General features: G+C 44.6%; 2 protein-coding genes across 3 annotated transcripts; both read left to right on the top strand.

Moving 5' to 3' along the window:
* The first annotated feature begins 68523 nt into the window (after positions 1 to 68523).
* Positions 68524 to 117853, top strand: LOC147730520 (gamma-crystallin 2-like). Its single transcript, XM_086958566.1, has 3 exons — positions 68524 to 68532; positions 73795 to 74037; positions 117522 to 117853. Exons 1-3 carry the CDS (start codon positions 68524 to 68526, stop codon positions 117795 to 117797), a joined length of 528 nt encoding a protein of 175 aa, XP_086814692.1. The 3' UTR covers positions 117798 to 117853.
* Positions 117854 to 547770: 429917 nt separating this feature from the next.
* PLEKHM3 (pleckstrin homology domain containing M3) lies at positions 547771 to 1044620 on the top strand. 2 transcript variants are annotated; one of them, XM_086955333.1, is made up of 9 exons: positions 547771 to 547989; positions 624842 to 624913; positions 637089 to 638032; positions 694988 to 695938; positions 806433 to 806578; positions 812184 to 812377; positions 846863 to 846926; positions 985027 to 985184; positions 1043291 to 1044620. In XM_086955333.1, exons 3-9 carry the CDS (start codon positions 637420 to 637422, stop codon positions 1043466 to 1043468), a joined length of 2304 nt encoding a protein of 767 aa, XP_086811459.1. In that variant the 5' UTR covers positions 547771 to 547989; positions 624842 to 624913; positions 637089 to 637419; the 3' UTR covers positions 1043469 to 1044620. The 2 variants fall into 2 exon arrangements, with proteins under 2 accessions (XP_086811459.1, XP_086811460.1); XM_086955334.1 differs by lacking the exon at positions 624842 to 624913 and having other exon boundaries at positions 547779 to 547989; positions 1043291 to 1043758.
* Positions 1044621 to 1153433: the final 108813 nt, after the last annotated feature.

Raw genomic sequence — 1153433 nt, 5'->3', positions numbered from 1 at the left:
CAGGAAATCGAGTTTCTTTTTGTCCGCTGAGTATGTACATTTTAGCCACTTATCCCTAGTGTTTATCCAACTGTGGAACTGTTGGAGACTTTCCATATCACCCTCCCAGGTGAGGATGATATCGTCTATGTAGCGCTTCCAGAACAATATCCTGTGGTGGAAGGGATTATTGAGGTTCTGTATATGTGTGCCTTCGAAATCGCTAACGTAAAGGCCGGCCACACTTGGGGCAAATGTGCTGCCCATGGAAGTTCCATGACATTGTTGATAAAGGGTGTTATGGTATTCAAAATAGTTCTCGGTTAATGCTAACCTGCAGTATTCAAGGATGAAGTGTCTCAGGGTCTTGAAGTCCCATGGAGTACTGAATAGTAATGTTTCCAGGGTGTCTAGAGTCTTCTGTTGGGGGAGGCTAGTGTAGAGGCTTTCTACATCTAGCCCCACCAGTATCATGCTGCTTTCTGAGTAATCCTGATCCCTCAAAAGATTGAGGAGGCCTCGGGTATCCTTTAGATTTGTCGGTGTTTTCTGTGTCATTGGTTTCAGATATTGGTCAGCGAATTGTGAGAGGGGTTCTAGAACCGAGCCTATACCCGAGACAGTTGGCCTACTAGATGGTGGTTTTCATTCCTTTTAGGTTTTTGGGAGCGAGTAGAAGTATGGTATTCTCGGCTACTTAGTCTGTAAGAACTCTGTCTCATTCTTTGATATCCAGTTATACACTTCCGCCTCTTCTACCATGAGTCCGATAGTTCTTTGTAATCTTGGTGTTGGGTCAGTTGTGATTCTTGTAGAATTTTTGGTCAGTAAGTAGCTCCATGCATTGTTGGTCATAACCCTCTTTGCTCAACAGTACGATTCCCCCACCTTTGTCTGCCGGCTTGATTATGATTTCACTGTCATTTCGCAGTTCATCAAGGGCGTGTTGCTCGGCCTTTGTGATGTTCTTAAATGGTTTCTTGATGTGATCATTCAGGTCATCAATGTATTTCATAGTCGCCTGTTCGAAGGCTAGTATTTCAATTGGAATTTGGGTGTTGAGAGGGAAGAATTTCGATTTTTTGGGTAGCGATGCATCTCCATCTTGGGTGTAGTCTGCCTGGTTGCAAAAGAAAGCTTTAAGCTTGAGCTTTCTACAGAATTCAGCCATTTCGCACTTCAATTTGAAAATGTCTAGATTCGGTGTAGGGACGTATCCAAGTCCTTTATTCAGGATTTTTTCTTGTTCACTCATGAGGGTTCTATTTGTTAAATTTACGACTAGGGTGTCGTGCTTGTCCCTGGCTTTGCCCCTGTCATGCTCCTGGTGTGGACCTGGTGCTCCTGGTCTGTCTAGGTTACCCCTTTTCATCTCGATCTCTGGTTTGTCTGGCCTCTTCCTACAAAAGGAAGTCGCGGTTGGTAGGTTGGTCCCATTTGTGGTTACATGTGTGGGGCCATTGGCAGTGGTCCTTGGAAAAATTGGTTCATCCAACCGTGAAAATGTGGGTTGAATGGTTAAAATGCTAACCCTTGTGCATGGCTATTGAAGTTAGGAGTGTGCCATATGTTGGGTCTACGGCGGTTCGCCCTTCTGTGTTGACCTCGATTTCTTCTTGGTGTTGGGAACTCATCTCCACTCCAGTCCAATCCTTCTGTGGAAGACCCTGTGTTTGAGTTGTAATCTGAAGCATTGTCTTTGGCGTTGTAATCTTCTGAACTGTATGGGTGTATACGTTTCAGAGAGAATTTCTTTAGTTCCTTTTCCAGTTTCTGTATCTTATTTTGTGTGAGGTATTCTTTAGTTTCATTCATCTCACGGTTTATTTCGTCCAGTCTTTTTTTATACACTGTAATGTGTACCAGATTTTTCAATTTGGTTTCAATGATGTGTATTTTAATTGTGAGTTCATCTGTTAATCTGGTGGCGGTTTTTATTATTAGTACAAGGTAGTCTCTTGTGCATTTCCGAGAAATGGCAGACCAGTCCTTCCTGAAGTGAATGTCTTTTAGGAAAATACGCGGAGCGTTGGTCACCCAAAGGACTTGTCATGCTGCCTCCAGGATACGCCATTCATACATGCCAATTGGACACACTCAACCAACACCCTGTTGAAGCGTTATACAAGGCCATTACCCCTTGGATGATAGACAGGTGTTGTGGTGGGCTTGATTCCCCATTGAACAAGGAAAGTCTTGAACTCTTCAGAGATAAATTGGGGCCCATTATCGGTGACTATCTCTGCTGGACACCACTCCCTTCTAAAAATATCTTCACAGAAAGATATCACACTACCCAACTTAACTTCTTTGACGAATGCACTTTCAGGCCATTTAGAGAAATAATCTACCATGAGTATGGCAAATTTCTCAGAAACATTCAAAATGTCAAAAGATCCACAAATGACGATGGCCAGTCCATTCCAGGGACCCTTAGGCAAAGGTGAAGCAACAATTGTAGTTTCCTGGGAAGAATGTGTCTTGTCACTACAGGCACATGCAATACAATCACGAACATAACGCTCAATCTGAATGTCCATGCCTGGCCACCAAAAACTCTCCCTACACCTCCTCTTCATCGCAGACATGCCTCCATGTCCCTCATGCAAAATGTTCAACAATCTTTCTCTAAGGCTCACCGGCACAACCAACCTGCTCCCTTGTCTAAGATGATCATCCATAACATTCAATTCAGATCATATTAATTTGAAATACATTAAATACTTGTGAGAACACCACCCGCGCTCATCACTCAAACCAACCATCACCTTACTCAAGGTCTCATCCTCAACAAGAGCCATTTTCATCACTCAAACCAGTTCCTTTCCCAGTTTCTGTATCTTATTTTGTGTGAGGTATTCTTTAGTTTCATTCATCATACGGTTTATTTTTTCCAGTCTTTTTTTATACACTGTAATGTGTACCAGATTTTTTAATTTGGTTTCAATGATCTGTATTTTAATTGTGAGTTCATCTGTTATTCTGGTGGCGGTTTTTATTATTAGTACAAGGTAGTCTCTTGTGCATTTCCAAGAAATGGCAGACCAGTCCTTCCTGAAGTGTATGTCTTTTAGGAAAATACGCGGAGTGTTGGTCACCCAAATTCATTTGGTTATTTCGAAATATCAGCATTTTAAAGCTACTTCTTTTCTTATTCTCTGTGGAATTACGGTGACATGCACACCTTTGGATTTTGCATGTCATTTTTATGATATTTCCTACAGTGTCATAAACTTTACCACGGTACATCTATACAAGGTTTTCTTCAATATTACAGTGATACGCACACTTTCATTTTGCGTGTCATTTCTAAGGCATTAGCTGCATCATCGATGACACGCACACCACACGAGTTTGCAATTTTAAAAGTGTTTTTTGTTTATAGTTGTGTGATTTCATTTGGTGTCACAAAAGGAGTAGTTTCCCTTTAACGTTTGCTTCATATATTATTCTTTCGGGATCATTTTTTTTATTATGTCATCCCAGGTTATTCCGGCACCACCATTTTTTCTTCAGAGTCCTGGTCAGCCATGTATGTTGTGGGAGCATTGGAAAGAAACATTCGAGACTTATTTAGAAGCTATTGGGGGCGATGATCACATTTCTAAAAGGAAGTTAGCTATTCTTAAACAATTTTTGGGTTTAGAAGGAAGGAATGTCTTAAAAACCTTGCCACTCATGGAAACTATTCGTGTTGAGACTAATATGGACGATGAATCTGCTGGTGATACAAATGTTGATGTATATGAAGTAGCTTTGAAAGCTTTGGAAGAAAATTTTCGCAAGAAAGTGAGTGTTGTGGTTGAAAGACACAAGTTTTTTTCACGTGCACAAACGTCAGGGGAAACCATTGAACAGTATGTGGCTAATTTAAGGATGTTGGCTGTCACTTGCAAATTTAATGACATCAGAGATGATTTGATTAGAGATCAGTTAATTAATAGAATGTTGAATATTAAGATTCAAGAAAAATTGCTTGGTTTGAAGGATCCTACGTGAGATAAAACTTTGTCTGTAGCCAAAAGAATGGAAAACACTTCTAGATATATCAAAGAGCTCAATAGTATTCCAAAAAAAGCTGTGCAAGATGAAGCTGTGCATGTCTTAAAAAAGAGTTTTAAAAAAGTATCAGAAAAATCTTTTCCTAACAGCAAACAAGAACATTCCAAATTGAAAGTTAAGTTTTGTTTCAGGTGTGGCAGTCCGAAACATACTGCAGATGCTAATTTTTGCCCAGCCATTAAAACTAGGTGCCATAAGTGTAAAAAACTGGGGCATTTTGCAAGAAGGTGCAAAAGCTCTGGATCTTTTATCCCTTCCAGATCTGTGAACTTAGTTGATCAAGTCAATCCTTCTCCAAGAAATGATATGCTGTGTGATAGTGATTGTGATGACGATGGTGTGGAAGTAATGGTTATTGAGTCCAAACAAGTACTCATGTGTGGGGAGAACAATCAAGACGGGTATCGCCCTCCCAACTGTTTTATCAAGATTAGAGATAAAGAAGTACAAGTTTGGGCAGATTCCTGTTCCTCGTTCACAATCATTGACAAATTCGTCTGGGAAGGTTTGGGGGGTAGGTTGGAAGAGTTACAACCCACCAGTGTTATCCCTGAAGGGTATTGTGGTGAAAAGTTACCTGTTATTGGTTGTATCCAAACGGAAATGGTTTTCTTGAATTGAAGAACCATAGCAAAGTTGTATGTAGTGCATAAGGGTAGATCTCTTTTGGGCTGGAAGGAGCAGAGAGCTCTCGATATTGTGTTAAATCCTAATCATCCCCAACAAGTATTATTAACCTCGCCAAGTAATTCTTCTATATGGTGCAACAAGTTTCCTGAATTGATCTCGAAAAAGTTGTGCTGTCTGAGGAAATTTAAACATAGAATAATTTTGAAGGAAGGTGCCGTTCCCAAGGTGCATAAGGTTAGGAACGTTCCTATCATTTTGACGGAGAAACTTAAAGAAGAGTTACACAGGCTTTGTAAGGAGGGAGTAACAGAGCCTTTTGATGCATCAGAATGGTTAAGTCTGATTGTTTTGGCCAGAAAATGCAACGGAAATATTAGGATGTGTATTGACCTGAGGGATGGGAATGACAATATTTGGATAGATCGCCATCCTCTTCCTCGCATCAATGAGATGTTGGCTACTGTAAAGGGGGTACGCATTTTACTGCTCTGGATTTATCCAATGCATACCACCAAATTTTGTTACATGAGGACTCTAGGCACATTACATCTTTTATCACTCGAGATGGTGCTTTTCAGTATGCACGCATGCCTTTCGGTTTGGCGTCAGCCTCTGCTGTCTTCCAAAGGGTCATGCAGTCTGTTTTGGCTGGTTTGGAGAATGTAGTGGTGTTTCAGGACAAAGTTTTGGTTTGGGAATGTGACGTATCCAAACATGATGTCAATTTGGAAAATTTTCTCAAGAGATTGTCTGAAGCCGGTCTCACTATTGCTTTGGAGAAATGCAAATTTGGTGTGGGTGAGGTCGAGTGTTTAGGTCATACGCTATCGCGTGAGGGTGTCAAACCTAAACGGAATCTGGTGGATGCCATCGAGAAAGCACCGGCTCCTAGGGATAGAGACCAATTAAGATCGTTTCTTGGTCTCGTGGAGTATTATTCGAAATTTGTGCACCATTTTTCTGACAAGGTACATGAGTTAAGAAAACTTATGAAGAAGGGTGTCAGGTTTGAGTGGTCTGAGGTTTGTCAACAAAATTTTGATTCCATCAAAAGTTGTATTGCTAACGCTGTCACCTTGAAACCTTTCGATCCTTTTGATCACACGGTTATTTCCACTGATGCCAGTGATTGTGGTTTGGGTGCCGTTTTAATTCAGATTCATAAAGGAGTCGAAAGGGTGGTTGCTTTTGCTTCACGTACTTTAAAGGGGGTAGACCATACATATTCTACCATCGAAAAAGAGGCTTCGGCATGCTGGTGGGGTGTGCAACATTTTCGTTCCTTCGTGTGGGGAACCTCTTTGCAGTTATGCACTTACCATAAACCTCTGGTGGATCTTTTCTCTACAAGGGGTGCGAGTAAAGCCACCCCAGGAATTGCTAAGTGGTTGTATCGTCTTCAGGAATATATTTTTGAGATAAAGTACATTCCAGGTGCGAAAATGTTAATATTGATTGCGTTTCAAGACTGCCTTTGGATCACATTCAGGAGGATGATGCTGAATGGATGGTGGCTGAGGTTAAGGATGTATGCAGTGCTATTAGAAAAGAGGATTGGAAAATGGCTCTTGTTGAGGATGAGACCTTGAGTAAGGTGATGGTTGGTTTGAGTGATGAGCGCGGGTGGTGTTCTCACAAGGATTTAATGTATTTCAAATTAATATGGTCTGAATTGAATGTTATGGATGATCATCTTAGACAAGGGAGCAGGTTGGTTGTGCCGCTGAGCCTTAGAGAAAGATTGTTGAACATTTTGCATGACATGGAGGCATGTCTGCAATGAAGAGGAGGTGTAAGGAGAGTTTTTGATGGCCAGGCATGGACATTCAGATTGAGCGTTATGTTCGTGATTGTATTGCATGTGCCTGTAGTGACAAGACACATTCTTCCCAGGAAACTACAATTGTTGCTTCACCTTTGCCTAAGGGTCCCTGGAATAGACTGGCCATCGTCATTTGTGGATCTTTTGACATTTTGAATGTTTCTGAGAAATTTGCCATAGTCATGGTAGATTATTTCTCTAAATGGCCTGATGTTGCATTCATCAAAGAAGTTAAGTTGGGTAGTGTGATATCTTTCTGTGGAGATATTTTCAGAAGGGAGGGGTGTCCAGCAGAGATAGTCACCGATGATGGGCCCCAATTTATCTCTGAAGAGTTCAAGACTTTCCTTGTTCAATGGGGAATCAAGCACACCACAAAACCTGTCTATCATCCAAGGGGTAATGGCCTTGTATAACGCTTCAACAGGGTGTTGGTTGAGTGTGTCCAATTGGCATGTATGAATCGCGTATCCTGGAGGCAGCATGACAAGTCCTTTAGGTGACCAACGCTCTGCGTATTTTCCTAAAAGACATACACTTCAGGAAGGACTGGTCTGCCATTTCTCGGAAATGCACAAGAGACTACCTTGTACTAATAATAAAAACCGCCACCAGATTAACAGATGAACTCACAATTAAAATACACATCATTGAAACCAAATTGAAAAATCTGGTACACATTACAGTGTATAAAAAAAGACTGGACGAAATAAACTGTGAGATGAACGAAACTACAGAATACCTCAAACAAAATAAGATACAGAAACTGGAAAAGGAACTAAAGAAATTCTCTCTGGAACGTTTACACTCATACAGTTCAGAAGATTACAACGCCAAAGACAATGCTTCAGATTACGACTCAAACACAGGGTATTTCACAGAAGGATCGGACTGGAGTGGAGATGAGTTCCCAACACCAAGAAGAAATCGAGGTCAAAACAGAAGGGCGAACCGCCGTAGGCCCAACATATAGCACACTCCTAACTACAATAGCTATGCACAAGGGTTACCATTTCAACCATTCAACCCACATTTTCACGGTTGGATGAACCCATTTTTCCAAGGACCACCGCCAATGGCCCCACACATGCAACAACAAATGGGACCAAACTACCAACCACAACTTCTTTTTTTAGGAAGAGGCCAGACAAACCAGAGATCGAGATGGAAAGAGGTAACCTGGACGGATCAGGAGCCCCAGGTCCACACCAGGAGCATGACAAGGGCAAGGCCAGGGACAAGCACGACACCCTCCTCGTAACTTTAACAAATAGAAGCCTCATGAGTGAACAAGAAAAAATCCTGAATAAAGGACTTGGATACGTCCCTACACCGAATCTGGACATTTTCAAATTGAAGTGCGAAATGGCTGAATTCTGTGGAAAGCTCAAGCTTAAAGCTTTCTTTTGCAACCAGGAAGACTACACCCAAGGTGAAATTTGTGAATTCGCGTTCTGCGAATTTGCAGATTTCCCCGCAAAATCGCAAAACAAATCTGAGAATTCACGAATTTTCCTGCGAAATCGCGGATGTTTTTGCAATTTGCCCTGGAGTACTTTCTACTGGCTAATCCAGTAAGTGCTCTCTCATTGGGTAATTGTATAGTGCTTTTACTACACTGCAATTAAACAACAGGGGGTGGTGATGGACAGAGTTTCTGAATTAAGCAAAATACTCTCACCCAGTCAAGAGATCAGGGCTTAATCCAACACCGTTTTTTAGCTCACTGCACCATCCCAGCTCAGAACCTGGCTATATGCAAATTAGTCTGTCCCTGGCCCAGTGTATCATGGGAACAGGGCAAACCAAACTACCAAGCCAATCTTTTGAGGGATCAGGATTACTTAGAAAGCAGCATGATACTGGTGGGGCTAGATGTAGAAAGCCTCTACACTAGCCTCCCCCAACAGAAGACTCTAGACACCCTGGAAACATTACTATTCAGTACTCCATGGGACTTCAAGACCCGAGACACATATTGTTCTGGAAACGCTACATAGACAATATCATCCTCATCTAGGAGGGTGATATGGAAAGTCTCCAACAGTTCCACAGTTGGATAAACACTAGGGATGAGTGGCTAAAATTTACATACACAGCGGACAAAAAGAAACTCGATTTCCTAGACATAACAATATATGCTGAAGGCAACACTTTGCACACAAAGATCTTTTTTAAACCCACAGCAAAGAACAGCTTGCTCTCGTACCAGAGCTTTCACCCGCGCCCACTCAGATCACAGGCACAAATATGGTGACAATCGCATAGAGATGCTGCAACATGCACCTCCAGACAACAAATGGCATCAAATTTCACGCGAAACATACAGACCAGGTCAGCCTTGGAGTGGAACAGCCACAACCATCACACGCCTTCAGTCAATTTTTACGGCTAAGGCGTAACTGCAGCATGACCCAAGAATACAAAGAACAGGCAAACGATCTCAGTGACAAACTAAAAGATAGACACTATCCCCAGAGAGTCATTAACAAATGTAAAAAGAGGGCAAGAAATCAACACAGAGACAATCTATTAGACGCCGCTCCAAAAACACTGGAGAAAGATCTAATGACCTGTGTCACAACATACAACATATTTAAAAGAACAAAGGTCCTAAGCTCAAAACAATTTCTGGAAAAATGAATAACATATGGACCACAATCGGAAACCATGTACAGTTCTTCTAATACCCAGCCGGGCATAGAGTTTATTTTAGGAATGTTTGACACGAAGTCAATTTGAATCTTTCAATCACATAACAAACATAATATTGTTTGAAGTAAGGCACAAGCCTGTACCGAACTCATCAGAATAAAGAAAAAGTTTGTGAAAAAGGGTGCAGAGGAAAGAATAGAACATACACCAGTAATTCACAATAAATAACAATGTATGTCTACATAACAGTGTCGAATGAGCGCCAAGCTTGGCGTTCTCAATCGGGTTCCAGGGGCTCTGTAGCGGCGGTCGGGTGGATACACCAATCCGCTCGCTGTAGTCTGGACGTCGGTGCATCAGTTCCGCGCTGGCGTTGCAGCTTCCGTCGACGGAAGCTGCAATGCCAGCGCGGAACTGATGGACCGACGTCCAGACTACAGCGAGCTCATTCGACTTCAATCAGCCATTTGGCGCTGCTACGGGATACAATTTTCCCGAGTTAAGATTGTTCCTCCATTTATCTCCTCTTTACGAGGCAGCCCGAATTGGGTAGTCGTTCCAGGCCATTCAGGATATAGCCTCTTGATCGTCATTGTACCGCAATATCGAGGCCAAACATCAATTGAAAGTGCGTCTTCAAATCCACCTCTGGGCTTGATTGTTTAATTCCAGGCATATATTAAGTCCTGATGATGATCCTTTTATCATAGAGCATAGGATCGAAACGCCGTCGACACTGTGTATGTAGACATACATTGTTATTTATTGTGAATTACTGGTGTATGTTCTACTATAGGGAATACTGCCAATTTTAATTCTAAAGCAGTACCACTTTTTTGCTCAACTCTTCCTTTGCCTGATGTAAAATATTCTTTCCTCTGCACCCTTTTTCACAAACTTTTTCTTTATTCTGATGAGTTCGGTACAGGCTTGTGCCTTACTTCAAACAATATTATGTTTGTTATGTGATTGAAAGATTCAAATTGACTTCGTGTCAAACATTCCTAAAATAAACTCTATGCCCGGCTGGGTATTAGAAGAACTGTACATGGTTTCCGATTGTGGTCCATATGTTATTCATTTTTCCAGAAATTGTTTTGAGCTTAGGACCTTTGTTCTTTTAAATACCCATTACCCATGGTCCAAAGCCATTAAGTGGGTCCCCCTTGTTTACTTAAAAAACAACATACAACATAGCCTCAAACAATGTTAAAAAAAAGAATCAACAAGAATTGGCGAATCCTTACTTCAGCCTGCATTAATTGGCCTAAACCAAGTTTTGCAAACAAGAGAACACGCAACCTCAGAGATATGCTAGTGCATACTAGACCTGCACCGAAAAGAGTTGAAGAGGAAATCCCCCGACTCTGGAACAATCCTCCCATCACAGGCCACTACCCATGTGGTTCATGTTCCGTATGTGTTCTAATCAAAGCAACCAAGGACATCCAACTACTACCTGATTTCAAGTGGTCCATCAGAACGCACACAAATTGCAATACTACACATGTCATTTATATGATCACCTGTCCGTGCAACATGCGCTACATAGGAATGACATGTCGAAAAGCAAAACAGAGGCTATGTGAACATAAGAGCAACGTAAAATGCAAGAGGAATACCACGAAGATAAGTAACCACTACATAGAGACAAAACACAGTGGAAGATCTAAAGTGGATAATTCTAGAAACTCTCACAGCAAGAACTCCCAATGCAGAGAAAATCCTCTTTGAGAAGGAACAGAGATGGGTTCACAGACTGAAAACAGACACCTTAGGGCTGAATGATCAAACCCTGTGGCTAAGCCTGAATAGCTGAACGAAACAGTAATTCCACAAGGTAATATTGCACCCTTCCACTGAATACCAACTAAAATCACCTGCAAGGAGCATTGACCAACTGGCAAAGGAAATGTGTGATGGACATAGAATAGATGATCCAAACGTTTAATTACTCTGCCAGTAGATGACCCCAACAAAAAAAAAACATGGATAATAGCCTCTGCCAATCTAAAATAATGACATTAATTTTTTCATTTACCATTTTCAATGGGATATTTTTTCTTAATGTTTATTTCTGCTGTAATATCCAAGCCCTCAAAATATAAGGTTACATCTGCCCAGAGCATTACACATTCCTGTTTTTGAAAAAGAACAGACTACTTTTTTGTCACAACACAGTGCAATTTGAACTGCAGTCTCTTCTCGCTTTCCATTACAACCCCAAACATACATACACCCACCCGGAAACAGAATGGATGATCCGGGCCCAGGAGAGCAGAGTCGGCACAAGTCCTGTTGAAAGAATGCCGAAGGTAGCTGCAACAGCGTGAAGCAGACAACATCTGAACCGGAATGTATCTTTCCCCTTGTTTTTAATCCGAGTGATGTTCTCTACTTTAGAAGGCATAACAAGCTCGCTGGCAGCCCGTAGAAGCAGTTTCCAAAAGCACGGAAGGTATGTGTGTTAACGCTGTTTCACCGGGCGCCCCGCCCAATACACAATCTCTCACCGCGTCTTTTACATAGAAGCACGCACGTCTGGGCTCGCACTAAGTAAATCAATTTGAAGTAGGAAGGACCCCTTCTGGCTCAAATAGGTGCCGCTCACTAGCTAATTTAAATGCGGGCACTAGTGCATGTCATTACTTCACGATATAATCCACAATAATAACTCAGCAGTATGCTAGGACAACAGGGTTAATATGAGGTGCCGCAACTGACCAGTACCTGGAATCCATGTCACAATTATATCAAATTATTAGAGGTGGCATATGCAGCATTTAAGATATCTTAATTATTGCTCACTATCTCTTGCCCAATGAACAAGAGGAGATATTTTGCCCATTACGCTATACAACTATGTGATATACATGCCGATCCTAACAACTGAGAGAGAACTTTTGCCCAACGTGAGTATGGTGGTTTAGTACTGAAGCATTGCCATTCTTTAGTTGCTAAAATCGATTACTTGATATAATTAACAGCTCTAACAATTAGACAGCATGGTTAAAAAAGTGAAATACTTAATACCTCTGTATACGTTTGTGTCCCCCCAATCCCTTCGCCCCACCCTCTTTTTTCCACAGGTACCGTTGGGCCCTGCTAAAATGAGATTAATATATCTTATTTTCACCTCTCCTTGGTAACAGAACATTACTGAGGTGCACACACTAAGAGACACCCACAGTCTCAGATCACTAACTCACCCTGGTCCTGAAGAAAGCCCATCTGACCTACAGAGGCGAATTAAGGGCTGAAACATGTCGACCATTTTATAAGACTTCTAACAGTGCGAGGGATCCATAACTCAATCTCAGAACCCACGAATTCTATCTTTTAACCCATATCTCGAACCCAGACTTAATAAATCTATTCCTGGCTGTACGAGTATTTTTAAACCACACCTGACCCCTAAAAATCACTGATCACTACTGCACTAACTAGGGGTTAACCTCCGGGTGGAGGTAGCATGAGCACTAACCCTATGATGATGCTATCACGTGACTAAGAGGCGGAGAATCAAGATATACCACCAAATCCATCTTCTACATATGATTGAGGGTTTTTTATTGGGACACAACACAAGGAACCGCTAACCTAAGTTATGCAGGACAAGTGATCCATTCCCCCCTTGATTTTCTGATTTAGAATAAGGAAGCTGAATGGATCATAGCTTCTTCTTTCTCCCTCCCCTTTGATTATTATTATATTTATAGGGTCAACACCACAACAAATATGCACATATTTCATGCTGTGTTTTTTATTTAAAAGACACACAATTGATAGATGGAATGCAGAACAAATCACAACATTCACCCCAGTCAAGAGATCTGGTTTAAATCCATCATTCTTTTGCTTGTTATGCCACCCCAGTTTAAAACTGGCCATATGCAAATCAGTCTTGACCCCGTGCCTCATGAGAACAGTCCATCCTGAACTGCCAAGCCAGGTCCTCTCTGGACCGGAAACAAGCATCCTAGGACCAGTTTTGGGGTTTCACCCCTCATCAGCCAGGATAGCTTGAATCCAGTGGCACAGTGAGCCCTGGACTGGGGTTAATATATGACAGTGTTCTACACTCTGTCCACTAATTGTTCTTTTTGAAGTTGTTACCCCGAGTAGGACGGGTAAGCCCAGACACGGGTTCGTGTGCTCCATGCCACTGGAGTCAAGCTATACTGGCTGATGAGGTGTGAAACCTCAAAACCGGTCCTAGGACACCCTAAATAGCGAATCGCAACCCATTTTGCTATTCGGCAACAGGTAACCGAATCACAAAAAGGGGTTTGCTGCATCAGAAGATCATTTCTTTGCATTCGCAAACGGTTGATTCTCTGAATCGGTCGTTTGTGAAAGCAAAAAATGCTTGATGCATCTTGCCCCAAATCTTTACGTTTTCTAGTTGCTTTCCTGAATTGCTCAGACCCTCGATTACAAAGTCTCCCACATGTTGATTAGGTGCAGAAATGTACTGCCTTAGCATTTGTGCCTATCCGCATTTGGGCAGTGATGTCATGCGGTTTTACCACATCAATGAAATATTAAAGCCAGACACAAAAAGTAAAGACAGTGCAGCAAAAGGCTGGTGGCTATTTCACAGTTAATTCAGCACAACATTGAACAGTGAAGATTTTGCCATCTTTCTGCCCCATTTCCCATGTGCAGTCATGGTAAAATGTAATTTACAGTTTTTGGGACTGCCTCCACGTTTAACCCCAATGCTAAAACATGGCGCTAGTGTGATGATGAGGCCAACTCCAGGTTTTTTTGGGTCATGCTGTTGAGAAAAATGTGTGTGACTGAAGTGGCCAGCAGACATGATTTGTTCAAGATGCTGGACTAGCTTGTCAAGCTGTCTCTCTGCTCAGTTATTCTTTTCCAAGCAGCTTTTATAAAGTTCATGGCACCATGCGAAAAGAAAGGCTGGCAATTTAGGGAGTACATTTACTATTTTAATGCAACACAGTAGATCACCCAAATCTACTGTACACCATTGCGTAAAACGGAGAGAGCAGGGCAGTGCCATATCCTCCAAGATATGGCACTGCTGCTCTTGTCCCCAAAGCTCTTTCTGCTTGCTTTGCGCTAAGGACAAACCGTTACAGCATAGTGCAAAGGTGTACGTTAGTCTGGCATTGGTTTTATGCTGGAATAATGCCCTTGCAGTACAAAGCTCTGTGCATAGACTAACTTTAAAACTTTAAAACTTTTCGACCTTATATGTGTGTTGCATAACACACATACAAACTAGAAAACATTTAGGGAAAATAAAACTTTTCTTCTGCTTTGAGCCTGCTTCAAGGAGGTATAGTTTTTGTAACAAAGTCCTGTCCACAATTTATAGTAGATAGGGCTTTGTGTTCTAAACTATGAGCAGTAGCTTTGGAACAGCCATGCACCACATCACGCAAAATAGCTCAAAATATCACATAGCACTACTTTAGATTACGTTTAGGCGACTTTCCAACACAAAACAAGTGTTGTACTGGAAATAAAATACCAAATCAACATGTTTCACAACTTTGCGTCATTTTTGGTGACTTTGCACCAGCCCAAAGTATTGATATATCTGGCCCTTGGTATGTAGCTGGGTGTCCGTAGCAACTAGCGGTCTGATTGGTCCCACTGCTTTGCCAGGCTCCTCATACACAGGACCTTGAGTCCAGTGTAGGTTGACATGAGGGTGGAGAGTACAAAGCGGAAGCAATCCTTTGATCAGCGTATTAATAGCTTACAAGCTGCACATTGATGTGGGTGCTATTTAAAAATCAGAGGAGAAACAGAAAGAGGCAAAAGGAGCATTAGGAAACAGCCTCCTTTACCCTCAGTACCACCCTATAATGACTAACTTTAGCATGGTAGTAGCTAAAAAATGATCCAAGGGCTCATTTTAATAGTAATTTAAAATCCAACGTAATGGTCAAGTAGGATTTAATATCACTATTTTAAAAATGACACTTTTCTGCTTCAGCGAAATGTGCTTGTCTGTCAATGTTCACTGTCATCCAGGTGCTGAATGGCTCTTTAGTTAGATGTGAAGTGGCTCCCAGAGCAAAGATGAAAGTAAGGGGACTGACATTTTCCTGACAGGATGGCCATCTGGGCTGTGTCCAGGAACTTAATTAACTATGATGGATGACTGCCCTGTCACAGGTAGTTGTAGCACAACACTGGGTTTCCCCTTTCTATTGCCCTGCTAACCAGCCAGGCACCAATTCCAGTGGGAGGTGAGCTGCTCCAGAACTAGTTTTGAGTGTTCACAGGCAAAGCTTTTACCATTATCATATTGACACCTCTAGGTAGGCACTATGGGATAGTTGTAAGGCACTGCCTCCTTTTGCATGATCACCACCAAACTTTTGGACTGGTCAACTCCGAAATTGCACTGAGGCCTGTTAACAAGACCCCAGTATCATTGCTCTGACCATTAAAAAGGTACATGTCTGATTGGTTTACTCGCAATTGTCTTAAGTTAACTTACTTCATTTCATTTCAAATAACTTTTTTTGCCTCCAGGTCCATAAAAGTGTGAGTGCAAGTAAAACAGTACATGCTAAATAAATAAGTAAAACAGTGCAATACATTAGAATCTGACCTGTGCAATCATAGTTGATAGAGCTTCATGTTATTCTGAAAATAGTAGGGGTGCATCATAATCACAGATAGTCAGCACCCACATATTTAAAGGAATGTGGTCATTAGAAATGTAGTATTAAAGCAGCATATATTAGTGTGAATAGAAAGGTAATTATGTCTTTTATGTAGATCAATGTAGTGTTTAATCGAAAATGTTTTTAGGTGTTGCATATTGAATTAGTTCACATATAAAGTGATGCATTAGGGGTAAACGTGCACCATATTAAAGTCTGCATGTGTAGCATTGCTTATTATGTATGTAGAGTAATGAAATCAATGCTTATAAGGTAATCTTAGAAATGTATGTTTAAACATGTAAAGGCCTAGTTGATTCTCTATGCTTTGCAATGAGAGGCCTGTTCGTGATTTCCTATGTTAGCTGAATATTGCAGGCCTGAAATGTATTTTCCTTGGGAAGGCTCTAAATCGAAGGTAGTAAGCAGATTTTGTGTGCGTGCAAGGTTGTTTCACTCACATGCTTCTTGTTGCAGGTGCAAGGACACACATCTCGTTAGGCAGAATAACCCTTTTGTTTAAGAGTTAGGATGGTAGGAGAAGCTGCCATGGGAGTGTACAGGAATGCCAATATGATACTTTCAGCGGAGAAGGTGCTTGGGACCCAAGGACACATCAATGGTTTTTGGATGAAGTCGGAGTTTCGATGGAAGAGTACAGGAAAGAAGACCTGTCCAAAGTGGAGTGTAAAGGGTGTGTTCTACTGTTTTGTGATTTTGTATTAGGGACAGTGCCCCGGAGGGTGCAGGAGATGAGGATAAGAGGGGAAGCTAGTAGGAGCATCTTAGAATGAGCTCTGTAGTTTTGGCTACTTACCTATGCAAGTGAGTGTACTTCTGAGGAAGTCCTTAGTACTGACACCTGTTCTCTCTTGCCTGGGAATGATGCTAAGTAGGGATGTCACTTTAGTGATAGTGATACTGCTTTTCTTTTCTAGGTTAATGAATACTAAAATAGAGATAGGAACAGTCATTGCGTGCTTGATGCTTTTAGAATTAACCATTCTTCTTATCCTGAGTCGGAATAGACTCTTGCGTAGGATTATGTTTGTATTAGTGCCCATTTATTTCCTTAAACTTCCGTTGAGGTGTTTGTTTGTTCAGTTATTTCATGCTTTGTAATAAATCCTTTAACATTTGATTTCAGAGTCAGTGATCCTTTAAAGTTACTAGATTGATTTTATTGATTATGTGGTAAATTAGATTTTTCCCCTTTACACTTTTTAACAGATAATAAAGATCCAGTCGACCGAGGACTCTTATAAATTGGTAAGATAAGATAAAAGATAAGATAAGAATCCAGCATTATCATAGTCTTTGTAAGTGGACGCCAAAATGGTGCAATAGCAAATAGAAATTTCGACTTGCATGTACAGAATAGAATGCTAAAAAGTATTATTAAACACTGTTGCAGCACAATACAAAAGAACTAAGGATAGAATGCATTAAGCCACATGAATTTAGGGTGGGTATCCACATAGCCCCCAGAAACTTGGCAACCGCAGTCCGATTTCAAGGGGTAAGCTGCAGTCCGTTCTCAAGATAAGGTGGGCGGCCAAGTGGCTATGCTGGTATAGGTATCTGCAGGTGGGATCTAGCCAGATTCTACATGGGTTTGGCATAGGCTGAGCAAGAGAATATGTGCGACACTCTTCAAGGAGGAAGTACATGCAAGGCACCTGTCAGTGGCCCCGACGGTCCACCTCGGGGTGAAAGCTCTCAGCGAGAGAATGCCCACTCTGAATTGAAAATATAACTTCCTGTTGATTGAGACAGTCACCTGGTCCCAAAATGTTTCATACCCTCTCTGAGGATTGAAATCAAGGAATTCTCGAACCAGGTTGAGGGAGTCAGCCCTTCTAAGGACGTTGGCCTCTGTGGCTGCCCAGTAAATCTCCTTCATTGAGTTTTTTTTATGGGAAACAAGTAGTGGTGGCATAGTCCCAAAGGTCAGAGTGCCCAAAGGTGTAAAGTGACTCTTTAATGTTGAGGAGCCAAGGTACTTTAGTGAATTGATCTGCATGCATTACGTAATGAAGGGCTGTGGTATAGTGAGCAAGTTCTGGGGTTGTCCATAGCCATCTCCAGTATAACCAGGGGTGCAACCTGACTTTACCAGGAAGGCTTCTTACACCCATGTCCAGAAAGAGTGGTGTCATAGGGATTCTAAGGGGAGTAGATGCAAGATTGCGTAATAATTTGTTGTAAGTACTGATAAGTATTTCAGTGTTGGAGAAAACAAACAACTCTGTCCCATATAAAGCTGAACCCAGAGCCCTAGCCTTGTAAAGATGGAGTGCAAGCGGGATAGGTTTAGTGTGAAGGCCCTGTATTCTTTGAGAATTGCCCCTGTGACTTGCTTATGTTTTAGGGTAGCTTTGTTGACATGTAGTTTCCAAGACATGCGCCCACTAAAGGTAGTACCCAAATAAGTGAAACAGTCCACCGTCTCAAGATGTGCCCCCCACAATACTATGCCCTTATTAGAAGATTTATGGGGATTAAACATCATCAGCTTTGTTTTAGTTGTGTTGATCTTCAGACCCCTTTAAAGACAGAACTCCTCAAAACGAACCAAGAGTTTCTATAGCCCACTCAGAGTCTTGGTGACCAAAAGCATGTTGTCAGCGAAGAGGAGTATCGTGGTTTTGATGCGGGTCAATAAAGGTGCATCTGCTTCAACCGGGCTAAAAATGAGACAATGTCATTCATATATATAGAGAAAAGTGTGGGAGCCAGTGTTCAACCCTGTCGTACACCTCTGAGGACTGGTATCTGATCGGTCAGCTCTTCCTGTTTCCCCCATCTAATACATGCTAAATTTCTCTTGTGAAGACAGATTACCAATGACAGTTAACTCAAAGGCATTTTAATTTCTGTGAGGGACTGCCAAAGAGTGGAGCATGAGATCAAGTCATACGCAGGTCGCAAATCGACAAAGGCACCATATATAGGTTACCCTTGCCAATAATGACGGTCTGCCAGTAGATCAAGAAAAAGTGGAAAGCTTGATTAATGGGGGAGACTTTCAACCGAAAACGAGCTTGAAAGGGGCTGAAAATGTCCAATCGTGAATTTAGGCCTGCACACAATGGCAAAAGACTTTCTGAATGCAATCTTTTAGACTTATTGGTCTATAGTTGCTTAGTGAGATACCTTTCATCTTTCTTATGTATAGGTATTACGGTGGTACCTTTCCATGACTCAGCAATAATTAATTAAGATGTAGCAGGGCCAAGCCTCCATATCATATAGGAAGACGGCAGCTGGGATGCCGTCTGGCCCAGCGACTCTCCCCCGATTACAAGTAATAGTGATTGGACCACGTCCGAGATGTCGAACATGGGAACAGAAGAGGTTGGACAAATCAGTCAGTAAGTAGTCAGCCAAAAGAGAGGAGGTGACATTATTGTCGGGTTCCAATTGGGGTGTAGCTACGTTGTGGTAGACTAGCTGCCAAAATAGGGTAAGGTCTCTGCCAGCACAAGCATCATTAAGGGCGGTCCATCTCTGTTCGTTTTATCTCCTTTTAGCATGAGAGATAGCCATTTTTTAGGCTTTCCTGACTGGGGAAATACTAGGCATGTCTCTAGTTTTGATGGCTCTGACTAGAGAGCGCTGGGACTTGCAACATTCTGTATTGAACCAGGACGAGATTTTTGGAGTCTCTCGGTTTTTACATGTGGCAGGGACTATGAAATGTCCTGATACACATTAAAAAAGGCTAAGTGGGTGGCAATTAGATGGTTTGGAGTGACGGGCTGGTCAGTCACGAGCCCTAGATATAAACAAAAGGGGTAAAGAGAGGTGAGATTCAAAATGGACTTGACCTCCTGCCATGCGTAAATAACCAAAAAGAGTCCACTTGTTTAGATTGATCGTCCTATCGTTGTTATACCCTCACACACCAAAGTAGCCCGCGGTGGCATGCTTCATTATCGGGTTCTTCCTGCCTGCTGCGGAACGGGTCGTGCTACGACTGACGGAGACATGGGAGCACTTTGTTGGGTGTTCGACTATGAGGGAAGGGAGTCGAAGGGTCAAGAAAAATTTTAAAGTGAAAAAGTACCTAGCTATTTGGAGTGAATTATTTATTAAGTCCTCTAGCTGGTACTAGAAAAAAAGGGGTGGGTGGAGACTTCACACTATGATGGGTGATTGTCTCCCGTTCTACATGTTTCAGGCCTAACCCCTAAGGCTTTTCGTCATGCCCAAAGGAAATTATCCACTGTACCGCTCCTAATCCTACTCGATGGTCTTGTTGTATATTCAGTTACAATGTTTCTTATGAATGAAATAAGATTTCATGCACTTATAATACTTACTTGGTATGTATTCTCTTATTTAACACGTACTTGGTGCATACTTTCTGTTAAGACCTGTAAGGATAGGACATCATTAAATCGTGATATGATAGCATTTAAATGGTCAAACACATCACCATCGGGTGGAAAAAAGTGATATATTTTTCACATGTGCACAACTAATCTAAAGGATTTAAAACTGTGATAGTGTTGTGCTGCCCTTGAGACACAACAGATAGCATAAATCACTTACTCTATATATATGTGTATCCTACAATGAGTACAGGAGATCGTGGTCATGATTTAATGGCTTGTGAACTGAAAGAGAGATGCAGATAGCAACATACATGATAATTCCCTAATTAAGGCCCCATGAGCTCTGCCCAGGAAGGAAGGGACACTTGTTGTCACACATGGGAAGAAAATTAAACAAGCATTGAAAATGCAATAGGTTGGGACAAGATGGCGGACGGTCATTTGGTTGTGTGAGCTGGCGTTGCGAGCTCTTCTGGACAATTCCTCGCATTCAAGGCTGCCGCTGTGATGGAGTCAGCGGAAGTTGGAAGAAAGCGATTTAAACCCAATGCACTGAAAAGCGGTTTCACCTAATGCTATGCTTTGGCGATTAACTCAGCTATGGAGAGGATTACCTGGTAAAACACCTTGGCTGGGATTACCTCCAATCTGTTTTGGCTTCTTGGGATCGTCTTGGCGTCTACATGGTGCAATGGCCCCAAAAGCACCGGCAAAGAACTTGAAGGCTAGCTCGCTGACAGCGCAAACAGCTAGCCCCGGTAAAGGTGTCAGCGGGGCAAAAGAGCCGCAAGTTACCCGCGGAGCAGAAGAGATGGCGGCAGGAGCTGCTGGACATACTCAGACTATCATCGTATAATATCAAACATGAAAGAACTTTCATGGCTTAACACCACGCCTGTTCTCTGGTCAGATCATTTTCTTCTAAGTTTTGCCATTTTGTTAGAGCCCAAAAAAGGTCCAATTTCGACTCCTACAGAATCTTTTAGAAGAAACTGGAAATTCCTAAATTTGGAGGACCTGAACAATGCTTTGAAGGAAAATCATCCAAATTTGGATGGAGATATGGATAGCATTGCAAAGCTAACACAAAAGTGGCTAACTGGCGCCGTTGATACTTGCCTGCCCCTAGCCCGTTGCAAAGGGAAAGTCCATCGCCCTCCTGCTCCCTGGTTCACAGAAGCCTTGAAGAAAGAAAAATCTAGCTGTAAGAACCTAGAGAGACAGTGGCGAAAAAATTACGACCTTTACCAAAAAGAAGTTTACCGAAAGGCCAGAAATTGTTACCATTCAGCTTGCATGAAAGCCAAAGCTTGCTATGTCACCGATACAATTAACATGGCCGTAAACAAATCCCAGACTCTCTTTAACACGGTAAAAGAGTTAGCTGGGGAGAACGCTAGAGCAGAACCTACCCCTCTTAATACCCAGCAATGCCAGGATTTGGCCTCTTTCTTTACGAATAAGATTGAGAACATCGTCTCTAATATTAAAAATGCTAACAAGTCAACAGACAAGCAAGGAAACATCACCCTAGTCCCTAGAGTAAACTGTCATCTTGAAGCCTGGCCTCCTATTAAATTAGATATACTGAAGGAACTACTAAAATCAATCAAATCGGGCTCCCCACGTGACCCTATTCCTGTCAGTATCGTAAACAAATTAGAGGATGCTGCCTTAACTCCCATAGCAGAAATACTGAACGCATCCATAGAGCAAGCCATAGTTCCTGCTCTATGGAAACATGCTATGGTCAGCCCCCTACTTAAAAAACCAGGCGCAGACCCGATGATATTGGCCAATTATCGCCCAATTTCGTTGCTACCCGCCTTTTCCAAGATCCTAGAGAGGCATATCCACAAGGCACTCTCAACCTATGTAGAAAACAATAATCTCCTACATTCGTCTCAATCGGGGTTTAGGAGTGGTTTTTCTACTGAGACGGCCCTGCTCGGGGTCACAGAAAGGATCAGGGAGCTTATGGACGACGGCCAAACAGTAGCACTGGTCTTGTTAGATCTCAGTGCGGCTTTCGACACCATTTCTCACTCCATACTGCTGGACAGGCTGGGGGAGAATGGTGTCGAAGGCAAAGCTCTGGAATGGATTAGATCCTACCTTTCCCTCCGTACTTTCCAGATCTCCTCTTCGGAAGCTTGCTCTGAGGTATTCCATTCTCCTCACGGAGTGCCACAAGGATCAATTTTGAGCCCTCTGCTTTTTAATTTATACCTACGTCCACTGGCCAATCTTGTAGAAAATGTTGGCTTAAGTTTAATGACCTATGCAGATGATTCACAAGTCCTATTCTCACTCTCCAAATCTGACATGTCTACCCCATCTGCATTAAAAGTAGGCCTCCAAGAAATTTTTTGCTGGATGTCAGACAACCAACTTAAACTAAATGGAGATAAAACAGAGGTACTCCTGTTAGGAAATAGCAAAGATCTCTGGAATGATTCCCATTGGCCACCATCATTGGGTAAACTTCCATCTCCAGCCTCGCAGGTTAGAAACCTTGGGGTCACCATTGATGACTGTTTATCCATGTCCCAGCAAGCAAACAAAGTGGCAGGTATATGCTTCACCATTATCAAATTGTTACGCAAAATCATCTGGATGCTGCCGCCTACTACCCAGAAGACCGTGGTCAATGCCTTAGTGACATCTCGGCTTGATTACGGTAACATCTTATACCTGGGCTCAAATAAGGCAGTGATAAAGCGTCTGCAACTAGTGCAGAACGCTGCGGCTAGACTGCTTTGTAAAATCCCCAGATCTGCTAGGATCACCCAACATCTCAAGGATCTGCATTGGCTTAAGGTTGAGAACCGTATTCGTTTCAAAGCCTTGAGCTACCTATTTAAAATCAAAGCTGGCACTGCCCCCAAATATCTTCAGGCCCTTGCTAAGCCCTACCTCCCAAACCGTAACCTGCGTTCAGGTACAGCGGCAAACTTTGCAGTACCAAGGTTTAAAAGAGCCAGAATAGGCGGGAGATCTTTCTCCTACCTGGGGCCAATGCTGTGGAACACACTGCCCTTTTACATTCGCAAGGAGGAAAGCTATGTGAATTTTAGAAAGAGCATAAAAACGTGGCTTTTTAATAAATAATTGCTTTGTCTGTTCTCTCCCCAGTGATATCTGAGTGTTTTGCGTTTCTGGCGCCGGGAAACCCTTTGTGGGTAGCTGCGCGCCTTACAAATGCTATAAAAATAAAATAAAAAATAAAAAATCGTTGGAACTGGTAAAGGGAAGCAGACGCTGCCCTTGCTTTTCAAGGTACAAGTGGGGAGAATAAAGAAAGTGGAAACTCCCATGAGTGGGGGCGTGAGTAAGCGGGAGCAGGCAGTTGCTGGAAAACCGGCAAGTATCGCAGACTCGAAAGCTGCAGGCACAGCTTCTACTCCAGGTGCACTTAATGAGAATTTGTGTGTTTCCGCCCGAGCGAAATGGGTCTCCGCATCTGGAGCAGGCTGGGACTAGCTTACCGGTTAAAAACAGGGACTGTTCAAACAGCAATATGATGCTTGCTGGGGGCAGTGGAAGTACTATCGAAGCTGATCTTGAAGGCAGAAGTGAACTCCAAACCATGGTACCCCTCCTGGGCAGTGGAATTATGGGAACTGTAGTCTTGCACTCTGCAGCCATGGCCACGGGTGTTCAACAAAATCTGGAATTGCTTAGTAAAAACGCTGATCCTGCAAGAACAGCAGCTCAAGGGGCTCGCTCAAAGGATTTTGCTGATGGTAATGGATTTGGAAAGGAGCCTGAAGGGGCAGATAAATTCTATTCTATGTCAGATCATACTGGATCATCGAAGGATGAAGGTCCGGATAAGGAGTGTACGGATGACGACAGTGATCTCACTGACTGGCGGTTTAGTGAAACACGAAAAGATTAAGTTTCCCCCCGAGGGGTGGGTACTGTTCGTAGATCTACGAAACAAAAAGACCAAGGGGCTCTTTTGTTAAACAAGACCTCTGGGTTAATGGGATCAATGATATGGGATTATTCCTTTTCTACAAAGCCTAGATCAATCGGGAGTACTGCTGCTGACGGTGCTAGTGCTATAGATGTTGCTCAGGGACCTCCTGCAGAAATAACACTGTCAACTATTTATCAGATAATCATGGCGAACCGTGAAGAGACGCACCAGGAAAGCTCTCGTACACAGGGTGCGTGTCGTAGGATGCAGAATTCAAATCGGAGAGTGGGCAAAACATGCTGGGATATCGCTGCCAGAATCGTAGAGGCGAAGAAAGGATCCCTACGTTGGAGGATCACTTGGTAATACAGAAAGGCCTTACGGATTCGATTAAAGCACAAAGGGATGACATGCTGTGGAAGTTGACAGACCTGGAAAACAGGTCCAGGAGGAATAATTTAAGAACCCTGGAAATTCCGGAAGGCAGAGAGGGATCGAACGTTAGGCAGTTCATTGTGGAACTTTTCTCTGAAGCATTTCCAGACTTAAAGCAGTGGGACTGGCAGTCGGAGGTCCAACAAGCACATCATTTTCCCTTCAAGCAAAGGCAGAAGTCTGGCTCAGCTGGGGATATGCCTCGGGCAATATTAATTTGCTTAAATCATTTTTTAGCTAGGGAGGGAGTCTATGATCTTGCAAGGCCAGACAGGAAGAGAGTAGGGAAAGACTGAGTTTTTTGTTAGACCATATTTCTGTCCGGCAACAGTTAAGCGGAGGTGGCAGCTCCACCAGCTAATAGTTGCATTTCAAGTAAAGGGGGCGCAAGCCTTTTTGCTTTACACCTCAAAACTGAAATAATTTACCAGGGCCAGACAAGATTTTTTCTATCCGAAATCCAGGCTAAGGAATTTTTTAACTCTATTTAGATAAATTCCAGACTTTTGTGATTCACCATTACAGGGGTTATTATTTTTTTCAGGTATCAAGGTGGGGGATGAGCTAATTAAAAGAGTTTATTCTTATCTCTTGTTTTGGTATTTCATGGGTTGGTTTTGGCTCAGATCCCCTTTTTTTGTAAAAAAATGGGAGGAAGGATCTAGAGGAGACCGGGGAAGCCAGCTTATCCCATCACAAGGACCTAGATCCTGTTGCCTCACAAGGGGGGTGGAGTGCTGGGGGGATTCAGGGGTTGCGGCGGGATTAGGGGAGGAGGTAGATTTGGGTTGAAGATGGAGTGTGGGGGGTTAGCGGGGTTTTGGCTTTCAAATGTAGTCATGGCCATTGCAATAACAGTGGCGGTGGTATGTTAGAGTTTGTGAGTAAAAATGGTGATGCTTTCATAGTAGTATTTCTCGCTGAGCTGAGATTAGGTTCTATGTTTCCTTTAAATGGGGCGGAGTAGGCTGCGTATAAGTACATGGAATATTTGTGGCCTAAATGATGGGGAAAATTTCACAAACCATGCAAGTGGATATCCTGTGTTTACAAGGAACACATATACCATGGGGGAAGCTGGAGTGTTTGAAAGTCCTTGGCTTTGATTTAGTAGCCTGCACAATACAGTCATCTATGATCAGAGGTGTGGCCATATTGCTAAGGCGAGGAGTCGGGATCTGTAAAAGAATGAAAGAAGATAGAGCAGGCAGATGGGCAGTCGCCGAAATTATGATTAATAGTAGACCTAACTATATCTGCACGATATATGGCTCAAACCTAGACGATCCAGAAGTTATGAAATGTTTAAATGTTGAATTAGCAGTGTGGCAGCATCCAATGATTGGCTGTGGGGACTTGAATATTTATTTAGCAGGTAACTTTAATCTTTTAAGTGATCAAAAGTATTTGGGTAGGAAACCTAGAGTTTTTAAGGCTCTCCAGACTCTAGTCTCTGACCACAGAGTGGTTGATGTCTGGTACAGGCATAAAAAAGATAACAATGGTCTTACGTACTACTACGCCCCCCATAATAAAATGGTCCGTTTGGACTATCTTTTTATGTCTGATCAGTTGGTAGGGGAGGTTTCTGTCAAAGTTCCCACAAGAATCATACCTGACCATAATTCATTGATAGTGGAATGTCCCTGGGGCGCCTGGATAGAGCTCTTAGACCGTGGACATTTGAAAGAAAATTATTGTTGGACAAATCCTATCGAGATCCACGACTAAATGGATTCTAAAGCAGATACTCGAACCAAACTTTAAAAAAACAAGGTTCAAAGTAATCGGGGCTGTGTTCTCGATTTGGCGGAAAATTCGCCATAAATTGGAAATCTCAAATATTAATACCTACACGCCCTTCACGGCTGCTGGAATCTTGCCATCTATTTTTCAGGACCAGGCTATCTTTAGATGGCAGCTGTTGGGCCTGAAGGATATTGGTGACCTGTGCTTGGACGAGCAAATGGCTTCCTTTTCTTTTTTAAGGGAGAAGTTCCATTTAAATACTCATGACTTTTTAAAATATCTTCAGATTAGAAACTTTGTCAATATCAAAACGAGACTCCCACAATGTTTGAAAAGGTTATTATAGTTGAATTAGATCGAAGGAAAGCAAGAATTGGTACAGTGTATCAACATCTCTCATCCGGCTTCCCGAATGATGTCGATGTGCAGAATATTAAGTGGGATGGAAAATTTGGTAAGACGGGGGTTGATATTAGGTTTGTATTGGGATTGGCAAGTCATATTTTAGTTTCTGGCAGCTTACGGACTCAAAGCTATATGGCGATGTTTGATCTGTATTATACACCGGCAAAGATCGCAAAGTGGGGGTGGCAGTAGGGCGATAGTTGTGACAGGTGTGGGCTTTGAGCGGCTTATGCAATACACACTCCTCGACGGTCGCTCCCTCTCTCTCCCTGCCTCACCTCCCCGACCACCTGGAAACACTCCTGCTATTCACTGCCAGACATCGCCTGCAGTTCTAGCGCCTCGACGCCGGACTAGCGCTCTTTGCCTGCGTGGTATCGTTATTTAGGAATATATCATTGTAATTCACTTTAATGTTATAGCGCTGCATTGCCTGCCCTGTGTAATTTCGTTTCACTTTAACCATATTTTATTTAGATTGGGCTGCATTTAGTAGGTTCTAGCTGTCCCCTTCTGTGTGTCCGTGCCCCAGTTTCACTTTCCCTCCCTCCATTTGTTGTGCTTGTGGCCCGTGTCTCCTCCCAGCGTCCCAGCTGCCCCTCCCACGCTCCGCCCCCTCCACCATCCATTTACGTCAGATGGTCCCACGCGCAGCGTCCACGCGCTACGGCCACGCCGAAGGTGCGCCAAAGGTAAGCCCGTCTACGCCCGTCCGCGCCTGGACCGCGCCCAGCGCCAGACCCCCTGGTCCTCGCATTGCCCAGCCCACCCGCATTACATACGACGCCTCCACCCTCCTAGCCCTTAACCCCGACCGACTCTCCAACTGCGCCCAAGCCGCTCCTGGACACACCCATGGACCCTTCACATGCTACTCCTGCAAGTTCGACTGCACCAAGAAAAACTCCTCATCCACGATCACACAACAGACATCTGACTCCAACCACCTAAAATGCATCCTGCTCAACACCCGCTCAGTCCACAGACACGCCATCGACCTCTGGAACCTACTAGACACCATTTGTCCTGACGTCGCCTTCCTAACAGAAACATGGATGAACGCCTCATCAGCCCCAGACATCACCATTGCCATCCCGGAAGGATACAAGATCATCCGTAAGGACCGCACCGACCAAACAGGAGGAGGCATCGCTATCGTCCATAAGAACTCCATCCGCATCTCAAACAGCTCAGACGTCAACCTTACCAGCGCCGAACACCTTCACTTCCAGATCCACACCGACCCCAAGACCACACTCAGAGGCACACTCCTCTACCGACCTCCAGGACCCCGTGCACAATTCAGTGACGTTATCACTGACTTTATCACCCCACACGCCCTCCCCTCCGAGGAATACATTCTGCTGGGAGACCTCAACTTTCACCTGGAAAAGAACAATGACAGCAACGCCACCTCCCTTCTGGACAATCTCGCCAACCTCGGACTCAAACAACTTGTCACTACGCCCACCCACATCGCAGGTCACACACTCGACCCTATCTTCACCTCCAGCAAACATGTCTCCTTCAGTCACACCCCTACTCTCCATTGGACGGACCACAGCTGCGTACACTTTATCTACAATAAGACCACAACTCACAACCATCCTCAACCTACTATGCGAAGAAACTGGAACAAAATCACCATCGACCAGATCTCCTCATCGCTTCTTCAAAACACCCCTGCCCACTCCTCAAACCCCGACCAAGCAGCCATTAACCTCACCCAATGGCTATCCAACAGCGCCGACATCCTAGCACCGCTGAAAAAACATCAAATCAAACTAGGCAGCAAAAACGCCTCCTGGTTCAACGATGATCTTAAGAAATCGAAGAAACTCTGTCGCTCCCTCGAGAAGGCCTGGAAAAAAGACCCAAACACCAACACCAGGGACGCCTTCAAAAACGCCACCCGCATTCACCACCAACTAATCCGATCTGCCAAGAAAGCCGCATTCAAAGACCGACTAGACAACAACGCCCACAACAGCAAGGAATTATTCAACATCGTCAAAGAATTTACCAACCCATCAGCCAACTCCAACGACATCACCCCCTCTCAAGCCCTCTGCGACTCCCTAGCTTCGTTCTTCCACAACAAAATCGCAGACATCCACAACAGCTTCGACAACCGACCCGGAGACCAACCCACCCAACCTTCTGCAGGACCTTCACCCCCCTTGAACATCCTTAATGACTGGAACCCAATCTCCACTGAGGACACCATCCGCCTGATGAACTCCATCCACTCAGGATCCCCCACAGACCCCTGCCCTCACTACATCTTCAACAAAGCAGACTCCATCATAGCACCACACCTCCGAGACGTCATCAACTGCTCCCTCAACTCCGCCACCTTCCCGGAAAGCTGGAAACACGCAGAACTTAGCGCCCTTCTGAAAAAACCCACAGCGGAACTCACCGAACTGAAAAACTACCGCCCCATCTCGCTCCTTCCATTCCCGGCCAAAGTCATCGAGAAAGCCGTCAACAACCAGCTCGCCGCCTTCCTCGAAACCAAAAAATCCCTTGACTCCTCACAGTCCGGCTTCCGAGCCAAACACAGCACGGAGACCGCCCTCATCGCAGCAACAGACGACATTCGAACTCTTCTGGACAATGGAGACACAGTCGCCCTCATCCTCCTCGACCTCTCCGCAGCCTTCGACACAGTCTGCCATAGCACCCTTCTACAGCGCCTCAGAAACATTGGAATCCAAGGAAAAGCACTGGAATGGATCACCTTGTTCCTCACCGGAAGAACCCAGAGAGTCCGCCTCCCACCATTCAACTCAGAGGCCACTGAAGTCATCTGCGGCGTACCCCAAGGGTCCTCACTCAGTCCCACCCTCTTCAACGTATACATGAGCCCCCTCGCGACCATCGCATGCCAACACAACCTCAACATCATCTCCTACGCGGATGACACTCAACTGATCCTATCACTCACCAAAGACCCTAACACCGCCAAAACCAACCTTCATGAAGGAATGAAAGAAGTAGCCGAGTGGATGAAGCACAGCCGTCTGAAACTGAACTCAGACAAAACAGAAGTCCTTATCTTAGGTACCTCCCCCTCCGCCTGGGATGACTCTTGGTGGCCAGAGGCCCTTGGAAAAGCACCCATCCCGACGGACCACGCACGGAACCTGGGCGTAATCCTGGACTCCTCACTCTCTATGAACAGACAAGTCAACGCCGTTTCATCATCTTGCTTCAACATTTTTCGCATGCTCAAAAAAACATTTCGCTGGATCCCCACCGAAACCAGAAAAACGGTCACCCATGCATTGGTTACTAGCCGCCTGGACTACGGAAACACCCTATACGCCGGTATCACCGCAAAACTCCAGAAAAAACTCCAACGCATCCAGAACGCATCAGCCAGACTCATACTAGACATCCCGCGTAAAGACCACATCTCTAGTCACCTGAAAAACCTTCACTGGCTCCCCGTCAATAAGAGGATTACTTTCCGACTCCTAACCCACGCACACAAAGCACTTTACCAACTTGGACCCGAATGCCTCAACACACGACTTTCCTTCTACACCCCCTCCCGCCAGCTACGATCCTCCAACCAAGCCCTTGCTACCGTACCTCGCATCAATAAAACCACCATGGGATGTAGATCCTTCTCCTACCTTGCAGCTAAAACCTGGAACTCACTCCCCACTCACCTTCGTCTCACTAAGAACCATCTAGCATTCAGAAAGCAACTTAAAACTTGGATATTCGACAAGTAACTCCCCACCCTTCTTCAAGCGCCTTGAGACCCTCCGGGTATGTAGCGCGCTATATAAATCTTTTGACTTGACTTGACTTGACATTTTCTATTTGTGTCCAAATCTGGGGGAATTTCTTCAGGAAGTTGAAAAGTTTATAAATACAGTGCTAAAAATCCCGGTTGTAATCTCCACAGAGCTGGTGATAATGGGATGTGAGGACATCGGGATGGTTGAATCTAGGCATACTGCCGCGTTCCTGTTTGTAGCTATGGCAGTGATTCGGTTATGATTCACGTCTCAATGGTTAAGTCCGGAAGCTCCTACATTTTTTAATTGGAGAGCTAGGATGCTTGCACTGTATAATTTCGAGTCCTCTGTTTATCTTTTAAGGGGGAAAAGGAGGCAGGAGATGGCCACCAGAATATGGGTCCCTTTCAAGGAGTGGTCTAAGGGATGATGGATGTAAAGGAGCTGGACTAAATGTAGTTTGTGTGGCGGTATAGATACTTGCCCTATCATGTCTGTTTTGCTGTTTTCCTCTTGCTCATCAGGCTTCATACCTGATTTATAAGTGCATTTTGTTTATTCTGGACAAGTCTTTGTATTATGGCTCTTCGTGTATTTATTCTTCTTTTGTATTTCAGTATATTGTGCTTGTCATGACATGTGTTAACATTCAAATGAAGAAAAATAGTTTAAAAAAAAAGAAAATGCAATAGGTCTCGTCCTCGTTTAAGTTAAAGCAATTCTGTTTGTAATTAGGTGGCTTTTTAGATTTGTTTTTATTAGTGTTTTTCAAACTTTCATGTACATAACTTGCATATGTATGCATACATGTATATGTATGCATGCATTTATATTTGTATTTATATAGATATGCAGATGTATATAAACGTTTTTATATGTATGTATGTATATATATATATACACATCCATATATATAAATACATATGCATATATATGTGTATATATACATATATGTATGTGCATATGTGTGTGCGTAGAGAGGTAGAGGGAGGTAGATATGTGGAGGTAGAGAGGTAGAGTGGTAGAGAGGCAGAGAGTAGTAGAGAGAGAGGTAGCGAGTGGAGAGTGAGTAGTAGTGAGTAGAGAGTGAGTAGTAGAGAGTGAGAAGTAGAGAGTATTAGAGTGAGTAGTAGAGAGTAAGTAGTAGAGAGTAGTAGAGAGTGAGTAGTAGAGAGTAGTAGAGTGAGTAGAGAGTAGTAGAGAGTGCGTAGTAGAGAGTAAGTGATAGAGAGAGTAGTAGAGTGAGTAGTAGAGAGTAGTAGAGATTAGTAGAGAGTGAGTAGTAGAGAGTAGTAGAGAGTGAGTAGTAGAGAGTAGTAGAGTGAGTAGAGAGTAGTAGAGAGTGCGTAGTAGAGAGTGAGTGATAGAGAGAGTAGTAGAGTGAGTAGTAGAGAGTAGTAGAGATTAGCAGAGAGTGAGTAGTAGAGAGTAGTAGAGAGTGAGTAGTAGAGAGTGAGTAGTGGAGTGAGTAGTAGAGTAGTAGAGAGTAGTAGAGAGTAGTAGAGTGAGTAGAGTGAGTAGTAGAGAGTGAGTAGTAGAGAGTGAGAAGTAGAGTGAGTTGTAGAGAGTGAGTAGTAGAGTGAGTAGTAGAGAGCAGTTTGATGATTTTGTTGTGTTTGTTTTTCCCTTAAGATAATGTTTGTCAATTAGACTGCGATTTTGTTGCCATGCTGATTTTGTATGTTTGATTATAACCATTGTGATACATAATCTGTAAAGCGCTCTGATACCCTCGGTGGTCATGTTCGCGCTATATAAAACTTTCAAAATAAATAAATAAATAAATAGTAGAGAGTGAGTAGTAGAGTGAGTAGTAGAGAGTGAGTAGTGGAGAGTAGTAGAGTGAGAAGTAGAGTGAGCAGTAGAGTAGTAGAGAGTGAGTAGTATAGAGTGAGTAGTAGAGAGTAGTAGAGTGAGTAGTAGAGCCTGAGTAGTAGAGAGCAGTAGAGAGTGAGTAGAGAGTAGTAGAGAGTGAGTAGTAGAGTGAGTAGTAGAGAGTAGTAGAGATTGAGTAGTAGAGTGAGTAGTAGAGAGTGAGTAGTAGAGTGAGTAGTAGAGTGAGTAGTAGAGAGTGAGTAGTAGAGAGTAGTAGAGAGTGAGTAGAGAGTAGTAGAGTATTAGAGAGTAGTAGAGAATAGTAGAGAGTAGTAGAGTGAGTAGTAGAGAGTAGTAGAGTGAGTAGTAGAGAGTAGTAGAGTGAGTAGTAGAGAGTAGAGAGTAGTAGAGAGTGAGTAGAGAGTAGTAGAGAGTGAGTAGAGAGTAGTAGAGAGTGACTAGTAGAGAGTGAGTAGTAGAGAGTAGTAAAGAGTTAGTAGTAGACAGTGAGTAGTAGAGAGTGAGTAGTAAACATACCATAAACATTGAAGGACTACCATTTAGGGCAGTTTTTCATTATTTTGCTTAATCCAAACGTCTGTGTGCTTTATAACCTGCAGGAGATTGGTTTAATTTGAACATGTCATGCAGAGAGACATTTTCTAGTCAACCCGGTAGCTACTGTGACTTTTCTTGGTGAGTTATACTCTTACAGAGATATTTGCGGGATCACTGGAATGTATTTCACAAAATAAGTGTAATTTTGCAAACATTATCCACATATCCTTAAAAAAAATCGGAGACCTATTTCTAAACAAACGTGATATTCATTTATGTATTTTCATTGTGTCGCATTTTAAGCTTGATGCAAGCATTGATGTGGCAGGAATGGGCCTTCATGCATCTATTTATACATAACTTTTGCTATTGTTCGATTTCAATGTGAACAGAGTTCTTTCAGCTGCTCGGTGCCAAATAAGGATGTAAATACATCTTTCCACAATGTGCACAATTTGCGTGTTGAAAAAGCAGTAGCTGCGAGCCCGGGCATAATTAACATAGCACCATCAAACAAGACCTTTCACTTTCCTCAATTAGCATTTGTTGATTAGGAAATTTAAAAAAGAAAGATCTAGATCAGCTCCTTGTCATCAGAAACATCCCACTCAAGTACAGTTTTTTTGGACAAACCAGTGTAATGTGGCACTTTCACTCAATGATGGTGAACAGGGACTACAACTTCCAGATAGGAAGTCTTTGCTCCTTGCCAATCCTTGTAAAACAAGCATTAGCTCCTTACAGGGGGGACAGAAGTTGTGCATGCGGGGACTGGCTTTACTGGCGGCGGAAAAAAAAGTCCCCAGAGTGTCACGCCGCCAGTAAAGCATCCAATCCCAGCGTGCACATCTTTTGTCTTGTTTGTCTCCCCGCTTGCACGCTGGAATCATATTGATTCCAAAAGGTCCTCTGCATGGCAGAGCAGTGCATGCGCTGCTTTTCGCCAGGCCGAGACCTAAAAAGTGTCCATGATTTTACAGAGTTCCAGTGGCAAGGGTTCTTGACAAAAGTATGGTTGCTCGTTGCCAATGGGTATAAGGGTGTCTGTCATTCGCGGCTATGCCGTACTTCCATCATCAAAAGGGTTCTTTTGCACTGCATAATCTGCCTTACCCGTGGCTCCGAAGACAGGCGACTGATCAGTGAACTTCCTGATAAAGCATGCCTTCGATGACGTCCTCGCGTCTGTAAACACTAGACAGCTGACTTCTCAAAATGGCCACCTCCACTGGAAACAAAACTTTATTAAATGCAAAAATATATTTATTAAAAGCAAGAATGTTTATGGGAAACCATTTTCATCTTATTAAAAGTATCTTTTAAAGGCAGGATAATTGTTTGTCTGCCTTTTCAAAAAAGTTTGCTTAATCTCATTGTGTATTACGATAGTGAGTTTTATCAGACATGATTAGTGACAGAGAAGGTGTTTGGTTTGTCTGATATGGCATCACTGCTTGTTTCATTTTAACAGTGTTATCTTATGGAGAGGCATAATCCTGTTTTGGGTAAAAACGGATACTGCCCAGGCTTGCAGTTTCTCACTTTCCATGAAAAACTTATTTGATACAACATTATTCTTGGACCATGGTATGGACATTGGATAATTGCCGAGGGATTGTTTAGTTTGGCTGATGTGACTTTACCGCTTGTTTCACTATGACAGTGTTTGTCATTAAGGAGAGCGATAGTACCGTTTAGGGAGAAAAATTGGAGTATGCTGTAATGTTTGAACAACTCTAGCTTCCTGTTTCTCACTTTCCTAAAAACGTTATTGATATTACAATATATTTAAAAACTCCGTGCGGATATGGCACATTGGCATGTATAAGTCCTGTAGTGAATAACTTCCAGAGCGTTTTGGGAAACCTAGAGATAACTAGGTCATATGGTTCTAAGAGGTCATTAGGTTCAGGGTGGAGAGAGGTAAAAATCGCATTTGGTCTTGGACCCTTTTCTAGTCTCTTATACCAGATGACACTTGGTTGTTCCTTTTTTCTACTCACATATTTTTGTACAAAGCAATATCTGATATGGTTTGCTGAATCATAATATCATATGGAATATTCCTGCGGCGCTATGTGAGGTCACTTAGTTAGTTGGCTTAAGGTAAAACGGGGTGAATCTCCTAACAAGTCGTGTTCAGTGTCATTGTGTTCCTTTCATGTCACTTTAAATTTTTTCATTCAAGTAAAGTGACTCCACGGTATGTCGTCATTTAGTTCTTTGATATGTGTTCCCAGATGGAAGACCCACCGCTGTTCTTTTCCATAAAGATTAGACTCATTGGTGACCTGTTCGACAAAGGTTCATTGTAGTTCTTGTGTGGTGTGTCCTTTTTCTATGAAATGTGTGGACATCTTGGTAGTGGCTCGTTCGCATCACAAGTTACTGCGGTGTTCACATATGCAGGTCTTGACCATGCGTTTAGTCATTCCGATGTATTGAAGTTGGCAGGGGCCCATGATCATATAGATTACACTCTTTGTTTTGCAATTAGTGAAACGTTGTTGTTCCCAAGTGGTGTTGTTGCTGAACGTTATTATTTTGCTCTTGGTCGTCATGTGGCAAACACTACAATTGCCACATGGGTGATGTCCAGATAGGGGTGGAATGAAGCTTGGCGCTGTTTCTCAGTCTCTGTTTAGAAAATGTAATGCTGTTTCATTGTCTCTGTTAGGGCATGGTCTACTGTGAACAATCATGTCTCTAAGGCTTCTGCCCCTTTTGTGAGAGAACATCGGTTTTGGGAAATTGAGAGTGCCTATGCTCAGGACGCGCCAATGTTTATTGATGATTTCGCTTACTTGGGTGGAAACGGTGTTATAAGTGGTTACACAGATAGGACTCTCCTCTCTAGGCTTGGGTGGTTTTTCCTCTTAGAGGGCCTCTCTGCTATCGTTTTTAGCTTGTTTCATTGCTTGATCGATAACACGGGGTGGGTAGTTCCTCATTGCCAGTTTTTGACTTAGCTCCTCTGCCTGTCTTCTACAATCCTGGAGCTCTGAACAGTTCCTTTTGAGCCTTAGGAATTGGCCAAACGGTGTCTGGGGTGGAAACTGTCGTAGACTAGCAGGCAGTTTTTTCAGTTGGTTTGATATGTGTTGTGGCTGTTAGTGTTCCTTCTTTGGGCATTATGTTTAGATTTAGGGCATTATGTTTAGATTTAGGAAGACCAGTTCTTCGTTTCAGATGTTGTTAGTAAATTAAAAAAATTAACTCTGGTGTTTCAGCCATGTAAGGAACCGATGTGCTGTCTTTTCATTTCTGTTCCATATAACGAGGAGGTCGTCGAAATAACTTTTTCACATTTTTAATGTGGGACAAAAAGGGGTTTGTTTGACTGAGGATTCTGTGTTTCTACAAATGGAGTACATATAATCCTGCTATTCTTGGGATGAAAGTACTGCCCATGCTTGTTGGAAGTCAATGCTGGTGCTATGTTTTTGAAGGTAGAGGGTATCTGCAAATTGAAAGAAATATCTTGTTAGTGCCCACTTACAGCACTCACTAACGATGTTCCATGGGGTCTGATATTCGAATTCAACTTCAAACAGGACATCTTCAATGATGTTCAATGTGTCTTCATGTGGGAGACTGGAGTACAAACTCTCCACATCTAACCCCGTCAATAGTCAGTTTCAGGGTCAAAGGTACTGTCCTGCAGGAGTCTGAGTACATCCTTGGTGTCTTTCAGGTAAGTATTGGTTTGCTGGATCAGAGGTCTTAAGAAGGCATCGGAGAATTGGACAGTGGTTCCAAAATGGACCCTATTCGTGATACAATAGGGCATCCTGGTGGGTTTGTGAGGTTTTTATGAATTTTAAGTGTGGTATTGAAGTATGGTGTGACTGGGGACCTGTTTAGAAGGAAATCACCCTCCCTTTGTGAGTTGCAATCATGAGACAGAGCTTTCTCTACCATACTTATGATGTGAATCCGTAGGGTTTCTGTAGGATCCTCTCTCCATGGCTCATAATTCCTATCATCTTGCGGAGTCTCAGGCATTCTTGATGGTAGTCTTCTGCTGTTTGAATTACTATGGCTTCCCCATTTGTCAGCTAGTTTAATCACCACATTTCTGTTGTTGGCCAGTTCCTTAATCGCCTGTTTCTGTTCCCTGGTGGTGTTGTGGTACACTCTTGCGCAATTAGCTTGGATCTCTTCCAAATCTCTCAATACTGCCTTCTCAAATGCCAACATTTCTACTGGTAATGTTACATTAGGGAGAGGGGGGAGGAAGTTAATGTTAGCCTTAGCCCTGTGTCATCTTTGGCTTCCGGCCTGGATTCCTTGTTGGCGAAATACACTCTCAGTTTAAGCTTTCTAATAAACTCATTTACCTCTGTGCATAATTTAGAGCCCTGCCATGACAGCATTGAGATCTGCAATTAGAGTTGAGAGAATGTTGTGGTGTTCTGCCACTTGGCTCCACTTTAGGTAGTGCTTATTAGAGATCAATCTGACATCCCTTATAGAAAGAGACGGACATGGGACTGGAGAGACCATGAGGTAAAGTGCCTGCATGGACAGTGAGAGGGGATTGTGGTCACTTTCAGTTCTCTCAAGAACACGCATGTCAATGACAGACGAACATAGCCTAAGATCAATTAGGATATAAGCAATTCTGCTCATGTGAAAAGGTATATTGAACGTATGGACCCCTTCAAGATCAGATTTTGTATGACCATTGGCATCCCTGAGGCCCTACTTAATTGTTAGGGCCTTAAGTTGGAGAGCAGTTTGTGTCCATCTGTTGAGTGGGGAGACTGCCAGTGGGGAATATCCCAGGCGTTATCTTCATTTTCTGTTAGATGTACGTTGTCACTGTCTAGGGGCTCAAATGTGGAACTAAAGTCGACACTGTGAAAGACTAGTTGGTAGAGCACTGACCAAGTTGGTTTTCCAATATTTGGATAGTATGTAATATCACCCCTCCTTTAGTCCCTCTCGCATAAACCTTTTAAATAGTTAGACTAGGTTTGGACTTATTGCAAAGCTCGTTGGCTAGGATTTCAGGTGAGTCGATAGAAAGCTGTAGAATCTCACAGCTAAGAGAGGAATCGAAAACCTTTGGGGGGCATACCTCAGTGACCAGACCAGCACAGCTCCAACGCCCCAGCGCTCCCCTCCGCCGCCGCAAGCCCAGACCAGCGGCCGCAGTGTGAGGGGGGCGTGGTCGACCCAGGAACTACAGTACCCAGACGCCCTAGCGGCGGAACACGCCGCCACACGGATTTCCGGCGCCAGGAGGCGCTTCTAAAGGACTCCAGTACCGGTGGAGCGGGGGGAATCGAAAACCTTTGGGGGGCATACCTCAGTGACCAGACCAGCACAGCTCCAACGCCCCAGCTCACCCCTCCGCCGCCGCAAGCCCAGACCAGCGGCCGCATTGTGAGGGGGGCGTGGTCGACCCAGGAACTACAGTACCCAGACGCCCTAGTGGCGGAACACGCCGCCACATGGATTTCCGGCGCCAGGAGGCGCTTCTAAAGGACTCCAGTACCGGTGGAGCGGGGGGAATCGAAAACCTTTGGGGGGCATACCTCAGTGACCAGACCAGCACAGCTCCAACGCCCCAGCGCTCCACTCCGCCGCCGCAAGCCCAGACTAGCGGCCGCAGTGTGAGGGGGGCGTGGTCGACCCAGGAACTACAGTACCCAGACGCCCTAGCGGCGGAACACGCCGCCACACAGATTTCCGGCGCCAGGAGGCACTTCTAAAGGACTCCAGTACCCGCGTCGCGAGATCGGGCGTGGGACGGCGCCAGGCAAAGCCCGGGCAAAGGGCCGGCCCTCTGTGGCCCTCAGAGGCCTGAGGAGGACGGGACGGGCCACCCCATTTGATCCTTGCCTCATGCTCACTGGAAAAGGGAGGTAATATGAACTAACCAATCAAAGTGACTGACATTATATACTCTTCGGTATGCCCTACTGGGCTACCTTATGACCTCTCCGTTGTTTGGCTATTAGAGTACGTGCATTACCTGCACAGGCACCTGTCATTGTCATATCATATATATATATTCAGAAAGCTAATTATATCATGACTGACAAAGGGATTCACATAAATAATATCCTTCAGGGGGGGGCAACGGAAGGGGACATTGCACAACTATCTAATCAAGACGACATCAGCAACCGAGTCCGTAATAGAGAAGGTAGAACAAAGTCTCCCCGTAGAACAAACATCCAGCATCCATTCTTCTATGGCGCTACCAGACCAAATCCAAAATTTTACTTTACTGGAGGAATTAAATCTGCTTTGTAAAACTGTGTATACCAACGTTGAAAATGGGAATGAGCAAACAAATACTCCTGCATGTGCAATGAGAAACACTAGTCCCCAGCCTAGCATTACATCCCAACTAAATGCAAGCCATCTTGGTACTCCCCCTCTAACCCCCCCTTCTTAACAGAAAGCGCAAAGGTCCTAAACAGAGGGGAAGATTAGCTAAAAAACAAATATTGTATGTAAGACCCCTTTCGGCCATTAGTAATACCCTAAAAACATCTGAGGTACGTCCAATCCTGGATTCTCCTGCATCCATTACACCATCCAACTTACTGGCCCAGATTGAACTCCTGGTCAGGACTTTAATATCCCCATTGGAAAAAAGAATTGAGGTAATAGGGGAAAAGCTCACAACCATAGAGGAAACCATCAGGGCAAACCTAACACACACAAAAAGAATGGAAGGAAATAAGCAAGTTGAGACCCTAGTCACTACTGAGATCCCCGTCACCTCTGCACAAAGTAATACCGCACAAATGTATGCACTTGCCCCAAAATATCCAAAACATTAGTCATATCAAACCCCCTAATAGCCCAGAGTCCTGCCATTAGAGAAGGGCCGACCAAATCACTCACGCCGACAGAGGGGAAGTCCCACAACTATGGCAACATGCAAAGAAAGGTTAAACATATAGATCTACCGCCGGATCCTCTCGGGCGTGCCTGAACTCACTAACAGCAAAATTGAAAGACCAGCGGATCTCGCAAACAAGGTGTCTTTCTGGCTGACCAAGAATACACCCCTACCACCCAATATAGATGGAACGATTTTAAATGTCAGAAGGGTAGGGTGGTTGGGATCTATCCCCAAGGACATACCCGGAGACTGGTTTTGGTCAATTTTAGAGACACCCGAGTTATCAAATATCTGCGAAGTTGGCAGCCACAAATGGGCTATGGCCCAATTGGAACATGGGAACTGTGTGACTTTTACCCTAGACCTACATATCTGCCCCCTGCAAGATCATATGCACAAAATAACTTCGGCATGGGTAGCAGAGGCCCTGGATCTAGTAAGCACATAATACCAACCCATAATCGATTTGCTTTATTCCAAGGTATAGACCTGGTGCACTGACTTGTTAAATCTGATTTCAGAAGGATTTTTGCAAATAATTGAAACTGATAACGACTCACACTAAGTCTGGGGATGGTCTTTACCAAAGTAACCACTTATGTATCTTGCCCTTTTATACTCTCTGAAGCTTATCTGTCTTATTTTAAAATGTGTCACCATAAAAGTCAAACAACACTACTTCTAAAGCGGCTGATTTAATTGAAATTGATATGAGCACGCCTTGTACCAAAGCTGCTAGGGTTTGTTTATGATGAATTGTAAAAACGATTTTATTAGTATAATGAATTGTTGTTAACCTTGTACAAATAGTGACCTCGTAATGAACATAATCGCTGTTTGCTTTTAATGTGTTTTTATCTTGTATGCTTTGATGAATTTTTTACTGAATTCGAATAAAGCTCGTTGAACTGTTTAAACTGAAGAGAGGATGTAACCCACGTGACTAAGCTCCCAGAGGTTCTGCCCCTCTGGCTTGCAAAGACGTTGAGGTACCCAGGCCTAAAGATTGGGTTTAAGGACTACGTCTCTTGAACTAGACATAGATCGTGTTCTTCCACAAGTGCATTCCAATTGGGCGAGCATAACTTGGACCTTAACCCGGCCATGTCCCAAAAGATGAAAGAGAGCTTGCTGGGCTCAGATGTTTTGGGTGCCACTTCAGGTTCACTAGGGTGTAAAACTTCAGGAGAGAAAGGCGATAAAGTAATATTACTATGGTATGAAAACCCCTGGGGTATGGGCAGACAAGTGCTATTAGAAGACTGAAAACCATGATCTGAGTGCATTGTAATAGCATTAGCTACGTTAGAAGTCTCATTGCTCAAGATAGATTTGGGGAGAGCATTAGAAGAGCATGCATAGACAGCAGCGACAGGAACAGACTCTCTACTAGCCACTAACATGAGGGGCGGGCTGGAATTTAGTGGGAGAGACTGGAGCATGTTCAGACTTACCCTGTGTGCCCATTCAAGTCAATCAATCTCACCAAGAGGTGAAGGACAGCCTTCTGTGTCTGTTTTTAGTCTAATGGCCTTGAGTATTTGAACTGGATATTACAGTGACTTGGGGCTTATCTTCTAGCATCTAAAGCCCCCAAGTTGTTTGCCAAATCCGTGTTACAAAAGTTAACTTTAACTTGTCAAATTTGGAATTGGGGCTAGCTACTCTTTTGGCACAAATTATGTCATCACGAATAACCAAGAGACAGCCCCTGACATGGCGAATCCAGTGGATCGCTTTGTTTTTGAGGGAGTCTTCTACTTCATCGGTGGCTTGGGGCTCAGTTTTGATATGTTAGTCATTGTGATGAAACCAAGAGGAGTGTGCCTCCTCGAGCTTAAAAGGGTACCGATATTAGATTCTACCGGGTACTTCCCTATGAGCCTGAGCATTAGAGACTGTCATTATAGCACAGATTTTGAGTAGTGGGGGTGCTGATGTTTTTCTTGATCAAAAGATCAGCCACCCGAGTTTGGGACCTTAGGGCAAGATTGTGTGACTCTCATGAAGGGGGGGCCTTGGTGAAATAGAAACCATCTGTGCTGGAAGTAAAGCAGCCAGGGGCCCGAGAGGGGCATGGATAGGCATTGGGAAGGGGAAACTGCAAGGTCCCTGTTGCATGATAATAGCTGGTTCACAGTGAAGGCCATGGAGGTAAGCAAGGATTTTAATATGCCGGTTTTCTCCTGCAGGTCTTGGACTAGAGAGGTGAGGAAAACCTCCGTTGTAGCGGTAATGCCGTACACTATGAGCTCTGTGGGGACTGCACAATGTTGTTACTAGCACCAGAGGATAGGTGTAAATTACCTGTTTGGCTGGTATATCAGACAATAGAGCAAAACAAATGCTGCAAAGGAGCTCACCACCGGGTCATTAGGAATTGAAGAAGCAGAGGGAGGAGAAGGAAGTGAACATGTGGAGCTTTGGGCAACAGCAGTGAGTTCCTGGCCCTGCTTCCTAGATCTCACAAACATCCCAGGGATTCCTCTCTGATCCTGCCTCTGTGTGGGTGGTAGGAGAGCTAGTGGCAGTGGAATGATGGGGAGTCATAGCGCGGACTAAGATTTGACCGTATTTTTACAATGCTGTCTAAAACAGCTTCCCAAAGTGGAATGAGCTCAGGAATCTTGAAAGTGTTCACCAATACCTTTGAATGAGGGGACATCACAAGGGTGGCCCAGCCTCCTCTGGGTTCTGATGGGCGAGGACGGACCCACCCTTGGCCTAGGCTTTACCCATGCACAGCCCACGCAGCAGTATTGCACAAGCACTTTTCAGCGTGTTGGAGGAGGCCCTGCCCTCTCTGCTGAACACACTGCAGGTGTGCCTCCCCTCAGTGTGGGAGGAAGGAAATGCAGTGCCAAGTGTAGTTGGAGGTCTGAGGAGATCAGGGACTTCAGAGGTTTTTGTCAAAATCACCCAAACAGCAGTTTGCAGGAGCGCTTTTGAGTACGTTGGAGGAGGCCCCGCCCCCCCTGCGGAATACACTGAAGGTGAGCCTTCTGGCGTTCTGGGAGGAGGGAAATGCAGCCCCCAGCGTAGTCATAGGTCCAATGAGATGAGGGGCCCCAGAGGTTTGTGCCAAAGTCCCCTGTACAGTAGTTGTGCGCAAACGTTTTACTGCGCATTGGAGGAGGCCTGCCCCCTCTGCTGAACACACTGTAGGTGAGCCTCCTTGCCCTGTGGGAGGATGGAAATGCATTCCCTAGCATAGTTGGAGGTCCGAGGAGATCAGGGACCCCAGAGGTTTTTGCCAAAGTACACTTACTTATAAGTACCTAGCATTTTTTCGTAGTGTACACAGGTCCTGAAAGTTAAGGCGTCTCTCATAGGCTGCTTCACTAATTGTGCCACCAGGAGTGAGACACAGCAAAGTATGACTCCCAGCCTTCCACTGCTGCTTGGCAATGCAGTTTTTGACTGCTAACTCAACTTTGTCATTTAAAGCAATGGATTTCGGTCTTGAAATGTGGGCACCGGTGAAGGTATGGAGGGAGGGTATGTCTACTAACGGTGCTTTTATGTAACTTTTTTTACTATTTAGTCTGAATCTTGCCAACCTTTTTAAATAGTGGTATATATATATGTAAATAGGTATAAATTGATCTTTTTATCTTTTATATGGATTCATTATTTTATATACCTTTATAAAGCTAGGCAATAACAATAATAAATCTAAAGGCTGTATTGATGTATTAACGGGATGTTCTGGTAAATGAATTTTTGTAATTTTCTGTCGGTGTATCATATTTGTATGTCTGTTTTTTAGATACTGTCAATTCTCAATAAAAAAATAAAATAAAATAAAATAAAGCAATGGCATTGCCCGAACCTTCCTTTTTAACATTTATAAATTAAACCTATAGAGCCTACTGAGCCTTAAAAGCAGGGTGCATTATTTTAAAAAGTTAGACATGCAGCTCTTAACTTAACATGTCTTATCAGTAAAAACCCTGCATTGTTGTTTTTACTCTGGAAAGGGTAGTAGTTCCATTGGCTAGTACAGAGTTACATGGGTGTTTAGCACTCCATGAAGCCATGCCTCTGGAATGGGCTAGGGAGCTCCACCCACCAAAAGGCGGGTTTCTCCACCTTGGGAGTGGGATGAATGATGCATTCTGGGCTGGCCAGATGCCACATTTCACAGGAAGCCATCACTAGGTGGTAGAAGACCTGGTATCATCCTAGGGTACAAACTGGGCATAAAAGTGACACCCTTGGCGCCAAGACCTCAGATCACTTCTGTACTGAAGAGAGGACCGAATGTCTGACAAAATATCGATAACACAAATATCGATAAACAAAAATATCGGAACAAAAATATCGAAGTCAAAAATATAGTAATCCTATCCCTAACAAGGTAAGTACAAATATATCGAAAAAAATATATAGAATGACAAAAATATCGTTTTTTGTAAAATATCGTTTTTTTATAAAATAAAAATCTAATATTAACAAAATAATACTTATAAATGTAATAAACATATTTAAAAATGTACTATAATATTTAAAATTAATACATAATGTAATACAAATTAATATTAATAAATATATAATGCATAATATATTTTTCATTAATAATAACTCTAAATTAATTATTTTCATAACTTATAAACAAATACAGATATAATAAATTACTAATACATTTATTTACATAAAATAATCACATAAATAACAATTAATAACAACATAGTACTAATTAAAAAGCTAAATAAATTTTAGATAGCGTATGAGTAAAAATTACTATTCCCACTCCAGAGAGTCCGACAGTAGGGAAAGTGTTGGATAGCGTAGCGGTAACAATTACTATTCCCACTCCAGAGAGTGCAACAGTAGGGAAAGTGTTGGATAGCGTAGGGGTAAAAATTACTATTCCAACTCCAGAGAGTGCAACAGTAGGGAAAGTGTTGGATAGCGTAGCGGTAACAATTACTGTTCCCACTCCAGAGAGTGCAACAGTAAGGAAAGTGTTGGATAGCGTAGGGTTAAAAATTACTATTCCAACTCCAGAGAGTGCAACAGTAGGGAAAGTGTTGGATAGCGTAGGGGTAACAATTACTATTCCAACTCCAGAGAGTGCAACAGTAGGGAAAGTGTTGGATAGCGTAGGGGTAACAATTACTATTCCAACTCCAGAGAGTGCAACAGTAGGGAAAGTGTTGGATAGCGTAGGGGTAGAAATTACTATTCCCACTCCAGAGAGTGCAACAGTAGTGAAAGTATTGGATAGCGTAGGGGTAACAATTACTATTCCAACTCCAGAGAGTGCAACAGTAGGGAAAGTGTTAGAAAGCGTAAGGGTTACAATTACTATTCCAACTCCAGAGAGTGCAACAGTAGGGAAAGTGTTGGATAGCGTAGGGGTAACAAATACTATTCCCACTACAGAGAGTGCAACAGTAGGGAAAGTGTTTGATAGCGTAGGGGTAACAATTACTATTCCCACTCCAGAGAGTGCAACAGTAGGGAAAGTGTTAGATAGCGTAGAGGTAACAATTACTATTCCAACTCCAGAGAGTGCAACAGTAGGGAAAGTGTTGGATCGCGTAGGGGTAACAATTACTATTCCAACTCCAGAGAGTGCAACAGTAGGGAAAGTGTTGGATAGCGTAGGGGTAACAATTACTATTCCCACTCCAGAGAGTGCAACAGTAGGGAAAGTGTTGGATAGCATAGGGGTTAAAATAACATACTTATAAAACAAATTAATTTTTTTATAATACAAATATGATCTCCTAAATAAATATAAAACATTTCCAATACATATACATAATTATTAAATACATAATTAGCAAAATGTATGTAACCTAAAATAATCATGAAAAAAACCATTTTATAATATTTAATTACCAATTAATAAACAATTAACAATTATAAAATTAACTTAACAATGATTCTTAATTCATTATTACTTAATTACATTCAAATTAGTTCCCACCATATTCCCCTATAAACACACAACCCGCAAAAGAACACATTTATCAATTAATGAATTATTTAAAAATAATTACCAATTAATTAAAATTATTTACCAATTAATAAAAATTAATGTATGCTTCCTACTAATTAATAATTAATATTACATAATTAAATTACTTCCCACCCTATTCCCCTATAAACCCATAACCCACTACAGAACATATTAATCAATTAACCAATTAATTAAAAATAATTACCACAATAATTAAATATAATTAGCAATTATTTTAAATTAATGTATGATTCTTACTAATTGATAATTATTTCAACATTATTAAATTACTTCCCACCCTATTCCCCTATAAACCCATAACCCGCTACAGAACATATTTATCAATTAATCAATTAATTAAAATTAATTACAAATAATTCTCAATTAATTAATTAATAATTCCTACTAATTAATAATTAATTTAACATAATTAAATTACTTCCCACCCTAGTCCCCTATAAACCCATAACCCGCTACAGAACATATTTATCAATTATTCAATTAATTAAAATTAATAAAAAATTATTCTCAATTAAATAATTAATAATTCCTACTAATTAATAATTAATTTAACATAATTAAATTACTTCCCACCCTATTCCCCTATAAACCCACAACCCGCTACTGTACTAAAAGACAATATTTAATTAAATTACAATAAAAATAAATAATAAAACATAATAAATACAATATAATATACACAACATTTATTTAAAAATCGATATTAGTAACATCGAAATTATTTACTTCGATATTACTGACATCGATATTTAAAACTTCGATATTACTAATATCGATATTAAGAGTGTCGATATTACTTACCTTCTATATTATGTCCCTTCGATATTTAAACTTCGATATAATTGTATATCGAAATTTAAAACTCAATATTTTGTCTGTGTACTGAGAGGACCAAAGGACAGTCCTGCTATACTTAAGACCTAGCAAGTAGGGACTGCACCAAGACTGGACTGTACATGATGCTCTTTGGGCCAGTAAAGAAAGGACTGTACCTGTGGTATTTGCTCGAGGGAAAGTCGTCCCCAAGCTTCAGACACAAAAAGTGTCTCCAAGAGTCAGTTGTCTGACTTCCTGTTACAGCTACAGGGCCACAAATGCAGAAGAAACTTGCCTTAGCAAGTTGAAAGTGAATAAAGCTTACTGCTGATGATTCACAACATGCAGTCTCCAAGGCCCATACCTCAAAAGTTTCACCTGAGTCTGCTGGACCCGGAAGAGTCATTAGCCGCTTCGATGTGGCTAGAATTCCCCCGCGGTGCTGAGGAATTCCACGAGTGCGCGGTTCGGGCGGCCCCTGGCCATCCTCAGCGCACGCCCACCATAATGTCAGACGGCTGGGGGACGTCCGACGCATGGAAGACGTTAGAGTGCAGTTTGGTCGCCAAAAACGGAAGTTACCACCAGTTAAAGGGAACCGCTGGCTGTGCTGTAACCAGAGACCAGTAGACCAGTGGCAACTTTTTTTTTGACTGGACTTCGACCAGACTTCAAGGGACCTCAACTTCTGTGGCCAAACTCACCCCACCATATTTGTGGCCCAAGGAGTAAGCCCAGGTCGTCCATTGTCACTCGACCAGCATCCTTCAGCATCTTCAGCATCTTCATTATAGTCTATGGTACTTCCACCATTTTCTATGAGTTCACACACAGAGCCTGAAAATGTACTTGAGACTGTATTGACTGTATGGACTGTGAGGTAGTAGTGTCACTTTAAAAATGTAACTCTCCAGAACCTTCTGGTAATTTTTTGTTTTTGAGGTGTCAATTTGAAGATAGAATTACAACCTAGTTTTAAAAATTGGTGCTGGATTTTTATTGTCGCCTGTTTCTTTCTAATTTTACTGTTTTACTACTTTTTAATGCTTTACACTTGTTCTTTTGATAAAGCCTAACTGCTTAGAGCCATAGCTGCCCTTCGGTTGAGCTAAGGGTTCTAAAGGAATCTAACCGGACTAAGTACAGGTAGTGAGTTTATTAAATGGGGAGTCTCACAGCCACGCCATATAAGAACCTGATTAACTCACAATAGTTTACAGTTCAATGCACAGGAGATGTTGAAGTGTAAAAGTAAGGTCATCCTTCTGACCTTTTACTACATTCGTTATGGAGAGGCCTGGAGTTCCCCCCAGCCACAGTCTGGCATTGGGCATGCATGTGGTGGCACTCCAGTATCTTCTTCAGAATACCAGTGGAAGACAGAAGAAGAACTGCACCAGCTGTTGTGAGCTGTAAGGAGACCCCCAAGGGCTGGTCCTGCTCCCACTTGTACCCAGGACTGAAAACTGAACTCCAAGGGTGAGCTGGCTGATCTCCTGCTAAGCTCCAGGGACACAAAAGATGGAAGATGCCGCCTTTCCTGTAGAGCCCAGTTGGCCAGTAGGCTAATAAGATTGATGTCATGTTTATTTTTATCACAGGGTTGCACAATTGCCAGATTAAAAACAAAAGCAAAGAAAAATGTGGTTTGGAGGTTAACTAGTCGGTGGGGTCACAACAGAGATGGTGTTTTCAGGACACTATGTTAATAAGCCTATGCAAACTGTGTATTTCATCTCTCTTAGATTAGTTTGATTTACCCAAGGGAATAGGATGACTGGAGTAGTAAAAGAGAGATGCTGTGATGTTAAAAAAATATTTACATTTAGACTTAGATTCAAGTTTACTTACAAAGACTCTGAACTTAAATAGAACCACAAGTGTCTCCAAGAACAACCTAACTGATTAATGGGCAAATATCTGTGAGATGCGAGCATGCGTTGTTCCAGCATAACCTGCTGCCGCACCATACTCGTGGACATTTAAGGCTCGGATAGAGCAAGAAAGAGGAGAGTATTTTTTCATATGAACAGAACAAAGAGAGGTGACTGGGTGAAAACTGGACGGTCTGAAAGGGATATGTGAACTGGGTTGATAAAGAGGCCTGTGCATGTTCAGTTCATATTCAAGAGGAATCATCAACTAGCCATGGTTGCAAAAGGGATGTATCACAAGCTTGGGACAGGGTTTAAAAGTAAAGTAGTGGGGAGTGTAAGTGGTCTCTCTTTGACCATTGTCACTTTTTCATACCATGGCATAGATCAAGAAAAAAAAGATGTATAAATAATTTAAACATAAAAAAATAATATTATTTTGGGAAATTAATTTAAATGATATTCAGATCCCTAATGTATAAATGCATGAAGACTTCAGCTGCAATCAAGTTTTTGGGCTTTTTCTGGCGTCCTAAATACTGCAAGAAAATTATGTATATGTATGATACAAGTCTTCCTCCCAAAAACAGTGTGTTCCCCTCCACCTTTCTGCATTTGGTCAAGTACAAGAAAGGCTAAATATGCTGAAACCAAAGACCCTATTCTCCCTGTTCTTACTTTCAGGTGCCGCAGGTCAAATTGCACATCGATCATCAGTCATGAGGCTAGTATACCATATTTGTGCGTATCTTATTGCAAAGTCAATTTTAGGTGTACTGTGCCGGCATATGATGATGCGGTATTCATTCTGCCTGCTGGCGAGCGTACCTTCTTGTGGAGGATACTGGACTGTTTTGGGGCATGGTTCACATAGTGAATCTTACTCATTTGCAGCAAAGTACCATTACTTTAATTCTTGTTATAGCTTTTTAATCATTATTGTTCTTTGCCAAATAACGCAAGGACCCCATCGACCCACAGTTTTTATTGCTTCTGAACTTATCTATTGTCCTGAAGATGACTCGCTAATTCTTTCCCTTTGGGTTGAAACATGACAACATTATAAGTGGAACAATATTCTCATGTGGACTTATTTTAATTTCTGGTTCAAGATATAGCCCTGGATTTATCGCTGCCACTTATACAAGCATCTTGGAGTCAACATTTGTTATGTTATCAATTGTTTCTACAGCAATTGAACAAGGAGCACTCTAACTGCATTGAGCATTGTGTATCTATCATCCTATTCAATAATTTTCTGGTACATGACCTTTCACCATATCTGTGTAGGAAAGTGCCCCTCTTTGTATGGTTGCCCCCCACCTTTTGCCTGATGTTGATGCTCTTTGACTGAGTGTGCCCTGGGTTCCTGCTAACCAGGTATTCAGGGCCTATGTTCTTTCCCTAAAACTGTACATTTGCACCACCAATTGGCACCACCAAGGCTACATGCAAGTCCCTTGTGAAAGGTACCATGGGTACTAAGGGTACTGTGACCAGGGAAGGCCTCTAAGGACTGCAGCACATGTTGTGCCACCCTTAGAGGCCCTGTACCTTAACACTCATACATTGCCCTTGCAGGCTGAGTGTTTTGGTGCAGAGAAAAATGAAGAGTCAACATGGAACACATCCTCCCACTAGAGGGTGGCATAATAGGTGGTGTACCCACATCAAGGGAGGAACGCATTGGGTCCAACCTGTACCTACCTGAAACCCCACTAAATTTAGTATTTAGGGGCAACCATGAATTTTGCCTCCTCAGACAAGGAGATGAAAATGGCCTAAAGAGCTGTGCTGCAGGAAGAAGTGGAGGACACCAACTGCTTGGCCTCAGACACACCGGCTTGTCCCGACCTCAGCCTGCTCCAATGGAATCCTGGTGTGTCCTGCAGCCAGTAGCCCTCCCTCCCCCCACAACCCTGAGGACCTGCCCTGCCTTTCCTACAAGGACTTTGTCTCCCATGAGCACTGGACTTGCTCAAGAACCAGACTCTGTCTTTGGCAGAATCCGCTAGTCTGCAGCACTCTGCACCCGACGTCCACGGCCCGAGTTCAAGTGGCCCAACACCATGAGGAGGCTGCTCCGGCGATCCTGACCTGGGCCCTGGTGATCCCTGACCTATCTCAAGCCTCCCGACGGTGCCTGCAGCCTCTATCTGGAGTATCCCTGTAACCGGAGCTGGTAAGGAAAATCCAACAGCTCATGACACATCTGCACCCTAGTGTGCTTTTTGAGTGCATGCTTGATCCTGGGGGAACCCTTGTTGTAACCCCCGAAAATCAACCCTCAAGACCATTTACTTACCTGTAAACCAATAACCTCATTTTCCTCTATAGGATTGCATTGACTGTTTTCCTCTGGAAAACTTCAAAGTGCTGAGGGAGTTTGTATGAAAACATAAGAAACTGTATTTTTATCAAAACTGTTTTACTTACCTTTTATCTCGGAAAACTTCCAGTGTGATATCTAGGCATATCATACTGAGTAGAAAAAGTAATCTAAAAAGTACTTTAAAAAGTAATATAAAGTAATCCAAAAGAAATTTCTACTGTCTTTAAATATTTTACAAACTTGTAACAAATGTCATTCTCATCCAGCTTGCTTGTTGGCCAATCTGTCTTGAAAACTACAATTCTACTTACCTGTACCAAGTCATGCTTCTTTCTAGAAAATAAAATACAACTAAAGAAATATTTTCAATACAAACAATTCGTTTGAGTTCAGTTTTTGAGTGTGTGACATCATTCTTTGCCCGTGTACAATAAATACTTAACACTACCCTCTGATAAAGCCTTACTGCTCGCCCACATTACCACAAATAGAGAGTAATGTATTATCTATTTTTACCTCTGGAAACCACTGGACTCTGTGCACACTATACCTTAATTTGGTATAGTATATACAGAGCCAGCTTCCTACATCTCCGCCTTTTTTTGAATCAGATATTTGTTAAATGCATGTGGATTTGTTTCCGAAACAAACATAAGTGTGACAAATTCAAGAACACACACTTATTAGTATAAAGTAATGTTTATTAGCATGTTTGAGGAGGCACGTGCTCGATGGTGACCGTGCTCATTAACTGGGTGCAGCATTGTTAATAGGATGTAGCTCAGTGTCGTTACTGGCCAGGAGGGTATGGTTGTAATTCAGCTGATTGATGAGTGAGTGATAGTCTAAGGCTGCACATCATCTAATAAATGAGTGGGTGGACATGGGAGTTTGTTGAAGCAGTAATGCGCACATATTTTTGGACTCTTTGTGTGATATGAGATAAAGTTTGTGGCTCAAGCCACTGCCCTGGCAACACAGTCTTGCATCACTATGAGTCAGCCAGCTGATAAAGGAGGAGTTAGTAGGAAAAATTCCATAGGCAGCTAATACTAGAGAGCAGATGGTAGTAGGGCAGACTGAGATGGAAATGCTGGCAGATGGCTGGCAGGGTAAAGTCAGGCTACTTGTGAACACATGTATCAGACAACTGATTTTTACACTCTATACCTTGCTCACTGGTCTTGAAAAAGGTGCATGTTTCCAGCACAAGCTGGACTAAAATACCTCTCTTTGTCTCATCTCTAAATGTTTTCCAGAACTAAGCTTTGTTAGACCCTGCGAAAATGCAGAGTAGGTTTTAAAGCTGTGCCACATTTATTGACTTTGCCATCCTACCTCTACCTCCAGCTTTGTCTCCATATGTTAGATTTAGGCATTTTCATTTGGAGGTTTAGAATGTAAGATTGGTCAGTACTTATATCCATTTGATTAGGTCTTGTCTGCAGTGAAACAGTGAGCAAAAAAAACTGTGGTAGCTGAACCCAAATAATCACCTGAACCCAATAATTGAACACTACAAAATATTACCACAATGGTTCAACTCTGCAGTCTCTGGTTGATCTAATATTTAGAGACTACACTCCTCATCAGGAAACCACAATTTAGCAGAGTTAAACAGGGTATAATATCGGACGCATAAAGGACTGAGTTCTAGATCAAAATAGGGCAAAACCGAGATTCATTACAGAATAATGAAAAATGTGGTGCGGAGAAAGAAAATGCATAAATCACAATGAAGGCCCAAATTACAGACATACAGAATAAATGCAAAAACACAAAACCCTAGTTAGACATAATCTGGGCCAAAATTCTGAGAGTCAGACTCATGAAGAGGACTGACAAATAATGGATCAGCTACAACGAAAATGGCATAGTAATCCCACGCAACACAGAATCTCAGAGGCTTTATAGGAAAATTACATAAACTATTCATAGATTCAGCAAATTCAGCATGGTATGATCATCGCTAGGGTTGCAAATAACTGGTGTATTGTTCAGTGCTAACTGGGGGTTAGTTACCTCTCATGTTGATGGCAGATGGGGCAGGATATCGTCAAATTGTTTCTTTCAGCCAGTAGAGCCTCTCTACCCAACAATACCAAGTTCAATGGCCCTTCCTTCATGGCATGGCAGCACAGCACCAGAGCTACTACCCTTCCTCTCAGAAGCGGCCCCCTCCTGGCATCAGGGGGTCACACAATACACACAGGCTAGTGGCCCAATCAGTGCAGCAATCTAGGCTTCTCCTTAGCACCTACCTGTGGTCACACAGCACAAACAGGCAAACAATTCAATCAGCACCCTGATCTCTACAGACCCGAATCTCAAACTCTGCTGCTGGATCATCTATGTGGGACCGCCACTGGACCTTGCTCCCTCCAGACAATTGCTTTCTCCTTATAGGGCCCACTGGTCTAGAGTCAGGTAGAAGCTGGTGCTCCAGACTCCAATTGAGTGTTCTTGATTCTCCTGGGTGATGTGCCCCACCCAGCATGGGAGACTGGCAGGTCCTTAGCCCCCAATCCTGGTCACAACAGGCAAAATTCATGCTGAACATCTCCAAACTCATGTACAGCTTCAGTTTGACAATATGGGAGTCTCAAGCTCCCTGTTTCATAATCCATGTTCAGACACACTTGTGATTGAGTGTCTCTTTCCTTGAAGTTCATGTTCTGAGGGTTGCCCACTTTGAAGTGCCCACTCTTTTATGGTGCTCTTCCTCGTAGAGCAGTCTATAATAGGAGTATAGCCTCCAAGCTTGATAGCCCCAAACATAAGCCATGGGAGTGACTAGAGGTTCACAACTGGATGTCAGCCACAGTGATATGTGCATCAAAAGTTTACTAAAAGGTCCCAGCCCAACTCGTCATGATTCTCCTGTCAGCCCCATCTCCTCCTCAGATCTGCCTAATCCCAATTGACTGGTGACCTCCTTTTGGAATCAAAGAGCCACTACTGTTGTGCACCAAAGAGCCTGGCTGTTCCTTCCTCCAATGCATGTCTCAACCAGCTCAAAAGTTCAGTGATCTGATCTGCAATTCTGTCTCCCAAAAGGGAAACCAGTACCATTTATGCGTTGTGTTCTTTGCAAGCACAACCTGCACAACATACATCCTGGTACGCTTCTGCAACACCACGTGCTATCACCTACATGCGTTACTAGCTCACAAGGCTATATATAGACTCACACGTACAAGTAACCATGCAAAGTAATTCCTGATGCACTGTACTTTTCACAGGCATGCATGTTTCTCAATGTGCACACTCAACCACACACTGTTTCTTGATGCACTGTACCTTCTTGCATGGACACATGTATTCCAGGGCACACAAACGTGCTATCTTCTGATGCACTGTAACTTCCTATAGGCACACATACATCTCAGTGCAGCACACAATCCAATTCAGACTAAGGATGAGTTAAGCACAAAACAGCAGAACTTTTCCAGAATGGGCCAAGAGGTGCCTCTCACGTGACACAGGTAAAAAAGACCTGTTCACTCTACTGATAATTAAAAACTAAAAATATGGCATGCTTCCACCACAGTGCTCATGCTACTTAAATATCCCAGTGATGGCAGTGGCTTCCATCACTTGCTAAAATTGATATTGATTTAGTATTTCGAAGTAACACCTTCGACATACTCCTTCCAAATACTTATTTGTTATGGGTTTGAAAACACAGTTTAGGAGTTTACCAACTCCTTAAATGGGAATAGTACATCACCCCCAAAACTTTTAACAGTGACAAAAACCGATTTTAAGAGTTCACGACAGTTACAATACTTACAACATTTGGCTATATTTCTGTTTCTCTCTGTGTCAGTCTGTGTGTGTGTGTGTCTCTCTCTCTAACACTCTAATCAATGTTTACCTATATCTCTCTCTCTCTGGTCCTTCCTCTGTGCCAGTTGTCTCCTGTACATGCAATGCACCCATCAGCCAATTTTTCGACCAATCACTACCTCTTTCTCTATCTCACTAGCTCGGTTTCTTTATACTTTCTCTTTCTTCTGATCTTTCTGTCACTGCCTTCTTCTTACTCTCTCTCTTTGTTCCTTTCTGTCTCTCTTTCATCCACAACTAACCATCTGAAAATCTTTTTCATCTCAGTGTGACTTTTTCTCTATGTCAGTCTGTCTCTTTCTGTGTCACGTTCTATTTCTACCTATCTGCTTTTCTCTCTATTTCTAATTCTACCTATCTGCTTTTCGCTCTATTTCTATTTTTACCTATCTGCTTTTCTCTATATTTCTATTTCTACCTATCTGCTTTTCTCGCTTCTCCACTCTTCCACCTCTCACCTGTGCACACTATCTTCCCAGCCTTTGAGCAATCACTGGTGCTTTCTCTAAATATCTTCATTCCTGTAATTTTACCATCATTTGACCAATCATTGGTGCTTTCTCTAAATATTTCTCCATTCCTGTCATTAGGTCGAGCATCAGTGTTGACCTCTTGTATCTCTCTCTGTGGCTTTGGCAAACCCACCCATTGCTATTGGCTATTAGCTGCAGCACTCAGAAATGCTGGTTGCCTATTGGTGTGTTTCTATTAAAGTCCCTCCTTTGTGTGTTTAGCTCTCTTTCCAGCGATTTCACTCAGAGAGCATTTTGGTCGGACATCGCACAGCGTGTGATGGCCTCTCTTCCCTCCTCCCATCGGTTTTGTAGTTTTATATAGCGTGAACCGAAAGTGAAGGTCACCAGTTGACACATTCATTATTTAATAGGCATGGCGAGATTAAGCGATTTGCCTGGAATCACAGTACAATCACTTAAGCTTAACTGAGACAAAATCCTAACTTTACAACTAGGATTTTGTCTCAGTTAAACTTAAGTTTGGCTTAAGTTTAACTTAAAACCAAAACTTAAGTTTAACTGAGACAAAATCCTAACTCTAGTACTCCTAAATTCCTTCTGTGAATACTGAAAGTCATAAAGTTAGGATTTTGTCTCAGATTACTTTTGTGAATCGGGCCTAATGTCTGACATTTTTGGTCGAGACTAGCGGCAGCAACCATGCACTCCACGCTCTGTGAGGCATGCTGTAACAGAGTATGCAGTGGAAGATATATTTTTTTAATTGGCTGGTGTCATTTTTCCTTTTAAAAGCTGAATTCTGATTCATTATGAGGCTTGTTAGTCCCTCCTGGGTCCTGCCTTGTCTCCATTGTTGCCTCCCATAACGACAGGACCTTTTACTTGGCTTGTTACACGGTCTTCATTAATTAGTGGGTGTGCCCTATTTTCTTTAATGGTCTTTCCTTATTCCAGCACAGTTTCGCTTTCACTTTAGTGGCCTCGCTGCTTTATTTAATTAATTTGCAGCGCGGTCCGCATCAGTTCAGGGTAGCACAGGCAAACAAGCATTTGCAATTTGCAGGTCTCGCATTTACGTGAGTTTGAGCTATTGGCATTGTAAAAGACAGTGCCTTTTATTTCGGTTTTCATTTTTTAAACATAAATAAATTGCATTGTCATTTACAATGTGTTGGAACTGGGGTCACCAGCTCCCCGAGGGTAGCATGGCACGAGCGGGTAGGCATCCGAAAGCTTATGTGTAAAGCGACCATACAGCACACGCAACCACTGGGACAGAAAAATGGGCACGCAATAAGTGACGCCACTCCAGTGAGTATGTGTAAAAATTAAATAACTTTTATATTTAGAGCAGAGTCAGGGTAATCAAGAATTCACAGTATGGTTAGCTTATTAGCTTTCCTTTAAAATACATGTGTGACGACACTTGGCAATAAATACTGGATGAATAAATATTAAATATCAAATAATAAATAACCACAGGCCCGACCTTGGCCTTGCTTCTTATCATCGCCTGTAAGAATTACATTATAAAGACATGAATACAACACTGCGTTAAGTACCAATCTTCATTTCCACAGGTAAGCGAAGAGCATCTCCTTAACAGTAACATCTCTCCGCTGTAGGAGTAAGCAGTGCATTAAGTGATAATAAAACATTTCACTAAATGTGTAACATCTTATTAGCCTCAGCATTAAGCGGCCATAACTCTCCTCCTCTATTAGGAGTAAAACTTATGAATGCATAAATGATGTATAGTAAATAACTGTAGGTCAGAGTTATCATTCTCCTTACGCCGATGAAGAACTTCCTGTGAAGTCAACGTAAAACATTTCATGAGGCATGAGGAAATCACCATTTCGTTTAACAGGTCTCAAACGTAGCTGGGGACCTCAGTACATACGTTAGAACAGGGCCTAAGCGACTCCCTAAAGCAGTGTCGCCTTAGTATATACCCTTCCCCTAATCAGGGGTTAACTGTAGGCTTCCTTTAGCATCTCATTCGGCAGGAGTGAAAACAAAACAGATCCTTAAACTCAGTAGGTAGAGATAACCCCTTCAACGGTTAATTAGGAAGACCCACCTCCTAGACACAGGTACTGCATTTTCTTATTCAGGAATAAACCTCTCCTCTAATGGGAGTAACCATTTCCTTATATATCTGGAGGCCTACCGGAACCACTGGATTAGGCTGGAGTAACATGTCATCCAATAGGCATAAACGGGTCATTAACTTGAATAAGCATTTCCACTTTAATCAGGGTAGCCTTTCTCTGAGCAGAAGTAAACATTTAATAATAGATCAACCATTTCATGACTCAGACCTGCACATTTAATTGGGCCTATGCAGAGCATTCCCATAAATAAGGCAGTAATAAATAGGCCTATGTAATATGTGCATTTCCTTAGGGCAATTCCAAAGTTACTACAGCCTTAACTCCTTATGCATTTCATTAGGAGCACAAACACTGCATTTCTCAGCCATAACATTTCCAAAAACACAGGAATAAACAGTGACTCGAATGAGGGTAAACCATTCAATTGGCAGAAGCAACCCCTTCCTTAACCAGGAATGACATTTCAGCGGGTAAGGGTAACAATTCCTTATTCAGTGCCCAACATTTCAATAATCCCAAAATAAGTCAGGCTTGAAGCATTAGTGAACATTACCTGGGATAAAATTACCATCTTTCCTTAGGCATAAAACACTTTGGCCCGCAACAGTACTCTTTTAGGACCTGCCTAAGGGCAGGTAAGGCCAGCCAGACCCCCCCAAGCGTGTCTTTTGGGGCCTTGGCCCAGTTCCAGCACTTGCATAGGCCAATGCGGGGCCAACGGGGCCCAACTTCAACTTTCCCCCGGGGAGGGGCGAACTCGGGGCCTTCTCCAGCCTTCCGCCCACTTCCCCGGGGATTACCTGTCTCTTCGGCCTTTCCAAGGCCCCTGCGTAAGCTCAGGGGGCTGGAGGAGGGCTCCGGCTCCTCTGGAAGCCCTCACGAAGATTTCAACTGGCCTCGGGAGGGAGGGGGGCCTTTCTGGGGAAGCCCGCCCGCTCCGCTGCTCCTCCCGAGGCTGAAGGGGGCTCCTGCACTCTTGCGAAGCCCTCTGGCGAGGACAGGCTGTTCCCGGGCCTTCTGTAGAGCTCACGGCCCGGGAACCATTCAGGATTCGGTTTTTTTAGGGGCCCGGCCACACGGCCAATCACGTTTGCAGGGCAAAGGCAGTAGACCAATTAGGGCATAGATGCTCCCGCAGCGGCCTGCGGGGGCTCGATGCCGGTGGTCAATCAAAGTGCCGCCACTATTCCTAGAAGCGAGGGGCTTCCTGAGGCAAACGCCAGCCCGCGACGGCTTCCGCAGGCAGAGGCGGGGTCCGCAATGCCTGAGACGGCAGCGGTGCTACACAACAGCGCCGGGGACAGTAGGCAGCGCTTCACTGGGCTGCGGCGGTGAGTGCACAGTTGGCGCTTTGGGGGGCAATGATGTCAACAATTGCGGCGCTCGCATGCGTCATCTTCCTCTTCACAGCGCTTCTCACGGAGCAAACACGTGGCGCAATTTAGTGCTTGGGGCAGATGCCTCGCTGGAGGGTAGTCAGTAGGTTTGATCTCCAGCACTGCGGGCTAGGCTCTTGGCAGCACAATTCATTTCAAATCACTTTTGGGCAGTCCAGCGCCTGGAGCAGAAATATAGCGCTTGCATGGGTGCCGCAGTTCTAGGGAGACCAGCGCTCCTCCGGGGGCACACAAGAAAGCGCTTGAGGGGCAATACAGCTCGACCCAGTTTTCAGCAGATTAGCAAGGCAGCTCAATCAGGACAGCAATCCAGGCAGGTATAGCGCTTCAGGATTCTAGCGCTTCAGGGCCACTATAGCCTCAAGAATCACAGCGCACTCTGGCAGCATCAGCAGGCTCAGTGCTTCTCACAGGGACACAGTAGATAAGCGGTTGAGGGGCAATATGACGCTTAGCCAGCAGACAGTTTATTTAAGTTGGCAGCAGGTCAGCATGACCAACAGGACAGGCCACACAACCGTGTCAAACCAACTAAAGGGATCCTAGGTGGCATCAGGGAGCGCGGGGAGCGACACAGCGCCAATACCTGGTTGATTTCTTAATAGTCCAGTGGCGATTTGGTTTCTTCTTGGCGCATCTGTTTCTTGCGCCCTTCTAAATTTCAGTCTCTGGGTTCCTTGAAGGGGGGGGATGTTGAAGTTGATGGTGAATATATCAAGTCTCCTCAGCCAGTTCCCTTCAAGCAGACCTGGGGTTCCCCTTCCACCGGGCCAGCTCAGGGGGGCAAATTCCAGATCCCTCAACACTTGATAGGCAGCACCTAGGCTCTGTCTCTACCAGTGTCATAGGTCCCTGTCTAGGCCCCACTGCCTAAAGCTCCTGCGTAGGTTCTCCCCCAGGTATGTGCTCCCTCAGTCTGACAGGAAAGTTTCCCTCCCTTTCCTTTTATAGTGCCATTTGACAGTTGGTAGTGGCAGTTGGTGTCACCTCACCTGTTCCAGAAGGTTCCAGGAGGTTCTAGGAGGTTCCACCATTCTGGCTATGGGCAGGCTAGTATAGATACATTGTCTGAGGGTTCTAGCCAGCTCCTGGACTACTAGAATGCGCCCACAAAGACCGCGCTGCAGTAGCAGGGGTCAGTGGCAGCCATGTTAGGGGAAGGAAGCACCTGCACCTTAACATTAGTTTGACATTACACAGGGCTTTCTCCACTACACAAGGCCTATATCATTTTGTCACTATGGAGGTCATCCTAAATTAAGGGAATAAAAAGCGAAAAATTTTGGGGAAAGGGCCAAGTCCTACACAATGCCAATAGTTTAAACTCATGTAAATGCGAGACCTATTGCATTGCAAATGCTTGTTTTCTCTCTTTTTCTGTCGTCTCTCTTTCTCTCCCTGCCAGTCTATCTTTCTCTGTCTAACATTCACTCGCCCTCTCTCTCCTCTGACTGCGTGACTGTTTGCTGATCAGGCATTCTATCTATGACGAGATTAAAGAGCTCAACACAGACAAAGAGCAGGCACCAAACTGAAAAGGCACATGACTGTCATTCACGGACTTGTACTGAAATCAAACCACGTGAGGCTGCTAATAAATCTGATCCAGCCGAATTAAAAATATAAAACAAAAAAGCTTCCGATCAAACTCACAATGCAATATGCAGACTGTGAATTCCAGGCCCCGGTATTTAAAGGCCATTGACCAACTACTACGGTTACTGCAGGAGGGAAAACTGTCCAAGACACGTTACCAGGATGGGGAAGGTAAGATATGAGTGACCGGCTGTTATATTTTTACCTCTCTGTTTTTGATTTAGGGCTGTAATTTATTGCTGTCCAGCTGACAAGTGAGGGAGTAGTCGCACATCAGTGTCTCTATTTTTAAATTGACTAAGGCCCATGATTTAGATTAACCAAAGATGGGAATTAACAGACTGTCCAAAGTGTGAAAAATGAGGAGCCTGCGTATTGCCGATTGTGTTTGATATGGGGCTACAGCAATTTAAGACGGGTTGGCTTATTTAACGATTTTGTAACTTATGCTCGTACAATTGATTACTATAATAACACGGAATAAGTTTAAAAACTAACATAGCTCAGGGTGGCCACGTGGCATAGAGACATATTCAGGACAGCGATTGAAAATATTCAGAACAAAAGGTCAATATTCAGGACAAAAAATGTTTTGAACAAAGGGTCAATGTTACCAACCCATCTGCAGAGGGCAGGTAATAATGTAAATAATATAAAAGTTACTTTTATATGACACAGGTATAAGTCAAAATAGGTTTATGTTCTTTGAATAGTACAATATATAGCGGTATTGAGCAAACATCGCATAGAACTGGCCCTATTTAAAGATTAACAAACAACAAGAAAATGCGCTCCAGGTCACCCACCGTTGTGAAACCATGTCCCTCAAACCCAAAAGGTAAACAGCAGGGAAACATGCACCAGATAAACCCCAAACAAGAAAATGCGCTCCAGGTCACTGATGAATATGGAACCAAGTCCCACAAAGGGAAACATCCTTTACGATGCAACTTTTGCCACGCAGTGCCTTTACAACGCAGGTTTTTCAACGCAAGTCAATACAACGACTTGCGCTGGGGGCGCTCTAGGATAGGTAATAGTTTAATTCACTATCCAACACCTTACCTACTATCCATGGGGACTGGAGTTGGAATAGTAAATTAAACTATTCACTATTCAGCACCCCTCAACGCAAGTCGTTGTAACGACTTGCGTTGAAAAACCTGCGTTGTAAAGGCATGCGTGGTAAAAGCATGCATTGTAACAACGTACATCCCCCACAAATGCACCAGTATGGAAACATGCCTGTGGAACTCATCAGTGTGAAGTTCATGCAAATGGAAATGTCACTCATCATTGCACTGCCCAGAATAGGAACGTCATGACTCACTTCCTGAGGGGAGTGTGATGCAGATCAGATGTTTTGGGAAGTGTCCTTTGATTGACTGCATTCATATTCAAGTAAGGGTTCCCACCAGTGTCCTCCCCTATATCATTGTCACTGTTGAAGCGTGAGGGTTAAGGCCCAGCCTGCCTTCTCTAGATACACTCCTTGAAGTGGAGATGACTGGAATGGAACCCCTTGTTTCCCCGCTGATTCACTCACCCACTCCAGTGCTGAGGACAGGTTCGCTCACCCACTCCAGTGCTGAGGACAGGTTCACTCACCCACTCCAGAGCTGAGGACAGGTACACTCACCCACTCCAGTGCTGAGGACAGGTCCACTCACCCACTCAAGTGCCGAGGACAGGTTCACTCACCCACTCCAGTGCTGTGGACAGGTCCACTCACTCACTCCAGTGCTGAGGAAAGGTTCACTCAAGCACTCCACTGTTGAAGACAGGTTCACTCACCCACTCCAGTGCTGAGGACAGGTTCACTCACCCACTCCAGTGCTGAGGACAGGTTCACTCACCCACTCCAGTGCTGAGGACAGGTTCACTCAAGCATTCCAGTGCTGGTGATGTCCATTTCTTGGGGTCACTAGTAAGCAAAAGCAATGACATGACCAGGAAACCTACCTGACTGATACTGGCCCCTACATGGTAAGATGTTTCCTGAAAGTCATTGGAAACAAGAAGGAACTTCTGTTGCTTATCACCAAGCACGCTACAACCATCCAACCAACTCAAGGCCCTGCACTCCGCCTCAGTCATTCTATCACCATGCTTCCCCCTGCACCAAGGTGAAAGAAGTAGAAGTCATTCCTGGCTCCAAAATCCTCTCTGGGACACAGATGTCTTCAGTGGTCCACCGCTACTTTTGTCTTCTCTGACACCTCCTCTCCCAAAGCCACCTCAGAGAAATAGTCCACCTTCAAATCCTGAAAAAGTTAACTTCCACTATCCAGGACTGTTCATTTAGGCAACCTCCCATCTCTAAAGGATCAAAAGCACTACAGCACTACTACAGGACTGGTAAAGGTGAATCAACACCAGGGCACCGTCGCACCCACAATGAAATATCTGCTTTAGCTGCCTGTTAACTCCTGAGCTTCCTCAAAAACAGCACAACAGCAAACAACAACACCACAACCCTGGATACGCCATACTTTTTTCTGACAAAAGCCTATCAAGATCCCATGAATATACCGCAGAATGCTGATACTTCTCTTTCAGGTCAAGAGACGTTCCAGTGATATATGCTCTAAATTATAATCTTCAACAACACCAACATTCTTACTGCAAAGCTGCCCACCCTGCATCAAGCCCATCCATTTTGCAGCAAAGTTGACCACCACGTAACCAGCCATCTTTCTTGTAGCCACACAACTCCACATTTGCGCTGCAATGTTGGCAACTCACAACAAAGCTGTCCACCAGGCAACCATGGCACTGACCGCTCAGCAATACCAGCCACCTTGCAAAAATGACATGCATCTCACAGCAAAGCCACTCACAATGTAGCATACATCTCTCCATACAGTAACAACGACCACCTTGCACCAATGTTCACAACCTCTCACTAAAGCCAAAAACCTCATCATTTAAAACAAGCATTTACAATGCAATAGGTCTCACATTTACGCGAGTTTACGCTATTGACATTGTAAACGACAATGCTTTTTAATTTGTTTTACAAACTAAAACATAAAAAAGGCATTGTTATTTACAATGCCAATAGCTCAAACTCGCGTAAATGCAAGACCTATTGCATTGCAAATGCTTGTTACCGAGTTTATCTAATATACTGTGGCAGCCGACACCAAAAAATACTGGCGGACGGGTGGAGGTTGAGTGGAGGGGCAGGTGGAAAGCATGTGGGTTTAGCTAGTGGCGGGGAGGGGAGGGGGGGTAAATGATGAAAATAAAAAATCACTTACGTGTTGCTGCCAGCCGAATTGCACGAGTCAGATGCAGTTCTTGGTCAGCATCATGCATCCCATCCAATCCCTGTGCTACTCTCAAACATGAGAGCAGCTTGGGGATTGGCTTGGGTTGGCTGAAAAGACGCTCGTTCAGTATCAAGGATTCTGTGCTGTTTCTCCAACCCTGCTGTAAAGTGCACATGCCACTCCTCCTCCCCGCTCCCATGGCCCAGCCCCAACCCTGCCTGCACATGTTGACTCAGAGCCAGCAGCTAAAAAATAAAAAACAATACAAAGATATTGTATTTTTCAGGTGCTGGCTCTGAGCCGGTGCGGCAACGCTCCACGGAGCTGGTCATATAATGTATATCTATTTAGCAGACCTTTAGCGTGTATGGACTTATTTTATTAGGGTTATTAGCTATGTTTTTATTGTTTATTTTAATATACACACAAGGAAAGGTGCTTCTTGCAAAGTCGCTTTGACAATGCCAGAGGACTAATAGTCAGTTGATAACACTTACTGTGATGTAATTTCCTGTGATGTCACATTATATGCAAATTAGATGAGACCTCTTACATTCCCCTTCTACCTTCGGCCCCAAATATCCCAGCACCAGGCTGGCTGGCTTACCTGAAGGTAAGCGTAGCATAGTTAGGGAACTGTTTATTTTTCCCCAACATTTTTAGAAAGCTCATCTTGCCCTTCCTGCTGCCAGTTTACACAAAGCTTAGACGATTTGAAAGAATAATGGAGGGCGGCATTGTGCTGATTGTAAAGTTGCATTGTAGGAAGAATGGAAGCTTCTAGAACGATTACTGACATTCTGTCCTGAACTTCTAATGTCTTCTGTGACATGCCAAATTATTATGTCTTACGGGGAAAATCGGGTCAGAAATTTACTTTGCAGAATGCTTTTAGTTACATTCTAATGCACATTTCAATATTTCCATGTTCAGTAGGTTACAGGTACAGTGCACGCGGGACAGACAACCCTGCTTGCAACCCTGTCAGCTCTGACATCTGTGTAAACTTCCAGATTTCTAGGCTCAGCAGAGATAGCGCATCGTTCTACCTCACTTAGACAAAATGTGTATTTTCTGCGTTAGAGAAATGTTCACGTATTGTTTATAAATATAAAAACATGTAATTTGTTAAAATTCATTTAACCAGAAGACAATGACCAACGTCGAAAATATTTAATCGCTAGGTTTATATAATACAGAAAGCGAACAGTGAAGTATGGCCGACAACATATCTATAAAGCCTTGCTCTGAAAATGTTTCTACTTTATAACAAAATATTCTGTCTTAAATGAGCTCATTCATTTCCGTAATGTGTTGCTGCGTTTTATAAGTTTTGTTTAAAATGTAGTATCTAATAAGTAAGAAATTAAATTGAAATTACAAAGGGGACCCGATTTCAGAAAAATCTGTTATACACAATTAACAATATTAAAGTATACGTGGTGCTGCATTTTATGTTAGGCCTTACACCCAGAGCATACGGGAGTGGGGTTGCACTGCTGCAACGGTGACACCGGGTCTATTCTGGGGATGGGGAGCCGAGGATATGAAATTACGCGCTCCACAAGTAGGTACAGGTCGGGTGGCTTCCTATTATTTATTCGTGTACTCATCCCTTTCCAGCGGATCACTAGCGTCATCCGGCTGCCTCAAGACAGATACCCGGCTTGCTGACACGGACATGCAGAGCCAGTCACACGTCACTAGAGCCTGCACACTGACGGAAGAACCGTGCATCAGCTACAAGCTGCATCTTAATAAAAATATAAGTATAGAATGTTTCCTGCCACCCGATTAGCTCTGAGCATTTGAATTCCACATGCCCCGGTCGTGCAGGCCGTGTGATTTGCCCATAATGCCCTCACTGTGCCCATTCCAGGAAGGTACCCTACTTCTGTATTCGTATTACGAAACTCAGCCAACAGTCGTTATATTTGGTGGTCATTGTTGGCCGCAGTTTTATTACTTGTTACATACGTCATACAGGTGCAACTCCCCTGGACACCTTCTTGTGGCAGGGATCATAAATCATCTTCATACACTTATTGCACATAGGGAATCATACCGTTCTCATCGGGACAACATAAACCCTTGGTCATAAATCATTGGGTATCATAAATCATTCTGCCCCAATTCGGCCATCATTTTGTTGTCATAGAACATTGTGCCTGATCCTCATAAATCATCAGTCATAAATCATGGGCCATAAATTATCGTAGTTTCATAAATCATTCTGTCACAAACAGTTATCATTTTGTCATCATAACTTATTCATCCTGATCATCATAAATCATCAGCCATAAATCATTGGCTGGTCATAAATCACTTGTCTGTCTTTTACTCATTTGCATCTCCTAGGGTCGTAAATCACTCTGACAGTTCGTAGATTGCTCTTTGTCGTTCTCCACGCCCCTTTGCGTGTGAGGGGTAGCCTTTTCCCCGGAGTTAGGTCCAAACTCGCTACCTTGCAGTCTCTTTTGTGCCCTGCCATCTGGCGGGGGCTGGGCTGCGAGTGCCGTCTCCGTTTGCTACCTCCTTTTTTTGTCAGGCCTACTCACCCTGCCGTGCGGCATCCCAGTGTGAGTGACCCTCCTTCTACACACCACCCTGTCAGTGTGTTTCGATAACTAAACCAATACACCTTTTGTTTCCAACAGCACTGCGACACTGCTGCTCCTTGGTGTGGGAGGGTGGGAATAGAAATTCTCTGCGCCGCTTCCCCAGCTCCATGATGTAGAGTGAACTGCCCCAGGGGGAGCGTCACCCTATATCTCCCCTTTTGTCTTCTCGCCCTTGGCCTGAGAAAGGGGGAGGGGGTGCCACCCTATTGGGTGATCCGAACCCTCGTCGGGGCCCCCCTATTGCGCGGCGCTTCCTGGCAGCGCAAACCATTTCTGATTCCTTTTTGGGCTCTGGCGGCCATTATGGCGCCGACCTTTGAGGGGGCGGCCTCTGCTAGAATCACAGGATGTGGACACGACCCTGAGGCTCGAACCCTGGTTTTCTAGCACCAAAGGCGGCAGTCTAGCCGACGGACCACATCCTCTCCCCGAGTGTTCTGGTGCTAATGTACCTTCCATAATTCCTCTGTTTCAAAATTAATAGTTTCCCTTTGTCAGAGTTTAGCGAAAATGCACATTTTAAAAACATTACGAACAAATTTCTCGTCGAATGGCTCAGTGAGTTGAATGTGGGTACACTCTTTAATTTTTTTAATAAACAACACTTGGACTTCCATTCTTCTCGGCGTGCTTGTTTGCATGTAATAAAACTATTATCTGAGAGCAATATAAATAGCCACAAACTCTATGCTCAATGTATGCTTTACCAATATTTGTTTTTCAGGCCAGTAAGCTCTAGATCTGGGCTAAGGCGCTCAAAAAAAAACATTGGTAAAGCAACCGAGTCAAGAACTATATGTAGAGTTACCCCTGAGGCACCCCTGAGTAGGAGGAGGGGACTAGGTGAGTTCCGCTAGTGTTGCTGCGAGGTTCCCCTATGAAGCCCACTGCCAGAACTGGAGGAGCAGATTCTGCTGGTAACAGATCTGCACTGGCTGTCCCTTCTGTAAGAAACTATTTTTGAGACGTCATCAAAACCATAATGTAAAGTCAGTTGCATAATGTAAGCATACAGAAAATGCTGTGACCTTTGACAAGGTGAGCTCTCACACAAGACTGTACCATGGCTGTCCTCTAAATGTCGCTTAGTATTGAAATTCTGGCTGCTCACACTGCTCAGCTATTCTATCACATTTTTTCATGGTTTGCTAGATCTTTGGCCCACCGTCATTTCCTCTAATCTGATCTGGGTCCGATGTTATTGCCTGTGATGCCTTTGTCTATTTAACCCTTTCCTTGCTGCTGTCGGCCATTGGCCGACGGCAGCACTACCTCCCCAGTGCTGCCATCGGCCAATGGCCGACGCGTCCCTGCCCGCGCACGGAAACGCCCGCACCGCGGCAGAATTACCGCCGCAGTTAACGGGTTAAAGGTCATATGATGTAATGTATTGTGATGCCTTCATTATACAAATTAGCAGTTTTGAAAAATGATTTTAAAAAAAAGCCTTCCTCATTTTGGCCACGGAATGTTGTAAAAATGTACAACATTATATTGAGCTCATTTGTTGACTGCATTTTCTTTATTGTATTCTTACTTCGACTGCTTTAAGAAAGACTGTTCGAAAAAAAAAAACAAGCAGGCATCCACTTCTGTCGTTACAGCGGATCGTAGCAAAAAGACAGAAGTGGATGCCTGCTTATGCCCCGGGGTTACTGACATAAAAAACAAGGGCCTGCGCCTCGCGCTGGCAGCAGGGGGAGGGAGAGAGGAGGAGGCTTGCACCTGCTTCCCTTACGGGAACAAGCGCTGACACCATATGTTTGCAATTTAATTACAAACATATGGTGTCAGCGATCGAGCCCGCAGGGAAATAGCCACACGTGCACGCATTGCCATTGAAGGCAATATAACACGTGCACTGTTGTGGCTTAAAAAGTGAACCGATGGCTTAAGGTCTCCTCCTACGAGTAGGCGAGACCTAAAAAGCCCAAACTTTTTAGTGACCCATCTCTTCCAATCACAGCTCTTGGAATGTAGTGAGGTACTGCAATTCATAGAGACATGCTAGCTCAGTGTTCTCTTTAATTCTCCTTTTGTCCATTCATACTCTAGGTCGTCTGCACAACATCTCTTGTACCCAGCTACAAGACCTCACCACTACTACAGTGAGAAATATGCAAGAAAATGGAAATTAGAGAAAAAAAGAGACATTTTAAAATTCGAAGCCGAATAAAAAGCTGATTGTGCTAACTTGCTACTAAACAAGGACCATGACGACCTCATTGAGTCAGGTTGAGAGGATTATTTATTAATATCTTTAACAAGAAAATAGCAGGAGGCATTCTGCAGTGAAGACAGCACCGGCGTGCAGAAGTGGAGTGAGGGAAATTGCTAGGATTATCGGAGCAATTTATATCCAATCACAGTTTGGCTCACATGTGCAGCCTCAATCCAGGGTGGTGATTGGATGGTTTATACAGCCATTTGATTGACAGTAGTGCTGGAAATTATAAATATGTACTCCAGGATCCCATAAATGAGGGTCAAGCCGTGGTAACAAAAGTAGCAAAAAAGACGAGTCATGATGGGCAGAGTAATGAAAAATGAAGCCTGACAGTCAATTTATACCTGTATTAAAAACTCAAAGAGGCCTAATTTTAAAATATTTCATAGATTAGGGTACCTGCTACAAAGATCTTTGTATTCCCAGTAATTTTTCGGGAGCAACAATAACTCAGGAGGTAAATGCATATGCTAGAGTGATCTGTGTCTTGTGGAGTCAGTTTTGACTCATCATAAAATGGGAATTAATGTACCTGCTTCAAAGCACAATATGTAACATGCAGACCACAAATTTGTATTATTTGTGGACAGCGCAGTGGGTTACTGCTCTAGTCACTGAGATCGTTTTGTTATTTGCAGTTCATAAGTTACAACAATATTTCTTATATTACACAGCAAAATATAAATCAGCACCTACGAGAAGCATGCAAACTGCAGTGTATAGGTTTCGAACATTCTTTTTTCTCAATCTGTCATCATTTCAAGGTAGCTAAAATGCCTACATTTTAGGACAGACAACCTCAATCACTTAATTATGTTTAAAATCCAAACTTTGTGTTTATCCACATCAAGCACTTGTGGCACATAATGCCTACCAAAATGGATGATATGTGATTCCTATATCATGTAATCCTCAATGTTTTATGTAACATTTACTTTTATGTAACATAGCGACCTTTGACCCTGTCACCAGGCAGGTCGCTCCCCTCACCGCCGCGCAGCCCCCTGTGAGCTGTGATCGCCACTGAGCCTGCTCTTCGTTGTTCCAGGGCCCTTCCTGTGCTCCAGTGTGCCCAGTTCTGCCTGTGACCGCTTCTGAGGCTGTTCTTCTTTTGTTCCAGTGCTCTTCGTTTTGGTCCAGTACCTTTTACCTGTGCTCCCCTGTGCCCGTTCTGCCCTGTGCCCCCTCTCTCCTCCCCCGCCCTCCGTGTCCCCCTGCAGTTTTCCCGCCGCTGCATCCCTGCGGCCCCGCCCCTGTCCCCATTGGCCACCCCGCTCCCACCTCCCAGCTGCTCCTCCCTCCCTCTACTTCTCCAAAGGCAAGCCCGTCTGCGCCCTCCACGCACTCAACACCGGACGAGACCACCCCTGCTACCTGGCCTCACCGAAGCGCACCCAAGGGCCCTTCGCCTGCCGGAACTGCAGTTTTACAAGCATCCAGCCCACCAACCAGAGAACCCAACCACCTCCGCTGCATCCTCCTCAACACTCGCTCCGCTCGCAAGCACGCCATCGAACTCTGGGACCTCCTAGACTCCACCGCCCCCGACGTCACCTTCCTGATGGAGACTTGGCTGAACGCCACCTCAGCACCAGACATCGCCATAGCCATCCCACAGGGCCACAAGATCTCCCGCAGAGACTGCACCAACGGAGTCGGAGGGGGAATCGCCATCATCCACAAGGACACCCTCAGAGTCTCGACCAACACCGACTACACCCTCACCATTGCCGAACACATGCACTTCCAGATCCACACCGACCCCAACAAAACCCTCCGAGGAACGCTTGTCTACAGACCACCCGTTCCAAGACCACAGTTCAGCAACACCATCGCCGACCTTGTCAGCACCCATGCCCTCGCCTCCATGGACTACATCCTCCTCAGGACATGAACTTCCACCTCGAGAATAACAATGACACCAACTCCACCGCCCTGATAGGCAAACCTCGGACTCAAAAAGCTCGTGACGACACCCACCCACGCCGCCGGACACACGCTGGACCCCATCTTCTCTACAAGCCCCTACGTCTCCTTCAACCACACCACTGAACCCCACTGGACCGACCACAGATGCGTCCACTTCACCTTCAGGAAACCCACCACACACCACCGCACCCAACAGCTGCCATGCCGCTGCTGGGGCAAGGTCACCAAGGAACAACTGACTACCACCCTCGCCCTGAGACCACCCGCCGACCCCACCAACCCCTAGACAGCCGCGACAAACCTCAAACAATGGATCAACGGCTGCGCCAACACCCTCGCCCCTTTCAAGACCTCCGCAACCAACCACACCAACAAGAAAGCCGCCTGGTTCACCAAAGCCCTTCGGACCTCCAAGCGCACCTGTCGGAAGCTGGAGAAGAAATGGCTCCACGACCGAACACCTAACAGCCACACAGCCCACAAGAGCGCCATCCGCAAACACCACCAACTCATCAGGACCACCAAGAGGACCGCCTTCAAGAACCACCTTGACAACAACGTACACATCTCCAAAGACCTCTTCAGCATTGTGAAAGAACTCTCCAACCCCAGCTCCAACACCAACGACATCCCACCACCACAAGACCTGTGCGACTCCCTGGCCACCTTCTTTCACCGCAAGATCACCGACATCCACGACAGCTACAACTCCGAGACCCCCGCACCCACCATCGAGATCAGCACCCCCGTGACCACCACCCGCACCAGCCACCTGACCGCCTGGTCCAACGTCAGCGACGAAGACACCATCAAAACCATGAACTCCGTCCACTCCGGATCCCCATCCGACCCCTGCCCTCACCACATCTTCAACAAAGCCAGCACAACCATCGCGCCCCACCTCCGGAGAACTATCAACAGCTCCTTTGAGACAGCAACCTTCCCAGAAAGCTGAGAGCACGCTGAGATCAACGCCCTTCTGAAGAAACCCAAGGCGGACCTCAAGAACTTCCGGCCCATCTCCCTGCTCCCGTTCCCAGTGAAAGTGACAGAGAAGATTGTCAAAAAACAGCTAACCCACTACCTCGAAGACAACAACATCCTGGACCCTTCCCAATCCGGTTTTCGCAGCAATCACAGCACCGACACCGCCCTCATCGCCGCCACTGACGACATCAGGGCTCAAATGGACAAATGAGAAACAGCCACACTCATCCTCCTGGACCTATCAGCAGCCTTTGACACAGTCTGCCACCGCACCCTTTCAGCACGCCTCCATGACGCTGGAATTCAAGAGACGGCCCTGGCCTGGACTACATCCTTCCTCTCCGGCAGAACCCAGAGCGTCCGCCTCCCACCTTTTCGCTCAAAAACCACTGAGATCATCTGCGGGGTCCCACAGGGATCCTCCCTCAGCCCGACGCTGTTCAATATCTACATGGTACCGCTCGCCCACGTCGCTCTTCAACACAACCACAACCTCAACATCTCCTACGCCGACGATACCCAGCTGATCATATCCCTCACCGAAGACCCCCACACCGCCAAAGCCAACCTCCACAGAGGAATGAAGGCCGTAGCCGACTGAATGAAGGACAGAAGACTGAAGCTGAATTCAGACAAGACGGAGGTCCTCATTCTCGGACCCACCCCATCAACCTGGGACGACTCTTGGTGGCCCACATTGCTAGGCACTGCCCCGGAACCCACAGACCACGCACGCAACCTGGGTGTCATCCTCGACTCCACCCTCTCCATGACCAGACAAGTCAACGCCGTCTCTGCATCCTGCTTCAACACCCTCCGAATGCTCCGTAGGATCTTCAAGTGGATCCCTCCTGACACGAGAAAAACCGTCACCCAGGCCCTCGTCACCAGCAGACTCGACTACGGGAATGCCCGCTACTCAGGAACAACAACCAAGCTCCTGAGACGACTACAACGAATCCAGAACGCCTCGGCACGTCTGATCCTCGACGTCCCCCGAGGCAGCCACATCACACCCCACCTGAGAGGCCTGCACTGGCTCCCCATTAACAAGAGGATCACCTTCAAACTCCTCATCCACGCACACAAAGCACTGCACAACACCGGACCTACATACCTCAACAACCGTCTCAGCTTCCACATCCCCACCCGAAGCCTTCGATCAGCCAACCTCGCCCTCGCCACAGTTCCTCGTATCCGGAAAACCACAGCCGGCGGCAGATCCTTCTCCTACCGACAGACTCAGGACCTGCTGGCCTTCAGAAGACTTCTCAAGACCTGGCTCTAGGATCAGTAGCGGCCACCCCACACCCCCCCTCCCCCCACCTTGAGACCCTCACGGGTATGTAGCACACTCTAGAAATGCATTGATTGATTGATTTACTTTACATTTATTTACAGACTTGTAGGGTTCATTGTCTCTGTATAATATATGGGTGTGTAATGGAAAGCATTCTGACACTACATTAGGATAAGTAACACTATTTAAGTAATTATTGTTGTATACACTTATACAGTCAGATACATCTGACATTCTTACAGTGCATGCATATCTCTTTCTTAAAGGTTTAACCAAAGTCGAAAACATACCACCAAATCATAGTGTCTCTTAAGCACATGTGAAGTTGACAGCAAGCTGAACGCCTTTGTTTTACCTCTATGACAACTATGTGTTAGTCTTCAAATAACTCTCAGCCAGGGTGAGCCACCAATATAAGAAGTGCTGATGGCCCTTTAAGTGAGGTCTTTGTGTTGGGTCACCTGAAAGTTAGAACAAGAAACCTCCTTCAATCATCCCTTTTGAACGTTGTTACTGGGAATGAAAAGCAGACCACATGCGGACACTGCTGTGGGTATTCAGCATTTGCCACTGGGACCAGCTGGAGCCTGCTCACTTCCTGTACTTATTGTCATCAGGTGCTCTCAGTTCAGTTCAGCAACTTTAAAATTACAAACACGAGCCGTAATGCGACTATTTATGGATAATGGACACGTATTAAAAATCACATAGCTGGAAGGAGAAGTGAGGGACAGAGGGAATTTATTTGAATATTTTAAGAACATCTGGAATCAATAAAACGGAACACGGATGACCCACGGGTTAGTGTGGGCGGAGCTCCTCGGATCGCCCTCAGCTCTCATCGACGCTCTGCTCAGTTCTACCCACCCCTTCAGTGTTATGTTATACATTTATAAAGCGCACAGTTGCTCCTAAAAGTAACTTCCCCACGCTAAGTCTGCCCAGGACCATAGCAGGAGAAGAAGACTAGAAACCTGCCTGGCGAGAAAGAATAAGGAAGAGGTAGAATCTTAAAAGCCTAAATAGCCATGTTGTGAGTTTCCCTCTATTATTCCTTCTAGCGTTCACTCATGACTGGAGAACACATGTATCAAAATGATGATGCTATAAAACGGAATGAAGGGATTAAATGTGACTAGACGAGGTACAATGGAGTTAAAAAAAACCTAACAGTGTAAATAGGATTTTCTTTACAAATATTTTTTTAATAATAGAGCTGGCAAAGCTCAAAATAAGGCACTTGAATAACTGAGTCAGAAGGAATGTAACACCTTTCTTCACAGCTTTCATGTATTTTGTGAAAGTAGTTTAATCCTAGATTATTCAGTTTGACTTTTGATCTCTCACATCAATAGATTGTCTTCTACGAGGACAGGAATTTCCAGGGCCACTCCCACGAGTGCAACAACGACGCCCCTGACCTGCAGTCTCACCTGGGCCGCTGCAACTCCATCCAGGTGGAGAATGGCTGGTGGATGATCTACGAGTACCCCAACTACAAGGGCTACCAGTACTACCTGAACCGGGGGGACTACCCGGACTACCAGCGCTGGATGGGCTACAACGACGGCGTCAGGTCCTGCCGGATGATCCAACCTGTAGGTTATGGGGTGACGTTTTAATTCACTTCATGTTTTTTTCACTTACTGCTGCTTTGTAAACATGGTTGAACTATATTTCAACCATGTTCAAACCAAATGAACGTTGAAAGGTTTCTGCTACACTGTTTGCAAAAAATATTTTTAAAAAACAAATTTTTATTTTAATGGAAAGGTTGGAGCTTTTCTTAATTCAATTGAGGCCACTCATCATCCATACTGGGGGCCTGCTTATGGGTTTGGTGGTCTCGCTGTGGGCCACCATGCCAGAGCCCCGCTGCGAGATGCTGAACCCGTAGTCAGACCGCTCGCCAGATTGAGAGTTTAAACCTCACGGGCAGTCCCACGGCTGTGCCTTTCTAATATCCAAAGGAGAGCCATAGAAAGGCAGTGCCGTGGGAGCACGGCAGCACATTCCTGCACAGGAAGACATGCATCATGTTGTGCATTTCTTCCTGTGCAGGAACTTGGGGTGCAGACATGCAGGGGGGGCACAACACCTCGTCCCCTGCGTGCACCCCCTTGCTCAGAGGTGACCTGAGTTGTCTCATCGCCACCCTTTCCATGGTGAACGCACTGTCGTGGATAGGGTCGCAGTGAGGCAACTCGTAATATGCTCTGCTGTGCTGCATCGGTCATTGTGCGGCAGGATCATGGCATATTGTGATCCTACTGTGGTGTTGCCGCGGTCATGTTGCAGTACGACTCGGAACACAGTGTTTGGACTGCTGTTGCGGTGGTGGCTGCACCGCCACCACTGCCGAACTCGTAAGACGTCCTATATCTTCTTTGATGCACTTGCACTGCTCTCAGATATCAATCTGAGGATACCACCTTAATTATTAGCCTCGATGTTTACCTTTTTCTTCTTTATTGATTCCATTTGTTAATCTTTTAATATTATTTACTTATCATATACGTCACAGATCCCCTTAGTAGGCTTCGAGGAACCCCCAGGGTTCCCAGGACCACAGATTAAGAACCACTGTTCTGCACCTCATACATTAAATCAGAGTTAATAAATAAACTCCAGAGAGCAGAGCTCGGCCACAAAGAGAGGCCGTTACAGTTCTGTGCTTTAAGTTCTGCTCCTCGTGCTCAAATTCGAAGAATGTCTTAAATCCGGAATAAAACAAAAATTCGTTCTATGTCTGAGCAGCGCTGAAGATGGGACCATTATATAGCCCCTGAGAGTCCACGAATTGTGAGATAGGGTAAAAGATAGAAGCATCAGATATTACAGAAAATGGCCACACAGATAGTGCACAGACACATTTTACAGAGGGAAACTTGGGTATTAAACCTTTAAAACAGAACAAGCGATTTCAAGGTGGTCTGAATATTTGCCAATAAAACATGAGACTGATCTTATACCACCTGTTTACTTGGCATGGGTCAAGTATGTAATTAAGGTTAGAGGGTTTGCTTATAAAGTCTTTGCTGCATAGAAGAGTTTCTGGTGGATAAAAAGGAAGTCGGAGCATTCAGTTGACTATGATCTGCTTACTTTTCCAGTTCTTATGTACTTGTAGGCTGTTGTGAGTGGTTTTGCTGTGGTACTCGATCTCAACTCCTTGGCCAGAGAGGTCGCAAAATTAGTCTTAAGAACCAAGTGGCATTGGAGTTCTACCCTCCCTTGATATCTACCCTCCCTTGATATCTACCCTCCCTTGATATCCACCCTCCCTGGATATCTACCCTCCCTTGATATTTTCCCGTTTGTAATTCACTATAAGTGTAATAAAAAATGAAGCACAATGGGAGCTGGAATGGGACTTTCGTTGGCAGTTGAATATTGGGTACGTGCTTGAGGGAGAGAGTATGTTTGTGAGATGTGTGTGATCATGTGTGTCTGCTTACATGTACACGCATTTGTATGTAATTCAAAGTGAATGAGAGTCAGTTGCAGGTTGAGTTTTAGAGTTAGTGAAGCTGGTAAGTGAGGTTGAGTAAGAGAGAGTGAGTGAGAGTTAGTCAGTTAGAGTAAGAGTAAGAGTGACTGTAAGTGAGAGTATGCTATGTTATGTTATGTTAGGTTATTATAGTTTTTAGCATGCACAGCTACTCATAAGTGTCCTGGTGCGAGCCCTAGAGTCAGCAGGGAGAGGGAAAGAAGACAGTAAAGACGCAGAAACTAGCACAGTTGAAAAGGAAAGTTTTACGTTTCTTCCTAAATTGGATAGGGTTCTATGAGCTGCGCAATGCAAACGGCGAGAGAGTTCCAAGTCATAGCTGCCAAATACGGCAGGGAACTGCCGCCCTTTCCTTTCAGGCGGAATCTGGGGATGGTGGCTATAAGCATATTGGAGGAACGCTAGGGATATAGCACTGAAAGTGTTTCCTGATATAGGGGTGGGGGGGGATAGAGGGGGTCTAGTTTCATAGAGTGCAGCGTGGGCTGTTACCACAGCCTTAAAAGTGACCCTTGCCTTCACCGGTAACCAGTGCAAATTGCGCAGATGCTGCCTGACATTGGTACGTTTGTGGAGGTCAAAAGGCGGATGGGCAGTGGCATTTTGGACCACCTGAATTCTGTCCATTAGGAAGCTGGGTTGGCCGATATACGGTGCGTTCGCTTAATCAATGCGGGAGGTAACAAGGGCTCGGATGACCGTTTCTTTTGCTGCTAAGGGCAATAGAGGCAGACATTTTTTGAGAAGCTTCAGGATGCCGAAACAGGTACCTGTCAGTTTACTGATTTTGTTGCAGAAACTAAGCTTTTTGTCAAACCAAATCCCAAGATTTTTTACTGGGAGACCCGAAGGTGAGGGCCTGGGGGACTCATCCGGCCAGAAAGTATGCCAGAACAGAGGGGGGAACTCTGCAAAGAATAAAATCTCAGTTTTATTTTCGTTACATTTCAGCTGAGCAGACGTAAGCCAATTGAACACCGCTGCCAAGCAAGTTTTAACATGGGTAGTGGATATCTCTTGTTTTTTCCAAGTGAACAGGAGCTGGGTGTCGTCGGCATAAGCAGCAACTTTAGCTCCCAGTTTTTCTGCCAGCTGAATGAGAGGAGTCATGTAAATATTGAGCAAAAGTGGGCTCAATACAGACCCTTGCAGGACCCATGTCTGAAGGGTTTGGATAGTTCCGTAAAAGGGGGAATCCAGACTTGTTGTGTTGTACATTCTCAAAAGGATTTCAGCCACCCATGATACCTAGTTTCTGCAAACAGGCGAAAAGGAGCGAATGGGGGACAGTATCAAAAGCGGCAGAAAGGTCCACGAGGACCAAAGCTCCCATACCCCCAGCATCCAAGGTCTCACGGATAGCTTCCGAGATTTCTACTAAGACGGACTCCGTGCTGTAAGAGGCCATGAAGCCAGATTGAGTCGGGTGCAAAAGGCCATGCTGTTCAATGAAAGAGGTCAACTGCTTATTGGCCATTTTATCACATACTTTGGCAATACCTGGGAGCAGAGAAATAGGGTGATAACTGGTCGGTAGGTTGGGATCCAGAGTCGTCTTTTTAATAAGAGGGATAAACAGTGCCTGTTTCTAATCTGTTGGAACAGAGGCCGATGTCAACGAGGTGTTGATCAACTGATTCAGGAGAGGGTTGATAGCTACGGTTGCGCTAGCCATACGTTTGGCAGCACAGGGATTATTTGGGGAGCCTGATTTAAGAGTGGACAGAGCAGCCAAGGAGTCCACATCGATAATAGCGTTAAAGGTGGAAAAGGTGGCTTTAGCAGGAGAAGAGACTTGTTGGTCAGGTGACACTGAAGTGGCCTGATAATCCTGGTTGCTGAAAAGCAATTGAAGTGCCCTGGCCTTATTAATGAAGAAATCGGAGAGCTCTTCACACCAGTAATTCAGAGCCAGTATTTTAAGGTTGCTCCCCTCCAATATGCCATGGTTGTTCTTTTTGTATGCTAAAAATTACCTGCAATGTATTATCACCAGCAATTTGCCATGGATCTCCCCTATGCCAAGAATTACTTCTAGTATGCTAGCATGAGTACTTTACCATATGTGCCTCTATAAGACAATATTTTGCTTCCGTATGTAAGGGTCAACAGCAAATCTGCAAGCATAACACATTCTTAGTCACAATCACTTGCATTCTATGTTACTCAATCTTACTCACATTCACTTTCAACCACTTACACCCAATCATTCTCATTCACTCTCTTAAACTTACTCTTACTCTCACTTCAAGTAAGAAAGTGTCTCCTTTGACATGGTTTGCCCCGCCATTTTGCCTGGAACATGAAGTAATTTTGAATAAAAGTGCACTGAGTCCCTGCTAACCTGGTTCCCAGTGTAAGTACTCTTTCCTATAATTGTACCACGATTGCCACAACTTTAGCAATCCTTGTAAATCCCTAGTAAATGGTACCCCTGGTAGCTAGGGCATTGGGACTGAACAGGGTCCACTAGGGCTGCAGCACAAATTGTTCCACTCGAGGCAGCACTTAACAAAACTATGCAAACTGCCAGTGCATACCGGTTGTCTTGGTGAGAAAGCTGAAGAGTCGACATAGCACATGTGCCATGCCCCCAGACACTGCATGAAGGGTAGGTAAGTCACCCCTCCTGCAGGCCACACTACCCTAAGGCAGGAGGCATTATACCACATGTGTGGTCATATCTGCCTGAGCAGATATGACCCTAGAATATCTAAGTCCATTCTTGGATATGGTCAGTGCGCAGGGCAGCCATATAGAGTTCATGGGCGGGACACCCATCATTACGGGTTCCACAGCACCATGATGGTTTCACTGTATCCAGGGATGTTTGGTACCAAACATCATCTTAATGAATGCACACTGATGACAGTGTTGGATTTATTAATACGTGCACACAGAGGGCACCTTAGGAGGTGCCCCCTAAAAATCTACCATACACTGGTGTGGTACCTAACTAGTCTTAGCCATCCTTCCACCACCAGACATGTTTCTGACCTCATGGGGCGAGAGCCTGCACTCTCAGATGCCAGGAACAATGCCTGCTCTGGGTGGAGGTGCTTCACACCTCCCCACCCTCCAATTCCAACCTTCAATTTCAAGGCTGGTAGCTTCAAAGGTGATGCACCTTTGAAATGCAACCTAGGCATCTCCACGTAGTGAAGGATGCCAACCCCCCCGGCCCTGCTACACTTTTGGAAGGAGGACAGGAGGGAAAATGTGTTAGATTAGGAGGTGGACCCACATTCAGCCTGACCACCTCTAAGGTGGGACAGGTGATGTGGACCCCACGGTTCCAATTCTTCCATCTTGGGGTGGAGCATTAACCTGTCAGGGTTGTATCCCTTTCCAATTAAGGTAGGAAGGGCATTGGCTACCACCTATCACCCCCTTTAACACCATTGAATTTAGTATTTAGGTGACACCCCTAGGCCCTGAACTTCATAATAGATGGACCTTAGAAGGTAAAGGACAATGAAGAGCTGCTAAGCTGAAAAATGAGTACCTGCTGCAGAATTCTGGCGCGAAACCCGGCCTGCTCCCTCAAGAACTTGACCATTGTGGTATGCTTTCTAGTCCTGCTAATGTGAACCCCCGAGTAGCTCTAGCCCTTTATCAATCACCAAAGAACTTCCTTGGAGTAGAGGAACTACTCCCCTGCAGCCGCAGGCACTGAACCTGCTGAGACTGACTTACCAAACTTGCCGCAAACATCCGTCATGGTACATCAAGACCCCCGAGACCTACTCCATGAGTGGCCCAACTGTCTTGGAATCATCCCTGCAACCTGCCTGCTCCTGACCGCGAAGACCATCTTGACACACAGAGCCTGGCTGACTTGTCTGCTCTGCACCCAGCCTGGGTACCAACAAACCAGCTGTGCTCCCATGGTACTGAGGCACTTGCGACCCGATCCCTTGTTTGGGATCCCCTGGACTTACCTGTAAGTCCCCTTGGCCAGCCTGTTTTGAGGTGGCCACCTTCTACGTAGCGCACCAGCTGCCAAGGACCTCAGCAACCTGCTCCCGGCTGAATACGGGATGCGCCTGACGATTCACTGGTGGAACCTTGGACCTTGGCCTGCTGCTATCCTAAGTCTCGAAGGTGAACTCCTAGAACCGGATGTATGATTCTATCTACATTTATGTAATTTTCTCCCTAGACATTCATTGTGCATAATTGCGCACAAGTGTGTTATTTTCCGAACTTTGAAAATCCATAGCTAAAAAAAATACTTGCCTGTGAATGAAGTTCTTGGTCTTAGAAATTATATAAAATGAGCGTTATTTTTGTAAATTGGTCTCAGATTTGTTCTTGAGTGGATGTCTCATTTATTGAGTACAACAAATGCTTAGCACTACCCTCTGATAAGCCTAACTGCTCGCCCACACTACCACAAATAGCAATCATTATCTACTTTTGCCTCTGTATACCAATCTGGGTCTCTCTGCACTCTCTGCACAGTGTACTTTGTTTTAGTACACTCTATAGACACCCAGATTCCTACACTTACTCATTCTGCATCATTTTCACTCACTTGCAATCATTCTTACTATGACTCACTTATACTTTCTCACTCATACTTACTTGTACTCAAACTAACACCGTCACTGTCACTCAGTCTCATTTATTCTCATTTACAAGCTCACTATTCAAACTCTCCCAGTCTTACTGTCACTCACTCATCCTTACTCACATTTGCTATTACTCACTCATCTGTACTCAGTCACTAATTTTCACTCATTTTCACTCACCCATCCTCATTCAGTTATGCTCACCCATTGTCACTCACTTATTCTCAGTCACACTCTTTATCACTACCTTACATTCATTCTTACTCTTGTATTCCCTGACTAATTCTCACTCATTCTTCAGTACTCATACTCATTTACTGGTACTATATCTCACTAACTCTCACTCACTACCTGTCGCTGACTCTCACTCACTGAGTCTCATGCTTACACATAATAGCAGACACACATGAACACACATACATATGCTCTCTCTCACAAACATACTCTCACCCTCTAGCACGTACACAGCATACATTTTGAATAATTTTTTATTACATTTCGGCAAGGCAGCGCATGCGCTGTCTCGACGAGAGATGCTGTATCCAGTATAGAGAGGCAAGCTCTGCTCAATTTCCAGGCATAACTTTGATTGGCTACAATAAAATATTCTGCATTTTGATTGGTTTTCGGCATTTTTGTCCCGCCTCCTGAATACCCTGACGTCATTTTTGCACTTCCGAGGCTATCAGCCCCTTTACTTAGAAAAACGTTTGGTTTCCCTCTCTCTCTCCATTCCCTCCCACAGTCTGTAACTTCTTGTGTCACAACCACCCCCTCCCGTTCGTGCCTTCATTCGTTCCCGCTTTTCAATTTAAAATGCAATAAGGCTCTGGTAAATCCGAGTCCTGTTGCATTTTCAATGCTTGTTTGTGTCATGATTGGTGGCGTAATTCGCACTCTTTGTTTTGCATGCGTGCGATGCCTTGCATCGTACGCATGCGTAACAAAGCAGTGGCGTTCCAAATTGATGGCGCGAGGCAGAGACAGCAAAGGCTGCACCCGCCTGACTACATAATGCTTGTTTGTGCCGACACTGCAGTGTTGGCACAAACCTGTTAGTTCAAAATGACTTTTCCGTTGCTAAAAGCATAAAACCACCAACTCATTAGAGCAGCGGCTACTGATTTAATAGACGAGCACAAGTTTCACTTCCGTCACGGGTATTTAAAATGATCGTAGATTTTTATACCCCACGTCGTGCAAAAACGTGTTTCGGGCCGTCTTTAAAGGAACAGCGTTCTGTTACTTTTCTTGCTAAGCAAACTCGATTTGCCCCCATTTTTTTGAACTGCTGCAAACGTTAATAAAATAGCGCCAGGTCCGAACCGGGAGCACAGTTATAAATGAATAACTATTAATTTGGAGGTCTATGCGTTGGTGTATTCCATGCACCGTGTCACGTGGAAATATCCATTTATTACCAGCACTAGTATGTGCGAGTGCGCGTTTTTAATCGCAGAGAGCGCTTTAAGCCAAGCCTATGCACTGTGCACTCTTAGCATAGAATCGCAGTATGCACACATGCAGTGCAGCACCCCGTGGGGCGGGGGGCGGCAGCAAAGACAGGGAGAAAGGAAGTTTGTCTGAGTCACGGGTACTCATAGTACGGCTCGCGGGCCAACCGCGGCCCGGCAAGCCTTCCCTGACGGCCCGCGGACCGTCCAAACATCGTACCCGTGGTTTTTTTTTTTTTAAAGTGTGTCAGCAAACACCCCTGGGGCAGCGCGACTCAAGAGACTCTGCTGCTCTGTGGAGGTGGGCGATTCCCGCCATAGTCAGAGTGGAGCTGCAGGGGCCTAAGAGGTGAACAAAGCCTCATTAACATGTGAATGGTCTTTTAAAGACCTGTGAAGTGCTCGGGTGCGGCTGTGTGTGTGTGTGTGCCCGGAAGCTGTCTCAGCCAGGGCACACACAGGGTGAGATCAAGAGGGTGACAGAGGGAGAGGGAGGAGGTAGAGGGGGAGAGAGACAGAGGCAGACAGAGGGAGAGCGAGGGAGGGTGACAGAGGGAGAGCGAGGGAGGGAGACAGAGAGAGAGCAAGGGAGAAGCAGACAGAGGGAGAGCGAGGGAGAGCACGCCAGAAGGAGAAAGAGGCAGACAGAGGGAGAGCGAGGGAGGGAGACAGAGGGAGAGCGAGGGAGGGAGACAGAGGGAGACAGAGGGAGAGCGAGGGAGAGGCAGACAGAGAGAGAGCGAGGGAGAGTCAGACAGAAGGAGAAAGAGGCAGACAGAGGGAGAGCGAGGGAGGGAGACAGAGTGAGCAAGAGAGGGAGACAGAGGGAGAGCGAGGGAGAGGCAGACAGAGGGAGAGCGAGGGAGAGCGCGCCGGAGGGAGACAGAGGCAGACAGAGGGAGAACGAGGGAGGGAGACATAGGGAGAGCGAGGGAGGGAGATATAGGAAGAGTGAGGGAGGGAGACAGAGGGAGAGCGAGGGAGGGAAACAGAGGGAGAGCGAGGGAGGGAGACAGAGGGAGAGCAAGGAAGACAGAGCGAGAGAGGGAGACAGAGCGAGGGAGGGAGACCTCAGACTGAGGGCGGGGGATGGAGAGAGAGGGAGACAGAGGGAAGGAGGGAGAGGGAAGTAAAGAGAGGGAAGGAGAGAGAGGGAGAGGGAAATAGAGTGTGGGAGAGGAAAACAGAGTGAGGGAGAGGGAAACAGAGAGGGAGAGGGTAACAGGGAGAGGGAAACAGAGAGAGTGGGAGACAGAGAGAGTGAGACAGTTAGAGTGAGGGAGAGAGGGAGTGAGAGGGAGCGAGACAGTCAGAGTGAGTGAGACAGAGGGAGACAGAGACCGAGGGAGAGAGAGGTAGAGAGAAGGAGGAAGAGGGAGGGAGAGAGGGAGGGAGAGTGGGAGACAGAGAGAGACTGAAAAAGAACGAGAGAGAGGGAGAGATGTGTGTATGCTGGGTCTGGTGGCTCAGTGGACAAAGGCGTCTGCTGCAGGGACCAGTGATCAACCTCATGGTACCAGTTTTTTTTGTTGCTCTAGCCCCGCCCCCTCCCCCACTTACCCCGCCCCCACTGGTGCGGCCCTCGGACACAAACCACACTGTAAATTTGGCCCTCAAGAGAAAGTTTGTGAGTACCCATGGTCTGAGTCAAGAGGTAACACAACCTTAAGAAATGATTAGTGTCATCGAAAAATGAGTACGTCTCGCTCTTTTACGGGTGGGGGTAGTGAGGTTACAGGTGAGATGGACGGGGTGGTCTAATGAGTGGGGAGGGGGTTTAGAGAGCTTATATTAATGGCACAAAAAAGTAACTTGCAGTAATGCAGGGAACGTGGTGATTAAGTATCAGTGACCAACCACGGCATGCCAGGGGTTAATTTATCTCCTGGAGTTCCAGTAGACCAGTTAAAAGTAGATTTTATTGCGTTCAATATAGGATTTTGGGCGCTGAAAAGAAAAATACACCAACTTCAACCATTAGCCCCCGTTAGACAGCAAAAAAGATTTTTTGAAACTACTGTGAATAACATAATTCAATTCAATACTAGAGTAAATAAAATATTTATTCCACATCAAGTCAGTAAATGACCAAAAACGCATGTGTACGCAACTACCAATGGGCTTGCACCAGACTGCCCTTTGGGTTTATGCCAGGCTTTCCCGTGAATGTGCGCCAAACTGTCCCGAGGATTTGAGACAGGCTGCCCTTTGGGTTTTCACCAGGCTACCCCGTGAATTTGCACCTGTTTGCCCACTGTGTTGAGCCAAGTTGCCCCGAGGGTTTGCAATAGGCTCTACAAAGTATTTGCACCAGGGTGCCCCGTGGATTTGTAGCCGGCTGCCCTGTGGGTTTGCATCAGACTTCCAATTGGATTTGACCCAGGCAGGGCCATAGATTTGCATCAAACTGTCATGGATCAGTGCCATGCTGCCCTGTGGATATGCACCAAGCTGACATGGATCAGAGCTGCCTTGTGGATTTGCGCCAGGCTGCCCCGTGGATTTGCACCAGGCTGTCCGGTTGGTTTGCTGCACCTGGCTGCCCAGTGAATGGAGCCAAGCTGCTCTGTGGATTTGCAGCAGGCTACCCAGTGGGTTTGCACCAGGCTGCTCTATGGATTAGCAGCAGGCTGCCCAGTCAGTTTGTACCGGGCTCTCATGTGGATTGTCACCAGGCTGCCCCGAGCATTTGTAGGAGGCTGCCCTGTGGGTTTGCACCAGACTGTTCGGTGGATTTGCACCAGGCTGGCCTGGATTAGCAGCAGCCTGCTCCGAGGGTTTGCGCCAGGCTGCTCTGTGGGTTTGCAACAGGCTGTCCCATGAGTATGCAGTACCAAGCTGCTCTGTGGGTGTACTCCATGCTGCCCCATGGTGTGGACCAGGGTGCCCTGTGGGTCTGCGCTTGGCTGGCCCGTGGGTTTGGAACTCCAGGCTGCCCTGTGGGTTTGACTGTGGATTTGCGCCAGGTTGTCTTCTGGATGTGCGCCAGGCTCTTCAGTCTAGACAGCTGCACTCACAGACTTCTCGAGACAGCCCGGGCTCGCCTACAGAGGAGGCAGACAGACACCGTGAGACGGGTAAGGCACTGCTTGTTCCAATGAGCCGTGGCCCAGCAGGGGCATTACCTTATCTCCGGAGGAGAAAGGACTGAGGGGGCGGAGGACGCACTGTCACTGTTGGGAAGCCCGACGTCTCACGCACGCACGTCAACGATGCCCCGTGTTTGTAAGAGCTGCCATGCATGTCACACGCTCCGCGGCACGCAGTGTCTCCCGGGCACGGGCAACTTAATGATGCACACTGAACCAGTGGCGTCACTAGAGGGGTGCGGGGGGTGCGGACCGCACCGGGTGACACCATCATATGGGGTGACACCAATCTGGATACGCTGTGTGTTTAACACAGCTCTGCAACCTGCCTCTGCTCTGCTTGTCAACAAAGACTGTAGTGCACGCCACGCACCGACGCACGTTCCAGCCCGCTCAAAATCTCGGCAATTAGTGGATCGGAGTATCAGACCTCCTTATCAGTCTTTTGGGACGCTCTTTTCTAGCGCCCCCGGTGCTAGATCAGCCACAGTCGTTAGGCCCAACAGCCGCAGCAGCATTCACCAACAACGCTCTTGCACAGTACCACCTGCTCTTTCATATCTTGGTTGTCCACTCTCCCATCGACTCTGTTCCTCTGGCTGCTTGGCTCAGCCCCGGGGTCAAGAACAGTAGGATGCGCCTGTCCAATCATGGTCATAAATCCTTTTTTTTTTTAAATATTCAGTCATAGCCAAACAAGGTTTACATATAATAACAGATACAAATGTATTAATCGCCTACAATAATCGGTAATATTACAAAGATTTAAAACTTTTAAAAAATCCTAATCCCTTGAATAGTGCTCATCATTCAGGCAAACAAAATAACATATCAGTGTACCACGCCTATTAAGTCCTCTAGATAGCTCATCCCTATTTCGTGACGACAGATTATGTTAAATGTACACTCGGATACTGCGATCAGTTTATGTATGCTTATGTCCAATCTTCTTTCATTGCGTCACGAGGCAATTTGCAGTACTGCACTGCTCAGCATCTCCCTTAAAGCACTGCGTTTCCATTGCTGCAGTGCGTGACCTCGTGGCGCTGTAATGCACCCAAGAAAACCCCTTCTCTGCAACTGCACTGCTCGCCGTCTTCTTCATTGCACTGCAATATAATAGCTGCATTACTCGTCCTCGAGGCGCTGTGCTGCTCCCAATCATCTCCCCTGTTTAAGCCCTGTCTAGCTGCACTGCTCTCCATCTTCTTTATAGCACTGTGCCACTGCATCACAACTACTGCGATGCACGTCCTCGCTGTGCCGCACTGCACCCAATGCACTTGATCTGTCGTAGCCTTTCTCCCTTGGCTCCCATTCTTGCTATGCATTGTGCTGTTATGACAGCCCTCCCCAAACCACCCCACTGCACTGCACCCCATCCTTTTCTCTGCACTGTACCCCCTTCCTTTTGCCTGTCTGCACGCCCTTGCTGCTCTGCATTACTTCTCATTTCTTCACTTTCCTTCGTTGCAGCGGTGTTTCCAGTGGGGTATTTGCTCAGCAGCCCCTTGCTGACAACAATGCACCCATCTCTGTATTGTCCACTAACACACTGGACTGGAGTGCCCCGGCTGCCCGAGGCCCCGCTGCATCACTCCATCTTTCTGCACTGCTCCAGTGTGGACTTGCTTTTGCACCATGTACCATCCTCTTTGATGAACTCCACCCTTCGCCCTTACTACACTATACACATCTGTCACTCACTGCACTTCGCTTCCCTTGCCGCACTGCACTCTACTATTGCAAAGCCCTCCCCCCCTCTCATTACTCTGCAGGCCATCGTTGCTACACTGCACCCCATCAATGCACCGGACACCCTCCATTTAATGCAGTGCAGGCATCTCCCATGCAGCACTACACCCCCGGCCGTGCTGCCCCGTACACATCCTGCTCTGCTGCACTGCTTTTCTTTATGATTTACTGCATTGTGCTTTTTGCTGCAATGCAGGAGTTACCTCTTGTGCACTGCACCCAGCCCGCTTCCTCTGCACCCCAATCGATTGACACTTCCCTTTGTTGCACTGAACTACCTACAACCCTCACCCTTGCTGTAAAGCACCCTCACTCCACTGCTGCAGTGCATCTCGAGCTGCTGCTCCCCAGCAACTTCGAAGCACCGAACAACCTCCCCCATGCTGTACTGTACACGATCCTTCTGCTTCACTTTACTGCTGCACTGTGCCTCCTGGATGTACAGCAGATACACCTGTACTGCACTGCATGGCCCTTGAGGCCATCGACTGGCTGCACTGCACCCCTTTGTTACTGTGTAGCACTGCAACCTCCGAAAGAAGCAACTGACCCTCACATCTGATACACTGCAAAGCACTGCAGCCCCCTTACTAAGGTGCCCACATCCTCTTCTGCATCAGAACCTCTCCCCTTTCCCACACTGCAATGCTCCTACATTTCCTACTTCGTCCTGGTGCCCTTGCTCCTACCCTTTCCCAGACTGCATCTCTTTGTGCAGTGCACTGCTCCCCACTGTCGCACCATCTAACTCTTCTCTACCTCATACCCTGCTTGTTCCACCGTAGCTTCCACTGCCCCCTTTCTAAGTGCCCTGGGCCTGCTGGGCCTCGTTGCACAGTGTCCCGTCACTTTGTGCTACCGAACATCCGTGCTGCACGGCTGCTCACCAGCGGCGCTCTCAAATACAACCCTGCCGGCCAGGCTAGGCTCCAGTCTGTAGCTGGGCAGCATTTTCTTATTCAGAGCGTTCAGCACTCCCCTCACCTGCATTACTGCATAATCCCCCTCGGTGCATAACTCAGTCCAAAAACTGGTAACAGTAAGGCCCACCAGGGCAGGCAGGACTTCTCTCAATTCTCAAGCAGGTGTCTGAGGTGTGTTCTCTGGTTTCATGTAGAGCTTTCAGGTCTCACTAACTCGCAGTGGTTCACAGTGGATCTAATCAATCACTCATTAAGGCCAATTGTGAAAGCATTTAGAGTGGCTAAAAATGCACAAAATGGAGGATGAGGCAGGGCTGGGAATGTTCTTGCCTGTTTGGACAGGCATAAAACAGACAGGACATATTTGCAGGAGAACCACCTTCAACTGGATCAGAGACTGGGATTGCATAGCAATGGGGATATCATCAACACTTTACATCCTATACATCGCACAAAAGAAGAGTGGCAATCTTGATTTGCAAATATGTAATGTTTAAAGGTATCTGGAGTGGGGGATGGGGTTTCAGCATTCTGGTTACCAGATATGGCTTGAATACGGATTGCTCTAAATTATTCCAAATCATTGTGAAAGAGTGATCATGTTAAGACTCACAAATACTTCTAAATCTATTGTTCAATTGTTTCAACACTAGAGATCCATGTGGTAAGTCGTGAGGGGGTGACACCATGAGTTACCCGCACCGGGTGACACCAACCCTAGTGACGCCACTGCACTGAACAAACGCTGTCCGTGGGTACCACACCAGCAAACCACTCCCTGAGAGGGAAAAAAGTACTGAGGGAGGCTGTGGTACTCGAGCCCCAAGGAAACCACAGCAGCAAACCACTCCCTGAGAGGGAAGAACATGCTGGGGGGAACCTGCGGTACTCGCGGCCCCCCAGCAACCCTGTGTCTCAGAGGGAAGACAGTGCTGCGGAAGCCTGCCGTATCCAAACGCATGAGGCACTATCTGCCCCTCTGCTTAACAGCAGCAAATTTACTCTCTGAGGAGAAAACAAATGTTGCAAGAGCGTGCATTAGCCACCAAACCAGGAACGCGCTACCCCTCGGTACAACAGCATCAAACCACTGCATGAGGGAAGAAAGTGCTGCCGAAAGCCTGCCCTCCCCACGAACTATGAGGGAGGCGCACAGGCACATTTTTAAGCATTGCACTGGGTATGTGCCTACTTGTTTTCAGGGGGTGCTTTTAAAAACAGCAAACGGCCTAACCCTTCCTTTACTTTCATTTCGACTAATACACCTTCCCCTCCTTGTCTAGAGGTAGGCTACCTCCTTTATTATTATATATATTTTACTTGTTACAAATTTGGATTTCTACTGTGTAAAATAACCCCCACCCTGTCCCCAAAATAAGTCAGTTGCCCCATTAGAGTAGTCTTTCTGTCTCCTTATGTGTTTTCAGGCATTTTCGTCAAAGAGCAGCTGATTCTGGGCATTTACAGCATGCCCGTAGGCCCGTCCCTCGGCGCAGATTCACGTAGTATTAACTTACAATGAGGCTGTTTCCTAAATGTTACTGTGAGTTGCGGTACAATGACGATTGGCCTCCAAATGAAACACAGTGGAAAATACCGCACTTGCATCTTGAGACTGTTTATTATTGGTGGCTAAGGGTTGCGCCTATTCCATCCAATCAATATTCATCAGCGGAAAGCATATATTCATTCACCCAGTTGCTATGCACACATCGGTGTTTGCCAAATCTGAGACATTTTTCAAGAAGAGACAGAGTTACTAACAAATCAAAAAAAAATTAATTTGGCAATCTGAACTATTACGACCAATGCTATTGCTGTCTGAATCAGGCATTGGGGGACTTGGGGTGGGTCATCCATATCACCTAAAATAGCTAGGTCGCGAGGACTTTCTCTGAGGTGTTTTAGATAGGACCATGCCTGAGATTGAAAGCCACCCACTTCCACAGCACAGCTCTGAGCTGAAAAAGTTCTGCAATATAGGCAAGCATTCCCTCCTCATACGTATATATGGGGTCCAGGGTCCGAACCCCTCAGTGCTGCAACCAGAGATGCAATACAAACCATCTCTGAAATGAAATGAATGAAATGAAATGAAAAAGGCACTTATAAAGTGCATGGCTACCATAAGGCCTCCCAGCGCTGAGGACCTGTTGAGAGAGTGTCCACTAAGCTGGATGGATATAAAAATGTTTTCAACTGCTTACGAAAGGCCAAATAGTTTTCTTCCAGGCGAATGTGGCGAGGGAAAGTGTTGCAAAGTCATCCTGTGCCCTGGGCACCGTCCAACGTTTTGCTGACTGGAACTGGTGGTAATTGACTCTGACTGACCCTGGGCTCTGTTTAACCAGGCCCAGGGCCAGTGCCAAGCCAAAAGGAATACATTAGAACACAGTTAAGGCACCCAACCTACACTAGTGTACACTTTAGCATGGTGGGTTACCCCTGTAGTTGGCATGACCTACCACCTAAGCCCCTAGTATGTAAAAGGGCAGGGGATTGAAACTACCTAGAAATCTCCAGTATCCTGGGGCAGGGCAGTTTAAAGGCCAGCAGATTCTCTGCACCAGCATGTGTGCAGTGCTGAAGCCTGTGGTCAGTTTAAAAGCTGCACTGGTGGCCAGGACAGTTTTTTAAACCTTAAATTGTGCCCAAATTCGACTTTGGGGGTAGGGGCCCTTAAAAATTAAAAACCTACCATGTTTTTGCATATTAGGGACCCCCAGGGTCACCCCTAGGTATCCCAGGGGTGGGGGTCAGTTATCTATAAGGAGCACCCTTATAAAATGAGTTTTTAGAAGCCTGGGTAAAGTGAAATTTTACATTTCACTCCCCACATTGTCTTAAAGAGGTGCTCAAATTCGACTTTGATGCTGGAAGAATTGGGTAAGGGTGATCTGCAATATTTCTGCGGATTCAGAACCCCTGAAGTCTCCCCTAGTTGCACAGGGGGTGGGGTCTGGTAGAAATTAGGGAAATACTTATAAAATATGGTTTTATAAGCCCTGGTGCTACAAAAGTGGCGCAAGTCATTTTCCCCATTGCAAACCCCATGGCCCATAGGTTAACATGGTAGTAAGTGATTGATTAATAAATATTGATAGGAGAGGACCTGCCGGACCATTCAAAGACTTCCCAGAATGGTCGTATTAAGTCCAACGATATTATATTGTTGAATTTCTCCTAAAGCGTACATACAATAAGTTATGAGACTTTCTTGTTTGTAAGTCCAAATTCAGCCTTTCAGTGGTCAGCCCTGATTGGTCAGAGTTAAGTGGATTAGCGAGGCTGCTGGGAGGGCAGTGATCTGTTCTATAGGAATGCCAGGCCAGGAGGTGGCGTCGTAAACTAAGCTCTTCAAAGGCAAGAGGGGAGGCTTGGGTTTTAGTCCACTATGACAGTCGTGACCCAGAGTCAGAACTAGGCTTAAGAAAGGTATTTGCAGATGTTACTGGGATGGTCCATGGAAATTAGATATCCCAGGGGGTGTGTTTAGCCAGCTCTTACCTCCTTGCTGGAAAATCAGCCATTATGGATTTGGAAGGATGGTGCACTCTGGGACAAACTAATGCCACACACCACCGGATGTGGTCATAACTAGGAGGAGTTGCCCTGTTCTCATTGGTCAGCAGTGACCTGGTGCTTGGCCCAGAGAATTTTGAATAAGTATCTGAGAGGGGCAGAGCCCTCCAGATCTGCTGCTTGAAACTGAATGAAGCAAGAAGTGCCCTGCTGAAGATTTTGCTGTGTGCAACGAATCCAAGGCATGACCTATGAAGACTGCACCCTCTGAAACTACAGCCCTGTGGATTACCTTGCTGCCAAAAGACTCAAGAGTGGAAACTCCCTGCAAGCTACAGGTTAACAGAGCTCACCTGAACAGCCCCACAAAGAATTCGAAGCCTGGAGTACCAGTGGATTTGTAAGGGTTTTGTTCAAGTAGATTGCGGAATTGAAGTTTCACACTTTCAAGGACCCTCTTGGAGATTCCAGAACCTTGGATTGTGTGTTGGATACTTCGGGACCTGCAAGCAGAACGCCAGGAAGGTGTTCTAACTGGACCCCGCTTGCTGAAGAAGGCGGCCAACTACAGTGGTGAGAATTCTTCAGAACAATTTATAAAGGTGTGTCCCTGACAGCGAAAACAAAAATGACTTAAAGGGGCGCTGTTGGTTTCGAAGCACTAGAAAGTGACTAATCTTTAAAAATTCATATATCAGGTTCCCTACAGCGTATTATTTTCGTTTTGGTGTCATTTAAAAGATAAAAATATTACCTATTATTATAAATTGATGTTGGATTTTTATTTTGTGTGGTTTTGAGCTTGTTAGTCCCTCCCCATGACAGCCATGTCAGTCATTTGTATCCTTCCATGGCTACTGGCCCATTCTCTGCACAGACTACTTTCTTCCCATCCCGTCCCTCCCTACCCCCCGCCCCCCGGTTGTGACTTCTTTGGGCCCCGCCCCCCCCTCCCCACCCACACTCCCCAGTCCTACCAAGCGGCACACATCAGGTGTGATTCTAACGCATTAGTGTGGTGCTCCGCATCACCGCACTGAAATGCATTAGTCACGCATTATAGTGCTTCTCAGCTGTCAATGCAGAGCGATGCTATAAGGCACTATGTAAGCACTGCAGCAGTACTGTGGTGTGCGCCGTTCTCGAGGTTATAAGTCTTGCAGCTCGCAGCTCTGCGAGTTCTTCTCTTGGATGCCAACAATGTATCCAAGCTAGACACCCCGGCACAATACACGAGCATAACGGACAGTGTCCGGCCAGGAACGGCTTGTTATAGCTAATTAGGCAAAGGCCAGTGGGGGGTGAGAGTCAAAAGCGGCGGGGGCGGGGAAATATTAGGTTGAGAGCCAAGTGCTGCTCACCATCATGGCGTGGGTCGGTGGTTGGAACGACGTGGATTGGATCCCACCCTGGTCATGCAACTGACCCCAGCTCACTGGACCGCGAGTCGACATCGGTAAGTGCAGCCAGAGTGACAGGCAGTGTTTGTTTTTATTAGTTAACTCCTGCCACGCTGTGATTTAATTGCTGGAAAGTTTGCCTGGCAATTTGGCGGGATGGTAGAGTTCACAAGAGCCTCAGGGGGTACTGGTGCCGTTCTTCCTTCCTTTGCAGTATCCCGCTGTGCTGCTGCCCCCTGGCCTTCTCCGTTCCTATGGTGAAATCCTTCTCTTCAGAGATGGAGTTGGCACTTGAAATGAAAAGTTACCAGTTTCTCTGTGGAGGACCCAGGTTTTTTTTACTGCATGGTAGGTGCTGGGTGGGTAGAGGTCCCGCTACTCGTTACAAATAGCGGGAGGCTACACACCAGACCCGGGGGCAGTGTGCACCTATTTTTTTAACACCTTGGGTGCTATGGGTTTTCCCGCTGGGTGCTGAAGATCCTGGATATACATTGTTCATGACAAAGCCAGCTCGTCATAAGCACTGAAGGGGTTAATTACACTGTTTAACAAGCCCTGTCGGAAAAGTTTGAAGCTTCCTCAGGGGCAGGAGTTCAAAGAAATACGTTTTCAGCAGATGTTTGATGTTTTGTGTAACCGGGTGTCAGCTTTGAGAGTGTAACCTAAACTTCCCTGGGTTGTCAGTATCAGCGCGCAAAGATAGAGCAGATGCCTGAAATAATGACTACAGAGATATCTATTGCTATTATGTGTAGGCAGTAATTTCCCAGGTCTGAGCTTCCTTATGTGCTGCGCTACTGGCTCAACTGAAGGAGCAGCTTATATTTGCTTTTGTGTCTGGTGCGCTAATATTTGATTTTCCAGTCACGCTTGCAACTAAATATTTTTTTTTAAAGTTGAATTGAAACGTACAGTTCTTAAAAAATGTAAAGGCTGTTGCTTTATAACATTGAGTTCAGAAAATCATACAAATACCTTTAAAGTTAACCACAGGCTACATCTTTCTGTGGGGGGAGCCAATCGACATGTCTGCTATTTGTTTCCCTGGTCTTCATTACTTGATGTCACTCATGTTGTTGAAAATTCACTCATAACTACACTGCAATTTTGAAAATGTCACACATGGCAATCTGAAACATTGGCAGCTATGACTCCCAGCCATGCTCGTGCCTTCTTGCATTACAAAAGCCTCTCATATTTTCTGCTCGAAGAATTACGACTTTTCCACCTCCTCCCCCCTCTTCCAAAAAACAAGATTCAGTTTCTCTACTGATTGGAGTCTGTGTAAAAAAACACAAAATCCTGTTTACTCATCAATACATCTAAGAGTTAGCCTTCGCGACGGGGTAAAAGGGAGCGGAACGTGAAAGCTGTAGTTTACTACAACACAGACTCCCTTTCCCATGTGACCTTTAGCTACATTCCTCAGCTTCACTTCTTCCTGTAACGCAAGAACCACACTCCACACTGTTTCTTGAAGCGTAAAAGGCCATTTTATTTGGACAAGTTTGCAATCCATTAAACTATATTACATAATACATAACTGCAAATTCATATACTTCCCCATCCCATACTGACTCATTCTCCATTCTTCCTTCTCAAAACCATCTCACCTGTTTGACTCTTCCCCATTCACTTGGTGACCTCCTTCCTCGCCCCATTCTCACCTTCACTTGCCCTCCAGGCATCCTGTTGAATTTCCTTCATTGCCTCCCACCCCCCGCTATCAGTAACCGGTGTACCAATCTTTCCCCCGAGGGATGGATCCGCCTGTATGTGGCTCACCACCCCTCCTAAGTACCGCCAACCTGGGAACACCCTGTAGGGCAGTTCCCTGCCCCCCCCCATCTCCTAGGCACCTTTCACCCCCGCCGCCATCAGCAGACCCTGCAGCACCCGGTGGATGACCAACCCACCCCGAAACGTATGTACCGTCTAAATCACCATTGATGGGCCAACCGTCAGTCGCAAAAGGTGCCAACCTGTACAGCACCACTTGTACCCCAAGTTCCTGTGCAGCAAATGCATCCGCCACCTAGTGGCATCTGGTGGCCAACCAGCCACCACTTTAACATGTGTCTTGCGCAAGCAAATAATATAACGAGGCAATCCCCGGTCCAGGAAAAATGCTCCCCGCTCAGTGAAAAAACCCTGCCCACTTTACCTTGCAACCTGTGTAACAAAAACTTGTGCTGGGCCAATCCTTGTTAGTGACAGGAGCCCCCCTTTGTTCGGTGAACAACCATGCACCACCTATGACAGTACCCAGGTTTGCCGATCACCTTGCGTCAAGCCAATTGTTACCGGGAAGGTGCCCCCACATCGCAGTAAACGACCCTCCTTCGTTACTGCATCCATCGTAAACAAATCACATTTGCGAGCCACTCCTCGTCCTCGATAAAGTGCCCCCCTCGTGGTGAACGGCCATCCATCACCTTTGCCAGCATCCTTTGTAAACAGATGAGATTTTTTGGGCTAAACTTTGTTTGCAACAAGTGCCTCCTTCTCGGTGAACGACCATCCACCCTTTCGCTTGCATCTAGTGTAGGCAGATGTGATTCTCGGCCCAAAACCTTGTTCGTGCCAAGGGCCCCGTTCGCGGTGAATGACCATGCACCCTTTTGCTCGCCTCCATTGTAAACATATGAGTTGACGGGACTGAAACTTTGTTCACAACAAGTGCCCACCTCGCGGTGAACGACCATCCACCCTTTTGCTTGCATCCAGTGTAGGCAGATATAATTCTTGGACCAAAACCTTATTTGTGCCAAGTCCCCCCTTCGTGATGAACATCCATCCGCCCTTTCGCTCACCACCATTCTTGACAGATAAGATTTAATGGGACCGAAACTCCGTTTGTAACAATTGCCCCCCTCGCAGTGAACGACCAGTCCACCCCTCTGCTTGCATCCTGTGTAAACCTTTATTATTATTATTTGTGCCAACATTTGCTTGTGACAATTGCCCCCCCGCCTCCTCCCGGTGAACGACCATCCACCACCAGTACCCGCACCCAGATGGACAAGTAACGTTTGCGAAAACGCCAATCCCTGTCCATGCAGACCACCTAAAACATGTGTCCTGTGTCAATAAGTCACAATTCAGGGCCAATCCCTGCCCATGACCACCCACTCACTTCCATCGGGCCCAGGTCAATACCCCCTCCCCCCCCCCTTTGACCCACTCTGCTGCAAGGCCCCAATTCATCCCAGTGACCAAATCACCCCCATTATCCACTTCATTGCAGCACCATGTCCCCCTCCATGCGTCATAGTGTAAAGCCATACCCGATATATCCCAGCTTACGACTGTCTACCACCTGTATCCACAGATCGGGGCAACTTATTTTTCTAATAACACAGCGTCATCCTTACAGGCCACAAATACCCCTCATACGTCCCCCAGATTCCCTCATCATTGCACAGCCCTTGTGTAAACCGGCCTAGTTAGACTCCACTGTTGTTCCGCACCAAGGAGAAGTGGCCAACCCGCCAGGCAACCACCTGGGCTTCTGCTCCACTCCCAAATCCTGTAGTGTTAAAGAATGATTAGTTCTGCATGAAGTACAACTGTCTTCCCTTAGCCCCCCCCATTCGGCAAGTGTACATTTGCCACCTTGTCATATACCTGTAACCCAGTACCTGCAGTTGCTCCGAGACCCCCCCCCAAGGCCCGCCATCTGCCCCTGCTGCTATAACCCCAATAACGTAAGAACCGTGCGCCACCGTAGGCAGCGCCTTTTAAACAGCCCAGCCTAGAAAAACCTGCAGCACTGCGATTTCACCTTCCACAGCTGAAAAAGCAACACCCCCCCCCGCGGCCCTTCACCCTCTAGAAAATAGTCTTTGGTGCCCTTGTAAACTTCCCCCAACCATAACCCCTAAAAACCCACCCCAAATGCCTGGCACCTAGTCACCAACCTCAACACGCCTCTAAGCACCTATGTTACCCTGCTTGGGAATCGTGTGCCCTAGCATGCACCCCCAAAAACGCCAGGCGCCACATCACAAGCCTCCATCAGCACCCCATTGTCTTTCCACCCTTGCACCGCACGCTCTCCCACATACCCAAACCAACCCTACACATACCCTGCCGCATACACACCTTCTGCTGTACCCTTCGGCCTCGCACTACAAAACCCCCCACTGGACACCCTGCCTAAAATCACTGCCTCATGTCTGGTACTCTCAGACCAGACATGCTTAAAGACGCCAGCACCCCAGAGCCCTACTCCGCTTCACAACCCCAACCACTCTTGTTCGTCACAGTGGGTATGTAGGGCGCTCTGATAACTACAGGTCGGGCCACCGCTATATAAAACCTTAAATAAATAAATCAGAGTGGAACAGCCTATCAGTCCAACCAGTCGCACACTATAGCTCAAACCTCCAGACTTCCCACCTGTCTGCCCGTCCTCAGCACATGCAGCATTTGTCAGCTGTCCATGTCCCCCGACCCCCCCCCCCCTTCCCCACCCTCGGATGGGCCTCCCTAGTAGTCGCCTAAGCCCGCCTAAGCCTGCAGGCTTCCTTGGACCCGTACAAACCCCCCCAGAGCCCCTCCAACTCAGTTAGCACAAAACCAGCATTTGAGCCAGTCCCAGCTTCTCACGTACAACATCGAGCGCCATGGCCACCAGATAACTGCAGAGCTCAAAAAATTCACTCGACCACTCGCATTTGCGAGTCAGATTGATTAAGGACGAGCTATTTATAGGTCCTGCTCACCCTTTCTGGTGAGTAGGAATACAAACTGACACTTGACCTCTGCCTCTGAAAGCAGAGGAAATGTGACAAGATAGCAAGATTTAAAGGCATCTTTATTGCTCACAAAGTAAATGAGCAATAAAAATGCTTTTAAATCTGGTTAACTTGTCACATTTGCTCACTCCCCTCCGCGCAGCTCCCCCCGGCCCCATCCATAGACCCGTACCAGAGAGTCCGTCCAGGCCGCCTCCTCCTCCTGCTCAGGCGATGGTGTTCCCCGCTGCAATCATCCCCTCTGCACTTAGCTTCCGGCCAGCGTCCCGAGGCAGTCTTGCACCCACTGGCATCCCCTTTAATGCCAGCACAATACCGGTCCAGGTTGGCCCCCCCCCCACCCCGAGGTCGCTTCAACCAAGTGAGCCCCAAGCACCACCGGGCCTCGCGTCGTGCAGCCAGTCCCTCACCTCTACTCAGGCGCGCAACACCCATTGAACTCACCGGGCTTCAGCCCCCCGTCGTGTGTGGCAGCCCGGGATGAGACAGATCCAGGGCACACACAGAGCCGCACCCGAAAGTTACACAGGTCTTTAAAAGACCATTTGAATGTTAATTAGGCCCTGCAATTGTTTCACCCCATTCTAAGAGCCCCTGCAGCTCCACTCTGCCTACTGATTGAAGGTTCAGCCCCCCCCCCCCCAAAAAAAATGTCTTAGTCCCCCCCCCCCCCCGAAATTTGGCTCTAGTTGCGTCTCTGACTCTACTCACAGTGCCCTTAAAAGCCATCTGCATACCCGACCTCGTCCTGAAGCCCTCCCACGCGGCAACCCTAACGCCCAGACCCTCCCCCTACACTGCCTCCCGTCACGTGCCTCCGCGCACCCCCCAAGGGGATCGTGTCAGGAGGGGCTTGTATTCAAAACCTAGGCCGGTGCCACACCCCGCCAAAACAGGGCCCACAACTATGATGCAGCTGAGCAATGCTCCGTGTCCCCAGCACCCCCCACCGCTCTCCGGTGCAGCCCGCTCACTTCCAGTACCGGGCAGCACCGCTCCGGAGCACGCTGTTGACAGCCGCCCCTCTGCGTTTCCCAGAAGTTATTCCTCCTTCCCTGGCCCAGAAAAAGGAAACCGCTATACGCATCTGCAAGAGGCAACAAATCGTCCGACACGAGCGTGACCGATTCCCTTGCATCACTTATTGGTGACGGCAGCAGGGATGCCGGTCTCTAAAATTACACCCAGGCCTTCAAAGCTAACGTCCTGCCGATTGCTACAAACGAGCGGGAGGGTGGCACTGCCGCCGCCAGGAGGTACCTTGACCACACGGCCTCACACTTGAGAGGCACCTACGCGGCACCCGCACATGTCCGTAGGGGGACCCTGCACCCGCCCGATATGCGCGCCTGCTGCCGCCGCTCCACCGGCCCCGCACCGCGTCGCATACAGCCGTCCCTAGCAGGCTCGGGACTGAAGTCAGCGAGCCCGTAGCCCATGGGGAACTTTCTTGCACACTATATTAAAACCCCGCAGCTGCAAAACAAACCCCCAGCCGATCGACAAATCGGCCCCTGATACCACCACCAACTTAAAAAGTTTTCCTAAGTGTCTCTCTCCACCCCCGTGGTGCTCATGTGTTGAGAAGGGGATGTTTCTCCTCTACCAACACCTTATAAGGTCTTCCAAATCCCGCCCCTTCCCCTTGCCCCTCTAGTCCCCACCCCACCCTGTCCTTCCGGCCTTGTCGCGAATTACCCAAGGGAAGACTGGTCTGCGACCGTCACTACCCCTGGAGTCTGCATTGAGTGCACGTGATCCTGCTGTTAGCTGCAGCATGGCGGAAGTACATGAGCAGGTAAAGCTTGGCCTGTACCGATATCAGGAGAAACGTTGCTACACTCCGCTCCCCCCAGCCGCCTCCAATACCACCACAGTGACAGCCGGGCCCCCACCTTTGCAAGGATCTTACTCCTTGCAGTCAAGGTCAAGGATTAGCTGTAGCGTCGAAGCAGCAGCGCTTGGGTGGGCAGCAGGCGCGCAACACAGCTTTGCGGGCTGGCGACCATCTAATTGCAGCCGCACCCGAGTACTTAACAGGGGGTCTTTAAAAGACCATTTACTTGTAAATTAGGCTTTTGTTGTGTTTACAACACTTTTTTCAGTCACTCTGTCTATGGTTGGAAGAATTAGGCCCCCCCCCCCCCAAAAAAAAATATTTTTCAGATGCCCCCTCCCTCTCCCCCCCCCCCCCCCCCCCCCCCCCCCGATTTGGCTCTACTTGCCCGCCTGGTGGGCAGCAGTGAACATGCCAGCGCTACAGAAGAATAGAAGCAGCAATGTATTCTGCCTGATCATAAACACACCACAGATCATTTGCGCCCCACAGCAGAGACTTATCCGTGAAACTGATCCCAGAATCATTTTAGGAACGGAAGTGCGTTTATTCATCAGATTCACTCACTGTTAAGCCTCTGTGATTACACAAAAACAATCACTCGCCGGGATCATTTAAAGTCAGCAGCGCTTCAAACATCATTTTCTAGAATTCTTATTTTTTTTATCCAATTTTCATTTTTTTTTTTGCTTGCCAAATCATTAGGGTGTTTGGTACTAGCCGACCCCGACCGTCGCTACTTCCAGGGCATCATTCTCACGATCCCCGAGCAAGACAAACCGTGTCTATGATTCCTAAGCATTATTGGGAATTGTCTCTCAATGGGTGAGAAAGGGATTTTTTTAAAGTGGTGCTGTCATTAAATTGTGAGTGAATGACGAATGTATTTTTGGAATTACTGGAGTAAATAACAGCTGCTTATTCATGTGTGCTTGTGCCCTACCTCTGGCGTGCAACTTCTTCCTAGATGGCGTAGGCTGTGGTGCATGTAGTTTATGAGAGAGAATGTTTGTTTCATTGGAGGTTGTGGTCGATGTGTATGTATTCTCTGTGGGCATGATTCACAAAACATTTTTTGGACCTACGTCACACTCAGGGCTGAAAACGGCGTCATATCATAGATTCAAGATGTGCTATCATTTACTCCTGCAGCTGAAACTTACGACCACAAACAAATCTGTATGGAAGAGTTTCCAGAATAACAGATTTAGGCTTGGGGTGGATTAATGGTTTTCTCTGGGTAGGAGCAGAGGGTGGTCATTGGGAAAGCAGTGAACGCCGCCAAAGTTGTACCTTTGTAAATATTCCATGCCAACCCATTTTGAAATTCACACCCATTGAGTGCACCTACATTCGGTGGCCACAAGTCTGGGATAAGGCTCACAAACAATACCAGTGGTTTCTTAAAGCCACTGTGGCCAGTAAAAGCAGTTTCCACTATAATTGCGATTATGAGATTGGTGAGACCCTGCAGGTCTGTTTTCACCAAGAGATTTTAGCTGGGTGAAACTCTGGCCCAAAATGAGGCTTTACAAGGGGCACTAGGGCCTGGATTTACCAAATCCCAGGTAATTCCCCATTTATTGCTGTGTTTTCTATTATGACTTGACTGCTCTTTCTGTCATGCCACAGTGCCATGGAGGAGCGGAGGCACCAACGAGTCTGCAACCATCTCCAAGGCTCATGGCAGATTTTAGCTGCCCTGTGCCTAATTATGCAGAGACCAGCAGCCACATTTGCATAATGAAGCTTGCAGTTCCATCCTGGGATCCTGGTGACATTACAGACCAATGAGAGGGGATGCTAAGGTTCATAAGGTACCGGAAGTGCCGGTTTTCGCTGGGTGATGATGGGTCAGGGACTCAGAAGGGGGAAAGAAAATGCTACTGCAGGTGATCATGAACGCAAGCTTGACTTTTAATCATTGTGCAAAGCCTCCCACTAATGTGTGCCATACATCACGCTCTCCTCTGGCTGGGCTGTTCCAGCGCTAATAAGGAGGAGGGGCTTATGGGATACATTAATTTAACCACATGATACCAACAAAAAGTGGAACAGTGGTTCATGATGCATTACATTTTGTGTCTTTGCTAACCCATATGCACCGCTTACGCCACTTGTGCCATGAGAATATTTTACACCATGGATCCTGATTCCTTGACCTACGCTGCAGAAAACAACACTGAAACTTAGCAAATACATTTTGCACCATGAGAAATTTTAGAAACAGGTTTTGTGATGTCTTTTTATATGCAGAACAATAACTAGAGGAAAGAGATGTTGCACTGGCCTTGACTACCATGTTTAAAGCACCCGCTTGGAAAACTTTTTTGTTTTAAAGAAACACACTCTCCAAGCGGAGTTTCTTTCTTGACAACAACAAAACGAATAGCCCTGGTGCTCAGGGAACTTTTTCATGCGTCTCATGGCGGTCACGGGCAGGGAAAGTGAGTAACAGTCACCAAGATCTTAACATGAGCGACAACTGTCGCTGTGACTCAGCTGTCCTGTAGGGGATAGACCCCTGCATCAATGGTTACCACCGGCCAGCAGTCAACGGTTTCTCCGACTGTAAATCAGGGCCACTGGAATCATGCGGCAGGAAGGGGACAAATTAAGCGTGTGGGTTGAGTAAATTATGCGCCAAAAAATGGCAAATTATGCGGCATATTCTGTAGTAGTATACATTATTTTGTTATTTTTTTTAATTGTTAACACTCTTTGGGCATTCGTCACACCTCAGTAGGAGGAACGCTCTCTTACAATGATCCTTCTGCTTTCCCAAACCCTAATTAGGTCTCCAAATTTGTGGCAAAAACGGTTCACGAAAGACCTTTTTGAATAAGCTGAAAATACAGTGCAAAATTATCCTTCCTCCGTTTGTCGTAGGGCAACACCTTTATTCAAGAAAAGCTATCAAAATATTGTGCAATGCAATTCAATATTAACAATGGAAAGAAATCAAAGACCAACATGTTAAACTCACTAAAACAGAAACACCTGATTGTAATATTATCATGCTACCACATTGTGGCTGGATAAGTCAGTTTCAACAGTTTCGAACACTATATTGTAGTCTGGTATCAGCTAATTTATAACTGCACTTCACAATTGCAAAATTCATTCCAAAAAAGCATTTTTTTTGGTGATTTATAATTCCAAACTATTTTGTGGCCAGAAAGTTCTCCCACAAAAAGTAGAATTCTCTTCAAAATAATGTTGTACATTTTGCTTATTATTTCACACAGCATGTTTATCAAAACTTTGCAAGCTTCGTGAAGTTTGCTAAGTTTTAAAAACAGACCTGTGAAGTTGGCATGAGCCAACTTAACAAATTTTACTTAGGGTCAAGATAGAATTCTACCAGTAGTGTTTTTGCAGTTTTTTAATACAGCTTCAGAAAACTGCTGTTGAAGGCGTGTGTGCTTGAATGACGTGCAAGTCCTTGCTATTGGTTTTGTCTTAAGTTGCAGATCAATGCCATCCTCTAATTGTTCTCTCTCACCCCCAGAACTACCTACGTTTTGGTGGTATGGGCAGTGCCTGAGGACTGTTCTCGTCCTAAATTTGAGATGATGTGAGGTGGTAATACTACACGGAGCAACTTCAAGTTCTGTCCTGGTTCAACTCACATTGGCTCAAAACTGAACTCTGCAACATTGGGTCATTACTATACACATCCCTGTGGCATAGTTGATCCTACGTTTTGGGGTGTCTCCACTATTCATGATTTTAGCTATTAGATTTAGGTCGAGTCATGGGGAGTGAGTATCTGCAGCCCACTGGGAGAGCACGCAGCTGAGCCAGGGACGCAGCCTGCTTTAGCATTCAAATAAAATAACGCCAACATCTGCCATTTTTAATACTATGAGTGGATGGCGTTTGCATTGCAAATGCTTGTTTAAAGTGACAGCAAGGCGTAGGAAATCAATAAAGGGTTGGGCCTTCAGGTCGAAGATGTCTCCATAGCATTTTAGATCTCATGATAAGCTATGGTTGTCTGACCCTTCTTTCTAGCCATGGTACATACCTATAAATGTGAAGACACCTATCTGGCTTTAGTTCTACCATGGTTTTGAAGGCCTTTTGATGCCTACATGGATGCAACGCTGTTGGATATCCTGACCATGTATTCATGTGCAAATTAGTATTCACTCGCCACTTCGCTCAGTAGTTTTGACCCTGCTGCCTACTATTATCATTACTGTTGGATTCGGCTTTTGTATTTCGCTTTAGAAATGCATTTTTGTGGTTCTTTGATTTTTGAGCCGTAGGCCTCGTTGCACTGCCATCTGCCAAACAGCAAGCCTTTTACGTTGTACATTTTACAACTGATTATACTGGAAGCAGGTTGTAACAGGTTCATACGTCTTTATTTCAAATATTTCATCATAAAAGACAACCATTAAAAATAAGCACAACCATCATCCTTAAACACACCTTACCCTAATTATAAAAATTAAAAGCCATTCTGGCATTACACTCAATGCTTAGGCATAAAAATGGATAATTACAAGACAATTCATATCAATATAAAACTACAGAGTGTGATGTGCAAAAAGGGTGCGACTGCAAGAGAGGTACAGCAAGTATAACATGTATAAGGTTGGTAACAGACAGGAGCATATATAAAATCAGGTTTAACAACTACTATTTAGCCTCTATCTATATTATTAGCTCTAATTATCCACGACCAGCCCAGGAACTTTGCTACTGCGATTACCACTGGTTCAGTTGTATCAACCCTCATTATCCGCAGAGCCTCCAGCCCCACCCGCGTTCTCATAATTTAGCAAATTGGTTTAAGCCATTTGATCCGGGGGGCTGTTTATGCGGGGCATGCAAAGAATAAGTGACCAAGGGACTCCTTCTGGTCCTCACACCAGGGGCAGAATTCATTCAACAGACCTTTCCATATTTTAGTGAACATTCGTATTGGAAGCGACCCAACCATAAACTGGTGATAAAGCTTCCTATCGCCACTCTTAGTAATAATATCCCAGTATTCTTCTAGGGATGGGTCGAGTTTGTGCTCCAGGAACCTGCCAGACAGGGAAGAAGTATTTATCTGGTCAATATGTTGTTGCCTTACTGTAGACCAGTATAAAGCTTTAAATTCCTTTTTTAGAAGGAAAGACCTTATTAATTGGGTCAGTCCACAGATTGCTCAGGCCCATATTCTCTAAGCGCAATCTTACTTTTTTGAACCAGAGGATATTCCCCGAACCCATCACAGATCTGACATCCATAATTTCTTTAGCAAAAAGTGCCAGTTCGAGGGTAGACCAAATTCTCCTCCACAGGACCACTGGTTTAAAGCGTGCCACATCATCAATTGCGTGGCAGCCTAAGTCCAATAACAAAGGCTTCAGGGGGCTGGAACATGGAAGGCCTACAAGGTTTTTGAGAAATTTATTTTGGAGTCTAACTATTGGTGATAAGTCCGCAAAAGCCCAAAGGTCCGCGCCGTACAAGATCGCTGAACTAATCTTGGCATTATACATTTTCAAAGCAGGACCTATTCTTTACGTAAGTGAGGTTCTCTGTTCCCTTATTAGACACCCTGTTAACTGTGCAAACTTAAGGTAGAGAATGTCAAGCTGGGTTTCCAGCTGAGCCTATTTTCCAGCACAACCCCTAAGTCTGTCATAAATTTTACCTGCTCCAGATTTGAGTCATTCATAGTAACATGACCAGAAAGAGGTCTATTTTTTGTTAGAACCATACATTTTGTTTTAGTTACATTTACCTGTAGGTCATTAATTTGGTAAAATTCCTCAAATTTATTTAGGGCGGTCTGGAGACCCTTCTGAGTTTTTGATAATATTAGCGTGTCATCCGCAAAAATAAGTAGCGGAAACTTGGTGTCGCCTAAAGCAGGGGCATCTGTTGGGAATGCTGCAAAGTACTGCACAACCCTGTGGATGAACAACAAAAACAGGGTCGGTGCTAGTACACACCCTTGGCGTACACCACGGGACACCGGGAATCTCTCCGTGACCTGCCCTTGTTTGCCCCTTCTGACCTGTGCAAAGTTTGCTTCGTATAGCCTAATTACCATTTCAAGAAGTTCCCATGGCATCCCCATATTTCTTAGTGCATCCCATAACTTGGCTCTTGGAACTAAATCAAAAGCAGACTTTAGGTCTACGAAAGCTGCATAAATAGTACCTCCACCTAAACTAACAACCTTCCAGTAAATTAATATAAACCTAAAGACCTCTTCGATCGTACTAACATGAGCTCTAAAACCTGCTTGTAGTGGGGATAGAATCTCCTCTAATTCTATCCAGCTCTGGATCTTAGCAAGCACCATCCTAGCCACAATTTTTTGGATAGCGTCTATTAAGCTTATAGGGCGATAATTCCCCGGGACGGAACGGTCCCCCTTTTTGAATATGGGCAGGATCTCAGCTCCATGCCAAGAATCCAGGATGGATGCCCCCTTCGCAATGGCATTGGCTAAAAAGACATATAGGGCACCCAGTTGGTCAAGTCATATTTAAAAAGATCTGCCGGAATACAATCCATTCCTGGTGCTTTTCCACCTTGGACCTTCCTTAGAGCATCCTCTACATCTTTCCTGACAAACAATAAGGGTTAGCAGGGGGTCAATGGCCTTGGTAAATAGTCAGCAGGGGCAGTAACTGTTACTGCCTCCAGTCCCCTAAACTGAGACTCGAAGTGTTCGACCCAGTCCACAGCGGACACATGGTTTGCCGGTACTTGTTGTTCAGCTTTATTTCCCCATTTGACTATGTACCAGAACCTAGTCTGGTTTTTCATCCTGCTAGCCTCGAGTAACTCCTGCCAGTGCTGGTCGTCCCAATCCTTTTTGGCTTGCCTTTGAATTTTACTATAGGCAAACCTTGCCTTCCTAGTGTCCTTGGTGTTTCGTGATTTTATAGCTGACACCAAAGATCCATAGGCAACACGGCACGATTTATTGTACCAGGAATTTCCTGATGTTTTAGATGGTAGCTTAGTGGAAGTGCCACTTTGGGAGAAATACGATTTCAACTCCCTAAAAAACTGTTCATGAAGAGCAGTTGACTTCTAAGTGATTTCTTCCTGATTAGAGAGTGCTCAAAAAGCACTCAAAGTACTAGAAACCTTACGGGAAATCTTATCTAGGGTTTGAGGGTCATCAACTACCCTAGCCCATCGAACCCTGCGCATATCATTAGTAAGTAGAGCCTCCGCGGTGGCTGTCTCAGTAACTTTTCACTCTCTGGACCGCCGCCAATATTTAGGCTCAGTAGAAGCGGATTGTGGTCACTCTCTGGGCGAGCAGATATTCATATCCTCAAGAATGGACCAGTACTCGACCTTTATGAGGATGTAATCTATTCGGCTTGTACTGATACCATTATCAAAATTTACCCTACCACTTTTATCTGAAATAGACGGCAGCATCTGTCCACTTCTTTAGTGGATTTAAATCGAGGTGAGGGATATTCCATTGGGCGCCCTCCTCTGCTAAGATGTCTTCCCCTCAAGATTTAAGGGCTCAAATGTACGATTGAAGTCCTCTGCCACAATCACAAATCTATCCATCCCAACAGAGTCAAAGAGGGAGTCCAGCTCATTTCTGATTCCCGAGCACAGCCCTCCCGGCTGGCCTCTAACATAAACTTTAACAATAAAAAGCTCCAATTGATTGGGCCGAATCAGCTTTAGACCAAGTATATCAGGACTTTCCACCATTACTTCAATAGGTCTATAATTAAGTGACTGCCTAACCCAAATGGTTAGGCCTCCTGAAGGTCTACCGTGTTTTCCCTCTAATCGCTGATTTATAAAAATGTAAAAACCCATTGCAGTGGATAGGGTCTACAGCCCAGCTCTCCTGGAAAATCAGGATATCTTGTCATTCCACAAAATCCAACCACTCTGCTATAGAGATTTTACTCTTTAGCCCTGCAATATTCCAGGAGACTATTTTGAGCAGATGGGGCTTATCCAAATTGTTAGGCTGGTTGTGTACGGTAACCATCGATTTGGTCCCAATTTCCCTCCTTCCCACAATTGGGGCCCCACCCACTGGGGACCCTGTGGCCAGCCACTCCTGACTCTGGCCATCCATCCAACCTCCTGTTATATTCTCCAGATTAGTCTCACCAGAGTACGCTGGGATTACCCTGAAGGGATAGCAGCGACCTGTACTACTCCCAGAGCAGTCACTGTTGGAATTCAGTTCTTCAGCTATGGGTCCCATCTTCCTGAATGTGCCTCCTCCTTTCTTTGCCCTGCCCAGTGGCTGGGCCACAATAGAACCATTGGAGATGTTCTCATGTCAATCCACCCCCTCTAGTCCTGTAAGTGGCTCATAGTGATTTGCCAGGGTAAGGTGAGACTCAGCCCTGTCGTAGGGATTAGAATTATATGGTCTCTTTGTGTGGCTGTTGTATGTGCAGTTCAATGGACAAGCGGGGGCACGAGCATAAAAATAATTGAGACCTAACGACTGAATATCCCCCACACCACCAGTCCTCGCTTCATAGCACATATGCTCAACCACCCATGGATCCCTAAAATTTACGATAACGCAGTCTCCCTCTATGTTTTTGTCTACAACCCACCCAACTCACCCTTCTAACGTTTAAAATTTCTGCATTTGTGAAAGCTGGGAGCGTTCTATACCTATTGAGCCAATGAGTAACCTTATTCTTCAGTTCCCAGTGAGATTCCAGTTTTTTCTCACTAATCCCAGGAACTCCTGCCAAAATTTCCGTGTACGGTACGGACTCTGGGGGGAGGTTAATACAGGGCAATCGCTGTTTGTCACCCTCCTTGCCCTGTGGAGTTCTCCCATGTGTCCTCCTCCTCTCCTGCCTGGGCATATGGTGCATGCTGGCTTCTTACCTCTTAACCCAACCCTTTTCCACCCTCCCTAACACTGCACAGTGATTCTCTCTGTTCAGAGCGCATCTCTGCACAGGGCAGAATGTTTTGGTTTTCAGCCCTACCAATTATTTCTTGCTGGGGATCCTTACCAAGGGTCCTGGGTCCCGGGGCCTGACAATCGGGGGCTTCAAGGTTGGAACCCTCTATACCTTTCACTACTATATCCAGCATACCAGAGTTTGCTAATACTAATTTTTCAAGTTTCTCCAATTTTGCGTTTATTAATTTTGATCTCTCCAAAAGGGATAGCATCAGAGATTTCACTAGTTTTTCCATTTCTACTAAGAGCCCCTCATTAACAACGCATTGGGAGGACAATTCACTTGGGTGTAAGGTATTTACAGTCGGAATAGGGAGCTGGTTGGTAATTAATGGGACGGGGTTTGCTCTAGTTTTTTTTGATTCTTTGGCTGAACTACCCTTTTGGGGGCCACCTCCTCTTTTTCTTTTACCTGCTAAGTGATTAGCCTTGGGATCTTTACTAGATATTATCTTAGGGGTTTGTTTTGTGCTGGGAAGGCTATATTGAGATGGCGATTTGGAATCCCTTCGCCTAGTTCCACTAGAAGTAAAACTGCCAGTAGTTGCATTCATTGGGGAACCTGCCACAGAGCCATAGGATCCTACCAGCAATAGGCTGGATCTCGGGCTCCGTACTCCTGGGGGCTCATTAGGTCGTGGATGTTCCGGAGTAACCGTGGTCCCAATAGTGCCCAATGATGAGCACTTCCCAGAGTGAAAGTCTAGCAGACGTTTCTCTGTTAAGGCTATTTCTTTTTCCAGTACCACAGCAGCCCTGGTGATAAACTGTTCAAGCGTCCCAGTGACAGACCCCCCAGTAGTTGAAAGAGTAACTTTTCTTCCTTTCCCAGAGCGTGACGCCATTTGAGTAAGTGCTCAGTAGACCCTGGGAGAAATACAGGGGATATGCACAGACTATTTAAAAGGGGTATATGAAAGTAACACAAAACACTAAAAATCTCACGTCACTGGTCTAAGATGTTAAGGGGATAGCCCAGCCCGGCCTCGATCGACCTCGGATGGCCTCGGACAATCCCACACTTCTCCGGCGCGCGCCCCGCGATACGCATAGATGGGCGTAGCTAAATACGGGCAGGAGTGGGCGGGAAGAGTCCCCAGCTGTGGCCGCTTATCTCACGCTAAGCCCGCTGGTCCTCGCAGTCCCGCGCTGAGAACAGGAATCCACAAATGCCTCCAGAAGCCTCCACCGATTAAAATCCAGGTAGGGGAGACAAAACACAGAGTCATGTCAATGTGCCCACAATTGAGGGTACAGCTCCGATGTCCGTGAGTCCTTGAGACTGATTTTGCAACCTCTGAGACCAGGATGTGAGCCTTGCTCGCAGATTAACACAGTATATTAGCATACTGCTCTAAACTTGAGCGTCCCAGTACAGAGGAGACAGACCTATAGTCTGTAGCCATTTTCATCCTGGCCAAGCTCAGACGCATCAAATGTCATTCGAAAACATGAAGCAACACAGCAACTGATGTGTTTCAGTATAAAAATGAAAATCATAATGCCTGCTGATTTTACCTTTTATGAGTAGGTACTAAATGATATCTTAAATCAATAGAACAAAATGTGATGGAGGTCATGCAAGGAATACCTTAGATAAAAATGCTAAAAGATAGCTGTATGTATTTCACGATGTGATGGAGTTGTAGCCCTAGTCAATTTTTCGACAACTGCACATCATGTTGACCACTGTGCTATGGGTTGGCCATTGCCCCAGAATTCAAATTGTACTCTTAAACTCACATATGAGCTTGACCGGCTCTCCATCCCAGATTTCAGATGCTGTCTAGCATCCCAGCTGCATTGTCTACTGAAGTGGCTACTGATCCAGCTAAGCTTTCCAACAAACCTTCAAACCTGTCACACTTAGCTCAGGAGCAAACTCATTTCTACTCATCGGTGGGGCCCATAGCACAGCGAATCACACATTCACCCACACACACACACACTGCCCCTGAATCAGTGACAAAGAAGGCGAGCTGCTGGATAGTGGGGTACCTTATTAACCTAAATTCTGTATTCTATACAGTATATACATTTCAGAAATCGTTTAACCTGTTATAAGAAGACAAAATATCAAGGTACTCCACTATTTGGTCAATGGACCAGCTAAGTAGAAGTCAGTTGATGGCGATTAAGACTAGCTCAATCACAGTATTCCCATAACTTTAACATTAAATTTTGTCATGACTTTTATTAAAATAAAATAAAACAGACTCGAGTATAGATTTTCAATAGTTTATCTACTTTTTATTTAGGAAAGAATTTAGCATTTTCTTTTAGCTCAGCACAAACCTAAGAATTTATTTAGTACATATTAAAAAGTAAAATTTAGAAAAGCATATTACCAATCTGTCACTGGGCGAATGACAGAGCCGCATTAAACAGGTTCCCAAAACTGTCTGGCTCTATATTCTCCTCAATGCCTCCCTTCCGACATAAAATGTCTGCAATCGATCATCTTCTCTGCTCCATCAAAGTTAAAGTCCAAAAATATTTCAAAGTCTCTAGCACCATAAAATTGTTCAAACCGACAGCATTTCGTGGTACAAAATAAAATCCATGGAGCCAACCTTTTTTCCCTCTTTTGTTCAAGTTCTTTTATACCCTTGTTCTCTAACTAACATAAAATTGAAACTTTAAGGGTCCACAATCATTTCGGATTGATCCATTAGAGGGGTGGTGATGATCACCTCATTGTCTCCTTGTTCAAATCAGTTTAAAATTCTGCCTTGTCCTCCCAAGGCTTTTTCATGATATCATTTTAAGTTTGTACTTGTCGTACATTCCTTGTATCATTTCTTCGTAATAATAATTGTTTCAGCTTCCTTTCCCAGGCTTTTAGATGCAGGCATCCTTTGGCACATCTCCCGTTCATAGGCCAAGCTGACCTTGACATCTCTCGCTCCGAGCATAGGCCATCCACTCACACTTTTCATATTCATCGCGCATGCGTTGGGGCCATCTTTCAAAGTTGTTTATCTCGTTTAACTTAAACTGCCATTTTCAGACTAGGCCGCGCAGGCCTGAATGGGAACTAATGCGTAAATAAACAAAACATAAATTAGATTTAGAATCTTAATCCTTCTGTTTACCCCTCACCATTCTGATTCTCCAAGTTAAATGTTACCTAGCAAAAGCACACAAATAAGCATCATTTTACTCACCATCTGCCTTCTTTATTGCCACAAAAGAACTTCTAATATAAGCACAAATGCACATGTCTATTCAGTTAAAACTATGACTCGTTTGTTTTTGTTTGTATATTTATTTCAGCAAAACAGCAATTAGTTTTCCCACGTGTGGTGTCGATTTTTTCGTGCATTTTGGTGATTCCTTCCCATGCTTCACTCCATTAGTATTATTATGGTTATGAGAGATTACTTTTACAAGTGGTACACAAAATGTTTTGTCTCTCCCCTGCACCATAACTACAGGAAACATTCAATCAGCAGCAATACTTCCTAGCTGGGTACAACCCAGACATTGACCTGAGCATCACAGTGATGCAGTTGAGACGAATGTACCACATGGTCCCACGCTTGAATGCATTAATGTCATCAATATTGAATAGGCGGGAGGCAGGGTTTTAAAGAACAGTCCTATTTATTGAAATGACTTAGCTGAGAGGGCCACTACGCTTCCATTATTCAGCAAGGTGAGTATGTCTGGATGGATTAAAGGTGTATCCTGGTTAGGGGAGAGATTTCTAACATTCAATTCGTGCAGAGGAATATTCTGTTTTTAACTGCTGACAAAACTATTTTAAAGAGACTAATGTGAAGTGAACTAGAAATGAATAACTTTTATGCTCTTTTAATCCACAATAGTACTTTAGTAGAGCAAACAAAGTTTGTCGAAGACAACTCCATCCTCAACCCCTCCCAATCCGGATTCCGCAACCACAGCACCGAGACAGCCCTACTCGCCACCACAGATGACATCCGCACCCTCCTCGACCAAGTACACACCGCAGCCCTGATACTACTTGACCTTTCAGCAGCATTCAACACAGTCTCCCACCGCACAATCATCACCAGACTACACAATGCTGGCATACAAGGGCCCGCCCTCGACTGGATCCGCTCGTTCTTCACCGGCAGAAGCCAAAGAATCAGACTGCCTTCCTTCCTCTCCGAACCCACAGAAACCAACTGCGGAGTGCCCCAGGGTTCATCACTCAGCCCAACCCACTTCAACATCTACATGGCCCCCTTCGCCTCCATCGTCAGACAGCACAGCCTCAGCATAGTATCCTACGCTAATGACACCCAACTCATCCCCTCCCTCACCAAGGACCCTACCAACACTAGACTCAACTTCCAGGAGGGAATGCAGGACGTCGCAGCCTGGATGAGCAACAGCGGCAGAAGCTCAATTCAGAGAAAACAGAAGTTGTCCAACCCCCATGGACCACGCCAGAAACCTTGGCATCGTACTCGACTCATCCCTCTCCACGAACAAGCAAGTTAACACAGTTGCATGCCGCTGCTTCAACACCCTCCACATCCTCCGAAAGACCTTCACATGGATCTTCCCCACCCCGAGTCAAGGAAGATAGTCACCCATGCACTCATAACCAGCAGATTGGACTTTGGAAACACCCTCTACGCCGGCATCGACAAATCTCTACTCCGCAAGCTCCAGACAGTACAGAATACCACAGCCTGACTCGTCCTTGACTCGTCAAGGAAGAGTCATCGACACAGGCACATCAGCCAACAGCTACGGAACTTCCACTGTATCCCCGTCGAGAAGAGAAACACCTTCAAGATACTCACCCACACCTACAAATGCCTTCACAACACAGGACCCCAAAACCTCAACGAGAGAATCACCTTCCACGTACCCAAAATAAGTCTCCGCTCCACCAACCTCGCCCTAGCTGAATACCTGCGCATCTGCAGAGCCAGAACAGGGGGAAGAGCTTTCTCCTACATCGCAGCCAAGCCCTGGCACAAGCTCCCTATCGACATCAGGTGCACCCCACATCAGGTGCGCCCCCTCTCTGGACACCTTCATGAAGACCCTCAAGACCTGGTTCTTCTACTGTTGGGAGCTGCGATTCCCCCTGCCCCCCTCCCCCACCAGCGCCTTGAGACCCTCACGGGTGGGTAGTGTGCTTTAAAAACCCCGATTGATTCATTGATTAATTGAACACAGGGCGCTGTGTGGAATCTGGTGAGGGAGCCAGGCTCTTTATATTTAGATCTGACTTTACTTTCAGATCACAGCTCCTGCTTTCATGCTTCCAGCAGGGTATACAGAGCGATGCTATTTTGGGAGTTGTAGTTGATTGCTGGGTACCTACTAAAGTCAGACCCTGGTGCGCTTGTACAGTGGACATACGCAGTGGACACACTGCTGCGCACCAAAGACATGCAAGAACATGTCCCTCTGTGCCCATCTGCGGCTGGCCCGTGACCTGTGAATCATAGTGCTGCGTGATTGCAGTGCTGCGTGAATTGCAAGGATGTAATCAGGAAGCCCTTAACTATTTACTCGCTAGTTGAATTGGGGGCATGGGTCCAACCACAAGTAGGCCTATCTAAGGAGACATTGAAGCGGGCAAATGAGTTGGACTTATTGGTCCCCTGTGTAAACCAAAATAGAACTGTATGCAGAGGGCAGTCCGTTTGGAGCCCATTCATTCTGTAGCTGGAAAGGCGCCGCCCTAGCTTGAAAAGGGCGCCTCAGTATTTAAGTCACCTCTAGTTAATGCGTGTTCGGATTTAGCAATAGTAAGAATATTTGACTTGATTGAGGATAATATATTTAATTCCCAATGCATTATGGAAACATACCAGAAGGAGGATACTGTCACAATTCTGAATGACCGATTTAAAAATCATTTCACCAAATGGAACTGGGAGGCGAAGGGGTGGAATAGTAGTACTTCTGAAATGCAATATGAAATATGAGGAAATAGTGGCAGATGTTTACAGATACCTAGAAGTACTACAGGTGAGATTGACTGATCCAACGAACATTTGGCATCTTTTCCTCTACCTACCGACCACCAAGTATTTATAGGAGCACCTAAATAGGTGCTCCTATAAATACTAGAAGTTTCTCCTAGGAGATTTAAATGTTCAATTTGATGATACTTCAGACAAGGTCCAGGTGAAAAATAGAGAGACCTTGGCAAACTTTAATTCTCAAGAAAATGGAAACTTTAACTACAGGCGCGGTCGTTGCAGGTAACAGCGGTGCGGCTGGGTGGGAGGTGATTTTGAGGGATGATGCTGAGGGAAAATTAAATAAATAATTCATTTTCCCTCTGCATTGTACCTAGAAACCCCACCCCCTACCCCCACGCGGCCCCACTGCTGTTACCTGCAAGGACCGCGGGTGGGAAACTACTCTTCACATGGAGCTGGTCATTTTATTTCTATTATTATTTTTTATGACTCCGAGAGCTGTTGCATCCAGGAAGCGTTTGCAGTTCGATTGACAGACCATTGTTTTTATGATTGGTTTGTCCTAGTTGTATGAAAAGAACAGTAAAAGAAAACTTGCAAGGAGGCTTTTCAAATTTGAAATTGGAAAGTTATAACTACATTCTATTTAGTTGTGTAGATGAGATGGCCCCAGTGAGAACCAAGGGAATGCCAAACAGACCTAGAGTAAGTAAATAAATGGCCCAGTCAATGTATAATTATTGTTTTTTCTTTATATGTATTTTTTAGAGTTTATGTGGCTACTCCAGAAGAAGGCGCTGGTTCGCCGAAACGCGCGTAGAGACCGATTCTGCCACTTAGATTTTTAATCTTTTTAAACCTTTGTTCATATAAAATGTTTTGAATGTATGAATTCTATTGATATTGTATGATATATGATTCAAATTTTGTTCATTTGTCATTGTTAATTACATTTGTGTCATTGGTTCTCTTAAATGTCTAAAAACTTATAATAAAACAAGTATTTTTGTAATAATCTGTAGCCAATTGTCCTTATATATATTATATTGTTGTATGTCTTAAAACACCAGTTGCCTAGGTTGTTTTTTGTCGAAAGCTTTGTTTTCCCTGACCTAGGAACCATTGTATCCACACTTTCAGGGGTCCTTGTTAAATACACGTCACCAGTGATGACCTAGAACAATGAGATGTAAACGGAGCCAACTAAAACCCTTCTGGAGAAGGAACTATGCTGCAGAGACCAAGCAGAGCAGGAGAAAATAAATGGAGTAATGAGTATAAAAAAACTTTCAAACATGGCCAAAGCAGCCCATTACTCTGACAAAATATTGAATTTCACTAATATGGCAAAATCACTGTTCCAGACAATGAATGAGCTAAAAAGGAAAGTCCTAGGTGGACAATCTGGGACTAGGTGCAATCATTCATTAATTTTATTTTGTGGACAAAGTCAATAAAATTATTTATCAGCTTGTAATAATCAGCCCAACGAGCACTCCCAATTGTCCATATTGTATAAGGATGGACAGAGGCCTTAAAACGTTTCAATCTGAAATTATTAGAAGATGAAGAATGCTGATATTTAATCTGATGGGTAAACCTACACTCATCACTGTGTTCAGGCTAATATTAATGATTCTTTGAGTACTGGAATTGTTTGCAGTCTTTTTAAAAATAAAGCCAAAATGATTCCTCTGATTAAGAAACCATTGTTGACCTATAATGCTCTAGAAAACTGTAGGCCAGCTTCACAGTTACTTCGGTAAATTGCTCGAAAAGGTAGTTTTTAATCAACTCACCAGTTTTGTAGAATCCCAAAATGTATTCCATTATATGGAGGTGAGCTTTCATTCAGGATGTCGCAGAGAACATATAGTGATTGTCATCCTTGATCACCTTTGAGAGCTAGCCGACAAAGGTATTCCACAAACACTGGTCTTTACTGGACCACTTGAATGTGTTCAATACCATATACCACCAGGTGTTATTGAACCAGCTGAATAAACTAGGGGTAAAAGGAATGGCCTGGAGTTGATTGCAGAGCTTCCTGAGTGACAGTGAGATTTAGGTGGAATTCAGAACCTATGTCTCCTACAAAAAGCTCTCCTGTGGTGTACCTCAGGTGCCAGTGATTTTTTACTTCTGCAGCTAAATCAGTCAACCTTTCAGGATTATTGTATATAAATGGTGCACAAATTCTATTTACCACTGATGGGAACCCTAGTGTTAAACTGCTAATTTCAACAATTGCCTATCCAAGATTCAACACTGGATGACGGTGAACCATGTTCTGTTAAATGGTGGAAAAGCAAACCCCTTCTTCCTTTTCATCAAACATCAAAATGTAACTTTTTACACTAGAACAAAGGCCCACATCTGTAAAACTATTGAAAAATCTGGGAATCAAACTTGAGTCTAAGCTACCTCTGAATGATAAGATTATTTCTGTTCTTACGCATTCATGTCACCCAGACTAGATTGTTTTAATGCCATCTGTTTGGACTTACATCTGAATCTCTTAGCAAATTACAGTTTATTCAAAACACTGCTGCAAGATTGATCCTGAACATTATGAAGTATGATTTGATTTCACAAGGGTTAGCGAAACTTCACTGGTTGCCGATAAGACAAATGGTGAAGTTAAAATCTATTTGTCAGATACAAAAGTTATCATAGGAAAGAAATTCAAGCTTTGACCCAACAAAGTCTCTCAGTACGAACCCAAAAGACTAATGTGTTCTGCTACTACTTTGTTACTGAATGTCCTGCAATTTAGGAGATCGACTCTTGAAGGTTGCTTCTTCTCAGTGGCTGTGACCAGACTTTGGAAAAGCCTCCTTCTGGAGATCAGGAAGGAGGCTGACCTCTTTCAGGAAAATATTAAAGGACCTTGCATTTCTCACATTAATGCCGAATGGCCCAGACGGAGCCATGTAGCTAGAAGGGAATCTTCTAGATTGAATAATGGAAACAGGAACTGAAGGAATACTAAGAAGTAACAAGACTCCAGGATGTCCTTAGAGACTGGAGTGAAATGATGACCACACTGGAGATGCCAAGTGCACAAATGTGTCTCTGGAATCTACTTCATCTTCTGGTGAATTGCTTGTGAGGGAACTGTGAAAGTGATTTATTCTGCAGCAAATGTGTATGAACATGTGTAGAGTATCCAAAAAAACGGAATCTACCCAATGACTGATCATTCAAATATTATGCGGTCTATGATTTGTACTCCTGAAACTCTTATTTCACTTTGAAGGGTATTGCCTACTTGTCTTTTTTTGGACAAAATTAAAAACAAGGGTTTCAAACCAAATGAGTAAATATACTGCATATAGGTCAGAATTTAATTAACTTTTCATTTTATTATCTATTTTGTCTTCCAGCATAAAGTAAACCAGAAAATAAAAGTCTTTGAGAAAGAGGACCTGAAAGGCCAAACAAAGGAGTTCACAGATGACTGCCCCAACATCCGAGAAGACTTCCACTCCCATGACATCCACTCCTGTCATGTGCTGGAGGGGCAGTGGCTCTTTTATGAGGAGCCCAACTATCGAGGACGTCAGTACTACCTGAAACCTGGTGAATACAAGAGGTCCACCGACTGGGGTTCAACAAATGCCAAGGTTGGGTCTTTCAGACCAATTAAGGATGCGTACTGAGGCATTACTGCAGTTGTGATTTGAGGAGACAATAAAAGTCGCATTTATTCCTTGTATGGCTCTGTTGAGTCTATCAATTTTTTAGAAATATTTAACTAAGATTACATAACTCAATATTGACGATTCATAGCTATAGATTCTAATATAATGGTTTCCCTAATTAAATTGCAAAAAATTGCCTTACATTTTCTACATTTTGGCTGTCATTATGCTGTCTTAATGCCGAGCCAGCAAATGTTTGTGCAATCACACCATACGTCGCATTTCCATCCGTCGACCTAAGGATTCCAACAGATGGTTTAACGACCACCTGAAAGAGCTTAAACTGAGCGCCCGACGGGCGGAGAGGCAATGGAGGAAAAATTACTGTCCCTTATCAAAAACCCACTTTCTCACATCACTGGCCAAATACAAAACAGCAATCCTCGCCGCAAAAACCACCCACTTCTCAACAAAAATAACGTCTGCTGAAAATAAACCCAGGGAAATCTTTGGCATAGTGAATGACCTGGCATTCTCAAACCGAACCTCACCCCAAATCCCTCCCTCCCAGCTTCTTTGTGATCAACTCAACACCTATTTCTTGGATAGGATCGTTACCATCAAGGCCAACATTCCACCACCCTCGCCTGCTTTTGTTGATCCCTCCCCCCCTACCATCAAATGCCTTCTCACCTCCATTCCCCCCCTCACTCAGGAATCATTTCTGGAGATTCTTCCCAAAGTGAAGTCGGGGTCTCCGGCGGATGTCTGCCCGGCACGTATCCTGCAGCAAATTTACTCCTGCTGTTCTGAACCCCCCATCGCCTTCCTCAATAGCTTCCTAGCGCAGGGTGTAGTGACCCCTGCGCTAAAGGCAGCCACTATAGTACCCATCTTGAAGAAACCTGGCGCGGACCCTTCCATCTCGGCCAACTATCGCCCCATCTCCCTGCTGCCCTTTCTGGGCAAGGTGATGGAACGCCACGTCACTGCGGTACTTAGCGCACATATTGAGGCTAATGGGGGGCTGGCATCCCGCCAGGCCGGCTTCCGTCCCAGACATTCGACCGAATCGGTTGTGGTCTCAGTTCTAGACAACCTCAGAAAGGGTATGGATGATAACAAACACCAGGCACTGGTCCTCCTTGACTTGTCCGCCGCCTTTGACATGGTGGACCATACCATCTTACTTTCCCGTGTCAAGGCGGCTGGAATCGGGGGATCAGCTCTGGTTTGGCTCTCCTCCTTTCTGAGGGACCGCACCCAGGCGGTCCGGCTAGGCGACTTCTCTACCACTCCTCTCCCTGTCACTTGTGGTGTTCCCCAGGGATCCTCCCTCTCTCCCCTACTTTTCAATCTTTACATCTTCCCTCTTATCTTCGCGCTCCAGCAGCTGGAGGTCACCGTGTACAATTACGCGGATGATCTCCAGCTCATCTTCGACCTGTCCTCTTCTTCCCTCTCTGTCTTTAACTTCCAGTCCACAATGACATTCATCAGGGACTGGATGAACCACAACCACCTTAAGCTGAACCCGGATAAAACCGAATTGGTTCTCACCGGTGGTTCATCCAGCCCCTGGAACTCCCTCTTCTGGCCCCCCTCTCTTGGTCCCGCACCTTCTCCCTCAACCACGGTCAAAACACTGGGTGTTAAAATGAATAATCAGCTCACCCTCCATTCACAAATCAGCTCCGTGGTCTCCTCTTGTTTCCTCACTCTCCGAACCATCCGCTCTGTCTCCCGCTTCTTCTCCCCCCAGGCACTTAAGATTATCATGGCCGCCCTGGTGATATCAAGGCTGGATTATGCCAACGCTCTCTATCATGGCATTCCAGCATACAGCCTGCGAAGACTCCAGTCGATCCAGAACCAGGCGGCCCGGCTGGTCTATGGCCTCCCACGTTATCACCACTCCACCCCCCTTCTTAGGGAGCTTCACTGGCTTCCCGTAAAGGAACGCTCCCTTTTCAAGACCGGCTGTATGGTCTTCCAGGCCCGCCAGGGCACTGCCCCCGCCTTCATCTCTTCATTAATAAAACCTTACGTTCCCGTAAGAGAGCTCCGGTCTTCCTCTAAGTCCCTTCTTCAGATCCCCCGCTTCACACGCAAAAAGTGGGGTGGGGGCCAACTTTTCCACCCTGGCTCCAACATTTTGGAACTCCCTCCCTGACCATCTCCGTTCTGCTACCCAGTATCTCTCCTTTCGCAAAGATCTAAAAACTTTCCTCTTCAATCAGGCCTTCCCCGCTTAGCTCTTCATTCCTTTCCCTCTTGTCTTTTCCCTCAGATGCCGAATCGTCCACTAGCACCAAGAAACCGCATGGTGTACGCTGCGCTCTAGAAATGTTTTAAATTAGAAATTAGAAATTAAATTAAATTAGAATCAATCTATACTCAATCAAAAGGAGGACAATAGAAAGCTTTGTATATGCCTTACTAAATGCATTTTCTCCCATTTCTGTTAGCTCTTACAGCAATTCTAGTTTTTTAGTCTACATCACATCATAATCTTACTTTACCTTTACACATCAGTGCAAACCCACCTGTTTCTTACTTTACCTTTACACATCAGTGCAAACTCACCTGTTTCACTCTAATGGTAGTTGAAAAATCTTAACATTTTCTTTGGCACTTGGAAGATGAATATTACCTGAATTATATTTTATAGCTATTTCACAGCAACCCAGATCCATAATGTATCTCTTGATAGTATTTCTTCCACTGCTTCTACACCATCAGCCTGCATGTACGTTGTTTTGTTACAGACAGTTGTTTTGGGTCCACTATTTATTATTGAATTAGAAACACAAACGTCATGAGCTATGGTCTCTTCCTGCTGAATGTGAGAATAGACAATAATAATTCATTTCAGGTGTCTATAATACATTTATTATTCAGAAAACCAAAAGCAAACCTTCACAGATGGAGCATACAACTTTACTGTCTTGAAAGCATCTGCTTTTCATATAAAGTTCCTGTGATAAACAACCATTTACCACTTTCAAACTTGGTGACATATTGCTCTTTTTGGTCTTCAACTATTTAAGACACTATTCAGCCCAAAACTATAATAGACAGAGGTCTTAATTTAGCATCCTACTGCTCACTTTATGGGATATGGCCCAACACATGTTGCGCTGAGACAGATAAGCTCAAACATAAATTCAGCAGAGAGTGTTTCAGTTTTTTTGCAATTCATATGTAGAACATGTATGTCTCCTGTCTAGTTCGTGTGTCTAATTGCTGAGTTGAAAAAGTCAGAAAGCAAATTCTGTTTGATCTCTGACACTTCTTTGTTTGGCTAATATGTTAAATTACCTTTACTGAGTATTTGAGCAGCTTAAGCCAGTTCCTGATATCAAAGGAAGGCAAATATATTAACGCACAAGTAGTTTCCTGCCTAACTTTAACTTTGTATTTTTATAGACCTGTTGTGTCCCGTTGATTTACCATATGGTATATTTATTTTACAAGGTGTACTATTTAGCCACTGATAGAATTGAACAAAAACAACTGTTCTCTGGGGCTAAATGGGATAGATACCACAATATCAATCCAGTTGCTACCATGCGCATTGTGTAACAAGGAACCCTGAGGTTAAAATCCCGGATTCCTTGCTTCAGTTAGCTGAGCAACCACTGTCTCTTTTCACTTAATTTTCCTTGACCGTTATACCTGAGAGTACTGTAGTGTTGGGCCTCATTCCCACATGGTGCGGAAATGATGGACTCAGACACCGGCTATGTTGTACAGTAAACTGGCCTCGAGCACCTGCACCCGGGCCCTTTTATTGACGGGGCCCCGTCACTCATGACACCCGTGATGGATGCGTGTGTGTGTGTGTGTGTTGTGTGTCCAGCCCTCGGGGGAGTGGCTGGCGTTACAACTTCCTGCGGGACACTAGAACGTGTCTCGCAGGATACTACATTTCTCCTCAACTTTATTGAGGAACAAACAACGTGTTAGTCCAACCTGTGGGGATAAAACAAACAGTTAACGGGATATAACAGGGTCCATCAGTCTCTCGAGTCAGGTGGCAGGACGACAGCAGACCTGGGCTGGTGACTTTGCTTGCGGCAGAACATTCTTGGCAGGCACCCGTAGTTTAACCTGAGGGCTAAGGACACGGCCGTTGGCTTGGAGACATCGGCTGCAGTCCATCGGTTCGCTGAAGATGACATGTCCTGCTGTCTTGCATGACTTCCACTTGGCTGATGTCGGTGATGGTCTGGTAAGTTCTAACAGTTCCATTTAGTGGGTTGCGTCATGAACATGGATGGAGTCCCACTTGAGAATTCACAGACGTGTGGCTGGGCTGTCCCTGTTGAACTGCTCGGCTGTGACCGGTAACCTGTTGGTGGGGCAATGTCTCTTCTCGCTCTTCCGCCTGGGGAGGCCCGTTGTCGGGGTTGCTGCGGGACTGTAGGAGGGCTGCGCTGGGGGCCGCTTGTGTGCCGTCTGAGAGCAGCTGCAGGACCACAGAGGAGCCGTTATTTAGTCGCACGCCCAACTCCCATGGGTGGTTGAGTCAAGGCCAAGACTTGCACTCGCTGCCGCGGTTCCGGTGTAGGTCAGGTTCACAGGTAGCCTCTGATTTCTTTTGTCGGCTGGTGTGGTGACGGTACAGGACTCCAGTCCGCCGATCTTCTGGAAGTGGTGTTGTTTGACGCAGGTGCTGATGACTGGCGTGCTGGTGGTTGCCAGCCATGTGGTGACTCGGGATGACAGGTGGTGGTGACTTGCTGGGAGTGTTGTACGTCCGGAGGGACTTGGCAGCCATGTGCCTCCGCCTTGCTGAGCTGGAGTGTCTGTGGCGGCTTGATACATAGAGTGGGGGGATCCTCTCTTGCCTGGCTTGGGGCCACTGCCGACTCCATCTTGAGGCGGTGTGAGGACGGACACTCGGTGCTGATCTTCACCCATGGCATCTGCGGGCAGGAGCAAGGTTGCCACTTGACTTAGACTGCTGATGCTTGGGACGGACGGTCGCCTGGGGAAGGATGAGACGCGGTTGGCGCTTGCTGTGGCTTACATTCGGTTCACCCATGAGTCTGTATCCAGGGACGTCGGTCCGCCTTGGTGGCTGTCTGGTGTGTCAGGTTGTGCTGTTGGCTAGCTGTGAGTCCTCGATCTTCTCCCTTTATTGGCTTGTTCAGCCCACTTGTGGTCTTCTTTTCTTCGAGGGCGTTGCGCTTGGACCTCAAGGCGGCGCAGTCAAGGCGCCGGCTTCTGCCTTCGCTCCAGTATGCTTGTCTGGACTGGTCACTTTGTGATGTGCTCCTTGCCTGCTGGGCGATGCGACGTCCGGTCTTGTGACGCTGGTCGTTGTAGCGCATGGTGCTGTGGCGTCCGGCCACGTGGGGTGTGCGACTCTGCTCTTGCCAACCTTGGGTCGGGCCGACTCTGTCTTGAGGCAGTGTGAGGGAGGACACAGTTTGTGTTCTTCGGCCTACTGCTGAGCTTCACTGGGGCGGTAGAGATGTGGGTGCTCTCCTACCTGCATTCAGAAGTGCTTCTGTGTGGAGAGGTCTCCTGGGTGCTGTCTGTGCAGTCAGGTTCACTGGTGCGGCTTTCTGCGTGCCTCTAACTTTGCGTGCTTTGTCCGCTTCTTGGGTGCCTCCTCTGGTAAGTCATGTGTCGCTATACCGTGAGGGGCAAGTGGTGCGATCTCTTCTCTGGCTGTGGCGTTGGGCAGCCACTTGTGGTGCACGCTCGGCACCAGTCTTTCTTGTGCTCGTAGTGGGGTAGTTACCTTGAGACACTGCTGTCTGGCTGGCCTTCCACTCTTGCTAGTGGGGGTTGTCTTGGGTGTTGTTGCTTGAGTTTCTTGCAAGGTTTTGTTAGTCTCTCCCCGTACTTTGTAGAGGTGGCAGGCGGTGCTTTTGCCTAAATGTTGCTGGTTTGTACTGGTGCAGCTTGGGGCACCTTGGGGCTCGAGTGTGGCATCCACCTGGAGACTTCGCTATCTTCACAGGCTTGGCTGTTCACACCTGCATGGTGCAGGGGGGGGGCGCTCTAGGGGCATTCTTCTCAGAGGGCACGTCTTGTTGTGTCCGGTGGAGTCCGTCTCCGCTCCTGGGTGTGAGCAGGCAGTCTTCCTGGTGATGGCGGTGCGCACTTTGAGATCTGCTGCTGCTGGTTGGTTAGCGAGATGCTGTGCGGTGCTCTGGTGCAACTAGTCCGTGGGGTACAGTGCCGCTTCGCAGGTCTGCAGCCATCGGTCGCGGTGGGCAGTTAGTGTGCTGGACCGCTACTTCTGGCAAGGTGGTGGGTTGTCCGGGTTTCTCTTCCGGTCTCTTGTGCTGTTTTGGTTAATGGTCGCAGGGTACTGCAGGCTAGTTGCTGTGGCTAGGCAGTCGGTTCGTCACTTAGCGCGTGGCATCTGGAGAGCTACCACTTGGCGCTGTGGTCCTCGCAGTGGCTCGCCCTGAGTGCTACAGGTTTTGGGGTGCTGTGGGAGCTGTGCCGGGCTCTGTGCAGTGACTGTCTTGCTACCTGGTATAGAGTTCTTGCAGATGCCTTTTTCCTCCCTTTGGCACTCACTCAGGCCTCGCAGTATTCCTGTGGGGTGGTGCCGGCAGGTGCGGGGGCGATGCTCCCTGGTGATAGCAACAAGGTGCCCTTGTAGTGCGGGACATGAGAGTCTGATGCTGCAGTGTAGGCGACTGCGCTCTCATTAGAGTGGCCACCAGGGCTGGGGGGAACCTAGTCTTCACTGGTCCTGAGGCTGCCTCAGTGCCTTGACGTGTCGGAGGTGCTTCATGAAGCTGTAGGAGGGTTCGGATCACTGACATAATATAGAAAGACAAAATATAGACTTACCAAAATATAGTCACCAAAATATAGAATGCCAAAATATCGAATTCCTATCTACAAACAGGTAAGTACAAAAATATCGAATCCAAAATATAGTCTGTAAAAAATATAGTCAGTCAAAATATCGAATTTTTTTAAATGTCTTAAAAGTAATTTAAAATTAATGAAATAATAAATATAATTAACTAAAACATACTTACAAATACTCAAATAACCTTAAAATTAAGATATAATTAATTTAAGTTATTAATAAAAAATGGACAATATTTTACCGTAGGATAGCAGGAGGGTAACATTAATATTACCACTCCAGTGAGTGCAACAGTAGGGAAAGCGTTGGATAGCGTAGGTGTAAAAAATACTATTCCCACTCCAGTGAGTGCAACAGTAGGGAAAGCGTTGGATAGCGTAAGGGTAAAAATTACTATTCCCACTCCAGAGAGTGCAACAGTAGGGAAAGCGTTGGATAGCGGGAGGGTAAAAAATACTATTCCCACTCCAGTGAGTGCAACAGTAGGGAAAGCGTTGGATAGCGTAGGGGTAAAAAATACTATTCCCACTCCAGAGAGTGCAACAGTAGGGAAGGCGTTGGATAGCATAGGGGTAAAAATTACTATTCCCACTCCACTCCAGAGAGTGTAACAGTAGGGAAAGCGTTGGATAGCATAAGGGTAAAAATTACTATTCCCACTCCAGAGAGTGCAACAGTAGGGAAAGCGTTGGATAGCGGGAGGGTAAAAATTACTATTCCAACTCCAGAGCGTGCAACAGTAGCGAAAGCGTTGGATAGCGTAGGGGTAAGAATTACTATTCTCACTCCAGAGAGTGCAACAGTAGGGAAAGCGTTGGATATTGGAAGGGTATAAATTACTATTTCCACTCCAGAGAGTACAACAGTAGGGAAAGCATTGGCTAGCGTAGGGGTAAAAATTACTATTCCCACTCCAGAGAGTGCAACAGTAGGGAAAGCGTTGGATAGCGTAGGGGTAAAAAATACTATTCCCACTCCAGAGAGTGCAACAGTAGGGAAAGCGTTGGATAGCGGGAGTGTGAAAATTACTATTCCCACTCCAGATAGTGCAACAGTAGGGAAAGCTTTGGATAGCGTAGGGGTAAAAATTACTATTCCCACTCCAGAGAGTGCAACAGTAGGGAAAGCGTTGGATAGCGTAGGGGTAAAAAATACTATTCCCACTCCAGAGAGTGCAACAGTAGGGAAAGCGTTGGATAGCGGGAGGGTGAAAATTACTATTCCCACTCCAGTGAGTTTAACAGTAGGGAAAGTAATGATTTAATATATTATTAAAAATAAATTAAATATCAATACCAATAAAACATTAATTGAAATTAATAACCAATTTAATATTATGTAATAATTAATTAGAAATACAACTACATATTAGTTATTAAAAATTAGTAACCTATTAATAATTATTCAACAACGAATTAATTTTAAATACAAAAACTAATTAATAATACAAATTAATACCAATTAAAAATTAACAGTAAATTAATTATCAATACACAAAAAGTATTTTTAATATGTAATTAATTACAATTACATTACTTCCCACCCTATTCCCCTATAAACCCACATCCCACTACAGAAAATACATTAATACAATTATCAGAATTATCAAATATTTAATTAATACAAAATAATTACCAATTAATAAAAATTAATTGCCAATTAATAGAAATTAATTACCAATTAAAAATGAATTAACAATAAATTTAAAATCAATACGAATAAATGAGAAAAAAATGTACTTTATTACAATTAAATTACTTCCCACCCTATTCCCCTATAAACCCACAACCCGCTACAGAAAATAAATTTAGAACATTAACATAATTAACAATTAATCAATTAATACAAATTAATTGGCAATTAATAACAATTAATTACCAATTACAAAATAACAATAAATTCAAAATGAATACCAATAAATAAATAAAAATATTTAATTAATTACAATTAAATTACTTCCCACCCTATTCCCCTATAAACCCACAACCCGCTACAGAATTAAATTACGCAAAAATTAAATAACATAAAATTCATTACTTGAAATACATTAAACATACATTACAAAAATTAATATACACTTTTCACACATATACTAACATACAAAACACTTTAAAAAAATTGATATTAAAAAATCGATATATTTAATGCCTATATTGTATATTTCGATATTTTGACTTCTATATTTTGAAAATCGATATTACTTACCTTAAATTCGATATTTTTAACCACTATATTGTGTCCATTCGATACTTTGTCCATTCTATATTTTTACTTCGATATTATGTCCATTCTATATTTTGGAATAGATATTATGACTGTTTACCGGAGGGTTCAGTGTCACAAATGACAACCTGGTGGCAGCGCTGTGTGTCTGTTTCCAGGCCCCTCAGCAGTCTGTTTCTGGAAGCTGCGGGCCATTCTCGGACTGCTCTTTGGGGGAGGGGGCTGTACCTCATAAAGAAAACGGAGTTCTGGTGCTTACTGCCCTCTTGCTCCTCTGTGCGGGGCAGGGCAGGTTGGTCAGGCGGGTTGCTTTACCGTTGCGCTTCCCAGCGCACAGGATTGTGGCCGGAGGGGTAGGGACGGCGAATCTTCTTAGCTATGGACCGAGGCCTTGCCATGCAGCGTTCTCCCTGTGCAAGGGTGGTGATGTGGCGTGAGGCCAGCTGGTGGCGCTGCGGCCCTCTTTATTTATTTATTTCCTCACTCAGTTCAGGCCAGCCGCCGGCTCCTTGCGAGGCTGCTCCGTGCTCTGGATGGGGTCGTGGCAGTCTACCCCCACACGCTGGAGGCCACGCTGTATTCTCAGCGGCAGCGGGTGCATCCACCCACTCTTCTCCTTCACGGTGCCAGCGAGATGACAGGCAGTAATTCAGCTCTTTTCGAGCCTCGATTTGTAGAGGCTGCCGACGCGCTGGAAGGTGGAGGCTCAGCAGGTGGGTGTGAGCGGGGCCACAGGGCATGGTAGGGCATGGTAGGCGCTGTGCCGTGACAGGTATACAGGCTTTCCTGCCGTTGCGGGTTGTTTGCTGTGGCAGCATGGGGGCTTGCCTGCAGGAATGACCCTCGGTTCTGGCCTGCCGCTTGGATCCCTTCAGGTCGCAGGCCGTCTTGTCACTGTGGGCTACTTGCTACGCTGCGGGCACATTCCGAGTGCTGTAGGGGAGTTGTGGTGCTATTCCTGGGCTCGGGCGGTTGCTCGGTGCACTTCTATCTTCGTGCTCAGTGCAGACACGGGGGGATAGCCAGTGGGCGCTTCGGAGCTTGCCGGGTTTTCCACCACTTTCTCGCTGTTAAGGCTGGCCAACTCGTTCGTCCCCTGCAGCATGGTCACGGCTGTCTTGTTATCACTGGGGCCTTGTACAGGCAGCGCTAGTCCTTACAGGACTGGGAGACAGTGACTGGGTGTACTACCTGAAAAGGTATGGGGGTGGCCCTCCAGAGAGGGACAGGTTCAACGGTGATCAACACCGACTTTAAGAATAGGGGTGTAGCAAAGTATTTCAAACATTTAGCAACAGTAAGTGCATGTACAAAAGTATGTCCCGAAGTAATTCTATTAATTAAGCTAAGTGGTTCACAGGTAAAAGCATAGTAAAATCATGCAAGAGAAAATACGTTTCTATTTGTGTACCAACATGGAGGTTTGAATTTTGGAAGTGGCTTTTTAGCTGGTTGCTGGCTAATGAATACCAAATGTCTGCTATTGTTGGGCTGGAGGCAGGGTAGAAGAGCAGCTCTGCTTTTTAGTTTGTGGATGAATAAGTAGCTGAAACCGTCAGTATTTGTCCAGCTGCTGCCGACATTGCAAAAGTTATTTATTTTGACGGGCAATTAGATAGCATGAAGGATGTCTTCATATAGTGTCACAGGCTTTTGCTGTGAACATCACTACATAAAACAAACATTTGTGAGAGTTTGAGCTATTGGCATTTTAAATGACAATGCTTTTATTTATTGAAAACCTGCTAGTGGTGTACAAATATACACTTTGTAATTATAGTTGTTACTTACCAGAAGCAAGGCTGGCAGTAACTGCCAGCCTAGCTTCTCGTAAGCAAGGACAATAAGTACACCCGCACATGAGTAAGAAAGCCCTCTTTAGAAGAGAAGAACACTGGATTTTTCGTCTTACCACACATAAAGCTAGGCTTAATGAAGATGTCCCATGGAATCCATTGAATGGTTAATCCATCATAGCCATCCAACACTGAACATGTAGCACATTTAAATCATAGCTACACCACACTAGTAGCCAACCCTCTCTGATTCTTTGGGTTGTGCCTGGGGTCTGACCATACACCCATCCTCTATATCTTTTTTCCCTCCAGTATTTGGTCTACAATGCATTCACAGACTTCCCATGAGTTTTATGAGGTTCCGCTATACTCAAGATCATGTTCATTGCATATCCTATAACCCACCACAATGCCCTGCAGATTTGGCAGACATACCCATCAGCGCCACTTCATCTTCAGGCACCTGGGTTACCATCATATATTACACACATTTGCAATGGCTACTCTCAGAAATCTAATGAGTCTCTGGTATATTTTTGGTGACAGCCACTTGTATTTAGCACATAGTTGGTTTTACATTACTGTTGACTGTAAATTACACTTCCCATGAGCCTAAGGGAGTCCTATAGTTCCACTCGACCATACACCATGATCGGGAGTCACGTGATAGATGTGGGTGATGTCCGTATCTGGGACGTGTTCTACTTTGAGTGGCTGCCCCCACAGCCCATTCGGCCACATTGGATAACAATATGATGGCGCTGGTTGGGCAGGTCTGTACCTGAACCCCCGTACCAGACACCTTTTGTTATTGTCATTATTTTGACATGGCAGCGACCGCACAGATTGGGATGAGTGTCCCCGGCTCCTATATTTTGATTTAACTTTCAGGGCTTGGACCCGGGAGACCTTGCCTGTTTAAAGTAACTAGGGACTGGATCGTGATATCTATCTGGATTCATACTTCTAATATGGCTCTCCCGTTTTTACCAATACCCTGACTGAGCTCATGAGAGGATTGGTATCACCTGCTTGGTAAGCGTGCTTGAATACGTAAATAACCCGCCCTTCCCTGTTGCTATTCTTCCATGGTGGCGGAAAGAGGATAGGTCAATGAGTGATAAACGTCACGCCAATGCAATGAGTACATGACACCTTTTTATATTTTATCCCAGATTACCCCATCACCCTCCAGCTCTTGGATGGTAACTGTCATATTTCTCTCCATTAGGACGCTAAATCAGCGTTCCCATTGCCATTTTTGAGGAGGCCGGAGAACCACCCTACTTGGGTGAGTTTTTCTGCCCCCCACCACAGTGTATGAAATTCATCTGCCTGCTTTTAGCCGTAGTTGTCACATGCTTGCCACCATTTATCTGCACTGTACCAATAAACACACCTTTGTTAACAGCATGTTGAGGAATCGATTGCATGATGAACATGATCAGGAATTTGACTATTGTATACTGATAACTTTTGTGTCTATTTTTAATTTGCATTGCAGATCGGTATTCCTGTGAAAGGTGCACCTCATTTAGGATCCACTTGTGGTTGGTTTAACCTCACTACCAATTAGGATTCCAACCACTCTGTAAATGACAATAGTTAATTTATTGGTCCTGACGAATTGCCATTTGATCACTTTGTGTGACATATTACGCAAGAAACATGTTGACCTTTTCTTAGAGCAACCAGAGAACATTGTCTCAGAGGCTCACCATTTTCATTTTTGAACAAGACAAGCAGACTCATTTATTAAAGTTTCCTTTAAACTATTACTTAGTCTATTTTACTACACTATCCCGTACACCTGGCACATCAACACATTCATCTACACCTCACGGCCTATTCTCCCACTTCGCATCACAGCTTTGAAAAAAATATCTCTGTCAAAGAGCCCCTTTACAGGTGCCCGTCAGGCATTGCAGCGCCAGCCTGACGAGGAGCAAGGCCTATGATGAATAATGACATCCGATTGGGTGTGTGGTCCCAGTTCCAAAAGGTCAGACCTATGGAGACCTGTGGAGACTAGACCGACCAGTCATTAATATTCTCTCTCTCTTCCCCTGTCTGAAGGAACTGCATGCCTGTTTAAAACAAAAGATATTTTTAAGGGGCTCGTATGCTGGACCTACAGCACCTTTTCTCCCCTTCCTCTGATGATACATTAAAACAAATAAAGCCCGCAATAGAAAGCCGGAAATTGTGAGTTACAAGCCACAAAGCCAATATTAGCAATGGGTGGAATGCATTGCCAGGGAAGCTTTTTGAATGTCTCCAAGATGTCTTTGGCAAGCTAGACAGCTGTGCTGTCTGGTAGGCTTCAACCTGAACAGGTGACAACCAGACAAATATAAAACACTCAAAAGCTGCCACATTTTTCTACAATATAGTCTCGGACAGTCCTCAACGTCCAAGATAGATACATTAAGTACCATACAGGGAATAAATGTAACATCTGTTACAGTTATTTGCTGAACCTGGATCTGAAAAGTGCTGCATTCAGAAGTATTTAAAGACAGGTTATTATCTTGGGTTTTCAGGATATGCCATAAATAACTAACCAAATTTAGGTACACTGTCTACAATTAATATTGTGATCATTAATTGCATAACTTTGAAGTGCCTGTTGAATTATTCTCTTGAACAATGTAAGGGTTGCCACCTGGGTGGTATTTCACCAGCCTGTCCTGTATTTTTATGTCCATGACAGAAAAACAAAAAATAATTTGTGAATTCTAGACTTAAAATTAAATGAATGAAATCACTTGAAACTTTTTGAGAGCTGGCTAAATTTCTTAGAACTTATTATTGGAGAACACAGAGGGATAATTGCCATGTTATAAATAAATGATGAGAAGCTTAGACAAATTATTTTTCACCTTGCCTTGGCTTTTCCAGAATATCAAAAGTAAAAAAATGGCTGGGATTTTATTCTGAGTAACGTGGCACCATTAATCAGGATTAATTAAAAATTGAGCACCAAGCCCTGGCAACAATTTGAGCAAATCATTCACTCAGCACTCCAGAAACTAGGTGCAGTCCTGGGCATAGAGTACCACTTTATTAGGGACATGGCAAGTAAACGAAAAATGCTAATTTGGGTGCGCTTCTAAATTATCCGTATTTAAAGGCGAGAGCACTTTAGCACTGGTAGCAGTGGTAAAGTGCATAGAGTCCTAAAAGCAGAAGGAGCTTCACGAAACAGGAGGGGTGAAGTGAAAAGGTATGGAAACACAAAAATTAGGGCGTTTGCAGCACTCCACTCGTCCTTATTATGTCTTGATTACATTTATCACTCCTCTGGGTATGAATAACCCTCCACTAAAAATAGAGACAACTTAACAATATTAATCAAAACAGAAATCCAGATAGGTCAATCTTCTTGCTGTTCAGCAGTCTTTTATTCATATATCGAAAAATGTAAAAACTCCCAGCACACGATTTGCCGACACGTGTTTCGTCTTTTTCAAGGCTGGAATATCGAACGATAATACAATAAGTATGCTATATACAATACATACATTAACATAAGACAACACATACACTCTACAAATCACTAACGTATAAAAGCTACATTCACAAACATACTAATATGTACATGTGCTTCTATTGCACACAACTATAAACCACATAAAAACAAATACATAGTACATGTATTTCTATTATAATCTTATCAAGATAGCATGAATACCTAAGATGTAAGTGTTAACCACATGCATCCCATGTGAGTACAGAAATAGACAACAGACCCAAATCACCAGAATAGATTGCAAGAACGACTTATAGGACATGCACAAATGAAGTCTGTACTTGCCAATAAGAAAGTGATAGGTTATGGAGATATTATAAACCCGGTACATCAAAACACGGTGAGCGTGCCATAAGCCCATGCATAAATCTTCTATGTGAAAACAAGCAGAAAGAACCCACCATGAACATTAAATTCAAAAGCCCGGATAGTAAATGGACCAAAATTCGTCCTGTGTAATAATGTAAGATGTCGGAATCACCAGTCTACCGATACTCGTTCCCAAACCAGTTCTAGGAAACACAGAATTAAATGGTGCATTATCACAACGGTAACTGTACTACCTGAAAAGGTATGGGGGTGGCCCTCCAGAGAGGGACAGGTCCAACGGTGATCAACACCGACTTTAAGAATAGGGGTGTAGCAAAGTATTTCAAACATTTCAAAGTAAGTGCATGTACAAAAGTATGTCTCGAAGTAATTCTATTAATTAAGCTAAGTGGTTCACAGGTAAAAGCATAGTAAAATCATACAAGAGAAAATACGTTTCTATTTGTGTACCAATAAAATACAGACATTAGTGGCTACAAACTGCTGCTTCAGTACAAATGCAGATACTAGTAGAAGCAAAATGTTGCTTCAGGGACCTCCATATTTGGCATCCACATTTTTGTGCTAAAGTGTGGGTATTTTCGCTGTATGCATACAGTTCATTAAAGATCTGCAAAGAAATACATGTTTGTGTTTAATACATATTAAATGTTTTCTGAACTCGTAAGAATACACTTCTTTAATGTTTATGGCCTCCCAAGCGTCATTTTATGAAGGGTGTGCTCAATTTGGGCATCTTATGCTAGGATGTGGGCTTGTTTGGGGCTTCTTATCAAGGGAAATTGTGCAGGAGAAGACATGCAGAAGCAAACAAAGGTCTCAGAGATAGGAAGTGTTGGAAATTACCATCTTTTGCGCGGTATTTGACCTTGACTGACTTATTTTTGCTGATCCCATTTTTGTTGGCAAAAAGACTATAAACACTTTACTCCTGCTAACCAGTAGAAAAGTGCTTGTGCTCCTCCTCCCAAAGATGGTCAAATTGGTAGAACATTTTAGTAAATGCTAGCACATGGACCGAGGGTCTGAAAAGTAAATGCTACAAGTGTGCTGCTGCAGCCCCTTTTGTGCCACCCACTGGAGTAGCACTGTAAAACTCTCCGGCATGCTACTGAAACCTGTAGTGCTGTTTAAACTGCCATTTCCACCAGGTAGAATAAAGCTTTTGCTAGGCCTACATTGTCCTTGCTTGATAACTATACGTCACCCATAATGTAGGCCCTAAAGGCTCCCAGAGAAGAGTGTGTGGTATTTGAAAAGTAGGACATTGTACTTACATTTGGCAATGAAATACTCCCAAAGTTGATTTTCATCCTAGCAAGGCATACTCTGCCGTAGACTAACACCGAGTTACCATATTACTCTTAATAGGTGATAACTTTAGTTTGAGAACAGATAAAGAAATATGTCTTCCACTCATTTGAATTGTAATTTAAAATCCTCTTTAATGCCAAATTTGGATTCACAGTAACTATTCTGAAATTGCCACTTTTGGAAATTTTGCATTTTTCTGCGTAGACCAATTTGATAGGGTCACATGACTTAATGGTTCTCATGTGGTGTGATGTGTGTTCCTTCCAGACAAGGGAAAAAGGACTTAAGGTATGCGGAAGGGTGCTCCTCTCCGAGAAGTATGGCCTGGGCTGCTGTACTCAGCCCACTTGAACTTCAAAGGGTAGCCTGAGGGATGTACCCACCCTTTTCCTGACTTCTGAAGCTTCCAGCTCTGTCACTGGCAAATGCATCTCACACTGGGCCTGCCTGCCCTTTGTCCTCCTAGAAAAGGTTGGAGCAATTCAAGAGAAACGTGTAGTACTGACCAAAACCAGTCTAGGATTAGACAAATGTGGTGATCCCCACACACAGGCTGGCAATGGGTATAGAAATGGTACCCTCAGGACCTCTCGTCTGAACACTCCTGTGCCGGCTCAGAAGAAGAAGTGCCCTGCTGTCTGAAGCTCTAGGGATACTAGGCCTGCTTACCTTGAACTCAGGACCCCAGACGTGACTCCACAATAGCTAACCTCTTGTTTGAGCTACAGGGACACAATACGCTTCCAGAGGCTTTTACTGCACATGCCCAACTGACCAGAACCAACTGGACCGTACTGGATCCTGCTGATGTCCTCTGCTGATGTGAGTCCTGGCCCCTAAAAGGTACCCCTGCAGGTCATGGATCCTTGGCTGGTATTAGAGTGTACTCTCAATGTAAAAACTGCAAGAACTGGACTCCAGGTGAGAAATCTAGAGGTTCTGGGCTCTTCACATTGAAAATGACTGTCCTCAGTCTCCTCACGAAAGCGAGGGGACTTCACCATGGCCAACGAAAGACCCGTATCTGACAGCAGACATGAACTTCCAGGCTATAGACTGTGGACATCACCCACACGGTGCTCTTCAAGTCACAAATGAGTGCCCGTGTTTCCAACCAACATTAATCTCCGACTGGCGACCAGCTCTGTGCCTCAACACCAATCTCCTCGCGGTCTCCTGCCAATGAGAACCTCAAACTGAGACTCCTTGCATGAAGGTAGAACTGAACATTTTGATTTTGACCAGGTGCAGCACGAGCAGATAAGCATTGGCGATTTGTGCTTTTGGTGCTATTTTTACTTAGACCTTTCAAAATTCATACATTTATTTATTGGATTATTGTCATTTTGGTGTAATTGTATTTATTAAAATTCACTCTATTTGTTTTAAATTGTTTGGGGGATTTTACTTGCGTTGTGGTTTTAGTTTATTACTTCTTGAATGTTGCATAAATAATTTACACATTGCCTCTAAGTTAAGCCTGCCTGTCAAGCTACCAGATTATTAAGTACAGATTTATTTTGTGGCTTTTATGGTTTACCCTACCAAGGATTGTGTTTATTATTTGAGTAAACTCTCACCCCTCAACTAAAAACCCAATCTATTACAGAGAATCGTTTCTGGGCCATAGATAGAGGGGTCATTTACATAAGGGCAACTTGGGGTGAATGCATGGATAGGTGGTATTTGTGGTGCGTGCAGAATCAATGAGAAACTAGGGGCAGGTAAGGAAATCAACTAGATAATTGGCAATGAGCGGATTTGAGAGGGAGAGCCAGGGAGCAATTAGTAGGGGATTCGTTGGAGGTGATTCCATCCTACCAGGTCTTCAGCTAAAGAGTGTGCAAAGAATGGCCAGTGTTCAGGCAAAAAGTTCTAAATAAAACACCTGGCTACCCAGTTAGTGCAGGACACTGGGGTTTCTGTGAAATGATGTCAGACTGACAGGGGATGTGACCATCAGCAAAGGGCTGCTTTGGAGTAGTCGGATGCAGTGGGTCTGACTGACAGTCAAGGTCTCCAGGGCATCCGAAGGACTATAAGTGACAGAATGCTTTAGGGCTATCTTAAGGGATTTGAGGGACAGCTAAAGTGGTACAAGACTGGTAGAGGTGCTTAGTCAGACTCTAATGCCTGCAAATTGGGCTCAGATGGCCTTGGCTGACAGATGTAAATGCAGGATGGGCCGGGGTGCCCTGAGTGCAGATAGATGGGACTTGAGAACCAATAGAGGCACTTGAGAGTATTTAAATATCAGCAATTGAGAATTAAGGCCCCATTAGGATGGCAGGCGGATTGCCCCCGCCGGGCCGGTGGTACTCACTGCCGGCCTGGCGGGGGCTATCCACCCTCCATCCATGCAGCCAAGACCACTCACCATATTGCGATGGCTGGGGGGTCCGCGGCGGACAGAAAGACCGTCTGCTGCTTTTCCGCCCGGTCGACAAATTGACCAGGCGGAAAAGGGTTCAATATGGTGGCGGTGTCTGTTAGACACCGCCGGCCATATTACAATGGGGGCGGAAACATTTCAATGTCCAACGTGGCAGGCACCGCGCAGTGCCTGTCACATTGTGCATTGAAAGGCACAACCTGCCTTTGTGGCATTGCTGCGGGTGGTGCTCTCAGCACCGCCAGCCGCAATGTTTCAAATGCGCAATGCGCCCGCCAGTGTGGCGGGTGCATCCTGATAGAGGGTGCAGGACCACCGATAGCATTGCGGGTGGTCCCGATTCCCAGGGGTATGGCGGGCGGACAAAGTCCGCCTGCCATACTAATGACCCTCTTAGTTTTTCTTATGGTCGAAAGAGTGGGTTTCAGCTACCAAATAACACCATGACATATGTGAACATGCTGTTTAGTTTTGCTTACAACATGGTAAGTAATGGTTCAAGAAGGATGGATCAGGATGGCCAAGGGGAACATTCCTAGAAGAAACAAGACAAGGAGGGATAGGATCAGAGGGTCAAGAACATTTCGCAAATGCACAGAAAAAAAGGACTAGGAGAACCAGGGTGAGAGGATTCAGGGGATCAGGACCGAGGGGATCTAGCTCAGAAAGTCCAGAGTTAGGATGATCAGTAGCAAGGGGACCAAGACAACCAGAGCCAGGAGGATAATGACAAGTGGAACAAGGACAAGGTGAAGAAGGGGACCAGAACTAATAGGACCAGGAGGATCAAGGTTTGAAGAACTAGAAGAATCATGAGTACCAGGAACTGTGCTACAAAGATAATGAAGAGGAGCATGGCGAGGAGGGCTAGGACTAAAATGACTAGAACCAGGAGGAATAGAAAAAGAATGTTGGAACACCCATACCTTTTTCCTATGTTCTCCCTTTGTCCTCCATCATTCACTCCTTCAACCTCACTATATTCCCTTCTGCAGATGACACTCAGCACATTTTATCTCTGCCTGATCACCCTGACCCCTCATGTGGTCAAATACAAAACTGTGTGTCTGCTGAATGAACTGGGTGAGCTTAAGTTGCCTAAGCGCTATGGAGAGAAAGCCGTGGTGTTGCTAGTGAGCTACCAACCCCCACTATGATCTCCAAACTACTGGCACAGTGACCTTGGCACCCCCATACACAAACTACAGAGTAAAAAGTTAGATGTCTGGATAGACTCCAAACTATTTTACAGCACTCATATAAAAATGCCTTACTGTTTGCTATTTTGACCTCCTAAGCACCTTAAGAAAAATGTTCCCTCTTCTCACCATGGCCGCAAAACTGTAGTCCAGGCCCTTATCACCCCTTACCTGGACTATGGGAACATCATCCTTCTTGGTCTGTCTCAAAAATCTTGTTCGCCAGCTTCATGATATCCGGAATGCAGGAGCTCATTTGCTTATAAACATCTTTCACTAGCATCTGATTTCAGCTCAGTTGAGCAGTCTCCACTTGTTGCCAGTGACTAAAAGGGTTAGTTTTAAGTCTCTTTGCTATGTACCTCAGACCTTCAGTAATAAAGGGCCATTGTACATCCATCCCTACATTCCCATGAGCAATCTTCTCTATACAAACCACTGCTTTGTCGAAATCCCTCCCTATAAATTCTCTAGTCGGGGGTACGTTTCTTCTACTCCCGACACCTAATTATGGAATACTCTCCCTTTGAGCACCAGATTGATCACTCCCAAAACTGTCTCCAGAAAACAGCTGAAAACATGCCTCTTCCGATTAGTGTCTCTGGTATTTTCTGTTTAATTGACCCTCAGTGCTAGGAAGCCACTGTTGGGGCAGAACGGCCCTTTATAAATCCTAATCAAATCAAAGGACAAGACAAAATGGACCAACCATTCACAAATTGATGTATGTGTCAGGGTGTTTACTGATGACTTGTGCATTTTACATACAAATTAGGCCTAACTGTATGATGATGAACACGACTGCACCGATCATTTAGAGTGTGTATGAAACAGTATTAAGAACTAGAGTTGCATTTTTTATTTATTTGTGATAATAGCTAACAGAATGTAAGAGTTCACCATATCATCTTGTAAACAGGCTGACATTAGTAACAAAAGCAAAAATAATATCAATGCAACAGAGAGGAAAGCTATACAGAAAACGATGTGCAGTGAGCAACAATTCAATGCCAGCCTGGCAAAAACACAGAAGTTAATCTCGAAGGAATAATGTTTTGATACAATTGCTTGTCCTTTGTAAATGTCTCTAACTGAGGCATTGTTCACACAGTGGTGCAGATGTGAACATCTGCACAATAACTCTGCTTCTCCTTAGAGAATCACTGGGAAAAAGGTGTAAAGAGACCTAAGCATTTGAGAGGGGCAAGAGTTGGTTGGGGAGAATGCTGGAGATACAACATCAGAATGCAAGGCTGAAGGCTTCTTAGAACTATTCAGTGATAATTTATAGCTTGCCATTAAGTAAAGGACTAATCATTTAGCCAATATCATATTTAATAGGCTAATGATAATATAGTTTCCATGTTTAAATATCGATTTCAAAAATATAGATGAAAAAATATTGATGTAAAAATATTGATTAAAAAAATATTGACTACTTATATTAAAACAGGTAAGTACAATAATATTGACTCAAAAATATCGAATTTAAAAAATAACATAACTGAAATAAATTAATTAAATAATATTAATATTATTAACAAAATTAATTAAATGTAATATATATTTTAACTAATTATAACAAATAAACTTAATTTAATAAATATAAACACAAAACAATTTACATATACATATATTTACTTAAATACATTTTATTAAATATTATCTTTATTTATTTTATAAACTTTTTAAATTATATAACAATACAATAAACACATATATAAATAATTAAAAAAATATATATTCTATATTTAATTAACACATTAAACTATTAAAAAAAATAATACATACATTTAATATGAAAATAAAAACATTAGTAGTTAAAACGTTGGATAGCGAGGGGCTGAAAATTACTAATCCCACTCCAGTGAGTGCAACAGTAGGGAAAGCGCTGGATAGTGTAGGGGTAAAAATTACTATTCCCACTTATGAGTGCAACAGTAGGGAAAGTGCTGGCTAGCAGAGGGGTCAAAATTACTATTACCACTCCTGTGAGTGCAACAGTAGGGAAAGCACTGGATAGCGTAGGAGTAAAAAATTACTATTCCCACTCCAGTGAGTGCAACAGTAGAGAAAGCGCTGGATAGCGTAGGGGTAACAATTACTATTCCCACTCTAGTGAGTGCAATAGTAGGGAAAGCGCTGCATTGAGGAGGGGTAAATATTACTATTCTCACTCCAGTGAGTGCAACAGTAGGGAAAGCGTTGGATAGCGGAGGGGTAAAAATTACTATTCCCACTCCAGTGAGTGCAACAGTAGGGAAAGCGCTAGATAGAGGAGGGGTAAATATTACTATTCCCACACCAGTGAGTGCAACAGTAGGGCAAATGTTGGATAGGGGAGGGGTAAATTTTACTTTTCCCACTCCGGTGAATGCAACAGTAGGGAAACCGCTGGATAGAGGATAGGTAAAAATTACTATTCCCACTCCAATGAGTGCAACAGTAGAGAAAGCACTGGATAGAGGAGGAGTAAATATTACTATTCCCACTCCAGTGAGTGCAACAGTAGAGAAAGCATTGGCTAGCAGAGGGGTAAAATTTACTATTCCCACTCCAGTGAGTGCAACAGTAGGGAAAGCGTTGGATAGCGGAGGGGTAAAAATTACTATTCCCACTCCAATGAGTGCAGCAGTGGGGAAAGCGCTGGATAGAGGAGGAGTAAATATTACTATTCCCACTCCAGTGAGTGCAACAGTAGAGAAAGCGTTGGCTAGCGGAGGGGTAAAATGTACTATTCCCACTCCAGTGAGTGCAACAGTAGGGACAGCGTTGGATAGCCAAGGGGTTAAAAAATACTATTCCCACTCCAATGAGTGCAACAGTAGGAAAAGCGTTGGATAGCATAGGTGTAAAAACTACTATTCCCACTCCAGTGAGTGCAACAGTAGGGAAAGTGCTGGATAGAGGAGGAGTAAATATTACTTTTCCCACTCCAGTGAGTGCAACAGTAGGGAAAGTGTTGGCTTGCGGAGGGGTAAAGTTGACTACTCCCACTTCAGTGAGTGCAACAGTAGGGAAACGGTTGGATAGAGGAGGGGTAAAAAGTACTATTCCAACTTCAATGAGTGCAAAAGTAGGAAAAAAGTTGAATAGCGTAGGGGTAAAAATACTATTCCCACTCCAGTGAGTTCAACAGTAGGGAAAGTGCTGAATAGAGGAGGGTTAAAAATTACTATTCCCACTCAAAGGGTGCAAATGTAGGGAAAGGTGTGGATAGAGGAGGGGTAAAAATTAATATTGCCACTCCAATGAGTGCAACAATAGTAAAAGCGTTTGATAGTGTAGGAGTAAAAAATTATATTCCCACTCCAGTGAGTGCAACAGTAGGGAAAGCGGAGGAATCTAAATAAAATTTAAATAAATAAATATAGTATAAAATGCCTTGGTTTTGTTCTAATATGTATCTTGTTTTATATTATAGCTGCTTAGAAAACAAAAATAATTGTCAACATTCTGATACAAAAGGCTTGTGTGCTTTCAATGCATAATAAATAACCAATCATTATAAAAACTACTACTGTGTATGTCTGCTCCTTTCAGGAGTCAGGGAGAGGGATCACTTAACTACAAATAATCCCTGCATATAAGAGCTTCTAGTTCAGAGTTGTCTGACTCATGACAATCTAACTTGATATAGAGAAGAATTAGACACCTATCTGTTTTTCTTTTCTCTAAAGGAGTGCAATAGGCAACTCTCCATTGGGAATAAGGAAATCGTTCTGGCTGTGTCCCTCGATTTAGGGGGTTCACAACAAAATGGCCAGGAAAAATAGATAAGAAGAAAGTCCTGGAAACAAATTAGCCACCGTTACTGCGATGTTGTCGACCATACACACGTAATTCTCACTGATGTACCATAGTAAAATGTAGCAGAAGACAAGCAGGCAATAAGAAATAAAGCCTGCTACTAGCTTATGAAGCATTTTAATAATGCAACTATTCAAACATATCACAGGAAGAGAGGATAAGGTAGGTCTTCGGGTGATTGACTGCAGGGGTTCCAAATACATTCTGTTATCACAGGAAAACGATACCATCTAACATCACAATCGAAATGGTGCTAAACCAAGAATAAAATCTACCCATTAAAATTGTAACAAGAGAGCAATAAAACACTTTTGGTTATAATGGGCATTACCTTTTCTTTTTCCAATGTTAATTTGACAAATAATTTGGGTGCGACAAGAGCATTATATTTTGCCTGTAATATACCATGTGTCTAACGAACATCACAATGAATGTATGTAATATGTTTTCCTTTTCTGGATGACGTGGGGTTTAAAGACCACACTTACTCCAATTATTGTTAATGCTCTTGACAAAGACCGCCCTGGTTGAAACAAATTGAGCTAAATTAACTACTTTGTGGCTTTAACCTTCTGGAGTGCAATCTTTTCCTGTGTTGATTGTTACAGGCAAGGGACTTTGTGTCTTAGTAATAGCGGACCCTGATCTCACCTAACGCACCGGCTCTGAGAGGTGGATGTGGTCAGAGGATACTATATATTTATATTTTTATATATATATATATATATAAAAATATAAATATATAGTATCCTCTGACCACATCCACCTCTCAGAGCCGTGTGTGTGTGTGTGTGTGTATATGTAGATATATATATGTGTGTGTGCGTATATATATATATATATATGCATAATTTATGCGTCACTCTATGCCTGAAAGGGTTTTGTTTTGATATATATATTACCTTCTGGCGGTCGCCAGTTGGTAGTTTTAGTTAGGATCTATTTATAGGAAAAGCATTTTTTGTTTTCTCAATATCTTTTGTGCCAGTTGCCAAATCTTCGCAAAATGTTCAAAACTAGTGGCCGCTCCGGTCAGCTCCTGTCTTGAAAGTTTTGGGGTGATTCGACAAGCAGGGGCTGAGAAAAAAGGGGGTCCCAAATCGTGTTTTTCTCCCCATGTGATTTTCCAATGTGAACTTTAGACACGGCTGAACGGAATTACATCAAATTAGGCAAAAAGGTAGGTCTTGTTTCGGAAAGAGCCCTTTTTGGTAGATGGTGTAAATCCGTTCAGTAGTTCCTGAGAAATTTGAAAAAGTAAAAGTTTTGATATCTAGGGACGTGGTGGAGTCATGACCCTTCCTGAGCACGAGCTTCACTGTAATTGGCTGCCAACACTCCAAACCAGGAAGTGTTGGCAGCCATCTTGTGACTCGGTAGAACCGAGTCACAAGAAAACAGTAAAAAAAAGTTGAAAAATAAGAAAAGGGGGCAGGGTAGAAACACCCTGACACCCTAGACCTGCTCAGGCGGTACTACATGGACCCCTAGGTCCAATAAAAGCGTATTATTTTTTATTTCGGACACATTCACGCTGGGGTTGTGAATCTCGCTGAAATTTTATTGAGGCCCCTGGGTGGGCCAGGTCCCGGGGCATTTCCAAAAAGTATTAGCGGGACCCCCGGCAGGGGGCTTTTTTTAATTTGTGGGGGGCCTCCAAGACCCCCCAAGCCCTAGGGACCACCACCCCCTGGGGCTTTTCTCAAATATTCACAGGGGCACACTGCCCCCTGCAGCCCCAGGGACCGCCAACCCTCGGGGCTTCTTTTTAAAATCAAAATCAGGATTCAAGCAAGCCGGGCTGAAGACGGCTGTAATGCCAGAAACCGGTCCCCGGAAGCTTGTTTCCTTCCCAGTATAAGAATTGGCTTGGTAGTTTGGTCTGCCCTGTTCCCATGATGCACTGGGCCAGGGACAGACTAATTTGCATGTAGCCAGGTTCTGAGCTGGGATGGTGCAGTGAGCTAAAAAACGGTGATGGATCAAGCCCTGATCTGTTGACTGGGTACGAGTGTTCTGTTTAATTCAGATACTCTGTCCATCACCACCCCCTTTTCTGAATCGTTTTGTCCACCATAAGCGTGGAAGGGTATACTCAGATGTGAGTCCCTTGCTCATTGCAACATCAGGATTCAAGCAAGCCGGGCCGAAGACGGCTGTAATGCCAGAAACCGGTCCCCGGAAGATTGTTTCCTTCCCAGTATAAGAATTGGCTTGGTAGTTTGGTCTGCCCTGTTCCCATGATGCACTGGGCCAGGGACAGACTAATTTGCATGTAGCCAGGTTCTGAGCTGGGAATGTGCAGTGAGCTAAAAAACGTTGATAGATCAAGCCCTGATCTGTTGACTGGGTACGAGTGTTCTGTTTAATTCAGATACTCTGTCCATCACCACCCCCTTTCCTGAAACATTAAATATAGGACATCATCTTCAGGGCAAACAAATAATGCATTGCTGTCATGATAATAATGTATCACACCTTTTTTACAATTCTAAGGTGGCAGAGAATCTACGGTTCACTATAGGCGCGAGGGCGCTCAGCATCTGGACTTTGGGGGTTGCTGGCACCAGCAGGATCAATTCTGTTTGCTTAATGGCAGAAAGTTCTGTTGGGTGCTGTATGCCAGCTGTAGGAAAATGCACAATCGCATTACTTTAGTGAGTATGGGCGATATCGCCGCATCTGCTTCGGAGTTTCAATGGTTTCAATGGAGACTGCCGGCAGTCTCCATTGATACTACTTTTGAAAAATATTATGAAAATAAATTCTTGTCCGGCTGGACAAAAGACATACATTCTATTCTAGTGTATGGTTATCTATCACACTGTATTCTCCCTGAATAGGGACCACTGTTCTCTATAACACTAACTCAGTGACCAGCGAGACAATGCCACATGGCGGTAGACCTGCACTGTCTGATAGCTTAGACCTACACTGCGGTCCAGCAGGGCACACAAAACCTGAGCTGTCCAACCGCCGGGATGGGCCATCACCACAGGCTGCACACCCCCTCAGCAGTTACAGTACCCATACCTCATTGGACCAAAAGTCACCGTCCCATGCCGGTGTGCCTGTGCTGGCCGCAGTGCATCGGTGCGAGAAACTCTAAAATAGCATAGAGCACGTGCGCCCGGTCTTTATTATTGGCAGGGTCACTTGTCCTGTGACGTCTGTGCTGGATGGGTGTGGTGTGGGTGTATACCAGTCGTGAGGGAGTGGCTGTGGCGTACTGACAACTAGGCCTGTGACCAGCAGATCACTGCAATGAAAACCTGGGCCATGTAGCATTGTTGTCCTTCCCTGTAAGCATAAGCGGAGTGGGCTGGCCTGGCGTATGCCAGTCCTGCGTGAGGATATGAAGAATGACTCCTAAGATATGGGCGTGGCACCTGTGTGAGTTGTATGAGGATGCAATTGATACAGGTTTCCATGTTGTAATGCTGCAATCACCTGGGCAGCAAGCCCCAATGTGTCACTCTGTGAGCCAAGTCCCACAACATGGCCAACATTGAAGGTACGGGGAATCACTGACCCTACATTTATCCATAGTTCCACACATGAAAGATGGTGGACATGACACATATGTGTGGATATGAATGTTTAATGCACATTCAGTGGAGTGTTGCAGCTGTAGCAATACAGGGCCATGGAAAGTTCAAGTTTCAGTTTTTGGCACATGGAGGGAAGCCAATTAGAGCCAAGCTTGTGTTCGGGGTTAGGCTGCCACAATCTATGTAGTTATACAATCACTCCGCCAATTCGCAAGCACTTATAAATTCACTATATACTCTCCTTACAGTACTCTAATGATCCAGTCTCTACGTACGTACTTGTACAATGACCGAGACAAAGTTACATAACCAAAGTTTTCTCCACTGCCAGAGGTAACATGGTTGCATACGCTGTCCACAGCACAATGTAATGTGGTAGGGCTCAGCGGCAGCTACTTGCATACATAATGAACACATGGACACAGATAGATAGTGGAACTGGGTACGGGCACATGCGTTTGACTCCTTTTTATTACCAGGGTCACATGTTCTGTGATATCTGTGCTGGATGCATTAGGGTGAGTGTAAGCCAGCCCTCCGGGAATGGTTGGTGCTGGTAACAAGTACAACAGTAATCATTGGATCAGACACAGAGAATCAATCATAAAGGGCCAATGATTTGTGCTGCACTAAGGTAGGGGCAGCAGTATACAGTCAAAATATCGAGTTTTTATTATCGATTTGCATTAATATTGATTTAAAAATGTAGAATGTACAGAATATCGACTGGACAGAATATAGACTACAAAAATATCGTATAGGATAGCATTAATATCAAATAAAAAAATATAGAATGGACATAATATCGAATGGACAGAATATAGACTACAAAAATATAGAATGGACAGAATATAGACTACAAAAATATCGAATTTGAGGTAAGTTAATATCAATTTTGAAAGTGTTTTTTATGTTATTATATGTTAGAAAAGTGTATATTTATTTTATTATTTATATTAATTAATTATTTTTATGGTATTTCATTTTTTGCATAATATAATTCTGTAGCGGGTTGTGGGTTCATAGGGGAATAGGGTGGGAAGTAATTTAATTATAATTAATTAAATATGTTAATTTATTTATTGGTATTTATTCTGAATTAATTGTTAATTAATTATTAATTGGTAATTAATTAAAATATAATTGGTAATTATTTTTAATTAATTGATTAATTGATAATTATGTTAATTTTAGTAATTTATTTTCTGTAGCGGGTTGTGGGTTTATAGGAGAATAGGGTGGGAAGTAATTTAATTATAATTAACTAGCAGCCCGTCCCGACCTTGTCCGGGAGCAATCAGGCTTCAGGTCTCCGGCCCCCGCCCGCCCCGACGTTGTCTGTGGGTCCCCCGGAGTAACAGCCTGTCCCGACCTTGGCTTCAGGGCCCACGCCCGCCCCAACATTGTCCGTGGGTCCCCCGGAGCCTTACCTCATCTGCCGCACCTCCCCGGGATCCTGAGTTCACCAGTCCGCCGCTCCTCGCCGCTCCTCCCCGCCTGTCCGCCGCTCCTCTCCGCTCCTCCTAGCCTGTCCGCTGCTCCTCACCGCTCCTCCCCGCCTGTCCGCCACTCCTCCCCGCGCTCATGTCCGCCGCTCCTCCCTGCGCTCCTGATGTCAGCATGCACGTCGTGGCTGGCGCTACTTCCCTGGGACTACTTTTTTTCTTGTAAATTTTTTAAATAACTTATATTTTTTTAATTTATATAGCCTATGTCCATCTGCACACCCTGACAATTTCAACGATGTATCGGGTGTGTGGATTGGCGCTGTGGTTCCCGAGTTTACCCGCCTCAAAGGTTCAAAGTTCTTCCTTTATAATAGTAGTATAGATTAAATATGTTAATTTATTTATTGGTATTTATTTTGAATTAATTGTTAATTAAATATTAATTGGTAATTAATTAAAATATAATTGGTAATATTTTTTAATTAATTGATTAATTGATAATTATGTTAATTTTAGTAATTTATTTTCTGTAGCGGGTTGTGGGTTTATAGGGGAATAGGATGGTAAGTAATTTAATTATAATTAATTAAATATGTTAATTTATTTATTGGTATTTATATTGAATTAATTATTTATTAATTATTATTTGGTAATTAATTAAAATATAATTGGTAATTAATTACAATTAATAGATTAATTGATAAATATGTTAATTTTAGTAATTTATTTTCAGTAGCGAGTTGTGGGTTTATAGGGGAATAGGGTGGGAAGTTATTTAATTATAAATAATTAAATATGTTAATTGATTTCTTTGTATTTATTGTGAAATAATAGTTAATTAATTATTAATTGGCAATTAATAAAAAATATAATAGGTAATTAAGTTTAATTAATTTATTAATTGATAATTATGTTAATTTTATTAATTTAGTTTATGTAGTGGGTCGTGGGTTTATAGGGGAATAGGGTGGGGAGTAATTTAATTGTAAGTAATTCTATTTTAAATTTTTTTATTTTATCAAACTTTTAATTATTTTCTAATTGTTAATTAATTTATTGTTAATTGGTAAATAATTTGTATTAGTAGCTGATTATTTTTATGAATTACTTTTTATTTCCATTTTTAATTGATTAATTAATATATTATATAAAAGTGTTAAGTATTTTAATTAATTTGTAATTGGTATTATTATTTATTTTATTTTTATTTATATTTGAAGTATTTACTTTCCCTACTGTTGCACTCACTGGAGTGGGAATAGTAATTTTTACCCTCCTGCTATCCAATGCTTTCCCTACTGTTGCACTCACTGGAATGGGAATAGTAATTTTTTTACCCCTACGCTATCCAATGATTTCCCTACTGTTGCACTCTCTGGAGTGGGAATAGTAATTTTTACCCCTACGCTATCCAAAGCTTTGCCTACTGTTGCACTCTCTGGAGTGGGAATAGTAATTTTTACCCCTACGCTATCCAACGCTTTCCCTACTGTTGCACTCTGTGGAGTGGGAATAGTAATTTTTATCCCTACGCTATCCAGCGCTTTCCCTACTGTTGCACTCTCTGGAGTTGGAATAGTAATTTTTACACCTAAGATATCCAACGCTTTCCCTACTGTTGCACTCTCTGGAGTGGGAACAGTCATTTTTACCTCTACGCTATCCAACGCTTTCTCTACTGTTGCACTCTCTGGAGTGGGAATAGTAATTTTTACCCCTACGCTATCCAGCGCTTTCCCTACTGTTGCACACTCTGGAGATGGAATAGTAATTTTTACCCCTACGCTATTCAATGCTTTCCCTACTGTTGCACTCTCTGGGGTTGGAATAGTAATTTTTACCCCTACGCTATCCAACGCTTTCCCTACTGTTGCACTCTCTGGAGTGGCAATAGTAATTTTTACCTCTACACTATCCAACGCTTTCCCTACTGTTGCACTCTTTGGAGTGGGAATAGTAATTTTTACCACTACGCTATCGAACGCTTTCCCTACTGGTGCACTTTCTGGAGTGGGAATAGTAATTTTTACCCCTACGCTGTCCCACGCTTTCCCTACTGTTGCACTCTCTGGAGTGGGAATAGTAATTTTTACTCCTAAGCTATCCAACGCTTTCCCTACTGTTGCAATCACTGGAGTGGTAATAGTAAATAGTACCCTTTCCGCTATCCTACGGTAAAAATATTGTAATGTTTTTATTAATATTACATTTATATATATATATATATGTATTAACAAATCAATTTGTATGTTTTTTTTACTTACAATAATTATTTATTCATTTTAAGGTTATTTAAGTATTTTAAGTATGTTTCAGTTCATTATATTTATTATTTAATTAATTTTTAATTAATTTAAAGCATTTTAAAAAGTTCGATATTTTGACTAACTATATCTTTTACATCGATATTTTTGATTCAATATATTTGTACTTACCTGTTTGGAGATAGGAGGTCGATATTTTGGCATTCTATATTTTTACCTCGATATTTTGATAGGTCAATATTTTGCCATTCTATATTATGTCAGTGATCCAGCAATGTCTGTTGCCTACTGGACTGCGTTATCTGCAATCGCCACTCCATCTGAATATTGAGCCCTGCTGTCCGCAGTGTAGATCGTAGGCAGTAGTCTGTACAGACATAGATCTGTGGTACTGTGCCGCTGTGTTCGCAGGGGGCCTTTGTCGAGGAGCCCCTCAGTCATGGCGGCGGCCATGTGGCAGGGTGAGGGCCGCTGCTCTGGCAGATGCGTTGGCCTTCACAGAAGTGAACCATGCCCAGAGCCCCAGCCTATTTATTCACACATCTACGCTGGAGTGGCGTACATTGGACCAGCCCACTGCGCTTCCGCTTACAGGGTGGGACAACACAGCTACCTGCCCTAGATCTTCCCCACTACCTGAGGTAACATGGTTGTGTCTATTATCCACAACACTACCAGCACCAGCAAGGAGCGGTTTGTGCTGTGCATAGTGAGGTCTGTCCAGCACACTTGGTATGGTGTGCATTTTTATTGATGGGTGACTTACATCCTTCACACATACTTGGTTGCCACATCTCCCAACATTCAGCTATTGTGTGGCTGAGGGGCCATGCCGTTTTTGGAAGGTCAGCTGTCCTGTTCTGCGCTGCCTCTGTGGTAGTAGGGAGGGGGGTGATCTGAGGGGAGGTCCTGAGGTTGGTGGCAGTGGGTGTTGTGGCCTTCTTGGGTGTCGGAGCTGCATGATCTGTAACTCTATGACATGTGTTGGTCTTTAGATGTGATTCTGGGCTGGGCTCCCTTTCACACTGTAGGTAGTCATCCTGCATTTTACCAGTAAAAGGCAGCTGTTAAATTCCTACTGCTAACTTAGCTTATCGCCTGTTTTTGGATCACACCCTAGATTTGGCTGCTCGTTGAAAATATCGGGAAGTGGTGTTTTCGTTTTATTTTTGCACGGGAACGCCTACTCTGCATATTATTAGCATTAGTTGTCGCTCTCATTTCTGGCAAATTTTTTTGCGGAAGCTATTGCTTGAAAACTGGCGATATCGGCTAATTTCACTAGGTTGAGAATGGAATGATAATTTAAAGTCACTTTAAAAAACATAGGTTTAATGAACATTATAATTAGGAATTAGTATTTGAAAAACGTTTGAAATTCACTGAAAAAAACATAGGTTTCTTACTATAAAGTCCCTGAAACCTATGTATATATATAGGTACTTTACAGATATCATGAATAGCCAACCCTCTAACCCCAGCACGAAATTGCCATAGAATCTAGAACCAACTGAATATGTACATACTTGTAGATACATGATTTTGATATTGGTTATGATTTGTGAAAAAGTGTATATATATCCGTGGGACTTTAATATGGCTATAAAAACTTGACAATATGTTTAGAAAGAAGCAAACCCTTGACATGAGAATAGTACTTTACTGGAAATAGTAAAAAGCAAAAGGTAAAAAGAATATATAATCAAATGATTACTATATGATTAGAACTGTACAGGGGAAAAGGGTATTATGATTAGAAAAGTATAGAATTGTAAATATTATATTGTGGTTTGTAAAGGTTTGATTGAATATGAGTACTTCACGGTAATTTAAAAGTGCAAAATGGCCACAAGTATGTGCCGGCCTAGAAACACTGTGCAGGGTTGCAGGTCTAGATGACCATGGAAAGGGAAGAGGGTACTTACACATAGCACTATTTTAAAATGAGGTCTAGACTCAAGGACTCTATGGTCCAGTTGAAGGCAAGGAGCCGAAACGCGTAGACCGTCCGTTTTTGGTGCACTTTATTTTGCACAAGGTGTGTAATTAAATCTGTGAAAACTAACCTGTTGCTGTGCCGTGTCTTCATCTGCGGGAATCGTGGGAAGAAGAAACAGAAGTAAAATATATATATATATATATATATATATATATATATATATATATATATATATATATATATATATATATATATATACATATATATATATATATATATATATATATATATATATATATACATACATATATATATATATACGAGCAGGATACAGGCGTTTAAACCAGATGGTGGGCAGTGTGCAGTGCTCCCTCTCAGAGCTCAAGGGCTCATTGCTTTTCCACGTTAGTTTGCACGGCTACCCTTGGCCGTGGAGAGGGTAACCACTTCTGCCCAGGACGAACAGCAGCCTGGGTGAGAAGAGCTTTGGAGTGGAAACTTGTTCCTGCTTCTTGAGTGTGCACTGCTGTCAAGAAAAGATGCACGCAAACTTGATCTTCACCTACTTAAGGATTAAAAAGAGAATAAACCCATAGAGGAACTGAGCCTACTTAGGGCATTACACTGGGTTCGCCGCAGTCATGAACTATGAGTACCAGCATGCCTTGGCATGCCAGGCCCTCAGGGTGTTTCCTGCAGCAATTAAAGGCCGTCAGGAGAACGCAGTGAATGCTTCAGCTTCCTCCATGTTATTTCCATGATTAAGGGGCGTCATTGCCTTGAAACGTGTCGGAATCAAAATGAATATAAAGAAGCTTTAGAATGCGTGCAAGATACAGGCGTTTAAACCAGTTGGTGGGCAGTGTGCAGTGTTCCCTCTCAGAGCTCAAGGTCTCATTGCTTTTCCACGTTAGTTTGCACGGCTACCCTTGGCCGTGGAGAGAGGAACCACTTCTGCCCAGGCCAAAAAGCAGCCTGGGTGAGAAGAGGTTTGGAGTGGAAACCTGTTCCAGCTTCTTAAGTGTGCACTGCCGTCAAGAAAAGATGCACGCAAATTTGAATTTCACCTGCTTACCGATTAAAAAGAGAATAAACCCATAGAGGAACTGAGCTCACTTAGGGCATTACACTGGGTTCGCCGCATTCATGAACTACGAGTACCAGCATGCCTCAGCATGCCACGCCCTCAGGGTGTTTTCTGCAGCATTTAAAGGCCATCAGGAGAATGCAGTGAATGCTTCAGCTTCCTCCATGTTATTTCCATGATTAAGGGGCGTCATTGCCTTGAAAAGCGTCGGAATCAAAATGAATATAAAGAGGCTCAAGAATGCGAGCAGGATACAGGCGTTTAAACCTAATGGTGGGCAATGTGCAGTGTTCCCTCTCAGAGCTCAAGGGCTCATTGCTTTTCCACATTACTTTGCATGGCTACCCTTGGCCGTGGAGAGGGGAACCACTTCTGCCCAGGACGAACAGCAGCCTGGGTGAGAAGAGATTTGGAGTGGAAACTTGTTCCAGCTTCTTGAGTGTGCACTGCTGTCAAGAAAAGATGCACGCAAACTTGATCTTCACCTACTTAAGGATTAAAAAGAGAATAAACCCATAGAGGAACTGAGCCCACTTAGGGCATTACACTGGGTTCGCCGCAGTCATGAACTACGAGTACCAGCATGCCTCGGCATGCCACGCCCTCAGGGTATTTCCTGCAACAATTAAAGGCTGTCAGGAGAACGCGGTGAATGCATCAGCTTCCTCCATGTTATTTCCATGATTAAGGGGCGTCATTGCCTTGAAACGCGTCGGAATCAAAATGAATATGAAGAAGCTCAAAAATGCATGCAGTATACAGGCGTTTAAACCAGTTGGTGGGCAGTGTGCTGTGATCCCTCTCAGAGCTCAAGGTCTCATTGCTTTTCCACGTTAGTTTGCACGGCTACCCTTTGGCCGTGGAGAGGGGAACCACTTCTGCCCAGGACGAACAGCAGCCTGGGTGAGAAGAGCTTTGGAGTGGAAACTTGTTCCAGCTTCTTGAGTGTGCACTGCTGTCAAGAAAAGATGCACGCAAACTTGATCTTCACCTACTTAAGGATTAAAAAGAGAATAAACCCATAGAGGAACTGAGCCCACTTAGGGCATTACACTGGGTTCGCCGCAGTCATGAACTACGAGTACCAGCATGCCTTGGCATGCCACGCCCTCAGGGTATTTCCTGCAACAATTAAAGGCCGTCAGGAGAACGCGGTGAATGCATCAGCCTCCTCCATGGTATTTCCATGATTAAGGGGCGTCATTGCCTTGAAACACGTCGGAATCAAAATGAATATGAAGAAGCTCAAAAATGCGAGCAGTATACAGGCGTTTAAACCAGTTGGTGGGCAGTGTGCTGTGATCCCTCTCAGAGCTCAAGGTCTCATTGCTTTTCCACGTTAGTTTGCACGGCTACCCTTTGGCCGTGGAGAGGGGAACCACTTATGCCCAGGACGAACAGCAGCCTGGGTGAGAAGAGCTTTGGAGTGGAAACTTTTTCCAGCTTCTCGAGTGCGCATTGCCGTCAAGAAAAGATGCACGCAAAATTAAACTTCACCTACTTAAGGATTAAAAAAGAATAAAACCTTAGAGGAACTGAGCCCACTTAGTGCATTCCACTGGGTTCGCCGCATTCATGAACTACGAGTACCAGCATGCCTCGGCATGTCACGCCCTCAGGGTGTTTCCTGCAGCAATTAAAGGCCATCAGGAGAACGCGGTGAATGCTTCAGCTTCCTTCATGTTATTTCCATGATTAAGGGGTGTCATTGCCTTGAAACGCGTCGGAATCAAAATGAATATGAAGAAGCTCAAGAATGCGAGCAGGATACAGTTGTTTAAACAGGATGGTGGGCAGTGTGCAGAGTTCCCTCTCAGAGCTCATGGGCTCATTGCTTTTCCACATTAGTTTGCACGGCTACCCTTGGCCGTGGAGAGAGAAACCACTTATGCCCAGGACAAACAGCAGCCTGGGTGAGAAGAGCTTTGGAGTGGAAACTTGTTTCAGCTTCTCGAGTGCGCACTTCTGTCAAGAAAAGATGCACGCAAACTTGAACTTCACCTACTTAAGGATTGAAAAGAGAATAAACCCATAGAGGAACTGAACCCACTTAGGGCATTACACTGGGTTCGCCGCATTCATGAACTATGAGTACCAGCATGCCTCGGCATGCCACGCCCTCAGGGTATTTCCTGGAGCAATTAAAGGCCATCAGGAGAAGGCAGTGAATGCTTCAGCTTCCTGCATGTTACTTCCATGATTAAGGAGCGTCATTGCCTTGAAATGCATCAGAATCAAAATGAATATGAAGAAGCTCAAGAATGCGAGCAGGATACAGGCGTTAAAACCTGTTGGTGGGCAGTGTGCAGTGTTCCCTCTCAGAGCTCAAGGTCTCATTGCTTTTCCACATTAGTTTGCACGGCTACCCTTGGCCGTGGAGAGGGGAACCACTTATGCCCAGGACGAACAACAGCCTGGGTGACAAGAGCTTTGGAGTGGAAACTTGTTCCAGCTTCTCGAGTGCGCACTGCCGTCAAGAAAAGATGCACGCAAACTTAAACTTCACCTACTTAAGGATTAAAAAGAGAATAATCCCATAGAGGAACTGAGCCCACTTAGGGCATTCCACTGGGTTCGCCGCATTCATGAACTACGAGTACCAGCATGCCTCGGCGTGTCACGCCCTCAGGGTGTTTCCTGCAGCAACTAAAGGCCATCAGGAGAACGCTGTGAATGCTTCCGCTTCCTTCATGTTATTTCCATGATTAAGGGGTGTCATTGCCTTAAAACGCGTCGGAATCAAAATGAATATTAAGAAGCTCAAGAATGCGAGCAGGATACAGGCGTTTAAACCAGATGGTGGACTGTGTGCAGTGTTCCCTCTCATAGCTCAAGGGCTCATTGCTTTTCCACATTAGTTTGCATGGCTACCCTTGGCCGTGGAGAGAGGAGCCACTTCTGCCCTGGACGAACAGCAGCCTGGGTGAGAAAAGCTTTGGAGTGGAAACTTGTTCCAGCTTCTCGAGTGCGCACTGCCGTCAAGAAAAGATGCACGCAAACTTGAACTTCATCTGCTTAAGGATTAAAAAGAGAATAAACCCATAGAGGAACTGAGCCCACTTAGGGCATTACACTGCGTTCGCCGCATTCATGAACTACAAGTACCAGCATGCCTCCGCATGCCACACCCTCAGGGTGTTTCCTGCAACAATTAAAGGCCATCAGGAGAACGCGGTGAATGCTTCAGCTTCCTCCATGTTATTTCCATGATAAAGGGGCGTTATTGCCTTGAAACGTCTCGGAATCAAAATGAATATGAAGAAGCTCAAGAATGCGAGCAGTATACAGGCGTTTAAACCGGATGGTGGGCAGTGTGCAGTATTCCCTCTCAGAGCTCAAGGGCTCATTCCTTTTCCACGTTAGTTTGCACGGCTACCCTTGGCCGTGGAGAGGGGAACCACTTACGCCCAACAGCAGCCTGGGTGAGAAGAGCTTCGGAGTGGAAACTTGTTTCAGCTTCTCGAGTGCGCACTGCTGTCAAGAAAAGTTTCACGCAAACTTGGACTTCACCTACTTGAGGATGAAAAAGAGAATAAACCCATAGAGGAACTGAGCTCACTTAGTGCTTTACACTGGGTTCACCGCATTCATGAACTACGAGTACCCGCATGCCTCGGCATGCCCTGCCCTCAGGGTGTTTCCTGCAGCAATTAAAGGCCGTCAGGAGAACGCAGTGAATGCTTCAGCTTCCTCCATGTTATTTCCATGATTAAGGGGCGTCATTGCCTTGAAACACGTAGGAATCAAAATGAATATGAAGAAGTCCATGAATGCGAGCAGGATACAGGCGTTTAAAACGGATTGTGGGCAGTGTGCAGTGTTTCCTCTCAGAGCTCAAGGGCTCATTGCTTTTCCACATTAGTTTGCAGGGCTACCCTTGGCCATGGAGAGGGGAACCACTTCTGCCCTGGACAAACAGCAGCCTGGGTGAGAAGAGCTTTGGAGTGGAAACTTGTTCCAGCTTCTGGAGTGTGCACTGCCGTTAAGAAAAGATGCACGCAAACTTGAACTTCACCTACTTAAGGATTAAAAAGAGAATAAACCCATAGAGGTACTAAGCCCACTTAGGGCATTACCCTGGGTTTGCTCCATTCATGAACTACGAGTACCAGTATGCCTCGGCATGCCACGCCCTCAGGGTGTTCCCTGCAGCAATTAAAGGCCGTCATGAGAACGCGGTGAATGCTTCAGCTTCCTCCATGTTATTTACATGATTAAGGGACGTCATTGCCTTGAAACGAGTCGGAATCAAAATGAATATGAAGAAGCTCAAGAATGCGAGCAGGATACAGGCGTTTAAACCGGATTGGTGGGCAGTGTGCAGTGTTCCCTCTCGAAGCTAAAGGGCTCATTGCTTATACATATATATATATATTCACTGAAAAAACCATAGGTTTCACCCATGTTATAGTTAGCTGGACATTTCACTCATACAAAACCTTTGAAATTCCCCCGTTATAGTCAGTTCTGCTAACTATAACTCGCGCACCCGCAATGCACTGCTGATGACATCACATATTACATCGCTCATGACATGGTCAGTGACATCACTCATGACATCACTGATGACATCATCTTTGTGAAAGAGTGTCAGACCTCCTCTCACCGTAATATTACCTTTGATACACACATTCAAAAATAGGAACTAACATTTTCAAAAAATGGAGATACCAATACCAGTTACAACAACTTATTTAGTAATGCGAACATCTACATACACATTCACTCATTCACCAGTAGTTCTATATAGTCACTTATACATGTAGTTACTCATCATATGTACTCATACACGAATACATCCTGTTACACACCTACACTTAGACATCGAGTTATTCACACACATACTCACACATGGAAATAAACTATCAAACATCCATTTACTTGCATATACAGGTCTATACTCACCACTACACTTATTTCTACAGAAACGTACACATACTTACTCTCCTAAACAATCAGCTATAGAAACACATACTTATTTATACAGGAATTCTTCCAATCTGTCACTGTCTTATATCCTTACTTATATACATCAATAGTCACATATACTAATTTAAAACATATGTACTTACTCATAAAGACACTATTGAGGCAGTCATTCAGTTAGTAACACACACATATACACACATTCATTCACCCATATAGTCCTGCACACATGCTGTCTTCAAAACACATACAAACAGTGAGTCACTCTTTCATGCATCTGTGTGCTAAGTAATACTCCCCACCGAACCATAGAGACACTCATTCTGATACTCAAAAATCCAAATAACCCATATAGACACTCATGTAGCTACTCACTAACCCATGCAGCCCCTTATACACAAAGTGAGACACTGATACAGATATTTACATATTTAAAGATTACTCGCTAATACATGTATTCACTAAGATATACTTAATAAGTCAGTTATGCAATCATTTTTACTAAAAAAACATCCATTTAGACGCTTATTTACCCATTTATTCTTCCATCGGCTTTTAGATATAAATATTAAAAAAAATATATTTTTCAGAAAGACACACATTCACTGGATGATGTCATCAGTGATGTCATTTGAGATGTCATCAGTGATGTCATGAGTGATGTCACTGACCATGTCATGAGTGATGTAATATGTGATGTCATCAGCAGTGCATTGCGGGTGCGCGAGTTATAGTTAGCTGAACTAACTATAATGGGGAAATTTCAAAGGTTTTGTATGAGCGAAATGTCCAGCTAACTATAGCATGGGTGAAACCTATGGTTTTTTCAGTGAATTTCTAAGGTTTTTTAAATTCTAATTCCTAACTATAATGCGACTGAAACCTATGGTTTTTTTCAGTGAATTTCTAAGGTTTTTTAAATGCTAATTCCTAACTATAACGTGCCTGAAACCTATGGTTTTTCCAGTGAACATATATAAATATGCACAGGAAAACTAAGCACCCACTTCCTTTACAAAGAAATGGAAAGTTTACATCTCTGCAACCTCTCTTATTTTTCACCTTAGTCATCTTCCGCTCAATCAACACAACATCCACAAATACACACACCTATTTGCTACCTTCCTTGGCTGAGATTATCAATTATTCTTCTTTAATTCAAATTCAAAGTGCAGGACCTTTATTCAGCCTTCTTGGTAACTACTACCCGTGAATAGCAGTGGGTAATTTGAACACTTCCGTCCTTTATTGCGTCTTTCCTACCACACACTGGGGCACATTTACAAGCCCCTTGCGCCACTTTTGCATCATTTTTCATTTTTCCCACGGGCTTGTAAATCTGCCCAACTGTGTGTACTTTATGCACTAGCTTTCTTCCTTAGATGTGGTACTCGTTTCTCTTGCTCCCCCTGCGGAATCCAACACCCTATCTGTGTAATGAGCTACAAATCCAAAGATCCACTTCACTGACAATGCAGTGGGTAGTTTGCGTCTCTTCAGCCTTTCTTATTTTTCAAGTTTTTCATCTTCACTCAATCTACACATCATCCACACATACACACATCTACTTGCTGCATTCCTTACTTGTGAATATCAACTATTCTTCTATTTTATATTCATATTCAAAGTGCACACCCTTTATCGAGCCTTTTTGTTGTAACTACTGTTCCAGGAATTCTGCTCCTACACAGAACTGTGCATAAAGACTTAGGACCTCAGTGAATTACGGTGTACCAAAACCCACCTTACTACACAAACACCCTACCAGACTAGCAATCAGTGACTCATTGGTTCTTCGTCCTAGAGCAAAAACACCAATGACTAATCAACCCAGAACATGCAACTTAGATTACATCATGTAAGGTGGATAACAAGAGCACTCTTTCATTATAGTCTTACACCAGTCCAAAACAAGTAGTAAATAAAGACACGTGCAAGTTTGAAATGTTTATTTCTAATGCCATAATCTCATGCACAGTACCTTAGACGATACAACCAAGCATATGATCAGAAACAAGGTTGTCAGAATTGCTTCTGTTCTATAAAATACAATGGGAAAAATCATCCTATAATGCTAAAGGTAAACAAATTTAGAATATACCTACATTTCCCCCTCTCTACCTAGCAGGTTAGTTTATAACTACAGAAAGTCTCATAGGATTACTTGGGCGGACCCATACCTCTGGTACTCAGAAGTAGTGGATCCCATTGAGTGGTGCACAAACTGTCAAGATACGAATGTTCTCCAACTGTGTGTAACTTTGCCTCCACAATGCATTATAAAACGCGCCAGTATCAGAGGTAGCCACAGCTGCATATGTGTTATGGCTCAAACGTGCGAGGATCATTCTGTATAACAAACACAGTATTCAAGATAACTTTGATGTACCATGCTCTCACTATACACACTAAACTAGCGAGGCAGTCTACAAATGTAGCATACCAAATTATTTTCATGTAAAGCAAAATACTCAGCCTTCTCTAAACAATATCACAAGTGCGTGTCGTGTGCAAAGCAGAGCAGGAAAGCAACAATGGCGTTTAAGCTTCTAATAAACCCATGCTAACTTAACACGAACACCCTCCCTCGATCGAAGCACGTGATATAAACGTAGGCGAATTAGGAACGCAGAGTCCAAGCCTAAAAAGCAGAGTCAAGTTCAACTTTTCAAAAAAAAAGGATTCGCTGTTTGATAGAAAACAGTAGCTAAATAATAAAGAATACGTAGAAAAATCAAAGAGTCTTAATCCAAGAGCATATAAGCACAGTGTGTAGCAACAGCCTCCAACAGGAAGTCATTGTTCTCATCTGAAAACATTTCAGCCATCCAATTCAATAGTGAGAATGAACATACATGTTCCTCAACAACCGGAGCCTCTATCACCATCGGAGGAAAACTTGGGTCATCTTCAATGTAACTAAATGGCCAAGAAGTCATGCGCCGCTGGAAAAACATTCCAACGTCCCATTATTCCATGTATCGCTGCTAAGGCCATAATCCCGCCGCCAGAACAGAGCAAGTCATGAACCACTAAGGGGCTCATCAGCTGGTCATAATCCGCGTTGGGAGACACCGTACAGCAGAGACACAAATCCAGGGCCCAGTCGAAATCGCAGCTCAGGCAATGGAAGACAGGTTGAACGCATGTGAAAAAGGAGAATCGAAACGATAATCCATAAGATGCACTCAATGTAGCAAGAGGCAGCGCTCCATAATAACTGAGCATTCGGTTGCAGACCAGCAACAGCCGGGACATATTGTCGTCTGCTGCAGGATGTGCATTCATATTTAAGTAAACAAATGAATAAAAGCACACCGGCAACTAATGCCAATATTAAGCGGAATCCACCAAAGATGCTGGAAAAAATCGAATCAAAAAAACCTGAAAAGACACCAAATATAGTTTGAAAAGAAGTTACAAAGCCACTGCTTCTAACTTTAAAAAAGTAAGGTAACCCCTGTAGTCAAGGACGCATTAAAGATACTCTAAATTAACTCCCCAAAATTCAGGAGCACATCTGTATTTAATAAATCATGCACTTCTGTGCGGGTGTTTACTACATGAAGGACACATGTTTCTCTAGCAGATGTAAGAGCGACCTCTTTTTGAGACAATAGCGCTCTTATACGACTCATTTGGTTGACTCTGCTTTCAAGGTCGGAATCAACGGCCAGATGGAAACATCCAGCTTCCCATGCAGAGGAGTAAACACAACTTTTTTATAGTAAACCGCACGCTCAGTTACCGTAATCGTGTAAGCGATGCCTGCTAACATCGCACAACAGTCTGCATTATTTCAAAGTAAATAACTCCCGTTTCCAGTAAACTGAACGTTGGTATGATAGCAGGTTTCGGAGTGCCTTTCAAAACTCAGTCCAAATTAGGCGCATCTTCATTACAAGAGCCATGCAATTGTATGTGTCTACAAATTAAGGAGTGATCTGGTGCTATTGTGCAATCCTCACCATTCAGATAGACTTCTTTTCTCAGGCACCTATATGTAAATGATAATAACCAAGCTTCATGGAGATAAGCTCTGCCTAAAGATCCATATCTGCCTACAGCATAGTATTTTATGCAAACCTCAAACTTAAACAGGCTAAAAAGTAACGTTATGATACCGTACATAAGCCACAAACCTGAATCGGATCTCCAATTAGTGACCACTTCTAACCATTCTCATAGCGCGCCCTGTGCTCTGATTTGACAGTAAGAGAGTGATCGCACCATAGTTTGTACAGCTAATCATTCTCAGAATATGCTACGAATACGCTTTCACGTTACGCGTCGCATCAAAGCTTCCGTGTGACGTCATGTACGGCGCCCCGTACTCAAAAGACGCAAATGTTTTTAATTGTTTAAAAACATATATTTATGTATTTAATTAACATACTAACAGAAGACATTTTCTAGGATAGTTATGAAATAATTTTTTTTTAAGTTTCAAAAATCCTATATTACTTCTATATTGTATGAGAGGGGCTGTGTGGCCCTCCGCCTGGTGCCCTGGAGTCCACCACGCCCAGACCCGGTTCATAAGAACGCGTGATCGTCACCACGAAACCATTAGCACGCATATGGCTTTACCACACATTCTTTTACAACTAGTATGCATTTACCACCCATGATAAACGTATAATCTTAATAATGTCTTTGTGTTGACGAACACGCGTTGTAATGGCTGTGACCAGGTGCCATATGTATCATAGTTCCGTTTTGCGATTCCTAAATAGCGATTTTTAAGGAATCACTATTTAGAAATCGCAAAATGGAGGCCCATAGGAATGATTTCCAAGTAATTCTCAAATTGCGAATTCGCAATTTGCTAATCGCAATTTGGGAATTATTGCAAGGGTGCAGGTGTGTCTCAAGGACACCCTGCTGCACCCCTGTAAAGTACATCCCTATGGGCATGTATGTGCGTCACATGCCACATTCAAAAATACAAATGAGTGTATTTTGAACAGAAATCGCAATTGACCACCAACTGGAAGTTGGTGGTAAATTGCGATTCCTTAAGCTGAATTCGCAACAGTAAAATGCTTCATACATAGCCTTTAAGGAATCGCAAAATTGCGATTCCTTAAATGCTGTGGCAAATTAAGGAATCGCAAGTATTTGCGATTCCTTAAGATGCGATTGTTTGATACATATCAATTCATGCTAATTAGTCTTTTGCGATTCGCAAAGGCCGAAATTTGGCGTATTTCGGCCTTTGCAAATCAAAAAAGGCTTGATACATATGGCCCTTAGGTACTTCGAATTAGTTTCTAGGTATATGTGTGACAAAGTCTGATAAGATCGAAGGCCAAGGACAAACACCGTGGTGTCTGTGGCATGAAATCTCATCGATCACAGACAAAATATGCGGAGGGTAAAATAAAAGTGACAGGTATAATAAAAATAACGGAGAAAAACTACTAAAATGGCGGTGGATGGAGTATGTAATCAACGTTTGGCGCCTCGACACTACATTTCAAATAAATATAGATTCAATATGTTTATTAATATATTACAAACGTATAGCAGCGGATGACACACATGACCCGGGAAAAGAAAGCGGCAAATTTAATACCAGAAATGAGGAGAAGTTTGCTTGGCGAACTTGAAGAAAAAGAAAAAAAGTTTGCTTGGAAACAAAGCTGCGCCTGCGAGAGAGTACAACTGGTGCAGAAAAAAAATTCGGAAAGTTTTACATACTATCATAGAAATTTAGCTCTAAAAATTGCCCCCGGAATTTGCCCCCCGAGACCTAATGAATAAAACGGACTTCTAGTTTTTTTTCCCTTTTCAAACGCGTACGAGTACCATACGTACTGGAGTGGTGTGGCTCACTGGTTAGAGGCGGCAAACCCAAGAGCAGAGGACGGCCCGGGACCAGGGTTCAATTCCCGACGCGGCAGGGTCGTGGACCAGGGTCAGCGGACTCGATAATTCTCACCTCGGTGCCTACTCTAACCAGGGATCACACTCAGCAACTCTGGGCATTAGCTTGCCTCATCTCCACAACGGCCCCCCACATACGCTGGGGATGCCTGGTTTCACCTTGGAGATACCCAGTAGGGACCATCTCACAAGGAAAGCCAGGACGGGTTCCCCAGCGGTCTACTGCGCAGAGAAACTCCTTCGGGAGTCGATTCTAGCGCGTTAGAAACTCACAATTAATTAAACTCACAATTAATTAATACGCGTACTCCGTGATTTTTTATTTAAAATGAAATAAAAATTGAGCCTAAAAATCCATGTACGACCCCTTGACCAAGCCTAGAGGGTCAGCATGTTTCTACCCTGCCCCCTTTCCTTATTTCTCAACTTTGTTTTACTGTTTTCTTGTGACTCGGTTCTAGCGACGAACAAGATGGCTGCCAACACTTTCTGGTTTGGAGTGTTGACAGACAGTTGACAACCAATCAGCATGCAGCTCGTGCTCGTTATTGTACCGATTTCTGTACGCGTGCAGTACTCCGTCTCTAAATATCGCTATGATTTTACTTGTAATTTTCTACTACTGAACGAATTTACACCATTTAACAAAAAGCACAATCTGCGAATCAAACTCTACCTGTCTGCCAAATTTGGAGTAATTCCGTTCAGCCGTTCGGGCTGTAGCCCTGGCTAAAGGTCCCTATGGAAAATTGCATGGGGAAAACAAGTTTTGGGATACCCTTTTTTCTCGCCCCCCACTTGACGAATCACCCCAAACTTTCAGGGCAGGAGCAGGCCATTTTCTTGGAGAAATTCACGAAGATTCGTCCACGGGCGCCAAAGTTATTCCTAAAAGAATGTTGTGAATTTCCTATGAAAACTAGGTCCTAACTATAACTACCTAAATATAAATATATAATAAACTGCACTGCTTCACCCACTGTAGTTGTGTGGGAGTCCGTGATTTTGTCCTTTGGAGTTGGGATGTCTGTGCCTGTGGTTCCGCCGTGGACGAGGATTCGATGGACAGGATGTTTTCAATATATATATATATATATATATATATATATATATATATATATATATATATATATATATATATATATATATATATATATATATATATATATATATATATATATATATATTGAAACATCCTTGTGTGGGAGTCCGTGATTTTGTCCTTTGGAGTTGGGATGTCTGTGCCTGTGGTTCCGCCGTGGACGAGGATTCGATGGACAGGATGTTTTCAATATATATATATATATATATATATATATATATATATATATATATATATATATATATATATATATATATATTGAAAACATCCTGTCCATCGAATCCTCGTCCACGGCGGAACCACAGGCACAGACATCCCAACTCCAAAGGACAAAATCACGGACTCCCACACAACTACAGTGGGTGAAGCAGTGCAGTTTATTTCAGGCAGAAAATAACACGGGAGCAGTGCCCTCCATGAAGCGGAGCTTGATCACATGATACATCTCCGTTTTTTGACATGTTTTAAAGTGAACGAGTGGAGGGGCGTGGCCAAGATGGCGGCGAGAGCAGACGTGTAACTTCGCTGCTCCCGCCGACGGCCTTTCTATAGCATCGGTTCCGGTGCTCTGGAGTCCTCCTTGCCGGATCAGTGAGTGGCCGGGACTGCAGAAAGAGAGGAGCGGGGCCCGAGATCGTGCCGGGAGGGGAGAATCGCACCCACCCGGCTGCCTGGCGCTCGCGAGCTGCGGAGCGCCCATCCCCCACCGAGCCTGCAGCGAGGCCTTCCCCGAGCCTGTGAGAGGGGCCGTGCGGCGGAGCCCGGGCGCGGTGAGCACAGGGCTGCGGATGGGTCTCCCTGGGTGAGTTCGACAGAGTGAGGACACCGGAGCTGTGTGCGCCGCAGGAGAAGAGCGTGACGAGGTCCCGGGGCAGCTGAGGCCCGGAGGAGCAGCGGAGCTGCGGAGGTGCGGAGCCGCGAGAGGAACCCAGAGAGCCGGAATAACGGCCTGAGGTGAGACGGAGGCAGACGGTGACACGGCCAGTGTGTGGTGGCTGGCGAGTGGGGCAGTGCCAGATTTACAACTCTATTACCAGGCGACCCAACTCTGGACCCTGGTGGAATGGAGCAAATGGGAATCGGAACGACATTGGTTGTTCCAGGACCAGGTGGTAGCGGGGCGTCCGCTACAGGAGGTGCCTTTCTTGAGTCGTCAACACTGGCCCCCAAATCTATATGCCTCCTTCATTACGAGGGTACCGCTGGAGGTCTGGGATCGAACCTGCATCCTACACGGCTTGACGACCTTCCCGTCCCCCCTCACACCTCTGTTGGAGAATCCTGACTTTGGCCCGGGCAGGCATGTCCAGGCTTTTGCACGGTGGCGCCCAGCAGGATGCTGGTGCCTTTTTCATGTGTACTCAGGTGAAGGAGTGATGCCTTTTGAGGAATTACGGATGACCTATGATCTTCCGGAGGCCGAACGCCTTAGGTATCTACAGGTCCGACACTGGGCGCTTCACCCCCTGACCCGTGGGGACACAACGCGTAAGCTCAGTAAATATGAATACTGGCTTCTTTCGCGCTCCACAGATAAGCGGCGCATCGCAGACATATACCGACTCCTCCTGGACAGATACCCGCGCGTTTATAATCGAGGACGGGCAAGATGGGAAACGGAACTAGGGCGGACTCTGCGCAACAAGGAGTGGGAGGACATTTACTACCACGCCCGACACTCGGCCTACCATATGGGGCTGACCGACACATTTACCAAACTACTAACCTATTGGTATTACACACCGGAGCGCTGCATGAGATGGGCCAAATGGGGGATGCACTCTGCTGGAGGGGTTGCGGGGAGAGAGGCACTCTGACACACCTTTTGTGGGATTGCAGTCATATACAGTGTTATTGGAAATTGATTCTGGATGAGGTCGATGCCCACTTTGAGACTGAGATCCCGCGATTTCCGGCCTATGTCCTATTGGGGCTTCCTAATGCTCTACCCTATCCATTAAGAGCCCACAGGGGTCGATTGATAGCGATAGCGCTGGGCTCCGCTGTGCAGGCCCTGTTAGCCATATGGCGAACCACGCAAGTCCCCACCCTTCAGAATTGGCTATGGCGACTCTGGTCTGTCCTTGGTATGGAAAAACTCTCCTTGGTGAAAGCGGGGGAAGGGGCGAGATTTGCGGAGCTGTGGCAGCCCTTTCTATCCCTGCTAGCCAGCGAATTTCAAGAAGTGACCTGTCCTAGGTATTTAAGGTTGCTCCGCTTGTCACATGTGAATGACGAACCTGTGTGAATGTATGGGGGGTATGAATGGTGTTGGAAGATGGATCCGGGGGTGGGAGTGGGGTGGGGGATTGGGGAATAGTTTAAGGGGATAGGTTGAAGTTATGTGCTTTTCCTTTTGTGGCTCTATGAGCGCTGGACAAACTCTGCTGGTTGAGCTCGCAGCTCCCACGGCTTATAAGACAATGTGACTTTTTCGTAGGGTGGAGCTCTGCGGATATTGCTATACATTGGGCGCTTTGTTATCTGTATGATACTTTGATATTTCCCAGCTGTGTGTAAGAGCCCTTCTTTGGTTTTTTTTCGCAAATAAAAAGATTTAACACTAAAGTGAAAGAGTGTGCACAATCAGCTAAAGAAAATGAGCTAACCATGTTAAAATGATATGGACAACAGACTGAGGCACTTGCTATGGTTTGTAACTAGCAAACTATACATGCTAAAAGTAATTCTGAGAGAAAGAAAAGTGCATAAATCCATAGCAACAGTAAACATCAATGGAGAACCTAAATAAATACATAGTGCAAATAATGCCAATCTTGAGTCCAGAAATCAAAAGACCAAGATAAAACAGGTCATAGTGACTGCTGTCGGTCGAATTTCGGCAAGTGACGGAAATAGAGCACATAAAACATATCTCTCATTAAACAAAGCATTCGATGGTTATTACGACCATAGTCTATAAACAGTGCAAAAAGGCAAGGCAAGAAATATTCACAAATCATGCAAGTGATATCCTAAGATGTAATGTCCATCACAGTTGGGTCAAAAATAACAGCAAAAGATTACAATTGGGTCAGAAAATAGCAGCAGAATATTCCATATAAAAGTGCAAGTGCAATATTGTCAGGAAACTAATAAGGGCGTAACTGAACCCAGATGCTAAGAACCCAAGACTACAGTATATAAATATAGTTGGTATCAAAAAATACATGCTGTATAGGAATATGAAAATAGTTAAAATGCCATAAGATCAATAAATAGTCTGTATAAAAACAAAGTGCAAAGTGCCGGAAAGGTGCAAAAAAGTGCTGTGCAAAAACATCTTATCACACTAGCAGCAAGGGGAAACCCTGAATCACTTAGGCCTATGCGATCCTAAAGTGCAAGTGCAAAATCAGTCACAGATCATCCTAAAAATACAACAAGCCCAAAAATATAAATGTACATATCTCACAAGACTGTTACCACTGAGGCAAGTGACGTTAAAAAACACAGAATTTGGAATGACTATCAGGGAGAAACATCATAGAAGATCCTCGTTCATGTTAAGACCATTAGTGACTCTTGTGTCGAGAGCTAAGATAAAATGGGATTCTCTTTGTCTCAATAGCTTTTCTCTGTTCCCTCCCCTGTTGTCATGAACAGACTTGAAGTGTCTGGCCACCAGATAATTGTGGTCAGAGTTCAGGATGGCCCTAACATGCTGGAGAATGCGCTTATGTACCAAGAGCTTAGTGCTACTAATGTATTCCAGATTGCAGGTGCACTTCCGTTTATGAATGGCATATTCAGAACGGCATGTAAGATGTTCCTGAATAGCAATCTCCTTATCACTAAAAGCTGTTTTATAGTGAGTGCTATTCTTGTCAAAAGTGCACGCACGGCAAGAGCTGCATTTACAAAAGACAGTTTTGGTAAGCCAGGTAATTTTGGATTTCACCTCAGGCATAGATTTAACAAGAGCATCCCTCATAAAGGATGCCCTTCTAAAGGTGATGGCTAGTAGGCTTGGCAGAATGGGTCCAAGAATGTTATCGGTCAAAATGATGGGCCATTCTGAAAAAATTATCTTGCAAATAGCCGGTTCTTGCGTGCTAAATGTAGTTATCAACTGAATTGGGCGCGCACCTTTCTCAGAACTTTCGTTGTCAGTCTCCTTGCTAGAGTGAGATTGGAGCAGGATTTCCCATTGGACATTGTTAGCTTTATTCAGGGCTTGATTCAATTGGTGTTTATTGTACTCCCTGTCAAGCTTCCATCTGACACTCACTAGACACTAACTTGGAACTACAAATTCTCCGGATACGGATAAACTCGCCGTAAGGTATGCTGTTAATGAGGTGCCGGTGGTGTGCACTGTCCGCGAGAAGGATCGAGTTACCAGCGGTGGATTTTCTGTGTAATTTAATGTGAAGGATACCTTCATCAACATACAGTAAAACATCTAGAAATTTAACCTTGGAGTTATCAATGGAAGCTGTAGACCTTAAATTCAAATCATTAACATTGATATATTCTACGAACTTCATAGCATCCTCCCTAGACCCATTACATATAAGATAAATATCATCGCTATAGCGCCAGTAATGCACTATATAGCTCCTCCAGTGGTCGTGCGTGGTTCTGAGGACATGCTTCTCCCACCAGCCAACATGTAAACATGAGTAGATAGGGAAGAAGCATGACCCCATCGCCACACTGCGCCCCTGCTGCTAAATTTCATTCTCTAATTGAAAAAAGTTGGTTGTAAGGCACAGATCAATTATCTCTAGCAGCATATTATTGTGATCTCTCATATTGAAGTCCCAGTTCTCTAAAAAAGTGTTTAGTGGCATTGATACCATGACAGTGATTTATACTAGTATAAAGGGATTCAATGTCCATTACCACTAAAAGAAAATCTGAACATCAAGTGACATTTCTGATCTTATTTAAAAAGTCTGTAGTGTCTTTTAAATAGGACAGTAGACTGGTCAAATGCTGCTGTAAGAAGAAATTGACATACTTTGATAAGTTCTCATTCATGCTACCTTGAGCTGAAATAATCGGCCGACCAGGTACAGGGGTGACCATCTTGTGAACTTTTGGCAGGAAATATAGTACGGGCGTGTTCTACATTAATTTCCTCTTTGGTCACTAACCCGTTTCTCTTCCATTGTTGTATTCTCTTGCAGGTTTTGTCCTCTGCGGCTCTCATTTCGAATTTAGAAGACTTTCTATAACAGGAGATTTCAGAAAGATGCCGTTCAGATTCCGCCAACGAATCCACTCTGACCATAGAACTGTGTTGCTACCTTTGTTGGATTTATTTATGATGAGGTCTAGATTCTTTTGAAGTTTTTTAATCATCAGATGGTATTGATTATTTCTGTAATCCTTTTGAAGTGTTTGGGAGGGCACAGTTCTATTCAAGGACTTTAGCTCGGTGATGACTCTGTCACTAAAAACATCTATTGCATCCTTTGGCATTAGGGGCAAAAAAGTAGAAGCAGGAAGGAATGGACTTGGAGCTGATTTTTTCAAACACACAACTTGGCTGACACTAGGTGCTTCGTCAATGCTAGTTTCATGTGCCAAATCATACATATCCTGTAAGTTGGAGATGTCTCTAACTTGCAGAGAACCGTCCGTGTTGATAGCATTGGACGTGATGTTGGTTGATTTACCTGTAAACGTGTTCAACTGGAAATGTTTAATGAGTTTGATTGTTCTTATAAATTTGAACACGTCAATCCGTGCCTGTTTGTATGAAAAACGATATTTGGGACAGAATGACAAACCCAATGAAAGAAGTTGTTCTTCAGCTTTGGATAACACTGTATCTATCAGATTGATCACAGTATTCTCTGTCACACTTGTTATTTCTTCCAATTCCTTCTTGCATTGCCTCTTGATGAAGTTTTGCCGGTGCCTGACCCTCCTCTCCCTCCTCCGTTTGATGGCTGGTCACATTGCACATACTGAGGTTTGAGGGGGCGCAAGGTATACTGCCGGTCCTCACTTACAAAATTCAGTTCCTCAGAAAGGGAGAAGCTTGTTATGCCAGATGTAGTAGGAGCCAACGTGCCAGGTCTGCCATCCTCTGAATCACTATTAGATGTTAAAGAAGCAGAGTCAGAGTCACCTTCAATTGTCCGTCCCTCAATACCACTGATTACTTGTTTGCTTTGTGAGTTGCCCCCAGTTAGTCCTTGTCTCTTGTAGTTATCATATTTGCGGGCAAATGTGAATATTCTTCCGGTTGCATAATCATGCTGATCACGTGCAAACTTGTTGATTTTACGTTTTTTGATAACCTCCTCATGCTTTTTGATACGTAAATCAATTTCTTTTTTACTTTTACTGATAACGTCTATTTCTCCTGTAGCATCCAGTAAGCCATTAGTGCATTCAATTTCTATCACAAGAGCATTGCGATCGATTTCGGCATATTTAATGAGAATGTAAATCATATTCATTGATGCCTGCAAATTGTTTTCTGCCCACCCTTGTAAAATTAAAGAATTTGGGTTCCGAGCGGGCTGTACTGGGAGCACTGTGTCCTGCCTACTGGACTGCGTCATCTGCAATCGCCACTCCATCTGAATTGTGAGCCCTGCTGTCCACAGTGTAGATCGAAAGGCAGTAGTCTGTACAGACACAAGTCTGTGGTACTGTGCCGCTGTGTTTGCAGGTGCCTGTGTCGAGGAGCCCCACAGTCATGGCGGCGGCCACATGGCAGGGTGAGGGCCGCCGCTCTGGCAGACGCGTTGGCCTTCACAGAAGTGAACCATGCCCAGAGCCCCGGCTAATTTATTCAGACATCTACGCTGGAGTGGCGTACATTGGACAAGCCCGCTGCGCTTTCGCTTACAGGGGGTGACAACACAGCTACATGACCGAGATCTTCCCCACTACCTGAGGTAACATGGTTGCGTCTATTATCCACAAAACTACCAGCACCAGCATGTAGAGGTTTGTACTGCGCATAGTGAGGTCTGTCCAGCACACTTGGTATAGTGTGCAGTTTTATTGATGGGTGACTTACATCCTTCACAGATACTTGGTTGCCACATCTCCCAACATTCAGCTATTGTGTGGCTGAGGGACCATACCGTTTTTGGAAGGTCAGCTGTCCTGTTCTGCGCTGCCTTTTTGGTACTAAGGAGGGGGGTGGTACTGGGGGAGGTCCTGTGGTTGGTGGCAGTGAGTGTTGTGGCCTTCTTGGGTGTCGGAGCTGCATGATCTGTAGCTCTATGACATGTGTTGGTCTTTAGATGTGATTCTGGGCTGGGCTCCCTTTTCACACTGTAGGTAGTCATCCTGCTTTTCACCAGTAAAAGGCAGATGTTACATTTCTACTGCTAATGCAGCTTATCGCCTGTTTTTGGATTACACCCTAGATTTGACTGCTCGTTGAAAATATCGGGAAGTGGTGTTTTCGTGTTATTTTTGCACAGGAACACCTACTCTGCATATTAATAGCGTTTGTTTTGGCACCCATTTGTGGCAAATTTTTTTGCGGAAGCTATTGTTAGAAAACAGGCGATATCAGCTAATTTCATTAGGTTGGGAATTGAATGATAATTTAAACCCACTTTAAAAACCATAGGTTTAATGAACATTATAACTAGAAGTAGCATTTAAAACACGTTTGAAATTCACTGAAAAAAACATAGGTTTCAGGCACGAGTTATAGTTTTCTTTTAAAACTTTATTTTTGTCGCAGATTCATATAGCATACAAACAATTGTGCCGACAGTTCCATTAGTAATAACTATAACCTGCAGGTCTACAGGTGAGCTTCACACAGCCCATCAGCCCACATCCCAAAGGCCGGGCGGCGTTAAGCGGTAACGTGCCAGAACTGATAGAGAACATAGTAATGCATCCATACGGCAGGTTATTTGATCCGCATTTATTTTTCTTTTAATTCAGGTTACCCCCCAACTCCCCAATAGAAAACCCCCCCAAACTCTGACATCAACTAATAAAAGAAATGTGTATACAGTTTGTTCACCTCATTATGGCACTCTCAGGGGCAGATGAGACAGCTTTGATAGACAAGAATAGGAAAGAAAACCTTCAGGGATCAAAACACAACATCACCATAATGGAACATATATGTGCGTGGCCGGCCAGGCCCTACCCCAAATCAATGCCCTCCCCCCCCCCTCCCCCCCATCCTCACTTTTGGAATCTGTATTCTTAAGGGTGAACAACTCCGCACTCGTGCTATCCGAATCCTCAGCAGTCGCTCCCACCACACGCATCATTCGCCACGCAAGCAGGTCTTCTTGTAGCTTCGTATCCCTACGCACGTGCTGCATGAATGTTTCTTCAGCTAGGGACCATTCCCCCACATCTCTAAGCCACTGCGACACCTCCGGGGCCCTCTGTCCCATCCACAGGCACGAGTTATAGTTAACTCAACTAACTATAACAGCAGAATTTCTATGGTTTAGTACAAGTGAAATGTCGAGCTAACTATAACGTCCCTGAAACCTATGTTTTTTTCATTGAATTTCAAAGGTTTTAAATGCAAATTTCTAGCCATTACGTCCCTGAACCCTATGGTTTTTTCAATGAATATATATATTTTCGTGATTTTTTTGTAATATAAAAGATTCCTGTATCATGTTTTTAACAATTTTAAACTGCCCTCACTAATTTCATTTTCTATTATATATTTCTTTAACAGACGACAGGGAAAAGGCCCATTCACCGTATCCACCTTCACAGGCACCCCTTAACCTTTTCACAGTTGATTCGCCTAACACAATAGTACCGATGAGCATCTGCAGCACTCTACTGTTATGTATGCACAATAAGCACTAAAAATAATTATAATTGTCTGATTGCGTGAACATTATCGAGAACAGAGTGGGTAAGACCATTTCGGCCTTGGTGTAATACCGTATTGTACATGATAACTGTCTCACTGCCTAGTCAGTATAGGATTGGCCAAGTGTGACGTACCACATACGATCTTTATGGCCCGATGTTCATTTACAAACATCATGCTCCAATGTTTAAGTACACATTGTGCAGATATAGGAGAGGTGCCAACATGTGTATTTTACATGTTAACTGTGTATGAAATTGCATATAACTTATATGGACCATACAATTTTGGAGATATTGTTTTAGGCATTATGCCATAACACCAGTATGAGTATGTACGACATATATTGCCTGCAGACAACATACATTAGATTGAGTATTTAGTTTGACTCTGGCTAGTCTAAAGATAAAGTTTTCACTTGCGACAGAACTACAAGGTCCAGAAAACCTGGTAACCTACATGTGTCGGATGTAATGGGCAAGGAAAAGTTTATGAGAACACATTATCAAACGATGTATCTATATGCGGGATATACGAGGTAGTTTAGATTTGTTGTGCATACAGGTTCTAGAATCATGTATTAATATGTATTTTAACCAAGTTAATGTAAAACTAGAGGAACAACTGCGTCATTTTGATTTATTGCCATGTGTATTTTTAGTCATGTTTAGGACGCAATATGTTGTAAGTTCATATATGTATGAATACATGAACTACATTCCACCTAGCTATGTGGTTGAGAAGATTGATTTGACCCGTGTTAAAACATATTATAAGATGGCGGCCGCTATCTAGTTCAATTTTGCTGGACTAAGTCCTATGTTTATGACAATGATTACAGAGGGTACACAGACAAAATATCGATTTTTTAATATCGATAAGCAAAAATATCGAAGTTTAAATATCGATATACAAAAATATCGAAGGTAAGTAATATCGACAGTCTAAATATCGATATTGGTATGATATCAGTAATATCGAAGTTGTAAATATCGATGTTAATAATATCGAAATTAATAACTTTGATGTTACTAATATCTATTTTTAAATAAATTTAGTGTATATTATATTGTATTAATTATGTTTTATTATTTTTTTTAATGTTATTTTATTAAATATTGTGTTTTACTACTGTAGCGGGTTGTGGGTTTATAGGGGAATAGGGTGGGAAGTAATTTAATTATGTTAAATTAATTATTAATTATTAGGAATTATTAATTAATTAATTGAGAATTAATTTTAAATTATTTTTAATTAATTTATTAATTGATAAATATGTTGTGTAGCGGGTTATGGGTTTATAGGGGAATAGGGTGGGAAGTAATTTAATAATAATTAATTAATTGATATATGTTTGTATATATTTTAATTAATAATTAATTGGTAATTAATTTCTATTAATTACTTAATTAATTATTATAATTTTTTTCATATTTATAATGATTCATTAGTTGGTAATTAATTATTATTAATTATTTAAAAAATTAATTATAGTAATTTTTATATATAATTTATTGTTATTCTTAATTAATTAATTGTGCAAAATAATATTAATATTTAAATTAGATTAATTACAGCAAATGTGCTAATATATTTACTTTATTGTTATTGTTAATTAATATTTAATTGGTAATTAAATAATATTAATTAATTTTGGGTACAGGGGTATTTTTAGGGTTCAGGGTCAGTTTTCAGTTCATGGGTACAGGGGTATTTTTAGGGTTCAGGGTCAGTTTTCAGTTCATGGGTACAGGGGTATTTTTAGGGTTCAGGGTCAGTTTTCAGTTCATGGGTACAGGGGTATTTTTAGGGTTCAGGGTCAGTTTTCAGTTCATGGGTACAGGGGTATTTTTAGGGTTCAGGGTCAGTTTTCAGTTCATGGGTACAGGGGTATTTTTAGGGTTCAGGGTCAGTTTTCAGTTCATGGGTACAGGGGTATTTTTAGGGTTCAGGGTCAGTTTTCAGTTCATGGGTACAGGGGTATTTTTAGGGTTCAGGGTCAGTTTTCAGTTCATGGGTACAGGGGTATTTTTAGGGTTCAGGGTCAGTTTTCAGTTCATGGGTAAAGGGGTATTTTTAGGGTTCAGGGTCAGTTTTCAGTTTTTGGGTAAAGGGGTATTTTTAGGGTTCAGGGTCAGTTTTCAGTTCATGGGTAAAGGGGTATTTTTAGGGTTCTGGGTCAGTTTTGGGTTTTTGGGGTACAGTCGTACAGGGTAAAAATTAAATAAATTTAAATTAAATCAATTAAATGAAATTACAAAATATAAAATTACATTAAATTAAGTTTTTAATTTATTTTAAATGTATATGTATTAGTTTTAATTTTTAAATTATGTTTTAATATTTTTAATTAATATTTGTAACATTATATGTATTTTATAATTATTTTAACATCATTATTAATACATTTTAAAAAACGATATTTTTTATTTCGATATTTTTGTACTACGATATTATTTTTCCGATATTTTTGTACTTACCTTGTTAGGGATAGGATTCCGATATTTTTGACTTCGATATTTTTGTCCCGATATTTTTGTAGGTCGATATTTTTAATTTCGATATTTAGTCAGACATTCATTACAGAGTGCTCAAATTAGTTTGTTACACACATATTCCTGTTGATGTGGACAAGGCTTCAGTGAATTTCTAAGGTTTTTTTAAATGCTAATTCCTAACTATAACGAGCCTGAAACCTATGTTTTTTTCAGTGAATTTCAAAGGTTTTGTAAATGATAATTTTAAAATGTATTAATTATTATATTTCTTTCTTTTTATAGTAATTTCCTAAATTTTCATTATAAATACTTATATTTATTTTATTTTTAAAGATACATTTCATATTTTTATTGTAAAATATTAACAAAAGTAGATTCAAAAAGAATGCACTGCTAGTGAAACTGCCTGGGTGAATTTGTAAGTGTTTGTTAGGGGCAGATTTACAACACCCTTGTTACACTGGCGTTGCCTTTTCTGATGAAGCGGTGGTGCAAATGATGTGCCATGGTATGTGGTATTTAGAATGTGACGTATCTGGGAGTTGCGTCACATTGTAAATCCCTGTACCAGAAGGAGACATTTCTACATGGGGGGGAGGGAGGGAGCGTTCCGGCGCAGGAACACCTCCTATAAGTGACTGAATGAAATCTACAAGATTTCACTTTGTCACTTTTGGGCACTGCACTAGCTTGTAGCAGGTGTAAGGATTGACACAGCGTTCTGAGCATAGGGCCCCCAGAGCATTGCTAGAGATGCATTGCACTTGCAACATAACTCAAACAATGCACCACCTTTACAGCACAGATACATCAAATATATGTGCCATTTTTCTCCCATGGTACACCGCATTGTAAATGCGGCGCATCCATGGTAGTGGTGTCATGATGCACAATAACTGTGCATATTCCTGGGGATATGCCAGTTATTGTATATGTGCCCATTAGTGTTTTAATGTAGTGAATGGATTACTACATACCGATGAATGAGTCACTACAAAACTAAAACAACAGTGACAGAGTGTTTGGTGGAAGTGTAAGGATATAAACTGGTGAATTGAAGGTATAGAAGACAAATTTGCAAGTACATAGAAGACTGCATACATAGTCTATAAGGGTTTGAAACAGCCTATGTCCTAAGGCCTTTTTTGAGGCATGAGCACTTAGGTAGTGAGTGGATGATTACAGTTCTGCAAGGAAAGAGCCTGATTGAATTTATAACAGCTTCAGTTTTACCACAGTATACAGATAAACACATACTGCTGAATGGCTCACTGCAATATTGAAACAGTAGTGTGAGAGTGTTTTCTGGAAGTGTAAGGATACACATTGAGGAATTGAAGGTATAAAACATAAGTTTGCTGGTGAATAGAACAGTGCATGCACAGTCTATAGGGGTTTGAAACAGTCTATGGACTAAGGCCTGTTTTAATCTATGAGTATCTGGATAGAGAAAGTTCCTCACTAAATTTATTACAGCTTCAGTTTTACCACAGTACAATGGAAAAGAACATACTGCTGACTGGCTCACTACAATACTAAAATAGCAGTGTCAGAGTGTTTGGTGGAAGTCTAAGGATACAGACTGGGGAATTGAAGGTATAAAACACAAGTTTGCAGGTGAATACAAGACTGCATGTATACTCCATAAAGATTTTAAGCAATCCATACCCTCAGACCCACTTTGCATATTTTAAATCAATACAAGCATTTAAAGAATATATAACTGAATCTATAAGTGCTTCACTTTTAGTACAATGAATACAATAGTAGATAGTGCTCAAACCTTTATTATTTTAAACAATAAATGTATTCTTGTAACATCTCATAATTTAACAGCCCTTCCAATAGAAGTTCCTCAGGTATGTCATACAGATCAATTCCCTCGTTAGCAGTTTCTGAATTCATTTGTTCTAAAATTTCAACATAATTTAATGCTTCCAGAAAATCTGCATCAAGGCTTTCGTCTTCAAAATCATAGCTCATGTCTGCAGCACTAATTTCCCCTTCTTCACTCTCATAGCCTGTGACAGATACAACTAGTTCTTCAATTACACTCAAGGTAATATCCAAAATCTCCACAGTATGAGGCTGTTCTCTTTCCATAATTGTTCCTTTATGTTCTTGCTCCTTGTATAAAAATATAAACAGTTAATTTTATTACTTTTCGTGATATATAATACAAAACAAGGGTTTTCACTTATTTTGGCCTACAAAAAATACTATATAAATACTATTATCTAATAACATTCCATTACCAGAGTTTTAGTCCTTTGCAAAGTTATATAAATATAACTACTTATAAAGATATCCTGTTCTTAGCTTTTTTTAAATTTTGAAACCAGTCATTCCTTATGACTATAGGAAAAGACTCAGGCTAATATAGTAAAATACCTACTAAAAAATGTAGAATATGTCTATTCACGTTACCCATTCCAAAATAGTAAATGTGTTTTAGTAAAATGCAAAAGATACTATTCATTGTCCAGAATAACACTGTGTATTTGTGTATATTTAGGCATTATTATCACACTACTTTTTTAATAGTTCAGGTGTTTACTCAATCTTTATTCCTCATCTATAACTTAGTCTAACCCTACTAATTATCTATCCCTTCGACTTTCGAACTAGCCTCTCCTCTAGCATTTATCTGCAACCTTGTAGCTTGCGGTTCTTTACTTTTCTCACTGCTTATAACCATAATTACGTAACAGTCATTAACCTAGGCCTCTCAGTTTATTGTCTAATTTTTTTATTATTAATTTCATTTGTTCTTCTACTAAACTTTCTTTATGCAGTTGCTTGTTATGTATTCTGTCAATCCTTTAATATCTTGAGTTTTTCACTAATGTTCCTTCTTAATTCAACAGTGTTTCTGGTATTCCTTACTCAATGTGTTCTTTTCCCTTAAGACCTTGCTTATCACAAATTTTATCGTTTCTTGTTTTAGGTTAGAGAAAATACATTGAGTGAATATATTCAATATTCTCTACAATGTCAGGTAAGTTTAGTCACTCAGTAACTTGTCATACGATTATTTTCCTTCACATGCAACTCCTGCAAGTTCGACGGCACCAAGAACAACTCCTCATCCACGAACACACAACAGATAGCCGATCCCAACCACCTAAAATGCATTCTGCTCAACACCCGCTCAATCCACAGACACGCCATCGACCTCTGGAATCTGCTTGACACCATCTCTCCCGACGTCGCCTTCCTAACAGAAACATGGATGAACGCCTCATCAGCCCCAGACATCACCATTGCCATCCCGGAAGGATACAAGATCATACGTAAGGACCGCACCGACCAAACAGGAGGAGGCATCGCTATCGTCCATAAGAACTCCATCCGCATCTCAACTAGCTCAGACGTCAACCTTGCCAGCGCCGAACACCTTCACTTCCAGATCCACACCGACCCCAAGACCACACTCAGAGGCACCCTCCTCTACCGACTTCCAGGATCCCGCGCACAATTCAGCGACGACATCACCGACTTTTTCACCCCACACGCCCTCCCCATTCCGAAGAATACATTCTACTGGGAGACCTCAACTTTCACCTGGAAAAGAGCAATGACCGCAACGCCACCACCCTTCTGGACAATCTCGCCAACCTCGGACTCAAACAACTTGTTAATACCCCCACCCACATCGCAGGTCACACACTCGACCCTATCTTCACCTCTAGCAAACATGTCTCCTTCAGTCAAACCACAGTTCTCCATTGGATGGACCACAGCTGCGTTCACTTTACCTACAATAAGACCACAACTCACAACCATCCTCAACCTACTCTGCGAAGAAACTGGAACAAAATCACCTTCGACCAGATCTCCTCATCGCTGCTTCAAAACCCCCTTGTCCACTCCTCAAACCCCGACCAAGCAGCCATTAACCTCACCCAATGGCTATCCAACAGCGCCGACATCCTAGCACCGTTGAAAAAACGTCAAACCAAACTAGGCAGCAAAAACGCCTCCTGGTTCAACGATGATCTTAAGAAATCGAAGAAACTCTGTCGCTCCCTCGAGAAGGCCTGGAAAAAAGACCCAAACACCAGCACCAGGGACGCCACCCGCATACACCACCAAATGATCCGGACTGCAAAGAAAGCCACATTCAATGACCGACTAGATAACAACGCCCACAACAGCAAGGAATTATTCAACATCGTCAAAGAGTTTACCAACCCCTCAGCCAACTCCAACGACATCACCCCCTCTCAAGACCTCTGCGACTCCCTAGCTTCGTTCTTCCACAACAAAATCGCAGACATCCACAACAGCTTCGACAACCAATCCGGAGACCAACCCACCCAACCCTCTGCAGGACCCTCACCCCCCCTGAACACCCTTAATGAATGGAACCCAATCTCCACTGAAGACACCATCCGCCTGATGAACTCCATCCACTCAGGATCCCCCACAGACCCATGCCCTCACCACATCTTCAACAAAGCTGATTGCATCATAGCACCACACCTCCGAGACGTCATAAACTGCTCCCTCAACTCCGCCACCTTCCCGGAAAGCTGGAAACATGCCGAACTCAGCGCCCTTCTGAAAAAACCCACAGCTGACCCCACCGAACTCAAAAACTACCGCCCCATCTCGCTCCTTCCATTCCCAGCCAAAGTCATCGAGAAAGCTGTCAACAACCAGCTCGCCGCCTTCCTCAAAACCAACAAATCCCTTGACCCCTCACAGTCCGGCTTCCGAGCCAAACACAGCACGAAGACCGCCCTCATCGCCGCAACAGACAACATTCGAACTCTACTGGACAATGGAGACACAGTCGCCCTCATCCTCCTCAACCTCTCCGCAGCCTTCGACACAGTCTGCCATAGCACCCTTCTACAGCGCCTCAGAAACATCGGAATCCAAGGAAAAGCACTGGAATGGATCACCTCGTTCCTCACCGGAAGAACCCAGAGAGTCCGCCTCCCACCATTCAAGTCAGAGGCCACTGAAGTCATCTGCGGCGTACCACAAGGATCCTCACTCAGCCCCACCCTCTTCAACTTATACATGAGCCCCCTCGCAGCCATCGCACGCCAACACAACCTCAACATCATCTCCTACACTGATGACACCCAACTAATCCTCTCACTCACCAAAGACCCTAACACCGCCAAAACCAACCTACATGAAGGAATGAAAGAAGTAGCCGAGTGGATGAAGCATAGCCGTCTGAAATTGAACTCAGACAAAACAGAAGTCCTTATCTTAGGAACCTCCCCCTCCGCCTGGGATGACTCCTGGTGGCCAGAGGCCCTTGGAAAAGCACCCATCCCGACGGATCACGCACGGAACCTGGGCGTCATCCTAGACTCCTCACTCTCGATGTCCAGACAGGTCAGCGCCGTCTCATCTTCTTGCTTCAACATTCTTCGCTGGATCCCCACCGAAACCAGAAAAACGGTCACCCACGCCCTGGTTACAAGCCGCCTGGATTACGGAAACACCCTATACACCGGAACCACCGCAAAACTCCAGAAAAAACTCCAACGCATCCAGAACACATCAGCCAGACTCATACTAGACATCCCGCGTAAAGACCACATCTCCAGTCACCTGAAAAAACTCCACTGGCTCCCCGTCAATAAGAGGATTACTTTCCGCCTCCTAACCCACGCACACAAAGCACTTTACGAACTTGGCCCCGAATGCCTCAACACACGACTCTCCTTCTACACCCCCCCCCCGCCAGCTACGATCTTCCAACCAAGCCCTTGCTACCGTACCTTGCATCAATAAAACCACCATGGGAGGTAGATCCTTCTCCTACCTGGCAGCTAAAACCTGGAACTCACTCCCCACTCACCTTCGTCTCACTCAGAACCATCTGGCATTCAGAAAGCAACTTAAAACTTGGATATTCGACAAGTAATTCCCCACCCTTGCTCAAGCGCCTTGAGACCCTCTGGGTATGTAGCGCGCTATATAAATCCACTTGACTTGACTTGACTTGAACTATAAGGTATCACTTAAGTTTCTTGTATGGTTTCTTGTTCTCTCTGCTCTTCAGGTGCTGAACATGACTGAGTCCGTCTGCCCTGCGGGCACGATAACTAAGGTAAGTTTAACCAGCAACCTTCTTTAACTCTCTCACAAATATTTGTGCTTTCTCTTCAGGAATATCTATGAAGCAATTGAAAACCGATCTGAACTCAGGAACATCTTAGGTGAAGTGCGCACTCGTAAGGGAGCGCGCGCCTCACCAAGGATTCCCCACAAGTGTGTGGTAAATGACTAGACCACCACTGTGTCTTTCCTCGAGGCGGCCATCTTAGAATTCCTCTGTTGCACTAAAGCAATCCAAGTATGTTTTCTTGCGGATTCTTCACCTCTCCTGCAGCAGCTAGGGTTTAGATAAGTCATTATCGTATCCACTGATTGATGAGGGGTTCTGACAGGTACACTCAATATATCATTTTTTGAAATATCTTTAAAAGATACAAATCATCTTTACACACTTATCTTCTCCGTCCATGTTTTGTTACTTCAACTCGGTTGAAGCACATTCCGTCGACCATTTTTAACAGAGACCATCTGTGGAAGACACAAAAAAATACAGTTACAATATATCTTTTACAACACAAAATAATTTGTAAACTATTACATTTGCCTTTTTTGCTGTTCTCAGAATATATTGAATATCACTAGAAACAGTGAGTTCAATAGTACTCATCACATAACAGCGGGCAAAAAACATACAATCAATAACATTATCTTAAAAAAAAACATTCAACATTCTCATTAACAATCTAAAAAATAGACATAAAACATATCTTAAATGTTTTTTTCTAAGAGCAATTTCTTTCGTAAATATGACACATCTCAAACAATCATAACATGACAAAACATTATGATTAATGTTCATACACTGTAAATAATATTACTTACAAATATATGCTGACAAAATATATAACAACAAGTATTTTATGGTTTCATTTACTTTTCCACACGGCCAAAGAGTATGCGTCAAATTCTTAGTTTGGTTAATGTTCAATAGTAATCCTGAGCGTCTGCCTCCCAGCCTTCTGATCCCAAACCACCGACACCATTTGCTCCGTCTCCCAGTGCTCATCCTTCAGCCCGACGATATTCAACATCTACATGGACCCCCACACACAAGTAGCCCACCATCCCAACCTCAACATCATCTCCTACATCGACGACACCGAGCTCATCCTGTTCGTCACCAAGAATTCACATACCACCAAAAGCAACCTCTACGACACAATGAAGGACATAACCAACTACATAAAGAGCAGCTCTCTAAACATGAAGTCCCACAAAATGAATGTACTCATCCTCAGACCCACCCCCTCAACCTTGGACGACTCCTGCTAGCTCACTACACTGTGGACAGTACCAACACCTACCAACCATGTCCACAACCTAGGATTTATCCTAAACTCCTCCCTCTCCATGTGTAAGCAAGTCTACACCGTCTCCTCGTACTGCAATAACACCCTCCACATGCTCCGCAACATTTACAAGTGGATCCTTACCAAAAGAAGAAGAACAGTGACACAGTCCCTCATCAGCAGCACACTACACTGTGGCAAAACACTCTACACATGAATTCCAGCCAAACACCTACAACAACTACAACAAATCCAAAAGACCACCACCTGACTGATTATGAATGTTCCCTGCTGCAGCCACATCACTCACCACCTAATAAACCTACACTGCCTCAATATCAACAAGAGGATCACCTTTAACCTCCTCACCCTCACTTACAAAATACTCTACAACACCAGACTAATGTACCTTAACAGCAGTAATCCTAAAAGGCCAAATTTTGAACTTAAAATTTTGGCTTTAAAAATATTAGGTAAGAATTTGGTAACTCTTTAGGCAAACATTGCTTAAAAACGAATTGACTATCATTACAATATATTCAACCTTTCAGACATTTTAAATAAACAGTATAATGTCCAGATCTTGTAGAATGTCCATCAGGAAAAATAATTGCAACAGCTACAAAAGTTCTTCCTGATATTGAAACTTGACCAGCTACAACATTTTTAATTAAAGTTTCCAATTTTCTTCCATCATCTCTACAACGTTGCAGCATTAAAATTACATACTGTCCATATCTTTGTATAAACAATGTTGATTACATTTCTGATTTACATTGGCTACACTCAATGTTTCGACTTGCTCCTCTAATTAGATTCTTAAAAGACACTGATTCCCAGTCAGGTAAAGTCAAATATATGAATCTTTCAGTGTCTATGTTAGTACTACATGTAAACAAACAAATTTGACAGTCAGGTTGCCATTTATAAGAAAGGCCAAAAAGGTTTTCAATATCTATACCTTCATCTTCCAGTACACCAAGCATAAACATTAAAAATTCCTGACAATCTTGCTGAATATTCTGCGTAAATCGACTAGAACCAGAACGTATGTCCAAAACATTTCGAATATCAGAAACACTTTATATTTTACTTTTATCACTACTACATTTCTCATAAACAGAATACAACAATGAACAGAATCTTTTGTCCCAATTTTCAACAATTTGCTGTTGCAAACTTTCAAGAACAAAAACAACATTAACAACTACATTAGCATAGCAGTTGACACCACAACTATTTTCAAACCGATAACCAACATTCTCTTCAACACTGTCCTTTTTCTTTTTGCTTGCAGGCGCAACTTCATCTTGTTTTTTTTCTTTCTCTACAGTTTCACTACAGCTATTCTCAAATCTTCTTTTTCTACCTACCAAACGCTTTTCAAATACTGGATATTGACCTAAATTGGGTGCATATTCTCTTCTTAACCTATTATACTTTTTCACACAATATGCATCTGCACTAACCTTTGTCACATCAAAATCAATCAAGTACAATCCAGATAAAGTTTTGACTTGAGACAAAGCAACATATGCCATACCCTCTTTAAACACGGTACTTCCAATATTCACTAAAGCACTATCTACACTTAAACCTTGAGATTTATGAATGATCACCACGTATGCCAAACAAACAGGAAACTGTTTTCTGCGTACATACAAATCTTTTACAAGCAAAAACCGAGATGAACAACGACTAAATTGTTGTACTTCAGCAATTTCATCAAATTTGTTTTTCAAAAATTCAATCCCATCTCTATTTACATAATTAACAAAATCAACAATTTTACCCATTGCTCCATTTATTAAACCTTTTCCCACATTCAAAATACGTCGTACAATTACCCTACAGTTTACACATGCATACAAATTATTTTCTAAACCAGCAGTTTTACTTATCGATTTCTCTAAAGAATCCAATTTCCTCATCAACTTTTCAGTCAAAATAATAGTGATTCCTTCATGTTCTATTTTATCAATAGCTTCCAATTTTATAATTTCTTCATTTTCAAGTTTTAACATTTCTTCATTGAATATAGAACATTCACATAGTGTTGGCATTAAGCAGATTACAGATTTGTTTTCTGCAATTCTCATGTATAGTTTCCCTGGGACAATATTTTCATTTGGAAACAAATTGGAAAGTAATCATCTCTGTAAAGCTTGTTTGCCATGTTCAGTCATTTTTCCAAATCTTATATCTTGAAGAATAGTTCCATAATCAGCATCATTTGCCTGTCGCATATTTGTAATAAGTTCCTTATACTCAAAATATGACCAAATGTTTACATTTCCAATGCTCCCCAAAGACCTTTTGGTATCTTCATGCGACAGTGTTTTAAACACTGGCTATCCTTTTACAGGAGTAAGTTGTAGAAGATCTCCCAAAACTATGACGTGTTTTCCTCCGAATAATACGTCAAATTTTAAGAATTTGCTGCATTCTTAAATGCACAAAAGCAAGCATTGAGTTTGATACCATGCTTACTTCATCAATAATGAGAAGTTTCATTTTCCTCAAGACTCTTGAAACTTCACAAGAAGCTTCTCCAGATAGCTTGTTGTATTCTAATTTATTTTCATGCACTACTGGTAGCAATAACAAACGATGTAAAGTAATTCCTTTAATATAGTGGGCTGCTAATCCAGTTGGAACAGTGACAACACAAGACAAAAGCGACTCAGTTGTTTTCTGTAGAAACGTTGTAATTACTTTAATTAGAAAACTTTTTCCTGTTCCAGCTTGTCCACTCACGTACATTCGGATAGGTTCAGATAATGAGCAAGAGCACTCTTTCTTCTCATGAAGTAATCTATGGTCAATCTGTTCTCTCACTTGCTCATATATTTCTTTCTGCTCAAGATTTAGTTGTTCTTCCAAGTTTCCTAAGTTTGTTACATCTTCTTGACCTTGATACATTGCTGTTTCCACCTCTTCCATAGCAGTTTCTGCTTCATTTAGAATAATTGGTTCTCCTAGTGGGTCCTGACTGAATGTAGCAGAAGTTTGACTGTCTTGAGAACTGTCTCTAGCCATCTCAGCTGCAATTCTACCTTCTTGCTCAATTTCGTCATTCAACATTTTCACATAATTTGCAAAAACAGGACATTCTATAGTATCTTTAGTTGCATTGAAGGAATCTTCATAGCTCTCGAAATCTCCAAGTAATTCCAATTCTGAAAGCCATGGCTTGAAAAGTTGCAAAAGAGCTAAATAGTAAAATTCCCTTTTGTCAGGTGTTTTGCAACTCAGTTTACGGTGATTAATCAAATGTCTTTTTCTTTGTGTCACCAGACATCCTTCAGAACCAATAACGGAATATATACCATTATTAATGTTTTCGGTAATATTCTGTTTAAAAATATAGTTTTGCAGCACTTCATAGATACAAATGTTCTCAAGATGATGACTTCTATTTGGATAATATGTATCCAACATATTTGTTTTCACAATATCTGTACTTTCTGGCTCTTTTTCAGCTAAATAATTAATTTCTTGTACAGGTTTAAGAACTCGGCTTCGTACTGCAGCAAGACCTAGACTCACTCAAATGATTCTTCTAGATTTGGAATATAGACTTGCAGATGATAACCGATCTGAGCATTCATACGCTCCAATTTCTCTATGAGCTAACATCTTCAAACTGTAAGTATATAACTTCTTACTTACTCTTCTCATGGGAAATCTCTTCCCACATTTCCTTCAATTCCGTCTTTTCTGATTTTTTATGTAGGATGTAACATATCGAGCAAGAGCAATGGAATTGTCCTCAACATATTGAATATCTATATTAGCATTCCACATGTACAAAATGACTGGGCTGTAGTCATTTACATATTTTGACTCTTCATTTCTTCTTAAGTTGAAGGTATGTTTTGGAGACTTTCTTGTGATAGTATGTCGCAAAGATGACATAAAACTGTTCACTCTTCCTTATGATATTACAGGTCGTGGAAATGCAAAACAGCATTTGGTGTAGAATTTGTCCTTAGATTTGTACTTTCGACGACAGTATTTCCCACAACTATGGCTTTGGAATCGTAAGACTTGTTGTCTTAAGTCCTTATCTTGTGTACTTTTGGGTATATCACATGTAGCATATTCTTCAATAAAAGACAATACAGTATCATCTGAGTCTGTTCCAAATTTGGGAGCATCTTTGATCCATATTAGCATGTGTATGTGAGGAGCACCTCTTGCTTGATACTCCTTTCTCCAAAAGAAGTCCAGAACCTCTCCAAGAGGAGGATTTTGCTTTATTGGTGAAAAAAGACATCATAGCTTCAAATCTATGATTGAAATACCTGCATACATTAACTGGATCCAAAGAGCACAATTCTCCAGGTGTCTTGTATTCAATATTTAGTATATTTGGATTTGCCTCTCGAAGAAATTGAAGTAAATCATCCCAAGCATATTCAGCACAGCTTAGACTAAGGAACCATGTAGGAGTTCCTAAGTTCCTTAGCATACATTTCAGTTCTCCATGTCGACGGTACCAGTACTCATTAGTACCACACTGACATGCCTGAGATTAATTAGCTGAGATTCCAAAACATTATCTTTCTGCAGTACTTTATCCATAAATTCCTTTGCCGAAACATTTTGCAGATGTACACCTGTTTTCAATATGTGGTTTACTGCATAAGAAAGTCCAGACAAATCACTCTCAAACAAAAGATGAAACAAATACGGAACACATTGTCGAAATCTTGGATCTTCTGTATATAATCGACTCGGCACCATATATGAGACTTCTTTGTTGGAGATCGGGACTACATCATGAAGAAGGTGTCTTTTCCACGAAAAGGTGAGCAGTGAGGCTTGAGTATGCATCGGAAGGAGTCAAAGGGTTGTAGCTGACAACATACAAAAATGCGACTTAGTATTTTAGACGAACGTACTCCTACATAATCTATTAATTTACATTTTAAAATTTTCTTTTCCCAATGTTTCCCAAAATAACGTTTTTCTATTTGCTGAAATGTCAGGAATATATTCACAATACAAACGCGTCTATAAAAGCGCGTTATTATCTAACTCCAAATTAATATTGTAACAATTACAAATCGTAACATCTTTCTTTTAATATCTTTTAGATGTCCAGCTTCAAAGTGAATTATGTAACATGGACGACAGCAATAGCACAAGGTGAGCAAAGAAGCTTGTTTCTGAAACAACAACTTATCTGTCAACGGAAAGAATCTGTAGTATGCACCAAGCGCAAAAAAAACATTGGGCTAACGGGGCTTCAGCTAGGCTGACATAGCTTCCTGGGCCCACACACAGTCACACCCAAGTAAATCACAGGTCTTTCAAACACATTTTGCTTGTTAATGAGACTTTGATATCCCCCCCCTTACAGCCCCTGTAGCTTCACTCTTGCTTGAACTTAAGCCTCCACCCCAAAACTTTTCTAGCCCCCTCACCACCCATTTATTTTTACTGTGGTTGCGCCTCTGGCTTCACGTACCCCTCCCCTGTCGTGTTTGTCTCTCCCACGTTTTAATGTCCTTTTTTCCCTATTGCTTTCTCACTCTCTCACATCGTTTCTCTTTCTTTTTTACAGTTTTTGACTTTGCTATCTCCACTCTGCTCTATACAACCTTATCTAAATTGAAATGATTAACTCTCTTGATTACAGTGAAGGCTTCTTCCACACGTAGACCACCATCTTTCAATCACTCTCTGTGACATAATTTCTCTTTCTCTTTTAAACTTATAGAAAATGCTGTCTGCTTTGATGTGTTAAAGCAAAGGTGTCTTCAAATTGTGAATTCCACTGCCCGCAGTGTTTATACAATGGTAAGCATAGAGGCCTAAATATACAATGCCTTCATTACAATGCATTAAAAATAATTCGGCCTATTTACAATCCCGTTCTGCCACTTTGGTGTCACTAACGCAATAGGCACTTCCATATAGACACCACTTGAACGCAGCACTATAACGGAACTGAAATGTACTAGGCACACTGCACACATAAAACTGTAGGTACCTTCATTTGTGAAAGGAGACATTCGGCAGTGTGCAGCAGCTTCACTGTGTAAAATGTATTATTACCTCCAAGCAGTGAAAACTGATAGGTTACAACAGTCTGACAAACAGATCTACAAGCTTATTACGCCACTTTTCTATCACTTTTAACATGGGAAAAGTGACACAAGCAGCTTCTAAATCTATGTCTGAATTTTCAAGAAAAAATCTCAACTCCAGACTCTGCCAGACAGTTTTAATGTTGTTTTCTCTCTCTCTCTCTCTCTCTCTCGCTCTCTCTCACTCTCTGTGACATAATTTCTCTTTCTCTTTTAAACTTATAGAAAATGCTGTCTACTTTGACGTGTAGAAGAAAAGTTCACTTCAAGTTGTGAATTCCACTGGCTGCAGTGTTTGGCCGCAGTGTTTATACAACGGTAAGCACAGAGGCCTAGATATAAGATGCCTTCATTGCAATGCATTAGAAATAAGTTGTCATATTTACAATCTCGTTTTACCACTTTTGTGTCACTAACGCAGTAGGCACTTCCATATACACACCACTTGAACGCGGCACTGTAACGCAACTGAAATGTACCAGGAACACTGCACACGTAAAATCGTAGTGTTACCTTGACTTGTAATGCTTCCGCTCATTAGGTCACATCTACATAATTCTAAACTCTAATTTTCTTTTTTGTTTTGCAGATTACCAATCGTACATCTTTTGGAGTCAACTTCACAATTTGTTTATAGTATTGTTTTTTAAAGTTATTTTTCGAGTTGTTTATAATATAGTTATCTTTAAGTTTTGTTTACAGTTATTGCTTTAATCAAAGTTATTACAAAAAACTACATACTACTTTTTCTTTGTGGGGGGGTGACGACCCACAATAAAAATATTATTTATAATGTTGAAGTACTATAGTAAGATGTTCAAGACTAGGATTGAAAAGTACTGACTTATATTTTCTCTGGATACACTACAACATGGTAAAGAAATAAAACTAATACGAAACAATGTGTACCACATTTACAAACCTCTTGCGACATTTCCCCATGCAATGCCTACCCCCTACAAAATTAAATGTGTGCACCTCAATGACACCCCTCAAACCCTGAAAACAATAACCCCACAAAGACTTCTATATTGTATGAGAGGGGCTGCGTGGCCCTCCGCCTGGTGCCCTAGCGTCCACCACGCCCAGATCCGGTTTCTGCAGTGTTCTGGGGGGAAACAGCCATTACAACGCCTGATCGTCACCACAAAGCCATTAGCACGCATATGGCTTTAACCACGCATGCTTTTACAACTAGTATGCATTTACCACGCATGATAAACGCATAATCATAATAATGTCTTAGTGTTGACGAACACGCGTTGTAATGGCTGTGCCTTACCTCCTTCAAATTAGTTTCTAAGGTATACGTGTGACCAAGTCTGACAAGATCGGAGGCCAAGGACAAACACTGTGGTGTCTGTGGCAAAAAATCTCATCGATCACAGAGAAAATATGCAGAGGGTAAATGAAAGTAACAGGTATAATAAAAATAACAGAGAAAAACTACTAAAATGGTGGTGGACGGAGTATGTAATCAGCTTTTGGCGCCTTAACACTACATTTCAAATAAATATAGATCCAATATGTTTATTAATATATTACAAAAGTATAGTAGCGGATGACACACACGACCCGGGAAAAGAAAGCGGCAAATTTAATAACTGAAATGAGGAGAGGTTTGCTTGGCGAACTTGAAGAAAAAGAAAAAAAAGTGCACTTGCAAACAAGGCTGCGCATGCGTAGAGAGTAAGTCCTTCAAATTAGTTTCTAGGTATGCATGTGACCAAGTCTGATAAGATCGGAGGCCAAGGACAAACACCGTGGTGTCTGTGGCAGGAAATCTCATCGATCACAGAGAAAATATGCGGAGGGTAAAATGAAAGTAACAGGTATAATCTAAATACCGGAGGAAAACTACTAAAATGGCGCTGGACGGAGTATGTAATCAACATTTGGCGCCTCAACACTACATTTCAAATAAATATAGACACAATATTTTTATTAATATTTTAGAAAAAGTATAGCAGCGGATGACACACACGGCCCGGGAAAAGAAAGCGGCAAATTTAATACCTGAAATGAGGAGAGGCTTGCTTGGCGAACTTGAAGAAAAAGAAAAAAACGTGGGCTTGGAAACGAGGCTCCGCATGCTTAGAGAGTACAACTGGTGCAGAAAAAAAACGGAAAGTTTTACATACTATCATAGAAATATAGCTCTTTTTTTGACCAGTAAAGTTAGTTCTTAAAAATAACTTTTTTTTTTTACCCCAATGCCCCCACAATCGCAGACGGCTCCCCGCGTCCTTCGTGAGCCCGCATTGCTTTATCAGAGACATCACCTTATATGCTGCTCTCTCTTTCGAAAAACAATCTGCTTTCTTAAAAGAGAGAACAGATTAACTTGCTCTCTTTTTCAAATAGGAAAGCGGTTTCCTGTTGTAAAGTGAAAGCAGTGACGGTACCGCCCTACCATACCAAACAGCAGTGTCCCGGAAGTACGCACCCCGAGACACTACAAGAACCGACCCTGGGAGATGGTGGCCACCACAAGTTCCAGGAGGGGTGCAGCGCGACCCCCTCCCAACATTAAAAAACCCGGGGAGTGCAGGTACCCGGGGCTGGAAGGTCATTTTACATATTACAGCCCCAGGAAGGTGGTGGTCCCCGCGACGTGTACAGGGAGAGAGAGAGGGAGAGCTGAAAACACACTTTTAAAAAAAAATATTTAATACAAAGCCTCGTCAGGGTGACGGTCCCGGAGACTGAGAGGAAGAGGATCGTAACCCCCGCATACTTCAAAATAAAACCACATAGGGGTGGCATTCCCTGGTGCTCAGGGCACCTTACAAGCCCCCCACTATGAAAAAAATTGCTCGCGAAATTTGCCCCCCCCGGGACCTAATGAATAAAACGGACTTCTATTTTTTATTTCCCTTTTCTACCGCGTACGCATACCATATGCGTACCCCCCGATTTTTTATTTAAAAAAAAAAAATTTGAGCCTAAAGATCCATGTACGACCCCTTGAGCAAGCCTAGAAGGTCAGGATGTTTCTACACTGCCCCCTTTCCTTGTATCTCAACTTTGTTTTACTGTTTTCTTGCGAGTCGCTTCTAGCGACAAACAAGATGGCTGCCAACACTTCCTGGTTTGGAGTGTTCACGCACAGTTGACAGGCAATCAGCATGCAGCTCGTGCTCGTAATTGTACGGATTTCCGTATGTGTGCTGTACTCCGTCTCTAGATATCGCTATCATTTTACTTGTAATTTTCTAAGGAACTACTGAACGGATTTACACTATTTAACAAAAAGCACAATCTGCGAACCGAACTCTACCTCTCTGCCAAATTTGGTGTCATTCCGTTCAGCCGTTCGGGCTGTAGACCTGGCTAAAGGTCCCAATGGAAAATTGCATGGCGAAAACACGTTTTGGGACCCTCCTTTTTTCTCTGCCCCCACTTGATGAATCACCCCCAAACATTCAGGGAAGGAGCGGAACCGAGCAGGCCATTTTCTAGGAGAAATTCGCGAAGATTCGTCTACCGACGCCAAAGTTATTCCAAATAGAATGTTGGGGATTTCCAATGGAAAGTAGGTCCTAACTATAACTAACTACTGGCAACCGCCAGTAGGTTTTATATATTCAATAATGAAAAAATTTAAATCCAACAAAAATGTTATAATAAGAAACAGTGACAAGGGCGGAAACATAGTTCTGTGGGCACATGAAGAGTATATGAAGGAGGCCATGAGCCAATTAAACGACAGACAATGTTACAGACGAACGGATGTGAAATCAATGAAAGAAATGTACATCATATACTACAAAAAATTATCAAACTGGCGCAATATGAAGCTGATCAATGAGGATGAACACAACTATCTAAAAAATGACAATCCTGTTATACCCACAATGTACTTCATCCCCAAAATCCATAAGGACAACAAAACACCTCCGGGGCATGCGATAATCAGTGCCAGAAACAGTATTTTGGAAAAAACATCTGTGTATGTGGATTATTTCCTGCAAGAATATGTTAAATCTTTGCCCTTATATGTAAGGGACACAACTGACTTTTTGAATAAGGTTAAAGACTTTGTATAGGAATCTGATTATCTATTGTTAGCATTGGATGTGTCATCCCTGTATACAAGTAAATCGCACACAGATGGCATTCAGGCAGTGAAATACTTTTTATCCTCTAGAGAAACAATTTACAGGCAACATAATGAAATGCTTGTGAACATGATAGAATTCTGTCTTTATAACAACATCTTTATGTTTAATCATCTTTTATATTGTCAAATTCGAGGTGTAGCCATGGGGTCTAGCTTCCCCCCAAGCTATGCTTGCCTCCATATGGGCAATTGGGAGAAGCTAGTCCTCTTGGAGAAACACGGAGATACAATGTCAACCAAAGTTAAGCTTTGGTTTAGATTTATTGACGATCTCTTTGTAGTGTGGCAAGGAACGAGGGAAGAAGCGGAACTTTTTGTGGCACAAATCAATAAGAACGATTTAAATTTAAAATTTACTGCCGAAATAAGTGAGCAATGTGTGAATTTCCTTGATACTAAAGTGTATGTATGCAATAATAAATTAGAAACCACTTTATATCGCAAAAAAACTGCTGGAAATTCTGTGCTACATGCATCAAGTGCTCACCCACATCACCTGGTGAACAGCATACCTTACGGTGAAATGCTAAGAATAAAAAGGGTTTGCAGTACACCAGAAGAATTAGCATTAGCACAACAAAAAAGCAAAGAGAGATTTTTAGACAGGGGCTATTCCCATAAAATAGTGAATAGAGCCATTATTAAGACAGAATCTCTAGCAAGGATGAAGTAATAGAAAGAACCAGGAAAAGAGTCCCGGTCAGGGAATTACAACAGGGGAGGACAACAATTTTCGGTTGATACTAGGATTCTGCAAACAACATAAGGAACTCCAAAAAATTATTCAAGGGAACTGGCCTATACTCCTCAATGATCAATGTGTGTGTCTTTTTCACACTTAGAAGTCAAGCCTGTCTGGATATTTTCTGAGAAGACATTCTGCTGTTGTACACAAGTGTGTCTCTACACACCAGAAGGTATCCATACACTCTTTGGATAAGAAAAATCCAAACAGCATTTGACTCCTTTTTGAGGTGAAAAATTGTTTCTCAGGGCCCCAGAAACTTGTCAGACTTTATTTGGATTTTTTCTTAGGCTAAATAAATTTCAAATAGCACATGGCCTCTGTCTGGGAAACAGACACATAGCTCCTTCCTCTCCCAATTCTTCTCTTCGACAGAGAAGCTCTGGCAGACAAACTAGCTGTCTGAAATGGAATCAGGATGTAGGGATTGGACCGGAAGAGTCAAGAAACAATCCTAATTCTCTATCACTTCCTACTTCTTTAAATATTTGTTTCTGTTGAAGAGGTTGTAAGGTTGGTGTAAAGAAGGGCAGTGAGAGCTGGGATGCTCCTCCCAACTTCTCTGATCCCTCTCTGCTCCTGTCACTCCTCGCAGTCTCAAAGCGCCAAGAAACCGCGTGGTAGAAGAGCGCTATATAAATATTTTTAAATTCAAATTCAAAATTCTCTCCCACGACTCCCTCCTTTCAACAGAAAAACGTGCCTTGAGGTAGCTAGGGACGAGTTGAGGGCAGTAATAGCTGCGGTTAGCCACTCCTGCAGTCATGTCTACCAGCTCAATCATTGGATATACCTGTGAGGGGTTAAGGAATCCCTCTCCGGACCAATTGAAAGTGATGTCACTAGTGAGTGAGTTACCTGTGTCTAGAGAGGATCAGACACCAGCAAACATCTTTTTCCCTATCCCCAGGCAACGAAAGGTATTTTCCCTCATCAGGGATATGATTTTTTAATCTTTTTAAATGCCTGCCACGTGGTCCTTTCCACCGTGTCATATATTTAGGCAAAAGGTCAATCAAGAATTGCGTATTTTTTTACCTATCTACATATCTACCAGTCAAATCATATTTCGGGCCTTAATTAGAGTTTGGCAAACAGAATACTCCGTCCAAACATGACAGATATCCGCCTGCCATATTCAAATAGCCATAGGCTATAATTAAAGCTCCCTGTTTTCCGTTTTTATTGATTTTAACAGATGCAGACAGAAAACCATTTGCTTCCTTATCTGTATTTATTTTTAGATGTGGATAAAACTGAACATTGGGTAGCTTTTGGATGATTCTAAATACTCTGTGCTATCACTGCCAGGCCAATAGCTGTGTGGATTGATAGATAAGAGGTTAAAAAAGAAAGGGAATTTAGTAAGGAGGCTTTAACAGCAGTAGAAATGTACACAGTTGATGCTCTCCCTGGGGGTACTGGGACTTGAGGTAATACCAGCCTGCCACACCCAGAAACTGTGCCCTACCGGGGAAGATCTACTGACAGTCAAGAGCCCCGGTGATTACAGAACAGGGGCAGGAGTCTGTGCCAGCACCCCCGTCACCCAGAGGGGGTGAGTACTAAGATGACACCCGGGCGGATAGGTGCTGCGAGAGCGTGCTGCGAGTGGCTCCACTGTCAAGGCGGTGGGGGTCCAGAGTCCGGTACCAAGAAGAACCAGATGGGCTGCACCAGATCACACAATATGGCCTAATTCAGAGGTCCGTGCAAGTTGCCTGCTGCGGGTCCACTCCAGATACCTACTGACATCCGCGGACGTCCATGTACCTTGGCTCCTTCCGGAAATATTTCCGCTAACAGGGGGCACCGGCTGTTTACGACGCGGGATCGGTCAAGCCGACACTGTGCCTGGAAGTCGGCACCAGGCACCTTTGCGCGTGCCCTGGTGCGAGAATGGGCAAACCAAGAGCAACGGCGGCAGCCCAGGGGGCTACATTAGATGCTGCCAGCGGTCACACTACGGCCCCCTGAGGGGGAAGCTACGACAACAGATGTCTCCCTCTCGGCCAAATTGGACAGGGTTCTACTGGCAATAGAGCAATCCAGACTCTCTATGGAGCAGCAACTGGGCACCCTGACAACGAACATCAGCCTCCTTCGAAATGACCACCGAAAATTGTCAGACAAAGTCTCTAATACTGAAACTGTCACATCCATCCAACCCATGGTACAGGCTCACCAAAACACAATACAAATGACGATAGGCCGTATGTCTACCATGGAAGAACAAATCCATGACTTGGAAGGGCGGTCGAGACGTTGCAATATACGTGTCCTCGGCCTGCCAGAGGGAATCGAAAACACGGATGAAGTGGAATATATAGAGACATGGACTAAGTCATTCGCACCAGATGCAGAACAGTCAGCATTCTCCTTTGAGCCGGCCAATCGGGTCCCGGCGCATCGCCCCAGGCTGGGGGCTCCATCGTGCCCCATGCTTACTAAAATTCTTGCACTTCAGAGACCGGGATACGTTGTTAAGGGCCACTTCGGGTGGAGAACGGAACCATCATGATTTCTCCTGATTATTCCCGAGCGGTCCAACGCCAAAGATCGTCCTTCAAGGAAGTGAAACGGCGACTTGGAACAGAAAAGATGCATTATTCCCTGCTATTTCCCACCCACTCAAAATCATGCATGACGGTATCGCTCACTTTTTCGTGACTCCAGCGGAGGTGCATGACAATTCTCAAGACGATGCAACCAGCAGGGCACCTCCAACTCGCTCCTGCACACCCTGGGGTCACCAGACCTGGAACAAATTGTTCAAGAAAGACGGAAAGCCCTGAAGGCAGTGCCGAGCCTCCGTCCTCTGTCCCGGCAACGGACATTGAACGGGCTCCTCATATATTCACCTCGGAGGAGGAAGGAGACAGCGAAGCAACGCAGTCCGGAGTGGACTCAGTGGCCTTGCCTGTGGTCACCCCAAGATCCGCCTATGATCTGATATGAATGGACGTTCGTCAATGGAAGAAAGTACCGGGGGGGAGGTAATGTCTATTCGGCACTGACACATGCGACCTCATTACACGCGCGCCCACATGTCAAGTTAGGTCTGTTTAGCCATTCCACCACTCAAGCAATCCAGCGAGCAGCCATTAACTTGCACGCATAGCCCACAAGCTGAGGTACCTCGCAGACACAGGCCGCCACCCCCACAACGTGTTGATGCTCTTGGGCGAGATGAGAGCTTGTTTGGACGTATCGCCCTTGTCGATAGGTCAGGTCCCCCACATTGGGGCTGCGTTTTGCCCCACCCCAGTTCCCACCCACTGAGCGCACCCACACTGCACTGTGTCCCCGTTAACATGCTGAGGAGCAACAGCACTATAGCAGCACGGACACTGGAGGGACAGCTTGGAACTCGGGGTCCTCCGGAAGATCCTGTTGCCCCCGCAATCCTACATACCATGCACGCATACAGATGGCACAAAATGGCACTGTCACCATTCTAACACTGAATGTGCGTGGGATGCATGCCGTGCGTAAACTGTACTCAGTCTATACTTACATCAAGTGTCATCATGCGCAGATCACGGTCTTGCAGGAAAACAACTTAACAGCAGGGGAGGTGGCAGCATTGCATAGGCGCTGGGGAATCATATGCGCTACCACGTATTCAGCCTTTGCTCGAGGCGCCCTTATATGGGTACTCCCCAGCGTTCCCTTTCAGGTGCATTACGTACCCTTGACCCAGATGGCCGATACGTTCTCCTGCAGGGATAACTGGACGACCAAACAGTCCTATTGGGGAGTATATATGGGCCCAATGTTGACGAAAATAAATTCTGGGATGCACTCTCTGCCCCGCTGAGAACATACACACAGGTCCCCTGGATCTTAGGAGGGGACTACAAGTGCGTACAAAACATAACACTGGATAGATCCCATCACCCCCTGGCGTCCCCCATAGCGGTGCATGCAAAGCGGTTTGCTACATGGGCACACCATTGGTCTCTCAACGATGCCTCGCGCACTCACAACCCCACAGCTAGGCTTTACTTCTTCCATTCAGTGTCCCATGACCTCAGGGTGTGCTTGGACAGTTTCCTTTGCTACTCCGCTATCTTACCTCTCATCTCCGACTATCTAGGCCATATCAGACCAAGACGCACACACTCACGATGCGCTGGCGCCCGCCACACCCCCCTGTCCCTACATGGTGTCTCCCCAGGGAATGTCTCGATAACCCGGTTTTCAAACAAACACAGGCAGAACACATCAGCCAATACTTACAAGAGAACACTGATACTGCAGCCATGCGCGTGGCAGAATGGGACGCCTTTAAAGTTGTTATTCGAGGCATTGGTGTATTCGACAAGTCGTAGGAGTTCGTCAAACATAAAAAGAACATGGCAAGCCCTGGCCTCCCTTACAAAGGAGACTAACCCAGACAGAGATATGACGCCCGAATTGCTGCTGCAAAAACAGCATACGAAGAGGCTTTAGTAAGCTTGCGTAGGTATAATTTTGCGGCATACGCAGCACTTGCTCACAGGGAGGGTGACAGGGCGGGAAAGTTACTGGCATGGCTTGCCAAGCAGGACTCGACCCTTCCACCAATCACGGCCGTTCGCAATGCTCAAGGTATCCTGCTATACTCCCAAGACTCAATACTGCATGCCTTTCAGGAGCACTACACATCATTATACACTTGCCCGGCTCAGATATCGGAGGAGGCCCTTTCCCAATTCCTGGCTCGACACCAACTTCCCTAGATTGATCGTGACACTCGTCGAGACCTTGATGATCCCATCCGAGTGACAGAAATCAGACATGCTATGAAGGCATTAGCTACCAACAAGGCCCCCGGATTAGATGGCCTTCCATTAGAATTTTACTGCACCTTTGCATCCCAGCAGGTCTCCGGTTGGAGAGGCACTTCCGAGCAGCCCTAGAGGAGGGAGATTTGCCCCAATCCATGTGCGAGTCAGTCATAGTGTCCCTTCTTAAACCGGATAGGTATCCCCAACAAATGGGTTCTTACCGGCCCATAGCACTCTTGGCTGCCGACTATAAAATCTACCGGAAAATCCTGGCAGATCGGTACGCCACTATCCTTCCACAGCTGATGCACCCGGATCGGAATGATTTTGTGCCGGGCAAGAAAATCCAGCGGCTGTTCCATGTACAGGACCAGATCTGTGATCGTTTTCTTCGTGCGGCGTGTCTGGTCTTGGATCTGGAAAAAGCCTTTGATGCCCTCTCCGGGGCATATTTATTTTGGGTCTTGCAACATATGGGAATAGGACCTCGCCTTCAGGCATATACTAGTCTCATATACACTGTGCCCACATCCAGAGTCAGAATAGGCCCTCTCATCTCCACCTCCTTTTTGGTCCAGCGTGGCACACTTCAGGGCTGTCCGCTCCCCCCCTCCCCCCAATGGCAATGGAGCCCTTAGCAGCCTGTCTTCGTGCCGAGGGTGAAGAGTGGGGAATTCCTATTGCCAATTCCATCCGTACAGTTTCATTATACACTGATAATGTTCTCATATACGTCTGGGTTATTGCAGCAGACCTCACCTCTATAACACGTATTTTGCAGGAATTTGACGAAATGGCTGGATTACGAGTTAATTGGGCCAAGTCCACAGTTTATCCCCTGGTACAGGCAATGTCCCAGTGCCAGCAGAGGCTGGGTAATGTTAACCTTTCATGGAGCCCTCAGGCAGTACGGTACCTGGGAGTTCGACTGTATCATATGCCACAAGACATCTACGAAGGCAAATATCGAAAGTTGATGGTAGGCATTCGGTCATCTGTACACTTTTGGAAAGATCTCTCACTCGCAATGATCCTAGTCCCAAGACTCCTACATCTCTTTGCCAACCTCCCGGTGGTTCCCCCTCGCTCGACCAAGGAGGGCTAGCTGCGCCATCCTTTGAGGCTTACTTCCTGGTCGCCCATTTACAATGGGTGTCCCGCTGGACTGCAGATCGGGCGCAAAGAGAACTGGCTACTGCGGCTGGACAATTACAAACTCCAGGCGTTCATCGCATGCTTTTGCCAGGAGCTGCACCCCACCCCCGGCCAGGCCAATACAGCTGATGATGGCGCACGCCTGTCTCACACGTGTCAATAGAATGAACCGTGCAGCGCCCTTGTATTCTCCTCTCTTGCCGTTGGTAGGGCTACCCAAAGGTCACGCACCTACACGGAGAGAATGCTGCACATATGGACGGAGCACGCCCTGACAGACGTTGGGGCATTCTAATTTGACGGACAATTGCAGACGTTTGAGGCACTCATGAATCACTTTGAGCTCCCAGGGGGACAGTTCTTGCTGCGCAGGCAGCTGCTAAATGACTGTTGTAAACACTGGCACACGATAGAGGACGAGCCCCCTACACAACTGGTCCTTCACGCAATCCTACAGATGGGCCCAGGGAGGCACCTAATTACTTGGATATACAAAGCTATATGATCCCTTAAGCAACCCTCACTTGCATCCCTCAGGGAACAATGGAAATATGACTTTTGCAGGCCTTTACCTGATAGGGAGTGGGTCAAAGCACTAGCATACACCAAGTAGGTCTCACGCAACTACCGCTTCAAAAACATACAGTTACATATCCTGCATTGGGCATATCTCACTCCTGCAAAGCTCCAGAAGTATTTCCCCGATGACACCTTCACCTGCCCAAGATGTCGAGAGCCCTCTGCCTCCTTTTTACACATGCTGTGGGACTGTCCGTCCCTCCACAGCTATTGGTGCACCGTCCATACTACCCTTGGAACGGCCACTGGCCTCCAGGATCTTTACACTTGGAAGCCAGCGCCCTTTGTATCGGTAAGCGTCGCAAGCACATGAAGGCCGAAATGCACTTTGCCCCCCTAGTGCTCATCCTGGCCAAGCGGTGCATAACAATGCACTGGAAGGCACCTGACCGTCCCCCCTGGCGGCATGGGTGGGTGCAGTCAAAAAGTGGGGTGCAGCGGAAGAGGGAATTCTGCAGGGAGAGGAAGCCCAAGGAATTCGCAAACATCCAATCTCCATGCCATCGGCCATGCGGGTTCACACCTTTACACAGGAAACGATGATAGAGGCGGCAACGCCGGGGGTGGTTCCCTTAGGCCTTTTATAGCCCCGGGGGATGCTTGAGTGGGAATGCAATGGGTCCATATCCCCAATGGGTCAGTGCAAATAGTAGTCATCGACCCATTGCCACACTCCCGCGTAGAAAGCTCGTAGCGTGGTCCCTCCCCCACCCCAGTCCAATTTGGCGCAAGTACATCATGGTATCCCACAATAGTGCGGCTCTCAGGCGTTCCCAAGCATGCAATTCCAGCATACAACTCAGTGCATCCCAGTTTTCTACCCCAAGTTTATTCACGGTTTAAACATAAGGCAGAAATATCGAATCTACTACGAGCTCGCATGCGGGAGATAAGGCACCTCACATCCCTAGCGGGACCTGGTGAGTAACGTCTGCATAGGTTACCTGTGAGGATCCTTGCCAATTATTGGACTGAGTGACAGGGCATAACAGCCCTGGTGTGTCGTAGTAATCAGTCCCCATGCGGGATCAATTGAATGCCAAAGTCATCGGCAATGAAAGATGTGATGGATGTAAAAATGAAAAATGCCAATAAAAATGTTTTACATGTAAAAAAAAAAATATTAGACAGTTGATGCTGAAATTTGCATATTTTCACATAAGGCGCATTGATTTATCTTCTTCGCATGTTCATAACACTGAAACCTGGCAGGTTTTCAAGAATGAGTTCATATTTATCTGTAAGGAAATATGCCAGTTTCAGACTCCTTTTTTTCACAAAACCCAAAATAAATATGGATAGATACAGATCAATTACCAAAAAGTAAATATGGATAAATATAGATGGAAATGTCACAAAACAAAATACCATAAAACCAGGAGCCCTAGCTATAATGCACTTGTAATAAGGTGGGACAGGATATCCATCATATTTGTGCCCATACAATAAACTCTAAATAAGACCTCAAATGTCTGCCCTGTAAATAGCAGCCATGTAAATAGTGAAGCTTATTCGCTCTTTGGAGGGCCACCTTCCACAAAGTACATAGGCCCACATGCATCATTGTTACATTTTGCACTTCCTAATTTGCGAAAAATAAGGAATCGCAAATTAAGAAGTGCAAAATGCTATGCATCATTGTTTTCGGTATTCATTTGGGATTCGGTAAAAATCGCAATTTTTACTGAATCCCAAATGAATACCGAATTCTTAAGTGCATTTTCGCAATTCCTATTGATTCCTATGGGCCAAAAGGCCCATAGGAGTCAATGGGAAGGCATCAGCAAATTGAGAGTGGCACTTTGAAAATTTCATGGGTGCAGGGGGGGGTCCAAAGGACCCCCCCATGCACCCCTGAAATGTATTTTTCGCATCATGTTTCACACACACATGTCCTAAGGACATGTGTGTGTGAAACATGAATGTAGAAAAAAAAACATTTGCAGCATTTTAAACACTTTTTCCAAATTTACCGAGTGGTTCAACCACTCGGTAAATTTGGCACCCTAATTGCGACTTTGCACTTGTGAAAGTAATGATGCATTGCTTTTAAGAAATCGCACATCTGCGACTTCTTAAAAGCACCCGCAATTTTAGAACTCGCAACAATGTTACGAATTCTAAAATTGCTTCATGCATCCCAAAAAGCACTTTTGCATTCGCAAACGGCCGATTTTAAGTAATCGCACCGTTTGCGACTACAAAAATGCTTGATGCATGTGGGCCATAATGTCTTCTAGTTAGACAGCAGATGGATACACAGTCAAGTTACTTTGCTAAACGCACAGCCACCGGCCAAGGGACATATAATGTCTGCTACTAAGCCAACAGCCGAACGAGATGGATATTTCTCTGTTATTTAGGTAGAAGCTCAGGACATGATGACGTTTATTTCTACTTCCAGGGCTAACATCCAAATCATACATACTGTCCTTTATTTAGCCTGTGGCCAGGTATATAGTGAAGTTGTTTACTATTTACACAATCAACAGCGAATAATTTCATAATGCCTGCTAATTAGCCAGAGGCTAGGTAAGTAGTGAAGGATGTTTTCTATGTTCATGACCCCCAGACAAACAGTACATCATTCCAGCTGTTGGTTTGCCACTTGCCAGGCAAATAGTGAGGTGTATTTGCTATTTTCAGAGCCACCAGCCTATCAGTGCATAATCGCTACTATTTAGCCAGCGACAGGGTTAATAGTCAAAGTTCTTTGCTATTTACAAGGCGGCCAGCCAAATAATCAACAATCTTTCCAGTTTATCTGTTGGCAGGGAAATAGCAGAGAAAATGCACAGGTTACCCAGTGACCATCTGAATATCCTTAAATATCAGACCAACCCAGAGTTTGGAAAACGTTATGGGACAGCTCTCTTGCGCAAAACAAATCTTAACCAATTTTGCAGAAGACAACCACTTTCTCACTACACAATTAACATTAAACACATGGTTGTCAAAAGAAAAAAATACCTTTTAACATCCGAAAGCAAACCAGACATAAGAGTATAATGCCAAAATAGAAATAAGAGTTTAAATGGCTTATGGTTTGTAGGCCTTTAAAATTGCACAAACAAGTACTTATTTGGGAGGGAAAGAACCTGGAGGGCGTTCGTCAGGTAGGACACCACATCTTCATCTTGCAATTAAATGAGACGCAAAGGTTCATCAGCACCACTTTCTTAATCCCTTTATAACTCCCTTACTACCTTCCCCTGGGCCTGCTTATTTTCACCCTTGCCAGATTTGTGCTTCCAGTATGATAAACTGATGGGCAGAATGGGTTTCAGGCTGTGATGAATGCTTTTGTCGCAAGATGGCAGTGTCCGTCCACGAGTTGTTGCTTTTAAAGGGCTAAAAACAGGTAGCGCGTAGCTCTTGCTCTGTTGTACATCTTGTATCATAGTTTTGAAGATGGGTTGTTCGTTCTGCAGAAAACTGTCCACTGTGGTAACAAATAAACAAGTAATTCATTTTGGCCATTATGCAAGGTTAAAAGTAGCAAGAAAACAAATAGATGTGTATCTAAGCAGGAATAACTGAAAATATTAGGCAGGCGATCTTAAAGTGTATACATTTGTCCAGAGCGCAGGTTGATGGGGTTCCATTGTTTAATTTACTTCTTTAAAAGAGGGAAAGCGTGCAAAGAAAATAGACCAATGGAGCATTTGAATCGTAAGTGAAAAGATAAGGCTGGCGTGATAACGGGCGCTACATGGTACTGCTTTAAATGGGTTACGTAGAAAAAGTGTTGTGCTTGCGCATTGGTAATGGTAAAGTATGCTTACCCATGCTGCACGTAGCCAGGTATATTAAACAATGAAGGAGGGTAAACAATAGAAGACACGGAGGAACATATACAAAGTGACACGGTTTTGTCCTACCCTACAATTCAGAAAAGACCCCTAATCTCTGAAGAGACATAGGGGCATATTATCTACAAACTGCGATAAATATCGCAAAACGCACTTATCGCATTTTTCATTTTCGCCCTCTATCGCTGAATTATATCGCTGTGTTAGCGGCGTATTAGCAACGCTCTGCTAACAGGCGAAGTGCAATCTAGCAGATAATCATCATTAGCGTGTGAAATCTTGCAATGATTTCACAGCGCTAATGAAATGCTTGTTAATTGGGGACTGTGGGGCATATTACCAACAACTAGCGATAATTATCGCTAAGTTGGCTTAGCGGGAATATTTCTATTGCCGCCCTTCACCTGTTTTTATCGCTGAGATACCTTGATATTAGCAAGGTTTATCTCAGAAGCGATAGAAAACAGGCGAAATGCGTGAATATCGCTGTCAATACAGCGATATTCAGGCATTACCGTGACAATGCTCTTAGCCATGTTATCCACCTCTCATTGGATAACATGGCTAAGAACTGGTCAGGGCAGGCGTTAGGTTTTGGAGAAATATTTCCAAAACTACGCCTGTGTTGATCATAGGCGATAGCGATTAGCGACTGTTTTCAGTCACTGACATTTTGGCACGCCCACTTTGTTAGTCATTAGCGATAATTATCGCTGACATGCAAAGCGGGCACCAAAATGCTAGCTATCGCCTACAAGCTGTCGCTAACTGGTGTTAGCGACAGCTTGGTAATAGGGCGATAAAATTAGTTTTGTTCTGGCTTCGCTGTTCAAGGGCAGCATTGTTGATACAGCGATGTTGGTTTTAAGGCATTTCACATGTTGCCTGAGGGAACGCATACTTTCCATTGCTGTCATTAGATGCGTTACGAAATCGGCTGCTAACATGCGCTGATGCATGTTAGCGGCCCCTTGTTAATAGGGCGAAAAGAATATCACTGCTTTAGCGGCAAAAAGTGCAGCTAAAGCGGAGATACTGCCCTTGACAATATGCCCCATACTGTTTTAAACAAGGTGCTGGGCAGATGTCAGTAGAGGAGTCAGTGGATGGAGCAAGTAAGGGGTTAAAGTGCAAAAAGAGTATGGGAACTGTGATGTAGAATGCAAAGCAATGGTAGCGGGGGACGGTGATGATAATGGGGTTGGGTTTGTTGGGTGCGGTCGGTTTCGGAAAGAAGCTCAAAGGTCCGGTTTTCACACAAAAAACAGGGTTTTCATAATTATTGCATTGTTACCATTCAGCCACATTAACCAGGTGTGAGGAAATGGGGCGTAAAACATGATGTGGTACGACCTCCATGTGCAATACAAAATCAAACCCGTTTAGGACCAGTAGGATTTGCTTGCCAAACCCTAAGCTCAACCATGGGTAGCTGTGACAGTGAGCAGCAAGTCTCAGGAGGAACAATTGTTAAGCCTATAAATAGCGCCAAAACAATTGATGACGAAATTGATGCGACACTCAAGAAATCCAACACCAATTTATAAAATAGACTTTATTTTTATAAGAATTTAGACTCTAGAATGAAAAAGATCTGCCTAAGGGTTCCAGGGATATAGATTTTACAAGCACTAATAAATCAAAGCAGTTTCACTCTACCACAAACAAGCCTTGGTAAATTCAACAAATTTGGCACAGAAACTTTTTAAGGAAACCTTTGGGCGAGTGTCAATGAGGTTACTTAAATCTACTGTAGGTGACCAACTCCAGCAGGGAGGCAATTAGGGCGACCAGCAAGATCCACAGAAACAGTTACCTGGAAGGTAGTAGCAATCTTCAGTGGGTTCCAGGCACTTTTATCCCTTTGCTGTAGATTCCTGCTGGTGCAGCGCGGCTCCAAAAATTCTTCATAAAACCATCACCTTAACCCACAGAGCTATTTACTATTTTCTCACAACTGAGCCCATCATTCTTACCTTACATTCATTCACACATTTACTCTGCTCCGAGGATTCAGTGAGGATCCACAAGAGGAGTTGCGGTGCTATAGCGGAGTGCCTAAACTAAACTTTATACATTATTTACAACTGCAGTTTTATTTCTAATACCATGGTTTTCTAAAAGAAGAGTTTTAAAACACCCCACTATTCATCTCTATAATGGATCTGCTTGTAAAAGTTAACTAAAGGACAACAAGACCTGCTTAATTTTCCATTTATTTAATTCTTATTTAGAGATTCAATCTCCTAGCATGATCTCTACCTTTTACTAAAAGAGAAATAATTCAGTTATGCATTAAATCGTAAAAGAAAAGTTAGATTTCAATATTATTCATTTAGTAGCATGACAGCTTTGAAAAATAATCAGAGACATATTACCCAGATATAGAGACGCAGACACCAGCATAGAACAAAATAGTTCCCAAAGAAAACCTCTATGTCTCTCTCAAAGGACTTCGCACCATTCAAATGTTAAAGTTCAGAAAAATGTCAAACTCCCTCCGCCACTGGAAAAATTGCGCAGACCGGCAGCATCTTGGGGTGCAAAGATTCGGTCAAAAAGGCGAGCTCTCTCAATGTCCCAAATGTCCTCTTTTATACCCCTTTTCACTATAATTTATCTATAAATTCGTAACTCTTCAGTCTAAGAATGTCCGTGATTGGTCAATTTAGAGTTGGATGAGCATCACCTCATCGTTTTACTGTTCAATTTGTGCGGAGTCATCCTCATGACATGAAAAATAGTAGTGCCATTGTCCAAACTTTTACTTCCTTCGAAGTGTCCTTTAAATTGTTATTCGATGTACTTTTCGCACGTGTCAACTTGCTGACTTCAACAAACTTGGCTTGGGCACCATGAAGTAAGCCACGCTGCCCTTGACCCATACTGCTCTTTCACAGGCAGGTCGCATCTCCGATCTGGCGCATGCGCACTTCTACCGCCATCTCAGAATTTCAGTCAGCATCCATCCTTGTTGGCTCACATAGGCCTCAATTTATATATGATATTACAGAAACAAACACAAATAAACGTACATTTACGAAATAAAGCCCTTTCTGTTTACCTCCCCCCTTTCTAAGGATGTCCCGGTTAGTACTTACCTAGCATAAAGCAACACATATGCGTGATTTGACTTACCAATCTTCATGATTTATGCCACAAATAAACAGACAAAAAGCACATTCATGCTATTCTCAATTAGATTATAACAAATGTGTACTCTTTATGACACAATATACGACAAATTAGTACATTATGCTTGGCATCCCACGTGTATTTGTGTATGTGCATTCTATTCTATGTTGGTTAATTTCAAAACCACACATTTAGTACGTATTACTGTTTTGGAAAGTAAATTTCACAAGGGGTATACAACAATTTTTGTTTCCACCTTGCTCCATCACTGCCGACTGGTCCTGAGCAAGGGATACAGGATGCTGAAGATGCTCAAGGACGCTGTAAATGCGATTGATAGGGCCAACATCTCTCAAAGTACACTCTGTGCTCGTAGAAGTCCCGTTTCAACTGGGCTACCAGTCGGCCAATATCATGATCACACAGAAGCCTTCCTTGGATGATACCTGATGACCAAGCTGAACTCTCAAAAAACTCTCCCGGGTTCACTGAATTCAGGTGCAATTTTGAGCATCAGGACCTGGTCTCTGGTGCTGCCCAAGAACCAGATGTGGTCGCCTAAAGATTTGAGCTGCTCACCCCAGCAAGCTTCTTCAGCTGTTGTGGCCCTGTGCTGTGAAAAGGAGGTCAGCCAACTGACCTTTAAAGTCAGAGACGACTTCTCCATGTGCAGGTCACAGCAGACACAGTCCCTCTCATTCACTGAACACATGGTTCAGCAGGTGTAGTCCTTCTTTTGTCCCTTTTTTCAGTCCAGATGAGATCTGATTCAGGGTACTAGGGGTGCCATTTTATGCACAGAAATTGCCCTTGGGGTGGACGCGGTAGTAGCCAATGGACTACTAGATTGCCTCCCTAATTATGACCACTTCCTGATAAGTGTGGTATCTCGCTATCCCAAGATGCACCATCCTGTCCACTTCCAATATAGCAGGACCCCTCTCTCGGTATGTGGAGCTCCCTAGCCAAATCCAGAGGTGGGGCTACCATGGGGGCTACACGCCCAAGAAAGAATTGTATGAAAACAGGATGCCCATCTCCTTCCAGGGTGCCAGCTAATCTAACCACTGGGGCTGCCCCTCACCCAAGTGTTCCCCATTTACCCTACAAAGGCGTTTTCATCTTTGATGCTTGCCTTTTGGGCCAACACCCGTGTAGCTACCTGCAGGAGGGAGGTAACAATACCCTCCAGGGCAGGCCCCTTTTGTGTTCTTTCCTGTGAGTCATTAGCACGTCCCCCTAGGAGGGCAGAGAAATGTATCAGATTTAAGAGCCATGTGCATCTGTTAAGGGTACAGAAGATTGAAGGCAACAATGCGTCAACTTTGTAAAAGTTGTACGCTGCAATATGTTCATTAATTTTGAGTGGAGAATCCAGTCGTACTTAATGTCATGATTGTTGATTACTTGGAGTATCAACTTTAGTCGTACCATTCAGGAGTTAGCACAGTTGAGGGGGTCAGCATGTAATCCTGTACTCGCAAACAGGGCAACCAAGTCTTTCCTCAGCAAAAAAGACAGTTTCACTGTTTTATTGTCAGAACATGCAAAATGCATGTTCTGTACATGATATATGCTGCACGTGAACTGAGGCTTAATAGGCTTATCATAGAGGTGACTTACACATCTTATCGGGCGAGGCTTCGTTTTGCCACCGCTGGCAGTGGCAAGGTTGGACTAGCAGTTGAAAGCTGCTTGCCAGTCTGCAATGGTAAACAGGGATATAAGTTTTTACTTGGGTCACATCCAGGGAGGCACAACCAGGTATGCAATTACTGGAGTGACCCTCTAACTTATATGCCCAGGGTATCATATGTTAGGGGCTCACAAGTAAGTTAGCGTATGTCAGCTTGTTATGAGCCAATTTATCATACACATTTTACAATAAGTACACTGGCACAGAGGTCTGGTTAGCAGGCCTCAGTGCACTCTCAGAGCCAAAAACAACGCTGCATCAGTCTATAAAAATTTAGATGATCACAAAAAGAGGCATTTCCTTAGGCCAGGCATTAGTGAAAAAATACTTTCTAAACACAGATTTATTTAACATATTACAGGAGCAAATATCACCAAAGATAACAAGGAAAAAAGGCATCAGCCAAAATATCAGTTGAACTTTGGAGTATATGTGATAGAGAAATCAAACTGCACAAAAAATACCTTTGTAGCTTTTCCACTATTCCTTCATAAAGTGTTGTTAGACACTGCACATTTGGATCAGTTCGAATTTCAAAAGGTTTACCCGTTTTTCTAGTGACCATCAAAAGATGACTACAGCCAATCTGCTAGTTCGGGGTCGCCCACAGCCTACGCCAAAAGATCAATGGTCTCAATCCAACCTCCTCAGCAATAGATCTAATTCCCAAGTCCAGGCATAGGGGGACAAGAGGGGTGCTTAGCGGAAGACCAAGAAGCTGTACCGAGGGGCATATAACACCTCCAGTTGCACCCCACGTTGCAATCCCTGCCAAGTCCATACCGTACAGCCACCATATCAACACTAGATCATGGTCTAATCTGTGGCCTGTAAAGGACCGTGTTCAGCAGTATTTGAGTCGCTTTGTCGTGTTCTGGCGCTATTTGTGCCGTGAATTGCATTGGGAATATCCAATGAATTACAAACTCAATCAATCAATCAGTCATTTGTTAAGCGCACTACATAACCGCATGGGTCTCAAGGCGCTGGGTGGGGAGGTGGGGGCCGCTACTGATCGAACAGCCAGCTCTTTAGTATCCTCCTGAAGGTCAGCAGGTCTTGGGTCTGTCGTAGGCTCAGTGGAAGGGTGTTCCATGTCTTGGCGGCGAGGTGGGAGAATGATCTCCCGCGGGTGGTTGTTCTTCGGATGCGCGGTACGGTGGCGAGTGAGAGGTCGGCGGAGCGGAGCTGGCGGTTGGGGGTGTAGAAGGAGAGCCGTCTGTTGAGGTAGGCTGGGTCGGTCTTGTGGAGTGCCTTGTGTGCGTTGATGAGGAGCTTGAAGCATATCCTCTTGTTGACGGGGAGCCAGTGCAGGTGTCTTAGGTGGGGGGTGATGTGGCCGTGTCGTAGTGCATCGAGGATCAGTCGTGCCGAGGCGTTTTGGATGCGTTGTAGTCGATTGATGAGCTTGGTCAGGGCTCCGCAAAGAGGGTGTTTCAGTAGTCGAGTCTGCTGCTGACGAGGGCCTGGGTGACTGTCTTTCTTGTATCTGTCGGGATCCATCTGTAGATCTTGCGGAGCATGCGGAGGGTGTTGAAGCAGGAGTAGGAGACGGCGTTGACTTGCTTGGTCATTGAGAGCGTTGAATCGAGGATGATTCCCAGCTTGCATGCATGGTCGGTGGGGGTCGGGGCTGCCCCAATGCCGTTGGCCACTAGGAGTCATCCCAGGCTGACGGGTTGGAGCGGAGAATGAGGACCTCCGTCTTGTCCGAGTTCAGCTTCAGATGGCTGATCTTCATCCAGTCGGCGACGGCCTTCATTCCTTCATGTAGGTTGGCTTTGGCGGTGATGGGTCCTTTGTGAGGGAGAGGATCAGTTGAGTGTGGTCGGCGTAGGAGATTATGTTGAGGTCGTGTTGTCGGGCGACGTGTGCGAGCGGGGCCATGTAAATGTTGAACAGTGTCGGGCTGAGTGAGGATCCTTGGGTGCTTCGGAACAGAACGGGGGAGGCGGATGCTATGGGTTCTGCCGGAGAGGAAGGAGGTGGTCCATTCCAGAGCCTTGTCTCGGATCCCTGCGGCGTGGAGGTGTGCTCGTAGTGTGCGGTGGCAGACAGTGTCGAAGGCGGCGGAGAGGTCTTGGAGAATGAGTGCTGCAGTTTACCCGTTGTCTAGCAGGGTCCTGATGTCGTCGGTGGCGGCAATGAGGGTGGTCTCGGTGCTGTGGTTGCTGCGGAACCCTGACTGGAAAGGGTCCAGGATTCTGTTCTCTTTGAGGTTTCAGGTTAGCTGTCTGTTAACGATGTTCTTGATGACCTTGGTTGGGAAGGGAAGCAGAGAGATGGGTCGGAAGTTCTTGAGGTCTCTAGGGTCTGCCTTGGGTTTTTTGAGTAGTGCGTTGATCTCAGCGTGTTTCCAGCTTTCTGGGAAGGTCGCGGTCTCAAGGGAGAGATTGAAAACGTTGCGTAGGTGGGGTGTGATGGAGCTACTTGCTTTGTTGAAGACGTGGTGCAGGAATGGGTCTGATGGAGAGCGGGAGTGGATTGCGCTCAATCAATCAATCAATCAATCTACAAAATTTGTATAGCGTGCTACTCACCCATAGGGTCTCAAGGCGCTGAGGGGGGGCCGCTACCGCTCGAACAGCCAGGTCTTGAGTTGTTTCCTGAAGGAGAGATGGTCCAGGGTCAGCCGTAGGTGAGTGGGGAGGGAGTTCCATGTCTTGGCTGCCAGGTAGGAGAAGGATCTTCCTCCGACGGTGGATTTGCGAATTCGTGGGACGGATGCGAGGGCGAGGCTGGCGGATTGGAGCTGGAGGGTGGGTGTGTAAAATGTGAGGCGGCTGTTGAGGTACTTCGGGCCCGTGTCGTGGAGAGCCTTGTGTGCGTGGGTGAGGAGTCTGAACATGATCCTCTTGCTGACTGGGAGCCAGTGCAGGTCTTTCAGGTGAGCAGAGATGTGGCTGTGGCGAGGGATGTCCAGGGTAAGTCGAGCTGAGGCGTTCTGAATGCGCTGGAGTCTTTTCTGGAGTTTGGCTGTGGTTCCAGCGTAGAGGGTGTTCCCGTAGTCCAGACGGCTGGTGACAAGGGCCTGGGTGACCGTCTTCCTGGTTTCAGTGGGGATCCATCGGAAGATCTTTCAGAGCATGCGCAGGGTGTTAAAGCAGGATGACGAGACGGCGTTGACTTGCTTGGTCATCGTGAGGGAGGAGTCCGGGATAAAGCCCAGGTTGCGTGCGTGGTCCGTTGGCTTGGGTCTGGTGCCCAGGGCAGGGGGCCACCAGGAGTCGACCCAGGCAGAAGGAGATGGTCTGAGGATGAGGACTTCCGTCTTGTCTGAGTTCAGTTTCAGACGGCTGATCTTCATCCATTCTGCAATTTCTTCCTGGAGGCTGGCTTTGGCGGTGGCGGGGTCGTTGGTGAGGGAGAGGATCAGCTGGGTGTCGTCGGCGTAGGAGATGATGTTGAGGTTGTGTTGGTGAACGATGGCTGGGAAAGGGCTCATGTAGATGTTGAAGAGGGTGGGGCTTAGTGAGGATCCTTGCGGAACGCCGCAGATGACTTCGGTGGCCGCGGATCGGAACGGGGGGAGGCGGACTCTCAGGGTTCTGCCGGCTAGGAACGAGATGATCCACTCCAGTGCCGCTCCTTGGATTCCGGTGTTGCTGAGGTGCTGTATCAGGGTGCGGTGGCATACGGTGTCGAAGGCTGCTGAGAGGTCCAGGAGGATGAGGGCAGCAGTTTCCCCGTTGTCGAGCAGGGACCTGATGTCGTCGGTGGCTGCGATGAGGACGGTCTCGGTGCTGTGGTTTGCTCGGAAACCGGACTGTGAGGGGTCGAGGGATCTGTTGGTCTCGAGGAAGGCGGAGAGTTGTCTGTTGATGGTCTTCTCGATGACTTTGGCTGGAAAGAGGAGAAGCGAGATGGGGCGGAAGTTCTTGAGGTCCGTGGGGTCCACGGTGGGTTTCTTCAGGAGGGCTCTCAACTCGGCATGTTTCCAGCTCTCCGGAAAGGTGGCGGATGCGAAGGAGCTGTTGATGATGTTCCGGAGTTGGGGTGCGATGATGGAGTCGGCTTTGTTGAAGATGTGGTGTGAGCAGGGGTCGGAAGGGGAGCCGGAGTGGATGGGGTTCATCAGGCGGGTAGTGTCTTCGGTGCTGACAGGGGTCCAAGTGCAGAGGGTGGTGGTGGGGGGCGCTGATTCAGTGGTTGGGTGCATGGTCAGCGCGCCGAAGCTGTTGTGTATGTCGGCGATCTTGCGGTGAAAGAACGAGGCGAGTGAGTCGCAGAGGTCTTGCAAGGGTGTGATGTCGTTGTTGCAGGCGCTGGGGTTCGAGAGCTCTTTAACGATGCTGAAGAGTTCCTTGCTGTTGTGGGTGATGTTGTCCAGTCGTTCTTTGAATGCTGTCTCTTTGGTGGTGCGGATCAGCTGGTGGTGTTTGCGGGTCGCGTTCTTGAGGGCCGTCATGTGTTCTGCTGTATGGTCGTGGCGCCAGGCTTTCACGAGGGTGCTGCAGGTTTTCTTGGAGTTTTTAAGGTCATTGGTAAACCACAAGGCTTTCCTGCTGCCGGGTCTGCTGGGAGGATTCTTCAATGGTGCGAGTTTGTCGGCGCAGTTGGTGAGCCGCTGTGTGAGGTTGCGGGCTGCTTCGTTGGGGTCAGTTGTGTTGGTGGGCGGGTTCTGGCTGAGGGTGGCGGTGAGCTGGTCGGCGGTGTTCTTGCTCCAGGTTTTGCGGGGAACCTGTTGCGGGTGGTGGTGGGTCGTGGTTCTCCTGAAGGTGAAGTGGACGCAGCTGTGATCTGTCCAGTGTAGTCCGTGGAGTGGCTGAAGGAGATGTGCTTGCTGGAGGAGAAGATGGGGTCAAGCGTGTGGCCAGCGTAGTGGGTGGGGGTGTTCACCAGTTGCTTGAGTCCGAGGTTGGCGAGGTTGTCCAGCAGGGCGGCGGTGTTGCAGTCCTTGTTGTTCTCCAGGTGGAAGTTAAGGTCCCCTAGGAGGATGTAGTCTGTGGAGGTGAGGGCGTGCGGACTGACGAAGTCTGCGATGGCTTCGCTGAATTGTGTGCGTGGTCCCGGGGGTCTGTAGATGAGGGTGCCTCTGAGGGTGGTCTTGGGGTCGGTGTGTATCTGGAAGTGAAGGTGCTCGGCGGCGGTGAGGGTGTCGTCGGAGTTGGTCGTGATGCGGATGGTGTTTCTGTGGACGATGGCGATGCCTCCCCTGGTTTGGTTGATGCGGTCCCTCCGGGTGATCTTGTAGCCATCCGGGATGGCTATGGCGATTTCGGGGGCTGAGGAGGCGTTCATCCAGGTTTCTGTGAGGAAAGCGACGTCTGGTGATGTTGTGTCAAGGAGGTTCCAGAGTTCGACGGCGTGCCTGTGGACAGAGCAGGTGTTGAGCAGGATGCACTTGAGGTGGTTGTTGCTGGTGCTCGGCTTGGTGGATGCGGTGCAGGTTCGGAGGCAGGTGAATTGGCAGGCTTGGCAGGTGAAGGGTCCGTGGGTGCGTCTCGGGGTGGCTCGGTAGCAGGCGGGGTTCCGGCCGGCATTGAGTGCGTGGAGGGTGGCGGCAGCATAAGTGCATCGGGTGCGCTGGCATCGTCGAGGACCAGGGGTCCTGGCGCTGGGCATGGTCCAGGCGCGGATGCGCATAGACGGGCTTGCCTTTGGCGCACCCACTGCCCGTACGCGCGGGCTCCATATGAGGCGAAGTGGGAGGGAGGAGTAGCTGGGAGGCGGGAGCGGGGTGGCCAATGGGGTACGGAAGAGGAAAAGGGGGCGGGCCGCGAGGGAGCAGCGGCGGGAAGCGGGGGGCACACCAGAGGGCAGCGGTACAATACTAACGAATTAGCACAGTAGTAACTTAATAGAAAGACAAAGAATGTACAATCAGGAAATGAACATGAAAATTGAGGGCAACAGCGGAGAAGGAAAAATGAGCAGCAACGAGTGGGCACCGAGGCCAGGGGCGAACCTGTTGCGCCGGGGCAGAGACGCGCTCACAGCTGGCGAGCCGTGCGGTGTGGGGGGTGTCCTGGGGTCAGGTCGCTCATGGTCTTGATGGTGTCATTGATGCTCATGCTGGTCCAGGCTAGCAAGGGGACGTGGTCGATGGTGTGCGGAGGGTCTGTTGTGTTGCTGTCTGTTGGGCCTGTCTGGGTGTTGAAGCTGTTGTGGATGTCTGCTATCTTGCGGTGGAAGAAGGTGGCGGGGAGTCGCACAGGGCTTGCGACGGCGGGATGTTGTTGGTGTTGGAGCTGGGGTTGGAGAGTTCATTCATGATTTTGAAGAGATCCTTGCTGTCATGTGCGTTGTTGTCGAGGCGGTCTTTGAAGGAAGTCTTCTTGGCAGCCCTGATGATGTGGTGGTGGTGGTTGCGGACGGCGTCCTTGTGTGCTGCGTGGCTGTCCTGAGTTTGTTCACTGTGCCGTTTCTTCTCTAGTTTACGGAAGGCTTGCTTGGAATCTAGGAGTTCAGGGTGAACCAGCTGGCCCTCTTGCTGGTGTCTCTGTGGGGGGGTTTCTTCTGAGGGGCGAGGATGTTGGCGCAGTCTTTGATCCAGTGTCTGAGGTTGGGGGCAGCAACGTCGGTGTTGGAGGGTTTGGTGGGTGGGCTGAGACAGGTTTGCATGTAGTTGGTCTTCGGTGATTTTGCTCCAGCAGCGGTGGGGGATCTGTTGGGTGCTGTGGTGTGTGGTGGGTTTCTGGAAGGTGAAGCTGATGCAGCGGTGGTCAGTCCAGAGGAGTTCGGTGGTGTGGCTGACGGAGACGTGCAGGCTTGAGGAGAAGACGGGGTCGAGCGTGTGGCCGGCGGAGTGGGTGGGCGTTGTGACGAGTTGCCTCAGTCCGAGGTTGGCGAGGTTGTCGATCAGGGTGGTGGAGTTGCTGTCGTTCTTGTTCTCAATGTGAAAGTTCAGGTCTCCGAGGAGCATGTAGTCGGTGGAGGTCAGGACGTGCGTGCAGATGAAGTCGGCGATGAAGTCGCTGAACTGGGGGTGGGGTCCGGTGGTCGGTAGACGAGGGTGCCAATGAGGGTGGTGTTGGGGTCAGTGTGTATCTAGAAATGCATGTGTTCAGCGGTGCTGAGCGCGTCGTCGATGCTAGTCAAGACCCTGATACTGTTCTTGTGGACGATGGTGATTCATCCTCCGACTCCATTGGTGCGGTCTCTGCGCCATTTCTTCTCTAGTTTCCGGCAGGCTTGCTTGGAATCTAGGAGTTCTGGGGTGAACCAGCTGGCCCTCTTGCTGGTGTCTCTGTGGGGGGGTATCTTCAGCGGGGCGAGGGTGTTAGCGCAGTCCTCGATCCAGCGTCTGAGGTTGTGGGCAGCGACTTTGGTGTTGGAGGGTTCGGTGTGTGGGCTGAGACTGTGGTTTGCATGTAGTTGGTCTTCGGTGATTTTGCTCCAGGGCGGTGGGGGATCTGTTGGGTGCGGTGGTGTGTGGTGGGTTTCTGGAAGGTGAAGCTGATGCAGCGGTGGTCGGTCCAGAGGAGTTCAGTGGTGTGGCTGATGAAGACGTGCTGACTTGAGAAGAAGACGGGGTCGAGCGTGTGGCCGGCGGAGTGGGTGGGCGTTGTGACGAGTTGCCTCAGTCCGAGGTTGGCGAGGTTGTCGATCAGGGTGGTGGAGTTGCTGTCGTTCTTGTTCTCAATGTGAAAAATAAGGTCTCCGAGGAGCACGTAGTCAGTGGAGGTCAGGGCCGTGCGTGCTGATGAAGTCGGCGATGAAGTCGCTGAACTGGGGGTGGGGTCCGGGGGGTCGGTAGGCGAGGGTGCCTCTGAGGGTGGAGTTGGGGTCAGTGTGGATCTGGAAATGCATGTGTTCGGCGGTGCTGAGCGCGTCGTCGGTGCTAGTCGAGACCCTGATGCTGTTCTTGTGGACGATGGCGATTCCTCCTCCTACTCCGTTGGTGCGGTCTCTGCAGGTGATCTTGTAGCCAACTGGGATGGCTATGGCGATGTCGGGGGTGGAGGAGGTGTTTAACCAGGTCTCTGTCAGGAAGGCGACGTCCGGGGAGGTTGTGTTGAGCAGGTCCCAGAGCTCGACGGCATGTTTGCGTGCGGAGCGGATGTTCAGTAGTATGCATCGAAGGTGGTTGAGGTCTTTCTTGTCGGGTGGCTCGTCGGCTCTGTGGCTGGTGTAGCTGCATCACCTCAAGTCACGTCCGGGGTTGAGAGCGTGCAGAGTCGTCGTAGCCGATGGGGAGGCCAGGGGTTCTGGCGCTGGGCACGGTCCAGGTACGGATGGGCGCAGACGGTTGTGCCGCGCACCAGCGGCGCGACCATGCAGCGGCCCGCATGTATGGGAAGGTGGGAGTAAGGAGCAGATGGGAGGCGGGAGGTGGGGGCAGCGAATGGGCAGTCAGGGGGGTGGAGCTGCTGGTGATGCAGCGGCGTGGGTGTTGAGGGGCGGCAAAAGAAACAGAAGGCAAAAGGGCACAATAATTGAGGGGGAAACGAGTGGCACAGAGGGCATGTGGGCACAAAAGGGCAAAAAGGTCACAAGAATACAGGGGGAAACGGGTGGCACAGAAGGCAAAAAGGTCACAGAAGGGCAAAAAGGTCACAAAAAACGGGGGGGAACGAGTGGCACAGAAGGCAGAAAGGTCCCAAGAAAGGGCAGAAAGGTCACAAAAAACGGGGAGAAACGAGTGGCACAGAGGCAGAAAGGTCCCAGGAAAGGGCAGAAAGGTCACAAAAAAACAAGGGGAAACGAGTGGCACAGAGGGCACAAAGGTCACAAGACAGGGCAGAAAGGTCACAGAAATGCAGGGGCAGCTAAGCAACAGAAGGCAAAAATGGGCAGAGAGACATGGGGGCCGTGAGGGGAGCAGAAGGGAAACCGGGCAGAGAGACACGGGGGCAGTGAGGGGAACAGAGGGAGAGAACGGGCACAGACCACATACAGGCAGCGGGGGAGACAGACAGTCACAGGCACAACAATGAAAAAGCAGTCACTACAACGGGACAAAATGAAAGAAAATACAGGAAATACAATGGAGGATGAGCAAACCTATGGCCTACCACTGGCCACCAGGGATGAGGCGCAGGTGGTAGCCTGCGGGTTTTGGAGGGGCTCGAATTTCCTCAGCAGCGGCAGCTGCTGTGGGAGGGGGAGTGACCTACCTGGAAGGGTCAAGGGTCGCCCCTTGAGCGTGGCACAGTTGTAATAAAGCTCCATGTCTGCGGCGCCCAAACCTCTGTGTTCAAAGGGTAGGGTTAGGGCTTCCCAAGAAATTTTGTGTTATTTTCCAGCCCAGGCAAGGGATCTTAGGTTTGATCGCAGTCTATGTCTGAAGCTAGTGCTAAGGGGGAGTGGGAGATTAATAAACACATAGGAACTTGGGAAGAACAATAATTTTTTACTGTGGGCAGTCATCCTGCCAGGTACAGCGGGAGACCCGCACATTGTCACAGTCGCCTCTCCAGGCAGTCCATGAGATGCCCCTAGTTACATTGCCATAGTTCCTCAATATTATGGCTCAGACAGATTCCTAGGAATTCCAGTGGGCCCTCCGCCTGGCGGAGTGGGTACTCCGAATAGAACAGTTCTGTTACTTCCGTTAGTGGGAAGATAATGATTTTCCCCAGTTAATATTTATGCCTGAAAGGCATCCGAATCTTGTGATCTTCCTGATCAGGGGGTCTACAATTTCGGATGAGCGTTTGACGTACAGGGCCACCTCATACTTATACAGAGAAACAAGAATTACCCAAGGACCGAATGCCAAACCTCGGTTTGCATGATGCTGCCTCAATCGGGCCGCCAGGGGCTCCATGGGGATGGCAAAAAGAAGGGAAGACAACACGCATCCTTGTCTCATGGCCCGGCATATGGGGCGAGGAGAATATTGTCCAGACAATCCGATGCCTCGCCATAGGGGAAGAGTATAGGAGAGAAATTAATGTGATGAATTTGGAGCTAATGCCAAATTGGGAAAGAAGTGCAAATAAATACAGCCATTATAAGGAATCAAATGACTTAGTGGTGTCCAAAAATATTACAGCCACTTGGAGTGAGGGGTCAATTTCTTGCATTGTTGGAAAAAAAGGTTTGTAGATTGTGAGATGTAGCCCTTCCGAGCACAAAGCTGTACTGATCAGGGTGCATCATGAGGGGCAGCAGCTAAAGTAGTCTTGCAGAAATGAGCTTGGCAATGATTTTGTTGCCACATTGATCATAGACAGCAGCCTAAGGAATCACACTGCAATGGACTTTAATCAGGTTTTAGAATTGTAATGATAAGCGCTTCACAGAGCAATTGGGGGAGTTCTCCCCGTTATAGCGATTCCTCATACATGTTTATAAGATGCGTGCAAGCAGTGATGCAAATTTCTTGTAAAAGGCGTCTGTCAGGTCATCCAATCCGTGAGCATAGCCCATGAGTAAGGCGGGGATGACCCTAAAAATCTCCTCCTCAGAGAGCGGATCGTCCAGATAGCTGTGGTGCCCATTCTTGAGCCACAGCAATTGGATAGAGTCAAAAAAATCGACCACATCCAGGTGGGTGATAATTTGCCCCACTTCATAAAGTGAGGAGTAACAGGATATCATTTCGGCCAGGATGGCAGTCTGACTAATTGCCGTCCCATTGTCCAAAGTGCGTACTTCGCTGATAGAGTCACAAGTCCAAGGTTTTTTTTAATCGACCGGCTAGTGTCTTCCCAGCCTTGTACCCCCTCTCTGTATCTCCTAGCACATGCCCCCTTTCTGAGGTAGTGAGTCTCACATACGGCCGCTTCCTCAAACTCCCTGATCTTACCCCTAATGTCCCCGAGGGTTTTGGTCTTGTTGATAGCAAAATATTCGTTTTCCAGATATTGGTCTCCTCTTCTAGGCACTTACGGTCTCCCCGCAGAGAGCGCAGCACACCTGTCTGCTTTGCAATACATTCTCCCCAAATCACGGACTTAAATGCCTTCCAAAATATAGAGGGGGACTGAATTGTGCCCTCATTTCTTGCAAAGTACTCTACCATCGCGGATCTAATGGTGTCTCGGAACACCTGATCTTGCAGTGCGCCCGGTGGAAGTCGCCAACTGAATGCTCTGCTTGGATATTTCGACAAGTACCGTAGAATTGTCAGACAGGGTTCTAGCTAGATAGGTGATGGAAGAAACCCAAGCGAGGGCGTCTCTCAAGGTCAGCAAGACATCAATTTTTGACCAGGAGGGGCCAGCTGAAGAAACGCATGTACCGTCCTCCCTAGTTGCATTTTGACTGTGCCATATATCAATCAGTCCGTGGTCTGCTATAATAGTGTGCATTTGGGTGAGGGTGTCGGGTGCTGCCGGATCTGTCTCTGCAAGGATTTAAAACTATGTTGAAGTTTCCACCCCACGGAATCGCTCCTGGACCTAGAGTATTTGCTAACCTCCAGTCTGGGTCATCTACATTGGGGCCATATATCGAGATTAGCCTGATTGGGTGTCCCTTTAGCGTGCCCACCAGTATCACGTATCATCCCTGTGAAAAGCATAAGGCTTTGCGCTTGTGCCACAATAGTCCTTTTCTGATGAGAATGGCCACCTCCCTCGCATAGATAAAATAGCGTGCAACATCTTTCCCCCCCAACCAGCCTCCCCGCAGGGGCACACAAGTGTTCCCTGTCAAATGTAGTTCCTGCATAAAGCAGATGTCTGCTTCATGGCAGTGCAAGTAAGCGGCTACCAGCCTTGCTTTCCATCTGTCATTCAGGCCTCGGACATTCCAGGTTATTACTCATAGTCGGGTCATTTTCTCCTCATGTACACCCATGTGACCAGCAGCAGTCTCACTTTAACACTTAGAGGCCCATCCCCAAATGCCATATGATAGGAGGAGGCCAGGGATAAGCGGGGAAGGGAGGTGACAGCAATGCAACATATTAACCAGCCAACTGTTCCCAGAGTAACCCACCCCACTCCCACTACAGCCACCCAACCTGGCTGAATAAGCCACTGCAAGCACAATACGGCCCCCTGTGGCCAAGAGATAGACACAAAATAAGAATCGTTCCTGAGGGGAAATCACTAAAGGTCCCAGCTGTTCGAAGCAGGGATACTTAACAATATTAACGCAGCAGGGAGGGACTCCCAGCTGCTGGTAAAGCACATCTCAATGCACAGTGCATATCATATAAGAAAAAGGTGAGTAGTTACGTCCCTGTGGATGAAGAATAGCTGTTCTACGGGCCTGATCCGGTCTCCAGGTCACATTGGGCCAACGTATCTTGATCTTTTAGTCATTGTCACTGATGCAGCTATCTTCTCTGATGTCCTACTCTTGTCGCGGGGACTGTCTAGCGGTGCCGAGGCCTTGTACGAATTTGGCGAGGGTCTTTGCATCAGTGAAGTACGAGATATTGCTCATGTGAAAAATGTGCAGTTTCACGAGGTAGAGCAGAGAGTACTTAATGTCCTGTTTCTGAAGTGGACGTTTCACCGGCACAAACTCTCCTTGCAGCTTGCCCTGCGAGGTCGAAGTCCAGATAAAACAAGATGGTGTTCCTTGGTGTACTACCTCTTGTTGATCTTTCATCCTGCAGAGCGCAGTGTCTCTATCCCTGTAGTTTAGCAGGTGGGCAAAAATCGGTCTGGCGGGGGTGCCCAGAGGGGGTCCCTGTGCGCCATCTCTACAATACAGACAGCTGACAGTGAGTCACCATATAGAGACCCCAACCTTTCTTCCACATAGTCCTCTACTCGTGTCCTGGCAGTGGATTCCGAAATTCCTAAAATGCACAGGCTATTATGCCTAGACCTGGCTTCCAAGTCCTCATTTTTGTTCCTGATCACTTCCAGGTCTTTTTCCCATGCTAAGAAGCTTTGCATGTGTCGCCACTCAATCATCCTCTAACATAGATGTCCGTTGCTCCAATTGTCCAATACGTTCATCGTGGCTGGAAACCTTGTCTTTCAGCCTATCCAGTCTATCCGACATAGAGCTAATTTTATGATCAATGGCAGTGAGAGATTGCTTGAGGTCCTTAAACATTTCTCGAATATCCGGTTCCAGTGAGGACGCTACGCTCATGTCTGTCTCTTGCTGTCTATCCTCCATTGGAGCTGTGCTCCTAGAAGATTTACACTGTGCGAATTCCAATTGTCGATCGTCCGCTTCTCCATGGCAGTACAGCTCCGCTATGCTGTCCCAAAAACCCTTTACAGTTGTTCCTCTATTGGTTGTCCTGAGTTTCCATTCTCTGTGGTTAGGTGATGGGCCGGCTGCACAGGGCTACTCCAGGGTCCTCTGGTCTCCACTGCACAGACCGGCTCTCAGGAAGAGCAGCCAATCGGGCACCAACCTCTAACTAGCCACCAGCTGATGAGGTGGTATCCCGATGTCCTGGACCAGTCCACTGGCACCCAGTGAGACAAAATGCCTCAGCTCCCATGGTGCATCTTCTCTTGTGGGGAATTCCTTCCTCAGGCAGGATGTTTTGAGCCGAAGGGAGTGGGGAGTCTGCTTGCCCATTCTATGGGGCACCTGCAGGGATGAGTTGGAACTCTCCAGGGAAAGTGATTTAACGTGGCGGCCTCACTACATTTGCAGCCTTTCCTCTGCTCTTCCAATTGTCTCTGGGGCACTCCAGGGAGCTCTTCCCACCAGAATCATCACTGCTGGCCGCCCAAGTTCATTCACCTCCCTTGTGGTCACCACAGCCCCCCCGCCTACTACTCTCTCTATTAGGGCCTCGTCGTCATGGCCTCGGTGCAGGCCAGTCTTTTGTATAGGCCTCCTCAGGCACACCAACTTTCAACATACACTCTTGTTATGTTATGTTATTATTATACTTCTATAGCGCACGGCCACTCCGCGGAGTATCCCGGCGCTTTATCGAAGGAAACCCAACCGAAGAAGGGAGAACATAACACTGAAAGGACACGCAGATACAGGCAGCAACACCCAATTAAGGGAAAAGCCATGTCTTAAGGGCCTTTCGGAAGGACAGAAGGCTAGAGGCCTGTCTCAAAGAAATTGGAAGGTCATTCCAAGCATGAGGAGCTAAGTAGCGAAAGGACCGTCCTCCTGCTCTGGCGCGCTTGATAATGGGAACACTCATTTTAGATAGGGACGAAGATCTGAGAGATCTGGAGGGGTGATACCAGGACAATCGTTTGGAAATATATTTGGGGCCTATACCATGTAGGGCCTTAAAAGTCGTGGTCAAAGTTTTAAACAAAATCCTTTTAGCAATAGGTAGCCAGTGTAGGGTTGAGAGAAGATCAGTGGCTCTGGCTTTTCTTGGAAGGGCAAAGATGGCTCGGGCTGCAGAATTCTGGGCGATTTGTCGACGCCTAACCAGATATTTGGGAAGTCCCAGAAACAAAACATTTGCATAATCCAGCCTAGAGCCGACCAGTGCCTGGACAATGATTTTCCTTTGCTGGATGGAGACTAAAGGGAGAAATTTACGAAGCATCCGAAGGATGCCGAAACATTTCCCAGTGAGAGATGAAATATGCGGTCTGAAAGATAACTCATTGTCAATAATAACTCCCAAATTTTTGGCCTTCAAGGATGAGCTAGTGGGAGGGAACATATCCTGCGGCCACCAGGGTTTCCAATCAGGCTCAGAGGTGCAACCAAAGAAGAGCAACTCCGACTTGTCGGAGTTGCACTTCAGTCCATGACGTCCAAACCACTCAAAAACCGCGCTCAAACCGCCCCTAACCTGGGCATCGTCAAACAGACCATCCTTGTTGCTTACAAAGAGGAGCTGGGTGTCGTCAGCATAGGTGACAATCCGGGCGCCGAAAGACTCCGCCGTCACCGCCAGAGGGGCCATAAAGATGTTAAAAAGGAGGGGGCTCAAGATGGAACCTTGGGGAACCCCCACTTCTAGTGGTGACATCTCGGCGGAGTAGGGAGGCGCCCAGATTGTCTGTCGGCGGTCGGCTAAGAAGGAGTTAAGCCAATTCCACACCGTTCCCTGCAGACCAAAGTCCCAGAGTCTGGAAAGGAGAAGTGCATGGGGAACGGTGTCGAAAGCCGCCGACAGGTCAAGCATAATCAGTACAACCTTTCTCCCAACATCCAACTCCTCCCTGATGGCGTCTGTGACTTCAAGGAGCGCAGTCTCCGTGCTGGAATTTGCACGGAAGCCAGATTGAGTACTATGCAACAGACCCTTTTCTTCGATGCAATTGGAAATAGATCTGTGAACAAACCTCTCAGTCACTTTCGCCAGAGCAGGGAGTAGGGAAATGGGTCTGTAATTGGCATGGACTGAAGGGTCGAGTGCTGGTTTTTTAATGAGTGGCAGGATCATGGCGCTCTTCCAAGCCTTAGGAACTACCCCGGAAGAGAGCGATAGATTCAGGATGGGATTAACCAGGTCATTTAGAACAGGTGCCATATTTGCTAGACACTTGGCAGGGCAAGGATCCTGTGGAGATCCGGATTTAAGACTTGCCAAGATGTCAAGAGAACTCTCATGATCTAATGGAGGAAAGTCACACAAGAAGGGACCATGGTCTGCCAAGGGACACCCCAGACTCACCGTATGCTGCTGAAAAGTGGACTGGAGAGATTCTTGAATAGTGGTAATTTTCTGTACAAAATAGACTGCCAATTCCTTCAGCCAAGCTTCTGAATGAACATGGATCGGAGTATAAGCATCTGGAGAGGTGAAATCTTTTACCACCCTGAAAATTTCTTTGCAAGAATGCTCCGCCTCATTTATTCTAAATTCCAAATAGGATTTTTTACCTGCCCAAATTAGTTTATGGTAGGCTCGAGTCAGCGCCTTAAAATTCAGCCTCTCAGAATGATCATAAGATCACCTCCATGCTCTTTCAGCTTTCTTGAAATCTTGTCGTGCTTTTTTTAAATGAGGAGTAAACCATGGGGCAGATGTCCTCTTATCGGCAGAATTTTGTTTCTTGGCCGGAACCAAGCTCTCCAGACGATCTGCGAGCCAATTATGAAAGAGAGTAATGTAATCCTCTACATTGTCAGAGGTAGGACAAGGAAAATTTGTTAAAGCATTTGATAGCATGTCTCTAGTAAGAAGATGGAAAGATTTAGAGAGATGCTTTAACGACCCAGCAGGTTTGGACCGTGATGAGGCCATAGCAGGGAAGGAGAAAGTAATGAGAAAATGGTCTGACCACAAAACTGGCATGAGAGGGTCAACACAGATAGGAAGAGTAGAAAAAATCGGATCCAATGTGTGGCCTTTATTATGAGACGGTCCTACCACATAAGGAGATAGTCCGAGCACGGAAGTAATATCCAGCAGTTTTTGAGTGTCCGGATCTAAACTATTATCCATATGAATATTTTGATCACCCAATAGAAGGCAATGATTAGACCTAAGGCATGGAGTTGATAGGGCTGCCTGCAGTTCTTCTAGAAACGGCCCCACTGAGCCTTGTGGTCTATAAACCAGAATACCTGTACAAGCCTGGGAAGACGAGAGCTGGAGAGTGAAGCCAAGGGCTTCACTGCCCTGTATATTGTCTACAGGGAACGTGCGACATGCTATGTTCTTGTTTACTATGATAGCCACTCCACCGCCTCTGCCAGATGGCCTATCTTTCCTAAATATATTGTAAGTGGAGGGTATGGCGTTAGCCAAATCGGGGGCAGAAGAGTCAGACAACCAAGTTTCCGTCAGGAACAAACAGGATACCTTCGAATCCTGCAACATATTCCAAATGTCTAAAGCATGGCCAGGTAAGGATCTGGTATTAAGTAGTAAACATTGATGGTGGATGGGTGGGCTAACCTGTGTAAGGTGTTTCCGACCAGGAAGGCGCCAACCACATGCGCTACACCCTTTCTTCAGAGCCCGCCCTCCTGGGAATACATGATGGCAGTGACCACACGGAGGGAACGCAGCTCGGGGCTGGAATACGTGAGCATATTAAGGCGCAGTTTGCCACTAGCCCAGAAAATGGAAAAGTAGATAGCCGTCCGGCCCCGTCCGCTTCCGTGCCGCTGACTAGCGCAGACTGGCTACTCTTTGGCGCCTCTTCAGCGCGTATACGGCGCTACCGCTGCGCTAGGTAGGGAGAGGTCTTATAGATTAGGTGAGGGTGGAGACTAGCCCGTCAACCTCCCCAAGATGGCTGGCCAGGATGGAACAACCAGGAAGTGGTGTCGCTTCAACCTCCCTCCACGACAATCAGCACAGAAGCTGTGGTGGACCGGGGAGTAGCGACCAAAATGCAAGTAAGAGCTCAAGAGTAGTTTTAAAAACACATATTATCACACTCAATAGGTTTTTAAAAATCAATAAAACAGAGTAAATGCTTGCAGTAATCCTAGTCACAGTCAAGCGCTAGCGCTACGATCTTCGTTGGTCAATGATCGTGCGCGAATGACTCCCGCCCTAAAATAGTAAGGGCGAGGGGGAGACTAGCCCGTCAACCTCCCCAAGATGGCTGGCCAGGATGGAACAACCAGGAAGTGGTGTCGCTTCAACCTCCCTCCACGACAATCAGCACAGAAGCTGTGGTGGACCGGGGAGTAGCGACCAAAATGCAAGTAAGAGCTCAAGAGTAGTTTTAAAAACACATATTATCACACTCAATAGGTTTTTAAAAATCAATAAAACAGAGTAAATGCTTGCAGTAATCCTAGTCACAGTCAAGCGCTAGCGCTACGATCTTCGTTGGTCAATGATCGTGCGCGAATGACTCCCGCCCTAAAATAGTAAGGGCGAGGGGGAGACTAGCCCGTCAACCTCCCCAAGATGGCTGGCCAGGATGGAACAACCAGGAAGTGGTGTCGCTTCAACCTCCCTCCACGACAATCAGCACAGAAGCTGTGGTGGACCGGGGAGTAGCGACCAAAATGCAAGTAAGAGCTCAAGAGTAGTTTTAAAAACACATATTATCACACTCAATAGGTTTTTAAAAATCAATAAAACAGAGTAAATGCTTGCAGTAGTCCTAGTCACAGTCAAGCGCTAGCGCTACGATCTTCGTTGGTCAATGATCGTGCGCGAATGACTCCCGCCCTAAAATAGTAAGGGCGAGAGGGAGACTAGCCCGTCAACCTCCCCAAGATGGCTGGCCAGGATGGAACAACAAGGAAGTGGTGTCGCTTCAACCTCCCTCCACGACAATCAGCACAGAAGCTGTGGTGGACCGGGGAGTAGCGACCAAAATGCAAGTAAGAGCTCAAGAGTAGTTTTAAAAACACATATTATCACACTCAATAGGTTTTTAAAAATCAATAAAACTGAGTAAATGCTTGCAGTAATCCTAGTCACAGTCAAGCGCTAGCGCTACGATCTTCTTGCCTTTCTGGATGCGCCTCCTCCTGGCAGAGTACTTAAGTCCATTTAGGGCTGTGCGAGTGTTGAACCGGTGAGGTTCCTGATTCCGCTCACGCGGTTTCAGTGGGCCATTCTCTTCTGCCCCTCTTCTACCCATTCCCAGCAGAGAGGCCTCATGCTGCTCCTTGCCGGGCCCTCCTGCGGTCCTCCCCACCAGCTGTCTTCTTGCTCTGCCTTCTCCTTGGCTTCTGTGGTGTCTACAGACATTCTGGTTGGCCTCTTGCTTACTCCCACTCTCTTGGGCTACGCCCAGGCTACTAGACCGTCCCAGCAGGCTGCGGCAAGGAGTGCTCCAAGACAGGCCCCTCCACTCTGCCGCACAGCCAGTCTGGGGATTCTCTGGGTGTCAACACTGCACTCTAATCATCCAGTGGCAGACACAGGAGTTCTATTGCTCATGGTCTCTCTCTCTGGATGAGGGGGGTTACTTTTCTTCTCCATGTGCATATTCCACGGTCTCCTCAAATCCTCTCCGTCTGTGCCATGTTACCTCTGGTGCTTCTGTTCACTTTGGAACTCCATGGCCGCAGCTGCGGTGGTCTGCTCGCCTCTCATGCCAGCCTCTGCGTACCTCATCCTCAAGCTACCTCCAGGGGGGGCATGTTCTGAAGTGCAGAAAGTGCATGACCTGCAGCACCTCCACTGTTGGCAGGAGTCCTGAGCGAAGCGCTGTTACAGAGGCGCCATTGAGCCGCCATCTTTAGCCGTGTGGCCACTTGCGGCTCACTTCATCTCTTTTTGCAGCATCTCTCGACTCACGGATGAGATCAGTCAGGCCCCGAGAGCTGCGGGTTAACCACCTTTCTTTTGTTGGCAGTGATGGCAGCTTATTCTGCCTGATCTCTTGCAGATTGCCTATCCAGCCCGCACAGCCTCACAGAGTTTCGGCCATCTTGCTTCCATAACAAGGATAGAGATATTTATAGGAAAAGGGGATCTGGCTCCACCACACCAAACGGCCATATTTATCAAAGTTTTGCATCGCCCTTGCACCACACAAGGTAATGCAAGGGCGACGCAAATCCTAGATGACATTTACCAAGCCACACAAGCCATGCAAGGCCAACCTACGTGCTCTCCGGTGCTTGGCAAATCTGGAATAATGCAAGGCAGTGCTAGTTTCTGCCTTGCATTACTCTGCCCCATGGAGGCATTCAGGGGGTGGACAGTGGGTGTTCCCATGCAACTGCCCACCGATTTTGTTGCATTCGCAAATTTACCATGAGAGGTAGACATGGGAATGCGTCAAAATGCTACGCCTTCCCAGGCGAGAAGTAATGAGAAGAAATATCTTCATTTTTTCCTCTTTCTATTCTGCACCACATGTAGAATGAGTAAACAGCCTCAAAGGATTGTTTTTGTCCCTTCCTGCAAATAAAAATCGTGTCTGTAGTGCAAGCAACCTTGAGCCATGGTGCAAGGTGCCTGCTTTGGTGCCAGGCAGTTAAAAGGGTGCCAGTGCAAGGAGAAACAGGAATGTGCCATATATGGGTGTGATAGATATGGCGCATTCCTGCACTCTCCCTTTCACGCAGAACAGCAATGTGTCATGCTGCGTTGCTTTGCATGGAAAAAAGATAAATATTGCCCTAAGGGTTCTGTTTCCATCCGCCAGAACACCAAACTAAACTCTTAGGGTAATTGATCACCAATTCAATAGGGCAAATTTATAAATCAGTCACATACCAAACATTCATCAGTGATTGAGATTAATTGAAGCACTCCACACACCACTCTTTAAATGACACACTTCACCATCTCTAAACCAATTTCACACTGATGGACCCTACAGCTGAGACTAATGGTGGACCAGGCAAGATGTTCTTTGGAGCAATATGCAAAATGCATAGTAATCAAAAAGACCTACAACTACAGAAGTAACATTAAGATTGTAAAATTATACATGCAGATCATTGTTGTTTCAATAAAAAACTTTAATAAAAAAAAAAAGACCTACAACGCACCCTTTAGTTACTGTTCGAATTTGTTCTCCACTTACCGGGTTATAGCCTTTTTGGATTTCAAAACACACTAACCTTACACTGCTTGCCAATCCAGGTAGTATGATAGTCAATTTTCAAATACCCATAGCTTCACCGATGTTTAATCCCAACCCCAAACCACCAAGAGCCCAGGCCTCTAGCTGACTGACCTTGGCCTCTCCTCTCCAACCATCTGTCAGCAAGACCCTCCTCGCTAAAACGGTCTCCTTGAATCCCTGCTGGGTAACTCAACTTGGGAAGGATCCTTACTAAACCAGTAACCCAGTTGTCATTTGACTCATAGGTGTTGGTTTAACCTTGGACACAAGCAGGTCACGCATTCTTATTGCAACTCTGCCTTCCTCCTGCCAACCTAAGTATTTTTCACTTTTCTTCCATAACTTCCCACGGGTTCATGCGCTGCCTATTGGGCTGAAATGCATGCAGCCTGCTTGGTATTCTTTCGCTACACGTACCACCGTTTATGTTTATGTTGTGCTTGCACTAGCTCCACTGATTGTGTTCCTTGCCATCCTGCTTATCTCTGATTCTTTTTTTCACCCCATATTGTATCCGGAAACTCCCCTTCTTGTAACACCTCTCCATCTTCACCATCAAAATACATCTCCTAACCAAATCCATAGCTCTCACTGCCATCCGTGCATTCAAAATATGTTGTCCCCTCCCCGCTCTTCTCTGGTATCTCACCAACCCCAATACCATTCAATTTCTTAGATATGTCACACCACCACTCGTCTTCCTGCCAATGTCCTGTGGGCCTTGTTGTGTGCTGCCACCTAGAGGATATGTATGTGGCAAGTCATGCACAAAGTGAAAACACTTCAGCGAGCACAACCTCTTATTTTTACGCCTCAATTTCCTCACGGGAAACCCCTCTTCCAAGCCTTTTCTGCTCTTGGTTCTTGGATTTCCCACCTCTACCACATTCTCTGCAGTTATTCTCACCTCCCAAGGTCTGATGTGGGCGGTGAAATCAACATTTGTAACACTCAGATCACCTGTGGTACTATGCCTTTACCCCCTACCCAGGGCCCCCCCTGCATTACAAAGAGGCCCTCCCTCTGTACATTATATCACTTATACCATCAATCCCTCGGGTTGCTGTACATCTCTGCTAACCCACATCGATTTTTCCAAAATAAACAGCCTCACAACTTGCCCATTCAGCATTTGCATTGCTTAGTTTATGGTGCAACCTGGAAAAACCTGCTAAGGGCTTCCAAAATGTGCTGGGACAAGAAGTGAAGGGAGCCTCCTGTGCAATAGGTAGTAACCTCCTTAAACCCACCTATGCCTTTCTCGACCCGGTACGGTTCTGCCATGTTTTTAAGGCAACATTAGTCACTGAAAATGTCTGGGGGTGAGACCTCAGTGGTCTCATTTTTCTCTAGGCACCCCTGGCTCACGTGTGCCATCCACAGAACAGCCAATGATGAAATGTTGATAGTTTATATAGCTCCTGATTGTTGTAAACATCTGCTAGTCATCCTAAGCAGCAATTGCAGAGTTTGGCTGGCCTTACGAGAGTCTGGAAAAGGACCAGTGCGTGGGTTATATTTCTTTGGTCCCGTGGCCTGTGTGGGGACCCAAAAAAGAATGCAACAAACTGGCGATTTTCAGTCGCCTACCCCACCTCCCCCCCGCTCTCCCCCTTCCCCTCTCCCCCCCTCCCCCCCAAGGCTAGTTTAACAGAGAGCACATGACGGCATGTCAATCCTGTTCTGTGCAAAGCATACTGCTGCCCCCTAGGTTTAGGTTCACTCTACATAAGTATTTCTAATAAAAATAAAATACACTATCTGCGACCTTCTTCAAGCCAGGCAAAATATTCTATTTCGGGAGAAACTTGACCAGACTGTCTGTGACTAAGGCATCAAATATAAATTTTAAAAAATGGTCCAGGTTCTACTTGACACCAACGTGGTTGTCACCATCCATCCGCTAATGTCCGCAAAGACCCTAGGATCTCAAGCTAAACATAAGGCATGAACCCAGTTAATAAATACGGAGTTTATGAATACAAAGGAGGAACTATTCGGTAAGGTAAGTGCCAATAGTGTATCTGTTTGGTAGAACAAACCTGAGGCGTCCGTTTAAAGAAAATAACCGGAAATAGAGCTATAGGATTCACATCGTCTCCCATCGAGCAGATTGCTGGAAAGTAGAAAATATGGATTTAAATGCATGTGTTTTTGCTAATTCATATTTGAAAATTGGTGTGCAAAAATAAGGAAATAAGAGGGAAGCTGTGTTTTCATGGTTGTGGCATATTGTACTTCTGAATGCCTAAAAATAGCTGCTGAAAGAATTATCAGCTGTAGCTGTGCAGCACCTTCATTCCTCACCTCTATGCTGAGACTGTCAGACCTCGCTGTTGCTTTACACCTCCAGATTTTAAATGCCTGAAAACAAGAATATTTTGTAAGATAGAAAGGAACATTTTTAATGAATGCATGGAGTAGAATTTTAGAGGGACAGCAAGCTCAGCATTAGTTTTCAGTGGATAACGGAGGTTTGACCCACTGCTGCTTCGCTCTATCTGTCTGTCTAGTTTTGCGGCTGCCCGAGGCCACCATAGGTGGCCACTCAAGAGGGCGGCCTCTAGTAACATTGGGCTTCCCCCTGCCCATTTCTTTCCACCCCCTTCTTGTCCCCAACGTGGGGGTGGTAGAGAGGAGCCATGTGGGGGTCGCGGGCGCGACGTCACGTCCGGTGCACCAGGTAGGCAGGGCGTGGGGTACTTAAGTCCCCATCGCCATTTTACTTGCCTCTTTGTTGCACTGGACGCGTCGTGGACGCCTCATCAGGGGATACGCAATCTCCCTCCCTACCGCTTACCCGGCGTGTGGGCAAGGGGGATATGGCCAGAAAATGTTTATATTTTCATTTATCGTTGCAGGCGGAGTTACAGGGCGATCTGGAAGCAGATGGGTACAGAAGGGTACCTCAGCATGGCACATAGGGGTGCCGGAGCCTAACACCAGGGGCCTCATGGGAGGTTCCTGGAACCTATGTCGGTGTCCCAGTAGTCCTTCGGGCGGTTGTGGGCCTGAGCAACCAGGAGCATGCCTAGCTACGCTCTGCCCCGAAAGGGGTGTGAGTACAGAAGGACCAATGGTCAGGTGATCCTTGAAAGGATTACCAGAAGGGGCAGCACATAGGTGGGTCGCCACCGTGCTTCTTGGCTCCTCAGGCGGGCAGGTGGCTAGAATGCTGCCTGCCCTTGGATCGCCCATAAGCTAACCCACAATGATTACATAACGTTGTGTGTAATAAACCTGCAGCAGCTTCTCCCAAGTTAACACTGGTGTGGTGTGTGTTATTTGCGGGATGCATGCTATGAGGGGTGGGGGCCTGTTGCCATGATGTTACTATGCAGTCTCAGGCTGCTGACGGCAACGTTTCTTCTATCTGTATGAGAACGGGCTTTGCCTTTGCTGTACTTGATCTGAGAGTGAAGTTTCCGCTGTTCCTGGCCATACTGTACTTCTAGCGTGTGTTAGAAGGGCCCGAGTAAAACTTTTCACTAAACAAAACCCACGCCGGTTAGCTTTGCCAGTGCTTGCTTTTTCTGTTTTGACTTTCTAACTAAGGATGAGTTCAATACTCTCACGCGGACTTTGATGTGTGGATACAAGGTTTAGGATGAACAGTTAAAGACTCCTAAAAAATTAGGTTGAGGCTGTGTATTCAAATGTAACTCACGGCCAAAAACAGGAGGCAAAGCACTGGAACTTTGGCCATGATTTGGAAACCTACTGATGGGTACAGAGAGGCATCTTGCTCATACAACAATGCGGTAGCACATCTGGGCCTTTACTACAGGGAGATCCAGGCCAAAAAGTTGATGGAAGCGTTAAGTGATCGAGGATCCTGAAGAATCTTTTTTTTATAAATTATTTTCTGTTTCCAACAAGAAAGAAAGGAAAAAGAAACACTTTAAAACAGCACCACCACAGTACAGCCGTTGATATCAAAACACAAAAGCGACCATATAAAAGCACAAATACAATCTTGTTTTGGTGCGCCCGACACCAAAACCTTCCCCTATTTCATTTACAATGATCCCACCATATTAACTTGGACAGCAATGTGAACTAAAAACTGTTCGCTCATTTTTAGCATAAATGTCCATTCCATCATATCTGGCCACTGACAGGCTCACTGCCACCATCCACCCCCTCCTGTTCCATCCCCAGTATGGCATGTTTAGAGTCAAGGGTCAGTGGGGATCTCACTATGCCAACTAAAGAGGGATGAATTCTGGGAAGTTCTGCTATAGGTGTTGATATGGATGGAGTGCATGTCTAAGTTGCAAGTAGGGTAAAAATTGAGATGGGTGCAACTGATATTCTTGTGTCAGGTAGGAAAATGATTTAATGTGCCCACTCCCATGCATTTCTAATCCTTCAAGATGACAATCAAATACTATGGCAAACACCCAGTGAGACACGAGACTAGGGGTAGACAAGTGCCTGTCCATGGAGGGTTTTTCCTCGTGGTCTTCTTAAACCATCTTTTGTGCCTTGGCGCTTGATACTAACAGGTTAAATGAGTTCTGGTGGACTCCAGATTTTCTTTATGGACAGAGGTAGCGTATAGGATTGTGCCCAGTGGCAAAGTTTAGAGGAAGTCCATAACTTAGGGAGTATTATGATCTTAAAAACGGCTCTGTGGTCCTTAATTAAATGGGTAAACTTGTTCCAGGCTGTCAAGTCTAGTTCAGTTTGTAACATTAGTGGGTCAATGTTAAGGGCCCAAGACTCCTGTTAGTCTGTAGTTAAGTATATCCAAGTAAGTATAATGCATATCTGATTTCCTCAATTATGCCCGTGCCAGGATTTTGGGGTGTCGTAGTGTGATCAGGACGTATTTGGCATGGTTGGTCTGGAGACCTGAGGTATCCCCGTACACCTAGAGCATCTACAGCAGTTGCGGCGTAGAACACTCCGTTATAGCACATACACTAGATGGTCGTGAAAATGAAAACGTGATTGAAGAATATGAGCAAGAGATTGAATTTGAGTACACAGAATCTGATAAAAGGTCTTGGGAGAAGAACAATGAAGCACACACTCAAATACACATGCATTCAAGAGAAGTGAAGTTTGTTAAGCATTGTTAGAACTGCAATAAAGAATGTGTAAGAAATTGGTTAAAGGTTTAGGGACACAAGTGATGTGACATTTTGCAATAAACATGTAACTGCTGAGCAACTAATTATTTATGTGGAGATAGGTACTCTCCCTGCCCAGACAGTAAAAAGCTGTGTTTGTCCTGCCAAGAGGAGTCTTGTCTTTTTGACATGTGTAAATCAAGTGGCCATTATTTTCACCAAGAACTTTGCAACCAAGTTGATCATGGAAATGGGCCTGTACAACAATTTTTCGGTTGGATCTTTCCCTTGTTTGGGGATCATCACAATTGTGGCGCCCAAGTTGGCCAGTAGTTCTGCCACCTCTATCATCTCTTCATTTAGCGCCAAGAGGTGTGATGTCAATATGGAGGAACATTTCTTAAAGAACTCTACTGGAAATCTATTTGGGCCTGGGGTCCTGCTGCTGTTCAAAGCAGTGATCGCTTTGTGAACTTCTTTAAGAGTCAGGGGGCACAGAAATCACCCCTCAATAGGGGGTCTAGTGACTTCATTTAAAGGGTCAAGAGCTATTGGGTGGAGCTATTCACCAGGAAGGGGAGGCGTGCCACATAGAGTGTGGAATAATACTCAGCAAAATTGTTGGCGACGAGACGTGGCTTCTGGCACAAAGGTGTCATTGTTGACATACAGTGGGATTAAACGGAGATCTAGGTCACATGTCACTAGCCAGTATAATAATTTGCCTGACTGCTTACCCTATTTATTTATCTTCTGCAGAATAGCTAGCCAAGCAAGTTTGGCTGTCCCCAGCCTCAGTTGTTTGAGTTCCTCCACTAAGCCATTCAGCTGTCTAAGGGAATGAGCACCGCTTGAACTAGTAACATCATTCTCAAGTTCCTGAATTTTTTTTCCTCCAGCCCTTCGGTGGTGTTGTTCTCCTCCCTCCTGTCCCCCATTATTAAGGCCATAATGTGGCCCTGAGCTACCATCTTGAAGGCTTTCTAAATGCTAACTACTAAATCCACTGACCCAACATTTGTATCAAAGTAGGGTGACACTACTTCCCAGAATTTTTTGACACACCCTCCATTGTTGAGCCTTTATGTGTTAAGATTCATTCCACCAGATTCCTTCATCTTGCCAGCTTTGCAAGATAGCCCTACTGGGGAGTGAAAATACAGGCTTTGTGGGAGAAGACATACCCCCTCACTCCGAGCATGTCGGAAGAAGGCATAAAATAATAGTCTAGATGGGAGAAAGAGGAGTTTGAGTGCAATAAGAAAGAGTATTGCTTCTCAGTCGAGTGCTCTCTCCTCCAGACATCACAAAGACCCAGGGAATGAGCCCATGCTGCAAGAAAGGACAAGCCAGAGTTCATCTACTACTATGAGTATTAAGGACCAGGTCTGGGATAGAGTTGAAAAAGCCAGGCACTACTAGCTGGCTGAATCAAGGTTAATTGGTTAGATAATTCAACAAAGGAGGAGCCAGTCAAGTTTGGGGGAATATAGGATATCAGAATTCACAAATGGCCAGGTATAGCCATCCAGAGTCCTTATGAGTATCAGAAAGCACCCAAGGCGATCAGCATGGACCTTGGACACAATCATGGGAAAGGACCTCCAAAGAAGAATGGCCATGTCCTGTGCTCCCTGGTATTTCCAGCATGGCAGGCCCTTGTATAGCAGTGTCTGTTTGGAAAATAACAGTTATTACCCATTAAGTGAGTCTCCTGAAGCAAGAGGACTTGGGGACATATTTATTTGGCATAGGAGAGGGCTGCAACCCTCTTAAACTGATTTATAAGCCCATTAACATTCTAGGAAAGAAACTGAAATTGTTTTTCTAGCGGGATGTGAGCCATTGTGAAGTAGATTTGGAATTGATGGTCTTTATGAGGGCTGCTGTGCAGTGCAAACACAACTATAAACATGTACCCCCTTCCACAGCATAGGTTGAAACCAGCAATCCCAGTTCAACAATCCCACTCTGTACATTTAGAAAGTTGAATCACCTGTCACCCATCAACAAAAGTACAGTAACTGAAACCCCCCTTTCGTAATTCAAACAAAAGATTAAAGATAACAATAAACGATGAATCCAAGTATGTGGTAGAAGCAAAAGTAGGTCAGATCTGCCCCACTTATTGAGTAAGACCACTCACCTTCCCCATCCACTGCTCCGTCATGCCTCATATTATAAGAGTGGTAAGTGCAGAATTCCTGTATACATAACTGTAGAGCTGCAGAACACCTATTTGGAGACTGCTGTTGGAATTTTACAAATAACTGGTGTAAGTTGGGACTCCAGAGGTAAACTATCTAGCAGTTGTCAGGGGAACTATGTACAGGCGGACCTCTACTGAAAATGGACCCCCACTGATGTCCATGGGTCCATTTCCCTGGGTTAGGACACATTGCAGAATCCTGGGTCATGGCTCTCAGAGTTCGAGGATTCTGCCTTATTGTCCAATTTAGGTCTCCTACGGAGGTGGATATGGCCCATCTCCATTGTCTCAGTCTCTTTGGTCAGGGGGGAGGTAGCCCCCAAGTGTCAGGCATCGAGGCCACAGGTGAGTCTCGATACAGAATTGCAGATGGCCTATCCTAACGACTTATGTCTTTCCTTATAATTGGCTTTGAGTATTGCTGCATACTGGAGCATGTATCTAACTTGCATTACAATCATCTTGGCCTTGACTTCTGTGAGTGTTCTCCATTGTTCCAGGACCCTCACTGTGCAATCAGGAAAGATCAAAATCGTAACCTTCCTCCTTTGGAGGAGGACAGTTCATTGAGATCGGGCTGCTCAAAGTATAGCATCCCTCTTGAGACAGTTCAAAAGTGTGAGGATGAGGTAGTGGGGAGGGGCTCCCGGCTGTGGTTTCCTTGTGAGTGCTCTGTGTGCCCTCTCAATTAAGAAGTAGAATGTGAAGTCTTGTTGTGGTACCCATGATTTGAGCCATTTGGTGAAAAGTGTTGTGTCCGCAAGCCTTCCATGCCCGCCAGGGCTCTAACCAAGTGCAGATTATTGCACCTGGAACATCCCTTCATATCATCAGCCCTCTAGTTGTAGAGCAAGGGTGCAGAGCTTTAGGCAGTCTTGTTTGAGAGAACTCAAATCATCCCTTGTAGAGAAAATGCAGGGCTCCACTGCCGTTGTGTGTTCCGCCTTGTTGCAAACAACTTGGTGTAGGGGAGAGATTTATGTGGGGACTCCATCTATCCTCCACTCCAATGCTGTCCTGGAGTCCTAGATGGATTGCAGAATCTCCATCATGGGGGTGGGTCCATCCTTGTAGGTGTTCGGATCTGGACCCCAATGGCTGATTTGGTCAGTGGCTGATCGTCTGATCCCTATTAGGCCTTGTAAAACCTTTTCCCTCTGAAGTGGCTCCTGCCCCTTTCACTATCTCAGCTCACAAACTCAGGGTCTACAGCAGTTTTATTCAGTGGTCTTGGGGGAGGATAGATATGCGTTGTAAATGGGAGAGGGGAGACAGAACCAGTAAGGGCAGTTGTGAGACCCCCAGAGAGGGTCCTCAATCCCACCTGTAAGCTGACCTGTGAGGCTGTCATCACCTGCTACCGCCAATGAAGGTATCCGAAACCTCCCCCGATAGTATTCACCCCATCAGGGGCCTGTCACAGGAGGCATCCAGTAAGTTCTAGGCGCTGTCCTCGGACTAAACCACCAGTCACCATACCTCGTGGGGCAGCACAGATTGTCCAGCACTACCAGGCAGTGGGCTCCCCGATGGTGTGCAGCTCAGTAACCACCTTGGTACAGAAAGAAGCCAAGCGATGTACATGTCCATGGGATCTATGCACCCTGATCCTGCCTTCAGGGCATGGCATCCAGCCATCTCCCAGAGTCCATGAAGTTTACTTCAGTGGTGTTGAGACCTCCTCCTTGATGTCTGATCCCACCCTGTCAAGGGGTCAGGACCTCTGATGTCGCTGATGTTTTCAGGCATGGTCTGGCTCAACCCCACCTTCAGTCTGCTGCAAGCCAATGCCACCCAAAGGCAGTGGACAGAGAGCACAAGCAGCTACCCAGTCGGTCACAAGTCTGTATAAGATGGGGAATACCCAAAGGGTCGCCCAGCAGCCCCAGTCTCCTCAAGCGTGGGGTGGACAAGCTAATCTGGCTGCGTGCATCACACTTCAGAATTTCAGAAGAAAAATGTTATTATTTGTGCTTTCCTAACTGTTAACATCCTACAGTCTTTCCTTTCAAACTCTTCCTGTGCCTCAGCAAGATTGCCACGGAGATCACTTTACAAAATCCTCTACTTTGCAGACAGAGAATGAAAACACCATTCTGCATGCTAAAAGAATAGGCAGCCATTTGTCAGAAGACAAAGCCTAAAAAACAGTGCTTGGTTTGTATATAAATGAGTGCCAGCACCCAAAGCTCTCTTCAGAAGCCTGCAGCTGGTGCAAGTACATGTTTCCATTTCAAATACCAAAGTTGGTAGATTTAAATCCAGCTCATGACTCTTTAATTTACTATCATGCACTGCCTGCCCCTTTAAGTCACTCTTGCAGGTTCCTACTGTCTCGCTTGTAGCGGTGTTGCCGTCTTTCTCTTCATCTATCTTTCCAATCTGTGTTTTTCCTCTCTTGCGCTGAGTAAATACCTGATGCAGAAAAATAAGTGCTGGTCCCTAAAAATATGTGCTGGTTGCCCCAGTCAGGAGCCACCATCTCAAATTAAGCACTGCTGACTAGTAACTGCACAGAAAATATGACAAAATAAAAACAAAATGTAAAAGTGTTGTGATGGCTCATTCACCTTCAGAACTCCAGCACATTTAATATGGGGGTTCAGCAGTACCCAACACCCCTACTTCCAGAGCCTGGTGGTACCACGTACAACACCCTGATGATTTTCCCTATAATTTGCTATGAATCAAGTAGAAAGATGTGGAGGGAAGTTGTTTAAGAATATGTGTTTTTGCCTTCTGACATTAAAATATGTTCTCAGGTAGTCACAAGCACAAATAGCAGCAAGCTGAAAGAACCGAGGGTGTCTGACCTGTGGAGGGGGTGCTGACTACAGGGGGTGGCGCTGTGTTTAGCAATGACTTATGATTGGAGAGATGAGGGGCACTTTTGCCCAGTGGTATTGAGAGAATCTGGGGCGGTGGTCATGGGCTGTTGTAGTGGCACCAAAAATGATTGTCACACCGGGCGCCAATAGCACTAAAGTCGGCCCTGCATAGGAACGCGGTCGCTATGATGATAAAGGGAAGGATTTCTTTAATAAGAGTCCTAAAATGGCTTTTTCAGAACCTCTGATGCAACATCCCCCATATTCACATTTAACATGTGGTGGTAAACCAACTCTCCAAATCCTGTTCCATATAAATTTATATTACATCAGGGGAAGTTCCACTCTAATAAATGCTTCAAGCCAGCTGCAGGTAAGGCAGTGGGGCGATGGGGCCGGCTGGAGGGTGGGGGGTAGGGGGATTTCGAGAGACGACCACGAGGGAAAATTAATTATTTATTAAGTTTTCCTTCGTGGTCGTCGCTTGAAATCCCCCTCCTTCCCCCCCCCCTTTCACCCACTACTCTTACCTGCTGCAGCCGAGGCTCCTTCAAGCTCCCTCCTCGTATTAAAACACACAATTTCGGAGTTTGGTGCAGAGAACAAAAAGCTTTGCTGAACGGATGCAACAAACACTGTGCCGACCTAGCAAAGTCCAATGCCTTCAGTGAAACCACCGCAGTGACAGGTACCCTGAAAGTAAAGAGGTGCCTGCCTGGTGGGGATCTCTAGACACAGCGGACAGTCTTCCATCAGTGGGACTGAGGCAGTAAATGCTGCTGACCTGAGAGCTGATGGGCCACCCGTCAGCTTCAAAGTCAGCCTGCTAGTCCTTTTCCCAGGTATCAGGATAGGCAGTCTCTAGGATCTGAGGGTGACTTGATTTCCCAAGAAAATTGTGGGAAAGCAAAGGGTGATGGCGGTTCTTAAAACCAGTATAATAGGACCGTATTATGCAAATATGTTTGAATACTTGTCATTCCCAACACTTCACCTGCCATACCAAAAGAATGTTGATGGACTTCAGGACTGGAAAAACAATTTGGTGCAAACCAATGTGTTTTGTTTGTAATATCTGGAATGGCCACATTCAAAGCAAAAGTATATGTGAGTAGTCAGATGTCAACGAGGGTAAGTAAATTTTTTATTTAGACGCTTAAGTCCATTAAAGGGTAAAGCAGAATAAAACATTTTTGTTAAGATCATGCTTAAAAAAACACATCCTTGATAAAACACGTATTATACTTAATATCAACACACAATGCTTTAAAACTCCAGGATCAATCACCTCATATGAATTAGAATACATCTACTGTAAATGGGCATAGACTAAGAATGATGTTAAAAATATCAGTGGCTGCCAAGACAATTCATACAAATGCATCACTGTAGTACTTCACAAAATTTGGTTTTTTTTTGTTTTTTTTTCTTAACCTCATATTGCGAAAAGGAAATGAATAATAAGGCATTCGAGGGAATTGACGGTCTATCCGAGTTGTATACCTTCACTGCCCCGGATTCCTGTTGAAAATCCCAGGGGGAGTTTACCAGCTGTAGCTTGGAACCTGTCAAATTCTCCTCTTTACATTTATCCAATACAATAATTCCAGCGTTCTGAGATGAGCTAGCTCTAGAGCTACTCAGCAGATATCCACCTGCCAAGGAATTATTGTTTCTGCTTTAATCATTGGTAAAAAAGAAAAAAAGAGAGAAAAAAAACAAAAAAAGAGCAAAAAACAAAAACAGAGGAAAAGAAGAAAAAGGTCAGACACAAACCAGTTTGTCACTCAGGAGTAAAGAAGTTTACCCATATCTCCCAGTATTGCATTCTTTTTTTACTATTATCTTTCCTATCCAACCTACACATTTTAATAACAGAATTTAGCCAGTCCTCATATGACGGAGGTACCGGTTTTATGCAATTTATACAAATCTCTCTTTGTGCTAATAGTATCAGCACAAACATTAAATTTTCCTGAAGTTTACTTAATCTAATGGTATCTGAACTAATCCCAAAAATAATTAAAGGTGTACTTACAATTATTGGGGTTTTCATCAGTGCCGATAGTGTCTTACCAATCTCTTGCCAAAAATGCGTTAGTGCCTGGCAATGATGAAACATATGAGTATCATCTACCTTTTCTTCGCCACATTTACTGCAAGTTTTTATCGATGCGCCTTTAAAGCTTGATAGCCTCTTTGGAGTCCAGTAAGCTCTATGTATTGAGAACAGATGATTTCTTTTCAGAGCTACTGGTTTTACACACGCCCAACATACTTCAGATGATTTTTTCCAGATCTTATTTAAATTAAAATCCTTATTAGTGAGCTCTCTTCTCCATATTTTGTCAGGTAGCGGTTGGTCTTGTTCTCCAGCTTCAATTAACGCCCAATACCATTTTGATACCTCTTTTATTATTGTAGATTCCTTTGTCATTTCTTCTTCAAAATTTCCTGTATCTGTTATTCCTTTTGGTATGGTATTAGCCCAGCTCTTTAATTGATAATATTTGAACTTCAACACTTTTCCTTCCGTAATTGTTTGTAGGTGTTCCCATGTTATTAGATCGTTATTAGAAGTTGTCCCCATTTTTCAAAACCTAATTGTCTAAGTATACTAGATAATGCATCTTTGAGGCATTCTGGTGTTCCAGGTGAATCCCAAATTGGGGCCATATTACTATAATATGGGATCTTCAGAATGCTTCTAATCTGGGCCCATAGTTTGACCGCATTATTTAGCAGCTTCAATTTTACTTTCTTAAAAAATTTGGGGTGGCCAAATTTGAAAAGGAAATAGTCTTCTCCATTTGTCAGATGCTGCAGGAAATTTGGGAATTTACTGTGCTTCATTAGCAGTGTTCTAAAGTTTTTGAACTGAAATGCTCTACAATATTCTATAATATCAGGGCTTGCAATGCCCCCTTGTTCCTTCCTTCTCCTGAGTTTATTCCATGCAATTCTTGTGCTTTTCCCCGACCAAATAAAGCTGGATATCTCTCCTTGTATCTTCTTAAGGGCTGCTTTATTAAACTCCAACGGAATCGTATTAAAAAGATACGTGAATTTGGGAATGATGGTCATTTTGACTGCGTTTGATTTGCCCAAGAAGTTTAGTGGTAGACCGGACCATGTTTTAAGAAGTCTTCCCATTTCTTTTACTACTATATTTAAATTTAGTTGTGGAATTTTATTCAGGTCTTCAGTTAGGGTAATCCCTAAGTATCTTATTTTTTCCTTTGAGAATGCTGGTTCGGTGGTACTATTCCAACTCAATGCCTCTGTCTTGCTAACATTAATCAAATAGCCTGAAACTTTGCCAAAATTATTCATTGTTTCTTTAATTGCTAATTCTGAATTACTATAATTGTCCGTGAGCACCATAAGATCATCTGCATATAATGCCACTTTCTTTACCCAATTTTGATATTTGAAAGGTGTTATTTGGGTATGATTTTGTCATATGGATACTTCATTACATATATTGCGTTAAGTTAGCATGAGTGTATTACATGTTTAAACAGCCGGTTTGCCTTCGGCTTCAGTTTTGCACACGACACATACTTGTTGTTGTAGCTTTCACCCTAGAAGCGATGAGGTGGTTTATTTGAGAAGAATATGTTATTTCCATGCTATCAGCTTTGCCTGGTACACTTGGTACAACTGTCTGCACACTGAGAGCTGCACACTCTAAGATTAACCTAACACAAGGTTGCTGGGAGGCCTGATCCTCGCACCACATTAGACATAACACAAATAATGTTGATGCCAACATTTTGGGCTCTACGCGGGTTTAAGATAGAGTTACACGGAATGAACGTAGACACTTGGTGCTGCGCATGAAGAGAGCTGGTAGCTGTTGATGTGATCTGCTCCTACTGACATTGAGAGGTATGGGGCCGCCCTGCTAAAGCCTGAATGAGACCTTCATATATATAAAATAATATGCTAGATAGGGTGCGCGAAATATAGGTGATATAGATTTCTATAGAATTTGCATTATAACATGCTAGCACCTTTTGCTTACTATGGATTAGTGACTATGCTGCTGACTCTGATTATTATAATCTGCATTTTGGTATTATACAAGATACTGCGTTTGAGAACTTTGCATTGAATAATAAATATTTCAAACTTGCACTTGTGTTCTTTGACTCTCAGTTTCGGTTTGAAATGATTATATAACGAAAGAGTGTTCATGTGTTCCACGATTCCTGAGGTATTCTAAAGATCATGTTCTGGTTTGTCTAAGACATGGATCATTCCATAATGTTCCATGTGACACTGTAGCTAGCTAGGTAAGGGGATTTCTGACACTGAGATGAGTTTTGGATCATCCTAACTCACTGAGGTTCTAGATCTCTATGCACAGTTCTGTGGGAGAACGGAAACCCTGCTACATGGCGCCCAACGGTTTGGTTGGCCTTAAAACATGACACTCGAGTAGTATATCATTCATACCTTGACACCTTCATTCCCGTTTCCGGTAAACGGTGGTGTCGGAAAACCTACCTGTTTTTGAAATAGGTCTTTTCAAGCTTGAATTCTACTTTAAACGGTTTCTTTGAATTACTACCCAGTTGTGCTACAAAGTGTTCTTTGTCTTTTTTCACTTCCGGTGCTAACATGGCCGTGGACATAGCGCAGCATAGCCGCGTCGCGGTTCGCGACCACTTGCGGGCATATAATGTCCCTGCGGAAGGTTTGGCTGTGGTTCTAGTGGTGAGTGCGGAACATGCGTACCCGTACGAATTGTTTTATTCCTGGGTGACGTTTCCGGAAGTAAACGCTAATTCGGGCGTCTACCACTCATACACTGCCTCGGCTGTTCCGGCGGCTTATGCTCCGTACAGAGCACTGGAAGTACCTATAGATGTTTGGCAGCATGGAGTTTGGTTTGGTGGCGCCCTACCCCATTCTTTAACGGCTCCGAGGTTAGGTCCGTTGTCCATTGCGGGCACGGCCTGGCCCGCCTTGGGTGGATTTACTCCACATCCTAATCGCGCCACTTGTAATGTGGGTGATCTGCGGCGACTGCATGATGTCGCGGTTGACGTGATTAGAGAGCTTGTTCATTACATTGGTCGTAATATACATGGCGCAGCCCCCGCAGGTGCGCAGCTTCGAGCGGAACAGGCTGGTTTGAAAATCAGTCCTGTCTTGGTGAATTCCGTAATGGGCAGAAAGCCAGAAAATAAGGAGGATTTTCCTTACTGGCTTGCCGAGAAATTCGACCAGCTGGAGGCTGTGTTTCCTAATACGACTCCGGGTGAAAAACACCAGATTCTTACGCTTAGTTTACCGAAGGATTTAGCCCCTGAACTTGCTGACTGTGAAACATGGGGTAAGACTTTTGCAGCGGTTTACTCGAGGTGCTTTGGCACCCCGTCAGTGTCGAACCTGTCTGCGGTCCTAAAACGTGTTCAGGATGATCACGGACCGGAGTCGGCGGTCGAGTTGGGTATGCGCCTGAGCGGTTCATTTGAGACGGTTTCCGGTATTATCCTTGCTAATGTAAAAGGGGATGCAGTGAACTTTCAGGTGGCCAATGGTCTGGCGTTAGTTCCCGATGCCGAGAAACCCCGTCAGCTGGCAAGAATTATTGTGGCGGCTTATAAAACGGTTGGCCGCAATTCTAAGGGTGTAAAGGTTTTTCTTGAGAAAGAAAAGAAGCAGCCCCAGGGACAGTCTTCGGAAACGGGTGGACAACCCAAGTCCAAAAAACAAAATTGGCCTAAAAAACAGAATCAGGGTAAGCAACAACAACAACAGACACAGGTTTCTAGTCCGGCGCCTTCACAACCTGCGCAGTCGGATCGAGTTTATGAATTGCGCGATCGCGCTATGATTAAATCGCCTGACAGATATCAGGCATCTGACCAACGCTCTCCTCGTTCCTTTCAGGACTCATCGGCTCCGTCAACCGGTGGTGGAGGGGGCGGCAGGGGCAGGGGTGGCCAGCAAGGACGTGGCCAGCCCCGCACGCGAAGTGAAGGGGATCAGCGGGACGACTCTACGCCAAAGAGACCGCAGTTTGCCAAGAAGAAAGTCGCTGCCTTAACGGCGCATCGATATGCCCCAGATAGTGAGAACGCGGCTTCGGAATCTGACGTGGGCTCTGACCTTGCTGGACAGCGCGGCGGAGATTACCATAGTGAGAGAGGCCCTCCGTCCACTGTTGAAGGTGACAGCGACTGAGACTTTTATTGTGATTGAAACAGCTGATACACATGTTGCTCCCCCTGAAAGACTTTTTGAAATTGTCCTGTTAATTGAAGGTGACATGCAGCGAACTGTAAAAGGGGTATTTTGGGAGAATCTTTCGGATACGTATGACATTTTGCTTTCGGAGGCTGACTGGCCCCCACCTTTTGTTCTCGCAGCTCCGCGAGGGGAGGAGGTAATCCTCCCCAGTTTCGCGCACACTGTATCGAGAGTGGAAGCGCTGCATTTTGCAGAAGAGTGGGCTCTGGCGCTTGCGCCGGCTGTGTACCGAAATCAGTGTGGCTGGGATAAATTGTCCCCTAGCCATGAGATTCCTTTACGGTCACAGCCGCAGCCACAACCCCAGTATCCCATACGGCGTGAAGCTAAAGCTTCGGTCGCGGCTATCCTTGAACAATTGGAATATCAAGGTGTAATTGAAACGTGTGTGTCACCAATGAATAATCCCCTTTTTACTGTTAACAAGCCGGACGGCTCATATCGTCTGGTTTTGGATTACCGGCAGTTGAACTCGCATTGCCGTAACTGTGCAGTACAGAATACTCACGGCTCTGCACTAGTGAATAGTCTTGAGCGTAAACGGTTCAAAACCACGCTTGACATTTCCAATGGTTTTTATGCACATAGATTAGATGGTCTAAGTTCCCAATGGACCAGTTTTACGTGCGGCGGCGTACAAAAAATGTTTAAACGACTCCCAATGGGATATAAAAATAGTCCTGGAGTGTTTTCCGCCCGCATAGTCTCTCTTTTAGAGAGTTTCGATCCAGTTGCATGTTCGTATGTGGATGATATTTATCTCACAGACGACGAACTTTGGGTGCATCTGTGTCGAGTAAACAGCATTATTTGTAACTTTGCAGACATGGGTTACAAGTTTAACTTTGCAAAATCGCACATTGCGGAGTACACAGTGTTGTTTCTAGGTTATGAACTTAACCATGAAGGAAAGGGATTGGCTCCTCAGTTCCTGGAGAAGTGCGCGCAGTTGCGCTCTCCGACAACGCTGAAAAAATTACAGTCTTTGCTGGGTTTTTTAAATTTCGGGAGGACATACATTCCGGAATATGCCCAGCGTATCAAGCCTTTATATGCCTTGGTACAACCATCTTTTTCCACATCATGCTGGCTGCCTGAGCATTCAGCCATTCTGCAGTCCTTGCAGGCTGATATGCTAGCTTCTGACTACTTACAGACTCGTGATAACCAGACCAACCTGGTGATAAGAATTATCCCTGGGACGGTGGGTTTCACGTACCTGACTTTTAATGAAGGGGATACTGTACCTATTGCTTACAAGTCACACTTGTACACTTCGGCTGAACTGCGTTTTTCCACTGTGGAGAAAGTTTTAACGGCTGTGCAGATGGCTATTCTTAAGGAACGTGCCCTGTCGCAGGGAAAGCGCATGTTGGTTTTCACCCCGTGTCCAGCCTTGGAGGCGGTCACGAAAGCCAGTGTACCAAATTCTAAAGCTTTGCACCCTCGGTGGATTCAGTGGGCTACATCCTTGACATCTCAGGATGTCACGTTTATTTTTGACGCCGCTTTACGGTCGCAGGAGTATTTACAGTATGAATTCGTTCATCCTGCTCCTTTAGCAATGCGGCCGTTGGAGGATTTCCATTGTATCATTTACACGGATGGTTCGGCGCAGGTTGCGCATGGCTCTAAACACGCCTACGTTTCCGCTTGCGCCATTGTGGTCGGTGCCATGGTGAACGATGAGTTCAAGTCCAGTGTTGTGCACACGCAAACGCTAGGGGACTGCACCGCACAATTAGCAGAGCTTCGTGCTCTTATGCTCGCATTGGAGTACGCTGATCCTTGTGTGACGACTTTAATCGTAAGTGATTCTTACTACTGTGTCCAGTCTTACAATGAGAACTTGTTCTTTTGGATTCAGAATGATTTTCGTGATTCCAAGGGTAGCACAATAAAACATAAAATGATCTGGGTCCGAGTGGCGGAACTTAAAGAGAAACTGCCGCTCGTGTTTGTGATTCATACTCTCGGCCACCAGCGCGTGGGGGTCCACGCTGTTGGCAACTCGCTTGCTGATGAAGCAGCGAAGTCAGCGGTATCAAAATACTTAGTTGCAGCGGTCACGAGGTCCAAAAGCAAAATAGATGATGACATCTTGGCGGCTGTTGCTGCCACTGAGAAGGGAGGTAAATATCCTGCGGGGTTCCCTTCGAAGTACACATACCACTTAAGTCCTGATAAGGTTCCTTATGTGAAAATTCCTGAAGTTGGAGAGCGTCTAGTTCCCAACTCGGATCGCAGAGCTTCTCTGATTACAGCGGCTCATGAAGGTGTGGCGTCTGCGCATGCGGGCGTCTCAGCCACTGTATCTCAGCTACAACAGAGGTTCTGGTGGCGGGGACTGTACAAACAGACGCGCGATTATGTCCTTATGTGTGACATTTGTCAGCAGATCAAGCCTTCTACTGCTGCGCGTCCGCCTCAGACACAGTTGTACATCTCTAATAAACCACTTGGATGTGTTTATTTGGATCACTGCGGTCCTTTTTCTTCTGATACTGCTTATAAATACATCTTAGTAGCAGTTGACTCATGCACACGCTTTGTATGGGTATGGCCGCATCGAAGCGCTGATTCGCGAACTGTCATTAAGGATTTGCGTGTCTTTGTGGGAATCTTTGCTTGTGGTACTTTCCATTCGGACCAGGGTCCGGCTTTCGCCTCTAAGGCGTATAAGGATGCTATGGTTTCGTTGGGAGTACAGGTGAAGTTTTCAAGTCCCTACAGGCCTGAGGGCAATTCTGTAGTAGAAAGAATGAACCGCGACTTAAAGCAATCTTTGACAGCCGTGTTATAGGCACTGGTAGAAATTGGCTGACCCACCTCTATGGCGTGCAGCGTGCGCTTAATAATCTCCCTAGAAGGTCTCTGGGTGGGCGGACCCCATACGAAATGCTCTTTGGTATCAAGATGTACGTACCTGACCTTGATGGTGCAGACTGCCAGGCCCAGGCCGCGGCCTTTGACGTAGATGAACATTGCAATGTTTTACAGGATCTACAAAAGACCAGAGACAGTCTTGCAAAGGAACACTTGCCCTCCACGTCGGATGATGCGTTGCAGATCCCGGTAGTTGGCTGGCTACCCCAAGTTGGAGAACTGGTTCGAGAGAAGATCGATAACAAGAAAGAGTTTGGTCCCTCATATCGAGCACCAGTCCGAGTACTTGGAGTGAAGGGCACAAGAACAGTCATTTTACCACCACTTCCAGGTCGTAAAGAAAACAGATTTATTTCTATTGACAATGTCAAGACACACAGGGTGGCCGATTCTTCATAGCATGACACCGGCTGTATCCTGTCCTTCCATGGTGAGGCACTCTGTGCTGGCTATTACATCTGGTGCAGATCAGGAGGTGTCCCTCGAGATGCCTGCCATATCCAGACCTTTATTAAATACTATTCCTGTTACTAACATTGATGAGGTGACCTATGCAGATCCTGCTGATTTATCCATGTCCGATTTACAAGCTCGTTTGGCTAACCAATCCAGATTCTCTTTTGACTCTGATTCGGAACTTTCAAAGAAACCATCGACTATTGCAAGATATGCCACGTTGTTTAAAAAACATTTTTTAATTCCACCTTGGACATACATTTGGCTGATACTATTTTTATTTCATCTTTTTATGTCGATTGGTTTTGTGTTTTATTTTTTCCGACTGATCGATGGCCATTATGTGAAAGAAAGAACAGGAATTCGGTACCTTAATGGAACATTGGCCCCTCTATCCTCCTCAAATTCAGTACACAGACTAAAGAGAGACTTACATTCAGTACAGATTACTGCTTGGCCAGTCCTTGATGGGATTGTGTGGGATGCGGTTAGGTTTCAGATACATGGCCCCACAGAAGTTATTAATGTTCCTAATGTGCTTAGAGTAAACATGGGAGATGTGATTAAGCAAAATGTTCGTTCTGATGATTGGGATCTTCAGGCCGTGAAAGCATTGTTCTCTGATTTGAAATATTATGCGGCCTTTGATGCTGAGGATTTGTACTTAGATTCTGTCAATTATGGTGATTTGTTTTGTTATCAACATTATGGGAATCATTTCTTACACAAGACAAGTTCCAGGAGGGTTCCTGTGAATTACACTCAGTGGGAACATTGCCCTACTCCCTTACAGGGGAGTTCAAGTACATTTCTGGGAAAATACTCTTATTTTACAGATTTTAATCAATCGAATCCTGAGTCGTTTTATTTTGAAGTGAACCAGAAATTCATGCCCAAAGTTAGACTTACTGATACAAAATTGCTGTATTCAAAGTCCTTTTTAGAAAGGTTATCTGTGGATGGCTATGAGTTATGGAAGGATGCTATTGACCTTAAATCGGTTTGGGGTACCAAAGATTGGCAGGTACAAGGCACTGAGGCTTTGCATCGTGCATGTCTCATCCCGAATCACATGTTGTTTTTAAATTCTACTGTTTCTCAAACAACATGTTTTGGATTGGCTACATCTAAAAAAAGAAATACCCCTACTATCCCTGACTTGGAAGAGTATTCAGGTTGGAGTAATTTCACTACAATATCCATCAGTGGGATACAAGCGCTTTTGCAGAATTCCTCCTTTAATATTTCCCGTTTTGATCCGGATGGGTGGCTTTTGTGGCAAAGAAGCACTGATGCTTGCCAACGTAGGTTTTTGGGTTTATCTGAAGGTTTTACGCACATCAGGCCAGATCCCAGGTTTGAAACAGATCACACTGTTACCACTTATTCAGTAGGTAAATTGTGTCAGAACTGGTTACAACATTCCACTTTGGCTGCAGTTAAACTGCATCTGTCCCAGTTGAATGAGAATATAGAGCTAAATGATTTTATAAAAGGCCCGACTAGGGGTAGATCTAAACGCTTTATTTATGCTGTATACAATGAAATTTGGAAATTTTCACAGGTTGAGGCAGCTAAACGCCTGAGAGCGATTGATCAAGCTAATTTGGAAAAAGTGCTAGCAGTAGTAGATAACAGTATTAACATGCTTTCTTCCAGGATTTACACATTGGATAATATTGTTTCTTCTGTTGTTGATATTGTACATGATGAAGTGTCCACGTTATATCATGGTCAAAATCAATTGCGTTCTGTAATGCAGTTTGCCTGGACTCTACAGACAATTAAGGCAGGTCGAGTTCCCTGGAACTCATTGAACGTTTCATCCCTTTTCGCCCCTTTTAATCTTACTGAAAAACAGCGCATGCTTTCAATGCGTGATGCATCATTTTCTATGTTACATATTGAGAAGCTAGAATCCTTGCCTTTCTCTGTTGCTGAAACCACTACTGCCACGTGGCTGATTCATAGTTTAATTACATTACCATTTCCTTTATATAAATTTACTAACTGTATGCGGTATATTGCTATAGGACGATATGAACCACTAGGCAATGCATATTTACACGAGGCATGGTCATTACCATACACATACAGATGTCTGAAGGATGGAAAAGAAGTGAATCTTAATGGTGAGGATTGCACACAGTCACCTGACCAGTCATTAATATGCAGACACATTCAGTTACACGGTTCTTGTAATCAGGACCGCCCAAATTTAGCATGTGTTTTAAAAGGCACGCCAGTTCCAGCAGTAGTTCCCACGTTTACATTATTAGCTAATGGTAGTTATTTACTTTTAAACAACGAATTATGTTGTGGTTTATTAATTGGTGTGGCTTATGTGGTAACTGTATCAGAGCGTGTGGTGTGCTGCAAGAATGTTCTATACCCACCCACGCATGGGTCTTCAGATGTCTCCATCTGGCCACGGATTCCAACCTTGGAAGCAAAATTCAATGGTTTAAGCAGAATAAGGGCCCTTTTGTCTCAAAAACAAGTGACCCTGAGTTCGGCCCGGGAAACTTATGTCCTTCACATAGCTAACACCCGCACAGAGGTGCAGGCGCTTTTAAATACTGATTTGCCGTTTCATTTCTGTGAACTGGTGCACCAGATTTTTAACGCTTCTTCAACGACTGGGCTTGCACATTTTTTTAAATTAGTAAGCAGTGGCCTCGTGACTACATTTGAAAAAGTTTTTGGAATCATTCCCACGTTTTTCCACACTATTTTTTCGAGTTTGTTTGGTGGACTACCTGTGTTGCTGGCTGTAGCCGCAGGAATTCTGGTGGTGTTTTTCTTCATAAAACATGGATGCCCGTCCTGCGCAAGACGCCGTTCAACGCCTCCTGACACTGTGCCGTAATCGGATGCTCAATTACTATGGAACATTGCCGCTTGCAGCATTAAGCACGGCCTATAGATTGTCATTTCGGTTCACCGACTTCACGTGTGTCCAACCTGTGTTTCACTGCCTGAGCTGCGAGTTCGATTGGGCCATTGATTTGTGCCTATGCTTGAGGACTGCTCCTGACGTCGATTTTGATCAGCTAATGCGTCCCGTGGTGGCTCACGAGCTGATCTGTTCTGGCGAGAGAGTTATGGCCTTGGCAGCGATAAATGGAGTTCTGGGCCAATGGGAGATCTCTGCAGCGGCGGATGCCTTTCTGACACACAGCGATCTGGTGAACCCACCGAGTTGTCCTCTGACGTTACAGGAGGATCCGATGCTGGAGGAGCACGTATGTTCTTTCCCATTGCTAAATTGGATTGCTGAACTATTTTCGGATGATGGCAGTGATTTCATGCTGGAGGCTGTGGCAACTTTCTTTGCATATACTTTCCAATAGTGAGATGCCTGGGAGGAATGCTTTGTTGTGAAATATGACTTTCCCCTCGCTGGAATGGAGGGATGAACTATGTTCGGCTGATGGAGAGTACAATCATGTGATGTCACTGGGGATAACGTCAATGTGGCACATGACTTTGGAAATCGGATACGTGCCTTGTTTTTTCTCTTACAAACATTTGAATTGATGAAACCTGGTCCTACGTTTCATATTTTTGAGACCTGATGGATGACTTTTGGTTCAAAAGTTTTGTTTTTATTTTTTAGATTTGAGGCCACTGTAGGCATTCATACATATTCATTCATACATATTTTTAGCTTATTTTAGCTCAAGATTATTGAACTTTGCTTTCAATTGTTGTGTCTGATTTAGTATTGCCTTTTCCCTTATGTTTGACGGTGCTCGGACCAATGGGGGGGTGTCATATGGATACTTCATTACATATATTGCGTTAAGTTAGCATGAGTGTATTACATGTTTAAACAGCCGGTTTGCCTTCGGCTTCAGTTTTGCACACGACACATACTTGTTGTTGTAGCTTTCACCCTAGAAGCGATGAGGTGGTTTATTTGAGAAGAATATGTTATTTCCATGCTATCAGCTTTGCCTGGTACACTTGGTACAACTGTCTGCACACTGAGAGCTGCACACTCTAAGATTAACCTAACACAAGGTTGCTGGGAGGCCTGATCCTCGCACCACATTAGACATAACACAAATAATGTTGATGCCAACATTTTGGGCTCTACGCGGGTTTAAGATAGAGTTACACGGAATGAACGTAGACACTTGGTGCTGCGCATGAAGAGAGCTGGTAGCTGTTGATGTGATCTGCTCCTACTGACATTGAGAGGTATGGGGCCGCCCTGCTAAAGCCCGAATGAGACCTTCATATATATAAAATAATATGCTAGATAGGGTGCGCGAAATATAGGTGATATAGATTTCTATAGAATTTGCATTATAACATGCTAGCACCTTTTGCTTACTATGGATTAGTGACTATGCTGCTGACTCTGATTATTATAATCTGCATTTTGGTATTATACAAGATACTGCGTTTGAGAACTTTGCATTGAATAATAAATATTTCAAACTTGCACTTGTGTTCTTTGACTCTCAGTTTCGGTTTGAAATGATTATATAACGAAAGAGTGTTCATGTGTTCCACGATTCCTGAGGTATTCTAAAGATCATGTTCTGGTTTGTCTAAGACATGGATCATTCCATAATGTTCCATGTGACACTGTAGCTAGCTAGGTAAGGGGATTTCTGACACTGAGATGAGTTTTGGATCATCCTAACTCACTGAGGTTCTAGATCTCTATGCACAGTTCTGAGTGAGAACGGAAACCCTGCTACAATTTCTGATCGAGCAAGCCAAGGGTTCAATATATAAATTGAAAAGCAATGGTGACAAGGGGCAACCTTGCCTCGTGCCCCTCTGAATAGTGATATTGCTTGTCAGGCTCCCGTTCACTGTTATTTTTGCTCTAGGATTCGTGTAAATTTCCTTCACCATATGGCCGAAGTTGCTTCCCAGATTATTTTTCTCGATGACGTTATTTAAAAACGACCAATTCACGCGGTCAAAGGCTTTCGCCGCATCATAGGTGATAATCGTGAGGGGTAACTGCTCTGATATGGCTACATCGATTGTCGCTAATAGTTCATGCGTTATTTCTTGAATTTGTCTGCCCTTTATGAATCCCTTCTGATCCTGATCAATCAAATTCGGCATTAACTTTGGTAATCTTTTTGCTATTATGTTCATAAACAATTTGTAGTCGCAATTCAGTAATGAAATTGGTCTGTAGGATTCACAAGACTTTGGATCTTTCCCCAGTTTTAATATAAGACTTATTGTGGCGTCGTTCCACGAGTCAGGGATCTTTCCATGCTCCACATAAATCTTTTTCATGACCTTTGTCAGATGACCGATTAAAGTCTCTTTTAAGGCTATGTAAAATTCATTGGGAAGGGCGTCAGGACCTGCCACTTTTCCCTTCTTTAAACTACCTACGGCTGCTCTAACTTCCTCAAATGTTATGTCGCTATTTAAGAAAACAACTTCCTCTTCCGTTAATTTTGGCATTGTTATTCCCTCTAAATATTCCTTAATGTTCTCATTCGTTGGATTAGTATCTTCATTATATATACTTGAGAAGAAGTCTGCAAATTCTTGTCTTATTGAAGCATCGTCTTCGCATAAGACTGATTGATCTTTAGTATATACAGATAGTATAGTATTCCTTGTCTGGTCTGTTTTCAACTTCCAAGCTAGCATTTTCCCGCAGCCTTCCCCATATTCGTGTTTAGCCAATTTACTATTCTCCCATTTCTCTTGAACTATATTCTCCAAGTAGTCTGTTAAAGCCTCTTTTAACTTACCAACCCTCTCAGTTGATCTTTCTTTAGAAGCCGATGAAGGGATGGCTCTCAGTTGTATTTCTGCCTCCTTAATTTCTTCTTCTAATTTCTTTAAATCCGTTTTCTTTCGCTTATTTTTATGCGCTCCCAAACTGAGTAAATGTCCTCTTATTAGTGCTTTATATGTATCCCATATAATTCTTTTGGAGGATTCTTCACCATTTTCTGCAAAAAAATTAGTTGTGTTTTTTAGCAATGTGTCCACACTTTCTTCCGTTGTTAGGATTGATCGATCCAATGTCCATCTAGTTGGTGTTGAGCTTTGTGTTAATGACAGTTTTAATTGAACTGCTGAGTGATCCGATAGGTGGGCTGGTTGATGTTTAATACTTTTAACCTTATCTCGAAGTGCTGCTTATTAGAAAGAAATCTATTCTGGATTTATGTCCAAGTTTTTTATTATGAAATATGAACGGGTATGTTTTTTCGCCTTTTTGCGTCCACATATCAACTAGGTTCAGGTCTTTTTTGTATATCCCCAGCCATTCCCTCATCTTTGGTGAATTCTTTTGTTTAGAAGGAGGTAGCCTGTCTATGGCCGGATCTAATATAATATTATAGTCTCCTCCTACAATTATTGGGGCTGTGGATGTTAGTAATTCTGAATATAATTTCTTGAGTGCAGCCGGGTCATCAGTGTTCGGACCATAATATCCTGCTATCATAAATGTGGAACCCTCTATCCTGATTTTAGCCATTGCCCATCTTCCCTTTCTATCTACCTCTTCCGATTCGAGCTTAGCGTTTTCTTTTTGAAAACCAAAGAGTTATTCAGCGGCCTAGTCTAATTTCTCCTACTTCCTCATTAAACTTTATTAATCCTGTCAATTTCGATTTGATCTTTTATTTGCTGGATGAGGTTCTCTACCTCTTTCGGCTCCCTTAAATTATGCATTTTATTTCTCCACATTATTCGTAGTGCAGCAGGGAATTTCAATTGGACATTTGCGCCAAGACTTTTTAATTCTTGCATGTACTGCCCTAATTTCCACTGTCTATCTTGGGTAGCCTTACATATATCCGAGCTGACTCGGAATGTCCAACTGTCTTTGTTAAAAGATCCACTTTTTAATCCTTCATTAAGAAATCTTTCCTTCAGGGAGTAGGTCCTGAAATTTATTAGTATTTTCCTCGGGGCTTTTCGTTCTTTACTTTTCCTGAAAGGATCCCTGTGGACTCGTTGGATGTCTGTTGATAATTCGCTATCCTTTGACCAGGGAAAGAACTCCTCTAACAGAGATATGACATACGATTTTATATCTGACCCTTCCATATTTTAAGGGATATTCAGTAATCTAAGATTATTGCGTCTTCCCTGATTCTCCAGGGACTCAAGTTTTTCCTTAATTGCCCTCTCACTGTCTTTTATCAGCCGTATCTCCCTTTGGTTTGCATCAACTTTTTTAATTAAAGGGCCAAGTTCTATTTCCACAGCCGTTACTCTTACTCCTAACTCATTTAGTTTCTGGTCAAGGTTTTCAACTACTTCTTGGATTTTGGATTGATTCCCTTCTGATGTTGAAAATTTCTCTCTCATTTCCCCCAAAATCTTGTCCATCATCTTATCTAAGCACGACCCCATTATTTCCTCCATTTTGCTTACACCAGTCTGATCCGAGTCCTGTTCCTCTGGCAACAAGTCATGTAGGTCTACGCCCTATTCCTTTTCAACTTGCTGCCCTGCTGCTCCCCCTTGTTGCTCTTGTGGTGTTATATCTACCTCAACTTCAGTTTTAGCCTCTTTCTCTGTGAGTTGTGTCGTCGAGTTACTCATTATTGTTTTTAGCATTGATTGGTGTAGAGACCGTGGGGACCCGACTAAAGTTGGGGAGACTTTTTGTTGTTCTCCTCCTTCTTCTTCTGTGCTTTCCTCCAAGTAATCTAGAGCAATTATCTCTTCTTCGCCCTCACTCGTAGGTTCTTCACCCCCGCCTCCACCTGCACCACCTGGGGTTGACGTAAATATAGATGTAGAGGTTGAGGAACTCTCAGCTAAAGCCTCCACCGTTGGTTGTCCTCCCCGTATCTGTAATACTTGTTGCACTTTAAAATATGATCTTAGGGATGGTGTTATTTTAACTTTTGGTCCCCTTGTTTTCGTTTTTGAGATTCTACCTTTAATACTCTCTGATAATACGTCCAGACGCAGTAGATTTATTTTCTTAGTGCTTCTTGGGGTCACACACTTTATCTTCTGGTTTAATAGTATGTTTTGTTTGGGTAAATTCCGGCTTCTTAAGCAATAGACTGATCTACCTGATTCCTCCTCATTTTTGTCTAGTATATCTGAAGGTACTGCTTTCTCTGCCAATATTTTTTTTTGACCTAGTGGTATAGGTGAACACGGGGGTGGCCTCTTCTCTAGTATTTTTAGCCTCCAGACCTTGTGTAGTAACAGCCCCGTTTTCTCCAGCTGGGGTGAGTTCTTTGGAGTTTAGGTTGTGTTCTTTTTCTCCTTCCACCCGTCGAGCAGTGTATGATAGTTTACTTTGAGTAAATTTATTATCTACAGGAACAACCACATTGCTTCTTTTACTCATCCAGTACCAGTCATTGAGATTTTGAGAGTCTTTATAACAGTCCTGTTTTTTTATTATTTTCGCATTTAAAATGTCTGGATAATTTTCTGAGTAATTGGCTTTATTATATTTATTTTTAATTGTTATGCAACTTTGTAAGCTCTGGGTATTCCTATCATTGCCTGTTTCTATGTGGCTGCTTCTGCTCACCTCCTTACAAACTCTGGGATTAATGCCGCTGTCTCTGCTCTCTCTCCCCCGGAAGAGGAAAGTGATTCCACCAAACGCCCTTCTGCAGTGACGGGTAGCGTCTCTTGCTCGCGCCCAGAGCTCTGCTACCACCGTTTCGTGGGCGCCGCGCTCTTTCTGAACCGGCATGTGATTTCCTCCCGGTTCGACTTCTAAACCCTTTGGCTGCCGCTGAAATTCTGACGGGTGTGGCTCTGGCTCCGGTAATGCTGCAACAGTGCCACCAGCCCGCTGCAATCACCACTTCTCCGGCTCCGGTCTCGGTGAGTGTCTCTCTATAGGCAGCGACCTTCAGAGGGCTTTTTTTTTCTTCAAATAAACGCTACGGAGGTAACGCTTCTGAGCCAAATTGCGAATGACAAGCCACACGATTTATCAGACATCATAGACATCGCAGAGCAGCCTACCTTACCCAGCTCTTTAGTAAATGGGTACACGACTGGAAATCATTCATCAGCTTCCTCTGGGGAAGCAAAGGCATCGACTTGCTTTCTGGCGTTTCAGGAGCTCACGACCGAGCGTCTTAGCCGGCCGCCATCTTCCTCGGTGAAAACAGTCCAGTACTTCACAAAATTGCCTGGGAGGAGAGCTGCTATTTTTATAAATTAGAATGCAGATGAATATTCAGTGGCGGCTGGTGACATTTGAAAGTGGTAGGGCGTAACGGTTCGCCACTGAAACATTCCCTTCTGAATTCATCTGTCTTTGTCACTTAATAATACTGACGCTCACTCACTACAGCTCGCTGTCCACACTAACCATGCTCTCCAACATTGCAGCCCACCGATGGAATACGAATGAATGCTCCTGCAGTCCGTAAAACTTAATTAACTAATTAATTAATAAATTAATTAATTAACTGCAGTCCGTGTAGCTTGTAAAACATGAGAAATAGAGAGGAATTAAAAGAAAGGGAAGATTAGACGGACCCACGAGTCTTGAACACTGAACGCGGATCAGAGCAAACTGAGAAACTCATCTTGCAAACGAACGTGAGGCGACCGAAATATTAAAGACTCAACCCGGGCAAAGCTCCACCTCGTCGGTCTCCCCTCCAAAACTCGAGCCCTACCAGCCTCGGCTCCAGGTTCTCATTAGAACAATTCTACCTTCACTCATCTAGCTAGCACTCTGCTCATCAAAGGCAAACTTGCTACCAATACTGAGAATCCACGGCTCGCTCACAGTGGGGGCCAGGGGGTTGGGGATAAATATAAAAAAAAACTTACCTTGTCTTCACTTGACCGGGTCCGCACCATCTCTGCTCTGGGGTCCCGTTGGCGCCTAGACTAATTAGTAATGGCTGCCAACTTGCCGAGACACAGTAGTAGCCAATCCTGATGCTGCTCTCTTTAGAGGAGAGCTGCTCTCTAAAGAGAGTAGCATCAGGATTGGGCTGAGCCTTAAAAAAACGTTGTTTGTTTTTTCAGCAATGGGGTACGTTGCATTAGGCAGGCAAACCCCTAATCGGTTGTTTTTTTGAAAACCATATGGTTTGCTAGCTGGAGAAACCCTGCCGGGCAAACACCACATGCGCAGTGAGTGCGCACTGTGCGGGCACAGAGTCAGTCCAGCGCCACCCAGTGTCAGACAGTGCATACTGTCCATGTCCATGACACACACCACGGCCGCAGGGCAATAATTATCGGGCAATTTATTCGAGCGACGCGTGAATTTATAAAACTTTTATTAACGCGCCGCCCGAATAAATTGCCTGATAATTATAGGCGGGCCAACGCCCAAACGCCATAATGGTAAAACCGCCACTGTGAATATTAAAGTGAGGGGAGACACTCTCCAACGCACGGGAGTAAAGTGCAAGTTAAGGTGCAGGTGGGGGTTTGTATGAAGGGATCGCTATGGCCTTCAATCAAGGTATGTACTATCCGAGTAGTTTTTAGTTTAAAGGCCATTAGAACTCTCCCTAAAGTGTTCTTCAAAGATTGTTATTTCAAAGTAACTATTAAACATCATAAAGCCTGTTTGCTTGACCACAAGAAACTCATTTAAAAACTCCAGTACAAGGAGACATCAGCTGCTAGCAAGTATCATGAGCCACGATTGTCAGTAGGTCAGTGATAGACAGTTAAAAAGTATTACCTAAGAGGTCATTGGCAGAGGAGACTAGGTAACTATTAGGGAAAACCTGGGAATGAAAAGTGCATTATCTGTCTCCAGAATTTGGCGAGAACGCATAAAAGTTTTTACCATCTACAACCAGATTTGCAGACTTCCATAGTGTCTGGATAATTTATAATATTATCCTGCAGCTAAAAACATTGGCCTTTTTCAAATCTATAAAGCTCCTTGGGATTTGATCTATCATGCTGCAAAAAGACTGCAGCATGATAGTCCATCATCCCCTTTGGTTTTGCTTTGTTCGCCTTAAGTTGGCAGGGTATGCCCAGACTTGGGTCCCTTGCTCACTTTGCCACTGGATTCAAGCTAGCCTTGCTTATGACGGCTGATTAGCCAGAAACCGATCCCAGGATGCTTGTTTTCGGTCCAGGGAAGACATTGCTTGGCAGTTCGGGCTGGACTGTTCCCATGAGGCACAGGGTCAGACTGATTTGCATATGGCCATGTCTGAACTGGGGTGGCTGAGTGAGCTAAAGAGTGATGATGGATTAAACCCAGATCAGTTGACTGGGGGTGAGTGCTTGCAATATTCAACACTCCATCCATCATCCCCTTTGGTTTTGCAAAGCACTCTGTGCATTTAGTGAGCTATGGAGCACAGCCCACTTTCAGGACTTATATTTAATAGAGAAAAAGAGGAGTACAAGGGACTTAGATGGTCTTTTAAATTGCACATTTATTTTCAATGAGTGGAGCTTGCAAGGGGTTTACAATCTGGGTGTTTGCTGAAGCCAGTGTTGGACCAGGCCTTGTTGCCTTATTAGATTGGGGTAAACAGATTATTGTTATGCACTAAAGTTTGTTTATTTATTTTATGTAATGTCTTGTTTTTATGTAATGCAGATGCTTTTTGAAGGCTGCATCAAAGGGCACACAAAGGTAGGGAAGATATAATTATGGGAGACCTGGAGGAGGGATTATTGTATCCTAAGGGCCTGCTGTTTAAGGGACTCTCTGCTAAAAGTTATGTCACTACAGGAGCATTATCATGGAATTCTTGAATCTCCGAACATGTGGCTCTGTGCGAAGCTGCAGTTGAAAGACTGCAATAAAACATGCCCTGTATATGGAGGTCTTCAATATTAGTGGCTTCTTAATTCCAATTGGGCTAGTAAAAGTAGTTACCAGTCACATTGAAAATATGAGATCTCCGGTGTCTCTGAGAAACTGTATATCTTAAAACTGAGATTTAGGCTGCTTTCCATAGCTACAATCTCTGTGCAACAATTCTAACGAAAGTGAGGGATAACCAGGAAAATCAGTCTCAGAATTTCGAATTTCCCCACACATCCCTAATTCCTAAAGTCTCAGCGAATGTTGAGGTTCCCACCTGTAATGGTCCAGGCTGCTGGTATTGGTAACTCCTAGGCTGGGGAATATCCAGGCCCTTTTCAGAGCTACTTAATGAGGGCCATAGTATTTGGCCGCCAAAAGATTTTCCCACTCTGGTAGCCTGTTTTGGATAACTGGCCTTAAACAGCAATGAACTTTTGGATAAAGTGCAATTTACGGTGCACATTTATCAAAACCTCACGGAGTGCAGTGCAGCAGTGACCTTGCTGCTCTACTCTGTGGTATATGGAAAGGGCAGGAATTCACCATGTTTAACATTATACAGTGTATTCCTGCCTTTTCCCTGCGCTTGCGCACAATGTGGTGCCTAGTGCCAACGCAGACACAAAAGTGAGCAACCCAATATACCCTTGAGGGTTTGGGCAATAGATATGTTATGGTAATTGAACCTTCAAGGGTTTTAATTGTCTTATTGTTTCGAATATTATTTTAAATATCTACAATTGTACGACCTGATATATTTGATGTCGTTAATGCACAACAACTGTGACAAATGTCTTTTTAAGTTAATTTCTGTTTGTCACTGAACAGTGATCTTTTTGAGACAAAAGAGAGCAAGAGAAAGGGTGTATATGAAAGAGTATTCGGATTTAATATTTGTTACAAGGGTACATGATAGATAAACGACGTTGTAAGAGAACATACAAATAAATTGATCTATAAAAATTCTCTATACAACAATTGCAAAAGCTTTTCTACCTATTTACAATCTAATTTATTATCCGGTAGAAAAAGCAATCGTCGACGTTTCGGTCTCTATTCTTGCATTTCCGAGACCATCCTCAGGACATAAAAAATCATATCTTGGGAGACCCTCAATCACGAAAATTCTGAATATGGTGGTAATGTGCGACACAGCATAAATCAAAATGATTGTATGTCTCTTAGTAGAATAACCTGTTTGAAGTCCTTATTCGCCTGACTTCATAGATGTATAGAAAAGGAATTGGGCAGATAAGATATCTAAAAAAATTGGTGAAAATCTCCTATCGTATTATTCTGGCGTTTGTAGTTACAACGTTGAGTCTATCGCAGTCAGCTCTCAACAACTGAAATTAATTTGCTGCAGCCCGTCACTTCCAAGTCAGTTCAGGAGTTCATATACACCCTTTCTCTTGCTCTCTTTTGTCTCAAAAAGATCACTGTTCAGTGACAAACAGAAATTAACTTAAAAAGACATTTGTCACAGTTGTTGTGCATTAACGACATCAAATATATCAGGTCGTACAATTGTAGATATTTAAAATAATATTCGAAACAATAAGACAATTAAAACCCTTGAAGGTTCAATTACCATAACATAGTGCCAACGCAGGCACCCTTACACCAAGGTGCAAGAGGGCCTGCTTTGTAAGTACGTTTGTTTTTGTGCAGGAAGGGAGACCTTCCTGCACAGAAAAATAACTCGAAGCATGTGCCTCTTTCTATGTATGCTGCAGGATCAGTATAATTTTGACGTATATTCCCAGGTCTAACAGCAGTGGAAAATGTGTGAATACACCTTATCCATGGGTGGTGCACGGGAACACTAACGCTCCACCCATGGGATGCCTCCAGCGATTTGTGCTGCATTGCATTACTCTAGATTTATCAAGCCACGCAGGGACAGGGCTTTGATCAATTCGACGCTAAATGTCAACGCCTATACCCTCTACCAGTGAGATAGGAATATTGACAGCTATGGTGTGATGAAACAATAACAAATGAAAACATTAACCACACAAATATCTATAACAGGTTGCTTCCTGCTTGGCAAGAAAGTCACTTCACTTCACAGGGTCAGTTAGATTGTCTCTACGTCGGATGGTTAGGTTGTAAATATGAAGCTTATTAAGTATCTCTACAGGATGTAAATGATGGAGGTCTAACCAATGTCAATCATTTCTATAGCACAAAAGGTGTCACATTTAAAACTCTGGAATAAGTAGAAGTACATTTAAATCCTGTTTTTTTTTGGCTTTTTTAATTTATTTTTTTACCTGCAAACACTTTACATTTTTTGTTGGGGGAGTGGGCTGTCTACGTTACATATTCTTCTGCCGCCCCTTTCACCACGGTATTAAACAACAGTAAGAGGTCTTGCACCACTGTTGTTTAATACCGATTGATACCCAGGTCCAGCACCTTATGGGTTACCCCGTTACTTTAATGGCCCCTTTCACCACAGCTGCTTTCCTATTTCAACAATTCACCCACCCGGAGCACGCAGCACAAGAGCTTCTTCACGGTTTTAACCTGTTTTCCGTGTTTTGAGGCCTACTTACGAAATGATCGCTATCTATTTCATGCTCATCTCGAAATAATGTATCAATTCACGCCCATACCATGAAAGGGTGATAAAGAGCTGCAATTAGTGCAGAGTGTGCCAAAAGCAAATCAGAACAAGACCAGGGGCGGGAAATGTTGAAAGAGAGCGAGGGGTCTGGAAATTAGATTGGAAAATGTGCTGAAAGATATCAAAACAAACCTTTCTACTCCTTCAGTGTCACTGCTGCAAACACAATTACAATATGCACGGGTGCACAATCCGTGCCATTGTGAACGGGACAAAACCGCTCTTGAAAGCCCACTGCCAGATGGAGAGCTGGTGGTTAGGGCCTGCTCTTCCTGCCAGCTGGCCAGGAAAGGGGCAGCCCCCGCCTGTGACGTCACCTCCTGTGCTCTCGAGACACGCTGAGGAACCAATGTCGCAGAGCACGCACTTCAATTGTGAACGGTCTCCACCACTAGGAAGCGTATTACCAAAAGGAACCTATTGCGCCTGGTCTGCCTCTAATTCAAGATGTATACAGCACTAATACACAAATGCCTTAAATGTAAGAATAATGTGGGGACTGCTTAATGTCTGTAACATGTAACCTATATCTGTAATGGTTCTTCTGCTGTAAAAAGGTAACCTTTTTACCCAGCAAAAATACACAACATTTCTCAAATGTAAGAATAATGTGTAAACTGTTTCGTATTTGTAACATGTTCCTTATATGTGTAGTGGTGAATGTGCTCTAAAAATGTAATTTTAAAGGGAAATAACAACCCACAAAATGTACTTTATATTTGTACATAAGCAACAGAACGGTTTTAGAGGAAGAAATTCCATCTTTAGCAACAGAATGGTTTTAGGGGAAGAAATTCCATCTTTACTTCAAATTCATATAAATATTATAGCCCGGAGCATAAATGGCTGCGTTTAACGGTGTAGCACAATGTCTAATGCATGTGTGTGTATGTGTGTGTATGTACAATCAACTAAGACAGTACAGTAGCATATCAGGAGTTGATAAAACAATATAAGATCCTCGTGTTGCAACCAGTGCTTTAAAATGCAGGTACTGTCCGATACTGAGTACCTGCACTTCTTCAATTTGAAAGGGAGATTACCTGCACTTCTCATCACTCCTGCAATAGATTTAATGGGACAGTACCAGCACTTCTCAGGAGTAAACAGGTACTCTAAAAAGCGAGTACCTGCACTGTTATGATCCATTTAAAACATTAGTTGCACCATGTACGTATGCAGGCTGCTCACATCTACCACACATCCATGCTACGGCATCCAAGGGTCATTCTAACACCCAGGAACTTGGCCTGCTCTTTTTTGCACCAGTAAAGGTAGCAACCAATTAACGTAAACATATTCTAAATCTATCCCCTCGCCGAGACAGAGAATCCATGTTAACAGAAGGAACAGTAATTGAAGCGTAACATGTTTGTAGGATAAAAGATACATTGTAGACTCTTGAAATGTCGCTCTATAGCTATCAATTTCGAAAGTAGAATGATGACTTTAAAGTACAACTAAAGGTCAAGATTAACACATTTGTACAATACCTCCACTTTAATATAATTCAATAACCAGGCAGTATAAAAGAAGGATGCATGTATGTATTGCTAACCTATGGATTACATTAGAGAATTTGACAAAATAGACTGCGGTTAAATGAGGAATAAACTTGGTTGTCTGTGGCACAAACTTGACTCTTTTGTTAGTGAAGAGGCTCCATTATGATGCTTGGATCAGGACACAATTTACCTTTAAAGTTACTTTCCCAGACGTTTCCAACAGAAACAGGCTTCAACAGGGCTGTATCCAGGTCCCCAGTTTATTTAATTTGTATTTGTCCAACCCATCAAAAATAGGCAAACATGTTTCCATATTTTCTAACGTGGAGGATTTAGTAGCGGTAGTCGGAATTCCTGTTGGTTTTCCGTACGTATTAACTTTGTTTGAAACATATATAAGAGGGATTTGATTAACAGTGAACTTGATTAAAACCATGATTATGAAATTTCATAATAGTAATAAGAACGTTTGCTATGTTAACGGTGAATAACTCGATTGTGTAACACGCTACGATTAATTTGAGCTAAAATTGGGATCAATACTGTCATGGATTCAGAGGTTGAAGCATTGAAAACAAAGCACTCCCGTGATAGTGTATGCAAAGGCTTCCTACAAATTCGTTACAAAAGGGGTTGGAGATGGCAGAGTGGGCTAAAGAACAGTGATGGATTAAACCCAGATCTGTTGACTGGGTGTGAGTGTTGGATTGGTTCGGATGCTCCGTCCATCACCACCCCTTTTTGTACCGCTTTGTCCTACAAAATCGTATCACCAATTTTAGTCTTAAAAGGGAATATTAATGCTATTGTAAGATGTGGTGCATTGTCATACAATTTGGTAAGTAACAAGCAGTGAGACGCAATTCAATTACATTTCTTACCACAAGCTTTGGCTTAACGAACAAAACCCAAATGAGATTGGAACTTGACCATAATGCTACAATAAAAATTAATTGGTGAAACATTAATAATGAGGAACTAAAATGTCACTGAATATCACGTTTACAGGGATGATTATGATGTCAGTCAGATACTTTTTGCCCAACACCGTCTCAGAATCGGGACCGACCGACTTGCGGTCAGCTGTCCGGCCCAAACCATTACGATGCGACTGAACACTGTTCGGTCAGATTCCTATTGTTTCCTATGGGAGATCATGTTCTGCTAGACAACCAAGTCTGCTGGGACACTTCACTCCTGGGCCCATCTGTCACACTGCGATTGGGAAAAACATTCCTGTGTAAAACTCTTCCTTAATAGTCACTTTTTTGTTGCCTGGTTATTATTTTTAATCCAAAATCTTGACTCGTATATCTTCCTTAATTACATCACTGCGGAGACATCATGTTTGTGCATTGAATTTATTTATTCATCATTTTCAAATACCGAACGTTGCCATTCTAGGCTTTTACGAGGGCATGTGAGGACAAACATGTTTCAACAATGTTTAAATGACATCAACGTGCTCCCAATGCATTTCGAATTGTAAAATTCTTCGTCAGGGGTTTAACTGAAAATAAAGTAAAGAAACAGTTCAGCTGGCTACTCGACATTATTCTTAACTCGAACTGATAACTTTAACTCTACCCTCAACCATACTCAAACCTTCGAGTGTATACACTTCCAGTGACTCTCCCTCCGTGCTCAAACCCTCCCCTCTCCCGAGTTGTCAATTGGCATTTAGCTCAGTGTGTACAGTACGTATCGGCTCACTCCCCACTATGCAATTCCCACTAGACTCTGATCCACCCTTTTCTCAAATTTACCTTCTCAGCGCCGCAACCGGCAGCGTAACCTCACTTCACTCCCTCGTGGCAGAGTTTTCTTGGAATATTACCCACACGCTCACGTAATTTTTAAAGAGAAAAGACACACACCTGTGAGCGATCTAGCTACAAGCCTCCACCCCTACTTGTAGTTTGAATGTGCCGTATGAAGATAGACTTCATCTACCATAATGCCCTGCATCGATCGGAGAAAGTATGCTCACATCAAATAAAGCCGTCCCATAAAATCATGCGAAAACATAACAAACAAAAGCCTAGAATGGCAATGTTCGGTATTTGAAAATGATGAATAAATAAATTCAATGCACAAACATGATGTCTCCGCAGTGATGTAATTAAGGAAGATATACGAGTCAAGATTTTGGATTAAAAATAATAACCAGGCAACAAAAAAGTGACTATTAAGGAAGAGTTTTACACAGGAATGTTTTTCCCAATCGCAGTGCGGCGGACGGGCGCAGGAGTGAAGTGCCCCAGCAGACTTGTTTCTAACTTAGCCGTGATGAGGTTTGACACAGCTTCTGTTCGCATGCATCTCATCGGATAAGCTGGAATATAAGAGTAAAGGCTTAAGGGAAGGAGTGCAACTGCTCAATCTTGAAAATTGCTCTGCTAGACAACCAGCCATAACACAGGCTCCTATGAAGAAATGAGGTGTGTCGCGCACCCCATGGTGTCTGTCACACATTGCTTGGTTTTACAGGGGCCCCTTAGGTAAACCCTCAGCCACCAACCGGAGGCCTGAGGATGAAGGGGGCCCTGCCAGGGACCCCCAAAATCACTTTACGACAGCCTTTTCATCTCGGACAGGCCGACTCAGAAAAGCTATTGGAAATCAACATCATAATCCTGAGGTCCGAAATGCTGTCCGTAGGGCTGTACGATGGGGTTCCGATTGACATGGATACTACGAGAGCCATTCAGAACTGATTCCGAATGACCGCATGGTTTACCTTTCGACCGCGAGCATTGTAATCGGTCAGTCAGAATGCAAACCAACCGAGTCCATCAGAAGGGTTATAACACAGTCTAGGAGATTCTTACTGTCAGGAGGAGGCTTTAAATAGCCACCATCACCGTCTGTATAATCGGTGTGAGTTGTGAGCGCTTTCGTATCGCAACTTCACAGACTAGACGCCATCTTGCACGCCAGTATCTCCACCAGAGTATACTCTGACGGTGATGGTGGCTATTTAATACGCCCGTCTTTAAGAAAGGAGGTATCTTTTCAGCCCTATGTTGATGTGTCGATTTTTAGCCACGGATACGATGTTGGCTGTGATTCATGTTGATTAGTAATTTCGAGACAAGATTGAGTGGATATGATCCATCAAGGAGGTTCATATAAAGATACTATGACAATTTAAATATGCTGAGTATCGGATAAGCATTTGGAGCATTGAATAATTAAGCTGCAGTAAGCCATTTACAAATTGGACTGGTGATACACATCTTTATGGATGGCAAAGGAGATGGTTCCTTAATGTGAAAGATTTATTGATCATTTAAGACGTCTTATCCCATTAAATCGGTTGCACAAAATGTCTTTGTAGTCCTGAGGAAGACCCCAGATAGACTTAATAAGTTTCCGCTACATTAAGAGGGGTCGAAACGTCGACGTGCTTTATGGAATGTCTCAATCAATGTCTAAGGAGTGACTGCGCAATTCAATTCTGAAACCTTGACATATGATTCACACTTATGAATATGACTCCATTTGAATGAATTAGATGGTGTATAGTATAATTCATCTATACTACTATTATAAAGAGAGAACACAAACCTTTGAGCCAGGTAAACTACAAAAGTAATGCATCAATCACTACACCCAATACACCATTTGAAAGGGGAGATGTGGCAGAAGGACATAGGCTATAGATATGTACACCATATACATTAAAAAAGCAAAAACGCCAAAAGTGGTAAAGTAGTCCCTTGGGGGCGTGGTCGTGGCCGTTGGCGTCTCAAACAACAAATGTGGGCGTTTACAGGGCCGTGCCAAGTGCAAATAACAAACATAGGCCAAGCGACTTCACAACATACTTACATATGCACACATAAAACGGAAATGCGCTTTCACTGAATTTAGAACGCACAATAAGCAGACAGAGCAGAAATGCGCTTTCAATGAATTTCTAACAAACATTTGCATATCCCAACACATACAGCGGAAATGCGCTTTAATGAATTTAAATTCACACATACCGCGCAGTAACACCAATATACAAAAACAGCAGAGGTGCGCGCTATAAGAAATATACACACATTCGTTGCAGTTACCCAGACAACATTTACGCCTTCGCATTAAAAATCGGGCGGGCCTTCCATCGACGAGGAGTGTCAAATGACGCAACACAGGGGGCAGGATTAATCGCATACTACACCAATCACAACACACTAAAGAAAACTCACACACGACTTCGGCTTACCAAAAAAAAAAAGTCTTTAACCATTGGCCATTGACCAACGACGTCACAGGGGGGTAAACACAAACAAAAAAAGCCGACATTTCTTAACGAAGAAACGCAATAGACTGCGCATTCACAAGACTTTCCTCACATCTTGCGGACAAGATAAAACGCTTAAAATAAGACATACGAATAACGAAAATTACACAACTGCCCATAATCACTCGAGCACTGCCAGGACTTCACCACACAATTGACAAAAAAAAAAGGAAACTTCTTTGAAGGGATACAAAAACGAACACACGGAAAGAGCCTTCGAAAGAAAAAAAAACATTAAACAGGTGACACAACACTTTCCTCACATCTTGCGGACAACATAAAACGCGGAAAACAATACATATGAATTAAAAAAATAACATAAGTGGGCCAAATCAGTTAAACAGGGCCAGGACTTGCACAGACAACTCTTCTGCGGGGCGGGGCGGGCGGGGGCCCTGAAGCAGCCTTTTGCTCCCGGACAACGTCTGGACGGGCTGCTAGTATATGTATATATTGTAATGTGTTGTAATGTGCATATTTATGTAATGTCTTTACTTGTGTCTATTTGTTATGTAATGTGAATTTCTTATGTATGGTTTTTGATACATTGTTTGCTAATACACTGCAAAAATATATATAAAATTAATAATTTTTTCAGAAAGATTTGAGAGAACTCTCGTACTTTTGATTAAATCATTGTCAACAAATTGATATTGTTGTATAAAAGAACAGGTCAACATACTGACCAGGGTCTTTAAACAAATTGCTATTGCTTTTACTTAGATTGTAAGCAGCAGAACCACTGTTCGTTTACCGTATTAAACCCCAGGTTCTGGGCTTGATTGGGTAACCCAATTTTTTGTAATGGCACAATCTACCCACAGCACACTATTAGTTATTTTTGTTGGTAATCCCATCTTTCGATTGCTTAGCTCCTGTAGATTTCCCTTCATTTCTTGTATTAGCTCCTCCCTGGAGCATGGACTAATTATATATGCTATTGCTCGTCATTTTGCAACAAACTATTTCTATATGTCTTTCACTGTTATTCCTGGGTGTCCAATGTGTTTTTCATACTTTTAAGACAGGCATATAGCTTATTATTAATGTTGCTTTCACCCTATATGCAGACTCTATCAACACTTTACTTACTTACACCCACTACTGTACTACTGATGAGTTGGGTACATCTCTTCTCCTCAAGGCTTCACAGATTCGCCAAGGCCTCCAGTCATGGTCTGAGGTCTTTTAAATCAAAACGGGACATGGTAGTCAAGGGATGGCCTGGTTCTTGATGCTTTTCAAAAGGGGGTGGTGATGAACAGAGTGTCTGAATTGAGCAGACCACTCTTACCCAGTCCAAAGATCAGGGCTTGATCCATCACCGTTATTTATCTCACTGCCCCATCCCAGCTCAGAACCTGGCTATATGCAAATCAGTCTGTCCCTGGCCCAGTGCATCATGGGAACAGGGCAGACCAAACTACCAAGCCAATTCTTTTACTGGGAAGGAAACAAGCTTCCGGGGACCGGTTTCTGGCATTACAGCCGCCTTCGGCCCGGCTTGCTTGAATCCTGATGGTGCAATGAGCAAGGGACTCACATCTGAGTATACCCTTCCACGCTTATGGTGGACAAAACGATTCAGAAAAGGGGGTGGTGATGGACAGAGTATCTGAATTAAACAGAACACTCATACCCAGTCAACAGATCAGGGCTTGATCCATCACCGTTATTTAGCTCACTGCACCATCCCGGCTCAGAACCTGGCTACATGCAAATTAGTCTGTCCCTGGCCCAGTGCATCATGGGAACAGGGCAGACCAAACTACCAAGCCAATTCTTTTACTGGGAAGGAAACAAGCTTCCGGGGACCGGTTTCTGGCATTACAGCCGTCTTCGGCCCGGCTTGCTTGAATCCTGATGGTGCAATGAGCAAGGGACTCACATCTGAGTATACCCTTCCACGCTTATGGTGGACAAAACGATTCAAAAAAGGGGGTGGTGATGGACAGAGTATCTGAATTAAACAGAACACTCATACCCAGTCAACAGATCAGGGCTTGATCCATCACCGTTATTTAGCTCACTGCACCATCCCGGCTCAGAACCTGGATACATGCAAATTAGTCTGTCCCTGGCCCAGTGCATCATGGGAACAGGGCAGACCAAACTACCAAGCCAATTCTTTTACTGGGAAGGAAACAAGCTTCCGGGGACCGGTTTCTGGCATTACAGCCGTCTTCGGCCCGGCTTGCTTGAATCCTGATGGTGCAATGAGCAAGGGACTCACATCTGAGTATACCCTTCCACGCTTATGGTGGACAAAACGATTCAGAAAAGGGGGTGGTGATGGACAGAGTATCTGAATTAAACAGAACACTCATACCCAGTCAACAGATCAGGGCTTGATCCATCACTGTTATTTAGCTCACTGCACCATCCCGGCTCAGAACCTGGCTACATGCAAATTAGTCTGTCCCTGGCCCAGTGCATCATGGGAACAGGGCAGACCAAACTACCAAGCCAATTCTTTTACTGGGAAGGAAACAAGCTTCCGGGGACCGGTTTCTGGCATTACAGCCGTCTTCGGCCCGGCTTGCTTGAATCCTGATGGTGCAATGAGCAAGGGACTCACATCTGAGTATACCCTTCCACGTTTATGGTGGACAAAACGATTCAGAAAAGGGGGTGGTGATGGACAGAGTATCTGAATTAAACAGAACACTCATACCCAGTCAACAGATCAGGGCTTGATCCATCACCGTTATTTAGCTCACTGCACCATCCCGGCTCAGAACCTGGCTACATGCAAATAAGTCTGATACTGAGCATTCATCTCCATGCAAACAAAATGAGGAATAGAGAAGAGAGATAGTCTTAATGTTTGAAGCATAAAAACTGGAGTGTTCAGTCACAGTTGGGAAGAAACCGGAACCAGGAACCCAGGTCGTGTGTAAGGATATTGGGTGGCTCAGACAAAATTTGTATTTACTTTAGGGATGCTCCTTTTGGGTTCAGCAATAAAATATAGTTTGACATATTTGTTTGCTTTTTTTTGGCCACTTGTGGGAAGTTGAGTACAGTAGCTCACATAATGAAATAGGTCCCCGGGAGCTTGTTTCCTTCCCAGTGTAAGAATTGGCTTCTGTAGTTTGGTTTGTCCTGTTCCCATCATGCACTGGGACAGGAACAGACTAATTTGCATACAGCCAGGTTCTGAAACTGGGATGGTGCAGTGAGCTAAAAAACGGTGTTGGATCTAGCCCTGATCTTTTGACTGGGTGAGAGCTTTCTGCTTAATTCAGAGACTCTGTTCCTCACCACCCCTTTTTGTAAATATTTTTGTCCACCCTAAGCGTGGAAGGGTATTCTCAGATGTGAGACCCTTGCTCATTGCACCATCAGGATTCAAGCAAACCGGGCCGAAGACGGCTGTAATGCCAGAAACCGGTCCCCGGGAGCTTGTTTCCTTCCCAGTGTAAGAATTGGCTTCTGTAGTTTGGTTTGTCCTGTTCCCATCATGCACTGGGACAGGAACAGACTAATTTGCATACAGCCAGGTTCTGAAACTGGGATGGTGCAGTGAGCTAAAAAACGGTGTTGGATCTAGCCCTGATCTTTTGACTGGGTGAGAGCTTTCTGCTTAATTCAGAGACTCTGTTCCTCACCACCCCTTTTTGTAAATATTTTTGTCCACCCTAAGCGTGGAAGGGTATTCTCAGATGTGAGACCCTTGCTCATTGCACCATCAGGATTCAAGCAAACCGGGCCGAAGACGGCTGTAATGCCAGAAACCGGTCCCCGGGAGCTTGTTTCCTTCCCAGTGTAAGAATTGGCTTCTGTAGTTTGGTTTGTCCTGTTCCCATCATGCACTGGGACAGGAACAGACTAATTTGCATACAGCCAGGTTCTGAAACTGGGATGGTGCAGTGAGCTAAAAAACGGTGTTGGATCTAGCCCTGATCTGTTGACTGGGTGAGAGCTTTCTGCTTAATTCAGAGACTCTGTTCCTCACCACCCCTTTTTGTAAATATTTTTGTCCACCCTAAGCGTGGAAGGGTATTCTCAGATGTGAGACCCTTGCTCATTGCACCATCAGGATTCAAGCAAACCGGGCCGAAGACGGCTGTAATGCCAGAAACCGGTCCCCGGGAGCTTGTTTCCTTCCCAGTGTAAGAATTGGCTTCTGTAGTTTGGTTTGTCCTGTTCCCATCATGCACTGGGACAGGAACAGACTAATTTGCATACAGCCAGGTTCTGAAACTGGGATGGTGCAGTGAGCTAAAAAACGGTGTTGGATCTAGCCCTGATCTTTTGACTGGGTGAGAGCTTTCTGCTTAATTCAGAGACTCTGTTCCTCACCACCCCTTTTTGTACATATTTTTGTCCACCCTAAGCGTGGAAGGGTATTCTCAGATGTGAGACCCTTGCTCATTGCACCATCAGGATTCAAGCAAACCGGGCCGAAGACGGCTGTAATGCCAGAAACTGGTCCCCGGGAGCTTGTTTCCTTCCCAGTGTAAGAATTGGCTTCTGTAGTTTGGTTTGTCCTGTTCCCATCATGCACTGGGACAGGAACAGACTAATTTGCATACAGCCAGGTTCTGAAACTGGGATGGTGCAGTGAGCTAAAAAACGGTGTTGGATCTAGCCCTGATCTTTTGACTGGGTGAGAGCTTTCTGCTTAATTCAGAGACTCTGTTCCTCACCACCCCTTTTTGTAAATATTTTTGTCCACCCTAAGCGTGGAAGGGTATTCTCAGATGTGAGACCCTTGCTCATTGCACCATCAGGATTCAAGCAAACCGGGCCGAAGACGGCTGTAATGCCAGAAACCGGTCCCCGGGAGCTTGTTTCCTTCCCAGTGTAAGAATTGGCTTCTGTAGTTTGGTTTGTCCTGTTCCCATCATGCACTGGGACAGGAACAGACTAATTTGCATACAGCCAGGTTCTGAAACTGGGATGGTGCAGTGAGCTAAAAAACGGTGTTGGATCTAGCCCTGATCTTTTGACTGGGTGAGAGCTTTCTGCTTAATTCAGAGACTCTGTTCCTCACCACCCCTTTTTGTAAATATTTTTGTCCACCCTAAGCGTGGAAGGGTATTCTCAGATGTGAGACCCTTGCTCATTGCACCATCAGGATTCAAGCAAACCGGGCCGAAGACGGCTGTAATGCCAGAAACCGGTCCCCGGGAGCTTGTTTCCTTCCCAGTGTAAGAATTGGCTTCTGTAGTTTGGTTTGTCCTGTTCCCATCATGCACTGGGACAGGAACAGACTAATTTGCATACAGCCAGGTTCTGAAACTGGGATGGTGCAGTGAGCTAAAAAACGGTGTTGGATCTAGCCCTGATCTTTTGACTGGGTGAGAGCTTTCTGCTTAATTCAGAGACTCTGTTCCTCACCACCCCTTTTTGTAAATATTTTTGTCCACCCTAAGCGTGGAAGGGTATTCTCAGATGTGAGACCCTTGCTCATTGCACCATCAGGATTCAAGCAAACCGGGCCGAAGACGGCTGTAATGCCAGAAACCGGTCCCCGGGAGCTTGTTTCCTTCCCAGTGTAAGAATTGGCTTCTGTAGTTTGGTTTGTCCTGTTCCCATCATGCACTGGGACAGGAACAGACTAATTTGCATACAGCCAGGTTCTGAAACTGGGATGGTGCAGTGAGCTAAAAAACGGTGTTGGATCTAGCCCTGATCTTTTGACTGGGTGAGAGCTTTCTGCTTAATTCAGAGACTCTGTTCCTCACCACCCCTTTTTGTAAATATTTTTGTCCACCCTAAGCGTGGAAGGGTATTCTCAGATGTGAGACCCTTGCTCATTGCACCATCAGGATTCAAGCAAACCGGGCCGAAGACGGCTGTAATGCCAGAAACCGGTCCCCGGGAGCTTGTTTCCTTCCCAGTGTAAGAATTGGCTTCTGTAGTTTGGTTTGTCCTGTTCCCATCATGCACTGGGACAGGAACAGACTAATTTGCATACAGCCAGGTTCTGAAACTGGGATGGTGCAGTGAGCTAAAAAACGGTGTTGGATCTAGCCCTGATCTTTTGACTGGGTGAGAGCTTTCTGCTTAATTCAGAGACTCTGTTCCTCACCACCCCTTTTTGTAAATATTTTTGTCCACCCTAAGCGTGGAAGGGTATTCTCAGATGTGAGACCCTTGCTCATTGCACCATCAGGATTCAAGCAAACCGGGCCGAAGACGGCTGTAATGCCAGAAACCGGTCCCCGGGAGCTTGTTTCCTTCCCAGTGTAAGAATTGGCTTCTGTAGTTTGGTTTGTCCTGTTCCCATCATGCACTGGGACAGGAACAGACTAATTTGCATACAGCCAGGTTCTGAAACTGGGATGGTGCAGTGAGCTAAAAAACGGTGTTGGATCTAGCCCTGATCTTTTGACTGGGTGAGAGCTTTCTGCTTAATTCAGAGACTCTGTTCCTCACCACCCCTTTTTGTAAATATTTTTGTCCACCCTAAGCGTGGAAGGGTATTCTCAGATGTGAGACCCTTGCTCATTGCACCATCAGGATTCAAGCAAACCGGGCCGAAGACGGCTGTAATGCCAGAAACCGGTCCCCGGGAGCTTGTTTCCTTCCCAGTGTAAGAATTGGCTTCTGTAGTTTGGTTTGTCCTGTTCCCATCATGCACTGGGACAGGAACAGACTAATTTGCATACAGCCAGGTTCTGAAACTGGGATGGTGCAGTGAGCTAAAAAACGGTGTTGGATCTAGCCCTGATCTTTTGACTGGGTGAGAGCTTTCTGCTTAATTCAGAGACTCTGTTCCTCACCACCCCTTTTTGTAAATATTTTTGTCCACCCTAAGCGTGGAAGGGTATTCTCAGATGTGAGACCCTTGCTCATTGCACCATCAGGATTCAAGCAAACCGGGCCGAAGACGGCTGTAATGCCAGAAACCGGTCCCCGGGAGCTTGTTTCCTTCCCAGTGTAAGAATTGGCTTCTGTAGTTTTTTTTGTCCTGTTCCCATCATGCACTGGGACAGGAACAGACTAATTTGCATACAGCCAGGTTCTGAAACTGGGATGGTGCAGTGAGCTAAAAAACGGTGTTGGATCTAGCCCTGATCTTTTGACTGGGTGAGAGCTTTCTGCTTAATTCAGAGACTCTGTTCCTCACCACCCCTTTTTGTAAATATTTTTGTCCACCCTAAGCGTGGAAGGGTATTCTCAGATGTGAGACCCTTGCTCATTGCACCATCAGGATTCAAGCAAACCGGGCCGAAGACGGCTGTAATGCCAGAAACCGGTCCCCGGGAGCTTGTTTCCTTCCCAGTGTAAGAATTGGCTTCTGTAGTTTGGTTTGTCCTGTTCCCATCATGCACTGGGACAGGAACAGACTAATTTGCATACAGCCAGGTTCTGAAACTGGGATGGTGCAGTGAGCTAAAAAACGGTGTTGGATCTAGCCCTGATCTTTTGACTGGGTGAGAGCTTTCTGCTTAATTCAGAGACTCTGTTCCTCACCACCCCTTTTTGTAAATATTTTTGTCCACCCTAAGCGTGGAAGGGTATTCTCAGATGTGAGACCCTTGCTCATTGCACCATCAGGATTCAAGCAAACCGGGCCGAAGACGGCTGTAATGCCAGAAACCGGTCCCCGGGAGCTTGTTTCCTTCCCAGTGTAAGAATTGGCTTCTGTAGTTTGGTTTGTCCTGTTCCCATCATGCACTGGGACAGGAACAGACTAATTTGCATACAGCCAGGTTCTGAAACTGGGATGGTGCAGTGAGCTAAAAAACGGTGTTGGATCTAGCCCTGATCTTTTGACTGGGTGAGAGCTTTCTGCTTAATTCAGAGACTCTGTTCCTCACCACCCCTTTTTGTAAATATTTTTGTCCACCCTAAGCGTGGAAGGGTATTCTCAGATGTGAGACCCTTGCTCATTGCACCATCAGGATTCAAGCAAACCGGGCCGAAGACGGCTGTAATGCCAGAAACCGGTCCCCGGGAGCTTGTTTCCTTCCCAGTGTAAGAATTGGCTTCTGTAGTTTGGTTTGTCCTGTTCCCATCATGCACTGGGACAGGAACAGACTAATTTGCATACAGCCAGGTTCTGAAACTGGGATGGTGCAGTGAGCTAAAAAACGGTGTTGGATCTAGCCCTGATCTTTTGACTGGGTGAGAGCTTTCTGCTTAATTCAGAGACTCTGTTCCTCACCACCCCTTTTTGTAAATATTTTTGTCCACCCTAAGCGTGGAAGGGTATTCTCAGATGTGAGACCCTTGCTCATTGCACCATCAGGATTCAAGCAAACCGGGCCGAAGACGGCTGTAATGCCAGAAACCGGTCCCCGGGAGCTTGTTTCCTTCCCAGTGTAAGAATTGGCTTCTGTAGTTTGGTTTGTCCTGTTCCCATCATGCACTGGGACAGGAACAGACTAATTTGCATACAGCCAGGTTCTGAAACTGGGATGGTGCAGTGAGCTAAAAAACGGTGTTGGATCTAGCCCTGATCTTTTGACTGGGTGAGAGCTTTCTGCTTAATTCAGAGACTCTGTTCCTCACCACCCCTTTTTGTAAATATTTTTGTCCACCCTAAGCGTGGAAGGGTATTCTCAGATGTGAGACCCTTGCTCATTGCACCATCAGGATTCAAGCAAACCGGGCCGAAGACGGCTGTAATGCCAGAAACCGGTCCCCGGGAGCTTGTTTCCTTCCCAGTGTAAGAATTGGCTTCTGTAGTTTGGTTTGTCCTGTTCCCATCATGCACTGGGACAGGAACAGACTAATTTGCATACAGCCAGGTTCTGAAACTGGGATGGTGCAGTGAGCTAAAAAACGGTGTTGGATCTAGCCCTGATCTTTTGACTGGGTGAGAGCTTTCTGCTTAATTCAGAGACTCTGTTCCTCACCACCTCTTTTTGTAAATATTTTTGTCCACCCTAAGCGTGGAAGGGTATTCTCAGATGTGAGACCCTTGCTCATTGCACCATCAGGATTCAAGCAAACCGGGCCGAAGACGGCTGTAATGCCAGAAACCGGTCCCCGGGAGCTTGTTTCCTTCCCAGTGTAAGAATTGGCTTCTGTAGTTTGGTTTGTCCTGTTCCCATCATGCACTGGGACAGGAACAGACTAATTTGCATACAGCCAGGTTCTGAAACTGGGATGGTGCAGTGAGCTAAAAAACGGTGTTGGATCTAGCCCTGATCTTTTGACTGGGTGAGAGCTTTCTGCTTAATTCAGAGACTCTGTTCCTCACCACCCCTTTTTGTAAATGGTTCTTGATGCTTGGCATTTAAAGATGTCAACTAAAAAGGGAAGGCTAGGGGATAGGCTCCACTATTATGTGGGCTTACACCCCACCCACAGCATACCAATAATTGTTTAAGTTGTCACTCTCATTTGCAATCTTTCGATTGCTGAGCTCACATGGGCTTCCCTTCCTTTCTTGTGTTGGCTCCTTCCTGGTTATTCGACCAAGTATTGTATTGTATTGTAATTGCATTTATATAGCACTTACTACCCCTGACGAGTATGTGTTCTTAGACATCATTTTGCAGTTCACTATTTTTTCATAAGTGTTTCGGTATGATCCCTGGATGTGCAATATACTTCCTACTTTTAACACAGGTTCTTAGTTATGTTGCTTTCACCCTATATGCTGTCTCTATCAATGCTGTAGTTACTTACACCCATTAATGTACTACTCTACTCTATGCTACTCCACTCCACACCACTCCACTCCAACCCATTATACGTCACTCCACTCTGCTCTATGCCACTCTATGTCACTCCAATCTGCACCACTCTATACCACTCTGCTCTACACCGTTCCACGCTCCACTCTATGCCACTCCACTCCACTCCACGCCACGCCACTTCATTCCATTCAACATGATGGTACTCTACAGCAATCTGCACCACTCCATACAATGCCATCTAAGCCACCCTACACCACTCCACTCTATGCCAATCTATTCTATGCCACTCCACTCTACTCCACTCTACACCACTGCATTCCACTCTACACAGTCAGTCAGTCAGAAGACTTTATTTCGATAAATCAATATCATAAAAAGACAATAGTACTATACAAAAAATGCATAAAATACATTAATTATACATAATAAAAACAGATCAAAATACATTAGTTATACACAGTAAAAACAGAGTATTAACCCTTTAAAAAAGTTCCATAATAATTCATCTAATAAGATCATAATTAAACAGAATAAAAACATCAATCAATTTAGATACCCTGGCCCCCATTTTTCACTGTGCAAACATTATACAAAGTTACATCCAGATTCATCTAGAGGCAATCAATCAGTCGTTTTCCTATTTCTGATCCTAACAGCACCCACTAAAAAACTAGCAACATGAAAAATAATCCTCGGGGTCTGTAGTAGTTGTAAATACAAGAGGGCAGGCTTAACCTGTAAGAACCCAGCCTCCTTTAAAATTGGAACCTAGAATTTCAACCGTATTTCCATGTAGTGACCACAGAACATCAAGAAATCCATAGTGTTCTGGGTGCAGAAATTGTCACATGAACACGGCATAGCATTTTCAGGGGTACTCTAATTAGGAAAATAACCAAGGTTCAGATGAATCATGTTAAAACGAAAACGTGTTAGAAGAAGCCTATGGTATGGGCGATTCACCAGGTTAAGATAAAATTCAGTCCTGGTGGGCTAGATATAATAAGGTTAGCCCTCACAGTGGTTTTTTTAGTTCCAATTCTTCTCTCTCCAGACTCAACATTTGGCCCATTGCACCTTTAATCAGTGCAATGTCCTTTGAAGTTATTAACTCTGGTGACGAAAAAAGCTCCGGTCTCCCTAGTTTAAAAAGACTGTTTTTAACATAAGTCAGCCATTGAATCTTGTTGTTATTATCCAAATGGAGACAATCTTTCAATATAATATGATTCAAGGGAATTTCCTGATTTAACCAGGTCTTCAACCAACATATTATAGGAGCCATTCTTATTGTGTCTGAAATGAAGCCCACTCCAAGTTCAGAGTGAATAGTATAAGAGGGAGAAGACTGTGGCACTGAAAGGACAGATCTCAAAAATTTATTTTCAGTAATCTGTAAGCAATCCGGGGCAATATAGCCCCATATTGAGCTACCGTATGTGGCCACTGCAAGACATTTTGCTTTATAAATCTTTATTAGTGCTGCTATAGGCCTAGCCCCCAATTTTTTTGTAAAACCATGGAGTGCAGAGGTAGTCCTTGCGAGGGAAATGTTTCTATTTTTTAGCTGCGAGCCCCAGTTCCCTCTCTCATCAAAGGTAACCCCCAAAAAAGGGAATGTTGGCACTCTGCAGAGCTCTTCTTTGCCACAGAAGAAGGTTTTAGATTGCTTCTTCCTAGAGCTTCGACCCATGACCATGATCTGGGACTTCTTAGCGTTAATTGTAAGATCCAGGGAGCCCATAAAATTCCCGAAGACATCTAGCAACTGTGTAGTCCCACGCCGGTCCGCGAAAGAAGGACAGCGTCATCCGCGTATAGGATAACTGGGACACCAAATTCCCCTATACGCGGGATGTCAAGGGTGGTCTCCTTTAGAGCAGGTTCAAGGGCATTAATATATATCGTAAAAAGAAGGGGAGCCAAGATACACCCTTGCCTGACTCCCCTTTCTCAATTAAAATGGCTGGAACAACGCCCCTCGGTAGTGACCCTGACCGATGCTAATAAGCCTGTGTGTAAATCCGCCAGAAGGTTAACTAAGGCCCTATCGAGTCCCATGTTAAGTAACATTTTCCACAGCTTTGACCGATTTACAAGGTCAAAAGCAGAAGAGAGGTCCATGAATCCCAGATACATGGACCCCTCCTTGGCCCTGTTATATTTATCCACTATCAATTGCAAATTGAGACATTGGTCCAATGTGCTCCTTTTCGGTCTAAACCCATATTGCACATTGGACAGGACCCCTCTGTCATTCACCTATTCATTTAGTTTAAGCAAAATAACTCGTCCCAGAATCTTGACGGAAGAGTCTATGAGGGAAATGGGTCAGTACCAGGAGGGGTCCTGCCTGTCTCCCTTCTTGAATACTGGGATGATGATAGATTTTTCCCAAGAGGCCGGAATGTTATTATGATATAAAACGTTAAAAACATTGCACAAAATCTTCGACCAAAATTTTGGTGCATATTTGAAGACATCTGCGGGGACCCCGTCAGGGCCAGGAGCCTTGTTTTTTAAAGACAGTTTGATTGCTCTTTTACTTCTTTGTCCTCAAAAATGACATTTGAGCCCTCGAGACCAGGAAGGATATCCCCAATTTGAATTTCAGGGTCTGGATTAGAGTATATTTTATCAAAGTGTGCAATCTAGCCCTCATCTGGAATATTGGCCTCAAGTGACGAGTTCTCCTCACCCGAAAATAACGGTTGGTTTACAATTTTCCAAAACTGCCCACTATTTTTAAGAGTGTCAGGGGCAAGTAATTGTGAGCAGGCCTCGTCTTTCAGCTCTTTTTTCCTATCTAGGATAGCTTTCTTGTAGGCAGATCTTAGGATGGCTATTAGAGCTCGGTCTTTAGGGGTGGCCTTCAGAGCCTTTAGTAAATCACCATGTGCCCTAGAACATCTTTTGTTAAACCATCTCTTACCACAATGTGTCTTCAGTTTTGAGCCGGCCAGTAGGCTTTGGTTAATTTGCCTGCAGATGTTATCAAAAGCAGAAACCACATGTGTGTTTTGAGCCTGTTTCTCTAGGCATATGGCCACCTCATCCTCAACTTTAACCAATACTTCTTGCAGAAAAGTTTCAGTGACTATATTTGACCATTTTAGCCTGCGTCCTTGGTCTTTAACAACCATGTTTAGGCCACCCTTATGTATCCCAGTTTTCAAGGTTAAAAGGTCCACAGAAATTATCTCAATTAGCACCGGGTTGTGGTCATTGAAGACCGAAGCCTCAGTCTTATACATTAAAACTTTACTCGACAAAAAAGGAGAATCCAGATTATAGCTTGTGCGCTCATAGGCGCTTGAATTATAAAAATTTATGAATAGGATCTTAGGGTTATCAGGAGTGGATAATTCCACAATTAAACAGTTCTGGCATCCTGAGTCACACTGAGTTAGTATACCCTTTAGGTCAAGTTTAAATAAACTTAACAGGCCTCCCTTAGCTCTACCTGCAACACTGCTAATTGCTGGGATGCAAAAATGTCTATACCCATCCAAGGAGAAGCTGTTTATCTGGTCCCATGTCTCTTGAAATGCTATGATATCATAATTTTTTAATGAATTGATCCAAATATCATTATGTGCTTTAGCCTTAATGCCAGCAATATTCCAAGTCACAATTCTAAAAATAGCTTGTGAGGGCTTTGCATTTAACCTCAGTTCATTTGACTGTTAATCATTTTCTTCTAAAGATGATTAGGGGTATAACGATTGGTCAATGGAGGAGGTTGATCAAATTCGTTATATGGCCTGGCCAACCTATAGCAATATGGGTCCAGTCTATTTGAAGATTGACATTTGCTTTGCGGGGGAGTAAGAAAGCCACGCCTTGGGATGGGTACGGGGAGCTTTGACTGATCAGAATGTGAATGCAGAGTATTATTGAGATGGTTATAGAAAAAACCAAGAGGGCGTGCACACACAATGTTATCGGCAACAGGTAAGGAGGCTGCTCTAAGTAAAATTGTGGCAACATGCTGCGGATGCCTAAAATTAACAATGGCACAGTCCCCTTTGTTATTCTTCCTGGAATTTCCTATCCAGCTCACTCTTCGGGTGGAGATTATGTCATTGGAAAAAGCAGGTGGAAAACCACAGTTCCTGCTGAACCATGATAGTGATTTATTTTTCAAGGCCTCATGGGTTTCAAATCGAGAGTCAGTAAGGTGAGAATCCACATCAGGTACATTTCTTAATACAACTGTATATGGGACACACTCTGGGGGAAGATTAACTGATACTCTTCTCTTAGCCATGCTCCTCCCTTTATTGTTCCCCCCACCCATAATAGGCTGAATACTTGGGGGGGGTTGTGTAGCTGATACAAGGGGAGGTAGAGTTGGTGGTACGGGGGGTGAATGAGTCACTAGTGTAGTTTGTGCAATATGTGTGACCCTATTCCCCCCGTTGCTAGAAGCAACTGCGTCCTTATTGACATGATTGCCAGCCATAAGGCTCTTCTGTGTGTTAATCAAGGTATGATGAGAGTTTAAAAGACCACCCAATCTAGACACTTCTTGCGTTACCTGATCTAATTTTGCCACAAGAGGTTTAATCATAACTTCTAGTTTAGATTCTATAATACTGGCCAAGAGGTCAATAAGGTCAGGGTTAATGTTATTCATCACTGCCTTATTTAAGGGCTCATTTACACCTCCTGTGCTTGTCGAAGGAGTCCCAGCTTTTTTGGTTTTCCTTGTCCCCCCCGCTTTGCTGGAGCCTTTCTGCAAGCCCATACTACTCTTCGCGCTGGTGAAGATACCAGTGAAGGTGTTGGGGAGGTTTGTAGTGCGGTAACCGCAAGTTTATCCGACACTCCCAGGAGTGTATCATTGCCACTGACATTCCGGGCTTTCAATACAACTGCGATCTAGAGCACGGGTAGGTGGGGGGGCGGGCAAGCTTGTTGGTGAAGCCGGTGGGCTTACCCGATTTAGTGAGAGACGCCTTTCTTTGTTAATTTTACTATCTACCTTAACCAGGTAGTTCTCCATTGTACCTGTCTCTCAAGGAGTTTTGGCCGATCTAAGTTTAGACATAGTTAAGAATCAAAATCACAGTTACAGTTGCAGAGCGAATGTTTTTTTTTTTTTTGAAGGACCGTTATTGTAACAAAACACGAGCTTTTCTGGGGATGGCGCCAAAATAAGCTTACACCTATAAGGGTATACAATGAATATAAAATAGTCTCACAGTTTTTGGGCATCTGGAAGCAAGAAAAAGCCAAAGTCCCTGGCCCAGCTCAGCCTCGTCAGCCACGGACGGCCACAGACGGCCCCGCCCTTGTCCCGGGCTTCAACCCGCGCGCATCCCGCGGGTCGAGGGACCGACGGTGCCTTTATGCGCCTCCTGGCGCTGGTCTCTGGTGTCACTGGTGCTGGTGCTGGTCACGGGGTGGGAGGGAGGGACCCGGCGGAGCCAAGCCCGGCCGGTGGAGCAGGCAGAGCAAAGCCCGGCCCTCTGCTGCTGGTGCTGCGGAACGGCGGAGCCAAGCCCAGCCCTCGGCAACAGCTACTGGTAGGATTCCTATACCACTTCACTTTTTGCCACTCCTCTCAATTCTACTCACCTCTATGCCACTACATGCCACTCCACTCTATGCCCTCCTTTCTACACCACCCATTCTATTCTAAGCCACCTCACCATCAGTCTAAGCCACTCTACTCTACGCTGCTCCATACCACTCCACCATAATCCACTCCAATCTAAGCCACTACACCCCACTCTGAGCCACTCTATTCCGCTCCACTCTTTTCTATGCCACTTTGTGCCACTCCACACCACTCCACATTAGGTACTCTACACCACTCTGAACCACTCCACTCTCTGCCACTCCATTCTATGCCACTCTACACTAAGCCACTCTGTGCCACTTTATACCACTCTACTTTATAACATTCTACTCTATGCCACCCTAGGCCACTCCACTCTATTCTTGTCTACGGAACTCAATGACACTTCACTCTATACCAATCTACTGTACCCCACTCTACTCTATGCCACTCCACTACATTATACTCTACGTCACTCAACTCTATTCCAATCCTATCTATGAAACTCCACTCTCCACCACCCCAATCCTTTCAGTGCCACTCTATACCACCATACACCACACCACTCTTCATTACTTCAATCTACTCTACGTCATTCTATTCTACACCACTCTACTCTACTCTACGCCACTCCACTTCATACAATGACAATTTATGCGACTGTACTTTATGCCACTCTATTCTACACCACTCTTCACCACTCAACTCTACACCACTCTGCTCTACACCATTCTATGCAACATCACCCCAATCTACCTCAACTCCTTCTCTATGCCACTCTACTCCACTCCAGTCTATTTTACTCTACGCCTATTGGGAAAAGGTGGTCGAACGAACCTGGAATGAAACTAGCCCAGAGTCTATGGCTGGAAAATTCCTGGAAGCGAAGTTTCTACCCACCCTCGAACTTTACTGGGATGTCATCACTAGCCAGAGGGACATGTCAGCCCACCTGACGTGGGGATGACTTAGGCCCCCTCTGCTGCTCCCCTATTTCCATTCCATTGTGATGACTTACTGATGGTTGTTGATAAATCCTGGCGGTTTACTTCGGATCTGGTTTAGCCGGGAGGGTTGAGGACTCGGCTTAGTGGTACTCTAGCACGCCTGGGGGGTTGGGGGGTGCGGGCAGGGGGGGGGGGGGGCGGTTCTGGGCGAGGGAAAGGGGGCGGGCGGGGATGGGAGAGTTGAGGGGGGAACGGGGGCTGGTTGTTCAGTAATGGTGAAGAGTGACTCTTGGTTCGATTGGACTTGGGGCACGGAAGATGGAGCGGGTGGGCTGAAAAGCAGCACTGCCATTTCCCAAACACCGGGTGGTTATGGACCAACACAGTATTCTCCAGCGCAGCTCTTTCCCCATGATATTGCCGCTCAACCTCCGGGGTGTGAGCTGAATGGCTGTGTGACACGGGTGTGGGGAAGTTGCACATAAATTTAGCACCAACGGATATGGCTTGAATATACTGTATGTATCACTTACCTTGCTGCAATAAAAAGATATTTACAAAAAAAATCACTAGCCAGAGGGACAGGAAGTTGCTTTTCCAGATTAGAGCAGGTGCTCTTCCCCTCAGATCTCTGACAGGCAGGTGGGGGGGGCCATCGTATAGTTCTTGCCCATCCTGTGGAGTGCATGATGAAACAATTGGAATTTTTTAATTTGCATGCAAATCTTAAGTAGAGCCCAGATGCACCTGGCTTACCCCCATGTGTAAAAACTTAGGTACGACCAGCAGTGCGGTGGCCCTAAGAATTATACGTACCAGTTCTTCACTGTTTATAGTAACAGCTACTGCTAAATTTCTTGGCTGGTCATGGTCCATTAGACAAAAGTTTTTAGACAGATGAACTCAGAAGAGGTCATTGTCAGAGTGTTCATATTGTATTTTATCTGTAAAAGTTTACGCGATAATGTAACTGAGGCATTTTATTAACTTTTTAGCCTTATTTTTAAATATAAATATTTTTTAATGGTTTTTAATGCTGTTTGTAAATGCTTTTATGAGTTAACCTGGAATAAAGCAAATTGAAATTGAAATTGTTACTCTACGCCATTCCACTCTATACCAATCTACTCTACGCCACTCTGCTCTTTGCCGCTCCACTCTGCGCCACTCACCGCCACACCACTTCATGCCATCCCATTCTACTGTATGCAACTCCACTTCACACAATGCTGCTCTATGCGACTCTACGCTACGCTACTCTTTTATATGCTACTCCACTCTACTCTACACCACTTTATGCTACTCTACTTTACTCCACTATACTTTACTACAATCTATTCCACTCTACTCCACTATACTTTGCACCCCTACACTCTATGCCACTCTATTCTATGCCACTCCACCCTGCTTTTCCTCACTCTACTCTAGACCACTCTGCTCTATACCCCTGTACCGTACACCACTTTACTTCACTCTACTCTATGCCACCCTAGGCCACTCTACTGCATCCACTCTACACCACTCTACTCTAAGCCCCTCTACTCTACTCCACTCCACTCTTCATTGAAGAACCAGGTTTTTAGAACCCAGCGGCGCCAGGGGCACGCCCAAAGTCTTCGGATTCACCTGTCTTGGTATACAGAGACACGGAATACTTCTGGATGGCGTCAGAGATCAAATTTATTAGCTGCAGCTAGTAACAGTAATCCCAGCAATACAACACGGTGTACAACTCAGGAAACTGTTCAACTTTTGTAGAGCAAGACATCACTTTTTATCCACATTTTGCTCATTATAAATGCACACCCACTGCGACAAACACTGACCAATGAAATACATTTTCCACACATTATCACATCATAAAATCTCGATTTACGTTGTACCAACCCATAAGTTAATTATTAGGAATGTCCCAAATTCGATTTCCACAAGCCGGACAAAACCCATAATTGAAAGCACTACCCATGTAATGAAAAGTCGTAAGAAAAGAAACAATTTCAGATGCTGAATAGGATAAGATATGTGCAAGAGAACTAAGGTTAACGATATCCTGAACATTGATTGGCAATCTCAGACAACGATCAGCCAGGGAAATTGGCTTCGCAAAAGGGTCAGTTTCAGGTGACGGGGTCAGCGTCCTACAGTTCACTCACAAGTCAGAAAAGGCCTAGTTAATACGTGCATGAACAACGAAGCCCATACAACTTTGTTCGTTCGGTTACCTCCACAGCCCTACGTGAGGGCAACACAAAATGGCGTCACGAACAACTCGAACAAAATGGAGTCCGGTCCGAGAATCACAGAACCTCAGACCCTCCTTTTTCCATTACGAAGGCAATAACCTAAACTCATGTCAATCTGAATTCAGGTCTATATCTATTCTCATCAGGTCACCAAGGTGTTGCTGTAACATCATCTTATTATCCTTTGCTTCTCTCGGGACAGGTCTTCTCACACACATCGTAGCACAGAGACTACAAATGGCGGGACCACACTGGATGTACAAACAACACGAGAACAGGATAGCTAAAACCATACAAAAGAACATCAGAATCTTCCATCCCCATCTGGATAACAGTCCCCAGATCCATCCAGTCAATGACCAGTTCCCTTCGTCTACATGTATAGACTCAGCGGACTTATGTAACTTCAAGATGACTTGGTACACTGTCGAGGCATTATCCGGTATGAAAACACAGCAACTAGACCCGATCAATTTACATACTCCACCTCTATCTGCAAGTATAATATCTAAAACCATAAGATTTTGTAACGTCATAAGACGATCCGCCTGAAGCTCAGCTGTAATATTGCTAAGGGCACCAGCAGTTTCATTTATAGTGGCCTCAACCACTCTAGTAAGCTGACGAATATTCCTACTATTGGCCATAGGACCCCAAAAGGGCACGAAACCCTTAAAGAAGTCTCCAGCTTCTTGTGCGACAGTATCTTTCGCATCGATGACACCTCTACCATATCTTGTCTTATGGTATTTGAAAACAGCAGTGTATGTAGGGGTAAGCAAAAATGCCACATAACATGTACCTGAGAAATCAGGTGGCAACCATGTATATGCTTTGTCGTGACAAATAAAATATGTGCCTTTAGCTGGCACGACTGGTGGAGAATTCTGGGATGTATAGACATAGGTGTGAACACACACACTCTTACCAAGCTGAGCTCTCGGATTCTGACCATTACCTTGCAGACAAAGATGACCTCGGTGGGGTACAATCCAAATAGGGGGAGACCTTTTTCGTCTCTCCTTCTCTGTCAAACTTATGCTATATCCAGTCTTGCTCCAACCAACATATGCTCGTACCTCATCCTTAGGGATAGCATTGTACACATCGATATCTCTGATCATATCTACTATTCCCTGTATCAAGGCATTGTTACTCGAATTATCTTTGACGGAACGTACAGGAGATGCTTCATTCGCATAAATAAACATTGCTTGGAGTGCCCACACTAACCCATTAGGCAAAAAAGGCAAAACCAATTATGGCATTCCCTTATCTGTCGTATGTGGCATAAGACCACATACCCAACAATTCGTAGTATTTACTACTAGCTGATGCTGATGCAACAATTGTATAAATGAATTGTTAACAAATTCTGATCTTTGTGTCTACTCATGTTCAGGCAAAGTATGAAACTCATGCGGAGAAACAGTAGAAAAAGAAAGAGCAGGTTGGGACGTAGATGCAAGCGTCTGTTGTGTAATATAGACAATCCAACCCACACAAACCAATATAATATTCAAAAGCATCAGGAAACACAATATTAAAAAACATTTGCTACGGACCAATTCACACATTTTCATTTTAGCATCAATTCTCTCAACACCTTTTTCAGTTCCAAAAGACTCCATCCTCTAACGTGCTGCTCACGGCTATTACCTTCTTCAATTAAGTGTGCGTCAAGATCGTACTAACGACCAAGAACCACAGACCTTTCGTCAATTCGCGGCTCACCCCTTAAGGCTGTACTGTGACCCTGCAGCTGAGTCCGGATGGTGACTCAAAAAAGGAAAAAAAAGAAAAATAGTCTTTTGTCTGAAAGGGTGTAACTCACAACAAAAATTCAACTTTTTATGTGTCCATTTATTTGTCATTTCTCAAACTTCATTTGTCCTTTCTCGGTCTTAGGTTGTAGCGCTCTTTGCTAGGCACAGTTTGCTCCTGAAAGAGTGTTTCTGGATCCGTTGTGTCCAGTCTTAAATGCGGTGGCACAGCAGCTTGCAAAATTTCATCACCCTCACGTTCTGACTGAGTCCATTCCAAATGTGCGTCACTAAAAGGTGCGAACCTAGGAATTCTTTCACATTCAGAATCAGGTATACCTCCCTGCACCCACTTGTCATATGGTAAGGGCAATGGAACCTTTTTACAATGGGTACCATGTATCCAATTCTTTTTACCGGCTACTCTAACTGCCGTCCGAGTTGCTAGTAATACTAAACGCGGTCCAGTCCACCTTGGCTCCAAGTTCTTAGTTCGTTGAAAATTCTTGGTAAGCACATAGTCACTGGGTTGAATCGTGTGGCCTGGATCCGTAGTCGCAGTCGGTAACCTGTCATAGACCTATTGGTGGAGAACACGTAATTTAGCAGTCAAGTCATGTAAGTAATCCACCAACATAGGGTACTCGATATCACTGTATTTCTTAGGCCTTGGCACTCCCCAAACATTGGCCAGTCGACCAAAAACAATTTCATATGGGCTAAGTCCCACACGAGAATGTACTGTCGTCCTCGTTGACAAAAGGGCCAATGGCAAGGCATCTGGCCAGGTAAGACCAGAGATCGCTTGTATTTTAGCTAACTTCCATTTCAGAGTGCCATTATAGTATTCGACAAGTCCAGCGAACTGGGGGTGATTCACAGCATGACATTTCTGATTGATACCCAAACCCACACACACTTTCTTCATGATCTGGCCCACGAATTCACTCCCATTGTCACTCCATACCATTCTCGGCAAACCATACCTAGGGAAATACTCTTTGAGCAAACCCTTGGCTGTAGACAAGGCAGTATTATCCTTTAGTGGGTAGGCCTCTATCCATCTGGAAAAGGCACAAACAACCACAAGGACATACTTCAAATTGTTGCATCTCTCCATATGAATGTAATCTAGCTGTATCACTTCAAACGGATACATTGGAGGAGCAAAATGACAATCTGGAGTTGGAGTTCCCTTTCCAGGATTATATATCAGACAAATCATACAATGCTTCACCACATTCTCAGCACATTTAGGAATTCCAGCATTCTGCCATACTGGAGCCAACAACTTGCATATCCCTTTCAAACTAATGTGAGCCATTCCATGAGCCATAGTAACCACTGGGAACACATACGCTTTGGGCAACAACCATCGCCTGTGCTCCGACAACTCAACCCAACAGCCTGTCGAATCCAACATACCCATAGTTTCTCTCCACACACTCACTTCTTTTTCCGTAGCCTCAGCCTGGATCAACTTCACACTTTCTATTGTGTCTTCACACATTCCACCAACCATAACCCAATTAGCAGGGCCCGCAACATACATTCGACTCGTCATATCTTTCGCCGTTTCTTTCACAACTTCATCCGCAAACGCATTCCCTCGACCCACATCATCCACAACCTTTCTATGCGCACTACACTTCACAATCGCAATCTGTTTTGGCAAAGTAAGTGATTCAAGAAGTTCATTCACTAATTGCCCATGCTGAATTTTCGTACCATGGGAAGTAAGAGATCCTCTCTCTCTCCACAAGCGGCCGAAGCTATGAGCCACACCAAAAGCATACTGACTGTCAGTATAAACATTCACTCGCATTCCTCCTGACAACACACATGCTCTAGTCAATGCTGTCAATTCTGCTGCTTGCGCTGAATTCTGTGCTATATGTGCTGTTTCAACAACTGTATGTAAAGTTGTGACAGCATATGCTGCAGTCGACTCTCCATTCAGAAGCTTAAAATACGAACCATCTACCCATAGCGTACCATCAACATTCGGAAGAGGAGTATCTTTTAAATCGACTCTAGTCTTCGTTTCTCCCTCTGTCCAGAGAAAACAATCATGCCGTTCCTGAACATCTGTCACTACAGAAATCGGCAACAATGTAGCTGCATTCAACACATTGCACCTTTTGATGTGTACATGGCTAGCCAAAAGCGTCAACTCATAACCTGACAAACGTGCACTAGTAAGATGCTGAGTCTTTGTCCCATTCCATAAGGTATCCACTGCATGTGGGACCATCACAATCAACGTATTATCCAATACCAAACCAGCAGACTGTCGGATAGAAACAGCCGCTGCGCTGTAGCTCTCAGACAACTCGGCAACGCTCTAGCTACTGGATCTAACGTAGCTGAAAAATACGCACATGGGCGCTGCTTATCTCCAAATTGTTGCGTCAACACTGACAATGCACAACCTTCTCTCTCGTGTACGTAAAGTGTAAAAGGTTTACTGTAGTCCGGGGTACCCAACACTGGAGCAGAACACAATGCATCACGTAATTCAGAAAAACGTTTCTGACATTCGTCAGACCAAGGGAGAGGATACGGAGTATCTTTAATAGTCAGCGCCAACAGAGGTTTTGCTAATAAAGAAAAATTCGGAATCCACTGTCTACAATACGAGTTGATACCTAAGAAGGCATGCACCTCTCTCTGTGTGCATGGCACGGTCATTTGGGTAATCGCTTGAATTCGTTCTGGGGTCAATCGCCTTCCCTCCTTCGACAAGAGATGACCTAAGTAGGTCACTTCTTGGCGGCAATACTGTAACTTTGAGGGTGACACTTTATGATGAAGGTCAGCCAAATGTCGTAACAAAGAAAGAGTAGCTTCTTTACAAATCTCTTCGTCATCAGCAGCGACCAACAAATCATCAACATACTGGATAAGAGTAAAACCAGAAGGTAACACAAAATTGTCAAGCTGAGTTTTCAACGCCTGACTATAGATGGAGGGACTTTCACAATAACCTTGAGGAGCGTGTTTAAACTGGAAGCTACGAACACCTAAAGAGAAGCCAAAAATATCTCTACTTTCCTCAGCGATCGGAATACTGAAGAAAGCGTTCTTCAGATCGATAACTGAAAACCAAGCAGCTGAAGCAGTGATCATAGTCAGTAAGGCAGTAATGTCCGGGACAACAGGAAACTGTGGCACAACAATCTTGACCTCTCGAAGATCGATCACAAACCGATACACAGGTGGCTGAGAAGCATCAGTACGCTTAAGGACAGGCAGAACAGGACTGTTACACGCATTACCTCTTGTTTCTTCAATTACATCTTTCTCAACCAAATCATAGATAATCGCTAAAAGAGCTCTCTCGCCATCACTAGATATTTTATATTGAGGAATACGAGGTAGCCTATCATTTGACTTAAGGGTGACAACATAGGGTGGAATCTGCAAAAGACCAACATCATTGGGACCTGTAGCCCAAAGTGTATCAGGAAGAGAACGCAATTCCAGTGGAAGACAGTCTTTAGACAAATACATCGGGAAATCACTCTCTTACCCATCGTAAGATGTACTCCCGAAAGAGAGCAATGTAATGTTGCATGCAATCTTTTCAGCAAGTCCAAACCCAACAGATTCTCACCACAACCAGTCGTTAGAATAAGGGGGGCTTCCAATTCACAAGAACCAATAGAAAGGGGCAAAGGACTAGAAACCGGATTACGAACTGGGGCACCAGAAAATCCTACTGAAACATTGGTCAAGCCAGACAAAGGTGCGTCAGGGAGTTTAGAGTGCGTAATAGAACTCTTCGTTGCACCAGTATCCAAAAGAAAAGGTTCTGCCACACCTAATGTAACCACTTCAACATAAGGTCCACTCTGGTCTACTGGAACTGACACTACTCCCTCTCTTTGCCCATGGCTGTCCTAACTATCATTATAACCAGCACTCTCACTCTCGACACAATAGTCATCAGCGTAGTACTGGGCAGACTGAACAGTTGGAACATTCTGTCTATCAAAACAATTCGTAGAATTCTGAGGGGGAAAGGAACGCTCATTCGGGGTAAACACACCACGTCCCCTACCCCTAGGAGCTTGTTGGAAACCACCACGACCTCTATGACCAGATACACCATTTGCACGCTGAAGCAAAATCGGACAACTACTCTTGAAGTGACCTTCTTCTCTGCAATAAGCGCACTGGTTAGGGCCTGGCGGAAATCGCTGAGCGAAAAACTCGAGCTTCTGCATCAATCTCTGAAACTGTGGGGGTTGCTGAAACTGAGGCTGATTCGGCGAGGCGGATAAGCTTGCTGCAAAAGAACTTTCGTCTTCTTCTCTACTTTATCCTTCTCATCCTTATCCCTATTCTCATAATATTGTGCAGTAGCCAATATCTGGGCCGATGAAGGAACAGCCCATGAACTCTCAGAATCCCTCAACATATTACAAAGTTCGGGAAGCAAATTAAAAACAAATTTGTCCACAAACAACCTTTGACCACCTTCTGTACTCATGTCCTGACCACTCTGATCAATGAATGTTTCCTCAAACCTAGTGAAGAAATCAGATACACTCTCGTCTTTCTTTTGGTTGCATGCTGCTAACTTATCCCAATTCACTCGTAAAGGAGGCATCATCATTTTCATTAAATCAATAATCCTACCAGGTAATTCTGCAACTAAGGGCTCAGGCTTGGCACCTCCTACCTGCCGACCATCTGCAGCAGTAATATTAACCCAAGTATCTCCTAATTCTGGCGCATGATCCTCATGACGGATCTTCGCCCACAAAGGTTGAGGAACTACATTACCCATCAACATATCTATGTCAGCTAAATTCATAACACACGCATCAACTGTCTGAGAAAACTCTTTGTAATAACCAGCAGGATTTTTACGGGGGTCAGGTAAGGTCTGCTTAAGAGCCAGGACCTCTGCTCTTTTCCAAGGGGCATGTACCCACACTCGCTGAAAATGAGCCGCTACACCCTGAATACCCTGAGTAACATTAGCAACAACTTCCTCTCTCCATACAGGGGGAACTTCTCTCATAGGATACTGCTGCACTTTCCTTCTAATAGAGGAATCAGGCTCGTACAGTGTCTGAGGCGGAAGCCGAGATCTAAAAACAAGTATCGTCTCTACGGCATCTTCAACATCAGACTCCACTATCGTCCCTTTAGCAAATTCAGACTGAACATCAAGCACTTCCTGCGGAATCGGGCACAACTCATTATTTTCCCATTCCTGACGAAGAAAAGTACACATTACATCAAAAACCTACCTTTGCTTAGGCGGATCCCACTGTAAGAAAACATCCATAACCGCTTGTAAATTATACAGAGAAACATTTAAAACCCATCTGCCAGCCAAAAGATCCAACACTGCCTGCTCTTCGGGACCAGGAAGCTGACTACGACTCTGCTTACGTTCCGAAACCGGGGTCATATTCAGTGACCCAAAGAGTGGAGACAAAAGACTAGCAACAGTCTCAGTCATTCATTTTCGAGCAGAAGGAGAAGAAGTTGACATAAGGACAGGAGAAAGAGTGGTTTGAGGTGACAGAGACGTAGGGTCAGTAGCAAAGGAAGTCGAAATTAAAGGAGAGTAAGGCTTAGGAGTTTGAGGCAGAACTGTTAGCAAAGTTGGCGGCCCTGGAGTCGGCTGTGCCGTAGGAGGGAGAACCATCTGTGAAGCAACGGGTGGCTGAACAACAGCAGGGGGCTGAACAACGAAGGGTGCCACAACCGGGGGTAATGGTGGTGCAGTAGCACCCTGCACATAAGGGGGTGGTAATCTCAGTAAATGAGACATCAAAGGATCTTTTTCAGGGTCTTCACTCACTTTTGAAAGGGTAGATGGCAAAGCCGGATAACATTTATCAATGACCATGCAACGTTGTCTGTCTGACACTTCACTCGCCTTAAACTGCCTAGCAGCTTGTAATACTGACATATTCTTATCTTTCCTATCTCTCTTCGCTTGTTTAATTTCTCGCTGTTTGGCTTCCTTACGGCAAAGGTGGAAAGAATCAAACATCGCCGCCGGGCTTTCTTCCTAAATAGCGCAACTTCCAGATTATCTAAAATATTTGATTCGAAACTACCATGTTGGGGCCATTGTAAAACACCATCTTTCTTCGTATAGCCAACCCATACTTCATTATAGGTGATAGGACCCACTCCATGTTTTGAATAGAGCTCGTAAGTCGGAGTTCCAACCGGAGGTATCGGACACAAATCCTCCAATCGGGAATCCCTGTTGCAACCACAACTAAACCATTTCCTAATTTTGCTAAGACCAGGCATGTGATAGCTCACTAATCTAGCTTCAAACTTCAAGGGGTTATCAACTATCGATACACTCGCAAACATACGAGCCCCTCGGCTTCGACTATTGCAATAACCGAATCAAAAACCAAGAAACAAAACAAAGTCGTGGGAGAGACCCACTTATACTTAACCAAAATATCTGTCACGCCACCAGAAGACCATCTATCGTCTCGCTCTACAAATCATCAATCAAGTGTCCAAGACAGGGCGACAGTCAGGGCACCAGTCCTTCGTAGCCGTCGGAAAGCGGGAAGCCTCACAGCAAAAACCTTCGGACCACAGACGACATAAAGGGGTTGATGAAGTGGATGGCCTTCCTCCAGAATTTCCTCATGTGGCTCCTCACGATCCTCGGGCTTGGACCGGTACCGCTGAAGTCGCCCAACGTTGGGCGCCAACTGAAGAACCGGGTTTTTAGAACCCAGCGGCGCCAGGGGCACGCCCAAAGTCTTCGGATTCACCTGTCTTGGTATACAGAGACACGGAATATGGATGGCGTCAGAGATCAAATTTATTAGCTGCAGCTAGCAACAGTAATCCCAGCAATACAACACGGTGTACAACTCAGGAAACTGTTCAACTTTTGTAGAGCAAGACATCACTTTTTATCCACATTTTGCTCATTATAAATGCACACCCACTGCGACAAACACCGACGAATGAAATACATTTTCCCACACATTATCACATCATAAAAGTTCGATTTACATTGTACCAACGCATTAGTGAATTATTAGGAATGTCCCAAATTAGATTTCCACAAGCCGGACAAAACCCATAATTGAAAGCACTACCCATGTAATGAAAAGTCGTAAGAAAAGAAACAATTTCAGATGCTGAATAGGATAAGATATGTGCAAGAGAACTAAGGTTAACGATATCCTGAACATTGATTGGCAAACTCAGACACGATCAGCCAGGGAAATTGGCTTCGCAAAAGGGTCAGTTTCAGGTGACGGGGTCAGCGTCCTACAGTTCACTCACAAGTCAGAAAAGGCCTAGTTAATACGTGCATGAACAACGAAGCCCATGCAACTTTGTTTGTTCGGTTACCTCCACGGGCCTACGTGAGGGCAACACAAAATGGCGTCACGAACAACTCGAACAAAATGGAGTCCGGTCCGAGAATCACAGAACCTCATGATCACTTTACCCTCTGCCACTCCACTCGCCACTTTATTCCACTGCCCACCTCTCCACTTCACACAATGCCACTCTACACCACTCTAAGCCACTCCACTCTATACCATTCCACACCATTCCACACCACCCTACTCTGTGGCACTCTACACCACTCAGCTCTATGCCACCACACTCTACACCACTCCAATCTAAGTCGCTCCAGGCTACTCCATACCACTCTATGCTACATCACTCTACATCACTCCACTCCATGTCACTCCAATTTATATCCACTCTATTCTATTCTGGAGTAGCGTGGCTCAGTGGTTAGAGGCGGCAGACCCGGAAGCTGAGATCGACTGTGGACCAGGGTTCGATTCCCGGTCTCGGGCTCAAAATTCCACGGACTCGACAATTCTCGCTCTGGTGCCTACTCAACTCACGGGGTCACACTCTGCGACTCTGGGCAATAGCTTGCTTAATCTCCACTACGGCCCCTCGCGGCGGGATGCCTGGCTTTCATCTTGTGGACACCCTGCCGTGGTTTCTCACAGGGGAATACCAGGACGGGTTCCCTAAGCAAGCGCCGGGACGCTTACGGGCAGCTGTGCGCTTTACAAGTCCAGCACATTTACATTTACATATTCTTCTCCACTGCACGCCACTCGACTTTATACTACTCCATCCCACACTGTGCCTCACTACTCTATGCCCACCATTCCACTCTGTGCCACACCACTCTACTCTACGCCACTCTATTCTATGCCACACTACACCATTCTAGATTACCCCACTCAATGCCACTCTACTATATGCTAGTCTACTTTACACCACTCCAACTTATGCCACTCCACACTATGCCACAACACTATACACCACTTCACTCTATGCCGCCCCACCCCACGTTGCTAATTTTTACATCATTCTACTCTATGCAACTCCACACCACACCACTCTACTCCATGCGACTCCACTCTATGCTACTTCATGCCACTCCACTCTAAGCCACTCTATTCCACTCCCCTCCATGCCACTCAACTTTGTGCCACGGCACTAATGTTCAGCAATGCTAAACAGAATCCACACTGCTGTACAATATGGCTAAAAGACATTTTCAAAGCCAATAGCTCTCACTATATTAGATCTATTGGCTTTGTCAATGTTTGTTAGGGTATACGCCAGCTTCCTTTTGTCTAGTTCCCTGTGCATATGTGTCGCCCTCATGGTGTGTATGTTGTGGGATGGATGCTTGGGGGAGCAAAGGGAACTCGACAGATAGTGATCCCAGGCCTCTGGGGGCTCATTACCAAGCTTTCCCGTAGTCAGCCATCTTGAACCTTTTAAAGATTTAGTCCAAGGATAGTCACCGCACTGACATAAGCTGCTGCAAGGCCTTAACTTGGAGTCTTGTTGTAGTTAGTGCTTACTGTTCAATACATGTGGTGACAGCTGTCCTTTACAACTGGTATCCCAGGGCGCTCCGACTGGATAGGCAAATTACTTCTTTTGGGCACTATATGGAGGTGGTTCGGTTGATATCCAGAAACCGTTCTCATGGTGCACTCCCACCAGAAATCTTAGATCCACAAATGTGAGTCTCATTCATGTCTCCAAAATTCGCAGAGCAAGATGGGGAGGTAGGGGTTTATAACACTGTGCAGCTAAAGGGTGGAATCAGATGCCTATCGCAATGAGACTTCAACCCAACAGGCAGCTTTTTAGGAAACTGCTAAAATCCTGGTTCTTCCTCACTAACTAAGTAGCCTTTGTCAATGGCACAGTCCCTCTTCACACTTTCAGCGCCAAGACGCTGTGGCATTCTAAGGCTTTATAAAATGTATCTTATCTTATCTTATCTTGGGCATCTGACTCATCACGTTTACAGAAGCTGAAGAGTCAAGTCTTACTGTCGGAGGTGGTAGGGGCTAAAGCTCGTGACACATTAAATATCACACAATTAATTCAGGGCCTGATTCTGAAAGGTCTTCAACCTTGTTTTGATGCAAATATCGACTTTCAGAAACTCTCATACGTTGATAGAAGTATGCTGGAAACCTGCGACCGTCAGTTTTCCAGATACACTTTATAGAAAACTTCTGTGAATTCCACTTTCTCATGTGAAAATATTTATGCTTATATTTTCACACGAGAATATCAGCAGCACCAGTGGAAACGTGCCTGCCTGTGACATTTTTCCACATGAAAAGATTTTCTCGTTGGAAAATGCTCTTTCCTTTAACTTAATACATTTTGTGTGGTGTTTCCTTCCAAACCCTGCAAAGGAATTTTCTTCCTGCCCTTGACAGAAGAAAATCTCTGATCTTATTCAGATCAGAGATGAGATTTTGAATACTCACAAACATTTAGTGTGATTGTGCTTGCTCACCAAAACATGTGTACACCCACAGCCCCGCAGCGCCTCAGAACCGCCTCTGCGCCACACTACTCCACAACACACAACCTCGCATCACAACCCCCGAATCACCGCTGTGCCATGCATCCTCAATGCAAGATCTTGTGATGCTCCGCAACTAGGACTTAATACTTTTTTCAGTGGGCCTAACTTGGTCCCTGTATCCAGCGTGCACTACATCTCGGTCAGCCTAAGCTCGTGACTGTGTCCTGGTCTGGAGCGACCAGATACCCACAGTTGGTCCTTTGTGCTTTTGAGCACAATTATTACCGTAATATTTAAAATTGCATATCGCCGGTTCTACTGATAGCATTTTTGCTGTTTTGGTGTCAAATCATTTGCACATTCACTTTATTATTATTTGTGTGCTGCATTCATAGATCTTACATTGCCTCTCGGTTAAGCCAGCCTGCATTGGTGCCAAGCTGCCAGAGGGTTAAGCACAGGTGAATTTGGGGTTTGCATGTGTTTCACCTGGACTAGTACGTTGCCTGCTGCTTGAGTAGTGTTCCACCCTCCTCAGTCAGTACCCAAACTCCTACTCATATGGTAGAAAAAATGCCTTTGCTATGTAGGAAAAGCCTATTTTTAAATATACTCAAGGCACCACTAAATTGTGGCTTGTAAATCCAAAGGGCAAGGTACTGATATATAAAAATAGGGCTGATATTTAAAAATAGGCACATTACATACTGGGGTGAGATTGCCATCATAATGAAACAAAACCTAAAGCTTTATCACTATGTAAGCTAGGCTGGACTTTTAAGGCCTAGGTGGGATTAAAATGCAGAGCTAGACAAATGCTTTAAAGGTGTTTCCTGCTTAGTCTTTAAAATCTGATTTAATGGTGAAATTGAATTTCTGATACCTTTACCAGTTCTGTCACTCATCACACCTCCAGAGCTAGAATACATATCATTGGTTGAGAGAGTTAACAAGTCTGGTTCAGAGGACAATATTTGGAGTGGCCAGGAACAGTGATAGTACAGACGGCAGCTATAGCACTACCCCTTTTGACTTGGAGACGCCAGGGTGGCTTCTCCTATTTATTTTGAGGACCCACCTAGACAACCTACCCCAGTCACAGTAGAATTGTTCTGCCATCAATCTCACCTTCAGAGGGTAAAATGCACATCCTACGCGGAGTAAGTTAAAAACTCTGGTTCAGAGGACCATGGCTTGCCTCTGCACCAACGAATGGCTAATGGCTATTGTAGGATAGTAGGATCTGCTTACTATGGTTACCCCCACTTTTACCTGGTGTTTCACAGTTTCTCAACTTTAATCTGGCTGGGGCCCTGCTAACCAGACCCCAGCCTAGCTGCTGCCTCTCTAAAATGATTGCATGTACTTTAGGTACACTCCAGATTGGTTACTGGGATACCCTTGTGAGTCCCTAGTATATGGAACCTTAGGTACTAAGGGCATAGGTACCCTTTGGCCCAGCAGGGGCTGAAGCCTTCCAAATTGGCACCACAGGTCTGCTACTTCAGCCTGGGTAAGGTGGTGCATGCACTCTTTACTAAGATATAGGTTACCTATATCTACCTTTAATCACTGACACATATAAACCTATAAGTCACTCCTATGGCAGGCCTTATCAATCCTGAAGGCAGAGTGCTTGGTTTTGTGTGAGAGGGTGCCCATGCATGAGCAGGACCTCTCTGCAGCTTTTGGAATCTATTCTCTGAAGCTGTTCTATGAAGAGCTGTTCTATGAAGCAGCATATATTCTTAAGTGCATTTTAACCTCGCGGTAAATGCTAACTTTGGAATGGCTGTATGGAAACATGTAGTGTTTGGTGTCAAACACTTTTGAATCCTGCCCTCCCCCATGTGTACACCGACCTAACCGGCAATAGTTTAAAAGAGCCCTGGTATCACAAAATGGATGATGCAGCCACAGACACGGGTCTGACCTCCTGCTGCTGGATGAAACCCCCCTAGATCCTCCTGTAGGCGGGTCCCCAGAGTATGTCCAACCCCCTTTCTTAGTATAAGTATGGGACCTCAGTCCTTAGGACTTCAGATTACACCTGAATGAAACTCTGCAACATATATCCTGGAACTTTGACATTCTACAGGACTAGAAGACGGAAGAATCTCCCTTGGGGTCAAGGAGTGACTCCCCTGTTCAAAAAGGCACCAAAGAAGCATCTTGCCAGTCTGCATTTCTGAGGCTCCCGCCAGACCCTGAAGTATTTGCAACTCAAAATATGGACTTCCAGACTTCTCAGAGGCCGACACGAGATCCCAGCAAAGCTGAGATCCGCAGCCCTCACGCGTGACGTGGGACCGGAACTCCTAGACACCATGCATATTTGATAGTACATCCACCTCCCGAACTTTCCTGGAGTTGTGCATTGGGCTACTTATAGTCCAAGCCCCGAGCACCATCTGCACTGAAGATTGTGGGCCTACACTCCACAAGTGTTCTGTGAGCCCGCTTCTAGTATGTCTGCTTGAGGCCCCTTCGCAATCCCTGGTCCATTGACTGGTGGGTCCCCACAAATGTAACTCTTCTTTTCCTTGGGCTTCCCTGGTTGCTCCAGACATGCCCTGACTCCCCACCAATCGGTGTGTCCATCAGACCTTGCTGGTCTGCACCGAAGCCAATCTCTGCTTTCGGCATGGGTTGGTGTTGCCAAGGCTTGTTGGCCCAATCTGGAAACCGACACCGCAGCACTCAACATCCTTTGTGGGACAGCTCGAATCCAGCACCTGGTTGTTGCCGACGCCTCCTGATCCTTGAGGCTGAAGAGTCAAGCTTCACCTTCTTCACCTGAAATCACCCGACATCAGTGGGCATCCGCTCATTGCCTTCCTGGTCACTGGCAAGTGACCCAGACTCTGTCCCCTCTGCTTTCAGGTTCTTCACATCTCCGATCCACTCTTGGATCCACCCAGACACTTTCCACTTGGTCGCCAGCAGCACTTTGCAGCAGCTCGCCATTGAAATCGACGACGAAACCCGACACGAAAAGACACCTGTGCACCCGGCTTCCCTGGGTGAGGTAACTCGAGTACTCAGGTGCTCCAGTGGGTGTTAACTCTAGAACCTCCTAGTTCCAAAGGGGTTCGCACCAAGTCCTCTTCTAAGTGTCCTTAATCTTCAAATTTACAACCGCGACTTTCCCCATAGAAGTTGATGGTGATTTGCGGCTGTGTTTAGACACAACACACATGCCCGTGGGTCCCCTGTGTCATTACCTTGGGTGGTTCCTGGTGGCCCCAGCAGTTCTAAAGGCTCTGGGCCTTGTATCTATGTCAGTCGTGGTTCTTATACCACTTTCTTAATATATGGTTTGGGCTCAACGTATATTGTGCTAATTTACTGTGTGCTAATTAAGTTTACTGATGTACTTTTGCCTCTAGCCTCATAAAGAGACTAGAGGGATGTGTTTAGAATAAATACATATATTTTATATATGTACCTGGTGTGGTTCTTCTTTCATTTGGTCATTCATGAGATTATAGACTGGTAAAACAAGCTGCTTTACATTCCTCCTGGACGTAGCCTGAAGGCTGCTCTCCACAGCTACCACTAGGATAGCCTTCTATATAGGTTGTCTTTAAACATACCATCAATAAGGGTGGTCGTTTGGACTGGTGCAAGGTGCCCACTAGAATAGTGGACAGCATATGCCAGGCCAACTTCTCTCAGATATTAACTGCTGACCACTTAGCCTGGATTAGTTATTCGAGAGTTGACAGCACAAACTGAAGATTCAGAGCTACATCATTTGGCAGGGAAATTGTAGAAAGGGTGTTGGACATGACCCTCTTTTGTGTGCTATAACCCCAGATTATTGCTTTCTGTATCTGAACCTGTTCTTGGTGGGCATAGGATTCTGTGCACTTTACTGATGCTAACCAGGGGTAGAGTGTTCTTGCTCTTCATTTAAAGATGGAAAAATTGACATATTCATGATTTCCACAATTTACTTATAAGTCCTTAGTATATGGTACTGCATGGAACCAGAGTCTGTAGTCTAAATGCTACTAGTGCACTTAAAGAAGGCACTTGGGGCCAGATGTAGGTGGCCGAAAATAGCCATTTACCAATCCGTAACAGCCGAATTCGGCCGTTACCGACCGGTAAATGGCCATTGACATGTAGGGGCCCTTAAATGTTGCATTTTCGGTAATTTTACCGAATCTGTAATTTTACTGAATCGGTAAATTTACCAATTCTGTAATTTTACTGAAAATGCAAGATTGAAATGTGGGTAGCCAATTTTCCATTGGCACATGGCTTTCAGAATCAGTATTTTACCATGGAATACAAATCCATGGCAAAATACCGATTCCTGTGTACATGCATATCTGTGCATGTACACATGTGCCATGTGACAGACAGACGTGCCCTTAGGGCATGTCTGTGTGCCACATTGCACACATGCCCGTTTTGGGGGTGCTAGAGGGTGTCAAAGTGACACCCCCTGCACCCTTGACAAATTCGGTATTTACCGATTCGGTAAATACCAAATCGGTATTTGCTATTGAATCCTATGGGCCTTGAAGCCCATAGGATTCAATTCAAATACCGATTCGGTATTTACCGAATCGGTATTTGAATTGGCCGAATGTTTAAGGAATCGGTAAAAAATCCAGATGTTGGTACCTACATCCCATTTACCGATTTTGAAATACCGAATCGGTAAAATTCGGTAATATTCGGTATTTCAAAATCGGTAAATGTGATTTACCTACATCTGGCCCCTGCTCACTTCGGTATTCACAGAAGTTAGGAGTCCCAACTTTAGGACTCCTAAATGCCTTCTGTGTATACTGAAAGTCTTAAAATTAGGATTTTTCTCAGTTTAGGAGTAGTAAAGTTAGGAATCCTAACTTTACTACTCTTAAACTGAGAAAAATTCTAACTTTAAGTCTTTTGGTATTCACAGAAGGCATTTAGGAGTCCTAAAGTTAGGAGTCTTAACTTTACTACTCCTAAACTGGAAAAAATACTCACTTTAAGACTCTCGATATTTACAGAAGGCATTTAGGAGTCCTAAAGTTAGGACTCCTAGCTTCTGTGAATACCGAAATGAGTAAGTGCCTTCTGTGAATACCAAAATGAGTAAGTGCCTTCTGTGAATACCAAAATGGTAGTAAGTTTAGGATTTTGTCTTAAGTTAGTTCTGTGAATCGGGCCCAATGTGTGCTCATCCAAAAGTTTACAGGAACGTTCTATTTAGAAACTTGTTGCCAGCGTTTTGCTCTGAGAATCAACAAAGCACCAGGACCAACCTGCCAGGCTGATTTGACAAAGGTACATTGCTACTGGGCCAAAGATTTAGGTTGCTCCCACTACATTTTTCTCCACAGCAGCAAATCTGATCGAGTAGTACTTTGTGGAGAAGGTATTCGGCCTCGTGGAGCCTTGTCCTGCTGAATATACCATGCTCCAATAAAAGGTGAGTGGATCCAAAGGTATACATTTCCACCACATGAAGGCACGTAAAGTATCCGACGCAATGAACCTTCTATGGGCAAACAATTCAAATTTCTCCTGCCCTGAACTTTCCTGCCAAAATCCAATGGTTTTACCAAGACCTCGTCCAACGGCATTCCAATGACATGAAGCCTGCTTCTGCCACATCCTCTTGCCTTTCCCCGCTGAGGTTTTATGGCTTTTATCCCAGAGACTAAGTCCAAAGATAAAACTTTAGACTAGGATGAACCTGGTCACTCCATCCGACCTGCACTGCATTCCAAGGTTGGCACACAATGCTTTTTGGTGCTATTGTGAACCTTAAACTTTAAACATTCATAACTCCATTCTGCTTATTGTATTTTTGAAGTTTTGGTGTTTTATTTATTAAAGTAGTCTCCATTTTCTAAATTGGTTTTGGATTTTCATTGTTGTAGGTTTACTTTATTACTGTTAGAGTACTGTACAATTTTCTTTCCTTCAGAGTTTTATATAGCACAAACCTGACCCCAAGGTATCAGGGCACTTTACATGAGCACCAGTTGTATTACACGTGGACACCTTAAGGAGATGGAGTGATTTGCCCAGAATCACAGGATGTTGAGTGCCATTATTGAGACTCGGTTCCCTAGATTTGAGATCGACCAGATTGATTTAGGCCACATCCTCTCCTCTAAGTTAAGCATGACTGGTTTTGTGCTGGGCTACCAGAGGCTTAACCACAGTAAGTGACTTTTGCAGTTCATGATGACCAGGAATGTGATTATTAATTAAGGTGAGTTCTCACCCTTTTCAGCACATGCACCAATTTCTCCTAGAAGAATTATCCTATTCATCCCCAGGACCCTACCATGTAGTTAGGCTCCAGCAACAGTTGAAGGGAAAACCATTTTTGACTCTGTCTGTTTGTAGAGTGGCCCGGCTGAATGCAGGCCTGCTTGGTTGCACCTGGGTACGACCATTCTGAAACATGGACTCCTAGGTGACAGCACAATAAGGCAAAGAGGAAGTTCTGCAAAGGTTTTAGGATTGGGTGATAGAATTTCTCAAATCAATGGCTCATGCACAAGATGAATCTATCACCTCCCCCACCTCCTCAGAACATTTCAGGACCTGGGAAGACTCCATCTGTAGAAGAAAGAACCACTGGAAGATGAATCCAGACTTCTGACTCTTGACTCCTGACCTCCTGACCTCCTGTTTACATGCTGCAAGGTCACAAAAAGCAGAAGACTCCTGACTCCAAGAAGGCCTAACTATCTAAAGAGGGCTAAATCCTGCTGGAGGTCTGGCAGGAAAAAAGACCCATTGCCCAGTAGCTTGCCCTAAGTAGCTAGAGGCTGCAGGACTGACCAGAAGAATATTTCCCCACAGTTGAAGGCTTAGCCTGATTTAGAGTAAGAAGGATGGGTTACTCCTTCACAAACATGTTGGATATCTTGTCTGCCTCATTACAAGTACCATAGGATGTAATGTAGTTGTAATAGGATTAACAGGAAACTAGACATGTTAGTGACAGAGTAACCCATCCACCAAACCTCTAACTCAGACACTAAGGCCCTCATTAGTATGTTGGTGGGATCACCACCGACAGGCTGTCGGTGATGGTCTCACAGGCATCCTGAACAGATGTCCGACCGCCACATTACAATGCGGTCTGTAGGACCACAGCTGTTGGAGGGACAGACTGATACCTTCGACAGGCTCAAGGAGCCCATTGGAGTGCCGGTCACACCGTAGTCCTCACAATGAAGGCAGTGCCTGCGCAGGCGCTGCTGTAAGGATTGCGATGTCCCTTTCCGACAGCGTTTTCATGGTGGTCTCACCGTCATGGAAAGGCTTTTTGAAAGGGACTTTGGGGACCCCAAGCAGAGCCCCCGTTTGGCCACTGGAATGTGTCTCTGGGGGCACATTTAGTGCCCCCATGTACATGAATTCACTGTGTGCATGAATGTGCACAAAGTGCTCAATAACACTGTGGCTTGTGCTGGGGCCCTTTTCCAGGGCGACAGCACAAGCCATAAGTGTTATTGAGCACTTTTCCAACCACTGTACTGGCGGACACATTGTAATTTGGCAAGCGGGATCTACGACTCCTTTTCGGGCTGTCCCATTCCAGCTGAGAATGGGACAGCCACCATCGTGATAAGCCCCCAAGACTTTCACTGGGACAACACACCTGGTGTGTTCAGTGTCTACTCCAGCGTGGTGGCGAAAATAGCACCTATGTCCCAGACCACTGCAAATTGTTATTTTCCATAGTGCTTGAACGTTTTAGATGCGCTCTGCCATAAAAAATTAAACATTCATATATTTGGTTCTTCTTAACCCCATTTTAATGATCTTGGTGTCCTTTTGCTCTTTAAGTGTTTCTCACTTAGAAGATTGGAGCAGACAAAAGGGCTGATATGGACTGAATATAACATACAGATAGGAGTTAAGTCTCTTAGTTAGTGCCCAATGGGCCAGACAGCATAGTTTAAAAATAACACGCTTCCTAATAGGAAGCCAGTGCTGGGCTTGCAGCATAGGAGCTGAAGCGGAACGGGAAGGAAGGTTTACGTATAAAATGGCACGGCAAGTAACCAGATTAAATTTTTCCCCTGCATGTCAACAGTAGCTGATTGGATGAGTAACAGCTGTCTCAAACTCAACGATGATAAAACTGAACTCGTCTTATTCAGGAAAGACATAGCCCTTTGGTCCAAGGCACGGTGGCTCACGGACCGAGAGTCTCTCTTAGCCCAATAAATCTGGGCAGCATGGTGGACAGCCAGCTTAAAATGGCAGTAGTCGATTATGGAAATTACTCAGCCTAGAACGAATGTTGGATATTTTTAGAGATAATTAAAAGAATTTTGAATTTAAATGGGGCCCATTAGTAACCTTCCTCTCTCGTGAATTACCATCGGCTGTCTGTCCTTCTTCCATTAGAGCCCTACACCTCTTTCAATTCTGAGTTCCCTTATATTACCACAAGTTGACTAAACTGGTTTACTATTGCTGCTACCATGGTAGGGGAGGCAGGAGGGGGGGAGTTTTTTTCTTTGTTACTCCTTGGTTAGGGGTTATTTTTTATATGATTTTAGTATGTTTCATGTGGCACCTTCCGGTTGGAAGGTTTTGTGAAATTACCATCACAAAAGGATGATGGGACATCCACTCTCTAGTTTGATTCCACACACGGATTATAAAGGTCTGCCCCAAGGCCCACTACTATCAGAAACTGTACCCTTCATTTAAGCAGTTCCATGAGATTGGGGCCGGGTCACTATCTAGCACTGTGTAATTGTGTACACTGTTCGTCCTGTCGAAACCTGCAATATTCCCTGAGCGATTTGAAATTATGGTAATAACCTATGATGTAATTTGAAATATTTTCAATAAAAATATGTTTGAAAACAAAATGGCAGTAGTGACTGCAGTGTCAGCCTGCTGTTTCACCAGTCTTAAGATGCTCAGAAAAAGAGTGCTGCCCCAGATTTCAAAACTCTGTCATCCAAGCCCTCAGCACTAGCAGGACAGATTAGGGTATCCCAACCCACCGCCTCAGGAGACTACAGGTATTATTATTATAGGCTAGTATTGAATCTTCCTCATCATGTCTCGGTCTCCAACCACTTGCAAAATCTATATTGGCTTCAGATTCACAAGCGAGCAGCATCGACAGAGCTCTTCACAACCCAGGTCCGTCTTACATTAGCATGAACGTTCATTTACACTCTCCTTCCAGAAATCTTCGATCTATCCCTCTGTTGATGGCTTAGAAGCAACACATGCACTGTTCCAGATCTGGGGGTTGCTCCTTTTCTTACTTTGACTCCACAACATGGAACAAGCTTCCTCTAACCATCCGCTCGGCCCATTCCCTGCAGGACTTCAAGAAAAAGCTAAAACCGCGGCTAATCTCATGTCAGGCTCCCTGCAAACTGTTCTCCTGGCCAGCTTTCTGCACTTGCAACACAATACCTTTGGAGTTATATGTGCGCATTACAAGCACAACTAACATAACATAAAGAAAGTAACATAACAACATAACATAACTGTGATCAATGATGAGTAATCTGACTATCAGCTGTATTAAAGGGGGTTAGCATAGGTAGCTAAAAACGCCTTGTGATTTTTTCCCCAAAATATTTATATGTCTTGATGCGTGTTTACCTCACTGGTTTCTCTAAACCCTCCTCCCATTTCTTGTATCCTATGATGATGATGCACGTCTCCAACTGGCTCGCAGTCTGAGATTCCCTGACTTCTCTGGCCGAATTGCCAATGTTGTAAAAGTGTTCTGGGGAAGGCAGTAGTTGCAAGACAGTGTTTCATTCCCACTGATCACATTACATATGTGTTTCCTGATTCTATCCATTCACCGTTCCGTTCACATCTGTACCGTAGCACGCCTGGATTCCCTCAAGGGTGACAAGGAGCGCTTTAACAAATCCACCCTACTATACATTACATTACGCTTGCATGTGTATGTATCCTCCTGTACGTGCATATCGGTCTTCTAATCTACAGAGAAGCGTTACAATATTGTTTGGTGGGGCCGGCTGTATTTGTGAGCAATGCTTTTTTTAATATGTAGTTCTCCATGTATTTGTGGACAATGTCCAGTCCTGGTGTTGGTCTCCACCTCTTAACAGTCTCCCAGTCCCAGTGATGGAGCAAGGATTCGCACAAGAAGCGACTTGCTTGAACTCATGAACCTCGAATAACCCTAACTATCAATCAACATGCTTGCTTATGTGTTTTACTAATCCTAATACGCTTGCATATAAGATGGCTGCTGCTACGCGGGATTTTCTACTCCGCATGCGTCTGTCATACTCATGTGACATGACGTACTCGCAGCTTTGGAGGGAAGATTGTCGCATCTGTGCACTAGTGCTAATATGGCTGCTCTGTGTTCTCACATGCGAGAAGCTTGCACTGCTGCTTTTGCTAAGCTGTTCGTTCTGCTTAATCCTAATGCTATAGTTTATTATAAAATAATGGGTATAGTGTAGAAATTCATGGTATACAGTGTATTAATTTATTCTGTGTTCTAAAACTGTTTCTTTTCCATTTCATGATACACTTTGAAAACTGGCCTGGCTTGTACCGCTGTACTCCATCTTTGTTGAAACTGCAACTGCGCGAGAATCACAAGTCTCTGGAACAGTGACCTTTGGACTATAGCCAAGGAGCTGACTGACTGAGAAGATGCTCCTGGGAACTTACCCCCATGAACTCAAAATTATACAATGTATTTTTCAATAGAACATCCATTGTTGGGAGGAATGAACCAGCATGAGAACCTGAATTTGATGGGCGTGAACATAAATTTGAATAGGAGACGGCAAAATTCTAAAATTTTAGGTGGTGTGATGACCTGTCCTCCTTTCCTGTCCAATCAAAATTGGGGATTCTTACACTTGCAAAATTGGGGGATGGTACACTGACCTGAAAAACAGTATAACTAGAGTAGATTTAGTTAGTTAATTTGTCCGACTTGTCCGAATAGCTGACCTGTCACTGACCCAACGCACTTAATAGGTGACTAAGAGCAGAGGGCTGCAGAGCACTCTGTCGGGAGGTTCGCTGACCCAATCGGGGTTCTGGGAAGTTGAAGTGCTGGAGAAGCACTTTACTGGTGAATGCTATAACCCAATTGGGGTTTTTGGCTGATTCCTTGCAGAGAGGGGATTAGCGCAGGCATTGCAACTGAACTGCGGGTGCTGGTCTTAACCTTTGGTGGTCCGGTCCTGATCCAAATCTGGGTTTTCCTGTCTTGATTCTGATCTGCACCTGCTAACCTACTGGCACTGCAACTTTTGGGATTCTTCTGTCCTTTCAACTGAACTGTGGCCAGGGTTGGTCTTCACACCATTCTAGGTAAATATAAATCAGTGTGGGTAATTGTCAGTATAAATTGTGTCCTTTTCTCTACCCTCTCTAAATTGCTAAAGCTTTATTTGCATATGTTCCTTTTTCTTACCCTTCCCTTGGTAAAAGATAAATTCATATTTTGCTGTCTATTAGTGTGTTCCACTTTCTTACCCACCTTTTAGATGAATGCTAAACGTGTTTCTATGATTGCATAAATGTTCCTTTCCTTACCCTCCCTTTAAGTAGTTCTGATTTATAGCGTGTTCCAATGTTTAACTTCCCTATAAGCTGGATGGTAAATTTGGTTTCGTAATTTCATTTTGTGTTCCTTTTTTCCCAACCGTTGATAATTGCAAAAAGCTGTTGATTTAGTTTGTTCCTTTTCTTTACCCTCCTTTAGTCAAGTTGCGAAAGTCTGTTTCCAACAATAGCATGTTCCTTGTTTTCCTTCCATTTATTTCAAGTTGCTAAATGGTTGGCATGATATATCCTTTGCATAGTTATACATTGTTTCTAATCTTGGTTATTGATAGTCTAATTGCTTTCAATTTATGGATCATGACTTTTGATGATGATTAGATAAAGAGTTTAAACCTTTCCCGAGTCTGTGGTTATTTTATGAGTGCAAATGTTATTGTATTATTGACAGCCTTCTTTAAAACTAACTCCCTGATCCATGAGTTCATAGATACCAGTGACAAGGATTGGTAAGTCAATGGTATAGGAATTAGTGGAATAAAATAGACTGATAGTAGAGTGTGGGTTATCTGATTAAGTAAAATGTGTAATTGGATTATAGGCCCAGGTGAGTATTGGTAAAATTTATAGTCGGGTGACCTGCGCGCTGTATCACCAGTGTATGGTTCTTCCTGTGTTTTGGAGCAATGTTTTTCTTTGAAGTGTGGAGGTCTCTGTTATATATATGGTTGCTATATTACTCAGCAAGGACCCTTCATTTTCTATTCATTCATTCATGCATGGCCCGTACCGTGCTGGTTGAGTCAGTAGTACGATGGAGTTTGATGGCACTGGATGCTCCTCAGGTGGTGCTGTATTTCTACTGGAATAAACTACTTTTACTTCTTCATTTGGATTCCTCGTTACTTAACAGTCTCCTAGTCTGTCAGAGCAAAATGTCCCACTGAGGATCTCAATGCTGGTGTGAGTGTCCTCTTGTCCCTGTGTGTGTGTCTCCATGTCTTGGACTGATGTTGTGGCTTGGTGTGTGGGACTCCCTTTCTTTATGAGCAATGTGCTATTGCAGTGTAGGGCTCTCCTTGCATGTGGGAGCAATGTTTGTGGAAGCGATGGGCTCCCCATGAACTACAGTGTGTGGATCTCTATATGTTGTTCTCTGGTTGTGTAGGTTCATAGTTTGTTAACTTCATCACTGTATCATTACTCATTGTTTGACTGCCTCGTGGTTGCGTTTATCTCTCAGAATGTGAAAGATGTTTTGTTGTGGTTTGATCCTACTCCGTTAGCTTTGTAGATGGTCAAACTGTGTCAGTGTCAGGATGCCGCCTTCACCTTAATATATCTATTCTCTGTTCCAGTAGCAGGAGAAGTGAAGGAGTAGAAGAAAGGAAAGAAAGGGAACACACAGAGAAGGAGACACAAAGAGCAGTGTTCAAGGAAATAAGGTGGGTAAGAGAGAAGAAAATGGCTGGACAGACGTTCAGAGGGTAAAAACAAGGGCTGGGAAGGTTTGTTGAATATTTAGGATAGAAAGGTGAAGAGAATTAGAAATGAGTAGGCAGAGGTCAGAGGATGTTTTAGGTGCAAATATAGGCATGCAGCATGGAACCATTTCTTCCTGCACTTGCAACAAATTCAAAATCCAGGATCAACACTTTCCGCTCAGTGGTTTTCCATTTCCAATCATGCTGTAAAACTGTTTTGACTAGCAACAGAGAAGAGTTCCTCCTCGAAAAAGATAACAGCAGATGGGATTCTCTTTGATATTTCAGCCACGTAGGACACAGTTGACCATGATAAAATTCTGGGAAACCTCATAGAATGGGTGGGTGTGTCAGGAATTGCACTGGCATGCATAGGCCATCTCTTGCAAAGGATGAGATGGAGTTGTCGCTACATAAACGCATGAGAAGATGTGACAGAGATGCTATGGTTGTGATGGAGTCGAGCCAACTTCACTTGCTGAGCCTAAGATTGCCACCATCAGCATCAATGAAAATAAGGAGTCTGCGAGCTCTGTTCAATTCCAAGTTCTTTCATTCCCCAAGTCAACTAGCAAGTAGGTGATAAGGTGTAGTACTCCATTCTTAGGAAAATCTTTCTATTCATTCAAATAGACCATAGTGTGGAGCTGACTGAAGCTGTGGTTATGACCGTTCGGACACATCTTGACTACAATAATAGTCAACTGGAATAGTCGTACTGGAATAGCGAAGAAAATTATTGTGATGCTACAAAGACTATGAGATAAGGGAACCAAAAAGGGGTTCAGTCTCCAAAATCACAACCACATAAAGCTGTTTTGTCACATGTGACTGGGTTTTCCTGGTAACACATCAATGATACATACAAGTCAGGCCTGAATGTATGCCAACATGAGAGCACTAACTCATTAGAGTGTGTGCATGTGTCGAGCCTAGAAAACTAACATTTTTAATGGTAATGCTACCAGTCTGTTGGAGATTGCCTTATTGTTTTCACACATTATTTTCGAAGTTGTAAGTTGACAAAATAACAAAATAGAGAACAGAAATTTTCATCTGCATTTATGGGTGACTTGGGGGGGTCGCTGTGTAGTTCAATGTGCAAGCCCCCATGGCGGTAGAAGCTCGATCGCTGCTGACGCAGTGCGGCTGCTCATGGTGGCAAAGAGCCCAAAACATCTGGAATTTCACATGGAGCTCAATTTTTAAGCAGGAGGAGTAAACTCTAATGCCAGCCAAGGGTCCAGGACCCATGGGGCACCTTTTTGGGATCAATGGTCATTGCAGCAGACACCAGCAGTAGGGCTCAGGCAGGTTCATTTGGTGCTGGGCAGCTGGGCAGTTGCAGAGAAGGCCTCTGGAAGCTTGTTTGCATCCCTGTAGCTCAAAGAGGAGGCCAGACAACTGACCCTTGGGATCACTTCTGGGGATCCTGGGTTGACGGCAAGCTGGTCCAGTCTTCCTTCATCAGACAGCAGGGCACTTCTACTTCTGATTCTTCCACAGGTCCAGAAATGTTCTGATAAGAGGTTATAAGGGTGCTGTTTTTATACCTAGTGATAGCATGTGGGTGGGGGATCCCCCCCTTAACTAACCAAAAGGAAGTGACCCGATTAGGGCCAACCGGGTCACTCGCGACCACCTCTCAGCCTTCCAAACACATGAAGAGTTAGTCAGACAGTGGAGAATACAAACCATAGCTATGTATTAGTCATACACTCGAGCAGAGTCCAGTCTGACCAGCCTCCTTGGATTGCTGCAGAGGGACTGACCGCCGCCAACATGGTACTACCTAACTGGAATTTTCCAATTAGTAGCTGGTGAACAAAGGAGACACAGAGGGATGAGCTGCAATCCTGAGACAGGGTACATGCTATCTTAGTTTCATGGTTACGCTGCCCATGCCCACCACTCTAAGGGTGGGAGCAAAGTCTATCTAACAGGAAAGGTATGTAATGTTAAAACAGTCTATTCATTAGTGCAGTGAAGCTCAACCTTGAAAAAATAGAAAAAAATATTAAGCGTGCTTTCTGCTGAGGCAAACAGAATGAGACAGAAGTTTAGTTTCGATCATGGTACAAAATGGCGGCTGAATACAAAATGGTGCAGCGAATGCTAACTTAAATCGTACAATGCAAGGAGAAGGCAACCAAAAACATTTTCGATTCCAACAGATCCTCCTTTTAGAATTTGCTAACACATTTTCAGATGGGGAGTGGGAAAGATGTAACATGCAGAGAAACAAAAGGACATCAACACTCAGAACTATCTATATATTCAGTATCAGGAATAGATGTTATACGGGATGAGGTAGAACCAAAAATGCCCTCATCTATTTGCATGGGGTGCTTCTGCAACATAATCGCAGAACCCCATCCACCAAAGAGGGACCAACTCCAATTTCCGCTTTCCATTCCTTTGACATTCTCCAAAATGTTTAAAAAGTGTTGGGTAATATTCTTTTCCATATGTGTGATCCCGACTACACACTGGTCTCCTACTACTGTACACACACCACCACTCTTAGCTAAGATGAAATCAACTGCATATCTTGTTTGCTCAGAGTATATACGCAGACGCATACTTTCTAATTGGGTGGTGATGTTACGCAAGGTCACTACTGTGGAGTTAGCCAGTATCTGCAACTTACATCCAAAATATTCCCTAGCCCTTTCACCTCTGGCCATAGCGGTACCACCAAAGGTAATAATGGAGGAAAGAATATACCCAATGGTGATACCATTACTATAATTATTGACCACCAGGTATATCACTCTGTCACAAAATTCCATTCTTAAAGTCCTTTTAACCCATCTTATATTTGGCTTACAATACTTACAAGGCACCCCAAGAGGAATCACCATTCCTAAAGCAACGTCTTCAGTACCATTATAAACATTGGAGTGAGTACCATTGGACAGAATGTAAAATCCTGGGTGTGCATAAAGTGGACCTTGATAATCTACAGGAGTATACCTAATGTTCATTCCCACTGTACTCGAATCATTCTTTCTCAACAAAGACATTGTATTCTTGAACAATATTATTCCAGAATTATTTATGTATAGAAAAGCGTCAGTACTATTAACTATCGGTCAGCATGCAGGATAGTAACCTGCCTCTCGAGTAGCTGTCAAATCCTGATAATGCCAGCCCACTAAAGTAATGTTCTGTTCATCCATATACAAATTGTTACAATACACATTAATGTTGCAATCTGGGTATCTCTTCCCTTGTGGCTTCCTATAATACAAACAAGGACAGGGATATTCCATCCCATACTCACACTTTACCTCTATGAATTGTGGTGGGCAAACATATGTGTAATTAACCAGTGACAATGAGTAAACAGTCCATAAACTCGTAACAGATTCAGTAGGGTAGCAAGCTGTACCTTCACCAAAGAATTTCATATGTGTATCTAGAAATACATTGCTTGGGATTGTTTTTTTTGTACAAACTTGAGAAACAATCTTGGGCGTAGTACATGATGGGACATTACAATCACACTCCAAAATCCACAACACCCCACCCAAAATCAACAACAGCACAGGGCAGTTTTTTCTTAGTAGACCAAACGTTTCGTACGTGAACAAGGGGAATTACTTGTTGTTCTTTGTCAGTAACCATTCTGCAAAAGAGGTGCATTGTGAATGGGAAAACAAGGGGGGAAATTTACAGCAAGAGAAGTATGCAAGTTCTCAGTATCCGTCAGAGTCTCACTGGTAGATTCCTATTGTTCATCAACGTAGGCGCTTTGACCACCGGTGGTGGAGCTCTGCGATTCCAGCTCTAAAGGAAATCCCATGTCGTTCAGGATAAGGCACCCCCTTCCAGGGGAGTACATTCGATCTATCTTGTCCAATGTCCAAACAATGCACCAATCTTGCCTCTCCAACTACCGTTGGGACCACAGGGAAGGTACACCCAATCTCTTACAGTCTTCCCTACTAATCTGACTTCTCCATCGGGGGAGCAAATTGTACCTACATACTCCAGGCAGAGAAGAGTCATTAAAAAGGGGGTCAGAGACAGAGGGGCCAGTAGAAAGGGGCTCTTCAAAGCCTTGATGTGGGCACTGCCACATTTAGCCTCTCATCGTTCTCGGCTTCCGTTTGGGTCCAGGTGAGTTGGGCAACCCGAAAAGGGAACAAACCATGGGACCTGCTCTCACTCTGAGTCCCCGATTCCTAAAGCAACCCATTGGTCGTAAGGTAGGGGTAGAGGCACTCTGCAGTAGTGTTGGGTATGAATCTACAGCCATATTCATCAATCTCCCATTTTGCGAGGCCCTAATAGCGAATTATAGCGATTCGCTATTAAGGACTCGCAAAACGGGATTCATGTAGGATTAGCAAAAATTATTGCGATTCCTACTGATTCCTTATTTGCGAAAGGCCCATAGGAATGAATGGGGAGTATTCCTTATTTGCGATTAGCAATTTGCTAATCGCAAATAAGATTGCGATTTGAAGGGTGCCAGGGGTGTCCAAAGGACACCCTGTAGCACCCCTCAAATGTATATTTGAACAGGTGTTGCGCACACACATGTCCAGAGGACATGGGTGTGTGCAACATGCAAAAGTAAAAAATGCACAAAAGTGCTTTTTACTCGTTTATCGCAATTTACCACGAAGTCAGATTTCGTGGTAAATTGCGTCCAAATATTGCGAATTCGCAATTTCTAATAGGGTGATGAATTGCATTTAAGGAATCTCTATTAGAGATTCCTTAAATCCAATTCCTCGCAAATATGCGAGTTCGCAAATAGCGATTTTTGCATTTGGGATGATGAATCCCAAATGCAAAAATCGTACTCGCAAACGGCCAGATTCTCAGAATCTGGCCATTTGCGAGCGCAATTCAGGTTCATGAATATGGCTGCTAGTTCTTTCAGCCGGTGACCTTCATTGCAGTGCTGGTGGCAAGGATCACCTGGACTGGCAAATTCTACCTCAGCTCCAAACTTCCTTTCCTCTGAAAGTGGCGAACGAGGACAAAGTCTCTGGGCTGAGTATAATGCCCTGGCCCTTCGGGTACTTGTGGAAATGCGTCTTGAATCTGTTGGTGAATAGAATGCAGACTTTTAGCTAACTCATATAGATTGACCACTAACAGAGGATATTCAATTTCTTATAATCTACGAGGTCGCAGGACGCCCCAAACATTTGCTGGGCACCCAAACACTACCTTGTAGGGTGACAGTCCTGTCCTAGTGTGTGCCATGGATCTCGTAGACAAAAGGGCTAATGGTAAAGTATCTGGCCACTGCAACCCCGTTCTCTCCTGAATCTTTGCTAATTTCAGTTTGAGAGTACCACTGTACTTCTCAACCATACCTGCTGACTGGGGGTGTTACACGACATGAAATTTCTGTCAGATATGCAGTCCCTCACACACTAATTGGATAACTTTCACATTGAAGTGACTTCCATTGTCACCCCAAATCAAATGGAGCAAGCCGAAGCGAGAAAAGAACTCCTTCAGGAGCACGTTTGCAGTCGCTACAGCTGTGTTTTCTTTTGTGGGGTAATCCTCAACCCATTTACTGAATGCACAAACTACCACCAACACATATTTCAAATTATTGACTCGATCCATCTCGATGTAGTCCATTTGGCTGACCTCAAAAGGGAAAGTGGGAGGTGCAAAATTACCAGGTGGTGTAGGGGTAACTTTTCCAGGATTATGCATCATGCACACCATGCAATATTTGACCAAATGGGTGGCCGTCTTTGGGATATCGTCATTGTGCCATACAGGATCTAACAATTTACAGATACCTTTTGCACTGATATGGGCGGGCCGTGTACCGACAACGGGGAGAACGTATGCATCTGGTAACATCCATCTCTGTTTCCCTGACTTATCCATCTAGCACCCTTCCTCATCCAAACATGCTGTACTTTCCTGCCATACTGCTAACTCCTCGATTGTTGCCTCACTTGGTATCTCCTTGACATTTGCCAACATATCCTCAAACATAGTAACCTCTGGCACCCACCTAGCTGGAACTGCTGCAAACATCTTTTTCATCTTCGTTCGGGCTGTCTCCTTAGCTGTCTTGTCTGCAAATGCAACCCCTCTACCCACATCATCAGTTATTGCCTTGTGAGCGCTACATTTTATTATTGCTAATTTTTTGGGGAGTGTCAGGGCTGACAAAAGCCAATGTATTAGAGGGCCATTCTGTATCTTCATCCCATGGGAAGTGAGAAACCCTCTCTCTGCCCAGAGTCACTCCAAAAGCGTACTGGCTGTTAGTATAAATATTGACAGCCAGTCCCCACACAACTTGCAAGCTTGGATAAGGGCAACGAGCTCTGCGGTTTTGGCTGACTAGTAGAGAACTTGTGGCATCTCAACTATCATGTGTAGTGTGATTCCATATGCAGCTGTTGTAGTGCCATCTGGTAGGTTAAAACAAGAGCCATCAACATATAGTTACCCTTGGGGGTCAGATAAGGGAACATCAGTCAGGTCTACCAATCCCTTCGTCTCTTTCTCCGTCCGAAAAATACAATCATGTATATTAATTTCCTCACTCTCAGAAGGGAGGGGTAGCAATGTGGCTGGGTTCAGAGTGGCTCATCTTTTAATTGTGACATGTGGTGCAAAGAGGGTCAATTCATAACCGGTCAGACATGCACTGGTGAGGTGTCGTTTCTTGGTTTTATTCAAAAGTGTATCCGCAGCATGTGGTACCATGACTGTGAGGTCGGTATCAAGTACGAGCCCAGCCGATTGCCTTATAGAGAAGGCCACTGCCGTGACCACTCATAGATAGCTCGGGAGGGCTCTTGCGACAGGGTCAAGAACAACAGAAAAATAATCAAACAGCCGTTGCTTACCTCCATTGGCCTGTGTTAAGACACGCAGCATACAACCGGCCGTCTCGTGTACGTACAGCACGAACAACTTCGTGTAGTCAGGCGTACCAAGCTCAGGTGCAGAACAAAGCGCACCTTTTAATTGCTCAAAAGACTGCTGACATTCAGGCATCCAGGGCAGGGGTCCATGCACGTCTTTAGTTGTTAGTGCCAGCAAAGGCTTTGTCAGTAATGAATAATTAGGGATCCATTGGCGACCGGAGGAAGTAATGCCAATAAAAGCACCCACATCCCTCTGAGTTTTAGGGAGAGGCCTTTTAACAATGGTGCTGATTCACTGCACAGTGGCCTACCCTTGTTCGACAGTAGGTGACCTAAATAGGTGACCTCCTGTCGTTAATATTGAAATTTAGAGAGGGACACTTTATGTACCTGGTGAGCCAAATGCAGCAACAACTTAACCATGCTGTCTTTTCATCCCTTTTCAGTGTCAGAAGCAATGAGAATATCATCCACATACTGAAGCAATACATTACCTGAGGGAAGCCTGAGGGAGTCCAATTGGGGTCTCAAGGCTCCGCTATATATACTAGGTCTCTCAGTATAGCCCGGAGGAGCTCAACAGAATCTAAAGCTTCTGCCAGCTAGGGTAAAAACTAACAAGTGCCTGCTGCCGGGATGAATCGGGATACTAAAGAATGCATTCTTCAGATCAATGATAGAAAAGTAGTTAGCAGAGGAAGGAATCATTGTCAGAAGGGCAGTAATGTCAGGGACCACTGGGAACTGAGGAACTACTATCTTATTAACTGCGTGCATGTCAAATAAAAAACTATACCATCAGAGTGGTCATCAGAGGACCACAAAGGTGCCCTCTTAAGTATGGGAAGGATAGGGCTATTGCACACATTAGCAGTTGTCTCTTCCACATCTCCCGACTCAATCAGGTCCTTTATCATCCGCTTGCAGTATTTTGTACTGGGGAATATGAGGCAAGATAGCATTGTCTTTAATCTTAATGGAAACTGGTGGCATCTGTAAGAGCCCTACGTCCATGTCACCCGCCGTCCACTCCGTGGGCGGCCCATCTTTAAACGAATATAGCATGCTACAACGCATGCAATTACATCGCGTTCTGTAACAACGCAGTTGTTACAATGACTGCGTTGTTACAACCCAATGCCATTACTATGCAAGTCATTACATCGACTGGCAGTAGATGGCACAGTAACATTAGGAATGTATAATTTACTATTCCAACTCCAGCCTACGCAACAGTAGGGAAGGTGTTGGAATGGTAAATTATACTATTCCTTATGTTAGAGCGCCATCTACTGCAAGTCGATGTAATGACTTGCGTAGTAATGGCATTGTGATGTAACAACATGGTCATTGTAACAACCGACTTGTAAAGGCATCGAGGTCTAATGACCGCGATGTAAAGGTTGTTTCCCCTTTAAACTCAGCAGGAAGAGGTGCATTTTTGGACAGACACTGCTTAGTGCTGACCACATTCGGACCCATTGTCATGTAAACACCGTCAGTGAAACAAGAAATTGTTTAATAAATCTAAGCACATCAGATTTTCCCCACAATTGGATATCATCAAGAATGGTGAATCTACAGTAAAAGGACCTATAATCAGTTTAAGAGGTTTGGATATGGGGCTCACAACCGGAACACCAGAAAATCCTACCAAAACATTATTATGGCCAGACAGAGCTGCCCCAGGGACCAGTGAACGTAAAACAGAGCTGTTCATTGCACCTGTATCCACAAAGAATTCCTTAGCAGGGCCATGCAAATCTGTAGTAAGGTAAGGACCGCACTGATCTACAAGTGTATGCACTGGTCCCTTACTCTGTCCCTAGCTGTGAGACATTACTGTCACCTCATCTAGATCATAGTCATCGTGATAATACTGGTCACCCCTGTTGTCATCAAAGTAGTTGCTATCAGAACGATCCTGTGAGGCGGCAGCATGCTGGGCTCTGTCCTGTCCACCAGCTCCAAGACCCCGTCCACGAGAACTTCGTCCTCTAGGGGCCGTGACTTTCTGCAACAACACGGGACACTTGCTATGCCAGTGTCCCTCCTCTTTACAATATGCACACTGATTCGGCCCTACAGGCGTAGTATTCCGGCTGGTCCGAGGAAGCTGGTGGGCTGTACCACCACGTCCTCTATCATTCCTCCGAGAAGCCTGCTGCAACAAAACTTTTGTCTTTAATTCCTTGTGCTTTTTCTCCACCTTCTCCTCTTTTCCCTGTGTTCATAATACTGTGCCATACTCAATATTACAGAAGGGGAGGAGGTAGTCCAAGTGTTCTCCCAAGCCTGCAACTGAGTCACGATCTCAGGGAGCAGGTTCGTAACAAATATGTTAACGAACAGTCGGACACCCCCTTCCACCTACAAATCCTGTCCGCTAAAATCCAGAAACAAACCCTCAAATCAAGTGGAAAAATCAACACACTCTCATCCTTCTTCTGGTGACTTGCTGTTAACTTGTCCCAATCTACCCTTCTCTGTGGAATAAGGGAGTGCACATAGGTAATAATTTGGCCAGGCAAAGCTAGTATCTCGGCATTAGGCTTCTCACCAGTCTTTCTCTCTTGGTCCCATGCCTTAATCTGATCCCGGGTGCCAACCAATTCCACAACATAGTCCTGTGTATGTACCTGCCTCCAAATATCAACGGGTACCAGTAAACCAAAGAACATTTCAATATCTGCAAGCGTCATCTAGGCCCTGGTAACTGAGTCTTAAAGGACAAAACCTCAATCCTCTTCCATTGAGTATAAACCCACTGCTCTTGGAAACGTGCCTCTACCCTTGGTAGAACAACAACATTCTGCTAATCCCGTAGCTCCGGTAACTCAGGGTGATATATGGGATGGACTTGCCTCATTGGAATCTGGGGTACTGTATTCAGGCTCTTCTCAAGCAGCCTACCTCGATAAGTGAACAGCGTTGAAACATTACCAAAGATCTTACTAGATGCCATATCAGCACCATGCATATTGTCCTCAATATCATAAATAATCTGGGGTGCCACATCATTAAAATACTGTTCCTAGAGTCCAATCAAAGTAGCCGACATGTGCTTTAAGGCAGGCTGCTGTACAAATGGCTCATAATCTTTCATTACACTCCACACATCCTCCACACTGTATATGGGGTGATAAGCCCACTGAGCGGCCTGATTAGCTACCACCTTCTTCTCTTCATCTACCACATCAGATCGTATCAATATTCGCCCCAGTCGCTCCCTAGCAGTTGCCCAGTCCCCGGTCCCTAATCCACATACAGGCGTTCCGCTACTCAGTAATGTCGGGGAAAGGAGGAACTGGGAAGGAGTAGTAACGGAGGGAACAGGCCCCCATGTTGCTAATGACTGTGTCGTAGGTGTAGGGGCTGACAAGAAAGAGGCTGAAACAACAGGCGTAGCAGAATGACTCGCGATCATCAAAGGCGCAGAAGGCGCAGCAAAGCAAGGACAGGAGGCACAGTGGCCAAAGCAACTGGATCAATGACAGAAGAAACAGAAACAGTGGAGGCAGAAGAGACAGATTACTGAGGCTGTGGGATGGCAGGATATATTTTCTGCGGGCAACATAAGACTTTTCATATTGCATTAAAAACTTCCTATTAGCACACTCTATCCCTTTCTCTGTTTTCTCTCTATCATACGTTACAGTTTTCTGAGTTACTGTTGGCAATTTTTCCTTTCCAGGGCTTTCATTCGTCTCGGTTTAGCTTCCTGCTATGTTCTGAGGGAATCAAACATTGACTGCCTACTTCTTCTCACAAACAATTTATCCTATAGAAAATAAATTTTCTGTTCATCAGAAGTGCCTGTCAACAGCCACTACTACTTGGCATTGTCCCTAGTATATTTGTGCCATAAAGTACTAAAGATAATAGGGCCAACGCCATGTTTCACATACATGTCAGAATTTTGAGTCCCTTCTGGTGGCGCTGGCTGACTTTCTCCCAATCAAGCATCTGTACAACAACAACAGCCCAAACAAAACACTTTGCGAAAGCACGGCATATTTCAAAAGAAAACAAGTTCACTAATTATGTCGAGCAATATTTGCAAATATCTTACCAAAATTGGTCCTCAGACCTCATCAAATACAAACCAAAGTGGTCCCAAGTTCTCAAGGAATTCAAACAAGTTCAAGCGCTTGTCCAAAAATGATCCTCAGACCATACCAAACACAAACCAAAATGGCGCCATAGCCACAAAGAACCAAAGCAAACTCTCCTGGTGCACACAGGCCAAACAAATGTATTCTTCACTGCTGATTCTTTGGACGAAACAGTCAGATCCAAGGGTTTCGCCGATCAGGACCCCAGCCGGGATGACAACTGGGCGAGGCTCCGCCCAGTCAGACAGACGGTGCAGCTGCGAGTACCAGACTCTCTTGTGCAGGGATCTCCGGTCTGCCCGTCTGACCCAACATTGCCCCGACCTCCTCACCCGTCTGCGGGCGTGGAAGGGCCACACCAGATGGGGTACCTGTTTGGGCATCAACTGAAGGAAGTGACCTGATTAGAGCCAGCCGGGTCACTCGTGACCACCTCTCAGCCTTTCAAACAAATGAAGAGTTTGTCAGACAGTAGAGAATACAAACCAAAGCTATTTATTAGCCATACACTCAAGCGGAGTCCAGTCTGACCAGCCTCCTTGGATTGCTGCTGAGGGACTGACCCCAGCCAACATGGTAATACATGAGATACATTTCCAGTACCCCTAAGGACAATCCCAGACTGGAATTTTCCAATTAGTAGCTGGTGAACAAAGGAGACACAGAGGGATGAGCAGCAATCCTGAGACCGGGTACATGCTATCTCAGTTTCAAGGTTACTCTGCACGTGACCGCCACTCTAAGGGTGGGAGCAGGCCTATGTAAGGGGAAAGGTTTGTAATGACTAAACAGTCTATTCATTAGTGCATCAAAGCTCAACCTTGGAGAATAGAAAAAAATATAGATGAGACAGAAGTTTAGTTTCGATCATGGTACAAAATGGCGGCTGAATACCAAATGGTGCCACAAATGCTAACTTAAATCGTACAAGGCAAGGAAAAGTCAACCAAATGTTTTTTCATTCTAACAAACCTTCCCCCTTTCCTGTGTTTGGCTCCAATTTGTCTGGAGGGCTACAGGCAGGCAGGCCTAGATGTGAGCTGCATTTGTCAGTGGCAGGGCAGCTAGCCTTAAAAGTCAGGAAAGGAGGGGTACTGTCCTCAGGCTACCCTTCGAAGCTCAGAAAGGGCTGAGTACAACCCCCCATGCCATCCTGCTCAGGAGAAGAACACTCTACCCCACACCCAAGGCTCATTTGTCCCTCTGTCTGGAAGGAAAACACAATACACGCCTTTGGAGCCATTCACAGTCATGTAATCCTGGACACTTGCAGAAAGGCAGACAAATGCCAACTTTCTCAAACTGGCATTTTCAGAATAGTAACTTAAAATCCAACTTAATCATTAAAGATGATTTTAAATTACAATTTGAAATAGTGGAAGAACTATTTCTCTATCTGTTCCTGCACTGCATTGATTACTTATTAAGGGTAATAAGATAACCCAGTGTTAGTCTACGGGAGTGATAGCCTTGCTACAGTGAAAGATAACTAGATTTTGTCACTGTCTGGACAAGTAAAAGTTAAGTATACATATTCTACTTTTTAAATACCATGCACCCTGAATTATGAGCTTTTACGGCCTATCTAGGGGTGGTATATGTGTATTCTAAAGGAAGGTTTAGGCCCCGTAAAAGGTTTATTTTGCCTGGTCAAAATGGCAGTTTCAAAACTACAATACAGGCTGCAATTGCAGGACTGAGACATGTTTTACAGGGATACTTTAGTGGGTGGAAAAATTAAGTGCTACTGCTCACAAGTAGCATTTCAATTACATGTGCCAGTTAGGTGTATACCAATATTACCATGTTTGTGGGAGAGTGCACAAGCACTTTAACACTGGTAAGCCACGGTAGATTGCACATGGTCCTATAGCCAAGAAAAATCATTTCAGCAAAATGTGGGGACTGAAGGCAAAAAAGGATGGGGAAATACAATGCCAAGGATATCAGGTCTGACAGAGAGGAAGTTGATTATGAACAGTTAATGTATTGTGATTTAGTGTTCTTCAAAGAGTTGGGTCTTGGTGGTGTGATTACAGGCCAATTTTGCATCTGTAGATTTCTGATTACACCACTGGCCCCCATGCAATCTGGCATAACCATGGCTTGAGTCCACACAGGCGGGGTTGGAGCCGCGAGGAATAGTGTCGCTCTCTCCCTCCCTCAAGGAAAATTCCTTTTGCTTTGGCTGAGGGGCCCAAGAAAATTGCGACAGCTTGACCACACATGGGAACTGCGCCTGCTGGCATAGAGGAGGCCGAGAGGCCAGGGGAGCAGATGTGGCTGTATACAAACCGGCAACCCTCCTGGAGTTGAGTGGAGAGTCAGGGGGATGAGGTGGGATGAGGTGGGATGAATCACACCTCAGTGGCCACAGGAGAAGAGTTGTGGGTGTGCCAGATACCAATAGTCACAAGCCTAAGCAAAAGACACCAGCAGCAGCAGGCCATAGCACCGGACAAGGCTGCACCTGGGAAAGGGGGCTGAAGTTGAGGAGGGACCCCATGATCTGGGAGAGGGCAGAAATGGGTGCTGTGGTGTGGTTGGTGGCTGTGGGCCCCAGTAATTAAGGCTTGATGAGCCTACGTTGTTGGAGGGCGAGCCCGTTTTGTAGAGGTAACATTAAGAGAGGCCCGACAACTGTGGACTATAGGGCGCAGACTTCTACAAGGCCCCTCAAAAGGACTGCAACTAACCTCTCTGGACCACGAAGGACAGGGCAGTGACCCCTAAGCAGGGGGAAGATTGACAGATATTCAGTAGACCCGCAACAAATAAACAGGAGAGTCACTAGAGGGGGTCATTGACTGCTGGTGGGCCCCTGAACTCTTCCACCTCCATACTACAGGCCATCCAAAATTATAAATCTAGAGCATCCCTTGAGGGCAAGAACAGATAACTAAGTCTCGACCTGTCTTTGTTCTACAAGGACCTCAGCAACACAGTTTAGCGGGCAACTGAGATGGAAGAGCAGCTGTTGAAATTCAAAGAAATGACCAAAACTATACAAACCACGCTGACAGCCATCAATCGCAAAGTATGGCAATTGGAGGCGAGGGCGGAGGATAGGTCGAGCAGTAATAGCTTCCGCATAGTAAGGGTCCTCAAGGGACTGAAGAGCCCCAGTCTACCAGCTTCATAACAGATTGACTCCAATCATGGCTCCCTTAGAGGAAATTGTCTAAATGTTTTGTTGTGGCGCAAGTGCACAGGTCTCTGGCAGACAAGCTGGGCCCAGGGCCCCCTCTGAGACTAATAATTGCAAGGATTCTAAATTTCGTGGACAAAGAATTCCTCCTCAGAGAAGCCTTGGAAGCTGGGCAAGCTGTAAAGTGGGGGGCCCAGGCATGCTATTACCAGATTACACATTAACAGTTCAACAACAGCGCTGCATGTTCCAAGCAGTCAAGGAGAAACTAAGGGCCATGCAAGTATATGTTGTAATACCCGGCTTGCCTTATATTCATCCACAATGACCAGACATTGTTTTTGACACCCCAGAGAGTGCCTGGTCCTGGATGGAGGCGCGCACAGACTTTGACCGAGGTGGCTCTGAGTCCCTGGCTGGTTTTAGGACTATGGGTACTTTACCTCTGCTAATCAGTGCCAAAGTGCACCTGTTCTCTCCTTTACACATGGTATGGCTGGTTTACACCCATTTTGATTTACATGTAAGCCCCTTGTAAAGTCGTATACCATACACCCAGTGCCTGTAAATGAAATGCTACTAGTGGGCCTGCAGGGCTGATTGAGCCTCCCACTGAAGTAGACTTTGAAACGTGTGCAGTTTACAGCCACGTTGATTTGGCATTTAAAATAACTTGCCAAGCCTTAATCTCCCCTTTTATTACAATTAGTGCACTCCTAAGGTAGGCCCTAGTAAGCCCTATGGGCATGGTGCTGTGTTAGTAAAAGGTAGGATATGTACCTTCCTTGTGTGGCCTTTCCTGGTAATGAAACACATCTTATTTGGTTACTCACTACTGTGAGGAGTTCTCCTCTCAAAGGCTAGCATTGGTAATTCCTTTCTATGTGTTTAAGTGGTAATTCCTGATCTGAAAGGAGTAGTGTAGCCATGTTTGGTATACTTAGAATGATAGTGAGAAATCCTACTTGCTGGTGTATTTTACTGGTGATTTTACATTGCTATTTTGAAATGCTACTTTTCGAAAGTGGACATTTCTCTGTGCTTATAACTCTAGTGTTTTGCAGCCTGTCTCAAATCCTCATTTAGGGCAGAGGGACAGTTACACTTTGTGCATACTTTCCAGAAAGCCACAACACAGGAAAGGCTGGGCGTGGCAAGTGAGGTATCCATCTGCATTTTGATAGTCTTCCTGGGCTGTGAGAGAGGGTGGCAGGATGCAGTTACATTTGTCCAAGCTGTGTCCTGCCCTCACGCAAAGGGCTGATTTACCCCCAACTGATGTTGGGGAGCTGGGCTGGGGTCTAAGGGGGTTATTGTTGTACACTTGAAAGGATTCTTTTTAACTCACCCATAGATCAAAGACATTTGAGTATAAGTACAGGGGCTCTGACCACATGTTTTCAGAGCACTTTTGGAACTGGGACTGAACCTCTGTCAGAAGGACTGTTGCACAAATGACTCATCTGGACTGCTCTTCTGCTGTTGCCCTGTGGCCTGCTATTTGCTGGGTGCCTAAATCACTCATTGGATTGCTTTTCTGCATGTTGCCTTGCTGTCAGCTGCTCCCTGACTTTAGTTTCACTAGGCACTGTTGGGCTGCCAGACGGAACCGCCATATTTCCTACCTGCAACATTGTGCTGGCCTGCCTGCCCCTTGGTGCCAACCAGGTGTCCACTCAAGAGCCCCAGCGTGGGTGAACAGTGGTAGCTGCTCCCAGCCCCTCTTCTCCCTCCAGCACGTGGTGAGCACTTGAATTCCCATTTCAAAAGCCTAGCACGAGTTAAGAACTTTGAGAGGCATCAGAGGATTGGTGTGTTTATTTGCCTCAACACACTGGAGTCCGTTGCTAAGCCTCAGGGTCAGCAAGAAGCAGCAATTTAAATCAAAACTGGATCTGAGTAGTCCCCATTTTGGCACGCTGCACTCCGGCAGGAAGGAGTTTTTCTCTTTACATCAAAACCAGACCTGAAGGGTCCTATATTGCCACACTGCACCCCATGCAGCAGGTTGGCCCACTGTAGGGGATTACGTGAACTATGGGCCACTTAATTGGAGAAGTGCGCAGCCCAGAGGGACCAAGGAAGACCTCACGTGCTCACACTTATTTAATGGTTTTGTAAAGCGCGTAGTAACTCAGAGAGCATCCCAGCGCTGACCTGCTTCTCCAGGGGTTTCTGCCGTCTGATGAGATTATGTTTAAGGAAAAAGGAGAGTCTTTAGAGTTTTCCTGAACTGGAGGTAGTTCGGTTCTGTCCTAAGTCTTCGTGGTAGGTGGTTCCAATGTTTGGCCGTGTGGACCGAGAAACGGCAGCCACCGGTCTTGGCTTTTTTGACTCTGGGAACTGAGATAAGATTCTCTCCACCAGACCGGAGATCTCTCTCCACTTTGTAGGGGATTAGGAGTTCTTTGAGAAGGAGGGGGCCGTTATTGTTGAGGGTTTTGTGGGCCAAGCAGAGGGCCTTGAAGACGACCCTTTCTCTAACTGGGAGCCAGTGGAGAGACTTAAGAGCCGGCCTGGCAGAGGATCTTGCCGGTGTGCCCGTGAGCAGGCGGGCGGCGGCGTTTTGGACTTTCTGCAGCGTGTTCAGGGTGGCTTCAGGAGCTCCCAGGTAGATGGCGTTAGAGTAGTCCAATCTTGCCAGAATTAGACCCTGAATGAGGAGCCTCCTTGCGGTTTCGGGGAGCAAGGGGAAGATCTTCCTGCAGGCTCTGAGTAGACCAAAGCATGTCCCTGCCGTCCTTTTTGCCTGAGTTTTAAAGCTCATGTCCCTCTCGATCCACACACCTAGGCTCTTGACCTCTTCCTTGGGTGCGGGAGGGTCTCCTAGGCAGCTGGAGCAGAGGTGAAGTGGCAGGGAGGGCCCCTTGTGACCCATCAAGAGTATCTCAGTCTTGGACCCGTTCAGCTTCAGCGATGAGAGATTCATCCATCGGTGGACTTCAGAGAGGCAGCTGTGAAGATCAGAGGGGGCGTGGTGGGGGTGTGAAAGGGTTACGACCAACTGAGTGTCGTCGGCGTAGTTAATAATTGACACGCCGAACGAGCTGACCCTCTTCTCCAGTGGGGCCATGTACACGTTGAATAACGTAGGGCTCAGGGATGAGCCCTGCGGTACTCCGCACCGGAGGGGGATGATAGGTGAGTGGCTGTCATTTTCCCGCACCTGGAAGGAACGTCCTGATAAGAAGGATTTTAGCCACTTCAAGGCCGTACCTTTTAGTCCAATTTCTCCCAGTCGGTGGATTAGGGTGGGATGGTCTACAGTGTCGAAGGCCGCACTGAGGTCCAGGAGGATCACTGCCACTGATCCTCCCGTGTCCAGAATGCTTCTGGCCTTCTCCACTGCTGCCAGGAGGGCGATGTCCGTGCCCTGACCTGGACGGAACCCTGTCTGGGAGACCCCTAATAGGTTGTTGCTCTCTAGGTAAAGTGATAATTGCTTGTTCACCAGCTTCTCCGCGATCTTGCTATTTCCTGGGAGAAGGGAGATGGGCCTATAGTTGGAGAAGTCCTGCGGGTCTAAGGAGGGTTTTTATAAAAGGCCTTTAACTGCTGCCGCTTTCCAGCTGGGGGGGACTATGCCCTCCGAAAGGGAGGAGTTAATTAGAGTCGTGAGGGGAGGGATGATGGTGCTCGACACTTTTTTCAGGAAGCGGAGGGGTGCAGGGTCGAGGGGGGAGACACTTTTAATTGAGGCCAGAGTTGCCCCTACCTCTTCCGTTGTTACAGGGCCAAAGACGTCCAGGGAGGGTCGGGGGCTAGCAGACAGCAGGGGAGGATTAGTAGTGTTGATGGTGAGATCCTGATCCGTGTGAGCCGGTTCGGGAGGGGGTATGGTGAGAAGAATTTTTTGAATCTTCTCGTCAAAGAAGGTGGCTAAGTTGTTACATTTGGTTTCAGCTTCTTTGGGATCGAGAGGTTTAAGTGGGGGGTCGGGGGCGTGGAGGAGTTCTTTAAGAACGGAATAGGTTTCGTGAGCCGAGCAGGCAGCGTTTTTAATTCTGTTCTCGTAGAAACCGATTTTAGTGTTGCAGAGCTCTTTTTTGTAGGATTTTACAGAGGTGCGGAATGTTTCTTTATTTTCCTCAGTTTTTTCCTTCCTCCAGATGCGTTCATTCCTTTTACAAGCCTTACGCAAAAGGTTGAGTTCCGGGGTATACCAGGGTGAGGGGTTAACTCTCTTGGTGTGTTTCAGAGAGTGGGTTTTAGGCAGAATGGCGTCGAGCGATTGGGTGACCCAGGTGTTAAATTCCTTATCCCCTGCTATGGTGTCATGAGAGGGGTAGGGAACGTTTTCCCTGAGTTTGGCTGCCCAAACGTCTGATCCAGTTTCTGCCATCGTCTGGTATACGTTCTGATTTTGGGAGGTTGAGGGGGCGGAGTGATGATGTCCCATACAAGGGGGACCAAGAAGTGGTCCGTCCAGGGAAGGGGGATATGATCAAGGGTTTTCAGGTCGGGGATGTTGGAGAAGATGGGATCAAGCAGTTGCCCTCTTTCATGAGTGGCCTGTGGGTTTTTAAGGTCAAGGCCCATGGAGGTGAAGTCCTGAAGTAGTTCACTGGCCTGCTTGTCATCCGGGTCCAAGAAATGTACATTAAGGTCTCCCAGTAGTATGTAGTTAGTGGTAGACGTACACTGGACATACTCCATATTTAAAGATCCCCAGATCACTCACCGGGAGCTTCGGGTGCTTTGCTTCTCCTGCTCTGAAGATGTCTAGGGGTTGACATGGTTCGTGGAAGGTGAATTACTGTATTGCAGGTAGTAGGTGCCCAGGTGTTCTGGGTCCCTACATTCTATTCCTAAAGGGTCACTAGTTCAATAGTGTATGAAGAGTACCATATAAGACCTAATAGGAGCCCAGTTGCTCCAATACCCCATGTTTAGTGGACACATCTGACATTCTCCTTTAGGAGTGCCTACCTGGGAGGTCTTTGTGAGTACTTTTACTTAAAATGATATGCATGCAATGCTGACACCTGCCTAATTTGCACAGCATTTTTGGCTTCATATTGGTTTTACCTAACTGAGTGTCCCTAAAGAGGACCTGTAAAACCTAGAAAGTAATTATGGTTGGATGGGAAAATTTGGTATTTTATGTCGTTTCCCTCTAACAGAACTTCCACCTTTCATGTCCTGGTGTCATAGTGTTGCTCGAATGTGAATTTACCTTGAAAAAACAAAAAGGCAAGAGGTGTTTAGCAAAACACAAAGGGTTGAAAGGGAGGTTTGCTTAAAAGCATAATGAGGAACAATTCTGGTCTGTTGAAGAGGTGGTTGGTAACACCTGGTCTGCTGGAGGTGTTAGATAGGTCACCCAGAGAGAAAACATCTTGAGAAAGAGAGAGTTTCTAAAGCAAAGGAGGCATTTAACCAGAAAGGCTTTGGAAGGACAACTCACAAGGAGTACATTAAAAGCCTCTAAAGGCCACAAAAATGGAGCGCAGGCCTATTTCCTGCGATGAATCCTCCAGTAGTGGAGATATAATAATTTCTTGTTCCTCAAATTTTGACTCATTAGAGGATGAGACTAAGAATAAGAAGGTTAAAGAAGAGAGGAGTGACAATCAAGGTTTGGATCAGGTCTTGGATCCTTTGGGTGACCTTATGTTTGACCACAGAAGTATACAACATCCTCTCTCTCCACAGTGGGTCCCGTCTAAACACGTTGCTCAGTACGTGGAATATTGGATAAGGAGAGAAATGCCAAAAGATGTTAGGACAAGACTCAGTTCAGAGTGTCAAAGACCCTCCCTATCTAATAAGATGGCGTATACACCAGAACTAGATGGTAAAATGCTTATCTTCTTAAATATATTTGGAAGGGACCCTAGAAGGGGGTCTGGATAAAGGGCTGAAGGGGTGTCAAGATTGCCTTCTTGATGTGTTTGAACCTTTGACCGAGATCTTTGACCTCTGTGAAGAGGCTTATCTTCAAAAGGTTGCTATTGACAGCCTTGAGTTAAGACAGTGAATACAGAGAGCTGTCTGTTTATTGGGGAATGCTAATGCGTCTCTATGTATTGAGCATAGGAAAAGCCCACTCATGAAAATCAACCCGAAATTGGCTGAGTTCGCTGGGAAAGTGTCAGGCATGGAGGCAAACTGTTAGCTATTTGGGGAGGATTTTGTAAGAGGAGTGCAGCGCTATGCCTGAGCCTTTAACTCGATACAGAAGGTTCAGAAGGACATTAGAAAGGTTTTTGGTTCGGCCGGGAGAATGCGGGATCGATTCCCTGGCTGAGGCATTGGAATCTCATGAAGCTCCTTCTCCCGTGGGTACAGACGCGGATAATTGCAAGCAGGAAGCTATACTCCTGGATTCTACCTTCAAAGGCAGAGGGGAAGAGGTTGATTGAGAGGAGAAAGAAGGACAAGGAACCAAGGTATGTTTGCAAAATGACCTTTTGTCTATTCAGGTGAAATTGGGTGGCAAACTTGCCCATTTTATAGGCAAATGGAGGGAGATTACTTCCGATCCTTGGGTGTTACAAACGGTAAGTGGTTATCGAATATATTTTATGGAGACTCCGGTTCAGGTGAAACGTCCTCCCCCCTTAAGGTTTTCAATAGAGGAAGAAAAATTGGTAGATCAGGAGGATATGGAATTGTAGAAAAAAGGTGCCATATAGATAGCTTCAGGCTTTGTAAGCAATATATTTCTAGTAGAAAAAAGGACAAGGGTATGAGACCGGTCATAAACCTGAAAGACTTGTACGAGTGGGCAGAATACAACCACTTCAAGATGGAAGGTATTCATCTGTTGAGGGACCTTTTAAGAAAAGGAGACTGGATGACCCATTTGGACCTAAAGGATGCATATATAACCTTCCCAGTTTACGAAGATCAGAGGGATCTTTTTAAGTTCCAATAGAAGGGAACTATGTGGAGATTCAAAAACCTCTCCTTCGGTTTAACATCAGCACCTTGGTGCTTTAAAAAGGTAATGAAACCAATAGCGGCTTGGCTGTGGATGAGGGGTATCAGGCTGATCGTCTATTTAGACGATATCCTGATTGAGGAGCAGAGCAAAGAGTTAGCTCACAAGCACACCACTTTGGCGGTTTGTGTGACAGAAGCCTTGGGTTTTGTAGTAAACAGAGAGAAGACCTGTTTGGAGCCAAGTCCGGAGACTGTTTCTTGCGTTTTCAGATTTGGACTTTGGACTGTGTGTTGAGGTTACCGATGGAGAAGGGAAAAAAAATTGCAAGAAGATAAAGAGAATGTTAGCAAGCGAGTGGGTAACATTGAGGCAGATAGACAGAGTTCTGGGTCTTCTTTCAGCTACCATTCAAGCTATATTCCCGGGTCTCTTGCATTATTGTGCGATCCAAAGGCTAAAAACTCTGTATTTGTACAAAGGAGTGTGATATTCTCACAGGGTACAGTTGGATTTGGAGACAATAGATGAGTTAAAGCGGGGGCCGTAAAATCTAGAGGCTTGGAATGATAAGGCAGTTTTCAGTCTGAGCCTGGATGTAGTAATAGAATCAGATGCCAGTTTGCAGGGTTGGGGAGCAAGATGTGGCTCTTTGGCAACTGGTGGGAAATGGACAGGTCAGGAGAAGGAAATGCACATCAATTATTTGGAATTGATGGCAGGTTACTTTGCGATAAAGAGTTTTGTCAAAGATCAGACAAAATGTTTCGTTCTCTTAAAGATCGACAACATTTCCACTGTGAGATATGTAAACAAACTAGGGGGACCTCGTTCAAAGGCTCTAGCAGATTTGGCGAAGGAGTTTTGGGATTATTGCCTGAGCAGGAACATCACGAGTCTAGCTCAATATTGTCCGGGGCTGGACAATTCAATTGCAGACTGAAATTCGAGACAGTTGATGGATTTCAGCAATTGGAGGTTGAACAGGGAAATGTTCATTGCTTTAGACAGGAGATGAGGTCCTCTGGCAATGGATCTGCAGGTCTGGGGAAAGTATCGGAATTACGCTTTTCCCCCTTTGCATTAATTCAAAGGGTGCTTCTCAAAGTAAAGAGGAAGAGAGGTGAGTTAATGCTAGTAGCTCCTTTCTAGACTTCCCAAGTTTGGTTTCCAGACATTCTAGAAATTCTGATTGCTGATCCAGTACTTCTTCCAGTTATCCCAGAGTTGTTGACGAACCCGTCGGGGGAGTATCACTAGTTAGTTCTTCATGTTCATTTAAGTTTGATGGCTTGGTTGATTTCGGGAGAGCCAGGCAAGTGTCAGGCTTATCAGTGGAGAAGTGTGGCTCACTGGTTAGAGCAGGCAGACCCTGAAGCAGAGGTCAGACCCGGGACCAGGGTTCAATTCCCGACGCTGCAGGGTCTTGAGCTCAAATGTCCACGGACTCGATAATTCTCGCTTCGGTGCCTGACCTAATCATGGGTTCACACTCTGCAACTCTGGGCATTAAGCTTGCTTAATCTCCACAACAGCCCCCTCGCGGCGGGATGCCTGGCTTTCACCTTGGGGATGCCCTGTAGGGGCTATCTCACAGGGAAAAGCCAGGACGGGTTCCCAAGGCAAGCGCGGAGATACCCCTTCGGGGGTCGATTCTGGCGCTATATAAGAAACATAATAATAATAATAATAATAATAATAATAATAATAATTGGAAGCTTCGAAAATCATTAAAGAGTCTTGGGCACCTGGGGACTTCAAAAGCACACAGGTTGGCCTGGAAAAAATGATTTTGTTGGAGTTCTATGAGGGGTCTGGATTCTGTTTCAGCACCTTTGGTGGAGGTAGTGAACCATTTGACTAGAATGTTTTCTTCAAGGAAAATCTTACAGTGCAGTTAGCATTGATAGGTCTGCCATCTCAGCAGGCCATGATTTAATACACAGTTTGACTGTCGGTCAACATGATGTGGTCAAGAGATTGTTAAGAAGAGTACGAATAAAGGTGTTGCCAGGGGCGAAATATTTATCCCTTTGGGACGTTGATCAAGTCCCTAAGGAGTCGTTGTCTTGGAGCGAAAATGAGTTGTTAAACTTGAAGGATCTTTCTCAGAAGTTGGTTATGTTGTTATGTTTGGTTTCTTTTAGAAGAGTTTCTGATGTTAGAGCCCTGGAGATTTCAGGACGTAGCTTTGTACTAGAAGTGGTTTGTTTCTATATCTCTAAAAGGTCCAAAACTATGTCTCGAACAATTTTTTATCCTTATTTGTACGAGTGTAGGAAGCTGTGTGTGGTAAGATGTTTGCGTGAGTATGAGAGAAGAACGGAATGTTTGAGGTGCAGTATGGGTTCACAGTTGATAATTTCTTACAGAACCCCGCATAAGGCGTTCTCTGCGCCTACCTTGGCTCGTTGGGTCAGGGAGGTCATCAGAAGAGCGGGGATAGATTCATTAAAATTTGGAACGCATTCCACTAGAGGGGCTATGGCTTCAAAAGCCCTCCTTTTGGGGGGTGGTTTGCATGGCATCTTAGCCGCAGCTGATTGGTCATCAGATTCCGTATTTAAGAAACTCTATTTTAAGCCTGTGGAGTCTACTGTTAGGAATATTATGGCAAGGCTTTAAACATGCATAATATTGGCCTCCGTACCTTGCCATAGAATTGAGATATTATGCATATCTCTTTAATTGCTAACTCACAGCAACAACTACAAAACAATTAAAAAGAACTTAGAATAGTAAAACTTAACATTCTAAAGTCTATTTAATCCTTTATGAGGCAGCCATCTTCCTTCTTTTTTGCTGCAAACCTTCCGCCACACCGAACTGTGAATATAAACTGATAAATAAAAGAATCCATAAATGTTCAAAACAAAAAAAGTCCAATTTCATTTCTACCAACTACTTTTTGAAGTCTCCACCTGAAAGCAATCATAAACAAATAATTAATGGGAGGGAATTAAACAGGGATAATATCTGCCTCTGTGTCTTTAATAAAATCATGATTTTCTACCCATCCTAGCTGTGAAAAATCTGAATTAAACACTTCAGCTGGGAGCGCGGTTACAGAAGTGGGTCTGAGGACGGTTTCAAAGTACAAATCGATTTGAGCGGCATTATATAAATTGTGGGCCTAGACATGGCGTCATAAATTGCTCCCACCTGATAACATTTGCAGGTGGGTCTGGACATTGCAGGCACACAATGAGGACTAGTGTGCAACGTCCAGATGTACAGAATGGGGAGCGTGTGATCACTGCAATGCATGTGCTGTGTGTGTTGTCTCGTGATTGGCTGAGTCTACTTAACTTCATGTTGCATCTAAACGTATGGTGTTTAGGGAACATTTGCTCCTCTGCCTAAGTGTGCTTTATTGGGGCCAGTCTCCCAGGATCATTGTGATGTCGCTGTCTGTGGGTTTAATATGGGTTTTTCCTGTTCGTGCGTTTGTTCTGCTGGTTACTGGTTACCCCATCTGTGATCTGTCGATCAGTTGCTTCAGGCCTAGGTCATGACCATTTATTTCTGACTCAATCTTGATGGAGAGGTCATGATGGGTGATTTCAACAACAGTGATTTTTTTTTTGTGCACACATGTATTAATGGGTACATCGACATCAATATTAACATTAGGATATGTCGTTTTTCCTTTCATTGTCAGGATAAAGAGTCTTATCTCAGGATTTGCATAGAATGCACAGTATTTCTAATTCATGTTGTTTTTTGTCTGTGTTTTATGTATAATATACTTTATATTTTTATAAAATCTTTGTGGTGTTTTTATTGTGCTGCTGGTGGCAAATGCTTCACACATTGCCTCTGAGGATAAGCCTGAATGCGCTGTGCCAAGTTACCGGAGGGTGAGCACAGGTTATCTTCGGTGTGTAACTTACTTGCCCTGACTAGAGTGGTGGGTTCTGCCTGGCTTAGGTGCATACCCTAGCCAACAAGAAACTCAATTTCTAACACCTACACCCTAACTTGTTTTCATTTGTTGGTGGTTCTTATTGTTTAGTTTTTCTGGGATGACAGATGCTTCATAGGGGAAGTTTAGGGCGGAGGATGATAGTGGGGATCTGTTGCCACTGGTTGTACTCCAATCTGGGGTTTTGGAAGGTTTCTTTGGTTTTGTTAGATGTATTTGTTGTGTTTATCCAGAACCACCCTCAGACAAATGCCTTGCAATATCATTTACAATGGGCTCAGACTTGATAGTGGGATCCTCTAGGGGGCACACTACTGTCACTTTGACTGTGAATGGGCTCAAGGATAAAATCAAACAGCTAACAACTAAGCATGGGCGGAAAATCCGTTTCGCTCGCGGATTTTGCGGATTTTCGGTAAATTTGCAATCCGCGAGATTCGCGAATCTCCGGCAAAATCCGCAAATCCGCGAGCAGCGGATTTTATGGCTTGCTCGCACTGTTCGCGTGAGTTCGCGGCTTTCCAGTACAACTTCGCGCCCCGCGAATAAGCGCTAAATTGCAGAAATACGATCTTAGCAAAACTGAAACTACTTACCAGGTTCAAAAGTTCAGGCTCATCATTAGTAGCCATTTCCTGTAGTGCTTCCTGAGGGGCCCCTCCAGAGTTCAGTTGCCAGTTGCAACTATTATGTGACCCTGCTCTGAACCTCAGAATAGTTACACATATGCCACAAAGGTCCTGAATTACAGCTAAGGGAGACAAGCAGGAGCCAGGCTGGAAGTTCAAATCCATTAATCAGCCCCTAATTCATTATTGTCAGTTGGGGCAGGGCAGGTGTTATAACTAATTTTGCAACAATGAAAGCACTTAGCAAGTGCAAAAGATCACTAATCAGGAAGCACTAAGGAAGCAGGTGCCAGCTAAAAAAATATTCTGTGACACATTAATCAGCCCCAAATTAATTCAGGTCACTTGAGGCAGGGAAGGTGTGCTTTGCTTTGCCACAATAATGTAAAACTGGACAACCAGAGGGTGCTGTGATGAAACAGAGGGTGGCATGGGTAGGCCAGAGGGTGGCATGAGTAGTCAGAGAGTGGCAGTGGTGACAGAGAGTGGCAAACACAAAAAAAATCCGCAAATTCGCGAGAATTCGCGGATTTTGCGGATTGCAAGTTCGCAAATCCGCAAAATTCGCGACCGCGAGATTCGCAAAATTCGCCCATGCTTACTAACAACAGTGCCCATCAGTTTTATGTTACAGTAGGCACACTTGCTGGGTACAGAATGCTCCTTTATAGGAAGGCACGGCTACTCGAGGGTAAATCACTTGGGATAAACTAAGGGCTCTACAGGAGTAGCAATTTTGCTAAATATGTAATTCCGCTTAGTGGTGCATGAAGTCCTCACAGCCCTCCTCGGGCAATTTGTGTTGATACTTCGGACTATGAAAGGGTTACCCTGGTTGCGTAAGAGCATGTATGCCCCCCCACAAATGCTTGACTCAGCACTAGCGGGACTGCCACAACAAGCTAGCTACAGCGACTCCAGTTTTACACTGATATGGGGGATTCTACTACAGTAGGTTTGTGCATGAATAGTGTTCAATAAATAAACTTCCATTATAAAATGCCAATAGCTGTGATTGTCTACTGCTTCTAGGGTCTAGGGTAGCGATCCATACATATATACAAGAGTTCCTCTGTAGAAGAGAGTTACTCTGGCAGGTTTGTCTGACAGGTTTGTCCTACGACTCTCTATATATGAACATAACTCTCTTGGTGAGGAGTGAGAAATACTCTACCTCTACCTAGGTATCTCCAAACCTCGCCCCACATGGAGGCCCATATTGGGGCACGAGTTGCGGACTTGAACACAAACTTAGAAAACCTCCCTGATGGAAGGTGAGATAGGTTTAGTGAAAACATGTAGTTTTGAGAAGCATGAGAAGCTGGCATTAGTAGTATTGTGGAAATCTGGTACTGATATTCAGCAAAGTTCTATTTGTAGAAATTGTGAGTTTCAGCTCCAGTGCTCTTGATCTAGTGTTCCATAGGCACCACATCTGCACCCTGTATGCTGCTTCTAATAGAGAGTCAGTGTTCTGTTTCAACAACACAAGAAAGCACACTGATTCACTCAATTACTCACGACATCCGGCATGTCTCTGTGTTTATCTTTCAGTACCCCCAATTGGCATGAATACCACATGACCACCTAAGGAGCCACTTTACTGTTTGTAGTGACTTCCTGGTTGTATCATCAACAATCTTGCTTTAAAATCAGCCCTTAACCCAGTAGGTCTTTTTCGACAAGAGGAAATAAGCCTCTGTTTTGCAGACATATTACTGAGCTCTGAAGCTTAATCCTATTTAAAAGCGGCAATTTTCTAATCAGTGTTGTACAAATACACCTCCGCAGGCAGAGCACTGCGCACACTGCAGCACCAGAGGCCGCGGCGCCAGGGAGGGAGAGGGGGCGGATCTCCATGGAGATAGATGACAGCAAATGACCATACCATCAAAAGCAAACTACAGATGCACAAAGCTTTTGTGATGCTGATGAGTGATAAAATTGGTCAAAGAAAAGGGGAAATCCTGCACAAATTAAATGACAGATCTCATTAATCCCTAACACTAATTTAGTAATCATTTAAATAAAGGTATTCATGAAAGAGCAGAGATGGAAAGGACAAGAAAGGAAGGACAAAAGGTGTCGGCAGCCAGGTGTAATATCCAGGCTGCACAAATGCATTCACTGCTCTGAGCTCATTAACTCCTATTACATTATTGCTCTGCATCCCTCATCCCACCTTTCCACGACCTCGGCAGAAGTTTCCACATAATTTTGTAGATTGCCTATAAATAGATTCTCTTTTTTGCATTCCGTGGAAAATTATTTTCCGGTGTTTGAAGGATGACTTCCAAAATATTATTTATTCACTAATTCACTTAGCACTAACAATACCATGAGGGGCCGTTGAAAGATAGCATGCATTTATTTGGAGACGCAAGATTACACAAGAGATAGAAGAGTAATGGTTGCAGAGTACTGGGGAAGAATGGAAAGATGGGGTGAATGCAAGATTTTTTGTGCAGCCTCCACAGGCCCGGCCAAACGCTATACACAGGACAGGTAAGTACCTTACTCCAATACCTATAGCTTTATGGTGTATTGTAGCAAACATGGTGGTTAGATTACTTTAATGGTGGTTGAAAAAGATGAAATGCTCTTCATGTGGAGAATGACTCATGGATCCCTTTTAGAGGTCTGTCCTTGTTATGTTTTCGGGCTGGATCTCCCCCATTTTGAGATGCCATGGAGGGGTGTTTGGAACACAGACCCCACAAATGTGAGTCCGATGGTAACGTACGAGTTACTTACCTTCGGTAATGATATGATGTATCTGGTAGAGACGATTCTAGCCGCAGATTCCTTAACAGAGAATTATCCCTAGACGTGAGACTGGATTCGGAATATCTTTTGCCACAGCATCTCCGCGTGCCGGTGGACGGCACCACATGACTCCGCCCTGACGTTGTCTGCATACGTGACGTCAGCAAGGTCACATATGTCCCACCCTGGCGCGCTGACATCAGTTTTCTTCAGAGAACTTTTCCGCGCCACAACGCCGAGGCATCACAAACAAAACTGTGAGAGTATGGGAACAGTGTGCGAAAAAGTCATGGAAACAGAAGAAGCGAATGATGAAGAACAGCACCAACAGGGACAGTGCCAGGCACTGTGTCACTGAAAGTCATGGAAGAAAAAGAGCAGAGCACCGCACCGAGGAGCAACCCTGCAAGGCGAAGGCAATATACTCCCAAGAATCAGAAAAACATGTGAAAAATGCCATGGCAGACGCCAGAAAGCCTGCAACCACACTCAATACCAGAGAAGGAATCACAAGCCAGGAACAGATGAGTAACGGCAAGGTACCCCAAGACAACACCATCAAGGAGTGTCGTATCCGCTTTTAGAGCTAAGGGCCAAGGCACAGCCAAGACACCCCAACCCAGAGGACTGCAACTCAGAGGACTGCAGAGGAGTTAAAAAATCCAAGCAATGAAAAAGGAAGAAGATTATAAGTAGGCCCTGTCACGTTGCACCTGCATAAATAAGACTCAGGAGTCAGAGCTGTGCTGGTTCACGTCTTACTTTATTCCCTGCCAGCACCTTACTGGCTTACAAACTAAAACTGGTTCCTGTTCCTGTTTCCTGTCCTGCCTCTTCCTGGCTGCCTGTCCTGTCTGGATACAGGGCCAGGCGCTACTACATGACATCTCCCCCTTTTGTACAAAGTCTCTCCATACCTCATATTTCTTCAACCAACCGTCTGGGTCTTCGTATCTGACGCTTGGGGCGGCTCTCTTGTTCTGGTGCTCGTACATGATGATGATCTGCGTCATTGATAATTCGCGGGGGCTGTAACTGTTCTGGTCAGTATTGTCACTGTGCAGTGGCGTAACAAAACATGAGGGGGCCCCCCTGCAAACTACATGGAGGGGGCCCCCCTCCCATTTTCTCTGCCAGTCTAGAGCTCTCAGACCAGCGACCCGCCATACTGCAGGGGATGCGGGGCGATTGTTATGCCACTGTCACCAATACAGCCGTTATAAGTAACACTTACCTTGCATCCTTCTCCTCTCTGCCTTGCACCCTTCTCCCCCGCCGCCTTGCACCCTTCTCTACCCTGCATCCTTCTCCCCTCTGCCTTGCACCCTTTTCCCCTCTGCCTTGCACCCATCTCCCCTTTGCCTTGTACCCTTCTCCCCTTTGCCTTGCACCCTTCTCCTCTCTGCCTTGCACCCTTCTCACCTCTGCCTTGCACCCTTCTCACCTCTGCCTTGCACCCTTCTCCCCCTCCGCCTTGCACCCTTCTCTACCTTGCACCCTTCTCCTCTCTTCCTTGCACCCTTCTCCCCTCTGCCTTTCACCCTTCTCCCATCTGCCATGCACCCTTCTCCCCCTCCGCCTTGCACCCTTCTCTACCTTGCACCCTTCTCCTCTCTGCCTTGCACCCTTCTCCCCTCTGCCTTGCACCCTTCTCCCCTCTGCCTTGCACCCTTCTCCCCTCTGCCTTGCACCCTTCTCCCCTCTGCCTTGCACCCTTCTCCCCTCCACCTTGCACCCTTCTCCCCTCCGCCTTGCACCCTTCTCCCCTCTGCCTTGCACCCTTCTCCCCTCCGCCTTGCACCCTTCTCCACTCAGCCTTGCACCCTTCTCCCCTCTACCTTGCACCCTTCTCCCCCTCTGCCTTGCACCCTTCTCTACCTTCCACCCTTCTCCTCTCTTCCTTGCACCCTTCTCCTCTTTGCCTTGCACCCTTCTCCTCTTTGCCTTGCACCCTTCTCTTCTCTGCCTTGCACACTTCTCCCCTCTGCCTTGCACCCTTCTCCCCTCTGCCTTGCACCCTTCTCCCCTCTACCTTTCACCCTTCTCCCCTCTGCCTTTCACCCTTCTCCCCTCTGCCTTTCACCCTTATCCCATCTGCCATGCACCCTTCTCCTCCTCTGCCTTGCACCCTTCTCTACCTTGCACCCTTCTCCTCTCTCCCTTGCACCCTTCTCCCCTCTGCCTTGCACCCTTCTCCCATCTGTCTTGCACCCTTCTCCCCTCTGCCTTGCACCCTTCTCCCCTTCACCTTGCACCCTTCTCCCCTCCACCTTGCACCCTTCTCCCCTCCGCCTTGCACCCTTCTCCCCTCCGCCTTGCACCCTTCTCCCCTCCGCCTTGCACCCTTCTCCTATCTGCCTTGCACCCTTCTCCCCTCCGCCTTGCACCCTTCTCCTCTCTACCTTGCACCCTTCTCCCCCTCCGCCTTGCACCCTTCTCTACCTTGCACCCTTCTCCTCTTTGCCTTTCACCCTTCTCTTCTCTGCCTTGCACCCTTCTCCTCTTTGCCTTGCACCCTTCTCCTCTTTGCCTTGCACCCTTCTCCTCTTTGCCTTGCACCCTTCTCTCCTCTGCCTTGCACCCTTCTCCTATCTGCCTTGCACCCTTCTCCCCTCCGCCTTGCACCCTTCTCCCCTCCGCCTTGCACCCTTGCCCTCTACCTTGCACCCTTCTTCGCCTTGCACCCTTCTCTACCTTGCACCCTTCTCCTCTCTTCCTTGCACCCTTCTCCTCTTTGCCTTGCACCCTTCTCCTCTGTGCCTTGCACCCTTCTCTTCTCTGCATTGCACCCTTCTCCTCTTTGCCTTGCACCCTTCTCCTCTCTGCCTTGCACCCTTCTCCTCTCTGCCTTGCACCCTTCTCCCCTCTGCCTTGCACCCTTCTCCTCTCTGCCTTGCACCCTCTCCCCTCTGCCTTGCACCCTTCTCCCCTCTGCCTTGCACCCTTCTCCCCTCTGCCTTGCACCCTTCTCTACCATGCATTCTTCTCCCCCTCTGCCTTGCACCCTTCTCGGCCCCCCATTTCCCTCTCCCTGCGGACGCCCATGGTGTGTTCTAACAAGCGTGCTTACCTGAGGGCACCATTTTGCTGCCTCGTCCCTTCTCATGTGAGCTTTGCCCTGGAGAATACTCTGTCTGGGGGCCCCCACTCCCACCCTTGTCAGGGTCCCGAGCACTGCTCTGTGCTGTCTCTTGCTCTTGCTCTCTGAGACCCCCACCCCATCCTTGTCCCTGTCTCTTCTCTTCTCTTGTGGGTGGGCCCCCCCATCTCTTCTCTTCTCTTGTGGGTGGGCCCCCCCACCCCATCCTTGTCCCTGTCTCTACTTGTCCCTGTCTCTTCTCTTCTCTTGTGGGGTGGAGCCCCCACCCCATCCTTGTCCCTGTCTCTTCTCTTCTCTTGTGGGGTGGGCCCCCACCCTCTCTTCTCTTCTCTTGTGGGGTGGGCCCCCCACCCCATCCTTGTCCCTGTCTCTTCTGCTCTCTTGTGGGTGGGCCCCCCACCCCATTCTTGTCCCTGTCTCTTCTCGGATGGGGGCCTGTCCCTGTCTCTTCTCTTCTCTTCTCTTGTGGGGTGGGGCCCCCCACCCCATCCTTGTCCCTGTCTCTTCTCTTCTCTTGTGGGGTGGGGCCCCCCACCCCATCCTTGTCCCTGTCTCTTCTCTTCTCTTGTGGGGTGGGCCCCCCACCCCATCCTTGTCTGTCTCTTCTCGGATGGGGGCCTGTCCCTTTCTCTTCTCTTCTCTTCTCTTGTGGGGTGGGTCCCCCACCCCATCCTTGTCCCTGTCTGTTCTCGGATGGGGGCCTGTCCCTGTCTCTTCTCTTCTCTTGTGGGGTGGCCCCCCACCCCATCCTTGTCCCTGTCTCTTCTCTTGTGGGGTGAAGCCCCCACCCCATCCTTGTCCCTGTCTCTTCTCTGGGCTGGGGGAGGAGAGGAGAGAGTGGGGGCCGGGCTCTGTGCTGACTCAGAGGAGCAGTGGAGACTGCTGTCTCTGGTGCCCACATCCTCTTTCCGGGACTGCCTCTGGCTCTGACTGAAGAGAAACAATGTATATTGATACTTTGTTTCTCTTCAGTCAGAGGGAGGGGGCGAAGGGCTCCGAGCAGGCTGCACCTGCTTCAGATGCAGAGAGAGAGAGGCTTGCTTCAGCGCAGACCTCTCTCACAGCTCTCAGAAGAGCTGAGGGGGCCGGGGCCCCCTGGGGGCCCCTTCATTAACTGTAGAGAGTGTGCCCCCCCCCGCACTGCGGGGGCGTTTGTTACGCCCCTGTCACTGTGGCTCACTGAATCACTTGAAGTTTGACTCGAGGAAGCCCTCTGATGACTGCGCGAATTATATCTTTTGAAGTATGACACATTTCTTGTTATTTGCTTGTTGTCAGCTTTCGCTGTGATCATTGTTCCTTTTCTCCTGCTGACTTGTAGGGGAGTGTCAAGGTATCGGCTGTCTGCCTTTGCTCGTCGGTCATTTCGGACTATCACCCAGTCCCCTTCCTGTATGTTGGAGTCCTTGGCGTGTCTGCGCCGATCGGCGTATGTCTTCATTTTGAGTTTCTTCTCGTGGTCTATTTCGACCAGTGTGTTGTGGTCGACAGTGATGGTCCGAGGTTGCGATGCAGTGTTCGTCATGGGTAGACGAGTCCAGGGCGCCCTCCCTAACATTAGGGTGGCTGGGCACTGGTTTGTAGTGTTGTGCGGTGTGGTCCGGTATGCCCTTAGTACTTCATTCAGGGTCTGCTGGATGTCTCGGTGCATTAGCTCAGCTTGTTGAATTGCCTTTTTAAGAGTTCCCATAAATCGCTCCACCATGCCGTTGGCCTGGGGCCACAAGGGGGTGATCTTTTGGTGTTTGAAGTTGAGGTGTGTCGCAAATCCTGTGAAATCATGACTATTGAATGGGGGTCCGTTATCAGATTTGACTCGAAGGGGGATGCCCCATGCTGCGAAGATCTCGTCCAAGACTGGGATAACTGCTGTGGCTCTGGTCGACGCTATCAGATGTGCAAACGGGAATCTCGAGTATTCATCCATGACAACTATGATGTATTGTCCCGACTGTAATGGTCCAAAGAAGTTGACTGCAACTTGTTGCCAGACCCCGTCTGGCAGCTCAGACATTTGGAGCAGGGCCAGTGGCTCTTCTCGACTGACAAGTTGACATGTCATGCAGTCTCTTAGGGTTGTCTCTACCATTTGGTCCAGTGTGGGGAACCAAACACGTTCTCTCAAGGCCTTCTTAGTGGCGTTTATGCCTCTGTGGCCTTCATGGGCCAAATTGATGACTCCTTGACGTAGTTTGTGTGGAATGACAATCCTCCCCCCTCTCAGAAGAAGTCCGGTATCGCTGATAGATAGTTCGTCATGAACGCGTTGAAAGGCAGTTAGGTCGCGAAGGAGTTGGTCCGACTCTTGAGGCGTGCTTTTCATGTGGCGCCAGGAGTTCGTGCGGACGCGGGTCATGACGGCTTGCATCAGCGGGTCGCTGGCAGATGCTTCTTGTATGGCCTCCAGAGGAACTGTGGGAGGGCATGCGGCGTCGACAACAAAATGAATGTATTCATCAGCCAGAGAGTGGGCAGGTTTTGTAGTGTCCAAGGGGTGGCGAGACATATAGTCGGCCGGATTTTCGGCTTTCCCGGGCTTGTGAATGATAGTGTATATGTAATCTTGAAGACGCAATCCCCATCGTTCGATGCGTGGTGGCATCTTGGCGTTGGGATTGCCGAAGATCGTAATGAGTGCCTGGTGGTCCGTGACGATCGTGAAATGTTTGCCATATACGAACAGATGGAAGTGTTCACATGCCCACACCACAGCCAAGCTTTCTTTCTCCGGCTGGGAGTACGCCTTTTCAGTGTCTGTGAGGCTGCGACTCGCATAGGCAATGATGTGGCACTGGTCTGAATTTTCATGGTATTGTGCTAGGATGGCACCCAGGCCCACTGGGCTGACGTCAACTGTGATCTCGGTCTTTTTGTTTGTGTCGAAGTAGGCAAGATTTATGGCTGAGCTGACGACTTGTTTGATGATGGTGAATGCCTATTCGCATGCATCTGTCCAGTCGAAGGGTTGGCCCTGGCACGTGAGTTCCCGTAGGGGATAGCTGATTGTGGCATAATCGCGGATGTAGCGCGCACAGTAGCTCGCCATTCCGAGGAATGAGCGAAGGCCGCTGACATCTCGGGGGGTTGGAGCGCCAACAAGTGCGACTACTTTTTCCGGGTCAGGCTTCATCCCTTCTCTCGAGAATATGTGTCCATAGAATTTCAGGGTGTCTTTGTGGAATTTGCACTTGGCGGCATTGAGCGTCAGGTTGGCGTTCAACAAAGCATGGCATACTCTGTCTAGGGCCGTGTCGTGTTCAGTTTGATCTTTCCCGAATACTAACAAGTCATCACTATAATTGAAGGCGTTTGGAATGCCTTGTATGACTCGCCGGATGGCCTCCTGGAAAATCTCGGCAGCCGACGAGATACCAAAGTTCAGGCGCTTGTACCGGAAGAGGCCCTGATGCGTAGTGAACGTCGTGATGTACCTTGATTGGTCGTGGAGCTCCAACTGATGGTAACCTTTATTGAGGTTGAGTTTGGAGAATACAGTGGTGCCGTTGAGTCTTGTGATCATGTCGCTTATGTATGGCCCAGGATGGCGCTCCCGCTCGATGGCGGTGTTGGGGGCGCGCATGTCGACACACAATCTAACTTTGTTGTCCTGTCCTTTTTTGGGGACCACTACAACCGGGGACACCCATGGAGTGGGTCCCGATGTGCGTTCGATGATGTCAGTCTGTAAGAGATCTTGTAGCTCGTCATCGACGGCTTGCTGCAGATGGAATGGCACTTTCCGATGATGTTGAGCAATGGGCGTCAAACGTTCGTCTATGTGTAGTTTCACTTAGAAGTGATTCAGCTTCCCAAGGCCCTTGAAGAGTTTCGGGAATTTTGCCACGATGTCGGGGGCGTCTTCAGTCATATAAAGAAGTTCCACTAGTTTCAGCCTTTCTGCCGTTGGTAAGCTGAGTAAGCAGTCAGCTATGTCTGGTCCTTCTACCACATGAATGTAAGCTTGGATTTTTCTCTCTTTGAATGTCAGAGTTGTGTGGAAACGACCCAGGCATGTAAGGGGTTTCCGCGCCATCCATGTGAAAATACGAACTGCCGCTGGCTCCAATTTAGGCCGCTGCTTCATGCTGTGGTATCCAACACACATATGTAGTTTAACGACGCCCCTGAATCCAGGACAAATTTTGCCGGGTGTTCTCCTATCATGATGTCCAGTTTGGGATATCGTTTCAGGCGGTGTGGGTCTGAAACCATGCAGATGAATTTGTCGCTGTCTTGTGACACAGGTGTGTGAGACGAGGAGTCACTGGACGTGGGTCTGTGTGACCTGTAGGAATCCACAGTTTGGCGTCGGGACCGGTGAGAGCTCAGGGACCGGCCTCGGGAGTGGTATGGACTCGCTGATCGACAGCTAGATCTCTAAGAGCTGGATGAGTGGTCTTCTCTCCCTCTTACGGCACGAGCATGGTGTCGGGTGCCGCGTCGTGGGGGCGATGGCCTGCGTGCGGATTGTCTGGCTTGACACGCCGCCTCAAAGTGATTATCTCTCCTGCAGTAGTGGCACCGCTGACCGATAGCCGGGCATTGTCCTGAGTGTGGGTAATCTTGCCCACACCTGTAGCATGCGGGTGATGATTTTGCTGACTTGTCCTGTCGCGAGTCTCGTCGGGAAGAGGATTTGCGCGAGGAGTATTTCGATTTGTTAGATCTGTGTGAGTTGGTTGTAGATCTTGTTGTTTTGTATGCTTGTACCCGAAGGGCGTGTTCCTTCCGATCAGGTTTGTAAGTTTCCATTCGTTTAGCGTAGTTTTCAGCCTGGTCATTGATTCTTGTTAGTTCCTCAATCTCCTCCAGGGTGTACGGTTTCTTTAAGAGTCTTCGGCGTAGAGATTCGGATATGCAACCATCAATGATACGGAGGCGTAGGGCGTCCTCCGTCCTGAAGTTGTCGAATTCACAATGGCGTGCCATTCTTTTGATGCGCACAATGAAGTCGCTCATGCACTCGTCCTTCTCTTGGACGGCTAGATTGAATGTGCATCGTTCATAATCCACGTTACGTTTGTGGAGGAATCGTCTTTCAAGAGCTCCTTTGACTTCCTCATAGGTTGCGGTCGCTGCGTTTGGTAGGTCTTTGATGAATTGCGCTATTTCCTGGCCTATTAGGTTTCTTAAGGCCACCAGTTTTTGTTTGGGGTCTTGCACTGACGACCCGACCATGTAATCTTCAAAGTCCTCGCTCCAATTCTTCCAGGCAGGCCCCATGGTGTTGCCCGGCGTTAACACCAATGGTTGTGGTTGTCGCATGAAGGGTGCCCCCAGGGGCACGGGAGCAGCCATCTCTGCGCCAACTTGAGGCGCTGGACCTGCTGTCGCATTTCCATCAGTCGTGCTGCTGGGAGCAGTGAGAGACATTTTGAGCTGTGATAGCTCCTCTGCACCTCCCTCGCTGCAGGCGGTATAGTCTTTGTTAAATAGGCAGTGTAGTTTTTGCTAAGCAGGCTTTCTGTTCTCTTGTTGTAAGTCTTGATGTATTTTGCGCCTTTCCTTGTTGTAGGCAAAGTGGTTTCCGAGAAATGAGCTTTCCCGCTCTTTTTGTTGCAAACTTGTGTGTACTTTCAGGGGTTGCCTGGTTTTAAGATGGCCGCCGTTTATTTTCCGTGGGTTAACCAATGGCCATCGCCTGACCTTAAAATGGCCGCCGTGTGGGACGCTGTATCTTGGGGCCTTGGCTGCTCCGTGTTTCATTCATTCACTCTTGCTCTCTTCGCGCGGCCTCGGCAGGACTCACCCCAGCTTCTCTGCTGCTTTCTTTGTTTCCTTTCAGTGAGCGGGTCTTCCGCGTCCACCGTGACGCTGCCGCTTGTCTGTGTTCTTTGCCGCGTGGGCACGCTATTTTCCTCACCGCGTGTGCACGCGAGTCGTGCGCTTCTTGCTCGTGCTCCGCGCTGCTGCCTGCTTCTGCACTGGATGCTCCGACGGGCTCGTAGGCTGGCTCCATCAGTCTCGGCACCAGTTTCTGTTTCGCGCTTCTTTCGCGCTCCTGGGGACGACGACTGCGGACTCGCTGGTCAGGCCGGCTGCATCCGGCTAGGCTGCGTGACTGTGTTTGTGGGGATATAGCGATCCCACCCTCGTCGCCAATGTCACGTTGCACCTGCATAAATAAGACTCAGGAGTCAGAGCTGTGCTGGTTCACGTCTTACTTTATTCCCTGCCAGCACCTTACTGCCTTACAAACTAAAACTGGTTCCTGTTCCTGTTTCCTGTCCTGCCTCTTCCTGGCTGCCTGTCCTGTCTGGATACAGGGTCAGGCGCTACTACATGACATCCCCCACACTGGAAACCAGGGTGTAGGGATGCAGAAGTACACATGAACCAACCGTTCAATTACCAGAAAGGAAGGAGAGGAACAAATAAACAGAACAAAGCACCTTGCGTCAGGGAGGAAGTGAAGAGGGCACTCGCAGAAGATAAGCCACCCGGAGGGAGGCAAGTGCACAAGACCAAGCTGAAGGTCCTCGCAGAACTGGGAGGAAGGGTGGGCCGTGAAGGAATCTGCAGCTAGAATCGTCTCTACCAGATACATCGTTACCGAAGGTAAGTACCTCGTACATCTGATGGAGACTTCTAGCCGCAGGATTCCTTAACCTAGAATAGATACCTTAGTCATACCCAAAAGGGGGTAGAGGGGCTGCGAAAGAACCTCAACAGCTTGGAAGAACACAGGGTCCAAATAGGGAATGTGTCTTGGGGGCAGGGAGGATGGCCCAGCCCCTACAAAGCAGAAGTAAGCAAGAACAAGGAGAAGGGAAAGCCAGGATACCACAAGCCTACCCGAGGGGCAAATGGTGTCCGCCAGAAACCCCAGAGGGACGAATGGCATGAATGGACGAATGGTACTAAAGGAAGAAAAGAACCACCCACAAATCCAAGAAGAAGAGGTGGAAACGGAGGCAGAGCCCGCCGCAGGAGAACATACCCAGAGAAGGGGACAGCTGAAATCGCATCAGCCCCGAGGCAGCAGACAAGGCAGGAACAGCCCCACAGCCGAGAAGCGCAGACGGGAGAAGGAAGACACAGTCGTGCAAATCTCCAGCAGAGCAAGGAACAGGGGCACACAGGTACACCCCGAAGCCCTCTGAGGTGGATCATAAGGACCAGGCATGCGCAGCCGGCAGCTTGTAAATACTATGAAGTAGTGTGCCCAGAGCAAGCCAAACGCAAGACGAAAGCAGAGGCAATGGAACCCCTGTACAAGCCCTAGAGAAGGACCGTCCCAGAGGCACCCCCGACCCACTAAAAAAGTGGGAACGGCCAGACACCAAAGAAGAGAAATCTGTAGCACAGACTTAAGCAGTCAACCAGAACACAGGTGGACACCAGGAGCAGCCATCTATAAACTGGGATAGTCTGTTGTTGAGGCTGGCCCTCCGTTCACCTACACCATGTTAAAACAGGCTCTGATCGCGGTTTTTAAACCCTGACTATGAGCAATTCTTGCTGCGCCAATCCCGTCAGCTACCTAAAGAATCCGTTGACACTTTCTACGCATGCCTCAAAGACTTAGCCAGCACCTGTACTTTAACCGATGCCAATGACGAAATTCGTGTCCATTTCATGCAAGGTTGTTCTTCTATCAAGCTCAGGTAGAACATTCTCCAAGTTCCAAGGATGTCCATGGCTGACATGCTGATGATGAGTAATTCCAAGGAACTCTCCAAGGTGTGCACTGCCCATATGGAGACCGCCATGCAACGTCAGGTGAAGACTGAACCAGTAAATGCAGTAACCACACACAAGAAGAAACTCTGTCCAACAAGACCTGTTACAGGTGTGGAGGGTCATATCCACACCAAGGGCCGTGCCCTGCCTAGGGAAAAAGGTGTTCAACATTCAACAAACCCAACCATTTTGCAAAGTTTGGAGTACTTCGGCGCCAAAGAAGGGACAGAAACCCCAAGTTATCAATGTGATGCAGTCCTCCTCCATACCGTAGGATGAGGAAGACATGGACGATGTTGACGACACTGAAGGAACTGTCCACGTAATTCATGCACTACAACCGAGTGGGTATCCATAGAGATGTATTCCCAGGTACAACATGTTTCTGGCAGGCCATCAGCTGCCGGCATTAATCGACACCGGAGCCTCCATCAATATCTTGGCGCAGGATGTTCTAAAGACAGTCCAGTCACAACTGGTCCTACACCCAACCTCTACCTAGGTCATCGCATATGGGTCATCCATACCAATTTCACTGGCAGGTGTTTTCAGACAGAAGCCATGCATGAGTCTACCTCATCTCGTATCAAGGGGTACATAACTAAAGGAAGCTCTGGAATGCTGTTGAGTTGTCGGACAGCAGAGTGGCTTCAACTTGTCAAGTTTGCTTTCAGCATCCACTTAGGAAGTGTGGTTGACCAGGTGAATTGGTTTGCATCTCTCTTTGAAGGCATAGGGTGTCTCAAGGACCACCTCATACCCTTGCATATTAATGACTCCATCCATCCTGTTGCACTGAAACATCGAATGGTAGCTTTTAATCTGTGCCCCAAGGTGAAAGCTGAGCTGTGAAAGTTGGAGCAAAAATACATCATTGAGTAGGTTGACGGTCCTACACCCTGGTTGTTCCTAATTGTGATGGCACAGAAACCCAGGCAGCAGGAGCAGGTCAGAATTTGTGTTCACATATGGTTGCGCAATCTGGCCATGTGACATGAAAGACATCCCACACCCACGGTGAATGACATTGTAGTGAAAGAGGCTCCAGGTGGTTTTTCAGCCCCGGAATCACTGACAGAATATCGAAGATCAGAATATCGACCTACAGAAATATCGAAGCAAGAGTATTGAAGTCAAGGTTATCGACATATTATCTTCATTATGGTAAGTACGAAACGTTGAGAAAAAAATATTGATGTCAAAAATATCGTTGTTAAAAATATCATTATTTATTTTAGTTAAAACAATGATGTAAAATAAAGTAAATAATACATATAATTAAAATAAACAAAGTTACAAATATTTCAAAATGTTATGCTAAGTAATATATATATATGAATCCACCAGGGGGCACCAGGAACAGGGCTGAAAACGCCTACAGCTGGATGTGATCGCGTTTTGGGGTCCCGAGATGAAGCGGCGGTCCTCTAAGGAAGGTCTGGATAGACCGAAATATATAAGGACAATGCCGGTAAAATAAAGCTTTCATACCCCACACAGAGTGCAGCTCAAGTTTGTTCCTCGGAGCATCCACTGAACATATAAACAGGCATGGTCTGCCTAAGAGCTCCGCACCGTCGACACCATCGACATTGCCTAAACTGGAACAAGACCTTTTGACTGCGCAAGTAATTCAGGCAGCTGGCAGCCGCCAAGGACTGGACTTTGGCCCGATTCCCTAGCTACACAAAATGCTGTATGCACTGGGTGTGTGGAGATGGTAGCATAATCATCACCCACCAAAGGGGAGGAATATCGTCACCCCAACGGACCCCAAATACCAGCATGCACGTTTTCCCTTCCACCATTAATCCACCAGGGGGCACCAGGAACAGGGCTGAAAACGCCTACAGCTGGATGTGATCGCATTTTGGGGTCCCGAGATGAAGCGGCGGTCCTCTGAGGAAGGTCTGGATAGACCGAAATATATAAGGACAATGCCGGTAAAAGAAAGCTTTCATACCCCACACAGAGTGCAGCTCAAGTTTGTTCCTCGGAGCATCCACTGAACATATAAATAGGCGTGGTTCTGCCTAAGAGCTCCGCACCGTCGATAAGAGCGCCAGCACATTGCCTAAACTGGACCAAGACCTTTTGACTGCGCAAGTAATCCAAGCAGCTGGCAGCCGCCAAGGACTGGACTTTGGCCCGCTTCCCTAGCTACACAAAAGGCTGTATGCACTGGGTGTCACGGCTGCTGATCCTCAGGGTCAGAATGATGCTCAAATGGGGTCCACCTCCAGACGTCCCCGCACTCTAGCTAAAACCTTCAGAGTGCAAAGCAGTCAGGCGAGGGAAAAATTAGGTAGAAAACAGGAACATCCAGGACAGGGACCTGAAATGATAAAAAGGAACACGTTAACCTACGGTTCCCTAATCTCCTATATCGAATCTCTCGAGTACTAGTATGGCCCCTCACCTGATAATGCTCAGGATATGACCCATCCCTTAATTGTATACCTTCTCGGGCTAAAGATAAGAAAACAAAACAACAGTCAGGGCCCCCCTGTAACCCCCTATGTCTTATGTGTATGTCCCCTAATATACCACACACATTCACTCACCAGATGCCATAAGAAGGAGAGTATTGTGGAGTGCACAGGCAGACTAAGGAAAGATCAGTCTCTTCCCCCGCTCTTAACCAATGTATGATAATTTCCAATGTTCCTGATAGAAATGAAAAATAAAGCCAAACTCAAATGTAGCCTACCGGCTTTCCGAACTTGATAATAAATGTTCCAAGTAGAAACCATACATGAACCACAGGAGGGTGCAATCCCCGCGTCTCCTGTTTCACTAATCGATACAAACACAGTCTCCACAGGAGGGTGCAATCCCCGCGTCTCCTGTTTCATTAATCGATACAAACACAGTCTCGATGTGTATTGAAGGGGGAAATCCGAGCGTCTTCAATACACATCCCAAAAGTTACAAAAGAACAACATGAAAGCGCGGAGGGGGCAATCCTGCGTCTCGCGCGCTAAAGAAACAAACACCAGCCGGTGTTCGAAATGCGGTTGTTTGTTTGTGTTAGTGTGAGTAATTCGAAGGGGGCAATCCAGCGTCTCCGACCTCACTCACCACTCTAACACGGTGAAACCGCAAGAACGCTGAGGGAGCATTCCGGCGTCTCACGCGCCTCGCGTGTAATCACCGCCAGTACAATACAGAAGGTCTTGGTCTTCACTCGGCTTCTCCAACTTGCTCCACAGCCGCAGAGCAAGGACGAACCACGCCTCCCCAGCAGAACCACGGGGACGAGGCGGTCGCCAACAACAGCAGACTATTGGACAAAATCACGAGCACCAGTTACAGGCTGCCACAGGACTTTATGCTCTTCTGAAGGCAACCCAATATGCAAGGCATGCTGGTAAATGTAGTCTAACGTTTAGGCAGGCACACTTGTCAGACCCTGACAGTATGCCCCCCTGCCCTGTGCCTCCTAGCACCAGGCTTCCGCGGATTACGGTCATAGAACGCGGGGATCAACCGCGGGGCATGGACTTCCTGACTAGGTTCCCAGGAGTCATCCTCCGAGCCGTACCCCTTCCAGGAGACAAGGAACCACAACTTCCCCCGGCGGAACCTTGCGTCCAGAATGCGACGCACCTCATACTCCAGCTGACCGTCTCTCAGAACCGGCGGAGCGGCCTTGCTTCGTATGGAACCAGCTGGCTTCAACAGGCTGCTGTGGAACACGGGATGTATCCTCAGAGACATAGGCAGCTTTAACTTGTATGCCACAGGATTGATCCTTTTAATAACTGTATAAGGACCGATGAATCGAGGGTGAAAGATACTACGATAACGAAATCGAATGTTCTTTGTGGACAACCAGACTCTGTCACCGATCTCATACAAAGGACTCTCCTGTCGGTGTTTATCAGCCCATTTTTTGTATGAGGCTTTCGATTTGACAAGGGTTTTTTGTATCCGTTGATGAGTTTCTAACAAAGCCTTCACATGGGCGGCCACAGTGGGATGGTTCTGAATTCCTTCTGGTATGGTCAAAGGAAGGGTGTTGGCATGAAATCCTGTATTGGCCTTGAACGGAGTTTCCCCGGTTGCACTATGCCAGGCGTTATTATAAGATAACTCAGCCAGCCAGAGAAGAGAGACCCAGGAACGGCTGGCTTCTTCCGAATAACACCTCAAGTACTGTTTAAGTGTCTGGTTTAGTCTTTCGGTTTGTCCATCCGTCTGAGGGTGGAAGCTGGTGGATAGTGCGTCTTCCACCCTCAGAGCCTTGCACCACATGCGCCAGAACCTTGCCACGAACTGTGGTCCCCTGTCCGAGACAATCACTCGAGGAATCCAGTGGATCCGGACCACTTGTGTCAACAGTAGTTGAGCAGTCTGACTGGCAGTAGGTAAATTTTTGCATGGAATAAAGTGTCCCATTTTAGTCAAGCTGTCCACCACTACCATGATAGCATTGTATCCTTGGTCCATTGGCAACCCCACAATGAAGTCCATGCTGATGGTATGCCAAGGGCGGGACGGAGTGGGCAATGGTTTGAGTTTCCCACGACACATGGAACGGTCCCCTTTCGCCCTTGCACAAGTATCACAGTGTCCTATCCACTTTTCTACGTCCTTCGACAGTGTTTCCCACCAGAAATGTCACTTTACCAGGTGGATGGTTTTTCTTACACCGGGATGCCCGGCCAGTACCTCTCCATGACACCAGTTGGAAGCCTGAAGCCGTAGACTATGAGAGGGGAGAAACAATTTCCCTCCATGCAATGGTACGCCATGTTGGAGACTTCGGAGATGGTTCTGGCTTGCCCAGTTCTGCCATTGGATCTGGTTTCGTTCTTTCTTTACTTGGTCAATGAAGCGATCAGCTGTTACCAAACACACCACCTTCTCGGGTGCGATGATCGCTTTTGTTTGATCCATTTCAACTACTGGATCTCCCCCTAGTCTGGAAAGAGAGTCCGCTTTCTTGTTTTCAGATCCAGGCCGAAAGGTGACAATGAAATTATATTCCGCGAAAAACAGCATCCACCTCATTTGTCGTTGAGATAAATGACGAGCGGTTTTCATAAACAACAAGTTCCTATGATCGGAGTACACCGTTATAGTGTGTTGTGCCCCCCACAGGTAATGTCTCCACTCCTGGAAGGCTCTCTTTATGGCCAACAGCTCCTTTTCCGATATAGAGTAATTGCTTTCAGCAGAGTTTAGTTTCCTGGACAGAAAGGCAACTGGATGTAACTGGCCTGTCACTCTGTCTCTTTGCGATAGGACTGCTCCCACTGCCACATCAGAGGCATCTGCCTCCACGATGAAGGGTAGGTCCAGTTGTGGATGTTTCAAGATTGGGGCAGAGACAAACGCTTGCTTCAGCAACTCAAACGCCCTCATGGCTTCGGTATTCCACAGGAAGGGAACTCCTTTCCGTAACAGTTTAGTGATGGGGGAAGCCAACAAGGAAAACTGGGAAATGAAACGTCTGTAATAATTGGCAAAGCCAAGAAAACATTGTACCTCTTTCACACTTTTTGGCACTGGCCATGCACTCACCGCATCAACCTTCCTCTCTGCCATGTGAAACCCTCTAGGTGTAAGTATAACGCCCAAAAACTCCACCTCCTCTACGTCAAACTCGCATTTACTGAGTTTACAGTAGAGTCGGTGTTCCAGTAGCTTCTGCAACACCAGGAGTACATGATCGGTGTGTTGGTTGCGTGAGTCAGAATAGACAAGGATGTCATCAATGTATACGATGACGAACTGGTCCAGGTACTCCTTCAGTACATCATTAAGAAAGTACTGGAATGCCGCCGGGGCATTACAAAGCCCGAACGGCATTACCAGATACTCAAAAAGACCATATCTGGTCTTGAAGGCAGTCTTCCACTCATCACCACTACGGATTCTGACCAGATGATAGGCACCACGGAGGTCCAACCGTGTATAAATCACTGCCTCCCTCACCTGGTCCAGAAGCACAGGGATGAGTGGAAGGGGGTACCGATTTCTAATAGTCTGTTTATTCAACTGGCGATAGTCAATGAGGGTACGTAACTCCCCATTGGCCTTCGTCGTAAAAAACAAAGGGGACGCTGCAGGTGATCGGGAAGGTCTAATGAAACCGATAGTACTGAAGTGTGTCAGGTATTCTTGTAGATGTTTGGATTCAGGCTCAGACAAGGCATACACCCTGCAAGATGGAACAACAGCACCTTCAACCAGATCTATTCTGCAGTCGTACTCCCGATGGGGAGGGAGTACTTCATCCTGGGCTTCGCTGAACACTTCACTGTACTCACGGTATGCCATAGGTAAGATAGTTAACTTTTCCACAGCGGTGGCTATGTGTTGTATCTGAGCCAAGGCTATTGTATGTGATGATGGTGTACTCATACAAGCTCTGACTGAAAACTTACAGTTTTTTCCCTCCAATCGATGGAAGGATTGTGTTTTTCCAGCCATGGAATACCCAATATTAGCTCATATTGTGGAGCCTCAATGATGTTCAGAACAATACTCTCAACGTGTTTGACAATACTATTCTCCAAAACCAACACCACTTCTTCGGTACGTTCAATGATAGGACCGGATTTCAGGGGAGTACCATCCACTGCCAACACTGTTTCTGGGTTGTCCGTAGTCACTCTTCCCAACCCCAAACGACGCACCAGGCCTTCATCTACGAAATTCCCAGTGGCTCCTGAGTCTATCATGCTCCACACAACATGTTCTTTGCCCTGGCTCTGTAACAGGGAAGATAGGGCAACGTGCGTCACAGGGGCTTTGCCCTCAACCGAAGCCAACGAAGTCAGTCTCCATTCTTTTGTCTCCGACCTGTCACTCAAGGAAGTGTTCTCAACACTGGTCTCGGGATCAACAGTGGTAAGAGCCACTTTCTTAGCAGAGTAAAAGGTTTTGGACCTTTTGGGTTTGGAGGGACACTCCTTAACGTAGTGTCCCTTCTTCCCACAATACATGCACAGCCCCTGCGAGCGACGACTCTCTCTTTCGGCCTTAGTAAGAGGGGACCGGATGGCCCCTACATCCATTGGTTCCGTAGTACTGTCTCCAGTCCGTGGAACCGGCGGAAGCACATGTCCCACCGAGTCAGAGGGCCTATCATGTTTCCTTCGGTCTCCTCCCCGCTCTCCTAATCGATGGTCCAGGCGCAGTGTAAGATTAATTAAATCAATACATGTTGTGGGTTGGGGGTCAATCTGTACTATAATATCTTTTAGTTCATCGGACAGGCCCTGATAATACAAGGCCATTCTTTTATCTTCTGGCCAGCCTGTCTCAGCCACAAGACGATTAAAGGTAGTCATGTAGGACACTAGATCCTTCTTCCCTTGTCGGAGCCCCAACAATTCCCTGTCTGCACTAAGTGTTGTCGCTCTCCGATCAAACACTCGTTCGAACTCTCTGCGGAACGCTGTCCAATCATTTAATATGGGGTCATCATTCCTAACAAAGGGAACCGCCCAATTCGCTGCATCCCCAGACAAATAAGAAATGGCGAATGCCACTCGGGACATATTATTGGGGAATGATGCCGGTCTACACGAGAAATGAAGGGTGATTTGGGTTAGAAATGCTTGTATTTTCTGAGGGTCACCTGAGTATCTCTCGGGACTGGCTAAAGGTATTGGCGGAGGTACCGTTACTTGAATATTGCGGCCTCCTGCGGCCGCATCAAAAGGATTGGTTTGTTGACGGTCTAACCTTTCTTTTAAGGCAGTGGTCTCTGCCTTAGATGCTGCCAGTTCCTGCTGTACTAACAGCAAGGCCTGAAGCACATCGTCCATGGATGCCATATTTGAACTTCCTTCTGACCAGGAGGAGAAGTAACGTGGGCTCGTGATTCTGTCACGGCTGCTGATCCTCAGGGTCAGAATGATGCTCAAATGGGGTCCACCTCCAGACGTCCCCGCACTCTAGCTAAAACCTTCAGAGTGCAAAGCAGTCAGGCGAGGGAAAAATTAGGTAGAAAACAGGAACATCCAGGACAGGGACCTGAAATGATAAAAAGGAACACGTTAACCTACGGTTCCCTAATCTCCTATATCGAATCTCTCGAGTACTAGTATGGCCCCTCACCTGATAATGCTCAGGATATGACCCATCCCTTGATTGTATACCTTCTCGGGCTAAAGATAAGAAAACAAAACAACAGTCAGGGCCCCCCTGTAACCCCCTATGTCTTATGTGTATGTCCCCTAATATACCACACACATTCACTCACCAGATGCCATAAGAAGGAGAGTATTGTGGAGTGCACAGGCAGACTAAGGAAAGATCAGTCTCTTCCCCCGCTCTTAACCGATGTATGATAATTTCCAATGTTCCTGATAGAAATGAAAAATAAAGCCAAACTCAAATGTAGCCTACCGGCTTTCCGAACTTGATAATAAATGTTCCAAGTAGAAACCATACATGAACCACAGGAGGGTGCAATCCCCGCGTCTCCTGTTTCACTAATCGATACAAACACAGTCTCCACAGGAGGGTGCAATCCCCGCGTCTCCTGTTTCATTAATCGATACAAACACAGTCTCGATGTGTATTGAAGGGGGAAATCCGAGCGTCTTCAATACACATCCCAAAAGTTACAAAAGAACAACATGAAAGCGCGGAGGGGGCAATCCTGCGTCTCGCGCGCTAAAGAAACAAACACCAGCCGGTGTTCGAAATGCGGTTGTTTGTTTGTGTTAGTGTGAGTAATTCGAAGGGGGCAATCCAGCGTCTCCGACCTCACTCACCACTCTAACACGGTGAAACCGCAAGAACGCTGAGGGAGCATTCCGGCGTCTCACGCGCCTCGCGTGTAATCACCGCCAGTACAATACAGAAGGTCTTGGTCTTCACTCGGCTTCTCCAACTTGCTCCACAGCCGCAGAGCAAGGACGAACCACGCCTCGCCAGCAGAACCACGGGGACGAGGCGGTCGTCAACAACAGCAGACTATTGGACAAAATCACGAGCACCAGTTACAGGCTGCCACAGGACTTTATGCTCTTCTGAAGGCAACCCAATATGCAAGGCATGCTGGTAAATGTAGTCTAACGTTTAGGCAGGCACACTTGTCAGACCCTGACACTGGGTGTGTGGAGATGGCAGCATAATCATCACCCACCAAAGGGGAGGAATATCGTCACCCCAACGGACCACAAATACCAGCATGCGCGTTTTCCCTTCCACCAAGAATCCACCAGGGGGCACCAGGAACAGGGCTGAAAACGCCTACAGCTGGATGTGATCGCGTTTTGGGGTCCCGAGATGAAGCGGCGGTCCTCTGAGGAAGGTCTGGACAGACCGAAATATATAAGGACAATGCCGGTAAAATAAAGCTTTCATACCCCACACAGAGTGCAGCTCAAGTTTGTTCCTCGGAGCATTCACTGAACATATATATATATATATATATATATAATGTAAAAATAAATTAAACATATACATATGGGGGCTGATTCCGATTCGGGAAAAAGCACTCCGAAAAGCCGCACGGAGTCTTTTTCCCGTACGAATCGTACCCTGCAACATTCCCGTACGTACCATGTAGTACGATTCTCACCCAATGCAGCTCCCCGTACGAATCGTACCAGGAACCGTACAACTCGAATACCTGTACGAATTGCCGCCAAAACACGCAGCAAGCGACGTTTGTACGGTTCGAAGCAGGTTTTCCCGACCCAGCAAGTACGATTCGTCCCGCCGACCCTCCGTACGACTCTTTTCCTACGGGAGCTGAAAACTGTCGAAAAAGCAGAGTACGCCTTGAAACAGGTACGGAACGGACCACCCCGGGTGCGGTGCGTACACCCCTTGATCTCAGGGGTACGGTGCATACCCCTGCGATCATGGGGTGTACGGTGCGTACCCCATGATCGCAGGGTGTACTGTGCATACCCCATGATCGCAAGGTGTACGGTGCGTACACCAGGCGATCATGGGGTACGGTGCGTAAACCCCATGATCGCAGGGGTACGCACCGTACCCCTGAGATCATGGGGTGTATGCACCGTACGGTGTGTATGTAAATGTGTGACCCTCCATACGAATCGCACTTACCTGACATGTACCGAACGAATCGCGTCTCCATTCCACGGTCCGGATCGTACTCGTCGGGTCGTACAGCATGTGTACGAATCGTACTGTCCACTGTGAGAGTACGAGTCGTACAGAATCGTATGGGTCACGACGATTCGGACGGAAACTGTCCATACGAATCGTACTACGCGATTCAGACGGACGTGTACGATTCGTACGGAGAGGGCTCTGGATACGATTCGGACGGACGCTTTTTTTCCCGAATCGGAATCGACCCCATAATATATGTACTTACTTATTAATATGTTTTATAATTATTTTAATAACTTATACATTGTTAAAAAATATCTTATAATTTATAAATACATCTATACACATGAATCAATAATATAAATAAAAATGAAATAAATATATATACCAAATTAAATAAATAACATTCTTTTTAATCTTTTAAAAATTAATTATATAATACTTTAACTAAAATAATACACAAAATATTAGATAGCGGAGGGAATAAAATTACTATTCCAACTCTAAACAGTGGAACAGTAGGGAAAGTGTTGGATAGCGTAGGGGTAAAAATTACTATTCCCACTCCAGTGAGTGCAACAGTAGAGAAAGTGTTGCATAGCGTAGGGGTTAAAATTACTATTCCCACTCCAAGCAGTGCAACAGAAGGGAAAGTGTTGGATAGCGTAGGGGTAAAAATTACTATTCCCACTCCAGTGAGTGCAACAGTAGGGAAAGTGTTGGATAGCATGGGAGTAAAAAATACTATTCCCACTCCAGTGAGTGCAACAGTAGGGAAAGTGTTGGATAGCGTAAGGGTTAAAATTACTATTCCCACTCCAGTGAGTGCAACAGTAGGGAAAGTGTTAGATAGCGTAAGGGTTAAAATTACTACTCCCACTCTAGGGAGTGCAACAGTAGTGAAAGAGTTGGAGAGCGTAGGGGTTAAAATGCCTATTCCCACTCCAGTGAGTGCAACAGTAGGGAAAGTGTTGGATAGCGTAGGGATAAAAATTACTATTTACACTTAAGTGAGTGCAACAGTAGTGAAAGTGTTGGATAGCGTAGGGGTTAACATTACTATTCCAACTCCAGTGAGTGTAAGGATAGCGTAGGGGTTAAATTAACATACTAATTAATTAAATAGTTTTTGTAAAATAAATAACATATTAATAAATAATTAACAATTTTTTTTTAATAATGGTCAATAAAATAAATATTTACTTAAATAACATTAAATTGCTTCACAGCCTATTCCCCATAAACACACAACCCGCTACACATGAAAAAGAACACAATTAATTTAATTATCCATAATCAATTAATAAAAGTTGATTACCAATGAAAAATCAACTAACAAAAAATTCATAATCAATACCAATTAAGAAAAATTAATAATTACCTAATTATAATAAATTAATTCCCACCCTATTCCCTTATAAACCCACAACCCGTTACACATAAATGAATGACACAATTAATTTAATTATCAATTAATCAATTAATAAAAATGTATTACCAATTAATAATACATTTACAATACATTAATTATCAATAACAAAAAATACAAAATAATGATACATTAATTATAATTAATATCATGATAAATGAATCAATTAATAAACATTATTTACCAATTAATAATTAACAATAAATTATTAATCAATACCATCAATAAATAAATATGAATTTATTAATTATAATTACATTACTTCCCACCCTATTCCCCTATAAACCCACAACCAGCTACAAATAATAATTAATAATTAATAATTAATTAACAGTAAATTAATTAACAATAACAATAAATTAAATATAATAATAAATCAATTATAATTAATATAATGATAAATATTCAATAAGTACAATGAATCACCAATTAATAAATAATTAACAATAAATTAATAATCAATAAATAAAAACAAAATAATTAATTAATTAATTGTTAAATTACTTGCCGCCCTTTTCCACTATAAACCCACAACCCGCTTTGATACTAAAACACAAAATTTAGCTTAAAAAAATTACTCATTTCTAAACATTTAATACAAATATTTAAAAATAATAAAAATACATTACAAAAAATTTTTAAACATACATATAAAATGGGGGGAGAGTTTATGTATGGCGAAAGGTGGGGCGGGTCTTAGGTTGGGGAGGGGGGTTTGGCCGGGTGGTAAGGATGTTTTTGGGGCAATGGATTGTTTCAGTTGGGACCGGATCGGGGGATTGACCACTAATGTACAAATTGCTGAGGGGTTTTTATTGTTTTATCTGCGTAATATGTGACTGCCATTGCACTTGCGCTACTGCTTTGATGTGAGTCTTGATGGAGCTGTTCTGTTCTAATAAAAAGATTTTTTTTAAACATACATATAAAATATATACTAAAATACATAACACCAATATAACTATCGATATTATTAACAACAATATTTTTGCTAACGATATTACTTACTTCGATATAACTTATTTCGTTATATAAAAAGGATTTTACTTACCTTAAGTTTGATAATCTGGTCCCCGATATTCTTGACATCGATATTCTGTTCCTACGATATTAAAAAATCGATATTAGTGTAGTTCGATATTAAAAAAATCGATTTTTTGAGCACTCAAGTCCAGATGACCTCACCCGTTGCCAGTGAAGGTGTGTGGGGAGACTGTTTGCATTTGCCTTCTGTCTATGAGATCAGACAGCCACAGGAAAGGCCCAGTGGAGGGGTTGAGACTCTCCGGCTACAAGGGACTGAGAGGTATCACCTCAGGCCACGTCCCATGAAGTCCTCCTGTTTACAAGATTTTGTGGTAAACTGAATCATCGTATTGACACTGGGTTTTCAGTAGAAAATACAATCTTTCTTCTTTCTTTCTGCTCTCTCTCCCGCTCTCTTTCCCTTCATCTCTACTTTCTCATTCACCTCATTGAGTGTATCATATCAGAAATGTATCACACACTCATGTTTCTATGGTGCCATATTTCATCAAGGCGTTTATCTAATGCTAGTGTGTTAGTGTCTAATTTTGAGTAAAGGAGCAATGTTATGTTTTGGGGACGGACCCCACAAATGTGAGTCTGATGGTAACAGCCATGACATCAAGGTTTGAGGTAATATATGCGGCCAGGAGGTGACCAAAGGATATTTCCGAGTGGCCTCTAACCCACTACCACTATGTTGTGCCAATTCTTCTTTCCACCACAAGGCGTAGGCCACATGAGCATCTCGGCAACACAGCAGTCCTGAAGCTGCCAATGGCTGTGTTTAGTTCAGTGGGCCTCCCAAGTTTGGAATGGAAGAATAATAGTTAGAGAAACTTTCACCATAGATAGCTTGGTTTTCTTACAAATGTCTTTCATTGTCTCAGCATCAACAACTCTGAGGTTAGTACGGACATAATGTGGCTCAGAGGTTTCTTCTTTATCATCTCTCCCACATTTTCAACACTTTCCCAAGTCGAGGTTTTCCTCGATTTGCGCTTCTGCTCCCTTGCAAAAACATGAGCATATTGGGGCTTGGGTTTAGGTCTGAGCATGGTGCAAGTAAAATGCACATTGGCAGTATATTTATACTAGCCTATTAAAGTTACCTTCCAGACAACTGTTGCTGAAGATATTAGAATTGTATTTGCATGATGTTGGGATACACAGATAGGAACCTTTTTGTCACATCAGCATTAGAGGCCAACACTTAATCGATCCTCAACTATAAATAAGTTCTTTATTATGAAATAAACATACTCCCTTTGAAAAAGTGCAATAGTCATTATCGCGGTTAAGAATTCTGATCTGGACCTGTTATCCTATTTCTCACTAAATCGAACCCTCCTATTCTTTCTCTTACTAGATAATTTAACTCTTTCACTGATACCTTTGGCAATCTACAGATTCAACATAGCGCAAACAACATTTGCTTGTACAAAATCCTATTCCTGTGTTCCTGAATACTTGGATCCTGTATTTTTTATTTTAGTTGTGTTTGTAGATTAACGAGGTTCCCCATGAAGAAACAAGAAAGCTATTTTTTTCAGTTTCAATATTACCTTTCCATCAGTTTTTCTAATTTAGAAATATAAATCTATTACAAATCTGTATACATAAGACTATGCATGTAAGTATTCTAGGGAATCTATGACATTTGCACATTCCCAGGAGTGACATAAAGCTACTAAGTTCCAAGTCGTCAACTCCATTCTTAGTGGACCACAGCACCTTCTTTAGTCAATGGAGGTCACCATCTTTAGACAGTGGAGGTCACAATCTTTCTCAGTTTATGCAGAATTATTGTCATGTCTGCCATTTGACGCAGATTTTGTCTCACTAAGAACTGTGAAAGTGTCAGGTCATTTGGCCAATGACACAAATATAACACCTGATGCGTCATCAGTCTGGGACAAATCTCAACTTATCACCATGTCAAGATCAAATCAGAACAAGTAAAGACATAGCCAAGATAGAGTAGTTTGAATTGATGTCCTCTCACCTAATATATTCATAAGGAAATAGCTGGGAAATACACCTTAATGCATATCATCTATGTCAGATGTTCCTAAACATATGTCAGAAATTCAATCTCTGATAAGATTTAGCATATAAGGACTACCACTTGTCAGGAGAGGTCCTTTTCCCAGATTATTGCATGAGATTCTGCCAGAAGATGGTCTCACCTACTGTTGGTGCACTTCAAAGATGCTACATCTCACCCACTTCTGATAAAGCGGAGTCTTGAAGGAAGGACGCTAGCACAGCACGTGTTTGCCCTTCGCATGGACCACTTCCTTCACGCCTCCACTGATAACGACAGCTCTCGCTGGCAACAAGGTATGCAGTGCATCTCTTCTCCATAACAAACTCTAGACTGAAAGGTGCTTTGCTTTCCGTGCTCTCTTAGTGCAGCACATAGAAGTAGGTTTAAGGGTGTTAAGATTTAGATTACATTTTTACCATGTAATAAATGTTCATTTTATTCTTGTTGCTTACAATGTGTCTTCTTGCTCTTCTTATGATATCCTGTGCAGTTGTTTAACCCCTTCGCCGCGGGGCTAATTCTCCCGCGGCGCGGGGGGAGGTGGGCCGTGCACAGCGCTGCGGTACTCATGACGAGGTGAGCTCGTCATGAGGCACAGTGGAGCTGTGCTCATGGCGAGCTGAGCTCATCATGACTCCGCCCACTCAATGGAACGCCCCGCACAGGAGGGGCATTATCCCCGCGTGGGCGTTTAGCGGCAATTATAACGAGCTGAGCTTGTCATAAGCGCCGAAGGAGTTAAGATGTACTAAGAAACAGGTTATTCCTGTCATAATAAATGCTTTTATTTAAAAGTGTAAATTCTTCTTAGTACAGTGTGTTTGTGTGTGTATGCACGTGTACAGGCGCATGTGTGTATGTATACACGTGTGCGTGTTCATGTGTGTGTGTATGCACATGTGCATGCGTGTGTGTGTGTGAGGGAGAGTGATACTGCGAATAACAAAATAGGTTTTTTTTGTTACCATGGTGCTCCTGATCCATATTTAGGGATTGTTAGTAACCCAAAAGCAATAACTCTTCTTTAACAATGTTTTGGGTGGGGTTCTGCATTGCTACAATAACCTGTCTTTCACATTCAGTGCTGGTTCATTGAACCAAGTTTGTATCACCTGTGGGTGGGAAAGTAAACCTTTTAGAACTACACCAAAGTCGTAGTTGTGTAACAGGAATGGGACATCTTAAAGATTTTGGGGGCCCTGCGCCAGACATATTTTGGAGGCCCCTGTTCTGAACAGCTTTGAATTCATGGTCCAATTTCAAATTGTTCATGTCCTCTTTGGCCAGTCACTGACACTGCACAAACAGACCAGTCCAAATTCTAAATATATTTCCGTCTAATATCCAGGGAAAGTGATGCATGGTATCAATATTGTAATATAGCAGCAGATCACTAATATTATTGCAAATAATGTCTGTGACCTACTGCCATTTCTCATATGTGACGATCTGTTTTGATCTAAAAGGAACTTTTTTCTGGATGTTGCATTGGGTTGCTCACTTTGCCACTGGATTCAAGATAGTCTGGCTGATGAGGGCTGTGAGCCCAAAACCGGTCCCATGATGCTTGTTTCCAGTCCAGGGAAGACATGGTTTGGCAGTTCGAGCTGGATTGTTCCCATGAGGCACAGGGTCAGACTGATTTGCATACGGCCAAGTCTGAACTGGGGTGACGGAGTGAGTTAAAGAATAATGATAGATTAAACCCAGATTAGTTAACTGTGGGTGAGTGCTTGCAATGTTCAACACTCCATTCATCATCCCCTTTGGTTTTGCTTTGAAAAACATAAACACAAAATTTCTCTGCAAAATGTCTGTAATAGACTCCCAGACATTACCAGTTTTAAACATAAATTAAAGGGAAATGGTATTTAAAACAATCTTTGATTGAAAATCTTTCAAGGTCATCAAGGTAGTACTATGTGGATAACTGAGCCCAATCGATCGGGGCCCCCCTGAAAGGCCTGGCCCTAGTCCAGAGCCCACTTTTCCAATGCCTAAAACGTCTCTGCAACAAGAGCACCCTTGGAATTCTTTGTGAATTTGTGAAATTTGTTTTGTGCTGAGACATAATCCTAAAGCAGCAGAGTTTTGAAAAATATAGCTACCCAAAGGATACCACGGTCAGATGCACAAATGGTTTTAGTGTTTGCCAACCTTTCAGTTTGGTAAATCAGAGGGGTTATAAACGCTAAAACCCTTTTTGTAATGCACTAAACCCATTTGATTCTGCAAAGTTTTTCTGACTTACTATATGGGTGAGGAAATGGATACCAAACCACAGTTTGGAATATGAGTGTTTAAGGTGCCCCTTCCAAATTAGGTTTCATTATCTTATGTATCAATGGGTTGCAACTGGAATTCTGAGAGCAAACCACTGATATAACATGTGTACTTGTAAAGTTCACATTCACAGGGTATCTTGGTGCTGACAACATATATTTATTGCTATCCAACACAATACTATTGTGTTGCTAATAGTCATTTTTTCGACCTTAGAAGGATGAGTGGACCCACCTGGATTTGAACCCTTGACCATGAGGTCCAGTACAGGCACCGACAGTGGACGCATTAGTCCACTAATCCACCAGACACAGCTGACGTGGTATTAGCTATCAGGGTGAGGTGGGAACTAAATCACAAAGCAGTCCTGATTCCTTTATGGAAGCTGCTTGCTGTAAGTTTTCGGTTTAGGAAAGCAATAACAGGGATGGTGGTCTGCTGTGACTTGCAGGCCACTGTCCCTGTGGTTTTAGCCAATCACAAGGCGTTGTAAATTAAGACCCCCACTGCAATTTTGTATTTTGTGAACCAACATATTGATATATGTATTTATCAGGCCGCAAAATCAGATTGCATTTGTAAAAACATTGCTTCACAATTTGCGACCGCTTTTTTTTATATTGTAACTTTACTACATCTGGCCCAAAATTCAGTTTAGACAAAGAAGAGGTGACCAGAGAAATCAGCTTCTGTTGCCACTGCTCTGCATAGTTTTATTGATGGATGACCAGCATGAACCATAAAACTCTTACCTCAGTTCGATGTGATAATCTATACCTGCTCTGACAACATCTTTAATGGTTTTATGGGAATTCATAGCTTCCTGCTCCATTGTGCCTCGATTGAAATTTCAAGCTCGTTCATCTTTTTTTCTTGACTTTTTCTTGGCACACATCATCGGTCTGCTTTCCAGCCTAATTGATACAGCCAAGAAACTTAATTAGCAAACTCACCATAACCATACACATGAATACAATTATCAAACAAGCCAACTTCTAAAATGGTTGTGGTGAAACGTTCAACCTCGAGCTAATCAAAGTAAAATCCCATTCTACCTTTTATGGCCATGGTCAAGTTAACTCACAAACTCTAAACAGTTCATCACACGATAAACAGCTTAATGGCTTTCTGTCTGCTCAGTTTTCCTATTCCTTTTGGTGAAACAAAGCAAAGTCTTTAAGACCACTGCAACTGTTCATTGAGCCTCTTGTATAATTGCTCAAATACATCCTAGCTTTGATCACCAGATAACAGCCACAGAGCAAACTCTGATCTGGAAATTCTCCGACCCTGTGAGCACTACACCAATAAAGAAAACAAGCAATCTCAAACCAATTGGTCTTGCCTTTGAAACCTACTGGCTTTGCCAATGGTTTTTAGTCATGCAATACAGCATCCCTGATGATGTACAGTATGGCTAAAGAAGAAGAAAATAGCCTATGACTAAGCCAGCCGCATAATTTTGGAGGTGCAAGTACCATACATGCGGAAATACCACAGTGCTTTTATTCTTTTTATTCGCAGATCCGAGTTGGATCAGTAAATGAAAAGCAATAGGTCTCGCCTATGTGAGCTATTGGTTTTGGTAATGTTATGTAGTTATGCTGTACAGCAGCAAAGGTGCTTTGTAGTGTGGCTAAGACTGATTACTGACCCCTGTGATTACGAGCACATCAGTTAATCTTCACATAGGTAAAAAAGAAAAAAATATGACATTTGGCTAAAAATCCTACCACATAAAGCAATTGCGCCTGTGTCCATGTCTTAGAGAAAATACATTTGGAAGCAGATAACATCTGTTGTCTCAATAAAAGAAGATAACATCTCTTTTCACAAAATAATTCCACTTCAAAGGAGGAAAGAGCGTCTTCAAAGTGCTTGTGGCATGGTAAAACATAGTTATAAATGGCAAGCGGGTCAAAAAGCACGACAGGAAAGAATACAAAAAAAAGTAGTGCCTTAAACACAGCACAGTCAGCAGAAGGACATCAATCAAGCTGATGCAATCAATACTTGGTCCATGTTCCAGCTGAAAGAAGAGGAAGTGAAGCCAGCATGTGCTGGCCAATTAGAAGGCACCATATAAGATTGACTATGACGCTCATGAATGTTAAGTAGTGGACAGGCTGCAAGCCCCCTACTGTATAGAACATTTTGCGAACGTGAGAGAGCATGTGCTGTCACATGTGAAACCGAAAAAGTATTACAAAGGCAATTTTTTTACAGTGGGTGTGGGATGGGAAAGCAATACAAAGGAAGGGGGAAGCAGCACAGGGGGCTGGTGGGTGGGCAGGAACAACACGGAGGGCACAGAGGGAAGTGACATGATATGAGAGAGAGCAAAGTGGAGCGTTGGGGAAGAAGCACATAGGCGAGAGAGAACAACACAGAGCCACAGAGGGGGCAAGAGTGGCACAAAAGAAAGGTAGCGGTAACACACGTGCACTGTCATGGAGTGTTTAAACCACACAAAAAAAGTAGTTACTAAACAAGATCAGTGGAAGAACACAAGTAATGTAGCCGTGCTCCAGGAGAGGGGCAAACACGAGTAAGTTAAGCCCACATAAGCTAAGGAATAAGAAGCAAGCACTAGAGTGACAATAAAAGCAACCAATGAAAAGCAAACTGTGGGCTTTAAGCCACTGTAAGCTAGCAATAGGTCAGTTCGCCAACTGACTACTTGCACTGTCTGGTAGCCGAGACCCAAAAATGGGTGGAATGAGCTTAAGTGTACTTAGTCCAAAGGCACAGACTATTCTTTGGCAATAACTTTGTTTTTACAATTTTTTTTTCTTTTCTTTTTGTCCTCATATATGCCACCAGAAATGTATACTCTAGATGGGATCTTTCAGAGACTTTCACACATGTTCACTCAGATTCCGCCCCTGGATTATGTGCGCGGCTTGTCTCCTTATCCAACTCCCTATTACCATATTACTGTGTTACCAGGGAGGACTGGACCACAAAACCTCTGGCTTAATCATTGGACTATTAATTACTTTTTCGACCATTCTTTTAACGTGGACCAGATCTTATTGGCACTCTCTCCACCGCACAACCTATCTGACTGAGCAGTCATCATAATATTTTTCAAGCAATCAGCAAATCTTGGGAGGACCTTCGACTTCCATTCTCTACAGATTTCCCTTCTGGCAATGACTACAACATAGAATGTAAACTGTTTGACTGGGCTGTTCATTAAATATTTCTGCTGGAGGCCAAAGAAAATCAGTCTGGAGGAACAGGTAATTGGAATTATTAAAACCGCCTCCAGAAAGTCATAAACATATCCCCAATAACTAGTGATTTCCCTGCACTCCATGAACATGTGCAGATCATCTGTTGCCGTAGAATTACACCTCGGGCAGAGATAATTTTCAGCTGATATCCTACTCAGTTTGGCAGGGGTCCAATAAACCCTATAAACGGTAAATAAGTGGTTCCTTCTAAGATTAGCTGGTTTTATTACCTTTTGTGAAATAGTAAATGAATCAACCCAGACTTCATGCATCACCTCACTATTCTCTGTTATGGAATTGTTATTTCAGAATCCAAACAATCTTTTGCAGACACCAAAGTATTATACCAAAAGGCAACCTCCCTTTTCCAGCTTCCCCCTCTGCTCATAGAGTCTAGGAATCGGATCTCCTCAACCTCTCCCCAGCACTGACTTCCCCACCATGATGACAATTGGTAATATTTGAATCTTGTGAGGGACTGACCCATTAGGTTAGATAAAGATTCCCAATCCAAAAGTTGAGTGTTAACACAGAGGTCCCCCCACTTTCTCAGGCCTGCTTCCCTCAATGGTTGTACCAGTCTATCTAACAAACAAACCGGAGTGCCCGGGGAATCCCAGATCGGGGCATATGTGCTATAGTAGGGAATCCCCAGAGTCTTCCGCATATGCAGCCAAATTTTAAGTGCCCTCAATAAAATCTTCAAGCGTACCTTTTTGAAGAATTTTTGGTCCCCAAATTTATATAGAAAATATTCGAGACCTTGGGGCTGGTCCGATAGCATTGCCTGAAAAGGTTGGCCGTGTGAGAAGAGTTCAACTTATTAGCCAGCATTCTGAAATTCTTAAACTGGAAGGCATAACACTAAAAAAGCAAATCGGGTAAAGCCAGGCTCCCCAGTTTCAACCCCCTTCTTAGTTTCCTCCAGGCTATCCTTGGGGATTTTGTGGCCCAAATAAATGGCCCAATCTTCCCTTGGAGATTAGCTATGTCTTTGGGGTTAAATATTAAAGGTATACAATTAAACAAAAAAGTTATTTTGGGAAGTATAGTCATTTTGACCTAGTTCACTCTTCCATAGATATTCAGGGGCAAACCCCTCCCCCCCCCACATAATTAGTAATTTATCTACCTCCTTTACCACGTTGTTCCAACTTGTTTTAGCTACGTCCTCTAGTTTAGATATATACCTAGATATCTAATTTTAGATTTGGCCCCCTGTACCGGATCTGTAATATTCCAACTCGTTATGTCAGTTTTTTCTTTATTGATTGTATATCCGGATACCCTGCCAAAATCCTCAGCTAATTTAAACAACCTGGGAATAGCCTCTATCGGGTTGGCAGTATAAAGGAGGAGATCATCTGCGTACAGAGCTGTTTTAAGTTACATGTCCCCCATCCTAAAAGGCATGATGATAGAATCCGATCTCAGGGAGCAGATAAAAGGCTCTGTATATACATTAAACAGGAGGGGGTCAGGGGACAACCCTGCCTCGTTCATCTGGAGATATTAATCCAGTTTGTCAGACCCCCATTGACCAATACCTTGGCCCAAGGACTCCTGTACAGGGCTTTAACTCCCTCTATAAAGATGGAGGGGAACCCAAAGCGAGTCATAGTCTCCCATAAAAACCCCTATTTTACTTGGTCAAATGATTTAGCAGCATCTATCGCGACAATGGTGAGTGGTAGACATTTATCCTGAGCAAAATCAATTGCCCCAATCACTTGGAACGTAAGCTCGTTGAGCAGCCTTCCTGGTATGAATCCTCTCTGGTCAGGGTGAATAATAGACTTAATTACCTTAGCAAGTCTAGTCGCTAAAATTCCCAAAAATATCTTCAAATCGGCATTTAAAAGAGAAATAGGTCTGTACGACTCTATTTTTTGGGGATCCTTATTAGGTTTTATAATAAGGGCGATCGTAGCCTCCAGCCATGTAGGGGGGACTTCACCTCCCTCTAAAAAAAAATTATTGAAAAGTATCACTTCTGTTGGTAAGCCGTCAGAGCCAGCGGCTTTCCCACGGCTCATCTTCCTCACCTGCTCCCGTATCTCTCCTTCTAGAATCTCACTAGCCAACCCTAACTTGTCTGCTTCACTTAATTGTGGCAAGTCCCTCAGCCCTAACCAAGCCTCCATCTCCTCAACTCCACAATGACTATTCTCTTGATATAATCCCCTCATGAACCCCCTTGCTTCTTCCCTAATTTTCTCCTCTTCCGTCAACAATACCCCTGAATCCCGCTGAATTAAAGAGTCGATAATATTCCTACCCTGCTCTGATCTCACCTTCCAGGCCAAGAGAGCCCCATACTTCTCTCCATACTCAAAATCTTCCAGTCTGCTAACCTCCCACCTATCCATAATTATTTTATCACCCCTTGCTTTAAATCCTGACCGTAGCTCCAAGAGTTCTTTTCCAGCCTCGGAATATTAACCCTATCCCCTATGACTGCTGTCTGTAATTGTAATTCTTTCTGCTTAATAATATCCAGGTCCTCTGTGTCTTTTTTCTTAATTAGTCTCCTCCTATGGGTCATCAGTGAACTAAGTATACCTCTCAAATAGGCCTTAAAAGTTTCCCACACCAGTTGCTCTGTACCAGTACCTATATTAAAGCGGAAAAGCTCTGTAACGCTTTCTCTAAGCTTAAGGTTACTTTCTGTGTCCAACAAAAGTGTTCTATCCAAGGTCCATCTAACCTCTATGGGGTTAGCCCTTAACTTAATTACTAGTTCCACCACTGAGTGGTCGGACAGACCTGTTGGAATATGAGATAGAGACACTACATCCGGGATTATAGTCCGATCTACCCCAAAAAAATCAATTCTGGTATACTGTTTATATTTCTTACTATAGAAAGAATATTCTCTGGCATCACCATATTTAGCTCTCCACCCATCTTGTAGATTAAAAACCCTCATTATATTCTTAAGGGCTGCAAAAGAATTCTTCGGGACACAATATTTCGCTCTAGAAGTACGGTCTAACTGGTTATCGAAAACTAAATTAAAATCTCCCCCCAGTATCACTGGAGCCGTATGTTGTAATAATATGCCCCCTAATTTCAAAAGAAAGCTGGAATTATCCTCATTGGGGCCATAATATACAGCACATGTGTACGTAGAACTGCCTATGGAGAGAACTGCCAAACAACATCTGCCAGACTGATCCGTGTCCCATTTTGGCAATACCTGCCTAACCAGAAAAGAATCACCATCCAGAGATCCCAAGAGACTCTGCCTTTCCATCAAGTATTTTACCCCAACTGCCTCCTGAACACATAGTACTCTTCTGGGTGACAATAACCCAGAAGCAGCTCAGTGTTGTGTTGTAAAGCCATAAAAGCATTTAATAAGTATACTGATAGCAATTGTAGTGATATTTGTGACCCACAGTAGTAAACAACAATTCATCTTTAGTCCCTAAATTGAGATAAACGTAATGATAATGATATGTAATACTGATTTGCTGCCCTACAACAGTGCTTTTTATTTTTAAAGTCAAGTGATTTAGGTGTAATCTCAGATTATAAGAAAGTATTTGTTAGACCTGGCATCCTTGGTGTGGTTTTCCCTGTCTTTTTGCCTCTGCCTCCCATATTGTTGCTGTTTGCTGAATTTAGCTTTTGCTGGTGTACATGCTTTGGTCACTTTACCACTGCTGATCAGTGCCAAAGTGTAAGTGCTCCCTGTATAATTATGACTATGATTGGTTATCCATGATTGGCATATTTGATTTACTGGTAAGTCCCTAGTAAAGTGCACTATTTGTGTCAGGGCCTAGTAAAGGGCACTACGTGTGCAGAACTGATTGTGCCATCCACATGAGTAGCATTGTAAATGTATCTCAGACCTGCCACTGCAGTGTCTGCATGCAGTTTTCAACTGCCATGTCGACCTGGCAATTATGCCGACTTGCCAGGCCCCAACCACCCCTTTTCTTGCATGTACGACACCCCTCAGGTAGGCCAAAGGGACCCCCCTGGGCAGGGTGCATTGTATGTGAACAGTAGGACATGTACTGGTTTGGGTGACATGTCCTAATAGGGAAATACTATGTAAATTCAGTATTGAAAGGCTATCTGCCCCATTGGCTAACATGTGAGTAACTTTCTAACATCTTACAAGTATAACTTCCCATTGGACAAGATAAAGAAATGGAGTTTAGGCTCTCCGAATCCAGGATTTGTTAACACATCTTTCTAGAAAGATGGTTAAATATGTGTTTGAAAATGCCACTTTGAAAAAGTGGGCATTTTCCTACTTAACCACCCTGTATGCCTCTGCTGGGTTGTGTACTGTGAATCTGGTTTTGGAATGACAGGGGCTGAAGATGTGGATTCACTGTAGACAGTCACTGGAGGGGTTGAGGTGTGCCCTGCCTTTCTTGGGTGACTCAGAGCTGAGCTGAATAGACCTAGGCTGCATTTAGAGTAGTTGGAGGAGTTTCCCTTGCATCTAAATAGTCTCCTTTGCACAATGCTGTTTCCACCTCCTGTGATCCTGCTACCCCAGTGAACACAGAACTGGTTTGGACTGAGATGAGAGAGTTTTTGCCACCAGAGAACAATGGAAATGTGGCTTAAAGATTGGGGCCTAGACCCCATAACTTTAAAATACTTCTGGACTCAAGACGAATCTCTGCCACGGATAAGAGCTGGGGAAGCTGAAAGAGGAGTACTGCCCCATTACTATGTGGATGGCTTGATGGATGGCCTGCAGTGGCTGCTTCTGCCAAGGAGAGGACCATAGACTGAACTGTGCTGTGTATTCTGATTGAATAATATCTCCAAGAGTTTGGCTTAGAGCTTACCTCCAGTTTTGAAGTCTCAGGGACACAAAGGCTTTGTTTTCTCTGTCCTTCTGCACCTGAAACTGCTGTTTCAGTTGCCACAGATGGAAAAAGCAACACTGACGCCGGCGCGTGACTCCCCGACATGCAACAAAGCCATGGGCACCGCTCATGAAGTGCGCAACACATCGCCCCGATTTGCACCGAAGCCTGCCGGCTCCACACCGTATCGACTCTGACATCATCACTGAGGCCGCTGCTTGCACCTGAGCCAAGGGCACTGCTTGTGATGCTCACAGTGGACCGTCCTGCCTCGCACCGCAGACCCGACCTCACTGACGCTGGTGCTTCATCATCGGGGAGCCGATACCTGACATGAATGACCTCCCGAATCCATAGACCCAGCAGCGTCGTAAGGACCCAACGCATCACCACCAATGTGGCGTCACCGCCCCGGCAAAAGTAAGGAACCGATGTCCCACCTCCTGTGCAAAAGTTAGGAACTGACGCCTCACCTCCCCTGTCTTGCAGTAAGAAACCAACGCCTCACCTCCCCTGTGGTCATAGGGAACTGACGCTTCACATCCCCTGTGGTCGTTAGGAATCAACACCACCCGGTATGAAAGATACATCCCCTTCCCAACGCCGTGCAGCGTCTTTGTTTTCATTGTTTGGCAATGTACTGTTCTTGGGGGTCCATGCAACTCCATGCCCGCCGTGCACTCCATGCAGTCAGCACCGTCCTTTGGGATTTTCATTTCACTACGTCGTAATAGCCTCTGTGGAGCAATTTTTTGCTACAAGCTTTAATTTTTGCGAATAACCTATTTTGATGATATCTTGACATGTGTGTGGTAGATTTTTGTCCTTTTGGTCTTGTTTGGTTTACATAAATATTTCCTACTTCTCTAAACTGGTGTGTTGTCCATTTGTAGTGTTTTCACTGTATTACTGTATGTGTGCACAAATGCTTTACACATTGCCTCTGAGATAAGCCGGACTGCTTGTACCAAGCTACCCAGGGGGTGAGCAGGGGCTATCTTATGGCATAAGTCCCTTACCCTAACTAGAAGCAAGGGTCTCTACTTTGACTAAGATACATAACTCTGCAAATTAGACACCCCTTTTCCTACAGTATTTTAGATTCCATTGAAAGTGCATACTTATGGCTCAGGTGGGTATTTACAACTATTGGGTGAAGGGCATCATTGCAAGGGCCTTTGCTTAAACCTATTCCTCATGTGATTTTAACATTCTGAAAAGGATTAGTTTCCCTTATGTACAAAACGTGGCCCAAAAAATAAATGAGCTGTATAAACAATTTCAATAAATACATGTAAACATTACCATAAAATAAGTCTTCCAGTTATCGCTAGAACTAAAACATTCCAGAAGAATATTATCTCAAGTAATTATAAAAATGAGATACTAAAATTATTTCAGTGCTTCAGAGTTTTTAGGTCTGGCATTAGCCAAGACCTTTTGATTTAACTGATGAAGTCCCAGCAACTTTCACAACAATAAAGTTTTCCCAAAACAGTGCCACAGAAAACATACGCTGAAAAAGGCAAAAGGCCTGTTGGATTTATCAATGCCTATTTTAATACTTAATCTCAATAGTAACAAGACATACCAGTGAATAATTGCAATCATTTCCTGAAATTTCCATCAAAATAAGTTTTTAAATGAAAATCCTTGAAGGTAAATCTGACACTTAGGGTTCCATTACGATGGCGGGCAGACATAGTACGCCCGCCAATGTAACTGTGAACAGGACCGACCGGCAGAGGTGCGGTGGTCCCGCCCTGCCCCTTAGGATGATGGTGGTAGCTTCCCACATATTCAACATTGTGGCGGGCAGTGCTGTAAGCAGCACCCGCCACAATGTTGAAAATGCATTTTGCGCATTGGCATGCACAACATGACAGGCACAGCGTGGTACCTGCCACCTAGTGAATGCCAATATAGGGGGGTACCATGGGTACCCCCCAAGTGCAGTCCCTCACCCCCGGGGGCCCACAACTGGCCACCAAAGCAAACTCTGCATGCCTTTCCACAGCGGAGTCTCCCTAACAGACCTACAAGGTGCTTGAGACAAGGTGTATGAGACAAGGTACACACTTTTCCATACGTACATGATGCAGGAACACAACATCCTTAGACTTTTTTCACTACTTAGCTTTACTGATTATTTGCTTTTCATTGAATCTTTTTGGGTGTGTGTTGCATTTACCAATCCTTTGCCCCATTATTTCCTCTCCTCCCTTTTTTTTTCCTTCTGAACGCTTGCTTTCATTTAGAAGAAGTTTGCAACTTACTTGAGCATCTGTATGTTCTTAAATTGATTTTTTAAGTGTTGTGGTAATTTGAAGGCTCGGTATTTAAGTTCAGGTCATCAATATGTGTCCTTACTAATTGGAATAGGGTTGTGAACACTTAAACTGATCTTACTTCTGATTCGTCAACAGTCTCACAATAGAGTGCAAACTTCTATGAAGTGCATTCATCATGTTGGAAAGAGTAGAGGATCAGCTGTAGAAGAAACTATGATGCTGTTAGGTAGAAAAGAATCCGACAGTTGCACTGACTCTGGTGAACAATAAAGATAGTATTGCTCTACAACGTCATCACCCTTTTTCCTCTAAATTGTAACTGTAATTGTGTATTTAATGCTTCCTAATCCTGACAACATGTTTAAGCGCTTATGGAGAGTAACACGTTGCTCTGAAACCCAAGGTTACAGCTGATGTTAGTAGAATAATACGTTTTTTCCCGCTGTGTATTAGTTGTGAGTAGTGTGTTAAGTTAGTGCTTATTGAAATCTCTTGCATTGTTTTCAAAGATATGCATTCAGTAAAGTGGATTAGTCAAGGGAATATGTGAATTATCATGGGGAGTAGTGGACATGTGTGCCTGTTAGTTGAATGAAGTGGATACATGGGGGAAGAGTTTGGAAAGGGTGTGTGGGAGTCCATAGCAGTCAGAGAGGTTTGGGATGCGTCTAGAGTTGAGGTATGGGCAGAGGTTATTGTTGAAGAATACTCTGTGGACTTCTTGAGCTGAACAAGTGTAGTTTAATCTGGAAAGCAACACACAGCATGGACATCGCCCGCTGAGAATGAAGATTACACACAGGTATTCTGAAATAGTATGTTATACAAGTATTCTGGAAGGTAGTAATTGAACAAACAACTAAAAAGGAAAATGTAATGAAAAACGGTCATGTTAAGAGAAGTAATAATTTACAACAATTATATATATATATCTGTAAAGTTTCCTGCTGTTTGCTCTCATTATTTTGCTATATATATATATATATATATATTTTTCTATTTTTTATTTATTTATTTATTTATTTTTCGAAAAGGAAAAACCAGCACTCCGCTCGTTGGATGCAATAAAGATTTATTCAGACACTGTTACAGCCTACGCGTTTCGAACCAGATGGTTCCTTCTCACTGCAGTGTTACACAGTTGTCCTACTTTACTTTCAATTATTTATGTTCTAGTGCATTTCAAAGTGCATTGTGCGACATGCAGTTCAAAGCTTATTTCGCATTTGTGTCATGTTATTATCTATATGCATGCAGATATATTTACAGAGTTAAGGCTTAGTGCCATGCATTAAATTAATGTCCAGTCACCCTCCATGTCCATGTCACCCTCCCAAACCACCCAGACACCAAACCGGAGATGCTAGAAGAGTGGGGCATTAATAACATGGACTGCTCACGGAATATGATGCTAATCATCATAAAATATGCGAGAAAAGACGTAGAGGAGTTTCATGACAAAATAAGAGACATTGAAAACCAAATTACAGCCCTAAAGGAAGACAGCGGGACTGTCAAAAATTTGCGCATGGACATGGAGAAAAACCTAGACAAACACGAGGAGGAGGTACAACTACGGAAACAAAGAAAATTCTGTAGAGATGAAGATGATTACGAATTCGGCACAATTTTAACATTTGCCAAGAAGTATGACATCTTCAAACAACAATGGAAACCACCAGACAAACCAACGATTACACCTTCATCTAGTGAACCGGAATCTGAGGTCAGTGAAGGAGAACAACGTACCAACAGAAACTTTCGCAGGCTCTCTTTTTTAGACGAACTGACCCTGGTATACCAGGAACAACTGGCTCAAAGAGGAAGAAACAGAAACAGAAATCAAACAACGAGACCAATGGCAGGGGGTACTGATCAATCAAGAGGACGAAACGAAAAACAAGGAGAGGAAGGAGCAAAAACAAGCGGATACAACCTGCGGAATCGCAAACCCTCCAAGAAATAAACAACAACAAAAAACTAATTGATAAGAAACCACCGGATCTCATAACAAATCTATCCAGATACACACCTTCCGAAGATGAACGCAGACTTTTAAATAAAGGTCTGTCATTCTGCCCAGAGATACATCAGGATATTGTGGATACCAAAATCGATCTCTATAAATATGTGAGGAAACTAAAACTTCAAAAACACTTCACAAAATTCTCACATCAAGAGACGACACTACAACCCCCAGTATAAACTGTGAATAGTCTAGACTCTATGGACACAGAAAATGAATTTACGACCAATGAGATTCCATGTCTACGCACGGCGTACGAATTAGCTAATCAAACAGAGGCCTCCGAAATTACAGATACGCAAATATTACAAGAAATGGAAGTAACAACTGACAAGAGAAGACCGACAGAATTTAAAAATAAATCAAAGTTCTGCCCCATCTTGAACCCTGGGAACAAAATTGACACCTTTTACGAACTAGTGTTGGCAGATTTAGAAGAAATGAGACAAACGGAAAACTTCAAAAAGAAAATCTATCAAAATCAGAGCGTTTGGCAATAAAAACCCTAAAAGACAACACCTCAATCGAGATAAAACCAGCCGACAAGGGTGGGAATATAGTGATCATGGAGAAAGTGGACTATGTGGAAGAAGCCATGCGACAACTAGGTGACACCAAAAACTATACCTGTGTAACACACGACCCAACACCAAGACTCAAAACAGACCTGGGAATGAAATTACACATTTGGAAAGAAAAAGGACTAATAACGGAGGAAGAAAAGAAATTCCTGATGGTGGAACATCCCATCACACCAACTATATACTTCCTTCCCAAAATCCACAAGACATTGAACAAACCCCCAGGTAGACCGATAATTTCCAGTTGTGGCAGTCTATATGAACACATGTCAGAATATGTCGACCATTTCCTATCTCCCATAGTACCTACTCTCAGTTCGTACATTAAAGACAGCGGAGATTTTCTGCGTATCTTAATGGATACCCAATGGCAACCCACGTACATGCTAGTAACCATCGATGTCATCTCACTATATACATCACTAGAACATGAGATAGGCATCAACGCAGTACTTTACTTCCTCATGCAGCGACCAATCAAAGAACGAGATCATTCCAAAATGCTCATAGACATGATAAGAATTTGTCTATATAACAATGTATTCCTTTTTAACAAAAAGGTCTCCATACAAAAGTGCGGTACCGCAATGGGAGTTTCCTTCTCTCCAAGCTATGCTAACCTCATGATGGGGTGGTGGGAGAGGAGCATAGCTTGGAGAGAAGAAAACGACCATCACATGGCCAATGTAGCGTTATGGTTACGCTACATTGACGATCTCTTTTTGTTATGGAAAGGAACTTTCTTTGATGAACTAAATAACAACACAGTTGGTTTAAAATTCACCTACAACATCAGCAATAAAGAAGTGGAATTCCTGGACACTAAAGTATATGTTCAAAACAACCAAATACACACAACAACCTTCAGGAAGAAAACGGCCACAAACAGTATATTGCACGGACGAAGTTTCCATCCTGAAAAATTGAAGAAAAGCATCCCATTATGGTGAATTGTTAAGAATGCGAAGAAATTGTTCTGAAGAAGGAGAAATGGAAAAAAACTTTGATGACACAAAAAGAAGATTTTTACAACGTGGTTACAAACACGAAGACATCATCCAGGGAGAAATTAAAGCCAGAACTAAAACCAGAGCGGATACATTACTACCCAAATCGTCGGGCATTGATCCCAACACAAAACAAACCAAGACCGATCCCCCCAGGATGATTATCACATACAGCAAGGAATGTCATAAAATACGAAAAATACTAAGCAAGTACTGGCATCTGATACAGAAAGACCCGGATATAGGTAAAAATGTAGGAGAAAGACCGTTAATGACCTACAGAAGAGCTCCCAACCTTGCGGACCACCTTGTACATAGCCATTATGAAGAGAAAAAAATGACCAACTGGCTAACGGAAAAGAAGAAAGGATTTGTAAGATGCAGTACTTGCAAAGCCTGCAAGATAGGAAAAAATACGAAAACAATAACTGATCCCAAAGGCAAAACATACATCATAAGAGAGCACATCACATGTGAAACCAGCTTTGTAGTTTATATGCTACAGTGCTACTGTGGAAAGCAGTACATCGGCAGTACCACCTGTACTCTAAAGAAAAGGATTTTGGAGCACATTCGTGCTATACAGAACAAAGACTTCACATATGCTATGGCCAAACATATAGCAACCCATAACAACAAAATGTGGAAGGACACTCACTTCTTCGGTTTGGCCGGAATACAGCAGCACGAATGTGGTGGTAACAGAAAACAAAACCTAAGAAGATTAGAATCAAAACTAATCATGCGTTTTAAAACGAAACAACCGACAGGTTTGAATGGGGACGAAGAACTCCATTTTCACCTCTGAATAGATGTACTCCGAAAATCTGCCTGAGGGAATCTAGTAACTTAATCAACATTGGGTAACAATGTATAACCAAATGAAAACTTTTGCTCTCTTTTTAGTGCACATGTTCATTTCAGTGTCCAATCATTGGCAGTGACAAGGGCACTCAGCCCGAGGAATACAAAACTGTTTGCACAGCGGATCAGTTAAAACATTGCAAAAAAATGGAGGACAAAATCTCCAATTAAGTGCACAGTCAAAGACACTGCCGGAGACACGCAAACTGAGTGCTAACTGGACATTAATTTAATGCATGGCACTAAGCCTTAACTCTGTAAATATATGTGCATGCATATAGATAATAACATGACACAAATGTTGTGAATAAGTATGCGAAATAAGCTTTGAACTGCATGTCCCACAATGCACTTTGAAATGCACTAGAACATAAATAATTGAAAGTAAAGTAGGACAACTGTGTAACACTGCCGTGAGAAGGAACCATCTGGTTCGAAACGCATAGGCTGTAACAGTGTCTGAATAAATCTTCATTGCATCCAACGAGCGGAGTGCTGGTTTTTCCTTTTCGTGAAAAATTAACCTACGGGACCCGGTCCTGGCCCAGAACCCAGCACCGACTTGCTAAGTTGTTCCCTCTGCGACAGGATCGTTTGTGAATGATATATATATATATATATATTCATCAACGCAGGAAACCAATTTGAATTGAGGCCACACGAAATGGATTCAAACTTCCCTTTATTTTCGGCAGCTTGGCAGCAGGCTCCCAGTCACAAGCGTCATCAGTAAAATAAACTGCCAGACGCGTTTCGAGAAAAACCTCTCTTCATCGGTGGCACAGGTATGAAGTCACAAAGAAACGCCTTGACTTATGCACATATTTAAACAGTTCCCGCCCCACTGGGCGTGTTTCCCACTGCGGCGTTATGGGATCTGTAGTGACAAACTTTCAATCCCAAGTGGGTGCGTTCTTTGTCCAAATAACTACCACATAATGTCCAAGTGCATATGAAGTACACATGGGACAGGTGCCTGCCCCACTTTGTAGCTGACAAATGTAGCATCACAGGGGCCCCCCTGCAGGGCCCAATATCATTTGTTCCGTTGTTGAACCATGTAGGTATCAGCATGTATATATATATATATATGTATATATATAATTCAATTGCAGATTAGCCCCTTGAAGACAAGCCACAAGAAATTATTTCACTCGCATTTATTCTTTTCATCACTTGCCAGCAGACGAACTGGAAGGTACAGGTCTTATCAAGTCTTGATAATTGCCAGACGCGTTTCAGGATACCAACATCCTTTCTTCAGTGGCTCAGGCAAGGGAAATGAATGCACTCTCATATTTTGCACTTTTAACTTGTTACCTCAGTGGGTGTGGCTTCTGTGCAAAGCTCTCTGGTTGTTGTAGTGCTTTTAATAATTGTTCCTCTTGTGGGGGAGGCTTTCTGTCCCAATTTCCACCTAAGGCTTGTCTTCAAGGGGCTAATCTGCAATTGAATTATATATATATATATATATTCTTGAGACAACGGCGTTCCTCACGAGCACTCAGGCTCGGGACGTACACAACACAATCCACTCGTAAATCCAAAAAAGCTTGATTTATTCCTTCATAAATCTACGTGACGCGTTTCGCACTCCACGGAGTACTTGATCACACAAATTGCACCAGAGACTACACATCTTTTATGTTTACATTTCTCACATTACTGCAGACATAAACGACGGACTTCAGAATCAGATAGCTGTTATAAGTATTCTAACATGTCGCCATTTTGTGAAGGTGTAACATCTATATTGTTACCATGTTATACCAAACATTCTGGTCAATTTCAACAAACATAAATGCAAGGCCGTTCGTATGCACAGTAATGAAATGATTCCATAAATATGCTCTTATCACATTATTATCCAATTATAACATCGAGTGAGTTATTGTATGGTGTACATAGGCTGTTATTCTGGTTCAGAGTCAAGTAACCCAATATATGTATTGCGAGGGGGTTATTGTGAATGAATGTATTCGAGTTCGAGCCAGCAGTGGGGAGGAGGCGACAGAACTCCTCCGTGTTTCAGTACTCCGCCCCAGACAGCGTAATGATACGTCACTGGTAGTCAAGGTAACTCGTGTCTGGTATACAACATCCCGGACCCCAAGGAAGTTAATCTATCCTAGTTAGTGGAGGATTAAAGGGAACTTGTACAGGGAGGGGTAACCCAATGAGATGTCATGAGTCTAACTTCTCCTGATAGTGAGAATCATGTTAAATTGAGATAATAACCTATGTCTCCTTAACATATTAGCCAAGGGCTCATGCCGTATCAAGTATCCGTTCCTGGTTAGTGGACTAGGGCTCATAATACAGACAATGATAAAAAAGCATGATAAACATCTATATACAGATATACCATATTACATTTGATAGGTACAGCAATCAGGTGCAATTTTTTACGTAAATATGACATAAAGTGCACAAATTATAAAATTATTAAAGGAGAGTTGGTACTTTCGTTTCAGACGGATGAGAGAAGAGGAGACCACACTGAAAGGTTTCGGGTGATCGTGTCATTCTATCTTAGACACATCCCTCCCTTTTTGTATCTGTGGGAGAAAAGAGAGAGAGAAGAGAGGAGTCAGAGTCAGAATTGTATCTAGTACATATAGAATTGGAGGAATTATACTCATACATTTCATAGAGAAATCAACAGTTAGTGCAACACCCTCATATTCAATCTTGCAAATGTACATTATACTCCTCGTCCATGTTATGGCCTTTGGGGTAACGAGTACATAAACGTATAATGTATTTCGATTCTTTTTGTCTTAATTTCATAAGACGGTTACCTCCTCTCGGGCCAATGTTCACTTGCTCCAGTATATAGTAGGTACGTTTTTTGGGATCTGAGAAATGATGACTCTCAAAATGGCGTGCTATGGGGTATTGTTGGTCTAAGTTGCTAATAGCTCGAGTGTGTTCTAATACTCTTTTTTTAGCCATATGAGTCGTGCTGCCTATATATATCAATTTGCAAGGACAGGTTAAGGCATAGATCACAAACGGAGTAGTACATGTGAGGAATTGTTTGATCTGTTGCATCTTTCTGATGCTGGGGTTCCAATATTCTTTCTTCATGTGGCTATTAGCACAAGCTTTGCAGTGGACACATGGATAGAAGCCCTGTAAGTTGATGCCTCTGGGGATGATCTTAGTACTTATGTCATTGTGTACTAGTAAGTCCCTCAGAGTCCGTCCTCTTTTGTATGTTATACCTGGGCGTTTGGGTAAAGTGTCTCCAATTATAGGATCAGATGTCAGTAAATTCCAGTTTTTAACTAGACTTTTATGTATTTGTTTAGAGTTCCTGTTGTAAGTTAGGATTACTCTAGTGGTACTTGAATCTTCCTCCTCTCTGTTAGATTTTGCAGTTAGTAAATCATCTCTCTCAGTTTCAGTCACCTTTTTACTCGCTTTTTTAATCACCCACATAGGATATCCTCTATTGAGGAATCTTTGTGTCATCACTTTTTCTTCTGCTAAGTAGTCTAGATTGTTACTGCAGTTTCTTTTCGCCCTTAGCAGTTCCCCATAGGGGATGCTCCATTTCAGATTGTCTGGATGACTGCTCTCTGCGTGTAGCAGAGAGTTGCCAGCTGTGTTCTTTCTAAAGAGTACTGTTCTGATGGTATTTTCTTTAATCAAGACCCTGGTATCTAGATATTCAACCTCTTTTTCACTGATATTACTTGTGAGTATGATGTTGCGGGTGTTATTATTCAATCTCTTGATGAATTCAGTAGCTTCTATTTTGTTACCTGACCAGATGACAAAAATGTCATCTATATAACGAAGCCACAATCAGACTTTCTTGAAATCCATTTTGAATTGGGTGTCATTGTGGATGTCTGCCTCCCATGCTCCCATAAAGAGGTTCGCCAGGCTCGGCGCAAAGGAAGTACCCATCGCAGTACCATGGGCTTGCACGAAAATCTCACCATTAAAGCTGAAGAAATTGTTTTCTAGGCAGTGTTTTATCATGTCAAGCAACATGGTAGTATGTCCCAGAAATCTTATATCTCTCCTTTTCAGAAATCTGGCACATGCTTCCATCCCCTGATTGTGTTCAATTATGGTGTAAAGAGCATTTACATCCATAGTTCTGAGGAGGCAATCTTTATCAATCTTCACTTTGTTAATTTTGTCAAGGAAATCCTTCGTGTCTCTCACATACGTTGGAAGACCCATGACAAAATCTCTGAGGAAATGATCGATGTACCGTGAGATGTTTTCCAGTACACATCCTCTGGAAGAGATGGTCGGTCTTCCAGGGGGATTCTGAACACACTTATGTACCTTGGGAAGAAGGTATAAAATGGGTAAAAGGGGATAATCTTTTTTGAGATAGCAGAATTCTTCCCATTCAAGCCAACCCTTGTCTCTCCATTCACCTAGTTTTTCCCATATATCTTTAATGCTGTCATTATATTCAGTGCGATTAGATGTCTTGTATGTTTTACCATCATACAATTGTCTTTCAGCTTCAGCAATGTACATTTCTCTAGGCATTATGATAATATTCCCGCCTTTATCTGCGGGTCTGATGAGTATACTTTGGTCAATGGCTAGATCTTGTATGGCTTTCTTCTGAGTTGCAGTCATATTAAATTTTACTTTTTTCTTGGTTTTAGTCCAGTTCCGACTGCTGAGTTCAAGTAAGTCATTACCCATCTGATCTTGAAACGAGTCTATATTATCATGATTCATTTTGGGTGTGAAGGTAGACTTGGGTTTTAAAATTAGTGCCCGCTGCATGATTGTGTTGGATTTCTAAGACATCCAGGATTCTCCAGGCTTCGCTGCTTAGATTTAATTCATCCTCTTCCTTCGTAAGTTCATCAATGGCAACTAAATTGTCAATATCTCCTATGATCATATTGTCATTCTCTGTGCTCAGATCATTCGTCCGCTGTCGTATGTTTCTTTTGGGTTTCAATTTGTGCCATTTCTTCAATTTTAGTTTCCTACAGAATTTGAAAATGTCTATCTTATCTTCAACATAATTCATGGTAACAGTAGGACAGAATGATAAACCTAGGCAAAGTGTTCTCTTATCCTTCTGACTTATGTGTCTGTCTGATAGATTGATTATAGTTTTGTTTACCTGTGTGTCATCCATAATTATTTCTTCTTCTGTTGTGCCCTTCTTGTTCCCACTGGCATTTGATTTTCTGTTCTGTTTGTTCCCTTGTTTACGTTTCTTCCTCCTCTTTGTCTGGTATTTCTTGGTCTTCCTCTTGTATTCGGGGCTTGTGCTTGATTTTTCTCCTGGAGTCTTGTTGATGATCTTGTGGCTTCCCGGCTCTGTTTCATGAGCCGGTATTGCAATAAAAAATTATTCTGTTTAGGCCCTGTTCCATCGGTAGATTTGATACTCTCTGTGCTTATTGTTAAATCTGACATGTCAGTCAGTGAATCAATATTGTCTTCCTCCTCAGTCGCAATTTCATCATTGGTATGCGTGCTTTGGTTAGTTTGCGTCTGGTTCTCGTATAGATGATCATATTTCTTGCTGTGCGTGAGTATCCTGCCAGATTCATAGTCTCCACAATCTCGGTGTAATTTGTATTGTTTTCTCTTTTTTATATCATCTTCTAGAATTTTTAAGCGTTTTGTGAGTGCGAAACGCGTCACGTAGATTTATGAAGGAATAAATCAAGCTTTTTTGGATTTACGAGTGGATTGTGTTGTGTACGTCCCGAGCCTGAGTGCTCGTGAGGAACGCCGTTGTCTCAAGAATATTAAAAATCCGGCTGCTCCGCCGGTTCGAGCCACCCCTACGGAAGGCGAAGGGTTGCTAGCAAGAGCGTTTAAAATGAAATATATATATATATATATATATATATATATATATATATATATATATATAGGAATGTATGCATGCACACACACATAAACACATTATGTTACATGCTCAGATATTCTAATGTGTGTTATGTATGAACAAATGTTTTTTAAATCTAAATACATTGTTAAACACTTACACATGCCTTGCCTATACTTATATTCACATTCTTATCAAAGAAGAAAATGCAAACCCATAATTATACAGTCATCTATGTATGTGCTATCTATACAATTTGGCATACATATATATGTTAAGTAGAAACATAACTACTTAAATTACATATATGTTGGACCTGGCCTGTTCTGCATTGTCACCCCAAATGTTGCTGAGTCCATTTCTGTTGGCTTTTAGGCCTCGTGCCCTGTACTCATGCTAAACAGTGTTAAAGAGCTTGTGTTCTCCCTTCTAAACATGATAAAATTGGTATACATCTTATTGGCACATGCAATTTACTTATAAGTCCCCAGTATATGCTTTTACATGTTTCAGGTGCCTGTAAATTAATTACTACTTGTGGGCAGCAGCACTCATTGTTTCTCCCACTAAAGTGACACTGTAAAACATCACTAAGGCCTACCACTGCAGCCTGTAGTTCTGTTTTAAACTGACATTTTGCCAGGTTCAAAGCTTTTTTTAAAACAAATACTCATATGTCACCCAAAATTTAGGCCCTAAAAGCTGATAGGGTGGATGATATGTAAAAAGTAGGACTTGTTTTGCCTGTCCTTACAGTGAAAAACTCCCCAAGTCAATTTTCCTTGCAGCAAGGCTACCTATCAAATAGACTAATAAGTGATATTTCAGTTTTGGAGCAGATAGAAAAATACTCTTCCACTCCTTTGAATGGTAATCTAAAATCCTCTTTCATGATAGATTCAAATTTTAGGTTACTTTTTTGAAAATGCCACTTTAAGAAAGTTGGAATTGTTCTGCCCAACCAAATGTGCCTTTCTGCCAGTGTCCAGGGTCACATGACAGTTCTTGGCTCTCGTGTGGTGTGATGTGTATCCCTTCAGGACAATTGACAAAAGGTCCTTCGGTGTGGGGAGCGTGTTCCTCTCCTGATCAGTATAGGATGGGGCTTCAAAGTGTAGCCCAAGGGCTGTGTCCACCCATTCCTGACTTCTGCAGCTGCCTGGACTGTCACTGCTAAATGTAGCTGACACTTGGGCCTGCCTGCTCTTTTTTACAGTATACAATTTTCAACCAGACCCAGGAGAAGGGACATAACTAATCAGACCCAGTTTAGAGGTAGATAAACAGAGGGGTCCCCACACACAGACTGGCACTTGGTATAATAGCGTCACCCTCAGAACCTCTGATCAGAGCACTCTGAGGCCCTTGGAAGAATCAGAAGAAAGAAGGACTGCACTGCTATCTGAAGAAGGAAGACTAGACCTGCTTGGCTTTGAATCCGGCATCTCCAGAAGTGACTCCATGGGTCATTTGACTGACCTCCAGTTTGAGCTACAGGCAGGCAGCAAGCTTCCAGAGGCCTTCCCTACAACTGCCCAGCTGACCAGCACCAACAGGACCTGTCTGAGCCCTGCTGCTGGCCTCTGCTGGAGTGAGTCCTGACCCCCAAAAGGTGCCTCCCTAGGCCCTGGACCTTGGCTACTGTCAGAGTGTATTCCTCCAACCTCGAATCTGTAAGAATTGATCTCCAGGTGAAAATCCAAAAGATGTGGGCTCTTCGCAATGGCAAATGGTCACCTGCATCAAACGGCAATGTGAAGTTATGATGGCGATTTGCACTCTGCGTCAGCAATGATCGCTGCTTCTCCAGCCAACATTAAGATCCAATGGCGTCCTGCTCATTGTGTCAGCAACAAGCTCTTTGTAGCTCCTGCCGACGCAATCTCCCGCTGTGGCTCCTCGAGTGAACTTGGACTGTATGAGAAGGTAAACTCTTTACCTAGAAGAACCAGGTTCCTGTATCCCACCCACACTCCCTCGCAGTCAGCCTGAACTTGTGACTTTTACATGGTCCAGTGCAAACAGATACCTACAAGTGGAGCTTTGTGCTTCTTGATGCTATTTTTCCCGAAAACTTTAAAAATGTATAACTGCCTCTACTAATTTTATTTTTGATGATTTGATGTCATCTTCTTTATTAAAATGTACTCTATTTTTCTAATTTTGTTTGGGATTTTTCTTGTATATTACTGTTTGAGTGCTGCATAAATACTTTACACATTGCTTGTAAGTTAAGCCGGGTTGTTGCATGCAAAGCTGTGGATGAGAAAAGGTTTTTTAGTGACTTTAGTGGATCACCCTGACAAGAATTGTGTTTATTATTGGATCTCATTCTTCTCAACTTATACCCTAGTTTCCTACATTAAAGTTCGATGTATGCATATACACATACACACTCACCGCGAAAGTGATTCAAAATGGAACCGAGCTGCAACCACGAGTTTTCTTTCCTTGTAGGCAGTATCTTCTGGCATTTTTGGGTGGTGCCTAGCTCCCATGCTAGAGGATCCTGATAGCGATCACACTATCGTCAGAAGGGCGGCCGACCTTATTTATTGATTTTAGGTTTTAAATGTTCACACATTTCTTTTAGTTTTAATTTACTTTACTAGTAGAGACAGTCTGCAGGGGAGCTTGCAGACATGTCTCAGGGGTTTCTAGCTTTGAGCTGTGGTCCACACTATCCACACCCATGAAAACGCCTTCTGGCCATGACACACCATTTAATCTCGTCACTAGCGCGTCCGTGCAGCTACGTGTGCGAAAGTGATTCAAAATGGAACTGCCCTGAAACCAAGACTTTTCTCTCCTTGTAGGCAGACTCATCAACTATCTTTGGGAGGTGCTGGCTCCTGTGCTAGAGGATCATGATAGCGATGGCACTATCGTTAGAAGGGCAGCAGCCCTTTTTTATTGATTTTATGTTTCAAATGTTCACACGTTTCTTTTAGTTTTAATTTTCTTTACTAGTAGAGTCCGTCTGCAGGGCAGAATGCAGACAAATCTGGGGGTTGCTAGATCCCAGTTCGGCTTTTGCTTTTCCCCCCTCTCTTTCCAGCCTCGCGCTGCATGCCGCACTAACCATACCCATGCCCACAGACATGCCCATTGCCCATTACAGGCCATTTAATCACATCAGTTAGCGCGTGTAACAGGTTTGCCAAAGTCTAGCCTGTCAATGTCCATCCGCACCCGGACCGCGCCAAGCACCGGCCCCCCTGGTCTTTTAAACCCAGACACCAGGCCATTCATCTGCTATTCCAGGAAGGATCTTTTATCGCTCTGCCCCATGGGTAACTGCTCAGCTGACACAGATAGTTTTCCCCTCAATTATAATGATAGCTGTCCCATTTGTGGTTGCTGTCTAACATCTCTAGTGCTTACCAGTGGCCATCCTATTAGTGACCCCCCACATTAATGATAGCGCTCAGTTGACTTGTGTGCTTTTAATTGCAAGATCTCTGACTAAACATAGGATTGAGTTTCATCCTTTTATGGAAACGCAAGAATTCTCTATAGCGTTTATTACAGAAACATGGGCAGACTCATCACCTAACCCAGATATTTTAGAAGTTATCCCAAAGAACTACAATGTACTTTGGCTAGACAGAGCTCTCAAAAGAGGAGACGGCCAAGCAGTAATTTACAAATCTATTCTAACACTGCATTGTGATCCTACTTCAACTCCTTACTGTGAGGCCCTCTGCTTTCATATCACGATCTCCAACTCACATTATTGCAAAGGCACGCTGGTGTATAGACCACTTGGCCCAGTGTAAATGATTTGAACAACCTTTTAGAGGCAAACATTCTCTGTAACAATTATGCAGTACTTGGTGACTTTAACTTTCACCTTGAGACTCTAGATGATCCAGACCCTTTTGCTCGTCTCAAGAATATGACCTTTATGGGCCTGAAGCAATTGGTTATGGGTCCTACTCACGCAGCTGGACATAAACTAGATGGCATTTTTGCTAATAACCCTTCCATTCGCTTTATATGCGCCCTCCCATTAACCTGGTTGGATCACAGTGCTATCCTGTTTCACATCCCCAGGAATCTGCCTTCATATTCTCCTCTAGACACTAATAACTAACCCTGGGTGGACAACTACGCAACGCTCGTGAAGTCTGCGTAGTTTGTGCTACTTCGCGCTATGTGAATTGCACATAGCACAGTGCAAAATCGCGTAGTTGGCATTTTTTGATCGCTCGCGGTCCTCAACGTCAACACATATCTCACAAAGTGCGAAATGCACTTCGCGTTGCAACCGTGGCGCTACTACGCAAACTACGCCCAGGGTTACTAATAACCCAATTGTCACCCAGGTCTGGCACAATGTTGGTGCGGGTAATTTAACCTCCTATCTAACAGACTCTCTTCCCATTTTTCTGACAATATCTATATAGCAGTTGCTCAATATTCTCAATGGCTATACTCAGCCTCCCGATCACTGGCCCCACAAAACACATCCCTCTCAAAATCAAAAAGAAATAAGGAGTCAACCCCTAGTTCACATAGGATTTGAGATCTGCTAGTAGTAGTGTTTAAGGCCTTTCCTGTGTTAGAGGCAACTAACATATGTATAAAGTTTCTAGCTCTGTCCACCTTGGTCTTCTAGGCTAAAAGAGCACTACAATGTTCCCCCAATGCACAGTACTAGATCTTATTGGCTCTCCACCTATCCTGTACCTTCCTTACTAACCTACCATCATATTCTGCTTGAATTGCCTCTAATTCTAATCAGAGAGCTGCTATTCTAGGAGGGCCAATAATTGAAGAGCATTGAATTTCTATCTCTTTTGTTCGACTGCTCACCCTAAACATCGCCTCCCGCTGAGGTAGCCCTAACATGTGTCTACTTGAGAGTTTACTTATAATTTCTCTGAGGTAGGCCTTATACACCTCCCAGGTGATGGATTGTGCCCATGTTTTGTGAAAACACTCAATAGCTTATCTATCATTTCTGAACATAAGCTCTCCTCAAGAAGCAGGACCCTATTCAGTGTCCAAGGCCTCATCCTCAACCTAGCTGAGAAGTGTAGTCTTAAGATTATGGATGAGTGGTCTGACAACAGAGCTGGATGATGGGCACCCATCTCTACCAAGTTGTTTAAGGCTTGATCCCGGAGGAAATAGTCAATCCCAGAATGATGCTCATATTTTTTGCTATAAAGGGTGAACCCTTTACGAGTCCTGAACGTTGTATGCCAGGTGTATAACAAGTTTGGATCTCTCCTCATTTCCCTCACCTCACCTTACATTTTGGGGGAGTCGATAAATGTATTTTTGACATGCTATCCAACTCTTTATTCAGGACAATATTAAAATCCCCTTCCATTAGTATGGGTGCAGGAGCATTTAGAAGATGCTGTTCTAAAATACCAAAATATATATCAAATCAAAATGTCTTTATTTAGATATAACACAAATATCTTTAAAAGGATGCTAAATTCACATTATAATACAAATATTAAAAAAGTACAAAGACACGATAAATTGTTTAACAGTCGTATAAAAAGTAGAGGTTATCCACAACTTGATCCTTCTTATTGAATGACATTATGAGATGAACACGACCAATGGTAGCTTATATATAAAAACAGCCCAATACTCTTACAGTACATTTTATAGTCGTTTCATTTTTGCTTCCTTAGAAGTTAATAGATGTTGTAAGGTGTATTAGTAGTTAAAAGGATCTGGGCAAGGCTCAGTGGGGACTCAATTGGTTAAAATTACGATTTGCTTGCTGAATAGAATTGGCTAGCCTTATATTTAAAACTGTGTTTTCTGGGTTCAAGGCCACGATGATGGCTTGCCTGCAGGTCCGAGCACCCAACCTGTTCCATTCGGCTTTTAGTTTGCACCTACGTTGAGAATTATAAAAAGGGCAAAGGCAAACCACGTGAAGCAAAGTTTCCCCCGTTTTGCCACACCCTCTACAGGTTGTGTCTTCCACCGTACGTTGCCAGGAGGGCCGATCTTGCAAAAAACGCCAGTCACCCATTCTGATTGCTATAAGGCTACGTTTAAGGTACAATGAGTATGTACAAGACAGATAAGTTGCGGGAGCTGGCCGTCTGTATGAGTTTATGAGTGCCCAGGAGTGGCTACGTTTTGCAAAAAGTGCTTTATCCATGTTTAGCGATCTCATTCTCACACATTTTTTAATAGCCATTTTAAATGCTGACTGACTAGGATTCAGGACCCATAGATCACTTGCTGACATTAGATCAATGGCATCCTTGAAAAGGCGACCAAACGTTCCACATGGGTTATTCTGAGTGATTTCTAGCCAGACTAAGGCTTCTAGGGTACCTGAGTCCGCCTGTCTTAATTTATGGCAAAACTTTAGGTAAGTGCCCACGTTTAAGGCCTCATAATTAGGAAGCCCCATCTCTAGTCTTATCTGCGCTGGAGATGCAGACTTTGGGAGTCGGAGAACTCTTTTATAAATTCTGGTTGTGTGCTGATTTAAGGCAGTGTTTAATTTCCCCCTGAGTATCTCAATGCCGTAAGAAAGAGTGGGGCCAATTTTAGCTCTCATGACTTCCAAGAGAGGTGCCAGTGTTGGGCCTGATAAATTTTTGGAAAGCTTGCTTAGTGACACTGCCAGGGACGTGGCTTTAACTGCGATCTCGTTGCGTTGTTTTGATAGGTTACCTCTGGAGTCTAAGTGGACACCTAAATATTTATATGACTGACCTATAGCGAGGCTTGTTTTATCAAATAGCCACCCACCACCGGCGTATCGTTTTTTACCAAAGGGGACAACTTGTGTTTTCTTAAGGTTGACCTCTAATTGGTTAGTAATTGTGTAGCTCAGCAGTTTATCGAGTAGCCTTTGCAGCCCGACCCTGGTAAGACTAAAAAGAACCAGGTCATCGGCATACAATAGGTTGTTTATGGCCATGCCTCCCACCTTTGGGGGGTGACTGTTTGTGTCGTCCAGGGTACTTGACAGATCTGATATAAACAGATTAAAAAGAAGAGGGGCCAGCACACATCCCTGCTTCACGCCTCTATTTGTCATAATTTTCCGCGAGAGGTGTGTGCCGGACCCCAACTTCACTCGAACCCAAGTACGGGAGTGGAGTTGGATAATGGCTTCCAAGAGTTTGTCTGGGATCCCCCATTTTCTCAGTTTTTCCCATAGATCTGCCCTAGGGACCCTGTCGAATGCTGCTTTGAAGTCGACAAAGCAACAAAACACTGGCCTAGATGTTAGAAGTGCCTTGTCGACTATGGTTGATACAGCTAACAAATTAGTCATGGTCCCTGAGTTGGCCACAAACCCTGTCTGGTTCAACGGGATCAAGTTACATTCCGTTGCCCATATCCTCAGGTCCTCCAAAAGGAGGCCTGCGTAGTGCTTGGCCTCAATGTCCAGTAGGGCGATCAGTCTGTAATTATTCGGCAAAGAGCGGTATCCCGATTTATAAATTGGGTGGATTATGGCGCCCCGCCACGAGTCGGGGATTGTTGCAGTGTTCAAAGCATAGTTGAAAAGGTTTGTTAAAATTCCTGACCAAAAGGGTGGGTCAGATTTGAACAGGCTCTGTGGCAGGCCGTTTGGACCAGGTGCTCCGTCTGATCTTGCTTTTGTCACTGCTGTAGCCACCTTTTCTTGAGTCACCTCCAGGGCCTCGTTAGCATAGTGTACTCCATTAGTCTCTCTTAGAGGGTAGGGACCTGTTGGTCTTGGATGTTCAAAGGATCTAAAGTGGTCGGTTAGAAATGTTACCCAGTCCGATTCTTGTATGTTTGCTATACCGAAGCTCAATGTGCTCTGATTAATGTTGTTAATTAAGGCCCAAAATGTTCTTGAGTTTTTACTCTTACTCTCCCAAACCAGTTTACACCAGAGTTGGGTTTAATGCAACTGTTTGTCTTTGGTCATCGCCAGCCTGAAAGTCTTCTGAGCAACTTGGTAGTAGATTAGACAGTCACTGTTCCCTGGAGATTTTGCGAGTGACCGCAACGCGTTGTTTCTCGCTTTCTTAAGTGACTTGGTCTGAGTTGACATTGTGAACTTGCGATGCTGGAATGGCCTTTGGGTCTGCTGTTTGGCTGGAAAAAGGTTAATCAGGTGTGAGCAGAGCATTGACCATGTCGCAGTCGGCGAGGCTTCTTGGTCGATTCCTCCTCTTATTGCGTTCATGCTTTCTTGCAAGATGTTCTGGCTGAGGTCTTCACTCCACCTGAGGCGCTTTAGGTTCTCTGTGTATATTCCACAGCAAGTTGAAGAGGCGGGTTTATGACATACTGGTTTTATATTAAAGGATATGACCTGAGGTCTGTGGTCGCTTTCGGTTCGTGGGTGGATGTGGAAGCTTGCCAGGCAATGGAACAAGGATGAATTGCAGATAGTGTAGTCCAAATAGGAACACTTGCTACCATTTGTCCAAGACCAATTAGGGGGGATGTCTCCCTCCGATCTTCCGTTGATTACCAAGTAGCCAGCACTGTAGAATCGCGTCACGCAGAGTTCTCCCAGTCCGCAATAAGCTTGATTGGGCGGTGTTGTTTGTGTGACAGGCTCATTAATCAAAGGTAAGAAAGGCCCTTCGTTGTCTACTGGGATGCATTGGAATAAGTTGGTGTTAAAATCACCTGTGACCATACAGTCTGTGTTGGGATGTTCCGCAGCTATGTCGCTTATAAATTCCGTTAAACGGACCAGGTGATCTCTTTTTGTTTGCGTGCTTGGATTGATGTATGCGTTTAAAAGGAGAAGTGAGCGCTGATTCCGCCAAGAGTTGATTTTGACCCCGAGTAGCCATTCTTCATCAATAAGTAATCGTGAGTGGGGGCCTTTTAGGTTATTTGATATATATATTGACAGGCCCCCTTTAGGATGACCATAGCGGCTATCTCGGAGTGCTGGTTTCCATATTTCTGTGTAGCCAATAACGGGGCATCCTTGTTGTGCCCAAGTTTCCTGTATAACTATTACTGCGTGCCCACGTAGAAAGGAGAGTGTTTCGGGGTTCGTGATTTTCTGGTGAAGGCCACTTATGTTCCAAGAACATATTGAGAAAGTAGAGTCAGCTTGTAGGTTAGACACGGTTGCTGGTGGGGTTACTGAGAATATTGACTTTGTCGAGGTTTTTGGCTTGGGGCCCCTGCACTTTACTTCGGACGGTCATACTGAGCTTTTAGTTGACAGAATGGCTGGAAGCCACTCCCAGTCTTGTGTTGTATCGGCATGGGAGACCAGTCTTAGAGGAATTTTGTGCTGTGCGTCTGGGCCCAATGCGTTTTTTAAAATTGAGTAGGGTATTGAGTGATCCTCCAGTCTGATGGGTCCGGCTTTCCGAGAAATAATTGGCTGATTTAATAAAGCGGGGGATAGCCTGGGATGGTGTAAGGATACACTCGGATGCCCCAATCCCGCAGGATGTCCTTATGATCCAGGAATGCTCCGACCCAACTGGCCGATTTAAATGACACCAAGGTAACCTCTGATGGTTGGGCGCCTCTTGGTGGGAGGAATTTGATGGCTTCGATGTCCTCTGATACCAATCCTGCGAGCCCCGGGATACCAACGCTAACTTTGTTATGTTCGACCTGTTGAGAATATCTTGCCGTCCCTTTGATTTATATTCTGGTACCAGTAAGATGTGAGAGTGTGATGAGTCGTTGTTGTTCACCTTGTTATTTTCACTTGGAGCCGTCTTATTGAAGTTATTCAAAACCGGACCTGCGTGCAATTCTTGCTCCTGTTGTGGCGGCAGATGAAAGGACTTCCATAAAGGCTGATTGTTTTTAGGTATAGTGGTTTTTTGATTATAGATAGTTTTTGTGAAGTTCATAGTCGTTGTTTTAGGGTTTGCACAGGACAGAGTCGTGACTGTTGCTAATTTAGAATTTTGTTCAGTGACTATAGGCTCGGGTATGATTGGATCGTCAGTTATAATCCTTTGCTGTTCTATCACTGTGCTGGACTCGTCTGCTGCTGTTCTCGCAGCTGATTCAATTGGGTCGTGGGCGTTCCCCACAGTTAATTGTATTATTGGTTCTAGTGGAACAGCTTTTGCATTGTTGACACTAGGGTTTACTGGGGGTGATGGTATAGCAGTCTCACTTAGGGCTTTTTTGTTGGCCGCCGTTTCGAAAAGGGGAAAAAATTTCGAGTGGGCGTTTGTTGCTTTTGCCCTTATTTTGTTTCTCTGCTTGTGCAAACGTTTACGCTCTCTCTTACTGCAGGGTGGTAGAGGGGCTGATGATCCTTCCACTTTGATGAAATCTGAAGTTATTAAACAGGCCGTTTGCCCTGTCGCTTGGTGGTCCGGATGGGTGGTACCCTCGCTTGGGGCCCTGGCGTTTTCGGTCGTCGTTTGGGTCGGGGCAGGACCCGTTGATGTAGCGTTAGATTTGCTGTTTTTTTGCTGTTCGCTCGGCAAGTTTGGCCTGAGAGTGGTTCCCCGGCTTGACTTAATGCCTTTGTTTGCAGTAGACCATGGGTTCTCTAAATCTTCTGTTCTTTGTGTTTGCGGACAGGGAATAGTGTGTGGATTGCCTCCCTTCAGCAGCTTAACTTCTTTTATTACACTGGTTAAAAAGTCTGGAAGTGATGATAGTGAATCAATAATTGGGGAGCAGCAACAGACTGACTGTATAAGCTTTGTTGATGCTTGCGCTCCTAATATTAGATTGTTCAGTTTGTCAAGTTTGCTGTCGATCCCCGCCGTGAATAATGCCAGAGTATTCAGAAGATCGACCTGCACATCCAGTTTGTCCGAATGGTAATTAAGCGCTTTGACTATTTGTTGAATCGTCTGAAGAAGTTGCGACCAAACCCCTGTTACTGTAGACTCTTCTTGGTTGGGCTTTGGGTTTGGCGTGAGGTTGGTTGGGTTTAGGCTGGTTTTAAAGAAGAGGGAGAGATCAGCTAAAAGTTGGTCGTTTGGATCAGGGTTTTTGTGCAATTTTTGTGAGGGGATCATTAAGGATGCCGGTGGTGAAAGAGCTGTTTGCCGAGGGCTCGACTCAACAAAGTGCTCCTTTGGTATACTTATACTTGAAGATGAAATGGACGGTTGTAGAATATTGTTATGCGCGTACGAATTTTGCGCATGTATTTGTACTAGAGTTAGTTGACGATGGGGAATCATTGTAGATTCTTTTGTCCCATCGAGATCTTGTTGGGTAGAGGTTATTGTTGGTTCTGGTTTCTGAATGTGGTTTGTCAAAAGGCCTGGGGGATGTTGAAGGCTCCCGGGAGGGGATTGCAACGGAGATACTCCTTGGTTGGTCTCTCCTGTAAGTGAGCATTGATGTCCAGATAGCGGCTCTGAGTGATGAGTAGTTAGGTTTTGTTTGGGATCTGGGCTCCCCCGCCGCACCGGGGATAGATTGTTCGTTGTTGCTCCAAAGATGTAAACTCCCGGTAGTTCCGCTAGCTCTTTGCTTCTCATTGGCCACTGTAGAGGAGAAGGTGGCTGCAAGGAGTGCATACTTATCTCGGCAAGCTGATCCGGGGGTACGGAATTAATTAACTCCTGGGACTGGGATTTTAAAAAGACATTGGTCGTTGATGGGATTTTTTTTTAAATAGTCCAGTAGGTTCGAAGGTTTTAAGCCTGTTGGCGTGTCCATACTCTTGCTATTAAGGCTGAGGTTCCAGACACCATCTGGCGAGGGTTTAGTCACTGTCGCAGTTTCCTGACAGGCCAAGACGGACTTATGGTTGCCCTGATGGGGCTCGTCTTTTGGACCCAGCTGTTTTGATTTCTGCCGTTTGGGTGCCGTTGAAGTCTTTCTTATTTTCCCGGATCTCATTGCTTAGGGGTTTATTAGAACCAATTCTGTACTGTAGTGAGAGTTGTAACTGAAGCTGCTGGGCAGGCACCGCCGGAGCAGGTTGCAAATTGAAGGTCTGAAAAAGTAGCGGTGAATTGGATCTCTGATGGGTCAGCAGGCTCTGACGTGTCCGGGGTCTAGAAGCTAGAGGCTTAGCCGATTCTGGCGTTGGAGACTGTTTAGCCTGTGTTGAGCAGATGGCTTACTGCACTGTAGAATGACCTGTTGTCCTGGAGGTGCCAATTAGGTGGTGCAGTTTTAACGCTTTTATTTATTTATTTTGGCACTTTTCTGAGCTCTGCCTAATCGTTAACTGGTACGAGGCGAGCTGGGTTAGGGCACCCCCCCGCACCGTACCTTGTCTCCAACCACCGCTGTTTGCCCACAGGAAACCACTCCCCTGAGCCCGGACCAAGCTAGACCGGGCTGGGGGTCAGGACCTCACCTCTTGTGCTCCCCCCAATGGAACCCAATGGGGTCAAGCACAGATAGTGGGGCGAGGGGATCAGATGACACACCAACCAGCCGGTCACAGTTAAGGTTCGGGCAGCAGCGGGGCCTAGCTGATGTTTGCCAAACTCGGGTGGGAGGAGGGGGGTGGCGGGGGGAGCAGCCCCAGAGCTTGGAAAGGCAGCCGGAAAGCGCCGCACGGACGTCAGACTAAGCCGGCCCGGAGAGACAGTGCATGAAGTGGCCGCCACCGGAGGGAGCAAGGCAAAGCACAACTTCCTTCCTATGGGGGCACTGAAGGGTGGAACTGACACGGCTGACTCGGGAGGCAACCCAGGCAGCACAAGAAGCCAGCCCCCGTGCGGCGGCAGCATGCAGTTCAGAGGGCCGGGGAGGCTGCAGTATTTTGGTCCGAGCAAGCCTGCCCTACCAAGCGCCCAGCGCCCGGCGCCCCCACCCCCGCCCACAACCAGCACCGATAACGGCGGCGGCTGACGGCAGAGACGGCCACACGCCTCCCGGCACACACTCCCCCGCACGCCTCTTTTGCCGACTTGCCGACTTACCGGAAAGCCTGCCACCTGCCACCAAAGTCCCGGTCAGTATCACCACAGCGCCGACAAGCCCCCTGAAGGTTAACAGCCTACCTCACCCTCACGATCGCCGACCGACTCCAAGACTGCCCCTCGCTCGCCGAGCCCTGCCTGACGCACGTCCGGAGAATCCGCTGCGGTTCCGTTAGTGGGGCGCGGCCTTGACCAGCATCGACCTCTCCGGATAGATTTCTGTACCCTACGGCATGCACCTTGCGTGCGAACACTTTCTTGCCGAGTTTCCCCAGCCCTGGTTCCATTAATTCACAAAATATATAGTATCATCACAGTTGGGGCAAAGTATACTGCACAGGGCCCCTTTATACTACCATTCTGTAAGACAGCCATTAGCCACCTACCTGTGTAAACGGCATACTACATTAAGAGCTTTATCCCTGAATACTTCTTTACAACAATAGCTACCCTTCTCGTGCTTCCCCGCTGCTGCTGACAACACAACACATCTTGTATCCAGCTAAATTTGCTAAAGAGAGTTTTACACTCTGCTCTTTCCAAATGGGTTTCCTGCATCATTGTGACCTGGACATGATGTTTTTTAAACGTTCTGCCACCACATTCTGTTTTTCCTAGACTTCAGCCCATTCACATTCTCCCAATATCAGATTGTAGCCTCTCACCCCCTATAACCCAACATATATTGGGCCTGAAAGCTAACTCTTTCCAAAAGTTGCAGCTCTGCCAGAAATTACTGATGTGTGACGTGAGGACTCATTCCCCCCTCCCCGAATGCTCCCTTCCCATTGCGCCCCCTTTTAATCCCCTGAGGATCCCTTCCCTCAACCTTTGCCATGCTGAAAGCCTGTGCTGGGGATAGTCACTCAATATATATATATATATATATATATATATATATATATATATATATATATATATATTCCCTATCCCCCAATTCATCCAATCTAATCCTTTAGAAACCATTTTCATTTCCTCTATTAATTTTTCTACTTCTGCCGTATCTCTAAGATTATACATCTCATTCTTCCACATGATCCACAACATTGCGGGAAATTTCATATGAACCATGCCCCCTAGTCGCTCTAGTTATTCCATTCTGCCTCCGAACTCCCAATGTCACTGTGTTGTCTTTTTACCAATATCTGACCTTACCTAATATGAACACCCATCATAGGTCAAGGAATACTGTCTTGACGCGTGAGTTAGAATGAACTCCTTTAGAGGTATGGATGTTTACAAAAATTCTTCTGGGGGTGGAGGAGGGCAGATTTATGATTTGGGTTCCCCTTAAAAGGATGCCTATGAACTCTTTGGATTTCCAAGTCCAGATTAACTTCCAATCTGTCCTGTAGAATTCCTCCTTTTAAGAGTTTAATCGCAAAACTCTTTAGATCCACTTGCTCTATCCCCTCAGAAATACTCTGCAACCTTAGGTTGTTACGCCTTTAATGATTCAATAACATTTCAAGGTCCTCCATTTGCAATTTGGTGTGTTTATTTAGCTCACCTATCACAAGAGTATTGGCTTCGAGAGTGAAGCTAAATTTTCTGTACTCTCCTCCAAAGCGCATGTTTGCTTGGCAAGACCATCAAACTTTTTCTCCAAAGAACAGCATGATCCTTGAATTTCCTTCTGATTGCGCTTGGATATCTCAAATGTTTTCATTATTTCAAATCTGAGGGCCAGAAAGATATCTTCCAAAGAATTATGCAGGCTTTCTGTTATATCCAACCTCGCCGATTGCCCCCCCCCCCCCTCCACTGCCTCCACAGGCTCTTCAGAAACATTTACTCTCTTCCGTACATCCAGGATTTCTGACAAAGGCCTCACTGGGCTAGTAGAGGAGCCCCCTGTGTCTTCAGCTACCAAGGGTGTCTCAAAGCGATTAACTAAGGACCTTCCCACTGACCCTACATCTCTGATAATGCAAATCAGGTAGATCTTTGTCACTGTTCCATGATTCTAAAGAAGGAGTTGAGTGAGGGGGTTGGCTTTCTGTCTGCCCCATCACCTTTCCTCCCCTCAAGTTTGCAATGTGACTTTTTTGGGTTAGGTGAATGTTTTTGCACAGGTACAGCTCCATTAGATACAGTATCCTTATTGGACTCCCTTATATGGGGACCTTCTAGACTTTCCAGAAGCTGCTTCATTTCCAAGCTAGAGCGCAACAAGTACCTGTTTCTACCCCCACCTCGGGATGGAGTAACAGATTTAGCTGCAAGACGGTCCAAGGAGATGGCCAAAACGTTGACGGGTTTGGCTATGGAAGAGATCTTAAGGGCGACCTGCTCCCATGTTCCCCCAGCTGCTGTCAAATACTGCTGATCAAACTGCTTGATCCTACTAGTTTCCTTCCCACCACACGCCTCTACCACTGCATCCAAAGGACAAGAAAATACCTTTATGTGCTATAGAACCTGTGGTGGTGGCTGTGTATATTTCCTCAAGAAGGTGCCACACCGCTTGCCAAAACAGCAGGTCGCAGGCGAAGGTCCTACTGTTTGAGAGGCCCATCTCACCTTCTGCTGACCCTGTCCGGAGGCAGATATGAGCAGCAACAGTACAGGGGCGTTGTAAAAAAGTGAACGCAGCGAAAGTCTCAGAGAAGGGGGACCACCTCAGGCAGCGTCAACAGCATCAGACAAAAAACTGAGGTTAGCATTACTCACAAAATAGAGATTGTGAGTTAGTATTCAAAAAGCCTTTGTGCAAGCAACCATCCCTGGACACTAAGCTCCTGCGCCTAGTGTCAGACCACCACCATGTCCCCCCAATGAGTAACAGCATTTTTATTTCTTAATTTTTTTATTTATTTATTTTTTTGTTTTATCCCGTGGTGATGGGAGACAGGTTAAGCAAACAAACATAAATCTTACATAATTTATACATAAGAAATTATACAATAGTCATTAAAGGATATTATTAATTTGCCAACCACTTTTCAAATGGTGCCCAGTTCTTAGAAGCAGTTAAACGTCTTTTCTTTCCTCTGAACGCCTGAACAGAAGTCTCTAGTTTGAACCAGGCCAACATCCTGGCCTTCCAATGACAAAAAGTAGGAGGTTCAGGATTTATCCAGAGCGATGTAATGCAAAGTCTAATCATGGCCATAGCAATGAAAAGAAAAGATTGCAAATATCTTGATCTTTCGGGGGCCATAGAGTATTCATAACCAGTGATTACCATTTCCGCCGAGATTTTAATGAAGTTTGAGTTATCTGGATAAGAAAAGTTTTGATTTGGTTGATAAAGGAAGATAACTCTGGACAGTCATAGAACATATGAACAGAGTCTGCAGACGGAAATTTACATCTTGCACAGAACGACCCTTTGCCCCCACTGACAACCCCCCATCTGACAAGTTTTGCAGGCGTATAATAAAGGTTAAACATAGCCATATAACTTTGCGAACGGAGAGTACCTGAAACCAAAACAGACCTGGCTAAAACCAACAGAAATTTTAAATCAACAGAAGGTACTCCAAATTTAGTCACCCACTTATTGTTCTGATCATCTAAATCATCTGGAAGTTGAGATAGAAAAGACTGGTATAAACTGCCAATTTTTACTTTCCTTCTTATTATTTCAACTATAGTAATTTTTTGAAACATTGTTAAATTTACAGAGAGCTTCTTATCAAGAAAACTTCTAAATTGCAGGTATTTAAAAAAGTAGTTAGACTGCAGATGGAATTTCTATTTCAGAAAAAAAAGAGGCCATTTGCCCGAGATCAGCCAAGTCGCCAACCTCCTTCAAACCAAGAGATGTCCAGGTAATAGCCACCCCCTCTTGAAATATTGTTGGAAGTAACCCTGAAGCATTTAATGGGGTGTAATAATTGAGCTTAGGGATATGAAAATGACGACAGGCTTTTTGCCAGACCGAGAATAGTGCCCACGATACCTTAAGTTTAGTTTTTTTTAAATAACTCGGTTCGAGGATACGAGTTTATACACCTTTTGTGGCAACCCAATGATATTGAATATATTGATGGTGACAAATGTAACGGAAGCTCAGCAGCATCTCCTAGCAAAGGAAGGGCAAAGTGTTGGATCATAGCTGCCCAAAAAATAATACATTAAATTCGGAACTGTCCAGCCCCCACGATCCTGCGGGAGACAGGTCCACTTAACCGCCCTCCTTGGTTTACGATATGACCATAAGAATCGTTGGCATATCCTTTCTGCTCTTATTAAAATTAAACTAGGAAATAGAAGTGGAATAGATCTAAAAAGATATAAAAATTTAGGAAGGACAAACATTTTAAGAATATTACATCGACCAAATAACGAAAGATGTAAATGATCCAGCCTCTCTAACTTATTATGAAGTAGATCAATAATAGGGATGTAATTCAGGTCTGGGATCTGATCTACATCGGGCAAAATTTGAATACCAAGATATGTTGCCTCTGTATTTATAGGAACATGAGAAATTGGCATAGCCGCGGATTGCAAAATTTGCGTCTTTGCAATATTTAACTTATAGCCCAAAATTGAGCCAAATTGGGCTGCCAGAGTCTCCAATGCAGGAAAAGATCGGGCGACATTATCAGTTAGTAATACAATGTCATCGGCGTATTTCAATGCCTTGTATTCAATTCCATGAACACTAATAGGAGAAATAGTCTGGGATTTTTCTATCAAACATAAAAAGGGATCGATAAATAAGGCAAAAAGGAGGGGAGAACAGGGGCATCCTTGTCTGGTGCCCCTGCTAATAGGAAAATAATGTGATTCGTTACCAGAGATGCAAATTTTAGCAGTTGGGGATACATACAGAGCTTGTAGAGCCTGGATAAACTCAGATGTGTAACTCTTCCAGCGTAGGACACCCCATAAATACCCCCAGGAGACCCTGTCGAATGCCTTCTCGGCGTCCAACAGGATCACCCCGTGGGGGGAGTTTGTGACCTTTGCCCAGTCTAGCAGGGCAATAACACGCCTGATGTGATCCGTCATGTCCCTACCGGGAATAAACCCATGCTGGCAAATGGAAACCAGGGGTAGAATTGTTTGAGTTAAACAAAAGGCCAATATCCTTGAATACATTTTGCTATCCGTATTGATTAGCGCTATCGGGCGGTATGATGGAGGGTTTAATTCGTCCTTGCCTTTCTTTTTAAAGAGAACAATTGTCGACTGTCGCCAAGAATCCAAGGCAGGCCCAGTCTGAGCAAGACGAAAAACCTCTAACATTTGCTGTTTAAATAAGTATGAGAAAGTCTTATAAAATTCTAGATGGATAAGATCCGGCCCGGCAGCTTTACCATTGGAAAGGGATTTCATAGTAGTTACAACTTCCTCCCAACTAATAGGTTCTGTCAAAATTTGATTCTGATCGTCTGTAACCTTCTGAGTATCCATAGATTGAAAAAATTGGTCCAGGCTAGTTTGTTGTTGTAAAGTTATATTCGTATCCTCTGTATATAGGATTGAATAAAAATCAACAAAAGCATTTACAACACCACTGGGTGTGTCTTGAATAACACCAGACTGGTCCTTAACCCTGATAATCTGACTAGCTACAGCCCTTTGTTGTAAACGTTTTGCTAGAACCTTTCCAGAATTTTCCCCCAGCTCATACATAGAAGTTCGAAATTGGGAATACTTGGTTGCTATATCTTTATAAAAAGGCTCTAGTAAGTTAGACTTTGCTATAGCAACCGATTTCAAACTTGCTGCTATATCTTCCCCATACGAATATTAAGACTTAGATCTAATTCAGCTTGTTGAAGTTCTGCTAATCTAGTTTTGACAATTTGCTGCTCTGTTTTCCAACGATAAGAAGCAAATCTCTTAGTTTCACCGCGCAACGCGGCTTTAAATGTGTACCAGACAGTGCCGACCGATGCGGTGCGAATATTAATTTAAAAAAACTTTGAGATCCAAACAGTGAGCTGTTCCTGATACAATTTATCTAATAGAAGTTTCCTATCGAAAGTCCATGGTCTGATTTGATTAACAGGACGATCCCATCGAAAACTGAAGATAATGGGATTTTGATCAGATATAGTCCTTGGGTTAATTTCGATCTTAGTAGACCCTGCAGCTTGAGCAGGCGTAAAAACAAAATCAATACGGACCATTTTGTTATGAGGTATTGAATAAAAAGTGTAGCCCTCTTGATTTGGATAGTGACAGTACCAAAGATCTATCAAACCATGTTCAATAAGAAGAATCCGGAGCGCCTTATAAACTTGAGGCTTTTGTCTAACATATGCACTATGCTTGATTATATCTAACTGACTAGGGATATTGATATTGAAATCCCCGCAAAAAAATATTGGATGGGACCAAGTAGCTAACTCTAGATTTAAATTCCTGAGGACCTGCGGGTCATCAAGGTTAGAAGCATATATCAAGTACACAGAAAACAAACGACCATTAACCAATAGCTCTACAACTAACCATCTACCAACATTATCTTGCTTTATCCTTTGACCCGCCCAACCCCGGTTTTTAAAATAATAGCAACACCCCTAATTGTAGAAGTTTGTCGGGTGCAAGCCACTAAATCATAACCAAAAACTCTAAGATGAACACGGCTACTCCAAGGAATATGGGTTTCCTGCAGGCAGATTAGATCCACCTGTATCACCTGCAGCATCTTATGAAACGTCCTACGTTTTTTAGGGTCATTCAATCCACAAATATTCCAAGTTGCACATATCAATTTAGGTGCAGCCATTAAGTTTAATCAAAAGCAAATAACCCTAAAAAACTATTAAACATTTTATAGAACTTTATAGATTGCAGTCCAGCTTGTTTTAAAGAAAAATACGAGAATTGGCATCACATTAAATTCATTTAAAAAACTCAGACGACTGTCAGTAACCATAGATCTGATCACCTCCTCCCACCACCAGCACACCACCCAGCAACCCACCCCAATCATCCCGCCCACCCCAACTGAAGACTGCACCCCTGCACCCCTCACCCCCCATACGGAGCATCAGGACCATAGTCCTTGTGATGGTTGAGTAAGCGTATCCCCACACTCCACTGAACCTTCAGTTTCCCCCTACCCAGAAAAATAACGGATGACCCTAAAACATCTGCTAGTGAAAAAGTTCAGGATTTTATATATACCACTCAGGTCATCACAAAAGAGAGAAAAAAGAAAAAGACAAATAGAAATGAGAGCTGCCCTGCATCTGAGAACAAAAAAAAAAATACATTGCCTAACTCCGGCTATATTGAGTCCAAAAATTCCTTAGCAGGTATCTCCGACAAAAAGATTTTGCCGGGAAGAGCAAAAATGCCTGGGCCCCCTTAGCCTGGAATAGAGAAATCTGTTGCCGGAGATGCCAGCGGCGGTCAACCGTCTCCGAACAAAAAATCCGGACGGACAAAGAATTGGCAGTCTTTAGCAGATCACTTCTTATTAGGTCTGGCAAGGTCAAATATGCTTTCACGGGCAAGGAAATTGTTAAAGCATACCAAGATAGCACGGGAGTAGGGATTATTGGCACTGGCAGACGATTGCTTTTTTTTATAAAATGGAAAACAATGCGCTCTCTGTATTTCGAGATTCCAATCCCACTGGGTGACCTCTGGAAAAGCATCGGTAAAAAGCTCCACTATAAACTGCCGGACATCGTCACCCTCTTTATTTTCCTCTATCCCCAAGACCCGGAGAAAATTCCTTCTAGCCAGATTCTCAAGATCTGAAAGCTTCCATAAAATGTCCTTGCGTTGTTCTTTGACCTCTGTGACTAGATCTTTCTGAACAGCTGCAGCATCTTCATGAGCTGAGATCCGTTCTTCAGCTTCGGCGACCCTGGTAGTAGTCTTAATGCAGGTTTTAATAACGCGTCGAAGAGAGTTCTGCATGTTGCGGCAAACCCCCTCGGTACGCATATTCTCTTGTCTTGTTGCTTCTCTGTGCATCATTATAGTTTGATAAATTGTTACCAAAGAAACCTCATCAGGGATGCCTGACACGACTCCCCTAGTGTCTCCACATATATCCTGCATATTTAATTGAGGCTGTTCCACAGATAAGTCATTCTGTAAATTTTGCTGAGTAGATTGGGAAGGTACTCTAGAGCCAGGGGCTTTGCGAACTGTATCAGTATTCAAGTATTTTGAGGCCTCGCTGAGATGCCAATCAGCCGAGTCGCTATCATAGTCCGACCACTGAAGCTCTGGATGGTCATCATCATCCTCCCTGGATACAGAATGATCGGAGACCGAGTAAAACTTATCGGTAGACTCACTAACCACTGATCCCCTGGTGTCATGGGATCGTTCTGTAGTCAACTCCAAAGAAGCAGATGCAGGGACATTAGAAAGCTGAACTACATTACCCAGCATGAACTGGACGGGAGAGCATGAGACATTAGAGGAATCTGGAGCTGGGCCTGGAGTCATAACTGCCTCTTTTGACGAGTTGATAGAGTTAGTAAGTCCGGGGAGCTCAAAAGGGTCAATATGATGGGGGGGCTTCCTGAATTAGGCAGTGCTGTGGTGGATACTATTAAAGGAAGACTCACCCCCTCCTTACCGAAAAGATCTATGGAAGTCTTTGGATCTTGTCCTTGCGCTGTGTCAGGCACGCCGGCATTTGCAGCGAGGATTTTTCCCTTGGCCCAAAGCCTATCGAACATTTCAGGAAGTCTTTGACCCTTGGCAGTCATCGGGGAGTGGCGGCAATTGCTGCAGGGATCGTAGGTGGAGGTTTGTCTGTGTTCGCAAGGCGTCCCTTCTAGATCACAGCCGTGGAACCTTTCAGATCAGCTTCCTGCTGATTACGCGTTGAGCTGCGGGACTTAAGAGCGGCAGCCGCAGCTTTCGATAACACTTTCGGCGGCATCCTGCTTTTGAAAGCCAGAGGTGAAGAGTCACGGCCCGGAGAACAGCCGCCGGACTTAGATGTAGAAAGTGCCGCATGAAGCACCAACCCAGGTGAGCAGCGGCTAGGTGTTTTAAACCTTGTGGGTTCCAAAGAATTGTTTTACTGGGACCATCTTTTCTCTGAATTGCAAAATAATAGACTTAAAATACAGGTAGCTGAAGTCAATACCTCTGTCCCGGGCTATCACGGTGTTGTGAATAAACAAATGCAACAGTTCAGGCCAACCGCGGCATCTGGAAGATCCGCAAAAAGTACCTTGTAAATTCAGGGCGTCATGCACCTTGCCATGAACTCTGAAGAGACGTTGGTGGCAGGCGTTAGTCCTAGAGGTCGGTGCAGGAGTCGTCGGGCCTTTGAAGTCACACAATCGGCAGATCAAACTCCATGAGGCAGAAGTCAGGAGCGCCGGTGTGGCAGGCATCAGGGCTGTGGTGCAAAGTACAGGGGTGTGGCATGTGATGCCCTCAGGTAGCGGTGCAGGCAGCGGCTTGGTGACAGCATCTGTAGTCGATTGCGTCAGAATCGGTAGGCTAAGGCTGCAGTGTGGGACGGGGCAGTGCATCAAGTAATGTACAAGTGGTGCCCTAGGCCACGGTGCAGGCAACAGCACTGGTGTTGGCTTGGCACTGCATCAAAGGGGATACCAGAGGGCGATGTGAAGTAAGGTGGTGCGAATTGAGGTGCCCTCAGGTCATGGTGCAAGCAGCGGCTCTGTTGCGGATGTGGTGATACCAGGGATACGTTCACCGGCACCGCAGGTTAGGAACTCCGCGGAGTGGATGCGAGTTGTTGACATTCGTTGAGTGAACATCTCCACAAGATGCCGCTACCCGATGGGGCTAGTTTTGAATAATTTATAGATTGGCTACCACACCCAAGGACTACACACCCCACTGGTGCGATCCAACTGGTAATATCTAGGTTAATATACCCCATTATCAGTCGTTTAGTGTAGATTTTAACTTTCACATTAGGTCCTGAAGAATTGCCGCCTGATCCTTTCTGGGACAACTGGGGCAAGAAACATGTTGACAGCATGACACAGAGGGCAACTGCCTATAGTATTACTTTAGACAGTAGCCAGTACATTTTTATTCAGGGTAGGAGACAGGAGTATTAAATTGGTTGCCCTGATCCTCGTGTTCCCTGTTTTAACTCACATGGTCTTTTTGGAAACCACAACACCACACTTCTACACTTTGAGGGCCCCTCACACACACTCACCATACGTCAAGGAATAAAAGATCTCCGCCTAAGAGCCCCCATTGAGGGTGCACGTCAGGTATTGCAGCGTCGACCCGACGAGGAGCATGCCCAATGATGAAGCATGACACCCAGCGGGCTGGGTCTGTGAGGGCTCAAATTCCGAAAGGAAGGATTCCCCATCCTCCTTCTTGGTAGCTAACTTCCTGCACTTACCTCACAGCCATATCTCAACCTTTCTTAGGAACTGCATACTCCTTTCCTTGTTCGTAGACTTTCTAAAAGTGACATTTTCAAACACACACGCAGTACTGGGCAGGTGACGGGAGCGCCCCTTTGAAGTTGGACACGCGATAGCTGAGCTCGTGGGGAACGAGGCTCTGCACGTGCCGTACGCCAGGACACCCGGCGCGGAAAGACGTCAGACGGCGCTGCGCTGTGCTGGAGTCCGGGGCCAGAGAGCAGCGTGAGAGCAGGCAGCTCTACAGCGCCCAGGAGCCTGCCGGGGTGACGAGCACACCACCCACCCCTCCCACCGGAAAGTGGGACCTTTTAAATACCTCTTGCACCTCTGCGCTGTGTTGGAGTCCGGGGGCAGCAAACAGCGTGAGAGCAGGCAGCACTACAACGCCCAGGAGCCTGCCGGGGTGACGAGCACACCACCCGCCACTCCCACCTGAAAGAGGGACCTTTTAAATACCTCTTGCGCCTCTGCACTGTGTTGGAGTCCGGGGGCAGCAAGCAGCGTGAGACCAGGCAGCACTACAACGCCCAGGAGCCTGCCGGGGTGATGAGCACACCACCCGCCCCTCCTACCTGAAAGTGGGGGGCTGCTTACAGACTGGTTGGGGCCAAAGAAAACGCTGGTCATCTCCTGTTTGTTGCCTGCCTGTGTTCTCCCTCCCACCGCCGCTACTCCACTCTAGCGGCCGCCGTGAGGAGGAAGAACTACATTACCCAGACCCCCTAGCGGCACTCCATACACCCACCTGCCACCAATTACGTGCCTGGAGGCGCTACTGAAGGACAGCGCAGCCCCCGTGTCGTGGGACGCGCGTGGGCGTCGCCGGGAGAAGCCCGGGACAAGGGCGGGACCATCTGCAACCAGAGGAGGCCAGGCCGGGCAACCCCCTTTAGTCTGCAATTGAGGTACATGAGATCTCGCATCTAATCCAAGAGACATGGACATTACTGTGTGTAGGCTATAAATCCAAAAACGTATGACTTTAACGAACCCTCAACGGAATATTGCGTGATATTGATAGAGGGCTTACATTCATACACGCGGTAGAGGCAAAGTTGAGTTCATTTACTCTGTGTGGGAGTATTTAAACTAGCTGGGAGGGCTAAGTATCTAGTCTTAGTTTTAGCCTTATAAAACCTCCTTCTAAAGCACAGGATATGGCCAACAAGACAAAAACACGCTCAGCTACGAGCAAAAACAACGCATCTCGTACTGAGAATCCCTTAGGTATGGCATTAAATGGGGTACCACAACCAACTGCAATTGATTTGATGCTGCAAAAAGTAAATAGTGAGATAGAACGCACTGAGAGAAGCCTGTCCACCGCAAACACACCTATACAATCTATCACCCTAGAAATTCTAGAAACATCGGTAAACGAATCGATAAGTTCAAGTTCAAGTTCAAGTTCAAGTTCAGGAATTTGTATAGCGCACTACTCACCCAGAGGGTCTCAAGGCGCTTGGGGGAGGGGTGCATTATTTATCGAATAGCCAGGTTTTAAGTTCCTTTCTGAAGGAAATGTGGTTCTGTGTAAGGCGGAGGTGAGACGGGAGAGAATTCCAGGTCTTGGCCGCCAGGTATGAGAAGGATCTTCCTCCCATGGTGGATCTGTGGATGCGCAGAAATGCGGCGAGGGCTTGATTGGAGGATCTTAGTTGTCGGGTGGGTGTGTAGAAGGACAGTCATGTGTTGAGGCATTCTGGTCCTAGTTTGTAGAGGGGCTTGTGTGCGTGGGTGAGGAGACGGATCGTTATTCTCTTGTTAACGGGAAGCCAGTGGAGGTCTTTCAGGTGACCGGTAATGTGAGCTTGGCGAGGGATGTCCAATATGAGTCTGGCTGATGCGTTTTGGATGCGTTGGAGTTTTTTCTGTAATTTGGCTGTGGTTCCGGTGTAGAGGGTGTTTCCATAGTCCAGTCGGCTGGTGACCAGTGCGTGGGTGACAGTCTTTCTAGTTTCAGTGGGGATCCAACTGAAGATTTTTTTGAGCATACGAAGTACGTTGAAGCAAGAGGATGAGACGGCGTTGACTTGTCTGGTCATCGAGAGGGAGGAGTCTAGGATGAAGCCTAGGTTACGTGCGTGGTCTGTGGGTATGGGTGCTGTGCCCAGGGCCGGTGGCCACCATGAGTCGTCCCAGGCAGAGGGGGATGATCTTAGGATGAGGACTTCCGTTTTGTCTGAGTTAAGTTTTAGGCGGCTGTTTTTCATCCATTCGGCAACTTCTTTCATGCCTTCGTGAAGATTGGTTTTGGCGGTGTTAGGGTCTTTGGTGAGGGAAAGGATCAGCTGGGTGTCGTCAGCGTAAGAGATGATGTTAAGGTTGTGTTGTCGCGCGATGGATGTGAGGGGACTCATGTAAACGTTGAAGAGGGTGGGACTGAGTGATGATCCTTGTGGTACTCCGCAGATGACTTCGGTGGCCTCTGCTTTGAATGGGGGGAGTCGGACTCTCTGGGTTCTCCCGGCGAGGAACGAGATGATCCAGTCCAAAGGGCAATGTGAAAGGAAAGAAGCAAAGTAGAGCAGCAGGGGGAACTAAAAGGAAGGGGGAGGCAGTGATTGAAGAACGCAAAAGAACGCGATTAGGACAACAATTACCACCAGGATGGCTGGAGGAAGTAATGGGCGACTTTCAAAAACGGATGGAAACCTTTATTGTGAATCAACTAAAGCCAATTATAAGTAAGCTAGACAAAGCAATAAATGAATTAGCAAAGCAGGGTAAATGCAAGGCCACACCGGATAGTAAACAAATGGTAAACCAGCCCACAGCAGGGATCAGGACAGGGGATCAGTTTGTGGGTAGAAATAACTGTGTGAGCAATGAGCAGTGTAGTATAGTACAAATACATGATACACCAGTGGTCGCTGCACAAGGAGAACGGGGAAACGGGAACAAAGGGGGGAAAATGTCCAGGCTAAGATACCACAACCCCTACACTCCCACAACCAGGAGTAGCACAACGTTATGGCTGCCCAGAGAAAGCTCAAACTAGACCTGAGCCTTTAGACATTTCTAATGATTATGTCCCACCGTGCATTCATTTACCACCTGAAGCTTGCCCCTATGTGGTTGTCTTTACCGGGGTCCCAGCACTTAGGGTAGGGGAGAGAGAGTCGCATGCCGAGTTAAAAACTAAAATCGCAAAGTGGTTAAATATACACAGGCCCCTGAGGGGAGGAAAATGTGGGGAGATTTTACTTGTGAGAAGAACAAAATGGGTAGGTTGCAGGAGGAAGGATGTCTCAGGAGATTGCATCGTGGCAAACTTTAGGGACACCGACCTTGTGAAATACATATTGGGTGGCTTTAATAAAAATCATACCAGCACAGTATGTCCTTCACCGCTAGGATATTTCTACACAAGAAGACGTGCCCCAAATCCTCCGTGCCTTGCCCAAAATAGATCAGGATACGTAGGAGCAAGTAACAGTTGGTCAAGAGGGGAAGTGCAGAGAGGGTATGATCCTATGCAGTGGGAAAATAGATTCAGCCCACTTTTATCCCTCGAAGAACTAGACTGACTACCTCATGCTCCCAAAGAAAGGGCGATTGAGCTGGAAGGAAACAAACACAGGACTCAGAGGGGCAAGGAAAGTATTTCAGACACAAGGCAAGTTCCACCCCAAATACACATAGATATAGAGGACCAGGGAGTGACCCAGAGTAGAGAGGCAGACCCGGTCCCGACAATAACACAAGGCAAGGAGGGTGGGAAATCAGTAAGAGAAGGCTTGAGGGTATTATCCTGGAACATAGCCGGTTTGGCTGGGAAATTTGATAATATTGACTGGAAAAACAATCATTATGGCTATCATATTATAGCCTTCCAGGAGACCTGGGCGGTAGATCCATCTCTCTACCAAATTGAGGGCTATAAATGTTTCTTTGTTCCAGCAACTGAATCAAGATCTGGAAGAGCAAAAGGGGGGCTAGCGCTATACGTAAATTTAGAGTTGGAAGGTTCCTGGTCACAACCCTCATGGTCGTCACGTTTAATTCAGGCGGCTGAATTCCAGGGACAGGGATTAATATTACGGATATTTAACATCTACAATTCAGTTTTAGGGGAAGAAATCAAATCAGTAACCCAAGAATTAGAGAGGAGGCTTAACCATGAGACTGAATTACAGAGAAGGGGCGGCAAACCATAGTCTTGATAGTGGGGGACCTAAATTGCCACCTATGTCCCAAATTGATACCCGTAAATCCAGACTCGTCAGCCTGCCCGATAGAGAGTGGGCCACATTTTGAGCACACCATGGAGGGCAATACCCTGATGAAGATCTTGGGCAACTATACAATGACCCATACAATTGATATGGTGTCTCCGGGGAGGGACGGCCGCCTGACTCAACATTTAAGGGGAGAGGATGCCATTCCATTATTGACTGTATGATGATCTCCTCTTTTGCTAAGGATAGGGTGAAGGAGGTTACTATAGATTGGAATCCTTTTAGCGACCACAACCCGCTGACCATGGAATTAGTGTATTGTGCACAATCCTGAAAAAACCAACTGCCTACCACTGTACTATGTCCAACGGATCAGGGGAGGCGGCTCAGATGGGCTAAAATTAACGCAGATGAGTTTTATAGGACCCTGGTAACAAAAGGTAAAACCCAGATTGAAAACTGTCTTGACCCCGCAGTAAATGGTGGGGAGTTGACCTTGGTCTTTGAGTCATTAACTAATATGGTAGGCGAACTTTTAAAAGTAACTGGGACTGTAAAAAAGGAAACACAGCCACGTTGGTTTGACTCTGAATGTGCAAAGGCGCTTAGGGCCCTAAAATCATGCCTTAAAACCACTCCCAGGGACAAGCAGAAAGTCGCATTATCTAGAAAATTATACAAGACTAAAGTAAAGCAGAGGAAGACCGCGCTCCAATCAGAAGTATGGGCGGATCTGAGAGAAGCTGGGGAACAGAGGGACTTTAATGAATTCTGGAGAATTATAAATAGGCCCTGCTTGCAAGAGAGAAACTCCCCGGACATCAGTAATACCATCCTCCCGGAGCAGTGGGTGAAACACTTTAAAAGTCTATACAATCACGATGCTGATGCTAAGCCTGCAGGGGACTGGGATGGCTGTCGATCAGGCGAGGTGGATTTTTCACTCCAAGAAATTATCCAAGCGATTAGAGGGCTCACACGCAATAAAGCCCCAGGGCCTGATGGTACGCCACCTGACCTCTATCTGAGTAATATTGACCTCTGGGCCCCCATTATGACCAGGGTTTTAAATGCAGCTGTTAGAACGGGTTTACCGCGATCTTGGTCTACGGCACTGATTGTCCCTATCTTCAAAAAGGGGAGTGGGGACAACCCCCAGTGCTACAGGCCAATATCATTGATAGATGTTTCTGCCAAACTACTGGGAAGGGCAGTTTTGGGCCGTCTGATGTCATGGACAGATGAGCAAAACATCATAGCAGATACCCAATACAGCTTTAGGCCAGGCAAATCAATGAGCGACCAATACCTTAATCTTTATTTACTAACAACAAAATACACAAGGGTTAGTAAAGGCACACTCTTTATGTGGTTTATGGACCTGGTGGCAGCCTTTGATAATGTAAATAGGAGCAAACTCTGGGAGTTGATGAGTGGGCTGGGAGTTGAGCCAGGACTCATCAACATATGGAGGGAACTTCATTGGAACACCACTGCCAAGGTCCGCTATAACACGGGGGGAGCACTGATCCCTTCCCGTGTTCTGGCGGAGTGAGGCAGGGATGTATTCTTGCAGCGTTTTTGTTTTCCCTTGATATCAATGATTTGGAGAGAAGTTTGGTTGCTCTAAATGTGGATTGCCCCAAAGCAGGAAAACGTCATATACCAGTTTTGTTGTATGCAGACGACACCGTCCTGCTTGCCAGGACGGCTCGGAGACGGGTTCGTGGACTTCATGGAAAAATTAGATTTGTTGGTGAATCTAAGTAAATCCTATGTTATGATAGCCAGCAAGAAGCCCAGTAGGAAATTTGCATTCAAAATAGGGTCCCACAAACTAGAAATTGTAAGCTCATTCTCTTATCTAGGATTGCTGTTTGACAAGGATACAAAGTTCGACCCTTTAATTGATGAAAGATGTAGAAAGCTGGTATTGGCAAACGGAGCGATTCACAACTTTGCTCGTAGATTGGGGCGGTGGTCTCCAGAGCAAGTGATGAACTTGTATGTAGCGGTTAGTACCGCAAAAGCTTTATATGGAGCGGAGGTCTGGGGCTTCAGGGATGCTAAGCTCTTAAAACTGGAGGAGGATAAATTCTTGAGAAGAATTCTGAAAGTACCACAGGGCACACCAGCAGGAATAACACACACAGAACTGGGGATACCTTACATCACTGATCTGGTAAAGATAAGGCCTGTAATTACATGGCCCAGGCTATGGGTAAATCCTGTAGCAGAATTAAGTAGGCAAATAATTAGCGATTGCCTGCTTAAAGTCAATCACCTCCATATTCCGTGGTTAAGGTACATTAAAGAGACCCTGGAAGCCATTAACCACCCATCACTTTTAGCGCCCCGACTTACATTACCCCTACATGCAAACATCAAATTAAAAGAGAACTATTAGATACATTTGAAGCAGAAAGATTAAGCTCCAATTTATTAAAGAAATCAGTGGTGGCACATTGCCAAGTGAGAAATGGGGCGGGTATGGAACCTTATTTATTTTTAATGTATAATCATCAGGATAGATTTTTAATGTGTCGTTTTAGGCTTAACCTGTTACATCATATTTTAGCTTATCCCTCAGGTTTTACAGTGACAGTTGAGCAGAAGGGTGCCTGCGGCTGCGACAATAGGTCTCCGCAGGACACCCTTCATTTTGTACTTCTATGTTCCTTTTATCAAATGCCCCGTCGGAGATTTCTGGTTGATATTTTAAAGGAGGCCAAAATCAGCCAAGTCAAGACTGCCCTAAATTTTTTACAAATGGCTGCTGATACCCGTACATTGTGCTCAATTATAAATTTTTTGAGAGTAACAGTAAGACTTAGGAAAACCCGTGACTGAATAATGATAATTGTGAAATATTCTTTTTAACACTTTTAACAAACCCCCTGTGCAATATGTTTTTAAATCTTATGATTCAGTCTCACACAATGAACGTATATTTTTTGTATAATGCATTATGTGTATTATGTACTTTTTATGATGAATTTTTCATCGAAATAAAGATTTTACTGAACAGTCGTTTAGTGTAGATTTTAACTTTCACATTAGGTCCTGAAGAATTGCCGCCTGATCCTTTCTGGGACAACTGGGGCAAGAAACATGTTGACAGCATGACACAGAGGGCAACTGCCTATAGCATTACTTTAGGCAGTCGCCAATACATTTTTAATCAGTGTAGGAGACAGGAATATTAAATTGGTTGCCCTGATCCTCCTGTTCCCTGTTTTAACTCACATGGTCTTTTTGGAAACCACGACACCACACTTCTACACTTTGAGGGCCCCTCACACGCACTCACCATACGGCAAGGAATAAAAGATCTCCGCCTAAGAGCCCCCATTGAGGGTGCACGTCGGGTATTGCAGCGTCGACCCGACGAGGAGCATGCCCAATGATGAAGCATGAAGCATGACACCCAACGGGCTGGGTCTGTGAGGGCTCTAATTCCGAAAGGAAGGATTGCCCATCCTCCCTCTTGGTAGCTAACTTCCTGCACTTACCTCACAGCCATATCTCAACCTTCTTAGGAACTGCATACTCCTTTCCTTGTTCGTAGACTTTCTAAAAGTGACATTTTCAAACACACAATTTAAAAACCACCTTTACTTAAAGATGTGTCATTAAATTCTGACTTCAGAGAGCCTGAACTCGAGTTCTCAATCTCGTCCCAAAGGAATGTTACACTTGTAAGATGTTACAAAGCAGCTCCCATGTTAACATGGGACAGGCGGCCTTTTAATGCACAGTATGTCACTATCAGGACATGTACATCACACTACTACTTGTCCTACCTTTCACATAAACTGCACCCTGACCAAGGGGCTCCCTTGCGCCTTCATTAAGAATGACTTATATGTAATAAAAAGGGAAGGTTAGGACCTGGCAAGTGTGTGCACTTACTAGGTCGACATGGCAGTAAAAACTGCACGCAGACACTAGAGTGGCAGGGCTGAGACACTTTTTATGTGGGTGGCACAACCAGGGCGGCAAGCTCACTAGTAGAATTTGATTTACAGGGCCTGGGCACCCACAGTGCACTGTACTAGGGACTTACCAGTAAATTAAATATACCAATCATGGAAAGCCAATTATAACACAATTGACAGTAGGAGCAGTTGCACTTTAGCACTGGTTAGCAGTCAACACTAAAATAGCAAAAACAAACTCCATCATACTTTCAAAAACAGGAGGCCAGAAAACAAAAAGAAAGGGTAAACATGCCAAAAGATGCCAGGTCTTACAGTCAAAATATTTCTTTATGAGGACAGAGGGTGGGTCAGTGATTTTAGCATGATGAGAAAAGCTAAACTAGGGGAAAAGCAAGATAATATTGTTATGCGAGATAAGGCTCGACGTGAGAGCTGCCGGAGCACTGGGGTTTGTCTACACTTGATCAGCATGTTCAATTCTATTCAAACGTAGGCCCTTCAATACGTCAATGTAAGCCGCCCTCCATCTTGTTATACTCCAAAGCATTGTTAACCTTGTAGCTTTTAAGCACTTCATCAAAAACTAACATTTCTTTGCCATGGAGTTTGGTGCAAGGGTTTTGCTAGTAATGTGTGTAGTATGATGCTAAAAATAGGCATTTTGTTGGTGAGCTTGGATAAATCCTCACTATTAGGTACATTGACGAGAAGACACTTGAAGAGGTAATACTGTGGCTATATACTGTAAAAGCCCATTATTCATTGCCCTCCTTGGGAAGCATCTCTCACTCTACCTGTGCTAGACTCCAGCTCCATCAGAGGTAGTTTGGGTCGTTTGCACAGTCATAGGGCAGAGGCAGGGCACTGATTGTCCTGCCTCTACCTGCCATCTCGTGCAAGAGCTGTGCTTATGTTTTTCTTTGGGGCAATGAGGTGTCTGTCCAGCGAGTAGAATACATCTCCCTATTAATGAGTAAGATGAGAAATTCCCAATCTGAGTAATAGTAATTAATCCAAGCATTAAGCATGAACAAGTTGTGGAACAGGCGTAACCACAGGATAAAACTTTTCGAGGATGGCTTGGTGTTGTCATTCCTCTGTTGCTTAATGCTGCATGATGTTTTCGGCATTGTCCAGCAATAATGAGGTTGTGGGGCGGATGGGAAATATTGCAAACAGTGGAGGAACATGGATGACCTGTTAAATAAATAATACATGCATGAATTGAAGCGACAGGCCTAGAAACATCCAGGGGTCACCTCAAGTGCTCCACAGCGTCGGTTTGCAATATGACAACGAATGGCTCAGCTGTCACTCCCAATAAAGGCAACTCTCACAACAAGGGGAGGCACACAAGGCCTGTTTGGAGCCATTAGCGGCCCTCCCTCCCCCAGGCACCCATTAGTGGGTCTTATTAAAACAACACAGACAAAGAGCGAAGATTCCTTAGTTCATAGAGTGCCCCTGATAATTACTCGGCCGGGCCGCTTCTTTGGGGCTTGAATGGCCTCTGAATAATGTTTCTCTTGCTCCGGTTGTAGACAATAGCCTGGCCGTCTGCTTTAAGCGCTGCCAATCCCATTAGCAGAAGAATGGCCGGGTATTCCTGCGCGCATGTGTTGATGTCACTGGGTGTGTGTCGGGGGCACATGTGCACTTTGCGGACGCTTGCACTGGGAATCTCTTTGGCCTCCTCTCCACCAAAACCAGACATAATACACAGTTAAACATGACTTCTTTTGTGGAAATGTTCGACTGTACCTCTAACCCCCAAAACAACCTCACCTCTGAAGTGGCCCCTGGCCGAAGTGCTTCAGAAAAACGCCCGGCCCTGTTCCTGCAGTGTGAAGGCTGCTTCTCGAAGGGGATTGCTACGCTGTTCTGTTAAGAATGAAAAATGTATTTTTAATCAACCTCAAATAAATATTTGAATGGTTTATGAATTTCAGGCGTTTGGATCTGAACTGCCAGTGTAAGGCACTGCCCCGGAATCAGGGAATTAGAAGCTGACCTACAAAGGTAGGATTGCAAAGTAGTGGTGTTTTTGCACACCGACTGCTTAGTGACGCCTCCTTCACTTAGCGCTGCAACTTATGCACTATTTAGCTGCATCCCAAAATTCTCTTTCGCAAATATTTTGCAAATATAAACTATCTGACATACATGTTGGCATTCAATGAATGTCATTGAAAGAACAGCTTTCTGTCCTCTCTCCCCCAGTGTCTGCAGCTGGCACCATTCACAAGATGGAATTTGCCCCTCGAAAATATCTTCATCTTTGGGAAGCGCTCACCACTCCATGCCAGGAGTCAGAAATAGAAAAATGGACTGTGACTGCATAGCGAAATGCAAAGGGGAGTGGAACACCTACAATAATCCCAGATTCCTTTGAGATTTTTCTGTAATTTGTCTTTGCAATCAAAATTGCTTTATACACCGGTCTCTCAAACCACAAACCCTGCAGATCTGGAGCAGGTCATGGGTAGCTGGGGAAACCTACTGCCCGAGAATGATCATGCTGGTGTGTCTTTGTCATTACTATGTCTGCCTACAGTGGTGTAAATCCTTTCCCTCGGAGTAGCGACATATGTTATCGAAGTGCACACTCACTGAAGCTCTTTTTCTATGCTTTGTCTGTTCATCATTCATTATACCAAAGTATGTTTCCAGGCAGGGGCGTCGTATAGATACCGGCCCAGGTTGAGGAGATGTGAGGTTTGTTTACCACAAAGTCTGTATTTCGTTTCTCTGGTTCACATCTTGTCTTGAAATGTAAATGCTAAGGCCGGTAGAAACATACACGCAAACTCGTCTTGTGGTCGCATAATATTGCTTAGTAGATTGTTTTAGTTTATTTAGCTCCCTTGCACTGATACCATTTACCCACATGCTTGAGTCCACACTGAGGTACGCAGTTTGGAGTATGTGGCCCACAGTGCACTGATTGATTATAAATGCAGTGATTGATTGATGATCGGACCTGGCAAGCACCACAGGGTGCAGTCAAATCTGAAATGACACAATGTCCACACAGCACTCCTACAAGAGTGCGTACCTGTCTTGGACAGAGGGGATAAACTCCCCATAAGATGGAGAGGCCGTATATTTTACACCCATATACTGGGGTAGATACCTGATTTTCTAGAGGTGCCAGTGTACCAAGGCACCCATTGTAGACACAAATGAGTTTTAACATGCAGATTCTAGTACAAATACTGACATCCACTCATCCTTAGGATGTGTCATTAAATGTGCACTGGATAGAGTCTCCCCTTACCCACTAACTCTAATTGCCAGTGCTAGATTCACTTTCATTCTGTGATTGGTGTAAAGTGCTGGCATTTTATCCCCACTCCTTGTTCGGAAAATATGTTTTAACCTGGTAAAACTCCCTGTCAGTTTCTCCTTGACCTCTGGTATTTGGAACTCTACTGTGGTGTGATCCTCCTTAGTTGAGCCTCACAGTCTGTCAGCGCTGTTAAAACTGGACTATGAGTTGCAACCTATAATATCCACCTTTTAATGTCAGGCCAGTTGCCTGCAAACAGCAGGGTTGAGCTGGATAGGTGGTAGGAGTCACGTGAAAAAGAAACACAGTGGTTCTTTATGGTATAGGTCAGTTCCTGTCCCTTCCTGCTTCATTGCTCACAAGAGATGTTACTGCACACAGATTTATATAGTAGGTGAGTGAAAATATTTCTCTCTCCCGTTTTTGCCTTTGTCTCACAAGAGATGTTACTGCCAACATACAGGTAGGGAAAAACAGAACTAGGTGGCTGGACAGGAAGATTTAGCAAAACAACTTTTTGACACGTAGTCAATATATACCACGTGAACACCGGGCAAGAATCCCAAAGCAAATTTATTTTCTTTTTTCAACTCAAGTTATTAAGGATTCAGGAGCACGCACACAAACAAAACAACTGTTACGACAGTGGATTCATGGAAACAGTATCTACAAATATACAATTTCTACAAATTTACAACATTTACAAACATGAATCAAGCAACACAATTAGGCGAGACACACCAAAACAATACAAAATTCAGTGAACAATGTGAATTGTGATACTCTACAGTGCAAAAACTTTAGGGTTTAAAGCAAATATGTGACCAGTCCATCAGACTATAGGACCATGGGACAGGCGGAGATGATGGAATAAAGAGCCTGCCTGTCAACCAGTCCTGTGGTTCAATGTTTATAACCGGGTTGCTCAACTAGGATCCAAAAGAATTGGTAAAGTTCTATCCTAGGGGCACCCTTGGTGTTTGCCACAGGGTGGAAGTGTCGACGCGTTTCGAACCGGCTTGATTACAGGTTCTCTTCAGGACGGGGACTGGGGATCGTGATTCTGCACAATGGCAAAGGGATGGCCGTGTAGTCGGTAACTCTCAACAGGGCACAGTTTCTGTGCTTCACCCAGGGATTAGGTTGGGGGTGTGGTGCCCGCGATGCGGCGCACGGACAAGGTAGGCGACAGCTCACATGTTGCGGCGTCTGTATTAATGGCTGAAGTGACGTCCACGCCAGAGAGTGGTTAGTTGCTTCTGCTGGGACTTGGAAAGGATTCAATCCTGCGTTTCGGCTAGTCTACGCTGATTCCCGAAACGCAGGATTGAATCCTTTCCAAGTCCCAGCAGAAGCAACTAACCGCTCTCTGGCGTGGACGTCACTTCAGCCATTAATACCCTCTCCTGTGCCCTCCTCTCACATTCCTCCCCCCACAGTTTACCCCCCCTTCATCACTTCAGCCTTACCTCTAGCTAATACGCTCCTCGTCCAATAGGCACCGCCCCGGCACTCCAATCTCATCTCCTCCCACCTATTCCTACCTGCCACCCCCCTTTTCAGTCCACCTCTCCTCCAACCTTCTCACTCAGTTAACTTTCCTTACGCTCCCCTTATTCCTCCCTCTCCCCCTATTCTCTACCCACTCCTCCCCTCGCTTTTTCCCCCGATTTCTCCTCGAACCCATTGCATCTCTCTCCTTCCCCCCACTCCTCCAGCATTGCTATGCTACCCCCTTGGTAACCCTTTCCATTTCCCACCTTTGGGCCCTGCAGAACCATATCCTTTCTTCAACTTCCCTTTCTCCCAACCTCCCTCACTCTGCCAGATGCCTGTTCCCTCACAGCCACCTCTCCTAGCTGACAGGACCTCTCCAACCACCTCCCCTCGTTTACGCCCTAACCTCCTACATCCCTATGATGCAACACAGTCCTCCCCTCTCCTTCTACCCCACCACCTTGATCCGCACCCATCTCCCCCTAAATCCGTCCTCAATTCCTTTCCTTCTTGCAACACCAACAAAGACAACCCGCCCTTCACCTCTGATACACCAACTCCCGCTCTCAACCTCCACTTATCCCCACCTATGAACCCTATTCCCCAACTCTCTTCCTGTCCCCCAACCTCTCCCCGCCCTTCACCTCCAATTTCACCCCCTCCTGTTTCCATCGAGCCACCCAACCTTCCGTGCTCTGCCCTACTCTCTCTGGAAAATAAGCTAGGCTCTCTTATCACCTTCATCTCCCAGCTTGTAGCTACCATTTCACTTTTAAGCTCCAAGATCTCCACTTTTCCTTACACCTCAACTCCTTTGGAAAACTCTCACCTTCACACGAGATGCACCCCACCCCCCCACCCCAGTATAGCCAAGCATAACCAGTCGTCTGCAAACATCGTTAACTCACACAAGCCCTTGAACGCCACCCTTCTTCAAAGTGCATCTCCGAGTAACTCAACTATCTACACTATTCCGACCATCTCCTCTGTCAGAACCAAGCATCCACCTAAAGCCTCCCGTGAGCCCGCATCTCAGTACAATATCCCTATCACCCTTCATAGCCCAAGTGCCCCATTACCAAAGCAGTAATGACAGAGCTGTGCTGTCTGCTCCACAACTGCAGATCTATACTACTATTATAAAGGAAGAACTTTGAGGCTTTGAGGTGGGTAAACTCGGGAACCACAGCGCCAATCCGCACACCCAATACATCGTTGTAATCCTCAGGGGGTGCAGATGGACATAGGCTATATAAAGTAATAAAAATATGTTATATTTCAAAAATTTACATTATAAAAAAAGTAGTCCCCTCGAAGTAGCGCCGGCCGCGACCTGAGTGCTGACTTCAGGAGCGCGGGACGGTGCGGCGTCCAGGACCGCGAGGAGGAGCGGCGGACATGGCGCGGGGGAGGAGCGGTGACGAGCGGCGGACATGGGGCAGGGGAGGAGGTGAGGAGCAGCGGACCAGCAGCGAGGAGCGGTGAACTGAGGAGCGGCGGCTGAGGTAAGCGGGCAGGCGGGGGTCGGGGCAGGTGGGGGACGTGGACTTACACCAAAATAGAAGGAGGAGCGGTGAACTGAGGAGCGGCGGCTGAGGTAAGGCTCTGGGAGACAATGTCGGGCAGGCGGGGGTCGGGGCAGGTGTGGGACGGGGACTTACAACAAAACAGAAGGATAGAATTTAGATCGGCTGAGGTAAGGCTCCAGGGGACAATGTCGGGCCAGGTAGGGGTCAGGGCAGGCGGGGGTCGGGGAGTTACAACAAAACAGAAGGGTACAATTTACATCGGCTGATGAAAGGCTCCGGGGGACAATGTCGGGGCAGGCGGGGGTCGGGGCAGGCGGGGGACAGGGACTTACAGCATCTGCCATGGAGATTTATGCAGAGTGCCTCAACACTGGGCCTTTGTGACATCTGGGGGACAATGTCGGGGCAGGCGGGGGTCGGGGCAGGCGCGGGACGGAGCGGCCGGGGGCCCGGGCTGCTGGGCAATGTCGGGGCAGGCGGAGGTCGGTGAAGCCTGATTGCTCCCGGACAAGGTCGAGACGGGCTGCTAGTCTGCAATAAAACACAAACTCAAAATATCAGACACCATCACCTTTCACAATATTGACATACTCTTCCTCACAGAGACCTGGTTCAACGATACCTCTCACTCTATGTTTGATCTCCTTTTCCCCACAAGCTATTCTATTTTTAGGAATGACAGAACTGACAAAGTTGGGGGAGGTGTTGCAGTGATCTTTAGAAACTCCCTTCAACTTAAGACTTTTAATATCAGCTCCTTCCGCACTTTTGAATGCCTATCTCTTGAGCTTCAACTACACCACCGCTCACCCCTCAGATTCCATGCCATTTACCGCCCGCCTGGCAGCGGCCCTTCGTTTATGGAGGAACTCACTGACTTCATCAGCAACCAATACTCGCAAAGTGACAATCAGACCTTTGTGGGGCTTACCGCAAGACTCTTCCGCGAATTCGCTGGCCACCTTCCTCTCTGCAAACAATCTTATCCAACACTGCACAGAATCAACACACTCCAAGGGCTCAATCCTGGATCTTGTCATTTCTAAAGCAGGCATGCTTTCTATCGCTACCCCTATTCATGTAGACTGGTCTGAACACCTCTTCATCCCATTCTCTCTTCACTTATCTCACTCTATAACTCTTGGCCAACCTAAGAGGGTTACCTCCTGGTTCCGTGACACTAAAAATATTGACACCGGTTCCCTCTGTGAATTCAGCTTTGCTGTCATTTCCAAGGCTAGACCCCAACCTAGGTGTTGACAATCTCACCTCCCAATGCCTCACAGTCCTTGCAGTCGAAATCAATAACGTCGCTCCTCTCCAAAGCAAAAAGAAAAGTCCCATTCCCGCGGCACCTTGGTTCAACAAATCCCTCTATAAAGAAAGGAATCAACTAAGACTCCTGGAGAAACAATGGAGGCAAGCGCCCTCCACTGTACCACAAGCACATCTTCCTTGGGAAAGCGTCGCACTTCAGAACCCTCCTTGACTCAGCCAAAAATAGACCCAAAAAACTATTTGATCTCATCAAGAATACTAACTGCTCTCCCCCAACCTCCAAGTTGGAGGATTCTACAAAGAAAGCAGCGGATTTCGCTGTATTCTTTGACGAGAAAGTGAAATCACTGGTAGATCAGGTCGCTCATCCTATCCCTTCAGAGGAGCGCAAATCACGAGCCATTTGGCAGAACTTTGACCCCATCTCTGAAGATGCCCTCCTCAATTGCATCCATGAAACAAACCCTCCAACCATTCTCTTGACCCTATCCCTAGTGCCATTGCCATTGACTTCTATACCCATTCTCTTCCCTATTGGACCACTCTGGTCAACCTCTCCCTCTGTCAAGGCTCCCTTCCTGTCCCCTTCAAAACTGGGTAGGTCACCCCTCTGCTTAAAAAACCCACTGCTGATGTGAATGACCTCAATAACTTCCGCCCCATCACTAACCTACCCTTTCTTGCAAAGTTCACAGAATGATGCGTAGCGAAACAACTCTCTCGTCATATCAAGGACAATGATCTTCTTGACAATCTTAAGTCTGGCTTTATCCAAAACTGCAGCACTGAAACAGCCCTGTTGCAAGTGATTGATGACGCGCTGTGGATACTTGATTCTGGAGGGTCTTGTCTTCTAATTCTCCTTGACCTTTCTGCAGCCTTTGGCACTGTCAATCACAACACTCTCCTCAACACTCTTCAACAGAGAATGGGCATGGAGGGCACTGTGCTTAAATGGTTTGTGTCCTTCCTCTCTGATAGATCCCAAATGATCAAAATAGGGAACAGCCATTCAACTCTTCTGGCGGTAGGTCAAGGTGTTCCCCAAGGCTCTATACTTGCACCCACACAGTTCAATCTCTACTCAGAACCACTGGGTTATCTCCTAAGTAAATCCGGGGTCCACTATCATCTCTAACCAGGCGACACTCAAATCTACCTCAAGGTTGCCTCCACTCACGATCTCTCCGTCCTAAGCTTTACTCTGGACTCCATTCAAAACAGGATGTCAACACATCAACTGATTCTGAATCCCTCCAAAACTGAATTCCTCCTCCTCTCCTCCTCACTCCCTCCTCCCCCGGTTCAATCATGGATTGATCAGAGGAATCTACTTAACAATAAACCCATCATTGTTGATAGCGCAAAATCCCTGGGTGTCATACTCGACAAAAAACTCAATCTAATCTCCCACATCAACTCCATTGCAAAGTCTGCTCGATACCAACTGTGCCTTCTTTGGGGAATTTGTCGCTTCTTCCCGGAGCAAGACCTTAAAACCCTGGTCCAATAGCTGGTCCTCCCAAGACTGGACTACTGCAATTCTCTTCTCACTGGCCTCCCCAAATCCCACCTGTCCCCCCTTAAATCTGTTCTCCATTCAGCAGCTCGCTTCATTTATGGGGCCAAAAGAAGCGACCACATCACACCCATGCTATCCACCCTCCGCTGGTTTCCCATCGAAGCAAGATCTATCTACAAGACTGCCTGTATCACCCATAAAGCCTTGCACTCCTCCTCTCCTTGCTACCTGGCGAATAAACTGAAACTCTCTGGAGCCTCTAGAGTGTAGACCATCACGTAATGCAGAAAATTTACTGCTTGAACCTCCCACTTTCAAGAAGGAAAGATCGACGGCCAAATCCTTTTCAGGCAACGCAGTGAGAATCTGGAATTCACTTCCGCCGCAGCTCCGGACCACCACCTCTTCCCAGGCCTTCAAAACTGACCTCAAAGTTCTCCTCCTTCAAAGACACTTTCAAATGCTATGCACACCCTCTCTGCTATCTGAAGGAAGACCCTCCATTATAGAGAATCCTTTTCTCCATGACTTTGGAAGTGCATTCCCAGTGTGTTCTGCCATTCATTGCAGTATTATCCTTCTACCTGTGTTTGGTACTCTTTTGTAACATGCACACATCACTTTTCTCTTGTAACACACTGTTTGCTACCTTTTACATTTTGTTTGCTTTAGATACTTGCACAAGTGCCACCATTGACTACGTAATGTTTGTTCTTGTGTTTGAGTGTCTGCCATATATTGCAGTATTATACCTCTACTTATACTTTGTATGCTTTTGTAACCTGCACACACGTCACTTTTCCTCCTGTAATGCACCGTTTGCTACCTCTTGTATTTTGTTTGCTCACAATTGTCACTTTTGCCTCATGTAATGTAACGTTTGCTTTTGTAATTTGTTCACTTGTAATGTTATCCTCATGTATCATATCTGTTCCTTTTGTGAAGCGCTTTGACACCTGCGCTATATAAAAACGCATAAAATTAAATTAAATAAATAAAAATATGGTACGGGGTGCAGGTGTCCGGATGTGTTGGCTTTACACTGTAGTGGCTCGCAGCTACATCTTTTCAAGTTGGTCGGCAAGGTGGGCTGCACTCGATTTTCATATCGCTGCTGGCTCCATGCCAATCAGACCTTGATCTAACTTCCTACAGGCTGTGTCACAGTTCAGGATGGCCCCACAACGATCTGCTCCCCAGAAAGGACAGATACAAGAAGACAGTGTAGCTGCAATGGCAACAACGGCAATGGCTGCAGCCCAGGGAGTTTCGACACCTGCTGAGAAGCACGCAGGATCAAGAAGGGAAGGAAGGGAAACAGCCACAGCATCTTACAGAGAACCCAGCTCTTTACTAGGTAAGCCAATACTCAGCTTACTTCGGTCTGAGAAAGCTGGGGGGTTGCTCTAATCCTGCGATTCTGAAAACTCCATCCCAGGATCAGAGAGGACCAAAGTTCTTATTTCAGCTGTAAAGGAGGGCAGGGGAGCTAAAGCGAATGCCCGTGCTCACTCTGCAGGTGGTGAACTGCACTTACTTACTGAAATGCAACGTTCTGGTGGAGGGGTTGCACCCTCCCCTGGTGAGCCCAGCGAGTCAAAGTTAGAGGTGGTAGCCTATGCTATGTCCACATCCTTCAGCTCCTGCATCACTGCACCATGTAGTACCCTCTCTGCATCAGCTGGCACCCTGCTGGCACCCTGGGGAGCACGACCCGGGTACAAAGATTCCTGCAGTAATAGAGGTTGGGTCACCAGTCGATTCATCTCTGGGTTTTGAGCCTCAGACTCTGAGCTTTTGTTTGGAGCCTCAGGGTCCATCAAGTATGGGCCTCACAGAGGCCATTGGCTCACTTTTGACCGGGACTGTAGCACCCTTAGCACCCAACATCACCAACGTTTCCCTAATTCTCCCAAGAAATCTCCAACTCAATCAACCTGATCAGGGTAGAGAACAGAGCGGATTACTTGAAGCCCCAAAGTCTGACCCTTCGAAGGGCAGCACTCTAGGAGGGACAGCATCTGGGAGAGGGAAAGGCTCTAAGAGAGTTAGAGGGGCCAGAGGATGCAAAGGTCGAGAACCTCCTAAACCCCTTACTATGGTCTTGGCGGAGCGATCAAAAAACCCTGCTGCAACCAAGGTTGGGAGAGGCGCTAGCCCTCTGCGTAAATGGGTTACGTCGAAAGAAGATGTTAAAGCGATTGTCTCTCAACTATCCAACCATGGACAAAAGAATGTTACTGTGTATGAGGAGGGGGTCTTCTCAACCCTTCTCAAATGGCTCAACCATCAGCCACTCCTAGCCTGGTGCAAAGGTGCAGCCCGGCGGCCTGAAATGGGGCCTGCAATCCAGAGGACTTTCCATCTCCATCCACCTCACCAACGGATCAATCTGCTCCTGTAGGGGGGCAAGCAGCAGGAAATTTCAGTTCTGCCTAGGCTGAGGATGGGGAGCCATCTTATTGATAATTTTACAGGCACTTACTCTCCAGAGAGCGGAGGCTCAAAAATATGAAGAAGCGTGGCTCAATGGTTAGAGCAGCAGACCCTGATGCAGAGGTCTGGCCGGGGACCATGGTTCAATTCCCGCCTCGGCGGCTCTTGGACTCAGTCTCCCCGGACCTGATAATTCTCGCTTCGGTGCCTAGTCTAATCATGGGTCCCACTCTGTGACTCTGGGCAATAGCTTGCTTAATCTCCACAACAGCCCCAGCAGCGCTTGGATGCCTGGCTTCACCTTGGGGGTGCCCAGGAGTGGACATTTCATCACAGGAAAGCCAGGAAGGGTTCCACAGCGGTATGAATACAGCGCTACGAGACCTCTGGGTAGAAGGCGCTATATAAATACAAAACACAAACACACACAAACACAAACAAGCCAAGGTGGATAGTAGTGACATTAAACAGTCAGATGTAACCTCCAAGGTTGCTTCACTATCTTCAGAGGTTTTGGACTTGCAGCAGCATGTTTCAGCAGTCGAGGAGGTTAATACTAGATTTATCAAAACTCAGGAGACACAAATGGCTTTCCCACTGATAAAATTGGAGGACCTCGAAAACCAACAGCGACGAAACAATATGAGGATTTTCGGCATACTTGAAGGTCTGGACGGCTCAGACTGTAGGGTTTATATGGTCAGCATATTTCAGCAGGCATTTCCAGATCTCACCGACTGGGATATGGACTCACAGGTACATTGGGCACACTGATTGATTGCCTTTATTCAACATGGCAATCAGTCTAGGTCGACTCAACCTCGTCCAAAACTGGTTTTTCTAGCTAGCTTCCTGCTCCGCCAAGCAGTTTACTTTAAAACTCATCCAACAACCCCCAAAAAACTGGATGCACTCCCTTTTTTTGTAAGGTCGGACCTTTGTAAATCCACAATGGTTAGACAGTGGATGCTCTGTCAGCTAATCGATCCATTCAAATCCGTCTGTTCGCAAGTTTTCTTGCAGGAGCCCGCCCGGCTAAAGATACTTAAGGACGGATAGTCCCACTTTTTCAGTACTGAAAGTGAAGCTATACAAGTGATTTCTAGATGACAAACTGACTCTATTTAGAGACTGTGAGAATGACGTACAATAGTTTATGAGAGAGGGTTTAGATTTGGCCTTGTGAAATTTGTCATTGCTTCTTTTCTAAGTATTTTGACTTTTTTTTCAAAAAAAGGTGGGGGAAAACGGAATGTTTATGCTTATAAAAGAAAAAAGAAAAATGTATATATTTCTCTATGGTGGGTAAGGTGTTGGGGGAGGGGGTTGGGGTTCAGGTTTTGGGGGGTGTCAGGAGGATGTCTTTAGTAAGCTGCGGGTTAGCGGCAGCAGGAAAAAGGGGTGATTCCTTTTTGTAGGTATGGTGGGTGGGTCAATGAGGCTCACGTGGGGTGGATCTTAAGGGAGAATAGTTCTCCATGAGCTCACTGTTATGTCTGGGTGGGGGGAGGGTAGATAGGGGAGTGGGTTTGATAGCCAGTCGACAGTCGGGAGCTTTCATGTAAAAGGCATCAGGAGAAATGACAGAATGAAGGGAAAGATAGCAGGATGCAGCTGGTGCAATGGCTGATACAAAATCCAGCCAGATAGTGGCAATTAATCCGTGAGGAACTTCGGGCATCCAAGTCACAGATTCTGGGGCTAACAGAGACCCATCTTGTGTATAAGGATAGATCTGTTTTGAACCAGTTGGGGTATGAGATGTTAATATGCATCTCTCAGACAGTCTGTATTCGGGGGTCGCTATATTAACATTTAGAGACTTAAAGACCACTGTCCTTCGTAAGCTAGCAGACGCTAAAAGGTGGGCTATAGCTTAGCTGACGATCTCGGGTTAAATAAGTACGATCTGTGTAGTGTATGGCCCTAACTCTGATGACCCAGACATCTTTCACTATTTAAGCTCTGAATTATTGGATTGGGGCGGAGATCTCGTAATCATGGGGGACTTTCATTGTATCATGGATAGAAAGATTGATACTACTAACAGAAATAAACAGTCTTGGATGGTCAGGACTCAAACAGTCATACTTGAACTCTTACATATACATCAGCTAGATGATGCCTGGAGTACACTGTGTCCAACATTGCCAGGGTTCACATTCTACTCATCCCCGTGCACACAATATTAATGTATTAATATGATTTTTATTAAAACATAACTCTTAGAAAATACTCACATTGAGGTCTGTCCAAAAATCACCTCTGCTCGAATCCGGTGATGTTAACATTCAAAGAGGATGCCAGTGAACTCATAGAGCTCAAATCCCCCTGCCAAGTTTGGAGATGCCAGGACCCCTACAAGCCTCTCTACACCAATAACCATGGTACAGGACCCCTTTCTGCGACCAACACGTTTTTAGAGTCCAATCCGGGCTCCAATAATTTTACAACTGGCCAGCCAATGAGGGACATCAGGTACGCAGAGGCCAGCACTGAGAGTGGACTAACTCTCCTATTTTGTCCCCCTTTTCTGGTATAGACCAAGAACCATGACCGCCTATGATGCACAAGGGCCAGTCAGCCAAAATCCTCTCCACCGAGATTCCCGGCCTGGGTCTACAAACACGCACTGCTCCCCTTGATCCCAGGTCCCTCACAAATGGAGTCCCTGTTGGGAGCTCTGAGACTGACCCAAAGCCCCCCTTTGCATCCTATTTCTGGATGACACCCCTCTTTGCCAACATGTAGTGCACAAGGCTACCAACCCATCCAGCAGCTCTGCACCCGGCAACGTCAGTGCAAGTAAAACCAACCTGCTTGTGCAACATTGAACCTTGGACTCAACTAAAGCGGACCCTTAAAATCCTATTACAAACACCTGCATGCAGTACATGTTCTTCTCTCCATAAGAAAAGCATTACCACATAAAAGCGGACTGTTTGCTAACATAGCCAAAACTGTAACAGTAATAACTTGGAAAGTACTTACCCAACTTACAAAGTTTTTGCAGTTGAAATATAATCTTAAAAGGAAAGTTATTTTTCTAATTGTGGATCTCCTTCTTGAGTGTGTGTATCATTTATTGACTCTGAGTATGCAGCAAATGCCTAACACTCCCCTCTGAAAAGCCATGGACTGCTCAACCACATTACCACAAATAGAGCACCTTGGGATTGTTAAAACAAGTCACTGTCCACTTATAAGAGATACCTAGACTCTTTAGACAGCATACCTCTTTTTGTTATACTATATAAAGAGACAGCTTCCTACAGATAATAGATGCAATTGGCAGTTACCTCTAATTCAGCAAAAATGTTATGTTTGTGACTAAATAGTTATGCTCACATTCGCTCCATCGCAAAATCTCAACAGTCTCATTTCCCTCTAGATTCCTTATCACACTTAAGGATCCCTTCTTGGCAATGTCAATTCTCAAATTTGGAGGGAGTTCCTTTAAAATCTCCTTTCCATTCCTTATAACACCTTATTATTATTATTATTATTATTAAAAACTCTTGTAGAGCGCGTAGTCACCCGAAGGTATCCCAGCGCTAAGAACCCTACCCTAAACCTGACAAGGGGGCCAGAAGGAGGGGGAGTGAGGGATGGGGCGGGGATACAGTGGTTCGGATGGGAAGGGATCATTGGGGAAAAAGAAAAGTTTTCAACCGCTTTCTGAAGCGGAGGTAGTGTGGTTCAATTCTCAGGTCGCGGGGGAGTGCATTCCAGAGGCTTGCGGTATGGACTGTGAACCGCCTTCCACCTGTGCGTGCCTTCCTGATTCTAGGGGCGCTGATGAAATTCTCCGTGTCCGATCTGAGGGATCTGCAGGATTTATAGGGTTTGATAAATTTTCTAAGAATGGGAGGGCCTTGATTTTGTAATAATTTGTGAGCTAGGCACAAGGCCTTAAATTTAACTCTCTCCCTTATAGGAAGCCAGTGGAGGAGTTTCAATGCTGGTTTGGCCGAGTCTCTGGCAGGGGTCTTAGTGAGAATCCGGGCGGCTATGTTTTGGATTCTCTGAAGTTTGTTCAGTGTTGCTTCCGGGGCGCCCAGATATATCACGTTGCTGAAATCAAGCCTAGAAATTATCAGGCCTTGTATAAGCAGTTTTTGGGAGTTGGGTGGCAAGAGGGGCAGGATCTTTCTCAGTGATTTCAGCAGGCCAAAGCATGTCCCGGCTACTTTTTGTGCTTGTGTGACCTTCTGCACTCATCCTTTTTTCTCCCTTCTCTTCATATACTCTTATCCTTTCATTCAGTTCATCCACAAATACCCTTTCATCTTTACTAATTCTACAGGTTACATCATGAATGCTTTGATTGGTAATGCTCATGTTAGTTACAGTGGTGGCTCCTTTATTGGAGCATCGGGGCATTGCCCCCCTATATTTGGCCCCTACCAGCTCCCGATTTTAATATAATTGAAGTTACACGGTTTTCTGGCCGTGGGGCTGAGCGTTTTTATTTTATTTGCCAGGAACACAGACAGGCTGTTTTAGCTATGACCGGGTGGGGCTTCAAAATAGAATGCAGGCTCACTTCCTGTTAGTCCACACGCACTTCAAAGTGTGCATGTCATGTTGGCTGACTGCCTTCCAGTGACCAGCCCGACATGCTCATTAGATGGATCACTGAAATAATATCGACGGACACAATATCGACTTGCCAGAATATCGTGGACAAAATATCGACAGTCAAAATATCGAGTTTGTATCTACAAACAGGTAAGTACAAAAATATCGAGTACAAAATATCGTTAACAATAATATAGATGTAAAAAATATCGACTTTATTAAAAACAGTGTTAAATTAAATTAATATTACATTTAAATTACTAAAATATACTTAAAACTACTTATATTAAATTATAATAATTAAATAATAAATGAAAATAATAAAAATAATTTTTTACAATCTTATTAGTTGACCCTGAACCCTAAAAATACCCCTTTACCCAAAAACCCCAAACTGACCCTGAACCCTAAAAATAACCCTTTACCCAAAAACCCAAAACTGACCCTGAACCCTAAAAATGCCCCTTTACCCAAAAACTGAAAACTGACCCTGAACCCTAAAAATACCCCTTTACCCAAGAACTGAAAACTGACCCTGAACCCTAAAAATACCCCTTTACCCATGAACTGAAAACTGACCCTGAACCCTAAAAATACCCCTTTACCCATGAACTGAAAACTGACCCTGAACCCTAAAAATACCCCTTTACCCATGAACTGAAAACTGACCCTGAACCCTAAAAATACCCCTTTACCCATGAACTGAAAACTGACCCTGAACCCTAAAAATACCCCTTTACCCAAAAACTGAAAACTGACCCTGAACCCCAAAAATACCCCTTTACCCTAAAACTGAAAACTGACCCTGAACCCCAAAAATACCCCTTTACCCTAAAACTGAAAACTGACCCTGAACCCCAAAAATACCCCTTTACCCTAAAACTGAAAACTGACCCTGAACCCTAAAAATGCTCCTTTACCCAAAATGTATCAATATTATTTAATTACCAATTAATTATTAATTAACAATAACAATAAAGTAAATATATTAGAACATTAGCTGTAATTATTTTAATAATTAATATTATTTTTTCCAAATTAATTACTTAAAAAAAACACAAAATTAAATATATTAAAAATGTACTCTAATTAATGTAATTAACTAATTACAAATAATTAATTAACAATTAATTACTAATACAAAATATGTTCAAAATTATATTAATTAATTAACTAATTAATATTAATTAATTATCAATTAATTATTAATTAAAAATATTAACAAACATATATTAATTAATTAATTATTATTAAATTACTTCCCACCCTATTCCCCTATAAACCCACAACCCGCTACAGAATTACATTACGCAATTATTATAAAAACAACATTCATTTAATAAAATATTTTATAACATTAATACACACTATTCACACATATTATTACATAAAAATACACTATAAAATATTATATATTATTAAAAATTCGATATTTTTGCTATCTATATTTTATACAGTCGATATTACTTCACTTACCTGAAAAACGATATTTTTGTAGTCGATATTATGTCCAGTCGATATTATGTCCAGTCTATATTTAAAACTCGATATTATGTCCAGTCGATATTTTGGAGTCGATATTTTGTCTGTACACCCATTAGACATGCTCATTAGAAGCTTTTCGCCATCCGTGCATAGTGAGAGGGGTGGGGTGGGTAGCTGCAGCCCACTGCACTCAGATTGAGCACTGGGTCCATCTGCCGATCCAATCCTGGCACGGCTTCAGCAAGGGAGTAACACTTCTGCCAAGAAATTAGAAACACCCTTTACCCAAGCGATTTACAAGATCAGCTGATCTTTAGTAGTAGTGTTTGGTCCTGAGGAGAACCTCCAATTTATTGATGAGAGGCTGGAAACGCGTCGGCCAGTATCTCTCTTTTTTTCCAAACAAGTGTGGTCACACATTTATGTCATGGTTTCTGCCTAAATTGAAGGAGAATAATTCAGTTGATTTATTTTGTGCAGAAACATTACTGGTTTAAACACTCATACAGTTTGATGCTTTAATACTGTCGCTTCGTCGAGCATTGTCTTTTGTGTATGAACGTTCAGTCATTCTATGTTTTTTGTTGTTTGTGGTCTCAGTCCTTGTCTACGTGTCATCAAAGAGATCAGTCTTTTGAATGTGTTGTTAATAGGTCTGTTGTATTATACAAAAACAAATAGGTAGTATTGTTCCCTAACAGGGAAATGTTCGCACATTCGATTAAACAGTTAGATTTGTCAGTTTGCGTGAAAATATAATTATCCTACTTGGAGTATTCAATACAGGTGCTTGATTCGCCCTAAACACCTACTACTTAATCGGTGTTGTGAGCACACCTAGATGTGCATCCAATACATGAAGAAAAGCTAGGGCTTTAACAGCACACCACTTATCATTAGTTAGTCGTCAGCATGTATATCACATTTATGGGTATGAATAAGTCCATTAACTCCGATGGTCAATTAACAATCTAGTATTCTAATGGGCAATTCATTTGCCAGTGGTTATATTATAGCTTATGAGTTTGGAACAAATATGTTCCAATCCCGCGATCCGTGATAGAGTTCTGTGCAACAACTTTCAAGTCTATGTTGGTCTGGGCCAACTCTTTTCTCAGAGTTGCAAAATTCTGGTTGGTGGTGTCACCATTCGAAAAAGTATGTCAAAAGTTGTGCATTCGGGCAGTATTTACCTTCTAGGCGCCTAGCACCACTATCTTCGGTCCAACCATAGTAAGTTTGAGACCTTCAGAGAAACACAGCCCGTAGTCAACACTCACGTCCTTCCTGTTGGTGCACAGCACTCTATCACGGATCGCAGGATTGGAACATATTTGTTCCACAATCATAAGCTACAATATAACCACTGGCCAATGAATTGCCCATTAGAATACTAGATTGTTAATTGACCATCAGGGTGCTACCTACGAGACACCCGGAGTATCTCAGAAAAGGGTGGTGATTATGAAAGTTCAATTGTATTTATGACCAGGCTTGGTCCATACACGGTCCTGCTGTACTTGATACTTACGTTCATGCCTTGAAAAAGCCTTTGAAAAAGACGAAACACGTGTCGGCATGTCGTGTGGTGGGAGCTTTTTAACAGAAATATTAATTTTGAAATAAAGGCTACTGAACAGCAAGATAATTATTGATTCTGGATTCTCAATTTCGGACTATTATTGTTGAAATTGTCTCTAAGTGGAGTTAAGGAGATTATTCATATCCATATATGTGATATGCATGCTGACGACTAAATAATGCTAAGTGGTGTGCTGTTAAAGCCCTAGTTTTTCTTCATGTATTAGGTCTGCTGTATTAATCGTTTGTGTTAAAAATTGTTTTTGTGTGTATTTTTTAAAATGAGATTCACATTTAAATGAAAAAAGATGTGTTTGCTCCGATGCAAATAAAATAAAAGTCATTTTTAATACAGAATCAACCTGGGTGCCTTTGATTTGATTCTGTGCACCTTTGGGAATTCATTGTTCAAAAAGAATCATCAGTCCTGGCAATGTTGTTGTTTATTGCTTAACTGGCTCAGCCTTACCGATTAGAGCCCCACTCTTCTTTGCTACATTATTGTTAAACTGATAGAGCATGGGTTGTCTGAGGACTTATAAGTAAAAAGCATATACGATTCATCACAAGGCTGATATCAATAAAATTAATTAAGCTCTTTGTGCAGATGGGGAACTGACCCTTTCTAAATATCAGAATCTGTGCATCTACACATATCAGGCAGGACAGTAACACAGGCACCTGCATATGCGCTGTGCAGCTTGTTCTGCAGCAAACAATGATAGAATACTCAAAAAAGCACAAGTGCACAACACAGAAATCGGAAATATAATAATCAAAGGAGTAAAGTTCCTCAGTTTTAATTTCCTTTTTTATTCAAAAATGTGGTAGAGAGTACAGCCGACGCGTTTCGTCCCTTACTAGGGACTTCTTTAGGGCTGCATTGAATACAAACAAATACACATACAATTAAAAACATGCGCAATACTCAGCCGAGACACGCATGTGATGAATTACATTAACATAACAAGCAATATACAGTGTGTTAACATAGATTCATCTTAAAAAAACATTCAAGAGCCGGTTACAGCAATAGGTCAGGAGCTGACGTTTTCATTTCAGAGCTAATTTGTTTTTTCGCTCAGTTATTTTCACTAAGAACAATTTGAGCAACATTTTCGACATTTCACATGTTCCTAAAGTTTATTTAAAATTCACATTTTTTATGACAAGCCAAGAGTCAAAGAAATCAGGACCTATCAGTCAAAGATGAAGAAGGGAAATTAGAAGGAAAAAAAAATCTTAGAAGAAAAATAGGGGGACATTTGAAAAAAGAAGAAGGGAGGTCACAAGGAGGAGAGTGATAAGTGATTGGTTGTATCCTAAGCTATATTATACCTCAAGATCAAGAAAAACGTTCTATTGTCTAGATCAAAAAAATGTCATGAAAGTCTTAGTAGCATTATCTACACAATTATGTTAAACAGACAACAGACAGGCCAGTAATGCCAATGGAAAGATAACAATCAAGAAATAAGGACCTTTTAATTTGAGGATTTTAATCTGTTCATACTATTATGAATGATCAATTTTGCCGTAGAATTCCAAATGGATGGGTTTCAACCTACCGATTTCTGAATCAAGCAATTTTGTTAGTGAATCCTCAATATTGGGGTTGTCGAGCTGGACCACAATCTTGGGTCTTGATACTGGGTCTTGAGAGGATAAGAGAGACGAATAGTTATATGTACGACCAAGTGCTATTAGGTATATCCACCCAGTACTTCTATTTATGCAATTAGTCCTAATAACCCTATGGCACACTTACATGCAATGTAAACATCTAGAACTCTCAAGGAAATTACCATAGAGTGTTTGTAAAGACAAATATCAATCAGAGTTTCAAGAGTATAAGCTGCGCCAATCCTTCATAATATAAAATGGGGTATATCCATACCAGACTGTAAAGAGAAAAAACAGAACATCAGGGACACATAAGTTAGATATGATAGAATGCATTGTCTGTATAACTTGTAAGTTATATAGGTGATATATAAGATGTTGAATAATTTTAATTCTAAAAGATATGGAGCTGTGATCACTCCCCAGATATAGAGGGCACAGAAACGGGGTTGAGGGATGACACAATGCTTTATTGACCTGTAGGTGTATAACAAGGTACCGGTTCTCAGGTGTCCCAAAGTAAAAGGCAGAAAACAAAGAAATGGAATCACAGCGCTAGGCGTAAACAATCAAAAGAAAATGGAAAGGGTTCCTTAAGTGTCAGTCTAGTCAGAGTCTTGTGGGAAGGCTAGCTTCTGTATTTCTCCCGTCGCAGAGGGGCTTCTGTGTGGTTACTGACGTGTTTCTCCTCACTGCCAGGACGCCAGGGGTTGTTTGTGGCCCATTTCCTCAAAGAAAGCAAATAATAATAAGGTCAGCAACCTATGGTTTGGGTCAGTTACTTCAGCGCCACCTTCACCCACACTCAGGGATGTGCTTAGAGGCTAGGAAGGGAAGGATTGTGCATGTGAGGGAAAAGTGATTGGTAACTAGTGGGAACTTCTTATGATCCTGACCTCCACCAGCCCGCAGTGAAATAGTTGAATAATGGTGCTTGCCTCAGGCCACGGCCCTCCTGGGTTGTGGCTGTCGGAGTCTGGCCGTCCTCCTCCTCTCTGGGCCGGCTGGACTTGTGCGTGTTGCCACTGGGCGTTATTCACGGTGTGTGGTTCTCCTCCTCCTCCTTGGTGTCGTCTGTCTCCTGCAATGAAGGTCCAGTCCGGTCTCCTCCCCAGTAGTCGACAGTCACCGCATAGGATGAGCCTCTCTCTCCCTTGGCGGTATCTACCCTCTCTATATCCTCCTCTTCCTCCCGCATTGTTGGTGAATCCTCTGGAAAGACTAGACCGCCTATTTCTCATTCCGACGGTCTAGTCGCGGGCACCATCTTGGATTCCTCGCACGTGAAGGACGCAAGACTACAGGAGCATTTTTATATGTATCAACATTTTAAGTCTACCCTTTCACGATTGCTCAACGAACCTTCTTGCTTTCGCAAATCTGATTAAAAATGCACCCTTTGCCCACTTCTTTTTCAAAATGTTCCCAGGGGAAGAACTCCCTTATGAATGACAGTCTCGCTCTCTTCACTGACTCACCACATGGCACTCATCCCAAACTTTTACACCCTACCACTTTCAAATGTCACCAGCCGCCACTGGTTAGTTACAAGAGTAAAGAATGTCATCATATACTCATGCTGATTCCCTGACTTAAAACCCTTGTAAAAATTATAAATGTTTAAAATCCCACAAATACATATTAGCATCTTTCACGATCGGCACATATCCTAAAAGCTTGTCATTGTCAGAATAAAACATTTTAATGGAATTTTGTTGATAAGAGAGATTTAAGAAAGTAGAAAATGAAAATGAATAAGGCACGGGTAAATGAAAATACACTTCCCCCTCAGCCTCAGAGGCTAGAAGGTTAGACCACACATAACAGTTTTCTACTTCCATAACTTCCATATATCCAGCTAACTTTTGAAAATTTTAGTTGTGTTGTCCTATGTTTTATTATGTGGTTGGTTTTATAGAGCGCATAGCTGCACCAGCAACGGGGCTTCCCAGAGTTTTACCTCAAAGATAAAGATCTGATGCTATTAGCCTTTCAGAGAACAACTATACACATTTTTCCTGTTGTGGAGTGTGTGAAACCTTACTCTAGTGTACTAGTTTATCAACAACACACTTAACAGAAGCATTTACAGGAGCATGAGCGATATCACCTCCCAACAGATAAACATTTAACAGCCAGTGGAGCATAGAAACAGAAATAGCAACTGCCTTAACTTCAAGGAAAATGTTGCAGTGCTGCTGCACCATGCTAGCTTAAATCAGATCAATGAAATTTCAGAATTTCAGATTGTGGTGGTTAGTCCTCTAGGTTCCACCCTACCGTCACTACCATATCTTAAAAGCTACAGGGATTTACTATTCATCGTCAGCCGGAGGCCTAAGGAGCTACCATCCTCTTTACTATTACCCTAACTCTCTGGCCATCCTTTTCATCATTTGTTAGTGATCTACATAAATGAGCTATTTCTGTGACTTGTCTGGGTTTCAGGGAGGTTCGTCAATGTCGGTCAGGCAGTCATCAGATTCAAAATAGATTTTGCCATGGGTTGTCCAATCCAGGCCTTAATACTTTCAGTCGACCTTTCCCTGTCTTTTGTATGATTTGGAAGTAGTCAAGTCTAGGCTTTCATTCACAGCATCAGGTTAATCAGTTATGCTCTAGTTATGCTAACTAACTTCCCTTATTGTCTCTGGAGTTTCTCTTGTAGTCAATATTCTCTTTCAGGTTGTTGTAGTCCTTGCCAGCCTCCTTCAGCCAAGCCTCGATCTTTAGAGATACTTGAGATTTGTGGTTCTGATTAAGCTGATTCAGTCTCTGAGTTGGAACTTCCTTGTTCCATGCCAACCTCTGACTCTTGCAATCTTGTCTTTGGCAGGCTTGCTTCAGCTTTCCATGGGTCTTCACTGTCCTGATGAATGTGTTTCTGCAATCCAGTGGTTGGTATTATATTAATTGCTGGAGTAACAATACCTCTACCTAGCTGCTGTTCCGGATGATGCTCTGCTGATGGAGACTGTGGGCCCTCAGACTGGACTTCTACAAAAGTTTTGGAAACTTCAAGCCTAGGGTGACTCAAGAAGTTAGTGGATGTTGACTCCACTTTTTCTCTTCCAGGCTTACCCTCTTGGTGTGGGAGGCATGAATCCAGTTCAGCAGACCAGCACACTTACCTTCACTGTTGCTGAACAGGATCGCCTGAAAGGTCCCCCTCTAGCGATCCTCCAGACAGGACTTACATACATTTCTTTATGTGAACCCAATTGCCGAGGTTCAAATCACGTCCTGGATATTCTCTGATGGCAGGAGTAGCATTATCAACCTGATGAGAGGTAGAACACACCTTACCAGCCAGTCCTTTAAAGTACTTGAGAACCAGGTCATCTGTGAAATTCATAAGAGCAGCTGCAGGAATTTTTCATGGCACTCCCCATCAATATCTCATGAGGAGACAATCTTGTTCACTTACAGGGGGTACTTCAGATACTCATCAGGGGAGAGCACCAGACCACTTTAGTGACATGGAGGCACAGTGCTTGACCAATTTAGCTTTGAGCGTTCTTTTCAATCTTTCTATTATACCAGAAGCCCTGGGTCTGTAGCTGCAATGGAATTTTTGATCAATCCCTAATGCTGTGCACAACAACTGCCTCACCTCGCTTTTGAAGTTAGTTCCTTGATCCAATTCAAGATGAACTGACATCTCCCGGTATTCACTCCCACAGTAATAATTTACCAACTTTTAGACTGTCACAACTCCTGGTGGGATATGCCTCAACCCATCATGAAAATATGCTCACAATGATGAGGATATATCTCAATTGATTGCATCTGGGTATTTCCACAGAGTTGATTTGGAGACGATTGAAGAGACTATCAGACTTTCCGATGAGGCTCATGGTCACTACAAGATTTCTGCACTCATTTTGCTTCAGGCGTGTGGCACAACAGTGACACTGATTCTTTTCTATCGATCTAAAATGAGAATTATACCAATATGATTTTAAAGTAGACATCATTCTATCTCTACCCATATGTGTGAGGCCATGCATGTGCCGTACTATAAAAGGCAGTATGGAATCGGGCAGAACCAGAGTCCCATCATTAGACGGTATAGAGTCAAAATATCGAGTTTTTATTATCGACTAGACATAATATCGAGTAGAAAATATAGAATAGACATAATATCGACTAGACATAATATAGACTACCAAAATATCGACTAGAAAATTTTAATATCGAATAGAATGGACATAATATCGAATCAAAAATATAAAATGGACCTAATATCGACTAGACATAATATAGACAACAAAAATATCGAATTTAAGGTAAGTTAATATTAATTTTTAATTTTTGTGTAATATAATTCTGTAGTGGGTTGTGGGTTTATAGGGGAATAGGGTGGGAAGTAATTTAATCATAAATAATTAAATATGTTATTTCATTTATTGTTATTTATTTAGAATTAATTGTTAATTAATGATTAATTGGTAATTATTTAAAATATAATTTGTAATTTATTGTAATTGAATAATTGATAAATATGTTACTTTTATTATATTATTTTCTGTAGTGGGTTGTGTGTTTATAGGGGAATAGCTTGGGAAGTAATTTAATTGTAAGTAATTCAATTTTTTAAATATTTTTTGTGTCTAATTTTTATTTAGTTTTTATATTGTAAATTAATTTATTGGTAATTGGTAAATAATTAGTATTAGTAGGTAATTTTTATTATTAGTTAATTTTTATTTGTAATTTTAATTGATTAATTAATATATTTGATAAAATTGTAAAATATTTTAATTATTTTGTAATTGGTAATAATATTTATGTTATTTATATTTATATATGAAGTATTTACTTTCCCTACTATTGCACTCACTGGAGTGGGAATAGTAATGTTTACCCCTACGCTATCCAACGCTTTCCCTACTGTTGCACTCACTGGAGTGGGAATAGGAATTTTTACCCCTACGCTATCCAACGTTTTCCCTACTGTTGCACTCTCTGGAGTTGGAATAGTAATTTTTACCCCTACGCTATCCAACGCTTTCCCTATTGTTGCACTCTCTGGAGTGGGAATAGTAATTGTTACCCCTACGCTATCCAACGCTTTCCCTGCTGTTGCACTCACTGGAGTGGGAATAGTAATTTTTACCCCTACGCTATCCAACGCTTTCCCTACTGTTGCACTCACTGGAGTGGGAATAGTAATTTTCACCCCTACGCTATCCAACACTTTCCCTACTGTTGCACTCTCTGGAATTGGAATAGTAATTTTTACCCCTACGCTATCCAACGCTTTACCTACTGTTGCACTCACTCGAGTGGGAGTAGTCATTTTTATCTCTACGCTATCCAACGCTTGCCCTACTGTTGCACTCTCTGGAGTTGGAACAGTAGTTTTTACCCCTACGCTATCCAACGCTTTCCCTACTGTTGCACTCACTGGAGTGGGAATAGTAAGTTTTACCCCTAAGCTATCCAACGCTTTCCCTACTGTTGCACTCTCCGGAGTTGGAATAGTAATCTATATGAAAAAGAGCAAAGATGGGTGGACTGACTGCGTACCTTTGAACATGGCCTGAATGACAATATAGCCTGGCACCACTTTGCAAAATAAATCACTGATAGTGATTGTAATGAACATGGCACCTTTCAATATATGGATAACGAACATTTTCCCATTATACACAACTAACGTGTAACTGCCTAATAGACAACGCACTCACTAATAAGATAATCTCTTTTGTACCTTCTGTAAACCTGAATACTCCCTTCACTATCGACCTCAGAGAGCCATTAGGCTCCTCCACACATGTGAAAAAAGAGCGGACTACAGACACGTTTTTTCCGTGTTCAAACAAATGCTCAAATGTCTCTTTAAATCTATGAACCCAGGCCCCTTTAAAAAGGAAGCAATAGTCAAACATCCGGAAACCGGGGGCAGAGTCAGCACAAGGCCAATGTGTAGCAACCACGCGGGTAATGGCGTCTTCAATACTACTTCTGAGGATACCGGTAAGATGCAATAGCCGCTTTCTACTTACAGGCACCTATCTTTTCAATCCAGCTCTGTGCATAGAATAAGCGGACCCCGTTGAAATACCGAGCTCTTACACAGCAGGTAAGACTTTGGTGAAAATGTTTGCGAGCGTCTTAAATGTTTAAAATGTACCTTTTTACGCGCCTCCGCTCCCTAGATATTATTTACGTAACTGTAGTAGACTTGTTCACTGGCTCATTTCCTAAATAACACGAAGGGTTTTAACCTTGCACCGAGTGTCCAAAATATGCGAGGGTTGGAAATGTTTATTATGTACCTCTTTCAGTGGTCACGAGACAGGCTGCCATGTATTTTGAAAATACATACGTAACTGCAGAAGACCTATTCGCCAGTACATCCACTAATAACACGAAGGAAATCTACTCTGTACCATTCGTCTAGCGCAACAACTGTTACAGTCGCCCACCTAACACCAGAGCGCCTATCCACAACTAATAAGCGTCTGCACAGGTTACCCTATCGCGTGTTTAACATCTATATACACCACATGATTGCCCCTTTTAAAATACTTAAAATATTTACAGTGACATAAATTGTTGTAACTACATATGCACAGTAAGCTTCACTTTTCGGGCCACTAGAAAAACGCAATTACACACCGCGTTTTTTAAGCGCTTACTCTGCGACTTTGCCTATCGTGTCATCTCTATCAAAGGTTATGAAAATTAATGCCAAGTTTCTCATCATTAGCACTCACCTATGAGTAGTACCATATCAAGGTTACTTCGTAGCTCATCCTGCAACATTTTAAGTAAAAACCTTCCGTTATAATATTCAGTGTAACATAAAGCTTACCTGCAAACCCTGAACAAACCCTCCCCCGCATCGAATTTGATTAAAATTCAAATTTGCATAAACTATTTGATGTTTATTTTCCTATTTTTCCAGATTGTGGAGAGTGAATTTTCCATAGCAATAAGTATGTGAAAAGGATTACCGCACAAGTTGTGTGAGTAAATTATGTGTTGTAAGTCCTGACAAAAGCTCCACAGACCCCTGGGCCTAGGAGCTGAAACATGTCGACAACTTTTTTCATGCAATACTACAGGACCTAGTAACCCGGTCCATATAGAGTATACAACCCATTTTATATCAGTGGTAACTTGCCCCATAATAAAAGCATTTGGGTATTTTTCCATTTTTTAAACAATATTCCTTATGTGTATCACCTGCTTGTTAACTTCTCTTTTTGTGGGGAAATGCTTTTGTCTCTGGACACTGCACTCAAGACTAGAGGTGCCTCTGGATGAGGCCGGCAGTCAACACAATCAGGAACACCCTATGATAACTGCCATAATTTCAATGTGGGGCGGATGAAACACATATACCGCATTCCAACTAACATTGATTTTTTTGAGGGTTTCCTAATCTCCCTGAAGCAAAGGTCGAGTAGTGTTACAAGTGTCCATTTTTTCTTGATTAAATGCACATAGTAATTTTTACCCCTACGCTATCCAACGCTTTACCTACTGTTGCACTCTCTGGAGTGGGAAAAGTAATTTTTATCTCTACGCTATCCAATGCTTTCCCTACTTTTGCACTCTCTGGAATAGGAATAGGAATTTTTTATCCCTATGCTATCCAACGCTTTCCCTAATGTTGCCTTCTCTGGAGTGGTAATAGTCATTTTTACCCTCTCACTATCCAACGCTTGCCCTACTGTTGCACTCTCTGGAGTTGGAATAGTAATTTTTACCCCTACGCTATCCAACGCTTTCCCTACTGTTGCACTCACTGGAGTGGTAGTAGTCATTTTTACCCTCTCACTATCCAACGCTTGCCCTACTGTTGCACTCTCTGGAGTTGGAATAGTAATTTTTACCCCTACGCTATCCAACGCTTTCCCTACTGTTGCGCTCACTGGAGTGGGGATAGTAATTTTTAACCTTACGCTATCCAACGCTTTCCCTACTGTTGCGCTCTCTGGAGTGGGAAAAGTAATTTTCACCCCTACGCTATCCAACGCTTTCCTTACTGTTGCACTCTCTGGAGTCTGAATAGTAAATTTAACCCTCTTGCTATCCTACGGAAAAAATATTGTATATGCTTTGTTAATAATATATGTATATATATATATATATATATATATATATATATATATATATATATATATATATATATATATATATATATATATATATATATATATATATATATATATATATATATATATATATATATATATATATATATATATACATATATATATATATATGTTTTAAAATTTTTTTTTTAATATTTTCTTAAAGTTACATTAATTATTTACTAATTTTAAGATTATTTGAGTATTTTAGGTATGTTTAAATTAATTATTTTTATTATTATATTACTTTTAAATTACTTTTAAGATATTTAAAAAATTTGATATTTTGACTGTCTGTTTTTTCCTATCGATATTTTGGAGTCGATAGTTTTGTACTTACCTGTTTGTAGATAGGAAGTGGATATTCTGGCATTCTATATTTTTACCTCGATATTTTGACAAGTCGATATTCTGTCAGTGATCCCATTAAACATCCATATGTCACAGGCATCCTGCACACATCACTTATTTTCTCATTTTCCCTTCTCTATTTCAGAGGCAGTATGTTTCAATTCTCTCAGTTCATTAAACATATTTACTGTATTTAGCAGCATATTGGAGATAGGCTCTCCTTCTGCATTTCATGGCTCACCCATGTAAAAGGTGCTGAACTCAAGAGCACAGTATCGGGCAACTTCGTCTGCATATCGATTGTCTCTAGTGACAAAAATCATTGCCACTCTTGTGCGCATCACCCTTAAGCATGACAATTTCAGCAGGAAAGAAATTACAAAGCTTCAAACAGATTTGAAAATATACAGTACATTACTAATGATGGATCCTAGAGATGTCATGAAACATCGCTTTGACCACAACTGCCCAAAATCGTGCACCAAACAAACCCCATACTGGCTATCAGGCTTCTGAAGTTCAACAGGCTCTGCTGAGGGCAATCAATTCAGCTACTTGTGCAGATGTTACATGGAACAGGTAGGATACTTCCACATTCCCATTTAAAATGCCATATCAGTCTCTCAAACAATACTCAACAAAAACAGTATGATCAGATTTAGAAAGGCGTACATCCAGTATGTCTGGTTTTGGTTTCGTTCACAATTAGATAATGCTACCACAGTCATGATCGAAGTCACTCTCATCATCTCCCTCTGCCATCGGTAACAGAGAGGTAGGGTTTAATGTGTTACATCTCCCGAAGGAAGCATTTACAGCATGCAAAATGATTCTCTCATAGCGGATTAACCGGTTGTTTGTCAAATGAGCTTGGGGTACAAGTCATGGGAATCTCAATTGAGTGAGGGACCATGAAAATTAGGGGGTAATCCATCACTATCCACTCGGTATGTTGAATGTTAACTGCTGCAACTGCTTCAGACAACCAGGCAATGCCACCCGTTCAAGAGTAGCCGAGAAGTACAAAAAAGGGGGGAAATAGGGAGTAGCCTCGCAAAGGGCTTGCGTTAGTACTGATAATGCACCCCCATCTATTTCATGGCAAAAGAGTAGTAATTCTTTATTATAGGGCGGCATTCCAGGAGTGGGTGAGCTGAAAAGCAAATTGTTAAGCTCCTGGAAGGCTTCCCTTCTTTTGTAGTCCTTTGGTACCAGGTCATTAACATCAGTGTGCACCAACCTCAGTAATGGCTTTGCCACAAGGGAAAAGTTTGGGATCTAGTGTCGGCACTAGCTAACTATGCCCAAGAACATTTGCACTTCTCCCTGTGGTTAGGAACTTCATTTGAATAACTGTCTTTATGCAGGAGGTGTGGAGTCACTGTTGCGAGCCCACTACACTCATGACCTTTGGTCCTGTGTTGGGTAGGGTTGGCCGCCTGCCATTGGGTTGGCTGCATGACCTGGCCGATGGTTAAACTACTGTTATAGTTAGGTATGGTGAAAAGGTCTTACCTTATGTTGAAACAAAATCCTAGACATTTACTGAAAACCCAAAGCTAAAGACCACTGGACTACATTACATTACAGAAGACCAGATTTATTTTAAATCATGGAACTTAAGTGATTTGCGCAGATTTAAAGGATGTTGTGTAAACACTGGCAAACACATCTGGTTTTTCCAGATTCAAATTCCTTCAGCTCAGTCCATTACATCACATCCATAGTTCTTATTTTATGTGAGAAAGTCTTACGCAAGTAGGGTGATTGTGTTTGATAATGTATGCTTAATATATTCTCTGTTGAAATGGCTGGGTGAAGTAAAAATACAGCATCAACAAATATTGGAAGGCTCACCCGGAGTATTGCTTGGGAATGCTTTCAAGGGTTTGGTTAAGACTGGGCTTGTCTTATAGATTGGTGGTGCTGGAACAATTTTCAATCTGAGGATGCTAACATCAGTGTTACATGACCGAAAAAAAAGGGATTTGTGAAAAATCCTAGCTTCACATAAAGAAAAAATATAGCAAATGTATTCAACAGGAGAGGTAAGAGTGTAGTATTGAGCTGGTGGTGCATTTTGAATCACACTGTCACAAATATATTATCTACGGACGGGCTTCCAGTTTTACTTATAAAACAATAAAGCACACAAATAATCCGTGGAAATTGAGTTGCGGAGAATATTTAGCATTTACGATTCATCAAGTTGTGTCTTGATTTGTTTTGGGGAGCTGTTTACAGATGACCTGGAGTGTTGCTGACGGCCAAGCTTGGCTCCGCTGTGTTTCCTGTCCTCCGGTGTGGTGCTTATCGGGCCGGGCTTAGCTCCGCTCGTGGTCTGGCCGGGCTTGGCTCCGCCGGGCCTCTGGGCACTACAATCCCCAGCAGCCCCAGCGCGGCAAGGACGCCGCTGACGCCGCTGATGCGACCTGGAAGCGCCTGGAGGCGCATAAAGGCTCCCTTGGTGTGGAGTCCGGGGGTGAAGGACTGGGTTATTTAGAACCCAGCGGTGCCAGGGCACAACACCTGAAACCTTCGTGGGTAACCTGCTCCGGCGTACGAATCACAGAGACACGGGACACTTCCTTTGGCGTCAAAGATTCAAGGTTTATTTACTGCAGGGAACACAGAAGTCACGACAAGCAACACACGTGCAACTTGGGGAGACTGCTTCAAATTGGTTCTGTGAATCGCTCCTTTTATACCCAATTTCCCCATAGAGTTACATTGAACACAAAAGTTTATGACCTAGTTCCCACAATCATCCCCCAGAGGGGTCGTTTTGGTCACTTTGAAACGCACAAGGTCCGGAACATAAGTGCGGAAACATTTGGCGGTTCCCAACTGTAAAAACCCGTCTTCCCAACATTAGTGCATTCCAATCGGTAATAAACAGATCGAAATAGGAACAAGAACAGGTGTAGAGGAAGACGGAGACAGTGGGGAAATCGGAAAGGGTGTAAAAGGGGAGGTATCGGGAAACACGAGATACAGGCATCAAAGGGACGTGCCTAATGAGATGCACGGCTGAGACAATAAATCCGTGCGGCAAGATGAGCCTCGAGCGGCGCCATCTGCTTTACAGTAGCATCCCCCTCATCATAAAGACACTTACAAAGGACATGTGTCTTCCGCAAATATCTTGGGAGTCCCAGGGTCGCGAAGCGGACAACGTCCGTTCGCTGGCTACTTGAGGGCAAGAGACAAAATGGATGCCGTATCTAAGATGGAACCCGTGGGTACAGATAGAAATACCCACGTAACAGACGAACGGTTTAGGTTAGCACAACGAAACTGCGTACACCCACTAAACTCGTCATTTGCGGTTCATAGATACCAGACTCGACTATATTCGTGCGAGTCGAAAGCACCTCTTACAATTGTCACGGAACCTCAGACGCTCCTTTTGCCCTCATGTAGGCAAGCACTAGTCGGAGTCATACTCAATATTCATCAGACCATCTAGATGCTGTTGTAGCATAGCTCTGTCCAACCGAGTCCCATTGGTGACAGGCGGCTGTCTCATACACGTTGTAGCACAGAGGCCACATAAGGCAGGACCGCACTGCACGCAAAGGCAACACGTGAACAGGAACGCCACGACAACTCCGATAATCATCAGAATCTTCCAACCCCAAGTCGACATTAGGCCCCAAAACCACCCAAGTAGCGTCCAATCCCCTACATCCACGTGTATGGATTCAGAGATTTTATGCAACTTAGAGATGGCTTGATAGACGGTCGGAGCATTATCTGGAATGAAAATGCAGCAGCTCGAATGGATCACTTTACATACCCCACCTCGGTCTGCTAAGATGACATCTAAAACCATACGGTTTTGTAATGTCATAAGTCTATCCGCCTGAAGTTCTGTGGTGATATTACCAAGGGCACTGGCAGTAATATTAGCTGTCGATTCTACCACTCGAGTCAACTGTCTCAGGTTCCTACTATTAACCATAGGTCCCCAAAACGGGAGGAAACCCTTGAAAAAGTCTCCTGCCTCTTGACCGGCAGTATCCTCTTTGCTAATTACGCCTCGCACAACTCTAGTCTTATGATAATCGGCATCTACAGTGAACGTCGGAGGCAACAAATTTGCAATGAAGCATGAGCCCATGAAGTCAGCGGGCAACCATGCGTATGCACGATCATGGCAGATAAAGTATGTACCCTTGGCGGCCAGAAACACAGGGGACGAGACCATCGGCAGCATATAATTTTCAGTGCAAGCACTCTCTCCAAGTCGGGCTTTCGATCTTCGACCACGACCCATCAGACAAAAATTACCAATGTGGGGTACGACCCATATCGGAGGTGAGCTTTTAAGCTGCTTTTCACTCGTGAACACACTATACTCGCCTCTACTCAGGACCCTATAAGCTTGTACCTCTTCTTCGGGAATAAGCGAGGGATCATAGATATCGCTGTCTAAGTCCTCTATTGCTATCGACAAAGGTTTTTGATACGAGGTAGGACCAGAGTAGGGGGAACGTGGTTCTCGAATGGGGTGGAAACCCAGTGCGCTTCGAAACATTGTTTGAAATGCTCGAGCAGACCCTTGGGAGCTATACGGTAACACCAGATATGGAATTCCCTTATCCGTAGTATGTGGCATCAACCCACATACCCAACAATTAGTAGTGTTAACCACTAACTGATGCTGGTGAAGGAGCTGAATAAAGGAATTGTTGAGGAATTCTGCACGTCTAGCCTGCTCGTGTTCGGGTAAGACATGAAAAGAATGGGGAGAAGCAACAGTAGTAAGTTTAGGATCAGGTGTAGGAGTAGGTAAAACAGGAGATAGAAAACCAGAGGTCATATAATACACCCCACCCGCCAAGAATGCAGAAACAGTCAAGAATAACACAAACACTTGAAATATAAAACATTTCGTACGACTAAGTTGTTGCAGCTTGAATCTTTGTATCTGAGCTTCTTCCAAGTCCATCAGCTTCGAAAATGTCATTCCCTACGACCGTCCGCAACGTTTCTTGACGCACTTCGTTCTGTGTAGCAACGGTCAATCCCTAGGAGTTCCCAGGAACCGACGGTCTTTAACCTAGCGTCAAGACCTACTATCCAGAAGGAAGTACGCGCGCGGCCCTACGGCCTTTAATGCACAATATATATATATATACAAAAACAATGTCTCTCGGCTGTGGAAGCAAAAAGTATAAGGAATGAAGCTCAATGTATATACACAAGAATAATCACAATAATATGAATGTTCAAAACTGATCGCGGAAAACGGGATAATGCAGTTGTCAATACAGCAAAGCAGGATCTTTTATTAGTCTTTAGTGCTAGATCGCAAAAAGTATCGGGTTTTCCCAGGACGTGTCTGCTCGTCAAACAAAGGATCCGTTGAAGAGACAGCGTCCTGCTGATCAGCTGAGTGTTCTGGTCTTGAGTCTTTTGATGACAATTGTTCATCAGAGTCTTTCTGCTGCGCTGAGGATTCTCCAACAGGCTGTGCGTCGCTGAAAGGTACAAACGCCGGCAATCCTTCTGTTTCAGTTGATGCAATGCCTCTCCTCACCCACGGGTCTGCTGGCAAAGGAATAGGGACTTTTTTGGTGTGGGTGGCGTGCACCCAGTTTTTTGTCCCTCAAGACGAACAGCAGTCCTCGTGGCAAGGAGAACCTGGTAAGGTCCAGTAAACCTCGGGTCCAAGTTGTTCTTGCGCGAAAAGATCCGCGTCACCACCCAATCTCCGGGCTGGAGCTGGTGGCCTGGACCCTCCGTCTGCGTCGGCAGTGCGTCGTGAACCTGTTGGTGAATTAACCTCAGTTTAGCAGTCAAGTCATGAAGGTAATCGATCAACATTGGATACTCAAGATCGCAGAACATTCCTGGCCTAGGAACCCCCCACACGTTCGCAGGACGGCCGAACACTATTTCATAGGGACTAAGCCCTACTCGGGAGTGTACAGTCGCCCTAGTTGACAGTAATGCTAAAGGTAAAGCGTCAGGCCACGAAAGACCAGTCGTAGCCTGAATCTTTGCTAGTTTCAGTTTAAGGGTACCGTTATACCCCTCAACCAATCCAGCTGACTGGGGATGATTGGCGCTGTGGAATTTCTGATTAATTCCAAGGCCCTTACACACACTCTTCATCACACTTCCCACAAACTCACTTCCGTTATCTGACCACACGACTCTAGGCATTCCATACCGAGGAAAATATTCCTTCAGTAGGATTTTCGCAGTAGACAAAGCAGTATTGTCATTGAGAGGATAGGCCTCGATCCATCGGGAGAATGCGCAAACCACAACTAAAACGTATTTCAGGTTATTGCATCGCTCCATATGGATGAAGTCCAATTGGATCACCTCAAAGGGACATGAAGGGGGAGCAAAACTGCCAGGAGGAGTTGGGGTTCCTTTGCCAGGATTGTACATCATACACACCATACAATTTTTCACCAGACGTTCAGCACATTTCGTAATACCATCATTCTTCCACACAGGGGACAGCAACTTACAAATACCTTTCGCGCTAATATGTGCTAACCCATGCGCCATTGTCACAACGGCCAGCACATACGCATCGGGCAACAACCATCTTTTCTGATCCGACAAATCAATCCAACAACCATTCGCCTCCAACTTTCCCGTGCTTTCTTTCCACTTCGCCTTTTCAGTCTCGGTGGCCTCATTCTGAATTTCTTTCACACTTTCAATAGTGTCTTCACACATGCTCGACTCTGTAGGCCACCTAACCGAACTCGTCACATACATTCGAGTGCTAAGGTTCCGGGCAGTCTCCTTAGCAATCTCGTCCGCAAACGCATTACCACGACCAACATCATCCGTCACCTTACGATGCGCACTACATTTAACAATCGCTACTTGTTTAGGCAACGTCAGTGCATCCAAAAGATCATTCACAAGCTGGCCATGCTGAATCTTCGTACCATGCGACGTCAAGAAACCTCTCTCTCTCCACAATCGTCCAAAACTATGTGCGACACCAAACGCATATTGGCTGTCGGTAAACACATTCACACGTTTCCCTTTTGCTAACACACACGCTCTAGTGAGAGCGATCAACTCTGCAGCTTGGGCAGAATTCTGATTCAACCTTGCAGTCTCAACAACAGTATTCAACATTACAACAGCATAGGCAGTAGTCACATCGCCATTCGGCAACTTAAAACATGACCCATCCACATACAGTGTACCATCCGGATCTTCCAATGGAGTGTTTTTAAGGTCCACTCGACCTTTTGTTTCTTCTTCTGTCCTCAAGTAACAATCATGTTCCGCTACTTCATCTGACTCTGCGCTAATTGGTAACAAAGTTGCCGGGTTCAGAACATTGCAACGTTTTATCTGAATATGACTTGCCAGCAACGTCAGCTCGTACCCAGACAATCTCGCACTCGTCAAGTGCTGGGTTTTCGTACGATTCAAAAGAGTATCGACTGCATGCGGAACCATCACCGTAAGCATATTATCCATGACCAGTCCTGCTGATTGTCGGATGGAGACCGCAGCTGCCGCAGTTGCTCTCAAACAACTCGGCAATGCTCTAGCTACTGGGTCCAAGGTCGAGGAAAAATATGCACATGGATGCTGTTTACCACCAAAAGGTTGCGTTAAGACACTCAAAGCACAACCTTCCCTCTCGTGAACATATAATGTAAACGGCTTGCTGTAGTCGGGAGTACCCAACACAGGAGCCGAACACAATGAATCACGCAGTTCAGAAAAACTTTTCTGACATTCTTCCGTCCATGGTAAAGGAGATGAAACATCCTTGCACGTAAGAGCCACCAATGGTTTCGCTAGCAATGAAAAATTAGGAATCCATTGCCTGCAGTACAACGTGATACCTAGAAAGGCATGCACATCTCTTTGGGTTTCTGGCACAGCCATTCGCGCAATCGCTGCAATCCTCTCTGGGGTCAACCTCCTTCCCTCCTTTGACAATAAGTGACCTAGATAGGTTACTTCTTGACAACAATATTGGAGTTTAGAAGGGGACACCTTATGATTCAACTCACAGAGATGTTGCAGCAACGACACCGTAGCAATTTTACAAACGTCCTGAGTATCTGCAGCCACCAATAGGTCGTCGACGTATTGGATTAAGGCCGCACCAGCCGGCAACCTAAACGCATCCAGTTGACCCTTCAAGGCTTGACTGTAAATCGACGGACTTTCACAGTAGCCCTGAGGAGCGCGCTTAAACCGGAAGCTGCGTCCACCGAGAGAGAAACCGAAAAGGTCTCTGCTCTCCTCGGCAATCGGGATGCTGAAAAACGCATTTTTCAAATCAATCACCGAAAACCACGATGCAGAAGCTGGAATCAGAGTCAGTAGCGCCGTGATGTCGGGCACAACAGGGAATTGAGGAACCACAATTTTATTCACCTCCCGTAAATCAATAACAAAACGATAAACGGGTGGCTTCGAAGGATCAGTACGTTTGAGAATGGGCAGTACAGGGCTGTTGCACACGTTTCCCCGAGTCTCTTCAATAACGTCTTTCTCGATCAGATCATAAATGATCGCTAACAATGCTCGTTCACCATCAAGAGAGATACGATACTGGGGAATACGTGGCAATCGCACATTAGATTTCAACTGAACGACATAAGGGGAAATGTCAAGCAGGCCCACATCATTGGGACCTGTTGCCCACAAAGACGCAGGAAGAGAATTCAATTCCGGTGGAAGCTTATCGAGAGACAAATACATAGGAGAGACAACCCTCTCTCCTAACGTAAGCTTTACACCCGCAGGAGAACAATACAAAGTTGCATACAAACGTTTAAGCAAATCCAGACCCAAAAGATTTTCACCACACCCAGTAGTCAAAATCAACGGAGCTTGAAGCTCACGTGGCCCAATTGTAAGGGGCAAAGGGCGCGAAACTGGATTGCTAACGGGGGCGCCAGAGAATCCAACGGAGACATTTGTTAAGCCAGACAAAGGTGCGCCAGGGAGTTTCGAATGCATGATAGAACTTTTCGCTGCACCAGTGTCCAACAGAAAAGGCTCAACGACGCCCGATGTAGCAACTGCGACGTAAGGCCCTCTCTGATCAACCGGAACTGATACCACTCCCTCTCCTTGTCTTTGGCTGTCCTAGTAATTACTGTCGTTAGTTCCCTGATCGACGTAATAATCGTCTACATTGTATTGCGCAGATCGTCCTTGCGATGATCCACGTTGATCGAAACAATTATTAGAATTAGAGGAGGTGTCAGAACGATCATTCTGAGCACCACGACCCCTACCACGTGATACCTGATGTGAACCACCGCGACCTCCTTTAGATGAATTACCACTATTACGATCGTTCAAAACAGGGCAATTGAATTTAATGTGTCCCTCCTGTCTACAATAAGCACATTGATTGTACCCTAACGATGATCTTTGGGAGGAGGAATCATTACGCGGCTGTGATCGATTCGATTGCGACTGCGATCTATTCTGTTGCGAAGTATTCTGATTCGAACGTGGAGGATATGCTTGCTGAAGCAACACTTTAGTTTTAAGCTCTTTCGTCTTTTTATCAGCGCGGTCGTTCTCTTCTTTCTCCCGGTTCTCATAATATTGTGCTGTGGCCAATATCTGAGCTGAAGTAGAAACGGCCCACGCACTCTCAGAATTCTTTAATTTATTGCTCAAATCGGGCAATAAGTTAGAGACAAATTTGTCCACGAACAACCTTTGACCACCCTCAGTGCTCATATCCTGACCACTATGATCAATGAAAGCCTCCTCAAACCTCGTAAAGAAGTCGGAGACACTCTCATCCTTCTTTTGTTTGCAAGCTGATAATTTGTCCCAATTTACCCTCATAGCTGGCATAAGAGTCTTCATTAACGTTATTATCCTTTGAGGAAGAGCAGTAATGAGCTGTTCAGGCTTAGCCCCGCCAACTTGTCGCGTATCGGCCGCAGTAAGAGCAGCCCAATCGCCACCCAATTCGTTTGCGTGATCTTCGTGCCGAATCTTAGCCCATACCGGTTGCGGTACAACATTGCCGAACAGCATATCAATATCAGCAAGGTTCATTATCGTAGCATCTACGAGCTGCGATAATTCCTTGTAATACCCTGTAGGATTTTTGCGAGGGTCAGGCAAAGATTGCTTCACCTGTAACACTTCTGAGCGTTTCCATGGGAGATGTATCCACACTCTCTGGAAATGTGGCAGAATCGGCGGTGCTCGGGTGGCATCACCTGGCATCCATACTGGTGGAACTTCACGCATAGGAAACTGACCAGACTCATCTGGCTGTCTTTCAACATCCTCAACAAACAAGGCTTGAGGTATAGGAGTGGGACGGAAAGATAGCAACCGCTCAACAGCACGGCGAACGTTGGTATCCACTATCAGTCCGTTCGAGTACTGAAGCTGAAGATCAGACAAAGCGGTCAGCACCTCGTCAGGTGCGTCGGCCGATATCTGATCACGTAGGACCTTACACATTTCCTCGAACACATATCTCTGGGTTGGCATATTAAATTGACAAAATGTGTCGAGTACAACGCGTGGCGGATTTCGAAGAGGATGCATCATCCAACCCATCGCCATATTATATAGCGAAGCGCGTTCTCTGTTACCAGGAAGCTGACTACGTCTCTGAGGACCATCGGAACCAGCGGACCCAAGAACAGGTCCGAGCGAATGAAAGAAACTAGCCGCAAGAGGAGAATTACGAGAACGAGTAGAGGGAGAAGTATAGGACACAGGGCTAACAAGCGAAGGAGTAGAAACAGTAGCAACAGCAGGAGTTAACAAAACAGGAGTAGTAGCGGGAGCAGGAGTATGTGGAAGCGGAGGAGCAGTAGGGATAGCAGTAGGCAAAGGAGCAGGAATAGTCGGAAGAGCGGGTGCAGGTTGAGGAACAGGCACAGGAAGAATAGGCGGAGGAATAGGTACAGCAGGAACCACGGGAGCTGCGGTACCCTGTACATACGGAGGTGGCGACTTCATAAGATAAGACATTAAAGGATCCTCAACTGTCTCTTCCTTCTTTTCCGACTCCGTAGGCAAAGCGGGATAACATTTATCCACGGTCATACGCTGTAGTCTATCAAACACTTCCTTATCCTTAACCTCCTTGTCACGCTGAAATTGCTCTGCTTTCTTCACTATAGTAGCAACATTATCTCGCTGATTTCGTTTAGTCTGTCTGATTTCTTTCTGTCGGGCTTCTTTACGCCACAACCGAAAGGCATCAAACATGGCCGGCCTTGACTTTCTTTCGAACAATTTAATCTCTAGATTATCTAAGATCGGGGCCTCGAAGCTACCATGAGGTGGCCAACGAAGGTCACCGTCCTTCTTCGTGTATCTGATCCAGTAATCATTAAAAGTAATCGGGCCTAGCCCATGTTTACTGTACAGTTCATAAGTGGGAGTTCCAACCGGAGGTATCGGACACGAGTTCTCCAGTCGGGAATCCGTACCACAAGGTCTGAAACAACTAAACAAAGTACTGCGACCAGGCATCTTGCACACTAGCCGAGTTTCACAAACTTCAAGGGTTACGGGATTTACCAAGTCCCAGCAAAGAACAAAACCCTCGGTTTTTGGCGGCTGCAGTCGTCAAACAACACGACAAAATACGCTAGCAAAGTGTCATCGACAAAAACACTCTCACAGCGTCAACAACAAAAACACTCGCTAAAGTGTCAACAACCAAGGACTCTGGGAGCGACCCACAAATACTTAACTCAAAGATCGATGGCGTCACCAGGAAGGCCCGTCAATCGTCTCGCTCTACCAAGGTCTACGCCAGGCGCCAAAACAGGTCTACAGTCAGGGCAGCAGTCCGTCACAGCCGTCAGGAGGCGGGAATCTTCGCAGGAAAAGTCTTCGGGCCACTTATTTCGACAACAGGATCGATGAAGCGGGGTGCACCTTCCCTCGGAGATTTCACACGAAGTTCCTCACGATCGTCGGGCTTGGACCGGTACCACTGATGCAGCCCCACGTTGGGCGCCAACTGAAGGACTGGGTTATTTAGAACCCAGCGGTGCCAGGGCACAACACCTGAAACCTTCGTGGGTAACCTGCTCCGGCGTACGAATCACAGAGACACGGGACACTTCCTTTGGCGTCAAAGATTCAAGGTTTATTTACTGCAGGGAACACAGAAGTCACGACAAGCAACACACGTGCAACTTGGGGAGACTGCTTCAAATTGGTTCTGTGAATCGCTCCTTTTATACCCAATTTCCCCATAGAGTTACATTGAACACAAAAGTTTATGACCTAGTTCCCACAATCATCCCCCAGAGGGGTCGTTTTGGTCACTTTGAAACGCACAAGGTCCGGAACATAAGTGCGGAAACATTTGGCGGTTCCCAACTGTAAAAACCCGTCTTCCCAACATTAGTGCATTCCAATCGGTAATAAACAGATCGAAATAGGAACAAGAACAGGTGTAGAGGAAGACGGAGACAGTGGGGAAATCGGAAAGGGTGTAAAAGGGGAGGTATCGGGAAACACGAGATACAGGCATCAAAGGGACGTGCCTAATGAGATGCACGGCTGAGACAATAAATCCGTGCGGCAAGATGAGCCTCGAGCGGCGCCATCTGCTTTACAGTAGCATCCCCCTCATCATAAAGACACTTACAAAGGACATGTGTCTTCCGCAAATATCTTGGGAGTCCCAGGGTCGCGAAGCGGACAACGTCCGTTCGCTGGCTACTTGAGGGCAAGAGACAAAATGGATGCCGTATCTAAGATGGAACCCGTGGGTACAGATAGAAATACCCACGTAACAGACGAACGGTTTAGGTTAGCACAACGAAACTGCGTACAACCACTAAACTCGTCATTTGCGGTTCATAGATACCAGACTCGACTATATTCGTGCGAGTCGAAAGCACCTCTTACAATTGTCACGGAACCTCAGGGGGAGCCGTTTACAGCTGACCTGGAGTGCTGCTGACGGCCGGGCTTGGCTCCGCTGTGTTTCCTGTCCTCCGGTGTGGTGCTTATCAAGCCGGGCTTAGCTCCACTCGTGGTCTGGCCGGGCTTAGCTCAGCCGGGCCTCTGGGCACTACAATCCCCAGCAGCCCCAGCGCGGCAAGGACGCCGCTGATGCCGCTGACGTGACCTGGAAGCGCCTGGAGGTGCATAAAGGCTCCCTTGGTTCCTCGTCCCGCGGGACGCGCGCGGGCGCGCCCGGGAGAAGCCCGTGACAAGGGCGGGGCCATCTGCGGCCATCAGAGGCCAGAAGAGGCTGGGCTGGGCCACGGACTTTGGCTCTTTCTCCTCGGATTCTGGACAAACTGTAAGATATAATACCTTGTACTAATTTTATCTGTTTTTGTTTCCTGGTCCTTATCAACAATATCGAACTCTAATACCCTTTGGGTGAGACATTATCGGTTAACCTTACCTGTGTTCAGTACCTTTGGCCCATTAATATGTCAAAGCATAGATCAACAAAACCTTCGACAGTAAATGAGACAAGGACAATGGACAATTATCTTGTGAAGGTGGTTAATAAGATTAATAAAGAAAGGCGACTCTCATTAAATAGGGTAAGCCCAAACACTTCACCTACAAGGCTGAGATCGCCCTCTACTCCGTTGCCCCAGTCAGATAGTTGCCTGGAAGACCCTATTGTTACTGACACTAATGATGCATCCATCGTAGTGTCACTGGAAGAGCGGGAAGTTATAACCGACACTACCCCGAGTCAGACCCCGACGCCCTCCCCAAGGCCTTCACCAGTCCAATCGCCTGTTCAAAGAGTTGTGCGGGCATATAGGAAGGCTCCTGTCAAATGGGAGGTGGGCCGGAAGTCAAAAAAGACGGGTACTACATCAACTAGCAGTGGAAGTACACCAGAATCCACAAATAACGCTGAGTGAAATAATTTGCACCCTGCCCATATCGAGCTCTTGGCAACTATCATTGAGTCAAAATTAGAAGCAATGATTAGACCTCTTGTGGTAAAGTTAGAGCAGGTCACCCAAGAGGTTTCTAGATTGGGGGCCTCCTAGATTCTCACATGACTCGGATTAACACACACACGAGTCCTCCTACTGGTAACAACGTATTATGGGCTGTGGCTTCTGCTAGCACAGGGTTTAAAGGGCCAATGGTCACCGCACAAAATCTACCAGTCACTCGACCACAGAAAGCCCCATCTCCCAACCTACCATCAGTGGCAGCCCCATTAGTACAACCATTAGTACAACCACCCCCGTCAAACATTGGCAGCCAGAACACTACAGTGGGGGTAGAAAATGGTGGGAGAAGTAGGCCTAAGAGAAAAAATACAGTTAATCTCCCACCGGAGTGTGTTCCATACACAGTGGTATTAACAAATGTCCCAGAGGTTGATTCTTGTGTTTCTGATTCCAGTTTAGAAACTCATGCCGCTTTAAAAAACTAAACATTAGCATGGCTAAATAGGAATTGTGGTTTTCCGTTTGCCTTTTCAAATGACATAATCTCCACCCGAAGAGTCAGCTGGATTGGCAATGCTAGAAAGAACTCGAGTGGGGACTGCATTACTGAAAACTTTAAGCACCCTCAACATGTTGCGACAGTCCTCCTCAGAGCAGCCTCTCTACCCATAGTGGAAAATTCTGTATGTGCTAGACCTCTTGGGTTTTTCTACAATCATCTGGATAACACCCAACGCCCACCACCCAATCAGCATAAGTATCCAGCAAATGGGTATAGAAGGGGTGTTGCTGGCTGTGTCCCAAATGTTTATCAACATCAAAATAACGAGGATCCTTATTGTTACCAGCTGGCTACCACGCATACTCAATTTGATCAGGCCTTACCACTATTCAATCGCTATACCCCTTTATCCTCACTTGAGGAAAATGATTGACTGCCTATCGAACCAGGGAGTACAGCTCAGCTACCCACATCTTCTTTTAAAATTGTTACTTGGAACATTGCTAGTATTAAGAACAAAGCTGGAAATGTTGATTGGCTAAACACATTAAAATCCTTTGACATTATTGCCTTACAAGAGACATGGGACCAAGCTAATAGCTTCTCTTTGGAAGGCTACAGTCACTTTTGCATTCCCGCAACTAGTAGTGCTGCAGGTAGAGCCAAGGGAGGCTTACTAACCTTTTTTTAAATTGGATGTAAAAGGCAAAATAACACAGTGTAACTCAGGTTGCGAAAATTGTTTGATTGTTGAACTCTACCCAGGATATGTCCAAGATCCTATTTGTAAATTTGTATAACTCTAATGCAAATGAGTGTACCGGTCATAACTTGGAAGTACTGGACAAATTCTTGTCAGCCTACAGTGTAAATGTAAATACTTTTGAAATATTATTTTTAGGGGATTTTAACATCAACCCCTGCACCCTACCATGTATTAGTCAGGATGATGAAGGCCCACCCCTCTCTTCATCTAGCCATCTGGAACACACTAGGCGGGGAGAGTATCTAGAAAACTTTCTTGCCAGATGGAATCTATATGAGTCTGGTTGCGGGGATGGTAAAAGTAGGTCCCCTACATTTAAGGGTAAAGATGATGGCACTATTATAGATTATATTTTTATGTCTTCCTTTTAGTTGTGCAATGTTTTAGACTATCACACAGAGGTATCAGTTTTTAGTGATCATAATCCTGTTTTATTGGAATCAAAGCATACAGATCTACTCTCATTAAAAACAGTGACACATAGAGGGGGACTAAATGTGTCCGTTAAAGATCAGAGGCGAAGGTTAAAATGAACAAAAATAGTCCCTGAAACATTCCTTCAAGAAGTTCTGATCAAGGTAGAGGATGAAGTGGCAATATGCCTAGCAAATCGAACACAAAATAAAGATGTTATTTTCGCGTTTGATAACATTTGTATAGAAATTAACCATAGCCTACAGGCAGGACCAAGTCAGAAGCCGCTTCAAGGTAAAAGGTGGTTTGATAAAAAAATTTCCAAAGCGCATGGAGATTTACTTAAAGCCCTGAAAGCCACGCCTAAAAACCGTGTAGATATAGCTAGCTTAAGGAGTATATATAAAAAAGTTATCCTAGAGAGAAAAAAGGAATTGAAAGACGTAGCTTGGGCCCAACTACTCGACCCCAAAACCCTAAAAAATAGTGGTTTATTTTGGAAAATTATAAATCAGCCATTATTTTTGGGTGAGGAGAATACCCCCTTGAGGCAAACATCCCAGACAAGGGTTGGATGCAACACTTCAGTAAAATATACTCAGAAACTAGCAACGTAGAAACTAGCAACGTAGAGGTCCCTGCTGTAACTTTTGAGGCTGTAGTAGTGGAAACTAGCAACGTAGAGGTCCCTGCTGTCATTTTTGAGGCTGCAGAAGTGGAAAGGGCAATAGATCTGACTTTGAAAAACAAAGCGCCGGGCCCTGATGGGGTCCCGGCGGATGTCTTTAAATGCGCCCCGAAATTTTGGTCTAAAATCTTATGTAATGTTTTTAACGCTCTAAAACATGTCAATATCCCGGCCTCGTGGTAAAAATCTATCATCATTCCGGCAAGACCCCTCCTGTTATAGACCCATTTCACTGATTGACTCATCTGTAAAAATATTGGCCCGGGTCATTTTATTTAAACTGAATGAATGGGTGAATGAGAAAGGGGTCCTATCAAATGTTCAGTATGGATTTAGACCAAAAAGGAGCACCTATTAGTGGATAAATATACCAGGGCCAAAGAGGGGTCCATGTACCTGGGGTTCATTGACTCTCGTCAGCCTTTGACCTCGTAAATCGATCAAAATTGTGGCAAATCCTAATCGACATGGGTCTAGACAGGGCTTTAGTAAATCTCCTGGCGGATCTACACACCGGCCTTTTAGCTTCGGTCAGAGTAACCTCGGAGGGTCGTTGCATTAGTCACTTTAACTCTGAAAGGGGTGTTATTCAGGGGTGCATACTGGCACCCCTCCTATTTACCATTTATATAAATGCACTGGTACCAGCGTTAAAAGAGGCATCCCTTGACATCCCGCGTATAGGAGAACTTGGAATTCCAGTTCTCCTATACGCGGATGATGCCGTCTTGCTTTCGCGGACCGATGTTGGTTTACAACGCCTCTTGGATGTATTTGAAGACTTTATGGGTTCCTTGGACCTCAAGATAAATGTAAAGAAGTCTCAAATCATGATAATGGGCAGGAGTAGCAAGAATAAGAACCTAAAAACCTTTACATGTGGCAAAGAAGAGCTTTGTAGAGTAGCCACTTTCCCATATCTGGGGATCACCTTTGATGAGAGAGGAAATTGGGGTCCACAGTTAAAAAACATAAACATTTCCCTCGCAAGAACATCCTCTGCACTTCAGGGCTTTTCGAAAAAATTGGGGGCAAGGCCATATGGGCCGGGATGCCCGCCACCCCTTCGACCACCTATCCCAATGGGAGGAGACAGACACAGTTTGAACTTTTGGAAGGCGGGGGGGGGCTCACGACCCCCCCGGCCATATTTATTAAAATATGAAACAAAATGTAAAACTTTAAATTAAAAACGTTTCATGTATCATGTACAAATTCAACTTCCATTACATTTGATGAAGACAGGTATTCAGGCTAACCTTAACAAATCTCTAATACAAAGATTTCCTAACCGAGTCTAACATCATGTCAAAATGCATTATATACGAATTTGTACATCCTAACGTTAGGGGCCAACGGCAAGGTCTTAACCGGTGTCAGATCTCTATCACCCAATTCCCGCCCTCATGTGTGAGTGGTGCATGCGCAGAGGACTTTACCCTCGTAGCCAACTGTAACTTCCCATGTCATGGGGGCCCCCTTTCACTCGATGCCATCTTAAGGTCGTCTGAGTTCCCGTGCGGGGTATCCGTAAGAAGGACAGCGTGGACTCCCCCCCCTTTCCCCGCACTCTCTTCCGCCGGAGCGGATATCCGGCCCCCAGGAAATTCTGGGGAGGGGCATATAGCCGTCTCCCCCTGGGAGGGGCCTATGGCCGGCTCCCCCTGGGTGACCCATCCGTAATGGGTGCCGCCCCCCGTGGGAGGGGCCAATGGCCGCCTCCCCCCCCCCGGGCGCTCCCATCCATAATGGGTGGCGCCCCCCTTAGGGACCTTGAAATCACTGCTCACCGATCATGACCTTACCGCCCGACCGAAGACTAAATAAATACGACAATTAGTTACCTACTAGGGGAAAGAAACCTATGCTTACTCTTGTAGTGCAGCTCGATATATCCACTGACTTCAACATTGCTACAAATGAAAAAAGGTCCTATAGCACAGAACAATCTTTATTGCATACATTCCTTAACATTTCTACAAAGGAAAAAAAGGCCTATAAGCAAGTATTCAGTTACATGCATACTCTTGTCATAAATTTAGGATGAAGCAATGATTCCAACAAAAATGTTTTATTACAATCAAACAGCAATATAGGACTTTGTTCACTCCAAATATTTGCAACAGGGGCTGGTGGGGGGGTGTCAAAAAACTGCAGCTTGTTCCCTTGAGGGCTCACGAGCGACGAGTGGTGCAGCCTTCAGAGCGCAGGAACAAGAGGACGCTTCCCTGGATTCCCGCGCCTTTTATCCAGCAGCGGGAAGGCGGGGGCCGCGCCCCCATCCCGCCCATAGGTACACGGACTTCTGGGCGGGTGTTTATGACAACCCTTTAAGGCGGCGGGGGCGTGCTCCGACCACGCCGCTATGGGCATACCGGCCGTGACACGCCCTCGCCCGCAACGGTTTCCCGGGGGATCGGGGCACCCATCCATACGTTCGGGGTGACCGAGTGGTCTCCCCTTTCCATATGGGCCGGGATGCCCGCCACCCCTTCCACCACCTAGCCGTCTCCCCCTGGGAGGGGCCTATGGCCGGCTCCCCCTGGGCGACCCATCCGTAATGGGTGCCGCCCCCCCCTGTGGGAGGGGCCAATGACTGCCTCCCCCCGGGCGCTCCGATCCATAATGGGTGGCGCCCCCCCTAGGGATCTTGAAATCACTGCTCAGCTGACCTTACCACCACAGGCCATATAGTTGACCAACTAATTGGCCCCCCAACACCTCCTATAGGACATGTCTCCTCAACCCCACTAGCCAAGCTATCATGTCTCCTATCAATAAATCATTCCCCGCCCTGGACAGATGTACCCCATCCTCAGAATAACAGTGATCCCCCCATATGCACCCATGCGATATGCTTTGAAGATGAGCAGAGCGAAACAATTTCTCCATTTTATTGTTGACCCTCTTTACCGAATGGTTCAACGCTGTCGTGGACAAACCACCCCGCCATACCCTCCTCGGAATCAGGTGAGACCAGGCTATTGTACATCCCGGGAGCCTTTTTGCTAACCAGCTAACAGCAGAAAGTATGTACTCAACTAAAGCCCATCTGCCCAGTCTTACCAAGTCATTGCCCCCAATGTGCACTATGACTACAGATGGCGGTGACCTGTGCCGCCCTAGTAATTCTTCCACAAAACTTTGCAGTCGGTCAATACACAGGCTGCCCTTCCCGTAGAAGGACACCCTGAACCCATATTCCTCAGATGTGTGGATCGCATCACCTGTCTTGAATATGTCCCCGGCACGCCTCACGTATGAGTGGCCCATGACCCAGACCACAAGTCTTCCATTCCTTTTTCCTGAAGTGGTGGTTATCTGATGCTGGGCCGGTCCTAATTTCCGCCCTGCGTCACAGGCTCATAAAACTGTAATCCAAACAAAAGACAACAAGCGTGAGTGCACTTCATCAGTAACTTACAACATGTGCAGTCGCACGTACCTCTTGAAACAGTTCGAAGACCAGCGGCCTAACTGCTTAACCTTGTCTGCCTGTAGACCTTGAGCCGTAGCTTCTGTAGCGGCCCCTATCCTAAATGAATGGGTCCCAAAATCACTCGGGTTCAAGCCCGCAGCTGCAATCGTGATTGCCAGCACCCTTTGAAACTGAAACCTTGGCAACGGGGTGCCGTCCGTATGTCGTAGCAAGGCCCCCCCCCACGTTGTCAACCTTTGTCTTAGGTAGGCCTCAACATGCCTTACTGGACAACCGGGACTACCTGGAGCGCGCTGCAACACAACACTATTCCCCTAGGCCTCCTGGTCTGTCTTTGACCTGGCTATCTAGATCAGCAAAGAATCCCCCCTCACTTGGATGTGATCCCTGCGCAGACCTCCTTCCGTATCTCTTTTGTTGGCAGCCACTAGTTCGCTCACCTGCAGGGCCCCATAAAACGCCAATGCGAACGCTGCCCGGAATAGTATAACCTCGCTAGGTGAGGAGCATGTCTCTTCTAGTTTAGCCAGCAAGGAGGTCAACTTGTCAAACCCTATTGGGTGCCTGTTATCCTTTCTGCACCCCTCTAAGCGCCGCCAGCCGAGCAGAGCCATCCTGACTAGAAAGGAGTCCGTCGGGTCCCTGATCCCATGGAGCTGAGCCATAAATGGTATGGCGGCCTTATACCGACTTGCTGTTGCCGCCGACCGGCCTTCCTCATGAAGTGCCACTTAGAATCGGACAAAGGACTCCTCCTGACCCCATCTATGCTCCCCTGCCGGGCCGAAAAAGGCGCAGTACGGACGGAACGCCCCTTCATAAGCTTTCCTTGTCCTGGGCGCTAAACTGGCTGCCACGAGTTTTTGTAGTCCGGGGCGCCGATTTGCCATAGTGCTTCGGGAAATGGCACTGCCACTAGCTCCGCTGAGGGTAAACAATCCCTGAAAGCCTGCATTTTGAAACGAGAGAGCGCATCAGCTGCATTATTCAGTAGACCCGGCACATGCTTTGCCCTGAACTGTACGTTTAATCTCAAGCATTTCAACACAATTTCTTTCAACAATCGCAATATCCATTTGCAGCGTGCTGCCTGCTGATTAATGCACTCAACCACAGTCATGTTATCGGACCAAAATACCACCGAGCGGTCTCTGAATTGCTCCGGCCATGCCGACAGAGCCACCCAGATGGGGAAGAGCTCTAGGAAGCCAATGTTATTCATCAAACCGCTTGCTTCCCACCATGCTGGCCATCTTTGGGCCGACCAATGGTTTCCGAGGATTGCGCCAAACCCCACGCTGCCCGCTGAGTCGGTCCATAAGCCTAGTTCCACCGACGAGGCCGGGGGTTTGCTCCAGACCACTCGGCCGTTGAAGTCCGCCAGGAATGCCAGCCAGATAAGCATGTCCTGGCGAACCTCCGCCGACAGACTCGTGCGATGGTGCCCTTCCTTGGGCCTACCATGGACTGGGCAATGGATTGTGAGAAATGGCGAGCCATCGGTATCACTCTTAATGCAAAGTTAAGCTGACCCACTGTTTGCTGTAATTGGTGCAATGTCACTTAATTTACTCTTAATTTCTATGCAGGTAAGTACTTAATCAATAATAACTCAATCGGAAATGAAAGAAAACAGAGTCCGTGGTGTTAGAGTTCTTAGGGGTTTTATTCCTTAGAAAGGAATGGTCAAGACCAAATTATCATGTTCCGAACACCACACAGGGTGTCAGAAGGGATAGAGCGCGCTACATTTTATTAACAGTACATAGCTTATATACTTATTTTGCATCATTGGAAACAGTATAGAAGGCGTAACAGCAGAGAGAAGACAAGATAACAGTATCCACGTGGTACATGTGCGTAATCAAGAGGCGTGAACTAGAGGTGTGTTCTAGAAACGTCACAGGTAAGTGTCACCATAGGGGTGGCACTAACAGAAAATGTTGCAATGTCAGCAGAAATCGGAAACTTGGATGCGCGCGCAGCTGCATGACGTGTGCATGACATGGAGTCGGAGGGTGCTGGGGACTTGACATTTGTACTGACGGAAAGAGACAGAAGTCTGGCATGTCAGATCAACTTGTGCTTCTATCATATCTGATATCTGATGTTTAGGAACTAAGCTATCTGGGCGGAAAGGTCTCTGGGGCAGAAGCTATTCTATACTGACTGTGAGTGCGTGTATAAGCGCCTGAATGTCTGTAAGAGAAGCGTGGGGGCACGGGGCCTTCCAGGGGAGCATGGCAACAGGAGCTATGAATTACTTGCATGGAGACAGGTCGGCCCTTTGGCCCTGTAGCTGAGGAAGGATGTTTACTGGAGCTAGCAGGCAGGAATGTATTTTCGGGGAGGGAAACAGATAACTCGAAGGTTATAGTCAATCTTGGCAGGCAGCAGGCTGAGCCGAGCGCGAGGGGCCGCGCTGAAAGTAAGTCAGAGTTCACGAATACAGGGGCTGCCTGGGCAGAGATTCTCGGAGTCAGAAGCCAGAAAAGAGGTTCGGTGGCAGAGATTCAGGGCCTACTTCAGCCAGAGCTGAAAAACGTAGGAGTACACTACAAAAAGACGTTGGCATAGCATACTTAGGAACGGACCACTCAACCCATTCATGGTGGGTCTGAAAGAGGACATGTTAACGTTGGACGCAAATGTATTTGCGTCTTCATAGCTGACACAGGAGGGAAGTTACATGCACTTTAACTCGTACATGGAGACGGTGGGGTACTCGCTAGGGAACACAACTTGACCAAAAAATTTATATTTCCTCACGGCCATGCCGACAGAGCCACCCAGATGGGGAAGAGCTCTAGGAAGCCAATGTTATTCATCAAACCGCTTGCTTCCCACCATGCTGGCCATCTTTGGGCCGACCAATGGTTTCCGAGGATTGCGCCAAACCCCACGCTGCCCGCTGAGTCGGTCCATAAGCCTAGTTCCACCGACGAGGCCGGGGGTTTGCTCCAGACCACTCGGCCGTTGAAGTCCGCCAGGAATGCCAGCCAGATAAGCATGTCCTGGCGAACCTCCGCCGACAGACTCGTGCGATGGTGCCCTTCCTTGGGCCTACCATGGACTGGGCAATGGATTGTGAGAAATGGCGAGCCATCGGTATCACTCTTAATGCAAAGTTAAGCTGACCCACTGTTTGCTGTAATTGGTGCAATGTCACTTTCTCGTTCCGAAGACACTGCAACAAGGAAGCCCCGAATTTGGCGATCTTTTCTGCCGGCCAGCGGAACCAACCCTCCACCGAGTCTAGTTCTATGCCCAAAAAACTCCAGGGAGGTAGTCGGCCCCACTGTCTTACCTGGCGCCAACGGTACCCCGAAACCCCGCATGAGCACGCAGAAGTCCTGCAATGCCCGTGCACAGTCCCGAGTGCCCGCTGGGCCAAGAAAGAGGAAATCATCCAGATAATGCATCACATGTTGGTGCCCTGTGGCCTTTGAGAACACCCACTCCAGAAACGAGCTAAACATTTCAAAATAGGCACACAAAATTGAACAACCCATTGGCATGCACATATCCATGTAGTATTTCCCCTGAAACGTAAAACCCAGCAAGCGCTGATCCTGGGGATGCACCGGAAGCAACCTAAATGCGAGGGGCCGCGCTGAAAGTAAGTCAGAGTTCACGAATACAGGGGCTGCCTGGGCAGAGATTCTCGGAGTCAGAAGCCAGAAAAGAGGTTCGGTGGCAGAGATTCAGGGCCTACTTCAGCCAGAGCTGAAAAACGTAGGAGTACACTACAAAAAGACGTTGGCATAGCATACTTAGGAACGGACCACTCAACCCATTCATGGTGGGTCTGAAAGAGGACATGTTAACGTTGGACGCAAATGTATTTGCGTCTTCATAGCTGACACAGGAGGGAAGTTACATGCACTTTAACTCGTACATGGAGACGGTGGGGTACTCGCTAGGGAACACAACTTGACCAAAAAATGTATATTTCCTCATTCCCTCCTTGTTCCCTACGGACCCTTCATGATATATCGATCCTCATGAATTGATCAGTCTGTTCTTGTAACATTATATGTTCATCTTTCTTTCTTTGACGATTTGAGAGACAACTGGAATGTTCAATGCAGGAAGTGGCACACAGTCCACATATTGCCGGTCCACATTGTAGACACAGGCAACAACTGAATACTATGACTAGGCCAATGCCTAGGAAGGATAGGATCTTCCATCCCCAAGCTGTTAACGTTGTCCAGAACCAACCGGACCAAGTCCAGGTGCCTGGATTCTGATGTATCTGATTTGCAATTTTATGCAGACGGGTAATAGCTTGATAGACAGATGGCGCATTTTGTGGGATGAAAACGCAGCAACTTGACCCGATGACCTTACAGGCTCCACCTCTATCTGCCAAGATGACGTCAATAACAAGACGATTCTGAAGGACAACAACCCGCATAGCAGATTGCTCCTCTGTTAAGTTACCTAAGACGGAGGCAGTTTCATGTACTACTGCTTCAAGTGTTCTAGTTAATCTACGTATTAATTTACTGTTTTGGACAGGTCCTAGAAAGAAAAAGAATCCTTTATTGAAATCAGTGTACTGTTCCCATGCCGTTTCTGTGTAGTCGACAAGTGGGATATCTCTTCTGGATCTATTCTTGACTAGATTCGTATTTCTATGGTAATCAGGGGGAGCTAGAAAAACAGGTGGCAGAAGGAATGCAATATAACAGGTACCATCCCAGTCTGGGGGCAAACGTATGTATGCGGTATGACCACAAACAAAATAAGAGTGACTGATAGCTTTGAAGGACGATTTACCCTGATCACTGAATTCGACCACAGTAGTGCATTTACTATGACCTACGTGTACTGAACCTTTCTTTCGGACACACAATTCACCTGTGACTGGCAATACTAACATATGGGGCAGAACTGGAACGGCTTCGGATTCAACAGTAAGGATCATGAGACTAATTGTGTAGTTACCTAATCCATATACTTCATTTTCTAGATCAGTTCCTATTCGAGTAGGGAGTCCCTCCTTGTCAGGGTAACAGACATCTAACAGAACTGAGTTCAGGTTTCCCCAAACCCAGCCTCCATCGAAAACAGCAATATCAGGATCTAAGGAATTAATTATTTTAAACCATGCACCACAGGAGCCATTGTGAGTGAACGGGTACGGAAAGAGGGGCAGAGCTCCCTTGTAATTCTGGTAGGGAGGGAGTCGGCCACATATCCAGCAGTCTGTAGCATTATTTGTCTGATGAAAGTGGTGTAACATACTAATGAATGTGTTGTTACGCAGCGCAAGTCTGTAAGAGAGTTCATGTGCAGGTAATTCACTAAAAGTGTGTTCAGCAGAGACATTGTAAGCAGATTGTTCACGCCTGAAAATAGGCCAATAAATGGGTAGCAGAATGCTGGCAATAATAATTAAAACACTTAAGAAAAACATTATTAACAACGTCACTATACAGTGACTACGCAGTGATTTGCAGTATGTACGTTTCTTTGCTTCTCTCTCTCTCTCTCTATCTCGATCTAGGGGATACATGTCAGAAACTATTTAACCGATTCACCTAGGGGAGGACTTAAACAATTAAACTGTCTGACTTGCTAGATCGGAGTTTCATACGATATTGTTCTTGGGGAGTCTTTTCTCGTTCGGTAACGGTAAAGTCACTTGGTTTTATACAGTCTTTGGTGGGGGTGGACGAGTCAGAGTCCTGTTTTAGTTCGTTTTTTAGTTCATTGCAAAGCTTGATGTGACTCGTGTGGACCCACCCCTTTCTCCCCTCTATCTTCACGGCGGTCCTCGTGGTGAGAAGAACGGTCTTCGGGGACTTCCAGCGGGGCTCCAGCGGACTTTTCCGGTCGAAATTCCGGACGAGTACCAGATCGCCAGGACGGACGTCGTGCGGCTTTACATCAGTGTTGTCAGGGAAAGCTGCGGCAACCTGTGAACGACATGATTGGAGTGCAGACATCAAGGAGGCAAGGTAATCTGTCAACATATTGCAATCAACATCAGTTATTTTCTTCGGAATGGGCGTCCCCCACATATTCGGTGGTCTGCCAAAGACCACTTCGTACGGGGATAGCCCTGATCTCGAGTGGGCGACCATTCTCATGTAGAATAGTGCCACGGGCAGGGCGACTATCCAGTCGACCCCTTTGTCCTGACAGATCTTTGCAAGACGTAATTTTAGTGTCTGATTATGCCTTTCTACAAGGCCTGCTGCTTCGGGATGTCGGACACAATGGAACTTCCACTGGTATCCTAGCAGTAGGGAAACTTCTTTCATTAATGCAGATGAGAATGGCTGACCGTTATCTGAGTATACGACACGAGGCAAGCCGTACCGTGGGAAGAATTCACGAACCAGCTGCTTGGCAGTGGTCGGAGCAGTGTAATCTGATACTGGGTATGCTTCGGTCCAGCGGGACAGAGCACAGACAACTACGAGAACATATTTAAAACCTCGACAGCGGTCCATCTGGATATAATCCATCTGGAGGACTTCAAAAGGGTGATCGGGAGGATGAAATCCACCTTGCTCTACAGGGACGCTTTTACCTGGATTGAACTGACAACAGATCATGCAAGTACGCACTTTCTGTTTTGCTGCTGCTCGTAAGTGTTTGTTGTACCAGAGATTCTGTAAACTGTCTAACATCGCTTTCTCTCCTAGATGTGCCGGGCTATGTGCTGTATTTATCATGACTTGAACCATTGAGTCAGGGAGAAACCATATAGATTTTTCCTTCGTTATCCAACCTTGATCTGTCTGAATCCCTCCTAGTTCAGTCCATTTCTTTATTTCATCTGGAGTAGCATGTGTCTGGATATCAATTACGTCTAGGGCGGGATCTCTAACTGTCATACACTTTGTCGGTACTATTGTCTTTGTCACATCAGTAATCTGGGTGTGAGTTAGTGCTGTATGTTTTGCTGTCTGGTCTGCCAGGTCGTTACCCTGGGACACAGAATCTGTAACTTTAGTATGTGCTTTACACTTCATGACTGATATGCCCGAAGGCAAATGTATTGCTTCTAACAGTGCTTGAATGAGGGGACCGTGTTGAATCTTGGCCCCATGAGAGGTCAGGAAACCTCGTTCTTGCCAGAGGACTCCGAAGTCGTGTACAACTCCGAATGCATAACGTGAATCTGTGTATATGTTAACATTTCTGTTTTTGGCTAGAATACAAGCTCGGGTCAGAGCGATGAGCTCTGCTGCTTGAGCAGACAGTGTGTCAATACGATGTGTTTCTTTAACTTCAGTTTCAGTGGTCACGGCATACGCGGCCACTAATTCTCCTGTACTTGTTCTCATGCATGAACCGTCCACATAAAGTGTCAGGTCTGGATTTGTCAAAGGAACATCTGTTAAATCTCGTCTAGGCTTTGTTACTGCATTAATGATTTCTATACAATCATGTGGGGCTGGATCCGTCATAACTGTTGGTAACAGTGTTGCGGGGTTCAAGATGCTGCAGCGTCTGATTTCTATGTGTGGCTGGAATAGCGTTAATTCATAACCTGTCAGTCGTGCTATAGTCAAGTGTTGAGTCTGGGTTCTGTTTAACAAAACCTCTACAGAATGTGGTACTTGAACTGTTAACTGATGACCTAAAACAATTGAATCACTCTGTCGGATTGCTAACGCTGTTGCTGCTACAGATTTTAAGCACGCAGGGAGTGCCTGGGCTACTGAATCCAATGTACTTGAGAAATAGGCGCAAGGCTTATGTGAACCTGCTTGATCTTGGGTGAGGACAGACAACGCTGTACCATCACGTTCTGTAACGAAAAGTGTAAACGGTTTGCTGTAACATGGTGTCGCTAAAACTGGTGCTTGACATAAGGCTTTCTTTAATTCTTCAAAAGCTTGTGTGTGTTCCTGAGTCCAAGGGAGGGCAGTCGAAGTTGCTGCCTCCTGTGTCGTTAACTGAATGAGTGGTTTGGCTAGAAATGCATACTGGGGAATCCATTGTCTGCAGTACGAGGTGAGGCCTATGAAGGCCCGCACTTCCTTTTGTGTCTGGGGTTGCGGCATATTTACAATTAACTGAATGCGATCGGGAGTGAGCTGTCTCCCCACTTTGGACAGCAAGTGACCCAAGTACACAACTTGCTGAACACAGAATTGTAGCTTCGAAGGAGACACCTTGTGCCCCTTGTCGGCCAGGAAATGTAAAACTGTCAGTGATGCTTCTTCACATTCGGGCTCACTTCGTGCGGTGATCAGCAGATCATCGACGTATTGCAGTAAAGCGGTGTTAACTGGCATTTGAATGCAATCTAGTTGTCTTTTCAGTGCTTGACTATAGATGCTGGGGCTTTCTGTGAATCCTTGAGGTGCGCGCGAAAATTTGAAACTGCGTCCATTTAAACTGAATCCGAAGAGATATTGGCTCTCTGGATCAATAGGCACGCTGAAGAAGGCGTTCTTGAGATCAATTACAGTAAAGAACGTTGCTTCTGAATCAATGGCAGTCAATAGGGATGAGATATCGGGGACCACAGGATACTGTGGAATAATGCATTTATTTAATTCTCGAAGATCAATCACCAGCCGATATACTGGCGGTGCATTGGGATCTGTACGTTTAAGAATCGGAATGATGGGTGAATTACAGATATTGGAGTCGGTCTCGACGACCACTCCTTGGGCAATGAGCTCGTCAATGATTTTCAGTAAAGCCACTACAGCATCGGGTGGTAACTTGTATTGTCTGATTCGGGGTAATACAACACCTGTTTTGAGTGTAACACGGTATGGTGTGATATGCATGCAGCCTACATCAGTTGGGCCTTTTGCCCACAAGTAATCTGGTACATTTTTCAATCTGACATCGAATTCTCGCAAAACATAATGACCCTTGAAATCCCGCAGAAAGAGTCTAACCCCCTCCGGGGAACAGCATATTATAGCTCCTAGAGCCTTCAATGTTTTAATTCCTAACAGATTTTCTGGACATGATTTCGTGAGTAACAGGTCTGTAACACGTGATAATGGACCCACAGCCAGGGGAACTGGTTCGGATACCTCATTTACAATAGGCTGTCCTGAAAAACCCAGGGAAACATTCTGTGAGCCTGAGAGGGGTGCCCCTGGAACTTCATCATGACTGATTGTAGTGCGACTTGCCCCTGTGTCAATTAAAAACTTTCTGTCTTTTCCCAATACTTGACTGTGTACATAAGGACCTTCTTGATCTACAGGAATCTCAATAAGAGGCAAGCCACCTTCCCTCTCTAGGCTGTTTCATGTATATCGTGAATATTCGGGGTAAGCGGACTGGGCATACTGATACATCTGCTGTGAAACTTGCTGAGTTGCAGCAATGGGCTGTGGCTGTGGTACTGCTACGGTCTGTGCTGGAGTCGAGGAAGCATGCATAGGCTGTGTACTCTGTGTATTCTGTGAAGACTGATGCTGGTTATGGTCTTGTCTAGGCGGATGCGGTCTTTCCTTAGTTTTACCTGTCGCTATGTTATGTTTCAGGACTGGGCATTCGTGTACGTAGTGACCTGGCTGCTTGCAATAATTGCATGTCCCTTTAACGGGAGCTGCAGTGTGACTGGTTTGGGTCGTACCCTTTCTGTGACCGTCGGATGGGACCGTCTGGGCTACTAACATTTTCATCTTTGTGTCTTTCATGCGTTTTTGTTCCTGATCTTGTTCTTCTCTGATTCTGTTCTGATGATATTGTAACATTTGTAACATCTGTGATGGCGTATTTGCTTGCCATGTACTCTCAACCTTGTATACACGGTTTTTAACTAACGGTAGGGAATTCTCAACTAATTTTGATACAAAAAGATGCGGGTACGACTCGCTACTTGGCTGGAGGCCACTATTAATAATGAAACATTTCTCGAATCTTGAATAGAAGTCACTAGTATCTTCATCATGTTTTTGTTTACAGGACGAGATGGCGTCCCAATCTTCCTTTCTAGTTGTCAATAATCTGGGCAGGACCTGTACTATCAAACCTGGTAATGCTTTAGTTTTGTCCCCAAGGCCTAACCCTGGGACCCGTTTCTTTTCTTCGTCCTCTATTTCTGCCCAGGCAATCTTTGTGTCTCCCACCTCCCATTCCTTTTCCTTTAATTTCTCGAAGATACCCGTGGGTAATAGTACCTTCAACATTTTCATAATATCATCATACGTGTAATCCCCCATTAGTAACATGTCTTTAAGCTCTCTATGAAAACCTGCAGGATCTTTATCATGGCATGGTACTAGTTTCTTCATTTCTAACAGTTCTAGTTTAGTCAGAGGCGTGTGTACATACACGCGTTTCAAGGTTTTATCCTCACCCATAACAGGGTGCACTTCTCGTAAGGGGTTCTGACTTTCAATACTACCCCCGCATTGCATGTGGTACATTTTCCTTTCTAGAGGTGGGGCGGGAACATATTCAGAGCTTACAAAGGTATCATATCTATGTCGTTGTTCTAGAATTATTTGAATTAATTTGGTACTTAAGCCTCTCCATCTGTCCATCAGTAGTGCTTCTAGTGTTTCATGTAAGGGACCGGGATCAGAGTAATGTTTTCTGTATTTGATAAGAAGGTGCTGAATCATGTATACACCTGCTAATTTCTGTTCGTCGGGGGAGAGGTTTAGAAATGTCTGTGCCACTGTGTCATCATTATATATGTCTGCATTTTCGGCCCATGATACAGCTGATCGGGCTAGTTCTTGTTCATCCATAGAATTGAGTACATGGTACCCAACTCGATCTCGAAGCCTTTTATCAGTTTCCTGGAACTGATGCTCAGCAGAATTCGGATTTGTCAAGGCAGAGAAGAAAACTCTCTTGCTCTCTGGACGGATACCCTTCCTAAGGTAAGTTCCCTTACCTACATATGCTATGGTGCCTACATTTCTTTCGGATTCTTCCTGTTCTTCTTCCTCCTCGGAGGAAGCCTCTTCTTTCTCTTTCTCGTGTACTGCTATCACTGCTTTCCTAATCTTCCTGTACATAGAGGCTATGCAAGTCCCCTTGTCGTGTTTTCCTTCAGCTATATTTTGACCCCACTTGTTCAATGCATCTAATTCACTCTGATCTGTTCCGGGCCTGTCTCGTTCTCTTATCAGACAATTTATGAAAAATCGTAGTATCAGTGCTTGCATGTCAACTTTCTGTTTCTCCATGGCATCCTTAATACTGTCAGGGTCTTTCCCTGTCTGAACAAACTCATATATTCTATCTAGACGCTCCTTCATTCCTACATAGCATAACAAGTTATCAGTAGCAGATCTTAACCGTAATGATGCCAATATCATTAAATCGTCTTTTCCGGGTACTGGATCATATCTGCAAACTGACATGTTTTCTTTTAATGTGTCAAGGCGGGATGAATTAGAGGAGTGGGGAGACCTGTACGTAAGAGGACTCTGCATACCTCTGATATTGAATCTGTGAGTTGGTGGCGGGGTCTGAGGACCCGCGGTCGCACCTCCTGAAGCGGAAACTTGTGCATTACCTCCCTGTGGAGTCTGTATCTGAACTTGAACTTGTCGTTTAGGTGGATCAGGCAAACGTGGTTTCGGTAGGTCAGTTTTGAGTACGGGAAGCGGCGGGGCTGGCGGGACAGGAGAAGTCTGTTGTGGTACTGGCGAGGCATGATCTGGGGGCGGGGTGCCGCCCCCGTCCCTGTCGGTAGGCAGGGCACGAACAGGCAAGTTGGTGTAAGCTGGGGCTACATCTTCTAGGTAGGAATTTAGGAATATGTCTTTAGTAGTCTTATGCATTACTTTAGTTGGAACTAATGGCGACGGCAAATTTTTCGGTATTTCTGAAATGGCGTCAGGTGTACCCTCGGCCATAAGATACATGCCGTTTACTTGACTATTTCGGATGCGATCTATTTGTTCTGATTTTACTCGGATTCCTTCAATAACTAGTTCGTTTTCTCGAGCTTTTTCTGATTCTCTAAGTCTGTCTTCTCTACGAAGTGCTCTTTCAGCACGTTTATGTGATTCCTTACGCCAAAATTCTATGGCATCTTTCTGAGACTGTCTGGCTTTCTTTTTCCGTAATGCCTCTTCTACCTTCATGATGCACTCGGCATCCCATGTTCCATTAACTGGCCATCTGTGTCTCTCTTCTAGGTGCTTTGTATAATCGGTCCATAATTCTAGATACAATATGGCATCTATGCCATGCTTATTATACATAAAATTGCCTGGAGTGTCCCTAGGAGGGATAGGAATTTCTTCCTCTAGCATCCCTTTCCTAGTTCCTATCTGCTTTAACTTGTTGAAAAACGGCATTCTGCTTACTTGATACTGAAATGCGCAATCCTTGATACTTAATTCTGAATGTAACTAGTTATACAAGAAACAGAATAATGCACAAAAAACAGTCACATTCATACCACGACATTAATCACACAAAAACATTTAAGACATAGATGACTACCCCACTATACTGGATGTACTGCTCAACAGTACAGATACACTGGTGTAACAGTGCAAAAATTCAGAAATTCGGAATACTAGATATACTGCTAAACAGTACAGATACACTGCCCAAAAACAGTGCAGACCGGACTTGTGTACCCAAACCCGTCTAGATACGACCCAGCAATGGTACTCACCGGGAAGCACGGAAACAGAAGGCCTCGGAAAACTCGACTGGACTCGACTCGATACTTCGGAAAACTTCGGAAAACTTCGGAAACCTTCGGAAAACTTCGGAAACCTGGTGGGCCTCTTGACACCTCGGACCTTGCTTCTTTCGGCTGGGCTCTGGTCGGGATCCTCCGCACTCCTCACCGCCTCGTCTGGGTACTGATCGCAGTCTTCGTCACCTCCGTGGGTCAGAGGGAGATGCAGGAAATCCTGCCGATACGCGTATGTTCCGGCTAACTGACGGCAGGGGACACAGGTTGCAACGCACCAACCGGCGCGTGAGGTGGGGGAGGGGTCCCTATTCGGGCGCCAAAATGATGTAAATAAATAATTTACTCTTAATTTCTATGCAGGTAAGTACTTAATCAATAATAACTCAATCGGAAATGAAAGAAAACAGAGTCCGTGGTGTTAGAGTTCTTAGGGGTTTTATTCCTTAGAAAGGAATGGTCAAGACCAAATTATCATGTTCCGAACACCACACAGGGTGTCAGAAGGGATAGAGCGCGCTACATTTTATTAACAGTACATAGCTTATATACTTATTTTGCATCATTGGAAACAGTATAGAAGGCGTAACAGCAGAGAGAAGACAAGATAACAGTATCCACGTGGTACATGTGCGTAATCAAGAGGCGTGAACTAGAGGTGTGTTCTAGAAACGTCACAGGTAAGTGTCACCATAGGGGTGGCACTAACAGAAAATGTTGCAATGTCAGCAGAAATCGGAAACTTGGATGCGCGCGCAGCTGCATGACGTGTGCATGACATGGAGTCGGAGGGTGCTGGGGACTTGACATTTGTACTGACGGAAAGAGACAGAAGTCTGGCATGTCAGATCAACTTGTGCTTCTATCATATCTGATATCTGATGTTTAGGAACTAAGCTATCTGGGCGGAAAGGTCTCTGGGGCAGAAGCTATTCTATACTGACTGTGAGTGCGTGTATAAGCGCCTGAATGTCTGTAAGAGAAGCGTGGGGGCACGGGGCCTTCCAGGGGAGCATGGCAACAGGAGCTATGAATTACTTGCATGGAGACAGGTCGGCCCTTTGGCCCTGTAGCTGAGGAAGGATGTTTACTGGAGCTAGCAGGCAGGAATGTATTTTCGGGGAGGGAAACAGATAACTCGAAGGTTATAGTCAATCTTGGCAGGCAGCAGGCTGAGCCGAGCGCGAGGGGCCGCGCTGAAAGTAAGTCAGAGTTCACGAATACAGGGGCTGCCTGGGCAGAGATTCTCGGAGTCAGAAGCCAGAAAAGAGGTTCGGTGGCAGAGATTCAGGGCCTACTTCAGCCAGAGCTGAAAAACGTAGGAGTACACTACAAAAAGACGTTGGCATAGCATACTTAGGAACGGACCACTCAACCCATTCATGGTGGGTCTGAAAGAGGACATGTTAACGTTGGACGCAAATGTATTTGCGTCTTCATAGCTGACACAGGAGGGAAGTTACATGCACTTTAACTCGTACATGGAGACGGTGGGGTACTCGCTAGGGAACACAACTTGACCAAAAAATTTATATTTCCTCACGGCCATGCCGACAGAGCCACCCAGATGGGGAAGAGCTCTAGGAAGCCAATGTTATTCATCAAACCGCTTGCTTCCCACCATGCTGGCCATCTTTGGGCCGACCAATGGTTTCCGAGGATTGCGCCAAACCCCACGCTGCCCGCTGAGTCGGTCCATAAGCCTAGTTCCACCGACGAGGCCGGGGGTTTGCTCCAGACCACTCGGCCGTTGAAGTCCGCCAGGAATGCCAGCCAGATAAGCATGTCCTGGCGAACCTCCGCCGACAGACTCGTGCGATGGTGCCCTTCCTTGGGCCTACCATGGACTGGGCAATGGATTGTGAGAAATGGCGAGCCATCGGTATCACTCTTAATGCAAAGTTAAGCTGACCCACTGTTTGCTGTAATTGGTGCAATGTCACTTTCTCGTTCCGAAGACACTGCAACAAGGAAGCCCCGAATTTGGCGATCTTTTCTGCCGGCCAGCGGAACCAACCCTCCACCGAGTCTAGTTCTATGCCCAAAAAACTCCAGGGAGGTAGTCGGCCCCACTGTCTTACCTGGCGCCAACGGTACCCCGAAACCCCGCATGAGCACGCAGAAGTCCTGCAATGCCCGTGCACAGTCCCGAGTGCCCGCTGGGCCAAGAAAGAGGAAATCATCCAGATAATGCATCACATGTTGGTGCCCTGTGGCCTTTGAGAACACCCACTCCAGAAACGAGCTAAACATTTCAAAATAGGCACACAAAATTGAACAACCCATTGGCATGCACATATCCATGTAGTATTTCCCCTGAAACGTAAAACCCAGCAAGCGCTGATCCTGGGGATGCACCGGAAGCAACCTAAATGCAGATTCAATATCCGACTTTGCTAACAATGCACCGGGGCCTAAGCGATTCAACAATACCACTGCGTCATCGAAAGATGCATACTTTACACTGCAAATGTCAGGGTCGATCGCCTCATTGACGGAAGCCCCCCTCGGTGCCGACAAATTATGGATGAGCCTGTACTCCCCCGGGTCCTTTTTAGGCACCACCCCTAATGGGGAATATACAAAATCAGCTGTTGGTGGGTCACAAAAAGGTCCTGCAACCCGCCCCAAGCTAACCTCCTTGGCGATCTTTTTGGCGGCAACCGCCGGGTTGTGCTGAACGGACAGTTGGTTCTTACATGAGGGGGCCCCCCGAAAATTGCCCGTCGGGATCCTGAAGCCATGTGAGAAGCCACCTCGCAGGATCCCAGCGGACGCATGATCAGGGTATCTGTTCAGCCATGGGGTCAAAGCCAGGATATCTACGGGTGAAGGTGTGGACTTCCGGGGCACCGCATCAATCCTGCTTGGTACTCCCTTTACCTCCGGTCCCATTGGTTTTGGATCGGCAGCTAGTTTCAGGGTGTGAGGTGTTACCACAACTGGAGCACGCATGCCTGAACTTACACGTTCCTTGCGGCCTGCCACACGTCCCCTTATTGAAGCCCCAAGACACTCCTCGCTTACTTCCGTTCCCGCCCGATCTAGGCTGAGACTCCCCCCTGTAGCTTGGTCGAAAGGGCTGCAACTGTTTCTGTGGAAAGGCCCTGGAGCCGTTTGTGCTCGACCCTGAACTACCCGCTGAACCCGGCAAGAGCTGTACATGCCAAGATACCGTATCTAAACAATCCCAAGTCAATGTTTCATTAAACTCTTTTGCCTTTCTAAACGCCATGTCGTACCCTTTCCATTCTTCTCCTCCATACTTCTCATGGAAGCTCGTGATCCTGCTCTGGTAACAAGCCAGGTCACTCAACACTTCTGGTGAAGTAGTGTGGCTCACTGGTTAGAGGCGGCAGACCCGAGAGCAGAGGACGGCCCGGGACCAGGGTTCGATTCCCAGCGCGGCAGGTTTCTGGACCAGGGTCAGCGGACTCGATAATTCTCTCGCCTCGGTGCCCACTCTGATCAGCGATCACACTCGGCAACTCTGGGCATTAGCTTGCCTCATCTTCACTAACGGCCCCACCAGACCGCCGGGGATGCCTGGTCTCACCCTGGAGATACCCATTAAGGGACCATCTCTCAGGGAAGCCAGGAAGGGTTTCGCAGCGGTCGAAGCGCCTTGGGACCCTCCGGGTAAGTAGTGCGCTATATAAATGCCTATACATTTACATTTACGTTCAGCGATAATCGCTACAAAAATAGAAAAGGCCCTGATCCAGTTCATCATCGACTCCTCGACCCTGAATTCTGCCATTTTTGCCCGCCATACACTGGGGTGCCATAAATCCTTCTGAGTCTTGGCATATTCTAACTCTCGATGATCATTTAAAAATGAAAACATGTTAATATACTTATTGGACCACACCATCTCCTTAGTAACCATGGGAATATGTTGCGCCAAGCTTTCCCGCCTTGAGGGTACCGCGCCCTCACTCATCATTGGGAGTGATCTCTTACCGGCCTCCGCCGCACCTCCAGCCGTGTCCGTCGACTTATTCTGGTTTTCGACAGCGACCACCTTCGGCACCTGTGGAGAAATAGAAGGCACGTTCGCCGCCCCAGCACCCCTTGTCTGCCTTAACTGTTCAATAATCAGTCTAGCTTCTTCGGCTGGGTCTTCTACAGCCGCGGATCCCCACGCTCCCTTCTTTAACCAGGGTAACACAGCCGCCAACTGAAGCGCTAATTCAGGAGGCATCTGGTTGTCATCCAGCGGTGTGATAACCACAGTGATTGGCAATCCCCCATCCGGTGTGGGTACCGGGCTGGACGCTGGTGCTACTGGGACCGGTGGGACTTCCATCGGGACTGGGGCCTCGCTAGGACCCGCTTTCCCCTTCTTCCTTTTCCCCTTATCCCCCCCTGGGGTGATGTTTGGCAAAGCAGGCCCTACGATCCTCTTAGGTCGCCCGGAGGGTCCTGCTTGGGCCTCCACTTGTTTCCTGAGGCCCGCTAAGCCGCGACCCAGCTGGTCTACTTTACCGAACTTCCTGTCCATCGCCGACACTTGATTCACCATGGTGCACAGCATACGTTCCATCTCGGAGCTCTTTCCAGTCTTCTTACCAGGCATGTCCGCGTTCAACGTTAGCTCAGCCTGTCCTCCCGAAGTGACTTGGATTCCAACTACGCCTTGACGACTGAAACAGAAAAAAACAACCATTACACGTTCAAAAAACTGCAGCTTGTTCCCTTGAGGGCTCACGAGCGACAAGTGGTGCAGCCTTCAGAGCGCAGGAACAAGAGGACGCTTCCCTGGATTTCCGCGCCTTTTATCCAGCAGCGGGAAGGCGGGGGCTGTGCCCCCATCCTGCCCATAGGTACACGGACTTCCGGGCGGGTGTTTAGGACAACCCTTTCAGGCGGCGGGGGCGTGCTCCGACCACGCCGCTATGGGCATACCGGCCGTGACACGCCCCCCCCCCCCCGCCCTCAATGGTTTCCCGGGGGATCGGGGCACCCATCCATACGTTTGGGGTGACCGAGTGGTCTCCCCTTTCCAATAGCAGCTTTATTGAAAATCTATAAAGCAAAATGCCTTGCGGTGGCTACATATGGTAGTGCAATTTGGGGATACTGTTCTCCGAACAGTATACAGACTACTGAGAATACATTTTTAAGAGCTGTCCTCTCTGTGCCACAGTACACTCCATCATATACAATCCACACTGAACTAGGAGTAGGATATATTTCAGATATGATAAAAATGGCCCATCTTCTAGCATGGCTGAAGATCTGGTTAAACCAGTAAATCCCCCTTAACCATATTATTCTAAAAGACTGTTTACAGCTAGATAGAGCAAATAAAATCTTGTGGCTAGCATACATCAAAGACAGTCTTGTTAAGCTAGGGAGACCAGAGCTTGTTTTCTCCCCTGAGTCCATAACAACAAAGGACATTGCCTTGATTAAGGGTACAATGGGAGAAATGCTAAGCGTGGAGAGGGAACAAATGGAATTTAAAAAAACAACGGTGAGGGCTAGCATTATTATGAGCACCCAAGTAGGCCCTGAATTGTATCTAACTACTGTGAATCAAGCTTATCACCGATTTCTTTTAACTCGATTTCGGTTTAATTTGATTCACCTGAACCGTGCTCATTTTCCAACTTGGAGTACTCCTGAAAACGCAATGCCGCGTTCTTGTGACAATTTTTCCACCCAGAATACAATGCACTTTTTGATGTTTTGTGGACACTACACGGCAGTAAGGACGAAATACTTGATCCCTATTTTAAAGGAGGCAGGGTTTATTCAAGTAAAGCCAGCTCTCCTGTTTTTACAGTTATTGCAGACCCCTAGGATTATGTTTCATGTTGCTAATTTCCTAGTGGGGGCTGTCAGGATCAAGAAGAGGAAGATGACCAATAACCCTTATAACATTGTTTTATAGGACCGGCTGGACAACAACGCACACAACTGCAAGGAACTCTTCAACATCGTGAAAGAGCTATCCAACCCCAGCGCAGGAAACAACGACATCACCCCATCGCAAGACCTCTGCAACTCCCTCGCTTCATACTTCCACAACAAGATCGCGGACATACACAACAGCTTCAACAACCAACCAACGAACACCAAGACCGAACAACCACCCCCCACCACCACCCTCCACGCCTGGACCCCGATCAGCACCGAAGACACCATCCGCACGATGAACTCCATCCACTCCGGATCACCGACTGACCCCTGCCCTCACCACATCTTCAACAAGGCTGACGCTGTCATCGCACCCCACCTGCGAGACATCATCAACACATCCTTCGACACCCCCACCTTCCCTGAGAGCTGGAAGCCATCCGAACTCAGCGCTCTTCCCAAGAAACCCACAGCGGACCCCACCGAACTCAAGAACTACCGCCCCATCTCGCTCCTCCCGTTTCCAGCCAAAGTCATCGAGAAGACCGTCAACAAGCAGATGGCCGCCTTCCTCGAGACGAATGGATCCCTCAACCCCTCACAGTCCGGCTTCCGAGCCAATCACAGCACCGAGACCGCCCTCATCGCCGCCACCGATGACATCCGAGCCCTGATGGACAACGGAGAAACAGCGGCCCTCATCCTCCTAGACCTCTCCGCGGCATTCGACACTGTCTGCCACCGCACCCTAGTACAGCGCCTCAGCAATGTCGGAATCCAGGACAAGGCGCTGGAATGGATCATCTCCTTCCTCGACGGAAGAACACAGAGAGTCCGTCTATCACCGTACAAGTCAGAGGCCACCGAAGTCATCTGCGGCGTCCCTCAAGGATCCTCTCTGAGCCCCACCCTCTTCAACGTCTACATGAGCCCCCTCGCGGCCATCGCACGCCAGCACAACCTCAACATAATCTCCTACGCCGACGACACCCAGCTGATCCTCTCCCTGACCAACGACCCCGCCGCCGCCAGAGCCAACCTGCACGAAGGGATGAAAGAGGTAGCCGAGTGGATGACGACCAGCCGCCTGAAACTGAACTCGGACAAGACGGAGGTCCTCATCCTGGGCTCCTCACCCTCCGCCTGGGACGACTCCTAGTGGCCTCCCGCCCTGGGCACCGCGCCCAAACCGACAGACCATGCACGCAACCTGGGCTTCATCCTGGACTCCTCCCTCTCCATGACCAGGCAAGTCAACAACGTCTCATCGGCATGCCTCAACATCCTCCGCATGCTACGGAAGATCTTCTGGTGGATCCCCACCGAGACCAGGAAGACCGTCACCCAGGCCCTCGTCACCAGCCGACTGGACTACGGCAACGCCCTCTACGCCGGTACCACCGCCAAGCTCCAGAAGAGACTCCAGCGGATCCAGAACGCCTCAGCCAGACTCATCCTCGACATCCCACGAACCAGCCACATCTCCGGACATCTGAGAGACCTTCACTGGCTCCCCGTCAACAAAAGAATCACCTTCCGCCTCCTCACCACGCACACAAAGCCCTACACGACCAAGGCCCGAGCTACCTCAACAGCCGAGTCAACTTCTACGCTCCCAAACGCCACCTCCGATCAGCCAACCACGCCCTCGCCGACGTCCCCCGCATCCGAAGAGCGACTACAGGAGGGAGGTCCTTCTCCTACCTGGCCGCCAAGACCTGGAACTCCCTCCCGACCGACCTGCGCCTGACCCAAGACCACCTCTCCTTCAGGAAGAAGCTGAAGACCTGGCTGTTCGAGCAGTAGCGGCACCCCCCCCCCCCCCCAGCGCCTTGAGACCCCACGGGTATGTAGCGCGCTCTATAAATGTCTTTGATTGATTGATTGATAGTGGATGAAAGCAAGTATACAGTTTATACTACAGGGAACGTTTACTGAATGAAATTGATATGTGGAATTGTATAATGTGTGACACCTTGTATTCCTATTTAACTGACCTCTTTTTTAATGTATTCTTAATGTATTTTAAACGCATTTTTAAAGGTCAATATTTTTTATACTTTCTGTAAATATTTTGATTGTGTAAATTAACCATGATTTTATCCTGTATTAATTATGTATTTTAGAACATGTGAATATTGTATAGTGCTATTGTATTTTTTATGATATTGATTTATCGAAATAAAGTATTTTGACTGACTGACTGATTTGTTTTGATCCTATTAACATCTCTTAACACTTCAGAATTATAAAAAAAAGTACTTTGCTTTCCTAACGCTATGTGTTACAAAAACTTCATCCTGCGGCCATTCCTTTCACGCTCGTACCCTGCAAGTCTGTCACATAGTTGACTTTAAAAACCTTTTTTAACTTTACAGTCAGAGAAAGAAAACTAAACACGAATTCCAATGATAAAAGAATCAGCAGCAGTTTGTCAGAAGTCATATCCTGACATTTGACCTCTGTCTTTGAAGCACAGCAAATGTGACAAGATAAACACTCAATTTAAAGGCATCTTTGTTTATTACTCTTTCGTGTTCTCAAGACCAAGAGTTTCATGACTACCAAAATCAATTATTAAATCATGTAATATAAAAAAATGCATAAGAAGTAATATGTGTAATATGGCACAATATTGCTATCTCAAGTTTTAGGTGACATTTATAAGCTCCTAGGGCTTCAGCATTTTCCTAGCACCTTTGTGCCATTTGACAAATCTGCATGAAACTTTACAAAAAAAAGTCTGTCCACTTTGCATCTTTTATGGTAAATTTTGTGCTAATCTGTAAAGCATGGGCGAAGAAAAAGAGGGGTACCAAAAGTACGATTTCCTATTTTAATTGCCTTAGGAACTGTTCCTAAATACAGAAAAAAATGCTAAATCTTAGCTCAAAATTAGAACTTGTTGGTTGAGTGAAAATCTGTTTAGTAGTTTAGAAACAATTAGTGGTGCTCATAGTGGATATTAATAAGTTACTTTTTAAATATATCTTGACATTTGGAAAGCTGTCTTTTTATTTTACCCATAACTTTATGCTGTGTTACAAATTTGCAAGAAACACTCAGATACTTGTTATGTTTAGCTTATTCTGTTTATTTTTAAATTCGTGCACATTTGTCAAAGGGGGGCACTATTAAAAGGGGGTGAGTAACAGTGTGTTAATTTGCTAATAGCTATGCACCTTTTGATAATAGCACATGAAACATTGCAAATATTAACTCATTTTATCTTCTTTGCGTATGGCATGTTTCGCGCAGCTCTATCAAGGGTGGCAAAGTGAAAGGGATGGCAAAAGCGTTTGTGCTCCGTAATGAATATGTATAAAATGTGGCAGACTCCTAGAACATTAAGCCCAGTGCAGGAATCTCAGGTTTTATGCAGATTTATGAGGGGGCAAGTTAAATTGCAATCAATTATTTGCCAATTACTGTGGTGCAGTTTTACAGCTATACATACCACATGGCAGACACTTACCATGTACGCCAGGTTTGGTGGCTAATGTGTCCTCTGTAGGGGCCTGTGCTCAACGTCAGGGTCAGAGGGCAAAACTCGGCGAGTCCACTCAGCCTTTCATCCTTCTGTGGTTGATAAAATGAGTACCATTGAGTTGGATAATACTAAACATCTATTATTCATCGTCAAGACACCCTTGGGTGAATGTACGCTTTACAAATACTCGTTATGTTATGCTAGTGTACTTGTGATATTTTGAGTTTCATGCATAGCCATGACTGTTGGTAAGCTCAGAGGGGCGTTGAAAAAGAAGCAGTTCCCATTTGAACTCACATAAGAAACTTTGGTCTGTGCTACCGAAAGATACACTGATGGGAATTATAGTAGTCTTGGAATGAAGGTTAAATTAACTGAGAGATTTACAGGGCTTGATTTGGAGTAGTTCAGTATATTTCTAGAAATTAGTATTACAATAATGTGTCAGCAGGCTTGAAAGGGTAGCGGGGCCGTTAGTGTTTGGACAGTCCCTGAACATAGGCTTGCAGACTTTCCATGGATCTACATTAAAAAATAAAAGCCCCCACCGGACAAAGAATCATTTAGCTCCATTTCGAATTGATGGTACCGAGGTTTTGTCTGCTAATCCTTTAAAAATAGGGGATATGACTATGAGTCAAATGCTTCATCGGCAGTAGGCAGTCTGCGGCAGGCTAATACATTATTAGCAAATGAACACTTTTGTGCCCCCTGCCCCAGAGCTGCACCTCTTGTTGACGGACTTGCATGAAACTGCTTATTGTGAGGGCACGTTAAACATACTAAGATTCTGCCACATCTCAAAGTAGTCTCAGATACAGCACCAAAGGTATTAGCAAAAAATAAGTTTTTATCAACTCTTTAACTTGCCCTTGATCAGATCTGCCAGAAACTTAAAATTCCTGCTCTGAGCTCAACTTGCTAACAGCCTATCAAATATTATATCAATGTATTAACCAGTGCCAAAATTATTTGCAAATAAACATGAATTGAAAACCCTTTTTTAATCTGCCATGCCTTGATGGTGTTGCATGAAACTCAATACATCAAGAGTAAGCTGAACAAGAAAGGAGTTGGGCAAACTTCTAGCAGATCCAGGTTAAGACACCAAAGATAATACCTTCTGAAAGATTTAGAGACTCACCCTTTAAATGTTCTCACCCCTTGGTGGACACGCATACGAATTGGCATACAAGGGGGCACCAAAGTGCCTGGCTTTAGATGTCTGCACTTATGTGAGGCTCCTTATGCTTGGGGTCACATCTACTAACATCTTGACTCTACTGAGACTACTGCCATCCAGCGAACATGCCTGCTGAATCCCACTAGCCTAAGCTAACTGAAGATGTAAAAATCATCTCTATTAGAACACATGAGCCAGGGATGGAGATTACTTGGGACCTGCCCCCTTATCCTCTCAGGCCTCCATGGACAAAACTGCCACCACCAGAGAGCAGGTGGCCAGCTGGTATTGATCATAACCCTCAAGGTCCCGGTTCCTGGGGTCTCTCACTGCCCAGGATATGATTCTACTTTTTCAGACTGCATCAGGGATCAGGATGTGGGGTGCACCTTGTCAAATTAGTACCTCAACATCTGACCCCCTCCTTCATCACTGTAATTAATACTATAGACAGTTTTATCTTATTTTCCCCACTCCTACATACACAATCGCCTTACACATTTAGGACACCCTCATACTTGTACTCTTCATCAAATGGCATAAACAGCAAAAGTGCTCCGCCAAATCGACCCTTCGTGGGGCCCGTAGGGCAGTGCGGCACCAGCCCTATGAGGAGCAACACACAATGATGAAGCATGGCATCCCCAGGGCTGTGTAAGGGCAACAAGAAATTGTCCGTAGGACTCCCTTTCCAAGGTTCGTCCTCCCTTATGTCTCCCCTCCTATTTCTTTTGATAGGAACAGTACCTCCCCAGTTGGTCCTATTATTTCCTCAGAATCCCCAACACCTGCCCATTAGGCACGTCACTCCATTTTCATGCATCTTTACTCCCTCCACTTCCAGTACCCTTAATGCCTAAAAACATAACTGTCAAAATGCTTAAAATAACCTCCCTCACAGGAGGACGTGCACACAATTCTCGCCTGGTTCAGGATGTCCCTCAGCATCCCTGCCTGCCATATTTTTTCATTACCCTCTACCTAGACCAACCTTCCAGAATTCTCCACATAAATTCACCCATCTGCAGGTCTTATACCGAAAAGCATTCTCAGCAAAAAGTCACGCCTGCTAGCTTCCTGGCAATCATTACTGGGGACAGCTCTTTTTCCACCAATCTCATTGCAAAGTACAATACATTCACCTGCTGCCAAGCCCTCCTTGTCATTATTCATCCTTCATCCCCCTCTCTGCACAAACTCTATCCATGCCTACCAAATGGAGTCCTAATGAATGTTGCCAGAGAGCCTTCAGCCAAACATCTAGCTCTAATCTCACTACATCCGCAGCTCATCTGGCAACTTTTCACTTCTGGTGCCAAACCACTGAACCTCGAACAGTAATATCAAGACAGATCATCTTCTATCTCATTTTCCAAATTAAAGTTGGAATGTGCTATGCTTAGAACAATACATTAAATCTCAGGCATCTCAACATCATTTCTCTTAGTATTTTCAAAACCAACAAGTTTGATGCTGACAACTTGCTACAGCCTCATTTCAATCATGAACATCGCACATCTGTTGGCCAACTCTCCAAAGCCAATACTACTGGAAAAAATTCCAAAAACATGATACTGTGGCAAAGCACTTTCCAATCAGTCAACCACTTTTCTTCACAACATCTTCCACTCCAATACACTCCAAACTCCCTACCACCTCAGCATCAAAGAATATTCTGATAACTCATTCATACAAGTCCGGGGATCCACATCAAGACCCATTTCCAGTTACCCAGAAATCTCCGAATATAAAATCTTTCCTCATTCCTTCTATGATCTGTACCCAGTTAGGTGTGGCGCCTAATGCATACATTGTAGGGGCCTGTGTTTGATCTTATGGTCAGAACTTCAAATCCCAGCAGGTTCACTCAGCCTTTCATCCTTGTGAGGTCAATAAAATGAGTACTAGTGAGTTGAGTAATAATAAACATCTGTTATTATTCAGTGCCAAGATACCTTTAGGTGAATGTGCGCTTGACAAATATGAATGTTATGTTGATAGAGTTTTGAGGCCCTCTTCATGGACAAAGGCAGCTGTCTGAAGAAAGCCCTGTGAGGAAACTCTACTGTGCAGGCAAAATTGAGGTAGCCCAAAACTTGTCGCACTTTCACCAGTTCAAATTTATCCTTCACCAGCACCTCTCTCAACAGATCCTGCAAATTACCAGTTTTTCCACAGGCTGTCTGGAAACCATGATTACCAAGTCCAGCTCAATCTCCAGGAACGTCAAGGTTGTGGCCAGGCCCTTTGTCTTTCCTTTTGCCAGTGGGACCCCAAGATCACTGGTCACATGCTTGATCGCTTCCATCAACCTTGCACACCCTCTTGGGCCTCCTGCCCACCAAATAATTAGAAATGTATTCAAGCTGGTAGTCCGCCACTGAGTTCAGCATCCATCCCAGAAGTGTGCTGAAATACTCAAATGCTGCATTAGCCACCAAACACACCATGGGCATTGCTTAATCAACAAAGTATTGGCCACCAAAGTATCTTCCCAGCTGAGGGAAATCTGCGAGTGCTCTGATAACAGCCTGAAAGCAGACGAGTTGTCAGCTTTCCAATCTCCACTCCTGTTCCATAACTCTGCACCACTGACACATCTTTCAGCACTAGCCCCAATCATCAAGTTGAGTATTGGTAAGTTGTGAAACAGGCCGCTATTCTGCTCAGTGGCGGCTATTCAAATTTAAAAGCAGTGCGCGTAAACACCTGTCCCAAATATGATGTAGTGAGTGAGTGAGTGATGCGTGCAAGCTCAAACAGGGATATGTGGGGTTCTTCACTGCAACAATCCTTAACACAAGATCTTCAAAATACTGCATTTTACGCATACTTTCCCCAAAAATATTGGCTAAAAGACTACGGGCCCGATGTAGGTACCAAGGGCCCGATGTAGGTAGGCCGTTACCGATCGGTAACGGCCGAAAATACCGATTTTGGGCCCTTACCGATCGGTATACTGCCATCGAGATGTGGGGCAAAAAAAAAACGTCCAAATCGGTACAAATACCGAATCGGAATGACTACCGAATCGAAAATAATTCGATACGTACATACCGAAAATCGGAAATGTAACGAATCGGTAACACCCCGAATCGGATTAAAATACGGATTCGGTCCATGTACCGAATCGGTAGTGACACCGAATCGGAAAATATCCGAATCGGTCCTTGTACCGAATCGGTAGTGACACCGAATCGGAAAATATCCGAATCGGTCCTTGTACCGAATCGGTAGTGACACCGATTCGGAAAATATCCGATTCGGACCATGTACCGATTCGGTAGTGACACCGAATCGGACATAAGCCGAATCGGATAACCTACCGAATCGGTAGAATCACAGATCGGGAAAGTCCCCGATTCGGACAGATGGGGAGATGTAGGAAAGCACAGAAATTCCGATTTTGCCTCAAAATCGGTATTATTCACTCGGTATTTACCATGGATTACAATCAGGTGGTAACCAACTCCAACCCATAAAAACAGACCCAAATGCATTGCAACTTGCAGGATGGCAGCTTTTTATGTCATTGCGAGGCGGCTACGGCTACAGCAGGAAGGACAGAGGCAATGGCAAAGAGAGGAACAGGTCTACAGACAGAGGATCACCCTGTTCATGCTCACAGAGGCAGAGATCCTACAGAGGTACAGGCTGGACTCAGACACCATTCTGGAGCTCATCAGGGACCTCAAACCACTGTTGGACCACCCCACCCCAAGGGCACACGCCATTCCAGCGCACGTCCAGGTGCTATGCAGCTTACACCTGCTGGCATCTGGCAGCTATCAAAGTGGAGTTGCAGCGGTAGGAGGGGTGACCCAGAGCAGCCTGTCAAGGTTCTTCCACACATTCCTTGACGCCATGATACACAGGATGGACCAATACATCTCTTTCCCTGCAACCCACGCAGAACTGCTACAAACTAAAGCTGACTTCTACCAGATGGCACAATTTCCCCAAATCATTGGCTGCATAGATGGCACGCACATTCCGATTTGCCCCCCAGCTGACACAGAATACATATACCGCAATCGGAAGTCTACGCACACCATCAACGTGCAGGTGATCTGCAATGCGAAGTGCACCATCACAGACCTGGTAGCAAAATTCCCAGGGAGTACCCACGACTCCTACATTTTTCAACAGAGCGGCATCTATGCACGGCTGATGGCTGGCGAATTTGGTGAAGGATACCTCCTAGGTGAGACACATCATCAGACCCCCATAACACAAAGTAGCTAGGTGTAATACATGTATGCATGTGAGTAATGTTACCCCTTTTCCTTCCAGGCGACAGTGCATATGCCCTCTGCTCTTTCATACTCACCCCCTACCTCAACCCCTCCACACCCAGCCAAAGGAGGTATAACCGGGCCCACAAAAGCACAAGGAATGTAGTTGAACGGACCTTTGGCATCTGGAAAAGTAGATTCAGATGCCTGCACAAGAGTGGAGGTGCAAGGCAGTATACCCCCATCACCTGCTGCAAGATCATAGCTGTCTGTGCAATGTTGCACAACCTTGCGGTGAAGAAGGGCACTGAGGTCGAGTTGTCTGACTACGAGGACCATGACGACGACGATGCTGTGCCACTAACACAACCTGCTGGGGTGTCTACGCCAAGTGATGGCAGATACAGACGTGAGGAGATTACAGAACACTATTTCTGAGTGAGTACAGATGCACAGACAGGTAAATGGTTGTGGTGAAAAGCAAATTTTAATAATGTTGCAACACCGTTACTGCACTGATGTGCAACAAAATAAAATGTCTAAGTAAAGAAAACAAATGTCAAAGGTCCGGGTTGCCTCACCCGCGTTGGCAAGCCTACTTTTTGGGGCGTTTGGAAGCCCCACTGGGGTGTGCCTCACCCCCTTCCGCATGTCCTGCGGCTTCTGCGGAGCGACTGGTGCTCCGGCGCGGCTCCGACACAGCGCTGGCCGGGCAGCTGCGGCTGCTGCTGTCCCCAGCATCCCCCAGGTCCAGGGCTGGATTGGCCGCAGTGTTGGAGATTATCATTGCTTCCATGGCTGTTGTTATGCGGGCCATTCCCCTGGTGACCTCAGCGGTGTTTTGTGTCAAACTTGCCTCCATATTAGCCCCACGTTGGCACAGCTGCGCGGTTGCAGCAGCAAGGCGGCTAATAGAACGGTTGTGCACGCGGGCATCCCGCCTGCGCGATAGCTCGTGCTCGTCTAGTCTTCTGCATAGCTGTGTTATGGCTGTGGTCAGCCTGCCAAGACCTGCAGCAACCTCCTTGTTTGTGTCCACAAAAACTTTGAACCCTTGCACCATCTCGCCCATCTGCAGGTTGTGCTGGCGGAGCTGGCGCTGGCAGGCCATGATGGACTTTGCCTGCAAGCGTTGGATTTTGACCATGCTGCCTTCAAGCCCCTGGAAGACGCTGGCCTCCCGTGCCGGCGGTGCACTGCTGGAAATGGCACGCCTCCGGGTACTGCTGCTCCCGCCCTGCTGTGCGGGCTGGGGTGCCACTGGTGTCGTTGTGGTGGTGGCCGGGGCCTGACCCGCTGCTCCCTGGATAGGGTTGAGTGGAGCCACAGCCATACTCCTGGCAGGAGGTGTTGTAGGTGCAGGGTGGGCCGTTGTCGGAGAGTTCTCAGGGGAGAACAGCAAGGGGGGTGTGCCTGACATCTGTGGGGAGTGAAGGAATGTGTAGTCGATTACCAGGTCTCCCTCATTTCCCTGGCCAATGGTGTTGTCCTCCTCCTCCTCCTCCTCCTCCTCCTCCAGGGCAGCCTGACTTGTGGTAGGCCCTGCCACCGCACTGGTAGTTGGTGCTGGTGCTGGTGCTTCTGTAGCTTGTGGTTCTCCGCCTGATGGTGCCCCTAGGTATAAAGAAGCATTTGTGAATTGAGTGCCGATGTATTACAGTCACTACAATTAAAGCATTGCACATGTCCTTGCATCTCCTTTGAATGTGTTCCACTGTTTTCTATCTTGTGGTTCTGCACTGCCATATTTTGCTAACTTCTGCTGACTACATGTACCATGATGCTTTTCTCTTGTATGTTGGTTGCAGTACTGGGCTGGGGTTTGGCTGTGCATTGTGTCTAAAGGGGAGGTGTCTGGTAGGGTGTGTCATGATGCGCATGCTTCTTACCTGTAGCTGTAGCTCTGGCTGAGCTGTCCAGGGTCCCGATTCCTGTCACACACTCCCTCTCGATGGTGCTGGACACCAGTTCCTCCAGCTCAGTGAGGGGTGGCGCCGGGTTCCTGCCTCCACCTGTCAGTCCAGCTTGCCTCTGCAGCTCAGCCATCTTGCGTTTGGTCAGGCTGCGGATGTCGTAAAATCGTTTTTTTAGGTCATCAAGGGACCTGGGGGTGACACCTACTGCGTTGACCTTTTCACCTATCTCGCTCCCGAGCCTCCTCTTCGTGCTGTCCGGCACAGTGAGGGACAGCCTCCCAAAGAGCTGCCTGTGCACCCTCACCACCTCCTCCACCAACACCTGCAGCTCCATGCTACTAAACTTGGGCTTTCTCTTCTGGCCAGCCTTCTTGCTCTCACTGGTGCTTGCCATCTTGCTATCCACAGTTCTCTGGCTCCTGCTCCCACTGCTGCTCACTGTGAGTGTTCAGCTCAGGCTGGCTCTCCAGAAAGTTCTTAATGAGCTGCACCTGCCTGGGTAGCCACTCCCTGCTTGGGTGGGGGAGGGTGGATCCACCTCATTGGCTGTAGCGGATTTTACCGAATTGGTTTTTACCGATTCGGATTTTCCCGAATCGGTTTTTACCGATTCGGATCGTTCAATGCATTCCTATGGGCATTTTGGCCATGGGGGTGTATTCCGACCTCCGAATCAGTAATTGCCGATTCGGTATTTGCCGAATCGGCATTTTCCAATTCGGTGGTAGCCGATTCGGTACATCCCGATTCGGTCCGTGCCGATTCGGTACGTATCGAATCACAATACCGATGCCGACCGAATCGTTTTTTTTTCGGTGTTTTTTTCCTACATCTCGTTTTCCGATTTCAGAATACCGATTCGGCCCGCCTCGGTATTTTGAAATCGGAAAAACCCATTTACCTACATCGGGCCCCAAATACCGGTCGGAAACCGACCGGTATTTGGCCTACTGAGATGTAGGGGACCTTTTTTTGTCCGATTCGGTATCTTACCGATTCGGTAAAATTACCGAATCGCAAAAATACCGAATCGGTAATTTTACCGATTTTTTTAAATTTGGGATGTAGGTGGGACTACTTTCAGTCCCACAGGCCCTTCAGATTCGGTATTTTAACACCCAATCCAATTGGGTGTTAAAATACCAAATCCAGGTGTGCATGCACATGTGTGCATGCACACATATGCCATGTGACAGACAGACATGCCCTTAGGGCATGTCTGTGTGCCACATGGCTCACATGCCTTTTTTTGGGGTGCTGGAGGGTGTCAAAGTGACACCCCCTGCACCCTTGCACAAATCGGTAATTACCGAATCGGTAATTACCGATTCGGTAATGCCCATTGATTACTATGGGCTTCAAGGCCCATAGGAAGCAATGGGGGACACCGAATCGGTATTTACAGAATCGGTAAATACCGAATCTTACAGATTCGGTATTTACAGAATCTGAAATACCTACATCTCCCCCCCTCTAATTTACCACTTCATAAATACCGATTCGGTATGATTCGGTATTTATGAAGTGGTAAATGTAGATTTACCTACATCGGGCCCTACAAGTTTTAAGCAATTCTGAAGGAGTACTTTTGATAACATTGAGCTAATTTAAGGCTATGGTTATAACACCAATAAGCAGAGCACCTGTAACCAGACTGCCCTGCTCTTCACACGCAATGCAGTCAGTCCTGTTGTATGTAGTATAAAGCTACAAACACTACCCAAGCCTCATATGACGTCTTTAGCACTCCCTGTCTTCAGGAGTATAGCGATGATGCCGGGGTCTTAATGATTTAACAAAAGCCCACTGTAGAATAAAAAGATAGTAAAACATGAGAGTGCAGCAGGTCACTTACTGCTTTGGGCCCTGGTGCCAAAGAACCTGCTGCACCAAGGTTAGTTACATTTCTGGCTAGCTGAGAATTGCTGGCCCGTACCTACACTAGCAAATGTGAAACTAAATATGCCAGAACACATTGTGTTTTTTAAATTATTTATTTATTTATTTTTTAAAATGAGTTTTACATACATCATACAAACATTGTTATATGGGTTTTCCGCAGCTGATTTAGGCAGAGTAAAACAGTAAATTTACACAGGTCCCCCTTTTCTGGGTATATTTTGTAGAGAGGTAGGTCTGAGTTAGGAAAAGAAAAAGGAAAGATAGGAATAAGCGGCGGAGACGGATAGGACAGATATCTAGATACACCATTCTGGTTTGGTAGAACGAATGACTAGTCCCAGGCACGTCCCTTGCCCCTTAGGAGCTGCAATACCCCTCAGAACGAGTGCTGGGCGGTTTTTATGGCAGATCATACGGGACCATGGTTTTGTCCAGAGTTTCCCACAGGCCCCTGAATGATGCTTTCCAGGGCGAGTATTGCAAATCCAGTAATGCTGCATTTCACCATCCATGGCAGCAGTCCGTACACAGCAGATTTGCAGCACTAGGCGAGAGTCAGCCTCAGCCCCAGGATCCTAGCTCCACAGGTAAAATCAATGTGACTATCAGGCGTACTCGTTTTAACCGCATCGCTGCAGCGGTTATTTTCGCGCTACGCTGCTTTTTTCTAAAAGCCGCAGCTCGTCATCCGCACATGCCCCGCGTGGCGGATGATGAGCTGAGCTCGTCATCAGCATCGTAGGGGTTAAAGTCTAGCCTGCTGCTATTCTTTAGAAAGCTCACACAGCGCAAATGCATTTGCCGTTCAAAGCGTCCGCACCCTTTTGACCATGTCTGGGGCTGTCATGTTGTGAAGTCCAAAGTGGCCTCTGTGTAGCACATAGATTTGGACATATTTCAAGTCAGATTTTTTGTTTTTTGTAAAGCAAAATGAATGGTGGTAAAAGTTGGGGTTAGAAATAAGTACATAGCATGTGGTTTGAGACTTAAGGGGTAGAAGGGTAGTCACACACACTTTTCCCTATAACAAGCTACCCCTCTGTGTAATTATTACATCAAAATGAGAGCAGCTCTTTAACATGCTGCATTTAGAAGAACCTGGCACAACCACTGCTAACACAACCAACAGAACAAACTGCTCTCCTGATGACTCGTATGGTCCTAGTTAAGTTAAAATCACTACGACAAGGTCCAGGTGAAGCACAAGCAGAAGAAAGTACTGGTGTCAATCAGAGACCACAATACTCCACTCCCTCGCACTGCTGCCTGAATCCGTCTCTGGCTTTTATATTAAGGCGAGTGAGGACCTCACCTGATACACTCATGTGCAGAAAACACCACTTCCCCAAGTGAGGAAAAAGGAGGTCTGACAAGATTATTAGAAAGCAGCCAGACCTTGGTGCTGATCTGCTTTGGTATTCATGCACTTTTCCCTTTCTCCTCCCATAATTGATGGGGGCACTGCCCCTAAAGCTCATGCATTCCAGACGCCCCTGATTTTGCCTGCCTTGATCTCTTTCTTCAGCTTGGCTTGCATTACCCCTTGCATCCCCTTCATATATGTCAAGTTGTACACCAAGCACTGCACATGTAGCCCATGATTTGGAATGCAGAAACCAGTGACGGCTCCTCTGCTATGGCGGTAACGTCATTATCATTTTATTTTTATGGTATTCCCCAGTTTTGTTAAAGGGGTGGGCGGGCTGGGCTGTCAGTCAACAGGGGGAGGAGTGGTATATGCCCTTAAGTGCTCATGATGATTTGGCCAGCCGTCTGGGGCTGGCCATCCTTCATGCACACTTTGGATGTTCTCCATCCAGTCTCTCTTACAACCTGGGTGGAGAACATGCCCAAACTCCCACTCCCTTACTGAGCACCGAATCTCATTGCTCAGACAAATCACAGCGCTGCTAACAGTAGCATTGTGATTGGTCCTGTTCCTGTTCTGACGGAAGAAGAGTGGAGGAGAGGCGGCGGCCAGGCAAGTGTTTTTGAAATCCCCCCTCTTGCCTGCCCTACCATCATGGCCCCATACCAGCTGCCACTGGAAACTGAGGGATAAAAAATGTATTTCCCATGCATAAGGAGTATCGGACTTATATTATGTTAGCATGATGCATCTATACGTACCCTTTTGCTTGATATATGTATATATATATATATGTGCGTTTGCAGGGAGGAAAACGTTTATTCGCTCCTTGCGTATTTACTGCTAATGGAGTAGGCCGAGAACCATACAGACGCCATTTTCTGAACCTATGCTCGAACACGGGCTGTGATCACGTGTTAGTCTCTGGCAGTCTTCAAGACCAAGTTCATATGAATTACAGAGAGCAGCTGAACGTAGGCTGTGTACTCGACTGTCCTGAGACTCAAGCTTTGGGTGCGATAAGCGCATTCCTGGAAGCGCGGTGCCTACACTCCGGGGCACCAAGATGAAAGGGAGTCATCCCCCCTGACCTTCTCAGTTATAATAGTTAAGCTTTGAACTTATCATGTGTGCCATATATGGTCCTTCCCTGGAACTCGAGGGCCAACTGGTGTTTTTTCCTTTTACAGTGATTATATGTGTTGAACCGAAAAGTATATAACCTCATGTTTGAATGCGAGCCAACAGTCTTCTCGGCGCACCTGATGGGTGAGGGTTGGAGAGGCTCCTCTATAGAGTATTTTTGCTTAATAAATGATTGAACTTTCTTCACTGCCAACTGACTGATTATTTGGTGATGGGATTGGGGCTATTGGTAGGAATAGCCCTTTATGTTATTTTTATGGTACTTCAGTCATCATAAATTAAAACCTTTCTTTAAAACTGCAGCAACTTTCCTTTTCAGGTATATTGCCAGTCACAGGTCATGTACTAAAGCCACAGTTTATTATCTACTTCTCTCTAGGATTTTGCTGGACCTAATCCCTCTCTCATCATATCAGAGCCTTACTAAGCCTCCAAATCTGATTTGGACTGATCTTATTAGGTCCATATATTTGAACAGTGCTACCCAGCATTATGGCAATTTTTAACGCATTATGCCTGTGTTGAACGTGAACACTACTGTGCATGTAGAGATGGTAGTGGGTACCCAGGGACTGTAAGCCAACTCTTTTTCGTATGTTTTAAATGCTTCTTTGCTGCTGGCGTCCCACTGCAGCAATTTGCATATGTCCAACTACATGCTTGCCTATATTTCTCTTTTATACTGGTGCTATAATCCCCATTTAAAGCATTTGTATTGTTTCCTCCCAAACCACTTTCACTTATTCCTTCTAGTCCCCCAGCTTTTATCTGGCTGCCCCACTATCTTTGCCAGCCCTTCACTCACTTCACTGATGCTCTACTGAACATTATCATCCTCACTCGCATCACACCGCCTCCTTTCTGCCCCCATCCCTTCTGATGGCTGCTTTTCCAATTCTCCCACCTCTGACATCAGCTCTTGCATGCCTTCCTTCTTTGGCGCTTTTCCACCATTCCTCTCCAAAATGGTTTTCAGCTCGCCCAAATCTCATGAAACGTAACCATTGCTCCATAATAGCCCATACTCCTGAACTCTACATTTTCACTCATGCCATCCCCTTCTCCCCCACTCAAATTATCATCCCCCTCCCATGCTGACACATTCATTTGCAGAGTCTTGCAACTTTGCCCGCGGGTCACTGACCACCTCTGCATTTTGTTATCATCTCCCTTATTTCTTCGCACTGCCATTCTTTTGTTGGCCTCTTGCTTGCCACCATATGGCCGGCCCTACTGTGCCCTTGCCCCTGCTGCCTTCATCCAATGATGGGTCTGATGGCTCCTCAAGGCCTTCTTCTATCACTGCCCTTATGATGCAAGTGACAGAACCCCCTACTTCTTTGCCATGCCACAAATTGTCCACCAGGTCCTTTGCCACCTCTTCCGCTCCAGCGGGGTGGGTGATCTCTCTCCTTCTGAATCCTTCCCACCCACAGTGTTCGCTCCCCACACGTATTGTATTAGCCTTTCTTTCCAAAACTTTGGATACCTTTTTAGCACACCCTTTCATCTCACCTGTCCCACTTACTGTTACCCGTGGCAGTCTGCCGGCTCCACTGCCAGCTTCAGGCACACTTGGAGGTCACTCTAACATCTGAAATTCACTTCATGTGCTGAATCCACTGTGCCTTGTTTTGCAAAGATTGGAGACTGGAGACTGTGGCCCGCCAAATCCCAGGCTCAGTCTGCACTTTTCCCACCTTCTCACTCTTGAAGGCTGTGGCCTGACTTCTTTGGGGTATAACCCCTTCTCCTTTCCAGTTTCCTCCCCTCCCCCCCCCAATTTGCTCTGGAGTTCCCCACTACTTCCGCTTCTGGGGGTGCATCATGCATGCCACCACAACAACTTGCACTGTTGCCGACTCATCTCTTTGTGGCTTTGTACTCGAAGGTCTGGAGTTGTGGGGGCTCCACTGCCTATAAACAGAAGGAGATCCTCTGTTTTGTTTTCCCCTCTGGTGTTGAATGCCTGCTCCCAATCCAGATCGTTTTGAAGCCACCCTTGGAGGCACATGCTGCTTCTCTTACTTGCATGCGCTGGTGGTTGTAGAGACTCAGGAGCCATATGACGCCGACTTAATCTCCACACTGTGCTCCTATGCCTCCCCAAAGTCCTTGTGTGGAGAGGGCGGTTCCTTCCCCTACACGCAGGGCCCACCTTGCTGTGAATTACCAGGCCCCATTAACCTAGTGTAGGCATTAGTATGTGGTAAGAGCAATAGAGTATAAGAAACACTAAAAAACTTGAAGGTCTGGAGTGAAGCTGAGTCCTCTCGGTTCTCACAAGAAACAATATAAGCTGAACATGCCTTGAGCCAGCCCACAAGTGATCAAAGGACACTGAAAATGAGCTTAAATTAAAGTCCTATCAGCCCACCCTCGTGGCGGAGCATCGTCATTTAGGACGTCAGGAACCAAACCGGTGTATCCGTGCCCAGATGTATTGGCTGGATATCACACGGCTTGGGTTTGAATAATGAGAGTGTCCTCGCCACTGGCGGTGCTGGTACAATGCAGTGCAGTGAAGATAAAGTGAGTGATATTAAAATGATGGTCAAGGCAAAAAAATGATTTTATTAGTATTCACCTGGACGTCACGTTGAAAAGGGTGAAAGAACAGTGTGAAAAAATCACTGTATTCTTTGCTAAGAGGTCAATGGGGCCAACATGTTTCTGCCATAGGGTGAAAGTACACCGGCATTCTTCAGGGCCAAGGATGTATAAATGCTACTGCAAAGATACACTCTAGATTAAGTTGCATGACAAGTGAACTGTGAAACTACAATAAGTCTGGCGAGTGTGGTCACTTAGACCATCCTACCGTATCCTTTCAAGTTCTGTAGTAAGTAAAGGATACCATCCCTGCAAAAGAAAACAAACGTTTTCTCTTTGTCAAAGAACAACGTTGGATTTTTAAATTAAAAACTGATGTGACAGGGTTAAACGACAACATTCCCTGGGTATCTATATGACCAGCACACTTACCATCTGGTACTACCTACATAATTCTCTGGTCACTTCACATCTGTATGATTAGCTGTCCAGATTATCACCCCTCTATATAATCTGGTAATTGAGTGGGGAATACAACTACATCACCATATAACTCTCCATTTTTATCCAATCTGGAGGGCTGTAGTGATCCACAATGGGAATTAATACACTATATATGGGGCTAGTTCCATTCCATAGCCAGAACTTCGGATTGCCAGTAACTACATGTGTGTCAAACTATGTGACCACGTGCCTAAAATAATCCCTAGTGCCAAATGGCTATTATCGGCTTGTAATTATCAGTATTGATGGTATAGTCAAAGCTTCATTACAAAATGTAATTTTTACGAACGGAGTTGCTTATACAACGCATTTTCCGTGAACAGAAGAGAAACAACATTGAAAGCGCATGCGCACCTTCCCATTCGGTCTTCAAATACACACTTACATTTCACGGGGACCGTCCACAATCGTGGCGCCCCTACTGCGCATGCTCCGGTTCCAGACAACAACTCCTGTCTAGTGTTCTACCGGCGCGCATGCGCATGGATTACGGCTTCCTGATTTAGATCGGCGTAACATATCAGGTGAGCCGAATGAATGAGTGTTTCCACCAATCAACGGTGGTATTTAAACGCGCCTCCCGCCTCCCCTCGTTGCCTCCCTTTCGGCTCAGGATTACGCCGAGAGGTACCGACGGAGAGGTGAGTGCTCGTGGTACATGACGGCCATTAACGATGGTTGGGTTAGTTTTTGCTCGCTGGCCTCTAATGTTTGGGTTATTTGGTTTTTCCTAGACTCATACGCTGAGAGAAGGCTTCCTTAGCAACGATCTTTCCAACTAATCTCCACTTCTTATACAATGCTTAGGAACTACCTCCAGGTACAATGGAGGTACTAGCAAGGAAGTTTTGGAGGGTCAATCATTGTAGTGACTAGCTATCTGCTTCTCTCAGGCACTTATGATTTTAATTACTTCATGAGGATGAATAACTAAGATAGCCATCATAATGTCATCTTAATAGTACTGTGCAGGATTGAGCTGGACTGGACTGACAATAATCCATCCTGTTTTGCCAATACAGAACATGGTTTTCAAGTCAAAACTTTTCACGCTACACCTCCCCTTTTCTCCATGAAATAGTGATAATGGTGGGCAATTCACAATCAAGTTTTATGCACATGACAACACACACCAATGGGTTAGGACACCTATCAGGGCTCTGACTGTGTCTTCTATATGTATTTTTTGTGCACAGAGCGGGGCCTCATCCTCCGAGCCGTTGCCGGGTGAGGTGAGGCTAGATTCCCACAAGTAGTTGGGTAAGTCCATTTGTTTGTTAAATTCAGTAACAGTATTGTTATGGCTGACCCTTCGGGCAACCGTTTTCTATGGTAATGGCCATCACCAGGATGACTGGCTCAGCTGAGTCTTTCAGATTCTCACTTGATAATGAAATAGTCGTGTCCAGGACTGTGTGCTTCCTGGAATTTATTTTACACATTGTTATAACAATAAGTTGGTGTGTTTCTCTGTTTTTCTTTTGCAGGGATGGTATCCTTTATTTACTACAGAACTTGAAAGGATACGGTAGGATGGTCTAAGTGACCACACTCGCCAGACTTATTGTAGTTTCACAGTTCACTTGTCATGCAACTTAATCTAGAGTGTATCTTTGCAGTAGCATTTATACATCCTTGGCCCTGAAGAATGCCAGTGTACTTTCAACCTATGGCAGAAACATGTTGGCCCCATTGACCTCTTAGCAAAGAATACAGTGATTTTTTCACACTGTTCTTTCACCCTTTTTAACGTGACGTCCAGGTGAATACTAATAAAATAATTTTTTTGCCTTGACCGTCATTTTAATATCACTCACTTTATCTTCACTGCACTGCATTGTACCAGCACCGCCAGTGGTGAGGACACTCTCATTCTTCAAACCCAAGCCGTGTGATATCCAGCCAATACATCTGGGCACGGATACACCGGTTTGGTTCCTGACGTCCTAAATGACGATGCTCCGCCACAAGGGTGGGCTGATAGGACTTTAATTTAAGCTCATTTTCAGTGTCCTTTGATCACTTGTGGGCTGGCTCAAGGCATGTTCAGCTTATATTGTTTCTTGTGAGAACCGAGAGGACTCAGCTTCACTCCAGACCTTCAAGTTTTTTAGTGTTTCTTATAGTCTCAGCAGGGGTTTTAACTTGGATGGTCTATAAATATACTCCCTTTGACCCTCCTCTGAAAGTTGTTTTTTTCTAAGAGCAATAGAGTTACATCTCACACAGTGACACTCATGAAACACACACAAAAAAGTAAATATATTTTTTGTGAAGGATTTGCAGTACCCTGTACAATGTACAATCACTACCTCCACCATGGATGTGTGGTAGCCATGTGTAGCAGCTGGTACCTTGGGCTAGCCTTTTTAGTGCCTTTAGTCCAGAGGTCTTCAATCTGTGGGGCGTGACCCCACGGGGCAGCGGAGTCGTGGGAAGGGGGTTGCGCATTCCCAGCCTCACTTCTACCTGGACTCTCTAAAAAGAAAACCGTCCCCGGGCGGTTCATTATGAAGTTTAAATTACCTAAAGCTGCAGTGCCATTCAGGGAGTGAGTTTCCTCTTGTGCTTTGAAACTGGAGCTGATCAAACAGCGAAACAAGGTTTCCTTCCAGAATGCCTGCCTACCTGAAGAGAATGAAAATATGCGATACGAGTTAATCTGAATATGCAAGGGGCAATTTACAGCTGTAAAGAATGCTTGGGAGCTGGTACTGGCTTTCATTGCTGGAATCACTTGAAGCTTTGTGATGAGCTGTGAAGTGCATGCTTCCAATTGTAATCAATCAATCAATCAATCATTACATTTGTAAAGCGCGCTACATACCCGTGAGGATCTCAAGGTGCTGGGGGCGGGGGTGGGGGATTGGGGACTGCTACTGATCGAAGAGCCCGGTCTTGACAAGTCTCCTGAAGGCCAGCAGGTCCTGGGTCTGTCGTAGGCTGGTGGGGAGAGTGTTCCAGGTCTTGGCGGTGAGGTAGGAGAAGGATCTGCCCCCGGCTGTGGTTTTCCGGATGCGTGGAACTGTGGCGAAGGCGAGGGTGGCAGAGCGGAGGCTGCGGGTGGGGGTGTAGAAGCTGAGTCGGTCATTGAGGTATGCTGGTCCGGCGTTGTTTAGGGCTTTCTGTGCGTGGATGAGGAGTTTGAAGGTGATCCTGTTGTTGACGGGGAGCCAGTGCAGGCCTCTCAGGTGGGGTGTGATGTGGCTGCTTCTGGGGACGTCGAGGAGCAGTCGTGCCGAGGCGTTCTGGATGCGTTGCAGCCGTCTCAGGAGCTTGGTTGTTGTTCCTGCGTAGAGTGCCTTCCAGTAGTCCAGTCTGCTGGTGACGAGGGCCAGGGTGACGGTTTTCCTCGTGTCAGAGGGGATCCATTTGAAAATCCTACAGAGCATTCGGAGGGTGTTGAAGCAGGAATCGGAGAAGGCGTTGACCTGCTTGGTCATGGAGAGGGCGGGGTCGAGGATGACCCCCAGGTTGCGTGCGTGGTCGGTGGGTTCTGGGGCTGATCCCAGCGATGTTGGCCACCAGGAGTCGTCCCAGGCTGAGGGGGTGGGGCCAAGGATGAGGACCTCCGTCTTGTCTGAATTCAGCTTCAGCCTGCTGTCCTTCATCCACTCAGCAACGGCCTTCATTCCTCTGTGGAGGTTGGCTTTGGCGGTGTGGAGATCTTTGGTGAGGGATATGATCAGCTGGGTGTTGTCGGCGTAGGAGATGATGTTGAGGCTGTGTTGTCGTGCGACGTGGGCGAGTGGTGCCATGTAGATATTGAACAGTGTTGGGCTGAGGAATGATTCCTGTGGAACGCCGCAGATAATCTCGGTGGTTTTGGAGCGGAAGGGTGGGAGGCGGACGCTCTGGGTTCTGCCGGAGAGGAAGGGTGTGGTCCAGGCCAGGGCCTTCTCTTGGATTCCGGCGTCATAGAGGAGTGCTGTTAGGGTGCAGTGGCAGACCGTGTCGAAGGCTGCTGAAGGATGAGGAATGCTGTTTCTCCTTTGTCCATAAGGATCCTGATGTCGTCGGTGGCGGCGATGAGTGCGATCTCGGTGCTGTAGTTGCTGCGAAAGCCGGACTGGGATGGGTCCAGGATGTTCTTGTCTTCAAGGTAGCGAGTCAGCTGTCTTTTGACGATCTTCTCTGTGACTTTTGCTGGGAAAGGGAGCAGGGAGATGGGCCGGACGTTCTTGGGGTCGTTGGGGTCCGCCATGGGTTTCTTCAGCAGGGCATTGATCTCGGCGTGCTTTCAGCTTTCCGGGAAGCTTGCTGTCTCAAAGGAGATGTTGATTGTTTTCCGGAGATGGGGTGCGATGGTTGTGCTGGCTTTGTTGAAAACGAGGAGCGGGCATGTGTCAGATGGGGAACCGGAGTGGATGGAGTTCATGGCCTTGATGGTGTCTTCGTTGCTGATGTTGGACCAGTTGGTCAGGCAGCTGGTATGGGCGGTGGTCGCAGGGATGGTGGTCTCGACGCTATCTATCCCGGGGTAGGGTGGGCAGGTTGGAAAAGAAATTGTGGTGAAATTTGTTGGAAGAATAGGAGTGTTTTATACCCAGAGAAGTGCCCATACACCTGATAATATGCATTACAGATTGCTGCTGTAAACTGTCACTTACCAGGCAGGCACATTGCTAATTCCTATTCTGACTTTCTTCTATCTGACTATTACAAATCACTATTCTCCACTGCACCAACCAAGATTAAATTATGTGGCTCTCTAGTTACACAGAGACCGTATAAGGTGGATTAACTACTAGAGGTTTAATAATGTAGTGTATTGCATTGCCCACTGAGTAGCACTTTTTAAATGTATTTTAAATTTAAGTGGACCCTTAATTTATATTTATTGTTACTTGTGACTTCGAACACATATCTTATGAACAAGTTTTAAGGGATCAGATTTTGATGAGGACAAATAACAAAAAAGTACAAGAACGTCTTTGGACAACGTCTGATTTGTCCCTACCTGACAGTGATGGACTTAAAAAACGTACACAATACTTTGATTCTAGCCACATCTTTGAACCACCCAAGCTCTCACACTCCTAAGGCCCTCCAGCCAAGCCAGTAGTATCATGGTACCATTGACTTGCCAGAACACGTACGCACGCAGGAAGGAGGGGCTGCCACCGGAGCCGCTGGGGGAGCAGCGGAAGCTTTGACTTCTTTGAGGCTTTGCTAGATCTCTGCTGTTCTGGTCCCCCCAGCCTGCAAAGTATTGTTTTTACTCCCCACGGCCCCCCTCCAAGCAGTGTTGCCGGCAGAGGGAATCAGCACTAACTTTACCACAGGAATTTTACCGGATCCAACTGCGAGTGCGGCCGCCTACGGACCGATGCCCTAGGCAGTCGCGGAGGTGGCCCGGTTAGTTACGGGTGCGGCCTGCGGCTGCCTGTTGAGCGCCACTTGCCCCTGGACTGCATTCTACCCACTGTTGCAACTGGAAGAGGCTGCCAGTGGCACAGACAAAATCGGCAGCAATGCGCAGTCAGTAGCAGTGGTAAGCCAGTCCAATCCCTGAACCCCCTTCCCCTCCCTGGTCCTTGTCCCCACGTTATTCCCAGTGGTTGGAGTTAAGGCAGGGGAGGAATTGGGGAGTGGAGGGCTAGGATCGGTTTGGAGAGTGCAAGTAGAAGGCAGGGAGGGGGAGACAGCACTGACTGTTAGAGTCAAGTAGCCTTCCCCATCCACGCCGGATTTTCGCTCAGCAAAGGAGGCCAATTCATTCACTAAACTTAACCCTGCCAATAAAAGAACAGTATACTGTCAGTGCAAAATTGGCAAACCAGTGCAACGTTAAGGTTTGTTAGAAGTTATTAAGACGTCCAACAGAACTCTTCTCCATTCTTTTCTCACAATGGCCTACAAAAAAATGGGTACACAACAATCAATACGAAAGAGCTCTGGTAAGGTGGCCCACTTAGGACTCTTTTCCGGAACGATTAAATAAATACATTTTTTACAAAAACAGGTAAAACAGACCAAGTGAATCACAAATCGGACAGGGAAAAGTGCAGAAGATAGGAGAAGACAAAGTAGTGGGTGTCAGCATTTTTTGCTCACAGTAAGGTTATGCCGGAGAATTGATAATCGGCATTACAAGCCCAGCACCGTAAACAATTGACGAACACCATGGGCATCCCGACCCATCCACTAGTCCAAACGACTCTAAGATACAAGACATTTCTGAAACAGATTTCACCTTACCAGACATAAATTTAAACAGCACTTTTTGCCAGGCAGCCAACATAACAATGGAGTCGCTGATATTATATAATAGAACTCCACAAAAAAATACTTGTCTTTGCAGGGAACCTTTCTCACTCACTGGAATTTCCGTCTCTTAACGTTATGCAATCTCTCAATGAACAAACCCCAGTGTCTGATTCTTTATTCACTCTTCAAAGAATCTTGGAATCAGTTCTATCTCTTTTAGAAAATATAATGGGAAACTCCGACCAGATGTTGGACACACAAATAGGCAATGCGCAATACTTAGTAGACAACAAAAGTTAACAACAATTCAAACATCAATTATTACTATCAAACGGAGTAGAAAATGTTGTTGAAAAACATATATACCTAAAGACACCTCAATAATCAATGATTTACTTCCACCAAAGAAACAAATGTCGACGCAAATGGGCCAGATTTTACAAAAAGAAAAAAAGAAATAGTTTGAGAACGAACAAAAAAAAATTCCCTTAGAAATCTATTTAAAGAACCAAACAACGACAAAGGTCAATATAGGGTTATTCCCTATTTTCCAATCTTTCCCCAGCGTAGACCTATCGAACCACTTAACAATCATCTTACAAGTAAAAAAATCTGCAAAAATTGAAACCTCAGTTACAGCCCTGCTTGACCCAGTCTCACTAAGAAAGGAAAAGAGAGATAACAATACAAAGCGGAAAAGGACTAAGAATAGAGCAATAAGAAGATTCTCGACACGGAAGGCCCAGAAGTTAAAATTTCCGAATCTCTTATCTCTCAAACATAAAACCCCAGAAAAAGAGCAAACTTTAATATCTTTAACAAATCCACATAACAATGGCCATTGTCACTCAATAACTAAAGCAAGGGAGAAGTATAAACAACATGGGCCTAGATGTAGGTAATAGCAATTTACGGAATGGTAAATACCGAATTTTACAGATTCGGTATTCACTATTCGGTAATTGCTATGTAGGTAAAATAATCGGTAAAAATACCGAATCTGTATGATTCAGTAATTACCGATTCTGTAATTACAGAATCGGTATTTGCCATTGATTCCTATGGGCCTTGAAGCCCATAGGAATCAATGGCAAATACCGATTCTGTAATTACAGAATCGGTAAAATTACCGATTTTGCTAGGGTGACAGGGTGTCACTTTGACACCCTGTTGCACCCCTGTTTCTGGCTTGTGTGCCATTTGACACACAGACATGCCCTTAGGGCATGTCTGTGTGCCACATGGCACAGGTGTACATGCACAGATGTGCATATACACTGGAATTCGTGTTTTACCATGGAATAGTATTCCATGGTAAATAACGATTCGGTAAGGGTCTGTGGCACTGATTACAGTGCCACCTACATCTTGATTTACAGAATCGGTAAATTTACCGATTCGGTATTTTACCGATTCTGTATATTTACCGTAAATAAAATGCCCCCTACATCTCAAAAGCCAAATACCGGTCGGAAACGGACGAAATCGGCTGTTTCCGACCTGTATTAAGGCTCCTACATCTAGCCCTAAATCCTCTGGCACCAAGCTTTTCCACGGCTTTGAATGAAATTGAGCCACCAGTACAGTTTCTTGTACAATCGACTGAGCAGATCTCTGGGCTTCAAGTCTACAGAAACAGCAGGTCCAAACACATTTTTTAGAAATTACTGCCTTATTCCCCTCAGGTAATGATACATTAAACGAGGGAGAATAACAAACCTCATCCGTAAGATCCATCCGCTACAGTCATTAACAAGCTGGGAAAAAAACTAGTGGCTTTCTCGATTAGGTCTAAAATTAGGGTGGCCACTGTCGAATTCTGGCCTCACGTGATACTGGCCATAAAAATGGATATGACGTTGCAGTATGAAGCAACAACGAAAATCAAATGCAGGAAATATCCAGAAAAATAACAAAATTAAAACCCATCACTTTGACCAAACATCCAGCGGCATTAAAAATCCTGTCAGCATTCCCAAAGAAAATATAACCATCTCGATTAAGAATTGAGAGAGAAAGATCGGGAATAAAAACGTAGTTAATAAGGAGATTACACCAAAAGAAAATCCCTGGTCCTGGATCCCGCAGAATTTAAATAGCCACAATCAGGGCAGGGAAACAAAGCTCCCTTTTTAACAGACGTTTTAGTATTGCGTCCTGGAATATAGCAGGGAAAAATCCAGAGAAACTTGCACTAATTCTGGAAGACAATCCTGCAATGGTGGCTTTACAAGAATCCTGGACAACAAAAACATTTGACCAAACAATTACTTTGTATACAACATTCCAGCAAAACCTGTAAGCCAGGGTCACGCTAAAGGTGGACTTGCAATCCTTTTACACAAAGATTTCTTTTGGGACCAGGAAGTCATCCTTATACAAATATACAATGTATTAAGGTCAAGCACTGGAACAAACATATGGATATTTCGTATGATCTAATAATTTTTAACGTCTACATCCCTCCAGGCTCCAAAAAAGATGCTCGTATGATCAAAATATTTGAGGAAATAGAAAAGGTGGTGGAAGGAAAAGGTTTCCCCTACGTTTTTCTAACAGGAGACTTTACCGGGAATATTTCTAATGTTCTCGTAGAAAAATGGGAATATGGTGAACAAGAGGAAGCTCTGTCAATCCCAACACCACTATTTCCCCCAGGGATAAAAACAGATAATCATGGGAAAATATTAATCTCCTCGCTTCCAGCACTAAATGGAGTTACTCTAAATGGATGTATAGAAGGAGATATTCCTGCAGCCTGCTCAAGAAAAGGTAACTTCAGCTCATCAATTTTAAATTACATGATCTGCAGCCAAGATCTCTTTAGGAGAGTATTAAAACTGAGCAGCAAATTCACACAGGGAAGCGATCATGCAATATCATATCACCTAATTGGAATAATATTGCAACCTATCTCTCCAGGCTCTATCTGCATTTGCACATTACTGTAGTCGTGAACCAGGTTCACAGGCGATTGACATGGAAGTCTACAACAATCAACAATTTAAATTCTGCAATCGTCGCTGCACAAGTATTACAGACCGTCTTTTCCTCAGACTCAACAATACATTTTTAATTAGTCCTTAATAAAAATAGTGCTATCCCTGCAGGATATCTTAAAATATCGGAATCCCCAAGAGGAACGCGGGAAAGAAGGAACCCAGATAAAAGAGCAATTGCTTTAAATAAACTAATTTGCTTCCAATTTCTACATTTCTCAGAGACTAAAGACCAAGAAATCAAAAACATAAAGAATCGCAGCCAAAGGGTAAAAGAAAAAAAATCAAAAACCTCAACAGGATCAAAACTAGGTTGATATTCAGATTGCAGCCAAACAAAAAATTATTGCATACTGGAGCTTAATTGCTAAAGAAACAGGTACAAATAAAACCCTGTAAGCCTCACCAGTTACCCCAACTGAATGGGAAACATAGCTACACGGCTTATACACATTAAATTCAAGGCACGAAAGCTTGAACCAAGCAATAAGTAAATCAGGGAAAAATATTCAAGATAACCTTGCTCCTGCAGCTGGGCAAATAGAATATCATATAAAGAATGCAAGATTTCTGCTGCAATGGGTCCGGATCATATTCCGATAAAAGTACTTCAAAGCAACTCAGAAGAATGGAGTAAGTTTCTAGCCCCCATCTATTCTCACTGCTATGCCACTGATGAAATCCCAAAATCATGGCTGGGGAGCATTGTGATCCCAATCTATAAGAAGGGTTCTCGTTTGCTTACCTGCAATTATCAATAGATTGCCTTGTTGGATGCTACAGGGAAGATCTTCGCGGCAAGCGTCCTGGAACATCTGAAAGACTGGGCTTTCTCAAGAGAAGTGATCCCTATAAATCAAGCTGTGTTCCGACAAAAACACTCCGTAAATTACAACATAGCTGTGCTATAAACCTTCATAGATACTTATGTTGTGTCAAAATCACAGGTCGTCGTCTACTCTGTCTGTGTAGATTTGACGACAACATTTGACAGAGTAGACAGATCTACACTCTGGAATAAACTTAGAAAATTGGGAATTCTGATTAATCTTCTTCATATAATTACACCATTATACTCAGAAACATGGTGTCAATTACAAATAGAGAGAGAGAACGGACTCACTCGGTTGCCTTTTTGCCCCCACCTTTTCTCTCTATACTTAAGTGATCTTGTGTATTGTTTTACACAGCTCATTAACTTCCCCCAAAAAATATCATTGTGTAAAATCCATATTATGATGTACGCAGATGATGTAGTTATTTTAGACCTTACCCCATTCGGCCTACAAGGGAATTTAAAAGTTCTAACCAGATACACAGAAGAACATTTTTTGTAGTTCTAAATATAACTAAACTGAAAACAGTTCAGTTCAGAGGAAGAAAACAATACATAAAATTCGATTGGACTTTATGGGGGAAAACCGCTAGAAGTGGTTTAAAGAATAAACTTATTTAGGGCGAATATTTACACAAACATTACAAAATTCCCCTCATCTGCAGCATTTGGGCCGTAAAGCAGACGTACATGTTGGGGTTCTCCAGCGTTTATATTCCTCCTCTAGGCACAGGCACTTTTACCCTCTGTAACGACCGGATTTTCGGACCTGATAGAATCAGCTCACCAAGACACCACCAACCCAGCCAAAACGTAACCACCTCCCTCCTCAGGACCCATCTATCCAGGCACCTGGGTACCTACCTGAGGATGGGGAATTAGCAATATACAAGCTCATATCATCCAAAACACCACTAAATCTATGGGGATTACTAGGAATACTCACTGATTACTAAGGACGTCCATGCCCTACACCACACTCATACAATATAGTCTCGCGACCACATGGGCCCAGACTAATCTACCCTGGGGCAGTTCTGATTACTTACCATTACACACTGGCTGCAACCAGTGCTCTCGCAAGCCACAATCCTGTGGGTATACACACCAGTTTCCCCCCTGGTGCTCTCACCTTCCTACAAGCTACAATCCTGTGGGTATACACACCAGTTTCCTCCCTGGTGCTCTCACTATTACATACACACGCCACAATCCTGTGGGTATACACACCAGTTTCCCCCTGGTGCTCTCATTAACGCCGCCTTACCACGACAATCACTTTCCTATGAATACCGTTAGCTCTTCATGTTGGGGAATCTCTCACTATTCACTAGATGTACAATACTACAATATTATGGATCACACAAGAATGGCTGAATTACACGGTGTACAACTTATTCTCTATTTCAAGGGCTCCTCTCTCCCTCATTATTCAGTTACCATTTACCTGATCGGGGGTAGCATCCGTTCGTACATTAGCACATGACTAAAAGAAAGGTTAACTTTACTGTATAAGAACAAGATATATACACACTGGTTCACTACGAACTGGGCTTCCTTTATTATAATAACATCAACAATATAATACTGGGGGGGAGGAGCTTCGTGGGCAACCAAGATGGCCGCGTAAGCTCGGAGCTCCGCGGACCTTCCGATCCTCCGCATATATCCTGTATGAAATCCTTATCCACGTGGGTGGATTATTATTGCTGATGGTCTGCTGAGACGGGAGCTGCCTTCCGCCATCGAATCGGTGGTTCCTACGCGGAGCTACGTCGACTGGAACTCCGTGCCAGGGCTGTGCCATTGTCTCTCTGGTCTCCGCCACTCCGCACGATTTGAATGCGTAGTAGTGGCCTGCTATCCCTACTAGCGAAGTGCTGATGCCCATAGAGGGCTCTACCATCGAATTGATTTAACTGCCTAGCTCGGATTCTCTACTTGGCTCGCTGGACTCGGACTTGGCTGGTGTAACCTATGTTCTCATCGGAACCAACATGGCGGGCAGAGGGGACCCCGACAAGACGTCGAACAAAGGCGTCCGCGGAAGGAACCAGTCGCAGCAGAGTAAAATCGAGCGGTATGTCCAGCCGAGGACGCCGCCTACCACGGGGTCTTCTGCCAAGAACCATCCAGCTACAGGCTCGCCTGATGACTCCGAGCCTACCCTGAGCGACATCATGGGGGCCATTACTAGTTTCAGAGCTGACATGCAGCAGCAACACGAGACCTTAAATCACAAGGTGGACACTATGGCTGTTGATCTCACTCTCATTAGAGCCGACTTGGGCAAGACTAATGATCGAGTGAAGTCGTTGGACATTAAGACCTCCAGCCTAACGGCCGACGTCTCGGAACTCCAAACCGAGGTCCGGAACCTGCGGATGACTGCGGACCAATTCTCGAAGAGACTGGAGGACTTTGAGGGACGTGCCAGGCGACAGAACGTCCGCATAGTCGGTGTTCCGGAGGGATCGGAGGAAGCGACTACGGACCTCTTCGTGGAGGACTTGATCAAGAACCATCTGACTCCGTCTGGTCTCAGCGACTTTTTCTCAGTGGAACGTGCCCATCGGGTGCCGGGCGGCCCGCCGAAAACAGGCATGGCGCCTAAACCCATCGTAGCACGGCTCCTCAACTTTATTGACTCCATGGGTTTGGTTGACAGTTGGCGGCTATTACACCCTACGCTCCGCCATTTCTCCTTTCTTTTGGGTGCCCATGGTAGTCTCTCCCGTATAGACTACGTTTTTACCTTAGCTGCGCATGCATCTGCCGTTTCCGAGGCCCGTTTTTTGGCACGGGGTATTTCCGACCATTTCCCGTTGTGGGTCTCGTTTGATTTCAATATCGTCCTGTCTGACCGACCGGTGGCGGTCAACCCGTGGTATTTCCGCAGTTTCAAGACGCGTGCACTCCTTGCCAAAGCCATCGAACTCTACTTCTCGGAGAATGTGGGTTCGGTTGACTCGTCTATTACACTGTGGGAGGCATTCAAGACTGTGCTACGGGGGGAGGCTCTTGCTCTCATTGCGGAGGCCAGGCGAGTAAGGGATGCCGACCTCGCCTGCATTGAAGACGAGATTTTGCGTCTCGAGTCCCGACTGGGACCTGAGCCCGACCCTTCTCTTTTGCATGCCCTCTCCCTTAAACAGACGGAATTCCATGATCTCGCCACGAATGCAGCCCTTGCCCTGGCTAAGGAACAACAAGGTCGTATTTACGACGTCGGGGACAAGGCTGGGAAGCTGCTGGCTTGGCTGGACAGGCGTGAGATGGCTAGCCGCGTGGTGCCTGAGATTTTGGGCGACGATGGGGTTGCCGTCACGGACTCAAGTGCTATTGCCGAGTCTTTTGCTGATTACTTCCGGGGGGTCTACACTTCCACCTCAGATCGCTCCGAGGCTGACTCGGCTGCGTTCCTCTCAACGATTGACCTTCCCTGTCTTTCTGAAGAGGACCGTGCTGACCTTGACCGAGACATATCCGCCGATGAGATCGCCTTGGCGATCCGTGCATTGAGATCGGGTAAAGCGACTGGCCCCAACGGTATTCCGGTCGAGTTATACAAGATTCGACCGGACGTGGTCTCCACGCACATGCGGACTATGTTTCTGAAGGCGCTTGAAGAGGGCCTCCTCCCCTTGGATCAGAGATTGGCCACCATTGTGGTTATTCATAAAGAAGGGAAACCGAGAGATGTGTGCCGCTCCTATCGCCCTATCTCTCTCCTGAATGTGGAGCCTAAGGTCCTAGCCAAACTGCTCGCTTACCGTTTGGTAGGAATCATCGGTGACTTGGTGCACCCGGATCAATCGGGTTTCATTCCCCACCGTAATACTGCTCTTAACCTACGCCGACTTCATGGCGTTATGGCCAGAGCTCATACCCTTGAAGAACCGGCGGTGCTCGCTTCCCTTGATGCCACGATGGCTTTTGACTCTCTTGAGTGGAGTTACCTCTGGGCGGTACTGGCAAAGCTTGGGTTTGGACCAGTCTTCGTGAGCTGGGTGAAACTTCTTTACGCCTCTCCGCTGGCTAATGTCACGGTCAATGGCTGTGTTTCGGCGTCCTTTGCCCTTCACCGGGGTACTAGGCAGGGCTGCCCCCTGTCGCCTCTCCTGTTTGCCCTGGCTCTTGAACCGCTCGCGGCCATGCTACGTACGCACCCGGACCTACATGGCATAACTTGGGCCCCAGGGTTTGAAGATAGGATTTCATTGTACGCGGATGACATTCTGCTATACCTTACTTCTCCCTGTAAGTCGCTTATTGTGGCATGCGACGTGCTCAGGCTCTTTGGACGTCATTCTGGCCTTGTCATCAATTGGGCAAAGTCTTCTCTTTACATTCTTAAGGGGGACACACCGCGCCTCCCCAGAGGCTGCAATATCCGGATGGCCGGGCAGGGCTTCAAGTACCTGGGAATATACATTTCCGGTAGCCCCAAGGCGAGGTATGACCATAACCTGCTCCCCCCTCTCCAGCGGCTGCGGCGAGACGTAGATAGCTGGCGCAAGCTCCTGCTCTCTCTTCTGGGCCGGGCAGCATTGTTCAAAATGATGTCCTTGCCCAGATTCCTGTATGCATTGCAAAACACTCAGGACCCGGTTCCGGCTCGCTATTTCCGTGAGATTGAGGGGTTACAACGGGCCTTGCTCTGGGATGGTCGGCCCCGTGTCGCCATCCAAAAGCTCACATTGCCATGGTATGACGGTGGCATTGCCCTACCGGATGTGCGCCGGTACTATTGGTCCTCTCAACTCACTGCTATTAACCACGGCTTATATGGCCCTGTTGATCACCCAGGCTATGCAATGGACAGGTGGCTCTTACGCGGTGGCAACTACTACCGCGCTCTGTACTCTAGGTCCTTTGATCAGCGCCTGTCCGGCCCGACCAAGACGGCGGTTCATATCTGGCGGTTGATCACTAAAGCGCAGGGTTAGCAGGGCAGACTGACCAGATTCACCCCGCTGTACGATTCGGATATCCTGGGCAAACTATGGCACACCAAGGGCTTCGACAAGTGGGATCTTATAGGCATCTCCAGAGTGAACGACATGGTTATTAAGGGCGAGGTCAAAACTTTTCCTCAACTGCAGGCTGAGTACCGTTTGGGCGCTGCGGAGTTTTTCCGCTACGCCCAATTGAGACACGCGTTGCTCTCTGCCAAGCCGACGGAGGGAGAGATCCCCGAAAGCTCCCCCTTGGAGGACAGGATACTTGATGGCCATATGCCTGATAGCGCTATTTCCCTGTCATATAAGAAACTGATTAATGTTCGGACTGATCTCCTCCTTCGCTTGCGAGACCAATGGACGGCTGATGGCCTGGAGCTTGACGATGAGGACTGGCAGAGTGCAGTGTCCTCTCCTAAGGAGGTCGCTATTTCCTCGCGTCTCCGCCTGGTGCAATTTAAAATCCTTCACCGGGTGTATGTTACCGGCCCGCGGCTATTACATATGGGCTTCTCGCCAGATGGCCTTTGTCGTAGGGGTTGTGGAGCTCTCGCTATCTTCTTACATATTCTTTGGGAGTGCCCCGTTATTGCCCCCTACTGGGCGAGAGTGCACCGTATTATGGGTGAAGTGACTGGTGTAGTGTTGGCGGCGGAGGCACGGAGGTGTCTCCTCAACGTTTGGGAACCGACTGATCACAACACTGCACAGACTCGATGGGTGACATTGGGCAATATGGTTGCCAAGCGTGATATTGCTCAAAAATGGGGTTCTGCTACAGCCCCCCTGGTGGTGCAATGGAAGGCCAACATGGACTGGTGCATGTTCCGAGAGAAGACGGTCTATGTAGCCAGGGGAAGGCCCCAGACATGGAATAAAGTGTGGGGGGCATGGAATGAATACAGGGGGGATGTTTGCCTGCCACCGGAAACTGTTACCCTTGACGAGCACTTATCTCCGTAGCCTGTGACACCAACTGTTTTCTACTGTTTGCATCTCTCCTGTCTTTCTTCCCCCCCCTCCCCATCCTTCCATTCATTCCTCTATTGACTCTTTACCCGACCTTCTCCGCATTTTGCCGACTCCTTGATGACTCTATTGCTCCATTGCCTCTTTCTCGCGCCTTTAGGCGTTTCCTTTCTTGGTTTGGTTCCCTTACTTAAAATATAAAAAACAACCTTCAAAGTACTGTTCAATAACCTTGCACTTTTCTCTCCTGGTATCATGCTGCCTTGCCTCCGGGATGTTAGGCTGAATAGCTGTGTGCGCTTTTATAATAAAGGTTTTAAAAATTAAAAAAAAAAAAAAAAAAAAAACCAATATAATACTGCACTATAACACATTGCCTAAAAAGTAAAAGGGGAATAGACACATACACAGATCTGCGGGGTCTCTTTATTACAATGGAAAGCTTTATTACTATAACACATCCACATGTAATTGACAGTGACTGTAAATAGCTAAAGAGGGAATGGATTATACGGCACACCGCTGAAAGAAAAAGGATTAGCAATACAGTAGGGGAATTTAGCCTAGGAAATAAAAGCACTAATATAACAGGACAGATATCACCTGATTAGTATGAAGTCTTGCTCTAGCTGTCATATGGGTTCCTCTCTCGTCTGTGCCTTAGCTCGTCTCAGATTCTCCCCTGCACTCTTGGACACGCATCTGCGCTGATCACTCTGCACTGGATTCCTCTCCCCCACCAACTGTCTTCACCTTCCAGCTTCATTCTAATAATATAGTTTCTGCCGCTCTGATAACCGTTCGCTCCACTAGCTTCTTCACTCTGTCTGATTATCCCAGCTCCAATGTCCAATTCACTCCAGCTGCTCCCACAGACTAATCCACGATATAACTTCAGTCTCTTCCAAAAGGCATCACTTCAGACTCCAGCTGATCACAACTCCTTCTGATAAGTAACTGCTTCTGACTGCTTTCTTCAGCTCCAAACATCATCTGCCTTCTCTCTGTTCCAAACACCGACTCACTTCTCTCTCCAGCTTCAACTGACTGACTGACTTCTCTCCCTCTAAGCATCAACTGACTTCTCTCTGTTCCAAGCATCGACTCACTGCTCTCTCCAGCTTCAACTGACTTCTTCTCTCTCCGGCTCCAACTCACTGACTGACTGCTCTCTGTTCCAAGCATCGACCAACTGACACTCCTCCTCTTCTGCACTTCGCTAATATGGAATGCTCTCTCCTCATGGAAAGTTCCAGTCATCAGCCTGCCGCCCATCAGATCCCTGCACCACTCCGCGTCAAGGACACACACCCAGCCGGCCGGCCTTTTGTGGTGTCTTCGACACAAAGAATAATACAGTCTACCGATAAGGGCCGGCCCAGGCCGGTTCTCTCCAAGTGAACAACACCTCATAACTAAAACATCACCTTTACCCTGCAAGCATCTCAGTCTGCAGGGACAGAAAGCAAAATGGAGTCTCTCTAGTTCTGGGCCTTGTAGGCCCGAAAGGATGAAATAACACTTAGCTCTATCAGAGTACATACACAAACCATACCAATATGTAATATAAAGTCAGGACTACAGGATCCACCCTCTATTGTAGGTAGAATGATGAAAGGACACATAATTCTGTCAAAGCCAATAGGCAATAGATGGATTAGAGTCAAGAATAAGGGATCTATCATCATATAAAGCAGCTATCCTCTAGTTTATGCTTCTAGGTCTGGAAAAGGCCTGAAAGGGACCAACACAAGGCAAGAATAGGGATTCAGGATGGTAGCAAGCTTAAAGTCACCATCACTCAGAAATAGAGCCAAAAACACGGTCACTACATTCTCTTTTACAGGTTTTTAGTTCCAAAATTCCACCCATTTTATCGTACGCTTCGGAATACATTCCAATAAGACAGTGTCAACAAATGCAAACTAAAGAAGGGAAAATACTTCGTAAAATGATTAAAGTCCACCAAGCAGTTACTGCACAAGCTCTGCGCCTTGAATTTTCTCTAGTTAGCTCATATGCCAGAGCCATCACTAACATCATAAAATGAGCTTATAATCTTTTACATATAGAACTAGGTACCTATTTTTAATAAAAACTGAGACTTTTGAACTCAAATCATCGAAGTATACTTTTAGTCAAAATCTTATTACAGCTTTTAAATTATCGAACTGTACAACTGCACTATTGAAATATTTGACTCCTGGGCACTTGAGACTTTTCTTAAAACATTTGCTGCAGCGGATAAGTAACGATCTCGAGATTAAACATTGTTCCAAATGCCATCATTATGAACTTTATGCAGAGTCAATAGAATACAAACATTTGCAACAGTACATTTGTTTTACCTTTAGGCATGGAGTTCAGTGATGCATTATTTTATTACAGCTTGGGATTCTCCCCTTAAAATCAGTTACTTCTAGATGGAACCACAACGAAAAATGCCACTAGTATTTGTGATCCATGTAATGGAGGGGTGCAAGATTTGCAGCATTTTCTGTTAGTATGCCTTAATTTGGCATTAGTTGAGGCCAGAAATAGGTACTTAAAATTAATTCAAACTAGATGCACTCGTACTTAAAATTAATTCAAACTAGATGCAATCATACTTTAGTACAAGGTTTGATTTTGCTTCCTAAATCACTGCCTGACGGATTTGTGTGTTATAATTTGTTCAAATTTTTTAAAACCTTTTTAAAATGTTATTGAAATGATTATCTTATTAATGTTTAAAAAGAAATGCATTTTTTAAAAATTGTTGTTCTTAGCAGAGAACTAAACCAAATAAATGAACTTGAATTAGAAGGCCCTCCAGCCGTCCCCCAAACATGACTGAAGTCAACAAAAGCAGCAAACTAATATACCCAGAGTCTGATTTTGCTAAATCTTTTTAGAAAAACTATGTGAAAGATGATAAAACGACCACTTCCTCCCCTGGAATTAATGAAAGCGTCCTACTTAGACCTTACAGTTCCTCATTAATGATTGCGAATGGCATATTTTGATTATGTTGAATGATGGTCAGCAATCTCCAGTTCCATGCAGCTGTAAAAGCCAGGCCATCAGCATCCCATAAAATATAGTATGGCTCTCCTTGTATGCTAGGCACTCACGTTGCAGCCCATGCATTACAGCCATTATACCCAGAGCCACTGGGATTATGCGATTGTGCAACCGCAGCGATTTTCAAATAATTATAGATTTGACACATAGTTAATTACATGCCACATAAGCTGCTGATTTTAACAAAAAAATGTGTTTATAGCTCAACCGGTTCACAATTTACTAAAAACCAGCGACACATGTTCCTGCGTTGTAGAGTGCCCTTTGCAAAGCTGAACACGTCACAGTTTTGTTGCTTATTGCTATATTGGGTCTTAAACAGGTATTTATGAAGTGCAACCACAGATTAACTGTCTCTCTAAAGAAAAGCAAGCACACCCATCACATTAGTTCAGAAAAGTGTTATCATCCAAATAAGTGTTGCTAAAATATTTTTTATTTATGAAAAAGTACCATTGTGAATTTTTGGGCAATTCTTTTTGGAGACTTTTTGTTTGAACTGTGTAGTAAGCATCTGATACCAAACCACAGTCACCCACAAACTTTTGGTCGGCTAAATACAATATTGTTTCCCCACCATAAAAATGCTTTGCTGTGGGAATTGGGGACGTTTATGGTCGTCGAGGATGAAAAGTACCTGGTTCTAGAAATGTTTTTGTCAGGAGGGGGTCCTTACGCCTAAAGATATTTGACAGGGGGGGTTTTGGCATAAAAAAGTTTGAACACTTCCGCTCTAGTCCTAACCTTGCAACACTGCCTCTCAAGTGTTTTTAAGGCAGTAGCAATGGCAAGAGTAGTGGCAGGAGTAGACAGTACACAGGGCTCCAGAAAACACGCACACTTTTTGTAATGCAATCTTTGTGCCCTTCCTTTACCAGAAAATTGGAGGCTATTGGTGATGGAGGGGAGCACTGTCACCAGCCCGTTTGATGAATGGTGAGCCATTCTTGCTGCCTATTTATCCGGGAAGGACTACTACCTGGCCACTGTAGTTAGACAATCAAGAAGGTCGATTGGAGTATAATATGCTAAACTCCCTACTTAAGAGGAAAATTTAGCTTGCTTTTTTTCTCTTTCAGTCCAAAATTGTATTACAACACCAGTGGAAGGGCCATATAGTCTCTTTTCTTGCTGTTTATTTTTACAGCATTTTTAAAGCAACTATGACTCTCCTAATCCTGCTACCCTAGGCAGAAGGTAACCACAAGACGACACATCCCTCATCGTATAAATAGGACAGTCCATAAGCCATTTTCTCTTTCTTGATACAGGTTACAAAAAGCTACGTGTGTGCCTAGTGTGCTTAATTGCTGAATTTAAGCTTGGTTGTGGTTTGGATTGGCCAAAAAAAGAGTATTGTAGTTACATTGTTACTTGTTGAACCTTAGAAGGGCTTCCAGGCTAATTTGTATCTCATTCACATTCAGGGGTTGGCAAAGTGAACGACTTGATACATAGGTCCCCATTAGGATGGCAGGCGGATTGCCCTAGCCGGGCCGGCGGTACTCACCGCCGGCCCGGCGGGGGCAATTCGCCCGCCATCCCTGTAGAAAAGACCTCCCGCCATAATATTATGGCTGGGGGGTCCGCGGCGGACGGAAAGACAGTCTGCCACTTTCCCGCCCGGTCGACATGTCGACCGGGCGGAAAAGGGTCAATATGGTGGCGGTGTCTTTCAGACACCGCCAGCCATATTAGAATGTGCCATTGTGAATGCCTTTCCGTGGCGCATGCAGAGTCTGCTTTGGGGGCCCATTGCAGGCCCCCGAGGACTCCGGGGGGGAGGGGGGTGCACATGGGGGGTACGCCTTTCAAAGAACAAAGTGGTAGGGTGCCTGTCACGTTGTGCTTTGAAAAGCACAACATGTACTTTTAGCATCGCCTGCCGCATTGTTCAAAATACGGATGCGCCCGCCACTGTGACGGGCACATCTTAATTGACCCCACGGGACACCCGCCTTTATGGCGGGTTGTCCCTTTTACCGTGAGGATGGAGGGCGGACAAAGTCCGCCCTCCATCCTAATGATGTCCCTAGTATTTGCCTAGTATTAGCCATGTCTGAACTGGGGCGGCAGAGTGGGCTAAAGAACGGTGATGGATGAAACCCAGATCTGTTGACTGGTTGTGAGTTTTTGATTGGTTCAGATGCTCTGTCCATCACCACCCCCTTTTGTACCACTTTGTTCGCCATAAGTTGGCAGGGTATGCTCAGACGTGAGTCCCTTGCTCACTTTGCCACTGGATTCAAGCAAGCCTGGTTGAAGACGGCTGGAATGCCAGAAACCGGTCCTAGGAAGCTTGTTTTCAGTCCAGGGAAGGCATTGCTTGGCAGTTCGGGCTAGACTGTTCCCATGACGCACAGGGTCAGGCTGATTTGCATATGGCCATGTCTGAACTGGGGTGGCAGAGTGGGCTAAAGAACGGTGATGGATTAAACCCAGATCTGTTGACTGGGTGTGAGTTTTTGATTGGTTCAGATGCTCCGTCCATCACCGCCCCCTTTTGTACCGTTTTGTTTGCCATAGGTTGGCAGGGAATGCTCAGACGTGAGTCCCTTGCTCACTTTGCCACTGGATTCAAGCAAGCCTGGCTGAAGAAGGCTGGAATGCCAGAAACCGGTCCTAGGAAGCTTGTTTCCGGTCCAGGGAAGGCATGGCTTGGCAGTTAGGGCTGGACTGTTCCCATGAGGCACAGGGTCAGACTGATTTGCTTATGGCCATGTCTGAACTGGGGTGGCAGAGTGGTCTAAAGAACGGTGATGGATTAAACCCAGATCTGTTGACTGGGTGTGAGTTTTTGATTGGTTCAGATGCTGCGTCCATCACCACCCCCTTTTGTACCGCTTTGTTCGCCATAAATTGGCAGGTATGCTCAGACGTGAGTCCCTTGCTCACTTAACCACTGGATTCAAGCAAGCCTGGCTGAAGACAGCTGGAATGCCAGAGACCGGTCCTAGGAAGCTTGTTTCCGGTCCAAGGAAGGCATGGCTTGGCAGTTCGGGCTGGACTGTTCCCATGAGGCACAGGGTCAGACTGATTTGCATATGGCCATGTCTGAACTGGGGTGGCAGAGTGGGCTAAAGAACGGTGATGGATTAAACCCAGATCTGTTAACTTGGTGTGTGTTTTTGATTGGTTCAGATGCTCTGTCCATCAGCACCCCCTTTTTGTACCGCTTTTTCGCCAAACGTTGGCAGGGTATGCTCAGACGTGAGTCCCTTGCTCACTTTGACACTGGATTCAAGCAAGCCTGGCTGAAGACGGCTGGAATGCCAGAAACCGGTCCTAGGAAGCTTGTTTCCGGTCCAGGGAAGGCATGGCTTGGCAGTTTGGGCTGGACTGTTCCTATGAGGCACAGGGTCAGACTGATTTGCATATGGCCATGTCTGAACTGGGGTGGCAGAGTGGGCTAAAGAACGGTGATGGATTAAACCCAGATCTGTTGATTGGGTGTGAGTTTTTGATTGGTTCAGATGCTCTGTCCATCCCCACCCCCTTTTGTACCGCTTTGTTCGCCATAAATTGGCAGGTATGCTCAGACGTGAGTCCCTTGCTCACTTCACCACTGGATTCAAGCAAGCCTGGCTGAAGACAGCTGGAATGCCAGAAACCGGTCCTAGGAAGCTTGTTTCCGGTCCAAGGAAGGCATGGCTTGGCAGTTCGGGCTGGACTGTTCCCATGAGGCACAGGGTCAGACTGATTTGCATATGGCCATGTCTGAACTGGGGTGGCAGAGTGGGCTAAAGAACGGTGATGGATTAAACCCAGATCTGTTAACTTGGTGTGTGTTTTTGATTGGTTCAGATGCTCTGTCCATCACCACCCCCTTTTTGTACCGCTTTTTCGCCAAAAGTTGGCAGGGTATGCTCGGACGTGAGTCCCTTGCTCACTTTGACACTGGATTCAAGCAAGCCTGGCTGAAGACGGCTGGAATGCCAGAAACCGGTCCTAGGAAGCTTGTTTCCGGTCCAGGGACGGCATGGCTTGGCAGTTTGGGCTGGACTGTTCCTATGAGGCACAGGGTCAGACTGATTTGCATATGGCCATGTCTGAACTGGGGTGGCAGAGTGGGCTAAAGAACGGTGATGGATTAAACCCAGATCTGTTGATTGGGTGTGAGTTTTTGATTGGTTCAGATGCTCCGTCCATCACCACCCCCTTTTGTACCGCTTTGTTCGCCACAAGTTGGCAGGGTATGCTCAGACGTGAGTCCCTTGCTCACTTTGCCACTGGATTCAAGCAAGCCTGGCTGAAGACGGCTGGAATGCCAGAAACCGGTCCTAGGAAGTTTGTTTTCGGTCCAGGGAAGGCATTGCTTGGCAGTTCGGGCTGGACGGTTCCCATGACGCACAGGGTCAGACTGATTTGCATATGGCCATGTCTGAACTGGGGTGGCAGAGTGGGCTAAAGAACGGTGATGGATTAAACCCAGATCTGTTGACTGGGTGTGAGTTTTTGATTGGTTCAGATGCTCCGTCCATCACCACCCCCTTTTGTACCGCTTTGTTCGCCATAGGTTGGCACGGAATGCTCAGACGTGAGTCCCTTGCTCACTTTGCCACTGGATTCAAGCAAGCCTGGCTGAAGAAGGCTGGAATGCCAGAAACCGGTCCTAGGAAGCTTGTTTCCGGTCCAGGGAAGGCATGGCTTGGCAGTTCGGGCTGGACTGTTCCCATGAGGCACAGGGTCAGACTGATTTGCATATGGCCATGTCTGAACTGGGGTGGCAGAGTGGTCTAAAGAACGGTGATGGATTAAACCCAGATCTGTTGACTGGGTGTGAGTTTTTGATTGGTTCAGATGCTCCGTCCATCACCACCCCCTTTTGTACCGCTTTGTTTGCCATAAATTGGCAGGTATGCTCAGACGTGAGTCCCTTGCTCACATCACCACTGGATTCAAGCAAGCCTGGCTGAAGACAGCTGGAATGCCAGAAACCGGTCCTAGGAAGCTTGTTTCTGGTCCAAGGAAGGCATGGCTTGGCAGTTTGGGCTGGACTGTTCCCATGAGGCACAGGGTCAGACTGATTTGCATATGGCCATGTCTGAACTGGGGTGGCAGAGTGGGCTAAAGAACGGTGATGGATTAAACCCAGATCTGTTAACTTGGTGTGTGTTTTTGATTGGTTCAGATGCTCTGTCCATCACCACCCCCTTTTTGTACCGCTTTTTCGCCAAAAGTTGGCAGGGTATGCTCAGACGTGAGTCCCTTGCTCACTTTGACACTGGATTCAAGCAAGCCTGGCTGAAGACGGCTGGAATGCCAGAAACCGGTCCTAGGAAGCTTGTTTCCGGTCCAGGGAAGGAATGGCTTGGCAGTTTGGGCTGGACTGTTCCTATGAGGCACAGGGTCAGACTGATTTGCATATGGCCATGTCTGAACTGGGGTGGCAGAGTGGGCTAAAGAACGGTGATGGATTAAACCCAGATCTGTTGATTGGGTGTGTGTTTTTGATTGGTTCAGATGCTCTGTCCATCACCACCCCCTTTTTGTACCGCTTTTTCGCCAAAAGTTGGCAGGGTATGCTCGGACGTGAGTCCCTTGCTCACTTTGACACTGGATTCAAGCAAGCCTGGCTGAAGACGGCTGGAATGCCAAAAACCGGTCCTAGGAAGCTTGTTTCCGGTCCAGGGAAGGCATGGCTTGGCAGTTTGGGCTGGACTGTTCCTATGAGGCACAGGGTCAGACTGATTTGCATATGGCCATGTCTGAACTGGGGTGGCAGAGTGGGCTAAAGAACGGTGATGGATTAAACCCAGATCTGTTGATTGGGTGTGAGTTTTTGATTGGTTCAGATGCTCCGTCCATCACCACCCCCTTTTGTACCGCTTTGTTCGCCATAAGTTGGCAGGGTATGCTCAGACATGAGTCCCTTGCTCACTTTGCCACTGGATTCAAGCAAACCTGGCTGAAGACGGCTGGAATGCCAGAAACCGGTCCTAGGAAGCTTGTTTTCAGTCCAGGGAAGGCATTGCTTGGCAGTTCGGGCTGGACGGTTCCCATGACGCACAGGGTCAGACTGATTTGCATATGGCCATGTCTGAACTGGGGTGGCAGAGTGGGCTAAAGAACGGTGATGGATTAAACCCAGATCTGTTGACTGGGTGTGAGTTTTTGATTGATTCAGATGCTCCATCCATCACCACCCCCTTTTATACCGCTTTGTTCGCCATAGGTTGGCAGGGAATGCTCAGACGTGAGTCCCTTGCTCACTTTGCCACTGGATTCAAGCAAGCCTGGCTGAAGAAGGCTGGGATGCCAGAAACCGGTCCTAGGAAGCTTGTTTCCGGTCCAGGGAAGGCATGGCTTGGCAGTTCGGGCTGGACTGTTCCCATGAGGCACAGGGTCAGACTGATTTGCATATGGCCATGTCTGAACTGGGGTGGCAGAGTGGTCTAAAGAACGGTGATGGATTAAACCCAGATCTGTTGACTGGGTGTGAGTTTTTGAAATGAAATGAAATGAATGAAATGAAATGAATGAATGAATGAAATGAAATGAAATGAAATGAAATGAATGAAGCTTATATAGCGCATGACTTACCCTGGGGCATCTCCGCGCTTGCTTAGGGAACCCGTCCTGGTATTCCCCTGTGAGATAACCCTGGCAGGGTATCCACAAGGTGAAAGCCAGGCATCCCGCCGCGAGGGGCCGTTGTGGAGATTAAGCAAGCTATTGCCCAGAGTCGCAGAGTGTGAACCCGTGAGTCGAGAAGGCACCGGAGCGAGAATTAACGAGTCCGTGGAATTTTTGAGCCAAGACCCGCCGAGGCGGGGAATTGAACCCTGGTCCAGGGCCGAACTCAAGCTCCAGGTCTGCCGCCTCTAACCCCTGAGCCACACTTTTGTTTGGTTCAGATGCTCCGTCCATCACCACCCCCTTTTGTACCGCTTTGTTTGCCATAAATTGGCAGGTATGCTCAGACGTGAGTCCCTTGCTCACATCACCACTGGATTCAAGCAAGCCTGGCTGAAGACAGCTGGAATGCCAGAAACCGGTCCTAGGAAGCTTGTTTCTGGTCCAAGGAAGGCATGGCTTGGCAGTTCGGGCTGGACTGTTCCCATGAGGCACAGGGTCAGACTGATTTGCATATGGCCATGTCTGAACTGGGGTGGCAGAGTGGGCTAAAGAACGGTGATGGATTAAACCCAGATCCGTTAACTTGTTGTGTGTTTTTGATTGGTTCAGATGCTCTGTCCATCACCACCCCCTTTTTGTACCGCTTTTTCGCCAAAAGTTGGCAGGGTATGCTCAGACGTGAGTCTCTTGCTCACTTTGACACTGGATTCAAGCAAGCCTGGCTGAAGACGGCTGGAATGCCAGAAACCGGTCCTAGGAAGCTTGTTTCCGGTCCAGGGAAGGCATGGCTTGGCAGTTTGGGCTGGACTGTTCCTATGAGGCACAGGGTCAGACTGATTTGCATATGGCCATGTCTGAACTGGGGTGGCAGAGTGGGCTAAAGAACGGTGATGGATTAAACCCAGATCTGTTGATTGGGTGTGAGTTTTTGATTGGTTCAGATGCTCCTTCCATCACCACCCCCTTTTGTACCGCTTTGTTCGCCATAAGTTGGCAGGGTATGCTCAGACGTGAGTCCCTTGCTCACTTTGCCACTGGATTCAAGCAAGCCTGGCTGAAGACGGCTGGAATGCCAGAAACCGGTCCTAGGAAGCTTGTTTCCAGTCCAGGGAAGGCATGGCTTGGCAGTTCGGGCTGGACTGTTCCCATGAGGCACAGGGTCAGACTGGTTTGCATATGGCCATGTCTGAAGGGGTGTGGCAGAGTGGGCTAAAGAACGGTGATGGATTAAACCCAGATCTGTTGACTGGGTGTGAGTTTTTGATTGGTTCAGATGCTCTGTTCATCACCAGCCCCTTTTGTACCGCCTAGTATTTGTAGAGCAGACTGGAGACAAGCATACCCAGCTGTGTTAGTGTAACTTTTCTCATTGTCTGCTGTAGACAGCAAAACTATTGTTATTATAATTACTGAAAGTGAGTGTTGGCCTAGCCGCAAAGTGCTTAGCTTTCAGGCCAGTGTTTGGAGTTCAAGACTGGATCTTTAGCGATAATTCAGAATGTAACACAAAATATGTGCATTGCAATATTACATTTCTGTGTATTTATAACAAAGTTGCTCGTGTTTTTTGGTTGGGAGCATTGTATTATATTTTGAATTAGTACAACTGAAATTGCTAAAAAAGAACACTGAGAGGGTTCCCTAATGTTTGACTAAACAGTCTGTACGAAATTGGCTTATTGTTTTAGGCGGTTGGAAATCCCACTCAGGCAACACCCACAATCGTTGTCAGGATGAACAACAAATAGTCACTAAATTAACCTGTGAGTATCCCTCTCGTAGTTTGACACAAAAGCAGTCAGGCTTAGCATAGAGACAATGTGTAGAGTATTCATATAGCACACAAACAGCAACAAAGTGAAAACATAACACAAGAGAAAAGCCATACCAATTTAGAATAATAGAGTACATTTTAATAAATACAATGATGCCGGAACTACAGAAATCCAATCACGAGAACCTGAGAAATTAATTTTTAAGGTTTTTTTATGAAATTAGACTCTAAAAGCACAAAGCACCACTTGCAGTCATTAGTTGTGCTAGTCCAGGGGAAAGTCACAAGTTCAGGCTGACGAGGATGTAAGAAGGAGGCTTTCAGCACAAAGAGCAGGCCGAGTGTCACGGACTGTCTTTGCTATAGCACGAAGATCCAGTCACCTTGGCGATCAACCGAGCCTGCCATTACTGTTGTGCTAAGTGAAGGTCTTGTGTTGCAGGTCGTCACAGATGGTCTCTGTCGATGCAAAGAGAAGGTATTACCAGAGTTTCCCATTTGCGGCCATCATGGGAAGCAAAGTTGCGGCGCAAACTGGCCTGTTTGTGGTCGTGCAGATCACACATTTCAGGATTCTCACCTTTTCTTCCCAGAGGAGATTCCACTGATGCCATCCAAGTAGGTCAATTGCAGCAGGTCAGCTCTGAAGCTTATTGTGTCCCTGTGGTTCACACAGGAGGTCAGCCAGTTGACCCTTGGAGTCCTTCTGGGATGAAGACAACCAGGTCCAGTTTTCTTTCTCAGAAAGCAAGCCAGTCCCTTAATCAGCAGGGCAGTCCTTCTTAATCTTCCACAGGTGCAAGAGTGTTCTGATGAGTGGATGAGCAGGTCCAATAGTTATACCTGGTGCCAGCTGTTGTGTGTGGACACTCTCTGTCCTACCACCACAATTGGGTCTAGAAAGTTCTTCCCATGGTCAGGGCTCCAAACTGTCTTGGGGTGACAAAAGGCAGGGTAGGCCTGGTATAAGTTTCTTTTGTGTGGTTTGTTGATGAAATACTGTAAAAAGGTAACCTAGTGTTAATCAATGGGTGATAGAGATAGGCTGTACAACAGTGAAAAATGGCTTCAGAGTTTTTCACTTTCAGGACATGTAAAACTTGAATACACGTCATACATTTTACATACGATGCATCTTGCCCTATGAGCCTTTGAAGCCTACTTTGGAAGTGACTTAAAAGTATTGAAAAGAATGATTTAGGTCTGACAACAGGTTTACTTTGCCAGTTCGAAATGACAGATTAACACACAAACTGCAGTGGCAGGTCCTCACTTCAATTTTTGTGGGTCGTACAATGAGTGCTGCTGTCCACTAATAGCATTTAATTTACAGGCCATGGGTATATGTAGTACCATTTACTAGCGACTACTAGAAACTTACAAGTACATTTAATATGCCAATCAAATATATGCAAATTTTACCAGGTTTATGGTGAGAGCATAAGCAATTTACCACTAGTTAACAGGGAAAAAGTGCAAAAAATCCTAATGCCAACAAAAAAGGGTGTAGCAACAGAAGGCAAAATTCTTGAGCCAAGTTCAACACAGTCCTTATGAATAATAATTGTAATAATAGTGTAGACCGTATGGAAAATGCTAATGTAGTGGAGGAGGTTTTTAAGAAAATGTTCTCCAAATTTCTAGACAACTGTGTACCGAATTCTATTAAGAAGGTCGTTTCTTCATCATTGAAGAATGAAGCCATGGACATCAGCAATTGCAGTTTTAAGTTCTTTAGCCACATCCTGGAGTGGGGAGGGGACAAAATGTATGAAAAATAATCACATGGCATTGCTTGACAATTCATTGGGATATGTAAATTATGAAATGGGTGATGGCTAAATTTCACGTGAGGATATGAACTCAAAGTCCCTATGGCAAGATTCAGATACATACATGGTTGGTGGCCACAATAAGAGATCATTTGGGGATTTAAATGTAAATGATATACTTGGATGATCTATATGATAATAACACTTATTATGGTGATGATAATCCCCCTGCCCCCTCTGTGGCTAAGAAGGCAAATGCTGATAAATCGCAAGCAGTGATTCTGGATTCAGAGGCCAATCCAATATTGGACCCAGGGTTGCTACAACACTCAATTTCTGTGGAGTGGTTTATCCCACACTTTGTTGATGACTATGTGAAAGCAAGGATTAAAAATCCTATTGACTGTGCTACCAGTGCTCCAATGAGGGTGGAATGTCCAAGGCCATCCATTTCAGATTTCAGATAAAGTAACCTTAACTCCAGAAACTGATACAAAATTACAAACTTTTTAGGCAAAGGCAGAAGAGACCACAGAGGAGGTATAGGCAGTGCCTGGGCCTCCTGGCAGGATAAGTCTTTAGACCCATTGCCCCCTTGAACAAATCGTATGCCTGGAAGACAAAGCAAAAACCTTGGGGGAGGATCTAGATCTGGAAATAATTTCTAGATGGGCCCAGGGACAGTCTGTTTTTTGGATAGTGCAAATGCTGGATTGCCATATGAATGACAGAAGGGGATCTATTGAGAATAAACCCTAATATGGGGCAACTGTCAGGGTCAAGGGCCAATATGACCTCTTTGGAGATGATTTAATAAGAGAAATTGGTCAATATGTGCAAGTTTTTACATCACTGTACACAGTCCATTCCTCACTGATTAGTATGTTTGGCCGGGTTTCCTTCAGGACCAGCGGATACAGGGCCATTTTGCTGGATGTTCAGACCACTACAGGCCCTTCTTAGGCCCCCAATACCAATATTCACAGCCGATGTTCTTCAGCAACAGAGGGGGCGGCGGACATTTTGGCATTGATATATGAGAAACGGTGGGGAGTTCAAGGTAAGAGCTCTTTCTTCCACCCTCATGAAAGTAGGAGGAAGATTAACCCTTTTTGTGCAGGAGGGGCATTAACTTCAGAGAACTCTGGAATCCATCACATAGTTCAAGTGTTAAATATAGATATCTAGCCCCTAGACCAGTTCAGACTGCCCTCTTTGATGCTGTTCTGACAGGATTGCACAGATTTAATCTCTGTGGATGTAAATGATTTGCTCTCAAAGGGTACAACAAAACGATGGTGCAGGCATCCCAGAGGGCTTGCCTAGAATATATTTCTGTTGCAGAAGAAAAGCAAGAGGTTTTGACCAGTGATAACCCTAAGGAATCTCAATATGTTGATGGTTAAACAGTTGGGGAGTACTCATTAATTTGTAGGTTGCTAAATATATATGAACACTCCTAAACCTAGGTAGTCCACTATATGGGATGTTAACTTGGTGTTGTAGTTGTTCCAAGTGTGGGCCACACAATTGTTATTCCTGGTTTCCTTTAGGAGTGTTTTGGATGTCGGGGCACTGGACAGTACTAAGATGTAGGATCTGCCTCTCCCACAGTGATAAGGGATACTTGTAAGGCTGTTATCAGAGGCCATACTCAACAATATGTCTTATAAAATAAGGATTTGAAAAAAGAGGCTAAGGAGACTATGCTGACAATAAGGGTGGCAGAAGATCAGCATGCAGAGGCTGCTTTGGGTGGGAATAGGGATTTGGGAAAATTGGAACAACTGGGATCTAGTCTAATCGACCGCAGGTCGAAATTAAAGAGTAAAATTAGGGAAAAAGTTATAGCAAGCTATAACAAATATCGTAAAACGCTATATGAATTTGGGGAGAATATTGGCAAGATTCTGGCTTACAGGGTGGCAGATGACAGGGCTAAGTCTCAAATAAAGGCTATTAGGGAGTCGAACGGTATTCTGCATGAACAACCACAACAGATATTAGAACAGTTTGTTTTGTATTTTCAAAGTCTGTATACTCCATTATCTTATCCTAAACAAGAGGATATTCTTAACTATATTCACAACAGCTCCCTGAAAAACATGGGGGAGGAGGTATCTGACGCACTTGATGAAAGCATTTCAGGTGAAGAACTGGATAGAGCAATTAGTGCACTACCAGTGGGTAAGGCAGCAGGGGAAGATGCGATACCCCTAGAATTTCATAAAACTTTTAAAGATGTTCTTCTGGCACCGCTTAATCAGGTGATAGATTTCATTGGTAATAACGGCACAATTCCTGATTCATGGAATAAGACTCAAAACATTTCTTCCTGAAAAAACATAAGCCATCGGAGGAATGTGGTTCATATTGGCCAATTTCACTTCTAAATGCTGATGTAAAAATATATGCGAAAGTATTGGCAAATCGGCTATCCCCTATAAGGCCTAATTTGGACTCCTGCCACCAGCATGGGTTTATTCAAGGGAGGGACACAACAGCCCATGCCAGTATGGCAATAACTGCTTTTGATGTGGCAGATGTTAGATCCACCCCACTGGGTATGATTTTATTAGATGCGGAGAAGGCATTTGACCGAGTGGGGTGGAGCTTTTTATGGGCTACATTGTCTGCTTTTGGGGTCAAGGGCCAATTTAAAAGACTGATACAAGCCCTATATGATAAGACATGTGCTAAATTAACATACTTAAGGCTGCATTCCTCAGCTTTCCCAATACTCTGTGACACTCGTCAGGGGGTCCCTCTTTTACCCTTAGTATGTGCTCTTTATATAGAGCTGTTTATTCAAGACTTACAAAATAATCAGCAAATACGGGCTTTTAACGCTGTTCGGTGGTTACATATTGGAGTGGTAAAATAGCTGCACAAATCTGTAGAATTTTTTCTTTAAATTATGAAGAGTTACTGAAGGAAATGTTTAAGTCTTTTAAAAAATTGCATAAACTGCCTATTGGCATAATAGGTAGAATTAATATTATAAAAATGAAGGTCTTATCTAAGTTCCTTCATTTTTTTCGTTCCATTCCATTATGGGTTCCGAATTAATTTTTTTAACGATTGGAGGGAATTCTCAGTAGTTTTATATGGGGATACAAGAAAGTGCGACGAGCGTTAGATCGGCTAAAACTACCCTTTAGGCAAGGGGATTGGAATTTCCGTACTTAAAAATGTATTTTTGGTCTGCCTATTATATTACTTTTCAGAGCTTTATTAACTCAGCAAGCACTCTCTTTTGTCATGAATTCACATTATCTACTGAGATTAGGATGTTTTTGTATAGAATTAATGACCCAAATTATTTTAAAAGGGTTACGTTTAAGACAATACGAGACAATGTATATGTATGGCGTGCAATTATTCTTGGCAAAAATATTTCTTTTTACAATCTTAAATATCCACTGTAGCACAATCCAAGTTTGCCAGGGATATTTCAGGATGGATTGGGCAGCAAATGGGAAAGTTGTGGGGTTAAACGTTGGGAATTTGTACGAGCAAAGCAGCTTTATTTTATTTGAGAGACTGCAGACTAAATATAAATTGCCTGATAATATGCAGTTTAAATACTATCAGATTCATGATTATTTTTTTATGGATGTAAAATTGGAAAATATAGTAGATTCTGAGATTTGGGACTTCATATATGCAGTAGAACCTAAGAAACTGATTAGTAGAGCGTATAAATGGTTAAATAACTTTAGAATAGATGACGGTGGGAGAATACCGGATAAATGGAGCAGGCTACTGGGATAGACAATAGGACCCAATACTATATCACAAGCTTTTAGAATAATAGATAAGGCAGTTCACTCTAGTAACTTGCGACTGCAGCAGGACCGCATGTTATGTCTTTAATATTATACCCCGGAGAGGATTGCTAAATGGTCAAGATTAGCGATCGTACAAAATGTCCTAGATGCAAACTAATTGTGGTTGACATTATACACATGTTTCCAACATGTCCAGTATTAGATACTTTCTGGGTGGATGTTGGGAGGGTTCTCTCTCAGAAATTGGGGATAGGGGTCCCGCTTCTACCCCTGGAGATTATCATGGGGTATAGTTTGGAACATCTTAAGAACAATAGCTTATATTCTATGCTATTGTTTCCGGCAAGATTAATTATAGCCAGAAACTGGATATCACCAAAACCATCATCCGCTTTGGAATGGTGGGTTTTTGTGAGACAAATATATGATCTGGAACAGGCATTGGTCAAAGCTAGAGGCCTTCGCTCAGTGGGGGTCTTTATTTTTGACTGAATGAATTTTTCCTTTGTTCAATTGTATTAATTCGGAACGATGTAACGTAATGGATAAATTTGTTTTTTCTCTCTTTTTGTATATTATGTATATTGCTTTTTATTTTCTGTGTTAACTTCCAGTTGTCAAAATAAAAATTGTTTTTTTTAAAAATGACATTTATTTTCCGCATTGGAGTTTTGAGGTTAATTTTAATATCTCAGGACGTACTATGAATGCATGTGGAATTCCCATCTTTCCCTTTACATTCAACATTGTGTGTGGTAAGATACCTCAAATGGTATGTTCATGTAATTAAGAAACTAAGGCTATTTGTTCCGCAATTGCTCATAGCGTTATGCAAGCCATTTGCTCCATATCATCTACTAAATTGCATAGATAGGTTTGAGGGGAGATGTCTTTAGCAGGTGTGGGCACACATCACTTTGGGACGCACACAGGTAAAGGGGCTATTGCTTCTAAAGCATTCTGGGCTAGGGATAGTTTGGAGGACATTTTCAATTCCAAGGTCTGGTCCTGGGTTTCAACTTTTAAATCTGTTTAATATAAGCCTGTCAAGTATGCAGCAATGAGAGTGGTGACTATGCTTTGAACATGCATTTTTTAAGCCTTCAGTCTTGTAATTTGTAGATTCTCCTAGCCAGTTGGTGACTCAGAGTCCTGATTTTATTACAGGAGGTGAATATTATCCCATCTTTGAGGTTGCTCACTCCACAATTGATCTTAATGGATGTATTTCGATTGCTCCTAGTGCCAATCTTAACCAATCTCTCATATTAGAGTTTGGATTGCATAGAGAAGATTATTCCTTTGGAACAATGGACAAATCTAACATGGACATATTTATTTATTTATTTTGGGAGTTTTGTAAAGCGCTTGGTGACGCACAACGGCGTGTCCCCGCGCTAAGGAGAGAAATTTACTGGGATCTACAGGAGTGGCCTACCTTACTGAGCGAATAGTGTAGTTTTAAGCTTGGCTCTAAAAATTAGTTCAGATGGTTCTAATCGCAGTGCCATCGGTAATTTGTTCCATCTAGAAGCTGCAAGGTACCTAAAGGACCTTCCACCCATCCGCGCTCTAGACACCTTAGGAACGACCAGGAGTCCTGAGCCGGAGGATCTCAAAGTACGGGACAGCTCATAAGACGTCAGTAGTCCCTGCAAAGGGAGAGGAGACCACCCGTTGATGATCCGATGGCACGTGCATAGTGCTTTGAATTCTACCCTACTTCTAACCGGGAGCCAATGCAGCGACCGGAGGGGAGCAGCAGAAGCGGCTCTTCTGGGTAGTTTAAGCACCAATCGGGCGGCGGCATTCTGCAGGACCTGTAGGCGGCTAAGATTCTTCTCCAAGGTCCCTAAATAGAGAAGATTGCCGTAGTCCATCTTTGATGTAACTATTGCATGCACCAAGGTTTGTCGGGCTTTCATAGGTAAAAACTTCAGAGTCTTCCTGAGACTTTTGAGGGTCCCAAAACATGATCCGACCACCTGGTTGATCTGGGGGCCGAAAGTAAGGTCAGTATCGAACCAGATGCCCAGGTTCTTAGCTTTCTGGCACAGGATGGGTGTTGGACCAAGACAAGATGGCCACCATGCCGACGTCCACGCTGATTGGCATCCCCCCACGACCAGCACCTCGGTCTTGCCTCCGTTGAGCTTGAGACAGTTGGCGGACATCCAGGCTGCAAGATCTTGCATGCAAGCTCTGAAGATGTCCGCTGAAAGACCGGGTGCACGCGACAGGGAGATAACCAACTGCGTGTCGTCGGCATATGACACCAGTCGGAGGCCGTAACTCTCTACTAAGGGGGCGATCGGGCAACATAAAGGTTGAAAAGTGTTGGACTCAGGGACGAACCCTGCGGCACTCCCTGGTCCAAAGAGATCCGTTCAGAGTAGTGGTCACCCTGCCTCACTTGAAAACCTCGGCCAGTAAGAAATGAGTAAATCCATTTCAGCGCTGCCCCTCTCACCCCACCTTTGTTCAGACACTGTAGCAAGATGGAATGTGCTACAGTGTCGAACGCAGCGCTGAGGTCTAAAAGGATTAGAGCCATGGTTTGTCCCTCATCTGCACCCTGCCTAAGGGACTCGGTGGCCCTAAGAAGGGCAGACTCCGTAGAATGACGGGGCCGAAACCCAAATTGGGTAGGGTGAAGAAGGTTGCCTTCCTCCATATATTTCATTAGCTGTTTATTTACCACCTTCTCTGCTACCTTAGAGAAATAAGGCAGCAGAGAAATGGGGCGTAGGTTGTCCAACTTCTCAAAGCTAATGTTCGGCTTTTTGCAGAGGGGAAGCACCACAGCCTGTTTCCAATCCTCAGGAATTAAACTGGATCGGAAGGATACATCTAGCAAGTGTCTGATATAGGGTTCAAGGGTCTCCAAACTGTCACTCAGCCTTTTTGGTGATACGGCATCTCGCGGGGAACCAGATTTAACCGATCTGCAAATTTTGACTACATTTTCCGGTGAGGGGATAGAAAAATTAAGTAGCAAATTTTGATCATCTTCCTCTGCTACTACATCTGCAGGCTCTTCCGCTGCAGATGGTATTTCGGGAAAGGCCAAGTAGATCTTAGACACTTTTTCTCCAAAGTAGTTAGCAATGCGATTGCATGCAGCTACTGAATGGTCTTCATCTTGAGTGGTAGTTTTTGGAGTGGCTAAAGACTTATATATGCTGAACAATTCCCTGGCTGAGTTCTCTGCTCCGTGGATTTTGTCTGCATAGTAAATTGCTTTCTCTGTCCGAATTTTATTATGATAGGTGCGTCTCTTAATGAGATAGGCCTCTTTCATCCGGACATCATATGCCACTCTCCACAATCTCTCTGCTCGATTGCAATCCCTTTTTGCACAGCGCAACGCCTCGCTGAACCAGGGAGCTTTTAGTTGGCTGGCCCAATGGGGCAGTGCAGTCCAACGCAGCGATGATGCGGTCATTGAGCAATTTGTTTGCTGTTGCCTCATCATTGCCTCCTGGGGGCCCTTCCGCGGTGAGAGCCTTATTAAACTCTTGCAGGGAGAATCCTGCCCACCTGCGTCGGGGGTAGTTGAGAGGGGTTGGAGTGGTAACTTTATACTTGGGCAATTGAATCACGAATGGGACAAGAAAATGATCTGTCCAGGGCAGGGGTACTGGGGGAGCGACTAAAACATCCTCCCAGTTTGCGAATATGGGGTCCAACAGATGCCCATGATTATGTGTAGGGAGCTGCCCCTTAAGCTCTAACTGTAGGGTGTGAAGTTCTTCTCGGAACTCCACCGCTCCTTTGTCTTGTGGGTCTTCCAGATGTATGTTTAAATCTCCCAGCAACAGAAACTTGTCTCTTCTTATCGCTGTTTCTGTAACACACTCTAGAAGGTTGCCTTTAAACCTGGACATAGGTCCTGGTTGGCGGTAGACTAGCAGGCCTTTTATAGCCATGCTTCCGTCAATTGTTATGGTGAAAATACCCGCCTCACATCCTGCCACATTAATTGATTCTAGTTTGCAGGCCCATTGTTGTTTAAAGGCAATTGCAATTCCGCCTCCTCTGCCTACCGGTCTATCCAGGCGTACCATCTGATAGTCGTCTGGCAAAGCCTGAATGATGTCGGGGTCAGAGTTGGCATCAAGCCAAGTTTCTGTGATAAACAACAGATCGGGGTGTTTATCAATAAGAAGGTCATACACATCGTGTTTATGACAGCTCAGCGATCTCACATTAACAAGGCCGCAGGATAGTGAGGAGTTGCGAGCCTTGATATCTGCTGTCGCTGTACAAAAACGAAATTGGCAATGGCGACTCCCATCATTCTCCCCTACTTTAATGCTGTGGTGCCCAGGGATGCAACCATTAGAGTATAAACTTACTAAGTCACTCCTGCTCCATGTGCGTCTTAGAAATGGGCCAGGGGTTGGGGCCCTGGGCCGTGTCCGGTCGCGGACGGGCGCAGACGGGCTTGGCTTAGGCGCGGCTTCGGCGCGCATCTGGCGCGCCCGCTGCGCCGTCTGGCCGGAATACACATTTTATAGGGTGTGAGGAGGGTGGGAGGGCGGCGCGACTAGAGCGCAAACCCAGCCCTACCTAAGATGGCGCCCACCGCCGCCAACAGCAATTCCCAAAAGACGGCTGGGCGAGGCAGGGCAAAGGAAATACAGCGTGAGAGAAGGTGTCAGTGTACCTGTTTCAATTCCCCAGCTAAAATATCTATTTAGAACCCCTCAATTAAAAATTCATAAAAACTCTATTTTTGCAGTTTTACACACAAATTCACCAGTACATATGCCAGGAAGTAAAAATCAGTAAAATCGCTCGCAGCCCTAGTGTCTCTCGCTAGGGAGAGCTCTAAAAAGGCAGCGAGGGCTTAGGAGAGCAGCTCTATATACCAAGGAAGAGAGGAATTCATGTGGTTTTCTTTAAGTTTTCACCTGTTTTTATTTTTTTGTTTTTCACACCGACAATTAACTTTTTGGGCGCATCAAGAACAGAGAAAATGGTTTATGCCCTGCCCTATTTATACTAAGGGGGTATGTCTTTGTTACGGCTAAACAGTGGTAGTGCGTCCATTGGGGGCGTTGGGGCGTTGCCCCACTAGCCATGGACGACCGTCACGCTGAGGCAGGATTAAAAATGTAAATATTATAAATCTGAGCGTGAGCACGCGCTCGCAAACTTCTCTGTGGCAACGCTACCTCAGCTTACCGGGACAAGCCCGACATTGCGGAAGGTGTGGGGGCAGGGATGCGGGGCTGCGGCAGTGACTGACAGCGCAGCACTGCAGTCTGCAGAAACAGCGCAGCTGCAGTGTGCGCATGTCAATGTTTGGCTACTCATTTTTGGGACTTGCCGCGCATGCGCACACGGTACAGTACCTTTCCCTCCCTCCCCAACAGCGACTCAGAGTGCGAGGGACCCGGCCCCCTGGGTCTCATATGTGAAGGCACTAACCCTGTTCTTAGCCAATCCTGGTGCAGTGGTGCTGCTACTGCAGCACCAGGATTGGCTGAGAGCAGTCACCGTGGTGCGCAGCCAGGCAGCCTGCTTGCAGGTCATGGTGCCACGCGTTGCTGGCGGCACTGCCCAGTGCCGCACTTCATATGGCCAATCACACTGTGGCTTATGTGAGCTATGCAGTGGTGATTGGCCATTTGTCTGCGCTGTCGGCATGTCACCGCGGGAACGGGTTGACCCCGCCTGGCATGCTAGTGCCACACGATTCGACGAGGAGAGTCAGTCACGAGACACACAACGAGTAGTCGAGGAGTTCTGTGTACCGAGTGACTGTAGTATAGACCTCGGCTTGTGCGTGCCACTGGTGCGTGTGTTTTTTGACTTCCTCTGTGACTCAGTCAAGTGAGTTAGTGTGTTCTACACACCACACTTCCTCCTCAACACAGTATGGTGCTAATAAGTTAATATAAACCTAACGTAAGTTTATTTTTTATTTCACACTTGACTCAGCTGTTGTTTGTTAAGTTTCTCTAACGGCGCTGCGCTGGCGGCGCATGGTAATCGCTTCTCTGGCGTTAGGCAGCTGGCAGTGGCAGTGGCTCGCCTCGCCGGCTCTTCATCTTTGAAAATTGATTGATTGTATCTGAGACGGTGGAACCTGGCTGTCTGTGACCTGGTCGTTGATATAAATTGGTCTATTCCCTCTCCCGCCCCGTGGTTATTCAGGAAATGTCTTTAGTTCCCTTTCCGCCTCTGATTGCTCACGCGCATTTTGAGAGTGTGTGCGGCTGTATATGTTTGTGGATGTGTATGTTGTGTTTATATGTGTGCGTATGTGTATTGTGTATGTGTATATGCATGTGTTCACGTGCAAGAGCAGATGAATCTATAGAGGCCCTTCGATACCACCTGGTGACGTCCTCATTAATTTCTAGTACAAGGACAGGTTGGCGCTCGACTTCTGTTGCAGATCCGAAGAACAAATAAATCAATATTCTGGGTTGGACCCGAGCCCAGGCCGCAACCAACAACCTAATTGGATTTGGATGGAAATACTAGTGACTGCACGGCGCGCGACTTCCCGCAAACTTTATTACACTGTAATAACGTGAGAAGTGTACCATCAGATATACATAAATATTAGGTATTAGTAAAATCTGTCCAGAGCATTTCATGCACCTGCTTCAGCACTGACATTACACAGTAAAACACAAGCACCCACGCTTATACTATTAGCATAGTAGCTTTTGTTTATTCTACATTTTATTTTAGGATAGGCAGTACCACAGTTCACCTATTAACAGTTTCTAAACCAAACTGCCTTATTTTCTTTGACTTGAGAAATTAAACAGACGTTTCTCACACCCTCTTTAAGCTGCTTATATAAATTACCCGTGATAAAACGTTGTGATAAAACAGGAGCTCGGACGGGTTTCACTCTGTTTTCCTCATTGCATATCTGAATCTATTCAATTACATTTCCTAGCACCACTGTTTTCACCAGTATTGGTTTGATCAAATATCTGATGTTTAAATGCATAAAGCTTTCATGAAGAATCAATGGCATATTCAATTATTCAGTCCTTGAAGGCTTTGTCGAGCAGAAGAGGAAAATATATAGCTCTTAAATCACAATTGTTGTACAGTTAAGCCTAACAGTAATCTATTCTTCATCATTTTAACATAGATTTTTATGTTACAAATGCAATAATTCCTTTTTGCCAAACTGGCTTTAGACCCAATTCCTCCACACTGGACAACATGATCACCTTATCTTACCTAGCCTACCAGGCAACAAACCAGAAGACACCAGCACTCTACGCATGTTTCGTGGACTATTCATCTGCATTCGATCTGGTGGACAGAGACATTCTTTGGAGAAAACTGCAGGCGTGGGGCATTCCCAGCGGCCTTCTCAATTCCATCATATCGCTATACACAACTACCTGGGTGAGGGTCAAGTTGTCAGACACTGCGCTAACCAAGAAGATCAATACCACCCAAGGGTTAAAGCAAGGGTGCGTCCTTGCTCCAATGTTGTTTAATTTATATACAGCGGACATGCCGCGGGCACTTACCAACGCTAATCTAATCTCCCCAAAAGTCGGCAACACAAAGATCACAATATTACAATATGTGGACGACATCGTCCTCCTCGACAACTCAAAAATAGGTCTCCAGCGAGCATTAAACTCTCTCCACCTATACAATAGTGTAAATATACTGAAAGTAAACGAAGCAAAAACAAAGGTTCTATCATTCAGAAGGACGCAAAAATAAATAAATAACAATTGGTCCCTGGGTCCCTTAAACATCCTTGGAGCCAAATCCTATACCTATTTGGGCACATGGTTTTCTGCAAACGGTGCATCAACAACACACAAGCGTCACATAAAGAACAAGGCAGCGTTAATAACCACAAGACTGTGTCAATTACACGCTGCCCTTGAAAGTCCATCCTCTGAGCCAATTAGAAAGGTACTCAGGGCAGTATTACCATCCGCAATTACCTACGGCAGTGAGGCCTTTCCAGGTCAACTCACCAACACCATCGAAAAATTACATCTAAAAATATACAAAAGAGTGTTTAAATTGCCTCTTATACCAGGGGACCCTTGGTGAGACGTGAATTTGGCCTGGAGGGAATCACGTGGTCAAGTATGGGGTCTTTTGTAAAGTACTATCACAGATGCATCATGGCAACACCGGGCACCCTGAAATTTATTTTGCAAGATATCTTCAAACATAAAATCAATCCATGGTCCACTTACTTAAAGACATCAGTAGAAACTTTACAAATCGACTTGATCACTTTAAATATTTCTTCATTTACGTTTGCTGCAATAAAAAGTATAATGAAAAAACAGACTAGATTACTTTCCAAAACCATGGACCTGCTGAAAATGAATACCACTCCACCATTAAGGGCCCTGGCAGCGTCGTACAACAATGAAAGTCAAGTTGGACTTAGGGCACAACCTTACCTCAATTGTACTATAGGGAAAGCCTACCTGTCTAAAATCTTGGCAGTAAGGATGCTGGCATTACAAATCAAAGATTTTAATCATAACTGGCCACTGCTTTCTAAAGTAGACAAGTGCAGACTCTGTGGCTACCAATCAGAATCTCTTTTACATTTACTGTGCAGCTGTCGGATCTTGCTTGATTGCCGTCGAACTTTACTAAAGCCACTCTTTTTAATTCACTGCATAAGAACATGCAACCAAGCAATGAACGGGATTTTTAGCACAATGGTCCCCCCTGAATTGGCAAGAATAGGTAAAAATTTTAAAGCAGCGCAGGACTTCCTAAAAAACTCTATACAACGCACTCAAACGATTATGTATTAACCCTTAACCCATGGATAACGGACATTGATGCATAGTAGAGTTAGCCTACGCCATAATTGAGTCTTTTTTTTGTTGTAAACTTTTTATTTATTTTTTGGAAGGTTTTCTAACTTACTTTTATCCATTATTTTCATAATAGACATGGGAAAGGGAAGATGGCAGAGAGAAAGTCTATATACTAAGTGCTTCCTTTCCTCGGGAAAATAAGCCATTCATATTGCATGGTTTTGACATGCAACTAGCATTTTATTTTACTGCTGTATAATTGTGTTTTTTCTTAAATATTTTCTATTGTCATGGTCTTAAGTAATCTACACAATAAACTTTGTATTGACTTGACTTTCATGTTGTTCCCTTCTGACCTTCGTTTATATCAGGCTAACAATATTGCCACTTCTACAGATCGCTACGGTGAAGTATGACAATCATTTGACGGCTCACCATTTTCAAATGTCACCGTCCGCCACGGCGGGTACTAAATGCATCCCTCTTTCCGCAGGAGAATTGAAATCTGTGTATTGAGTGGTGATCTTGTAATGGGTAGGAGGAGAATATAATTGACCTATTAATTTACATTTGACTGTGATATTTGAGGAACCTGCAAATTGTCTAAAAAACAGCCCCAATTTTTTCTAAACTCTCGGATTGGCCCATGTCAGGGGTGGGTTTTTTATAATCCTGTCTTGGTTTTACCTTTTACATTCTAAAACGTGCAATTTTTCTTTTTCTATTATAAATGCAAGACTACAATTTAAGAATTCAAAAAAGCCAGACTAAGTACCCTAACTTGTTTAGTAACAAAGGAGATTTATCTTTCTAATAAAAAAGAAAATGGAGAATTCTTAGTCATGGTTGGGTCTTGAAACAGAAGAACGTTCATTGAGATTACAGTCTGAAAATTAAAGCACCGTGAAATCGACTCTAAAAGACAGAAAGGCGTTTCCACATAGGGAGTCTGAATCCGCTTCCAGAGATAGGCTGAGCGCACGTTGACAACCCGGAACCTTTTTTCTGCTCAGCTCTGGTTTCCACCCGGGAGCATTTGAGCAACGGACGGAAAAGGGAGATGCAAACGAAGCCGACAGGCAGGCAGGCACCATCTGACCCCAACAATGACAGCAGTAACATATCAATAGACCGTAGCAATGCTCGCCCTTGCAGACCAGGGGCTCACGGTCCTAAATACGGATTTAAACGCTGCAACACGAAGCGAACTCAGAAACCAGTAACAAACCCACACCCTGTGTAAGCTGCGGCATTCAGGTAAATATATCCATCATTGCCTCCGGGTAGAAATTGCTTTCTGGTGCTGCATTTGGATGATTGTAAAGGCTGCGTTTTGCATTGTTGTCTGAAATGTTGTTGTCATTTAGCCTCGTGTAGAGTCATCTTGTCATGTTATTATTTGTGTTAAAACGAAACCGCTGAGTGTGTGGTCTGCTTACTCAAGTGGAAATGCCAGCATCTCTGCTTATGTTTTGGTTTTTTCTTTATACGCACACAGACAGGTGTGACAGTTTTGTCTTGCTGGGTCTCCACCTGGGAGGGGCAGTTCCTGTTTTGTCAATGTGTTTGCAGTATCTGCACTTTTAGCTATATAACTAGAAACACCCATTGAACCCAGAATGTATTCAAGTGGGGGCTGTGTCAGTCTTACTATGTCCCCAGGTTTTCCGACAAACCGCCCACAAGCACCTGCTCTTTAAGGTCCGAGCCTCAGTGTTTCGTTTTTTATAGTTTGGCTTATTGGACTGGGTGGGGAGGATGTGAGGCGAACAGATGCAATGAAGGGATGGAGATTCTGTTTCCATTGGTCCTTTAAAGGATGCTGCATTACTGTGATCAGGGAGTCTGAGGCGTGTCCTGGTTACGCCCCAAGGGATGCCGAGAATCTGATGATGTAATCCGATAGGGAACAGCAAGAACTCCCAGTGGTTACAGATGGGCAATCGCATCTCTATAGTTAACAGATTGCCGAAGTCCTTAAACTGAGGACACCAACCCCCTATCGTTTTTTAAACTCCTCTGGCCAAAGGTGTTTCCCTAACAGTGCAGTGTGGTTCTAAATACGAATTCATAGGGCTTTAAGTGGTCGAGTCACTCCGTGTTTAAGACCCATTAGTAATTTAGAGCGGACTTTGAATCAGTCCCTATCGAACCCTAGATTCATGTCCTTATCTTTTACTGGAAAAATACTGACGAATCCTGAACATGTCATGCAATAAATGTTCAATTAATCCATGTCAGTGATTTTGTTCCTTTTTATAATGTACGTGTTTTACTGAATCTTGCACTCTATTAGAGTGCTAGTTATTCCCAGGATCTGCATTTTTTTGTTCAGCATATTAATCTTGTATAGTGCATGCTTTTGAGCTGAGCTACATCTAGGTGTTTATGTAAGAGATAAAGTACCCCCTGCCATACATTATACGAATATTGCAAGTCACAGAGGAGTTCCATAATCATAGAGAGGAACGAGGCCAAAGTTCCTTTATAAGGTTAATGAACTGCTAGGTAATTTGCAATATCCTTATCATATAGACCAGGGGGCATTTTATCTCATATAATACATGGTCAAAACATCACCATTCCCATAAACCATTTAACACCATGGTGCGCAGCTCTTTCATAGGAAAGAGCAAGCATGTTTGCAGACACGAAGAATAAGAATGAAACCTTTAGTGCAGTTAAAATACCTGTTAGATATTTGTTGCAAACAGATATTAGAAACGGTCAGTTCTTAATTTGTACAAGAAAAAGACCCAGGTCCCTCATCAGGAGATCACTGCAGCGTGCATCACACTTTGTCCTTGCTAGCACTGCCAATAATAGTGCCAACACCAAGAGGGTAGCCAGAAAATGTAAATTCCCCCCTCTTTAATCCATCCCTCTGAAGCAAGTGAGTGAAGCGAGCAAACTCTACCCACTCTAGATGAGGTCCCTTCATCCTGCCTTCTACCCATCTATCTCGCCATCCTTTCTTTCATGCATCCATCCTTCTTTTCATGTTTCTACCCATCCTTTCACCATTCAATCTGTCTACCAGGGGCGTAACACAGGCCCCCACGGCCTCAGGTTAGAGAGATCTAGATTAAAATCCGGAGTGGGGGGGCCTCCGTGTACCTTTCAGGGGGACCCCCTCAACTTTCGTAATGCCACTGCCATCAACCCTTTCTTAATAATAATATTTTAATAAAAATCATTAATTATCAATCATTAACTATAAATCTTACAGTCTTGCATCCATCCTTCCACTCACACGTCCAACCATTCAGCCATACATTTCCCATCCATCCGTCCATCAATTCACCTATTTTTATCAGCCAACCAATCTATTCTTTTGCTGTTCCATTCATCCGGCCACCCATCCATCCGTCCACCGATCCACCCAGCGATCCACCCACCCATTCATTCAGCCTTCAATTATTCCAGCCACTTTCTTTCACCCAACAATGCAAATCTTGTTTTAACCTTCCATCCATCAAGGGCCGTCTTAACAACATTATAGGCTCCCGGGCAAAGCAGTTCACTAGGCCCTGCCAAAACTACCACTCACAGCAATAAAAATGTTTAACAGAAAATTTGTGTTAAATTCTGGTCTGCAACTGCCTAGCGGACCCTTGTGTTAGAACGGCACTGCATCCATTGGTACTTTTACCTTTGCATCCATCCTCTTATCCACAGATTTTCTTATTTTCATATATCTTTCCTTTCGCTCTTCCTTCCAACCCTCTCATTCCTCTTACTTCCTTTTGCTGTGGTTAACCCACGATCTCCGTTATCGTTTTTCTTTACTTTTCATTTTTTGAGAGGTTTTGTCTGCAGTGCTTCCGACAGGACAGGCTCATAAATAACTATAAATGTCAACATCACACCCGCTTTAGCTGTGAAAGCAGGGGGTTCACGACGGCTCTGACCAACACAATTACTAACAGACTACTATAAGTGTGACAAATCAGACTATTTCAGCCCCCCAAAGCTATAAGAATGGCTTAGATGGCAGGTAATAATCATAGGTTTCTAACAACAAAAAAGAGGGGGGGTCCGAGGGAATATTTAACGACCAAACAATGCTACAACCCTTATAACTATGTAACTACCAACTAACAAGTAGCAGGGGTTCGAAACGAGATAAATGCTGTGTGTCTGTTAGGCAGTGATCTCAACTGTGACGATTAGACAGCGAAATCTATCACTGGGTACTCTCTTAGTGTATGATATTAACTCGGTATCAGGTGGTAATTGAAAAGCAGTGCTAAATAGTGTAAATCAAAAAGTGTTGAAAGTGAGATAGTATAAAATTGGGTAAGACGGAGGAAAAATATTTTAATAGGCACCTCACTTTTCCCAACATTAAAAAACAGTGCAAATGGTAGTGTTAACAAATAACTACTCGGATGGAAGTAATGGTCGACATGTTTCTGCAGTTTACCTTGGGCCCATAGGTCACCTACTGCTTCATCAGGACCTAGTATGCTACTGCTGAGTATTGTGAAAAAAATAATAACACAATTTTATACTATCTCACTTTCAACACTTTTTGATTTACACTATTTAGCACTGCTATTCAGTTACCACCTGAGACCGAGTTAATATCATACATACTTTGGGATTTACATGGTAGATTCGGCTAAATCTGGCCAAATCTTCCACTGGGTACATTTTCCCACTTGCTATATGAAGGTTCCCAAATGATGTAGGGCGGTACAGGTTGGGATTCTGATGGGGATTTCTCTATGCACTAAGAGAGTACCCAGTGATAGATTTCGCTGTCTGATCGTCACAGTTGAGATCACTGCCTAACAGACACACAGCATTTATCTCGTTTCGACCCCCTGCTTCTTGTTAGTTGGTAGTTACATAGGTAATAATCATATTCAATCTATATTGAATTAATAAACAACTGTTGTTGGTTTCATCTCTAAATTAGACACAGCCACAATGTGACAGATTGTCACAATCGCAGGTGTTGACAAGTAAGTGCAGAGCACCAGAAACCACTGTCTAAAATTAAGCACTGGAAACTGTTCAGTGCAAGTCAATAAAAAAACTGCAATATCTCGAAACATAAAAAGGAATGAAACAGCAAACCTATGTGGCAACCCCACCACCCCCTTAATAGCCCAAAATAAGTCCAAAGTACATAAGTTTAGAACAACATAGCGTTCACATTCACTGCTTTCGTTATTTCCAGAGAACAATCCAAGGATCAAAACAATTCTGCGCACAAATGCAAAGTGCAACACATAAGAGAATTTCCATAGCCAATTAGTCCAATCCAAAACAATCTTGTTTCCTTTATGTTTCACAGGATTGACACAAAAACAGCCAACGCGTTTCATCCACTGCCTGTGGACTTCATCAGGGCGTCATGATTTATTCATATCCAGGGCAAAACGAGTACCCTTCTACGAATACTTGTATCAATGGAGGGATGGTACCTTGGTACGCATCAATATCAAATTCATGAGACTGCGCCTCCCTGCGATTGCAGGGCGACGTGGTTCCATGTAGTTGAATATCTGGATGTGTGAGGGCCCTATGTAAAATAGGTACGGATCACCAATCAGGATAATACATGGTGGAAGACATCAATTTTTCGATACATTTGAGGATTTGGTATGACAAATCAGGACACTTGGGAAACAAGATTGTTTTGGATTGGACTAATTGGTTACAGAAATTCTCTTTTGCTGTGCCCTTTGCATTTGTGGAAATAAGTATCTCAAAATGTGTAGAAACATTCAGAAAGATTCTAGCTTTTCTCTATCGAATGAGTGCAAAAAATAATGTAAGCTAAAACCTAGCAGAAGAAAGAAAAGCAATATTCAGTTTGTTGCTTTAAACATTTGCTTTAATTATGCTCCATGACCCCGCCTGCCTTTAACTGGCTCTAGCATCAGGCATTGTGACTCAGACCTCGACTGGAATAACCTTAAAAATAGTGAAGTTCTTAAGCTTTTCTTTATAATTGCGGCTTGGTGCCTCACAAGTCGCTGATTGCAAAGAAACTAGTTACTGCCGTTTATATAGTAATTACAGAATCTCATGTATTATAATAGTCTACCATAGAGATCTTAGACTGAAGTCTGTGCAAGTTTCTCCCAGTGCCTCTCAGGGGCTCAGAAAGGTATTCCAGATACCTGCTTATCCAATCCTTGGCTTCTCTACTGGACACACACAGACAACCATTGACAAAGCCAACATTCCAGTCTGTTTTTGGGTGCATGTCAGTTGTCTTATAAATCTGGATGCAATAACAAAAAGCTCACGAGACACCAAAATACTAGTAGAATGGCACACTATGGGAATCACAGAAATGTAGTTTATGTGTTTAAGGCACGTCTATATCTACATAGGCCATGCCTCTTTTAGACCCGCACACTTTTTTCATCCCACTTTAAACCCTGCAAATTTGCCTAACACTAATGTAGTGTGGCAATTCAGACAACTGCAGAATAAGCATTTTCTTTGTCTTTGAAAGTGTCATTGTGTTATTTTACACTTTGACCTTCTCCTATCCACACTTTCTAAATTTGACTTTTAGGTATTAAAAGTTGGTATGTACTTGCTGAATAAAAGGTACATTTGTTGTATTCTTGGTTCAGCTCCAGTCTTATCATTCGAGCAGACTGGTCCCTTTGTGTCGGTGCCTGGCCCATTGCACTTTTTATAATTCTGGCTGCTGTAAATACACTTTCCACTAAAACATTTAAGATAGCTCAGCAAGTTAACTGCTTGCCGTTGAGGTCTGTTTAATGTACTGGGTGGACGTTCGATTCAAGTCAAATTAGGAGGACTAAACCTTCCATCATTTCGTGATAGTAAATTAAGTGCTAGTTTCAGTTTGATAAGTTATTTCATATAAAACTGTTCTATTGAAGGTACTTTGGATAAAGGGTTATATAAGTAATAGATTATTGTTTTTTCATGTTCTAGTACAGTAGTTAGCACAATTTTGGTTCTGAAAATGGATGTAGGTCATTTTTCTGCTAAACACTCTTCCCTTTTTATGTCCATGAATTTCTTTAGCGGTTTAGTTAGAGACTGTACCACAGCTGGAATTAGTGCCTGCGTGCTTGACATTCCACATTTGAAATAGCAGAGTGTAACCTTGTTGATAATGTGGTTTTTACTAAACCAAGTATGGATCCCAGAGCATTGTTTTATGTAGTTTCTAACTGCAACCACTTTGTTTATACATCATCTCCTATCTAAGTGCAATGTATATGTCTAGTTTGCAAATAACAGCAACATCTCATACACATTACTAGCGCAAGGTTAATATACTGCTTTTACTCAAAACAACATCCATGTGGCTGCTGCACTCAAAACAGGACTGGCACTCAACACTGGCCTTCAGATGCATGTTTCAAATGAAACACTCCTTAGTAGTCCTCCTAGTGCATTGTGGTCAATGTGGTTCATCTTTCCAGATTTGCTGATATTCTTTAAGTTTGATAAATATTAATGGCATCTAATATTTCGTTTTCATAGCTTTAGACGTGTTCACTCGTCATGAACGCTTCAGTGGAGCACAGCAGCTAGTGAGTGACAAACGTGTTTGCAGCATAACATTTAAAGACCAGTGTCTTCTCAACTGTTTATCAAACAGCATGTTACTGCAAGGATCTTCGCCCTCCTAAGTGTAGCCATTTATTCAACACAAAGCATTCTCTGCTGCACATCTGGTCGAGTGCCAGATCTAGATCCTAAAACCAGTGCCAAACGTCGCTGCTTCTAGTAGCTTGGAGTCAGATTGTTATCATAATCAGGAAAATTATATTGTTTTTTTTTTGCCTAAACAGCAACGCCTGGGTAGTGTTTTACAAGAAAGTAGGTTAGTGGTAGGAATTACAATGTAAGTAAGTTTTATTCGATACAGTACATATCATAAAAGCAATACAAAGCATCAAGTAAAACAATACAAATTACATAATATAAAATACCTTCAGGTTTGATAATAAAAGCAATAAGAGCGAATGTGCAAATAAGGATATCATTAACATTTGAACACCCATACGGGATATAGTTCATCAAGGGGCACTTTACTGGAGCAGCAGCTTCCTTGAGGTCCTTATACGCCAGGCCCAACCTAAAAATGTTGCCATACAACATGCAAAAAATGGGCGGGCGTCTGAGCATAGTATGCGTAGGGCTTCTGAGTGTGATCTTGTTCCTAAGCTCCTACACAATGGTTTTAGCCATTTCGATCTAGGTGCTGCATAGGCCTTACACTCAAACAGTAGGTGGGCGATGGACTCAACCCTTGAAGCACAGAACGGGCAATGTGGAAGCGTTTGAAGTGGAGGTTTCCAGGTAGAGGTAAACGAGCCTAGGGGGAGCACACCCACCCTAAATTTAAAATACAGGGATCTGTCTCCAGAGTTATGAATCAGGTCCAGATAGGGTTCCCTATAGGGGAACTCCTTAACTAGCAAAAACTTGGCGACAGATTTGCAGTGGTTGGAATTGTGCATTCTCTTATTGTTTACCCATAGCCAATACACCTTCTTCAGGAACTGCTTAGGGGGTGCGGTTTTGTTGACCCAGGCGTCACCCAAATCCAGCTCATAAAGCAGGCGTTTGACTTCCCTAAACCAGGGTATCTTACTACAACCTGGAAGCAACAGAAGGTCTTTTAAGGCGTCAGCATAGCTGCACAATTCGGGGACGTTCCAAATCCGGGACCAGAGAAGCAAAGGTCATAAATTAGCTTGCTCACAGATTGGGCGAGTGCCTGTATCTAACAGTAGTGGGATTGTAGGAGTACTATGGGGCAACCTCATCAAATCCTTGTGAAAATTATTTTCAAGGTGGGCCAGGGTATCGACTTTCTGTAAGCCCCATAGTTCAGCCCCATACAGGGCAGCGCTCACAACCCTGGCTCTGTAGATATCTATCAATGCCCCGATTGGTTTTAAGGATGAGGCTCGCTGTTCCTTAAGCAAGGCTCCTGTGGCCCTTTTGTGAGTCAGGAATACCTTTTGGTGGTGTGCCTTCCAGCTCATGGTATCACAGAGCCGTATTCCGAGGTAATCAAATTCCTTGACTCTTTCAAGGGGGATAGAGTCTAAGGCAGGAGGGGTAACGGATTTCTTAGGAGGGTTAAGGACAAGGAATTTAGTCTTGCCTATATTTATTGCCAATCCCCTGGAGTCACAAAAAGATTTAAAGCTTGTGAGCAATTTCTGAATGCCCGCAGGTGTTTTAGATATCAGGAGGGTGTCGTCCGCAAACAGGAGGGTTGGGACTTTTCTGCCCGCCAGGGTGGGTGCATCTGCCGGATGTTCCAAGAGATGCTCCACCACTCCGTTTACATAAAGAGAAAACAGAGTGGGGGCAAGCACACACCCCTGGCGGACGCCCCTGTCTACTGGGATACAAGATGTTTTTTCTCCCTGGACACCCCATCTGATCTGGGCGAAATTGTCTTCATGGAATTTCCTAAGCAAAAGCAGCAAGTAGGGTGGTAGACCTAGTCCATCGAGGACATTCCAAAGTAGTGCCTGTGGGACCAGGTCGAAGGCAGTACGCAAGTCTATAAAGACTAGGTACAAACTGCCCCCTCCCAGTACCACCACCTTCCAGTATAACATTAGGAGACGGAATGTCTGCTCGATGGTGCCTGTCCCTGATCTAAATCCTGCCTGAAAATCAGACAGAATTTTTCCCTTGTCAACCCACTGCAGAATCCTACCCAGAACCACCTTGCCTGCCACCTTTTGGGTTGAATCCAGCAAACTGATGGGACGGTAGTTGGCTGGATCGTCCCTGCTACCTTTCTTAAATATTGGCACAACTTCAGCGCCCCTCCAAGAGTCAGGAAAAGAGCCTCCCATCAAGACCTCATTCAGCAGTGAAGCAATTAATCTGCTCCATACTGCTGGATGGGACTTCAATAGGTCGCCTGGGATTCCATCGGGGCCCGGTGCCTTGTTAGAAACAATACCACCGATTGCCCTTTCAACTTCCTGGTTAGTGAAGGGATCGACGATGACAGGGGGGAAAACTGTTGGGCTAATCAAGGGGCCCGGGCATGCAAGGGATAACCCCTGAGTCTCAGAGTATAGTTTGGAGAAGTGAGCAAACCAAACGTCACCGGGAATGTTGCAGGTTAACTGCTGGTCAATGGGCTTGTCCCTTGCTCTTAAAAGATCCCAAAACCCCTTCGAGTCCTTCCTTTTACTTGCCTCAGTTAACTCACACCAAAAATGATATTCATGATTCTCCTTGGCCTCAGTCACCGTTTTTTTATAGTATTTCCTTGCGGATTTGATAGTGACTGGATCCCTATTCTTTACTGCAGTGATGAGATCCCCCTAGCAGCTCTACATTTGGCGGAATACCATTTAACTCTAGTTTTGTTGGCACCACTAGCTACAGACCTGACCTTGGGTTGAGGAATAACAAACAGATCACTCAAGGATACTACGGTCTCTGTGAATAATGGTAGCACTTTGGTGTTCGGTGGGCATAAAGTGTCAAGCCGGGATGCCACCACAGACAAGATGGTCCCAGCTTGCATCAGTCTGGCCTCGTCTTCTTTAACTTTGGCCCACTTCAATCGTCTGCCACAGTTCGTTGGTACAATGTTATGGGATGATTTCCAGATGTGGGAAGGCTTGACCTGGTTCTTCATCTGCCACGGGGAAGACAAGGTTAGGGAGAGGGGGTTGTGGTCGCTGTCGGAAGACATGATGACCTCCATGTCATGGTGAAGAGGCCAGAGATTATAGTTCAGCATGATAAAATCTATTCTGGAGGTGTGGCCCGTCCTGTTATATGTGTGGGCACCCCTAGGATCCGATTTGGATCGACCATTCGTTGAGCGCAGGTTGTGTTCCATGCAAAGTGCAGTGATGTCTATCGCACTTTGCGACCATTTTGGAATAGGGTCGAGAGTCAAAATCGGGATTCCTCTTTTAGTGTCCTCATCGAAAGACTCCAAAATGTCCTCCCTTGCCAGTGGTTCAAAGCAACAGTTAAAATCGCCTGCAAGTAGGACATAGGAGTTGATATTGCAAGCAGCTAGATCTTTACTTAGGCCTGTCGATGGTAAACTGGATGACCCATTTCTAGCACCTCTCAAGTACAGATTAAAAACCTCTAACATCCTTCCCCCATCACAATGAATTGAAATCCTCTGTAGGTCAGGAGATTGGGTGGGCCTATGACTCACTTTTAGGCCCAGAGCAATACTGACCCATATCAAGAGGCCGCCAGATGGGCGACCCTTAGATCCGCTTTGCTGGTGAGCTGGGACAAAGTAGGTTGTGAACCCTACCCTATGTTTAGGTTCCTGAGACCAGGTTTCTTGCAGGATGCAGATGTTATAAGGCTCTAAGAACGCATTCCATTCCGGGTTATCGAGATTGCGAGCAAGCCCTGCCACATTCCAGCTTACAATCTTTAACAGTGGTACCTCTAAAGAGGAATGGTTGATGGAATGGGTAAGTACAAATGGATAGGACACAGCCAATGTCGGTGGCCTTTCTAAGGGCTCGTTTTTAGAGTTGTTAGGAGCCATAGTATCCTCCAGTGGGTAAGCCGGTGCTGGGGTGAGCCGGGGTAATGAAGACAGTGGAATATGGGAAGGAACCAACTGGGTCTCCCTACCATAATGACAAGGCTCACCTAAGACGATCAGATCAGCCAATACAACCTTGCTCATATCTGTCAACCCACCCTCTAACAGTGGAATGTTAGGTGTTCCTGTCAAGTCAGAAGGGCGATCGATGGCTAAGGATTCCTTAGAGACATAGGGGGATTCACAGGGCCTTCCGGCTTGTAATGATATTACGATCCCCCCTATGTGGTGAACAGAGTGCTTAAGGAGTCAATCTACTTCCTCTAGGCCTCCAAATCTATTAGAGGTAGGGAAGCCGTTCCAGTGTGAGTAGGGATCCACATTCTTAAGATGGCCTTTCATTGGTTGGTGGTGGACTAGTGACCAATTATTAGTTTGGTTGTGAGTGGGGCGTGGAGGATAAAAAAAGGACAATGGCCTGGGGGTAACAGAGGAACCTTCGCTACAGGGCCATGAACATATATGCTGCGCCGTGTGGGGGTCATCGAATGTTACGACTATACAATCCCCAGGAATGGTTTTCCTAGTTGGGCCCACCCACGACGTTCTGCGCACCATCAGGACTCTACTTCTATGGCCATTAGGGATGGGTCTATTGACATTAAGCCAATGCATTATTTTATTTTTCAAGGACCAGTGGTTCTCATGTTGGTCGATACCTATCTGGGGAACACCCGTCAGGACAACCACAAAGTCATTGGCCTCCGGTGGAAGGTCAATGTAACCCCCTCTAAAGTTGTTCTTAGCTGGGAAGTCCTGGGTGGGCTGGCTGGCCGGTTTACTAAGATGTGGTTTGGTGGTGACTCCAGGTTTGGGGTTAACCGGAGGGTGTGTAGGGGCACGTTTAGGGGCCTTAGGGTTTGAAATGGTTGGAATTTTATCCACAGCCACAGTCCTTGGTTTGGGGACCGGGCGTGTAGTACATGGAATTGTAGGAGGAGGTTGGGGGGCTTGCGGTGTGGGAGCTGAGGGTGTTAAATCAGCGACAGGGACGCCCTTATTCTCAAGACTTCTCAGACCGAGAGTGGCAAGAGCAATAATGCTCTTTTCCATCTCAAGTAGATTATTTTCGATCCGCGAGAGTCTGAGATCTAGGGGAGAGAGGAGATTTTTTAGGGTTTCCCACACCAGCTCTATGAATTCTCTGTCATTCTTACCCAGCCCATCCGCCTGCAAGCCCTCAGCCTCTACAGTCGCATTGGCCGACACAGCAGTAGACCCGACCCCCCCTTCCACCATTTTAGGCTGTACCGCCGGAGCCTGACCACCTTGGATTAGAGTGGTCCGGCCATCCGGCAATACCAGATCATGTGAAGCAACGATCTTCGCCTTCTTTCGGGAGTAAGCAGAACGGGAACGATGTTTCGATTTGGTTTGGGATACACTGGGGGCGTTAAATATCACTGGGGGAGGAAGGTTAGAGATAGGATTCTCGGGACCGGCAATGGCAGGTACGCTCATATCGCTTGGTTTGGGTGAAAGTGTAAGTTGCGAAGTAAGGGTATGTGGGAGCGAGGTTGGATGGACCTCGGCCTGAGTAATTACACAACGGGGTATGGTTGTTCGCTCTGGAGTGACCGCGGCAGCTATGGGGCCTAGGGAGGATTTTTTAGAGGTAGCAATAACCTCCGACAGTCTTCTAGCCGCAACCAACTCTAAGGATACACGAGCTTGAAGTTTCGATATTTCCTGATCAATGGCTAAGTTGGTACGGGTAATAAAATCATCCATGGGGCCACTGATTGGATGACCACCTTTAGAGGTTTTACTCCTAGTTAGCCTAGAACACATGTCGTGACAAAAGGGAGGAAAACAGTGAGATTAAAAATAAGCAGGTGGTAATAAATCACAGACCTAAATGGGAACTTGGTGGAGTAGGAAGGGCGAAAGAGAGAGGGCCAGGCCAGTCCTCTTAGGCCTCGAACGGCCTCAAACGGTCCCGCCCTTGTCCCGGGCTTCTCCCGGCGCCCTCCCGCGCGCTCCCGCGCCGCGGGGAGGCTGTATGACTTTTGTAGCTATTGGATTGGAGGCCGAGGGGGTGGGGCCGGCAGGGAGAGCAGCCCAGATGGAGACGGGCGCGCGTGGGCTCCTGGACCTTGGAGTCCCCACGCTGCTAGCTCGCAGCCCTGCCGGTCAAATGGTGGGACAGAAACACCCCTTGCAGTGCTGGTCTGGCCGCTGCTGACCGCGAAGCGGGACCCGCGAAGCGGGTCCGGCAAGGCGTGGCGGCAGCAGCTGGCTCTGAGGGCTCCCGCTGGAGTCTGAGGGCTCCCGCTGGAGTACAACAATCCTTCGTCCGCTGGTGGTAGGTCGGTCAGTGAAGCAATCCGGTGAGCAGAAGCACGGTGATTCTTTAAAAGTGTTCAGGTGGGGGTGGGGCCGGCAGGGAGAGCAGCCCAGATGGAGACGGGCGCGCGTGGGCTCCTGGACCTTGGAGTCCCCACGCTGCTAGCTCGCAGCCCTGCCGGTCAAATGCTGGGACAGAAACACCCCTTGCAGTGCTGGTCTGGCCGCTGCTGACCGCGAAGCGGGACCCGCGAAGCGGGTCCGGCAAGGCGTGGCGGCAGCAGCTGGCTCTGAGGGCTCCCGCTGGAGTACAACAATCCTTCGTCCGCTGGTGGCAGGTCGGTCAGTGAAGCAGGAATTACAAACAAGGTGAATGCAGTTTCACCTAGCCCTTCAATGAGCAGCACAGTAACAAATATAGGAGACAATGTCAAGAATTCAAACTGGAAACTGAATGGGTTCATACAATAATTGACGGTGAAACCCTATGCTGGCTCGCACCTAACCCAATGTCCCCAATATATCACTTTTAGAATGAGGGGGAATGTACCCCAAAGTGTGTGCACTCCAACCAAGCACCCACTGTCAAGGTGCAGTCGTACTGGATCTAACATATTCCACATAAAGAGCAATTGGTGCATCAACACAATAATACAGATAACGAATTTGTTCTTCAAGTCGTCTTTTATTAATCAATAGTATCAAACTACATATAAGGTAGACCAGCAAACACTTTTTGTCCAAGAAGTTGGACTTCTTTAGAGCACACTCAACTGACTTTTGGATATAGCTGTTACAACCTAATAAATTATTATCGAAGTGATTCCAGTCATCTTTTCGGGTCACGGATATATTGGCCCATCGCCTTGTACGTTATCGCTTGTGCCCTAAGGAAACTGAAAGGGATCAATAAAGAGGTGTCAGGTGGATCTTAACCCTAAGGGAAGCCCAAAGGAAGTGATTTGCAGTAGTTAAACTTTGGGTAGATAGATAAACTTATTAAACAATAGGTACAAAAAAGACAATACTGGTGCAAAATGTATGATTTTTGGGTAAGAAAAAGTATCTATAATTCCTTTTTAATGCCATTTAAATTATGCAGGTATCCTCTTCCATATCTCTCCGCAGCTCAAAGAATTACATTGGCTGCCGGTCACCAACAGAATAAAGTTTAAGGCCCTCACCTTAGCCTTTCGGGCTTTCCATGGATCCTGCCCCAATTATCTGAAGCAAAGGCTTGGTGCGTACAAACAGACTTGCTTACTTAGATCTAGCTCCCAGAACTTGCTATGCACCCATCGAGTAAGGAAAGCGCGACTGGGGGGAAGATCCTTTACGGTTACAGCGGCCATGCTTTGGAATACTCTGCCCTACGCCATGCGACAAATCACCTCTGAAACCATTTTTAGGAAATCAATTAAAACTTGGCTTTTTAATCCGGAGTAACCTGCTCGACTTTCTCCTGCTCACAAGTCATCCTGCAAGCCACCTGTTGCTATAGTGCCAGGACACCTCCTAGGAGGTAGCTGTTCGCACTCTATAAATCACAGTATTATTATTATTATCCATTGGTAGAACGCTGATATACTGAAATATACCACTAATAGTTCAGTAACAACATTTAATTGTGTATATGACACTATTTAATAAACTGGGGGGGTTCAGAGAAATACAAATCCTGCTCATGTCTGTGTAAACAGTGTGACAAAATCAGCAGATATACAGTAAAATTTCAGTTCAATTGGAAACATTATCAACTGTGAGACAAGTGTGTTGCTGGGACCTGTATAAATAATCTGGCATTTCCTTGATTTAAAAATTTCTAACTTCTTAACTTTATTTGTTACAGATATATTTGTTTGATGCATGGAACTTTCTTTTGATAGCTGATTTTCATTGAACATACCTCAGCATTCCACTGCCTTGGATATAACGTAAACACAAGCATTTGCACTGCATAGGTCTCACATTACTGAAAGTTTGAGCAATTGGTGTTGCAAATAATAAGGTATGTTTTTTTGTTAAAAAATATCCCAGCAGTAGCATAATTAAGGGGGCAGTAACTTATGCTGCTAATAGAGGCCCCTTCAGAACTCTACAGGGACACCTAGTAACAACCTGTGGTACTGCACCCTTTCCTTGCTTCATGGATTTAATTTGTTCACTTGTGCTACTGCTAGGCTAATTTTTAACAAGAAAAAAAACTAACAAACGTTAACATTTGCAACACCATTAGCTCAAATTTTCAGTAATGCGAAACCTATTACATTGCAAATGCTCATTTGTAATAGTTTCAGTGCTATAAATATCATCCACAAGTACATTATCAGTCGCACAAACATACTGACAGAAGTGTAAATACATCACAATTACACAAAGAGCGCTCAAAATAATATTATATTTGCTTACTAAATAACTTAAACCCATATTTAAGTACAAAAGAGAAGAGCAACTCAGAGAGATTCATAAAAGGTGATTGATCTATATTCTCAGTAGACAATACAGTACAGAACTGTAACACCTCTTGCTTCCTACTCATGCACAAAGCATCAAAATGTTTCACCACACCAGTGTGGCAAATACAGACCCACAGGTCTCCATTTGGGAAAACAATATTTTAAAAACACGTGTATCTGCATTATGAAACATGCTGCTTACAAAATATGAAGCAAAAGTCTAATATTGTGTTTGCTCCATTATATACTTTGAAAATCCAGGGACTGAGCTATGTTAATGAGCCTCAATCAGATGTTGGTAAAAGGTTATCGGTGTCGATCTCCTGAAGTGAAAACGGCTGCAGAAAAGAGCCATGGTGATATATGCTTGTACATAGTATGATTATTCCTGGCCACCCTTATGGAGGAGTGCTGAATTTGTAAGTATTCAAACACAGATACCTCTGCATTTCCACCTATTGCTGGATGGAGCAAGACCCCTCACTTAATTTCTCTGTTACATGATGGGACACTAATGGGACAAAACATAAAACTGTCACTCCTCGTACTTCTGAAGTCCTTTGTTTTGGTTTAATTTATCTATCAACCCACTCTTCGGTTTAGTGACAAAATACGAGGTGTAGTTGAAAATATAGGCAACCCATTCAAAGTAACAAACCATACTAATGACTCTACCATGATATGAAATGATATAATGCCAACAGCAGATGCCCCAAAAATTATTGAGAAGCTTTTGATAAGTGGGATCGTATTACTAAAAACAACAACCACATGTGTTGAGAATGGAACAAACATGTACTGTAGCTGAGTGCTTCAGTAGTAAGGGAAATAGGTTTATTCAGTTGTGTACATTTTAACACCATAGGAAAAGTATGAGTTTTCCAACCTTACTCTGTGACAGCAAGGCCACACTGTACAGTGCGTTTGTAGTCTTTTGTGCTCAGAGTGCCCTGGTTTATTGAGTTGGTCAGGATAGGTGCCACGGTCGGGTCCTGCAACAAGTCACAGAATGCACGGAACACAAGTAGTGTTGTGAGGGTGCAGTACCACAGGCTGTCACTGGGTGTTCTTTGGACTTCTTTTTTTGGCCACATATGAAATTGCACACTGCAACATGGCTAGGCAAAAGATATGGCGCAGCAGTGAGAGCTGCCGACTGGTGAGCTGGGGATCCCGGTTTGAGTCTACTGTCAGGCTCAACATCCTCTGATATAAGCTGATTATTTAATGGCTGGCGCACTATATAAATAAAAGGGTATGTAAAGTAAAAAAAAAACAGTAATGGCATCGGAGGGGTGGTGGGGGGGCCTGGCCTCAGAGGAATGGTGGGGGCCTGCTAGCAGTGTTGTGGGAAGGGTGAGGCGGAGGCATCGGAGATAAAGCAACAGTAAGCAAGGCACGGACAGATTAAGGGATATGAAGAGAGGAAGCAGTATTGTGTGAGGGACGGCATGGGAGATAAAGGGACAGCAAGCAAACAATGCAACAGAAGTTTCACTGCACAAGTAAACAGAACAGTTAAGGAGAGAAGAGGCAGGCCAATTAAAAAAAGAGCTCTCTCTAAGTATAAATAACCTGAACAGTAAGAACACATGTAAGAGCGGCAGTCCTCATGGTAGGATACAAAATTCTAAAAGGAGGGACTACTAAGTGTACGCACCAATGAAAAGTCAGCATTTCTAAAGGACAGAAACAGGAACCAATTAAAAAGATGGGCATTTTTTCAAGCCCATATCTTAGGTGCAGCATGTCTCGAAGATACAGCATGTCTCAAAGAGACAGTGCAAGCGCTGCTTAGGCGAGACCTAAAAAGAACTTTGTTATGTTGCAAATGTGGTTACAATAGTGTGGAACTTAAAGCCAAAGGCGTGCAGGAGTTGAGCATCTTTAACGAAGGGGTATTGCATTAAATGATAGTCCCAATAAAAGTATCTATATTTTGTAGTATATGTCTTCTTAGTTCACCACTTGCAAAATCAACTATATTGTTTACCTCTTTTTCATAACATTCCTTATCTGTGAGAGTACAGCTTACCTCTGCTAATACAGTCTCTTCAGGAAAGTGGCCTCACTCTCTGCCTTCATATTGTTTTTGCTTAAAATGTCGCTTTATTGTGGGATATTCTTTCTACGGCCGTTGTTGTTCAACTATCGCCATACACTGCCACTAACAAAAACCCAGAACTATTGACTTTGCCAATTATTATTTTACTTTTTTCAATGCCGGAGTCTTCTTTTAAAAGGTTCTGTCAATACCTGGGTTCGAGCTTAACATTAAGATTGACACCTAGAGTCTTATTTTTGTATTTTCACACTGGGTTGGCCTGAACCAAAATGACTGTCCCAACATTTTGTGAGATCTCAGTCCAGGCTCTAACCTTCCCTCCTTCTTACCGTGGCCGAAGGCAGATGTGATTCCGGCTGTGCCTCCTCTTCCTTGTCACTGCTTCAATGTGGCTCCACAGCACAGTCTAGGATTCTGTTCTACTTCACCTTCCTTGCAAAGTGATCTCATGGCAGTACCAACTACTGCTCTTCCCAACCCTCCTTGAGAGCCCTTCACTGCAGCTCACAGATATATCAGCTTTTGCTTTGTCTCGCCCACCCACATTGTACCCCTCCCCCGCTACCATGCTTGTCAGGGCCACTCATTTCTTTTTTAAGTTGAGTATCTGACAGGTTTGTAAGCAAGGTACCTGACAACCACCCTTATAAGTAATGTTTATCGAAAGTTGTGCAGGGCCAATGTGTAACCTTTTTATGATCTTAATGTAATGCTTCATTTCTACCACCACAATTGCCATTACCACTATTTCAACCAACACCAATGGAATTATTATTACCGCCATCACCCCGATTATTCACCATTACTACTACCACCACCATCACCTCTACTACCATCAATACGACATTCTTGTGCATTTGTGTGTGTAAGAGCAGTGTATGTTTGACAGGGTAGAGGTAACGCCAGATGTCTCCCAGGCCCAGTGTGCGAGTAAATCGTGCTAGTGCAGTTTGCCCTCCAGCTTGTAGGGCAGGGTTGGTTCCTCTCTATTACCCAATCCATGACCTCATTAAAGTCCCTCCTTCAATATTCAATATTGCATACTACTAAGTGTGTCTAAAAGGATGGGGTTCAGGACTTCCTATACACGTTTCTGGAGACTCGGCGGGCCTATACATTAAATATGTGTTACAAATTTTTAGTGTTTCCTGGAGGAGCACTAGGTCTGGAGCTTCTTGTCATATGTACCGTATAACCACTCCTCATTTAATTTTGCAACCCAATCCAATGACGTTCAATGAGAGGACCATCAATGCATAACTTTTTTGGGGCCATCTGCCGTGTTATTGTCCTCCCATTGCTCAGTGGGCTGTGGGTGTCCCACTTAGGGTTTCCATCTCTGTGCCTGCCCTGGTGGTGTCAAGTGATATTGGGCACTATTAAACTCAACTCTGACAACCTGAATGAAAATCCCCACTGCACTCCCTCCCCACATTTTCCTTACATGGGTTTTTAATTACCCACTTCCCCAACTTGGGAAATGTCTGACACCCACTCCACCTCCCCATCATACACTCAACATATGCCCTCCCTTCAAAACCCCAGACAGCGTAAACAACAAACATCAACTTGTATTCAGTGTAGGGGGAGCCTCCTCCAGTACATGATAACAAATCGACTTGTAATTTGCCTCAAATCAGATTGTTGAGCGTCATTGAAGGTTTGCTCGTTTGTCCCCCAGAAGTAGTTTACCATCCCCCAAACAACAGTGTGGGGATGTTTTGTCACAATTAGGGCAGAAGTAGAGTCATTACGAGGAATCCCTGACTCCTCCACATCTGCAGTCCATTCAGATGGGCGATCTCCAACAGCATCTCCTTGGTCGATCACGGACTCAGAAGATTCTCTAAAGCCGTGAGTGGAGGCGCGGGTCCTCCAGACTTTGCACCACCTAGCGCCATGGAGGTATATCTATCCATCCTAGTTTGTGTCTGTGCATGTAGTGGTGGCTTGTCTCTCCCTATCATCGTCAGCAGACGCCAGGCATTGAGCCCTGCCAAATGGAGGTGCAATGCTGCCTGCTTGACCCTAGGGCAGCACGTACACCCAGGATCGACTTCCCAGTTCCTCTAGCACAGGAAACCTGATAGCCCACCTCTCCATTTGGGGTGGGTAGCCCGCAGTTGGGACCAGGCTTGCCCAGTTGCCTGAAGACCTGTGTAAGTGCTGATGGGTCCTGGCCCACTAGTCCCAAAGCTGCTCTGCGGCAAGGAGCCCGGGGGGGTCCAATCCCCACAACCTCCAGCTGCAGCGCCTGGGCCTTTAGCATAGGCACTCTTCTTGGGAGAGAGGAAGATCTACCTGCATCCCCAACGGTAAAGTGTTTCCACGGCACAAACCAGAGCCTCCAAGAAAAGCTCGAGGTTCATATGGTCATCTCTAAAACTGTTTTAAACTGGTTCACTTCTTAGCTGTATAGAAAAAAAACAGTTTCTTAAGACTGAATCCTTCCAGTTACCACCAAACCTTTTGTGAATCAATAAACGCGTTTTGCACTGACAGCGAATATCTATTCTACAGACTTCAGTTTGAGCAAAAATGTTTTACACTATGCTAACAGATTTTCTGCACACAGGACACACTGTTTTATCATCTGCCACCTCTTTGTTGTTCAAGTATTTACTTTATTTCATTTTATAGAAAGAAACCATAAAAGTTCAGCACAAATAAATAATGATAAAATGTACAATAAAGCTGTGCGAAAAATCAGTAGCTTATACAATAAAAAACAAGGGGAAAAATGCATCTCAATTTACAATACAAAACTAAGGGTAATCGTAATTGAGAACAATCAGCTGTTGATCGTGCTTACTTAAAATATTTCTAAATTACAAGGTCCAATAGTCAGTTTTTTTAAGTTCACGTTCATCCACATGAAGCATAGATTACATATAATAGCATTTCAGATTTTGAAACTAGAGCATGTGATAGTCACAGAGTGTGATGCCTAAACTTGAGGCGGGGTATTTACACACTTTTTTGCGCTTGCTATTAGCTTGAGCGACAAAGATTGAAGTTGTCCCTAGCTGCCACCAATCTTAGGGTTACATATTTATAATATGGATAATCTATCCTCTAAAAATTGATTACAGAAACTTTCAACAGAGGTCTGCTGTGTAAATCAATGATGAAGTTGGGTAAACCATTCCCTTGGAATTTTGAGTTTAATAAATGTGGCGTAGGCTCGTCTAAAGCAGGTTTAAGGAAAGGGAACGACAAGTGTGTTTATTCAACCTAGACTAGTTATCTTGCCTCTTATCCAGTTGCCTAGATCGCACCCGCCACGCCCAGTTTAAGTGCCTGAATGTAGCAAAGACAACTTTCACCATTGGATCTCATCGCAAGCGCCTGTGTGCCTCCCAGAAATGTCGAATTCCTAGCAGCCTGCATAAGGAGGCAATTCACCTTCTCGAACTCAGCTAGCCGTGGTATAAAAATAAAACATGCTCTTCTGTCTCTAGTACCTAAAGGCAGAAGGGACAATAGGCTAGCAAGATGGTATCCTTAACTCATCTAGCTGTGAATGATTTAATGGGGTAGGTTGCCAATTCTAAATCTTATGTGTTGATTTATTTTTTAACGTGACTGGGCATGATTCTATCCAGCTATGGCTCAAAACTTGGCATGCATTACGGAGAAGGAATTTTGCAGTAAGGCCCTTATCTCGTTGGTCATTCAATAACTTGTATAACATGTAGTTCCAGTAGATGTTGTTTACCCTAGTGGATGTGGCTTGTCCCATTGTCGCTGGTGTCTGCCACAGTTCCTCCATTTTATTGGGTGCACAGAGGTGTTTGATCAAGCTGAGCCATGGAGTCACTACACTTTAGTCTAGCTCAATATATTCACAATAAGGACCCAGTTCCACTTTTGTTCATAATCGTACCTACTATTTTAATGTTTTTTAAATCACCACTAGATCCACTCTATTTAGCACTAAGTCAAAGCGGATGGGTAGCAAGGAAGTGCTCATTGGTAGGTTAAACATTGTCCTAATGAATTTATTTTCTGCTGAGACAAGGGAGTAATGTCAGCACTTCCCCCTATTGCTGCTCCATAAGTTGCCCTGGCAAGGGCTGTTGCCCTATAGACTTCTAAAACTGGTGAAACTTTTCTACTAAAAGTGGCTTTGAAATTTCTTACTACGCAGTTGCCGTGTGTTGCAGTATATCCCTGCTTATCCTATCTCTCAGTGATCTTACAGGTTTCCACCTGGGATACTCCAGCCCTAAAAAACCAATGCTTCAGTACTTAGAATACCTCTGGTTTACATAGGCTTTGCTTATTTGTTATTGTGAACTCATCACAAGCTTTGCATATAGAGCTCCAGTGGATCAAGATAACCCTCAACTATCTCTCATTAAAGGTGACTCCACTAACTCTACAGGCTTCACAAGACTCATTGAATTGTAGGCTTTGAGAGAGCCATATAGCAGGGGTTGATTTTTTTGGACCTCCAACACCTTCCTCAGTTATTACACTCCAGGCTGGTGGAGTAATGGCATCACGTCAAAGCCCTCTTTGAGGTCGGAGACTACAGTTCCTTTCGAGTATCGTCTGTGTCATTGACCCTACCATACAATTTATCTTGAGTGTTGACCATAGAATTAGCATGACATTTCCCCTCTGCCATCTCTAGGAGCTGCTTCTATACCCCTGTCTGAGCTTTTAATGGCAATGTTATAGTGGGACAATAAGAATCTGCTTTACCTTACTTTAAAAGTGGTATCTTTAATTTGACTGACCTTAGAATTTGTGCAATTGAGCAATCCAATAATATTGAGTAAAGTAAATAAGGAAGGGGCGGGCACAGAAAGAGTGTGCGAGGCAAATTAAGTTCCTCCCTATTTGGTGGGTGGGTTGCTCCTCGCTAGACTAACGCCACCTACCTACCATGCAAACCTGGTACTTAATCAATGTATTATTTACTTCGGGCTGCCATTTAGCTTCTTTTTTGCTGAGAGGCATTCTTTCTCAAATATGCGCTAAATGCTCATTATCACTTCTACTGCTCCCGAAGCGTGTTTGTGTTCCGCTCCCCCAGTCCTATCTTTCCTAGACGATCAATGAATGTAGAACATTTTCTGCTACGTCAGTCGGATCCAAGCATAACCCTTTGCAGCAAGCTACACAGAAGCAACGTTCATTCAACCACAGTTCAATCTACAGCAGCAGGAAGGTTTCATCCTTCTTGCTATGATTTCCTTCAACTCCCTTGACTTGACTTCGAGTGGCAAAATTTCTATTTAGGCCACTCCATTTACTGCAGTGGCTGTAGTCACTTCTTACTCTGTCAACTGGCCACAATGGGACATCTTCTCAGATGTTGAAACTTCTTTCACATGCTCAACCTCTAGGTCATCCAGTCGGTTTGAACGTGTTGCTACAAAGACTTTGTGGCCACTGCATCATCCTCCTGCTAATGTTACTGGCAGCTGCCATCATTGTGAAACTCTGGAGCACTTGTGGGGGCCACGGATAGTGGGTGTCAAAATGGTCATATCAGGAAATGAACAGCTGTAATAAGGAGATGTCTGTATTTGGTTTTGAAGTGGGTTTGAGCTTCATGGCTTCTCGAAGTTCAATAAAAACAGCACCGCAGTGACTTTCAATAGGTCATACTGGATCCAATGCCAACTCTCACGGATTTAACCAAACCTCTAAATTTGATTATCATAATCTAGTTTAGAAATTCAAGACACGATAATTAGCTATGACATTGATAAATAAACCAGGCAGCCCGTCTGGCGTTCACTCCTCGTATGACCAGCTGGCAAGCTTGCAAAAGATATGTAGAAAGCTTTCACTGTCCTTTAAATGGTGTCTGCATGGGGCCTTTACCTAAACTTCACTGGAGGAATCTTTACAGTCAATAAAAAAACAAGTATACTGGTGGTCCTCAAATGTACCAAACAATAATGCCAGAGCATGGATATTGGGCACCAAAGAGTCTGAATAAACTTTTCTATACGATATAACTTAGCTGTTCAAAGAATCCTATGTCTACTAAACAACAGACTCCTGGATAATGGACACATACTTTTTGGTGCTGTACAGTACCCCCGTATATCAGCATGCGGTGTGTGTTGTTGTTTGATTATGTAACATATCCAGTGCACAGTTGATGTATTTATGCAACAGAGAAAACACAAATGACCGCAGAGCAGCTAGCATATCCCATCAGTTAAAAAAATATATATTAATCGGCTTCATGAAATGTGTAGTCATCCTGGCTGGCATGAGTGCAACATCTCTGCAAATTTCTGAGTGTCCATATGGACCAAAAAGACCCTATCTTCCGTTTGTGCTTTAAGAAATGATAGAGCATATACTAGAAGCTTACCAGTAATTCCTGTTGTTTTTGCGCAAAGATGTGAACCAATACACTTACCTATGCATTAGGAATGTTTATCTGTATTATTGAAAGCGCCCAGTTTGAAATAAAAATAGAATAAATACACACCTATCATGTGTGCTGCTGAGTGGTGCTAGCTTCACATTATATTATTTATTACAGAGGCACAACGATAAAGATAGCTATTGTGGTAAACCACACGCCCATAAAACCATCATCTGCACCTTCAGATGTGTATTAATGCTTGGCAGTGCTTCGGCTTCAGCCATGGAGACTATCTTCTTCATTCAGCCGCTGGCGCCTGGATAAACACCCTTACCCAACGCAGGCCAAGTTGTGGACAGCTTCACAACTTCAGGTACGCCTACACCCTTATACTTGTGCGCCTCCTCTTGAGACGTACAGTGGTGCTGTGGAGCTTACAAGGGGTGCTTTTATGCCTTTTAGCTCTTATACATATATAATTTTATCTATCCTCACAATGACATATACTTCACACTTCATTACTACGTAATGGAAACCTTGCTAGCCAAAACCTCTCAGGATCTACACAAAACCGAGCATCTAAGTTTCCCACATTCTCCTCCTTCGCGAACACACAACAGTAAGCATCTGTATTTCCATTGTGGAACCACATGCCAGTGTACTGGGGTGTGATGCAAACAAACTGGGGTGACTGCAATCCACGTAAGCATCTGACTGATCAACTAAACAAAGTACACATGGCAGTGCTTAATTTGTAAAAAGTGTCGGAGGTCTGGAGGCCACTGCAGCTTACACCACCCATTGCCCTTGCCAGTGCTGCAAATGAAAGTACCAACATAACTACTAACTATTACACTCCATGAAGTGTGACAGTTCAGACTATAAGAATGGCTTGAGGTCAGGTGTTAGTCCTTTTTTAATGTATATTTAGTTGACAAACATCTGTTGTTGTGCTCTTCTCTAAATTAAATAAACAGCACCAAAATCTGGCGGACCAACATAAGCATCGGTGTTGACAATTAAATACCAGTGCCGAGCACTGGAAACCACTGGCTCAAATTAAGTACTCCACCACCACCACCTGCAACATGCAAACAAAAACTAATCCAGGTGTTAAAGGATGGTTCCCAAAGAATACTGTTGTTTTTAAATATTACAGGGGTAATTTGATGATTCCAAACTTGCCCAAGTTAAACACATAGGGAGTCAGGTACAATGCGATATCTACATCGGGTTCACATAATTAGAAACAAGCCTTGACCAGGACAGTAGTTATCGGCTCTAAAGGTCCGAGCTATTGGCTTTGCCAATGCTTTTTTCAAAGAAAATGTTATGCCAAAATGGCCACCAGTGCGTCATAGTGAATGCGCATGGCTGGCCATCTTGAAGTTTAAATTTTGTTTTTATTACATTAAAAAAACTAGTGAGAGGGGTAGAATGCGGGACGAGGAGCCAGGGAGGGCACTAAATATAACATAGTGTGCTTAACATGCATTTTCAGGTCTATCGGCTTTCATGTGCCAATGTGTGCATCAGTCGTGCAGCAGTCGCAGTACCACCGAGGCCCAGTAATGTAAGGGGTACAGTTAGATTTGTAGGGAGAGGTGCAGTCTGTTTCTTGCACCTTAACCCTCCGTTACAAGTGCATGTTTGCTCCTCATCCATTGAATTCAATGTGCTTGCTGTGTGATTTTTTTTTTTTTTTTTTTTGCTGGGCTGGGTGCTCATATCGTTGTGTTCCTACAGGGGTTTTTCCCTTTTCTTTTATGCAGTTGAAGTGATCTGTGATGCTGAGAAAAGGGAATGCCAGTGTTTGAGTTAGGACAAAGACTGTCTTCCACTTAAGCACTGCTGCCGGTTTTGTTAGGGGCCGATATTGCAGCACTGCTGCAGAACCGGCCCCTATTAACAAAACCGGCCTCCACTGCTTGAAAATCTGCCCCCACCTTTCCGGCCCATCAGGAAAACGCCCTGTGCCCGCTACTGCCAGTCCGGCCCTGATTACTCGAAGCCGAGGGCCTCAGCCCCAGCATTTTCAATGATTTCTACCGCAAATTAATACAGTGCTTAATTTGTAAAGACATTAGTATCAGGGCCTTAGTCAGGAGGCCACTTTAACTTGCACCACTCAGTGCTGCTAGTTACAGTAACAACACAACTAATAACCATCACATTCCCACAAGTGTGACAATTCTGACAATTACAGGCTAAAAAAGCTGAAAGAATGGATTTGGCAACAGGTATTAGTCACTCATAATGTATATTTAATTAATAAGCAATTGTTGTTGTGCTTGCCTCCAAATGAAACAAGCAGCGCCTACTGTCATAGTAACGGTGCTGAAAAATAAGTGCTGAGCACCGGAAAATACCGGCTCAAATTATGCACTGATCCACACAAAAGCAGAAACAAGCTTTATCAAACAAATACACAAATGATGAAATATGTCATTTAATTCACAAATAAATATTTAAAAAGTCTAAATTTAAATGGGACAGTTGGAGCTTTTCTAAATTCAATTAATGTCGCTCATCGGCCATACTACATTCTGTTTGATGCACTTGCACTATTCTAACAAGACAATCCGTTGATACTGACCTAATTTTTAGCCCCCTATTTCAAATTCATTCACATGTAAAGACCCTTTAAAATTAGAATATTTATTCATTTATATATAGCCTTTATTAATCTGCTCATAATATTTAATTTTCTAAGCAGTCACAGACCCCATGATTGGGCTTTATTGACCCTCCGGGGGTCCCTGTACCACAAGTTAATCACTGTCCTAGATCCTGTTAGTGTTGATTAGCCTCATGGGTGTGGTATATGATGATGTACAGTATGATACACAATAATTAGAACTGCACTCGTTGCTTAGAGGGCATCTGTGGAACCACCTACAGGACCAGGAGAATATGGTCTTGGAGTCTCACGCTCATTATGATTCCAGCTGCTTGGATATCTGTCAGTATAAGAGGTTGGTCATAGCATCATGAATTAAAGGAGATAATGCAAAAACCTTCCATTACCAGGAATAAATCAGTCTTTTTGACTGTGATAATGCAGGGTCTGTTGTGGATTTTTTTTTAGTAAGCCGAAAAATTAAACAGAAATGTAATTATAATCATTAATTCTATTCACTTACCCAGTGTATGGAACTGATATGTTGCTTTTTGCCTTTTTGGCAGGTAGTCACAGAATGAAACCACACCATGTGTATTTTCTCAGCAGCTTAGGTATTAGCAAATGAATCATTCAACAGTAATGTTTTGTTCAATAAAGGGCCCATAATTGACTCATGGCCGTGGCAACATTATAATCTACTGTCTGGTGAAACGATAGCAATAATAATTTAGGCAGTCATTGACACCATATAAGATAAGTGGCATCGGTTATTTATCTTTTTTAACTGCTGGTTGCAAACATGATACTCTGTGTGCTGACATGTAGAATCAGCTAGTTTTCGAATGCAGTTGATGCTGACGGTTAATTAGAATCATATTTTGTACAATGTAAGGTAATGAATGACATCTTTAACACGCTGCTGTCAAAAGGAGAGTGCATTGGGCACACTGCAGCATTCGGTCCAGTTAATTGTCGAGATTTGCTAAAGTCTGCAAAGTATTCTTTGTCTCTCTGTTCAGCCTGTGAGAACGTTACAGTCAGGAGTAAAAAATTAGTCGTTTATTTGCATACAAAATGATTTTCATTGGCTGCTGTGAGTAGCAAATACAAGAAAGAGAAGCATAATCCTCGCCTCCGTGTCCTTAATAGAATTGAAAATTCTTGGCGCGAATGCTAGCTAATTTTTTATTCTATTACAGGACCGGAGGCTTCGGATTATGCTAGTTTAACGCTTATCAAAACACAACTACAGCTATATCACCCACCGGTTTACAATGAACTGTTTAATTGTAGACTGAGAAAACCAGTCAACAGAACTCAAGATGTCTGTAACAGTAGAAAACATCATACAGCATTGAGAAACCATGGCTCCACGAATAGAAGGTGCCCCAACTTTTGGGTATGAATACCGACTTCTGTCAACTGACTTATCCTCCTGACTATAAGCCACAGATACAGGGTTACAACCGTATGTAATGTGATCACCAATGAGGGTGAATCCCTTCGTAAGCCTTAAGGCAATGAACCCCACATCATTTGCTGTAGCTGGAAAAACATAATTTGTAACAATTCTTGACAAAAGTGTAATACTGACATTAAGACAAAAGAAAACTCCTTCTGGAGTAGCTAATGTACCTGTAAAATCCAGGGCTTTCTCATCATAGAAACACCGACGGATAGATAGGTTCACAAACGTATGTTGGACGATAATAGCTGTCAACCTATTAACAGATGGCCGTATATCAAATAGATAAGGAAATCATAGAAACACGCCACAGAGGGAAATAGTGTGGTTTGGGAGGTTTCGTAACCCTAATACCTTTAAATAACCAACATAATACCGGTTCAATACCATCGGTTTGCCCATCACGGCCATTGCGAACCAAACAATACGCCAAGTCCTATGACATTATTGCTGACAATTCACTCACAATGTGCGGAGATTCAACCCCCACACCTAACTACGCGTCGGATGCTTACCAACAAACCTAGCCTTCCCATGTTTAAATAGTGTACGTGATTGGAAGGACCAGGTTTCTGAAATGAACGCCTGCAGCACGTCCGACTCCCGGCCAGTTCCATTGAAGCCGGAAGAAATCACTACGCCATAAATATAACTGCTCTATTGACCACCGGGCACTTGCATGACGGCCCTGGAATATTGTGGAGAAGCACGGAACACTCCGAGCAAGTTGTAGACTGTCTCCAGGATTACTGGAAACCAAAAATGGGAATTTCCCTAAGGTAGATGCTAATATCGACCCCGCTACTTGATATATATATCTATATATATATATATATATCCGCTTCGCCGACAATTCGGAATGAACGGATGGAAAGATCGATCAGTCCCACCGACAGATCGTTGGATCATCGGTTTCCTAATGGATCCGATCTCCTACCGAAAATAGTTGAAATGACGAAGTAGTCTTAATGCTAAAAGGTCTATAGGACAAGGACCGTAAAAACCAACAACCAGTGAATTCTATTCATTCGGGATGCAAATTGCTGTAATCTTGGAGCTACCTGGGATATCAGTCTGCCACAGAATGCTATTGTCGTGGAATGTATTCTGCAATGACATGAATCTGGTGACCGAGGCTGAATGCCCGAAGCTCTCACTAGCTCCACTAGGAAGATGACCTCATACCTTCTAACCTGTTGATGGGTTTTACTGCCCAGCTATTGAAAATCAGAGGAAACATCAGGATTGAACATATGATCTTTGGGTAGGAGTCTGCAGTGTTATCCACTACGCTACAGTGTTGCATTGCATGTGGAATCGGAAGTGTCCAGGAAGACCTTTTGAAAGGAGGTGCCAATGTCACCATTGCTATGACAAGGTGTAATCAAATCAACAATCCACCGTCCGAGACAGACAATGGAATGAGATAATCTTTGAAAGTTTTAATCCAAAAGACAAATATACCGATTTGAAAGTCGGAACCAACCATTACATATTGTCTATCTGAAAGGAAGGGAAGCCGAAGAGGAGATCTGACGTCGGGAATTTTTAGCGAAGTGTAAGACCCATGTCTGATTCAAAGTAAATATATGTATATCCCAATAACACGAACCGAAGGCTGCCCTGTAATCTAAAGGGAGCAATCACCGAGTGTGGCACTTGTTGAAGCACTAGAGAATGAAGGTTAACCCAGAAGGGAAGAACCAAAGACCCCAACTAGCTGTTTCGCCATCGGAACAGGCAGGGAAAAAAAAACAACGAAGGGAAAGAGAGGTGGTGAAAACTGGAGGACCTCCTTTGAATGCTTGCATGCTTGGAAGTGCGAAAATTGGAAAAGGGGGGTGAGAAAACCTAATAGGAATCATGAATGGCATTGTGAAAACCCCTCTGGAAAGGATTTGTGTGTCTTGGAAGAGATGGCACAGATAGCGTCGCTCATGGTGCTAAAGGTTTTGCCCTGAATAAGAGTCTGTCTAGATCCGGTGAAAAAACCTTTTCTGTGAACTTCAAGTAAGGGAAAAGAAGGAGTGTGGCGTCTACGTCAGGTGACTTCGCCACCGTAATTGGACTATCCGTCCAAGGAACCCTAATAGTCATCCAATGCGCCCTTCATGGTGAAGCCTTGTCGAACGCACGTGCATGTACATCGATGTCCGGTGGGATTAAAGAAGAGGAAAACATCCATGCCCAGGGGTTTTGTATCAGTCAGTAATATTGATGGGGGCAACCAAGGGATGCTACACAGTGCTAGAGACTGTAATTTTTTGAGGCCCTGTTGACCAATTCTAGGATGGGGATATCCTGAGCGTCAACCAATTCTCCTAGGGGTTTTTCAGCGCTCAGTATAAGACACATCCTCCTTTTATCTCACCCATGCCATGCTTGAGGGTGTCCACATGCAATAATGTAGTGCAAAGCACAGAATCACAGAGGAGTAAAGGGGGAGCCAACCCTATGCACACAAATATGAAAGAGAATGTAGGTAGCTTCTCAGCAAAGCTATAGTCAAAGTTATTTCAACCCACACGGGCGTTAGAGCCATATATAAGTATCAGGACCGTGTGCGCACTCCAAGGGCCAGTCTATTGTTGCAGCCTGGAAGGCGTAACAGGAAAAAACTGCTCTGTGTAAGGTACAAGGCATTATGAGCTTCGGAGCAAACTGGGGACGCCTGCAATGTGCGTAGCTCAAAGGTGTGTATATATATATATATATATATATATATATATTAGAGCAAATTGCGCAAGCGCTTCGGGAGGGCTCACCGTTTCATCCGACCCTCCGGTCTGTATTTGGCTCCTCTGCAATGTTCACAGGTTCCCCTGAAATAAAATTGGGTCCGACGCATTTCGGGGCCACAAACGCCCCTTCCTCATGGACTGTGCGCAGTTCAACACCATGTTCTCTTCAAGCTGGTCAAACACGTTTTAGTTTGAACAGCTGGCGTCGTCCTCCCTGAGTGGGTGGAGTCTGGCAACACCAGGACTCATGGTCAACGTAGTCCTGTGAAGTGAAACAAAATAGTAACCTTGAGTAGGCTGGCGTGTCTGCACTTTCATTACTGTCATTAAGATCCTTAAGTAGGATGGGAGGGAAGCTGCGGGCATCACGTTTTATTCAAATGGATGTTGCGCTGACAGGCGAGTGTGTTTGATATCGCCTCAGTCTCTTAGGACAGGATACATGTTCCGCCATCAGAGTGGAGCTCCTTCCGCGACCGAGGCTGGCCGCCTGAATATAGTAGAGCAAATTGCGCAAGCGCTTCGGGAGGGCTCACCGCTTCATCCGACCCTCCGGTCTGTATTTGGCTCCTCTGCAATGTTCACAGGTTCCCCTGAATTAAAATTGGGTCTGACGCATTTCGGGGCCACAAACGCCCCTTCCTCATGGACTGTGCGCAGTTCAACACCATGTTCTCTTCACGCTGGTCAAACGCGTTTTAGTTTGAACAGCTGGCGTCGTCCTCCCTGAGTGGGTGGAGTCTGGCAACACCGGGACTCATGGTCCACGTAGTATATATATATTACAATTGGGTTACGCACTTCGGAACGTGACCAGCTCTATTTCGCAATCGGCAACTAGGGAAAGCCTGTGGCGGTTAAGCGCGAAGCCGCACAGTAGAAAGAAAATATCTTCAGACACTTACCAGAAACCTAAACTCCTACCGTCGGAGTGAGAGCTAGGGATCCCAAACACTAGGCCACAGAGAAACATAGTACATTAACTAAAAGTTTATACCAGAAAACAACATTGTTAATACATAACCTTTGGAATCGGGGTCAAATCTGTGCAATGACAGTTTTCATCTCAGCTCCCGCGGGAGCGTCTTTATGTTGTGCGTGGATTAAAAATACCTAGCGCTATCGCGCCCACATAAACCACAACAGTGGAGCCACGAAGCCAAAACCCCAACTTGCACTTTAATAGACGCTGTAGAATATACAGCCCAAATTCTACTGGAAAGTAGCCCAATCAGGCTATACGTGGGAACTTGTGAAATAAGGAGGCCCTGGACGCTCGGGGAGCCTCAATGCCTATTAGCATGTAAGGATCGCTTGTAAAGAGCAGCGCGATACCACGGCTCCAAGCCGGAGCTTGAAGGAAAATATGGACGAGCGGACCGCGAGGTCTATAATCATCCCGACCTAGGCGGGAAAAATAATTATGTAATGATCGCTGCCAAAGCAGCGCGACACCAGGAATAAGTAAATAATTAATTAATTAAAGATCTCTGCCAAAGCAGCGCGACACCTGAGCTCCAAGCGGGAGCGCGAAGGAATAATTAACTAATTAATTATCGCTGCCAAAGGACCCGTGCTCCAAGCGGGAGCCTAAAGGAAGCGGTCGAGCTGCCGCGAGGTCTGTAACCATCCCGACCTAGGCGGGAAGTATAATTATTTAATGACACCAGGAATGTGGCCAAGCGGGCAATGTAATTATTGAATTGCCGCAGCCAAAGCAGCGCAACACCCTGGCTCCAAGCGGGAGCCTGAAAGGAAGCGGCTGAGCTGGCCGTGATTTCTTTGACCATCCGACCTGCTGGGAACAATAATTAATCAATGATCGCCGCCAAATGCAGCCTAGGAAAGAAACTTCAGATGCTATCTCGGACTTCAGATGCTATCTCGGAGGTCACACGTACCGGCCCCCAGCGGGGGTCTGGTCTAGCGATGTGAGCCGCCGTAAAGCCATATGTAGAAAACAATAATGTGAACAGCCAAAGCAACTTAAACAAAGCTCGACTAGCGCATTCCAATGATAATTAGCCTCGCCCATTCCAATTATAATTAGCATAGAAAACAATGATAAGGAAATCTAATCATACTGATCAAAACACTTAACTTTCTGCGTGAGCAGCAAAGAAAGTGGAGCAGAAACAGGATATGGTGGCTCTTATAGTAAATTGTAAATGTAAATTGATACTTGTATAGCGCACTACTCACCTGCAAGGGTCTCAAGGCGCTTGTACGAATACCGCTTTGGAAACCATCCTGGCTTTCCCTGTGAGGCAACCACTCCTGGGCACCCCCAAGGTGGAGGCCAGGCATCCTTAGCGTTGTGGGGGCCGTTGAGGAGATTAAGCAAGCTATTGGCCAGAGTTGCAGAGTGGGACTCCATGATTGGAATAGGCACTGAGGCGAGAATGATCAGGTCCGTGGAATTTTTGAGCCCAAGACCCGCCGAGGCGGGGAATTGAACCCTGGTCCCAGGCTAGACCTCTGCAACAGGGTCTGCCGCTCTAATCATTGAGCCACACTTCTCCAGGCTATACAGGATGTGATGTATACAGGAGCATCTTGGGAAATGTAGTTTATTTGCATACATTGGCTGCTGTGAGTAACAAATAAAAGAAAGAGAAGCATAATCCGAAGCATCCGGTCCTGTAATAGAATTGTCTATGAGTAAATTCTTTTTGGGGATGGAAGACTGTGTAGCTGTCTGAGCCCCAGATACTACTTCTTCCAGTACTCCTAGCTGTGTTGGCTCTAGCAGGCGGGGTCTGGCAGTGACGCAGGGCTAAAATGTACATTAATTCTTTACGCAGCGCTGGACACGCCAGGGCCAAGTGTGGGCTCCCCGGCATCCATCTGCGCCCGGAAGAGGCTGGGTGGGCAGCATCTATTGGCTCCTCTTTCAGAGGGACAAGTGGGCTGAAGAAAATGAATAACCATCTCCATGGGAAAGGCAGGAACATTACCATAGCTAACTTTCCTTCCGCCTCCGGGGGGGCCACTCATAAGGAAATCAGAAGCACTGAGGAAAGGTTTGAGGTCACTTAGCGTTCTGTAAACAAAGTTCGGGATTGGGGCTTATACTGGGAAAGGGGGCAGGAGAAGGGACAGAGAGAATCCTTTTGTATCCCACTACCCATTATTAATCACTGCTCCATCCCCCTCATTAACTGACAGTCCCCTTCTGCCTAAAAATAACTATAAAGTGTGCAAGATGACAGCCGTCTGCATGGAGTGGGCCTTTAAGTTACGCAACCTGAAATATAATTTTTCATAGCATCCTTAAATACTAGTTATAGCGATTCTGGAAATTTTTTATAATCTGGGACACCCTTCTCACTGAAAGTACTTTTCAGATCTGTAAACCATGGAATTTGGGCCACATTGTCAAGCTACAAACAATGCATAAGCATTAGTCTTGATAGTCCTGCATCCAAAGAATGGCAAATTTTATGCCATAACACGAGCGGGGCAATGACTATCAAGTCCAGTAAATAATTAATTCCTGGTTGATCATGACATATTATGTTGGCTGTACTCTTGGGCACTGGCAGCAAATGATGTAAAAAGTTGTTTTCATTCCTTTGTATTGGAGAGGCGTTATTATAACCCCAAACTCATGTTTCATGTAATCCAACTGGTATACATTTAGACCTCTAAATATAAATAGGTTCCTTTACAGATTTGTGACGAAGACGTTATGCAAACCTGAAAACCGCATATAGTGAACTTCTATAGTAATATTTTTAACTCTGACAGAACCAAGGTCTTACACATGCTGGATACATATTTTAACAAGCATTTGCAATGCAATAGGTCTCGCATTAAGAAAGTTTGAGCTATTGGTATTGTAAATGACAAATATTTTATATATGTGTTGGTTTTGAAAATTGCGAAATTAATAGCTTTGTCATTTACAATGCCAATAGTTTTAACTTTCGCAAATGTGACACCGATAGCATTTGTAATTTAGTATGTGTTGAACTGACCCTAGGCAGCAGTCATGGCGTAGATTGACTGCTAATAATACCACAGCTGGAAACTGACACCTAGGCACGAGGCAGAGGCCAAGGCACGGATTATTGACTGGTAATATTAGCATAGGAGTCACCAGGCCCATGCCATGAGGGCGGTTCGCTGGCAAGATGAGAGACCACTGCATTTGATAACTAACTACTGATAACATGGACTCTTGTTTTAATGGTGGCCTCGTGTCAAAAGCAGCGGCCAGCACGTGGACAATTGTCTGTTATCAAAGCTGTCAACTGGCTCCGTATCACGAGACTGGTTTCAGCCCGTCGTGGATTATCAGCCAATAGCAAAGGGCATGCTGGGACTTGTAGGTCCAAATTTACAACGGATAATGTAAATGACTAGTCTAATCAACATGCACAGCGCTCTTCTGGAAAAAAAAACACAACCATCGAGGCAGACAGAAAGACACCTAAAAAGTGGTATGCTCCGTGAAACACGTAAAAGCTGCACTGCCATTTAGTGTTATCTTTACTTAAGCCTTTTGGGGGAATTTAACAACGTTTAAAGTGTAAGGAGTTGACTAGACCGGCAGTGATCAGACCCTTCGACCTTGCAGTGAGAGGTTTCTACAGTGCGTGCGTGAAGTTAACCTATTGAACCACCAAGCTAACATGAGTCTGTTGTGGTTTGTGGGCCTCATGAGATCTACTTTATGAGGCATTGTTAACTACAGAGGGTGGTGAACACACCGCCCGTGGCCTCGGTGCCGCAACAAAATGTGTAACCTGCCCCACAAAACTGCTTTCCTTTGTGTGGCGAATTTGAGCTCAGTGAAATAAAGCAACAATGACCACAGATTGAACGTGTAGGCGCTGTGCTGTGTCCCATACCTCGACAGTTTACGTCTAACCTAACAGCAAATCTTAGGACAATGGTTGTTTTCATGTATTCCTACAGCTCTGTATAACTTCAAGGTGCTGTTGCTCCTCTGTGAAATGGATCCAAAATAAAAGACCAGCCTGCTCTGCCTTGCTTCACTGCCAGCTCCCCTGTCTCCCCCGCAGCACCGCCAGGCAGCCCTCGGTGTGAGCAACGGGGGGCCGCAGCCCAGACATGAATAAAAGCCCCCACCCAACACCTCTCCTCCAATATGAGAGCAAGAGCGAGGAGAGCGGGTGAGGGAAATCGCACATACCCGCTAAGGTATGGGTCTGCAGCAAACCCCTAGAGATCTTCTGATGTATAATCACTTTGCTTCTGTAGAAGGGGAGGGGATTAGGCTACCTTGTCTCGTATAATGATAGCTCCTTTTATGATTTATGCACTACTATTATGCTGACCATATTTGTGTTAGGCATTTTCTTACTTGTTGTGGCACATATACTGCATACTAGAGCACAATATTTAAAATAAACATTTTACACTTTTTCCTTGTCTCTGTCAGTGCTTATTGTGGACAAGTACGAGTGTGAGAGCAAAAGGGTGTGTCCTGCCACCGCGATTTTTGAGAGGGTTGGGAGTGTTGTGTTCTGGGGTGTCTAATCACTAGTTCCACTGTAAGTGAGTAGGAGGGGCAAGTAAGACACTATAGCTAGTTGGTGCAGGGCTAATGGGTACTCATGTGATAGGATGACTCAGTCCCTGCCTGCTAAGTTCCTAAGATCCCAAGCATACTTCTGTGACTTCGCAGAATCCCTCCAACAACATTAATGTCAACAATATTTTTATCCTCTAAATTTTTGTACTTAGTATTATAAGTATAGGATGACCATATTGTTGACTACGATATTTTAGTCACAATATTTTGGAAGGGGATAGATTGTAAAACATTTTTATGTTCGTTTCTGGAACAGGGCATACCCCCTAGCCCCTCATTGCTCTCTTCCTTGCTGCTAAAGGCTCAATGCTAGGTGCAAAAAGCAGCAAGGAGAGAGAGCCGTCCAGGCATGAACCTTCTTCCAAGGGAGCTAACCGGCAATAATAATTCCTATTAACATTTATTCTAGAGATTGGGCATGTATAACCTGCCACCAGCATCTTAGTGAAGGTGTAGCCACAGCCAAATGTTTGCTGAATTTTTACAAGGAAGGGCCGGTACAACCGGATGAGGATCTTCTCTGCGGCACGCAAGGCTGGAAACTATACTGATATTATCATAAATTTGCCTGCCCAGTATGAAGTTTGACTGATTAGTGTGGTAAGTTATTTGAGTTGCATCTTCAGCCCAGTAGTTAACATGTTTCTTTAAGGTTTAGCGCCTAGATTCAGACACTCTTTAGACTTGTATGAGGTCCACTGTGTAGCATTCTCCGTCTGTTTTAAAATAAGAGAGATGTGGGCTTCCAACATTGAAAAAGTGAGTGTCCCATTTTTCCTAGAATTGAACAGAATAGCTAGGTAAGTTATTAGCACTTTGGAGAATGCTTTATAAAAGTTGGCTGTATAGCCATCTGCGCCTGGTGCCTTACGGAGTGGAAGTGATTTATTGGTCTCCAATACTTCCTCCTCCAAGACAGGGCTTCTTGCCGGGCCTTGTAAGTACAGAGCTTTGTAGAATTCTCAAAAAGTCTTCGGGTATATCTTTCTTGGTTTCTACTATCTTCCCTTAGTGATATGTCCCCAATATAGTTGATTTCTTATTCGTGCCTGAGCTACCTGGCCAGATGTGTGCCTACCTTGTTGCCCTTATCATATGTGTATTTTTTGAGTCTAAGGAAGGTGAGTTCCACCTTGTTAGTAGCCATTGCATTCAGTTTACCTCTTAGAGCCATAACCATATGCTGGAGTGTTCTTGTTGGGTTGTCTTTGTGTTCCTTCTTAGTCTGGGCAGGGTACTCCTCCAGCAGTGTGTGTGTGGCTTGTCTCATGATAGATTTAAAGGTGTCCCATATACATGCTAGGCTGGCTTTTCAATAGATAGAATGTAATAAGGTGTTCCCTCTAGTTATGATGTCAATACCAGGTCTCTATGTACTGCATGATTGAAAACCCTACAGCTATCTGGATATGTTACAGATCCCAGGTTAAAGAGAACTCTGTAGGGGCATGCTCTGAGATTATGAGAGGGTGTATCCTGGTGTCAAGTATTGTGGGCTCAAGGACCATGCTAACCAGCGTGTAATCTATTCTAGAGTAAGACCTGTGGGTGTGTGAGCGAAAAGTGTATTCTACATGGTGTGTGCTGTGGGTCTCTAAGGTCAATAGCTCACATTGTGTTTTTGTAATTTCCTCAAGAACGCGCGAGTGTGTGGTGGCATTTCCTGACGTATCTTGGAGTAAATCCTACAAGCTAAAATCGCCAGTGACCAGGAGAAAACCTGCTGCAAAGTCACGTAACCTACAGAGTAACAACACAAGAAAGGTTCTTGTGCTGTGTTTGGGGCATGTTCTGTGGTAATTGAAATGTTCTACCTTGCAAGTTGCATGTGCCTATGACATATCTGCCTTCTTTGTCAGTCTATTTTGGAAGTTGGTTTCAGGTCTAATGATCTATGGAGAAATAGAACTACTCCATTGTACTTCATCCTGGCTACGGAGCCGAACAAAAGAGGAGTACGGTCTTTGTCTGATGCAGGGCTTGTCTTGATTTCTGAAGTGTGTTTCTTTAAGGGCAATAATGCCGCAGCAACCTTCCCACAGCTAACAATGAGAGATCCACTCATATCAAATTCAAGGCTAAATCTTTTGTTAATGGTGCAAATTTAAAACCTTCGTAAACATGCATCCCACTAAGGTAGTAATCTAGACTTTTTGTTGAAAAAGACCAGCCATTTCCGTTTCTCTGAAACAATGCATTCCGGGACTAGTAGTCTTATTTGATAGATAAAGTACCTGGTGCTATCTTCATGGCCCCTGACTGCTGGGGTAGCAAGGGCAGTGTCAGGGCATAGAAGGGGTAGTGGCTGCAGCCCTGCTCTTGTCCACAAGTCTCGGCCATGTGGTAGGCAGCCCCCGCTGACAGCTAGACATCATCGCCCACCAATAACCTGCCTCGTTCTAACCTTTACAATCAATTGGAGAAGCAAGCGGTGTGCAGAACAGAAGTGATCACACCAACACAACATGATGACACAACGCTTGCAACTGATTAGATTGGCATCAGCAGTGAAGCCGCCATGACTAAAATGGGACACTCTGACGTTAGCTTATGCTCAGGGAGGCTTCGTGGCACTGGACCTAAAACTCTACTATCTCTGCGAGCAGGCGCACTTTGCTCATTACTGGCAACATGCTCCAACGTACCTCCCACACGTCGCAGTTGAGAGGGATGCCGCATATCCGTTACCTCTTGCGGCCAGGATCTCAAAGGAGTGTAAGGATGTTGCAAAAGAAGAGATGAACAGTGCACTGCATCACACAAGCCTGGAAAGCACAGAGGAAAAAAACAGAAGCGCTTGTGCATCACCCAGTTATATAGGTGTGAAGAGAAGCGGGCTCACTGGAAGCTCTAGGTGTGGTGGGGTTGCGCACACGGGAGGGTGCCAACCGTGAAGGAAAATGTATAAGCCCTGATGATCTACATTGCAAGGGCGACATGCCACCGATGCTCACTATCTTATACTGAAGGCTCGGAGCCGGACTCTGCTATCCGCTGTTTCCGGCAGAGCGGGCCAGGCTACGAGCACTTCCGTTGCTCCTCATGACGGACACACGAAAGCATGATGCGTCACAAATGGAAGCCGACCGGAGTAGGATGACTCCTAAAGACAAGCGCTACATAAATAACAAGGTTTACAATCCCGGGCGGAAGTCAGGCAGGCCGGGGGCGGGACGTCAAGACACACCGGAAGCCCGGCCGGGCTTCCGTGAGGTGAAAGCCTCGCACGCACAGAAGGATGAGACCGCCGCCGCCTGCAACGAGCCCTCGCCTGGAGACGAGTACCGGTGAGTGGGGGCCTTTGCTGAGCTGCGAGGGCGGGGGGCATGTGTGTGTGCGTGGGGCTCTGTATGTGTGTGAGTGTGTGTATGTGTCTTGGAGTCTGTGTGTATGCGTGTGTGTGTTTAAAAGAGCCCGATGACTGTGGCATGGAGGGGAGGGGGCGGGGGGAGGGAGGAGTGTGTGTGTGGGTGAGCGAGCGAGTGTCTGTCTGTGTGTATGCGCACGCATGTGGGGATGTGCACGGCGCGGGAATTGCTGCGAATATGGATGCCAACGTGCGCGTTCGCACACCCAAATCTGCTCGTGACAGTTTCTTGTCCTCCATTCCCCCGTGTCCGATAGCTATAAGTCTCCGACCCTGGACGCATCCTTCGGATGCGAATTCCAGGGCGAGACCTAAAAACCAGCGTTTTAAGAGTGGCCAGGAAACATATTTCCTCAGATTGGGGGTGAACACACGTCTTTGTCCTTTATCAGCAAGGGAAGTATGTGAATACCCTGACACAGAATAAAATGAACAGACCCAGTCCGCTGTTTGTTTGAGACCGCCGTAGAGGCGGGTGCAAAGGCTGCAGCACTGTGTGGCGCGGTTCCCGAACTGACGGCCCTTGGCTGTCTTGCCGTCGTCTTACCGCCGTGTGCAGTGCCGTGTAGTGGGAGCAGAGCTGCCACTAGTAAGACCTCTGCGTGCGTGTGTCCCCCCCCGCAGCCGCATCACAGCCGCATCGAAAGGCCACTCCAGTAGACAACACAGGCAGGAGCCGCAGGCCGTGTTTGCTAAGAGTTTGTTTGCAGCAGCTGGAAAGGCGCGAGTCTCCTCTGCGGCCCCTGGTGCCTCCCCAGCGGCAGGAGCTGTGTGAGACACACACCTCCAGCGCACCTGTGCACCAGTGCAGGGGGTGTGAGCCTTGCCAGTGGCAGCAGGAGCTGCATGAGACACCCGCAGCATAAGGAGCTTGCTCGTAGGAGCCGCGAGTTCCTCCAGCGGCAGAAGCCACATGAGACATCCCCAGCGCAAGGAAAGGCATGGCACCGCACCCATGTAGGAGTCATGAGCCTCGTGCCAGCAGGGGCCGGGGTGGGAGCAACACCCCGCAGCGGTAGGAGCCGCATGTAACATCCCTGCAGCGGCAGCAGCTACATGACATATACCCGAAGCTGCATGAGCCATAAGTGTTTCACAAGTGTTTCACAGGAGCAGGAGCCGTGCAAGGCAGGCAGGAGCCGCTGGGACCGTCAGGCCGTGGTGGCATTCCTGCATCCTTGCGGAGTCTCCACAGAGCCTCCACAGCCCTTCACAGCCTTTTCACAGTGGTGGGGGGCAGCGAAATTCTCCTCAGCAAGGATAAGGGCTCTGGTGAGTGCACAGCTGTGGAGTTGGACTGTCGAGGTTGCAGAGCAATTTTATTGACCAAGATTCAATCCACATTAACCCCTAAGAAGCACCTACCCGACCACTTTTAGTATCCACTCTCAACGCTATGCGCACGCCCATGAGAGAGAGGTTTTTTTGTAACAAAAACAAAATAAAACACCACTTGCTGATTAACCAGTGCCAACTAACTGGCGCTCCCTAATGATTGCTCCAAAAACTGAACTGAACCAAACTAAACTAAACTAAACCAAATCAAATAATCAAACAAACAAAAGCACCAGTTATCGCCTTACATGAACAGATACAGAAACCGATACTGTTTCATCTGATTCAGACCCAATCAAGGAGTTCAAGGAAATCAACCAACCATCTGCCCCCCCGGCATAGTTGAGCCACGACCCTCTGAGACCATCTGGGAGATAGCCCCAGGCATACGAATCCCTCAAGCAGCTCGGTCAGCGGGGACATGCGAGGGTTATCCCTTACCCCCTTGCTCCCCCAACATCTCCCAGCGATGAGATCCTGGAAAACCAGGAAAGCTTCATCTAACCCTTCAAAAAAAGACACCAAAAAGAAGGCCCCTAACGAAACAGCAGTAGAGCAATTGTTACTTGAAAACCCGGCAACATCGTCGGACTCGCAGCTAGTCGGGTATTACCAGGGATACAGCCACAGTTACAGCTGCCGACTCTACTCTCAAGGAAAACCAAACTTGCAAAGACACGCACCTGAGACCTCTAGCAATCTCAGTACCATCAACAACAAAAATGTCTTTGAGGGACTATTTTAGAAACTCTGTACACTCTTTGAAGCCAAGATCAACTTCACTCGATATACCCCGGCCTACTGCTTCAACCGCTTCACCTTTATTTTCAGTCCCAGCCCAGCATCAAAGACTGGTCCAGCCCATGCTCCATGCATATGCCAGAGACAAAGGGCTCTGCTCATCGCTCCCAGGCCTATTATCAAGAATCGACCCCCCCAAAAAAAGAAGCATCAGTGACAACTCCATCTCCCCAGGGTCGCGCCCAGACCCTTGATCAGTCCTTCTTCAACTTCCAAGTCAGCAACGCCCATGTGTCAGCCTCTGTTTCCCCCCTCCCTTCACTCGAAGCCAGCTGACCTCACCAGACCATCACTCAGTCTGGGCCCCCAGCCAGTTCTCACCCGTAGCAGACAAGCCCCAAGCCCCCAAGGCCCACTCAACAGCTACAACTAAAGTCCTTACCCTGCAAGTAGCAACTCAGGCAAACATGCATCTAAGCAATCCCATAATGTCATCACCAACTGCTAATAGTTGTCGACAAAAGTTCTATACAGGCTGGGGCAACAGCACCATGCCCAATACCCGTCTTGACTTATCCTTCTGCACCAAAGAACCCAACAGATTGACCGCCAGCTCTTCATCTTTAAACCTAAATGAGCTCTGGTCACAACTACTCCAAACCCTCCACTCCACAGTGTCAGCATTGAATTATCACTCAGACAAAATGGATCAACAGGTAGATCTATTAAATACTCTTGCTGTGTACACCGTAGGAATCAATCAAAAAATGGAGGAGCTATACTCGCTGATTATTAAGGCCCAATCTCAAGTTCATTTAGTTCAATTCGTATGCTGTTGCTCCCGTATCATCGACTCTTTATTCTCACTGCCCCAATTCCTGACATCAGTACTTTCAGAAATTCAGAGGATCCCAGAGTCCTGGCCTTTCGTTCCCGCACTACCTGTTCCTCTTCAAGGCCCAGATTCCGCTCCTGAGGACGTGCCCGAAGACTTACCACTGGTTTCCTCACCATCTTCTAAAGCAATAGCAGTCTCCAATCCTCCCATGATTCATCAACCAACATCAAATCACCCCAGTTATCTGCCCACTGAAAGACTTTGGAAATCACGTAATAGACTCCCAGAAGTACCTAAAAAAACAATTAGTAACTATCTCATAAACAACAAATCAGCGATAATACAGGCATCGAGCACAGTGCTCACCGTCTCCACCAATCAGACGCAAGTAGCCCAGCTCCAAACACCCCAAAAAGGACTTTCACAACTAAAACACTCAATAAAAATGGAGTCACCACAAGCCCCTAGTCACTCCCCACACTCAATATTCCAGGATAAAATCGGATACAATGGAAACAAGCAATTACAAACCAATGAGGAGCGAATAACTGTCACCAGGTTGGTCATAACCAATCAATCAATCAATCAAAGACATTTATAGAGCGCACTACTTACCCATAGGGTCTCAAGGCGCTTTGGGGGGGAGGGGGGTGCCGTTACTGCTCGAACAGCCAGGTCTTCAGCTTCTTCCTGAAGGAGAGGTGGTCTTGGGTCAGGCGCAGGTCGGTCGGGAGGGAGTTCCAGGTCTTGGCGGCCAGGTAGGAGAAGGACCTTCCTCCTGTTGTCGCTCTTCGGATGCGGGGGACGGCGGCGAGGGCGTGGCTGGCTGATCGGAGGTGGCGTTTGGGAGCGTAGAAGTTGATTCGGTTGTTGAGGTAGCTCGGGCCTTGATCGTGTAGGGCTTTGTGTGCGTGGGTGAGGAGACGGAAGATGATTCTTTTGTTGACGGGGAGCCAATGCAGGTCTCTCAGATGTCCGGAGATGTGGCTGTTTCGTGGGATGTCGAGGATGAGTCTGGCTGAGGCGTTCTGGATCCGTTGGAGTCTCTTCTGGAGCTTGGCGGTGGTACCGGCGTAGAGGGCGTTGCCGTAGTCCAGTCGGCTGGTGACGAGGGCCTGGGTGACGGTCTTCCTGGTCTCGGTGGGGATCCACCAGAAGATCTTCCGTAGCATGCGTAGGATGTTGAAGCACGACGAGGAGACGGCTTTGACTTGTCTGGTCATGGAGAGGGAGGAGTCCAGGATGAAACCCAGGTTGCGTGCGTGGTCCGTCGGTTTGGGTGCGGTGCCCAGGGCGGGGGGCCACCAGGAGTCGTCCCAGGCGGAGGGCGAGGAGCCCAGGATGAGGACCTCCGTCTTGTCTGAGTTCAGTTTCAGGCGGCTGGTCGTCATCCACTCGGCTACATCTTTCATCCCTTCGTGCAGATTGGCTCTGGCGGCGGCGGGGTCGTTGGTCAGGGAGAGGATCAGCTGGGTGTCGTCGGCGTAGGAGATTATGTTGAGGTTGTGTTGGCGTGCGATGGCCGCGAGGGGGCTCATGTAGACGTTGAAGAGGGTGGAGCTCAGCGAGGATCCTTGAGGGACGCCGCAGATGACTTCGGTGGCCTCTGATTTGTACGGTGGTAGGCGGACTCTCTGTGTTCTTCCGTCGAGGAAGGAGATGATCCATTCCAGTGCCTTCTCCTGGATTCCGACGTTGCTGAGGCGCTGCACTAGGGTGCGGTGGCAGACAGTGTTGAATGCCGCGGAGAGGTCTAGGAGGATGAGGGCCGCTGTATCTCCGTTGTCCATCAGGGCTCGGATGTCGTCTGCCGACGACACTCAGCTGTTGTTTACCTGGCCTAAAAATTGTTTAGATGCCAGTGTCGTCCGCTCTTGTCTATCCAACGTCTTTCGGTGGCTCCTTTTAGCCCAACTTAAATGTAATGAGGACAAAACTGAGCTGTTGTTTTATGGCAATTTTCCGGCCAATTTTAAGGATCTCATCTGGCCGTCCGATTTTGCTTGCCCCAGCTCTCTTGGAGGCCTGGCTAAAAACTTGGGGGTCTGGTTTGGACAGGATCTTAAGTTTGAAGCACACCTAAAAAAACTTACGGCGACCTGTTTCTTGACCCTCAAGTCACTAAAAAGATTCCTTCCACTGCTCCACAGGGAAACAAAAGAGACGGTTCTGCGTGCTCTGATCCTATCAAGGCTGGATTACGCCAATGCTCTCTTTAGTGGTCTCCCTAAATACCTCATTAACCGAATGCAGATTATTCAGAATGCGGCGGTTCGACTTCTCTTCTCTCTTCCAAAAAGAACTAGCGCATCTGTTTATCTCCGAAAGCTCCATTGGCTTCCAGTGGCACAGCGTATTGTGTTTAAATCCTTGGTTCTGGCCTTTCGTGCCCTGCACCAACAGGGACCACAATATTTGCACAAAAGGTTCATTTTCTATACCCCTCGCCGAGCACTTCGATCAGCTAATCTCCTTCTGATGGACATGCCTAAATTCAGATATGTGAGATTGGGTGGTCAGTCTATTTCTGTCCAAACAGCCCGTGCCTGGAACACCCTGCCGCTCTCTCTGCGAGCGTCAGCGACACTGATAGAATTTAAGAAAGGATTGAAAACCCACCTTTTTAAACTTAGCATCTAGCTGTTTTTCCTCTCTCTTTGGTTTGGCTCTGTTTTAGCTCACATATCGCGCCAGGATACTCTGTAGTAGCAGAGCGCGTAATAAAATATTTTATACATACATACATACATATACATCAAATTTAAACCTATTATTGGCCTTCATATAGGAGAATCGATTTTAATTACATTAGCATCTAAAGCTATAAGGGAACTGGTCCAATCAAAGGCTGACCAGTTCAAAAACTGGGGAAAAATTATAGCAATGCCTCGAGTTCCCCGATACCCCTCAATTCTCGCTCCTAGCAAGGTCCCAGCCTTAAGAAAAAAGCCTTATTCCCTTTTCAATTTTAAAGTCAGCCAGAAGTCGCTCCCTAGTCGGCAATGATGAGTGCAGTAAAATCCAGCAAACCACCAGAAGCCCAGACTGGTCATGGCTGCCAGCAGCCCTATCTCAAAGCAGGATCAATTGAACCAGTTCTGAACATGGTTTAACAATCTGGTCCTGGAACATCAATGGTCTCTCGTCGAAACTGCAATCTCCGGACACACTCCGATTCCTCAATAAACATGACATCATCCTTCTCCATGAAACTTGGCTTTCAATGAGTACTCCACTCGAAGAGTATCTGGAATTTACATCGCCAGCCACAAGACAGAGCAAGCATGGTAGACAGTGTGGCAGGCTATCTATCTATATGTGGCGGGCTATCTGTCTATGTGGCTATCAGACTGTCAGCACGTATTAGACAGCTAAAATTTGATCTTGACTGGGTCACTGACATTGTGGCCAACAATTTCTCCTCAGAGAGCAATCTACTACTGCTGAAGTTTACATCTCTCCATGTCCCAGCGAGAAAAAATCTAAACTGGACTGCCTGGTCGAAATGTTATGCAACATCCTAAGTACATACGGCAGTATACCATGTTTAATCCCTGGAGATTTCAATACGAACCTCTTTTACAACCAGTTTGAAGACCTAGGGATCAGTCTTTCAGCAGTCCCCTCACACCTCGCCACACAAACATTACCGCCAGGACTCAAGCCATCTAAATTGGGTGAATACGCAGTCCACCTACTTAGCAGGGCTGGATATATAGTCATAAACGGTTGCTCACCCTTAGATCCCCCCGCTCACCCGGCCTGGACAAGAACCAGTGGACGAACCCACTCATTTCTGGACTTCACACTGGCAAACAGCGAAATGTTCACCATAATTGAGTGCCATTACATCGCAGCACTGGGGGAAAGTGATCATCGACCCTAAATAATATCATTATCCTTCAACATGCCTCGCCAGCACACACTGGCCCACACGATATCAGACAGTCATACAGAGAATCTAAGACAAATTAAATGGTCATCAAGTGCAGTCCACTCTATCATGGAGAAATGCTGTCATCTTCTACATCCATGAGGTGAAAAAGACGTGCCCATTATTAACGGATGGGAAGCGCTTGTGACCAGTTTATTACATGAATTTCCATTTAAATCCCATCCTTGGCCAGATCCTTCTCAACTTCGGATTTCTCCTGCAACAAAAACGTTAAAACAACTAAGAAACGTTGCCCTGCGCTGGAACAGGAAAAGCCAGAGAAACGTAATTTTATTTAACCATTACAAGCAAGCTCAAAAAGCTTTCAAGGCATCAGTGCACAAAGATAAACAATCAGTGTCAGACAAGTTCTGGCTGCAGCTAGTCTACGCCAGCAAAAAGTCCAACACAAAGCTATTCTGGGCCCTTGTAAACAGAGGCCCACTACGAGGCAGCGGACGTATCATTGCAAACATAAGTGCTGATGATTGGACTAAGTTTCTATTTAATCACTTTAGAGAAAATTCAAGCGGGCTACAGCCCCCTAGTCCCCATTCGACATTCAAATCTCGACCAACACCCACCGATGACCATACCACAGGCAACACTGGGCCTATTACTAAAGTTGAAGGCGACTTGGACAGATACATACTCGAGAAGCCACGAAACGACTCCACCTCAGGGATGCTGATGCCACACGAAATTCTAATAAACACCATAACCTGGATTATTAGGAAGGGTAGGTCAGACTGAGCACCTGACCCCAATCGACTGTCCCAGTCCTTGTTTAAGTGAGATGAAACGTTGTGGTCATGTCTACTTGGCACACTGTTCTTACACTGCAGGCTCAACGACCACATCCCGGATTCCTGGAAAGGTCCCATCTACAAAAGTGGCAAAAGAGACTATCCAAAAAAGTATAGAATTATAGCCCTCCTTGACATTAAATCTAAATATTATGCCAGCATTTTATTAGAAGAACTGACAAACTGGGTTGAATCAACACAGCGTCTCCCTTCAACCAGACCGGCTTCGTTGCCAAGTCAGGCACAACCTGCAATCTATTGGCATTATCTGTATTGATGGAGAAGGCTGACATCCGTCGCATGTAACTTTATTGCTGCTTTGTTGTCTTTAAGGCGGCTCTTAATCATGTGCCACGCGGCCGCCTGTGGCAAAAATTAGTCTGTTGGGGTATACCCCAGACCTTTTACAAGCTATCATCCAACTCCACACACAGACCTGGATAAGGATAAAGCTGGGGGACGGGTCCCATATCTCAAAAAAGATCCAAACAGGAAGCGGTGTTAAAGAAGGCCGCCTCTACTTTTTAACCTGTTTATTTCTGATCTATCCCCTTTACTTGACAAGGTTAATTCTCATCCCCCCTAACTGGACGGGACCCGTATCAGCAATCTGCTATATGCCAACGACCTTGTATTATTATTGAGCCACACAAAGGTTGGTCTACAGAGGCTTCTTGACGACCTCCTTCCCTATACACTTGAAAACGCTCTCGAATTAAACCTGTCAAAAACAAAAATAATTCATTTTAGTAAACAGAGGCAGCGGAAAAGCGGATGGCTTTTCAATAACAAAAGCATTGACACAGTGCTACATGATAAATATTTGGGAGTTTTTCTAGACTCCAGTGCTTCTTTCACCAAACAAAGAGACACCATCAAGGCAAAAGCACTGTCGCTGGAGGTCGCCTCTGCAAAACTCTCAAAACCCCTACTAGGACGAAGCCTAACCCCCCTGCTCAAAGTGATGAAGGCCAAGATCACAAATTCTTTATCATATGGTCATGAGCTTATGATGGGCTCAACTAACATCTTACTAAACTAATCAACCATCAAAATCTTCAAGCGAGCATGGCGTCTGCCGCAGTCTTCATTTCCGGCACAAGTCAGATTAGTACTTGGCCTGTTAGATCACAATGGCGTTGAGGCTGGCACTTTTATCAAGTTCTGTAATAGATTGCGTAATTCCCGGGACGACAGTCTTGGGATCAAACTCTGGAAAGAAATATAGATCCGCGCTACTAGCCAAAAATATCGGCACCCCTTGGACCAATCCCTACATCTCCTTGGAGTCTCGGAATATTGGGGAACAAATCCATTACAACAAGGTTTGAAGAGCGTAATCAAGCGAAGCGTTCGGCTCTGGTCTTTCAACTCCGACAGAGCAAAATTATCCAGAAGGAAGCACGCTTGGGCCGTTGTCTCTGATTACAAACCAGGTGTTGAGTCATCATACTTATTCTCTCTTCTGGAAGGTCAAATTCATGGCCCTAAGGCCAAGCGAATGGCCCTTTTTAGGTCGAGCTGATGTGGCATTCATGCGAAGCATGAATGCGTCAGCTCGACAACTTATGTTGCCGGTTTTTAGGAGAGTGGACAGCAGTCAGACGCGCGCTTTCCCATTGTCAGATTTCACCTCTGGAGCGCGCGTCTGAGCTGCGCTTGCGCAGAGCACAGCCCTCGCTCACACACAGGCAGCCCCCACCCCTCTGCATGCATGCACGCACGCACACACACACACACAGGCGCGCGCATGCACACGCAGGCATACGGCACACATACAGGCACACTATCCCCTACCTCGCATTCTCTCTCAATCACACACAGTCACGCATGCGCACACACATTCCCTCGCGCACACACGCACACACGCGCGCACACATTCCCCCCACCCTCCCAGGCATACACACAGGCACGCACGCACTTCACATCAGCCCTGGGCCCCACTCACCGACTGCGCTCTTCCGGCGGGGCTCCTCTCGCGCTCTGCTCCTCACGGCGCGGCGCGTCTCGTCTCCTTCCCTCTTCTGAATCGGGGCTCCCTCAGGTCAGAGGAGCCCCGCAACAGGCGCCACACTCCTCCTTCTCCCCGGCCCCCTCCTGGGGACCCGGGCTACCCCGGACCGGCAGGGCGCTCCATGCGCCGGCATGCCTGTTCACGGCTGCGGGAGGCGGGACTTCCGGTCGGCCGCGAGCGGATTGGCCGGCCGGCCAAGAGCTTCCGGGTCGCCGCGGGCAGCGCGGCGGCACCGATTTGTATTTCTTCATCAAGTTTCACTTAAATAGGAAAATGCCTTGAATCTTGTTAAAGACGTTGGCCATTTCACGCTTATTTTTTTAAAAGGGTTGGCTTGCACCACAATTACATTCAATTTACTAACTCCGCTGTAAGTTATGCCTTGTGTTGGCCCGTGACCTGCTTGTCAGTAAGGAGGGTCTTTGGCCCAAAGGCCATTTCTTATAAGCTGCGCGCGCTCCACTGCAGTCAGTGGTGAAGCCCTAAGACACATCACAGGCTGGAAACTTCTATCCGAGGGCTGGGACAGCGAAGTCTCATCTATGGCAAGTTCTAGCTGACGCCTTCGAATTCATGGTCTCTCTCTAGTTTGGATCGAGCTAATGATGTGGCAGTTGACGGGGCGTTCAAGGCGTGTGAGTGTCTGCTTTCAAATGGAACATGTGCTGCGCCGTATTCTTTGTAGCAGCGTGGAGCGTGCACAAAGGCATTCCTTGGATTGTTTGTTAGCAGACTGGAGAGGAAGCTGCACAAAACCATGGCCAGATTCTTATCCAGTTACATTTCATGTTGCCCCGGCCAGGAAGGAAGCTGGTTTTGTTCGAAAAGTTACAAAGAGAATACCTAGCTGGATTATGGAGCTGGGCTGGTCTTCGGTTGATTTCTGTAGAAAGGCCCTTTGTGAGCCTTTCACTGAGGTTAAAACCTACTGCTCTCTGACAGTCACCGTAGCCATATTTCTCTATACTCCAGTTTAAAACTTTGATCTTATTGCGCGTTCTGAGCGTTTATAATAATGTGCTCTAGAAAGGTATCTTCTGAAATTACGCTTCAGGCAATTTTGTTTCTCAAATTGTAAGCAAAACGTTTGTTTACAACTGCAGATTCTCATTCCCCCTTTAAAGTTGAAATGATTGAGTCCTATTTCTGTTTTGTCCAGATCTCCCAGGCTCCCACATCTCCCGTGTGGCATATTTTAAGAAGGATTTCCTGAAAGTGATTTGTGCGTTTTGTCTGTGTGAACATCCATTGATTCTAAAAGGGTGGCCGCCTTTCCATCATTACTTTGCAGGTCATGTCGAGCACGCATCAGAATTTGACTCGCTACGAGTTGCTCGGGGCCTTTTCAGACCTTCCGTCTGTAACATGCTCCTTCTAAATTAAACGCCGAGTTATGTCCTCTGCAACAAAAATGCCCAGGACCATGTAGGAATTTCAATTCCTATAGCGTAATTTTACAGGAATATTATTTTTTAGAGTACGGATATCTGCTCTTTTGAAAGTCCTATTCAAAGCGTGATGCGAAGCTTTCACAAAACCGTAAAACAGATCACTACAGTTTTTCAACCCTACTATATTTTGGTCCATGATCTGCTTTTGTAAAATAAAGTACTATTCTTTTCTTTTCGCTTCGGTATTACTTATAATATTCACGTTGCACAATCATTTCAGTGATAGGATTATTTTATTTTGTTTTCAGGTTGTGCAAAGAACAAATTCTTACATTAAAGTGCTTTCATTGCAGATTCCATGCAGCTTTACGAATTTCATTTGCTTTATGCTGGGGTATACCAGGGATGTTGGAGTGGCATAAGGAGTAAAGTCTGTTTAACTGCTGGTGACTTCGGGCCCACCGTTATATTTGAGTTTTTTTAGGTCGAGCAGACCTACCCTCAATGCGTGAGCATTGAAGGTGTCTGCTTCAGACCTATTGTGGCCCGTATTTAGGAATGTGGACAGCTACCAGACGCGCGCTTTGACGAGGTCAGATCTCACCTCGGGAGCGAGCGTATGATAGCTGCGCATGCGCAGTGCAAAGCCCTTGCTCACACACAGACACAGGCAGCCCCCACCCCTCTGCATGCACGCACGCACGCACACACACACACACACAGGCGCGCGCATGCACACGCAGGCATACGGCACACATACAGGCACACTATCCCCTACCTCGCATTCTCTCTCAATCACACACAGTCACGCATGCGCACACACATTCCCTCGCGCACACACGCACACACGCGCGCACACACTCCCCCCCCCCCCCAGGCATACACACAGGCACGCACGCACTTCACATCAGCCCTGGGCCCCACTCACCGACTGCGCTCTTCCGGTGGGGCTCCTCTCGCGCTCCGCTCCTCACGGCGCGACCTCACCCTCACACACCCTCACCCTCACACACCCGCATCCTCACTCACCCTCACCCCCGTCACCCTTGTCACCCCCCTCACCCTCCCTCACCCTCACAACCCCACACCCTCACCACCCCATACCCTCACAACCCCACACCCTCCCCCTCACACCCTTACACCGCTCACCCACACTCTCACACTCGCACCCCCCTCACCCTCACACCCCCTCACCCTCACACACCCTCACCCCCCACACACCCTCACCCTCACACAACCTCACCCTCACACACCCTCACCCCCTCACCCTCACACACCCTCACCCCCTCACCCTCACACACCCTCACCCCCTCTCACCCTCACACCCCCTCACCCCCTCTCACCCTCACACCCCCCTCACCCTCACACCCCCTCACCCTCACACAACCTCACCCTCACACACCCTCACCCCCCCCCACCCTCACACACCCTCCCCCTCACACCCCCTCACCCTCACACCCCCTCACCCTCACACACCCTCACCCCCTCTCACCCTCACAACCCCTCACTCAACCTCACACCCCCTCACCCCCTCACCCTCACACCCTCTCACCCTCACACACACCCTCACCCCCTCTCACCTTCACACCCCCTCACTCCCCCTCACCCTCACACCCCCTCACCCTCACAAAATCACTATGTGCTACCACAGCATCACTGAACGCCACCGCATCACTCGTTTGCCATCACAACATCACTCAGCGCCACCACATCATCAATCTCTGCGACCATTCAACAACACCTGGTTCAAATATGCTCTCTCAATGTTTGAAGCTTTATTACAAATGTAACAAAAACATGTTAATATTTCACATATACATAGACATAAACATAGAACTAGTAGACGGCATTAAGATGACTGGAACCAATGGCTGTGTACAAGGTAGGGAAGGGTGAACTCAGAGGGGTTTTTAACCAAGTTAATCAGGGCCACTGCATCCCATATTGATATTTGCCTAAATGAAATCGCTGGAGACATGCAAATCAAGAGGGCTTTTGTAGAGCTCTCCAGATATATTAACGGGGAATTAATGAGATCGTCTTCATGCAGGAGCCCTAACATAAAAAGTTGATGTGATCATAGCTGCCACTTTTAATATGGACATCTATACGCATTGTCTATTTACCGGGATTTCGGGTAATTTTGTTTCTGATAAAGTTTTGGGGTTTTCGTCCTATTTTTACCCTTTAAATAAAATCACGTTTTGTTATTTTAGTTACTGTTCTCTTAATATATGTAGAGCTGATGGTGTTAAAGTTCACAATTGTTTTCTAAGATATTCTTGAATGTGTTAGCTATCTTGACATTAAGGATTGCACCATTTCGTTCAGTTTCTTTAAACTATTTTTTTGGCTGAATCTAGAAGCCTGAAATGTCACTTTGTAATTGGTGGGAAGAGGCAGGTATGGGACGCCCCCTTGGGAGAGCGAACTGCCTTGCTTCATAAAGTATTCAGGCAGACATTCGCTAATTGTGCTAGCAAAACACAGCCAGGTATCCCACTACGTATGTGCTCAAGGCAGTGACAAGGAAGCAAAACGATGTTCACAATTTGTTTACAAAAATGTGCTAGTTTGTGTTACTCTTGGTTTATATAGAATGTATTTCTATTACCTTATTTTAACGAAAGTTGCCTATTGACTCGGTAGGGGATACCTGCGCATTTAATCCACTCTTTACGCATTTTGAACTTTGAATCTCCCCATAGCCTCACCCGCACTCCCTCGGCAGCCCTTCTCTGGGCTGTCAATAGTCACTCATTCTCCTCCTCGAGACATGACCTTCAGAACAGGCCACCAGTCCTGAATCGGGTCCCTTCAGTAGCAGGCCTGGTGTAGTAAACAACATATTTTCTGCTGACAAAGCCTCTCCCAGCGCGCCCCAGCCTGCATCACACGGCCTTCGCACTGTCTGACTCCTGCCAGGGCAAGTGCGTGCAGAATACAGCAGGGCCGGAGAGGAGCACGCGCTCATTGTGTACGCAGGGCACGTACATATTTCTCTCGGAGTCAAAATAACCTTCTTGACTGTTCAACATATCGACCGGGCTGCGCCGATCTCAGCCTTCCACGCCAGGGCACGTTTCCTGGCGCGCGCCTTGATGCTCTCGGATGGGCAGGGGCTGACGTAATGTCCATATCGGACACAACTAAGGCACGTGGTCCGGGCACGCTCTGCAGAATAATCAATCTCCCTATGAGCGCGAGGCACGGGCTAGCGGCAAGGACTGACCGTGCCGGCCTTGAGACACATGAACGCAGCCTCCTAAGTGGATAGTATCGGCCGCGCGTTAAGAGACGCCTCAATCTTGATTACTCCACTAATGAGGTTCTTTTCCATTTTAATATACTCTACGAGACGCCTGCCTGCATGACGTGTCTTCCGTGCGCGTTACGTGCGGTCTGAAGTATTCCCTGCAAGTGTTGTGTCTCATTCGCTGATTCGCAGTGCTCACAGCCCCCGAGCTTGTAGTAGGGTTGTGGCCAGCGCTAGGCATGGGCAGTGTGGGCAGCTGCCCAGGGCCTCGCACTCAGCCCACCAGCATGGGGCCCTGCACCGGTGGAGTGTCCTCATGTTTCCCTGCAGATCCAACTGAAAGAAATGTATCTCCTTGCAATTAGGGTCCATGGGAGGGGCCACCTCCCCGGGCCTCTCAGGGATGGTGTTGGGAGTCCTTTAGGGACACTTCCTCTTGTCCCAATTGCAAGGAGACCATTCAGAGACACTGTGGGACACCCATTGTGCAGCATTTTAGCACCCCCACAGTTTTAACTCTCAACCCCCATACAATTCTTACACCTTCAGCCCCATAGGAGCTGTAAACAAGGTGCTTGTAGGAGGCTGGGGGGGGGGGGGGTCTTCTGCGGCCCAGGAGGAGTCTGCACAAAGCAGCTTCCTGAGCTGTGTCACTTATGTAAAATTAGAGGGGCCTTGCGCATTGTCTTTTACCCCTCAAATCCCTGGTTGTAACATGGTCCTTTGACTCCATATTTGCTGCCGATGTCCTGTTCCCGCATGATTTACGTGATGAGTCGGTGTTCGTCTCCACAAAGTCACTGTGATAGAGATAATCTGTTGGAAGAAGATCATACATGATGTCAGTCTTTGGCTCAATCTCAATGTTCATAACAACTGCATTTGAAATGCCCAGCGCAAAGGAGTAATCGTAGGGCAGTCTTCAGTGTGTTAAAGGTTCCAGTGCGTGCTCCTGTGACATTGTAAAGTAGGGGTTCTTTGGCCGGAGCCATCAGCAACAAGAAAGTACACTGAACATTCTGACCCCCATCTTGGATTATTTTGCTTCTATAATGCACTAGAACATTGGAATGTTGAGCGCTCCATTGAAGACAATGGAGTGCTCTGGGCTTCTAATGGCTGGTAGAAGCCCAGAGCATCAAACTTCCAGTGTTTGTCATTCACTGGTGTTGCTGTGAACAAAGGCCTCATAGAAACCAAGGGGATTTAAATCCCCTTGGGCTCACCTACTCTTTTGTTTTATTTGTTAGAACATTCTGCTGTCTAGGCGCGGTATGTTCTAATAGCCTTATAGCCCCCGTAGCTGGGCTATATCACTATTAAAGGCCCGTGCCTTGTTAAAGGCCCTCGCCGAATAGCCCACTACGGCGAGCTATAAGGCTATATTAGAATATTGGAATGTTGGGTGCTCCATTGAAGACAATTAAGTGGTTCAGGGCTAATATTCGCTCATATACAACGTCTGCTTCATCATTGAAATATTTGTCTTTCTGTTTCTCTCTTTTTAATATAGAACATCTTACCCTCAGGGGTCACATGTTTTGTTAGCCTTATAGTCCTTCCGCTTCTCGCCAAACTTGTTGTTAAAGGCCCTCTCCCTGGATGTAGGCCCTTGCCTACTGCTGTGGAGCATCCCTCAAGTTCAGGGCCTTTAACAACCAATATAGCCCTCTGTAACAGCTAATAAGGCTATGTCCATCACCAGGTTCTCCAAAAAACATATCTTTAGCTTACCTTTAGGAACAAGTCTACAACTTGGCCTTTTATGTTTATAAAGAGGCATTGTTACTTGATCCTTGAGGAGCGTTATTTAGCGGCAGAACGGATTTGTGGCAATTGTGTTCTATAATGAAAAATTCATAAATAAAATGAAATGAAAGGCTTAACAGGGCTTTGTACTCCAGGCCTATCAACAAGTCACCAAACCGCCCAGGAGATATCTTCATCCTCTTTATGATCTGATGAATCCAGAGGTCTAACTACACGCAGTGCATGGCTCAACTGCATTGTGAAAAATAAGGTATATTGAACTAAAAAAAAAATGAAAATATGGAAGATAATAGTAAACAAACTTAAAGCACCCACTTAAGTCCTCATATGTCCTACAAGAAAAATACAAGTAGTTTGCAGAATATGTCGCAGAAAAGGTAAGGGAGAAACTTGTTTTTTTAATCTAATCAGTAGGAAGATCAGAAACAATAAAAATAGAAACAATGAAGGGAGAGCAAAGCAAAGGGAAAATAGCATTAATGGTCAAATAAAGTAGCAAACAAGTTGTATATCTTTGTGGCAGAAGATATTACGAGAGTGGAACTGTAGGAACAGAAGGAAAAGGAGAAACGTGCGCTGAAGTAGACCAAGGAAAACGTGAATTATTTAACAAATATTCTTGTGGTACTTTGAATGGAAACCAATTGAAGGCCATGTCTCAAGAGAATGAACATGATAAATGGACCTTTTCATATAATTAACTGGAGATAATGCCTGAAAATCGGGTAGAACAGTCCAGTACTTCAAAGTGAAGGTATTAGCCGTCTGCTAGATACCTTGCATAGTGAAGAAAATACCATCTGCGTTTTGTAAAGTCCTAAAACAGGTTGCTTTTACTATGCGATTCAGATAAGGGGGTGGTGATGAACAGAGTGTCTGAATTAAGCAGACCACTCTTACCCAGTCCACAGATCAGGGCTTGATCCATCACCGGTATTTAGCTCACTGCACCATCCCAGCTCAGAACCTGGCTATATGCAAATTAGTCTGTCCCTGGCCCAGTGCATCATGGGAACAGGGCAGACCTAACTACCAAGCCAATTCTTCACCAGAAAGGAGACAAGCTTCCGGGGACCAGTTTCTGGCATTTCAGCCGTCATCGGCCCGGCTTGCTTGAATCCTGATGGTGCAGTGAGCAAGGGACTCATGTCTGAGTATACCCTGCCACACCTATAGTGGCCAAAAACGATTCAGAAAAGGGGGTGGTGATGAACAGAGTGTCTGAATTAAGCAGACCACTCTTACCCAGTCCAAAGATCAGGGCTTGATCCATCACCGTTATTTAGCTCACTGCACCATCCCAGCTCAGAACCTGGCTATATGCAAATTAGTCTGTCCCTGGCCCAGTGCATCATGGGAACAGGGCAGACCAAACTACCAAGCCAATTCTTCACCAGAAAGGAGACAAGCTTCCGGGGACCGGTTTCTGGCATTTCAGCCGTCATCGGCCCGGCTTGCTTGAATCCTGATGGTGCAGTGAGCAAGGGACTCATGTCTGAGTATACCCTGCCACACCTATAGTGGCCAAAAACGATTCAGAAAAGGGGGTGGAGATGAACAGAGTGTCTGAATTAAGCAGACCACTCTTACTCAGTCCAAAGATCAGGGCTTGATCCATCACTGTTATATAGCTCACTGCACCATCCCAGCTCAGAACCTGGCTATATGCAAATTAGTCTGTCCCTGGCCCTGAGCATCATGGGAACAGGGCAGACCAAACTACCAAGCCAATTCTTCACCAGAAAGGAGACAAGCTTCCTATGCCTCATCTTTAATCACCACTTAGTTTGAGACCTATATTTCTGCCTCGAGGCCTATATTTCTGCCTCAGGCGACGTGTAAATCTGTTAAAAAGAAAAACCTTTTGCTCGTGTGCCGCCCACAATCCTAAACAAGTATTGACAAAGCCAATGGGTCTTGCTTTGGCTGCTAAACTTTTGATTTTGCCATTGCTTTGTTTTGTTTTGTAAAACCTTATTACAAAAACATTTATGTTGCATTTAACATACTTGTTTCATAAAATTTGTGGGCCTGTAGTCCCAGGCACTAGAGGGCACTCCTTCTTTATATAAGTGAACATTGCTAGAAATTGTGTCTCTAGTGACAGTGGTTTACACCTTGTTCAAGTAGGGACCCTCACTCGTGTCAGTGTTAGTAAGTTGCACCCTCAGAATAACCTGTGCTCACCCCTTTGGTAGCTTGGCAAGAGCAGTGAGGCTTATCCTCAGAGGAAATGTGTAAATTATTTGTACAAACACACACACAATAACAGAGTGAAAACACCACAAAAGTACTCCACACCAGTGTAGAAAAATAGCTAATATTTATCTAATTAAAACAAGACAAAAATCCAGCATACACCAGTCAAGATATGAATTTTCAAAGTTAAATAAAGTTCTAGCTCTTAGAAGTTAATGGTTGGGCTTGACCACGACACAGAACCTTTGATGCGTGGCGCAGGGGAGGCGTCATTAAAGCAGATGATGTGTCAGTTCCTTACTGCTGTGCAGGTCATTGGTGCTTGGAGATGGTGCATTGCACAAAGGTGGTCATGCGCCACTTGTAGTAAGTGATGCCTCAGTTCCTGGAGGCGGTGTGGGGTCATTGTGCCTCTAACACCCGGTTACAATGCGAGGCGCAGGGGAGGTGATGCTCTGATTGCGAGTGTGATACCTCGGTTCCAGAAGACCACGTGATGTCAATGATGCGTCAACGTCGCAGCATGATGCGTCAATTTTACGGCATCGATGTCAAACCACAGGCGCTGAGTCGGAGTCAGAGCAGTGCATCACGGACGTCAGTGATGCGATGCTCGAGACTCACGCACTGGAACTTACGTTGTAAACAGAAGCCGGTGCATCACACAATCTGCAATCGAGTACCACAGCTTTGATGCAGGCAGTGGTGATGCGGCGATTCTGACAAAGGTGCGCCGATTCCAAAGTGAACCTTCAAGTTGATATGTGATTTTCTTCTTTTAGCACCAGAACTCACTACCAAGGGCCCAGAACTGGTATTTGCTGCACCTGGCAGAGCAAGGCTGTCAGCCGAGGAGCCCAGGTGCTGGCAGAGGAAGTCTTTGATGGCCCTGAGACTTCCAACATGAGGCAACTCAACTCAAGCCCTTGGAGAAACTTGTAAAGCAGGATGTAGATGGCAAAATCCAGTCCTTTCACTCCCAGAACGGAAGCAGCATGCAGCAGGCCAGCACCACAAAGGATACATAAAAGTGGCAGTCCCTCCTGACAGCAACACAGGTCTTCTTCCTGGCAGTATGTCTTCAATCCCGAAGTGTTCTGAGTATATGGTATCAGAGGTCGAGTAGTTTTAGCCATTTCAGCTTTTGAAGTAGGCAGACTTCAAAGAAAAGTCTTTGTAGTGGACAAGACCATGCCCTTACTGGCCATGACTCCAGACATATGAATGGTTGTTACTCTAATTTTACTACAAACAGTGCATATTTTTGGGGAATTTTATTTACTTCATTTTAAAGTATTCTTCATTATTTTTGTTATATTATGTATGATTGGGGGCGGCTTTCTCTCTTGAAGATTCCCCACTTTAAACTCTTGCAAACTGTCCTATTCCTTTATACACACATAAGCATAATTGTATCAAGGTGTAAAGGCCAATCTGCGTATACTGTATGACATTTATACTGTAATGGCTGTAAGGCAAGGAAGAATGAAACGGTAAAAAATGCCGAAATACTGCACTTAGGCTGGCACTGGCCTTTCTAGCGCACCTGATCCAAAATATTTTGAAGTGTCCAAAATTAATTAACTTATAAGGATGCTTCTGCTTTTCAGTGACTGGAGGATTACATTTCTGCACTTTGCCGTGGCTTTGTTGATGTATTCCTGTATCACTGGCATACATCCCTATTCCTACATGAATTGCTTGATTAAAAATTACTAGTCCAAATAAATCTAGAACACAGAGGGGGCTGTAACTGGGAAGCAACCCAAATTGGCAATAATCTAGGGTTACATCTCATTATTTCTTTATGGTATTTTTTTATTTAGTAAGGTGCGAACTACATCACCAGTAAGACTTTAAACTGAGTTAAAAAACAGCTCCTTCAAGGGAGGGAATTGTCAAGCTGGTAATAGAGTATTATTATTACTTATATTGTTTTTATGGGGAGGGAAGCACAGGGGAGACCTGGGACCTCCCCCACTGCACCCTTACAGAAAAAGAACATGCTTTCCATCCTCCCCATCCACTCCCTCCTTCTGAAGAGCATAACTAATAGAGAGAGGTGATTACCATGTTGCCTTGTGTGCTGGGATCATGTGGTGAACTTCTTTTATTTTTTTGGTTGAGGTGTAGGAACAACATTTTTAACTGGTTATGCGACTAACCTGCCATCAATGAATACATTCAACATTATAGTCACCCAAGTAAAGCCTTTCAGCAAATTATTTTGTCACAAGGGCTGTTTGGCTATTGCATTCTAAACAGGTAAGATGCTGACCATTCAGCAAACATGCAACATATAGCACTTTTTAGGTCTCGCGCCTAGCGTTGCAGTGCGCAGCAGTGCTCGTGCAGCGCGAGACCTCTTGTATGGGATTCTGAAAGCTGACCACACGCTCGTGCGTGGGGTTTTGCTTTCCCCGTCTGCCATTGGCTTTCGCGTGCTTTTTAACAAAAAATGCAGCAAGCAATTGGGCAAAGGAAGGCGCATGTCCCGCCTTTGCTCCGCCCAGTCCCGTCCGTGTCTAGGACGCGCATCAGTGCGCGGCACAGACAACAGGCTCCCTCGCCCCCCGCTCCTCTGTGGTGCGCGCGCACCACTGGTTTCGATTCCCACGTTCGGCTCCTCTGTCGTGGGCGCACACCACAAGTTTCAATTCCGTGCTTGTTTTATGTGACGTGGAAAAAAAGGAAATCTAATGTAAAACAGGAAAAACGATCTGTTCACTTAAGGTAATTCGTAACTTATCAGCAATGCCACTGTATAATTGCCATTGGTAGGAAGTATTTTTTTAATGCATTTGTTTTGTCTTTAAGTGTCTGTGGCAGCTGTACAAAAGCTGAAATTCTCTTGTGTATACTCAGTGCATGCAATACCCTTGAAGTAGGAACGAGTGGTTGAATGCCACTGTTTTGATAGAGCCTTTTTTACAGTACGCAGCGCCGCATGTAATCACAGCTGACCGGGAAACTAAGCAAACAATGGCGGCTGCACGGCTCGCTGAACTCTATGTCAACAGCTCCTCTTTTATTTTCACAACACAGGCACCGCACTTTGTGGTAAACTTTGAGCATTACCAACACGGGCGCCACATGTAATATTTTAGCAGGCGCCCGTTTTTCTATTTTTTGGGGTTAATTACTATTAATATATATATATATATGTTTTTACACTACTAATGCCGCATGTAATCCCGGCTCGCACAACTCTATGCTAACATCTCCGCTTTGGTGGGGAGAGGGGACAGAGAGGAGGAGGAGCAACAAGCGCCCTTCCAGTCTGCTTTAATTTTTATCGGTAGGTGCAGGGAGATTCCCCTTGTGCTGCAGTGGAGTCTGCACTGATGGATAACACTCAGAGCCTCACCATACCGCCAGGTGGGCCCCGGGCTAATCCTGGGCTGTTCCTGCCCTGGGCTTTGCCAGCTTGGCCTCCGCCGGCTGTAGCAACAATGCCCCATCAGTCTCCTGTCCTGCCTTGTCAGCCTGCCACGGAGAGTGGCATCCATGCCACCCCCACAGTCCTGTCTTTAACCCCCCCAGCCCCAGGCACACAGCCTCTGACCCCCAGCAGGATGCTTGTTTTTTATACTCATTAAGCACTGCTCTTGTGTCCCCCTCATAACCCTGCAGCTGCACCCTGCTCTACACATTCCTCGAGCACCTAATAACCTGGAAGAGTAAAAGAGCGTTTTAATCCAGAACTGCCCCATCCTCTCACAAAACTGCTCCTCCATCTCCGCCCTCATAAACACCCCGCTCTGATACCTATCTCTAGTTACCTTAAGGAAGCTGTTCATGTAAGGACGTCAGCGTTCAGCTCACCTCTATACTTTTGTCCAGCCCACGCAGCCCCCTCTGCTCTCATTGCCTTGCGGATGTTGCCCTGCCATGGTGTCAGCTTCTGCCTCTCCATCGTGACCCCTCCACTCCGCGCCTTCCTCAGCCCTCAATAAATTAAGAAGCTGCCTGTCCCAGTCAGACTCCCTGCCTCCACCTCTTCCGCATCGTCCGCCCTACATACAGAATGATGTTACCCTACCTTCCTCTCTCTTTTTACCTCAACCCAACCGCGTGCCCCTGCCTCCTAAACCCTTGTGACCTGAAAGATGCTGCCTTCTTTCAGGCCTTCTTTTCCACCAACCACCCCTCCATATCACCAGCCCTTGTGGCATGAATGAATCTGGTCCTCTCAGGCCCTCAGTCTCAGAATTACTTAAAACACTACTAATTTGGTAACAAAGTATATTTACCACCACAACCTGCCTTCACACACAGTCTGCCTCTCATCCCCCCAAAGAAACACACACACACACATGCCGTCTTGACTTACTCTCCATCACAAAACACAGACCAGAACATCAGACACACCCGGCTCTACCACTCTCCACCACACATACGTGCTCCCCCCACGCACCCTCACAAGCACTCGGGTCACTTCTCAATCAAATTGTTTTTCTCCTTTTTCCTCACTCTCACTACATAAAAAGTTGTGCTTGGTCGACTGCACATCGCTGCCATTGTGTCTACACACTACATTTCTCTTTCTCTCACGCACACACCAGCCCTCCTCTTCCCATTGCGAGCACACCCACCATTTCCTCCTCTTCCCATTACACACACCCCTCCTTTTCTCTTCCCATCCCACACACACACACACACACACATACACATACACACAATGAGCTCTCACCCTAACAGAAGTACTTGCTTTCTCCTCTCACTCCCCATCACACATACTCACAGGAACACCACAGCTTTGCCCTTGCAGAACCATGACTCAATTGTGCATCATATACACCAGGTACAATTACCCCAAAATCACAAACGGGCACACTCATGACGTCCCCTGACACTTATCACATAACATGCAATGCAATAGGTCTCGCATTCGCGAGAGTTTGACCTATTGGCATTGTAAATGACAATGCCTTTCGTTTATGTGCTTTGAAAACCGGCAAGCAGTGCGTAAACACGCTCTTTGTACTTATAGTCCTTGCTTGCCCAAAGCAAGACTGGCAGTAAAAGAAGCACAGTTACTGCCAGCCTTGCTTCTATTTACGTACCGCTTGCAGGTTTTCATAAACATAAATAAAAAGCATTGTCATTTACAATGCCAATAGCTCAAACTCTCCCAAATGTAAGACCTATTGCATTGAAAATGCTTGTTTAAAATGTAAATAAGACTCTGGTGGTGCCCGGTGCCAACTATCTGCACTCTCCTTTATTTGATCAGTCCCATTCACTCATATAACTATGTTCTTCTATACTGACTTTTGAATGTTAGGCAGATATTCCTGAGGTTGGCTAGGAAAGCATTAAATAAAAGAGTGTAAATCTTTAAAACCGCTATCTATTGCAAAATGACTTGGCATTTACATAGAAAGTTGTGTGTAGTTCTCCACATTAAGTCATAATATATACATTGTCTTAGGAACTGAGTTTGGTGTCTGTGGGAATTCCTTCTTTTCTATATGGCCACCCCAGATATTTTTACTTTCTCTGTGCCCTAGTTTTTCTGGACTTAAAACTCTGTGCACTGTTACCTCTGCTAAGCAGGAGTAGAGTGCCTGTGCTCCCACTTTAACCCGTATACCGCAGCCGTTATTTCGGCGCAGTGCGGGCGTTCTTAAGAGTGGGTGGGGCCGCGTCGGCCGTTGGCCGTTCGCAGCACCAGCCAGGTAGTGCTCGCGATGCCATCGGCCGACGGGAGCACGGAAGGGGTTAAACATGGTTGATTGATTGATTTTAGATTTTTTATAGCGCATGCTGTCACTCTACAGGCATCCTGGCGCTTCAGACAAAGAACTAACCGCAACCAGAGTAGAACAGGTCGCAGCAGTAGAGGGAACATGGTCTAAATCATGGGAAAAAGCCAGGTTTTTAAGTTCCTACGGAATTCTAACATAGAGCTGAGTAATCTAAGAATCTGAGGGAGCTCGTTCCATAGTCAAGCGCCAACCCTGCTAAAGGCCCTTCCTCCAAGCCTGGCCCGTTTGAACCGAGAAATTGACAACAGGCCGGTACTGGAAGAGTGAAGCTGCCTTGTAGGAAGATACCATCTGAACCTTTCCTGTAGGGGAACCGGGCCAAGCTCAAGCACAGCTCGGAAAACCTTACATAGATCTTTAAAGTGGACCCTTTCCCTAACAGGCAGCCAATGAAGCTCTCTTAAAGCCGCGATAGAAGAGGTACTCCGTGGCCTAGTTTGGCTGCTGCAGACTGGATTCTTTGCAATCCTTGAAAGATGTACCCAGGGGCTCCCAAATAAAGGGCATTGCAGTAATCCAGCCTGCTGCCCACAATGCTGCTTACCACCAGAGAACGATTCTCTTTAGGTAATAAAGGAAGTATTTTGCGCAGCATACGGATGAGAGTAAAGCAAACGCTGGCGGTCTTATTTGCCTGTGATTCCATCTCGAGGTCATCATCAAACAACACCCTCAGATTACGAACTTTCCTAACCGGGATGAGCGAGTCATCCTCTGGTAGGAGTCTGAAGTCACAAGGCAGTTGTCTAGATATCCTGCCTGCAGAGCAGAACATCACCTCCGTCTTCCAGCTGTTAAATTGCAGAGAGTTCCTTCTGAGCCAGTCCATCGTCTGCCGCATGCATTGCTGGAACAGGTCCAGCGATACTGTGTGGTCCCCTTCCAAGGAGAAGGCCAGTTGCGTATCGTCAGCATAGTTGACTAGGCCAACTCCAAAAGACTTTATGATGGAAAACAGGGGTTGCAAGTAGACATTGAATAGAATAGGCCTAATTGCAGAACCCTGCCGGCACCCTGGGATTTACCGGAGAAGGGTGAAAGAGTTACTACCTGCTGGCGGCCCTCCAAATAGGACTGAAGCCATTGCAGTGCACAACCTCTCACTCCCAGCCTCTTCAGCCTTTCCAACAGTAAGAGATGATTCACTGTATCGAATGCGGCCGACATATCGAGAAGCACTAGAATAGTAACATTCACGCTGTCGGCCTGCATACGTAGGTTATCCATCATTGTAGTCAGGGCGGACTCAGTCCCATGCCCCGGACGGAAGCCAAACTGGTCTTTATCCAATAAGAGATTCTCCTCCAGAAAACAGGACAGGGTCCTACTAACTGCTTTCTCCAGAATCTTCACCGGGTAGGGAAGAAGGAAGATGGGCCTAAAATTAGCCGGTACTGATGGGTCCAGAGAGGGCTTTTTAATCAAGGGGGACACCACTGCCAATTTCCAGCATTCCGGGACCTTACCTTCTTCCAGGGACTGATTGCAAATCTGCCTCAGCCATGGAAAGGTATTACGCCCTAGAGATTTCCACAGTTTATGGGGAAAAGGATCCAAGGGAGAACCAGATGAGACATTGTCACCCAGGTTATCAAAGACCATTTCTGTTAATGTCTGGAAGTTGTCCAGGTATGCGACATATGCGGCTCACACTGAGTCCTATGTTCAGGGTTAGGTTGTGCGACATTAGCATTGTCATGCAAGGTGCTCACAATGCTTGCAATCTTGTCCTGAAAGTGCAGGTTGATTCCATCACATAGGTTTTTGGACGTTTCAATTTTATTTTCTAAACATGTGGGGGAGGAGAGGTATTTAAATATTATAAATAATGCTTTAGTCCCGTTGGGCGCTTGGATAATAGAGCTGGCATAAAAATCTGCCTTGGCCCTGAGGATTTGCTCTTTATATTGCAGTTGTATCTGTCTAAGAGCTTTTTTATCTTCCTCATCATAGCGTTTCCTCCACTTCCTTTCCGCCTTCTTACGCAGCGCACGGACCTGTTGCAACTCCTCACAGTACCATGGAGCGGAGCCGAGATTCTGCTTTTGATTTTTATATCTTTTATGGGGATAACTTGATCCAAGGTGTAATCTATGTGATTGGTAAACACTTTATAGTTTTCATCAACAGACATTGTGGCTGCAAAGTGGGTGACGCCCAGTTCTAGTGCAGAAGAACCGGTCCCCTCCAACTTTGCCCATTCCCTGCCTCTCCTGTAAGCCCTTTGCTGACCGGTCCTGTCTCCCGAGTGTGGCAACCCGATGATAAACTGAATGAGATAGTGGTCAGACCAGGTCAGGGGAGTTATGTTCAGGATCCTCGTCGTAGACTGGTTGGAAAATAGCAAATCAAGGGTGTGACCCCCCTTGATGTGTAGGGTCTTCCACCAGCTGGCTTATCCCCAATACACATATTTAACTTGTCTATGGGTCCCTAGTATAGAATATAGAAAATATACCCAGGGCCGAAAAGTTAAACGCCATGTTTGAAATGCAGCGCCTTTTGTGCCATCCACATAGTGGGCCTGAAAAATATGGCTTCAGGTCTACTATGTGTAGCCCAACAACATCAGCTTGAGCCCTGCTGCACTGAACTGTGAAAAACATCCTTTTCAAAGGTTGGAAAGCCAGCTTTTAAATATTAAATGAGTCATCCCTAAACAAATTTTACTGTCCGCAAGGTAGGGTGCATAATATTTAAGAGTGGAACATGTGTTACATTAGAAATGGTGTGTTCCCCTATTGACTTTTCTGAAAGCAACATTGGCACTGGTCAGCCTGCAACTGGCACACAGGAAAAGTCAAAGTATAGATTATACACTTTAATCTATAATTTATGACCTGTACCACCCTCAAACCTCATTTGGAAGCTTATTTTTATATTTAATAAACATCCAATCTCATGTCTGATAAAAAAGTTAGAAATGTAATTTTTGAAGGTTACTTCCAACCTGTGTGAAGCTACTGCAGGCTAATTTTCATTTGCTGTATAATCACTGCCCAGCCTGCATTTGACCTGAATGAGGTGAGAAAGTAGTGTGTAAACTGTTCCCAGTCAGGCAGGAGGGAGGTATTTTTCCACTGTCAGGAAGATCAGCGTTTGTCCCCATTGTCATGCTTGCACAAAACCCAGGGGGAGGAAGCATACCCCCAGAACTGGCTTTCAGTCGCTACTCAGGGGGGAACTGCTTATTATGCTGGCTACATGTCTACACAAGGGGAAAAGGGTTACCCAAATAGATTTTGGGGAATAAGGTGCACTGTGGGATTGTTTGCAGTAGACCAAACAGGAACCTCTGCAAAAGGGCTTTTCCATACTAACTCACATAAGTATAAGGGTCCCCAACCTCCCGCCACAAGAATGAATGTAAAACAGTTGCTCTGCCTGGAAGCTGTATCCTTCTTCATTTTGTGTCATGCTAAACCAGGGGCCATCCAAAATGGATCCCAAAGGTCCCAGCAAACATAGTCACATTCCACACAGAGTGCCACTGTCCTGTATGAATCACACATGCACAGTTCATGCATACACTTGACAGGCAGACTGTCAGCACAGTGGTATGCGTACCATTTTCAAGTGAAACCTTAGCCTGAATAGGGCTGGTAGGCCACACTCCTCTTTGACATAGAAAAAAATAACTGTTCATAATTATTAATTTGCAAAAATCGGCACTAGCACCACTTCAACTCAGTAACAAAGGACATCGACATTAGTCCCACGTCAACAAAAGATTCTAAGATAGGCGCAAAAGCCATCCCATATTGAGCAGTGGTTGACTCTGTGGACTATGGTATACAATGCTGTCCCACGACAGACAGCAGGAGCCTTCTATAGTGAGTCCTCAAAGTATGTGTATAACGTCAGACTTGATACATATAATATACAACGTCACTTATTATGCACAGTTAAGTTTGTACAGTATAAGCTGTGGATTCTGGGTAGGAAAACGTTGGGGGATCAATGCAAGCCACACCTCCTTGACTCCCATGGGTGTCTAGTTTTCAGAAATGTCTAGGATTAGTAGGATTCTCTAGATGGCCGCTGAACCTGGTACCTAAAACGCAGGTGCCCCCTAGGGAAACATACCAAACCCAAAATGTATACCTGGTACACAATGAAAAACCATTGCAAGACACAACTCAGTTATTGGCTCTGGGTACCTCAGGTTCTTGGTGAACCTACAAGTCCTATATGTCCCTGCAACCAGAAGGGTCCAGCGGACATAACGTTATATTGCTTTGGACAATCTACTATAAGTAGAAGAAGTTATAGGTGAAAATGTTGGCACAAATGGCAGTTTTCTCTAACTCAATTTCAGGATGTTTTTTATTTCAACTGTTAGTTTCTATAGAAAAACGTTGAAGAATCTACACCAATGACCCTTGCTGAATTCAGATTTGTTTCTACTCTTCAGAAATGTATAGTTCTGTGGATCCATTATTGCTTTCACACCCATTTCTACCACTAACCAGAAGGAGGTTGAAAGCACAAAAAATATGAAAAATAGGCAATGCCCCAGTAAAATTCCAAAACGGTGTAGAACATTTTGGTTTTCTGACAAATGTTACCTGTTACTGAAAGCTGGGAAGATGGTGATTTTAGTACCACAAACCCTGTGTTGATACCTTTTGCGTGGAAATAAACAGATGCTTTCTTCAATAGCACTTTTTTCCTCTTTTCTTTAAAATAAAAACAAAATTAGCTGTATTTTGGCAATTTCTTGGTTCCCTCCAGGGGAATCCACAAACCCTGGGTACCCTTAGAAAGGCAGACAAAGAAGAAGTGCTTGCTGGCTCCACGTGGGGTGCTTTAAGGAGAGTAAGAGTGCAACTCTGGATTTATCAAGATTCGGGAGGATTACACTATTTATTATAAAGGATGGATTTGAATCCTAAGTTTGGATGTTAACTTTGGAAGAGGACAAGCTTTTACATATTGGGGTCACAACTATCATATTGATGAGTGAGAATAGGAACGCCAAACTCAAAACATCAAGCGTTACATATTGCTGCCAATTTTGGGGACTCCATCCATCCACCCAAGAAAAGTGCATATAAGAGAACGTTTACAATTATAGACACCTGGATTAATGAACAAAGAGCCTTGAAAAAGCCCAGAGGGCGAAACGCGCGTCGGCTGCTGTCTTTTCTCTTGTGAACTGTGGAAATTAAAACCAAACCAGACCTCAACCTAAGAAGATTTGTTTGGACTCCCTGTTTTTCCTTTGAGACTTTCTGGATTTAGAACATATAGGACGCTGAGACTTTACTGATTGTTCTAGAAAAATACTTATATTACCTAAATTTGAAATAATGATATTGGTGTGCTCAGATGTTGTGCATATATATGTTTGACCTGGGTTCATTTGAATCCTGGGACTGAATGACACTTTGGTGGGTAGGTGTCATATACCTTAGGAGCACCCCAGCCACAGTTGCTTCCTGTCATTTACCTATGTCCATATTACAATTGGCTTAACCTTGTGATGTGCGGTTCAAATTAAGCGAACCCATTTGTTTCATATGTTACTCCTGTATTGCTATTTACGTAATAATAAATGCACTTTACTAAGGCACTGGTTAACATCTCAACCTATATCTCTACGATTACCTTATGTGCAGAAGTTCTCTACCACAACTGCAGAGATTCCTGCACCTGTACATCTATAATGTTGGTGTAAATGTAGGAGTGGCAAGGGAGAGGAAAGGGAAAATTCAGGAGGGGTACGGGAAGGGACATGCCCAGTATTTTATTTAAACCAGAAGTTGCTGCTCATAAAGGGAGGAGGCAGAAACATGCAAGAGTGAGATAAAGGAGACGGTGAGGTCTTGTAGAAGATTAAAGAGGTATGAAGTTGATTTAAGGCTATGGAGCATTGGTATTTGGCCACTGGCTTTTGAACAGAGATTCTGGAAACTGTCACTCTTTCTTTTACAATTTGACCACTGTATATGCCAGTGCAAAAACACACATATAAAAGAGGTAAATCGTTTGCATTTCACCAAAGTTGCCATCACATCTACTTCAGCCTGAACAGGCTATATTCTACTCAGTCAAACTTCATGTAATATGTTATGATGTCCTACGTTCATGAGGAACTGATTGAGAATGTTCTGTTTATTTTATTTGTACTGAAGGGGGTGGTGATGGACGGAGCATCTGAATCAATCAAACACTCACACCCAGTCAAAAGATCTGGGTTTAATCCATCACCGTTCTTTAGCCCACTCTGCCACCCCAGTTCAGACATGGCTACATGCAAATCAGTCTGACCCTGTGCCTCATGGGAACAGTCCACGGTGATGGATTAAACCCAGATCTTTTGACTTGGTGTGAGTGTTTGATTGATTAAGATGCTCCGTCCATCACCATCCCCTTTTGTACCGCTTTTGGCCGCCATAAGTGTGGCAGGGTATGCTCAGACGTGAGTCCCGTGCTCACTTTGCCACTGGATTCAAGCAAGCCGGGCTGAAGACGGCTGGAATGCCAGAACCGGTCCTCGGAAGCTTGTTTCCGGTCCAGGGAAGACATGGCTTGGCAGTTCGGGCTGGACTGTTCCCATGAGGCACAGGGTCAGACTGATTTGCATATAGCCATGTCTGAACTGGGGTGGCAGAGTGGGCTAAAGAACGGTGATGGATTAAACCCAGATCTTTTGACTGGGTGTGAGTGTTTGATTGATTCAGATTCTCCGTCCATCACCACCTCCTTTTGTACCGCTTTTGGCTGCCATAAGTGTGGCAGGGTATGCTCAGACGTGAGTCCCGTGCTCACTTTGCCACTGGATTCAAGCAAGCCGGGCTGAAGACAGCTGGAATGCCAGAAACCGGTCCTCAGAAGCTTGTTTCCGGTCCAGGGAAGACATGGCTTGGCAGTTCGGGCTGGACTGTTCCCATGAGGCACAGGGTCAGACTGATTTGCATATAGCCATGTCTGAACTGGGGTGGCAGAGTGGGCTAAAGAACGGTGATGGATTAAACCCAGATCTTTTGACTGGGTGTGAGTGTTTGATTGATTCAGATGCTCCGTCCATCACCACCCCCTTTTGTACCGCTTTTGGCCTCCATAAGTGTGGCAGGGTATGCTCAGACGTGAGTCCCTTGCTCACTTTGCCACAGGATTCAAGCAAGCCGGGCTGAAGACGGCTGGGATGCCAGAAACCGGTCCTCGGAAGCTTGTTTCCGGTCCAGGGAAGACATGGCTTGGCAGTTCGGGCTGGACTGTTCCCATGAGGCACCGGGTCAGACTGATTTGCATATAGCCATGTCTGAACTGGGGTGGCAGAGTGGGCTAAAGAACGGTGATGGATTAAATCCATATCTTTTGACTGGGTGTGAGTGTTTGATTGATTCAGATGCTCCGTCCATCACCACCCCCTTTTGTACCTATTTTATTTGTACCGTGCTTTAATTAGTGGGATTATGTTCTAGCTGCCACCTTACTCCACACTTTCACTTCTAATTCACATTCACACGCTGTAGAAAATAATCATTTGCCACGATGATTCATATCACTACCCTTTACCTCGGGTTTTCATCTGTGATGCAAATTTCAACTGAAATGACAATTAAAGATCTAATTAAAATGTTCCATTTATTAAAAATATTATTAATGTAGGGATGCAATAGCAAATGCCTTAGCAGTGCAGAGATGCTCCCCTTTTTCCTGGTTCATAAAACATCCAGGTGTGCATGAAGGTACTATATAATTCCCACACCTTTCCTTGTAGACATCTCTTTTCCACTAACTTACTTTTCAAGGGTATGCCCTGTGCAGATATTGCAAATAAATTGGGCTTGGGAAATAGTGTCTTGCAAAAATATTTGTTTACATGCATTTTTCGTTCCTGGAAAAATTGTGCCCCGAATTGCCTACCCTTTCCCCACCTCTGTTCTGGCAGTTATATGCAATTATTTGCTGTAAGAAATTGGGTTATTAGTTGAGAAGGGTGGAAGCGACACTCCGGCAACAATCACAATCCTTGTCAGAGTGAACTACAAAAGTGACTAAATTCACCAACTCTTATCCCTCTGAGGGCTTGGCACAAAAGCAATGAGGCTTAAGTTAGAGGCAATATGTAAAGTATTTATGCCATTGTCCAACAAGAGTATGCAGTTCCTTTTGAGGTAGATAAGGACACTGTGTAGAGGTTTTGGGAGAGTGCTCCTATTGGAACAAGAGCCCTCACACATCCAAATGGGTGTCATGCTTCATCATCGGGATAACTCCTTGTCGGGCCGGCTCTGCAAACCCTGACTGACACCTGCGAAGGGGCTCTTTGCCAGAGATCTTTACACAGGCTGCCATTTATTGGAGCTAGGGTGTGAGGGCTAGTGGTGTAGATTGGTGTCAATAAATGTGAAAAAGCAAAACGTGTGTTAAAATTAAGTAAAAGAGACTCTAGGGCAAGAAATTGTAATGAATGGTTTCTTACGTCTAATTAAAATTGGTGGTTTTGCTACCGAGGTTACAATGATCCTAGATAGCCTAGTGAATTGTTAATGGGTCGACATGTTTCTCGCCTATATTTGTAAAACGGATCAACTGTCAAGTCTTCAGGACCTAATAAACCCTAATCTACACAGTGAAAGGCATCTCTGGTGCGCACATTCAAAGGAGATTACCGTCAAATCACCAAATTGTGGTAGATTTGTACCTGTTTGTCAGTAAAAACCATCCTTGAACACATAAAGAGCAAACATATGAATACACAATATGAATAACACATTTGTCTCTGAGGCATGAGTTGCAGTGCTGAGATCATGCCCCTGAGAAACGTGCGTGCAACAAACATAGCAAATCAACAAAACAACACCTACACACAAAGGAGAGAGATTTGTGAGACCCCGACAGGGATGCTTCCACTGTGAAATTATGACCTCAGTGAAATGGTTTTGAGAACTCGCCCAATTAGGGTTATGGTCGCACGCGATGGCAGAGGAAACGCTAATGAGCGTACTGTGGTGAGAAAAACGGAGGAGTTGTTAAGGGAGTGCTTTTTACTCTGTAAGTGAAGGATCAAGTCCATCTCGAAATAGAAATTGAGTTGATACGTACAAGGGCGTGTGATGGTATCCACCATGAGACCTAACCGACTCTGTTTCCTTGAAGGAGGAAGACGCAGGGGGCGGTTCTCAATATATTGACCGCAAAGTGCTGGTATTGGTTCAGACATGATTCACTGAGGCAGGGAAGCAGTGCAAGATACAGAAAATATGAGAGCCATGTTGGAAGTAGGAAGCAGGTATTGATATCAATGAAGGCAGCAATGTGCTAGTCGGCTCATCTGACACCCAAGAGGATGTAAAATACAGCAATACATACGGAGTAAAAGTCGCCAATTTGTGCAAAATGAAAAAAATCATGTCTGTACCTGATAGGGTTTCTGCACATCACGGGGTTGTTATTACAATATTATAATAGCACTCTACCAATGTAAACCTCTCCTCGGAGGAGGACCTACACTGCTGAGTGCCTATATTGATTTGGCCATGTTTCAATAGGACGGGGTGGTGGGAAATTCAAGTGCCATGATGGAAGCAGAGAGCTGGTATTGAAAACAGTAAAGAGCTTGTCTCATACAGCAATGTGCTATTTGAACTGTCCTAAGACAATTGATATGATTTAGAAGCCACCAGTAAGCACATGCCCTCAATATACATAAGGCGCAAACAACCATGTGAGCACCCAATTAAGTTATTAAATAACACAGAGTCGCTAGAGAAATCTCATACCAATGTAAACCTGTAGAGAGTTAAATACAAGGGGAGAATCAAGTAGAGATCACTTAAATAAACCAGGGTGTGTGTCATTCCGATTAATAGTAGTCAACTGTAGTAAGTAGGCAGAAGAGATAGTTAATGCCCTCTTAGCTCATAAACGTTATATGAGTCAAAGTGAATGTCTTATGTAATGGAGAAAGGTAGTAACAGTTCAATTCACTCCATGGATTTTGTTCATTGAGACTAGTAATGTGTGTGACAGGTAGAAAATCCAATACTGTTCTTTTTTTTAACAATGCATGTTAGCCCATGTGTAGGTGTGACTCCAACACTGTCCAGCAAATGTCATTTGAAGAGTGGCCTACAGTGAGACAGTGTGTATTCAACTTTGTGCTGCATCTTTTATAACGTATATTTGGTGTTCCTTTTTTAGGTCTCGCCTAGCGACGCAGCGCGAAAGCGCTGTCGCTAGCGAGATCTATTGTGACTGACTTGCTTTGGAAGGGAGACAGGACATATGCACACGCAGAACGGACTGGAATTGTGAACGCGCCCGTGAACATGCACGTACAGGCATGCGAGGTGCACATCTCCTGTCCCTCTTCCGTCCTCAGCAGCCTCATGCAATTAAATTTTTTTTATTATGCATGCACGCTTCAAGCGTGGCGTGCTTTACTCGTACAGCATGCCCCACTAACCGGCTCTTGTGGGGACTCTGCGCTGCTCCTCGGCTGGTCTTGCGTCTTCAGCCGGTCACTGCAGCAACACGCGGGGCTCCGTCTTGCTCACAGGAGTCCCGCCTGAAATCCTGCTTTGGCCGCACCATGTAGCCTTCACGAAGGCGAGGTGGGCTCCTGTCGAACTTCCTGTACTGCTTTTTTTTGCCTTGGGCACTTTGGTGGCCCCCTCACTGGGCCGAACGAGCTGCGCAGCACTCATCAAAGTCCGGCGGCTTTTGAAGTCCGCACGCGCCGCCACTGGGCACGAGCCACAGAACACGCAAAAGTTCCAGGTACCGTTCATCCACGGGCAGCCCTCGCCCTCCCAGGTCTCCTCCCTGGCCCTGATGTGGAGCTGCTTTCTGTTTTGCTAGTGGATTACTTTTTTAAAGACTGCATTCAGTTGTCACTGAGATCGTGCATGCACTTACACTGGACATTTTCAATGACGGGTGAATTATTCACCTACTCTAAACACGAGGAAGAATAGCACATTATGTTCCATAGGGAAAAGGGAGGCTTTAATGTTTAAATGCAGGAAGCATTATCGTGTGTAGAAAGCGAGGGATTTTTTTTAAAAGCACATTTTTATGCTAGGAAAACAAAACGTTGTTGTATTACTAATCTGAATTCAATGGAGCAAGAATATAAAAAATCTAAAACCTCTACTATTAACACTATGGTTTGTTTTCAATAGCATAGAAATCACTAATATTAACCAATAGATCTTCAGTCTGTCCTCATATTCCAAGTTAACCTGAAATATCGTGTGTTTAAGATGCAAAGAGTGAATATTCCTAAACTGTTTAGTATACCAACTATACCCTCCCCCATGAAGCCATTACTAAAACTCCTCTTGGATAAATGATTGACAATCTTCCAAAAAGTTTAGCTCTTATGTGCAATATTCATTGTATTTAACAAGTCGATTTAACCACGAGAGGAAGAAGTCAAAAGCAGTGCATTATACACAATGCATACACTGACACATGTTTCCTCACCAAATATACCCCTAGAAGTTTCACGCTATACTGCACAAATTTCAAAATATTCAAAACACCGGAGCTAGATCGATACCATCACTCCATTCAAAGGAGCACAAGGCACGGGTGGTTCCTGTATTGTACTGACCAACTGTAGGCCCCTCCTTTAAGGCACTTTGCATTGTCCATCGAGCCATATAAAGGAAAGGCCTGCGGTTCCTATAGGCTATAGTTCAATGGTGCTCCCAGACAGAAGATTCCTCTCAAGTCTAGCATTGCATAACCACTCAAGTGTGTAGGAAACAACTGCTGGTGGTACAGCATTCTCGAAGCAGGTGACAAAGCGCTGGAACTCTTTACCAGCCAAGTTCAGAAGTACAAAGTACCATCTGAAGTCCAGAAAGGAATGAAGTTAAAAACTATTTCTTCCTGAATCAAGGAGGCAGAAGCAATCCAAAGCCAAGATATCACAAATCTGAAAAAAATATGACGTCAAAGCAGAACACAGCAGTCAAGAGAGCTCAGGTTCAGGAGGCGTGGCATAGGTGCCGGACAAGTTGGCATCATTCCAAGCTCCTGTTAGTGCTGGATCCCATCACCTTAAAATCCAGAAACAGCCTTAAAATCCTGATGCAGCTGACTATCAAACATGCTCAGTACTAGGGGGTGTGCGGGAGACCAACCCCAAAGCAAGCATTTGCAATGCAGTAGGTCTCGCATTTACGCGAGTTTAAGCTATTGGCATTGTAAATAAACAGATTTTCTCTCTCTCTCGCATTGTAAATGACAATGCCTTTTATTTATGTTTTAAAAACAAAAACAAAAAAAAGGCATTGTCATTTGCAATGTCAATAGCTCAAACTCGCGTAATTGCGAGACCTATTGCATTGCAAATGCTTGTTTATTTTTTTGACTGCTCGTAAAGCCATGCCTATATACCATATACCTCATGCAACATACAAACATGAATAAAGTGAAAACACAACACAAGAATAATCCCAAATCAATTTTGAAACATATACAAAATGTAATAAATAAAATGACAGCAAAAAAATGAAGTCCAATCCTTGGAACCAGAATTACTCCTTTCTGATGCTTTAAGTGAAAAATAGTGCCTAAAAGATCAAAATACCAACTGCTGCTAGAAGTGCACATAAGACTGGGGAAAAGTCAAAAGTTAAGGCCGGCTATAACCTTCAGGCTTAGAAGACATTTTAAAGGAAAGTACCCTAGAAGGTAAAGTTCAGTAAGGAAAGGCAGCAGGCGGTGTCCGGGCAGGAGAAGGTGTCATGGGGAGCCACTAGACAAAGTTGCAGTGAAAATTTCTACATTCATAATCTGTTTCTGATTTGGAAGTGGATAGTCTCCAGCTGGACATGTCTATCTATTCCCAATAAAATGTTAGCACATATTAAATGTAATAAAGCAACCCAATGTTAAGAGAAGTAGGCTTCACGTTTTGTGAAAAATTAATTTGGGAGTTTTTCAGTACAAGGACATGTAAAGCTTAAAATCTCTTGTCCTACCATTTAAATACAATACACCCCGCTCTATGGGCTGCAAAGAGCCTACCATAGGAGTGACATATGTATTAAAAAGGGAGGTTTAGGCCTAGCAAAAGGTTTAATTTGGCAGGTGGAATTGGCAGTTTAAAACTGCACACAGGCTGCAATTGTAGTCCTCAGACATGTTTTCAAAGGGCTACTTAAGTGGGAGGACAATACGTGCTGCAGGCTCACTAGTAGGATTTAATTTGCAGGCTCTGGGTACTTGCAGTACCACTTTACTAAGGCATATAAGTAAATGAAATGTGCCAATTGCTTGTAATCTAATTTTGCCATATTTAAATGAGAGAGAACAAGCACTTGGTTAGCTGTGGTAAAGTGCACAGAGTCCTAATGCCAACAAGAGGGGGAAGGACCATGCCAAAGGCTTTCATGTCAAACAGTCTCTTTGGATATCCAGTTACACACACTAGAACTGAAATATGAAATATTTGTGTACACACTATCTGTGTGTGAAATGTAAAATTACAAACCATATAAGACGGCATGATAAAAGGTTAAAACGTGATGCAATGTTTGGTTGCGCTTTTTCTGTTAGCTCATCACTGCACTTTCTTCTCACACTTCTCTTGCAGATTATTTACAAAACATGCCAGGATGATATATTGTAGGATGTCGACATTATGAGTTGCTTGAAGGAATATGAGGTGAGAATTGTGAAGTTTGTGGGCCTGAATCGAACTGTTGGGCCAGGAAATGAGTGTTGTATTTTTCCGGGTGCTTTGACTAACACTGCTCATTGAATTGTAATGGCTATATTATATAATATTGAGAGACAATCCAAATATAATAATGTATATAATCGCTCTTAAAATATTTAAAGTTATAATGGTAGGAATAATTTTCCAGCGTCTTTTTTCTCTCACTCTTAGCTCTGTCTCATTGTCACCCGTGTTTATTAATTAAACTTTCAATGTTCATTTGTGTGTGCATATCCAGGCCAGAAAAACAAATGTACTGGGCCTTTCTCATTTTCAAATTTACGGGCTGAAGACAATCTGGTTTTTACAACTGCAATGGAAAGATTTCTATGTGCATGTCCTTTATCAAAATAGTGGAAATGGGATTTCTTCTGTTGTGCAGTGGGGAAACGATATATTATTTATTTTGAAACTTCCTCTGAAGCTGTTTTTTAACTAAGCAACCTTATAACCACTCAACGCATTTTCATGTTCCTGCAGATGATGCTGAAGAATAATTGTATTAAACATGTGTAATGTTGTTTTAGGTTAACATCTAGCATTAATTGTGCATTATGAAGGCGTCTCTAGCAATGGTGTAGATAATGTACCATATATTTATGAAAATCTATTAGTTGTGGTCATTATTACTTCATTTCACACCATGTCATGAGGGTGTTGTTCACTGACTGAAAACCTATAAAATGTTTATTTGTGGAATGTGGACCAAACTTTTTGCTCACTTTAATAAACCCATACTTTGACAGTTTTGTTATTAGACTGTATACTTAGTAATATATTTGGGTCCTTCCTAGATTTATTCTGGCTGTCAACCTTAGGATAAACCTCTTGCTTATCATGAATTCTGTTGATGCTGATTCTAAATGACAAACTAAGTGCCCTTTTGTTTTCAGTAATGAGTCCTAATTTTATAATAAACCTACATGGTTTTGACTTTGAATGTTGTCTTGTGACCGTTTTATTTCTTTGCCTTGGGCCATCATCCTTTGGGACTCGCCAGATCCTGGTCAGTACAGTGGACCTGTTGGTAAAGTTCTGACCCTCTCTCAGTCTCTGTCTCATTCTCCGGGTCTCTGATCCTTTCTCACTTACACTCCCTACCTAGTTCTTCAGCTCTCTCTGTCAGTTTCTCCACCCCTCCCGTATGCTGATGCTTTCTTTTCTCATGGTTACACGTGTTTGTTTGCTTGTCAGAGGCATCCATTTGTATTGGTCATTTGGGTTGTAAACTGACATCTTAAGGATTTTGGGGGCCTGGGCCAAACATATTTTGGGGGCCGCTGTTCAGAACAGCCTTGAATCTATGATCCAATTTGAACCCCTGTTTCCCACTCAGTTTCCGCTTCCTCAGCTGCGTCAGGGATCCAGTTTGCATCATAGGCATTAGCCTTTATATTCCTGATGTAAATGTATGCGCACAGCTGACAGGGGTAGAATTTAGTGTTTCCTGCCCTGCAACTAGAATTTTAAGACTTTTTAAATTGTATATGTGTGGCTGAATTACTCTGTGCTTTTTAACAATTTCTCCTACTTCTGCGCACTTGCACTTTACTTGATTTTGCTTGCCTACACCTCCTTATCTGCTTCGATTAGCATCTCGCTTTTCTTCCAATCCTGGTCCGCCGTGGCTGATACGCCAATTGTGCGGAGGGCTAGGGCAACTATCGGGCTCCTCACTTCTGCCCATGCAGTTTCCATTTCCTCAGCTGCGTTAGCGATCCAGTTTGCATTATAGGCATTAGCCTATATATTCCTGATGCAAACGGACGCGCGTAGCGGACGTGTGCATCAGGCATGCCGCTGGCACGCCAAACTTTATACACAAGAGGGGTGTTCTCCTACGGGACCAGGAAGGACACTGTAATCAATCAACAAACAAAACGCCTGGTCTCGAGATTAGAGTAAGCTGCTATTTATTTAAAGCAAACTGTGGTTTTTGATTAATTCATTCGGAAGCACCTATTGTATTAATCACATACTCACATTCTTACATTTTTATCAATTTCATCTTCCATTTACAAATATGTACAAGAAATTAGCACCTCCAAACACATAATCATAAACAATAATAACAATCAAACATGAAAACATTCATATGTGGTAAAATCAGAGAAAAATTATATACATTCAAAGGCACGCCAAAGGCAAGCCCGTCTGCGTCCGGCGCCGGCCATGCTGCCCTGATCCCCTTCTGTAAGTTTCTTCCACTATATTACAATAGGGAAAAACTGCTTAGCCTTAGGCGGCTACCATTATGTTAGTGTACAGCGGCTAATCCAAGATTGGAGGTAGACTCTGGGTGCAATAAGTGTAGCTGGTCTCCCCTCCAGCCCAGTAAACTCGGACCCAAGATCCTCCCACGCAACGATAAGCGTAAAAACAATAAGAAAACAGAAGCCTTAAAGGCCACCACTTTTAAATTGTCGCTCAACGCAAAATCATGAACCACACATTTATGGCCTACTTGTAGACAAACAGCCTGATCTTTTATTTCTCACTGAGGCCTGGCTGTCTGAAACCTCCAACCCTACTATCACCTCAGCCTTCCCTACGGGTTATAAAATCCTTAGGAGGGACCGACCGAGTGGGAAGAGGGGCAGTGTCGCCATAATTTACAATGAAAAACTAGACTGCTCTCAAATCCCGATGGAAAATGTTGAGGGCACAAAGTCCTTAGGCTTCCGCTGTACCTTATCCCCCCATCATAGCATAGCTGGTTTTCTGATTGACAGACCTCCCAGTGCAATTGGAAATTGTATTACTACGCTTAATACAGCCACCACCTCCCTGGCCTTAAAATACAACAACTGCCTCATTCTGGGAGATTTCAATAAACATATGGACAATGAAAAAGACCCTCAAACAATTTCCTTGTTGGAGACGCTGCAGTCCTGCAACATGTTTCCATCTATTTCTTTGGCGACCCATAAGAAGGGCCATACCCTAGACCAGTGGTTCCCAAACTTTTGACACCTGTGGACCCCCATTAAGTCACCACCGGAAGCAGGGGACCTCCAAGCAATTTGTAGGATTTAAATTTCAAACATGAATTCGAAGAAAATAAACACACATGTGCACACATATTTACAAGCCCCTATCCCCAAGGGAGTGTCACTTTTTGTGATGTTCCCATGTAGCTAGGGGCTTTGCCTTATTTACAAGGCAGCGTTGAAGCACTTACCGTGGCTTAACGCTGCCTTGCAAATAACACCCCCTTTCATGCAATTCTTAGCGTGAAAGAAGTGGGTGGTGCGGTGGGCGTTCCACTGCAACACCCATTGATTTTTACGCTGCCTCCTATTTACAAGGGCAGCGTAAATAGGAGACTGCGCCAAAATTAAAACCAGGAAACACCAGGTCTTAACTTGGTGAAACGAGGAGAAATGCTTTATTTCTCCTCGATTTTGCTTTTTCCATGTGTGCTGCCTTATGCAGTACACATGGAAAAAGCAAAACGCCTTGGTTTGTTTATGTTCAGGAAGGTGACCCTTCCTGCACATAAACAATCTTTAAAAAAATTACATTTTGTAACTTTCATGTGTGCTGCATTAAGCAGAACACATAGAAATGACAAAACAGCATTTCAAGGAGGACCTTCCTGTACATAAACTATCTTCCCCTGCACACAGATGCCCTTGCACTATGGTGCAAGGGTGCCTGCATTGGCGCTACCCTGCTAAATGTAGCACCAGCGCAGGGGGAAACGCAGGGCTGCGCAGAAGTGGCAGAGCGTGTCGTTAAGCCAAGGAGGCTAACAACATCCTCCTCCACTTCTGTTGAAAATATCCCTCTCAATATTTTATATTGAAAGAATTTGCAAAAAACAAAATATTTTAATCGGAGGATTGGTGCTGCATCCCAGTGAGTAACCTTTAAATGGCTGGTTTTATTTTGCAGTATGAGGCTTCTGCTCCTGCTCCTGCCAGGGCAAGATTGGAAACCAAAAGCAGCCCTAGAAAATATTTTCATACCAGTCCCCATACGGTGCATACCAAGTGCAGTGAGTGAGCCTGGCCACTACAGAGGGGGCAATGTAAGGCTCTTCCCCCAAAGGATTTTGGGAAACAATGGTGTAGTCTACAACACATTTATCATTATGTACTGAATTTTATTAGCTTTTAAAGAATAGTAAATGAAAACCTTACTAAGCACCAGGGTACGACAATCTGGGAAGAAAAATGAGTTACTGACAAAAGTAATAACCCACTGACCTATGCACATGAAATATTTATTTTTTTAAATGCATGGTACACGTTCTTTGCAGTAGGCATATTAACCCTCTGTGCACATTCGATAAGTTAAAGCTGCCACTGGACAAAACTATCATCTCTTACTGCAGGTACATTAATCACTGGTGTTATCTTGACACTTTTATTGTTGCTCGAAAACTGCTAATGATACAGGAAACTTTGCAGTGCTTATACAACTGCTGCCTGCGGACCCCTGGAAATGTGTCAAAGACCCCTAGGGGTCCACGGACCACAGTTTGGGAACACTGCCCAAGACCAAATCTTTCACTACTTTGACATATCAGTAAGCCTACCTCTTTCCATTACCTGGTCTGACCACCTCCTATTAAAAGTCGTCATTCCCAACTCTGCCACAGCCCCTCGGGTTAGCGCAGGGCAGAGGTTCCCCAATCACAGGAAGTTTCATAAAATATCCATCCCGATGTTAGCAGACGCCCTCAGTCGTTCCTCACTGGAGCTGTCTGGCTGCCCTGACTCGGATGCCTTCTCAATAAATTCATGGCTCTAAAGCAACATTGGTGCATCGGTACCGGTTGTTTCCTGCTCCTCAAAGAGGACGACCCACCAGCTCCATGGTTTAACGATTCCCTCAGATCTAGCAAAAGAAATTGTAGAAAAATTGAATGGAAATGGCATACATCCTATCTACCTGAGGAGCTCTTTAATGCTTCCCTCTCCTCCGGCAACATGCCGAAATTATGGAAGAATGTTAAGATTCTTCCACTGATAACTACAGGTCAATCTCCCTTCTTCTGGCCCTCTCCAAAGTATTAGAGAAGCATTTAAACAAGGCCCTCCAAAAACGAAGATGGGAAGTTCCTTCATGAGTCCCAATTCAGTTTTAGGGCTAACTACAGTATGGATTCCCTCTGCTGGAAGTGACTGAATTTCCCAAGGGTAAGTTGGACCAGAGAGGTTAGGCTGTTCTGTTACTGCTCGATCTGTTGGCGGCCTTCAAAACGATCCCACATGAGAGGCTCCTGGAGAGACTTGCTAACATCGGCCTGGGTGGGGAGGGACCGCCTTAACATGGATGTCATCCTTCTTGGTAAATAGATCTCAGGACATCTGGATCCCCCCTTTCTCATTCCCGGTTCCGGCCATGAATGTAGGTGTCCCTCAGGGCTCCATTCTAAGACCTACCTTTTTAATATACATCTATCCCCCCTTGCATTTCTGGTAGATGAAGAGGGTGCCAAAATTGTTTCCTATGCTGAAGGCACTCAGCTGATTTTTACTTGTGAAAAAGGAACAGACTTTGACGGGCAATGATTAGGTCTTGCCTCACAAAGGTTTTTAACTGGCTTAAGATCAATGAGCTGAAGTGCAATCCTGACAAAACAAAAGTTGTTTTCTTTGGTAATCCAGAAACGCCTGACTGGAGCTCTTGGTGGCCAAAAGATCTGCCGCCCCCACCCGTGGAAAAGGAGAAAGTGAAAAACTTTCAATGCGCTTTCAAATCCAAAATCTAACTGGCTCTTGCTTTGACATACTCCGGATGCTAACAAAATTCCTGCCACTGTTACCACTTGAGAGCAGAAAGATTGTGGTACAGGCTCTGTGGCCTCAAAGCGTGACTATTACAACAGCTTGTACCTCCGTCTTCCCAAATCCCATTATCCAGCGCCTACAAGTAGTACAAAACGTGGTGGCCAGAGCCATCCTGAGACCTAAACCCAGTTAAAACCCAGTTCCAGTATGACCGCCATTCTTCAATCTCTACACTGGCTCCGCATAAATGAACGGATCAACCACAAACCGATCACCATCTTCTTCAAAGCTATCCAGGGCTTAGGAGCCAGCTACCTAAATAGGCGTGTTAATAGCTACACAACTTCTAGACCCCTAAGATCTTCCAATGCCAACCTGACCATCGTGCCTAAAATATGCTGTGCCCGCACTGGAGACAGATCACTCGGCTTTCTAGGCACAAAATTGTGGAATAGCCTCCCTGAGTCTCTGAGACTAACCACAGACGTACTCTCTTTCAGGAAGAACTTAAACCCTGGCTTTTTAATAACTGATGGGTCTTTTACGCACGTTTCCCTCCCACTGTCACGCTTCAGGACACTCTAGTCTGAGTAGCTGCGAGCTTTATTAAATACTCTATTTCATTTCATTAGGTCCCTGACAGTGCAAAAGGAATACTCGTTCAAATTCAAATGGCCTTATTTCTGAAGCCTTGCTTCACTTTTATGACGCCGGCACGTCACTTTTTGTAAATGTGACACATCCATCATGTCGCAAGGAGGACACACTAAGAAGTGACACATCCCTGTTTTCACACAGCGATGCAGCACTTCTCATAAATAAGGCCCTAAATGTCTTTACATCTAATATTCGAAGATAGTCATGTGTGTTTTCAAAATTGTAACACAGCGGCAGCTCACCAATATTGCTGCAAATAATCTCTGGGACACCCTCCCATTTCTTATATGTTAGGCCTTGTTTTGATCTTTAAGAAACGTTTTTTATTTGTATTGCATGAAACATAAACACAACATTTCTCTGCAAAATGGCTGTACTAGACTCACATATCAAGTACATAAAAAATAAATTAAAGGAAAACAGTATTTAAAACAATCTGTTAAAGAAATATTCAAGGTTATTAGGGCAAAACTCTGGCAAACGGAGATGACTCTGTCAGGGGGCCCCCTGAAAGGATGGAACCCTGGGCCAGAGCCGACTTTGCCCATGAATTAAAATGTCTCTGCCTGTTGCATGTACATTGTTTTCAGCACACTGCACAGTTGTATGCTCCAACTCCCAGCCCGGCAGTAATGCAATCCCACATGTCACTCCCATTCCCAAACAAATTAAAGTACCATCGCTGTATATGATATATTTAACCAGTAGAAAGCCGTAGGCGCTACACACCATAGGACTATTGTGAGCGTATTTTCCCTTTGCTGTACCTGAGCTAATCTCATTTAAAAAAATCAGATAATGACTTCATTGGAATGAACGTTATTTTGACACTATTCACTGTGAAAAGTGCCACTGTTGAGTGACTTTGTGAGTCGAGTGGGAACGCAGGTCCCCCAACCTCCCAGCTGTGTGTTTGGGGGGAGGGTGGGAGGAGTGGGGATACTTAAACCTCAGCTTGGGCTCCTAATGGTTACAGCGACCGTAGCGTTTCAGTCATGGTCAGACTTAACATTTTGATATTTCAGGGACCACCTTAATGAAAAACGAAGTGGGTGCTTTGATCAATCGAGGCAGGCCAGGCTGGTGTGTAAGGGAAGTCCAAGCCACACTGTGGCATAAGAGGTGGGGGGGACACAGACCAGATTGGAGTGGAAGAGGTCACAAACACCAGACCGGAGTCTAGGGTGGCACAAGCAAGGATAAGAGTAATATGAAAATGGGTGAAAGACAGAGCTGGGTAACTGGTAAAAATTACCCAGCTACTCAACTCTGTCCTTCACCTATTTTTATGGAACTTGGTCTAAAAGGGTTAGGAATTTCCCACTTAAACAGCTGGGTCTCACCTGATAGCACCCATTGAAATATAATTGAAAACCCTGGGACTCCTTTAGCCATTCACAAGGGTAAAAGTAAGACTGAAATGTAAGGAGGACATAGGCTAGTTTGGAGTGTAAGGGTAATATAAGGTGATGGTTGATGAACAGTGGCCAATCTGAGGCATAAGGTTGGGGCAGGACAAGCTGGAACAGATGTGGGGCAGAGGCACGGGCATAGGTAAAACAGTAATCCAAGGGGGTCCCTGGCAAAACTGGAGTGTGAGAATTAACATTACTTTATAATAAAAAATACAGTCCATGTATATTTTAATTATTTTAGATCCAGCAAGAAGGGATGACGTTTTTTAAAGGTAATATCTTTATGCAGTAGGGTCATCTGGAAAATGGAGTGCAACGCACAGACCTATATGCGGTCCAGATTACAGATTTCAGGATATGATTGGTAGGTGGATACGAGTAACCCAAGGCACAAGGGAGGATCTTGAGAGTGATCTACTCAGAAACATATTTTTTGTTATTTGTACCATAGCTTGAAATTTTTAGGGGGAGTGAGGATGGTTTTTATTTTTTTTGTAGGGTGTTTTGTATTGCACTGATGTGTTGCTCAATGGCCACTTCACAGACTAAATTCCACCATTGCTCATAGGTGCTCAATGAGTTCTTGAGGGCAATGTAGATTCCTACCAAATAGAGACTAGTCCCTCTAAAGAGGAATTGGTCTTCATAGGGTCCTATCGCTCAGTGGGAAATTGTGGGTCGGTATGATGTCTTACCCCTGAGGAAAAAAGATGGCTTGATTCCAATTGGGTGGTAGCTATCTCTCCGGCCGAAAATGTGGTTGTTCAGATTTGGTCCAGTCACTCCAAGGGATGAGTTGGTCATGATGAAAGACTGACCCGCAGAGAAGCACCTTGAGCTCCACACATTGACATCTGTTGCTAAAGTTATCAACAAATACCCTATTACTATGTACTAGTCAAGATGACAACCCACATCGCATACTCCTTGACCTTAATGACATCACAGAAAGTGACATCATATGACCCTTGTCCCTGATTGTTTTCAAAGAAGGAATGTCACATCACCTTAACATCACAATTGATATCTCTGAAGTTCCATAATAACTGCATAATTAGTATAATAGCATATGACAGTCAAAGGTCTATTTTAGATATTATGGTGCTAACTTGAGCTTTAAAAGTGCTGGGGCACAATACGTAGTCTTAATTGTAGTGAGCAAGCAAAACCAGTAAGCCAGACCTCTTCTAGGGGGTTTCTCCTCGAAAATATTTGAAAAGAAGAGGGTGAAATCATGCATTTTTAAAACTCAATATTCACATAAATTTGCTAAAATGCCAAAGGCACTGGAAGGGTACTCATCAAATATTCAAATCCTCTCGGTGTGCCAAACCAATGAAGCGTGACATTCCCAGAGAGTTGCCCCATTTTTTCAAAATGTGGCATGGGTTGCCCCATTGGTCAAAAATGGCCTCCATTGTGCCAAGGCCTGCATTTTGTTATGGCTTTCCACATATTGCATGCGTGCCCTTTTTATCAAAAATGACATAAAATATGCAAGTGTGAGAATTCTGCAACTTAGGCTGCCCATATACCGTAGGTGACCCTTATGTCAAAAACAACCTCAGGATGTCAGGGCCAGTATTTTGTCAGGCCTAGGTTTGCTAATGCTTGGCAAGAGGTTTGTGTCACTTTTGTGATGTAAACCTGGCGCAAAATGTTACGGTCAGATATATTAAGCAATGCCAATCCTTATTTGCGTTGGATAGTACCCCAAAGTAACTCAAAATTGTTCTGTGTGCTTCTTTGCGTTATTTTGCATCAAGGGGGCAATCAATGGGTGGTGCATGGGTGGTCCCCAAAGCCTATGCTTTGGAGAATACACACACCATTGAACTATGGCCCAAGGGGGTGTGTGATGGCACATGGCTGCCAAAAGTGCACCAGCAAGAGAAAAATGCCCCATAGCTTAATAGGTATGATACATGTTTTCTCTCTCACTTTGACACAAGGCAGAACAGCAACTTAGGTTCACAGTTGCCTTGCCTCACACAATTGTAAACCTGGGCCTCAGTCTTGCACAACTTTACTTACAGCCTGTCACTGACACTTACTTACACACACATACTTACAGAAACATGCTCACACATACACATACTCTCACATAAATATGTTCTCACCAGCAAGTATGCACACAACATACATTTAAAACACTTTTTTCTTACCACAGCTGCTATCAAAAATCCATTTCCAGTTAAGCGTGCTCTATTTTTAATTACAATAAAAATGAATAGTAGAACGTTATTCACTATTATTGTCATGAAAAACTGGCAGCAAATAAGGGATGCAGGGCCACCACTGTCTTCTTGACACTCATGTTGCCACCTCTGAGGCAAGGGGTTGCAAGGGCAGTCAGTGCTAGTGGTCACAAGAGACAAGCCAGGGGCCCCACCTGCGACCCCTGGTGGCCGCTAAATGATTTCCATGATTGACACATACCTCTGTGCTGTGACTGCTGCTAATGATAAGTGAAATCCCCTGAGGTGGCGGACATCTCTAAATTCGGAGTGCGTATACTCTGACCTCTAAATCAGCCCCTTTTCATAGCCTGATTTTCTACCTAGTCAAGTTTTTAACGAGTCCTTTTTAAATATTATTGAGACATTTTGCTCAGCCTTAGCCTTCGCCCGTGATAAAGGCTTTGACCACAGACACTACCGCTAAATATTCTTCTCAAATCCACTTTCAAATATTTCTTAGTATTTTTTTAATTTTCTTACGAACAGAGCTCAAGATTTTCTTCAAAGGCTGGGAAGGAGCCTTTTGTGCCAGCTATTCCATTCTTACTAGTCTACTTCAGTCCCCCTTGGCAGTCTGGTTGACATGACAAACTGTGCTTTTCTCCATTACCAGCCCAAGCAGTGTTGCTCCACCTCATTGTGGCTCGAGGGATCGTGCTCTTCAGTTATAGCCATTGAGGGTTGGGTGTTTTTTTTCTTGACTGTTCCCCTCCATTGGCCCAATACTGCTTTTACCGGCAACCTTCCTGAGTGGTGGCCAGGGCAAGTCCGTTGGTCTTGGTCTTTGAGATTCTGGCAGTGGCTCCACGTACCCTTCCCCATAAATATTCCAGTGCTTAGCCGACACAGCTTTTTTCAATGGTACACGCAGCTGCCGGTATTTTATTTTTATTGAGTTATCCTATAATATGTGCCAGTACTATTACTTTTTGTTACCATGATTTTCAGTTATCGCATAAGCTGTTGTAAAATATATTACTGGATAAGCAGTGCTATGTTTTATTACATCTCACTCACTCTCTCACTTCTACTATCAGTTGTTTTGTTCTTGCCATTTTTTATCAAATGTAATATTCACTCTGCCCAGGAAGCATGATCTCTGGTTCTGTCTCCCCCAAATGAAATGGTTTGTCATAAGATATATCAATTTTTTAAAACATTTTTGTCTTTTTATTAGGATATTTTTTTATAGTAGTTTTAGTCCAATATTGTGATATGTGAGTTGGTTGGATACTTGATTGTTTTATGTATTTATTGTACTATTTGCACATTATACAGCACGCTCAATATAAGAATTACCCTTAGGAGGAAGCGATGTATAAAGAAAGAATTTTGTATTGTATGTAAAGTTTGTCTTTTTTAAATGTATTGATGTGTTTTTGTGGACCTCCATAGGAGTTCCAAACCAAATACACAAATTGAATTGAATTGACTTTAATTGTAGTTGCAGACTTCTAATAATGTCACTGATTTGTCTTCGTGAAATGCTATGACTTCTTCTGTTCACTGCAGCCTTAAAACTGTCGCATCAAATTCAAGGATGAATTATTTACTCATTTATGTCACTTTTTTATATACTGTAAGTAAAGAAGTCAATAAACAAAAGGCATTATACGGTGCCCTTTAGGCCAGTGGGCAACCAACCCTAGATCTCCCCAAATGTCCATATTTTGAAATTACCTGGTTCCTATTTTGTGCAATTACTTGTTTGCTTTATTTTGTTTGAAACATGAACATCAGAAATCAGGCTCCTTGTGTTAAATTATTTACAACTTCATGTGAATTGCTTGCAGCGATATCAGTGCACACATTCTTTGCTCTCAGACTTTTATCTCCAGCAATAAAAATGATTTCCTTCGCTCCTTCTTATCTGGTACCACACCCTTCTCTGACTGGGCTCTGATTCAGCAAAGCAAATACATGTGTAATCTGTAGGCTGGAATACAATCATAGCCCTTTGTCCAGGGCTTGGAAAGAGGTGACTGAAAGTGTGGGAAAAGAATGATTAAGCGGTCATAATGGGACTTTGCTCATGTTTCAATAAAATGTAATGTGCTTTATTTCACAGGAAATCAAGATAGAGTCGGTATAGAGTCCACAAGACGTTGCCTTGCTCGCAGTTTCACCACCAAAAGCCATCGACAATAAAATAAAAAAATTGTGAAAGCTTGGAAGAGTTGCACATTAAAACTTAACTATGCAAAAAAAAACACCTGCTTAAGATAGGAAATGGCCATCCACTCTACTGGTGCTCATGCAAGCTGTGAGCAACCATTCAACAAATTCAAGAATAAAGAAATTCTGGTGGGCAGGGCCCTTTCAAACACATCCATTCACCTTCTGGTTCCTACTTGAAACTTTTCAACCGAAGAAAGCCAAATCTGTTGGCAGGGAGTGAAATGGAGGCTCTCGAAGTTGACGACATTAGCCCGGCCTTGGAGGCTACTGAAGACTTCTTCAGTTCATTTGATAACAAACTGGAAAAACCTGGGCAGCAAACCGATGTTTTTGGGATCCAGGAGGTCCCGGAACTCTTGGGACATGAAGTATTGACCACGTTGGCAGATCGCAACAATGCACGGAATGACAGCTCTTCTCTGGGCAGAGGGAGTACTGTTTGGGAGCACTGTAAGAGTAGCTTTCTGGACACCAAAACACAGAATGGCTTTCCTACCAAAGATCAGTTTGTCTCACCTAGGAACGCAATCCCAGATAACATTGCCTGGGCGGAACAAAGAGAGCCCTCTTCCTTTAATGTCTTCAACTTGTGTCCGCGCCGGAAGGACCGGCCTCATTCTGTGAATGATACACTAGCAAATACAAAGGAACCCTCAAAATTTAAGCGAGGGCACAACCGATCGCGTTCAGATGCTAGCCATGTGAACTGGGGAATGGTCATCAAGCCAGCACCTCTGCAGCGCTCCTCAAGCCAGGGTACGCATCGCAACAGCCTCTCTGTAACATCACCTCGCAACAAGGAGATTGCCTCTGTAGATGCTGAAGGAAATACAGGTGAGTGCCAGTATTTTTGGGGTGCAACAACAGTTTGATAACTTAATCAATTGGGTAGAATGGTGTTGATCCGTCATTTGTCACAACATGGCCACAATGGGGAACTAACAAATGGGCAAGCTGTCCAAAGCTCCATGTCAGTGTATAATTGTAAGTAAGGAAAGCTAGCATGAAAGTCTAAATTAGAGGGTAAGTCTATGTGGTGAGTTTAGTTAAGTCTTCGCAGAATGTTGGAAGGGCACTCACCAAGAGGCAAGAACATCCATGTATGGGTTACATGATAATAGTGTATCCTAATAACAGTCTACTTTTACAAGATGAAATCCTTACCACAACAGCTACTGAAAATGTTTTTTATTTTAAATTATTCTCTCTCCCAAAGACCCAATTCTACTCCAGCATTCCACATATAGGAATATCAAAATGTAAATAAATAGCCAGTTAAGCTCTCACATGGAACCTCCTCGGTGTGCCTTCTCTACTGTGTGGCAGGGAAGCACATGAACGAGACAACAACTAGAACGGAAACAGAGTTCAGCATGTGTGCCGTAGGATGCAAGACCAAGTTCTATGTAGGGGTTGTCACTGTGGAAAAAAAGGGTTCATTTTCTTCATTAATGTCCTTATTTTCTTTCAATGTTGAAGAAACTGCAGGATTATGAGGCAGGCTCACTTGCCATCCATGTTCAATTTGACAAAAAAACAAAAACAGGACTGTATGGAAGGCAAGGAAGTGTTCAATAGAATCTGCCTTTTGTTTCTTGCCTGCTGTGGCTTTAATGTGCTCCAGACTGCATGGGCTATCACATTAAACCCTGACCTATTTGCTTTTCCCATTGCTTGTCCTGTCAGGCAGTATGCTCATAAGGAATTTCAGACATGGGTTGTGCCTTTCTGCATCCGAATGGCATTTTTTATTAGCACCAAGGAAAGGAATAACTTGTTTTTATAGCACGCTTCAAACTGCACTACAGCCATTTCTAAGCAATTGCGGATTTTTATGTTATCCAATGACCTCCCTCTCCCGCTGGCCACTAGCCCTTGATTCCTCATCTGGGCTTTAATATGCACTCCTCATTTCTTCACCCGTCCATATGGTCCATCACATCCATAATTTGACCTATCATTATATTTAACTGAAGAATATAGAATTGCTCCAGATCATGTGTATGGTCGAGGTTGTGCCTGAGTCACCCAATTCTTTAAGTAGGATTGGCTATAGTAGTGTTGCCTATGCTCTTCAATACTGCGTGTGTTCTGCCCCTACTTGGATACCCCAGTCCACGAGCCATTTCCACAAAGATTTCATGGCCAGTACAGACAACAGCGGTGAGAAAGCTTTCCCGAAGGGTGCCTCTTACCAGCACGGAGCCCTCCAATACCCTTCATCTGATTTAACAAATAAATTAAGCAGATCAGCCCATAAAGTTCGTCCCAAAATGAGACTCTCTCAATTTACTTTTGATATCTTGCGCAGCAACTGCATGCTTCTGGGGCACCGGTAGTCATGTATGAACAGAACAACATATTCACACACATAGACAATATTTTGAAGTGAGTCCACCTTACAAAAGATAGTTACAACTGCCGACATCTCAAAAAGGTACCCAAAAGAGCATCTTTATAGTTCCCTAATTGGTCTAGTATCACAGTAATTAAGTATTGGATCATCATAGTGGCAAACATTATTTCCTCTAAGTGGCATAAAGTATTTTCTTTGATAGTAGAAGTTGGAATCAGGGGTCTCTCGAAGAAACGAGTTACCATGTTTTCCCTTTCTACATTTTTCAAGCACTCACATTCTGTAAATGGCCGTATCACATGGCTCGGTGGTAACATCATTATGGTTAATGACCAGAGGTAACCATTGCTTGTTATGTGAACATGGGCAATACCTTGTGGCGTACTTAGAAGGTCTTAATGCTAGGCTGAAAGAACACTTGGCCAAGTTTCTGCTCATTCGAGTTGACCACATTAGCATGGAGTGTTTCCTTTGCAAATGAGAACACACTCATTTGCATGGGAAACGTGTGCACTGCTGGCCGTGAGATACTGTGGTGGAATGGGTATCACCACTGTGTTTGGTGTTGCTGGTGTTATCGCGGTGCAGTGGGTCCTCGGGGGTGTGATCTAGTTAGGGATCCTAACAGTAATGGGGTGTATCTCTGAACCTGCTTTCTGCAGAGGAGTAGCCTAAGAGAACCCCTCCATTGAAGAGGGACACCAGAGTAACATGGCTGCAGTATGGCCTGGCAGACAGTATTGACACTGCCATCACCCTTCCAGCAGAGAGGACACCGTTTCTGTAGCCCTTATCAAGACCACTCGCCTTAGCGGGTGGAATTTTTACTCTAACATGGGTGGGAGCTTATATTTTACCATTAAAAGCTGGTGGAGCTCATATTTTACCATTAAAAGCTACATTTGTTATCTAGAAACTACCTTGGATCCAGGATAGTAATACTGTATTTCAGCTGCCATGATTTTCTTTTTTATCGCTTACAACACTGTAATTTAGGACAATGTACTTGACAACTAGATGAAATAATGATACTTGTTAGGTTATATAATTCTATTTTTCCTCTTTTTCGCTCTCTCTTCCTATTTCCTTCCTCTTTTTCTCTCCCTCTTCTACTTCTCATAAATTACAAAATACAAATTGCTGTTTTCATAAGATACTCTTTTACATAACTTCGGTTATTGGTTTAATTGTTACACAGTGTATTATCTTTCTATTTATTTACCTTATGTGTCTCTTACATATGTACGTAGTAATCATATTATAGACATGGTAGCTATGATGTACCTCTTGCTGAAATTACTTTAATAACGCTTCTTTAAACAAAAAAAGCTACATTTGTAAACGTTTTGGATTGTCACCTTCAGTAGTGCCTGAAAAGCAACTTTGTGAAATATCGGAGTTGTCAGGATGTAAGAAAATCTACAAATGTTTCTGCCAATGCTGCTTCCTGAAAAGGGAAGCACTTCGGACAGTGGTAGGTAAATGGCCATAAGATGTGTTTTCACAACCACTAAATGAATGCAAATTTTACCTAAATTATTTTATGTTTTTGGGAACCCGTTTATATATTGTACATAGTTGAACCTAAATCTAACTTCATCAGATCCCTTTTTGTAACTACTAAGTTGCAACACTGAATTAAGAAGCGCACTAGCTCTGCTAGTGCCCATTATTGACATGCAGGAGAGCGTTTACAATAATCTTTTAGTCCTGCCTGTATTTGGACCGACCCCCTTGGATGCCTTCCGAATTGGCTCGCGGTGTGCATCTGCAAGGCGAATTGTGGTTATTGTTACGTCTGATGTTTACCCAACCCTAAGAAGAAGATGTTTCTGTTGATTTTTGATACAGACAGTTTATTCAATTCGCAGGACAGTAAACACAGCTGACATTACGACAGGCAGACGCGACAATGGTGACCGAGTGCTGCAGATAACAGTTCAAGCCAAATGTTTCATACTCTTTCACAAACACATACAAGTTGAAACTCCTCCTGAAAAGCTACCACAACCCCCCCCCCCCCGGCCTCTTACTGACTAGCAAATCTCCATCCTTTAACATTTCCGAGGCCTAAAATTCTGAATCAGTCAATACCACGCTAATTACCAGGTACGGAGTTTGTTAATTAAATTACGGACAACTCGAGAAAGGCCATGAGCCTTCTGTAGTGTATAGCACGACACGTTCTAGTGTTGAAGAGTGTGATGTACTACACTTCACACCCACCCATTACAGGCGTCACCAGTCAGGTGACCCTGAAAATAAAAGGGGCAGTGCGCATGTGCCCTGGGCCAGTTCCAGTACCCAGCTACTGTGTGTCTGTGTCCATGTTTAGTAGCATGTTGGCCCAGGGCCCACAACAGTACAATGGCGACGAGCTTGTCGATTCCCACGTGTGAGCTGTCATCCGTTGCCTGTCTTGTTGTAAGGGGAGTAATGGCCAGAGCATAAGGCACCCCGCATCTGCTGCCAACACGACGACAACAGAGTCTGGCAGGGCACGTCCAGGGTCACCCAGCGAGCCCAACAGCGTCCAATAGTAAGGCCCCTGCAGTGGTAGTGCTAACCGGTCCAGAAGTACGAGTACCCAGAAAGTGGGAGTGCGACGGATGACACATGACTCCCTCGATGTTTGAGGCGTGCCGCGCCAACATTAAATAAGGTCCCACTCATGTATATGAGGCCCGCGTGGGTGAAGAGATGGCACCCACCAGGGGCAAGGCTGCGTCAATCGCCCACTGTGAGAGGGGGCTGCAACCAGGCAGCTTGGCAAGCAGCGACATTCCCTGGAAAAAATAAATAAATAAGCACATAGATTGTAGTGACGCCTCTCGTGATGCCTCCAGGCAAACCCCAGTACAGCGCGGATGCCACTCACCCTGGGCTGAAATCACGCATCTACCCCTGCAGCTATGAGGAGAGGCGCCCACAAGGAAGACACGGCCAGCAACAGAAAGAAAGCGGCTGCAGCCCATGTCTGAAGTGGCAGAAAAGCACTGATCGGCATCGACTGGATAAGCCGGGGGGAAAAATAATTTCCCCTGCCGCACAAGCGTTGAAGACAGCCCATACCGGCATCGCAGTGTGTTGTAAATGGAAGATCCATAGACCAGGTGTACAAACAAGGTTACTTTATTCAGGCTTGGTTCTAGGTAGATGGGAAGGAGAAGATAAGTAGATAAAGCGTAGCCCCACCAGGAGCAGCCTCCCTGCTGCTCATCATGCATTCACCAACTGACGCACCACACACATCCAGGCTTCCAAACATTCTATGTGGTCATCACACATTCCAGCTGAGCAGTAGGGAAGAGACAAGAACTAGTTTATGATACATCCTCTTTCCTTAGGGAATAAAACAAAAAAGGAGTGCAATAGTGGAAATGTCATTATTAACGATACATAGGAAAAGAGAAACAAGAACATTACAAAATGTACATGCATGAGAAACAACACACTAAATAAACATGCATGAAATGTACATGAATGATCAGGTAAGGTACATTAGAAATAACATAAGCATGAAAAGAAACACTTCAAAGTGAATGTGACAACAGAATAATTAGGCATGCCCCATTCCCCACTTGGGGAAGAACAACATTGCGAGGGTATGACTGTGGGATACGCACGGACCCACAGCCTCCCCATAACGAGTAAACTCTTATGCTAGAGAAAATAACTGGGTTGTTAATTGCCCCCACAACCTAAAGAAAAGGAACATTAACCTCCCCATTACGGGTACACGTTAAAGTAAACATCACTCTAGGAAACTAAATTGAAGCATTTGACTGGCTCCACAACCTCCCCAATGAAGGGTACACTGTAGGGTAAAACATCACCCTAGAAAACCGAATTGGGCATTGACTGGCCCCACAACCTCCCCCAAAAAAACAAAAAATTGGAGCATTTGACTAACTCCACAACCTCCCCAAAGTAGGGTACACCATAGGGTAAACATTAACCTAAAAACTAGATTGGAGCATCTGACTGGTCCCACAACCTACCAAAACAGGTACACTCTACACTAAACCAAAACTTGGCTTGAACACTCACCGCTCTCACAACCTCCCCATACATAGGTACACTCTAAACATAAATGACTCTGACGGCCCATACCACCTTCCCATGATATGGTACACAGCAGGGTGAGCGTCACCGCAAAAACTGAATTAAGTCACTGACTGCCCCCACAACCTCACTACATTCATAACAGGTGTAAAAATTGGTACAAAGAGCACCATAGACTGAAAAGGAGGCAGCGACCACCCACAAAACCTCCTTGGGACAGAGTACACAACCCCCATGACCTCCCCAAAGATGGGTACACAGTGCAGTAAAAACTGGAAGGAGGGTTGCTCTATAACTGATATGGACCCTAAGCACAAACTACAAGCTAGAGCGCACACAGACTAAAATCAAACATGCATTATAATGGCCAGCAATATAATGAAAAGAAAGTCTCAAACTCCGGTGAGCGGTCTCTCACCCAAGGTCATCACCCAAAGAGAAATCCCTGTCCAAAAGCTGCAAGTAGCTGTCATATTCCGCTAAACTGTTGCGGAGTGACTTCATCCTAGAAAAGTAAACCCCAATGTAGTGTGTCTTGCAATCTAGTCCAAAATGGTTGGCCTACCATTTTTCATAAGGAACAAGAGTCTCCATAAAGATGCCCCACGGGTGTGCCAAATGTTGAGTCATGGCCAAGATCCAAAATAGGAGAGTACCTGTAGTTACATCCGTGGGAAACAAGTGAAGAAACGCAGACGACTTGCGTTTCTTGACTTGACGATCACACATTATATCAAGAACCACCGCAGCGGAATAGCGGGCCATCAGCAATGCACCGTGCGAGACTGCCAGACGGCTGTCTCCCACAATACATCCCTTCCTGTCAGCAACCCTCCAGCAGGCTGCCCACGCCTGCCTAGAACGAGCACCTACCTTGCCACCAGCGGATCACTACACGAAGTGCAGCCATGCCTGCCTCCACAACGCCCACGAGGGGCTCGTCATGCAGCATGAGAAAGGCTGCCACATTAAGAGCATTTGTGTCATCTAGTGGCCAAATGCAGTGCCACACCAACCAGGGACCCTGCAAATAAAAGGGGCCGGGCGCACGTGCCCTGGGCCTGTTCCAGGATCCAACTACGGTGTGTCTGTGTCCATGTTTAGTAGCATGTTGGTTCATGGCCCACAATACTGTACCTTCCTACCCCTCCGCCGCCTCCTCTGCAGACTGGAGAGGCATATAATTGTGCCTCCTTGCATAAATGATATTTCTTTGCATTGTATTGTAATTGCACTTGTGTAGTAGTTACTACCCCAGACTAGCCCTTGAATCGCTTTACGGCGAGCAAACGCTGTTCCGGAATTCAAGATTAGTGGTAAATCCAGTGTTTGCTGTTGGTTATGGTTATTGGGGTAGTCTTATGCTCTCAAGGAGACCATTCCATGAATTTATTCCAGAGTCGTGTGGTAGATTTCACTGTTAAGAATTAGGTGTGAGCATCAGTGGAGGTGCTGTTTGTAGCCACAAGTTCAGGTGAAGGAGAGTATGAGCCTCACAGCCAATCCAGTGCCAGATCAGGGACTAGAGGACATGGTCCGAGCTTGGCTGTGTTCACCTGCATAGGGATGGCTGGGGCTATCATATGTTCTTTTAAAGATGGTGGTCAGGTGATCATTGACATCAGAGGACCAGGCCAGCATAGGAGCATAGAGATGCTCTTGGGGTGTTCTTGGATGTGCTCCTGCTTTTCCCTGGGTGGCTGCTGGATGTGTCCCATGTGAATTCCTCAAGTAGTGGGGAGGGACCCGAGTTGGGTTGCCTAATTGTTAGTTCTTATTGCACCTCAAGTAAAATGGATGCAAGCAACTGATTTTACAATTGTGGTCACCAAAAACCCCCTTCCATATCACATTTAGCTGTTATGTTGAATGTCGGAATGAGGTTCAACAGTGGCATAACGCACTCGGTGCTTTTTCGGAAGGTCTGTATGACGTGATAAGATAGAATCAGTTTCCTTGAACCCACTGACCATCATAAAGGGAAAGTATTAGCCAGATGATATACATGCGTACAGCAGGTACTTTTAAACTCTGTTGATCAATATTTGCCTCAAAGAGAGGATAGATCGGTCCGGGAACACCGTAAAGTATTCCTGAACATTCACAACTCCAGTATCCATGTCTGAGGCTCACCAGCAAGCACTGGGCAGAGTAGATTTGGCAACTCCTCTGTAGGTCTGTTTATTGCGCCTAGTAAACTCTCCTATGAGGGGAAAAAAGTGTCAACAAAGTACCCTTTTCAACTGCATAATAAGCAATGCAGTTTACAACATTAAGTGGTAGATTTACCGAAAAGCAGGTCACAAATAATGGATGATTCACTCCAGGTACTAATAAATCGCATCTCAAAATTCCCATTTGCAGGAGGGTCACAGAACAACTTGACTAATAAATATTAATTAGCCATTTCTCTCTTTGTGACCGTCCCACAGTTGACTAGGAAATGAAATGAAATGAATTTTATTATGCATGATTAATTAAAACCGTTGCATACATTAAAACTTGTATTAAAATATCTGTTCATATGAAATTAAAATACTATTGTATTGTCCACATATTTATTTTCCGTTACTCATTAAAAGAGGCAAGATAAGAAGATAGAGGAGGGCAGATGCCACTGTTATTTGACCTCTTCCAGTGTGCCATGTAGTCTTTTCCCAGTGGATCGCAATGTTGTTGTTAAGAGGGCCTTGCCCGTTGAAGGGATTCTCATCATAGTCATTGCCTTAATTCTTAATTTCCGTTGGCAGCTTGCGATGCTTCGTTGGGAGAAACCCCAACCAAATGGTTGTAATGTAGATCAAATGGAGGCCTCTTTTTTTTTTTTTACCACCTGTTACTATTTTAGTTGTGGTGAAAATGGGCAGAGATTTTTAGGACATTGGCTCCGTTAGTGAGACTTCTCTCACTTGCTCTATTTAATGGGTGTTACCGTTTGGCAAGGCTTCTGTAGTTGAATGTTCCAAGGGCGACATACGTAGATTTTCAAGTCGCTTAGCTGTTATGTCAAAAAACTTTGTTAGTCGACAATTGAGCTGCACTTTCTCTGGGTTGAAACACAGCAAAGCCGCTTGTCTACGGGTCCTTACTCCATACTGGTTGAATACTGGTTTTAAAAGATTTATTCTTATGTCCCTTAGGTTATTGGAGGTACAAATAACATGTAATAAGTCCTCCACTCTGCAGCCACAGAGGCGACAAGGCTGGCCTTTTCTCTCCCAGGGGGATGAAACTGATTAATTGCGCCAATCCCCAGGCGAAGTTTTAAGACTTTTTCCTTTGTGGTAGTTTTTATTCCGATTTTCAAATAAGATTGCGGTTTTAAAGCTTTGTATGTGTTCAGTAGTACCCATCCATGTGATCGTTTGGATAGCGTATTTTTATCTTCTACAACTGACAGTTGTCGGCATACCTTTGTTACTGTTTTTTTTAATACTGCATGTGACACTGTAATGCTCCAAAGGTCTGTCAGCCCTAAGAGTTTAATTGAGTCCTGCAAGTACTCTCTAGCTGGTGATTTTGCTGGACGGAATAGCTCAACCCAAATATGGCTGTTCAGGGATCCTTCTGCTGATTCTTTGATTTTATGCCAGCATTTTACGTATGCTCCCCTTCTTTCGATTGATTGTTTTTGTAGTCCAAACTCCAGCCGAAATTGGGTCGGGGAAGCATACCTTGGTAGGTTAAAAATGGATCGATATGCATTAGTTATTACATTTTCCACTGCTGTTGCGTCTTTGCCCTTCATTGCTGAGCTACTGTATGTAATTGTAGGGTGATGTTTTGCTTGCAGGACTTTTATTAAGGGATCAAATGTTAGGTCCGGCAGTTGCTTCTTTAGAGGTTTTATGGCCAAATACACCATTACCCCTTTCCTCCGCACGGATTCTATCTGTGGGTTGAATGAGTTGTTTTGGTCTAATATTAATCCTAGATATTTATAGCTGGGTGCTTGATCTAAGCGATGCCCATCCAGAAACCAATTGAAACTTTACTTCCTATGACTATTTACTGCCATTATTCTTGTCTTGGTATCATTTATTTTCAGGGCGTTCCGTTCTGAGGAGCATTCACTCTGAGCTCCGTAAATTATTTCCCTGAAGCTTTACCGTATGGCCCCTCTGTCTGCCCATGATCTGCATTTAGTAAGTCATCAGAAAATATGTAATTTTTTTAGTCCTAAGAGATCTTACGTTTTACTGCCATGATCTAGAAGTGGAGAAACTACTACTCTCTGAAACTCACTCAATAGTTTAGAACTCGCTCAAAGGGTCTCTGCTTCCCTCCCCCCCAAGGCTATGCACTCATTAGACCCTATTTTCACCAGCCACAGTCTTATGACACTGATGGATCCATTTCCATTAACCTTGACATATGACTATGCAGTTCCTTTTACTATTCCTGATCCAACCAACTCTTTCAGCCAAGCTCCTCGTCTGTTGACGTAAAGGGATCCTGGATTAAAGTTAGGCAAGATACAATTGAGGAAGCACTTGCCTCCCTTCTACCTATTGCATCCCATGATCACTCCATGGCAGCCCAGCAATTTAAACTCAGATTCTTGGAGGCTCTTGTCCCAGTCACTGTGGAAATAGGGTTTCAGAAAATAATTATCACTTGCACATCACTAAGTAAAAGTGTTTTGATTTGTTTTGATTCTGTTAAAAAAAATATTTGTTTCCACCACACTTCAAAATTACCATAAAAGATTTTCATTTGCGATTTATTTTTTAATTGTTCATATATACTGAAACCTTTAGACTGTCCATTTACAGGTATTTACGTTTTGTTCTGTTAGACAAAAAAAAGACCTCCTACAGCTTTTCTTGTCACACTCCTTGTACTCCAGCATAGTTTACTTTACAAACTCCTCTTACTTTGTAGTCCGAGAAAGAAAAGTAAATACCAATCTCCAAGTTAAATCAATAAGCAGTAATTTGTCAGAAAACATAGCCTGACATTTGACCTCTATATTTGAACTCATAGTAAATGTGACAAGACGAATACAAAATGTAAATGCATCTTCATTGCTTATCCACATTCTGAACTTCAACATGGGCAATTCAGGGGCAGCTGCATCACCCGGCACATCCCTACTTCCAGCACCTATGTCTGCTCCTTGGTTTACCAACAACTTACATCTGGAAAAGTACGACCGTAAGCATCTTGAACACCAATAGCGTTTAGCTTAAGATGCAAATATTAATTTACAGAGCAGCCATCAGGAAGTAGCAATGCCTCATTTGTACCTCCAAGACCAAGTTTCTGGCCCAAAAAATCATGACTTCTGCAAAGTTACAGCTAACCATACCTCCATCGTGAAAAGCCAGCTGCATACTGAGGCTTATAACAATTCTGTCCTGCAGTCTCTGGAATTCTGCAATAACCTTTCCTTCTTTTTCCTGAATGAAATCTCTTCTTTGTATATAGCATTTCTGCTGCAACCCCTGCTAGAAGCTCTTCAATTTGTGGATGCTTTATAGAATAGCCTTAGCTTTCCCTATTTTCCTGAGCTAACCATACTTGGAATCCAGAGGGCGATGAATTCCATCAAATCTGGATCCTCGCTTGACCCATTCCCTATGCACATATTTGTATGAAGTTCTGATATTTTAGTCCCCATTCTCTAGGAGCTATGCAATTATTTTCACTCTTCAGACATGATGCCTGACTCTTGGATGGAAATGGGCACATGCACCGCCCTTATGAAAAACCTTCTGTCAACCCTAAAATCCTTAACAATATCTAACTAATCTTGCTACTACCTTTCCTGCTACGTTCTAGGAGAAAGCAATCAACAGACAAATGTCCAAGTTTCCGAAAACTAACAACCTTCTGGATTTCTGTGCAGTCAGACTTTAGCCAGCTCACAGCTTGAGGACAGTGTTACTGTCAGTAATGGATGACATTTGAATGTTGCAGAATCGAGACATCCCTGCTGCCTAGATCCATCCGCATCATTTGAGGTGATCTCCCTCATGGTTTCACTACCTTCTTTAGTAGAGGTTAGCCACCTCTACTCTTCTGACCTAAATCTGCCAGAAAACGAGGAAAGCAACATCAGGTCAGGTGCAATCACACTGAGTGGGAGTAAGTTGACTAAATCGGGATTCCGAGATCAGCAAGTAAAACACTCTGCATTCGGACACTCATTACATCAACCAAAAGCTGGCAATATATCGATGGAAAACGGCACAAAGATAAGGAATCATAACACCAATGACACCCAGTCTTAGTAAGCTTCTCATTCACTCACTGTAGTAAACGGTTCTATACAGTAACGACAACAAACACATCAGAGGGTGATGATTTATATCATAGGGTCCATAATATCAGTAGTAATGCTTCCTTGTGACTGATCTTGAGGGGCTCACATGAGGCAATGCTGGATTACCAACCCTCTGCTACTCTACACTCAACTCATTTTGTCGCTCCTACTTGCTTGTCCAATATAGGCCACCGATAATTTAGTTTTAACTGTGCCTACTGATAACTACTTCCAAATGTCCTTCACAAGATATGCTTTCTTCCTACAAGCAGGTGGATCTGGTGTTAAAAACATCTCCCTCCTCATTTACTCTGCAGGGAAAGGGGAGGGATCTTATAAGAAAAACCTACCCCAAGTGCTGTAGCATGAGTGCCGTATGCCCTGATGCACCGAAGGAAAATGGGGCCTTGCCCTGATGTTGAAAGTGAACGAAAGTCAATATTGGAGTGCAGGGGAACCTCAATTCTCTGAGGCAGGTGAAATTGTTGCTCCTTTGATAGCTACACCCCTGTCTACACCATGGAAGATTAATTTCCTGAGTGGAAAGAAAAAAGCAGTGCCTAAGGAGTTTGAGTTGTATCATGAGATTGTCTGATCTTTATAGACAGGTCCAGGATTTTAAACCCTTTCAGGCAAGGTAGCCTTTCAAGATTTTTGAGCCGCAGTATCAACTGGTCGCGAGCAGTTTTCTGTCGGCAGATGTTTGAATGCAAACACGTTGAGCAGCAGCAATGCGGTGACATGGACTCAGTCAGCCACAATTACATTAGACACATCACAGAATCTATGCGTGCTATCCAGTTTTATGGCCTTCATTTTGAAATTAGGCTGGAAATTAAGTTGAGTTTAATGGCCGGTCTCTAGCTCATTAATAGCATTAGGCTGCAGCCATAGTCCACATTGTGTACCCTGCAGGCACTGTTCAACTGCTGCCCGACTGCGCTGCTTTCAGAAATTGATTTTACTACCTGAAAATGCACTGTACATTGTGTTTTTATGCAGCGGCTGTGCTTTTATAATGTTTTATCATTAAACCCTGAAGGATTCTAATGACCCTTAAGTGAGGGTGGATTAACACTATAAAAGGCATGATATTGATAATGACCTCATGGCCATCTGCTTCCAGACTGGTTGTGTTCTCTTAGTCCTAAAAAGCGTTGTTGCAGAGAGGACAGATTTCCATCCCAGTCTGAGCACTAACGCTTAAAATAAATGTTTGTATTTCTAGGTATTACCAGGACAGGACTCCAGCTTGTCATAGTGATTTGTGCTTAAATATTTAGATCCCTGTTTATAAAAGTATAAAAAAAGACTTGCCATAGATGTGTCATTGAGATGGCAAGATGCGGTCTCTCCCTGGTACAAAAAAATAAAAACAATACACATCTAATATTTGTTGCTAATGCTTACATGATTAGTCACAAGCATTTTTTATCCATATTGAATTTTAGATGGCTAAACCAATTGTCAACGTAGGTACTTTATTTTTATATCGTAGACAGAATCTCAGAAGACACATGCGTGCTGCCATTAACATCATGGTTAACGCCATGATCGGAGCCTTTTTTTAAAAAAAAAACGCATTTACATTTATTAGTATAACACGTAATACAAACACACTAAACAGACTTTACACGTTGGTAGGTGTGCAAAATGTGTGGTATTTTTGTAAAGTTCCAAAACACTTACATGTATGGAGGCTTATATTATACTATTTTGATCAGTGTTTTAGTACAAATCACTGATACCTAAATTATCAAGATTCTGGCGTGGATAAGGGTAAGCACCAGAGGTCACCACTGATAAAGGTGAAACCCGGTGATCTCTAGGTACTATTACTTTATCTGGATCCCCCTGTTTTTGGCCATCAAATGATCTTATTTAAGAACTCCCTCCATTGGGTATGCTTGGAGGTCGAGTCGTCCTGGTGGTGTTGCCCTATCAAGAGGGGGAGAGGTTGCCAATGATGAAACATGTCACATTATATGAGTGATGCTTCCACTCTCAATAAGAGTGGTCTTTATTCTTCTCAGGTGCTTTCCCCTATCCACACCAGAATCTTGGTAATTTATACATCAGTGAGTTGTACCATAACAATGATAAAAATAGTGTTGCAGAAGCCACCATACCTTTGTGTTTTGGGTCTTTACTTTGGGAGGCCGTGTGGTGGCGAACACTCCTCCTCTCCTTTTGTGTTTTGAGTATTTGTAAAGTTGCCAATCCTCATTTACATGGATTCCTAATTGCTTATTCGATTAACCCGAAAGTGTAGGTGACACTGCACATCTGCTTTTCATTGAGCCCAGCGAACATGCTGCTGTTCATGACTTACTATCGGGTTAGTCAGTTCCTAAAGTGAGCTGGTTTGACTGCGGCTTGGGTCGTCATATGTGGTGGGTTTTCTGCATGTAATTTTGTGAGATGTACCTGGTGTGGGGAAACGGCCACCAAAAAGGGAAACTATAACATCGACACAAGCAGAATGGATTTTTCCTACCACGAGGTGCACAAGGAAAACATCATATAAGTAAAGTAAGTTCACACTAGTAGGACCAGCAACTTGGGTCTGAATTAAATCTAGTTATGTGACATCCTGTCCTCCATTGAGCCAGCCCAGAAATATAAAGATGAAATCTCTTTTGCAGTCTACAGCAGGTGTACAAAGATCTAGTAGCCAATTTACCAGTCTATCAGTGCAGGTTGCCTTGGCCATATATTAAGCAAAGTTTGTGACCACAGCTGGAGGGTAAAGTATGGTTTCACTCCAGTGTCCCACACTCACTAGGAAGAAAGTCCTTACTTTTCCTTCTTAATCCCAATGGATGTTGTCTTTCCTTCCTTTAGTTATTGATGAATATTGCACCCTTGCCATCATTAATGTGATTATCGGCAGTTATTTCTTTTTGTAAAAAAACAAATCTTGTTCCCAACACAAAGTAGGTAGAATTGTCTCCGGTTTTTTTTTTTTACTGAAACCATCTGTTTATGTAACAGACCAGAAAGTACATAAAATCATGTCCTACCTCTGTTGAACCTGGATAAATCTTGCCAATGGGTGCATTACCTTTGCAGGTAGCTCCACCCACTCCTCTTGCTTCCGGTTTTTAGTCTCTTAACCCTCTTCACCCCTCTTTATACCATTATTAGGGCTCCCAGTTTTCCGTTTTTACTGATTCTAACAGGTAAATACAGACAGAAAACTATTTATTTTCCTGACTGGATTTATTTTTAAATGCAGAAAATAGGCCTTCTTTGGATGATTTGTTTCTACTGTCAATCATAAGCGCCAGGTCTGTAAGTATACAGACTAAGACGTTGATGAGATGAAAAAAGACAATAGATTTCGTAATTAGGTCTAATTAATTGCAGATCTACAATTATTATTTAGGCCGTTGTACAATGCAAGTGTTTTTAGATAATACTAATTGCACTATATACTCCTAAAACCTTTTGGACATTCAAATGCAAGTATACATTTCTCATTTAAAAGTGGAATAATACCAATTGAAGCTTCATTTATATAGTAAACACAAAATAAAAATGTATAAATACAGAAAAAATGAGCAAAAAATAAATATGGATAAATGTCATAAAATTAGGCCGTTCGATGCTTCTGTCGGCCAACTGGCGTCGTGAGCACTACCTCTGTAGTGCTGCGCACGTCCGTTGGCCGACGCGGCCCCGCCCGATAACTAGAACGGTCCGCACCGGCGCAGAATGTAAATACCATAAAACTGGGAGCCCTAACCATTATACACGCACCTGGAGAGAGAGAATTTTGTGTGATTGAGAGATAACTTCACTTCAACATAAATCTCCATTGTTTTAACCTACCATAGGGCCATTACAAATTCTGAAAGCCTTGCCTCGGAGGTGACCCCTACATCTCTTGTGTTTTATGACTGCAAGGGTCATGTCGGACTTCTCTGCGCTTTCATAAATATGGGCCTTGCATCCTTATCTTAGGCGAGAAAGCTGGACAGGAGAGGAGGGCTAAGGAAAGGAGAATGTGTGTGCATGTGTTTTTATGTGTGTACCTTTTGCTGGCAGGGGGCGGGGCGGCTGTGGAAAGCTGGAAGTAAGAAGTTTTTAAAAAAAATTCAGTAGACTGAATATAAATTTGATATCTGCTAAATAAAATGTCACTGATTCTCTGAAGATGCTGCCGTGATCTGTATTTGTGCAAAATTAGTGCAAAGTGAACGTCACGGGAGTTGGTTATTATTCTAATTTCATTTTTCCTCAGTTTAATATTAATGGAAATAAATCGTGTGTCGTGTGAGCGTGAGGCTCTAAGTGGAAATGCACATGGCCTGTGTCACTGCACATTAGGGAGGGAAGAAGTAGGTGCTGGTGCAGAGAGGAGGGGTGCTAATGGAATGTTTTACTCGCCCTTCTAAAGCCCTTGCATGATGTTTAGGACGAACATTTGTATCACAATTGGGAGCGAGTGAAAGCTGCTCAAGGCTTTGGGTCAAAGAGGCCAACGTGCTTTCTTTCTATTTCTCATAACACTGTACTTAAGAGCCTCTGTCTCGGTGGGGTTGAGAGAGGGGGCACCTGGAGAAAAACCACAGGAGAAAAAGGGCGTAACCGGTGGTTTGGGGTTTGGCTTATTGCTGTGCAGATTTTAAAATACCATCTGCCGTAGATGAGTGCAAGATTACGGCTGGGTCTGCCCTGTAGCTGCGTATTTCGCCTTCCCATCTCACCCACATTATTGGATTAAGCGAGAGAAAAGATGGCCACTTTAAAGAGATGGATGTGAATTTCAAGCAATTTAATAGCTTTTGAATTGGCTCAGAGATGATGAATGCCAAGGCTAAATATGTATGGTAAATAGGCTGCGTGGAGTGTGCCTGATTTACCTTAATATTGCACACAAAGGCTGAATGTATATATGCACACCTTATACAGTATGTGAAGAAGGCTCAAGAGGGAGCCGGAACGCATTGTTGTTGCTGGTAATGTAATAAATATATAAATATATATTTATATTCCCTTTCCAAGTCTCTCGACACACAAGAAAGAGTGGGCATTCCAGACGAGGTAAGAATTAATTATTTTATTATTATTTACAGCGTTTCAGTTCCCTGATGCATTTCGGCTGATCCTAGCCTTACTCAAAGTATATATATTTATATTAATTACCCAGCGACAGTCGTCACTGAGTAGTTATAGTTAGGTCAGCGTTTCCATAAGAAATGCATTTTTTTGTGTTGCTAATAACCTTGGCACCATTTAATGAGTTTCTGCGAAACTTTCCAAAAAAGTGTACTTTTGCCTAGTTTGTACATGGAAAGTTTTGGGGTGATCCATCAAGCTGGGGTTGAGAAAAAGGGGGGTCCCAAAATGCAAAATCCCCATGCATGTTCCCTAGAATTCTTTAAGAAGTGCTACTGCAAAAACTGCTGAAGGGAATTACACCAAATTTGGCTGAAAGCTAGATCTTGCTCCACAGATTGTGTTTTTTTTTGTGATTTGGTGTAAATTAGTTCAGCAGTTTTTGAGATATTAAGGTTGAACCATAATTGTATATCTGTACAGATGGTCGGCTTTAGTCTCAAGAGAGTTTTGCAGGAGCGCCAGATTAAAATTAGAGCACTCTGTTTGGTCCTGGGAGCTTCTTTTTTCCTTAGGCCATCTCACTTTTACAGGAGTCTGAATCCCATTGTACAAAGCACTCTGATTACCTGCCAGCAACATTGTAAAATTTCCCTGTCCTGAAGTTAAAAAAACTAAAACATAAGAGGGCAGGATGGGGATACCCTGTCCCACTTGGTCCGAGTGGGAGAGAACCCAGAAGGATGCCCCTGGGGCTACAATCCAAAACAAATCAGAGGTTTTTGCCGCTATCACAAGGAACGTCTGCGGGATCGAATCAAAAAATGGTGGCTCAGTGCCGCATTGTTTAAATAAGAAGAGAGGGCACACGGGCCCCCACCCCTAGCTGTTATAGGCCCCAGGGAGCCCGCCTCTGGCGCTGCATTCCATTAAGGGAGGGAGGCATGCTGCCACTTCCCTGAGCCATTAGAGGCCTGGGGAGTCAACCCCTTGGGCTGTAATGTCCCAAAAAGGGGAGGTGGGGCCACACGGCTTGAGGAACTTGGCTTTCTCTCAACAGATGTATACATATTGAACACAGTGCGTAATGAGGTTTTCCCATATATCAGTGGTTGATGGTTAATGTGAACTGGGCTTCCCATGCACATAACACATACTTGCTACACCTAAGGGAGTTGTATCTGGAATGACATTAATGATGCCTCATCTTATTCTGAGGGATTTTGGACTTACTTTCAGGCCTCTAATGTCATACTAGTTCATAGAGTAATGCGTAAAAAAAGAAGCTTGAATGATTTGAATTTCTGTGTTTTTTAAATTTCGAAATGTTAATGTTGTCCCTGACATATTCACCTAACTATAACATTACTTTAACTATATATAGTATATAAGCGGATTGCTTGTTAATGCAATAAAGAAAAATCAAGCACTTACCTGGGTCCACACTCGTTTGTTTTTTGAAAAACGGGAGAACGAGGATTCTTCATATATATATATATATATATATATATATATATATATATATATATATATAATATCAAGTGGTGGCTGGCACTTGTTTGTTATAGTTAAGATCGTGTTTCCATAGGAAATGAATTTTTTGTGTTGCAAATAACTATGGGGCTGTTTGACGAATCCACTAAAATTTCAAAAAACTGCTACTTTTTTATCAGTTTTCACATGGAAAGTTTTGGAGTGATCTGTCAAGGGGGGGGGGGCTGAGAAAAAAAGAGGAGTACCAACATGGATATTCCCCACTGATTTTTCCATAGGAACAATAGAAACAGTTATAACCTGAACCGCTGAACAGGTTTACATCAAATTTGTCAAAAAGCTAGATCTTGGCCGAGAAAGAGCACTTTTTGTGATGTGGTATAAATCTGTTCAGTAGTTTTTGAACAATGAATGCTCTTTGTAAATCTAGAGATGCAGAGCCTCTGCAGATTCCGACCGATCTTCAGCTGAGATGTGATTGTCTGCTACCATCTCAACCAGAAAGTGGTGCTGGCCATCTTAGGACTCTGGACTCAGTCTCAAGTTCTAAAAAAAGTTTTAAAAAAAAGACATAAGTGGACAGGATAGGGACCCCCTGTCCCCTAGGCCTGGTGGTGGGGTCGCCTAGAGCCACAAAAATGTATTTTAAATTTTGATGTGAATTCATGGAAGATCCGCTGGAAAGTTAAAAACAAAAACAACTGCATGTATTGCAAACCCACCAGGGTTGGTCAGGGCCTAGGGGAATGATGCGCTTATTGTTTTGGGGGAGGAGGTTGCGCACAGCCCCACTCCCCAGGCTGATTACAGCTCTGCTGATTTCAGCCCCGAAGAATACGTCCCCTGGCACCAGTATCATTTTTTTAGGTGTCCCCAGACCATTTTGGCCACCGCGGATGCAACCCCCTGGGGCTATATTGTTTTTGAGGAGAGGGGACCCCCCCCTTCCCTGATCCCATTGCTCAGGGCTCGAAGTGAGTTTTAGGAGACCATGCCGTATTAGGCCCCGGGAACCCCATCCCCTGGACCCACTGTATGTTTAAAAGAGAGGGGGCACATGGCCCCCCTCCCCAAGCCTCTAAAGGCTGCAGGGACCACATCCCCCGGGAAATGGGGCCGCCCTCCTTGAGCCTTTAATTGCCCTGGAACCTCATTATCCGGGGCCTTCTCACTACCTATGTCCCGGAGAGCCCACCCCCAGAACATAGCAGTTTTCACATCTGCAGTGGCGCAGGCAGGGAAACCTGTGTTTGCTCCCACTGATGGGGCATTTTGAAAACTCCCACAAGGCGTGAGGAAGCACAAAGTCTGTTCCAAGCAAATGGGAGGTTTGGAAATTCTCCCGCCGCTTGAGAGCAGACTTTTGATCTGTTTCTCTGCCCACAGTAATGCAGGCAGGAAAACAGATCGAAATGTTGGTCCTGCCCAGAGGGAGCAGCACAAGTAGCTGCTCCCTGTGGATGGGAGCAATGCCAGCTTTCGCTGTATGTGGGGAGCCGGCTGGGGCCTTGGGGCTCGCCCCACAGCCCCAACGAGTATATGATGGGTGCCCTGGATGGGCACCCACCTATACGAAATGCAGGTCCCGGGTATGGGTACCTGGGGCCGAAAATGGTTGTAGGAGAGTGGCTGTATGGCACTCCTCCCCTTCAGAAGTGCCCTGAGTAATGGAGTCCCCAGGGTCTAATGAGGCTCTGGGACGCGTGCCACGTGGCCTCTTTTTATTATGTGGTGGCCTTTTGGGATGGGGTCCCTGTAACGACCGGGTTCTAGACTAGATGGGATCAGCTCCTGAGAGCCCCTCCAACCCAGCCGGAACGTAACCACCTCCCTCCTCAGGACCATCTATCCAGGCACCTGGGTACCTACCTGAGGATGGGGAACTCGCAATATACAAGCTCATATCATCAGAAACACCACTAAATCTATAGGGATACTAAGAATACTCACTGATTACTAAGGACATCCATGCCCTACACCACACTCATACCTCATAGTCTCGCGACCACATGGGTCCAGACTAATCTACCCTGGGGCAGTTCTGATTATCTACCATTACACACTGATTACCCTCAGTGCTCACTCGACACGCAATCTGGCGTGCCATACACACTGCTCACCCTCAGTGCTCACTCGACACGCAATCCGGCGTGCCATACACACTGGGCTGCAGCCCCAGTGCTCACTCTTTATCTGGCCCACAATCTGGCGGACCTACACACCGTATCCCCCCGGTGCTCACTCACTTACAATCCGATCTGCAATCCGGCAGATCTACACACTGACCACAATCAGTGCTCTCACTAACGCCACTTACCAATGACGACCACTTTCCTATGAATACCTTCAGCTCTCTGTCTCTATGTTGGGAAGTCTCTCTCACTATTCACTAAGGGTTTGCTACTACAATAATATTATGGGATGGCCGAATCACTTAGTGTCAATTATTCCCTAGCTCAAGGGCTCCTCTCTCTCCCTAATTATTCAGACTTACCGGATCAGGGGCAGCATCTGTTCTAACTGTAACATCTGACTAGAAGAAGAGGTTACCTGTGCTTTTGAAATAGTGGACACACTGTATGCAGGAGTTATTCCCTGATTTAAGCGCTCCTACTCCCTTTTGATCCGTCAGTTGCTACACAGCATCTGGTTAGAAGAAAGGTTAGCTCTATCTTAAGAACAACACATGCACACTAGTTCACTAAGAACTGGGGTATCTTTATTACAATATGGCAATAGAATACACATACATAAATCTGCAGGGTCTCTATAACTAACAGGAACTTTAACACACCGCTGAAAGAAAAGGATTAGACATACAGTATGAGGGCAAGGTTATCTGTGGGGTCTCTTGACTAACAGGAACTTTTAACACACCGCTGAAAGAAAAGGATTAGACATACAGTATGAGGGCAAGGTTATCTGTGGGGGCTCTTGACTAACAGGAACTTTAACACACCGCTGAAAGAAAAGGATTAGACATACAGTATGAGGGCAAGGTTATCTGTGGGGTCTCTTGACTAACAGGAACTTTTAACACACCGCTGAAAGAAAAGGATTAGACATACAGTAGCCTAGGGAATAAGAACAAGATTAAGGTGTAAGTGTAAAGGGGACTAGTTTAGACTACCTCACCTATTAGAAGGAAGATTTCTCTCTGACTCTGGTGGGATCAGGGCTCTCTCTGTCTCTCCCTCCGTCACCATAGCTTCACGCCTCTGGCTCAATTGCTCCAGCTGACAGCCTCAGCTCCTCCATCTGCTTTAATGCTCTCTGACAAACTGGCAGTCCCAGCTGATAGTTACTGCTCTCTCTTCAGCTTCAGCAATCATCTGCCTTCTTTCTCCATTCCAGAAAACCAATAGAACTGCACTGTATTCTGCAGCTCCAGCAGACATCCTACTCTCCACTCTTCAAGAACCAAACTGAACTGACCACTCCTCCTATCCTGCTATTCGCTAATATGGATTCCTCTCCCCTCATGGAAATTTCCAACAGAGGGCTGCCTCCCACCGAATTCCTGTGATAGCTCCAGAGCTCTTTGCGCAACCGCAGTGGCCAGCTGCATGTTACGTCTGGGCCCAAGAGACAAACACATTCCTCGGATAAGAACCAGTCCTGACTGGTTTTCCCCTAGCACACAACAGCCTTAACTATAAACATTACCTTTCCCCTTGAAGCATCTCAGCTCCATCAAAATGGAGTCTCTCTAGTTCTGGGCCTTGTAGGCCTGAGAAGGATGAAATAACCCTTAGCTCTATCAGAGTACGTACACAAACCATACTAATGTGTAATATAAAGTCAGGACCACAGGATCCAACCTCTACTATAGGCAAAATAATGAAAGGCAAAGCCAATAGGCAATAGATGGATTAGAGTAAGGGATCTATCATCATATAAAGCAACTATCCTCTTCTAGGTCTGGAAGAAAGGTCTTAAAAGAGCCAACATAAGCTAGGAATACATATCCAGGATGTGAGCAAGATTAAAGTCTTTATCACTCCGAAATAGAGCCAAAAAGCCTGTCAAGACATTCCACCCTTAGACTTTATCTTGCGAACATCTATAAACAACAACATCCAAGTAAACAAACATCAACATAATCTATCAACAAAACCAAAAACCAAAAAACTCTCTAAAATAAATGACAACTTAAGGAAATTCCACCTGAAACTTAATGTAGGGAATATAAATCTAACAACCAACTGAAAACAAATCAAAGCACCCTTGACCTGAATGCTGAAACATATCTAAGATTGATCTGATAACAACAGAAACTAACCAAAGCACCCTTGAACTAAATGTGCCTCAACTTCTAGTGATAACTGATGAAATCTATTGATGTAGGGACTTGTTTGTGGAATGAAAACAGCAAGGGGCCTAAATGGGGCCTACCTACTTCGGACAAGTTAAGAACTAAATGTGCTTCAACTTCTAATGATAAAACAACAAAGGGCCTAAATGAGGCCTACCTACTTTGGTCAACTTAAGCTAATGATAACTCATGAAATCTATTGGTGTAGGGCCATATTTGTGGAACGAAAATAACAATGGGCCTAAATGAGGCCTACCTACTATGGTGAACTTAAGAAAGAATTAGGTGAAATCTGACAAATAAACATGACAAACGGTCCTCAAGGTCTGGGCAAACAATACTAATAGATGTAGGACATAACCATACTAAAAGACACACCTCCCAGGACAACTTAAAGTCTAGGGTAACCACCCTTGGATCAGTCAAAGTGAAAGTGGAATAACAGGAAAATAAAGATAACCCCATTCCTACAAAATAGCTGGTGTAGCACTATGCATATCAAGCATGAAATTAAAGAAAATTATCTAAGTGTGGTGAAAGGACACAATATCACAAAACAGTTAGCACCTAGTTTCTCACTGTATCACACTGTGGAACACATGTGTGCACCACCATTTAAAAGCCTTTCATTGGCAAAACTGTTATGCAGAAAACAGGAAAACTATAATAAGTGAAAGATAAACAAGTGTAGAATAGCATAGCATACTAAAGGCAAAATATAGTACTGCATAAACATAACAGAACTGTGATATTATCAATTCAGGCCTGTTTGTGGTAAATGCAAAAGTCTGAAATAAAAAAAAATATGGGGAAAAAATGACTTCTTCTGTTGGAAACATAATTATTTCAGAAATTCAGTTCACTTTTTAAAAGATGGGACTTTTGGCTTTGTCAAAAAAATATATATATACATTTATTTTCAGTAAAATCCAAAGATATTGTATGGGGTTTGAACCTGACTGCTGAGGCAGCCAACTATAGAGTCAGTCAATATAAGAGTTCTTTTAGCATAATTTTGGGGTTCAAGGCAGTCAATTGTGGATTCATCAGTGTAGGTCACCACCCTTCATCTTCATCTGTATCCGGTACCAAGGAAGCACATCCTCCAGTCACTAGCTTCCGCCGTTCATCCGCCACCAATCCGGTCTGGTCTGGTTCCATCTTCCAAAAATAACAAACTAACATAAAAAAATGAAAACAAAAAAGTAAAATAACAAAGGGAGTGGGAGGGGGGTGGGCCGACGCACACACCAAACACCACAACCCAACAATCCTGAAACGAAAAAACAAGTATCATTAATCTAGCAAAAATACATTTTCCATTTAAAAAGCACCCCAAGTGCTTTTCATTGTCGAAAGAAACCTAGTAATTTATAAAAACAATTATTCTAAATTCAAGGAATAATTAAAATCATATACTTTTAAATTTGTTTGGGCAAAATCCAATTTTTTCATACACAGCCAGAAGGGCTGGGGCCTAGCAACTCCCGAATTCTCTGAGTCAGCCCCTCCCTTCAGAAAGATGTTCGTGCTCAGAGTTTTGAATCCGCTCCAGAAAATAAGCAGGAGCCAGGCTACAGTGCGATGTAATTTGAATCACTGCCAAGTGCTGATCTCATTGCAGGAGCAAGGCTGCTGCCAACCATTCTGTCCAAGCATCTCTAATCTCTAGTCAGGGAAGCTCACCCAGGCCTATGGTATCTATCTAACTCCAAGGGCCAAGTGTCTGCCAATTATTCTGCATGTGCAATGATCCCTTATCTGAAGGCAATGAAGCTGTCTGCGCCGACAGCAAGGAAGAGCGACTTGACCCCTCCCTTACATAAACATTTCTCTGCGGCTCATCAAGTTTTTTCTCTACACTGCCTTCCCCTTTCTTCGTGATGTCACCCACAGGGCGGTTCCTGCACCCTTTCAAAACTCTGAGAGCTAAGAACAGCTGCCAAGTCACTGAAGAGAGAGCTTGGTCAAATTGCAAGCATCCCTTATCTCCATGCAAAGGAAGCCCGAGTCAGTTGGAGGACGGTAGCCCTCCCTTTACATCAACAATTGTCCGTGGAGAAGAATTGGAGAATGGCCAATAATAACAAGACAGGCACTGCTCGGCGCTCCAAGAGGGAAAAGCCCTCCCTTTACAAAACAGCTTTCTCTGGGAGTCAGGCTAACTTCAAGGCCGAAAAACACATTCCCTGGAACTCAAAACAAATTTGTTCCCAGGCCAGAACCACTATTCTCAAACTAACTGAAGCAAATTGAAAACGTGACGAAAAGCATCCTAAAACCAATAATTAATAAGAACATATTTTTTGCAACTAAGTCACAGGCTAGCAATTTGAAATAAATCTATTATAAAAACAGCTATTTGCTGAAAGGGAAAAATATTAGAACAACATTGCATTTAATTTTCCATATTGAAAATAACATGAGAAGTAAAACAAGTGGTAACATGTCATAATTTAGTATGCAAGCATTAGTACTGTATCTAATAAAAAGGGCCAGATTCATCAGTTTTACAAATAGTCATTTTTCTAACTGAGTGGGCACACTCACACAATGGTCTGCAACATATCAGAAACATTTGCATTCGAAAAAGGTTCAGCTTGCATTGGAAAAATAATAATCATGTTTACTAGAACACATTTTATTTTTAAAAGCACACGGTTGCATTTCACTAATTAAAAGCACATTCTATGATGGGTCTGTTTTTATATTTTCGTTCTTCACAACCGCTAACGCATTAATTAAAGCATCCTCCGTGCAAACCCTTATCTCAATCCGACTGGTTAATTTATAACATACCGACCACTAAGAGTCAGACACATTAAATCATGAGTTCCAAGGTAAACCCACACAAATTCGTGGACACATTTCAAAAAGAATGTTAAATGAACACAGCTTTTCTCTCTAAGCAAAGATGTTTACATTCCGTCAGCAAGCTGACAAAATACATAGGCAGAACCCGGCAACCAATGAAAGTCAAATCAAACCATCATTCATCTAAACAATCACTGACTTTTAGTGTCAGCACACATAACCATGCATGTTAAACAGCATGTTAAAATAAATACTGCCATCTCAATCCAAGATATTAACCCTTTGGCAGCTCAAACACAATCATTCCCCAATGTCTGCAGTACATGGGAAATTCAAGAACTTATCACTCCACGTTTTCAAATAACACGCGCGCAAATCTACAAAACATATCCCCCAAGCATTTGAAAGAGATCCAGCTCTCTCCTACCTAACGCAACAATAGAATGCTCTGTACAAGCCATATCCACATGGCGCTATTCACAAGCCATATTTACAAGAAAGTCAACAGGTTCAAAAAATGACATGCTCCTCACAAGGAATATATTCAAGGCGCAATTCACAATGAACACAGCAAGTCAAAATGAGAACATGCTCCTCACAAGCCACATTTATATGGCGCTATTTACAAGGCATATTTACAAGGAGCTATTTACAAGGAACTCCACAAGTCATATTACATTGAACACATTTCACATTGCACAGCATAAGCAGATGCAGCAAGCAATTTAATGGGCAATTTAAAAGCATTTTTCACCCACATATGTACAATTGGACCATCACAAAGATGTAATTGGCTCCCTCACGTAATGTCACCCTTCAAGCCTGACAGTTCAAACACCAAGATGAAAAGCATTTCTTCCACCCTGCATAAGTCAAATGCCATGATGTACTGCAATCTCCTCACACTGCAACTGTTCAAGCCCATAGGTCACACAGGCTTCGTAAACTGTTTGTCTATGCCAGAGGTAACTGGCGATCAGGGCACTCCTCCACAACATATGGGAAACTCTCCAAACACATGGCCAGGGCACGCAGGCTTCGTAAACAGCCGACTACGCCAGATGTAACGACCGGGTTCTAGACTAGATGGGATCAGCTCCTGAGAGCCCCTCCAACCCAGCCGGAACGTAACCACCTCCCTCCTCAGGACCATCTATCCAGGCACCTGGGTACCTACCTGAGGATGGGGAACTCGCAATATACAAGCTCATATCATCAGAAACACCACTAAATCTATAGGGATACTAAGAATACTCACTGATTACTAAGGACATCCATGCCCTACACCACACTCATACCTCATAGTCTCACGACCACATGGGTCCAGACTAATCTACCCTGGGGCAGTTCTGATTATCTACCATTACACACTGATTACCCTCAGTCCTCACTCGACACGCAATCTGGCGTGCCATACACACTGCTCACCCTCAGTGCTCACTCGACACGCAATCCGGCGTGCCATACACACTGGGCTGCAGCCCCAGTGCTCACTTTTTATCTGGCCCACAATCCGGCTGACCTACACACCGTATCCCCCCGGTGCTCACTCACTTACAATCCGATCTGCAATCCGGCAGATCTACACACTGACCACAATCAGTGCTCTCACTAACGCCACTTACCAATTACGATCACTTTCCTATGAATACCTTCAGCTGTCTGTCTCTATGTTGGGAGGTCTCTCTCACTATTCACTAAGGGTTTGCTACTACAATAATATTATGGGATGGCCGAATCACTTAGTGTCAATTATTCCCTAGCTCAAGGGCTCCTCTCTCTCCCTAATTATTCAGACTTACCGGATCAGGGGCAGCATCTGTTCTAACTGTAACATCTGACTAGAAGAAGAGGTTACCTGTGCTTTTGAAATAGTGGACACACTGTATGCAGGAGTTATTCCCTGATTTAAGCGCTCCTACTCCCTTTTGATCCGTCAGTTGCTACACAGCATCTGGTTAGAAGAAAGGTTAGCTCTATCTTAAGAACAACACATGCACACTAGTTCACTAAGAACTGGGGTATCTTTATTACAATATGGCAATAGAATACACATACATAAATCTGCGGGGTCTCTATAACTAGCAGGAACTTTAACACACCGCTGAAAGAAAAGGATTAGACATACAGTATGAGGGCAAGGTTATCTGTGGGGTCTCTTGACTAACAGGAACTTTTAACACACCGCTGAAAGAAAAGGATTAGACATACAGTATGAGGGCAAGGTTATCTGTGGGGGCTCTTGACTAACAGGAACTTTTAACACACCGCTGAAAGAAAAGGATTAGACATACAGTATGAGGGCAAGGTTATCTGTGGGGTCTCTTGACTAACAGGAACTTTTAACACACCGCTGAAAGAAAAGGATTAGACATACAATACCCTAGGGAATAAGAACAAGCTTAAGGTGTAAGTGTAAAGGGGACTAGTTTAGACTACCTCACCTATTAGAAGGAAGATTTCTCTCTGACTCTGGTGGGATCAGGGCTCTCTCTGTCTCTCCCTCCGTCACCATAGCTTCACGCCTCTGGCTCAATTGCTCCAGGTGACAGCCTCAGCTCCTCCATCTGCTTCAATGCTCTCTGACAAACTGGCAGTCCCAGCTGATAGTTACTGCTCTCTCTTCAGCTTCAGCAATCATCTGCCTTCTTTCTCCATTCCAGAAAACCAATAGAACTGCACTGTATTCTGCAGCTCCAGCAGACATCCTACTCTCCACTCTTCAAGAACCAAACTGAACTGACCACTCCTCCTCTCCTGCAATTCGCTAATATGGATTCCTCTCCCCTCATGGAAATTTCCAACAGAGGGCTGCCTCCCACTGAATTCCTGTGCTAGCTCCAGAGCTCTTTGCGCAACCGCAATGGCCAGCTGCATGTTACGTCTGGGCCCAAGAGACAAACACATTCCTCGGATAAGAACCAGTCCTGACTGGTTTTCCCCTAGCACACAACAGCCTTAACTATAAACATTACCTTTCCCCTTAAAGCATCTCAGCTCCATCAAAATGGAGTCTCTCTAGTTCTGGGCCTTGTAGGCCTGAGAAGGATGAAATAACCCTTAGCTCTATCAGAGTACCTACACAAACCATACTAATGTGTAATATAAAGTCAGGACCACAGGATCCAACCTCTACTATAGGCAAAATAATGAAAGGCAAAGCCAATAGGCAATAGATGGATTAGAGTAAGGGATCTATCATCATATAAAGCAACTATCCTCTTCTAGGTCTGGAAGAAAGGGCTTAAAAGAGCCAACACAAGCTAGGAATACATATCCTAGATGTGAGCAAGATTAAAGTCTTTATCACTCCGAAATAGAGCCAAAAAGCCTGTCAAGACAGTCCCCAAGGCTTATTAAGTCACAGGGAGATGGGCAACACAGTAGTTATAGCTAGCACCACGTTTCCACAGGAAATGGATTCTTTGGGTTGTCATGAGCCTCCCTCATGAGCCCGAAGGCCAGGACTGTTGTGAGCAACTAGGTGGGACTCTGGCGCTCATATAAAAAAAGAAATTACCACACAAAATATATTACCTGCTCCTGCCTGCATCCCAGGATGGGGAGCCAGCGGGGGTTGTAGGTCTCCCGCGCGGCCCACAAAACAACACCAACCTGTGAGTGTCCCGGGTAGGAATGGAACACCCCCCAAAAATATTCGATTATTATTCACTGCTCCTAGGGACAAATCACCCCATAATGCCCTGCAAGGACTTTTTAATGATATTTTTGCATCCTGCTGGTGCTCCTTAAAGTGGAAAGAGCACCATCAATCATTTTCTTCAATGTTGTGGGCCTGCAGGAAATGCAGCGTCCCCCAGCTACACTTAAAAGAAATTGCAGTAAGGCCCTTTAGTCATTGAGTTCATGACCCCAGAAGAGCTCTCCATTATTTTTAGAGCACTTTGATCTGGTGCTGTATGCTCTTCAGCTGGAGTGTAAGACCCTCTGTGGTTGGTTAGGTAGCTGCATTTAGTGTCCTCAAAAATGCTATAAAAATATTTTTGTTCAATTTTTTTTATAATAAATATTAAATATTGAAATGTATGTATTTATGAAATATTAATGTTATTATAGGTATTATGGACCTTTTGACAAAGTCAATAGGTATGTTTTTACGTATGTTGATGTGCTCACCTCCTGAATAATGCAGTGATGCCTACTCTTTAAATGTTGTTGTCATGACCCTTTGACAAAGCCACTAGGTCTGCCTTACTTCAAATGACACCCCTTTATATTGTTACTTTAGCTTAAAAAAAACTTGAGAAATTCGCTGAAAAAACAAAGGTTCAAGTGATGTTATAGTTAGATCTGCTAACAATTTACTCAGTAAAAAAACAAAACTCAGAAATCGTCAGAAAAACGTTAGTGATGTTATAGTTAGGTGAAACCTAAATTCTAAGAATAACTGAAATTCACTAGTTATAATTAACTGAAGTAACTATAACTCACACTCTTGCCATGCACTGCTTATGACCTCAATATTGCATTACTCATGGCATTCTGTGACATTATTGACAACATCACTGCAGCATCTGAAATTACATAATTAATGACAACACTGTGCATGGCGAAGAAATGAGTTATAGTTACTTTAGGGCACAGGTTATAGTACCTTGAGATAACTCGACTGTGAGGAATTGCGGGTTAGTCAGGACAGACTTACTGGGACGTCACTCTGGGGAGAGTTGCCACATCGAGCTGCACCACGAACCCGGCATTGCCAGACACTACCACAACCATGCTCCTCTCGTTTATAGAAAACCGCCGGCGTCGCCCATGACCTGGAAGCAACCAACGAGGACACCGGAAACACTTCCCGGAGACCAATGAAAGGAGGTGTACCGCAAGAGGAGGGGTAAGATACCGGTTGCACGCTGGAGACAGGAAGCAAGTCGAGAGAAGACGGACCCTGTGCGTGGAACTCCGAAGACGCGGGACCCGATAGAGAAGATGCGGGACCCGAGAAAGGAGACGCAGGACCCAAAGCTGAACCCGGAGTACCGGACGAGAGCTGGTGTGAAGATTGGTGGTGTCCGGAGGATGCTGGGGGGCGGCCGCAACTCTGGAGAGTTGCGGCGGGGCCGGTGAGTGGTAGCAGCTCGGGGGAAGGTGGGGTTTGGGAAGCGGGTGGTTGAACCGGGAAGGGGTGTAGTTGAAGCGGGTGGTGGAACCGGGGCAGTGTGCAGTTAAGTGAGAGGTCCGCATATACGGAGGACAGCCCAGCAGCATTCTGACGCTATATTTGCCTCGGGGTGAAAGCGTATGATTGTTTTTGTGTCTGAATCACCTCAAAGCACTATTACCCAGATCCTTAGGCACTGAATAAAATCCCCTTCACTATCCCGCCAGCAGGATACCTTAGGCACTGAATAAAACCCCCTTCACTATCCCACCAGCAGGCTACCTTAGGCACTGAATAAAACCCCCTTCACTATCCCGCCAGCAGGAAACCAAGAATTCTACCTAAACAAAAAGGTGTGGTGACGGTTTTCAAACTTTTACTGAAACAATCCGTTGTCTCACAGCTTCCTCTTCTTATTCCCCTCCTATGAGCCTTCGGGGAGACCACCCTCCCACCAAGCAAGAGAAACAATAACAACCCTCCGTGGGTTGCCTGTCAAGCTCCGAGTCTTCCAAGAACTCTTCGGACGAGGAACCGGAAGAAAAACCTCATATAACTTCTGTCACTTCTACTATTGAAAATAAAAATCCACCTTTACACCACTTAGTAAGGCCTCCTCGCCTGTTTATCAAACCCGCCCTCCCACAAGTGGTGTCAGAAGTGGGATTGAGAGGCAAAATGGAGGCAGCTTTGGCGAAAATGGCCAAAAATCAGGAGCTTCAAGGAAAAGTAATGGAATGTTTTCTAACAGTCGTTGAGGAAGACCGTGGCAAGTTCCAACAAGCACTCGCAGGACAGGGACAAACACATGAAGCGGTAATGGACAAAATAACCGAAGCTCTTGGACATCAAAGAGGTCCCACTACTCTACCTTCTGTAGTACTACAGCGATATGTAAATGGGAAGGACCCCGACTATTTCTTCAATAACTTTGAAAGAATGGCCACCGCAGCATCATGGCCCACAGAAAAATGGGGCCAATACTTAGGTCCACTCCTGTCAGGAGACCTTTAGGCAGCATACCAGACTGCTACCCTTCAGGGAGTTGTCCCCTATGCTGAGATAAAGAGGTATATCATGGAAAGATTGGGGGTGGACGATGAAACATATAGGTTGAAACTGAGACAAATAAAGGAAGGTCCCCAAAAAACCCCTCGAGCCTTGTATTTTAGGGTAAAAGACATGGCGGATAGATGGTTAAAGCCAGCTACCACTGACAAGGATGGGATTTTGGCCCAAATCTATTTAGAGCAGTACTTAATTTCTCTTCACCTGCCCATACAACGCTGGGTTAGACAACAAGCTAATCTGACAATGGAAACTGCCGTCGAAATAGCTAGTGCCTACAATAGAGCGCAGGAGATACACAAAGGAAGAGAGGAGCCCACGGGAAAAACTGGAGGACAGGCGACCCATCGTCCTCCTCGAACACTGATAGTGAAAAAACGTGAACCATTGGCTATTGTACCCAGTGCTCCTATCATTCGACCTCCTTCTATGGGCCCTCCGTGTTTCCAATGTGAAGGGTTAGGACATATCGCTAGGTTCTGTCCCCAAAAGGAGTAACCGATGCAAATAGGGATGGCCCAAAACCACTATTGTTCACCCAAAGAAAAGATAACACCACCATACAGGTGCACGGTATCAGTAAACGTTCATCCAGTAACTTCCTTAGCAGACACAGGGTGTTTACATAGCGTGGTAAGACCCCAAGACCTAGGTAATAAGTGGGACCAATAGACAGTCATTGCTATTCGATGTGTCCATGGAGACACAAAACCTTATCCCACTGCTCAAGTCCATATACAATATTCCCAGGATCCAGGAACCATTTTGACTGTAGGATTAATACCACGACTACCTGAACAGGCCATACTAGGGAACGATTATACTAAATACCACAGTTGTTACATGGTACTGGTTCTTCAGCAGAAGAAAACGAAGAATGGTTATCATCAGGCCCATTTGCGTAAGAAGTGGATAAAGAGTGGCAACCCCCCAAAACCAGAAAAAGCCGAAGACAAAGAAGAGCTGAAAAGGGAAAAGAGCAATTGGTATTGCCTATCATACCCAATGAAAATCCTTGGGAAACAGACTGAGACTTCCACGCGGCTCAACGTGAAGACCCCGTGTTACAAGAAGCTTGGAATAAGGCCCTTGAGGGCGAAGACCCCCAACACGTAGGTCCTTACTTCTTTATAAACAATGGGTTATTGTACAGAAAAGGGAACCCCACCCAAAAAGCCCAATTGCTGATACCAGGTCCATTCAGAGAATAAGTATTATATCTAGCCCATAGTCACCTGTTAGGAGGTCATTTCGGAACCGAGAAAACTGAGAAACTGATCCTAGAAAAGTTCTATTGGCCAGGGATATACCAGTAAGTTAAGCGATATTGTAGGGAATGTCCAGTATGTCAAAGACAGAGCAGATATCAACCTCCTAGGATACCATTACTACCACTGCCCATTATTGATGAGCCGTTTCACGCATAGGTATGGATATAATAGGGCCTTTATTGCCATCACGAAGAGGGTGTAGATATGTTCTAGTCGTAGTAGACTATGCTATGCGTTTTCCTGAGGCTCTTCCCCTTCGTCGTCCCGATGCTGCCAATATATCCAAAGCTATGATTGGTGTTTTTTCAAGGGTAGGGTTCCCGGAAGAGATCCTAACTGATCAAAGCACCCCCTTTGTGTCCAGAATGATGAAGCAGGTCTGTGCTCAACTAGGGATTAAGCAGATCCGAACAGCTGCCTACCACCCACAAACAGATGGGTTGGTGGAACGCTATAACGCCACCATAAAAACCACGCTTAAAAAATTATTGGCTTTAGAATCGCGGAAATGGGAAGATATGTTGCCTTTGGTGTTGTTCGCAATTCGATATAAGGAACAGAAAAGCACTGGGTATTCTCCTTTCGAATTGTTATATGGACACAAGCCCCGCACATTATTAGATATGGCCCAAGAGAAATGGGAGGCAGAACCCAATAATATCAAGCCTTTAACCGATTATGTGTCCAATTTGAGAACACATTTAAGTCAGATCCGAACCATTGTCCCTACTAATCTAGAAGACGCCCAGATTGCTCAAAAATGACAGTACGACAAAGGTACTAAGGAAAGATCATTTCAAGTGGGGAATCTTGTATTGCTAATTATGGCGTCCTCAGATCGAAAGCTATTAGGAGAATGGCAGGGTCCCTACCGGGTTGTAGAACAGGTAACCCCAGTGACATACCGCATTGAGACAGATCCAGCCAAGCACCTCTCCCAGATATATCATATCAATCTGCTTAAAAAATGGGAGGGTCCTTTGCCGGTATCGGTAAACATTGTGGAGACACAGACACCCCTGTTCCACCAATGTATCGATCCTGAATTGCCACCACTGCTAAAAGAGGAGTTGTCACAAGTACTACAACCCCTAGACCAGACCTTCTCAACATCTCCGGGTAGAACCACCCTTATTGAACACGCTATAAAAACACCACCAGGGAAGCGGGTTCAGTTAAGACCATATCGTATTCCCGAAGCCCGGCGTCAAACTATAAGGGAAGAAATACAAAATGTTACTAATGGACATCATTGAACCATCTGTGAATGAGTGGAACTTACACATTGTTCTCGTACCAAAACCAGACGGGTCGGTACGCTTTTGTATTGACTTTCGCAAAGTCAATAAGATCTCAGAATTCGACACCTATCCCCTTCCCAGGGTAGATGGGATGGTGGAGGGAATAGGCAGAGCAAAGTATATCAGTACTTTGGATTTATGCAAAGGATACTGGTAGGTGCCACTCTGGAGACAGGATAGAGAAAAAACAGCTTTCTCTACTCCTGATGGATTATATCAATTCAAAGTGTTGCCTTTCGGCTTACATGGGGCACCTGCAACATTTCAAAGGGCTATGAATGTGGTGTTAAAACCCCATGAGAAATATGCAGGCGCCTATATTGACGATATAATCATATATAGTGATACCTGTGAGCAACATTTGTCACACCTCACACAAGTTGTACGGAAATTAGGGGTACACGGTCTGAAGATAAATCCTGCCGAAAGCCACCTGGCTGCCCATACAGTTCGATATCTGGGATACTTGTTGGGAGAAGGAGTTATAAGACCTCAGACTTCAAAACTAACCGCTATCTCCCAAATCCCCTTAGCAAGAAATAAAAAGGATTTACGGGCTTTCCTTGGGTTGCTTGGCTATTATCGTCGATTTATCCCGGGGTTCTCCTAAATGGCTGCCCCTTTAACTGATGTACTTCAGAAAAATGTCAGAACTGAAGAAGTCTTGAAATCACCCACCCCTCATGTGGTACACTCCTTTGAAAAACTGAAGAGTTTGTTGTCCTCAGACACGGTCCTCACCAGTCCCGATTATTCTCGTCCCTTTATACTCCAAACGGATGCCTCAGATCAGGGTCTTGGGCTGTCTTATCTCAGGAAACACCCCAAGGTGTAATTCGAGAAACCGATACTATACATCAGTCGTAAACCTTTTCCCAGAGAGAAAAATTATGCAGCGATCGAAAAAGAGGCTTTAGCCATAAAGTGGGCCATAGACTCCTTACGCTATTATCTAGAAGGACGAGAATTCACCCTCTTTACTGATCATGCGCCCCTAGTATGGCTTTCTAGGAATAAGGGAGACAATGAAAGAATACTTAGATGCTTCCTATTCCTACAGCCATAGAGATTCCATACTAAGCACAAAAAAGGGAGCAAACTAAGCAACGTTGATTACCTGTCCAGATTTCCCCAAAACCAAAACCCTAGAAGAAGGACAGCAAGGGAAAGGGGATGTGAGGAATTGCGGGTTAGTCGGGACGGACTTACCGGGACGTCACTCTGGGGAGAGTTGCCACATCGAGCTGCACCACAAACCCGGGACTGCCAGACACTACTACAACCATGCTCCTCTCGTTTACAGCAACCTGCCGGCGTCTCCCATGACCCGGAAGCAACCAACGAGGACACCGGAAACACTTCCCGGGGACCAATGAAAGGAGGTGTACCGCAAGAGGAGGGGTCAGAGACCGGTGGTGCGCTGGAGACAGGAAGCAAGTCGAGAGAAGACGGACCCTGTGCGTGGAACTCCGAAGACGTGGGACCCGATAGAGAAGATGCGGGACCCGAGAAAGAAGACGCGGGACCCGAATCTGAACCGGGAGAACCGGACGAGAGTTGGTGTGAAGATTGGTGGTGTCTGGAGGAGGCTGGGGAGCGGCTGCAACACTGGAGAGTTGCGACGGGGCCGGTGAGTGGTAGCAGCTCGGGGGAAGGTGGGGTGTGGGAAGCGGGTGGTTGAACCGGGAAGGGGTGTAGTTGAAGCGGGTGGTGGAACCGGGGCAGTGTGCAGTTAAGTGAGAGGTCCGCATATACGGAGGACAGCCCAGCAGCATTCTGACGCTATATTTGCCTCGGGGTGAAAGCGTATGATTGTTTTTGTGTCTGAATCACCTCAAAGCACTATTACCCAGATCCTTAGGCACTGAATAAAATCCCCTTCACTATCCCGCCAGCAGGATACCTTAGGCACTGAATAAAACCCCCTTCACTATCCCACCAGTAGGCTACCTTAGGCACTGAATAAAACCCCCTTCACTATCCCGCCAGCAGGAAACCAAGAATTCTACCTAAACAAAAAGGTGTGGTGACGGTTTTCAAACTTTTACTGAAACAATCCCTTGTCTCACAGCTTCCTCTTCTTATTCCCCTCCTATGAGCCTTCGGGGAGACCACCCTCCCACCAAGCAAGAGAAACAATAACAACCCTCCGTGGGTTGCCTGTCAAGCTCCGAGTCTTCCAAGAACTCTTCGGACGAGGAACCGGAAGAAAAACCTCATATAACTTCTGTCACTTCTACTATTGAAAATAAAAATCCACCTTTACACCACTTAGTAAGGCCTCCTCGCCTGTTTATCAAACCCGCCCTCCCACAAGTGGTGTCAGAAGTGGGATTGAGAGGCAAAATGGAGGCAGCTTTGGCGAAAATGGCCAAAAATCAGGAGCTTCTAGGAAAAGTAATGGAATGTTTTCTAACAGTCGCTGAGGAAGACCGTGGCAAGTTCCAACAAGCACTCGCAGGACAGGGACAAACACATGAAGCGGTAATGGACAAAATAACCGAAGCTCTTGGACATCAAAGAGGTCCCACTACTCTACCTTCTGTAGTACTCCAGCGATATGTAAATGGGAAGGACCCCGACTATTTCTTCAATAACTTTGAAAGAATGGCCACCGCAGCATCATGGCCCACAGAAAAATGGGGCCAATACTTAGGTCCACTCCTGTCAGGAGACCTTTAGGCAGCATACCAGACTGCTACCCTTCAGGGAGTTGTCCCCTATGCTGAGATAAAGAGGTATATCATGGAAAGATTGGGGGTGGACGATGAAACATATAGGTTGAAACTGAGACAAATAAAGGAAGGTCCCCAAAAAACCCCTCGAGCCTTGTATTTTAGGGTAAAAGACATGGCGGATAGATGGTTAAAGCCAGCTACCACTGACAAGGATGGGATTTTGGCCCAAATCTATTTAGAGCAGTACTTAATTTCTCTTCACCTGCCCATACAACGCTGGGTTAGACAACAAGCTAATCTGACAATGGAAACTGCCGTCGAAATAGCTAGTGCCTACAATAGAGCGCAGGAGATACACAAAGGAAGAGAGGAGCCCACGGGAAAAACTGGAGGACAGGTGACCCATCGTCCTCCTCGAACACTGATAGTGAAAAAACGTGAACCATTGGCTATTGTACCCAGTGCTCCTATCATTCGACCTCCTTCTATGGGCCCTCCGTGTTTCCAATGTGGAGGGTTAGGACATATCGCTAGGTTCTGTTCCCAAAAGGAGTAACCGATGCAAATAGGGATGGCCCAAAACCACTATTGTTCACCCAAAGAAAAGATAACACCACCATACAGGTGCACGGTATCAGTAAACGTTCATCCAGTAACTTCCTTAGCAGACACAGGGTGTTTACATAGCGTGGTAAGACCCCAAGACCTAGGTAATAAGTGGGACCAATAGACAGTCATTGCTATTCGATGTGTCCATGGAGACACGAAACCTTATCCCACTGCTCAAGTCCATATACAATATTCCCAGGATCCAGGAACCATTTTGACTGTAGGATTAATACCACGACTACCTGAACAGGCCATACTAGGGAACGATTATACTAAATACCACAGTTGTTACATGGTACTGGTTCTTCAGCAGAAGAAAACGAAGAATGGTTATCATCAGGCCCATTTGCGTAAGAAGTGGATAAAGAGTGGCAACCCCCCAAAACCAGAAAAAGCCGAAGACAAAGAAGAGCTGAAAAGGGAAAAGAGCAATTGGTATTGCCTATCATACCCAATGAAAATCCTTGGGAAACAGACTGAGACTTCCACGCGGCTCAACGTGAAGACCCCGTGTTACAAGAAGCTTGGAATAAGGCCCTTGAGGGCGAAGACCCCCAACACGTAGGTCCTTACTTCTTTATAAACAATGGGTTATTGTACAGAAAAGGGAACCCCACCCAAAAAGCCCAATTGCTGATACCAGGTCCATTCAGAGAATAAGTATTATATCTAGCCCATAGTCACCTGTTAGGAGGTCATTTCGGAACCGAGAAAACTGAGAAACTGATCCTAGAAAAGTTCTATTGGCCAGGGATATACCAGGAAGTTAAGCGATATTGTAGGGAATGTCCAGTATGTCAAAGACAGAGCAGATATCAACCTCCTAGGATACCATTACTACCACTGCCCATTATTGATGAGCCGTTTCACGCATAGGTATGGATATAATAGGGCCTTTATTGCCATCACGAAGAGGGTGTAGATATGTTCTAGTCGTAGTAGACTATGCTATGCGTTTTCCTGAGGCTCTTCCCCTTCGTCGTCCCGATGCTGCCAATATATCCAAAGCTATGATTGGTGTTTTTTCAAGGGTAGGGTTCCCGGAAGAGATCCTAACTGATCAAAGCACCCCCTTTGTGTCCAGAATGATGAAGCAGGTCTGTGCTCAACTAGGGATTAAGCAGATCCGAACAGCTGCCTACCACCCACAAACAGATGGGTTGGTGGAACGCTATAACGCCACCATAAAAACCACGCTTAAAAAATTATTGGCTTTAGAATCGCGGAAATGGGAAGATATGTTGCCTTTGGTGTTGTTCGCAATTCGATATAAGGAACAGAAAAGCACTGGGTATTCTCCTTTCGAATTGTTATATGGACACAAGCCCCGCACATTATTAGATATGGCCCAAGAGAATTGGGAGGCAGAACCCAATAATATCAAGCCTTTAACCGATTATGTGTCCAATTTGAGAACACATTTAAGTCAGATCCGAACCATTGTCCCTACTAATCTAGAAGACGCCCAGATTGCTCAAAAATGACAGTACGACAAAGGTACTAAGGAAAGATCATTTCAAGTGGGGAATCTTGTATTGCTAATTATGGCGTCCTCAGATCGAAAGCTATTAGGAGAATGGCAGGGTCCCTACCGGGTTGTAGAACAGGTAACCCCAGTGACATACCGCATTGAGACAGATCCAGCCAAGCACCTCTCCCAGATATATCATATCAATCTGCTTAAAAAATGGGAGGGTCCTTTGCCGGTATCGGTAAACATTGTGGAGACACAGACACCCCTGTTCCACCAATGTATCGATCCTGAATTGCCACCACTGCTAAAAGAGGAGTTGTCACAAGTACTACAACCCCTAGACCAGACCTTCTCAACATCTCCGGGTAGAACCACCCTTATTGAACACGCTATAAAAACACCACCAGGGAAGCGGGTTCAGTTAAGACCATATCGTATTCCCGAAGCCCGGCGTCAAACTATAAGGGAAGAAATACAAAATGTTACTAATGGACATCATTGAACCATCTGTGAATGAGTGGAACTTACACATTGTTCTCGTACCAAAACCAGACGGGTCGGTACGCTTTTGTATTGACTTTCGCGAAGTCAATAAGATCTCAGAATTCGACACCTATCCCCTTCCCAGGGTAGATGAGATGGTGGAGGGAATAGGCAGAGCAAAGTATATCAGTACTTTGGATTTATGCAAAGGATACTGGTAGGTGCCACTCTGGAGACAGGATAGAGAAAAAACAGCTTTCTCTACTCCTGATGGATTATATCAATTCAAAGTGTTGCCTTTCGGCTTACATGGGGCACCTGCAACATTTCAAAGGGCTATGAATGTGGTGTTAAAACCCAACGCGAAATATGCAGGCGCCTATATTGACGATATAATCATATATAGTGATACCTGTGAGCAACATTTGTCACACCTCACACAAGTTGTACGGAAATTAGGGGTACACGGTCTGAAGATAAATCCTGCCGAAAGCCACCTGGCTGCCCATACAGTTCGATATCTGGGATACTTGTTGGGAGAAGGAGTTATAAGACCTCAGACTTCAAAACTAACCGCTATCTCCCAAATCCCCTTAGCAAGAAATAAAAAGGATTTACGGGCTTTCCTTGGGTTGCTTGGCTATTATCGTCGATTTATCCCGGGGTTCTCCTAAATGGCTGCCCCTTTAACTGATGTACTTCAGAAAAATGTCAGAACTGAAGAAGTCTTGAAATCACCCACCCCTCATGTGGTACACTCCTTTGAAAAACTGAAGAGTTTGTTGTCCTCAGACACGGTCCTCACCAGTCCCGATTATTCTCGTCCCTTTATACTCCAAACGGATGCCTCAGATCAGGGTCTTGGGCTGTCTTATCTCAGGAAACACCCCAAGGTGTAATTCGAGAAACCAATACTATACATCAGTCGTAAACCTTTTCCCAGAGAGAAAAATTATGCAGCGATCGAAAAAGAGGCTTTAGCCATAAAGTGGGCCATAGACTCCTTACGCTATTATCTAGAAGGACGAGAATTCACCCTCTTTACTGATCATGCGCCCCTAGTATGGCTTTCTAGGAATAAGGGAGACAATGAAAGAATACTTAGATGCTTCCTATTCCTACAGCCATAGAGATTCCATACTAAGCACAAAAAAGGGAGCAAACTAAGCAACGTTGATTACCTGTCCAGATTTCCCCAAAACCAAAACCCTAGAAGAAGGACAGCAAGGGAAAGGGGATGTGAGGAATTGCGGGTTAGTCGGGACGGACTTACCGGGACGTCACTCTGGGGAGAGTTGCCACATCGAGCTGCACCACAAACCCGGGACTGCCAGACACTACTACAACCATGCTCCTCTCGTTTACAGCAACCTGCCGGCGTCTCCCATGACCCGGAAGCAACCAACGAGGACACCGGAAACACTTCCCGGGGACCAATGAAAGGAGGTGTACCGCAAGAGGAGGGGTCAGAGACCGGTGGCGCGCTGGAGACAGGAAGCAAGTCGAGAGAAGACGGACCCTGTGCGTGGAACTCCGAAGACGTGGGACCCGATAGAGAAGATGCGGGACCCGAGAAAGAAGACGCGGGACCCGAATCTGAACCGGGAGAACCGGACGAGAGTTGGTGTGAAGATTGGTGGTGTCTGGAGGAGGCTGGGGAGCGGCTGCAACACTGGAGAGTTGCGACGGGGCCGGTGAGTGGTAGCAGCTCGGGGGAAGGTGGGGTGTGGGAAGCGGGTGGTTGAACCGGGAAGGGGTGTAGTTGAAGCGGGTGGTGGAACCGGGGCAGTGTGCAGTTAAGTGAGAGGTCCGCATATACGGAGGACAGCCCAGCAGCATTCTGACGCTATATTTGCCTCGGGGTGAAAGCGTATGATTGTTTTTGTGTCTGAATCACCTCAAAGCACTATTACCCAGATCCTTAGGCACTGAATAAAATCCCCTTCACTATCCCGCCAGCAGGATACCTTAGGCACTGAATAAAACCCCCTTCACTATCCCACCAGTAGGCTACCTTAGGCACTGAATAAAACCCCCTTCACTATCCCGCCAGCAGGAAACCAAGAATTCTACCTAAACAAAAAGGTGTGGTGACGGTTTTCAAACTTTTACTGAAACAATCCCTTGTCTCACAGCTTCCTCTTCTTATTCCCCTCCTATGAGCCTTCGGGGAGACCACCCTCCCACCAAGCAAGAGAAACAATAACAACCCTCCGTGGGTTGCCTGTCAAGCTCCGAGTCTTCCAAGAACTCTTCGGACGAGGAACCGGAAGAAAAACCTCATATAACTTCTGTCACTTCTACTATTGAAAATAAAAATCCACCTTTACACCACTTAGTAAGGCCTCCTCGCCTGTTTATCAAACCCGCCCTCCCACAAGTGGTGTCAGAAGTGGGATTGAGAGGCAAAATGGAGGCAGCTTTGGCGAAAATGGCCAAAAATCAGGAGCTTCTAGGAAAAGTAATGGAATGTTTTCTAACAGTCGCTGAGGAAGACCGTGGCAAGTTCCAACAAGCACTCGCAGGACAGGGACAAACACATGAAGCGGTAATGGACAAAATAACCGAAGCTCTTGGACATCAAAGAGGTCCCACTACTCTACCTTCTGTAGTACTCCAGCGATATGTAAATGGGAAGGACCCCGACTATTTCTTCAATAACTTTGAAAGAATGGCCACCGCAGCATCATGGCCCACAGAAAAATGGGGCCAATACTTAGGTCCACTCCTGTCAGGAGACCTTTAGGCAGCATACCAGACTGCTACCCTTCAGGGAGTTGTCCCCTATGCTGAGATAAAGAGGTATATCATGGAAAGATTGGGGGTGGACGATGAAACATATAGGTTGAAACTGAGACAAATAAAGGAAGGTCCCCAAAAAACCCCTCGAGCCTTGTATTTTAGGGTAAAAGACATGGCGGATAGATGGTTAAAGCCAGCTACCACTGACAAGGATGGGATTTTGGCCCAAATCTATTTAGAGCAGTACTTAATTTCTCTTCACCTGCCCATACAACGCTGGGTTAGACAACAAGCTAATCTGACAATGGAAACTGCCGTCGAAATAGCTAGTGCCTACAATAGAGCGCAGGAGATACACAAAGGAAGAGAGGAGCCCACGGGAAAAACTGGAGGACAGGTGACCCATCGTCCTCCTCGAACACTGATAGTGAAAAAACGTGAACCATTGGCTATTGTACCCAGTGCTCCTATCATTCGACCTCCTTCTATGGGCCCTCCGTGTTTCCAATGTGGAGGGTTAGGACATATCGCTAGGTTCTGTTCCCAAAAGGAGTAACCGATGCAAATAGGGATGGCCCAAAACCACTATTGTTCACCCAAAGAAAAGATAACACCACCATACAGGTGCACGGTATCAGTAAACGTTCATCCAGTAACTTCCTTAGCAGACACAGGGTGTTTACATAGCGTGGTAAGACCCCAAGACCTAGGTAATAAGTGGGACCAATAGACAGCCATTGCTATTCGATGTGTCCATGGAGACACGAAACCTTATCCCACTGCTCAAGTCCATATACAATATTCCCAGGATCCAGGAACCATTTTGACTGTAGGATTAATACCACGACTACCTGAACAGGCCATACTAGGGAACGATTATACTAAATACCACAGTTGTTACATGGTACTGGTTCTTCAGCAGAAGAAAACGAAGAATGGTTATCATCAGGCCCATTTGCGTAAGAAGTGGATAAAGAGTGGCAACCCCCCAAAACCAGAAAAAGCCGAAGACAAAGAAGAGCTGAAAAGGGAAAAGAGCAATTGGTATTGCCTATCATACCCAATGAAAATCCTTGGGAAACAGACTGAGACTTCCACGCGGCTCAACGTGAAGACCCCGTGTTACAAGAAGCTTGGAATAAGGCCCTTGAGGGCGAAGACCCCCAACACGTAGGTCCTTACTTCTTTATAAACAATGGGTTATTGTACAGAAAAGGGAACCCCACCCAAAAAGCCCAATTGCTGATACCAGGTCCATTCAGAGAATAAGTATTATATCTAGCCCATAGTCACCTGTTAGGAGGTCATTTCGGAACCGAGAAAACTGAGAAACTGATCCTAGAAAAGTTCTATTGGCCAGGGATATACCAGTAAGTTAAGCGATATTGTAGGGAATGTCCAGTATGTCAAAGACAGAGCAGATATCAACCTCCTAGGATACCATTACTACCACTGCCCATTATTGATGAGCCGTTTCACGCATAGGTATGGATATAATAGGGCCTTTATTGCCATCACGAAGAGGGTGTAGATATGTTCTAGTCGTAGTAGACTATGCTATGCGTTTTCCTGAGGCTCTTCCCCTTCGTCGTCCCGATGCTGCCAATATATCCAAAGCTATGATTGGTGTTTTTTCAAGGGTAGGGTTCCCGGAAGAGATCCTAACTGATCAAAGCACCCCCTTTGTGTCCAGAATGATGAAGCAGGTCTGTGCTCAACTAGGGATTAAGCAGATCCGAACAGCTGCCTACCACCCACAAACAGATGGGTTGGTGGAACGCTATAACGCCACCATAAAAACCACGCTTAAAAAATTATTGGCTTTAGAATCGCGGAAATGGGAAGATATGTTGCCTTTGGTGTTGTTCGCAATTCGATATAAGGAACAGAAAAGCACTGGGTATTCTCCTTTCGAATTGTTATATGGACACAAGCCCCGCACATTATTAGATATGGCCCAAGAGAAATGGGAGGCAGAACCCAATAATATCAAGCCTTTAACCGATTATGTGTCCAATTTGAGAACACATTTAAGTCAGATCCGAACCATTGTCCCTACTAATCTAGAAGACGCCCAGATTGCTCAAAAATGACAGTACGACAAAGGTACTAAGGAAAGATCATTTCAAGTGGGGAATCTTGTATTGCTAATTATGGCGTCCTCAGATCGAAAGCTATTAGGAGAATGGCAGGGTCCCTACCGGGTTGTAGAACAGGTAACCCCAGTGACATACCGCATTGAGACAGATCCAGCCAAGCACCTCTCCCAGATATATCATATCAATCTGCTTAAAAAATGGGAGGGTCCTTTGCCGGTATCGGTAAACATTGTGGAGACACAGACACCCCTGTTCCACCAATGTATCGATCCTGAATTGCCACCACTGCTAAAAGAGGAGTTGTCACAAGTACTACAACCCCTAGACCAGACCTTCTCAACATCTCCGGGTAGAACCACCCTTATTGAACACGCTATAAAAACACCACCAGGGAAGCGGGTTCAGTTAAGACCATATCGTATTCCCGAAGCCCGGCGTCAAACTATAAGGGAAGAAATACAAAATGTTACTAATGGACATCATTGAACCATCTGTGAATGAGTGGAACTTACACATTGTTCTCGTACCAAAACCAGACGGGTCGGTACGCTTTTGTATTGACTTTCGCGAAGTCAATAAGATCTCAGAATTCGACACCTATCCCCTTCCCAGGGTAGATGAGATGGTGGAGGGAATAGGCAGAGCAAAGTATATCAGTACTTTGGATTTATGCAAAGGATACTGGTAGGTGCCACTCTGGAGACAGGATAGAGAAAAAACAGCTTTCTCTACTCCTGATGGATTATATCAATTCAAAGTGTTGCCTTTCGGCTTACATGGGGCACCTGCAACATTTCAAAGGGCTATGAATGTGGTGTTAAAACCCAACGCGAAATATGCAGGCGCCTATATTGACGATATAATCATATATAGTGATACCTGTGAGCAACATTTGTCACACCTCACACAAGTTGTACGGAAATTAGGGGTACACGGTCTGAAGATAAATCTTGCCGAAAGCCACCTGGCTGCCCATACAGTTCGATATCTGGGATACTTGTTGGGAGAAGGAGTTATAAGACCTCAGACTTCAAAACTAACCGCTATCTCCCAAATCCCCTTAGCAAGAAATAAAAAGGATTTACGGGCTTTCCTTGGGTTGCTTGGCTATTATCGGCGATTTATCCCGGGGTTCTCCTAAATGGCTGCCCCTTTAACTGATTTACTTCAGAAAAATGTCAGAACTGAAGAAGTCTTGAAATCACCCACCCCTCATGTGGTACACTCCTTTGAAAAACTGAAGAGTTTGTTGTCCTCAGACACGGTCCTCACCAGTCCCGATTATTCTCGTCCCTTTATACTCCAAACGGATGCCTCAGATCAGGGTCTTGGGCTGTCTTATCTCAGGAAACACCCCAAGGTGTAATTCGAGAAACCGATACTATACATCAGTCGTAAACCTTTTCCCAGAGAGAAAAATTATGCAGCGATCGAAAAAGAGGCTTTAGCCATAAAGTGGGCCATAGACTCCTTACGCTATTATCTAGAAGGACGAGAATTCACCCTCTTTACTGATCATGCGCACCTAGTATGGCTAGCTAGGAATAAGGGAGACAATGAAAGAATACTTAGATGCTTCCTATTCCTACAGCCATAGAGATTCCATACTAAGCACAAAAAAGGGAGCAAACTAAGCAACGTTGATTACCTGTCCAGATTTCCCCAAAACCAAAACCCTAGAAGAAGGACAGCAAGGGAAAGGGGATGTGAGGAATTGCGGGTTAGTCGGGACGGACTTACCGGGACGTCACTCTGGGGAGAGTTGCCACATCGAGCTGCACCACAAACCCGGGACTGCCAGACACTACTACAACCATGCTCCTCTCGTTTACAGCAACCTGCCGGCGTCTCCCATGACCCGGAAGCAACCAACGAGGACACCGGAAACACTTCCCGGGGACCAATGAAAGGAGGTGTACCGCAAGAGGAGGGGTCAGAGACCGGTGGCGCGCTGGAGAAAGGAAGCAAGTCGAGAGAAGACGGACCCTGTGCGTGGAACTCCGAAGACGTGGGACCCGAGAGAGAAGACGCAGGACCCAAGAAAGAAGACGCGGGACCCGAATCTGAACCGGGAGAACCGGACGAGAGTTGGTGTGAAGATTGGTGGTGTCTGGAGGAGGCTGGGGAGCGGCTGCAACACTGGAGAGTTGCGGTGGGCCGGTGAGTGGTAGCGGCTCGGGGGAAGTTGGGGTGTGGAAAGCGGGTGGTGGAGCCGTGGAGGGGTGTAGTTGAAGCAGGTGGTGGAATGGGCGGGTGCAGTTAAGGGGGAGGTCCGCATATACGGAGGACAGCCGGGCAGCATTCTGACGCTATCTTTGCCTCGGGGTAAAAGCGTATGGTTGTTTTTGTGTCTGAATCACCTCAAAGCACTATTACCCAGATCCTTAGGCACTGAATAAAATCCTCTTCACTCAATCCGCCAGCAGGATCCTTAGGCACTGAATAAAATCCCCTTCACTATCCCGCCAGCAGGATACCTTAGGCACTGAATAAACTCCCCTTCCCTATCCCGCCAGCAGGATACCAAGAATTCTACTTACACAAAAAGGTGTGGTGACGGTTTTCAAACTTTTACTGAAACAATCCCTTGTCTCACGGCTTCCTCTTCTTATTCCCCTCCTATGAGCCTTCGGGGAGACCACCCTTCCACCAAGCAAGAGGAACAAGAACATCCCTCTGTGGGATCCCTGTCAAGCTCAGAGTCTTCCAAGAACTCTTCGGACAAGGAACCAGAAGAAAAACCTCAAATAACTTCTGTCACTTCTACTATTGAAAATAAAAATCCACCTTTACACCACTTAGTAAGGCCTCCTTGCCTGTTTATCAAACCCGACCCTCCCACATCGACCGAGTGAATTTAGGTGGTCTTGTTATTTAAAACATTATGGGCCCTATGTAGGTCGCCAATTACCGGTCGGTAACGGCCGATTTCGGCCGTTACCGACCGGTATTTGGGATTTGACATGTAGGTAGGCTTAATTTACAGAATCGGTATATTTACCGATTCAGTAAATTTACAGAATCGGTAAATACAGATGTAGGTGGCACTGAAAACAGTGCCACAGGCCATTACCGATTCGTTATTTACCATGTAATACTATTACATGGTAAATAACGAATTCCAGTGTACAGATGTGCATGTACACATGTGCCATGTGGCACACAGACATGCCCTAAGGGCATGTCTGTGTGTCACATGGCACACAAGGCAAAATCAGGGGTGCAACAGGATGTCAAAGTGACACCCTGTCACCCTTGCTAAATCGGTAATTTTAACCAATCGGTATTTACCGATGTGGTAATTGACATTAATTTCTATGGGTCTGTAGGCCCATAGGAATCAATGGCAATTACCGAATCGGTAAATACCGATTCGGTAATTACCGAATCGACAGATTCGGTAAAAATTACCGAATTTTTACCTACATCTGATTTACCAAATCTAGAAAACCGAATCGGTAAAATTCGGTATTCTAGAGTCGATAAATCAGATTTACCTACATCTGGGCCTATATTTTTAACTATAATGACACTTTACCTTCTGTTTCTTCAGTGTATTTATAAGGTTTTTTAAGGTAAAGTAATACATTATTACAATTTCTAACTAAATATTGTTACTTTAACGTTTTTTCTGTGAATTTCTGTGATTTTCTGACGTTAAGTAAAATGTCCATTGCCATATGTGCTGTGGGGTCGACTGTAGGTCCTGGCCAATGGACCCACAAGTGGCCAACTTCCCACTGCGCCCTGCCTTTGACCTCAATGAGTTCATTTGAGATGTCATTAGTGATGTCATCAATGATATCCTTGAACATGTCACGAGTAAATTAATAGGTGAGGTCAGAAGCAGTGCATAATGGGGTGCAATTACAGCTAGCTCAGATAACTATAACTGGTGAATTTCAGTGGTTAAAAAGGTATGTTGTAAGTGAAAATTTCAACTAACTCTATCATTTAAAATTAGTTGATTAGTGAATTTCTATGTTTTTTTAACCATTAAGTAAGTTATTATATTATTACCAGACCTAACTATAACGTCCCTTTAGCCATTGTGTTTTTTCCAGTGAAAATATCGACAATATAGCAAACCTGACAGGAGAAAAAGATGCTAAACTGCTTTGCAGAACACATTAGAGGTAGCTCCTTCGCTATGGTGGAGGAGCGCCGCCCCACTGCTTAAAGGAAGAAAATGAAATGATAACAAAACACTTATATTTTCATTTTATTTTTCATTGACTCGGGCGGGTTTGAGAAGTCGGCAAGTCTGGGGCGGGGCAGAGCCAGATCGCAGTCACCAGCAGGGGGAGGTGTAGTGGCCACTGAAAGTGCGCATGTCGGTTGGGCCAGCTGTCTGTGGCTGGCAAAACCGGCATGCGCACCTGGATATCTGCAGGCTATTCTTCTGAGATATCTGTAGGGCTCTGGAGCACAGGCTCCCAGTCCCTGCTGAAGCATGAAAACTCCCCGCTCTGTCCAATCTCAATGCTTCTCTCATGCTGGGAGTAATAGCATGAGAGAAGTGCTGGGATTGCTTGGAAAGCTGAAAGCCTTTTCGCATGGGAACAACTGCAGTTCTGGGAACAGAGAATCTGCGCAGGATGGGAGCAGAAGGTAGGTGTATGTTTATTTTTAGGTCTCACCTGTCAATGCGCATGCGCATTGAGCTTGCGAGACTATGGGGGCTTAAACAGACTTTAACCAACTTGCAAGGAATCGATGGCGATTCCTTGCAGTGCCCGTGAAATTCAAGCTCAATGCGCATGCGCATTGACATTAAAAGCGCGTGCACATGCCCCCAGCCGCCTGCCTTGCACGTCTTTTCCCTCAGCCGCACTCCTCCCACACCCCCGCTCCGCCCCCTCCCCTGCCTGCCGTGTCGCATTTCTTTAGGGCACCTCCCCTCATCACTTCCCCAGCAGCATCTGTTCCCCAACCTGCCGAGAGCAGCTCTTCCTGCTCCGCCCTCTCCCCACTCTCTCTCCCCTCACGACGCTCCTCCCGCTCCGCCCCCTCCCCACTCTCTCTCCCAGCACACCTCCCCCTCCAGCATACAGCACGGAATTCAGGCTCCGCCAGCAGCTCTTCCCCTCCTCACTCTGTCTCCCAGCACACCTCCCCCTCGATCCGCCCCTTGTTTAAACCTTGAAAAGACATCCCGCCTCTCCTCCCCCTTCCTTCACTCCCCCCGGCTTCTTCCCACCCTCCTCCCTTTGCCCGAGGACATCACGAGAGCCGCTAACCCTCCTCCAGGAGCCAGATGATGAGGGAGGGGACGCACAACTGCGGACCTCTCCTGCTGGCACACGAACAGCAGCATCTGTTCCCCAGCCTGCCGAGAGCAGCTCTTCCTGCTCCGCCCTCTCCCTCTCCCCACTCTCTCTCTCCCCACTCTCTCTCCCCTCACGACGCTCCTCACGCTCCGCCCCCTCCCCACTCTCTCTCCCAGCACACCTCCCCCTCCAGCATACAGCACGGAATTCAGCAGGAAGAATTGAGTCCAGGTTCCGTGGACTATTCTGCTCATTGCCTTTTTCAGGAAGATTTCATTATGACTGCTGCCAAGAGGTCCTTCACTATTAAAGCAGCTGGTTAATCCTCATCCCAAACTTTGATTCTTTCATTACGGCAACTAGCGTTCTTGTCTTCCCTCCCTCTGTCTAGGTCTATATACTGAATGTTCTGTTATTAGCGTATTTCCTCCACTGCAAATTAATTGCCCATCAAATTACTAACAATAATATTTTTGACATATAGCGCTTGGAACTCCGCCAGCAGCTCTTCCCCTCCCCACTCTCTCTCCCAGCACACCTCCCCCTCGCTCCGCCCCTTGTTTAAAGCTTGTTATTCTGAATGTCTGTCTAATTTTACCCCGTGTACAGCTATGTTTATTCTACGGGTAAGCAACCTTGGAGACTGCAGCCCATGTCTGCTTGCCTTCAACTGTGTTTTTACTTTAATATATGGACTTCTTGGGCTTTATTTGATTCGTGTTCGGCTCTGTCTAGTCTGTTGTTCAAATGGGGGTTGTTTACAGTTCCGCAGGTAGCTGAACCTTTTCCTCCTGCTTGCATCACCAAACATGCCCTCATTGCCCAGTTGGAGGTGGGGAGCGGCGGGTGTTGATGAAAATGATCTGATAGCTTCTGATGGGCTCGTCACAATTCGGCTTCGTAGCGTATTTCCTCCACTGCAAATTAATTGCCCATCAAATTACTAACAATAATATTTTTGACATATAGCGCTTGGAACTCCGCCAGCAGCTCTTCCCCTCCCCACTCTCTCTCCCAGCACACCTCCCCCTCGCTCCGCCCCTTGTTTAAAGCTTGTTATTCTGAATGTCTGTCTAATTTTACCCCGTGTACAGCTGTGTTTATTCTACGGGTAAGCAACCTTGGAGACTGCAGCCCATGTCTGCTTGCCTTCAACTGTGTTTTTACTGTAATATATGGACTTCGTGGGCTTTATTTGATTCGTGTTCGGCTCTGTCTAGTCTGTTGTTCAAATGGGGGTTGTTTACAGTTCCGCAGGTAGCTGAACCTTTTCCTCCTGCTTGCATCACCAAACACGCCCTCATTGCCCAGTTGGAGGTGGGGAGCGGCGGGTGTTGATGAAAATGATCTGATAGCTTCTGATGGGCTCGTCACAATTCGGCTTCGATAGTTTTCAGTGACACAGCCATGGCTTAGTCTTCAACTATAAACGTATCCAAACGTATCCATGCATCCATTCACCCACCCATTCACATTTGCATCCATCCATGTGTGCCTCCATCCACCATCACCTCCAAATCCACCTCCACCACCACATCCACCACCACATCCACCACCACATCCACCACCACATCCACCATCACATCCACCATCACATCCACTATCACATCCACTGCCACATCCACTGCCACATCCACCGCCACATCCACCGCCACATCCACCGCCACATCCACCGCCACATCCACCACACCCACCACCACCACATCCACCACACCCACCACCACTACATCCACCACCCCATCCACCACCACCACCACTGCATCCACCACCACCACTGCATCCACCACCACCGCATCCACCACCACCACATCCACCGCATCCACCACCACATCCACCATCACCACCACATCCACCACCACATCCACCACCACATCCACCACCACATCCACCACCACATCCACCATCACATCCACCATCACATCCACATCCACCGCCTCATCCACAGCCACATCTACCACCACATCCACCACACCCACCACCACTACATCCACCACCACCCCATCCACCACCACCACCGCACCCACCATCACCACATCCACCACCACATCCACCACCACCACATCCACATGCACCACCACATCCACCACCACATCCACCATCACATCCACTGCCACATCCACTGCCACATCCACTGCCACATCCACAGCCACATCCACTGCCACATCCACCACACCCACCACCACCACATCCACCACACCCACCACCACTACATCCACCACCCCATCCACCACCACCCCATCCACCACCACCACCGCATCCACCACCACCACCTCATCCACCATCACTACATCCACCACCACCACATCCACCATCAACTCCAAATCCACCTCCACATGCACCACCAGATCCACTGCCACATCCACTGCCACATCCACAGCCACATCCACCACCACATCCACCGCCACCAGATCCACCACACCCACCACCACTACATCCACCACCCCATCCACCACCACCACCACCGCATCCACCACCACCACATCCACCACCACATCCACCATCACCACCACATCCACCACCACATCCACCACCACATCCACATCCACTGCATGCACCACCACCACATCCACCACATCCACATCCACCACCACATCCACCACCACATCCACCACCACACCCACCACATCCACCACCACCTCCACCACCACATCCACCACCGCATCCACCACCCCATTCACCACCACCACCGCATCCACCAACACCACATCCACCACCACCACCACATCCACCACTGCATCCAACACCACCACATACACCACCACATCCACCACCACTTTCACCACACCCACCACCACCACATCCACCACACCCACCACCACCACATCCACCACCACATCCATCACACATCCACCAACACATCCACCAACACTTCCACCACCACCGCATCCACCACCACCACATCCACCACCGCATCCACCACCACCACATCCACCACCGCATCCACCAACACCACATCCATGACCACCACCACATCCACCACCGCATCCACCACCACATCCACCAACACATCCACCACCACCATATCCCCCAGATCCACCACCACCACATCTATATGTGTGTGTGTGTGGCTCTGTGTGTGTGTAGGTGCAAATGCAATGTTCTTGGATTTTCGTCACAATAAAATACACTGAACATAATCTTCACAAAAGTTATTTACAAACGTTTAAGGTATTGCCATTATAAATTACAATAACTTTTATTAAAGTATTAATTATTTACAAAAATAAAAGCTATTGTTATTTGTAATATCAATACATCTAAGTCAAGTAAATACAACACACATTGCATTACAAATGCTATAGGTGTCACATTTGCGAAAGTTAAAACTATTGACATTGTAACTGACAAAGCTATTAATTTTGCTATTTTCAAAACCAACACATAAACAAAAAAGTGTCATTTACAATAACAATCGCTCAAACTTTCCTAATGCGAGACCTATTGCATTTCCAATGCTTCTTTGTTTATTTTTCCCACGGCTGCCCCCGCACTACCTCACTATTTAGAATGGGCCGCAGCCACCACTGGAACACATTGCTTGTGACATTGACTTTCCACAGAGAAACATTCCTGATTATAGACGACAGACCTATGCAATGGATTTTACATCACTACACAAATGTAACCAGTTGCATCCCTGTTTTGGTTTAAATGCCTTTTTTAGAAAAACGCAAATGCCATGTAAGCATGAGCGGATTTTGCGGATTGGCAATCCGCGAATTTTGCGGATTTGCGGATTCGCAATCCGCAAAATCCGCGAATTCCCGCGAATTTGCGGATTTTTTTTTTTGTGTTCGGCCGTGTTTCTGCCAGTTCGCGAGGGTTTTTACAATTTCGCAAATTGCGAACTTACCTGTCGGGTCGCAAGTTTCGCGAACTTGTTGTTTCTACGTGTCCAGCCTGTTTGGGACACTCTTCTTCATCACTGCCACTCTCTGTCACCACTGCCACTCTCTGACTACTCATGCCACCCTCTGGCCCACCCATGCCACCCTCTGTTTCATCACCACACCCTCTGGTTGTCCAGTGTACATTATTTTCGGCAAAGCAAAGCACACCTTCCCTGCCTCAAGTGACCTGAATTAATTTGGGGCTGATTAATGTGTCACAGAATATTTTTTTAGCTGGCACCTGCTTCCTTAGTGCGCCCTGATTAGTGATCTTTTGCACTTGCTAAGTGCTTTCATTGTTGCAAAATTAGTTACAACACCTGCCCTGCCCCAACTGACAATAATGAATTAGGGGCTGATTAATGGATTTTAACTTCCAGCCTGGCTCCTGCTTGTCTCCCTTAGCTGTAATTCAGGACCTTTGTGGCATATGTGTAACTATTCTGAGGTTCAGAGCAGGGTCACATAATAGTTTCAACTGGCAACTGAACTCTGGAGGGGCCCCTCAGGAAGCACTACAGGAAATGGCTACTAATGATGTGCCTGAACTTTTGAACCTGGTAAGTAGTTACTTTCAGTTTTGCTAAGATCGTATTTCTGCAATTTTGCACTTATTCGCGGGGCGCGAACTCACGCGAACAGTGCGAGCAGCGCGAGCAAAATCCGCTGCTCGCGGATTTGCGGATTTTGCGGGAAATTCGCAAATCTCGCGGATTGCGGATTTCCCGAAAATCCGCAAAATCCGCGAGCGTAACGGATTTTCCGCCCATGCTTAATGCCATGACATAAATAATATATGCAGATGCACACAGGGTACTTTGCTACACACTGCAATTATATATCGGAGGTAAGGCATATCGTGACCCATGTGATGCTTAACCTTTCATGAGTCGTGGCCCTCTCCATACTCAACAAGGTAATAAATATAATATCACATTTTTCACATATAGTGCATAATTAGTATGAGTATTCACTTTTAACTATGAGCTTTGCTATAAAATTCTTCTTCACCCTACTGATATTAAAAACCCTTGTTGACCTCTACTCTACCTTCTCTAGAATGGAATTACTACATACCTCTCTTGCTACCCTCCGGTACTTATCATGTGAAAATGGTAAATAACAGATATGAATAAATCAGATAAATATGTTTGAATATATGATTCTGCTGTGTCTCTTTAACTGCCATGCAGACCTATAAAATAGCTGTCATTAAGGAAATAACTTATCTTGCTGTCCCTGAACACCCCCAAACTAACCACAGCTCTGTAAAGTCTACCTTGGAAATTGTTCCTGTAATGAAAATTGAAAATCTGAAAATTATCTTAATTTCGATGTTTCTACTGCTGCTGGCAGGGTCATCTGTGTTTAATATTACTTTAATTATATCCATGGCAAGATTACCAATTCTATCCATCTTTATTAGCTTTGATTGGCGCTCTGTAGGGTTAAGAGGGTTAGACACTTCTACTGATATGCTTGTCATCAGGTATGCTACATGTGAACAGGTTTGGGGTGTCAAGCTATGACAAACGATTTCCAGAAAAGCTACCTCATAAACCTTAGGCCGAGTACATTTCTTTTTGGCTGCCTGTTTTACAGTTTGGAGAGACCTGGAGAACATGTTATACCAATTTTATCACCAAGACATTTGCATATACCTCATCAATTGATGAGCTAGTTGTTTCTTTTGGGGCCATAGCTCAAGTGAGAATTGCAAGAGTGTCGTCAGGACGTGGGTCCAGGAAATTATTTTATACTTGTGTTATTGGCAAGCAGTAATTGAAGGTCAGAATGCTATATGTTACAACATCTCACTTTCCTACTCTTGAACAGAATCTTGTACCTTGGATCACCTGTTGTACTGTTATTTAGACTAACTGCAAGTTCGGGGACTTAAGATGATTAACTGCCATTGAGACTCTGTGCCAAACGAGAATTTAAGACTTTTGCAATGCTTTTTTTTTATCTTTGAAAGCAATTAAAAAAAATAGTTAATATGGCTGGATGCATGCTTGGATGGCTGGCTTCAAATGGCTCTAGCAGCATTTAAGATGGTCACCTGCTAATAAAGCAACAAGCAGCGTTGAAGCTGAAGGGATTTAGATATGCAATCTGGCATTTGAAGGCTTATTTGTAGGTCTCTCCAAAAACTTCCCATGTTGTACCGGTTGACGCCCCACCCATCTTCCATTCGCTCTCCATGCCGCTCACCCTGCCCCCTTTCCCTCCATTCGCACGGTGGTCCCACCAACCCATTGTAGCTGCTGGTCAACATGACTAAAAAAGATTGACATAGCCCATGCCTCTTGTTGGTAAACCTATTGGCTTAGATAATGCTTTTTTCATAGAGAGAGCAGAGGGAGAAAATGAGTGGGGGGGATAAGAGAGAGAGAGGGAGAGAGAGAGAGAGAGAGAGAGAGAGAGAGAGAGAGAGAGAGAGAGAGAGAGAGAGAGAGAGCGAGAGAGAGCAAATAGTCCCTGTTGGACTGTAATGCAATGTCTGACACCAGCAGGGGAAGGATACAAGTCAACCTGTCAAAGCACAGTGAGAACGAAATGCTCCAACAGGCAATACCTAAAATATTTAGTTGCTTGCTTCATCTGAGCTGACTGACCAAGACAGCTTATGTGATAGGATAGAAAACGATTAACTACTAACTTTGAAGGTGAATGTGAAGGCGAACATGTTTTACATCTTTGACAAACAGAATGGAAAGGAATTTCTTTCCTAAGTATTCATGTAGGCATTCTTCCACAGGGTCATATTCATATTTTCATGTATGCATTATTCCACACAGTACTATTTATATTTTACAAATATATTTTTATAAAGGTATTGGCATTGTGATTGCTTATAAAATACTGCATTTGTAATGGTAACAATGTTTATTCACTTGATTATAAGGTCTCATCAACATGTACAACGATAATATACGGCATTGAAGTGGAATCTGAGTAGATTACAGCATTCATAAATTGTGAGGTGGAAGCAGGTGTGGGGCGAGATAGGTAAGAGGAGGAAAAGGGAGAACAGTTTGCAGGGCATTACATGAAAACACCTGAAACAAGTGTCAAGAGTAGTTTATAGTGCTGCCGGTGTCCTTGAGACTGAGTGGAGAGGAGGATGGGGTTTTAGAGTGTCAGACATTAGTGATTAAATGCAATAAATGAATTCGAGAATGCATTGTGGTTCTTTTGGCTGAGGACTACCCAAATGAATTCCAACATGATGGTTAATATTTGTCAATTTCAGTCGAAGGGTGCAACTTGTCTATACTTAATGAAACATTTGTCTCACTCCAACATATATTTGATTTCAGGTCACTGTATACACTAATTTCAGGAACTGTATACACTAATTTCAGGTACTGTATACACTAATTATTTCAATTTGTTTCAGAGCAAGACAAGCCTACGTTCCCAAATATTCTGAAGAAGGGACATGTGGAAACCAGAAAGAACCATGACAACCACTGGCAACATTGTTATGCTGAGCTTTCGCCTTATAAATTATACCTCTACTGCCTCGACAGCAGTGGCAACCAGAATCTCTTCACTGAGTTCCCGCTTTCACATTTCCAAAGCATCACTGTCACAGGTAGCCATGAAACAAAGTTGGTGGATGCTGTCTTGCTGGATAACACTCAGTTGCAGCTAAAGGCGGATTCCCCGTGGGAGGCATTAGACTGGGGTCAGAAACTTTGGGAAGGAGTATGCTCTTTGGCTGTGGTGCCAGATTACGTCAATCATGAGCAAAAAGCAATGGACAGTTCACAAATGTTAGGTCATAACAGTGACTTTACTGAAGTTCATGATCTGCAAAAGGAGTCCAATAGCATTCTTCAGTCAGCATTCTTGACCAACAGGCCAAAAGAGTATCCAAAGAATATTTTCAAATTGGGTACCCTCTACAGATTAACGGTTCAAAATAACTGGAAAGCCTTTACGTTTGTTCTAACTAGGTCCCACCTGATGGCATACAAGCCCAGTAGACTGGATGAAGATCCCCTATTGAGTTATAACACTGATGTGTGCCTGGCTGTCCGAATGGATGTTCTCGATGGCTGTGACTCCTGTTTTCAGGTTGTTTTTCCTCAGGATACTCTACGCCTCAGAGCTGAGACTCATCAAAAAGCCCAGGAATGGATGGAAGCCTTAGCATCTGCTGCTAGCATTGCAAGACGTTTGGATCAGAACTTGCAGGTCACACTTAGACCCAAACCCAAAGACCAGCCTAGAAATATGATGCGTGGAAAGAGCAAGCGTCAGTCGGTTACCACAAGCTTCCTTAGTATTATGACAACATTGGCCTTGGAGCGAGGACTCACTGCTCAGAGTTTCAAGTGTGCTGGTAAGCAAGATTATTGTCTTTTTTACATGCCAAATCAACACTTAAAATCCACTGTGAATAGGTATGCCCTCGTACAGATATGTGATCAATACTTTTTTATAAGATAATTATCTCAGCACTAGGGTGCAGGACTTCAGAAAAGCTATTACTAGGGATTACCACTATTCCACTTTAATGTGGCTAGAATTACAGTTATGACTTTACCATTATCCTATTGTTGTTTGAGTTTTCAGAGATTTTTTTAAATATACATTTGTATTGCCAGCACTTTACGTCAAGGTCAGTGTTACGTTTTACTATGAAAAGAACGGCTTTCATAGTGTTCCTTAAGGTGTGGCCATCGAACATTTTTCATCAGATTTTAAGAGACCTACAGGTGTATGAACTCTATTATTATTATTATTGAATATCTTTATTCGGCAACTTGATCACCATAAAAGAATACATATAAAATACATTTCCAATACACAATAAAATATTAAAATACAGTAAAAGAATAAGGTGCAACACAATCACCAATTTGCTACCAGCAGATATGGCATTAGACCGTTGGGCCCCCCGACTGCAGTTTCAGTAAGCGGGATCGCGTCATCCATGCACTTCCCAAGAACTTTGCTACCCCACAAATCATGAAGGAAGATGATGAGTCCATGGAGAGTACACGAAGAGCCTGTCTATGGCACCTCAACCCCAGTTCCCTGCAGACAGGTTTCAGCCAAAATTTCCGCGCCCCTTTATAAGCTGGGCAGGCAAAAAATAGATGGACCACAGACTCTGTTGGTGCTACACAGCCAGGGCATGAACGCAGGGGGGCACCAGAGTTTGACCACCTCACCATAAAGTCATGCACCGGAAGCGTCCCATATCGCAGTTTTAGGTATAGTGCGCGATCAAAGGGTTTAGTTATCAGGTCGAGGAAGGGCTCCAATTTCCTCACACATTTAAATAACAAAAATTGGTCCATGAGTGAGCCCCCATCCGTGGCCCTCAACACTATACTCTGAACCCAGTCCCAGTATAACTTTTTGATCACATCCTTTGGTGGCGGCGATTGTGACTCCCAAGCATCTCTTAGCCCTAACTTAAGAACCAAGTCTTTCAATTTATTCAACCAGCCAATTTTTTTTCCCGTGTCCAGTAAAAGAAGATCGTCCAGCCCCTCAGCATATTTTGCAAGCTCTTCCGTTCTTCTTAAACGGGTCCAAAAGAGCAACGGGCGTAGCCTTACCAAGTCCTTAAATGCTCTTCTGCCCAGATCTAATCTGAGGGGAATTAGTGGGGTGGAAGCAGGAAGAGCCACCACCTTCCTTAGAAAATTATTTTCCGGTGTCGATAGATCTGATACATTTTCGAACCCCCAAAGTTCAGAGCCATATAATGCAGCTGGGAGAACCTGACCCTCGTATATGGCCATGGCCGGGGAGACAGGTTTACTACATGATTCACGGACTTCCCTCAGAATCACCCCCGATACTCTTTGATGACTGAGTAACATTTTGGCCAAGTGATCCTTCCAGGTCATTCGGCTGTTTATCCGGACACCAAGGTAGTCAAAAGACTCAACCAGCTCCAAAGGGACACCATTAAGCAGGAAATTATTTTTGAATCTTTTAGAGGGGGAGAGTGCCATCAATTTAGTTTTTGAGGTATTGATGGTTAAGCCTCGGGCAATACAGAAGGAGCTAAACCGGTTCAAGAGTTTTTGTAGACCCACTGGGGATTTGGAGATTAATATGGTGTCATCGGCGAAGAGTAAAGTGGGGATTCTTTCCCCCGCCAGGGATGGGGCATCCGTCTCCTCCCCCTTCAGATGGTCCACCACTCCATTCACGAATAGGGAGAAGAGGGTCGGAGCCATAACACATCCCTGACGTACTCCTCTCCGCACAGGGATCCTCTCTGTCAATTGTCCCTGGGGTCCCCATCTAACCTTCGCGTAATTCCCCTCGTGGAGCTTTACGATAAGGTTCAGGAGACCACTTGGGAAACCCATCTCTCCTAGAATCTCCCATAATTTTGCCCGGGGGACCAGGTCAAAAGCCGTCTTGAGATCTATGAAGGCCATATATAAACTGCCTTTCTTGATGGTAACTGCCTTCCAATAGATAACAAAAAAACGAAAGACCTGGTCCATCATGCCTACCTTTCTTCTGAACCCCGCCTGTAGGTGAGAGAGAATACTGGCCTCCTCCATCCAATCTCCTACTCTTGAGATGATGACCCTGCCAACCACTTTCTGAATTATGTCTATCAGACTAATAGGTCTGTAGTTCGCAGGGTCGTCTCTTACCCCCTTCTTGAACACGGTTACTACCTCTGCCCCTTTCCAGGAGTCTGGCACCTGGTGACCCCTGGTGATCAAATTCATTATAGTAGCGATTAATTTAGCCCAAGCCTGCGGCTCCGCTATCAACAGGTCTCCAGGAATCCCGTCCTGTCCAGCTGCCTTCTTTGGGGTTAGGTGCCTGATCGCCCTCACTACTTCCATGGTCGTAAATGGAGGATCGTCCACCCCAGAGAAAACTCCATCTCTCAAACTATCTGCCCCAGGGCTAGTTGTTTCCTCATTACCTCCATAAAGGGATGAGAAATGATCAAACCATTGCTGGCTGGTTATATGTGCAGCCAATGGTTGCGATTTCCTCTGCCTAGTTCTGTTGATCAGGTCCCAGAAAAGGTTCGGGTTCCTACTACTTACAGCATTGGATAAGTCCTGCCAATGCTGTTCCTCCCACTCCCGCTTGGCCAATAATAATACATTTAGGTATTCCTTCCTGGCCGCTCTAACCAGCAAAGGATCCCCAGAAATCAGGGCTTTTGTCAGATTTTTTCTTTTGCCCTTACACAGGACTGTATACCAAGGTTTATTAGAAGAGGGGGGATTGACAGTATCCCTATTGCTTTTCCCTTTCGAGATGAAAAATTTGCCAACATGATCAATTGTAGCTTTATAGGCTGAGTCAAGGGAGGGGTATGGGACCCTGCTGGTCTGATTTTCACCCACCCAACTTCCAGATCAGAAGACAAGCCCTCAACCAATAATTTTATCGCCCCTAAATCTTCCTCCTTGAGTTTAGCCTTATCCCATTTTAATCTACGGTTGTTATATATGAACTCTATTTGAACTCTGAACTGAGTTGCCGGAGATACAGGAGATCACAAATATAAAATAAATGTTTGAGTGGATCTAAAGTTCAGTAATGGACGGTGTTGCATAATTCATCTCCCACTATGATCTGAGGATAGATGCAATATGTTAAAGGTGTCTAATTTCGAGTCAATTAAATTCGTCTGTTCTGAACACTTCTTCATGCTCTGATATCAGGGATGAATATGCAGTGTTTTGGTTGATAGTACAGTGTAGTTGTGTTCCTGAAATTTGGTGAATGAGGGATGAGAGAAGTAGTAAGAGGTTCCTTCTTCTTTACCCAGGAGGCTGTTGTCATCCACAGAGAAAGACGCCCCCTTTCTGCCCTGCACCTTAGCCTCCTCTGAACTGCCTCGTTAATTTCCCAGGCTTTCCCTGGAGCAGCCTCCTCTTGCTTCTTGAAATGAGAAGGACCTGGTAAATACACCTCTTTTCTGACGAGCAAGTTATCTCTCACTGACAGGTTAGGGCAGCTTATGTAGTATATACCTCCCTGAAGCACACCCTATCATGCCCTTCCCTTTTTACCGTAGATCCTCTGTGGTTCTGTTCCTTCCTATGCCTTCCCACCCACCCTACCCCCTCGTACTCCATTCTTGTCATTGGGATTGGCTGGCATCATTCTTCCAGTACATCGTGTCCTCCCTGGATCGTAAAGGTATCAGATGTACAGGGTAATATCAGTGAGCCGACTCCCTCAATGATCTAATACACACCTGCCTCAACCACAGCATCTCTGGAAATCTCAAAAATGTATTGCTGAAGATCTATTTAAATGTACTGCCCTGTTTCATGAGATTCTGCATCTTGTGCCCTTTAAGACAAGCACTTTCTTACTGTACACCGTTGTGCATTGTTTCCAGATTTGGCAGGGGGGACCTTTGCAATGTCTTAAACAGGCAACAGCATATGTTCTGCCTAGGAGAATGTATGGGTACTCTTCTTCACCGAGGAGTTATTGTATTTCTGTCTTGATTTTTCATCTGTAGCTTCCACTAACTTATTTGATGCTATTGCTTCCCCCACCCATCCTGGTGCAGCACTTTCTGGGAACCGTACTGTTTGAACTCTCTTCCCCCTGAGGGCCTATTGTTCAGGTTTTAGGGGCAAGTTTGGGTAGTATTTCCTATCAGATACTTTCTTCACCGGCAGTCAGCTGTATGTTTTATTCCCAAGACTTATGAGTTCCTACTGTCAAAATGAATTTTCTGCACTGGGCACAGATATGACAAGTAGTTGTGCCAGACAATATGACAATAATGTAAATGTAATTCTCAATCCCAATAGTGTGACGTGCAACACCACTCTGAACTATTGAATTTTCAAGTGTACATGGTTCATGACGACCCCGAACAAAGGTTTATGATCTTGGGTTTCTATGTTATTGTAGCTAACTAATTTTATTTCAGTGGTTCTGAATGCCCTGATACAGATGTTGGAGCGATTTTCCGGTGAAAATTCTGATTAATGGTTATTTCTAGAGATCAAATCAACTACATTTCAATAATGTGAAGCACATTACCCTCCACAAGGAAGACAGAGTGTGGTTATTGTTTTAAACCATAAAGGTTAATTAAAGGAATAACAAGTTTACAAATTCAAATCATTAACATTTGTAGTTAATTGATAATCAGTACATGAATGCAAATCAATCATTATGAAATTCAAATATAAACTAGAAGCAGATTATTAGAAAATAATTTGAAATAGAAATAATTTAGTGAGGAAAGGCATCTGCCAATTAGTCAGGAAAAAAACGCATTCTCCCTAAGGGTCGGGAGCAGAATCTGGCAGAGAATCTTCTGAAATCTCGTCTACATCGCGCTCGCTTAAATCACACAATTCTAGCACTTGATACACCTACTCATGGTTCCCATATCCAATCTGCTTAAGGCACAAGCCGATAACTAAGCTAATTATTTTCTCAATCTACTACACTATAATGCTTCTCTAAATGTCCTTCAGGTTTACAGTTATCTGCAACATAATGAGATTCATTGTGCCAAGTTGTACTCTACAGATGCACACTAACAACTAATTAGGACATTCTGTCGTTACAGCTCAAAAGAAGGACATTTCACATGAGGACAAGACTAAGGCCACGTTCACGTTGTAAATGCAGAGTAGGCTGCTCCTGAAATACTGACAGACATGTGAAGCAAGATGGCAACCACACGTCAGCAATTTTAAAATACAGGCCCAATTAGCTATAGTCAATCTCACTGTGAATAACACATAGTAAATATGGTTCCATCTGAACATGTTACTGTGATATGAATGCAAAACACTTAATCATGAAAAAAATCGCCTTCGAAGGATCAAGATGTGAATAGGGCTCAAGAAGGTCCACCCATTCGGCCCTACTAGTAGCTTTAAGACCTGGTCTTTGGCATAAGAGATGACTGCAGGGGTGGGCCCGTCAACTTTATTTTGTGAGTCGTTGAAGAGCAGAGGGCCATTCTGCAATTCTGACTCGCGTCTCCGTCGCTTTTGGCTTCTGGGTGTCATTTCCATGAATACTCAATTCATTGGAAGAGAAAATTCCATCCTGTTTGTATGAGAGATTTGGGGTTGGAGGGGGATCAAGAATGGGGTTGGGTTTTGATTCACACGAAGCAGACTGCACAGAATAAACCCTCAACCTGGCGGATCCCAAAAAGGCATTGTTCACCACAGGAGGTTTTGGTTGTTTTGATTCATAAGCTGCTGTTTAACCTAATGGGATGGCAGTCGGTAATTACGTTTTGCAGCCTTTCAAAGCCTCTCTGTGTTTTTTTGTCCTGCGAGGAGGGGTTAACTTGGAAACGGGAACTCGAGGGAGGCGAAGTTTTGCTGTGAATTTTTCAGCCATTTAGTGCAAATTCCTATAATTATCGTCATTGTGTCTTGTCTGAATGCCACATAATACAGCAGAAGCCATTCCTAATTGAGACCGTACAGGAGGTACAAATCCCCTCTTTGTTTGGCATGACAAATAAGTGCCAGAAAGTGGCAGGGACCGAGTGGGAATCAAAGCTGAAAAACTCCTAAATAGAACTTAAGTCTGCGGCAAAAAACTCTCTCTTGTCCTCTGGAGTGGAGGGAAAAAAGTAATGTTCAATCAAAAAATTGAGGGTTTTTTTGTTATAAATTCCCTTGACATGACAGCACCTCGGGGCTGCTTTATTTATTTAGTAAAAGTGATTAAATTGCAATAGAAATGGGCAGCCATTGTCCCCCCCCCCCCCCCCCCCCCCCCCCCACCCCCTGCGCTTCCTACCCCCTGGAGCCGTGCTGCGCTGGCTAATTGACGGACAATGAATCAATCACTGCTGAAGCAGTATGTCGGTTGCATCTGGGGAAGGTTTTTTTCTTTTTTTTTTTTATAGGATTCATTTGCTGGTTGTTCTTCACTCTTTGGTAAAGAGATTTAGCTGGATGTTGGCAAAAAAGAATATTAGTAGTAGTCTGAAAAACCGGGAATATAAATTAGGCATTGTAATTTGTAATTTTGTGTACTTTTTTTTATTTGTACCACTGTGCAGGTCTCAGGTCCATGTCAGAAGGATCTGTTTTGTGCAAAAAAAAAGTTTATCGGTACATAACCATCCCGTGGTCTTGCTGTCTGAATGCACTAGTCATATGCCACATTTGTGGTCAGATTTTCTATAGAGCGTTATACTGAATAAGAGCAGAACTAGGTTTTTTATGGGTAGATAGTGTGCCTCAAAGTCTTATTACTTTCCTGCTGGGAAAAGATGCACTTCCAGAAATACCAGCTTGCTTAGATTTGTGTCACCATTAACGGTGTGAAGCATGGATGCAGTATTTTGCAAAATGACAATACTGTATTTTTTAATATTTTATTGTTTTAAAAGCTGGCAAAAAGTGTGTAATTCGTGATTTGATTTTAATAAATTTACAGAGCACAACCTTTGCTCACAGCATGTCTTGGTGCTGCTCTAAATATCACCTGTAAACATATATTGAAGTAGTGAATGGCTTAATTTTGAGATGATTAGGGAGAGATCGAAGAGATAAAGGCATGTCATACCACTGCTTAGTAGCAAGGCAAGGGAAAGCTCTCCCTCTACAGAAGCAACATGGAAGGAAGGTAAGGAGAGACATGAGTGATAACCACATGGAGGAGACGTACAGTTTTAAACGGCATTGGAATAACGTGGTTGGTGTAAACTCCTGTGCTCTTCATCTGAATGTTGCATCCCCTTTCTCCTGCACAGTGACATTATTCCAGTAGGAGCAGGAGAGGAGCCTTGCAGTGGGAAGGCAGAGTGAGTAGAGCCGAGGAAAGATCAGATGTTTCACTGTGCACTCTGCCGCAACTGCTCAGTATGCAAAGCCTGTGCACTTCCTGTGTCCTGACACCTACGATTAGAATGGTAAACGTACTAGCCCTTTCATATCTTTGACCTCTGCAAAATTTAACTTATAATAAAAGAAGACTCTTTTACTAAGAAGTTTCTCTTTAATACAAGGACACAACACAACACTGGAGACCGAGGTGGTCTGTACTCCATGTGTGCTGTATTTACTGCCCACGTTTTCTCTACTTCGTCAGTCTGGACATGTCATTGTCACCCTCAGAAGAAGAGAAATTATCATAAAGGTGAACCATAAACCTCGAACGTAGTGCCTCTGCAGATGTGTACTCCCGAAGCCTTGGTCCATGCTCCAGTCTCTGACTCATCATTTTTGGGACTGCCGGCGGCCACCTTCCAGCCTAAATGGTACTAACAACCTACAGACTAGGTGATGTAGCTGAACCTAAGACTTTGTCAAATGTATACTGGTGCACTGGGCATTGAAAATGAAAGGCACCTTATTTACCGTATGGTGCATTGCAAAGGCGCAGACACCTGTGATGAGATCTTTCACTTTGGCAAGGATGAGAGCATCATAAGATGGTTTGGGGGACAATGTGATATATTTCCTTCCAAAGAAAAACTTGGACTACGATCACTAGCAATTCCACTCAACTTTGTGAAAACCTCGTCAAACAAGTTCCTCTTATGTTAAAAATTCTGAAAGAACCAGTTCAGCACTGTCGTTATGATAAATACTGTTGTGATGAGGCGTTTCACTGGCAGATAGTTGTGGGCTGCAATTCTGATGCCTTCTCCCCGAAGCCAATACAAAAAACAAGGAAACTGGAGAACATTCTTGAAACGCGAGGACATTTTGCAGAATCAAATACCAAGCACAAGTCAAGAGTTGATACAAGCTCACGCATTTAATAGAGGAATCCATCAACCACATTAAGGGCATATTCCTAGCATAGTAAGCACTTTAACACACATGCCCTTGCTGAGTTTTCTATCTACTGCACTGCGGCATGTGCCCAGTTTCACAAGAAAAATGCCATAGCTATGGTAAATTAGACCATTTCATAGTGTCTGCAGAAGCCAAAGCATACGAAGACCTTCAATCAACAATTCTCCTGCTATCAAGACCATATCATCGCCTTACTGAAAATAAAAGCATACAACTCGCCCCCAACACCAAGCCAGAGTGGTCACGATTCACCACAGATCATTGTCTGGGTTCACATTGTCAGATGTGTCACAAAAATGCAAAAGATCCCATCACCAAGGAAGCATTCAGTTTGAAGACAATACTGGTCTATCCGAACTTGTTCGCAACATTGATATGGAAGGATCACTGGTCCCTTTCTTAGAAGACAAGGACTAACATCAATGTGATGCTGACATTGCCTTCTCCAAGTTACCCCTCAAGCCTGACATTCTGCTGACGGATGTTTCTGTTTGCACATGTGGCTGCAAATATCCTCACAAGTGTCTCTGTTTCTTTCACCCTCAATTTACAAAGTGCTCTCATGCTATTTTTATGGACATGTAGGCACTTACAGCCTTATTCATCAACGACTCGTTTTGCGAGTCTATAATAGCGATTCATAAGGAATCGCTATTACAGGCTCGCAAAACGGGATTCATGTAGGAATCGCAAAAAAATATGCGATTCCTACATATTCCTTATTTGCGATTAGCAAATTGCTAATCGCAAATAAGGAATAACTCCCCATTCATTCCTATGGGCCAAAAGGCCTATAGGAATGAATGGGGAGTATTCCTTATTTGCGATTAGCAATTTGCTAATCGCAAATAAGATAGCGATTTAAAGGGTGCCAGGGGTGTCCAAAGGACACCCTGTAGCACCCCTTAAATGCAAATTGAAACAGGTGTTGCGCACACACATGTCCACAGGACATGTGTGTGTGTGCAACATGCAACTTAGAAAAATGCTTTTAAAAGCATTTTTCTAAGTTTTCGCTATTTACCACGAGGTTTGACCTCGCGGTAAATAGCGGGCCGAAATTGCGAATTCGCTATTTAAAAATGGATGATGAATTGCATTTAAGGAATCTCAAATAGAGATTCCTTAAATGTAATTCCTCGCAAAATAGCGAAATCGCTATTACCGATTTTTGCATATGGGATGATGAATCCCAAATACAAAAATCGCACTCGCAAAGGGCCAGATTCTCAGAATCTGGCCCTTTGCGAGCGCTATTCTGCATGATGAATCAGGCTGTAAATTTCTTTTGGGCTTTAAAAAGGCCATCAAACCGGGCCTCAATGAGTGTCAGGCAGAGGTCAAATTGATATGGATATTTTTTTTCCAACCCTGTTTCAGGTCATAGGCAAATGAAAAGGGAGACAAATCTACCTCTTCTGCACGGATGAAACAGTTAAACCAATGGCTCACACTTTAGATGTATCCCTTTCAGTATTCAAAAACAAGTTGAGGTGGAATTTTCGAACCTTCTAGTACAAGATATCATCAAACCTGTAGCAGGGTCAAAGACCAGCAGAAGGGAAGATATACATCTCTGTTGACATTCGCCAATCAAATTCGACTATATAACATGAAAGACAATTCATCACCAAGAATCCAAGTAATGATTCACCAGTTAAATGAAATCTGTGTGTTCTCTAATCTAGACTTAAATACAGGCTACCATAGCTTGAACTAGAGGAAGGTTCCTGCCACATAACAGCTTTGCAACTTTCTGCGGTTGGTTTTGATATAAGTAACCCAGCTCTGGCTTTTTTTTATTAGTGATTTTATTTTTTCTGGAAGAACTACAATGGGTTAGTCAAGTAATACCCAACTGAGTAAACTACAGTGAATATGTATTAGTCTTTGGCAAATCCAAGCAAGAATATGATGAAACACTGATTAAGGTTTGCCAAGCTCTTCAGGATGCTTATCTCACACTCATCAAAGCAAAGTGCCACTGTGGAGAATACTCACTAAAATGTTATGGCCACAGTTTCTCTCAGGAAGGTATGCACTCGGATTCCCCCAAAAATGTCTCAGCACCCATGCTGGCTCCTACACCAGAACACATCCCAGCTCTTCAATCTTTTCTGGCACTGGCCAGCTACTGTTAACACTATATACCTGATGTTCTGTCAATCAAGGCACCGCTACACATGAACTCAGAGAAGAGGCATGTTTTAAAATGGTTACCCCAGTGCCATTCGGCATTTGAGGCTATCTGTGATAGAATGACTGAAGCAAAAAATCTCACAAGCTTTGACCTTTCTTCACACACAGAACTAGTAATCAATGCAAGCCCTTTTGCTTCAGCGGCCTTCCTTTCTCAAAAAGACATAGATTCTGAAGCCCCTCAGTGGGTTGTTGCCTTTACTAGTCGGAGTCTCTCAGACCCAGAGAAGGCCCACTCGCAAGCAGAGAAGGGGATCTTTGCTGTTGTGTGGGTGTAGGCGCAGTTCTACTTGTTCATATATGGAAAATCTTTTACCGTTAAAACTGAGCAGCAGGTCTTGATTTGTAGGACTATACATTCAAAATCCTACACCTTCCTGGCAAAGACAACACCTTTCTAGCTTGCTCTTCAGATTCCCTCTCACTATGTTGCCAGCCAAGTAGTCAGTAGCTGAAGGGTATCATCGCTGTATTGTCATTGTCCAAGCATGACTGATCCCGCCTTGTCCATAGTGGCTGACCTCCTGTTTTAATTTGCCTTTTTACTTGCACTGCACACCTCACAACAAACCTGGTAGCTCACGTTGGATTTTAGTAAGAACCCCTCCATTAAAACAGCCCTGAGCTCCTCCCTCGCAGTGAGGGGGTTGTAGCCTGCACCTTGACTAGGCTTCATAGTGCGAGGAGGATTGGTGGGTGAGGGAAACCGCAGTTAACCCCTTCCACGCTGATGACGAGCTGGGCTCGTCATGGCGTAGCCTCCCCGCACGCTGACGACGAGCCCAGCTCGTCACATAACATGCGTTTTTAAAAATCTCAGCGCAGGAGCGGAATTCCGCTAGCGCGCATGCGGTTAAAAGGTAAACCCACCTTTGAGGCAATGCCCGATTTTTTGCAGTTTTGCATCCCACCAGACCCGAGGGCCCTGTCTGTACTGAATTACTTGATTGGTGAGTTTGCCGTCATTGGTCTTTTAAATCTCCTCAGGTTTTTTGTGTATATGCATACGACCAGCCTTCCCTGATCTGACCACGCCTCCATAAAAGGTGGTGATATAATGGTTATTTGTAAAAACATGCTTTCTATTTGGACATTAGATTACTTACTTTTTAATGAAGATGACCTCTTGTATATTACGCTTCGTATCTCCTGAATTTACATTAAAATTATTCTAGGTTATCGCCCCTCCCCCAATATTATAAACTTCAGTCCTGCTTTTCTTGGACTTACGGTATCACTTTCAGTTAGTGCCAAAACTCTGATCTTGGTGAGTTTAATCTGCTTGCTGACTCTCAACCAACAAAAAAAGTCTGCGCTCTTCTCACTGGTGGTCCCAACTGCAATCCTAAATAGGTAGTACAAAGGCCCACCCATATGGCCACATATGTGACCAGCTTTTTATGTAACCTAACCTGGTCAATTATTGCATGTCTCATACTAGCGTGGATTGATTACTCAACCAACATTTTTCAGCAGACCAAGATGAAGATCTGTCACTGAATTTGCAGTAGTACTCTCAGATGCTCCTCCGGTCTATTTTCTAATTTAAACAACCCCAGGGTAGCCCTTAACAGCTGGATCACAGCTGCCTTGGATACATCTGTTGCTATTAAACCGATTAAACAATATTGCTCTCACAATTCCTCTACTTGGTTTTCCAATTCTGTTAAAGATTTGAAACAATACTGTAAATGCCTAAACACAAATAGAGATCATTTTAGTCCCACACCAACAAAGATAATTACCTGAAAGCTCTCAGTGAATACAAAACACCTGAAAACACTACAATAATTAGTTCTTATGGATCTTGCAATCAAGCGGTACTGAATAGTTTAATTTTTTTACGTTCTTTATAGTGCAGAGTCTCCAAAATTATGTAAATCCCTGTGTGTTACAGACCCTATGAGATGACTTGTTTTATTACCTTCATAACAAAATTATAGACCTCTTACAGACTCCCAAGTCAAGTCTGGTAACCCCTCCGTGTCTTGAAGGCAATCTTGCAGACAGTTACACTCATGTTTTTCTGCTTCCCACCCATAGGGTACTTGTGTAAATCTTGCTCCTGACTTCTGGATCATCTCTCAATTTTTGCTCTGCTGAATATCTTAAGTTATGAGCTCCTATTATTGCTTCACAACTCACTGGACTCCTTAATCTATCTCTTGGCTCCCGGACAATTTCCCAATTTGTGGAAACAAGAGCGTGTTCTCCCACTATTGAAAAAGCCTTCCATGGACCTTAACCTGTTATCTAAATACAGTTTCTGCATCATTAAAAGTTCTTGAATCTTCTCTGAACAGCCAGCTCTTCACTCAATTCAAATTGACCCAGTACTATAATTCTCGTCAAATCTGGCTTTCGCTTTCGGATACTCACCTGGAATGTTAATGGCCTGGGTTGTAGGGTCAAGCGAGGGTTAGTAAACACTTATGTGAAGAGATCTGGGACTGAAGTTATACTACTGCAGGAGACGCATTTGCGGGGCACGAACTGCGCCATCTTGGCAAGAGGGCAGTATAGAGTGTTGGCGCATGCCGGCTGTACGTCCAGCTCGAGAGGTGTTGTGATCTTACTTAAAAAGTACCCACCCATGCGTATGGCGCAGACCTGGGTAGACCCACTAGGGACATATGTGGGGGTGCGAGGCCACTGGAATTGGAGGGAATACACGTTCACATCAGCTTATGCCCCTCCCAAACTCCAGGCTGCTACACTTCGGGGAGTTGTTGACATACTTCTCAACACGTCTGACACGATTCAAGTACTGGGAGGGGGCTTCAATGACGTGATAGATCCTGGAGTGGACAGGACAGGAGTTAGGGAAGGAACCGCTAGACCTACGCTGTTGGCGGCCACGATGGAAACGGTAGGCACGGTGGACACGTGGAGATGGCTGCATCCTGACAGTTGGGAATATTCCTTGTTCTCAGGGGCACATAAAGTATACTCCCGCATTGACTATATATTCATGGCCAGACAGGCGCTGTGTAGCACTGATGTGGCAGAATACCAGGCGCGAGGCATCTCTGACCACTCGCCTTTGCTACTCAAGGTGGGAGGATGGAGAACAGATCTACACAAGGTTCTGCGACTAACGGCATGGGACCTCCAAAATGCAGACATCATGAGGGGTCTTCGGGCTGATTTGGAGGTCTATGACTCTGAGAATGAGGGGACGGTGGCATCCAGAGTGACGATGTGGGAGGCGCTCAAAGTCGTAATGCGAGACAGGGCACAGGCTCGGTTTGCGGAAGATAGGAGAAAAGTGCAGGATGAGGTACTGGCCTTGGAAGCCCAGATCCTGGCTTTAGAGCAGGAGCACCTGACTACTAAAGACCTGGGAACGCTCAAACGATTGTTGGACGTACGGGTCCAATACAAGCATCTGGTAACGGGTGAGGCGAAAGCTCAGGCTCTGGCGACCCTGCACCACCTCTACGATGTGGGTGACAAGTCCGGGCGGCTCCTCGCGTGGCTGAGCAAGAAAGAGAGGGATGCGCGATGGGTTGAGACAGTGAGAGACGGCTAGGGAGGTTGGGCCAGAACGAATGACCAAATAGCCAACACGTTTTGCAGACTATTATGGGGCCTTTTATGATGCCAGGGCACTGGGATCAAGGGAAGCCGCCATGCAATATATGGCACATATCGACCTTCCGGTCTTGGAGGACACAGATCAACGGGACCTTGAGGCGGACATAACATTGGAGGAGTTTAGAGAGGCTATTACTAAACTTCGGGCGGGGAAGGCCTCTAGTCCTAATGGCTTCCCAGCGGAATTCTTCAAAAAAATGGCAGATCTTCTGATCGTCATTTATTAGGCCTGTTCGAAGACGCTGAAGCGGAAGGGACTTTCTCGCTGGACCTTCGCCAAGCTACGATTATCCAGATCTTTAAAGAACGGAAGCCGCCCGATGAGTGCTCCTCCTACCGCCCCATTTCCCTCCTCAATGTGGAGGTTAAGCTCTTTGCTACGATATTGGCCCTCCGCTTTCGGCGGGTGATTTCACGGCTGGTCCATCTAGACCAAACGGGGTTACTCCCTGAAAGGGCGACTCGATACAACCCGAGGAGAATGCATAACTGGCTCATGGAAGTGAACAATAGAGAGAGCCCACATTGGTTCCTCTCCCTAGACGCCGAGAAGGCATTTGACGCCGTCCACTGGCCCTTTCTAGAGGGGGTGCTAGAACATTTCGGTTTTGGTCCCAAGTACAGGAAGAAGATTAGCCTGCTATACACTGACCCCAGGGCGAGAGTCCGGGTTAATAGTACGTTGTCCGGAGACTTCCCTATACGGAGGGGTACCAGGCAGGGATGCCCCCTGTCCCCACTGCTGTTCGCCCTCTCTATAGAAATAATGGCGTGCGCAATCCGGCAAAATGAGAGCATTAGGGGGTTCAGCGTAGGGGAGTTGGACACATCTATGGAAAAACTTTCCCTCTATGCGGATGACGTCCTGCTCAATATCACTGCACCAGAAACTATTGTACCGGTCCTCTTCTTCAAACTTAAGCGATATGGCTCGCATGCGGGTTACCAGATCAATTGGCATAAATCAATACTCTATGTTCCCCAAAGGCGGGATGAGGGGCTCGCGCTCCCTGAGCGGCTTCAGACGACCAGGGAGGGATTTACTTACCTCTGGGTGTTCATAAAGACAGATAGGGAGCTCTCCTTTGAGAGGAATATTCGACGGGTGCTTCGCAACTTTACTGAAGATGATGCACGGTGGAGGCTGCTTCCCCTGATGCTCTTGGGTCAGGCGGCAATGTTTAATGATTAAGCTTCCATGGTTCCTATATGCCTTCCAAAATGAATATTTTCCTATGCCAGCTAAGGTGTTCAAGGACATACAGGCAGAGCTCCGGACCTTTTTATGGCTGGGGAAGCGGCCCAGGGTGGCACTCTCGACACTACAAAGGCACCAGTATAATGGGGGTATCTCCTTACCCGACCTAGAGGCCTATTACTGGGCAGAGCACCTGATCGCTATAAATGAATGGGTGCACGCCGATGCCGCCCACCCCACTTTTGTACTAGAGAGACATACCATGGAAGCCCACACCTGCCTACATTATCTCTACGGGGGCAAGGGGAGGGCTACACTGTTGACTGCTACGAGACTCACGCTAGGGATATGGACTAGGGCGACGAAAGTGATAGGGTGGGAACGCAGGCTCACGAAACAAACCCCACTGTGGAAATTAATAAATTAAAGGGATTCCGGAGTTGGGATGCCATTGGCATGTCGACCTTGGGCGACGTGATCAAACAAGGGGTGCTACAGTCTTTTCCCGCACTGTGCAAGGAATATGGACTACACCACCCACAATACTTTAAATACTTGCAACTACGACACGCATGGAGGGCAGAGGGGGCTTTGGCAGAGGCGCTTCCAGAATACGCTCCTCTAGAGGGGCGTCTCCTACAGGAAAGGATTGCCGGACAGGCGGTATCCCTTACATACAAAACGATAATGAATAACAGGCCAGACAGACTGGGGAACCTACGGACGACATGGGAGCGAGAGGTATACAACATGGATTAAGTATACTGGGGTATGGTCCTAATACATCCTAGGGAGGTGGAAGTCAAGTCCCGCCTCCGGTTGATACAATTCAATGTACTGCATAGAACCTATTATGATAGGGCGCGCTTACACAGGATTCGGAGAATAACGGACCCGGGTTGTCTGAGGTGTGGCACTGGCGTAGGGGACTTTTACCATACTATCTGGTCCTGCCCAAATATTCAACTGTTCTGGGGGGCGGTCCTCACGGAGCTGGGGGAAGTGCTGGAGACCACCATACCGTTGGACCCCAAAATTGCCCTACTGGGAATGACAACCGATGTAGATCTCGCCAGACCTCTGCTGATCTTCCTGGTGCTGGCCCTAGTGGTGGCCAAGAGAGATGTGGCATGGAAATGGGGGGCACCAGACACACCACAACTAGAAGAATGGAGAAGGGGGATGAACCTCTATATGGCTGCAGAAAAAGTAACGTATAAGGCAAGGGGGTGCCCCAAGAAATTTGGCAGGGTATGGGGTAAGTGGAGGCACTATCATGGGCTGGATGGAGGGGTGTGAGGTGCATGGGGGTATGAGCACTTACTCGTCAGGGAGCAGATCTGGATGAAGGGTCTGAGGCTGTTGTGTGAAGGGAGTTGGGTAGGAGGTCTAACTGCTCAATTGGATACTACCAATTGTGTTTTTGATCTAAGGGAAGGAACTGTGGGTGGGGAGGTGGGGAAATGGGTGTGTTGCTCGACATTGACATGCTGGATGTTTACTTTTATGACGATAAAAGCTAATAAAAATTTTAAAGAAAATCTGGCTTTCGCCCAGGGTTTAGTATAGAATCAGTCATGGTTGGCATTCTCAGTGCAATTCTGATCCTGCTGGACCTATCCACCACTTTTGATGCCGCCTTCCATGCCATCCTGGTTCAGCAACTTATAGAGGCTGACACGAGAGTCATTCCCTTAAATGATCTACCTGATCGCACTGTCCTCAGGCAGTTTTCCTTACTCTGTTTCAAAATCAAACCAATCCTATGTGGGAATTCCCAAGACTCAGCCATTACCTCCACTGTATTTAATGTGTCTGTACCTTCACTGACTGCTATAGTTTACTCTTTTGGTTTAGTAAATTTTTTATGTGAATGATACCCAGATAATACTAAGATTAGATGGGGACCTTCTATCTCTTTAGTCCAGATGTCACTACTGCACGTCGTCCATTGCTGATTGGATGAACTGCAACTCACTCAAACTCCACACCTCCCTATTATCCCATGAAATCTGTGGAAAACAATTGGTCAAGTCACTATTGTGGCCTGACTGCACTACTGCAATTTAGTTTTTATCACCTTCCACTCCACTGTTATTATCGTTCCTTTGTATACAATCTGAAGGAAACACCTGAAAACCTACCTTTTCACAGTATATCATTCATTTTGACTTTTGCTGTATTCACATTCCTAGCACTGGGACACCTGTCCTGGGGTGCCTTGTCACTAGGAATCCATCAATTACAATTAAGCAGAGTTGTAAATATTGGAAAATAATGCCTCTGTGCCCTCTAACTAATGGCATAGTGAAGTGTTTCATAGTCACCCTCAAAAAGACATGACAAGTGGCAAAAGTCACCTACTGCTCCATTTCTGAAACACTACCTAAACACATGTTTGGCGGAACAGTGCATATGAAGATCACTCATTTTGATGGGCCTGGCTGCTTGTTACCCCAGGGGGTCCAAGCTTGAGATGCTCTTAAGAAAAAAAAGATAAAGTGCTCTGCTGATGTACAACATTAAACTCAATCTTTATGTATAACCCAAGTAGGACTTGTGCTAATCTGAGCTTGGAACAGTATCAAGGATGACCCGTATTATTAGCCTCAAATTGTACACTATCTCCAACATCAAAGGGTCAATTACCACAGCCTAGAAAGATGATCACACCATTAAGGCAACCCTTCTTATTGTAGAACTCTGTACAGTGACCCCTGTGAATATGTCACCGCGAAGAGTTGTCCCTTGCCGGTGATGACTGTAAAGAAGTCACGGTCCCTAATCTGAATTTATCACGCAAATCCAATGACCCACTGCCCAATTGGCCTCACCAGCCTCCCTATCCCCCGTTCTTGATCCTCTCTCTTCTCATTCTTTCCACCTTTACCATCTGATCTGTACTCTGATCCCACCACTTCATTTTCTTTGCCTGTGAGCTACTCCTCCTGACCCAAGCAATGAATCAAGGCTCCCAACCACATCATTAGAGTTATGTCATAACTAGACTACATATGTATGTTGTTGGGGGAGCTAATGCCCTATGTTCTTTGTCTGACTCTCACAGCTCTATGCTCCGCTATAACTCCAGTCTGTGTGGGAGAGCCGGCGCATGATGAGAAACTGAGGGGTAGGGCAAGGCAGAGTGCACAAAGCCAAGGAAAGATAGAGCAGTTAGTTCGACACACTGCCAGAACTGCTTTTCATGGGAAACATGTCCTCTTTAAGATTTCTGAGAGAACACTGGCAAGTTTAATGGATTCATTCATATCTATGACTTCGTTCCAGTTTTTCCAGCTGAGGTTTCTTGGGATTAAAGCCAGGTGATTTGCTCGTACCACCACTGTCATAATCATTGATTGCCAATGTGTCAGTGTTAAGGTATGATGTGCTGGGAAGAACAGGCCTTAAAACATCGAAATTATTTCTCTGCTCTGATGTCCTTGTATGTTACTGTCATATTTGTTATGGAAGTGTTCTGCATACAGACCCTTAAAAATTACTCGGCAGTAGCAGCATGTATGTCATATTCTTGATGTGGGGCCTGCACTGAGAGCAACAGTGGCCATGGCAGTGCAGACATGCTTCACTTACTCTCAGCAAAGACCTCTTTCAGTTTGGTTTCATTTGATATCCCACGTGTGATTGCATGCACAAGGATAAAGGCTGCAATGGATGGCAAATTTTTCGTCATAAAATACAAAATTTTGTGGCTCAGAATGTACTTCTTTTGTGTCATTATTTAAGCATTTTAGGTACTTATACCCATTGATAAGTCACATTTATGGTTCCAATGTAATCCCATGTCACATGCCATCAAGTTTACAGCCTTGGGTATTACTTTAAAACTCGGCGACTTTGTTAATCCATTTAATTTCATCAAAGTGAACCAAGACTACCCTTGGTTAAGATGGTGGTTTTCCCCCCGCCTCCTCTACTACTTTGCCACCCCCCTTCATTAAGCAATGGGAAAGTGTAGTGCAGGATTTTATATGGGGAACCTCACGCCATAGAGTATCCATGGGAAAACTTGACATGCCTACTGAGTTGGGCGGCCTTGCGGGGCCCAATTTCGAACACTACAACCTGGACTTCCAGCTGCAATGGATTGCCAGGTGGATGTCCTCCCGTTAACTGCTAGATATGGCCACTATGCAACTGCCACTATCACTGAAAACCCTTCTCCAGATCTTTCTCCCTTGCTCCACATTTAGACACCCAGATACTTTCCTCCTCGCTGTAGCGCACAAATGTTTCCGTAGGTGTCTTTTCCTCACTAGGACCACCATCCCATATGCACCCACCATTCCGCTATTGGGAACTCCACGGCAGGGGCGTAACACAGGCCCACGCAGCCCCCGCATTGCGGGGGGGCCCCCCCACTCCAGGGGCCCCTGGCCAGCCCCCTCAATACATCAATCAGCATGTGGATTTTAATGTTGCGCTGTGCGCACCGCTGAGCTCGTAACTGATTGTTGCAGGGGCCCTTGAGGCACTTGTAAATGGTGCGCGCCGCAGCTCTTGCAAATGGTGCGGGTGGGGGACCCCGCCGGGGCCCTGGCCTGAGGCTAGTTATAATGACTTGCGATAGTGCGGCCCCGGCCGGGGCCCCGTGAGGCTCTTACGAAATTGTGCAGGGCCCCGGCTGGGGCCCCCGGGAGGCTGTTGCAAATGGACCATGGTGCGAGGGAAACCTGCCTGGCTGGGGCTCTTTATTCGTGGCGTCTGAGGCTCAGTGAAGTCTCTTTTATTAAATAAATTACAGGGTGGGTGCGCCCGGGCGCTGCGTGCACTGGTTTCACTTTCTACTTTGGCTTCCGGCCTCGGGATGCGTATGCGCGCCTTAGGGTGGGGGTGGGGTAGGGGTGGGCCGGCGGGGGCAGGGCTGGTGACCTATGCCTGGGCCCTTATTGTATTTGTCACGATTCATGACATGCGCTATGCACGTTAGAGACGAGGTGTGGCATCCAACAAGAGAAGAAGACCCAGCAGCAACACTTCTACGCAGGCCAGGACTGTCCAAAGTCCACTGCGTCACCGACCGGGCCTGCCCTGTAGCCATAATTTAAATTATTTAAATTGCACCCCGACCCCCTACCTGGCTGGCCAGCTAGCCTTGCGCTGGCCGCAGCCTGCCTCTCTGCCCGTCCCGCTTGTTGTGGCCTTGCGCCGGCTAACAGAACTGTGAGCTGCAGCCTGCAGGCCAGGCCCCAGGCCCCGGCACCAGACCTCGGGTCAAGTGTCAGGTGAGTCTGTGTACTCGGTCCGAGCCAGCCCTGGGCTAATTAGAGGTCTGAGGGAACACAGCAGCGAGCGGCCGCGGCATGACTGGGGCCCTAATGCTGGGATAATAAGCAGGTTGTGTGACGGGCTACGGATAACTGTGTAAACTGGGGGTCTCGGATTTAAATCGTGGTGGGAAGGCACAGCATATCATCCTTCAGAGGATCAACAAATACTACTGGGGATTATAAACACATTACAAACACCTGCTGTCAGCACCTAGATATTACGCATATATACAAGGCGCTATATTAATGTAGCATTAATCTCTATGATTACCTCTATATCAGCATCCCAGCATGAGCCCTACCGTTTATTTGTGCAGTAATAACCTTTTACAGTTATTGTTGTGGAATTACGAGCGGGGGCAGAAATCGGGGGTGTTAAAGTCACTTTAATAATTGCGTATCATATAAGTCAATGAAGAAGCACAGGGGATTGATTAGAGCACCCTTTGTGTAGGCTTAGATTCATGGACAATAAAGTGTGTCATTATACCAACCCGGGTACTATAACCGGCCTTGCTGAGCTCATGGACGGTTCCGGGCACACAAGGCTACTGGGGTGCAGAGATGGGCGAGCCAACTGGCAGGATTGGTTTTAAGAGTGTGCGGACGAGCCGAGACGAGTACTGAACATTTTTTTGGGGCAGGTAAATCTTGTAAACTTAATATAAAAAAAATGGTAACGTCTCCCAAAATCGAATAAAAGTGTATTTGTTTAACAAACTGAAGCGTTTTACCATAGTTCATCAGATTATATCACCAGGGCTTTAAGTGGGCCGGGTCCTGCCGGTGATGAGCCCCGCAGTTCTAACAAGCAGGGGCTGAGAAGGGTCCCTATCGGGTTGTCCATTTTTGCCCTCACCCTCAGGGTAAAAATATGTCAATCTTAGCTCTCCATCAGTGCCACCCTTCACTGCCATTGATGTAACTGCATAGAGACTCGTTATATTTCTTTCACAGTCTCATTTCAGAACCGAAGCATTTTCAATATACGATACTACAAAGCCAGACTTGTTGCTCATTTATGTATCTTATGCGACAAATAGCCATTGACAAAGCCAATAGTACTGGCTTGTTGTAAGTGTGATGTTACTTGTATTATATATCTATTTGTTAAGATTTAAAGTGGTCACACGTTTTCCCCATCCTTGAGATCAGAGGGCGGCGGGAGGTTGGCAGAGTGAGACTTGAAAGGAAATCCCTTCTTTCTAATGCAACACATGCACAGTAATACCCTACCCTGTTTGAAGTATGTAGTGTAAACACCCGGTGTGCTGTTGTAAATATCCGGTAAAATGATCAGACTTCTTCCAACAGTGACGCTGACTGACGTTATGGAAAAGATGCGTCAATTCTACTTTTAAAACAGGCTACTCGGGTCCGTCCGATGGAAAGGACTACTATCGCGCCATGTAAATGCGCCAACAGAGAGAACCAGAACGCGCTCCTTTTGATTAAGGATGTTCCCACAGAACGGCCATGCCAACAAAATCACTCTGCGTGCATACCAAATATGGAAAGCTGAATGCTATTCTATGTTTCCATAGCCTCCACAGGCTTCGGACACAAGGTTCACAACCAAACCTTGCTTCTGCGGACTATTATAAGGTCCCGAGAGTGTAGGTTCTTCAGAGACCAGAGAACAATGTAGATGGCAGTGTCTAGCGTGGAGGCTTAAACACGGTCACACATCCTTCCACAGAGGTCTCCATGAAGCGCCATTGTTCATTTATTGGGAAAAGTTTGATATATTTCGTTTTTTATTGGAAGTGGAGACGATTTCTAGGGGCCTGCAGATATAAAGGTGCTCTTTCACCGCAACAATATTTTCCACCTGTAGAGTGGTGTCCAAACACTTCATATGCCATCCATTACTGGGGACGTGTTGGTCAGTAGCATACTAAGTGATGCCTGGGGTATCACTTCGAGAATATGTCTGTCTATGCTACCCAGGAAACATCCCCAGGCCTGCAGTCCATTGGGGAAATGCCCTTTTTGTAGTATGGTCAATGAGGGCCTGGTGTCAGTTATCAGGAAATTTCCTTCACAGTTCTGAAACACATCTTTTCTAGCCATTATATTATACCGGCTGTACATTGGCTAGAAAAAAAGAAAGCATGTGATTGGTATAAATCCACATTAAACACCGTGAGGTGTCCACTTAGTGAATGGTTCCCTTTGGGCTGGGGGCGAACATATTTCTTCTTCTGTGCCAATTCTACCGAAGAGCCATTCTCACAGAAATGCCGCTTATCAACCAATAACCTGTTCAAAGGAGTCCAGAAAATTAACTCAACGGCAGTCTTTCACCATAGTGAAGCCAAATCTATCTTTCCTCCGAAGACGCTGTCCAGAGAGGGACTTTCTATTAATAGGGGAAGAGCCATCCATGAACAGGGTGGTGACGTAGTTATTCGTCTCAATGGGGGCACCACAGCCAGAAGAGAAATTAGGAAAAATCGTTCTTCAGAAGTCATAGAACCTGATAATTAGACTGAAATTTACTGTTTTTTAAAGTTTGCACCTTCTTTGTCTTCTTTTACGGTGAAATAACATTTAACAAGAGACACGCGCACAGCTACCCAATATCATGTGCCTGCTGTTCATGCCGCATGCTATTAAGCTACGTGCTGCTAACGGGACGGACGTTCACTTCCACACATTATTCTACAGGTGCTATAATGCCCCGACTCTGAGACTGTAACCAATTCACACCCTTCCATCAAAACATCACTTGTATGTCTCTCCCCTTTCTGTTTCTTTTTATCAATAGTGTAATCATTAGTCTGACATTCTTACACTCTCGAAGATCGCTACATTGGAGAGAAAGTGTTCACTACAGCAATAACCAACAACCCTCAACTCTCAAAGTTCCTGACACTCCTGTTCTCCTGCCACTGGGAGCTCTCCTTCTTGTTGCTAGACACATGACACGTCTTTCCCTTATGCTTTTTCTCCATCCAGCATAGTAACCCCTCCCATCATTTGCTCTCCCACCCTAATGGTGTAATACCTATACCATTCCCTCCTCCTCTCCTGTAGTAGTTAATTCTTTTTTCTTTTTTTTACAGAGGATTACGGTTTTTGAAACTTTATTGTGTATGTGCTATATCCGACACACCAAGAATGTGAAGCTGAGTTTGAAAATGTGGGCAAACAGAACAATTATCCATCTTTGCATGATGGTGTCATATCCATAGCACTTTGCAAGTTCATCCTTGTATTCTTAGGGATGAAGAAAGAAATATATAAACTCTACATGGACAGTAAGCAAATTTGACTTATCTGTTGAAAGTAGAAATGCAAAGACAGTATGTCTTCTTGTAATGTTCCATTGCATGGAAGGATCTTTTATACATGCTTATATTTTCATCAAACTCACAATTGCTTACAATTTGTTTTACCACTGGCAATTGCTCAGAATAGCATTTCACATCATCATTCTTCTGAACTCCATTTCGCCTTAGTTTGGACTCATCCATATGCTAATCAGTCTTGACTCTGCTCCAATAGGAACAATCCAGCGGGGTACTCCCTGAACCAGAACGTAAGCAACCCAAGACTGATTTAATGCTGATTCTGGCTCCTCAGTCGTAGTATGGTTCCAGTGGCACAGTGAGGGACCCAAGCCATGATGAGTTCTGATTGGCTGCCACCACTTCAACCAGGAAGTAGTGGCAGCCATCTTGGGACTCAAGACTTACCCGAATACAATGATAATTTGTTTCACTAGCAGCTTAAAATGTTTCCACAACAAAACAGTGCTATCAGTACACTTGAGGGTTTGATTTTAAAGTTAAAAGAAAACACATTTATCAGGTGGAAGTCTCAGATATACGTTGTTTAAACTCAAGCCAACTGTAGCAAGGGTCCTGGCTCTTTTTGGCCACATCCACCCCAGAAACATAGTGACAGTAAATGCATACGGTAATCTTGGGTCTTATCTGAGGATTCTAAGAGCAGTACAACTGATTTGAGTCGTCATTTGCCTGCAGAATGAGTGATCCATTTCTGCTGGGGACTAACATATCCCGGGCAGGCAAACAGGACATGACCAATAATTTTTCCAGAGCTATTACTGGTGGAGCACTGAGCACAGTACATCATCGTTTAGAGCCCATTTATTGGTAAATGTTTTCAAGGGCAATGTACCAACCTGGAATTGGAAATATAGTTTCTCATCCAGTGGCACAGTAACAGCATCACAATATGGTTCCAGAAAGCACCAGTCCAAAAGTCTAAGAATCTCCCCATCAATGAGGAGTTAGCAATAGGTTCAACCTCATTTTGTCCAACCAATACCCAATAGTGTTTTTAAATGCCGCTTCCAACCCCACACCCTATGCATATTGTATCTTGCTACTCATGTAGGCAAGCGCTTCAGAGCTCCACATAGAGATAGTAAGCCCTCTATACATATAACAATACAATACATTCAAGCCAGCTCCATCCCCTGTCTTCTTGGCTCTGTCCTTTAGCTCCTGCCTCCTGCCGCCTTGCAGCCGTCCAGGTTTCAAATTAAAATATGCTAGATTTTTGGGTGGTAGGGCAAAGTGGTACATGGTGGGCTGTGCCGCCGAGGGGGGGCCCCTTCCATGTGCTTTGCAGGGAGGCCCCCTCAAGTTTCGTTACGCCACTGCTCCACGGGGGGACACCTACACGACGGCGGCGGAGTTACATCACTGGACCTCGAAGGGGATACAGGATGTGGGGGACGTCCTTCAAGAGGGCGCTCTCATCCTATTCCAGGAATTTGTAGCAGGGGAGAATATGCCTCCTGGGCAATTCTTGCTACACAGGACACTCATAGCCGCGTTAACCACTAAATGGGGTGTGCTGGTTCAGGAATCTCCCATACATCACACACTGCAGTATCTTCATGTGATGGGAAGAGGGAAACATCTTACACGCTGGTTCGCATCTTCACTTCGGCAACACACGGAAGCAGATCTCAACAGACTTCAACTTCACTGGGAGGGGGCATTATTATTATTATTATTATATTCTTATATATCGCCAGAATCGACCCCCGAAGGGGTATCTCCGTGCTTGCCTTGGGAACCCGTCCTGGTTTTTCCCTGTGAGATAGCCCCTACAGGGCATCCCCAAGGTGAAAGCCAGGTATCCCGCCGCGGGGGGCCGTTGTGGAGATTAAGCAAGCTTAATGCCCAGAGTTGCAGAGTGTGAACCCATGATTAGGTCAGGCACCGAAGCGAGAATTATCGAGTCCATGGACATTTGAGCTCAAGACCCTGCCGCGTCGGGAATTGAACCCTGGTCCCGGGTCTGACCTCTGCTTCAGGGTCTGCCTGCTCTAACCAGTGAGCCACACTTCTCCACACATTGGGTGGGGCATTTACAGATGGGGAATGGCTGGCTGCTCATAGTGGTCCGACCCGCATCCCCCGGAGTCAACGATTTCGACAGATACAATTTTTCATACTCCATCAGGCCTAACTTACCACAACCCGCATCAATAGGTATTTCCTCCACGTAGATGCGGCTTGTCCCCGCTGCTGTCAATCAGATGCTGACCTAATACATATGCTTTGGGGGTGCCCAGTCCTGACTGACTATTGGAGTACTGTGACCACTACTCTCATTAGCTGCACCTCCCGCACCATTACCCCAACCTGGGAAGCTCATGTGTTACATCTCTTTGGCAGAAACAAGAAATACAGAGCGACCAAACGGTTTTTAGACCTTTGTCTGATAACGGCCAAACACTTACTTACCATGCGGTGGAAGTCCCCAATGCCGCCGCATCCCCTTGCTTGGCGCAGATCTCTACTCAACTGGGCGAGGGCGGAGGGAGCAGTACTGCGCAGTGAGGACTTGCTTGGCATTCGTATGTTCCCCCTTACGCCTCAATGGGATGCAATGGTTTCCAAACTTTCGCGGGCAGACACGGGTACGGGATCCCCAATTGTGCCAGAGAGGAGCATCACACAGGGTAACTCCCCCTTTTTCCCCCCGTTCCCCCTTCCCTCCCACTGACGTAAATATGGAATACCGCCGACACTCGGACAGTCACCTCCTCTGTGCTATGGATTCCTGCTACTACTGTGTCTTGGAGGTGTCTGAGGCCCCTAGCGAACTTAGATATGGCGGCAGGTCTTATGAGATTCTTCCCTACCCTTCCTTCGCTTTTGTTGTCCTCATTTTGTTGAACCCTATGTCCCAGGTTATGTTTTAACTGCACTGTTCCTGTACTACCCACGTACCACCTGATGTATAGAATTAGCAGCACTGCTTTGTCCCTTCTCAAGAGATTACCATAAGCTTGCTTGGTTGTATTAGCACAAACTGAATTTGCATTTTCATGTCATTGCTAACCAAAGAGCACCTTACTGGCAATTCATTCTCTGCCCCACCCTTTCTTTCCTGTTTATTACATGAGTGCTGCTTTGACTGTAATGTTTTACTGATCAATGTGCAAAACAAACAGCAACAAAAAGGTTAATAAAAACGATTAAAAAAAAAAAGTGAACCAACACTACAACTACCACAATACAAAGGGTTCATTTTTACAAGGAGAGGTCTAGATGCATAGAGTGCTGGTGATATGGATGTTTCTCTCCCTCTTTACCCAGTTCCTATCCCATATTTTACTTTGCAGTTTTTTAATGTGGACTAGGTTAGAACCATCTAAATGTCTATTTCTTTGAGATGACTTTGTTAGTATCTCGAGCCGGTATATATGTTATGCCCATGTTGTGTTTTGTATGCTTGAGTTGCTCAATAAAAACCATTGTGAAAAAAGGTAAATGTATTTCTATGAAGCCTATGCATTATAAACCCATTCTGCAATACCTTATATAGGAAAAACAATGGAAGCCAAAGTTGCTCCCCAACTGATTGAAATTTAGTAAACTACTCACTGCTCGCCTGCTTTCAGCCATAACTCGCTCATTGTTGTGAAATAATAGTTCTAGTTTACAGAAGAGTTACTTTGCTAAAAGACCGGATAGACACCCGCTGCATATTGTTGCTGTCTTTTGGCACTATGGAACCATGAGATTGTCATTGATCACCTGGACCAGAGGATGGTTATTAGGGGAAAGACTCTGATTTGGATCTTGTTAGAAAATGGGTTACGGGTTTACTGTGATGTGAGCTCTGTTCAAGTAGCAACCACAATTCTAGTCGAGGTAAGGCACAAGCAAACCCCAAATTAACCTGTGTTCCCCCTTGGTAGCTTGGTACAGAGCAGTCTGATTTAGCTTAGAGGCAATGTGTAAAGTATTTGTGCAAAACTTCAAACACTGAAACAGTGAAAAACACCACACAAAAAGATCCCACGCCAGGTTAGAAAACAAGAGCTTAATTGAATAAATCAAACAAGACCAAAACATAAAGAATCCAATGAGTAGAACCTGAGTAAAGAATTTTTTAAAGAAAAAACTGTCAAACTGTGCCAAAAAGTTCCAACCGCGGCTATCTGGTTGTGTTGGGCCTGGTCAAAGTCAAAAGTTCAGGCCGAAAAGCGATGGAATATGGGTCAGATACTGTCCCAGATTAGTCCCGCTGAAGGTTTACCTTCTCAAGTTTTGTGCCAAAAGTCCTATTCACGCTGTAGTGAGTCTAGGGGAGCAAGGAGCACATTGCGGGTGGTGGTCAGTGTGACGCGAAGAGTAGTCCGGGTGTCGTGGACTGCAGCTTAGTGTTGGCAGTCCTCCGAAGGCAATTCTGTGCGAAGAGACAGGCTGGCAGGAGCTCACTCTGAATTTCGGTGGGAGCGTCATAGTTCCAATGTGAATGGTCCCGTTTGTACCCACGAAGAGCCTAAAAGCTTGATTTCAAGAGCCCATGAGCCACACCAAGGATCCAGGATCTGAGAGCCACCACTTGGGGGTCAGGAACTCGCTGCAGGTGGTCCAGGTACTGGTTGAGGGGCCTTTTATGTCCACAAGGCTCAGATCAGGAACCCAGCAGACTAGCTCCTTGAGTCACTCTAGGGTCCTGGGTTCAAAATGAAGTTGCAGGTCCAGTTTTCCTCACCAGGCAAGAAAGAAGCAGGTCTGCACAGCAGGGCAGAAGTTCCTTTAGAGCAGAAGTCCAGCAGAGTGGCAGTCCTTGTAGCAGCACAGCAGTCCTTCTTCCTGGCGGAGTATCCACAGCTCCAGAAGTGTATTGAAAGGTTGGCGTCTGAGGTCCTTCTTTTATACCCTGGTGCCCTGGTTCTGGAAGGTGGGTGAAGCTTTTAGAGAGTGGCTTTCAAGTACATAGAATTTCATGCCTGCCCTGGCACCAAGCTGGCTGAAGTAGCAATGCAGGGTTGTTAGGCCCTTTGTGTGAAGACAGAGTACAGTCTATTCAGGTGTAAGTGGGGCGGTGGTCCGCTTTACCACCCCATCCTGCCAGCAGATTGTAGTGTATGGTTATTGTTAGAAATGATCAGTCACTAGAAGACGTTTAAAGAATAATTTCTGGTGGCCAGGTATTGATTATTTTGTTGAGCAACAGGTGAAATTGTGTGCTAACAGTGATAAATCAGCCAAGGCTCTGCCCAGTGTACCACAACCTGTTGGTTTACCTGCATCACCATGGAATAAGATTGGCATTGATATTATTGGACCATTCGGTGTTTTACCACAACAACATTCCTTTGGTATAGTACTTATAGATTATTTCTCAAAATGGCCAGAGATAAAAACAGTCAAGGAAGTTACTAGCGATGCTATTATACAGTTTATGGATGAAGTTTTCTGCAGGGAGGGTATTCCTCAGGAGGTAGTGACAGATAATGGTCCACAGTTTGTTAGTAAGCAAATGGAAAAGTATTTTAGTAGATGTGGCATTTTTCACAGAAGAATAGCAGTATTCCATCCTGAGGCCAATGGTCAAATAGAAAGATTCAATAGAGTTGTCAAGGAAGCTATCCAATTAGCTGTCAAAGGTGGATTGTGCTGGAACAAGGCTTTACAGTCCATGCTATTATCTTATAGGACTGCTCCTAATGCCATTACCTTGCTATCTCCTTTTGAGATGTTAAGAGGACGTAAACCCAGTACTAATTTAGTTCCTTGGTGGTTAAAGAATAAGGATAGTAATCGCGTTGATTTTGCAGAAGGGGATTTTGAAGAAATTCGCAGGAAAGTTGATACTTATAAGGAAAAGATGAAGAAAGATCTGTTAAGAGATGGAACAAGGAGTTGTGTGCCTGTTCATGTGGGTGATTTTGTGAGATTGAAAAAAGGCAGTTATGTACATAAGGACGAAGTGGTCTGATCCTGTTAAAGTTGTTGAAGTATTTAAGAATGCTGTAAGGGTAACTGATGGAAGTGTTTGGCATTTCAGCAGAGTCTCAAAATATAATATTAGCAAGGAATTTCCTGAAGTTGTTTCATCCAATGCTGTTTTGAATGAAGATGATTCATTCAATGTATTTTTGGATGTTGACGCTAATGATTCAAAGTCATCTGAATTACCTACTGTTTCCACTGACTGCGAATTACATACTGTCTCCACTGACTGTGATTCCAATACACAAGAGTTATTGAGGAGTTCAAGATGTCGCAGGATTCCTTCAAGATTCAATGACTTTGTTCTTTCTTAAAAAAAAAAGAGGGAGGTGTGTAGTGTATGGTTATTGTTAGAAATGACGCGCGTGAACGTACGCGCGTCATTCACAACAATAAACATCGTGTTATGGTTTGAATGTGTCATTGTCGCGTGTTGTGTTCGCGTGAGGTGTGTATGTGGTTTTGTGCCTCGTGTCTGTATGTTGTTCTTTGAATGTTGAGGCGTGCATGCAAGTCTGAGTCGCGTGTGTGTGTTGTTACTTGAATGAAGACGCTTTAGCTAAATAGAGTTGCCGTGCGGTTAAACGGCATTCAAGCCCGTACGCTGTAACTGAAAGTTGTTCATTAAAGGATCTCCTTACCGGATCAATTCTATTTGTCTCCTGGAGAGTTTCTTTTCATTTTTGTTACACAGATGTCCCACGCAGGCACATTTAATCACTCTATTGTGTGACTTTTTGGAACGAATTCACAAAGTCTGACAGTTACACCCAGTCATGTGACCCAAGACTGGATATAGGCACAAAAGTACTAAGAGCGGAAAACTGCCAACTTTATAAAAGTTACATTTTTAAAGCTGTGATCTAAAGCCTGACTTCACCACTAAATAGGGCTTTTCACCCCATACCGAAAACACCAACATGATCTGGTTATCTCTTCCCATTTGGAAATGACACTTATACAATTTAATAAGGCAACTTCAATGTTATCCTATTGGAGAGATAGGCTTTGTAATTGTGAAAAACGAATTTAAGACATGTAAAACCTAAAAGTAATGTCCTAATTTTTAAAAACATTGCAGCCTGCCCTCTGGGGCTGTCCAGGGCCTACCCTAAGGTTAGATTCCAAACACACAACTGCGGCTGACTAAGGTTTCGCACTTAAGTTTCAAGTGTCGGCAAGTCCGTAAGGAGTTATGCACAAGAACATCCAGAGCTAGCCGCAGAGAAGCTCCACTGTCGAGACAGATGCAGATTCTTATTGATAAGGATGGTGCACCAAAAATAGGAGTCCAAGAAAATTATAGTATTTGAAAAAAGTTCCTTTATTGATCCGATTCTTTAAAAAGCCTACCCTAAGGTTAGCTTGTATTTATTAAAAAGGAAGCTATGTAAGGAGAGAGCACAAGCACTTTAGTACTACTTATCCATGGTAAAGTGTGCAGAGTCCTAAGGCAAACAAAAACAAATTCAACAAAAATAAGAAGAGTAAATGCAAAACGTTCCGGGATGACTCTACAGAAAGGGCCAAGTCCAACAGTTCTTGTCCTTTCTCACTGATGGGGTATCAGCAGATCTCACAAGGAATCCTTAGTCGATGCACTATCCCTATCCTGATGGTTTCTCCAAACATCTACTTGTTTTCACTATTTTAAAATCTCTTTTCTGCCACTGTTCAGTCAATCCGGACTCACAGTCTTCTATTGATTTCCAAAGTGAAAACAATTTGTAGCTGACTGTCTTGGTGTGAGGTTGTACCTCTAAAGATATAAGACAGAGGGCCTACTCCTATACTATGCTAATTCCAGCGCACTTGCCTTCTATTGGTTTTGGAAGCATTCCAAACTCTTTCATAAATCTGGGTATGACTTTGAACAGTGGTATCTCCTTTAAAGTTGATATTTGTGGCTTTGATAAATGGGCATACTATTGTTAAAAAGATAAAATATGTATTATTAGAGGTAACACTTTTTTAGCCTGCTAAGGAGGGTAAATGACCAAAATAGTGTATCAAAAATATTGTGGCACAATAATATCGTGAAGCAATGTGTTGATAAGTCAGAATTATTGCAGGGCAGAATATCGGTTTTTATGTTAATTATATTGTGTTTTTAAATATTGTTGTATATTATTTTGTTTAATATAGTTTATCATACATAAGTTCTCATAATGTTTTATTTATTAGTTTTATTCAAAAGTTTAGTATAGTTTGCAAGTTTTTAATGTGTTTTTTAATAGTAATTTATAATTGAGTAGTGGGTTGTTGGGCTGTAGGGGTAAAGGCTTGAAAGTTATTGAAATCATTTTTTCTATTTTTGCTTTTATTTTAATTATTTTATTTTATTTTTATGTAAATTAATTATTGTATTCATTTAATTATTTGTTAGGTTTAGAAATATATATTTTTTAATGATTAGGAATTTGAATGGTATATCGATGTCCTAAAATGTCATCACTTCTCTTAATGTTGCTTAGATTGGAGAGGGAATACTATATCTTACCCCTTCATAGTCTAACATTTTCATGATTTTGCTATTTAACCCATCCAAGGTCCAACAGTTTCCCTACTTTTGCTTGGATTGAAGTTGGATTAGAAAATCTAACTCCTCCAAAGTCCAAGACACTCTCTAATTTTTCCTATTCTGGAGTGGGAATATTAAATCCAACCCCTTCAAAACTCAATGCTGCTCCTACTGTTCCTTACATTTGAGTTGGGATAATAAATCTAACCCTTTCAAATTCCAACACTTCCCCTACTGTTGCTTACGTTGGAGTGGGAATAGTAAATCTAACCCCTCCAAAGCCCAACAATTTCCCTATTTTTGCTTAACTTGGAGTCAGAGTAGTAATTTTGCTAATTTAATGACCAACACTTTTGCTAGTGTCATTTTCGATTGTTATTTTTTATTTATTGTATTTTTCCGTTACTGTTAATATTTTTTATTAAAAAAAATTATAATTTTTTATTTACATTTTTTATTTTTCATCGTTTTTTTAAATTAAGGTTGGTGTTTGTTTTTGTTAGTGAAAGTTAATTTTATTGGTTAAGATATTATTAATATTTATAATGACATTTTAGAAAATATTTCAATATTGTTTTTATATTTTGTAAAGGGTGTGTGTGTGTATGTATCTATATAAATATGTTACTTATGTATTTAGTTCACGTTAATTAAACTATCTTTATATTAACTTTAAATATGTTTATATGTTTTACTTATACATGTTTATTATTTTTTATTTTAAAGTAATTGGTAATGTTTTTAATGCATGTTTTTCAGAACTTTTTTAATTATATACTTTTTTGAGACTATATTTATTTACATTACTGATTGAAATGTTCTATTTTTACATGTATTATTATTTTGTATGTTATCATTTTAAATAAATTACATATAATGGTATAGCTGTGTATAGTTCTATATACTTTTTGGTAGATATTCTGTCCACATATGTTTTACTTAATATTTTGGTAGATTACATACAAAGTATGTAAACTCAATATTTTTGTGGACAATATTGATGACACAATATTCTGGTGTTAGCATATGTTGTTCTCAATATCCTGTCATAAATCCCTGTGGAGATGATCCAAAATACATCGCCTTCTTGCTTGGCACATGTAACACAGTGTATTACTTCCAATAGATGTCTACAATCTAGTATTTTCCTAAATTAATTGTCTCATGTTCTAGGTGTGAAAAGAATGGCAGCAAATTATTGAAAGCTAAAGGGTTTCATATATTTAAACACTGAATGTTTTACTTTTCTTTAAGAGTTACTTAAGTTCTCAGACCCTGATAAACCACTTTTAATTTGCTTCTGGTTTGCGTTTTTTTCATATTTATTTATTTTTTTGTTATTTGTCCCCCACTTTAAAGCTTTTATAGTGAATTTGTTTGTACTTTACAAATTGTAGTTACCCCCAGATTACTATCTGTTGAACACCAACCGTCCGGGGGGCCGCCCCGGGGGAGGGGTGGCAGCGGTAATACGTAAGAATCTAAAGATTATCGCCTCCGCTTCCATGACTCTCCCTGAAGTGGACAACCTGGTTCTCAGTCTTGGGACTGAGGTGGGTGCGGTTACCCTTATGGTACTCTACCGCCCCCTTCACCCCATGCCTTCCTTCCCTTCATCTTTTATCGAACAGCTGACTAATCTCGCCACTTCCTCCCCCCGCATTGCTATTGTCGGTGATTTCAATTACTGGTTCCAGCACAAGGACGCTGGTCCCCATGCCTCCGAACTGTTCGAAGCTCTTTCGAGCTTGAACTTCACTCAATTAGTTAGGTCCGCCACTCATAGTGGTGGCCACATTCTCAACCACATCTGGGTCCACGGGGTCAAGTCCTCCTGTCCGCTCATAACACCTTGTGTGTGGTCTGATCATTTTCTGATTGACACCACAATCTCGGCTGTCGGCCAGATCAGGATCCCCCCGCGGGAGGGCGGTGCCGCCCGTAAGTGGAGGGCCGCTGACTCCTCAAAATTGTTATCTCACCTGTCACATACCCGTCCCCTTTTTCCCAATGATATCGGTACCAACGAGCTTTATGGTCTTATCTCTGTCTGGCTTACGACAGCCAGCGATATCTTTGCCCCCCCTAACTAAGTTCCCCCGATCCCGACACAGCAACTCCCACAAATGGTTTACCCCCCAACTTAAAACCCTACAATTGGAACTCCGCCAATTAGAGTGCAAGTGGAGGAGAGACTATTGCTCGTCAAGCAGAGACGTCTATGTGGCCGCCCGCAACAAGTACAAAACAGCCATCTCTGCAGCCAAAAAAGCTTATGCCTCAGAGAGAATCTTATTAGCCCCTTGCAAGTCTAAAGAGATTTTTAAAGTTCTCAACGAATTCACCTCAGACCCCAGGACGCTCCCGACTCAGGCCCCCACGCAGGAATCTTGTAATGCGCTTTTTTTATTCAGAAAATTGTTTTGATTAAGGATACTATCCCGGTCACCCTCCCTGGCGCTGATTCTGTTTCTCCCCCTCACAATGCCCTTTCTCTCACACAGCTCCCTCCTTTAGATCCCGCATCCTTGGCTACACTGGCTGTTCGCATTAAGTCTGGATCCCCAGACGACTGCTGTCCCCCTTCCATACTTCGGGACATCTGCCATTCTTTACCCGACTGCATCCTTCCCTTGCTGAACTCCTCTCTTTCCTCCGGTACGTTGCCCAGCTCCTTCAAGGAGGCCGTTTTGGTGCCTCTATTGAAGAAGCCTGGAGCTGACCCCGCCGTTCCGGCGAATTACCGTCCCATCTCCCTCTTGCCCTTCTTCTCTAAAATCTTGGAAGCCCACGTCACCGCCTGTCTCTCGCAGTTCATCTAGAGCTCCAACTTTCTCGAGGCCAACCAGGCCGGCTTTAGACCCGGCCACTCTACGGAGACTGTGATCCTGGCCGTGTTGGATGCCTTGAGAGACGGCGCTGACAAGGGTACCCCCCAGGCCTTGGTACTATTAGATTTGTCAGCCGCTTTCGACGCGGTGGACCACAACATCCTCCTCCACCGTGTCGAGCAGGCTGGCATCCAGGGCCTGGCGCTGGCATGGGTCAAATCCTTCCTGACCGGGAGGTCTCAGACCCTCAGCCTGGGCACTTTCAGGGCTCCTAGGGAGCACTCGCCCTGTGGGGTCCCCCAGGGCTCCTCCTTATCCCCTCTCCTCTTTAACCTCTATCTTCGACCCCTTCTTTCTTCTCTGAGGCAGTGGGACGTCACCGTCTTTAACTACGCGGACGACCTGCAACTCATCTTTCCTCTTAACTCCCCTTCTGCTATCCCCAATTTCCAGGCAGCTATGTCCCACATCCTCCAGTGGATGTGCCAAAACCAACTTAAATTGAACCCGGGAAAGACGGAGCTCCTTCTCCCTGGCAGAAGCTCTACCCACTGGGGTCCGCACTTCTGGCCGGCAGAACTTGGCCCCCCTCCCACCCCCGTGGCCACGGTGAAAAGTCTCGGGGCCACTATCGACTCCGGCCTATCTCTTGGGCCCCAGGTGGGGACGGTGGTCTCCTCCTGCATGTACCAGATGCGCAGGATCAGGAAGGTGGCTTATCTCCTAACTCCTTAAGCCCTACTGCAAGTCATCATGGCCCTTGTCCTCTCCCGCTTGGATTTTTCGAATTCTATCTACCACGGTCTGTCTAAATCATCTCTCTCCAGACTGCAATTTGTTCAAAACCAAGCGGCGAGATTGGCCTTCGGGATCCCGAAATGGCAATCTGCCAAACCCCTCCTCTCCAAACTGCACTGGCTCCCTGTCATTTCGAGGGCAGCCTTTAAGATCGGCCGCCTCACTTTCAAATCTTTATCTGGTTCTTGCCCCGCCTTTCTGAAATCCCTCATCAGGCCCTACTGTCCATCACACAATCTGAGATCCTCTCACCTTCACCTCCTGCTTGTCCCCCCTATCAAACTCTGCAGATCTGGAGGCCGGAGATTTGCATACCTGGCCCCTAAACTCTGGAACTCCTTTCCTCCCTCTGTCAAAACCTCTAATTCCCTTATTCTTTTTCGTAAATCCTTAAAAACATGGCTTTTCCCTCAATCCAGCTAAATTCCTCTGTCCCCTCTGCATCCAACCACCGCCAGGAAACCCATGGTGACAGTGCGCTTTACAAGCACAAAAAAAAAAAAAAACAAGTTGGCCACACCTGGGGCACTCTGATTCCTTTTTAATATCCTGATCCCTATGTTTCTTAGATCTGTAAGTGATATTGACAATAATGTAATAAACAGATCATTGGATGCAACCAGAAATGTGTGCATATTCTACATCAAAAGCAACAATTTAAGTTGCACACTGTACACTCACAGTCTGACCAGTGTGATATTTTAAGTATAAATTCTCACGCAGAAATGCGATAAATAAATTATCTCAGGGAAGGACTTTAACTTTTTTCCTTCTTATCAGTTTATATTGCTCTACACTTGCCCTGGAAAAGGGCGTTCAGTTGCGTAACTAGTGGAACTGGAAACTGACAGCAGTCAACAAAGTGAAACTAAATAGCAGTGCTCAAACGAAAAGTCTGAAGTTTCTCATAAAAACTTAGATGATTGAGTGCAATTCTAATGTCACGAGGGAGCACATTCAAGATTTGCCAGGTTAGGACAGAAAAAGAGCAATTGTTCGTTATTTCCATAAGGCTACATGGAGTGAAATGCAAGAAGCTGAACGAGGATCTGAGGGTTTTTGCACTGTAATATAGATGATGAGTCAAACAAAGTCCATTACTGAAGGTACATATAAATGATTTTGTGAATTAGTACCAATACTGATGGCAACCAATTTAAATAAGGTAATACTGAGAGATGTGTGAATTTTTTTATTCGAGACAAGATTCAGCTTCAGAATTTGGAATGACCCACAATGCCAAATAACAAGTAGTTCCAGTGGTCATGCCTTGACTTGTTGCAAATGTGTACGAAAGAGGGAATAAGGGACCCTAGTCGGTACCTTTAATAAAAGAAAACGCATCATCATCAACCGATTGGTATTTGCCTTAAAACTTGAGTTACTGTCGAACATAACTTTCAGATTATGAGCACGAATGGCTGGCAAAGGTGGGAGGAACATGGCGGCAGCAGGCTAGCTGCCGCGATACCCCGCTCTGGGTTCTCGCGGAGCATTTGGCTTTTCGTCTGCTGAGGGCTTTACTCATGCGTGCGTTAACTTGATTCGTATTTGCTGCTACACTGCTACACTTTTGATCTGAAAACGACTCGCCTGATTCAGGAGCCATTAGATCTCTCTTCGCCTTTCATGCCTGTGCTTGCTGGGGGCGTGTTTCACTCTGTTCCGGCGTCCGCACTCCCGGGCGCCACTTTCATACAGCCGGCGTGGTCTTTACGGCAGGCACGGATCTCCTCTTTTTCAGTGCCTTGGAAGTGGCACCGGGCCGCCCTGGAGCTTCGTCGCGGGAGGCAAGCCCGCTCCTTCTGCAGAGGTGTTCTCTCCGTGGTTGCTGGAGGTGAAGGTCGAGCAGCTGTGGCGGCGGAAGGCGGGCCGGTCAGCGTGAGCATTCTTGCACCGGTTTCTACTCCGCTGGATGTAGCAGGAGACTCCGAGGCTTCTGATCATTCGGTGAATCAGGTGAAGGGGGTCCAGGGGGTGGAGGAGGCAGAGGTAGTGGCAGCGTCTGCTCAACCTTTCCAGGAGCCACAAGAGACTGCGGCAGGGGACTCAAAGCAGAGTATTGGCATTGCAAAAAGCACATATTTTCTAAGAAGTAAAGACTCAGCTCTACCAGAGGCAACTGTAAAATCGACCCCAGTAGTTTCTAGAAAGGGTCATAAAGGAAAGAAAACAGCTAAAACAGGGAGTGTATACCATAACCGAAGGGGCAAGACAAAATTAGATAAATCTAACTTGTTTTTTGCATCAGCGCTGGAACCCACGCAGGTTACGCAAGTCACTGGGCAGGAGGACTAGGATAATACTGCAGGAGGCTCCAAACTAGTTAACTCAATCAGTGCAGCATCCACTAAATCCAGAGGCATTAATTGTGATTCTAATAAAATACCTGTTAAGCCCTCTTCTTACCTCTCTGCAGAGGCGAAGCCTAAACGATCTAAGAAATCCAAGGCGGTAAAAACAGTCTTGGATTCGGGCTCCAAGATAACACCCTCTCTGCAATCTTACTTTAAGGCAGTACCCCAGGTTCTGAGTCTTGCACAGAGTACTTATTCCTCCACCAGAGCACCCTCAGAGACAATCTCTAGTTCAATAATAACTGCTGGTATCGCCTCAGTCTCCCTAACCATGGAAGGGGGGGGCTTGCAATGTCAATCAAATGGATGAGAAGGGAATAGGTCAATCTATGGAAAACACGCAGCCGGGCATTATACCGGAAAATGTCGGTAATAATGGCAGAGATAGTGTGAACACGCCTTTAAATCTTGACAAGATTCCTGTTGTCCCTTCCAGTAGCACAGTATTGGAGGACTCTAGTCACTCTGGTAGATGCGTTAATTTTGGAGAAAACGCAAGCCTGGAATCGGAAAATTTAGAGTCAGAGAGTCAACCTCAAATACTTGAGGTTTCTTTAATTCCAGATCAGAATACTCAACCTACAATTAGCTCAGACCCCTCCTCTTCTTCTCTTCTCGGCTCAGGTACACAACTGGCATCAGATGCCACTGCCAGTGCCAGTGCCTCTACCTCACCTTTAGATCTTTCTTCAGTTTTAACAATGTTTTCCAACTTGACAGCTGATATTAAACGAGGTTTTGAGGAGGCATCTAAAATCCAGAGAGAGATTAGATCATACTGTGAATCTCTGGATAGCAAAATTGATGGGCTTTTTTCAAGAACGGGGGCCCTGGAAGAAACTACAGCGGTAATGTCCATAGAGCTAGATAATGCTAAAGAGGAAATAGTGAAACTTAGAAGGGAAGATACTTTACTGGCTGAAAGAATGGAGGTCTTGGAAAATAATGCCAGGCGCTGTAATATTCGCATCTTGAATGTCCCTGAAGCAAATGAAGGTTCCAACATTAAGGCTTATATTATCCAACTCCTAATAAAATCTCTAAATCTAAAATATACAGAGGCGGAGCTCAATGTAGACATTCAACGGATCCACAGGGACCCTTTCAGGCGTAATCCGCAGCGTGAAAAGCCTCGTAAGATTTTAGTGAACTTTCACACTTTTCAACTGAAGGATCACATTCACATTCTAAATTTGGCCTTAAAACAAAAATCTTTGACTGGTGATGGCTTTTCCTTTCAAGTGCGTTCTGACTTGTCAAGGGCGACCCTTGACAGACAGTGGGAACTGGGTCGCAGAATGGAGGCATTCAGAAATTTGGGAGCATCAGTCCAGCTGAGTTTTCTCACAGCATTGAAGATTATGCTTAATAATAAAATGTTCTATATACGCACAGTCCAAGCTGCAGATGAACTTCTGTTAAGTATAGGCACCTCTAAACACTGATGGTAGTGTAGTATCAAGTCGAGAAGTTTATGGTTTATCCTTGTATGGTTGCCTATAGAGTCTATTAAAGAATAAATATACAACAACGACAAACAAAAAAAAAAAAAACTTAGCTCAGCGCAAACTTTTTCTAATAGAAGACAAAAATAATAGAAAGTAATTTAATAAAAAAAATAATAATAAGTTAAAAATGAAGGAATAGAAATAAGAAAGGCACTTTGAAAGCACTTTAAATTCACATAAATCACTGCTAGAAAAAAAAATATATATATATGTGTGTATATATATATATATATATATATATATATGTATATAAATAAAAAGAATTTTTTTTTTTTTATATATAACAAATAGCAAACCACAAAGAGCATGAATACACACATACTACCTCAATAACCTTTTATAGAGATACCAGTAAATACTACTTAACCAATTTGTAACTTGACCATGAAGGGCTCGACTTAAAAATAGTCATTTTTAGCCCTCCAATACTCGCTTGAGCCTGGACAGAGTATCTGGGGGTATCACAAACCGGACCTGTCCCGGTTGGTTAATTGGGGGTTCCTCAGGGGGGGGAGGGGGGCTTTCACGGGGGGAAGGGTAAGGGAAACAAAAAATAAAATCTTTCATCTCTAAAATGGCGGTCGATAGTTATACAAATGAACAATGGACGAATTTTGCTTTGTTTAGTTGTACTGAGGGGTGTGAGTTGACTGTACTCTATTTCACTATTATTAGATATGTCATTAGATATGTCAGCTATGACTACCATTAAGATTCTCTCCTGGAATGTTAATGGCCTGCGCACCAAACCTAGATCTAACACAATTTTACAATTTATCCGTGACTTTGACGCGCAGGTCATTATTCTCCAGGAGACACACTTGGTTGAAGCTGAGATATCGGACTTGCTTAAAAAAAACAGATGGGTAGATTTATCAGTTACTACCTCTCAAACAGTTAATACTAGAGGGGTCGCCATTTTCTTTAAAAAAAACATCAAAACAAGACTTTTGAAGCAGAAAGTTGATCCTTTTGGTAGGTGGGCAATAGCATCGGTCATGATTGAGGGAACATATCTTACGTTGGTTGGTTATTATGGACCTAACCGCGATGACCCAACTGCCCCGGCTACGATGTTCTCCGAGCTTCTACATTTTCAAGAACCTATGATAATAGCGGGTGATTTTAACATTGTACTCAATCCGTTGTTGGATAAGTCTCCTTCTGGTCGACAACTCCCTCACTCTAAATCTAGAGATCTTCTAACTAAATATATGTATCAATATGGATTTATTGACATTTGGAGGGCAAGGTCGGGCCGTAAGACTGGCTTCTCCTTCAGAAACTACAAGTACCGCCATAGATCTAGGATCGATTTTATTTTGATAAACAAAAGTTTGGATAAATCGATCAGGAATGTAACTTATTTACCATCTCACCTATCCGATCACTCGGCAATACTCCTAGACCTCGAGTTGCAGTCCCAACCCCCGACCAGGTCTTGGTCAATTGATAGATCTTTGCTTACATCCCCTGAAGACTTGGAGTATGTTAAGTTGGAGACGCAAGAATTTTTTAAAATCAATATTGGTTCTGCATGCTCCAGCACAGTATGGGATGCTTTTAAGTGCTCTTTGAAAGGCGTTATTAAGAATAAAACTTCGTTTCGTAAGAAACAGTATACTCAGGCGGTTGCATTGATAGAGGCCAATATATCAACAGCCCAATCAGAATTAGATAATCTCAACAATCCCCCAGAACATGGTATACATGCTAAACAGGAGGAACTGATTAAGCTTAAAGGGCTACTGGCTTCTGAATTAAACCAACGTATCCTGCAAAGGTGGGAAGCCAGTAAACTAGCCAATTTCGAATTTGGTGAAGGGGCAGGCAAACTATTAGCCTGGAAGTCTAGAACAGACCAGATACGAAACAACATTGACTCTATAACTACTGGCTCCGGTACAGTATCTTCGGACCCAGAAATAAGGTCAGCCTTCAAAGACTTTTTCCAGGCTATTTATCAAGAGGACAATAACATCACTCCTATTGATGTAGGAAATTGGTTGAATAAAATTTCACTACCAGTATTATCTACAGAACAAGCTGCCCTATTAGATCACCCTATAACGGTTGAAGAGGTATCAGCTGCCATACTAAACAGTAAATCTGGAAAGGCGGCGGGCCCGGATGGCCTACCGGCAGAGATATATAAACATATAGCAGCAGATATCGCTCCCTTCCTCACCAAGCTATTCAATCAAATTCTGGAAGATGGCGATTTACCCCCTGCATCATGGAACAAAGCTTCTATTACGCTTATTCTGAAACCAGGGAAGGCATCCACCGCCTGCAGCTCCTATCGCCCAATTTCAGTTCTTAACGCTGACTATAAGATCTTCGCGTCTTTACTAGCCAAAAGATTAGGGCAGGTAGCCCCCGCAGTGCTACATTCTAACCAAAAGGGCTTTGTTAAAGGTCGCCAACTCCATGAGTTGATATATGACTTAATAGGAGCGATTGATATGGCAACCAGTTCATCGCAACCCTTGGCCATTCTCACCTTGGACGCAGCCAAGGCCTTCGACAGGGTCAATTGGGTATACTTGTCGGGGGCCTTGGAAAAATTCGGCGTTGGCAGGGCCTTTCGCAGAGTGGTTGAATTACTGTACCATAGCCCATCGGCCTCAGTCTTGGTTAATGGCGGACTGTCGGAACCATTTACCATCACAAGGGGCACTCGGCAGGGCTGCCCGCTTTCCCCTCTACTTTTCGATATCTATATAGAGCCATTTGCTCAAATAATTTGTGATGATATTAACATCGTTCCATTTAAGTATAGAGATTGGGAAAAAAAAGTATCTTTGTATGCTGATGATCTTATGATCATAACCTCTGATATCAGCATAGCGTTCCCGACAGTCATAAACTTAGCTCAACAATTTGGTAACATCTCTGGCTATGAAGTTAACGCCACAAAGACTGAGGTTATGGCATGGAACAGCATAATACCGAGACTCCCAGTACAACCTTGTGACAGCATGAGATATCTAGGCATAAAAATTGTAAAATACATTAATCTGATCGCCCATTCAAATTTCACTATGGTGGCTAAAGAATGTAGGAAACTAATGAGTTCTTGGAGACATCTTCCATTAACGCTCCTAGGTCGTTCAAACTTAGTTAAGATGTCCATCCTACCTAGACTAACCTTTATCTTTAACAGCTTACCACTCTACTTTGATAAGAAATTGATAGCCAAGATGCAGAGCGACATTACCTCATTTGTTTGGGGGAACAAGACTGCTAGAATCTCTTGGAATAAATTAAGACGTCGTAGGGAGAAGGGTGGACTAGCCGGCCCAGACATTCAGATTTATGCTTGGGCCTTTCAGCTGACACATGCCCGAATGCTACTTAAAACTCCATCAGACCGGGGTATTGGGTTAATGTTTTCAGCATTATTACAATGCGAAGGCCTAAGTCAGTTGGGGTTTCTATTTAAGTTTGGAGACCCCAAATTCTTTAAGAAAATCAAGCTGAAGGTACTGCAGGGCCTAGCAAGAACCTGGTATAACCTTAGTACCACAACCAAAATAGGCTACTACTCTAATGGTGCTCCTATATGGGACCTTCCTGCTCCGCCGGGCTGGACTAAGGATGCACTGATAAGCCCACTAAAAGATGCAGGAATTTCAACATGGGGAGATTTGTTTTTTGAAGGGGAAATGCTTTCCTGGGAACATCTAGTGAGTCAGGTAGGCCCCAATCTCTCCAGACTTAAATTCTTGCAAATCTCAAGTTGGGCGCAAGCACAAAAATTGGGTTCCACACGCCTTCAACAAGGACCTTTGGGAGGAAGTAGCCTAATAGAATCTTGCTTACTTGACAACACACCAAAATGTAAAGAGGTTTCCTACTTTTACAACTTAATCCTACAGGAGATAGACGGAACATTTCACCTTCCGGTCCAGCTGTGGGGTTCTTTATTGCCTGCAGCAAATGTGAATGAACTTTGGCTAACATCTTGCAACGTTCTTTGGGATATTGTTAAACCTGCCTGGCTACGCAGAAACCATCTCTTTACCCTTCACAGGGCTTATTATTCTCCCCAGAGGTGGTCCAAATTTTCAACAGGTTCACCAGTGGCTTGTCCCCGATGCGGCCAAGTCGCAGCCTCAGATGCTCATATGTTTTACGACTGCTCACTTTTAACATCTTTCTGGCAATCAATAGGCAATACATTAACATCATCAATAGCTTCTACTGTGAATATAGATCTTAGCCTGGTAATTTTTGGGGTAATGGACAAAAAACGTAGTACTAATAACAACCTCTTGTTCTACTCAATGCTGGCGGCCCGACGTGAGATTTGTAGGCGCTGGAAAGAGGCCTCTCCACCGTCGTTGTGGGACTGGAGTTCTTCGATGCTTCATATATCAAAATTGGACCTTTCTAGGGCTGGGAAAATCGACAAAAGAGCTTTTTGGATGAAGCTTGACTGGTCCCAATAAAGAGAGTGGGTTATTTATTTATTTATTTTTTTTCTCCCCACAGTTCCAATGATTATGAAGCCATGACACACTCTCTCTGCTCTATCACCTACGTCCTTGCTTCTTTAAGGTCAATTGGTGTTTACGGCAATGGTGGAATCTGGCTAATGGCATACACTACCGAAATAGTACACAAGGGTTCGTGATTATCAGTGAAATTGACATGACTGTAGGGTCCGGGCGCCTCCTCACTACGATCGACCCTCTACCAGTCCTGCACTGAGACAGTATGTCCTTTTCTCAAAATCACATTTTTTCCCAGTCCACGGTACTATTGGGCCAGCCATGGTTGAGATGAGGAGCAAAAAAAAAGAAGAAAAAAACAAAAAAAAAAAAAAAACGAATGGCTGGCAAAGGCGAGGAGCCAGATCATAGGGCCACCAAGCATCGGACAAAGGATGAGTTACAGAAGAATATTGTTTAACGGTGAATGACTGCACACTATGAAGGTCTGTTCAGTCCTTTTCTTTATTGCCCAAGAAAAGGGTGACTGATTCCAGTAATCATGGTGCCACCCAGCACAGAACAGTGCACATGAAAGATAAGTGCCTCCTTAAAAGGGTTCCATACCGGAGGAAAAAAATCACAAAGGGAACTATACTCTCTTGGCAATCTTGCAGTTCCTGATTAATATGAAAATGAATACTGAAGAAATGGTAAGGTACTGAAATATCCACAAGTGCTAACTGCGAGAAGAAAACATCAGGGACAAAATAGTAACAAGGAGGCTAAGAATGTGCAGACAAAAAGGGGAACAAATTAATTGTGATGGATTAATCTCCAGGAAAAGCCTCTTTCTATATGATTCAAACGTGAATTGACATTTTTGGGTCAAACTCTCAGATAGTATTTTATGGACAAGTCATCTTGAAAATGGCATAACATAAAGTTTAGCCACACCCCTGTACTGAAATTCGAGGTGTTTGATTGTCACATGGAGAATTCTGTAGTCCAACATCTGCCCTCCAGGTGACCACAAGCGCAGAGATGCCAGAGTGGTATTGCCCTTGAAGACAATTATCCATGTGATAATGCCGAATCTGGGAATATGCTGTTTGTCAGTAGGACGAACGCTTCTTCTCCGGGATGGGTGTAAACTCTTCTAAGCTCTCAGTACAGCCTTCTTCACCAGCACAGTTTTTATGCGTGTCCTTGGATTGTCCTTCTTCTCATGCACAAAACATGGGTAAATACCAGCCCCTCTTCTTGGGGCAATATTTCTACATTCCTAGCTGTCCCTTTGGCTACTCTCTCTGAACCTTGCCCTGTGATGTTTCCTGGGGTCTTCACGCTGACACATCATAAATCTGCATTAGCATTTATGATATCCCTTTTTAGGTCTCGCCTTGCGAAAGCAGCGCATGCGCTTCTCTCACCATGCGACAGCCTTTTGCGTTCAATTCAGCCAAAGCTGAATGCACGCGAGTACAGATGGACAAAGATGGCTGCTCTCGCCATCCACAAAGTTAAACATGCACACGTACGGACAGAAAAATGCATGCGCATGTGGACAGCCCGACGCCATCTTTGTTTACTTTAATTAGCGTAGGGAAGTGCACACGTGCGTGCATTTTTTTGTCCATATGCGTGCATGGCAACAGGCTTTCGCTTTCCCTCCCCCCCATCGGGCCCCTCCTTATTGTGTCATGCAGTACATTTCCGGACTCTACCCATTATCTGTGCCCTAGCCATAGAACCCTTTGCTAGACTTTCTCTTACCCTTCACTTTGCCGGACTTTCGCTTGCTCTTCGCTGTTTTCTCTCTCCCATTTACGTCTTTCTTTTTGTCTATCTGTTTTTAGATTCCAACATCCTCTCTATCCTATAGCAGCTCTCTGACAGCAGCCTGAATGAAGACACACCGTCATGCAAAATTAGTTTCAGAAAGCGTGAAAACCAACTTCCATAATTTGCCCCCCACCTTAAGCCGTTGCAAACTCTGTGGTAGAGATCCCTTGTGCGTGTCTCCCGGTAGCCTCTTCGTTGAATACTTACTCCTCCACAGTGCGCTCACCTGACCAGGGACAGCTCCAAGACTCCAGCCCCCTGTCTCTGAAACTACTGGACCAGCTAGTGAGAAGCGCAGAACGGAGTGGTGGTGTCAGTCGAGGTCTGACAGTGTGCGCTTCACTCTGTCTTGTCTCTTTTTTCTTCAATGTTTGTGGATTCTCATCCTACCAGTACTCTCTTAGTACTTACACATGATCCCTTATGTGTGTTTTAGTTCTAGCTGTGCGGGCAATAGCACTCTGGTTGCTGGGAGTTTTATGTCCAAACTTCTAGTGTGACTAATTAAACCCCGTAATAGATAGTGAAATGAAGCTAGGAGTGTGACTGAAGAAAGGGAAACGGGACCACTTGACAATAAGGCTGTCTTCTGTACTTATTTATATCTGCCTACCTCAATTTTCTCCCCTTCTCTCCATGTTAATATAATAGCCTCTGCCCGTTTCTGCCACTGTTATTCTGGCCATTGACCAGCTACCAATACCACCGCGGCACCTGGGCCGGGTCAGGGAATGGTGGCTATCAAACTCTTATGGGACTACTATCTAAAGTACCTGGATAGCAAATGCCATACTTCAGGAGAGGACTCTATTGCTTTACCACTAGGAAACAATGCCCTTGTCCACACCGACCCACTATACATCTGGGAGAGAACTGCCCAGGTTTGCTAAACCTCTAGAAGAAAAACTCATGTCTTTAGAAGAGAATGCCACCGGTATAATACAAGGTTAGACCCCCCCCCCCCTTGAATTCACCCCTCAGTGAATGAATCCTGCTAGCAGTATAGCAGGGGACATACCTCTCTTCCGTCCCACCTACCCAGAACCACTACACCAAGCCAGCACGTGCTATTCCACCAAAGGATAAGCATTCTCTGTACCATACTATCCTTACTAAGCCACTAAGTGATAACCCCGCCCCCTTGGTATACTGGTAGCAAATAAGTAAGTCCCTGCAACCCTACTATGGTGAACCCACTCCTACTTTGGCCCCATGAGGGAGCACCCCACATTCATGGGGTAGGGGAGAAAATCTCCCTATGCAACTGAATGAGAATCCACCTTACCATATTTAGCAGACCCCTGCTATTTTACCAGGTTAAACCTCCCTCGCTACCACCAAGACAAAACTCTTCATTATACTGTCCAAAAAGATCTTCCTAATGTACAAATTAAAGAAACTAGAGCGATGAGCAGTACTCCACTTTAGGACCAGGAGATAGAAAATCCTACTCTGCCAGCAGAACAGAATATACCACAATGTCCCTTCAATAGATAAATCCTTGCTTAAGAACCTGGAAAGATCAATCCTGTTATGTCTCAGAGAGGGAAAAAATCCAACTATATTGTGGGGATGGAGCACTAATTATATTATTAAGTTGCAGCACACCTTCGCTCTCCAGCCAGGATAAGGCAAGCCATACTGTATTAATTTGAGAGAACAAGCCCACTAGACCACCTGTAGAGAACACCCCACCATTGGTGTTGCACATTGGAATGTAGAAATGTGCAGTCAATGTCAGTAGATTAAGAGCAGTTTTATGGTAAATTGCATGGGTACGTAAATTACCCAACCATAAGCAGATGTTCGTGGATGTTCGGCCCTTCTCTGTCTGACTCAACAGCCCTCTCATAACTCGGGCATTCCACAACATCAATTATGACTACCACCAAACTACACCAATAAGTACCACAACACAACATCAAACACTGACACTACCATTCATACAGCGAAGAAAACAAAAACAAATAAGCATTGGCATAGCGAATAGGTCTCGCCTTTACGACCTTATAAGTATTGAGTTATGCAGCATAATATCCTTGGTGCAACCATATCAACTGTTGCATGGCTAAACACTCATACGGTCCCAAAGGTGAGATCTATTGGCTATGCCAGTGCTTGATATTATATGCTGCTAATCTGATCTGTCTTCACAGCTTTCCCAAGAGCAGTGTCATCACCAACAAGGGCAGTAATAAGCACTGTCTGCCAAAATTCTACTTTTGCTGTCTTTGCAGTATAACCTAGGAAGGTGGTGCTTTGGGTCGTGGACATTTTTCGGTTGTGTTTCTGACTATCTCACATCTTTGGGCTTCATATCCCAGGAACATGGTATCAGCTTTGGTTTCAGAGGTTTAGGTTTGAGTCGCATCCAACCACAGATCCACAGATATTTTCCTCAAGTTGTGTCTCTTGGGAACTCTCCTACCTGTCTGCCTAACACTAAGATTTTGATTTTTAAAGCATTTAGCTACTGTCTAGGCCAGTGTAATGCACCCAAAGGCTGATCTGCTGTAATAGTGAAAATGTACCAAACCTAAAGTTAACTACTTCAGATACTAATGCATCTCATAAAGAAATATTAGTGACTTGATCTGCAAAGTCCTCTTGTGAAATTTGTGGGGCATCTCAATTTACTTCTGCTGCTATATAGAACTGATAGATAATACAAAGATAATCGGTGTAAAGAATATTTGCTGTGTCACTCTTACATTGATGTAGGCCTTAGGTATCCAGAAGTGAACACAATGTCTAAAACTGTTGAATAAATAATTTAACCCATCCCAAAGCATCTACTAATAGGCCACAAAAAGAATGGCCAGTACACTCTATTGCATACCTTTCTGGCATTAAGCATCCAACAGCGCTATCCACAAATGAACTGGATCCACCAGGCACCCTCTTGGAGTCCAATATCTGAGAGGATGTTGGAGGTTAAAAGTGAAATTCTAAATGGCTTAACTGCAATCAGGAAAAATGTACATATTTTACCAGCAGATCTAGATTTTTTCCTAACCAGTTATCATTTTCTTTCACCACTATTGTTTCTGGACAACACTGTTGAGGGTTTAGCTTGGTGAACTCCTTTATTTCTTCTTTACTTGTTGTTAGATTTGGTAGCACCCCTTTGATCCTTTTTATTTTTTATAAGGTGTTTTTATTAAATCAAACTTCGCCTTGACAATCATGACAACTACTAGACACCAATTCCACATCCATACAGTTATACATATTTGATTATACAGTTCTTATATTGACAGTAGTACACTATGTTCTCCCTTTGATCCTTTTAAGCACCAGTGTGTACTATGCAGGGGTCATGTATTACGAATGAATAAACAAGATTTCCCTTCTCACACATGACATGGATAATTTATTAACAGAATGTGGTATACATTTTGGATGTCCAGTATTATATTGTTGTAGTTTAAGCATTGACTATTCCTGTACGACTAGATAAATATAGTCTTGATTAAAATTGGCAACCTGGAATATATGTGTCATTTGACTGCAGCTGCATTTAAGGTCACATAGATCTGGTGAGATGCAAGATGCAAAAGAAAAAAAAAATCAAACCACAGGTAATGCACACAGCATGGACTCTATAACTACTGTTCTGAAAAGTGCACAAAGTCACAGAAGCGCCGTATGAAAATATTGACATTGGTAAGTGTTTTACACACTGGGCCCCTGATCCTGGACTGTCCTTGTAGTGCTTCAGAACTAGGCGTTTTAAGGCCTTTGTTTTTAAACCTTCTGTAACAATTGTTGTATTCTCTTACTGAAGGTATATGTGTGAATGCCGCCTCTCAAAGAGGTTCTGGGTGACTCCCAAACTAGTTAGTGGTTGACTGAAACTTAGCCACTACCATTTCCCTATTTCAGTGTCTTGATACTAGCCAAATTGATAATCTAATAGACCAGAGAGTTATCAAATATCAACTTCACCGTGGCACCCAATAGAAACTACAGCAATCATGGTAGGAATAAAGATTTACCTTGCTTCAGCATCCCCTGATCACCGGGACTGATCTTTCAATTCTTTCATTATATGCTGATTAGATTTTCATTAGATCATTCATTATATTACTTGATCTGTTTTGTTTGTCTGTGCATAGGAAGTAGCCTCTCACAAGGTTTGGACTCATTGGTATTCGTCCTCTGGTCAGTGGTTCAGTTAAAACCCCAACATTGCCCAAAAATTGCTCCTGTTGTCCACGCTCCTGAAATATTGGGTCTTGTTGCCATTCCTGCCATAGTACAACTATACACTTTGCCACTGGATTCAGGAAAGCCGGGCTGAAGACGGCTGGAATGCCAGAAACCGGTCCTCGGAAGCTTGTTTCCGGTCCAGGGAAGACATGGCTTGGCAGTTGGGCTGGACTGTTCCCATGAGGCACAGGGTCAGACTGATTTGCATATAGCCATGTCTGAACTGGGGTGGCAGAGTGGGCTAAAGAACGGTGATGGATTAAACCCAGATCTTTTGACTGGGTGTGAGTGTTTGATTGATTCAGATGCTCCGTCCATCACCTCCCCCTTTTGTACCGCTTTTGGCCGCCATAAATGTGGCAGGGTATGCTCAGACGTGAGTCCCTTGCTCACTTTGCCACTGGATTCAGGCTAGCCGGGCTGAAGATGGCTAGAATGCCAGAAACCGGTCCTCGGAAGCTTGTTTCCGGTCCAGGGAAGACATGGCTTGGCAGTTCGGGCTAGACTGTTCCCATGAGGCACAGGGTCAGACTGATTTGCATATAGGCATGTCTGAACTTGGGTGGCAGAGTGGGCTAAAGAACGGTGATGGATCAAACACATCTTTTGACTGGGTGTGAGTGTTTGATTGATTCAGATGCTCCGTCCATCACCACCCCCTTTTGTACCGATAGTACAAAGTAAAGCACATACTATTACTCTTTTTTTCAGTACTACTGTATTGTTGCGTGGGCCAGCCGCAAGATTGAAACACAATTACTAAATGTCACACAAGATAGGCATTTACACAAAGCACTGGAATGGACAAGGGTGTATTTTACTTAATTTAAACCCTCGATTTCATCACAATTGCTGCTGAAGGAATTGCATTAACCAACACAATTTTAAACTTTGGGATCCATAAACATTCAAACTTAGAATGTAATACCAGATTACGGCTTCTAAACTTTGGTTGAGACCATTAGTTGTAAGAGCATCTAGCATACTGCGTTTGTCAATTTAATTAGATGTCGCAGTGTAATTAAAGATCCCGGAGTCTTGACTTGCCCCTTTAGTTCGCCTTGCTCCACCGAGCTTACGATTTGAGACAAGTCTCTTCATGTCCTCTACCATCTCAGTTTGTGCTTAATTGATAAATAAATTTAAAAAATATGAATACTAAATGCTTAAGCCCAAATACTTTGTTTGGAGCCTAATGCAAAATGCCAGGATTGCTGAATACCAACGTTGCCCAGTCTTGATTCCATTTTATGCCACTTTCCTCTACCACTCTACAGTTCCTGTCTCTTTACTTCACTATTGCAGCTTCTTTTTCATCCCAACTCTCCTATTGTCACTAATAGTCTAGCTTTTCTCCTTTTCCTTCTTTCTCCCTTTTGTGGTATTCTCACGCTTGCTCTAGGGCTGATGATAACAAAAAAGGTCCTGGTTCCCAAAAGTAAATGCCAGTGCTCACCACCTGCAACCTCCGGCACAAAAAAGCGCGCCTCACTGTGTTTACAAATATCTCCTCCACTAAAGGGTATCTAGGAAGCTCCCAAATGTTTCTGATATGCCTCATGCTTGAAGTATCGAGGCATTTCCCGCTTGAAGGGCTATAATGTGCATCTTTCCATCCTCTTAAAAGTAGTTCTCTTTTACGTTTTATTCTATTTTATGATTTTGATCAAAATTGTTCGCAACCTATCGAGACTTGTTCTGTAATTGAGAAAAACTTATTGAGCTGTGACTGTGTCTGATGATTAGATGTTTCCCAGAAGCCAGCTCCAGGCGGGAGCAGGTGCTGTCCACTGTTGTCTCGCCAGCGTCCTCAAGCCTTTCAGCTGTTGTTCTTAACTTAATTCAACTTTATTTGATTACACACGGCGTCGGTTCTTTGTGCCATACATTTACTGTACTGAAACAAACGGCGCGCGTTAATAGCAGACTGATGAACAGCCAGGCTTAAGTAATTGAGGTAATTGACTATTGCTCAGACGCCCTAGGTTTTGAGATTGTAAATAAACTCCTCCTCCCTTTTGCAGTGCATGAGGTTATTTGGTTACTATTGGCCATATGTACTAAGCATTTTTGGTGGTCGGTGTTCGCAAACGGCCCGATTATCTTTTGCAACTGCAAAAATTCAATTTTAAATGTAAAAATACCAATTGAAATTAGTAACTTGTTACCAAATCGCAATTTTGGTTTGAAATTTGGTATTTGTAAAGGGCGCCCTTTAGGGCGTCCCTAAGAAATACAAATTCACAATAGTATGTATTAATGTAGTGTGACTGAATTACAGTGGTAAAACATAATTTTTTTTACTGACTACCAAAAGGTAGTAGCAACCATTAGCATATAGGAAGGGTTCCCCATGGGACCACATCCCTTTTGAAAATTTCAAAAAAGTAAATTTTAGTGGGACCACTGCCTGCTCTTGAAAAACTAAACTTAAATGAAACTGAATGAAACGTAAGTTTAATTTTTCTTTTGAAACGCATCCCGTTTTCCTTTAAGGAAAATGGACGGCATTTTAATGAAAAAAGTTTGCTTTATTTAAAAGCGATCACAGGCATGGCGTCTGCTGACTTCAGCAGCCCACCATTTTTGTAATTGCTGTGATTCTTAGTGAGTCACAAATTGCTACCAACATTATTAATATACATGAGGTAGGTCGATTTGCGACCCCACTAGGAATTGCTATTTTAAAATATATTTTTAGTACATTTGGAATTGTGATTTCATAATTGCGATTTGTTAAGAATCACTGGTTGGAAATTGCTATTCTTAATTTTTTGTACATATGGCCCTAGATTTTTTATGCTTAGCTTAGTTGCACCTTTAAAGAGCACATCTGTGGTGCAAAAAGTTTTGTGTGCTCAATTTTCTCTTGTCATATTAGTTGTTTTTTACATTTTACTTTACCTTCCTTAAAGTGTGGGGTTACGTTTAAGTGACATATATTATATTTCTTCAAGTATGTACGTGCAGAGAAAATTGATTCTATGGTTGATGGCCTTCTGTTTCTAGACTGATGTTGCTTTATTTTTTTTTTATTCTTCTCGCCAAAAGGTTTCAACAACTTTGTAGGACCTATTGTGTCAGAGAGATCCAAAGTTTCCCTTTATAAATATTGAGCGAACAAGTGCATACTTGTTTACTAATAAAAACGTAACTCTCCGAAAAAGAGTAAACTACTATTAGAAACAGAACTATGCAAAAGGGATTAAAACCCAGTGGCGGCTAATGGGGTGAAAATACTGGCCCTAGATGTACAGCGTGTGCATGCGTGCCAGACTTCGTAGTGGGGATAAACATTTTCTAATGGTGCAATTTTAACATAAATTGCATAAGCTATAGAGGTTCTTAATGGGGACTGATTAAGCATTCCAATACTTAGTGTGTCAACCAAGTTTGACCCTTTCAGGGGTGTTTGGGGTGACTTTCGCCACCATCCAAGCAATCTTTATCTTTGTGGTATCACAATCTGGGCACACCAGTGAATAGTATTAACAGGGTGAAATGTATGAGTACCTTGAGAGGTATTGATACGATGTCTATCTTTGTTGATATGAGCTGCGATCTATCGTAGTTTATAGACAAAATTGTTGTTCATAGCTGTATTAATAACAGGGCAGTAAGGATTCTGTTCGTGGTTTTCTTTGCGATATAATATGTATCAACTGTGTCTATATATTATTGATTTTTATGTTTATGTATTGTATATAATCGTTGTCTTTTTTATATTTGTTGGATAATTTTTTTACATATATATATATATAAGTCAAGGCTGCCCTAAATTGAGAAGCCCTCTCGATCCCGTAGTCTCGTGGAGTCCGCAGCGGGCTTATGCTCTTCAAACAACCATCACTACTTGCTCAACGCGTTTCAGAAATGATTCCTTTATCCAGAGCAAAATACAAATGAGCCAGCAACAGCGAGGATTGGAACACCTGCATTTATTCACTTAGACTTCACAGCAGGTTCTCCCGCCTATCTAGGCGTGTGCCGCAAAGCAACCTGGTAACTGAAGTCTAAACCTTCAATACATTCCAAGTGGATGCTGCTGCTGACAAACTGTACAAAATTACATCCCAAGTGGGTCAATGTTTGTAGAAATGCTGGTTCCCGCTGCTATAACACCCAACACCCACTGCCAAGCGTTGATCGTCCCAACAACAAACCGGGAGTCTCCCGAGTTCGTGGGTCCGCTCCTGATGCGGGGGGGCAATCTCACGACTTGGACCAAGCCACCAAACATAACAAAGTCAAGGTTGCCCTAAATTGAGAAGCCCTCTCGATCCCGTAGTCTCGTGCAGTGGAGTCCGCAGAGGGCTCATGTTCTTCAAACAACCATCACTACTTGCTCGCCGCGTTTCGGAAATGATTCCTTTATCCAGAGCAAAATACAAATGAGCCAGCAAAATCCAGGATTGGAACACCTGCATTTATTCACTTAGAGTCCCGCCCTTCACAGCAGGTTATCCCGCCTATCTAGGCGTGTGCTGCAAAGCAACCTGGTAACTGCAGCCCAAACCTTCACTACATTCCAAGTGGATGCTGCTGCTGACATCGTTTTGGAAGTGTTACGATGCAGTGTGGAAAACAGGATATCTGCGCAAACCCACTGGTGTATTATTTAGTTCATTGACAATGCACGAGTGCCTCAATGGAGGAATACTAAGCACGGATACTACAGGTACCAGAATGCTTTGGCAAGCGACCACTGGGCGGGTACTAAGAGTTTAAATTTGTGCCCGACATGCTTTGCACTGCTCATATGAACTTGCCTTTGATAAAGTGCATGCCAGCACGAAACGCATCGGCATCTGTGTATGCAAGACATCTGCGAATTTCATTGCAGCTTCCTGGTAATAAACGGAGAACTTACCCTACCTATGTTGTGGCTCGTCCTTTGGGGGCAACTATTTTTTGTGAAATTAGTATGGCTGGCCCAGCGGTGGAGGGAGCCCCGCCGCATAGAAGCGGCTCTGTAGTGATGCCAGATGGTTGTCAGCAGCGGGATAGGAGGTTGTTTTGGAAGCATTACGATGCAGTGTGGAAAACAGGATATCTGCGCACACCCACTGGGGTTTTATTCTGTTCATTGACAATGCACGAGCGCCTCAATAGAGAAATACTAAGCACGGATACTACAGGTACCAGAATGCTTTGGCCAGCGACCACTGGGCGGGTACTAAGAGTTTAAATTTGTGCCCGACATGCTTTGCACTGCTCATATGAACTTGCCTTTGATAAAGTGCATGCCAGCACGAAACGCGTCGGCATCTGTGTATGCGAGACAATCGGCGAACTTCATTGCAGCTTCCTGGTAATAAACGGAGAACTTACCCTAAATATATATACTGGGTGCCTTGCACGAGGGCTGTGACAGTGTTGAGGAGACCGGAGGAGCGACTTGACTGGCGGAGAACGACAAAGGCAATATCAAGCCCTGCTGGTTTGGGCTGCTGCACAAAGAACTACAACATTTTGAGCCTCCGCCATTTCACCGGCCCATTCTGCCTCACCATATGGCATTGTGGGAGTTGGAGTGCAAAGGTATTAATTTGCACATCATCAGGTGTGCTTCACGGCCAAGGGGGGAGGAGCAGAGCCTCGATTCCACCAAAAGGCAGCAGGAGGGACTTACCGGGACAATCTGTCGGGTGAAGGGCGCTGAGGAAGGCAATGCGCCGAAATGCATTCGCCGCCACCGGACTGTACGTTCCTGTCAATAAAGTTGCTCTGAAGAAAACCTCCTCTGTGGTTGCCGCCTTCTTCTCTTTTTGGGGGGAAGGCTATTTGGACATTGTTATGCGCTAACCAATGGCGCATTTGGATAACCCCTGTCACGTTTTTGGGAAGAAGCTCATTGGTACCGCCTCACGGCATATACAACATTCCTGTTAAGGATATACTTCGGACCTGCCTTTTGTGTGTGGTGACTAAGGCGGTGGAGGTAATTTACCTCCTGTTGTGGCAGTTTGCCCCCGCTTACTGGCTGCCTTGCACGAGGGCTGTGACAGTGTTGAGGAGACCGGAGGAGCGACTTGACTGGCGGAGAACGACAAAGGCAACATCGAGCCCTGCTGGTTTGGGCTGCTGCACAAAGAACTACAACATTTTGAGCCTCCGCCATTTCACCGGCCCATTCTGCCTCACCATATGGCATTGTGGGAGTTGGAGTGCAAAGGTATTAATTTGCACAACATCAGGTGTGCTTCACGGCCAAGGGGGGAGGAGCAGAGCCTCGATTCCACCAAAAGGCAGCAGGATGGACTTACCGGGACAATCTGTCGGGTGAAGGGCGCTGAGGAAGGCAATGCGCCGAAATGCATTCGCCGCCACCGGACTGTACGTTCCTGTCAATAAAGTTGCTCTGAAGAAAACCTCCTCTATGGTTACCGCCTTCTTCTCTTTTTGGGGGGAAGGCTATTTGGACATTGTTATCCGCTAACCAATGGCGCATTTGGATAACCCCTGTCACGTTTTTGGGAAGAAGCTCATTGGTACCGCCTCACGGGATATACAACATTCCTGTTAAGGATATACTTCGGACCTGCCTTTTGTGTGTGGCGACTAGGGCGGTGGAGGAAATTTACCTCCTGTTGTGGCAGTTTGCCCCCGCTTACTGGCTGCCTTGCACGAGGGCTGTGACAGTGTTGAGGAGACCGGAGGAGCGACTTGACTGGCGGAGAACGACAAAGGCAACATCGAGCCCTGCTGGTTTGGGCTGCTGCACAAAGAACTACAACATTTTGAGCCTCTGCCATTTCACCGGCCCATTCTGCCTCACCATATGGCATTGTGGGAGTTGGAGTGCAAAGGTATTAATTTGCACAACATCAGGTGTGCTTCACGGCCAAGGGGGGAGGAGCAGAGCCTCGATTCCACCAAAAGGCAGCAGGAGGGACTTACCGGGACACTCTGTCGGGTGAAGGGCGCTGAGGAAGGCAATGCGCCGAAATGCATTCGTCGCCACCGGACTGTACGTTCCTGTCAATAAAGTTGCTCTGAAGAAAACCTCCTCTGTGGTTGCCGCCTTCTTCTCTTTTTGGGGGGAAGGCTATTTGGACATTATTATGCGCTAACCAATGGCGCATTTGGATAACCCCTGTCACGTTTTTGGGAAGAAGCTCATTGGTACCGCCTCACGGCATATACAACATTCCTGTTAAGGATATACTTCGGACCTGCCTTTTGTGTGTGGCGACTAGGGCGGTGGAGGTAATTTACCTCCTGTTGTGGCAGTTTGCCCCCGCTTACTGGCTGCCTTGCACGAGGGCTGTGACACTGTTGAGGAGACCGGAGGAGCGACTTGACTGGCGGAGAACGACAAAGGCAACATCGAGCCCTGCTGGTTTGGGCTGCTGCACAAAAAACTACAACATTTTGAGCCTCCGCCATTTCACCGGCCCATTCTGCCTCACCATATGGCATTGTGGGAGTTGGAGTGCAAAGGTATTAATTTGCACAACATCAGGTGTGCTTCACGGCCAAGGGGGGAGGAGCAGAGCCTCGATTCCACCAAAAGGCAGCAGGAGGGACTTACCGGGACAATCTGTCGGGTGAAGGGCGCTGAGGAAGGCAATGCACCGAAATGCATTCGCCGCCACCGGACTGTACGTTCCTGTCAATAAAGTTGCTCTGAAGAAAACCTCCTCTGTGGTTGCCGCCTTCTTCTCTTTTTGGGGGGAAGGCTATTTGGACATTGTTATGCGCTAACCAATGGCGCATTTGGATAACCCCTGTCACGTTTTTGGGAAGAAGCTCATTGGTACCGCCTCACGGCATATACAACATTCCTGTTAAGGATATACTTCGGACCTGCCTTTTGTGTGTGGCGACTAGGGCGGTGGAGGTAATTTACCTCCTGTTGTGGCAGTTTGCCCCCGCTTACTGGCTGCCTTGCACGAGGGCTGTGACACTGTTGAGGAGACCGGAGGAGCGACTTGACTGGCGGAGAACGACAAAGGCAACATCGAGCCCTGCTGGTTTGGGCTGCTGCACAAAGAACTACAACATTTTGAGCCTCCGCCATTTCACCGGCCCATTCTGCCTCACCATATGGCATTGTGGGAGTTGGAGTGCAAAGGTATTAATTTGCACAACATCAGGTGTGCGTCACGGCCAAGGGGGGAGGAGCAGAGCCTCGATTCCACCAAAAGGCAGCAGGAGGGACTTACCGGGACAATCTGTTGGGTGAAGGGCGCTGAGGAAGGCAATGCGCCGAAATGCATTCGCCGCCACCGGACTGTACGTTCCTGTCAATAAAGTTGCTCTGAAGAAAACCTCCTCTGTGGTTGCCGCCTTCTTCTCTTTTTGGGGGGAAGGCTATTTGGACATATATATATATATATATATATATATATATATATATATATATATATAATTAAATGTATAGAGATATACATCGGACTTGCAGCCTAGTGTGAGTGCCGCTATGAAGAAGATAAACGTCTTGTAAGAGAATACTTTCTCACTGATGGATTAATGCAGGTCTCCATCAGATTTATAAATTGTTGATCATATCTTTTCCGCCACATCCAACTTTTTTTCCTTGATGGTTTCTTGTTGCTCAGGTGTAGGCGGATTATTAGGGCAAACTCCCTTTCTTGTACTGAAGATTTTTGGAGAGGCATCAGGTATGAGAGTTAATTGGAGAAAAACCCCTATGTGCACATATGAACTGGGAGGGGGTGGGTATGTTGTGTATGCTAGTATATCACAACAAGATACGGTGCTTGTAAGATGAGCTGATGTCTCACAAGGAGGACAAAGTTCTAGACTTTAAGAAAGTGGTCAGTGTTTTTAGAATTACATATAGCAGGATTCTAATTAAATGGGAAAGCCCTCCTTTATGGAAGAGGATGCCTCACACACATGATGGTGTCTTACTTCATCATCGGCATCCTCTCCACACCCTGGTAAGATAGTACCACCAGGGCGAACTCAACCTCCTCGAAAACCTGGCAGTAGAAGGGAGTTCTTGAACGAAACTAATGGACAAAGAGGGATCCAGAAAATCAAAAAATACCTTAGAGGTCCTTGTGTATCACCTTTATTAATGAGGACTCTAGGTATGTCTAAAACCACTGTATTGAACGGGTAAATGGAGAACAATGACTCAAACAAGTATTATAATTGCCATCCTGTTTCTGCCCACAATAACTAGCCTATCTGGTTTGGGGCATTCATCAGTTCTCTAGGATTCCCAAATCTAGACAATAGACTCTATCTATCATACAAGGCATTGCTACTACTGATGTACATTGGAATGGTAATGCAACCGCCCAGGTGAATCTTACCTGCGTTTTCTTCGAGCTGACTCAAGATGTCAACCCTAGACTTTAGGGGATACTGGTAGTCTGGCCAGGGAGGGGGTGGTGTTCTTTGTAGTCGTAAATTCATGAAAAAGGTCCACCACACCCAGGGACTTTCTCATTTCCACTCCTTGTCACTGGTGTGTAATCAACAGGCAGGACACAAGACCATGTCTACTATTTGGTCATGTAACTCATGCAATCAGACAGAGGGTGGGAGATAGATGTAACTATTTTACTTGCAAGACTGACATAGGCTTTCCTACCGATATCCTTGAGGGGAAGAGGACCACCCCATCCCCCCCCACATAAAATTATTGCACTTCCCCACATTCTACATCTCCTATTATCCAACATGCTCCTGCCCACTTTTTTAGAACTCTCCAATACTAGATTGCAGTGTTCCAATGGGATAACAGGGTCCGAGGGCTGCATATGTGAAATGTAGCCATGGGATGTATGACGCAGGTTTAAACTGGGCAGACATGAGGCTATACTACTGAGCCACACAACTCATTGTCATTAATGATTGATTAAATGGACAACGACAAAACCCAATTTATAAGCTAGAAGTAGACATTATAAGGAAATAGTATCTATTGTCCAAACTGTACAGTAAGCCCACCCCTTTTGAAGTCACTAAGCTGCTGCTTTTGTACTGGCACGATGCCTTTAAACATTGAAAGTGGCACAGCAGAATAATGAAAACCTCACCCCTAAGTCAGGGCATATAGTTAGAGCAAACAACTAAATCAGAAGACTTCCATGGATGGGAGTTAATTGCTATAATGAATTTGGCCTGGGGGATGTTTGCTCCCAAGGTAACATGAAGTCATACACATAACTGCCAAGTGAGTTCCAGTGACACAAATAATAGTCTTTTCTCTACCTGCATGTGACGCATGCCCTGGAACACTACATGGGCAAGTTCTAGGTTATCCCGGACTACAATCTGCAAGAGGTGAAACTGGTTATAGAGGAACTATGTTCCAGGATAGTCTCGAATCTAGTGCTTCAACAAATTGCAAAAAATAAAAGCACCATGAGCAATAGCCACTCGCATTCCATTCGCATTATTCCATTTGTTTGTTGTAACTGTTTACTGCAAATGGCGCTTTCACTGTAAATTTTTACTGCAAACGTTGCATAACTACAAAGTGTGGAATAGTAACTAGGCATCCTGGAGTCGAATCCAGTAGAAAGTTGCAACTGGAAGGAACAAAAAAATGAGGGACAAAAATTAAAACAAAGGGGCGAAGCAGGTGATGAAAAAATAAAGAAATACATGTATTGCGGCTCACCTTTCCTTTTGAAATACTTTCTTTTATATAAAACTAACAATATCTGATGTCTTCGGAAAAGACCATGCCTCATCTTACATTAGGAATCTCTGTTAACATCTAATGGGCATACCACCATCTTGGATAGGGCCAGTTATAAAGATTGTTGATACCCCTTTTTGAGAATCATGGCATTCATCTGGTAAACAAAGAAGATTACCAAGTTAGATGTAAAGTGACATCTTTATCCAGAGCAGGCCACCAATATTGATCTTTTATCTTTCTACATGGGCATCAGATTCCCAAATGCCCCTCAGACCTGCCTAAAAAATCTTAAAGCGAAGAGAAACCGGGGAAACACATTGGTCTTCCCACATGAGTATATTATTTACAATGCAAAGTTCTTCTGAAAATTGAGCAAACGATTTAAGAGGTGCAGGTAATGATCGCTCTCTGAGCTAACCTTTCACCACCATGTTCTTAGCTGATTGGAGAACTTTGTTTTTCTCATGTGCCTCAAGCCAATCCCTGCGAGAAAAACAGGTTGCCTGTACCAAAAAGGGCTTCAATGTTAGCCACAACACATTCAACATCATCAAATGTAACCTTCCGTAGCAAAGTCATTAAGTGGTAGCCTAGAGAGACAGTCTGCTCTAATGTTACGACCACCTGGGATAGACTTAATACCAAAATGATATTCGTGCAAACGAGACAACATGTGAACTAACCTGGCAGAGGCTTTTCCAGCACCATAACCATTCATATGATGCAATAATGGTTTATGGTCAATGTAAATGTCAAAAGGGGAACCCCATAGAAAAGTTTTGAATTTTTCTACCTCCCAAGAGCAAGCTAGGTCCTCCCTCTCTATGGTGCTGTAATGTGATTCAGCATCACTTAAAGATCTCAATGTAAAGCCTATAGTGTGCTCTTTACCATCAACCGATTGACATAAGACTGCGCGAAAACCATGTTGGCTGGCATCAACCGATATAAAACACCTATGACATTCTGTCATGCTTAGAAATGATTTTAATGCATCTTTATCCTTGGGAATGGGTACCTGTGAATAGCCTGTGTGAGAGTAAATGTGGGTTTAATAACGGAAGCAGAGATGGTATGCCCAAGGTAGTCAAGGAACAGGGTAAAAAACCTGCATTTCTCACTTCCTGAAGTGACACCCAACATCTTTGATTATGCTCAAAACCTTTTTGAGAATGCTAATGTGTTTCGATTTAGACTTAGAAAAAATAAGAAATTCTTCTTGGTATGCTTGCACACCATCAATTTCACCCATGTGGTCTATACATTTTTGAAATACACTGGCCGCAGAGGCCAAACCAAAGGTAATCTAAAAAATGTATGCGCTCCAAAAGGTGTTACAAAGGTTGTTAAATCGGTAGATGAGTGAGACAGTGGGATTTGATGGTAGGCAGAGCATAAATCTAATAAAGTGAAGAACTTGGAACCACCGATGCCTGCCAGAAGATCCTGGATTTTAGGTAAGGGATGACAGTCCACCAATATGTTTGTATTTAAAGTGCTTAAATCCGCACACAGGCGAATGTTACAACCCTTTTTCAGACTACTACTATGGAACTGACCCATTCTGGTGAGTTAGTAGACTGAATAATGCCTTCAGACACCAATTTGACAAAGTAATTATTTGAGATCCTCCCTTACACTCAGTAAAATAGATCTAGGTTTATGGGAAACTGGAATAGCATTTGGTTTAAGTTTGATCAGAAATTCAAATTTAGTAATTTTGCCTATGCTATCGCCAAAAACATCTGGAAATTCCATGAATATTTTTTGTAAATTTTCATCACTACATTCTGAGACCAAGGAAACACTTACATCATTTAGCTGTACTGGGTTATCCGACCCAGGTACCAATTTGAGGCCCATTGTGGCCAAATCCTGCCATTCCACAATATTCTTTCCTTTAACAGCTATATATACTTTGGTGTACACATTTCTGCCAAGGCCGGTTACATTTTCAAAAAAGAAGCCTAGCAGGTAAATTTCTTTATCACCAGGCTTTTGGAATAATGTCTGTATGTTCAAGGGTAACATATGAACCTCAATTGGTTGTGAATACTTGTCAGAAATGTTTGTTACAGGAGCCCCTGAGTGTGCAATCATGTCTAGCATAAGACCATCCAGGGTGACTTGACAAACAGGATATTTGGCTTTATAAATGTGCTGGTATGAAACAGGGGTATCAACAGATAAAATATTTGTTTGCATATCATTTTGTAAGAACATATTATCTTCAGTAGAATTGGATTTTTATAATTCTGAGCGTGGTAATCTGAACCACATTGTTACCTCTGCACACAGACTGGAAATAACCATTCTTGTTACATTTCACAATTTTTTTTTACCAAGGGCTGGGCATTAGGGCTGTTACCAAGGTGTGATCTAGACCCACACCTAAAACACATTGTATAAGATTTCTTTTGAAAGCTTTTAAAAATGATGTTTTTAACCTTAACAGCATTAATTGAAGAATCTTCCTGGATAGAGTTGATCATGGAAGAATTGTCAACAGAAATGCACTTTGAAATACCGGCTCTTTCAATGCATTTTGCCATATCAAGGACTTCTGTGAGTGAATGGTCTCTGCAGCTTTGTTTGCATTCATGGCTTTTTTATAGAAACAACTATAAACAAATTGAACCCAGAGGTAAGTATCCAGAGCAGAGCCAAAGTTGCAATTAGCTGCTAAATTCCCCAGTGCGGAGATGTACTCCTCAACAGACTCATTGGGATCTTGTTTTCTCTTCATGAAGTTAACTCTTTCAAGAATGCCACCTGGCTGCTTGAAAAATTTATTTTCAAGTCTTTGTATGGCCTCTGTATGAACATTCCATCCTTCTCCTTCACCTGCAGATTTGATAGATACTGGTAAATTGCCATACATCTGTGGACCTTCACTACCTCAATAGCTAAAGAGAATTGCAGGTTTTCTTCTAGCAGAGTAATCCTCAGCATCAATGGCCACTAGCCGGTACTTCTCAAAAGAGCGAAACCATATTTTCCAAGGAATTTTTGGTTTACCAGGCAAGGGTAAAAAATTATTTAATGTTACTACTTGCTTGTTTGAAGCCATATTTTAATAATACCAAGACATTTGCAAAATAAAATCTCGCCACTTTTTTCAAATGAGGAGAATCCATTGCATTAAATAAGTGAATGTGGAAGTAGTGCATAAACAAACCGATTCATTCATTGTTTCAAGTTGCTGATGAAGATTGAGTAAAGAACAACGTGAAAAACGTTGGGCGGATGGAGCATTTATGGTGAAGAATCAATCCAAATGTCGTTTAAAAGTATTTAATTCAATGTCTTGCTGATGGCATTGTTTGCGAAATGTGCCCAATTTAAGATTGCCGTCATAGGTGGTTTATGAAGTGACATCACGTAAACTGTATCCGCTCCGAGTTAATTGAATAATGCAGCCAAGACTCGAGACGGGCAGGCCACAAGCAGGTTCGGGAAGAAAATCGGCACAGATGCAAGCAGAAACAAAGAATAATCCACAGTACCTTCAAAGTAGGAAACGATGAGTAAATCCGTGAACTGAGCAAGGTAATGTCTGTTTAATCCATACAATTTGAGTAGAGAGTACAAATTGGTGAAAATTCTGCAAATTAGTTTGCCTGTTAACACCAAATGTAAAGTATGCTTTGCTGCAAAGAAGATGCTGAACGATGTCCTGAGTTTTCAAGAAATAATTTATTGCAAGTATTAGCCACAGTCTCTGCAGTGCATCCCTCCTCAGTGAAGATCAGACTGCACCTGAAGGTAGAAGCATTCTGAACTCGCTAAAGAGAAACTGCCGCACGAGCTGACACATTCAGTACTAAACATTTTATTATCAGCTCATGCCAACACAGAACCAAACAATAAAATAATGTCTGTCGCATGCAAATATGGGCATAGAGGAACCACTACAGATACTTCAAACTGTGCAACATTCTGTGATCTCGCTGCAGCCATCCAAACGCTGTCCTCCCTCTAGGTGGCTGCGAGTGCAAAGTCATTGGAGCATTTAAGGTAGTTCAAGTGCTCTGGGTGTCTCACAACATGCTGGCTGGCAGTGTGAGCACCACTGCTTCATCTTTGCCCCGCAGGACCTCTAGTAGGCTTTTGGGTCAGGTAACTGCACAGTTCTAACATCGAAGCCCCACAGTAAAAACTCTTATGGATATAACATGCTTGGCTTGCCCGACCTCCACTCCATTGCAGTCAGCATTAAATCTCACAAAGGCCCCGGTCAACCACAAACTGAGCATTAATACATCCCTTTTTTCCTGGTGCTTTCTGCCTTAAAACCAATCATATCTCTAGTGAATGTTGGTCTCTATTTTTAGGTTTCGCCTGGGGCACGGAGCGTTAGCTCCGCCCCCAGGAGAAATCTCTAGTTTTCAGTAAGGGACACTTGAATACGCCCCTCTGTTCCATTGGCTAGCTCCATAAATGGAGGCTAGCCATTGGAACAGAGATCTGTCCGTCAAGGCCGGACCAGATTCGGGGGCGTTCCCGCAATTTTTTCCCTCTCCACCCACTTCTGTTCGTCATCACAGAGGTGGGTGGGTGTTCTTTTTTTTTTTTTCGAGTGGGCCTGTTTTGTTCCTTTTCAAAGTGTCTGTTGTTGGAGTTGGCTGCAAGATTCGAGTTCCCACGAGGCGATCAGGTAAGGAGCATTTTGTTTATAAATGTTTATTTAATTAGCGAGTGCCCACCTTGCGATTTCTGCCCGCCTGCCTGCCTAGCGAGGGCCGCCGCGCTGCCCGCGGCGACCCGGAAGTACCTGGCCGGCCGGCCAATCCCTTCGCGGCCGGCCGGAAGTCCCGCCCCCGCAGCCCGGGGGAGGGAAAGGGAAGCCTTGGTGTTTGCCGCTTCCCCCTGCCTGGGGGAAGCCTTTGCTGGTGTTGCCGGTCTCCCATGCCTGGAGGGAGACCGGAGAGGAGCCTGACGAGGGAGGAGCGGAGGGGGCGCGGGGCACATTGTCGGTGCCCGCCCCCACCGCAAATCCGTATCGGCAGCAAGGAGAAGCCTGGCGGTGCGAGGAGGAGGGCAGCTTCAGGCGCAGGCGGGGCTCCGGTGTCGTGGAGAGCCCCGTGCTGCCTCAAGAAGAGCCTGGGGTGTTGCTGGCCGGGACGGAGCTGTGCGCAGGTGACCCAGCGGGAGTAGCAGGTGGCGCTGTGGCCGCGCAGTCAGACTGCACTCTCAGAGCGGTGACTGGGTCACACTCCTGGAATATACCACGGGGGCAGACGGGGACACCCCCACCTTACTCCACCTGTCTCTTGATCTTTCCCTCTATAAGCGTCGGGATTATGAGACCCATTTGTGGCTAAAGATAGCCAGGGGTGGCTGTAGTCCGTCCTCTAGGGGCCCATAGAGCGGCTCTGCTGAGGAATGAACACGTAGGCCCCGATGGAGGCTGGAATCCTTTGTCTTGCTGAAGGAGCTCAGCGCTGCGAGGCACCGGGACCTCTTCGAGGCCCGTTACTTCACCCCACGGCTCGCCTGACCCACTCCATAACGCCGTTATCTGAGGGGGTGATATGCGCACAGGCAGGAGCGCGGGATCCGCCACTGTCATCAGGCTTCCTCACAGCCCTCCCTGCAAGAGCTCAATGCACCTCACCGCCCTCCCTGCAGGAGCTCAATGCACCTCACCGCCCTCCCTGCAACTCACAGCCCTCCTTCCACCTCACAGCCCTCCTTCCACCTCACAGCCCTCCTTCCAACTCACAGCCCTCCTTCCAACTCACAGCCAACTCACAGCCCTCCTTCCAACTCACAGCCCTCCTTCCAACTCACAGCCCTCCTTCCAACTCACAGCCAACTCACAGCCCTCCTTCCAACTCACAGCCCTCCTTCCAACTCACAGCCCTCCTTCCACCTCACAGCCCTCCTTCCACCTCACAGCCCTCCTTCCACCCCACAGCCCTCCTTCCACCTCACAGCCCTCCCTGCAGGAGCTCACTACACCTCACAATCCATCCTGCAGGAACTCACTGCACCCCACAGCCCTCCCTGCAGGAGTTCACTGCACCTCACAGCCCTCCCTGCAGGAGCTCACTGCACCCCCCAGGTGGTTAAGCTGATCTCGCGAGGATAGCTCTGGTTGGTTCCGGAAGTGGGGGTCTACAACTTTGAGACCGCCTTCTCCGTGTTTATTCCACCTGGCTTTGCTGTGGCAGAGACTTGTTTGATATTGGACAAGGTGAGAGCAACTCGACGTGACAGCTTCTTGCATTTCCACCAGAATTTCCAGCCTGTCCTCTCCCTGCCTGTTGTCGTGTCCCGGCGGCAGCAGGCAGGAGCGTGCACTGCGTCCCCGATGTAACAGCCCTAAAGCAAGCAAGAAGTACGCCCCCCTCCCACCAATCCCTGTTAGGTAGTGGAAACTGTCCAAAGTGGGGTGCAGACAGCCCCTCTCACCTTTCGGCTTGGTACCACTGCACCAGCCGCACTACTTCCCTACTGACCGTTCTCCACTTCAGCCCCGTCTAAATTACAATTCCTGCTTGTGACCCTTTTGCCTGCTTGTGCTTGTTTTCCTGACCCTGTTGCCTGCTTGTGCCTCCGTGTGCCCCTGTTGCCTGCTTGTGCCTCCGTGTGCCCCTGTTGCCTGCTTGTGCCTCAGTTTTCGTGCCCCTGTCGCCTGCTTGTGCCTCAGTTTTCGTGCCCCTGTTGCCTGCTTGTGCCTCCGTGTGCCCCTGTTGCCTGCTTGTGCCTCCGTGTGCCCCTGTTGCCTGCTTGTGCCCCTGTTGCCTGCTTGTGCCTCCGTGTGCCCCTGTTGCCTGCTTGTGCCTCCGTGTGCCCCTGTTGCCTGCTTGTGCCTCCGTGTGCCCCTGTTGCCTGCTTGTGCCTCCATGTGCCCCTGTTGCCTGCTTGTGCCATGTGGGTGTGTGTGGAGGGCTCTGTGTGGCTGTGTGTGTGGGGAGCTTTGTGTGGCTGTGTGTGTGGGGAGCTTTGTGTGGCTGTGTGTGGGGGGAGCTTTGTGTGGCTGTGTGTGTGGGGAGCTTTGTGTGGCTGTGTGTGGGGAGCTTTGTGTGGCTGTGTGTGTGGAGGGCTTTGTGTGGCTGTGTGTGTGGGGGGCTCTGTGTGGGTGTGTGTGTGGGGGGCTCTGTGTGTGTCATTTGCGAGAGATAAAGCTAGTGGCATTGTAAATGACAATGCCATTTATTTATGTTAAAAAAACATAAATAAAAATAATGTCAAGAGCAATGCCAATAGCTCTAACTTTAACAAAGGCGAAACCATTGCATTGTAAATGCTTGTTCAGTTGTTGAGACCTAATCAGGTTTACTCCTTTCCAAATGACTAACCCTCTATGTTTTTGCTTTTGTTTGAGGTTTGTCTACACAAGGAGCATGTGAGTGGGGTGCACAACACATGATGACATGGTGGGTGTACAGTGTGTATGTGTGGCCTCACATAAGCATAAGTGTTGTGCAGAAAGTGACACTAGAAGCAGCAACACATTCAGGTAGATGCCTTCTTTTGGGTGGGCAGTATCACATGTAGAAACCACTATTGATGTGCATTTCTAGAGTCTGTTGTAGTATATGGAACTCACACAGCAGCACCAGAGAGCCAAACCTTTGAAGCATCTATTAACCCTCCAGGGTGTATTAGAAGGAGTGTAGCCAGGAGTGACAGAGGAGCAACCAAAAGGAGGCACGGTGAAGCTGCCAAGGTATATTATATTGACACTGTCCCTGAGTGACAGGGAATCAACAGAAACATAACCTATTAGAAGGCACTGTTAAACCTCGAAGAGTAGAATATGGAGGTCCACCCAAGAGCTACAAAGGATTAACTTATTGATGGTAGTTTTAAGCATACATATGGATGGATGCCTACCCATGAGCGACAGCAGAGTATCCCATTGGAGGTACTACTACAACTGCGTAGCGAACGAGGGGCAGCCTTTGCACGAATTTGGCAGAAAGCAGCATGACTTTCAAGGTATCCTTGAAAAGTAATTTCGATGCCCGGATTCGGCAGAACGGGAGCGCTGAGCTGAGAATTGTGAAATCTCAAAATGGCGGCAACCTCTACGGACCGAGTGTGAGTGCCGAGAGCTGAGAGGAGAAGGAGAGGAACGCCGTGCAGAAAATTGGCGGTCGGCAGAAAGCGGATGGCTGATAGTGGAAAGGAGAGTGGAGGGAAGCCCTGAGTTGCCAACACTGAGGCTTAAGGTATCAAGGTGAGGAACGGTGAAGAAGCGCTCAATCGCAACAGACCGGGGGCGGTGATATTTGTTGGGAGCAGAGGGAGTGAGATCGGGCCGCACTCTATTTGCGGAAGCAGAAAGTGGAAGGCCGGCCCTGGAGAGGCCACTAGAGACAGCGACGTGATGGAGGAGGGAGCAAGAGGTACTGAGGTATCCTGGGCTCCTGGCCCACGCTGTAATTGACTGAGAAGGGCGGGAGGAGCGCTGCAACTTCTCCAAGGGGCAGAAGGTCTGATGGAGCAGAAAGAAGAAATATTGGCTCCCAGGGACAGCGCTGCAATTACCGGCTCCGAAGGCAGCAGGCACCAGTAGTACTGCCACAGACCCTTAAAGGAGAAAGCGGTAGGATTGAGAGACCCTGTTTCAAGACGTGTAATACAGGGGGCCGCAGAGACACAAATCGGAGATGCTGTGGCCCAAACAGCAGCGAAGGGAAATGCAAAGGACCAAGGAGGACCCCCTCGCAGAAGATGAGAGTTGCTGAATAGAGCGCACACCCCAGGCAGAGGCATTAGTAAAGTGCCACGCAAGAGAAGGGGAATAAATAAGACTATAATGTGTCAAAGAGCGAACCTACGGGTCTCCCTCTCCCACGGTCCATTGGACCTCATCCTGCCGACCCTCAGACATTGCTCCTCGGCTGGACTGCCTTATCTCTTTCTCCCACCCCAGGCCCCCGTCTCTCTTATCACCTTTCTCATCTCCCCCTCCCTCCCTCCCTCCCTCCCTCTACCCCCTTGGATGTCTTATTTCTCAGTTCACTCTGTAGATACCGTCTCTCCTATCACCTATCTCATCTCCCCCTCCCTCCGTCTCTATACCCCCTTGGATGTCTTGTTTTTCCGTTCATTCTGTAGATAAATATTATAGAATCATTTTTAGCCTAATCATTGTGATAATGGAATTCTGAGTGAATTTTCTATCTGCAGAGACGCAACTCAAACCACCAATATATGTAGTAGTTCTTTGTACTTACTTTGACTATTTTGTGAGTGACTCCACAACTTATACAATTCCTTTTCTTCTATCTATATCTCTTTCTTGTGGGACTCTACAACTTGCCGACTCCCTCCCCTTGTCTCGCGGTTCTCCTTGTTCCTTGCCTTTCGAGGACACTTTCCTTTTAGGTCTCGCGACCTGCGGTGCACTGCGTAGCAGTGCTCACGCAGGTCGCGTGAGCTATTGTGGTTAAAAATGCGGAAATCCAAGCTGACCTAGGAATCGCACTCGCTCGGGCGTGTGCGTTTCCTTTTCAGCTCCCCCATTGGCCTTTGCGTGTGTCTTATTGTAAAAGACTGCACGCAATTGGCCCGAAGCACGCGCATAGCTCCTCCCATGGCCTATTGGTGTCTTTTACGCGGGTGGAGCTTTGATTGTGCCCACACAGGCGTGACGTGCACGCCACTTGTCTTCCTTTATTTCTCTGTATGCTCCTAACCTACTTTTCTCTCATTCCTCCATAACTCTACTCTGTTTGCTTCATCACTGTCCTGTTTATTTCTCTTATTAATCTACTAGTTTCCTCACTTCTTCTTGTGTTGTTTTCACCGGACTCACATTTACTCTGTTTTCTCCTCTTCTCTCTTTTGGTTGCCTTCCTATCCTTTATTCTGTCTCTTTTCCCACCTCATTCCCCTCTCTGCTTCTACTTCTAACGTTCTCTCTTCTTTTCCCGTCCCACTTTGCCTCTCTTTAGTGCTCGCCTGCCTTCGCTCCTCTTCCATCCAGTGTCTTATATCTTTAGTTCATCATGCTTCTTCTCTCTATGTACTCCCTTCTGTCGCTCTTTTCGTACCTTCTGTCTACTTTCTCTGATTCTTTCCTCTTCTTTCATCTTCTCCAAACTCCTTTTTCGGCGCGATGACCCCTTATGTCCCCGCATCTTTTCTTCCTCTCCCTCTCTCTGCTTATTTTCATTCGTTGCACCTTCCTTTCCCGTTCATTCTCTCAGACTCCTTCCTTCATTCCTCCCGTATCGCCCTTTCCGTCTCCTTTTCTCCTTCTTTTATATCTTCCCTCTGCTCCCTCTTTTACCCCTTCATTCTTTTCTACCCCCATAATCCACTTGAGCCCTCTTCCCTTCTTCCCGCCACCCTCCTTTCTACCTCAGAATCCACCTGGCTCAGTCGCGTTCCTAAATTATCCGAAAATCCGCAAGCAGCAGCAGCAGCAGCGAGCACCGCACCGGCCGAGAGAGGGGGCAACATCACCCTGACAAAGGCTTCAAATGGAATGAATGTTCGGCTAAGCCCTTACCTGCGATGCGACGCGGCGGCCGAGGGACGAGGGTGTGCGGGGAAAGGAGCCCCCTCGGCCCCCACACCGAGCTCGGCTCCGGTCTCTGCCCTCCCCGGTGCTCTCCAGTCTCCTCCCTATCCCTACCCCCGCTCCGGTGCTCCGGTCCCCGCCTCCCTCTCGTCTACTCGTCACTCCCTGGCAGTGTCTGCCGAGGGCACCGGCTGGTTAGTTCTCAAATACGAGCAAAACCACTTGAATACACGATGCACACCCCTCCTTCGAGCATGACCACCAACAAGTGCTGGCAGCAAAGAAACAAAGTAAGTGCCATCAACACCCACATGATCCGACGGAGACGCCAGTAAGGTAAACTCCCAACCAGCCCCCGCGCACGTGCATGCCACATGGAACCAGCCTCACTGTCCAGTCAAAGTCGATCTAAGCATTCCCCACATCCAACCAAAATAAGACCCATTAACACCTACTTTCCAACAACCCCTGTGTCTGAGTAAACCCAACCCCCATATCTACCCACCCTCTCACAAACAAACCTTACTATCAGCACAGATTTCCTCATAGCCATTCACCACATGCAACCAAAGCAATACCAACCAAAACTCAGTTTCAAGGTACACCAACCTCAACGGCCTGAACTCCCATCCGCAATTGCCCCCTTGCCCAAGCAATATCCCATAGTGACTCCACGTTCAAACAAGATCAAATCACCAAACGTACTGACATAGAGGCAAGCTCTTCCCAAGCTACTCATTGCATAAAAACAAAATAACACCATTCTACGCTCACAGCTAATGAAGACCACCCTATGTCTGAGCATCACCCCAACAAGCACCTACATCTGTGCAAGGTCAAACCCAGGAGGTCCCCAAGTCCAAGCAAGCTCTCCCCCAACCATTTCCCCACCCTACCATAGCACACATCAACACCCACTGCCAACGGTGGCCACCCCCACTTCTGGGCAAAACCCCAAACAGGTGTATGGCCACGCATTAGCAGCCACAAGCGCAAACAAGCTCCTCTCAACTATTTCCCACATACAATAACAAGGATTTGCAATGCAATAGGTCTCGCATTATTAACGTTTGAGCTATTGGCATTGGTAAATAATGCAACATCAATAGCTCAAACTTTAATAATGCGAGACCTATTGCATTGCAAATGCTTGTTCTGTCTTTTGTTCCCCCTCTGTTGACCTGGCTGTTCCCACCCTCCTCCTAACCCCCTGTCCCTTGTGCCCTTTGACTGAAAAACTCCTTCTCCCCCTGTTGGGGATAGATCCAATATTCATACCCTGGAGTCTCAGTGACCCCTCTGAGAGAGTCCACAATGGCCAGGGAGCCACTCACAGTTGAGGTATGGTATGGCACCCCTTGCCAAAGCAGTCACTCTCCCCTTGTTGGGGAAGGATCCAGTAGGTAGGCCTTGGAGTCTCTGAGACCCCTCTAAGAGAGACAACTACGTAAAGGAAACCTCTCACAACAGAGATGTGGGACTCATACCATTTCCCCTGGGATCACAGCGTACCAGACCTTGGACGCGGCTTTACTCGTCTACCGGTTTGTGCCCCCTCCATCCTCCCCCCTCCTCCTTCAATCTTTGTCTCACATAAATAAATAAATAAATCGTCCCCTACCTCTTTCCCTCTTTCATTCTTTGTCCACTTCCCCTGCTCCTAGCCCCTCTCCCCTTAATCTCTCCTCTTGCCTGCTTTTTTTCCTTATGTATATGTCTTTATTTTTTTTCTCGACATAACATGTATCTACGCCGCCTAGCCCCCTGTCCTTTGTGCCCTTTGTCTAAGCAATCCTTCTCCCCTTGTTGGGGATAGATCCACTATTCATACCCTGGAGTCTCAGTGACCCCTCTGAGAGAGTCCACAGCGTCAAGGGAGCCACTCACAATTGAGGTAATGGTATGCCCCCCCCCCCCAAGGCACTCCTTCTCCCTTTGTTGGGGGGAAAGGATCCAGTAGTTAGGCCTTGGAGTCTCAGAGACCCCTCTGAGATAGTCCACTGCATCAAGGGAGCCTCACGCAACGGAGATGTGGGAATGATTCCACTTCCCCTGGGATCACAGCTTACTGGACTTTGGACGCAACTTTTACTCGTCCACCGGTTTGTGCCCCCATCACCCTCCCCTCCACTTTCATACTCTGTCTCTCACCTTTCCCCACCTCTTTCCCTCCTTCATTCTTTGTCTACCTCCCCTGCTCCTACACTCTCTCCCCTGAATCTCCCCTCATGCCTGCTCTTTCCCTTACGTATATGTCCTTATTGTTTTTATCGACCTAACATGAAACTATGTAACAATGCTTTGAAACTGTGTAATCTTGTAATGATGTAACCTGCAACTATGGTCTGATACTCATGTGAAGCGCTCTGATACCTTCGGGTCTAGCCGGTGCTATCTAAAACCTTTCAAATAAATGAAAACTAAAAATAAATATGGAGGGCTACCCATGAGTAACAGAGGAGCAACTGTTTTACCACCAATCAAATATAGGTTTCGTTTTTTTTTTGTTTTTTTGGAAAACCTTTATTGATACTTCAACCAGTTACAAGTATGGGCCTACAACCATCAGGTCCGGCCGCTAATCAATATCATTTCAACCAAGCAATTAGAACCAGACACGGCCTCCCGGGAGGTGAACACAGTATGACTACAATTAAAACTGGCATCATGGCATGCTATACGAATAACAGGATAATAAAGGTTCCATTTTATAATATAAGGATAGAAGGATCAGGTGCCGTACAATATCACAAAGGTGCATAAAGGGCTGGCAAAACAGTAGGAGGTCCACAGTTAATTCGATATTATTCAAAACCATGGCGCTGAGGCATACGAATCAGGATAAACAAGCCTACAATTAATGTTCGCGCCAGTGGAGGGCCCGCCCGATGGTACTGAAGTACCGTGAAAGTATAGGCACAAATAAAAAGTCGACAGTTGACAAAAGAATAGACCCACTACGCTGACCTGAAAAAGAGGAAACAAAAGAAAAAGCGAAGAAAGATAAGAAGAGGCCATAGAAACAAATAAGAAAAACAAAATCCCCGCCCTCCAACCCACCACCCTGCACCCCTGCAGATGACTACGGCCTACCCCCCTAGCAGCGTGCCTGTCGCCCCATAAATGAACCTGAAATATAGAAGAACAAAGGGAAAGAAAGAAAAGAGAAAGAAAGAAGGGACTAAAACCCTACCCAAAAAGGGAGAAATGGAGGAGGGCTATGTCAAACGCACTCCCGGACTCTCCCCCCACCCCCCGTCTCAACGAAGAATCCCCCGCCATGATAACACGATCAAGCAGACCACAATGAAACAGTACATCAGAGGAAACTAGAAATCCCGCCCCGGACTCCGTTAACCAAATAAAGCAGTCCCGTTACCAATAAATCAAAATTGTGAAACCTCAAACAACAGTCTCAACCTTGGCCCCGTCGAGCAAATTCCCTGATCCCCTCCGATAAAGAGAGCCCCACCGTAAAATTGGCAAAGATCAAACAGAAGTTGTCGAACCATAGTCTATAAGTCGAAGTAAGGATGGCAAGTCCCAAAGTAGACGCCAGAGTCCAACGATGCCCCTTCCCGACTCTAAGACCAGGGACTATCCCATCCGCCATCTTGATGGACCCGCTGGGAAGGGGGTGCGACACAGTCCCACACAGATCACAATTACGAGCAAGCGTCTCCAAATCGGGAAGAGCAATGAAAAGTTCTGCCAATTGCAGTTCCAAAGATTCCAACTTTGTAGGTGTATCGCCGATCTCCACATGTTCGAACCATTCCACTTCTGTAGGAGCATGGAAAGCTACGAGCACCGGGTCAAATTGCATCGCTGGGGTAGCAATAGGGGAAGGAACTGGCCACCGGGTCTCGGGCAGCAAATCAGAGACCTGATCCTCTAATTCTGTCCGCCACCGACATCAGATTCCAGGCCTGGGTTTTCATAGTCGCCTGAAGTGCCTCAAGGGCCGCCATCACTGACCGTAATGACGGGCCGCACTGAGCCCGCTCCGCCGGGCTTCGCTTAGCATCAAGCATATTGACCCCCACGGAGAGGCGCCTTCCCCGGGGTAAGATTAGGCGGAGCAGGAAGGAACCGTGAGGGACCGATCATCAATAGGCGTTAGTGCGCACCGAGTCTCCGATCCGACGGCACCGGCGCTACGTACGCCAGGCCCCCGGGTCTCGGACCCCCACACACACCACCTCGGGCGTCACTCGTCACCTCACCTCCGGTACAGTTCCAGGCAGCAGATCGGCAGCAAAGCAATCAGAAAGATGTTGGAAGTTCCATGGACCGGACCCTGCCGCTCTCTCCGGTCCGCTGTTGTTCAACTCGGACCTGGCTAGACCAACACTGGAGACCCCAGCTTCCAGATTGGGCTAGGCCTCAAATTAAACCTCGACATAACTCCTCTCCACCATGTCGGAAAAATCTCGGGATTGCACCATCAGTCCGCAGAATAGTTCATGCACCCGGATATGGGGCAAGAAATCAGGATATTCGACCGGATCTTCGAGCGAAAGACGGGGGTCGGCGGAGCCAGGAGGCTATGCGGCCATCTTGCTTGCTGTCGTAGCGCCTCCCCTAGGTTTCGTTTTTAATAAGATGTTCACATCCCACAGACAAAAATGTGTAATTTACTTGAACAAAGCATGATCCATGTCCTAAGTAACAACTTTTCATTTTCATTAAAAACGTGCTTGCTTCCCCCCCTTTGCCCCAAACATTAGTGTCTCACACCCATCAGGTATTTTCTGCCACATGTGCACAGATTCTGACTTTCACACCCATTCGCCACATTCAAACCCCAGGGATGTCCATCATCTGATAGAGTTACACCACCATTTGGACAGGGCTTCCCACTATTATTAGGCCAGGGATCTCAAAAAGCATGTAACAAATGTTCATATGTCAAGGGAAAAACCTAAATGTTGTAATAAATGCCCATAATATATCAAGGCTTGGAAACGGTTATACCAGGGAGTGCCAAAATGTTGTTAGGCATGTCCACAAAATATCATGTGATGGCCACTATTATAGCAGATATTAGCCACAATGTTATCAAAATGCCCTAGTGCTTTCAGGACAGGCAGCTATCATGCCATGTACAGTAAGAATATTGTTAGGAATGCTGCAAACATGTTGATAGCTCACTGTTATTCTAGATTGTTGTCAAGAATGTCCCAATATGTCAACAACGGGCCTCTATTATGCCAGATAAGATTGCCCCCCATGTAACATGGACAAGTCACAACAAAAAGATGCAATAATCACCAATGAGCCCCCAACAAATATGTTCATGCTGATAACAATTCTGTTTTGCTTTCTGAGGGAGCACCATGTTGAAAAAATTTACATTTCCAAATAGATAGTGATACATAATGGTAACTATATAATATGGTCCTATAATATATTGAAGTATATCATTTTTATATAAGCAACCTTAAATTGTTTTCTTACTACACGTGTTCTGACTGTATAATCCATCTGTAATATGAGAATAATGTCACTTGTTACCTCTAATAATTTTTACAAGTGACGTGTGGCGGCTGGCCCTTGTGGTGTGTTAAGGCACATTCCTACCTGTACATTCAGATGGTTGCGCAACATGTTGCAGTTATCTGAAAGAACAATCTTTCTTGATCATACATTTAAATGCGATATGAGAGCTGCAACCTGTCTGGAAGTCTTCACTTGCTTTGCATGTGGGTTCTGTGTGATGGGTATGCAGGTAGAGGAGCAGGTCATCTAACACTTCTAAGGTGAGACCTGCCTCTTTTTCCCCTTTTCCTGTGACAACCCCGGACAAGAGAGGTGGCGCCAGCAATCAGTTCATGTTGAACTTCTTGTTGTTTTGTGGACATTCTACATATGATTGTGGCTTTCCCGCAACATTGAGGCCTGGAGTAAAAATGACCATGGACAGGGGGGGTGGGGGGGGGGGGGGGGGGCATTGTTTACATATTGTCAGGCATTCAGGACAGAATTGTGACTGTCCTGCCAGAATGGTCCATAGCATTACTGTGGTCCAGGTTAGCAGCTAGCAGAGATAATCTTTGGTGTATTATGGCAATCTAGACATAATTGTGACTTTCCTGGCATAATTGTGTCTTTGTATAATGGTGCCCTTGGGCAGAGGCTAATCGTGCCTAGCCTTGACACATTGAGATTATTCTTGGCACTGCTGGAGCTAATCCTGGCATGGTGACATCCTGGCATAATGCAGTTCATTTTTTACATAGAGCAGGCATTCTTGGCATAATTGTAGTTGCTCGTAGTAAAATGGGGCAGCTGCCATCCTTCACAAGGGGTTGACATTTTAGATACAATCTTACTATAGCTGGTAGTAGAAACTAAAGGCACATGAGGGACTTCAGTGGTATTTGATGTTGATAAAGGAGCATGCGTGGTAAGTAGGATTATCAATATATTGCTGGATAACTACATAGAAAGATACTTCATCTCAGCCTCTATATTGGGAGTCACTACAAAATGAACGCACATTTTTTTTAATCTCTCTTTCTCTCTCTCGGGTCCTGAAATTCACCGGTTATGGCATGTAACGCAGAATGCACACCATAAGTCATACAGCCACCATGTTTTGCTCTTTCTAGATAACGTTATTTCACATGACATTTTGTAAGGGGTGTACTGAGTTGCTGGGGGTTATGAATTATGGTGCACATGGTGGGTTGCACACCATTGATCCTAAATGTCAGGACTTTTTCTGTTTTGCGTACACTGAATCATAATTAGTCTTTAACTGTGTTTTTCAGGAAAGTTCATGGCTTTTTATTATGCCCTGCATTCACCCGCCATGTACCCATTTTGTGATGTGCACAGCCTTGAGGCAGGCCGGTCTGGACTTGCTTTGGGCTTAATTTGCTGCCAAATTCACAAAGTTTCATCAAACAGCACCAAAGTTATAAATAAAAAAACTTTTATTAACCCCATTTATATTTGCCACCTAGAAAAATCTTCTCAAATGTTGACATAACCAAGAGAAGGATAAGCCTACTAAATGTCTAACAAATGTGATGTGAATTCATCAAACAGTGACAAAGTGATTAGCAAATAAACACTTCTTTTATCCCCCTCTTTAAATCTTACCCCGACCCTGATGAAAATCCTCCAAAATAGTATACATTATGTATAAAGTGGTATTGTGCTCGTGCTAATGTGTGACTAAAATATTATTGATGTTCTGTGTTGAACTGGAAAGTAATTCATGGGTTTTAATCAGTTGTGCTCACATCTTGGTTCTCAACTAGAAGTCTTTGGATGTCATCTAAGGTCCCCGGATCCCTGGAAATTCAACCAGTGTTAGTCAATCAATCAATCATAGGCATTTATACCGCGCACTACTCACCCGGAGGGTCTCAAGGCGCTTGGGGGGGGGGGTCCGCACTGCTCGAACAGCCAGGTCTTGAGCTTCTTCCTGAAGGAGAGGTGGTCTTGGGTCAGGCGTAGGTCGGGAGGGAGGGAGTTCCAAGTCTTGGCGGCCAGGTGGGAGAAGGACCTTCCTCCTGTTGTAGCTCTGCGGATGCGGGGGACGGCGGCGAGGGCGTGACTAGTCGAGCGGAGATGGCGTTTGGGAGCGTAGAAGTTGAGGCGGCTGTTGAGGTAAGTCGGGCCTTGGTTGTGCAGGGCTTTGTGTGCGTGGGTGAGGAGCCGGAAGGTGATTCTTTTGTTGATCGGGAGCCAGTGCAGGTCTCAGGTGTCTGGAGATGTGGCTTCGTCTGGGGACGTCGAGGATGAGGCTCGCAGAGGCGTTCTGAATACGCTGGAGTCTCTTCTGGAGCTTGGCGGTGGTTCTGGCGTAGAGGGCGTTGCCGTAGTCCAGACGGCTGGTGACGAGGGCCTGGGTGACCGTCTTCCTGGTCTCGGTGGGGATCCACCGGAAGATCTTACGTAGCATGCGCAGGATGTTGAAACAGGACGAGGAGACGGCGTTGACTTGTCTGGTCATGGAGAGGGAGGAGTCCAGGATGAAGCCCAGGTTGCGTGCGTGGTCTGTCGGTTTGGGTGCGTTGCCCAGGGCGGGGGGCCACCAGGAGTCGTCCCAGGCGGAGGGTGAGGAGCCCAGGATGAGGACATCCGTCTTGTCTGTGTTCAGTTTCAGGCGGCTGGTCGTCATCCACTCGGCCACGTCTTTCATCCCTTTTTGTAGGTTGGCTCTGGCGGTGGCGGGGTCGTTGGTCAGGGAGAGGATCAGCTGGGTGCCATCGGCGTAGGAGATGATGTTCAGGTTGTGTTGGCGTGCGATGGCCGCAAGGGGGCTCATGTAGACATTGAAGAGGGTGGGGCTGATCGAGGAGGCCTGAGGGACGCCTCAGATGACTTCCGTGGCTTCTGATCTGAACGGGGGGAGGCGGACTCTCTGTGTCCTTCCGGCGAGAAAGGAGATGATCCATTCCAGTGCCTTCTCCTTGATTCCGACGTTGCTGAGGCGCTGCACTAGGGTGCGGTGGCAGACAGTGTTGAATGCCGCGGAGAGGTCCAGGAGGATGAGGACCGCTGTTTCTCCGTTGTCCAGCAGGGTTCGGATGTCGTCAGTGGCAGCGATGAGGGCGGTCTCGGTGCTGTGGTTGGCCCGGAAGCCTGACTGAGATGGGTCGAGGGATCCAGTCGTCTCGAGGAAGGCTGCCAGTTGCTTGTTGACGGTCTTCTCGATGACTTTGGCTGGAAACAAGAGGAGCGAGATGGGGCGGTAGTTCTTGAGTTCGGTGGGGTCCGCCGTTGGTTTCTTTAGTAGAGCGCTGAGTTCGGCGTGCTTCCAGCTCTCAGGGAAGGTGGCGGTGTCGAAGGAGGTGTTGATGATGTCCCGCAGGTGGGGTGCGATGACAGCGTCGGCCTTGTTGAACACGTGGTGAGGGCAGGGGTCGGTTGGAGATCCGGAGTGGATGGAGTTCATCGTGCTGATGGTGTCTTCGAGGTTGATCGGTGTCCAGGCGTTGAGGGTGGTGGTGGGGGGCGTTGGTGTGGTCGTGGGGAGCGTTGTTTGTGTGCTGAAGCTGTTGTGTATGTCAGCGATCTTGTTGTGGAAGTAGGAGGCGAGGGAGTTGCAGAGGTCTTGCGATGGGGTGATGTCGTTGGTTCCGGCGTTGGGGTTGGAGAGCTCTCTCACGATGTTGAAGAGTTCCTTGCTGTTGTGTGCGTTGTTGTCCAGCCGGTCCTTGAATGCTGTTTTCTTGGTGGCGTGGATCAGTTGGTGGTGCTTTCGGGTGGCGAGCTTGAGGGTAGTCATGTTGTCCGGTGTAGGGTCTTTTCTCCAGGCTTTCTCGAGGGCACGGCAGTTCTTCTTGGAGCTCTTGAGTTCGTCGGTGAACCACTGGGCCTTCTTGCTTCCGGGTCTGCTGGGCGGGGTCCTCAGAGGGGCGAGTTCGTCTGCGCAGGTGCAGATCCATTTCTTGAGGTTGTCGGCGGCTTGGCTGGGGTTCGCTGAGCTGGCGGGAGGGTGCTGGCTTAGGCAAAGCATATTTCGAAAATGTGTCTGAAGCATGAACAGAAAGCATCCTTTGATGTAAAGAGCATCTTTAGATTCTGCAGTGTGAATCTTTTCTGAATTCACATGTGCATTATTCTGCACTCTAGTGATTGGGCTTCGAATGATGTTTTCTGTGGTGTTCCTTTTGTTTGATTGGGTGTCATGGAGCGCCATTTGGTGTTATGACCCTCCCCTTTTTACGTCAGACGTACACCATGGAATGGTGGCTTCGCATTGGTGGATCTGCATGACTTTGAAAATAGCAAGAGTAATCTCAATATACTGCTGCTACTCCACAATGTGGTTGGCTGAGGGATCTAATGCTGGGCTCTGTTCTTCGGCAGCTGGAACTGAGATGTTTACAGGCTGGTTTTACATCTGTTCATCTTTAATTCAATCATGGATGAAGCAGTATTGGGCTCGAGTAGCAGCACAGTCTTCAAGCAGTGAATAAAGTGGGCACATCGATGCATCACCCCTCACTTTCATATACTAACAACATGGTAGATGCTTCTACCTTGCTTTGACATTAGATGGTACAGATAATGAGATTATAAATGTGACTGTGAAACACTATAGTAGACCACTTTTTAATCTGTAAAATAAAAAGAATGCTGGTGCCAGAAGCTCTCCTCAGAACCCGCAGCCAGTGCAATTAATGGTAGGCGTATCGAAAAGCAAAGGTCGTATCGTTTTTTATTCACCTCTGGCCTCTTTAATCCACTACCAGAAACTGCTGCCCCCATTATCTAACTCTTGCTGTCTCTGCTTTCTCCTAAGGTGACAGGGTTTCTGTCTATTTTCTTTCCCCTTCGTGTTTTTCCCTCTCTCGCTCGCAGTCAATGTCTAATGTGGAAAAATAAGTACCTGTCCCCAACAATATGTGCCAGAGGTCCCCACTGGCAGCCACTGGCTCAAATTAAGCACTGCAGTTGACAGAGAAATATGATAGATAAAGGTATGTCAGTGAATTTAGCAGCAAGCAGTAAACATTAATTTTAATTGTATCAGCTCATATTGAATTCTATTTTCCATTTGATGTAATAATTGTTAAAAAAAATGCATACAGTGCAATAAACTTCATATATTCCACAGTGAAATGCTTTATTCATGATACATCAGTGGAACGCTGCATACTACAAAACCCAAAGAGAAATATATGATCACGTAAATAGAAAACTGACATTCGCCTAATGCCATAACTATTGATCGATTCTTCATTGCCACACGTATCTATGTGTACCTAAGCTCACAGTTGTCTTTACATTCAGCTTGTTCCATGTGAGTTCTTCAAACTGGTAATTGTTTTTTCGCAATCATTTATAATTCAGTATGGCATCTGATTGGTTGTTAATAAGAATTCTAGTGCACAGTACTACTCTCTACGAGTGCCACAAATTACTGTTCTCCATTACATTAGTGGGTTTAAATTGCTCTACTGAAAATAAACCACCTCTTTGAATGTTGTATCTCCATTTGTGCTCTGCCTGGAACTAGAGAAGCCTGGTGATGCAGGCAGACTCTTCGGGACCGCCGAATTACGCAAAGTGGAGAAAATAATCCTTATTTTGTCGAGTTCGCCTCTAAATTAGGACTAATATCACAGCCTCGATCCCCCATCCTTCGCTTCTGCGTTCAGACACAGCCCGCGTCATTTGATTTTCAGATAAGAGCTCCTTTGATGGGAGGCGAAAGTTGTTTTTCATGATGAGAACAGTGTGTCCGCAGCTGGCTGCAAGTCTGATCTTCGCCATCAAAAGCCACATCCACCGCTGCATCAGCACCGCGTTTAACCCATTGGTGTCTGAGGATTTCACAGTATTGATCCCGCCCTTCGCCTCTTTTGTCTACGAGCCCTTCCTTGCTTCATTTTAAGCATTTTAAGCAAATGTCGCCATCGGTGCCTGACACTGAAAGCTGTGTGTCCCTTTGAACTTCAAAGGAATCAGCATTTTTCATTACTTGATTATCAAGACTATCGGAACAGAGGCCATTGTGAAGCTAAACAGAGAATACAGCAGCCTGAAAGCTACAAACAGGTGATCTGAATTTCTAACGTGAATATATATTAAATGAAATGACTCTGAGCAAGGCTAGGAAATGAGAGAGGTGTCTGCCTTTCCAGAACCAAGGTACAATTTTAGTGGTAGGCCAGTCTATGTGGCAATATAGGATGCTACCAGCAGCAGTTGACAGATTTGCCCTACCAGCAGCAAATATAGCAATCATGCAAGATGTGAGTCTTTAAATGGCTAGGGTTATCCCATTCTTGCCTTCTTACCCAATCATGGTGTCAGCACCTCCACTATTAAGTCAACTGAATGCATGAATGGACGTCTTGACAAACTACAACCACTTCAAAGTAAACCAGAGCATGTTACGAAGAAAGAAATGTTTGAGAGCGATGAAGATAGTCAACACCTATCTCCAATCTAGATAACCTTTGGTCTGCCAAAAGCTGTGGAAGAGATGGAACTTAATAACAAATACATTTCTTGACACTTTGAACAATTGACCTAGACAAATGTTCATCAAATCAGAAAATAATTCTCTCACAGTTACAGATTGTGATGCCAAATGCAAAGAATTTGGTCAGTTCTTGGAAGTTGGAGAAAAAGCTTTTAAGCTCTTGTTACTTCACCATCATAATCGTCTGATAAATTACAATTCGAATTTCAGGGATGTATGACGTTACAACGCAGGCTATTACAACGCCTGCCTTTACAACGTGGTTTTTACATCGCAATCCATTACAACGCATAGCGCTTTGGGGTGCTGGATAGTGAAAGGTTTAATTTACTATTCCAACACCAGTCCCCGTGGACACTAGGGAAGGTGTTGGATAGTAAATTAAACTTATTCCCTATCCTAGAGCGCCCCCCCAGCGCAATGCGTTGTAATGGTTTGCATTGTAATGACCGCGTTGTAATGGTAGTGCGTTGTAAAAGTTTTGTTGTAAAGGTTGTTCACCGATTTTCAGCAGTAAATCCAGCGCTAGTAGTCTGGATTTTCTAGTCAGTGCTGAAATAAAACAATCTAACCGTTACACAGATCTAATTCCAATGATTATCTGTAAAAGCATTGCTTGCCGGTTCTTGACATTTTGAGCTAATGCAGTGAAATCATCCCTTTAGCTAAGTGTTCTCGCATATCACCTGGAGATTGGCCCTATTATAGAAATCTTCAGCTGATTTTAAAGACCTTTATAATTTTCAGTCTGTCTCAGGCATTCTGTCTTCGCAGAGTTCATTGAACAGTGTGTGACATCATTGACACTAAACGTAGTTGAATTTCAATAAAGTTTCAGGCCAGGTTGTAGTACTGAGATGCCTCGTTATAGGTTGTAGATGATATCCTTTGCATTTTTTATACTGGAAATTCATCTCTATTTGTTCTTCTCGATTTACGTGCTGCCTTCTACACTGTCAATCACGCTAACCTTCAGTATCCACAAAGCGTGGATTGGCATTGACTTAGCCCCTAATTGTTTGTATGTTATATACTAATTGGTCTCCGCAGATACTCTCGGCTCCTTTTCTAGTCCTGTAGCAAGATATCTTTTTTAAATTATAAATATATAAAGAGAGTTCATGCAAGATTTTGATAAACAGGATGACAGCCGGAGCCTCAGCACTCTCTCTACGCTCTCCTTTAACAATCATTAAATGGACTTCTTTCAATACATTATCAGCCTCCATTTCTTGTTCCCCCTCATCATTGGTGAACATACCACTGACTCAATGACCACTTCATCCAACCATGCCACTGCTCCTACACTTTTTTTTAGCTATCACAGCATCTTCATCCTCAGGCCGCCAATTCATAAGCACATGAGAGATGCCATCTGCCTTGGCATTTCGCCAGCCAGGATATGTTCAATATCATAACGATACTCCTGTAACAAACCACATGGTTTGCTAATCTGACTGATAACACACCCACTCCACCTGATGTTAGCACTTTGATATGCGGTTTGTGGTCAATATGTAGTTTAAAGCTCACACCCCTCAAATATGTTATAAAATATTCAGGACTCCAAGTCACCACCATCAGCTAATGCTCAATCACAGAATAATTATGTTTAATTTCAGTCAAAGAATGTGATGCAAAAGCCACCATTTTCCTTGCAGCATTGTGCTATTTGGATAAAACCGCTCCAATGCCCACACCAAAGGCGTTTGCAGTCAATGCAGTTTGCACTTTTGTATCAAATGTCACTAAAATTCCCACAAAACATATTTCGTTTTTGATCCATTCAAAACAACTCTGTAGTTCTACATCCCCGTTGAACATACACTGTTTCCTCAACAAAAATCTTACCTTCTCAGTCTTTGCAGCAATGTTCTCCAAAAACATTGAATAGTTTTTTATCAGCCCCATAAGGAACCTTAATTGATCTTTGTCTTGAGGCGAAGGAGATAAACCTGATGGCATCAAGAAGATCTCCTTAGGGTCTCACCCTTCACCTGAAATTGTGAGCCCTAAATAATCGATCCCCATGACCACAAAAAACACATTTATCTTTAAGTAGGATCAGGTCTTCCTCAAGCAGCCTGTCCAAGGCTTGCCTTAGTACTTGATTGTGCTGTCCCTTTTTCGCTCCAAAGATGAGAATATCATCTTGGAAAAAAAAGATGACGATGGATAATCCATTGAACACCTGAGACATCATCAGCTGAAAGACATTTGCTCCCTATAACAATCCTAATGGCATTCATGTTTAAGGATGCAGTGCCACGGTTAGGAATGCAGTTAAAGTCTTGGAGTCTTCATGTAAACATCTATGACGTGCATTCTTGAAATCCAAAAGAATTTGCAACCACTCAATAGAAAAATCAATTCATTTCTATTGAGTTGGGGAAAATTGTCAGTGATAGTGTTTTGATTAACACTCCTCAAGTCTACACAGAATCTCAACCGGCCACCAGCCTTCTGTATTATCATAACAGGTGAGACCCAATTGAAACCTTCCACAGGTTCTATAACTGTCTTCCATGCAATATCATTGAACATCTTACTGACTTCGACCCTGACCACTATTGGGACCTCCCTGAAATTGTGTTTAACCGCCGCTGCACCTGGCTTGACAACTATCTCATACACATATCCCTGAGCTTTCCAAGTTACTCTGTAAACACACCCGTGACAATATCCAGTATGTCATCGACACCCATTTTCCCTCCCACCATCATTTGGTTGAAAGCCCTTCAAATAATGATAATGTGCAAGTCAGATTAATGCATCAAACCTATAATTGGTGGTGTCCTCTCCGCAACATAAACTTTCCATTCAGTCTCTCTAGTCAGAAATCTTAAGGTAGCCTTTAAAGAGTCAAGAATATCAATCTGTTCTAATTGAATCCTTCCCGGGCAAATGTCTTTTGGTAGCAGTGTCACTCTGGGCCACTCCATCTCAAACATTTATTGGGGCGCAGTGATGTTGATTGACCTAGTATCAACCATCAGTTCGATGTCCCTTCCCAACACTTCAAACAATGCTTTTGGCCTCTTTTTCTTCATTCACCACTTTCATCATGACCCAAACTCACAACTGATTACTCAACTTATCTTCTTGGAATTACTCAACTTATCTTCTTGGAATTTCTCTGTGACTGCTACTTTCAGTTTGGTAAAATAATATACACATACACAATAAATGACTTTTGCGACCACATTTCTTACCAATAGTATGAAAAGCCTTCTAGGCACCTCCATGCAAATTACTCCCACATCTGTGGCAAACGCTGTTAAATTGTTATTTCTCATTACGTTTTTGAATTTTGGTTGAACCTTTAGACACCAAACCCACAGTATTATTTTGTGTCTTCACATTGCCAGCAGCCATTACCTCTTCTTGCCAAATTCACTGCCACCCACTCCGCCTCTTTCCCTCATACAAAATTCAGACTCTTCGACCACCTTTGCAATGTCAATAGCGTCCTTCAAAGTAATATTTTTTAACAGCACACAACCTTTCTTGAATTTTTCTACTTTCACATTGAACAATTAACTGATCATAAATCAGTTCTGCCGTCATGTTGAGAAATTGGCCTTTTTCTGGTAATTCTTGTACCCTTGCTACAAACACACCAATGGACTCTTCCAGCATTTGTCGTTGCATATTGAACTTATATCTTATCATTGCGACATTTGCTTCCTTAGCATACCTATGCTCCAGTCTCAGGTTATCTTCCCTATACACATAAGGTATTCTCTGCCCATCATAATCCAATAATTCAGGAAGATATTTGAGTGTTTCCCTCAAACCCCAATGAATTTAAAAAGAATAGCTTTCTTCCCCTCAGATCTGAAGTCTTGACAATTAAGTGCTAACAAGTAATTATAAAACATGTCTATCCAATCTTCCAATTAAATAGGGAGAGGCCGCAGATGTGCAAGAATTGGTGGATGAGCAACTAAAGGTGAGAATTCCATGTTACTCCCTTTTTTTTGTTAAAGAAGATGCATAAATTACTTTTTGAGAATTATCATATTACCCTGATCAACAGTGCAGTAGTCATTACAAATGTAGATCCAGCCTCTTTCCAAACACAGTAGCGGAAAGGTCGTAGGTAGCAGTCGTTTGGCTTTTTTTCAACTAGTGTTCACATCAGTAGGTACTTTCCCCTAATAAAAACGAATTGATTTCAGCAGCAGAGGAAGATAAATCAGCAGTAGACTGAGTGTCAGAGTAGGTGAAGGGATGTATGATCTCTCACAATTTTTTCGCTTTTTTGACCATTTTACTCTTTTCTTCCTTAGGAAAGTGCCGTCCCATCACATCACAAGTATCCCTGGGCAAGTGCCAGGCACGAGGAAATCCTAGTATGTTGGCACACAGATGGGGTATTCAGGTGCTGCACAAAAGGATATCACAGTAGAGATCACGAGTGCTTCAGAATACGTGCACGGCTGAGGCTCGCGCTCAATGCCGTAATTCCTCCAGCACATTGGTCATGAGTGCGGTTAAGGTACGCGCTGTGCACTAAGCTCTCCCAATGCCTTGATTTCTGTAGCGTGCAGTCAAAATACCTGGAAGGCATAGGCATGCCTTAATCTTCAGGGCTTTTTTTGAAAGAACAGATTGCCAACCCCACCACTTTTCAGATGCTCATAAATCCGAGCAAACAAATCAAACTGGATTACAGATTTGTTCGGTATATTTTATTTATACCCTTTACTTGGAAATTTTTTGACACTTAAAAAACAGTGATCCTATGTTTGAGAAAGACACTCAACATATAACAATACAAAAATCACAAATACCTAAATGAATTATCTGAACAAACAACAATGATATTTTACACCTTTTCTTATTGAACAATAGCAAACAGTAAATCTTTGCACTTATTCAAAAAAATATTTCAACTCAATGATAGAGACACGTTCAAAGAAGAAATCGAAGAACACAAATTAATTCGGAACATTAATCAAAATCAGAAATCAATCCTGTATGTTTCATGTTTCTTTCTATTCTGCCGACGCGTTTCGAATCCGTGGACAAAGTGCACGGAATCTCATCAGGGCTCAATCAATGGGGTTCTGTAAGGTGTTTTAGAAAAAAGAGAGAGAGAGCACTCTCACTAGTAAAACACCGAGACTTCAATGAAAAGGTGATACAGCTAACCTTTCCAATGAAGGTGTAAAGTTTGAGTCTGCTCCTCATCTCATCTTTACCACCCCACAGTAGGATCAGTCTTACTGACTCTTGCACTCAGTAGAGTTGTGTGAGCAGACTGTGTACTGAGACATTAATGCGCTTTTCATATTCTTTAAATTGCAGCCCAGAGACTATCCAGGACATAAAGTAACTTTCTCACTTTGCCTAGACAATCATATAAACAAAATCGGCTTCACAGTTGCAAATTAAGTCGAAAGTGAAACTATTGATCAATACATTTATTGAATTTTTAGTCAAGCACTAAAGACCATTTTCACAATATGATCTTACCTTTTCACATTCGAAACATGTGTTCTATGTTTCATACCTACTTAATGTATATCAATTTGTTACATATCTGGAGTTGATGTATGTGAAAACAAAGAATACCATAGTGAAGAAATACATAAATGACACACTTAAAATGAAAGAAATACAAGGTTGTTTTTTACTAACTGTAGGTGAACTGTGAAGACAGACTCATAATGGTGAATGTTTGACAACATCCCTAAACTATGCACTAACCATAACCCCTAGTACTAACCCTCATGCTTGCACCTATCTCTACCTCACTATAAAGCCCACCCTATCTTTAACCCTTAACCTGTTTTCAACTACTAGTTCATGCCACATTGCTATTTTTAAATAACAAAATGTGTACTTACATTCATTATTTGGCTTTTAATTTTACAAAATATAAGTCTCTTTCCTTTTTATTTTTGATAATTTATTAACGTATTTGCTCATTGTGAGTTATTTATATTCACATGGGCAAACCATGAGCAGGAGAAGAAGCAGAGTAAACATCCGTGCAGCCCCACTGTACTACAGGTTGCAGTATGCCTTTTAAACATGGCACAAATGTCGACCCCAACTTCCGGTTTAATTCATAATAGGGGTGTACACAGTTTATCTACTTAGAATTTCCATACCTAAAACCAGATTAAAAGGGGTTTATGATTATTGAAAGACCGAACCGTAGAATACTTTCCAATGACTACAGGTCCTCTGTAGCTTGTCTTCAGATTCACTTTCAAATAAACAAGCTCATAATCACGTTTAGAGCAATAGATTGACACACATTGCAGCTAGGGTCAAATAAGGAGGCCTTGCAAAGTAAGAGGACTTGATAAAGTGGATCTGAAAATCTGTTGTGCCATTCTACGTTTTTCTTCTATGAAGAACCTGTAAAAGATGACGTAGACCAGCATGGCCCAGAGCTGAGGGCCCATTACACAGATAATAATAAGCATTGGCAAAACAAGTGAGTCTGTGTGCACTGGTGGAGTCAATGATGGATGTCAAAGTCAAGGTCAGATGGGCTTTTCAAGGTTTGTCCAATGTGGGTAAAAAACCTAGTTATGGGAAACAATGGAACCTAGCTTATTCAACATATGTAAAATGTAGTATAGAAACACAATGGAAACTATACAAATCAAGATATCCTGACCCAGCCGGGACAGGAGTTTATTCTCAAAAAAACAATGTCACGTATACAATACAATATTAACAAGACACAAGCCTGTGCCGTACTTACAAAGAAAGGAAAAATAGATATAGGGTGAGAAAGAGGGTGTTTTTCAGGCAAGGAAAAAGAGCAAAGACAGGGCACTGCAGAAAATTCAAAGATTACTGGCAGTGTCGCCTGGAGTGGAATGTACACAAATTTCTTAGACAATAGTATGAGTGTAAACCCACTCTTGGGTGTCGACGTTTCGATCCCTATAGCTCTATTGGATGCATGGGATCATCATCAGGACTTATCTAATAACACAACATGCCTGAATGAGCCAAGCCTGTTAGAGAGAAAGAACAAAGAAAGAAGAATTTCTTTAAAGATCCGTTAGCCAACAAGGAATAGTTTGAAAGCTAGCTGCCCACGTTGTAATACATTCGAAATCGCAGTGCGTGACCCAGTGCATGGTGTTTTGTGCCAAGTAAAGAAGTTAAAAAATGCAAAATAAGAATTCATACATATAAAAGCTTCACAATACATATTTTCACAATATCCGAAATCGCAGTGGCATGCGTGAGATTCATTCATCTATAGGACTCTGTGGTGAAAGTGGTTCTAATTCCAGTGCATTGAAAATGCAAGGTTGCACTTCTTTAGTGTTTAGAATACTAAAACCGGGGAGGGAATTTGGCCAGAGGGGGCTAGAGGATGTGAGTCTATGGACCTTCATAATGGGAGTCTCTTTTGCTTTTGGGCGGGAGTGGTAGTATCAGGCTAAGGAAGGACAGAGCCTGTTGTGAATATCAACCATTTTTAAACCATTTTTACCCTTTGCTGCAGCAATAGTTATGGATCGCCTACAGCGTATGTAACGTACCATGCGGTTGAGCATCCACGTGTGTATAAGTGGAGTTCAATGGTTATGTTGTTTAAAACTTCAGCGCCCGTCTGTAAATGAACCGGGTGGCCGCACTGAAAACAAGGAATCGGTCAGGGGTTAAGACGGAAAAATGAAAACGCAAGCATGCATGTTCCGTCTAGGGATGATAAACGATTACCTGTTAGATTGCGTGCGAGCGCCGGAATCTGAAGTATAGAGGCATCGATGGCTCTATACTTCGGCGTCAGTATTCCGACCAGTTTGCGCTCTAACAAAAAGAATAGGAAACTCGGCTTAGTGTGATGTGTGGGGCGTGGGTCATATCGTGGACGTGTCTAAAAATCAGAAGATTACTTACGAAGTCACAATTGTGGCTTGCCTCGCCCTGGGCTTCACAAATGTGGAAATCGAGCGCTGAAAACAAGGGTTTGAGAGTCAGCGTGTAAAGAGTAAAAGCAGCGCCTAACTCTATAATGGGGATCAGAGCTAGCATGCAAACAATGTTGCTCTACTTACTTAGTCATGATAAGACAAGCGCCTCTCCCAGGGGTGCTCGGTCAATGCCGGATTCAGCGTGGAGACATGTCCACTGAAGCGGTTTGTAGAATTAACCCTGGTCACGTGTTGTTAATAGTGGGCGCCATTTTAGAACGGCTATGGCGCTAGGGTAGCGGCCATCTTTGAGTGGAGGGCGAGCAGCATTCTAAGACTGGCCAGCTGTTGGTTAGTGTGGGTGCCATATTGCAACGGCTATGGCATTTTGGTAACCCCCCTCTCATAGAGTGCAGTGTGGGGTAGTATGTTAAAGGGCTGTGAATCTGCCTGGAATAATTAGATTGATAGTGACAAATGTGAAAAACACAAAGTGACAATTGTGAAGAAGTGACTGGTTATTTGTAAAAACGATTATTCTCAATCATCATGCCCAGATGTCAAAATATGTCCAGAGTGTCTCATCATCACATTGAGCTCATTATATCTTAAATGAAACCAACAATGTTTTACTTTATCTCCCATTTTTGTTCCTGGAATGTTTTTGGACCTCCCATTTTTGTTCCTGGAATGTTTTAGACCAGAAATTCAATCATAGCAGTGTTGTCCAATCCTCGCTTCGATTAAGACCTGTGTGGATTGTGTTGAATTGAATAATGGATGTTAGTTCCTCCCTGTTGAGCAGTTGTTGTAAGTTACCACCCCTCTGTGGTAATTTGACAGTTTTCAGGATGGTCCATTTCAAGTCGTCTGCTGAATGGTTCATGCTGGCAAAATGTTCAACCAGTGGGGCATTCAGGGTTCCACAGCGTATGCGGCTCCGATGTTGGCTTATTCTGGTCTTAATTTTTTGGGTCGTTTGTCCCACATACAACAAAGGACAAGGGCATACAATAGCATAAATCACATTGCAGGTGTTGCAGTTCGTGAAGTCTTTCATGTGGATTGTGATGTTATTGTGACTGAAAGTGCGGCCCTCAAGTGTCAGATCGCAAACAATGCAGTTTCCACATTTCACATGACCCCTCAAGGCTGGCAGTCCCCAATTTGAATCAATAGTGCTGTTCGAAGGTGGTGCTGGGAGGGCTGCACGGACAAGATGGTCTTTTATATTTCTACTCTTTTTGAAAGCAAACAATGGTTTGTCAAACGTTAGTGTCCCTGAGGGGAAGAGTAGAAATATAAAAGACCATCTTGTCCGTGCAGCCCTCCCAGCACCACCTTCGAACAGCACTATTGATTCAAATTGGGGACTGCCAGCCTTGAGGGGTCATGTGAAATGTGGAAACTGCATTGTTTGCGATCTGACACTTGAGGGGCGCACTTTCAGTCACAATAACATCACAATCCACATGAAAGACTTCACGAACTGCAACACCTGCAATGTGATTTATGCTATTGTATGCCCTTGTCCTTTGTTGTATGTGGGACAAACGACCCAAAAAATTAAGACCAGAATAAGCCAACATCGGAGCCGCATACGCTGTGGAACCCTGAATGCCCCACTGGTTGAACATTTTGCCAGCATGAACCATTCAGCAGACGACTTGAAATGGACCATCCTGAAAACTGTCAAATTACCACAGAGGGGTGGTAACTTACAACAACTGCTCAACAGGGAGGAACTAACATCCATTATTCAATTCAACACAATCCACACAGGTCTTAATCGAAGCGAGGATTGGACAACACTGCTATGATTGAATTTCTGGTCTAAAACATTCCAGGAACAAAAATGGGAGGTCCAAAAACATTCCAGGAACAAAAATGGGAGATAAAGTAAAACATTGTTGGTTTCATTTAAGATATAATGAGCTCAATGTGATGATGAGACACTCTGGACATATTTTGACATCTGGGCATGATGATTGAGAATAATCGTTTTTACAAATAACCAGTCACTTCTTCACAATTGTCACTTTGTGTTTTTCACATTTGTCACTATCAATCTAATTATTCCAGGCAGATTCACAGCCCTTTAACATACTACCCCACACTGCACTCTATGAGAGGGGGGTTACCAAAATGCCATAGCCGTTGCAATATGGCACCCACACTAACCAACAGCTGGCCAGTCTTAGAATGCTGCTCGCCCTCCACTCAAAGATGGCCGCTACCCTAGCGCCATAGCCGTTCTAAAATGGCGCCCACTATTAACAACACGTGACCAGGGTTAATTCTACAAACCGCTTCAGTGGACATTTCTCCACGCTGAATCCGGCATTGACCGAGCACCCCTGGGAGAGGCGCTTGTCTTATCATGACTAAGTAAGTAGAGCGACATTGTTTGCATGCTAGCTCTGATCCCCATTATAGAGTTAGGCGCTGCTTTTACTCTTTACACGCTGACTCTCAAACCCTTGTTTTCAGCGCTCGATTTCCACATTTGTGAAGCCCAGGGCGAGGCAAGCCACAATTGTGACTTCGTAAGTAATCTTCAGATTTTTAGACACGTCCACGATATGACCCACGCCCCACACATCACACTAAGCCGAGTTTCCTATTCTTTTTGTTAGAGCGCAAACTGTTCGGAATACTGACGCCGAAGTATAGAGCCATCGATGCCTCTATACTTCAGATTCCGGCGCTCGCACGCAATCTAACAGGTAATCGTTTATCATCCCTAGACGGAACATGCATGCTTGCGTTTTCATTTTTCCGTCTTAACCCCTGACCGATTCCTTGTTTTCAGTGCGGCCACCCGGTTCATTTACAGACGGGCGCTGAAGTTTTAAACAACATAACCATTGAACTCCACTTATACACACGTGGATGCTCAACCGCATGGTACGTTACATACGCTGTAGGCGATCCATAACTATTGCTGCAGCAAAGGGTAAAAATGGTTTAAAAATGGTTGATATTCACAACAGGCTCTGTCCTTCCTTAGCCTGATACTACCACTCCCGCCCAAAAGCAAAAGAGACTCCCATTATGAAGGTCCATAGACTCACATCCTCTAGCCCCCTCTGGCCAAATTCCCTCCCCGGTTTTAGTATTCTAAACACTAAAGAAGTGCAACCTTGCATTTTCAATGCACTGGAATTAGAACCACTTTCACCACAGAGTCCTATAGATGAATGAATCTCACGCATGCCACTGCGATTTCGGATATTGTGAAAATATGTATTGTGAAGCTTTTATATGTATGAATTCTTATTTTGCATTTTTTAACTTCTTTACTTGGCACAAAACACCATGCACTGGGTCACGCACTGCGATTTCGAATGTATTACAACGTGGGCAGCTAGCTTTCAAACTATTCCTTGTTGGCTAACGGATCTTTAAAGAAATTCTTCTTTCTTTGTTCTTTCTCTCTAACAGGCTTGGCTCATTCAGGCATGTTGTGTTATTAGATAAGTCCTGATGATGATCCCATGCATCCAATAGAGCTATAGGGATCGAAACGTCGACACCCAAGAGTGGGTTTACACTCATACTATTGTCTAAGAAATTTGTGTACATTCCACTCCAGGCGACACTGCCAGTAATCTTTGAATTTTCTGCAGTGCCCTGTCTTTGCTCTTTTTCCTTGCCTGAAAAACACCCTCTTTCTCACCCTATATCTATTTTTCCTTTCTTTGTAAGTACGGCACAGGCTTGTGTCTTGTTAATATTGTATTGTATACGTGACATTGTTTTTTTGAGAATAAACTCCTGTCCCGGCTGGGTCAGGATATCTTGATTTGTATAGTTTCCATTGTGTTTCTATACTACATTTTACATATGTTGAATAAGCTAGGTTCCATTGTTTCCCATAACGAAGTTATACCCATGGTTCTTAGCTATCCGTTGGGTTCCCCTTGTCTTTATAAAACGGTAAAAAATCCTAGGCCATCCGCGGGATAAGTGACCAGAAAGGCTAGGACCAGTGGAGAAGAAGAATTATCGAGAACTAGTGTGTATATTAAAAAATATATATATTTAATTAGACATAGATAAAAATCATATAGAGACTCAAACACATAAGTCAAACTATATGATACAGTAAAACAGTGACATGTAAAAATCTTGAACAAATATCAAAAACATTAAATAAAAAACAGATACATCATAGTAACGTTATAAATCACGACGAATTGCAGGTGATTATACATAAAAAATTCAAGAATGACAATTGGAAATATTGTGAAATTGATTATAAGGACTCGACGCGCGTTTCGGCAGAGAAAAAAACGCCTTCCTCAGGAGTCATAGGTGAAACTCTGAAAAGAACATTATAGGAAGAGTATTATACATCACAATACATATATTATTTCACATAATTAATACATATGACTAACTGTACAACCATTTATCTGTTACACAATACAGAATTCGAAAAAACTCTTATTCTACCTAATAGGTCTAGACATAAAAATTGGTCACTTAATGTCATATGATAGACAGATAAATGTACAATGTCAGTGCAGTACTTAGCTAGACAGAGAATAGAAGATCAATCAATCATGTAGGATTTATTACTGGCATAGGTCACGGTTGGTTATCATTAGAGCACTCAAAAAGTGTTTCTCAGTAGATATCTCAGGGTATGAGCTGATAGAAAATGACATATTGCAATCTCACTTCAAAACAACATGATATACATCAATTAACTTACATTTGTAGTGTTGTTTTTCATTCCATTAATTAAAGGGAATCGATGATAACTTCCTTTTTTTTTTTTTTAAATAAACAGGGCCACTTGATAAAGGCTAATACCTAATTAAACTAAATATGTAAAAATCAACAACATGGTTGAAAATGGGGAAAAAAAAAAACACTTTGAACACAATGAGTCATCCAATGCATAGCTAGATGCAAGCAAGGTTGTCTATAATGGAGAAGATATACGGATTTACAAGACTGATAAGCATAATGCTGAGAATGATATAGTTGTAAAGTTTATTGAATTGCCTGTTACCGCTATTTTATGACCTATTTCAACTAGTTCTTCGTTTGTATGTCTTAATATAGAGAAACCAGGTCACTCAAAGGAGGTTCATTATTATTAGTGTTAATTACGGCTGCATGTCACTGTTGCTAGGAATAACATGGACAAAAGAAGATGAAAAAACTCATAAAGGGAAGACCTGTCGGTATATATAATGTTTGAAATCTAACATCAATAGGTCTACATCTCCAGAGAGTAGGCTAATAGTATTGAATTCAAAAAGAAGTTACCTAATATCTTCACAACGTGGATATTGGGGCTCACTGTATCGGGATATTTCGCTTCGTAGTAGTGTCCAAATATTAGCATGTAAACATTACTGCAAGGAGATGTACAAAGGATGTAAACAAATCTAAGGTCACTAATAGTGCTTAATAAATTGTATTAAAGAACATTCACTAAAGTGCAGCTTCATAGACGATTTATGCAAGTATTATTAAATCTAAAAGGACATAGAAGGTACCTTCGAGCATATGGCTGATAATTCTTCAATCGCAATTCATATTAGTTCATTGATGTAAAAACGGGACGAAATGCCGGGAGCGCTGAATAAGCTGAAAGAATAAAGGGACGTCAAGTGTTTAGAAGCAAGCTAGCTAAAGCTCTGTATATGCCAGGGTGAAAAGAATAAGCGACGCGGCAAGGAATGTTACAGACAGAAAATTACCACATGATGTAAACAAACTACGAATGAATTTACGAGCGTCACTTCTTAAATAAATGATATGACGACCGGAACGACAAATGTGTATAAGGGCGTTGTTACCTTCAAAGGAGCAACTAGACGCCGGCAGCAAGGTGGTGCTGTTCCACTATTTGAAATAGATGTAAATCTTAGCCGGACATAAAATGGTGCTGTTCCGAGTATTCGATAATAGCTGAAAATAATGACAAAGGGGACAGAGATTCAACGGATGCCCACACATAACATTTGTGTGTGACTCTTAGCGCCTAAGAAGTGTATTCTCTTACCTATGAACGGGTAAAGTCTCGTGGACTGCAGGATGGTGCAGTTCCAGAAGCCACAGGGTAGCAAGTCAGCCTCGCCGGTGAAAAAGGGGTGAACGCCATGATGGTGACAGCTCTTTTAAAGCTGATAAATGGCGCGAAAAGGTTACTACCGATGGGTTTGTAGGGGAAAGTGAGAACGGACTATACTTCTAGTGATCTTATGACGGGAAACACCATTCCAAGATGGCGCTAGAAAGCGATGGATAACAGCGCACAATATCTGTTATTAAGCAAAACCCTCCACATTATTGTGATGGGTGTTTTACATGAAAGGGGGACATTCTGAATAATGTACATGGCTTACTAATACACCGGTATAAGCAGACAATATTACTAATAAGATTAAATGAAGGTGTATTATTATAATAACCGGTCAAAATATTTATATGGGGGGTAGAGCCGAGAACATATGTACTTGGCACACAGGATTTGGTACAATGCCTCTAAAGGACGAATCCATTAGTCAAATAATCTAGGTTCAGAAGAATAATAAAGAATGCATAAACCAGGGCTGTAAATCTAAAACTGAACAGTGTTAAATAATGGCATTTTCCCATGGAATCTCGGTATTTAATCCTTTTTTGAAAGTTCCCAGGGAGAAAAACCAAAAGACTTCTCTTTTCTTTCTAACTTTTTCGCCGCCTTTGCTATCTGGGAGCCTGATTTTTTCTAAGATGCACCATTTAAAATCTTCTGGGCCATGTTGGTTCTCCATAAAATGTTTGACCAGAGGTGCCAAAGTCTTGTTGGTGCGGATGGCTGAGCGGTGCTCTGTGAGTCTGGTCTGTATCGGTCTAGAGGTCTCGCCAACATACCCATGTTGGCAGGGGCAAAGGATCAGATATACACAATTAGCTGTTTTACAGTTCCACATATCAGTGGCCTTGAAGTGACATCCATTGTGTTCAAAGGATTCCCCTGATATAATATTATTACATGATTTACAGGAAGAGCATCTGACAGTTCCTTTCACTGGGAAGTTGTTATCGATTGACCTTTGGACAAATTCTGAACTAACCTCTTTAGAAGTGAACCGAGAGTGCACAATCAGATCCTTAAGGTTTTTATTCCTTTTATGTGCGAACAAAGGTTTTTCCAGTTTACAGTTGGTTGGATTAGAATTTAGAATGTGCCAATTGGAGTTCACAATGTGGCGGACAGTATTATCTAAGGTAGAATGTTTGGTAATACAGACCAATTTCTTATTCTCTAAGGGTGGCTTTGATTTGAGTAGCGAGTCTCGATCATAATATCTTGCTCGCTTGTATGAGTCTCTGACTCGTCTGTGTGGGTAGCCTCTACTAAGAAATTTCTGGCGCATGATGTTTGCTTGAAAGTCATAGTCTGCTAAGTTGGAACAGTTTCTTCTGACTCGAAGGAACTGGGAGAAAGGAATGCTTTCTCTTTGACATCGAGGATGAAAGCTTTTGAAATGTAAGAGGGTATTCCTCGCGGTGGGCTTAACAAAGAGATCTACAGCCAATTTGTTGTTCTGATGTTTAATGATTATATCGAAGAATTCTACTTGGTTATTGTTAAACTGGGCTGTGAATTTTAAGTTTGTATCTACTAGATTGATCCACTCTAGAAACTCGCAAAGCGAGTCTTTCCCATTGGTCCAGATAAAAAAGATGTCATCAATATATCTGGGCCAATGGGAAATGGACTCGAAGAAAGGGGCTATTTCGTTGTGAATAGCTTTAGTTTCGAAGGCTGCCATATATATGTTGGCAATCGACGGGGCAACTGAAGCCCCCATACTCACGCCCTTAATTTGGCGATAGAGCGTATTACCAAATTCTACAATGTTTTCCGACAGTACAATATGTAGAAGTTCCAAAAGAAAATCTTTGGGACAAGGAATGTCGAAATTGTCAATAAACCACCTAGTGGCTGACGAAGCCTCCTGTTGGGGGATGTTGCTATACAGTGCTTCGATGTCCATAGTGACTAGCAGGTCTGTGCATGGGTCAAAGGGTATGTTTTCTATTTTGGATATCATGGAGCCTGTGTCCTTGATATATGAAGTGAATTTTGGTACGTGAGGACGTAAAAATGAGTCAACAAATTTGGTATTTGTACCTATCGTGGATACGATGGGCCTATATGGCGGGTCTGTGATGTTTTTATGAATTTTCGGCATGCCATAAATGCATGCTGTTTTGTGTTGGTGATGATTCAGAAATTCAAATTCTTTTTGACTAATGTCACCCGCAGTTAATGCAGTGGTGGTAAGATTGCGGATTTTTTTGGTGATGGAAATAAGCGGGTTACTTCTTATTGGAGCATAAGTGGTGGTATCTGAAAGCATAGTCTTCATTTTGAGTTCATAGCTGTTCGTATCTATCAGGACGATGCCGCCACCTTTGTCACAGCTTTTAATGACTAGAGTATTATCCTGTCTCAGGTTTTTAAGTGAGTCTGATTCCTCTCTACTGAGATTGTAGACAGGTTTTGGAATAAAGCGGAGAGCTCTCTCGAGTTGTTGTAGGACAACCAACTCAAAAGTGGCGACCTCAGGGCCTAATTGATCTAATGAGGGGTTAAAAGTGGATGGCAGGGATAGTTGTCTGATATCCTGAGTAAACTCATTGTTATCTGTTTGAGAGGAAAATAATTTTTTGAGTCTGATTTTACGGAAAAATGAAATGATGTCTTTCTGAAATTCAAAGATATTAAGGTGGGAATGGGGGACAAAGGAGAGACCCTTAGATAGAAGAGATTCAGTGTGGGAGTCTATATTTTTTTAGGACAAATTGAAGATCGGGATTACATCCCTTGTCCCCAGTATTGACGATTGCGTGTCTCGCGAATGAATTGAGGTTCCTGAGGTTGATGTTGTTGGTGTGAATGTTGGTGTTGGTGTGGATGCTGTTGCTGGTGGTGGGCCTGTTGGAAATTGCCTCTGGTCTGATTCTGGAAATGGACTCTCGGTCGTCCTCGCCGTGGGCCCCTGTTGGATAAAAAAGCCTGTTTAGGGCGAGGACCATTGTATTGGCTGAAGTTATTTTCTGAGTCATAATAATTAGTGGGTCCTTCATTCTCCGAGTCCGAAGAATCAGTGAAATTATTCACTCTTTGAGGTGTTGGTCTCATATCATCCACATAGTGGTTTTGTTTATAAAAGTCTTGCCTCAGGTAGGGATAAGTTCCTTCTAAAGTGTAGAAGCGTTTATCCTTAGTTAGCTTGTCATTCTTGCGTTTATTTAAGTAGGCACTGAAAGACTCCAACTCTTTATTAGCTTCTTCGATTTTTTTCATTGCCTCATCTATACTACCTAAGGCTTTAAGCTTAGTTTCTAAGGCATCAATTTCTTTTTTGATGTCTACAGCTAGTTCTTTGGCTGTCTCAATGATAAGGATCATAAGGTCCCTTGAACACCTGTTCGCAATGAGACTCCATTTTTCTAAAAAGGGTCTATGATTCACAAAAAGTCCCGGTATGTTACGGACTTTCAGGCCCATGGGGATCATGCCGTTTTTAAGATACGCCAGCATAAATTCCCCATGTGCTTCCATGCGGGTCAGTTTCTTTTTCAGTTCAATAAGTTTACGGCTATCTTCGTTATTTGATATATTGGATGCGCCTCCGTTAGTGGAGATGATGCTTGTTCCAACTAGAGAGGCAAACACTTCATCTGAAAAGCCGAATGTTGGTAATTGGGCCATGATGTATTTAAGACAGATTGGTTAGTAAATCCAAATTTGATAGAAAACAAGGGCATAAGTACTGACAATTGTTGATATAACAAGTAATGATACAGAACAGAGAGCGGCCCTACACAGACAGGCTGTGGGTAAACAATTGAGAGAAAACAAGGACCCCCTGGGTATCAGTAATACACAGACTCCTAGGGCAGGGTAAAAACCAATGTGGGTAAAAAATCCTAGGCCATCCGCGGGATAAGTGACCAGAAAGGCTAGGACCAGTGGAGAAGAAGAATTATCGAAAACTAGTGTGTATATTAAAAAATATATATATTTAATTAGACATAGATAAAAATCATATAGAGACTCAAACACATAAGTCAAACTATATGATACAGTAAAATAGTGACATGTAAAAATCTTGAACAAATATCAAAAACATTAAATAAAAAACAGATACATCATAGTAACGTTCTAAATCACGACGAATTGCAGATGATTATACATAAAAAATTCAAGAATGACAATTGGAAATATTGTGAAATTGATTATAAGGACTCGACGCGCGTTTCGGCAGAGAAAAAACCGCCTTCCTCAGGAGTCATAGGTGAAACTCTGAAAAGAACATTATAGTAAGAATATTATACATCACAATACATATATTATTTCACATAATTAATACATATGACTAACTGTACAACCATTTATCTGTTACACAATACAGAATTCGAAAAAACTCTTATTCTACCTAATAGGTCTAGACATAAAAATTGGTCACTTAATGTCATATGATAGACAGATAAGTGTACAATGTCAGTGCAGTACTTAGCTAGACAGAGAATAGAAGATCAATCAATCATGTAGGATTTATTTCTGGCATAGGTCACGGTTGGTTATCATTAGAGCACTCAAAAAGTGTTTCTCAGTAGATATCTCAGGGTATGAGCTGATAGAAAATGACATATTGCAATCTCACTTCGAAACAACATGATATACATCAATTAACTTACATTTGTAGTGTTGTTTTTCATTCCATTAGTTAAAGGGAATCGATGATAACTTCCTTTTTTTTTATTTTTATTTTTTTTTAAAAATACACAGGGCCACTTGATAAAGGCTAATACCTAATTAAACAAAATATGTAAAAATCAACAACATGGTTGAAAATGGAAAAAAAAAAAAAAAAACACTTTGAACACAATGAGTCATCCAATGCATAGCTAGATGCAAGCAAGGTTGTCTATAATGGAGAAGATATACGGATTTACAAGACTGATAAGCATAACGCTGAGAATGATATAGTTGTAAAGTTTATTGAATTGCCTGTTACCGCTATTTTATGACCTATTTCAACTAGTTCTTCGTTTGTATGTCTTAATATAGAGAAACCAGGTCACTCAAAGGAGGTTCATTATTATTAGTGTTAATTACGGCTGCATGTCACTGTTGCTAGGAATAACCTGGACAAAAGAAGATGAAAAAACTCATAAAGGGAAGACCTGTCGGTATATATAATGTTTGAAATCTAACATCAATAGGTCTACATCTCCAGAGAGTAGGCTAATAGTATTGAATTAAAAAAGAAGTTACCTAATATCTTCACAACGTGGATATTGGGGCTCACTGTATCGGGATATTTCGCTTCGTAGTAGTGTCCAAATATTAGCATGTAAACATTACTGCAAGGAGATGTACAAAGGATGTAAACAAATCTAAGGTCACTAATAGTGCTTAATAAATTGTATTAAAGAACATTCACTAAAGTGCAGCTTCATAGACGATTTATGCAAGTATTATTAAATCTAAAAGGACATGGAAGGTACCTTCGAGCATATGGCTGATAATTCTTCAATCGCAATTCATATTAGTTCATTGATGTAAAAACGGGACGAAATGCCGGGAGCGCTGAATAAGCTGAAAGAATAAAGGGACGTCAAGTGTTTAGAAGCAAGCTAGCTAAAGCTCTGTATATGCCAGGGTGAAAAGAATAAGCGACGCGGCAAGGAATGTTACAGACAGAAAATTACCACATGATGTAAACAAACTACGAATGAATTTACGAGCGTCACTTCTTAAATAAATGATATGACGACCGGAACGACAAATGTGTATAAGGGCGTTGTTACCTTCAAAGGACCAACTAGACGCCGGCAGCAAGGTGGTGCTGTTCCACTATTTAAAATAGATGTAAATCTTAGCCGGACATAAAATGGTGCTGTTCCGAGTATTCGATAATAGCTGAAAATAATGACAAAGGGGACAGAGATTCAACGGATGCCCACACATAACATTTGTGTGTGACTCTTAGCGCCTAAGAAGTGTATTCTCTTACCTATGAACGGGTAAAGTCTCGTGGACTGCAGGATGGTGCAGTTCCAGAAGCCACAGGGTAGCAAGTCAGCCTCGCCGGTGAAAAAGGGGTGAACGCCATGATGGTGACAGCTCTTTTAAAGCTGATAAATGGCGCGAAAAGGTTACTACCGATGGGTTTGTAGGGGAAAGTGAGAACGGACCATACTTCTAGTGATCTTATGACGGGAAACACCATTCCAAGATGGCGCTAGAAAGCGATGGATAACAGCGCACAATGTCTGTTATTAAGCAAAACCCTCCACACAATTGTGATGGGTGTTTTACATGAAAGGGGGACATTCTGAATAATGTACATGGCTTACTAATACACCGGTATAAGCAGACAATATTACTAATAAGATTAAATGAAGACGTATTATTATAATACCCGGTCAAAATATTTATTTATAATATTATTTATACCGGTTAAAATATTCTTTTCCTCTCAAACAGATAACAATAAGTTTACTCAGGATATCAGACAACTATCCCTGCCATCCACTTTTAACCCCTCATTAGATCAATTAGGCCCTGAGGTCGCCACTTTTGAGTTGGTTGTCCTACAACAACTCGAGAGAGCTCTCTGCTTTATTCCAAAACCTGTCTACAATCTCAGTAGAGAGGAATCAGACTCACTTAAAAACCTGAGACAGGATAATACTCTAGTCATTAAAAGCTGTGACAAAGGTGGCGGCATCGTCCTGATAGATACTAACAGCAATGAACTCAAAATGAAGACTATGCTTTCAGATACCACCACTTATGCTCCAATAAGAAGTAACCCGCTTATTTCCATCACCAAAAAAATCCGCAATCTTACCACCACTGCATTAACTGCGGGTGACATTAGTCAAAAAGAATTTGAATTTCTGAATCATCACCAACACAAAACAGCATGAATTTATGGCATGCCGAAAATTCATAAAAACATCACAGACCCGCCACATAGGCCCATCGTATCCACGATAGGTACAAATACCGAACCCCTCTCCAAATTTGTTGACTCATTTTTACGTCCTCACGTACCAAAAATCACTTCATATATCAAGGACACAGGCTCCATGATATCCAAAATAGAAAACATACCCTTTGACCCATGCACAGACCTGCTAGTCACATTGGACATCGAAGCACTGTATAGCAACATCCCCCAACAGGAGGCTTTGTCAGCCACTAGGTGGTTTATTGACAATTTCGACATTCCTTGTCCCAAAGATTTTCTTTTGGAACTTCTACATATTGTACTGTCGGAAAACATTGTAGAATTTGGTAATACGCTCTATCGCCAAATTAAGGGCGTGAGTATGGGGGCTTCAGTTGCCCCGTCGATTGCCAACATATATATGGCAGCCTTCGAAACTAAAGCTATTCACAACGAAATAGCCCCTTTCTTCGAGTCCATTTCCCATTGGTCCAGATATATTGATGACATCTTTTTTATCTGGACCAATGGGAAAGACTCGCTTTGCGAGTTTCTAGAGTGGATCAATCTAGTAGATACAAACTTAAAATTCACAGCCCAGTTTAACAATAACCAAGTAAAATTCTTGGATATAATCATTAAACATCAGAACAACAAATTGGCTGTAGATCTCTTTGTTAAGCCCACCGCGAGGAATACCCTCTTACATTTCAAAAGCTTTCATCCTCGATGTCGAAGAGAAAGCATTCCTTTCTCCCAGTTCCTTCGAGTCAGAAGAAACTGTTCCAACTTAGCGGACTATGACTTTCAAGCAAACATCATGCGCCAGAAATTTCTTAGTAGAGGCTACCCACACAGACTAGTCAGAGACTCATACAAGCGAGCAAGATATTATGATCGAGACTCACTACTCAAATCAAAGCCACCCTTAGAGAATAAAAAATTGGTCTGTATTACCAAACATTCTACCTTAGATAATACTGTCCGCCACATTGTGAACTCCAATTGGCACATTCTAAATTCTAATCCAACCAACTGTAAACTGGAAAAACCTTTGTTCGCACATAAAAGGAATAAAAACCTTAAGGATCTGATTGTGCACTCTCGGTTCACTTCTAAAGAGGTTAGTTCAGAATTTGTCCAAAGGTCAATCGATAACAACTTCCCAGTGAAAGGAACTGTCAGATGCTCTTCCTGTAAATCATGTAATAATATTATATCAGGGGAATCCTTTGAACACAATGGATGTCACTTCAAGGCCACTGATATGTGGAACTGTAAAACAGCTAATTGTGTATATCTGATCCTTTGCCCCTGCCAACTTGGGTATGTTGGCGAGACCTCTAGACCGATACAGACCAGACTCACAGAGCACCGCTCAGCCATCCGCACCAACAAGACTTTGGCACCTCTGGTCAAACATTTTATGGAGAACCAACATGGCCCAGAAGATTTTAAATGGTGCATCTTAGAAAAAATCAGGCTCCCAGATAGCAAAGGCGGCGAAAAAGTTAGAAAGAAAAGAGAAGTCTTTTGGATTTTCTCCCTGGGAACTTTCAAAAAAGGATTAAATGCCGAGATTCCATGGGAAAATGCCATTATTTAACACTGTTCAGTTTTAGATTTACAGCCCTGGTTTATGCATTCTTTATTATTCTTCTGAACCTAGATTATTTGACTAATGGATTCGTCCTTTAGAGACATTGTACCAAATCCTGTGTGCCAAGTACATATGTTCTCGGCTCTTCCCCCCATATAAATATTTTGACCGGTTATTATAATAATACACCTTCATTTAATCTTATTAGTAATATTGTCTGCTTATACCGGTGTATTAGTAAGCCATGTACATTATTCAGAATGTCCCCCTTTCATGTAAAACACCCATCACAATTGTGTGGAGGGTTTTGCTTAATAACAGATATTGTGCGCTGTTATCCATCGCTTTCTAGCGCCATCTTGGAATGGTGTTTCCCGTCATAAGATCACTAGAAGTATGGTCCGTTCTCACTTTCCCCTACAAACCCATCGGTAGTAACCTTTTCGCGCCATTTATCAGCTTTAAAAGAGCTGTCACCATCATGGCGTTCACCCCTTTTTCACCGGCGAGGCTGACTTGCTACCCTGTGGCTTCTGGAACTGCACCATCCTGCAGTCCACGAGACTTTACCCGTTCATAGGTAAGAGAATACACTTCTTAGGCGCTAAGAGTCACACACAAATGTTATGTGTGGGCATCCGTTGAATCTCTGTCCCCTTTGTCATTATTTTCAGCTATTATCGAATACTCGGAACAGCACCATTTTATGTCCGGCTAAGATTTACATCTATTTTAAATAGTGGAACAGCACCACCTTGCTGCCGGCGTCTAGTTGCTCCTTTGAAGGTAACAACGCCCTTATACACATTTGTCGTTCCGGTCGTCATATCATTTATTTAAGAAGTGACGCTCGTAAATTCATTCGTAGTTTGTTTACATCATGTGGTAATTTTCTGTCTGTAACATTCCTTGCCGCGTCGCTTATTCTTTTCACCCTGGCATATACAGAGCTTTAGCTAGCTTGCTTCTAAACACTCGACGTCCCTTTATTCTTTCAGCTTATTCAGCGCTCCCGGCATTTCGTCCCGTTTTTACATCAATGAACTAATATGAATTGCGATTGAAGAATTATCAGCCATATGCTCGAAGGTACCTTCCATGTCCTTTTAGATTTAATAATACTTGCTTAAATCGTCTATGAAGCTGCACTTTAGTGAATGTTCTTTAATACAATTTATTAAGCACTATTAGTGACCTTAGATTTGTTTACATCCTTTGTACATCTCCTTGCAGTAATGTTTACATGCTAATATTTGGACACTACTACGAAGCGAAATATCCCGATACAGTGAGCCCCAATATCCACGTTGTGAAGATATTAGGTAACTTCTTTTTGAATTCAATACTATTAGCCTACTCTCTGGAGATGTAGACCTATTGATGTTAGATTTCAAACATTATATATACCGACAGGTCTTCCCTTTATGAGTTTTTTCATCTTCTTTTGTCCATGTTATTCCTAGCAACAGTGACATGCAGCCGTAATTAACACTAATAATAATGAACCTCCTTTGAGTGACCTGGTTTCTCTATATTAAGACATACAAACAAAGAACTAGTTGAAATAGGTCATAAAATAGCGGTAACAGGCAATTCAATAAACTTTACAACTATATCATTCTCAGCGTTATGCTTATCAGTCTTGTAACTCCGTATATCTTCTCCATTATAGACAACCTTGCTTGCATCTAGCTATGCATTGGATGACTCATTGTGTTCAAAGTGTTTTTTTTTTTTTCCATTTTCAATCATGTTGTTGATTTTTACATATTTTGTTTAATTAGGTATTAGCCTTTATCAAGTGGCCCTGTGTATTTTTTTTTTTTAAAAAAAAGGAAGTTATCATCGATTCCCTTTAACTAATGGAATGAAAAACAACACTACAAATGTAAGTTAATTGATGTATATCATGTTGTTTCGAAGTGAGATTGCAATATGTCATTTTCTATCAGCTCATACCCTGAGATATCTACTGAGAAACACTTTTTGAGTGCTCTAATGATAACCAACCGTGACCTATGCCAGTAATAAATCCTACATGATTGATTGATCTTCTATTCTCTGTCTAGCTAAGTACTGCACTGATATTGTACATTTATCTGTCTATCATATGACATTAAGTGACCAATTTTTATGTCTAGACCTATTAGGTAGAATAAGAGTTTTTTCGAATTCTGTATTGTGTAACAGATAAATGGTTGTACAGTTAGTCATATGTATTAATTATGTGAAATAATATATGTATTGTGATGTATAATATTCTTCCTATAATGTTCTTTTCAGAGTTTCACCTATGACTCCTGAGGAAAGCGTTTTTTTCTCTGCCGAAACGCGTTTCGAGTCCTTATAATCAATTTCACAATATTTCCAATTGTCATTCTTGAATTTTTTATGTATAATCATCTGCAATTCGTCGTGATTTATAACGTTACTATGATGTATCTGTTTTTTATTTAATGTTTTTGATATTTATTCAAGATTTTTACATGTCACTATTTTACTGTATCATATAGTTTGACTTATGTGTTTGAGTCTCTATATGATTTTTATCTATGTCTAATTAAATATATATATTTTTTAATATACACACTAGTTTTCGATAATTCTTCTTCTCCACTGGTCCTAGCCTTTCTGGTCACTTATCCCGCGGATGGCCTAGGATTTTTTACCCACATTGGTTTTTACCCTGCCCTAGGAGTCTGTGTATTACTGATACCAAGTCAAGTCAAGTCAAGTCAGAGAATTTATATAGCGCACTACATACCCAGAGGGTCTCAAGGCGCTTAGAAAGGGGAGGAGGATTACTTGTCAAATATCCACGTTTTAAGTTGCTTTCTGAATGCTAGGTGGTTCTGGGTAAGGCGAAGGTAAGCGGGGAGTGAGTTCCATGTTTTAGCGGCCAGGTATGAGAAGGATCTGCCTCCCAAGGGGGTCCTTGTTTTCTCTCAATTCTTTTCAAGGTTTGTGCCAGCAAGTGGTTTCAGTAGAAAGAGTGTGTAACTGGTCAGCATATATTTCCATTAGCACTATCTAAGCAGTTGTGGTTCTGCCTCATCCTGTTGGCTCAACAGCCTTTGTTATGTCCTGTGGTTGGTCGATGTCTGTAAAGGCACAGAGGAGCTCAAATCAGAAGGAACCGAAATGTCCCCAGAGTAGGTACAAGTGGCTTCGATTGATTCTAGAATTTCCATCCATCATTTTTGTACATTCAGGGTTCTGGCTGTTTAAACTCTCCGTCTGCGCCTTAGTCTCTGGTACGCATATGGGGAGCATTTCATGCATGGCACTGACTGACATGACATTTTAATCTCTCCTTTCGCTTATATGATGGTAGTGCTCACGAAAACAATTTCCCAAATATTCTCCGACTGGAGTTCGAGTGGTAAATTATCTCCTCGAGTTTTTGGGGGTATTCTGTGCTATCCCTCCGAGTTTCAGGAGGAGGATTAAAATGAAGGCACCCCTGGGGACCCAGACAGACGGGAAAGCTCGAGTGATTCGAACACAGGCCTCAAGATCACACCACTGTTTTACTGCAAGGCTTAAGAAAGGAGAATCGGACTGCCTATGCACAGGACTTCTTTAACTAATATACAGAGGCTGTTTGTTTCAGAAATATCAGTAGTAATGCAGCTGAGAGCCCAGCTGCACAGTGTTTGACAGTGTTTATAATCGCTCCTCTTAGCCCGTTTTTGTGGTGTTTTTTTTAAAGCTCGTTCTTCGCTGGTTCTTCCTTTTCGTTTACTTAGTATCGTAGGCTTAGTTCCAAGACAGAGGATTGGTTGCATGCAATGTATTTACAACAAATGGCGCACGTGCACTAGGTAGTGGTTGTTTGGTGCGGTAGTGACTCATGTACTATGTGTGCCGAAGAGCAGATTTGTGTTGTGGTGCAATGTTGTGTATGCGGACCAGACACTCTTACTGATGACAATTCCCACTATGTTGTAGATGCAGTAGGTAATGGACGGACAGAGACCCAGACCTTATGGGAGGGGGGTAGTTGGGGTGTTATTTTGGGTTGTAATGGAGGTATTGCTTTAGACTGGAATGTCGATAATACACAATATGTCTGAATGTACAATAAGTAATGGAAAGCAGGAAAACTCATGTACATACATATGCAAATTGTGGATTCTGTGTTGGAACGCCTTGTTATATCTGGTTATGTAACAAAGACATTGGAACAAGTATATGGTTTCACTACTAAAAAACTCAATAAAATATGTTTTTTTTTTAAATGGCGCATGTGCAGTGCTGTCAGCAACATTACATACAAGTGCAAATGGTCCAAAATTGTATTGTGCAATATTTTCTACCCTAGTTGTCAGGCAGGAGTCGGGAGTGTCCCCCTGTGCGTATTATCGCCACCTTTCCCGGTCATTGCTTTCTGGCTGCCAGTCATCAACTAATTCATTGTGAGTCCTTCTACACAGAGGTGTCCAGAGAACTTCTTTTACTAACTTATTTTCTGCCCGTCATAGGCTGTCAGAGACCCATCGGCCTGAACAACGGAAAAGCCAAGGTGTGCAGCTACAGCGCGTGGTACTACTGCACTACATGCCACGTGGACGACAGCTTCCTCATACCAGCCCGCCTCGTGCACAACTGGGACACGAGTAAACACAAGGTAATAGAATAGATTCTCCAAAGCTAGTTAGGAGGCATTTTATACCAGTATTTTTCATTTTTACATATTTTATATTTTTTATAACGGACTTTTTGTATCCTTAAAGAACACATTTATTAATCAAGAAGTTGCAGCTTTAATTATTAGATCTTTAGTCTTCTTTAATGTTTGATGGCATTACTACAAGATCTGTATAATTCTTCATGTCTGTCTAGCTTTAGCGATTTTGTACACTTTCCAAAACGTAACAAGCATTGGCAGAGCCAATAGGTCTCGCTTTAGAGACCTATTGGCTTTGCCATTTTCTAGCCATGCTGCTGTGTAGCATAGGTTAGAACACACAATGTGAGATTGCTCATATACAAAGGTGTGTGTTTTCTTTTCTTTTGTGATCCGAGATGGATCAGTAAATTATTTTTGATAAGGAGCACTTTTTAAAAACATAACGCAAAAGCACTTTTGAAAAATAAATTAAATGGATAAGTGGGTAGGAATAGAGTATGGGGGTGATGCAACATGGTGGCTGGGAGAAGAAGCAACAGGAGCGAGAGAACATGGTTAACGGGAGAAACACGTGGGGAAACGTGAGCAACATGGAGAAACAAACAAGCGAGAGAGAGCTACATGGGCAAGGGAGAGCAGTGTGGAAAGGAGAAAAGTACACCAGGGACACAGCTGGGAAACACATGCCCTCGCATTAAGTGCTTTAAAAAAAAGAATTAAGTAGCTCCCTAAAAGTGAACAGAGGAAGCATAGAAGCCAGCCAATGAAAGAGATGGCAAAATGGATATGCACCATGGGCGGGACAAACACAAGATGGACGAGCTACAATAAGGAAAGCCTTTGAATAAGAAGCAGGCAAATGAGTGACAATAAGGGCAACCAGTCATAAACAATGGGTGGGCTGTAAGCCCACAAAATGTCTTTCGCAAATGACTCGATCTAAAAATTCTTTTAAAATTATAATAACTTATTCTGTCTCAGTGCTGAAGATCCAGCAGTTGGTTGCCTTTTGATGCCGAAATCAATATGTCATTTTGAATGAAGACTGATGGCAGATTTTCATGTTCTTTGGAATGCATGCAAAAACCTCAGATGCGGTCATGTCGGGGTCCAATTGTGAGCTTGCAGCTTTTACTTCATTGGGGTCTGCCATTCCAAAGCTACCTCCTTATGCAGGGATCTCCTTCCCCTAACTGAAGTGATCTCCAAGTAGAGAATGAAAATGCGCCAAAATGCATGCTGTCTTATATTTATGTCTCTATTACATTTTATTAGCTACCTCTGCTGTAACTTTGTGTTTGTCACAAAAAGGTTCTGACTCGGATAATGACTCTCTGATCATTTAGTTTAGTAAGCTGTTTACCTTGGTGTATAGACAGGTTTTAGCTATCTGTTGTCGAAAGACCTCTGGTGGAACATACCAAAAACGTAAGCGGGTTAGAGTAGCCCATTGCTTTCAATTGTTTGACTTTCTTGACACTTTCATTTGCTTGCTTCTTATTGTTTGCTTTCCTTCCTCTTCATGTGTTTATCCATCCCAGAAGCAAAGCTACTTTACAATCATTTTGATTTGATGACTTGCATTCTTCCACTGCTCACATTCATGGAACTACTTCCCTCCTAAAATACTGTGCGCACATGCTCTGCATTGCTTCTTCTCCAACAAGTCTCAGTTCATCTGTTGCCTCCCCCCATTTTGTCTTTTTTCACTTTTTATTTTTTTATTCCTCCCATGACTCAAGTTCCTCCGCCCACTCCCCATTGCTCCTCTGTTGACTATTCCCTCGCCTTCTCCCCCATTTCTCCCACCTTTCCCATTGCTTTCCATAAAAGAAATTGTTTTAAATTTTCGTTTTTCAGTTTGCTGCTTGGCCACTCTTTTTTTTTTAAGGTACTTTCGCACACATTTAAATATATATATTTTTTAATTTACTGTTCCAAGTGGTGCCACCATTTTGGAACGATAAATAAAAACTAAACAAAAGGGCGCTCTCGTCATGCCATATTCGAACAAGCATGCACATGTGTATGTCATCACGCTAGACTGCCATATCATCTTGACAGGTTCGCATGCACACATCATTGCACTAAGTTTTTTTCACTTTTTTTAATCTTTGATGATAATGCACAGCATCGGCAAAAACACTGGCAAAGCCATTAGGTTAAAAATGCAAGACCTATTGGCTTTTTCGATCTACTGACTTTTCCAATGCTTTTTTTGCAATCATTTTCCGGCCCTATGTGCTAAACTTTAATGGTATGGTTTTCAATAGGACTTTACCTATTTTTACTTCCAATGTTGCTTCTCTCAGCTGCAGTGATGTTTTGTGAAATTCAGTATTATTAGGACTTTTGAAAGCCAACATTGCTGAAAGCTGAGCTTATTTAAGTAGGTTTCACACCACTACTAAGAAATTTCAGATACACTTGCACCAATAATGAAGAAAGGGTGTAAGATTGCGTTATAAAATTCAGGGGGCAAGCCATTTAAACCACATGCTTTATCAAGTTTAGGATGCTTAATTGCTGGTCAGCAGTAGTGGCCGGTACTTTAAGCAGGGAGGGTGTGCGGACAAGACACAAACACACACAAACAGTAACACCCTCCCATGCATTCACACACGCATGCACACACACATATACATTCACAACACTCACTCCCAAATATTCATTTATGCCCCAAACATTAAAAGAGAAATCACACTTACCTGTGCAGTAAGCATGGGCGGAAAATCCGTTTCGCTCGCGGATTTTGCGGATTTTCGGTAAATTCGCAATCCGCGAGATTCGCGAATCTCCCGCCAAATCCGCGAGCAGCGGATTTTGCTCGCACTGTTTGCGTGAGTTCGCGGCTTCCCAGTACAACTTCGCGCCCCGCGAATAAGCGCTAAATTGCAGAAATACGATCTTAGCAAAACTGAAACTACTTACCAGGTTCAAAAGTTCAGGCTCATCATTAGTAGCCATTTCCTGTAGTGCTTCCTGAGGGCCCCTCCAGAGTTCAGTTGCCTACTTGCAACTATTATGTGACCCTGCTCTGAACCTCAGAATAGTTACACGTATGCCACAAAGGTCCTGAATTACAGCTAAGGGAGACAAGCAGGAGCCAGGCTGGAAGTTCAAATCCATTAATCAGCCCCTAATTCATTATTGTCAGTTGGGGCAGGGCAGGTGTTGTAACTAATTTTGCAACAATGAAAGCACTTAGCAAGTGCAAAAGATCCCTAATCAGGAAGCACTAAGGAAGCAGGTGCCAGCTAAAAAAATATTCTGTGACACATTAATCAGCCCCAAATTAATTCAGGTCACTTGAGGCAAGGAAGGTGTGCTTTGCTTTGCCACAATAATGTACACTGACTGGACAACCAGAGGGTGCTGTGATGAAGCAGAGGGTGGCATGGGTGGGCCAGAGGGTGGCATGAGTAGTCAGAGAGTGGCAGTGGTGACAGAGAGTGGCAGTGATGAAGAAGAGTGTCCCAAACAGGCTGGACACGTAGAAACAACAAGTTCGCAAAACTTGCGACCCGACAGGTAAGTTCGCGTTTGCGAAATTGTACAAAACCCTCGCGAACTGGCAGAAACCCGCGCGAACACACAAAAAAAAATCCGCAAATTCGCGAGAATTCGCGGATTTTGCGAATTGCGAGTTCGCAAATCCGCAAAATTCGCGAACGCGAGATTCGCAAAATTCGCCCATGCTTACTGTGCAGCTGTGTCTCGGAGGTCCCAGGAGGGTTGGGACTGCCTTCTCCGTCAATAAGGAAAGGCAGCAGAGTGAGATGTGGTCGTGCGACTGTTGACCCCACCCCAGTCTGTGATGAAGTGTCACTGATTGCCACTCAGCCCTGTGCACTTCAGGGCTTAGATAAGAAGCGCCCAGGTCTGAGGCAATCAGTGATGCTCCCACTTGTCACGAGGAGGAGGGTCTTGAGGTGCTTTGCCAGGCTGAAGAGGTCCCGCCCACAGGAACTGTGACATCATCAGCCCAGGAAGGTTCAGCTCATGCAGCCAGGAGCCTGCACATGGCTAGCTCCTGCCTTCCTGACCTGAAAATAAAGAGTGTCTGCCAGGCTGACCTTTGCTCAGCCTGACAATCTTCTTTTTGGGCAAAAGGTGAAACGGCGTGGCCCCTCAGCCCATTAGGTTGGGCTGCCGACCGCTGCTGATGAGACTTCTTTGTCTGCACTGTACGTAGAAAGAAGGCACTTGTGTTCCTGTAGTAGCACTGGCACAGATAGACTAGCAGAGAAAGTAGAAACATCAGTAGAAGTAATGTCTTCTGAGTATTATTCCGTAACTCGCCTATCAAAGTCTACAAATGTCCAACTAATATTGTCATGGCCTAATGAATTGTGTCTGTCCATTCTTCTGGTAGAATTACTTACCACAACGCCTTACCCTTTCTGAGTCTACTATTGGAGAGCAGATTATTATCGCTCCAACTCCAATAATAATTTTTATCTTTTGTAAAACTTGGTCAGTTTTTAGATTGATAAAATCACTGAATGTATGCCTAGCCCTATGTAAGTAAATCATGGGGTGGCTAAAAGCAGGCACATTTACGTCCCTGCATTTTAAGTTGTTTCTTAAGCTTTTTGGACTTCAGGACTGATGCTTTTTCCTTGCAGCACAATAGCTGTTTTACACCAAAGCTGTGGTTTCAGGGCACCTAAGAAGACATACGCTTAGCCTGCTCAACTCAAGGAACTGAGTAATTTCCCTGTCTAAATACGCATTGAATTTAAATTTCTTTAAAGAATGCTTTAGACCTACAGCATATAGTCAAAGAGTCAGACATAGTTACTAAGATGTGGCCGGGCATTGTTATTATCGAGGAGATGGTTACTTACCAATCTAACGATTCAAGTCTCCAGGGAGATTTTTAAATCCCCTACCAAAGAATGATATAACTTACTTTTCTTACGTTTCTTTGTGGTATAGACTGGGGCGAAGCGCAGGCCCCTGCTGTGTAGGGGGCCCCTAACCCATAAGGGTACGCCAAATCCAATTCCGCGCAAAGCCAATGAATTTCTGTGAGACGTGGGACACTCGGGAGATGCTTTACATTCTGCAGGGGGGCACACATTTTATAACATAACCATAACGTGTATTTGTAGAGCGCACGCTCATGTGCATTTTGTAGATCTATAACAGCAGCTAGCATGTCTTCTGCAATGTTATAATGTCTGCATTTTCTTTGTTCAGAACGCTGAACATAGAAGAAATATAGAAAACCTAGACTGCTTAATGGGAGTATTGATCCCTTTAAATTTACATATTACTACCTTAACAGTAGGTGTTGAGACCAGTAGGGTGGTTTAACAAATATGTTTATTTTTTTAAACTTCAACTGCAAAATTTCAATGAAACACATTTCCATTGAATCAATGGATATTGCTGAATAATTTGTGGCACCTACTGTAAAAGCGCAAATCATAGACTTGCAATTTTTGCCTATGACAGAATGTTGTGTCACAAACAGAAAAGATAGATTTGCCTGATAAACTCATGTCTAAAATCTCCATGATTTTCTGTAGAGTAAGAAAAGGGCTGTGAAAATGTAGCATATCTAACATCCTAAAATCCTATCTATATCTTGTAGGTGTCCAAGCAAGCAAAGGAGTTTTTGGAGTACGTACAAGAGGAGCCGTTAATCGATATACAACAAGAAAATCCAATGCTGTACAGGCACGTTGAGCCGCTTGCAGTTGTTCTACGTCTGAGGCAGCAGCTGAAGTCTCTGCGGGCGTACCTGTTCAGCTGCAGAGCAGTGGTGGCAGAAGACCTCCGAAGAAGGTGAGTTGATCGTACTCCGAAAAGCATTAGAATTCACCTTTTTTAATTATTTCCTACATTTTGTTAGTACTTTTTATAGAAGATCATTTAAGACCTTGAAATGTTGCAATCCCAAATTAGATTAGATCTTAAAACGTGTACACAGCATGATCCATTGTTGCCTTGTGAAGCTATTACTATGTGTTGTCAGTGGACCAGCAACAGTGACCAGTCCTGAAGGGGACATATCCATACTCCTAAATTAAATGTGTTTGTGGTCAGTGGTATTAATTTACCAGCTAAAGGTCTACCAATTCCAGTGTTTGCGTAGCTGCTGAATTATTTACAATGCATGTTTGGCCAGTTGCATCATTAATAACGCATCTGATTTTGGAAATATGTGGTCCAGCTGGCTTTAATTTTTAAAACTGAGGGTAAATGTTCTTGACAATATTTCCAAATGTAATGCACAACTGTATCACACAGCAGGCAGTAATCCGGGTAGAGAAGTCATCTCAGCAGAATTATAATGTGCTATTGTCATTAATTTTTATGCAATGAGGGCTCATGAGTTTCTCATTTGGCATTATGATTTAAAATGTTTCCGTTTAGTCTTACTCAGGGTATAACGGTGATCATGACTCTAATGTTGCACTCCTTCTCTCTCATACAAAATTACTGAAAATTTACCTGAAACGTTAGGATGGTTAAGTGTAACTTAGGAGTGGAAGGAGATGTTTAGCAATTTAAAAAAATCATATGATAGTTTTTTTAAAAGCCTTAAAATGTATGGCAACGTGGAAAATTCTGCTGTTCAATGCACTGTTTGCTCCAATTTAAAAAAATTGTTGGCATTAGCCACCTTGCACAAACGTTCGTAGCAAAATGGGGAACTGTTGGCTTACCTGGAAGAGTATGAAATATTGAATATTTTATCAATATCCCTTCTGAACTATTTGAAAAACCATTGGCTTTTTAACCAATTTCTTAGGAAAAGAATGCCCCACCCCAAGTCTCATTACCAAATAAGAGGATCAATATTTGCTGGAAACTTAACTGTGTACCTGCCAGTTGTAGGTACAGCAAGCAACTGTGGGCATTTTGCGTTGGCACTGATTGTTGAGGATGTAGTACTAGTGCAGTAGTAGTATATAGGATTGGTGGGCCCCTGCTCTTTTATTTATTGATGTATTTTTTTTTAATGTACTGTATAAATTGTGCACTTTTATGATGACATTTTTTTATCGAATAAAGTAAACTACTACTACTACAGTACTAGTGCACAGCTCTTTCAGAGAAGTCTCAAGTCTCCTGTAGCATATCTAAGTGTAGACACAATAAGGCCCTGGGCTGCCCTCAGAATATCACTGCTGAGATTCTTTCATTGTGCGAGGTTGTGTGTTTGACGTATACATTTCAGAGTAAGAAGCAAGGTTCAGTAGTTAATAAGCCCATCATAGTTTAGTCCACCCCTTTGGTCAGGTATTGTTTCAGCATTCTGGGATTTGTTTGCCAGGTGGTTGCTTGTTCGGGTGCAGTGTTTTCTTTCTATTTCTGATTTTGCTTTGTTTGCCTTCTTGTAAATCATTTTTTGTTATAAGTTTCTCATATTAACTTTCTTTCCAAAATAAATGCCCTTATAGCATTCAGTGTGAAGGCACCTTGATGATTTTTATTGTTGGCTGCTTCATGTGCCTGGATGGTGATTGATTTTTCTGATGGACTCTTACCTTTTGACTCTTGCACTCACTAGCTCGTGGGTCTTTTCTACAAGAGTGTCCTCAGATTCCTTTTTCACATGTGTGACTTCTTTCCCAAGACTGCAACTGGTCTCTCCACCTTTATCATGCAGAGGTTGTTACAGTGGCCAGTGGCCAGAAGTTGTTACAGTGGCCAGAACTGCTGCTGACGATGAGAAGCATCTATCAGTGCATTCCAACATCAATCTCCTGCACAACCGGTCCTGGTTTTGGTGGTGGCTAGCCATTGCCAGAGGTGCGGACTGGGTGGCTTCTTTATCCTATTCCCAATAATGTTTTCCATTAAACTGGTTAGCAATGGTGATATGGCACACTGGAGATGTCGTGGGCATCCATCAGCTTAGTTAAAGACATGCTGTGATACACTCTTATTTTTGTTATTGAACTTGGGTGTGATATCAAACATAACAATAATATGAAAAAACCGAACTTGGATTCCAACAACTTATCCAATTTCCGCCCTATCTCGCTGCTTCCGTGGGCGAGTAAGTTGTTGGAGAGACATATCAATAAAACACTGGTGGACTACTTGGAGTCTAACAAACTTCTCCAGGTCTCCCAAACAGGATTCCGTCCTCAGCATGGCACTGAGACCGCCCTTCTGGCAGTCACAGAGGCGGCCAGAGCCATAATGGATCAAGGTGGAAAAACTGCTATCATACTGTTGGACCTCAGTGCCGCGTTCGACACTGTTAACCATGCCACCCTATTACATCGTTTGAAAGGCATGGGGTGTCGGGCGCGGCCCAGAAGTGGCTGGCCTCTTTTTTAGAGGAACGCTTCTTCCAGGTCTTTGAGGGCGAGGTGGTATCATCTAAGCATCCGCTCAGCTGTGGGGTTCCTCAGGGCTCCACCCTGAGTCCCACACTATTTAATGTCTATATGCAGCCTCTAGAGAAGATAGTTCTCCCTTATGGTGTGCAGATTGTTACCTACGCTGACGATACCCAACTTGTGGTCTCTTTGGACCACAAGGAGGGTTCGTCCAACACCTTGGGTCCGTGTCTAGAGGCTGTTGCTGAGTGGATGCAACTTTCCCATCTCAAACTCAACGGGGAGAAGACCGAGATCATGTTACTAGGCAACCCTTCTCCTACCTTCCTGTCGGTAAACTGGCCTTCATGTCTCGGCACCCCCCCTCCCCCAAAGGACCAGATAAAGAGTCTGGGAATTTGGCTGGACAGAGCACTGGACTTTTCGGTCCAAGCCACAAAAACAGCTTCCGTATGCGTAGGGCTAATGAAAATGCTCAGGAAAGTGCTCCCCCTACTTCCATTTCAGGCGAGAAGAGTCATGGTACAGGCCCTGATACTCTCTCGCCTGGATTATGGAAACATTTTATATCTAGGGTCTCCGGCATCAGTGACAAAAAAACTCCAAGTCACTCAAAATTGTGCCGCGCGCTTAGTGTTTAACATTCCTCGTTGGCAGTCAGCCAGAACAGCCCTAAAGGAGCTTCATTGGCTCCCAGTGGCTGCAAGAACTTTGTTCAAGGCCATGTGCATTCTGCACAAATCCTTTCATCAAACTGGCCCGGCAGTGCTGTTTCCCCTAGTACTGCCTTATGTGCCGCCTAGAACTCTTCGCTCGGCTTCTTTGTACCTGGCAACCACGGCAAAAATCAAGAAAGCCCGCTGGGGTGGCCGTTCATTTACTTGCTCAGCATCGAAGGCATGGAATTCCCTGCCTTTATCCCTTAGACAAAATGACAATTTGATGTCATTTAGGAGAGATCTAAAAACTTACCTGTTTTCAAAAGCGTACTAACTTTGCCCTGCAGTCAAGCACAGTAATCAATCACCAGCGCTGCGAGGCCTCCGGGCAGTTATGCGCTATATAAGTGGAATTTTTCATTTCATTTCATTTCATTTCATATGTTAAAATGTCAACCTTCTCAAAATCCAGCACTTGGAAAAAGGAACCAATTTATTCTTCTACTAAAGTTTAATTCATCCAGATTTGCAAGCGCCTTGAATGAGCTGCATGCAGGAAAAAAACTCTTTGAAAGGCTGTTTTTAACCTCTGCTATTTGTTTGCTGGGCCTTCATTCTCTTAACCTTCATGACCCCAACTGGGTCAGTGAAAGTTTACATTGGGCATGCTTTGTGAAGCCAGAACAGTCAGTCATGATCAGTTTGGTAATTTTGCAAATGAAGTTTGGGGGGAGGGGGAGGGAGTGTCATAAAAATGCAAAAATGGACAAACATAAATCGTGAAGGAAAATAAGATCACATCACTTACAGATTTGAAAATCTTTGTTATGAACATTCATTAACGAGTAAAAATGTCCTAATAGAACTATGGTAGCATCTTCTGTACTCTTAAACCAATCTTAATTAGTGACATCATCAGAGCAGGAACCACCCTACAATATTCCTAATGCAGTTTGGCATCCTTACTCTTAGAATGCTTCTTTCAGCGTGGATATCTAATTTGGCCTGCTTTACCTTTTCAACCTATTTTCTAGAAGTCCTGTCTGGCTATCCTTCCAGTTTTATATCTGCTTCATAGACTGTTCCCAGTGCATATATCTTCCTAATCCATATGTTTGCCCTTCCACAACGGAATAACACCAAGGTTTTGAATTTTTTATCTTTTCTTTGCACCATTTGGCATATAGCACAGATGGACTTCTGGCTTTTTAGGTCTTACCTCAGACAACACATACGCTTTCTGTTGTGAGACATTTTGTCACCTTAGAGAGGGTTTAGAGCTCACCCATTACTTCCCATTGCTTTGCTTCAATGTCGCTCTCGTTTGCTTTCTTTTAATAGTCCGTTTCTGTAGGCTTTCTTTCCTCTTCTTATATTCGTCTAAATGGAAACATTTTTGTGTCCTTCCACTACTCACGTTTTTATGTGCTTCTTTTTCCTTATTGTAAGAGTGAGTGTGTTTGTCAGCTGTCTCTCTCATGTATTTCTCCACCCTCTGTGTTTCCTCCCCATTCCCCTCCTGCCCACCCTCCTTTGAATGTGTGCTCCCATCGACCCTTGTGCATGCCATTTGTTGTCTGCATTCTTCCCCTGCCCCAGCAGCCAACCCTTTGTTATCTGTGAGCTTCTCGATGTACTTTCCCAGCCCCTCCTGTCCACTCTGTTGCCTGTGAACTTGCCCCAGCCCCTTTCATCCCTTTCACCCACCTTCCGTTGTCCATGTGCTTGCCCCTCACAACACCCTCCATAGTTCTGGTCTGGGTTCATGCCCTAGCCTCTCCCACCCACCTTCTATTGCCACGTGCCACCCCACACCCTCTCGCCTGTTCTCTCCCCACCCACATCCTTCTCTCCCCTCCCTCCCTCCTGCCTCATCCACCAAACCACTCCCCCGTTTGTTTGGGGAGTGGGTTGGGGACAAGTCATGGGTGGAGAGAACCACTATGAGGCAGCCACTAAAAGTGCAAAACATTTTTTTAAACACATTACCACCTGTTGCATCACAGCACTTTAAAAAAAGTGATTTTTAGCTATGCTGCACAGAAGCCAAACTTCTGTACAGCATGGATAAAAACTATTGCAATGCCCATGATGTCCAGTAGAAACAAAAGGCACTAGCAGAGCCAGTAGGTCTCAAAGGTGAGATCTATTGGCTTTGACAATGCTTGTTTTATTAAAAGCCTCAATTACACAGAGAAAAGAGCGATCTTAACACTTTAACGGCTTTTGTGAGAATATAAATGCAGTGTTTCATTGTATGTACACACCCACAGATAATGGCAGGCATCTAAGAGAATACTTGTGAATTTCTCAGTCGGGGCCAGAGAATTAAAAATGTCCAAGCTATTTGCAAGTTTCAATTCTATTAATGACTTGGAGGTGAGGATTATGCTCTACTTTCTTCATTTTAGTCAAATAGCATCCATATTACAATAACCATGAACAATCAGAAAACGTCATTTCCCATAACCCCAGGGAAGCAATTAGGTTTAAAACAAGCACAGCCAGTGTCCATTCAGGCACCTTCAACATCAGCAAAAGGTGTTGTCCCTCCTCGACCTTCCTCTTTCTTCCTGCGACAAAGCTGCCAGTGGAAGATTTCATTCTTGTTTGGAAGACTCCGTCCCTATGAGTGAAAGAGTTATCAACCTGAGGAAGAACTTCATCAAGTATCAAAACCGCATAACCACAGACAGGAGGAAATGATTAACACTTGTAACCTCCAGAAAAAAACATCAAAGTACAACCAGTGAAAGGAAAATGCCTAACATACATCCATAAGCTGATCCAATAACCCGGGTGTGTCATAATTCATAGAAGGGTGGACTAATCCTCGCCTCAGAGTCCTTAATAGAATTGAAACTTTCCCTTGCGATATCTAGGACATTTTTCATTCTATGGCAGGACCCAGAGGCAACTATTATGCTAGTTTAAAGCTTGTCCACCACCTGAGCCTCAATGGAGGAGACTGGTTTGAAATAAAACCTCTTGGATTGTTGAATCTGAGGGTCAGTCTGCTGCATTCAGAATATCCTCCAAGCGGGCTCCTAAAGCGAGGCAGTTGCGCAACAAGCTGAGTGCACACCGAAAATGTTGGTGTCAATCCCCACTTCCTGCATTATCCACCAAACCCATCTCGCCGTGGTTGCAAAATAGACTGCTCAGAAAGCTTTCCTCAAAGCAGTCAACAAATGCTTTTCCCCATGAGTTTCATGTGCCTTGATGCATCTGACAACGCACAACTTGGGAACATCAGGAAAGACTGGGTAAGAAATGACCCGGGAATGCCACTTGGTTCTTTGGGCAAAATGAAATGTGACCCCCTGCGGAGTAAAGGACCTTCCCATAATATCGAGGACCCTAACATCCAACACTCTCCTGCAGGAAATAAGACACAAAAGAATGTCCAGCTTGGCCAACAGCTGTTTCTGGGAGAGATACGTGTTGCTAGGCCAAGACGTCCCAAAGGACCAGATGTCTTGGAGATGTTTAGGATGTAAACAATGTCTGCCACCACGGGATCCAGACTTCGTGGCAAACACCAATCCATCCATCGAGACCTGGTCCACTGGTACCTTGTGACTGTTTGTTCTGCCCAAGCTTGAGAGAGGAGGTCTGCAGCATCTTTCGATAGGCCAGGGACTTGCAATTGAGATCTGTAATTCTCCACACGATGAGCTGCAGGCTGTCGCCTGCTACCAGGTGATGAGGATTCCCTGAGGGATCGTTCTGGAGATGAGGATAATGGTGTCAACTGATTGTAGAAGCTCAGAAAAGTTCCATCAGAACAGGAAAACAAACTTGCGACTTCCACACCGGAGTGATCACTACCAGATCCACCCTTTGCCTGCGCACCTACGCTGTCAATCACCATCCAGCTGAAGTACAAGGGAAGTTCAGGATCAAGCCGGGACACAAGCATATCTGTCGTGAATGGGCCCCACAGGTAGACAAAAGCTTTGAACATTGTCAGGAGAAGTTTCTACAGACTAGAGTCTCGGAGATGGCAGGACTGCCAATCCTCCACTTGGATGGCTGACCCCGGGAGATGCTCGGCCATGGCTAATACATGATGGTCGAGGCAGAACTCTCAAAAACTCTTGGCCAGGTCCGACAGGGTTCCAGACCGCATATTTTCTAAATGATTGATGTAGTGGAGTGCCGCTCCATTGTCCTTCTTGAGAAGGACACATGATTGCACCCATTTCAGGTCCAAAACTTTACTGCAAAGGAACCCACCAGCAGCTCCTGGCAGTTGATATGGAGGGACTGTTCTATGGTGGACCATCCTCCGCCAATCGTGAACTCCCCACAATGAGAGCCCCAGCCTAAATTGCAGGCATCTGACTTGAATGTGCGATCCGGGTCTGAGTGGAAAATTGTGTAAGCGTTCCATGCCTCATGTGAGAGAGCCACCTTTCGAGCTCCTCCTTGGCTTAGTCAGACAAGGGAACGTACTAGGAATAAGTAAGACCGCCCCGCAGGTGGGATACCTCCAACCGCTGAAGGGCCCAAAAGTGTAGGTGCTCCGGAAAGATGGCCTGAATGGAGGATGACAACAGGCCTACCACCCTGGGTATCGGACAAGGGAGGTATGAGGTATCACCAGTGTCCTCCTCCCCTTGTGATGTATTTTGGACATTTTCCTTGAAGGAAGGCTGAGCGTGGTCTCCACTGAAGCGATCACAAACCCCAGAATTGAGCGCTATGGGCAGAAGCTTGACTTTACTTGATTGATCACAAACCCCAGCAACTGTAGTAAATCCACCATCATCCGCAGATGATGAGACAAAGCAAGTGGGCATTGATCCATCAGCAGCATGTGATCGAGGTACACTATTATTGCATACCCCAGACACCCTCCAGCGTTCCACCACTGTCTTTGGAACCCTGGTGAAACACCAAGGAACCTATGACAGGCGAAAAGGTAAAGAGGTAAACTTGAAAGTTTGACTCTGCCATTGGAACTGAAGAAACAGGCGATGAGAAGGTAATAGCGGGACTGTAAGGTAGGCGTCCTTGGGGTCCAGGCAGACCATCCAGTTATTAGGCTGGAGGAGTTTGCAAAGGAGTTGAATACCCTGCATCTTCAAGTGGTGGTAAACTAACCACTCATTAAATTGCTGAAGATTGATCATCTGGCTCTAACCCCCTTCTTGTTTTTAGACCAGGAAACGATTGCTTGGAAAAAAAGAGGGGTGAGGATTTGAAGAGCGAATAGCCCCTTTGGAGAGGAGTTTTGAGAACCTCCTGTTGAATAAGAGCAGCCTCCTGACCTGAGAAACAGATGGAACAGGGTGATAAGGTTTGAAAGGTGGACTCGTTGAACTCTATGTGGAACCCCTGAACTGTCTGGAGTACCCAGGCGTCGGACGTGAGAGCCCGCAAATTGTTTATAAACTTTGCAAGTAGACCCCCCCAAACAACTGCATGCAGTCAGCGAAAGGCTCACTGTTAGAACTGGAGCTGAATCCTCCTCCCCTGGTTCCATTACGGTAGCCTGTGTGGTGCGAGCGCCCTCTTGTGGGGTAAAAACCCCTGGAAGTGTGAGAAGTCCTGCTATTGGCCTCGATGAGAAGGTGGTCCTCTGCCGGATGAGGAGTTCTGGGAATGGCCATGTGAGCGCTCCATGCCACTGCCAGCCCCATAAAACCACGCACATTGAAGATGCGCTTAACAGTAGATTGGGCCTTATTCAGAGAATTAAAGCTCAAAACGAATTTCCCAAGCTCTTTGACAAACGGGTTGCCAAAGCGCCCACCTTGTGCCACATGGCCTGCCTCTGATATCACCAACTCCCTGAGTTTGGGGTTGATTATTATGAGCAAAGACCTGATCCTCTCCGTAGAGATGGCACAGGTGATGTTGTCGAGGAATATTATCGTCCGTTGGGCCCTGCTGGACAGGACCTACCAAGTGATTAGGGCCCTGTATGCCTTGGCATCCTCCGCCATATCGAAGATCTGTACAAAAGGACCTGTTATGTCCAGGAGCTTGTCCTGATATTACAGCCAGGAGCAGGCAATGCCTTTCTTCTGGTTTCTTATATATTTGGCTAGGAAAGTGGCCATCCGTGCATCTGTCTCCGGGGTGACCGCCACTTTCCCATCCAAAGACGGGAGGGAGCACTCCACCCGTAGGCAGGTCATGAACTCCTGATTAAGGTGTTTCTTGAGCCTCCTGTTCACATACTTGCCCACCTTGTCACTTGCTGAACATTCCGAGGAACGAAGGGGCATCAGTTGCTTCAGATCCAGGAGATCTGACTGGGACTCACCAGGATCCTCCAGAGAGGGCTGAGGGCCTACAGGGGGTTTGGAGGAGGGTCTCCAGGACCGATTGCGGTCAGATTTACCCTCCAGGCCTGTGGAGAAGTAATCAGACGCAAGGGGAGGTAAATTGGGTGCGGTCTCACACAGTTGCGAGGGGTCCACCATGAGGGCAGGGGGGATGGTGCTTAAAACCACCTTCTTCAACCTGGCAAACGCGTCCAGTCCACTAAAGAGGATTGCGGTTGTTTATGCAGGTTCTCAGAAGTGGGGGGCAAGGCTGGCTCTGGAGGTTTTGGGTCTAAAAGCCCAGGAAGGTCTTCTCTTGATGCGAGGGGTTGTAAGCACTATTATGCAATATCCATCAGTCTCTTCTCCAGAAGGACCATTGCATCTTACACTGTCTTAATTATGGAGGCATCCACTACATCTCAGAACGCGTCTGTGACCATGAAATATGACATGTCTGCCTCCTCATAGTAATCTCTGTAATCCTCCACGAGTAATGAGTTAAGTACAAAGCAAACACAAGCAGATGATGGACGGGGTGCAGAAACTTTTCAGACAGTCACCTCCAGTCACGGATCTGGATTGAATCCATCATCGTTCTTTAGCCACCCCAGTTCAGACACAGCTGTATGCAAATCAGTCTTGGCCCTGTGCCTCCTGGGAACATTCTAGCCCGAACTGCCAAGCCATGTCTTCCCTGGACCGGAAGCAAGCATTCTGGGACCGGTTTTGGGGTAACACCCCTCATCAGCCAGACTAGCTTGAATCTAGTGATAAAATGAGCAAGGGACCCACGTCTGGGCATACCCTGCAAACTTAGGGCAGACAAAGCAAACACAAGGAGATGATGGACCGAGCGCTGAAACTTTTCAGACACTCAAACCCAGTCACAGATCTGGATTGAATCCATCATCGTTCTTTAGCTCACTTTGCCACCCCAGTTCAGACCCAGCTATATGCAAATCAGTCTTGTTCCTGTGCCTCATATGAACAGTCCAGCCCAAACTTCCATGCCATGTCTTCCCTGGACCGGAAACAAGCATCCTGGGAGCGGTTTTGTTGTAACACCCCTCATCAGCCAGACTAGCTTGAATCCAGAATTCAGCCACTAGATGTGTCTCTCTCGCTCTCTATTATTTCCTTCAAATGTCACTGTATTAATTTTCATTCTTGATTCACAACAAAAAAAATTACAGAGAGATAACAGACCCGAATCATGATCCCAGACCCAAATTTCTGCCAAGAATTCATTCATTTGGATGTGGGAGTGTTACACCCCAAACAAAGTCCCTGAATCTACTTCTGTGTGTTCCTTTCCCATTAATCTATTCGTTATTAGTAGTTTTATAGCTCCTAGTATAGCAGCGCCTTTCGATAGACTAGAGTATGGATGTTCACTCTTTTCTATCACAGACCAGAGTCTAATTCAGTTTTGCGAAGGTGTTTGGTTAGTAGAGTTAACATGTCACTCTTATGTGTGATTTTTTTTTTTTTTAGGTGTGTAAAACCAGAGGGCTGTTCCAAGCTGGTTAGCATTTCCTCTCTTGGCACATGTGCCCATTGACTGGCAAATGTGCCTGTATGTCATAGCAGCAAGCACTGTTGGGTGCCTTGATAGACATTTTTGCATATTCAGGCTGTACAGTTTGTATGAGCGTTCTTTTTCTTAATGTGTGCCGTTGTAAGGATGTGTATAGTCTGACTTGGAAGAAAATGCTGTTGTGAGCATGTTGACGCTGAACCATGGGCCTATTGTGCAAAGCCCTTTTGCTAGTCAAAAACCTTGCAATTCGCAAAATCATAGGGTTTCCAACTGCAAAAGGACGTTTCCTACTGTTTCAATGACCTTAAAGATCATGCCTTCTAGGACTACCAATCACCTGCTTATTGCTTAAGTTTTCGACTTACATAAGAATGTTCCAAAAAAGGTACGGGGAAACAGTCATTCTAAACTGTGTGCTGCTCCTTGAAAGGCAGACAGAAAACAGGCCCGGTATGCCTGTCCCCTTCTAAAAGGCATTTTCCATTCTTCCCTTTGCTTCACTCCAGCAAGGAGAAGCATTAATCCACGGAAGGTGAACACGGGCATCCAGTGCCTGTCAGTCCATATAAACAAACTGAAACAATCTGTTAATATTCCTGTCAGCGATTCCCCAAAAACGCAGATGATTAATTGTATTGGCAACTCTGCTCTGTTTGGGGCTTTAACTTTGCTGATAATCAGTTTTAATGGCATTCCCTCTGAAAAGAGAAATCTATAAAGACACACATATACGCACGCCGCACAATCATGGGTCCAACGTTAGGAGGGTGACGTGTTTGTGCACAAAATATACAGTCGAAATTATTAATGCATTCTTTACTCTTGAAAATGATTTTGAACTATTTGACACGTAATTAATCTGGAAATGCTTGTATCCCCTGTGTGACAGAAAAGGGTTACTTTGTTTGAGGGGTCCTTGTTTCTGAGAAAATCCAGATGGCTGCAGTCCATTTTAGTTGAAGACCCTGGGAGCTCTTTAATGGAAGAATTATTTATAATGCCTGCCCTAAATAGGTACATTGGGAGCCATGGTGTAAACTGTTGACGCCACTGGAGGAATCAGGAATGAGGCTCACGGTGTAAGTGTTGGCGGGGGAACCACAACCTGGGACAGAAATGAGAAATGCCTGGAAGGGATGGCTGAATACTGTGCTTACCAATTGGTGGAAGAGTAGTTTTGTTGTTCATGTTTGCTACCCTGACTGGAATTATTCAGTGTGAGTTCCAGAACCTGTTTTCTATCTGGCAAAAACTTGTACCTACTATCCCACTTTCTGGACTAAAAAATGCACAGTTTTGAAAGGAAGCTCCCTTTGGGTAGAGCTAAGTGTTACATCAGTGCACGTTTTCTTATAGAACATCTTTTCTGAAAGGAGGCGCTTGAAGTTAGAGTTGGTGCTGAGCAAATTGACATGCTTTTCGAAAGTTGCAAATTTTGTTTAAAACAAAATAGCTTGAATTTAAAGATACAGTTATTTAAAAGTAACTTAAGAGTTGCTGTAATAGTAGTGATTGATAAGCGGATTAACAATGATATCCTATAACTGATCATGATTCCAAAAGTACTTTAGAGAGCTCGAGTCCAAGTGGGACATAAGGATGAAAGCTAGACCGATTCGTGTTTACAGTAGAACAAAGATGATCCAAATGGGAGGAGTTAGAATTGTCTACTTGCTGAATTTCTTCCATTAATAGTGAAGATTTGTAGCCGAAATTGAGCCTGTAATTCTACTTCGTATTAAGAGTTTCCTCCAGATAATGGAGGATTTTCTAATCATGCTATATAGCATTGATTTTGCAAGCAATTGGATTCCTGGCTCTTCCCCCAATCACCTGTCAGTGGTAATTAGCACTTCTTCATTTGCTCTGCTGCTTAACAAGCACCACAAGCCATTATAATAGTCAAGCATGCTTTAAAATAAAATAAAAAGAAATGTAATGAATAATTTTTTACCAGGCCATTGAGTCAATACAGCACCTTAGTACAAACTGACTGTCCTTGTTACAAACAATGTTCAATATGTACATCCGGTATGAATGGCATAAACACTTGAAACTCACTGCTAATACAAAATATTCCAGTGCAATACAGGAGGTCTCTGGGAATACAGCTGGTCGCTAGCTGCTCCATTGCAGGAGGCAGGCCTTGCCAGGTACATCTGTGCCAGTAATGGTTGTCCATTTCTATGACTTGATAGAACTACAGCTTGTCAAATGCCTAGTTTGTAGAGTCAGGGTGCAACACAACAGAAGGCGCAAATCATCGTAAGCAAAATTGAAAATATATTGACAAACGCATGGGGAGGCTCATTGCCTGTCAGGCAGAATGAAGGTTTCTTTTCAAAATCTTAATAAGATCTCAAGAGTTTATTGAGTGATGGTATTGGACTACAGCTGTTTTATTACCCTTTCAGACTAGTTTAATTATTAAATTATACAAAATAAAGATATCCTGAGTTTACACCTTTCTGTGAATATGTGCTGTGTCCAAATGTTCCTCTTAGAAATGAAACTAGCTCTAGTTTCCTTTGAATATTGTTACTCACCGTTTCGTGGGCTTTGTGAAGCGGACTTGCTTGTACTCCAGCTGGACCTGATCACAGCATCCAGCTGGTTTGGTAGCCATCATGAAACGAACATTACTGTAACTCTACTTGTTCTCCATTTAATTCGGTGTCTAGTGTGTACAATTAAATAATGTCTGTATCACCCATGAAACCCTACACACTAACAAACTACGTATTTGGCAATCAAACATGTTCTACAATTCCAGTCTCTTTAGGCCTGCCAGATGTAGCACTGCCATGGTGCTGCTTGTTCTCAAACACAAACTACAGCCACAGCACACAATACTTCATACTTGCTACCTCTCACCTCTGGGACACCATAAACGCATAGCGGGCACAGTGGATCTATTGACTTTCAGACATTAATAAAAAGCCATCTGTTTAGAGAAAACTGTTTGAGCAAGTACAGTCAGGTACAACTCATAACAACCCCCTGCCTACCAGCTGCCCATCTCACTGCCCTTTACAGTAAGCTGTGCTCATCCCTTGTAAAGGACAATGAAGATCCATTCTCAGGCTCCACTCATCTCTGTGATCATTTACCTGCACTGTCCTACACCTGCCTGTAACCTCATCCTCCTTCCTTAGTTCATGACTGTTGTTTTTATGGAGTGTAGCAACATCATCAGTGTGGTCTGTGACATACCAAGTGGATGGTATTTGTATATTTAGTTTGTACATCTTACATCTTGGGAAAAAGAGCCTGGCCAGGAAACGAGAAAGGGCTTCTTCAGAGGCCAGTACCGAAAGGGCATTTAGTTGCAGAGGTGGAGGTCTTAGCCCCGCGGGGACCTTTACTCCTGGAGTCCTTTCTTGTTCGACGTAGGAAACAAACAGGAGAGCATGTAGCCTAACGACTAGGGAATCTGGTTTGAGTCTCGGCAATGACGCTTAACATCTTGTGATTCTGGGAAAATCACTTAATCTCCCCGTGCCTACTAAAAATGAATGTGTCCTTGTATAACGCAACAGGTGCTCATGTAAAGCACTCTGATACCGGATACCTTCGGGTCAAGTTTGCGCTATATAAATCTACGAAAAGAAAGAAAGAAAGGAGGCTTCTGGCAATGCCAGCCATTTTATGGCACCCAATTTAGGGTGGATGGGGCTTGCATTTCCAACTTGTACTGGAGTTTTCGTGTCTCTGGAGGTGGTATTTATCTCATGAACTAATGACTGGGATGAGGACAAGGGGCAAAGAAAAAAGGAGGGGCGCCATGACAAACACTCAAGTGTCCAACAGCTAGAAACACTGTCTGTTAGACCTGGGGGTCTCTAGTTGGCTGAGGTAGGTACCTTAGTCTAAAGAGACGACCCTTGCTTCTAAGTCAGGGAAAGGAAGGATACCTTCACAAATAGCCCCTGCGCACCCCCTTTGGAGTTTGGCATGAGCAGACAGGCTTATCTTCAAGGCAAATGTGTAGACACAGGCCTCAACTGGCTTACACAGATGTTCCCCCTTCACTGCACGTTTTTCCCTCACACCCTCCACCCCTAGACCAACACTCAGACTTGGCTGCGTGCCTGGACGAGATATCTCCACAGTTGCACCTTCTCACTTCTGAGGTACATGACCTGAAAGCCCTCTCAAATGATCTTTTCCCCGTGATCAGCTCTCTCCACACTTCTTTGAATGGCCCAGAGCATCCACCAGGGATAGCGACCACATGGATCAGCCTCTAACCCCTTCCTTCTCGAAATCCATTCCCCTACCCAATGCCTCCGCCAGCCCTAGAGGATGTGAGACACACCAGGCATCCACTGATCTCCTAGATCAAATCTAACGTGGTCCAGCCGAAACAAATACATTCCATCCTTTCTAACCCAAACAGAGAACTTCCTCACAATCCTAGATGCAGCAATTCCGACAACCTCACCCGTGTGAACATCACCCAGACTCCTTCACCCCCTAATCCACTACGACTTACATGTGTACTACTTAATTGTAGGTGAGCCAGTAAACACGCCTCCGATATCTTCGACCTCATCGATCACAACGATTTAGACATTATCATCCTTACTGAAACTTGTTTAAATCCCACTTCCACTCCTATTTTAGACCTCCTAGTACCACCTACTCATGACATAATTAGGCTAGATAGAGCTTTGAACTTGGGTGGTGGCCTAGCCTGTATTTACAGGAACACACTCTGGATTTCTCACTTGGAGTCCTCTGCGCCTTCCTCCAGTGAATACCTGTGTCTCAGCATCTCAAGTAAGAACCTACCGGTTTGCAAACTTCACACCTTTCACCACCCCCGGGTTACAATCTCCCCTTCATTGAGCAACTAATGGAAATCATCACTAGCAATGTCGACTCAGCGGTGGCCCAAATCTTCCTTGGTGATTTCAATCTTCACTGGTCTAACCCCAACAACTCCGCTGTATCTTGCCTTAAATCATTCTTAAATGATCAAGAGCTGACTCAGCACTGCGACTAACCAACTCATATTAAAGGAGAAACTCTAGACCTCATCATCTCTAAAGGGCAGACCATCACCCTAGATTCCATTACCCCTTGTGATTTGTCCGACCACCATAGCATCCTTTTTTACATTAACAGGGAGGTGTTGATGAGGAAGGCTCAACCTTTGAAAGCAAAGATATGGAAAAGAGTCCTCAGATCAATAAACTGACGATCTAGCTGCCCAATGTAAATCTGCCCTCTCCACCCAAGCTGACTTGGTCGAGGTCCAATTACTCACCGACGCCTACAATTCGACAATCACCAACATCATGGATGACATTGCTCCACTCCAACATAAAAATGCTTCAACAAAAATATCCAAACCGTGATATAATGACAACTTAAACACAGAATGACGCAACCTTAGGGCAGCTGAACGTTCCTGGCAATGTAATCCCTCCTCGGACCAACAAAAACTCCTTAGAGATGTCAGGAGCCTCTACAACAAACAAATCAAGAGTGCCAAGGCTGACTACTTCAGACACCAACTGGATCAAGCGGCAAACCGCCCTAAGAAACTGTTCGAATTGGTCAAACAGCAATCAGTCGTTGGTCCAAACCACTCTGAACTGGGTGGCAGCCCACCCTCATGCAACAAACTTGCCGCTTTCTTCTTGAAGAAATCAAGACTCATCTCTGCTGACCTCGCTTCTAAGAAGGCTCTATTGCCTTATTTAAGTACCGTCTCCCCCCTTGAACCCTTTGAAAAGGGTAAACCGAACACCAAAGGCACCTTTACCCCATTTAGTGAAAATGACATCCACAAGATTCTTCAAAATATCAACCCTTCCAATCACTTCAGTGACCCGTTGCCCCCGGCCATCTTCAAAGAAATCAAGCCCCACCTGGACAAGGATAGTATACGCTTCTCGTTCACAAGGCACGATCCTCAATTGCCTAAATGCAGCTCAGGTATCACCTATTCTAAAAAAAAATAATGCCGACAAATCTGATCTCAGTAATGTCCGCCCCATTTCCAACATCCCCACCCTAGCGAAACTTCTAGAAAAATGTGTTCAATCTCAACTTTGTTCTCACATAGACAATTAGCAACTCCTAGTCCAGTATCAATCTGGTATTAGGAAGAGGCACAGCACGAAATTGGCTCTCACTCACGTTATGGATGACATTTTAAAAACGCTTGACAAAAACTAATCCTGCCTCCTGATTCTCTTTGACCTCTCCTCCGCATTCGACACAGTTAATCATGACAACCTCCTATGCATCCTGCAAAACAAAATGGGTTTTGCTGACCAGGTGCTACAATGGTTCTCGTCTTTCCTACATCACAGATCACAAAGATTCAAGACAAACCACTCTCTCTCCCAGCCCTCTCCGGTACTCATGGGGGTCCCACAAGGGTCCGCTCTATCTCCTATCCTCTTCAACCTTTTCCTGGAACCTATCGCTAACTCAATAAACTCCATGAACATTCTCTTCCGCATGTATGCGGATGACACGCAACTCTAATCGAAAATCTCATCCCTGGAAAATATCATCTCCCTCCACACTACCCTAACGTCTACTCAAAACTGGTTCACAGAGAACCATCTCCTGCTTATCACTTCCAAAACAGAATTCCTGCTCATCTCCCCTCCGAACCACATCCCCACGCAAGACCTATGGCTGAGTCACCTCACTGCTTTCAATTACACTCCTCTCATCATAGACTCAGCTAAATCTCTCGGAGTCACCATGGACAAGCACTTGAATATGAAAAATTATATCAGCAATGTATGTAAGGGAGCAAACCATTTGTTGAGTTCACTCAGAAATATCAAACCTTTCCTTCCACTTAATGATTTCAAGCAGGTGGTCCAAGCACTTGTCTTGCAGAGGCTAGACTACGGCAGTTCTACCCTCTGTGGCCTTCCCAAATATGCCCTGGCTCCACTAAGGTCATCACTGAACGCGGCGGCTAGACTGGTCACAGGCACCAAACGATACGAACATATATCCCTAGTCCTAAAATCTCTCAATTGGCTGCCCTACGAAGCACGAATTCAGTTAAAGATTGCCGTTCTGGCGCACAAAGCCCTCCACTTCAATACTCCTAGGTACCTTGCGCAAAAACTTGAACTATCCTGTGGTTTAAGAGCCTCAAGAAGTGCCACTACCTTCCTCTTGAAACCACTCATCCTTAACAAAAAAAGAACTTGTCACCAAGCTTTCTCTGGCGCTGCACCACAGATATGGAGTTCTCTTCCACCGGAAGGACGCAGAATCTCTTCAACAAAGGATTAATGCAATGCGTTAGGCAACAATCAGGCAGTATGTAATGCCAAAATAATGCTATTTGTAATGCAACTATCAGGCAGTTCGTAATGCAAAAATAGTGCAATGTGTAATGCAAGAATCAGGCAGTTCGTAATGTAACAATAATGCACTGCGTAATGCAAGAATCAGGCAGTTCATAATGCAGAAATAATGCAATGCGTAATGCAACAATCAGGAAGTTCATAATGCAGAAATAATGCAATGCAAAAATAATGTACTCTGGCACTGATCACGGTGCTCTGGACGGTCTCTATGCCACTCTTACTAACTCGCGGTCAGCTTCTGCAAAAATGTGCCCCCAACACAGGTATGGTGGAAAACAAAGTGCAGCTCCACACTCCGGACCCGGTACTGCCACTCCTCTGCAAGTATGGGCTGCCATACGAGCTTGAGCAGAGGCTCGCGCCACGAGTTTGAGAAAGGCCTAGAGCGTTTCTCCCCGAGCCCGCGCCCCGCCCCGCCCCAAGCGGCGACACACGCATGCTCGCTGAGCGTTACCTGGGGGGTGCGACCTCGCTCTCCTCTCCTCGCAACTTGGGCCTCTGATGCGACTTCGTTGATTTTGGGAAGTGGAATTCGGGATCCCCCGTCGGGGATGGTTCGAGGTCCCTCCTTGGCAAAGGCAGGCTCGGGCCATCAGCACAGCTCCTCTGGGGATGCCGGCCCAGGCTGATGGCAATGACGAAGATCTCCGGCTGCAACAGGGCACACGCACACAGCGTCGATGGGACTCACTTGAGCTCCGGGTGTGCACGGTCACAGGGCAATCCTCACGAAGGTCTCAGGCTGCACGAAGCACACGCACACTGCGTCGCTGAGACTCTCCTGGAAACTTTTGTGTTCCCAAGTCCACAAAATCCATCACAGCATCAAAAATAGAGGAGGTAGAGGCAAATAGTCTGGGGTAATCACGCCACGAAATTCCAGGTCTAACACTGTCCTAGAACGAAAAGTTCCAAATAAACAGAAAATCACCACCATGCCGAGCTTCTATGTTCATATTAATTTGAATGGTAAAAATATCAACCTACAATTACATTTGGCCAATATTCTAGTTATTGCTAATGTTTGTCTGTTGTTATTTGAAGTGATTAAATTAAAAAGTGTGTTTCTAAATTGATTAGGCAATCCTATTTCATTATGTGAGCTACTGTACTCAACTTCCCACAAATGGCCCAAAAAAAAGCAAACAAATATGTCAAATTATATTTTATTGGTGAACCCAAAAGGAGCATCCCTAAAGTAAATACCATTTTTGTCTGAGACACCCAATATCCTTACACACGACCTTGGTTCCTGGTTACGGTTTCTTCCCAACTGTGACTGAACACTCCAGTTTTTAATGCTTCAAGCATAAAGACTATCGGCCAGATTCATCAAGCTAAATTGCGCTCGCAAAGGGTCAGATTCTGAGAATCTGGCCCTTTGCAAGTGCAATTTTTGCATTTGGGATTCATCATCCCAAATGCAAAATTCGCTATTAAAGAATTCGCACATTTGCGAGGAATTGCATTTAAGGAATCTCTATTTGAGATTCCTTAAATGCAATTCATGAACCATTTAAAAATTGCGAAATCACAATTTTGGGCCGCTATTTACCGCAAGGTCAAACTTCGTGGTAAATAGCGAAAACGTAGAAAAATGCATTTAAATGCATTTTTCTAAGTTGCATGTTACACACACACATGTCCTTTGGACATGTGTGTGCGCAACACCAATGTAGATTATATTTCAGGGCTGCTACAGGGTGTCCTTTGGACACCCCTGGCACCCTTGAAATCGCATCCTTATTTGCGATTAGCAAATTGCTAATCGCAAATAAGGAATAACTCCCCATTCATTCCTATGGGCCTTTAGGCCCATAGGAATGAATGGGGAGTTATTCCTTATTTGCGATTAGCAATTTGCTAATCGCAAATAAGGAGTCTGTAGGAATCGCTATTTATTTCGCGATTTCTACATGAATCCCGATTTGCAAGTCCTTAATAGCGATTCCTTAATAATCGCTATTAAGGACTCGTAAATCGGGACATTGATGAATCTACCTGTAACTCTCTTCTCCGTTCCTCATTTTGTTTGCATGGAGATGAATGCTCAGTATCATTCTCAACATCACTTTTTAGGTTGAGGGTTTTCAATTCCATGCCTTTGTTCACCAAACGCTATCATTGTTAGTTACATTTGGTGTTGTTGAGCTGATAGATGCTTTGTTGCTAACCTGCTCAATAATAACAACAATGCAGCTCTACTTTGTCACTTATAGACATTGATTCCTATCTACAGCTGTTTTTTCACACCTATGTGTCACTTGCAAAAAATGTTTTTATGATCACATGTGCCACAATTAGCAATTAAAATTGAACAAACAGTTAACAATACTAATTAACAATTATTATGAGTACAAAATGCATCAATATTGTGTAAAATCAGCCTCTTTGGCAGACTTTCTGCCATCATAAATTTAGTGCTAAGGATCAGACGATGTGTTACAAGGGATGGGCAGGGGTGGCCGCTGTGAAAGTGATAATCCCCTCAAGGTTATAAATTTGAGGATGTTAACACATATATTCAATGAACCTCTCCACCGCATTTACACACTGAAACCTGGAGAAAGTGTAAAAATGGAAAGAGATGTTAAAGACTCAAAAGCCCCCAGATTTACAGAAGGGGCAGGGAAGAAAATGTCACACTATGAAACCTATTTTCCCTTTGGTGAAAATAAATGGAAATAAGTGAAGGTGCCTGTTAGATTTGGGGGTCTCTAGTTGGCACAGGTAGGTACTTGTGACAAATAGGGACCCTCTCCTCTAATCAGGGAAAGGGGATTACACACCTAAAATAACCCCTGCTCACCCTCTAGGTTGCGTGGCGCGAGCAGTCAAGGCTTATTTTAGAGGCGTTGTAAGTTAAGCAGTTGTGACCACATACAGTAACCCAGTGACAACACTACAAATGGAGACCACACAGGTTTTATATTAAAAATAAATAGACTTTATATAGAGTTACCACAAGACCATAAACGACAAAAATACACACTATGATTACTTTAAGATGGTAGATTCAAGCTTAGATCAGTTCAGTTCTTAGATGCGACACAGTACCTTAAGTCGCGTTGCGCTTCCTCGACAAGCAATGTCGCAGCAATGGGAAATGCGGCAAAGTCAGGTGCAAAGAAATAAAGACGTGAAGATCTTCCAGTTGTGGCATGCTTCTCGGGGATGCGAGAAATCCTCGGTTCGATGCGTGGACTGCAGCGGCGACATCCTTACGATCCGACGGCAACAGCTCCAGCAACGACGCTCTTCTCCACAATGCGTGAAGCTTCTGCTCGATGCGACAACTACAGCGGCTACATCCAAGATTTGACGGCAGCAGCTCCGACGGCGGCGTGCTTCTCGGGGATGCGAGGTGCTCTTGGTCGATGCGGTGCAATGCGATAGTTCCAGTGGCGACACCCTCCTTCGGAGTTGCGACGGCAGCAGCAGCGACAGAGACACGCTTCCTCTTCGTTGCGGCACGCTTCTCTCCGATGCGGTGCAGTGCGACAGTTCCAGCGGCAACTCCCTCCTTTCTCAGGAGTTGCGACGGCAGGCACAGCGACGGCGACACACTTCTTCTCGTTGAGTCGAGCTTCCAGCTCCTTGCGACACGCAGTTCCTCAGAAGGCCCAAAACAGCAGCAGGCACTTCCAAAGAACTCTCGGGAACTGGGGGGTGAAGTATGTTGTCCCTGAGACCTCAACAGGAGGCAAGCTCTTTTCCAAGCCCTTGGAGATCCTTCACAAGTTGAAAGCAAAGTTACAAAGTTCCTTTCTCCTTCCTTTGGCAGTAAGGCAACCACTGCAGGCCAATCCCCCTAGCAGCACTTCAGCTTGGGAATAGTCTCTCCTCAGTTTCTTCAGGTTCCTCTCCTCAGTAAAGGTTTCTTCTTGTAGTCCAAAGTGATCTAATTTCTTGGGAGCAGGGTCCCAATATTTATACCCAGAAATCCTTTGTTCTCTGAGGTGAAAGGGGCCTTTGTCCAGTCCAAACCAGTTCTGAAGCACTCTGTTTACCAGACTTCTCCTTTCCTTTCACAGTGCAGGGCAAGCACATCAGACGCCCCACATGAGGTGGAGCCAGCATTGTAAAATGAATTGTAAAATGTCAAGGTATTTGTAGAGCGCACTGCCACCAAGCGGTTTCCTGGCGCTATTACTCATACCGCTGTGGAACCCTTCCTGGCTTTCCCTGTGAAATGTCCACTCCTGGGCACCCCCAGGGTGAAGCCAGGCATCCTAGCGCTGTTGGGGCCGGTGTGGAGGTTAAGCAAGCTATTGCCCAAAGTTGCAGCGTGGGGCCCATGATTAGAATAGGCACCGAGGTGAGAATTGTCAGGTCCGAGGAAATTGAGCCCAAGACCCGCCGAGGCGGGAATTGAACCCTGGTCCCGGGCCAGAACTCTGCATCAGGGTCTGCCGCTCTAACCATTGAGCCACACTCCTCCGCATTGTGGAAGGCAAGTACATTCCTGGAGCACTTTGTTGACAGGACTCCTTCTCTTCTTTCAGTGTGCAGGGCGGAGACATCAGACGCACCACAGGGGGTGGACCCAGCACTGTGGGGGGCGGCCACTGTCCTATTCAGGTCCCAGGTGCAACTCCTCCCTCCATCTAGATGCAGATCTCTCAATTCACCACTGGGCTGACTCATTCTGTCTCCTGGAATCCCCCAGACCTGTCACTCAAACGCCAGACAAAGAATACACAACCTAGCGGAGGCAGGCTTGAAAGGTTAGGCAAGCAAATACCTACTTTCTAAAAGTGGTATTTGCAAACACAGAATATTAAAACAAACTTCACTAAAAGATGTATTTTTATTATTCTGAGTCCAGGCATACTAAACTTTAATTTCTACCATGTTCTCTGAGTCTGTTAGGATTATAAAATGTAACAATTCTAACAGCCAATTCTGGCTTATGGAGAACATTTAGCCTTGCAATAGTGAAAAACGAAAATGGCTGTAATTCACTATTAGGACATGCCACACACATCAGCGCCATGATGCTCCCTCCGGAGCGAACGCTGCGCTCTATAAATACCCCTTCAAATATCAAATATCAAATATCCTACCTTATACTTACAATGCACCCTGCCCTTGGGCCTACTATAGGGGTGACTGATATGAAGAAAAGGGAAGGTTTAGGGACTGGCAAGTGGGTGCACTTGCCCAGTCAGCATGACAGTACCAGACTTCATGCAGGCTCTGCAATGGCAGACCATAGACACATTTTACATGGCTGCTTATGTGGGTTGCACAACCAGTGCTGCAAGCCCACTAGCAGCATTTGGAATTACAAGCCCAGGGCACTCCTGGTGCACTGTACTAGGGTCTGACAAGTAAACTAAGGAAAAAAGCAGCTGCAAAAACGCGGAACGGCAATGGAGGAAGACCTATTCTCCAGACGCCAAACTAGCTTTTAAAATTAAACTCACGAACTACCAGAAGCTATGTGGTAGAGCTAAAGCTGAACATGCCTGCACTAAAATAACGGAAGCCCTTGGCCAGTCTAAAACACTATTCAAAACCGTAAGAGAACTGGCTGGTTCCCTTACTATACAATCTCCGCCAGACCTCAATAAATCACAATGTGACTCCCTAGCGGCCTTCTTTGTCGATAAAGTGGACAAAATACATCAGGGCATTGACCAAGCCACTAATGATCTTGTCAAGACTCATTTGACTCTGCCCCTTACTCCACTTACTGATTCTAGCTTCATAGCCGACTCCTTAGGTTCCATCACCTTGACTGAAGCGGTTCCGCCCTCCTGCCCGTTTTCTCCTGACGAGGCACCTTCCACTATACTTAACAACTGGCCGAAGCTTAACCTCGACATGGTTCGTAAACTATTAAATACTATCAAATCTGGCTCGCCCAATGATCCATTACCTTGTTCAGTCCTAAAAAAACTCAGCAACGGGGCCTTGGACATAATCACCAATCTCCTTAACAAATCCTTGCAGGAAGAAACTGTGCCGAACGAGTGGAAGCACGCATTCATCCGTTGCTAAAAAAAATGGGAGCAGATCCCAATTTGCCATCCAATTTCAGACCTATTTCCCTGCTGGCCACCTTTGCAAAAATACTAGAAAAACACATTCATAGGTCTCTCACTGATTTCATTACCACTCATGACTTACTACCCCTCCATCAATCAGGATTCCGCACAGGTTTCTCCACGGAGACGACCTTGCTCGGCGTTGCAGAAAACATCCGTCTAATGCTGGACCGGGGAGAAATGGTAGCTTTGCTGCTGCTCGACCTCAGTGCAGCATTTGACACTGTGTCACATTCTGTCCTTGCACAAACACTCCATTCCATAGGCATCCGGGGCGCAGCCTGTAATTGGATTAAATCCCTGCTGGAACAGCGTACATTCCAAGTCTTCTCCCAATCCGCTTGCTCCGATACTATGACTTTTAAACATGGAGTACCTCAGGGCTCCATTTTGAGCCCGCTGCTTTTTAACATTTATATGAGCCCGCTGGCCAAAATGGTAGAAGAGACTGGGTTACTTATGTTCTCCTACGCTGATGACTCTCAGCTCATCTTCTCCTTATCATCTTCGGAGTCTGATAACCCCTCTTCATTAAAACTCGGCTTAAGTAAGATTGCTGAGTGGATGAGAAAAAAAATTCTCAAGCTCAACGGTGAGAAGACTGAGCTACTTCTCCTAGGTAAGAACAAAGAGCTTTGGGGACCCCAACATTGGCCAGATGATATGGGTACCCTTCCGGTTCCAGCCAAATCAGCCCGCAACCTAGGTGTCATCATTGATGAGTCGCTTAATCTTAATCAGCAAGCTGCGAAGACTTCAGCCACCTGCTTTGCGATACTAAAGTGGTTAAACAAAATGTGCTGGATGCTCCCCAAACATACTCAGAAAACAGTTATCAATGCTTTAATAACTTCCAGACTTGATTATGGTAACGTACTATACTTGGGGGCCAATAAGGCTACAACCTGCCGATTACAGACAGTGCAAAATGCAGCCGCGAGATTACTGTGGAAAATTCCCATCTCCACACCAACCTCCAATTACATTCGGGAACTGCACTGGCTGAAAATTGAGAATCGGGTGAAGTTTAAATCCCTATGCTTTATGCATAAGATCTCTACTAACAATGCCCCCAAGTATTTACAAAATCTTGTACATCCCTACCGCCCATCTCGAACCCTTCGATCAGCCACGGCTAACCACTTTGTGATTCCAAAAATCAGGCTGACACGAATGGGCGGCAAATCATTTTCATATCTTGGACCCTCACTTTGTAACACTCAGCCCTTGACACTTCGGAATGAAATCAATTACATGAAATTCAGAAAAGCCTTAAAAACCTGGCTGTTTAACATCTAAAGACCTGAATCAATCAAATCTCTGGATCATGAGCGCCGGGAAACCCTTTGTTGGGTAGCTGTTGCGCTATACAAATGAACTAAATAAAAACTAAATAGTCAATCATGGAATCACCAATCAATACATTCATTTACAATAGGGAGAGCACTTTAGCACTGATCAGCAGTGGTAAAGTGCTCAGAGTCATAAAATAGCCAAGAACGGGTCAGAAAAATTATAGGAGGAAGGCAAAAAGTTCAGGGATTACCCTGCAAAAAAGGCCAAGTCCAACACTGCCTATACCAAATACAGGTGCATTTCCGTTAGTTTAGGTTTAAGTATACATACTCGAATCAAGGATTTTCTTATATTAGATAAGCATGCGTTGGGATTTTGTGAATCTCAGTTATAAATCTTCTGAAATCGTAGAAAGAGTCCTGTGAGGAATAGAAGCATGCATTTTACAAGCCTCTTTGTTAATTTGGGCCAATGGCAGAAGTCATCTGTTACAATTCCATATTTTAGCATAACTCTAATTATCCCTGAATTTGGACCCACAAATGATAATAGTGGTGAGATTTTTAGGATAGTGTGAGTGAGGAGACGCTATGAAGGAAGGAAACGATTAGCGTGTGACAGAAAAGGCCTATTTGGTAAGCAGCTGGGTTGAGCATGACTGTGACGGAGTGGCACTCTATGATTCATAACAGGCTTTTCCTATTTGTGTTGTTCAGTACTCCCTTTGACAGTCTTTCAGGGCTGTAACTATCCTTAGAGCACAAGTGCAATGGCACTGGAGTGTAAAGGGCTCAATGCACCAAAAGTAGTGCTGTCGCAGTGGTGTAGCAAGGTCAGGTGGTACCCGGTGCAGGAAATTTCTTGTCACGCCCGGCTTGACAAAATGGCAAAAATATGTGTTTAAAACACATACTTTTAACATTTTGTCACCCCCTCAGTGATGACACCCGGGGCGGCCCACACCCACTGTACCCCCTTCCTAAACCACTGTGCTGTCACTTACTACCTAACCAGTGGACAGGGCTCATTTCCTTCCCTGCTTCAATGGCCACTTGCTATGGTGTTGAAGTCCTTTTTATATTTCTGCTTTATTGAACATTCACAGAAGCTCCCCCTTCCTCCCCCTCATGTTACTGTGGTTGAGTTCTCCTGTAGGGGCTTGTCACAGGGGTCATCATTCCCTGAGGCTTCGGCTCACTCCATCGAGTCCTTCTGGGTTGGTGCATGCCTTTAACAGCATTTATTCGAAAGAGGGTTTAACTGGGAAACATTTGGTTTGAAAGTAAGAATTTCCTGTTCCTGACTTGCCCGTTAGTCCTCATAACCCAGGCGCATGCGCCTTTGTAGTCTCATGACAGCACGCGACAGAGTTCTCAGATACCGATCACGCAGTGAATTTCCATTTGCCCTCTGCTCCGTCTCGCGCCGCCTGAGAACACGCCCGTTCGCCTGCTAAATCAGATAATTCGGAACTAAGAAGAGAGGCTCACGTGAACTAAACGTTAATGATAAATGCAGTGTAATTATAACCTCTCACAGGGAGAGGTAGAATTTTCCTCTCCACTTCTGCCAGGCCCTGTTTTCCAAATTAATGCAATTTGTTGACAAGATACGGATCCAGCAGAGGCCGAGATTTACAGTGTGCCCTAAAAGCTTTTAACAGCTGTTCGTCTTTACCACTGTTCAACGGTGTGCTTTTTAAATTGGGTCCGCACAAAATATGATCTTGAACAAGCTTTTGATATGTTTTTTTCCTTCCTCCGAGGCTCTCGCGCCTAGCTGTTTCCAAGGTGACCCGAGCCGGGTTCTCTCTGAGTGCCTCTCCACTGCAGACCGCTTTGTGTGCAGACCTCGTGCTCATCCTGCAGGAGCCTGGAGAGTGCATCAGGACTGCGCAGCCACATTCTTTCCACGGTAGCTGCCTTTTTTAAGAACACTCTTGGGAACAGAAAAAAATATTGTTATGAGCCTGGTGTTGCAACAATGGGAAATGGCTCCCCTCAGACTTGGGCATTAGCAACATGCTCTGCTGATCAGAGGTCCTGCAGAGTTTCTGGTTGATGAATTCAGGTGGAAAGGATGGAGTCATTTGGTGGTTCCTTGGTTAGCCAGTAAAAGCACCACATCTGCCATTTTTACTAAATCAGGCGTTGAAACCTACTGGCGCAATTTCTAATTGCACCAGGCATGTACCATTCTATGCAACCGGATTTCTTGTTTTGCAGCGCTATAGGACAGTAAGAGGCACAGATGCTTTTTCTTCCTTCCTTGTAACTTTTCTTATCGCTGGAGGGCATTGTTGTGCAAAACGGAACAAACAAGCACAATTTGCAATCGAGCCAAAATAGGTAGGTAAAGTAAAAATTGCAATAAAAATTGCTTATCCTTGTACTTGCACTCTGCTTGGCAATTATTTTTCTCGATCCATATCCCGGGGACTAACTGGCAGCCCTTTTGAAAATGTTATGGTGTCGACTTGGAAACTAGGAGTTCTGAACAAAATGGTATATTCCTGAAAAACTAATGTTATTCACCAGTTCCTAAATTTCCTTATGTGCCAAAACGAGAAATCCACAGAAACTGGATTAACATCTTTATTGAATGCAATAAATACGGACTATTCTGGTTAACCTGAAAGAGGCTGTTGACAATTTATGTTTTAATGCTGTAGTAAGCAATGCTCCTCGCTCGCATAATCCACAACGTCTTCATCAGGAAAAAGGTTTATCAGACCAGTTAAGAAAATATTTGCATCACCATCTTTTTACTTCAAGGTGGACTTTGGGGATATTTTTCACGTCAGCCCCTATTTCGCTTGGGCAGCTCCAGGGGAGCCATGTTTTATGGGTGCTTGCAAACAAGGCCTGGCCATAGAATGTTACTCGACCTTCCTGTAGGGATGGTAGTGTACTGTTGAATCTGTTTGCTGTTATTTAGAGGAGCCTTTGTCATATAAGAAGGCTCTGCTGCTAACTTAAAGTTCTGCAGACTAACACTTTTGCCAAGGACTCTGAAGATGGTGATCTCATGGAATTACGCCATGTAAAAATCATATGTGGCATAACACAGCATCATTAAATCAAGTGCACAAATTTAACACCTTCCGAGCGTCGAACGTTCAGCGCCCAGTGCTGAACGTTCGAATAACAAATGCTGACCCGTCGGCCAACGGTCGAGCGCAGCACTGGCAAGGTAGTGCTCGTGACGACCGTTGGCCGACGGCAGCACTTAAAGGGTTAAATGTCGTTAACTATGTTTGTAGACTGGAAAAGGGTCTTGAGGCACAACAAAGGTTTGGATAATTCAGATAGATTCTGTCCTACCACAAAAAGACTAACAGGGCACAAGATGTCAGATCTGTAAAGGTGGTGATGTAAGATCAGGCACAGCTGTGTGTTGACGGTTGACAGCGAGGTGTGCTAATGATTTCAAATGTAGGCGTCCATTAGTGTGTGCAGGTACCAAATGTAAGCGAGGAGGTTAAATGCAGCAGTTGAACCTATAAGAGTTGGAGGATCAATCTGCACTACAGGAAGAGTCCTCTAGAAGGAGGGAGGGTGTCAGGAGAAGGAATGTAGAAAACTCAAGGTAAGATAAGCAGACAAAGTCTAACTAAAGTGAAGGGAGAACATCTGTTGGTGGACAGGGAGTGGGCCAGAAGTTGGCCAAGAGACAACAAAGGCCCTGGTGCTCAAGAAGGCACCAAATGAGAAGCTCCTGTATGTGAGGTGACCTGCTGAAGACTAAGAAAGAACCTGTGGAGATAACAGAAGTAAGGTACGAGCTGTGACTCTCATACCATCATGGATTAGATGCTGAACAGGGTAACTTGTAACATAAGTTGATGGCCTGTTACCATAAGAAATCTTTGTAAGGTAAACTGTAAGATAAATACCTTCTCTATTTGCTCTTGGTGTGAAAAAGAAACCCTGTAAGATAACCTGCGAAATGGGTGACTCATCTTTTACCTCATGGAATCGCTTCGAGGTGACCTGTGAGATAGATAAATCATCCGCTGACATGAGAACTGTAAGGTCACATGCATAATCAATTCATTCTCTGTTACCTTAAGCGAAATAAATAAGGTAAAGTCTAATATATGTGAAACTTTTTTTGCCATTCACACTGACATAGGGACTCTCTTTTGTCATCCACGATCAGATAGGACCCTTGTAAAGTTGCCCCTAACATAAGTAAATTACCTGTTTCCTTCAAGGAAATGTATGATAGCATGTAACCTCAACCTCTTGGTGTCATTAGGTAAATCTAAAGATAATCTATACATTACGTGAGCCCTACTCTTTATCATCCGCGATGAGAAGAGGTACTCTGTAAGGCAACACAAGTAAATCCTCTGCTGCCAACAGCAGGTGAAGAAAGAAAACCTGTAGGTAAACCTGTTACTGAAAGAAGGCCCAGGGAACCACTAGGTGAGCAACCTATGGTTTGAATCAGAGCTGGAGTAGTGGGTCTGGGAAATTAATGAAAAGAAACCTAAATGAAAATCAAGTAGGCCTAAAGTAGTAAGACTTGGGATAACTGCTGATCGCTAGCACATGACTTATTCTAAATGCTCAAGATGAAAATAAAGAGTATGCTACCATTTGCATACCATGTTTATACTGAATAAGGAAAATTAATTTTGCATACAGAAAAAAACCTGAAACGTGCTCTTCGCTGGGGGAATGCCTTTACCACGGGAGCCGTTCTGCAGCAAAGTGCAGTCCTTTCCTGAGGAGCTGCGTAAGCCCCAGAGGGGGTAGAGGGATCTGGAGCCACTGCTGAGAGACCCTAGTGGAACCCAAGCAGCTCTCAAGGAATGATATATTGACTAGGGCTGGGCCTTACAGATTTTAGGAAAAGCAGTATACCAGAACGTATATAGTTTTCACATAATTAAACTTCGAAAGTTTTCAAACGACATCATGGTAGAGAATGGTTCTAAAAAGCATAGTTTGCTACATGTTTGTTCATTTCCATGATCTATAGAAATTCCTACTTATGATTAATTATTTTCTAAATTCGATGCCTTGTTTAGCTAGATAACCCAGTCAATTGTTGCAAAACAAACTGCACATGCACATAATCTGTTGATTCTAGTCGAGACTGTGACGTTTGTATAGGCTTATATTGTAGTGATGTTCATGTGAATGGTCTTCCTTCTATACCTGGGAACATGGGCCTGTTAACCTGTAGGTTTGTTTCGAGATAAACTTAAGCAAAATGTGTGTGTCCTTTATAATTTTCAAGTACCCGAATAGGTGTTCGCCCATCAAAATAATGAACTAGCAAATTAATGATCTGCTAATACATCCGAGTTTTTCGTAAGTATAAAAATGATAAAACTGCCAGAGCAAGATACATTTGAAGGCAATCGTGTATTTTTTGCAGTCACGTCAAATTATGCCTCAAGGTTGTACAGACAAGGAATCGGTGGCGGTGCAGTGCTCAAAAGTGACTGAAATGTGCCAGAGATAGTTGAAATGTGAATAGCACACGAGTTATATATAACAGGATACATTTTGATCAAATGATATCTAGCAATCAGTCGTTTAAGGAAAAGAGGGTAACTGAGCTCAGCCACGGGACGTAACGTCGTGTGATTTTAGGAGTCCAAAATAGTCCTTGCTGAACACCCGCAGGCTGAACTCAGTCCTCCTGTCCCTTCAGTTTCTATGTGTTGGATCCTCACGATAAGACTGACGAAGTCAGCTAACCGAGGCAACCAGCCCTGGAAAACAGTTAACTTCTTGCCTGTTTGGTTCACACTAAATTGCATATAGGCTTTAGATTGAAATTAGACGAAGTATTTAGTTTCATGAAGGTTCAATATTGATGGGTTTTTTAAACTGAGCCCTTCCCAGTGCCACACAAGCTCTCGACTCTGCTTTTTATTGAACATGAACAGGAAGGCAAACAAGTAGATCGGTCTGAACCCTCTTAAGGGGGCATATGTATTAAAAACCCGTTTTGAAAGTCCTTAATAGCGATTTTTTGCGAATCGTTATTAAGGGCTCGCAACATGGAATGTATGTAGGAATCGGAATATTAATTGTGATTCCTTAATATTCCTTAATTGCGGATCGCAAAATGCGATTCGTAATTAAGGAATAGTTTCCCATTCATCCCTACTAGGCCTGTAGGAATGAATGGGAAGACATTCACAATTTGCGAGTACCCATTGGGTATTCACTAATTGTGCATGCAATTTCAAGGGTGCTAGGGTGTCAAAAGGACACCCTATTGCACCCCTGAAATATGTGTGTGCGCACATGTGGTGCACATACGTGCCCCAGGGGCATGTATGTGTGCCACATGGCACTTTGAAAGTGCATTTTTCAAAGAAATCGCAAATTACCACCAACTTGAAGTTGGTGGTAATTTGCAACTTCACATTCCAAAATCACACAACTTGGGTGGTTCATGCATCGCATTTAAGGAATCGCAATTTGCGATTCCTTAAATGCAATCGCAAAATAGGGAATCGCAAATTTTGCAATTCCCTATTTTGCAATGCCCTTTTGGGATGATACATTTGGGATACATCTGAGAATCGGCCCGTTTGCGAATGGGAAAAGGGCTTGATACATATGCCTCAATGTCCTTATAGACAATAGCAGCCCCCCTTTGTGGCTTGGTACTTTTATGAATTACAGAAGAAAATGTCTACCTACTGGAGAAGACATTAAAGCTGATGCTTGCTATGACTTCCTGCCCATAGCCCCTACTTGGAGGCTGTGGATTCTACTTCCTCCCACTCAACACACACAGGCATCCCAATACAGGAATCAACAAAAGGCCCCATCAGCAGTGTTGGTGATGGCACCATAACACCAATGCATGGTGGCCTGCCCCATAAACATGTGATCTGCGAATCAGTAAGGCTACAACCCTAGAATGGCGCCCAATGCCAGTTGAAAAGTGGCAAAAGTTGATACTTCACCCCTACCTCCGCCCTGTGCCTAAGTAATGGCCTAGATTGTGCTGCTTCCTTCCCCATTTAAACCGCTCTGTGATTTAAGGCCCGCCGCTAGCATCTTCTGTGCTCTGCAGCTCACAAGTTCAAATGGCAGTAATGAGCCTTCAAACCTTCTGAAGCTAGAGAATTTAGTGTCATTAAATCTGTGAATAGTGATGCCTGCTGTTTAATATGCTTAGAAACGGCAGAAGAGTTGGGGTATGAAGCGCTATATAAAAACAAGTCCATATAGTTGCTTGAAGCCACTTCTGGTGGTTGCTCTTTGCTACAGGTGAGATCCCTTCTTTAAAATAGCTCTTGGGACTCTAAGCAAGAGCTGCAAACAGTGATGCAAGTTTGCACCAGTTGTAATTCTAAAAGTGGCAAAATAGGGGCACAGATGCAATAGTAGTCACTAAGGAAAAGCATAGCATATTGTTATCAAGTGAGGGGAGAATGGGGAGAGGCCATGAATGAGCGGGAGAGTTAGGGTACTATGGAGAGCAACTCTTGGTAGTATGTCTACACACCGGCTGGTTTCTATGCAGAACTTCGCTGGAGACGTTGAAGAATTAGCATGGTGCACCACGTGCTGCTAAGATAACCCCAGGCAGGTGAGATGGCAGAAATTAAGATGCCAACAGCGCTGATATTATTGAAAAAGAGTCTGGTGTGGTGTTGTGGTCTTTCCAGCGTTTGTAGGATGCTCCATCTGCTAGATGTATAATGAGGAAAGGTGCTGTAGTTGCAAAGTTGTGGGATGAGTGCAAATAAGAATCTGTCTGCTGTATGTTTTTTGTTGACTGACATAGGTGTGAATATTACAACTTGCAAACTTTTTCCAGGCTAAAAGCACGCCGCATGAATCTTTTTTATATTAGTCAAGCAAATTCACCAGATACAGCATGGAGCAGCCAAAGATCTTCATTCCCCATGGAACTAGATTCTCCAACATTCTTAGTGGCACATCTTCACGCTTTTAGACTGACAGATATTTATGGGGCAAGAATTTCTTATTGCAGTAAAAAGGAATTCAAACAAATTGTTTTGTTGACCTCTAAAATGCCTGCTGCAGCAGTGCATAGACTTCTACTTGAAGATTAGTGTACTAGTTGGTAATATGCATTGTGCCACAAATGTGACCTGCAGTAGGCAAACTTCATGATATCTTTGAAATGGGCCAAATCATTCTCCAGTCCACTAAGGCCTGAACATCATTTCAGAGGAGCCATTTCAGTCACTTTGCTGTATGCTTTACTTACATCAGTGGTACAGATGAGCTGAACTCCAAAATACCACCTCAGCAGAGGGACAGAATTGAAGAGAGATGCCACCTCTCATCTTCTTGAGATACAGGTTTTCCAATGGTGTTTCGAACGGCTGCAGTTTATTGAGGCCAATTGCAGGCCAAACAATGTTATTAAGTATTTTGAAGTGTCGTTCAACTCAGTGGAAAACCAGAGCTGCCTTATTTTTTGTTAATAAACGTCTGCATGCCACAGATGTATTGTGTTTTCTAAAGCCCGAAGTGTCCTCTGGTGACCTCCCTCATCCCTTTTCAACTGTGATCCTACAGTGGATCATTACTTTACCGGTTTTCGTTGATCCCCTTATTCTGCAAAGTGAAAATGTTCAGTTAGGTACCCTTTTTTCTTTAAATTGAAGTAATTCAAACAATCAGTGCATCTAACACGATGTCCTGGTGTCTTTTGTGTGAATCTTTGTCCACTACTTTGACCAGTTTATTGTTTCCTATTTCTTCATATCCTTAGGGCAAAGCTGTGTTCTCCATATCTCAATAATCACAAGCATTTACCTTGATATTTGCAGAATTTTCCCCCGGGAATATCTCCTCCAGCAGATCCACCTGTATTCCCTTGCAGATCTGCAACAGGTAAGCCACCTATTTATTACAGATCTTTAAGGCACTAGGTTGTTGTTTGACTCTGATTTCCTTAAAAAAACAGAAGACGAGAGACCTTTGGCAAAACAGGAACAGTTTGTTTAATTAAACATTGTGGCCGGGAGAACAATTACAGGTACTAGGTCGGAGCACTGTCTCCATTAACATCGAGTTTGAATCGTCTTTAAATACAATATTAAAGCAGCCATAAAAGATTTCCGGAGTACCATATGTGGTGAGGAATGTTGGTTCCTGCCTTTAAGGTCATAAATGAATGGTCAATGGTGGGTCTTGACCTGTGTGGTTACCGTACGGCCAGTGGTGTGTGTGTCCAGATGTCTGGCATGGAGAGCTACGTGTGCTTAGCCCTGATTGGCTAAGTGTTCCTAACTCATGTGGCATCTGAATTGATGGTGTTCTGAGGAGCACGTGCCCCCACCAACCATGTGTGTTTTCTTGGGGCAATCTCCACTGAACATTGGAATGTTGCTGCTCATATCTGTGGGATTGATCAAGAGTTTCCTGCCCGAGTTTTTGCCTGCCAGTTACACACCCTCCTCCCTGTGACCTATCAATCAGAAACCCCGTGCCTAGGTCGCAGAGCTTGCTTCACCACGTACTTGCGTGTCGAGGTAGACGTCAAGTTCAGATTGGCAATTCTAATAGTTCATTTTATTCGGCAAACGCATCCATAGCCATATTACCAAGGTGAATTTAATTGCACCTAATGCTCATGGATATGCAGTACTTATAATGCTTTAGGGAAACCTCCCTAAGCGTTTTCAATTTTACTTGAATTTGTATCTATTATTTACTCCGCCATTTGCCTAGTTTAACATGAAATATTTTGTGAATGATGAATGTAGCACCTTCTTTGTTTAATAAACGTTCAGTTAGTTTAATGTTCATCCATGAGGAAGACCTTTGAATACCCTCATTCTGCTGCCCTTGATAATTCTCCCCTTTTGAGGATCTAGATTCTTCCTTTTGTTCCGAGTCTTGTAGCTATATCATGGTCGGACATATTGTGCCAACAATAACAACAAGAGGATGGCCTTTATTTCTAGGAGACAGGGTAATACTTAATCAAAAGAGCAATGTTTCAGTCGGAAACACATTATAAATAATGCATTTTTTGCTTAGTAGTGCAATAAGTTGTCTGTACCCTGAATATTTAGGAAATTAATAAATCTTCCAGTGTACATCACATGTAAAAATACAGACAGGAGGCCTGCAAAATGACTGCTATAGCTACAGTGCATGAACAATCACGATTTGAATATATCTAAATAGTTACAAGTATTGCCGAAGCCAGAGAGTCTTGCCTATGCCTATGCAACAGCTATTGGCTTTGTCAATTTTTATTAGCCACGTTGTACAGAAGAGTGGTTCCTGTGCAGCATAGCTAAAATGTAGCCAGAACTAACCGCATCAAATAATTTTTATCTTTGCTTTCAGCCGTGCTGCATGGCAGTTGTGCTTCTGTACAACTTGGCTAAACAAAACATTGGCCGAACCTATAGCTCTTGTGTAGGCGAGACCTATTGGCTTTGCCAATATTTGTTTCACTGAGCAAGCGTGACTCACTGAAAGCAAGAATTTCGTGCCCCGATCTGATGCCCTTAAAGATATATTTAACCCCTCCCCTGCTAATGACGGAACCGCTCCGTCATCAGCTGCGGTGGCGCTGTGCTGATGACGGAGCGGTTCCGTCATGGCCCGCCCGACGCTCCTGCGCGGTGCGAATTCCGCGCCTGCGCTGAGCGTTCTATTGAGTGGGGCCATGACGGAACCGCTCCGTCATAAGCACAGCGCAACCGACGCTGGTGACGGAGCGGTTCCGTCACCAGCATGCGCCCGCCGTATTTCCGCCCCGCCCCCTTAGGACTGCGGCGGAATAGCCGCCGCAGTGAAGGGGTTAAAGGACGTAATCCCGTCATCATTAAGTGTTCACGTACAGTTAAGTGCCCCCGTTGTTTTCATGCGATATTAACAAGCCCCCGTTGTTTTAATGCGATATTAACAAGCATTGACAGAAAGAGCCTCTAGATCTGGCTTTCTTTTGCATACACAAGCGCACTCAGGAGCACATAACATACACACATATTGGCACAAATGCCCACTGACACATCTGAAGTGCAAACCCAACAACACACACTAACACTAGCACACGCACACACACTGAAACATTTGCACAGACACACTTGTACTCGCACACAAAACACAGCAAGGTGAAAACACATATAGACACACAAACATTGTTGGTGATTGGAAATACGGCAGATGATTGCGAAGTAAATCAGAAGAGCAAAATATAACCAGTCTTAGATTATCAGGTAAGGTTTGGCAATGGGACGCTGCTAAACTTAAGAGTTCCCCACAGTTCTGGTGAGAAATTTTCACTAAAAGATCTCCTGCAGGCTCAGTTTTGTAGACAATGGAATGTTTGTGAGTCTGCCATTTTTTATTATAGAAAATAAACCCTCAAGCAGGGGTTTGTTTTTGCAAAGCAAAAAAACAAACGGGTCTCGCCAATGTGAGAGCTATTAGCTTCATTAATGTCTTTTAGCCATGTTGTGCAACAGAGATGTACTTCTTGATTCGGGAGGTGGTGAATGCATGTCATTGAGTGTTTTAAAGATAACACATCCAGTTTTAAAGACGGACCTTTGTTCTATTGGCAGCCAGTGGAGGTATTTCAGAAAGAGGGTGACACCTCCTGGGCTGTCGGCATATTAGCCAAGCTGCTTGGTTCTGGACAATTTGGATTATGTGAATGAGGTACTTAGGTACTCCAATGTATTGTGAGTTTGCATATTCAATTCTAGGGAGAACTAGAGCAATGCAACTTGAGTGAGAGCTTCAAGGGTGAAGAATGTGGTAGTTTTCCTAATTCTGCAGAGCAGGCAGAAATAAGAGGAAATCACTGATCTGATTTGGGGCTTCAAGGAAAGTACATCATCGATGAACTCCCTGAGGCTTTTTACTGACTTTTTGGGATTTAGGCGAGTGGGGGATCCCAATTCGGGGGGCCAGAATGAGGCCGTCCAATAGTCTATCTTGCTATTGGTGTTGACAATTTTGATTTTCTCTGAATTCATTTTAAGGTAGTTATTTGTCATCCAGTCACTTATGAAAATCATTGTGGATTGGAAGGTTCCAATCGATTCAGGGGACTTGTCGATCATGAACAGTATTAGCATATCGTTCACAAAGTTGGATATAGCACAGTATGCATGGTATATGAAAGGCACATATATTGTATTCGGACCTTGTATGTGATAAGAGTATGATTGCTATGATCAGTGTAGTGCATTTGCATTGACTTAAGCATGGCACAAGATGGAGGAGAGATACAGCTTCCATAGACATTGGAAGTGCATTGCCTTGATTTGTAAAGCCAGCGGCTGGAAACCCAGACACTGAACTAATGAAGGAAGGAAACAGTCCTGTGCATAGGCTACTACCCGGCAAAAACAAATCGAGGCCTAGTACATGTTATATGTTATATGATGTAAAAGAAAATGTCAATAAAAAAAATAGTAAAAAAAAAAATGTTATGACCTTTTAGCAAGGGATTTTTGAATAGATTTTCGTGGGCACTGCCATGTGGGAGATGGGGGGAGGGGGATCGGGGCTGGGGATGAGTCAACAGATTCTATTATTAAGGTAAGGACGTTTATAGGCGTTGCCTACCCCTTTGTGTTTTCCTGATTGCTACTTCCGGAATGCTGATGACAACCAGGTGCAGATTCTTCACACCTCTTTATGCTCATGCTTTGGATACTTCTATTTAAGCCAGCATCACAGCTACCTGCTGTGAGAATCATCACCTTGCACTAAGACTCTCTCTCCACTACAGCCCTCCTCTATCCCTCCACTTTCCTTTTCAATCCAAATAACAGACTGACATGTCCACCACTTTCATATTTCACTATACTAATTCTCTACTAATACTTTATGTGTTCCGGAGCAGCATGCTACTCGCCGAAAAAGCGATTCGGCATTCCATAAGGGGTAGTAAATGCTATATAAATGCAAACCTTTTTCCCTCTTCTATCCCTCCACTATCCTTCCCAATCCAAATAACTGACTAACACATCCACCACTCAAATTACTTTCATATTTTACTATACTAATTCACCACTAATCCTTTATGGGTTCCAAAGTAGCATGCTACTCGCCAAAAAAGCGCTTTGACGCCTCATCAGAGGTAGTAAGCGCTATATAAATGCAATTACAATACAATACAATACAGCAAGAAAATAAAATTTGAAAGTGAGCAACCCCATACCAGTTCCAGGACCTCAGACAGTGGATCCACTTCCGTAGTCTGGATAATGAGTATAAAGGTGGGTTTAAAGACTGGCCGCTTTGTTCCAGTGTCAAGCTCTTCTTGACCAAGGAAGAAAATGTTCTGCACAGTACATGAAGAGCTGTTATGAAACCATGTTTACAGTCTGCATGACAGCCAGTCCCCCATAAAAGAGGGAACATCACCTGAGATCTGCACAAGTTGCTGGGTACACCGTGGGTCTGCCTAGTGCCTACAATGCTGCCTCTATGCTCAGAGAGGGAAATGGAGTGCCTGACCCTGCAGGAGGAAAAACTGTCCACAAGGAGAATCCCAGCCCTGTTTTGGGCATGTGGGGCACAAAGAAGAGCTGACTTACATCGAGAGTCAAACCAGCACTGAGTCAAGTTGTTGAGAGTCACCTGGTCTTCCTGCTCGATTCATGTGGCAACTGCTTGAAAAAACTATAATTTGTAGTGCTGTCCAGCACACCTGCAGTGTTATCAGAGGGACTTTTTTTGTAGCTACCTGATATGAGACGCATCCAGTGGGAACCGTCATTGCTGCTGAAGTGGAGAATTTGGGCCTGCATCTGTACAGACCAAAATATTCACCCCAATAACTCGCCCAAGTGAATTGGAGACAGTTGTAAACCTCAATTTTATGGGCAATGAGTCCTCAGGATGAGGCACTCCACAGCATGCTGTCAAATAAATAAGAGTCCACTGAAGAAGTGAGCTTTGGTTTAGGGCTAAAATGTAAAAGATGTATTACAAAAGGTGTGGTTCAGAAATAATAAATGCAAAAAGCATGGAGTCAATGCCATGAAGCTCTCTTGAGAGAGAATTACAGAATAATGTGAAAATCAAAAATAGTTCTAAGTCCCATGTGAGCAGCAAAATCAGAAGAGAAAATGATAACATCCCTAGTAGCATCAGAAAGACTTTTGACTCACCCCAAAATCTGAGGTTTATTTAGGAAATCATCTCAAAGACTAGCTAACATTTGGGAGATCATGGCTCTTCCCTACGACCGGAACGGGATACAGGGTTCCCGATTTACAGTTATATATTTAGTCGCCCAGTGCAGCTACGCGCATGCTTGGTATCACCCAGACGCCAGAATCCCCTTTCTTCATACAGAGGTAGATCTTGTCCTACCTGATAAATTAGCGGATGTCCTCCCCAAGGGTCTTCCGCGTGACCCACACGATATCCAAACGGTCTCAACGACTAGCTGGGCTTGAGAAAAACTCTAACGGGTCACCAATGCGAAAACAGTTGATGGACAGAATGCAGAACAATGTCATACATTCACCCCAGTACAGAGATCTGGGCCTAAATCCATCGATTTTTTGCTCACCACACCACCCCAGTTCAGACATGGCCATATGCAAATCAGCCTTGACCCTGTGCCTCATGGGAACAGTCCAGCCCAAACTGCCAAGCCATGTCTTCCCTGGACCGGAATCAAGCATCCTAGGACCGGTTTCTGGCTATCAGCCGTCTTCAGCCAGGATAGCTTGATTCCAGACGTGGAGAGCACGGGACTCACGTCTGAGCATACCCGTACAACATCCTGTACTCTTCCGCTTTACCACTCCCAAACGCCTGATGGCTGCCGATTTCTGGTGAGCGAGTGATACAACGCACCTTAACCAAATTTGTCATTACAAAAATCGGTGACTTGTTCCCTAATGGACACTCCTTTGAGATGGGTGATGATACGTGCATTCCTAATGCCACCTTTATGGACAGGTTTGTGCTGAGGCGTCTTTACTCTGCTATGCGCGCCACATTACCTGGCTTCCGCATTGAACCGGAGTCCTTCACTCTCCTATCACTTATCATCGAGACCGACCAGGGTATTCACCCTATCTCCAAACTATACAAAGCTTGTGCGAACCTTGTCCCAATCAATGATGACAAGATTCACAGGGACTGGGAGGACAATCGATAACAGTCAACCAGTGGGCAGCCTGTTGCTCTGTCACGAAAAATGTTTCCCTTAATAGCATACACAAGTTAATCCACTTCAAATTTTTACGCACAATATACATTACCCCGGACAGAGTCCACACAATAGGCCAATCCAAAGCCCCATAATTGCCGTAAATGCAATGCCCCCATGCTGACTTCGCTCACATGGCATGGACATGCCCTCGTTTACAATTATACTGGGAGGCGGTGCATAGATTACTGGTTGACAATTTCAACGTACCGGTTGACCCATTGCCTGAGATTGCCCTATTGGGATATGTAGTTAACTTCCCAAGACAGTTCGTAAGCTTGCGTCCCTGTGTCTACTGCTGGCCAAGAGAGAGGTGGCCATTTACTGGGGCGGCAGGACGACACCGACAGTACAGGCCTGGTAGAGCAGCTTGGTGTCATGTAACACTAGGAGTGAGGTGGATGCCACTACCGTACCTTCTACATTACGGCCCAGGGACATATGGGGCCCGGTAAGAACTTACCTCGCATCCCGGCAACGCGACTCGGCCCGCAGCTGACTCAGGGCATTGTCCCCACTAGAGTAGGTTAGTGGCTCCCACTTACGCACTCTACATACCGCAGGGTATGATTGCCTAAATGACTTGCTGCATCATTTACCGGAGGCCCAGAACCATTACGCTCTGTTTAGGACGTGTGTATTTCGCAAATGCACTGAGATGTTACACACCCCTGAGGACATGAGCGGATAAATAATAAGTATCGCAATGGTACTGGGCTGTTTTCCTTTGTACTTTTGTGTTTCTTTTCTCTGTAATGAATAACTAATTTGAACTAATCTATGTATACAAAAACCTCTATTTTGGCTAAATTAATTGACTGTGATTACTACTGCATTCCTGTGAACTATGTGACAAACTGATAAATAAAGTTTTTTTTAAAAGCAAAAGACTAGCTAACATTAAAAGTGCCAATTCATCATGAATGTGCACAGTGGTGCTGAACATTTTTCAGAGTGGGGGTGCTGCCATCAATGTTATATCACTGAAGTCATAGAGATTGTGAAAAATCCAAGTGTCTCACAAGGAAAAAGTGGCTGGGTGACAGCTACAATGTCTGCATACTTTCTAGACGGCAACAACACATACTGGGTGTGACAGGGAATACATCTGCATTCTTCTGCATACTGATAGTCTTCCTGGCTGGGAGAGGGAGAGGTGATTCACAATTATATTCAAATAGGTTGTGTCCTGCCCTCACACAAAGGCTGATTTACTCCCTACTGATCGTCTGGAGCCAGGGCTGAGCTGAAAGGGATTATTGCACACTTCCAAGGGTTCCTTTGAAGTCACCCCTTCTTCAAATACATTTTTGAGTATAAGTACTGAGGCTCTGACCCCAGGTTTTTAGACACTGCACAGACTTGTAACCAGACGCTGCTGGCTCTACAATCTGCACATTGCCGTGATGACTGCAATGCTGCCAGGAGGAACCGCCATTTGGAATACCTACTTTGGTGTGCTGGCCTGCTGCCTGCTAAGTATGGGAAGCAGGAGGGACTGCCACTTTGCAACTTGTTTTAATGTGCTGGCCTGATGCCTGCAACCTTTCTTTGCACTTCCAAGTGTTCTCCAAGGGCTTGTTGGCTTGCCCCTTGCTCATTCAGATGATTCTCAGGACAAGAAAAGACTCTGCTTTTTCTCCTTGCCATGGCATTCTGAGTTCGGCAATTCCAAGTTCAAGTATAGCGCTTCACTGTCCCAGGGAGCTGTGCCGTTATTTCTGAGAGGCTGTGCCCTACCTGCTGTTTATGTCCTCATGGAGGGCTTCCCCCAGTGAGAGGCATTCCAGGGAAAAGAGTACATCCTCTGAGCCAGCGAGCTCACTATAGCCACAACTGCCCGTCATATGGCGAGTACAGTCCCTCGCTGCCACATTACGGAATCCCCTCAGCGCTGCCCCTCCAATCAGGGAGAAACAATGAGCTGTGTGAGGGAACTGAAGGGCCAAGTGGGGAGCGTTGTGTTGTGCCCCTGCAATGAAAGAGAAAGGAGCACTGGGACCCACGTGTCGCTTGATCAACAGGCCATGCAGACGTGAGCTGATGAGCCACCTTTGCCTTGTGGAATGTCGCACAGGCAACAAGGAGATACCTCGTGATGTCGGAGTGGCTGGGGTCCACCCCCAAAGGAAGCCTGTTCTTTGGAATACACGGGCCCTGCTTCTGAGGCCCGCAGACGCTTGAGCAGCACCAACCTAAAGAGGGATGAGTGGCCTGGAGAGCCCCCACTCGTTGACAGGTAGCTGCACCACTCGCTCAGAGGCAGCTGAGTCTGTGCATGTGTATTCGGAATGCGAGGGGCCAAACGAGGTGTCATTGCATTAACCTCAAGTTTGTTCCTCCCCCCTCCTTGAGGGATGGACCGTCGCGGCATTGTTATATCTCTATTTAGCAGGGGAAACCTTTGGAGAGGGGCCTGAGAATGGCGCTAGGTCATATATGGAGGCATGGCTACTTGAGGATTTAATATCAGATTACTCTGTCACGTCTAGTAGGCAAGCAGGTGCTCCTGCATCCCAGTGCTTTCTCGTGCATGTCCTTGTTCACTGACTTAGGTGTTTCAGTTCTTGCATCTTCTCTGTTGACTTCTGCTGAGACTTCTTTACTCACTGATGAACTTGTGCTTTAATCATCATCTGCAACTCGACTCCCTTTTAACTGCTTCCTCCCTCTGAGAGCTCCAAGACAAGAATTCTCAGCTGAAGTCTTTCACTGAACGGATCAGAGATTACTTCTTCTCGGCGCCACTTGTGACTTTGCAACAGGTCTTCACTCCTTGTAGTGAAACTAGTCAGCAGTATCTTCACAATACAGTACAAGGATCTTCACTTTCATTAGCAACTACTCCAGTTTCAAAATTTTCTTTATCCCCTTCTGTATCCATGATGGGAGCATGTGCTTGTCTCTGTGAAACAGTAGTTGTTGAAACCACTTCTTCATCTGCTGGCTTTACTCTCCTCAAATGAGCAGTGTGCATCCTCTCAACACACTTCACAGCAGTGTTAATCACAAGTATAACATGATAACAACCCTTTCAACGTTCGTCAAGGCAGTTCTTATAGACATGTCTCTTCACAAGAATCCAGACACCACCCTGCAGGTTATGACATTGAGTTTCTTTTGATGGTGTTATTGCCAAATGTACCTGATGAGAGACAGATTTCCCCACATTATCCATACCTTTGCAGTAATCTAACACAATGTTATCCATTATTGACACAGGTGTTCTTGATGGTATGTATGCCAATCTCATTGCTAAACCCATCAGCACTTTGAGGCAAAAGGCATTTTTTTGTCTGGGGTACTTGTAATGCTCACCAAAATATGAGGAAGAGCAGTGGATGCGTACAATTTAGCTAGCTTGTTTGTGATGGTTCCATTTATTTTTTTCACTATACCAGTTGATTTAGGACAAAAAATACAATGGAATCTTTGATCAATTTGGAGAGCTATAGAAATCAATTATAGTGTCTCATTTATAAAAATTAGTCCTATGATCCTTCTCAATAGAGGTTAGAAAGCCAGACCTTGGAATTAATTCCCTCAATAAAAGTTTGGCAACAGTCATGCTGTTTGAACTCCGGGTAGGCTAGGCCTCAGCCCATTTCGAGAACATGCAAACAATCATGAGAGGACAATGTAAACTAGCATCTCAGTGAAGTTTGCCTGGAATCTTGTAATATTCCTTCTAATATGACTGATAAGTACAGCAGTCCTTTTTCCTTGATTATTTCTCAAAATTATAGATTTCTGACACAGATCATCTGCAACATTTCTGAATTTTGAATTAAACTAATATTTTCTATAAATCCTGGTCATCGAATCCCTCCCTGCATGAGTCTGGCCATTTAAATTACAGGTCAGAAGTACAATCATATCTAGTTTATAGCTTTCTTTTATCTTTGATGCCACAAGTAGGTCATCAGTGTGCTGCACCAGGACTGAGTTACATGGCAACTGTAAATCTTCCAAATCTTTCTTTGGGATCTGACTAAAAATAGAAGGACTTTCAGTTCACCCCTATGGAATTCGACACCAAACTAGGACATGATTTGGGAATTGGGATGTGAAAAGATATTGACTATACCCATGCAGTCATTGAAATATACCAAGGTTTTTTTTTCCATTCCTACAAATGTAAAAAAACGCTTGGCATAAATCAATAACTTTATACCATTCTCCATCTGTAGGAATCTGGAACAATATTACTGCAGGATTTGGTACCACTGGACAATATGGATTCCCTATTTTAATTATTCTCCATTTACCACTTGTTTTATTTTTGCCCATTATTGTAAGTTGCAAGGACCTCTTGCAGAATGCCTTGTTCTATCATTTGTTTAATAAAGGTGTTCATGCCATCTTTTCCTCTTTTGAAAGCCTATAGTGCCTAATTCTAGGGAAGGTCACCTTGAGTTTTACAGTAATTCTACCAGGTTTTGCACTTTTTATGAATCCTTTCTTTTTACCTGGGAAATACCATACTTCATCTTTTGTCTTAAATCCTGAGATAGGTCATCTTTTGTAAGAACTAGAAACAGAATTCTTGATCCTATGATTTAGTTTTAAAAATTCTGAATTTAATTTGCAACACCATCAGTGTGCAGTAAATCATACAGTGCATTTTGCAAAGCAAGTCTCTTCCCAACAAATAAACAGGTCTTCAATCTCATAATATGAACGGATGATTTTTCACCATTACTCCTATTTTAACAGGAACATGTGTTGTAACCTGGTTAATAATCTGTTTATTGCAAATGCCTACAACTCTTCCAGAGAGGGGTAGGTTTGCAACCTCCACAGAATTCACCATAGAGCAGGTACTATCTGTGTCTACCAAAATGGCACGGGAAGCCATTCACCTCACCAGCTACATATCGGCCACTCTGGACTTCCTCCAGGACTACACCAAGCATTCATTCTCCTCCCCTCCGAGGGCACCATCACTAGGAATTAATTTCTGGGGAAAACCGAGGTAATCATTACTCCAAATCAATGGATTCTAACGGTACCCTGCAGAATAAGGCATTTTATTTCTCATGTTTAGCCACATCACTGGAGCTACGGGCATATTTGTATGGATATGCCCTTGATTTTGGGCATTTTGAACAGGAGCTAATTAGGCTTGGGTCACTAACTGGTTCTGCTTTTGGTTTACTTTTCGCTGCAGTTGGGGAAAAAAGTAATTCTGGATTCGGCCTGGATTCTGTCTACACTCCTATTTCCAGTGGCCGATTTTACTGCAGAAATGACAAGCAGTGCTCTTCTTCAGCAAATTCATATTTGCATCCCCACCATCTTATTTCCCATTGTCGCGCCTTGCATCAGATTCACTCAATTCATTCAAAAATTGTAAGGCGGCACAAAGTCAAACTTAGAACTCATCATCTTATTCTTGACACTTCTCTGAGTCTGCTTTGTCTGGGCAACCATCAACTTCTTTTTAATCGTATTCTGCTTTGCATCAAACCATTCACTACTGCAATTAACGTACTCCAGAATTTCATCAGTACCCTTAATCTGCCAACACATCTCACTCTGCTGAATAACTCATAACGAAAGCTGACATGAAACTGCACACGTCGTCTTTTTCCAGGATCTTCAACTCTGCTGTGTTTTTTTATTAATCTGCGTACGCCTCCCATTTTAAGCATGCACCGACTCTTTTGGCTCTTGAGTGGCTCTCAACATCTTTGCTCAGTTCACTTCCTTTTCTGACACCTTCTCTTTCAAATTTTCTATCACTGCACTTTGTTTGTCGGCGACTATACCAACTGGAACATTGTTGGATGCAACTCTAACTGGTTCCTCGGTTGGCCAAGCAACAGCAGTTTACACTCAGACCCTAGATCACTAGGAATAACAATCTCAAATATTGTATCCAAATAAACAACACATTTTTTGAAATTGTCATTAATCTATTACCTTTTTAGTACCACCATTTAGGTTCCTGTCACAATTTTGGTAAAAAATGCATAATAATCCCCTTCAGTCCGAGGCACATGCACATAATTCCCTCCATGCACTTCTCTCAGAGGAAATTCTGACATTGTCTCCAAATCTAATTCACTAACAGATCTTTGTTTTCTTTCCTGCCTCTGTAGCTTTCTATTTAGTAGTAACTTTCTTCTTCCACCTTTTCACAGTATGTCTTCAAATCTCTTGCGTCTTTCATTTTCTCAACTAGATTCCGAGTATGAACTTGTAAAATAACCATGCCCAATTCTTGTATGTCCTCTTTATTAAAATCCAGATGATAATTTCTTTGTACATTCCTTATTCTACTAATGTCAACCTTGCATTCATCAGCTAACACGTCAAGCTTATCATGTGCTTGATTTGCACAACTCACTGCATTGTTGATAAAATATTACATTTCAACGAAGACCTCAATCAATTTAAATCTACTTATCAGGTAAAATGTCTCAAAATTCAATTTTTAAAACTGAAGAGACTACAGCAGTACATCTGCTGGACGATGGCAGAGTTATCAATGTATTTTCAGGTGGGGCACCTGTGGATGCACTCACTACTGCAAGTCCTGTCAATCCTTGGGCATATACACTCTTACCCTGTTCTGCTGCAGCCATGGAAACCTGCAACTATCTCTGCATCCCATCAGTGTATGAGACAAGACCAGTACCTCCGCAGCACTTGTCAAACTCAACTTGGAGTTTTGTTATTTTGGTCTCAACTAATTTATTGAATTTGATTCTCTATGTTTCTAAATTGGTGTGGGATTTTTTTTCTTGTGTTGTGTTTTCACTGTATTTCTGTTTGAAGTGCTACATAAATACTTCACACATTGCCTCTAATTTAAGCCTGACTCCTTTTTGCCATGCTATCAGAGGATTAAGCACAGGTTAATTTGGGGTTTGCTTGTGACTTCACCCTAACAGAAATTGTGGTTGTAGCTTGAGTAAGGTTTCAACCCCCTCAAGCAGTAACCCAATTTCCTACATAAATCTTCTCATAGACTACCATGTAAAATGTGAACTAATCATTGTGTAAGCAAAATAATTACATTCTTTGCAAAACAGTACAGTTTTATATAAAAAAAAGTCATATTGCCTTAGCACCTAAGCACTATCCCACTAAAGGAATATTGATTCTGCTCACTCTATGCCAATGTCTTCTGAAGATGGCAGGACAAACTACTTACATGAACAACAGTAAACTATTTTTAATGAATTGGTTACCATCAGATAGCAGAAGGTCCTTGTGAAAAGAAGAATATTGTGACCATGCTCAAAGGTTTTCATCGAAAACAGCAAGAAAAACGTCAATGAAAATAAACATGACTGCTTGACTGTGCTGCAGAAATTATAAATAGTGCACATGCAGAAGTAGATATCCATCTTGAACACGATGATATTTAGGCCTACATTGAGGTCTAGTTAGCAAGAAAACACACTTCTATATGTCATAGCAAACTTATTTTGATTGCAACAGTGTCATGCCTATGTGCACATATAACATTGAGAATAAATCTGTGCTCTGCACGTTGTTAATAATACACAAAAATATGAAAATTTACAAAACTTCAAGCACGAACCTGCCTCCAGCGTGGTGGTTGCAATTACCAAAGAGGAATACATGCTAACCAGGCGTGCTGCTTTATTTGACCAAGCGGCCATAGAGAGGTTTGAAACTGATGCATGCAATCATGTGCCACCAACATAGATGCTGTTGGTGCGATCATGACAAGCGCAAAATCCATTGCCACACCAAGCTGCATCCCCACGGGACAAGTAAATTAGTGCTAGAGAACAAAAGGCTGAAATATTGTATCTTGCACTCATAAAGATAAGACTGCCGTTGGGAAAGTTAATGTTTGACAATCTGAATTCTTTTGCTCAAGATCTGAAAAACTACCATGTGGGATTCCTAACATGGTTGCCGCTTAGTGAACTTGCACCTATGTCTGATTGTTGCCAATGGCATTACCATGCTTTGGAGATTGACATCTGCAACAGTTTAAATACAAATGGCCACTCCTCTTCCAGTGGTACTGGTTTAGGGGAGCAAACTGCAACTTCAGAGTGGCCTTCTCAATCTAAGCATTAGGCAGAAGGATGCATTGACAGGCAAGCACTGCATCTGTCCAATTGCCAGCCAACCGAGTCCTAATTCAGAAAACCAGTGCAACACTATCAACTACTTCTTCAACAAGAACATAAGCAAAATTAGAAACCATGTACACAACAACAAAGAGACATCCGTTCTGGCTCATCGCCCTATCATTCCACCCTTAAGAGGTCAGCATCTGACATCATCTTGCAAGCTGAACTCAATGCCATCCTCCGTTCCCTCAAGAGTACTGCCTCTGACATCCTACTATCGCCCATCTTGAATAAATTCCATTAAAATGCACTTCTCCCAAATCCTAGTTATTGCCAGTGTCTCACTCAGCCATACCTCTCCTTCAAAGAACACATTATTTTAAAAACTGCAAAGGTATTGGCTCTGTCTACAGAATAAATGTAAACTGTACCTATCTAAAACCACCTTCAGGATGGCAGTGCAGGCTTTGATCCCATCTCAAACTGATAGAGACAGCGCCCGTCTAAGTGGCCTCCCGGAGACACTTAATTACTTTGTCATCTATGAATGGCATTTTACACTCTAAAGCATTCATGTCTCAAAGATGGCTTGAAGACGTTCAGCCACAGCACCCAAACAGTGAGGGAACTACATTGACTTCCCTCCAAGCCAGCATGACTTTTAAGACCAGATACATATATGAGGTCATCGGAAACTGTACCCCTATTTACCTGCTGTAAGGAAAGTGGCATATTATATGGTGTGCTTGTGTGACCTCACCTTGTAATACACTCACGACACCTACTTGGGTCCAGTCAGACTCGTTTGTTGTACCTTAGCCCAACCCTCTGTAGCTGTGGATTTGAGCAGTCGGGCTTAAACAAATTATCAAGCGTAAAGCATTTAGACATACCAAAATTACAAAATAATTGTGCTGGACTAATAATTTTGAAGTATATACATATTATGTATCATATTTTAACTGTTTCTCCATTGCACCGATGAGTACTGCATTGTCTGCACTTTTTTTATTCGATTTTTTAAGCACCTTATTTTAAACAACAATAAAATTGTGATCTGTGTACATGATCAAGATGGGCTTGTACTTTAACCGCATGGGTTATTTTGTGTTAGTCCTACTGAACCACTTGTTTGATGAGACAACGTAATATATACAGCATACCAGGCCTCGACTGCAACCAATCCACTGCATGATATTTATGTCAACTGGAAGGCTGGCACGCATGTTTAAGACAGAGTGGTTCTTTGAATGCACGCACAAGAAAAGTGCATGGCAAAGCAGGAGCCTCCCTTCTCACAAAATTGAAGCGTGGCATAGCAAACAGCCTTGGTGAAAGAGACCACCTTCCAATGGTGAACGCCGCTTTTTCGTTGAAATTGGAAATTAGTTAATCTACCTGACCAGGTGGGAGAATTAAATGAGCTTTAGCCCCCAGACAGATGAAAAATACAAATTTGGAGGAAGCCTAGAGGCACTTCCCACCACAGAAAGAGCTAACAAGAGGCGCCCGAGACGTTGCCCACTTGAGCTAAATCAATTTAAATGAAGGAAATTCAATTTAAATTGCAGCTTAATGAAAACGCAGTTGAAAAGGTGGAGGCTTTCCTGGCAAATGTAATTTAAAGATTTAGGCTTTGACGCAGGAAAACCCTGATAAGAATTCAGGAAGTATTGAACAAATGAAGGCGTGGAATTCGCTGGGTTCTTGTTTAATACGTTTATTGTGTAATAACTGATCTGAAAGCGGTGATAACAGATGGTGCTATTCCTACTTTTAACTGTATTTATTCATCGACCTTGGAAGGAGCACATGCTATGATCTGGTGGGATATGACCATGTGATGTCCATATTTTTCGTGGTTATTTGTTGCAGAAGCAAGGCATTGGAATAGATGTGGCCAACGGCCAGAATGGCCTACATTAGAACTGGGTAACAAGGTTCGATTTTCGAACTCGTCTCAAAATCCTGTAATTCTTTTGGGAATACCTTTGAAATCCATTTTCCTTTGTAATTGCCAATCATACAGTCCGGTCAAAAACTGAATTTGCTGGGACCTTGTTTCTGAACTGGAGCATCAGCCCAGAGGTCACATTTTATGACATCAAAAAGCTCACCACGCACCTACTCAAACATATGAATGTGACTTCTTAAAATGGAGGCTTGTAGGGGCGATGAAGGGTAGATTACTTTGAAAGTATTACTAAGTGTGTTAATTTACTCGCACTTTCTGGTAGCGCGGATTAATCCCTGTCCCAGGCTGCACAGTGTGTTGTTGTTTGCTTGGCTTTTTTAAACTCGTTTCATGCTTGGCTCTTTATTAAACTCATTTCTCTTAAAGCGAATGATAGAGGAGGCCCGCTGCAGTCCGGCAACACGTGTAGTTCTAAGTTATCTGTATATATATAGTGAAAATAATTTAACTTAAAAACCCCCACTCGCTTATATCTCACACCTTCAGTGTAGGGCTGGGTTCCTTATGCTGTACACAAATGTGCATCACGATTGCTCTGGATGGTCTTGAAGCCAATCTATACTTCCGCTCATTTTGTGCCTATCCTTGGCCCGCACCTTTAAGGGATCGTTCTCCCAATATCCCTGATCACAGAAGTACTAGTTGTGCTTTGAAAAGCAAATTTTAGGTACACCATATTTCTGGCCGGTCTGTGATGGCTCTTGTCTTCTCCTCTCTTACAAGGAAGGGAGTGCTTCCTAGGTCTATCAGATTAGTGGCGATTCCGTGTTTGTACATGTTATATGCATTGTTTGCGTGTCTTCCAGTCTAAAACTACCCCTTTTCTCCTCCTCTCCCTTTAATCAGTGGAAGGTACCTGAACCCCGCTGTGATCATAAACTATTGATGTCAAAAGCAGCAGCTTGGACACTACACCCTATTGATTTTGCTTGAGAGGAGAAAATGGTGGTGTGGAAACAGGTTAGTGTTTGGGTGCTGCCTCAAGTAAGCAGAAAACATAAAACAGCGGCAGCAATCTAAACAAAAGAACCGTGCTACGTGTTTTTATTATCAATGTTAGAACAGAGAGAAGGCAATATACAGCTTTATTTAATGCCTTTATTTGGAATTCTCCAATTTCCATTAAATTGCCCATAGTTTCTGCGGACCTGATCACTTGTCTTTGGAAGTGGGGCTGACACAGGGGGAAATTTCAAGACAGCACAGCTTACTAACAAGACAGTGGTGGAGTAGTTCCTGTGTGCCCTGCAGTGCACGGAGGCTCCATTCAGGAGGGACCCTAACCAGGAGAGTGGGGCTCCGTTGGGGAGCACCGACCAGCCCTTGGCAGCTGGGCGATTGCACCCAAGCCTAATGCTGGCAGCTGGGCGATTGCATCTTGGGTGCAGGGAATTTCATGGGTCCTTCACTAAGTTCTGCGTACAGATTGGGAGCCCATCACTTCACATTAGGCCACTGCATCAAAAGTGCTTTCCCTCAGTGCTGAAATGGCTACTACATAAAGATTGCAGTGAAATGCGCCTTCCCCCCACTGCAGTCAAAATCCATTATGATAACTTATAATGATGCACCCCCCCCCCCCCCCCATTGTTCGGCTCATATTCTCCTCCCTTCCCCCAGTCTCTTCCAGCCCCCCTCCCCCGCCTCTCGCCATGCTCTTATTGTTATATCGTTACGATGCTCCGGCAGTTGAGGCGAGGCAAAGACCCCGGTTGCACAAAAGATACGCACTGGCCTCTCTACAGCAACGCTGCCCTTTCACCCAGGAAACTGTTGATCAACAGGTGATGTCTTTTGGTCGCACGGGCACAATTTGTTCTTGATTGGCAGCTCACAGCAGGTCCCTAACTGTGGACGGGAAGCCCCGCGCCCACTCTTGAATCAGGGCCTGAAGAAAAACAGACAGACGCCCCCAACTCCCTCTCGTGCCGCCCACCTACTCCCTCTCGTGCCGCCCACCTACTCCCACACTGACGGTTCGAACGCACGGGGCCCAAGTTCATGGAAGCTTCGCGCGCCTTCGCCGTGCGTATCCTAGCTCCTCCCCCAACCCCTGACGTGCCGCCATTGTTCATCAAAGCCCCTAAGAGGGCAGATGAGTAATTAGGAGCATTCAAAGTTAACAGGCAGAAAAACAGAGCGTGACAGCTCTTGTACTCGGTATACCCGTTACCTCAGTTTTGTTTTACCCCAGCCATCACCAGCCCCAGGGGTAATCAGCTGTGACTTGGAATTAGGCCACTATAACACCACTAAACCTCTGTTAGCTACAGCACTTTATCCGTGGCTTTTCCGACCAATTAGCGGGTTAGACAATGTGCTGTTAAGATGCGCAAAAGCAAATATTTACCAAGAAACAAGCATTGGTCAAGGCAATAGGTCTAACTTTTGGGACCTACTGCTTTTCCTAACTGTTTTTTTAGCGCTGTTGTATATCATGGCTAAAGAGTAAACAAAGAAGTCACTATGACTAGTCCACCCACCTAATTCTGCTTACGCCGTCGCCTACAAAATGATATGGGCACTTTTTTTTTTTAATTTATCGATCTGAGTTAAATATATATATATATTTTTAAGTTACAGAAAAACCTTTTTTTCTTTGAGGCGCGGGTGGCAAGAAGCAACATGGAGGGTGCTGGTGGGGGGAACAATACAAAAGGCAGGTGGGAATCAACACAGGCAAGAGACGAAAGTGGAACGCTGTGTAGAAGAAAAGCTAGAGAGAAGAACGTGGAAGCACACAGACAAGAAATCAATGCAGGGGGGAGAAGCACAAGAGAGGGAGCACAATAAGGAGAAGGTTGGGAGATGCACACTGGTGATAGAGGGCAAGGGGAAGAGTGGTAACTGGGGAAGCAGCTGGAAAAGACATGCACTCTCATATAATGCTTAACCCAAAGTAAAGTAGTGCTTCAAAAGTGAGTAATGGAAGGACGCAAGTAATGGTTCCATGCTCCTGGATAGGGACACACTAAAGAAGAGGAAGTAAAGCCCATATGAGCTGATGAATACATAGAAAGCTATTTGTAGAGATAATAAAGCCAACCAATGGTAAGCAATGGGCTGGCTCTAACCCTACTGTAAGCTGTCAACATGGCTTTTCATTTACCTTACAATTTATAGGCCTCCGCCAACCAGACAGCATAGGTGTCTGGTTTGCTAAAGACATTTTTGGAACTTTCAGAAAGTTCACCTAGGAATGCATTTTGCCTGTTGATTACCATTGGCTTTGTAACTCACATTTTCTGGCTTTCTGTTTGCCGACTTTATTTGCATTAGTCTCTCCCGGTTCAGTTTGTCCATCCTGTTGCCTAAAGTGTGTTTATTGTATTGTTCCAGAAACTCACTTTGTGTAAGCAGGCCTTTAAATCTTGTTCTCATCTTGTCACATTTGCTGTGCATTCAAAGACCATGGTCAAGTGTCAGGCGCTGTCATCCAAGGGCGCTTGTTTACTTTTCTTTCTTTGACGTCAAAGTGAGAGGACTTATGTGACTATCTTGCTGGATACTGGAGGGAGGAAAGAGGGTTTTCCCTGCACACAACATTTAAATGTACTGTGTAAGTATTTCAGAATATATCATAATTAGGAACAAAAATGAAGCACATTTGTTGTCATTTCAGAAGTGTGTTGGATACAAATACTTTACTATGATCAAAACAAATCATTACACCAGGTGAAGCAATTTACACACATTTTCGTTTGTGCACTGTATTGATTTATTAGTTAAACTGTATGTCTGGGCAAATGTAATGGTAATTTCAATTGAACATGTGTTGTCTGTAATGGCAGTGCGCTACCATACCATTCATATTCCACTCTATACTGCAACACTCCACACCACTGCACTCTACTTTGCACCACTCCACTTTACACCACTACACGCTACTGCACTCTTCACCACTCAACTCTACACCACTGCACTCTATGCCACTTTACGCTAAGCCTCTCTACTCTAAACTTTACCACTTTACGCTATACCAATTCACTCTTCGCTAATCTTTGCCACTGCACTCTTCGCCAATGAATTCTACAACACTCCAGTCTAGGCCACACCAATCTACTCTCCACAACTCCATTCTGCGCCACAGCACTCTATGCCACTCTACAACACTGTACTCTATGCAACAACACTATATGCCAATACACTGTATTCCAGAGCACTTAACTTTGTAGCACTCAGCTATATGCCCCTAAACTCCATGCTAATCCACTGTACGGCACTCTAATCTACTCTACACCATTGCACTGTATACCACTGTGCTCTACAGCACTATACTCTACACCACTCTATGCTACTCTACTCCATTGCACTCTATGCCACTCAACTCTATGCCTCTGTACCTCTACATCACTCAACTCTACGCCACTAAACACTGCCCCACTCCACAACCTTTTACTCTATGCCCTGTGTGCACTACTACAGTCTGCGCCACTCCACTCTGCACCACTTCACTCTACTGTGCACCACTCTAATCTACCCCACCGCAATCTACAACGCTGCATTGTATGCCGCTGCATTCAAAGCAACTGTATTCTATGCCACTATACTCTGCAACCCTCTACACCAATACACTCTACACCAGTCCACTCTACTCTATGCTACTCCAGTGTGTGTAACTGTATGCCACTCTACACTATGCCACTCCAATACACAACACTCTCTGCCACTCCACGCTACATCACTCTTTGCCATTCCACTCTTAAACACGCCACACTTTGCTTTGCCAATGCTTGTTTAACCCTGTCTCCTATACTCAGGTATAACTTTCCTTCAGTACAGAACCACATCCTATAGTCATCAAGCGAGAGACCCATGGAGGCAATAGCGAACGTGGGGAAGGGGAAGGCTGGCTAGAACTCTGAAGATGAGGAATGGTAGACTTCGTGTATAGAGGATTAGTTCTAGTTAATTAGAAAATTATCATCTTATTGCCTTCCTCATCACCGTCGTTACCCATGAGGATGTACAAAGGTGTAACTTCCGATCGTCCCAACTGCAAAATGACAAGAAACATAACGCCTTTTGTTTATGCTGTACAGCACGGGCATTGCCAACTTTCACAATTATTTGTTGCCAGCAGCTGTGCAGCATAGCTAAAACTAATTGAAAATAAAAGTTCTATGACTTGTCTGGTGCATTAAGACTAGCAGCATAACAGTACTTTTGAAAAATAGTTTTTATCTGTTTGTTTCCCCATACCCTCTTGCCTCTCCTCTTCCCCATGCCTCGCCCCGCACCCCACTCTCCAAACAATTGGGGGAGTGGCTTAGGAGACGAGTCAACATGAAGGTAGGGAGGATGGTTGGGGAAGGATGTGCATGGGGGTACAGGACAGGTGAGGGGGATGGAGAAGTACACGGACAATGGGGAGTGGCCAGGAGGGGTTAGAGGAGCCCACAGACAACAGAACAAGAACGGGAGGGGCTGGGGCTAGGGCAAGCACAAGGACACAGGAGGGCAGACAGGAGAGAGCTGGGCCAAGCATATGGACAATAGAGGGTGGGTTGGAGGGGTGGGACAAACATAGGGACAGAGTGTGGGTGGGACGCCTGGGGCAAGCATATGGACAATAGAGAGTGGGTGGGAGGGCTGGGGCAAGCAGAGGGACAATGGAGAGTGGGCGGAGAGGGCTGGTGCTACCACATATACAACAAAGGGTGCTGGGAGAAGCACATGGACAACAGAGGTTGGCAGGAGGGGCTGGAGAGGCACACTGACAACAGAGGGTAAGTGGAACGAAAATGGTTTAGGAAGAAGCAATAGTAAGAAATGGGCCTGTTCAAAGCCTGTTGTAAGGTAACAAAATGCCTCATAAGAGAAAGCGCACAGGTAAGATCTAAAAACGGGATAAAGAATGGAGCAGTCTAAAAGAAGCATGAGTCCACAGGAGCTGAAAGTGGCATTGGAAAAAAAGAACCATCCTGGCTGGGAAAATCCAAATTAAAGTCCATAGCACAACCAGGCTACACAGTCACCCATCCAACCAATCTAAGGTCACCAAGATGGAGATGGAACCAACAGAAGATGCCAGCAGGGAATGAAGGAGTGATGTCAGAAGCCACAGAGATGTGGAAAACAGTCCACAGATAGACGAATGGCAAACCTATAATATGCCAAAAATGTAGCCAGCATGTCAGAGTTCAATAGCAACAAGGGACTGCACAGAGTAGAACATAGGCTGGATGGAAAAACGATACTGATCCATAGGTCATCCACTGAGCCTTGCTCGAGCAACCTCCAAGCAAGAAGGCATAGATGCTGAACAGACGTGGTGCCCACAGGTACATGTTCCAAAAACAAGAAGCAGAACTACCTCTGGTATCAGAAAAAGGCTTTTTCATGTAGCCCTCTTCATGCAACAATCGGCAAGAACACACACAAGTGAAGAAAAAATTGAACAAGAGATTGGAACAGACAGCTGTGAGGTCCTGTAGCCCCTGCATCACTCTCAGCTGAATTGCCTGTAAGACAAAGGGGGCGAAGCACTGTAGGGGCAAGAACACTGTGTAATACAAACTAATGAGGAAGGTTGAGCCCCTTCTTGTATACAGAAACACAAAACACTTGGACAAACTCCCATTCAAGTGAACCAAACCTGAAAGAAGACGTGCAGATCTGCCAGGTGTGTATAAACCAAAAGACACATGGAACTTGCCCCCCCACCAAACACAATCCCACAAGCCCTGACATCAGGTAGCCCCTCAGGACTAGCAATACATCTAGAATGGAGAGGCAGCCAAACCAGTTTGCACGGAACCAAAATAATTGAAGCTACTACGAGCAGTGAAAGACCATAACAGTCACAAGCGAGTCACAGAATAATAAGGCTGGTCAAGGCTGTGAGGAAGCCAAGGACCAAGTACCAGGCAAACCTCATTTAAAGAAGCCCCAGCATGGAATGCGAGGCAAAACACAGCCAGGCATTCAAACAGGGAAATTTGTTCACTCTATTTTATTTGTTTAGTCCTTTTTTCATTTTCTAAAATTAAGTGGGCAGGATGGTGTGCCATAATAGCAGGTGAAGTTAGAAGAAACTATCAATAGTACTGCGCCTGAACATACATTAATACAGATGAGCCACCAGGTCTGACGAGAAAAGGAACTTGAAGCCGAAGAATCAGACCTACATCACTAGATCCAACTCTTCATCCACAGTAAAAACACTTATGCGCACATGCATCAAAGCAAAACCCGGTCGCAAACGGGCAGATTCTCAGAATCTGACCCTATGCGACCGGTATTCTTGCATTTGGGATGCATCATCCCAAATGCAAAAATCGCAATTTAAGTAATCTCTAAATTGGGATTTACTTAAATTTAAATTGCGATTGCATTTAAGGAATCTCAAATGAGATTCATTAAATGCAATGCATTAAAGTAAAAAAAAAATAGTGATTTCGCTAATACGGGGAGCAAATAACCATGAAGTTGAACTTCATGGTAATTTGCAAAAAAGTGCATTTTTCAAAGTTTCATTTTACACACACACATGTGCAAGATGTACTCATATGCAGATTTCAGGGGTGCAACAGGGTGTCCTTTTGACACCCTGTCACCCTTGAAATTGCATTCTCAGTTTGTGATTCTCTAATTGAGAATCGCAAATTGAGACTTTCTTCCCATTCATACCTATGGGCCTCAAGGCCCATAGGAATGAATGGGGAGGTATTCCTTAATTGCGACTCACAATTTGCGAGTGGCAATTAAAAAATGTTCAGAAATCGCTATTTTTAAGCGATTTCTACATGCATAGCCTTTTGCTATTCCTTATTAGCGAATCCTTATTTTTCGCTAATAAGGAATCTCAAATGGCATTGTTGATGCATGTGCCAGATTGACAATAAGCTAGCCCAAAGCAAAGAACTTGCAACTTCATAAAAGTTGCGCAACAAAGTGCAGGAATGCAAAGCTGCAGAGATCTGCAAGCCGAGTGCCAGACAGTGTTGGGTACCAGCAACACCAGCGTCTTCAAAAGGGTGATGGTGAAGAAACACAAACAACTGAAATATCACTCAGTTGGATTGAAACCCCACATGAACTCTCAGGCAGATGTATGACGTATAGTGGGGAGTGAACACTAAATCGCACATGGAAAGCCCCCGACACTCACGTTCAGAGTGCCAGCTTCAATAGAGAATAAGCTGAAATATATCCTTCTGCAGAAAGTGATTAGTGAGGTGCTGCAGCTGGGATAATACCCTGGTGGCTGAAACTGGATGAGGCTAATCTCTGGGAGGTTGCTTCTGTCGACAGCTTGGAATCCCAAAGAGCCTAAAAAGAGAATTATGGAAATGGTCATTAGACACATGATGTAAATATCGTTGGAGTACCTGGGTGCCAAAGAACCTGTGGCAGCGTGTGCCCAGCATCCATCTGAAAAGGATCTCCTAACATAAAAACAAAACTATAACCACAATTTGGAGCTAACAAGCTACAGTTCATGGCCAGGGATTGGAAACCTTAATGGCTACGGCCAAAACGGATACACTAGAAGGCACACGGCCCATCCTGCAACAGGCAGTACTAATGCCATACCGAGGCACATAAGGTACTCATGTCTGCACCAAACCTGTTATCAACACTCCATAGGCATGCCTTCATCTCACAGATCCATGCAACAGGGCCTGAAGATAAGGGTACTGGGCATGCCTTCAACATATGGAGTATGTAAACCCCTGACTGACTACTCTAGGATGAGAGAAACACCAGACAATAAAGAGTGAATATGAAACATGGAGAATGCCTCCCTGCACTTCTGGTGGCCAGAAATAACTGTAAAACACCAACTGTGCAATGTTTTTACCCTTGATAGCTGTCAAACGAAATTCCAGCAGGATAGGCAGCATCCCTGTAAGGTGCTGAAACATACCAACAAGTTATTGACCCCAACACTGATCCAGAAATGACACACGGCCAATGGTGCTGACTGCCTTGCTGAAAGCCAGGGACAGAGGGCAGACTGGCACAGTCCAACTGCATCCGCTATACAGTGCTCATTTTGCCGCATGCTGGCCAGAGCGCAGCCCTGCTGGGCAGGCACCTTGAGGCAAGGACAGTAACTAATGGTCTTGTAAGACCAGAACAATGTCAAATAGAAAAGAAAGGCAGAACACTGCACCGATTAATCCAAGTCTTCAGAGATGTAATTAGACATATTACCATCAGGATAAAAGGTTCTGTGTCCATTTATCCAGACATCCCAAATCAAATTAAATAAACAACATCATAGAAATATATCTGACTAGCTCACAAGAATGCTAGAGGGGCCATCATGATGGTATGGCTTGTCTAACATGTATGGTAGCAAGAATTGTGAAAACAGGTGGTGGCTTCACTGAGTGGAGCACTAGATCACTGAGTAACTCGATCCCTAACACATTTGGATAATAGATCTTTAGCCCAAACTCAAAAAAAGAAAATCGTTATTGATTTGTAGCTTGGGCATCACTGCTAACGAAAAGAATAGTGATTCACTGATTCCAAACATCAGCCCCCCTCGAACATTTCGGAGAAAGCCTGCCAATAAATGGTTGGTAGCTGAGGAGATTCGAAAGTCTATGGTGAGAAAAGATGAGAGGTTCCCTTACGATATCCGGGAATGGTGAGAAATGACATGAGCTTAACGAGGAGGAAGAGGACCCATCCGTCCACACAGCTCCCCTGGAAAATGATGGTCCTATGTTGACTACACAAGATAGTAGTTTGCTCTGGGCCTCTGGGCAGATCCGATGTCCAATCTAGGGAAACATTTACCACAAATTTGGTACTTGAATGTATTGTGTTCTTGGTATATGTTTGGTCATACAAGCAAATAAAATTGCACAAACACACTTCATATATTGCTCAGACTTCTCATGATTAGACGGTTTTGTTTCCTGTCTCACTTCCCTGATTCTGATTCAATTTCTTTCCTCCCCATTCTTGTGATTGTCCCGCCCCGAAACATTTCGGTCTTTCACTCATTTGATTGGATGATGTATCTCTGTACTGCTGATGTCAAAGCAGACAACGTGCTTTCTGCCGCCAAACTTTCCAAAGTCCTGCACGTCCAGCATTAAAATGATTCAATTCCCTCTGCTATGCCAGTGTTTTCTTTTATCTCCTCCATTACTCCCAGGGGTCTCTGATTTTTCATTGGAAATGCTCGAAATTCTTTTAAACATCCCAGTGACTGATGTTATCTCTTCCCTGCGCTCGCATTGAGGCATCATAATTTTCTTTAACCCCTTATTAGAATATCATATTTTCATGTGAGTGGATTGCGACCCTTTCGATTATCCCCTCAGTCTACCCCACATGTGTGGAAACTTGGAATGCTTTTGGGAGAGAACAACATGTCTTGGTGCCTCTTGAGGCTGCTTACCCCAGGGCGGCTTTAGTGTTTCCCCCCAAAAAGTACAACTCAAGATTTAAAAAAAAAAATCTTTTTATTGTTATTTATACATTGCATATTGCAGAGGACACAAACAATGAATAATATTTATCGATATAGGGCCGCATCGGATGTTTTCACAGTCTTTTGCTTGACAGCCCCACTTGCTCTAGCTACACATGAAACATAAAACGCTAAGTTTGTTGCGATGGGGCACTTTCTTGGGCATTACCTAAAACATAGAGGTAGTGGTGGTTGTTAGGTTTTATCACTCTTTGCTTGTCTGCCCCACTCTGTCTGGCTAACATACTACATTAAACACTTAGTTTGTTGCGATAGGGCGCGTGTCTTCTGGGTATTCCGGAAGGGGAAGAGGACAAGGCTGGGTCGTGCGTAGCACTGGTGCAGAATCTTATACCTAAACTAACGAATCTCAAATTGGATAACCCCTTTGAGCTGGATAAGGCCTACAGAGTCCCGGCCTTCAAGCAAACCAACAGATCGGGACCAAGACCGATAATATGCAAACCACTACGCTCACACCAAACAGACGCCATCTTTTGAGTAGCGAGGAAGTCCCCAAACCTACAGTGGAACGGTAACAAGATTATCCTCACGCAGGACTACTCGAAGACAACGGTGGACATCAGAAGGGTTTCCTGGCCCAAAGAGAAACGCTAAGGAAGGAAAACATCAGCTTCTCCTTCAGCGGCCCATCAAAGTACAGAATAAACAACAAAGCAACTATGTTAACCTTCGAAGATCCAGCGGAACTATCACAATACCTACCGGAACCCACACAACAACAAATGGAACTGACGACCACGTCAAGTAAAAGAAGAGCCTCGCCAGATCCACATAACGAAACGGACTAGACTACAATACACTACTGTCGAATGAAACAATGGAAAGAACTCCAACAGACCGCGAAGAACGTACCATACGGAAAGACAAGCTTAAGATCAACACAAACTCAATACCAACGTAATGTACCTCAAGAGCACACAAGCTCAACAACAGTTTACAACGCAACCTACCTCAGATAAGAACTACCTCACGGCAATACAAGACAAAGAGACTCTATTGACTCTAAATTCAAAGAAAATCGACCTAGAAGGAACGCAAAGCCGGTAGACGAGAAGAGGAACAAGAGCAAGCACTTGAAGATGTAAAGCCTACTCAGACTATCTATATCCTTTGAATCTATACTCAAATTAACTGTTAATGCTCTTAGAGGGGTGTTAGATAGGTCCACAAGACTAACGTATTAAGACGTCCCGGGGGAGTAGGGAAGCGGGAGGGACCTTGCTGTCGCACGTCTACTTATCCACACACCGACAGGGGGAGGAGGGGTCAGAGGGGGGAAAGGGTGAAGTTTTTTTTGTCTTGTCCGTCACGTTTGTCCTGTTTGTCAAATTTGTTGAGGATGTCACGTCAATGTCAGTAGCATACACTCAGGCAGAAAATACAACGTGCTGTTCATTACCTACCAACATCACGCACATAAGAAGCACAAGGGCAACCCTTGAACTCACTAAAGACTCGCTAGAAAGACCGCGAACAATATATAAACACAATGATTAACAACAACGCACTGCTGTCTGATCTAAAGATCATCTCTCTCAATGTCAAAGGTGTGAACCATCCAATTAAGAGGAGAAAAATACTAGATTACCTGGCAAAGACTAAGGGCGATATTACCCTCTTACAAGAAACTAAACTCTCCTCAGAAGACGCGAGTAGACTTAGAGCGAGATGGATTGGCCAGCTAGCCTGCTCACCAGCAGTTGGCAAAAAACGAGGAGTAATCACCATAGTTAACACTAAATCAAAGCTAACCATTGTGAAAGAGCAGCACGGCAATGAGGGTAGACTGCTGATTACCTAACTCAAAAGAGGAGAAGAAACCATACTAGTAACGGACATATACGCACCAAACACAGACGACACTACATACTGGGAGGGGGTGCAAGAGAGATTGATGCAAACCAGGCAAGCGACATGAACATCGTGGCTGGTGACTTCAACTTAGTCCTAGACCACACCCTGGACAGACAATCGGGCTCCCAAAAACGACCCACAGCATCCTACAACATCCTGAAAAACATATGTAACAGATTCGACCTACAAGACCCATGGCGACTACAACACCCAGACACCAGAGACTACACCTTCTATTCCATCCCACAAAACTCCTACAGCAGAATAGACTACATCCTCATCTCAGGCACACACACACATCTGATAGAACACACAGATATTGCTGCAAGGACGATTTCAGACCACTCGTGCATTAGTCTACAGCTAACAGGCCTACATAATGAGCACATAACTCGCAGATGGCGGTTCAACAACATAACACTAGCCAAACAAGAGAACAAAACCAAAATCGAGAATGCCATCAAGGATTACATAAAAGAAAACGACACACCGGACACAGACCCTAAAATTCTATGGGATGCCCTAAAGGCGACCATCAGAGGAATGCTGATAGAAATTAAGGCCAGAAGAGACAGAGAAGCAAAAAAGCAGATTGACGAGCTAGAGATAGACGTTATACTACTGGAAACCAAACATATCCGAGACACCTCAAACACAGATGTCCTGGTTGAACTCACAGGGAAAAAATACGAATTCAACAGAATTCTTAGCGAAAGAGCAAGTCCATGGATAAGAAAATACAAACAAATCAACCTATGCGAAGCTAACAAGGCAGGGAAAATACTAGCATCATATCTCAACACTGTATCTCCACAATCACAGATTCGAACAACAGAGTGCACACCGACTCAAAGAAATCCTACTCACATTCATGGAATTCTACAAAGATCTCGACACAAAAGATGAGAACATTGACAAAGAGGGCAGCACAGCCTACCTAGACAGACTAAACCTACCCCAAATAACGGAAGAGGAAGCCAAAACACTAGGCAAAGACATATATTTGAGTGAGATCGCTACAGCGATAAAGTCACTAAAGGATAATAAAGCTGCGGCCCGGACGACTACATACCAACCTTCTACAAAACGTTTCAAGACCACCTAGAACCCTAAAGCCCAGATAACTATTAACGGTAGCTCTTCTGCCCAATTTACTCTTGAGAGAGGGACCAGACAGGGCTGTCCACTATCTCTGCTTCTGTTCCTACTAGCGCTTGAACCCCTGATCAGAGACACTCTGGAGAACAGTGATATAGCGGGCATAACAATCAACAACACCACAGCCAAACTGGCTGCCTATGCGGATGACCTACTCATAATAACGGAGGAACCGGACCAGTTCATACCAGCACTCACGCAAATTGAAACACTAACCACTCAGGATACAAACTCAATAGGGACAAATCGGAATGCATGCCCCAACATACACACATCCAGAGAGGTAATGGAGACCTCAGGACTGTCCTGGCACCCGGGATTTGTCAAATACCTAGGTATTCATTTTGGGAATAACCTAAGAACCACCCTAGAACAGAATGAGAAAAAAAACTTTTGCAAAAATCAAGGGACTACTGGAAACCTGGTCACCAAAATTCATCACCTGGTGGGGCAGGATTGACACTGTCAAGATGATGATCACTCCCTTAGTTAATTATCTGGCAGGTTTGCTACCGCTGGCTCTCACAGACGATTTCCACAGAAAGATAGACCAAATGCTAAACAAATTTATATGGAGGGATAAGAAACCCAGAATAAGCCTAAAAAAACTTAGATTTGACAAAAAACTAGGAGGGCTAAACATGGCGGACTTAAGAACGTTCCAACTAGCCTACATATCCAGACAGGGGATGCACTGGGTGCCCCCGAAACAGCAATACACAGACATGGCTCTCCATAGAGGAAGCCATTCTAAATAACACAAACCCACTAACACTCCTCACTTCCAACAAACAAGCACTAGGGAATAATCCGATCTTCAGGATCACAAGGCAGGCGCTACTCAAAGTAGATCAGAAGCTAGAAAACAGCATAAAGAACTCGCTTTGGGAAACACTTTGGGCAAACCCCAAGATCAAATATAAAGGTAAACCACTCGACATAGAGTCATGGAGGAAAATAGGAATTTCGTTCCCAGCTCAACAAGAAGCGGTAGGAAACCCCTACACCTTTATCAACCTGAAAACAAGACATGACCTCCCTGATTTAGAGCTATACAACTTCCTAGCAACAAGACAGCCCTAACAAAGTCAAAGCTAGCCAAACATAAACCATCAATCTTCCAGTATATGGAAACCATAAACATGACAAGGCGCCAGATCTCACTCCTTTACAAACTCCTCCGTCCTCACTCCACCAAGCTCAACGCTAAAAACACCAAGTACTGGAAAACTCAAATAGGCACTAAACTCACAGAGGCGGACCTACAATCATTCTGGGCCTCCCCAACAAAAAATATGATATCCCCAGTGCTGGGACAAACTAAATTCTGGCTACTCCACCAGGCACACTGGACACCAGCCCGCCTTGCCTCGTTAGGCCTAAGAGATAGCGACTTCTGCTGGAACTGCGGCACAGAAAGAGGAGACCTAGCGCACCTGATCTACCAATGCACTAAGGTCATAAACTTCTGGAAGAAGGTGCTCGACTTCATAAATAAAACCCTAGAATGCAACCTAAAACAAACATTTGCCACAACAATCACAGCACACATTACACCAGACATCGCCACAAAAGAGGACAGAAACTTGCTGGACTTCCTCCTCACCACAGCAGTCAAAATAGTACTAACCAAATAGAAGGACAATTCCAAAGCCACTTTCAAAGGGTGGCTGAACTGGGTGACTTTCATCAGAGGAGCCGATAACACGACTCTCAGGTACACACCTTTGAGAAACCCCGACAGAGGGATTTGGCCGAAACTGGACAAATTTCTAAACACCTAAACGTTTTCTGATTGCAAAAAACAAGTGCAGGTGCTGATAGGATTGTGTCAGTAGTGTTTGGCAATCAAGGAAGGTCATCTTGTGCTTTGGCATATGTGTAAAGCATCATTTCTCAATATGAGTGGATAGCATAGAGGCAGATGTGCCACTATGTTTCACATGATATCTGCCCGACAGCACACAGTGCCACAAAGAGAGTTCGAAACTTCTGCAGAGAGCGGGTTTCCAGCTCATGTTTGGAGGCTCTCGGAAGCCGACGTCCATCAAGGTTTTGACAACCACCCCAGGATGTTGATGGCAGCCTCAGACGTCTTTGTTATTCGTTTTTGTGGGAGGGAGAGATGGCTCGGCAGTGCTGGGCTCTAAGCCCCACCCCCTGCATGGCTGGCAAGATGGGAATGGGCTAAAAGCCTTACCCCACTCTAGAACCCTCACCTTCAGATCCAAAGTGAGTAATAAAAAAATGCAAGAAGGAAATAATGAAGCCAGAATAAGATAGTTTGTCTCCCTTCTTAGGGTGTGGCTTAACGGCTAGAGCGACCGACTTTGACGCTAGGGCACCAGGTTGGAGTCTGTCTGGAGGCTCAAATATCCTGTGATTCTGGACAAATAACTTTATCTCCCCGTGGCTAACATTGAATGTGTCTGTCTCTAATGCAACTGGTGCTCATGGAAAGCGCTCTGATACCGTTGCGTTGAGTTTGTGCTATATAAAATTGCAAACAAAAAAAAAGGCAATGTATTCCATTCATTTGCAGCCAACATACAGAAAGAACGGCCTCCTGCCCTACTCTTCTTGAAGTTAGGAACCGAGACCACATGGCACAGCACAGTAGAAGAGCGGAGGCTGCAGTGTGGACAGTTGTGACAAAATCTGCTCTGCCCTAACAGGGCACACTGAGTGTTTTTTAACTTTTAAAAAGGACTTTTCTAATAGTTAGGATCCAATGAAAATCTCAAGCACTGCAGACATTTGGAATAAAGTGCTTCTTTAGTAAGGCCAGTTGGATCCTCAAGCCGAAGGGCCAGCGAGGGCGCATCTATGCAGGACATCAGTAGCGGTCGGCAGTAGGTGTTTCTATAGGGCGGTGACGTGGGCAGGAGGAGGGGCAGGGTGGGGGGAAATAATGTATGGATTACGGAGTTTTACAGGTAAGTAAACATTTAAATACATAAAACGAATTTCGTTGCGCGCACTGCATCACATTTGGTGATGCAGTGTGCGCAACGAAATTCGTTTTATGTATTTAAATGTTTACTTACCTGTAAAACTCCGTAATCCATACATTATTTCCCCCCACCCTGCCCCTCCTCCTGCCCACGTCACCGCCCTATAGAAACACCTACTGCCGACCGCTACTGCAGGACATACATGCGAAGCCATATGATCTAGTGAGGCGGGTAAGGGGAGTTACATAGATGTTGAATAATGAAGGGCTCACTGAGGAGCCCAATGCAGCCCCCTGCTGCACTGCTCTGAATGACGGATGATTGGGAGGCAGTCCCACAGCTTGGCATCTCTCCTCCAGGTTCACGCTGATGGTCTTTTGCAGCCGGAGGGAAAGCGCTTCAGAGAGTCTGACATATCCAGTTTTTCTGAGACTCGACCCTCATGATGTGCATGTTGAAGACTTCATTGAAGGATTCTTTTGGTGAAGGAGTCTGCTCGAGTTTATCCAACATTATTTTCTTCCTAACTCGACCAAAATGGTAACTTGTAGGCTTTTCCTAGACCAAATCAAAGAAAATTATTTTACGTCGGACAGGCATGGACTCCTTGCAGAGAATATTATTGCCAGAGCAGAACATTACTTTGATAGTGTGCCCTCCCTCGCGGATGTAACAGTCTGCAAACTGAGTGAGTCCAAGGGGGGCACCATTTTATAAGTGTTGTCGATGAGACTTGATGCATCAGGCCACTTGGGGCAGTTCACCCTGATGTTTAAAGCCCCCAGTGTGAAGAGTTTGGCAGATCGAAGAAAATGAGCAATCAAATAATTAAACACATCAGACCTGAACCTGGCATTCGCCCCTTATGGTCACTGTAGAAGACTGTTGTATCTAATAGAGGGGGTCAGAGCCAGTTTAGATCCCAGAATTCCTGCTCGGGGTGGGGGGGGGGGCTCAAAATTTACCTGTATAAATGAGAGTCTCTGAAAATCACTACTTGCCCACCGAACTTTTTTCTGGAGTCTATATATATTCAAGTCTTTATAGCAATCCGGAATAACATCTGCCAAATTCGGATCTGACCCGTTACTTAACCAAGTTTCTGTTAAAAACCGAGCATCCAGGTTGTAGTTCAGAATTAATTCATATATCTCAGTAGTGTGCTTAGGTAAAGACAGGGTTCAGACGGGGCCAACAAATGAAATGTATCTTCATAAAAGCAGTGGATTTGCTGAGTGACATATTTACATGGCCCTAAGTAAAAATTATGTTTTGCGCCTTCTGAGAAGACTTTTTTTTTAAATCAATATCGGTTGTAAAACTGGATTCTGCTGCATATATTGTTGGATTAAGATCCAGAAGTTCTTGCTGAGTTTGCTGTCTGTGGAGTTTGGCTGTTGTTAAATGGGCATAGTGATTAGCGCTGGGCGTTAGACAGAATTGCCCATGGCACACCCACTGCATGAATCTACTTCACTCCACACCACAACTGTGTCAATATAGAGAAGTGACCTCCAGAAGATGCTCATGTGTGATTAAACAACTAGACCGAACACACAACGTGTGATGAGAGGATGCTTGTAATAAGTCTAATCCATGTCCACCTTCTGGTAGCTTTTCAACCCATGGTCTTTTCCTCCACTTAGCCACCTCAGTTTGTAACCAGCCATATGTAAAACATTCTTGTACTAGCTCCAATAGGCACAGTCCAGCCTGCTTCATTTTTTTGACAAACAACTTGGCTACCAGGCAGAAAAGAAAAAACTCATCTGAAAGAGTCCCCGTTACAATGTGTAAGTAAGTCAAGATATGCGGTATCACTAACAAAAGTCAGCCATCAAGATTATCCCAATCAAAGAAATAATTGCCTCTGCACCAACAAAAAATAAAAGAAAAGAAAGTTTGGTAAGATCAGATTAAAAAAAACACGGTTATAAAAATTCCAAAGGCGAACAATTCCGTATCAGTTAGTTCGGCCCGTTAGTTAGATCATCCTACAATAGAGCACTCTCCTTAATCTTTCATCTTTGCATTAATGGGGTTCGGGAGGGGTCAGGAGGTGTCTTGTGAAATTAGCCTCCACCTTGCAGGGACTTTCTATCCATTCTTTTTTTTTTTTTTTACTATCGAAGGGCCAATTGATTCTCTACTATCGACGGGCCTATTGATTCCCTGGCAAGAGCTGGGAAATATTTTATTGCATTTTCAAAGAAAGACAAATCAACCATTCAGTAAGCAGTAGTGTAATTGGTGTGTGCATGCAAAAAAATAGTGCAGGAGAACAGTTCTGTAGAGATCTTTAACGCTTTTCGATTGGTTCCGAGAGAGATCTTGTCTTCTGAAAGGAACTATTCTCTTTGATTACCTAGGTGCATAGAGGCTGCATCTGTTTTGTAATGACCTCTTAGAAAATTGAGATGGGGTAAGCCAACACAACAGTGTTTTTAAACATCATGCATATTTTAGTACAACATTGTATTGCAAGACCTACTTCCTGCTGGAAAGGTGTGCATTTTTTCAGGAATGTAAGGGCTCACAAGGCTGTTGGCAATTGTATATTAGTGCTAAGGATATTTCTCGCTACATGCCATCTTAGAGGGGTGAGAGATAAATGTTTGAGGGGAACCTCTGAAAAGTGATGTGCTTAAACTGTAATTCTGTCATAGAAAGATTATCCTCAACCCTTGCCATTTTCAAGAAGAACCGCATGCCCCGCTAGTAGTTCAAAGTAGCACAATTTGGGGGCTTTTTTAGGTAGAGTGTTTTGAGAAGAACTGAGGAAGAAAAATAGCTGACTACTTGAGCAATAATCTAGGTTCAGTGCGGATATGAGCACTATGTCTTAAGGTGCCGGTCTGCAGTCTCTGTATAGCCAAGCTGAGGGGAGTACTTAAATCTCTTGGAGCACACATGACTAGGGTTGAATTTGTTTAAGGCACTATAGGCTGAGCAGATGCAAGCTGGGGATTCATAATTATTTGCCAATATCCGGGCCAAAATTACTGAATTTAACGAGGTCTAAAACGGGGAGATTAGCTTTCTATGTAAACATGCTACTGCCCGTAGATATGTGGAGAGAGACCGCCCTAGTAAATCAAACTCCAACTTAATCAGACAGTCCTTGGCAGCCAGTGGCATTATCGGTATCATTAGTGATGGTGGGAAGAATCTTTAATATGCTGAAGACATTTTGGAAGGTTTTGTGAACTTTTGCTTTGATCTATACTCCTCTAAGGTGTAGAGCGCTCCATCGCAAATAAATGAATACCTACACAACACTTCCCTGGCTTAGGTGATTCGCACTGAGAATTCCTGAGCCAGCAGTTTCCCACAGGTAAGATCAGGGAGGTAAACGGGGAATTGCCTGCAGGGAAAGCTTTCTGGCCTTGATTGTCTTCTAGACAAATTGCTTAAAGAGTTTGCCGATTTAGCACCCCCTCATTCAATAGCTATATTCCAAGTACCAGCCTCTAAGAGAATTCTATCCCCCTTAATGAGACAGGAGCTGCTTATTGCTCAAGTTAAGCCAGGAAAACCACCCAATAAAAATGACTCATATAGGACACTTTTTTAATCAATTGCCTCAAAAAACGTTTTCCTAAACTGATCAGGTTTGTGCCACTTCTACTAAACCTGGATCTGTCGGACTGAGCGGGATTCATAATCGGGCAGTCCATCTAATCTACAAACACTTTTTACCCTGATGCAAATAATAACTCTGACATAGAGCAGTTAGCAATGTATTCAGACACCATAGAGCTTTGATTCCCTGGAATTGGCTAATCTATTCAATATACTACATTGCATGGGAATGCTGCTTTCCTTTGTTGACAGGAGTGGGCTATTTTATAAAAACACAATAGCAATACTTAGAATTAATGGCCTAATTTTGCCTACTTTAAATATTTCAGGAGTTACCATACAGAGATGCCTATTATCCCCTATAATCTTTGCCCTGGTGCTGGAGTGGCTCATCACAAAACCTGAGTCAACACTCAGATTTGCATTATGTGATATTCTCATTTCACTAGGCCAGGGCAGAGTTAGCGAAGTTCCCCAGAACTCTGCCACGCTACACAGAGTTTTACAAGTGGCGTAGTCCATTATGTCGAAGACGACAACACCTCAAATCCCGTCCCCTTACAGTATGGAGTCCCGCAAGGTTCATCCTTGAGCCCCATACTTTTTAATGTCCATATGGCCCCATTGGAAGATCTGGTTTCCAACTTAGGGATTCAGATAGTAACATACGCCGATGACACACTGCTGATTGTAGCACTAAACCAACCTGACCAGATGTCCAGTGACCTCCACCCTTGTTTGGAGGAAGTCACCAAGTGGATGAGTTTGTCCCACCTAAAACTTAACACAGAAAAAACTGAGATGATGATTCTAGGTAACCCTCTAAGCTTCAAAGCAAGTACTTTGTGGCCAGCTTGTATGGGTCCAGTGCCGGTCCCAAAGACAGAGATAAAAAGCCTAGGAATCTTCTTAGACCAATATCTTACTTTTAAATCACAGGCGAGGAAGACTGCCGCCTCTTGTTATGGCTTGCTTAGAATGTCCCTCAAAGTTTTCCCCCTTTTACCCTTTCAGGCGAAAAAAACTGCTGATCCAGGCACTAATCCTCTCAAGGTTACATTACGGCAATGCCCTTTATTTCGGGACCCCGAACTCAGTAGTCACAAAACTGCAGATCGTGCAAAATTGTGCTGCAAGACTGCTCACAGAGACCCCCAATCACTGCTGAGCAAGATCCGTGCTACGCTCCCTTCACTGTCTCCCGGTGCAGGAGAGAATCAACTGTAAGGTCCTCTGCGTTGTCCATAAGGCTCTGGAAGGGAGCAGGCCTCCCATCAATAAAACTATGATTCGCCCCTATAGAGCGAACAGAAAACACCGCTCAGATGAACTTCATCTAGCAGCGGTCCCTAGGATTAAGAAGGCCAGAAGTTGCGGACGGCTTTTTTCATACAACGCTACCAGACTCTAGAATACCCTACCGCTGTATCTTCGCAAAGAACCCAACCATTCTACCTTCCGAAAACAGCTAAAAACCTGGCTCTTCCCCCTAGGAGGTCTGTCCACTCTAGCTATGGTTGCAGCGCTGGAATGCTCCCTCTTAGCCATGCGCTATATAAAAGTCATTTCATTCATTCATTCCTTATGTCGCACCATTTGTGCTGATTTTTAGGGTCGGTTGTTTGTCCCGCGCATACGGCTCCAAGTGCAGCGCAAGAGGGCACTGCTTCTTTCTGCCACTCGAATAGATATTCTACTTGAGCGGCACTTTTTTCAACGTCAATGGAAGTTTTCTCAATGCGAGAGGTAGCGAACATCCTCGACCACCCGCTTTGGTAATCTTGCCGGGAGGTGGTCTGGAGTTAAGATTTTCTTCGCTCGAACTCACCTACTTAACGTTGGCAAGTGCAAGCAAGAAAAAAACTCTGCTACACTCTGAGGAGTTTTTCAGTACTCCGCACTCTACACGGTGCGCGCAGTGGGAAAAACTGCACGAGTGGTGCGAAATTTCAAGCCCAGGTCTACATTTCACAGTATACTAATGAGATGCCATTATACATATGCGAACAGCAGTCCATGCAGTAGTTTTGGTAGATGAGACAAAAAATGTGTAAGAATATTGATCTTGAATAGGAAATGCAACTTTTTGAACCCCACACTCCCTTTTAACATTTCCTTCTAAGGGTCGATCTGTACTAATCTTGACATTCCACAACTGAATCACTTTCGGTAATGTTTGGCAAGTTTCATGCAGATTCGCCAATTAGTGCTAAAGTCAATATTAACCAACCAAAAAACTTCCAGTGAGTATTAATCATAACTACACATATATGCCTCTTTGACAAATTTGCTTATGGATGCTATTGATCTCTGCTAAGATCCCATGTTGATGTTCTTGTTTAAAAAAATCCTTTCAACGTCTCTGAGATTTCAGCTTCGGGAATTGCTGGAGATTGTGCTAAAAGTAAGCACTGTTGAAATGCACTGGCTATTTTAACCGTACCACTGCTCAAGACGTCATACATGATATCCCAAATTATATCATCAATGGAATAGTGGCACAGGCCATACTTTCCGTACCCTGTGCTCATGCGTGCACTACAGGCATTTGGCATTGTACCTTGTACGCCTGTGTGCAGTGTGCACATAGAAAGGCAAATACCTTATCCATTTCATTCAACAAAGATGACTTTACTGCATGCTGCACGTGCGCCTTCTGCCATTGTGTTGAGCCACCCAGTGTATGGCTACTGTAAATACCATGTTACAAGTGTATGCCCAAAGGCAATGCCGTGTGTAGGTTCCATACAGGACTTGGCAGCAGACCATGCCATGAATGTCCCCCTGTATGTCGGGGCGCAGGGCATCGCTAGCAGTCATTCTATTCATCTTCTGCATATAGCGGAAGGCCACACGGAATAAAGCACCGAAGTTCTTTATTTCCCCTTTTAAAGCACTGATGATGCCAGTTAACCGTACCTGGCGAATTCAGTTGTTTCTGGGTTTCCTTTGTACATGCCGTCCCTTCAGCTGAAGTATTTTCAAGGAATGTATAAAGTGTTTTACAGCCTATGTGATTTCAGAAGAGGACCATCATATTGCTTCAACAATGTTTTTTGTGAACTTCATGAGTTGTTTCAACAACACATATGGCCCACCGCTGCTCCAAGAGCTGTCTGGACCTGCCCTGCAGTCAAGCTCCCTGCCCTTTTCCACAGTGCTATTCCCTGCAATTACCGGCCGCAAGTAATGACGCTTTGGCCATGCCTTGCAATCTTTACCTATAAGCAGAACCCACAGAGCATGGTCTGCGCCCCTGCTTTACACGGTACACCCTTGACTAATGAACATGCACGTGGGCAGCCGATTCACGCACTACAGACCTTGCCCCTCCGTATACTGCTTACAGCAGCCACAGGGCATGGTGGGTGGCCATTTGGAACAAGCCCTTTGCTAAGATATCGACCTCGGAGCATGCATATTTGCAGTACCGGGCTGTCTATTATTGTTGAACAGTTTTAAAGACTGCGTTTAGCCCTGGGTTATGTTCAGTTTCTTAGACGTATAGACTGTGTCTTCAACTGTTTGTGCTCTCTTATTGAGCAGATATTTGACATCACACATTATCCTTGTACATGTCAGCGATGTCATTGGTGATGTCATTTTAGGGGTCAACAGTGATGTTACACCAGAATGGTAATTACAAACATAGAGGGAAAGAAGTGTGTTTTTGTCATAGAATAACACGAGTAGTTCAGAACTACATCAGACTGGTATGCACAAAAGTCAGGTAAGAGAAAAGAGGAGATGTGAACAGAATAACTGAAATATAAGAACAAACATGCAGAGTACCAGACCCATTGTATTTTTAGGGAGACCACTGTGAGGAGGAGTAGGTCTGAGAAACCAGAATCGCCTGGGTGAAGGAGCCTTGCACAGAAAGTGGGAGGAATCGAGAGTGCTTCTTGAACTGGCCTTAGAGAACATGAAATCACAATATTATATAATTAAGCTGGTTAGAGATTAAAGCTAGGGAGTACAAAAAAAAACATTGCTGAATAACTCACTAGGGTTTGTTGAAATTTGGTTACTGATTGACAATCGGAAAGCATAAGAACAAGAATTTATTTGTGCCAACATGGTGATAGACAATTAAAATAGTGCATTGTCAATATTTGTCCCAAGGGTAGATAACTGTAATAACTGAGAGAATTCTAGGCAGAAATAGTATGACGACTGATCACTTCACGAATTTAATGATGGGAGACCGCTCGCAATAAGTCTAAGCAGGCGTTCCGCTTACTATTGAGGAGCTGCTCTCCCCAATAGTAAGCGGAACGCCTGGGTTTCCTGCGCACTAAAAACGCTTTTAACCCCTCCCCTGCTGATGACGGAACCGCTCCGTCATCAGCCGCGGTCGCGCTGTGCTGATGACGGAGCGATTCCGTCATGGCCCGGCCGCCGCGCCTGCGCGGCGCTGATTTCGCACCTGCACGGCTCGTTCTATTGAGCGGGCGGGGCCATGACGGAACCGCTCCGTCATGAGCACAGTGCAACCGACGCTGGTGACGGAGCGGTTCCGTCACCAGCATGCACCCGCCGCTCGGCTGCCCTCCCCCCTTAGCACTGCGGCGGAATGGCCGCCGCAGTGAAGTGGTTAAACAGCTTTGCTTTTAAATTGATTACTTTGTTTTTTAACTCTGCTTATTTGCACAAGAGCTCGCTTACCTGCACACTGCTCTTTGCCCCCATTGCTAGGACCACCTGGTAAAGTGTACTCTGCCGCATCAGATCGTCTTTTGCACCTTCCTTTAAAATTGATTACTTTCTTCATTTTTAATTTTGTTGCACTTTGGCCCCACTGCGTCTTCCCCAGTCCACCACGGATTGTTCGGCTTGTGTGGAGGGAATACGACGCAAACCGGAAGCGCCCTACTCCCGGCAGGAAGCACCACTGCGGTTAGCAGTCTAGCTGACAAACCGGCATCATAAAAACAGATGCCTGCCTCGACACGCAGCGGATGCGCTAGAGGCTACTAGGATCCAGATTCAAAACAGTTGCTCTCCCCAATAGTAAGCGGAACGCCTGGTAAAGGGTTCCCTGCGCACTAAAAACGCTTTTAAACACTTTTGCTTTTAAATTGATTACTTCGTTTTTTAACTCTGCTTATTTACACAAGAGCTCGCTTACCTGCACACTGCACTTTGCCCCCATTGCTCGGAACGCCTGGTAAAGGGTTCCCTGACGCATCAGATCGTCTTTTGCACCTTCCTTTAAAATTGATTATTTTCTTCATTTTTAATTTTGTTGCACTTTGCCCACAGCCTATGTCTTCCCCGGTCCACCACGGATTGTTCCTCTTGTGTGGAGGGAATATGACGCAAACCGGAAGTGTCCTACTCCCGGCAAAAAGCACCACTGTGGTTAGCAGTCTAGCTGACAAACCGGCATCATAAAAACAGATGCCTGCCTAGACGCGCAGCGGGCGCGCCGCTGGCGTGCCTAAGGCAAGCCCATTTGCGCCCATCCGTGCCCGACCGGCACCAAGGACCAGAAACGCTGCCCCCATACCTCAGAAAGACCACCACCTCTCACATACCCTCAAGATAAGCTTTTGAATCTGGCTGAGAAACAAAAATCTAATATTTGCTATATCAAAGCTTCTCCAGCGGTGGTTGAAGGACTTTTTTCCTGTCTCGACTGCAAATGGGTGAGCCGAGATATTAACACCCAGACTACTGAGATAGATATAAACCAACACCATAAAAACCTGTCCTTAAAGTGTATCTACTTTAACGCCAGATCTTTCCCCAAACATAGAATAGAGATTTGGACACTCTAGATGTCCTCCCACCTGGCGAAAAAAAATATTAAAACAGGATAGGAAAGGCAAGAGAGGTGGTGGCATAGCCATTCTCTTCAAAGACCATCTCTCCTGCATTCCCTCCACAATCTCCCAAGTAGGCACCCATGAGATACTAGCTTTCTCAGTTTTGAAGGATGCCCAAGTATTATTGGGAGGAGCCGTCATCTACAACCCCAACGGCCAATATGCTGGATTAAGTGCCAACCGACTTGTTTAACTTTTCCCTCTCTGTTTAAAACAGAATCAATTCTTAATTGTGGGCGATTTTAATCTCCACTTTGAAAAAACCACTAATCCAGGTTTTAAACACTTGGAAAATTATATGCAACTAACTCAGTGGACATCGAAACCAACCCATGTGGCTGGACATACCTTGGACCTACTTTTCTCGAACATAACATCCACCAACATTCATGAGATTAAACCACTTCAGTGGACAGATCACTTTTTAATCTCCTTTTACCAAACGTTACCAACTAAGCCATCTAAGATTGAAATTACACATCAATCACGGACAATACACATGAACCTAATTACTCAGAAAGCCTTCACTATGCATTTCGCGCATCATGACCCAGACTAACTTCACTCCTACTCTGCTAGAGCCTCCGCCACTCACTTACAACAAGAAATTGAGAAGTCGCTTGCCAAATGCGCCCTCAAACTTAATAAGAAACCAGCCACCAATTCCAACACCGAAAGATGGTATACTCCCATACTAAAAATAGATAAACGAAAATGCTGCATTTTGGAGCATAACCGGAGACTGTCAAAGGACGACACCGATTGACAAAACTTCTTAGCTGAACAAAAAAATTATCATCACACCTTAAACGCCAAAACAAACTAATATACAAAAAGGATTGAAGACAATGGCAGTTCGTCCAAGGAACTCTACAAAGTGATCTGCGAACTTTGTAAACCCACCAGCTTATCTCAAACAAAATAATTTTTTCAACGACAAGGTAACAAAAATTTACGCATCCTTCGACATTTCCCCCCAAAGAAGACATTACAGACTGGGAAAACTTGGCTCCTCATCCCTCTGCACAAATTCATCTTGACACTTTAACTCCTTTTTCAGATGAAGAAGTGGCTAAAGCCATGACTGAGGTCCGAGCTGGATCTCCATTAGCCCCCTGCCTTCATTTGCCAGACTAGCGTCTGTTCTATCCCCTCACATCACCAAAATATTTAACCAATCTCTGGAGCAAGCTTCATTCCCAGGGTGCATTCCTGTTGCGCCTTCCCTATTTGGTCCTATTAGGACCTGGAATAGGCCTCAGACCAGGAATCCTACTCGGTTTGGTCCTCATCCTCCCTTAAACTTGTCCTCCGCCCCTCCCTTTCTCATTAGTCCAAATACATTCCTTCCATTGGTTTCCCGAATAGCACCATACCAGTGAGGTACACCTTCACTGCTTCCAGATGGACCCTATTCATCCTCTAGTGAGGTGTATGTGATAGTCTTTTGGATGTACCTCCACCGCCTTGTGTGACAAAACACTGACCCTCTACTGTGGTACCTGTGAATTCCTTGGTTAGCACATTGACCTTTTATGGATGGTCACTAGTGAACCTCAACTAAGACTCCAGTGAATTTCCCTGGGTTGTGGCTGCCCCACCTCTATGTGGAACTTAGAGAATCTTTACTAAAGTGGCTGTTTACTTTATGTTCTCCAGTGGCACTCTACTTAGGCACCTTTGCATTCCTTGGTCTTCCCTTGATTGCTCCTGCACAGATTCCTAAGGGGTGAATGGTTTTTGTAAGAGTTGGCCTTTATGCCATGGTCTCCTTGATTAGTGACTTGTCACATTTGTTTATGTTGTTAATTTAGCTAATTTGTAGCCTTTCATGAACGGCGGTGTCCTTGGGTCCTTGGCTCTTTGTAAATAATTCATGGCTGCAGATTTCCACACTTTCACTCATGGTAAGCTTCTAAAGCGCATTCCCTATGGCTGTATGCCTGTAAGTTAATTTTCAATGCCCCGGAGGAAACTCTTGATATCTTTCATAATCTCTAACTGTATCCAGGGTAAGTATGGGCGTATTTTGCGAATTCGCGATTTGCGGATTTGCGAATTCGCGATCCGCAAAATTCGCGAATTTGTGCGAATTTGCGGATTCTTGTTTTTTTGCGTGTTCGTGGGGTTTTTTGCGTGTTCGCGGGGCTTTTTGCGTCTTCGCGAGCCGCTTGCATAGCGAAGTTACCCATGCAGTCGTTTATGGGAGAGGGAGAGAGAGATAGATAGATAGATAGATAGATAGATAGATAGAGAGAAAGAGAGGGAAAGAGAGAGGGAGAGAGAGAACTAGAGAAAGAAAGAGAGGCCGGATCTCTGAAGGGCCAGATTCCCGAGTTGCCCCTACAGAACATACAGCTTTTTATTTTTAGCAAAATGCATATGAAAATTGTGCTGTAAAGGTCTCTTTTAGTTTAACCCCTCCTGACAACTCAAAATGGGTGTATTTGCCATCCTCTCCCTTCTTCCTGTTTTTTATATCTGTAAGTGCTTCCTGATGAGGTTTAGTTCCTTGGACAGGCGCCTCGTTGCCTACTTGTAACTATTCTCTGACCCTGCTTCAAGGGTCAGAGCAGGGTCAGAGAATAGTTGCAAGTAGGCAACAAGGTGCCAGGAAGCAATTAGCAGCAGGTGTCTAAGTTGAAGTTAATTTGTTTGTAACCCTTTTGTAAAAGGTTACAAAGAAATTAGTTTCAACTTTTGCACCTGCTGCTCTAACCCTTGCTTTGCTGAAAATTCGTCCCCGCTGATTCGCGGATTTTACCGCGATTTCGCGAGATTCGCGAAATCGCGGAAAATCCGCAAATTCGCCCGCGAAACGGATTTTACACCCACCCTTAATCCAGGGCATGTCTGTGGGTTGTTCTCCTGTCAAGCTCAGTAGACCGTATGGAGCATAGACTCGCTGCCTGTAATCGCTGCATTCCTTTAGGTTTCTCCTGGGTAGCGTCTAAAGAGTATAACTATGGTAGTGTTCCTCTCAATTAATTTTCAGGGTATAGTCCTTATTGATCATCCTGGAATGGACTCAGGTTATCTACAATGGCGGACTGCATTCAATGTGTGCCTGTGGGCCAATCACCTGTCTCACCAGGGTAATATATAATTATAGTTTATTTGCCATGACTATCTGTATTCATTTCATGCCCTTGGCTACTGCTTCTATCACTTGCATCTGGATTCGATAAAGGCCCTCTCAATGAGGCACAATAATGAATCAATGTAAACTGCATGTGTCCTTTCTCTCTCTCCTGTTCTCATCCTCACATGTGTCGGTGAATCAACCCAATACAAAATCATAGCACCACTCTTACTCACAAACAACACAAACGCATTTCCCACAAAGGAGCCATACTGCAATCCAACACTCTTCCAACTACGATCCTCACCATGCTGTATACTGTGCTACCCACTGTCATGTTAAGGTATTTTTTGTCCCGGGAACAGCATATTTTGGGACCCCCTGTTCGGAGCAACTTTGAATATTATTACACATTTTCTGTATGATGCCAAATAATATTCAAGTATGCTTAGTTTTTCAGAAATGGTATGACCCCAAAATAGATCAAATATGTGTAACACGGCGTCCCAAAAATCCTTAGGAAGATACTGGATAGAGAGAGAACAAGTGAGAGGTACAGGCAGGTAGAGAGAGGGAGAGGAGTTGTGATAAATTAATACTCATAGGTGACACAGACCACTTTCCCAGAGAGCCCCTTGAAAGGTGGCACCTTTGGGCCATGTGGCCCATCTTTCCCATGCCTTAAAACGGCTCTGACTGCTTCCAGTCCACTAATGCATAGCATCAACTTGTCAGTTGGTGGAAGCGCTATATAAATACAAATATAATAGAATACAATTTGAGAGATCATGGAGACAAGGTAGGCAAAGCGAAACCGGAAGAATTTCAAAGACCAACACAAAGAGAAAGATGCACAAATCTTTGTGTGTGTATTTTGTCTAGCTGCACCTAATACCACGCACGGTCTTTTATACAGGAGCTAACAACAGGTGGAAATGAGTTCTATGCATTTTGCAAAATGGAGCAACATGTTGTTTCACAGATAGATCTAAAAAGCCATTCAAAAAGAATCCTGTTTGGAGCTGAAGCTCTAATTTAATACAACTCTGCAGATGTGTAGCTTTGCACATGACTAAAATCATTGTACTGTCTTTCTGCGCTTTCTTCCTCTGTGCAATACTGCTTTACCTCGACAAATACACTTTTATGTTACACTTAACTTAATGTAGGAAAAGCTTGACGGACAGTACCATCAGTCATTATTTTATTTTTTTTAAAACATATTTTATTGAGTTTTTGCAAGATATGACATATATCTATTTGCAAACAATCCGCTCATATATTATATCTCGGAATATTACAGAGTACAATATGCACATCTCTAAGGAATAATAATATCAGTATTTCCAATCATGGGCTTTACATTTTGCTCTGCGGCATTTCACGGATCTACCGTGTTTTCCGGTGATATACATATACACAATCTTAGTAGTCATAAAAATCTTCCCCAACTACCCTCCACCCTCCGAAACTCAGTCTCAATCTGTCTATTACATATATACATTAGCCTTTCCTGTCAGCACATGAACATGAACAATGCATACAGAGGTACACAATTCCACATGATATACAACGTGATTGTGGTATGGGCATCCTACCCTGCGAAGTGTACAAAGTTTTAATCTTCTGGATCTGTGTTTTGTGACCTCATCTCTAACAACATAACTTCCCATTCAAGTGAAATTGGCGTTTTACGTAGTCTTCTAATCTCTGCCCTGCGCGCCGCAGCGCCCTCTGCGCCACTCCATCGCAACATTTCTGTATACCAAGCATGCAGATCAGGGGGTTTACCTGATTTCCATCTCATAGTGACGGTTCTGATAGCCAGTATTAAAGCAAGGTCTATGAACCGATATTGTACCTTGTGTTAAATGAACGTGGAGACCTTAAATGCATTCTTCTACTGTGTTATTTATGACATGGTGTGCGGCCGTCCCGGTTATTCTTCTAATCGCATCCCAGTATCCCCTTATCTTCGGGCATTCCCATAACATGTGCAGTAAATCTGCCCCTTCTGACTTACACCTCGGGCATGAGTGTTGTGTCTGGGGAAACATCTTATCCAGCCTATTCGTTAGGTACGCGCGATGTAGGACCATCGTTTTTGATAAATTTAAACTTGGCGTTCCTTGAGACTTTCCTAGGGTGCTCAAGTACTGCTGACCATTCTTTGTCTGTCAGGTTTCTGCCTAGGTCTACCCCCAAATAGCCTTCAGCGCGTCTAAGGATGCTCGTGTGTGGGAGCTAATACCAGCATATAGCCATCTAATCAAGTGGCGCCCTCTTCCCATGTAATGTACCATTTTGACCAATTTGTTATCGGGAGGTGCCCTCCTCTGTGGGGCCCAATGTGTTTTTATGTACCGAATCAGTGCTGCATGTGTTAAATATAGTTGTGCCGAGGCACCCGTTTCATTTATAAAGGTATCATGGTCAAGCAGCGTCTCCTCTCCCATTAAGTTTGCCACTGTGCTAATACCCACCTCCAGCCAGGGTGCTAGTTTGCGTTTAGTGAGCCTGTCGCTTGCCAATGAGATACCTAATAGCGGTATGTTGCCTGCGTACGCAGGTGTGTTTGTGTACTGTGGTGCCGCTTTCCAGCATCTCAATGCTATCTGTAATCAGGGGGGGAGGTCATTCAGGGTTCTATTACCCAGCAGCAGCAAGGCATGCAACGCTCCGTTGTCAATGTCCGTGTCTGTGTAGTCTATTTCCTGCAAATTACGTCCCGCCGTCCAGTATGATAACCATTGTAATTGACAGGCGTAATAGTAGGCTCGGAAATCCGGCATTCCCAGACCCCCTGTCCGGGTGCCCACTTGTAATTTTTTCAGACTGATACGTCTCCTGCCCTTTCCCCAAATAAGGTCTGTGACCAGAGTGTTCAGTAATTTAAAAGTGGCCTGTGACACCAGCAATGGGAAATCTGTAAAATAATATAGTAGTCTTGGTAAGACAACCATTTTTGCAATCGCTGCCCTTCCCATGATAGATAGTGGTTGCGGAGTCCAAAAAGTGACACTAGACCGTAAAGCTCTGATTGCTCTATTTAAATTGCCTTCTAACATATCCTCATGTGTCCTGTATATTTGGATGCCCAAATACCTGAACGTGGACGGCGTGACTTGAATTCTGGTACCCCGACTTCTACATCAGTAACGTCCCCCTGATCTCAGTGAAGAAAAAGGCATGCGTTTTGGTAGTGTTTAAAGCCAGGCCCGATAAGAGTTCAAAGTGTAGGTATGTCTCAAACCATGGGGTTAGAGGCATGCGGAAATCGTATATGTACATAAGAATGTCGTCAGCATAGGCCGAGAATAAGTGGGCCGTGTTCCCTATCCGTATCCCCCAGTCTAGAAAGTCCTGTCTCAGTTTTATGGCTAACGGTTCCAGTGCCAGAATAAAAATGAGGGGCGACAAGGAGCATCCCTGTCTGGTCCCTTTATGTATGGTGTATTCGTCCGAAATATGTCCCCCCGTTCTAGTGCATGCCGTTGGGGCGTTATATAACAATCGAAGCCATGTTATGTACCCTTTCCGGTAGCCCAAATTTTGATAGTGCCTGAAACATATATTCCCAAATAATGGAGTCGAATGCTTCCCGGAGGTCTAGCGAGACACAGCTCGCATGTGGGTAGTGTTTTGGAGCCTCTGTCATCAGGTAGTGTAGTTTCCTAATGTTGAGTGAGGTGCTGCATGCCGGTAGAAACCCGGTTTGATCTATATGAACCAATTTCGATAAATGCGGAAGTAATCTATTAGCCAACACTTTACTTAATATTTTATATTCAGTGGGTAACCACGTTAGCGGGCGATAATTAGCCATGTCAGTATAGTCTCTTCCCGGCTTTGGCAGTGATATGACAAGAGCTTGGGCTGTTGTGATGGGTAGGGAGCCCTTCTTCCATACTGTTTTGAATAGCCCCTCTAGTTGGGGCACTAGAGCATCGGCATACGTGTCATAAAATTCGATGGGGAGTCCATCCATGCCAGGGGTTTTGTTACCCGGTAGCCCTTTTATATCAACCCTAATCTCATGTGGTGTGATGTGTCCCTTAAGGTCTTTCTGAGCCAATGGCAGTATTTCTGGAAATGTTAAAGTGGACGTGAAAGCTTCCGTTTGTTCCCTAGTGTCAGAGTCAAACTCCCAGTATAATGTGGCGTAGTAGCCCCTAAATGCAGAATTAATATCGCCCTGGCTGGTCATTATGTCCCCGTTCCTTTTGACAATCTGGGGTATAACCACTGTTGGGGCAGTGTCGCGAATTATATGAGCAAGTAGTGCACACGCCTTGTCTGCCTCAGTATGCGCACGTTGTGTATAAGCCGTGAAGTCTATAACCCTTAGCGACTCTAACAACTCAGCGTGTCGGATTCGTGCCTCCTGCAATGGGCCCTTTTGTTCTATATTATTTACCGCTTCTTGCTCCAACCTATCCATTCTCACTTCCACATCCAATAGAGACTTATGTAGTTCCTGTCATGCTCCCACTGTCATACCAATGGCTTTCCCCCTTATTACTGCCTTAAAGGCATCCCATTCCACCAAACTACTTGTTGCTGTATTATTGTTTTCTGTAAAGTAACATGCGATAGTGTCAGAGAGGGCATTACGAAATACTTAGTCCTCAAGTAGCTATGTCCAGAGGCGCCATGTTGGGACCGAGATGTGCACTCAGCCCCATGTGATAACTATCTCTAGTGGATTGTGATCTGAGAAAGTTTTGGACAGATATGTGCACTGGAGTACCTGCATGGCTATCCTTTCAGAACAGAATACTCTGTCTATTCTAGTGTGGAGATTGTGTACTGCAGAGTAGCAAGAGTACTCCCTATGTGCTGGATGTCTTAATCGCCATACATCACCCAGCCCCCATCCTTCAGCCCATCTTCCTAATGCTTCAGCCTGTTTGAATACACCAGCGCCATGCAAGGGTGGGTGAGATCTGTCCAGGGAGACATCCATCACTGCGTTGTAGTCTCCCCCTAATATCCACGGATGTGCTTCCCAACATGCCAGTGCCCCACTCACTACATCCCAATACTTAACCTGATTAGAGGAGTTAGTTTATCAATTCTCTGTTCTTGCGCTACAAAAGGCACTCCATGTCGTATCCAGATTGTGGCCAGAGTACAGGGTGGAAAAGACTTGTCCCTCCATTTCTTCCGGAGTTTTACAACTTCACTTTCCACCATGTGCGATTCCTGTAAATACACTATCTGTGCCTTATGTGCCTACGTTTCAGGTGTGCATGTATCCTGTGGCGTTTTTGAATTGTGCCCATACCCCGTATATTCCAAGTTATGACTGTGTATTTTCCCAACACATGCATCGCAATATGTACCATATGAAATAACTAAGCACACAGGCTGTCTATCAAATCAGTAACAGTAGACAATTGGAAACAGTCCCACCTCCCAACATTCCCAATACTCGGTCCGGTCACTGAACTATACCGGACCACAAAATATAACTTAACCAATAAAAACATAATAATCATAAAAGGAGCCTTCGCCTTGCGGGGGACCATGCTAGCGCTTCGCATGGGGATGATTCAAGTTACCTTTATGACTCTGAAGATACTATTATGTTTAATATATGTATTTGCTAATGCCATCAGTGAAACAAACAGTGGTATGCATTACAATTACAAGGAGGAAAAAAGATACTTCCACGAGTCCAGTTAGCCAAACAGATCGTTAATCAGTTGCAGGGTGGCGGAAGGGAATAGGTCCAGACTGCCTTCAGAGTCGAATTCGCGTGGCATGTCATCTTCCGAGGAGAATTTAGTGTCCAGCCGCGGGGTGTTCATGAAGGTGGGCGTAGCGATGATCGCTTGGGATTTGTTTTGCTGTATCTGCTGTGAAGTAGCAAATTTCCGCGCCGAAGTACGGTGCGGCCGTCCACCCCCACGGCCCGCAGCAGTGCCGATAGAAGACTGGTTCCTGTCCTTGGTCTGTTTGGAAGTCTCTGCAGCATTGGCGTGTTCCATTACCTCTATCCGGTCCTCAACGTCTCCAGGACTTTCAAAGAAATACGTTTTCTGCTCGTACATTATTTTTAGACGTGCAGGAAAGAGTAGGGCAATTTCAGGTCCAAATCCCTAAGTCTTCGTTTTACTGCCATAAAGGAGGACTGTTGACGATCTACCAGCATCGTGTAATCCGGGTACAATGAGATTTGCGCTTTCTCGAAGTTTATTGGGGCCAGGTCCCTGGCTTTCTGTAGCAGAATGTCTCTATCCCGAAAGTTCAACAGTTTGATAATAAGTGGCAGTGGCGGGGCCCCAAGCCTCGGACATCCCATTGGTATCCTGTGCGGACGCTCAATACAGTATTGCTCTGAGAGGCCCTCCGCTGTGATGTGATCTCGAAGCCATTGTTCCATATAGCGTGGTGTGTCGGTCCCTTCACTTTTCTCTGGCATACCAATCACGCGGATGTTATTCCTTCATGCCCTACCTTCTGCATCTTCTACGCGATCAAGCAAAGTGGCCACTTGCGTCTGCAGTTGTTTCACATCAATTTCTATCTGTTTCTGCTTCAGCACCACTACAGCCAGTGTCGTCATATGTTTTTTCACCCTGTCCGATGTCTTAGCATGGTCCGCCCGGAGCATTTTGAGGCCAGTAGTAAGGGTTCCAATATGGAGCTCTATCGCTTTCCTGGAATCATGCACTTCTTGTAGGATAAGGTTGAGTTTATCCACTGGCGCAGTGACTGCAGTAGGTGGGACGCAGCTAGAGGCAAGTGTGCTGTCCATATGGTCTGTTATGTCCGGCATGAGGTCTGTGCCACCATGGTTCTGCTGCGTCATCCCTGTTGCGCCCCATTGTCCGCAGTTGGGGAAATGATAGGTAAGGAGATCAGTGTCTTCCAAAGCGTACACAGTTCTGGTGCCTTAAAGATCTCAATCCCAGCTACAGCGTGATCAACGGGTACCCTTTATTGTCCGTTCTACTTTAATCACTGGGGAATGGCCTCGGACGGATCATGTAATCGGCAACAACACTGTGCCTCAGCTCGGAAATGGTGCTACGTGTCCTATCTATAATCATTTAGAAGTTCCCTGGGGCCAGCATCATATACCAATTAGGACCGTTGCTGAGCAGCCGCCACAGATCCGGGTGGGATGGCAAAGGAGCAAACCTGGGCCCTGTATATTCTCTTAGTCCAGGTTCCACACCTTAGGCAGTTCAGGGCTAGTCAGCAGAACCACCACTCTAGCCCCAGCCCCATGCACTTGGAGTCCGTGTTGCCCATGGAGTCCTGTGAAGTTCCCTCACCTCCAATGCACCCTGCAGTGATCACGTCGTATTCAGGGACTGTGTCGCAGGAGTGCCAGGTTTATTCCAGCGTCGGGGGTCCGTCTTGGCAACAGCTAACGTCTTCCCGACCCCAGGCCAGTCATGGGTGTATGGTGGTGTCCCGTCGCCCCAGCCAGGGGATCAATCATAGCGGTGGGGTGCAGGCGCACCGCAGTCCAAGGCCCAGCCGCCGCCTCGGACGTCAGGAGGGCGCTGGTGTTGGTAAAGTAGTCAGGGGCCGGGCAGTAGCATCGGATTTAAAGGTGCTTTGCAGCTGCCCTTCCGCAAGCTCCAAGCAAAGAGCAGGCAGCAGACAGCACCCACATATATGCATCCGTGTCTCGGGTCTATGGCATGCCGCAGTTGAAGGAGAAGGCGGGATAGGAATGCCCCACTTCCGCCCCGGTCTCACCTATTTCACCAACCGTCGTGTAGGCTCGCTCCTCATTACCAGCCACACTTGCGGGCCGAAGTATACTCCGCCGCCACGTCACCGGATTCAAGCGCCAGTCCACATATATACCGCAGCTACACCTTTTCACCACAGCTGCACAGCAGGGACCAGCAATCTCCTACGCACTTCGCCTCAGAAGTAAGATGGCGCTCCCTTAGAGTTGCTGCGCCAGGTCCGCACCCCTGAGCTCCGTATCTCGGCAAAGTGCCGTATCTTCAGCGGTATTGCCGGGTCCCGCTACCTCACTAGTGGCCTGGGAGTCGGGTACAGACTTAAATGTGTGGTTTTGGCAGGATTATTTCAGGATAACGGGGGTCCAGGTCCGGAGCTCATCTAACAGACGACCGCCATGTTCAGCACGTAGCCACGCCCCCCAGACAGTACCATCAGTCGTCTGTTAAACTTTTCTCAAGTTTTTCATTTTTCAAAAACAAACTACATAAGTCAGAGTATAAAAAAAGGAAAAAACAACGAATGTACCATCCACCCCCACTCACTGGTCCCTGGAAGGTTTCTTCCTGGGTACAGGGGTTAAATTAGGTTTTTTTTTGTCCTTCACCACCAAGTTTTTTTCCTAGCCGTGACCCGCAGGACAAAAAAGACATTAAATAGGGCGGATGGTGGTATACCCTTTCTCTAATAGCCTCTAGTCGATCGGGCAATCAGAGGAAGTATTCTGTCGACTCAGTCAATGACTTCTCCGTCAACGGAATGCTTAAAGTCTGCCTATCTCTGAATGAGGTGGGCGGACCTTGGGTTTGGCGGGCAGGGTGCACCTCCACATTTGTGATTGAATATTTGCGATGGATTACCCTGTCCACCAAACTCTAAATCAGACCCTTAGAGACAGATTTTAGGAGGTGTAACATGAACTTCAAGTGGAGGGGGCATTCCAGTAGTGATAACCCCTGTAAATTATTTACCCGTCCTTAGAAAAACATAATAAATATTTTATTTACCTGTCCTGGATTTGTCGAATCCAGAGAGAGTTTCCTTCTCCATTATTAAGGACCCTAATGTGTGCATGGTATCTGACACATACGTTAATGGTATATAGCTGACACTGTTAATATTTGCGATAGGCTACGCACATTTTTAAGACTTTTTATCCTTTTAAGTTCTGTATATTGGAAGTACTTGAGTGAGTTTTAAATAAAATAAAGGCACCCTCAAAGTAATATGCACATCCTCCTATACCCTCCTGCAGGGATATTCACAGACTAAGAATGGAAGGGTACACACAAATATAAAACGTTGTTTATTATTACACATGGATTTTTAGATTGTGGAAACACGAGGAAGAAATATTCCTGTTAAAATGAGTTTTTCCAAGGAGCAGTAGTACCATTCATAGTACACTAAACTGCTGGCTGGTAACAAATTAGTTTCCCTCCGAAGAGCTCCCACCGCATGATGCTGAACAGAAACCCCCACATGCAGATCATATTTTAGGTGTGTATATAATTTACGAAATTGTCGACAGCTCAGCTGATATTTAGTGGCCACATGCCTTGCCAGCCTCCCCTAACCACTCTGAAAGGGAAGGTTAATTATATATTAAAGTTACAGCCCACACGTGCACAGTAGCCAGTGCTCATGAAGCCTTCTGCTCTACAGGGAGGTTTGTGGACAGCGTAGAAGGTAAAAATAGCAGCAGCAGATCTTAGCCAAGAACACAACTGGCTGGGAGATTTTTTAAGCTTCTTTTTCTATTTTTTACTTTGGATTTTCTTTTCTTAGTTTATCGTAGGCCTGAATTTAGTGCACAATAAGTTGCATGTCCTGTGTGCTGTGTTTTGACACAGCAGTGAAAACAGCAAATTCTGATCAGAACATGGGCCAATAGTTTACCACTCTAAAGCCATTATTTTTATTTTCGGCCCACATTTCTTACTTTATTATTGATGTGATTTAGACAATCGAAGATTCCATTTCTGTCATTGGTAATCCACCCTCTCATTTGAAATGGGCTGTAGGTAAAGAAAGTGTGAATGGTGAGTCTAGTTTTGGAGGTCTTCATTAGAAGGATTCACAGAATGCAATAGTGTACAACGTAACTCCTTTGTCGTATATGGGTTTAGCATATAGTCCAGATTAGGAATTTGGGGCCTAATGTATGAAATTCCCATTCGCTAAAAGTGGTTGTAAATTTTTCCCCCAAAAGGTAGGTTCACAAAATTCTGAATAGCAGTTGGTCGCAATCCAACATATCTCATCAATATTTATTAGGTGGCTTGCAAATTGCAACTCACTAGGATATGATGCCATCACATGGATGGCTGCCTGATTGAGTCAGTACTCCACCTCCTTTCAATTGTTTGTAAAATTTCAATGCTTTGCAACTGGATTTCGGTTGAAAACATACCTTAATGAATCGCTGTTCCGAAGGGATGCCCTAAAATATGTCCTTTTCAAATAGTGATTACTTATATGTATGTCTAAACCCATTTTTTGATTCAGTAACCTGTTACCAAATCTAAAATTGGGTTTATTACATCACAAAAAGCCATTTTTCACTCAAAAACCTTGTGATTTTGTGAATTGCAAGCTTTGCAACTGCAACATTGATTTATACATTAGTCCACTTGGTATTGATTGCTCTTATGAGACAGCAGTAAAAAAAACAAAATTATTTTTCACTGTTATAATGTCAAAAGAAAGTGGTGGAATGGTGATTGATCGTCAGCCATCTCCATTATTTATTTATTTTATTTTGAAAGTTTTATATAGCGCGAACAAGATCTTTGCAGATATCAGAGCGCTTTACAAAGCCGGGAATACCAACAAGAGAGTGAATTTAAACATAATAAGTGGGAAGGGTAGGTACGTGAGGGAGCAAATTAGTACAGCAAATCAATAATATAAATATAACAGTTAAAAGTGTGCATAGATAGTCAGTAGCATCAATAATACAGGTGAAATACATAGTCATAGAGATCGAACATAATAATACAGGTCAGTGTAGAGTCTTTCTAGATCTATGCTCATAGGTCAGGTGTATTTGGCCATAAAAATAGCTTTCACTTCTTTCTTAAAAAGTGTAGCGGAAGAGATGCACATTTATTTAGACGCAACTAGGGCAGAATAACAGGTGGTTCTCTGTATAGTTCACCAGTTGACAGGTATTCTCTGTGTTGACAACAACATAGACAGAGCAACAGTTAGCTTAGCAGGGGACTCTTGTTGTGAGGCAAGCTCCAGCGAGTGGGAGGGGAGGCTGGATGCCAGATATGTATTTTTTAATTTGTGGTTGTGGGTTAGAATTAACCGAGATCAGTCAGGGGGGTAGCAGTATGCCAGGCATTTTTTTATTTTATTTGGGGAGAGGGAGATCTAAACCACAAGGAGATTGGCAGAACACCAAGTTTAGTTTTAGAAACATTTGGCCAAATGATGGGTGCATTTAGGACCCTGCTTGGGTGTCTATAAATGTCAGCTTTTCCACCATAGGCTACTGAGTGACATCATAGACCACTCCAACTCAGCAATCGTAGCAGGGGTGGCTCCTCCTCAAGAGCGAAGGAGCGTTGCCCTGCCTGCTGCGAGCACAGCAAACAAACACAAATAATTAAAATGGCATGTGAATGCCATTTTATTTATTTGCCACCGCACCTTCTATTGCTGTGTACAGCGCGAGGGTGGGGGCAGGGCTGAATCCTGAAGACGCATGATGATTGCACTGGGCTACAGTGCGCATGTCAGATTGATTGGCCGTCTTGCGACTACCAGGCTGACATGCGTACTGTAGACCCAGCAATCCAAAGTCTGTGAAATAGCTTGGAGATTACTGGCACAGGCCTCCAGCTTCAAAATGAGTGCTGGGAAAGCCTGCTCCAACCGGTCCTGGAGCTACTCTAATGCGGATGAGAATAGCTCCAGGATTGGTTGGATGACATTCTGCTGAGAAGGAAGGGAAGTCCTTCCATTTCCTGCTTGTGGGCACTGGGCAACCAGGATCCTGGCACAGAAGTGCCGTACCAGTCGTGCTCCCGCTCCATATTATGGTGAGTTGTACACCATCGCACCCCACCATAACGCTAGCTGCAAATGCCTCACAGTCTATTTGCTGTCGCTTTTGATGCCTATGTGGAAACAATCTTGTTATTGACAGCTACCCTTCTATAATTATGTATTTTATGCCGGACTAACATTTAGAGCTATTTGCTTTTTTTTAAAGAACTTTATTCACAGCCGTTTTATCTACATATACATTTACATCATGTCCATTATTACAACAGCCGTTTTTTCTGGTTACGCCCTCATATTTACCTCCCCTGCACGCCATGATGACATTCCAGGATTACAGCCACGAGAGACATAAATTTAGTCCCATACGTCTTTCGTATCAGCATTATGAGGAGAGAACATAGCAATTATCCAACAACCCATCTCCCTCCCGCCTCCCCCCACCCTCTCCCGTACTTGAACTGATTCCCTCTCATGGGATTATCACATCTGGACGGCCAGGAGACAAAGTAGTAGTCGGGTCCCTCCGGTACCGTAGGCGCTAATGTGTGCTGCCTCATGGGTAGAGCTATTTGCTTGATTAACTTGTTTTGAAATCGTTATTAATTACTATGACGTATCAACAGTGGAAACATCGGCTACAAAGGCTGTTTCTCACTGTTGCTGTCATATGGGGCAGGTCTTGCTTCCCCTGTTTTTTGCTTCCTCCAGAGACCCAAGTGAGGCAGCTAGAAAGCTCAACCACCATCTTCTGACTTTCTCAGGTCTCCACAGATCCAAGAGTGACTGGAGAGTGCGGGACTGCCTCTTTCGTGGGTGCTCCAAACTGGAGACGACCAGAGCTACCAGCGCCAAAAGTCACATTTCCTCTGTTTAACCATGTACCCAAGGAACTACATGCAGCACTAATGAGCAGATCTCACAGATGCCATCACAAAGGCTGCTCTCCACCCTCAGCGTAAGAGTGAAGAGCATTACTTTGGGGAGGCAGGGAAGGCATAGATGGAGATGGGGATGGGTGGCAGTAGACCAGATATTTTTTTTTTATTGCAAAGGGCGTATAAGTAGAGAGAGTTGAAGTGTGTGGCAGGAGGCCAGGTATTTTTTTATATATATTTGGGAGAGGGAGAGAAGAGTTAATGCTGAGGGTGGTGGGTTAGAATGGTATCATGTCCTGCATCCTTTTTGCAGTTTGGATGAGGTCAGGAGGGATGGCCAGAGGGTGGTGAGTTTGGGTGTCAAGACACCAGGTGCTCCACAGAGCAGGGGCCGATGCTGGTGAGGCCACGTTCTGTAGGGCTTCTCATTACTCCTCTACTTCCTTGCAGCTTTCAAAAGTAGGGGCAGATAATTTGGGTGGCATACATTAGATGAAATGTAGACTAGCAACAGTGAACACAGAGGATGTTTTTCACCTTGGGGTTGTGAGATAAAATCACAAAGCAGCAGGAGAGCTCTGCTCTCATTGTCTGAAATCACTCAGAACTCCTTGCTGAAAAAATCCATGTTACCCATCTATGATTCTCGCTGTTATTCATGGATGGAACTCAGAGCCAGTTGCATGAATTCTGGATTCTCCACCAGTTATTCACAGCACTTGAAAAACAAAAGTGTTTTTCAGACTGTTGTGACGTCACCGGTGAATTCCAGGCTGTCTTAACTTAGCTCTTGGCGTGTCTTACAGTGTGTTGCTGGCTTTTTGCTCTGATGGAGCAGAGACAATCCAACTCTGGATAGGGAGAAGGACGATGTTGCAGAAGATGGAGTGGGGAAATGGCCGGAGGCCATGTATTTTTGCTATTTGGGCAAGTGATTAAAGAGAGGTTGGCGAAAGGAGGATTAATTTTAATATTTGGGAAGGTGAGGGAGTGTGGTAGGATATGGAAGGATGGGAGGGTGCTCAATATTCTTTTCAGATATTTAGCTGGTGGAGGGGAGAGATGTTACAGAGAGTGGTGGGGGTGAGTAGCAGGAAATCAAGTGTAACACCGTACATAGGGTTGAGGCAGGTGTGGTTATGTTATGTAAGCCTTCCCCTTGACTCCATTACCCCTACATAGCTGTTGAAAGCCTGTTCAAATTATTTGGGGTGAGGAGGGGCATGCATGATACTAAATTGTAGATGGGTGATTAAATAATCGGGATGCTTTTCAGCTCTGGGTTCTGACTTATATCATACACCACTTTAGCTTTGTGTTGTGAATAAATCCAGTAACATGACAAAGTAGAAGTGGAAGAAAAAAAGGTTTATTCTTGTTAAAATATCTTGAGCAAAGAAAGTGTGGCTCTCCCCTGGCCAGTCAGACAGCAACTGCCAGGGTCCAGAACATACACACACAACTGGAATGTGGAATACACCAACACAGCGCTCCACGCTCTACAATTAACATAGAAGATCACAACATAGCCTCTTCTCTTATATAAATAAATAAAAGGAAAAAAACAGGAAATAAAGATAAGAAAATATGACTCATTGTTACAAGCTAGCCAATAAAATATTGCTAACAGAACTAAAAGGAAAAATAGAAGAAATACACATCTTATTCGCAAATGTAATCTTTCAGATAACCTGGAGGATGACAATTTCTGTACGCCCTTACCTGACGTACAAAAGGAGAACCGGAAGGAAGAGCAGCAGGGGCATCACCTCCCCCCTGTACCACATTTTGAGGAACATTAATCCTCTGAGGATTGTGCATAAAGTCATCATCAGACATGGACAAGAAAGTGTTACTTACAGGAATATCCTGATGTTTAGGTTTGACATTAACACTTACATCATCATTACCTTTCTGATGCAATGCCACCCTTCTATAATTCCATTTCTCACCATTATTCAATATCACACAATACGGTAAGGTAACCTTGACTTTATAAGGACCAAGGAATTTTGTAGAGGAACCAGGTCTGCCAGAACGTATTTTGACCCAATCTCCAGGACAAATTTTCTTATCAAGACTCTTCCTGTAGTTCACACATTGTTGAGAAGAAACAGAAGGCGAATCAAGAGGAATACGTTTTTTTGTGACAATGTCTCTCATCCAAGTAGGTACAAGCTTTGTGTTTGGTTGTCTCCCACGCATCATTTCAAATGGTGACTTACCCGTGACACCATGCACACTTGAGCGATAAGCCCACAGCATCTCTGACACCATTGACTCTACATCTTGCCCATTGGAGATTGCCATCTGTATAGCACCCTTAATTAATCGGTTAGCTCTCTCAACAATGCCATTACCCTGTGGGTTATATAAAGAGGTAAGACTATGCCTAATTCCACAAGTGGAGAGAAATTTCTGCATTTCATCAGATGTCAGTTGTGTGCCATTGTCTGTAAAGAGAACCAAAGGTATGCTTTCCTCTCTCCAAATGTACCTCATGGAGTGGAAGTTGTGATATCTCTAGTGAATTTAACAATCAACCATCTCGTGTGCACATCCACAACTACAATACCAAAACGTAAACTCTTTCAAGCTATTCATCGGCCCAATGAAATCCAAACATATGGTGTGCCATGGCTGACCTGGATCTGAGATATGTCCTGAGGAAGCCTGAACACCAACTTTCAGACGTTTATCACTCTCTTTACAAGCTTCACACTTAGTAATCCAAACATTTACATCTGAATTCATACCCGGCCACCACCAATTCGCTCTCAGTCTTTGTTTTGTTCTAGTTTGACCCAAATGTCCTTCATGGGCTAGCATGATCAAACTGTTTCTTGAGGAATAAACAAATCACCCCTCATGATCACAGTATCTTCACAGACTGACAGCTCATCTAACATCTTAACAAATGGCCTATTGGTGAGTGAAACGGTGCTCTCTCTCTTACACCCCATTTGTATAAGTTTTTTAAGTTCTATTATAGAACTGTCTGTAGACATAGCATTAGTCCACTCACTCTTGGTCAAGGCCTGGGGTTCACATATGCCTAAAACAACCTGTACAAAAGCAACTGCTCCTTCGATTTGTTTCTTTAGAACAGCTACTTCATCAACTGTCTTCCAATCAAGTGACAGTCTCGACAAACAATCTGCTTGTATGTTTTTCCACCCCTGAATGTACTCTATGTTATAATAGTACTCCTGAATACGAGAAGCTAATCTAGCCAACCTAGCTGAACATTTGGCATCACCACCTGGTAACAATACCCTAACAAGAGGCTTGTGATCTGACTTTAATGTGAACTTAGATCCCCACAAATAAGTTCTAAAGTATTCACAAGCCCAAGCGGCAGCTAAGGTCTCACGTTCTATAACAGAATAATTTTTTCTGAACAAGTTAAAGTTCTTGATGCAAACACCACGGTTTTTTCTTGACCTTTATGAATTTGTGCTAAGACAGCACCTAGACCTGTGGCACTCGCATCAACAGTGAGTACCGTCTGACATTTAGTGTCAAATGGTGTGAGATTTCCTGCCTCACAAATATCCTTCTTTATATTTTCAAAGCAGGTCTGTTGTAAAACACTCCATAAAAAGCTAGTACCTTTCTTCAATAAAGATCTTAAATCAGCTGTCTTAGACGAAAAATCTTTGACAAACTTGGAATAGTATTCTACTAAACCTAAGAATGACCTTAGTTTGTCCTTATCTGAAGGAACAGGAGCTAACCTAATGGTATCTAACAAATTCTGTTTAGGTTTCACACCCAAATCTGAAATTTCGTACCCCAAATAATCCACTTTGTCTACTAAAAACTTACATTTATCACGCCTGAGAGTTAGTCCAGAATCTTTAATTCTGGACAAAGCCTCACGGAGTGTATAATTGTGTTGGACAACTATGTTACCAAATATCGAAATGTCATCTTGAAAGAAAACAATATTCCTCATCCCTTTAAAAAGTACATTCATCATCCTTTGGAAGATGCTCGCCGCAGAGCAAAGTACAAAAGGCATCCTGGTGCATTGGTAGATACCTTCCATGGTGATGAAGGCTGTAAGGGGTTTTGAATCTACATGTAGCATAATCTGGTGGTAGCCATTTTTCAAGTTAACTTTGAAAAGAATTTTCCACCACTCAACGCTAAGATCAGTTCATTAATATTGGGAAGTGGGAACGTGTCAACTCTACCACATTCTGATTGAGTGACCTGAGGTCAATGCAAAATCTACATTTCCCATCAGATTTCTCTGTAATCACTACCGGAGAAACCCAAGATGAGCTTTCAACCGGTTCAATCACCCCAGAGGTGAGCATCTCTTGAAGCATTTCCTTAACCGCTTCTCTTGCTACCCTCAACGGATCTGCCTTTGAACTCAATGACAGACTTCATGTAATCAATACGGTCTATCGTTTCACCTTGATATCCTCCTGGATTTATATCTTTAGGCAAAGAAAGTGTGGCTCTCCCCTGGCCAGTCAGACAGCAACTGCCAGGGTCGAGAACATCCACACACAACTGGAATGTGGAATGCACCAACACAGTGCTCCACGCTCCATAATGAACATAGAAGATCACAACACTTTGTTCTGGTTGTCTAATTGGCATCACTCACAACACCTTGGTGAGAAACATCTGCATCATTCACTGTTACCCATCTATGTCTCTATATATTAAGCTAAGAGATCAAAAGAAGCATCATAAACAGCATAGGTCATAGAAGGGATCTAGCCTCAACAAACAGTAATTCACTATAAACATTTGTCATCTCTTATGCAACACACACACACCCCACCTTCAAAGCATCTTCCATTGCGCTCAGCATTAATCAGCATCTCACACAACTGAAAACAGAAAAACATTCCTGTGTATAAGTGTGTGTGATAGGTAAAATAGTACATTGCTTCCCCTTCCATTTCCTTTGTCTGTTCCTGTCAAAGGCAATTCTGAGACTTAAAAAGGGGAAACTCACTTCTACATGCAAGGACTGTTCCAATAACAATGGTGAAGGAATTCTGAGAGACAAAAACAAAAGGAAAATTGGTTATGAGAGACCCTCCTAATCAATCGTCAGGACTAACATACATGTTCAATAGATAAGGCGTCATGGATCCTTCTATGGCTTCCTATATAGGCAAGTTTAATCCAGGTGTACCCAGGAAATAAGGGCTAAGTTATTAGTTATTTGACAAAGAGACAGTTTGTCTATTCCTGAAACAAGGGACCTGCACGAAGGGACATGTCACTAAGATGAAAGCATCCTGTGTATAATGCTTAATATCATTATCTGACAACTATAACTATACTAAACCTACCTTCTTGGACCAGGTCGGCACCAAGTTTGAGAGCTCTCCATTGGTTGCCCATCAGGAGACACATCCATTTCAAGATCATTTGCCTGGTCCACAAGACTATCCATGTGAACGCACCTTGTTATATTGCTAAAAAAAACTCATCTGGTACCAACCGGCCAGAACACTAAGGTCCTGTAGCAAGTATTTCTCATCCCTCTTAACACCCGTACCACCAGGACCGGAGGCAGGTCTTTCTCATATCTTGCCCCCTTTTTGTGGAACTCTCTTTCATTACAGTTGCGCATGGAAACTAATCATAGACTATTTCGAAAAGCCCTAAAAACCTGGCTGCTCTAATTTGTTCTAATTTTTTTCTCTCCCTTACTGGCACTCCTTTCACCTTTCTTTCCCTTCACGTTTCTCCGGGTTTAGGCAAGAGCTTTGAGACCCCCGGGTGATATGTGCACTCAATAAAATCCTGTGACTACAATTATTGGCCCTATTTTTTGTAAAGAAGCAAGTAGATGGATAACCACCCCTGCCCTGTATGATTCTAAACTTCAAATATGATAGTTCCTTGAGCTATCCAAGATGATTGCACCACTGCAGTGTCACACTACATAGTTTTTTACCCATGCTATGCCCACAAGCCCCCTTAACAGTAGGGGCAACAAAAGATGGAACCAAAAGGAGCACATTGCCAGCCATTCTCAAAAATATTATTGACAACCTCTATTGAGAAATATACAGCTTCTGTGACTGTTTTAATATCCTGATGCGGCTAAAATACTGATGTTCCTTTAAACACCTGTCTGCTGTACATGGCCTATGCTATGGGAACCCCACAACAGTTTCCAGGCTGAAACTTGTAAGTAAAGGTTGCGTGTAATAATAGGAAGAGTTGCTTCTACTACTACATTTTGTCAATGTTGATGGTCATCTGCCTCATTACAGCAACACTTTATCTTACTGGGAGCATGCAGATCTTGATCATTTTCTTAATATAGCATCGGTTCTTTTCATCAGGAATGTAAGTATTTCTCTCTTTTTTTAAATATCTTTTTATTTGAGCATAGAAAACATACATAAAGCAGACAAATTTGCAGACTCTCCTATTACACATAAAAAATAGACACTAAGTATAACAAATTTCATAATCCATTAGTACATGATAAATATGATACACAAAATATACTGAAAAGCAAAGAAGATAAAACCTAATGAATATTGAGTCTCACATTTCAAATGTACAATAAAAGAAAGCGCAAATTAATATCCCATTTTACATGATATACAATACCAGCATTCTAAACATCAAATCTGTGATAACAAATGACCCCTAGCTTGATGACCTGTATGATTACAGTCTTCGCCTGGAGATTCCACATAGATATAGTATCATTTATGTGCCTGGTTGCAACATAGCCCTCCCATGTCATCCCATAGCTCTGCACCGCCACTATCCTCTTCGCGTAGGCCTCCTCAAATTTGTAAGTCCTCTCCATCTTGTGTAGCTCTGGTCTATTGTAGGTATTTTCTGAGCTCTCCAATTCTGTAAAATAAAAGATCTGGCTATTGCAATGGCTAGGGAAACGAAAAATTGCAGGTATAATGAGAGCTGATCAACTGCATAGGAGAAACCGAATAGCACCAACGATGCACATCTATTGACACACATTTACTAATAAACCTAAAAAACTCTTCCCAAAAGTATGGTAATCTCGGACAAGTGAAAAATATTTGTGTCTAGTCCCCTGCCTCTGGCAGATTACATCAAAAACTATCATTCGGTAACATAGGAAACCATTTATCGAGCCTGGAGGGAGTGAAGTAGGCCACCCATCTAGAAAGGAAGGACATTCTTTGAAAATTGGCCGCCCTCAATACCCTGTGGCCAAGCTCACACACTCGTAGCCGTTCCTGTCTACTGAACCAACAGTTTGTTTCCTGAGCGATTTTTGGGAGCATTAGTTCAATAAGGTTCTTATTCTTCTCAATTGCCAATGCCGGCTAAGTTTGACTCAAAGGCAGCTTTTAAAAATACTCTAGCTCTCTCACTGATTCCTCAAAAGTTAGTCCGGAGAAAGCATGAAATCTGCCTAAAGCTTAGCCAGAGATCACAGCTCTGCTCTTCAAATTGTGTTACAAAATCCTCCCACGTCATCTGATTAGTACCATTATAAAAGTCGCCCAATGTACAAAAACCCAACAGAATATACGGCTGCCCCCCCTTTTGTGGGAGTCTAAGGCCCCATACCTTACAGTTGTGAAGAGAGAGGAATATGCATGGCATGATGGAATATTATAATTTGTATTGAATCGCTGGATACTGCTTAATATCATATACACTGTGAGAAGTTAGCCGGGCATATGATGTCCACTAGTTCTAGTGGGCACCTTGCACCAGTCTAATCGACCCTTATAGATGGTGGTTGTAAAGACAACCTTATAGAAAGCTATCCTAGTGGTATCATGGGCCAGCAGTCATCAGGCTAAGACGTCAGAGAGCGTATTAAGCAAGTTGTTTTACCAATTATAATCCCTTGAGTACCAAATGAAAGGACACCACACAAGGTATATATCAAATATATATGTATTTATTCTAAACACAACCCTTCTGCACTCTTTATGAGGTCAGAGGTAAAAATACAATGCAAGTCACTGAGTTAATATACGATAAGTTGCACAGTATACGTTATGCCATAGGGGCCTCACAAACCATATACTAAAATAGTGGTATAAGAACCACGAGAGAATTAGAAAGCAGGCCTGGGGCCTGTGGGATCGCTGGGGCTACTCTAAACAACCAAAGGTTAGAAAGTAGGAGGCCCACGAGAGACGCGTGCATTGTCTACACACAGCTCCGGTTACCATTGACTTTCTATGGAGATCGTAGAAGTTACAAATATACAATTTAAGGACACTTCCGGATGGACTACGATGGAACCCTTTTAAACTAGGACACTTCGAGGGTCAAGACCCATGGGAGCACCGGAGTACTCGTGTTACCAGGGAAGCCGGGTGCATAGGTGTCTTTTCGTGTCAGGTTTCGTCGTCGTTTTCAATGGAGAGCTGCAAAGAAGTGCTGCAGGCGACCAGAGGAAAAGTGTCCGGGTGGATCCAAGGGTGGTTCGAAGATCTGAAGAACCTAAAAGCAGAAGGGACAGAGTCTGGGTCACTTTCCAGTGACCAGGGCGGCGGTAGAAAGATGCCACCAGATGTCGGGTGATTTCAGGTGAAGAAGTGAAGTTTGTCTCTTCAGCCACGAGGATCAGGAGGCGTCGACGATGACCAAGAGCTGGATTCGAGCTGTCCCAGTCAAGGATCTAGTTGACTGCGGTGTCGGTATCCGGACTGGACCCAACAAGCCTTGGCAAACGCAACCCACGCAGGATGTTGAGATTGGCTTGGTGCAGACCAGCAAGGTATGTGGCGCTTCTCCTTTGTAGGGAAGCTGGAGCAAGTCTGGAGCAACCAGGAAAGCAAGTTAGATTCAAGATGGAGTCTTCCAGGGGCTCACTAGCCAACAGACTAGGAACCGGGAAGACGAGTCGAGCTGAAATGCAAGATCAAGCCCCACGGGACACTCGTGGAGTGTGGAGGCCTGAGGTTCGGTGCAAATGGTGCTTGGGTTTGGGGCTTTTCGTACCCCAATGCACAACTGCAAGTTACCTCGGGAGTCGATGCAGTTAGCAAAATGCAGGATGTCCAGGAGTTCTGGTCCCACGTCTCTCGTGTCTGCCACGGGTTTCAGCTTTACTGGGATCGTCGAGCAGCGTCAGAGATGTCTGGAAGTCTGTGTCCTGTGTCGCAGAGTCTTCGGGATCCGGCGGGAGCCTCGACAATGCAGACCAGCATAGTTGCTGTTGGTGCCTGTTTGAAAAGGGTGGTCACTCCTTGACCAACAGGGAGATGTCTTCCGTCTTCCAGTCGAAATGGAATTTCGAAGGTCCAGGATTTGTGTTTCAAAGTTTCGTCCAGGGTAATCTAAAGTCCTAGGGACACAGCTCCTAAACTTATACTGAGTTTAGGGGCTGGACTACCCTTAAGGTCCCTTCTATGGGTGGACCTGGAAAGGGGGTGGTTACACCCCTTTCCCTTTTTTCAGTTTCGCGCCAGAGCTGGGGCAGAGTGCCCCAGCAACCGGTTTGAATGGGAAATGCATGGAGCACCTTGTGTGCCCCAGGCAGTGTTGGAAAGCATTCACTAAATGCTGCCCTCCCTGCCCCGATACACAAAAGCCTGTCTGGAGAGGTGCTGGCACCTCCCTGGAGAAGAATGTTACTGTCCAGGCCTCCCCTGCCGGAGGTTCGTCCAGCAACAGGAGGTCAGACTTGTGTCTGTGGCAGCAGCATCCATTTTGTGATGCTGAGGCTCTGTTTAACTTTAACCGGGTAAACCAGTAACTACATGTCTTCTCCCTCTAGAAGGGTGGAATGCTACCCCCGCTGCCAGGACTGGCGAAGGTGGGGGGGGGGGGGGGGGGGGGGGGAGTATTCCAAAGTGTTTGACACCTTACACGTCATGTTTTAATAAAGCCCAACCAAAGTTAGCATTAACCGCGAGGATTATAATGCACTTAAGAGTATATGGTATGGGTCTATCATAGAACAGCTGAGATGGTTCTGAAAGCTGCAGCGGGGCTCAGCTCATGCTAGGGCACACTCTCACATAAAACCAAGCACTCTGCCTCCAGGATTGTTAAGGCCTGCCATAGGAGGGATTTATAGGTGTATATGTGTCTATATGTATATACTAGCAGCCCGTCCCGACCTTGTCCGGGAGCAACAGGCTTCCCCGACCCCCGCCCGCCTCGATATTGTCCAGCAGCCCAGGCCCCCGCCCGGCCCGTCCCCAGCCTGCCCCGACCCCCGCCTGCCCCGACATGGGTCCCCTTACCTCAGCCGCCGCTCCTCCCGCCTGTCCGCTGCTCGCACCGCCGCTGGACTGTCCGCTGCTCCTCACGTCACTGCTCCTCCCCCACGCCATGTCCGCCACTCCCTTACCTCAGCCGCCGCTCCTCCAGCCTGTCCGCTGCTCGCCCTGCCGCTTGCCTGTCCGCTGCTCCTCACGTCACCGCTCCTCCCCCGCGCCATGTCCGCCGCTCCTCATCGCGCTCCTGGACGCCGCTCCTCCCCGCGCTCCTGACGTGAGCACGCACGTCGCGGCCGGCGCTACTTCGGAGGGACTACTTTTTTTTACTGTAAATTTTTTAAATAACGTTTTTTTATATAGCCTATAACCATCTACACACCCTGCCGATTCCAACGGTGTATCAGGTGTGTGGATTGGCGCTGTGGTTCCCGAGTTTACCCGCCTGAAAGGCTGAAAGTTCTTCCTTTATTATAGTAGTATAGATAGATATAGGTATACTATATATAAGTAAGGGGTGATTACACCACCTTACCCAGGCTGTGTGAACAGACCTGTGGTGTCAGTTTGGAAGGCAAGCCAGGGGTGGCACAATACATGCTGCAGCCCCTGGTAGGCCTAAGGTGCACCTATGCCCTGGGTACCTATGGTACACTATACAGGGTCTCACAAGGGTGACCCAGTAACCAATCTGGTATGTACCTAAAGTACATGGTATCAATTTAGAGAGAGAACAGCTGAGCTGTGGGTCTAATTGGCAGGCCCACAGCCACACTAAAGTTGAAAAACCAGAGAATCACAGCAAAAAGTGGGGGTAACCATAGGAAGCAAGCCCTACTCTCCTACATTCACAACCTTGTATCTTGTTGTTTATGGTAGCTTTGCAGTGTGCAAGAATGCTGGTAACTTAATAGCACTCTCCCTCAACATAAGATTAAATAAAAAATGATCAAACTTCGAAATAGGGGCTGAGTTTTTAAGCTAAGTAATGTAGCTTGGTAATAAGTAGCTAAATGAGGTACTGGAAGAACTCTTTGTTCTACATCCAATTGTAAAATAGATAGCTTAATTCGAAAAAAAATCTTAGCCCAGATAAATTCCTGAAACACCTTATCAACTTCATTAAAGTACGAGATTGGAACTTTAAAGGAAGATTTAAGAATAAAAATAACAACAAAGGGAGAATTGCCATTACTATCAGAGAGACTCAATCTATTATTGACAGGGGCAATAATGCCCATCTTTCTAATAGACTTTTCATTTGATCTAGTGTTCTACTATAATTCAGGTGAAAGAGTTGAAGGAAGTCCACTGTCACATACAGGCCCAGATATCTAATAGGTTTGAGAGTCACAAAATGTAAACCCTTCCGGCAGCTCTATTCCTGGGGCATTAAATAGAAGAAGCTCTGTTTTAGATTGTTTGACTGTATAACACCCCCAATTCTTTAAACGTCTGGATTCTCCCAATGCTCTCTGAATGTTTGATTTCTCTGGGTTCAGGTACAAGATCAAATCATCAGCAAACAACTTTATTTTGGCCATTTCTAATAGGGGGGCTTGGATTAGTATGTTGGAACAGATTTTCATCGCTAGTGGCTCAATAAAGAGTGAAAACAGGAGGGGGGAGGGGGCATCCCTGCCTAGTACCCCGCCTTATTATTACCTCTCCCGCCTCCTCAGAATTTATAATTACTTTTGCGATGGCTCCCCTATAAATTCTCTCTAGAATCTTGATCAGATGGCATGGAAAGCCAAACTCTCCCAAAATAAAGAAGAAGGCCCGCCAATCCACCAGGTCGAATGCTTTTTCTGCATCCATCATTAAAACGTCTGCAGCCTCCTTACTAGCAAAAAAAATAGACGATTGATTTTAATCAAATAGAAAGTATTTGCGGCCATAGATCTCCCAGGCAAAAACCCTGTTTGATCTGCATGTACCAAGAAAGGCTTGCAGCCCGCAATTCTGTTTGCCCAGATTTTCATGAGAAGTTGATAGTCTACATTTTGCAGTCTAATTGGGCGATAAGAACTTAGATCTTTAGGGTCCTTATCCTTCTTTAAAATTGAGATCACGACTGATTCCTTAAATCTGTCTGAACCCCTATTCCGGCCATAATTTGGTTATATAGTAATACCAAGAACGGGGTGAGTTAATTTAAAAACAGTTCATATACCTCAGTAGGGATCCCATCAGTTCAACTCGCCTTCCCATTTGCCATTTTTTTTATGATTTCACTTAGTTCTGGGATTATAATCGGTTCACTCAAAAGCATACAGTACTCCTCGTCGACCATAGGCAGGTGGACTGTCATAAAATAATCTGCAAGAGCTCCAGGGCCAACTGTCTGGACTTCCGCGTATATCTTGCTGAAATGTGATGACACTTTCTGTCTAGCATTAATTTAAACTTCTCATTCTATACACTTTTCAGACCCACCTAATTCCCCCCTTACTGGTTTCTTATGTAGCTTTCCTGTTTTTTTCCTCTGTGACACGTATGACCAGCGCCAAGCTGCTCCATGGAGTGTAAGTCGCGCTTTATAAAAGCCAAATCATTCATTCATTCATTCATAAAAACTTTGGCAATTCCGTCTTTTTCATTCACCAGGCACCTAGTAGTAGGATTTCTACTTTGTGGAATAGACTGTTTGCTCTGTTGCGTTTTTGAGGACCAGGCTAAAAATTTCCCGATATGCTGGCTTTCCTCGTACGCCTTTTGACGAGTAGCTTTACTTCCAGCAATTTCCTCGAGCATAAAAAAACTTTTCAGCTCCTCCTTTGCCCTTAATAGTTCCTGCTGAAGTGCCTCTTCTTCCAGTTCCCCCAGTTTGCCTCCCCGAATGTTCTCTCCTAGCCCGCTCCACCGCCTCCTGGAATCCAGCAATCTTAAGTTTCCTTAACTTGTGAATATAAGCCCTGCATGCCACCACCCGTCCCCTAAACGTACCTTAAAAGCCCCCCACACCATAAAACCTGGTGCCGTATTCACATTTTCCTTGAAAAACTACCCTATAAAATCACGGGTATCATCAATCCATATTTGATCTGATAACAGTGCTTTATCAAAATGCCACCTGTTACTTTTTCTCCTGGGGGCGGGCAAGTGTAATATCAAGGATACCAAAGAGTGATCCGAGAATGGGTTAGAGAGAATCAAGGATTCCCCCCTTGTGAACAGATTACATATCAAGAAGAAATCCAGATGAGATGCTGTTTTAAATCTCGCTGAGTAACACGTAAACTCTGTGGTGCCAGGATGATCTACCCTCCAAGGGTCCAATAAGGCGAAATCCTCTTTAATAATTTTTAAGAGTCTGTCTGTTTTAGGTTTTAATTGCTTTTTTCCCTTGTTGGAGGTATCAAAATGTAAATCTTGTATTAAGTTAAAATCTCCCCCCATAATTATAAACCAATGCGCATTCACCAGCAGGTCATATACCTGTTCCCGGATCGCACAGTCGTCGACAATTGGTCCATAATATTCAAGCAGGACGACATCTGTTCCTCTAACTGAGACTTCTATCCACAACCATCCAGCTCCCTCATCCTGAATCACCTTACCCACCTCCCAATCAAACTCCGAAGATATAAGAATACCCACTCCTCGCACTGCCGCCTGGGCCGAGTCAAAGTATGCTTGGGCATATTTTTGGGAGACAATAAAGTTGGGGGAGTTAGATTTAAAATGTGACTCCTGCAAAAAAAAATCACCTGAAGGGAGAAAGATTCTAGCCATTTTAACATTGCTCTTCTTTTTTTGTGCGTTCAAAAAGACATTCTGGGGACAGGAACAGGGATTGGGCACTGGACCCAGAAAGGGACTCCTTATCTATGGGAACCTCCCCACCTACTGGCGTCCCGCCCTTTCATTTTCTCTCTTCTGTCACTAAACATAAAAGCGCAGGAACACCATTTAAAAATGACACTATTGAGGAGAAAACAAAATCATAAACAATAATCCCCAACATGTGACTATCTAAAATGCAGAGTTTTGTAATGTAGCCAGTTGTCTCTGTTGTACTGCGCAAATACAAGTCCTAATCCTCACCGCTGACAACCAATGTTAGAAATGGGATTTCTGGTTGGCTAAGGCTTGCGCCAAAGCCAGGCAGAAACCACCACTCTAGTCAGGGCAAGGGAGTTACACTCCAAAGATAACCCCCTCTCACTCCGTTGGTAGCTTGGCACGAGCAGTCAGGCTTATCACGGAGGCAATGTGTAAAGCATTTGTGCACGCACACAGCAACAACATCCCAGGCACACTACAAAAGGAACTCCACACAAGGATATATAAAAATAGCCTTTGTATTCTCATAACACATTAGAATAGTAAACACATAACATACACTGTGCCAACTGGCATGGGCAATATTCACACAGGATTATTTACACATGACAGGGCCACTAGGGCCACTGTCAGGATCAACACTTAAAAAGTAAAGTAGATCATAAACATACAACCAGTAACCACTGGTTATCACTGTGCTCCACCTCAACCTGTAACATATACTACATTATGCACAATCACATCAGGCGCGAATTACATTATGCGTCAACGTCACCAGCATAAACTCATTATGCAATCTCCTCGCCAGTCTAAACACATTAGACCCTACCTCCTAAGTATAACTCACATTAGGGGCGTACCTCGCACAGTGAAACATAATCTCACTAGCATAACCACATGAAATGCAAAATAACCTATATATATAAACCATATGTAGAGGCATCAAAACAGGGTGCATAAAACATACTAAATACATTACATTTCCTAGCACCACATTGCATGAGCACATCAATCACATTAGGGCCTTGTGCCCTACAATCCCCACAGCCCTCTGGCCCTCTCAGAAAGGGGGCTCAAATGCCCTGTGTCCCCAAAGTAGGGGCACGCTGCCAATGCAGCGAAATCCAATTGCGCTGCTGCGCAAACCTAAACGGTGCAGCTGGCACTAAGTGCTGCGCAGCTGTGCAGGGATGGGGCAAAGGAGTGCATCTCACTCCTAACTCACAATCCATGTCCCCAAAGAATTGCGCCTAAACCGTGCAGCTGCCCACGACTTGCTGGGCAGCAGGGGATCTCCACATGAGGCCTGGCACCACTGTGCCGCTTCTGTCCCTCTCAGGGACTCTCTTTAGAACTGTACAAATGTGGGCACCACTAGGCCACACCACGGGGGATAACCGGGCCCCTCTGGCCCTTTCGGAAATAATTGTGCCCATCGTTGGAGCCCTCTGGCTCTGAAACAAATAATGCCCTCATGGAGCCACTAGCGCCCTAAAATGAAATGTGCACTATAATAACTTGCACCGCAAGTGTTGCAGCTGCCCTCTGCGAGCGGGGCAGCTGGGGAACTAGGGCCTGGCACCACGGTGCCCTCTGGCCCCCGCGGGACCTACTAAAGAACCTTTGCCCCGGGTTGGAGCCATCTAGGCTCTAGAAATCATGGTGCACCTTGTCGGAGCGACGTCCTACCACGTGGGGGCCGCTCAGGAAATGATGCCGCCATGTCCTCTGTCCAGCCCTCACTCACCGGGCTCCTGGGCAGGGAGGGACATCTCTGCCGTGTGGCGGGGCCCTCTTCCCCACAGGTGGAGGCTCCGTCCAGCCTCTCTATACTGCGGACAACACTCATCTTTCGGCGCAGGGCTTCCTTTCCACTCTTGGAGGCCCCGCGCTGCCATCTACGGCCGCTGCCGCCTCTTCCTCTTCACCCGGGCCCCCTCCTGGGACCTGGGACTTCTGTGGGCCGCGGCGGGGCTTCCCTTAGCTCACGGGAGCCCCGTGAGGCAGGAACTGTCTTCCTGGTCGCCATCTCCCGGTTGGGGGAAGGCGGAAGTGACGCCCACGGGGCCCTGCCCATGTCCCTCGCAAATGTGCCTGACTTTCTGGTCGCGCTGTAGCGGCCAGGAGCAGGCTTTTTCCTCAGGAAAACCGCAGGGTGGGCACCCGCCCTAAGAGCAGGAGAGCGGGGTGGGCACCCGTGCCTCCATCAAAAATGCAGACGCAGGGTGGGCACCTGCTGTATTAAATCCAATCAAGTGCCATAATGCAGAGTGGGCACCTGCAATTAGATATTAAAATAAGCGGGGTGGGCACCCGAAGGGCTCGCATCACGGAGGAATCCCTCAGGTGGGGATTTCCTCTCTCTCCCTTCCCGTAGCGCCGCGCTGCCACTCCTGCTCGCTCCTCCTCTGGGGGAATTAGAATAAAGCGCTCCCCAGGCACTGGAAGGCTGCATCAATCCTTGGCCAAGTAAACAGAAAAGAGCAAAAAGGTCCAAGAAATCTATTATAATTGACCACACCACAAATAAGTTGACGTACTTTATTGAGGTATGAACAAACGACATCCAAAGCCCTGCCAGTCAGGTACTGATCAGGAGTGTGACTTGGAATGTTGACAGCACCAAGGGTCAGCCCAACGGGGGCAGAAAGGGAGGGGGGAACTGAATGTACCAACATTACATTTAGGAAATTACAACAAAATCCTTAGAGCATCCTGCAGCCATGCTGGGCCCAGGGAGGCAAGCCCTCATGCAGCCCCCCCTGGGCCCCAGCAGTAGCATGCCCCGCAGAGTCAGGATCCAAGGCGGAACTAATTCATGGGGTCACAGCCCCTCCTTTTATACAACATTTCCCTTTGTTAAAAAAGGTACAGGCAATAGGGGAACCAGATAGAACTGGTTCAGGGGAGCTGCTGAGCACTTTGTTTTGCTCAGCTCCCCTCTTCCATTCACAGGACAGGCCAGGGACATCAGACACACCACATTGGGTGGAGCCAGCATTGTGAAGGGAAGGCACAGCCATATTCATGTCCCAGGTGAAACTCCTCCCTCCTATCTACATGCAGATCTCCCCATTCACCACCGGACCGACCCATCCTGGCTCCTGGAGCCAGCAACATTACCCGGCACCTGTCATTCACAAGCCAGATAGGCAATTCACATCACACTGCAAACAGAAATGCCAACTTCTAAAAGTGGCACTTCTCCACTAGCCACAATCAATCTGCACACACCATTGCGCAGCATTTATCCTCACGAGTTTGCACATACCAAACTCTCCTCTGCACTCCCCACATATCAGGAACTTCCATGGACACACATATCCCCATGCATTCCTATGGAAGGGCAGGCCAGCCTCACCACACATACACAGAGAGGCATGCACTTTACACTGGACCACAGTGAAAAATAACGCAGATGCCCAAAATCACCAACACCAGGTAACAGAAACAGGTTAGGAGAACGCAAAAAGTTTCGGGGTGGACCTGCCAAAAGGGCCAAGTCCAAAAAGTAGTAACAAAATAATTGACATTCATTTTAGATGATCAAATTAACCAACATTGTCTTTAATCCGGTTTCTGAAACAAAATTAGCTCTCCCTGCAGTGCTTGACAAACCTCTGCTCAATATTGGACTCCAAATGAAACCTGTCATCCTATAGAGAATGTTATCCTCATTAGCCAAGATTAAAAACTGAAATGGTTATCAAGGACTGCAGAATTTTTACTTATCCACTTCAGCTATCTTCCCCACTCATACCTAACCTGTAATTGAGTGCGAAGGTTTTACCCAGGTCGCTGCCCATGTTGTCGCAAAGATAAGACAGACTACACTTATATGGAATTCAATTGCAAGCAATTCTGGGCAAACGTTATTTAAAGACGGCCAAGATAACAGGTTATATCCTGCCAAATGCTATTTGCAGGGACTATTTAGCCAACCGTGTATAGCAAAGATGGAATGCAGATTTATAGACATGCTTTTATTTATAGCAAAATAATGCAGTATTCATGCATCCAAAGTTTGCTCAGGGAATCGAAATTGCTGAATGGAAAAGGGAGTTCTGTGGTGTGCAGACTCAGAATATTAATTCCTAATGTTCAACAAGAGCATGATGAAAATAATGTACCTGAGAAAAACTAAGAAGTAGTTAGTGAAAAGTTAAACGTTGGGAACACTCACAAATGACATCACTTGGCTATGCTTTAAGTTCTTTGGCGATAATCAGGTTTCAGGTGCCACTGAGCAGAAGAGGAAATACCTGCCAAGCCAAGATTAGTGAAACAAAAGTCACCATTACAGAAGGACAAGAATATTGCATTGCCATCATGTCACATATACATGCCAAAACATTCCGTCACCCTGATCGGTTCACATGAACATGCAGCTGAACCCTTACAAAGATGTTAAAGGTGACCGATTGTTGTTGGTTCTGTTCGGATTTGTCTAAGAAAAAAATTAAAAATTGTTTACAAAACTTAAACATAGTCATTGCCTTGGATCCCTAGCATTAAACATTCAGTGCAAAGCAACAGACTGCCTATATTTGACCTCAAAACAGTAACACAAATATTCATTTTGACTAAAATAGGTAACACACATGTAAGGCTGAAACACTGCACATAAAACATACAATAACATAAAAAATATACCAGCCTGGCTATTTCAAGACATCTGCAAAAGAACTATCACAAACGCATTTCTATAAATCTTCACTACCGCAGCCACAAAACATGCTTGCAGATGGAAACTATAATTGCTGAACAGTGCTGAAACGTTGGTGGCAGCAATGACAATCCTAATTTCCCGTTGTCTATTTTTGGGGTGTCTAATAGTGTCATGTGGCACTCGTGTCAAACGTTTCAGCATTTCAATGTTTCTGCACTGAATGGCAGCTCATGAGGTCTGCTTCTTAACGTAACCTCTAATTTCTCATCCCTGTACAGCTTTCAGAAAATATCAGGGTATGTCAGCAAATTATGCACAAGGCAGCCAGTATAAGCCACAAAACTTAGGAGAGAGGAAAAACAGATGAGAAAAATAGAATCCAATTAATGTGAGGGTAGAGGTTTTGGAAGAGAAGCAAGGAACAGGAGCATTCACACTGAGCTGGAATCTATCTTATGTATTTTCAGGGTTACTTGGATCAAACTTGTTTTTTCCAGGGAAGCCTTAAACACAGCTGATATGTCTGCAATTGTAAACTGTCCCTGCCAGTTCATGAAATATGCATTTAATGAAATTACAGAAAAGCAGATGATTTCTATAATCTGTGGCTTTTCCAGGCATATCCTTTTCTCTCTTTCCGCCTCCCCGTTTTCAAATGGATCTAGTTCTAAGTTGGAGATTTTGATGATCCCGTTGATCTGCATGGCTGTTGTTCGCCAAGCACTTACGTCTAAAACACTTTGGACCCTATTGTACTTATGAAACCTTGTCTTCCTGCAAGCTGACTTATGGTCAAGAGAAAAACTTCACCTTAAGGGCATTTGTGTCTATTTGAGCATGTTCCAGACGTGGCTCACGATTTCCATCAAAAGGAAAGAACCTTCTTTTAATCAATTTAATTTAGAATCAGTCTTTTTTAATTCTACTTCATTCAAAGAATTGACCTGAATGAGTGTTGGGTTTGACTGAATACCACAAGCAGTTAGCTACATGAAGGTTTTACACTAATTCGAGAAAACAAAAATCAAAAACAATTAAATAAAAATGTATAATTACTTATGGAGCACGAAATGCTTTAGGCAGTTCAGTATGTGGTGTGTGCCATATAAACGACCTGTTTATGTATCTATAATCATTTCTCCAAGTCATAGCCTTTACACAGTTGTCCAATTTTTCACAAAGAAAGGGTAAAACATGTTCCTCCAATGCTAATACTTTCTCAAAAGGGTGTACTTGGCCACAAAAGTTAGCAATGGTCTTCACAGTCCTTGCTCAAAAAGACCCAAACACAGAGCGGGAAAACTGAGCCTGCCAATCCACAAAAAGTATGATAAGAGAGGAAACAGCAACCAGACGGTTGCCTAACCAGTATGAAGAGTGGAAAGTCACCACCAGGGAAATGAACTCATGAACAACACACATCCTGTAAAACATGACTTCCAATCGAGCGCTGACCTTTCCAAAATCCAGAGAAATAACTCACTTACAAAGTGAAAAAGATGCCTGTAGGTGGGAGTGCTGGGATCTGTAATCGATAAAAGCGTTAGCAGTTCTTATCAGTGACAGATGAAATGAACACCCCAGATACAGTTCCTTCAAGGACATCCAGCAGAACTGTAACTACTAACTTAGAGATGTAAAAAGTCTTACCTGCAATCTTAGCCACATTGATAGTTACCCTACACATCAAATAGGGTCCTCTCAAGGCCCTAGAGTACGTGTTCCGCAAATCATGGAGAAGAAAGACCAGGGCCAGTATCAATATTCTCAAAACCCCAAATAAGCCCTTAAGACCGATATATTGTTCTTGGCCTCCCCAGCAGAACATATTTACTTCCGCCTAAGGCATGCCCCCCAAGGAAGTCACACAGAGGACAAACATTACTATTAATTACAATCAGTTGTTTGAGTCAAAACCATGCATGCACACGACTAGAACAATGTGTTATTATATGTAACAAATGTGAGAAACCCATATATACATCACCCGTCATCCCAGAGGAAGAGACATCATCGGGCACAGCACGTCTCATGACTTATCTCTCACTAACCAACCTGTCAGTTTACTGTGACCACATTTAATAGGTCATAATTAATAGACATGTGTTCTGTAGCCTTAAACAAAAAAGGCATAGAACACCCACATAAAATACAGCCACTCACAAGGCACGGGGTACTAGGAGGCCCAAGGATCCCATGAGACATAGCCTGCGACCATCTGACCATATTGGTTGACTGGTTCTGTAGTATGGTTTAGGGCCTCCTTTTGCGTGCATGTTATGTTAGCATGGCTTATTAGAAGTTTAAACGCCATTTTACCTTTTGCTGCTTTTTGCACACAACACTGCTTAGTTGTTTTTGCAAGTTAGCTTTCACAAAGGTTTATACATGAGAAAAGGTTTGTTTTTTGACATCTCTAGACATACATCGTGCTCCCAGTCCGTACAGTGAGTGCTGAACCGTCAAGGTTATCATAACATGTGAGCCTGTTTACCGGCATGCCCGTGTAACACATTCTAGACGCAAAATTTTGTCAGCTGCGAGCCAAGCAAGATTCTGGCGCCTTTATCATAGCACACTTGCCATAATTTCACACACTTGGAAGATTCCAGGGATGCAGAGAGCCTTGCTGATCCAGATGTAATTTTCACTTACTGAGCGGAAAGGTAATGGGATCCCCCAAAACGATCTCAAGAGACCGTTTTTAGTTTATTATACATAGTTCCTATATAGGGAGGGTGTTTAAACTAGGTGCTATATCACTTGTTTGCACTATCATTGTAATATGATTCCTCCTTTTGTATTTTATGGAGTTGTAACCATGTTGACCATATTAATTTTAATCATATGTGTGCTTATGTTGACTAAAATGCTGCGCATGAGATCACGTCATTAAAATAAATATTTTAACCTTACCATGTCTCTTATTTATTCCTGTTGTGGACTGGTATGAGAGTATAACAAAAGAGTGTTCTCACCATTCCTGAGATAGTACTAAGTCACATCTTCTAGGTTGTCTAATCATTGGTTACTTTGCTATAGGACGAAGAGCTAATGTGACACTGTTGCTAGCTGGTTGGGGTTTTCTAGGTACTGCGGGGAGTTTCTGGTACACCACAATTCACTAATCTCCTAGGTCTCTATGCACAGTTCTGTGTATGAGCACAATTCCTTGCAACATGGCGCCGCCAACGAGTGTGGTCTTATTGTGAGGCACTTGAGTAGTGCTTATATCAATCTACGACCCCCTCACTATTGTTTCCGGTTGACAATAGTGACGGTTAAAATCTACCTATAGCTACATAGGTTACTTCAAGCTTGATAATATAAAACGGTTTTCTATTTGAATTACTGCCCAGTTGTGCCTTATTGTATTACATTGTACTTTTCTATTACTGTGTCGATATGGCTGTGATTGATATCCCAGCACACAGTTGTGTTGCTGTATGGAATCATTTGCAGAAATACCTTGTTTCGTTACAGGGACAGGCAGTGGTTTTTGTAGTCTCAGCTGAGGCGGCGTACCAGTTTGAGTTATATTACTCATGGGTTGCTTTTCCCGCTGTGGATGCTTATACTGTTGTATTTTACACTTACACCCCTGCTGATGCTCCTGCAGCTTACGCTCCATATCGGACATGGAAATTCCAATTACTGCTTGGCAGCATGCCGTTTGATTTAATGACGCCCTCCCACACGTTATCAAGGGCCGTTGTTGATCCCAGGTGCTACTTGACCTGTTTTAGCTGCTAACACCCCGCCGCCGAGGGCGGGACAGTTAACAGCTCCCCAACTACGACCCCTTTATGATTCTTCAGTATCAGTTATTAGGGGTCTTGTTCATTACATTTTCCCCAACCTCCCGGGTGGGGCCCCGGGCTGTGCGGCGCATCCAGTTGGAGGTGGCGGGTTGAAGCTCAGTCCCGTCATGGTCAATGTGGTCATGGGCAAGCGTCTCCAAGATAAAGAGGAGATGCCTTTTTGGCTTGCCGAGAAATTCGACCACTGGAAGCATTATTCCCGAATACTAGTCCTGTGGAGAAACACAGGATCCTCACAGTTAGTTTGCAGAAAGACTTAGTGCCAGACGTAAATAAATGTACAACTTGGGGTGTGATTTTTGCGGCAGTCTATTCTAGGTGTTTTGGCACCCGGTCAATGACTGTTCTGCCCTCTGTGATCAAGCGTGTTCAGGATGAACACGGACCAGAGGCGGCTGTGGAATTGGGAATGCGACTCGTGGGAGCGTTTCACATGGTATGCGATCGCGTCCTTGCTAAAGTCAAGGGGGATGCGGTAAGTCCCCGACGCAGACAAACCCCGTCAGTTACCGGAAATTATTACGGAGGCTTATAAGACCGTTGGCTGTAATAGTTTGGGTGTTAAGCCTTTCCCTAAGAAAGAAAAGCAGCAGCAAACTCAACAAGCGTCATCTGATAAAGATGATCGCCCAAAAGTACAAAAACAGAATTGGAGTAAGAACAAAAAACAGGGGAAATAGCAACAGAAACAGGGGTCCCATCCTGCTTCACCCACACCTGCTCCTGCTGAGCGTATATATGAGTTGCGCGACCGCAGTACTATTAAGTCACCTGATAGATTTCAGGTTCCTGAACAATGTTCTCCTCGCTTTTTGCATCGTTAACAGCCACCAGTGGAGGAGGCAGCGGCAGAGGTCAAGGTGCCCAACAGAGCAGTCAGGAGTGCTTGTGCATTCTGTATGGCTATGTTTTTCAGAAAATTCCTCTTCCAATTCTTTTATCAAATCCAGTTCAATTTGACACAGTCGTTCCGCTGTCTTAATGGAGTGGAACATCCAGTCCCTGGAGCACTTTGTTTCTATATGGCTAAATCCATCTAAGTATTCTGGCTGATCTGTGAAGATCATGGGTACATTTTTCACCTGTAACCCGACTGGTATTGTTCCAGACCTTAGATGTTCAAGTAGGACTTCTACATGTACAGAAAAATGTGGCTTAAAGTTTTTTTCGCTGACAGAATGGAAATACCATCCAAAAATTATTATGGCCTAAAAAATCTGTCCACCTTCTTTCCAGCCAGTGAATTAATGCCAATTGAACTGTTGACTTTCGAGAAGAATGTAATGAGACATCTCAATACATTAGAAAACAAAAAAACTTATACAAAATGGAATCTGACCAAAGAGGAAAATGGACCATTACAACAACTTATGAAGAATGAGAAGATCATAATAAAGCCTGCGGACAAAGGCGGGCCATTGTCATCTTACAATGAGACAAATATGAGTTAGAAGTGAAACATCAGTTGTCCAATCAGGAACATTATTGAAGATCAGATGAAGATTTCACCAAACTGATCAAAGATAAATTAGTTCACTTAACAGTTCAGTTCAAGAAGTCTTTATTCGATTAATTCATCATAAAAGACATAAATACAAGTACACAATAACATATAAAACCAGTATTAAATCATCGACATCGAGTTGACTTCATACAGAACTATACAAAAATTTAAAAGGTGTCATGCATGACCAAACTACCACTGTATATACAAAAAGTTTAGGCAAGCTCCGCTATATTGCGTTTAATAAACCTACATCTGATCACCCAAGCCCACCCAAGAAACTTAGCAACCCCCACAACAATAAGTGGATCCAGATTGGTTTTTAACAGTCTCAAGGCTTCGGCTGCCGATCTGGTACCTAGATGTCTACACACTGGTTTGAGCCACTTGGTTCTGGGGGCTGAGTAAAGTGGGCACACGTACAAAAAGTGAGAAAGACTTTCCCCAGTACCCTGACAGTTAGCACAAAACCCCATACCGTCCGTTCCCCACTTTTTGGTGAAGTCCCCTAGGGTAAGAGAACCACATCTAAATTGAAAAAAGAGTTTACGGTCCAGAGGTTTGGTGATTGTTTCCCAGAACCTTTCTAACCTGGGTGATTCTTTATGTACCATAAATAGACCAGCAAGACTGCTCGAGCTCGTTTTTGAGAAAATGTAGTGCGTCACCCATTCCCAGTAGCATTTTTTGAGCTCATTTTTTGATGGAAATTTGGCTGTCTCGGGCGTAGACCACAACTCAATGAGGCCCAAAGATATTAAGGTGGCCCTAAGATCTTTTATCCAACCGATTTTAGTGGCTCCAGGACTATTTTTTACCTCCAGACAAGCTTCTGCGTAGTGGTGTAACTCCGGCGTTGTCCACAGGCGTCGCCAGAATGATAATGGTCGAAACTTTGCATAGTCGACCACCGAGTGGCAACCCAGATCAAATAAAAGAGGGATTAGAGGAGTTGACTGAGGCAGACCTGTTACCATCCTTAGAAATTTGTTTTGGGCATGTTTCAAAGATTCCAGATTACTACCACCCCATAGCTCAGCGCCATATAACACCGCTGATAAAACCTTTCCACCATAGATCTTCATCAGCGGTGACATAGGCTTCGTGAATGACCCTTTGTGTTCCTTAATCAGGGCTCCGCCCAACTGTTGGTGTTTCAGGGTCATGAGCTCTATCTGGTGAGTCCAGCTTAGGGTGTCCCTGAATGTAACGCCCAGATAGGTGAAGTGCTTGGTCTGCTCCAGAGGGGTATCCCCCATTGTAACCCTAGCCTTGACCGGTTTGTGCCCCCTCATCACCATAAATTTGGTTTTGGCTACGTTCACCTCCAGCTCATGTTCGCTGCAGAAACTCTCAAACCTCGACAGTGCAAGCTGGAGGCCCTGTCTGGTTCGTGAAATCAGGAGAGTGTCGTCAGCGAACATGAGCAGGGGGATTTTCATGCCAGCCAAACTTGGGGCATCAGTGGGAAATCCGTCGAAGTACTTAATAACTCTATTTATATATAGGGAAAACAAGGTTGGTGCCAAAACACATCCCTGTCTGACACCTTTCGACACAGGGAAGTTCTTAGTCACCTCACCAGGTTTGCCCCATCTTACAAAGGCATAAGTCTCTGCGTGGAGGTTGACTATAATACGAACCAGAGTAGGAGGCATACCCATTTCTAGAAGGCAATTCCAGAGCCCAGCCCTCAGGACAAGGTCAAACGCAGACCGAAGGTCTACGAATGCCGCAAATAGGTTTCCTTTGCCAAGGGTGACCGTCTTCCAGTGTAGAAGCATAAAGCGGAAAGCCTGATCCAGGGTGCTTACGTGGGGTCTAAACCCTGCTTGGAGAGGAGTGAGTACGTTATGATCGTCAATCCATGCCTGGACCCTAGAAAGGACAAGACGAGATACTATCTTTTGTACCGCATCAATAAGACTGATCGGCTGGTAGTTGGATGGAACCGACCGATCACCCTTTTTAAAGATGGGCAAGATCTCGGCACCAGCCCATGAGTCAGGTACCTTGGCGCCCCTAGCCAACGTATTTGCCAAATGCAGTAGATAAGGAACCCATAAGTCTTGATCCTGCTGAAAAGTATCTGCTGGGATACAGTCCGGACCGGGCGCTTTACCCCTGGGGATGGCATTCAAAACGTTTACAACCTCTTTGGCTGAAAACACAAGGGTATCAAAGGTCAGTGGCCAACTAATGGGAGCTTCCCCCTCCCTAAGACACCTAAACTGTTCCTCAAAGTGGGTCACCCATTTTAGTTGGTCAACAGAAGCAGGGCTGGGTCGATCATCCTGGGACTGTCCCCATTTAAGGAGATGCCAAAATTGCGTGAGGTTCCCAGAGCCGCAGGCCTCAACAAGGAGGGCCCAGCGCTCATCATCCCATGCGGCTTTGGCCCGCCGTTTAGCTTCATTGTAAGCCTTCCTGCTAGTTTTGATTAGGGCTGGGTTCCTAGATTTTAATGCTTTAAACAAGTTTGAATGGGATTTGCCACACTCTTCATTAAACCAGTTCGCAGGTTTCCTCGCCTTTCCTAAGCCCTTTTTGGCTACAATTTTAACAAATAGTGTCTTTAGGGATGCAAACAGGCTGGCATGAATGTCTGAAATATTGGGGTTTATCCGGTTCAGGTCGTCACACTTCTCTAGTTCCCTTAGGGAACCAGAAACCAGAGATCTTATTTCCCTACGTGCATTCACGTCTACAGCAACCTATGGCCATCGAACCCTCCTCATATTGTTAGTTAATACCACGGCCTTTTGAACGAGATTAGAATGTCGCACAATCGGCCCGGCAAAACTAAAGTCCTTCAGTTCTACGATGAGTGGTTCGTGATCACTTTCAGGCCGTGGACTGATTGACATATCCGTTACCAAGGGCCACAAGGTTGTATCGACTAGGATATAATCGATGCGACTACTATGCCTGCCATTGAAGAATGTTGGGTTGCCCATTCTATCCGATCTTGTACGACCGTTTAGGGCGCGCAACCCCCAATTCAGACATAGGCCTTTGATGAAGGTGGCACATTGGGACCACTTAGTGATTGGGGGAAGCTCGAGTTGTGGAATACCCCACATCATGTCCTCGGCCTCAGTTAGCAACCCATCCTCCCTGCTTAGAGGTTCGAAGCAAGTATTAAAATCACCCATTACAACCACATGACCCACTGGTTGGGTAGAGCCAAGGAATTCATCTAAACATGTTAGGGTGGATGAAACACGACCACCCGGCGTTCCTCTGGCATATACATTAAACAACAAAATATCCAGCCCACTATTAAGTTTCATGTTGACTATAAGGATATCGGGACAGTCAATATAAATTTCCTTCACAGAGACCCCTACAGTTTGGCGAACCCAAATAGTGAGGCCCCCCATGGCCCTGCCTCTTTGGCCTCTAACTGCGGGTTTGTTAAAACTCAGAAAACCTGGAAGAAAAACTGGATGGGTTGACCATGTCTCCTGAAAAGACCAAACATCACCTCGACTGATGAAGTCAGCCCAGTCAGGGACGCATAAACAGGATTCTATACCCGCCACATTCCAACATCCCAAAGTAGTACCCTTAACACAAGCTTGAACACACAGGACTGTTGTATCTAAAGGGGGGGGTTCACAGGGTTGAAGGGAAGATTCTTCAGGTGGGGATACCTCAGTGAACATCCCTTTCCTTCTCGTACTTATTAACCCATCCTGAGTTGCTTGCACTACAGAAGAGCCTGAGGGAGAAGCAACCTTAGATTGCAGTGTGTCAAGAGACGGTGTAGGTATGACCAGCTCACTTGGTTGAGCTAAACTTCCCTCCTCACAACACTGGAGAGAGACTTTGGAGCTTGCAACAGTACGTGAGAGGATACACAAGTCACCTCCCACACACGGATTGTACAGGACGTCGTTACTTTTCTCTCTTGTTTGTCAATCATTAGACGACAACCCAGAGAGAGGATCATATAAGTTTCTCAGGGGAATGTTCCAAAGGTCTTTGGGATGGGAAGGCCTAATGGTATAAGGATTTACTGGAAATAAACTGAGAGGCTGCTGTAACTGTGAAAAGGCAGGTGTTAGGGGAGCCAAGGGGAACGGGGGATTATTTGCAAATGGCAGGTCCAGTAGTGATGGGGGACCAGAGGGCTGGATATATGGCTTAGCCCAGCCCGGCGTTTGTACTGGGCAATTGTAGGTAGATTGGATATAAAAGCGATATAGCGCCTCTGGGTTGAAGTGGGGTACATGGAAGCTTGGTGTGAAGTTGGACCATTTGAGGAGGCTTTTAGTGTTTTTGTTAGTTCTACCAGGGGGTTGACTATTTGAGTTAATCAGGGTTTCGGGGTAGAAATAACTTAGATTCCTAGTGGAAATCCCTCCCTCATTGTTTCCCACATACCAATCTGTAAGGTGAGATACAACCCGATGGTCCCTAAAGTTGATGATCACTATGTCCCCCTCAATATCCTTAGGGCGCACTCCAACCCACTGACATCTTCTGGCCGTGATGATATCCCCGTTAAGGTTAGGAGGAAGGGGTCTGTTTGTTTTTAGCCAGAAGATGACTTTGTTTTTTAAGCTTTCGTCATTTTCTCTATCCCCTTCCTGTACTGGAGGCACACCTGTCATGACAATAACAAAATTTAATGAGTCTGGCGGCAAGTCTACATTTCTCTTTGATGGTAAGGGTTTGTTCTTTTTACCATTTGCGCCAGCGGGTTTACCCGTCCCTTTCTTTGTCTGCGGTGCTGATCCTTTGGCCAGTGGTTTGCTGACTACTGCACTGGGGTTAGCTGTCGCGGGAGGTAGTGTTAAAGTGGGTTTCGCAACCACCGTTGGTACTTTATTTGAAATGGTGACTGCTTTAGTGATATTAGTGGTGGGTTGGCTGATATTTTTAGATGGTTTGCCAGCAGCAAGGGATGAACCGACTGGTTTAGTGGAGGGGCCCTTGTTCGTAACCAGGCCAGTGGTGTGTGTAGATTCAATGGTCGCCACAAGGTGATCCAATTTTTCACCCATAGTCCTCACACGTTCTAACAGGGGAAGCATATAGGATTTAATAAGCTTCTCCAAGATATCGAGGGACACCTCACTTACCCCTACAGTTACTAACTCTGGGGAAACATGATCACGTGTGTCCAGGGGAAGAGGCTCAACTATGGGCGGTGGGACAGGCTCAATATTTGTGTTAGGACGGGGCGGTGGTGGAGTCTGACAGCTACGCCCTTTCCTTTTTACCCCTCCCTTTCTCCTTTTCTTCCTTGGTGGGGAGTGAACAACCCTAGTAGCTTTGTTAGACGTGATTCCTAGCTTTAGTCCACTCGACTCAGGAATGATCTCGCCTGGATCAATACAGACCAGAGACAAGTTGGACAGCATAGGGGTTGATTCTACATCCCTAATGGAAGTCTCGGGGATGTTTGTTTCAATAATGCTTGAGTGATCGATAGGAGGACAAACAAGCTGACCTCCGCAGGTGGCACTACTACAGGGCGGAGAGATAGCAGGAAACCTAAATATACTAGGGGTAAGGTTGAGATCAGTCGCGTCGGCGTCAATAACGCTCAAGCCTTGGGCGGGAAGATCTTTTGTGTTGTTAAAAGCTGGTAGTGGGTTTTTCTTTAGCTGCTCAATTGAGCGTCTGCGCTCTGCTCTTCTTTCGGCAAGAAGTAAGTCCATATCTACCTCCTTTACAGATTTCTTGAAAAATTTATCTAGGGGGCCTAGAGCAGAGACACTCACACCAGGCGGAGCAGAGTGACTCATGTTAAAAGGGGGATAGATCAGAATAAGGGTGCTTGGAGTAATAACTATAAACCACTGCTAACTATCCACAATGTAAGGAAACTAAAACACTGCATACAACAAGCAAGATATAAATAACCTAGCCCCGCCCGACCTCCTTCGGCCCCGGACGGCCACAGACGGTCCCGCCCTTGTCCCGGGCTTCTCCCGGCGCCCTCCCGCGCAGCGGGTATGTCCACTCCTCTTTGTAGGTGAGCTCGGGTCACCAAGGGGGCGGGGCCGGCAGGGAGAGGAGCCCAGCTGGGAACGGGCGCACGGGGACTCCTGGTCCGTGGAGTCCACCCGCTGTTCCCTCGCAGCCCTGCCGGTCACCAGGTGATGCCCCTTTTCAACAATCAACAGCCGCTGTAACCGCGAAGCGGGACCCGCGCAGCGGGTCCGGCGAGCAGCAGCGGCTCAGCAGGCTGGATCACGGAGTGTCAGGGGTGAGTAGCGTGGCTTCCAGAAAACAAATCCGCTGATGAAAGGGCAGGGAGCCTCTTGAAGCTTGCAGTGATGGGGGCGGGGCCGGCAGGGAGAGGAGCCCAGCTGGGAACGGGCGCGCGGGGACTCCTGGTCCGTGGAGTCCACCCGCTGTTCCCTCGCAGCCCTGCCGGTCACCAGGTGAGGCCCTTTTCAACAATTAACAGCCGCTGTAACCGCGAAGCGGGACCCGCGCAGCGGGTCCGGCGAGCAGCAGCGGCTCAGCAGGCTGGATCACGGAGTGTCAGGGGTGAGTAGCGTGGCTTCCAGAAAACAAATCCGCTGATGAAAGGGCAGGGAGCCTCTTGAAGCTTGCAGTGATGGGGCCGGGGCCGGCAGGGAGAGGAGCCCAGCTGGGAACGGGCGCGCGGGGACTCCTGGTCCGTGGAGTCCACCCGCTGTTCCCTCGCAGCCCTGCCGGTCACCAGGTGATGCCCCTTTTCAACAATCAACAGCCGCTGTAACCGCGAAGCGGGACCCGCGCAGCGGGTCCGGCGAGCAGCAGCGTCTCAGCAGGCTGGATCACGGAGTGTCAGGGGTGAGTAGCGTGGCTTCCAGAAAACAAATCCGCTGATGAAAGGGCAGGGAGCCTCTTAAAGCTTGCAGTGATGGGGGCGGGGCCGGCAGGGAGAGGAGCCCAGCTGGGAACGGGCGCGCGGGGACTCCTGGTCCGTGGAGTCCACCCGCTGTTCCCTCGCAGCCCTGCCGGTCACCAGGTGATGCCCCTTTTCAACAATCAACAGCCGCTGTAACCGCGAAGCGGGACCCGCGCAGCGGGTCCAGCGAGCAGCAGCGGCTCAGCAGGCTGGATCACGGAGTGTCAGGGGTGAGTAGCGTGGCTTCCAGAAAACAAATCTCACTTAACATTACTCGGAGAAACAGAAGGATGGCTATCAAAGAAGGAAGCAGAATTCATGATTAATGACAACCCCAGGATGCTGCTCCTGTATACCCTACCAAAAATCCACAAAGATCCACAAAATCCTCCCAGAAGACCAATCATGTCAGGAGTGAATTCTATTCTGGAAAGACCAGCTAAATATGTGGATACTTTCCTAAAACCACTAGTAGGGTTAACAGTGAGTTATATAAAGGACACCATGCAGGCAATCACTTTACTGGAGGGCCAAAGTTTTGATAAAGATGAAGAATATCTTGTAACATTGGATATCACCAGCCTATATACCAACATCCCCAGGAGGCAGGTCTGGAAGCGATGGAAGTGTTCCTAGACAAGAGGGAGAGACCACATAACGTACCAACCTCATTCCTACTGCAATTGGCTGAAATTTGTTTGAAGTACAACTTTTTTAAGTTCAACGAATCCCAATTTTCACAAGTCAACGGAGTAGCCATGGGCTGTCCGTTTGCACCTAAAATGGCAATTATGTTCATGGCTCTCTTTGAAGACAATTGGATCTACTGTGATAATCCATATGACGGCCACATAAAAATATGGCACCATTATATAGATGATATTTTTATGCTTTGGAGAGGGTCAATGGAACAACTATTGGATTTCCAAACCTGGCTTAACAATAGGAATAAAGACATTCGATTTACAATTAATGTCAGTGACGTGGAAACTTTTTGGACCTCCTAATCAAGCATGACAAGGGCATCTTGTATACAACTCTGTATGCAAAGAAAATGGATAAAAACACTCTACTCCATTTTTGGAGTTTTCACCATAGGAATTTGCGTGAAAACCTACCATTTATCCATTTTTTGAGAACACGAAGAAACTGTACTCTAAAAGACTTGCAGAGCGCCAGTTTCCAAGAAAACTTCTCAAACGAGCAATGAAGAGAGCTTGGTATACTCCGAGGGAGCCCCTGCTTATACCAAATAAGAAGAATGACCATTCACCTTTGGTATGTGTGACCACTTTTTATGGAAGTACCATTGAGGTAAAGAAAATCGTACGGAGAAATTGGAATACAGTCAAAGCATTGGAACCATTGGCTGAAACCCCGATTTTTGCACTAAAAAAACAGGAGTTTAAGGGACAGACTGGTAAGAGCTAATACCATGAAAATCAAGAGCAGTCAACAAATTCGGAATCTGCTGGCACTTCCACCCATTAAAGGTGTGGAAATTGCTCACCATGCGCAAGCACAATTGAAGGCTCTACCTTTACTTAAGGGAAAAAGCATGTTAAACATGAAAAGCTTACAAACTGTAAAACCCACAATGTTATATACTGCATTGTTTGTCCATGTCCAAAAGCATATGTCGGCAAGCCCAACCAGGCCATAAAAAACGGATAACGCAACATCGCTCTAGGATCAGATGTGGCACTATAAGTGCACCACTAGTCCCACATTTCCTGAAACATCATCACAGCTCAGAAGAATTGAAATGGACCGGATTGAAGCATGTCACTGGCAACAATATTGATACCCTCCTTTCAAGATTTGAGGCTAAAACTATCATGTACTTCAATACTTTAGACAATAGGCTAAACGAGATGAGCGAAATTAGCCATGGCGTATGAGATTTTGAAACGTCCACTTTATTTCCACTGACCATGGACACACAACGTACTAACATTATGTCTTGAAGCGGGCATCAACAATGTCCTCACTAACCTGCAAAAGAAAAAAAATCAACTTTTGACTTTGGCTAAATAAATAAAGCGTCTCATTACACTTCAGTTCACCCTCCACCCTATTTCGATATAAAATACAACTGATGGAAGTATATCCACCAAACACCAGGTAGTATGAACCACTAAAATATTGATAATCATAATTATTCCATTTACAATAAGCATATGTGTATCAAGGTTCACAGGTCGCACAGTAGTATCGAACCCATGATTGATCTGGGTTAGACGCAGAAGCCTGTCCAAGCTTGGCCGCAAATGAGACACAACCAGGCAATGGATCAGCAGACATCCAGAAACAGAAGTGCCATCATGGCCGATGAATGCGGATAATGGAATAAAATAGAAACAGGACTTTGGCGTCCTGAGCTATCATCGGCACAATCAATTGCAAGGACCCTATTGCAGCATCACGGAAGATAAACACAGTGGCCGACTGCACCGAAATTTCAACGTTGCAGCCTTGATCCGTCGACTGCGTAGGATGGTTCTAAATCTACCTAGATTGGCCTCAGCTACAGCAGCCCGGAGAAGCCTACACTGTCTTCCCATTGAGCCCAGGATCTCTTTTAAGATTCTTTGTCTTGCCCATGGGGCTCCCCACGGTACAGGTGCTGAGGGTCTTAGGTCACTTATCCATCTCTATTCTCCTAGTCGATCCCTCTGTTCCTCTAATAAAAATCTCCTTGAGGTTCCTAGGTTTGTAAGAGCCAAGTGGGGAGGTAGAGCATTCTGTACAGTGGAGTCCAGGTTATGGAACTCCCTCTCCCATGAACTTCGAGGGCAACCTTCATCTGCTCTGTTCCGTAAAGCATTGAAAACCTGGCTTTTTTCTGAGGTATATCTGTAAATGCTCTCACTGGTGTTTATACATTACATGACCTGCTTAGGCCCCTTGATGCCCTTGGGCTAAGTTGCGCGATATAAGACTCCCTTCATTCATTCATTCATTCATTCATTCATGGCGGTTCCCCAAGGGTGATATCGCACCGAGGGAGTACTTGCCAATCTGGTGTGCACTCTGCATGCAGCACTGGTGAAGGTCCCTGGGGGCCTCACAAATATTCCGTTGCATGAGCAAACCAACAGCACCATGAAGAAATAGTGCAATGAGCCTCAGTAATAACGAGCACCTTAATCCATATAAAGCCATAAGACAATGAAGCTGTGTTAAGAACCACCGCAGCACTGTCTGCTAGCACATTGAGCCCCCGCCACTGAAATGGATCTGATACACAATAAGATATTCACATAACTAACCACTTTACTAAGAACAGTGATTAGCGGTCAGCTAACATACAGTCTTTTGTTGTTTTTTCCTTCAGCCCACGTCACTTTTGAAAAGCACAAGGACAATCCAACTTAATCCTTGCGCTGCCAAGAATCGTGTATGGTATGTTTTCAGTTTCCCGTGTTTTTCAAACGCAAAACACTTTACACAACATTGACAAAATCCCATCTTTTTCTTTAATTGATGCAGGTACACAAGTCCTCCTTTGGAAAGACTTTCTATCCCTGATGAAGACCTTCGCATAAAGAACTGTCATTTAGACAGTTGAAACGTGTTGTTGTTACCCAAGAGAGGTTCTTAATACAACCAAGGTGAAACAGGGTCCCAAAATTGGACGAAATAGAACCTAGTCAAGAGGGCTCTATTCTTGAGTTCCGTTTTCCATCTTTGACCTCTCCTTTGGCCACAAAAAGATTGCAACTCAAGGATAAGAAAAGTAGTAACTTGCCTTTGCTGCATCCCATGGTGATAGATTGTAGTAGGATCAGTCTTCACCTGATTTAATGTTTTAGGAAGTTATATGTACCTCAGTATCATTGTTTGATTTATTATATATCTTTTTGAATACTGCACTGTATGTTTTAAAGGTTGTTTGCACTGTATATAATCATTGGGCACATTGTTTTTGTTGCTTTTTGATGTGTACAACAGAAAAGTGATAAGAGAAGGCAAGCTAATCCTGTCTAGATTGCCGAGTGACAGGTATGAATGTTTTGTACAAAAAATGTAAGAAATCAGAAAGTATAAATGAGCATACCCCAAGGATAATTACAAAATATTTTGGGACAAAATAATGGTTGCTTGATCCATGGGGTCAGAGGCATTTTTGTTTTAGTATATAATTAGGATTCTAGCCTCTGTCGGATCCAAAACTGAATCACTCCCCTCTTTTAGACCTGTACCTATGTTGTTGTAGGGTTCACACTTTCTCATACAACTGTGCGTTTTTGAACAACTTAAACGTCAAAACTGTGCAAGTCTAAATCCACGCACACCATCAGGATATGTTGGCCTTAGTTCTGACTATCTTACAGTGCACCATCTTTACCCCTAACCTAGCAAGGTAACAGGTAGTCTGTGCAACCTCAGAAGATGACAACCCTGTCTCCCCAGGGAATCGTGGAAACAGATCTAAAGCCATTTCATTTGGTAACTCATGCATGACAAAAGGGAAATACAAGAAATGCTTGATTTGGCATTGCAAATATTTATTGAAGCAATAGAAATCTTGTGGAAAATATGTGTGCTGCAATTACTAATGGAAAGAAACAAAACAGAGTAATCAGCATTACAAGAATGGTAAAGAAAATGAACAATTCAACCATTGTGCTGTTACACAGAATATATGTTTGCATATGAGTACAGGTATAATTATGCTCCTACTTCGCGCTCTCTATCCTAGTGTACCTAAGGTTGGTGAATCTGCCGGAATACCTGAGAGCGAACTAACTCCCCAGTTACCTGTGTGTATGTTTCATCTGTAAGCGTGTCTTGGTGTAGAGCTGGGCACCTTCCTGCTCAGGGGGTAAACAGGGTTCAGCTGAGTTGGAATTCCGGCATGCAGCAACCTCAACAGTGTCAGCGAATTGCTCCTCTCCCTCGACAAAGGAGGGATGTTGTTTATATGGCCAACTTTATCCATGTTGTCATTCAGTCATGCCACCATTGTTAATTTTATCCTGACAGAGCTATCGCTGAGCAAACAATAGCAAATAATAATATTGAACTTTATGTCTCGTACAGAAGGTTCTGATAATATGCGAAGAAGTGTAAATGTAAGCAAAGTCTTTGCAGAGAATATTATCCCATACTGGCATGCAAGCAAACGTGTGTCAAATGTCAAAATTCAAGAAAGATGTCAACTTTAAACATGAGCATGTGACATGGTCCAGACTCGGGCCTAATGTGACCACATAGCACCCACTACTTGGATGTAAGGTGACTAAAAAGCTCCCTAAAAACTATGCTAAAAATATAGATTTAATCATGTATTAAAACCTAAAATCATAAACGTGTTGCGCTCTATAATAATAAAAGAATAGAGAAAGCCAAATTGTATTAAAAGTCAATAGAACAAGGTATATAAGAAACTCCAATTTAAAAGCAATTTAGTGAGTAAAAAAACTAATTAAAAATATCTTCACTGCTTGAAATCACCAGATTCTTTAAAAGTTTCAAGGAGTAGACAAAACATTGCTGTTCCCAGCTACTGCAGATGATGTTTCCATTGGCAGCCCTCTCACCGGTTCCAATGAACAAACATGTTCAAAATTCACCCCTACCCTCAGCAGCCGCTGAGGGTGTGATGACCAGTAGTGCATCCGCAGAGTACGAGCCTGGATCCAAAACACCAGGAGATGAAGCATTCCAGCAAAGCTCATAAAATGTGTTTTGAAGCATTGGCAATCACGCAGGGCATCTGTGCAAGTGATCTTTTTAGGGATCCACCAGCAGCTCTAGGTCTCTAGATTGGACCGGTTGAATTCCAAGGCATATATCCAGGGCGCACTAGAAAGTGCCCAGCTGACAGCGGAAAACAGGCTGCACGCAGTGTAGCCAAACAGACCTAAAGGACAAGAGCCAGATGTCATTCACTTCTCAAAGCAATGGTGTGCCAAAAGATAGCATTATTCTCTCACAACACAGTTGCAAATATGGTGGTGCCATTCTCATTTGGCCACTAGATGAAACACTCATTGCGGGGCAAAAAAAACAAATCGAGTGTTGATACATCCAGGAACAGGACAAGTGGTAAGCCTCCAAAAATGCTTCCAAGAACTGAGTGTATGAAACATGCAGTAACCCCAAGGACCATCTGGTAGTTACTAACCAACCCAGAGCCAATTGTTTTAAAAAGATGTGCTACCCCGCTGTATTTGGGATTTTAAAAATGCAGTGCACCAGCTCCTCAATGTTGTGTGGGAGATTGGTACGAATTAGCAACTGTATTTCAAAGGAAGACCTTGCAACTTGAAGATCAAGCATCTCTCATGCAGATGTTAAGGCACTTTCTTCTGCAACAATAAGGCTTTCAGTAAGCTTAAAGTATCAAAATTCCCATTCAAAATTGTATTCAAAGGCCAAAGGATTGCATCCCTAACCATATGGGCAGGTGGAAAAAGCACTTGTGCACAACAGGCCACAATCACTGAAACCGTCACCAGATATGGTATTCGTGGTTTCATCCCGCAACAACCCTGATCATTCAACATCAAAAAGCTCCCATTGCAAAGCAATCTGTACACTGGACGAATTGCAGAAGCTGGCAAACTTTTCAGATAGCATGACAAGTTCGCCTTGGATGCATTGAAGGCACCTTGGAGTGTAACCTCCCTGCAAACTAGAAAATGTCCTAAAGTGTTTTCACGGTCTTTACCACTAAGAAAAACCTCAGTTGCATCATTCCTACCGAGATAGGCGAAAGGTAGGACCCATGCCTCATATACAAAACCTTCCCCTAGCGCTTCATATCTGCCTACTTGATAGTGTTGCAAGCAGTATTTAAAGTGAAAAGTTGAAATTGGCAGAGAAAAAAGCTGTGTCTCATCCACTCTGATGATGGTACCTCCGCAACAGTAAATGGTAACTTTCTAACTTTTATATGTGCAGCATAGTCTATGTAGCCTATTTCTTGACCATGGTGGTCTGTTCTTTTAAGTTGTATGGTAGAAACAAACTAGTGGAATTTAAGTGCTTCCATGGAATGTGACTAGTGCATAAAGTCTGTAGAGTCCAGCTTAGTAGCATGATAGACCTAAGCTGTGATGGCCCATGTTGCAAACAGGACGTCACACTGTATAATGTCAATAACATTGTCAAACAGTGCTAGAACCTTCTCTAAATGTGCTCCATTTCACGTATTCTCTCAGCAGCTTTGTGCTGTGAAACTTTCCACACTTCATCGATTGCACTGCTAACTCCTGAGGCGAAAAGCCGGGAGGTTGTTTTACTGTATTTTTAACCTGTAATCTGTGTAATTTGTGTATTGATTTTAAAAATACCTGCCGATTTTGCACACTCTGCTCATTTCCACTGCAGCTGAATATTAGCTGTTAGGAAAACAAAAACCACTCGTTCTTGGCGCCATTGACCGCCGAGGGAGAACGATAGCCACGCCCATCTCTTGCTGGCCACGCCCCCTCCGCTGTGATAAATAGGGCGCGCTGACTCACGCGCTGCTCCATTGCACTGCTAACTCCTGAGGCGAAAAGCCGGGAGGTTGTTTTACTGTATTTTTAACCTGTAATCTGTGTAATTTGTGTATTGATTTTAAAAATACCTGCCGATTTTGCACACTCTGCTCATTTCCACTGCAGCTGAATATTAGCTGTTAGGAAAACAAAAACCACTCGTTCTTGGCGCCATTGACCGCCGAGGGAGAACGATAGCCACGCCCATCTCTTGCTGGCCACGCCCCCTCCGCTGTGATAAATAGGGCGCGCTGACTCACGCGCTGCTCCATTGCACTGCTAACTCCTGAGGCGAAAAGCCGGGAGGTTGTTTTACTGTATTTTTAACCTGTAATCTGTGTAATTTGTGTATTGATTTTAAAAATACCTGCCGATTTTGCACACTCTGCTCATTTCCACTGCAGCTGAATATTAGCTGTTAGGAAAACAAAAACCACTCGTTCTTGGCGCCATTGACCGCCGAGGGAGAACGATAGCCACGCCCATCTCTTGCTGGCCACGCCCCCTCCGCTGTGATAAATAGGGCGCGCTGACTCACGCGCTGCTCCATTGCACTGCTAACTCCTGAGGCGAAAAGCCGGGAGGTTGTTTTACTGTATTTTTAACCTGTAATCTGTGTAATTTGTGTATTGATTTTAAAAATACCTGCCGATTTTGCACACTCTGCTCATTTCCACTGCAGCTGAATATTAGCTGTTAGGAAAACAAAAACCACTCGTTCTTGGCGCCATTGACTGCCGAGGGAGAACGATAGCCACGCCCATCTCTTGCTGGCCACGACCCCTCCGCTGTGATAAATAGGGCGCGCTGACTCACGCGCTGCTCCATTGCACTGCTAACTCCTGAGGCGAAAAGCCGGGAGGTTGTTTTACTGTATTTTTAACCTGTAATCTGTGTAATCTGTGTATTGATTTTAAAAATACCTGCCGATTTTGCACACTCTGCTCATTTCCACTGCAGCTGAATATTAGCTGTTAGGAAAACAAAAACCACTCGTTCTTGGCGCCATTGACCGCCGAGGGAGAACGATAGCCACGCCCATCTCTTGCTGGCCACGCCCCCTCCGCTGTGATAAATAGGGCGCGCTGACTCACGCGCTGCTCCATTGCACTGCTAACTCCTGAGGCGAAAAGCCGGGAGGTTGTTTTACTGTATTTTTAACCTGTAATCTGTGTAATTTGTGTATTGATTTTAAAAATACCTGCCGATTTTGCACACTCTGCTCATTTCCACTGCAGCTGAATATTAGCTGTTAGGAAAACAAAAACCACTCGTTCTTGGCGCCATTGACCGCCGAGGGAGAACGATAGCCACGCCCATCTCTTGCTGGCCACGACCCCTCCTACGTCACTAGCGACCACTATAACTCATGTGTCAATATCGGAAGCGCAGCGGACGAGCGCAGCGGGCACGCCGATTGCGCGCCGAAGGCGCGCTTAAGGCAAGCTCGTCTGCGCTCGTCCGCGACGAGGACGCGCCTAGCGCCACAAACCCTGCCCTACACAGTCCGCTCTCCCCCTGCTACACTCGGGATGCACTGCTTAATCTTCGAGGGCACGCGCACGAAGGTAAGCTCACCTTTGAAGAGACTGCTTCTCCATTAACTGACTTCACCCACAAGGACCTAATTGTAGGAGGCCTCTTGAACGTCAGATCTTTACCGAAGCATGCCACTGAAATCAATCTCCTTATAGATTCACACCATCTGGATGTACTTTTCCTAACCGAGACTTGGACACATGCAAACTGTGAGACCGACTTAGCAGCTGCTTGCCCGCTAAACTTTAATATTCTTCATCTCCCCAGACCCAAAGGCCGCGGTGGCGGAGTTGGCGTCATCTTCCGAGCCTCGTGGCAAATAAACACCTTAGACATAGATCCTGCACCCGGTATCGAGCTCTTTGGTCTGACTATAAACTGCCACCAAGGAGTCACCTTTACGGTGATTATCTGCTACCGTCCACCTGGGGCCTTTTCTCTCTCGCAACAGCAAGCACTCCTCACGACTATCACCAACATGGCAACCTCTCATAACAAACTTATACTTCTAGGAGACTTCAATCTCTGGCCAAACGGCAGCCTAGACACAGGTCTAGACAATCTTCTGCTGTCCTGTGATAGTGTGGGGCTTCACCAGCTGATAAAGGACCCCACTCACTCCGCAGGCAACCGGCTTGACCTTATCTTCTCGAGCCCGGGTCTAACTCAAGTAGGCGAAATTTTACCAATGAGCTGGACAGACCATTCGCTCATCAAACTGTACATCAATAACGCCACTACAAGTAAGCCCAAAAATCACTCGCCACCACAATTCTCTTATCGGAACTGGAAAGCTTTAGAAAAACTCAGCACTTCCACCAAAGTCTTCGAGGTGGAGGAAAGTTTCTCCTCCACCAGCTCGGTGGAAGACAATTACAGATCCCTTAGCTCGAGAATCACCTCCATTGCTGACTCTGTCGCCCCTCTTAAACTCTGTAAACCTAAAGGTAGAACACCTGCTCCCTGGTACAATGACTCTCTGAAAACCCTCAAATCAGCCTGCAAACAGGCTGAGAGAAAGTGGAGACACGGATACTGCAACGACAATAAAATCCTCTGGAAGAAGTCACTCCGTGACTACAAAGCCGCCATCGCAGAGAGTAAAGCAAAGTACTACTGCTCCACTATAGCCAATGCGGCCAACAGTCCAAAAAGTATATTTCAGATCCTGGACAACATCTTACATCCTGACTGCGTCAAAAACCCCATTTCCCCATCTCAGTCCCTTTGTGATAGCCTTGCTCAGTTTTTTACTGACAAAATTGAGACCATCATCAACAATCTGGCAACGCCCTCGTCACACACTCATCCCGCCCTCCCCGAAGTCCGCCCCACCAATCCTGACTCTCTCAGGTCAGCCTGCCCTCCTACGAATAGACTACTGGCTTTTCCCCTTATTTCTCAAACAGAGTGTGAAAAAGTTGCACAGGGCATCACTTCGGGATCCCCCCTTGATCCCCTGCCTCCGAAAATCTGGAAAGCATGTGGGCACGAACTATTTCACACTCTCCGGATGATCTGTAATCAATCCCTTAGCTGCGGCTTCGTCCCCCGCCCCTGGAAGCAAGCGCTTATCACCCCGTTACTAAAGAAACCAACGCTAAACCCAGAATGTTTGTCCAACTTCCACCCCATATCACTCCTGCCTTTTCCGGTGAAGGTGCTTGAACGTTGGGTCAGTAAATGCCTCTCAACCCACCTCGAGCAGCACCACATTCTGGACGAATTCCAATTTGGTTTTCGCCCAGCCCATGGCACTGAAACTGCTGTGCTCACTGCCATGGAGGAGCTTCGAATGCGCGCAGACAGGGGCCAAGCCGTGGCCCTGATTTTATTAGACCTGTCTGCCGCATTCGATACTGTTAATCATGGGATTCTGCTCGAGCGGTTGAGAGAGGCAGGGATCGACGGCACGGCCCTGATCTGGTTTCACTCCTACCTCAGCGAAAGAAAACAGGCCGTATCCCTCCCCCCTTTCCAATCAGTCTTTTCCCCTGTCCCTCACGGTGTTCCCCAGGGTTCCTCTATCAGTCCGATTCTTTTTAATGTTTACTTGAAACCACTGGTCACGTTAATTAAATCACAAAACATGACCACAGTAAACTATGCGAACGATACCCAGCTCCTCTTCTCTTGGGAAGGCGAAGATTCCATCTCCTTGCAAGCCTTCCATGACTGTCTAAGAGATACCGCGAACTGGTTGCACCGGAACTCCCTTCAGTTCAACGCCTCGAAAACCGAGGTGCTGTTCTGCCCTGCGAGTCGCATACCCCGCCCTCTGCCCGCTGAGTTCTGGCCCCCGGAAAACTCTAACAACCCACCACCTGTTACCAGTGTTCGCAACCTGGGCGTCATGCTAAACCACCAACTGAGCATGGAAACGCAGGTCTCAAGAACAGTCGCTACCTGCTCTGGCCTTATGCGCTCACTGCGCAAGGTCTTGCCTTTGCTACCTTCCTCCGCCAGAGCCTTAGTAGTCAGGTGTACCATTCTTAGTCGCCTCGACTACTGTAATGCCCTGCTGCTAGAATCTCCTGCGACACTACTGGACAGACTCCAACGAGTTCAGTCGGCAGCAGCCAAACTGGCTCTTGGCTGGACCAGGAGATCCTCGGCCACCGCTGCACTGGCCGAGCTGCACTGGCTGCCTTTGAAGCAACGCATTGCCTTCAAGGCTCTTTGCCTGGTCTTTAAGGCACTACATGGAGCAGGACCCAGACCTCTTCAACGTCTGTTCTCTTGGTACACCCCCACCAGAACACTCAGGTCCACAACTGCCAGCCTTGTGAGAGTGCCCAGATGTAAGAAGGCCAGGATGGGGGGAAGATCGTTCAGAGTAGCTGCAGCCAAGCTGTGGAACAGTCTGCCTGTCGATATTCGCCAAATCCCCCATCTCCTCCCCTTCAGGAAACGAATCAAAACATGGCTCTTTCCTCCACCCCTTTAAACCGGCCAGCCACAGTCCATTCCCCCCGGCAATAAACCCCAGGAGCAGCTACCAGCGCCAGGATACCTGCCAGGTGACAGCCGCGCTCTATAAATATTTTAAATAATAATAAATAATTAAATAATAATAATAATCGTATATTGCATACAGAAAGCGCATTTGTCGTGGCTATCAAGGACCTAACAAATAATTCTGTAGATCCATGTCATCAGAAAGAAGATACTAGTGTTGTTTCACCTCAGTCAGCATTGAATGTTTGAGCCTCTCTAGGCACAACTCACCAATGCTGCATGTTGTGACAACTTCTGTGTGTTTTGTCTGCATATAATATGGGGCTGGCCTACTGATCCTAAAGCCTTTCTTGTTGTCAAGAAAACATGCCTGACATCCCTTAGTATCTAACGGCCACACTAACCATCCCTCTGCACTGGAAAGTGAAGAATTGTATGTCCCATTTCTAAGCATGCTGTTGAATGTGTCCTCTGTGTAATTTGTGAATTGCTGCCAATTCTCAAACCATTCAAAGTGCTAATTTCTGGTGTATTCAGATCATTTATCTTGGCCAGGCCGAGATGGGACATCTGTTGTACAGTTCTATCCATGAAAATTTGTTGTTTCGGTATGAGGCATGCTCTAAATAAAACCTCATTCCCCTGAACCTGCCAATCTCTAATTCCCCACATAGATTTCAAATTAATATTGTCTTTCATAAATTCATACCTTTGTGTCATCAATTGGGAAATGAAAGGTGCAGAATACATTTGGTCAGTTATCATATACTTATTTCCTGATGAAGGGGTACGTTTATAATAATAGGATCCTGGGTCTGCTGGATTGTGACCAGACAAAATATGCAAACTTCTGTGCAAATGTCTTTGAGCTACCCAGGGGTGGTGTAGGACAGTGTTCCTATTAAATACTGCACATGAAGTACTTGCTTAATGTAAATAATAGTGATAATAATTGTGAAAACAAAAAATGGCATCTTAATTAGATGTACAGTCATATGTTTCTACACGTTTAAATATAGTATAATGCTCTAAATCAGCAAGCATTTCTTGTACTGTTTGAATGTCCCAATAGTCAGTGATAGGTCCTGGAGTGATGAAATCCTGTAAGGAAATAAAGAAAGCACAGGAGACTGTCTCTGTTGGTACAAATATATCATATCGTACCTTATCCCAAACAATTCCATTAGGAACCAGAACCGCTGAAATCAGGGAAAAGTCTCTACGCACTTTGTTTGATAACGAATGGGGTTTCAAAATTTCATTCACCAGTTCAACAGCAGAGCATTCAGGGAGATAGTTTCTATTCAGAAGCAAAAAAAAACTGTCACAAAACCAATCCAAAGGAAGAGGAAACGTAATGTAATTGTAATCCAAATGTATATCCATGATGGGTTATGGTATGCCTTTTAGAGCCAAATGAAAAGTTCATGTGGTCCTCTCTATGGCAGTGGATCTAACGAATCCTACAAATCGTCAAAGTCAACAAAATAGCTGGAGGATGTTTGTACACATGTGGGAGGCTTATGGAGCCGTGTAGAAGTGGTAGATGTCTCCAGTGGTGGGATGTTATAGACTCCATCATTGTCTGCTTGTAGAGTTAAACTCTGTATGGTCAGACGTGATGATTGCATAGTATTTGCAGATGTTACTGGAAATAGTAACACTTCAGTGTTAGCTGTCCCCAACTGGGTAGGAGAAACTTTGTTATTGATTAAAGTTTGTAACAGGACTACCTGTAACATAGTGAAAGGAGTCAGGTGACTACTCAGGAGCCCTCAAGGCCTACTATGTAGAACTGATCAGATGATGTGCTTTGATAAAATCAATAGACACAAATCTCTTGTGTTTGCCACCAGCAAGAGGTTGTAAAAGTACAATTTTGGTTCGTTCAACAGCTAGGACAGACACAGGAAGTCTGTAAGATAGCTTGATTACCTTCTGGTTGATTCATTTCTCCCATACTAGATCCCCAATCTTTGGAATCCAACCTGGAGTTCCCAGTGCTTCCTTCACTTCACCAGTGGAGGAACGTTTCTGTTGGACCTTGCTTTGAGTGTCTCTGAAGTTGTTCAGGCCCTGCAAAACATCTAAACATTTACTGATATCAAAAGGTGTTTCCGCCCACCACTCTACTGGGACTGTCACGTCTGGAATCCACATTTTAACCACAAACAGGACTTCATAGGCAGTCTGACCACCCAAAAATCTTCTAGGCAGATTGTTTAAGGCTATCTGTACCCCATACAGGTGGTGAACCCAATTGTGATCTGAATCTCACACTCTAGCTGCTAAAGGCTGCTTTTAGTCACGATTTTTCCTTTCCGTGACCGCGTTTCCCTCGGGATGGTATGGTCAGGAAAAATGCACAGTCACACCCAGTGTTCCCATGGGGACTCTGTAAGCCCTAGAGGTAAACGCTGGACCCTGGCCTGAATGAAATGCGGTTACAGCATATGTACCGATAAAGACTTGCAAGTCCTTTGTAGCAGTTAGTGACAGCAGATTACTGTAGTCATACCCATAGGAGTCAAGAGCAGGAGTCCACTGCTAACATGATGTATTTGTAAGACCCATCTGAGTGTAAGGGTCTGCAATGGTCCAGGTAGACACAAGCCTCATACTTGTTTGAGATCAAAAGAGGTGTCTGTGGTGGAAACTTTTATCTGATGGCAAATGACGCATTTAAGGACATAATCATTTACCTGTTGTAAAGACCTGGCCACCAATAGCATTGCTGCAATAGTGAAATTGTAATCGCTACACCTGTGTGAGCAGATACAATACCCTCATGTGTTGCTAGGATCAGTCCTAAACTAGGGTTTGAATTAGGTATTACTCTATTCCCCAATCTGGAAATATGAGCAAATGGAATGTTTTGAAAACTTAACAGGTAGGAGTATTTTAGTGGAAATCTTTTCAGTTAGAGGGTGCTATTCAATCAATCAATCAGAACATTTGTAAACCTGTCAGGGTCTCCAGGTGCTGGGGTAGTGGGGGTTGGGGATGCTGCTACTGCTCGAACAGCCAGGTCTTGAGTATCCTCCTGAAGGTTAGTAGGTCCTGGGTCTGCCGTAGGACGATGGGGAGGGTGTTCCAGGTCTTGGCGGCGAGATGGGAGAACGATCTGCCACCGGTGGTCACTCTTAGGATGCGGGGGACGGTGGCGAGGTCGGCGGAGCAGAGCTGGCAGTTTGGGGTGTAGAAGGTGAGTCGTTTGTTGAGGTATGCCGGTCCGGTGTTGTAGAGTGCCTTGTGTGGGTGGGTGTGGAGCTTGAAGGTGATCCTCTTGTTGACTGGAAGCCAGTGTCGGTCTCTCAGGTGGGGTGTGATGTGGCTGCGGCGAGGGATGTCGAGGATCACAGGGATGTGGAATTCCTATAGCCCGGCGCCCAGGACATATTGTTTTGGGTCAAGGACAACAAGTTTTCATGTGTAGTTTGTCCTTGGGACAAGTAGGCCCAACCCCCTGCAGCCCAAACTCTTTGGCTGCCAGTTTGCAGCACCACATTATGGTTCAGGGAAGGGCATTGTCAGCAGTTAAGGTAATATTTTTGTCCATATGTTAATGCTGTTCAAACTTGTATTTATGGTTCACTATTACTGCACTTTCTAAGTAAATGTTGTTCTGGCTGCACTAATGGCACCAAAGAGACAAGTGGATTTTGTTACAGGACAAGTAGATTTATGAAGCAACCTGCCCCATGGACAAGTAGATATTTTATTAAACCCCTGGATCAGGCGTGCAGAGGCGTGTTCTGTGTGCATTGTAGTCGTTTCAGGAGTTTCACCGAAACTACTACAGCTGTCATGATGTCTTCATCTGTTCTCGTACTGGAACTAATTATTGCAGCAACTGCCACAGTTTGCATTGTTGCTTTTGTGGCTTCATCAGCCATTAAATTCCGTGCAACATGTATTCCTACATGTTGGTGGCTCAGTGTGTAAATGACATGAGCTTGTGGCAAACTTTCTTTAAGTTTATCCACCTGTCCCCAAAGCATCTAATGCCTGATCATGTACCCTTCAGAGTCTCTGAATCCATTCTGGCTCCAGTAGTGTACATACTCATTGTAAGACTGGACACAATAATACACATCACTTAATATAAGTGTAGGGAACTCAGGATCTGTATTTTATTTTCAAGTGCTAGAATAAGAGCTTTCCGTTCAGCCAGCTGTGCAGTGCAATCACCAAGTGACTGCTTGTATGTTTTATGAGGCTCGAGTTCTCCACCCCTCATTTTACCCTTGACCTCTGTGCAAGAGGAAAAGTAGTAGTGTTTTATCCTACTACAGGCTGGGCAAAACCACAAGTGTAGATTATAAAATGCTACTGACCTAAAGGCATTATTGCATTGGGCAGGGAATATTCATGTTCATATTGAAGGTCTGCTTGTGTTTGTATTGTAGAATCAAAGACATAATCTACTTCTGTTGCAGTTAGTGAGTTGGCCCATTGTATCCAACTTGGATGTAAAGCTTTCACGTTGGGAACTCTGGCCTTCGTAACAGCCTCTAAGGTTGGAAACGGGGTCACGACTATTGCTTGTTTTCCAGTGGTCAACAGGCGCGGTGCGTCCATTGGGCAGTTGTTTTTATTTTATATTTAATTTCCCCCCTGTACGACATCCCCCCGCAACATCCCCCCCCACACCCCCGGCGAGCGCGACTGATACCCCAGCCCGCTACCTCCAATGACATTCCTCTCCAGACTCCTTCTATATGCAGGAGGCGCGTCACCCCCTCTGAAGGGAGACCCTATAGAGCACCGATATATATGTATGAATTTACCACAGAAGGCGAAACTTCAGGAAACACAGTCTCTCAGAGTTCCGTGGGGTCACCGGCAGCCGGACTCGTTCCTGCCATGGTAAGCCGGGCATCCCTTTCTAGTCCTGTTTCGCCTCCTGTCTCTCTCTGCGCCTATGGTTCTCTCTCATGAAAATCCGACCCAGAGTTTTATAGTCTGCAATATGTCACTGTCTTTTGGAGAAAAAAGCACGCTACACCCCATGCTGAGAGCAAATGGCTTAAGCTGTCTGTCCTGTGCGCACGCAGGACAAAAGTGAAGGAGCTTTGCAAAAAGTGGAGCAGAAGGCTACAATGGAAAGAAGGCTCTGATGTGTCCAGAAGGGATGCATGGAAGGATATTAGCACGTTGTGCTTTGTTTATTAAAGTGAAATGAAAGAAGGATGAATAAGTGGGTAAACAAAGAGAAAGGAAAGAGGGACGATGCACTTTGCAGGACAATGTCCACACACATTTGTTAAACGCCGGAGATTATGAAGTGGTACTCGTGAAATATTCCAGCACGTTCATGATGTGCCAAGCAAGGTGCTGTGCCCTCCCCAGTAGTGTTGAATGTTCAGGTGTCAAAAGAACGTTTTAAAAAACTTTTGGAATTGATGAATTTCTCAGCACAATTTACCAAAAACAAAAAGTTAAAAATGCCAAATGTGCCAATGACAGGCCCGAACATTTCAGATGACTTATATTTGCATCGACTACTGCCATGTCTAAAATGTACTTCCATCCATTTTTCTGTTGTGCCCTTGCACCTAGATTCACATTTGAGTGTTTGATTGACCCTGCCCTTCGAAGGGATACAATGAGGTAAAATATACAAATCTCACAATCTCAGGTAGTACATAGCAGAGTTAGACAGATTTACCTGTTCATACGGCAATGCTTTCACTTCTGGGTTGCAGGTGGTGGGTGTGACCGGCAAGACCCTGAGATTAGAGAGGACTAACATCAACTGTGTGATGAGGCCTGATGAAAGAGCCTTGGGGTATAACTTCAGGGCTGGGTGCGCCTAAGCGGTGCTCTGGGTGTTCCTAACGATGGGTGGGACAGGGGTAACTTTTCCCTCTCTGGCTGAATTAGAACGAGTGGTTGGTGAGTCAGGCATCCCTTTCTAGTCATGTTTCACCTCCTGTCTCTCTCTGCGCCTATGGCTCTCTCTCAGTTCACCCTCTGTATCCTTTCCTCTGTCTTCCTTACTCTTGTTCTCCGTATCTTTAAATCGGACTTCACCTCTGCCTCCTTTTCCACGTATCTCTCTATAAGTATTCTTACTCTGACCCTTTTCTCTATCTCTTTTTCTTCTCTGTCTGTGTCTCGTGCTCTCACTTCTCTGGATGCCTATTATCTCTATCTCTCTGCATCCTTTCTCTGCCGCTCCCAGGCTGTGAGAGCAGCGCCCCTTCCTCGGTAAGTGGAAACGCGGCGTACCTGCGCTGGGGGTTAAGCAGCCCTCTCGGTATACATACTTAGAAGAACACCGCACATCCAAGGTGGTGGTTGCGGTCCCTCTCACGCGCAGACTGTCACTAGAACCGACTGACACTTGAAGTTTATAAGAACTTTTTTTAAACCTGTTGCAGCTGGCTGTGCATCCATTGTTGATTTGGGCTACAACCGCTGCTGACAGCGTTTGCTCTCACTTCACCATAAAATGTAGCACCTACTACAAAGTAATTGTGTTTTTGTGCAGACAGATGTATTGGTTACTCAACTCTAGTGCCATCCTATCCCCACCCGAGTTTGATAAAATGCAGTCCTAGTTCAGTGAAGCAGATGCCTTAACCTGTTGGGCTAGGTTGAACGTCATGCTCCACCCCGTCGTATGACTGACCGGAGCACATCCATGGAGACCCTTTATTTGTTCCTTGCATGCTCCTTTTGGCCTAATGTCCGCCTTTGTGTGTTTTTTTTATAACTCCCTAGTTCAATTTGTTTAGTCTTTTAATACACACTCTGACTGCCTGGGGATCGCAGGAAAAATATTCTTAAATGATCTTAGGAAGTTAAAAAGGAAAACAGTTAGTTCAGGGCCAACTGTCCAGCATTACATTTAGTATTTGCCTTTGATGTGTTTAAAATTGTATTGGGTGTATTAGAATTGTGAAATGGAAATATCTTTTAGGAAAAAGAGTTACAAATTTGGTTGACGTATGTTTGCAAGAGAAACACAGTTTTTGGCTTCAATCTACCACTTCAGTATACTCCCTTCCCCAAACATGCCAGTGCAGCTGTATCATCCAGCTTTTGTTGTTGATTGTAGGCAGGAGGCAGATGTTTATATAGCGCCTCATAGTGTGGTTAGGCCTGCTTCTAGGTGGCACAAGTTTGGCAAATGGTTAACTGAAGCACAGGGCAGTGGCGCAGCCAGCATTATAACTTGAGTCTGTTGGTACCACAATGGAACATTGTTGCACTGAGCATGTTAACACCTCTAGTTAGCTGCCTCAATAGTGATGCACCTGTCATGGCTTCCATCTTGTAATGGCAGTGTTTTACAGTGGTGTGTGTGGGACACATCTGTGTTTCGCCACCCATGGTGGGCTCAACTTGTGTCCAATGCCCTGTCTGCATGTATGGTCAGCGCCTCAAAGCACTGCACAAAAACATATTTTTGATGTGTGAATAGTTTTGAGAACCTTAGAGTGAGAAATTGCTACATTCCCTAAGCGCTAGTGTCCAAGAAAATTCATCACCCTGTCAATCATGGAATTGTACATGTTCGCTTGTGGTTATATCCATTATGATTAAGAATAGTTGTGCTATGGCGGTACCAGGAAATTGTTGTTCATTTTAGTTCCATATTCACAGAGCATTCTCATTATGGATCAAACTTCTATTAGGTTTCTTAACTCCCACAACTCTAAACAGTATTATTAATTGAGCTGTTCTTCACACCTTCTGGTTTGCTTGAGAATGCACCATTTCCTCACTCTTTTTTCAAAATTTTCTCGGGGGAGAACCCCCGAAACCCTCGTAGGTGGTTCGGGATCGCTCGCTACGCACGCCGACGCTGTGAAGTACGACAATCCTTTTACGCCGCACCACTTTCAAATGTCACCAGCCGCCCCAGGTGGTCAATGATCTTTCTTTCTCTACAGCTGCCTGTACTGCTGCCAGGATCTTTTCTGTTGTTGCAATCGCATCTCTTTATTTGTATATGAATATGATTTATATGCAATTGGTACAGTGTCTCCATCATTAAATGTGACATATGTGTATCCTGATGTATCTGTAGTTATCCAAATCACCAAATTTGTGGTGTTAACACAGGTGTGTTAGTGTTTTGAAGCTAACATCTCAGCTTGCACTGAACGTAAAATCTGTGTGTGTCCAGATATTCAATATGCCCTTGAAAAGTCTGGACGAATTGAGTCATAATACGGTTTCACCCATTGTGCATAATCTGGTATTTACTCTCTGCCGAAATTTAGAAAACCCAATATTGATTGGAAGTTTAAAATTGCACCCTTCTTTTGTCTTCACTTAACAACTCGTATCCTAAGAACAGGAAACTGAGATAAGCAATCTTTGTTTTTTTTATGTTAAATGTATTACCCATGTGAGAAAATACTAGAATTATGCAATGTACTCTGGTTGAGTGTGTTTTAAGTCATCATCTGTTAGGTATATGTCATTGACATAGGCCAATGCTTGGTCATCAAAATCTTATAATAGTTTTGTTATACAAGCTCAAAACAGCCTGGGGTTATTCTTATACCTGTGGGTCAATCAACAGAATTGCATTTGAAAGCTTAGAGCACTGAATGTGGTCAAGTATCTGCTACCTTTAACACGTAAGCAGAGAGGTGAGGGTTAGGTCACCGTACATCACCCCGAAATAACAATGTAATCTCAAAAATGAGTACGGTAGCACAAGAGACGAGAAATGAGAGATAGAAGCTAGATTGTTTCCAATCCTACAGAAACAATTGAGAGTCCAAAGTGTGGAAGTCACAGGACTTCTGCGAAGTTTATTAGGAATGTCATCTTTTATGAATGAGGAAACCTAATTTATATTAGTTTTATGCTACATCGTCTGCATTCTCTCCCCACCCTCGTAGGTCAGTGCCACCAGGGCAACCACCTCAAAGACTTTAAGGAAGGAGGGATTTCTTAGATACAAACTTGTTGACAAGGCAGGATCCAGACTAACTAAAAATACCTTGGTGCTCCTTGGTATTTCACCTTTGTTGGTGAGGACCCCTGGTATATCTAAAAACAAAAACGAGCGGGTACACAAAGGACAATGACTTAGACGCATCTCTTATCTGCCAACGTGTTTCTGCCCACAAATTATAGTGTACCAGATCTGGGGCATTCTTCAGGGCTTGAGCATCCGTTATCTAGCTTAAGTGCGTCTAATAGCCACATAGACAATTATCATTAGTACATATAGGCTACCAATATCCCAGGTGAATCCTACCAGATACTGGATCTGTGTAAGTACACTAACCTATTCAGAAGGGATTTCCAAGAGATGTATCACATTAAAAGATTTTGAAAAACGGAGACGTCTTTCCTACAATAACATATACTTGATATGTGTACTTATAAAATGGGCATGCAAATGCACTGTCACTGCAAACTACTGCAGACTACCACATGTGATGAATGGGAGGGCGTGGAACCCTCGTAGGTGTTCAGTACCTGCTTTCAGTTGCGATGTTTTGGCAGAAAAACCCATCTGAAATGTCTGATGGGGTTTTATATTTTTTGTGCACTGTATTGTTCATTAGTGCCACGCTATGTGCGTTTTGTAGAGCAAATGTGCATGCAGCAGTGTTCAAGTTTCTGTAATCTAAGACTAAACAATATGAATGGTCCTGTTTCATTACTGGAAACAAGGGATTATTCATTGGTGAGGTGCAACTTTCTATTACATCCTGATATTATGGTTTGGTGAGTATCTCTCTAAGTTGTTTTTAGCCTCATGTTTAATGGGGTATTGTCTTTGTGGTTGTGGGCTGCACTGCACAGGTAGAATATGGTAAGTGGATTATGGTATAACATTGGAGCTTGTGCTAAGGCCACTTCTTGGCATATGTCTGTTTTACTGATTCTGAAATGAGGTCAAAAAAAGCTGGTACAATTACTGTTTCTCCTAGTGGGCAATCCCTAACAAACTCAGGTGGCCAATCTTTTTCAGTCAAGAGAGTGTCCTAGCTGAATGACAAGTTCTCCCAAAAGACAACATTGATAATACGTGGAATATCCCCCTCCATCTGGATTTGCAATTCATATAATTGACTTGGAACATTCAGTCTCTGGTCTGGTAATCCTCCCTGGACATAGTCACTTGTTGTTACTGCCGCCAGACACTTCATAAGATTCCAGTGAACAATTGTGGCTTCTCCTGCAGTGCCCAGTATGGTCACAGCCCACTCCCCGCTCAGAAGCAGAGTCCTCAATATCTTTGGCATGTTTGGCTTTAATCCCAGCACTTTTTTCTTTTTAAATTGAGCCGTTGACTGCATAGGTTTGTCTTTTCTTTTATTATGAAGTCAGAAGAGCGTTGTGAGTCCTTCTTCGGTTTCACTTACTCCTCTGATCTGCGCTCCAATCGTCCTCCTCTCTCTGAGCGTTTATCTGATGATTCCTGAAGGGATCGATAAGGATGTGCATCAGTATCTTGATATCTATCACGCTGTTTAATGGAATCCCTGTTTTATTTTTTTCTTCATTTTTCTTATTATCCCACTGTTTTCTTAGAAGACTCAGGTGCCTGCTTCAAGTTATCCTTTTCAGAATTATTCTTAATTTGTGGTTTATTAGGTCTGGCTCTCAAATTATCTCAACCCATTGATGAATTGGTTTCTCCAATAATTTTAGGTAGTTTGAGCTTCTGATCTACTGGAGCAACCTGCATGAGTCACTGGTGTATAGCCAACACTACTGCTTCCCCTTTTCTATTACTTAGTATGATTTAGGATTTTGCAGCAAAATTGTCCATTAATTTCATCCCCAAATGCAGGGCAGTGTCTGACCCGTAATCATTTTGAATCTGTTTAAGCACCCCAGCAAAAAACACCTAAGGATGGTGTACCATGCGTTCTGGTATAAACTGCAGCAAAGACTGTGCCCTAAGGGGCACAGTCTTCCACCAGTAGAGCCATCCCTATTGGAAGGCATTGTGTGAGAATTCTATGTTTTTCTTGAGGTCCTGTATGTCAAAACACTGCTTCCAGCTGATTTGTTTTTTGTGCAATCCCGAACGGCATCTCATCCCATCTGCTGGGAACTTTACCCATTGTTGCATTCATGGTTACTGGACTAATTCCAGGCATAGCCAGTTGTGGTTGTGCTGCTTGAGCAGCCCTTTGTGGGATAGCCGTTATGGTTCACATAACAAATTGTACTAGACGTCTATAGAGTGTAATTAAAACCCTGTATTGTACTCCAAGCTCTATGTCTATAATGTTTGCTATATCTGGATTTGGTGTGTAAAAGGCTAAGACTTGCCATGTTGCTCTCCCATTACTGAGAGGACCTAGTCAAAAGTTTTCCAATGTATGTGGTAGGGCACCAAGGAACTAGTTCATGTGTTCCTGATAAGCGAGTGGGATTTCTAAATCCTTATATGCTCTGTATTGATTAGGTACTGCTACTTCAGTCTATGTGTGAAATTTCCATGAGTTGGCATTTACTGCCTGGAATGTGTCCCATGAATAGAATACCTCAATTTTGTACACTTCGTGGGCATCTACCACGGAGGTAACATCCCCTCTCGTTCGAAGGAAGTCCATTTTGTAGTAACGTTTGTGTTAGTGCAATTCTGCAATGAAGTGGTAGGACCACCTGTCCTGGTTTCGAGTGTGGAGTCCCACATGAGTCTGACTAATCTCCCCTATCATTTAGCATTGATGACACTGGTCACTCCCGGCTTTGCGCTCTGACGTAATCAGTTCTGTCTGAGTGCTTCTCATGCATGGAACATGCTGGGATTCTCCTAGACACCCTCTTTGCACACAGGGCCAGGTCCACTCCTCACCCCTCTCAGGAGGAAGGCAGGCATCAAGGCTCGTCAGGTAGAGTCTGCTGCCCACTATGAGGGCAGGGGAGGATTGTAAATCTGGGCACTCGGGCATGGGCTGAAGGGCCGGTGTCTCAGTGCACTCTGTGGGACGGTTTTTTTCCCTTTACCAGTCGACAGAGATCACTGACAGGGAGAGGAAAGCAGCTTTGATATGCGGGTAGCCGTTCAGCGATGATCAGCTGTGGCCTCTCCTTGACCCCCTGCCCTGCCAAGCAATCATGCTGATAGTGGGCTGGGGAGGAGTGATTGTGTGCCAGAATCGGCCTCCCAGGGGCCAGGTGTTGCTCAGGCCTATGAGCCATTTTCACCTCGTACCCCATGGGGCCCACGCAGCCCAGAAACAGTGCTTGCATTAGTACTTGCCCACAGCCCTTCTCATTCAGGGCATAGTGGGCGAAGAAGAATAGGTCTCACTATGGGAGCCAGGTGATGTGGGGAACTCCCACCATCTTCACCTCAGCCTCCCCCACCCTCATAGATGGCCCAGAAGCTGTTTTTTTGCTTTACCACCTCTCCTGCAACGTCATTCATTGCCCTGAGGCCGTAAAGGGCTGGGGAGGGCGGAGTAATTTACAAATAGCTGGGGCCTCGCTCTTTTCAGGTGCTCCTGCACTGAAAGGCTGGGGAATAATTTTTTAAGAGAAAGGGGCCCTTGATGTTTTCAGGTGCTCCTGCGCTGTAGGGCTGGGGAATCATTTTTTAAGAGAAAGGGGCCTCTCTGTTTTCAAGTGCTCCTGCGCTGGAGGGCTGGGGAATAACTTTTTAAGAGAAATGAGCCTAGCTGTGTTTCAGGTACTCCTGCGCTGGAGGGCTGAGAAATAATTTTGTCATTGAAATGGGTCAAGCTGTTTTCAGATGCTCAGCTTGTAGGACATTGTCACCTTGGCCCTGTGTCCTTCCCAAGAACAATATCCTCCCACTTACATTCCTTGCGTATTTCATGAAAGGGCACGCCCGAAAATGTGGGCCACGCCCGCAAATGTGGACCTCGCCCTGCAAATGTGGGCCACTTTTTTCGTCAGTGCCCGAGCCAAATTGTGATCCCAATCCGACCCTGTATGAGGGCACACTTGGTGCTCTTCTCCAGGTCATTGGGCAGGTCATGGACTTCGCTTTACTCTTAATCCTCTGTGCACTCGGTAAGTAAAGGGCCAAAATAAAGTCAGTAGAACGGTTTCCCATGCAGTCGGGTACTTAGGATAGGGGGACATACCTGTTTACCATCCAAGCACGTTCCTTTCCAAGCAGTGGGGCTGTCAGTCAGTCAGTCAGTCAAAGAGGCTTTATTTCGATATACGAAATATCTTAAAAAGCATACAGCATAAAAACATTGTTAAAAACACATTGTTAAAAAAGAACCATCCCGCACATATAAGGAGTTAAGAAACCCACAGTATGCATCAATAGCACAATCCTAACTGCAGTACGGTGGGGTAATAAATTAACTAAGACGGTCTGAGTATACAGACCTTAATTAAACAATTTGGCGAAGCCAGTTTGACCTTATGCGCCAAGCCCAGCCTAAAAACTTGGCTATGGCACATACATATATCGAACGAGTGTCCGTCAGTGGGGCTGTCATCTGCACTTTCAGTTTGATAGGGACCCTACATGACCCAAACTTCGGAGCTATCTGAAGAAAGACTTTACAGAAATGCCATATCAAAGGGGCCGATCACTGAATTCAGTATACCCCTGTGCTGCAGACCACTGGAAAGAACGCACCACCTCCAACTTCAACAATATTTTATTATATCTTACCATTATACCTTGCACTTCATTTTGGCGAGCTTCAATAACAGAAAGCTTTCTTGGGTTATATGTTTCTGGGTTCACAAGCTTCCTTTCCCCAATTAACAATTGCTCGCCTATGAGCTTGAGAACGAAGACTACCAGACAAACTCAGCCAGCAGAGAATATTTCCAGTTGAATTCCACCAACGTATTAACTACATACATATTCTCGCACCACAAAATCGTGTTTACCTAAAAAAATCCCAAACCCACGTTGGAGTGTTTACCCCAGCAGCCGCCGTATGCCAGACAATGTGGGTATGAGAGACTGGCAAAAAAGAACAAGTGATCCTTGCAGAAGAATTCAGTCATGTGTCCTCTCCTGTTTGGCCAAATACGCATTAGAGTGCAATCTTCAGAATGCTGGCGTCATTGAGACTACCTAACCGGACCAACAGCTCAAAATGATTTCTTGACGCACCACATGACTGTGCCCAATAAGGGCCTTTTGTTATCCTGCTAGTCTTGATCTCAGCCAATGGGAGGCTTCTTGGCGATTCAGCCGCTGCATCATTGATGCTTGCGCAGCTATCTCTTTAAAACGTGCTCCCGGCGCAGAACTCTTTTATCTCCGTCGGTGCCTTTGATATCCTCCGGTACTCGGAGACTTCTCCCACGGCTCCACAGCTTGGGAACGGCCGTCCTGCCGGCACCTGGAGGAGCGCACAATGGGGAGCCCGGGGGAAGAGGTGCTTGACCAGCGTGTCTGCGCAGCTCATTGTTCGGCATGTAGAGGCCTTGTGTGATTTAAGGATTGCTTATAGCAATTAAAACATCTTTTTTCCTGAATGAAAAATATGTTCTGTGTGTTTGTGACAAGAGGCATATGCTAATAGGTCGTCTTCGCTGCGAGTGAAGTGGGCTGTTTACCCGCTTTCATGCGCCACTTTCACACCTTTCATAAAGGGGCGCATCCTCCGCGGGGGCCGTTGATGGCCAGTGAAAAGCTCTGGATTCAGAGGCCTTTTGATGATGCTCCTGTGCTTGTATGTGGTGTATTTACCGGTGGAGGCAGCCTGCATCGGGAATAGGCAAGCAAGAAAATGTCTGTGCTACGTTCACATCGAAAAAGATTCATCGCACAATAACTCTAATGAATACAATTTATTGTTCTTACCAGTTGGCAGAGTGATTGAATAGATATATCCCAGTTTACAGACTCCAAGCCATGCTGCTTCCATAGCACCTACATTTACAATAATTAAATACACTTCTATTTAAAGGAAACTATAACTTGAGAATCCTCTCTGGTCGTCTTTAGAACAGCCCAGACCTGGTTGTGCGAGATATACTTGAACTGCTGCAGTACAGAACTCCAGTTCTTAGATATAAAATGTCTGATGGAATGTGTTTTAGCTCCCATGTACTGTTCCTAATTATACCCATACATAAATTGCGCAGTATGATGCCAAGTTACACTGTAAAGTGGTCATTGCAGCATGGGGTTAGCAATCCAAGAGCAGCAGGTGCACTGGCACCGCGTCCCGGTGTGTGAGGGGCCCTAGGCACCCTGATGATGGGTGGGATGTACCCAGTTTAGTGTAGGGCTGCCATGTCGCCTCCTTCAGTAAGGGCCCACGACAGTCTTTCTATTCCACTGAATTTGCGATACAGTCAAGTTTGAGTGGTTCATGCATGTTCATTTATATGCATACATGTACATGCAATGTGTACTTATTAGTCTCAGCAAAGCCTAGTGCGAGACACGTCCAGGGTTGGGAGCCTTGAGAGCCATTTCATTAGTCTGTCAGAGATCAGGTAGAACTGGATTAGAAACTAACAATATATGTGGACCCGGAGACATGTCATTACCAACTCCACCCCTCCCCCCCACACTAGAAATGATACGGTTTCCGTGGATTTCCTATGCAATGAGGTATGAGAGAGAGTCTCTGCATATGTGTGGCGAATAACAAAAGTATGGTTGTAGACTTGTATACTTTACAATGTGTAACATGTGCGTAGTTTACAAGTGTTAGTCTGTTATCACGTGTTGACTTACAGTGTGCATGTTGGATTGTATGCGTGTTTACGTAAAACATTTACTTACATTATGAATGAATAAATAAATGAATATGCACTTGTATAGCGCATGGCTACCCTTGGGCATCTCAGCGCTTCCTGTGACACCATTCAATCGCCTCTGATTACGGAAAGAGGAAAGTCTTCAGCTGCTTTCTGAATCTAAAATGGTCAGATCCAAGACAAATGAAATCTGGCAGCTGGTTCCAAGATTTAGCTGCATTATAGGAAAACAGCCGGCCTCCAGACCAGACCTGTTTGATCCTAGGGACTGCAAGCAGTCGCTTGTTATTAGATCTTAATGTCCTCTTGGTGCAAGAAGGTTGCACCATGGGCTGAATCAAAGGGGGGCCATTACCAGAAATGGGCTTGGGGACAATGCACATAGCTTTGAACCTGATTCTTTCTTGAACAGGGAGCCAGTACAGCCGACCAATCGCCAACTTAACAGAATTACGTTTAGGGATGTTCAACAAAAGACAATTCTGGGCAATCTGTAATCTCTTAATAGTTCCCAGTGGCGCACCCAAATAGACTGTATTCACGTAGTCCAGCCGAGACATAGATGAGGGCCTGAATCAACATCCACCTGGCATCTGATGGCAGCAGGGGAAGGACCTTATATATCCTCCTACGAAGACCATAACAGGTCACTGCCACTTTATATGCTTGCACAGAGAGGTTCAGATTGCAATCCAGCCAAACGCCCAAACTCTTAATGTGTTCCTTTGGGGCAGGCGGAGAACCGAGACAGCTGGGCCACATAAGATCCAAATTGTTAGGGGATGCATGGCCCAGGATCATGATATCTGTCTTGGCACCATTTAACTTCAGAAAGGATAGGTCCATCCATTCTGATACCTTAGTAAGGCAGGCAGCTAAACCCGGCTCAGATTTATCTTGCTGACTAAGAGACACCACCAATTGGGTGACATCAGCATAAGTCACAGTATGGATTCCCCAGGGGACTAACGCCCCTGCCAAAGGCCTCATGTAGATGTTAAACATGGTAGGACTCAGTGACGACCCCTGGGGAACTCCATACTGCAAGGGTCTTTGCTTCAAAAGGGCTCCTTCATCAAAGACGGCAAAACATCTGTCTGTCAAAAAGGACTGTAGCCATTTTAAGGCAGTACCTGTGACTCCCACCTCCCTGAGTCTTTGGATCAGGATTTGATGGTTCACGTTGTCGAAGGCTGTGCTGAGATCTAATAAAATAATAGCATTGCCGCCTCCGTCGTCCAAGATCTTTCTAGATTCTTCGACCACAGCAAGGAGGGCCGTCTCCGTGCCCTGGTGGCACCTGAATCCAGTCTGAGTTGGGTGGAGATAGTCATTTCCTCAAGATGAGCTGCCAATACGGAATTCACATATTTTTCTGTCAATTTACGAATTCCTGGAAGTAAAGAGATGAGGCGTTAGTTGGCCCAGTCCTAAGGATCCAAATTACTCTTTTTTAAAAAGGCCCTATCTCTAGCTTGTTTCCAAAGACCAGGCACCTGGCCCGTCAAAAGAGAGGCATTTATTACATTCTGCATAACTGGGAAAATTATCTCTGAAACCAAATTCAGAATGGCCGGAGGGGCAGGGTCTGCAGGAGATCCTGATTTCAACCGCTTCAAAAGATCCTGAAATATGGGCAGGGAAAGCGGAGGAAACTTCCAGCATAGCCTGTTGTGGTGGCAGTGAAATATTTGTATCTAGGATCCTTTGGTGAAAACTAGAATAGATGTTATGAACTTTAATAGAAAAAAGTTAGCTAACTCCTCACAACGCTTTAAGGCATTATCACCATCACTAGGGAAACTAGGTGGGGTGAGAAGAGATTTCATAATTCTGAAAATTTCCAGTGGGGCAATAGATGCTGGGATAATTTTTCTGTGATAATAGTTGGCTTGAGCAGCTTTTATTTCCTTTTTATAAACATTGATTGCCTCTCTATATTTGCCCTCACTTATTACTGTAAAATCCTTCATGTCCTTTCAAGTTGTTTACAGGATTTCTTGATCTGTCTCAGAGTATAAGTATACCAAGCTTTCTTATTCGGGCCTACCCAGTGACAAAACTCTTTCTTTGGGAGAGCTAAATCAAGCGAGGACTCCAGCCAATTGTTAAAGTTCTCATTTGCCTTCGTGGGGTCAGAATGAGGAGTGGGAGTGGACTCCATAAATTAGTTGCCCATCTTTTAGTTCTAACAAACGGCTGTACAGACTCTTGAGGGGTCTAGATAAAAAATAAAAGGAAATGATCGGACCAAGGAACCTCAATGGACTCAACCACAATGATATCTGTGAGATTTGTCAATAAGGGATCAAGCAAATTTCCCAGATTGAGTAGGGCCAGTCACTATATGTTTGAATTGAAATGTTTCTAAACATTCAATAAGGTCCTGCACTGGAGAGGAATCGAGCTCCTCAAAGTGTAAATTCAAATCGCCCAAGATAGAGAAGTTGGACGACCGACTCGCCCCACTTGTAGCTACATCTGGGAGATCTTTGCAGAAATTACCCAGTGCTCCTGGTGGGTGATATATAAGAATCCCGGAAAAAGTACAGGACGGAGAGAAGCTTATACCACACAAAAGGCTTTCACAATCAGGTACTTGGCCGCTGATGGCTCTACATCTATAGATGTCTTTACAGATAATAGTAATTCCCCTCCCCCCCGACCATAGGCCCGTTCTTGCCTGAAAATGGCATAATTTGAGGGGAACTTGAACTATTTCCACATCAGAATCCTTATTCGTCCATGTTTAGGTGAGAAAGAGTACATCAGGACTCCTCTCCTCAAGAAGTAGGTGAATTTGAATAGAATGTTTTTGAAGGGAGCTACAGTTAAGTAGAAGAATGGAAATAGGTTTTGCTATACCTTTACTGGTAGTCAATGAGGGAGCAACCTGGAGGGGCTTAAACTTATAGTTACACAGAGGGCAACATATGTTCTCCACCTCTAAAGACAGGCTATGCACACTCTCACTCATGCACTCACCTTTAACTCTAAAATCTGATCCCTATTATAACCATACCTATCTGACGGGGGTCGGGCAGGGGTTCTAGCACTTAGCCTCGTCCAGGCGCGGATGGGTGCAGACGGATTTGCCTTTGGCGCGCCACCGGTGCGCCCGCTGCTCGCATACGCTGCGCGGAGCCGTCATCGGCAAGATTTGAAGCCAAAAATGCTTGCGTGAATGCGCGTCAGCACGAAAAACTAGACCGCTAACTCAAGTTCCCCAAACACAGAGCGGAAGTTCCCACAGAGCCTTTTAACCGGCGCAGAGTGCCCCCAACAGAATAAAATGTAAGTAAAAAAGTTCCCACACAATTTTAAAATACAGTAACGGATTTAAAAAAATGGGTTGCTTTATGAGAAAATATGCTTTCCTCGTTCTGAAAAGAAAGTGAAAAAATATACATGGCAGAGCGGCAGCGATTTCCCAATGTGGAGTTGTAATGTCGTGCTGTGTCGGACTGGCCTGACGGGGCCTCTTGTACTGTGAGATTGGCCAGCTTAAAATTCCAGTACGTGACCCATCACTGCCCACTGGACTACTAGAACTGGCCCGCATGCTGCTTCTTTCACATGGCTCATATGGACTAGCCCCAGTGCCTGACAGGTCTCACCGACACTGATGTCCTAAAATATTCCCAGTAGTTCGTACTCTAGGGCATCTGAGACTGGCACAGCTTTCCTGGTGTGAATTACTGAAATTTGTAATGCTACACTGGTGCAAATGAGTACTATACAGATGTAGTTTTATCGGTGTTTCTTTGTGAATCACGACCCTTGTGTGTAGCGGGCCCTCGGGCTTCCAGCCTCGTCTATTCTGGATATGGGTAGAAGAAATGCTGGATTATCAAACCTGTTGATGTGTTTGCCATCTTTAGGTCTGGCATTAGCCAATACCTTTTGACTATGTAGTATAATTACTTTCTGGGACTTTCAGCCAGCTCTCTTAATATACCGTTGTTATTGTGTCATTCACATTTTCTTCAGCCTAATACAGCATTCAGCATAGGGGGCAGTGGGTCAGTCTTCTTCAGACATTAGCTAACTTCACTGTGAGTGATGGCATTCTTCCCGTTCACGAGAAGCACTCTCTCACAAAGTAGATTCCTTTAGTGCTAATGACTACAATGGCAATATGTGCTTTCTTTCTAAGACCAAAAAATATTTTCACTTTCAGCATTTCTTTCTTATTTATGTTCTCAATTATCTTTTGCAAAAACCATGACATCAGAAAACAAGGATTAACAAAGTCAAGAGCCTCGCACTCAATGCCAGACCTATTGACTTTGTCATTGCTTGTTGGTTCTTGATTTTGGCCCCATGAAGCCAATAATAAGTGAGCGTGTATTTAGCAGTTTTAAACTCCAATGCCACAGTTGGAGACGTTGAGTCCATTCAATTAGCATTAATTTAGGAGTTGGCAATGTGCTTGGGAACTGGAAGCCTGAAAAGGAAAAACAAGGCAGCATTGTGTTGGATTGCTTGAGATGTGAGGAAAATGAGGGAAAACGTCATTGACTAGTAAAACACTGGGAACTTGGGAGGGGTCTTTTTTATACCAACTGTATTTTCGAATTATATGAGTCATCAGAAAGTTCAGCAAGCAGAGATTGTGAGATTTCAGTTAAAAGCAATGCAGACAATTTCGCTTATCTCTGTATAATAAAGCTCATATAAAATAATCATTTTAGGATCTTGTTTGGGGTGGGGCCATAAGATAAGATTGTCTCCGACAGTGGCAGCTTTACAGGTTACACAGATTGAACATAAACGTTTTTTTTCAACAGTATTCCATTTCGTGCTCCAATGCCAATCTTGCTTAGAAAGACAAAAGCTCTTCCGGTATACATTATAATGCAGCGTTGCTCTGCGCTTGGATTTGTGCTATGACATTTCCGGCGAGGCTGCGCAACTTTCCGGGCAGTGCAATGTATACTACCAACAGAAGCTAGTGCTGAATGGAAAAGGGCTTCTGAATTAGTATTATGATTCTGGGTATGTTCTTTCGTACCTGTGTAACTTATCTAGGGTTCCATGTTGTCAAGGAGGTTTGGCCTTGAATACCTTGAAGTATTTCTTCTGTAGTTCTTGGCACATCCAGATATTGATGGTGCAGATTATCAAGTCATGCCAGTTCAACTGAGCCGGGGAAGGAATTCATATCCTCTAGTGCTGGGTTGGTAGTAACCTTCTAAAGGTTGGAGAAGAAATTAGTGAATACCTAAAGGACATTCTCTACTTCGTAAGCCAATGCGGCAACAACAGAACAAAGCTTATTATTATCCACACTAGTCCAAGGGCATCTAGCGACATGACCCACCATTTTCTCCTGGCTATTTCCCTAGCCAAATAGCCCGGCTGTCATCTCCATACCCAGGTTGTTATCCTGCCTGTCAGCTGCTTCTTTGTTCAATTCTGTTTTAATGTTAATATTGCACAGCACCCATGCATCTCCCGAAGCACAATGCTCTTTCTTGAGTGCTTGGATTTCATTCTAATATTGCACAAATTGAGGTCTTAGGGCCTTTAAACCTGCAGGTGTTTGGGCATTCATGCTCCCTGGAAAACTACTTTGAACGCATCCCATAGTGTACTACGACTTTCTAATGTTTTGGCGTTGCAGGTGAAGTACTCCTGAATGGCAGTGTGAATTTCTGTACAAAATACTGAATTTCTTAAAGCATCAGTTGGCAGCATACAGGAGAAGGTCTTATGTTGAGGGCCAAGAAGGACAAGTTCTAAGAGGACTGGAGCATCATCAGAGAGAGTTGCATGCTTCACCTGTGTATCCATGTTCCAATATCTCTGGTGATGAACCAGTGATCAATACAGACTACATATTATGCACTGGTTGTAGTGGCAAGAACGAGCTTCTAAATCTTAATTTTTGGTTTTGATAACCTCAAAAATCTTTTCCTTACATAGGAGTCTCTCTCTGGGTTCATTAGCATATTTCTCAGCATCAGAAGTTCCCTGGTTCAGGTGAACAATGTAACTCCAGAAGTCCGCAACCCTGCCACCATTATTAGAGAATTTCTACAGTTTGGTAGCTTGACTAGCAGTTCTATTAACTGGTCTAAATTTGTATCCCCCTGACTCCTGCATCGCAGGAATGTACCCTAGAGTTTCCCCTGGCAAGGAGACCATCTGCGGTGAAGTTCTTGGGAATCTGGGTGAGCAGAGACATAAAGAATCTCTGGTGGGAAAATATGGCAGAACAATCAGACGGTTAGAGGATTAAGTAAATATCTGGATCAGGATGCCCCTCACCCTGCCAGGCAGAGTCGCTCTAGCCAAAATGATTGTACTGCCTACATGCCTAGATTTATTTAACAATATACCCCTCTGTCTCACCAGGCAGTTTTTAATAGACTGAGATCATGCATGATTAGGCCAACATAGGCTTGTAATCAATCCATATTAAAATGGCAGGTGCTGACTCTTACCTTTAAACAAAGAGGTCTCTTGTTGCCCAGTTTTGAATTATGGTATTTGTGTGCACATGCACAGTATGTACATTACTGGTATCACGCTTTGCTTTCCTTCCTACATATTCCATTGTATCAACTTTCAAAGCACAGTACATAGTAGATGATGACCTTAAAGAGCACCAGGTTACCCACCTAGTCATATGTATCCATAGAAATTCTTACAGAGAGCACAAAAAATAGACACGAGTAGTGAATCAGAGAGAACAAAGTAAAAGGTAGACCTGCCCCCATATAGTTTGTGTAGCGAGCAAGCGCAGTGAGCAACCACTACTAGGGGAAACATTTTGAAGACAGAAAGGACAAAACAAAGCACTTTTCAACACATTTTTCATTACATATTAGATTGTATTAACTTTTAAAGCATAGTAAATGATTACCTTATGGAGCACCAGGATACCCAGTCATAAACCACAGACATTCCACCAGAAAACACTTAAAAATTAAATGTCGAGCACAAAACATGAATTTGGAGAAATCTGAGGCCGACAAGGACTTATCTAACCATGTCTCAGCAGTAAGTATGAACAATATGTTTCTAAAAAACACTTCACAATGGAGGGCTGTGGAAGACTAGTACTACAGCTCCCCATCCATGAAGAGCATCTCCCCACGAAGTCCTCGCGTCATTTTGAATTTTTAACACAGGAGAGAGTTTACAGATGCATATTCTTTAAAGTTCTTTTAAAGTATTCTGAGTGTTATGTGAAGCAGATTAGTAGATACGTTTGTTCATTTACTTTGAGGAGTTAATAATTGGCATCTCTCACTGCCATTGTATCAGAAGCAAATAGTTACAGACCCTACCACCAACCATTTAGCCTAACCGTGAACATGATGCATAGGTTGTTCTCAAGGGCACTTATCTGACAATTCACTTGTGTGACAACTTGTAGAACACTTTATGACAGGCATGTGCTTTACATGTACATCGCATGTGCACAGCCCTTTGAATCTCAAAAGAACCTGGAGGTGACTACTGAGAGTAATCCCATTTAAATGGATGGATATAGGGATGGATGAATGAATGAATGTATAGATGGATGGATGGATGAGCTTGATGAGAGGACAAAGATGTCTGCGAAGGACAGTGTAAGAGTTTGGTCTGACAGCTTTAACACTGTAAAACTAGGGCTCTTTCCCAAGGGCCCCCTCTCGCCTCAAAGGCCCCCTCCTATTAGTATTAAATAATAAAAATAGGTTCCCTCTTGCTTGCCTAAATCAGTATGTTTCTTGATGAGAATGTTTCCCCAGCAGTAAGATGGCACACAAGTGAGAGAAATTATGGCTTAAGCTGCATAGTACTTCCATTGCACAATCTACTTGGAGGTTCCCTGTGCAGCAAAGTAACTTCATGTCTTTTCAAAATGCAGGTATATAGGGTTACTATCATGCCTGGCATTAGGCAGTATGCTCTCTATGCATGGCTTCCACTTCTATTGCTAGTGGGGCTGTACGCATGTCCCTGTGTCACTGCTGACTGTACTGGTGTGCACGTACCGACTTTGAAAGTCAGAGATATAAAGCAGACTCACTGTAAATATTTATACAGCACAATTGTGCGCACACGTGGGGCTTCAGGGCACGCGCTCTGACATCACAGCATGGGCTTGGCTGGTATCATTGTGCAGGACTTTGACGTTGTGCAAAAGGGAGGGTGACTGGCATTAATTCCTCACATGACTATGACGTGCCTGCTGGAGGAATGTAGGTGAGGTGGTGTAGCATTACCCAGCTACGTATGGCTTATGGATAGCACTGAAGGCGACATATCAATATTTAGTCTAGTGCAGTGACAGGCTGATATGGGGTCTCAGATTGACATTACCAGGAGAATTACACAAACCATAGCTCATCAGTGACTAGCAACTGCATGTTCTACCCTTTGGGCTCCCAGCCAGGGCACTCAGAAGAAAGGGCACACCAGTCATGCTTCTACCCTAATATCTGTCCTTTATAGGCTTCCAGTTATAGAGCATGCAATTTTTGTAACTTCTTATTATTATGAATCAAACACTCTGTGGTCATTTCTGCTTTTATTCGTAAATGCGTTGCCATTAACTCCCTCTTACAGATTGTCCTCTTTCTACATGCTGTCCATTCCAGGCTGAAGGAAATATTGTCTAGGAGGGCACAGATTTTCAGGTTCAAATCCTTTTAAATCAATAGCCCTCAAACCTACGTACAACGCTCTTGCTGAGAGATTTTATAAAAGCCTAGGAACCTGGCTCTTTGACAGAGCGTTAATCTCTCTGAATTCTGGGATTCTCTAGCATCCTGAAAACCTTCTGGTCTACGTGACCTTCAGCTGTGGCCGTAATGTGGAATAATGTAACAGTGGAGTCAGAATCATTCGGTGGGAGAGCAAGTCTGTGGAGATGGTTGATTTGTAAGTATGGGTCTCATGGCCCTAACATCGCCAGCTGTCCCTCAAAAGTGTCACTTGGTCTCAATACCTTTGTTAAGGCGCTGGACGGGAATGGAGCCCAGCCTCCAGTGTAGGCCATCCAGCCTGAACAGAGAATACCACTGAGTACTCTGATGGTAATTCATTCTGAGAGGGATGCTTATAATGCCCTGAAGAACGCTGCCTTAACGTCAACTAGGTCTAGTGATTGTGCGTAGACTAAACGTGAGCATAGTGTCCTTGCCGGGTTTCATGGCTGACTCTGGCTGTCTGCATTGCAAGGGCATGTGGGTAACCAAGACAATATTGGGTCTACGACGGATTACGCCTTGGGCCTACAGTCTTCTTGCCGGGGCTTGGACAGATTATCCAAAACTCATACTTTGAGTAAACTGCGCCATAGGGTAGACTTACCTGAGACCCCAGAGACCAACTTACATCTGGACCCCGACACTTAGCCAAGCACTGAAGCCAAGACTAACACTCTCTGAGTTTGTCTAGCTGTGTCTTCTCTGCAAACAACCACATATAACTCTTTCATGAAGACACAGACAGGACAGAATCCACAAATTACACTATGAAACAGAAGAACCTTGCACATGTCACTGCCTCTAATAAATGCTAAAAATGTAACTATGCTGAGAAAACCATGCTTATTATTTGAAGAAAAAGCCCCAGCCATCTAGTTTCCCTCCCACATGCACTCACATTCACACAACCTAACACCAGACACATGCACCACTCTTGTCCAGAAGAGGAAGTGTGCTCCTTGGCTGAGTTGTTGATAATGCACATGAAATGTAGGCGTTATTAACTACAAAACCTCTCTTTATTCTGGAATATACAGTTTCTTGCTAAGGATGCTACCTGGTGCTGACAGAGGGGACAATCCTGGTCGAGTCTAACATTGCCCAACAGGGGCATCCCGGCCATTGCAACGCAGCAGGGTGGTTTTTGGATAGCATAAAAATGTGAAGTAGTAGCATCTTGAGCGTGATGGCGCCCGGGGGGTGTATGCTTCATTCAGACTGTGAGTTTAAATGTGTGTGTGTGTGCGTGTGTGTAAGTGAAACTTGTGAAATATAAGTCAGATGGATGCTGTGCTTGTATGAAGTCTGGAGTGAGCGTCTGCATGAGGATACCTACGTGTGTGTGTTTATTTTAGTCATGTAGTGTGTGTGTTTTTTAGATTGTGTGTTTGATGCAATGTCTGCTTTCTTATGATTAAGATTGTGTATGTGTTTGTAAAATGTAATATGTGTATTTGTTTGAGAGGTCCAGCATGTATGTATTTGATTGCGCATGAGCATGAGTGTGCCTGTGTGTGTGCGCATGTGTGTTTAGCTGTGGGTGTCTTTTCCTGAGACTGTATGTGTTTAATTTAGACTATCAGCCAGATTCATCAAAGTAAATTTGGCTCGCAAAGGGCCAGATTCTGAGAATCTGGCCCTTTGCGAGCGCTATTTTTGCATTTGGGATTAATCATCCCAAATGCAAAAATCGCAATTATAGAAATCGCTAAATTGCAATGAATTGCATTTAAGGAATCTCAATTTGAGATTCCTTAAATGCAATTCATGAACCATTTAAAAATTGCGAATTCGCAATCTGGGGCCGCTATTTACCACGAAGTTAAACTACGTGGTAAATAGCAAAAACTTTGAAAAATGCACTAAAGTGCATTTTTCAAAGTTTCATGTTGAGCACACACATGCCCTAAGGGCATGTGTGTGCGCAACATATGTGCACACATCAATTTCAGGGGTGCAACAGGGTGTCCTTTGGACACCCCTGCACCCTTGAAATCGCAATCTCAATTTGCGAATCGCTAATTGTGATTAGCAAATTGAGATGGTCTTCCCATTCATTCCTATGGGCCTCTAGGCCCATAGGAATGAATGGGGAGATATTCCTTAATTGAGACTCGCAATTTGCGAGTCGCAATTAAGGAATTATTAGAAATCGCTATTTTTGAATGGATTTCTTGATGAATAGCATTTTGCTATTCCTTAATAGCGAATCGGTATTTTTCGCTATTAAGGAATCGCAAAATGTGTTCTTAATGAATCTGGGGGTAAGTGCCTTACATGGAGGTTGTGTGTCACTGATTAAGATTGTGTGTTTTTATCCAGGTTGGCTTACAGTGTGTGCTTCAGCAGTGCTCTGTGTATGCTTGTTGTGTGTGGCTGTATAATATTGTTACCCAGCTCAGTGGTGCTTCCGTGTGTGCTTGATGCTGTGTGGGACTTGATACATCATCACGATTATGGTTGTGTGCAGTGTTAACATACTTCATTTTGCTGCGAGTGCAGGCAGCAGAGCCTTCCTCGCTCACAAATCCACTGCGCTGTGCAGAACCGGGCTGGGGCCTATAAGGCTACATAACCTGCTTTATTAAATTAAATTTCTGGGCTGAAAAAGATGTGTCTGGGTGGCATGAAGTCACCTGGTAACCCCAATAAAAATAACATCACTTCTTACAGACAAGGGTGCAATTTTTATCTTTTCAGTGACATTAATTGGGACAAATATTTTGGCAGTAGCATATTAGTAGTCAAGTACTGGAGTTTCCCTTTAAAAAGAACAGCTGAACATAACCACAATGTTCAAACCGTTCGGCATGTTCTTAGCTGCTTCACGGCGCAGTATCTTGTACAACACCTTCAGACACTCCCGGTATTTTAGCCGCCTGCGCATTTTGCATTTTGGGACTTTCAAATTTAGCAGAGAGTGTAGTGTAAACTCAAAAATACGAATGTGCAAAGTCTGTTCGGCTAAAAAGCTTTGTAGTCAGACCAGGCCCCGACTGGCCGTTTCAGGCACCGGGCAATACCCCGGTGCGCCGCAAGTGTGGGGGCCGGTTGAGGGCCCTTGGGGGCCGTTTTTGTTACAGGGCCGTTTTTGCAGCATTGCTGTCACGACGTCACCATCTCCAAGGTGGAAGGCAGACTTGTTACAAAATCATACTACAAGCCAACCGCCAAAAACAACATTTTGGAGTTTTCTAGCTTTTATCCTAGGACACTGCTTGAGAACCCCCCCCCCCCGACGGACAGTACCTCCGTGTTGGGAGGAACTGTAGCAATGCGGATGACTACTTTACCCAAGTGGTAGAACTGTCCAATAAGCTGCGCAGTTGTGGCTACCCTGAGACCATTCTGAAGAAAAGCCAAAAACGACCCAGAAACCAGCCCAGGGCGGTTCTCTTGGAGGATAACCCTAGACCCACTAATGAGGTCCCCCTAACCTGCGTGACCACGTATAGCACAGCATCAAACGCCATACGTAAGACCATCAATAAACTTTGGAAAATACTGTAAACCAACAACAGAAAGCAGGCTAAACCCCTATTTTCATTTAAGCGGGCTAGGAGTCTTAGAGACTCCCTAGTACACAACGTGTCCTAAAAAGTCTGACAGTAATTCCAATCCATCAGTGCTTAACGCCTGGGGCCTACCCATGGTCACAGGCCATTTTCCCTGCAGTAGCTGGAAAATACTGTAAACCAACAACAGAAAGCAGGCTAAACCCCTATTTTCATTTAAGCGGGCTAGGAGTCTTAGAGACTCCCTAGTACACAACGTGTCCTAAAAAGTCTGACAGTAATTCCAATCCATCAGTGCTTAACGCCTGGGGCCTACCCATGGTCACAGGCCATTTTCCCTGCAGTAGCTGCAGTTTCTGCCACTTGACCTCCCCAACCAAGACCTTGGATCTCGAGCCTAACAGAATATGGACACAGAGGTCCCACACAAATTGCAACTCGGCCAACGTGATACATCTTATCAGGTGCCCATGTGGCTTACGTTACTTGGGGATGACCACCTGGAAAGTAAAGCAACGCATCTGCGAGCACCGGAGTAACATCCGGTGCAAGAGAAGCACGACCAGGATGACGGAACACTTCTTACAGAATAACCACACGACCAATGACCTGCATTGGACTGTCATCGAGCAGATCAGATCAGCTACTGACACCCAAGGAGTTCTGTTTGAAAAAGAACAGCGTTGGATTTATCGCCTCTCAATCCACAAACAGGGACTGAACGATAACATCCATTGGGGTTCCATTCTAAGACGGTAGTAAATGCACTACACTACACCGTGAGATTGTCCGGGTTCTTCCTACAAATCTATACACTCTGACTTGCATGCCCCTTGTTTAGCATTGACTGATTATTTTTCCATCGCACCAAGAACCCCAGCACAGCTGATTTGACCTTTACTTGATCACCCTACAAGGGCAGGTCAACATGTCCATGGTAGAGACAACTACAGAGTATAGGTCAGACTCCCTATATTTCTGCTATGCACAATTTATTTTTCCCAACATCCTTTGGCCTATGCCCTTGCCACAGTCTACACTTCATTTTTTTGTAATCTCACATATTACCGCTTTACCCTGACTGTGGGTTGCATAAATCAATAAAGTTTTCCTGTAAAAAAACTCTGTAATGTAGGTTGGCATTGCATTCCTCGACCGGGGTATGATTGACGGCTACGTACGTGCGCGCGCGCGTGCGTCACCATCCCGTGTCGAGCTGACTGGCTTTCATTGCGGCTGACACAGTACTTATAGCCGCCCGAATCAGGACACCAACATACTCGGGGTCCTGTTTGTCAGGTTGAACCTGGTGCCATATGGGCATCTGGCTTTGGTGTGGTAAGTATACAGCAGATCGCAGCAGCCTTAAGGTAATTGTAACGTTCTCTCTGTTTTAACAATGGGCGTTCTCCTTTTTCTAGCGTGTGACTACAAGCCACTGTCTCCTGCTAGGATCCATGATGTAAGGTTCTCCTACATCACATGTAAGCTTCCCCCCTGTTTTTGTGCTACTACTATGAGTATTACGATTACATATAGCCTGTTTCAAGTAGTCTTGTTCACCTAGTTTTTAATCATTCTTTTACACATACCGGCAACGCTAGAATAGGCTTGCGGGACTAGAGTGCAAATGGCAATTTTGGTTACCCGGCATACTCAGTCAGATCACCTGGGCAACATCCAGTTCACCTGGATTTCAACCACAGTAGGTGCTAGAAGCGCACGCACTTCTTCTACCACCACCACCATAGGTTAAGTATGTATAACATATGGACACACCCAGAAGAGCACGCATGGCAGCATGAATGATGTCATCCACACTGCGATTCTGTAATCTCTTGTTTGTACAAAACCTGTAATGTGGCATGTTTGTCTCTATGTGCGTTTTGTTTTCCAGAGTCATGTTGCTTTCAGAAACCCAGAGGGCTTCCCAACCATATATTGTGCGGTGTTATATGTCACAGGTTAGGGTGCACCCTACCGTGTGTATACCGCCGTGACATTGGTCCTGAAGAAAGCCTTGCTAGAGGCATCAGTAGGGTGAAACATGTAGACAACATTTTTCACTATCACTTTGGGATGTGACTGGCCAAACTAACCAGTTTGATACATCTAACTCACTACTTTTTTTAATATTGCCTTACTTCTCCACCAATAAATCTTGTTAGGACAAGGAAAGGCAATTATAACTTTTGCACCACCACGTTTCGCACTCCCACAAAAAACCTGTTCTGCTGTAAAAGGCGTTATGGCACACCTAAGGGGCATTCTGCCTCTCTGGTGGGAACCCAATGATGAAGCATGTCACCAACTGGGTTGGTGAGTGAGGGTTCTTTTTAACAAGCAGGAGTGACTCCTCCTGCCAGCTCTTCTCTCATTTAGAATTCCCTCTTTTGTTGTTTTTTTGAGCAAGTTAAATCCATCAAAATATAACAATACAAGATAGAGGACTTCTGCAGACTTGTGAAAATAGTGAAGCATTACAAAGTGCAAAATATTATGAATCAAAACTCAATTATGTCTACAGGGTACAATGACATAAAAAAACAGCACATAAATCACATTGTAGTGACTTACTGCCCCAGTAGAAAAAACAAGTCTCATAAAAACAGGTATGTATGAGAAAGAATAGCTGCCGGTACAGCAAAGTAGGTTGTATGTGTTTAAAATGTTTGTCAGCCAGGAAATTAAGAATAAAAGGCTTCTGCAGACTTCTATAAAAAGAGCAAAACATTACAAAGTGCATAGTGGCCTGTGTAGAAACATAATCACATCTTCAGGGTAGTGGATCAGCTAATCTACCACTGGGAAAGGGCAACTGATCAGGAATCATGAGGAGTCTAAAATCGGTTGATAAAGCAAATGATGTTTTGTCAGTCATTCAGTTTATGCAGAAAATTATTCACAGGGAGGCTTTTCCAAAGGAAATGGTAGTGGACAATGGTACCCAATTGTTATCCTCTGACATGAAAAGATTTTTGAGCAACCATGGTATCAAGCATGTCACCACTTCGCTGTACCATCACAGAAGTAATTGTTTGATGGAGCGATTCACTTGAACATTAAAAACTCAGTTACTATTAGTATTTGGAAGATGGATTGGAAAATTGTTGTGTATCACCTTTTGTACTATTGAGAGGTTGGGTACCAAGTTAAAAAATGAACTGATATTAAATAGATAGTTCAGAAATAAATGTGTCTCATTTATCCAAGGCTACTGATGTCAGAAAAAAGTACAAGGTGCATATGCAAGCCCACAGTTGAAATTGGATTCACCTGATGTTTCTGTGGGATGATGGGTTAGGAAAAGCAGTCTGGTTTAGGGCCTTATTATGTGTTTGGTGTCTTGGAGCGGGCTGCCACGCCAGCGCCCTACTCCAAGAGCGCCAAACCCATACCGTACCCGCCTGCCGGATTTTGACTGGAATCCAAGTTGGGCGGCCCTGCTGTTCCCACGGCAGTGTCTTGCTAAGGATCATATATGAGCCTTAGCAGGGACCACAATAGAAACGCCATTGCACGTTCCTGCATGGAATACACTGTTAAGTCCATGCCCCGCAGGAACTGGGGGTGCGTGCAGACATACAGGGGGGAACACTATGCATTCCCTGGTGCAGAGTCAACAGGGGGCGGTTGTATGACGTTACAACGCATGCTTTTACCACGCATGCTGTTACAACGCAGGTTTTACTACGCATACCATTACAACGCATAGCGCTTTGGGGTGCTGGATAGTGAATAGTTTAATTTACTATTCCAACTCACGTGGACACTAGGGAAGGTGTTGGATAGTAAATTAAATCTATTCCCTATCCTAGAGAGCCCCCCAGCGCAATGCGTTGTAATGGTTTTCGTTGTAAAACCTGCGTTGTAATAGCACTGCGTGGTAAAAGTTGCGTTGTAAAGGATGTTTCCCACAGGGGGCCCTCTTTTTTCCTCACAGCCACACTTCAAGGTCAAAACACTGAACAGATCAATTATACACACTAAAAGACTCCAGTCTTTATGCATTAATTTCGCCATCCTTAATTGTCTATGCAAACATAAATTTGGGCCCAATTCACAAAAGGCCGTTGCACTCATGGCAGAGACCCCACAGTAACTGTAGTACCAAGGTCCCACCACAACTGCGGGGCCTCCGTCATCAGCGTGGAGGCTCTCTGTGAATTGGTCCCTCTGTGCTTATGAATTTGATCGCTTAACTTATTTTAATTTTTCCTCTTTCAAATGAAGTAAATGTGTTTTCTATGTAGTTTTCCAAAAGCATAAATGCAAAAAGCAAACTTGCTACCCAAATCATTTTGCCCTGTACAGTACTCTAACCTTTTTAGGTCTCGCCTATTATACCCGCAGGAATAAATCGGCGAGATGTATAGTAAGCGGTTCAAAAAGTCTACCAAACTGCGGATCGCGTACAGTTCATGTGAGCCATGCGCTTGCACAGAGCCAGCCACGAGACACACCACCATTTGTCTGTACCTAGGCATCGGACTTCAAAGGCTGCCGCTCCCCCGTCTGCACATCGATTTATAGTAAGCGGTTCAAAAAGTCTACCAAACTGCGGACCGCGTACAGTTCATGTGAGCTATGCTCGTGCACAGAGCCAGCCACGAGACACACCACCATTTGTCTGTGCCTCGGCATCAGACTTCAAAGGCTGCCGCTCCCCCGCGTGCGCATCGCAAACCACCATTTGTCTGAGCCTTGGCATCAGACTTCAAAGGAATGAGCTCCCGCGCTACAGCAATGCCGAGAGCTTGGTTTTTTTTGCATCCAATTCGCGGGGAAGCAGTGTTTTGTTTGCCGTTCTCTGCACCTTTCTCGGTTTCTTTTCTGGACGAAAGTGAAAGCCTACCATGCATCCCCTCTCAACCTCACACCCCCTCATCCTCACATCCCCTCACCCGCACATCCCCTCACCCCCCCTCACCCTCACCCCCCTCACCCTCACACCCCCCTCACCCTCACACACCCTCTCACCCTCACATACCCCCTCACCCTCACACCCCCTCACAACCCTACACCTGCACACCCTCACACATCCTCACTCTCACACCCCCTCACCCTCCCTCACCCTCACTCACACTCTCACCCTCACATGCCCTCTCACCCTCACATGCCCTCTCACCCTCACACACCCTCTCACCCTCACACTCCCTCTCACCCTCACACCCCCACACCCTCACTTACCCTCTCACCCTCACACACCCTCTCACCCTCACACACCCTCTCACCCCCTCGGCCCCCCTCACACCGTCACACCCCCTCACCCACCCTCACCCTCACACACCCTCTCACCCTCACACACCCTCACCCACACCCCCCCTCACCCTCACACCCCCCTCACCCTCACACACCCTCTCACCCTCACACACACCCTCACCCTCACACCCCCTCACAACCCTACACCTGCACACCCTCACACATCCTCACTCTCACACCCACTCACCCTCCCTCACACTCTCACCCTCACATGCCCTCTCACCCTCACACACCCTCTCACCCTCACACCCCCTCTCACCCTCACACCCCCACACCCTCACTTACCCTCTCACCCTCATACACCCTCTCACCCTCACACACCCTCTCACCCCCTCGGCCCCCCTCACACCGTCACACCCCCTCACCCACCCTCACCCTCACACACCCTCTCACCCTCACACACCCTCACCCTCATACACTCTCACCCTCACACAACCTCACCCTTTCACCCTCACCCCATCACCCTCCCCCTCACACCATCTCACCCTCACACCCTCACATCCTCATCCTCACCCTCACAACCCCACACCCTCTCCCTCACACACCCTCACACCCCCTCACCCTCACACCCTCGCACCCCTCACCCTCACACACACCCTCACCCTCACACACCCCTCACCCTCACACCCCCTCACCCTCATACCCCCTCACCCTCACACCCTCACAGACCTCACACCCCACCCCCCTTACCCTCACAACCCCTCACACACCCTCACTCACCCTCACACACCCTCACCCTCACACAACCTCACCCCCCTAACCCTCACACAACCTCACCCCCTCACACCCTCTCACCCTCACACACCCTCACCCAACCACTCCCTCACGCCCCCTCACCCTCACACCCCCTCACCCTCACTCACATAGCATACTTTAACAAAACACAACAAACATAGCATAGCAATACAAAAAATAATAGCATAGCAAAACATAGCATACCAAAAACAACAAAACATAGCATAGCATAACAAAACATAGCATAGCAAAACAAAGCATAGCATAATAAAACAAAACATAGCATAACAAAACATAGCATAACAAAACATAGCATAACAAAACATAGCATAGCATAACAAAACACAGCATAGCATAGCATAACACATCAAAGCACAGGATCGCAAAACATAGCATAGCATAACAAAACAAAACATAGGATAGCAAAACAAAACATAGCATAGCATACAGCATCACTCCACACCACCACAGCATCACTCAGGGGCACCACAACATCACTATACGCTACCACAGCATCACTGAACGCCACAGTATCACTCGTTAGCCAACACATCACTCAGCGCCACAACAGCATCAATCTGTGCAACCATTCAACAACACCTGGTTCAAATATGTTCTCTCAATGTTTCAAGCTTTATTTCAAATGTAACAAAAATGTTAATATTTCACTACTGTTCTTGTATTTTTGTCACAATAAAATGCACTGAACATAATCTTCACAAAAGTTATTTACAAAACTTTAAGCTATTGCCATTATAAATTGCAATAACTTTTATTTAAGTATTAATTATTGGAAAAAAATTAAAAGCCATTGGTATTTGTAATATCAATACATCTAAGTCACGTAAATACAACACATATTGCATCACAAATGCTACAGGTGTCACATTTGCGAAAGTTATAACTATTGGCATTGTAAATGACAAAGCTATTAATTTCGATATTTTCAAAAACAAAACATAAATACAAAATATGTCATTTACAATACCAATAGCTCAAACTTTCCTAATGTGAGACCTATTGCATTGCAAATGCTTGTTTTATTAGCTCGTCTTTTTGGGTTGGTTTTGATGATACGTGATGGCGGAGTCCAGCCATAAAATGCAGTGAGATGCACACAGGCCTTTACAGAAATGTTCTTTTTGAACTATACTACTAGTGAAGTCACCCAAAGTACTACAGACCTTTCAGACCTTGTTGGTAAACTACCTAAAACTCACCCTAGATTCTGTCTGACAATTTCTAGTACACTATAACACGTTTGAAACCAACTTTCACCATGAGCACTTTAAGAATAAGTTAGTGAAAAGACCAACGTGTTACTAAATAGGCCTTTGAAAAGTCTGTATTGCATCGTAGACGTTCTTACAGACTATTTGTTTCTAACTTCTAGAATATCTATGGCACCTGCTGCAGTATGAACCTACCTGCCTTGAAACTCCTGTGCAGACAAATCAGTGGTTTAACTATCATGTGAGAGGATTTATTGTAACGATACAAGTAAGATGGATCTTTTTAGTGAATGGACAACCCACTTAAGTGATCTTTAAGAATTAGAAAGTGCAATGACGTAAGAGAGAGTTGTGTGTTTTAGCCAGTATACACAACATTTTTTTAAAATGTGTTCCATAGAGTTTTTTGTGGAGGAATGGAATGAAAAGATTTAATTCATGTCTTGTATGATTCATGAATGCGTTCAGCATTAGTGTGCTGGAAAGGTTATGTTGATGTAATTAATGATCATGTCTGCTTTTTGGCTGGATTTGCGCTAAAGAAGTACTACATACACAGATACAAACATACATATATCTTATGGTCAAACATGTTGAATAGTATAGTTTCACCATTACCACCCAGTGGAATATTCATTAATGAATAAGGCACAATGTTGGCTTTTCCCATATTTCCGGGGTGCCTGTCGGAGTTCTAATGGTGTAAGTGAAATAATAGCTTGGCAGGTGTCCAATTTCATGGAACCCTGAGATCTTCTTTTTTTTATATATATATATTCTGGTGTTCCTCTCTGTTTTGCCCAGATTCCATTGCTCTGTGTGATTATACAGACATGCACATTCATCAAACTAATCTCAACCCCTTGGATGGCCACAGCAAGCGCATAGAGGTCCCCAGACACCTATTGAAACTCTTCCTGTGCTTAGGAGCTGGTCGCTGTAGCTGTCATGCTTTGCCAGTTCTCTGTGAAACAAGGTGTAGCACCCCAGCTCACCTCTGGTACGCGCTGAAGATGGCGTAACCTTGTTCTGTAAGATACTTCACAATACAACCACTGTTATTTGTGGCTACCAGGTTCACCACCAGAGCACAAACACAATCCTTCTTTATAACTAATCCTCTTACGATAAAGGTAACCTGTCCCTCGGAGCTCTGGAGCTGTCATTCCAGCTGAAATTAAAGAAATTCCTGGCTGAACTCCCTTCAAACTGGTGTTTGCTGTAGGATTGCTTTCAAAACGCATACCATGGTAAACCACGGGCTGCAAATATTACATCTGCTGACTGTAAGGCGCCCTATATATTGCATAGATTCCTAGTCATATATATGTACTTATTGTTTAGTTTGGTCGTTTGTTTAGTGTCATGTCAGAATTACAAGGAGACGATCATGTCCCAATAAAATTCACTATTTATAATTCCTAATATCACATAATTGTGGTGTGACAGCTGGGTGTAATAAGTCCCAGTGGTAACCATGGTTTTGCTCGATACATACCTTGTTGAATGCTCCAATATTTAGATTTCTCCTTCAGGGTCACTGCTACGGAGTAGACAAGTACTGTCCCAGTACACATTGTATGAATCGTTTGCAATCCAGGAGTCATCTCAAAATGTACCCGGCCAGTCATTGCCCTGAGCTTTTTCTTTGTTTCACGTGCTAAATCCCCTATGTCGTGCCCGATCGAGCCTATTTGTGGACTATTCTTTACACTTTTTTTTGCACACATGTGAGATAAATCCTATATTTCTCTGATTCTGGAACAATGTTGGATAATGGAATAAACTAAACCGGCAGCACGGTTTACGCGTCTCGGTAAAGAGGAGGCAGTCGAATTTCTAGAGAAAATTGAAAAACAAATCTTTATCTGTGTAAAATGGTTAGTGATCGAAAAAGTGTTTTCAGCCACAAATTATGCAAAATGTGTTAGAAAAATACATGCCACTTTCAGCTCTACAACTTCTATCTGTGCTTAGGTAAAACTGTAGACACGCTGCCTCTATCCTGTAATGTCACAGAATCTTTCCTGACGTCACCTGCCTTTTTATAAAGAATTGGCTCTCATTAATTTCTCCAGAACTAGATTTCGCATTTCCTCCACTCTTTTAAGCAAAAACTAAAGATTTCAAATATTTGTAGAAAATTGTAATAATAATAAAGAGAATAACTTTTATTCTGAGCACGATTTGAACTAAGAACATCGGGCTGAGAAAGAAGGGCTTCCTGACTCTTGGCCAAGCCCTTAATCCACGCAATCTCCCACAGGAATGTTCACACTTTGTTCGTTCTCTTCCTTGTCTTTTCCAGGTAGTTGACGGTAAATTGGCTCCTTTCCTGGGGAAGGCGATCAAGTTTGCCACCTCGCATGTGTACAACTGCAGCCTTTGTAGCCAAAAGGGTTTCATCTGTGAGATTTGCAACAACGGCGAAATTCTTTACCCCTTCGAGGACACGTCCACAAGCAGGTGTGGTATTAAAGATGGATGTTTATAAATATGACATGGGATCCTAAACCGATATTTTTGTGCCTTCTTGCAATTAGCAAATTAATAACCGCATTAAATTGTCATCCGTGGTGCCATACATTTCTGTTTTAGGAGACCAGCTGGTTAGCTAGATGTATTTCATTGTGCCCCAAAATGCCTTTATATTGGATGGATTATTGCCAAACACTAAATAGGTGATGATGTTCCAATTCAATGTTGTACTGAACCCAGCTTTCTCTCCCTCTATCCTGTCATTGTCGAAGGCCCAATCATGCGTCTTGTTTTTCTGGATCACAAGTCTTTTTTTGGTATGGCCTAGAGACAGCTTCCTGCTCTAAGCAGGTGATAGCCTCTTCTGGACCATACCAAGAACCTATAGTGGTCTTCGTGCCAGCCCATTCCTTACAACTGGTTGGCTTTATTGTCACTCTAATTTGCGTGCTTCCTGTTTGATGCCTTGCCTTCTTGTGTTTGTCCCTCCACTGGAGCATATTATCTTTACCATCATTTTGACTGGCTGACTTTGTAGCCTTCCTCTGCTCACATTTAGGTAACTACTTTTATCTTTTTCATTTAGAATTAAATGAGAGCGCATGTGTTCCTGTTGTCTCTTGTTGTGTTTTTGCTCCTATCAGTTACTTCAAGTTGTTTCTCCTTCACCTTCCTGCCACTCACTCCAGTATTCCCTATGCCCCCCTTTGTCACCCTTAAAAATAAGGTTTTCAATTAAAAAGTTTTTGACAGCCCGGCAGCTGTCATTTGCTGCTTATCCACAGCTTACTACAAAGCCCTTTTGTCTGCTTCTTTTGCTCCCTTGCCCCCCCAAACCCCACCCCATTGCTTGTCCCCTACCTGCCACCCACCCACTATCACCGCCTACCCTCCCTGTCCATTTATTTTTTTATGGCGGGCCTGGCCGCTGCCATTTGCTGCCAGACCGCTTTGAATTCTCAAAAGACACTTTTGCGCTAATTAGATTTTCTTTTTCATAAATTACAGAGCCAAGTATCATCCGCCAACTTGGTTTCTTAAATTTAAAAAGTGGTGTCCGGGTCATTCTGCAGACGTTCATGAAGCATGCATGCCCACGTCATCACAAATACGCACTCAGAATGATGTGTCTGCCAGCAGGACACCATTTTTGTTTTCCACCAAGGATATTTAACATTTTGTCAGATATTGACCAGGGCTGTTTTACACATGTAACTGAGCAAAGGGGACGGACAGCTCCTACTTGGTCACAGGGTGGAAGGTGATGAATGAATATGGAAGTAGAGGCGGGATGATGACTTGTGGGAATGATAAAGATGTAAAGTTGCAGGAGATAGAGTCCCATATCAGGGATGACTGGCAGTTCTCTCTGCTTAGCGTTTTCAGTCTGTCTGCAGCGCTGTACTCTGTTGACTATGCCATATTCTCTGAATCATCGCTAAATGTCAGTGGGGTAAACCTGTGTCCCTCAGAACCTGGTTATTCTCTGAATCTGCAGAAAAATGTTTGTAATATCCCCATTGTTTGCCCAATCCCCCTGCGAAAATCTACATAAAAGCAATGGAGCTGCATACATCAGGCAGGGGTGCAGTCTGAGGGGGGTGGGAGGTGTGAGGATGGAGGAAGCAGCAGCGGCTCCTCCGGTAAGGCGGAGGAGCGGCGCCTCACCGCTCTGCGAGCAGTAGTTAAAGGAAGACTAAAATGATAATAACCAACGTCAATATCATTTTAGCTTTTGGTTTCCTGATGTGGGCGGAGCTCTTCTGCTGGCAAAGCAGGGGCCAGGGGGAGTAGTGGTATGCACACTCAGTCTCAGGCCGGCCAAACATTCATGTGCACTTTGCATGTTTGCCAGCCAGGATGCATTAAAGCCTGAGTGGAGGAAATGCCCAGGCTCCTATTCCCCATCTGAGCGCTGAACCACAGCCCTCAGACCAATTACAATGCTGCATTGCAGCGTTGTGATTGGTTCAGGGGAGCCTGGGAGCCTGGGTGCTTCCTGCTGCTGGAATCCAGACAGGAAGACGATACGAAGAGGACGGAGGAGAGGCGGCGGCCAGCCATAGCCAGGTGAGTGGTTTTTTTTTTTCCTTCTTCATTTCACCGCACGTATTACCCTCCCCGCCCCACCACCCCCGACCAGTAGGAGCCACTCCAGGGAGAAAGTGCTGTTTAGGGTAGGCGCATTAATCTAGACAGTTGAGGGGACACCTTTCATATAGACGTAACAATGAGTACCACATCAAAAAGATTTTGTTTGGAAATTTGAGTCTGAGGTTTTTTTTCTGAAGCAGAGGAGAAATGACACTTTGCAGATTTTTACTAAAATTGTCTTACACACCATTGGAGTTTAGGAAGCAAAGACCTGGTGTTTTTTTTTCATTCTACTGCCTCAGTGCTCAGGAGTTCACATAATTGTAAGGTGTGCACAATATAAAATGAGTTAGAATACTGTAATTTAATTTCTTGGTGTCTAATCAGGTGATTCCTCTACTGTGGGTCTTGTGCCTTCCTTCTGATGATCTCATTTTGGTGACACGTTAATGTGGGTGCCATCTTTAATATCTTTGCAGGTAATGCAACACGTCTTTAAGATGTTGCAGGTGGCGATATGTTATACTGTCAGTCTTCCTGAAACTGTCTTTAGGAATGCTACACAATCAAGACCATTTCTTAGGGGTGTCAGGAACAGCACCTGGACATCTGTTCTAATGCCGTCTTCTGAGAGGAAAAGTTCCACTTTGCAGAGTAGACACAATTGATACCAGACGATTTTTGTCTAGTGTGAGATATCTTTCCTGGTGCTAGAGAAGGTGTTGATTTGGAATCGCAGGAACTGGTCTGTGCTGTTGAGGTATGAAGCAGTCCGCTTTCATTTCATAGAGCGAGTACAGGGCCCTAATGTTGCTTCCTGGGTGAAGTGTGAGCTCATGTACGAGCTCTAACTTCATTTTGTTCATCTTGAGGTGGGCCTTACACTTTTAAGCTTATGGACGATAGAGAGATGGTTCTTGAGCCAGGCAATGTTACTGCTAGAATTAATCCTAACATGGATTTGAGTCAGTAACATTTGTTAGCTAGTGACTGCCAAATTGCAAACCACATTTGAAACATTTTTCTGTCGCTAATCACCCTCTAGAAATTGCTAAATACAGCAGGACCAAAGAGGTTAAGAATTCGTATCCTGGTTGTACAAACATGCATAGAATTTGAACAAAGATTGGAGGTATATGATTTTTACTCTTATTTAGTCACATAAATAAACACAATTAATTTAGCATTCAGATTTTTGCATTGGAGAAGGTCAAATTGCCTTAAATCTCATTCCCTACTAAAAAAAGGAAAGTGAAACTGTTTGGGAGGAGGGAAGGAGGATGCCACCTCACGGTTAACAAGAAATAGCAAAGGACTCTAGGATCGAAAAGAGGGGGTAAAGACAGAATGGTAATGGGTGTGTTGGATTGCACTTGTTCTTTGAGGACACTACCTTGTGATTTATGTTTCACCCAAACATGTGCAGAGTTCCAGGCTTATTAGGGCCTTGGCTTGACTGGTGATCATCCCCTTCAGGAGCATGAGAGTTAATAGGCCGAACTTCTGCTCAGAATGTTGCCTCTTTTGGACTAGGCGTGGAGGAAATTTTGGGCCTTTAAAGTGTTTTGTAAGTTTTGCTTAGCTTGCCAGCTTTGCTTTGTTTTGATAACAAGGCAGATGTGATAACTATATTCTACCTTGTCTAACTCTTCACAACAGGCTGAAGTTCAAATATCACCTAGTCCAGTGAATAATCCAATTATAATAACTCACGAAGTGAATGTACTTCCTGGAAAGTTCTCTGTGCATTCTAATCAATGGTTCAACTCAGCATAAAATTGCATGGCAGGCCAAGGTGCCTTCTGAAAAGCACAGTATAAAACATGCATATCATGTATGATATAGAGATAGCTCAATTGGTTATTGTTTTTGTTGAAGAGATCCGTCTGTTACCTGCTGGTCACAAGTTAACATCCTTGTCATATAGGCTTAGTGACATATGATCCTCCATCAAGGAGATGCAAGCAAACTGCAAAGCATACATTTAGAACCTTGCTGTTTTCCCGCAATATTTTGTTATTCTAATATTGCTGAAAAGAGATTCCTTGTGTTAATACTACACACTTATTAGTAAGTGCTATATAAATGGGTATTAGTTTAGTAACTCATGAACGGATACATCAGACATTCTTACAATGCATGCAAATTTCTTGCATACAGAGCTTAGAAAGGTCAAAAACATAGTCCTGTCCTGCCCTTATCAATGCCCTTAAGCCCGCCCTAAACTCCACCACCAGTCCACTGCTCCCTTTGCTGAGTACCTGCACTTATTTTTTTTCCATTTAAAGCGCCCAATATGTATAAATATGGGAAACAGAGGGCTCTTTCTTGTTGTCACCAGGGCTTCAACATCTGCCATAATTATAATCCTCTGAAGGGTCAATGCCACAATAGTTAATCATTTTCACAAGGTGTAGTTAATATTGTTTTTTTTCTGTGTTAAAGGTGACATTTGCGTTTGTTTTACAGTCTCACAATCAGTAACTGCCCTTGGCCTTAAATCTGGTTCCGGGTCACTGGAACGATGAGCGAACAACACGGCGACCTGGTTTTAAGGGCAGTGGTACTTTGTTTCTCCTCAGAGGCCTCGGGGCCCCGCCACGCACGGCACTGCCCCCTCTCCATTGATTTAAGTGACCGCTTGAAGGTCGTGTTGTCTTTACCTCATCCTTGTGCCTTTTCTAGCTCGTCATTTCTGGAGCGTGAAGGGCTGCAGTAAACACACAGTCTCAGCGGCTCCCAGAGCCGCGCTCTCCCCACGTCACCTGATTGAGTGGAAAAGCCCTTTCACAGAAACGTCCCCGCGGTCTGAGGGTTGTTTGCAGTTGCTCTTTAGCTTGTGAAGGATGGCCCAGGTTTTGAAAGGTGATTTTTACTTTTTCACTCGGGTTTTCTTTCCGGGACAATGCGAGGCACCAGTCGACCCTCCTGAAAGGGCTGGCCGTTTCCTTGGGCCAGGTTGTTTGCACGGTGTTCATTTGTGTCAGTCCTTAAGCAAACGCGTTGAATACCTGGATTATGCACTCACCTGGCTTTGAATACACAAACATTACCTACCCTTCCCTCACTAATCAGGGTGACACATTCTTTTGTCAGTAAATGGTTCCAAAACAAACACAATCAGCGCCGCTAATTAGCCGGTTTTGTAGGTCTTGCTTGGCAGTCCTGTTGCATCCTGCCCCGCAGTGGGGAAGGCATCAGATTGCCACGCAAAACCGATTGGGTGGAGTATTCACACAAGCGTGTAATTCAGGAAAACAAAATGTTTTCCCTGCTGTGCCATATTCAACAGGTAGCCATTTTTGTGTGTGTTCACCTCAGTGCATTGCCCAGAAGCAAAGTAAATAGGCCATCGTTGGTCGGGTCCATCTCTAGGTCGAGTACAGCTAGTGCTGTCTGGTTGAGAAAGACATATTGTGGGCTTGATAAGAACATAGAAGGGCTTGGTGTCCAGCCATTGCCTGTCATTGGTTGACTTCACTGTTACTCTCTTTTTCCTGTTTATCATTGTGTCCCAACATGTGAATCATTAGTTTGTCCCTCCCATGGAGCATAGCCTCTTTACCATCTCTTTGATTCCCAGGGACCAAATATATACTTTTTTCTCCCAACGCTGCAATACGCCTTGCTGAGTGAAAGGGACAGAGCAGGAATGCGCCAGGTCTATTGTGATGGCGTATTCCTGCTCTCTCCTTGCGCTGGTGCAACTTTGGCTGCCTACCGCCAACATAGACACCTTGGCACCATGGTGCAAGGGTGCCTGCATTGCAGGTAAGATTGTTTTTGTGCACAAAAACAATCCTTTGAGGCTTTTTCCTCTTTCTACATGTGCTGTAGAATGCAGCATATGTAGAAAGAGTTAAAAACGAGGATAAAAGAAAAATGTTTCTCCTCACCTCGCCTGGGAAGGCGTAGCATTTTGAGGCATTCCCAGGTCTACCACTCATGGTAAATCTGGGAATGCACCAAAATCCATGGGTGGATGCGTGGGAACACCCACGCATCCACCCATGGAACCCATAACTGGGACAGAGTAACGGAAAGCAGCGGGTTTCGCTGCCATGTTTACTCCAGTTTTACCAAGAATGAAAGGGCCACGCTATGTGAGCTTGTGTGTGGCTTGGTAAAACTCATCTAGGTTTTTTTGCGTTGCCTTTGCATTACCTTGCATGGCGCAAGGGTGGCACAAAACTTTGATGATTATAATCCCTGGTTTCTATCCTTCCACTATCTGCTTAAAGGAACTTTTTTTTGGTTGAACCACTCCATGAAAGAGCAGGTGTTTTCCAGCTATCTTCCCCATGTGCTTTTCTCCGCCCTAATGTTACTCTTTCACGTTCATGTGTTTCTCTCCACCCACCCACACTCATGTGGAGTTCTCTTGCTAATGTGTGTTTTCCTCCCTCTCCCTGGTTTATGTTGCTCTCTTTCACTCATGTTGCTTCTCTTCCCTCCCACCATGTAGCTTCTCCCCTCACCCACAGTGTTGCTTCCCCCTCACCTATTCTCCCAATTGCTCTGCATTACAAAACAGCGAATTTCCATTCTCTTTTAGTTACTGGTCCATCCCAGACCAGTAAATAATAAAAATAAAAGCATGTCATTATGTAGACACACCACATTATGTAGCTATGCTGCCCAGCAGCCACAATGCTGCACAACATTGCAAAAAAAAGATTGGCAAAGCCAGTATGTCTAATAGGCAAGAGCTATTGGCTTTACCAGTGCTTGTTAAGAATGAGTTGATCATGTTCCCAGCACTTCACATGCGTGAGTGACTTTTGATGTATAGCGCTGAGTGCAAACTGAATAACCTCAAGGAGCTTGACTGGAATCATGATATTAATGTGGTCCTCGAAATCTGTTGTGTTGATACCAATTGACCCTGATATCTTCATTTCCAGTGGTAGCTTGTGGGCCCTATAGCAGAACCTTTCTGGGTGAGTGGCTTCAGCATTGCGGTAGTTGGTTCAACACCATTCGTAACCCGGAGGAGATGGCCTGTGCTCTTCAGCGGTGGCAAGCAAACACCAACCTGGCTTGTGAGGACCGTTCACCATTCCCCGCCCTAAACTCACAGTAGTGCCAGATACATTGTCTCCTTGTTGGGTGGTCATAACCTGGGAGAGGTGAAATTAGAGATCTGAGGTCTCCCAACGAGCACCAGCCCGACTTCAATCTGTTGGTTCTTCTAGTCATTTTGCTTGAAAGCCTTTCTACAGACAATCAAAGGTAGGCTGGTGCAGGTTCTCACAAGCAACACTGCTACCATGTAGTAAATACTGTAATAAGCAGGGCACAGTGTAGTCTTGGGCCTGAACCAGGAGGCCCTGTGCTTTTGGTGCCAGCTTGAATAGTAGGGATTTTTCTCGCAGCGCATCTCCTGACATTGTCTCTGAATGCCAGAGAGGTTAGACTGAGCAGACAGCATCTGGCGGGTCACACATGGAGTCTTCCTCACAGAGCAGCTTAAGACAGCTTCATCCAGTGGGGTCTACCATGGCTGGATCTTTTTTCTTTTTTGCCACCAACGAGAATGTGCAGTGTCACGACTACTGGGCCCTGGAGTTTCCACCAGGTAGGCCCTTAGGAGGTGCATTTTTATCTGTAATGGGACACTGGTCTCATATAAACGTTCCCATTACCCATCGTGCCTTCAATTAAAAAAAAATTGAGGACAGACAGAAACTAAGTGATCTTGATATCACTGGATAGTGCCAGGAGAGTGTGCTACCTGTATCACTTGAACATAAACATTTGCTCTCTCGTCTGGTTGCCTCTTCAAAAGGACCTATCATCTCAGCAGCAGCAGGGTAGGGTCCAGAATCAGAATCTCTACAACCTAATCCTCCATTGAAAGAGATTAAACAGTGGCAACTGAACAGTTTTACTTGCTGTCTGATGTGGCGGATGTGCTTCTGGCAGCCAGACATCCGTCGATGAAGTCCATCTATTTAGGATGGCGGGAGACGTTTATGCCTTTTTATGGGGACCATCTCGATTCCTTGAAGGATACATTTGCAGATGTGTTATGGTTTTGTCATTGAAACAGAAAGCTTTGCAATGGGCAAGTTAAAGTTCACAAGTCGGCCCTATTGCACTTTGCACGACTAGCCTTCCCTCTTTTAGTCACCTTTTGTAATGCTTTTTCTCAATTTCTTAGCCCATGATTGGCCTGAAACCATTTATCATGCTGCAACCTTAACTTGGTCCTCACCTCTGTCATGCCCATACATAATCGACCATTGTGGCATTTGACCATTAAGACAGATTTCCTTATTGCAATCACTTCTGCACACCGTGTCGCTGAGCTGCTGGCACTGTTAGTGAAACCTTCATGCCTTACTTTATTTTCCAATTGGTGCAAAGGTTCTGGGCAGCCTTTCTGCCTAAAATGGTATTCATCTTTGCCCTCACTTCCTTGAGAGTCAAGTGCAGTAAAGGTTGTACTTAGTCCAGTTTGCAGCACAATAGTAGGACAGAACCCTAGGACACATTGCCAAAACTTCAACACCATGTTTAAAGCCCACTAGCCCCAGGCTACCCTCTGACCCCCGGAATGGGATCTGATAACAAGGTCCCAACCAATAGCACTTTTGACAGGGTTCTTACATGCCAGAATGCTTGAGAGGGGCACTGCACTTGCCCCTCAATCTCAACAACTGACTGTGTTTGCCTCCAGTACAGAATGTTTTTTTTCCTATACATTTCTTTAACACTTAAAGTGTTCTGACCCTGTGATAGAAAAACTATAAATACATCAAATCATAGGCAATATGGAAATGCTTAGTCATATCAGCTATTAAAACTCCTCAATATTTTAACTATTTAGTAACTTCATAGCACAAAATAAGACTAATCATTGGATTGGGTGTCCATACTATGAACAACCACAGATAACAGAATTGGTGTTCTTTACTTGATACTTGTTGAAAGTGTTGCAAAAATACAGTGAATATATCAGTGAATATCATAGTTCCTTCCCTGTTGGATGTGATGTAGAATTTCGTTGTTGACTGTATCAGTTTCAACCAAGGGCAATTCAACATCTTTCCATATCATTACTAACCCTTCTAATACTCCACATCAGTATAAAAATCCTGTTAGAGTTGTAAGTCTGTTCTACCTGCGGGAAAAGCATACTTTACAACTCGTTGGTCAACATGTTGGTAATAAGATCTTTTTGAAAGGAGTTAAAGGTGTAACTCGTCAACTGTTTCCAACAAAGTTATTGCTTACCAAGAGCCCTTGCTACTGTCCTCTACTCATCACATTTATATGTTTGTAGAGCAGTGGTCATCAGCCAAGGAACTAAATGCGCAATTTTGTTCAACCCTCCAGTCTCGCCAACCAACAACTTTACAATTTATTACAACTGATATACACACCTTATTAACCTCACAACTCCACAAATCATCCAAGTCAAGCACTGTCCTATAAGGGAAACACTTGGAAAATCGGACCCCAGACAACCAAGGCAAACTGTGTTCTATACAAATACTAAATAACAATAACAACTATAAAACTAACGAAAATGGATGCCCTTGTTGATATTAAAAAACTGCTTCATGATTCCGGCAGTTTTCTTGTTTGTCAGGCTTCACTCTAGCACTCAACATTCTTTCTCAGTTATTTGTTATTGGCCTTCTTGCTTCTCATGAAATTGTAGATCATAACATATTTTTGTGTGTACCTCTCCCACTGAAAACTTAAAGCATAAGTAGTCAGCCAGATATATGTGTGCTGCTGACTTGGAGAGGCACACACTTTGTTCTCAGTGACTTCCTTGAGTGTTCTTTCTGAGAATAACGTGCCCTGCTCTCATTTACCCAGTGTGGGTTTGGATGGAATGCAGGTGGACAATACTTAGGTTTGTGACAACATTATTTTTGTTTCAATCTCCTTTTCTGATATGGAGTGGCAACCTCCCACATAGAGCACCACAAAAACCTGAAAACAAGCCAATTTGTTTAGACTTGCGTATTTCCTTTAATGGCTTGTTAGACCTGGCCCTTTTTGCAGGTTTATTGCCTTGCCTTTTGCCTCCTATTTTACTGACCCAGTTTTCGTTGGCTATAGGAATCTGGGAACTTTACCACTGTCGATCAGTGCTAAAGTGCACATGCTCTCTGTAAATTATATATCTGATTGGTTATCAATGATTGGCATATTTGATTTACTGGTAAATCCCTAGTAAAATGCACGGTGTGTGCCAGGGCTTGTAAATCAAATGATACTAGTGGGCTTGCGCACTGGTTTTGCCACCCACATGTGTATCAGTTACCCTAACTAGAGTGATGGGGTCTGCCTGGCTCTGGTGCATACCCTAGCCAACCAGAAACCCCATTTCTTACAGGGCAACACCACCCAGTTGAAGAGCATATGACTTTGGTACCTTAAAATCACTGTGCTACCTATGAAATTCAAGGAAGTGTGTGACAAAGGTAAATAGTGCTTATTAACTAAAGGGAGTATCATGGTATATAATAGCAGTGCGACAAAGCAAGCATGTAAGAAAGAATACCTGCATGGGAAACTAGAGAAAGAAAAGCACAGAATCAGTAGATAATAATCATCAGAAAAGGGTTAAATGAGGTTTGAAGTGAAGAACTCTTCTTGAGGGGATAAAGTAAAACTGTGTCATCTATGGTATCAAGGGTGGATATTTGTCAGTGTGTGTGCTCCGATCTGAGTGTGTCTATTCAAAGTACCATGGTGAATCGATGGTTGCTACTGGGTTTTCACCTGTGTTGTTTCAACATTTCATAATTTTGGAAGTAGTAAAATACACAATTTCCAAAGAGGCCATATTTCTTACAAGAGCATGGGTATATGAAATGTATTTATTTCTGAAAAGCCAGGGGAATGGCAAACATGCTTAAAATAATACCTCTCATTCTCACTAAACGCTGTGTTTTTGCCTACTGATTATCTGAAAAATAGGTTTGTGTGAAATGCACCTCTGTAATAATAACTGAACCTATACTCTACTCCACCTTGCTGTTCGTCAGTCACTTGTAGAGGACACACGAGGAGGACAGTGGCATCGGGTTAAGGCTTTGTGGAGCAAGTTTTAATGTGATTTTAACCTAAAAAGTAGGTGTTTGTGGTGCGGTGCATCTAAGAAACCAAGCCTGAATTTGCAAAAATAGCATGTAAACTGGGTAAAAATCCCACGCTCACTCCCTCCCATCAAGTGGCATCCCATTTAATCACTGTGCCTGTGTCCGTCCCTCCCACTCCTCTCAACGCTTACCTCCACACAACTTAACTGTGATGTTCATTTCACTTATTTGGTATAACTCTGAGATAATATATGACGCTGACCTTGTTATGTTCTATGTGCTAGGCTCCCAGGTAAAGTGGACAAGTCGAAACTACAGTTCCCAGAATGCAAACTGCTGCTGTCTAAAAAGCCAGAGTAGTGGAAGGTGTCACTCATGCCATGTGGGCACATGTCAAGCCTGCTGTGGGCCGGGCTCTCTTGCAGCAACCTCTTTTCTACCCTAGCCTAGGTGTGGCCCGATTCAAAGAATGTCAACATCTTACTGCAGTTCTTCAGTGTGTTGCTGTACGTTTGAGTTAAGTATCCATGGTGTATATTATCGTTTATATACACAAAACAAATGTGTACAGATCGGCATCCTTAAGTGTGTACAGAAGTGTGATGCAATCTTGTGCATTGTAGAGAGCTGTAAGTAAACACTGTGCCACGAAGTCCCACGCAGGAAACCATATGCCGCTGGCACCGGGCCTGCGCTGTCCATTTGCCAAGTGTGCTTTTGTGCTGTTAGCACTGAAGAGGGAAAGAGGTTTCGCCTTCTGAGTATTTCACGCTTGCAGAAATAGGAGTGCACGCTCACAGTGGTCTTTTCATGTCCCTTTTACGTCAATAGAACAGAAACAGTGTCTTTTGAAGTTGAGACCCCATATACTGGACATTAATGATTCCTTTTCCGAAACTCTTAATAATTTGTACTTATTAGAGAACTTATGATGTATATGAACCAGATTAAAAGCTGCCTCCATCGACCTGGAAAACATACGAGTCATTTCATAAAAACAAAAAGCAAAAACACTCACATTTACACAGCTCCAACACTCACATGACATACTTCCATGAACAAGGGTAAATGTGTGACTTATGGTGTACGTTTGGGAAGTTGACCTGTCATAGCTTTCCACGTGTAGTACTGGAGATATACCGTGACAGCGGCTATTTTCCCAAAACGGAACTATACACAAGGCAACACTGTATTCGGTAACTGCAGCCTGATGTGAGGTGTTTTTTAGGTTTCATCTACAGCGCACATGCGCTGTCAGCAAAAACTATTGTTTAGTTTAAAAAACGCCTGAAAACTAGCGTAGAATCCATCCATTCGTTACTTCTGGTTGCCTTCCACGTCACTCTTGTTTCCTAGCTTCTTACTGGTCACCCTTCCTGCTTCCTGCTGACTGCTCAACTCCTCCTCCTGCATTCTTTACAGGTTTTCTGTTGCTGCCGTGGAGCATGGACCTAGCACGGCTTCCTGTCTGCGGCCATTGCCCTTCCACTGCCCACGCTCTGCTCCATATAATTTTGAAAACTTTGTGCCCATGCACTCCATAAGAGTGTGTAGCACTGTACGGTCTGCCCGCCCCTCCCCCTTGTCTCTCCATTCTCCCCTGCAGCACACTTGTGTTGCTGGCCTTGCTCTTCGGCTGCGGTCTATTCCCCCAAACCGCTGCCCTCCTCCCACTGCCCATAGTTTGTTTCACCATACCACCCCCGCCCTTATCTTGATGTCCGTTGCTTGTTCCCTCGCCCTCCTACTGCTGTCTGTTGTTTGTTTAACCCCCACTCTCCTCACACTGTCCGTTGCTTGTTTCCCCCATCCCTGCCCTTCCCCTGCAGTCCATAGTTCCCACCTACCCCACCCTCCTCTATCTGTCTGTTGTTTCCCCACACCCATGTCCCCCGCCCTCGTGTTGCTTGCCCCACCCCACACCGCGCTGTTTTTACACATATTGCACATCTCTTGGATGGCTGACAGCTGTAAATGGATCCATTTGTGGTTGTAAACACAGGTTAATGGCTGTAAATGGCTTTTTGAATCACTATAATAATTTCTAGTCCATGTTTCCACATGTAACACAAAGTGTATTTACTACAAACTGCAAAACAATACGAGTCCACCTCCAATCTCAGAGTCAGAACCCATCTACCCATCCAATCACTCATTGACTGCACCATTGACACTGTAGGGCGCCCTACGGTGTTCCATTGTGTCAAGCGCAGAACTAGGCCTTTCACCTAGATGTGCGCTTTACAAATACCACAACCATGCATACATATACATATATATATGCTGATATTGGTATCGATTTACAGATTGGGGAAAAGTACATTTTGCACAGAACTAAATTCACAGAAAAAGTATGTAGTTGTTAACATTCATTTGAACGTGCACAACCTCAGTGATGATGTTCAGTGCGGGCATGTGCTACATTTTGTGCCTGGCGGCTGGGTTAAAGTGGCTGCAGGATCAGAGCCAAGTTCAACCCTCATTCACAGAGGGAAGCACTGGGACCTGAGCCCTCCACCAGCTGCACTTTCCCTGCACGAGTCCTTAGCTGGCTCATAACTGTGCAGTTAAAGGGGCAATGCAAGCAGGAGGCTTGTCTGCTTGCTATGCCCACACCTCTGTGCAGTGAGGCATCTTACATAGGAAAGGGCACCCTCATTTTTGGGTCCAGGACATAAAAACTATATTGTCATTTTCTGCCCCATGGCCCACTCCTATGATAGCAATCCAGTGCTCAAAGTCGATGTTACTAAAGTGCTGTTAAAACCTAAAGAAATTGTGTGGTGGGCTAAATCAGACAGGCCTTTGTTCTCTGGTTCGATATAATTCCTGGACAACAGTAAAGATAGAAGCCGTGTATGGTCGCTACATAAAGTTGCCAAGTTTTGTTCAAACCAAACACTTTCAACGTAATGTTAGGTCCTCTTGAAACCATTGGACTTAATTAATAGTCCCAAGAGTGAGGGGTATTTTTCCAATCCCATTCAAATATCCACAGCATAGTTTCCTGCGGGACAGATACTCACTGTGACCAGATAAAATGAGGTGTGAGATTAAACTGTTTGAGACCCAGTACCTGACAAATCACCCCTAAGCTATGTGTGCGACATGGTTTATGTGTAACAAAACAGAAGTTGCAGGCGGACTCGCATTCGTAGGTTCCAGCTAGGCCGAGCTCGAAATCACACAATTATTTGGCCCTCGTGCTAAATTATTACCCTTTTTGTATTCGAAATCTGCAGAGCGGACGGCAAACATATACGCCCAAGTGGAATAGGTGGGGAAGAGGGGAGACCCGGCAGACCTTATTTGCCGTCTCTGTGTTTGTTTGAAAGAGATATTATTGTACTAAATTTGTCAAATGAATGATTAGTTAATGTTTCACAGCTTTGACAGTTTCAGGGAATTAACAGGAAACTTTGGAAATCCACAAGACCACAAATGAGCATAAAACATGCTAAACAAATGGTGGGACACTGCCAGCCTTGCCTTGCCAGCCTCACACGCAGGGTGGTTAATCACCTGCGACGGTTGTCATGTTCCTTGCCTGATCATTATTCTGTCTCTGGTGATATGTCAATTACTCAGCCGCCAGATCCTGTATTTCTGTTGTGTAATACTTCATTCAGTGTGTCACTAACTGCTGCTTCTGGCACATGCCAGACCACGCCAGCCTTTTTTTCTTCCTTTCGTCTTTTGATTTGCAAAGCATATGCTATTGTTCAAAATGACGGGTCATTTTTTTATTTCACGCTTCCCTGGTTGTGTTTCAGGGTTTATTGACACTTAGCTGGGACCTGATCGTGCTGTGCCTTCAAGGGGACTCCTGTTGCCGTTACCTCATGCGCCCTTAGGGAGAAGTGGATGAGCTGCACGAGGTAGCATACAACCACCAAAGCATTGGCCTGTAGAGGATACAGAACCCGAGCCTTCAATTGTATCTATGGGGTATATAGTTTATCAGTAGAGCAGAGGAAACCCTAGCGAACCTCACCTGGCTGATAAAATCTTTGAGGCTTCCAAAGTCTCAAGGAGACAATTTGGCTCTCATTAGGAGTGGCCTCTAAATTTGTTTGGGAAGATAACAGTAAGCTGCATCAGAATTATGAGATCCGCAATGTTTTCACTGATCTGTTCGTTTTTTAAAAGAGATTTAAGCTGCTGAAAGTAGACAAAGTCTGTGTGTGAAAAGCCAAGAAGAAATTAGGATTAACTGGAGAATAGGACCAGAATTACTGATTCCCTGGTAATTCATCTTGTGATGGTTCAGATTTTACCTACTCTCAACGTTACCAGTACCCCTGGTATCAATATCTCATGGGTGTTGAAAATCCTGTCCATTTTCCATGCTACTCATTATAAGGACCGTAATTACATTCTGTTCTGTGGGCCGTCGGTTTACTCAAGTTCCTCCCAGTGCATCTGCTTGATGGAGCTTGGTGTATAGCTGCGGTATTGATAACTTATTGTTCTGCATCAGAGTTTTTCAAAGGACTTACAGGTCAGAATGGAGAATTCAATTAAAGAGAGACAAGAGTTATCTGGAGTCCCTGTCACAGCACTTGAGTTAGGTACTACCTGACGCAAATGACAATTACATTCCACAGAGGGCGCTTTGTGTTGCTAGTTCATAGATGTAATATTAACTTGTTCTCCAGTCAGTTGTAAGTGCACTGAGTACAAGTCCTAACGCAGTTGCAGCTTTTTTTTGGCACTGCTTGTAACGTAGCCCCTGATTTAGGATTTGACGGATAATACTTCGTCCATCAGGGTGGGGGAGGACATTACCACCGCATCCTAACAAACCAGGGTCCATCAAATGTAACTATTGGTGACTGATGGGAAACTTGGCAAACTATGCCAAGTTTCCTAGCAGTCATCTTTGGCTATCACAGCGGTTTTATTTTTAATGAACAAAATGTTTGGTGCATGACTGACTTCAGTTTTGACTACCATTCACCAAACTTTTCAAAGTTTCTTGTTCTGAAACTAACTCCCAAAATAGGAAGTTTGTTTCAGAAAAACAAACTATTAATGACCTCTACCCCTTTGGAATTTTTTTCCCATGGTCTGTATGGGGGGTTGGGTGTGATAGGGCTCATTATATTTTTCTGTCCCTCGAGTAGGAGAAAAAAGACATTACATCATCCATCTTAAATAAAGCGAGCAGTGTAATGGTCTTCCTCCAACAGTGCCTACTGCATCTGAAAGAAACAGATTAGTATTAGATTCCTTACCTTGGAATATCTCCAGGCGTCAGACTGGATCCGGAAACTTTTGCGTAGCAGTACCCAGGCCCGGACTGGCCGTTGCGGGCACCGGGAAATCCCCCGGTGGGCCGCATGGTTGGGGGCCGGTTTTGGGCCCCTGGGGGCCGTTTTATGTTACAGGGCCGTTTTTGCAGCTATGCTGCAAAAACGGCCCTGTAACAAAAACGGCCGAAAACCGGCCCTGGCACAGAGCGCGGTCGCACCCCGCCCCCCCCTCCCCCCACCCCCTCTCCTCCCGGAGGGGGGGAGGGGGGCCGGCCGAGCACTTTGCCAGGGCCGGTTCTGGTTCCCAGTCCGGCCCTGGCAGTACCCTTGCACGTCGGTAGGCGTCTTCTGCGGCTCCGCATCCGTCTGCGTCGTTGGCGCCGGGATGACGTCGCCGGAGTTCTTAGACGCCGCCCTCGCGCGCTGACGTCAGTTCTTCTTTTTTCCGCGCCAGCAAGCGCCGATCTGAAAAAGTTGTACCCTTAGTCAATTTTTGACTAACTTTTTCGATCCTTTTTGATCATCTTTCGAAGTCACTCGACTTGGACGGTGCCGGTAGTAATGCCCGGGTTCAAACCCTGCGTCGATTGCAGCCGACTGATGTCGGTTACCGACCCCCATCGCCGGTGCCTTCTCTGTCTGGGCCCTGACCACGACGACAAGTCCTGCTCCGACTGCCGGGCCCTGACGTCCAAGGCTAGACGGGAGCGGTCCCTTAAGCGACTCGAGCTCCGGCAGTCAGCCCCGTGCCGCTCGAGGTCCCGGTCCGGAGGGAGGTCGAGGGACCGGTCACGGGGCTGCAGTCACCACAGTTCCGGGAGTTGTCATCAGTCTTCCGGATCGATGTCCTCAGGTAAGAGGCACAAGAAGTCGAAGAGACGACATCGCTCTTCTGACTCCCCCGACGCTCATGCGACACGGCCGGGGGTTCGGGCGACACCGCCCCGCGGCTCCGCTGGAGCCGCAGGCGTCGCAGCCTGCTCCATACCCGCCGGTCCCTGGGCAGAACGCCGGAGGAGATCGAGGCCTTCCTCGTGGCCATGAGGTCGCTCACTCCTCCGTCAGGTTCCGCGGCGCCTTCGGGCCAAGCGGCCCCGACTGGGTTCCCAAGCGGGCCGGGTGCTTAGGCCCCGGCACCGTCGGCGACTTTGGTCCCTACGCCGCAGGGCCCCGCCGGATCCGGGTCATCGCCGGTCGACCTCGCCGGCGCCGGCCCCCAGGGTGTCGCCCCCGGCGCCGTCCCAGGAGGACGCCATCCCCGGTTCTACCCTCAATTCGGGTCCGGCGCCCCTATTAGTTTTCTACTTCTACGACTCGGCCCCATCCTTTGAACCTGAGTATCAGGAGATGGGTGGCGAGGAGGATTGGGAGGGGTCCGAGGACCCTCTGGCACGTGAGTGCCAGTCTTCTCAGGACTGGGCAGGTGAGCTAGGGGAGGCCAGTGGTCTGGACACTTCGCCCGACACTGGTCGTGTTTCCCCTCCTACCGTGGCTAAGGAGTAGGGGGCTGCCTATAGTGTGGTGCTGACGCAGGCTGCCAAGGCCTTGGGCCTTGAACACCCCGTCGCGGCCGTGAGGACTAACCTCCTCACTGAGGTCCTTAAACCGCAGGCAAGTTCGGCTGAGCCTCTGCTGCCGTTTAATGAGGCCTTGTCAGACGTTCTTCTGGGCACTTGGTCCAAGCCCGCTACAGGTCCGCCTGTAGATAGGAACGTGGCCAGGCGCCACCGCCCGGCTCCGGGCGACCCTTGCTTCCTGTCCACCCACCCCACCCCCGAGAGCCTGGTCATCCAGGCCTCTAACTCCCAGACCGCATTCCCGACGGGCTCCCCCCGTTTGGGAATCCAAGAGGTACGAACAGTATGGTAACAAGATGTTCTCCTCACTTAGTTTGGGACTGCGGTCAGTCAACACCGCGTGCCTCTTGGGCCATTACACCCACTCTCTGTGGGGCACGGTCGCGGACGTGCTGCCACAATGTCTGGAGGGGGTCCAGACTCAACTCACCCAAGCCCTTGTGGAGGGTCGAGATGCGGCACGGTATTCTATCCGTTGTGGGCTGGATACCACGGACTCGCTGGGCAGGGCGATGGCAACGACGGTGGCGATTCGTCGCCACGCCTGGCTGAGGTCCGCCAACTTTTCAGCTGATGTCTAAAACACCCCTATGGACCTGCCGTTTGATGGCCGTTGCCCTTTGGCGACAAGGCAAACAGTGCGCTTGAGCGCTTTAAGGACTCCAGGGCTACAGCCAAGTCCTTGGGCCTCTCGGCACCACGCCAGCAAACTGTTGCCTTTTGCTCCTTTCGTGGCCAAGGAAGGGGCGCCCCCACATGTCCTGCCAGCCACGGACTGCAGACTAACATCCAGCGCGGTGGCGGATATGGTAACCGCCGTGGCGGCGATCGGGGACAACGGTGAGGTCAGTCCACACCTACCCCTGCAGCATCCGCCTCGAAACCCTCCTAGTCCGAGCTTTCAGGCCCATGTGACGCCAGTGGGGGGGCAGGATTCGCCATCACCTCCTCCACTGGCGCACCGTCATATCGTTCGGACAGGTGGGTGATGCAAATCGTCTGAAGGGGCTACTCCCTCCCCTTCGAGGCGACCCCTCCAGCCATGCCACCGCAGTACCACCGCGTGTCGGGGATCACTTGAGTCTTCTCGAGAGGAAGTTACGGCCCTCTTGGCCAAGGGGGCCATCGAGCGCGTTCCTGGGCCAGAAGTAGGGTGTGGTTGTCACTCCCACTACTCTCTGGCTCCCAAGAAGGGCAAAGGGGGCCTACGCCCTATCTTGGACCTGCGGAACGTCAACTGCTTCCTCCGGAAGGAGAAGTTCAAGATGCTGACTTTGGCTCAGGTCTTAGCTGCCCTGGACCCGGTAGACTGGATGGTAGCGATGGACTTGCAGGACGCTTATTTTCACATCCCCGTCCTGCTGGCCCACCGGCGTTACCTGCAGTTCACGGTAGGCTACAAGCACTTTCAGTTTACCGTGCTCCCCTTCGGCCTTACCAGCGCCCCACGGGTGTTCACGAAAGTGATGACAGTGGTCGCAGCTCATCTGCGCAGGTTAGGGGATTCAGTCTTCCCCTAGCTCGACGACTGGTTGTTGAAGGTGAGCTCGCCCCAGATAGTCGTCAGACTCCTCCAGACTACGGCTGACCTCCTGCACCTCCTGGGGTTCTCCATCAATGTGCTGAAGTCACACCTGTGTCCCTCTCAGAAGCTCCTCTTCATCAGAGTGGTTCTAAACTCGGCGCAGTTCTGGGTTTATCCTCCCGAAGAGCGGGTTCGGGATATTCAGGCTCTGATTCCGATCTTTCAGCCATTATCCCGAGTCTCGGTCAGGTTTACGCTGCGGCTTCTGGGGCTGATGGCCTCCCGCATCCTTCTGGTGCATCACGCCCAGTGGCGGATGCGGGTTCTGCAGTGGGACCTGAAGTTTCAGTGGACCCAGCAACAGGGCAACTTGTCCGACCATGTCTTGATCTCAGAGGGCACTGCAAGACAGTTGCAGTGGTGGCTCACGGACCACAGTTGGTTCAGCGGCAGATCCCTCTCCCTACCCCAACCAGAGCACGTTGTTGTGACGGACGCGTCCATCCAGGGCTGGGGGGGCCACATGGGAGAGGCGGAGATCAGAGGCCTCTGGTCTCTGGCGGAGTCCCGGCTCCACATCAACCTTCTGGAGCTGCGGACGATCTGGCTTGCACTGAAGGCATTCCTCCCATCTGTCCGGGGGAGTGTAGTGCAGGTGTTCACGGACAACACCACCGCCATGTGGTAATGCAACAAACAGGGCGGGGTTGTGAACCCTATGCCAGGACGCTCTGTGCCTCTGGCAGTGGCTGGAACATCAGGGCGTGACCCTGGTGTTTCAACACCTGGCAGGTTCCCTGAATGCCAGGGCGGACGAACTCAGCCGTTGGTGCATGATGGATCACGAATAGCGTCTGAACTCGAACGTGGCGCAAGGCCTCTTTCAGCAGTGGGGAGAGCCTTGGTTAGATCTATTCGCCACAGAAGAGAACGCGCAAAGTCATCAGTTCTGCGTTTTGGAATTTCCAAGGCGGTGCTCGATCGGAGACGCTTTTCGTCACGAGTGGAGCTGCGGTCTGTTGTACGCCTTTCCGCCTACAGCACTTCTGCCCAAAGTGCTGAAGAAGATCAGACGTGACCGGGCCCAAGTTGTCCTTGTGGCTCCGGACTGGGCACGAAGATACTGGTATCCCGAGCTATCCGGCATGTCTGTCAATCCCCCGATTCATCTGCCTCTTCAAGAGGACCTTCTGTTGCAGCAGCAGTGGGCGGTCCTCCAACTGAACCTGTCCAGTCTCCACTTACATGTGTGGAGATTTAGCGGCGGCAGTTGAGGCAATTTGACTTGCCTCCTGAAGTCTGTAATGTGATTCTGGCAGCCATGTGTCCCTCCACAAAATCGGTATACGCCTGCAGGTGGAACAAATTTGTGGCATGGTGCACAGCAAAGGCTGTGGATCCCCTTTCTGCCCCTCTTTCGGAGGTTCTCCTCTTTCTTCTCTCTCTTGCCCAGCAGGGCTCTGCTCTGGGCACTATCAAGGGTTACCTCTCTGCTATTTCCGCCTTCTTAAGGCTCCCTGATCAGCCCTCTTTGTTCAATTCCCCAGTTGTAAATAGATTTTTGAAGGGCATCACTCATATGTTTCCTCCTGTTCCTTTCGTGATGCCTCAGTGGGACTTGAACCTTGTTTTGACCTGTCTGATGTGCGCTCCTTTCAAGCCACTTCATAACTGTCCTCTTCGTCTCCTTACTCTGAAGACTGCATTCCTGGTTGCCATCACCTCTGACAGGAGGGTGAGTGAGCTCCAGGCTCTTTCCTCTAAACCTCCCTTCCTTCCTGTCCATCCGGACAAAGTTTTGTTGCGGACACAACCCTCTTTCCTGGCCAAGTAGTCACAGCCTTCCACATCGGGCGGTCCATCACCTTGCCCACCTTCTTTACGCCTCCGCATCCCTCGAAAGAGGAAGAGAGGCTCCACCGTCTGGACCCAAAACGTGCGCTCTCATTCTATTTGGATCGCACACGCCAGTTCCGGGTGGATGACCAACACTTTGTTGGCTAAGTGGGTGCTAAGAAAAGTCTGGCAGTGCACAAGCGGACCACCTCTCGGTGGGTCGTGTTGTGCATCAAGGTATGCTACTCCTTGGCTAAAAAGGAGTCTCCTGTTGGGCTGAGGGCCCATTCTACTCGGGCCAAGGCGGCTACTACTGCACTGGGTCGGGAAGTCCCCTTGCAGGACATCTGTCAGGCAGCTACGTGGGCCTTGCTGCACACATTTGCAAGACACTACTGCCTGGACAGCCAAGTCTGGAGAGATGGCTTCTTTGGCCATTCCGTTCTCCAGGACTTTCTGGTGTGATCATTGGTTCGCAGACCCACCACCGGGGTTGGTATTGATGGGGTATCTGTTCGAAGGTAAGGAATCTAAGACTAACCTGTTTCTTTCAGATGCACAAGTTACTTACCTTCGGTAACGATATATCTGTAAGAAACAGTAGTTAGTATTAGATTCCTTACCGCCCCACCCATCCTCCCTGTTCTGCGAACCGATATCTAGAGTTAAGGTCATCTCCTTTCAGGGACCTAGTTTCATGGCACCAGTGTTGGTTTTTATCATGGCTCTGCGTTTCTGGCGTGGAAAAGCTATGTATAAGAACTGACGTCAGCGCGCAAGGGCGACATCTAAGTACTCCGGCGACGTCATCCCGGCGCCAACGACGCCGGCGACGAACACTGAGCCGCAGACGACGCCTACCAACGCGCAAGGGTATTGCTACGCAAAAGTTTCCGGGTCCAGTCTGACGCCTGGGGATATTCTAAGGTAAGGAATCTAATACTAACTACTGTTTCTTACAGATATATCATTACCGAAGGTAAGTAACTTGTGCGTGGCTCGTTGAAGAAAGTTTTCATTGGCAGGACCAAATGGGGTTAGATCGATATAAAATGTTAGGTCCACCCGTCTATAAATGATGGAAAAACCTCTCCTCCAATATCTAAATTGGGCCCTTAGTGTTTTTAGTAAGGGTCATGGTATATTGTGATCTCAAGTGAATCAGGGACTGTCTTTGGGGGGAATTCTGAATACCTATAATTGGACGAACACAGATGAAAAGATTGTAACATACTATGGGTCTTCCAGTTCAGGCAGCTGTTTTTGTACCTGTGAAAATCAGCAATGAGACCTCGCAGTGTCCAATTTCTTTCCGGAGATGTGCACAAAGACTCAGACTGAGGAGTTTCCCCCCAACAAGAGCAGGCTTTGCCAAGTACTTCCTGTGGAGATGGCACAGAACTTTAGCACTGGCCGTGGGCTGGTTTCTTTGAAGTCAAAATTTGCTGAAATTCACCGGAAAAGGAGAGCCGTAACATGTGTGTAGTACAATGAAAAAATCAACATCAAAATGGGTTAGTGCCCCAAATATAATAAGATCTTACAGCATTTGGCAAAAGTAAAATATCCTACAAGGACGAAAAGTCTTCCTGTTACCCACTACTCCCTTTATTACTCAATGGATATTGTGAACAGAGGTGGGAGGCACCACATTTAATTGCAATTAAACCTTTGTGTTTAGAGATAACTGAGTGTTTGCAACTGTTTTACTGCTGATGAACGCAAGTATCACATCTGTTGAAGACCAAAGTTTGATTTACACTAGCAGAATAACTTCTAAAATATCTCTGAGGACTGCTAACTTTTACGTGAGTACCAGTCATTTGTTATATATTTTAAGTCTGAAGCACGCTGCATAAGTGCCTCCACAAAAGTGTTGCCAGGGCGAAAGGCGTGTTAGGTCATTGCCAGTTACCTTGTAGAGGTACAATCTCCCACCTATTATTATTATTATTATTTGTGTGTTTATATAGCGCTATGAATAAACCCCCGAAGGAGTATCTCTGCGCTTATGACACCTGGGATGAGAACTTAAAAGAGCTAAATGAAATATGACTTTTAATCAAGGGCTTTGTAAGAACCAGCAGATAATTGTTCAGCATGAACTAAACAAAAAAGTTTTCAGGCATTTTCTAAACTTAAGGTGATTCCTACACTGTTTTAGGGAAAGCGGGAGGGAGTTCCATAAACTAGGGCCTACCACAGACAGCGCCCTACCTCCTTGTCTGGACTTGTTGATTTTGGGAATTTTTAGCAAGAGTTGTTCGCCAGACCTGAGGGTGCGGGTAGGAGCGTATGGAGCAAATTTTTTAGCTAAATACTCTGGTCCCAATTCATTAAGGCCTTTGTGAATAATACAGCAGGTTTTAAACTTTACTCGTTGCCGTATGGGCAACCAGTGTAGTTTATGCAACAGAGGTCTGGAAGGAGACCTCGGAGGTGCATTCAGCACCAACCTCGCTGCTGTATTTTGTACCACCTGTAGGCGGTTAAGAACCTCTTCGTTAGCTCCTGCCAGAAGACCATTACAGTAATCAAGACGGCTAATAATCAGAGCCTGAACCAGGGTTCTCCTATAAGAATCAGGGAGGAAAGGAAAAATCCTCCGAAGGAGACCTATTACGTGAAAGCATGTTCCTACAGTAATGGTGACGTGATGTTTCATAGTCAACTCTGGTTCCAATCTGACTCCTAGATTCTTGATCACTGTTTTGGGCTCAGGAACTGGGCCCAGATCAGGAGGCCACCAGTCAGGAGACCATTGGACCTTTACATCGCCGAAAAGCATCACCTCCGTTTTTCCAACGTTGCATTGAAGGAAATTGGAGGACATCCACCTTGCAACTGCCTTCATTCCATCGGAGAAAGATTGTATTATCTCCGATGTAAGATGTTTAAAAGGGAAGAGCAGCTGCGTATCATCAGCATATGATACTGGGTGGAATCCAAAAGCTCTGGTTACAGCTGCCAAGGGGGCCACATAGGTGTTAAACAAAGTCGGGCTCAAACATGAGCCCTGTGGAACCCCCTTTGAGATGTTAACCTCCTCTGACCTAAAATCACCCATGGTGACAGATTGGGTGCGGTTGGAGAGAAAGCTTCTGATCCAATCCAATGCAGTACCACCGATTCCACTCTCAGACAGGCGTTCGATAAGGATGTTATGGGAAACAGTATCGAACGCTGCCGATAAATCTAGCAGTACCAGGATTACAGAGTAACCTTTGTCCTGGTACAGCCGAAGATCGTCTGTTATCGACAGCAAGGCTGTTTCCGTGCTGAATTTTGGCCTAAAGCCTGACTGGGATGGATCGAGGCAGCCTGATTGTTCTAAATAGGTGGAAAGATGTTTGTTAGCATGTTTTTCGGCGATTTTCCCCAAGAAAGGTAGAAGGGAGATAGGTCTAAGATTAGACAAATTGGTCCAAGGAATAGATGAATTCTTCCTGATCGGTCTGACAAGAGCTTTTTTCCAACACTGTGGAACTACTCCAGATGTTAATGAGAGGTTTACTAGCCTCTGAACGTCAGGGCCCAGAGTGCTCCCTAGTGGACCCATAAGTCTGGCTGGAAGCCGGTCTGCCGGGCTTCCACTTTTAATATCTGTGAGTAGTCGTTGGACCTCACTCAGTGAGATTTCCGGAAAGTCATTAAATGAATGAGATTTTATGGCTTTGGTAGATGGTATGTACACCAGAGCAGAAGGATCCTGGTTACTGCCATCAGTATTCGTCATCTCTATTCTCCTGTAGATAGCGTCAATTTTGTCAGAGAAGAAGCTCGATATACTGTCACAAAGATATTGTGAGGCCATATCTGCGCTCTCGCACGCTGCGGGTTTCAGAAAAGTGTTAACAATCTGGTACAAGGTCTTTGAGTCATTACCCGCTGCCTCTAACTGGACAGTAATATGATGTTTTCTGGCAGATCGTATGGCTTTATGATAAGTATTAAGAGCTCTCTTATAATTAACTTTGTCTCCTTCCAAATGAGATGTTCTCCATGTCTTTTCAAATTTCCTGGCTATACGTTTAAGACTACGCAAATCCTCCGAGTACCAGACTTCGTGTTTCTTCGTGGGGCTCGTTTTGAAGGTCTTTATTGGGGCAAGTTGTTCTACTGTATCACCAACAGCCAAATCCCACTTCGAAAGAGCACTATCAATGTCGTCTGTACCTACGACTAGAGGGGGTAGATAGCTTTGTTCGAAGGTGATATTGGTAATTTTATGCCATTGCCTTAGTTTAGAAGGAATGTGGGCATGCGCAGTGGATCGCGGAGCATTTATTGGCATGAAAATCTCAAGCAGATAATGATCTGTCCAGGGATATTGTTTGGGTACCTTACATTCAATACCAGAAAAGTTGGTTATAATCATGTCCAGAGTATGTCCCGCTTGATGTGTAGGTCCACTATTAATTTGTTTTAGTCCCAGAAGAGAGATATCGGTCATAAAAGATTGTACCTCATTGTTATTATTTTCTTCCTCACTATGAATATTAAAATCTCCAAGTAATAAAAAGTCTTTATCTGTGCTTATATGTGGTGCTATTGTTTCCACTAGCAGTTTTGACATATTTTTCAAAGGGCCAGGCGGGCGGTAAACCAGGGCTCCTTTCCTACTACATTTAGTGGAGGGATCAATCCTAAATATAATCATCTCAAAGTCAGATGTACAGCATTGATCCAAGACCGCGACCGAAATCTCGTCCTTAAATACAATTGCTATTCCTCCACCAATCTTTTTCGGTCTGTCCTGTCTAACAATTTTATAACCCATCGGTATGGCAAGGGTAATAGCAGAGGTGGTGTGAGGCTTAAGCCACGTTTCGGTTAAGAAACACATATCTGGCTTGTAGGTGGATATAAGGTCCCAAACCTCAGTTGAATGCTTCACTAAAGATCTCACGTTGCACAATAGGTTGCTACCCCCAAAAAGCTGAGTAATCATGCTATTATCAAAGCTTTGGTGATAGCAAACACTATGCGACAGAAATTGTGTATGGCAGGATCTACACGAAAAAGGCCCTTCAGGGCAGAAATGCAATGAAGGAGAACACATTGGCGACAACAAAATGGGGCGTAGATGACGTAAAGTATGAGAGGAATATACCAGCCTAGTACCTGTAGTATCGACAGGCGGAAGTGCCATAGCCCCTAGCCACGTCCTGTCGCGGACGGGCGCAGACGGGCTTCTCTCTGGCGCGTCTCCGGCGCTTCACTGCGCGCGACCGCTGCGCGCTTCTAGTGACAAGAGGGCTAAGTACCTTCAGGTTACAGCAACTAGAGCGCTGACCGCTCTGGCTGATGCGGAAGTGACCTGGCTCTGCCTGACCCGCCCTCCGCTCAACCTAGGAGGCAGAAGTCCTGTCTCTAATGTACACTTTATTTGTCCAACCATGGATGGGTGGCACCAAATTTGGAGCTAGAGAATGCTGTCTTCTCAGAGTCATAAAGAGCAAACACCTTCCATTTCTCATTCCTAACTCACTACTAAACCACTCCTTTCCCAAGACAGTATGGAGTGGCCAGTGAGTGTCTCTGAAAGGCCTCAGCACTCATTACTTTATATTGGCCCAGGCACACCTCATGCTGTGTAACTCCTTCGGAACTAGACAACAGACTTCCAGAGAAACCCAGTGATCGTTTGGTAACAACTCTGTTTTACATACCACCGGGTATCCCCACTCCCATGAGCGGACAAGTATGTTGCGCCCCACGTTTGGATTGCTCAAGCTGGAGTAAGCCACATTATTGTCCCGTAAACCCGGTTAACATCTTTGCCTCTTGTCGAATCCTCTCTTTTGTGGAGAAAATTGATTTTGCTGAGGTTGGACTACAACCTCAGTATTCCATGCTGACTGTTTGGGTAGAAGATTCTAGCACTGCTGGCTGGGCAAGTCTCTAACGGTGTTAAACGTTCATATTAGGCTATGCAAGTACTTGAACATTTCCAGGATTTTGCATGGCACTGTCCGAAAAAAATCTGCAATAATCATGCCACAGTGAGTTTGCTTAACCAGTGTGTATTAACCAGCAAGTCGCAGGTCCTGGAAAATGTGAGTGTGATGCTATCAAACGAGATTCCCCTACAATCTCGCGAGTGTTCACCCAAGAGGCAGCTGCTGGACCGGTCCCATCCTCGAAAAAAATACTTCTCTAGGGTGGTGCGAGTCTTCAAGTTATGGAATAAGCATTTCTGGCCGCACCTGAGTTAATCAGTGCCTAGGGCAGTGATTTATTGTTGTTATTGTTTTTCAGTTGTTCACCTTTATCTGCTGGTTTCTTTCCCGCGCAGCGACCTTTGGCTCGCACCCGCCGCTACGGTTGGCTGAGGCTGCCAGTTTATGGGTGGCAGCGTCACCAGCTCCTAACCGTGTTGGCATTCAGCAGGGCCCGGCACGGAGTTATCAGCAGACACGAGGGAGTGTCCGGGAAGGAACACAAAACTGTTCCTGCCATCAATCATTACTTTCAGAAACACGCAGATCACTGATTAACAGGAGGTACTAACGCGGTAATTGCAACATTAGTGTCAGCTCAAAGTGATTTAACGTTTTCTAGACATGCTGTTACACACCTACTCATCATCCTGCCTGATTGGCTGTCTTTCAGTCCAAATTATAGTTTTTTCTGTCACTGTTTGCCTAAGGCAGAAACAAATGGCTGCTGGAGTATGGATCCCTGTAGTCAGTGCGCCTTCTCTGTTTGTTTTACCTCCCTTCCTCGCGGTACAGATTCCAAGACTGGGTGGGCAGAGGTGTCACTCCTGATGCTAGGTGGGCAGCCAAGGAGACCTGGGTTTAGGAGGCCCGATTGTACAAATCTCTTTTCAAGAACCAACGCGTATTCTTTCCTGAAGTGCACTGTTTGCTGCTGCTCTGCTCTGCAGTGGAAAGACCAAGCACTCTTTCCATGGTGCCGCAGCGCAGCAGGGCCTATTCCTGGAAAAGTCATGTTTCTTGACTTATTGTAAAGAAAAACAATTGTTTGGTACCCCCAGGTACCAGTGCAGCCTGATGGGTCAATGTCTGTAGGATGCAGTGTTTAGGTTAGTGCAGAGCCGGCTTTAGAGCTGGTGGCGCATGGTGCGACAATCAGCTTTGGCACCCACTCCCCTTCCCCCATTAGAACCTCTGGGCAAAAGTGCCTTATCTCTCCATCGCCCCAATCTCGAAAAACATTTCATTTGTTTAAAAGTACTGGTAAAGGCTGGATTTACTATTAAGAAGGCATCTCTACCCAATCTAACCCTTTTTAGCCACAATCCCCCTGAGGTCAGCACCCCCTCCTCAGGTCAGCGCCCAGTGCAGCTGCACCTGTCGCAATGCCCTAAAGCCGGCCCTTGTTTAGTATCCCTAGAATAAAGTGAATTGTCCATAACACTTTTTCACTATGGCGGGCAGTACTTCCTTGATTCACTATGTGTGTAGAGTTGGTGATCTTATGATTCAATGCGTTGTGTTGTGTTGATATCATTCAGGTGGGCTGGTGTATTGCTATTTAGTGGGGCAGTGTTAGTTGGAAAGAATGCAGTGTAGCGGGCTGGTGTCCCATGGTTATAAAAGTCCAATGTAATAATGTGCTGGTCTCCCACGGGTACTGTGCGCATCAATCGTTTTGTGTAGACAAGATGCAGTGCAATTTAGTAGGAAATTACCTTTGCGGTACAGCACAGTGGGATGAAGTGGGAGTCCCTTCTATGCCATAGAGTGTGGCGTTTTTTGCAATGCAATGTAATTAGTGTCTCTAGGATTGAACGCAGAGTGGTGTGCTAGCAGTCCTTGCAGTGGGTTATTGACCCTGGCATGGAGTTGAGGGCACTAGATTAATGCCCCTTGAATGCAGAACAGTTTACTGTAGGCCTGCAACTAGCATCAGCGAATGCTCTGCAAACACAATCGTATGCCTAGAAAGATTCGGGTAAGGTAACATGTCAGCTCTGGCCTTTTCTCGTCCAAAATGAATGCAATTCAGGACCCCAAGCACTTGTCTTTTGCATTCTTTGCCGTTCCACTTGCATGGGCAGTGGTATACATGCTTAACATTAGTAATTGGGGCTAGCCCAAATGAGGCTTGCCTGCTCTGGACTTGTTTGTGTTTCTGTTAAGAGAGTATGTAGCAAAAAGGAGTGGGTAGACTGCCGGCTTAAGGTAGGGCAAAGACTTATATCTATATGGTTGGAATGGATCCAGAATCTATGTTGGTGATTCCACAGTTTTCAAGAACCTTGGAGTCCCAGGAATGTCGCAGATTACTGGACACCATGTGTAGTATTTGGAATGGTTTGGCACTGGGATCATGGGGCAACATGGATCCAAGATTCGAGAGCCGAGAGCCGCTAGTAGAGGTGTGCCGCGAGCCGGGGTAGTCGAGGAGCAGCTGCTGGAGCTTTAGCCGTCGCCGTAGCCGGAGCTTTAGCCGGAGCCGCGAGTGGTGGTGAGCGGCAATGAGGAGCCGCTGGAGCAGCGGGAGGAGCTGCGGGAGCCGCGAGCAGTCGTGAGAGTCCAGGCCCTACCGGTTCCTCCCACCGTAGCTGTAGCCGGAGCCGGGAGTGGTGGGGAGTAGCAGTGAGGAGCTGTGGGAGTAGCTGCGGGAACCACGAGCTGTGGTGAGCGGCGGCGAGTGGTGGTGAGGAGCCGCGGGAGCTTGCTGTGAAGAGTGGCCTGTCTCCCCCTCCGTAGCATTTGTCTTCCTTCTGGTACGCAGTGGGAGCCGTGAGCGGAGTGGAGTATTTGGAGCGTTGTTGATTCACTAGAGCTGGGCAGGACAGGAAAGGCGAAGGTGTGGAGTCCAGGCCCTACCGGTTCCACCCATCTTGCCCTGCCTGCCTTGCTTGACTGCCTGCCGTGCCTGCTTTTGCCCGCCCATAGTGAGGGTCGGCAGCAACTTTGCCTACCCATCAACACCTGTCAACACTGTCCTCTGCCTACCTCCACCTCTCCTCCCAGCCTGCCTTTCTGCCTGCCTCCCTGTGGGAAGAGCCTCCGTGTCCGTAGGCAACTCGTGGTGGCGATCAGTAATAGAGGTAATAGAGGTTTGCAGCCAGAACACCCTGTTTTAACCCCAGCCTCCAGAATCAAGGGGGGCTATGGAGGACTGAAGGTTCATAAGGGGGATCGTGAGAAGCTGCTGAGGTTCCAAGGACTGTGGAGATAGCGGAAAACGACGAACCCCTGACCACAGATAACAGCGGGAGTAGAGTCAACAGGGGGGGATAAGCCAGAGGCTGTGTTAGTGAGAGTGGATTCTGCTGGGATTAGCTTTCCTCCTGTGCAGTCACCGGCAGCCACCTGCTGCCACTGCAACCACCCCCTCTCATCGTTGGGTGAGTGCGCGGTCACCCAGTTACAATTTTCCAACAAGACGTGGTGGCCTAGAAGACCACCACAAGTTCACTGCCAGAAGTTCAAGCGAAACAGAAGGAGTGCTAAGGAATAAAGCAGGGACAAAGGAAATGAGATCAGAGAAAGTTTGTCAAGTGGCGACAGGCAAAAAAAAAAAAAGTATTCGAGGAAGGCTCACCTACAAGCCAAATAGGGAAGTCTGCAAGATCGAGAGAGAGGCTGGTCTCAGCACTGACTCCCGAAATAACAACGCTGAGCCCAAACCAGCGAACTATAGGCTGATATCTTTAATTGGTGTTGAGGCCAAACTTTACGCTTCTTGCCTTCTAGTACAGCTGCGAGACTGGATGGACGATACGAACATAATTCCCAAGTTCCAAACAGGCTTTAGGCCAGGGATGGGAACAATAACAAATTTGGCTATTTTGGTGCTTTTAACGGAAAAATCTGTAAAAAGAGAACACGGCTGTACGCATGTTTCATTGACATGAAATCAGCTTTTGACCGAGTGAGCAGAGAGCAACTCTGGGTAAAGCTAAATACATGGGGACTGCTGAGCCAACTACTAAACGCAATAATCGCCCTACACAGCGATACTTGGGCAAGAGTGAAATTAGGCGATGGATGACTCACAACATTGAGCAGCAAGGTTTAAAACAAGGATGCTTGTTAGCACCAAGCCTTTTGAACTTGTTCCTTTCAGACATCAGTAAAGTCATGGAAGCAGCCGAATGTCATCCGCTGATTATGGCCAACAAGCCGATCACCATATTACAATATGTGGACGACATTGTAGTGCTAAGCCAAACTCCAATAGGCCTACAAAGAGCAATAAATAACATAGCATCCTATTTGAACCGTGAAAAATTGGAACTAAACAAAACAAAAACAAAAGTTGTTCGCTTAGTGGATCCAAATAAAATCAAGTACAAATGGACTGTGAATGGGGCAACGGTTGAAGAGCAAGGGTCCTATAAATACCTTGGTATAATAATAGGGCAAGGCTTAGAACACAAGGAGCATAAATTGGCAACAAAAGCCAAAGCGCAATCGCTAATTTTTGCATATCTATTACTAAAAACAAAATTGGATTGATTGAATCACAACCATCTTTTAAAGGTGATGGCTGCTCAAATCTGGCCCCCCTTGTCTTACGGTTTAGTCACTTGGTGTGGCAAGGAGGCGGACCTACTAAATGACGGAGATCTACAAGGCCGTTTTCAACCTGCCAAAATCTGCCTCCCCATTGCAAGTGCGGCTCGAATTTGGCTTCCTACATCAGAAATTTCGGAGCATGAGCGGCTTTGTGAAGCTATGCCAAAAACTTCGTTCCGCAGACCCAGCCACAATGGACAGTTTGGGTCAGCATGTCTCAAAAGATCTACAGCCATCCTGGAAACACAAAACTCAAACAAAACAGTGTCGACTATGTGGATATAAAAAGGAATTCTTAACTCACCTATTATGCGTATGTCCAGCAGTCTCGGTCCTGAGGAGAAGGTATTTAAAACCGTCCGTCGACAACCTTGCCAACCTCGGCCTCATACAGCTCGTCACTGAACCCACCCATGCCGCAGGCCACACGCTCGACCCCGTCTTAACCACAAGCACCCACGTCACATTCAACAACACCACCGAACTCCACTGGACCGACCACCGCTGCATCCACTTCATCTTCAAGAAACCAACCACGCACCACCGCACCCAACAGCTACCCCGCCGCTGCTGGAACAACTGACCTCCACCCTCACCCAGAACCAACCCCACCGACCAAGACGCCGCTGCCCGTAACCTCAGACAGTGGATCGACGACTGCGCCAACACTCTCGCCCCGCTCAAGAAACCCTTCACCAACCACCCCAGCAAGAAAGCCGCCTGGTTCACCGAAGAACTCCAGACCTCTAAACAGACATGCTAGAAGCTGGAGAAGAAATGGCTCCACGACCGCACACCAGACAGCCACGCAGCCCACAAGGACGCCATCCGCAGACATCACCACCTCATCAGAACTGCCAAAAGATCTTCCTTCAAAGCCCGCCTGGATAACAACGCACACGATAGCAAAGAGCTCTTCAACATAGTGAGGGAACTCTCCAACCCCAGCGCCAACACCAACGACATCCCGCCCTTGCAAGAGCTGTGCGACTCACTAGCCACCTTCTTCCATCTCAAGATCACCGTCATCCACAACAGTTTCAACAACACATCCGCTCCAACCACGACAGACCCCACCCCTTAAGCCACCTGCACCAACCAGCTGACCTCCTGGATCCACGTCAACGACGACGAGACGTTCAAGGTCATGAACTCCATCCACTCAGGATCTCCATCTGACCCCTGCCCGCGCCATGTCTTCACCAAAGTAGACTCTACCATCGCACCCCAACTACGGAAGGTCATCAGCATCTCCTTCGACACAGCAACATTCCCGGAAAGCTGGAAGCACGCCAAAATCAACGCCCTCCTCAAGAAGCCCAAGGCGGACCCCAAGGACCTCAAGAACCTCCGGCCCATCTCCCTGCTCCCCTTCCCGGCGAAGGTCATAGGGAAAATCGCCAACATGCAGCTGACCCCCACCTCGAGGACAACAAGATCCTAGACCCATCGCAGTCAGGTTTCAGACGAAACCACAGCACCGAGACAGCCATCATCGACGCCACAGACGACATCCGGCGCCAACTAGACAACTGTGAAACCTCAGCCCTCATCCTCCTGGACCTGTCAGCTGCCTTCGACACGGTCTGCCACCGCACACTAAGAACACACCTTCAAGAAGCTGGAATCCAGGAGAAGGCCCTGGACTGGACCACGTCCTTCCTCTCCGACAGAACCCAGAGAGTCCGCATCCCACCCTTCCGATCCGAAGTTACTGACCTCATCTGCGGCGTACCCCAGGGGTCATCCCTCAGCCCGACCCTGTTCAACGTCTACATGGCCCCCCTCGCACAAGTGGACCGACAATATGACCTGAACATCATCTCCTACGCCGACGACACCCAGCTCATCCTCTCCCTCACCAAGGACCCGCACACTGCCAAAACCAACCTCCACGAGGGCATGAAGGCCGTCCCGAGTGGATGAGGAGCAGCCGCCTGAAACTGAACTCGGACAAGACGGAAGTCCTCATCCTCAGCCCCACCCCCTCTGCCTGGGACAACTCCTGGTGGCTGACCTCACTGGGAACAGAACCAACACCCACGGACCACGCACGCAACCAAGGATTCATCCTCGACTACTCCCTCTCCATGTCAAAACAGGTCAACGCCGTCTCCTCCTCCTGCTACAACACCCTCCGCATGTTTCGCAGGATCTACAAGTGGATCCCGACCGACGCCAGAAGAACGGTGACCCAAGACCTCGTCAGCAGCAGGCTGGACTATGGCAACGCACTCTACGCAGGAACCCCGACCAAACACCTACAACGGTTGCAACGCATCCAGAACGCCTCCGCCTGCCTGATCCTCCACATCCCTAGATGCAGCCACATCACCTCCCACCTTAGAGACCTGCTATGGCTTCCCGTCAACAAGAGGATCACCTTCAAGCTCCTCACCTACGCACACAAGGCACTTCACAGAACCGGACCAGCCTACCTAAACAACAGACTCAACTTCTACACCCCCGCCCGCCAACTCAGCTCCGCAAGCCTCGCCCTCGCCACCATACCGCGCATCCAACGAACAACCTCCGGCGGCAGATCCTTCTCCTTCCTCACCGCCAAGACCTGGAACACCCTCCGAACCCATCTGCGGCAGACCCAGGACCTGCTCACCTTCAGGAAACTCCTCAAGACCTGGCTCTTCGAGCAGTAGCAGCATCCCCCCCCCCCCTCAACTCCCTTCAGCGCCTTGAGACCCTTACAGGTTAGTAGTGCTCTTTACAAATTCAATGATTGATTGATTGAAAACCCATTGTTAATGAACAGAATATTCGTACATGCAGACAGGCTGTAATAAGCTGGCTGAGTGGCTCCTCCATAATTCTGGTCTGCCAGGGAGTAAAATTCCTGGCAGAGGTAAAAAAACGCTTAGGGCAAGCCGATCAGGAAGAAAACAGAGAAGAATGATTCTCCAGGCTTGGACCCTACCGGCCAACCGCGCAACATACGGATTGAATGTAAAACAGACTAAGAGTCTACTAAGTCGCCAGGATCACAGAAGCTGGACTAGATTTATTTTTTATTACTGCACTTTTAACATTTTATTTGCTAGCTAATCATAAGGACCCAAGTTATAAAACCAATGGGTAACTTTTAACGTTGTTTGGTATTAATTGTGACTGTAAAGTAATTTCTATTTTTTTATTTTTTGGGATGATTGTAAAGATTTTAATTAATCACACAATAAACTTTTTTTTACTTTTTGACTCATGGGGCAACAGTAGGCAAAGTAAATCAGCTCCTGGATACCCTCTTAGGCGGTAAGCAGCTCAATACAAATCCAGATTGAGTGAATATAGCTCTTCTGTCTAATAGCATGTTGTACAATCAGTTATTTATTTTATAAAAAAGAACCTCAAGACACAAAAGACAAGTATATTACACACAAAAAATGGTAGCCAAAGAAACCCAGATGTCCCTAGATTCCTGTACTGAGATATGACCCCAAGTGCTATGAATGTGTTTGGGCTAAACGGTATAAGCACAGTTAACATGGCCTTCTGAGTATCACAGAGAAGAGGTTCATGGGCATGTTCGTGATTCAGCTACTTCAGAGGATCCAAATGAAGGCATGCCCAAAAACAGTAGCTCAAATATCAGTCACGATGCCATTCAAAGCAGTAGAGGTTAAACTCCCTACTTTTCAAAGACGGAATACTCTTTTTGTTTGCTGTGCTTAAATTCCAGTTTCTGATGGTGATTGTACTACATTAATGAGGTTTTGAGGGAATGTTTATGCACCTGTTAGACCCAGCAGTGAAACCATCCCCCAAAAAGAGCAAAATGGCCACACAGTCTTGGCATACTTCAGCAATTCTTAAAGTGGGTAAAGTAAGGGGGTCAATGCCCATAAGAAAGAGACACTATCTGTGTGGGTACTGCCAGCCGACAAGGCTGATTCATTTTGGGCTTAGTTTTCTCCATTGCCAGAATGCCTGTGTAAATGGCTCACAAACTCTTCAGGTCTATATATAATGCCCAGTGGTTGCTTTGACAAAATTTCATCCCTCGGGTGCCCACAGGTCCCGGGCAGCAACAATGACCGCCTGAAGCAAAGACATAGCGGCAGACAATGTACTGCACAGTGAGGTTCCATGGTCAAGACACCTACTTTAGCTACCTCTTTGATTCCCCAAGCCAGCAGATGAAGTCTCAAGGTATTCCTTAAGATCTCTGGAGGTAAGTGGAAGTCACACACAGGGTTTCCTGCTGCACAGATAGGGCCAGGGGTGAAGCAGGCTTAAATGCATAGCTGCAAAAGGCTTCAACTCTTTCCCTCTGCCCCAGTTTCGGTGTGCATCAGAATGATGACTAACTCAAGCCGCTGACTGGTGAGGGATCTCATGTACCGGAGCTGGTGCAGTCTCCCAGTGACTTACACAGATCCTGTACAGTTCATCTGGCTTCTGGGCCTTACTGGCCGGGGCTCTCTTTCTGAAACCCACAGTCTACATTTTGCTTCTCAGGCAGCAGGTGGAATACAGTCTCTCTTCACGCAGGATGGTTGGAGCAGTGTTACCCCTTTGGTCTTGGGGTAAGGTTTATCCCCATATTGAAATAAATACAGACACCATCATATGCAACTTTCAAAACACAGTCTTCTTCGCTACATTTGTGTACTGCTCCTCCTTGGGTGTAGATAAAATCCTGGAACAAGGTACTGGCCACACATCCAGTATTTATGGCCAGGCTGACCAGTCAACTCTACTGCAACTCCGAATTCTGGGTGGCTTCTCAAATACCAGAGAGCATGGACATTGCATGATCTGCAAATCTACGGCTCATGAACAGCGTTGGTTTCTGCTGGTCTATGGAGTGTATATGTTGATTCCAAACTGGGGGGAGTGGGGGGGGGATACTTCATGTATATAGGTTGAGACAGGAGGAGGGGGAGGTGCAGGGAACAGTACCGTGGGTGATCCAGATGGTTGATGATCTGTCACTTATACCCTTAGTAACAGCAGTGCTAAAGGGTAAGTGAGAAACGCCTGTGCAGGCACCCATGCCAGGTTAGCTGAGACCTGGGCAGCCTTATCACGAAGCATTTGAAGTGCCACAGATTTGCGAGGTCCATTGAACGTCAGCCTGCGCACTGCTAATGAAACTGAAGGACCTCACACCTCTCCACGCATAGGCGCGTACAGACTCACACAATGTGGAGTTAGCCTCTAAGGTAAGGGAGATACAGTAGATCGTTCACTAGGGAGGCCGATAAGCAGTTCCCACTGAAAGGTACTGATTAAAAGACATGCCCCTTTACTATTAATCATGCTGCAACCATTGCAAGTTTCTCAAAGCCCAGGTAGAGAAATGACAGTAACCACTCTCTAAACAAGCATTGGCAAAGCCATTAGATCTCGCTTCCGGACTTATTGGCTTTGCCAAGGACTTTAGCCATGCTGCTCCGCATCCTTGATGGTGTGCAGCATAGCTAAAACAAAAAAAAACAAGCAAAACAAGCCTATATGGTCGGCTACATCGTTTTATAGGCGCACGCACCAAATATGCAAATGCCTAAAACATTACACCAGCGTTTTTAATTTTAATCTTTACTGATCCGAGCTAGATAGGCAAACAGAAAGGAAGTGGGGGGAAAGAACGCAGGTGTGGGGAAGCAACATGGCAGGTGTTAACACGGAGTATGAGAAAGCAACAGGAGGGTGGGTGAAGCAACATAGAGGGCAGGTGGAAGAGACACAGGGGTCTCGGAGAGGAAGCAACATAGAGAGCACGGTTGAAGGAAGCAGCATGGAGGGCACGGGGCTGGAAATAAACAGAGACAAAAACATGGAAGGGTGTGGAAGTGAAAAAACTAGAAAGCAACATTGAGTTAACGTTCACGGGAGAGCAGCTCCAAGGGTGAAGCTGTATAAAAATAAAGCAATCATAAGAGCAGATTGAATGGCAAAGTTGTGCAAAAATGTAATTAATGTAATGCTCTGAAAATAAATATGATGAGAGCAGCGGGCAAACTCGCTGAATGGTAAAAACACATGCACTCACAGGGCTGGGAAACACATGCACTCTCAGGGCAGTGAAACACATGCACTCACAGGGCAGTGAAACACATGCACTCTCAGGGCAGGGAAACACATGCACTCTCAGGGCAGGGAAACACATGCACTCTCAGGGCAGGGAAACACATGCACTCTCAGGGCAGGGAAACACATGCACTCTCATGGCAGTGAAACACATGCACTCACAGGGCAGTGAAACACATGCACTCTCAGGGCAGGGAAACACATGCACTCTCAGGGCAGGGAAACACATGCACTCTCAGGGCAGGGAAACACATGCACTCTCAGGGCAGGGAAACACATGCACTCTCAGGGCAGGGAAACACATGCACTCTCAGGGCAGGGAAACACATGCACTCTCAGGGCAGGGAAACACATGCACTCTCAGGGCAGGGAAACTCATGCACTCTCAGGGCAGGGAAACACATGCACTTTCAGGACAGGGAAACACATGCACTCTCAGGGCAGTGAAACACATGCACTCTCAGGGCAGGGAAACACATGCACTATCAGGGCAGGGAAACACATGCACTTTCAGGGCAGGGAAACACATGCACTCTCAGGGCAGGGAAACACATGCACTCTCATTGAGTGCTTTTAGAAAAAGAAAAAAGTGACAAAAAAAGCAGACAGTTGTGGATGGATAAAAGGAGCCAAAAAGAGAGATAGTAAACAGGCTATGTTCCATCAGGGAGACAAAGACTAGATGGATGAGCTAAAATAGATAAAACCATTGAAAAAAGCAAAAAAATAAGAGTAACAAAATAAAAAGACAAATGTAAAGTAATGGGCATAGCTGCTTTCCGGGTCAGCTATCAACTTGTTCCCTATAAGTCATTCACAGTCAGACAGCTGTGCTGTCTGGCACGCTTTGACCTAAACGGAGTGTTGGTGTCACCTCGACATCAGAACACACCTACGGGGTCTAAAGCCACTTAACAGAAATCCCTCTATGGGCTTGTGCGATTGTCATGCTCACTCACGGAAACAGGGTAGGGGACCACAGCCCTCTGAAGCCTTGCAGGGGATTTTATTTTCCAACAGGCAGTAAGATCTGAAACACCTACTCACATCCGCCATGGACAAATAGAGATGTCTGTAAATGCTGCGAAATTTAATGTGTGACTGAAATGGAGCAACTTAACAGCATCCACTTCATTGCATTTGTAGCTTCTCCGCAAGTCCAGCACTCGACTAACTCATAGATTATCATTTAGTCCCCCTCCAATGATGACGTGGCATGCCCCAGGGATCTACTCTGGTACCAGAGGTGTCATGAAATTGATCCACTTGTTTGAGAACAATTTCTTTAGTTAGATGACAGACCGTGTCCTCATAAAATCACACTGACCTGATTCACGGTGCAGAGCATCTGTCTGCTCCGCTCAAAGAACAGGTGAGCTAGAATGCGTACACTGTGGGAACTCTCATCGTACCCATTCAGACGGGAACATCGTTGGATCGACCCATTGAAAACCCCAAGTCCATTGATATCTGACCGCTGCAGCGAGGAACTAGACCAACCACTATGACCAACGTTCATATTCCGGGTGTAATAATGAACACAAACCTAGTCCTGGCACCCCAGAGGTCACATCTCTAAAAGGGAACTCCTTCCATTTGGATTTGAGTTTCCCACTGCGCACTACAACTGTGATGGCTGTGGTACTTGCGTAAATACAGTATGCTGGCAGTGCATAACTGTGCACTATGCAACATCTACCACAGAAATTGCCCGGGCATTGAACACATCAGCTATCAGAGATGTTGCTGCATTGAAAAGTAAATAAGAATGGTGTTCTAGTCTCTCAGAGCTGTACACGGCAACATAACATTTTAGTCCATCTTGTCTGTTACAGAAGAACCTCCTTCTACTAGGACAATGTTATCAGTATTAATACACAAACACAGCATCCCAAAATTTCAAAACAACCGGTCAGGTGAATAAACTTTCGCCAACCAGGTGGCCGAGCTTCGGATGCCCTAGTGGTCAGCATAACATGTATAAAAGCTCATTTCTCATTCAGAATGGCGCTAAAAACTATCGTCTTGGTTGTGCCACGTCCTGTGAGATACCACTTTTGTCTATGCTTTTAGAATAATCCTCTTATCCGTGTCAATATAGTGACCATTATACTCTATCTTAATAGATTGTGCATTGATTTATTTCTGTCAGAACCGTCGGTTATGCATATTTATTCACATTCTAGAAATAATGCTCAGTAGCTTCAGTGTGCCACAATAACAACTGTGATGTGAATAAATTGCCCCATTCTGTGCTTAGTTGAGATAGTGCACATTCAAATTATTATTATTATTTACTAAGTGTAAGTGTACAGTTCACCTAAGTGTGGTGGTGATGGGAACGAAGACAAAAGTGAAATGAGAAAAGGAAAAGAAAGAGCAAGAATGTAATTATCTCTTTTCCTGCTTTGTGTCTCAAACTGCCTGTCTTGTAAAAGAGGATCTTGCACTCTATAACGGAGGCTGTTACAATCGAGCGTGATTGCAGCGTTTGTAAAACACTTTGGTTGATGTAATTCAAGTGTAGGCTCATCTGAAAAAAGCTTTAGATCGCCACAACTCGAGAAACCCAACGAGAAGACTACGGGAGTACTCTCCCAGAGTTTTTCCACACAATTTCTTTTGAATCATCACGGACTCGTGAACCATATCAAGATAATGAACGCTTTTATGATGGATGAACACTTACTAATTTGAGAAATATACAGATTCAGCTAGAATATTGGACCATAGACAGGTTATACCTGAAATGTGGTACTTGACTTCATGAGGAGTCCTTTATGCCCTGAAGAAGTCAATGGGGGATTGTTTCCCATGACGAAACATGTGTCGGCTTTGCTTTCTTTTGGCTACATTTTGTACGATCTTAACGAACATTGTATGAAGATTGACAGCTTGATGTAAATCTCAAATTTGTGAAGAGAAAATAAAATAAAAGGAACAGACATAATTGATATGGAAAAGAACATGATTTGGTCTCTCTTTTCTCTAATGATTTTATCTGTTACACTGTACTTGGGGACAATAAGTGTTTTTTCTGGTATTCTTTGTGTTTTCGCAGAGGAGGTTAGGGAACGTTAGTGGCCGTCTACCCTTGTTCCCTGGAGCAATTTACTGTAGAAACTTACTGTTAAAGGTGGCATTGCGCAAGGTTAACCCAGCCACGTCTTGTGCTCAATATCTCTTTTCCTGCTTTGTGTCTCAAACTGCCTGTCTTGTAAACGAGGATCTTGCACTCTATAACAGAGGCTGTTACAATCGAGCGTGATTGCAGCGTTTGTAAAACACTTTGGTTGATGTAATTCAAGTGTAGGCTCATCTGAAAAAAGCTTTGGATCTCTTGAAAAGCGAATTAATCTACTAATGTCTTATTACAACTCTAATGTTCAGTGGGGCTTGTCAGGTCTTTTGATGGTTTGTTGCATTGCGGCGTTCTGATTGGTGGAACTGAGTGCTGCACCGTAACTACATCAACCAAAATAGCATCCATGATTAGCGCACTGGTGATGTTGGAATCTGCCAGTACTACACCCCATTACTGCACTTCCACCCCAGGGCAACACTTCCAAACACCACCTACAACAACTGCACTACCAACATACCATTGGACTAGTAACACCAACAATGGACTTCAACCCAAAAACACACCCCTGCCATCTCACACATCCGTACTCTTATACCACACTACACTACCACCCTCCAACGGCACTCTACCACTCAAGTACTGCTTTCCTTCCACGGCATTGCACTACCAGTTCATGGTAGCCACTCTATCACCTCCACCCTAGCATTACTACTTCCTAGCACCACATTACTACCACTCCCATCATTATATTGCTAATGTAAAACTGAACTGCCACAACCTCTGCCACTTTGCCACCTACCATCACTGGTATTTGACTCTCTACCACTGCACTACTATCAATGTGATACCACCATGCTACCACTCCACCACATTGCACTACCATTGCCAGCACTTAACTTTCACCTCCAGCTACACTTCCCAATTACAATACTACCATGAAAAAACTCAAACAATCCACTCTCACTACTGTTAGTTCAGCTTCACAGCATCACACTACTATTCCCATTGTATGACTGCCATTGCTCATGCGTTGGCAGCACTGTGCTACCACCCCACACTACTGCACCCCATCTTCAAGTCCTGTGGCCTTAACACTATACTACCACCATCACTACTGCATGAATACCACCTATAACAACTATCCATGCCACACTACTCCATTTAAAGCTTGTCAACTTACCATATTATCTTCTCTACCAGTGCTCTACCACTACACCATTGCACTATCATCTCAGAATACTTCCAACCACAGCAGCTGCAACACCCGACTTCAAATTCCTATTAAAGCACTACCACTGAACTGTGTTGTATTACCACAGAGTAATTGTCTGTGGCTGAGAACTATTCAAGCCTTCCACCCATCATGATTTTGTTTTCCTCACTATGATGCCCTAAGTGCAATGGATAAGCCCAGACATGAGTCCTGTGCTCACTGGTTCATAGGACTCAAGCTTTACTTCACTGAAAATACCTTATTAATCCAAAACTGGTTGGAGTTGCTTATGTTCCTGTCAAAGGACACCTGGCCTGGCAGGTTGGTTTGGACTCTTTATATTGAAGCAGGACCAACGTTGATTTGCATATGGCTGGTTTATGTAGGAGGTAGCGTAGTGGGCCAAAAAATGATGCACTGGGATAATTAACAGTGGCTAGGAGTAATTCATCACCCATCACTTTTGTTTTTTTTTTGTACTACAACAAACGCACTACCACCATACAACCGCACTGCCAGTCCTTCACTGTTCTAATACATTCCTGCTATGCTACCACTTCTAAGTATCTGACAACCCCAGTGCTTACCCCTGCCCAGCACCACAAATTCACTCTCCTGCACTGCGCTATCCACCACTATATTTCAATTAACAACCTACTGAAAAGTAGTACAAACCCAATACTGCTTTACCACCCCACGGCAGCCACCTTGGGGTGGTAATGGAGTATTGGGTTTGGCAATACCGCCCCAGCAACACACTACCATACCAGTCCTGATCTAACACCCAGGGCACTATAATATCCCTCTCCACCACTACAATACTATCTTCATGTTAGAACTACAAGAGAATAGCACCACACTACCAGCCGTAATCCTGCAGTAGCACCCGACACTACCTCACTCCACTGCGGTATCAACCCTCTATTGGCATTCCACTATTCTTTCTTGAGTATTTAACGAGGACCCCCTGTGGATTCGGATACAGAAAAGTTCCTATGCCAGGGAAAAAGAACCATTTGACAAAAAACAACCTAGGCAACTTATATGGTGTGATCACAGACAAATGGCTACAACAAGTTAAGAAAATATATGTTATTTTATTCTCAGGTTATATTTAAAAAGTGCATAACATACAATAAACAAGAGACATGAATCATCATATAAGTAAAAATACAATAAGTTTATACATTGGTAACCAAATACATGTAAGTTGTATTAAAAGAAAAAGCATATAAAAAGTGGCCGATAGGGTCTCTACGCGCGTTTCGGCGAGCCAGCGCCTTCTTCTGGAGTTGCCACACAAAGCTAGGTAAATTTCAGGTTTTCACATCAATAATTATTGAGACGTATAGCTGATGGTTATAGATATTTTCAAAATAGTGGGTCTGTTCTTGATGCTTATATCAGATAATACGAATTTTGTATTCCCGCCTGCCAGAAGGATGTTAAGGTCGTGTTTTTAAAAATCTGGTATGTTGCAATTCCAGAGTTAGTTAAAAGATCTCCCTGCCCGAAAAGATACAGCAGGGCTCTTTAAAGCTGTAATTTTATTTGTACTGAGCGGAGGATCTCCCTTATAAGATAGTAAGAATTCTTTCCGTATGGTCAAAGATTTGAAAAACACCTTGGATACTGGTTGTTTTTTTGATTAAAAGATCTCCCTGCCCGAATGATACGGCAAGGCTCCTTATGGATTATTCTTACTTGTGGGTTGGTGAACACCCCTAAGGTCTGAGGTGATTTTTAATAAAAAAGGTCTCTCTACCCAAGTAAATCGGCAATGCTCTTTTGGGATAGAGGAAAGGACCGCCCTTTCTGTAAATAACAGCAGGGCAGCAGCGGGTCTGGCGGCGGGATTTGTCGAGTATTCAGCCCTGACGGATAGCGTCTTAGTGTCGGGAATAGATCACTATTCTTTTCCATAGTACCACACATTGCCATTTTCCACCATGGTATATCACACATTGACATTATTGACTCCATGCGATCACCACAACACATCACACTACCACACCTCATCAACGCACTGTCAGCCCAGCACTGCACTAACTCCCACCAGTACTGCGGTCCCTCTACAGCACAACACTGCATCCCAGATGACCATATTAACACTCCTTTTAACGTGGCAATTGGCCCCCAACCTCCATTGTACTTAAAACACACATTCATGCTTTACACACAAACACTTTTCATATTAAAAAGTCATGCCTTTTGGCTTTGTCAGTACTTATTAGCATATGAACATGTGCTTTTCCATTTCTGTTCGAAAGTTACTTCTTTACCATTAAAATTGTCATTTCAGGGAACGAAAAAATGCCTGTTTTCTTCCTGTAAAACAATTAGCTTTTCTTCTGTGTGAGAAATATTTGTTTTTGGGAACTGTGGGGCACATGCATCAAGCATTTTTGTCTTCGCAAGCGGGCCGATTCGCAGAATCGGTCCATTTACGGAGGCAAAAAATGCTTTTCTGATGTAGTAAACCCTATTTTGCGATAATGTAACCGGTTTCCTAATCGCAAAATGGGTTTTCGATTCGCTATTAGGAAGGGGTATGTTTAGGGCGTCCCCTCCTTATAGCAAATCACATCGGTATGTAGGAATGTTTTATGATCGAAATGCTGTTGCAAAACATTCGCATTTTACCACCTACTTTAAGTAGGTGGTAACCCATTCATAAATGGGAAGGGGAACCTTCCCATTTGTGAATGAATGTTACAGTGTATTTTTTTAAGAGCAGGCAGGGACCACTGCCTACTCTTAAAAAATGAAAAGTTTCTTTTAATTTTTCTTGTAGAAACGCATCCCTTTGGGACCCCTTCCCCATTGTGAATGTTCGTTACAGCGTTTTTTAAGAGCAGGCAGTGGTCCCACGGACCACTTCCTACTCTTAAAAAATGAACAGAAAACTTTTCATTTTTGTTTTAGAAAGGCATTCCGTTTTCCTTTAAGGAAAACGGGCTGCATTTCAAAAATAAAAGTGCTTTATTTAAAAGCAATAACAGACAAGGTGGTCTGCTGACCCAGCAGGCCACCATCCCAATGATTGCGACCTACATCATTAATATTCATGAGGTAGGTCATTTGCAATCTCCTAGGAAACGCAAAAAGTGTTCAGCACACTTTCATGAATGCCGTTTTGCGAGTTCCTAATTGCGAATTGCAAGGATTCGCAATCAGGAAATCGCAAAACGGTTTCTTCCTGCATCTGGCCCCATATTTTGTGTTACCTATAACAAAAGAAAATTCTTATGTATTTCAAACACAACAGGTTCCGACCCATAGAATTTGTTTTCTGTTATATTTTAAATTTCATTTTCAGGGAAAATAGTTTTTCAGATTCCAAAATCTGAAATTGTGTTTGCTTCCAGATGAGCAGCCCGAATGCGCCTATCTATCTTTTTGGTTCTCAACATATTCCAACTGCTTTGTTTTGTATTTTTGAGATTATTTAAAATAAGACGCAAATATTTTTGAATTGGCAGTTTAGTTCTGTTGATGGTGATAATTCCTGCTAAACTGCTGTGTATTCCTTACATGCCTTCATTTTATGTTTCTACCTGTCTTCCAGTTCTCCCTCTATATTGTTTCGTAAATTGACTGCACATAGGTGCCATATTTCGTTTCGAGCCTTGTGAATACTTATACTCAATTATGTGAATTGCCTCTGGGACTACTTTCAGAAGAGGCTATAAATGTAGATAATAGGAGAAGGGTTTCAGAATCAGGATCAAAAGGAATTATTACCTCTCATCATTTACTTTAAAAAAGGATGTAAATGTCGTTTTCCATTAAAGGTACTGTTGCTAAGACTGCGGCCATGAGTGGAGCTCGGAATACAAATGAGATTTGATGCCTGTTTAAGAGACGTACTTTATGTGTGCAGTTTTAATAAAAAATATTTCTGTCCTATTTTTGCATATAGTACCTAACTGGAGAGGTTAATAAGCTCGTTCCACATAGGTTACCCTCAGAGGCAGGCTGAATCGTTACTTTTTATGTCTTGAGTTCTTATATTTATACATTTTGTGATTACATATGTAATCACACCCTCATGTAATCACAAAATGCATAAATAGAAAAATACATACATTAAATTATTTTAAAATATTTTATTGATTTCAGCTTATGAGGACATTTCTTACATTCACATGATTTTATCAACCGCAGAATTTGCTTCTTATTCATTTCTCAGACATGCTTTTGTTCCTGTACGACTCACAGTGGCAGCTCCTCTGCTAAGGTGGAGGAGTGTCACCACACTGCTTTCAGCAGTGCAAAAAAAAAAAAGAAAAGGATAACACGCTGTTGTTATACATTTATTTTTCCCTGCTGAGACTGTTTTGTGGAGTGGGGATAGGCTGCTCATAGAGTAGGGGAATTAGTAGTGAGCACTTAAGTGTGCATGACGTTTTGGCCGGCTGTCTTAGCCTGGCCAAACCGCCATGCGCACACTGCATGTTCTGCATGCATGAACACAGCCTGGTGAGGAACATGCACAGGTTCCCTGTCCACGTGTGAGTGCCAAACCACAGCGCTTAGACCAATCACAACGCTGCATTGCAGTGTTGTGATTGGCTATGGGGAAGACTGTGTTTTCCTGCTTCCATTTTGGACTTGTCAGAAGTGAAGCTGAGGGGAGGGAAAGTGATTTTTATATTTTCTACTTTCCTCATCCTTGTTAACACCCTCCCCGCCACCCCCAATACGTGCCAGCCACGACTTGACAACTCATTTTGCTTATTCCTTGTTTGCCATGCAGTGTGACAGACAACTCAGTTTAGTTATGAGAGTGGAGCTGATTAGATGTGTTTTCTCGTGTTGGATGTTTTGTAGCAAGTTCATAATGATATGTCGGCATGGTATACATTGTACCACTTGGTTATACTCTGTGAAGTTAGTAGTTCAATATATTAAACTATTCCTCTGAAACTGAGGGGAAAAACTTCCAGAGCCTTGTATTTACATAACTCTAGATACCGGAGTCCTGGAAGGGTGCCGAGATTATCCCAATTTTTAAAAAGGGGGAGTGCTCGGACCCAGGAAATTATAGGCCAATTAGCCTTATAGCTTGTATGCAAAAGGTAGGGGCAAGGCTCTTACTGCAGCGTATTCAGGGCTGGATAGAGGAAAACGATGTTTTGTCGCCTCTACAGGCAGGGTTTCGTAGCCATACCAGTACGATCGACCAAGTTTTTAGATTTGTTTTATTATATTGGCGTGTAGTGTAATTGGGGGGGTATGCTTTTTGCAGTTTTCGTTGATCTTAAATCAGCGTTTGATTTGGTGCCTCGTACTAAGCTGTGGGCAGCCTTACAAGAACAGGGCATCCCACTGGATATCCTGTCACTCCTAATCAGACTGCATGAAGATAACTTTGCCCGAGTCCGCTGGAACCAGCAGGGAAGTGTAACTGATAAATTCCCTATCGCAAGGGGGGTACGACAAGGGTGTGTACTTGCCCCTACACTCTTCTCGCTATACATCAACAGGGTGATCAGCTATTTTGAACAGCAACCAACCGATGCCCCCCAAGTTGGATGGCAAGCTGATCCCCCTGATGATGTTTGCCGACGACACGCTATTAATTTCGAAGACACAGCAGGGCCTCCAAAAGGCTGTTGGAGTCTTTGAAGCTTTCTGCAAAGACCACGGTCTTGTCATTAATACATCTAAGACAAAGTTCATGGTCCTACATAAAAATAAATTTGTCAGAGGGAAGATGGTTATGGATGGGGTTCAACTGGAGCAGGCCCAATTATTTAATTATCTGGGCATAACCTTATCATCCAAATTAGACTGGAAACAGCACACCAATCAGCTGGTCACGAAGCACGCACAATTGACAGGAGCACTCACCAAGGAATTTTATTTATCTCATACTAGGCCAATCACCCCGGTTTTAAAGATTTATGACGCTAAAGTTGGAGCAGCAGTTCTCTATGGGGCGGAACTGTGGGGGCTCAGTAACTTAAAAAGGTTGACGGGTGCGCAAATTAAATTTTTGCGCAACAGGCTTCCACTCCACTGATCCCTCTCCACTATGACCTAGGGTCTCATGGCCTCGAGGATATGGCCAGATATAGATCGGCTGCCTACTGGAGGAGACTATGGGTTACTCCAGAACTCTCCCAGTACGCACGGGCCTTCCTCGAGGTGAGAAGCTCCGATAAGGCCCATAAAATACCATGGATGAGGGAGGTAAAAGCAATATACAAGGCTATGGGATTATCTCCATTGTGGGATGACCCAGTAGGGAAACCCTTTCCACCTAGGAAAACATTTCGAGACCTGTACTGGAACATGCTTGAGGCAAAAAGATTTGGCCGCTGTATTGAACCATCTTTTACGGCAGATTTCCTAGCACTTAAGCATTCTCCGGCCTTTGAGGCTTATTGGGATTGGATTACCATCCCAGGGGACAGGAAGAAATATCATCAGATTAGAGTGGGGACATTACCACTAAATGCTTTCACTGCAAAATGGCGCGGGGGACAAGGTTCGGCCTGTCCCTTTTGTCCTGATCAGCGGGAAGTCATTGGGAATGTTCTCTTTGCCTGTCCAGAATATAAGGTGCCTAGGAGAACTTGGTTAAAACCTATTTGTGTCCAGTTAGGTCTCAGAACGGGTTGTGAGGCAGTCAGGATTTTTCGAACCAACAACTCCCAAGCCGTAGTTATAGCCATAGCTAAATTCCTTCATTGGATGTGGATAATTCAGGCCCGTAAAATGAGCCTACAGTAATTTCGGCCTAATGATATTTGAAACTGTAAAATGTACTTAGTGAGTAATGTACCTAGTGATGAATTTTAAAATTTTAATGAAAGAAATGAATTAAATATCCATGTTTTGTTTCTTCTTTTTAATATAACTTATTTAATGATTGTAATCTATGGGTTTTATGTTTGGCGGTAGGCCAATAACTGTCAATCGAGAGTTGAAGTGATGAACTGTGGATTTTACTAGCTGTTAAATGAGGGGAAATTTTAAATTTTAAATTGTAAAAAAAAATTTTTTTTTTTGAGAATGCCCTAGGCTGTAACTGTCTTTTATGATTGAAAAAAATCGAAATCAAGACTTTTTGAATTGAAAATTACATAACTCTAGAGTGTATTATCAATTATGGGTCCGTATGAGGCCTTAATTCTCCTAATACAGAAATTAAGCCTTTCTCAGAAGGCACAATGCTCAGGTCACATTTCTTCAGGAAACCCACCTCACAATACTGGATAGTCAAGCACTTCAAAACATTGGCGGTGTAAGATCTATGGAACTACCTATTCCACATTAGCTGGAGGGAGTGCTGATTTGGGTACTTCTTGGGACTTCATTCTTTGCCTAGATGAGTAGCCCCACCGAATTTTCTGTCCTTCATGACGCCTCACATCACTGCTCTCCTGCACGACCGTCTACTGGTGAGTGGGGACTACAATTTTGAGGACAGTCTCAACCTAGACAGATTCACCCCCTCTTTCTGCATCACAGCTACAGAGTACTTGCTTTTTTGCTCTTGGATGAATGAGGTCTCACCGATTGCTGGAGGGCTCATAACCTGAGAGGCAATGCATATTCCCTCTACTCTGACATCATGACCTATCCATCCTCTTAGACATCTTCCTGTGTACCGCCACACTTCAAGACCAGGTACTCCAAACCGCATACCTTGTGAAAACCCACTTGAACTACAACCCACTTCTGCTATCCTGTACCTGCGGTTCCCCCCCAGATAGCTCATTCCCACATGGAAATTGAATGTTGCTGCCTTAGATGACTCGGTCTTTTGATCAAATCTTGGGGATGCATGCCAGAATTACTTCACTGAGAATGAGGGCACAGCAACTTTTCCACTGGTGGAATATGAGGCACAGGGTCAGAGCCCAACTACATGCAGAGATTATTTGACAGGAAAATCTACTGACTGACCTGGAGTTGTCGCCAACTGGGGTCCTGGCCCCATCTGACCACCTACATCAGGAAATGGAAAATCTTCCTACACTGATAGAGCACCCCAAAATGTATGACCATGTGCTACAAGACGGGAAGACAGTCCGCGTGACTTACCAACCCTGACAGACGGGTTTCCCAGATCCTTCATTTGCGCTATGCTGCTCACAAGCCAGTGTTTTCTCATATCGAGATCAATGGCATCTTTCTCACCTATTACACTCCCATCTACATGCAGCAGAGGGAGCATTGCACCCAACTCATCCATGATTATGTTTTGGATGCTGCAACCAAAAGACTCCCTGTTATGAAGGAGGAAGCGCTGGGAGGGGTTATAACTGCCCAGGAAGTACGGTGAGTCATCAAAGCATTGCGCCAGGGCAAGACTCCTGGCACAGATACCTAAACCTAGAATTCTATTCCCTGTACGCTGATACCCTCTCCCCTATCTTGACTAAATTGTTTAACAAGGCCAGGTCCTCTGGCTGTCTCCCTTCAACACTACTAGAAGCCTTGTTGGTCACTCTTCTGAAGAAGGGCAAGGATGTTATTAGTGTATCCTCTTATAGATCCCTCTCTGTCCTTATTTTTATTTATTTTATTTTTGGTTTTGTATAGCGCCAGAATCGACTCCGAGGAGTATCTCTGCGCTTTGGACGCGTATCAATTACATATGCGGAAACTGTGGAACTTAAAAGCAAAACAAAATGGTTGTAAGTAACTTTCTAAAATGAAGCTGGTTCGAACATTCTCTTAAATGTAGGGGGAGTTCATTCCAGTATTGCGGGCCAAGATATGAGAGAGCCTTTCCTCCTAATCTTGCTCTCCTGATTCGGGGGACATTCAGCAAGTGTTTGGTACTAGAACGTAGGGACGTTAGGGGATGATGAAAAGTGAATTTTTCTGACAAATATCTGGGGCCAAGATTAAACAATGCCTGGGGATAGTGCAACAGAATTTTAATTTTATTGGTTGGCGTATGGGTAACCAGTGAAGTTTTAAAAGAAGAGGGCCGAAGCTGATCTGGGAGGCATGTTCTGGTCCAGTCGTGCAGCCTTATTTTGAGCCACCTGAAGTTTACTAATCGAGGTTTCATTGGCGGAGAACAATAGACTGTTACAATAGCCCAGGCGACTCAATATGAGTGCCTGAGACAAAGTCCTTCGAACAGAGTCTGGGAGCAACTGAAAGACTCGTCGAAGTAGGCCCAAAGTATGGAAACATGTGCCCACTGTCTGATCAATATGTTCCTTAAAAGTAAGGGCATGGTCTAACAGACTCCTAAGTTCTTACCGGAGGCTTTACGAATGGGAGGCTTCCCAAGATTAATAGGCCTCCTGTTGGGTGACCATAATATGGGAGCCTCTCCGAAAAGTAAAAGCTCAGTTTTCCCAACATTACATTGGAGGAAGTTATTCTTCATCCATTGTGAGATGGCACTCACACCCAAAGAGAAGGTCTCCTGGACAGTGGGAGTGGATTCATCGAAAGAAAAGAGTAGCTGCGTATTGTCGGCATATGATATTGGAATAACCAATATTTTCTTAGAACATTGGCCAAGGGAGCCACATAGATGTTGAATAAAGTAGGACTCAAGCAAGAGCCCTATGGAACTCCCTTGGAAAGTTCCATGGGTGCCGAACGATATGGACCTAGGTTAACCGTCTGAGATCGACCAGATAAAAAGCTTGATATCCACTGAAAGGTGGAGTCTCTTAGTCCAATTTCCCTCAACCTTCTGAGCAATATTTGATAAGAAACCGTGTTGAACGCGGCGGATAGGTCCAATAGCACCAGAATCATAGAGTGGCCCTTATCTAGAGTCATTCTGATGTTATCCGTGACTATTAGCAGGGCTGATTCGGTGCTATATTTGGGCCTAAAGCCTGACTGAGAGGAGTCTAGACAGCCTGAAAGTTCCACATGGTTTGAGAGATGTTTGTTGATGTATCTCTCTATTAATTTACTCAGAAATGGTAAGAGCGAAATGGGATGAAGATTGGTCAGATCAGTCAGAGGGGCCTTAGTGTTCTTGCGAATCAGCATTATCTGTGCAGCTATCCATTCCGATGTAACAAAACCTTCCTTTATTGACAAATTAACCCCTTCCATGCTCATGACGAGCTCAGCTCGTCATGAGGCACAGTTGAGCTGTGCTGATGACGAGCTGAGCTCGTCATGAATACAGTAGAATAGCAATTTCCAGCACAGGGTAAAAATAACCACAGCAGCGATGTGGTTAAGAAGATGTTCAATCAATGGAGATAGTCGAGGGATTAGGGAGCTGGCTATTCTATCAGGAATCAAATCGCAAGGCGAGCCAGGCTGCAATTGGTGCATTAGGGCCTCTATGTCTGCTGTGGTTAGTGGGGGAAAATTCTAGAGCAGCATGGAAGGAATTGATTCTGAAATTTCTGTGGTCACAAGCATCTGATGTGGGTTTCCCGAAGAGACAATTTTTTCTTAAATTAATTCTATTTTTTGTGAAAAATTTAATGCAATATCATTGCATAATGTTTATGATGGTGCTTCAACATTCTCACAGGCCTTAGGTTTTATAAATGACGGAAGAATGTTGTATAAAACCTTCGGAGCATTATTAGCCAGTATGAGTTGAGTGGAAATGTGATTTTTTGTGCAGTCTTAATGCTACTATGGTAACTTCACAAAGAAGTTAAAAACTGAGTTTTGTCACTTTCCTTATGGGTAACACGCCATTTCCTCTCGTATTTCCTACACAATTGTTTTTGTATATGTAACTGGGGGGAAAACCAGGCAGCTTGCGGGCGTTTTGAGTGGGTGGGAGAACGTTTCAGAGGTGCAAGGTGGTCAGTGGTTCGGGTTATTGCCAGATTGTAGTTGGTTAAGGCTGCTACTAAATTGTCTGAGTGTTTATTTCGTGGTACTTCCATTGAGGCTTGAAAATTCTCTGGAGAGACCTTTTGCCATTGCCTACAAGTCGTAAATGTATCCGAATGTTGACCCCTATGTTCTTCTTTATGGCTCTTAATGGAAAATTCATATAAAGCATGGTCGGTCCATGTTAGTTGTTATGGTGACTCACACCATACATTGGGGGAGTTAGACAAAATAATGTCTAGCGTTTGGCCAGTTGTATGGGTGGGACCTTCATTCTGTTTATTTAGGCCTAAGAATGCAAGGTCATTCAGAAAGGCTAGTGACTCCGCATTGGTGGTACATTCGCTATGAATGTTAAAATCGCCTAGTAATAGGAAATTATTACTTGCAAGTACATGAGTAGCTATTAATTCAATAAGTAAAAGTGAAAAATCTGCTAAAGGGCCTGGCGGGCGATAGACTAAGGCCCCCTTCCAACTGACTTGGGATGACAGATCAATTTGAAAAATAAGAACCTCCATCTGTATACTACAACACTCATCCAAAACAGAAACATTAATGCTGTCTTTATGAGCGATAGCAATCCCTCCCCCATCTTAATTGGTCTGTCCAACCTAATAAGCTTATAGCTTTCCGGTGTAGCAAGAGCGACAGAGGGTGTGGAGTGGGGCTTTAGCCAAGTTTCAGTTAAAAACCCAAGCTCAGGCTGTATAGAGGAAAGTAAGTCCCAAATTTCAATGGAATGTCTAGGCAAAGAGCGAACATTACAAACATGTTTTTTCCATGTCCTCTGGCTTCCATTTATGGAATACATACCACATGGAAAGGGGCAGGCTTTGTGCAGGGAAGAACCTTATTTAATAGAGAATAATCTGATGTTACACAGGTCGGCCCTGCTTCGTCAGCATTACTCTGATACTGACATAGTCTACACGGAAAAGACCTTCAACGAGTGGCAGGAGATCATGTTGGCAGTGGAAAATTTTATTGATTCTAAGATCAAGCAGCTGTTGTCTAGTGTATTGTTTGGTCTTACTTGCAATGCCAAGGTCTGGGGTGGCTTGACCAGGGGACCTGGCTTCTGGCGCTGTCCTGGCTCGGACCGGCGCAGTCGCGCTTGCCTTTAGCGTGCCTTCAGCACGCCGCCGGCGCATCTGCTGCACATCGCTTGTGGCATTCAGTTTAAATAGAGGTGGCTTGGGCACTAGAGCGCCAACCTCCTCGCACCGGAAGGGAGTATGAATGTGCAAAATTCAAAGTTTAGGAACCTCCCTCCACTACAAACGACCAGCTCTTGCGGTCGACCGGGGAGTCGAATGCAGGTCAGAGAAGGTGAGCAGCAATTATATTTTAAAAAGTAAACATTAGCAACACAAGAGATTTGTAAAAATGTTCAAAATAGAGCATAGAATCCAACAGTCACTGTTTTCAAGTGATCCCGCGTCCGCCTTAATGTTGACTATAAAATAGTCAGGTATCAGGTGTCCCAAACCTCACCGGGGCAGACTCGCAGTTTCATCGGGTTTCATTTCAAAATTGGCCGATGACTGCTCATAAAGGAAGAGTCCAAGAGGGGGAGGGCGGTCCCCAAAGCGCGACCCCCATGCACATCTAGCCCCACCAATGTCAGGAAGCTCCCCGCCAGGCCTCGCCGACATCCGGTGCCTCGCCGATCTTCAGGGCACCCCAGGCACCACAATCTGTAGCCCGTAAGGGTGAGGGGGGGACAAGGGTCCAGCAGCACCACCGCCGTTATCCGGAAGGGGCGGGGGGCCCACAGCGTGACCCTAGCCCACACTCACCCCTCGTCCAGGTCAAAACGCTCTGCAGCCGCCCCACCGAAATCTGGAGTCACAACAATTTCCTGGCCCCCTCAGAGCACAATTTACAGTCAGGAGGGGGGGGGGGGGGGGGGGGGGGGTTGGCGGCGGGCGTCCCGCAACGCCACAGGCGTTATCCACAAGGGGGGGCCCACAGCGTGACCACAGTCCACACTCACCCCCCATCCAGGTCAAGACGCTCTGCACTCCGCAGTCTCCGCCGCCGAAATCAGGAGCCTCGATGTCTCCCGGGCCCCCTCAGAGCCCCATCCAAATGTCTGTGGGAGGGGGCAGGAGTCCCACAATGCCGCCGGTGCAATCTGCGGCCACCGCTGCTCACAAACCCCCACTCGCGGGGACCCGACCGGCAACTTCCAGCCAGGGTCCCCCCTGTTATTCGCTCCTGGAGCAGGTGGCCTGCGCACTCGAGCTCCCGGCTTCAGCCCCAGTGTAAGCCCAGATTTGGAGCAGACCTATCTCCTGCTCCGGGGCGAGCAGGATCCCAGGGGTCGGATCAAAAGGGCCCGCAATTCCTCCGGTGTCGGCTCCGAGGCTCGGGAGTCAGGATAGAGAGCAGGATAGTCGGGCCGGCGGGCGGTCTCAGTAGAGCCGAGAGTTCACGCGGCCATTTCCTTCAGGCGTGTGGCTCCTCCCCCGGTAGTGATTTAGTTTACTGAGTTCTAGGCATTAAGGTTGGCAGATACTGTTCCACTTTGATGAGACTTGTACTCCCAGTAGCCTAATTTATGATATTGCTTATTTTAGTCCAATACTCCCTCATCTCTGGGTAACATCTGACCTACATCTAGGTAAGCTAATGGGAGATTGTATATCGTACGTAGTTTGCTAGGGGGAGATAGGTCCCATGTAAGAAGTTGAACTATAACAGTTTGAACCTGGCGTTTATGGTCCATTCGATTTTATTAGAGTCCAGTCAGTTTTTTCTGGAACTCTGGCAGGATCCTGGGACTTTTTGTCTCTGAGGGGAGTCAAGTCCAGTTTGGTCTCCAGTAGGAGCGCTTTATATAGTGATCTAATCAGTCGCTTGCCAACTCCTATTGAAGTAACTCTAATACTGTAAATAGTTTAGGCTTACCTTCCTGTCTTTCTAGTAAATTGCATCAGAGCATATATGATTTTGGCCTATGTCAGGAACTGGCCTCCAGGCAAACCGTTGTGATGGAATAAGTCCAGAAAGTCTCTCTTCACCTTATTTTCTCTAATCTTAGTTAATCCTACTTACTCCCATATTTATAAGATCTGTTCATTTCCAGCATACCTCAGTCCCAAGTATAACTGATTTGCCTTCTTTCATACATTGCTTCTACCTATACTTGCCACCGCAAAATAGACCAGGGTGTCCTTCTTTCCAACGCTCCCTGTGGTAGCTGGTTCAGTGCCATCTTTGTGTCTTGTGCTTCAGGTGCTGTACACCATTTTGAGATTCGCGGTAGTTGAGGTTCACAGTAATAGAGCTCAAAATCAAGAACTCTTAGTCCATCCTCAATTGCTGGGAATATCATTTTTTTAGTGCTACCCTACAGCTCCCCTCCTTTCATATATGTTCAGTGAGCATCCTACTGAGTTCTGTGGACATGCGGGCTGTCAAGAATACCAGCAAATTCACAAGAAATATAATAATCTAGGAAGCATCACCCTTTTTGTAGTCCATCATTTATAATGGGAGACAAGTACAGAATTTTAGGTTAGTCTTAAGGCTGAAATCACCATAGCTAATTTGCCATCTACCACCTCATGCTTTGTTATGGAAATTTGTTCCATTAGATACCTAAATATTGTCTATTCCTATCTTATTTGAACATGGCGACTTGGCATAGTTTCTCTAATTTCACCTCATTATATTAGGAAGATGGAAGATTTCCCACAGTTCAGTCTTAAGCGCAAGGTCCATTCATGTCCCACTAATTCCAACACAAAATGTCCAATGCTTGTGCAGACATCTCAGGTATATCAAGAGGCCGTCCACCTACAGTGATATTATGGGTTGTATCCCCTGTAACTCTAGCCCTCAATCTGTCCCCATGTTGTGTACTAAGCATGCAAATGGTTTAGCTGCTGTTTCACATATCAGGGGTGACAGGGGGCATCCCTGTTTTGTGCCCCTGCTAATTATTCAGGATTCTGACATTTACATCTGGTACGCACTGATTGGATGATTTCTTTAGGGTGTGATTTACCCATGTATCTGAAATTATTATTGGGTGTGGCCTTTGAGATGGCTCTAGCTGTTGCGCCAGTCTATTTTTTGTAAATCATATATAAAATACATACATAGAGGGACTTTTGGTCAGCGGACTTCAGCAATTGGTCAGTTAAATTGTCATTCACATTTTGCCTTCCTCCTCTACAGCAAATCGCTTAACTAAATGGGTCAGCCCCCTTTACCCACTGGCTCCCTTCACTTTGAGTGGGGGCACAAAGCATGTGCACATCTTTCACATCCGCCTAGAAATAGTGTTCTTTTTCCTCTCGATAAGTCTGGTCCAAAGCTTGGTTTTCATTGTATTTTAGCATTAACTTTAAATGCCAGCTATTAATTTTTGTCTTCACTTTGGGTGCCCAGTTAGATGGTGATTTATATTGCATATGCCTTTTATAAAGTGATAAACTGACATTGCAGATACCTGCAATTTCAGTTCTTGGTTAAGTGGTGGTTTATTCTCATTTCCTACACAAATAATAGGAAAAAATGTATGGCGCAACTGAAAGGCTTCTTATTTTTAAAACAAACTTCAATAGTAAATCAGTGTTTTGTATATTTAATTCTTTTTGCAAGCATATGATGGTTATGTTTAAGTGGTGATATATTTTCTTCTCTTTTTTTATGTTTGTGATAATATGCCTACACCATTCTGCCAAGGCCAGACCTATTCTTATGCCTATGCTTGTTTTCTGTTTTTTGGAGGGATGAGGGCTCAAGTTCCATTTTAAGACTGGAAATGTAATGTGCTGTTGTAAACCCAGAAGCCATTGGTCATTTTCGAAATTAGGGGTTCAAAACCCTCATTCTTCACTGATGACCCTCAACCAGTCTATTGGTGAACATTCTCAAAATTTGGAATATAGGCATGAATTTCCTTCTAATTTCAGACCTCTGCTTAAGTGGGTGGTTGTGTGGGTGTTCTCTCTCGAAGTTGATGGCCAAGTGCTTCACGGCCTTGTGTAGCTTCACCAATTCGCTGTCACATTAGTTGCGTAACAGTACAGATAAACTTTGCCTACTTTTTATGACTTTCTCAACTTTTTCATTTTGTAGATGTGAATGTTGTGGCGCTGTCTTTCACGCAGAGTGCAAGTCGAAGACCGTCCCTTGCCCGAAGTGCGTTCGACGGGAGCTGCAGAAGAAGCAGAAGTCCTTCTGGAAGCGGCTGGACATGGACGAAAGCTTTGAGGAGGCGTGCAGCATGTTTGAGCTGCCTTACCACAACACCTGACTTTTGGTTCTCCTCCCAATCACCTGCTTCTTGAAAGCTCCCAGCTCTTCCCTTATCCACCGACTGCTTCTTAGTTAGTGGGCTAAGCTGAGATCTTAGTTGGGAAAATAACCCAGTCGGTTACACTGGAGTCTGACCTGCCTTCTCCTTCCTTTCGGACAGGGAAGTCTGGGTGGCTTCCCTTGAGGGCCAGTCGAGTTATACTTGGCAGTGGACATCAGCGACCACCGCTCGCCCATTAAAATGTGTCTCACTTGCACTGCTTCCATTCCCTGTGGCACGCGTTTCCAGTCCATATTACTTTGGTTGACCACAGAAACTTCGCTGCAGAAGACATTTGCCTCTTTTTGCACCATCAGCAATCCCTCAATGACTTATTTATGTAACTTATCTATTCTTAGTGTGCTCCAGAGCAGCATTTACAGAAACCACTACGAGAAGGCATGCCTCCCAGACGCATTATGTAGCATTGTACCATACGGCTTCCTCCTCTTTCTAATATAATGTTTTAAGAGCAGCACTTTACTTGTACAAGCCTGTGCACTTTCCTCTTCTGTTCCCCGCCATAGCTCCTCATGAACGATCCTTGAAATGTGCAAACTCGTGACAAAGTGATTTTTAGTTCATTGCCTGACGTTTGTCATCTGACGGTCGGCATTGTGGTTCAGGGAGCGACTAAAGGGTGAGGGCCCTGTTTCTTAAGATATTTAATGGAAGTAGTAGTGCCTAATAGTGCTTTGCTAGTTTCTTCCTTGAGTGTGAACACAGGCGAACTCGGAGAATGTGGGCGTGAAATATCCTGGTATAACCATTTTCAGTGGATGAATAGAGAGACACGTACCAATATTTGCCTACCATCATAAAAACACTTTTTTTTGTCCTCAGGCACTTTCAATATTTTTCAGACTAATGGAGGAGCAAATAAGACCATGTCTTCCCCCATGGCCAATCGAAGGGCATTGACATATTCATCAAATGTTTCCAGCCACAGTTTAAAACCATCTGAAACTCCTCCGTGCCTGTCCCACCTCGCAGAAGTTAGAGCGCTGTACAACAGGCAGAATAGGACTTTGGGGCAACTGTTTACAGTTGTTCTGATTCAGCTTGTGGAGAGCGACCCCCAAAGTATGCCCAAATTCTCCTTCATTTCCATAGTATGTCGGCTACAAAAGCATATCTCCACTCAATGTAAGATCCCCATTAATATTTTTATTTTGGAAAAAAAAACCTTATATTGCGCTAATAAGTGAGGTAACTCACCCGGATAAATGTGGATGGTTCATCCATCTCAAAAGACAAATGTATCTCGGTAGTATAATTTCCCCTTTGCGAAATATACTCAAGGCGCATTTCGCTGATTGACATGTCTTTCTGTGGAAAACGTGCCTGCGCATGAACCTCACTCATCTGATGCAGGGTTGCGCCATTTGCCCTGTGCAACGAGTAGTCTTGGGCCATCACAAGTCACTAGTCAACAAGCCCCTGCAGAAACACCTCCGCCTTGGTGACTGGCAGTATCTGCATGGAGTCAGCTGCCCCACAGGGGAGAGGGAGGCTGAGAGATGTCCCCAAACTGAAGGCAGTGAGTGCACAGGATGCAGGAGTGAAACAAGTATGAAGACGCGACTGTTGTACATGGCGCAAATATAACTTTTGGCTTAGGTTTGTGCTTGTTCTTGAAAACCTCTGCTCTAGAAATGGAATGTTTACAGAGTCGACACATGCACCATATAATTTACTATGTATTTGTGGAATTGGCGATCACATCAAATTGCAATGCACCAGTGGTGTGTCATTTCGTTCAAATTGCTTGGTATTGGATTTTATAATTATGAAGGGATTTCCGAGGCTGGAAACACAAAAATACAAGTGCCCATTATACTATTTAAATAATTTGAAAATTCTGCATTTTAGACATTCATTGGCAGTCTTTTGCGTAATCGCTGATGTGATTTTACTCTCTCAACACTTAAAAATGGCGACTGATATGGCTTCAATAATCATTTGAAGCATGGTCTAAAACATGTGCATAATGCCAGTTTTATACATGGTTTTTCATCTAATGACTTCTCTTTATTATTTCTGTGTGTTCGTGTATATATATATATATATATATAATATATATATATTTATATTTATATATGAAGATAGATATGCGAAAATACATGTTGGCATCATGCCACCAATTTTATTTCTAATCACAATGGTTTACCAATTCATTAGAATTCTAAAAACGAGTAATTAGCCAAACCCTGGACTGGCCCTCATTGTGCATACATTCTCATTAGACGTCGATTAGGGCGGCATTGACCTCCTTTCTTGTAAATTTTATTTACTTCCTATCCTGGCTTCTGAACTCCTGAATCATGTATTCGTGGCAATAGATACCTCTTATTTAATGCGAAAGAAAATGAATTTCTGTATTTCATTTGCATATTTCAGGAAAACACCTTTCCTATGATCACATCAGAAACTGTGGCTACTGCTATTTATAGGAATTGTGCCGTATAATTTGAAGTGACATTTAGGGATTTTCTTGTGTAGACAGAATTTCTAGATATGTCAGGTATAGGACCGGTTGTCATATATTGTGCCGATGTGGGCCAGTCTCTTTATTTCATACAACTTTTTATCTAAAAACATACTTTTTCTTTTGCTAAACCTTTACATTGCATCTCCTCACATTTCTCAATAAAGCCAGTCTTTAATGGGACATAATCTAATCGCGAATCGTAACGTGAGGTCTCATCAGGACAGGAAGACAACTTTTATAATCACTGTTGAAAGGCAGTAGAAGGCCTTGGAAACTGTTCATATTTGTAAATGATGAGACTGTAAGAAATAAATGGAGACAAAATGATTACAAATATCAAAAGAAACAAATACATTGCACTATGGAACCAAAACATATTGACAGCAAGATGGATAACAGACAAAAAATAAAATAAAACTACAAAAAATCCCAGTACTAAATTTAAGTAGCCTAGGGCTCAACTTTATATAACTACTAAAATAAGTATTTTCATTGACAAAATAATATTTTATGTAATAAATCTGGACATGCAGATTACCTGGTGTCCATATTGAGAAAAAAATCCAATCTAATAATACACTGTGTAAAGCCACATACTGTTTGTCCATTTCTTCTGGAAGACTGCAATTCTGAAAGGGTAGAGCTAGGGTTAAAAAAAGATGTGCAAATATCCGAGAGATTCCGAGTTAAGTGGTGAGTGTGAGGTAAGAAGAGATTACCTCCATCAACCTGTTTCATACATTTGGATCTCTAGCCCGGCATTAGGCGAGGAAGGTATCCAGGATAAACATTATGCTTGTGTTCACTTTAACAATACTTATAAGGTAGGGTTTGAATAACGTAGGTCTACAAAGAGCGGATCCAGGTAAGATTTGCAGGATAGCCACCGTAGATTTAAATGACCACATTTAAATGAATGCAAATGTATCATGTGTGTATCCCAAAAATCTAGCAGGACTGTGCCCCGCGAGGACCAAGTTCAAACAATCTTCCGGTAAGGGCATTAGAAACGTGCAATCCACTTACACTAGATGCATAAAGTACACTGCTGGTGAAATGTGTCCCTTTTGGGTAAAAACAGCTATGCACTGTTCTAAATCAAAAAGACAAGATCCATTGAAAATGAAAAAGGTTCTGGATTTCCTCTGACCACATACCTCAGATCTATTGGAAACACAGCTAAGTAAAAACTCTTCCCACAGGTGTGGAGGTACAATCCTTGCTCTGTTAGAGATTCGATGTGGTAACCTTGAAATGCTTAACTCTACTTTGGCATTTAAAGTTCTGATTTAAGGGAGTGGATTAATGGGTGCTAGGATATAAAACAAGAAAGGGAAAATATTTCAATACTATACATTGCAAATTACAGTCTGCTGCTGCCTGTGGAAGTAATTGTGATACCTGTGTAGATGCTAAAGTATCTGGCATTCACCACTTGAGTTTGACTGAATAAAAACCTATACAAAACTGAGCTCTGTCTTCTTTTGATACTGCGTTTTTTACATGGCCAAGTCAACATGCACAGTAATGCCATGCTTCTCTGCGGTGCACCTAGAGGTTCAGAGGTCACAAAAGACAAACAATTTATAGGAAAAATAAATACTTCAAATGCCCCACAGTGTAGCGTTCCTGTTGAATGTATTGGTACAAGATTGGGGTCTTGTACATAAGATCTGAACCTTGAGTTCAACTAATTGTTAGAGTTGAAAACGCTGTTCTCCAGTGATTTGCTGAGCATTACCTAACATATTTGGTCTTGACTTGAATGCAGTGACCCCCAGTTGAATAATATCATATCAGTTTTATAAATCTTTGTAATAAGGGCATGACTTTGGCGGTTAACGGGGAGGTTATGAGATTGGTCCTCAGTGGCGTAGCTAGGGAGGGGAGGGGGGCTGGTACACCCCGGGCGGCTTGAGTTTTTGGAGCGGTGGCCGTCTCGGGCAGCTACAGCCCCCACCCCACTTCTCAATACGTTTTTTCGATGAGGGGGTGCCAAATGGAGAATATATTCACCAGCACCCTGCTCTTCACTGTGCCTGGCGCGGACACCACCACTGGCGCCGATAGGGCTAGCTACTTCACTATTGGTCCTGGTTTCACAGGAGCAGAGATAATTTGCCTCTCTCTAAGACAGCGCACCCGCCGCATCACAGATCACATGCAGGAAGATAACGGTTTCCCAGGGAAAAGAGAGGTAAGGGGAGAGAAAGAGAAGCAGGTGAGTATTGATGCTACAGTGGTTCAGAACATCTCAGGAATTTACTACGACTGGGTAACCCTTCGAGTCTCAATAGCAAAATAAAACACACATTAGAAACAGACCTATAAGAACTATTAAATACTGGAAAGCCCAAACGCTCTTTTGTACCGACCGGGGTTGAACAACTCTGGAACAACCCACTCGGCTATCCGGATACTGCCAGATAACTGAAAGGGTAGGAATTATCGATCCAGCAGGTCTTCGGTTTTGGAGGTTTCGGTAAGCGAGCAAAAATCAATGGAGGAATGCCAACTGGTGAGTATTTCCAGACTGGAGGGATCAGAGGCAAGAGGAAAACTTGTAGGTCCCTACTTTAAATGGAGATAATCCCTCCACAATTATCTCTCTTTAAAGCAGGGACCTAAACATTTTTTCTTCTCTCTAATCTCTACAGTCCTGTGATACTCACCAGTTGGGATTCCTCTATTGCTCTTTTCTCGCTTACTGAATCATCCAAAAGCGAAGAACTGCTGGATCAATGCTTCCTACCCTTTCAGTTCTGTGGCTGTATCCTGGTAGCTGAAGGGCTTATTACACAGTTACCCCAAATCGGCCACCGGGAGGCACCATAGTGTGTTTGGGCTTTGCGGTAATTAATGGTTCTTATAGATCTGTTTCTAATGTGTTTTTGCTATAGAACCCTGGATACAGTCAGAGAACTGAAAGGGTAGGGAGCATCGATCCAGCATTGCTTCAGTTTTGGAGGATTCGGTAAGCAAGTGTTGCAAAGTCATCTTGTGCCCTGGGCACCCCCATTCTTTGCTGACTGGTACTGGTGGTAACTGACTCTGACTGTCCCTGGGCCCTGCCTAACCAGGCCCAGGGCCTATGCTATGCTTAAAATACAGTACAGTGAAAACACCTACATATAGTAGGTTACACTATGGGTTAGGGTACCCCTATAATTGGCATGACTCCCCTATAAGACCCTATTACATAATAGGGCAAGGGGTTCAAAACTACCTTTAGGTGCCTAGTATATAATAGGGCATGGAAGTCTAGAGACCAGCAGCCCTTTCTACTCTTGCATATGTGCACTGCTGAGGTGAGTGTAAATCATCCCTATGTTTCAGAACTGCTTTAACATGTAAATTGTGCCCAAACTAGACTCTGGTATTTGGGGTACTTAGAAATTAATAAACTACAATATTTTGGCATATTAGGTACTCCCAGGGTCTCCCCTAAGTGTCCCAGTGGTGGCGGGTCAGGTAATAAGGAGGACTCTTAGAAAATAGGTTTTATATGCCTGGGTTTAGTTAAATTGCACATTTGACTGCCCCCAATTTAATAAAGTGCTCCCCAAAATAGACTTTTGTGCTAGGAGCACTGTGGAGTGAGGATCTGCAATATGCTTACATATTCAACACCCCTAAAGTCTCCCCTAGGTGTTCCAGGGTTGAGAGGGTCCTGTAGATAGAGGCAGAGTCCTTATAAAAGATATTTTATAAGCCCGGCTGTTGGAGAAACTGCCCAGTTCATTTTCCCAATTGCAGATCCCCAGCCACATAGGTTAACATGGTAAGAAGTTATAATGAGGTGGTCGATCTGTATACATACACTGTTATGATGCCAATTGGGTGTTCTTGTTTATGTTGTGTAAACTGAAAAATAAAAGTAAAACCAAAAAAAAACATGGCAAGAAGTTATTAATTAATAACTCCCGCCAGGAAACACGGAAAACTACCATTCAAGGACTCGGTAGAATGGTATTGATAAATACAACAATCTGCTATTATTGTGTTTTTATCTAGGAACCTGAATCAATATTGCTATTTTATGCCCTTATACGGCTATAATCAATAATATCCCTATAATGGCATAAGAATCAGATCCATATTTAAGTAAATAGCCCTTGCAGTCCAAAGAACGGCAGAAGCTACTTCCTTGGATTCCTAGAAAGCACAACAAGTTCTTTCGACACACCATACCTCCAGCAACCTGGGAAATCCCCATTTGCTTTTGTTTCGATTTGTCATTAAACTCCTGCGAACACTAAAGGAACAGTCAGTTCTTAGTGACATCTTTATTGACGCCTTATGTCCAAACCTTAGGTCAAACTCTGCACCTTTCAGGTATAAATATACCAACGTTGCCTTAAGCAAACACACAGTGGTAGTTTTGGAGCCGAGCAGCTATCTACTTGCCCGAGAGCCCAGCTGATGCGAGAGCCCACGGACGCTGCCCCTCCTCTTTGACGCACTGAGAGAGACGCTGTCTTTTCTCCTGCTGAGAAATTCAGCTCCGGTGCTCTCAGCCACCTTCGCGGGCTGCTGGGATATCGAGTCCTGAAAGAGAGATACCAGACCTCCTGCATTCTATTACCCATGTACGGAGCTGACTAAATCCTTGAAGAGAATTCTTGAGTCAGATTCTTGGCAAAACCAACTTAACTTAAACTGCTACTTACTTACTCCTTACCACGTATTAGGCTTAGGTCAGGTACACCGGGGTAGGCGTATTTTAGAAGCGCCAGTTGAGTATGTTAGTCAATGTATATATGTATGTATATATTTTATCCATTTTAAAGTATCTTATGGCTAAGAAACCATATCAATGCTTTTACAGTATTATTTCATAATACTCTTTTTACTGTACGCACTTTACTTTACATTAAGTATTGCAATTATGGCAATTCTTTTCTCTTGCATGAGAAAGAAGACTGCTCAATAAATTACACCTTTTATTGAAAACGCCCGTCTCTCTTTTCTCTGCACTCTGGTGAAACTAAGTACGCACATTTGACTGAGAGAAATAGCGGTCTATTGTTTTCACACGACTCTAGAGATATACTCTTATTCTGAGGGAGCAAAGTTGTCATGTTATATGGTTGTCGGAAGCTAATCCCTTCTTGTCTATCTAGGGAGGTTAAACTCCTCCTCGTTTATTCGAGAAAGTTTCTAGTGACCTCTGAGCTAGCTGGCAAACCTTCAGTCTCATATAGTCAGTAGAGACCTAGTTGACCTCAGTCCTACGTCTACGCTGCTGAATATATTATTCCAATGCGCTGAGCCTATTGGGAATATTGGAACTCCACTACACTATTGTTGAGCTTATCGTAAAATATCGAGACAAGAAGTTATAAGAATTTCTTGTCTGTCAGCCACCATTCAGCCTTCCAGTGATCTGCTCTGATTGGTCAGAGTTAAGTGGGGTAGTCAGGCTGCTTTGATGAGGTGATAAGTAGCCCCTGGGATGAAACAGCAATGCTGGGAGGAGAGGGTTCTGCTGCATAGGAATGCAAGGGAAAGGGGTAATAAACTATGATGTTCAAAAGAAGGAGGAGTCAGGCAGAATAAACCAGCTTCATTTATACTCCTATCCTCTAAACCCAGCAAGATGGCAAGCTTACGTAAGGAATGTGCAGATGCCACGGGGAAGAAGTCTATGGAGATGAGCTATCCTGGAGGTTGGTTTAGCCAGCGCTTGCCTTTCTGCTGAGACTTCAGCCATATTGAATTTTGGAGAAATAGTGCTTTCTGGTGGACCACTGTGCCACACTTTGGGAAAAATGGTCATGCTCTAGGGTGTTGCCCTGCATCTCATTGGACAGGAATGCCCTCCTGTGTGACCCCAGAGAACACTGAATAAGCATCTGAGAGGGACAGTGCCTTTCATATCTGCTGCTTGAAACTAAGGGAAGAAGAAGGATCCATGCTGAGAAGTGTGATTTGCACCAACCAGGCCCTGCGCTCAGACTGACTGTCCCTGCTGCACATTCTGGAACTACAGCCCAGTGGATCAAACCTGTTTCAAATGGACTAAATAGTAGACTGTCTGCAAGCTATAGGTTAACAGAGCTGACCTGGACTATCACCACCAAGGATCCCCAGCCCGTAAATACTACCAGTGGATTTGTAAGGGTTTTGTCCAAGTGAATTGTGGGATTTGAAGTTCCATACTTTCAAGGACAGGGCTCGAGAAATCTGAAAAATTGTACTAGTCCTGCAGGTCTAGTACTTTAAAAAACACTCCTTGACCTAACAGTAACCTACTTGACCTTCGTCTCTGAAAGCGGAGCAAATGTGACAAGATAACAAGATTTAAAGGCATATTTATTACCCATTTGCTTTGTAATGAATAAAAAGTCCTTTAAATCTTGTTATCTTGTCACATTTGCTCCGTTTTCAAAGACAGAGGACAAAAGTTAGTATGTTTTCATACTCGCCAGAAAGGGCGAGTAGGACCTAAAAATAGTTTGACCTCAGAAAATGTACATCGCAAATGCGAATGGTCGAGTGGATTTGTCGAGCCCTGAAGGACTATCTTGGAGCTTCCAGACCCTTGGAGTATGTTCTGGACGAGTTGGGACCCTCAAAGCAACTTCAGGAAGAAGTTTCAGAAGTTTGGAGAACTTAGGAGCAACTTTGAAAAAAAGCTCCATATGTGGAACAACACGATCTGGCCAGCCAAGCCGGCGACTCTCAACCCTGAGCCGGCCTGCCCTCCATGTTCGTCCTGCTGAAAAGCTGTGGAGGTCCAACTTCCAGAGTTTCACTAGGAGCCGGTCGAAACCCAAGCCAGCGAACCCTCACCGAATCTGGCCTGTTGAAGAGCATCATGGGACACCGGGAGAAAAAGCTACTTAAATGTTATTAGTCCAAACATAGGAAACATGACTGGGACTAACCACGAGAGTCAAGCCGCCCACCTTCAACCATGAGCCGGCCTGGATCTCTGGTTTGTCCCGCTGGAAAGCTCCAGAGGCCTGACTCCCATAAGTTTGACCAGGAGCTTGTCGCAAGGCAAGCTGGCGAACCCTTACTGACTCCAGACTGGCTGAAAGCTTCGAAGGACCCCTGGAAGAAAAGCTCCTGAAAAGCCTCTTAGTCAGAAGGAAAAAACTTTGACCAAGGCCTACCTCGAGGTGTATCTACGCAGGGTTCCATCAGGGTTGGCCAGAAACTTTGACTTTATCTCGGTCTAGCGCGACCAGATGTCCCAGTAGGCTCTATAGGTTTGCATGTGCTAAATAGTGCTAAATCTTTTGTTTAAATTATCTCAGGTTCCCTAAATTGGATTTTTTCTCCTTTTGCTGTCATTTTAAATAAATATTTCCTATTTGTATAAGTTGGCGATGGGTTTTTATTGTGTGTTTTGTCTTAATTATTCACTTAATTGGTGTTTTTAAATTCTTGACATACCTGTCTTTGAAGTTAAGGCTGCTTGCTCGCAACCAAGTTACCAAGTGTTGAGCATGGGAATAATTTTCTGAGACCTATTCTGATCCCTATATCGTGTTAGTGGCCTTATTGCCAGTGGTAGATGCATATTTACCATTACCAATAATACGATAATTACCAATAATAAAGCGAGCAACAACTTGTGAGTATCACAGGACTGTAGGAATAAGAGGAAAGAGGAAAACTTGCTGGTCCCTGCTTTTAAGTGACATAATTAGGGAGGGAAGTGAGGAAAAGAGAAGACACGAAAATGTGTAAGAAAGCCAAACGGGTGCAAACTAAGTCAGAAGCGGAGAAAGCCCATAAACCGCTGTTCCCAAGCACAGTGCTGCATGCGTGCTCTCCTTTTATCTGGCACTGCCTCCCATAACCCATAACTATAACCAATAGCTGATCCCTTAGGACTGAGCTTTGCACCGTTGACCATAAAGGGCCATCCCTGATTCCATTTACCCCTGGCCCAGAGCTTCCTGGCCTGTGTATGTTTGTCATGTGATGTAACATTTTAGGACCCTTTGAAAACAATGTAACTGGCTGGGGATGGATTTCTGTGACCCTGAACCCTGAAGAACTGTGTGTCTGAGACTGATTCCTGACCAAACCATCCCAAAAGACCCCCACACCCCATTATTCTTTGGAAATGCTTTGACCAGCTTAGGGGCTCTTTATAATTAAACAGGTGGCCCAGATTGTTCTGATGGATCATAGCTATTCCATGCCGGTAAATATTGTAAGTCACCTCACCCGCCCAGCAATTCCTCTGCCTAATATTCAGGGGACCCATCAGTCACTACTGAGGGTGGTAGTGTGGTCGCTGACGCATTCGCTTTGTGGACCCTGAAGACATGAACCACCGGATGATGAGGGAAGTGCTAATCTGATTGCTCTAAAACCGACTAACTACATGGTTTTGTAGGGACTGACAATCTGAGGACTGAACTTGGGATTGAACCCTGGGATAGAGAGATTCTTCAAGGATAGCCAAACTAGTTCACCTTACAGTATACCGAGGATGATGTCAGTAGCCATTTCCAAATTCTTCATAGGCAGATGTTGCTTTCCAAAGCAGTTGTAATGGCCATTTCAGGGTTTGGTGAAAGTTTGTTTAACAGACTAGGCATGGTGAGATTCTTTGAGGAGGCAATAACTGTCTGACAACTGTGACTGTGTAAACCATAAGAACAGTAACCTGGGGAGTACCCTAATGCTGAGTGGAAAGAGTTATTATATGCAAACTCGCCTAAATGCAACCAATGAACCCATTCTGTTTGATGTTGTATGACAGAACCCCTTAACTATTGTTATAACATTTCATAATCTTGGTCTGACGACCTGTCTGCGTATGGTAACTAGCAGATGTAAATGGACAAATTCCAACCTCTTCATTAATTACTTTTCCAAATGATCAGTCTCCTATATCTGAGATGATGACCTCAGGGAACTCATGTAGCCTAAAGATCTTGTGAAAGAAAATAGTTGTAAACTCAGGGACACTGAGTAGCTTGCTTAAAGGATAAAATGAACGGCCTTAGTTAAATAGTCAACAACCACCAAAATTCGTTTTCATCACTAAGATTCTGGGAGTGCCACAATAAAGTCCATAGATATTTGTGTCCAGGGCTGTGTTGGCTTGGACAACCGTTGTAACAGCCCTGCTATTTTACTGTGCACATTCTTGGCATGAATGACGATTGCACAAAATATTACATACGTCTTAATGTGTTAATTTATATAATGGCCCCCTAAATGGTCGCTGGAACAGTTCTTGGGTTTCACAGAAACCAGGGTGATTTGCTACTGGATACTCGTAGCACTATTGTGAAATATTCTGTTTGGAAGCAACATCAGGTTCAGAAGGTATACTGTCATGGATTAAATATCTATGCTGATATTTCTCGTTTTCTGGTTGTTCTTGAATCCACTATTTATTGTGGCCAGGTCTCTGTTGGGTTTGAATTTCTGAAAAAAGTGTATCAATTTCCCATTTAGGGTCACTTTTAAAAGAGGAATAATATTAGGTGAGTCAGGTACAGGGTTGGTCTCCATTTCCATGTGTAGCCCCAGAAATATATTATAAGGAAATACCTCGTTTTGCTTGGTCACCTTGCCCCCAGTCCACCACCAATGTTCGGACTGATACTGCTTGTTTTGACTCTGTTCTACTGGGGCCCTGCTAACTTGGCCCCAATGCATACGTCCTGTCCATTAAAACATATGTAGAATTGACTAATCACTGATTGCCTTATTTAACTTACCTCTAAGTCCCTACTATGTGACACTCAGTGTCACAATCAGGCTGCAGGCCTGAAGACATGCTTCAGGCCTGCAGCCTGATTGTAAAGTTAAAAAAAAATGTTTGCCAGGAATAAACCTTCCTAAGGTAGGCCCTAAATGCCCCGAGGGGAGCTTGAATGGTATTATAAAGTAGGACATGTCCTGGCAGGAAACCATCTCCAAAATCGTTTTTCACTGTGACAAGGCTCTCCCATAAGAAAGCATTGGGTTAAATGATATCTCCTTGTAATGCATAGCTTCAGTTTGGCAGTAGCTAGAACCATGTTTCAAGGACTCAGATTAATAGGATTTTAACATCCAATCTAATGGTTAAGTCAGATTTTAAATTACTATTTTGAAAATGCCAGTTGGCATTTTCCTGCCTAAAGTCTCTAGTAGCCTTTTCAGAGTTAATCCTCAGCTGTCACTTGGCAATCTGCTGGGACGTGTGAATGGCTTCCAGGAAAAGGAACAAAAATGCCTTGGCTGGGAGGAGGTGTGACTTCCTCCTGACAGGATGGCCTATGCCCACCAACTGTAAACAAGCTTCAGATGGGCCCCTCCTGTTACAAGCAGATGTAACTAGGCTTTCCAGGGTCCACGTAGCCAGTGGCACCAATCCCAGTGGGGGAGAGGGGTTTGCATAAGGAATGTCTAATTTCCCTAGATACACCTCAAGGTGTGAGCTTAGCTCTGATCAAGAAAAAAATGTTTTGCCATGTTGGATTTTGGCAGAACAGGACACTGTGGGATTGTTTGGGACAGCTCCCCAGAAAATGATGTAAATGTAGGAAGGGTTGTCCCTGGGAGCTTTTTTCTTATCCTATTGGGCAATGAATTTCCCCCACCCACAAGCTTGTGCCTACATAAAAGAGGAACCCCTGTATCCTTCAGAACACTGTTGGACCTAAAGAAAACAGAAGATTGACTGCACCTGCTGATCCCTTTGGACTTCGAAAAATGGACAACACCTACTTTAATGAGTGGAGAGAAACCCCAAGGGAGGGTCTTGCTCCCACTTGAACCCAGTATAGAATAGTGGAATCCAAGGGTTAATTAAACTACAGGGACACAAAAGCTGCAAAACCCCACCTCTAACCTCTGCTGACAAGCTTAATTGGACATGCCCTGGTGGCTTCCCCTGGAGTGGGTCCGGACCCCCAAATGGTGTTGTGAGGTCTTGTAGCCTTGGATAAGTGTCAGCATGTACACCTCTCCTGCCTAAACATAAAAGCTTGGACTCAAAAAATGTTTTCATGGATTTTTGCCAAAAGAACCAGAGACTACCACCAGACCGTTGCCAACATCGAACTGCCGGTGGAACTCAACTTATTTGTTTCCCCAGCTGAAAGGATGCTAACTTACCAAAGGTAGAATTCTTCACTGGGTGAAGGCCCCAAAAGTATCCAGCCAGCAAGAAACCTTTCTGGGGTGTGAATCTCAAATGTTTCCCTTTTCAAGGCCAAAATTCGAGTTTCCCTCCGAAAACCAACTACCTCCCCGGGACTTCATCCGACAGCTATCCTGGCTCATAGAACCCATCTCGGCCACAGCCTGCTGCCTTGCCAAGCTGAGGATTTTTTTACTTCATTTCAGAGATGAAGTCAGAAGGTATAACTCCCCACCGGACCGAACCTGGCGCCCGTATCCGACCCGCGCTCCATTTCGGTCGACCTTACTTTTGACCCGGTCTAGTGCAACCATATACCCCTGTTGAAACTTTGCACTTTGTGGCAATTTAAACATCTAAAACTTTGGAAATAATTTCTACAGTTCCATACAACATATTTCTGTCATTTTGGGATCTATTTGCTCATTAAATGTTTCTCTACTTTTAACAATTGGAATGCGATTTTTGTTGCTTTATATTATTTACCTTTTAACTGTTTTGATACTCATTACTCCGAAATTAGGCATCTTAATTCTATGCTACAGGGTTGAGCTCAAGATTAAATTATTGAGACCTAACTGGACCTATTAAGGAATAGTGCCATTATTACTTAAAGAAGACCACCACCCACTTCAGCTGATAATCCACTTTTTCACAGATATGAAATAATATTTTGGAACTATGTAAAGAAGAAAGAACAACATGTATGTTCAGGGGTCAAACACTTGGTTGATTTTAGATACCCAAGATGTTTATGTTCACTCCAGATCATCATGGGAAAGTTGCTTCTTCCCCAAATATCCCCAGTGACAAATTGTTACACAAATGGCCAACAATTTACTGTCATAAATAGTCTAGTTTCTGCTGTATTTAAATTGTGTGAAACATAAGTCACTCAATGAACCTTTTGAGTCCTGAGATGACTCTGAGACAATATTGCCCCAACAGTGTATGAGGCAACAGCAGTTTCTTCACGAGGGCGGGGAAGCATCGCCCCCAACTCCCCACCCCCTGAGAGCCATGCAGGAAAAAATCAAATGGCCATGAAAAGAATTCATTGCTATTTTATTTTTCCGACTAGAGCACTGCAACAGCCAGCCTACCGGAGCCCAGGGACATGCGGAGGGGGGGTGTCCTCTGCTGCCGATCGGCAGCAGATTATAGGAGCAGTGACTGGATGGATGCTTCAAAGTACACATTTCACTTTGGCCGACTATCTTGTGCCAGTCAAAGTGACATGTGCTCCTTGAAGCTCTCCACTCAGCTGTCTAAGGCCACTGGGTGGAGACCTATCACTGGCCTATAGGGCCTATAGGGCCTGAAGGAGTGTCCAGCCAGCCCACTCCATCCAATACAGGTGCTTCTCTCATGCTGGGTAACAGCATGAGAGCGGTGTCTGGATTGATTTGGGGAGCGCAACTCCAGATTCAGAGAATTCAGAAGGACATGCAGCTGGTGGTAAGTCCCATTTATTTAAAATGGTATTCTAGTTGTTATTTTTTACATTTATAGGGAGGTGGTTGTTTTATTTGAGACTTTTGCAGGGAGGGGATATTTTATTTTGGGCTTTTGAAAGGAGGGGTGTTTTACTTTGGGAACTGGTCGGGCACTTTACTCGCCCCACCACTTTCAAAGGGTAACAGCCTCCCCTGATATGAGGTGGTTACTGTTTTGACTACAAAGGGTAAAGTATCATCAGGGTATTTTAATATGGGAACTGTTGTAAAGGCCTATGAGTTGTAAAAAATCTCTTCTTCATCAATACGTTTTGGTGTTCTAAGTAAAAGGGAGGAAAATCCTGGAAATGTCTTTAATGAACTGTTGGTAGGCATTTGCAAAGCCTAAGAACTTCAGAATGTATTTAACTGAAGATGGGGAAGGCCAGACTCTGAAGGTTTTAGCCTTGCCATTATCCTTGAGGACATATTTGTCAAAAATATAGAACCACAAAAAGATGCCTTCCTTGTTTTCCAATATACATGTCTCCTATAGCGTACAGACAATTAGCCATTAGATATTCCAGTACTGTTCTCTTAGCAACCCTATGCACCTCTTGAGAATTGGAGATGAGTATGTCATCCAGATAAATTATGAAAAAGGAGTCTAGTAAATCTCCAAAAGTATCATTAGTAAAAGATTTGAAAGCTGCAGGATGTGTGTTGAACGGGGAACTATTTGCAGGGTTATCGCTGATATTTTTGCTTTCCCCTCCTATTTGTTCTGACCTGTATTTGTTGGCTATGGCACTCTGAGCACTTTACCACTGCTAACTAGTGCTGAAGTGCATATGCTCTTTGTCTAAATCGTAATAGTGATTGGTTTATCCATGACTTGCATATTTGATTTACTGGTAAGTACCGAGTAACATGCACTGGGTGTCCCAAGGGCCCGTAAATCTAATGCTACCAGTGGGCCTGCAGCACTAATTGCGCTACCCACATGAGTAGCCCTGCAACCATGTCTCAGGCCTGCCACTGCAGTGTCTGTGTGTGAAGTTTTAAACTGCAATGTCGACCTGGCTAGTGCACCCATTTGCCAGGCCCAAACCTTCCTTTTTACTACATTTAAAGCACCCCTAAGGTAGGCCCAATGAAGCCAGCCCCATGGACAGGGTACAGAGTACTTAAAAGGCAGGAAATGTGGTGGGGTGTTTTGTATGTCCTGATAGTGAAATACTTCTAATTTCATTTTCACTATTGAAAAGACTATCTCTCTCATAGGTTATCATTGGAGCTGCCTTGTAAACTTTTACAAGTGTAACTTCCAATTGGGAAGAGATAGACATTTGGAGTCTGGGGTCCCTGAAAACACAGTTTAAAAAATACATCTTAAAGTGAAGAGTGTTTTTAAATTGCATGTTTGAAAATGCCACTTTTTAGTAGCTTTACCATTGTATGCCTGTAGAATCCACATCTGAGGGAGGGTGAACGTTAGGATTTTTATCCCTTCACTCTAAACACTCACACAAAGGGAGCTGAGGTGTACCCTGCATATCCTGATTGCTGCAGGCTGATGGGTCTTCCTGACTCAGAATGGTAGGAGGAGTTGTCACTGATACCTGAATAGGGCTGTGCCTGTTGTCACACAAAATTGTCTCCACCCCGATGTATTGTTTCTGGAGCCAGGTCAGGGAAAGGCAGGGTCTTGTGCACTACAAAAACATTTCTTTAAAGTTTGCCTACTTCAAAAGCAGAAACTGGTATAAGTACTGAAACTGTGACACCAAAACTTCATAACACTTCTGGACTAAGAGGAGATTCTGCCAGGAATTAGAGCTGGAGAATCTGTAGGAGGGGAACTGCCACTCTGCTTGTTGCTGTGTTGTGCTGGCCTACTGTTTGCTGCTTCTGTCTTGGGCAGTAGAAGGACTGGGTTTGCTTTCTTTATCCTGCTTGCCAAGGTTCTCCAAGGGATTGTATGTGCTTGCCTCCGGTTAAGAAGTCTCAGGGCCATCACAGACTTCACCTGTAGCCCCTGAACTCTTCGGCTGGGAGTTCTCACCTGCAAGTGGTGCCAATTCCAGTTCTGCAAAGAACTGAAGAAAATTCATGCATTGACCTTCAGTGCCTGCTTTTCCTACCGCAGCAAAACCATGTGGTTGAAAAACCATTGCATCGCCACTGTGCGGTGGAAGAATCGATGCAGCGCCTGCTATGCAGCTAAAAGCCTGAGTCCCGAGCACAATGTCTCTGATGTACGAGGCACCCGCTCCGACTCCGATTCAAACCCTGCTGTGCGGCTGAAGTAATTGACGCAACACCTACTTCATGGCTGTAAAATCAATGTAGTGTCGGTTTTGCCGCCACCGCATCAAGCCAGTGACTCATCGAACCTGTGTGCCAAGTTCTTCGACGTTGCCCAGCAGTAAGCAACTGAGGCTACCTGTATGGATCTTATGCATCACCTCCCCTCAAGGAACCGATGCATCACCTCCCCTGATAGTAAGGAACGGAGGCTTTACCTGCAGTGCCCTGCAGTAAGGAACCAACGCATCGCCTCCCCTGGGAGTAAGGAACTGTCGCTTTTCCAGCGCCTCACCTCCCCTGTGTCTGTTTTCATCTTTGATTTTGACGAATCCTAGGTACTTTGTGATAAAAGTGACACATCCATAGTTTCCTATAAACTGAACTAGTTTGAACCTTTTTAAAACTGATATCTTTGCTTGGGTATACAACTGTTACAACGAAGTTTTTACAACGCACTACCATTACAACGCAGGCATTACCACGCATACCATTACAACGCATTGCGCTGGGGGGCGCTCTAGGATAGGGAATAAGTATAATTTTATATCCAACACCTTCCCTAGTGTCCACGGGGACTGGAGTTGGAATATAAAATTATACTTACCACTATCCAGCACCTCTAAGCGCTATGCGTTGTAACGGTATGCGTTGTAAATACCGCGCTGTAATGGTATGCGTGGTAAAAGTATGCGTTGTAACGTCATACATCCCTTTGCTTGTGTATGTTGGATTTTCGTTGTTTTAGTCTTGTTTTATTCAGATACATATTGGTTATTCTTCTAAGCTGGTGTGGTGTTCTTTTATAGTGTTTTCACTAAATAACTGTGTGTTTATGTACAAATCCTTGCCTCTGAGATAAGCCTGACTGCTAGTGCCAAGCTACCAAGGGGGTGAGAGCAGGGGTTATCTTGGGTGTATAACACCCTTACCAGAATAAGCGTCCCTACTTGGACATGGTGCAAGCCATTGCAAACTGGAGACGCCCTTTTCTAACCATGTTGCACAGGTCAAAAGGTATCACCAGATATTTAAAATGCCCATAACGTATCATAAAAGAGGGTTTCAATTAATTTCCTTCTTCTCAGACACTGTCACAGGGATTCCGTTCTCATACAGAACTGTGCATAGAGACTTGGAACCTCAGTGAATTAGGGTGTGCCAAAACTCACCTTAGTACCCAAAATCCCCTACCAGACTAGCTACAGTGTCTCATTGGTGATCACAAACCCCCAATGCTTAGACAAACCACAACATGGACTTAGTACACCTCAGGTAACGTGGAACACATGAACACTCTTTAGTTATATGTTGTAGATAAACTCCTCCAATCAGTTGAGATGAATAAGAAGGTTTATTCATAAGCACAGCAGTAAAGGACCCAGCGCCTGCTGACCAGTCAACCAACTGTCCAAGCAGAACCTGGAGTCCACAGTAACATAACAATTCTAGAACCAGACAGGGAGAGAGCATAGAGTACAATAAAGACCATAGAGAAAACAATATAAGCAAGCACATAGTTTACAACACATCTCCCATCTTTATAAACAAAAAAGAAAAAGAAAACACATTAATTGCAAAAAAGAAGGTGGTTTACGATACCTTGAAACCCTAGGAGTGGAAAGAGAAGGAGGAAGGGAAGGAGAAGAATCAATGGTGGTGCCTTGAAAACCAGAGGAGCCAGAATCCGATACGTCACCACCTCCAAAACAAGACCTGTCAGAAGGAGAACAAAAAGGAACACACTCTTGAGATAAAAACATGTAACCACTACCCTCCTCTTCAACAGAAGAAACAGAAAAAGAATTGCGAGAAGCAGAAACAGGGGCAGATAAGGATTGAGAAGATGTTTGCCCACTTTTCTGATAAACAGCAACTCGCCTCAAATTCCACTTCTCACCATTTTCAAGAAGAACATCATTTGGGAAAACATTTTTAACAGTAAAAGGACCCCTAAATTTAGTTAAAACTTTAGCACACCTTCCAGGTATAACTTTAACCAAATCCCCTTTTGAAATCTTACTGCCCACAGTGGGAGAAGGCAAAACAAGTTTGGAATTTACAAGATCACCAGTGTTCAAAAGTTGCTTGACCCAAGAAGGAACAAGTTTTGACCCAGGAGCCCTCCCACGCAAAATTTCAAAAGGAGATTTTGTGCAATTACCATGAAAGGTCGTACGATGGGCACACACCATTTCCTGAACAAGATCAGAGACACAACCACCACTGGAGACAGCCAGTTGGATTGTCCCCTTCACCAACCTATTGACCCTCTCACACATTCCGTTTCCCTGAGGATTATAAAGTGAAGTCCGATGATGGGACACAACAGAGTGAGAAAGAAAAGATTGCATTCTCTGAGAAACCAATTGGGTCCCATTGTCGGTAACAATAACACTGGGAAAACCCTCAGATAGAAACAAAGACTTAAGAAACAAAATAGTAGTCTCAGTGGTGATATCCTTTACAAATTTAACAACTATCCACTTTGAAAAAACATCCACGCAGACGATGGCAAAACGCTGATTCAGACTGAGTTCAGACATGGGTCCAATAAAATCCAGGCAAATGATATGCCACGGCACACCAGGACAAACAATCTTACCCATACTAGTGCCAACAGCAACCTTCAGACGTTTTTCACCTTCCTTGCACATACCACATTGTTCAACCCACAAAGCAACCTGCGCATCCATGCCAGGCCACCAAAAATTCGATTTTAGCCTCTGTTGGGTCAGGGTCTGACCAAGATGCCCCTCATGGGCAATGTCAAAAAGTTTGCGCCTGAGACTACAAGGCGGGACAAACTTATCATTGTGCAAAATAATGTCATCCCCACAAGTAGACAACTCGTCGAGGATCTTGACATAAGGACGAACAGAAACTTGCACACAGCTCTCTCTCCTAGAACCATCCTTGAGCAATCTAACAACATCCCTAAGAACCTCATCACTTCTCATGGCATCGGTCCATTCCTGATGCGAGAAGGAACCAGCACCAAAAGAAACTACATCTTGCACCCAAGCAACACTCTCATCCAACAAATCCAGATGTACATCAGACTCTGTAGAATCCAAAGGCAACCTAGAAAAACAGTCAGCTTGGAGGTTCCTCCAACCTTGAATATGTTCTACCTGAAAATGAAAATCCTGTAGTTTAGCTGCTAGTCTGGCCAACCTAGGCGAACCTCTAACAGCACCACCAGGGGCAAGAATCCTAATAAAAGGCTTATGGTCAGTTATGATGACAAAATTGATCCCCCAAAGATAAGTGCGAAAATAATGCGCACCCCAAACAGCTGCCAAAGCCTCCTTTTCAATGACACTGTAATTTTTCTCAGCATCAGACAAAGTTTTAGAAGCGAAAGCAACAGGACGCTCAACATGACCATGTCTCTGAACCAAAACGGCACCCAAACCAAACGCACTCGCGTCAACCATAAGAATAGAAGGAGTTTAGTATTAAAAGGAGCTAGAACACCCACCTTGCAGATTTCATCCTTGACCAACGCAAAAGCTGATTCTTGTTTAGGACCCCAAAAGAATTTGCACCCCTTCTTGAGCAAAATTCTCAAATCAATGTTTTTTTCCGAGAAACTACTGACAAATTTGGAATAGTACTCTATAAGGCCCATGAAGGACCTCAACTGATCCTTATCAGTAGGGCGAGGAGCTGACCTTATAGCCAACAACAAATCTTTCTTAGGCTTAATCCCAGCAACAGAAATTTCATGCCCTAGATATTCAATCTGCTGAACAAGAAAAGCACACTTCTCCCTGCGTCAAGTAAGACCAGCATCACCAATCCTATGCAACACTTGTCTAAGTATTTTATTGTGCTCAGAAACAGAACTGCCAAAAACAAGAATGTCATCTTGAAAGAAGACAACTTTTTTCAGCCCCTTGAACAACTCATGCACCATACGCTGAAACACGCTAGCCGCTGAAATCAGCCCAAAAGGTAAGCGTGTGTACTGAAAGACACCTTCAGTGGTAATGAAGGAGGTGATATGTTTGCAAGAGTCATGTAATTTAACCTGATGGTATGCGCTCTTAAGATCAAGCTTAGAAAAATATTTTGCACCCTCAAGCGTAGACACCAATTCACCTATGTTGGGGAGGGGAAAAATATCAGCAACCACGCACTTATTAACAGACCTGAGGTCAACACAGAAGCGCAACTTGCCATCAGATTTTTTAGAAATAACCACCGGAGAAACCCACAGTGATCCTTCTACAGGTTCAATGACCCCACTCTGCAGCATATCCTCCAACAACTCTTTCACTTCACCCCTAATGGCTAGAGGAATCCTTCTGAGTTTGTGCTGAATGGGTACACATCCCTCTTTCATTTTTATCATATGGGAATAGCCCTTTAGTTCACCCAACTCACTCCTAAAAACGGAATCAAACTCACTCAGAATCAGATCAACAGAATCATCCTGCAAAACCATCACTTGATCGGGAGCCCTTGGATTTATAATGATGTACAAGTCATATTGGTGAACCCACCCCAATATGGGTGGACCATCAATAGAGACATACATTTTCCCAATAGTGGACCTGTTCTTGAATACAATGCTAGATTCAAAATAACCAAGAATGTCTATGGCTTCCCCTTGAAATCCCTTAGGAGAAATATCACTCTTGAGCAAAGGCTTGATGGACCATAGCTTTCTGAATGTCGACTGAGGAATAATGGTATGACGTGATCCAGTGTCTACCATCAGTGAGACCTCCCGCCCATCTATTGCAAAAATAGCTTTAGGTCTATTTTGCCTTTGATCATCAACATTAGCAACATCAGAGTCACAAACCACCAACATCCTTTCCCCAACAGAAGAACTGTCACAAGAGTAATCTTCCACAACAGCAACTTTTTGCTTGTTCTTTGCTTTGCACATCTTTGAAAAATGTCCAATCCTTCCACATTTCAAACACGCTTTGTTCGCTGCGAAACAAAACCTGGCCTCCGAGGAATGTGAATTGCTGCCACATCTATTGCAAAACTTGCTTGGAGAAGAAGTCTTCTTAGAAAAAGTCTTGAACTTATTCTTGACCACAGCAATAGAATCATCTAGACCGGAATGAGAATCAGATTGTCCATCTCTATCCGAAACTACAGACACTTCCCGCTCTAATTGTTTTTTCTTGGAGTTTTCAATATCTCTGATGCATTTCTCAGATTCCTCAATAACTTGCGCAAGTTCAATGGCAACTTTAAGTGTAGGATTTTTTGCCGCCCAGAGTCTCTCCTGAATTTTGCGGCTGCTACACTGCACTATAAGCAGATCACGTATGAGCTCTTCAGCCATTGTCCCAAACTTGCACTTTATTGATAATTCTCTTAACCGGGTAACAAAGTCATCAATATTCTCTTCAGATCTTTTTTTTGGGTATTGAACTTATAACAATGCATCACAAGATTCTCCTCTTTAGCAAACTTAACCTCCAACCTGGAAATAGCTTCCTTGTAGAGATCAGGAATGGCTTGACCATTTGCCTGTAAAGCAATTGGTAAAAACCTAAAGATTCTTTGTCCCTCCTTCCCAAGTGTACTTCACAAAATGGCCTTTTTCCTCTTCGAGGAAAACTCTTGACCATCAATTGCCTCCAAGTAATTGTCGAACATAATGAACCAATCCTCCCACTGTACAGGAGGATTTCCAGGTTCATTCAAAAATGGTGGAGGGAGCGTAATATTTATATTCTGTGCCATTGTCATGTAGAATAAAGCAAAATAGTAAAAGAAAGTCAAATGTAAATACCTCTTTGAAGGTGGATCGTAATAGTAGACTTGCAAAGACGATCCGAAATTGAAAATGAAGTGATCGGTTAAAGTCGGAAAGTACTGTTGACAAAATTCCGCAAAATGGCCGCTACACGAAAACGAGGCTTGGAACGCACGTTTTCCACTTCCGGGTGAGGTGAAACACAGGCTGAAAGAACAATAGTCATTAAAAATGGCCACAAAGTGGAAACGAGGCTTGGCACACAGAAAGTCCTGACGCTGAGAGGCAACGTCACACGTTCGCTCTGAGTCACGCTCGCTCCGAGTACAGGAGAAGGAATGGAGAGCAAGAAATTCAAGTTGCTTGCTAAGGAACAGGAATACTCACAGGTGAGCGAGGTACAAGTTCCTTAATTTAGTTGAAAAAGCTTCGAATTCCGCCGAGCTAGTTTCCGATGCCTGAAATCTCCTTCAAGAAATTATAAAGACATCACTGGGTTCGTTGTTGCCGGGTCCAACTGCCAAAACACTGCTCACACTGTAAACTGCTTCAAATTGCCTGGAAGACGGTAGAAGTCAGGAATCAGCAGGCACAAGTCGCTAACATGTTGTAGATAAACTCCTCCAATCAGTTGAGATGAATAAGAAGGTTTATTCATAAGCACAGCAGTAAAGGACCCAGCACCTGCTGACCAGTCAACCAACTGTCCAAGCAGAACCTGGAGTCAACAGTAACATAACAATTCTAGAACCAGACAGGGAGAGAGCATAGAGTACAATAAAGACCATAGAGAAAACAATATAAGCAAGCACATAGTTTACAACATTATACAATCATTTCAATCCAGAACAAGGAGTAAAAGAAGACACTTGCATATTTGAAATGTTTATTCACTAATGCAGTGTTCACAAACGTAGTATCTTAGCTAATACAAGCAAACATATTACAAGAAACAAAGTAATCAGCATAGTCACTAGTCCATAGAACACAAAAGGTGAAAGCATGGTGTAATGCTAAAACGAATAGGGTTCAGTAACACCTAATTCTCACCCTCCCTAGCTAGTATATTATATTATATCTAAGAAGGTCTCTTTGGGTTTTAGCAGGGCGGCCACATACCTCAAGATCCTAGTGTGTTTTTATGCTCTTGTGCAAAGCAATATAAAACGCGCTAAAGCCAGAACTTGGCTGCAGCTGCATGTATGTTATGTCTAGGGATGTGCGAAGATCAGACCTCACAACAACCACTGTGTTGAGATATCCTTGAAGGTTTCTGCACTCACTGTACAGACACAGCTCACCAAGCAAGGCTGATATCAGAGTAACAACATATTATTCTCACATGAATCAAAACATTCTACTAGGCTCAAGGCTCGTTTGCAGAATCAGTAGAAAGTTAAAATGGCGTTTAAACTCCTAATAAGCTCATGCTAACTTAACACAGCATATAGGCAATGTATATCTATGTGACAACACAAACAAGATTATGTGCTCCTCCCAAAAAATGTATTTTAAAAATATTGGTCCCTTGTGGTTCTACCTAAGCAAACATTAATGGCAACAGTTTTTTTTATTTTTTATGGTGATCTGATTAAATTCACAATAGTCTGTGCAGGGCCGGTAATCTCTTCCAGGTTTTGGGATGAAAACGGCAGGAACTCCTGAAGGGAATGTGGAGTCGCGAATACATTCCTTTAAGTTTTCATCAAAATATTCTATCACAACCTGATCTACTTTGGGATTCAAAGTGTAAATACTTCAATGGTGAATCTTTGCATCAGTATGTAATTGTAAATGGCACAAATGTAGGGTCCGTGTTAAGGTAATGGATTCTCTCCTTTCTTTTCGAAAACATCTTCATAATCTTCATAAGGCTCTGGAACTTCTAAGAGGTTGGAGTCTATAGTCACAGTAAAAAATGACATAGGTTGTACCTTAAGCATGCAATCCCTCTGGAAATAGGGACTCTAACAAAGTGGATGTGTGAAATTAATCTTGCCTGCAACCCAGTTAATCTGGGGGTTATTTCTACACAGCTAATTGGTTTGCAAAATCACAGTGAAAGCAGGGTCCTCAATCAGATTAAAATTATGGTGTCAAGGTGTCCAGTTTCAATGGGGCATTACTAAAGGAGCAGCATCTCACTCCACATTTCCTGATGTTAAGGAGGGGCAACCTACACCGAGGACAACTCAGGTACTGCTCTCTTGTTACATAAAATGTACTGCAGTATACCTGAATCATCCAGAGGTACCACAATAAAGTAAGACCCCCCCCCCCAATTTAAAGGGCTAGCTGGCATCGTCTATGCTACTGCCATGTAATCATGAGTCTTTGAAGAGGCTAATACCTCCTGTGTATTAGGGCTCTACCTGGGCTTGCCCGTGAGATTCTTAGCTTCTTTGGGCAGTTACATAACAAGTGCTCTGCTCCCCCATAAAGAGACACAGTCCTTGTGTTATTTTCTGTGTCTCAGATGTCACTGGTTTTCTCATATTACCAATCTGCATGGGTTCCTAACCATAACCCTCAGGAGGAGACAAAGGAGTAGACTCTGTTGAATTAGCCTGAAAAAATCGAGGTCGTCTTCGTTTCTCTTTTGTGTTGTGATTCAATTTGAAATACTAAATCAATCAAGTCATTCAGACCACCAAAGCTAGGGGATCTTTTGTTTTTTTTCTCAAAGGCCATGGTAGATGGCAGAAGGCGCTGCATCATCTGTGCAGACAATCTCAGCCAACAATTGTTTTAAGAGACTGATATCCAAAGCCAAGTTTTGTGGGTCCTATTCAATGGTTAATAACCCGCACATGGCCATTTTGCTTGGTTTATCTATTGCTGAATATAGTTTTGACATCTTTCAGAAACAAGCTGCAATTCTATAGGCAGGAACGTTGATTTGGGATCTGTGGAGGTAACTCATGCAAATGCACCCCTTGCTAAATAAAAAACAAAGTGAAAGAGACTTTGGCTTGATCAGTTGCAAATGCTGTGGGCAAGCTGGAAATTGAAGTTTACACTGGCTCAGGAATGCAGAGAAGGTGTGAGTATCACCAGAATATTTCCCTGGAGGGGGTCATTCCGGCACTGCTGCTGATCTCTTTGGGGAACTTGTGGTAGTTCAAGATACCATCTTGTTAATGCAGTCTGAAAAAAATGGACGATTTCTTAACAGACCGTGCTTAAATCATCTTGGATTTTTGTTAACCGCTTGCGTGCGGCAGGAATTCCAGCCCTGTGCTGGACATTCCAATCACGGGCGTGGTCGTGACGGAACCATTCCGTCATCAGCACAGCCCAACCGTGACTCATGACGGAATGGTTCCATCACGAGCATGGAAGGGGTTAAAGCTTGAGCCATCGCCTGAAGCAGATTTACTCTCAACTCCACGAGGGCCCCTATAATTTGGCAAACTCAGACTGTTAGGACATGAGACTTGTCATAGTTTCTTAAGCGCAGAGATAAATTTACCTCTCTCCATATGACAGTGAACCCTCCACGTGACAAGTAACACACATGAAGATAACACTTTCCCCAGCTAGAAGAGTGATAAGGAGAGAGAGAAAGACAAACAGGTGAGGTCTTGATTTTAGGGTGACTTAATAGGTCAAAAGAATTTACTAGGACCCGCTAGACCTTTGGATTTCTCTACCAAAATCACAACGCACATTAGAACAGATTTAGAACAACCACAAATTACTCCAAAATGCCTAGACCCACTATTGCGCTTACACGGATTGCATAGGGGAAACTCTGGGCCTCATTTATGGGGATTTGGCATAGGGTAGCACAGCAACTCGCATTGCTGCGCTGCCCTACGTCAAAGTGAAAGGGTAGGAATTACCGTATTTATCCAGTACGGTGCATTCCTGTCCTTTCCCCTTACACTGGTGCCCTTTCAGCTGCCTAGTGCCAATGCAGGGACACTTTCACCATGGTACAAGGGCACCTGTGTTGTCAGCAGGGTTGTTTAAGAGCAGGAATGGGCACCTTCCTGCATATAAACAATCCATAGAGGCATTTTCCTCCACACACATAGAAAGATGGGAACAAAGATATTTCTCCTTGTTACGCCTGCTCTGGGGAAGCATAAGATTTTATCGCATTCCCAGGTTTACAGATCCTTGAAATCTGAAAATGTGTCAAAACCCACCCACCGGAACACCCATGGAACAGGCAGAGTAAGGTGACGCCCCGATTTGCAGAGATTTATGAGGCCAATCAAAGGCACCCAGTGTGGCTTTGCGTAGCTACATAAATCTGACTCGGAGCATTGCAGGAGTCATGAACCACTTTGCATTGTGCAAACGTGGGGAAAGACTCTCATAAATATGCCCCTCTGTAACTAGTCCCCCTGCTCCCAGGATACAGCCAGGGATCCAAAAGGATAAGGAGCATCGATTTAGTGGAGCTTTAGTCTAGGAATTTTGGTATGCAAGCCAAAAGCAATGGATGAATGCCACGTGAGGAGTATCGCAGCACAGTAGGTATCAGAGGGAACCGGTAGAGCCCTGCCTCAAAAGGAGCTAACTACCAAGGGATTCAAGGAAAGGGAAAACACAATAAACATGTTGGAATGCCAAATAGGTGCGAACGGAGTCAGAGGCAAAAAAGGCCAAAAAACACTGATGCCAAGCACAGTTTTCCATGCTTGCTGCCCTTAGCTGGCACTACCTCTCGATCTCAGTAGTGAAACTAGCAGACCCCTCCGGCCTGAACTTCACAGCCCCGGCCAAAAGGCCCTCCAATGGATCTATCCACCCGTTCTCCAGAGCTTTCCCGATCTCTGTATGTTTGAGCTACTGTAGTAACTTGTTAGGACCCTTGAAAAACAATGTCCTAACTGGGTAGGAATGGGTTTCTGTGGACCTGACTCCTGGAGAACATGGACCCTGAGACTGATTTTTCACAAAACAGACCAAATGATTGTAATGTTGCATCCACAGTAAGTTTTATTAACTCACTATATAGTGTGTCATATCCATTAATTACTTGTACAACTTCTTCAGCAGAAATGGTGAACCTTGAGTGTATATTTCGACTATATAAAGGTACCAGGTAATCAGTTGACTGGCACATGATCTACTCTACAGTTTGTATCTCAACCTTATGTAATTTGAGTGATACAGATACTATTCATAAGTATAAGGTCCTTTTATCAATCTTTTAATATGCTACACGACTCAACACTTAGCATTAGTGTTAGGATTTCTTGAAAAATCTGGTTTGAATATAGGATTGTTGCTTCTTTCTCCTACCAGTGCTCACATATCACCATTCATGATGAAGATCTCGTAAATGTAATATTTCCTGCAATATAGTTTGAACTACTTTACAACGCAGTACTAGGAAGTGAATCAATTTAGTGACTTTTTGATGATTTACAGTCTCAAATCTTTGTTGACCTGTCCCAGTAAGATTGTAAACAATGGCCACATCACCCTCAGTGGGAACAAAGAAAAGATGTGCAGATGGACTCTTCAGAAGGAAAAAGGTTTTTTTATCTATCAGATCCTAGTTATTTTTTGTGGCAGAAATATCAAAAAACAAGTTTTCATACGAAATGTAAACATTTTTGAACTGTCATACTAACCTAAACATGTTTCTTTTCATGGACTGAAGTGAGATATGTTGGATATAATTTTCTTTAAAATAATAGGTGATTGTAATTTCATATTTTTTATTATTTTAATTCTTTCTGAAGTCAATCTTCTGACTCCTCTTTCTATTTGGTGTCCCAAATATTTGACTGAAGTTGTGCAAAATTTAAATTTCTCTGGTGACACTTTATGTCCACCTTCAGCCAAGTGATTCAGTAATGTAATGGAGTCAATGACACAATCGTTTCGAGTTTTAGATGTGACTAATAAGTTGTCAATGTACTGCCCCAAGACGGACTGTCTGGGCAACACCAGCGATTCAAGAATTTTTTTTTCAGAATCATTAAAAATCGAAGAACTTTCAGTGTCCCCTTGTGGAACAAGATTCCAAACATAAACATGCTCAACAAATTTGAACGAAAATAAAAACTGACTATCAGGATGCAATGGAATAGCAATGGAATAGTGAAAAAGGCATGGCATAAATCAATTACAGTGAACCATCCTGCGCTCCATGGTATCTGATATAGCATTACTGCTGGATTTGGTACTATTGGACAACATGGTACGACACTTTTATTATTTATACGTAAATCTTAGACTAGGTGAATTACAAGGACTACTCATTATTTCTTTTAATATACCTGTCTCAACTAATCGTTCACTTTCTGCTGCAACATCAGCTTTTATTTCTAGGCTCATTTGTATTGTCGAGTATTTGGGTAGACTGCACCTTATTTTACATTCACTTTTACTGGGTCTACATTTGCCATTAAACCTACTTCTTTTCCGGTAAAATCCCACACATCAGGATTTACTGTATTTTGGACCTCCACTGGTAGCTCATCGAGGGTCATCCTTTTAAAAGTCTCATTCACTGCAGTTCCCTGTCTAGCTAACATGATCTTGTACACTCCGTCTTCATCAGAAGTCTGAATTACAACACCATGCGGTGTGCAAAATATTTTGCAATTCATTTTGCACAATAAATCTCTTCCTAGCAAATTTACAGGACTCTAGTCGCAGATGACAAACTGTTGCATTTCTTTGAAGTTACCAATACATACCTCCATTGGTTCGGTAATTGGGGTCCTAAGCTGCTTACTAGAAACGCCCACTACTTGGATCGCTTCTCTCGAGAGGGGTAGGTTTGGGATGTCTGCAGTTCTCACAGTAGAACGGGTAGCACCAGTGTCTAACAAGAAGGTGATATAATTTCCTTTCACCTTACCTTCTAGGTATGGACCTGACTGATCTACCGGCAGGGATGTGCCAAGTACGCATTCCTCTTCCCCCCTCTCAGGCACCGTCATTGAGTTTCTTCATCAAAAAATGTATCCTGCAAATGAAACTGTGGTGTTACAGATTTTTTCTTATCACTTCCCTCCCAGAATCCGTTGTCCACACTGTACTTGGCTTGACTCACAAAATCTGGCATAGGGTCAGGTGGCAATTGATTCTGTAAATACAAATTATATCCCAGTGTCTAGGAGATAAAGAAAGAACAGGAAGAACTCAACATAGCCCACGATTCATACACATGACATATGGTTTATATGTATGGATTTCCATCACTCACCATGCCTGGTGATTAGCTTCATCATTTGGGTATCCTTTTGTAAAGGTTGACATTCTTGCTCCATAGATATTAGAGCTCTAGGATGTCAAAAAGGTATGTTTACCAAGATGAGCAGTATGTCTAAATAGTGAAGTGTATGGGAACAGAAATAAAAGTGCAGTGCAAAACCAGTGAAGTGAAAACTAAAATTGATGCGTCAACATACTATGAATTTTATTAGTGTATGCTACGATCAAAAGTTAAAAACAATGTTAAGGACCAGTTTTAACAAATAGCCGTCCTTGACAGACATGGTCAACATGTTTCAGCACTTAACGGAAAAGTAAACCATGTGCTTTCATCAGGACCTCTATGAATAATAAAGCTACTGCTATAAGTGCAAATTAAACACAAGTTTTTTGCAAACCAGAAAAGGATACAGAGTGAGACAAATTTCTCACAATCCAGAGTTCTCCATAGGTTCACAAATGATCTGAAAAGATAAATGGAGTCACACGATGTGCAATAGAATCATAGGACAGAGTCTACCCATTCATTCTCTGTTTAATGTGTGGTGACAAAGTAAACCATCACACTCACGCCCAGAAGAAATGAGTGAAAACCCCATCTTACCTCTTGAATATGGAGGACAAAGCCTCACCCCACCTGGCAACAGCTCATGATAAAGGAGGCACCGCTCTAAAAGAAAAAGTACACCAAACTAGAATTCATGCGGTGTAACATGTAACCTTCAACATTGAGACCAAAATACCCAAGGTATTAGGTAAAAAGCAATCTTAGCTCATGTATCATCACACTCTCTCATGTTGAGCAACATTAACCCTCCTTGAGGGCATTTCTTGTAGTATTTATAACGAAACTATTCTTCTTCGGTTATGGTCGCAAGAATCGTAATGGTGACCATCAACCTCTTTAAAAATGTCTTAATTCACACCCCTTAGCTCACGAATTCTCAGATAGTAATAATATCATGATTGGAACGCTAATCATAAAGTCCGTTTATTCAGAAATGGCAACAGAGCAAATCGCGGTACATAGGTAATCAAGTGAACCGTTGGTAGCGATATAAATGAATAACTAACAGCTAAACCATGCCAAATCGCCAAATTAGCCGTTAGTAAAGGCGTACACAACCTATTTCCCTTGAAATTCATATAATCTCAATTTTGAATTTTGAACCCCCTTTTGGAATACTCCGTACTTATAGACAGGGGATAACAACTCATATTCGGGCCAAGAGTCGAGTTAAAGATACCAACAGAAAGTGTACTTGCTCTTACCTATCCGTCGGTACCTCTGACGGTCTTCAGAGCCGTCGGGGAGGTACCGAACGGAAGAGAAAGCACTCACTAAATAGATACCGGTTCACCTGGTAGCCTACTCGTGCTTTCCGTGTTGATTGGCGTAGGCCCAGTGGACGCGAGAGTTCGTCCGAGATCTCGCGGGACTACGCTGACAACTACCAGATGACCTAAAGATTCATGAAGTGTAGTCCCAAGACTCGATATTTGACAAAGGACTGAAAAAACACACTGATAGATAGACTGGCCGTTTACATGTTGTATCGTACTCTTCCGGTCATTGTGTGGCTTCAGTGTACCAAAGAGCACCGTTGTAAAGTACAGAGAGAATCACATTTCTTAACATAGACCACGACTGACAAAATAAAAAATTTAAAATTCTGTTCAAGGAATGAATGTCACGCTTTCAGTTAACATGTTTAGGTAGACACAGTGAATTACGGTCAACAACTCTCAGGGGCCAAAAATTGTAGTAACTCTTCGTGTCTATTTAAGACTGCATAAGCAGATCGTTCAGAGGACAAAAACACAGTAATTGGAACACGCCCTAAGCAAAACGCAATGTACAGTCCCTAAGAGTGCAACACTTTGGATTTACCTATGTCAATTCCCATTTCTGAGGCCAAAGTCATTAATTTCTCATAAAATATTTTCGTATTTTGGGTTATGCTTCTGCATATGAATAATAATTCTTCTTCACTGAAAGTATTTAATCTTTCTATCCCTACATTTCCAGCAATCATTTCTTCCAATTCTATTCTTAATTTAAATATATCTAATATCTTTGGTTGCGATTTTGGCTTTTCTATATCACGTGTCCACCTTTCTATCTCTTCTGGGGTTACTACAGTGGCGCTTTTTAGGTCTCGCCTAGCGACGTAGCGCTGTCGCTAGCGAGATCTATTGTTGTCGACTTGGGTTTGGAAGGGGGACAGGACATGTGCACTCGTACGGCTCGCAGCGTTATTACGAGCACATCTCCTGTCCAGGCGCGGCGCGATTACGTGACCTGCATGCAGTAACTGTGCCAACAAACACATGCACCAGCCGCCCCCAGCCAGTGCATGCGTACGGCTTGTCTCCCTCAACGCGCGCATGGCGTGCTTTCGCTTTCCCTCCCTCAGGTGTTTCAGCACACGACCTGTGATCAGAGACACTGTGCCTCCATGGGACCGCAAAACACTATGTGAGAGCAGACGCAGTGACCTTCACCGAACAAACTGGTAGTGTAAGGGTAAGTGGCTGTGTGTGAGAGGAGACACTGGCTGCGTGTGAGGAACTTGTCTCTGGGTGCGCTACCGACAGAGCCCGCGAGTCTGGCGCCTGTGCTGCGATGCGTGGAGCGATCCATGTGTGATTGTTGCTACAATTCTAACGAACTTCTGAATATGGAAATACATTATCTCATGCGATGCCACACCACAGCAGAAGATGCTGAACGCTAGCCTGGCTGCCATGTCCATACCTGGGGTACCCAGTGCAGCGCCCTGGAATGGTTATTTAGATTCTTAAGTTATCCTTTGGGGGCAGTGGGCGCCGAACCGGGTTTCTTCTCATGCAGTTACCGTCCTGCGCCGCTCACTGAGCTCAGGGTTCTACTGTCCAGATAATGGATGCAAGCATTGACAGTGCGTGCTCAGGACACTCTGTCCTATGTGAGGAGTGCAGCTCCAGCCGCAAAAGGGGCTCCGTTGACTACTCCCACCCGCCAACAGGCCACGCCCCCAGAGCCTGGTCACTCCCACCTACGCGCACCCAGCGGCGAGACGGGGTTTCCTCACACTGATCCCTCTTGGCCCAAAGGTGGAAGCGCTGACTGAACTCCTAATACTCCCCAAGCAGAGGGTTTCTAAGCACTTCTTAGGCCTGTTGTTTTCCATGGTTTCTAGAGAATCAATGTTATTTTTTTCAACTTTTTATCTTTAGTTACGTTTACCTGTGTATGTAAAGGAGCAGTTCAACAAGGAGCGCACAGAGTGGGAAAGGTTGCGTGGCGGGACTGAGGCCCCCTTCTGATGTGCAACAGGGCGCCTCACTCTTAATTAATGACTGCCATGCCATGCTAGGACGCCTCTTTGATTCCACAATTTCACATATGTTACTTTCGTCTCTCATTTCAAATAAATTGTCCATGAACCAGCTGAAGGAAAATAGAATATGTAGGATCTCTAAATACATACACATATATATATAGACGCAGACACTAAAAACACAAACGCCAGCAAAGCAGCTTGTGCCCATTGATATACTCACGACCACTCCAAACTGTTACCCACCCTAGTGTTTACCAATTACGCCTTACTACTCTTACTCATCAACTTGACTCCATCTTTCATTTATTATACATCTACCACTTAAAACGCTCACCCTCCTTTTTCATTCTGGGTTTAGCACTGGATGGGCGCCAGCTTTCTTTCCATTCATTTACTTTTATAGCAATAGTGGCACGCCATGCTTTACATTTAAACAATTTAAGCTAAAGCACGGCGTGCCACATTTCTTACAATAGTAAATGAACAGAAAATATACAGATGCACATAACCTTTTTTTCTATTTATTGACTTTAGTGCTGCGCTTAGCTTTAAGCATTTAATGCTAATGTGCAGCGTGCCACCATTTCTACAAAAGTCAATAAATAAAAAAACAAAGCCATGCGGAAGCCACATTTCTTTTCCATTTGCAAAGCCAATAGCTCTACATTTATCTAATGCGAGACCTATTGCATTACAAATGCTTGTTGTTCCTGTAGACATTTCAATCTGTACCTCTCTAGAGCATCCAGGGGTAATTTTCCTAAAGGAATCATTTATTGGCTCTCTCATAGGCAAATCCATAAAAGAAATTACCGACTCACACTCACTTGCTTGGTCATCAACTATTATATTTTCTTTTCTAGGTATTGTGATAGTAGTAGTCAGGACGGGTGTTTTAGGACCGGCTTGCTTGTCCCCATATAAGGGAACAACAGGACCTATAGTCACTAGTATCGTTGGGGCTTCAGGCCTTGTTTTTAACTGGGTTATTTTCTGAATTAACTCATTTCTATTTTTATTTATTGCTTCTCTTTCTTTTGCTTGTAGTACCCTTTCCATTGAAGTCTCATGAACAATCTGCGGAACTAAAGGAATTTTCAAAAGTGGAGCACTAAGGGTAATTCTATGTAATTCTTCTTGATGGGGTGGAGGATTTTTCATTAATAAATCTTCTAAATAATCATCTTTAGAACCTCCACTACTAGACACTAAATGTTTTGTTTTCTCTGTACATGTACTTTCTGTTGCTTCTTCTGTGGTCAATACAGGATATAAACCTTCTACTCCCATAGCCTGCCTCCATTGTTTCATTTACTTATCTCGAGTCTCTCGTGGAAATCTTGGATAAGATTTACTTAAGTTCCTTCACAGCAAGGACTGTGGCCCTCAAAAGCCTCAGTCTCCCATTCTTCTAGAGCTTCATACTGAGTTAATCTAGGCCTTGGTTCTAATACATTCATGCGAGTTCGTAAATTTTGCAACATTTTCCCATTAAATGTTCTGTACTCTGGAAATGCTAATATTCCATCATCTTTTGTAAATTCTATCCAATTTTCTAACCATACACAAGTGTGATAACCTCTTTCTATCATCATATATGATGCAGGAGTTTTCAGGGGAGGAATAATAATTCCTTCTCTAGTTTTAATGGGTTTATCCTTTTTAAAATAATTCTTAATTTTCTGCATAAATGACATTTTCCTTTTCTCTCTGTACATAATGTTTGGCTTCCCTCCAATGCACTGCTCGTGGGCAAGTCCTATAAATCATCTAACTGGACGGTACTCTATTATAGTTGGAGTGGGGTTCCACATATTAACTCCACTATCTATTAATACTGAAAACTCTATTTTAGCAATGAATCAATTTGTGTACTTCTACTCAATTGCTTCTCCAATGCCAGCGCATCTTGTATTTTTGATGACCAATCAACTTCAGGTTCACTTATTTTCTTTAACCAATGCTTGTGCGTTTTCCCTGTGGTGTCAGTTTCGCTCCTCTGTGCTCACCCCTCCTTTACAATTTTATCTGGACTCTCGACTACATACCCGCTGTCTCAACCAATCCCAGCGCGGCGCTCTGTGACGTCACCCGTGACTGACCCCTCCTTTGCAAGGTAATATGACAACTTAATTTCTTTCAATTTTACTTACGTATTTCATTAATTAACAACATAAACACATTTGCTACTGTGCCTGATTGACTAAATTCAGAGAAAAGTCAACTTCTTTTGCTGCGAGTAAAACCTTTCAGTTTACCCTTCACACACTACGAGTAAAACCACTTCCACTTACTCTTCACTCAAGCATCAAAGAACCTGCTACTCCTTCAGTATTACCCTTTCTAGGTGATTTAAGACCAAAGTTTCACCAGCGAACTCTTTTGTTTCCAATCACGCTCACTGTTACACAAGAAAATAATCCCTAATCAGTGCTTCAAGTTCTACCTAACCTTCCACACTTACTTCATCAAGGCCAATAACATCACTGCAGTTTGGCTTCCATTTACCACCCGCTATTCAAATATCCCCGGGGAATTCTGGACAACAAATAACAATACAGACGGGTTTTGGTTAATACATAAATCAATATAAATCAAAATATACGACTAACTGGTATACACCCGTTACAACGCATCTTTTACTCCGCACTACCATTACAACGCGACTTTTACAACGCATACCATTACAACGCATTGCGCTGGGGGGCGCTCTAGGATAGGGAATAAGTATAATTTACTATCCAACACCTTCCCTAGGGTCCACGGGGACTGGAGTTAGAATAGTAAATTATACTTACCACTATCCAGCACCTCAAAGCGCTATGCGTTGTAATGGTATGCGTTGTAATGGTCGCGTTGTAACGGTAGGTAGTTGTAATAGTATGCGTTGTAACATGGTACATCCCGACTAACTACCTATCTTAACTAAAACCTAACCATAGCTCTGCTACCAAGAAAACACTGATGGCGCAGGATTACCAGCTTGGGTTATTTCTAAAACACCATACTCACCTGGGCCCATAAACATTCATACAATTTGCTGACAATTTCTGCTGCCGATCAGGGTTTATTTTACCTTATGGTGACTTGTACCTGTGCATCATTTCTTACCAATCCTTTCTCACCTTATTTCTCAAATTTACTTAGGTTGATAGATCAGGTTGTAAGCATAAAAGGCATAAATAACATTTATTCTTATTTCTTGAATGACCACAGACTCGTTTTAAAACCTTTATCTATGCAATATTTGATGAGTCAAATACCAATACATGTCAATCGCCAACTTCTCAAGTATGAAAATAATGATCAAAGTAAAAAATCTTTAAAGAATTTGTAAAATCTCTAAACATTGGTATCTGGGAAGGGTGGAAAAGGGAAACGGTACAAGGACATACCACACAGATTTATATTTACCTAGAATGGTGCGAAGAGCAACCCCTGGCCAAGGGCTGGGAAAAGAAGGGGCTCCCGACTAATCAGAAGCCAACAGATCAGGACAGGTGCAGGACAGGTAACCTCCTCTAAGTGCAATGCCAGTGTTACACCCCTCTCTGGTGCTACTCTCATTCACTTCTAGATGGACAGATTCTTCTCGGTCAGCAATCTCCCGATTTGTCTTTCAGAGTGCTCGACCAGCCCTCTGAGCTCCGTGTCATCCACTGTCTTCTTCTGCAACGTTGGGTCAGTGACAGGTCTGTGACAAGTCGGACAATCTAACTGACTGAGCCTACCTTAGTTATACTATTCTCAGTGTATTTACCACCCCCCCCAATGATTCAATATTCACATATTTCCTTAATTCGATTGGTGAGTGGAATGGGGAGAGGTCATCACACCATACTAATGTGAAGTCATCTTCTTTAATTTAATTGTTCTATGTTCCCACCCTAAATTTTACTTTTCCATACTTTATTCCTCCCATCAAGTTTCACGTTATTTCATGTACAATGTGTATAATTTTATGCAACTCTTCTTCCCCTCTCTGGGTCAAGAGGTAAAGTTCTCAGACGCATTGATTGTGAGCCAATTCTTGGCTGTAGTTCAATGTCATTGTCACAGGAGGTTCAGGATTTTTGTGCGCATGTGTAGAGTTCAGACAAGATGGAGATTTCAGTCACCCTTCAGACCCAAATGCAAGCTAATAAAAAAGTCAAAGAAGAACATGTTAGAATACAAAAATAAATGAATGCACTGTATACCACTTATTTCTACTCTAATCCAATTATGGTACTTTAACTATTGCATTAACAGATTAACGAGACATGTGAGGTTTAGTTTAAGCAAAAGCATATACATTAGCATGTGAGGTTCCAAGCGGCCTTTTTAGTTATTACTGCGCAGCTGCAAAGAATTCCCACCAAAAGCAAAGGACTTTATACTACGTAGATGCAGTAGAGCATGCACAAAGAGCTTCCTGCGTTTTCGGCAGCCATATTGAGACACTCGGGTTACTGGTTAGTAAAGTACATAGGTAAGCGTCCCCTAGATGAAATAAATGTTGTGTAATGCAGTTATTAGTAAATACAAACATGTTGGTTACGTTATTACAAGTTATTCGATAGGATTACATTCGAGCAAGTTCCTTACACACGAAACCTTGCTCCATCAGGCACCCAACAAAGAGTAGGCCCAACTTGGTCACACACACAAGTGAGAAGTACAGGTGGCAGCCCACCACAAACCCCTGCAACAAATGTAAAGGGGCATATAAAGGGCCATGGATGGGGATAGGAAGCCACACACCACTACCCCATAAGTACCAGGCTATCCAATAATCAATCAATCAATCAATCATTGACACTTGTAAAGCGCGCTACATACCCGTAGGGTCTCAAGGCGCTGGGGGGGGGGGGGGGGGGGGGGGTGCCGCTACTGCTCGAACAGCCAGGTCTTCAGCTTCTTCCTGAAGGAGAGGTGGTCTTGGGTCAGGCGCAGGTCGGTCGGGAGGGAGTTCCAGGTCTTGGCGGCCAGGTAGGAGAAGGACCTTCCTCCTGTAGTCGCTCTTCGGATGCGGGGGACGGCGGCGAGGGCGTGGTTGGCTGATCGGAGGTGGCGTTTGGGAGCGTAGAAGTTGACTCGGCTGTTGAGGTAGCTCGGGCCTTGGTCGTGTAGGGCTTTGTGTGCGTGGGTGAGGAGGCGGAAGGTGATTCTTTTGTTGACGGGGAGCCAGTGAAGGTCTCTCAGATGTTCGGAGATGTGGCTGGTTCGTGGGATGTCGAGGATGAGTCTGGCTGAGGCGTTCTGGATCCGCTGGAGTCTCTTCTGGAGCTTGGCGGTGGTACCGGCGTAGAGTGCGTTGCCGTAGTCCAGTCGGCTGGTGACGAGGGCCTGGGTGACGGTCTTCCTGGTCTCTGTGGGGATCCACCAGAAGATCTTCCTTAGCATGCGTAGGATGTTGAAGCACGCCGAGGAGACGTTGTTGACCTGCCTGGTCATGGAGAGGGAGGAGTCCAGGATGACGCCCAGGTTTCGTGCATGGTCTGTCGGTTTGGGTGCGGTGCCCAGGGCGGGAGGCCACCAGGAGTCGTCCCAGGCGGAGGGTGAGGAGCCCAGGATGAGGACCTCCGTCTTGTCCGAGTTCAGTTTCAGGCGGCTGGTCGTCATCCACTCGGCTACCTCTTTCATCCCTTCGTGCAGGTTGGCTCTGGCGGCGGCGGGGTCGTTGGTCAGGGAGAGGATCAGCTGGGTGTCGTCGGCGTAGGAGATTATGCTGAGGTTGTGTTTGCGTACGATGGCCGCGAGGGGGCTCATGTAGACGTTGAAGAGGGTGGGGCTCAGAGATGATCCTTGGGGGACGCCGCAGATGACTTCGGAGGCCTCTGACTTGTACGGTGGTAGGCGGACTCTCTGTGTTCTTCCGTCGAGGAAGGAGACGATCCATTCCAGCGCCTTGTCCTGGATGCCGATGTTGCTGAGGCGCCGTACTAGGGTGCGGTGGCAGACCGTGTCGAATGCCGCGGAGAGGTCTAGGAGGATGAGGGCCGCTGTTTCTCCATTGTCCATCAGGGCTCGGATGTCATCGGTGGCGGCGATGAGGGCGGTTTCTGTGCTGTGGTTGGCTCGGAAGCCGGACTGTGAGGGGTCGAGGGATCCGTTCGCAAAATGAAAACATAAGGTCAAGCCCAGTAGGTGTCAGGGAAAACCTTTCCAAAGAGTGGAACCAGAATTACATTTACCACAAGCCCCGCAGGGATGCAGTGTCACAAAAAGGGTCCCAAACAGGACAGACCTTTCACAAATCCCAAGCCCAGTAGTAAGCTCAGGGAAGTACAAGGGGCCTGCACCTCAAGAACCAGGGGGTAATAACCTTTCTTCCAGTAAAGTTTGTTACAGAACCACATGAAGCAGGCACCTACCATCCACACACCCAGAATGAAGCCCAATAAGGGTATCCTGAACATTGTAACAGTACAATACACAGTCCACAATAAGCTTAGCAGGGAGACCAGGGCACCTAGCTCACAAATCCCTAGCCACATAGACATGGTGAATCCCAAGTCTAACCCACACCACAGTTAAAAGAAGCGGGAAAGTCTGTTGTCCACCAGTGAAGAGTGCTCACATATAGTAAGTGCTCCCCAACCTGAAGCACACAGAGTTGACCACACATCAAACCCCCAAAGGCCAAACCGGGGTAATCTTCATCCATCAATGGAATCCTGTAGCGTTATCAAGTAGAGAAATATCAACCCCTGTCCCAAGCCCAGTAGAACCAACCAGACCCAAATAACCTCAGCAAGGAGGCAAGGGAAGATACTTTATCTGCCAACCATAGTCAAAAGCCTGGCAGAAGACCACGAAGCCAGGACAAAGACTGAAACACAACATGCAGCAGAATCAAAATGCCATCAGTAAGGAGAAAAGCAGAGGGTGACTTTCCCAGGGAACCTTTTACTATGCAATATAAAATCTTTTTTTTTCTGAAATGGGAATTGTAATTATTTAATTACTTTGACCGTGGCCCACTGCACCTCGTAGTTTATGTGAACCCCACTTTCTGGGCTATCGGACTTCCACTCAGAACGACCATTTTTGGTTGTCAGCGCTCTAGTTCTTTTCATGTGTAATAGCTATTTAAGTGGCTGGATGCCAAAGACATGTTGCAGTTGGTTTGGCTCCTAAAACGCTGAGATTGTATTCTTATTTGTTTTACCTGTGTTCAATAATAAATTGGGGGGCCTTTTACTGTGTTTACTGAAGGGCGAAATTTTAATTATTGAATCACTTTTACCTTGGCACATTGTACCTCACACTTAATGTGAACTCCAGTTCCTGGGCTATCGGAGTTCTGCTCAGAGCGTCCATTTTTGGTTGTCGGCACTCTAGTTCTTTTCATGTGCAATATCTATTTAAGTGGGTGGATGTGGTGGGTGTGCCGCAGACGCATGCAGCGGGTATGCCACTGGTGTGCCTAAGCCAAGCCCGTGTGTGCCCCTTCCGCAGCGAGACCATGACCAGCACCAGGCACCCTGCCCGTTTCATCAGATTTCTTAAAATCACTTAACATTTCTGCTACGCATTGTGACCTTATGTTTTCTCCAAATACCATTGAAGGCCCGTTGTCATACCTGAAGTGTACAGCTGTGTTCGGAGCCTCCTCTGTTCCACCACCTGGTATATTCCAAGCTTCAGCTGAGAGGTCACTATTGGGTGGTCTTATTAATGCACATTCTAGGAATAAACACGTTCAAGAAACTTTCGACCTGCTCATTGATCTCCAGCTTGACATCCTTCTCATCACAGAGTTGTGGCTCAAAGACTGGTGCAACCCCGATATTGTACATGTGCTACCCCTGGGCTACACGATTCTCAGGCAGGACAGAGCGGAATTCCTACGGGGTGGCCCAACATTTTTCATGAGGCTTTTCAGTATCAGACTTTTGATTTAGGCCCTCTGAAAGGGGCAGAAAGCCTAGACTTTTGTCTTAAAATGAGCCCCCCCTCATCTTTTGGTGGAGGGTTTACTTATCTTGCTGGCTCTTGTTCTAACTTTCTAACTTCACTAGGAGAAGATCATGCTCCTCCTGTACTTCTCTATGCAAATTGTACAATTCTGGCAGACCTCTATTTGGCATGCAGTAACAAATCGGTGATGGACAATTTTATAGACACCTTAAGTACTTTTGATCTTCATCAATTGGTCATCTCACCCACTCACACTGCAGGGCATATCCTGGTTGGAGTTTGTTCCAATAACCCCAGTTTGGTAATGGAATCGGGCCGGTCTGGTCTGGCCATATGCTGACCCCGTTTATACTTCGGATTGAGTCAATAGTTTACCTTCTCATCGCCAGGGCCAGGTCCCCAAAACTTTCAGGAAAGGGGATGGTTACTGCCTGATCCCAATCTCTACCCCCACTTTGTCACGAAATGTAGCAGTGGATGCCTTTTATAACTGAATCACCCAAGTTATCAATGAATTAGCTTGTGCCAATTCCTTTAGGAATAAACAGAGCTTTCAGCCCTCAGGTCTAGCTCTGCAGTATTCAACTGGAATGGAAATGGGATAGAGCATATAAAGCAGATAACATGCTTCAATTCAGATGGCCTTTTAAACTTACCACGGTCTGATTAAGACTGCAAAAAAGGCCTTTTCTCCACCCAAATTGATGAAGCCCAATGCAACCAAAAACATTTTTAAAATTGCCAAAGCATTTTTACAACCTTAAGCAATGATCAGGGACATTGCACCTTCTCAAACTTTATGCAATCCGATATCCTAATTTTCTGATGAAAAAATAAATACCATTCAACTTTGCCTCAAGATGGTGTTCCATGGGTAGTAATAAGCATTCCCATGCGATCACATTTGGGTTTTGGTGCAAATCCTATTAAAAATATTCATAGACAGGGAACTGTGTCAAAACCTTATGCCTCCTTGAGACAGGTATAGCGAAAATACATTTCTCATTTCTTATTATTTTTTACAACAAACACAGACTGGTAAAAGTCTTAAAGCATTGTTTTGTAATTGAAGTGTTGCATGCCAGTATAAAACCTAGGGGCCATACTTCTGGCCAAGTCACTCAGTGCAGCACAGCAAGTCACCTGCGCTGCACTGCCCGACAGGAAAAGGGCAGGAATGGACCATATTTAAGACGATAGGGCACATTACTGTTCTTTCCCCTGCGCTGGCGCCATTTTGGCAGCCTAGCAGCAACGCAGGCATCCTTCCACCGTTGTGCAAGATTGCCTCTGTTGCTTGCAGGACTGTTTTTGTGCAGGAAAAGGCACATTCTTGTACAAAAACAATTCTGTCAGACTCGTTCCTCTTTCAATGGGTGCTGCATAATGCAGCACACATTGAAAGAGGAAGAAATTAGTAACAGTATAGATATTTCTCCTTGTTACGCCTTCCCAGGGAATCCGTAACTTTTCAGGCATTCCATGGTTTACCAGTGCTTGTAAATCTGGTAATGTGTCAAAAACCATGGGAGTTGTTTGGGAACACCCACGCAATGCCCATGGAACGCCTTCCCAGGGCAGAGTAATGCAACGCAGCGATTTGCGCTGCATTGCGTTACTCCTGATGTGTGAAGCCACTGGGGGCCACGCAAATTTGCTTTGCATGGCTTTAAAAATCTAACTTAAGGTTTACGTCTCTCTTGCACCATGTTGTGGCCCAGGTTTATGAAGCCACTCAGGGCCACGCAAAGTGGCTTTGTGTGGCTTCATAAATCGCATTTGCATTTGCATTGGTCTAGCACCATGTTGCACGGTGCAAGTGTGATGCAAACCCCTTCATAATTTTGGCCCAGTGTGTTTTGGGGCAAGCATCAAAAAGTATTATGACTAATTTGTGCGTATTCCTGTCCTTTCCCCTGCATTGGCGCCCTTTTATCTCATAGCAGCAATACAAGCAGGCACTTTTGCGCCATGGTGCAAGGTCACCTGCATTGCACGCAAGATTGTTATGGGTAGGAAGGGGCACCTTTCTATGCAGAATGCAGCACACATAGATAGAATAAGAAACTAGGAGAAATAGAGATGTTTCTCCTAGTTACGCCTTCCCTGGGAAGGTCGAGGATGTTGGCCCATTCCCAGGGTTAAAAGTTATTGAAAATCTGGGAATGTGTCAAAAACCATTGGAGTTGCATTGGAAAACTCATGCAATCCTCTTGGAATGCCTGCACAGGGTAGAGTGTAGCAAATCAGTGATTTGCTCTGCGTGGCGTTACTCCAGATATTTGGAGCCACTCAGAGCCACGCAAAGTGGCTTCAAGATTCTGTCTTAAGGTTTGCATCTCTCTTGCATCACATTCGTGGTACAAGAGCGGTGCAAACTGGGTCATAAATATGGCCCTCAGTTTTTAGAGAACGCAAACGCCCTTGCACTATGGCACCAGGGTGTGTGCGTTGGTGCGTGGCAGCCAAAAGTGCCCCAGCAGAAGAGAAAAAAAGCTGTTAAATCTTAGTAGATATTCTCTTTTCCTTTGATGCAAGGTAGGGCAGCAAATTTGGGTACTGCCCTGTTTTGCTTCAAATGTGACCAAATCCAAGCTAAGGTGTGTTAACCAACAGAGCTATCCGAGTTATAATGTAATAGAACTCAGCCGGTCCAAATCAAATCAACAGCATGGCCTCATAGATTTCGGACTAGGGCCTTATTTAGGTTAATTGAAAGGCAACAGTAAATCTGGATTTTCACTCGCTATAAGCTTGGCAAGTATTCAGGAGCAAAGAACAGCAGAGCCTGTGAAATGATTTCTCATCTATTATCTGTGCTCAGGGATAAAGAATCATTAACGCTGGTGTTCTGCACAGCCAGAACCTGACATTTTACTGGCACCATCTGCCTTGCATGTGGTTTTTTTGCAACCCTTCTGTGATAAATGACCCCTGACAGCGCCATATGTTTATGTGTGCATACACCAAAGGTAAACTCATTTGTGGGTTTGTCGTGGCGGTGCTCAGAGGGAGGGTAGGGAGAGGGGGGTTGCTTTGCTGACCTCATGTTTTGTTCGTGTACTGATCTGGATTCTCACCTTCGGGAGTGCTAAAAAAAACTCAACCAAAGAAAAAAGTAAGGTACAAACAAGGACGCCATTTTCTTAGACTTGGTTGCTGATATCACCGGGAAATGCCGATACGTAGCACCGGCATACAGAGATTTTTAAATGAACCTTCTATAGGTTTATGGTCACTTGAATGGGGCAGAAAACGAGACTTATTGACAGAATCTTTGGTAAAGTCATGCTTTCCCTTCAAGCGCCCTGATAGAACAGGAAGTGATAATACAGAAGCAGCACAATTTAGCACTGAACTTCAAACCGGAAGCACTAACGACAATTTCCTGTCTAATTAAAAAACAGAGCTAGGGGCATCCTTTGTGGCCTCGGTCGTAGAGTTAGGATAAACACACCTGCAAAATATATACCTCTATAGGGTATCAGTGTGTTATGAATACATGATGCCAAGCTACATGCCAGGTGGCCTAAAATGTAGGTATTCTCCCAGTTTCCTCTGTGCCACATTAGCATGATGCTGACATACTTTCTATCCCTTGAAAAATGTGAGGCTGGGGAAGGATCTTCAGTAGGTATGTTCTTCACAGTGGGTAATTAGAGGGCTTCAAAGAAGTTTTCTATTGCCCAGCAGAGAGCTCTTAAGGATCTCGGGATGGTGCTGGTCATTTAAGCATCTTTGACTCCTCAGAGAAACATGAGCAAGAAGTCTAAGGCTTGGGTCAAGAGAGAATGCGCCTGGTCAGTCTAGATCAATCTTCTGCAATGAGTAGCTTGCGAGCTACTGGTAGCTCTCCAGCTACACAGAAGTAGCACTCATTTGTGCAGCTCAACATGCTAAATTAGAAGATTATGCTTGGTTGAATTGATATATGTTAGACATGGCATCGTTGGCGTGGTTTTACCCTGTATTTTTGCCTTTGCCTCCTGCGTTTTTGCTGTGTGTTGGACTTTGTTTTGCTGGTCTAGTTGCTTTGGGCACTTTGCCACTGATGTTCAGTGCCAAAGTGCAAGTGCTCATTTGCGTATTATTGTTATGAATTGATGATTCCATGATTGGCATATTTGATTTACTAGTCAGTCCCTAGTACAGTGCACTGTGTGTGCCCAGGGGCTGTAAATCAAATGCTGCTAGTGGGCCTGCAGCACTGGTTGTGCTACCCACATAAGCAGCCTGTAAATGTAACTCAGGTCTCCCATTACAGAGCCTATGTGCAGTCTGGTACTGCCATGTCGACTTGGCAAGTGCACCCACTTGCCAGGCCCTAAACTCCCATTTTCTTACATGTTAGTCACCCCTAAGGTAGGCCCAGGGTACCCCTGTGGACAGGGTGCAGTGTATGTGAAAGGTACAACGTGCCCAGATGTGTGTCGCATGTCCTGATAGTGAAACACTGCCAAATTCGTTTTTCACAATTCTAAGCCTATTTGTCCCAATAGGATAGAATGGGGAGATTGCTTATAACATCTCATAAGCATAACTGCCGATGGGAACAAGATAGGAAAATAAAGTTTAGTATGCCTGAACTCAGAATGTGAAGATGCATCTTTTAGTGAGTGTGATTTTTACATTCTGGGTTTGAAAATACCACTTTTGGAATGTAGGTATTTTCTTGCTTAGCCATCCAGTGTGCCTCTGCTAAGTTGTGTATTGACTGTCTGGGTTTGGAGTAACAGGGGCTGGAGATGTGCATTTTGTTCAGACAGCCACTTGGGGAGAGGTTTTTTTATTTTATTTTGTATTTTTATTGAAGTTAGACATCAGTTCCCATCATGTCGAAACCGCAGACATCATTGTACATCCCCAGTTCTCCTGAGTTTCCATGATACCCCTCGCGATTGTGTGCCCTCTACCCAGGTACTCCACCACTCATGTTGTTACCACACCCCAGAATGATTACCACTTTTGATTCAAACCCTCCTAAGGTCCGCCCGCCCTCCGCCAGCCAGGCCACAAATAGTTCCCATATGTCTTTCGGTCTAGACCTAGTTGGCATGAGCTCCCAATAATGAGATAGCTGATCCTTACAATAGGTTACCGCTCCTATCCATTCTGCTATGGTTGGAGGAGTTTGCTTTTTTCAATGTATGGCTACCTGTCTCTTTGCTGTGAGTTTACGCTGACTATTTTGGTACCTCTAGTACATAGCCCAATATTGCGACCAATGGTTTACAAATCAACGTATTGTCTGTTATACGCCCAATATGTGCTATCGCGAACAAAAGTGACAATAAGGGGCATCCCTGATGTGTTCCTCTTGTGACCAGGAAAGGTTCTGAGACCTGACCGTTAACCCTAACACTGGCTGTAGGCAGTTTTTATAATAGTTGGATTTGTTTTATAAAAATTGGACTCAGCCTCCATGCGTGCCAATAATAGGAATACAACTTCCATTCTAGCTAATCAAACGCCTTAGTGGCGTCTAACAGGGCCGGAACCGCCTGCACCTGTGGGCTAAGTAGTGTAACAGACCAAAGAGCGTTCTTAAACTATGTGCTGTCGACCTGCCCGGTAAAAAACCTGACTGGTCCAGGAATGCGATCTGCGGTAGCATCGGCTGCAATCTGTTCGCTATTAATTTGGCATATATCTTGGCGTCCAGGTTAATTAAGGACAGCGGGCGATATGACTCTGGTTGTTTCGGGTCCTTATATGGCTTCAACAAGGTTATTATAGTTGCTTCCCGCATTGTCGGGGGGAGAATACCTGTTTCCTGTGCTTCCGCATATACCTGGAGCATATGATATCTGCGTATTCTTTACAAAATGTGGCGGTCAACCCATCCACACCCGGGGCCTTGCCTGCGGGCATGCTGCTGATTACCTGCCTGATGTCTTCCGTCGTGATAGGGAGCTCCATATATTTGCTCGCCCAATTATTAACGCTAGCGCGAGTGTCCAGGTAATCAGTTATGTCTGACTGTGTCAGGGACTGTCCAGGACTATGTGGGGAACACAGTCAGGGACTTGGCCAAGGACTGGGAACTGGGTAGAAAACTTACACATGAAGAGGAGAACAGCGCTGCCCAGGATCATACAGGGAGTCAGAGGAGAAAAAGGGATCCAAATGGGAAGCCTGTACAAGTGAACAAGAAGGAAGGAAATCACAGGGCACGCAGAAAGCAGATAACAAACATACAAGGTAACAGAAGTAAGACAGCAGAATAGAAAGACAGCAAACTAGAACTGGAACCAAGGAAATGGGAAGAAAGGCAGGGACTGGAAAGGGATATTCAGAAGGGGAGGCTACAAGGGTATACTAGAATAGTGCAGGTTAAGGAATCAAGAAAACAAAGTAGCATAGAAGGCAGTGCTGGGGCAGGATCAAGAATTAAGCTAAGGCTCAAGAGTCAAGGTAGCACTGCAGGCAGTGCTGGTTCAGGAACAGGGAATTACTAAAGCTTCAAGGAGTCAAAGTAGCACTGGAGGCAGGGTTAGTTCAGGAACAGGGAAATTACTAGAGCTCAGGAGTCAAGGTAGCACTGCAGGCAGTACTGGTTCAAGGAAACAGGACATAGCTACAGTTCAGGAAACAAGGAGTCAAGAGAGCACTGCAAGCAGTGCAAACCAGGAACAAGAACATAGCTGAAGCCCAGGAACACAGAATAACTATAGCTCAGGAACTCAGAAAACGAGAGCACTGCATGCAATGCTAATTCAGGTACAAGGAATAGTTATAGCTCAGGAACTCAGGAAACAAGGTAGCACTGCAAGCAGTGCTAAATCAGGAGAAGGGAAACTGCTGCAGTTCAGGAACAAGGAATGCGAAGGCTCAGGGGTCAGGGTAGCACTGCAGGCAGTGCTAATTCAGGAACAATGAAAACAGCAGCAGGTCAGGAACAAGGCATAACTAAAGCTTAGGAAACACTGGAAACAAGAATAGCAAAAGCTCAGGAAACACTAGAACAATGATTGGTCTCACTGGTAAACAGCTACAATGACCAACCTTGGCCTAAAGGTAGCTGGGGCTTAAAAGAGCTCACAGTAATCATATACATCAGGTGTGAGCAGGCTAGCAGCAGCCAGCCACAGGTGAGCAGAATTCCTCCACCCATCCTTGGCTTGCAAGGGTTGAAAACAAAGCAGTGAGCAGGGAATTCTGGGTAATGGAGTTTCAGACATGAGTAGGCTGGCTTCAAGTATAAGCAGGCTGGCTATCACAAAACCCAGCATGGATTGGGAATGGATTTCAGTTCCCAGTAAGTGTCCAAATGGCTGGAAGTCAGGAAATGCATGCAGGGGAGGGTCTGGAAGTTTATTAGAAGACTGGAAAGTCCCACTATGTGGCCCCCTGGTGGTGGGCACGAGAGCACAGGGAGCGAATTGTGACAGACTGTGCCGGGTTCGATTGTATGTATGTATTTTATTGCTTATTGAGCGCAGCTGTCACCCAAAGGTGTATAATTGTTGTTAGAATTATGCCATGGTATGTATTATTTCTGCGGGTGTTCTGGAGTGTGCGGCCCCATCTATACTAAGTTCAGTAATGTACCCTGACCCCCTCTCTGTCTGCTTCCTCCTGGAAGTCTGTTAGTTTAAGTATCATTTTTGCTGTTATGTCAGACGAGGGGGCAACTAGTTGCAAATCTTCTAAGTCTCTAATTTCTCATTCTAGCCGAGTAAGCATGTTCCGTATGTCTTTTAGTACTCCCGCTTACAGAGCAATGCACTCCCATCTTATCACTGGTTTGAATGCTTCCCAAAGCATACCCGGTGAGTATACCGTGCTCTCATTTAGGGTGAAATAATCGTCTATTTTGACTCTAAGTTCTTTGCGAAAAACCTGGTCGAGTAGGGCCTGCAATGGAAATTTCCAAGAGAATGGTTGAATGTAGGGTTTAGGTATGCTAATCTTCAGTTGTGCGGGTGCATGGTCCGAAAAAGTACGGGGGTGGTGCAATGCATCTGTCACCCAGGCATGTAAGTCACGGAAAGTCAACCAGTAGTCCAGTCTGGACCAGGTGTTACGGTGGTGCGTAACGCATGTGCCCTCCCTGTCTGTCGGGTGCAATACTCTCCAGGAGTCCACTAGACTGAGGTCGTCTATGATGTCTGACAACAGTGCTGCTGCTCAAGGATGATGTTCCCCGGGTACCCCCTGTCTGTCTGCCACTGTCGATAGCATCACATTAGAAATCCCCGCCCCATAAAATCACTGCGTTTCCAAATGTTTCCACCATTTGTCTTGCTGGAAAAATGCTGGGCTGTCTGAGTTAGGACTGTAGTTATTCACTTTCACCACTTAATTGTTAAAAAGCTCTCAGTGTAGTATGATGTATTTGCCTTCTCTGTCACTGATGACGCAGTGTGTATTGCTACCCCTCTAGAGTAGTTAGAATATCCAGATTCAGGCACCTCCCACCATCTATTACTTTTGAGCCTGTTTGCCGTGGCGAATGTCAGGTGTGTTTCTTGAAGTAGGCATATGTCTATCGTATGTCTAATGCGGTACGCGTGGATGAGCCTAGTCTTCCTGCGATCATTCAGACCCCTTACGTTCCTGGTTAAACATGTCCATGATAACATAGCTGTCTTTTGTAGTATATATCCATAATGAAGAGTTGGCCTACAGATGTGTGGGCTTGTGGATGTGTGTGTATATTCATGTTATGTGTCTGCTTAGATGTCGATGGAACAACAAAACGTAACTTTACCCCTATCCTCCTCCCTCCCACACCAACCTCCCAATTAGGTTGTGAGCTCCCCGCCCGGCCTTCCCTTAACAACAACCCAAATGAACCACTAGGAGAGTTGGCCTGTGGATGAGTATACGCTTGTGCGTTGTTTATTCGCTCAGGTAATGGTGGGTCAACAAAACATACCATTTCCCCCAAGCTCCCCCCTCCCACACCAATCCGCTACGTAGGTTGTGAACTTCCCTCCCGACCTACCCTTAACATTAACCTATTTACACATAGTTCAGAACTGTAGGGAATCATCCCATGGGGACCGTGCGGCCACCGGCAAACACCCCTGTGCTTATGGCAGGGTGGCCGAGAATATACAGTGTAAGGCTATTGCCCATAGGCCCGCACAGTTATCCACACCTGTGTGGAGTGAATGGAAGGGCTATGACAATTGTGCTTAAAGCACCAAACAGTATTTTAAGTCTTGAAAGGTGGTCTTCAATCTTCTTGCAGTGTTATCAACTGTGCATAGCAAGGTAGTCAGTCACTTATCTGCCACTCCAACGCATGTGTCTTCCTGCTATTCAGTCATTGTCACTCAATGTGGACTCTGCATGCGCTCCAGTAGCTGCCTTGCATTGTTTTTACTCCTTTGCCAATTGCTTCGCTTATGTCAGGGCTGCTTTTGCATCATTTAAAAAACGTGCCCTTGCCGGGACAGTGTACCTTGACCTTGGCAGGAAAGATGAGTGCATATTTAGTGCCAAGTTGCTAGAAATTTTTTGGGGCTGGGATGAATTCTTTGTATGGTAAAATTGGGATACAAGGCGATGGTGTTGCCTTGGTAATGGAGTGAACCTTTTTCCCTGGACAGCCTGAGGATAGTATCCGGTCTCTGTAATTGAGCACCCTCGCCAGTATTGGTTACACTATCGCACCCGACGGCGGTTTTGGACCCAGCGTGCGATGTGCTCCCTCGATGAGGAACATTTTAGACAGGTCAGAGCTGAATAGTTCATTCATCATGTTCTCTACGTATTTCTCTATGTTTGGAATATCTGTTGTTTGTGGAATTCCCATGATTCATACGTTGTTTCTCCTCGATCTGGCTTCTAAATCCTCATTCTTTTGCCTAATGACATTCAGCACCTCATCCATTTTCAACATGTTTGAATTCATAGTGGTCTGTCCATCCTCAGTTTCCGCTACTCTTGTTTCCAGCTAATCCAAGCGTCCCTCCTGTTTTTCCACCCGTTGCGTTATCCTGTCCATGCGATCGACGAGCGTGTCCATCTTTGAGTCGTTCCCTTGGAGACTCGTTTTTAACTCTCTGAACATCATGCGTATGTCATCATCTGACGTGTAGCTGGTGGCAGCTTCATATGTGTGCTCCTGTAAGGCCGGGTCCCCTTCTGCTGTTTTATTTGCCTTTTTGTCGAAGGTGAGCCTGGGTTGGCACGTATCTGGCTTCAAAATACAATGTTAGAAGAGAGTCCTAGGGCTAGATTAATGACCCAACAAACACATGCCCTATTAACACTATAAAGAAGAGAAAAATGTCTGGGGGTCAAAGAATGCTACTATCTTACTGTGTAAACTTCAGAAATGGTGCTGTGAGATGGACAAAGGTAAGACTAATATGTGAAAATATGTGTCATACTGCACTTAAATTCCTGAATTTGGAAAAAAGTGCCCATCAGCTCCCGCCCGGTACCGCCCTATACATCATTTGGGCTCACCTTACCCAGGAGAAAGTACAGTCTGTCTACATGTGTGATGTTGACAGACGGACAACTTCAAGAAAATCAAGAGTTGTACATTGGGTTGGACCGGAAAATTTTGTGTGTGCGGGTAACTGGATTACAGTGCCCAAAAATAAATTTTGTGATGAAAAAGTGCAGATAATAAAATTAGGTAGTAGTTGACTAGTAGTTAATAAAATTAACTAATTTTATTATCTGCACTTTTTCATCACAAAATTTATCAGAGAGGAAAGAACTGGTTTTGACTGGGCACAGGGCTTCTCTGCCTCCAGAGAACAAAGGATTTTGCTGTATAAATATATAATAATAATACAGACCCCAGAACTTTAGACTACTTCTGGAAATCAAGAGGAACCTCTGCCAAGGAGAAGAGCTGGATGAAACTGGAGGAGCGGTACTGTCCCTTTGCTGTGTGGTGTCTGGGGTTGGCCTGCAGTGGCTGTTTCTGTGTGTGTATCCTACTTGCAAAGTGTATCCAAGGACGTGAAGTGGAGCTTGCACCCTATTTAAGAGGTCTCAGGAACAGCAAAGACCTCACCATCCTTCTGGGCACTGTCTCTGGTTCCACTGGTTCCAGTAACCTCAGAAGAAAAGAGCAGCCGACTCCATTACAAAGTTTGCCACTGCAGAGAGCACCGCCTCGCTTCACAAGGCAACCCTAATCTCACTTACTCCGTCAACGCGCCGCTGCTTGCACCGCGTCCTGTGGGAACCCCGCTTTGCAGCGCTTCGCTACATGCTAAACAGACATCACAGACTCCGTCACTGCCGACACAAACATCAACCGGCCCTGTCGCTGCACCATGACCTGCCAGCACCGCATCAAGTACCGTCTCACCCTGCAACTCAAGCCTTGGTCTCACCGACCCTGCCAACGAGCAGCTGCCTGCACCGGCACATTGGCTGTAACAAGAAAGGTACTGTCTGTGAGTTTGCTGACGTTTTAGCTGACCCGTAGCGACGCAGTTGGCTGGAATTGTTAGACTCTGTCGTGTTCAGTAAAGCTGGAGGCCAGAACCGAGGTACCGAGTCAGAGGAACTGTGTTTTCACGTTATTCCTACAATTTAAAGGTTATTTTTTAGTAGTAGTAGTATAAATCTTTATTCGGTAAAAAAATTCACCATAAAAGAATACATTTTATACAGTTACACATTACTTTTAGTAAAAAGGGAATGAAGAACATTAGATAAAACCTAGCAACAATAAAATTCCCTTATTAAAAAGTGAAACCTGCACATTATACAGTACATTGAATAATTATTATGAGGTCCCAACCAAGCATTCTCATCAGTACACTGTTGCATAATGGTTAGAGTGACTTCAAAAGCCATACTAATCATCAACATTTCATCCTACCAATAGGGGCCTGCTAGCTATTTGGCGGGGGGAGTGTTGCTTCATCCTCCTTATACGAGTCAACCATGCACTACTCAAAAATTTAGCCACCCCGCATACCATGGCATAGGAAGACGGGTCAGTGGAGAGAACTCGTAAGGCCATTCTATGGCACCTCAAACCCAACCCCATACATACTGGTTTCAACCAAGCCTTCCTAGCAACTTTATAAGCGGGGCAGGCAAATAACAAATGCGCCACAGACTCCTTTGGAGCCGCGCACCCGGGGCAGGGGCGCGGAGGGCCATCAGCATTAGACCACCCCGAGGTGAACTCGTGCACCGGAAGGGTCTCATACCTGAGTTTTAAATAAAGAGCTCTATCCAGAGGCTTGGCTATGAGGTCGAGGAAGGGTTCCAACTTCCTAGCCCATTTAAACTCTAAGAAGCGCTCTGTGAGTAAACCCCCAGCCCCACTGCGTGTTGCCTCTGCCTGAACCCAGTCCCAATATATCTTCTTAATCACTGGTTTAGGAGGAGGCATTTGACTCGCCCACACATCCCTCAGGCCCAATTGCACCACCAACTGCCTCACATTGCTCAACCACCCAATCTTGTTACCAATGTCGAGCAAAATTAGTTCATCCAGCACAACAGCATAGTTGGCGAGCTCCCTGGTCCTTCGCAACCGAACCCAAAACAGTAAGGGGCGCAGCCGCACTAGATCTTTATAGGATCGCCTGCCCAGATCTAGCCGCAAAGGAATTAGCGGGGTAGAGACAGGAAGAGCCACCAAGTCCCTCAGAAACTTGTTTTCCGCTGCAACTAGCTCTGAAACATTTTCGAACCCCCACAGCTCGGAGCCATATAGTGCTGCTGGGAGGATCTGACCCTCTTAGATTGCCATGACCGGTGTCACAGGTTTACTCATTGACTCCCGATGCTCTCTCAGAGTCGCCCCTGACACTCTTTTATGGCTGAGTAACATTTTAGCCAGGTGGTCCTTCCAATTCATCCGACTATTTACCCACACCCACAAATAGTCGAATGAATCTACCAACTCCAAGGGTGCCCCATTGAGCGTAAAGGTATTTCTAAATCTTTTGGAGGGTGAAAGAGCCATGAGCTTAGTTTTCGAGGTGTTAATGGTGAGCCCTCTATCGGTACAAAAGGTGCTGAATCGGTGTAGGATCTTTTGGAGTCCCACCGGGGATTTGGAGATCAGTATGGTGTCATCCGCGAAGAGTAGAGTGGTGATTCTTTCCCCCGCCAGGGATGGTGCGTCCACCTCTTCCTCTCTCAGATGATCCACCACTCCATTCACAAACAGAGAGAAGAGGGAAGGTGCCATAACACATCCCCGGCGTACTCTCCTCCTCACGGGCACCCTATCTGTCAGCTGGCCCTGGGTGCCCCATCTGATCCTCGCATAATTCCCCTCGTGGAGCTTTACCATAAAACTCAAAAGAAACCCGGGAAAACCCATTTTCTCCAACGTCTCCCACAGCCTTACTCGAGGGACCAGGTCGAAAGCCGTCTTGAGATCTATGAAAGCCATATAAAGGCTGCCCCTTTTGATGGTAACTGACTTCCAGTAGATGACAAAAAAGCGAAAGACCTGGTCCATCGTACCCACCTTCAGGCGGAATCCTGCTTGAAGGTGGGAGAGGATTTGTTCCTCTTCCATCCAAGTTCAGACCCTTGAGATAATGACACTGCCAACCACTTTCTGAATCACGTCTATCAGACTTATGGGTCTGTAATTGGCAGTGTCCTCTCTAGCCCCCTTTTTGAACACAGTGACCACCTCAGCGCCCTTCCAAGAGTCTGGCACCGGATGGCCCATGGCAATGAGATTCATTATAAGGGCAATTAATTTGGCCCAGGCCCTAGGTTCCTCTATCAAAAGGTCCCCCAGTATCCCATCCGGGCCAGCCGCCTTCTTCGGGGTCAGATGTCTGATAGCCACTACTACTTCCGAGGACGAAAATGGATCCTCGAGCTCCCTTATAAGTTCCCCTTCTCTACCCCTGACTGCCGTTAAACAAGGGAGGACTTCAGTTCCACCATATAGTGCCGAAAAATGGTCAACCCATTGCTGGCTTGTTATGTGGGCGGCTAATGGTTGTGCGCTCTGTTGCCTAGCTTTATTAATAAGGTCCCAGAATAACCTTGAGTTCCTCATACTGGCAGCACAGTTTAGGTCCTGCCAATGTTGTTCCTCCCACTCTCGTTTGGCCAGTGCCACTATCCTTAAATAGTCCTTCCTAGCCGCTCTAACTAGTGAGGGATCTATTTTAAGTAGGGCAGCTGTTAACTCTTTCCTTTTCCCCTTACACTTGGCCAAATACCAGGGATTACTAGAAATGGGAGGTATATTATTAGCTCTACGGCTTTTCCCTTTAGATGAAAAATATTGGCTCACCTGCTCTATTGTGTTTTTATAGGCTATATCAAAGGCAATGGGCGACTCCAGGGTGCTTCCCATTCCCTGTTCCCGTGCTGCCAACTCCAAGGTCAGATCCACCACAAGAGATTTTATACTCCCAAGTTGATCTTCCTTTAATTGGGCCTTGTCCCATTTCAACCTACGATTACTGTTGTAGGGGACAACCTCTTTGGTTAACCTCAAGGGAGCACTCATCCCCCCACCCTTTGGGTTACCCCACCTAAACTTGGTACACCGTGACCTGCCAGCAACGCATCAAGTACCGTCTCACCCTGCAACTCAAGCCTTGGTCTCACCGACCCTGCCAACGAGCAGCTGCCTGCACTGGCACATTGGCTGTAACAAGAAAGGTACTGTCTGTGAGTTTGCTGACGTTTTAGCTGACCCGTAGCGACGCAGTTGGCTAGAATTGTTAGACTCTGTCGTGTTCAGTAAAGCTGGAGGCAAGAACCGAGGTACCAAGTCAGAGGAACTGTGTTTTCACGTTATTCCTACAATTTAAAGGTTATTTTACACAGTGCTATTTTTACAGTATTGTATGTTGGATTTTTGTTGTTTTTGGAATTGTTGGTTTAAAGTTTTGCTTATTTTTCTAAACTGGTGTGGTCTATATTTGTAGTTTTTTCACTGTGTTACTGTATGCATGCATAAATACTTTACACACTGCCTGTCTGCTTGTGTCATGCTACCAAGGGGGTGAGAAGGGGTTATTTGAGAGGTGTATCCCCCTTACCCTGACAAGGAAGAAGGTTCCCTACTTGGTCAAAGGTGCAAACCATTGCCAAGTAGAGACCCCAATTTCTAACAATATACATATGCCAAGATTCGAGACATAAAAGTGAGTATTTTCAAAACTCACAAGCAGCTGCTTGAAGAAAAATGGGAACATTTCAAAACAATATTTAGAGCTGATATTTCGGTGATAAAGCATGCAACATTGGAAAGACATTACCAATAATATCCTGGTGCCAGGAACATTGCATCTAAGGTTATCATGTACTATTGATGAAGAGGCATTCCACGCTGACAATCATTCTTTACATCACTACTTGCAACCATGCCTGATCACTGAGGTGATAACTGCTGGCAATCTTGCATATGCTGGCCACTAATGTAATCTTGCTTGATGCGGTCACTACGACAAAACTAATAATATTAGTAGCTTGGGATGATTTTCATTATAGATAAGTAGCTTGTATTGCTGAAAAGGTTGGAGACCCTGCGTCTAGATACAATGCAACACAGTAATACAGAACACATACCAGACTATGCAACCTACAGTAATAGTACTATGAGCCGGTGATCCAGGAACAAGAATATATAATCTCTAGCTAGGTCAGTAGTGGCTGGTGCTGTGGAAGAGTGGCGGGCAGGCGGCGTGCTTAAGGGGTCAACATTTTGTTTTTTACATGTACTTGCAGACCGCTGCGTAATGCTCTTCTGCTCCTCTTTTAACATTCTCACAGAAACAGGCTCCCGGACTACCCTGCACCATTTCATGAGAGCAGCAACAGGATTGGTCTGAGTGCAGAGGATTTGCGCTCTCAGAGAGACTGGGAGCCTGTGCCTGCAGTCTCCAACCCAGCAACGCAGCTGGATTGGAGACAGCTTCAGTGCGCATGATGGTTTGGCCGGCCTGAGAATGCCGGCCAAACCATCATGCGCACTGACAACAGTGCACTACGACTCCTCCTGTGCCTGTCGTCCCCCAAGGCCCTGCCCCAAAAGGCTCAGTAGTAAAGGAACAAAAGAACGATAATAAAACATGTTTATTATCGTTGTATTTTTCCTTTATTGCAGTTTTGAGGCAGGTGGTACTTGGAGGGGATGCTCCGCCACCATAGTGGAGGAGCCGCAGCTGAGCTAGGTCACTCGGCACAATCATAGAAGCTACAGTATACAATACAGGTATAATACCTTAGCCCAATACTAAATACACTGTTCTATGAGTGAAAAGCATGAATAATCGCAATGTACCTAGAACAACCTGCATGGAGAAATGACAAAGCAACTGTTAAACTAAATGGAGAAGCATACATCTCCTGCAGAAGCAAATTCATTTACATTGATGGGGGGTACTGTGGATGTGCACTGACCAAAAGAGTGCCAACGAGCACACAAGAGGCAGCTGCCCAAGAGAACTTTGTGTGAGAAGTCCTGTGGTTGCACTCAACAATACGTGGCATGTAACCCAATTTTGGGGTTTTTGATGATACGTATTGGTTTACATTCCACATATTATTAAGTGCAACTACAGGACTTCTAGCGCATTGAGTTCCATTGGTACTGTCCACGGAGTTCTTTTACTCCATCAGAAAGATGTTGTTTGAAGAGATGGTTTACTTAACTTAAAACAGAGCAAATACTTTGGCATATACTTCTGAAGAGGACATTAAAATGTATGCCTTCATTAGGAAAATGAACCATTCACAGGAATTGTGGCACAACAGAGCCGACACATGGAGAATTCGAAGCAGAGAAAATTGTCTGAGCATTTACATTCCACCACCTTAATACAACATCACAATGCTAAAACAATACTCGTGGCTTAGAAGTGGCTTTGACCAAATGCTCTGAACGGGGGGCAAAATATTTTTTTGAACGCTGGTATCCTATTATAAATAAGTGCTCAGTAGATTTGAGTCTTCTCATCATCGAGGAATTATCAAAAGTCTTAACTAACCTAGAAGAAGAAATCACATTGGTTAAACAGGAGATCAGCAAAATATTTGAACAGGATGAATTACAAAAATCTTTGCAACAGAGCAAGAGAAAAACCCTAGAAAAATATGCAAAGGAGATCATTGATAGAAAAATCAAAAAATTCAAATGGGTACCATAGACTACAAACTGGCAAAACTGGATGAAGTTTATACACAGGGTGAAGTTGACTCACAAAAACATACCTTTAAGTAGTCATCATTAATCTCTTTAGATGAAAGCAGTGTATTAGAAGGGGTGTCCTTCATTAGTCCCACACAAGAGGGAAAGATAGAGGATTCTCTCAAAATAACTGCTCTACACCCTCCACAACTAATATACAAACACACAAAAGGTATGGCATCTAAATTTCTCACCCTACAGAAAGTCACAGCGCTAGGAATCCAAAATCCCAAAATTATAGCGGCATCACACACATTTTCATGCCATGCTTCATCATCTGCCAGTTCCACAGTGCTAGGACAGTGCCAGCACAGTGGTCTTATCCTTACTAAAAGGAGGAACAACATAAATAGCTTCTGGTTAGTTGAGGGGTCCAGATTTCCATTCCAAGACTACCTTTGTGTATACTCAAGAGATTCACTTTATTAAGTGGATACGTAGGGTAGGATTAAAAGATGAATAGTGGTTTTTAATGTGAGTTAATGTCTAAACATCCCTTGGAGTCATCAATTGCCAATATGCTTAGGCCACTAAAAAGGATACCCCTGTAAAAGAAGGGGGGGCTCCAGGGCCTTCGTCAGGACAAAAACATTGCACTTACAGTCCGTCCTGAATGCATGTCCATGCATTAAGGTAGGAACATGTCTTACCTCTAACTGTCCTGTATTCTTTTTATATCTGCATCAAGTAAACAGAACAGAAAAAAAAAAAGAGTTTTCATAAACCTCCTCAAGACGTTTGAAGCTGTAATTCTGGACTCATTGAATTAACGTGGAAATGCTGAATTGATTTTCGAGATGTTGCCCTTCCATTTTTTTTAATTTTTCAAGAACTTGTGTGTTAGACAGCTGACCGAGGGAGATGGACAGTCTGCTTTATGAAAATAGTAAGGAAATTAACTGGCATAGAGGTGGAATAGTTCTTAGCTGTGTAGTTGGTTTTCCTATAATAAAGCTACTTTTTTTGCTAGAAAGCCGCAGTCCCACAACAGACCTGAAACATTTACCGACGGAAAACAGGGCAAGGAAAAAGAAAAAGAGAAGAAAAAGGACAAGTAGAAAAAATGAATCTACGCAGCCACACGGAAATGTAGTGATCAACATCTCCTCTTTTCCATTAACCACTATACCAGCTGGCAGTATTGAATAAAGATACTTCCTTTGTTCCTACCAAAAGGATTAACTCATTGGAAATAGAAATTGTCATTTTTAAATTCATGTGGAGCTTACGATTTAAATATTTTTTCAGTATCATGGATAAAAATGGTGAAGATGAGGAAACACTTTTTTTTAAAGAAACTCAGACCTAAAAGTGATTTCATAGCTCCTATTCCGACAAAACATTAGATACTTTTCAGTCTTTAGCCAATAATGGTTTACAGCATTTGAATTATGATCGGAAGAGAATAGCAACCTGACCAGTAAGGAGTGGGGACAGTTAAGAACATTAGCAAATAAAAAAGAGATGAGATGAGGATAAAGTCAGTGGATCGTCATTATGGACATGGATTTCTATGGGGCAAAGGTAAATACCCATGTTGAAGAAAAAAACCTATGCATGCTACTTGATGAAGACCATATGGGTTCTATTAAAAAATTCTGGCTCAAGGGGCATATTTATGAGTCAGTTTGCGTCATGTTTGCACAGTATGGTACAACATTAAATGCGATTTATGATGCCACGCACAGCCACTTTTCATAGCCCTGAGTGGTTCCATAAACCTGGCGTAAAGCAACGAAGCACAAATCACTGCTTTGCTGTACTCTGTGCTAGTGAGGCATTCCATGGGTGTTGCATGGGTGTTCCCATGGTTTTTGAACTGAGAACCTGGGAATGTACAAAAAAGATATACCTTTCTAAGAGAGGCGTAACAAGGAGGGAGAAATGCCTTATTTCTCCTTGCTACTTCCTCTTTCTATGTGTGCTACATTTTGCAGCATGCATAGATAGAGAAATAAGCCTCTGGGAATTGTTTTTGTGCAGGAAGGTGCCCCTTCCTCCACAAAAACAATCCTGCATGCAACAGAGGCACCCTTGCACCATGGTACAATGGTACCTGCATTGGCGCTAGGCTGCCAAAAGGACGCCTGAGCAAGGGAAAAGGCATTTCTGCGCTGTATTCTTTTATATATGGGTAATGCCTGCCCTTTCTCTGCCACACAATGCAGCAAGGCGACTTGCTGCTCTGCACTGCACTGCATGGCTGCCTCGTAAATCTGCCCTCAAATCTTGAACAAAGCAGTAGGTTTGTAGAAGATCATAAAAAAAAACAAGAAATTCTTGCAGATAGATTTTATGCATGCCACATAATGGGCATAAAGACTAATCAATCATTCAGGCCAATCGTTTCGGCTTGTGGTTCCATATGTGAACCTTTAGTCATGTATTTGGACAGTTTTAGACAGCTCATTGTGCAGGAAATCAAGCTCTACTTTGAAGGTACTACTGCCTTTTATTAATAAACTAGTGCATATATATACTTTTCAAGTGATTTGGCTTTATACTATAGATGTCAACTTTATACCTCAATTTCATATGTTGAGAGTGTGAAAGCAGTTGAATGGGCTTTACTACGAAAAGGAGAAATTGGTGGCAACACATTTTTGGGGGGGAACTATTACACTTCACCTTACACCATACTACTTTCAATGGAAGAATACAATTTGTCTACGAAAGAATTGATCATCATTGAGTTTTACAGGGGACAACAGGTATGCAAATATTTTCATGCCAAAATTTGAAGTTGATTAAATTTTCAAGCAGGAATCATGAAAACAACGTTACCTCCTTGTAAGTGTTCTTCGCCACATGAGCGACATAATGAGCTAAAGCTCAGCATGTCGCTCATGTGGCGAGGAAGACCACACTTGGAGTAATGAAGATTTCTGGTAAGTAACCAGGCATTTGCTGTAATATCTAAGATTTATTGTTGATATCTTCATTAATTGGATGGGTTCAGCTGCTATTCTTGAAAAGAGCATTAAAGAGTAAAACTCGAGGAATCACACTATCCAGTTTTCGTATCAGATTGAAAAATATCATATTGCTCTACTTGACGTGTGGTCACCATCTCAGGAATAGAATGAAGTGCCAGGGTGGACAGAAAACTGATGGACAGAAATAATGGAGTCCATTACCCGAGTTTCCATCCTGCATCATTAAAAAGGCACTTTCATTTTCTCAATATACCAGGTTAAAGTGAATAATATCTAACACAATTGAATATGAAGAAATACAAGAATCCTACATGGACAGACTTTGAAATCGTGGTTATCCAGACATAATTCTGTCCCAGTCCATTGAACGTTTGAGTGAAACTAACGAGGACTCACTACTGAAAAACCTGTAAAGGAAACTACTAGAAAAACTGTTATTTCAACATTTTCTGCTAAGTGTAATACCATTAAGAAGACAATCAACAAGAGATGGGAACTATTACAATCTGAAACAGATTCTGGTGATTTATTCAAATAAAGACCTGTTTTCTCGCCAGCGTTTGCTCAATATTAAGGAGATCCTCTAACTGAAGGACAATAAATCACTAGGTACCGTGAAATGCAATAATATTGTGATCTGTAACAATGTAATCAGTAGCAATTGATTCTGTGACTCATGTTCACAAAGGATTCAATATTCATCTGAGACATTCTGGCACTTGGAATACCAAAACTGCCTTTATACTTTGAAGTGTCCATGTGGTTTACTATAGGTAAGTAAATTGAAATGAAAATTAAAACAATGGCTTAAAACAAGGATAACACAAAAGCAACATATGTGATAGATAGCAGAAGTCCAGTGTTACGGCACACTGGATATAACACAAACATAATATCAGTCAATTTCTGTTTTATATTTTACAAATTGTGGATTGTTCCCTAGACCTGATAGCAGCCAAACAGTAGTTCGCAGGGAGATAGTTTGGACAAACTTTTTAAATACCTTGCACCTATGAGGATGAATGAGAGAATGGAAATGTTGTGGTTTCTTTAATGTCTATGGTTCGCTGATTTAGAATACTTTAAATTTTTTATAGATGGATTACAATGCCTGGCATGGCTTAGTTAGACAATGCCCTTTTTATGGTATTGAGACTGTTCTGTTAATCATGTTTTTACCAAGTGAATTTCATGCATATCTGTTTAGCATTTAGACTCTGTAATTTAATAATTCTTTCAGTTCATTTGATTTAGGGATTTTGCACGGTGTGAAAAGTATTTCCCACTTGGTAATTTCTTTTTTCACTTTTTCATGTTGCTATTGAGTTGGATCTCACCAGCAAAGGTTTTTAAAGCATTGACATACTACAAAGTGGGACCCATCATCATTCACAAGCTCTTACTTCAGTGTTAGAATGTATAATGTCTAATGTTCTTTATTAGCTTGGCAGGTCAATATTCACAAGTACATAGCACCAGTTGCATGCCTGCTCACAGTATGAGTTGCGGGATTAACTTCTAGAGGGTATTCATCCAATTATGTGCCGCCTATATGGCACTCTTTGGGAGCGGATTTAAACGTTTCACGATGTCAGCGAGATTGAATCCGTTCTTTGGGATGCTCGTTTTCAGCAAGTGCATTGCTTGTTTTATATCCATCACTTGTTCACTCAGTGACCGAAACACTGGCTTATATAATGAATTTTGATTCACGATGGGGCCAGTTTCAGTCTTGTCGCAATTCACCATATGCACAGTCTGGTTGCTTTGTTTTTCATAAGATGTGATGGCATGACATGCACATTACGGATGTGTTCTCACTTTTCTAAAGTCAGTGAGCCTGTTTCTTAAGAGTCACAACAAGAGTAATTAGAGTTTTTTCTGTGGGTGTACTACCCTCGTTTTGTGAGTTTTCCATGAGGACTATAGTTTTGAAGTAGAATAATTGTGCATTTCATTTTGTTTCCATTTATAGCTTTCCCCTGCAAAGGCTCCCAGTGACCTAAAAATGCACTGTGGCTTATAATTTATGAACGTTCATCCATGGCTAACAACACATCAGCTTCGAAGAATCGAGGTTGGACAAAAACGTATACAATTGTTGATGGATTGATATGCAATATGTATGCACATACCATGTCGAATATTTTTTAAAAAATCCAAAGGAACATCAGTGAAAAGATTTTGAACATTATTGTTTCAACTTGAACTAGACATACAGCTGCACTGTTGACACTGCTCCTTGGAGAAGACAAAGAAGGAGGTTCCCCGTGGGTAGCTTTAGGATATGGGCAGGTAGTAGGGGGGAGAAACCAATTTAAATAAAAAGAGAGAACACCCTGCCCCAGGATATAAAGGCCCCAGCTAGAGGGTCCAACAGATATATGTAAAGGGGTGATTCGCCTAGGGGTTGACACTACACATAACAATCACATGGTCAAATCAAATAGACTATACAGTTCATGTTAGAAATATATATTTTTTTTATTTTTTTTAATATATAGGGATAACAAGGATATAAACATTTAGTGCAAATTTTTTGTATCACAAATACATATAGGCCATAAATAGGACAGTCATAGATATGAGGGCAACTACAACAGGGAAGATGGTCCTACCCAGTAACGGCCACACTTCACACACACTGTTTCATTCACTTCAATCTCTACCCACTCTTTCTCATCTTGTACCATTCACCATTCATTCTACCATTCATTCTTCTGATCCTGGCGAATACAACACATAGGTGGTTGATGTGTTGTATAGATCGGGGTGTTAGTCCAGGTAGATGGTTTTAACTACGGGTCCTGATGTAGTAAAGACAATAACCGTATTCCTGGAGACACAAGCCGACGCGCGTTTCGGTGACAGGCCAGTGAGGCCGCACCTTCGTCAGGGCAAGGGGCAGTATACTGGGAGGGGCACAGGGGTAAAAACTCTGAAAGATAGAGAGCAAAGAGAGAGCAAAGCAAAATTCATTTTACTTTTGTGTATATACATATGTTGCTCAAAAGACAATTATGTGCTAACAAAATCTATTCATCATGATTAATGTACAATTACACATTTCAAATATCTATAAAGCTACTAAGATTTGCGAAAACCATTTTGTCCATATGATAAACATTGGAGCAATGCTCCTACAATTGACCGTTGATCGCTATGCATTGTCAACCCTTCTAGAGACACTCCCTGAATTAGATTCCCTATTACGTGGAATCTAGAGAGGCATCATGATAGCCTTCACTGAATGAGCCATCGAGCACAATTCACACAACAGTAACTCTTCACTTGCAAGTAGGTATATAAACTTCTTTTTATCGTACATGTTTTCATAGTACATGGTCTATACCAGCGTTCATCTCTCTTACACACACATGATCCTATGGAAAAGATCAAGACCAAGGGCCTGGAAAGGCAGAAAGTTATGCTAATTATAGTATAGTTGACGTTGGTCTTAGCAAAAGGCTAAACCATCATTTATAATCATATAGGGAGGGCAGCTGGTTAACATTCCTAAACATTTTATCCCATTAATTTACCTGTATGAGTATTTTACTCTGTTATTTAAAAATAACAGGCATCTGATGACGATATAATGATACAGGAGCACCACTGTGGCTGGTTTTCCTAGGCAGGACTTCAGGTCAATTCAGGTCCTGTAAAGGGGACAGATACAACACCATCCTACATCAAGCTGCTAGGATACATCTAATAGGGTCAGATTTCGATTATTCGCTCATACCAAAACTAATCTCTAGGCTAATCCTGTAAATTGTTGTTAGTCTATTAAATATCCCTTTCTAGATTCCTATTGGTTTTAAGGGAGATTAAAGCTCCTAGGCAGGATCTGGCCGCAGAGAATTATTATTGGACTGCACATAATATAGCGCTGTCAATGTTAAAATACCTACCGGTATAACCGGCATGTCAGCGTTGTGCTTTTTTTCTCAATGCCCCGGAGATCACGCAAGTTCTAAAACAATGGTTGGCATCTATAGAGCCTGTGGATGGAAGCGTGGCTAGGTCATTATAGTGTCATGACTAGTGTCATTGATTTTTTCAGTATAGAAAATTGCGTGCTTCAAGATAGTTGCTTAGAGACTCACATCGCAACACTAAGGTGCTGCTTTATAAATACATACCGGGGATGCCGGCTCGTTAGCGCTGAGTTTTTTCTTTTTAATGTCCAGGTGTCGTAGAGGTGCACAATTATATTAGGCGTATGGCGAGTCTGTGGGTGGAAGCGGGATTTAATAAATGCTAATCTACCCGACATTCACAACCTAGTAATTTATGCTTTTTTCTGTATTTACCTTCTATGAATTAGGCAGCCATTCCTAGACGGGGGTTCAGATAGTTCTTTACTTTGTCAATTTTCTCTGAAAATAACGTGTCGATGCGACGCCTTCTCTATGTGAAGGATTGCCTCTGTAGGGGGCTAGCTGGTGCAGAGCCTAAGTGTAGGATATTAAGGAAAGGGGAGGATATTATAAATTTATTTAGTACGAGCAGGTTTCCTAATTATCAGGGCACTCGATTTTGCGTGCTTACCTTCGTCCCAAGGGCTGTCTCCTTCAAGCTGGGGTTCCGCCGACCGAGTCTGCCGGCCCACTAGTGGAGACTGGATTCCTCCTTGTTGCTTTCGGCGTCTTGTTTAAATAACGCCATGTTCGCGCCTTCCGGATTTACGGTGCCAGCTGAGTGCAATTACATAGAAATAAGTGACGGACTGTCTCTTCCTCCTTAAACTTCGTCGCCATCTTATGTATACCGAGGGAGAACTAATGCGTTGTCTTTTAGGATAGTGTTCGAAGTACTGTAGCGGCCATCTTAGTCAAACCGGTAGTCCGCTGTTATTCTTTTATTAGGAACCTCTTGTTTGGACAGTTGGTAATTTGTTATACAATAATGTTATGATCGTATACACAGTGCCATGTGGGGAATAGATTGTCCCTTCCTTATTTGATTCTGTCAACCTCTATTGTAGAGCGTGGTGGAGCTGGTGCGCTGTATTTAAAGGTCGAATATTTGAAATAATGTGGCGGCCATCTTAGTTAAACCAAGATTAGCATATCCTTGATCCATCTCCTATTTATGGCCCCGAAGTTAGTTTCTTCAGATCGGGCTGCAATCTACTCCATAGCTGTGGATCATAAATGTTATCATGAGTGGAGTCATGTTTGCATAGTAGGGAGTATGACACTTTCACCTATTGTTCTTGATTCATGTATAGGTTTTCCCCTTTAGCACATTGAACTGCCACAGTATTATTATAAAAAGGCCTGATGCCAAGGGCATTCTTCATTCAGTCCTTTTTCCACAGCATCCAGATAAAAAATCCAGAAGACCTCCCGTTTCTTTCGGAGGCATGTTGGATCAGTTCCAGGGTTGGCTTTTATTTGTTCTCTCTTTCTATTTAAATTGACACTACTCCTTGGGACTGGACCCAGAGATCTGGGGCTAGCTGTTTGTTGGCCGCTGCCCAAGAGCACATGGAGTCCAGAAGGTACCACAAAGGCCCCTGAGTCAAGTTATATGGCTAGCCAACTGACTACTAGGCTCCAACAAAGGGCAGGTTAAATGGAGCTGGTAAAGTTAATATAAATAATAAAAGGTGCTGCAAAGAGGGGTGGGTTGCCCAGGCTGATTCAAGACCATCTGGGAGAGGTGTTATAGCGTCCAGGGCAGCTGACTCAGGAGCACGGGGCTCATGGTTCGATCGGAAGCGGCTGCTCAGCCCAGCACCATGTGACTCTGGGCAATAACTCACTTAATCTTCTAGATGGCACTCAGCATTTTGAGACGCTTAGTAGTGGTTAGTTTGTGCTTTACAAATACTGGGTCATTATTATTATTATCATTATCTTGCTACACGTGTAAGGTCTGTCTTGTCTCTGTTGATGATTCAGGGTTCAAGGAACTCAACAGATGTTTGCCAACTCCTATGCCCCACAAAGTTGAATTCTTTTCAGCCTATCTCTGTCTCATGGTAGTAAATACAGTAAGTTTAGACAACATGAAGGACTTCTTGGGGGACATGCTGTGCAAAAGCAGCAACAGCAGCAGTACAGACGAGTAGAACTTTAGGAGAACCTTAGAGTAATTCCAGCCAGACTGACGAGAGTAGCAATCTGACTCCTCACTCTGGATACAGTTTTCCCAAAGTTTCCTAAAGAGCTAAATATTGGAAAAGCCTAATGAGCTGTATGCTAGAGACAAGTTAAACTCACAGAGACATCTGGACGAAAGGAGCCAAAGCCTAATTAATTTCCAGTGTATTTCCGCCACGACTGAGGAGATCTCCCCATGGTGAAAAATAGAGAACTTGTCCCTTATTGTTTAACAAACGCGGATTTCTGCTTGGGCTGTGGAGTTTCCCTATGGTACACGGTATAGTATAGGGAAAAACAAAAAAGTTTATTAAACTTGGAAAAAGTTTGTAAAAATATTTAATGTTAAATATTTAATGCGCTTGTTGTTCTGCGGTCTAAACTCTAGTAATGATCGAATCCCTTTAGCATCTGTTGTTTTTGGTGAGAAATACACAAGCACCCAAAGATCGTCCAATGTTCTTTCAGTCAATCTGAATTCTGGCATGCTTCACCTTCCAATCTTCTGGGAAAAGAAGCAATGTTGATTATACCTTCATTCAAACCTCAGAATGTTGTAAATGCATCAAATTTAACTTTGACTCCAGAGCAGAAAGTGACACAAACCACTGGTCATAACTCTGAAATAGCCCCATCATTGGCTAAGCTCCAGAAACACTTTGAGTAAGAGGCATGACTATAATAAATACAAAATATATCAGGTGGGACTGCAGTCTTTCTTACCAAGTTAATACATTATGGGAACGAAAATTTTGTGTAAGATATCTTGAACATCGCATCTGAAAAAAAGTGAAATTCTCTGGGTCAAACGATGGATATTGCTAACATTAGAAATATTTAATTTCTTATCATCTTCATCTCGCACAATTTTGACAAAATTTAAGTCACAAGCATCAGTAGATTTTACAATAAAGAGTCTTAAGCGCATGTACCGAAATGGGCAGTCGAGCATTACATCTCTCTTCGCAAAAACAAGGCGATAATTTAATTAAACCGCTAAACAATGAATTGAAAAAATACAAAAACAACAAGAACTGGCTAGAGCTTCAGGACGAAATCAAAGAAAAAAAATGTCGTAAGTTCTAGTCCCTGATCAGGTGTGGTACAAAAACCTACAAGAAGAAAAGGTGATTATTATATCACATATAAAAGAAAGGGGCAGATTTACAAGCCCCTTTTGACACATTTACGCCGCTGTTGCGTCACTCTGCGTCGAGACGGTGGCGTAAACCATGCGCCATATTGCGACACATTTACAACGTGACACATCTAGGGAGATGCATCATGTTGTAAAGTCCTGCGCCACATTAAACCTGCGTCAGGTTTAATGTATGCAGGGTGGACATTCCATCGGAAAAAGCCTTGTAAAAGTGACGCAGCAAAATCTACAAGATTTAACCGAGTCACTTTCCAGAGGCTGCTGCGACGAAAACCTTACGCCTGCTTGAAGCAAGCGTAAGGAGTGGCGCAACACGTTAGGTATGGGCGGTCCCTGAACATTGCTGGAGTTGCGTCGCGCTTGACTCCAGCAATGCGCCGCCCTTATGCCTTTAGATGTCACACGCATCTTTCTATCCCTGCCCCATAGTGCGTCACATTGTAATTGCGATGCATCCGTGGTGGCACAAGCGTAGAATTGCATGTTGCATCGGTACTGGTGCATCCCTGCTAATATGCAGGGATGTGCCAGTCCTTGTAAATCTGCCCTAAAGTGTTTATCAGTGCATTAAATGGTTGTTATAAAGTAGTGTTCAGTAATCCTCAAAAACTGAATGGTATCCCTTATTATGGCCTTACTGAAGATGATACAGCCAAATTAATAATAGGCGGCAAGTCATCTTGCATACCTGTTCCTAACGGCATATCATCATTATGAAAAGAGACATGCACAGATGGAGCAAAATCTTAATGGTTCTTTTCAAAAGCATAGCTCAATCTGGCAACATTACTATTTCTTGGAAAGGTTCAATCTTACAACCTATTTACAACAGGAGCCCAAGGCAGGAATCTAAAGGCTACTGCTTGATTGCCCTTTTAGATGATAAAAGAAAAATATTTGCTAAAACTGTTTTAAAAATCCTATGACAATGGGCAACAGATAATGGCTTAATAAAATAGCACCAAACAGGCTTCTGAAAACGATGCTTATTGATTGATAATATCACAACTGTCTGCCAATAAAAGCCTTATAAACAAAAGAAAATAAATTACACATGTTTATAGATTACTCATCTGCCTTTGACAGTGTGTACAGCAAACAGAAACAAGCTCTGATAAATTATCTTCTTATGGAATTAACCAATGACTATTACACCTTATAGTTGTATTCAACACATATACCTGGGTCCAGATAAAGTTCAATGACAGAAATGACCTGTCTTCAAGAATAAAGATTAATAATGGCTCAGAATAAGGATATATACGATACCCACTACTTTTCTGTTCATATAATAAAAATTCAAAAACACTCAATTGGTTTAAACCCATTACTGGTCCTGCTAATAAATGTACCAATATCACAAGTGCAAGTAAACTTTTTCCCAAACATAGGAACAGGAGATGTTAGTCCCACCGTTACTAAATTACCCCCCTCCCCCACCAGCCCCCCTTCCCCCATCACCTATAAGACAATGGTCCTGAAAAAATTAATTCTCACTAAACTTGACAAGCATTTTGTTTGTAACATACTGAATCTAAAGACCATCAACACCTCACTCTAGATTGAGGCTAGAACGTGGCACACCTTCATTGACTGCAGCAAACAAAACGCATTTCATGAACTGCACTGTTCTGTATCCAAGGAGGATACACTGATAAAGAAGGAAATCCTGAACTCTCCAAGAAAGAATAATACCCTGACTCAACAGCACCTATCATCAATATTGGGGGGATATGGATTACCATCTAGTTATATTCTGACAAAAATTGGTAGGATTGAGCTGAAGTCGTTAATAAAGAAGTAAAACTGACCCACTTTTTGCTGAATGTTGCCCAATCATCAAATATCAGAATGCAGAATTGAATAGCCAATATTGTTTTTTTGTTTTAAATCAGGAAATAATGTGCTGAGCTCCTTTTAATCGTTATCCATGTTCTTCTCTGTTATTTACTTTGAGTCATTATTATACATTGTATTGCCTTGATAAAATCTGACACAATATGAAAGACTGATGGAGACTGAACGCGTTGTATATGCTCTTCTTTGTATACCAAGAAAATCCTTCTGGAAAATTGTAATCACCCAGAAAAGAATAGACGCTGTAAATTAAGTTTGAATCAACAAATGTGACTGAAACCGCAGCTCGTTCATTGTCAGTACTTTTGGCTGATATGACTATTTGTTACTGTCTAAAATACAACCTGTGCCTGTTTTTTTACCCACATCCCACTTGTGATTTTATGTTTGCATCATCTGATATAGATGTCTAGTCCCCCTGATGCTGCAGTAATCTTTAGCGACCATGGATCTCATGGATAGACCATGCTCTAGACTGACTCACTGCATTGTGTTTTCCAGTTGGTCCACAGCCCCGCTCATATACTGTTAATGGTCAGAAGTTCAGAACTATGTCCTCCCCAGAGGATATCATTTTTTCAGCCAGGCCATAAGGTTCTACAAGCCCTATATTAGAGTTGTGTCCCACTGCTGCTGACAGTACTGTCTAATTCATTTATTCTGGGTCTGAGCAAAGAGTCTGATAAAGCCTTCTTATCAGCAGTCATTGAAGGCATATGTGCCGTCCTTCATAGGCAATGCTCCGTTGTTAGCATCAGTAGATGTAATGAGGCGTGCCATAACCTGAAAGAAAATCACAAGTGGCTTGGAGTTTTCAAATGAGTTGAGGGCTTTGAGGAAGCACCACTAACAAAGAGTAGAGAGAGCATACCTTAGGGAGGTCAAATAAAATATGTTTGTGGTTTGTGAGCTTATTCCCAAGCCCTGTTTGAGATACATAAATGGTAGGGGCCTCATTTTGAGTTTTGCCGTAGGGCAACGCCGCATGCCTTTCTGCTGTGCTGCCCCTTGGCAAAAGAAAAAGGCAGGAATGCGCAGAATCTATCAGATACAGCACATTCCGATCCTTTTCCTCTGCACTGACACATAATGGGCCATCCTCGCCATTTTTCCAAAACACTGTCTTAACAGATTTGCATTATTGCTGTGTGATTGTGGGCACTTCCAACCATTAGTTTTAGTTTTTGTGACCAGTACTCCAGACAGCGGTGGAATTTCATTTTAACATAAGCGCACAGGTATCTTTGACTCTGTTTCATTTGACCTTTCAAAGTGAATACACCAGGCGCCTAACTCACTAACTTTAGTGTTAACGCCACTTTCAATCTATGTCTTGCATTGAGATTTTGCTTTCATTGAGGTAACTTTGACTCTGTTTCATTTGAACTTTCAAAGTGAATACACCAAGCGCCTAACTCACTAACTTTAGTGTTAACGCCACATTCAATCTATGTCTTTCATTGAGATTTCGCTTTGCACACTAGGTTTTGGTTTGATACCAACTTTTTGTATTCTGTAGGTTACTCATCAACCGTTTCCGGACAACTAGGTGTACTTTTGTCACCCTTTTCTCAATTTATACAGGAATTGATTTCCGTTTACACGTGAGCCTTGATTAATTTACATCACTATATGATCACAAATACGGGTAATTATGTGACTCTTTCTCTGACTCTCTCTCCGTCTCTGATTTCTTACTTAGGAGCCAAGCAGGCCCATATTTTGAAAATACAGCTGTATTTCTCGTGCTGTTCCTAATGGTAATTACCACTAAAAAAATATTTTCACTATTACATTGTTTCCCTATTTAACGTCACCTAATTTTAGACAATTGGTTTTTAGGTGCTCCTTCCCCTCCCACACTATTCCTTTGAGTCCAGATGAAGACCCCATAATAAGGATGAAGCTGCCTTTATGATAATAGGGGTCGAAACGTTGACACATCTGTATCTATATCAAAGTGGGAAACAGAGACAAGTTTATCTGTGCCTAGATTGTTATGTTTATTTTGTATTTTGTTTTGTAAAGTTGAAGACCGGATTGGTTCTAAATTATTTGGATGTACTTGAACCACTTGCCTTTCCATTCCTTCGCACAATCACTCAACTCTCCCTGAGCACTTACTCCCTCCCTCTCTTTCTGAGCACCTATGTCTACCAATGTTTGATTAAATTTGTATTCATGTGTTTTGATTGATTCTTTTTCTGTGATGCGATATTAAATCACAGTAAATCATCATTCTGTGCTGTGCGTTTTGAAATATTTAATGGCTTTGAATTTAGTTCTATGTACATAAATTTATAAGCTGTCAGCCACTGTGACCATTTTTCTTGTACCATTGTCTACCCGCAATTGTTAAATCTGATTACTTTTCAAGCAATGAACAAAAATCAGCTTCTGTGCTAAATAATTTCAAGGACACATGGATTGACCATCTACGCAGGTTGGGTTGCAAGAAAAATCAACGATTCTAAATTGGTATTGGAATTGATACCCAATATACTTAGAGGGAGGTCCAAAAACTAACAATGCCATGAGGTTTGGCATAACACTTCTGCTCCATCTACAAAAATACACCATCCCACATTACTGATTTCTTTCTAACAATGACCTTACTTGCTTGCCTGTTCTTTAAAATACAAATTGATTGTGATCATACCCTATCTTCTTTTATCCACCCAACATTAAAAACGAACATAACATTGTTCAAATTTGAAAACATAATTCAGATAATAAACATAAAACCAAATCCTACCTGAAGGTAGCTCTTTTCCATAGTAATTCATATTAGTAATCCACATTGTAAAAGGTGTAAACCATCCAAAATGTGATCGTTTTTATTTTTAATAAATCACTCCTGGAAAGCCTAAAGTAAACAAGTCAAGCTTAAATGAATCACAAACTTACTTCTGTTTAAAAAAACGAAAATACACATGCCTTCAAAATATAATTCATTGTTGATGCCATTAATAAAACCAAAATTGAGTATGGTCTTTACATACTATAAAAAAATGCTTCAATACAAATGGAGAAAAGAAAGCAGAAAGAAATTAAGTCAGATTTTACACTTGAAACCACTTTACAATTAAAGGCAAAGCACCAGTAAGCAGTACCGAAGATGTGCTAAACACTGAGACACTAAAACACAGAAAACACATTAAAAGCCTGAAAAACATAAAGAATATAGTAGTATCGTATGGTAAAATTACCCTATACTTTACAGGTACCCTTTAGTTTCTTTGAAAAACGCTTAGAATAGCACGTTACTAGGCAGCCACAAACTATGATAACAAAAACTACATTTCCTAACAATTCTAACCTCCCTTACCCCTACACCGCAATAAAGTTATCCCTATTAAACAGTAATTATTTCTAAAAAAAAATTCTTAGCTGATCGCAGCAGCCACTGCCTCCGTCTTCAACAAGGATGCTCCGCGAACTGATGAATTAGTCCAGATTAGTCGTATCTCCTTAGGCGGAAGCCGGGAGTGTTGTTAGGCAGGAGAAACTTTTACAAAGAGATATATTTTAATACTGTATTGATAATTTTGAAGCATACTGTTTGTACCTGCTGTACCGTTTTGTGCTCTGCACGCTGCACGCTGACGCGACCATTCTCCAGCTGATGGTGAATGCGGAGGGGGTGTCACGCGATACGCGGCAGTCATCTTGGGGGTGACAGCGTGGTTAGTGCTCTAGTGGCCAACACGGGGGGCAGGATAAAAAGATATGTACACACGGAAGCGCAGCGGCCGAGCGCAGCGTGCGCGCCGACAGCGCGCCAAAGGCAAGCCCATCTGCGCCCGTCCGCACCATAACGCGCCCAGTGGCTGGGGAGGTTGCCTCGCCCATGACGGCTCCCCGTCCCTTACATCCCTTAAGTTACTCGGCAGACACATTGCTGGGAATTCAAGCACTTGCTACGCCGACGATACGCAAATGATCTTCTCTCTTTCAAATGTGGAAGGTGGCAAAATCTCTGTTCTTAAACAAGGATTGACTAGGGTTTCTGAGTGGATGCGCAGTAACTTCCTTAAACTTAATGGAGATAAGACCGAGGTTGTCATCCTGGGCAAAGGGAGAGATTCATGGGGTCCTCAACATTGGCCCAATGAAATGGGCCTTACTCCCAAACCTGTTGCCCAGGTCCGCAACCTCGGATTTCTAATTGATGCGAAACTTACGATGCGCCGGCAGGTAGTAAAAGTGGCTTTCATCTGCTTTGTCATTCTAAGATGGCTCAAAAAAATCCTCTGGATGCTCCCTGTCTCCACACAGAGGACGGTGGTCCAGGCGCTGGTTGCTTCCCGCCTGGACTATGGAAATGTCCTTTACTTAGGAGCCGATCTAGCAACTTTAAACAAACTTCAGGTTGTGCAGAATGCAGCTACACGGCTCCTATGTCATGTTCCTCGGAGAGCATCCGTCTCCCAAGCACTTTATGATCTTCACTGGCTTAGGATTGCCAGTCGAATTAAGTTCAAGGCTCTTTGTTACATCTTTAAGATTAAACAAGGCTTAGCCCCTGCATATTTACATGACCTCATTCAAGCCTATCATCCTAGCCGTTCACTGAGATCCTCTGGGAAAGGTGATTTTGTGATTCCGAGATTCAGGCTGGTGAAGATGGGCGGCCGCTCATTTTCCCACCTGGGTCTGAAGTTCTGGAATGCTTTGCCCGCTCTCTTAAAAACTGAAACCAATCTCTGCAAGGGACTTGAAACATGGCTCTTTCAGTAATTTATGGTTGCTCTTTTTTTTACTCTCTCTTAATCCGTCCCTTGGAGCCGGGAAACCCACTGCGGGTAGCTGTGCGCCTTATAAGCTAAATAAATAATAAAATAAATAACAATGAAAGGGCGGCCGGGTAACTGTAGTCAGAAGTTAGCCCATGCACTGGAAGGACCTGTAAGCTGCAGGTCCTGTCAGTTTCAAATGGTTGCTCCACCTGAGGGATCAACTAGAAGGGATAAAACACTTGAATTACATTCCAGGAAACAGAATTCTCAGAGGCTTCTGTTGTGTAACGTCAGATCCCTCGTGAAACATCCGTATGAGATATGGGACATGCTTGACACACAAGATCCAGACCTGTGCTTCTTTACAGAGACATGGCTAAATCCGGCGAATCAACCGGCAATAACGCTGGCCATACCTGAGAAGTACAAGTTTATTCATCTTGATAGAGAAATAAAAACAGGAGGAGGGATTGCCATAGCTTTTAGAAAGCATTTGGGGGTGAACTGGATATCCACAATTAGCAATGAGTGCCTGGAACTCGGGATTTTTAAGGTTATAGTGTCTGCATCGGACTGCTGGTATGGCGCCTTAATCTGCCAGCCTCCGGGACCAAAAGATAAATTTACTGATCTTTTGAAGGAACGCATTGCTATGTATGTATTGGCAACACACAGATTTATCCTATTGGGAGATTTTAATTTTCATGGGGAAAATAAGACAGATCCAGAGGTGAATAAACTCCTATCCTCCCTAGAACAGATGGGATTAACGTCAAAAGCAGAAGGTGCTTCTCATATTGCTGGTCACCGATTGGTTCTGTTTTTTTCTAACATGGACCAGCTCATGTGCAAGACTCCCAAACCTCTCCATTGGACAGATCACTCTTTGATCGAGATTAGGGTGCAGCACGCATACTCATATGCAGTCAACCGCCTTGTTTTAACATGTTCTAAGCTGGGTAGGAAATGGCATAAACTTACAGCAGAATCTTTCGATGAAGTCTTTGCCCCGGGCCCCATTACACATGTCTATGAGGAAGGTGCTAAATTGGAAGCTTTCAACGCCGCTTTGGAAACCGCATTGGATACGATTATTCCCAGGCAGAAGCAGAGTGGTATGATCAGTTGGGCATAGGCCCCTTGGTATACAAGGGAATTAAAAAAAGAAAGAGCCTTTTGCAGAGGCCATGAAAGAAGTTGGCGCGCAAATAAGACAAATGAAAATAAAATGCCTTATAGACAGACATTAGCCAAATACCACCTGAACCTAAAAGAGGCTAGGCGGCAGTACATTACAACCCAGATTGAGAGCACCAGCAACTCCGCTAAAGCACTGTTTGGGATAGTACAAGAGTTTGTGTCCCCTAAAGTATGTAGTCAAGCCCCGATGGTGTCACAGGAATTATGTGACTCTTTAGCAAACTTTTTTCATAATAAAATCGAAAAAATCGACGAGAACTTTCCCCTATTAACCCCGCAGAATGAAGGGGTACTTAGTAGGCTAGAGAAGCAGGATGAAACTGTAGTATGCTCTTTGAGCAGCTTCACATTAATTACGACAGAGGAGGTTCTGAAAGGCTTGACCATGGCCAAGTCTGGGTCCCCACTGGACATCTGCCTGCCTAGGATAATGACACTCCTAGCAACTAGCAGCCTCCAATCGATTACATACATCTTAATTCGGTCGGTACTTACTGGCTCCAACCCATTAACATGGAAGGAAGCTTTTGTTCGCCCTATTTTGAAAAAGCCCGCGGCGGACCCTTCTATACCGGGAAATTATAGACCTATTTCCCTGTTACCTGTCTTGAGTAAAGTATTGGAAGGGATTATTAACCGACAACTCAGTACTTACCTTGAAGAAAACCAACTCCTGGATCCCTCGCAATAAGGATTCAGGCCAGGGTTTAGTACTGAGACAGCAATTCTGGAAGTAACAGATTCCCTCAGACTATCGACGCAGGTGGCTCAGCAATCTTAGTCTTACTCGATCTCTCCGCAGCCTTCGATACCATCTCGCATTCTTGGCTGGCGGAGAGACTCATGGCCTCAGGAATAAAGGGGGTGGCACTTAAATGGCTGATCGACTTTCTGTCAGAGCGATTCCAAACAGTGATGCTGGGGCATTATACATCAAGCAAAAGGCATTTGGGTAGAGGCGTCCCGCAGGGCTCCTGTTTGAGCCCTACGCTTTTCAACATTTATATGGCCCCACTGGCCAGGATTGTGAAGCAACTAGGCTTTGTCATTGTCTCTTACGCAGATGATACACAGCTGATATTTAACATCAGATTGAACCCCACTCTCAATAAAGCTCGCTTTGCCGAAGGCATGATCACCATCGCGAACTGGATGACAGCAAATTGTCTTCAGCTGAATCCGGACAAGACAGAGCTGATGCTGTTGGGGAAAGCAATAGATGTCTGGTCAGAGGATTGGTGGCCACAGGAGCTAGGCGTATCCCTCTCCCCTAAAGGATCAGTAAAAAGTCTGGGGTTAAAGCTGGATCAAGCCCTAAACATGAAAGCCCAAGTCTCTTCTATGACAAGTTAATGCTTTTATGCACTCCGACTTGTGAGGAAAATATTCCCTTACATTCCCATCCCCTATCGGAGATCCCTAGTACAAGCAATGATCATCTCTTGCTTGGACTATGGAAACGCCCTGTTGGCGGGAGTCGGAGAGACTTTCCTGGCTAAGCTGCAGGTGGTGCAGAATACCGCCGCTAGAATGATCCTTAACCAACCGGCAGGCTCCCCCTCAGCTCCGCTTCTGAAGAAGCTACACTGGTTGACAGTAAAAAAAAGGTCATGCTTTAAGATCTGTTGTCTAACATATAAGGCAGTAAACGATACTGGCCCAGTGTACTTACGGAATAAACTATGTAAATATATTCCAAGCAATAACCTTAGATCAAGGGCCCAGGACCTGCCCCAGATCCCCCGTATTCGGTTGGTCCGGACGGGAGATAAATCATTCTCGTTCTTGGCACCCAAGTATTGGAATCAACTCCCGCTGGACTTACGGGAAAACAACAAGCTACAACGCTTTTAGGAAACAGTTTAAAGCATACCCGTTTTAATCCTGGCCAGTCCTACTTGCTCCCCAATCCACCTTTGGTTATACGTCTATCTGGAAAGCCCTGCGATGCCTCAGGGTGATGTGAGCGCTCTATAAACTTTTAACATAACATAACGTAACAAGAAACAGACTCATCAACAGGAAAATCTTTAAAAGAATGGTGGTGGGAAAATCAAAAAAGGTTAATTTCTGCTATAAAATCTTATTGAAACCCGTGAAAAACGTAAAAATAATAGAAAAATGTGATTGAAATTGTGGAAAACATTTTCACAATTATTTAAGCATAGTTTGTACGTTTTTATTAATATACTTAATGACAAATTAAGTTCTAAAAACATCAACGAAAATTATTTTTTATTAATGTTAATAAATATATTTATGATAATTAAAATGGAGCATGTACGTGTACAGTTAATTAAAAATGCACAATATGGAAATATATAGTATAACGTGTAGCCCGTAGGGGGCATTAGGATGCGCCCGCCACTGTGGTGGGCGCATCCTGCATGTTTAGCATTGTGGCGGGCGGAGCTCTCAGCACTGCCCGCCACAATGCTAAACATGCACGAATGCATTTGCATTAACAAAGCGGCAGGCACCGCGCGGTGCCTGCCGCTTTGTTAATGCAAATGCAGGGGGGTACCTTCACCCCCACCTCTCCTTTACTCCGGGGGGCCCGCAGGAGGCCCCCAAAGTGAAGACCGCATCCGCCACAGAAAGGCATCTATCCTGGGCCATCCTAATATGGCTGGCGGTGTCAAAAGACACCGCCACCATGGTTGACCTTTTCCGCCCCGGTAGCAAGGTGACCGGGGCGGAAAAGCGGCAGACGGTCTTTTCGTCCACCCCGGTCAACCCCCCAAACTAATATGGCGGAGGGCATTTAGCTGAGGATGGCGGGCGGATTGCCCCCGCCAGGCCGGCGGTGGCTACCGCCAGCCTGGCGGGGGCAATCTGCCCGCCATAAATAATGGGCCCCTAAACTTCTAAAGAATAATTAACATAAATACAACCTCCTAAAAAAATAGCCACCCAAAACCCTAAAAATTGATAATCTATATACATAAATGTTAGTCCCCAGCCCGCCCCTGAAATAACTACAGAAAAATAATACACTACCCACATAGTGTCACTATCATCCTTGCAACCCAACCCTAAAACCTAAGACACTAAATATAAATAAATACATACCAATACCCCAGAAATAAAGTGCACATCCTGAACCTTAAAGAAATTACCCAACACTTCAGTGTTATTAATCCTCTCTCCTTAAATGCTTACTACACAAAAAGAAAAGAATACCCACCAGTGCCCCATCACCCTAACTCCCTACTACCCCATAGTTTACCCATCTTTGGACTTTAACAACTTCTTACTCCTCTTAAACAATACCCATCCCTAAACCCTCCAAACCACATATTAGTACTTAAACACCTCTATTGACTGAACCTTAACGACCCTTTACTAGCTCTAAACTCAACTCTTCCTGAAACCCTAAAACACCGTTATGGGCCCTGAACCCCACACATCACTGAAACCTGATATACTATTACTACCACTAAACACTACCCCTGCCCGAACCTTAAAAATCCCTGTCTACACCCAAACACTACCCATCCCGAATCCTAAAAACGTCTTATTTCTAGAGTCCTTGCTCTACCTATGTACATTTACCATTGAAATCTAATGGCTCCTGAAGTAAAGTAACACGATGTAGCAATTCCCTTTATACAGGTTACCTCAATATAAAAACAAGGTAACTAGTATTATGATGTAATGACTGCAAAGTAACAGTAACATGCCAAAAAAACATAACGGAAAATATTAGACATTTCAACATACTTACCCCAGTAATGTTAAGACCGTCTAGATCAGTTGGGCAAGGTTTTTTAATTTTCTCTCTTGCCGAAATTTAAAGGACGTTTTTTGCCTCCTATAATATACACTGCCTCCGTTTTATGTACTCATGAATACAGGTGCATTTAGTTGTATGTTACAATATCGATAACAAAATGATCATATGACATAAATAACATGGATTAAATATAATTTACAAAAATATTACTCCATTGGGGAAGAATTTCAATTAATAACTCCAATCAAGTGATATTTTTGTAAAAGATCTTTAGAACATAATATGTTTTCATACAATCCGAGGGCATGATTTTCTGGCTCTTTTCCATAAACGTACCTTAATGAATAACAATTTCTTCTGCTGAACCTTTTGTGTGATTTACTAATGGTGTGTCACTTTCCATATTCAACAGCATTCTCTTATGTAGTCTCCTTTTTAAAGAAAAGATTTTTAAAAACATGTATTCGCAATTGATGAGGTGCATTAACCCCCAAATGTGTGTTGTATAAATATAAAATATTTTAAGGGTTTTTAAAGAAATTGTGTAAAGGTGTTCTCTGTGTGTTGCATTGCTTTTGGCTTTGGTAAAATTGTAATAATCAAAAGCTTTAATAAAAAATAAAATAGATTGAAGCCCCCTTAGTCACTAGAATATATTCCTCTCACTAACTATTTAATTGATCCTAACAGAATATTCAGTAAATATTCAATGTGTTTGGGTGATAGCTTTATGAACATCTCTACAAAAGGATCATTGTTATGTGTCAATTTCCTTTTCTACTGACTTGATTTTCTCAAAGTATTCTTCAGCGTGGTATTCTGTTTATTTTCCGTCAGTTATACCATTTCAAGTATTACTTTGTCAACAGGATTATTAATTGGTGGTGGCGGTATGTTGGAGTGCTTATGTGAGAAATATATTTTTAGAGTAGGGAACTGTCCGTATCCCATCGATATTGTAAAACTACTATGTATGAAGCTGCTCCTGTGCTTGTTTATTCTTCTTCTAATATGGCTGAGATAATACTTCCTGTTTCAGATGTCTAGTTCTTTACTAATGTTTATTTCTAGTACCATAGCCACTTGAATAAAAACCTTAAGCACATCTCTAGCTGGGCATTGTATGCTTCACGCCTCCTTTGAATATTTGCATTAACAGCAACCCAACGCTTGCAACTGCAAAAAATCTGAATAGTCAATAGGGATTATCCAGTCATCACAAATACATGCCTGGCTACTCCATTGCCAGAGAGGCAGAATTTTCCACTCTGACCATTAATTCCTAGCCATATCATCACACAGCTTTCCGTTTATTTTTACCAATATTACTCTAGTTTGGGAAAATGTTCTAGGTCTATGCTGGCATGACTGGGATGAATGTTTGATTTGCTCTGCATTCCGTCTATTATCTGTGTATTGTTTTTGCTTTCTTTCCCTATGTGCGCTGGGCATGCCCAGATGTGGGTTCCGGGCTCACTGTGTCACTGGATTCAAGCTAGCCTGGCTGATATAGAGTAATACCCCGAAAATGGTCTCAGGATGCTTGTTTCCGGTCCAGGGAGGACCTGGCTGGGCAGTTCGGTCTGGACTGTTCATATGAGTCTCAAGGTCAAGACTGATTTGCATATGGCTGGGTCTAAACTGGGGTGGCATGGTGGGCAAAAGAACAGTGGATTTAACTCAGATATATTGACTCGGGGTGAATGTTTGATTTGCTCTGCATTCCGTCCATCATCTGTGTGTTTTTTGCTTTCTTGCCCTAAGTTCGCTGGGTATGGCAAGACGTGGGTCCCGGGCTCACTGTGTCACTGAATTCAAGCTAGCCTGGCTGATGCCCCGAAACCGGTCCCAGGATGCTTGTTTCCGGTCCATGGAGGACCTGGCTTGGCAGTTTTGGTTGGACTGTTTTGAAGAGGCACAGGGTCAAGACTGATTTGCATATTGCTGGGTCTAAACTGGGGTGGAAAGGTGAGCAAAAGAAATATGGATTTAAACCAGATCTATTGACTAGGGGGTGAATGTTTGATTTGCTCTGCATTTCGTCCATCATCTGTGTGTTTTTTTGGCATATATTTAAAAGCGTAAATCCAGTTCTTCGTGATTATCAGCATCATGTGCTTCGTAGCAAGTTCTCACACTACTTCTTTCTATCCAGAGATGTCACTCGATATTTATCGACTTCGACAATTCAATCAACTCTTTTACTAGCTGCCAGCATAACCTTGTTCTTTTTATTATCTCTGCATTCTTCTTGTATTAGTCTGAGAAGACTTCAGTCATGTTTGTCAGACCTCCTACTTCACTGCTTCTGTTCCATACTTCTCTCCTATAATTCACCTGCTATCGCGTATTTGTGCTCGAGCAACCTCACAGAGCAACTGTTGTTGAGGAACCTACCTCTTAAGCACATACCATAGGCCTACTGATACTTGGTATAATACTTACCAAACTGCTGCTGATACTTGCCTTATTTCATACCTCCCTCTGGGGCAGCTCTGCTCTCCTCAGCTTCTCACCACTATTGTTCCACTTGCTGTGCTTGCTTCTAATCAAGCAACTATTTGTTGGTCTGAAGGCTCCGTACTTCTCTAACCCTTTACTGCTGTAAGATTCGTATTGTCGTAGAACCTCTGTTTTATCTGCTTTCTCTTCTATTTCCCAATTCCTTATATGCTACTCAATGATACACATTAGCATTGTGGGACCAAGGGTGAGCATCTTCCAATAGCATCCACGGCCAACATCCCTGAACCTTCATGTACATTATTACCCCTCAAAACTAGAAATATTTGCATCCATCCTTTAGTGTGCCATGACATGGTAATAAAAGTAAAACGTGTTTAATCTTAATCAAAATATATGTGAACTGTGCAGATCATGTATCACTAAATTATCCCAATTAAGTATGCCTGGGGTGCATGTTTCAGCACACCAGCAAAACAGCTCATATATAATGGCAGATCATAATTTATTCATAGGCGAGTTTCAGTCAACTAGATTTTTCGAAATGGTCTTCTGCATGACTATTGATATTTCTTTTCAACCAACCTACTCTTCCAGTTGTTCCATAGTATAATTGATAACACCCGTCATGAACAACTATGTTGTTGTTGTTATCCCACCACAACCAGTTTATAACTAGCAGATTATCTTTGTTTTCCATGACTTTCCTTAGAACTGGGATGTCCAGCGTATGCTTTCCTGCCAGCAATGTTTTTTTTATTTTTTAAATGTGCCCACGCTCAGTCCACTTTATGGCATTGCCTCATTGTCTTTCATTGTGGAGGAGGACATGGCTACCCCTGGAGCTGTACAACCGGGGTCGAGCACTAACGAAGCATTAGCCGCACTAAAGACAGCCTGTGGCACAGAACATGACAGCTCTTTGATGTTGCATCTTGCAAAAGCAAAACTGGCAGGCACACATCTCTCTTCCAACACAACACCTCCCGCCTCGTCCCTCCCATCTGATTAATACAGCCATCCCAGCGACTGGTGACTCCTCAAAAGACCAAACTTTCCTGTAGGAAAAAAAGTGAAAGAATGCTAAAATTCTAAAACAAACAAAAGAAACAGCGATTTACAACACCCAAAGTGAAACAATTTAGCAACAAAAGTCTATACCAGTGACACACTGCCATTGCTTCTTTCAAGCAATGGGAAACAAGCAAAACTTTGACTCAAAATCTACACATATGGCACGTTCTTTCAGCGAAATGCTCTCTATAATTGGCTACAAGCTTTGGAGAATAAAATCCAATTTGCCGGTCAAAAGAGAACAGCTGAATGCATTTCTGCAGACTGCGGAGGGGGAAAGGAGGGCCCTTTTTCCTCCCCTCATTTCTTAAGGGGGGAAACGCAGAAGTTTGAACAATCCACTGGAGAGGCACCGTGGTCTTTGCACAGTTAGACCACTAATTACTGTTAAGCTCTGGCTGCGTTTTGTGTTCTAAGAAAGAGGCTTCAATACGACACGCTGGCAACTGGGCCTTTCATGGGTTGAGGCAAACTCCTGAATAGTATATAATTTTTGTTCTCCGTTCCCCTCACAGCGCTGCGCCTTCCCAAACTTTTTTTTCCTGAAATCTTTTTTGTGCTTTTTTTGATGGCATTTTTGGTCCATGTTGCGTGAGGCCTTAAATGAATCTTGACTGCCCCCACGGCCGAGTGGAGACGCACAAAAGCGACCCATCCACTGGCTACAGTAACTGCACTGTGCGTCCCGACAATGCACTAATTGGCGACGACAATACCGAGGTTGGGGAGGGGGTGCGTGGAGGGGACGCCACTTTCCTAATGAGCAGGGCCTTAAAATAGAAATGGAGAAAGGAGAGAGGAAGACACGCAGACACACACACACACAGACACACACGGCCAGGTACACACCCTCGTTCTCTCTCTCTCTCTCTCTCTCTCTCTCTCTCTCTCTCTGTCGCTTTCCATGAGCTCTTTTAAAAAGCTTTCTGATAGAAAGTATGAAGAGGCGCGCGAGCTGCCAGAGGGCCTGGGACCAACATATGCAGAGAGTTCGCCTGAAATACCTGGACTTGGCTCCCAGTATCACCATAGCGCAGGGGGTTCAACGCAGGTGCAAAGGGCCTTGTTCGACACCCCTGCACCATCTCACTGAAAGGCGGCATATTCTTCTTCGGTATGCCTCATAAATTTGCCCCTATCTGCAGAAAATGCTGCATTCCCCGCAGGCTGATGAATGTTAGTTTACCAAGTGAGCCGAACTCCTAGCACTGGGCCTGAGGTGAAGGGACGTTTTGCGCAGGCCAGTGTCTCTGAAAGGCCAGTACATCTAGGGAAGATCAGTTGTGATCACTGCCCAATCATAACGGCTCTGTAGGTGGGGCCTGTCAGGAAGTCTGGTAAAACATACCTACTGTTTCAAGTCACACTCTTGTACACAGTATGAAGCCGTGGCATTCTGTTTACGGCCTCCAGTGTAGCCGGGGCAGTGGGCGTCCTCTTTAATGGTTGCTGCAACCAGCCCCATTCGTCCCTCTTCAGTAGTACCAGTCATTCTGTAGGATTAAAACATGCCAATTTGTAGGCGATGTCCTCATTCGTCGCATAGGCCCGGACTGTCCGTTTTTCCCACTGGGTATTTCCCCGGTGGGGTGGAGCATTTGTTAGACGATTTTTAGGACCACTGCTGCAGTGGCGCCTCTCTCACTTTCTCCAAGTTCCTTACGCCATGGGGCAGTAGGGAAGGAGTTCCAGAGACGAGAGAGAGAAGCGAGGAGAGAGAGAATAGGGTGAAGGAGAAAGAGAGAAAAGAGAGTGAGGAGGAAAGGAGCAGGGTTGGTTTGAACACTTTAGCTAGGGCTGCTTTTGGTTCCCAATCCAGGCTTGGCCACATAAAAAAAAATCGCAGTGTGCTATGCAATTCCGTGGATAAATTGGTTAATATGCATCTTTTGTTCAAAATGTGCCTATTTTATATTTCTAAATGCTTGAGGTAGGTGGCCGCAAGGGTGCAGAAAGAAAAAAAGGCGTTGCATCTTGGAATGTAGATACCACCTTGCACCATCGCAAAAACACAAGAGGAACAGGGGAGGAGGAATGCACGCGGAAATATGGGCAAACATTGCAAGTTTTGTATGAAACCTCTCACCGTATCCGCCTCGCCTTTTATTGTCTCTAGCAGAGGACATCATGACAACAGAAGCAAGAAAGAGTGGGATGCACTAGGTGGTCAAAGAAAGATTAATTTTCCCTTGTCACCCAAAGCAAAGGTGCTTTTTGTAAGCACAGCTGTTAGTTAAACTTAAGAAAACTATGCTCAGTCAGTCTTTACATCAGTTTGCAAAGTCAAGATTAGTGCAAGATAAATTGAGATCAGTATTTCAGTTGATCCTGTTGGACAGGTTGCTCTCTTCGTGGCTTGGCGAGATTACTTAAAAAGTTTTGGCAAAGCCAACAAGGCTGGTGTTGGCCAGTGTTGGTTCTTTTTAAAGTTTTTGTAAATTTCTATTAGAAAAAGAAAATAAAAAGAATAATGGACACCTCTGCTTTTGCAAACATGTGCGCGCAGAACCAGCCTTCTTTGGATGTTTTCGTAATTACGTTTTACAAACTTTTGAAGGTTGGTCACCTTTCCGTGCCTAGCATGTGCACAGAAACAGGGGTAATCTTGGAATCTTATTTAAAGATGTCCGTCTGTGTGTATGCATGAGCAAGCACAGGCTGGCATCTTCGAATGGTTAAAAGCCATACACAAAGACCTTGGTTGGTTTTCTCAGTAAATGTGTCTGTTTTATTTGACGTAAATTAAGATATTGTAACCATACGTAACTATAACGTCACTTCACCCTTTGTTTTTTTTTGTGCATTTCTAAGTCCCCGAGTCATAAAATTGACAACCACAACTTTCTCTTCATCTTGCAGCCAACCAATTAGATTGTGTGTTTTCAGCTTCAAGTCCCTATGTTCTCCAGGGAATCACTGTGATGCTATAGATATACACATTTTGAACCTTCATTTCTCAAAAACTACTGAACAGATTGAGACCAACTCACAAAAAAGTAAAGATCTAGCTTTCGGCCAAACTGATGTAATTCTGTTTAGTCGATTTGACGTAGTACTGTTCAATTTTCTTATGGAAAACCGCATGAGGAAAACAAGCTTTGGACCCCACACCCCCTTTTGTCAGCCCCTTCTAGAGGGACTACCCTGAAACTTTTCATGAAGGACCTGAGTTGGCTTAACTTTTTTTGTGGAAAGTTTGGTAAAGATTTATCAAATGACAAACTTGTCATGCAGTGCAACACAGCAAGTCACCTTGCTGTGCTGCGCTGCATGACAGGGGAAGGACAGGGATGTGCTGTATTAAAGTGAATACAGCGTAATCCTCCCTTTTCCTCTGTGCTGGTGCCCTTTCGGCAGCCTAGCACCAACACAGGTACTCTTGAACCATGGTGCAAGGGTGCCTTTGAAGGTGCACCTTCCTGCACAAACACAATCCTGAGAGACATATTCCTCGTTCTATATGTGCTGCAGTGTGCACTTTGATTCACATCACCACTGACCAGGGCCCGTCTTGTGTTTGCCTGAGACGTAGTGTCCCAGAGGGCTCTGTAGTAAGAAGCTGCAGCCTTGCAGTAAGCCCGGCGGTCTGCATCAGCTGGGCCAGCTCAGTCATACCTCCAGACAGGAGAAGAGGTAGAGAGCAACGAGAGGTTGGAGCCTCCATGGGCTCCCACAGTGGGGGGCAGACCTTGCGTCCACCTGAAAGGTGGTGCAGGTGGGTGTCTATGGCCCCGTCCAGGCCTGTTAAGTGTACCGGCTGTCCGCAAGGATGGGCCAGGCACCAGCATCAGGCATGGGGTCCCCCGAGGGAGTCCCGATGAAGCACACCATCTGGTTACAGAGAACTCCACCATTGGCAACAGGAGGGAGAAATGAAGGTAAGCCCATCACTTCGTAGGGACGATGCCCCAGATGGTTCACCCAAAAGCATGGCGGAAGGCAGGCACCTCAGTGTTTATCTGTCTGTTCCGTTTGGTCATGTCTCAGCACAGGCCGCACCTGAGGGCTCCGGCCCCCTCAAACCGGCCTCCATCATCTGACTGTTGCAACCAAATGGCCCAATGGAATCACGGCGGTGTGGGCAGGTGCATTAGCATCGTGTCATTAGCAGATGGCATGGGGGTGAAGGATTAACGAAGGATGCCAGGGCAATTGGCGCAGAGCCTTACTAAAACGCGGCTGCCATTTTTGCCATATAAGCTACGCCCTCCCGAGGTAATCACGTAATAGGCGGCCATCCTCCTAGTGGAAGTCATCTTGACCAGTAACCTGTGTTAATTCTCCTGATAGTGCAATCCAGTAAGCTCATATTTTGGCGGAAGTCAACATCATGTGTAGGAAGTCATCTAGTTCCACCTGGAAATGGGGGAAATGTGCAAGTTTGGAAGGGAACATCCAGCTGAGTGCACTGGGGGTAAGATATGCTCTATGTAGGATATTAAATTGTATGAATTTAATCAAGCTCTGCATGATACTTCAAGCTAAGACTTTACCAACTCTTTATCATGTAAGCATCATCCCAGACCTGTGCCCCATTTATCCCTGAGGGGCTGTAGGCTCAACCCAGCTGTACTCCACCATGTTATCATGCATCGTCCAGATCATATCTTGTATAGTGTTTGAACTAATGTTTGCGTGGGAGGTTCAGTGGTAGCCCCTTGCCAGTAATATTATAGTTTTTTTTAATTCTATCATAGAGAAAGAATTGGCCATGTAGGAGGTCCCATTGCTCCACTAAAGTGGTAAATGTTATCAGGGATTGTTAGGGGTAAATGTCCTCCAGTGTGTCTATACCTGCATTTTCTCAAGATTGTGGTGCGCGGCTGGTCAGTGAAGCATTGCTCATCCCCAGTTCCTTAAGTGGATTTTCTGGAGCACAGGGGACAGCGCCTACTAGTGAACATTCTAAAGGTAATTATCAACAGCACCATGCAGCGGTAGGGAGCAGTGGAAGTAAAGGACGAAGACACTGGCCTGGGAAGAACAACCTATGTAAGTCCCCTTCATCAAGTTGTCATCAGGATGATGCCTACCTCCAGCCAACGGGCCACCCATTGTAATTTAGTAGCGTTGTAATATTTCTGGTAGTCTGGTGCTCCTAGTCATCCCTGTCCATGGGTAGTCTCAGTTTGCTAAATGCTATCCTGAATGTACCTGAAGCCCAGAACAGCCGCCCTAACTGCATATCAAGCTCTTTGAACACACTCGCGAGTAATACAAAGGGAAGGTTGGCAAAATAGTGTAGGTGATATGGGAGCATAACCATTTTGAAAGGTGCTATGCAAGCGGCCACCGATAGGGCCAATTTCATCCAGAAGAATAATTGAGAGTGCAGTGACTTTATGGCTCGGTGTAAGTTACCTTCTATTGTGTCTTATTCTACATGATATATGTTGACACCTAAATATATGAATGTGTGGCTCCTCCATCTGAGCTTCTGGCCTCCCAGGATTAACGGACATTGCAGCTCAGCGGATTGGAATAGAAATAAACATAATTTAGTATAATTAATCAAAACTCCATAAGCCTTGTGAAAACGAGGCAATAATTTGCTGATTTTCGTCAGATTGGTTCGACTATCTTGGTATATAGCGAGAGGATATATGTCTCTCCATTGACACAGATCCCCCAACTCAACACCCAGGACTCTCAAATTTGCAGCCAAGGGTTCGAGGGCCAGAGCTAAAAGGATAGATGACAATGGGCAACCCTGCCTGGTGACCCTGGCAATAGTATATTTCTCCCAAGTGTGTCTCCCTGTCTGTGTTTGCGCAGTAGTTGCTAAGTAAAGCAGGTGTGTCTAGCCTATTATGTTAGGTCCCAAGTCAAACTGGGTCAATGCAAAATAGATATAGTCCAAGCATATTGTGCTGAAGGCTTGTTCTATGTCTATAGCAAAACAGGCTGCATGGGGCATGGTCGCAGGGGATTGGTCTATGATTTGATATAGCTGCCCCAAATTCAAGGACATATTGCGAGATGTAATGAATCCACTCTGATCTGTATGGGCCAGTTCAGGAAGAACGGTGTTCTGGTGTGAACCTGGGCTTCTATGGGAATTCACAAGGGCATATTATCAAGCCCATTATCGCTGCTTTAGCGGCAGATTCCTGCCGCTAAAGCGGCGATAATTTTAACTGTGTTCTTGATAACATGCCCCTCAGGGCTGTGGGGTCTCTGCTGGGCTTCAAAATAGAAGTGACCAGCGCTTCTCGGTGGTAGCAGGGAGGGAGACAGCTATGTCGGTCGAGTTGATTAGTGTGAGCAGTTTGGGGGCCAGTAATGCTGTGTAAGTGGCATAAAGGTCTGTAAGTAGCCCATCTGACTACGATATCTTACCGTTAGCCAATTGCCATATAGTCATTTTTATTTCTTGTTCTGTGAGTGGCTCAGTTAAACCTCTATTTTGGTCAGGAGATATTTAAGAGAGGGGAAGGTCTGCTAAGAATTCTTTCGCTCTCAGCTGGTCGATAGGGAGTGTAGGAGCATATAAACTGTCGCAGTGTTCTTCAAAAGCTAAGCATGTGTCACATGTGATTGAACCAGTTGCCTACTGAGAATAACTAAGTTTGTAATTGGGGTATCTAAAAGTGGTGGTTTGATGAGTCCGGCAAATAATCTCCCTGCCCAATTACCTGTTGCATGTTGTAATTCAGCAAACCTCATGTAGTCGAGGCACCTGATACGTTCTATCAGGCATGAGTTTTACGCATCCCACTCAGTTCGCTCTCTTCAGTGAGGCCAGCACTATAATTCCTTTCCAGCATGCGTAACTGCCGCTCTACTAGTTGGAGTTCCAAATAGAATATTTTCCTCAGCCCTATAGTGGAACGGAGAGAAGCTCCTCTTATAACGACTTTAAAGGCCTCCCATTCAGTGAGGCCTGAGTTGGTGGAAGCCTCATTGTTCTGAAAATAATTGACTATCTCCCATCGTAGGTCATCCCGAACTACTAGATCCTCCAGCCATGAGGGCTGCAGCCTCCAGGTATGGATTGGTGTAGGTATTGTGGCCCAATAAAGCCCAGTCTCTAAAGGGCAATGGTACAAGGTCATTTTTCCAGTGTATTAAGTCACGTAAATGGCCCTCTGTAGGTGTGAGGACCAAAGTATGCGATCCAGTTAAACATGTAGGTTTTGCATGGGGAAATGGTACGACTACTCAAGAGCTCCAGAGTTCTGAGCGCACCAGGCATCCATCAGGAGCGAATGGTTAAGCCAGTATTTCAGGGCCTTTGCATTGTGAACAGTAAGGGCTCCTGGTAAGGGCAGGTGTGAGCAGTCAAGGTTTATATCGAGCACACACTTGTGGTCACCAGCAACATCCAAGAGGCATCTACCTAGTCAGCCAGCACTCTCGACAGGGGATCCCAAAATTAGGATTGATCTATATTAGGGAAGTATAGGCTACTCAGGACTAGTAGTTGGACATCTAAGTGACCACTGAGAAGCCCTCCAGGATCAATCTATTTGTCAGTAATTGCAAAGGGCGTACTAAGACTCATCCAGATCGTTGTTCCAGTGGCGTAAGCAGAATAAGACGTGTGGTAGAATTTACCTTTCCGTTTATCTTCAACCCTACAGCCCTCAATCTCATTAAGGTGGGCTCTTGCAGGAACGCTATAGAAACACGTCGCTGCTTCAGCTGTGCATCTAATTTATAGTGTTTGATTGGATTACCCATCCCTCTATTATTCCATGTGGCAAAAATATATCTATAAGGAAGAGAGTGCTGTTCCCAACAGAAAGGGGAGGGAAGGGAACCAAACGCCCGACAAGCAGGGGATTTACAGAATTAAACAGGAGAATTCGGGGAGAGCCCCAATGGTCAGATCTAAATGCCCTCACACACCTAAGTCGTGTCATGCTTCATCATAGGGCACTCCTCGAGCAAGTGCTGCAATGCTCGACGGGCCCCTCAATAGGGCTCTTTAGTGGATATATTTTAATCTACTCTCATGGTGAATACAAGTGAGGGGGTGGGGGTTGGGTGGTACTCGGTGAGTTAAAAGAGTCTAAGGGGATCAAGGCAGGTGTTTATTCTAATGATCCCCTTGACACAGTAAAAACAGTGAGGCTATCTACGAAAATAATGTCCTGAGATAGCTCAAAAGGTCAACATGTTTCATGCCTACATGCCAGGAGGGTCAATGGCATTTCTTCAGGACCAGGTAAATATACCTATCCTACCGAGGATCAAGACCAGAATATACTTGCGGGTTGCCAATCCATATTAATTTTCCTGCACCTACTGAAGTGCAAAGGGGGGGGTCCAACCTGTGAAGTAGAAATTATGAAAATTCTATCACAGGTGTGCCTAAATAAGAAGGCTCTGAAAAGAATACTTCAGCACTGTACTCTGTTGAAAACAGCACTCTCTTCTATCTCTCTCTCTCTCTCTCTCTATATATATATATATATATATATATTCATCCCACCACCGCTGGTATTGGGAGAAGAGCTGACGCGGGCGGTCCCGTTGCAGCCACCAGCTGGCTGTTCAATTCGCTTCACAACTCACCAAGAATATTGATGAAAAACGGGACACCCAGAGCTGCAGTGTACAAAAGGTTTATTCGGCAGGCGAAACGCGTCGTGGAACTTTGTTCATCTGCCGAATAAACCTTTTGTACACTGCAGCTCTGGGTGTCCCGTTTTTCATCAATATTCTTGGTGAGTTGTGAAGCGAATATATATATATATATATATATATATATGTTCTTAGGATCATGGGTGCTGGACCTCCTAAACATCTCTTTATCCCTCTTTTGATTACTAGCAAAGCTATATCTGCCTGCTGACCTCAAATTACAATGGTGTTCCGCAAGGCCATGGGGGTAGCCTTGCTCGAGTAAGGGAAAACAAGTGCTAGGTATGTATGCTGTAAACTTGCGGTTACATGTGGTTTTACTGCTTTCATTGGAATTAGAACTCCCTCCCCAAAATTTGCGGTTGAGCACAGAAACATGTGCTGACCTAAACAATGTACCCCTTTGGAACATAGGTGTTCCAAGCAAAACAATGAGTGAACAAGCACATGCATTAGGGGTGTCATGACAAGCCTGCCTTATAGTCGTGGTATCCAATGGTATCCAAGTCTGAGCCTTTAGAGTACGAAGCATCTCGGCCAACAAGCAACGCTCATGGAGGAGGGAAGGACTACGGCAATGGCAGCGATAGCAGTCACTCTCTTTCTTATGCTGTGGATCTTCCAGCCAGGAGGTGGCGGGCACAGCCTCAGGCCAGCCGCAGGAGTGGAATTCCTTAGCCAAACTGAGGGGGGAGGTGGGAGATGAGCTGCCGTCTGCTCAATATAGGGTGAGTCTCATTAGAGCAGTTCATCTGCGGTTTGTAGGGTCACGCTAGGTAGTCGATTCCAAGATACAATTGCTTAAGTGTTTTCCCTGCTATCTTCTTAAGTGATTGTACATTAGGACTCTTGATCTCCCCATAGGGCAGCTGCTGTCCGGATCCACAGCTGGAGGTAGGACCTTCTCCTTTCTGGTGTCTAAACTGTGGGTAATTCACATCCTGATCACCTTTGGAGCATGTCGTCAGATGCTTCATTTAAAGCCTGCTTAAAGACTCATCTTCCATTCATTCATTGCTGATCTTATGGCCTGTCTGGCTAGGTCCCTGGAGGGTGGTGCAGTTGTGTGAATGCCCCACCCACAGCGTCCAGGGCGCTGCCGCCTGGGCTTACTCTGTGGCCAATCATCTGTGGGCAGGTTCAGGCTAGCACCTGGTTCTCACTAAAAGTGGTCTAGTGAGTCCGCAGCCTCCCAAGGTCAGTGAAGAAAGTTGGTGCTGTGCTGTCAAAATGTTTAGCTTGGCTGGGAAAATCAGTGCACACTTAAATCCAAAGTCATGTAGCCGTTGCTTGATAGGGGTAAAGGTGGTTCTGCGTTTCTGCAATGCTAGGGTGAAATCGGGAAATATCATCACCTGAGAGTTATCAATTGTGATGGGACCCTAGGAGGGAGAGGCTTGCAGCAAGTGATCGCAGTCGCAGTTGTTCTTGATCCTACCTAGAATAAGCTGCAATTGTGCTCCCGTAGGAAATCACCGTGTGGGTATTCTGTGGGACTGCTCCACCACAAAGCATGCGATAGGCCCACTGGTGACTGGGTAGACTGTAACCAATGTTAGTTGAATACAGTAATTTCTTATGCTGATGACACTCAGCTGATTTTCACGTGCTATAAAAGCACAGATTTTAATGGGGATGCAATTAGATCCTGCCTCACAAACATTTTTAGATGGCTGAAGGCAGACCAGCTCTTTTGCAATCCTGATAAAACCAAGATTGTCTTCTTCGTCCAGCCTGTTGTGAACAATTGGAGCCAATGGTGGCCCGCAGAACTCTCCCCTCCCTGTGCTGCCCAATCTGCCATTAAGAACCTGGGTATCTACATGATAATGAGCTCTCGATGTGGTCCCAAGTTCAGGCCCTAGTAGCAACCTGTTTTTGTTTACTATGGATGTTGAAGAAATTCCTTCCGCATTTCCCTCCGGATTCCAGGAAGACAGTGGTACAGGCACTGGTCACGTCCAGATTGTACTATGCCAATGCCCTCTACTTGGAACTACCGGACTACCTTCTTCAGCTCCTACAGGTAGTGCAAAGTTCTGCAGCCCGGGCAATTCTCAGACAGAAACCTAGGTCGCATATGACCCCTCATCTCAAGACCTTACATTGGCTTCCCGTGAGGGAGCGGATAAAATTCAAGGCCATGGTAATTTTATTTTCAAAGCCTTCCATGGCATGGGCACCAGTTACCTTAGAAAGCGAGCCAGCCGATACACATCTTCCAGAGCACTTAGATCATCCTCTGCCGATTTGCCATGCATCACCAAGACACGCCTGGTGCATAAAGGTGATCGGTCCTTTGCCTTCTTAGGATCCCAAGCATGGAATAAACTACAGGTGGCTCTGAGAGCATCAACAGATCTTATCCACTTCGAAAAAGAGCTGAAAACATGGCTTTTTCAGAGATAAGCCTTCTGGTAGGGCAGACATATGTGTACTGTTAGCACTCCTGCTGGAGTAGCTGTGCATTATAAGTACCGATCATTCACTCATTCATTCATTCATTCATAGAGTCTAATCCCTCGGTGCGCTCAGGATTTGTTGCTTCTAAAGCGTCCCTCTGCATCGTCAGCCTAGCTTTCCGGAATGAGAATTGGTTCCATTAGCACTTGCCCTTGATCAGCCATGTCCTTCAGTTGGGGAGTCAGCACAGCTTTTGCTGTGTCCTTGGTGTAGACTTTGGGGCAGATTTATGATGCCCTTGCGCCGGAATTGCGTCACTTTATTTGACGCAACTGCAGCGCCCTATTTACAACGTGACGCATCTAGGAGATGCGTCACGTTGTAAAGCCCTGCGCCATAAGGAGGCATTCCTGCGCAGGGGGGGGCGTTCCTGCGCAGGAACGCCTCCTGAAAGTGGCTGAGTGAAATCTATGAGATTTCACTCAGTCACTTTCTGGCCAATGCTGCGTCAAAACCCTGCGCCTGCTTGAAGCAGGCGTAGGTCTTGATGCAGCATTGTGTAGATGGGGCACCCCCGAGCCTTGCTGGAGCTGCGTCGCACTTGCGACGCAACTCCAGCAATGCGCCACATTTCCGGCACAGATGCGTCACGCATCTGTGCCGTTTTTGCACCATGGTGCGCCACATTATAAATGTGGCGCACCATGGGTGGCGTAGCTGTGGCGCACTGTGGCGCACGTTAACTGGTGCATCCCTCGGGATGCGCCAGTTAACATAAATCTGCCCCTATGTCCATAAACTTGCGCTGGTCATCGCAAAGTAGGGTGAGGTTGGCAGCCACTGTGTCGATCTTTGCTCCTAGGATTGGCAGGGAACCCTCTATTGCCTCCGGAATATGGTCTAATTTGCTTACATCAGGGTCCAAGTCCAAAGTTGCTTGGAGTGATGTATGTGGGACCACTGATGAAACCAGAGGGGTGTCCATCAATCCGGCGCTCTGGGTAAGAATCTTCCTAAACCTGTTTTTTCTCATTGAAAGGAAATTTATAGCAGTTGCTAGGCATAGCAATCTGGCCTAGTGACTGCCATTCATAGCAAGACTGTCTGCCCGACGTCCGATCTAGGCTAGGACAGCGATATGCACTATGCCCAGGCCTGCATGAGCAGCTGTTAGATGGTGAGACGATCCAGTAATGTGTTCTGTGGTGTCACGCCCTACAAGTTGATGGCGTTGTCTTTACCCGGCAGGGAGGGGCACCCGCAGGGCAATGAAGGCGGTACTCTCTGGATCTCTGTCATTTTTTATCACTGACCAGAATTTCCTTTTAAAAAGGACGGATCCCTTCAACCATACTAAGGGGCATGCATCATCATAGTGGTGTCCTTCACCAGCACCAAATAGTTCAAGGTGGGATTAGACCCTATAAATGAGTAGTATTGGTGTGTGAGAGTTGTGAATGAAGAAATTAAAATTGTAGGACTTTTTTTATTTCGGCTTTCAAAAAGAGGTTGAAGGAGAGGGGCAAAGGGTAGTTATTAGGGTACCTTCCTTACTATATTCTGCTGGTTCCATAGTTTTCTTTTGAAGTTTTCCTACTTGTTTTTGGAAATTGGAAAGATAATTTAGAAACATATTTCCAGTGCATTTCAATAGTTCTCTAATATTGAGACCATATTAAACAGACTCTGTTCTATTTCCCAGAGACAGGTGACCCACTTCCATTGGTTCAGACACAGTTCTGATGTCATTATCATTACATTGTCAAAGGGCATTCAGTATTCTGAGGGCCTGATTCACAAAAGTAAGTTACACTAAATTACACTTTTGAGTAAGTTTACACTTTTCTTGTAAATTTACTACCTTTGGTATTCACAATCTCCAAGTATAAACTTACTACAAAAGTAAATGACATGTCTTCATCCCCAGAGTAATGTAATTGGCTTACTCTTGTGTGTGTGGGTGACATCCCTCTCTAGACCTCTCCTTGGTTGTCCCTAAATCCCACTTACTCAACCCTTATACCGTCCCCTTTAGTAGTAAGTCTGACCCTTTTCCCACCCACTTCCCAGTATCCCTCCCACATTTACCACTAAAATCTATAGTTACATGTGCAGAGACTCCGGAACCCCTTGTCCTATCAGAATTCCTGTAGGTGAGTACAAATTCCAAATGTCCTGCTAACTTACTTTGTGTTGTTCCATCGAAGCTCTGAATGCTTTTTGACTATTAAATCAGTAGCCATGTGGGAATCTAATTTGACATTTAGAATTCTTATTGGTAAAAGGGACTTGTAACTGCCTCAATATTTAATCTGAATTGTGAGTGAGGTTTAGCCATCAAGTCAAGAGGTATTTGTATTATTTTATTTTATTTGCTAGATAAGCAAGAGTCAATACAAGCTTCCTTATCTAACTTACAATTTAGCATGGCTCTTAGAATATAGTTTCCAAGATAGGTAAATAAATAGATCAAGTTCATCTATGTATGCTCACCCCACACATTTAAAACGCACAGTCGTTTTTTGTTCTACAGCTATCTGCAGTAAGGTCATTATCATAACACCAAGAGCTTAACTGAGAGACTTAATTTTTTTTAAAGTAAACCAGTGGTCATAATAGGTAATTGCTGAATCTTGCTGTGCTTGTGTTCTATTTGTCTCTGCTTCACTATGAGTTTGATTCTCCATTTCATGTCACATGCAGTGTTGGTCTCATAGTTGCTAGGGGTGGGCGGAACTCTCTGGGCCCGATTCACAGAAGTAACTTAATAAAAAATCCTAAACTTACAACCATTTTCGTATTCACAGAAGGCACTAACTCATTTTGGTATTCACAGAAAACACTTACTCATTTCGGTATTCACAGAAGTTAGGAGTCCTAACTATAGGACTCCTAAATGCCTTCTGTGAATACCGAAAGTCCTAAAGTTAGGATTTTTCTCAATTTAATAGTAGTAAAGTTAGGACTCCTAACTTTAGGACTCCTAAATGCCTTCTGTGAATACCGAAAGTCTTAAAATTAGGATTTTTCTCAGTTTAGTGGTAGTAAAATTGAGAAAAATCCTAATTTTAAGACTTTCGGTATCCACAGATGGCATTTAGGAATCCGAAAGTTAGGAGTCCTAACTTTACTACTACTAAATTGAGAAAAATCCCAATTTTAAGTCTTTCGGTATTCACAGAAGGCATTTAGTAGTTTTAAAGTAAGGAGTCCTAACTTTACTACTACTAAACTGAGAAAAACCCAAATTTTAAGACTCTCGGTATCCACAGAAGGCATTTAGGAGTCCTAAAGTTAGGACTCCTAACTTCTGTGATTACCGAAATGAGTAAGTGCCTTCTGTGAATACCAAAATGAGTAAGTGCCTTCTGTGAATACCAAAATGGAAGTAAGTTTAGGATTTTGTCTTAAGTTAGTTTTGTGAATCGGGCCCTCTGTGTTTATCTTCGCAGAAATCCGTGGGTTACATAAAACCTCAGCGGGATTCCGCAGAGATCCGCGAGCGGGCGGAATTCAACGTTGCACTGTTCCCGCTGATTTTCAGAGCAGAGAGCTTGTTCCATCCTGTAAAATCAGCACAGATGGCACCACGTGGCTTCCCAGAGGGCGCTACATTTTTTATCCGTTCGAGTATATTTTCTACTCGAGTGGCAGCTTTGTCGACGCAAACAGTCAGGACCTGCCATGGGCGCCTACGTTGAGCAATCTCAGGAGAGGCATTCTGGCATTGAAAATCGAGGTTGGGGATGCAAATTCTCGCTCGCCTACTTAACATAGGCAAGCCACATACAAAAAACTTATACAACAGTTGGCGGAGTTTTGCCGGAACTCCGCGCTCCAAGCAGAATGCAGAGTGGGCAAAACTCTGCGAAATTTTTCACCCTCCCCTAATAGTTACACCATTTGAGACTGGGGGACTGAGCCGGGAAGAGACATTTCTTGGTGTAGTATTCTGTTGATGTATATTTGTATCCTTCAAGTGAACAGGATGTCTCCTGAACCTACCCAGACATACTTGTAAAAAAGCTACCTGTAGCTTTTTTACAAATTACAAAGTGCTTCAAGGGCGCAACGGGCATTTGGGCCCGCTTTGCGTGCTCCCGGGCACTTTGGTATTACAGAAGGGGCCGCAGATGCTTGTGCAGCCCCTTCTGTAACACTGAAAGTGCTGGCACACATACAGCACCTGCGTTTTCTCAAGAGGGCATTCCCTTATTTGCATGGGGGCGTGGCCCCATGCAAATGAGGGAATCCCTTTGCCTCTGCACCTGCGCATTATTGTAGATGCTAATGCAGAGGCAAAGAACCTGCAAGGGTGCGCACCTAAAAGGTGATGCACTGGCAGTACGTCCCCTGATAGCACTCTGGATAGGGTAAATGGGGTCCGCCTGCAAGGGGATCTCAAATCCCTTTTAAAAGTGCAGGTGGGTTGCCACCTGCACAGTTAAACACATTGCAGCTGCTTCAACGGCGCTCCATTTTTCAACTGGATGCACTGCCCTTACGGCAGTGCAATCTATGTGATAGGGCGTACTTTACCTTTTTGTGACTGGAACACCTGTTTTAAGGTGCACTGGGCACAAACAGGGAAGTGCGCCCTTTACATAATAGGGCCCGTGGTGGTACTACAAAGTCCACACTGGTTACCAAGCACAAGGGGCTATGCTAAAGTAGGATGAGTGAGAGTTGAAATATATATGTTGCATATTGCAAGATTGAGGATTGAAAGACATCTGTTGTATAATTCACAAGATGCCCTGTTATGGAATGAATGAGGGAGGAAAGATACCCATTTTGTATTCACAAGATGGCTATTATGGTCTGAGTGAAGGATGAAAGACACCAATGTCGGTGTATAAGTAGACTGGTTGGTTGTGTGCCTGTTTCAGTGTTTTTTGGGTTTATTCCTTTGTTTGGTTTCTTTTTAACAGCGCAAAACGTAACTCTTCACTCCTGTCTGCCTTATGCTCAGCTGCATCCTTCAAATCTGGCATTAAAGTTAGCATTAAACCACACATTATCCTAATTCACAGCGTTTCTAACTGTTATGGTGACCCTTCTGATAATACTTGTATAGAGTAATGTCTGTGCAGAGGCTTCAGCAATGTAGTTGTCCATGGTCTCGCTAGGTTCTGGTCTCCTACCCATTTCTATTGACTTTATCATTCAGTCCTGTAACAAGTTGGGCAATTTCATAGCAAATGGCTCTCACTCCAACTTTCTCCTCCCACAGAAACAGCAGAATCCTTGTGGTACTATGTTCATAAGGTACATAAACTTGTGCGGGCAAAGTATGCATAGTCACTGATCATTACTCACTCTAATAGAGGAGAGAGAAAGACAATTTTGATAAGACTGCCCTTCCTCATCAAACTAAGCACCAAGCAAATTACTGATATCAGTTATTTATTTAATTAAATTGGAGAAACATTATAGTTTGCTGTCTGTCCACTTTAAAGGATCAGCAGTAGATGTATTACATTTTGGTGCAAAACAGCGCAGCAACCAAAGTTTCTGCGCTGAGTCAAAGGGTGACAAAAACAGAACCATATCTACTATAATTCCAGCGGGTGCCGTGCACCAACACAGTTAATATGGCACCATAATGCAAGGGTTTATGCATTCTGTCAAGCATAGGCTTTGTACTGGAAGGGTGTCCTTCCATTACAAAAACTATGCTTTCATTCATTTCCCACGTTCTATATGTGTTGAAGAGGTCAACACACTTGCAAAGTTGGAAAGACTCTACTCTTATGCCTGCCTCGAGGAAGCATAATTATTTGGTGCAAATTACTGCCTGCACATGTTAGTATGTCTCCATACAAAGGGTCAAACAGGAAGTATAAGCAACAAAATAGAATAATCTATCCTATACTACTTCCAAGGATATACAACTCACACAGAGTATTGGGTAGCAGGGTGCTGAAGAATGAAAAAACTGTGGGAAATGGGGGCACAACAAGTGTTTGGACGAATACCCTCACTCAACCGAGGGTGACATGCTCCATCATTGGGTTCCTCCAACCAGAGTCTCAGACGGTGAAGGACCTCCATACGTAAGAGGAATCTACGTGTGGAGGGACTCTGTAGATGGTAGAGTCGGATCGTACACATTGCTCATAGGGCCACCTGACCTACCCAACAAATTGCTGCCGCTGCACATGGTTGGTCAAGGGTACGCGCCTGTGTTTCTATTTTTAACTATTATTATTTGTGCACGTTTTTTCAGCAGAGTGACTGAACATCATGGTCCTGAAGAATGCCTCGAACATTTGATGTCAAATGGGGCAGAAACATGTTGACCACCACGCAGGGTATACATCCATAATCCTGTCTCACATTGCTTTTTAACCCCTGTCCTCTAGGATGGAGTAATACAAACTGTTGTCCCTATTGAGATAGTTTTAATATACATTTTTTGTTGCACTCTGCCCCTCACTTCTACTCAAGAGGTATTCTAACATTGACGTGCTCCTTAAAACATTCCTGCTCCTTTCCTGCAGGGAATTTGTAGCCCACACTGAGTGCCTTGCGTTCCCAAATGTTGGAGGAACCCAATGGTGCAGCATGTCACCCTCGGGTGAGTGAGGGTTTTCGTCCAAACACCTGTTGGCCCCCACTAGCCACTGCTTTTTCGTTCTTGAGTACCCTGCTACCCTACACTCTGTGTGAGTTGCAAATGTTAGTAGACAGAAATTTGCATCAAAACCCATGTGGTTGCATGGGAAGGGCCATGCGCCGCCCGAGGTCCGCAGAGTGAAAGTAGCACATAGGGCTGCTTTCGACCTCTTCCCAGTGCAATTCATGATTTGCATTGGAAAGTAAATCCCAATACAGTTTGATGCTAACTCTGTGCTAAGTGCTGGAAAATCTGAGCCACAGTCTCTTCCGAGATTCTGATTTGTGTTTCCAATTGTCCTGTTTACATTCATAAAGGCCAATAGGATTCTGAATGCCTGGTTGATTTTGTAGTGCTTTGGAAAGAATGCAAGCCAATTGCCTATTTTTAATTCTATTTGAACGCTTGAAATGCAGGCTGCCCAGTTTGAAGGAGTGAATTACTGCTCTTGTATAGCACACTACTATGACTAGCTTGAAATGCTTTGCTGGCCAGTCGGGCGCTGTGCATTTCGATCAACTAGTTGTAGATCTCAAATGTCTAAAAATAACCCCGCCAAAACAGGAAGTGTGTGGTTGTCACGTTCACTATTCAGAGCATGACGCCTTAATATAACATGCCCTCAGGCGAAAGGGTCCTTCCGGAAGTGCGCGGTGTCAGCTCTGTTGGGCATCTACTCGGGGGCCGCCGACCGCTGCTGACATATGCAGGCCTGGGGTGGCCGCATCCATAGTCCCAGGGGTAGAGACCACCTGGTCTGTACACGCTCCACTAGAAGCAAAAACACATCTGCCCAGTGAGCCAGACACGCCGCACACGTGGAATCGAAGCCTCTCATTGTGGCCGAGCCCAGCAGGGCAGGGGAGATTCCTAAAGGGGCAGGCGCGCATGGCAGTCAGTAGCATAGCAAGGGCCGGACTGGGAACCAGAACCGGCCCTGGCAAAGTACTCGGCCGACCCCCCCCCCCCCCTCCAGGAGGAGAGGGGAGGGGGGAGAGGTGCGACCGCGCTCTATGACAGGGCCGGTTTTCGGCCGTTTTTGTTACAGGGCCGTTTTTGCAGCATAACGGCCCTGTAACAAAAACGGCCCCAGGGTCCCAAAACCGGCCCCCAACCATGCGGCCCACCGGGGAATTGCCCGGTGCCCTCAAAGGCCAGTCCGGGCCCTGCTGGAGGATGTCCCCTATAACTGCTGTTGAGTTGTAAAATACAGCAGTTATCAGGGCTCTGGGCCCCGGTGCCCCTGCTGGCAATACTAGGCCAGCGTTATCTGTGCATTAAACTTTATTTATCCCACTCCTTTGAGCTGCTTCAAACCAGCGTAGAATTAATAGAGCTATCACGAGACAACAAACATACGCTATATTCACTTTGACTTGATCAGATGTTCGCTGTTCAAATGGGCTGACCCCGTATTCAGATTAAAACTGTTCACTGATTTCTGAAGATCACCGCGGAGCAACATCATTTGCTACAGCATCACAAAAGTGAACTCGAGTCCACGGCCTCGTCTGTCACGGATCATCTCAGGGCTTGAAGTGGAATGAAAAAACTGGAGTGGGGGGTCTCTCAAAGGGGGCGTGGCCAACTTAATTAAGGACGTGGCTTAAAAACAGGTGAGCTAAAAATCTGTGCTTAGCATAGTGTGCCGCCCGACTTGTATTTTGCTGTTTCTGTTACTGCACCAGATATATGATAGAACAAGTAACATCGTACCTACAACTAGTCAGAACTATTGGCTTTATCAATTGTTGTTTTTGTTGTAAAAGATAAATAAGCAGCAACTATGGCTTGTATATAATATTGAAAAAGCTTCCACTTAAACGTGGTGACACCACAACAATGTAACTGCTCTTGAGTTTCAAAAAGAGAAGGGAAATCCAGTGAGAGAATATGACTCTCTTTAAGGATTTCCCTTCCCCTACAACGCTCACCTGGCATGACGTCATGCCATAACTTCTCCACTAGGGAGAAGTGAGCAGTGTGAGCACGCGCACATCGAGGTGCCGGCTGGGACTGCAGTCTGGAAAATACGGACCGCTTGTGCCAGGGCCCAAAACAGAGACCGGATAGAGACCTGTTTAAACAAGCATTGGAAATGCAATAGGTCTCGCATTAGAAAAGTAGGAGCTATTGGTGTTGTAAAGGATTTTTTTTTGTGTGTGTGTATTTTCTCCAAATAGCTACATTGATAGATTTGTTATTTACAATGCCAATAGTTGTAATTTTTGTGAATGTGACACCTATAGCATTTGGAAAGCCACATGATTTGTATAGACGTGATTTTGATGACAGTTTTTTTTGTTATGCCACCTTTCTAGAGAGCAGGAGAGTGCAGCAGGGGATAGAAGCAGAGCCCTGCAAGCTGAGCGTCCTCCCGGGTGAATGTGAGTGAGTGTGTGTGAGGCTGAAGGTGTGTGATGGTGTGTGAGGGTGATGTTGTGTGAGTGTGATTGCGGGTGTGTGAAGGTGTGTGTGAGTTTTGGGGTGTGAGGGCGATGTTATGAGTGTGTGTATGTTAATAAGAAATATTTAATATGTGTTGTTGTGTAAAAATGCGTGATTGATCTTCCCTTTGTAATTTTCCTGCCTTATGTGTATTTTTTAATGTAATTTAACTGTGTGTGTGTGTTTATGTTCCCTATCAATGTATTAGGAGGATGCACAGTGATGTAATGTGTGTATTTTATGCGTTTTGTGAAAGAACTATTTTATTTTCCAATCCATGTTTGCATATTTGTGTATTAATAGCTGCACTGCTCCTTTACTCAAGCACAGGCGTTGCCAATAGGTCTTGCAGTTGTAAATTTGGAGCTATTACAATTGCAAATAACACTGCCTTTTATGTTTCTTTTGCATTTGAAAAACAGAAAGGGCTTTGTCATTTACAAAACCAATAGCTCCAATTTTCCTACTGCGAGACCTATTGTGCACTGCACAGTGTGGGTGAAAGTGGCACTGCGTGGGTGTGAGTAGTTTTGAGTGAATGTCGTTGCGTGGGTGAGTGGCGTTGCATGTGTGAGTGTTGTTGCATGGGTGATTGACGTTGCGTGTGTGAGTGGCGTTGCGTGTGTGAGTTGCGTTGCGTGTGTGATTGGCATTGCATGGGTGAATGTGGCGTTGTGTGTGTGAGAGTGGGCTTGCGTGGGTGTGAGTGGCGTTGTGTGTCTGAAAGTTGTTCTGTGTGGGTAAAAGTGGCACTGCATGGGTGTGAGTGGCGTTGCGTGGGTGAGTGGCGTTGCGTGTGTGAGTGGCGTTGCGTGTGTGAGTGGCGTTGCAAGTGTGAGTGGCGTTGCGTGTGTGAGTGGTGTTCCATGTGTGAGTGGTGTTGCATGTGTGAGTGGCGTTGCATGTGTGAGTGGCGTTGCATGTGTGAGTGGCGTTGCATGTGTGAGTGGCGTTGCATGTGTGAGTGGCGTAGCATGTGTGAGTGGCGTTGCGTGGTCGAGTGGCGTTGCGTTGTTGAGTGGCGTTGCGTTGTTGAGTAGTGTTGTATGTGTGAGTGGCGTTGCATGTGTGAGTGGCGTTGCATGTGTGAGTGGCGTTGCATGTGTGAGTGGTGTTGCATGTGTGAGTGGCGTTGCATGTGTGAGTGGCGTTGCATGTGTGAGTGGCGTTGAATGTGTGAGTGGGGATGTATGTGTGAGTGGCGTTGCATGTGTGAGTGGCGTTGCATGTGTGAGTGGCGTTGCATGTGTGAATGGCATTGCGTGGTTGAGTGGCGTTGTGTGCTTGAGTGGCGTTGCCTTGTTGAATGGCGTTGCATTTGTGAGTGGTGTTGCATGTGTGAGTGGCGTTGCGTTGTTGAGTGGCGTTGCGTAGTTGAGTTGCGTTGCGTTGTTGAGTGGTGTTGCATGATTGAGTGGCATTGCGTCGTTGAGTGGCATTGCGTCGTTGAGTGGCGTTGCGTAGTTGAGTGGCATTGCATGTGTGAGTGGCGTTGCGTTGTTGAGTGGCGTTGCTTGGTTGAGTGGCGTTGAGTTGTTGAGTGGCGTTGCATGTGTGAGTGGCGTTGCGTGGTTGAGTGGCGTTGCATGTGTGAGTGGCGTTGCGTTGTTGAGTGGCGTTGCTTGCTTGAGTGGCGTTGAGTTGTTGAGTGGCGTTGCATGTGTGAGTGGCGTTGCGTTGTTGAGTGGCGTTGCTTGGTTGAGTGGCGTTGCGTGGTTAAGTGGCGTTGTGTTGTTGAGTGGGGTTGCATTGTTGAGTGGCGTTGCGTTGTTGAGTTGCGTAGCATGTTTGAGTGGCGTTGCATGTGTGAGTGTCGTTGCATGTGTGAGTGGCGTTGCATGTTTGATTGTCGTTGCATGTGGGAGTGGTGTTGCGTTGTTGAGTGGCGTTGCGTGGCGTTGCTCTGTTGAGTGGCGTTGTGTTGTTGATTGGAGTTGCATGTGTGAGTGGCGTTGCGTTGTTGAGTGGAGTTGCAGGTGTGAGTGGCGTTGCATGTGTGAGTGGCATTGCATGTTTGATTGGCGTTGCATGTGTGAGTGGCGTTGCGTGGTTGAGTGGCGTTGTGTTGTTGGGTGGCGTTGCTTAGTTGAGGTGCATTGCGTGGTTGAGTGGAGTTGCATGTGTGAGTGGCGTTGCGTGGTTGAGTGGAGTTGCATGTGTGAGTGGCGTTGCGTTGTTGACTGGCGTTGCGTTGTTGAGTGGCGTTGCGTGTTTGATGGGCGTTGCATGTGTGAGTGGTGTTGCGTGGTTGAGTGGCGTTGCGTGTGTGAGTGGCGTTGCGTGTGTGAGTTGCGTTGCGTGGGTGATTGGCATTGCATGGGTGAGTGTGGCGTTGTGTGTGTGAGATTGGGCTTGCGTGGGTGTGAGTGGCGTTGTGTGTCTGAAAGTTGTTGTGTGTGGGTAAAAGTGGCACTGCGTTGGTGTGAGTGGTGTTGCGTGGGTGAGTGGCGTTGCGTGTGTGAGTGGCGTTGCGTGTGTGAGTGGCGTTGCGTGTGTGAGTGGCGTTGCGTGTGTGAGTGTCGTTGTGTGTGTGAGTGGCGTTGCGTGTGTGAGTGGCGTTGCGTGTGTGAGTGGCGTTGCGTGTGTGAGTGGCGTTCCATGTGTGAGTGGTGTTGCATATGTGAGTGGCGTTGCATGTGTGAGTGGCATTGCATGTGTGAGTGGCGTTGCATGTGTGAGTGGCGTTGCATGTGTGAGTGGCGTAGCATGCGTGAGTGGCGTTGCGTGGTCGAGTGGCGTTGCATTGTTGCGTGCCGTTGCGTTGTTGAGTAGTGTTGCATGTGTGAGTGGCGTTGCATGTGTGAGTGGCGTTGCATGTGTGAGTGGCGTTGCATGTGTGAGTGGTGTAGCATGCGTGAGTGGCACAGCATGTGTGATTGGCGTTGGATGTGTGAGTGGCGTTGCATGTGTGAGTGGCGTTGCATGTGTGAGTGGCGTTGCATGCGTGAGTGGCGTTGCGTTGTTGAGTGGCGTTGCGTGGTTGAGTGGCGTTGCCTTGTTGAATGGCTTTGCATGTGTGAGTGGCGTTGCATGTGTGAGTGTCGTTGCATGTGTGAGTGGCGTTGCATGTGTGAGTGGCGTAGCATGTGTGAGTGGCGTAGCATGTGTGAGTGGCGTTGCATGTGTGAGTGACGTTGCATGTGTGAGTGGCGTTGCATGTGTGAGTGGCGATGCATGTGTGAGTGGCGTTGCATGTGTGAGTGGCGTTGCATGTGTGAGTGGCGTTGCATGTGTGAGTGGCGTTGCATGTGTGAATGGCGTTGCGTGGTTGAGTGGCGTTGTGTGGTTGAGTGGCGTTGCCTTGTTGAATGGCGTTGCATTTGTGAGTGGCGTTGCATGTGTGAGTGGAGTTGCGTTGTTGAGTGGCGTTGCGTAGTTGACTTGCGTTGCGTTGTTGAGTGGTGTTGCGTGATTGAGTGGCGTTGCGTGATTGAGTGGCGTTGCGTGGTTGAGTGGCGTTGCGTTGTTGAGTGGCGTTGCGTGGTTGAGTGGCGTTGCATGTGTGAGTGGCGTTGCGTTGTTGAGTGGCGTTGCTTGGTTGAGTGGCATTGAGTTGTTGAGTGGCGTTGCATGTGTGTGTGGCGTTGTGTGGTTGAGTGGCGTTGCATGTGTGAGTGGCGTTGCGTTGTTGAGTGGCGTTGCTTGGTTGAGTGGCGTTGAGTTGTTGAGTGGCGTTGCATGTGTGAGTGGCGTTGCGTTGTTGAGTGGCGTTGCTTGGTTGAGTGGCGTTGCGTGTTTGAGTGGCGTTGCGTGGTTAGTGGCGTTGTGTTGTTGAGTGGGGTTGCATTGTTGAGTGGCGTTGCGTTGTTGAGTTGCGTAGCATGTTTGAGTGGCGTTGCATGTGTGAGTGTCGTTGCATGTGTGATTGGCGTTGCATGTTTGATTGTCGTTGCATATGTGAGTGGCGTTGCATTGTTGAGTGGCGTTGCGTGGTTGGGTGGCGTTGCTCTGTTGAGTGGCGTTGTGTTGTTGAGTGGGGTTGCATGTGTGAGTGGCGTTGCGTTGTTGAGTGGAGTTGCAGGTGTGAGTGGCGTTGCATGTGTGAGTGGCATTGCATGTTTGATTGGCGTTGCATGTGTGAGTGGCGTTGCGTGGTTGAGTGGCGTTGCGTTGTTGGTTGGCGTTGCTTAGTTGAGGGGCGTTGCGTGGTTGAGTGGAGTTGCATGTGTGAGTGGCGTTGCGTGGTTGAGTGGAGTTGCATGTGTGAGTGGCGTTGCGTTGTTGTTCTTTTTTATTAAACTGCGCCGGAACAGTGTTTTGCGGAAAGGCAATATGCAAATGTGGGCCACTTTTTTTAGTCACCCGGGCCAATTTATAATCCCTATCCATCCCTGGACCTGACCCACTTTAAGCCCTGGATCATATTATCCCACTGGACATGGCGTGTCAAAGACAGGCCACCGGGACATAGTAAGCTTTGCACCTGGCATACCGAGCCCGGCCAGGATTGTCTGGGATGGACCAGGTAGCTCTCTAAGCTGGTATGTCTCGTCCTGTGATGGGCCATGTATCAATAGCATTGCCTTATTTAATCCTAACCACCCAGTGATCTCCTAGCTAGGTTTGCCCTTGAAAGCCACTGCTAATTCCGTGTCTTACCCGGCATGTGCATTCTAAACTCGCTTGTCCTGGGCTCATTTTTTCCATTTTAAAATTAGTTTTGGGTGCGCACGGGTCATGGCTGAAGGAAAGTCTTACATCTATGAGACAACTCTACACAAAACAAGGCATTTGGCGGGTAATCTTCCCAACTCTCGCGACTTGTTCGTGAGCGGTGAAGGATGGAGGGATGAACCCTCATACATGTAGCAGTGGTAAGTGCACCTCTATTCTTTTTAACAACACTTCATTTTACTGCTTTTACTCTGCACAGTACAATTGCACTTAGAGGCAATGCCAGACCTGTTTTGGTTTCATACATTTAATATCAGCATGACGGCCATACTTGTAAAATACGTTATTAGAGGACTTGTTGAAATGCACAGAGTGTCTGAAGTGTAAAAGTTGCGTACCATATATACTTAAAATATAGGCCTTGGTAAAAAAAAAAATGATTGATTCCACTTTTAGAGCTTCAGTGTCTGACATTTGCAAGTTAGGCACATGGCATGTTTTTCAAGGGAGTGTGTGTTCAAACATGGGTTAATAAGCAGATAAACAAGAAATGTTGCACAAATTCTGCAGAACTGTGTGTTAGGACGCCAGGACGTCAGAACGTAGGGACTGGGGGCCTCATTTACCAAAGCCTGATGCAGCGCAATGCCGCAAGTCATTTTGTTGCGCCGAGCTGCATCTATTTAAAAGCACAGGGATGCATCCTATTAACAACAATACAACGCATCAGTGTGCTTTCCTCTGCACTGGTGCCCTTTTAGCAGCCTAGCACCAATGCAGGCAGCCTTACGTCATGGTATAAGGGTGCCTGTGCTGCATGCAGGATTGTTTTTGTGCAGGAAGGGACATCTTCCTCTACAAAACAAACATTGATGGCATTTTGCTCTTTCTATGCATGCTACAAAATGCAGCACACATAGAAAGAGTGTTGGACTTGGCCCTTTTTGCAGGGTCATCTCTGAACGTTTTGCCTTCCTCCTGTATTTTTTCTGACCTGTTGTTGGCTGTTTTATGACTCTGGGCACTTTACCACTGCTGATCAGTGCTAAAGGGCATATGCTCTCCCTATTGTAAATTGATGTATGGATAAGTGACTCCATGATTGGCTGGTTTGGTTTACTTGTCAGACCCTAGTACAGTGTACTGAGTGTGCCCAAGTGCTGGTAAATCAAATGCTGCTGGTGGGCTTGCAGCACTGTTTGTGCCACCCACAGAAGCACCTGTAAAGTGTGTCTCGGGTTTGCCATTGCAGAGCCTGTGTGCAGTCTGGTAGTGCCATGTTGACTGGACAAGTGCACCCACTTGCCAGTCCCTAAACCTTCCCTTTTCTGCATATTAGTCACCCCTAAGGTAGGCCCTACGGCAG

The sequence above is a fragment of the Lissotriton vulgaris genome, chromosome 2_1, assembly GCF_964263255.1.
Source record: "Lissotriton vulgaris chromosome 2_1, aLisVul1.2, whole genome shotgun sequence".
Lineage (NCBI taxonomy): Eukaryota > Metazoa > Chordata > Amphibia > Caudata > Salamandridae > Lissotriton > Lissotriton vulgaris.
This window is presented reverse-complemented; position numbering and strand designations above follow the sequence as displayed.

What these genes read in the sequence shown, in the direction of transcription:
- LOC147730520 (XM_086958566.1), top strand. An exon ending in CCTGCCGGATGATCCAACCT is followed by an intron (nt 74,038 to 117,521) that starts GTAGGTTATGGG and finishes TTTGTCTTCCAG; the next exon opens with CATAAAGTAAACCAGAAAAT.
- PLEKHM3 (XM_086955333.1), top strand. Translation starts at nt 637,420, where the DNA reads ATGGAGGCTCTCGAAGTTGACGACATTAGCCCGGCCTTGGAGGCTACT. An exon ending in AGATGCTGAAGGAAATACAG is followed by an intron (nt 638,033 to 694,987) that starts GTGAGTGCCAGT and finishes AATTTGTTTCAG; the next exon opens with AGCAAGACAAGCCTACGTTC. An exon ending in TCAGAGTTTCAAGTGTGCTG is followed by an intron (nt 695,939 to 806,432) that starts GTAAGCAAGATT and finishes TGCCCGTCATAG; the next exon opens with GCTGTCAGAGACCCATCGGC.